The sequence below is a fragment of the Diabrotica undecimpunctata genome, chromosome 4, assembly GCF_040954645.1.
Source record: "Diabrotica undecimpunctata isolate CICGRU chromosome 4, icDiaUnde3, whole genome shotgun sequence".
Taxonomy (NCBI): domain Eukaryota; kingdom Metazoa; phylum Arthropoda; class Insecta; order Coleoptera; family Chrysomelidae; genus Diabrotica; species Diabrotica undecimpunctata.
Genome location: NC_092806.1, coordinates 24,477,140 through 25,630,572, shown reverse-complemented (window position 1 = coordinate 25,630,572; position 1,153,433 = coordinate 24,477,140). Strand labels below are relative to the sequence as shown.

General features: G+C 33.3%; 3 protein-coding genes and 1 non-coding gene across 6 annotated transcripts; all 4 read left to right on the top strand.

Moving 5' to 3' along the window:
• Positions 1-406,860: 406,860 nt before the first annotated feature.
• On the top strand, positions 406,861-419,365 carry LOC140439326 (facilitated trehalose transporter Tret1-like). Of its 2 annotated transcripts, XM_072529168.1 has the most exons (4): positions 406,868-407,064; positions 410,227-410,269; positions 416,137-416,685; positions 418,439-419,365. In XM_072529168.1, exons 3-4 carry the CDS (start codon positions 416,163-416,165, stop codon positions 419,260-419,262), a joined length of 1,347 nt encoding a protein of 448 aa, XP_072385269.1. In that variant the 5' UTR covers positions 406,868-407,064; positions 410,227-410,269; positions 416,137-416,162; the 3' UTR covers positions 419,263-419,365. The 2 variants fall into 2 exon arrangements, with proteins under 2 accessions (XP_072385268.1, XP_072385269.1); XM_072529167.1 differs by lacking the exon at positions 410,227-410,269 and having other exon boundaries at positions 406,861-407,064.
• A 56,980-nt stretch (positions 419,366-476,345) lies between these two features.
• Positions 476,346-476,417, top strand: TRNAP-UGG (transfer RNA proline (anticodon UGG)). Its single transcript has one exon. It is a non-coding gene; the product is annotated as a tRNA-Pro (tRNA).
• Positions 476,418-534,589: 58,172 nt separating this feature from the next.
• LOC140439328 (knirps-related protein-like) lies at positions 534,590-1,129,018 on the top strand. 2 transcript variants are annotated; one of them, XM_072529171.1, is made up of 4 exons: positions 534,590-534,728; positions 872,203-872,264; positions 1,110,439-1,110,516; positions 1,127,351-1,129,018. In XM_072529171.1, exons 3-4 carry the CDS (start codon positions 1,110,439-1,110,441, stop codon positions 1,128,272-1,128,274), a joined length of 1,002 nt encoding a protein of 333 aa, XP_072385272.1. In that variant the 5' UTR covers positions 534,590-534,728; positions 872,203-872,264; the 3' UTR covers positions 1,128,275-1,129,018. The 2 variants fall into 2 exon arrangements, with proteins under 2 accessions (XP_072385272.1, XP_072385270.1); XM_072529169.1 differs by lacking the exons at positions 534,590-534,728; positions 872,203-872,264 and adding an exon at positions 1,014,855-1,015,133.
• A 7,815-nt stretch (positions 1,129,019-1,136,833) lies between these two features.
• On the top strand, positions 1,136,834-1,138,865 carry LOC140439329 (uncharacterized). The gene is made up of 2 exons (XM_072529172.1): positions 1,136,834-1,137,199; positions 1,138,170-1,138,865. The coding sequence occupies exons 1-2, from the start codon at positions 1,136,834-1,136,836 to the stop codon at positions 1,138,728-1,138,730; spliced, it is 927 nt and encodes a 308-aa protein (XP_072385273.1). The 3' UTR covers positions 1,138,731-1,138,865.
• Positions 1,138,866-1,153,433: the final 14,568 nt, after the last annotated feature.

Here is a 1,153,433-nt window from a genome sequence, read left to right as displayed (position 1 = left end):
TAAGGTTAAGAATCTGGTGTACACAATTTTTTATTGAAACAAAATAATATTTATATATTCGAGATATACTGCTCAATGGACTGACAAGCCTCACCCGTCCGTTTATGTAACTTTTGCTAATACTCAGAATGTAGTTTCATTTATCGTTTAAGCACTGAAATAAGATTTTGAATCCTGTGATTTTCCGCTCTCTAAAAATGCATTTATAAAGGTAAAAACAGTTATTACGATCTTCTTTTCGTAACGGGTGGCATTATATCTATTTTGATAAAGCGAAATTGTTGTTACATGTTCAGTTTTTAAGTTTCCGAAGAGTAATTACAAATGTTTCTTCTTCTTCTTCCTACTTTATAAATAGGCAAAATAGGCAAGATCTGACCATCTTTTCCTCGGTCGTCCCAATGATCTTCTTCCATTTGGTGATTTGTCTCTTGCTATTTGTACTATTCTATTTTCTGTCATTCTTTCGATGTGTTGATTCCATTCCACTTTTCTTCTTTTGGTCCACGCGTTTATTTCCTCTATACCACATCTCGCTCGTATTTCCTCACTTCTTACTCTGTCTCTTAGAGTTTGGTTTGTTATTTTTCGTAAGATTTTCATTTCTGTTGTTTCCAGTAGTCTTTGTGTTTTCGCCGTATCTGCTCTTGTTTCCGCTGTGTACGTCATTATCGGTCTTATTGTTGATTTATATATTCTGGTTTTCGTTTCCGTTGTGAGGTATTTGTTTCTCCAGATTGTGTTGTTGAGACATCCTGCTGCTCTGTTTGCCATGTTCACTTGTTTTTGTACTTCTTCTTCCACTTTTCCGTGGCTTGACAGTTTTATTCCCAAGTATTCAGTTTCCATCACTTGTTCTATTATTTTGTTATTTACGACTAGTTTACATCTTCGCGGTGCCGCTGATATCACTGTCGCTTTAGTTTTCTCTGTTGAGATCTCCATGTTGTATATGAGCGCCGTATCTTGAATTCTATAATTAATCTTTGTACGTCATCTTTATTTTCGGCTGTTATTATGGCGTCGTCGGCGTAGCATATTATCCTTATTTCCTTTTCTCCCATTCTATATCCTTCTATATCCTTCTTTTTTTAACTTTCTTTATAATAGCTATGCCTGCATTGCCCACTAGGTGGATCGAGTAGCTTGGTGGGTGATATTGCCGGTCCCAAGCCCGGATAAAGGAGGAGGGTTGTAGGGTTAGGTTAGCAGCCTGCCATATATAAAAATAAAAAAAAAGCTTAAAGAACCGGTGACGAGCCTCGGGCTAGGATAGAAAAAAAATTACAAATTATGAACGCTTAGGTGGAGTATAATGTGTTAGATAAAATGGCTGCAATGTATAATATAGCCAAGACAACTAAAAGCTAAATAATGGTAACATTTTATGGTCCGCTAAATGTAGCTGCAATTAATGATTTTGTTATAATCAGGCACGATAATCCTGATGAACCCTGTAACAAAGACAGAAGAATCTTTTAATAAAATTTAGCACTTGACTTGGTTAAACCAACCATTGCAGAACAGGCTTTAAGTGAGCCGTTGCCCAGAAATGTGAGCCCACAAAATATGCAGGTACTTTGGGGGATACTGCAAAAATTGTAAAGGGCATGAAACTAGATTTTTCGTAAATTATGTAACAGTCGATATTGTATGGAGCTTAGTACAGTCTGTTGTGTGGAGTGTGTAAACCTAAATTAGAAAACAAAAGTTTAAGTTTAGGTCCCAGTTTTTGTGATTATTTAACTTCTGAGACAAAGATACTACTACCTACCCTTCAAGTAAGTAATAACATTTTTGATATCTTTATTTCTCAAGATTTATTAAAGAAGTCACAGTTTAGAAATTATTTTCGTCGCATAAGCTCCAAATTGGTAACACCCGTTGCGGGTGAAATTTGATATTGTTTAGCTTTAGAACAAGGTTTCCTCAATTGGACGATCAATTTACTTGGATTATTGGATTATTTTTAATTTGGGCAAGAATTTTGCAACAAGAAAGAATTTAAACACAATTTCAAACAGATAAATGTATGGCAGGCAAAAAGTAGTAATATGGCTTCATGTCCAGACATAAAGAAATATGGTTTCGGTAGCCAAAGACAAATTGACAGCCCGCATTGTAGGAAATCACGATCCTCAGCAATGAGGAAACGACAAGAGAGAGAGAGAGAGCCAAAGAAAACATCAATGGCAAGGGCTGCAGGATTTAGCAAAGCACGAGTTGATAAATTCTATGATCTTTTACAAAGAATTTGTGAAGAAAAAAAAATTAACCGCCACACGCGATGAGAGAGGCTGCTTAACCGTATAAAGGCAATGTTAAAAAATATTAACCAAGAAAGGACAACATTAAATTAGAAGCATTTTTAGTGGAGTGAGGATGATAAATACTACTGTGGTTTTTTGTGCTGGTGCAGCAGGGCAGTTTGTACCACCCATAATAATGTTTAAAAGGAAACGTTTTTAAGATAAACTTTCATTTCAACATTGTCACTATTAGAGATACTGGATACATCAGCAGCGATTTTTTGTGACATGACTTAATCATTTCATTAAAACAGTTAGCCAAGTCCACAGACTTTAACCGTTGGATTCTTCGAAGTCTTTTAAAATGTTTATGGACAATGCATTTATAAATGGTTGCGAAAGAAACGTGGGTCGAACTGTATTATTGTTTCGGGATAATTGGGGAGGCTTATGGCGTGCTGCAACAGTGAGAAATGCACAGAACGCTTTTCCTGCTAGTAGTATTTGACCTATAAATGAAAATGTTTTTAAAAAAAGTGATTTTGCAGCTTTAATGATATTTAACAGTTTATCAAACTCTAATCATGAATCCAAAAAGCATCCTCTTCAAAAGAAGGTAATATTCCATCCAGAAGATAAAAATAAAATATTATAAACTACCATGTATCTATTATTGGTGATTTTTTGGAATATAAACAGTATGTTTTGTATAAAACTTAAGATGTCGCTGGTTAAATGATGTTAGATAAATAATTATAAAGTAAAAATGTAATATTTTGTTTGTAAATAAACTTAGCGGAAAATAGTAAATACAACTGTCAATAAATTTCTAATTTACTTGCCATACTCATTATTGTTGTTTGTACAAAGAATATAGACTTACCCTTTGAAATATTGGAGTCGTATTCTTAGCCAAGGAAATCTCGTTGGTACGTCGGGACGCCCGCCGACGCCGCTCTATGGCACGAGAGCCAAAAAACTTGGTGTGTTTCGTTCGCTGTCTTGGGATGAAGTCTTGAGTTGAGACTTAAGACGGTCAGAGACCACCCTCTGACCACGCTTCGAGGTGGTTGGTAGCAAGAGGGTAAACCCATAAATCACTCTATTGTATTGTTAATTGTGACCGTAATACGAAACCGTATACTTGTGTGTGTTTGTGACACAAAATACAAAAGAGAAGCCAAATTCTCCGTACTTAAAACATAATAGATGAGATAGCCAGTTTAACAATTTTACGAAATAACAGGAAGCAATATATTTTAACAGAGTCGTTAGAATACAGGATTGAATTAGATCACATTATAGAACACTAACAGAAAAATATTAATAATAAAAATATGAAAAGAAATAGTACATACTTTCCCAAACACAGTATTTAGTAAATGTTCCAAATTAGAAAACCTTACCCTATATGTGTCAGAAGTAAATGTTTTTTGTATTTTTAATTATTTCAAACGTTATAAAAAAATAACCAATTTAATAATTTAATGTATTTATGAAGGTGTTTTATTTTAATAAAAAATAATTTTGCCAAGAAAAAAATATTTTGCACTAAAAGAATTGCCAAACAAAAAATGGTTCTAATAGGCATCACCATCGTTCTTGTGTAATTTTTGACTCACCCGTCCACTGGAGGCTTAAAGGTTAGAATAAAAGAATATAAATATAAAAAATGCAGGGAAAACTAAAAAGACCACAATTCGGCTTTTTTTAAAGCTTTAGAAATACGGGAGGCTTGGTAGAGGTCTCTTGACGACTTGAGAATTATTATAAACATTTATTACAATACAATGAGTAAAATCAAAATATAAGACCAATTACTTAATATTATCAGAATCTATCAAATAGTATGACAGAGATTTTATACTCCTGCTACTCAACATTTATTCTAAATGTGTCTTTAGGAAAGATCTGCAGAAGTGCCACAAAGGAATCTTAATAGGAATAGATAAATTAGAATATATATAAAGATAACATAGCTATGGTAAGATGTAAAGGAAAACTATCGCAACCTATCAAATATGAAACTGGCATTAGACACGAACATTCGCTGAGCCCATTAATATTTAATCTGATAATGGATGAAATCATAAAAAAAGTTAAAAAAGAAGAGGATATAGAATGGGAGAAAAGGAAATAAGGATAATATTCTACGCCGACGACGCCATAAAAACAGCCGAAGATGAAGATCTCAACAGAGAAAACCAAAACAATAGTGATATCAGCGGAATCGAGACGATGTAAACTAGTCGTAAATAACAAAATAATAAAACAAGTGATGGAAACACTACTTGGAAATAAAACTGTCAAGCTACTGAAAAGTGGAAGAAGAAGTACAAAAACAAGTGAACATGGCAAACAGAGTAGCAGGATGTCTCAACAACACAATCTGGAGAAACAAATACCTCACAACGAAAATGAAAACCAGGATATATAAATCAACAATAAGATCGATAATAACGTACACAGCAGAAACAAGAGCAGATACGGCGAAAACACAAAGACTACTGTAAACAACAGAAATGAAAGTCTCACGAAAAATAACAAACCAAACTCTAACAGACAGTGTAAGAAGTGAGGAAATACGAGCGAGATGTGGTATAGAGGAAATAAACGCGTGGACCAGAAGAAGAAAAGTGGAATGGAATCAACACATCGAAAGAATGACAGAAAATAGAATAGTACGAATAGCAAGAGACAAATCGCCAAATGGAAGAAGATCATTGGGACGACCGAGGAAAATATGGTCAGACAACGTCAATTGAGGCTAAAAACCGAAGTAAAACAGGCATTAAGCCTATTTATAAAGTAGGAAGAAGAAGAAGATAAATTAAAAGGAATAAATAATTAATGACAAAATAACATTAGATATGCTGATCCCTGTATCGCTTAAAACAGGAGATGTGCAACATCTACGATATAAATAAGTGAATACAAAATAGAAAAAGTACTTATACAGCCGCAATAATAAAATTCCAGCTAAGATAAGAATTATAATAGCTCTATATTAGCAACAAACTAGCAGAAGAAGCCCAGGCCATCACAGAAAGAAATGGAATAGTAATAGAAGTGGCTACGTAAAAAAAAACCTGAAGAAAAGGCAATAGGCCTAAATAAAAAAGAAAATATACAGCATCGACAACTACGACATTGTTAGAAACAATTTTACAATACCATATACTAAGCAATGTTTCAGGACTAAAGAAAATGCGTAGGCTTAATCATTTCGTGCAATTATCTACCCATATTACGTCTATTAACTTTAACCAAAGTTATCAAAAACAATACTATAATAGCTTCCTTTCTAGTCCTTGTTAAAACACTGGCGAAATTTTCAGTTAGGCAACAGTTCCATTAATTAAAAAAAGTATGTTTAGGTCGGCGCACGCCTTCCAATCATAGTAATAAACTGGCGGTATTGCGTTCAGAAAAAAAAACCGAATTACTTGGTTAGTTGGCTTTGTTTGATCTAAAGGCTCAACCGCAACCGTAGGAGGTCTATTACTGCTAATAACCGCTTCCAGGATTACACTGATGTATCCTAAAAAACGGATTTGAGTCTAATTTGATTAGTTTACCGTTTTTTGTTCGGTTGCTAACTGTATTAGATGATTAAATATATTTATAATAAATTATTAATGTATACGATTACAACCAGTCGTAAAATATTTATAAATAAATTTAAATGGTAGATATAAATCGTAAAATTTTGTAAATATAATTAAATATTAACTAAATTAATTAGAAAAATGTACAAAGAGTTTTATTTGTTCTTATTGTTGATGTACATAAATACAAAAATATAAAAATTAAGAAAAAAGATAAATATATAAGAAAATTAACTTAGATTATAACTTAGGTAATAAATGCAAAAAAGCTTGAGACTTTTACATTTTATACCTTTGACTGCTACATGTCTTTTTGAGGTAACACTTTTGTATTAACCTCTCTATGGATATTTGGTTTTTTCATATTTGTTCTTTTTAGATGAACTGAGGATGCTTTCTGATTAGAGAGCGAAACGTCTTCGAATAAATAGATGAAGTAGCTACCTTATTTGTCTTTTTTTCTTCACCTTTTGACCGAAAAACCCACCACTCTTCGAGTGATCATTGATTTATAAACGTAACGTTATAAACGTCACATCTCTATTAATTTATATTTAAATAATTATTTCATTTTAATTTCTTTATTAATTTATTAATTTCTTTATCTTCAGTTAAATTTTTACTATTTTTTTTACAAAATAGTTGGCGCCCTCTGTTTTTCTCTTCTTCCTCTGTCTTTATTTTCTCTCTCTCTTTCTGTCCCGTATAATAAATATTCGCCTTCTCTCTTTTTGTTCGGCAGACTATTCTGTTCCGTGTTGACAGACAAGCTAGTTTCATGATATCTATAGCAACATCCTATGACATCTGTGCTAACTTCATTTAGTCTCCTCTCCCACTTTCTGTCAAAACAACTTTTCTGTGGTGGGATTATTTTTTGCCTCTTTTTGAAATTTATAAAAGAAGGCAAAAATTTTTATAAGACTCATTTTTATGGTCTACAAATTCTCTTAGGGTAAGTACTTTCATTGTGATATTTATTCTATAATTCTGACCGAATTTCCAATATTTGTAACCTTACTTTCTTCCGAAAGCACATTTTTTTCTGATATATGCATTAGGACTCTTTAACAGAATTTAACTAAGTAGTAGCAATCATATTTCATTTTATCCTTACCATACGCTATTTGTTTAAGTGTAATTTTGTAAGATGGCAAGGAAGTTAAATCTTTCCTTTTGATGTGTTTCTAATGCAAGTTGTTCCTTATATTCTAGTTTATTGGACATATCAAAACTTTATTGGACATATCAAACTTTATTGGCTTTATTGGCATACCTACAACTTAATTGGGTCATTTGGATTTATTAACCAGATCGAATTGATTGGCCATATTCAAGTTTAACACCACAACTTGGTCAGGACATACAGCCACGTGTGACTGCAGCTCTCCAGAAGCCACAACTTCTAATTGGAGGACCTAACAGCTAGAACAGACAAGCAGCCCATAGAAGCAATAAGTAGCACTTATTAACTATTAAGCTTGGGCAGGGTTAATTATTGTTTTTATTCTTTTAAATAAATATGTTTGGTTAAAATTTGTCTTATTTGCTATCAACTGAGAACTCAGGTTCAATCCCTAGTTTAAGACAATACGAACTCACCCTTGAGATACTGAGCTAAGCAAGGTATAGACGATAAGCTCCTATGGTAGATTGAGGTATTATTTTTACAGTAGTACTTCAATTCTCATTGGTAGTCTTATCGTTACAATATATATATATATATATATATATATATATATATATATATATATATATCTTCCCGAGAACTCAGTAATTTTCATATATATATATATATATATATATATATATATATATATATATATATATATATGTATATATAGTAAACGTTTCCGCCAAAGATAATTAATTTGTCTTCTTCAGGGCTGAAAGAGAAGAAATAATAATTAGCTACCATATATTATCTATTTAAAAACACTGGAGATCTTACCGTAACTTAGAATTGTAGAGTTAGGATGTTAAAACAAAAAAAACTTAACTAGTAACAACATAGTGGTTTTTTTGTTACTATGTGAAAAAAGTTATCGTTGGAAATGTATGGTAGCTATGAACTTGAAAAGTAAAGGTGTACTCAAGGCTGACCGAAAAAACTAATGCACCTACATTTAAAAGAAAAGACTTAAGTCTTTGAGTTGTCGGCAATAAATAATTTTCTGATTGTTGGAAAGTTTACATGTGAGGTTCTGTTTTACCAGAACGCATGCGCTGACAAGTCAAAGTAGTTCTTATGATTCCTTATAATGTCATTAAGGTTCATTGGTATAAAAAAATGAAGTTATTCCCAGTTTAGTGTAAGTTATTATTTAAGATTCTTCTTAATTAAAATTTTTATTATATTAAAATTTATATATCTTATTGAGATGTATCTAAGAAAAAGCAAGGGAATAAGCATCCCTGCTTAAGATTATTCTTTTAGACTAATTTGAGTTAAAAAAGTTCTTCCTTTCAAAACTTTGTCTGTAAGTAAAATAATATTTAAATTAACTTAACATAGTGGTTTATAGGTTACCTTAACTATCCTACAAAACAAACATAATCAAGTCATATTACGTTTAACTGTCATTATCGACCGAAGAAAGTCTCAGAATACGCCTGTGGCACGACATTTTAAATTACATACCTTTTTTCGCCGAGTTTTCAATTAGTTTTTAAAGATAAAGCTTGACTAAAGACGGTATAACTCTGCGTTCTAGATACTGGCCTTCAAAGCCAAAGCACTTAAGTTCAATTCTCGGCACCAAGAACCACCAAGGATCCTTCCGGCAAAAATGACATACGATTTACTTCCTTTTGATACCGTAGGTATCTAGGATGAGTGAAGTTTCTCCATAGAGGGAGTGTAAGCCATATCGCTAAATCTGAGTAATAGTAATACAATATATGAAATCACCTAGGTCTCGATAACACGCAAAGAGTCCCACCAGAGCTCAATCCTTGTGATACCGTAGGTATGTAGGATGAGTGAAATTTCTCCTTAGAGGAAGCGTAAGCCGTATGACATACATAGAAAATGATATACGATATCCAGATTTAGCCATACGGCTTACACTCCCTTTAAAGGTAAAACTCACTCAACCCAGATACCTACCTCCGGTATCAAGAGGATTGAGCTATGGTGGGACTCTTTCCATGTTATCGAGTCCTAGGTGACTTGGTACGTCGGTGTATTTCTCAAAAATTTTCGCACGCATCTGGACGTCGAAGCCTATCACAGCTTTCTGCATATCTTATGTAGACAGATGTTCATTTAGACTCAGCTTTTTTATGTTTTTTAGGAGGTTATTCAGAATGGCTCCAGTGGTAGAAAGAATAATAGGCGTTGTCTGGGTACTTTCCATTCTCCATTATTTCCTTATTTGTATTTCAGAATCTCTCTACTTGGCGATCTTTTTATTGTACTAAACACGCAGATTGTTGTTGTAAGGTATCGCAACATCGATTAGTGTTGTTTGTATCGTTAGTTTATTAACTAGCAGAGATCTGGTCTATTATGTGCAACAGTTTGGTCTGTGAGTACACTGCGATCTCAGTATAGCTTGTAGTTGCCATCCTCAAGTACACTCTCAGGAATATTATTAGTAAGATTAACAAAAGTAGCAGTATTAAAACTAGTATTATTTTGTCTTATACTGTCTTATACATAACAGCAATAGCCATACATTTTTCTTATCGCTCATACTGTTTTACAATAGTTGCCGGATGATCGCTAGGCGAGCGAAAATATTTACTTCGTTTTGGTGATTATTCGTTATTGAAATAACAGTTATGATATGGTATTTTCATTAAAATTAATTGTTGTTTAATCTCATACAAACATAATACTTAACTTGGATATGCCACAAAAAAACCGTTTTAGATATATTTGGTGTTACAGTTTTAATTATTCTTAATATATAATTTCAACAATCATAATAAGCTGCTTCTTTTAACTGTTTCCGGTTGCTATGTTTAGACTTATAGGTACGAACTGGTATTCTTTTGTAATAAAAGATTAGGGTTCGTCTATATTAATCTTTACAATATTTTGTTAATCTGATCTTAAAATATTTAACAGTTCTCACATAAATTATTGTTTTTTGCTGTTTGAAATATATGGCGGAAAACAATCTTCATCTACGGATGAATCATACATAGGAAGTGGTCGTAAGTAGCATTTGAAATTGTAATATAATTGTGTTTCAACATTTATTCAGGTTATAATATACTCCTACACTTGCCAGTATTACAAGAGGTTTCCCGATACGTACTCTAATTGAATTTTTAGGGTAATTGTTGGTTACGCGCTAGTGGGCAAACAGTGGTGGAGACAAAGAAGTTACTAAAGGTAAATTTATCTTTATTTACTTATACGTAAATTTTTGTTTATATATGAAGAACAGCCAAAGTTACATAAGTCTTGAAACTATTGAAGGTTATGTCAAAGGCAAGCTTATTTTTTTTACGATGCTTTTAATTTGTAATGTAAAATTACTCAAATTACTCACACGATTTAACTGTTACACGGTGGTGTCTATTAATTAAGTTGTAGGACTGTTTGAAATCTATGGATATGTCCTTGTCAAAAACCGGTCAATTATTCCCGGTTTTTCAGTCACTAGCCCTTTAATCGGCAAGATAGAAATAGCAGGTTTTGAGTTACAGGAATTTTGGTTTTAGGGTAATTTGGGTGTGGGAAAAACGAATCTGAGGTCTGTTTGGCGATATTGTGTGTGTGTTTCGTCACCAGGCCAAAAAATCATAGACCGTCTACAGACGGTCTTGTCGTTCAGAAGGAAAATTTATGAAAACACCATAATTTATTAGTAGTACAAAAATAATGTTTTTATTGAAAAAAAAGTTACAGGTAAATAAACAAAAATTATTAAGATTTGGTGTGATACTGTGTGAAGCAATTTTTACCTTTCCTGTTACACAAATGAAGGTTGCACTTGGTGTAAAATGAATGAGTGTCAGACTTTATACACAGTTTGCACGACTTTTTCGATCCCCATTCAGGCCAATGATTTAATCCGTCGTATCTTACACTATCCACCTGATGAACAGCTCGTCTACCGACTGCAGAACTACTAGTTGGCTGTGGAACGGACGAAGGACGTTTTTCAGTTGTACCACACAGCTCTTTAGCCATTTTTAATCGAAATTGTTGCATTGTCATGTCTTTTTGTTTTTCACCACCGGAGACATTCCTATTTTTCTCGACATTTGCACGTCGATAAAAAACGAAGGCATTGGTAATCGCCAATCGTCCAGTAGATGGTAAAAAATTCTGGTGGCCCTGTCCACTGTTTTTATACAAAGTCCATTTCGACCCATATATGAATCCATGAGGTCTACACCTCCCATGTGAGAGTTGTATTCTCGAATGATTTGTGGACATCCAACCTCGATATATTTGTTAGTTTTCTTGTCATAACGTGCCACCTTAGACGGTTGAGTAACTGCTTGGGTTTTCAAGAAAGGTTTTACACCAACATATGTCGAACAAAGTCTAACATTTTTAGTGTCTTTCCACAAAACTGTGGTCAGATCGACACCATAAGCTGATCCGCAATATTCGACGGAATAACCTCTTGCTTCTCTTTTCAACCCCTTTATTTCTAACCCCAATAGCCGCTTCAGAAGTGGAAGTTTGTGCAATTGGAACTGTAGTATCCGTCGAACTGAATGAAGTACTATTGATATTCCGTGATAAGTTCGCAGATTGTACACATGTAGCGATTGTGGCGGTTGAATCTATGTTTTAGATGCATTCAGTTATCATCTCATCATCTTCAGGTGTTATTTCATCACACTCGTAATCTGGATCACTGTCTACGTCATCGACATCTTCTTCATCCGTAAACGATTCCATAATGTCTAGTATTTCTTCTTCACTCAGAGTAGATACATTGAATCCTTGTTCTGCCGCCCATGCACTCTTACATCCTTTTACACCACGTTTTTCCTCTATTTTCTACATAAAAAAAATAATAACCGCATGTTTAGTAGGTAAAATAAAGAACAAAAATACGCGTAATAATAAAAAGTAAGGAGAAAAATTTTGCAACTAAGCGACAAGACCGTCTGCAAACGGCCTTCACTAAATGCGCGGTATTTCAATTCCACTTCTTATTTCTTCCACACACAGTAGTAAATCAATAAATATGCATAATAACTACTTACCACAAAAATTTTCGTGTTTATTTCTCAACTAGAAAGCACTTTTTAAAATTCTTTGATATTTCCCGTACACACAAATAATTTTAACGTCTGATTCATACGATTGTCGCGACATAAATGCCAGCCGCTGTAAATCAAATAAACCTACAACCTTCAAACTGGTACCGTTAGATTCGTATTTTCAGTACCTACAAACGGTTTTGTCTTTCAGCTCGATCACACCCGTTATTGAAAAAGTACTTAGGTTAGAGTAAAGACCCTCTGCAGACGGTCTTGCCGATTAAAGGGCTAGGGATATTTTTATCATTCGAAATCCTATTTATGAAAATACGCATTTGTCCTATTAGGTGTTCGCTACCAAATTTATAATATAGTTCAGATGGGACCTTGTCAATACCTCTTTTATGCTTGTATTGCTTGTTTTATCTTTCCTGTCTTTTCGGTGTCTTATTCAATATTACGATGCGTGTCCATAATATGCTCTTCCGTTTCTTGCGTCCCTAAAAGAGTTTGGAAATAGATTTTCCAGACTGATTTTATTTCTTTTGAATCACTAGTTTTCTGCTCTTTTTGATTTCTTAATAGATTTATTTATGGTTTTTATCCTTCTATTTTCTTTTCTATGTTTTTTTATTTCTTATGTTCTTGTAAATCATGAAATTAAAAGTTATCAGGAAAATTTTTAAATAGATAGATTAGATAGCTAAGCCAATATGCCTAATTATTTAGTGCCTTGATACTTGATATTTGTTTATTAATTGACACTGTTATGATGTGAACGATGTACCTGTCGTACCTTTCGTTTAAAGTCTAAAGTTATATTGTTTTTCCTTTGTTTGTGGTCCACTTTTTGCCCTCTAGACTGGCTCTTTCGTCTAATTTTATTAAGAATACCAAAATTTTTAAGTCCAAACTGCATATTATGGTTCCTATCATTAATTATTTTTTAGCCTTTTTAAGGCCAATTGTTTTCTCACGTACGGCAATAATCGCATTAATCATAGAGCACTTGTTCCAAGTTTCCCGATGAGATGTTCCTGGTAAATATTTTCGTTTTAGCGTTGACAATTCTCTCGGCGGCACGACAATTAACACTTGTTAGAAATCATAGATACAATTGTTGTAGATAATATGAACCCTGATATTTAATATGGAACCTGGTACCATAATATCGGCAGTAGGAAGGGTCCATATTAACAACAATGCATGGTTTACGAAAAAATGAGGTTATGTTTTGTTTAACTAGTTTACATAGATATTTTATTGACATAGCAATAGAAACAAAGCCTACTAACTATGAAAGCTACTGAAGCACTCATAACTTACTTACCACTAGATGGAACCACTATATGAGACAAAACACTTTGTAAACAAAACTTCTTGAAGATCGTAATAAACAACGTGGCGACATGTGGCGAAACTATCAGCAGAGCCACTGCTACCAATAGTTTTGCGGCGTTTGTACGTAACTATTACCGTATTTTGGCGCCTTACATGTAGATGTACTGGGCATTTACAAATAAACGAAGGATTCCATATATAAGCAGCAGGTTCCCTATTACCACCTGCTACTCTAATTAATTTTTGACAAAAGTTTTATTTCTTTCATTTCTTTTTTAAATAAAATATACTGCTCAAGACGTGTATAAATGTTTTTATATCAAAAAAAGCTAACGTTTTCTTAATATGATGGTATAAGTTTGCCTGGGAAAAAATGGTTAAAAATTAGGGTTGCCAGCTGTTAAAAACTCGAGGTATCAAAGAAAAATGTAAGACAGCTAGCGCGCAACGTTACTGGTTTGAAGTGTCAGTTCTATGAGTTTTTAATGAATTACGTCAAGAGCTATATAAAATTATACCTATTATCACTTGTCAAACCATTGTCGTTGGGCCCTAACTTTGTTTTACTTTGTCTTTGATACATCACGTTTTTAACTGCTGGCAACCCTATTTTCGACCATGTTTTCTCAGGAAACCTTATATCACTATATTAGTAAAACAATTAGCTTTAACTTGATATAAAAAAACATGCATATACGTCATAAGCAGCGTATTTTGTTTCAAAAATAAATAAAGGAAATAAAACTTTTGTCAAAAACTAATAACTATTAATTGTATTAAAAATAATTGCGGCCACTTTTTGACTGGCAACTTATTATCAACGTATTCTCCGAATTTTAAATGTATGTAAAAATGTGAGTTTGGTGAACTACGTTATGAACGTAGTGATCCAGCAGTGGGATCTTGTACAATTACACATTCTAATAAAACAGAATTACTACAGCAGATACTATTTTATATTAACATTTTTATTGTAGTAATTCCATATTTGATGTTGTTACCCGAAAAGGTAAATAAAGACAAGTTTATTCTAAGCTAAACAATACTTCTACTAATAGCTTTTGTATTGCGCTATTCTCGAAATCTTCAATTAAACCCTTCTTCAGTATGCCACTGCAACAGATGCAGATGATACATCATTACAAAATGCAAAAGGTTTATTACGAATCATTACAAATTGGCGTACGTATTATGCAAGCGCAGTTTCCCATTCAGTGCTCTCCGTGGCCGATTATAATTATTATTTTGATGTAAAATAGGTGTTGGGTGTTGGGTGGTGTGGTGCATCCATCAAATGGCAGGGACATTTACGGAAATGCAGTACCGTTCGAGATGATGCCATTAGAATAACTGAATGTTTCGGAGGTAATTGCGAGGTGTTGGGTCATGAGAATGTACAAATCACCTAATATCGTATATGGATAAGAGAAGACAAAAGCTGAAGCTTTGAAAATATTAATAAAATAGCGAGAAGGGTAATAAAATTAAAAACTACCATGTTTATCTTTATTAACGATAATGTATTATAGTTCTTAAGCTTTAAGAAAAGCTTTGTTATAGCGTAGCATAAAACGTTTATAGATATATTACAACAAATAAACATGGGTGATATCCACAAACCGACAATTTTCAAATTTTATTGGCAATAAAACATTTTGTTCTCTAAAGAAATTTGACAAGTATATTTGTTTAGAATGTATATTTTAAATAATTGTTTAAGTAAGCTGTAGAGATTTTGAAAGGAAGTTTTTCTTCAAAATAATTGCAAAAGCATAGTTTAACATTTTTAAAGGATACTGTTGTTTTATAATGTAAAGCAAATTTATTTACAACGGTTATTACCTCTTTGAGATTGATTGTAGTGGGTTCTGTATTAGATTTTTTTTTATAAATATCTCCAGGAAAATGTTTTGAAGCAGTTATACACAAACCATCTCATTATATTGCTTATAAAGTCAGAACTAATGAGATGTCAAGAAAACGACCGATTTGTTAAATTCCTTTGGGTTCCGTCACACTGTGGTATAACTGGAAACGAAAGAGCTGATCAGTTGGCCAGGGAAGCAGCAGAAAATTCACAATCAACATTATTCACTAAATGCGTTTATAGCGACCTGAAGCAATATTTTAGAAACAAAATAAGCGAGGAATGGCAACTACACTGGAACAATGACATCCATGAAAAACATTAAGCAAGAGGTAGCCGTATACAAACTCCCATTCAAGCGACGAGACCAAGTATGCAAGTTAACACACGATTACCTTCTAAGTAAAGAACAAATTCCCATGTGCTACAGTTGTGATTGTGTAACTTCAGTAGACCATGTGCTAGTGGACTGCCCTTTGTACACCCTAGAACGACTTCAAGTTGGATTACCCACTTCATCCAAAGAGTGCTTAAACGGCTTCAATAATGACAAAACTATAAACTTTTTACAAAATGCAAGATTACTTCACAAAATATAGTGTAACATATTAACATTTATGTAATTTATTGTACCATGCTAATAACCCATAGTGGTTGAAGCAATTTTGTAAATAAAAAAAAAGGTTTTGAATAAGAACTTAAAAATGCTTCTAGAATAAACGTAAAAAATTCAGAAAAAAATTTAAACCCTAAAATAAAATGAAATAATTTTCTACTTTGCGGATAGAGCTGAGTTGCAAAATTATTATGCAAAAGCAGAAAACATGTATCGTATTTTTATAGAACGCGAAATTTTTGAGGTGGATGAACACGAATATTTGGTTGATCAGCATCTTTAGAATACCGCATACAACTTTATAAAATATCTAAATGCAGTTAGTAGTATTGATGAAATTCCAGGCAATACCTATTCTAATATTTTAATTATGTTTTTATACTTATTATCTCCACATCTCCAAGAGACCAAATCTTAATACAAGAGAAAGTCGCCAATTTAATAACAAATGTGAAAACGTGCAGAGGGGCTGAGGTAGACTCAGATCATTTTTTGGTTAGAATTAATATAAGAAAAGCCATAATTAAAAAGCATAAACAGAAAAAGAAAGTGCATTGTAAATTTAATTTTAAGCAACTGCGAAAATTTGTGGTAGTTCAGGATTATCAAAAGGATATACAAGAAACTTACGCCAAACAAGATAGTACTACTGTTAGTAACATACAACAAAAGTTCTTGAAAATAACTAACACTATAAAGGAAGTAACGTCGAAGAACATAACAAGATAAAAAATATTTAGAAAAAAACACAGATTCGATGACGAACGTAGAACAGAGTTAAAAAAATTTCTGATTTGAGATTAAAAAGTTTACGACTAAGTTTAAGAAAAGAAAAAAAAATTCTAAGGGAGCGGAAACGAAAGTATATGGATGATAAAGTAAAGCGCATTAAAGAAAATTACAAGAAAAATAAAATAAAATTTTTTTATAAAAAGGTAACATACATTGAAACTATGTATCAGGGAAAAACAATAAATGTAAAAGATAAGCAAGGAAACCTGATACTGGACGAAGACCACATATGTGAAAGGTAGAAATAATATTTCAAAGAGATGCTAAATGACGGAGTGACTACTGAAAAAAATTATGATGTTCCTAAACCTCAAATAGTAATAGAAGAAATACCAAAGCCCACGAGAGAAGAAATTGAAGAAATCATGAAAGATATAAAAAATCAAAAAAGCCCTGAGGAGAGCGGCACTTTGGCAGAGAACTGAAGATATGGAGGAGAGGCTTTAATAAACCGACTTAGTGAGCTAATACTAGAACTGTGGGATACCGAAGAAATGCCTCAAGAATGAAATAAGTCGATTATAATTCCTATTTACAAAAAGGGAGATAGAACTGAATGCGTAAACTATAGAGGAATATCCCTATTAGAGGTAAAAGGAACATCAACAACCGATCAAATTTTTATGCTAAAACAAATTCTGATTAATTACTATGAATACATTTCAGCACAAGTACTTTTTATTGATTACAAAACCGCCTAAGATACAATATAGACAGCAAAATAAATAGAAACGCTTAAATGATTCCAAGTGTCAGGAAAAATAGTAATATTGGTAAAAATGACAATTGGATAAACCATTTGTGCTGTGAAATGCAACGGTACAGTCTCAGAAGAATTCAAAGTAAAAAAAGTGTTGGCCAAGGAGACCCGTTGTCTACATTGCTATTTAATATAGTTCTAGAAAAAATTGTGTTAGTGAAATAAATAGGTTCGGCACTAGTTAATACAAGGAACGCCAATGCTTAGCATACGCTGATGATGTGGTTCTCATTGCAAGAAATGGAAAAGAACTGGCAAATATAGCAAAAAGACTGATTCGGGAAAGCTCTAAAATGGGACTGAAAGTTAATATTAATAAATCGAAGTACATGGAAATCTGGAGCAAAAAAGAAATAAACACCCGGGATTCTTTAAATTTGAGGTGAAGGATGGATCAGTTATAGAATTCGAGAAGGTGAATGAAGATGTGTACTTAGATACGCTTATTGATCAGACATGTAAGGAAGAAACTAAAATCAACCTGAAACTGACCAACAGCAGCAGGTGTGCTAGAGCCATGAGCAAAATAATAAAAGCCAAAGATATATCTCCTAATACAAAAATAACAGTATACAAAACTATAATTAGACCCACAATGCAATACGCTGCCCAGACATGGACTATGAACAAAACCATACGGAACAGATTGGAAACATGGAAAACAAAGATACTTCGCAAAATGTTTGGTGAAAAAGTAGTAGAGGGAGAATGGAGAAGACGAACTAATGCAGAAGTGTACCATTTGTATGCTAACCCTACAATAACAAAAGTGAAAAAACGTAGACTGGAATGGCTTGGATATCTAGAAAGAATGCAAGGTAATAGACTAGTCAAGAATATTGCTAGGGAAGTCTTCTTCTTCTTGATGTGTCTATCCGTTACGAATATTGGCGATCACATGGCAATCTTTATCATATATGCAGCAGCGCGGAAAAGCTGCACAGATGTTGTATTGAACCAGATCCTGAGGTTCTTTAACCAAGATGCTCTTATTCTTCGTGGACCTCGTTTTCCAAATATTTTTCCTTGCAGGATGGCTTGCAGGAGAGTATATCTAGATTCATTTCGCAGAATATGTCCGAAGAACTGTAACTTTCGAGATTTGATAATGGTCAGTATCTCTCGGTTCTTATTCATTCTTCTAAGGACCTCCTCATTTGTGACCCGGTCAGTCCACGGGATCTTAAGCATTCTCTGATATTGGCACATCTCAAATGCTTCCAGTTTTCTGCACATATCTTTGTTCAAGGTCCACGATTCAACACCATAAAAAAGCATCTGCTTTTTTATGGTGTTTTTATGGTGGTTTTTATGGTGTAAGAATGCTGCGTAGCATCGCAGCATTCTTACTTTTGTATCAACAGAGAGGGTGTGACTCTTGAAATTGTAAATTTAGTCTGTAGTCTGCCAAGGACGAGCGTCTAGTTGCAGTGTCATTTGAGCAAAATTTCCAATCACGAAAAATTATTATTTACTGCTAGGGTATGTAGCACACATGTGTGAGGTTTGTGATGCTTTATTAATTTTTCCTATAATTATTTTTTAATTAAATAACTTCATGTAGCTAAAATAAAAACTTAAAAACCTCGTTCGTTGACCCAAGCTGTAGCGGAAAGGGAAGTCGAAAATGTATTTGCTAATGAAAACAGCGACAATAATGGTCAAGATATCTTTGGTGCCGATTCCGAATTTGACGAGGATTGTGTCGAAGAACAAAACTCCAATACCAATACTGATGAAAATGAACAAAGTGATAGTGAAGTACATCATAAACCAGTTAGAAATTCTCATGGCGTGGTCGTACAGCAGCCAGAAATATTGTTGCGCATTTATTAAGCCACAGAGAAAAAGCTAAGATACTTGAATCGTCTGAAGAAGCCTGGAACTTACTGTTTAATGAAAAAATAAACAATATCGTTTTTTATTCAAATCAAGAAATAGTTTAAAAAACTAAATTATCGCTGTGCAAAGTTACATCAATTTACTATTTTTGTTGGGATTAAGCCACAAATTTATTTGATATTTCGATTTCCACTTTGAAAATCGTTCTCAAAATATCAAAAAACGTTACACCACATTGACAAATAAAACAGAAGTAAAAGCGTTTATTGGGTAATTGTTATAAATAATATCTGATGCATTACGTGTTTCTAACTCAAACGTTGATATACTTTGGTTCCTACAACTTCCTACAACAAATGAAATATTTCCTTTGTCCTTTCTCAGTAAAAAATAAATAGGAACATTATTCGCATTTGATAAAAATAAAACTATCCTGTTATACACTCCAAAGCCCAATGATTCGTTAAAAGCAGTTACAGGTAAATCATATCTTACTCTATAGTGAATCACAAGGAGGTACAGATACGTTTGACCAACTATGCCATTCTCATACTGCATCACAAAAATCCAGAAGATGATCATTAAGAATTTTTTCAACATGCTTAATGCAAATGGTATAAATGCAATGCAGCTTTTGTCCCTCGCAAATCTTCCTTGGAAAGAAAGACTTCAAATATCATCTTAACATATATCACTAAGGCAAAAAATTTGTTGCATTTTTCAAGTTGAAGACTTGATGCATAAAGCTAAACTGTGTTGTAAATGAAGTCATCAAATTGAGTAAAATTGATATACCTGACTAAGAATGAATATTAGTTATATAATTAAAAAGTATTACCTTTTAATTAAAAACACCATTTTGTATTTAATGAATTCAATACTGGTAGAATGTAATAAATTTCCTTTAGATTTACACCGTCAGTTATTATCGCAAAAATATTTGTTAAAACTAAAAGCCCAGGAGTCAAACATGATCAACACATTAAGTCATATTGTGAAAGAAGACTTAAGAAACCAGTATTGGGCACTAAAAAATTCTGTCACTCTCGCAGAAGCATATACTGAGACCAATGGAGTTTAAAATTTGTTTGGTAGTAATTAATTACAATACATGTATATCACACTTTATAAATTTTTAATAAAAACACACAGAATTATAATTCTTAAGTATACTGAATCTTATCAAATAAATCACATCCTCCTAAAATTCATATTAGGTGATTTCGATAACAAAACTCTTATATTTACAGATGTATCTAAGACGAAGGAAGGTGTTGGTTGTGGGGTATTTATCCAAAATACAAACCAAATCATTGATATATATATATATATATATATATATATATATATATATATATGTATATATATATATATATATATATATATATATATATATATATATATATATGTATATATACAGATTGAACGAATTTAAAACGGCACATAGGAAATCAATGTATTTCGGCTCAACTCCGCTCTAGGTGGTTGGCCAACAAAAGGTTGTCAAATAATTATATTATAAAAATCTAATACTTCAGCGGGCTGCTGGATTCGGAACTCATTCAAGAACAAGTCAAAACTCCACCCAAATAGGTTGCCTAGAATCACTGAAAAAACTAGACTAAACAAGCAGTTATTATGCAGTCAAACCACTTATCGCTTCCTTATAGTCCAAGAGATAGAGCCGAAATTTTGAACTGATCAGTAATATGACATTTCTCTATTGGAATATATTCATTGTAACTGGGTTAAGACTTTGCCTTACAGGCGGACGCCCCTCGTGGTACTTCTTCTTCAAGTGCCATCTCCGCGGCGGAGGTCGGCAATCATCATAGCTATTCGAACTTTTGAGACGGCTGCTCTGAAAAGTTCATTTGATGTACATCCGTACCACTCTCTCAGGTTGCGCAGCCATGACATTCTACGCCTCCCTATGCTTCTCTTTCCTTGGATCTTTCCCTGCATGATCAGTTGGAGCAAGGGGGTGGCTATACAGGGATGAAGTTGAAATTTTTTTCGGAAAAATTAACGATCGATAATATGGCTGAAAATTTGCCCAGAGTAAGATCTTGGTATAACTAGACGAAATCCCAAAGGGCGGACGCGAGAGTGGATACATAAGGGGTGGCGGACAGGGGTGAAGTTGCAATTTTTTGGGGAAAAATTAACGATAAGTAATATGTCCGCCATGGCTCATTATTTAGCCCCTAAAAACTTTAAATCCAAAAGGACGGACAGCTGGGTTGGTACAGAGAGCCACAAAACGGGGTCAAATATACCACTTGCCTGCGCATTTTAGGTCTCGGTAACAATTTTCAAACTGATTTTATTTTAGATATTTTTATACCTATTGATTTGAAAATTTGTATGCTCACTTCTGTTACTATTCTGAGAATCGTCAAGTAGAGTTTTCCTCAAAATTTTCCAAAAAAATTTCCGTAAATGAAAATTTTCGTAATTTTTTGAGGTAAAATCTAATTTGTAGAATCCTTTCAATTTTCTGTAAGTTATACCATGATTTTTTTCCAAAAATTTTCAAACGATTTTTTCGATAAGAAAAAAAATTTAGAAAAACTTTTCTAAAACATTTGATAAACCTCTACGTCATCGTCTGAATCTTTTATAGAATATTTTGTAGTTTTAAAATGATATTATGATAATGTTTTTTTTTTTCAAACTAAAGTCATATTTACTTTAAAAATCACATTTTTTTCTTAAATACAAATATTTTACGAATTAATTTTTAATTGAATAAATGTTTGATATTTAATATTTTATTAAATTAAAGTAATTTTATAATGTTACCTATTAAATATTTTTGGTATAACAAATAGTAATTTAACTTATTTTTTATTACAATAAAAAGGTTTTTAAATTTATATTGCATAAATAATGATTGTTCAGATATAAGAAAAATTTGATTTATTATTACATTAATAATCAAATACAAAATATATTATTTCTATTTATCAATAGGTAAAATTCAATTTGTAGAATTCCTTTAACATTCTACAAATAATTATTAATAAAAATCAATTTAATAGTGGAATTATCAATTTTTTAAGTTTTGAAATTTACTTTGTAGATATTTTCAATATTTTTTTTAACTTTCAAATTGATTGAATTTTTTTTCATTAATTAATTATAATTTTACAAATTCTGTTTGGACATTAATTTTGCATCATTATTATTTTAAAATATTAAAATAATAATGATGCGCGTTCATTTAGATCAGTAATTCTAGACGCATGCGCTAAATGTAATAAGTATAAAGATGCTTTTATTCAACTTGGTGAAACTGACTTCGATTGTAATGAAGTTTTTGAAACCTTAGTCACTTATATGGAACAGGACTGACGAGAACAATTCCAAAAAGAAAAGTAAACGATGTCAGATTTTTACTATTTAACCGGCAGTATAAGTTGCATGATGTGAACGAGCCTTAAAAAAAAAACTAAAAAATTTCGATGCTTCAAGCTTACAACCATGTCAAGATGAATTACACCAACATCTACTGCGAGCTCATTATATTTCAAATATTTGGACAAATGCTCATAAAAAAGTACCAACAGAATTGATTGTTGAAGATCATGGTTGGGAGTTTGAAGATGAAACATATAAATTGAAATGGTTTAGTGGACCTCAGATGCCAGAATCAGTTCGAGAAGTAGTGATTGAAAATGAAGCAGATAATGAATGTGATATTATTGAAAGTGAAAGTGACGAAGATGATGAATGTGAAAACATCAATGAGAGTGAGAAAAATGACGAAGTTTTTCTAAATTTTTTTTTCTTATCGCAAAAATCGTTTAAAAATTTTTGGAAAAAAATCATGGTATAACTGACAGAAAATCGAAAGGATTCTACAAATTAGATTTTACCTCAAAAAATTACGAAAATTTTCATTTACGGAAATTTTTTGAAAAATTTTGAGGAAAACTCTACTTGACGCTTTTCAGAATAGTAACAGAAGTGAGCATACAAATTTCCAAATCAATCGGTATAAAAATATCATAATAAAATCAGTTTGAAAATTGTTACCGAGACCTAAAATGCGCAGGTAAGTGGTACATTTGACCCCGTTTTATGGCTCTCTGTACCAACCCAGCTGTCCGCCCTTTTGGATTTGGAGTTTTTAGGGGCTAAATAATAAGCCATGAAAATGGCGGACATATTACTTATCGTTAATTTTTCCCCAAAAAATTGCAACTTCACCCCTGTCCGCCACCCCTTATGTATCCACTCTCGCGTCCGCCCTTTGGGATTTCGTCTAGTTATACCAAGATCTTACTCTGGGCAAATGTTCAGCCATATTATCGATCGTTAATTTTTCCGAAAAAAATGACAACTTCATCCCTGTATAGCCACCCCCTGTACCAAGAGGGGCGTCCGCCTGTAAGGCAAAGTCTTAACCCAGTTACAATGAATATATTCCAATAGAGAAATGTCATATTACTGATCAGTTCAAAATTTCGGCTCTATCTCTCCGACTATAAGGCAAGCTCCTCTTTCCTTTAAAGGAGACAGATAGTTGAACGATATTTTATACAATGTCTATCACCGGGAATGTATTTATTTTTGTCCAAGTTTTATATTGGTCCACTATTTCAAATGCAGTTCAAACAGACATATATTAAATTGTATGTTCCGTTTTAAATTGGTTCAATCTGTATATACATATATATATATATATAGGTATATATATATATATATATATATATATATATATATATATATATATATATATATATTGTTACGTTTTTATTAATTCTAATTTATTGTTCTTATTTTAATTTAATAAAACACGATAATTTATACGATCAATTTATTAAACCACTATACAACAATTTATTTGACTAATAATTACATAATTTATCTATCGGACGTTACAATGTAAACGCGAGCGCGAGCTTCTTTTTTGACTAACTCTCCTTCCAAATAAAATGTTTCATTTATATACACAAACTGCCGTTATCTAGAAGGATCGATGACCTTCTTCATTAGAACGGGACCCCATCGAATAGACTGGACGGCGGTCAACGGCTAAAACTAGTTTTTCAACTGCTTGGAACCCTCGAGTCGTGGATGACTCATCATAATTCGGGTCTAGAGGTTTCTGGTAAACAAACGCCGAAATGACTAGAACAAAAACAGAATTAGTCATAATATATTTACAGTTTTATAGGCCATGATATTTATTATCGTAACAATATCATCTGTTTGTAGCATTTATACTGCTAAAATATTTGGCAATTATAAAAGGTGTTACCTGGTTAACATACAATAACATACTTGAAGGAGTAATATTAACAGATTCTAAATCTGCATTAGAGTCTATAAAAAATACAAAATTTGAAGGAATAAAGTGATGTTGTGTTAAAAAAACATGATTGCAAATTTAAATATAACATTTATTTGGGTGAGAGGCTATGTAGGTATACCAGGGAATAAAAACGCTGACACTCTGGCTAAGGGAGCAGTACAAAATGGAAATGGAGTTTTTTGCAATATTTATACAGTAAGGAATATATTAAACTTAATAAAAAATAAAATAAGGCTGAAATGGGAACAGCAATGGCAGAATATTGTTTTAAACTCGCAAAATATATATTTCCAGATACACCCTACTTTACTACTTCCACCTTACTACATATTCAAGTATTCGACTACAAAATTCTTCTTGGCAAGTGTATTTCTCCTAAAAACGAATCATGGTCGATTTTTATTGCATTTATTTAAGCTTGGCATAAACACAACGCAAAAGTCTAAGGATATTTTAAGGATTTGACAATACCAATGACAGAAATTTTATGACCATATAAATTTGCTTGTACTATAATTGTTGATACAAACAATGTTTTTTATACCATTCTTGCCTAATACGTAAGTTCAAGATATTGTCTTTTTACCATGCAACGACAACATTTAACTTTGGATGAGATGAATAGAGCCGTGGGCCTCCTTTAAGCTGGCATGTGACAAACTCAAGTTACTAACCAGCTGGGTGTCTCCCAAAGCGTCGTAAGTCGTTTGTGGGGTCGGTTTAGAGACACTGGGAGTCCGGCCGAGCAACATCCAGGATGTGGTCGCACTACAACCGTCGCTCAAGTCCGATATTTAATTTTAAATGCCAGAAGGCAGCCAACAATCACAGCACATAATGTAACAATTAGCAGCAGTACTGTGAGGAATCGTATCCATGAAGCCAATCTTCGTAGTCGGCGACCACTGAGATGTCTATCTAGAGGCAATCTTGCTGCAAGATTTACCTGGTGTCAAGAGTTTCAGAATCGAACTGACAATGACTGGGCTACAGTTTTGTTTAGTGACGAATCTAGATATGGATTTCATCAAGATTCTTGTCGGACAAGAGTTTGGAGACGACCCGGAAATGAAGAACGATTACGACATCTTCAAGAAGTGTATGCATACAGAGGTGGTACATTAATGGTATGGGGCGGAATCATGATTGACGGAAGAACTAACCTCATTTGGCTTTCTCACGTGGCTTTCTCACAAGTCAGCAATATTTGGAGACTATTCTTGAACCTGTTGTGCGCCCGTTTGCTGCTGCTGTTGGAGAAAATTTTTACTTTATGCATGATAACGCTAGACCACATGTTGCGCATATTGTAACAAACTTGTTGGATAACGAGGGTATTGCATGTATGGGACATGCTCCAACGAAGAATTACTCCACATATGGTCAATGTTTACAATGAGTTTCAATTAAAACAGTTTCTGAGAGAACAATGGACACAACTACCTCAAGCAGACATTAACAATGTGATTCGGAGCATGAACAGTAGATGTAGAGCTGTGATAAACCAACGTGGTGGCCATACTTTATTTTAAGTTTATATTTCGTATTTTTGACATTTTATTGTGGTATGTGAAACATGGGTGATTTGTAATATATTTTTTTTGCTCCAATTTTCTGTTTTTTTTTTGGAATTTATGGTTTTTGACATATTAAAGAACAATTTAACTTATAAATTTTGTATTACTTTTTTTAAGTTGATTAGAAATAAACAAAATACGTCTATTTATAAAAATATCTCCAGACTTTTGCGTTGTGTGTTACCTGCACCATCTTGCAGTTGTGATATAAGTTCTTATAGAGATTTTAACCATATTTTCTTTTACTGCAACAAATATTTAGAAAAATATATTAAATTAATTCAAACTCTTAGTAAATATAGATTGGTATGACTTCAGTAACATATCTAAATAATAAAAACCAACAAAAATAAAAAAAATATCTTTAAACATAAATAAAACATTTTGTGGCTGATGAACTTGTTTCCGTGCCATATCTTTTACACACACACAAACACAGTCACATTTTGTAGTTAAACTAAGGTTAAATATTGTACATCGTTTTAAGATATTAGGTTAGGTTTGGTTAGGTAAGATTAGTTACAACCATAGACATATAATACAGAATAGACTGACTGCCGCAATACAGTCGCGTTCCCCAAAGCAGTCCCTGCATCTCTTTCTAATGAGCCGGATTTATGGACCACGTGACCCTTGTCATTCGACATTTAGGTCACGTGATCGATAAACTTGGCAAATTAAAAAGAGATGCAGGGACTGCCTTGCGTCTGTTTTCTCCGTCGCACTGGGGGAACGGATTGGTATTGCAACGATCAGGCTGTCTTGTATTATATGTATATGGTTACAATATCCCTTGTTGTTGTATTCCTGAGTAAAGTACTACTGATACATTTTTCAAAATCAAGTTCATTCGTTGGGCGTATCCAAGGTTAATTTTTTTTACTTTTTATCATTTTACCTACCTTATATGGATACATAATAATGCATTATTACTTTCCATGTGGTATTTAAAACAGAACCACTATAGAAATAAGAAGTTATATAGAAAAAATAATGTCGCAGTTAATATTAAATAAAAATTATTATTGAAAAAAAAATAATCAGATTAAAAATTGTAGATATTACGAGCCCTGCTTAAAACTTAAAAATTTTTTGTTTTTTATTAAGATTTTAATTGGTTGATATTTACTCGGAAACGACTATCTTTTCAAACATTTCGTGATCTCGTTGATCCAAAACAAACGCATCCATTTAAAATGTTCAAGTTTATAATAGTCTTGATCGTTCACAAAAAGCGAAAAGAAAAAGTCTTAACCACTTTACAGTTAAGTTCTCAAAGCTACCGTATTCCGACTCGCATGATGTGAACTCATTACGTTTTTTGTTTTTGTAGAATATTCTCCCACGAGCAAAAGTGACCGTAAGTGATTAGGAATGAGTAGCTACTGAGTTGTCTCACACCTGTCATCTGTCACATGATTGCCGAGGCTCTGTAGCCGACTACTAAAGTAATCAACCGGAGCAATTCTCTATATCCGTCCGACCAATTGCAGAGTGAGTCATCAGGATAGGACTGAGATCAAATGTGTGCGGGTTTACCCTTAGAAAGATAAAAAATAGATCCTTCTAGATCAAACTGTCAATGTTAGTATATAATTAAAAATCAGAAAAAAACGTGAAATTAATAAAAATCCATCTAAATATACGGAGTGAAAAATAATTCACATATACGTACCTGATAAAGAAGTGACTCAGTTGTATAAATAAATACAGTAAATTCAACCAACTTACACCTTTCGTACACCAGAAAACCTTTCGTTGTAGTAAAAGGCGCGGTAAACTGCACTGGAGTTCTTTATAATCTTTTTAATTACTTACTTTGTTTAGAATATTTTTGCCTGTATTATCGGTTATAGTTAATTTGTATAAAATGAGGAAAAAAAACTTAAATGGAATTTCATTCCATTCCATATTATTGTTTATTTGGCTAATAATGAATGTATAAATATAATGGTTAACCTGCTGTACAATTATTTTGTAAATAACATTATAATAGTGTACTTACTCATTATTAAAATTTATAAATTATCATCATCGTCACTTAATTCACTACCGCTATCATTATGGAAATCTATAATCACTGGATTAATTTTACTAATTTTATTTTTCCGGATCCACCACTCTTCTATTAATTTTTCACATTTTTTTACAGTTTTGGTCCATACTTCTGAAGTTGCAGTTTTAAGAGCTTCTTGCCAAATTTCTCTCACTACATCGTCACTGTATCCACTGCATCCAACGTGATTATCATAAAACGTTTTACATACAGATTGAACGAATTTAAAACGGAACATACGAAATCAATGTATTTCGGCTCAACTCCGCTCTAGGTGGTTGGCCAACAAAAGGTTGTCAAATAATTATATTATAAAAATCCAATATTTCAGCGGGCTGCTGGATTCTGAATTCATTCAAGAACAAGTCAAAACTCCACCCAAATAGGTTGCCTAGAATTACTGAAAAAACTAGACTACACAAGCAGTTATTATGCTGTCAAACCACTTATCGCTCCTTATAGTCCAAGAGATAGAGCCGAAATTTTGAACTGATCAGTAATATGACATTTCTCTATTGGAATATATTCATTGTAACTGGGTTAAGACTTTGCCTTACAGGCGGACGCCCCTCGTGGTACAGGGGGTGGCTATACAGGGATGAATTGTCATTTTTTTCGGAAAAATTAACGATCGATAATATGGCTGAAAATTTACCCAGAGTAAGATCTTGGTATAACTAGACGAAATCCCAAAGGGCGGACGCGAGAGTGGATACATAAGGGGTGGCGGACAGGGGTGAAGTTGCAATTTTTTGGGGAAAAATTAACGATAAGTAATATGTCCGCCATTTCATGGCTCATTATTTAGCCCCTAAAAACTCTAAATCCAAAAGGGCGGACAGCTGGGTTGGTACATAGAGCTATAAAACGGGGTCAAATGTACCACTTGCCTGCGCATTTTAGGTCTCGGTAACAATTTTCAAACTGATTTTATATTATGATATTTTTATACCGATTGATTTGAAAATTTGTATGCTCACTTCTGTTACTATTCTGAGAAGCGTCAAGTAGAGTTTTCGTCAAAATTTTCCAAAAAAATTTCCGTAAATGAAAATTTTCGTAATATTTAAAGGTAAAATCTAATTTGTAGAATCCTTTCGATTTTCTGTATTTTTTTTTTTTTCAAACTAGTCATATTTACTTTACAAATCACATTTTTTTCTTAAATATAAATATTTTACGAATTAATGTTTAATTGAATAAATGTTTGATATTTGATATTTTATTAAATTAAAGTAATTTTATAATGTTAACTATTAAATATTTTTAGTATAACAAATAGTAATTTTACTCATTTTTTATTACAATAAAAAGGTTTTTAAATTTATATTGCATAAATAATGGTTGTTCAGATATAAGAAAAATTTGATTTATTATTACATTAATAATCAAATACAAAATATATTATTTCTATTTATCAATAGGTAAAATTCAATTTTGTAGAATTCCTTTAACATTTTACAAATAATTATTAATAAAAATCAATTTAATAGTGGAATTATCAATTTTTTAAGTTTTGAAATTTACTTTGTAGATATTTTCAATATTTTTTTTAACTTTTAAATTGATTGAATTTTTTTTTCATTAGTTAATTATACTTTTACAAAATCTGTACATTCTGTTACAAAATATTAAAATAATAATGATGCGCGTTCCATTTAGATCAGTAATTCTAGACGCATGCGCTAAATGTAATAAGTATCAAGATGCTTTTATCCAACTTGGTGAAACTGACTTCGATTGTAATGAAGTTTTTGAAACCTTAGAAACTTTCATATGTCACTTATATGGAACAGGACTGACGAGAACAATTCCAAAAATAAAAGTTAACGATGTCAGATTTTCACTATTTAACCGGCAGTATAAGTTGCATGATGTAAACGAGCCTTTTAAAAAAAAACTAAAAAATTTCGATGCTTCAAGCTTACCAACATGTCAAGATGAATTACACCAACATCTACTGCGAGCCCATTATATTTCAAATATTTGGACAAATGCTCATAAAAAAGTACCAACAGAATTGATTGTTGAAGAACATGGTTTGGAGTTTGAAGATGAAACATATAAATTCAAATGATTTAGTGGACCTCAGATGCCAGAATCAGTTCTAGAAGTAGTGATTGAAAATGAAGCAGATAATGAATGTGATATTATTGAAAGTGAAAGTGACGAAGATGATGAATGTGATGACATCAATGAGAGTGAGAAAAATGACGAAATTTTTAAAGTTTTTCTAAATTTTTTTTTCTTATCGGAAAAATCGTTTGAAAATTTTTGGAAAAAAATCATGGTATAACTGACAGAAAATCGAAAGGATTTTACAAATTAGATTTTACCTGAAAAAATTACGAAAATTTTCATTTACGGAAATTTTTTTGGAAAATTTTGAGGAAAACTCTACTTGACGCTTTTCAGAATGGTAACAGAAGTGAGCATACAAATTTTCAAATCAATCGGTATAAAAATGTCATAATAAAATCAGTTTGAAAATTGTTACCGAGACCTAAAATGCGCAGGCAAGTGATACATTTGACCCCGTTTTATGGCTCTCTGTACCAACCCAGCTGTCCGCTCTTTTGGATTTAGAGTTTTTAGGGGCTAAATAATGAGCCATGAAAATGGCGGACATATTACTTATCGTTAATTTTTCCCCAAAAAATTGCAATTTCACCCCTGTCCGCCACCCCTTATGTATCCACTCTCGCGTCCGCCCTTTGGGATTTCGTCTAGTTATACCAAGATCTTACTCTGGGCAAATTTTCAGCCATATTATCGATCGTTGATTTTTCCGAAAATAAATTACAACTTCATCCCTGTATAGCCACCCCCTGTACCACGAGGGGCGTCCGCCTGTAAGGCAAAGTCTTAACCCAGTTACAATGAATATATTCCAATAGAGAAATGTCATATTACTGATCATTCCAAAATTTCGGCTCTATCTCTCCGACTATTAGGCAAGCTCCTCTTTCCTTTAAAGGAGACAGATAGTTGAACGATATTTTATACAATGTCTATCACTGGGTATGGATTTATTTTTGTCCAAGTTTTATATTGGTCCACTATTTCAAACGCAGTTCAAACAGACATATATTAAATTGTATGTTCCGTTTTAAATTCGTTCAATCTGTATACCCCAGATGTGTTCGATGGAATTAAACTGGCAGTGATACTGCGGTAACCGTAGTACTTGATGTCCATAACTTGATAAAATTTGGTCAACTATATAAACTGTTGGTCGGTAGGAAATAAATAGAATATTTAGCAGGTTAACGGCCAAGGTGATTTTCGTAACATTTTTCTCTGGCGCCAAAGTAAATATTGTAATAAGGAGACAATAAAATATTATTTTACAAAAGCAAAATAATCTCTACAAAAAAAAAGAAGTTATCAAAAGAGAATCAAAACTCAAAATCGGTCGATCTGACCGCTTCGGCCAGCAGTGGATAATAGCCTCGTACGCCGAGCGGTCACGGGTCAGGTTCAGCAGTTACCTTGAGCTTACGCACTTGTGTTATAGTACACATGTTGCGTTTAATTACGGTTTTCATACGTTTTTTAGACAATTATTGATTGAAAATGCTGCCAAATTCACGTGTATATTTATTACGATTAGCAAGGGAAAAACTACAAGAAAACGGTAAGTTTTTTTGTTATTTACTAGCGCTTGAAAGTGAGGTTAGAATTATTTTAGAAACTGACGAAAAAGGTAACGACTGGGATACATTAGATTCTGAGGAAGACTTGTATGTACCTTCAAGTTCAGAAGATATTGATTTATCGTCTACTTCAGATGAAGATTCTACTCCAAAAAAGAAGGTGCGAAAAATTGAAACCCGTGCTGTTGTACATGAAAACAGATGTCTGGATAACGGGCCGGATATTGAAAATGTTGTGTTTGAAGACCCAATAGACAGTCAAGACAATCAAGTCAGTAATGAGCAGCAATTGACGAATTCAGTTTCCAATCACCAATCAGACGAAAACACTACTACGCGAAAAAATGAAACTAGTGTTGTTGTTAACGAAAATCATATGTCTGATAATGAGACGGATATTGAAAATGTTTTGTTGAAAGACCTAGTACATACCCAAGATAATGAAATCACTAATCAGCAACAATGGACGAACCCAGTCGGGAATCACTAACGATTCAAATTTGATAATACTTTCGGTCTCAATCCAAATTATGCAGCAGCTATTTCTTTAGAAGAAGTAACATCAGTTTTCTGTTTGTATGCATTTCTTGATTTTAATATTATCGATATGATGGTCGACCAAACAAACTTATATGCAACGCAAAAAGTGCTTTCAATAAATGTCTCCACAAAATCAAGTTACATGATTGGCAACCTATGAACAGGGAAGAAATGTTGAAATTTATTGGCCTACTTGGATACATGGGCTTAGTTCGAATGCCTTTATTGTCACATTACTGGAGTAAAGGATCTTTATTCAGTAATGATATTGCACCAAGTTCCATGAGCCGAAATCGCTTTGAGCTTTTGCTTAGAATGTGGCACTTTTCTAATAACAACGATTGCGAAGAAGGAGACCGCTTACACAAAATTAGGCCGTTGGCGAACTTGTTTATCAAAAAATATGAAGAAATTTATACTTCGTGAGAAGTATTTTGCATCGACGAGAATATAATTCATAAAACAATATATACCCCAAAAAACACACAAATATGGGGTGAAACTATTTAAGCTATGTTGCGGGAAAGGCTACACTTGGAACTTTCAGATATACGCTGGAAAAGAGAGGGACAGGGGAGCTTCAGTTCCTACAAATGTGGTAATGAATCTTTCAAGAAATCTTCTAAATGCAGGTCGTACAATTATTACCGATAATTTTTATACAAGCCTTGAATTGGCTAACCTTCTTCTAGATAACCATACGCATTTGCTGGGAACTTTGAGGGCAAACGCAGAGGAAACCCTAAAGACGTTCCAAGTAAAAAACTTAAAAAGGGTGAGATTTTTGCTGAAGAAAATGATAGGGGTACTTGTATCATCAAGTGGCATGATAAGCGTGATTTACTGATTTTATCAACTAAGCATACTGACAGTTCTAAAATTATTGAAAGATTCACGGGCCCTATAAGTAAACCATAAGCTATAATAGACTACAATGCTGGCAAAGCTTTAATTGATTTGTCTGACCAGACGGCCAATTATAATTCTGCTTTGCGGCGTTCACTGAAGTGGTATCGCAAGATCGCAATGGAAATTATACTGGGCACAACTATTGTTAATGCGCATATAATTTTCAAAGCAATATCTAATACAAACATTACAATAAGCAAGTTTCGTGAGATTGTTGTCGCAAACGTACTAAAAGGGGGTTTAGAAGCTAATAGACCTGCTGATGTCCCACGGCAACCGATTACAAGACAGAGTATAAAAAACCATACATTATTGACAATGTAAGAAGTGGCTGCTGAAAATATTGTAGAGGATGCTATGAAAAGAAAGTTAGAGGGGAGATACCCAAAACCAGAGTAAAAAAGGTTAACACGTACTGTACGGACTGCGAAGATCATCCTCATTTTTGCCTTCCCTGCCTCAATGCAAAACATTAAAAAAATTAATGCATTACATTCTGTTTAAATTTAAGTGTTTCTTTTACTTTCTTTTACTTTTACTTTTTTATTGACTATAATACTTGTTACGCATATTATTATAAATAAACATTGATTTATTATGTTTTGCTAGATTTCCAGTAATGTTGTATAATTATTAATTTAATATGGAAACTCATATAGTTATACACGCCAAGCAGTCACATTTCATGTGCATTTTAAATGGAAGCGGGCAGTCAGAATAGTGTTTCTGCTAGATTTATTGTCAAATGACGCAGCGCCCTATATGACCGCCATGGCGCGTGGGGATAGTCGCACATGCGGCTTACTTGACAGCTACATCAGTAAACCTGTTAATAGACCGACTATCACACACTACAATACGAAGTAAATGACTGAGTTTGTTGGGACACGTAGAAAGGATGGATGATACAAGAAATACAAAAACAGTACTTGGAAAATAATTAAATGGGAAGAGACCGAGAGATAGGCCCAGAAAGAGATGGATTGACGGTATTAACCAAGATCTGAAAAAAACAAGGAACATGAAAATGGGAAAAACAAGAAAAGGAAAGAAAAACATGGTCAACTCTAGTCAAGAAAGCAAAATACACATGACACTGAAATGATCTCCTCAAAGAAGACAAACTAGAAAATAACGATCTTAGATATAAAACGTTGGACTTGAGGAGTTATGCGTGTGGCTGGCCTCCTCTTCATGTAAAACTTTAGAGCCTAGAAACCCTAACGAACGACCTTGACCCTCCATAGGCTGTCAGTGGTCACAGATAATGATCAAAAGTTTTAAACCTTACAAGTCATCTGGGGAGGAAGGATGGTATCTTTGGGGAAGATAATTTTAATCTTCCAAAATAGTCCAAAAAGAAGCAACAGGTTAGAGTCTGCTTTATTCCCAAGAGTGACAAACTTCCCTCGAAAGAACCAAGTTTATATTTAGTAGAATGACTTGTCTAACTCTTCATGTTTTGCTTTTTATTTCTCGCTTATGCATAATATCTTTTTTTAATCTTCTCGCCATCCAAGTTTATGTTTTTTGTTGCTTTATTTTAGTGTTAAAAAAAAAGAAAATTAAAGTTTGGCGATCTAGTTCGAGCCGGTCCTGATGGAGACGTCAATAGGAAGTCGGCTTGCGTACTCAAGAGAAAACCACATAATTCCACGAGATTACTACTGTTTAAATCGAATACCATTTGTTTGTCTAAAGACCACACATAAAGCGGTTTTTGCTTTATTTATTCATGCCCGTATACAAATATAGAGGATAGTTAGGTTTACGTGAAATATGCCATTGTTATTCCACTTGTGCAATAACCGCAATAAAAGAATTTTATTATCTGGACATCTCGTTGTAGTGTCTCTAACTAGGCACTAGGCGTATGTGTCTCGCTGCCATTGCCTTGTAAGAATATAAGGATTTAGTTACAGTCCGTGTTAAGCTCTTTCGAAAAAATTTTAAGTAGTGGAAGGTGATATATTGAACCAGCGAGTAAGACCAACATAATGTTTTTAACTTATATGAATTATTGCTTTTGGTGGTACTTTTAGTACTCGAGCTTATTTTATGGAATCCATTAAAGAACAGTTTATTCTTTCCGTATGTAGTAAAAATGATTTCAAACAAAACAGCCGAGAATGCATTATTCTCTTTCTATTTGTGTAAACTCTAGCAAATTTATTAGATAGAGACGATCATAAATTATGAGAATAAACGTTAAAATAATGCAAAAGAATGTAGATGAGATATACATCTTTTATTAAAACAGATAATAGATAGCAGTTCACGTATCTCTAAGGAAGGTAATTTGGTTAAGAGTAAAATTAATAACTAAAAGCTTGCATTGAAGGGTCTTCAGACTTAAATGGCCGTAATCTTCGATGCATATATTTAATGTTATTGGATTAAGGTCTTTTTTTGTTGCAGGCTCCCTTTATATCAAGAATATTATTAAGAATGAACAATACCTAAAAATTAAAGATATACAAAGAGCAACTGACGAGAGTAAATCCTAGCAATCATTGTTTCGAAAATACTAAGTAGGTTGAAAAGACTAATACTATTTATTAATAAAAGCAAAATTTAACAATTAGTAAAATTGTCAGAGAGTTGGCCCCTAAAAATCATACAAACAAGCTGAATTTTGTAGAAAATTTTAATTTTCGGATACCAAACCAGAAAACATGTTTTAAATAAAAATTGTAGCCGATATAATTTTAAACAAAAATAGTTCTTAGCACATTTTGTGTAAAATTAACCTTTCTCTCAGAAACAACGCTTAAAGAGACCGTCGATTTTGAATGTCAGTTACGCCCACGAAGTCAATGTAAAAATTTTACAAAAATTTAAATATTTTAGATTGTTTATGTGAAAGTTTAAATCCAGCGTTTTTTAAGCATATTTCAAATGTTTCACATTTGTTGCCAAAACTCAAAACTAAGATTTCATGCCATAGGTTTTGAAGGTTGGGCTGGAGAAATCGAAACTTCTTAGTGGCCAGCCAATGAAAGGTATAGATTATATTGATCCCATCAGAATCATAAAAAATGGCAAAAATCGCGCCACGTTTATTTATTTAACAACTTTATAAAATCTGAGATTATTTGTGGCAAAAGACAAAAATTTTATTCGAAAGCTGAACTTTTAACCTTTAAAACGGATCTTAATTTTTGTCGTTAGGACACTTGAATCAAAAGATATCGAATTTTTACCGTCGAGCTGATAATCAAATTTTATTGAACATTGTTTGCGTTGTTTGTGAGAAAACGATTTATTCTACACAAAAATCGCTAATAAACATTTTTGTTTAAAATTATTTCAGTTACATTTTTTATTTAAAATATTTTTTTCTACGGCGTACAAAATTTTGGTAAATCATGTTAACTTGGGAAAGGATCACTACGGAGGCAATACGACCAATTTGTGGCAATATTGTTAGAAAAATCTGAGATTTCCAGAGCAACAACTAACACATCCACAGAGGAAGCTAAGCTACCTGAAAAAAGGAATGTTAATAGTAAAAAAAAGGAAGAAGCTATCGGCATAGTTTGCAACAAAAAAATGTATAATAAAATATGTGTAAAAGATAGAAGGCAACCGTATATACGTACTTCTGACTAGTTTCCTCCGTGGATGTGTCAGTTGTTGTATTGGAAACCTCAGAGTCTTCTAACATTATTGCCACAAATTGTTTAACGTAATATTTGTTAAGATATTTCATATATATATATATATATATATATATATATATATATATATATATATATATATATATATATATATATATATATATATATATATATATATATATATATATATATATATATATATATATATATATATAGTGCACTCGTAAGTGAATGGGATGTTTTCGGTCAATTTGGAGATAAAAAAGACAAGAGTTGTGCTACTTTATCTATTTACTGAAGACGTTTCGCCCACTGTTTAATGAGCATCGTCCGTTCATCTAAAAGAGTGTTATTAGCGATACATCAATATGAGAAACAATTAAGTAAATGATCTTACCTTTAACAGATCTGTAGCGTTAAAATGGTATTAATGTGAAGAAACATCAAAAAGGCAAACATCTAAAATTAATGTAATAAATACATCAGCAAAAAAAAACACAGAAACACAGAACGCCGGAAGATTCCCAATTTACGTAATTTTATATTAATCTTTTAAATTTAACTTTTGACAACATTGATTGATTATAAAATCTATCAAAAAGGTACTTGTCAATTTTGAAATGTTATATTAACAACATTTAATATTGCAGCGCATTGTCGCTATAATCCTGTTATCTTACTGTGGCTTATCCGCGAACTAAAATTGTTTTCTTGGGCCTCAAGTCTCCGCTCTGAGCTAGGCTCAGTTCGGCGACTTGGTGCTCAAGGGGTTGGGCCCTACGTGCCCGGGTTTTTAATGGTTTTTGTTATTATTTTTTTGTAGCTTAAGCCGGTTTTTGTTAGTAGCTTTTTGATTTTTCTGGTGGCCGAAGCCGTTTTTTGTGTGTTTTTTGAATTTTTTTTTTTGGATGCCTAAAACATAAAATCAGAATTAGTGCATATTAGTATAATAATTATCTACTTAAAATTAACTGGGTCCACGCTGTACGTTGCGATTGTCCACGAGTTTTTTGAGCTACGAACTATCTTCTTGGTGCGTTGTTATTGTTGTTTTTTGTAGTGTCTTCTCTCTGGTGTTTTGTTTTCTCTCTGGTGTATTTACTGATTTTCTCTCTAGTACGTTTTGTTTTATTCTACTATTTGTTGTTTGGGTCTCTTATGCTTCCATCTGTGGAAAGCGTCGTACCTCATGATCTCTCGCAATATGTGACTAGGATGGTTCTCTATCTGCGCGAACTTTGTCCTTGCTTTTTCCTTTATTATATCAGTCACTCTAATTTGTTGTAATTCTCTGAAGAGGAATCTTTCTGCAACGTAGCTCGGTACGTTGACTGCTTCTCTTAGGGTGCTGTTATGTGCCGTTTGTATTTTCATTTTTGTTGTATTACATATGTGTCCCCATGCGAGAGGTGCATATGTTAGTATAAGAAGAATTATACTACTTATTAATCTTATTTTTGTTTTTATTCTGAGTTTGCTTTTTCTTCCTGCTAGGCCTCTTATTGATGCTCTTGCCATGTTGGCTTTTGTATTGTAGTGTCTACGTGTTTACTATGATTACTCTGAGGTATTTTGCTTCACTTTTCCGCTCGATGGGATTGTCTTGCACAGTCACCTGTTCTTCTGGTTGTTAGTGCCTCTTTTTGAAAAGTACAGCCTATGTCTTTTCGGAGTTTATAGCGATTTTCCATTTTAAACTCCATTCTTCTATGTCATCTAGCGCTGTTTGTAAGTTGTTTACCGCTACGTCTACATTTCTGTGTTTGGCCGCTATCGCTGTGTCGTCAGCATAGAGGCTTAGTAATGTACCTGGTGTTCTAGGTATATCTGCTGTGTATATCGTGTACAGTAGAGGTGACAGTACCGCTCCCTATGGCACTCCAGCCTCCGGGTTCCCGAGTTCAGATAGGACTTGTTCTATTCTAACTCTGAAACTACGATTGCTTAAGTACGAAGAGATTAGTATTGTCATTTCTCCGCTGTAGCCGCATCTTCTCATTTTGTAGATTAGTCCTTTATGCCAGATTTTGTCTAAAGCTTTGCTTGCATCTAGGAAGGCAGCTCCTCTGTATTGTTTATCATTAAATCCAGCTGCTATGTACTCTGTTAATCTGAGTACTTGTAGCTCACTGGAGTGTTCTGATCTAAAACCAAATTGGGCTTCGGGTATTATATCTAGTCTGTCTGTTTCAGCTTGGAGTCTGCTGAGTATTACTCTCTCTACAATCTTGCTGATTGCAGGTAGCAAGCTTATTGGTCTGTAGTTCTGCGGAAATGTGCGGGAATGTAAAATCCAGCTTGTTTCGTTTCTCCTCTTATCTGACTGAGATCTTCAAGAGTTACAGTGTGAAAGGGATTCCATCCCTTTTCATTATTTTATCTTTAAGACAGAAGCCTTTAGCTAAAGGCTACAAATTTAAATACAGTTACTGATTTTATAACATTTAATAATTTGACATTTGACGGAAACATTTAATTTATATAATAAGTATTTGATGCAAATTATATATTAATAATCTTAATTGTAGACGCCAACATTAAATTAAATGTTTAAATTTAATCAAAGGGTTCGTGTTTGAGTTCAGAAATACCTGTGCCTTATTATATTGTGAAAACACATCAGGAGCAGAAGGAAATAAAAAATATATATCAATTGTTTAAAAAAATATCCAATATTGATAAACTACATTGAAAAATGTTTATTTCATATGTAAAAACAAAATCAAATATAGATATCACTTTGTCCTTATTCTGACAATTAAGAAACTGCGCAGCCAAAATTCAATCCTCTTTATTAAATGAGCTATACTATTTATCTGAACTTATCAAAAACAAAACACACTTTATCAATTTTAATTATTTACAGTTAGGTTTCAAAAACTTCTCTTTAGATAATATTGTTCTACAAATGATCTAGACCCCGTTATCGATTCGCTCGCTAACCTCCAGTCCTGGGATCTGCTCTCAAAAACGAAATATGTCCCAACCAAAACCCCTATATCCTCTAGATTCTAAATTCTCTCGATGCAATGATAAATTTATTGGTACTTACAAATGCTGTTGAAATCAAATGTTCCACTTGTCTGGATCAGCATACAGAGAAACCACCACTGCTTTTACTTTCTTTAAAAAGAAAAAAAAAAACTTTTTTTTAACACAGCTTAATCTTTTTTTCGTTAAAAAAACGTTCTGGCATGCAGAACTCTTTCTACTTTCAATGTTAATCTTTCGATAGCCAGGAACAGATAAACATCTACTTTTCTTTAAAAAATACACCAAATATACCACTTCCCTCTCTACTAAATCTCTCAAAACCAAACAAATCTTAGCATTTTCGAACACAAGAATCAATTTTTCAATTTTTATTAAATGCGTCACGTTTGTACCTCCTGGTTTTTTGAATAATACTCAAACAAACAGACTGCATAAATTATTTCTCTGTCCACCGGTTTCCGAAACATTGGACCGTTGGTCGGTTTTGGATATTCCAATTTTTTGTAAAAATCCTCATTTTTGAATATATGCAACCATTTATGAAACTATATTGAAACTATTATTTATTACAATCTAAAACTTTGTGCACTGAATTTGTTTAAATACAAATTTTTATCATAAAGTTTCTTTTAATATTCACTGATATCACATATTTTTGCTTATATCTAGAAATAACAGTCTTTGTCAATTTTCCTTACCTTTGCATTTTAAAACCCCCGTGTATATTTTTGAATCATAATATATATATATATATATATATATATATATATATATATATATTAATAAATATTAAAAAAGACCCTTTCGGGCTACATCATAGAACGTTTTCGGACAAACAAATCCATTATCTGTGCAGTTACCAGGTATTTATTAGTAAAGCACTAAATATGTCGGTAAAAATCTTTGAAATGATACTAAATTTATTTGTTTTAACCTCGTCACTCATAAAACATCTACTACAAAACCACCTTATACAACTGATTGCTAGTTATGCATTCGTGTGTATATAAAATAGATCTAGCAAAAATAAATACATTTTAAGTTTAAAGAGGTTGAATTAAATTTCATGTTTTCATTTCAAAATTAAATAGTACTATCATCACGATCAGAAACTATTAATTGGAAACGACAGTTCATATTGAAATCCCCCTTCTTTACAAGTGCATGTTAATAGTGACTGGAAACACCTGACTGCTACACACTTTATTGCAAATTTGTACCTGTTTAGACTACATATAAAATCACTTGCCATTCACACTTGCAGAAAGTCCAACCGACCATGGAGTATGCTCGACAAATTGCCGCTATGAATCTTTCCACAAGAATAATCGAAGTTCTCTTTGGCCTTATGCAGTAGGATACAACTAGAGATGGAAAGGACCAAAAAAATATATCACATATATTCAAATCGGTTAATATCACGTATAGTATTTTTATATTGTTTTTGTCACCTAAATTAAATAAGTTTAGATCATGCGTTCTACGTTCTTTGTAGTACTTCCGTTCTAATCTAATAACGCACACTGCTAGCGTTTAAATCTCGGCGTTCAGTGAGAACTCTTGCGGTCTGGCGTTCTACTCAGAGAAAGACAGAGAACTTGCATCCAGAAAATCCAAAAATGAGGAATAACCGAATGATAGTGAAAATAAAAAATAAGCAAATAAAAAGAATATCGGCATGGAATTCAAAGATATACTACCTTCTATGGTCAAATGGATTCAAAGCAAGATATGTTCTGAGAATAAATTCATTATACTTCTGAGATCAGTCAACTACTACGTCAGTCACGATCGTAATCATCATCGTCATCATCATATGGCCACTCTTTGCATCTACAATCAGATATAGACCTCCTCAAGGATTTTCATTAATTTTTATATTGTACAGTTTGCAACCCAATTGCTCGATATTCTCTTGATGATATCTGATCAGCTGATGGAGGGTCTGCCTTGTTTGTATTTATCACTTCTTCCCGTTTATTCCAGGATCTTCTTTGTTCATCTTTCATCCTGAAATGCCCATTTAAGCCTTGTATTGTGTTCTTGAATATCCCCACCTTTGACTTACTACGTTGGACTTCCTTTTCTATGTTGAAGTAGTGATAATCAATTCTTCATTGCTCTAATGACTTTATACTCTAACGCCAATATCCACTCTGTCTGAATCCTTATAGGCAAAAGCCTATAAAAATCAGCAAAAAAAGTCTGTTATGTTCGATCTTTAATTCATTTAAGGTCTTTAGACACTGCAGGTGATCATTCGAACTATACCCTGAGCGAAGTCCAGCCTGTTCCCGAGGTTGCTCGAAATCAAGTTTTCTTTGCATCCTGTTTATGAGTATGCATGTATTTGTATAAGTCGGTAGTTATCAAGGTCAGTTGAGTCTCTCTATTTGTGGACGATGATCATCATAGTGTTCTTTAATTTTTCAGGGATTCCTGTTTATATAGACTTTAAATTAGAGCCTAAATAGTTTCTGTATTTAATCTATTAGTTCTTTGCCTTCTTTCTTTAATGTTGTTACTGCCACTTAATCTTCTTTCGGGGCTTTGTCACTTTTCATGTTTCTAAGAGAATGATGTATTCTATCTATTGTTATGTCCAAAATTTTTTAAAAGCCTTGATTCATTATTTTTGTTGGTAAACAGTTCTCGTAGATTTTTGCCTAAAAATTTGTATTTTTTCAGTTCCTCTACATCTCATGTTCGCTTTTGTGTAAGGGATTATTGTTCTTTTGGGTATCTTGGAGAAAATTTGTCTTGGGCATCTGCTTCTATTGTGGATATTTTTTGTTTCTAAAGACTATTTGAGGTACAGGTTTAAAGAGTCACTTATCTATTATTGTTTTAAAGCATTATGTAAACACGCATGGGATAATGAATATAATGTTCAATGAAATGAATCAAATATAGTCCTAAAAGAAACGGATGGTAAAAAGAGAAAAATCAAAAAAGCGGCTCTAATTAAGCTATAATCTATTTCTAATGAGTGTAGAGTAATAAAATCTCATGAAGTATTCAAAAGCGCTACAGGGTAATCCGTCAATAATCCGTCAATAAATTCCGTCCGCATTGCAAAATTCTGTCGTTTCATAAAGAGCAGGTAGGTATCACCCTGTTTTAAGGGATTAGTCCATTGTTATCGACAGATAAACACTGAGCCAGAGGCGCGCTAGTGGGTTAATTGACAAAAGAATGTGCATTCTTAAAAATCATATTAAAGGAAATAAAAATGTAATACAGCAGAACAGTGTTATTAAAAAAATATAAAATGTAACAATAAAATATATACGAACCGAAATCGGGAAATACTCACAAACACACACGAATGAACTTTACATATTGAAACACTTGTGGGGAGTTTAAATCAATTTATTCACAAAAACTACAAAAACTTTACTGGATACGTTATTACAATTCTACATCACTATAGTCTTCATCCGAAGAACTGTCATCATCCCCTGGTGTTATAATTATAGGGTCAACCACCTGATCGACCAAGTTGTCCAGTTCCCACATTTTATCTTCCTCTTTTAAAACATGCTGGATTGCTTTTTGCCAGTTTTCTGATGTGATTTCCATAATGGCTTGATCAAACAATACCTTGACATCTTTCACTTTAAATGTGGTATTGTGCCTTGCAGCATATCCTTTAACTTGTGCCCATATAAGTTCTATGGGATTTAATTCGCAATGATATGGCGGTAGGCGTAGCACAGTTACTTTATACTTTTCTGCTACATCTTCTACGGCATATTTTATGAAGCGAGATTTATGTTGTTTTACTACGGCTAGTAGTTCCTTCTTTATTGAATTCGTCTCAAACTGAATACCTTTATTTGACAGCCAGTTAATAATTTCTTGCTTTCTCCAAGCTGAAGTTGGTACCTTCTCTATGCGCCTTGAATGGTAGCTTGCATTATCCATAACCACGACCGAATCAGCTGGGAGAAATTTTAACATTTCCCCGAAGTAGTCTTCGAAGACATCCGAATTCATGTCCTTATGATAATCTCCCGTCCGACACGACTCAAAGCTTAACAAACCTTCTTTTAAAAATCCTTCTTCGCTTCCAATGTGAGCAATTATAAGCCTCTTCCCTTTTCCCGAAGGCACTTTAATACCCGTCGAAAGGCCTTCTATGAAAGCTTGGCGAGCACTTGTTACATTTTTATCTTGCCACATTTTTTGGACTATATAACCTTCGTTTATCCACGTCTCATCAAGATAAAAAATTTTCTTGTGCTCTCTGCGGTACTGTTTTATGGTTCTCAAATATTTTCGTCTCCAGCAAATGATTTCATCACTTTCCAGTAATAGTGCCTTTCGATTGTGCTTTTCCCAGGAAAAATTCATACTTTTTAAAGTTTTCCATAAAAGTTTTCTGGATATCAAAGGAATATCGTTATTTTGGCTTATCTCCATTAGTATTTTGTCAAGGGTGGGTATTTCCTTTTTAAAATAAAACGAATGAACTTTTCTTCGAATGTCACGTTTGGTGTCTTCACCTAAGATTTTTATTGGTCTTCCTGATTTTCTCTTGCATGGACTTAACTGGCCTGATATCTTTCTTTCTCGCAATAATTTAAAAATCGTGGACTGTCCAATTCCAGTCATTCGGGCACATCGCTCAACACTTTCTTGCACAGACAAACTAGGGTGATCGTGTTTTATGCAATCATATACATTTAAAATTATAACTTTTTCACTAACAGATAGCGGAGAATTTTTTACACCTCTTTTCTTTGGAGTAAATGTCGCCATTTTATAACTTTTTCACTATTTCTATATCACAATATTACTGTACGTTTAATTGGTGTAGTAACAATTACTAACTCGAATGTCGAATGTCGAATGATAATAATAAAATAAAAGAGGGATTATAATGAAAGTGTAAGTAAAACCTCATTACGCGTTATTAGTCTTCATGTTGATTTATTTTAGTTCTTAGTAATATTAGGAGGTGCGTCATACCCTTATCAGTTTCTTCTAATGGTTTTATTCGTTCAGTAAGGAAGTGAATTTGTTTTTATAAATAAAAATGTAATTAGCTTTAATGACCATATAATTGAATACGAGTTTGAAGAATAAGTTAATCGAAAAATTAAATAAAATTGGTTATCACAAAATATCCAAAATATGATATTTTGAGGTACATCAATTTTTGACGACGAAGTTGACATCCGTCCATTTGCCTACGCCCATGACGACACCGAAATTCAGGCAAATTTTATGACACTTCATGATTTATTACTCTACACTCATTTGAAACCAATTATAAATGAGACAAATTGTGTCGCAAATTCCTCGGCAGAATGCAGTAGGATTTGGTTAACTATATTAAAAGAGGAAGTTATTAAAAGGAAAATACCAGTATTAGTAAGTCAATAATATATAGAGGATACTTTATTTAGGTTTTTTAAATAAAAAACATATAAAATCAGAATTTGGTGTTTATTGAAGGTAAACTAAATGCACGACCAAATACTTACCATGTCGGGATAGTATTATGAGGTTTTTTTCCTGGTTTTTCCGTCATAATTTACTATGGAATCACTAACAGGAGATTTTTACTGTTATCATGCTATGTGTTTGTCTTTTAAAAGTTTTCTTGTTTCTGTTTTGACACTTACATTAACTTGTATTATGATCAGTAATTCTTTTTTGAAATTGGAAGCTGTAAGTGTATTTCGCAAATATTGAACTCTTAAATATTGCTCATCTGTTAGCGTTGTACTTATTTTTTGCCCATCACCAGGTCACCTTTGTATTTTTCAGTCTCATTATATCGCTTTACTTCTGTACAAATTAAAGAAAAATTTACCTTACCCTTACTTTAAACTGCTTCAATCATACCTTACAGAAAGGAGATATCTGGTAAAATATAGTGAAGCCTATACAAAACTCTACCCCATCCTATCTGGTGTACCTCAGGGTAGTGTGCTCGGACCGATTCTGTACCTGATATATACGGCTGACTTGCCAATAAGCAATAACCTAACGCTTGCAATATTCGCAGATGATACTGCTTTCTTGGCCTCTCATAGCAACCCAATAATAGCATCAGAGAGACTGAAACTACATCTGAACAAAACAAATGAATGGCTTAAACTCTGGAGAATTAGAGTAAACCCCTCAAAATCTACACAAATTACATTCACTCTAAGAAGAGGTACATGTCCACAAGTTAACCTCAATGGACATCCTTTGCCCCAAAAGCATGACGTAAAATACTTAGGTATTCACCTTGACAAACGTCTAACTTGTACCAAACATATATGGACGAAAAGGCTTCAATTGGGAATTTTATACAGAAAACTTTACTGGATGTTGGGAAAAAACTCTCACCTATCTATTGACAACAAGCTGCTGATATACAATACAATAATAAAACCCATTTGGACATATGGCTCACAGCTCTGGGTTTCAGCTAGCAAATCTAATATTATGATAATACAAAGATTTCAATCCAAAACTCTGAGAACAATCGCTAATGCACCTTGGTATATCCAGAATGATGCAATACATAGAGATCTTCAGATACTAACAGTCTCTGAAGAGTGCAAAAAAACTTCTGAACAATATCAAAACAGGTTGCTGGTGCATCCTAATACCCTGGCACACAATCTTCTCGACCCCTTGGACCTACCTCACCTATCCTGACAGAGCCTACAGCAGTGGGAGTTACGCCTTCAACAGCACCCAGCCATTGTGATCAGTGCCGCTTTTAGTGCTCGCGTATCAGTGTATGTGCACATCCTACCGGTAAAAAGCCAATTTGTGTCGTGATGATTTGGTCACTGGACCTTACATCTCTCTGTCATGTAAAGACAAAAAATTTTACTTATTGTTTTCACTGCAAAACAGATTGTAAAAATCTTAAATGTTAATAAAAAAAAAAAATATTCGACAAAAACAGTCGAATGGATACGCAGATAACCAATATCTTCTTGTCTGTAACCTTCATGGGCTGAAGTAACGCTCATAATACACATTAACTCGCTTAAATGTGGCTTATGAGCAAGAAAACTTCAGAATAAAAAAATTAAACTATTCAACTAATATATTCCTACTGATATTTTAATACCAAGAACCAAAACAAGAATCATTTTAAGTCGCCAAAGCACACTTTGGATAGCTATGCAATGTTTGTTAGTTTGTTATATTATTGCTTCGTCGACTATGTCTGAGCTTTCTTTTATTCTAGATACCTAATACTTTAAACATAATAACACAATCCAGAATAACACATTTAGGAATAAAAAAATTACGTAATATTCCAAATATAAACAATTAACAAAAAATAATGATGGAAGATAAAATATGCAGTATTCTTGTAACTTAAGAAAGTATCAACAAAATAAATTTTTAGTAGTAGATAAATGTAAATAATAAATGAATAAGTAGTGGTGTTTTCTTTAATTGATGATATGAAGAGATATTGATTTAAATTATGATCTTTTTTCAAATAAAACTTAAAAACAGACACATTTTTTTGAAGCGAAGCGGAACTAGCGCCACAAGACGGCGTTGGCAAACCACCGTCACGCCATGTCACGTCATGGGTAGCCAAAATAAACATAGTTTAAAAATCCGTTATGGTGAACTATTGACAGGTGATAATCTGTCGTAATAACGATAATATACTAACAAGTGGTATACCGAAGCACCAAGGAAGTCAATTTTTTATTTTTAGCATAATTTTGATTCTTAAACTATGTACTCTTAACTATTCTTAAACAGCAAATAGATTTAACAACTTATGTCGTAAAACTCGCAATGCAGCAAATCAAAAAATATATACAAGCGGACAACACAATCACAAAATAGAATTGAACGGAATCGATGGAATCCAAATCAACAACGTAGAAGTGCCGTTGTGTATCCACATTCCAAAGCATTAAAGTTTAAAGGTGAAGATTCTGGATTGTGTTGGGTCCGTGGCCAATTGAAGCCATATTATGTTGGTTCCCGGTAATGGACCAGATTCTATTCATTTTTGACTAATATAGCTAAGTCAGGATAACGTCTGTCGGGCCAGCTAGTTTTAAATAGATTCGTTTAGATTGTTCTCTTAGTTCACTTGGGACGAAATAAACGGATATCACGTTCGACACTGAAAAAATGCCACCTCTACTATAAAAGCAAATGAATAAGCATCAGATGCAATTCTTAACCTAAACCGGACGATATTTTACACCCACAAACACGGAGAACTCGGACACTTTACATGATAACATACACATGAGATACATTAAAACTCAGATTAGAAATTACTATTCTATTTTTCATTAATTATACAAATTTTATTTATCTAAAAGCTTACTCTATAAAATACGGGAAGTTTCAGGAAATCAGTAATTTCAATTTAAAAAAGGTGATCTATGTTGTGCCCTTAATACTAGCATAAAAACGGTTTAACCAACAGAAATACATATTTGTATGTTTTTGTGGACTTTTGATCGAATTACTTATCATTATTCTAATAAAAATATTTAAGAGTTTAGTGTATAAATAATATAAGAGTATTACATATATAAATTTCTTTTTTCCAAGTCCATACATTGAAACGGCTCCTCTTCGTTAAGAGTTCTTCTTCTTCTTCAGTGCCTTATCCGGTCCGGATGTTGGCGATCATCAAGGCTGTCATGGTTTTGTTGACTGCTCTGCGAAACAGCTCCGCTGAGGTCATCCCAAACCATTGTCGGAGATTTTTCAACCACGAGATACGACGGCGTCCCGGTCCCCTTCTGCCAAATACTTTACCCTGCATAACGAGTTGAAGAATTCGATATTTTTCTTCGTTCCGCATCACGTGGCCGAGGTACTCAAGCTTACGTTTTTTTATTAACTTAAGCACTTCTTTTTCTTTTGTCATGCGCTGTAGGACCTCAAAGTTGGTGACATGGTCCACATAAGATATTTTTAGTATCCTTCTGTATATCCACATCTCGAAGGCTTCGATTCGTTTTTCAGTGGCTTGCGTCAGTGTCTAGGCTTCAACTCCATACAGTAACACTAGAAGAACGTAGCACCTCACTATCCGCATCTTGGTTCCCAAACTGAGATCACTGCAACACAGCAAGGATCTCAACTTAATAAATGTAGACCGTGCTATTTCAATTCTGGATCTAATCTCTTGAGCGTAGTTCCATTGTACGTTGAGGGTAGTTCCGAGGTAAGTAAATCTGTCGACTCTTTGGATCTCTTCGCTACCTGCCATTAGTGCCCTGGGATCTAAATTTGTACGGCTGACAACCATGAATTTAGTTTTCTTAATATTAAGGTTCAGTCCGTATGTTACGCTCACAGTTCACACTCGGTCTAGTAAGGCCTGCAGATCGTTTAGGCTGGTTGCTAGTAACACAGTGTCATCGGCGTAGCGGATATTATTGATGTATTCACCGTTCACTCGGATTCCCATGTCTAGGTTTGTGAGGGCTTCATTAAAAATCTTCTCAGAGTATACATTGAAAAAAATCGGCGATAGCACACATCCTTGCCTTACTCGTCGCATGATCTTCACTTGGTCGGTCAGCTGGTCTTCGACCTTGACTTGAGCACGCTGGTTCCAGTATAAATTCATGATGATCCGAATGTCCTTCTCATCCCCTACTCTTTGTAGTGCGGTGACCATCTTCTGGTGCTGACAACGGTCAAATGCCTTGGCGTAGTCAATAAAACAAATATAGACATCACAACTGACATCGCGGCATCTCTGAAGTAGGACTTGTAAGGTGAAAAGTGTTTCACGTGTATCCATGGAATTGCGGAATCCGAATTGCATTTCACCGACATTTTCTTCGCATTTCTTGTAAATTGTGGCATGTATGATTTTAAGAAAAATTTTAAATCGTTAAGAGTACACTTAAAAAAAAACGTTTTCCCTTCACCGCTAACAAACCTAAGCCACCGCAGCTCTCTCCATTTAAATACTTTTTTTTGGCTGTCTTTCTTTTTCAATGAAAGAGAAGTTTTATAAATTCCAGCAAAGTTTAAAAAATCTTTGTGGTTTAATTTCACCACGGTAAAATTTTTGTTTTTTTTTTTACCATTCTGACTAGCTGGTACCAATCGTGCGGATTTGTTAAGTTAGGGACGTTGTTGAAGAAGTGTTAAAAACATTTCCAATACATGGGAATTTCTATTCTGTCCCCCACAAGAATCGGAGTATAAAACCACTTGTTTTACAACTTCTGGCATCATTGATAATTGCTTATAAATACAAGTAGCGATTTGGTTTGCCCCCTTCGCACCTTCCGCCTCGTGCCACATGTAGCAAGTTACGTTTTTAGTTGTTTAATCGTTGAAAGTGAGGTTGTACGTCCAAAGCTGTCTTTTATAAAATGATACCGAGGAATTTAAAAAAGATGTCGGTGAAACATTGTTGCAGGTCAAATGTATAGCATTTTGTACTTTTTTCTTTATCATCTTTGGAGCGGGTTTTGTCAGCCTTTTTCATGCTGTATGCCAAATCGGCCTCGTCTAGATAAACTTTTTGCTTTATAGGTTCCAACTCATCTATTTTTGCAACTTTTATTTTAATCAATAATACATCACATTTGTGGCAAGTATCAACTTTAGGTACTTTAAAAGAAATATTAAGCTTCTTGAATTCAGGCTCATCCGATACCCTGATAGGGTAAAAGGAAGGGGAGAAAGAAAGAAAGAAAGAATTCAGGCTCGTATACTGTTTTGCTTGCAGGGTTTTCTACGTTTTCTGCATAAAGCAAATACATTTTTGCCAAATTGAGAAATTTAGGTAAATATTTTTTTACACTTGTTTTACTCGTACAGTGCGATTCATACGCAAGAAATGAATTAATGTGGTTGTGAATAACTTAAATTTTTCTGTTTGAAAGTTTGTTTGCTGGTGGGTCTTTTCCCCTATTATCGCTCTGTGTGATTCCCGTGGTTGATCTTCGTCCAGATTCAATTGAAAATGTCAAAAACATATTTGTTTCACCTAAAGTTTTCATGATGCAGCCCCTGCAAACATTAATACTTTTTCCAATATATTTAAAATGAAACGTATTAATGTATTGCCTATATTTTTCTTTATCAGGATCATTTGTACGTTTTCGCATCACTAGTGGCTCATTTGATTCAACTAAGCTTGATATAAAATTGGCACGCTTATCTCTGTTTCCCAAGTCCCAATACTCTCTAAAAATGTTGTTCTGCATATCAGGCGTAATGCGATCCTTACACTTGAATCGGCAATCTTGAAGTATAACGATTTTTCTTGCAGATTTTTCTATACCATCTATTGTATCATATCTCAGACCTGCATTTCGTTTGTAAACTTCTCCAATCTTCGGTTTTTGAGTATTTTCCTTTTGTAGTTACAGTTGAAATACCTTCTTCTTTTTCAGCTCATCTAGCTCTCTTTCGAATTTTGGAATCGAGGTGAGTTTGATGAAGTGAATTTCTTCACATCCAACTTGCTTATTCCCAAGAATTGCAGTACTATCGCCTTGATCTAAAAAATAATAAATCAATAATAATAGAGAATGAAGAGTTTAAGATTTTATCAAACCAAGATAAATAGACAAAAATGTTTGCATACCTAACTCATCTTCTTGTAAAGGTATAGCATGTTCGTCCCTATTTTTATGTTCATCTTATATAGGTCCTATGTACCGCTCGTTTTGTGCGGCACGTTCTTCTGTAGCATCAGTGGCAATGTATTCTGAAGTATCTTCTACGCTGGTACCCATCACAACAGTACTTTGTACAGTACCTGCTTGGTCAGAACTTTGTCCAAAAATTTCCTTTGTAGCATCTTCATCCAATACATTGACTCTTTCTACCTCATACAAAACATTGTCATCTTTTGCTTTACCAAAAATTTCTAGAAAAAATCAAACAAAAACGTCAGTGAAACAATAGAAAGCAATAGCTGAATTTCTTATTCAAACCAGTCTGTCATAAGACGTTTATAAAATACATCCTTTTATATTATTTTGCTTCAACTTCTCCTTTTGTTTCAAAGATGTTAAAAATTGGTTAAAACTGGTTAAATTACAGGTACGTGTATGCTTTTTACTTATATTGGAATCAAACTGCCAAAGTAAGAGTTGACAACCAGTACACCCAAAATATCAAAATACAGAGAGGAGTCCGCCAGGGTTGCGTGCTGTCCCCACTACTTTTCAATATCTACAGTGAAGCGGTATTTCAAAGAGCGCTTTCAGACTCAATAGAAGGTATATCATAAACGGAAAAGTTTTGAATAACTTACGTTTTGCAGACGATACAGTAATAATGACGGATAACAACAATGATTTACAGAACGTAATGCAACGCCTTAATGAACGCTGTCATGAGTACGGACTAAACATAAATTTAAAGTTAACTAAATGCATGATCATGACTAAATCTGCTAATGCAAATATCCAATTGACTATTTAAGATACTGCAATTGACAGTGTTAATAACTATAAATACTTAGGAACATGGATAACATCAGATGTAGACCAAACTAAAGAAATTAGGACACGCATTGAAATAGCACGTGCATCATTTTTTAAACTTAAAAAGTTTCTTTGTTGTCGGGATATAAGGTTAGAACTACGCCTGAGAATGCTTCGATGTTACGTGTTCTCTGATTTCGTTCATGATAGGAAATGGGGCGGAAATAATATTAACTATCAAAAGACGAAAACTTGAGTACTTAGGACATGTGATGAGAGAGCAAAAATACGCATTATTACAACTTATTATGCAAGGCAAAATCCGAGGAAAGCGAAATGTGGGAAGACGAAGAATATCCTGGCTTAAAAACTTAAGGGAATGGTTTGAATGCAGTAGTGCAGAACTTTTTAGAGTGGCAGTCAACAGAGTCCGCATAGCCATGATGATTTCCAACCTTCGATAGAAGATGGAACTTAAAGAAGAAGAATGCTTTTTTTATACCACATTATAGGACTGTGTTAATAAATATATCATCTATTGTTCAACATTTCTGTAAAATGATGTGACAATAAAATACACTTACCGATATTTTCTTCAAAACCAACACAGTTTTGTAAATCATGATACTGAATCACCATGCCATCCTCACAGACGCCGATTTCACAGACATTCATAGGATTGTCAACAAGAGTTCCTATAAATAGATTTAAAATCCATATTATGATAACTGCTTATAATTTTCCTAAAGTTTTAAGTAATAATCAGTTAATAATAATGAAAAGCTTAACTGCCGTAGAAGCATCAGGTCGCATTTTTTTTCTACACAGATCGACCATTAAAATACGTTTTAATAAATAATTGCGTTTTAATAAATAATTTAAATTTACGATTAAAAATACAGGAGCAGATAAAGAAAAACAGTAACCTTATCCGAACACTTGTAACCTCATGTCACCCAATAGTACAAGTCACAAAGAGCTCCTCGATACTACCAAAATAACTTGACTTGTACTGTTAGAACAGAGTTCAACCTTCAAATGCTAGAAGTATAACTTGACTTGTACCTTTTATACAGAATGAAATATAAGGGCTCCCACTTATATTGTTAGGATCTGTATAAAATTTGGGAAAAATACACACAGTTTGACTTATACTCTTAGAGCACATATATAGTTTAAACCGTAAACCATTCACACAAAAAAATTTTTGGCAAAAATTGACATACTCATAGTACTTTATATATATATTTATTATTTATTTTTCGAAAGAGCTGTAAATTTTCTCTGTCTACTGACAGTGATCGTTTAAATGCCTTTAAAATATTTTTTGTTAGTTACAAACTTCATGCCACTTGTAAGCATTTCATTAGTACACAATTACAACATCATTTTACCCATTTAGTTCGAAAATTGGCAAATGTTGATGACTAGAAAAACGCGTAATATGTTCCAGAAACTTGAACTAATTATGTACGTGAACACAGTTAACGATTACAGCTTCATTTTCTGCTCCATATGAGTAACAAAGTAAATTGTACAAACAAGAATTAAGACATAAAAGCACACAGATCTCAACCAATTTATTTCAAGATTGCCTCAAAACAGACTTTAACAAACAAATCATCCTTATTTGTCGGATGGCATAGCATTATCTCCCTCATTAATTCTCATTCCTTATATCCGATTCAGTTCGCAAACTAGTTGAAATAACAGAGAAGCCAAATTGGTCAACTTGCTTGATAATTTGTTCCATTTAGTCTGCATTATTAGTTGAAACGATCGATATTGTGGAAGATAATTTGATGTTATTATCGATGCCACCCAGTAGCGCACGACATTTCCTATAACTAGAGTGACTGATGATGGCTTTTTATGGTGCACCAACCACAAGAATTATTGGCGCTGTGGCTAGAAGTGTTTCCTTTTGCAGTACAAAGAAGCTCCTACTTATGATTCCTATCATATTATTGTTTCTATATGTAATAATACATGAAATATTTATAGTGACTATCAAGAAAAAAAATTAAATTAATTAAACTGAAGGCGATATACAAAAGTCCAATAATTACACAGCGCAATAAAATGAAATATAAAATTTTACAACAAAAAATTGAATTTTCAATATTTTTGGGAAGCTGATTTTAAATATATCTTTCTTATTTTCGTATCAGTTCTAGTTTTTGAAGTTATACTTCTATACGCGCTCTACACGTTGGAAATTTGTATGGGAGTGAATCTGTGAAATCATTACATATGTAAGATAATGAGTAAGAGAGAGACAGAAGATATATTTTCTCTCTCTTCCTCTCTCGAATATAAAAATGTCCCTTTTGTATATATTTAATATTATATATATGATATATATAATAAAATATTTATTAATATTATTATTTATGTGATATGTTTTGTATTATTTATTAAATGTTCATTATTATATTAGTCTTTTGTATTTCAAAATAATAATCTCAATAAGTCACTGTATGACCCAGAACTGTCAATTTTGAAATACGTTTGTGTCATGTACTCGGCAGTATAGTAATCAGTATCCCCGCCTGTCACGCGGGAGACCGGGGTTCGATTCCCAGTCGGGGAGGACTTTTTTATTAATATTATTACATGGTAAAATAAACATATGCGTAAGTAGAAAAGTTATGTATATTATTGTCATTTTTAAATACTTATGAATATTGCATGTTTATTTGTATTATATTATTATATTGAATTATGTTGCACTGTATTGTAGTGTATTTTTTTTATGTATATTATTGTCATTTTTAAATACTTATGAATATTGCATTTTAATTTGTATTGTATTATTATATTGAATTATGTTGCAGTGTATTGTATTGTATTTTTATATTAATAACAAAATAAACAATGAATTTTACTGCAGAGTATGTGTAAAAAAATTTTTGCATTCAACTCCTTTCATACATATATGAAAATAAAAATATAAATTTTCATCAAAATATTGATTCAAACCTTCATTTACTATACTCCTATTACAGGTCAAATGTTATTTATTAATTATTGGTAAGTTGTTATTAATTCTGTTTCTCTTTCTTCTATGTCTTACCTATAGTATATGTATACAGATGTAATGATTGTGCAGATTGACTCCCAAATAAATTTGTAATGGCCAATGCGTGTATAGAAGTGTAACTTCTACCGGCAGTCCCACTGGACTACCACACCCGTTTTTTTAATCAATTGCATAGTTTTAATAAAGGTAAGAATAACGAAATATTTTCAATGGTCAAATCAAAAATTTTAAGGCACTTGAAAATTCCTATGTTTGCTAAAACAAAGTTTTGAATACCTCTACCGAACCTTCAGGAATCAATTCCACTACCGAGGCTGTATACTAAATGAGTATTAACTATAACTTCCTCGTTTTCGCTCTATTTTTAAGCTTATTCTAGACATTGATATCTTCGTTTTACCTTGTGTCCTTTTCACCTTTTTGTCTAATATTTTTGTTTCAGTTAAGTGGCCGCTTTGTATGTGAGAACTAATAAAACACACTTCTAAGATGCTTTTCTTTTTAAATGGATTTGTTTTAAACACGTCTCTCATATGTTAAAATGCAGCTTAACCTAGTCTGACTCTTCTCAGTAGTTCTCGTCTGGTTTTTCCGCGTTAATCTTATTTCGTTGATAAAATACAAATATCTTAACCTCGTCTTGGAACCTGTTGGCTGCCAGGAAAAGTAAATCACATTCTACAGAATCCACAAAGCGAACCAACGGTTTCCTCGAATGATAAAGGTAGTAATGGGTTTGGAATACCACCTTAAAGATATTCTGAAAAATAAAGTAAAACTTTTGGAGAACAAAGCCATGGAAAAATTCTTAATAATTGACGATAAAACACGCATCCACAAAGTATGTTTAAAAGAACTACAAAGCGAACTAGAAAATCGCAAAAATAACGGTGAGCATGATTTAACTATCAAATACATTATTGGCATTCCCAGAATCACGAAATTCCGTTTATATTTTTTCTACCGACACATTTAATGATAGACCATTTCTATATACTAATTAAGATTCACTTTTAGCTAGGTGTGACGAATTTGTATGCACATTGTAAATACTTAAACCGGACATTATTTGTGGATATACAGTATACAGTGTGTAAAAGCCAAATGAAATAAATTCATTATTTAGGTTACTGTACATATTTATAAAAAATCCCGAAACACGTCAAATTTAAATTATAACTTGACATTCTTTAACGTGAAAATGCAACCCCTACCTTCAACCCCCTTAGAATGACAGGTACAACTCCCAATTTTTAAAATAGGAAGTATAGGCTTGTGATATATCGTTCGAAAGGTCTTTTTATTTTCCATTTAAAAATGTTGTCGCTTTCAAGTTTATTAAGATTAATTAAGATAAAATAAATTAAAATCATGTGGTTACCGAAATTCACTACAATACAATCAAAAACTAAAATGTAATGCAAAACGTAATAAAATGTAGAACACAAAAAAGAACTATGAATGTTAATGAAGTAGATGTTCAAAATGTTCACCGCGAACGTCTTGGCAACATCCTAATCTCAAATAAAACTGTCTTCTAACATAATTTAACATAACAGGCGTGATCGACCTAATCGCAAGCGTTATTCGTTCCTTTAAGTCATTTAAATCAGAAGGTTTAGTTTTGTATACATGGTTCTTCACATATCCCCATAAAAAGAAATCTAATAATGTAAGATCAGGTGATCGCGCTGGCCATTCAATCGATCCTCGCCTCCCTATCCACCGATTGGGAAATATTGTATCGAGGTACTGCCGGACATTAAGTTGGTAATGTGGTGGTGCTCCATCCTGCTGAAACCATATCGTATTCGCTGGAACTTAAGGGTTTCCTGGATCAGGATATAAATTTGCCAACGTTGGAATGACATCATTTTGAAGTAGTGCCAAATAATTGTTGCCATTCAAGTTGCCCTCAATGAAAAAGGGACCAATGATATTGTTTCCTACAATCCCTGCCCAAACATTAACCGTTTGAGGGTATTGAGTGTGTTCTTCTCTCATCCAGTGAGGATTTTCCGTGGCCCAGTAGCGGCAATTTTGCCGATTAGCATGACCGTTAAGTGAAAAAGTACACTCATCAGAAAACATAAGGTCTTCTAATTGGATAATATAGTTTTCCAACATGTCCATCATTTGCTCACAAAAAAAAAGTTCTCCTATCAAAATCGTCTTCCATGAGCACCTGAGTATGTATCATCTTATAGGGATGCAATTTATTTTCTTTTAATATGTTTACTATCGATGTATGGCTAGCATTGAATGTAGTGGATGCCTGTCTACTCGATGTATGTGGATTTTCCTGAAACTCAAGCAACACATCTAATTTGAGTTCATCACTCAGTGCATTGGCAGCTGGTTTTTTTATCTGCCTTACATGACCAAACTCCAATTTTACTTATTGTTCCTTGGGATATAGGCGGTAAATTAGGAAATTTCTCATGAAATAGGTGAGTTACTTCCTGTTGTGTTCGGGTGTTATCTCCGTAACCAATCATTTGTAAAACTGTTATTTTATGCATTTCCGTTAATTTAACCAATTTTCAGAATTGAATTGAACGAACTTTTTACTTAAATTAAAATATTGACAACTTAAATAAAACAATTTACTAATGCGTGTTAAAATAACGTTGCCACGGAAATTCTTTAAAGTTTTTTAATGGTTACCATCTAAAAACCACATTGCTATAGTTTTTGTTTACGTTCTCATTATCAAGACCTAAACGGGAAATAAGTTTTGAGTATATTTTAGCGAATTTCGGTAACCACATGATTTTAATTTATTTTATCTTAATTAATCTTAATAAACTTGAAAGCGACAACATTTTTGAATGGAGAATGAAAAGACCTTTCAAACGATATATCACAAGCCTATACTTCCTATTTTAAAAATTGGGGGTTGTACCTGTCATTCTAAGGGGGTTGAAGGTAGGGGTTGCCTTTTCACGTTAAAGAATGTCAAGTTATAATTTAAATTTGACGTGTTTCGGGATTTTTTATAAATATGTACAGTAACCTAAATAATGAATTTATTCCATTTGGCTTTTACACACTGTATAGCAAAGACAGAGAAAATTGTGTGAGTGGCGGTATTTATCTAATATTATTACCACAACTTTCAAAATTAACATTAAACCATTAGATATTTCTAAAATAGATTAAACCAATTTTGTAATCAATTCTGCGAAAGAAACTAAATGTAAAGCACACAAAGAGGGCTAAACCTCCGAGGGGATGAACCGGGTTGACGCCCTAGCGCAGAGAAAAAAATATAAACACCTTACACATTTTATATATTACTAACAAAATAAATGAATACATCATGCTCAGGTCTGATACTATGAAACATTTTACAAAAATTAATGATTCAATTTAACATAGTCTGGCTAATTGGTTTTCGCCAAAGCCATAAATTTCACGGAAAAAAAATAGATTAAATTCACTTATCTGTTATTAAAAATCATTGTTGCCTAGTATTTGATATTTAGGTATTTTGGTATTTGGTATTTAGTATGTGGCTTACCTGGTACAAAACTTTCTTCCATTTTATATTTACGATTGTATAAGCCTAACCTATTATTCACTATTTTTATATTTATATGTCAAAACTTTAATTTAAGATTAAAGAGTTAGCACTCATTACCAGGAAACAATTTAGCACCTGACATTATCCCAATTTAAAAAATCCCACTCTGTTGATTGCATTACTGCGATACGCTGATGAAGGCATAGTGATGAGCATTGTTCCGATCCAATATAAAATTTTGTGCGTGATAGCGTTAATTAACCTTTGTAATAGTCACGACAAGCTCACAGCGCTGTCATGTCATGATTTTATTTACCAATAATTCAGTTTTACAACGCCAATTCCACAAATCATTCACACATGCCGTATGGTACGGGATCGGCGTTCTTCCTTGCCGAACATGGAATGTAAAACGAACCATATATCTTCGACAACTTAGTCCTTTATTTTACTAGATTACAATGTAACCATTATAAACGTTTATTGCACATATATCAAGGATACGTGTCGTTCAAAAAGATTGTCGCTTCATTGTACTAAAGAGGGAATTTTTTAAAAATGATCCACACGTGCAACTTTCTTAAAAAGTTTGAAGATATTATTATGTTACTTTTAAATTAAAAACTATAAGGAAAAATCACACTGGTTGGCTGTATACTAATGTATAATGGTATATACTATTTTTATTAAAATTTTTCACAAATTTATCCACACGGATACAAATGACCTTCAAAACGTTCATCATCAGTGAAACGTCTTGAGAGTAGTTGAAACTAGCTACATATCTGTGTAATAACGCTAAAAAATGTAAAACAGATAACAATTAATTTAAGATTAAATGATTTACCTATAAAACAGTCAACAGAAGTAAGTTTTTTAGGCCTAACTTTCAATAAAAAATTAAATTGGAATGTGCATATTAATAAATTACAACAAGCATGCCAAAACCGGTTAAACATACTTAAAATATTATCTAATAAATTTTGGGGTGCCGACTGTAAAACATTAATTAACCTTTACAAATCACTTATTAGAAGTAAATTAAATAGCATACAATCTACAGCTTTGAGATTAGCACTGGGTGCCTTCAAAACTAGTCCTATTAGTAGCTTACAAGTTTTAGCGAGAGAACCACCTCTATATATTAGACGCCAACAATTATCTTTAAACTATATAGGGAAAATATCAGCACAAAAACAATATCCAGTATTCTCCCAAATTTGCCATCCGAATATTGGTTCTACAAAACCAACTAAAAATAGTACTCCCCTTATAGAACGAATAAAATCTTCTAACTTTGATATGGATAAGCTAAATCGATCTCTACAAGTCAGTGTAAATTTTCCTCCATGGATAATCCAACCACTTACCATTGATTTAACCCTCACAAAATACCCCAAATCAACTACAAATCAGATTTTCATTAAACACTTGTACTCCGAAGTGATATCTCATTATCCTAATCATCTCCAAATTTTCAGTGATGTTTCTAAACCTCATGACGGACATGCTGCTGCATACTACTGTAAATACACTACTCACACTATATCAATACCTACAAACTGCTGCATCCTCACAGGCGAGACCACAGCCATTTTGGAAGCATTAATTTTCTTCAAAACGTGTAGTGAGAATAAATGTGTCATTATCACTGACTCATTAAATGCTCTATTGGGTGTAAAACAAATATACCCTACAAATCCAATATTTCGGGATATAAAAAATGAGATAAATGTAATTCAATCAACTCGAAAAGAAGTAGCATTTATCTGGGTACCGTCGCATGTAGGAATAGCTGGAAATGAGAAAGTGGATAACCTAGCAAACACAAGTCGAATAAACTCACAATACACAAACAAACCAATAAATTACCCATATTCCGATCTCAAAAACCTAATTAAAGACCACTGTATGAACATATGGCAAGACTACTGGAAAGATTCAGGAACCAAACTATATGGGATTTATCCCCTTGTGAAGACCATCTTGAATAATCTATCCAATAGAAGAGATCAAGTAATAATTAACCGACTAAAAATTGGACACACTGCACTGACCCATAGATTCTTAATCAACAAAGAACCTTCTCCAACCTGCAGAAACTGTTCTCTCCCATTGACGGTGAAGTATATTCTGATTGACTGCCAGTACCACGAAGAAACAAGAAGAAAATATGGAATATGACATCAAAACCACTTTAACCATAAACACTGACCATGTAATAAATTATTTAAAAGATTTACGTTTATATACATCTATTTAATGTAAATAAAATGAACTTTTGTGTACGTTACTCCACTAATAACCCTTCGTGGTTGATGTGGATTATATGTTTTTTCTAAATAAAAAAAAAAAAAAAGATTTAATGTTAACCCGAGATTACTCGCGCCTAAAAAGTTCCGTCAATACTCGGGGTTAGTCGTTTTGGCCGACTTCAAAAACTGACTTTAACCGACTTCAAAATAAACAGTAACTATTTACCACGTTAGACCTTGTTGGCTCGGTGTGCTACTACGCTACCTTTGAGTTTTATTATTTAACCAATATCCTGCTATCGTCGAAGACGTCAAAATTCAAGAGTAATTATCCAAGAATAATTATCCAACCTAGAAGTTAAATCATCAAGTGTGCAAGACCCGGCGTGTCGACTACAAAACGCTTCCTGCAGTAGAACACGACTTTCTGAGATAGAAAAGACATTGGTCTTAGAACTATTTCAAATTGTGTCGAACTGACCACAGCGTCATTTGGACCTGTCACGGTAAAGAGCGAATGAAAGCGCCGACGCGGACTTGTAACTGCTTTTCCGTTCAGGTTGAGTTGCAATAACACTTCGACTCTAGAACCCTATGCAAATAGTAACTATAAGAAGTACTGTTAGCGAAAGGTAGCAATACGAAGCGACTGGCAACAGGAAGAGTCGACATTGCCGGCATTCTTGTACCTCTCTTGAGGAGAGGGAACGCGGCTACACGAAGTGAGAAGGCCGACATCTCTGTGGAATCTGAGGTATACACTACGCATCAGAATTCTAACACAAATTAATTCATTGTAAGAAATATTGTCTGTAAGAAAGTTCGAACTGTTAGAGAATTCTGATTGCCGGTGGCCCCTCACCTACCACAAAGGCTCGGCGGAACTTCTTGCCCGTAGAGGCCTTCTTCTTCTTCATGTGCCTTGTCCGTTCCGAACATTGGCAATCAACATGGCTATTCTGACTTTGTTTGCGGCAGATCTGAATAGTTCAGCAGATGACAATCCGAACCATTGCCGCAAGTTTTGGAGCCACGAGTGTCTTCTCCTCCCTGGACCCCTTCTGCTGTCTATTTTCCCTTGGACGATCAGTTGTAGTACTCTATATTTATTGTGTCTCATAACGTGACCCAAGTATTCCAACTTTTTTTTCTTTATACTTATTCCTACCTCTCTCTCTTTACCTATCCGGCGTAGTACCTCTTCGTTGGTCACGTGCTCAGTCCAGGATATACGTAATATACGTCGGTAAGCCCACATTTCGAAGGCCTCTACTTTTTTCATCAATGTTGCGGTCATTGTCCACGCCTCCATTCCATATAACAAAACCGGGAATACATAACATTTCAGAAGTCGAATTTTGAGAGGTAGGGTGAGGCTTTTAGAGGTGAAAATTTGCTTCATGCTAGTGAACGATGCTCTTGCCTTTTCTACTCTTATACGTATTTCCTTCGCTTGATCCCAATTTGAGTTAACTGTTGTTCCCAAGTAGATGTACGAATCCACGTGTTCAATTCTTTCATCGTCTAATATCAGTTGCTGTGGTGGTTGTTGGGTTTTGCTTACTAACATCCATTTGGTTTTTGTGATATTTAGTCTAAGTCCGTATTGTCCGTAGAGGCCGGTATCTCAATTTAACTCCTTATAACGAAGATGGACTCTCGAAACCTGAGATCCTCTTCAAGAGCGGCGGCCGTAGATTGTCCAGAAACCCCTGAAAAGCAGGAGGACGCTTCGACCGTACGACATGCTGATGATACCAATATTGTTGGGAGAACGGAAAACGCAGCACGAGAGGCGTATGTAGCACTAAAGGAAGCGGCCGCAAAAATGGGTTTAATAATAAACACCAATAAAACGAAATGCATGAAAATAGGTACGCAACCACAAATACTACGGCCACTTGTTATAGAAAACGACGTCATCGAAGCAGTTCACGAATTTGTATACCTGGGAATGCTCGTCAATACTGAAAATGACACTACCGCAGAGATAAACCGCAGAATTTGCACGGCTAATAGATGCTATTTTTGGCTTAATTTGCTTTTTAAATCTACAGTTATATCAAGAAATACAAAAGTAAAACTCTACAAAACAATAATACGCCCAGTCCTAGCATATGGTTCAGAAACCTGGACTTTAACAAAAAGCAATGAAAACATGTTAGGATGTTTCGAAAGAAAAATACTAAGGCAAATTTATGGAGCGGTAAATGAAAATGGTGTCTGGAGAAGACGATACCACTTCGAACTCTATAGAATATACCAGGAACCAGATATCGTAAAACACATTAAGATAGGACGTCTGAGGTGGGTAGGCCATGTAATGCGGATGGAGCAAACCGACCCAGCTAGAAAAACGCTCCTTGATAGACCTATTGGTCAAAGAAGAAGAGGAAGACCCAGAACAAGATTCCTAGATAACATAGATCAAGATAAGAGAAATATGGAAATACGTGCTTGGTGGAGGAAGACCCACACAGGGTTGTAAAGCCAAAATGAATAAATGAATTTAAAAAAAATGCCCTTATTCTAACAGCTTAAAAATATTATGTAAACTAAATGTTTGTTTTCTTCATTTCCTACGCATATCGGCATATTTATGTCAACTCTACGTTCCCTTAAAGCGTAACAAGATGTACTTGTTTTTCTGTTTTTCTTTGAGGTTCAGTATTCACACCTTCCTGCGATACTATATTCTCTAGGGAATGCTGGTTCACTAATTTTTAGTACACTACTAATATTGCTCTTAGTTGTGGAGGAATATCCACTACTTATATTGCTTAGTTCGCAGAAAGTCCCGTCGTTTTAAATTTGCGTTTGTATTGAACTCAAATATGATTTGCCTATCTATTCCCGCAATATTCAATAACGGGAAAAAAATTTTAGCAGCCATCTCACGGTTTTAAGTGAAACGAAATAACTACTTTTTGTTTCATCTACTTTATCAACGCCACCCTTTATTTTATGATAGTACAATATTATTTTCGGTTTTTTGGGGGCATCGTTTTGAACTTGTCCATTATGGTGTAGCGACGAAACAAATAATATCATTTTTAAGAATTCTGAAATCAGATTTGGAATCAGATTCATTCCTGCAGTATCTTCATTATTGCTTTCGTATTTGTTTGATAACTTTTTATGCTTTATTTGCCCTTATGTTACCTGCTTCTAAATTGATTTCTTGGCATCTCTCTGCCCAATACTTATTTTTTGCTCTTTTATCTCTTTGTACACACTTCTCTTTTTGTCATTATAGATTATTCTATCCTGCATGTTTTGTATACTTTGCAATTTCCCATAAGCAGTTTTTTTTTTCGTTTACAAATTTTTTTTATTCATTCTGTCTTCACTCCACCAAGCTGTGCCATTTCTGTATCTCATACAGACTACTTTTATAAAGACCTTCCCTTGTCGCTGCGTCTATATCCAAGTCTTTAGATTTTCATACATTCCATTCGGTGATTCTTTTATTCTATTTAATTTCGTATTCCCATTTCGTCAGCTGATTTACTTGGTCCTATAAAGTGTTTGTAGGGGTCATATTAAAAAACTAATTTTAAAATTTATTGACTAAAAAAGTATTTATAGGGTTATATATGATATCAACTGTCCCAAAAAAGTTAAATTAATAAAAAATCATGCATTTTTGTTTATTTCTATCCAATATTCTTTTACTAATTCATCATGAGTAAACACGATCTACGAGGTATATGGAAGAACCAACTCTTTTCGCTCTGATAAATCAATTTTATTTGTATTGTTATAATAAATAAAATGTATCAAGATGATCCGTCGAAATAAATTATTGAAAGAACGCCTCTCTTTCGTTCACTCCGCCTTGTTATGATATGTGCAATTTGTTTTCGATTTGTATTTCTTTAATATAGGGGAGAGTGGATCAAATATTTCTAAAAAGAACAGGCAAATAATGCCATAAAGTAAAATATAGTAAATATTTTAATACCAAAAAGTTAGTAAACAAAATATTTTTTTAGATTATTATCTCTTCTCGATTTTAGAAAGTTCATATTGAAAAATGTGTCTTAATGAGGACATAATTTACAATGAGGCCAGATCAAGTAGCGCAAATTAATGCTCTGCATAATCATAGCCGTTCTATTCAGTCAATCGAAGAAATGTTTGGCGTTCCGTAAAGTTCAACATCTGATGGCCTACAAAGATATCGAGAAGCAAGACCTGGATAGAAAAGACCAAGTGCAACAAACGCCGTGGAAGTTTGGTTATTTAGACTTATTTAGAGTGCTTCGATAACTCTTGAGAGCTTCGAGAGCTTAGACAGTTACTACAACAGCTATGACTAGAACATGGGTAGAAGATCACGGTACCATAGTTTAACCCAACACCATACGCAGAAAATTAAGCAAACAGTTTGTCATCTTACGTATATGCGCCCAGCCGCTTTTCTGGACGCCGCTTATTAGAAACAACGTTTGAAATTATCTCGTGCTCATGCATATTGGGACATGGAAAAGTGGAGAAATGTTCTGTTTAGGAAAGAGTCTTGTTTTATAAATAATTCACCTGATAGTTGCAAAATAGTATGGGGAAGACCTGAAAACCTTATGCCGAATATTACTTTTCTCCTAGAAGTACAGTTTGGTGGTGAACATATAATGGTATGGCGAGTCATTTCTTTAAAAGCACACACTGATCTCGTTATTTTAGGAGCATATAACCTTAATGATCATAGGTACATTAGGGAATGTCTAAAAGAGTATGTAGTAACTTATATGCATTTTGCAAGTGAAAATAGCCAGGATGACAAGGCAATATTTTACAGATGTTGGTATTCGTTTACTAACCTGCCTCCTAGAAGTCCAGACCTTAATCACATAAGGCATAACAATATGGAAGATTACTAACGCAAAATTATTTCGAGTTTAAAACTGTGGGAGCGTTAGAACATAAGGTTCAGTCTATGTCAGAAGGGATGAGAGCTGTTATTCGAGCTCAAGGTGAAAATGCTGGATTTAAATATTTATATATTTTAGAATTACTTTATGATTTCAATTTAAAAAATACCTTACTCTGGAATAAAAAAAATTGTAAATTTTTGTTTGTTGTCAAATCAATCAATTTTTTGTTGAACGTATAATAAAAAACAATTGGAATTTAAGCTTCTCTTTAACTTTTTAATTTTACTACAAATAAACTTAGCAACTGGTTAATTTTACAGCACAATGTAGTATTATATCTAGACTTCGGCAAATATGCATATTGCATATTTTGCATATTGTGCATATTTTATGCAAATATTTCATATTTTGGCATATTTTTATAAAAGTTTGCATAAAGTGCATAAAAGTTCAGATTTTTATACTGTATTTGAAAATTTTTAAACATACCAATTTATTTCAATTCTTGTATACAATTTTGTGGTCATTTTAATCAAGAAATTTAAGTAGCCCTCAGCATTCTTAGAAAGTCTCGGTCACTGAGGCATTCAGTTATTGGATAATCGCTAAGGGTTCGCTCATTTGCATTTTATGATCTAATCCCCAAATCTATCTACAATTTATTGTATCTTAACAGCAGGTAAACGGCTAATAGTTTTGTTTCTAATTTAGGGATTTTCCAAAATCTCCCAGTTTATTGAATTAGGTACCTAAACATTTCTAATTTGATGCTCAGATTTGTAAATCATTTTTGTTTTGATATTCAAAGCGTAAACACTCGTTGTGCGTAACAAAAAGGAAGATTTTGATTTTATAATGCCTAAAACAACCAGTGCTTCAACTTGGATTAAACCTTATAAAGAGCTGTCTATGGATATGGGAAAAATCTACTGTTCAGTCTGTGGCAAAATTGTAAGTATCTAATATTTTCTATTAAATATCTAATATTTCATACATACAGGGTGTTTCCAAATGACACTTACAATGTTTGACTGTAGATACTTCTCGAAAAATTGAACAAAACGATATAGTTAATGAGGGGTCAAACTTATTTACTTTTCGAGATACAGGGTGTTAAAATTAAAAAAAATTAAATTCTTTTAGTTAATAACAACAATAACTTTAAAACCAATAAACGTATTTACTTGAAATTTAGTACTCGTAGGTTGTTTTTAAATGAAAAATAGCTTCCTTTAGTGAGAAAAAATTGTCCATGATACAATAAAATGGTGTGTATTTAGAAAAATTTTTCACCTTTACTTTTTTTTATGAAGTCAGCTATTCTAAAACACAATTATTTTTATTGTAATTGAATTAACAAAAAAAAAACTTTTGTTGAATTTTTAAATAAGTTATATGATGTACTAATGGTTAGTAACAAAAACTAATTTGTGGATTAATACTGCATTTAAAACACTTAGCGAGTGTTTTTTTTTCCAAACCAGTTATTTGATTAACCAAAAACACCTTGTATATTTTTATATTTTAAAGGTTGGGTTAAAATAAAGGTTTTTATTTTTATTTATAGATAGCATGTGAGAAGAAATTTCAGATAGACCAACATGTGAGAACTGCTTCACACATTGCAAAAAAAGGAAAAATAGGAGGAAAACATCAAACTTCAATGGCTAAATGTTTCCAATCTATGTACTTCAAAAAAATTAGATGAGCAAGAAACTTTTAATGAAGACTTGTGTCGCGCATTAGTGTCTGCAAACATACCGCTTTCAAAATTAGCAAATGTAAATTTTAGTTCGTTTCTAAAAAAATATCGCAAACTTAATGTTCCAAGTGATCGGTCTCTAAGAAGAAATAATGTGAACGGGCTATACTCGTTGGTGTTAATTAATATTAAGGAAGAAATTGCAGATAATTATTTTTACATATCTGTAGACGAAACCACTGATTCCTCAGGAAAGTATATTGCTCATTTATTGATTGGTGTTCTTAAAGAAGATACCTTACCAAAATCTCATCTTATTTCATGCCAGCAACTTGAGAAAACAAATGCTTTAACAATTTCGCGTTTTATACAAGAAACATTAGCAACTTTTTTTCTTCCGACAACTATTCCTTCTAATAAATTACTGCTTATTTTATCGGATGCTGCTCCTTATATGGTGAAAGCAGGACAAAATTTAAAAATATTTTTCCCAGATTTAATACATGTTACTTGTGTAGCGCATGGATTAAACAGAGTTGCAGAGGAAATACGAAAAAAGTTTCCTCTTGTAAATACCATGATATCCAGTGTCAAAAAAGTATTTCTTAAATCTCCTATAAGAATTCAACTTTATAAAGAAATGCTACCTAACATTCCTCTTCCACCACAACCTATTTTAACGCGATGGGGAACATGGTTAGAAGCAGCTAATTTTTATGCAGATCATTTTGTTAAAATAAAGAACATAATTGATACGTAAACAGATGAAAGTTCCCAATCTCTTTTGGATTCTAAACAAACTTTTCAGAGTAACTTGCTTCAACAAGAACTTTTATTTATAAAATCAAATTTTAGTTTTGTTCAAAAAACAATTACTCAGTTAGAATCACCAAAACTGTCATTGTTCGAAAGTACAGCATTAATAAAAGAATTTGCGTCATGTTGTCGGAACGTTAGAGGTAATATTGGAAAAGATATTTTAAAAAAATTTGAAGCTACTATGGAAAAAAATAAAGGTTACCATATTCTTTCTGAAGCAGTCAGTGTTCTAGCTGGAAATATTTCGGAAACAATTAATTTAGAACCAAATGTTTTGGTTAGTTTGAAAAATGCTCCCGTTACATCAGTTGATGTTGAACGAAGTTTTTCCATATATAAATATATGTACTCAGACAGAAGCCACAAGTTTTTGTTAGAAAATTTTGAACACCACTTGGTCATTTATTGTTACCATAATTCTAAATAAGTTTATTCATACTTAAAAATGATGTAGTTACTTAAAATAAATGTAAATCTTAATGAATAGTAGGAAATATTTAGTTATGTACACTTTTTTTTTAAATAAAATTGTTACTATTTTACGATTTTTTTATTTATTTGTATGCATATTTTGTAAAATATTTGCATATTTTCGGGTAAACACGTGCATATTTATGCGCATATTTTCTATATTTTTATTTGCATATTTGCCGAAGTCTAATTATATCCAATGCTTTACTGGTTTTGAGTATTCTAGTTAATTTAAAAGAATATCTACATCACCGAAAAACTATTAAATGGCAATTGAAGCGACAAATCAAATAGAAAATTTAATGTAAAAGTAAAGAGATGTAAAATTGCCAAAATTTCCGCGTTAAGATATTTTTTTGAAATGAGTGTTCTTCGCATAAATCCAATTCATCAAAATTCGTATACCTCTCTGCCCCACAGGTACCTACTTTATGCTCGAATACAAACACAAATAGACTATGTTATAATAAATTATTGAAGACTCCCTGATTCTATCAGATGTAATTAATGATTCCTATACTTAAATCGTGATGGTATTGCACCGCAAACATTTATTATCCCAGACAAAAATACAAATTTATTGGAGTTCCTGTTTATAAATCCTAAAAAAACGTTAAAAATATCAATACTAAGTAACAATTTATAAATAAAACAACGAATTAACCGAACGTAAATTCTTAATTAAATGTTGTCCTTTTCTGCTCAGAATATATTCCATGATAGCTAAAAGTAAGTCAGAAATTTTAAAACTAGAGACCTAACAACTAAGACATACCACAAAAATTTTATACCTTTATATTTCCAATGATTGTGGATTTATTTGCAATCTAATACTTAACATGTAAATAAGTACTTATAATGATTATAAAAAAATAGTTTTTGTGTGAGGGCTTGTGTCTATTCTTTTAATAGATTATAAAATTATTATAATGTAATAGAAAAGCAGACAGCAGAATCATTCTCAATCTTTAGGGTAATTTCAAAATGGGGTAAAATTCTGCACTGAATACTCCAAAGGTGCGATTCCGATAATGACTGTAGACGGCAGACAGCTATAATCAGATTGAACAATAGAGGACTCAGGGAATCTCCCTGTCTTATAAAATTGCCAGCTTCAATAGGTTCAATCCGTTGTGGACGACGACTCAAAAATGGAATAAACCGGAACAGCATCATTCCAAAAATCAGAAGTATCTGCCTATCAAATAAAAACAGTGCTCGAACTATTCTCATCTGATATAATTATAGAAAAAAACACAAAATAAATGAATATCTTGAACCCACTATTTCAAATGGACTTACCCGTTCACCATTAAAAATAAAGAAAGTTGTCAAAACAATCATGACTGAAATGAATATTCAAAAAGCACGTTATTGATTGACGTTATTAAAACAAAATTTTACAATAATTTTTACCGAAATGCTACAGATTGACAACATATATTTAAATGCAGTTTTTTATATAGATAATAATACCTTAATACCTGGAAAGTTGTTCAAATAGTTACGAAGAATGTTTGTATATCAATAAGTCCATATTAAACTTGAATTGGATTGGTTAATCAGATAAACAGTGACTTGGAAAGAAAAAGGTATTGTTCTACTGCTATATTATTCTCTGTTCACAAATTGTTAAGAGCACGAAATATGCCTGAAACTCATAAAACGGTCGTAAATCATAGGCGTTCCTAAGGTGTTTATTCATTAAATAATAATATAATGTTTTAATACTGTTATATATAATATTGATAATATTTTAATACTAATATATTTAGCAAAAAAACAATTAAAACTTTCACGACTAATGTTGGTTATTATATTATATTAATAAAAATAAGAATTTAACCTTTAACAATTTTGTAAATAAGGATACCTTATCTCTTTGGATATTTCAATACTAATCTTCGCGTTTAATCACTTTACTAGAAAACATGGAATTCATATCCGAAGGTTCTATTCGTTGCAAGATAATTAGGATGGAATTCCCCAGATTTTTAATAATATAATGGGTATGCTTTGGCCACGTGCCTCGTTTGTTCAGTTTATATTCGAAACTTAACTTAAAAGGGTGAAGTTATTACGATCGAAAACATTTTTTTTTTGTTTAGTACGTTTTTGATCGCATGTAATTTACGGCTCGTCGGTGTTTCCGCGTCTACGGTAGTAATTAGCGTCTCGAATATTTCTTTTGCAAATTATGTGATGTGCGTGAGTGATTTTTTATTCCATATACCTACGAACATATACGTACCTTTCGCTCGTGCTCGTTTTGTTGGATTGTTTGTGATGGCTTTATCATCAAGTTTTACACCGGTACTGTTGCGTACAGTCAGTAAGTCTGTATATTCACCAAGAGAGAAGACTATTGTCCTGAATGTTCACGATGCTCTGGTTTCTCAGAATCCCACAAACACTGTTCGCAACATAGTCGAAAGTTGTGCCAACATGACTGGCGTAGGAGAGTCAACTTTATATAGGTTCCTATCAGAAAGAAAAAAACACGGTATAGCTAACCCAAACACAAACGAAAACTTAAAGAGAGGGAAAAAGCCTATTGAAATTGATGAATTTGCCAAAAATGGTATTCGAAGGAAAAGTCATGGATTTTTTTTTCAAAAAAGAAATACCAAACCTAAACAAAATTTTACAAGAAGTTAGAGACGACCCGGATTTGCCTCATATCGGACGAACTAAATTGTGGCAAGTTTTAAAAGAATTTAATTTCCGGTGGGAGAAATCAGACTGAAAATCACTTTTGATTGACCGGGAGGAGAAGATGATTATCAGAGAAGAAATTATCTAAGATTCATACGAAAATTCCGGGCTGAAGAAAGGCCCATCTTCTACCAGTACCTATGAAACGTGGGTAAACTCAGGTCATACTCTAAAAAAATTTGGTCAGATAAAAATATATTAAGCTCCAGGTAAGCCTTTATGGAAGGTTGGTCTACTGGTATCTCCCCACCTTCTGGTAAAGGCAGTAGATTAATAATTTCTCACATTGGCAGTGAAAAAGGATTTGTTAAGCATGGTTTGTTGGAATTTCATTCCAAAAGCACAAAAGACTATCACGAGGAGATGACAGCTGATGTTTTCGAAGAGTATTTTGAGCAAATGATTGAACACATACCACCAAATTCAATTATAGTATTAGATAATGCACCTTATCATTCACGACTAGTAGAAAGACTACTAACGAATGCGTGGAAGAAACAGGATATTCTTGACTGGCTGCGAAATAAGTATCTGCCTTACGAAGATGGAATGGTAAAAGCAGAACTTTTAAAAATTGCCCGGCAACACAAATCTAAGTTCAAGAAATACGTAGTTGACAAAATGGCGGAAAGGCGAAACATCACAGTCTTTAGACTTCCACCCTACCACTGCGAAATAAATCCAATTGAACTCATTTGGGCACAAATGAAAAGTTATGTGGCTAGAAAAAATACGTCATATAAAATACAAGCTGTACGTGAATTGTTATACGAGTCTTTATAACATATTACAAAACAAAACTGGAAAGATGCAGCAAGACATGTAATAGAAGAAGAACAAAAAATGTGGGATCTTGATAACATAATTGATGCGACCGTAGAGATTATTAACCCTCAAGACGACTCGGATTCCGAAGTTGATCCTATTTATTTTGAATTTGAATAGTTTTCTAATCGTAATTATATCAGGTAAGTAATAGTAGTTGTAATAGTAAGGTATTAAAGGGGAAAGGCGCAAAATGTCGCCGGTCAAAATCTTCAATGTGTTTTAAATGTATCCATTTTTTTTTCAAATCCTGAGAAAACTAAAAAGCATTTTTGAAAAATTTAAAGGCAGAATGAAATATTTTTTAGAATAAATAAAAAGTTTCTTTTGCATTCAATATTTTCAATTAAAAATTATACTATATTTTCTCTTTTATTTTCACCCCTGTTACATAACATATTAAAATAAACATTGTAGATTAAATAGACATTGTTTCTTTTGCATGCAATATTTTCAATTAAAAATTATACTATATTTTCTCTTTTATTTTCACCCCTGTTACATAACATATTAAAATAAACATTGTAGAAGTTTTCAGGGACTTTCTGCCCTGAGTAATAATGTAATCTTTCATTCTGCGTTTAAATTTTTCAAAAATATTTATTAGTTTTCTCCGGATTCGAAAATAATGGATACATTTAAAACACATTGGAAATTTTGCCAGGCGACATTTGGCGCCTTTTTCCTTAATTAAATAAATGTATCTTTTACAAATGGCAAGAAACTTTTTATTTTTGAATAAAATAAATAAGTTTTATTAAAAAATACAATTTACATAAGTACAATTTAAAAAATATATTTATTTAGTTCAAATAAATGTTTCAATCATATACTCTACGACACTGGTCGTTCATCTCTAACCATTCATGTACCCCCGTAATAGGATTATAAGGTATTGTATTTCTTCAGATATAAGGTGGGTTAGTCGAAAACGTCTTAAACCGTCAGTTTTAGGTTGGTTTTTACTATTATATCGTATTACCTATCCTCTCTGTATTTCAGTTTTCTAATTAGGGTTAAACTTGTAGTGAGCTATCAACAAATTGTGAACCGTGTATAGATCTATCACAAGGTTTTAATATAGCTTGGCACACCGGACTATTTTACAGATTAAAGAAAAACGTACCTACCATATCCTCATAATTATTTACTTAGATCTTATCACCCTAAGAGGTAATTTCTCATCAAATAAATAACGATTTCTCAAACATTCGTCCTATTAAATCTGGTGTTCAGCAAAGCAGTGTATTGGAACCTTTACTGTATGCTGCAGAAATAATCACTTCTGAAAAAGCAACTGTGACAACCTATGCAGATGACACTGCGATAATGGCCTCGCAGGAAAATCCAAATCGTGCTTCCAGAAATTTATAAAATATTCTGAATAAAATTTAAGTATGGCTAAAAGAAATGACGCATCAAGGTAAATAAAACTAAATCCAATAATTAAGTGGCATTTACTTTGCAAAAACCTGCCTTCCCGTCATAATTAATCAAAATCTTAATTCCTCAGGCTAATGACGCTAAGTACCTGGAAATAGACCTTAATCGATGACTTATATAAAAATAACATGTCTTCAAAGAAAACAACTAGGGATAAGGTTTATATAAAAGTATTGGCTCATTAGACGAAAATCACGATTGTCTGTGTATAATAAAATACTACTATATAAAGCTCTTTTGCGACCAATATGGAGCTATTGCATCCAAATCAGTTCAGTTAGGTCGTAAGTATCACCATATTAGTTGCAGAAAATTCGGATCATTTTCACAAAATACTAAATTTTTACACATTTTTGTGTTTGTTTAGTTACTGGTTCATGACAATTAAATATTCTTTGAAATTTACTATCTTTTATATAAAGTACGAAATAAGAAGACATAATAACTTAACCTGTTAACGCAAACCTTCATATTGCAAAAAATAAAGTAATTTCGTGCACAATAATAATGATGGTCTATTACGTTGGAGAAGGTGAATCTTTGCACTATTATAAACAAATTCAGGACAGATTCTTCAACACTCATATTTCACATCCTTCCTGTTGATAAAAAATCATTTCAAAAAAATGTTGACGTGCATGCAACAACTATCAATTTTTAAACTCAGTTGCCACGATTTCAGTATACAGGATGGGTCATCTGTAGAGTTTATTTTTGCAGATTTTGTTAATTTTGCACTAATATTTAATTTACTAAAATGTTCCTATATATGTTAAAATTTTTATCATCAGCAACTGAGCTATGTATTTTAAACTATGTATATAAGATTGTTTAAATCTATTTATTTAAGGCTGTTGTTAGCTCAGGCTCATGTGTCTCAAATAAATTTATTTTGTCCATTTTAATTTACCTTCTAAATAATATTCGGTCAAGGAATTTGTCCTGTCATAACATTTAGCACTTAAGGATTTTTTTGTATTATTTCGCTTTCTATTCTAACTTGATTTATCATAGAAGTTGCGTACCACATTTATCGTCTTGTTATTTTTCTGTTTTTTTGTTATTTTATATAAATAGGAATTTTCGTGACTGTTTGTAGCATATTTTTGCTTTTATCTTCTTGAAATAATAAAGTCTTAAAAAAATATCCATTCGAAAGACAAACAAAGACCTGACTATATAGCTCAAAATTGATACAATGTCAAATTTTCTAATCGGGATTTAAATAATAAAAAAAAGAACTAACAAAAATAATTTGGTTTTATCCGAAACCAAACTCAACAACTCACAAGACAGAACAAAGAACTGCATCTATAAAATACCCTGTAAATGCAACAATTTCTACGTGGGAGAAACCGCAACACCACTGAATGTTAGAATAAATGAGCATGAAACGTATATCACAATAAAGACTTCAAATCAACAAATTACAAATATGCAAACCTGCCTGGAAAAATAAAGATAAAGTACAAAAAAAGATGGATCATTATCATTAACCTGTACGCTCCCACTGCTGGACGTAGATCTCTTCCTCAGCTCGCTCCTGCCTTTACCTCTTTTTTGTGCGGTTTGCATTCAGTTACTGCTAACACGCTTCAGGTAGTCAGTCCATCCAGTTGGTCAGCATTTTCTGCTTTGTAGTGCTTCTGGTCTTGGCCTCCACTCAACAATACGTTTTGTCCATCGTTTGTCTGATAATATGGTGACGTCTTCTGCCTAATTCCATTTTAGCGATTTGATTTTTTCAGTAGCGTTGTCATATGAGCAATGTCATATAAGAATTTCAAATTATTGAGCTTCTCTTTATTTATGTTAATGCTATACCCGTTTAGATCTGCGTTCTTACAAATACGTTCTAAAAGCGTAGTGAATATCTTTGAAGAGATGGGGTCTCCTTGCTGTATACAGAATTTAGTTATTTCTTCTTCAGATAGTCTTACGCTAGTCTTGACATTTGGGTAGATATATTTGATAATGTACACGGACCATATTGTTGCTACCATTGGCGCTCCATTGTCAGAATGTGCTAGAATGGCAGAAGATAGAAAAACGTGGAGGAACATTGGGAAATTTAGCTAAAAAGCTAAAAGCTTCATGATATCACGATACCTGCATCAGGTTAACGACTAAGAAGAAGATTTGATAATGTGTATTTGGAAGTAACGGGTAGTACACTGTTACAGTTCCCAGTACAGTGCTTGGTAACAGACTACTTCAGTGCTTGGTAACCCTGCTCCTACGCCAGCTACCATATCTCTTCTAAGTTTTCACATAAGAAAAAATAGGTCTCAATTCTTTACTTCATCTAATTGGCATATATTCTTCCCTTCTCACACCTCAACCGGAAGGTCGTTATATATTCCTGAAGGAGGGCAGCAGCGACAGGCAGTACCAAGATAACGCACATAGCAAATGATCTTGGACCGGCTTATCATTCGATTTTCACAAGAGGAGCTGCATCAGCAGAATGGTTGTGATACTGCGATGTAACAGGACAGAAGAATCCATTGCATTTTCATCAAGGAGTGCGAAATTGGCCATCAAATGTTAGTGATCATGCATTGTGTAGAAATTTAGCTGCTGGTCTATCAAATTAAAACTTAAAAAATTAATTATTGTTAGTACATGAAACTTACAAAGGCTAAATACAATCACAGTTAAGCTGTCAATTATTAAAAGAGAGCTGGCAAGGTATAATATTAAAATCTCTGGACTAAATAAAACGCATTGTTTAAAAGAGGACCATTTTAGAACACATAATGACAGTAACACATGTGGCAGTGATATTCAGAACTATACAGCTATTCTGGTATCACTTAGATTACAAAAGTCTGTCTTCGAATTTAAAGCTATGAGCGATAGAATAGTTTTTTAATAAACTGGAAGACAAACCACATAAACTCAACCTCATACAAGTTTATACGCCAACCAATACAGCAGACAACATAACAGGCAAGGAATTCTACAAAAAATTGAAAACAACAATTATCATCATTCCAAAAGAAGAGCTAACCTTAATATATATGGTGACTTTAATGCAAAAGTTGGCAACGCTACACAGAATGATGACCTAAAAAAAGTACTACAAAGGTTTGGCATAGAAACGAAAGAGGAGACCGCTTAATCGAGTTTGCTATCACAAAAGTGACTATTTTATCATGAATACTCAATTTAAACACCATGTACATCAACTTTATATTTGGAAAAGTCCTAGAGATATGTTGAAAAATTAAATTTACTATCCTCATTAATATTCGCTGAAGATCATCAATACAAACAATCAGATCATATCCAGGGACGATATGTGGATGAGATCATACTCTTCTCGTAGCTAAAGTAAAGCTTAAACTTAAAGCGCTCAAAAAACGAAGAAAGACGAAGAGGATAGAACTAAGAAATAATGACAACCTTCTCCAAGAAGTGCAAAAAAGTATGCCCTCAATTGGTAAGGGTACATCACAAGAAATATGGGAGACTATTAAACATTGTGTAACAATACCAATTATTCACTCAAAGGTAAATAATCCAGTAAAACAAAAACACTCTTTGAGAAACTCTTTTTGATGGAACCCTTAAAATAATTGAGAATAGAAGAAATCTCTGCCAAAGTTGTGTACATAGTGAAATTTAAGAGATCTCAACAAAGTAATAAAACGAAGATGCATGGCTGATAAACAAAAATACTATCACAATATATGCTTGTGTCGTTGAAGACCACACAGGAAACCTGAGAACTAACAGAGAAAATATAGCAGAGACATAGAGATAATATTGTTGGGATCTATGTAAAGATGATCATGGCCAGGAACTTGTTAAACAAACTCCTAAAGAAATCAAAGAAGAAACTAACATACTCAAGAATGAAATAAGACTGGCGATGAGTTAACTCAAGTATAAAAAAGTACCAGGTCCAGATATGATAACAGCAGAAATGCTTAACACAGAAAAGGATAATTCACAAACATACAGAATAATTAGAATTGAACATTATACTGAGGGTAAAAATACCACACAGCAAGAACATAAGAAGAGCATTCAATATATAAGACAAAAATGGATGGGTGACAAAACGGAAACAGGAGTGGAACGAACACATTAGTAGAATGACAGAGGTTAGAATAGTACGAATAGCACGAGATAAGTCACCAAATAGACGAATAAGTATTTGCAGAAATTTAGGAGGCTAATATTGAAGAAGAAACAGGCTTAAAAGCCTACATACAAGAAGGCAAAAGAAGAAGAAGAATTTTCAAATAAAAGCCTGGCTATCTGCCTACAAAATCCAGGTCAAAGTAAGTATCCCGTCAAGTTTAGAATAACATAACCTTAAACAAATTCCATTATAAAAAAAAATACCTCACTATTTTTAAAATATTGTTTTGAAAATTATTTCTGGTGTGGGAATCGAAACGACAAACATTAGTTAGTTAAAAATATAATTTTCATTACAACAAACTGTGGCTTAATCGTATATAAACATAATATTTAACTTAAGACGTCCCACAAGAAAACAGTTTAATGCTTAATATACTCCTATTATTAGTAATTTTGCAAAAAAAAATTAGTTATAAGACACCCTATATAGTTATCTAATTATTGCGATTACTAAGCAGGCGTAGAGATACGCATTAAGAGCAGTCTTGACGTTTGCGTGTCTGCATCTAGAACGTGAGAGAATCGAATCAAATGCCAACTCTCAAATTAAAATAGTGCATGATATTTTTGATCTAGTTATAGTAAACGCCAGCGCGCAATCTTTTTGATGAGCTGTGAGTTATGGCTTCACCAACTTGAACTTTAATCCACTTGTTCGGGATATAAAAGATCACATCAATCAATTCTAAAATAGTGAAAGAAGTAATCAACTTCTTTTTTATGTGACGGGGATTAATTGGTGATAGGTCGGTTAATATGGACATAATTTCGATTCATCCAAGTCCTATATTATTATAGGTTACGTACAGTATATTTCAACAATTTGCGACTGTTGTGGATAAACTTTACACACTGGACAGCCAATGGTTCACTATACTGTACAGCATAAGCAGTACGAAAGTAAATTGCTAGAAATAAAAATATGAAACAAAACATGTCTAAATTGAATTAGAAAATACTTTTATAATCTTGTTTTACAGTATTCATCATCACCATGCAACCTTTTCTGTCCACTGCTGGACATAGGTCTCTCCCATTTTCGCCACTCTTCACGGTTCTGGGCTTCTTGTTGGCATTTTTTGGATATTCGTCTAATGTCGTCCATCCAGCGTGTTGGTGATCGTCCTCTGCTGCGTTTGTCTTCTCGTGGGCGCCAGTCAATTAGTTTTCTGGTCCATCTTGTGTCTTTCAGTCTCGCTATGTGACCTGCCCAATTCCATTTTAGCTTGGCTATACGTTCGACGACTTTACTGATACCTGTTCTTTTCCTTAAGTCTTGATTTCTTATTTTGTCTTTTTTTGTCATGCCGAGAATTGATCTTTCCATGCGCCTTTGTGTCACTCGCATTTTTAGTGCTGTTGTTTTTGTGAGCGTGAGAGTTTCTTCTCCGTATGTCATAATAGGAAAAAAACCTTAATAGAAAAGTCGCTAGAATATAACAGACCACTGGTACTTGTCTTCGTAAACTTTCACAAAGCCTTCGACACTGTGAAATTAGACAGCATTATAACTGCTCTGAACAATAGTAGAATAGATTAGCGCCTCACAAACTTAGTACAAATATTATACCAAAACATCACAATGCGTGTAAAACTACATGATACCACCAGAGAAATTCATATCAAGCGAGGTGTGAGACAGGGCGACACTCTCTCACCTAAATTATTTATAACGGTCCTCGAATACGCCTTTAAAATGCTAAAGTGGGAAAATAGAGGAATAAAAATAGATGGAGAAATGCTCAATCATCTGCGTTTTGCAGGCGACATAGTACTTATTACCGAAGATCTGGGTGAAACACAACAAATGGTACAAGAATTAGAAAACGTATCTTCAACAATAGGTCTAAAAATGAATGTCAGTAAGACTAAATTTATGACAAATTTAGTTTCCAGCGAACACCTAATAATCCAAAATCAAGTGGTAGAATTGACAGAAAAGTACATATATCTTGGTCATGAAATCAGAATAGGCAAGGGTAACCAGACCTTTGAATTTCAACGACGAATAACACTTGCTTGTGCGGCGTGTGGTTCACTAAGAGACATCGTTAAGAGAAACATCCCGATAGCTATGAAACGGAAGACATTTGACCAATGCGTTCTTCCTATTATGACATACGGTTTTACAGTAATAATAAGAAGTTATTTCCAGTAAATCTTTTGATATTATTCATGAGCATTGCACATTTTACGCGAAAATGTTCCCTAGTAGCTCTACCCTTTTTCATTTAATTAATGGCTTTGAATAACTTGATTCATTCAGTCAGATAATGTATTTGACTACCTAAATTTGTTAATAGGGTTCTACCCTTTTTGTTTAACATTAAAGACAGTATACAAGGTTATGAAAAGATTTTGATTTTTGAAACATTTTTATTTTATATTTACTTGCAAAACCTTTGAACCAGATTAGTTATTATCCAGAATTTAATATAGTTTTAATCAATGAGTTCTTAGAGATTAACATCAGTGTAGATATTTATTGAATTCTTCATAGCCTGTACTTGGGTTTTTGGACATTCGGGGAAACTGATACCTAACTTCTTTAGCGATACTCCCAAACCGATTGCAAATCAATGGTATCCCAATAAGTTTGTCATAGTTCAGTAGAACTCTAATTATCCGAAGTCTGGTCAACGGAATCACTGATTATTCGAATCGCTTTTGTCCTTCACTCCGAGAAGCTAGGATGGTCTGTGCGTGAGTCGCCCCAGCTCTAACTGTTCGTTTTGATTACTCAAGAGTGTCGTTGTCCATGCTACTTCTTCACGTCAATGTATTGCTTTCTTTGTGAGTGTTTCGTTGTTCAACATGGTCTCGAAATGAAAACGTGTTTTGTTATCGTTAGCGGATAAAATGAAAATTATAGATTAATCAGATAAAGGAGTTAAGGGTAAAAAGTTGGCTGAGATGTACAGTGTTGGATAATCGACAATTTCAGACATTTCAGATAAGTCGAACAAACGTACACTTTTAAACATTGTGTCTGTGCTTAAAAACAATGATGGAAGTTCTTCAAGAAAATCAGTAAAGGCAGCAACAAACAAAGATTAAGAAGTTGTAATTTTTAAGTTGTTTTACAGCAAAGTTCTCTCGGAAGTCCAATTTCGGGTCATATTCTTTTGATAAAAAAGCCAAGATCTTAGATGGGAAGCTTGGTTGTTTGTCCTTCAAGGCAAGTAATGGTTGGCTAAACAATTTTAAGTTTAGGCACGGTGTTCGTGAATTAGATGTGAGTGGCGAGAAGTTATCAGCAGATTCAAAAGCTACAAAAGAATTTATAAAAAAATTTAAAGTTGTAGCAGATTTCTGAGATCCTGAGTTTTTGTAAAACGCCGATGAAACCGGTTTTATTTGGAAAGGTTTGACTAAAAAGACTTTGGTCTATAAAAGGGAATATAGTGCTTCAGGACATAAAGTTAGTAGGAAGCGTATTACCGTGCTTAACTGTGCGAATTATACGGGAAGCCAAAAAATACCGCTTCTGTTACAAGCTTGCTGTAATCAATAGTCTAATCTATTATTGAAACAATGAAATGCTATTATATAAAGCAACTTTTAAGCTTTTTAGAGGGCAAAGACGAAGAAGGTGTTATGGTTAACCATAAAAAAATTTAATTTGTAAGATTACACTTATATGGTGGCGAAAGCTTAGAGCTTAATTAAGCCATTTACATTAAGACGTATTTGGAATAAGATAAAAAACATATCAACTGTAAATACACAAGATGATAAAGATGACTTGTCACTTGAGAAATTAAGAAATATTATTTTGAAAATTCCCGGTTGTTCAGAAATAAGTGCTAAAGATGTAAGAGAGTGGATAGTGTTTGATTCGTCAGATCTTGGGTTTCAAATTCTAAATGATGATTCTTATTAAAAGTGTTATAGAAGAAAATGTCGATAAAGAAAATGACGTTAATGGCAAAGTTGAAGCGGACATACGACCATCAGCAAGTAAAGCGTTTGCTGGCCTTAAAACTATGTTGAAGTAAATGGAGCGTCAGCCCGAATGTGACCACATTTAACTTCTTACTGAGAGGAATATTGCACTGGAATCATTTGCCAACTGCACAAAAAGGAAGATATATAAGAGGATATAATTCTTCTAAACACATAATATACAAAATATTTTCCAACACCCTATACAGCCATTTAAGTATGTACGTGGAAGAACTCCTTGTTGAATCAAAGCGGTTTTAAGCCAGGTAGGTCAACAACCGATTTTTGTGCTACATCAAATCTTAGAAAAAGTAATAAATTTAACATTGAAACGTTTCATCTCTTTGTAGACTTTAAATCAGCGTACGATAGCGTCCTAAGATGTAAATTATATAAGACAATATTTAACTTTACATTCCCAATAAATTAAGACCTGTAAAAACAACTATGAGTAAAGTGATCTGCAGAGTGCAAATACCAGGCAAGCTGTCACAAGCCTTTGAAACATATGCGGGGCTACGGCAGGGAGATGCGCTGGCATGTCTTCTCTTTAATATAGCATTAGAAAAGACTATAAGAGATGCCGAGTTACAAAACAGGGGATTCTACCAGTGCTAATATACAGTTCAAAAACCTGGACTTCTTCCAAAACAGACGCAAACCGTCTGCTCGTCTTCGAAAGGTAGATACTACACAAAATAATACTACACAGAATAGTTGGCGCAGTCTGTGAGAATGGTATTAGAAGAATAGTAAATGTAATATCTTTTATAAACATAGGTAGGCTTAGATGAAATGTGTCAATATAAAACGAAAATTACTCACCCACACGAAGGAGTAAAGGTAGATTAGATGAGGGGTTGGAGGGATGGTGTAGACGAGAACGCGAGGAAGATCAGCGCCTAACACTGGCAATGGTTGGCGATGAACAGAATCGACTGGCGAAATCGACTGGAAAAGGTCGACGCTCAACTACGGCTGTAGCACCAGTGAAAATGATGACGATTATTATACAATACATATGCACATATGTGATATGTATCCTTTAAAAAATATGTGAAAGTGCCGCATTTTCGTTTATGTAATTAATAAAATATATACAAGAACGACAGCTGCTGGGTATCTCACTCAAAGACTATAAAACCAATGAAGACATTTGTAATAGAACAAAAGTAAAATATGCTCTCGAACAGGTAGTTAAACTGAAATGGAAATGGATTGGACATAACAAACGTCTTAAGGATGGTCGATGGAATAAAGAGGTCGGGAATTGGCGGCGATATGAAGCCAAAAGACCACAAGGAAGACCGCAAATGCGCTAGAGCGACGATATTAAAAGAACTGCAGGGCCAATGTGAAAATGTAATACAAACAACAGAGATGAATGGCGAGAATTAGGAGAGGCCTATATTTGGCAATCAGAAAAAATTCAAATATCCGAATTTTTGATTATCCTAATGTAGTCCGGTTCCAATTGATTAGGATAATTGGAGTTCTACTAGTAGTTCAGATTGGAAAGAGTTTATTTGTGTGTTGAAAGCGAAAATAACGATACGTATTTTAGATATAAATTGGTTCTTTTACTGTCACAAACCAGCCAACAAATTCCTGCACTTAAGAATGGTCAATGAATGAAAATATTTTATTTTCTCAGGATTTTTCAAACCGGAATTACTACAGTTAGCCAAAAGTAATGAAAAACTAAAAATATTTATAGTAGACAAGACTATACATAGTTGTGAAGATAATGTGTTAAGACTGTCCCCTGTACGTTTAATCTTTTTGTTTCTTAGTGTGACTGGTCATAATGTACCTACTTGCGGACATCCTGACAGTTTGACTCGGATGTTTACGAAACGACTTGTTTATTCTGGTTTTTAGACATGTGGCACATACATAAAGAAGAACCAATGCTATTAATTTTCATTTGTGTATGGATGTAAAAACCAGACTACCAACCGCCCTGAAATTATACTAGAAAGAGAAGACATTTAGCAGTAACTAATAAAAAAGTCTTTCAACTGGATCAGTAAAAAAAATTACCACTAAGTGCTTTTCAGCGGGAAACTGAAATTTAAACTTAAAGCTATTCGTTTACCACTAAATGACATAATATCAACAATTTTGTCTTAAAATTAGCAAACAGTTGATGAATTAAGTCGATAAAGTAAGATGAATTCTTTAGAAAATATTTTATGAGGAGATTGGTTGATATAACCATATTACAAAAAATATGTACCGTTAGTTAAAATATAAATGCGAGCACTGTGTGCCATCTAGAACATACATATTACCAGAGTCACTGTAACTAATCGTGGTGAATTATTGCTATCATTTATAAAGGCCTGATACATAAATAAAACGTTCAATTAGCAATGCAATTATAGCACCGCGGTATATCTCACTGTTAATCAAATTATGATATCAGAACAAGTACAACTTGTCACGTGTGATATGAGGGATATGGTTTATGGTATTGGAAGAACCGGTTCATCTGCTGCATTTAGATTAAGAATTTATAGGATCGGAAAAATGCAATTGCCGTAACAGGTGTGTGGACTTTTTTACCCGACTTGTCTGACAATATTATAAAGGGTTTAGGCGTTCATAAATCATTAAAAAAAGATTTGAGAGGGATACGGTCTAAAATTTCTTATATTTACGTTTTGTTATCGGATTCAGATCGAGTTTATTCAGTAAATCTACTTCTTCATTATTCAATAATATAAAATTTGTTATACAGTGTGTCCAGAAATTCTCCTGACAAACGAAAACCGGAGATTCCTCAGAACATTTTAAGACGATTTAACCCAATTTAACTAGTCCGAAAATACTTCCTAATAGAGCTAGAGCTCCTCGAAGATGACGCGTTGTTAGTTATTTTTTTTTTAAATACCTTCTATTTAGAAAAACAAAAACTGGTACGATTATTTATCCGTCAGAGTTAAATCAATTCCATTGATTTCGAATCTCTAGTACCGATCATATGGGTTCGTTTTGGGTAGGTTAACGGTTATTTTAACGCATACCTTTTTTGCTTTTAACTTCTAAGCATTTCTAATACTCGATTATTAAATTTGTAGGTATTACAGTACTAAAAGGTACTCTTACTTTAAGTCCGTAGGATATACCGTTTTCTAGAAAAATCGATTTGAAAATTTCTCGTTTTTTCGTCATAAAAGTTAAATTAATAGGTATCTTAATTAATTTTATTAATTACCTTTTGTTTCAATAAATGCTGAATACAATTCGTAAAAAAATGTTTTGCAACAGAAGCAAAAAATCAATTTGAAACAAAATTTTATTTAAAGGTGTTTATAAACAAAGTATTTATTACGATGGAACGAAACTACGAGTAACACAAAAGAACAAGTATCAAAGGTAGATAGTAACAAACAATGTGATGACCGTTAGTCTCTTTTAGATATTCTCAAATACAATAATCGCAAGGATTCAAATCCGGCGACCTTGCTGGCCAAGCAAATCGACCGGCCCTTCCAATCCAGTGGCTTTCGTAGTTATTATCAAGAAATTCTCGTACATTCCTGCTAAAGTTGACCGGACAGCCATCATGTAAAAAGCCATCATTTACCAAATCTGGAAAAAAATTTTGCAGGAAATGTAAATAATCGGCACCATTTAAACGAGTACGCAATTCCACGGGCCCAAGTAGATAATCGTCAACTACTTCTATCCAGGCGTTTACGCTAAACCTATGTTGATACTTAAATTCTCAAACAATCTCGGGACTGTCACCAACGTACGAATAATAATATGTATGTGCATTATGTACATTAAAAATTCCATTTTTTTAATGTAGCTTCATCGCAAGAAAATGTATCTAAAACATCTTTATTTTGATTGATCTGATTTTGTTACCATATAGCGACTTCTTCACGAGCAGGAAAATCTCCTTGTAGCAGTGCTTGTTTCTTTGTTAAATGAAAAGGATATAAATTTTTGTTGTATAAGATATTTCCTGTGAAAGATTTTAAAATTGTGAGATACATGGCAGATATTCTTCGAACGCTAATTTCTAAATTTTCCTCAACTTTCGTTCAAATAACATCTTAATTTTTTGGGAACACTGAACTTGTTTCTCTGAATCGGGAAATTTTTCAGCGTATTTATGTTACTGCTCGAGCGTTACACCCAATTTTGCAATAAACTAAATAAATATCAGCTTATTCCTCATTAGTAAAACCAATTTTTGTTAAATTGAAATTGTTGTGTTTGAATTCTACAAAGTAAAACCTAAAACAGAAACTTCACGAACTGATAACAATTTGAAAATAAAAAACGTAGGTTATACTTCTGTTGACAATTCAAAGCCAACTAATGCAAAAAATATTAATTTAACTTTCATGATTAAAAAACGAGAAATTTTCAAATCGATTTTTGTTAAAAACGGTGTATCTTACCGCCTTAAAATAAGAGTATTTTTTAGTACTAGAATACTTAAAAATCTAATAGTCTAGTATCACAAATGCTTAAAAGTTAAAAACCAAAAAGCTATGAGTTTTACCGGTACTAGAAATTAGTAATTAACGGAATCGATATAGAAGCGTTCTGAAGGTGTTTAGAAAAACTAATTGTAAGCAGCCATCTTCAAAGAGCTCTAGCTCCCTTAGGAACTGGGCCCTCGCTACACGATGCAGAATACTAGAAACGTCTGAAGAAGTTCTGACGGCAGACTTATATACATTGGGCAAATATTTTCGCAAGTGGTGACTTCAAACAAATGCATCCAAAACAGAAGTTAGTTGCTTTTACCTGAACAATAAACTTGCTGGAAAGGAACTCAACATACGGTTTGAAAATACCACACTTACCCACAACAAAACACCGAAGTACCTGGGCGTAACACTAGACAGAACGCTATCATTTAAAGAGCATTTAACAAAAACTGCCCAAAAGTTGAGTACAAGAAATAACATTATACAGAAGCTCTGCGGTACCACCTGGGGAGCATCGGTTTCCACTCTCCGCTCTACTGCCTTAGCCCTTGTTTTCTCGACCGCTGAATATTGTGCTCCAGTCTGGCTACACAGCTGCACAGCACTATGAGGATGATAGCTGGTACAATTAAATCAACTCCCACCCAATGGCTTCCAGTATTAAGTCACATCCCACCTCCACATTTACGACGAGTCGACGCACTTACACGTGAATACAAAAAGATCATGAACAATATAAAGCTGCCGATCCACCAAGATACCGAGGATGCACGAAATACCCGTCTCCGTTCTAGAAAACCACCAATGAAAACGGCAAGAATGATACATGAGGAGTTTAACATCATAAATGCATGGTTCCAAGAATGGAAGGAATGGCAAAATAACATGCCCTGCATTACCCACAAGCCACCAGGTTTTGATCTTCCACGCAAAACATAGTCCACTCTAAATAGAATCCGAACCAGACATGGCAGATGTGCATACATGCTACATAAATGGGGAAAGAACCCGTCTCCTCAATGTGACTGTGGGGAGAACCAAACCATCGACCACATTATTCAAGAGTGTCCCTCAAGATCCTACAATGGTAGCCCTGAAGACTTCCTGTTTGCAACTTCAGAGTCAATTGATTATATAAATACACTTGATGTTTGTTTGTAACTATTTAAAGTTTGTCAAATACCTATATTACTAGTGTTTGTGTATTTGTTCTAAATGTGTTGTAATTGCCATACGATAAATAAATAAATAAATCCCTTAGGAAGCATTTTCGGACTAGGTGAATTGGGTTAAATTGTCTTAAAATTGTCTGAGGAATCTGGGGCCTTTGTTTGTCAGGAGAGTTTCTGGACACTCTGTATAAATATAGTATACATAAAAAATTATATAAACATAAAATATAATGACACATATTCGACAGTTAATATAAAAAAAGATAATCATCCAGTGCAAGACTTGTAAGTTAAAAACATGATCAACTAATTATAGATAAACAATACATAAATGAGTAAAACTAATTAAATAGATTACGTTTTTTGTCTTCGATAACTTAGTAGTAACAGCATTATCTCGCTAACAGGGCCGTGAAGTTGTCATCATCATCGTATTGGGCTCGACAGTAATTTTTCTGCCCTTTAGGTTTGAGGATATCAATCTCTTCGTGTACTCAATATCTGACATCCTCGCAATACGTCCAGCCCGCCTAAGTTTTTGTACCTTAATAAATTTCACAATATCTAGATATGTGTATAGCTGGTATAATTCAAAGTTATATCTGCGACGTCATAGACCATTTTTATTTCCGGCCCCAATTATCTTTTAAAGTATTTTTTTTTCTTAGATACTAAGTAGTCTCTCGTTATTTTCTGATAAAGTCTATGCTTTAGCTCCATATATCAATAACTGGTCTTATTAAGGTCTTGTAAATGTTAAGCTTTATTTCACGGTTTAGCTTTTTATTTCTGATGTGATGTGGTGTGAATTCTTTGACCTGCTTAAAGGTATAGTTAATAATTTGGATTGTCTTTTAAATATTTTGAGGGTTTTTAGCAACCAATTTATAATTGTTTTTTCCTCGTTTAAAATAAGTCCCATTTCACTTATCGCGTTCATCTTCTTCTTCACATGCCATATCAGAATTATTCGACGTTTTTGATCACCATTGCTAAGGCTTCTCTAGCTTCTGCCACATGAAATAATTGTCCTCCATTTAATATATAAGTCCACTCATGAATGTTTTTTTTAACCAAGAAACCAAAATCACGTTTATAAAGTTAAACTGTAATATACCGCAGTACGTTTATAGTTCTTCTGCCCATTATAACAATATTATCAGCGAATGCAAGAATTATTAGATCTATTAAAAATGGTTCCGCTTCATCTAATATTTGTCTTCCTGGCTGTCTTTTCCAAGGCAATGCGTGCGAGGAGGCATGGAGGAGGCACGTAAGAGTGTAAATAGCGCTACACCTAGAATTACACCAATATATTTGCAGTTAATTCTATAATTTTAAATTAATCTTTTTATCCACTTTTTTTTTTATTCTGCAACATGTTCTAATTTTTTTAACCGAACAACATTCAGTATCGTTAGCCTCAAATAAGTAAAGACCCATTACAATGTATCCGTATTATTAATTTTTTTAATTATTAATTTATTTTCGAGTATTTTATATGGTCGCCTGAGTGCATATTTAGAAGAGCTTCTTGGCGAATATCAAAGTGGTTTTAGGTCTGGTCGATCAACAACAGACCAGATCTTTGTACTCTGGCAAATACTTGAAAAAACCAATGAATTCAATATCGACACATACCATCTTTTCGTAGATTTTAAATCGGCCTATGATAGTGTCCTAAGAAATAAATTGTATGAAGCCATAGATGAATTCCACATCCCCGATAAACTGATAAGATTGGTTAAGGCTACAATGCGTAAAGTTGTTTGCAAAGTCGAAATACAGAGCGAACAATCACAGGCATTTGAAACGCATGTTGGGCTGCGACAACGAGATGCGCTGGCTTGTCTTCTTTTCAACAAAGCTCTGGAAAAGGCGGTCAGGGATGCCCAAATAGACAACAGAGGAAATATTTTTAATAAATCATCCCAAATTTTGGCATATGCAGATGATGTTGATCTAGTTGTCCGCACAACACGCAAGCTAGAAGAAATGTATACCACCTTGTCAAATGCTTAAAAAAATATGGGCCTGCAAGTAAATGAGAAGAAAACTAAGATAATGGCATCAACACCCAACAATAGAGCCAGAAACATCGGCCACCAATTCACTGTTGATAACTCTACCTTTGAAGTGGTGGATAAATTTACATTGGTGGATAAATTTACATACTTAGGCTCCATAATCACCAAGGAGAACCTCATGACGGAAGAAATCAAGCGAAGAATAATCCTAGCAAACAAATGCTATTTTGGACTAAGTAGACTTATGAGAAGCAGAAACTTAAGCCAAAAAACAAAAACATCCATATATAAAACCCTTATACAACCAGTATTGACATATGGATCGAAGACATGGACCATTTCCTAGGCAGATGAAAACCTCCTGCTTATATTTGAACGAAGGATCCTAAGAAGAATTTTGGAGAAGAAGGTACAACTACGAGATATATCACAGATACAAACAGATATTTGGTGGTAAAGACGTAGTATCTCTTACAAAAATAGGAAGACTAAGATAGGTAGGACATCTGGCAAGATCACAGCAGAACAACCCTCCTAAAAGAATCCTTATGTCACAACCTGTGGGAAGTAGAAGTAGGGGTAGGCCAAAACTCAGATGGAGGGATGGAGTAGATGAGGATGGCAGAAAAATAGGAGCAGCAAACTGGCAACAATTGACAATGGATAGAACTGACTGGAGTAATAGACTTAGGAAGGTCGAGGCTCTTTTATAGGGCTGTAGCACCAATGATGATGATAATACCAAGATCAAGGCTAGTCAACGTTTATTGCTATGATTTTCGAACTATCAGCATAATGATCCACATTTTAAAGGTATTTTCAAAAATTATATATCAAAGGATATATAGACTATGCAAAGAAAAAATCAGCTGTACACAGTTTGGTTTCCGAAACGCAGTGAATACGAGATAGGCTTTCTTTAGCATACAAGTGTTATTTCATCGATATAGAGATGTGAATTGCAACATTTATGCACGCTTCATTGATTACCGTCAAGCGTTCAATACAGTCAAACACTACGACAAGTTGATGCCGATATTAAGAAAGGAAAATCCGATGATATTAAAATCAAACGTGGGGTCCGACAGAGATGTATACTATCACCCTTGCTGTTAAACATCTACTCTAAGCAAATCTTTGCTCCAGGAGTTAATGAATAGAATCACAGAAGTGAGTCAGGGATATAGACTTTCACTGAACAATAAGAAAACAAAATGTATAATGATCTCTAAAAAGGAACAGCAAATTGAAAGAATCAGTGTGAATGGTCAACTAATAGAGAGAGTAAAAACATGCACCTACCTTGGTACGAACGTCAATGAAAATTGGGACCATTCTCTAGAAATAAAATGTAGGATAGAGAAAACAAGATCTGCATTACAAAAAATGGCTAAGCTATTTAAATGTCATGATTTATTAGTAACCATAAAAATCAAAAAGTAACCAACATTTAAAAGTAACCAAAATAAGAATGTAGAAAATACCATGGACAGAAAAAGTAACAAATCAAGATGTTCTGCTGAAGATGGGGAAGGAATACGAAGTCATAAAAACCATACAAACGAAAAAACTGGAATATCTGGGCCACATAATGAGAGGAGAAAAGTACTCTCTGCTTAGACTCATAATCCAAGGAAAAATCTCGGGAAAAAGAAATGTGGGACGTAGGAGGATTTCCTGGTTGCGAAATTTAAGGGAGTGGTATGGGTGCAGTTCAATACAGTTGTTCAAAGCTGCATCCAACAAAGGAAAGATTGCTGTGATGGTAGCCAACCTCCGATGGGAGACGGTACTGCAAGAAGAAGATAAAAATCAGGTTATTACGATGTTACATCTTTCCTAAACTGTTGTTGTACGGAGTTGAGTCATGGACTTTCACAGACGCTACCTGCAAGAAAATTTAGACTTTCGAAGTGTGGTTTTATCATCTAATCCAGAAGATATCCTATACCGACCACATTACTAACCAGAATGTTTTATTAAGAATGCAAAAAGGAAAAGAAATGTTAACTACAATAAAAACAGCCAAAATCGAATACGTTGGTCACATCATGAGGAACAGCAAAAGATACGGGTTGCTGCAATTTATTCCACACGGAAAAGTATAAGGAAAACGAGGACCAGGGAGGCAAAGGATTTCCTGGCTGAAAAGTCGGTGTACGTGGTTTAACATAACAACCACAAATCTTTTCAGAGCCGCAGTTTGCAAAATACAGATTGCTATGATGGTCGCCAACATCCGAAATGGATAGGCACTACAAAAAGAAGAATAAAGCAAACTTGGTCATTAGGTCATTAGGGGTAGCGGGTGGGTACTTTTCACGATCCCGGTGGAAACAGACCTACTTCAGGGATTAGCGACCCTGCCCACGCTAGCTCATGATATTCCACCATCCCACACCGTGGAATCTCATGTCCCATAACCTTTATCCTACACCCTTCATATGTATCCCTCCTAGTCCTCAACCCTGGTGAAGGGCAGCAGCGATCACCAGTACCAACACAAGGCGCAAAAGAAATTATCTTGGACCGGCTTGTTATTGGAATTCCACAGGCATGACTAGGACAGTTTGAATGGCTGTGGTACTGCGGTGTTGAAAGTAACGGGATACCACAACACTATCTTTTCCCCAGGATAACTCATCTCATTATGGCAGAACAAAACAAAACAATGGCCCTCAGTCCCGGGCAGGCCTTAGATGGTCAGAGGGTGCGAAGAATCTCCCGGTGCCAAATAGATGATATCCAACGAATTTTAACATGGAATGTTAATAGTCTTTACGAACCAGGAAAACTACACAACCTTATAAAGGAAATGAATCGACTGAAAATAAATATAATGGGAGTCAGTGAAGTCCGATGGACTGGATCTGGACAGTTTACGAAAGATAAAATTACTATGTATTACTCGTGTAGTGACCCAACAGATAGACATCACCAACATGGAGTGGCTATTTCTCTTGATAGGAAGACCAGTAAATCGGTGACAGATTTTGTTCCAATTTCCGAACGAGTCATGTTGATCAAAATGACAGGCAAACCAGTAAACATAAATGTGACACAAGCATATGCACCAACAGCAGATAAGTCAGAAGAAGAAATAACTAAGTTCTATAAAGATCTGGAAAAAGCAATAAGACTAACAAAGAAAGAGGACATAAACATAATAATGGGCGACTTTAACGCCAAGGTGGGTAAAGGAAGATATGAAGACATAATTGGAGAGTACGGCCTTGGAGTTAGAAATGAAAGAGGCGACCTGCTGTGTGAATTCTGCCAGGAGAACGGTTTTGTCGTCATGAATACATGGTTTCAGCTCCCACCTCGTAAGTTATATACTTGGAAATCACCAGGAGACCGTCCAAATCGAATAATTAGAAACCAAATTGACTACGTTTTAATAAACAGAAGATTTCGTAACGCTATCAAAAGAATCGCAGCATATCCAGGTGCTGATATTGCATCCGATCATAATCCGCTAATAGCAGATGTGAGGTTAAAACTAGCAAAAATTAAGAGAACAAATACAAACACCAGTACGCCTATAAATACAAGAGAACTGATGAGAGACGAAAATCTGAAGAAGAGTTATGCAAATCAAATTAATGAAAGAATGCGAATAATAGAACAAAGTGATGATATCGAAGAGATAGTCAATGATATTAAAGGAACGATTCTGGCAGTAAACAGGGAAGTTAAAACACAGATCAGGAAGAGAAAGCATAACGAATGGATGACGGACGAAATTATGGATCTAATGGAAAAGCGAAGGCAACATAAACGACAACGTAATCAAGACAAATACAAACAGATACACAAAGAAATTTGCCAGAAAATTAAGAAAGCAAAAGAACGTTGGATGGTGGAAAGGTGCAACGAAATAGAACAATTGCAGGAAAAAGGAGATAGTCTTGGACTACATAAGAAGATCAAAGAAATATCGAATATACACAAAAGCCACCACAGAACAAGAATACGGAACGACAGAAACGAATACATAGAGTCAGAAGAGGAGATAGCAATGGCGTGGAAAGAATACGCAGAAAGACTTTTTAATGACGAAAGACCAACACAACCAACGCGCAAACTTCCTTCCGAAAACTTATCAGGGCCATCAATAATGCGAAGTGAAATAGAATATGCAGTTAGAACCACAAAGATGCATAAAGCAACAGGTCCAGATGAAATTAATATAGAAGCAATAAAACTACTAGACGAGGAGAATATCGAAATCTTGGTAAAGCTGTTCAATAGAATTTATGATACTGGTTACATTCCGCGAGAATGGCTGCAGTCATCCTTTGTGATAATCCCAAAAACAGCTAATGCTACAAAATGCAATGAACACCGCTTAATCAGTTTAATGAGTCACTTGCTGAAACTCTTCCTTAGGATATTACACTCAAGAATGTATAAGATACTAGAAGAACTTAGCGGGTCAACACAATTCGGTTTTAAGGGAGGACTAGGAACAAGAGAGGCAATTTTATGTTTGAACACTTTAATACAAAACTGTTTAGATCAACGAAAAGATGTCTACCTCACCTTTATCGACTACGAGAAGGCATTTGACAATGTTAAACATGATATCATGATGGAACTACTACATAGGGCCAACATTGACCAGAAGGAGATCAGAATTATTCAGAATCTATACTGGAACCAAATGGCAAAGGTGAGGATTGATCAAGACCAATATACTGATGAATTTGAAATCCGGAAAGGTGTCCGCCAAGGCTGCATACTCTCTCCGATGCTTTTTAATTTATATGTTGAAAATATATTTGCGGAAGCATTAGAAGACACGGAATTAGGCATTAAGGTGAACGGCATACCAATTAGCAACCTACGCTATGCAGACGACACAGTGATTATAACTGATAAATTGGAAGATCAGCAGTTATTACTTGATAGGGTGAATAGCATAGGTAAAAAATATGGCCTCAAAATCAACATTTTGAAAACGAAACATATGGTCATTAGCAGAAACCCTCCAGAAAACCCGATAATATGCATAGGTGACGATCGCATAAAACGCGTGAAAACTTTTAAATACCTTGGCACCACAATCAATGACCAATCGGATCCACAACAAGAGATAAAAACCCGAATACAAATGGCAAGACAAGCTTTTGTGAAATTCAGACCGCTTCTATGTAATCAAAACCTACATTTCGAAATACGCTACAGAATGGTCAAGTGCTACATATGGTCCATCTTGCTTTATGGCATGGAAACGTGGACTTTGAAAAAAACATCTATCAACAAACTTGAAGCATTTGAAATGTGGTCATTAAGAAGAATGATGCGCATACCTTGGGTGGATAGAGTTCGAAACGATGACGTCCTTAAGAGAGCCGGCGTGGAAAGAGAACTCTTTAAATTAATTAAAAAACGCAAGATTGGTTACCTTGGGCACATATTGAGAGGAGCAAAATATGAAATACCTCAGTTAATCCTACAAGGGAAGATCGAAGGTAGGAGAGGAGCCGGCCGCAAACAATTATCCTGGTTAAGAAATATTAAAGAATGGACAGGAATACACAATACAGGCGAGCTGTGTCACGCCGCCAAGAACAGAATTCTAGTAATGAGATAGTCGCCTACGCACTTTGGTGTATGGCATGTTAAGAAGAAGGTCATTAGGTACAATATAAATATAAGGGTTTTTCTGGACTCAGAGCACCACATATTTTAAATAGTCTATTTTATACACGTGTGAATAAGAAATTACATTAGCGCCAAAACTTGGTTCTACATTCGGTGGTTCTCCTTCTTTGGAATATTTAAATAAATTATTACTGATACTCTTGTAAAAGAAAATGACGGTATCCATGACGGTTATGGAAAAAATACTCTAGCAAAGAAAAACAATCATATATCTCCGAAAAAATAAATCCCCGTTTTTTTTCTTGACATTATTCAATATGGGCATACTGGGCTAATATTTATGGTAGCATGGAAGATCTTAGTAAAATATGAAACTAATGATTATTAAAAAAATATATTTGTCAAGTATACTGATATCTTTTTTATATAATCATTAGCATGTTATCTAAGATCTTCCACATAAAGCTACATTGTTAGATGATCCATTATTTTTTTATGTCGACCTCACAACGTTAAAACAAATTAAACTCCATTTTCCTAATTCCTATATAATTATCTTCTGCCTGAAATTTTATAAATTTTACTAAACTGGTTCCCACCAAAAATTAGATCAACTTAACCGCAAATTCGTTCATGTTCTCTGAACGTCAGCGAGATATGACAGGTAGAAATCAACTCGTCTAATGTAGAAGTCCATACTTTGTCGGTTGTTGCAATGGAGACAGCGGCGTAGTTGTTGGGATAAAATAAAAGGACCATAACTGATTTAACTCCTTGATATACGTTTTATTTAATGTAAAAAAACATATCTGAAGGCAGGAATTAAAAATGGAACGATCTTTGGCTCTTATAAATAAGATTAAGGGAAAATTATTAAAAAGAATGTGAACAATACAAATTTCAAACCAACTATTATTATTATTATTATTAACAAACTAGCACGATTATACACGAAAACTGTATATTTAAATTATTGGGTAAGCTTTACTTAAAAGACTCAGTCACGTATTTAAAGTTTACCAGAATAGAAACTATGTGGCATCAAAACACTGAAATAATACGGAAACAATAAAGTAAACTAATAGTAATCAAAACGCGTTTGAAATGTGGACATTTAGAAGACTGTTAAGGATTCCATGGCTAGATAGAATCACGAATACAGTGATTCTGTGTTCGTGTTAAGTGTTAAGGAGAATAAGTATAGAGAGGAAATGGAAAATACAATAAAAGAAAGGAAATTGCAATATCTCGGACATGTGATGAAAGGCGAAAGATACAACATCTTGAGACTCATAATTCAAGGAAAAGTAGAGGGTAGGAGAAGCGTAGGAAGAAGACGCGTTTCCTGGTTGAAGAACCTGAGAGAGTGGTTTGGTTGCAGCTTAAGGCAATTGTTCAGAGCAGCTGCGTCGAAGGTCAGAATAGCCATGATGATTGCCAACCTTCGTCGCGGAGATGGCACTTAAAGAAGAAGAATCAAAATATTATAATAGGTACGTGAAAAATATTGAAGTAGTAATTTATAACAACATTTATAAAGTCTTTTTTTAAAATACTCGCTTAAAATGCAAATGAAACTAGTATAAAACTGTCAGACAAAAAGGCTTACTATTATAACACTGAAATAGAAGGTGCTAAGATCATAGGAAGATCATATAGAGATTATTTCTTACTTCTCATATGTCCTTTTATATTTTATGTTATAATTTAAAGTTAGGATTTCATGCTAAAGCTGAAAAATTATTTTGTATTAATCAGTTATTGTCCTACAGATATATTTTTTGTGAGAAGTTAGATCTTGATTACAAAAATGTTTCCAAATTTAATGTTAACGAATTGTCCCACCAGTCAATAAATAATTTTTTGAATATATTCCTCTAAGATTTATCGTCCTGTATCCTTGTCTTCTGTTTCTCTATTCATATTTTATTATAAGGATTTTGTTTAACATCAGCGTTTTATCTTATTCCAGACCGATTTTTTCGTATGTTGAGACATTCTTGTTTTATGTTACTAATGACTGTGTCATGGCAATATTAATTCTGTTCAGAACAAGAGGAACCGCTTGTTTGGACTTTTGTTTGATCCACTTACTTGAATGCGTACTGGTGCGTATCTAAAATCCGTGGGCTTATACCTAAACGTCTCTGAGGTGTTTAGGTGCTTATACCGAAACGTCTGATCAAATGTCGTAACGATAATAAAACTAACCTGTCTCACAACTGTCTAGATTCAGCTAACGTTTGCTGACTATTGGTGAACAAAACAACCTTTGACAAATGCTGCAGCACAAAGAGAGAAATAACCTACAACGACAGAACAAAAAGCGGCATCGCTATAAACAGGTCGTCACCACACCCCACAGTTATCCCTGTAGTACTCTCTTAGGCCTCAGTCCATTTCGTAAAATAATCCATGGCTACCAGGATATATTTATTTCCATCATTTGTCTGGACCTGCAATGTCGATTGCTACTCTTTCCATAGGACTACTAACATTGTACTGTCTCATGAGTGCCCTCTTTTTACCAACTGGACCATTACTGGTTGCACACAGTTCACATTTCCGGCACCATCTCTTACATCATCTTTACAGTTCACCCAATAGAACCGTTCTCGAACCTTTTGCAGAGTCTTTGTAATACCAAAGTGTCCACCTGGTGCACCGTCATGTAACTGATGCAATACTTCTGACACTTTACTTTTAGGTACAATCAACTGAAGCTTAGATTCTGTGCCGTCATCGTTCTCAAAGGTTCTATACAGAAGATCATCTACTAGCACTAGGAAATTCCATTGACTCCAGTAATACTTGACTTCGGGACTACATGCACTAATGTCTTGCCAAGAAGGTCTTTCACTTCGACGCATCCAATCCAATACTCTTTTTATACATGGATCATCTGCTTCAGGGTCTTGTAGCTGTTGAGGTTACCATTGATCAGTAATGACGGTGGTTCGTCTCATGGGGCAAAATCGTTCTTCTAATTCAAGACAATGATTACGATTTGCACTGTATGGCCGTTTTGACTGAGCCTTAGCATTTGAATGACTTTTTCCAGCCCAGTGTTCGATTTGTTTTAGCTTTCTGACTGTTGTATTATTTTCATGCAATTTACGACGAATGTGACCTACGTCGTTACACGTTTTGTCTACCTGTTTCATTTTTTTTAGAAGTTTCTTCAATCATTTGCAAGACGTTTTCAAATTTACTATCATTTTTTTTTAGAAGTTTCTTAATCATTTGCGAGACATTTTCAAATTTCTCGTCGAATCTTCTAGACACATTTTCGATATTATTATCATTTTTTTTTAGAAGTTTTTTTTATCATTTGCGACGTTTCATCGAATATTATTTTAGTTAAAACGGCTTTTTTTGCTGATTAAAACTGGAATGTCTTTGGGTCCTCTCCATTCTTGTTGAGAACAGTCTTCAGTCGTTCTTGGAGTATCTTCTTGGACCTGCTGCAGTCTTAATCGCGATCTTCTAGTTTCTCACGCAATTGTTTTACTGAAAGTTCTACTAGCAGCATCTTTGGTCAGGCACACACATACTTTTTAAATGTTCTTTCGTACAAAGATCACTACCGAGCTACGCGGATGTTCCCGACGAACAATACTTTTCAAAAGTTCAAAAGTTTTTTTCAAAAATCACTGCTGAATTTATTTTTTTTTAACCCCACACCTGACACCAACTGTAGCGAGATTAAATAAAACGAGCAGTTCGAATTTATATAAATATATTTATTTATAAGTTTACAGTTCGGTACTTTCTTATCAACTAAACTCACTCATAACATCGTTACATATATATACCAAAAAGTATTATTCTCGAATCTTCTGGGGTAGTCCCACCTCTAATTCGTTGTTTGACAAATGGATTTCTACAGCACTCGATACATCGCGAAGGTTCTCGAAGCCATTTCGAGATGCAACCGTTACATAGGCCCTGCCGAAAGCATGTTCGTAACAATACATTACTCGAAATTTAAGAACTTATAAGTTAATATAAAAATGGATATTTCACCCGTGCTAGTAATACCAACCAAATGCCGAAAAAGAATTAGACAACCTGAAAAATGGAGATGTAATATTAAGAAACTTCTTAGGTAAGTGTACTATTTGTAACAGTATGGCTTAAACTTCTATTTGAATTTAAACTATCTTTTCTTCTCTACCAATTTTTCAGGAGATCTGAAAACAGTTTGCTTTCTACTTCAGATACATCGGAAAAGTACCAAAACAACTGCAGTGTCAGCACAAATCAACAGCTTTTGAAGCAAATGAATACAACTTGAAGTTGTAGCAAATCCTGCAGAATATTACAATAAAATGAAAGATTATATCACTGTTTTGTTAGCTGAGTTGTTAGTTTTGGATTTTAACTTTTTCGATTGGAAGACCGAGGCTGATAGCTCCATTCAAGCTACAAGGCATTTTAATCTTACCAAATGTAAACGACTTTATCAGAAGCGATCCATTAAAAAATCTAGAGACATTTTGGAGAAGTTTGATCCAAATTACAACTGTAGTGTGTAGAAGCTTAACCAATATTAAAGAAAGGTTATCTCGTATTAATCCTACAATACTTGAAGCCAATAATATACCAAATCTCAGTGTAGAGAAGATAAAAGACGTCAAGAATTTGCTTGAAATTTATTTTGTAGACACTTGGCTCCAAAATCCAGGGAGCTAAAAGCAAATCCACTACAAAGCACATTGACAGAGTCTATGGATTCCTTCATGGATCTATCAAGAGTACCTAACCACAAAGACTCATTCTGTGGTCCACAAAGTAAAGAAATATAGCACTATCTATGCAATTTCATAAAAATAAAATTAATATTGATAAGAATGACTTTTGATTTAACTAGACCTATATCAAATGACTTGGAGGCAGCGAAATTTTTATCAAAGTAATCAACGTTATAGTATTAGTATGACAATCGCCAATGTTCTTTTTTTATTAATTTTCTCAGTAGATACTTGAGAGGCTATAAAAATTGTGTGTGAAACAATCGTAACCGAAATAAAGCTACCACAGAATTTCGCGGTTACTGTAAAATTGTTCAAGGTGGAGATTGGCGACTTTGATAATAGGCGACTCATATGTTTAAAAATAATAATTATATTTATATAAAATTATTTTAAAATGAGAATTAGTAATGAATTGTGTTAAATTTTGACAATCGTTACGAATCCAATCTTTTAGTGACCGATATTCTTGTAACTTTTTGCTTCCCATTTAATGTCTATATTTTGTTAGTTATTTTGCATGCAGTTTTTATTTTAAACCTTCTTAAAGTAATTATATGATGACTAGAAACAAATTGATCGAGAGTAGTGAATCGATGTCAAGAACCGCTACCCGTGACGATGCCATTTCGTGGCTCTGGTTCCATGACGCTCGCCTCAGCATTTTACTGTAGAGAAAAAAGTAATACAACGCGAGTATAGACGCCTGAATAAAATCTGTCATGTAATCTGCTTTTGATATGCCTCGCATAAATTGTAACTGATTTTTTAATATATCGGTCTCATCACGTATGTGTCTCACCTCCATTATAAATAGTGTTATGACACCAAATGCATTTCAATACAGTTTGGTTAGGTTGGTGGTCTTATGTAGTATTATAATGACCTGAGAAGGTTTCCGGGAAATTGATGTCTGAATGCGTATTGTATTTGTAACATTCTAGCGCCATTTTGCCAATATACAATTTCATTTTTATCCTGTTATCGTTGGAGAAATATTCAGCAAGATTTTCTCATAAGTTATTGTGACGCACGGCACTGCGTGTGGGAATGCTAAAATTGAATTTACTCGTTAGTGATTTAAATGAAAGGTCTTACAGAGTCCACGGAGATCAGGTCATAAATCAGACCATGGAACGTGAGTTCTCGCCACTAACAATATAATAATTAATATCGACCACGAAGGAATATTAGGATCGAAAAATAAATATTAGATAATCTGTAATTATAGAGGAAGGAGAGGGTTATCGCCACATCTGAACTCGTCCGTAGTATAACAAATAGTATATGATAGCCTGGGACTGACTGCATGAGCTATAAATCTAGAGTAAAGACTGGGCCTCAATGGAAATTAATCATCTACAAGGAACAATTACATATTGTTCGATATTGCGATCGCTACTCTTTTTATTTCTACGTTTTATTTCTTATTTTGTTCATTGTGAATTTATTCCTATTGTAAATCATGCCTGATTCGTATCAAGTTAAGCGGACTTAATAAAGAAATATATTTACCGCTATAAAACAGAAATTAATCTGTGTTTTCATAGACTTCATTTAACATCGTGCTTTTTTATGGATCAATTTCAATAAACTATTTAAAAGGTAAAAGGTAATTTTCCTAAAATATCTCCACTAAAAATGTGTTTTTTTGTAGTGTTGGCTTCGGAATCTATGTACAGTATGTCCCAAAACCTTCTTTCAGTGCGTCACTAATTTTGACGTCATATAGGATTTTAAGAATGACGAGAATTATTGGATGACATTTTAGTTAAATTTGACAGTTGCAGGATTGTAACCTCTCTTTTTCTAATTGAAAATAATTTAATAATTTTTATTTTAGTCTTTGTTCTTTCTCGATATATCTCGGCATATTAAAAATATTTTTATGACAATAAATACAACATTAAATTTTCACTGTAAAATGTCAGATAATACTAACCTGGAATGAAAATTATCATTTTTTCAGTTGACATTGTGAAAGTACTGTCACATGCGCATCATTGATTGGATATCTATTTAGCGTATTCTAAACTCCAACCAATTATACATCCGTAAGTAGAAGATCCGTAGATCATAAGAAATCCGTAAGAACATGGTTTAAGAAAACCTCAACGGAGCAGCTGTTTCGAGCCGCAGCGAGCAAGGTCATGATTGCCAATATGATTTCCAACATCCGAAACGGATAGGAACCAGAAGAAGAAGAAGTAGAATTAGCTTTACGATAAATAATTTTCTAAGTTCCATGTAAATAATAACAGACTCAAGTTTTTTTCTGTCACTTCTAGCTTAATGTGTTAGAGAGAATTCGATCAACTATGACGCACTGAAAGAAGGGTTTGGGACGAACTATATATTTACAATTTTATTTAAATTATAATGATTTTAGCCCAATGAGATCCGAACTTGGATCGTATCTCCGACTTACGGATCAATTCTGTCGACTTGGAAAAAACCATCGAGGCTAAACAAATAGGTACATTTTAACTAAATTTTTAAAATTTATTAATTCAGTTTTTTTTGTTTTTTTTTTTGTTTTTATTGTATAGGAAAAATTTAGCTAATTTTGGTCATTCTGTGTATCGTATATCAATATGAGATGTCTATAATTTAATATCTTTACAAAATAAATGATATAGAACTTAATATTATCTAAACCCAAAGTCATCGAAATGGAATAGCAATTGTTGTTAATAAAAGCTTATGTCAGTCAGAAAAGTGTTTTATTCCTATCTCAGATACAGTGGTTATAATAACTCTAAGAATTGCCCAAATATTGTTAAATATGATCCAACTATATGCTTGAACTTTTGATAAGACAGGAAATGTAGATATTAGGTTGTGACGATTTAAAATCAATTTAATTCAGAAAGCAGTAACTTTTCTGCGACCCTTTATAAGGTTTCAATTTACTTATAGTTATATAAAGTAACTGTTGTTATTGTCGTTCTAGTACATAGAGAGGACAGTCTATTAATATACATATGTTAGATGAATATCATACACATATCAAATCGGAGAAGGTTTCTGCTTTAATATAAAAACATGGGTTATCTTTGTAGGTCCAAGTCGCAATCTGAACTTCTTCTTCTTAGAGTGCCGTGCTCCTATAGTGCGTTGGCGTATTATCTTAAGGCCAGACGTCTGTCTTTTGCGGCATGCAAAAGATCGCCAGTGTTATTTATGCCTGTCCAGTTCTTTATGTTCCGTAGCCACGACATCAGTTTGCTACCTACTCCTCTCTTGCCTTCAATCTTTCCCTGGATGATTAGTTGAGGGATTGTGTATTTTTTTCCTCCCAGAATATGGCCGAGGTATCCAATTTTTCGTACCCTGATCAAATTCAGTAGTTCTCTCTCAGTATTCCATGGTATGCGGAACATTCTAATCTCAACGTCCACATTTTGAAGGCCTCCGTCTTATTAATGGAAGGTACTTTTAACGTCCATGTTTCCATGCCGTATAACAATATGAAGCATACACAGCATTTAACCATCCTGTAGCGGAGATTGAAGGAAAGATTGCGGTTACACAGTGGCGGTTTAAATTTGATAAAAGCTTGTTTTTCTTGTTCGGTACGGCATTTTATTTCTTGTTGAGGATCCCATTGGACCTTCATCATCATTCTCAAGTATTTAAATGTTTTCACTTGATCGATTGGAGCATTATCTACTTGCAGTTGTATTCTTAAAAGTGCGTTTTTTCTTATTGCCATGTATTTAGTTTTTCCAGCATTTATCTTCAAGCCATATATTTTTCCTACGGTGTTTATTTTATTTAACATCAACTGCATATCATGTTCGTTGTCTGTTATTATCGCGGTGTCGTCGGCGTAACGAATGTTATTTATCGGGAACCCGTTTACCTTTATTCCACACTCAGAGCCTTCCAGTGCCTCTGCAAAAATACTCTCCACATTGAGATTGAAGAGCATAGGAGACAAAATACACCCCTGTCGCACCCCTTTTAAAATTTCAAATTCTTCTGTGTTGATTGATTTGTTCAATCTCACTCGTGCTTTTTGATTCCAATAGAGATTCTGGATAATTCTTATATCTGAACATGATTACTTAATCTCTTCTCTTAGTAGAAAGTTTCCACAGCAACACACTTCGTTTGATAGTTCTTAATATATGGTTTAAATTATTCCAAATTTATTTGCCATTTCTTTAGGACTTTGTTCTTAAAATATTGCTTTAAATCAGTATCAACACAGGTACTTATGATCTCTCATGTCTGTTTTGTGATTTTCACTTGCATTTTTTGCTAATATGTCAGCTTTATTATTTCCACTTATCTCTCAATGTGAAAGTATCTGTTGAAGAAGCCGCTCCTACTCCGTTTGCAGATCTGGATGTGTGGGTGAAAATAAGGATGTAATTATTAAAACTAATTAATAGCTCTAGTACTTTCTGTTTGGAGATTTTGGTTAGCGTGTCACTTGAATGCAGAAAGGTTTGTATTACAACCAGGGAAAGCAATTTTTAATGAAAACATGTGTTGGCTGACTTTAGAACTATTGTAATTGCAGCATCCAGTCTTTTTCTACAATTAAACATTGATGAAAATTTATCTGTTAATGTGTTTTTATAAACAGGTGAGCTAATACTTCTGAATTTTCGTATGAAATACCTTTAACTAAAGTTATTAGTTAACGAAATATTAAAGAAAATAAATATATCAGTAGGATAATTAATAATAGGATTTGACAAAATAATAGGATAATAAGATTTTACATCAAACGTTTTACGTTTTATATTAAATTAATTGTAATCAAAACAATAAGAACAGAAATAGAGATCCTACAGAAAAAAACATGATATAGTCAATATGCACAGGAAGATCAAAGAAATGACAGGAATATATACAACAACAATGCCCACTGCACTGTTTGATAAAGATGGAAACATACTATTCAATGCGCAAGTTATTCAACAATAACAAAATCAGAAGTAAGATCTGCTATAAGTCGTCTAAAAAACAACCAAGCGCCAGGACCTGATGGAATATATGCTGAGGTATTACAATTGATAGAAGATAACCAACTTGACATTATGACAGAATTATTTAACTGTATATATGAAAGAGGAACTTTACCAAAAGACTGGTACATGTCCATATTTATACCACTGCCAAAAAAAGCAAATACTAAGAAATGTGAAGAACACCGAATCATTAGCCTCATAAACCACTCACTCAAAATATTCTTAAACATCATCCATGCTGGCATATACAAGAAATTGGAGGAGGGTATAAGCACCCAATTTTTAAATTTAAAAGTAAATTTTTATATATAAATGTTCAGAAATATGAGAGTTATAGCGAAAAATAGAATTTTAAATTTCCAGTTTAACACCCTGTATCTTTCTTAATATCAACATTTTATTGAAGCAAGTTGGCTTAAATTGTAATATCTAAAAGTGTAGAATCTATTGTTTCTTTTTGTACAATTATTTAAGGACCACCCTGTATATATTATTCTAAAAAATAATATTCGTTTCAATCAATTGTGGCTTAATCCCATATAAACCTAATATTTAATTAAAGACATGCCACAAAAAAACAGTTTCAGTTTCTTTTATTAATTAGTAGTGAAACTTATATGAAATGTTTATTTAGAAAGTAAATAAATGTATATTTAATAATTGCATATATTTTATTAGACAAATTAATTTCAATTAACTTATTTTAATTTTAACAAAGCTATTTCAACTTTCAATAGATCGCACTGAAATGTCAAAATATCTTGGTATTGGATGTCCTCTTGAAAATAATTAGCAGTAAGTGAATGTTCCCAGTTAAGTAAATATAGATGTTTGAGCAAATAACAGCCTGTCACGATCGTGAATGTTACAAATGGGGATAAATAGTACCAGTTGTTAGTGAATACTTAAAACCAATTATTCAGAGACGGATTTGTTCAAACACTAAGGTTTATTATATAAAACAAACCAGGTTGAATGGTTTAAAAAAGTATATAAGTAAAAATATGTGATATAATTATGTTTACAGCTTTTCGTAAACCATTCCTAAATTTTTCCAAGTTTCTCTGGTTTGTGGACTTTCCTGGAAATACAGTTTCCTGTTATAGGTCATCTATTCATCTAATAGTTTATCGTCCTTAATTAATGTGCTTTTTTTCACCTCTTTCTCATGTGCTTTATTCTTCTTTTTCAGGTGCCATCTCCGCTACGGAGGTTGGCAATCATCATAGCTATTTTAATTTTTGAGGCAGTAGCTCTAAATAGTTATTTTAAGCTGCATTCAAACCATTCTCCTCTAAGTTTCTTGAGCCATGAAATTCATCTTTTTCCGATGCTTCTTCTGCCATCTATCTTTCCTTGCATTATGAGTCGCAGGATGCCATACTTCTCGCCCCGTATCACATGTCCAAGATACTGTAGCTTTCTATCTTTAATTGTAAGTTTAACTTCCTTCTCTTTACCTATTCTTCTCAGTACTTTATTGTTCGTAACTCTATCTACCCAGGAAACCCTCATAATTCTTCTATAGGTCCACATTTCAAAGGCGTTAAGTCGTCTCATTGTGTCTAGATTTAACCAAGATTCCACTCCATAGTATAGTACACTATATACGTAACATTTTGTTAGGCGTACTTTAAGAGCTAATGTTAAATCTTTGCCGCATAGGACTTTTTTCATTTTCATAAAATTAGAACGTGCTTTTTCGATTCTGACTTTGATTTCTGCAGTGTAGTCATTATTTTCTGTTATAAGTGTTCCTAGGTAAGTGTACTTTTTTACTCTTTTGATATGCTGGCCTTCTACTGTCAAAATTTCGTTAGTATTATGGTTGTTTTTACAAATTTTCATAAACTTCGTCTTTTTGATATTGAGCGAGAGTCCGTACTCCCTACTACACATTACTATTTTACTTATGAGTCTTTCCAGGTCTTGTAAACTCTTCTTCTTCTTCTTCGGCTTTTCCCGTTATGAGTTCGCCGTTTTCGTCCTCCACAGCACTCTATTCTCCCAGTCACCTTCTCTGAGGTCTCTATCTACCATAGCATTTCCGACGTATGTTTTCCATCTTGTAGCAGGTCTTCCTCTCCGTCTTCTTTCCGGCGGGTCCCAGTTTAATATTCTTTTTGGCCACCTATGCTCTGGCATTCTTGGAACATGCCCGTACCACTGCAGAGCTCTGTTTTCCAACTTTTTTTGTAATTGAGCATTTTACTTCCATTCTGTTCCATATTTCCTTCGTTCTTATTCTATCGGCTCTTGTGATTTGTACACATCTTCTCATAAAGTCCAGTTCAACTGTTCTTATTTTATTTCGTATTGTTGTTGTCATTGGCCATACTTCCGCTCTATATAGGGTAATATTCATCACTATGCTTTGAAAGATCCTCTTTTTTTTTTCTTTGGTTAGAGTGTTGTTCCATATCACTCCATGAAGTGCTCTTGTGGCTTGTTTTCCCCGTGCTATTTTCATTTCTATATCTTTCATACAAGTACCATCTCGGCTAATCATTGACCCTAAATACTTAAAAGCCTTACAACTCTTAATAGTCTCTTTTTCTAAACTTAAGTTCAAATCAGCAACCTCGGGTCCAATACATAAGTATTCGGTCTTGCACATATTTATCTTGTAAACTATCGGCTATTATTACTGTATCATCTGCATATCTGATGTTGTTAACTAAGACTCCATTTACTCTTATGCCGACTGTTTCATCTTCCAGAGTTTCTCGAATTACCTCTTCAGAATAAGCGTTAAATAATAGAGGTGATAGTATGCAGCCTTGCCTGACTCCTTTCTTTATTTCCATTTCTTCAGATGTCTCTTTTTCAATTCGTACTATTGCTTGCTAATTGTAATAAAGGTTTGTTATTAGCCTTATATCTCTTTCATCTAGGTTTTTATTTTTTAGAATTTCCATGAGTCGGTCATGTTTTACTTTATCAAACGCTTTATTGTAGTCTATAAAACAGACGTAAAGACGACGGTTAACATCCAAACATCTCTGCGTCAGCACGTTGAAGGAGAATAGTGCCTCTCTGGTACCCATGCCATTGCGGAACCCATATTGTTTTTCCCTGCACTCTTTGGCATTTACTTTCTTTGTCAAACACACAAATGCTGATGTCAACATTTCTCTAGGGATGATTCCCGTAGTATAGATAGCGTTGATCAGTTCTACTATTATGTTTACGTTTTTCTCGTTGACCAACTTTAATAGCTCCCTTGGTAATTTATCTGGACCAGCAGATTTATTGGTTTTCATTAAGTTTAATGCCTGCCTAACCTCTTATTTGGTTCTCTTTGGGCCTACATCTCCCGTTTGGCTATCTACAGATGAACTAGCTTCTCTCTGGCCATGAAATAATTCCTCGATGTACTCTTTCCATCGTCGCAGTTTTTGTTCTGTCTCCAATATAATATTTCCATTTTATATACATATGTGCTTTATTACCCTTCTTCTATTTGGCAATAGTTGTTTTGATATTTTCACGAATGTCTTCTAACATTCTTTCTACATTTTGATCCAATTCAATTTTTTTGTTTGTCAATCGGTTTATGCCATATATCCATATTATTATTATTCTGTCTCGTATCGCATTATTTTTGCTATAAATGTCTTCTCATATTGACGTACAGCATTAAGTAGGCTTGGAATGTAATCAATAACCTAATGGTGATCCTATAGAAGTAAAACACTATCTGCAATAACGTCATATCAGACAGCACCACAACTATCGTTGAATGGCAAAGCAACCCACCAATGTAAAGCATTGAAAATTAAAAGAACTTTGCAGAAAAGAACTTTGTAACTTCTTAGGAAGTGTAAAAATGGAAGATCAGCTGGGGTTAATAAAATACTAACAGAGCAGATATATCACTTAGTGCTAAAAGAAAGGCAATAAGTGCCAAATTTCTTCAAAGACCCCAACTACCGAATAGCTACTATCCAATATCTCTGCTGTGTCCCGTGTACAAATTAAATTACCGCCTTATTTTTAACTGCATTCAGGAATAATTAGATGAAAAGCTAATTCCATAACATGCTGTAATTCAGGTCATAGAAAGCCTGCACAGGCTATATACTCAGCACATAAGTACATAAAGGAGAGATTGGAGTAGAGAAAGATAATAGGGGCAGCTTTGGTACACCTCACGGTGACATATGATACAACAAACCACAGAACCCTGCTAACTTTGATCTCTAACACTGTACTTAACTACGATCTGGTCAAGATCATTAGGTTATTGCTATATAATAGACGCTTCTACGTTGTGCTAAATGGCAAAAAGGGCCAACTCAAGGGCTCCGGCTAACCCCAAGAAAGAGTTCTAGCTCCGTCCTTATTTAACATCTACACGAACGACCAGCCAATGCAGCCCCAAAATAAGAGCTTTGTTTATACTGATGATATTGGTATTGCTGTAAAAGGGAAAATCTTCGCACAATAAAGATGACAAACGAAGATAATTTAAATATAATATCAACTTACTACAAACAAAATTCACTAAAACCAAACCCTGCTAAAACCCAAATTTTTCCATTTAAACACCCATTTAGCGCATGTAAAACTAAACGTATACTGGGAGAAACAACACTTGAAATACACTGATAGATTCAAATAATTTAAAGTTTTACTAGACTGCTCTTTCTTTCTTTTAAAAATAGATTTAGAGAGATTTTATCCATCTTACACGAGTTTTTTCAAACAGACGTTTGTGAGCCAAGTACTCTAATAGATCATTATAACACCTGTTTGCAATTATGATGTATTATTATTGGCGTTGAGCTAATATGCAGGTGTAGATATAACTTTGAAATGCGAAATGTCTACAGAAATAAGTTTAGTCAAAAAGAGATTATCACTATAATCAAGGGAAATCGTTTGCAATGGGAAGGATATATAGCTTGGGCTCCGGAATCTAACATGCTAAAAATATTCTAACAGTGCAACTAATAGGAATAAGAAGACGGTATAGACTCTATCTGAGGTGGACAAACGGTCAAATACAGAATGCTGGAAAGATCGGTGTTGATAACTGGAAAATCCGAGCACGGGATAGAGCAGAATGGCGAAGAAAGCTTGAGAAGGTGGAAGCCCTTTAAGAACTATAACACTATGATGTTAATGATAACATATTAGACTGCTCACTAACATATAAATACCACTGTCAGAGTGTACAAGTCAAAAAGTATTCCATATTTCATATTCCATATTTAATATTTTGTGTGAAACTATTTTCATTTATGTTAAATTAGGCCTCGTTAACGACTAGTTCACCTATTACCAATACTGTATAATTTATACACTAACGACCAACCAATCAATGATACTGCCGAGTACTTTCTGTATGCTGGCGACCTTGCTTTGGCAGTACAGGACACAACCTTCGACAGAAACTCGCTAAAGCCTAACTCCCTAGTCTACTCTTTTCAACTAAGTTCGAAAGAGGTGAAAAGAAAAGCTAAAAATCAAATTTAACGGAACACTAACTGGAACACGCAGAGCATCCAGTGTACATCGAAGTAAAGCTAGTTAGAACATTTATAAAGCACACTGCCAAAAATGACTCTAAAGATAGTGTCCCATAACAACCTACTTCGCTACTCGTAACTGAGCGCGCAGCCAAACATCCTTAACTACAGCCAAGGCTCGCAGCTTCTCTACAGGCGAGTGTGCATGTCCTGTCTGAGGTAGATCGGCACACGCTATAAAAGTAGAGGTGGCCCTAAACGAAGTATGCCGAATAGCAACAGGGTTCCTGAAAGTAACGTCATCAGAACAACTATATCAGTGAGCAGGAATCGGCCGACTGGACTTGCGAAGACAAACCAAGAAGTCACTGAGCGCCTCAAAGTTACTGGTCGACAGATACATGATATTCCCTGTAGAAGAGTAATCACACGACGACCTAAGTCTAAAATCCAGAAAAGGTATTCAAAGGAAAGGCGTTTCTAGAACCTCTAGCCTGGTATCCTATGAAACTAAACACACCGACTGATTTGGACTGCAACTGCAGCACATGGGAAATACTGAACCAAATGAGATCGAGCGTAGGCGCTGTAAGCATCAACAGAAGAGCAAGATAGGACCAACTCAATGAAAATGACACCTTATGCACGTACGGCCAACGACAGAACATGGGTAACTTGTTCCAGTCAACCAACTCCCGTTTCCGTACACGATGGACGATAATCTGTGGAGCCAACACCAAAGCAATAAACTGCCGCCGATTCTGAGCCAAACACCTGAAATGATCACGGTTGGACACGAAAAAGTAAATAAAGTAACGGCTTGTTAAGATGTTTTATTCTAGAAAGATGATTTTTATATATTGGCTTGGCAAAAAAAGACGCCAATTAAATTATCTGAATTTATTTGCACATTTCATTTGATTAAATTTGCGTATATGTAATTTTTTGTTAGAGTGTATTTAATATATTTATATCATAAGTATCGCCGGAAGTTTTAATTTTTTAATATAATTTTATGTCACCTGAATTAATTTCATTTTCAATGTTATTATTAATATATTAATTAGTCAAACCAATAAATTATTTGCAAATATTTGCATTGAACGAATTAAGTACCCGGAATTATTCAAAACATTGAAAGCCGTGCCTGTAAGTGATGAGTATACCTCGAAACAGTATATTTTTCACCATGTTTCACACACACTCACTCAAAATGCTCTACAATTAAAACTAAAAATTATAAGGATAAATAATGATGATTACCCCTAGCAATGATAGTTGATTACATGGGATCTTAATAACATTAAGATGAATAACAACAGTAAGAATGTAGGTTCCATGATACGTTAAGAAACTAATGAAATTAACTAAATAAGATAGAGATAAATTAGTAGGTAGATATCAAATAAAAGTTTGATAAATTTCTTTTTTTTTTTCAACTTAGGCAAAGCTGTTTAATTTATTTTTTTTTTTGTTGCAGGTGTATTTTGGTTTATCTTGTGAAAAAATAAAATAATATTTGAAACTAAAATAAGAAATTGAAAATCGTTCAACATACATGTAGATAGAAAATTATTTGCATTACAGAGGTAGCATAAAAAATAAGACAATAGCAAAATAGTAAACCAAGGATGGTTAATAATGAAAACAACAAAAAGAACAAGAACAACAAGAACCAAATGAATGTAAAAATAAAAAATAAAAACCTAAATTTTACGAAAGAATATAATCGGTAGAAATGGTAGGTATGGAAATAATAGGACACAGAAATACCCCTTCTTTTCAGCGGGGTGCATTTGCATCTACACGTACTATTAACCAATATGAAATATAGAACTATGCATGTATCGCTATGTACATACGATAATAAAAGGCCTTTATCTAAGGCAGAATTATTAGCAATATTGGAAGAAAAGTTGTCTGATAATGTTGTAGATGATTCTGATTTCGATTGTAACAGTGATGACGAGTTTTTACCTAATAACATATAACGATATAGATGAACAAATAACTCAAACAGTTTATCAAACAGAAAAAATAGAAGAATTGGAATGAAAGAATGATTCAGGATCTATGGAATTTTTTCCTTTTACGAAGGCTGAGAGTTTACTTGAAATTGTTCCAGGAAGTGAGCCCATTGATTATTTTAGATAAATTTTTTGTTACTAATTTAGTGCCAATATTTAGCTCACTTTATAATTTCAGACATTAATTGACTGACCAGTTTCTTAATGAAATTGTTACACGAACAAATAACTATGCTGTTAAATTATTAGTGAGACCAAATACAAAAGAAAAATCAAGTATTGCAATATAGAAAGATGTTACTCGAGACTAATTACTTGAATTTGTGGGATTATTATTGCACATGGGGAATATTCGTCTAAACTGGATTTAAGATTATTGGAAAACTGACGATCTATTTAGCTTTAGAGTATTTGCAGACAATATGAGTAGAAATCGTTTTCTTTTACTACTGCGATCCTTATATTTTGCCGAAAATCCTCGGGATGGTGAAGTGACTCCAGTGGACAGGTTGTATAAAGTAAGGAATGTTATTACTTATTTTAACTTCCGAATGTCTCAAATATATTACCCAGGACGTGAACTTTCACTCGATGAATCCGTGGTGCTGTGGCGTGGCGGTCTAAGTTTTCGCCAATATTTAAAAAACAAACGCCAAAAATATGGAATAAAATTATATATGTTGAAGACATCTGGAGGAGTAGTATTTAAATTCATGGTTTACACAGGCATGTTAGATGATTGTGGAGGAAAAGGACACACAGAAAAAGTTGTCCAAAATTTAATGGAAGAATTTTTAGGTGTTGGACATAGCTTGTATATATGGATAATTATTATAACTCATATGAACTAGCACAGCGCCTTGCATATAAAAAAACGCACAGCACAGGAACTATTCGAGGTAATAGAAAATCATTTCTTCGGAAAGTAAAGGACAAAGTGTTAAAAAAAATGAAAGTATGCAAATGGCATAATGATCGGTAAATGGAAAGATAAGAGAGATATGTTGCATATATTTCCACTGAATATAAGAATGATATGTTGGAAATTGTTACAAGAAGACAAGAGAAGAAAGTAAAACTGGTGTAGATAAGCAAGATCCGGGTGAAAGAAAGACTCTTAGATGGTCTTCTAAAATTTTTGGACATATTCTTCAGTTGATGTTACTAAATGTCCATCAGCTGTACAATAAGCATTCCGGATCAACGATAACAATATACAAGTTTCGCTTGTCAGTAATAAGAGTACTGTTGAAGAAATATTCTAAACCTACAGCACCATACAGTTCTAATCACATTTTAAAGACACGACAGGAAAAAAAGGCTAGAAAAATTTTGAGAAAGCAGTGTAAAAACTGCTACAAAAATGACAAAAGAAAATATACGATTTACGTGTGTTCAACCTGCCCTGGAGATCCTGGCTATTCTTTAGACTGCGCTGAAATAAGTCATAAGTAACTTGATAATTGTACGGCCTATATATCGTATCCTATATTCATATAAAATTACATATTTACAACAAAATAAGTGTATTCTAGGGAGTGTTAGTTTTAGTATTTTTACGTTTATACATCAAAAGTATTATTACTTTGTAAACTGGAGTATTCTATTTTTTGCACTTTGACTTTTGTATATCATCAAATTAGTATAAATACGAATACATCAAGGACCACTAGTGCCGATCACGCGTTAGCTCAATAGAATTTGACAGAATTATAAAAATCTTTAATATAATGATAATAATAGCTTAAAAATACAATATTAAAAATAATAACTGTTAAATTTCAAAAAACAAAATGGCTCCTAGCCGAGTTCCATCCGCTTCGATTGGCAGCGAATGTGTTAATCCTCATTGTTCCAATGAATTGTATCACCATAATGTCCTAGTTAAGGGGTGTGCAAAATTCTCAGGCTGGGTTAAACTATTGCTTGCTTACTCGCTTATTTTATATATGTCTGTGACACAAGTATAGTTGCCATTTGAATCGCCAACTTTTCAAAGAAGATCTAAGAAGAACCGTATACTCTATTCCACGAATATACGACTGTTTTAAATTCGCTTTAAGGTATCGATTTAAATGGTCCAATGTGCTGAATTGTACAATAGTAAATTCTCCCCATTTTTAAAATACACAGTAATTCAGATTTTGAAGTTTATAATAATTACTATCATTGAGTTTAGTATTGTAAACAAGTTGGTTTTTGAATTAAGTTATTTAAACGAATACTTAAGTGATCAAATAGAGTAATTTATTTAGTCGAATATTCAATTAGTATTAAAAAAAACAAAAAAACTTACTTATTCTTCTAATCTCCTAAAACTATCATCAACGATCAGATTCACAGCCATAATCAGTCGGCGATATATGAAACTTTTTCTCTTTTTACCATCCGTTTCTTTTAGGACTAAAAAATCAAAGAAGCAGCTCTAATTATGCTAAATGAGACCAATTGTGTCGCGAATTCCTCGGCAGAATGTAGTAGGATCTGGTTACCCATATTGAAAGAGGAAGTTATTAAAAGGAAAATACCAGTATTGGTAAGTCAGTAACATATAGAGAATACATCATTTATGTTTTTTAAATAACAACCATATAAAATCGGAATTTGGTGTTTATTGAAGGTAAACTAAATGCACGATCAAATACTTACCATGTCGGGATAGTATTATAAGGTTTTTTCCTGGTTTTTCCCTCATAATTTACTATGGAATCACTAACTGGAGAATTTTACTGTCATCATGGCATGTATTTGTCTTTTTAAAGACGAATTACATGTTATGATCTTTTCTGAAGGATATTCTCAAGTTAAAGTTGATTTCATGTAATCGAATGAACTATCTTATAAGTAAAGTCGTTCCAGGAACGCAACTCAACAATATTGGCAATATCATTTTAAAGTCGTCTATTTTAAAACGTATAATGTATGTCTGAATTGTCAATATAGATGAGTCAGATAAAATTAAATTATTAGAAGAATTTTTCACTAAGTAACAAAAAACAAAATTTGTTTAATTTACTAATGTTTGTATTTTGGGAACGATTTCCGAAGTGGAAATTGAAACGTCAATAAACGTATTTTAACCTTTAATTGTTGCTTATTCCCATTTAAATATTAATTGATTCAAAGCAAACAAATATTTAAAACTAACAAAGTGAAATATTAGATTCTTTTTCTGGTTTCTGAACTATCGATCTGCCAATTTCTTTTCATTTATATTAAAAATAGTATATTTCTTTTTATTACAGTTGTAGTAATACCTAATAAAGTAATAAAATAGTGTAATATCAAAGAAACCCGGCACGCCTCTTTGGTGTTTACATTTCTCGGAAAGCTTACCCAAATGTCTGTCATTATATTTATTTATATAATTTATTTATTTATTTATTTATATATTTTATTGGAATTAGACCAATTTATCCTCATACTTCTACTTGCATAGTAAAATATTCGTTGTCGAAGTAATCCAAAACAGTTATATTCGTGGAATAAGCTATAATAATAATAAGAAGAAAAAAAATAGATTTGTTTTTGAAATAAATAATTTGAATTTATATAAACTATCAGTTTATTATCCAACAATATCTGTTAATATTATAAATCAATAATTTAAGTTCGTTAAATTTTACAATGTTTAGATATTGCAAAGGATAGTACTCCTCATAAATAACTGTTTTTGCAAGTTTTGGAATTCAATTTAGCACAAATATTTCGTATCATCGGAAACCTTCCGCGAAGATTTTCTCACAGATAAATTAACAAATGTGAGTAAATATCCAATGATTATCATTTGGAGGAACGCCTCGATTCATACAAGAGCAAATTTATTATATTCGCGTGCTGCACATTTTTCCCAGACACTCCTCGAAGTGCTTTCATTTGTTTTAACGCTCCTGTAGTGTCCCACATGTACCCTGCGTTGCGCAGGTGGGTGTTATCGAGTCGAGAAATAAGGGTCCTACACGGCTGGTATGTCATTTTTCAAATCCCGTCATCAAGTGAATTTTTGCTTGTCTTTTAGCATGTTTTAAAAATTATATTTTGTTTTACTGATGATTTATTAGATACTTGAATAAAATGTTGAATAAACGATACATCTGTTTAAAGAAAATGTGGAACATAATTTTGGTTTACTTACAGGTAATATCAGTATACGTAATAATAAATTTGATATTTTAATATGACTAAATAAAGCAATAAATTTAATGCAATGTAATGGCAGTAAAAAGGAAATTTAAAGTTTAAATAAGTTACTTTAAATAAGATACTTCGTTATTTCATTATTATCTAAGTACCAACGACATTGATTAAGCAATATAACAATTTACTGCAACAATACAAGAAGCAAGTCATCCGCCAAGCGGACCAGGTGGACGAAAAGCAAATTCAATTAACGGTAAGAAAAAACTTTAGCTAAAAAATCAAAAGACCAACGTAGTAGTATAAATAATCATCATCATCGTCATCAAACTGTGTGCGTCCATTTCTGGAAATAGGTCTCCCTCAGCTCTTTCCATCTGTCCATCCAGTTATTACTAACACGCTTCAGGTCGTCAGTTTATCTAGTTGATGGGCGTCGTCTGCTCTGTATTGCTTCTAGTCTTGTTCTTCACTCTAAAATACGTTTTGTCCTTCGGTTGTCTGATAGTCTGGCGACGCGTCCTGCCCAATTCCATTTTAGCGACGGGATTTTTTCGATGGCGTCTATTGCTTTTGTTCTATGACGTATTTGTTCATTTAGGATTCGGTCTCTCAGAGAAACACCCAACATCTGACGCTCCATAGCCCTCTGAGTCACGCGCATCTTATTCACTATCTTTTTGTGAGTGTTAATGTTTTAGCTCCTGGTAGAATTAAACGGACATTTGTTCAACAAATTAGGATAGCGATATTGCTACCATTTAGAGCTTACCAAGTCTAGTAATTACTTCCAATCCGAAGGACCACCCACTGGCGTGGGAAATAAGAACACAAGCAGTTCAAACAATACGTAATTTAATAATTGAATGTTACTACAACTAAGTTAATATCTAGCCAAAGTTTTAACGCAAGTTCTTCATTGAAATAGCCCCGATCACTGTCTATACACTGGTCCACGATACAGTAAAAACACAAGCACTGATACAGATTAAATATTAATACAACTAAGGACGTTTTCTTATATATGAATAAACTTTATAACTAATGAGTAGACTTCGGCAAATATGCAAATAAAAATGTAGAAAATATGCTCATAAATATGCACGTGTTTACCCGAAAATATGCAAATATTTTACAAAATATGCATACAAATAAATAAAAAAATCGTAAAATAGTAACAATTTTATTTAAAAAAAAAAGTGTACATAACTAAATATTTCCTACTATTCATTAAGATTTACATTTATTTTAAGTAACTACATCATTTTTAAGTATGAATAAACTTATTTAGAATTATGGTAACAATAAATGACCAAGTGGTGTTCAAAATTTTTTAACAAAAACTTGTGGCTTCTGTCTGAGTACATATATTTATATATGGAAAAACTTCGTTCAACATCAACTGACGTAACGGGAGCATTTTTCAAACTAACCAAAACATTTGGTTCTAAATTAATTGTTTCCGAAATATTTCCAGCTAGAACACTGACTACTTCAGAAAGAATATGGTAACCTTTATTTTTTTCCATAGTAGCTTCAAATTTTTTTAAAATATCTTTTCCAATATTACCTCTAACGTTCCGACAACATGACGCAAATTCTTTTATTAATGCTGTACTTTCGAACAATGGCAGTTTTGGTGATTCTAACTGAGTAATTGTTTTTTGAACAAAACTAAAATTTGATTTTATAAATGAAAGTTCTTGTTGAAGCAAGTTACTCTGAAAAGTTTGTTTAGAATCCAAAAGAGATTGGGAACTTTCATCTGTTAACGTATCAATTATGTTCTTTATTTTAACAAAATGATCTGCATAAAAATTAGCTGCTTCTAACCATGTTCCCCATCGCGTTAAAATAGGTTGTGGTGGAAGAGGAATGTTAGGTAGCATTTCTTTATAAAGTTGAATTCTTATAGGAGATTTAAGAAATACTTTTTTGACACTGGATATCATGGTATTTACAAGAGGAAACTTTTTTCGTATTTCCTCTGCAACTCTGTTTAATCCATGCGCTACACAAGTAACATGTATTAAATCTGGGAAAAATATTTTTAAATTTTGTCCTGCTTTCACCATATAAGGAGCAGCATCCGATAAAATAAGCAGTAATTTATTAGAAGGAATAGTTGTCGGAAGAAAAAAAGTTGCTAATGTTTCTTGTATAAAACGCGAAATTGTTAAAGCATTTGTTTTCTCAAGTTGCTGGCATGAAATAAGATGAGATTTTGGTAAGGTATCTTTTTTAAGAACACCAATCAATAAATGAGCAATATACTGTTCTGAGGAATCAGTGGTTTCGTCTACAGATATGTAAAAATAATTATCTGCAATTTCTTCCTTAATATTAATTAACACCGACGAGTATAGCCCATTCACATTATTTCTTCTTAGAGACCGATCACTTGGAACATTAAGTTTGCAATATTTTTTTAGAAACGAACTAAAATTTACATTTGCTAATTTTGAAAGCGGTATGTTTGCAGACACTAATGCGCGACACAAGTCTTCATTAAAAGTTTCTTGCTCATCTAATTTTTTTGAAGTAGATTGGAAACATTTAGCCATTGAAGTTTGATGTTTTCCTCCTCTTTTTCCTTTTTTTGCAATGTGTGAAGCAGTTCTCACATGTTGGTCTATCTGAAATTTCTTCTCACATGCTATCTATAAATAAAAATAAAAACCTTTATTTTAACCCAACCTTTAAAATATAAAAATATACAAGGTGTTTTTGGTTAATCAAATAACTGGTTTGGAAAAAAAAACACTCGCTAAGTGTTTTAAATGCAGTATTAATCCACAAATTAGTTTTTGTTACTAACCATTAGTACATCATATAACTTATTTTAAAATTCAACAAAAGTTTTTTTTTTGTTAATTCAATTACAATAAAAATAATTGTGTTTTAGAATAGCTGACTTCATAAAAAAAAGTAAAGGTGAAAAATTTTTCTAAATACACACCATTGTATTGTACCATGGACAATTTTTTCTCACTAAAGGAAGCTATTTTTCATTTAAAAACAACCTACGAGTACTAAATTTCAAGTAAATACGTTTATTGGTTTTAAAGTTATTGTTGTTATTAACTAAAAGAATTTAATTTTTTTTTAATTTTAACACCCTGTATCTCGAAAAGTAAATAAGTTTGACCCCTCATTAACTATATCGTTTTGTTCAATTTTTCGAGAAGTATCTACAGTCAAACGTTGTAAGTGTCATTTGGAAACACCCTGTATGTATGAAATATTAGATATTTAATAGAAAATATTAGATACTTACAATTTTGCCACAGACTGAACAGTAGATTTTTCCCATATCCATAGACAGCTCTTTATAAGGTTTAATCCAAGTTGAAGCACTGGTTGTTTTAGGCATTATAAAATCACAATCTTCCTTTTTGTTACGCACAACGAGTGTTTACGCTTTGAATATCAAAACAAAAATGATTTACAAATCTGAGCATCAAATTAGAAATGTTTAGGTACCTAGTTCAATAAACTGGGAGATTTTGGAAAATCCCTAAATTAGGAACAAAACTATTAGCCGTTTACCTGCTGTTAAGATACAATAAATTGTAGATAGATTTGGGGATTAGATCATAAAATGCAAATGAGCGAACCCTTAGCGATTATCCAATAACTGAATGCCTCAGTGACCGAGACTTTCTAAGAATGTTGAGGGCTACTTAAATTGATCTTCTTTGAAATTGTAAATGTTTTGTACCTGTAGAGATTACGTACTTAGATCATTTCTTGATTAAAATGACTACAAAATTTTATACAAGAATTGAAATAAATTGGTATGTTTAAAAATTTTCAAATACAGTATAAAAATCTGAACTTTTATGCACTTTATGCAAACTTTTATACAAATATGCCAAAATATGAAATATTTGCATAAAATATGCACAATATGCAAAATATGCAATATGCATATTTGCCGAAGTCTACTAATGAGCGTTCAGCATTTAACTCTAAGCTATGTAACGATAACTGCAATGCGCGAGATAAAACTCTAAAAACAAGAAGCGACCAGCTCAGCTGGGATACAATTTGAAACTGATTACGCGATATTCTAAAAACTCTTAAACCAAAAATGCGTCGAATTATATCGAATTCGAAACTAAAAACTAACTAATATGCGAGCGACCAACTAAGCTTCTTCTTCTTCTTATGCCGTCCCCATTAACGATGGTTGGCGACCACATTTTTAAAAGCTTCTCTGTCTTTTGCAACGTGGAATAATTCGTCTACAGTCATGTTTGTCCAGTCTCGAATATTTCGCAGCCATGACTTTCTCTTTCTACCTATTCCCTTTTTGCCATCGACTCTACCCTGCATGATGACCTGCAGAAGACTATATTTATCATTTTTCAGTATGTGTCCAAGGTATGCAGTCTTGCGTACTTTTATTGTGCTCAAAAATTTTTTGTCTCGACCCATCCTTCTCAGCACTTCCTCATTGGTGACCCTGGCAGTCCATGGAATTCTCAACATTCTCCAGTATATCCAAAGTTCAAAGAAAGCTAAACTAGGGTACAATATTATAATGACTTAAAATTCCGATGTTCAATACCTGACTATTGCAAGGAATTTTCGAGCGGTGGGGGACAACTTTGATATTTCTATATAGAGGTAGGTAAAAACCGACCTTTTGAATTCTTGTCTAAGAGAGAAATTTTTGGAATTGGTCGGAGAAAGTTATTCTACGAGTAAACATATCTTTTAAATACATTTTCCACATTCATGAGAATTTACCTAGCTAGAAGCTAAGAATTGTAAGTTAATTGCTACCAGTGGCGTAGCAACACTTGGATACATTTCTTACAGAAATTTATCAAGCTCCATAAGTAAGTACAGGTAACACACATTGGTCAAAGATTTTCCTTATAAGGCATATGGGTAGATCCGATTGAAATACATAGTTTAATTTACCTAACGTTGCCCAGGCTAATACTATGAGACGTGGGAGCTCACATGTCTGGTTATCTCTGCCCAACCGAATTTCATGTCTTAAGTACTTATACGATGTAGTCTGCACAATATCCCTTCCATCAACAGCAATATTTTGATTTAGCACCAGATTAGTCATTATTTGCGTCTTGTTTATATTAACCTTTAGTGCAACCTCCAAGGAAGCATGATATAATTTTTCAAACATTATTATTGAATTATCCATACGACCGGCTATAAGGACGACGTCATCTGCAAATATCAAATGACTAAACTTTCTGCATTTATGTTGATACCATGCTTGTTGAGATGTGCCTTTTTACAAGTATGTTCTAAAAGCGTCGTAAATAGCTTTAGAGAGACGTCTTCTCCTTGCCCTACACCTCGCTGTATACAGAATTTATTTGTTTCTTATTCAGATAGTCTTACGCTAGGTGTGGCATTTTGTTAGATATATTTGATTATGTCAGTGTAGAGATGGTCTGTTCGGCATTCTGTCAATGCTTTTGACATTTTCTGATGGTTTATGGTAGTATAAATGTTACGGTACTGTTAATAGAATATCCATGGAAAAGTATTTTAGGCGAAGGGTGGCATGTGGTTTACTTGCAGACAAAATGGTAGAACTGAAAGAAAATCAAGAAGATGATTGAGAATTTGTACAGAAAATAAGTCATTTTGTACCTCCAGAAACTATACTTACTTCATCTTCGCATTAGCACTTTAGACCTACTCATAGAAAATAAAGCGTTTTGCAATACAAATGCCAAACCTAAAAGATCTCAATGGACCCTTTTTTTTAAGTTTGTTAATGAGAATCTTGTTTGTCTGTTAACATATGTCCGACTGAAATAAAAATGAATGAACTTTTTTATGATTTTTATTTCCGTGCAGAAAAGGCCTAGAAAATTTATAAAATCTCATGCAGCAAAGTGCTAATATACACGGTGTTCCATTTAAATAAACACATCTTTGATTTATGCCGTTGTTGGAAAATAATTTTTAATTATAGACGACTTTGATAAACATCAATTTTGTTTGAAAAAATTTTTTAAATACATTATAGTTTAGACGTAGCAGAAGAAAACTGGTTTTTCGTACCTTGTATATATAACTATTCTGAAGGTGTTCTATACAACTACTATGTTTACACGCAACAAGTTGCCTCTACCGGAAAATTTATTTATGACGAATATGCTAACTTTAAACAATAAACAAGTTGGTAGAGACTTTTTATAAAAAATTAAATCTTAAGACCCTTGTGTTTAATTAATTTTCAAAGAAACGTTCTGTAACAAAAACATCATTATCGGCATTATTATTAGAAAATTGTTTGTAATTACTTGAAGAGTTTCATTAAGGAATACCTCGCAAGAGTGCATTCTTTGTACAGACATATTAATTTTCCATACAGCCAATGTGCAAAATCAATTTTAGCATTTATTCAACAATATTGGCATTGAATTAAATGATTGTCGAGGCTCTCAATACCGTAATTTCGCAGAGAAGCGTACAATAAGGGGGAAGTGCTTGAATAATGACCTCCTAGTTTCTTCATCTGTTTTCATAGTCATTAATTTATATAATGCTTTCTTAAAACCAATTAACAATTGCTGTAATAAAATCATGTGTGTATTAATAATCGGAGTCCATATGTGCTGAGAGTGGTGCTAGCAGTGGTAGATTTGTTATTAAAAGGGCACACATGATTGTACAAACATGTAATATATATATTTATATATATATATTTATATATATATTTATATATATATATATATATATATATATATATTATATATATATATTATTATATTATATATATATATATATATATATACACTCGCGATCATAAAATCCGGGTCATCTTGAAAATTTAAAGTTTCTTAAATATTTTTGCCTCTGGTGCAGTAATAACCTTTTTTTTGGCTAATGTATTTTTTATTTGTCATCAATGTTTGTTTTGAAAGAAAAAAAATGGTTTTTTATTGTTTTTATTGAAAAAAACAGAAAACAAATCAAATTGCTGATAAAACAGACATACGAAAAAAAAAATGGAAAATACAGAACGTGGTAAAAAATCAGTGAAATTTCAATGACCAATATCGTATATTGCCTCCCCTTGCTCTAATAACCTCTTGCAGACGACGGGGCATACTCTCAATTTTTCTCCGGATTACATATTGTTGTATGTTATTCCACTCTCTCACTAACAGATCCTTAAGCTGCTGTCCGTTGTTAGGAGGAGGTGTATGGGTTTGAATACGTTTTTTCAAATCCTCCCAGAGATGTTCGATGGGATTCAGGTCCGGAGACCTAGCTGGCTGGTAATTCCAACTTCGTCCAAGTATTACATACTAATCCTGGCAACGTGCGGTCGCACGTTGTCCTGCATAAAAACGGCGTTTTCTACAAGCCCCGCCATGTTGGGCATAACATGTTCTTCCGGAATCTCCGTAATGCACCTTCGTGCAGTTAGGGAGCCATTTTCGATGAAGGGTAACTCTGTGTGGAAGTCGGAAGATATACCTCCCCAAGCCATGACCGAGCCTCCACCAAATGGCATTCTTGGAGCAATGCAAGCTTGTGAAAATCGTTCACCGGTTCTCCTCCAAACTCTTACACGTCCATCGGATCCAGTTAGGCAGAAACGGGATTCATCTGAGAATAACACTTTGCTACAATCGTTAATTCTCCAATGCGCGTATTGTCGAGGAAAAGCTAGTCGTGCAACTCGAGGCACCCGGCGAAGTGGCGGTCCTCTAGCCATTACCCGAGAAGATAGTCAAGAAGAACGAAGTCTTCTTCTGACTGTTGCAACACTAAAATTGCGATTTCGTACTTCCTCTAGACGATTTTGATGCATAACCGCAGTTGAGGTCCGGTTTCGTAAAGCCTGAAACACAAGGAAACGGTCATCTAGTGCCTTGGGCGTTCTTCTTCGTTCAGAGCCAGGTCGCCTGGTTAGCAAACTTGCCTTCTGAAAGCGTTGAAGCACTCGTTGAACCGTAGAAAGGCTTACGCCAACAGTTCTTGCGACTTGCCGTTGAGTGTGACCGTCTTCCACAAGTGCAACAATTTGTGCCGTTTCAACAACAGTCAAAGGCATTTTTGTCAAAAAATAAACACTAATAATGGCACTAATAAACACTAATGGTGGCAATAATAAACGTTTGTCCGTTGCATTTGAACAGAAAGTCGAAGTACAAACGAGACATTTAAAACAAGCGGAGTTACAGGTAGCGTTCATTTTGGGAAGTGTGCACTTTACCACGAAATCGGCACTATTGGAATTCTTTGTTACAAAGGAAACCTCAACAATTCTCAGAAACATGCATTAGTTTGTATTTGTGTTATTATTATTTACGATAAAGCTCGTTAAAAATGAAATATAGGTGATTTTCAAGGTGACCCGGATTTTATGATCGCGAGTGTATATATATATATATATATATATATATATATATATATATATATATATATATATATATATATATATATATATATATATATATATATATATATATTGATTTATAGTATCAGCAATCGGTCTGTACGAAATAAAACTCTATTTGTTCTGTCTCAATATTTCGTCTCGATTTTGTGACTTTTTCGGGAGAAAACTGTAAATTTATTACAATAATTATTAGGTATATGTAAACAAAGTGAATATTTCAATACTTACAACTGAGGGTGTTAAAGCCAAAGTGGTGTAATTCATATTTTTGAAATTTTGGTGTAAGTCTTGCTTTATAATTTTGAGATACAGATCTCTTAAAAGGAAAAGTGGTATACCTTCTAACTTTATCTATACCTTCATAGATGGCAGTACCAATTAAACTAATGAATGAATAGCTGTTTTTATTAACAAACATTGTGGTGCAAGTCAGACATACACCACTATTCCTGCAACTGTTTGTGAAAAGTGTGGTGTACTTGTAAATCAACCACAGCTACATTGTATTTTGTTGAAGATGGATTCTCAATCTGATAAAGATACAAATAGCAAACCAAGTATCAAGATTGGAACTGGATCAAGATTGCCTAAGTCAACACGCAACCAATTTTACATTCAAGTTGGTGGAACTACTGTTAAAGCATGCAAAAATAATTTCCTTCACACTTTCCAAATTTCAGATGGCCGGATGACAAGAGCACTTAAAAAATTAAAAATAGGAGATCAACCAGGATCAGACAAACGGGGAAGTGGAATACCCATAATTAAAATTACTAAAAATGAGTGTTGTCCGGAAACATATTTCATCATTCCCCTCATACCAGTCTCCTTACACTAGAGCTCAAAATCTAAACAGAAAATATTTACCTCCTCACCTTAATATACGTCTTATGTATAACTTATATAGGGAGTACTGCACAGAGGAAAACATTTTACCTGTTAAAGAGCCATTTTACCGTAGATGCTTCAACAATGACTTCAACTTGCACTGTCATGCGCCACGTAAAGACACGTGTTCAAAATGTGACAAGCACAAAACAGAAATGTCCATTTTAGAAGATGGGACAGCAAGACACAACTTGGAAGTAAAACATGAACTTCATCTTCGAAAGGCAGCGGCTGCTCGAACATCTATGAAATTATATGCAGAAATGTCAAAGCCAGATCAATTGTTTATGCCTTCACTTTTGACTTGCAGAAAGTTCTACCGTTTCCTGTTCTCACCACTTCTGTGGCTTATTACAAAAGAAACATGTACGTCTACAATCTAGGATGTCATGAGCTATCAACCGATTTAAGCTTTATGTATACATGGGATGAGACAATTGCGTCACGTGGTTTGCAAGAAATAAGTTCTTGTGTTTTAAAACATAATACTATAAGAGCATCAGCATCAGAACATGTCACCATGTATAGTGACATTTGCACAGGTCAGAATCGGAATTGGAAATTTGAATTGTGTCTTATAAGATGGCTTTAAAGCAGTGATAAGACCAAAATTATTGAACATAAATTTATGGTAAGTTGTCACTCTTATCTTCCTAATAATTCTGATTTGGGATCCATAGAATCTTACGCAAGAGGTAAGTTCATTTATGTTCCGACAGATTGGCGCTCCATAATCGCGAAGTCAAGAAAGAAGAAAGCTTTTTTTGTAACACAAATGTCAGGCCAAAACTTCAAGTCTACGAAAAATCTTGAAGCAGCAATTACAAAGAGGAAAAAAAATTTCACAAACGAACAGCTGTCATGGCTCAAAATGCAATGGATTCGATTATTGAAGGAAGAACCATTTATGCTATATTACAAGGAAACTCTTAACGAGACCTTTCCATTTTCTGCTCTATGTCTAAAATCAGCAAAACCAGGAAGGCCACTTTCATACAGACAAATTGATCTGGAAAATTTAAACCCTGGGCCAAGACGTGTGGCTAAGGAAAAATGTGACATGTTCGATTTGCTTTCATATATTCCACCTATCAACCATGCTTACTTTCAGGAACTTGTTGAAACAACAGAAACACAAGATATAGGCCAACTGGATTTAGTTAATATTAAACATGACCGAGATGTTTTATTGCAAAGAAAGGACTTTATGATTGTATTAGTGTCGTTATTTGAGTAAAACATAAAATTTGTGCCTAATTTTATTCTATTTTTTTAATTTCAATTTACAACAAATTGAGTTTCTTCAAATGCAGTAACGTAAGTCACTTTAACCCTATAAAATACAACAACAGAACTACGTACATGATTTTCAATGATTATCCCATTTAGACAAATATATTTTCCAGCAATGTACAACAAAAAAAGTGCTAATAATCTGTTGTGTAATTTAATATAAAGATTTTAACAAAACCTTCTATTTCTCATAATGCACACAACATGACACACTACTTTGGGTTTAACGCCCTCAACTATAAGAGTAAAAATTTAAATGTTGTTAACATATCCAGGTAAATGACATTTTTGTTTGATTTTAATTTATTTAGGAGTTATGGTAACCGCAATACATTATATTGTATAGAGTGAATTCTTCTTGTACAATTTTTAGTGAATAAATTAAAATAAACAATTATTATGAGAGTATTACCTATATTATAAGGTGGAAAGATGGAGTTAATAGTAGAGGATTGAGAAAAAATCAGGAACATGGTAAATTGATCTATAAACTGTAATTGATGGTACGTAGTCATTTATTGTAATACTGATATTTAGAAATTCAATAAAATTGTAGGTAGAGTGACTAGAAGATTACTGAGTTTTTTTTAAAGGTTAAAATCTATCATATCATATATTGTTTAGTGTTGCAGTAGATATTACTTATACAGTTGGGGTCTGTCTTATAGTTGATAGATTCAGGAGTTTTATTAATGTGTACCATTTCAAGGAAAAGTCGATTTTTATAATTATCAACTTGTTCCAAGATTTTTACATTATTAAAGTCAAAGTTATGTCCTGTCTTCAAGAAGTGATCCACTAAAGCACAAGAGTTTTTTCGTAGGTTACAGTCACTTTTGTGTTTAGTGACACGTTGTTTAAGCCACTGTTGACTTTGACTAATATAATAACTTTGACATTGACTGCAATCTATTCGGTAAATTATATTACTCATTAGTGAATTTGGAGTTTTAACTTTTATTTTTGAGAATAACCTTGAATTTAGATATGGATTGTATTTAATTAATTTAATGTTCGTAAATGTTGTAAAAAGTGGGACAATTTGGTCTGTTAAATTTTTTATGTAAGGTATGTTTTTGTATGAAACTGTGATCGGAGTTTCCTATATGTCAATTTAAATAAACTTTTTGAAATGATTTTAAATAATGGCTACCCAAAACATATATTAAAAAAACTTATTTTTAACACTCACTTTTACAATAGAGCTTTAATAAATAATCCACAACCAGTAGATTATCCTTGTTGCATTTGTGAGAACGAATTCTGGATTGAAGTATTTGACTGGTTTGCCCAATATTGAGTTTTGAACTTTTTGTTTTTAATTTGGTGAAACATTTATTTAAAAGGTTGTTGCCTTTGTGAGCCACTGTTATGTTATGTTTAGCTAAAAGATTCGTTAATTTGTCGAATAAACCTTTTATATATGGAAGAGTTGTATACGTAGTCTTGATACTGTTGGGTTTATTGTTATTTGTATTATTGTAAATAAATTTTCAAATCAAGACTAAATAAATTTTACAACAACACACAGACTTGTTATGATACATAGAACTATATTTTTGGTTAATACTTCTAGTTTCCACATACACGGACACACATATACACAGCGAGTTATATCCGAAAACAGCCCGTTACTTTAATGTGTCAAACATTCCTGCAAGAAGTCAGTGGTCGCAGCAAGAAGTAATCCCGCTAGAATTCGGTTCAATCACTTCTTCACGAACTGTAACTCTAGGGTACTATACGGTTCCGTCAGTAGTGATTCTAGTACCATTAACATTTAAAGAGATCATGTAAACACGTATGCGTGTGAGTCCTGGCGCAAAGTAGTCTTACCTATGGGAGTGCTAATCTCAGCATTAGCGGAACCCCACACGATAAATCGTCCGCCTGGGATCGTTTACATACTCTTTACAACAACCGACATGTAACAGATCTACATTCACTAACTTAATGGGCCTATATCTTACTTTTTACAAACTCTTTTGTCTACGTTTTATGGTGTTTTAATCTTTATTTGACTCTCACTTCGGTTCGCCATCGCTGAAGCGCTTTTATCTCTCGGTGTATATGGTAACTCAAAGAGAAGCTGCCAACATACGGGGTGCCATTAAGACAAAGATATGAATGAAATGCCTACTTCGATTTTCTTTGAGAACAGTTTGTAACAGTAAAGCGCGGTCTTTCACTCACGTATTTTTTAATTGGTATGAAAGTCACACTTAAAATATATCAGTTTGATGTAACGTTTTATTTGCACAGTTTAAGAAGATGCTACTTTGCAAGTGAAAAGGAAACTGACTGAGTTGAAACGCCATTCTTAATAAAAAAATTATTTCGTTATTAAGTGTAAATATTTTAAGTCAGGCAAAGACAGATTATGTATTTTAGTATGATCTTCGATAAAGAATTTGGATGTATTAAAAGGATTATTTGCTACAACAATAGATGTACATCAGAGTAAATATTGTTTGGATGATATTTCGATATATAAATCACAAGTCGTTTTTAAAATATCTTTAATTAAAACTGTGGTGACAAAAATATGACAACAATAAACAAAAAATAAATCAATATATAGATAAAAAGGAATTGCCCAACGTTATCATCCAAATTTATTAATGAGAAGATCGCGAGGTAGCATATCACTGTCAGTATGAAAAAGTGATAAGAGTAAATGGAAAATAACGTGGCACTTGGTTGCGGGCGCAGGTAATGGCTTGTGTAAAAGCCAAGCCAAAATTTAAAAAAATGTTAGAGACATTCATTAATATCAGCTTATTTCATAAAACTAGATAACTTAACTTACAGTATTTAGAAATAGAAGAAGAACTGTCACACTTTAACCTACATTTGTCAAATTTACCTCTAAAATCTAATAGATAACATAAAAACTCATTGTCTCCAAGTAAGAGATGTAGTGCATTTAAGTCCTTCCCCCTTTTTTAAATTTAATGTTTGTTTCGTCCCCCTTTTAAGTGTTTTCTGTGTGTCTTAAATTGTCCTTAATTTTTAATTTTAAATACTTGACTTTGCAATCATTTGCCATATATTCCAATAGAACTTTATCAAAAGAATTTGGTAATTACAAGTTGAAGGAATTGCACTCCCACACAATTTGTACATCTAATCTCATTCATTGTCTTACAACTGTCACCTTCATAAAACAAAATCTCAATAAATAACACACATTTCATAAATATATCTCTAGAATAAATATAAATAACTTTTAAATAACTCAATGATATGGAACATTACTTTCATCTAACAAATAATCACATTACACCTATCTCTACTTCATTGGATAAAATCTGTCTTCTCAAGAACTCCCCCGTTTACTGTCAAACAATTACAATAGCAGACTTAAGTTCTCCATTCAACAATACAGGATAGTTTGAACCATGTTCTTTCAACCATCAATTAATAGAGTACCGGCATGTAAGTAATGTTTTATTTATTTGTTCATTTATTAATTTATTACAATTTAATAGACTATTTTATTAATTTGTGGGTCTGACCTTGTCTGCTTAAACATTTTATTCATTTTGAAAAACCACAGACATGTAATATTGGCATAATTACTGTAATTTATATCATCTATGTTTGTCTATCTTTCTTAGACAACACCCTAATATGGGTTTATTATTTCAGCATTTATTTAACTTTGTATCGAGACCTGAAGATGCTTTGCATATTGTAGAAAGGGAAACCGGTCGTCTGGATAGTTAAATTAAATTGATTGTGAGTAAGTCTAATTTATTATTTCTTTTACCTTTTGAAATGGACTCACACAAGCAACACCTTCATGATCCAAATAATTTAGTTTTTTAAAGGACATTACAAGAAAAGTGGGTGTAATAATAATACATAAGTATATAAAGACATAAAGTTTCAAAGCTCATATATACAAATAAGTTAAAACAGAAAGCCTTCGACCCAGACTATAAATTTAACCTTTTAAGAGTAGCGAACACGATCTGCCTAAAAACTTTAACATACTTATCTTGTAACACGTTAAACGATGTACAGTGTTTAAGGCACACAAAATAAACGAAGCTGCGTTGCTCAAAGTCGGCGGTGTCGCCGTGGTTCTTAAGACATTACCACTAGTACAGACCAAAATTAGGCTTTCGCAAAATGTATTTGCTTCTTTAGGATACGCTTAAATAAGATTATAATTATTTTATTAGTAAATACAATATAAAAAAACGAAAAAACAATATAAATTGTTTATTTTTTTTTATTAAACTTTATTAAATATGTCCTTTAGTCAACAACTTTGGTTATTGACAAAATTTAGTACTGTTTTTGTAAATGGGGTGTATTTGTTGATCCGGGATTGATTTATTTCTTTTGTTTTGTCATATCACGACTCCGTGATTCCGTGATTGTTTACTTTAGGCTCGGTTTATTTCTTGTCTGTTCCGAAAATAAAACATTCTTAGCCAAGAGGTAGTTGAGGAAGGTGACAAGGAAGGCAGTGAAATATTTAAATATGTTTAATTTCTCCTTCTGTAAAGAGGTAAAAAAGGGAACTGTTAATGTCTCATTTAGACTAAAACCTGGTAGGATAAAACCTGTAGAAAAATTATAAAAGCTAATGGACCTTATCGAAAGAACACTTCACTAGCTATTCATATTGCTGTATAATATGAAATGACGTCGTGTTTCTTATAATCTGGCTTTCCTCTCGAAATTATGCGACATTTGTTTATTGCTCGATCGGTGTCAGGACAATTTTATTTGCCAAAGCACATTTCTCATAAAGTAAAAGTAGACATATGAGAATGCCGATTAACAACAATAGCATATACACTTTGTCATTTGTAGATTATCAACTAGTGATAGCATAAGATTATGAAGATATTGAGTATATGACTGAAAAAAAAAACGAGGAGTATAAAAAATTGCATCTATGAATCGGCTCGAAGCTTTCGAAATGTGGTGTTATAGGCGCATCTTACGTATATCCTGGGTTGACAGAGTTACTAATGTGGAGGTCCTGCGTAGAATGGGGAAAGAATGTGAAATTCTCATGACCGTCAAAACAAAAAGTTGGAATATCTAGGTCATGTAATGAGAAATCAAGAACGTTACGGCCTTCTCCAGCTGATTCTCCAAGGGAAAGTAAATGGTAAGAGAGGACCGGGAAGAAGACGCATTTCCTGGCTTCAAAATTTGCGAAAGTGGTATAACACGACTACCACTGAACTGTTCCGCGCTGCAATAAGCAAAGTGAAGATAGCCGTGATGATCGCCAACGTCCGGAACGGATAGGCACTTTAAGAAGAAGATAAAAAATTAGAACTTGAATTCAATATCCAAGATATATATATATATATATATATATATATATATATATATATATTTAGGGATTCTACAGTATTCACTGCCTTTCCTCGCTCAACCGTTTCCATCTCTCTCTGTTGTTCCATTCTCCATCGTTTAGGCCTCTCTTACTCATGGCGTCGTCTACTTCGTTCCTCCAGGATTTTCGGGTCGTCCTCTTTTCCTCCTTCCTATGGGGCTCCATTCGGTTATTCTCTTTATCCATCTGCTGTCGCTAGTTCTTCTTACATGTCCATACATCCAAGAACCTAGTATATTATTATGCTACATGTGTATCGGCGGGAAACAACAGGACCTCATATTTAAAGATGGAGAAGTTGTCAAAGATTGCAACACATATAAATATTTAGGTATGATCATCACAAAAGAGGGCAACGTAGATGACACAATTGAGGAGAAAAACAACCAAGCAAAAAAAGCAATTTCCCTTCTCAATAGTATCCTTTGGGATCAATTAATCTCTAATAATAACAAGCACAAGATATATAACACAATCAACAAAAGTATAATTACCTATAGTAGTAAAGTATGGCAAATTAAGGCAAGATACAAGAGAAAACTTGAGGCAACGGAAACGGATTTCTGGAGACGTTCAGCTGGAAAATCTAGACTAAAAAGAGTAACGAACAACAGAATACGAGAAATTATAAAAGTAAAACATACAATAGTAGACGATATCAGTACCCAACAACTTAGATGGTATGGTCAAGTACAGAGAATGTGTGAAGAACGTCTCCCAAAACAAGTCTTAATGTGGAACCTCACGGTAGAAAAAAAAAGAGGAAGACCTCTCCTTAGTTGGAGAGAAGGCATCAATAGAGAAATGAAAGACAGAGACATAGAAGAGGACTTATGGATGAATCGATAGGAGTGGCAACTGGGTATAGAATATATTACATTTGATCAAACTTTGATAGGTCTGTGGATCTTATTTTGATTTTTGTATATATAGCGGTATTATAATCCCTCTATAATGGGCTCTATCTAGCCGGTTTGAACCACCTGAAAAAAAAAATAAATAAGAAAAATGTTGGAAAAGAAATGAAAGGCAGAATTTACAAAACAGTCGTCAGACCAATAATGACATAGGCGGCAGAAACACGACCTGACACAGGAAAGAGAAAAATAATGTTAGAAACAGCAGAGATGAAAACAGAAAAATTGATAGTAAGATAATAAGGGACAGAGATAGAAATACAGATATACTACCCAGATGTAATGTGGAAACCAGCAAGGACTAAATAAGAAATAGAAGAGTAGAATAGAGCGATCATATAAGCTAAATGACAACAAAAATATGACAAGGAACGATTCGTGATACCTGAAATATTATCTTTGTTTGGATTTGTTCGATTCCCAGGGTCTTTAGTACTGCCAGTCATTTTGTTAAATATGGTAAAGTTAGTACAGTTAGGTCGTCTTCCCATACCAGCATTACCATTTTTTCGCCAGTATGTCTTCTGAGACGTCCTGTCCACTGGAGTCTTCTAAATTTTTTTATGTTAACGTCTGGATATTGTTGCTCCAGCTCTTTGTTAGTTCTTAATCTATATTGTCTTACTACTCCATCGCGCACAGTCCCAAAGATCTTCATTGTGATTTTTTCTTTCTCAAACGCGTACTTCGTTTGCCTTCGGTTGTCGCAACCCTACGGGTCTTATGACTGTTTTATATAATTAATCATATTAGTATTACTTACATAAAATTAAAAACAGTTCATATTTTATACTTTATTTATGCTCTTTTTAGTTATTTTAATAATGAGAAAACGATAGTAAGAATATAAGTGTGTATTCAGACCAGATATGCTCTTTGGAATTTAACATGAATACTCGTCCACCTTCTCATACACTTTGTACCATTCGTTTCCTCCTGCATTGAAAATGTTGTATTGATTTGAGAAATTTCAATGACAAGTTCGTGTAGAAAGGCGCCTCTGATACATATATTATGTCATTATCTTTGGCACGTACATCGTGACATGTCAAAAATCACGAAAGATCCTCGGTGGCATTTTCAGGAAAACTATAAATCAAACTTGTTGCCGATTGTCACGAACAAATTTTTGCTTTCCTTTTCCATGTATACATGGCCCTTTCATTGTCTTGTGGATTTATAGATATTGGGGCATTCAGGCCAGTTTGAAATTAAATTAAGAAAAGTTTAAAGTTGAGAGGATTTTTTTTCTGAAGGGTATCAAATTTTTAAATTAGGAATTTTTTTTAGGAATAAAATTTTAAATATAGGAGTAGTAATTAAATATGTATTTTCCACTAAATTATTGGATATTAATAAAGTTACTAGTACAAAAAAATCTAATCGCACTGTTTTTAACCTTTTCAGCCCCACTTTTGTTACTTACATAAACGGAGTTGTAATCGTAATTTCTGAGATTTTTGTATGTAATTAGGTTATGCAAACAGGTTTGCAAATAATTTTGACATTGATAGATGGGACATACGTATCCCACTAGTATTGTTAACTGGGACATATATATCCCACTGATAGACTATGAAAAATGTCCAAGTGTTCTTAAACATTTATTTAACAAAATTTTACCGTTTTAAGTGTGGTATGGCGTATACCAATTTCTGCAAAGTGGAACTTGACACATTATGCACAATATTGAAGTTTTTCTATTTTCTGTTGAAAACACCTTGCACAACGTTGACGTGTTCCACCCTAGAGTGGCAGATGTTTTCCTACATTTATCATGCTTTTTGTCTTCTTGGAAGTTCTGTTATCCACGCCAAAGCATGGTACTACGTCTTTAGACTTCATTGTACTAGCTTATTTAGGCACAACATTCTCACCAAGCATTCCAACAACTGGTCCGTCTTTCAGCTCAACATACACATTTATGTCATAGGTGTACCAATAAAAACGTAATATATCAACTTAAAACGTCCTTGTAAATTTTACCATGCCTTTATCAAGACTCGATAGAGAATGAATTTTGCCTAGAAGAATCAGTTCTACATTTTTAAAAAGTATGCTTCAAACCATTAACGTTTCGTCTACGTAATAGTTCTTGGAAGAATTTTGTTTTTCTGGATCATTCATGTACATTTTGGATAGTAATAATATAAATCTATTTCTAGAAATATTATTTTTAATTAATATGGTACCAACGGATGTATGGGTTGACCAATAGTGTCGAAGTACTGGCAATCTATTGTAACTGATTACAAAAGAGCAACCCAAAACTATTGCAATCTCCCTGATGTCGGTTTTAGCAATTGTTTTCCAATTTTATTTTTTATAAATTGTCCATTTCTTATTAGTGGATTCTCAAATAAAAATACAATAAATGAAAGAAAACATTTTTTAAATATCTATCAGTTTCAAAGATCTTACCTCGGTATCTATCTCACAGGTGTTTTTTGGAGGAATCTGGAATCTTGGAAGAAAGCTATTAGTTAGGGTAGACCATATTATATTTTCCTCTTTATTGCCTTAATCCTGACTTGTTATCGGCACCAGCACTTGATTATCTGCGAAATCTTCAGTTTTATTTCCAAAAAGTTGTTTATCATCACTGTTGACTGCTTCGTCTTTTTGATCATAGGAATCAGAAGATATTGTTCAATCTATCTCATAGTTTTTGTCACTGTCGTCATCAGTCCCAAGGGTCCGACTCACTTTCAATGTCTGAAAAGTTATCGGCCAAAGAGTGAAGTTTCTTTTTAGAAAGCCCTTGTTTTGACATACTGCAAAAAAAACAATGGGTTAAATATATCCCGCTTAAAAATATCACTAGGACATTACTGTCCCGCTAAGGTTTTTCTAGAAAATCAAGATTTTTTTTTTAGCAAAATACCATACTATATTAGAATATCGTGTATCAGTGATACAAATTTAAAAAAATATACATAAACACATAAACAAACATACATAAACACAATAAAGTGTCGAGCTCGTGTGAAAATAAATCTGTATTTATGCAATTTTATTTTATTTTCTTGCTTTTGATATTTATCCCGAGGGTGCCGAAAAAGTTAAAATTTTTAAAATATTATATTATTATAATCTCGGCATATAACCATTTTTAGTTGTTAATGTTTGAACTTTTCAGTTTTTTGTGACATAAACATAATCAAACATTCCCATATATATTAACTTAAATTTTTTTATTGATTCAGTCTTTATAATATGATACATTTATTACAGGAATTATCTCTTTATTGTCGTTACCCCATTACTGAGGAGCTTGATTTCCTACAATATTCCCAGCAAATATTTTTAATTGGCCTATGTCTTTGGTTGCTCTAAGAGTTTTGCAGAATGAGTAACCCGCAGAGTTCCGAATTTGGTCAGACCATCTGGGTGCCGATCCTTTTGGTCTTCTTCCCGGAACCTTTCCAGAAACAATTAACCTCATAAAATTATCGTTCATTCTTCGAACCACGTAAATTAATATCTGTAGAATTTGCTGCAGACATATTATGGACAGCCTTTTTTTAACGATGGGTTATCCAAGGTATGCGCAGCATTTTTCTCTAATACTGCATCCGACAGGCATTAATTTTTTGACGTTCTTGTAATTAAAGAGTCGAAGTTTCTGCTCTATATAGAAATATTTAGCATAACAATGCATTTATCAGTGTTATCTTGATTTTTTGAGAGATACATCTGTTTTTTTAAACTTTAGTTACGCAACGTATTGCATTTTTTTGCCATTCTATATTCCTGCAAGTGTGCAACTTTATTGCTTTTCCATTCAACTCTTTGCAGGAAATCTGACATCTAGCATGGTTACTCCATCGGTCCATTATTGTAAAGCCATCCTCATGATATGTTCATCATAAATATTAAATAAGTGAGATGACAAAACCCATCCTTGTTTAACCTTTATCACTTCCCTGAATTGACTTAAGAACTTCTGATCTAGTCGTAATCCTATGACTTATAAGATACTTAAAACAATATTTGAGCAATTTAGTACAAAAAATAGTTTTGTTATTGACCTTCTATATTAGTATATTGTGCTATAATATTTAAATCATTAAATTATAATCAAATTAATTTAAAATCTCCTTACTAATGTCACTATCATTTTTCATGCCTTGATTCTCACGCAATGCCTGATTCCGTAATTAAATTTCCTTATTGGTTTCCACCTTTTCCTAAACCTTTACAAACACATGTGCTGTCTGATGATCTTCCACACTTGTAGCTCGTTTTATGGCAGTTTTATAAAATCTTTTTGTTATTTTCATATCTCTTCCTTCGTTCATACGACACAATACTCCTATAATTTCATCCACATCTTGCATCACTGCCTACATCTCTATTTATTATCAAAATCAAAATCAAAGCTAAATTGACTTTGGTGGGACAAGCAAAAATCCAATGATAAGAAACATTTTCTAAAAGAATGGAAAACGACTTCTATGGTCGACAGAGACGTAAAGATAGAGAGATCAATAATTGACAGTTGTGACATCCGGTCTATTAAACAATACAGGTTGCTGAGTTTAAGACTCAGCTGTTTTTTGGTAAATATATGTTTTCTTTATGTGAGCTTGTGATCCAAATGCAGTTCCAAGTATTTTATGTCGTCTTTCTTTAACAGAGGTTGACCGTTTAACAATACCGGACGGCAGTTTCTCTTGCGGTTTGTTAATGATACCTGCGCAGATTTTGTCTCGTAGACGCCACATTTTTAGCCAAGTTTGTATTACATTTAGGGTACCCTGCACTCCGTGTGATGCTAAAATTGGGTTTTTATAAGAACTGGTCGAACTTTTAGTCCAATTGCGTGGCAAATGGACCAAAAAGGCGGAGGAAGCCTTAGTCATCTTAAATTTATAAGGCAAATAGCTTGCAAATTTCTGGAAACCTACAAAAAGGTACCAAACGCGGCCCAATAAGACAGAATCCCAACACGGTCTTACATTCAAGATATAATGGTATGAACCATTTTATTGTTTATCAAGAAAAACAATCTCGTTGCGGACTTTGAAAGAAGAAGGTTAAATTTTTGTGCGAAAAATGTAAAATACCATTATACCCTAAACAATGTTTTAAGGATTTCCATACTTTGTAATTATTTTTGTATTAATAAAGTTTTACTTTCTAATATATACTGCTTCTTACTGCTATCCTTTTAAAAGAACATGACATATTTTGAGAGCTAATGCAAAAATTAATATTTTAGTATATTTTGTCGTTAAATAAGACAAAGATTTTCTTATATTTCATTTAAGTGAAGATAAAAAAAAATAGTTTCAGTAATATGCGGATTAATAAGATACAATGCAAATGTCTACAGTAGCTAAAGAAGGAAAAATCGAATATAAAAAGGTCTTTGACATAGAGATTTCTTCCAAATGAACACCTGATACTCGGCAGAATTTAAACATTCTTATCAGGAAGACACAAAGCATAGAAGAATTAGTAAAACTTGCTACCAATTTCTGATAAAAATAAGTATCTATTGAAAACGAAGAAATTTAAGTCACTTTTATTTTTTACTAAGTTAGACTTTAGTTTTAACTTTAAAATATTAAGTGTAGATCCGCCTTTGATGTTCACGTCTATATTATTTCTATTTTTAATGAAAATTAACGGCTCAATAGCTTACATTGAAGACTAATATATCGTTTCAAATGCAAGAAATGGTGACATTCCAAAGCATGGCAAGCTGCGAAACCAAGAGCAATCCGTCTAGCTCATGGGGCTGTAATTGCGACGATTGGAGATGGTTATTGTGAAAGGTCATGGGTCGTGCGAACTGTCTTGCGTTGTGATTTGTCGCGCCGCGTTAAAGCCCGCCAACCATGGACATCCGCAGTGGCGTCGAAACCTATAGAAAATAACAATAAAATCAATTACCTCAGATTACAATAATTGATGTTATAATTTTGTTTTTACAATTTTTCTTAAAAAAATTGGCACGATAGTTTATCATTTTAAATTCGATATTGCTATAATAAAACCTAACCTTTATAACCCAATTTTTAGTTATTATGATCTTTTTATAAAAAAGTTTAACAAAAATAAAAGCACAGACTGTTGTACCAACACATTATAATTCTAAAGAGACTTGACAATTAGAGTATTAAATTTCGAATCAGTACGAGAGGTTGTGCCTGAAATATAGGATAAAATAAAGTGATCGTAGTTTGTGGGACACCTGTCTGTTCGTGTTACTGTGAGTCGTAAGTAGTTATTTTGAGTTATGCCTAGGTCCTCAAAAAAAAGACTTATTTTGGCCAGAGATTTTGAAAAAACTGTTATAAAGTGATATGAAATTAGTAACGCTAGTGATATGCTGTTTTATTGAATAAGCATATTGATTCCAATCACGAGAGTAATTCAGAGTTATGGGATAAAAATATCGCTGACAACGAAGATAGTTCATATGTTGTTCACAAATATTCAAAAGATAAATATATATATATATATATATATATATATATATATATATATAAATAACGAAAAGGGTACCCCCCGTTAAAATAGGCAAATGCTCTCACTTTCAGAATTAAATTTTGTTAATTTTTTAGCGTTCAATGTGATTAAAAAATAAGGCTCAGGGCTCAGAAGCTTTAACAAAACTTGTATATTTTTTATAAACCCTTAGGGTGAGTGTACATAATCTAAAAATGCATTTTTTTTTAAACTTTCTTTTGGAGGTGACTACAAATCCAATCCCTTTTTATTTTGTGGATTTATTCAAAAGCTGTATCTCAAAAGCTGATATTTTTCAGGATTTTCCATGTGATGTGGTATCTTCAAAAATCAAAAAAACCATCTTATTAAAGGTTTTGGGGGATTCCTCCATTTTACAGGCTTTAAAATAGATCATATCAAGATTTTTGTGGGTTATATATATTCTAAATTAAATAAGACCTTTAGAACATATTTTTCACGGTTTTAAGGGTTTTGGCGGGGTTAATCATATTTTTTGAAATTGACACAACCTGAATCAGTTTTCTCATATTTTTACTTTTTATATAATTAAAAAATAGGAATAAATGCTTTCGAAAAAGCATATTACTTTTTTTTGAAGGTGGCTGTAGGTCCAATTTTTTTATGTTATCTCTGATCTTTTTGAAATTTTTTCGTATGATGCACGATTTTTGATCTTCAACAATCCGAAAATCTGTTTTTTATTCCATAATTTTCTCAATGAGTAGACTGGTATAATAAACAGAAGGTCAGGATCCGGGCGAAATAGAATCACCACCCAAAGAGAACATAAGTTTGTTTTGTCCGCAAGTTTGTATAATAAAAGAGCCTCTTCGATTTTCTTACGAAATCAACTTCAAGAGGTAAGAAATGTTAATGTTAGTGAATGGACAGTTCGAAGAAGGCTTCAAGCGTTGTTGGATTATCTTGCAGAAAGATGGCTAAAGGACCACCATTACAACGCCGGCATTGGATAGCAAGATTAAATTGTGCCCAGACTCACTTTCATTGAAATAATGTAGATTGGAGCAACGTACTGTTTTCAGATGAGTCGCGTTTTTGTTTCAATGTGCCAGACCGACGTCGTCGAGTATAGAAAAGACCCGGATAATAATATGCTGCGGCTAGTGTTGATGGGCGACTCTCATTTGACGGTGAATCGGTTATGGTCTGAGCAAAAATTTTATACTTTATATAGTATAATGGTTTATATAATATAATAATATAGGTTATGGTCTGAGCAAAAATTTTATACTTTATAAAGTATAAAATATATATATATATATATTTTATACTTTACAAGGGAACACAGAGTTAGTCTTAATACAAAATAGCTCCCATACATATCACAGATACATTTCTGAAGTTTTAAATGATCTTGTCACTTTCATGACTATTACGGGCAAATGGCATATTCATTCAAGATAATACTAGACCCCATACTGCCAGAGTTGTCAGAGAATACTATGATGAAGTGGAAATTAGGCGGTGTGATTGGTCTGTATTCAGTCTAGACGTGAATATTATCGAACATGTCTGGGATGAGTTGGGCCGAAGTATCCGAAGACATACTCCAAGAGTCGTTATTGCAAAATGTGATCCGAAACTTAATTGAATGTACGCCTGGTCGCCTACAAGCTGTCATTAAAACAAGATGGGGAAATATAAGCTATTGATGAAGATTTTTTTCCAACATTGTTTAGTTTTAATTTTTTGTCATTTCTTAACAAAGTTTACTTTCTTTTAATTGTAAATTAAAACTCAAAACCAAAATATTTCTATTAATTAAATATTGTTTATTAAAGTTAGTTTACAAAATGCCCTACTAATGTTTTACAACCGCAATAAGAAGTTTACAACCAAAAATGTCACTGAAATATCACAATTTTTAATGTGAAATAATTTTTTAACCCGCCAGTGTATGTGATAAAACGTCGTCAAAATAATGGTTTTTCTAAAAACCAAAGTTATTCAACTCGGAGTCAAACCCGGAAAACCACAGAAATCACATATAACTCCCGCCGAAATTTCAAGTGTAACATTCGGTTCATCATCATAAGTGGCTCGACAATCCGTTGTGGATCTTGGCCTGCTCACAAAGAAGTCGCCACTCCTGTCGATTCCTGGCAACTTCCCTCCATCTTCTAACCCTTAGAATCTGTAGATCTTTTTCCACATTATTACTCCATCTCATTTGTGGTCGTCCTCTGCTTCTTGTGCCCTCTGGTTTTGAAAATGTTAATCTCTTCGTGTATTCGTGATCTGGCATCCTAGCAATGTGTCCAGCCCATCTAAGTATCTGCACTAACATTCGGTTACGTACTGAAAATATTTGCGCAATAATGTCGGTTAAACCTATTAATGTCCAAAATTAAATTTTTATTAAAAAGAAATCAAAACTTTAGATTGAAATAAAGAGAGGTGTGTTTTTAATAGCAATGTGCAAAATTTACGTTTTTTGTTCTTTGTAACTGTCTTTTTTTTACATATGATATATATATTTGTTATATATTTGATATTTGACAAAACATTGCTCGGAATGAAGTCCTACATTACATTTAACATACGATTACATACGGTATTTGGTACACTTGCCACATTTGCCGAAACTTCGTTGTTTTTCAATTTTATCCACCAAATAACCCACATTATCCAAACGAATTTCGCTAGCAACATGTTTCGAAGATTTTAGACCTCCTTTAGGGCCTCCACAATTCGCCTGTAAAATTCTAATAAAGAAATTGCCTCAATGTTGCGGTAAAGAAACCATATGTTGACGATTGCCTCATTGAAGCAAAATCTAAATATCGCCCAATACCATTTTTTAGATCAAATTCGAATTCCATATTTACCGCTATAATTTTGCTGTCTTTTCTGAGCCATCTGTTACAGATTCCTATAGTAAATATTTCTGGAGTTAAAATATTAGTTGCCATAGTAACTCCATTATTGTCATTCGAGCGAAAAAGAGTGAGCTGAATGTTCTTCGCTATGTAAAGCTTGGAAAGTTCCACGAATTATTTTTTTATTTTTTTAAGTGGGGCTCTTTCAATCCTGTCTTTTCTAATTGTGCCGATACAATGTATCTTTTGATCTCTCAACCTTGTCAGTGAAGGTAAAAATGTAAACAACATATCAATATAGATAACAGATTTTTGTGGTAAAAACCCTGTACACAGCTTTTCAGTTACGGAACTTCCTAACGAGTTACCCTGTAATTTATCTCTACTTCCAGTATAGGGATGAAATTTTGCAAGGTAACCTTTATTGGTCGCAAAGCACTAGAATTTATATCCGTAACGCATGGGTTTTCCTCAAATAAACTGCTTTATTGAATAATATCCATAATACGGCTCCATGATTAAAATGTTCATTTAGATCAGTGGTTCCCAATCTTTTTCGGCCTACCGCCCATTTTTCCAAAAACAAAATACTTAACGCCCCCCTAAAAAACTCTTCCATTCTTAAAATTAGTAACGCACTTTCATTCACAATTGTTTTACCTTTTTTGGGTCAAAGGCTACCTTAAATATGATTCGAAGACCCCTTAACTAATCCAAGCAACAACAAATTAAAAAAAAATGTTTTATTTAAAAATACAGTATTCATGTATTGATCAAACTTTAACTTAAATACATATCATAAAAAACAATATAATAATAATATAACATTTTTAATGAGAAGGCTGAGCTTGATGTAATGATAGTAATCTGTCAATATTTGGTTTCATACTTGTCATCAGCAATCTTAAATCACCGCGCTCCACTATGGACAGCCTATTTCTCTTCTTTGTTAATAAATTGCTGACTATGCTAAATTCTCTTTCGGTTAAATACGATGAAGGAGAGGCAATGAAAAACTTCTTTGATGCAGCATATAAAGCTGGATATAATACTGAAATTTGACATTGCAGCCAAAATTTCTTGATATCCATTTTTAAATTTCACTTTTAACTCTTCATTCCTTGACAATTCTATCAATTCCTCCTGTAGTGATAATTCTGCTGTTTCTAAACTTGAGAACGGCTCTAGCACCCAATCTGGAATAATCAGACCAAGGATATCCTGAAATCTATTCCTAAAATCTTCTTGAAGTGCTTCCAAGTGCTGGCAATATACCAGAATGTCTTCATCATTTGTCTCCAGAGAGGAAAGATTTTGAAACTGATGAAATTGTCTCCGACCCAAATTTTGCCTATACAAATAAGTTTTGACACGAACGAGGAAATAGTTCCTTTTGCTTTGATCAAATTCAAATTATCACCTTGTAGCTGTAGGTTTGTTTCATTAAATTTATCGTATAAATCAGTTAAATAAGCAATATCGCTCTTAAATTTTAATAAACTGTCTCTCAAAGAATCATCTTTGCTTTAAAAAAACTCTAAAACTGAGTCAAAGAGATCATAAAATCTTTTTAGACAGGTACCCTTCGAAAGCCATCGAACTTCTGCGTGCAACAATAAACGATTAAAATTCTCGTCGTTTTCATCACACAGTTTTCTAAACAATCTATCATTGAGAGCACTGCTTTTGATCTTGTTATCTGCAGTAATTACATATTGTAGTGAACAATGAAGGCGATCACTAAGATTTTTTGTAACTAAATATTGTCTGTGAATTACACAATGCACGGCGAATATATTTGGTACCGCTTTTTTCAAATATGCTATCAGTCCGCGGTGTCGTCCAACCATTGCCGGAGCACCATCTGTAGCAACAGTTATGACATTTTGCAGAGGTATACCTTTATCTGTAAAATAGTGTTCCAGAACATAAAATGTCGATTTGCCTTTAGTATCTGTTTCCAGTGTTCTTGACAGATTTTTTCACTTTTTATGAAGCGAACGTACGCAAGAAGTAAAGACTCATTGTTTGGCAGAGTTGATTCATCAAGCTGTAAAGAAAACTCAGTAGTCTTTAAATAATCAGTTAGAGAACGCTCCTCAGACATTTCGTCAATTCGTCTCTGTACCGTATTATTGCTTAATGGATTTTTTTTAATAATATCAGATGCCTGCTGGTGCAGTACAGTCCGCAAAACTTCACTTACAGCTGGCAGTATTAATTCTTCGCCAATAGTATGGGGTTTTCCTGATTTAGTTATAAGTAAGGAAATGTTATAAGAAGCATGTAGCCCATCATCGTCTTGCTTTGATGCTGCTGAAAAGATACTAGCTAAAGTTGGACGTTTGAAATGTTGTTTTTTGAGCATTTCAAAATATGATAAATTTCTGTCTTTTCTGTCGGGATGTATTTAGGTCAAATGTTCTTGTAATCGTGAAGGTTTCATGACTTCATTTGAGAAAACTTCTGGCAAATTAAACACATTGGTAATGTCTTATTAGAAGGCGACTCAATAAAACCATACTTCAAATATTCGACATTGTATTGTCTGCACTTTTTCTTTGGATCGGACATACTGTAGGTATATCTGTAAAAATAAATATGCCGTAGCCACCGCTTTGATAATTTTAAATAATAAACTTTTAAATATTTTTTTAGTTAGCAAAATCAATATTTCAGAGTGGCGGAATATCCAAGCAAGTAGTCGAGAAATTTAAAACATGCCACAAGTAAATAAATATACACTGAGAGAAGAATTTGAGGAAAAATTACAAAACAACTTATTAAAAATTACCATACTCTACACATATTATAAAAATAACTTTATATTCAGTAAATAGTTTATTTTTGGCAGTCTATGATCAGTATAGTAAATTTTATTAAGATTTTTTGTACTTTTTCCCCATTTCTTCTCTCAGTGTAGGTAGGTCATAATTAACTTTTTACTTTGATCCAGTTTGTGCAAGTTGGTACTTTTTAAATATTTTACAATAACTATACATATGTATAAGGAAACAAATTTAGATTTATTACATTTTTACAAATACCTCGTAAATTACGATAGGGAAAAATAATAAAGAATTATAGTAAGTGATATAAATGCCACGTAGATACTTACCTTTGTGACAAATATGTATTACAATAAAATATATTTCTAATAAATGCACTGCAACTTTCTGCAAATAACACACAGAAATTCACCACCCCGCTTTAGCGAAACAATCTCGAATGATTAAGTTATGCCTGACCATGCCGCTGCGCGAAGGAGGAGCCAAAATTCACTTAAAGCAGAAAAGTTCTAATGGAAGTGGAATTATACTAACCAAACTGAAACGTTCTACGTTCGACTGCAACGTCGAAATTGTTGCAGTGTTGGACTGAGTGATAAATAAAAAATTGCAGGGTACATAACCAAAATGCACTTTGTGCATTTCGTTTATATTTTCGGATTGTTAGAAGTTGTTAGAAGCAAAGAAGCAATGAGTTACTTTAGGGGGGCGGCAGCTGTTCCTCAACGCCCCCAAATTTTCCTTGGATCCAAAAAGCTCCCTTATCTCTCTTCAACGCCCACCGGTGGGCGGTACCGCCCCCGTTGGGAACCACTGATTTAGATGATCAATTAGGGCTTGAACTTTTAACGCTATATTGGTTTGTTGGTACAATGTATTATTGATAAAGTGTAAAAATTTATGAATCTGTTTAAATCTGTTTCGACTCATAGTCTTACTAACTAGATGTGAGTAGGAGTCCCCTCGACATTTGACTAACAGAAGCAGTTAAGACTTTATTCTGTAAACATGGATTTTATTTATGCCATACCTATCTAACACTGAAAGAATCTGATTGTACTAACTTGAAAATGTGAAGTTTAATGAGGCTGTTTAAATATTCAGCGTTCAACGCTTTTATCTAAATAATAAATAAAATAGATAAGAAAATGTGTGAATAGTCTCCTCCTATTGAGTTTAATCCTCTGAGATAAAATGGATTCTTAAAATGTATACAAGTGATTTTCTACGATAATTTAATGATACCCAAATGGTATCAACTCACCTTAAAAATAAGTCCTTGTGCACGCTGATGGTTGTAGGTACATGTAGGTATATGCCATCCCGGCCGTCGACTGCCTCACCTACACTAACGGTGATAAATAATAATGCAATTGTGAGCGTGTGCTTAGTGGAGGTGATTCTTTATTTTCGCTTTTCCTGTTTAAGACTATTTATACAAGCACTAAAAGTCACTGGAACAATATTCTTTATACCGAGTTATTGAGGGTAATTTTCTCTTGAAGAGCTATTTATTGAACAAGACAGACCATATTCAGGGATAAAGTTCTAAAAATACGAATAGGAATAATGCACTATTCACGATACAAACGCAATGTTCGCATTGGTTTTTATTTCTTCTTCTCAAGTGTACATAAATATTGAGACACAATAGAATATTAAAATTTCTATTATAGTTCAAACTTGCTAGTTAGAATAAGATCAATTTAAATTTTTCGAATTCGAAATACTGAACAATCAAGAACAACAATAGGTTCCTTATCTGAAAAATATGTTTTTTCTGATCGATGCTTTAACTATTTCCATCACCTCAAATTAATTAAAAAAACAATATTTATATCCTTTAAAATGTAAAAAAGCAAAAAACAAATAATTACTTAATATAGTTCTGAAGCTATTTTCTTGTGATATCTTATTGAAATTTGCCATTTTTGTAATAATTATAATTTATAAACTTTCTATCTTGAGCTTCTTGCAATACTCGTCATCTGTTTCGATATGCCTGTTGTCTTGGTCGCCATTCCAGAACCTTTCTGGTTCATCTATCATTTGTCAATCTAGCTGCATGTCTGGCTCAAGCCCCTTTAGCCATGGTTATTTTTTCAAATGCATCCTTGACTCCTGTTCTTCTTCTTATTAATACCTAACAGTGATCATTTCATACCGTGTTATGTAACTCTTGTTTTATTTATTGTTCCTTTGTTCAGATTCAGTTTTTCTGCACTAGGAAAGACCCGCAAAACACATTGATTAAAAACCTTTTTTTTTAGAATATTTAAAAACTGGAATATTAGACTTAAAATTATTGTTTAATCTATCAAAGATAGCCCATGTAAGATCTATCCTCCTTTGTATTTCAGTTGTCTAATTATTACGGCCTAAGCAAATCTTATGCCCTAGATATTTGTTAGCTATCACTTGGTCGATACTGTGGCTTTTAATCTGAATTTTATCGCTGACTACAAGGTTGGTCCTAAATTTTGTCTTTGAGGTGATAATTTTAAAAACAATACTGTTTGGACGCTTCAACGAGAATTTCCAGTATTTTTGTAGCTTTATCAACTCTATCAGATATTACATATATTGATGTCATCAACAAATCTTACGTGGTTCAGATGCTTTCCATATATATTAATTCCCATATTATCTTCCCGTTCCACCAGCTTGAGCGATTTGGCGATATTCAAGCTGTAAACAATTTCTGAGAGATAGTATCACCGTGTGTAATTCTACGTTCTATTTGGGAGATTTTGGTATCTTTATGAAGTCGCTCACAAGCTGTACCAGTTTTGTAGATACTCTTAATCAAGGCAATATATCGATAGTGGATGCGGTACTCAGCCAATGATCGAAGCCTTTTATGATGATGTATAATATCAAACGCCTTTTCATAGTCTACGAATATAAGAAAGATAGGCTTGTTGTATTCTATACATTTTTTTATTTGCGTTGTAATGACTTTAAGATAATCATTTTTTCCGTATCTGGAGCGAAACCCAGCCTCTCCACAAGGTTGGTAACTATCCAGTTACTATCTATATGATTAGTTTTTATGTATGAGAGAGCAAACTAATAGGTATGTAGTTCTTGAGGTCTGAAATGTCACCTTTTTGTGCATTCTGGTTATTATTGCATTTTGTCATTAGAAAACGACTACGCCTCTTGTCAAACAAATATTGAACATATTTTTCAACACATTTATTATTGTTTCTCCTCCCTCTTTGATTTGTTTTTTGACTATCCTATCTTTCTTCAGGTGATTTATTGTTTTTCATCTCCGAGAACTGTTTCTGTTTTATTTGTTGTGATATCCGAATAGTCTTTCTTTTCCTACATTTTGGACTTTTGCTTTTTAACTTTAATTACATCTGAAAGTTCTTCTCGTTTATACAATTTTGTGTAAAAATATTGAGTAATTTTTTAATACTTTTCTTATTTGTTTTAGTTTCTCCCTTTTTATTTACAAGTTTGCCGATATTTTTAAATCTTTCAGTCATTTTTCGGTGCAGAACCTTTAAAGTTTTACTATTATTAATAGTTTGAGCTATGTATATATATATATATATATATATATATATATATATATATATATATATATAATCTTTTTGAATTGATTTTGAGATGTTATTGTTTAACTGTCTAAGTCTTACAAAATTATCTGTGTATTTGTCTTTTAATTCTCTTCTATTGTTTATACCTTTAGTAGCTAGTATCTTTAGTAGTATTTTCTATTAGCGTTTTAAATCGCAGTATTTATTTGCATGTTTGCCAGCTATATGCCTAAATCATTTTCTTTTAGATATTTTAGTTCCTCAAGGATTAAAGTTATGAGATTCATATAAGCTACTCCATCTTGTATTGATTTCCATTTATTAGATTGTCTCTCTGCTATCATTGCTCTCCTCTCTCTTCTAATGATGATTAATATTTTTTGCTCTAACCAACCGATGGTAACTCCCAACAGTGATTCTATTAATTACTGTAACACTTAAACAATATTTTTTCTGTTTGTAATTTTGAAATCAATTTCTTTTTCCGTTATGCCCACGTTCACTTACGTTGTTGGTTCTTTTTAAAAATTGTTCATCTCCTTGAAGGTCTCTTGTATTATTAAAACTATCATTTGGACATGGTGTGTTTGTTACCTCACTTGGGAAAAAATCGTCGTCTGTAAAGATAACCCGATCAAAGGGATATATACCGCATTTTTTAAAGACATGGGCTATATTTGTAGGAATCATGGAATGACTGTGTGCTATCCCAATACATTCAGCTAAGTCATAAATAGATATCGGCCTACAAAGATTTTTTGGAAGCCACGACTCTATGGCACTAATATAATATGTCTTGAATGGCGCATATAAACCAATGTCAAGTAGCTGTAATTTAGTAAATGTGTGGGGATGCAAAATTATAATATTAACTGCTGCATCTTTTGCCAAATTTACTTAAATGAATAAATGAGATTTATGATTATCGAATATTAAAACTGCGGAACTATTAGGAGAACTTCTGCTATGTTTAAGGAAATGTTTTAATATATCTACAAATAACTTCGAATTCATCCATCCTGTCAGCATAGCAAGGCCTAAAGAACCTCCGGGGCGCCGTTCAACATGAAATCCTTATAATTTTTCCGCGGAAAAATTATTGCTGGAGGAAAAGAGTAACACCGGCATATATAAAAAGCACGGTGTTACTAGCGTCCCTTTTTCATCGCGGCGCTGGTGACTTCACCCAAACACTTGTTCCCTTTTGTTGCCAATATTGGAGTTTTTTGTCAGAAATTGCGGCATTCTGATTTATTACAGCATATAAGTTATCAAAATAGCGATTAAGATTATCTCTGTCAAATGATGTCGCATTTGCCAGGATGCACAGCTTTGGTTTTCTCAGTGGCAGATCTGTATGCCTCTTCCTAAAACTTTTCTGCCATTTCTGCATTCTTCCATGAATCAGCAATTTTTAAATCATTCCTTAGAGCCATTAGATATGCAACCTTTCTACATTTAACAGACGTCAATCCATAAAATAAAAGTGTACAAGTTTTCAAATAGGTCTTAAAAGCATCTTCTTGCTTAGTTGTGAAAATCATATTCGTCTCATAGTTAGGGACATAGCTTATGTTTTCGTTAAGACCAGCCTTTCTTTTTTCGGCGTATCGCTTCAATGTAGGGTACGCTAAAATAAATTACTTTATACTGCTGCTTTTCGAATACTCATACTTACTAAGTCCAATGCTGCTTTTATTTGATCAACAGTATGTGCGCCATTCTTTCTTCCTATTTTCTTAATGCGACACATCCTAAAACCAAAAATAAATCTAAAAAATTGAAAGGGTTTACAGTGAACCATGGTTCATTGTGTACCGTACCACAAACAATAAATTAAAATAATTTACGTATGTAAGAAAAAACCGAAAAAGAGCTTACCTTGAAAATTTTACTCGATGCATCCAGATTCTTATAATTCGTTATAACATGTGCACGTTTGGTGGTGGTAAAACAACAACTGAGATTTAGTTCTAGGTTGTCTAATACATTTGTAGAGTGGTACCGTATTACTAACGAAAAACTGGTTGATTTGTATACGTGTGGTTCATTGTTAAATACATGATCCTACAAAAAGGCCAGTTCATGGATATCTTACAAGAAGAGATCGGAAAAGTGAGACCAACACAAGAATAGTGGGGACCTAAATGGAAGAACAGGAAAACGGCAGAATGATAGCACAATAGGACGTACAAAAATACACGTATATACAAATAAAATTCAAAAAAGTAGTACTATTAAAATCAGGAGCCAAGTCAATTTCAAAAAGAGATAATAGAAAGTAAACGTGCATATTAAATTTTGCATTATTTTTAACACCTTGATGTTCTGCCGCTATTAATAGGTATAATCGCTCATTTGTTGCTAGCCTGTAAAAGAGAGTATGAGAGAGTAATTATGTAGGTACCTGAAGATATCATGGGAACTATGCCTACATCTCACCTACCATAATGGGACCGAATTTATATTATCTAACAAATAATAGACTATTTTACACTCTCGAGATATTAAGACATTAGAGAAACTATTCTAATTCCTTTATCTTTATGATCTTTGAACTCGTATAGTCTAGTTCAGGGAGGGACTCTGTAAATAGAGGCTTTTTTATATTTTAATTTTATATTTTTTATAACAATAAAACACTTTTCAAAATTTTCACCAAATTTATTATAACATCTTATCACTACAGCTGTTTCGGCAGAGTGCCTTTCTCAAGTGATCTATTTTTGGTATGTGTTTACACTTTATAGTCTTTCGCTGAATAAGTTGAGGAGGAAGGAACTATTTGTCTTAAGTTGGTCATTCAGAATTATGTCTGTATATTCTAACTTGTTAATTTCCATACATTCTAATAAAGATAGTTTAAGGCCTTTATTTTGGATGTGCAGAATTTGAAATTCGCGTTAAATTTATGATCTAGAAGGTGAAGTGCGTTTGTAGAATTTATTTTTCTATTATTGAAAGCCCTGTCATGTTCTGCAATACGTTTGTTAAAAGTTCTACCAGTTTGACCGATGTAAGTTTTTGGGCAGTCGTCACATTGAGATTTATATATACCACTGTGTAAGTGCTTTTTATTTTGGCTCTTGTTGTTTTTAATATATTTGCCTAAGTTGTTGTTTGTTCTAAAAGCTGGTGTTATTCCTTTTTTTTATATGTTTGACTATTTTTGTTGATATCTTGCCTGTATATGTAATCAAGCAATTCTTAAAATACGTCTGTAACACCACATCTCGAATGCCTCGAGATTCCTTAAAGAAGCTTCGGAAAGTGTCCAGGCCTCTACTCCGTATAATAACGTAGAAAATGCGTAGCATCTAATGAGAGAGATTTTGGTAGCAAGTGGTAAATCGTGACTTCTGAAAAGAGACTTCATCATTATGAACGCCGATCTCGCTTTTCCTATGCGTTGTTTTATTTCACTGAAGTGATCCCATTGGCTGTTAATGTTGGTACCAAGGTATGTGTAGCTGTCCACTCTGTCAATTGGATGTTGGTTAACCAAAAGCTGTGTATTTAATATTTCGCGCTTACTGACTACCATGTACTTTGTTTTCTTCGTATTAAGATCAAGTCCGTGTTCTCTACTTATATCTGATATACGCGACATTATTCTTTGCAAACCGTCCAGACTATCTGCAAAAACTACTGCGTCGTCGGCATATCTAATGTTGTTTAGACGTATTCCGTTAATTAATACGCCTTCTTGTAGTTCGCCTAGCGCTTGCTCGAAGATATATTCAGAGTATATATTAAATAACACCGGGGACAGAATGCATCCTTGCCTCACTCCTGTATCTATGGAGACTGCCTCTGTCAATTGGTCATCCACTTTAATATTGGCTGTTTGGTTGTAATATAAATTATAGATGATTCTTAAGTCCCTATCATCTAACCCCACTTCTTTCAAGATGTTTATAAGTTTAACATACTTTACTCTATCAAATGCCTTTTTGTAGTCGATAAAACAAATATACACATCAGAGTTAACATCCCTGTATCTTTGCATAAGCACTTGGACAGCGAATAGAGCCTCTCGGATGCCTAAGGAATCGCGGAATCCAAACTGCGTCAATGATACTTGTTCTTCGCATTTTTTATATATTCTGCCGTGTATCCCTTTCAAGAACGTTTTAAGAAAGTGGTTCATTAGGCTAATTGTTCTGTAATCTTCGCATGTCTTGGCATTTACTTTTTTTGGTATGGTCACGAAGGTCGACTTTAACCAGCTTTGGGGTATTTTTCCAGTTACGTATATGTTATTGAATACAGTTGTTATCCATTTTATTCCCTGTTCATCCATAAGTTTCAGGAATTCTGCACAAAACTCGTCAGGCCCTACCGCTTTACCATCTTTAGTTCTTTTAATAGCTGACGTGACTTCTTCAATGGTAATCAGGGGTCCTGTTTGGCACTCAGTGTCTTCAATGGTATTCTGCCTTTCATCTGCAAAAGTTACTTCCACATAATTCTTCCAAGTGTCTAGTTTTTCTTCCACAGTTAACAGTGGTTTGCCTTGGTTATCTGTCAAACACCCAACTCTTCTAGGTTTGTATAAGCCTGCGGCTTCTTTAACTTTTTTGTGCATATTAAATGAATCGTGTTTATGATGCAATTGCTGTATTTCCGCACACTCTGGAGAATAGTTATGTTATTTGTGTGGTGTTATATAAGATACTTAACATACGTCGGTAGCACCACATTTCAAGTACTTAGAACTGTTTTATGGCATCTTCTGTAAGACTACAGCTTTCTACTCTGTGGAGGAGGACACTGAAGACTAACATTTAAAAATTCTTAAGCGTATATTGATACTTAAAGATAAGTTGCATAAAATCTTCCTAAGACCGGTAAAAGAGCTTCAATACGAGTTTTTATTTCGTAGTTATGATCCCAGATATCAGGTAATTGCGGGATGGATTAAGTAGCTCTGCGGTTACCATAGCTGGTCTCAAGCTTAGATAAAATGTCAAGGGGGATAGGCAAACTTACCAAAGATTTAGGAGAACTACGATTAGTTGGAACCTAAAATACAAATAAAGGCAACAGCTGTAATAAACTCTTATGTTATATGTCTATAGCAATTAATATTTTAAAATAGTTTTTGTTTTATCATATTAAGCAAACTGTGTATATTTTTGTTATTTCTCCAACTCCGGTCCTGCTAAATTATTGCCATACAACCAGAACACATGTTATTGAGTTTTATTATATGCTTCACACGATCAGTGATATAGATCTTGGATTCGTCACGATTAAATTCAGAATATTCATGATAAGTGTAAAACCTTCCGAGGTATAATTTTGAAGTCGGATATTCGTGATAATTGGGAATTTCAGTCCGGCAAAAAATTATTTTACCACGTCTCGAGTTTTTCTTTCTTTGATGTGGGGCATATGCGTGTTGATCAGATCAAATTAATAATTTGCTTACTACCGGTTGGGTAGTAAGCCTGTTCTTCTGCTCTTTTTCGTCTTTTATAAGAGACAACATTTACCTATAGATTTTTATCATTGGAACAACGATCACGATTATTTACATTTTCCAGTTATATTTTTCCCTAGAAATCAAATTTTGACAATTTGGTACAGTTAAGTGAAGTTTCACAAACGTCTGAGTTTTGGTATATACTTGCACTTAGCAAATATGGCGGTTAAGGCATTGTCAGATGATGTTATTCGATCATGCGTATATAAAAGATACAAAATTGGCTCTGGTACAAAAATTGAGAGTCCCTCTTAGTATTTTACACCACTATGAAAATCTTCAAGATAGGATTTCCCGATGGGAAATATCAGGAATGGGAAAGATACCTTTCCACAATATACCTTTCAATGAGGTCTAGATATTTATGATGATTTAGATATTTTAGACAATGATTTAGATATTTTAGATTAACAAAAACACTGTTTTTTTTTAACGAAATTCAAACACCAAAATCTGTATATAATATGTAACACTTCTTACTAAATTATTTTACAATTCCTTAACTTCTCACAGCTTAAAATTAGACTGAAATGCACAAACCACCTGTTTTCGGTGCAACATGGTAAATGGAAATGCGCACTGGTAGCTATACATACCGGTTAAATCATCATATATAACTTTCGCGCGAATTCCTTGCTGACACGATATGTCAACATTACAAACATAATCCAGATGTTGACTAATGCCAAATTTGACAAATTTTAACGGATTTCGCAGTGGTGTTGCAAAACTCCACTGCGAAGAGAAAGATTCTATAAGAATATTTGTGCATGTGTGTTGGCATTAATATATCAAGGTTAGTATTGCACTTTTATAACAGGAAATAGCACAAAACCACGTTTTTTAAAAGATCTAATGTGTTCGTTGGTTAATTATTTTCTCCAATTAAAATTTATTTACAATAAAAGAACGTTCAGTAAAAGGTGCTTTAAAACTCAAAATCAACCCTTTACCGACCGGGCGGTCGGAATGAGGGGAGTGTAGTCATTGAAAATTGTGAAATTTTAAAAGTATTTTAGCATACAATTATTCATTATATATTTTTTTTCTTAAAGGTAATAAACCAACGATTTACTTGAGCATTTACCGACCGACTAGATTGTAATTTTCAATTAAAAGAAGTAATATGAAAGTTGAACAAAATTGTATTTTATTGGAAGAATTACTTCAAATAGAATAATATATTAAGTGTCATATTTCCAAAAATCTGTTTTTGAATGGGAAACGATAATCATATTCATGGTACTTCATTGTTTTAAACGTGAATGAACTATATGAATTTTAAAATATTCAAAAGTAGTCCCCTAAAATAATATTTTTTTCACGGTCGGTAATAGAGTACAAAAAATATATATTGTGACCTATTACCGACCGAGAATATTATGAACGTTTTCTTTCCAGATTCAAGAAAAACTTTGAGCTATGTCTGAAAAACGAAAAAACTATACCAATGAAATTCTTTAGCAAGCATTGGATTCAATTCGAGATGGAATGTCGTTTGGAAAAGCATCCAGAGTATTCAAAATTCCAAAAAGCACCCTAGTTGATAAAATTCATAACAAATATGCAGAAGGTGCTACAATGAGGCCCACTGTGTCCTGACTGCAGCTGAAGAACAAACCATAGTAGTGTCACCTCGGGGGAACAAATAAGGGTCTAACCACCTTCTGTTGTCTCCGGGTGCTCTGTAGAGGGCTTCGAATGTACTGTCGAGAGCTCCTCTACTTAAGTTCTCCCCATTCTTCTCTTGACTTCAACCCATGTTGAAGGCAATGGTGTGTTGAAAAGAACATTCCTTTAGCCGTTGTGATTTTTCTAGATGGCCATTCTTCAAATTTAACGCTTCATCTAACTGAGTTCTGCAAAAGCAAAGGTATTATACTAATTGCTCTTCTGCCTAACTCCACACATCTATTGCAACCACTAGATGTTGCTATTTTTAGGCCTCTTAAACTTTCCTGGAAAAACAGGATCCATAATTGGCGTATTAAGAATAATAGCAAAAAACTAAAACGGAAGATTTTGCAGGGGAAGAATATGCTGTTGTTATTTATGAAGGAGAGTACTCTCCTGGAGTAAGTCTTGGCTTTGACGGTACGGGACTAAAAGTGAAGACTATTATAAGAAGTGGTTCACATTGTAAATGGCCTGAGGAAGAGGATATTTTATCATATTCAGAAAATGAAATATTTAAAAAAATTAATTTTCCAAAACCCGTGAATACAAGGGACATCAATGCAATTCCGGAGATGGATGCAATAAAAAATATAATAATAAAAAAATAAAACATTTCATACCAAAGTTGAATCTATTATACATGCATATTATGTAACTTTTTATTTGTTGTATTATGAATTTATATTTTTTTAAATATTAAAATCTTCAACTGCGTTTGTTTTTTCAATTGAGCAAGTAGATATGATTATTTTTAAATAAATAAGTTAATATAATGGTGTTAATTACTTAAATAAGTAGTCCCCTAGTCCCCTAGTAGGTCGCTGATAGGACCGAAATGTCCGGCAATTAGGTGTTTGTGGTCGGTAATAGCAAAAAAATCGGTCGGTGATAAGTGAGTTTTTTTCAAGCCGCTCGGTAAGGGGAGCATTTTAATGAAATTGTAAATAATTACTAAAACATTTAAAAAAAGAATTAAACTGTGATATTATTTTTTCTATATTACTAGCTGAATCGACTAGATTAAAACTTATCTTTAAAAATTATGCAAAGAAAAATAAAAATGTATTCTTCTTATTATTAAGTCTGCTTATAGGCGAGCGGTTTACCCCTATAAGCAGAGCATCAACCGACTAAAATTCTTTTTGCATTTCTAATGCACCAAACCTTTTTTATTCGATTCTATATATTTTTCCAAGATGAAATGTATTTTTTTTTAATTTTTACAAGTGGGCCGGCAATTGTTATTAACAAATAACTTATACAAAAAAGCAATTTCACCAAATTGTTTCGTAATCAATTTTTTTAGGTGTATCTCATCAAAATAAACACTTTTTCTTTCTTGATAATTTTTCTAAAAATGCTTCCTTTTCGAGTTATTTGCATTTTTTTGTTGAAAAAATGCCTTAATTAGTGATTTTTGGGATTTTTTTTCTAAAAAACTACTAAATGAATTGCAATTTTACAAATAGCTTTATAATCTTTAAACCGTCGAGTACAAGTTAGAATATTTTGACAAGGATAAATAGTTTCTATCTTGCTAAAAACGTGGACCCAAATATTTCGAATATGCCTTTCGAGATTATCCCACTAAGCGTGTACAGCGGTTGAGGTGCTGTAGGCGCTCGAATCTTTTCGACTTTTTTAATAATGTAATATATATATTGTTATGATATGTAAAATCGAGAAAAATATTGGTTTGTTTAAAAATATTTCAAAGTTCAAAAACATTAAAATAATTCAGATAAGTAGGATAATATCCAACAAACATTTCGGAGAAGGAAAGTTATTAAATCCTTGAATTACCTGTACCAAACAAAATGTAAGCTTTACATCAATCATTTCTTTGTTAAACTTGAGTGACCCGCATAAGTTTAAGTGAAACAAAAGACAAATTGAAACGGGTTTTTACAAATGCATTAGTGCAGTGATTAAAGACAATAGAAGATATTTTAGAAAGAGGTTTTTGTTAGTTTTAAAATTTATAGAAAAATATTATTTGTAAATAAGTTTTAGGAAATTTATAATTATAGGTAAAAATTTGTTTGTTATCGAAATGAAGAAATGGGGGAATTGTGACGAGTTGTGATTGGCGGAGATTGAAAAAGGTGGGATAAGTGTGTGGGAGAAAGTTTAGCGAGATTGAGGAGAGAGAAAAGATAGCAGTCAGTTGGTTTTCCAAATCTGTAAGAGGAACAAGGATTGTTCTCTGGCGGTTCCTGAGAGGTAGCAAGCAGTAGTGTTGAATGTTAGTGAGTTTTTGTGGAGTTAGTGTATCTGACAGAAGCTGGAGCAGCAAAATATTGTAAGTCATATTTTCCTACTTATATTCCAAGAGTCACTGTTCAGGCCAACGAGAGATTCAGTTTATCGTAAAGAGAAGATATTCCAAGAGTCATTTTTCACTCGGGCCAACGAGAGATTCAGTTTATCGAGAGGAGAAAGGCTATCATAATTTGAATGATTTGTGCTTTTGAAGGAGATCATTAAAGACGATATACTTGCAACAATCTGTTGTACGATTGCTGATTACATAGGGAGCGGTTGAGAGGAGATAATATAGTCTACAAGGAACAAGGATTTGGACCACTCATCATCAGAGAGAGATATTTTGTTTCTGCAGTTTTTTTTTCTTTTATTGATAACACAATTTTTACACGTAATTTAGTAAGGATATAAATATTTTGATTAGGAGAGTTAGAATAGTTTGGATTTTGAGTTTTCAATTAATATTGTTTTGTACCATTAATTTTGATTGTTCACGTACGGAGAACAAAATTTTGAGAATCCTTATATGAGATTTGTTTATTGAAAACTTTTGAGTGTGAATTATTTCATTAATTTTTTTTTTCAATATATAGTGTTAGATCATATGTGTTTTTTATTATTCCGGTATTCTCTGGACCTTACCTTTCACATGTAATAGCATAGATATTGAAGCACGAATTTTTAACCCTGAGATAAAAGAATTAAAAATTGTGATAGAGTCATAATCACATCATTGAAATAATTTTAATTAATCAAAAATTAATTAGCTAATTATTCCTTGGCGCACCAAGACTTTAAATATCACAATAATATATATATATATATATATATATATATATATATATATATATATATATATGTATATATATATATATATATATATATATATATATATATATATATATATATATATATATATATATATATATATATATATATATGATTTGAGCATTTACTTTTATCGCATTATCATGATTTCACAAGTGAACCACTTTTATGGTTTCACACAGGAAATATTGTAAAAAATGTGGATCGTTCTCGATATATACCTGTACATCAAATTGCAAAAGAAATTGGAGAAATAATGTGCAACAGTATGCTAATAATGCATTCTATAACAGGTTGTGATACCACAAGTTCATTTTATGATATGGGAAAAAAGAAGGCTTATAAAGCTTTGCAGAAATTAACTGATAGTCAATTGGAAAAATTAAGAAATTTGCCTACTTTACCTTTAGATGAAGGACTTACAGTTTTGACTCTATTTTTATCTAAACTGTATGACCCTCAAAATAAGTTTGAAAAATATCATGAATCCATAAATGAATTAAGATATAATATTGCACTAAAAAAAATGCATCTATAATGAAAAATTACCACCTTCGAAACCAGCATTATTACAACATTACTTAAGAGCAAAGTGGCAAATAAATGAAAGGATTCAAGCAAAAAACAATATTATTTCATCTCTTGATCCATTAACCCATGGTTGGACAATGGAAAATAATTTTTTCGATTTTATTTATTTTGAAGGCGAAACTAGTTTAGATATGTCACAAAAGTATTTCTGCTCATGTACCGGAAAATGTTCTACGAAAAATTGTAATTGTATTTCCTATAATTTAGAATGCTGCGCGGTATGTGCATGTACACCAGAGAATTGTAAAAATGTTAAAGACGACTCTATTGAAGACAATGAAATCAGCTTATTAGATGGAAATCCTGTTGCTGTTGACGAAAATTTTCAAATTATTGACAAATGAAAACGATGTATAATTAATATTATATTTTAATTTTATTATATTTTTTAATGAAAAATTAATTATATATTGCTTAATGTATTTCACTGTAATAAAACATTCAATAATATAGTCACCACGTATATTAAAAGAAAAATTACATTATTATAGCATTGTAAAAAATTAATTTTAATTGTTTTAATTATAATATGTCTATATAAAAATAATTAGAAATATCTTTTTTTTTTTAATAAATTGTACGTAATATTTGTATTGAATTAATTTTTTAAATTTAAACAAATATTTCTACGCGCCGCACGCCTGTATCTCCGCAACCGCTGTACACACTTAGCGGTATACTGCTCGAAAGGCATATTCGAAATATTTGGGTCCACGTTTTTAGCAAGATAGAAAAAAATTATTCTTGTCAAAATATTCTAACTTGTACTCGAGGGTTTAAAGATTATAAAGCTATTTCAGAATTGCAATTCATTTAGTAATTTTTTAGAAAAAAAATCCCAAAATGCACTAATTAAGGCATTTTTTCAACAAAAAAATGCAAATAACTCGAAAAGGAAGCATTTTTCGAAAAATTATCAAGAGTAAAAAAGTGTTTATTTTGATGAGATACACTTAAAAAAATTGACCTCGAAGCAATTCGGTGAAATTGCTTTTTTGTATAAGTTATTTGTTAATAACAATTGCCGGCCCACTTGTAAAAATTAAAAAAAAAATACATTTCATCTTGGAAAAATATATAGAATTGAATAAAAAAGGTTTGGTGCATTAGAAATGCAAAAAGAATTTTAGTAGGTATATTCTGTTTCTAAGCGTCTTTTGAGGGGTAAACCGCTCGCCTATTATAAGGAATACCTTAAGTGGTCGGTAAAAGGTACAGTTACCTTACCTTTTGTTTTCTAATGTTTCTTAAAAATTTTTTTAGCTTTTAATATATGTACTTGTATATTTTATAATCAATGCTATCAAATATAGAGAGTTTGGTAATAACACAATATTATTAAGAACTATCTCGGGCGCAAAATAGCTAATATAGAAAGAGAAAATACCGGTATAGTTCAAGATAGTTCTTTTAATTAAATTGACGTTTAACACATTGTTGCTTCGCGAACAATCCGAACACCTGTAGATAAAAAATGATCCATTCGATGTAACATCTCAATTATTTAGAAGAATCCTACCGCACCTTGAAAAAACTGATTTCTATTGAATGTTGTATCTACTTATTAACATTAATATCGTGATTAATTGTTTCGATATTAGAAAAATGTGTTACTTGCTCCCCATTGGGAATTCCTAGATCATTTATTACGCACATGAGATGTATACACAGTGGGTTTAGTATTGTACTTTTAACTACAAGGTGATCTTATTTTCTAGTACCATGTGTAATAAGTAATTCACGTTTTCTATTATTTATGCAAGTATACATTAATTTATCCTTATTTTTATTTTCTATATCCACATTTTGTGTCCCTTATAGTTATTGTGGGACCCACTAAAGTTATTTTTATATCTTCTATGTTCACTTGTATATCTTTAGGTTAATTTAAAGTATACCTTAACCTTTTTGTTTTTACGTTATAATAAATAGTAATATTTTAAGGCCACTTCTGATTCTCCTTTAAGCAGCATTTCCATTTTGGAGGATGTCCTATGGTTACAGTAAATTGATTCTAGTTAGCAGCATTTTATTTTCCCTTGACTTACTTTTACTCAATCTTCTCCTTCATTATGAATAGTACAATATTTTATTCCTGATAACAATAACAATTAAAATTTACTAAAATTACATAAATCGTCAATATCACAAAATAAAAGATAATAAAATATACAATCCATTGCAAAATTTAAATAAATTGCAAATTATATAGTAAAACCTTACGAACTGATAAGTTTAATTTGCTGCATGTAATACCCAGATATATAGGGTAAAGGGAGGAGAGATGGACCAGGAGGATAGTCGGTCCGCTAGGTATACCTGACCAAGCTTGGTAAAACAGGGTAAGTCCATTGTACAATGAATACACAAGGTATGATACATAATGTTCCAAAATCGGTTCGCTTTCGCGCATGACGTAGTCAAGAACGCTTATTCCCGCAACATTTGAATGTAGTTGTTTAGGAAAGACTTTTAATTTTAAGTTTTTTTTAATATAATTTAGCTAATTTAATTATAGTAATTATAAAGAGATAATAAAATTATGTTATTATAATATTTAATCATAAATAAAATTTTGAAGTTAATTTAAGTTTATTGATTTTTGGTACAGTTATTTTGTTAACATAGATATCCCTTATAAAACAAGTTTTAATTATCTTTTATTACACGTAGGTACAGGTTAATTAACTTATACTCCAGAGTTCAATATTTCAGATGTTTAAAAAGATACAAAAAAGTGGTAATGAAGGTACACAAAATTTATACGTATGTACCTACTGAACTAAACACAAAATCAAAATAAATAGTGATAAAGTCAACTTTATTTATCTTGAATGAGTTAGCTGGCCATCGAATATGAGTATAATGAAGTCACACAACATTGCACAACATTTTAAATGACATCTTTTGTAATATTCACACATAAAATTATCTTGGTATTGTTTATAATAATGATAACATTATATATTTTAATAATGATAACATGATTTAACAAAGAAAAATATGTTATTTTGGAAGATGCTAAATTGATTTCCTCCGAAACAGTTCTTATTGCAAATTGCGTAGCAGGCTGAGGCTAGTTTCTTACTTAACAAATCGATATGAAAGAACCATTTAAGGTTTCAATACTAATAATTAATAAAAATAAAGATTTAGACTTACGTCGTTGAAATAGAAGTAGTAAGAAGCTGCTCAACATACTTTTTGGACTGTCTGTGTTCGGCTCTTTGTACGCGTTTTTTTTTGGTTGGTTAAAAGGGTAGCCGATTTTGATTTAGGCAAATAAAGACTAGGTACTGCCTCAGGTTTGAGTTTTAGAGGTGGTTCGAGCGGTCTTGACTACGTCACACTCCTGGGCCAGCTGTCAAATGTCATGCGCAATATCATACCTTGTGTATCATTGTACTATGCTTGGTAACAGGGTAAGTCTATCCTACTCTGTTGTATCGTTTAACATTAGTTGCTTAAGAGGAAACTGCCACGTGTGATAATTTTATTTGAGTTTTTTAAATTTAATTTTTTGTAAAAACAGATGAGTTTGACCGATTATTTGTTAGTTTATTATTGAACTATATTTAAAATGTGTATTATAGAGTAATAACTACTGGATTTGGTAACATGGCGACGTATGACTCCACGTGAAGTTGCTGGTCCTGAGACGATGTGTCTACGAGGACTTGATGAAAGCAACTCTCATCAAGTCCTCGTAGACACATCGTCTCAAGACCAGCAACTTCATGTGGAGTCATACGTCGCCATGTTACCAAATCTACTGGTAACTTTAACATCATATTATTTAATACCATATAATGTAAATTAAATTTAAACAATCAATTTTTAACGGGTTTTTACCCACATATTTAGTGGCTCAATACATGTACTTATACCTAACTTTTTTAGGACACTAATAATGGAATATGGATTCCGAAAACGTTTTGTGATATAGCCCAATTGGGTTTTTAAATTATAAACCTTTTATAAAGTATTTTTAATAAAAATTTTTTTTCTAGTTTTTACTTATACCAAAACAAATACAAATGTTAAGTTATGTTATACAATGTTTTTCTATTCTGATGTTTATTTAATAAAGAAACAGGCTTCAGTTTTCTAAAAGGTGGTCCATCTCTCCTCCCTTTGCCCTATATAAAAATACTTTGGTTACTTGTACATAAACGGACTGTAATTTCTTATCTATTCGTTAAGAAACTCTTCCCGTTGACTAATACGGTCTGTCAGATAGATAGCCTTTTGTCATTTTGCGGAACTTAAGAAAAGAAGTTTCAGATTTAAGTTTTAAAGGGAGATGGTTATCAAATTTTTCTGTCGAAAATAATACAGATTTCTTTACTAACTCAGTGGACGGGATCGGTAAATACAAATCAAAAGTTGAATTTCTGGTGGAGTAGTCATGATTAGGTCTTGCTGGAAAAACATGTAGGTGTTTACGAATTAAGCAAACAGTTTCTAAAATATATAAAGAGGAAAGAGTTAAAATCCCGTGATTTTTTAAGTAGCTTCTGCAATGTGTTATTCGACTGAGACCAAAAGATACCGTATTACTCTTTTTTTTTAATTTAAAAATAACATCAGATTAGGCAGCCGTACTAAAACTCCAAAAAGGAAGATCATATCGAAGATGAGACTTGAACAAAGAAAAATATGTTATTTTGGAAGATGCTACATTGATTTCCTTTGAAACAAATCTTATTGCACAACAGGCTGAGGCTAGTTTCTTATTTAACAAATGGATATGATGTAACCATTTAAGGTTGTGGTCTATAAAAATACCAAGAAATTTTACAGAATCAACGATACTGATCTGGATGTTATTAAAAAGCAAGAGTAGTAGAGCTCCTTTATAGGATAACACTATAGTCTTATTCGTTAAAAGAAATTAAATTAAAGTAAGACCTGGTTTTTATTTTAAGTAGACCAAAAGTTATAGTTGCATAAAAAGTTTCTCCAGGTGAAACTGGTATCATCAGCAAAAAGAAAATTTGTTCCATCGATTTTTAAGTTATTGATGTCATTTCTAATGATAAGGATAAGTAGAAGACTTAATCTTAGGGTACTCCACATATAGTGCTTTTGTGACTAGAGTCAGTTTCATTTACTCTAATTAGTTGTTTTCTATTCCTCAAGTAAGATTGAAATCAATTTAAAGAAATACCTCGAACTCCGTAAAAATTTAGTTTTTTTATCAAAATGTCGTAATTTACACAATCAAAAGCTTTGGAATAGTCACAAAAAACAGTGACAGTGTAAAGAATATTGTTTAGTGCTTATTAGACCTCATGTAGTACAGAAAACATAGCATTACCGATACATTTATTAAATAAAAAGCTGAACTGACTTTGTGATAAAATGTTGTTTTTAAAGAGAAAGGACATAAGTCGGGCTTTTATAAGTCTCTCAATAATTTTGGATAGGACCGGTAGTAAGGCCATTAATTCTATAGCTGCAGACTTTCGATTTGTCACCACCCTTATAAAGAGGAATATTAATGGCTGTCTTTAGGCACTCTGGAAATATACCTTTTTTAAAGAAATCATTAATGACTAAGACCAGGACTTCCAACAAATTTTTTGGGAGATTTAAGAAAATTTTTATGAATAGTTTGATCAGTACTACAAGAAGATTTGCTTATGATACTCCTTATTGTTTGGATCAGTTCAAATTTATCAACATAATATCTTATTATTCGAGATTTTTTTTAAATTGGGAAGATAGGAAATAGGATCTTGTTGTGGGCAAAACAGTTAATGTTATATTTTTACTTACAATAACGAAGTATTCATTTAGATTTTTAGGGTTTGGAAGAGAAAATTATTGAGCTGTGTTAGTTCTATTAAGAAAATTGTTTATTATGGACCAAGTTCCTTTTGCAACATTTTTAGAGCTACCCAGACAACCTTAATAGTACATCTTTTCAGCTGTTTTAATAAGTTTAAGATAGGTTCTTCTATATTTGGTATATTCAGTGACAAAGGCGTTGGTAATAAATTTCTTGATGTACAGTAGTGAACGCATATTCTTGTCTGCAATATGCGGATACCTTTGGTAGTCCAAGGTTTGTGATGTTTTGACCTAATTGTAATTAAAGGAAATGCCTTACTGAAAATACCGACAAGCCTATTTAAAATATCATTGAAATTATAGTTTATGTCCACATAAAGTGCCACCCAGAAGTTAAGCACAAATTTTGGAATTTACGAAAGTTCTGAGAGGAAAAAATTCTACCTAAATGTTGAGTTTTTTAGGATATTTTGTTAAGAGTATTAAACTTGGTACATACTGCTTCATAATCAGATAGTTCTGCATTAATAATTATAAAACGTACATCAAGGAGTGAGAAATCTGAGAAAATATAATCAATTATTGTAGATGTTCTTTAGCAATTCTTGTAAGCAAATTAACGTGCATTGTGAAACCATGCGATTCGAATATATTGACTAAGGTAATTGGGTAGCACATGCAACAGCGTAAATAATATTCGAGTCACCGCATATAATTCTGCTTTTATTGGGTAGATCGTCTAACAAATTTAGCAGGTTCTACAAAAATAGTTCCGTGGAAGAATCAAGTGATCTATAAATGCAAAGAATATATAGATTGAGATTCGTGTTCTAAACCAATGAAAACTCAAAAATGCTTCATTTAACAGAAAGTCATATTTTGTTATAAGAGTGAAATCATTATTTGTAGAAAGAATTAGGGTGCCACCATGAGCTGAACTTTGATGATCATACCTAGCAATTGTGGTATATTTTTCTACAAAAAAGTATTTTTCTTAACTCTTATTCCGATTGCTCATTAAATAAATGCCAAATTTCCATTAATTAGTATTGTTTCTGATTCAGGCTCACATCTCTGATTAATCCCAAACATGTTTTTTTCCTTCTTCCTTTTGCTTTTCCGTACTCGATGTGTTGCTTGTTTGGCGTTGATAGGTATTGTATAATTGCCGTATTAATTTTTTTTTATTTTTCTTCTCCAGCACCGCATCGTATTTTATATCAAATATTTCTCTATCGATCTTTAACTTCTTTTTTTTAGAGTCTATGGATGTTTCTCTGTTAATTAATTGACTCCATTGTCACTCATTCATTTTATTATTAGGCATTGCAAACACTTAAACCTCTTTCCAACCATTAACTTAATTCGTATTTTTATTTTTGTTGATATAATATATATATATATATATATATATATATATATATATATATAATATATATATATATATATATATATATATATATATATATAAGAATAAGAAAAAAGAAATAAATATATATATATATATATATATGTTACACCAAAAAAGAAAGAAAAATATGATTCACTTGCCAACAGTGTAATAAAAACTATACACAATCCCAATTTGAAAACCTAAACAGTTATATATTAATATGGTTATATAATTAGCATACCTCTGAATATGGTACGGCGCTTAGTAAGAACTATTCCATATAGAATGTTGATTGTATTGTAATTCGCAATATTGGCGATTGAGCTAATTTTAGGAGACGTTTATTTGTTAACCTGCCATTACGGTTTAATACGCACACTTAGTACAAGGTTAGTAATGTAGACTAGCACTTGTCTGCATATTAATGATTGTTCTACCATAATCAGATTAAAAAGATGCTAAGAAACTTGAAACAAGTATAAGTATTACTCTAGTGGAAATAAATGGTATAAATATATTTTTTTGTTGCATCAATTTTTCTTTGCATCAATTAATGTAGATAGGATTTCGCCCTAAATATGAAGACATCGAAGTGTAGCTCACGTAGTAAACAGCAAGTGAATTTTCTTACTATAGTTCGCTCAAAGTCATTCATTTGAGAAGAACACCCAAATAACTCACAAATTGGTGTTTAAGATAAGTTTACTAGCGAGTCCTAGGCCTCTTTTTCACAGTGAGTCTGATAATTGGAGGGTTAACAAAAACAAATAAATAGTCACTATTTAGAAAAACTCCTATCCTTCCATCTAATTTCATTTATTGTAAACCCAAAAGAAGCTTAGGTCGCCTAATTCTGCCGATGTCACCTACAATATGTTTACTATTTTTCAGTCCTCGCGTACGCCTGTCAAAATTAATGACCACGAGTCTTTCACCACTGAGTTCTAAGAAGATTACTTATATGCTATATGCTCTAAGCAAAGCATCAGATAAATGCTCATTAATGAAAAAATGATACCAGACTTTTTATTAAAACACTAATCCATCACCAGAACCATTCACAATTAATTCACCGTCAAATCTATGACAAATAGATTGCAGATCAATCCTTAAACCATATTAACACCCCTTAGCGTTTTCCGAGATAAGTTTATACGCACAAAAAACGACCAGAACGCAGGATTACATTTAGTAACCCCCCCCCCTCTCCCACCCATTTCTAAAATCTTAAAGGACATTACAGGAACAGAAAGAATCAAGAAAATACCCATGAATATATTCCACTATATATACAATATTAACTTAGAATCCCTAAAGTATTTTTTATATCCATCTCCCCTACAGTCCATACTTTCTTATATGCCACTGCCCATTCCAGATTCTAACCGTTATCTGGTTATTACTAGAGCCTTAAGAAAATTCGCACATAATGAGATCGTGACTAGACTCAACTGACTCCAAATTTCCAATAATGAATATGCCTCAGATACAAGACCCGGCACAGTCACGACGCAAAGGGTACTGAAAACGGCAGAGATGATAGTACTGAGAAGAATTACAGAAAATACGCTAAGAAATCGAAAGAGAAGTGAAGACAATAAAAGAAAATGTAACATACACTGTATAAATGAATGGATACAAAATAGAAAAAAATATTGGAATAACCACATAAACAGAATGGAGGAGACGACCGCGCAAAAGATCTAGTGACCATCTCTGATTAATATCTCTTCCATAGCGATATTAATCTGCAAATGAACAAGCAGACTTGTTTGTAAAGAGGAAGAAAGTTACCCCTCTAATCTCCAAATCAAACAATATTCTCATAAATTTCATTAGATTCGTTAAAGATTTTAAAACCATTGCAAGATCTGCTAAATCATTAAATAAAATATCGTTTCTCTCTGCCAAAAGTACTGCTTACGGGTTGCAGAAGCAGACATTTCAACAAATAATTCCCACAAAGAATCACAATCTTATCAAACTGCGTGCAATATCACAAAATCTACACCTGTTCTACTGCCAATACCAAAATTTCCCAATTATCATGGAGGTTAACCTGTCTACTCTTCCAAATGCCTTGCCCAAAAAGTCCTCCCAACCCTCTACAAAAGCTCAATGTGTCACTATGACGAAACTTTCTCCTCCTTAGGTCCTCTCTTCGGACACTAAATCAATGATACACTCAATATCCATGGTTCTTTGCAACATTTTTCCTAAATAAAGAAGCAAAGTTGCACGATGCAATAACGAATCTGCTTATAATATGTTTCGAACAACAATACCGTCTTCCAGACCTCTAGTCAAATCCGTTGTTAAGTTCCCATAAAACCAAATCTGATTGGAGGATGATTTGGGACCCTAACACAGCACCTTAAAGCTGCTTGCCCCAGAGGACATATATTGTCTCCAAGTCTCCAAGCTGTCCTCTACGCATTCGTCGACCTCTGTCGGCAATGAGTTTCCTGAAGAGTGATGACATCGAGAATATTGCTTACACCACTTCAAAAAAGTACGAAAGAACACCGCAATTTATAACGCACAGAACAGGGTATATTGGTTTTTTGTGGTTTTCCAATCTCATTTCATGCAACCTAGATGATGATAAAGCAACAACTACCTCCACCCAGTTACCAAAGAAAGTCTAAAAAATTTAAATAACACCATTTATTTTGAAGTATGCCCGAAAGTTAAAGTGTCGTTTTAATTACCTACTTAACTAAGTCACAAGAAGCTGTGCAGCACTACACATTGTTTTATCCAACCGAATCTGATCCAATATTCAATTCTTTTAACTCCTTTAAATCCTCAAAAATCCTAAAACAAGAATCTCAGCTTACCAGATTCACTCATTTTCTCAAAACAAATACTAAATTAACCAATGTCGTTGATAAAACTTCAATGTAATTTGTTCCCATATAAACTCAGTATTAAGAACAGTATTTACAATTATATACACCTATCGGTGGTGAACCTTGATTTAAAGAAGAGAAATTACCCGTATGTTATGCTAAATACATACATTCCCACCAAAAAATGAATAATTAATTATTGTAAGTATTCAAAATATGTAAAATACTCTACAGTGTACTCGAATTCGAGGCACTCATAAATATCGAAGACACGAATCATAAAATGATACAAATGACGAAGGCCTAAAAACTGAGAACCACGTACCATGTAATAGATAATCTAAAGAGAAATTAAACAAACAGGGGGCTGGCCGAGATACAGAGATAAGCTGATCAGGAATTGGAGAACGACTTTGCCCACCCGAGTCGTTTAATATTTGTAACTTGTAATTTATTGTTATTGAGGAATAGTAATTATTACGTCTTCTTCGACGATTAACAGAACATACTGAGGATGATATATAGAAACGAGCGTATTTGTTCAATATATTTTTAATTACAGCTCGTGTTATTATAAGTTCTGAATATTTATCATCGTCGTTTTTAAACAGTTATAAAAAGATCATCCGGGACCATTAGGTATTAGAGATATCACTTATTTGCTTGAAGATATGGTTATTGGATTAGTTTATAAATTAAATAAAGAGAAATTAATAATTTGAAAATTGTCTCAAAATTTATTAACACGTTTAGTGCTGAATGCGTTCCTTTCACTAAGGGGGAAAATCACGTTTTGAGGTAAATTGATCCTTGATCGTTCTATTTCCACGTAAAGCTCAGTTTATACAAAAGTCTTTACTTATAGGTTTTTGAAGTATCTTCAATATTATTTTTTTTATATATTATATGTACGATAATGTCTGAAGCAGTTCCAAAAAACATATCAGTAAGAAATATTTTCAGACCATATTCCTAAGTTACAAAAATAAAATACCATTAATCAGTTAATATAAAAGAAAGATAAGGTAAATTCTGGTTTAAAAGTATATTAGTGCAAAGGCAATATCTCAATATATAATATGCTGTAAATAATTATGTAGGTATAATGGTTGTGCTATGCGAATAGTGGTAAGTGGTAAGGATATGAGTTAAGATTATTTTTAAGCCACGATTTCTTTTTTAATTACCGGTAATTACTTATGCTCTTATCTCATCTACCTTTTCTTCCTATTTTCAATTAAAGCTGCTCTTCTTGTAGTTCGTTCTCCTATCGGATGTTGGCTATCATCACGCTATCCGTACCTTATTGGCGGCTCTAAAAAGATCTACTGAGCTGCAACTATACCACTCTCTTAGGTTTCTCAGCCAGGAAATCCTTCGTCTTCCTATGGATCTTTTACCCTTGATTTTACCTTGCATTATGAGCCTTAATATCTCATATTTCGCACCTCTGGTAATGTGGCCTAAATATTCCAGCTTTTTTGTTTTGATGTGCTTTATGACCTCGCAATCATTTTGTAGCCTTCTTAACATTTCTGCATTTGTAACTCGTTGGGTCCATGGTACTTTTAAAATCCTTCTATAGCACCACATCTCAAATGATTCCAACTTCTTTATATAATTCACTTTTAGTGTCCAGCTTTCCATTTCATACAACAAAGTCGAGAACACATAGCATCTTAAGGCTCTTATCCTCAGATCCAGAGGAAGGTCTCGATTGACAAACATTGTTTTCATTTTTATAAATGCTTGTCTTGCAATTTCAATGCGTATCCTTATTTCTCTACCTTGGTCATTGTTTTGATTTGCCCAGGTTTCCAGATATTTGTAGTTATTCACTCTTTCTACTTGTTTTTCCTCGATATCTAGCCTTCCTACTGTATGTTACTTAGAAATAATCATGAAGCTGCTCACATTTTATAAATATGACACCATGGGCAATTTAAACGCCAAAATACACAAGATACAATCGAGAATGTTGTGGATCTTGACACAAGAAACAAAAGAAGACAAAGGCTGATCCAGTTCTGCCAAGAGATGGATGTGATTGTAATAAATACAATAATATTCAAGAAAGATTCATACGTGAAATGCAACCGGTGGTACACCAGTAAGAATCGTAACAAAAAGAACTGATTTTATCAATATAAACAAAAGGTTTCAAAATTCTATCACCTCAACAAATACGATGTATTCTCGAATCATATTATATTAGTTTCAAATATCAACATACCACTTAAAATAAGAAAGAAACTAGGATTCAGAAAAAACTAAAAACAGAGCTTAATAAGAATTTTGAAATTTTAAAGCACTACTAAGTTCGTGGAAGAATCGTGGAACAAAATGAAAATATTTATTACCATACTTTCTTTTCAAATGATGACTGATGCATGACAATCTTAAATAAAAAAAATGTAGACTTTTTGGCCTATAATAGATCTTACAAAATAAACTATGGAAAGCATTAAAAAGCAGATATAAACATGTGTTGAATACAAGCAACGAAAAAAATGGGTAATAATTCTAAGGCAAGGGTAAAAATTGAATACAGTCTATGCTAAGGATTCCAAACCAGTAAGGTCTTAAATAAGGCTGTTGTCTCCCACCGATATTATTTAAGATTTACCTTCAACAAACTTTTAAAAGATAGTAAGCTATTATAAATTGGTATTGTGCAAAATCCGAATGAACACATATATGTTCACAGTTCACAGAACACAAAACACCAGAATACAACACAAAGATAAAAGTCCAAAGTTTACAGGATAACTCCACAAGATACCTATTCTAAAAAAGAATAACCGAAAAAAGCAGAAACACATAATATATCACAGAAAGTGATGTAATCGAAGAAAACTAGGCAAAAATCAAGTCAAACATCTTAACTTCGCTCAAGGAAGTTCTTGATGGGAGAAATATAAATAAAATAAATAGTTCCCAAGACGAAGAACTCCGTGGTTTTGTACAGAAGTTAAGGAAACATGTAAAGAAAAGAAAAAAGCTTAAGTGCCTGAAATACATGTCAACCAAAACACAAGAGACATACCATCATTACAAAACAATTAGAAACGAAACACATGCACTTGTAAGAAAAATAAAAAATGATCACTAAGAAGGCTTTAGGAAAGAAATGGAACATGATTTTTACGGTCTGTAAAAGGAAATACATGGCGTTATGGCGTAGTGCGATTTGTAAATAAATACAGTATTTATAAGTTGGCTACAGTAAATAGCCAACTTATAAACAATATTAGATATGCAGACGATCTCGTATTGCTAGCAGATAGTGATCAGGCTCTCCAAAGAACGATGGATAATTTTGTAGAAACATGTTACAAATATGGCCTAAAATTATATTAAAAGAAGACAAAAACAATGATCGTTAGTAAGAACGCCAAACTAAACGCCCAAATTACAATAAACCATACACTGTTAGAAATAGTAGAGAAAATTTGCTATGTTGACTTCAATATTAAGCATATTTGGGATCATAGCTAGGAAATACAAACTCGTATTGAAAAATCCAAAAGCTCTTTTAACGGTCTTAAGAATACGCTCTGCAACTTTTTCATCTTTAAGTATCAATATATAGCTCCAATAGCTCTTTAATGTCCTCCAATTTTAGTGGTGTTACCAACGTATGTTAAGGGTCGTATATATACACCATACATCTAACATAAACATTCTCCAGGGGCTAAGAAAAGACAAAGAAATTATTAACGCTGTAAAAACAGAAAATTGGCTTATCTGCATATTATGCGTAATAATAAACACCGACTTCCACAGTTAATTCCGCTAGGCAAGATTGAGGCTGGCTAGTAAATCTTAGGAAAATAACTGGTATAATGTCAACTAATCTATTTTGGGCTCCTGTGAATAGAAAAGGATAAGTCAATGTGGTCGCCAATGTTGCTAGAAAATAGGTATCTTTAGAAGAATAATATAAGACCGAGCAGTGCTTCCAGGGTGCTAGTACCTTTTTTAAATCCATATTAAGATTTGCTTATATATTTTTAACATTATTTTTAAATTAAATTTTTTTGATGTATATATAAAGGTTGGTATAGACCCATCTTCCGGGAGTTCTCAGGTCTCATAATATGTAATGTTAAAGAAATGTTAATTTCGTTACTAATTGATCACGTAGCTATTAAAAATGTTTGACTCTGAATAAATGTTATCCAATTTACATCTTTAATTACGCAAACTTCGATGTTAATATATAGAACGCACATACATCTATATCGTACATTCGTCATCTCGTATTTCAAGAATTGTACGCTTAGCGTTGGCAGACGAAAATAACGTCGATGCCTTGATAATGGAAAGGCCCATTTAAAATGTCCTGGCTAGTATCGAAAATGTTGAAGTTCAGACTCAATTAGGTTAAAGCTAAAAAGACCAAAACTGCTGTATTTATTGAAACTGCTGAATCTTCGTATATACCAGATCTAGAACATCTGTATATACAACAAAATTAAAAGGAAACTAATAAAGCTGAATTAACAGAAGTTCATTTTTAATTACTGTATTCAATACTATCGTAAATCAAAAGAAATCGAGAAACAACACAAATCAAAACAGGGAATAGTTTTGGAGGTTTTGTATACTTTGTTCGTTCAAATCTAAAGAGCAGCAAAAAAAGCAAGTACCCATATGTGTTCTGAAAATCAGTTTTGACTTAAAATAATTGCGATCTGTATCCAATTAAAAATCGACTCTCTTGGACAATCTAACAAATTTGACTAGTGTTACTTTTCTTGCAGGGTGCTATATATTATAGGATATTTTGTTGATTTCTTTTCTTTGAATAAAGGTTTACAATATATGCCTTCCAAATCTTGTTCTGACTTTTGGATCGGCTTTTATTCTTCTTCTTCTTGTGCCACTCCTATCGGAGATTGGAAATCATCAAGGCTATCCTGACCTTGTTTACAGCTGACCTAAAGAGTTCATTAGTGGTACAGCCAGACCACTCTCTCAAATTACGCAACCATAACATTCTTCTACGGCCTGGATTCCGTTTTCCTTCTATTTTTTCTTGCATTATATTTTGAAGTAATGCGTATTTATGTCCTCTCATCAGGTGACCCAAATCTTTGGGTCTTTTTCTATCCTTCGCATTACTTCAAAGTTTGTGACTCTTTCAACAACAACTTATCTTCAGCATTCGACGGTAGCACCACATCTCGAAACTTTCAATATTTTTTATGTTGTTCTGTTTGAGAGTCCAGGCCTCTACTCCGTATAATAGTGTGTTAAATACGTAGCCCCTTAGCATTCTTAATCGTAGAGGGACGCTTATATCTCTGCTGGAGAAGAATTTCCTGATCTTAATGAAGGTGGCCCTGGCAATTTTGATACATCTTTTTATTTCGTTTTGGTCTCCAGTTTCGTTTATTGAAGTCCCCAAGTATTTGTAACTGGATACTTTTTCAATTTGAATGCCGTTTATACTAATATGTGCTGGTTGTGTAATGTTCTTACTGAACACCATATACTTGGTTTTTTTATATATTTTATACCATAATTGTTGCAGGCAATATTTATATTTGTAAGTAATTGTTGTAATTCTTCTACTGTTCTTGCAATTAGTACAGTGTCGTCTGCGTATCGAATATTATTTCCAACCTCTCCATTGATTACGATTCCTTCGTTTGCTTGCAAAAGGGTTTTCTGGCAGATGCTTTCACTATAAACATTAAATAGCAACGGTGACAAAATGCATTCCTGTCTTACTTCTCTACGTACCTATTTCTATTGCTTGTGATATCTCATTTTCTATTTTGATGTTAGCTTTCTGATTCCAAGATGTCCTTTCTTACAAGAATGTCTCTTAGCTTATCATGGTGTACTCTGTCAAACGCTTTTTCAAAATCGATAAAATGGCTTTTATTACGGTATTTTAATTTGTTACCCGAATTTACTCTTAAGGTTTTCAAATCCCTGCTACCTTATTCTCTCTAAGATTTTCTCAAGTCTTATGTACGTTCTGCTTTGAATTCCAATTCTCTGTATTTTTACTGTAATCAAACTTTCTTTACTAGTTTAAGTTTTTATTCAATGTCTCTGTTCAATTGTTTGAATCTTATTTTATTTTTGTTCGTTTCTTTTTGAACTTATAAACATTATAAACATCTTTTCCATTATCTTTATTATTTCATACGTGATTCATGTTTTTTTTTAGTTTATTTTTTGCTTCCTACCGTAGAATGAGCTCTCTTTATTTCCCAAACAAATTTTGTTGCCTCTTCTAAATTATTCATCCTGGTAAATTTGTGCGAAATTTGTTGTCAATATACGTCTGATATTGATTTTATTTATTAGCCATGCCAAACCATGAGTTTTCACTTAAAATTTTATTTAAAGTGGGCATTTCATTCTTGACCCAAATCTACTCGGCGTTTTTTAGGTGGAGAAGGATAATTACCACAAGTACTTGGTATTGAACCTATATTGTTATCTTAATATCACTAATACGTCGCTAAATAGTTATGAAAAGAACTGTTTTTTATATAAATGCAAACTAAAAATCTAAAAATTATAGGAATAACGCAGAAAATACAAAAAATCATCGATATAAATTTTGAATTTTAAAATTTCGTAAATGTCATTAGTGTCAAAATATCATAATTTAGTAGAGTAAACTTGCCTGCGATTGGACCAATTACAAACAAGCATTACGGAGCGGTGAATTTGAATTACCCCTTCTGGTTAAAAAACAAACCACACTACAGAATTATATTTAAAAATAATACCACAACATGATTAAGCTTTGGGCTTTGGGGCTAATCACCCAATTTCTATATCTTCTGTTGATCATATTATAATCTATTAGGTTTCTAGTATGGTGCTCTTCAATGCCTCGTTAAGCCATCTTATTTCGGTTTGAACCAGGTGTTATAATCACTAATTTATTGCAATTTATATATTGAGAATTTTTGGAAGTCTTCTTAAAGAAATACAATACTTAAACATGAACTTAAAACTGCAGAAGATATTAACCAGTCCAATAAAGAGTATGTGTTATTTAAAGTGCAAATATCCCAGAGAAGTCATTACTATATCATCAAAATTTGATGGCGAGCTTATAAAAACTACCAATCGCCACTGTACTAAAACAAATTTTGCCTATTATCCCTGTCAAAGGGAGACATAAGACGATACAAACCCATGGTTGCATTTTAAACAGTTTTCGTTTGAAAGGAGCTCTAAGATACGTGTGATATATACACTGATACGTAGTTTACCTAGGTGTTAGTAATAAATCCTAATCCAGGTGCAAAATTTAAAATAACGGAACTAGAGGCAGGATTATCTACAAATCTTCCCCCAGAAAGGGTCAGAATTGGCGTGTTGGCGCAAATTATGCAACTATACATAAATTTCCAAATAATCAGATGAACATTTAGAAAAAATTGTAATACCAATGCTTCTGTCGTGTATGCGGTATGCCAGTGGCGTAGACTAATGGTTTTGATATCTTTGAAAATGAAAATCTAAAAAAAGCTAATAAGACTCTAACGTCTTCTTTAATTTTATTGTTTATCTGTTACAAAAACGGTTACAAAACGCCCAAAAGTTGGGACGACCAAACCTCATGTGATACTGCAGTTCCATGTTCAAGCAATCTCATGCTTGTACAGAAGTTGCAAGCTGAGTTCCGCGTACAATAAAAGACCGCATACAATATTTCTTATGCGTGGCGTACCGGCGTTTATTGGAGACCGCCTAATATACCAATTTCTTTTCGTTGTTAATAAATAATCAGTCATCTTATAATTTCATGTAGACCTCATCACTTGACACTTCTTTGTAATGTATTGCCTTACAATGTTGCAAGAGCTAAAAAAAGTAGAAAAGAAGGAATTGAAAAGTACTCACTGATCCAGTGGGATGTTGGGCAAAGTCTAGGTATAATACCAATTGAATATAATAAGCAAATATTCAGCGTTATTATTTTATCAGGAAACTTATTAGTAGTCGAGAAATAAAATTCATGGATAAAACAAAACAATATATTCAACAACATAATTATATAGGCGGCTGAGGTAAACATAATTAAAAAATGCACCATCAATTAATAAATGGTTTTATACATATGGAAATAAACAGTATTATGATCAAGAAATATCTTTACAGATACAATATAATAAAATCATGCACAAATTAAATTATCAGCGCAGAAAACCTGATAGTATTTAAAAAAAAATAAAAAAAACTAAAGCTGATTACAATAATCTTTCTTAGCTGTTTATGGGCTTATCTAGAGATAACGGGTACAGTAAATTTAAAAATGGATAGCAATTATAGCAAATAAAACAAAACTAATTAACTTTAAATTCAAAAGAATACAAAAAGATTACAAGAATTCTGTAGTATAAAAATGAAACCCACCCGCACTTGGTTGTAAGTTAACTGTCTGTCTCGCACTGTTTTCAGTTTAATTGTTCTTACTAAATATTGAATATTCGTAATTATTATTTGTGAGGAGAAGTTCTTAATAAGTGATTGAAAGTTCGTATGAAAGGATTAAATGTTCTTTTAATTGAATTGATTTATCGGTAGTTAACCTTACAGGTGAAGAAATAGGTGACGCAGATTCGTCTAGGATTGGGTAATATGATTACAATATTATTCGCCCAGATAATTGAGAGTAATATGATTACGACAGCTTCCAAAAAAAATGGGATATCCCCCGCTCAAAAAGGACAACTTGCCTATAAGAAGGCCAGGCTGTTTCCATTTCTAGGTAGATACCCGAATATACAAAAGTTCTAGGTAAGTAACGGGACTCTTGTCGTTGGGAACAGTGAGAAAAGATAAAAACTTTTAAATTAGCTTCTTTCAGAAAGATACCGTAAAGAGCTTTTACGAGTGTGTTTACCAAAGTTATCAAAAAGAACCAGCCTAGACCCGAAAAAGGTTAACAAAGCTCTATTATAAAATATTCTACTTCGGCCTCTTTTGATGTGTACGACCATCCGTACTTTGAGAACTCTGTGATAGTAGATGTTCCAATAAAATTTGCCAATTGTTAGCGAACCCACCCGCATATCTATTTGCGGATACGGCCATGATCATATCAGCAACAGGAGTAAAGGGATTAAAAATTATTTACTATTTTAATTATAAAAAAAATGTTACAGTATAGCTGATAGAGCAAAGTTCTGGTAACACTTTTTGAGCCATTGCTCAGTTTTAACGGTATTTTATTCACCAAATAGCAATAATAACTTAACACAGGAAATTGCTTTAAATTGATTGTTTATAAAAATCACAAAAGTAGCGTCACTTCAAGCACCGTAATTCGGAAAATATTAATTTGAATAACATAAAATTTTAAAAGTATACTTTTATAGGTTAACACTACCGAAATGTCATGTAGATAATTCACTTTAGACTCCATCTTATCGTTGGACCTGGGACTTATTGACCAACGTATTATATCATACACGGTTGATATAATTAAGATTCGGTATTCTGTTATGACTAGCAAAGACATTATTAACATACTATTACAGCATTAGCATGCCTATTTCTTAATGGTACTGCCGTATGTAGCCTTACATCAGTCTTCAGGTAATGTCAATCAGGGCTTGCAACATTAGAATCTAGAGAGACATGGCCTAGTGACAAAATAAGGGAAATATATTGATATTGTTTTAAAATTCTTTTGACAAAAATGGGAATAGTTTGATGGTCCAAAATTATTCCAGCTCACATTATAACTTCTTCTTCTTCATGTGCCTTGTCTATTCCGAACGTTGGCAATCAACATGGCTATTCTGACTTTGTTTACGGCAGATCTGAATAGTTCAGCAGATGACAATCCGAACCATTGCCGCAAGTTTTGGAGCCACGAGTGTCTTCTCCTCCCTGGACCCCTTCTGCTGTCTATTTTCCCTTGAACGATCAGCTGTAGTACTCTATATTTATTATGTCTCATAACGTGACTTAAGTATTCCAACCTTCTTTTTTTTATACTTATTCCTACCTCTCTCTCTTTACCTATCCGGCGTAGTATCTCTTCGTTGGTCACGTGCTCAGTCCAGGATATACGTAATATACGTCGGTAAGCCCACATTTCGAAGGCCTCTACTTTTTTCATCAATGTTGCGGTCATTGTCCACGCCTCCATTCCATATAACAAAACCGGGAATACATAACATTTCAGAAGTCGAATTTTGAGAGGTAGGGTGAGGCTTTTAGAGGTGAAAATTTGCTTCATGCTAGTGAACGATGCTCTTGCCTTTTCTACTCTTATACGTATTTCCTTCGCTTGATCCCAATTTGAGTTAACTGTTGTTCCCAAGTAGATGTACGAATCCACGTGTTCAATTCTTTCATATCAGTTGCTGTGGTGGTTGCTGGGTTTTGCTTACTAACATCCATTTGGTTTTTGTGATATTTAGTCTGAGTCCGCATCGTGCACTTGTTTTTTGTATCTTACTCATTAAGCAACTCAGTTCCTCCATGCTACTTGCTAGAATCACAGTGTCATCAGCATACCTTATGTTATTAATTTTTTTCTCCATTTATCTTTATGCCTTCTGTGCTTTCCTCCATTATAACATTATAACTTAAAAATCACTATATGAATAAAGATCCTGTAAATATCTTAATCCCTTTTTGTAACTACGTAATTTTCAGACCCTAACGCGTTTTATATTAGGATAAAGACAAAACATTACTTCATTTGTGAAGATAGGTTCATCACAGAGTTCGTCAGCAGTTGAGTACACATTTCGAAAACTCAATCTCGAAATCATGCTCCGATAAACGTCTTAGTAGCGGGCTATATCGCAATATTAATAACCACCCTCAATTATATTTAAAGCAATAAACATTGAAACGTGTGCTCTATGATCATTGTTACTCTTAACAATCTTGTTTTAGTACAATTTAGTCTAAAAGTTAACTTTTAAAACTTAAATCACCTAATCTTAGGCTATTTTTTAACTTGAAGCACGTTATCTATAGAGTATAAAGCAATTATAAGTATATTAGCGTTTTAATACTCATCATCGACCCAACAATGTAAAGCAATTAACCTAACGAATTTGAGACACTGTTACTTTAACCAAAGAGTCCAATCGACTAATTAATATTTAGGGCATATTTTGAATTGTAGAGAACAAGTTTACTAAGCGAATGGTATTTATTTACAAGAAAGTTTTGAAAATGTTATAAAAATAATGTTCTTGTTGCTTGATGTTTATTTTGCAAACATTTTCAGATATGTTTAGACAATTATTTCACTATAACATAGCCTTCCAGTATAAAATTATCTAAGCCGCTGCTGGCAGAATCAGATAAAAAAGTTACCTAAGGGAGGCGCCCATGCCCTATACACCCGTACGAAGATGCTGGACAGATTGTGTCCCTTGCTGGCGCTTTAAGATCGAGATAACGTTGACACATGGCCTGCGCTTTGAATATATACATAATTTTCTTCTTTTATTTGTAATTTTATGTGCTACACGGCCACAATGCGTCTAGTTAACAACTTATAAATTAGCACGAGTTGAGATCTCGAGATGTTTTATTCAAAATGTGACATTGTGCTGATTTCCAGCTGCAATGGTGTGTCTTGGAAATAAATGAGACAAGAGAGGATTTAAAATATTACACTGGTTCTAAGAAATAAAATGTATATAAATTGGTTTTTTATAAGATACAACGTTTAGCGTTTGTAGAAAAAAAAATTACAGCTGAAATCGATGCTTTTCTCGATTTACCCTATAGTCATTATAGCTGACAGTCTTTTTTAATATCGATTTTAAAACTATTCTCTTATGGAATGTTTAAAATAGATAGTTTTTAGTTGGGATTAAACTAAAATGAGTTATAATAAAAATTACTTTTTTTTATTTTCTGTTGACTTATTTTCAATTTCCAATCATGTAATAATATTACAAAATTTAAGATTAAATTTAAAATCATCTTATAAATATATTGGACTGTATCTCTCTTTATAAAGCTAGCGCGGTTTTGGGATTATAGCAGGATAGTTTGCTATCTCTTCGGCCTCGGGTATACAAGAAAGTCCAGTGCTACGCTTCAATCGCTAATCGCCTAACATTACCCCTGGTTTTACCCAAAGTACTCATTTTATTTAGGCTAAGTAAACCTGGCGCCTGTATATATTTGAAAATATCTATAAGTTGTAACTGTAAGATTATTGACCTTCTGCGTGATAGTCAGACAATCTACCGCCTGAGCTACTCGGTCCTTTTTGTCGGTCTGCTTTTACTTTCTGACAAAATTTCGTATTGATGATATGATACTACTATGATACTAATGATAAATTTCTTCCATTATAACTTGTTTTGGCAAAATTATACTAGACGCAGGCTTGAACTGGTCTTATGAAGGATCGGGAAGATTCCCTAAGCAGCCGCGCTCGTAGAAACCTGTCTTACCAAGTTAAAGTAAATGTACAAATTTAATTCCGTCATTTTTTAGCCTTACTCACAAATTCTCTTCCTTTATATATCTTTTATAGCATACACGTGGTAAAGGGCGAAGTTGGTAAATATTTCTATTGAAATCGTAGGCTTCCACGGCCAGAGTCAGAATTATAGTTTATTCGTCTTCCGGGATTGGACCGTGTCATTTGTGAGTGACCCAAAAGTGGGTTCATCTCGACGTTTCGCTACAATTGTATGTAGCTTCTTCAGGAGAACAAAAAAAAAAAGAAAAAGAAAACAAAAGACACGAAGATGGGTAGTTAGCAACGGTAACTCAGTTACTCAACGCAACCAGAGGCGAATACTAACTACCAAGATGGGCATTTGGTCACAGTAACTCAACTACTTAACGCAGCCAGAGGTGAAAACCAAATGCCAGGACAGGGATTCACGTCCAACAGCTCAGAACACTAACGCGTCGAGAGGCGGGGAGTGAATCCGACGATTACTCCGCTACCGCTCTATTTATAGTCGCGGTGACCTGTCGTGTCGGGACGTATCGGCACACTCCGTGGCGCGAACGTCAAGAAGCGCGCGCTGGCCAATCATGTGGCTGCATCGTGGTAGCGGGACCGGACGGCGGCTCTAGACTGAGATTCCAGATGGGAGACAAGTAGTATCGTTCCTCTCGATTGATATTATGTGGATTTTTTCGGATCTCTAGAGATTCGCGGATTTTCCTGGAATAAAAGAAGGGGCTCTTAGAAATAATATGGGTTTTTTCGAACAATATGGAATGACCGGTTTCTTGGCAGTGTTCTGCAACTGCAGAATGGGAGAAAAGACCTGATCGAATGCATCTTTGATGCTCTTGAATCCGAGTTTTGACGGAACGACCAGTTTCACCAATATACACTTGTCCACATGAACAAGGAATAGAATAGACACCACAAGAAGATAGGGGCGGTAATGGGTCCTTAGGAGAGGGTAGATATTGTGAGATTTTCTTGGGTGGTCGAAAAGTAGTCCTGATACCTTCTTTGCGAAGAATTTTGCCAATCCTATCAGTGACACTTCGAATATACGGAAGAAAAGCCACAGGAGTACCCGAAGATTCTGAATTTGTCGTCCTAGGGTGTAAAGGGGGATGTAGATGTCGGTGTGTAATATTTTGAATTGTGGACTTGGAGTAACCGTTGGCGACAAGGGTTTTTTGCAGATGGCCAAGTTCTTCTCTAAGGTTGTCAGGTTCAGAAATCGAAATGGCCCGATGGATGAGAGAGTTGATCACAGAATTCTTTTGGGCAGGATGATGGTGTGATGAAGCATGTAGGTAACGATTCGTGTGAGTCTTTTTTCTATAAACAGAGTGACCCAATCGGCCATTGGGCTTGGAGGTGACTAACACATCGAGAAAGGGAAGGGACCGATTATTTTCTACTTCCATTGTGAATTTTATACTCGGATGTTGTGAGTTAAGATGATCTAGGAAGGGAGAAAGGGTATGTTGACCATGGGGCCAGATGATAAATGTATCATCAACGTAGCGGAACCAGACTTTTGGTTTTAAGGGGTAAGATTCTAGGGCTAAAGACTCAAAGGCTTCCATGAAAATGTCAGCAATGACAGGGGAAAGGGGAGAACACATTGGTGTTCCAGATATTTGTTTGTAGAAATTGCCTCTAAAAGAAAAAAAAAATATAAGTATATCTCGTGAGGAATTCATAGCTCTCAAAAATCTCCGTTCTCTTTCTGAGATAATAATCCTTCCTGCATACAAAGGTAATGCCACAGTCATCCTGGATACTCCTTCCTACATAGAGAAAGTAAACGACTTACTTAGGGATACATCCTGTTATAATACAATTTCTCGAGACCCCACTCCTAGAGTCGAACGCGAAATTTCCCATGCCATCAAACAATCCGATCTTTCCGATGATGTTAAGAAGTCCATAGTTCCGAAAAACTCCATCTGCCCCAGAATTTACGGTCTTCCCAAAATCCATAAAGACAACGTACCTCTTCCTCCCATTGTGACTACGATTAACTCTCCTACCTACAAACTCGCAAAGTACTTATCGAATCAGTTTAAGACATATACTGGTCGTACCTCTTCTTATGTCCGAAATTCCACACATTTCATCACCTTAATCTCCTCCCTCACGGTCGATCCCCAAGACATTCTCGTCAGTTTCGATGTATCATCCCTATTTACCAATATCCCCATACATGACTCTCTAGTTGTTCTGCGAGATCACTTGACCAATGATAACAAGTCTTTGGTTTTGGCAGATCTTGCGGAAAAATGCCTCCTTTCAACATATTTTTCTTTTAGAGGCAATTTCTACAAACAAATATCTGGAACACCAATGGGTTCTCCCCTTTCCCCTGTCATTGCTGACATTTTCATGGAAGCCTTTGAGTCTTTAGCCCTAGAATCTTACCCCTTAAAACCAAAAGTCTGGTTCCGCTACGTTGATGATACATTTATCATCTGGCCCCATGGTCAACATACCCTTTCTCCCTTCCTAGATCATCTTAACTCACAACATCCGAGTATAAAATTCACAATGGAAGTAGAAAATAATCGGTCCCTTCCCTTTCTCGATGTGTTAGTCACCTCCAAGCCCAATGGCCGATTGGGTCACTCTGTTTATAGAAAAAAGACTCACACGAATCGTTACCTACATGCTTCATCACACCATCATCCTGCCCAAAAGAATTCTGTGATCAACTTTCTCATCCATCGGGCCATTTCGATTTCTGAACCTGACAACCTTAGAGAAGAACTTGGCCATCTGCAAAAAACCCTTGTCGCCAACGGTTACTCCAAGTCCACAATTCAAAATATTACACACCGACATCTACATCCCCCTTTACACCCTAGGACGACAAATTCAGAATCTTCGGGTACTCCTGTGGCTTTTCTTCCGTATATTCGAAGTGTCACTGATAGGATTGGCAAAATTCTTCGCAAAGAAGGTATCAGGACTACTTTTCGACCACCCAAGAAAATCTCACAATATCTACCCTCTCCTAAGGACCCATTACCGCCCCTATCTTCCTGTGGTGTCTATTCTATTCCTTGTTCATGTGGACAAGTGTATATTGGCGAAACTGGTCGTTCCGTCAAAACTCGGATTCAAGAGCATCAAAGATGCATTCGATCAGGTCTTTTCTCCCATTCTGCAGTTGCAGAACACTGCCAAGAAACCGGTCATTCCATATTGTTCGAAAAAACCCATATTATTTCTAAGAGCCCCTTCTTTTATTCCAGGAAAATCCGCAAATCTCTAGAGATCCGAAAGAATCCACATAATATCAATCGAGAGGAAGGATACTACTTGTCTCCCATCTGGAATCTCAGTCTAGAGCCGCCGTCCGGTCCCGCTACCACGATGCAGCCACATGATTGGCCAGCGCGCGCTTCTTGACGTTCGCGCCACGGAGTGTGCCGATACGTCCCGACACGACAGGTCACCGCGACTATAAATAGAGCGGTAGCGGAGTAATCGTCGAATTCACTCCCCGCCTCTCGACGCGTTAGTGTTCTGAGCTGTTGGACGTGAATAACTGTCCTGGCATTTGGTTTTCACCTCTGGCTGCGTTAAGTAGTTGAGTTACTGTGACCAAATGCCCATCTTGGTAGTTAGTATTCGCCTCTGGTTGCGTTGAGTAGCTGAGTTACCGTTGCTAACTACCCATCTTCGTGTCTTTTGTTTTCTTTTTCTTTTTTTTTTTGTTCTCCTGAAGAAGCTACATACAATTGTAGCGAAACGTCGAGATGAACCCACTTTTAAGTCACTCACAAATGACACGGTCCAAACCCGGAAGACGAATAAACTATAATATTTCTATTGTATTGCAATAATAAATAAAGCCTGGTAGTCTTGAAAGTAACGCTTTTTTTTCTGCTGACATCAGGGCAGGATTTAGAACAAACCACTTGGGGTTCTTTAATTTGTACCATTTACAATATGGTTTCCAATTTAGGGGGCGAGGTTTTAAAATAGTTATTAGTACATAAAACTCACTTACTCTGTGGCTGCAAATTAAGTACTACAACGAATACTGAGTATTTAAGTATCCGCTGATAAAGCCGCAGTCACTATAAATTCATCTTTGTTTGCTCTTGTTTATCAATTAGAGATAGAGAAGAGGTAGTTTAGTATCTGTAACAGTATCAAAGAATGCTATTAATTATATAGTTGAAATTAGCGAACCAACTCGACATCGAGTTTTTTAAATGAAAATTTTTATTTTGCGAGAAAAATATACAATATATACAATGACCGGAAGTAAAAATATTTTATCAATAACTCAAAAACTATAAATGGTAATTTCGTGAACTTACATTTTTGAACTCTACGTTGAATTCTCTATTGATTTGACTAATAAAAACGAAACGAAACACCAGCTTAGCTAACCTAACCTAACCTAGGCAAATATATTAAAAACAACAAGAGCCAAAATAAAAAACACTTACACAGTGGTGTGTACAAACTTAAATGTGGCGACTGCCCGAAAACTTACATCGGTCAAACTGGTAGAAATTTTAATAAACGAATAGCAGAACATAAAAGGGCTTTCAATAATAGAAAAACAGATTCTACATACGCACTTCACCTTCTAGATTATAATCATTCTTTTAATGACGAATTTAAAATTATTCACATTCAAAATAAACGCCTTAAGCTATCTTTGTTAGAATCTATGGAAATCAACAAATTAAAAAACACAGATATAATTCTGAATGACCAACTTGAGACAAACAGTTCTCCCCTCCTTAACCTATTTCATTATATACTATAAAGTGTAAACGCATGCCAAGAATAGATCACTTGAGAAATGCAAATTTTGTGGAAGTTTTGAAAACAAAGTTTTCAGTGTTCTATTGTTACATAAAATGAATTTCCATCAAGAAACGGTCGAATCCATCAATTATTTTTCATGATTTTTTGGACCTGAATATTTTCCCAGTCTAAGCCTGACTAGACGGTCGATTATTGCATCTTACTTTGGAATTAACATTGATTAAAAAAAGCAATTTCTTATCTTCTTTTAAGAGCTTTGGCTGCAACTCTGAAACTACTCAATATCATGATCAAAAACGTTACAAAGTAATAATCAAGCTTCTCAAAAATATATATTTTATGCATTAAACAAGTAAAACTCATTAATTTGTACATGTTATTAATTTTTTGTAATTTTTATGTCTATTTCTTTATACGTTGCTATGTTGTCTTATACTATAATAACAGTCAACTCAATTACAATCGAGATTTTTGCATGCATAATTGCGATTATAACATTTGCATCGGTCCACAAAAAGCATCCAACCATAAAACAAAAGTTTTTGTACTATAAACCTTTCTAAACATTTTAGAGCACACTGTCTTGCCTGCAACTAAATATGAAAAAAAGTTTTTCTTTATTAGCTTTGGAGTAATACCAAAGTGGCTATAAATTTAAAGTTCATTTAAGATTCATTGCAAATAGATGCATTGACATGACGGAATGCCCATAAAACAGCACTTACGGCTCTCGAGAACGTCAACATACTGGTCAAGGGGCACAGGAATCTATTTTGATACTTTATATCACTTTTAATGCGTGTAACGTATCATAGGTTAAACTGTTAGATTTTTATGGTTACCTGTACACTTCTAAGAATATAGTTATGGATTAGAAATAAAATTAAAATCAACATTCACAACACAAGGCTAGTTGGAAGTTTTTACTTTATAGAAAATATAATATATATACAGTATAAATTACAACATAGTTACATTTACCCATTGTGTGTTACAATTTATAATTGGTAAGAAACATCATATATTAAAATAATTAAAGTCTAAGCAAGCAATTTGATTAACCCATTCCGTGAGAGTTACACACCCCTCAGAATGACATTTGGGTGTTACAATTCATTGGAGCGAGGTGTATTGATTCTTGTTATCAGAAACCACTCCACCGCGCTCCAATGCTCCAGGCCATCCCTTTTCCTTATCCCCCTATAGCACTCTGATGCGCGATAGGGGCACAACTATCAGCCAAATGCTTTTTGTGTGATAGTCCTTGGTACAAGAACTCCAACACGAAATCCTAACCCGATCAATGCAAACTAGCGTGATGGGCCCTTTTCCTGCTTTCTCTAGTGACATATCATCGATCTGAAATTGCTTACTCGGGCCTCGAGTCTTTGCTCCGGACTGCGCCCAATTCGACGACTCCGTGTCCGAGATTGTGGACCCTTCTTTGTTAGTATTTTTTTTGATTTTTTTGGTAGCCAAAGTCTTTATTTATTTATTATTATTATTTTTAAGTTTGTCCTGAAAATAAGCATCAATTTATAAAATTTTTAGTGCCACGTGCTGGGACTTCTTCTGTTGGTAAAGCTACGAATTATCTACTTTTTGTGTTTGCGAGGATTTGCTGTTTTGATCTTTTGTGCTTTCATCGATGAAATGCATCATATCTTATTACCTCTCGCAGGATCGGGCTTGGTGATTCTATAATTCTGCAAACCAAATTCTGCCTTTTAAAGGGTATCTGGGTACATTGTCTGCTTCTCTGAGGATGTTATTAATTGGCAGTTCATTACAAATGCCGAAATGCAAATCTTTATTAATCTGTAAACAGCAATGATTTCAGTCAAACTGAAATTACTTAAAATAATTTCGTCTCCTGTTGGAACGTAGTTTTAGATATTAGTTTTTAAAGTGTCCACTCTGTTCACATATAAATAAAAATAAAAACCAAGGGGTTATATACCAAAATGTTTGTTAAAAATCATGGGTAAGTCTTAGAGAATCAAAAAGGCACAGATTTTTATATTAAATAAAATTAACGTAAAAGCGGATACATTCGCTTCAATTCAATTCAATTCAAAATTTGCTAATAATCGTGATGGGCACGTGATTTTGGCTACATTTTACCACTTACGGCGCGTGATTTCGGATGACTAATTTCATTTAAAATTAAATCCTATTAAACTAACATGGGCACAAGTTAAAATATAGTAGATACTGTTCGATCTATTACGACATTTAAATTAAAATAAGTAGAAGCATTATAGTTTCCCTTTAAAAAGATTGACAAAAGGCAATTCAACATGTGTTAACAGAAGAAGACAACATGTGGAATTTGGACAAAATCTTGGATGTTGATAATAAATTGTCACGGGTAATAATATCAGTAAATAATGAAGTTTCAAGTGAAGATAGTGATTCAGAGATTTTCATACTTCATGTTTTAGTGGTGATTTAGAAACTTTTATATAAAAGAGATAATAGAAGAGTACAAAGAAAAGTAGGGTGAATAAGGGATAATTCTTTCCCGAATAAGTGATTGATAACCCTTTATTAAAGCGTAAAAATCCTTTTTTGCGGTACATATTTATGGTATATATTAATAAAATAAAATTTTCAAGCCTGTACTAAGCTGTACCATTAGTTGACAAAACTTTTAATAAAAATAAACAATTTAAGTTGTTTTATAAAAAATTTGATAGATTTCCGTAATTCTTATCGGCGAGTATATATAAAATTCTTGTAGAGTTCATTTTCTTTGAGTACTAGACAATTTTATGGAAATAAATCTTCAACAGCACCAAGATATTCTTCTTCACTCACGTTTTTGTTTGAGAACTTACGCGACTTAATAATTGATTTATCAAAAAATTGTTTTTTGAGATAACCATCTTCGAAATGTTTGACTAAGCATTAAATCTTTTTCTATCGGATACTTAATTGCTTAAAAATAAACACTCCAAGACTATCCTGAATAGTCACATATGACTACACTCTCGGGCTGATCGTTAAAGATAACACCAGACACAATTATGTTTATTTATTTCATTGTGCTAATACCAAAATTAAAAATAGTCACATCGACATCAGTCACATTGGAGGCACTCAAAGAATACAGTGGCGTGCATATCATTTTGATCTTCCATTGTGAAGTAACTTGTAGTTTTTTATAGTTATATTACTGAGAGATGCGTTATAGCCTAAGATCCCACTGCAGGATCACTACGTTCATTCCGTAGTTAATCAAACTCAGATTTTACATACATTTAAAATTAGGAGAATATATTGATAATAGGTTGCCAGTCAAAAAGTGGAAATATTTTTAATTCAATTAATAGTAATTATTTTTGACAAAAATTTTATTTCGTTCATTTATTTTTTAATGAAATACGCTGCTCATGATGTATATGCATCAAATTATAGCTAATTTTTTTCTCAATATGATGGTATAAGTTTTCCTGAGAAAAAGTGGTCGAAAATTAAAGTTATAAGCTGTTAGGAACGCGAGGTGTCAAAGATAAAATAAAAGACAGCTAGCGCGCAAAGCTACTGGTTTGAAGTGTCAGTTGTGTTGGTTTTTGAGTTAGTTCTGAAGTAGTTTTCAAGTAATATATTACTACTACTATTACTACTATTACCATTAATTGAATTAAAAATATTTGCGGCTACTTTTTGACTGACAATCTATGGTCAATGTATTCTCATAATTTCAAATTTATGTGAAAATGTCAGTTTGATGAAATCCTCGATTTTGATCCTGCAGTGAGATCTTATCAAATGCTTATCTGCAGCTTATTGAAAATTCTATTTATGCTTTATAAGGGAAAACTTTAATTAAATAAATGTTTAGCTAATATTTAAAAAACTAACAAGTTGATAGATTTAGAAATGCTAATATACACTTTTTTTCTTCTTATTTTTCTCCTTCTTCTTCCTCTACTTCTATTTTCTTATCAGGTAATTTTGCCTCTACATGTTTTCCTGGATTGCGCGTTTATGTTGCAACGAAATATTTTGCCTACCTCAGGGTAAGATCATGGGGGTAGGAAATTGGGGACAGAAACTATAGGAGCGAAGATAGGGCAAGCAAAATAAATCGAAACGTATGCGAACGGCACTCAGGGGTTAACTGGAGAGCTGGGACTGTGGGTAAGTGAACGACAAGAGTTCGGATTTGGGCAGCTACAAAAAAAAATGAAATAAAGGGGTACTTACATAAATCTCCTGGACAAAATGAAACAAGATATGGCAGACAAGGTTACCTCTAGCTATTTTAATTTGGACGCCGCTTCGAAGAAAACTTCCTGCTGGAAAAAGAAAGAAAATTTCTTCTTCCCTAAAATCAAGAATACATACAAGGGTTAGGAGACTTTTCTAAATAAAAACAAAAAAATGGACCAGAGAAACAAATCAAACGTTTATTTTTGTCTCAAACAAACAGTTATCAAAAATACAGATTGCACAAGAAGCATACTAAATAACATAATAACAAAATTAACAAAAACTTACGTACTTATCTGTTTACAAAGGAGATTGCTACAAAAATTTTCGAGATGGTTCCTAGGTTATTTATTAATATGGCCAAATTAGATTATTAAAAATTAAGGATATCCTTGTTTATGAAAATATCTTAAAATTTAACCTTATACATGAAATATCTATTCTATCTAATAATCAAATTAAAAGTGTTAAATATTACAAATTCTTTTATTTTAATGAAAGCAATTATCGATTATCAAAAATAATGTCTATTTAATTTGGAAAAATTAAAATGTTAATTATTACCTTAATTCACAAACTATGCCACTTAACTTTGAAAAACTTGCTATCTTCGGGATTGGAGCTGGACAAAAGTCTCAACTGGAACAAAAAGGAAACCATTTCTACACTTAGGAACGAAGATCTGACGCAGATGGGGCTGGATCAAGCAGGCAAACGACAACAAAGCTGGTGGGACATCCTATATAATCATTTTCCAAAATTTCTTCAGTTCCGGTGTACTGCACAAATCTTACGGTGATTACTCTGTTCTAAACTGCCATTATGCAAAGGGTATTATCACCTTAACCGGTCTTAAGACATTACACAAAAAAATTTAATCGACTCCCGATTCAAAATCGCCCAAACATCTTTCTACTCTGAAATCTCTTGCTTGACTCCTTATGCGTTAGATTTTACAAATTCAACCAAAATAAATTTCCCTTCACGTCTCCAACCAGTTTGTGGCCTACGAACCTAAACAAACAATCTACCCTTCTTGACCTCGTTCTTAGCAACGAACCGACAAAAAAACATTGAAATATTTCCAGCTTTATTACGTTTTAGAAAAATTGAATACCTGACTTACAATATTATATTAGGGGACTCGAATGTAAACAAATCGTTTTCAACGACAAAAAACAACTTAAATTCGTAGAAATAGCACGTATTATATTGATTATTTTAAACGTCCTTGATTCCTAGTTTTAACCGAAATAATTTTTTACCTGACAATGTAACAGAGACAAACACATCTATATTTTGAAACAACTGAATACAAAACTTAAAACAGAATCCATACTATTATGTAGATATTAAATATAAAACGCTACAATGTTTTATTGTGACTCCACCTTTTCCGTGGTCTGCCTACACTTCTTCTATCCAACGGCAATTTGCCTCTTGCTTTCTTGATTACTCCATCGTCGTTTATTCTGATTATATGATTGTTTTAATCTCTCCTCCTATTCAGTATCCACTCGTCTATCTTTTAGACCTTGCATGCTGTTCTGATTTTGTCACTTCTTTTCCGATCCCTAAATGTGATTCCACTGAGTATTCGAATTTAATTGTGTTTTGGATATATCAGATCTAATTTCTGCCGTTTATACCGTTATTGGTCTTATACTCGCTTTGTAAATTCCTATCTTAGTTTCCATCCTAATGTGTTTGTTCCTTCATAATGTATTGTTTAAGTATCCTGCTGCTTTAATGAACTTCTGTATTTGTTTTGCATAATTTTAAATTAATCTTTATTTTTTCGATTATAGCGCCGCCTATCAGCACTTCGAAAAAAAAACCGATTAAAAGTTACTTGTTTTTGTATAAGAAATCTAAATCTGCAATAAAAAATTGGGGTTCCTCTGAGTTGCACCCCATCCCAACCCCTGGGGTGGAAGATGTTTGGTGTCCTTGAATTTTTGAAATGTTTTTAAAAAATATTTAACACGCGTTTTTCAGTTTTTTGATTTGATGTAAATTTCGCGAAATATTCGCCCGCCCCGCTTCTTTTGACACACCCGGTATGTAAAATGTATATTTAAAAAAAATGTAATTTTGCCCTAGGCCTCTTTAAGGCATATTATGCGTTAAAATAAATAAGTTTTGCTGTGGCGGTTGTTTAAGTACTATACAGTTAAACAACACCCACCAAAATAAGTAAAAAGTACTAAAATGCAAAATACATTTCCAAAAGAAACAGTTAATTTACATAAAAGCAAACATAATAAAAATTTTATAGCAGCTGTTAGACTAACAGTAGATTAGTAAAGGGAGCCTTGCCAAATCGGCTATTGACCCGATGTTTTAATTACTTTCCAGATAAGCTGATTTTTTTTTATTTTTTGCAAATGTGATTTGCAATGTCTTTTTAAAAGTATGCAATTATCTTAGAGTATATCTCAATAACAAAATATTCTGATGTTAAAGCTTTTATTTAGGATGTCTTTTTAAAAAGACAATACGAAATACAAAAAGTCTTATAACAATGATACAACTATTTTACTAAATAGAGCAGGGTGAATCTGTTTTAAGGTGGATGTGAGAGATGGCACTCGAATTTTTGCAGGAATAGTTAGTTGATAATGATTTGCAGGATAATTGTTCATCAGCACTCTTGGAGAGATATTTTTGAACTCTATAGTATAACTGATTAATTCATTAGACAAACTCAAAATCATTAAATATGGAAATTTTTTAATTATATGGAAGTTACGCCAATGGTTGGAATAGTACCCTCATAAGGATAAGCCTGAAATACGAATCCGCGCTATGTTTATTCAAAACATTCTTGAATTATGTTATTTGAAAATTAAGCTCAACTGTTGATATACGTCAAAGTAGTAGCTAGAAGCACCCACGTAAAAAGTCGCCATGAGATTTACTTTAAGTACTCTTTCTTCGGCGTTGCCAATATTACATTGGCATTATCGTATTTTATTAAACATTTATTTAGAAATAAGAAACCACTTTCAATGTTTTGAAAATATTATGCAAATTTAAAATCAATTACCAATTAAATTGAATTTTGTCAAAAGCTTTTTTGACAGTATATCACAAATTATTATAGGGCGTCAATATTTAACCCCCACAAAAGTTAATAGGATTTTTCACTTAGGATTTAAAATTTTAATCAGGTGAAGTAAGTTAGGTTGAGCAATAGGCCTCATTACTTAATGCTAACGATGATTTAAAACTTCGCCTGGAATAACTGTTGGGTGGATCGAGTAGCTTAACAGTCTTTCTTGCCGGTCCCAAGCCCGGATAAAGAAGGAGGGTTAAGCGGAAGGCGAACAACCTACCCTTATAAAAAAACAGTCTATTATGAAAACTGCAAGTTTGCCTCGGAATCGAACAGATACATATGGAAAACGACAATCGCAATGGTAAAGGACTTTGAATGTTGGAACATGGAATGTTCTAAGTTGGTACCGGACAAGAGCAACTATACATGCAATAAAACAGTTAGAAAAGGTAGAAATAGACATTGCGGCAATACAAGAACTAAGGTGGCTAGACATGGGAAACATAAAAATAGACAAGGCAATCATTTTCTACAGTGGAAACCATACAGGAAAACATGAATTTGGCACAGGTTTGGTAGTACGAGAAGAATACCTGAAAAGTATTATAAGTTTCACGTCCATTAGTGAAAGACTTTGTTATATTAGACTAAAAGGAAAATGGCACAATATCTCAATTATATCCGCACATGCTCCGAGAGAAGATAAAGACGAACATATTAAAGATTACTTCTATGAACAACTCGAAAGAACGCTTGAGAAAATCCCCAAACAAGACATGCAGATAACCTGTGGAGACTTCAATGCAAAAATTGGTAAAGAACCTAACCTAAGACCGACAATAGGACAACACAGCCTCCACGATATCTTAAACGACAATGGACAAAGGCTTGTAGAGCTAGCATCGGCTAACAATATGCTTATAAAATCTACTATGTTCCAACATAAAAACATTCATAAATAGACTTGGGTCTCTAATGACCACTCCACGCGGAACCAAATAGACCACGTAATTATCGATGCTAGACATGTAAGTAATGTGCTCGATGTAAGAAGCCTCAGGAGAGCAAATGGAGATACAGACCATCACCTAGTAAGAGCAAAAATCAGGTTGAGAATATCTTCAGAGAAACCTAAGACAAACGAAGCATTGGAACAGTGGAACATCGAGAAAATACAAAATGAGGAAATCCGAGAAAATTACAAACAAGAAATTAAACAGCATCTAAATACAGTAGACCAGAGCAATGATGTCGAAAGGCTGTGGCAACAAATAAAAAAATCAATTACGGAGTCAGCAGAACTAATAATAGGAAAATGCAGGAGGAAAACAAGGAAGTGGTTTGATAGCGCGAATGTCAAGAAAAACTACACGACAGACAGATAAAGCGAAACATTATGCTTTAACAAGGAACAGCAGAAATTAAAGAAAACTATGCAACTTTACTCCGAAAAACAAGAAAATTAATTAGAGAGAAAAAAAAGGAACTACAAACAACAACAATATGAATAAATGGAAAGGAATAGGCAACAGTCAAATAGTCGAGCATTTTACAAATCACTTTCAAACGAAAAGAAAGACTTCAGACCTAGATGCGTGTCTGTACTCAGAAAAAATGATGAATTAATAATAAAGGAAAAAGAACTGCTCTAAACATGGCAAGAATATTTCAAGACTTTACTAAACATACATCAAGAGAAAGAACATGGAGAAAATATATATTTTGGGGTGGACCTACCGGTAGAGGACCCCAAAATAGATGAAACATTGCAAGCAATTAACAAATTGAAGAACAAAAAAGCTCCAGGCTTTGACAATATACTGGCTGAATTCCTTAAGTACGGAGGAGAAACTCTACATAGACAAATACACAAACTAATAACACTTATACGGAACGAAGAGAAAATACCAACAAAATGGCACGAAAGTGTAATAATCCCCATCCATAAAGAGGGAGACAAAACCAAGTGCTCTAATTATAGAGACATCTCCCTACGTAATACGGCATATAAAATCTTATCAAACATCCTATTAAGTGGACTGACACCGTTTGTAGAAAATTTCATGGAGAATACCAAGCCGGCTTCAAAAAACATAGATCGACCACAGATCAGATCTTTACTATAAAACAGCTGCTTAAAAAAGGATGGGAATTCAATAGAACTATCCGTAATCTCTTCATAAATTTCCGGCAAGCGTACGATAGCATTAAAAGGGATCAGATGTGGAATGCAATGGCAGAACTTTCAGTTCCAAACAAACTTATCCAGCTTGTTAAGTTATGTGTGGGTAGCTGTAGATCCAGAGTACGGATAGGTAACAAACTCTCAGAATCTTTCGAAATAAGCACTGGTCTGAAACAAGGAGATGCGCTGTCACCTCTCCTCTTTAATATCATCCTGGAGAAAGTAGTAATGCAGCACAACTTAAAACAGAATTACTGGCAGTAAATGGACCCAAATTACTACTAGCATACACAGATGACATTGATATTGTGGGTCACCAATGTGAAGGAGACTTTTAATAAATTGGAGGTAGAGGCAGAGAAAACTGGTTTAAGGGTAAATGAAAAAAAAACCAAATACATGTGCATCAACAGAGAAAATGGACGAGATAGAATCGGGTGAAATGTTACAATAGTAACATTTCTCGGAGTTTTAAATATCTCGGAGGAACAATCACTGCAGATAACGATATCACGGAAGAGATTGAAGGAAGAATTAAGGCAGCAAACAGATGTATGTACAGCCTAAACAATACTATTAAATCAAAAAGGCTAACACGAACATTAAAGATTAGAATATATAAAACGGTGATTAGACCGGTGCTCATGTATGGGTGTGAGACGTGCACCCTGACCAAAAAACTGAAAAAAAACTTAGATATTTTTGGGAGGAAAATCCTCAAAAGAATCTTTGGGCCTTATCACGACATTAATAGCAACCAATACCGAATGAGACCAAATGCTGAGGTTAAGCAGATGTATATAGCGAGTGATATAGTCCAAGAGATTAAATCCCAACGTCCAAGATGGGCTGGCCATGTCTATAGACTCCCTAATAAGCGCCTTGCTAAGTTAATACGGGAGGAAGCTCCCACAGGAAAAAGACCTTTAGGACGTCCACGAATGCAATGGAGAGACAATATATGGTCAGATCTAAGAACAATGGGGCTACCCACTGACCCAACTATTACAAACGACCTTTCAAGGTGGAAGCAAGTTGTGCAGTCAGCCAAAATTCACCCCGGGTTGTAGTGCTACGAAAAGAAGAAGAAGAATGATGATTTCTTTTGAACTTGTTAAACATATAGTAAATTACAGCTTCTAAACTTATTTTCATCGAAAAACAATAGTATTTACAAATATTTTATTGCATTTTATTGAATTCAAAGCTATTTTGCAACAGAGGCTATAAAAGCTAAATAAACTCTTGTAGTTTTCATTATGTACGAGTAAATTTGTTATTTGACGGGTAGTTCTGTTACACGGCATTAGTAACAAAACGAGATTAACTTTGTAGCATTTTCGTTTCACCCCGTATATCATCTTCTTCTTAGGGTGGCTGTCCGTTTCGAACGTTGGCGATCATTTTGGCTATGATGACTTTGTTGGTTGCTATACGAAATAGCTGTGTTGAGGTTTTTCTATACCATGCTCTCAGATTAGCAAGCCAGGATATTCTTCTTCGTCCCGGGGCCCTTTTTCCTTCAATTTTACCTTGCAAAATGCAGTGAAGTAGCTCGTATCTGCCTTGATTTCTCATTATATGTCCCAAGTACTGCAGTTTACGGCTCTTCACGATGTTGACCAAATCCGCAGTTGTGTTCATCCTCCGCAGTACTTCTTTATTGGTAAGTTTGTCTGTCCATGGTATCTTGAGAATCCTTCTGTATGACCATAGCTCAAAAGCCTGAATCTAATCCGTATATCATAAAACACTGAAAAATATTCTTAATCTTTTTCGTCTCTTAGATTGGTAATGTAAATATTTTGTACTCTGTAATAAACAAATTGCTCTTTCGTTTGATCTCGATTTCGCCTAGATATTTGCGCAGGAAATAAATAACAATCTTTCTGCTTATGATGATGTCACTTCGCGATGAAGAGCCATAAGAAACGGGCGGTTTCATTGTAGAAGTCCGAATTTGGTCATCGAGACTTTGATGTTGGCAGCCGTAAGAGAACAATAATTCAGAGTCTGGACAGATGAGATTCCTTTTCGTAAAGTTTTGAAAAACCGGTAAAGTTTTCGTTTAATTCCATGTGTATAGTGAGAAGAAGGTGACTAAAACCAAATCGGGCCACTTGGCCTCCTCCAGACTATGCCTCCAACCTTGCTGGTCCCGCGACGATTTTCTCTAGATTCTCATGTCTAGCAAATTTTGCGCGTCCGCTACCACTTCATCCTCCCACCTATTCTATAGCGTTCCTCTTGATCTTGCGCCCTGAATTTTACTACCTAGAGCTCTTTTTGATAGTTAGTAAAGTTCATGGTTGTACCTAAATCTCCATACTAAGTTTTCGTATTAGGTCCAAATATCTTTCTTAGGGTTTTTCTTTCAAAAGCTTTTAGCTTCGTTTTGTGTTTTCTGTCATCACTCATGTCTCGTATCCATAACGTACTATCGGTCTGATAATAGTTTTGTAGACCCTGATTTTCGATCTCCAGTATATGTTTTTGAAGCGGAATACATGGGCGAGTGAAAAGTAAGCTTTGTTTTAATTTACTATTCTTCTTTGAAATTCTGGTTCTTCTGTTTTATCCATGTTTAATGTAACTCCCAGACGTAAAACTTTCTACAGTTTCAATATCGTCCTCTAATTCAACTGCGCATCTGTTTGCAGTTCTTGCCTGTGTTAGTTTTTTGTCTTTTGATTATTTATTTGACTATTGAAATGTTCCCTCTAATTATTTTCTCTAGTGTGATGTCGAATAGAATACAGGATTGGGCATCTCCCTGTCGTAGGCCCGTTCTCACATGGATTGTATCTGTTAGTGCGTTTTGAATTCGAATTGTGCTTTGTACTTTAGGTGTTTCTTTTACTATATTAACGAGTTGAGTTGGAATATTAAACTCTTTCAGTGCATGAATCAGAAATTCTCGATGGATGCTATCATAGACACTCTCAAAATCAATGAAAAGATGATGTGTGTAATTCACTAGTCTTTTCCAAGAGTTGCCTCAAGACGAAGATTTGATCTTTTGTGGACTTCTGTCTGCAGAAACCACATTAATATCCCTTAACTATTTGTTCCGCATATGGTCTGAATGGGTCATACAAAATATTTGACAGTATTTTATATGCCACAGTTAGTAGCGTCATTGTTCGGTAGTTTTTACATTGAAGCTGATCTCCCTTTTTATGTAGTGGGATAATTATTCCGGTATTCCAGTCTTGTGGCAGTTCTTTATTATTCCATACGTTCATTATTATTTCGTGTATCGCATTCAATAGGGAGTCTCCGCCTTCCTTTATCGCCTTGCAGTTCAGCTACTGAAGGGGGGGGGTTGTTTTTTCTGGTATCCGTTTGATCCAGTATATTTCCATCATATAGTAAATCTTCGTTTTTTTTTTCAAACTTTTCTTTAAAGAATTTTGTTCATCTTTGTAGTATTTCACTCTGTTGAGTTACTTTATCTCATTTTTTGTCTCTACACATCATTGTTGTTGGTTTAAGTTCTTTTCTACTTTTGTTTTTAGTAGAATTTTCTGTTTTCTGATGGTTTATTTAGTTCTTCTATTTCTTGGAGTTCTTTTTCCATATGTTCTCTTTTCTTTCTGCGATTTATTTTCTTCTCTTCCCTCCTTAGCATTCTATATTCCTCCTCTGCCTAGAGAGTCAAAAGTCAACACCAGAGGAACAATAGATAGAAGCATTTAATGCGATAGAAAGAGCGGCACAAAACAGTGGCCTAAACATTAACGAAATAAAAACCAAAGACATGAAGGCCAGCAAATCGACAGGCCAAAGAAACCAACAGAATCTGACAATGGGAAACTATAACATCGAAAGCGTGAAAAATTTTACATCTAGGTTCACTAGTTACCGCAGGTAACAATGTCAGTGAAGAAGTTAAGAGAAGAATACATATCGCTAATAAAACATATAATGGACTAATTAAACATCTAAGATCTAACATCACAAGAAAAACCAAATGTAAACTATAAAAGACCCTGATAAAACCGGTCCTTGTATATGGATTAGAGACATGGACACTGTCGAAAAGCAATGAGAACCTATAAGGTACGTTTGGACGAAAAATCCTTAGATACATATATAAGAGGGTAAAAGAAAATGACATATGGAGCAGAAGATATAATTTTGAACTATACACAGCAAACAATGAACCCGAGGTCATAACATCTATAAAGATCGGACGTCTGCGCTGGATGGGCCATGTTGAACGGATGTTGGAGACTGAAACACCAAAACATATAATGAGGCAAACACCAGTAGAGAGAAGGTCAAAGGGAAGACCCAAACTTAGATACATGGAACAAGTGATACAAGATCTGAAAACACTTAAGATTACCAACTGAAAAAACAAAGCAAGGAACAGAACAGAATGGCGGACAATCCTAGAACAAGCCAGGACTCATAAAGGGTTGAAGAGCTACTAATGATGATTATTGAAATGTCCTCAGTGAGCTCTCTTTGTACTTTCACAGTTGCTGTTGATGAGTCCATTGTTTTTGGAGGATGTTAAAGCTATGCAATATTTGATATAATTTTTGTCTCCTGATTGAGTCGTAGGACTGTTTAAAATATATAAATATGTCGTGGACGTCAATGCCGTATTCCCACGATTTGTTTAGAATTTGTGTTACCCTGAATAGCTGGTCAATTGTGGATCAAAAACTCTTTATTTTGGGTTATTTTTAGTTTGATGTTGTAGATGTCCTTATTGACTTAAACTTACTCTCTGGCATTTTGGCTTCAAGAAGTAAAAAATTCTATAATTATAAATACATTTTTAAAACTGTGTTTTGCCTCATAATAAATTCTAACATTAAAATATAGACTAAGCTGTTATATACACCGTTTTGCAGCTTTTGGTAAAATATTTAATATATTAACAATAAACAGTGACTATTTAGGAAACTGTTGAATTGGCAACAATGTTGTACATCGTTTATCCTTCCTATCAAAAAAATCCTCAACAGTAGCTCTCATAACAAGCAACAATCGTGTTCCAGAATCTCTAACTAACCTCTCACTCACTGAATTACACTTCTTGAAGTGTTTCATTATAGAAATATGACAGACGCCTCGAGATAACTGGTCATAGTTGGACGTTGTCTTCTTGTTTACATTGACCAGCGAGATCTTGATAGGTTCACTAAATAATTTAAGGTGTAGTCAATTAGGTGCTTAACTGACAACTATCGAATACGAAGATTTGTTTGTTTTGATAGGAATATAAATTTGTTCAGGTAATATAAAATCAGAGATGGCAAGGTTTTAATAAACTTTCTTTTCTATTAACAATAAACTCAGATTTCAAGAACATGTAGGTATACTTACCGAAAAAATATCGTACTAAATCAAATAATAGAAAAGTAAATGTTAAGAAGATTTTAGATTGCTAATGAATAAAAAGTGAATTATACAAGCACACTTTATATAGAAAAGAAATTAACACATCTGCATTTAGTCCATTGAAATGTTATATTTTTTACGCCTTAACGTGCACTTTTCAGTGGACTTAATTTTATTTTTTTGATGTGTAGGAGGTTTAGTATAAGGTTGAAGTTTGGGTACCCTTGTCCCCGACGGCCCTCTTCGAAAAAGCGGTACAAAGGATTTTCGCGCTGTATCTCGTAAACCAGCAACTCTACAGAAAATTTTATTTATAGGAAATTAAACTGTATACAACATTATTTCTACTACCTCTTATCGTAAATGTATAACAAAGAAATTATAAACAAAAATAACTGAAAATTTTTAAACAATATTTTTTTTGAGCGGTATAATTTTTTTTTCTAATCATCTAATATAATGAAATGAGATTAAGCTTTTAAAGGATTTCTCTACAAATAGTGTTCACTACAAATTTGTTTAATTTTATTAATTTGTTTGTATTTTACAGCGCTTCAAAGTTGATCGGGTTCTTGAATACTCGTAACAATACGATAAAAACGAACCATTAGGCTTAGCTTTCTACTATATATTTTTTATTCATATGATTTATCATTTTCTTCATCTATCATTCTAAGGTATTATTAATTCATTATCGACCCTTTTCTCCACATCCTATGAGGTAGAGTCAGTAGGCGACAATTTCCAGACGAGATAATATCGTCGGCTGTTTGCAATAATAGTGGCACAATTCAAAAACTGGTAATTTTTCAAAATAGGGGTTTAAAGTTTGTGTGTCAATAATTTTACTACATGGATTGGGATTTTTGAAAAAAAATAAATTTTGGTTTATTTGGGAGAGTGTTAGGTAGCCTTTAATGAATTCTAACACAGACTTTTAAATTTAACCCTTATTTTGAGTTGGGCCACTATTGCACATCAATATTTTGTCTTTCAAGACTAATTAAGTTGTTTTTTGTTATTCCTGTCAACTAAAATAAAGGTTCAATAAAGAATATTACAAGTTACGTGAATTAGAAAATATGTTTATTAACAACTATAAGAAGGAATAAAAAAAGTATATATTATTAATAATAAATGTTAGGATTAACAATGCTTTAAATGTCGGTGGAAATCGGCGTAGATTGGTGAAACATCTTGTTTTTTGTTTGGTGGTATCAACTAATCTGTACTCCTCTTGTCCAAATCCAGTTTTAAAATAGTAGTGAGTACGAGCTTTTTTTACATGAATTTCACAAATGTCGTTGAAATGAAAAGTATTTTCTTGGACATATTCATTGGAAATTGTCGCTGTTTTAGTATTTAATTTTTTCATGTCAAAAACATCATTATGGCATAATTCGTGTACTTCGAATGTTCGTTTGCAACGAACAGTTCGTATTAGCATAGCATAATGAGTCGGTAGATAGATAGGCACTCCTTTTAAAGCTTTAGTGATATTTCTTTCTTTTAAAGAGTGGCAGCTATGAACCTCATTTTGAGTATGGTCGACAACTAAATAGCTATGGGTTGTAGAAGAAATTTTTGGGTACTGGTTTTTTCCTTTGCGACAACAATTGTCTGAGTAAAATATAAATTTTAAACCGTCAGAATCGGTTTTTATAGATGTTTATTCCAAATACATCAGCAGGCACGAACCAATTTCTATGGAATCTTTACTGCCTTCTCCTTCGTGCCAAACATAGCTGTGCACATTTCTGCTATGTGCACAGCTATGTTTGACACGAACAGTTTTACAGTTCATTTTTCTGAAGCTCATATATAGAGAAATGATATGTTAATAGCTTAAACTTATAGTACAAAGCGAAACGTCTCCTTTTGGTGTCGGTAGAGCAGCTTATAGGTCAAAACAAGAACTTTTTGTAATTTAGTTACATTCTCTTTGTCAAGTGTTTTAGCTCCTGACTTAAGTTGATGGTTATTGTAAACATCTTCTAGGGCTATTTTTTCTTTGCTGCTCGAATTTTTCTATTATTCACAATAATACTGACGTTGATATTTTTTTAGAGAAAAGAATGTATAGTTTAATATATGATTAAAAAGTTTACGATATAAACCAACGTTTACCAATTGATTATTGTCTCTTTGGCAATCAGCTTTATAGTCATTGCATAAATCAGTCAATGTTTTGCCTCCTCCTATATATTTTTTTTGAGGTACTACTTCGACAATAGTGGCTCTCCATTGTCGAAATTGAAGAAAGGTGTTTACAAACCCTGTTCATAGTCTAGTTACAAAATGTTTTGTGCATGCTGTTTACCTCTTTGATCGTTGCTTATAAAGCCACTTTTCTTCTTCCTAATAACAGTTCGAATACATCTATTATTAAGGATTAATTCTCTTCTTTTCTGATAACCCTTTGGATCTGACATTTTTAAAACAATAAATTTATTTCTTTTATCTAATGTTAATTTAATAATTTAATACCTTTAGAATTCTTTTAGATACAGTTTGAAAATGTCTAAAATTGTCTGCTATAGTGGCACAATTCAAAAGTGCCGGTATTGCATAGAAATTTGATATCGACATGGTTCGACTTCCACTGCAAAACTAAAAAGGGCCAGTACTGCAAAAAACAATTTATCTTAACCGACAATATGTCATAGCGACACTAGAGACGTCTAGCGGACATCTTTGCTATTATTATTGTGCCAGTTTTGTAGGTCATAAGTAAGGCTTTCTCAAACCCTCTGGTGATGTAAACTCAATTTTGTCAATTTTTGAGTTAAGCCACTATTGCATACAGCCGACGATATATAACATAATTACATATTTAAAAAGTTGTTTTCCAGATATTCTTTTTATTTTCTTTTATAATGCAGGCTGCTGTCCAGGATCTAATTTAGTACTACTACTACTATCGGTTTACAGCGTTCTCCGACGCCTTCCGACTCCTAACCGCCATTCTTCTCTATTCAGCCATAGGCCTGGAGGGATTTCTCTTTCCTCTAGTTCTTTTTCAATTCCCTCTCTCCAGCTTTTTCTTGGCCTTCCTCTTTTCCTTCTCCCTTGTGGTGTCCACGTCAAAATCTGTTTTGGAATCCTGTCATCTGGCATTCTCTGTACATGGCCTCTCTAATTTAGTATCGGAGGTGAATTTTTGCGGAATAGCGGGAGTTAGAAATGTCGCCATTTTTGGTAATGCATTTCGAATTCATTTTTTTCGAAACCATCGCCGTCAATGCCAGAGACCTACCTACTAAGAAAAACACCCTCCCTCCTCAGTGGTGAATTCACATCCAAATTTTTTCATGCTTTTTCCTCCACCAATCTTTAGGATCACAGTATTTGCCCAGCCACGAATGAACCTGGTGACAAACTCAGAGATTGTAAAGATGAGCTGCATCTTCTGTTGAAGTAAGCGATAAGTTAAATGTCTGTTTGGTCACTGTCTTGGCAAATCGTTTTTATTTTATGCTTTTAGAGAATTATCTTTATATCCACCGTATAAAAATATAAAAATGATCGCCAAGCACAGTGAGCAAAGCTGGCTTGGCTTTCGCATTAAGAAATAATGAAAATCCGCTCGCTTACTCAGGATGTTTCTGTAATATTTTAAAAAATTTAAATTTGCTGAGGTTAGAAGCTGCTGATGTTGTATTGCATCCCGAACAAGCATTAAAAAACAGCATTTGCTGCAATGACGTCGCCATATATCAAACCTAAAGGACTCTATAACTGATTCAACGTACACCCTTTTTAAAATTAAAAAGAAATGCATTAGACTCTTTTCTTCTTTACGCCGTGAGTAAGACAAGAATGCCAATATCCTCTACTACGATAGTCACAGAATCGTAGGATTGTAGAAAGTTTGTTTTGTTCTTTTCATTACCAAGAAATTTATTTTAGGCGAGTATGGTTGCGACACGCGAGTTTGGTTTTTGGGTGGTAAAGTGCTATGGAGCTGGTGTTCAGAAGGTATTGTGTATAAAAATGGAGCGCACTAGGAGAATTTTGGATTAGCCAACTAAGCCATGAGGAGAGGTACTTGAGGTGTTACCAGCTATACTGGAAACGGCTCTTAAGTTAGCGTTTTTGGCGTGCAGTTATGTTCTGCGATATTTTAGAGAAATTGCTTCTAACACGTCGAAAAACTCATCAGGAAGTTTGTTTCCAGTGTTTTGTAGAAGTTTGGCTGGACGGAATGGAACCTTCTTTTGGGGAAGCCTGTTGAGTATTTGCCCTCGGTGATGGCAAGGAGTTTTTAGGGTTTGCTGTGCTCTGTTGTGGGAACTAGCTGTAGTGCCAAGGACATATTTTTTGCTAAGATTTCAGATTCTCTTCTTGATAGATGGAATATTGGCGTGTTGGTGAATTAGTGCTGATGGATAATCTGCACGTTTATTAGTGCATTTTTTTGAGGATTTTTCTTTCAGTGGCCATGACGGCGTTGGTTTGACGTGAATTAATACACGTCTTGTATTTAATGATAGGGCTTATGTAGGTCTTGTAAGTGTGCAAAAGAGTTTTGTTTGATGTGTTATCGAGTTTGCCAGACACCGCTCCCAAGAGTTGTGCTTTTGTTCTTACTCTGGTTAGGGTATTTTAAATGTCTATGTCCCAGTTGGGAGTCCTATTAAAAAGAAATCACAAATAGGACACCGAGTTTCTGAATTCAAGATTTTCTCCTAAGGGGAATATCTGGATCATTACAGCACTGCGGCTGTGAGGGGATCTGAATGAAATAATTTGAGTTTTGAAGGCATTAACTTTTACTCTCCATCTATTGCACCGCTTAACAATTCTCCGTTATTGGTTTTCGGCTCTTTCGAATACAGACGCACATCCTTGCGTTTTGTTTAACTGCACAGCTTACGTGCAGTTAGAAGAACAATATCTAATCTTGCTTTTAATTAATATAAAAGGATTGCCAAAAGATTAAATAAACATAATTATTATATTAAAAAAAAACCGAAGGGAGCCTGTGATAGTTTTGCAGGCGAGTACCTTATACCCTTGCAACGGGACTGCTTGCTTGGCATATTACCGGAACCATCCTGCAGTTGTGATATAAGTTCTTAGGGAGATCTGATCCATATTTTCTTTGGTTACAACATTTAGAAAAATCTAATAAATTAATTTGTACACTTATTGAAACAAAATATTTACTTCCGTTTAGTTTGTCTTACATTTTGGCAACTGCTAATAGAGAACACTTACAATAACAATACCTAATAAATAACAATCAAATAAAAACAAAAAATATCTTTAAACCTAAATTAAACATTATATTATAGCTGATGGACATAATTTTGTTCCATATCCTTCACACACTCACACACACACACACACACACACACACACACACACACACACACACACACACACACACACACACACACACACACACTCCTTTGTTATTTTCCAAGCTACGCAGCGTCATAATGCAGCGTTGTATAATAAAAATTTTGAAACTGAACTGCACGTAGAAAATAGTTATGAGCGATCTTAAACTTAATTTTTTCAATTTGAATTATAAAGTACAGCTAACCTTATTCCCAAATAGAATATTTACCTCAAATGGAAATCTAATATGCTGTTAATTTCATATTACGAAGAAGACGCACCAGACGCTGGTAGATGCTTATCAGCCTGCCCATTGTTTCAAAGCTGCTGCAGGCGGTCACAGTACTTCCACAATTTACTCATTTCATGGTTAATTAGAAGAATTCCATATCGAATAGTGTTGGTTGCGAGCTATTATTTATGGGAATATTATGGAAAATAATGCCCAGTTTGAAGATGATGTTAGGATTTTAATTAATCATTAGGTTAAAGTGGGCGGTGTCTTATATCGCACCTAATCTGATTAATGGAAACAGTTAGGTGATAATTCTTTTCGAGAGACAAATTGTAAAACAATATTATTTATAGTTTAAACATTAGGATCTGCATATTAAAGTTAAATTGAGAAATATATTTGACACATTTAGAATTAAAGAACGTATTTTGAGGGTCTATAAATAAAAAAATATAGGTATCACTTACTAGGCTATCTCTAAGTAAACACAAAGACGATTATAATAATGACTTATGTCTAGTACAACGATAATATTATTAAAAATCAAGAGAAAATAAGTTATTTAGTACTCCAGTAGAGAATCTGCCCTAGTTTGAAGTCGCGTCCCACTTACGACCTTATTTGGCACTCTGTGTCTATGGTCTATTTTCCGTAAAACACAGATGAATTGCCAAACACATTGTGATATCGGGCTAAATTATTCCAATTTACCTTCCTTACTAAGCTGGTTACTTACCCCATATCTCCTTCTTCTTCTTTTTTTTCTTGACTATTGAACTCTAAGTTTAGTCTTCGAGGTGTATTATTTTCCACTACTCTTGTCGGTAGTGTGCAATAATATCCCATTGTTTCAGCCCAATTTTACGTAGGAAAAACATCTTTCCCACCTCTGGTGGATTCTACAATTGTGTCCATGAGCCTCCTGAGCAGCGAAACCATTTGATGATTGTGGTTCTGCTTTCCTAACTGCGTGCTCTAAAGCGAGGTTAAATAACAAAGGAGTAAGTGGATCGCCTTGTCTTAGAACCATTTCGATGTGAAACTCACCTGATATACTGCTGCCATTTCTGATACGTGCACATCAATCTTGCACACACTCTGGGCTAATCCTACCAGCTTTCTGGGTATTCCCATTTTCATCCAACATCGCAGAAAAGAAAAGAATTAAATTTAAATTTAATTTTTGAGAGAAATTTTATAAGCTATTTACATTTCTCGAGCAGCGTTATAACTTGTAACGAATATTTTGTCTACCATATAGGGTATTACTATAAGGGGTTGAAAATCGGGGACAGAAATTATTATTTGGAGATAGGGCAAGCAAAATAAACGAAACTTATGCGAACGGCACTCAGGGTTTATTTGGAGAAACTGGGTCGTGGATAAATGAATGGCAAGGGGATTGGATTGGGGCAAATACAAAACATTTATAACTGTCTCACCACAAACAGTTACAAATATAGACAATAACCAAAATATTATATTAATAGTTACATTTACCCAATAAGGTAAATACAAAAATAACAAAGAGAAACACTTACACTGACCTATCCGTTTACAACACCCGTCTACAAGTTGGAGATACTGCAAAAAATTACAATTGTTACTGGGCTATAAATTTTAGCAGAAACAAATAATTTCAAATAAAAAATTTCGACCAATTTTCTCAATCAGTCTAGACAGTTTTATAAGGACCTAAAAACAATGAAGGGCAACACGACCAACAGCCCAAGATTTATAAAAGACGATGCAGGACAATTGCTCACAGACGACGAGGGGATAAGCCGCCAATGGAGAAAGTATTTTGAGCAACTCTTAAATAGAGATAAACCCACAACGACAGGGCAACAAAGACAGTACCAGTTACCCGAACCTGAAATACCAGGGCCCACACTAGCTAAAGTAAAGTCCGCAATTTTGTCCCTAAAAAACCATAAACCCAGGCCCGGACGGCATACAGGCGGAACTACTAAAAAAAGGGGAAGAATTTCTCCACCTTGAGATATATCATCTTATAAGAGAAGTCTGGGAAAGAGAAGAAATACCGAAACACTAGCATGAAAGCCATATAGTACCTCTCCACAAGAAGGGAGACAAACAAATATGTCGGAACTATAGAGGAATATCGTTAATTAATACAACGTACAAAATTATATCCATAATACTGTCTAGAAGGCAGAGGAAATAATAGGAGACGACCTTCCCGGTCTGAATCCGCTTTGGTATGACCATAGACCAGATATTCGTCCTACGCCAGGTGTTAAAAAAAACAGGGAATTCAACTGCGATGTACACCAAATCTTCGTGGATCAGAATCTCTTAAATTACGTTAATTTATTGATGTATGATACCTCCTACAAATATTTGTCCTTATAGTATATTTAATAGTTAGCCTAATTATTAACCATCCGTTACTCCCGCGGGGTATTGTGAACACCCCATGCCTATATACCTGTTAATATTTTCTATGCAATATTACCATTGTCGCTGTGCGCCTATGTAGCTGCATATTTTTGTCGTCTATATCACCTGGAAGAATCTGATCAGTGTACTGTTAGTTGTTGTATCTTAAGCACGTGCATGGGGTTCTGCGAACACCCCGCGAGTAGTAAAGTTACATTTTGTTCATCGATGCTTATTTTTTGCCGGTAAGTATATTTATTCTTTTTACACTTGCCTGGAAACTGAACATGAATTACGTCTATATTATATTTTCATCCAATTTTATCCAATGAATGGATGAGCGATGACAAAATACAATCAGAAAAAGAATATCCTTCAGATGAAAAATTGACCCAAATACAAAGGTATTCTAAACCAGATAGTGAACATAAAGGTATGACTGAATCTTCTAGTGACGATGATTTAACAAATGATGAAGAACAAGAAAGAGACATAAAATCGTCTGTACCTTGGGAAAGACAAAGTCAATAAATGGTCAAGGGAGAAGAGTCGTGAGCAGGTGAGAACGAGAAGCCATAATCTAATTTCCCATCTTCCAGGAACAATAAATGTAGCTAGAAACTGTAAGTCCGTCATTGAATATTTTAATTTGTTTAAAACTGAAGATATAATCAAAAAGTTACAGAAAGTACCAATATATTTATCAATAAACTCTCGACTGCAAGAAAATTACAAACGTAAGAGAGACTGCAAAGAAACCGGTGACATAGAAATTCGTGCTTTAGTTGGGTTACTCATTTGTAAATCCAGCCATAGGAATATCAAAAATTTGTGGGCTATTTCAATGTTTGGAATTCAAACTGTTTATAAAACTATGAGTTACAATCGTTTTTATTTTCTCATAAAATGTATAAGGTTTGGCAATATAAATACCCGTTAAAAAAGAGTACTGCTTGACAAGTTTGCTCCCATTAGAAGTATTCTTTAGTAGATGCTCTTTTCGACAGTATTTACCAAGCAAGCCAGCACGATATGGCCGTAAGTTTTTCGCTATACGTGATTCCAAGACATTTTATACTTTAAAATTTGAACCTTATATTGGAAAGCAGCCTGATGGTCCTTTTCAAGTTAGCTATAAGCCCCTTGATATTGTGCAGCGTTTGTGTAGTACACTCTTTGGTTCAAGAAGAAACATCAAAACAGACAACTGGTACATCAGCATACCATTAGCAGAAACATTCATCATCATCAGTGGCATTACAGATCGTTATGAGCCAAAGCCTTCTTCAGAACAATCTTCCATTCGCCCCTGTCTCTGGCAACTCTTCTCCATGCTTTAACTCCGATAGATTTTAGATCATCCTCTATGTTATCTTGATACCTAAGTTTTGGTCTTCCTCTGGCTTGTCTTCCCACTGGTCCTCTTCGGTCGAAAATTTTTCTGATCGTTGCATCTTCATCTCACCTAATTGGCCACAAACCCTGTTCTTGGATTCGTCCATATATTTTTCTTAGAATTTTTAGACAGCAGAAACATTACTGCCTCACAAATTATCTTCTTCTTCTTCTTCTTCAGTGCCTTATCCGGTCCGGATGTTGGCGATCATCAAGGCTATCATGGTTTTGTTGACTGCTCTGCGAAACAGCTCCGCTGAGGTCATCCCAAACCATTGTCGGAGATTTTTCAACCACGAGATACGACGGCGTCCCGGTCCGCTTCTGCCAAATACTTTACCCTGCATAACGAGTTGAAGAATTCGATATTTTTCTTCGTTCCGCATCACGTGGCCGAGGTACTCAAGCTTACGTTGTTTAATTAAATTAAGCACTTCTTTTTCTTTTGTCATGCGCTGTAGGACCTCAACGTTGGTGACATGGTCCACATAAGATATTTTTAGTATCCTTCTGTATATCCACCTCTCGAAGGCTTCGATTCGTTTTTCAGTGGCTTGCGTCAGTATCCAGGCTTCAACTCCATATAGTAACACTGGAAGAACGTAGCACCTCACTATCCGCATCTTGGTTCCCAAACTGAGATCGCTGCAGCACAGCAAAGATCTCAACTTAATAAATGTAGACCGTGCCATTTCAATTCTGGATCTAATCTTTTGAGCGTAGTCCCATTGTACGTTGAGGGTAGTTCCGAGGTAAGTGAATCTGTCGACTCTCTGGATCTCTTTGCTACCTGCCATTAGTGCCCCGGGATCTAAATTTGTACGGCTGACAATCATGAATTTAGTTTTCTCAATATTGAGGTTCAGTCCGTATGTTACGCTCGCAGTTCGCACTCGGTCTAGTAAGGCCTGCAGATCGTTTAGGCTGGTTGCTAGTAACACAGTGTCATCGGCGTAGCGGATATTATTGATGTATTCACCGTTCACTCGGATTCCCATGTCTAGGTTTGTGAGGACTTCATTAAAAATCTCCTCAGAGTATATATTGAAAAGAGTCGGCGATAGCACACATCCTTGCTTTACTTCTCGCATGATCTTCTCTTGGTCGGTCAGCTGGTCTTCGACCTTGACTTGAGCACGCTGGTTCCAGTATAAATTCATGATGATCCGAATGTCCTTCTCATCCAATCCTACTCTTTGTAGTGCGGTGACCATCTTCTGGTGCTGACAACGGTCAAATGCCTTGGCGTAGTCAATAAAACAAATATAGACATCACAACTGACATCGCGGCATTTCTGAAGTAGGACTTGTAAGGTGAAAAGTGCTTCACGTGTACCCATGGAATTGCGGAATCCGAATTGCATTTCACCGACATTTTCTTCGCATTTCTTGTAAATTCTGACATGTATGATTTTAAGAAAAATTTTAAGTGCATGACTCATAAGACTGATAGTTCGGAAATCTTCGCACGTTTTCGCAGATCGTTTTTTTGGTAGCGTTACAAATGTTGACAATAGCCATTCCTCTGGGATATTACCTGAATCGTATATGGCGTTGAACAGTTCAGTTAACTCCTTCGTGCTCACTTCACTCATCACCTTAATAAGTTCAACGGGTATTTCGTCCGGACCTGTAGCCTTACCATTATTAGACTGGTTTAAAGCAGTCTTTACCTCGCTTTCTAGAATTGACGGCCCTGTCATGCAATTTATTTCCGGAAATTATCGTTAGTGGGTATACTCAGGAAAAACAAAAAAGAGATACCACCATGCTTTGTCACTAATAAGGTTTCTGGGCAATCTCTATTCGGATTCCACCAAAAAATACCAATAACTCTCGTTTCACACTGCCCAAAGCAAAATAAAAATATAATCTTATTGTCAAATATGCACATAAATAACAATACTATGGTTGAAGTTTCTCCAAATGTGAATAAGCCTGACATATTATTTTATAATAAAACCAAGAGTGGGTTGATAGTATAGACCAAAAATGATAGACATATAATGTGTCAAGAACTTGTCGTCGTTGGCCCTTAAGGATATTTTATCATTTGCTAAATAAAGCTGCAATTCATTCCCACATCGGTTATTTCTCTAACAATTCTACTTAAAAAATTCCCAGATCAAAGTTTCTAGAAGAGATTGAATTTACTCGGCTGCAACCACAGGTCACAAGTAAAATCTCTTCCAAACTTTTTGAAAAGAGTTCTAGTTAATGCAGCAATAACCAATGATAATATGCCTATAAAAAGTGCACGATGCGCTTTATGTCCACCAGCAAAAGACATTAAATGTAAGAGTTGTTGCAAAAATTGCAATAAAAATATGTGCCTAAGTCATATGAACACAATATGTGATGTATGCTACCGAGGCCAGTGAATTTATTCTAGGTTTGTTTATTGTTCTTTATGTATAATAAATTTTTTTTTGGTTCTACCTTTTTTACTTTATTTTTTTATTTTTTTTATTTATTTCTCAGTTGTGCTCAAATTTATTCCTAAAATCTATGTTTATAAAATTCAACGAATACATAATGTAAAATGTAATATTTGTTGAAATAAATAGTTTTATTTTGTGACAAACTGTTAACATTATATAACTGAAATATAAAAAAGTTTGGGTTTAATTACTTAACAAAAAGTAAGATAAAATAATGGGGTGCTGCAAATACCCCGCGAGTTGACAAGTTCCTGAAATAGACGCGATTAACCAAGGGTTAAGTGTAGAATTCATTTTTTTGTGAACTAGTTCACAAATAATTTAATAATATTTTGTTTTATTCTATTTATGCTCAATATGTTGTGAGAAGATTTTAATGCTAGCGATATTATGCGTGGGGTCTTCTATACGAATTTTTTTATCCATATATTAGGTTTTGTGTGGTCTGCTCTGATTTCTTGGCGTACATGAGAAAATCTTGTACCAATTAAAAATCTGTTCAGCTGAGGCATATCATCTTTATTCACCATTATCGTTAATTAGATCAAAATGGGAGGATCGATCCTAATACACCATTCATTTAAATAATACGGTATCCTCCGAGGATCAACCTCAATCCAGTTACTTTATAATTAAATTACCAAAATTTCCTAAGAGAAAATTAAAGACACTTTTTTCTCAAAATGATTTATGGCGTTTTACCAAATTGCACCTATTTAATAAATTACTTTATAATTATAAGGATCTGTATACATTTTAATAAATGGTTTCATTCACAGCGACTAAACTGTGATACAGAGTGAAAAATGGAAGAAAAATGCGAGACTCACACGTCGATTTCACGGTTTTATCTCAATCAGTTTTTATACGCTTTACCCACAAGCGATTTTTTTACTTATAAACGAGTTCATTAGGTATCTAAACCATCAAAATAACTCTACAGTATAATATATATATATATATATATATATATATATATATATATATATATATATATATATATACATATTAATTTATAAATATGTTGGAAATATCGGGTATGTGGTCTATATTAAATAAAAATCTTTGTTTTTTCTAAAGCTCAATATTTCGCCATTTATTTAATAGCTTCATCGGGAGTAACTGTAAAAAACAAACATTTCAAAAACACTGACGTACACTTAGATTTACAATACTTACAGAAATTAAAAGATTATACACATAAATAAAATTGAATATTAAAATAATATTATTGTTGATGAAATTGTACATTTAATAAAATGCATGTTAAAATTTAAAATATCTTTGAGCACGTTCGTTAACAATAAATAAGATGGAACAAGTAAAAATTATTTCAAAATGCAAAAAATAAAAATGTAAGAAAACATTAGAGAAATGGTATTCCTTTAATTAATCATTAAGGCTAGTTAGTATGATTAATCATTAAGGTGAGTGTAGTTTTAAATTTTGTTTAATATATTGCAATATATGTTGCTTAATTGCCCCGTGTCTGTTTTATAATTTAAAGTTTGTTTATTTTTGTTAATGTGGTACATCTCCAAAAATAACCTACTTTTGTTATTTTCAGTCTGTGCCAAAATACGAGCATTGTTGTAGTCTAACAGATGACCGGTGTTTTTGTAGTGCTCGACAACTGCGCAAGAATTTTTTCCTAAGCGGCAATCACTTTTATGCTGTGTGATACGTTGTTTTAGCCACTGCGATGTATGGCCAATGTAGCTTTTTTCACATCCTAGACACGGTATTTCATATACCACATTACTCCTATATAAGGTTGGTACTGGGTCTTTAATTTTAGAAAAAAGTTGTTTGCTATTTATGGTATTGTATTTAGCTATATTAATATTGGAAACATCTTTAAATATGGATACGACAGACTGAGTTAGACCGTTAATAAAGGGGAGTTTTTTGTATTTGATTGACTCATTGTTAGAGTCAAGGACAGGACCATCATAGAAATTACTGCTGTAAATGAGTTTTTTTAAAATATGTTTAGGATAGCCGTTGTTTAGAAAAATTTTGTATAATATGTCCAGATTTTTTTGTAACAAATTATCATCAACAATGGACATTACCCTGTTTTTCATACCCAATACTGTATTATATTTTTGACGAGTGGTGTGGTTTGAAAAGTAATTCATATACCTTCCCGATGCTGTTGGCTTTTGGTACCAATCCAATGTCAGAATATTGTCATTTGTTCTTATTACCTTTGTGTCTAAAAATGGTATACTAAGATCTGTCTCGGTTTCAATTGTGAACTGAAGATGTTCATTAAATGAATTAAAAATGTTTAATGTGGTATTGATGTGATAAGATGGAACTGCACATATGATGTCATCCACATATTTATATATAAATGGTAATTCGAAAGGTAATTGTGTGATCACATTGTCTAAGAGATGATCAGTTACAATAGTAGCAAGGATGGGACTAATCGGGGAACCCATAGGTGTTCCAAAAATTTGGGAGTAAAATTTTTCATTGAAACTGAAATAAGTGTTATTAAAAATGAACCTGAGAATTAGTAAAAAATTACCTTTAGATAATGTCGTGTAGTCTTTTATAAGGTTCCAATTTGATTCTATAATGTCCGTGACCATATTTAATGGAATGTTTATAAATAAAGAAACCACATCCAAAGAAATCAAAACATAATCTTTTGGTAACCGCATTACCCTAACAGCATCGACAAAGGTAAATGTGTCCTTAGAATTATAATTATTACGATATTCAAAGGCATCATTTAATATATCAGCAAGAAATTTAGAAATGTTGTACGTAGTGGACTTTAAAGAACTTACAATAGGCCTGAGAGGAAAACGTCCAATTTATGGATTTTAGGCAAACAATAAAGTTTAGGAGAACATGAGTCATAGATTGTTAACTTTTTTGCAAATTGTTCAGTAAGTTGATGTTGGTTTTTTAATGTTTTTATTAAGTCATTATATTTTTTCTGTATCACTGTAGTAGGGTCTTTGTCCAAACGAATATATGTCGATCTGTCGTTTAACAACGTTAATGTTTTGTCGATATAATCCTGTTTGTTCATAGCTACCGTACATCCAGCTTTGTCAGATTGTAAAATATATATGTCTGAATGCAACTTCAAATATTTTTGAACATATTTAAACGTTTTGTTTAATGTTGTGGGGGGTTTAGATGTTGAATTGTGTAGATAATTAGTTACTACATTTGTTACTTGTGCCCTAAGTAGATCCTTGGATTCAACTGTCACCTCATCGATGATATTTTCTACATCTGCTAAAAAAATATCTAACTTAAAATCTGGGGGTGTACACTCAACACTAAATTTCGGACCAAGAGAAATAAAATCAGACACTTCTTTTGGAAAGTCAACGCTCGACAAGTTTTTAAACCATTTGTCATTGCTTAAAAAATAAGTGGTTAGAAAATAAGTTATTAGTTAGATGTTCAAACTTTTTTATGTTAGTAAGCTTGACTTGGTTGAAAACATTGGAAAAACTATTCTTTAACCTTTGTTCATATTCAGTTAATATGTTGTTAGGAACAAATTGTTGTAACTCACACTTAATTTTATTAATATCACTTTTCGCATTTGAAACATTAATACAAGTTATTTTTATTTCTAAATTCAATGTTTTATGGATCTCATTAATGAATTTATCTACTTTATTATTTAAAAAATTGTCATTACCTGCGTATAATAAGCTTCTTAGATTAAAAACACTGTTACGAACATGCTCAGGTATAACATTAGATGTTCTACAACGTAATAAAAAACTCAGCTTTAGAAAAAACAAAGATTTTTATTTAATATAGACCACATACCCGATATTTCCAACATATTTATAAATTGTTTTTTGGTCGAAATAATCACGTTAAATGTATATATATATATATATATATATATATATATATATATATATATATATATATATTATGTCTGTAATTTTGGTGTTTTCGTTTGTTAAAGCAACGATTTGCTTCTTCCCTATGATGAATGCTTTTCTTGGTTTCTTATAGTTTTTTCTGTTTTCGATTGCATAAGTCTTTCATTGTATTTTCTTATGTCTTCCTTAATAGATAAAGAAATAATACAAAAAATAATACAACTCGTGACTAAATTCTACAGCGAACTATACAAAGCCCCTGACACACTTGAAAAAGTAATCAATAACCAAGAAGATGTACCAGAAGTCCTTTCAAAAGAAGTAGAATCGACAATTACAACAATGAAAAGCGATAAAGCAGCTGGAATAGATTGTATAACAGTGGAACTGCTTAAATACGCTGGAAATAAAACCTGGAAAATCTTAGCAGGCATATTTACGAACTGCCTAAGATCGAGATGCATACCAGACCAGTGGAATACAGCAAACATAATTCTCATTCCTAAGAAAGGTACCAAAGAGAATATCAAAAACTAGAGACCTAAAAGTCTACTACCTATCATATACAAGATATGATACATAGATCATCAAAAACAGATTAACAAACGCATTAGATGCTGCACAGCCGAGGAAGCAAGCTGGCTTCAGAAGTGGATTTAGCACCACGGATCATATTCATACACTTTGAGAACTAATGAGTAGAGTTGCAGTATAAAATACCGTTAGCATTAACCTTCATAGATTTTGAGACGGCTTTCGATTCTACGTATCCCAAGGCAGTAATAGAAGTAAATATAAACTTTAACAAATATATACAAAAAACCAAAAGCTAAGGTAAAAATTTATGAAAACACCCCAGAATTTCCCACTGCCAGAGGCGTCCGACAAGGAGACGCAATATCACCTATGCTCTTCACTGCAACTCTAGAAAATATACTCAGCAAAATGAACTGCATTCCAAAGGAATATCCATTGATGGAGAATACCTCAGCCATCTAAGATTTGCGAACGACATTTTTCTGATTGCTAATAATTCTGCAGAACAACAAGAACTTATAAGCGACCCATATGCAGCTAGCAATGAAGTTGGCCTAAAAATGAACTTGACAAAATCAAAAACCATGTACAACGAGCTAGTGGATGTCCAAGATGTAATAATAAACAACACTTCACTTAAGACAATGGACGAGTATATATACCTGGGACAATTAATACATAAATCTGGCTCCATACTTCCAGAAATCAACAGAAGAATGAAACTGGCTTGGGCATCTTTTGGTAGAAATGCAGTTAGATTCAAATTAAAGATGCCAATTCACCTAAAGAAAAAAAACATTCGATCAGTGTATACTACCAATCATAACATACGGCTGCGATACTTGGACACTAAAGAAAGAGATAATATCGAAATTCAAAGTCATTCAAAGGTCAATGGAGCGATGTATGCTAGGTATAATAAAGATCTAAAAAGAATAAAATGGATCAGATGGAAAACCAAGGTTACTGATGTAATCGATAGAATTAAATCTCCTAAAATGGCAGTGGGCGGGACATTTAGCGAGAACTGACAATAGGTGGTGCACTAGAATTACACTGTGGTATCCAAGAGGCGTCAAAAGACCAAGAAGTCCAAATTTAAGATGGGATAATATTATGTAATTTTGGAGAATAACTGAGGTATATATTTATCCAACTGGTTAGCCCCTTTTACTGTTAAACTTTAAGGATATAAAAGAGCTGGTTGATACTTAGCTGATAATTGTTTTTTAATTACTTATAATTAACTGTTGAATCGAACTAACTGATCTATATGTTCACTATTTTTGAGTCATATATGTGTCTTTATCCATATGCATCGTATATCTAAATATATACTACCGTCAGAACTATAGTAAGTAAAACTCTAAATATCATTTGTACGAAGATTCAGAATGAAACATAATTTGTGAACTCTAAATTTAGTAAATAATGATCAGAATAAGGCAAGAAAAAAAATATAAAAAGTTATATTAGAAAAAATACTGCAGGTACTTAGAAAGAAGTGCTAGAAGTAGTAAATCTCAAGCAATGTTAGAAAAGCCAAAAGAATACATCACAGTTGATTTATGCTTTTCTCAGAATTTAGATTGTAAATTGAATATCAATTTTTTTAATTGGTTCAAGTTAATGTGAGGCTTCACAAAGAAGCTTAAATAAAATATTTTACAGAACTCCTTTAGAAATCTATAATAGATATTTAAACAAAAATTTGATAAATGTATGGCTATTAAAGTCCATAAATAATATTTATACAAAGTTGATGACCAAAGGCCGCCTTTCTGTTTTTTGCTTCCAATTTTTCTGTAAGTCCATCTGCAATATACCACGTCTCTTTCCATTACACTTGCCAGTTTGCTATTTGTTTTTGAATTTGGTCTTTACTATTCTGTTTAAATATTTGTTCTATGTAAAGTTCTGGTTTAGATCACTACTACCAGTTCTCTACCTTTCTAGAATTCTTCTAATGTATTTCTTTATTTATAATTCTTTCTATCTTAAATTTTCTATCTGTGCAAGTAGTTTTGTTTTTTCTACCTATTGAATTAAAAAATAAGTTTTATGTTTTATATCATATGTTTTATCTAATTACTGAGTTACTTCTACTTCTACTAACAATGATTCTAGAGATAATTAATCATGTTTTATTATTGCTATATATTTGTGTACTAAGAAACTAAATTATTTGCTGGTTTTAATATTGGATGTGCATTGGCTCAATATTGGAGGATTTTACTGACAATAACAATACATCAAATTATGCATTGGTCAATCAATCGTCAGAACATGTGGTTCAAACACACACACACACACTCTGATTCACCGTCCCCCTAAGGAACATGTATATACCATTGTACAGTGGTATATCTACGAGTCCGAAGATCAAACCACTCACACTTCCCAGACTTTTCCTCCACACCTCCCCAGCGTGTGACTTACATCGGAAACTTATGATCTGAACGTTACTTCGGGTGCCCTGGGTAATGGAATACCTTCTGTTTATCTTAACTGTGGTTAAGCCACCTAGCTGTAAGTAGGGGAAGCACACATATAGGCTTTTCTCCCTATTTATCATCTCTATACACTCTCTAGAAGTTACTCTAACATGACTTTGGGACTTGAGTCCCTAAAAAAAGTGTGTATTTCGAACAGAGAACCATCAACCTAAGTTGAGGACTCTGTTCGAAATATGTGTGTGCTCGGTTACTTAACCGCCGATTCGGCAAAATAAATTTTGTTCTCCCCACTGTTTAAGCAACCGAGAGTTCTGGCCACTGCACCGAGCCCATTCTTGTCGCATAAGATTTCGATGTTTAGGTTGCGCGAATAGGTCCTCATAGACCTGCCTGAAGGACCTAAGCCTAAGTGTCTTGACGGGCCTTTTATTGTATTCTTAAATTGAATTAAACTTCAAGAAAGAAGTAAGAAACTTTTGAAAGAAGTATCAGTACATCTTTTCTCTGGTCAGAATCGTGTGTTCTGCTGCGCTCCTGCAGTGTTTTGACAAGTTACGACCATTCGACTCCACATTCCAGTGTCTTACTCACTGAAAGTCTGATACGCCGAACTGGTCTGTAGCTCAGCACCACACATCCGTGCTGCTCGTTGACCCATTTGTATTTTGTCAAGTCACGGCTATTTGACTTCTACCCAGTGTCTTACTCACTGGGGAACGCACAGCGGAAATAATATAAAATTGGACACGCCATGTAGCGAGAATGCATGACTCACGATGGACCAGCAAAATTACATATTGGAGGCCAAGGGCAGACAAACGTAGCAGAAGAAGACCACCTACACGTTGGGCTGGAGACATCAGGCGTATCACCAAAAATTGGCAACAAAGAGCACAAAATCGCAAAGAATGGAGGAGTTTAAGGAAGGCCTATGTCCAGTAGTGGATGTGATAAATGAAGGCTGGATGATGATGATGATGATGACGATGTCTTACTCACTGGGACGGTCTGACAAGATCCGTTTTGTTGAACTAGCCTGTTAATTGACATTACACTTCCGCTCTGCTCTTCTCGTCCTCCTGCACTGATGCTGGGCAGAACAAAGGCGGTGCTTATATTTATGCCATTAGGCTTTACTTAACTCGTCGGTCTCTCTTTTCAGGGCATAATCTTTTATTATTACAAACCGCCATCCTATGATAGTTGGATGTAATAATAGTACCAGCTATTTTTGGTTTACTCTTTGCCTGTCTAAATTAATTTACAATTGTACTACTTAGGTAACTACCGTCTGGCTCTCCCATTCTTCAATAATCCTGTGATTCTTTTTTGATTTGAGTCCCGTTATACGTATCTTAGCGGTACGTATTTAGGTATCCCTGGCGTCTCTGATTATCTGATTCTGTGTTGTTGGCACCTTTTTCCTGTTGGTTCTACAAGTGTGACCCCATACTGCTAAGGCATACTATTGGCAGAACTTAGCTGTTTGCCATTCTGATTCTTGTTTTAAATTTTAACTTGCTTTTTCCGCCTATCAGCGAAGAAAGTTGAGTTTTTAGAGTTTTCGCTTTGTATACCACTAGTTTTACGTGTTCTGTAAATGTTAGTTTTTTTGTCGAGTGTTACTGCAAGATACTTCGCTTGGTTGGGCCATTCTATTTTAGTACTAGCTATCCTTATTTGTGTATTTGGTCTACTTTTCCTATGTTGGGACATGACGGCTTGTGTCTTCTCCGGGTTTAGTGCAATTTTCCACTTTATGTATACAAACAAATCTGTAATTTGCAATATGTATTACCACAACTTTATAATCTGTTTGAGGTCATTTGTAGATAGCTCGTTGTTAAGTCTGAGCTTCTGCTGCCAGCTGCTATGACAGTGTCGTCAGCATATAGACTTAATAACGATCTGCGTTTTGTTGGTGTGTCGGCACTGTATATGGTGTACAGGTTAGACGACAGAACCACTCCCTGCTGCACTTGCCTCTGAGGTTTCGGCTTCGGACAGAATAGACCCTATACGAACTTTAAATCACCTGTTGGCTATGTATGAGGCAAGAAAACATATCATCGCTTCATTGTATTCAAATGCGTGCATTTTATACAGTAGGCCTTCTTGCCAGACTCGGTTAAAGGCCTTGCTGACATCTAAAAAGACGGCTGCTGTATACATTTTCTCGTTCAACCCTTTCGTTATAAGTTAGGATAACTGTAAATCCTGAAGTTCTCATAAATGGTTCGTTCTGAACCCAAACTGAGCGCCCGAAATATTTTCTATAGCCTCTGCTTGTTACTTGAGTCTCATTAGGATGACTTTTCCGGCGATTTTACTTATTGACGATAACAGACTTATTGGTCTGTAATTTTGTGGAAAAATTCTTTTTTTTTTTCCCGGTTTTCCTATCATAACATAAGCCTCCTTTGTCGGTCCAGGAAGTATCTTAAACGTAACATATTGTTAAGTACATTTGTGATGTATACTAATGTTTTCGCCGGCAGATTTTTAAGGACTTTGTTCTTGATGTGATCTGCTCCTGTTGCTTTCTTTAAGTTGGCCATTTTTATCAGCAGTTTTATTTCATCTGGGGAGGTGTGTTTTGGTTCTATTCTTCCCTTTCTTCTTCTTAGACTTCATGCTCCTCTTTTCACTTCTTCCGTGAAGTTTAGGTATTCATTGAGACGGAAGTTGTTTCTACATTCGATTTTCAACATGTTTTAATTGAAATTCAAATAATTGAAATTAAAATGATATAGTCTTATTATATATATGAGGTAAGACGACAGCTTGAAACCAATCATAAAATTCAACAAATAGTATTAACGAATCATAAATATCCGCAATACCTTAAAACAAACTCTTAGACCAATAATTCATCCTATCAGTGATGATATACTCATGCTAAACATGCACAATATTAAGGTCAATAAATTAGCGAAGACCACAGAGCGATGTAAAGGATAATGTTAAGAATAGCTTTAATAGACAGAAAAATAACGAGTAGATACAGAATGTTATAAGAAAAAACAACAGACATAAAGTGGAAATTAGTACGCCATAACATCAGCCAGAATGACAATAGATGAAACTAACATTTGCTGCACTGGAGATTCTGGAGATCAAAACGATCCAAAGAAAGGCCACAGAGGAAGTGGGTAGATGATTTAAAGAGACATCTTGGCCCAAAATGGATTAAAATCTGAATGGAGAGGAAAAATGACAGCTTTAAGTTAATGTTAAGCTTTTAGAAAGCAATTTGGAAATCGATATAGATTTTGCCGTTTATCACTGTCCCACTATATCTCATTTATTATTAACCTAACATTCTTAACTAATATTGTGCAAGATTTTTTGTTTGTTAATTGTATATCATCTTTTAATTTATCTCATTTAAAGTTTTTAGACAGATCTAAGCATATATTGGCAGATTATAAGCTATATTCCAGTACTTTCTCACTAATTCCTCTGGCTTAAATATAGCGTATATAGTTTATCTTTTTTGTCGAAAGCCTTGCTATTCTTGACTAATTATGTATTTTCTATTTATCGTATCGAAAAATATTCCTATTAGTAGTTAAATAACAATATTTGTACGATTGTACGATAATTAGTAGGATTTTTACTATTTGCTCATTTGCGTATAGGTATGGTAATACTTGTTCTCCACTGGTCTGCTACAAACTGGCTATTTAAGGTTAAGAAGAAAAAAAGTAAAAATGTTTTTAATTATCATTTGTCGACCTAATTTTACAAGTCCATTTGATGTGTCTTCGGGCAGTGAAGCTTTCTTTTTTTTTAATTTTAAATTTAATTTAATTTTTTTAATTTAAGTAAATTTTAAAAGAACTTACTTTCGTTATTACTTATTGCAAATAATATTACTACTCTCTAAAGTTTAGTTTTGTTTTGTTCGTGAGTTACGTTAGTTAATTAGATGAAATGGTTTATGCAAAACCAAAATGCAGTTGCACCTGTACGATACAGTCAATATGAAACAGTTTTTATCAGAAAGCCCAAGTGAAAGTAACAATTAATTATATTATCCCGTCCCGTCGTCCGATCGTTTAATTGGCCATGATGGGCAATACGTGCACCGATGTACAATGCACTCTGTAATTTATTGTAAACAATATCGCTAAATAACAACAATGCAATGATCGTTAGAAGAGGATAAGTCAGCATAGCTTGGATATGCCATTATTTAATAAATGGATGTATCGCCATGTCCGATTTGTATAGGAACGGTGTGTATGTGTGTTATTTATGTAGGCGCAGTAGTCACGTCTGATTTTTGACCGTTCACAACGATGGGAACAGTTTATTAGTTTCTTTCCGGTTTTCCAACAATATCCGGTCGTTCGAAATTTCTATTGTTTAATTTAAAAATTATTACATTTAAATTTAAAAATGAAAATTTAAAAATAGATGTAGGAACCAGTTAATCGATACGAGATAGAAGAAGTTTACTTTCTAAAACTCTTTCAAAATTTATTTAATAATACAAAATAGCTATTTTATGTCAGGAGAGATATTTCAATGTGTTGCTAATTTGAAATAACTAACTGTAGAGGTCTAGAACGTAAATTTGTCAACGACAATTTTTTTTTATTTATTTTGCTTTAATTACTTATGATTATTAGCATAAGAAAATACAAAAAGTGATAAAGATATACATATGCATATACAAAATATCAAATACATAATAAGGTATATAATATATATTTTAATTATTGATGTATTGTATTAAATTTTATTAAAAAAGTTTACAGATTTTAAGAATTCTATCAAGTCAGCTACGTATTTAGATTCTCCTAGAAGTTCTTTTAATGTTTTTGGAATGTGGTAATATTTTCAACTGAGCATATTGGACAGTCAATTAAAATGTGCTTCACTGTCACTTTACATTCACAAACAAAACACACTGGTTCCTCTTCTCTCTTCAATAAGTATTTATGTGTGAACAGATTCTGAGCAGTGCACACAAGATCTACCCAGTGATCCTGAAGATGCCATGGAAGAGAGCGGGCAAGATGATGGATATCCAAGATTTTATGGCAAAGATGAAACACCATGGTTGAAACATAAAAACACACTACCAAAGATAAGACCAAAGCTTGTTATATTGTTACGAACTTACCTGGGGTAAAAGCAAAAGCAAAAGGCGCTACAACCATATTAGAATGATGGAAATTGTTTTTTTTTTCAAATGCTATGATCAATAATATTGTAAAATATACAAATCAAAAACTGGATATGATGAGAGTGTTTTAGGCTCGCCCTAGGGATTTTACTCCTGTTGACTACGAGGAAATGCAAGCATTTATCGGACTTTTGTTCCTTGCTGGGGTAAAGAGAGCGCAACATTTAAATACTAATGAACTCTGAAAATTAGATGGCACAGCTCCAGATGTTTTTGCAGCTACTATGTCCAAGAAAAGATTTTACCAAATAATTCAAGCTGTAAGATTTGACGACGCCACTAAGAGGCAAGAAAATTCGGCAGTTGATAATCTTGTACCCATTCGAGAAATATATGAAATGTTTGTCACTAACTGTTTATCTGCATACACTCCTGGATTCTATGCAAATTTAGGCAGGATATAGCCAATAAGCCAGCGAAATACAGAATCAAAATTTATTCCTTGGTGGACGCTAGAACATTTTTCACACAAAATCTTTTACTTTACGTAAAAACTAACAACAAATTCCCCCAGAGTAGACAAACGTAAAAGGAAGACCTTTATGTGGTAGCATGTTTGCATATGGTGCCAATAAACAGCCAAATAATTTACAACTATAACACTAATATTGTAACATCTCGTAGAAGCTACATTGTGGAGCTTGGCAAGCAACTTTTAATGTCCCATCTTCAACGACGTTCCAATATCCCAAATCTGCCTTTTCAGTTGAGACTCAGGATCCGAAATATAACCGGAGAAAAGCCATCAGTTTCTCAAGGGGCAACTCCAACTATAAAACCAAGATGTTCTTTTTGCCCTGTAATGAAGAAAGACTCGAGCTTGAAATTAACGAAGTAGTTACAGGACCTGACATAACTATGGACGAAATTGAACAAGCAATAAGATTAGCAAAGACCCGAAAAGCGACGGGACCAGATGAAATACCAAGTGAAATTATAAAGCTCTTCGAAAGTTCAGGTAAAATACCTCTCCTTCATCTGTTTAATAAAACTTATGAAACTGGCTATATACCAATGGATTGGCGGCTGTCGACTTTTGTGACGATACCTAAAAAAAGCAAATGCAAAAAGATGTAGTGACTACCGAACCATCAGCTTGATGAGACATGTTTTAAAGGTATTTCTACGAATTTTGCACTCTAGGATGTACCAAAAAATAGAACAACAACATCCAGTTTATGTGTGTTTTATTGACTTTGAGAAGGCCTTTGATCGAGTAAAACATACTGAAATGATAGCCATTCTTCAGCAGGTAGGTATTGATGATAAAGACCTACGCATTATTAAAAATTTTTACTGGCATCAACGTGCAAACATCAGGATGGGCCGGGACACCTCTGAAGAGCTTCAAATACGAAGAGGAGTAAAGCAAGCCTGCATTTTGTTCCTGCTAATATTTAACATCTATTCTGAGTTCGTTTTCGATAAAGTAGTGGATAATGTTCAATGTGGTATAAAAATGAATGGCGTCAATATTAATAATTTGAGATATGCGGATGACACAGTGTTAATTGCAAGCAATTACGAAGAACTTCAACATCAAATTAATAGGATTACCACAACGTGTGATGAATATGGCTTTAAGCTAAACACCGCAAAGACAAAGGCGGTGGTCGTCAGTAAAACTGACGTCTGAAAATTAGATTAGTGAGATGTTATGTGTTCTCTACTCTTTTGTATGGTATCAAAGGTTGGACTTTGACGGATACACTCAAGAAACTGCAAGCCTTTGAAATCTGGGTGTATCGGAGAATTCTACGAATAAGTTGGGTGGATAGAGTTCGTAACGAAGCTGTTTTGCATCGGATGGGAAAAGTTACAGAAGTCGTTAAAACAGTTAAAAATCGCAAACTTAAATATTTTGGCCATGTTATGCGCCACTCAGAGAGATATAATATACTCCATTTAATAATACAAGGCAAGGTAGACGGAAGAAGAAGGCCAGGTCGAAGAAGAACGTCCTGGTTTAGAAACCTGAGAGATTGGTTTAACAGATCCTCTGCATCTCGAAGAAGAAGATTATACCTTAGGTAGCTAATACAAAAATAATGACTTGCGACGTAACGCCGTACAAAAATATTGGTATCAGAAGCAGGGAAAATCTTTAATTTTCGGAAAATTTTGACCCCAGTTTCGGTAATTTGATACCGTACGGCATTTATACAAATATTTTCGGATCGTTATTTGGATTACTTTTTTGCAGTGCCGTACATATCGGCTGGTATAGGGAAGAGAAATCTAGGGCGCAACCCTTAATTTTTAAGTAGTACAAATGATATTATTATAGCCAATCTAAAACTTACTGATTTAAATTTATTTGCATAAAATAATAAAATTTTTGGACGTCCCTACATTTTTTACTGTACATGTGCTTAAGAGAGAAAAACTAATTTCCCTCTTATAAGTGGGATATATTATTTAGGATATAGTATTAATATATTATCAACGAAGACAAAATGCCGTAAAAAATGCTGGGTCTAATCACCTCTTAAAAATGTCCCGTGGACTTGTAGTCTATTACCAATAAGAACAATTAAGATAAGTTTAATCATTCTTTTGAGTAGTAAGAGTATATATAACTCGGATACGATTTATGCATAATTGATCAATCAATATATTCTATGATGTCTTTGTCCTCTTAAGGATATACTATCACTGACATTAACTATTCAACACGATGCACCATCGATGATATAAATATATTCGATATGTAGCGAAGAGTAGCCACATAAATAAAATATTAATATCGCGACGATATACTTTAGTGCTGTCGCCTACGATCTGGCCGGAAATAACTGCAGGAAACTAAAATTCATAAAACACCATAAGCATTTTCGACACGTCTCCGAGGATCTACGTCTGGTGATCTGAATTCACAACTTGGAGACTTTCGTCGATTTGAATAATAAATTATCCTTTACAACAAAGGAAACGAGCCAACTATTGTTTTCTTGTTACAAGTATATTTTTGTATGTGTTAACAGAAGTGGGAAGGTCTGGTTAAAGTTCCGGTGGAAGACAATTCTTTTAAGATTAATAGATGCAGAACGTTTCGTGAATGGGATATTGTCTATTACAGCTAGTACATCAGCTCTATTACATCGTAGTTCAAAATAAGCATTATAAGAATTATGAACTGTATATTTTAACTCATACAATGTTTAATAAGAGAACGATGGTAAATATTAATTAGTATTGATACTGAATAAATTATTGTTTAATTTTTAAATTAAATGAGAGTTAATAAACTCATTATTAAAAGTCTAAGATTTATATCGCTATTGTTACTAGGTTTATTAGAAGAAGATTTAATAAAATTCAATATGCTCTTTTTTTTATTTAAATAAATGCCTCGTGATTACAACTTTGGTTTCGTATCGACCCTTTAAAACTGTCATTTAATGCCGTAATCTAAAATAGTCATTACTAGCTCTGGTTTCCTCGAATGCGGTATCGGCAAATTGCGATCGCAATATGGCGGCGAATGACGTCATAGAAAACTGTACCATGCACAATGATAGCAGTGGTTTTCAAGGAAGCGTTGGAAGCCACCGCAACGCAATATGACGGTGCCGGCATATTGAATGCGGTAGCCAATGCGGCGAAAAACATTCTGTTAACGGTTTATTGTGGTGGTGAAGTGTGGTGTTTTTTGTGTTTTTATATTGTAATACTTTCAACTGATAAAATAGGTACACCTATATGTTTTATCTTATAAAGTTAACGTTATTTAAAAGTATTTTTTTAGCGTCATGTGTTCTGGACTGAAACACACTGAATGGACAAGTGAGCACGACGAAATATTGATAGATTTTGTTAGAAACCATGAATGTTTGTTTAATGTTCAATGTAAAGATTACAGATAAACCCAACTAAAACAAAGTTTATGGAAAGAACTAGCCCAGATACTTCAAATAACAAGTAATACAATGACACAAATTCTATCTAAGATCAAAAATATTTATTTATAATATTTATTTTTACATTGCTGTAATTTATTAATTTTCTCGATAATGTTGTTCCTGCCATGCTACAGCACCGGGTCCATTAAAATACGTTTTAAATGTCTCACAAATTTGGACTGCTATATTTGCCCCAGGTACGTTGTTTTGAAATAGTGGAAGTAAATTTTCTGTAGGTAGTGGGTATTTCTCTCTACTATTAGTTGATGTCGGAAGTATTTTGGATTCTCGCAGAAGATTATATAATATACAGGCACACATTATTAGTTTATCCGTGGTTTCAGGATGCGTAGCAATTGGCTGACAAAATATTCGAAAAAATGCACAGAGAATGTCAAAGGCGTGTTCAGTTGCCATGCGAGCTCGAGAAAGTTGGTAGTTATATATTGCTTTAGTTTTATCAGTCACTGATTGATTTCTTGGGTATGGTTTCATGAGATGTTCATGAAGATAAATTGCCTCATCCCCGAGAATAACATGAGGTACCAGGATATTCATACCAGGCAGTGGTTGTGGCGATGGAATAATAAATTCTAGAGATCTATATTTCCTAGATATTGTTTTGAACATTTCCTCTGTTGGTTGTGGCATTACCAAAGTGAGCATTCTTGTAACAATGGATTCAGCAACTTGCCTTATTATTATACTAATCCATGAATGACATATTCTAAACTGAAATGCCAACGATCTAAAAGATTCTCCTGTAGCCAAAAACCTAAAAAAATAACATCTAGTAATTCACGATACCTAAGTCATTGTTTTTGTTTTTATATTTATAGACAACGATTGCAGCAAGAGGTGGGGATATGTAAGAGATGATTACATAAAAAGACGAGACAAGCCTAGCATGGGTTCATCTGGGGAAGTAGCGAAGAAAAGATCGGTCTAGCTATCATTCTTAGATAGTATCTCTTCTGCCAAGAAAAGGTAAATTTATATTTCCTTATTTTACTGATAATAAAATATTTTTATTTTATTTTTAGTACTCTCAGCAATACAGAGCAGTTTGAATCTCAACAGAGTGTGGAAAATAGCTCATTGTAGAAATGAAGACGACTATATGGAGCAACAACCGTCTGAACTACTTATTACCGCAGATGAAAGCTGAAATTGTTAAAACTCCAAGAGTTAATAAACGCAAATATCTATCGCAAACTACATCCACATCTGCAGATGAACGTTTGAATCTATTAAAACAAATATCCGAAAGACAAGATCTAAAAAATATGGAAAAGCTAGATGAAAATGATTTATTCTTTGCATCAATGGTAAAAATAACTTAACAGTAAAGTTGCCAAAAGTAGTTCAAGCTAGGCTTCGAATGCAAATTGGAAATTTAGTAGGAAATGCAGAAAGTGAACAATAATTATCATCATTGACAGGTTCTGACTGTGAGTATATACCATCGTCATTAGGTAGCTTTACATCAAACATTATATTTGCTACCGATGATTTAACTGCAATGGGACCATCCGCTACTTCAGTAGTGGCGGAGCCTGGATTAAAATACTTTATTAATACTGGTATGTAAATTTATCAAATAAATGTACATTTCTTCAAAATAAAAGTATATGTAAAAGTATGTGTTCCTTTTGTGTTTGATGTAGTTAATAGTAATGGAAATACGTACCTTAAAAACAAGCATAATTTCTGCTCAGGAGTCAATGGTTTGAAACACGGTTTGTTGGTATTGCACAAAGATCGTCTTTTATATATCCCAGGACGTAATCAAATAAGACCGGCGTCAACCGAAAATATTCTCTGAACTTATTTTCGTTAGTATGTAAATGGCTACAAATTAAAATTTTATATGCATCCTCTACGGTTTTATTTTTAAAAAGGTCAGATTCACTTCTTCTACTATTTTCTTTCTCTGATTTTTCACCATCTAGCACTACTAAAAGAGCAACATCGAGTTCGTCCATGGTCGCTTGTTTTCAACGCAAAACAGTACAGATGATGCTTTCTGAGTTTACACATTTCATTGCCGCAATAAAGGAACTTGATTTTTCCACCGCAATTTGACGTCATTCATCACAATATAACGGTCGAAATTTGCTGGTACCGCTTTCGAGGAAACCAAAGCTTTACCCTGTAGCAGAGATACGAAGAAAAGCTAAAAATGACTCAGATATTTATAAAAGTATAAACGGGGAAATTAAGAATATGATAAAGAATCAATTAAAATAGTAATTACAAATCGAAATAAATTGCTTTATCTCTTACTCAGCTATAGAACCACTCACAATTGATAAACAGAGAAGTTGTAAGCACTTGTAGCTTATATATTATGAAGCATCTAAAGATCCTAAGCCAGTCGATTTAGAACTAAGGCAGTTTTAATTTCAAAAATTATACCGTCAGAAATCACAAAAGAGATACAGCACGGTTGTTTTTTAGAGGTTTAAAAATGTAAGTTGGCAACACTTTTTTAATAGCGGTCATTTTGACAGCTCTCAAGTGATTTATGATTAGTTTGGTTTGGCATTTCAGCATGAATATATAGACTGACACCTAAAGAATACTTCCAAATTGCGCAAATTTGTTTTAAAAATTATGGTTCTGTTCGAAATAAGTATTGCGCACGAAGTCCATGTTATGGTCAACATAATTGTCCATCATTGCAATAAATTCGATTAACCATGAAACGTTTTCGCACCACGTTTACTCTAAATGTTAATACGCATTCACAGAGATGTCGTGAGATCCACAGTGCATACAGAAGAAGTTGTTGCTGCTGTAGAGCGTAGTATAGAGGAGGACCCGAATCAGTCTATCCGCCATCGTTCACAGCAGTTGGATATATGTTCATCCACTTTATGGAAGATTTTGCGAAAAGATCTTGGTTTGCAAGCTTACAAAATTTAACTTGTGCAAGAATTGAAGCTACATGATTACCTAGTAAGTCATAAAGTCGGTGAAAGTGCCCAAAACGCGATTGTCGCTGATCTAGATTTTCATAAGCGAATTTTGTTTAGACATGAAGCTCACTTTTGGTTAAATGTTTCCGTTAACAAACAAAACTGGCGTATTTAAAGTGCAGACAATCATCAAGCGTATGTTAAGACACCATTACATCCAGAAAAAATTGACTGTTTGGTGTGCTTTATGAGCTGTGGAATCATTGGTTCGTACTTCTTCAAAAACGATGCTGGCCAGAACGTTACAGTTAATGGTGACCGCTATAGATCCATGACTACTGACTTGTTATTTAGATTAATTTATAACTGAAATTGTGTATATTTGAAGAACGTAATTAAAAAGTCAAAAAGACCATATTTGGGCATATTTCAAATGCCTCATGTTTGTTGCCAACATTCAAAATCGAATTTTTATGTTATAGTTTTTAAAGGTTAGTTATTAGTGAGTATATTTGTTTTACGTCTTTACAGACACTGACTTCTTTTGCGTCATATAAAAGCATGTCATGCACACGAAAGCTGCACTCCTCAACTTTAAAAAGCATTGTTTCTCAAAGAACGGTTCGTTTTACATAAAAAGTGCTAATAGCATTTCTGTTTACAATTTTTTTTATCTACGACGCATAAAGTCGTATAAAGTCATACGTTAGTTTTGGTCCCAAATTTCTCAGAAAAATTCAGTTTATTCTTATCGTTTTTAAAGATCAAATCTCTGACGACTGGAGTATAATATTAATTTTTGTATAATATGATGGTATTATATATGTTTCTTCTAATTGTTTATAATAGTTTTCTTTAATATCTTCACCTGTATTTTCTGTTGATGCATGTAGGTACATTTATAATGTCTCTGTTCTATCGTTTCCTTATTCGTATCTTACATAACCTGCATGTGGCTTCTCTTAAATATATCGTAAATGTAATGTAGAAGAGTTTAAGATTGTCTAATATATCATTCGAACAAAATTTTAGTTTGTAAAATTTCGACAAGATGAGATTGACGACATTAAAATTATATTTAACGTAAACGCTGCTTACATCTGAAAACCATAAAGTTCTAAACACAATACTTTTTAAATGAATAATACGAATAGTAGAATAAAGCTAAGATATTATCTAAAATCAAGAGGTTGTAAAAATGACAATATATAGACAAGAGTCAATAAAAAAAATATAGGAGTGATGGCAAAAATTTAACTGCAATAATAATTAGAATCTATTAGTTTAGATCTATTATTTTATGAAAATTTTTTTGGATATCTTGTATAAATACTATTATGTTGAGCAACTATGCTATTTACATTAGCGATTTTGTTCCCATTAACCAGATTAAGAACGCACCATCTGATCTAAAGTTCGCGAATGATTCATTTTGTGAGCATCGACGATTCTTGCTATCTATTCTCTTTGTCGAAATAAAAGTTGTGCATCGAGATCATGTGGGCAGGTCATGGGTGGTTGTAATTGTCTTGTTGCAAACATATGCGACTATCCTAGCCCCGTGAAGTCACAATCTAACGCCCGGTTACCGGAAGGAAGTTACTAGTCTGACATGACTTGTGTACGATCATCGCCTTTGTTTATCGGGCGAAATAAGGATTGTTCGCGAAACTAATATTAATCTTTTTTGAGAAAAATATAAACTACACTAATAAAACAATCAATATTTGTATAGTACCGCATTACTCTATCTATTTAAAGCTATATCTAATAAAAAAATTTAAGGTCGTATTGAAAGAAACATAATAAAATTTGACAATTTCACTTCAGGTTGTTAGCAATATGAACGAAACGAAATATGAAAAGATTGTGTCAGGTAGCTCTAATTTAATTGAAATAAAATTCAATTAACGACATAAAATCTAAATGGTAATTACAGTGTGTTAATACACACAGACGGGAAGGGACGGGTTAAAAGAATAGAGATAGAACGGGCCAATCAACACTTGGCCCGGCGAGGAACGGACGGTGACCAATCAGTACTCAGTTATAGGATAGAATACGTATATCTCAGATTAATACTCTAAGACAGGTTACGGAACTGCCACTATATCAATACTCTAGCAGAATCGGTTTGCCTTCAGTCGATGCATATCGTTACAAGATCAAGTTAAAATATCACTTTAAAAAATAAGAAATTTATTTTAAAGGTAAGAAATCTACATAAATTAGAAGGTACAATAAGAAGGTGCAATCAACTTTGCATTGACAGCGGGGGAGGAGGAGAGAAGTAGAGGCTGGCGAATAACCAGAAGCTACAATCACATTAGGAAATCAGCAGGTAACTAATACATAAAGAAGGCACAAAAACCGAGACACTTAGATAAAAATGAAGATATATGTTGAAGATGTTTAGGTAAGAAGAGAAGACACACCGATTGGGAAGATAACGAATTATACCAGTAATAAACAGACCAAGAGAAGGAACAAAAATAAGGTGAAAAGATTAACTGCTAGAGGATCTATCAAAGATAAAATCTTCAAACTGAAGAGAAAATATTCAAGACCGGAAAGCAAACAAAAACATGTAAGAATCTTTGATAAACAGCCTTAAGTATACCTGTGGACTAATTCATTACGTTAAATGGAATAAAAGAGCTCACAGAATATTGAGCAATATATACCAAAAGTCATCGATCCAAATATAGATGTATGTTTAGATATGGACCAAGAGAAACACGGAATAAAGGAGAAGCATATATTCTTTTTTTCCTTTATTTCTTTTATAACAGCTCCCTTATAATAGTTACTTATAAATTCTGGTATACAAAAAAAAATTGTAACTATTTATAAACCTGTAATATAGATTTTGTAGTTTTTGTTTATTTTATCACTTTAAAAATAAATTAAGGCATAAGTACCTCAAGATATTACTCGTCAAATCTAGAAACAGCTTTCGAAATCTTTCAATCGTCATGCACACTGGATACTCAGTACAATTACTGGAAATATGCAGTAACACTCTGAAATATAAGAAGTAAACAACTCGACCTACAAACTGGAGTCCGTACGGTCTTCGACGGAGTTTTCTTGAAGAGCAGTGACAGCGATGTGAAATGGATTTAAATCAAAATTGAGTCGAAAAGTTTTGTCTGGATGAAGCTGAGAAATTATAGCAAATGTTATGCATTTTATGCAAGGGACAACGTACCGCTTATAGACTTAAAACCAGTGCAGAAACGTGTTGCAACAGAAACAGGTGTACATTTGCCTAAAGACTATAAAATTAGTTATAAGGGGAAATGAAATGCACCAAGACAGGTACGGCATTATTATTTAGTACATTAAATAAAAAAGAAATAGGTCAGCTATAAAATCTAAGTGTTATGAGAGAGGCAATACCAATTCCAACTCTACGGCGAGTACGCAGAAAATTTTGTAACTTAACTGAACTAATAAAAGCCAAGAGGAATATAAGGTTTCGTTGAAGAAAAACAAAAAATAATAGATAACTTCTATTGGAAAAAGAGAAAATCCAACAATCGAGAAGAAACTTTCTTTGAGATAATATTAAAAATACAGAGAAGGAAACCGACCTATAACATGCATGGACGAAACCTACATTCAATTCTTTTCATATTCACTTAAAAAGTTGGAGCAACCAATCAAATGAAGGATGACGTGCTCCGATTAAGAAATTTACGTAATCCACGTAGTGTACTAGTTGTTGACAAAACTTCTTATTATAAGGTGCAATCTGAAAAATGTACTTATATGATTTTAACGAAAAATGTAATGAAAGACGGGCTAAGACAAGGCAATATGCATTTTTCAGAAGATATGTTACAAGTCAATCTTTACAACATTGTACAAAGCCATAAACCCTGATTTAAGTTATATAAAATTGACAGAATACTGGGTAATAGTGTTAGTAATAGTGATTCGATGTTAAGACTGCCTCATTGCCATCCAGATCTCAATCTCATAGAATTAGTGTGGGCATCTCTGAAGAAGTATGTAGCTAAGAAAAACATTGACTTTAAGTTTAGTTCTGTGGATCGTTTTTGCAACGAATTTTTGTTACAAACATTTTCAATTAAAAGTGGAAAAATAATGAGAACGTGTTGAATGTTTTCAACAGTTTTTTATGGAAAAAAACCTGTTTAGTTTTAAGATTTAGTTTTGGATCAAATATTAATTAATTTTCAGGGAGATAGTAGTAATGATTTTAGTAATGATAATTTTGAGTCTGATACTGATTTTTCACGAGTTGAGCCTCTATAAACATTTTACTCTACTAAAATATTATTTTTTTACTGCTACATCTTCTATAAATTTTCGTATTTTCTTTTCTGTCCATTCCTAAGGCTCTATGCCCTTTTTTTATATATTTCAGCTTCTAGCAATTTAAAGAAAACATAATACATAAAGAAAATAAAATTATTATTCTTGGCAAAAGCTTATGAATAAAAAATAACTGTATGATATAATTTTTTTAAAATGGCTACCTTCTGTAGCTACTGTTAATGTAGTAAAACTAGTTGTATACTACAGGATAATAGCAAATAGACCAAATTTTTTTAGCTTTGTATTTAAAAATCAATTAAACTCATGACATTCCTAATGATACCGAATTAAGACGTTATAATAAATTTAAAAAAAAATTTAAGGGTAAATTGTAATAGTATAGTAGGTCCAATACTTTACCTATTGTATACGAGTAGTATTTATCTTGAACACAATACTATTGCAACGTTTGCTAATTACACTGCCGTTCTGAGTTGAAAAGGACCAAGGAGGAATTAAAAGAAATTAAAAACATCCAGAGACCAAATTCACACCTAGACCAAGATATGCCGTATAAAGTTAAATGAAAGTAAATCTCTCCATGTTAACTTTTTTAACCATGTAAGGTTTTAACAAAATTTCTTATTGAACTTATCGATCACTCGTTACCTATAGGAAAACAAGAGTTTTCATCAATAAAAAACAAATAATTATATACATAGTACCCGTTATATAAAAATATATAGCGAACTCGTTATATCAAGATTAGGGGAAGATATCCATTGCTTACAAAAATATTTCTGATGTTCGCAATGATCTCATAAGTCACCTCGATTTTTTTAAGATTGTAATGTTGCTGTGGCGGCACGGCGTGAAGATGATGAATTGTACGAGATAGAGGGTGTGAGTCTCGAACCACCTGGTGCGAAACTATCCATCAACACTTATCCATCTTTAATCGCTGTTATTCGAGTAAAAAATCCACTGATCATGCAGAGGCGGACTTATGTACTGTATTTATGCAAGAAAGATTTTTAAAATAGCTTAGATTAATATAAAACACAATAATATGATAACGGGAAACGGATATTTAAGTTGTAAATTAAACAATGATACGGAGTAATGCATTGGCACATATATATATATATATATATATATATATATATATATATATATATATATATATATATATATATATATATATATATATATAGGAAAAGAAATTTAATCTTTGCAGATAAGTTAAATAGTAAACTCTTAAATATGGGGGAAATCTGCAAGAAAGACTCTAATGAGTATCAATTGTTTCGCCGAACGTTTTCGCCAAAGAGAATTAATTGTCTAATCTGTAATAACATTGTCTACAACATTCCATGCCTCTTTTGCAACAATTCCTACATCGGCCAAACATCTCAATTATTGAAATCACGTATTACACTACACAAAAGTGATTCTCGACTTCACCCTGACCGTTGTGCATTAGCCAAACATGTCCATTCCGCTGGTCATCTCATGGACTATACTAACACTACAATTCTCCACCGTGAGAACAAAATCTAAAAGAGAGTTCATTGAAATGTCTTATATTTTCCTTAACGATTTTTCCATTAATGTTAAGAGTGACATTAAGAATCTAAGCGATATATACCACTTCTTACTTAAATCAGATACCAAGAACAATACAACATCACAGATAGCTAACTTGACTGATATATCCATTAACAACTAACCTACCTTTATAATTAATTTTCATTAACTAAAAAAGATAACATTCCCTTGCTTTTCTTAGATACATCTCAATAAGATATAATAATACATGAACACTAGAATATAATTAAAAAAGAAAATCAAAATAATATTTCCCTATACTGGGATTTAATTTCATTCGTTTTTACCAATGAACCTTAAGACATAAAGATTCATAAGAACTACTTGAATTTGTCAGCGCATGCGTTCTGGCTAAAACAGAACCTCACTTTTAAACTTTCTAACAATAAAAAATTTAGTTATTGCCGACAATTCAAAGAATTACCTCCTTTTAAATGTAGTAACATTGGGTTTTTCGATTGACCTTAGGTAAACCTTTGCGATTTAAGTTCAAAGCTACCATACATTTCAAACCATAAAAAAACTTTTTTGCATATAGTAACAAAAAACACCAGTATGTTACTAGCAAAGTTTTTTAATATTCTAATTCTACAATTCTAAGTTACGGTAAGATCAATAATGTTTTTAATAGATAATATATGGTAGCTAATTATAATTTATTCTCTTTCAGCCCTGAAGAAGCCAAATTAATTCTCTTTGGCGAAAACGTTCGGCGAAACAATGATACTCATTAGAGTCTTTCTTGCAGATTTCCCCAATATTTAAGAGTTTACTATATATATATATATATATATATATATATATATATATATATATATATATATATATATATATATATATATACAGTAGACTCCCTCTATAACGAGAACGGAAATGGCAGAATAATTACCTCGTTATAAGCGGATCTAGTAATCAACAATAATACTGTGCATACATATGAATATGTAGTTTTCTAAAACATTAACTTTCTTTAGTGAAGCCATTCGGAGCAATATAAGATGCTAATAAATATTGTTTAAATGGCGTTTTTGAAGAAAAGTTGTTTACTTTCATTGTCAATGAAATACATTAAAACAAAAAAGAGTTGTTTACTTTTATTGTCAATGATATACGTTAAAACAAAAAATTTGTATTCTGTAAATCTGTATAAAACGTATTTTCAGGAAAAACATAAACTACTGCGTCTGCAATTGGAAGAAGTCTGTCATTATTGATTGCTTTTAATTGTTCAGTATTCTATCTATCATATTTTCTAAAAATGTGAAACAGTTTTATCGTTCTTTATTTGCGTTTTTTCTTTGGATAAAGTTTCTGACAACCTTTAAAACACTTTCCACATCTTGTCTATTAGGACCTATATTATTAGGTGTGAATGGTCAACCCCCTACAATGACACTTGTGAATCATAAATTGTAAATTTCCGACTAAGAATCGTAAATTGTAAGAAGTTTATTGCGGACGGCGTTAAAAAGGGTATTTATTTATAGCTACGGTCTGGCCAAAACGTAAAAAACACGTTTTTCAATCTTATGTTTTCTCGTTATAAGCAAATTTACCTCGCTATAGAGGGTTATAGTTCAATAGAAATTTCACGATACGTCTAATGAACCTCGTTATAAGCGAAAACTCGTAATAACCGTGTTGGTTATAGAGAAAGTATACTGTATATATATTATAGGTTAGACTACAAACACAACTATTTGGGTATGAAGCGGAAGACAGGTTAAAGAAGTACTCTCTTTAGTTGACCAAGATTTCGCAAATCTTTATTTGCATCATCAGAGTGCTATAATAAGCAAAATTAGTACAAATTACAGAATAAAAAATTATTTTGTATCTTACAGTAATTGAGGTTAGTTGTCAAGGTGTCGACAAATGAAAATGGTCAACTATCCAAAAATTTTTTTGTTTTAAAAAACGTTTTCGCACAAAACACATATTTAAAAAACACATATTTAAAACTTACAATATCCAACAGATCGTCCGTTACGTATGTAGCCAGAATTGGGAAGATACTAGCTCCGATAGTAGTTCCAAAAATTTGCTTATAATATTATTAGTTCTAAAAAGAAAAACAAGTGGAATTAAACAAGAACTGTATCATCTCAATAAACACACCATAACCAATGCTATATACTGCAGAAATTTATCTCAGTGTGTATGAATAGACCGTAAAACGACATTTAAGTAAACATTACTGAAGAGGGAGACCACATCCAGACTGACGAGAACTGACTTACGTCATTTTCATTTATTGTTTCCTTGATATTTCGTGAAAAGCTACCACAATGGAAAGATATTTTTTCTAAATTGGTTTTGTCGAATTCTTTACTTTCAGTTTAAAATGAAGTGATAGCTTGTTGAAGGAGAACTAACGAATGACCAAAATAAAGACACAAAAATGTTAACGACAACACTAAAATTAAAAACAAAAAAAAACACTAACAATAAATATACCATGCGGTCCATATGTATGGAATAAATTCATTTTTAGCGTTATTATGTACTATCTGAAAAAAACCTGAAACAGGTCGATTTTTATTCTTAAATTGTCAATTTACAGTATGAAAATATTATCCCCTTGCAGCACCCCCTTTGAATTATAAGCACTCCCTCGAAAATTTTAAATAACAAAGGGGGTCGTGTGGTACCTTGTTAAAAAGGGATTTTAGTCCTCTGTTCAGCAATATAACGTTTTTTGGGTTGAGTGCAATCATAACGGAGAAAATTGATTTTTACAATTAAATTAAATGTTCAACTTGAGCACCATTATTCACTTCTTGACAATAACCGAGGCGATTTTGGAATTCTCGTACAACATTTTGTATGACCTCGGGGGTTATTTTGTTAGTATCTTCTGTTATAGTAACTTTTAAATCAGCAATATTGCCTGGTCTATTAAAATATACTTTAGAAATAATCAGGTATTTTCGTATCTGTTCTGCTAAACATTAGGGAAAAAACTTTGAAGATAATAATATTAGTCAAAAAGCCAAATAAACAATTGATATGAATCTAGTAGGCTGCTGTCATTTAGGTATTTAAAGTTACTAGAAGACGTCAGTATAATATTTGTGCGCGTATTAAATTTAATTATGGCTCATTTGTCCGAGACTCAAAGAATAGACATTTTAATTTTGATTGGTTTTGGTAATAAAACAAGAACTCAAAAGGAGGTTTGTGAAATGTTTAATAATAAATACCCTGGGCAACAAGTTTCGCAGTCTACAGTAAGAAAAATTGAAAAGAAGATCGTTATACTGGACATGTAAAAAATATTGAAAAACCAGGTAGAAATGTTAAATTTACTGATGAAAAAGAGTTAGATGTACTTCTAGAGATTAAGGAAAATCCACATAAGAAAACTCGAAAACTGGCCGCTGTCAATGATGTAAGTAAATCATCTATTTTGAGAGTTTTGCATAAAGAATAATACCACCCGTACAAAGTTCAGTTGGTTCTGGAGTTAAATGAAGATTATCCCGATAGAAGACAAGAGTTCTATAAAATAATGATGGGCAGAATGAACGCAGATTTGCAGTTCATAAACAAAATAGTTTTTTCTAATGAAGCGACGTTTCATTTAAACGGAACGGTTAACAAACTCGAAGAAAATCCTCACTTAGTATGTGAGACTTACGCAATATCCTACGAAAATTAACATTCGGGCTGGTATCATTAACAATAAAATTATTGGTCCTTATTTTTTTGAGGGCACAGTTGATGGTGAGGTTTATCTAGATTTTCTGATTAACTTTTTAGTGCCTACATTACGAAGATTTTTTCCTGATGTCAATCATCCAAATAAGATAGATCGATCTATTTACTACCAACAAGACAGAGCTCTTCCACATTTTGCACGTATAGTTAGAAATTATTTAAACGAGGTTTTTCCCAATAGATGGATTGGAAGACGTGGAACGATCGAATAGCCGGCTAGATCCCCGATTTGACCCCTCTCGATCACTTCTTATGGGGTTATTTAAAATCTAAAGTATATTTTAATAGACCAAACAGTATTGCTGATTTAAAAGTTAGGATAACGGAAGAAATTAACAAAATAACCCCGAGGTCGTACAAAATGTTGTGCGAGAATTCCAAAATCGCCTCGGCTATTGTCAAGAAGAGAATGCTGGTCATTTTGAACATTTAATTTAATTGAAAATTACATTGAAAAATACATTCTAAATATTATGTGACATTATTATCTTTATTCAACCTAAAGTTTGGTGAAAGAGACATTATCAAAATTTTACATTTTCAATATCAATTTTCTCAGTTATGATTGCACCAAACTTAAAAAACTTTATATTTCTGAACAGAGGACTAAAGTTGCTTTCTAACAAGGTGCCACACGACCTCCTTTGTTATTTAAAATTTTCGAGGGGGTGCTTATAATTCAAAGGGGGTGCTGGAAGGGGATAATATTTTCATACTGTAAATTGTTAATTTAAGAATAAAAATCGACCTGTTTTAGGTTTTTTTTAGATAGTACATAATAACGCCAAAAATGAATTTATTCCATACATATGGACCGCATGGTATATGGTAATTAAGTATATTTAAAAGAGGATATTTTTTAAACCAAAAAATACGTCTGCGAAATCCTTTATATTAATGAAGTACACAACAATTATTGCATACAGCAATTGTTGCATACAATTCATTTGCTATTTTATTTGGCACCTATTTTGGCTTTTCGTCCGACCAAGTCCCCTCCTGCGCTTCAGCGGCCTCTTGTTGATTTCAAAAAATTCCGTACTTGTCTATCAAAACCGAAACACATTTTAATCAATCATCAAAAACGCAGGTGAGTGAATCAGTATTCATCAGCATCGGACGTTACGATATTTATTGTTGGTCAGTGTTCAAATCCGAACATTTATTAATGTGGTTCACTATCTGATATCAATGTGGTGCCTGCAATGGATCTTTTGCTGTAATTATAACGTTATAAAACGAAGTCATAAATCAAGAATTGTATTATTTTACCAAGGATGGAATTCGAGGTCAGAAAAGAAGCTTAATAAAAATGTTATAGCAGGAAGTTAATGTTCAACAAATTCTGGTTATGAGTTTGGACAAATAATGTTGATATTGGGTCTTGTCAACTACTCATACAAATTTTGGGAAACTTATCTTCTTTAGAATTAAATACAAAACAAAATATTATTTGACAGTTAATTTTGAAGGTAGTTTTTTTCTCTACTTATTATAAGAATCTGTTGTATCCCACATGACTGGTCTTTTGGCTTTGCCAATGCAATTAACTTTTAATTTTGCATACAATTTTACTCTCAATTCCATTCTAATTATAGTATAATTATTATACCGACGACATTTAGAATTGGCTTGTGTTTTTCTAATACTACAACTCAAAACACGCAAAAAGAATAAGTCCCTAAAAGTGGGATTGGTTTTGTAATTACATTTATTGTTTCATATCTTCATTAAATACAGTTTTGTCCAAAAAATTATTTGTAAGGCAAAGAAACGCGAAAGATGATATGAAGAGAACCGAAGGAGATGTTGAAACTTTCTAACAAAGACGTAAAAGAAAGAGAGTCGCTACTCCTGAGGTAATGGCCATGAAAAGAAAACAAGAACAGACGGCGAAAATTATAAAAAAAATTGCTAGGCGAGGTCAACAGGCTAAGTATATTGGTAGCACAAACATCGAAGATAAAGCGGGAAATAAAGCATTCTTCGAAAATTTTGGAGTTTCCAAAAAATTTAAAATTATAGTGCACTGTGCATAAATATAATAACAGGTCAAAAACTCAAAATGATGTTGGAATTTAAGTATTGCGTTAAAAATAAGAAACTGCAATTCAAACTTGTAATGATTTAAGCAAAAAAGAAACCAATAAACGAATTTCGTTTTTACTAGATTCAGGTAAATGAAATTTTGTCACCCCCTTTGAAATATTTGACATTCAATGGCCAAAAAACTCGTATAAAAGATCTAAGATAAGTTCTGAGAATCCTACATTAGTGGGAGAAATACATTGATACTACCTATTATGGACTAAGCAAAGAGGAGATATTATAAACTCTTAAAAACTACCACGGTTTGTACATCATTTTAGATAAGACTTAACAGAAAGGCAGATTGGCAATGCCTCTAGCTTTGCTAGGACGGTATGAAGTAAAGAGAAAGCGCTCGAAAAAAGTGTTTTTCCTCATGCCTTATAAATGTGAAGACGATTAAGTAAATGGTGTTTCAAAGTTGTTTGAAATTACAAAGCAGCTTAAGGAGGCAGGCATAGTTGGGGGAATGCTTAGAATGTGTCTATCGAGATACAGAATGTGAGATAATAGTACAGGGTCCAGCACAAAAAACAGATCTTTTTGAAATGGATAGTACTCTTCACCTGTTCGGTCGAGAATGGTGGGGAGAGTGCCTTTCGACTTGTGCATTCCTATCATTTTTTACCAGTCGACACTATAGGGCCATGGACGGATGAGCCTTACGTTTTCGCTTACGACAGTTTTGTTTGTAATAATGTAATAATTTTTCTTCTCAAGACACCATCCTTAGCTGGATTAAAGCCCTTCGCACATATGGTGTACTGGTTAACGAAAGACCAACTGGAGCTCCATGAACGGTTCGAATCCTTGGAAATGTGAAACGCGTTCGACAAGCTATCCTCATCATTATCATCATATTGACTTTACAACCCTGTGTGGGTCCTAGCCTCCCCAAGAATTTTTTTCCAGTCGTCCCTATATGTCGCCTTCCTCCGCCAAGCACGTATTTCCATATTTCTCATATCTTGATCTATGTTATCTAGAAATCTTATTCTGTGTCTTCCTCTTCTTCTTTGACCAATAGGTCTATCAAGGAGCGTTTTTCTAGCTGGGTCAGTTTGCTCCATCCGCATTACATGGCCTACCCACCGCAGACGTCCTATCTTAATGTGTTTTACGATATCTGGTTTCTGGTATATTCTATAGAGTTCGAAGTTGTATCGTGTTCTCCAGACACCATTTTCATTTACCCCTCCATAGATTAGCCTGACAAGCTATCCTTTCCGGTACAAATTGGCCAATGTGCTATAGTAACAGCATGAAAATTACGCACAACGAATGAACTTCGCACGTGAAATGGAAACATTTATCGAGCAAAATAAAAACGTTATTTTGTTTAGCAGTGATTAAGCTTACTTGTATCTTAATGGGTTAATCTGCTGGCTAGCCAGCAGAAATAATTTGTTGGTTGGTGCGCTATGTCAAAATGACAAGTTTTTTCACCTGAATTACGATGATGACTTGTTCCACTCCGACATGTGTGGTTCCAACAGGATGGGGCGACCGCCCACAGCCAGAGCAACAATGAACGTTATTCGCTCTCTTTTCCGCGGTCGCCTTATTTCCAGGTTTGGTGATGTTCGTTGTCTCCGTGGTCTCCAGATTTATTAATGTGCTATTTTTTCCTATGGGAATATCTCAAGGCTAATTTATACGAGCACAAGCCCCCAAATTTGGACCATTTAAAGAAAGTAATTCGCATGGAGATCGCCCAAGTTAAGACAACAATATTGGAGAGAGTCTACGCGAACTTTCACGAACGCCTCCAGCAATGCATCGTCAAAAATGTTCACCACATGACTAATGTGATTTTCAACACTTTTGTGATAAATGTTATTTTATTGTGAAAATCCGATCCGACAATAAATTTGTTTCTGCGAAATTATTATCTATTTTGTGAGTTTTTAAAATCGTCCGTCCTTTATGTCGGACTCTGTACTTTATGAGCATAAGGAAAAATCTGAAAATAAAGTTTCAGAAAACGTTTCCCAACAAGAATTTTCCGGCAGAAAAAGTAAGTATGAAGGTACAGCAGTGAATATAAGGCAAATGGATGTTCCCATAAAAAACATGAGAAACAAGAACAGCGAAAGACAACTCACTATTATTAGAGATAAGTGGAGACCAAAAGAAGTCAGAGTAACTGAAAGAGGCCATAAAAGACAAAGCATCGGACATGGACATTGACATTAGAAAATGAATTTATTATTGATGAGTTTTTTTCATATCTATGTTTCGTGGATTTTAAGAAGGCATTTGATCGGATCAAATTAAAAAACTTTATCCACTTATTGTACGCAAAAGAGATACCTCCAGATATAGTCAAAACGATCTAAGATATCTACCAAAACAACACAATAAAAGTAAAAGTGGAAGAACAACTAACCAACCCTATTAAAGCTGACAATGGGATAAGACAGGGAGATTCCCTGAGTCCTCTATTGTTTAACCTGATTATGGCTGAAATAATAAAAAAGTAAGAACTAAAAAAAGATACCAACTGGGAGAAAAACAACTTAAAATAATCTGCTATGCAGACGACGCAATACTACTCTCTCAAAGTGAAGACGATTTACAACGTATGCTGCACCAATTTATTATAACCGCCAGAAAATTTAACAAGTTAATTTCCCCAAAAAAGCAAAATGCATGGTTACAACAGCAAATTTACTAAGATTTAAATTGGAGCTGGAAGGTCAGATAAAAGAAAAAGTGATGATGTTTAAATATCTAGGCATCACATTATATAGCTACGAAAAGCTCGAAACTGAAGTGGAAGATCAAGTGAATGAAACAATGAATGAAACAGAGCCGCAGGCTGCCTGAATGAAACAATATGGAGAAATAAAAATATCGGAAAAGAAATGAAAGACAGAATTTACAAAACAGTCATCAGACCAATAATGACATATGAGGCAGAAACACGACCTGACACAGAGAGGACAAAAAGGATGTTAAAAACAGTAGAGATATAAACACAGAAAAATTGATGGCAAGACACTATGAGACAGAGCTAGAAGTACAAATATATGACGTAGATGCAAGGTGGCGAACATCAAGAACTGGGTAAGAAATAGAAGAGTAGAATGGAATGCTCATATAAGCCGAATGACAACAAATAGAGTAGTAAAGATGGCAAGAAACAGTTCCCCAATAGAAAGACGATCAGTAGGAAAACCACGAAAACGATGGAACAATAACTTACTGGACGCACATTGAAAAAAGACAGGGACATGTCTACATCAACAGAAGAAGGAGGAGAAAGAGAAGAAGAAGAAGAGTTTTTTTCATAAATTTTTCACAAGTTGTTTATATCTGGAAGCATGCATATCTTTCGATACGACTCGTAAGGTAATTTTGTGATTTTATTTTATTTTTTTTAAATTTTTTTATCAGTGTTAACTTTTTCTGAGAAATACAATTTTATTATTTATATATGAGACTCGGATTATTTTGGACTTTGACCTTTGTAATCTACAGAATCTCTAGCGTATATGATAAAGTATGTAGCCACTAAAATTTATGTCTAAAAATAAATAAAAAACGTTTGGATTGTATTAGATTTTCTGCGATGTATTCACTTCCCATAGTTTGTGATACACATTTACAATTTTCGACATTTAAAGGCCGAAATAAAATCTTCTGTATCTCGAGTAGATACACTAAACGAAACTACCTATTGAAATCGCACACACCTATCGTGTGAACAAATAATGCATATCCATTCATTCCAAAGGAGACTTAGATAAAGGCGAGTTCACAGATAATAAGTCGGTATATTTGTATCTGAACTAAACCATCGATGGTAGTTTTCTATGGTCTCACGCACGTATAGTAGTTAAAGAATAAAAATCCTTATCTTAACTGTTTTCTGTAAAGTTGCACTGCTTGAGGACGAAAGGACTTATTATAAAAGGAGTGACTGGTAGTCGATTGGTAGGGAAATTGAAAATATTAATAAGGGTTGATACGCAATTTAGGTTGAGTCAATATTCAATTTTTAGTAGTAGAAAAAATATAGAAGACATTTTTACTGGACTGATTTGTGCATCTATATATTTTGAACTTACAGTCACTCAACTAAATCAGAAATAATAATCTTAATAAAATTTTGCAAGTAAGCTTAACTTTAATTTCTCTTTATAAATTATATGATAAGTTATAAGATAAGTTAAGGATCACGTAGAGGAAGACTTGAGAATGTTGGAAGTACGAAACTTAAAAGCCAAGGCGAAGAATTGGAGAGAATGGAGACTTATCCTTGAGCAGGCCAAGACCCACCATGGGTTGTGGAGCCAATGATGATGATGAAGTTATATAATTAAAATGTCTGGTTTTTGTTTTTGAAGGGTGAAAACTATCTTTTTTTAAGAAAAATTAAAAGCTGCATATATATTCGTTATTTTAATATTATTCATGTTTAAGTTTGTTAAATAAAGATTTGTTTAGCATAAGGGAATGAATTTTATAACATATAAATATTAACTTTGAAAAATAAAGGCAGATATCGAGCACAGTTTTATTAATTAAATCTTGCCCAAGTACTTTCGCTCACTAGAGCATCTTCAGGGGCATATGAAATAAACCAAAAAACGTTTTTTTTTTAACTAAGAAATTGATTAACCTCGATAAAAACTGGAAGTTAATGGATGATGAAAGTTTTTTGTGATTAACGTTTTAGACTTACTTCGTCAATTTTGGGCTATCCAACAATCCCAGAATGTCATGAACATAAAATTAAACATTAAGTTGAACATAACACTACACTAAACAAGGACAAACAGTTTAAAATTATTTAGAAAGTCGAAGCTACATTCTGGTCGGCAACAGGAGAGAGAATGGCTCCCGGTATTAACGGAAATGTTAAGGTGACATGTGACATATGACAACTTGGATAACCAGTCACGATCATGTAGATGTGATCTGCACATTTTAATTAATTTAAATTCTACTAAATTTCAACCTATTTTTAAAAATTTTATTGCAGCTTCACCTGGTAGTGGACCAAGCTCGGCTGTTTAGACTGCCTGCACTGAGTATACCCGTTAAGAATTTATTAATTTCATACTTTGTTCAACATTACTATTTTATTCTTCAACAATTGCTCGGGTAATACAAAACACATACGAAACTATCTTGCTCAGGTTCAATTGATCTATAGTTGGCGTTAATTAACATTAACATTTCCGTTAACACCCGGAGCCATTCTCTCTATCCTGTTGCCGACCAGAATGTAGCTTCGACTTTTTTAAATAATTTTAAACTGTTTGTCCTTGTTTAGTGTAGTGTTATGTTCAACTATATGTTTAATTTTATGTTTATGACATTCTGGGATTGTTGGATAGCCTAAAATTGACGAAGTAAGTCTAAAACGTTAATCACAAAAAACTTTTATCATCCATTAACTCGTTTAATAGAGTTTTTATCGAGGTTAATCAATTTCTTAATTTAAAAAAACCTTTTTTTGTTTTATTTCAGATGCTCCTGAAGATGCTCTAGTGAGCGGAAGTACTTGGGCAAGATTTGATTATTAAAATTGTGCTCGATATTTGCCTTTAATTTTTTTAAAGTTCATTTATTCGTGCATTCAACCTTATATCAATATAAATATTAGTTAACCCTTATAAACTACCCTTTATTATCTAATAATGCATTTTATAAGAATTGAAATTAATTTAATATTCATAGTTTTATTTTGCAACTATTTAATATTTTTATTTTATAAAACTAAAATTAAAAAAAAAAAATATCGATGTCAAACTTTTAAATGATCTATTTATGGTAGGTTAAATTTATTTTATTATTTTCAAATTGTTTACTATAATTTCAAATTGAAAGATGAGTGCAATATTTCAAAATCTTCTCATTATTGTTAATATTATTTCTCAAATATTCTGTTTCAGCCCATAAGAAAATCTTTCTTACAAAATATTGTTGTAGAAAGAGAATTTAGGAGAGGAACTCGGGCCCTATTCCTAAAGTGGGCCCCTAGGTTGATATATATGTACGGTACAGTTGCAAAGCGGCAACACTGTTAAACATGAAGTTTCTTATGAGACCAAAGCACACCCGAACATTCGCTGTCGTAACTCGTTTGAGGTATAGTCAGTGAATAAACTAAATCTTGGTTTGGAAAGTTTTGGCGCGCTTTTAGTTTGTGTTGCCGGAATTTAATATTATTTAATATTATATTGCTAAGTACTTTAACCATTATATTATTTTAAAGAGGACATTACAAGCTACTGATTCATGGTCTAACATTTGGCTTTAATATGAAATTTTATATTTAAATTTTAGTTAAGCGTTGCTTAATCCGGGCCCCCCAAAATTTCCTAATTTGGGCCTCTTTTTTGGTTTGTAAAATTGAAATTGATAGTTAATATTGTTGCAGATATTATGCCGAAAACAAAGACATTGATATCATGGTCCCCTTCGAACATGTCAAGGGCGATTGACGCTCTCCGAAAAAAGACAATGGGCTTAAAAAAGCCAGTAAGATGTTTAATGTGCCAAGAGTGCCAAGATCAACTCTGCAATGTTTGAATACATGTAGTATATGAATGAAAGATTATTGAAAACATCCACCTCGTATGAAAGTAAATTTAATGTTGGCTCTAAATCTCTATTAAACACTAAACCCATCAATAAAGGATTAATGGAACTTTAAGACACTTTTTGGTGAATTCTTATCCAATTAAACTAAGAAACAATTTTTTATTTAACATTTCCAATAAAATAATGATTTACATAAATCAAACAAGAGAAACAAATCACCAAATTATTCAATTTCAACTATTCAACTATTCCCAAATGAAATTATAAACTAAAAATATAAAATCACGGCATCATTATAAATACAAACTAAAACACCTATTAGCATTATGAGAAGCTTAAATGTAGTTTATAAAATACTATGCAAAAATTGTGATAAGTCGTACATGAGACACACATCCAGAAATCTAATAGGCAGACTAGCATAACATAAAAGTGCCCTCAAAAATAATAACAAATATATATGTGCATTGATAGACCAGGCAATTACACGCAAGATATTGAGACATGAAAACCAATTAATCAAAAGAGAATTCCTAAAAATGGTATGCATAAATAAATATCAATGTGTTAATAAAAAAACTAACGTTGATAAACAAAGCAACATCTATAATTGCAATTTTGTTATATATATATATATATATATATATATATATATATATATATATATATATATATATATATGTATATATATATTATTGTCTTCTGTTGGTCGAGTAGTCATTCCCTATTACAAAATACGACCATTAGGAGCTGTTTCTCTGCAACTTGTTGTCGATCTTATCGTCCCGAAAGAATCTCAGAACGTGACCTTGCAATGCTCTTAACACCTTTTAGAATCAGCACAACTTTGATTTTATGGAAAAAATCGTACCATAGTTGGGACTGGTGCTCTTCACATGAGATATATCGATTACCCATCATTGATATGTCTAATGGACCTTTTTCGTTTATCTGAATCTGCGATGCATTCGAGTAGGAAAATTGGAATTTCTTCTTGCTTATTATTTTCTACGCCTTTATGAGCGGCACATGAAACATTATCTATGTTATGAGAATCGGAAGGATGCTGAAAATTATATTTTATATAGTTATTTTAACATTTATTAAAAATTTTTGCGATTTGATTATTTCTAACTCTTTTTTTCATTTTCTGTGAGAATTAATTTATTTTTTGTGAATTATTTTTTGAACACACTTTGGATATGTCCATAATATCTCAGCTGTTAGGTATCTACATCTACTAGTTTGCTTGTTTTTTTCTCCTCTCCACGTCTCAATTTTCCCAGGATTCCGAAAATCTCTTGGACTCTATTAAAGTTACCTCCAGTTTTATTTTCCATACGTCATTGTTGTGTTTAGGATGTTGTATTAACCCTGCAGCGGTAGCTCCAAGTCTCTCAGACCCAAGCGTCGTACTAGACGGAATAAAAAGAGTGGGTTTTAAACTATGAGGTTCGTGCTCTTGGTACCTTACTAATATTAATTATTGCATCGACCGTCGAGTCGAGAACTTTTGCTAAATTTTTATCTTTATTGTTATAGCTTATTTGGATTCATTAGACTTGGCGCCACCACTTAAGTAACTCAAATGACTGTTGTTTTATTTTCGTTTCTTGGAATTTATTTTACAAGTGGTGGTAAACATGTATTATTTTATATTTTGCTTAGTAAAATTTATTATTGTTAGCACAATGAGCTATGAAAAGGAGCAAAGACGTCTACTTCAATTACTTGAGGAAGTAGAAACTGATACAGAACAACATTTTGATGACATTGAACCAGAGGATGAAGTAGATAACATAGAGAAATATCTTTCAAATTTAGATACTGAACAAGAGGGTGATGGCGATAATTGCGAAGTAGATACCAGCAAAAGTTTCAGGGATTGCTACTTTTATAGGCAAAGATGGAGCAAGCTGAAAAAACACTGCCCTTTGCAAACGGTAAGAACTCGCCAATTTAATAAAGTTTTTCACTTACCAGTTGTAAAAGCATAAGGCAAGAATGCCAAATCCATAATTGATTGTTGAAATTTGTTTTTTTACGAAGATATTTTCAACATTATTGTTGAACGTACGAACAGATATATAGATCAAATGAAAGATATGTATAACAGAGTCCGTTCTGCTAAAAATACTGACGTAATCGAAATAAGAGCTTTACTAGGATTGGTCTATTTAGCTGATTGTTTGAAAAGTAACGACCCATTAGTGCTCAGAACTAAAACAGTTTGAAAGTTGTAAATTTTTTTATAGATTTTATTACAAATAGTAAATACATATTTACTAAAAAATACATAAAAATTTCAAGGTCTGTCAAAAGGTTGTCAAAATGAGTGGCAACTTTAGTTGCCACTGAGCGCTTACGGTTTGGTAATAACCAAAAATTTTCTATGTAATAGAAATGTATTAAAAACTAATCGTGCTTTAACAAAACTAGAGATACATATTATGGAAATTATTTATGGAAAGTTTCAAAGCAAGTCACATGTAGGGGTACATTACATTTATTACACAAGTATGTTGTTCTTCCTTGACACATTTTGCATCTGCGATACTTTGAGTCTCCTTTCGCGATAATGTGATTTTTCTTGTCCGTTCTTAGATCTTCCAAAACAGCGGAAGTGGAAAACGATGTATGCGGCCCGGGTTTAGTTGGAGAACAACCATATTTTGTAAGAAGCTGTAATACTACTTGTCTTCTAAATTGCAAGTATGGTAATTCGTGACCTAGAAGCCTATATAGAAGCCAACCTTGAACACAACATTCATCCACAGACCAAGCATGGAGTGGCCACCACTATTTTTTATTGCGAATTTTGCATCTATATTGAGCAGTGAACTGATCATTTAGGTCAATACCTCCCATATTAGAATTATAGTTGGAAATGGCATCAGGCATTTTCATCACCATCTTCTTTTTTTTACGTTTACTAAACCGCTGAACATTTTTAAACGGAACTTCTATGTGGCAGTTTGATAATACTGTTACAACAGCATTGTCATTCCATCTAATGGCTGTTAGTTTTCCATTAGATGTGGAATGTGTCGTCCCTCTATCACATTTCTTAAAAGATTCTTTCGGAGGTAAATTCATCCACTTTGCTGTTCTATTTTCTCGCAATGTTCCAGTTCCTCCCAAGTCTCGTTTAGACAGTTCTTCAAGTAAGGACAGAGAAGTGAATAAATTGTCAATATATAATTTAGTCCCGCTAGGAACGTTGGCATATTCAGCAAGTCCTAGTACTACATTTCCTTCTTGTCCGAATCCAGTATCAGGAAGCTTTGTATGTATACCGCAGTATGGTTCAGCATGAGACACAAATCCATTAGGATTTGTTAGATTAGCTTGCTAAAACCCACAATTTAAACCCAAAACGAATAGGTTTGCCCCCTATAAATTGTTTTGTAGGATGACGTCCATAATACGGGACTATGCTCTCATCTATAGCAACTGAATTTCCAACTGGTACTTGCTTGAATGAATTATTTAGATAATCAAACAGAGAGCGGACCTTGTAAAACCTGTCAGTGTTTATCTTCGAGTTATCATTTAGATGGAGATACCGTAATATATCCTCAAATCGACGTCTTCGCATTGCTTCTGCATAAATAGCTACTTTGCAGTCAGGTTCATTTTGCCAATATATTCGCTTACTGGGCAGTTGGTGGTAACCAGATAATAAAATTATTCCCAAGAAGACAGAAATTTTATTATAACTTACATTTAAACTGTGAATTCCCTTTTGTCCGGCATAAAGATGTGCATTTTGTGTAATGATATGTTTAATTAGAGTATCAGTAAAAAAGCATTTGAAAGCTTGAAGTGGAGAATTTACTGAGTTTTTCAAAAATTCTATAGTCGATGGTCCAGAGGGTATAGTAACGGCAGTTAAATTCCAACTGTTTTCTTTATTTTGAGACCAAACACTGTTTGAAGATGCAATTACTTTTCGCTTTTTATTTCCAGTAGGTTTTTTAGCAGAATTTGGAGACCTTCAGTATTATCTGACAGAATTACTGTATCGTCTGCATATCTAATCACCTTAAGTAGTTCCCCGTTGATTTTTATTCCATATGGTTGTCTCTCAAGTGCCTTTTTAAATAACTGGTCCGAGTAAACATTGAACAATGTTTGCGACAAAATGCAACCTTGTCTGACTCCTCGTTGTATGGATATTTCATCTGTGTAGTTATCTCCCATTTTCACGATAGCAATTTGATTCCAGTACAAATTTTTAATGACACGAATATCCTTGTCATCTATTCCGATATTTTTCAGTGGTTGCATTAATTTTACATGCTGTACTTTGACGAATGCCTTTTCTAAGTCCACGAAACATGCAAATACATCTTTTTTGGTCACGACACTTTTGTAATAGGATGTTAAACGCAAAAAGTGCCTCCTTGGTTCCCATAGCATGTGAAAACCAAATTGGGTATCTTCGCGATCTTCTTCGCATTTGCGTCTAATTCTGTTGTGAAGTATTCTTAGGAAAATTTTGTTTTATTTTTATTTATTATTTTTATTTATTTATACCCTTGTTTTATTTTTCACAATTCACAAACATTTATCATTTATTAATTATTTTGGAAGGTTATATTATTTATTAGGCAAAATTACATTTTATTGTTTAAATGATATTCATAAAGAAGTAAAGCTAGATAATACGCCAGTATTGCTTTGATTTTCTAATTAATAAATTATTGAATTTTGGGTCTGTCAGACTTGGCGCCACTAGTGGTTTTCCGGTATGGGGCGCCACCAGTGCAGGGTTGATAATTATTTCGAGTTTGTTTTTCAATTTTGTAACTGGACGATTTTGATTGGATTAAAATTTTTTTATTCTCTTTTATTCTCAAATAAATAGGTTTATTCTACGACAGTTACACTTCTTCTTCTTCTTCTCGTGCCACTCCTAGCGGAGATTGGAAATTATCATGGCCACTGCGACTTTGTTAGCAGCGCGCCTAAAAAGTTCAATCGAACTACACCCGAACCATTCACGTAGATTACGAAGCCACGATATTTTTCTTCTTCCCACACTTCTTTTGCCCTTAATTTTGCCCTGCATGATATTTCTTAAAAGTTCGTACTTTTCACCTCTCACAATGTGCCCCAAGTATTCCATCTTTCTAGTTTTTATCTCATTTAGAATTTCGCATCTTTTGTCTAAAGTTTCGAGTACTTGCGTGTTAGTGACGCGGTCCATCCATGATATTCTGAGAATGCGCCTATAGCACCACCTCTCGAAAGCTTCGATGTTTTTTGTGGTCAACTGTTTTAGTGTCCAAGCCTCTACTCCATACAACAGGGTAGAAAAGACATAACACCGCAGCATTCGTATTCGTAACTTTATATTGATATCACGATTGCAAAAGAGTTTGCGCATTCTATTAAAGACTGATCTAGCGATTTCTATTCTACATCTAATCTCTTTTGTTTGATCAGTATCGTCTGTGATCCAAGCACCTAGATATTTATAACAGGACACACTACCTACTTGTAAATAAGTGTGTTATTTATCACCGTGTAACTTTTTGTTTACTTATCTATATATTATTATGAATTAATTTTGATTATCGGAAGAAATGCTATACGGGCAAAAATACATTTATATTAATTAAAATTTTCAAGCCATTCATATCACCATAATGTTAATAGTTAACACAGCATTAACAAAGTGTGATTTATTTTTGAGGAGAAACATAAATTAAGCCGTTAAAATTTATAACTTCCTAATTGTCCGTTCTTTATAGTTGTTATCCCAACCAATTACAAAAAAAGAAAGTTAACATCTACCGATAAAAACCTCTATCAACTATTACTTTAAGTTTATTTGAGCGCTGAAGGTATCCCGCGCGGTATATTTCCAAACAATATCACGCGATGCTCGATAATTACTCCTAGTCTAATAAATTTATTTCACACGACTCACAGGCCCAGGGCCCCACGGGTAGAGGGGCCTTGCTTGCAAACAATGATAAATCGACGAATGTTACTCATATCTATCAGTCTGACAACTCAATCTTTTTGCGTGCGTCCAGGTCGTAATGCCTCACAGCCAGTGTAAAAGTAAATAATAATTTTACACCTAACCAGTGTAGTACAAACAGCAAGTAATAAATTTAGGATGTTTGTAGATTTATTATTTCAGTTGGTGTATCTTTTTATGACTATTGATTCAAACCATTCCACATTATTTTCATAAGTGGTTTATTGTAAATAGGAAAGACTAAGAAAAATAAAAAACTGTATGTCAATTCTCCAGTTCTATTACTGAAGAAATTAGATTACTTCAATATGCAGACGACTTTTGCATTTATACGGAAAATATCATCCATCCAAATGATTCCATCAATGCATTAGAAAACGCCATGGAAAAAATTGTCGAATGGTCGCAAAGAAATGGATTCTGCATCTCTCAAGAAAAATCAGTCATGTGTTCATTTACAAGAAGACGATATCAGCCACCAAACCAAATACAGGACCATTGACATTTCCATACAAAACATCAGTTAAATACCTTGGCATAATTTTAAATCAGAAGCTCTCTTGGAAAGAACAGTAAGAAGTGATGAATAACTTGTCAAAAAAATGTAAAAACGCAATAAATGTACTAACAGCTTTTAGTCACACAAAGTGAAGAGCAGACCCAAATATATTACTAATCTTCTACAGAGCGCTAATACGTTCAGTGATAGATTATGGATGTATCTTATATGGAAATGCAAGTTTGGCTTAACTGGAGATATTGGAAAAAATAAAAAAAGAAGTGTTTACGACTTTATATTGGATGTTTAAAAAGCACACCAACAAATATTTTAGAAATCGAAGCAGTAGAGTCTCCTTTGTACACATATGTCCAAAAGTTTGGAATATTGGAATATTTCATCTTTTTATTGATTTTTATATATAAAATCTTCTGAATAGTTAAACATCATTTTGTTTCAATTCTCAACAATACTAAATAAATCTCAAAACCAGATAAACGATATGCGAAAAAAATATTTATTTTCTTGGAGTGAAAAACTTACAATGTAGAACTTACATTTAAAAATAAATTAGTATAGAAAAAAATAATTTTTCATAAAACTAATAATAAGTATTTTCTTCATTGGCCTGTATGCAAGCCTGTAGGCGATTTGGAATGCTGCCGATTAACTGGTCGAGCTGGGCTTGCGGAATTCTATCCCACTCTTCACGAGCAGCATCTTTAAGTTCTCGAACTGTAATAGGGGGATTATTTCGCTTCTTGATGCATGTTTTGAGAATGTCCCAAGCATGTTCAATAGTGTTAATGTCGGGGGAATTCGAGGGCTACTGTAATGTAGATATTCCTTTTTCTTCAAGAAAATTTTGTACTGCTGATGTTCGATGAGGAGGTCCGTTGTCATGCATAAACACAAATTTATCACCTACTGCCCCTCGGAATAGACGTACGACAGGATTTAAAACTTCCTTGATGTATACAGCACCAGTGACTCTTCTCTCCAAAACCAGCAGTGACGTCCGTGTACCACTCATAATACCACCCCAAACCATAATACTGCCACCTTCAAATGGGACACGCGGTTTAGCTGTTTCTAGTGGGGCTTGTCGTCTTGGGGCCCAAACCAGTGTTCTTCGCGAATCAGATACCAAGTCAATTTTTGACTCATCAGAGAACATCACGTTATTCCAGTTAGGATCATGATGCATCATTTCTCTAGCCCATTGCAACCTTACTATTTTGTGTTGGTAGGTTAGTTTAGAAACACGTAGCGGTCTTCTACGATACAAATTTACCGCATTTGGTCTGCGTGTTATTGATTGCCGTGAAATATTCAGTCCTTGAAGCCTAGAAATTTCTCTGGATATACCACTTGTAGATTCCAGATGATTTCTACGAGCTATAAATGTTATTTGTCGGTCTTGTGCTACTGTTGTACATCGATTTCTACCACTTCTGGGACGATCCTTGACGTCATTTGTATCTTTGAATTTTTTTTTTAATTTTCGATACAGCACTCTGAGTAACATTAGCAATATTCGCGATATAACTTTGACTAAAGTCCTGTTGTAACAAAGCAATTACTCTGGATCTGTCAAAATGAGATATCACGTTTTTAGACATTTTTAAACGGCTCAATTCAAATTTAAACAAAGACTGAAATAATGTGTAAATACGCTAATCAGTTGAATGTGACCAAAATCATACAAAAACGATTCAAATTTTTTATCATTTTCATTTAATAACCCTCTAGAATGAATATTAACAACAGTATTAAAACCACCATAGGCGTAGATATATTATTTGTACGTATTCCAAACTTTTGGACATGTGTGTATCTTATTATATGAACGACAATTTTTGTGTGGTGTTTTTATGTCAAAACTCCTAGCACAAAAAAGATCTGACAAAATAGACGAACTCAATTCCAAAATAAGTAGTTCCTTCTGGCGACGTAAAAATCATCCAAAAGTGATAAACAATTATCGACACCTAATTCAATTTAGTAGCGAGTTTTACAGAAATGACAATCTTCCCTCCTATAATTGTGATTATTCCCTATTAGAATTACATATCCCTTACTATTATCTAAATATTGAATCACATGTAAATACATTTATTATAAATGCGTTTATTAACCAAACAATTCTAAAGAGACGGCCCGAGTCAGATTGTATTTATACCGATGGATTCAAATTTAACGAATCTACTGGATGCGCTTTTTACCATCCAAATCAAAATATATCCAAAAAATTCAAAATTCCAAGTCAAATGTCTATTTACACTGCAGAGCTCATCGCAATTCTTCAGGCTTTGAGGTATATTAATGCCCATCACAAGAGTAAGTTTGTTATATTAACAGATAGCTAAAGTTCGGTAGACATAATAATACAAACTAAATTATCAAGCCCTTCATCAGTAATGACTAAAGAATTTTAGAAGCAGTCTAGTTACTTACGAATAAAGGTAAACAAATTTCTTTGGTTTGGATTATGGCTCAATATGGAACTAACGAAAATGAAATAGTGGATAGACTAGCATGCTACTACAACAGGGGAAACGATAGAAGAACCATTACAGAAGCGCTGAAAAAAAAAATATGTTTACATATAGTTAGTATAAGTATTTAGTTTTAGCATTTAATATTAGATATTATTAGTATTAATTAAAATATAATGCATCTCAGCTAAAGATAGAAGATTGTATTTATGGAAATGATAATTTTAATAAAATTTTGAGCTTGCCAATTGGTGTAAATTAAGGTCATTAATCTAAACACACACACACACACACACACACACACACACACACACACACACACACACACACACACACACACACATACACACACATACACACACACAGTATGGCAATTCTGATTAGAATGATCTTGTCCCAATCACAAGAAGAACCGCTAAATGACAAAAAAAATTAATAGATTAGAAATAAAATAGATCAGAGTAGATAATTTTTTTTGGTATACTTAAATGTTCCATTGTCCGATAGAGTCGATGGAGTCATAGTGTATCGAACAATGGAAAATTTGAGTATACCAAAAAAAAATTATCTACTGTGATCTATTGCATATAAATTCACAAAGCAAACATGCAGAGAAAATCCACAAGGAAAATAATTCCTGTAGCTGGCTGTATACCACGTATAACAAAAGAGGTTAGTCTTTGTATGTGGGTATATTTTATTTTATAAAAACCCTTAAAAGGGCAACATTACAAGCACGAACTAACTGTTCCATCATCAGGTTAAAATACAGGTTACCATGCCTGAGCCACCAAAATATTTGGGTAAAAACCCTTTAAAATGAAATGTGTTACCAAAGATTGTACATGATGTTGATAATATTATATGATGTTTAATATTTTAATTAGATTTTACTTCAGGTAACATACACCCATGCTTAAGTAAGTTCCAGTATCCGGAGAGTAAACCTCTTTAAACGGACTACGGCTGGCAACTGATTGATCAATCTCCTTATTGGAGAGGCTATAATGCTGATATTATATTTCTAATACTCGTCGCAAGATAGTATTGCTATGGAGTTATTCCAGATCATGGCCCAGTAGCAGTATCTTTTTATGGAATACCTAACCCCTCTTATCTAGGATGGTGGTGATTTGATATAGTACGTAGCTGAATCAATGGTTTATTTGGTGACTGATTAAATAAGAAGAGAAACAGAGCAGATTAAGGTTGTACCAATTTTTATTATACCTACTTTCAAGACAACAGAAATGATTATAAACTCAAAAAAATGAAAATATAGTGAAGTGTTCTAATTTAATTTAAAGGTTTATTTTCTTTATGGTTCCTAGTTGATAAATAACTATATTATTTTCAATGTAAACAAATTTCGAAATTTGGGTTTAATATATATATATATATATATATATATATATATATATATATATATATATATATATATATATATATATATATATATATATATGTTCGGAAAGATTTCCGCGGTTAGTACAATTAAACTTAGAGCTAAGATTAATATTATTATAAAAATTAATATTAAACTCACCAGTCTTCCGGGTTGAACCGCGTCGATATCCATTTTGCCGAGCTTTCGACATCCTCTCTGATGTCTTCTTCAGGGCTTCCGAGGTCTCAGTCTCCCGAGCCCCCAGACACTACTACACTCACTAGTCACTTCTAGTTCACTCACTAGTTCACTACTAATATATATATATACATTCATTTTCTTTATAACCAATTCTTAATTTAATACGATACAAAGATTTTTTGTTTATGATAATGTTAACATAAAATAATATTTTGGAATCCCTTTGGGATGACGTAACTTATGTTTTCTTTTTGTTCATTACTAAGAAATAATAAAGAATAGTTTTCTTGTAAACTTTCAATAAATCTTAATTTTTTTTGCTCTTCCCCTTCGAGGATAAACCAGGGGTGGCGTCCAATAATAAATTATAATTTCATATTATCTAATTGTGCTTGAATTTAAGATACGATATAGTTTCTATATGTTTAAGAAAACCCCGCCCAATTCTCTTCGACAGTGAGCGATTCAGGCCTTGTATATACATTGTAGCACGGTAGTGTTACAGTATTTCTGTCGTTACTTCCTCCACTGTAGGCTGCCATTCAACTATCTTATCTTTTCCAACTGCCCATTTGACTATGCTTCGAGCTTTAGCTTGCGTTACAGTAACCTTTTTCAGTGTTTTTTCCACAAACGTCGTTATTTCTGTTAAATCACTAGTTAAAGTCTTTGTTTTTGACTTTTATACTACAGTGAGTTTGGTAACCTTTTCCCATCTTCTTTACTTCTTGAGAGAACGATCTCGCCTCTTTGTTTTTGAACTCCTGCATCCGTATTTAATTGACCAATAATTAATAGTACATATCTGCGGGGTTAATGATCTAAGCCTACGATATAAAAGTCCCTATTACTCATTGGAATAGACAACTGAAAGCAAAAAAGTCAACAAATCCAACAAACGATTGAAAATAACAGGAATTTTAAAATTCTAAGGAGAAAATTGACAAATGTCAAAATAGAAATAATTCAATAAAAGGAAAAAGATTGAAGTATCATCACCAAGAGAGATTAATTACTAAGGGTAGTATAAAATTTCTATACAGAATTATATATAAGTCAACAAATCCATAGTAAGTAACTACCAGAAATGTTAAGTACCAGTAAATTTAGGAAAAAGATTAGTCAACCATGGAATTGATGAATGATATATCAACATATGAAATAAGGAATCCACTAAAAAAATTAAAAGAAATAAAACGCCGCGAGAAGATAATATCATTACAGCAGCCGTAAAGATTGGTGAAGACCAACTTTTAAAAAATATAAAGAAATTGTTTAACTTATGTCTGTATCAAAGTGAAGCACCTACAAGACGGCACAGTGCACTTTAATTACACAAAAAGGGCGATTCAACAGACCTTATTACTAGAGAATTACTGACCCATAAACCTGTTAAACCACGACTATAAATTATTCACAAGAATAATAACAAATAGACTGGAAACAAAATTAGATTGTTACCAATCTTTTTTTCTTCGTCTTTATAGAAGGGGGTCTGGATTCTTCAAAAGACATCTCAGTCCAGGACGCCACCTGACTGCCCTAGTGCAGGATTCGTTCTTCGTACCTCGGAGTTTCCGAGGTACTTTAAAATGCCCTCTCATCGCCGAGTCCACGCCGAACGCCTACCTGCTAAACCAGACCTTCCTCTGTCATCCAGCGATCCGGAAGCGGAATGGCCGCTGTAAGGTCTGCATCACTTCCAAAGCACTGCCTTCATTCATTCATTCTCCATTCATCCACATCCACACTCCATTCAATAGCAAGGAGGCTCCCTGTCTCGTTCCAGGTAGCGCGTAGAAGAGACCCTCATCGCTCCTAGAACGGCATCGCTCCAAGATTTTTACCAATCTAGGGAACAGGCAGGTCTTAGGAAGAAGTTTGGCATCAACGACCATATTTATTCATAACGTGTCGATAAAAAGGAAAAGAGGTGAACCTGTTTATTTTACTGCAGGTGGACGTTTTCCAAAGTTGTCTCGTTCTAAAACGTTTAAAATATCTTAATTCTTTAATACTTTTCCAGTTTAAATCATAATGTTTTTCTCTCAATTTTTCTATCCAAAAGCGTATGAGGAAAGTCGCATAGATTCTCGGTACTCCAAACTTATCGCGAATATATACAATAATGCAACCATGACTGTAAGACTACACAAAGGTCTTCTTCTTAGAGTGCCGTCTCCCTAGTATTATTATTCTTTCTGAGATTTGAATCACACCTAGCACTGATTTTCTAATAGTGTTGCTTATAATGAAAGCTACTCCGTATCGATGATCAATTTTGTCTCCTCCAGTGTAATAGATATTGTGGTTATTTATTGATATCTCTCCATTTCCTGACCGTTGCACTTCGCTAACCCCAAGTATTAAGATATTTAGCCTCTAAGTTTAGTTTTCCAGGCTGATACATACTTCTTAGATTCCAGGTAGCTATTTTTATCTAAGAGGGTTGAGTATTTTTTTTATTTGGTTTTTTGTGCAAGGGTTTCGCATGTTGACAACTGAGGAGGTTTTCGTTCTGATGGTTGTCCTCCCCTGTCGGATTTTGGTCTCCGATTATCATAATCAATAATATCTCTTGCGCAAATAGTGCTAGCCATTATAATTTATACTAGAGATGTCATCAGGGACCTTTAATGTAGTGGTTTACAGTGGCAATACACAAAGATATACACAAAAATACACAAAGATAGAATATGTATAAAAATCAAAAGAGGAATTAGGCAAGGAGATAAGTTATCTCCCAAACTCTTTACGGCAGTTTTGGAACATGTTTTTAAAAAATTTGAGTGAAAAGCCAAAGGAATCAATCTCCCACCTACGATTTGCGGACGACATTTTTCTGATAACAGATAACTTGGAAGTGATTGGAACTATGCTTACTGAGTTAGATGCCGCCTGTAACGAAGGTGATTTGAACATACATTTTGGAAAGACACAATACATGACAAATCTGGTACAACGGGAAAATCCGAAAATTGACTGCAAAGAAATAAGATTAGTTCATAAAAATAAATACTTAAGTTATGAAATTCAAATTGCTAAAGGCAACCAAACTGTTGAACGTTAAAAAAGAATGACTTTAGTATGAGCACCGTATGGAGCTATATCAGACATCTTCACGAGCAACATGCCAAATTATTTAAAAAAGACTGACTTACGGCGCCGAAATACTTTCCTTACTTCAGGAACCAAGCTACAGCAACCAAACTCAGAGTAGCCCAAAGACGAATGGAACTATCGCTACTTGGATACTCTCAGAGATAGAGTTAAAAACAAAGAAATAAGACGAAGGACAGGCGTCACAGATGTCATAAAGCGCATACATGGCCAAAGTGGAACTAGTCGGGCCATGTGGCCAGAATAAATGAAGGGTAGTGGACCTAAAAAATTTCAGTGTGGAGACCATGATCTGACAGAATTAGCGCAGGTAGACCACCTACACGATGAACAGATGACGTCAAAAAATCTGGTGGCTGTCCTAATTTTTAAACTTATTCAAATAAGTTGGACATACTTATAGTATTATCCTCTTGGCCGAAACAAAAACAACAGGTATTAGCGATAAGAAAAATATGTAAAAATCTTGCCCATAAAGTTTAAAAGATTACCAATGGAAATTACTGTTAGGATTGTAAACAGTCTATGATAGCCACGTACTACCAGTAGCCATACATGTACTAGAGAATGTGGATCGGAAAAGAGACAGTCAGTAGAGAAATAAAGATTAACACATAGATCAATGTAACGAGCAATGTTAGCAACATACTTTAAAAAGATAATAAAAAATTTATACATCAGAAATAGAGCAAGCAAGGGTTCATATAGACAAACTGAACATAGACAGATGAACAATCGGGGTAATAAAATGGATATCTCGTATCTCGTGTGACAAATAGATATTTCGAATTTCCATTTTGGAGAATAAAGAACAATATTGGAAAAATAGTTTGTAAATATTAAATGAAAGCCACAACAGACACAGAACTACAACAATGTCAGAAAAATGCTTTTATCCAAGAGACAAGGGCTAGAATAAGAAGATAAAACATCATTTGAAATGGCAGACGGGCGCTATTTTCTAAAAATATATTTAAAATAGAATTATATTTATATGGTAAGTCATAAATTCTTTAAAAGCGCTTGTGTCACTCATTGTGTTACTAGATTTTTGTAAGATTCTCTTCCGCGGTTTTAGTAATAATTTTTGTTTTTCTTCTAAATATATGATAGATTTAATAGAAGACTTATAGCTTCTAGAAAACGTTTTAACAAGAAAGTTAAAGCATTTCATATATTATGGTATAATCAAACATTAAAGCTCGATCTAACTGCATGTACCTATATGTGTGTACTTTGTTGATATACTTGCAGTTTTAAATTTTTAGTTTTGAAGAGACCTCGTATAAATAATACCTATATATTTAAAAAAAATACAATTAAGGCAATATACTTTCAAAGGTTTCAATGTCGCTGTGGTTTAAATCATATACGGTCTTCCCACTGACATCAAGAAAAAAAAGCGAAGTGTTGTCGACACTCTGAACAATTGAAATAACAAATTAAGTACGGTGAATGAGAGTGGGAGTACAGCACAGCAGTGAATACAAAAAATTAAGTGTTCCAGTTAATGAAACACTGTCAGAATTTTAATGTGCAGCATAATTTACCTTCGTTTTTGGACCACGTTCCTTTGTTGTTGTAATGTTAAGGTATATATTATTGTCCAGTGAAATAGATCAGTTTGTATAAAAAGCAACTAACTGACGTAAGAAAATAATTTTAATAAACAACTACAATGTAAACTGAGCAATAATCCGTTAAATGCTAAAGAAAATTACTCGTTACAAAACAAAAATCAAATTTGTATACATAGTTCAGAGATCAATATTAGATATCACAAGTATTCACAATAGTAGAAATATTTTGTTATTTTATTATGCTAAGAAAGACTTGATTTATTTTATTTAGGGTAAAGTATTTCCGACAGAAAAAGAAAGCTGATAGGGGAGCTTAAAAAGAGAAAATGCACAAACGAGATGATACTAGCGACCTGAAACATTAGAGGATCCTTTTATAAGGGAGCGTTTAAAGAGCCACCTAATGAGATAAAGAGATACAAAATAGATGTTATGGCTCTACAAGAAACTAAAAAAATAAGAAATGAAATAAAAAAAGTTGAGAACAAAGAACTATTTAAGAGTGGCGAAAAAGGCGGGTTACTGGGAATAGGTTTTGCAGTTGCAAAAATTAAAAAAAAAGTTATGTCCTTCAGAGCGATCTGTGATAGAATGTGTGTAATACGAATGAAGAGTGAAAAAAATAATTTAAATATCTATAATTAGCATGCACGCTCCATCCGAAGATAAGGATGATGAGCCAAAAGACCTATTCAAAAGCAACTGACTGATCAGTATGAGCATCTACCAAAACATGATATAAAAATAATCATTGGTGATTGCAATGTAAAAGTGGGAAAATGTATAACGTAGTAGCTGGAATACATAGCAAGCATAAAGTGACAAGCATCCAGTTATAACGAAAAGAAATATATGATAGAGGAACCTGGATGTCTTCTGGTGGAAGGACAGTTAACCAGATTGATCACGTATTGGTGAAAAGAAACCACAAGAAATTTATAAGAAGTATACGAAGTATAGGAGGAGCCGAAATGGATTCGGACCAATTTCTGATTAGAGCTATATGTGAAATGGTACAAAAGATAAAGAAATGAGAAAAACAAATTCAAAGAGGAAAAAGCAAAATGATATAGAAAAGCTAAGCATGGTGGAAAAAAAATATCTTATTAAAATAAATAAAGGGGTATTATCCTAGAAAGAAGAATAAAAACTAGAAATAGAGCAAGTGTCGCAAGCTGCAAGAGAGACTATCACTATTACAGCAAATAATAAAATTATTTCACAAAAGAGCCAAATAAAAGCAGGGCAGAATTGGTTTGATGAAGAATGCTTTAAAATAGCAGAGACAAAGAAAACATTTAGGCAATTGACACGAACAAATAATAATGACGGTACGAACCAGAGTTGCAAAGATCAAAGAAGAATAATGAGAAGAAAATGTTGGCGAAAGAAGAGAGAATATAACGAAAAAATAATACAAGAAAGATTTCAGAAAAAATTACGGTCGTTTTATTTAAGAAATTAAAAATAACTGAAAGGGGATATAATTTAGTATTACAATTTATTTATGTACATGAAAACAGAAGATAAATAAGTAAATAATAAAAATAATAACAAATAAATAAATAATAAAAAAAGGCAAAATATTTTGACCTAGAAATAAACCTGGAAAAGTCGAAGTACATGATACTAGGACACACAAAGCAAAAATAAGAGGGGCAGTTCACTTTCATATCTAATAAATCAATTAAATATAATTTCGAGAGAGTGTTCCACTTTACTCTGAGGTTTATCATAGAAGAAAAAGTTCAGGAAGAATGGAAACTGAATGCTAGATTATCAAAGGAAAATAAAAAGATCGGAAGCCTAAGACTACTAATGAAATACAAATATGTATCGAGAAAAACAAAGTTAAGGATATTAAAAACAGTAATAAGGTCGTATGTTAGTGAAGTGAGGACAACGATAAAAACAAATACTGAGAAATTGGAAAGATGGGAAAAATAGGGAGCTGGAGGATTTGTATAACGAACCATACATCAGTTGCTTCATAAAAGAACAGGGAGTGAGATGGTTGAGGAACGTAATAAGAACGGAAAGGAAGAGGATGTCAGAGATGATTCCAAAACGGGGTCCAATCACGAAAAGAAGAAAAGGACGACCCAGAAAAAGATGGTTTGTGATAAAGGGTATTCATAACATGTATGTTATGAATACCTTCTATAAAAAGAAACCTAACAGAAAGTGGACATGGGTCGCACCTAACGGAACTATCAAAAATGAAATAGACTATTTTCTCTCAAACAACAAAGAAATATTTGAAGACGTCACAATAATAAACAATGTAACAAAGCGTAGTGACAGGATTTGAAAAACTTAGTTAGATACTTAAGAACCGCAAAATACCCCAAAACTTGAGGAGAAAAGTGTTCAACCAATGCATCCTTCCTATCATGACATATGGATGTCAAACCTGGACCCTAACCATGGCAAACTAGCCACAACAGAAAGAACAATGAAAAGAGTAATGTTAGGTATACGACTGTCAGATAAAAAGAAAAACGACTGGGTAAGATCCAAAACAAAAGTCGAGGACATAGCAACAAAAATTGCCAAACTTAAATGGAGCTTCGCGGGCCACACTGCTAGACAAAAAGACTAACGTTGGAATACCACAATACAACATTGAAGACCTTACGAAAGTAAACAACCAAGAGGAAGACCACAGATGAGATGAGTTGATGACATTAAAAGAATAGCCGGAACAAATTGGAAATATGTTGCTCTGGATAGAGACCGATGGAAGGAGTTGGGAGAAGCCTATGTCCAAACATGGACGACAGAAGGCTAAGAAGAAAAAGTGATAAAGGTCCATCTCAACAATTTTTTTTTTTATTTCTTTGACAAAAATTTTTCCTTTTTTTTATGATGAAACATTTAAAAGATGCCTATAACCTTTAATTTTCACTCTTCACAGAGTTAGTTACCATACTTTAAAAGACGCTTTAAAAATTATTATAAATGTTTTAGTAACAAAGGACGATGATATTTATTTCTATGGATAAAAATACACATTTTGAATGTAAATAAAAGTCTATTTTTTAATCAAATAATTATTCAGTAATATTTTTTACTGGATTAAAACTATCTTTTATAAACTTTCGTATGAAACAATTTTATTGTCACTATCAATATACGATTGTTATTCCGATCGAGTATATATCGTATTCAAGTTGGCTGTGTAACCGGACGCTTTAGATACAAAGTGTCCGGAGCGATACCTGATTGGAGTTAATAAGATCAAAACAATGAACCATGAGTCATTTGTTTTATTGGAATTTTTATTATGTATTCGTCTTCGATAATAAAATATCAAGTACCTTTCTTCAATAAAGTGAATGTTTTAAATATATAGTTTAAGTAATATGTTGCATCTAAATATCATTTAACTAAATAAATGCTTCAAATGGTATGGTTTATAAGGCTTTACTTTAATTTTGTTTGGTTTATTTTGGGATTTTTATCTAGTTATTGTTTTATTATGATATTATTTAGGATACAGGATCTTCCTGAACTTGTGTCGTTATCTGTCGGTGTGCTTTTCTGTGTTATTAATCTTGTAAATAAAAGAAAAGTTCTAGTGAGTTGAAACTTAATACATAGGTTCCACGTCTACTTAGGAAAAATTGTTAAATTTGGTGTCAATAACCTTTCATCTTCCACTCATATCGTTATGCTTTATCTTTTTGTTAAAGGAAAAGGAAAAGTTTGAAACTAAGTTCCAAGTTTAGTAAGAAAGAAACTTATTGATTTGGGGCTGATAAATCTTCTTCATCTTTTAATGCATTTTCATTTTTTTAAGGAAAAGTCTTTGAGCCTTGAAGCTTGATACATAGGTTTCTTTGGGTCCAACGATCAAGCCTATTGAATTTGTATGAAAAGGTCCAACACATATAAAATAATATATGTTATAAAAAAATATACTCTCTCTCTCTTCAGCCTTAAGTAGTCCAACCTTGGACATAGGCCTCCCCCAAATCAATCCAGTGTTTTCTATTTTGCGCCACTTGCTTCCAGTTATGTCTTCCGATCTTCTTAATGTCATCAGCCGATCTCATTTGTGGTCTTTCTCTGCTTCTGTTTCCTAACCATAGTCTCCATTGTTGTATTTCGTCGTTCCATCTTTTATCCTTCAGTCGAACATTGTGTCCTGCGAAGCTACATTTTAATTTGGCAGCATGTTCTCCTGCATCTCTTACTTTGGTTTTGCTTCTAATCCATTTGTTTGTTTTTTTGTATGTAAGTCTCACCCCGAGCATTAATCTTTTCATCGCTCTTTGTACCTTTACTATTTTATCCATATTAGACTTGGTGAGTGTACACATCTGTGAACCATACGTGAGTATAGGGAGGAGGCACTGATCGTAAATTCTGGTTTTCAAATATTGTTCTATTTTAGTGCCTTTCAAGATCCAACCCAGTTTTCCCAATCCTGCCCACGCTAACCTTATTCTTCTCGTAATTTTGGCAGTTAGATTTTCTTTGTTAACTTTTATTATCTGTCCCAGGTAGATGTATTCGCTTACTGTTTCTAAATTTATGTCGTTCAACGTTATTTCTCTAATGTTCGGTGTATTTGTAATATACACACATGTATAATTTGTATTAAACAGTAAATAAACAAAGTATGCCAACTCGGTTTCTAGGAGTATTATTCTTAATTTTGATGATAATATCATCAAAATCATAATATATTACATATATGCCCCGTATTCAAGTGTAGGTTAACACCTATAGGTTTTTCTTCAAATTTAAAATTCTGTGGGGTACTTTATAATAATTATCCGTTCATTATTTTTTTTCAGTTTTAGCCATACGGCTCACACTCCCTCTAAGAGAAATATTCACTTATCCTAGATACCTACGGTATCAAAAATATTGAGCTCTGGTGAGACTTTTTCCATGTTATCCAACCCTAAATGACTTGGTACGTCAGAGAATCTCCCAAAAATTTTCTTACGCATCTAGATGTTGAGAGAAGTACTGCTTTTGTATAGTCTTATGGAGATGTTCATTAAGACTCAGCTTTTTTATGTCCTCTAAAAGGGTCTTTGGAATAACTTCAGCAGTAGAGACAATAATATGTATCGTCTGGGTACTTTCTATTCTCTATTTTCTCCTTATTTGTATTTCCACATAAAAATAAGGAGAACTTGGCGTACTGTGTACTTGGCGAACTTGTTTGTATAGTAAGTTTATAAACTATGCTACTAGTTGGTCCGTGAGCACAGTGCGGTTTCGGTAAAGTTTACAGTTGTCGTTTTTAAGCGAAAAGTTCCAGTTTGTTAGCTAGTTCTGAAAAACGGCTGTTAGCGCCACGTAAGATGTTGGATAGTTTTTTGCTTGACATACATATCGGCATCTGCCGTTTTGGACCTGAGGGTCGTTGATAATATACTTCACGTAATTTTTAGTTGAAATAATCCGAACCTGATTGATAAGTATGAAACTGCGCAAATTGCTGGATGTAAAGTTGATGTCTCAGCCTGCACCTGAAAATAGGTTTTTAAATTAGCAGCCTGTTTACCTAATTGGTCACTTATGTCCATAAATCTTTTTCTTTTCCCTTGACACCGCGGCTATGTTGTTCTCTCTATTGCACTAAAGGAGTAGCTAAGCGCGGAACAGGGGTACGTATTTATTACCGTAAACAGATTTTTACTATTAAGACATGACCGATTTAGCTGTCGTAAACTCAGAAATTAGTTTGATTTTCATTTGTTTATGGTCAATTTTCCGCGCTTGCTTTACTCCAAGATATTTGTATATATCATTTTCACCCACTAGCTGATTAGCTGAATGTTTTGGTTATGTTGCATATTGTAATCTCCGGACTGAACCTTCCCTCTGACTATATTTGGAACACAACACTTATCTTGTCCAAAGGCATAATAATATTATTTGAGAATGTTCATCCATATACAGCGCCAGCTGATGATTTAGCTTCGCCACTACAGTATTGTTATTTTTGATGTTAAAACCTGAGTCAGTGGTATTTAATAGCTGAGATAGTGGGTTTATCGCTAGATAGAACCAAAGTGGACTCAAGGAGTCACCCTGAAAAAGACCCTGGTTAATTATGAATCTTCAGTTTCGATGTTGTTTTCAGAAGGTAAATTTAGCCTTCCCCTCCGTCATTATATGCTTTAAAAAGGTCATTATATTATCATCGGCTTCATATATTTTTAATACATTTATAAGCGACTCATGCCGAGTGCTAAAATTAAGAAGAGAGAAAGAAAGAAAGACAAAAAAGGTTGTCGGAATAAGAGTATATAAATGTGATCGAATAAATGAATACTGCTAATCGAATAAATGAAGTCTGATGATGTAACTACCGAATGCAAAGTTTGTTCATTTTTCTGAAAAGAGACAAAAGCGGAATAAACAAGTTTTTATAAACAATGAGAGTCCAAAAGTAAATGGGATAAATACAAAAAAATTTTAAAGGTTAAAAAAATTGGATGGGTTCGAAGAATAAGTGAAGTACACGTAGATTAACTAACTTCACTTTACTTACTAAAAAAGAAAAAATCCCACTAATAGTAACTAAATAACTAATATCCCATTACCAATTATAAATACACTAATAATTTTTGCCTACAATAATATGTAACACTTGTCTAATTACTGTCTTCTCAAAGGGACGCCGCAGCTGTTTTTAAACACGAACAGAAGTTCTACAGATCGCCAGAGAAGGCATAAATGCCGAGCCAGCGCTTTTAATATGAAATTCCAGAAAAATATCACTAGTAGAGCAATAATAGAATACCTGGTAGAATTTTCATAATAATTACAGGACCTTAATTACAGTCATAACAAGGAAAGGAACTAGCTAAATTAATTTAAGAAAATAGAATATACCATAATGTAGTACGACGTATGTATTTTTCAAAGTCATAAAAAAGGTTATTGGTTACTTAGATATGAGAAACACTTATACTTAAGTCAATGAGTGCACTTAATTGAGGGATCTTAAAAGACAATGTCTATAAGAAGAACGGGATAAATACAGGACTGGCAAAAGGTAACAGAAAGTTTGAAAGCCTGAGATGCCTGGTAAGGTCTAATTTTCTATTCATTAAAGCAAAGCTGTGAATACACTGAACAGTAGTAAGATCAACAACTGAATATGCATCTGAGATATGGGTATATTTAATAAAGCTGATAAGAAATCTCTAGAGAGATAGGAATGTAAAATGCTGAGATTCTGAGAAGCATTTTGGTGGAAATAAAAAGTAAGGATACAGAATCAAAAACAATTACAAGCAGTACAAGGAGCCTAAAATTACAACATAATATATCAAAACACAAAGAATACGGTGGGTGGAAGATACATAAAAAATTACAGAGGGAAGAACTCCACAGATGGTCTTACGTAGGATGGTCATAGGATGTAGGAAAGAAAGACCAAGCTCAGTATGGTTAGAAACTGCTGAGAATGACTTAAAGTAAGTAGTCGCCTTATTCTGGAGAAGAGAAGCAGAAGACAACTAATTTCCCTAGCTTATTTCCCACTTTAATGTCTCAAAATTAGTGGTCTTGTCAGATGGAAGTCAGAGCCAGTTGAAGGTTCAGTTTTGACAGAACAGGGGTAAAGAAGAGTGAACTGAAACTAATCTTTGACAAATCACAAATTCATTTGTACCGAACATTACCTGTAAAGTGATTTTCGGTGACGAATTAAAGACCATAATTTGTAAAAAATGTTTAATAGAAAGAAGTTAATAAAGTTTATTAAACAGTGATTTATTCATTTATCAAACGATTTTTTTGGAAATAATTTTTAACAAAACTGTTACAACATGCTTCATTGAATATAACAAAAAGTAATACTTGATTATTATATTTGGTTATTCATGTTGCTAAGTATTAACTATTTTAAAAGAATAATGGACTAACATTTTTCAATAGAATAGATTTGTTATTAAAGGTTTCTCTTATAAAAAACACTATTTTAATCCATGGCTAATGTTAAAGTGTTGCTATAACAACTGTTTTGAGTAGATAAAGTATCACTTTAACCGCAAGGGTAGATAAAGTGATACTTTAACAGCAAGAGTAGATAAAATGTTTTAACTTTTTTTTATTCAATAAAATTTACAAATTTAAAGACATTAAGGATTAAAAACAACTGAAATTTTACAATTAACATCATTAGAAATATCTATTTTTGGAGCATCACACCTTGTACTCGTTTGCTTAAACACTTGATTTGAGGTACTGGATTGATTTTCTGGTCCGCCAAGTATACACTTGGATACAGCAATCTTAATGCTTATTGACTTTTCAATGTAAGATTCTGCAACAGATGACGATTTCCATCCACCTAAACGTTTAACTTTTAGTAGATCAGCTCCAGAATTTGCGAACATAGCTAAAGAACGACGGAAACAATGCCCCGTGTACATTTCTGAATTTGCAAATTTCAAAAAATCTGCAATCTTCTTGGGGATATTATATATAGTGTTAATCCCCACCGGTTGAGTAGTGCACTTTTGCTGTCGGTAATTTACAAAAAACTTACTGTGAGGTACGTTTTTGGGGCGCAAGGCAATATACTTTCTCACAATTTCCAAGAAACTCAGTCCACTTTTCTTGTCAGTAATACAAAATGACCTTTCCTGCTTGGTTTTAGTATCAGATAATGAAACGATCATCACCGATTTTCTGTCGTCCACGTTAAACACTTCTAACTTGTACAATTCATCGGACCTAGTCGCTCCATGCACTCCAAAAATAGCAATAACCTTCATCAACAAATAGACGTCGTCAGGAGCTTCTGTCAGAAATTTAATAATGTTATCTGACTCCAGGATTTTGGACTTTTTAGCTTTGTATCCTTCAGGTTTTTTAGTAAGGTGGTTAACTTGCTGAATTTAGAAATATCACAATTTTCATTCACCAACAACGTACGCTTCAGCATCGAATAATACGACCATAATGACGATGGCATCGCTTTCTTCGACTTTTCAGAAAAATACGCCAGAAGTATTTTTTCACTCATGCCATTGATATTCTTAATGCTTTTCCACTTTTTAAAAGACTGGTATTCTTTCTCATACATCATCCTAGATTTTTGTGGCAACAATAAACTTTCTGCTTCCAACGCTGCATTTTCTACATCTGATGGCAGGTTTTGCTTTTCTTGTGTCAATTCTTTTCCGTCCATTTCGTATTTATTTACTTTGTACACAAAACGCAACAATACTCTCCGCAAAAACCAAAACGTAACATTTGTTTGACATTTGTTGACAGAGTTATTCATATCCCTAGCAACGGAGCAACACAATTGCGATTTTTGTGCTAAAAATTACAAATTACAAATTTCTTTGAAATTCTATTTTTCACCTGAACTTGAAGTCTTGCTATAGAAAAAAATGTTGTATTGCACACGACGATAAAATCGCATTATCTTCTCGAGCATAATTAGCGTCTCGACTGACTTCTCGACGCTAAAAAACGCTCTCGAAGATAAAGTACAATTTTATCGTCTTGTACAATAAATAACTATTATATTATCATTTAATGACTTAACAATACTATTTAACATTAATTGTTACTTTGGATCTGGATATCCTCTGATTTCGTATCGAATATGTTATTTACAAATTAGAGTAATGAATTGAGTTCAATAATTGTGATCTTGGATAATTTACCTCGAAAATGAATCCTTTTAATTTTCGTACTACAATTTGGAAGGCTCTAATAACCACTTACCCAAGAAAAAGTATTTATTTATTTGTGTAAAAACGTGCTAAAGGAAGCAGCATCGGTGTGAGGTCTTTCGAAGATGACCAAGAGTATATTAATCATGGCACGTCCGACCATTAAATCATACCCTGCGACCGTTTACCTTATAGGGTAATGGGCTGCCCAAAATGGGAAGTACGCCGCTCTACATTTTAAACAACTTTTTGTGGTTCCATATAATATCAGCCATTAACTCGGTCATTATCCTTTTGTCGAGGTGTTTCATGTCAGCTGTTAACTGCCCCAAATATTTTTTCAAGCAATTTTCAAGGGTAATTACACATTTTTTAGTAATTTGTTTTAAACGGTCGAGTTTCTCTTCTCCTCGTTTTGCATAATGGGAGAAAATGGGAACGACACTTTTCATATTTGCAGAATGGTTTAAATACGCTAATTTCCGTAAAAAAAGTCCGTCACAATCTGAAATATACGACTTAATATATGTACTTAACAAAATGCATTAAACTGTTTATGAAATCTGCAGTAATTTTTCTACAATGTAAGTTAACAAAGTAAATGAAAATAAAAACTGCTTTTTTAATACCATTGCATTTGTTTGCCACCATAACAAATTTAAGCTAACTATTAGTTGGGTTAGAAGATGGATCATTTTGACAGAAGTTGGAAGATTTTGCTTATTAAAATCTGTTAAACTAAAGTTAGAATCTAAAATAGAATCAGTCCTCGCTTAAAAAAAAGTAAGCAAGATATTTCAAAAGAATATGATGTTTTTCATATACATAATAAATTAGAATTAGTAGAATAGACTTTAGACACCTTTCTTCTAATGATTAATAAGAATCTGAAAAAAAAGTCTAAAATAGTAAAAAAAAAATAACAAATGAGGTTTTGCAGTTTCCTTTTTACTTCCTTCATTTCACCTTCGGCCATTGCCAGTAACTTATGTTACTCATCCTCGCCCCTTACTTTCGTTGAAAATCGGGGCCTCTTTTACTAACTTTAATAAAAACCTATAACAGATTATGAGTAGAAGATTATTTCCCTAACATTCATAAATAAGTGCTCACACCAGCAACCTTTTAATCATTTTAAACAATGTCATTGAATACCTGGTCTCCACTGATTTGAATAAAAATTTGGATTTACGTTATTCTTATCCTCTACTTCAAAATTGGACATGTGACGTTGGCTGATTTTTATTTTTTAGGTTGAAAACGACCCCAATTAGAAGAAAAAAAAAACGGGTGTGGCGGTCCAGTGAGACTGCCGGTAGAAGTTATACTTCTATACATGCGTTCGCCGTTACAAATTTATATGGGAGTCAATCTGCACAATCATTACATATGTAATGCTATAGGTAAGAGAGAGCAGAAAGAGCAACAATATTAGGTATATAGGTATATGGTGCATCGTTTGCTGTATATAAACAACATCTGACCTTTAAAAGGAGTACTGTAAATGAAACATTGAATCAATATTTTGATAAAAATGTATATTTTTATTTTTATATATGTATGAAAGGAGTTGAATGCAAAAAAAAATTTTTACACATACTCTGCAGTAAAATTCGTTGTTTTGTTTGTTATTAATATAAAAATACAATACATTGCAACATAATTCAATATAATAATACAATACAAATTAAAATGCAATATTCATAAGTATTTAAAAATGACAATATACATAACTTACTTACGTATATGTTTAATTTACCATGATAATAATATTAATAAAAAAATAATAATAATATTAATAAATTATAAATATATTTATAAAAGGAACATTTTTATTCTCGAGAGAGAAAGAGAGAGAAAATATATCTTCTGTCTCTCTCTCTTACCTATATCTTACATAGGTATGTAATGAATTTGCCGATTCACTCCCGTACAAATTTCCAACGTCGAACGCGCGTATAGAAGTATAACTTCAAAAAATGTTTGTGGAAGATAAAAATAAAAACCAACAACTCGGTTTATGTTGTAAATTTTTATTTTATTTTAAAATTTTGCATTTTTGCATATATCGCATATATTTAATAGGATTAGCATGGGGTTTTTAAATATTTCAAAAATAAAAAAGGTAGTTCGTATTGGGATTCAAACTCACATATACCAGCGTATGAACAAAACACACAAAAAATTTGCCAATTAGACATAACAGTAATGTATTTCAAAATTGGCAGTTCTCGGTCATAAATTCTCGAGAGAGAAAGAGAGACAAAATATATCTTTTGTCTCTCTCTTACCTATATCTTACATATGTAATCATTTTGCCGATTTACTCCCGTACAAATTTTCAACGTCGAACGCGCGTATAAAAGTATAACTTCAAAAATTATATAATTGTAAATTCAACCAATGTTGAATCACATATTTATATATACAGTGACATTAAATGTATATTTCTTTACTGTTTTAATTTTTTACCACATAGTTTTTACCCTTATGAAAATCACCCCTTGCGAAGAAATTCAAATAGTTGTAGTATTTTTTTTTCCATTGAACCTATAAATAATATAATGTTTTTAATTAAATTATTAATATGGATTTATTTTATTTCAACTTAAAAAACAACCCTTATTAGCTTGTAAGGATGGGTGAAAGTATGTCTGTGCCTTAATAACGTAAAAGCAACGTATACCGTCCGGTCTCCCAATTCCGTCCGACAAAGAAATTGCGCTCTATACCTCAGAGTTTCGTCTCAATCAGACGGCCGAGTCTGATCCAATTAAATATCCAACACCTTTCAAAAAAGCACTATTTTGGCCGGAAAGCTCTGCAACAAAAAAAAAATAATAGCACAGAAGACACCAACGAAAGAAAAAAACCAAAGATTTATCCTACAGTAGCTATCTATAAGTGATGAATTTATGGAACATCAAGGAAGACCCAAAAAAGAAAAAGAGGAAAAAGAAAATGAGAAATGTGAACGAAATCGAAAGAGAAAAGAAAAAACAGAGATACAATAAGCAAAAAAGAAAAATTGTCCTCCAAAACGTACACCAAGCATTGATAGTGGTAATAATAATACGGAAAACATAAATAAAAAGAATATAGAAATATATTCAAAGGACGATTTTGTGTTGGTGCAGTACGAAATGAATATTTCCGTGGTGTAGTTCTGGAACGAAGCAATGGTACTTTGAGAGTTAAAAGTAATACTATGAGTGTAAAGTACTGGAAATGGAAAGATACAGATGACTTTTTAAATTATGACTTTGATGATGTAGTTTGTAAGATTGAAAACCTAAAAAAATAAAGTCTTCTTTTTTATTATTTAATTTATTTGCAGGCGTTAAGTTCTTTTCAAAACTTTGTACTTAAATAAAACTTATTTTTAAGTTATCTGTTTTGTTTTTTGCCCATTTTTTGCAAATTTACTCAAAAATTACTCTGAAAGGATTTTTTTGTCATAACTAAATAAATAAGGATGCATAACCTGCTTATAGGCATGTATTACTTTAAATTTCAATGATTCGGAATTGATCTTTCAAACAATTTTATATATACCACTTATAACCGATTGAAATTCAGTGCTCTTACGTTAGTAAATTATGTGTATCTTACAATGCTCCAGTATACGCGTTCTAATATCTCTTAAAATATATGATTGGTTTTTTATTCATAACTCGGTTAGCTTGTAAGCTAGGAAGGTTAAAAAAAATAATTTTTAGGTTTTTTTAAGGGTGATCAGATCATTTAAATTATTTTTTTTAAACCCTTATTTTTAAAAAGGTTGTAGTTGAAAGAGCTTGAACTAGCGTTGAGGACTTTAAACAGCAAAACTTTGTCTTACAGGAGAACAAAAAAACTAAAATATTTAGAAAGGCAAAACCTATATTTTTTCACTCTTCAAGTTTTTTCTTATCACTAATACTTGTTATTTTAGAAAAAAGCCCTTTTTTTTAATTTAAAAAAATTTTCTTTTGGTATAAAACTACATTTTTTCAAAATAAACACTTTAAACATGTCAACCCTACACAATCATAAAAATAATGCACAAATAAAGTAAATTGTAAAGCGATAACGATTAATTGGACCGCTTTATGTAATAGCGGATTAAGTGCCAAAATGTAGTTTTGAGAAAAATGGGTTTAAAGATTTTAAATTTGTTTTTCGTGCTATTTCTAAATTATAGTACTGACAAGTTTTATATTTTGATAGAGTATTGCAAATATAAAAAACTCCAACATGTTTTTTAAATTTTTTAAAAATAATTCATATTTTAAAAGTTATTCGATCAAATGTCGCTTAATTCTTTTTTGATATGTATCTTAAATGTGTCTTAAATCATACGACATATCTTTTTCAAGATATGTCGTATGATTTAAGATCGAAAGACATTTGGCGCTTAATCTGATGTTTCAAAATAAAAAATACGTGTTATTACGTTGATCCATTAAAGCCGCCAATATCATCTAGCATGCCTCCATTCCCTACGATATTTTCGTAGAATTGTTTGGCATCCAATGCAATAAGCTCCATTAACGACATTATGTCATTAAGTTTTGGAATAGAGACAGGTTTTCCATTAGGTCACAAAATTTGCAGTTTGAAGGAATATAAAAATTCTGTAGTCCTGGTTGCATTTCTTCTGACTCTTTTACTTATTTCTACTTCTTGCAAATTTCCGCCGTGATTTTTGCTGAAATGTATTTTAAACGGATTTTCTTCCATGAGGAGTATTTCTTTAGTTTGAAGCCAGTTAATGGAATTCCCATTTATATTTTTTTTTATTTACAATATGTTTTAAAATATTGCAAACTCTTTTGAACTCTTCTTTTTTACCATTTGAACCATTAATTTGTTTCGCTGTTCCTTATTTGTTAATAAGGGGACAGCGATGTGAACTGCTAAGACACAGGGAAAGATAAGAGGAGGAAGGAGCGTAGGAAGAAGGAGAGTGTCCTGGTTATAGAAATTAAGGGACTGGTTCAAATGTACCTAGTTCTATAGAACTCTTCAGAGCAGCAGTAGATAAAGTAAAGATAGTGATGGTGACATTCAACCTCCGATTAGAAGACGGCATTTAAAGAAGAAGATATATTAAATGGACTCACTGTATAAATGTTATTATATAATACGTACCTTCGGCTCTGGTAATAAAATTTCATTCTTTTCCAGGGAAAAAGAAACTGCACTATTTTCTATAGCTGTACACAGCAGTTTGTAACTTCTAGAACTTTTATTCGTTAGGCTTAGATTATTAATTTTGATGAAATAATAAAATAAATCTAATTTAATTTTATTATGCACGTGTAACCTGGCAAAAAATGGCAACACTATTATCGCTAGTTGGTTGACGACTGCTGAACAATGCCCAATGATCCATTAAGTGCTTGAACTTTGTTTTAAAATAACGAATTATCCGACAAACGATGTCGCGTAATTCGATCTCTTGAAAGCCAGACAATTAATATATTGTGTTTTGTAATAAAGAATTAACCAACTATTTGTGGCGCTTGATTCGTTGTTACACTTAGAAGATAAAAATTTTTGTTTTTGACAATGGATTATGTACTAATATTGGCGCTTGATTTGATATTCCAATTTTTGTTGTAAGAGTATTTAATTCCTTCTGTAAAATCAACTTGGCTTTTAATTAAATAATCATAATTAATTTAATAATAAATATTACAAATCCTAATGTGAGATTTTTTTTAATAAAATAACCAATGTCGCTTAATACAGGTTCTTAAATCTGCTTTATTTTGTACTTTTTTACAAAAAACATATTTTTATACATAGATTTGCACCCTATCTACTAGACGGCACTATTATCTCGATTTTGAATTTTTGGCGCTTAATCCGGTATTATATAACGCTGTCCAATTTTATTTGGGGTGCTAATTAGGTGGTTATTTTCTTGATGTTTTTACCAAAAAAAGGGACCAACTTTATTTTGAGCGTAACTCTCTTAGTTTTGATGCTTAAAACTTAAAAAGAAACAAAAACAGAGCTTTTTACAAAAAGTTTTAATAAACTTTCTCCAAAAAGTGCTTTATTTTTTGGTTATTTTACGTTGAAATATTAACAGATTTCATAAATACACATTTTTTTTATAAGCTACAATTTTATTAAGAAAATTTTTTCGATAAATACTTACTTTTTGAGTTGTTTGTGAAAAACCGTCTGAAAAAGGGGTTTTTGTTTTGAAAAATAAACATTTTTACTCGAAATTAACTCAAAAAGTATTGACTAAGTAAAAAACTTTATTCAATTAAAGTAACTTAATTAAGTAAGAATTAGTTAATTCATCCATTTCCGGACTTATTTTAAACGTATGCTTTTTTACCCCTGAGAAGGTGTCTTTCAAGCCCCAAGTAAAAGCAACCCTGGATTTAAATCCAAAAGTGAATCAGAGTATAAGAGGAATCTAAATCCAAATTTTTAGGCAAATCCGTCGTGATGAGAGAAATTCCTCTACAAAACGGTCTTTTACTGGAGAATGTTACAATTTTGTGTCTAGCTCAGTAGAAACCTAGATTCCTCATTCATTAAATTTTCTTATTAAAAGGTTTTATTTTTCCAGACAATCTTTCTTATACTCAAATTTATTTTTTTTGTGAATAATGTAGATTCAAGCACACTGAACTATGTAAAAACGCTCAAGCATTAGCCAACTTATTTCAATAAAATTTCTAAGCAGCTTTTTGTTAAAAATTAAAATTTATCCAATAAAATAAAACCTGTTATTGTAGAGTATATAGTTTTAATGCTTATATTATGTTTTTGTTATAGCAAAGCATTTGTACTGTTTAATCAGTTTTTTTATAAAATATATTTTCTCGTTTAAAAGTTTTATCAAAGTTTAATGAATATGAATAAGAATCAGGTTCTTTACCACAAAGAACATATATTTTGCCACACGAAATTTGACAGCATATTAACCATCAATAATTAGTATGTTCAACCTTCTAAATTATGCACATATATAATGGTCGTGACTTAAAATTCAATATTAAAACACGTAAAAAGACATGAGAGCCGTATTATGACTTCATTGCAGAGATAATCTTACGATACAATAGAGATAAAGTGGTGTTTGATTTCGTCACGATCTAAACATATCATCAATCAATTTTTTAAAAGCATTTTCTTCCCGTAATAATATGCAATCCATATAAATAAAATCTTACACAACTCCTACACACATGCAAACAATTTGTAATGAATCTTTATTAGAGTTTCTGGTATAGCCGGGGTAGGATGCTGAGAAACCCGGAAGAAGAACAAACAATATTGTGCATGACCGCAAACGAAGAATGAGTCAACAATTCGTAAACACACAATTATAAATAAATATCTATAATTAAGATATTTCATTATCTCTCTTGGGCACTTAGAAAATGTTTTACTGAAAATTCTAACAAAGAGTTACCCGTAAGTCCTTATTTATAAAGGACACAACCGGTGAAAAATATTTAAAGCATGCTTACATGTAACCTATCTATTTTCTAGATTAATAAAAAGCCTTTGACAAAGTAAACTTAAACAGACTAATCCATACTTTCTTCAGAAATCTAGTATTAATTATAATGAATCTAGTTTTTCCTGTGGCGATATGACTTATAACAGTAAACACATAGTCCTACATTGCACTTTAAAGCGAAGCTTCTATACCGGTGTTGTGTTAATTTTTCTTTATAGCAAAATGCTGAGGTGGTCATCACGAAATTGGCGACACGAAATAGTTGGAAAAGTCCATTTACGCGACGAGTAGTGTCCGGTATACAACATGTAAACTTTTTCAATTTTATTAAAATCTATGACAAGGATATTAACTAACAGCGGTTTTACGTACCTTTGAATGTACAAAAACGGGTGTGGTAGTCCAGTGGGACTGCCGGTAGAAGTTATACTTCTATACACGCGTTCGCCGTTAAAAATTTATATAGGAGTCAATCTGCACAATCATTACATATGTAATGCTATAGGCAAGAGAGAGCAGAGAGAGAGAGAGAGAGAAAGAGAGAGAGAGGAAAGAGAAAAAGAATTAATTATATAGGTATATGGTGCATCGTTTGCTGTATATAAACATTTGACCTGTAATAGGAGTATAGTAAATGAAGGATTGTATCAATATTTTAATGAAAATATATATTTTTATTTTTATATATGTATAAAAGGAGTTGAATGCAAAAAAAAAATTTTACACATACTCTGCAGTAAAATTCATTGTTTATTTTGTTAATTAATATAAAAATTACAATACAATAAATACACTGCAACATAATTCAATATAATAATACAATATAAATTAAAATGTAATATTCATAAGTATTTAAAACTGCCAATATACATAACTTACTTTACGAAGACAAAAATAAAAAACCAATAACTCGAATTATGTTGTAAATTTTCATTTTATTTTAAAATTTATGTTTTTTGCGTATATTACATATATTTAATAAGATTAACGTGAGGTTTTTAAATATTTCAAAAATAAATAAGGAAATTCATAATTGGGATTCGAACTCACAACCACCAGCGTATGAACCAAACACGTAAAGGATTTGCCAATTAGACATGGCACTAACGGATTTCAAAATTGACAGTTCTCGGTAAAACAGTGATTATTTCGAAATACAAAAGCCTAAAATAATTATAAACGTTTAATTTTAAATAATACAAAACATATCACATAAATATTATATTTAATAATAATATTAATACATATTATATTATATATATATATATATATATATTATATATATATATATATATATATATATATATATATATATATATATATATATATATATATATATATATATATATATATATATATATATATATATATATATATAATATATAATATTAAATACAAAAGGAACATTTTTATTCTCGAGAGAGAAAGAGAGAGAAAATATATCTTCTGTCTGTCTCTTACTCATTATCTTACATATGTAATCGTTTCACAGATTCAGTCTCATGCAAATTTCCAACGGCGACCGTGCGTATAGAAGTATAACTTTAAAAATTGTACTGAAAGTTGCTTTGGATGTACTGGGTAATGGGACATCCTCTGTTTTACTTTATGTGGTTAACCCACCTAATTTTAGGGATAGCTAGAAAAGCTTTTTTCCATATGAATGACTGAAGTTAATTTTTACATGACTTGGGACTTGTCCCAAAATGTGTGTTCCGGATAGCGAGTCACCGACTTAAGTCGGTGACTCCCGGTTGGTCCGGTTGGGGTGTCTGCTGTGTATATGGTATATAGATACGGCGACAACATCGCTCTCTATGGATGGCACACCAGCCTCCATGGCTCCAGCTTCAGATAGGGTTGACCTTATCCGAATTCTGAACCTTCTATCGACTAGGTATGACGAGAGAAGACATGTCATCGCCTCACTATAACCATATTGGTTCATTTTCTACAGCAGGTCTTCGTGCCAGACTCTGTCGAATGCTTTACTGACATTTAGAAAGGCGGCTGTTGTATATTTCTTTTCGTTGAACCCTTTTGTGATATATTCTGCTAGACGCAGTACCTAAAGTTTACGTCAGTGTTTGGATCTGATTTCGAACTGTGCTTCAGGTATTGTTCCGATTTTTTCTGATTCTTGTTTTAGTCTAGCTAGTATGACGCGCTCTGCAATTTTGCTTATTGTTGGTAATAAGCTTATTGGTCGATAATTCTGTGGAAATGTGACATTTTCCCTAGTTTGTTAATCATTATTACGTGAGCTTCATTCCATCTGCCAGGAAAATGTTTTAATCTTAGGATGTGGTTGATTAAATTTGTTACGTATACTGTTGCTTTTGCTGGTAGATTCTTTAGAGCTTTATTCGTAATATGGTCTGGTTCTGGAGCTTTTTTGGCGTTAGTACCCTTGGCCAAATATTTGACTTCTTTAGAGAAGGTATGGGTAATATCTATGTTGCCCCTTCTTCTGTTTATTGCCCTGTATTTTCTTTCCACATCTTCTGTGAAGTATTTTTTATAAGTTCCGCTTTATCTTCTTCTGCGTACACAATTCCATTTTCTATATGTAAGGGTGGTATCGGTTTTTTATCTTTTATTAGTATTTTAGATAGCTTTCAGAACGCAAATTTATTTGGGTTTAGTTGCTGGATATTTGTCCCAATTTTCGTTTCGATGTTTTTTAATTGTTTTTTGACTTCGAGCTATTTAGCTCATTAGCAATTCTTTTGTCCTCTTGGTTTCTTGTTCCGTTGGCCCTTCTTCTTTTTCTGTTTTTTTTTTTCTTTATTAGTTCTTTCGGCTCGTTGCTGATTTCTCTTAATCTTCCCCTAACTGTAGGTGTTTTTTCTTCTAGCCTCGATAGCATATTGTAGATTTTTCTAGGTTTAGAACACATTCCTTTAGTTCTTGTTTTGTGTATATTGCTGTTATAGTGATCAGTAAAGAGCCGCGTAGATGCAAACTAGAAATAGACGGCAAAATTGTACAAGTAATGAAATTCAATTACCTAGGGATCACTAGTGACAGGGAAATAAGAACAGAGACCACAAGGCGAGCATCAAAAGCGGCAAGAGTAAGTGGTTGCCTCCGAGAAACCGTATGGAGAAACAAATATCTGACCACGGAAAGCAAAATGAAAGTATACAAGACAACAGTAAGACCAATCCTAACATATGCAGCGGAGACAAGGACCGATACAAGAAAGACGAAACAATTAATCAACAAAATGTCTGTCGTTACTTCAAAATGAAAACACAAAAAGTTACTTGATTCCACCAAAAAAGCACCAAAGTTTTTGAGGGTTAAACTGGAATTATACTTAAATTTCTGCTGTACAAAAAAACGACTGCTTCAACTGGTCTGGAAAGAGACAAATAAAGTGAGGTTGGAACAAAATCACCGGCACATTGGACACACCTTATACGCAGCTTTTTACAACACTGGAAATATTCTCAACACTCTGATACACGACACAAATCCCTTATATAGTTAACAAAATAGTGGTTACTCTTTTTAAATCTGCCATATTACAGAAAGTAAATTTCCACTCATTTCATCAAATTCGCCGGTTGTGACTAGCTTAACTGCCACACGTCCGTTCAACACCGACTTAGTTGCCAACCTCCATTAACTGCACATAAAACTGTTACTATACTACACAATTTCCCATGAGAAAAGGCAAAGAACACAAAAGATTACGAATTTGATGCTAAATTCGGACTCCAATAAAACTAAACACGCTTTTAAATTCATTCGCACAATCTTGGTATAAACAAAACCCTTACAACGGTAACAGGAACGCAAAATATCCTAAAAGAGGCTTCGATGAAAGAATACCGACAAAAAACGCATCTTGTGAAATATAAATAAACTATAAAATGGTTTACATTAACTCTAGCGACGCAAATTAAAGGAAGTTAAAAGATTCGGTGTTTTAACTTGTACGAAAGGAAACAGAAATACACTAAGATTATTCTTTGATATTTTAACAAATACGAGGGGATTTCAATACATATCCAAAGAATTTTCAAATGCTACAATTTTCACAAACAAATTTTCAGAAATATCATGACACGAATTCAAGAGAATAATAAAATAATTAATTAGGTTTATGGTAAAAAAGTACCAACTCGAAAGCATTATTCACGTTAAACTACAAAGTAAACTAAAAAAGCAGTGGACTTGGTAGACAACGTATCTGGTAGCTGAAACATTTAAGACAGTATAATGAAAAACTTCATTAGAAGTCTTCATAGCCACAGTACCTAAACTTATGTTATACAGAATGATCGCGAAATTTGTGTGCATAATTAATTAATAAAATATAAATAAAGGTTTATTTAAATTTGATCTGTATTTACTAAAAGATTTTTTTTCTTATCGTCCTGACTAAAATTGTTGTATGAGACGTATCGTGCTAGCAACGATCATGTTGGTAATATCAAAGTGATAATTCAAATTTCTAATATAAAGGAAAATAGATACAATCGTGAAGACACTAAAAATGTCGTAACATTTGAATATTTTAAAAAATTTGTAATGTAATGTGTTTAAGAACTGTCCTGCAGTTATTTACAAAATTTGTACTCAATCCCTAGATGAAACTGTCAATATATGCAAATCATGCTATGATAGTAATAAAATTATTTGTTTTTTCGCTTAATAATGTAAAAACTATTTAATGTAGTCACAATTTTCAGAGATACAATGATGCTACGATCGTCAAATATTTTCAGGATTACAAGAACAAACCATTTTCATTTTAACAACCTAGGCATAGAAGTTACATGCAGATTGGAATCCATAGCGAAGAATTTAACTTATTTTTACTAATAACTTACATTTTAATATACTTAAAATAATGGAAAATAAATCAAAAGCAATAATCATAAAAATACTTAACAACATATACAAATCTGGAACATACTAATTTTTCATACGCATTTTATTTCTGGGATGAAACTATCGCTTCCAGAGGCTCTCAAGAAGTTTCATCCTGTATTATAAAGCATCTTAAACTAAATGCTCCAAACAAGAAACTTGTTATAATTTACAGCGATACTTGTATTGGTCAAAACCGAAACATTAAAATGGCTTTAGCACTAACAAGAATTCTACAAAGCGATGCAACAGACATCAAAGTAATCGATCAGAAGTTTTTAGTTTCTGGACATTCATTCCTATCAAATGATTCGGATTTTGGTTCTGTAATGTATACAGATAAAAAAACATTGCAAATAGGAAAAAAAATTCAAGGAAAATGTCAGTAAACTGGCTATAAATGCAGTGGATAAGGTATGAAAAGTCTAAACCCTACAGCATTCAGTATAAGGAGACAATTCAAAACATGGTACAGGTCGACACCATAGATATCACTCCAACAGGACGAAAGGGAAGGCCAGTACAGTTGAAAAATATTCACATGCAAAAACTCTACTCAAAAATGAGCCCTGTAAGCGAGCAGAAGAAACAGGATATGATTGACCTCCTACAGTTCATTCCTCCAGTCCATCATGAGTTTTTTCAAAACATAGCAACTGCTGCAAATAATAAAGAAGAGGAGGAGGCCCACTTCCGTATGTTGAACCTCAAAGCGATGAGGAAGATGAAACTGTGGACTAAAAAAGACTCGAGTGGATCGTAGAATTGATCACTTTTCAAGTAAAGATATTTCAGAAATACTTAATCTGTTGACAAAGCGTAAGAGTAAATTTTTTAAACTATTTCTGTAACCTGTATTAACTTGTAAAAGTCAATTTTAAGAAATAAAGTTTAATCTTCAACAAGGTAAGTCAGTTATTTTATTCAATCCCTATTTGTGTTTAGGATGGTAGTGGTGTAAGTCATTTAAGCCCTTTTTGAAGTTATACTTCTATACGCGCGCTCCACGTTGGAAATTTGTATGGGAGTGAATCTGTGAAATCATTACATATGTAAGACAATGAGTAAGAGAGAGACAGAAGATATATTTTCTCTCTCTTCCTGTCTCGAATATAAAAATGTTCCTTTTGTATATATATTTAATATAATATATATATATATATATATATATATATATATATATATATATATATATATACTCGTAATAAAATATTTATTAATATTATTATTTATGTGATATGTTTTGTATTATTTATTAAATGTTCATAATTATATTAGTCTTTTGTATTTGAAAATAATAATCTCAATAAATCACTGTATGACCCAGAACTGTCAATTTTAAAATACGTTTGTGTCATGTCCTCGGTAGTATAGTAGTCAGTATCCCCGCCTGTGACGCGGGAGACCGGGGTTCGATTCCCAGTCGGGGTGGACTTTTTTATTAATATTATTACATGGTAAATTAAACATACCTATGCGTAAGTAGAAAAATTATGTATATTATTGTCATTTTTAAATACTTATGAATATTGCATTTTAATTTGTTATGTATTATTATATTGAATTATGTTGCACTGTATTGTAGTGTATTTTTTTATGTATATTATTGTCATTTTTAAATACTTAGGAATATTGCATTTTAATTTGTATTGTATTAATTAATTGAATTATGTTGCAGTGTATTGTATTGTATTTTTATATTAATAACAAAATAAACAATGAATTTTATTGCAGAGTACCTATGTGTAAAAAAATGTTTGCATTCAACACCTTTCATACATACATGAAAATAAAAATTTACATTTTCATCAAAATATTGATTCAATCCTTCATTTAATATACTCCTATTACAGGTCAAATGTTGTTTATTAATTGTTAGTAAGTTGTTATTAATTCTGTTTCTCTTTCCGCTATGTCTTACCTATAGCATTACATATGTAATGATTGTCCAGATTTACTCCCAAATAAATTTGTAACGACGAATGCGTGTATAGAAATGTAACTTCTACCGGCAGTCCTACTGGACTGCCACACCTGTTTTTTTTATTTTTGTATGGTAAACAATAGGTATATAAAACCTATATTAATAAAAAAGTAACAATTTGTGATAACAAAAAGGCATAAGGGGATTATTTTGTACAGCGTCTAATAAACACTTAAAAATTTTAAATTGATTAAAAGCTGACTTACGCCATTTTGATTCTCACCAGCTCATTTGAGTCATCCATACATAAAACTCACTTTGTATAGTGAAAGATAGTTACATCAAATCTCGTATATTTTTATCTGCTAATTTCATTGCAAGAATTATAATAGTTATCCTATTAAATTTGACTAATGTCTTAATCACCTAATAAAAGAATCTTTAAAAAATTACACACAAAAAACTAATAATTTTAAACACCTCTACAATAAAAACTGAATCATCCATTCACGATGTTGTACCATTAATTTTAATGAGATCATCAACCAAAAAATTAAAATTTGTCCATAAGCAGTCTCATTCAAGGATTGATCCATTTTTTTTTCTCCCACCTGGCTTATGGACTTTTTGCTGTCAGATATGTGGGTGCCCATTGCCTCAGACAATGGTCGGATAAATCACGAAATCTGAAACAAAAGAGGTAATCTGAAAGCAAGGTCACTTCCCATCTGATTAGTTTGCAGCAAATTACTGGTGTGATAGAAAGATAAAAATCTTTTTTGTTTTTTGTCGATTTAATATCGACAGCCAGAACCGTAGTTGATCTGTGGGTAGTTGTGGGTGAAGATTGCTTAAATGCACATTTTACGCATACAAAAACCAATGCTATTATTAAAAATTTTAAGAGTTAAATGATGTAATGTTAATGTGCCATATTTGTAATAAATAATCGGTTAATTTATATCGGAAAAATACACTCAAAAAGAGCGTCAGTAACAAGAACAAAGGCAAATTTCTTACGATATGTATATTGAAAATACAAAACTAGTATTTTTCCATAATAAATATTTTTAAATAATATTTTTATTTGATATATAAATAAAAAAAATTCAGAAACGAAACTTCCAATTTTTATAAAACTTGCTGAACAGGCTAATATGACGCTAAAACTAAATTAAAACGGCTTTGGATCTTAGGAGTAATAACCTATAGTTAGACTCAGACATCAACTAACATTGTTAACTTATGGTATGAAATCCATTAAACGATGCATATAACGAAAAACCGAAGATCAAAATAACAATAGAAATTTGGTCCGTTTTCTAAATCATCTATTCAATCTGATGAGCCAAGAAAAGACATATGAATATGGAATCGATACCCACCACCTCTTCATAGATTTTAAAAGCGCTTATGACGGTGTAGACAGAAGCGCACTTTATAATGCCATGGCAGAACTAGATATTCCGTCGCATCTAATAACATTGGTAAAGGCAACTCTTTCGAAATTTGAGTGCAAAGTCAAGGTACCAAACAGAATGTCAAGGTCTTTTGGATTCAGGGTACAAAATACAAACTCGATTAAGCCAGGAAGACAGTCTATCGTGACTATTGTTTAATATCGCCTAGAAAGAGTCATAGAGAAATTGGGCATAACAACCCGTACAAAGAGGTACGATCATGAATAGAAGTGTACAGATATTGGCCTACGCAGATGACATTGACATAGTAACACGGATAAAAAGAGACCTGATACAGGCTTTTGAAACATTAGAAAAAGCCGCGAAGATAATGGGACTGCAGGTCAACGTATCCAAAACAAAATACATGAAGGTCACGAACAGCATACAAATAGCGGCACCACAAGATCTGGTGAAAGAAGCATACACATTCGAAGGGGTCTCGGAGTTTATATATCTTGGAACACAACTAAGTAACAGCAACCTAGTAAGCGTAGAAATTAAGAGAAGAATATACCTGGCGAACAGAGCTTCCTTGGAATAAAGCAGCTTTTACCCTCACACACAATTAGCAGAAAAACCAAGATACTAATATATGAAACTCTTATTAAACCTGTCTTGACATACGCGTCAGAGACATGGACTATGGTAAAAAGCGACGAAGAACTGTTAGGCCACTTTGAAAGAAGAATACTTAGGCACGTATACGGAGGATTTCAAGAAAGCGGAATATGGCGCAGGCGCTACAATTTTGAGTTGTATCAATGCTATGAAAAATGCAACATCATCCGGTCTATTAAAATTAATAGACTAAGGTGGCTAATAGACTAAGGTGGCTAAGACACCTTGAAAGAATAGACACTGGAGACCTCCAAAAACAGATATTATATCAAAAGCCAGTAGGAACCAGGAAGAGAGGCAGGCCAAGATCTAGATTTAACTCAAGTCTAAGATTACTTGAGGAATATAAGGTCGGAAATTATAAAGCCAGGGCAAAGATAGCGGGGAATGGAGACTAATTCTTGAACAGGCCAAGACCCACACAGGGTTGTTAAGCCAAAAATGTTGATATAATGAATTTTTTTTCTAGGGCATACAGATTCTTAGTAAATCGATTTGTTTGCGTTTTTACCCCCTACGAGGGGGTTTTAGGGGATGCTAGGCGGTAAAAGTAGTAAACTTTTTTGCATTTACTTAGGGGTCCCAAAATTAATATTCTCGGCAAAATTCAGCTTGTTCGTATAAATTTTAGGGGCAACTCTCTGACGACTGGACTAATACGAAAAATGTCAATAAGGCTTATTATATATGTATATCCCAGTGTTTGTTGTTTAAACACCAGGTGTAACTTCCAGCGATTTTCAAATTGCTGTAATCAAAGAATGGTAAAGAATCCATAAATTTTAAATAAAATACAAAATATTCGGGTTATTATTATTTATTAAATTAACTGATTTAATTGAAATGAACAGCTGGCGATAATTTGGAATTCACGTTTCTTCTTCTTATATTAGCATTTAGTTGAGAAAAGGATGTCCATTATTGCGAGCAGAGTCAATAATAGAACATTTCGCTTGAAACTGTTTACTCTACTTATTACTGCATTACTTTTGAAAATATAAATTTAGTCAAGTAGTACTGAGACATTTTCTAAGTAACGTACTATACGTAATCTGAACCATACTATATTTACTATAAAATCAGTATTTCTTGGGTGTAGGTTCAATAAGTAATCAATAGTTTGGAACTAGATTTTATTTTTTCATTTAAATCAACGATTAAATCAACATTTAAATAAACTGACAGGGAGAAAGAAATTTTTTTTACTCTCTGTCAGTTCATTAATGTTAGTGTTCCATTTTACGTGCTGAATCTTGACAAAGGCAAGGAGTATCTGCTGAAACTTTGATCTAAATGAAATCATAACATCTAGTTCTAAATTTAACATTAGTTATTGAACCTACACCCAAGAAATAATAATTTTATTATTATTATTATTTTATTTCGAATTAACGTGTATTGGCATTTTTGGTCATTAACACGGGAGCAAAGGTTTACAATAGTACCTACAGAGTTATAATAAAGAGTTTACAATAGTAAGGAATATCAATATTATGTAAATTAAATTTTGTGAAACAATTGTGTAGTCTTTAAGAAGTCTATTAGGCTCTTGAGTCGGCTTGAACAGTTCAGAAGTTCTTTTAAACTGTGGCTTATATTGTTGGCATTGCGAGTGGCCTGGTAGTGCTGACATTCTGTGAGAATGTGCTTGACGGACATAAGATGACTGTGTGTCAAACGTGTGTGTCCTATCCTCAATCTTCGTATTGCGTATCTTTTCTTTTCTGTTTAGAGATGCTAGGGATAAATAGCTGTTAACATTAGTTTGTATTTCTCTGAGCTTTGTGTTTTTGGTGATCCAAAGTTCCTGCCACTTGCCTTGGATATTTCTTTTAAATTTTAATTTTATATCTTCTTGGAACTGTATATTGTAGACAAGTAAGTTGGATGAAAATGCTGCTTCTTTTACAGCGCTTTCAGCTATCTCATTTCCTTGGCTGCCGATATGAGAAGACACCCATATTATTATTCTTGAAGTCCCTATGGAAGTGTGAAGATAGATTGATTCTATCATTTTATGCACTAGGTGATGTTGATTGTAAATATTTTCCAACGAATGAATTGTGGATAACCAATCGGTGCACAACTACACTTTGATGATTGTCAAAAGGAAACTCGAGAGCTTTTGAAATACTGAAGAGTTCTACTGAAAACACTCTACATTTGTTGGATATTCGGTATTGTCCTAATACTGTATCAACTGTAGTGACAGAATAGTCAACTCCATCTGCGTTTCGGGATGCATCGGTATAAAGCACCTTATCATAGTGGGATGTATTCACAATATCCTTGAAAGCTTGTCGAAAAATGATATTATTTGTTTGTTGCCTATTAAATTTATAGAGGGAAGTATTTATAAAAGGATGTGTTCTAGACCATTGCGGGGATTCTGATTTTATAGATGGAAGTGTTTGAGATAATTTTGTGTCTTGGCACAAGGGTTGTAGGATCAATGGGATTGAAAGTATACATCTGGGCGAGTTCACGAGTCTAGGTCTTCACAAGGTAAAGAAGGAGTTCATGAGATTCATAATAGAGCCTTTCAGTGAGACTGGATCGAAATGACTGGATTCTTTTCCCTAAAGTTACCTACCATAGAATTATATATATATATATATATATATATATATATATATATATATATATATATATATATATATATATACCTATATATATATATATATATATATATACATATATATATATATATATATATATATATATATATATACATATATATATATATATATATATATATATATATATTCAAGGATATACTCTTGTATCTAGGCGGCATCGAATTCTCCCATAATAACAGTATGCGGAAGCAATCTTTCTACCTTACTCACTTGCCGATATTTTAAGTATATTACCCTGATTAAGATAATTGAGATCTCTTTGGGAGACACACAGAGTACGCGACACTGGTCACCTCTCGTTTTTTTCCTTTTACATTTATATTTTTGGATTCAGAAAATACACACACTTCTGATATCGTTTCTATGCCTCCTCTTTTAATCTCGTGTCCATTGTATTCCTACAAATTGGGACGAACTGCTGGCAGATAAAACAGTTCACCGTTAAAAGGCTAGAATTCCTCAGGGTAAGCCAGCTCTCTGGGGCATCACTTAGGTAACACTTTTCCCCTGTGCCACACATCCCCTGGGCACGGTGGTGGTACACTTCGAGACTGGTGGGAGCGCAGTAGTCACGGAAAAAATCTCGTATTATACAAGATGAGTATTTGTGTGAGGGGGGGATTTGCGCTTTTTTCTATATGGGAGTGTATGATAGTGTGTCCTGCATTGAGTGAAGGCGAATAAGATAATCCAACATAATGCAACTGTAGATATACACTTGAACTTTGACGAAATTAACTTCCAAACTTCTAACCTTTAACTTTGGTTGAGTGATGCTTTTACCAGTGTTATGAAGTATATTATCAATAAATAGATCCCTTTTTTGTGTCAGTATGATCATAATACAATTTATATATTGTAACTTATTACATAGACAAATAAAATAATGTAAATAAAAAATTGCCTTAAAACACAAACGTCATTTATAAAATTTTTTAATAAACTTGGTATTTTTCGAAGTCAAGGTCAGTTTTTTCTCAATCCAGTTCTGTAATACAGGTAACTTTGTATAAAAGTCATTTATTATAATCTGACTCATTATCTACAACACTTCGCATCATCTCTTATACATAGTATTTATATGTTTCATTTGTAGTGATCTCATTTATTTTTTTATGAGGAATTGTTTGTTCGTGGAAGGTCGGTATCGGCACTTACTAAAAATTCCAAATAGATGTTATAATATATTAGATGTGGTTCGAAATTTGATAGTAAGTCATTAATCTGGGTTACTTGTAAGCAATTTAGCGCTAATGTGTTTCAGGAATTTACATCATCAGATTTGTAAGCAGAATAATACTTTGGTTTTAAATAAATTCTTACGTTTTAGAATATTTTCTAATTGCCGGTACATAAATTCTAGCACGTAGTTTTGTTTTCCACAACTGCAAAAATTGAATATATTTTTAAAACTAAAAAAACTGTTGTTCAAATTGCAAATAATTTACTTTTGTGATTTACATATTAATCATACGAAAGAAAACAACATGATTCAAAAATAAATAAAAACGCACAAAAACACAATGGATATAGAAAGTGATATCGCAATACAAACAAAACTGTACACAAATGACGATTAAATAGTGGACACGATGGAATAGAAGAAGGGTGAAAGATAAGAATATGATAAAATATAATTAACATAAGTTGACAAAGAGATTAGAAATGCTGTTGGATAAGTCAAAAATACATGAATACATGGATGAAACAATGTAAAAAACTTATGCAAAGATCCTCATCCTCGGTCGTAATCTGTCATTGCAATATGGTGACACTATTAACTTTTTATAATTTTTTTACAAATCCCTTTCATACTCTATCCTGGACTTGTGTTCGGGTTCGTTTTGTCGCTCGGGTAATCAGTATTTTATCAGTAATCATATCAGATCTTCCTGTTCCCGGTCTTCTGGCAATGTGTCCAAAATACAGCATATCGTCGGCTTAATCGGCATAGTGCGGAACTCCTTTCATACATATTTTACAGGAGACACAAAAACGATTTAAAAACGACTTTACCTTTAAATGTATTTATGTTGACCATAGTTATTGTTTTTGTTGATTAGAAAATATCATAAAGGTGGAAAGTATTAGATACTTTTCTAATATTTTAACTTAAATCGCAAGAATTTAAAAAAAATGGAGATACGCAGTTTGCTTTTTTATATTTTAGCTTAAAAATTGGAGATACTCAGTTTTCTTACCATTTAAAATGAAACATTAGGCAATAAAAAACCAACCTAAAAACATGTTTATTCATGAAAGTATAAGATTTATGAACTTAAAAACTAAAAAGGATGAAAAAGTATAACATTAAGAAAACTTAAAAACTAAAAAGAATTAACTAATGATGAGGTAAATTATTATAGAAATCGTGATAATCGCTTTCCATGCTCGTCTTAAGTTGTTGGAGGTGTGCATATTTTTCTGCTTTAATTTTTAGTCTTTGTTTGTGTAATGCCGGTATATTATCTGTATTAGTTGCTTGAATGCTGCTTATGTTCAGTCTTATTGGAAGAGTTTGCCAATCTTTCTCTGAATGTCGAAGTTTAATAAACACTCCATCGTTGGAATATTTCAATGCTTTTAGGTCGATTACCAATTGTCCAGAGATTTTTCCTGGTCTAATAGATTTAAAATATTTCAATTCATCATATTATTGTCGTGTCGTATAAGTCGTGCATAAGGTATTCAACTCTGTAAGGAGCTTTTTGACATGCTGCTTTGCAGATAAATACGTAATCTGCGAGAATATTGATTTTCTTGTTTTGAATCTTTCTTTCGATAACGGAATGAACGCTGTCCACTTCCATTTGAGGATGGCCCTTATGTAAATATTTCTGTATCACAGTTACACCCTTTTTCAGTGCAAAATTAAATAGACCATTTGACAAAGTAATGTTTCGGTTTTGATAACCGCAGCCGTCACTCCATAGTATAATGTTAATGTTACTTTGATTTTCTAATTGATACTCTTTCACATGTCCCTCCAAAAAATGAATTATTATACTTGTAAATTCGTTGCTTGTCAATCCGCCCTCACTCTCGTTCCAAAGGTAACAGTAGCCTTGTTTGCGCTTAATGTCAAATAGTGTAAAATTATGGACGATAAGTTTGGTCTTGTAATAAAGCGCAGAAACATTGGATTTTGGAGAGTGCAAAATTGATTGAAGATCCATTGTTAAAACTTCATGTTGAGACTCCTTATCTGCACTCTTTTCATTTCTTGCTTCATTTTTTAGTGTTATGTGTTCATTGTGTTCATCTTCTGTTGAATTGCCTGTTTGATAAGCGACACATTTGTCGCATAGATCCTTTTTCGGTTGATAAAGTGACAGCCGTTGCTTATCGAATTCTTTATGGAATGTGGCAATTGACACAGGTGTATGATTGTGTGTTTTGCAGTAGTCGTTTCTGTAAACTTTATATAAATGGGCTTTAGAGTTCCAACTTGGTTCTAATTATTAAATAATTCACTATACACGTGCACACATTGACACTTCGTAACAAACTGATGGATTTACAAAGTTTGCTGACTCAATTTGGCGGGAAAGGAGATACGCCGCTTTGTACTTAAGATATTACAAGGCAAACAATTTAATCTTGGATTTATGGACTTTTTTAGTGTATGCGTTATAATATTTTCTACTAGATGGCACAAAAATGTAATTTTGTTAAAAAAGCAATCTATCTTTTACTTTGAGTTGTACTAGTATTAATATATTTGATCAATGTTTAACTCAGGATATTCTTAACATTCAGCGGAATACCCTCATCTCAAGCCTCTATTTTATTTTTGCCTTATTTTTTTAGGCCAAAGTTTAGGATGCATATGTGGCTATGGGAAAAAATAGTGATTTTATCAGCCTTAATTTTGAGTGCAAGGTTAGGGTAAAATTTTTTCAAATTGTTACCGGTTTTACCATAGCTGTTCTTGTGATACTAAGCCCTCTGTATCATCCGTCGAATCATCCTTCGTTTGTTGTGAGCAAACCAAGGTATATGAAACTATTTACTACTTCGAATCCCCCAATCTCTTTAACCCGCCATTAAACGCGCTATGAGCAAACCCCTCACCACATTTATTTATAAACAATGACATTGTCTTAGTTAATTAACCTTGACCATCAAGAAATGCGTTTAGCATCGTATGCTGCGGTACTTGATCGTAATAACAGCCCTCATTAGGCAAGGGTACTCTTCATTGCGCGTAAGATCACATTTTTGTAATTTTAAAGAAACTTTTATGCTTTTGTTTAATATTTGGGTGAGTTTAAGATATTTATTAATTTGGATAAAGATTTTACAGATTTATTAAATGCATCCGCGACAAGAACCAAGGGACCATTTAGGAATTCGATATTAAGCAGAGCCTCAAATAATAAAACGAGAATTTAATAAATGTGCCTCTTACCCAAAATGAAGAACTCAAAAAACCAAAAGAACATAAAATTTTTTTTTATGTAATTCCTGTTGGGAAATAGCGGAGGAAGAATGTGTATTCGTTTATTATCTATTTATATTTTATTTATTTATTCGTTATTTATAAGCTTTTGATTTACTATATTTTATCACTTTGTTTTGTTAAATAATAACAATATTTTAGTTTATAAGACTTTTTGTAATATGTAAGTATACACCATTGTAATTTTATACGTGCTGACATTCATTCCTTTTCAAAATAAGTGGAATTGATGTAGGTGAGGCTGTCACCTCGGGGGAACAATTAAGGGTCTAACCACCTTCTGATATCCCCGGGTGCTCTGTAGAGGGCTTTGAATATACTGTCGAGAGCTCCTCTATTTAAGTCCATTTTCGGGTTATGGACTTGGAAAATATTTATCTTCTGTGTCTTGCCTTGAAAAAGGCAAGATATTTCTTACATGACAATTTCTTCGTCGAAATAAAAACACCACGTTAAGTTGAAACAATTCTCAGCCACAGAGTATGAAAAATAAATGCAGGAAGCAGAGCCCCGAGAGCACTAAGCTCTCGGAGAGCCCGTGAGGGACTGACTTGGCTGACCTGAAAATCGCCAATATTTATATGCGCTGTTCGAGCGACAAATAGGGATTTCCAGGTCAAGAGCCAATGGGAAAATTCGAGGCGGGGCGATGCGCATCGAAATGCGTACTAGTCCACAGACTATCGCATTCGATGACAAGGCAACTACGTAAAAATGCAAGACATGTATAACGGCGGGTTAATGTATATTTTTATTTCCAGTTTCCATTGGTCTCAATCATTTAGAAGATACTCTTCTATTTCTCTCGTTTTTATATCCTCGTCGACCCCTTCTCTCCAACTTATTCTCGGTCTGCTCCTATTTCGTCTTCCCTGCGGTGTCCATTTTAATACTTTTTTTCGGATTCTGCTGTCATCCATTTTTTGTACCAGTACCATCTTAGTTGGTTGATTCTGTTTTCCTCTGTTGTTCTATGTTTTACGCCCATGAACTCTGTCTGATCTTGATTGACCGGCCGCTCTTTTGCAATAATCATTTTTGTTGCTTCCAAAATCTTTATAGCTTTCTCCTTCAGATGCCATATTTTGCTTCTATATATGTAACAATGCGTTTAACAATCCTACTAAAGATTCTATGTTTGCTATTATAGTATGCTGTTCAATTGCCCCATTTATGATATTCCTGAATAAGTGTGCATGTCATATTTTCTAGATCTTCGTTATTGTGAGCTAAGATTATTTGGTCATCTGAAAAGTATAGCGTGTACAATCTGGTGTCCTTTACAGAGATTCCCATACAAATACATTTTCTTTCTCACGTTTTGAGCGCTTGCTTCAAGTAGATCTTAAACAAAGTTGGAGACAGTCAGCATCCTTGTTTGGGTCCGTTAAAAAACCACAAAACTAAACTAAGTGGTCTGAGATTAAAGATCTGCTCTCTTGTGCCTTTTCTAGGGAAAAATAAATTCTTAGAAGAAATTTTAGTTAGACTTAGAATTACCTATTGATCAATGCTGATCAGATTTTGATATTCATCTTAATAGATGTTTAAAAAACATCATTTTCATTTTCATACTTCAGCGCTGCTATAAAATCGATTATATAAATTATACTCTTATCATTATAATATTTTTTTTTATATAATATAACGTACAGATACAATTGTACGTATTGTATTTAATCTATTATTTAAGAAAATTCTGTAAACCAGTCCTGCTTGCCTTCAGTCGATCACAGACCGCTTCCAGTCGTCCATCTAAGATGGTACTCTACATTGTATGCGCCGGCCACTGACCAGATGGTCTCTTCTACGACCAGCAATCGAAGAGAGACTGTTTCCCGCGCGCACTCACACATGCACGGACTTTTAGGTACGCGTATGTTGGACGAATTCAATGGGGTGCTTTATGGTACTTGAAATCAATGACCGCTTAGTATGAGTCACAGGAGCGGACTCCACCTGACGTCCATACCAATCCGAACTTAATATTCAGTGCGTAAGGAACTAGCTGAAAATTCTTTTATTTTTACATTGTTACGTTTGTTAATATTAAAATAATAAATTTTATTACGACATTTATAAACAAAGATCTACAATACCTACGAATAATCTTACAATAATTAGCACTGGAAAATAACACAATATCTGTACTTAACTATAGTATAATTGCACTCAAAGGAAATGCATTAAACAATTTTCTGTAATCTTGAAAACTAGCTCTCCCTTTGTCTATTATTGACTAGAATAATTTAAAATCATCTGCTAGGGATTTAGTGTGTTAAAAACATTCGTGAATGGACTGAGATATCAAATGCAGGACAATTATTCAATTTAGCAGAAGATTGAGAAGCCTTTGCAATGGCTCAATGGGGATCGCCAACGTCAGATAACTCTGATATGGCACGTTAAAAAGTAAAAAAGGGTGTAGACCAAAATGATATTATATAATGCTAGCCAAAAGACTCCTCCCCCGTCGTATCTTTTTAACGGTTATACTTATACTATTGAAATTTGGGAGAGAATAAACAGACGTAGGCTTCTCAACTAGTCACAACAGGTGACGTAAGTGATATCTCGTTTGAAACGTATTAAAAATACATATTCAATCATACTAATTTTGTTTAAATTGAAGCTCATTTTGATAAATAAATTAAACAAATACCAAAATGCAGTTATTTAATAAATATTTAAGAACCAGTTCTTATAACAAGTGTTCAAAATGAGCCCATCTACTTCTTGACAGTATGCATCCTAGTGCTAAAGTCTTGTGGTACTCGTTCAAACGTGTCAGTGGAAATTGTTCCACTGACACGTGTTGTTAAAAATAAACCTAATAATTTGCTAAAAATTGCCTTTGGATAATGTCGTGTAGTCTTTTATAAGGTTCCAATTTGATTCTATAAAGTCCGTGACCATATTTATATACAATGTTTGTAAATAACGACACCAGATCTAGAGAAATCAAAACATAATCATTTGGTAACTCCATTCCCCATTGGCATATATTCTTTACGACTGACTATCGGGATATTGTGAAGACATAATAGGTAAATATCAGTGTGGGTTTCGTAAAGAAAGATCAACGATCGATCAAATATTCCTTCTAAGGCAAGCTCTGGAAAAAACATATGAGTATGGCATTGATACTCATCAACTGTTTGTTGATTTTAGATGTGCCTATGATAGTGTTGAAAGAAACGCACTGTACAAGGCCATGATAGAATTGAGCATACCAGTACACTTAGTAAAATTGCTGAAAGCGACCCTCTCAAGAGTCGAGTGTAAAGTTAAAGTGCAGAACGGAGTTTCCAGAACGTTCCAGTCTCAGATAGGACTTAGACAAGGAGACAGCCTATCATGCCTTCTATTCAATATTGCACTAGAGAAAGCGATAAGAGAATCTGAAATAACAACCAGAGGAACTATTATTAATTGCAGCGTACAATTACTAGCGTACGCCGATGACATCGACATTATTGCAAGAAGAAAAGCGGACGTGGTCGAATCATTCAAGGCCCTTGAAGCAGCAACAAAAAGAATGGGACTAGAAGTTAACACTAGTAAGACGAAGTATATGAAAGTATGAAATTATATACAAGCAGCACAACCTGAAGATCTAATGATCGGAACATATACTTTCGAAGGAGTAAGAGAGTTTATATACCTAGGCCCACAAATGAATCAGAATAATGCAGTAAGTGCAGAAATTAACAGACGGATATATCTGGCAAAAAGAGCCTATTAAGGAATAAAAAAATTTTTAACAACAAGCCTAGTTACAAAAAGAACGAAACTAGTGATATACAGAACTCTTATCAAGACCATCCTCACCAACGCGTCGGAAACATGGACGATGACAAAGAGCGATGAAGAACGTTTAAGATGCTTTGAACGTAAAATCCTCCGGCATATCTATGGAGGAGTACAGGAGGGCGGATTATGGCGTAGACGCTATAATTTCGAACTTTACCGCCTTTATGACAGACCTGATATTATTAGGTCCATCAAAATAAACCGGCTGCGGTGGTTAGGTCACATAGAGAGATTGAATGATATGGAGCCGCCAAAATATGTTTATAACCAAACAATAAATGGAGTGAAAAGGAGAGGCAGGCCCAGAGCACGATTTAAGGATCAGGTGGAGGAAGACTTGAGAATGTTGAGAGTACGAAACTCGAAAGCCAAGGCGAAGAATAGGAGAGAATGGGGACTTATCCTTGAGCAGGCCAAGATGGGTTGTGGAGCCACTGATGATGAATGAACTGCATTCCCCTAACAGCATTGACAAAGGTAAATGTGTCCTTAGCATTATAAATATTGTGATATTCAAAGGCATCATTTAATGTATCAGCAAGAAATTTAGAAATGTTGTAGGTAGTGGATTTTAAAGAACTCACAATAGGCCTGAGAGGAACATCCAAATTATGAATTTTAGTCAAACAATAGGAAAACAAACAAGCAACTTTTTTTAGTAAGTTGATGTCAGTTTTTTATTGAGTCATTATAGTTTTTTTTGTATCACTGAAGTAGGATCTTTGTCTAAACCGTTAATGTCAATTTGTCGTTTAACAACAAAACCAATTAGTTTTAAAATCAGGGTATCTGCTGCATTCAATTGAAGAAAATAATAAGACAGTTGACAGTGCACAAAAAACAACGGAATAGAATTATAAAAATAGAGAGTGTAAGCTCAAGAGTTGTGTACTTCATATTAAAACTGAAAGAAAGTCGTTATATTGAAATTATCCAAGTATATGTACCCACGACGAGTCATAGCCATTTAAGAAATCTAAAACTTTGATGAAGATATGAATAGAGCTGCAGAAAAAGATAAAACCTAACCTTAAGGGCGATTTAAACGCTAAACTTGGATTTAAAGAAGATAACGCAAAAGTAGCTATGAGCTCATTTGGATACGGTGAGTGAAACGATATAAGGAGGTATGGTACTAAATTTTTTGTGTCATTTTCATAGGCTCTATGTCATAAACGCAGTTTTTAAAAAGAAACAACAACTTAAGTGTACGAGGGCTAGTCCAAATAGCCTAACGAAAAACGAAATTGGTTTCATAATCGCAAAGAGAAAAAATATTGTCCACGATGTTATAGTAATTAATAAAATCACTGTTGGGAGAAACCATTGGTTGGTTGGTTAGAACAAAAATATTGATCAACATTAGAAGACAGAGGAGAGCAATCAACATTTTCAAGAATAATCCCCCAGTTTGTTTAAAAAGAAAGGTTTTTAACCGGTCCTTACATATGGTGAAAAAACACTAACTCTGACAAAAGGGACAATACATAAAATAAGAAATTCACAACGAAAGATCAATGTTAGGTATCGCCATTAGAGATAAAGTACCAAACCTAGAAATAAGAATGAGAACAGGATTTATGGATGCAGTTGAAAAAATAGCCATGGCTAAACTGTCTTAGGGCGGACTGGTTGCTAGATTGACGGATAATGGATGGACCAGAAAGATTCTGGAATGCCGACCAAGACAAGAGGCATATCGAAACAGAGGACGACCACCGACTAGTTGGGCGGATGATATAAAGTGAATCACCAAAAATTGGATGCAAAAAGCTCAAGATAGAAATAGGTGGAAAGTTTTACGGGAGGCAGTAAACAAATATAAACTAGTTAATGATTATATTACATTAAGGTGATATTGCGTCCCCTTGCTTATAAATTGGTAGAATAAGATTATTTTCCCAGTTTTTGGTATTTTATTTTTCTTTTATATATGATTTAGAACCAGTTTATGGCTTCCTTGCCCACCATTTTATTATTTAGGGTTCTATAATAAATAAATTTTCTGTTTTAAGTCACTCTGTAAAGAGGAAACTTTGGTCAGCAGTTCAGCTTTCCTCTCCCATGAATCTACTTTCGTTTCTACCATTATCTCTAATGAGGACCAATAAAGGCCGAAACATGTCAGAAACAACGAAGAAGGCTTGTAGAAACACTCTGTAAAAATTATATAAATTATATATTGGAAAATAAAAGATTACTTGGTAATTACTGGTTTGTCCAAGTAGGAAATTGTGGGTGTTTTACAATTCATCAGGCTTCTCAATTCACATTCATTTATATTTAAATATTACATCAAATTTGATATAACATGACTATACAGTGTACAGAAAAGATGTGCCAATAGTTGTTGTGGAGGTAATGTCTTTAAGAAGCTCTGGTTTTATAACACAAAAGTCCTTAGTTCTACCCCTCTCACAGAAAGCTATATTTGTTTTTTTTTATTAAAAATATTGCGTAGAAAATTGATAGTATGTAGTTCATGTGGTAAGTCGTCAGAACAGTCAGTTTACAGTTTACATAGTTACTGCACTTACTCGTTTCGCGCACTCAGTGCTGTAATTTGCTAACGTTTGCGCAATAGTGTCTTACCATATTCTTTACGTAATATTACATGACAATATTTATATATACCGAAATTAGAATAGAGACGAACAAACTTCTAATTGAAATTAGATAAGTGTAGACCATTATTACGTAACAGTTCGATTGTACAACGTACAAAAGAAGATCAAACAATCCATTTCTATTTGGGCTCACGTATTTGTCCAGTCTTTACGATTGAGAGTGTCGGTGCATCGGTATGCATCGATCCGTATGCAGAGGATATGGATATCGTCCGATTGCCGCCGCCGTTACCTTCTAAAGTTTATCGAATCAGAGCTGATATCGTATGCAAAAGTAGTACCACACCGGACGGTACCGATGGTTCGGAGGATGTCGCTTTTAACATTGTGTCTGCTGATGAACTTTCAGACGCAATGTGAATTATTTAGGGATGTTCGCTGCGGGCCATTCAGTGCATACCAAGTCGGTTGTTGTAGATGATACCGGCTATTATAAGATACTATTTTCCTTTTATAGATTTTATCGACGCTCTGACAATAACAAGAACATTAGTAAACAAGCGGGGATCTAGTTTCCGTTAACTATTTAAAAGTAAGTGTTATTTCTTCAAATTGATAAATAGAGCTCTTAGAAATGGACAGTTTTTACACTTGATTGTGTAATTCAATTGAATCCACATGACTAAGTCTGAGTAAATAATATTTTCCTTGAGATAAAAAAATATGTAATATCTTATCAATAAATAAAGCTTTTCAAAATTTTGGAACTTGAAATAATACAGCAAAAATTGGCCAAATTCACCATAATTCTAAAAAACTTATTCTCATAATCTATAACTTAAGATTACAATCGAAGAAGAGTGTAATTATCAGCCTTCCCTTTCTCTCTTTAAAAGTTTTAATTTTTCAAGCAAAAACTATCGAAATGTTCTTAAAATTAGACTAAAGTGTAGGATAGCAGTTATATCCATTCACCTGTATAGAAATACAAATGTCTTTAAAATGCAGGAAAATATTGCTATCGGTTGCTATTGGACCATAATCATAATCTCATTTTAATCTATCTATCTAATTAGCCTTCTTCCATCTTTGGACATAGGCCTCCCCAATCCTTTACCATTCTTCTTTGTCTGTCGCTACAGTCATCCATCTAGAGCCCACGTGCTTCTTGATATCATCTGCCCATCTCATTTGGGGCCTTCCTCTGCTTCGTTTATATTCCCACGGTCTCAAACTTATAAGAATTTTGTTCCATCGGTCTTCTTTTTGTCTTATATTGTATCCGGTAAATCTCCATTTCAATTTTGCAACTTCTTGTCTAACATCTCTCACTTTTGTTTTCTCTCTTATCCACTTGTTTCTCTTTTTATCCATTAGTCTAATGTGCAACATGTATCTTTCCATTCCTCTTTGGGTTTTTATGATTTTGTCCATGTTTTTTTTTTGTAAATGTCCACGCTTGGGAACCATAAGTGAGAACAGGGAGATTGTACACTTTGGTCTTAAGATGCTGTGAATATCTTTTGTTTTTAAGAATGTAGCTTAGTTTGCCAAATTTTTAGCTTTTAGCCAAATGCAGCCCATGCCAGTCTAACTCGTTTTTAATCTCTGCTGTTTGGTTTTCTTTGTTAAGTTTTATAGTTTGACCCAGATATATATAATCCTGAATTTGTTCTATTTCATCTTGTCCGATCCTCATTGTGATGTCTTCATCTGTATTTGTTATGATTTTGGTCTTGCTGTAATTCATATTAAGGCCTATCTTTCCAGATTCTACGTCCAGTTCTTTCATCATTTCAAATAATTCTATTTTTTTATCGGTTGCCAATGCGATGTCATCAGCGTACCTTAGATGGTTCAAGCGTTGTCCACAAATTTTTATACCTTTTTCTTCCCATTCTAATCATTTAAAAATATCTTCTACAGCTTGATTGAAAAGTTTCGGTGATATTATGTCACCCTGTCTCACGCCTTTATTTATTTGTATTGATTTTGTTTCTTTATATACTTTAATTGTTGTTTAGGCTTTCTTATATATATTGGCTATTATTTCCGTATATCTGTGGTTAATTCTGCTGTTAATAAAAGAACTGTTCACTGCCCAATGTTCGACACTCTCGAAAGCCTTTTCGAAATCCATGAACGCTATATATCGAGGAATGTGGTATTCATTTGCTCGTTCTATAAGTATTTTCATACTTAGTAAATGGTCACTTGTGCTGAATCCCTTTCTAAAACCAGCTTGTTATTTCGACTGGTATCCGTCGAATTTTGTCGTCAATCTATTAGTTAAAATTTTTGTTAGGAGTTTATACATTACATTGATAAGTGTTATAGGACGGTAGTTTTTTATATCTGCTTTATCCCCTTTCTTGTGTAGGATAATGGTTACGGATTCCTTCCAGTTTTTCAGGAACATCTTTGTTTTTTTGCTTCAACGTATTCGTTACCTCCTCCCCTTTCCAACGATACCTCACACGTCACGATCCGATATGCCGTTGCGCCTCCAGCACAAAAAGCGTCAAAAACGAGCAGAGTGAACCTTAGATTTTCTTATGGAGATTTACATGGGAAAATGAGAAATAAGGTGTCTAGGATGTCAAAAAACGTACATTGGCCAAACATCACAGTGGCAAAAACAACGCATCACACACCAGAAAAGTGATTGCAGCTTGGGAAAAAATACTTGTGCAGTAGTTAAGCACTATGAAAACACCGGTCATATGCTAGACTATAACAAATCTCGTATTTTTGCATAAACTGATAACTACAAAAGTAGATTATTTCTGAAGATGCATCACATTAACAAAAATAAAAATACTTTAGATTATAAAACGGACACTGGACAGTTAAGTAACATATATTATAATATATTAAACAAAATTTATAAATATTCAAAATAGCTAACACTTACCTTAATAATTAATCAAAGAAAAATCATTCTTCTAACGTTTCTTTTATTGTTATTTTTTACATTTGGAGTAACTTTAAGGTAAACTTTTCTAAAATAACGTTCGAGTGCGTCATTTAAATTTTCTTCTCTTATGGTTCGTGAATATCATTAGTAACCGTGCTCCAAAAATTACTTGTCCCACTTCACCTGTCAATTCCAATCAGTTTCAAAGCTTAACGATATGATCTTGAGAGAAAACGAAAGTGATATTGAGATCACAATGCAGATAGTTGGTCCGATAAAGGCATTGTTATGACAAAAGTGACAAATGATCGTTAAATGGACATAAACAAATGGGATTAGAGATCAGATGATACCAACTCATGTTATATTAAAGTTTCCGCTAGACCGTAACAAAAAGAAAAGCATTTTGTTGTATTAAATAAATTTAGTATATTAAATTTTAATAAATATGATTGTAGGCCTGTATGCTATAAGCCGTAGTAACGACAAACTCAAGCATTGAACGTGTTTGTGTTTACAATAAATTACTCGAAAGTTGCAATCAGTGGCGGATCCAAGGGGGGGTCACAGGGGTCATGACCCCCCCCCAAACAAAAATAAATATCAAACAAATAATCCTAAAAAAAATAATTTAAAACCCATCAACCCTATAAGCAGGAAGTTAAGAGTTAAAATGATTCAAGAAAATAGGAAGAATTTGAATCCAATAATAAAAACTGTTATTCTTTGTGGTAGACAAAATAGTTCTGAGGGGACATAGGGATGATAACAATATTAAAAGTATTGTAAACAGCGATGCTGCAGAAAAAAATAATGGCAATTTTAGAGCATTGCTTCGGTTTGGGATAGATGCTGGCGATAATGATCTGCGAAAACATTTGGAAACTGCTCCGGCTAATGCTACATTACTTAGTAAAACTGCTCAAAATGATCATCATTTGATGATCAATCATTTCTTGCTGAGAAGAAGAATGTCTCTGTAATATCTTGATTTAAATGAGATAAGAGAAGATTTCATCACATTTGTTAAAGCCTACGATCTTGAATCAAAATATACAACTCTCTTGAAACAATTTCTACGTGGAAGGACAGTAAACCGTCAGCTGATGCATTTTCAATAATGCAAACTATTAAGAGCCCAGAATTTATCATTTCAGTAGTTTGTCTTAGTGATGTTTTAGGTACAACTGTATCACTTAGTCGTCTTCTTCAGTCACCAAAATTAGATTTAAACAAGGCTACTGAGGCCATAGAGGACACTAAATGCATTCTTTAAAATAAAAGATGAAATGCTGAATCTGTTTTTAGCAAACTTTACTATAAAGTAAAGGAAATAGCTGAATAACTAGACATTGAATCGAAGATGCCTCGTATAGTTTCTCGTCAAAACCAACCTGCAAACTCTTGCGAAGAATATTTCCGAAGATCTATTTATTTACCCGTTTTAAAAAATATCTTCACTGGAAGTTCTGAATCTATTTAATCTTCGAGTTGTTTTACCTAAAACTGATAACACACCTTTTGATAAAGTTGCAATAAAAAAAATGTTGCCGCCTTCCAGGATATTATTGGATTATCTACTGCATATTCTACAGTAAAACAAAAGTTTTCACTGTGGATTCAAAAGTGGAAAAGAGTCATGCAAAATAATGGAAAACTTCCTGATTCTATTTTAGAAGTATTAAAAAACTGCGATATTCATATGTATCCAAATATCAGAATATTTCTGCGAATATTACACTCTCAGTCAGTGCAGCAAGAGCAGAGCGTAGTTTTTCTACGCTTAAGCGTCTACTAAAGACTTGGCTTAGAAATAGAACTTGGAAGGAAAGGTTAACTGGTTTAGCACTCATTAATGTGCATCCTGAAATTTCTCTAGATGTTGGTGCAATCATAGATCGATTTGCTAAATCGGATAGATGAAAAGAATACATTTTATAAAATTATATAATATTTACTTATCTTATTCTTATAGTATTTTTAATGACTGAACTTTTATTTACCACTCGTTGTCGGCTGTTGCTGATAAGTTGTGAGAAAAATTTCAATACCGAGTAAAAAAATATTTCACTCAATCACTAATATACCTAATTATAAAAATAATTATTCTCAAATGATATAATGTTTTTTGTTGAATAAATTAAATAAAATAAAATGCTGTTTACACTTCTTCTGAAGGTTCCTTCTTCATTACGGAAGGGTATAATAGATAGAATAAACACTGAAGGAGAAGGTCTGGGCTTGAAGATTAATATAGATAAGACGAAAGTAATGGTGGTTAGCAGAACACGAAATATGCAATTAAATATAAGAGTAAGCATCCAAAAGGTCCCCAAGTTCAGATATCTCGGTAGTTGGATAACTGAAGATCTAGCTCCACACATAGAGATACGTAGCAGGATACATTTACTCCATACTGCTGTATGGTGTAGAAACCTGGACCATAAAGGCCAGTGTGAAGACTACTTAAAATTCCCTGGACAGATCACACAACAAATGTCGAAGTATTAAATCGAATGGGCAGAGAACAAGAATTGCTGCCAATAATAAAAAGAAGAAAAACTGCTTATCTGGGTCATATATATTTTGAAATTCCAAGTACCAGTTCTTAAAGCTTATTATGGAAGGGAAGATAGAAGGAAAACGGGGCATCGAAAGAAAGAAGTACTCATGGCTTAAAAACATAAGGGATTTGAGAAACCTTGATGCCCATGCACTCTTTAGAGCCACACAAGACCGAGAAGAGTATGCCAGAATTGTCATCAACATCCACTAATTGCATAGGGCACCGTAAGAAGAAAAAAAAGAAGAAGAAGACCTTCCTAGGGTCCTTTAAATTAAAGATCCTTTAAATAAATATTTCAAAACCAAAATTAGCCAAATCAATTCATTCGTTCTCAAATTATTATAAAAAAGTTATAAAAATATAAGATGACGTTTTTAAAACGTCATTTTATGATATTTTGTAACTACACGGATCAAATGAACTAAAACTGTATGGGTGAAGTAGTATAAAACATTTTGAATTTATTAATAAAAAAATAAGGGAAATTCTTCTTTTCAATTTTTTCTGAGTAGGAATTATTTCCGATTTTATATTTATTATATAAGTAACTTTTAATTCTAAATCTAGCAGTATTGGATGCGCTAATCTATAGTTTGAAGAACCTAAAAAACAAAAGGATAATATTTTACAGTTTTTTTATTTAATTTTGTAACCATTTATTCATCTATTTCCACAAAACACTAATACATTTCTTATGTATCTGGTTGCTTATTGATAATTCTTGCTTCCTGTAACAATTAATAATTTCAGTCTTAAACTACTTATCCTTAAACTCTACAAAATCAAATTTATCGTCCTCCTTGACCTTCACAACACATCCACGCAAAAGAAGCATTTTTGTGTTAAATATAATTGCCATCATTTTTTAAACTGTTTTTTAATCCAGCACATCGCCAACGTTTACGCACATCTTCTAAACGTACTTGACATTTCGTATTATTAATCTACGAGAATGGTATTAACTTGTATAAAAATGTTTGTATGAATAATACATACATTATAACTAATTTATGTATGAACAATCACGGAGGAATAAGGTTATGTTCGTAGACGTACTACTTGAATAAAGATTACAAGAAGAGTGGCTGTTAAAATTCAACGGAGATCTTCGATGACACTACAAAAAATCATTCCATATTAGAAACAAGTAGTTAAAAAATCTATTTATTCACTTCTAACGGCTTCAGTAAGAGGATAAAACATTCGTAATGTTTTCGTTTTTATCATGCGCTTTCTCTAGAAAAGGCAGTCATAAGTAAACAAGGAATTATGATAGCTATAAAACATAATTTTTTGTATTGATTTATTTGAAAAATCTCTTCTTCAGATTTTAAATCTGAATATCCAGCACGTGGATAAATGAACATAACAATTTTTAGTAGAAAAAGTTTCGTAATAGATTTAGGTGAGGGTAAGTAGAAGTTTAGATGACAGTAAGATCAAATTTCCAACTTAGAATTGGTTTTGATTTTATAAATGTGTAATTATAATAAACGTAATTGATCGTTTCTTTTTTTTTCTTTTCAAGTAAGCAAGCAATTTAATTAAACTCAGCCTGTGAGACATGTTTACCCCTTAGAATTACGTTCGTGTGTAAGAATTCATTGGAGCGAGGTGTATTAAGTCGTGTAAAACAGGAATGATACCACCTCGCTCCAATGCTCCAGACCATCCCTTTCCCCCATATATCACTCTGATGCGCGATATGGGCACAACTATCAGTTAAATGCTCTTTATGTGAACTAGGAAGAAGTGTCACCAAAGGCAAAAAGTGTATCAAAGAGCCACCAAGTCACAACGAAACAGAAAGTGAAACGTCTAACTTGGATGAGTGAAAACTGTATTCGTTTCCAATATCGGTTAATATGAGTCTGCGTCCTTTTCCAACGGAAATATTGTTTATTCCAGTAGATACACCTTCGATGAATGCCTGACGAGAACTTTTCACATTTGTATCAACCCATAGATATGGTACAGTATGACCTTCATTTAGCCAAGTCTCGTCCAAATAAAAAATTGTTTTCCCTTCTTCTCGGTACTTTTTAATAGTTCTTAGATAATCTCGTCTCCAACATACAATGTAATCTTTTTCAATTAAAACGGATTTTCTTCTATTTTTTGCCAACGAAATCCTATCTCTCTCAATAGTCTCCATAATTTCTTGTTGCTTATGATTGGTAACTCTTCGTTTTCTCTAATTAATGTTTGGATTTTGTCCAATGTTGGAAATTCTTTGTTAAAAAAAAATGAGTGGACGCTGCGTCTTATCATGTTTTAATGTATTTCTTCAATTTCCAAGGGTTTACTCCTTCCACTCTTCTTGGGAGATGAAACAGTTCCTCCTTTTCTTTCTTTTAGGAATCTATAAATTGTTGCTTCTCCAACCCCTGTTATATTTGAACACATGTTAACGATTTCACGAACATTACTTAAAGGGCGTTGATGTACAAGTGCATCGTGTACATTTAATATTATATTTTTCTCTCTTAGACTGAAGGCACCTTTAAAACTACACTTAACCGGGATAAAACCTGTTGTCGACGTCATTTTTAAATGCAAATAACAAAATATCGACACCAAAAACGTAGGTAGGTAAGACATGAACAATGTACATCTACAAACTAAATGGAAGATGCAAACAATTTCTAATTTATATTATGGGCATAAGCTGTAATGTGGCATAAAAACTACTTAAACTATCATTAGTGAAGCCTTATCAGTAATTCCAGGTAATCGTTCAAAGAAGGTATTCTTTTTGTGTCAGGCGATAACTTGTATAGAAAACAATAATCATCTTTAAAGTACTGTTTACATTAATTTATGTCGTTAAACATTGAATTCTCTCATTAATCACCCGTGTATAATTAACGTGTGGCATATATACCGACGTTTTTTACGCACAAAAAAGGTATAGCGAGATTAGTGGACACTTATTTTACAGAAGATTTTTTAAAAGATAATGAATTATTGACGGTATCTTAAAATATAATTTTTTTTTATTTATTGACGTGACAACGTCTTAAATTAGGTTGTGGCTCGGAGTCATTTAAGAAAAAGTGTAACGCCCGCTCACGTCTGTTACAGTGAGTCGCCGAACGAGAGAGAGGCCCGCCGGACCGGCGAATGCCTTGCGTCTCTCTCCCACTCAAACATGATCGGTCCGCTGCGCGCGGCACTACATAATTAGGCGCGTTGAATCGCTAAAGTTGAAAATCGTTGAAAGTATCGTCAGCTGTGTCTGTAGTGAAAATGTGGAGTGCTTAGACAAGTGTAGTTGTTGTAAATTGTCATTTACAACAACTACAACAATAAAGGTAAATAATTGTACACTAATATTTCATTATCGTAAACTATGATTGATTGATTAATTGTTAGATTGACACAAAAGTTGAGAAACTGAGTTTATAGGTTATGTCATACTATTGACAAATGTTGATAGTGTTAAGTAAATTATTAGTTTAAATCACTCTGCAATCAATCGTAATTCAGTCGATTGAGAAGAAACAGCGCGTATTGCTAGTCAAACATTTAAAATAACAAATTATAACTTCTAACCTGTCAAAACAGGGCGACCAAACAAACGAACTAAACCGACCAATCACCACGCGCGGAGTTAGAATTTAACTGTGTTTAGCAAGAATTTCAAATTCCAATTTTAGTAAATGTTTTAATTTTCAACTTTACCATTTACATTTACAAATTTTAATTAATTTCAAATTTATTTAGCAAAAATTTGAACCTTCGATCTGAATAAGTGTTTTGATTTTCAAATTGATTCTTTAAAATTAAAAATATTAAAATATATATAATCAGAAGTGAACGTCACATAACATTATCTGTACTTATTATTATTTAATATGTAGGCAAATACATGTGACTTGCATACTTGGTAGACACAATTAGAAATAGTAATTTTTTATAACTGAAAAAAACAAATATATAAAATACTGGTAGCAAACAATAACTTCAATGATCGATATCTCCGCAACTAATTGATATATCGAAAAAAATTTCAAATAAATTTTGTAGAAAATAATAAGATCAATAATATAATATAAAATAGATAATATATAAAATAATATATAAAAATATAATATATAAAATATAAATAATATATAAAATACCTAATAAATCGGTAATGCAATTCTTATTTTCATTTAATTCCTTGTTCCTATTGTGCAATTTAATAATATTTATATCAATAAATATTCTACCGAGAAAAAGACGTTGTCACGTAAAATCTTCGCCCGTAAAACCGACTTTACAGGCAACCGATTTTTTTCAAAACAAGTATAGGGTGACGACTATGGTTTTTTGACCTGTTGAGGATTTGCATACATAATGTGCTATCAATATGATGGAAAAGGACTATAGTAAATTTTACAATTTACTATCATACTTTTTAATGAATAATTTTAGAGTGATCAATTTCACTCCATTTTACCTTTTTGTTAGAAATTACTTCCGTTTTTGGTTAGCAATTTGGTTTGAGTTATATTTTGTTCTCTTGTTTATTGTTTTAGGTTATTCATGAATGCCATTAATTAGTGTTTTTAAAAGAAATAAATCGAATTAAAGCAATTTGAGGAGATTTCTAAAGATGGAAACAAGAAAATAGCAAATAAAAAAGTCCGTTTCTGTAAAGCTTTGTGTAACATTAAAACAGAAAAAATGATAAAATTTATTAAGGAATTGGTAATTGTCTATCTGTTCATTCGAATGCCGTTCACAAAAACTAAATTTCTTGAAAGAAGTCTAGACGGCAATCGATAAATCGAAATTAAATTGGAAAGCGACTCGAAAAACAAGAAGAAATCGGCTATAAAACCATCCTGAAGAAGAAGAGTCGACACACGTTTCACCGTAATCGTGCTATTCTGACCTCTGTTCGTCCATATCTAATCAAGTGACCCTTGACAAGCCACACGTATTCTCTGGATTGCCATAATTCACCGAGTTGGCTATGTCACTTCGAACGTGACAATGAGAATCACGTGTGATTATTCGCGTTAGGCTAGTTTTTCCGCACTACAAGACAGCATCGCCATTTTCAGCGGTCCATTTTGAGGATAACACACCTCAAACCAAGTGCACTGACTGTACACTGAAAAAAATACTAAAATTTTACTAATCTACGAATACATCTTTTGTAAAGTTGACAGTTATTGCTGTTGTTTTTGGTGATATTTTAGCCCTGAATTCGTTATATTAAATATTCGAGAGAGAGAGAGAGAGAGAGAGAGAGAGAGAGAGAGAAATTTATTTTTTTTAAATGAATTTACATTTATTTATAAAACACAACATGGTATAGTACAAACAAGGTACAAGATACATTAAAATACTAATTATAAAATTTCCATAATTAAAATATGTATATATATATACATATATATATATATATATATATATATATATATATATATATATATATATATATATATATATATATATATATATATATATATATAACTGTTTTAGATGGGTTGGAGTCAATAATAGGGCTATTGGTTAACTATTTTTTTATTCTCGGGCTTTCAATTGTGTTTACAATTATTATCAAGAGCTAAAAAAGACAAAATACTTACAAGGTTGAACTAAAAAGAAAAAACAATTTTTGTTAACTTACCAAATAAAAATTAGTTTGGTAAGTAAAAATCACTGCTTACATCTTCAAAATATTTAATACAAAAATGTTTTAATCTAATAAATGTTTCTCCGAAAATTTTTATAATTTTGAAAACATTTTTTTAATACAAAAATAATTGAATTTATAAATAAGTTCAAATAGCAACCAATTACAAATAGCCTCAATGTCATAAATGCCAACATAAAATTTTTATTTTTTACAATTATATTGCCAAAAGTAAAATTTCGTTTAAACATTCTTTTTTGTTTAGTAACAAAAAGAAGAAGATTTATTCACCGTTGACAGATGTCTGAAAGAATGTGACAGATATATGGAGAATTAAATATGACATTTTACAAGTTTTATATATAAATCATAAAGAAAGAATATAATTATAAATTTTGCTTAAATTTTGAATTTCATATCTTTTGTTTAAACTATTATCATTTTTGCTAATACAAACCATTTCCAAAAAAGTCCTTTTAAATTTATTACTTTCACTACATAAAATTTTAATGTTATCAAAATCCATAATATGGTCTTTATCGATTACATGTTCTGCCAAAGCACAAGATGGTTTTTTAATTCTGCAATCACTTTTGTGAGAAATAATGCGATTTGAAAGATTTCTTCCGGTCTCACCAACATATTCAGCCCCACACTGAGTACAACTAATGCTGTATACTAAATTCGTTTTTTCAAATTTGTCTATAGGATATTTAGTTTTAGAATATAAAGATGAAATAGTTTTGATGTTCTTTGTTGCTATTTTTATATTGTCAATATCCTTTAGTGTTTGTATTAATTTAGGTATTAATGATGGTATAAAAGGTAGTGAATGATAATAGATGTTCTGATTGTTAGATACAATGTTTTGAGATTGAGCAAAAAATGGTGTTAAATTATTTATATTACCAATATTGGAAAAAAGCATCCTATGTAGCATATCTGGAGGATAACAGTTTTCAATTAGAATATTTTTTAATAATTGAAGATCTTCCTGTAGATAATCTGGATGAGAAAGTTTTAAAACACGTTCTTTTAATCCTGTTATAAGGTTCATTTTCATCTTATTTGGATGGTGAGAGTAATAGCTTATAAATCTATTACTACATATGGGTTTTCTGAACCATCTGGTTTTCAACATATTGTCTGTATTTCTTACAATTCTCATGTCAAAGAATGGTAGAGAATTATCTACCTCACAGAATGACGGTATTAGATTTTTGTTTTGATAAAGTGCAGCAACAACCGTTGATACGTATTTCGACCTCCTTAAGTCTCTTCAGAACGGTATACCCACTGCTCTAGAGCAGTGGCTATACCGTTCTGAAGAGACTTAAGGAGGTCGAAATACGTATCAACGGTTGTTGCTGCACTTTATCAAAACAAAAATCTAATACCGTCATTCTGTTTTGTTATTTACTTCGTTGGAAGTACGAGAAACTGAATTCACTACGAATTTTGACTAGGATGAACGGCTTGTGGGATGCAATTTTAGATTCCCTTGCCGATTAATTCATCCAGCTGTTTGTTTCGCAAATTTTAGGAAACACAGTGGTTAAGATTTGAATTCGGTTTCGCTAAGTAGAAATCGTTTGATTTCTCTTTTTGTTTTTAATTATCTACCTCTTCCTCAACTGTGAATTGTATATGTTGATTATGACTGTTGAAAATGTTGACTGTTTCATGAATTTTGTGTTTAGGAAGTGCCAAAACTAAATCATCTACATATCTCTTAATAAAAGGAATGAAAAAAGTGCAATTACTGATACAATCACTGATAACATCATCCATGACATAGCTATTTAGAATGGGTGAAAGACTAGATCCCATAGGACTACCAAAAATTTGTTTATAAAATACACCATTAAATATAAAAATATTAGAATCAAAAACAAAGTTGATAAGTGTTTTGAAATGTAATAAGTCAATATTAGTGTGTTGTGAAATCTCATTCCAATGTTTTTCAACACTACTTATGATTAAATCTAAAGGCAAATTAGTAAAAAGAGATGTTACATCAAAACTAACTAAAACATAATTTTGTGGTAATTGGAAATTATTAATGAAAGAACTAAAATCAAATGAATCTTTAATGTAAAAATTGTTGTTTAAATTATAAGCATTAGTTAAGATGTCAGTGAGGACCTGTGCTATTGGTCCATTAGGAGGGCATAAAGATGAAACAATTGGTCTCATAGATAAAGTTGGTTTATGTATTTTTGGCAGAGCATAGAACCGTGGAGCAATAGAATTATAAATTTTGAGCTCTTTTGCTTTTTTATTATCAATAAATTTCTTTATGTTTAATTTAGATACTAGACAATTTGCTTTTTGTTGCAGAGTACAAACAGGACTCCTTCTAAGTGTAGTGTAATACTTAGTATCATTTAAGAGTTCTTCAGTTTTTTGTAGATAATCCTCTTTGTACATTACAACAGTTACGTTACCTTTATCGCTTTTAACAATATAAATTTCAGGATGGTTTATATATATATATATATATATATATATATATACATATATATATATATATATATAAAAAATAAATACTATATGCAAACTAAACTTTTTCTTAAAAACAATTCTAAGTTACGGTAAGATCAATAATGTTTTAATAGATAATATATGGTAGCTAATTATAATTTATTCTCTTTCAGCCCTGAAGAAGCCAAATTAATTCTCTTTGGCGAAAACTTGCAGATTTCCCCAATATTTAAGAGTTTACTATATATATATATATATATATATATATATATATATATATATATATATATATATATATATATATATATATATATATATATATATATATATATATATATATATATATCAATTAGCGCAACTGTCCTGAAAAATTCCGCTATTAGTATAGTAACATTTAGATAATAAAAAGTTCTTGATTGCTCTTCGGAATATAAAAATATTGCTTGAGGATCTTATATCGAGTGGTAGGTGATTAACCACTTTCTTATCAGTGTAAATAAATGATTTTTTAATTAATGTAGAAGAGGCAATTGTAAGTGGAATAACATAATTTAGACGAGTGTTATAAGGGAAATCTGACCGAATATCCTCTTTATGTTTTTTTTTTAAATTAAGCACCCTAATTCAAGGATATACATGCAAGGAAGTGTCAAGGTGTTTACCATGTGTACCAGTGTACCATGTTTTCGGAACAGAGGCCTGCATGATGTACCAAACTTGACCTTGCATAAATATCTGAGCGCTCCCTTTTGTAGCATAAAAGTTCTACTGAAATGATGAAGAGAACAGCTACCCCAAAAGGCAATACCGTATCTCAAATTAGATTCAATCAGGGCCACATAAACACTTTTTGCAATCTTGAAATCTAAATGGTGACCAACTGATTTGACCGCAAAGCAACCCGATGATATCTTTTCGCTTAAACATACAGTGTGTTGCTCAAATTTAAGTTTATTATCAATATAGAGACCTAAAAATTTGTTTACGGTGTCAGAACAAATGCCTTCATTGCCCAGAGTAATTTTGTTTAGATCATTCTTAAAAGAAATTCATTTGGATTTTGAAAAATTAAATGTCAAATGATTAGCTTTGCACCACTCTAAGATTTTAAGTATATCACTACTAATATTCTTGTTCAATCTTAGAGTCCGTGTTTTGCCATAAAATTGTGATGTCATCAGCAAATATAGTAAACGGGCCATTAATGTCGAGGTTAGTTATGTCGTTAAAATATATCAAGAAAAAAATAGGACCCAAGTCAGAGCCTTGAAGTAGTCCACAATTAATAAAGATATTACTAGAGTAGTGTTCATTGTTCAAGTGCTACATATGGTCCATCTTGCTTTATGGCATGGAAACGTGGACTTTGAAAAAAACATCTATCAACAAACTTGAAGCATTTGAAATGTGGTCATTAAGAAGAATGATGCGCATACCTTGGGTGGATAGAGTTCGAAACGATGACGTCCTTAAGAGAGCCGGCGTGGAAAGAGAACTCTTTACATTAATTAAAAAACGCATGATTGGTTACCTTGGGCATATATTATATTGAGAGGAGCAAAATATGAAATACCACAGTTAATCCTACAAGGGAAGATCGAAGGTAGGAGAGGAGCCGGCCGCAAACAATTATCCTGGTTAAGAAATATTAAAGAATGGACAGGAATACACAATACAGGCGAGTTGTGTCACGCCGCCAAGAACAGAATTCTAGTAATGAGATAGTCGCCTACGCACTTTGGTGTATGGCATGTTAAGAAGAAGAAGTGTTCATTTATTAAAACAGACTGGCATCTATCTTCCAAGTATAAACTGGACCACTTCAGAGCAGTGCCTCTAAAACCATATCTTTCCAGTTTATTAAAAAGTATTTGGTAATTGACACAGTCAAAGGCTTTAGATAGATCACAGAAAACGACCAAGAATTCAGTAATCAAACCAATAGTAATAACCAATATTGTATTGTATAGTTTATCCTGTACCAAAGATCTCTCTTTTAGCTTCTACAGAAACTTTCTCTGCAATTTATGGACTTGTATGTTCAATTGTTTTTATGTTTTTCGTCTGGTACGAGTTTGTTTTTCCTTCTTCCACCATGGTTTTATCTTCTTTATTGTTACATCTCATTATTCACAGATTCACTATTATTGATTCACAACATACTTGGTTGATGATGATACGTGGCTAACTTTAAATTCGTCTGGTATGACTATTAACTTCAAGTAACTAGGCTTACATCTGCTTAATTACAATTAACGATTAACTTTCTTTTTAGCCTTTATTTTTGGACAAAGCCCTCTCCCAACTCCTTCCATCGATCTCTATCGCGAGCAACATGCTTAAAATTTGTTCCGGCTATTCTTTTTATGTCGTCTACCCATCTCATCTGTGGTCTTTCTCTTAGTCATTTACCTTTGTAAGGTCTCCCATTTTGTATTGTGGCGTTTCAACGTTGGTGTTTTGGTCTAGCAGTATGATTTGCGAAGCTCCATTTGAGTTTAGCAATTTTTATTAAGATATCCTTAACTTTTATTTTTGATCTTAGCCAGTCATTTCTCTTTTTATCTGACAGTAGTATATCTAACATTGCTCTTTTCATTACCTTTTCTGTTGGAGCTAGTTGATTTATATTTGCCTTGGTTGGGGTCCATGTTTGACATCCATACGCCATAATAGGAAGACTGTACTGGTTCAACACTTTGCTCCTCAAGTATTGGAATATTTTACAGTTCTTAAGTATCCAACTGAGTTTTTATATCCTGCCCATACCAATCTTACTCTTCTAGTGATTTACGCACTTGTCTGTTTATATTTTTGTCATATTCATTTTTAGGCCGACGTATTCGGAGCTGTCTGCGGTTTCTTCTTCTTCTTCTCATTGCGCCGTCTCCTTTCGAGGGTTGGCGATCCAAATGGCAATTGTAGTTTTGGAAACTGCTGCGCGAAAGATCTCTGCGGATGAGCGGTCGAACCATCTCCTCAGGTTTTTCAGCCACGAGTTCTGGCGTCTTCCTACTGATCTTTTGCCCTGTACTTTTCCTTCCAGTATAACTTGAAGTAATTCATATCTTTCGCCTCTCAGCACATGACCCAAGTATTGCATTTTCCTCTCTTTGATTATTCTTAGTAATTCTTTTTGTTTACACATGCGACGAAGTACCTCAACATTAGTAACTCTTTGTACCCATGGAATCCTCAACATTCGTCTGTATATATACATCTCAAAGGCATCTATTCTTTTTTCTATTTCAGAGTCCATTGTCCAACTTTTACAGCCATACAGTAAGACAGAAAAAACGTAACATCTGATCATTCGGATTCTAAGCTGTAGACTAAGGTCTGATCTTATAAAAAATGTTTTAATGCTCATGAATGTTTTCCTTGCTTGTTCGATTCTTGATAGGATTTCTTTTTTTGGATTACACTGACTATTGATATTTGTTCCCAAATATTTTATGGAATTTACCTGTTCTATTATTTGACCCTTGGCATACACCTGTACGTTTATTGGTGTCTTTGAAAATACTAAAGTTTTAGTTTTGGAAACGTTTAGATGTAAACCGAACATTTCGCTGCGGTGAACTACCGCATTTATTATATTTTGTAGTTCTTGTGCGTTGCTTGCTATTAAGACGGTATCATCAGCATATCTGATGTTGTCTATGCTAATTCCGTTAATCTTAATTCCGCCTTGGACCTCGTCTGCGGTTTATTCATCATAATTTGTAGTTCCTCGAATGTGTTCGTTGTAATTTGTAATTCCACGATGTAAATTTGTGTCAACTCAACGGTAAAAATTCGATATCTTTTGATCAGAGTATTCTATTGACAAAAAAAAGGTGAAAAGTGCAGCTTTTGTATGCAGTTTTTGCATTTTGCCTTAAATTAAGTCAGTCTCTATAAAGATGTAAACTAAATAAAGGATTCGCGATTTTTGCTATTTTTTACGTTCCTCATGAGATCACTAAAATTTATTACTTTCACTGACCGGTCGCTATGGAGTTCTTATTGTTAAAGATCCGCTCTGGCTCGTGCATAGATGGCAAGCCCCTCTGAGGTAATGATGTGCACCCTGACATTAGAACGGTGGAAACGGAATATCGCACGATCTTTTCACCAAGATCGCCAACAGACGACGAACCGATTACAGATAAGAAAGAGCTGCTACTCATCAGCAATGCTATAAAAGAAGCGAAAATCCTCGGGGCCTTACAAACAATGAAATCTTAAACAGACATTCCTGATTTTATTATGATCAGGAGCTGCGTAACATAACTGTTCAGAAATTAGTTCTCGTCTATAATATTATGCTCCAGTTTGGTGTTACTCCTGAGGTATTGAAGGATTCTAGGATCACTTTAAACGCCACCCAAGGGAGGCAATCCACTGGAGGTAGGTAATTGGCGTCCGATAACCATTTTACTGATAATGATGAAGAATGCTTCATCCTATACTGGGGAAGAGGCTTGCGGTGCTAGACTTCCATGAAAAACAGAGAGGATTTAGGCAGGTAGATTAAGGTAGGTTTAGGCACTCCCAAAGAATTTTATTGCTACTGATTAGATTTATTCGTCGTGTCGCACGTACATAAAAACTATTTCCTTATTGAGGACACATAATGTTTAGCCAATACACTTAAAATACATTAAATCCAGCAAAATAAGAAATCAAAATGTTTGGGTTTGCGATGCAGCGAATGCTGATCTAAAGCTAAAAAGTTAATAAAAAAATATTTATGGTGTACAAGCACAAGTTTTTCAGTGTACTCCTTTATATTACCAAAGTATTATTTCACAAGAAGAATCTTAGCGCGAATTATCTGCAATACGCGATGGTCAGATTGCAGGCTGAGCGGTACGTTCGTTTCCTAGAAGTACGTTTTACCACTTCGAGTGTTACTTCGTAATTTATAAGCCGCCTTTATCGAAAAGCATGCGTGCTAAATAAAATATTGTAGCAGAAAATAACTTGACCTTTTTATAAGCAATTTCACAATATATAAAAATAAAGACAATGGCCATCTCAGCGGGTTCATTTTTTCTCCCGGATAAGTGTTGTATCTTTTATATTGCTTGTGTCCGATATGTTTTTATACAACAATTTTTTATGACCGTAATAAGCATTCAGCCACTTGGTTATTTTAGAAAACTTTTTTTTTAAGTTGAGTTTAAGTATGAACAATAAACACTTTTTGTTATACCAATTTTACAGCCTTTTATCTCTTATACCAATATAATTAGTTTACATTTCATTCATAACAATTGAGGCGTTCTTTGCAAAAATCCCATTTCTCATTATTTACAACATTGAAGATATTTAAAAAAAGTTATTTAATTAAATCATATTAAGTTTACGAAAATTCTCAAATTGGTGATTTATTATTTTTATGATTACACACAGTTTACAATATACAAAATAACATTATTTTTTCCTTTGGTTTTTTTATGAAAGACATTTATTCATTTGACATAAGGGGTTTTTGCAGGAAATTTTCATTAATTTATATGAAAAACGATATTTGTAATAAACCAAAATAAAAAATAAACTAAAACTTTTATTAGAAATGTGAAAAAATTGAAATATCAAATTGTTAAAATTTGAAACAAAATATTTAGTCTTCATCACTTACACCACTGCTGTTATCGTCTTCGTCTAAATCGGTAGTCTTTTTAGACTGATGACCAGATTCTGTCAGCAGTTCGTTATAAAAGTTTTGAGCCTCTTTTTTTTCAAATATTGGGTTAAATCTCTAAGGATTTTTTTCCTGAGGAATATCCAAACGCGTACTATATAACGGTTTAAATATAAACTCTATCGGTTTTTTATAAGAGATTTTTCCCAGCTACCTGTATAAGTTTGTCTTACTAAGTCAACCCCAGGTTCATTAACTGAATATCTCAACATTCGCGCAGTTTTGATTTTCACTGGAGGACGAGCTGATCTAAGAAAAAATGGAGTTACTGCTTCTGAAATGTTAAATACCATAGACTGATTAACATCAGTTACGGTAAATGGTGATGGTTTGCTCCTAGCATTCTTGATTACGTTTTCCCATTCTTTAGGCAATTCGACGGTTTCAGATTTTTTATGCTTTCCAACCAATGAAAAATCTTGGTCGCAACTTAAAAATGAATGGCCTCGAATAGGAAATACATGTGTGATAGTTTCAAACATGTGTAAACCATGGACTAGCAAGTATAAAAATTTCATAAGAGCATAGTTTTTTTTTTGTCCGGCATATCCGTCGCTTATTAGGATAAGATTCTTTGTCGTCACCTTATTAGGTCGTAAATATTGGAACAATAATGAAGCTACTTAGGTAGCTGAAGCTGAACATAGGTAGTTGCAGTATTATTTTCATCATTGTGCACACCAAATACGTATAACCATAGCTGCCTAGCATAGAATACTGCATTGGTACGTTTATGTGGCATTGGAAGGTTTTGCATATAGTCAAAAAACAATCAACTGTAGTTCTCTGAATCTTCACGTGCTTTTAATTTATATTTTCTTTTTAGTTCATAAAACTTCTCAGCTTTCCGTAAGTGGAATTCTTTCTCAATATTTAATTTCCGCACGTCTTCTGGATCGTCACAACCAGCTAATAGTTTACTTTGATACCGATCGCAAGTACCATATGTATCACTTCTCGGTAAGCCAAATTTAAGGTTAAGTTCGGTATGGAATATTTTCCAATATATTTTATAAGAAGACTTTACACCAGGATGTTCTGCTATGAATATTTTATACATCTTTTTCACAGATAGCGTCTCAGTAAGATGGTAGGTGTTCGGATTTTTTCTTCTTGAATAATGAGACTGTCGGTTTTTAAAAGATTTGATGTGGCTCTTAATCAAAGCCAATGTATTTTCTGTCGTTTTTGTTTGATCGGTTTGAATGCTTGCCGCGTTGATCCTTTGTTGCTGATCCACCATTAAAGACATGTCTTCAAACCCTTTCATATGCTATTCCATGAAGACCGCAAAAAGCTTTTACACATACTGGTTCTTCTCTTTTTTCCAACTTTATTTTATAATTTTTTAGTTTCCAAAACATAAAAGTGATCGAAAACTCGAGATTTCTCTTCATCAATAATTTTAGAACAACATTGAAACCGTGAACACCTAAAACGAATATAAATGTTTTACTCATTATTTTACAATTAATATTTGTAACGTACCTGCAATTGGGACCCATTTGAACTTGTGCTTTTTCTATACCCTTATAATTAACATGTTTTTGTTCCTTCACTCTAGCCTGTTTTATCTCTGTACGTCTCAGCACCTTCCTTTTTTTTAATGGCACGTTTTCACTTAAGCTTAAACAGCCAAGCGATAAAGTTTCTTGCAAAAACACCAAAATTCATTAACAACTGTGGTTTTTGCAGGAAATTGCGTTTGACATATGGGTTTATGCGGAATCGCCTATATTTTTGTGGCTTATATCTTGGACTACTGTGGTTTTAATGGAATTTTCTCACGCAAGGAACGTAAGTTATTAGTCCTTTAATCCATAGATGGCGTAAGTCCATTTCCCAAAAAAACTGACATATGGGGTTTTTGCAAAAAACGCCTCAATTGTGAAAGGCATTTTTTAATTATCTCTATTTTATATATGAATTCAATGTCATAATAGTAGAGTAGAGTGCTCGTCGGCAAAAAAGTTTCTGATACGGTTTCCCTCTGCTACTTTTTTTTGGTCCTGGGGCGTTTCCCGAAATATGTCGGTGCTACGACATATCGAATATCGATTTATAAATATTGCTACATTTTTAAATTTAATAGCCTGAATTTTGCATAATGGCAAACAGACCTAAGATTAGAACTGAGAGTAAGAGCTCTCAGTAGATGTTACGTAGTTTCGATAGTACAATATGGACTTAAAAGCTGGACACTGAAGCAAGAACATATAAATAAGTAGAGTCAATTAAAATGTGGTGTTACAGAAAGATGCTTATAATAGGATGAAGAAAGGAAAACAAACACAGAAGTGTTGCGAAAAATGAGCAAATAATACAATTTAATGAATACAATGAAGGTAAGAAAGTTATATCCAAATAATATTTGGAACACATAATGAGGGAACAACGATATGAAATGCTTAGATACCTTTCATTTCTTGTCCGACATTTTCCGTATTCACTTGATCTTCCACTTCTGTTAATGCTCTGTTTTCCCCTATTCACTTGATCTTCCACTTTTGTTTCAAGATTTCTGTAGCTAGGCAGTGTGGTGCCTAGATATTTAAACCTCATCACTTGTTCGATTATCTGACCTTCCTCCTCCAATTTACATCTTTGTAGACTTGCTTTTGTCTTGTCTTTTTTTAGGAACTTAAAATTGCGTATTTGAAGTAGATTATTTAAGTTGTTCTTCTCCCTTATACCTACTATCCTTTTTTAGTTCTTTTAAGTAACTTTTTTTTATTATATTATGCATAATCAGGTTGAACCATAGAGGACTCAGGTAACGTCCCTGTCTTATTCCATGGCCAGTTTAAATTAGGTCAGTTAGTTCTTCTTTTACGTTTACTTTTACTGTGTTTTTTTGGTAGATATTTTTGATCGCTTTGATTATTCCTAGAGGTATTTTTATGGCGTACAATAAGTGGATGACGTCCTTTAATTTCACCCTGCCAGATGCCTTCTTAAGGTTCACGAAACATACATTTGCCGCTTTGTCGTATTCTTCTAATTTCTCTTGCACTTGCTATATTATAAATATAGCGTCGGTGCATGATCTTCCATGACCCAAAACCTTGTTGTTTTTCTGCTAGTGTTATTTTTAATTTAGTTTATTTTTTATCAATATGGTTGTTAATTTTAGTGTTGTATTTAATAAATGAATTTCTCTGTAATTTTCAGGCCCCGATTTGTCTCCTTTTTTAGAGAGAAGTATTAGAACGCTTAATCTCCATTCTTGCGGTATTCTGTTTTATTCTATTATTTTTTATATTAATTTAAACAGTTGTTTGGTCAAATCTGGTCTTCCGTACTTAAGGAGTTAAATCGGTATTCTGTTCTCTCCTAGTGATTTTATATATTTTAATTTCCTTAATGCTTCTTTTACCCCTTCCTTCTTAATAATTATTTCTTCGTTTGTCGCCACCTCTGGTGTTAGTGGTTTATTATCGTCATCTGTAGCAAATAGAAATCTAAAGTAGTTTGTCCCTGTTTCCTTTTGAATGTGGTTCGTTTTTATTAGTTCATTTTTTATTAGCATACAAAGAATTATGTGTCTCCGATAGTCGAATTTAATTTTTATCACTGCATTAACTTTTTTGTAATTTTCCTTCAACATAATTATTTATTGGTGTCATAGAAGCTTTCGAGTATAAAGTTGTTAAGTAACGCTCTACATTAGACTAACTTGTATATCGTTACAGTAATCAAGTACATTAATCACCTAAAACATCTAGTGTATTCATACAAAATATGTTTATACCTAGAATTTACATATTTTCTATAATGCTGGTCTACCGCGATGCAGAGCAAATTGGAAATGGTCGGTGTCTGATGATTTTTAGTATATATGTAGCCGCATTTTAATTATATACTTCGTTAACTAAATTGAATATTAAAAGAAATCTAGGCTAGAACGGATCGCGTCTGTCTGATGCTATTATTTGGTTTTAGACAGTTCTATAGTGTGTTATACCCAATAATTCCACCAAATATATTAGAACTTGCGAGGTTAAGAAGATAAGTTTGACCATCAATTAAAAAAGTTTTTAATGCTCATGTTATTGATTACTAGGAGTTAGTCTATCTTAAATTGTATTCTTATTGGTGATACTACATTCGTTATATCTAAACTTTTTCCAACTACTGTCCTGATTTCACCATACACCAGGAAGAAAAGCAAAAAGCTATTGAGTTATCTAAAAAAGATAAGTTCATAATATTCCTGCCAGCAGATAAAGGCAATGCAACTGTTATTTTGAAGAAATTTCACAAGACAATTTAAGGACTAATTGTAAATGAACCATATCCAAAAGTACGAAGGACCCAAACAAATATTTGGAATATAAAATATTTAAAACCCTATCCAAGTTTAAACTATGATGTATCAGTCTCAAGCCTGGGATCCCATTACATAAAAAATAAGAAAGAAGGTAGAATAGAAAAGTTATACCTTGTTAAGTAGCCCGGCTTCAAATGATCAAATGGCCCGGCTAATAACACCCTAGGTGTTCATTGTCTAGGGTTAAAAATGAAGAACACAGCTGAGGGGAAGGCGAATGAACAAATTTTGTTGTAAGCGGCATAGAAATGTAGAAAGCAAGGAAAAATGACTGTATTATATGAGTACATAACCATTCCAAACAAACAAGTGATGAGAAGTTCTAAGATTTAAGCCGCTAGTTCGTGACAGGCCTTTTAGATGAAAAGTAAATTGAAAGTACACAAAATTATTGAAGAAATAAAGAGAATGAAAATAAATAAAGTATAAGTGAAATAAAATAGCACAGATAGGGCAAATTGACATTGATCAATTTATTACAATGTATTATTATGGGAACAACAAAGTATCGTAATAATAATCATAATGAAAAATCTGAAAGTTCCTTTAAACATTTTCAGTTGTTGGATGAAATAGCCCTAGTACAAATAAAAGTTTATGTAAAACATCTCAACATAATGCAAGTTTACTCATCGATGAATCAAATCTGAACGTTGTAACTTGTTTAAGCTTACGCTCCTTTAAAGAGCTGCTCCCTTACTTTTTGCTAGAACTATTGGGGAGGACGAGCTTGCGAGTAGCGTTTTTTGGGTAATATGTGGCTATAGCGCGGGGGCTTAGATGATGATGATGTAGAAAAGGAGCGCTATGATTGAGAATTTAGACTAGCCAACCAAGTTATGAGCAGAATTTCTCCCTGAAGTTCTCTCCGAAGAAAACCTTCGGTATTACCAGCCATACTAAGAAACGCTCTGAATTAGCATTTTTGTCGTGCAGTTAGTTTTTCTGCGATATTTAAGGCGAGTTGCTTCAAGGATGTCGTAGTACTCATCAGGAAGTTTGTTATTAGTAAAGTGCAGAAGCTTAGCTGGAGGGAATGGAATTTTTGTTAAAAGGAGCCTGGTGATTATGTACTCTCGCGGTGGCAGGAAGTTCTTAGAGTTTGTTAAGCTCTGTTGTTGCAGCTATTGTGCAGAGGACGTATCTTTTGCTAAGAGATCGGAGTCTGTCCTTTATTGGTGTTATATTCGCAATTTGGTTAATTACTGCTAACGGATAATCTGCACCTTTCCTCACATACTTTCTAATGATTTTCCTTTTTTTTTGCCAGAATGGCGTTGGTTAGGCGAGGATTTAGTGACTTGTAAATACATGACTTGTAGTCGACGAAAGGCCTGATGAAAGTCTTGTAGGTGTGCAAGAGAGTTTTATTAAAGGTGTTTCCGAGTTTTTCAGACAGCGCGCTTAGGAGTCTAGCTTTTTTTCTTTCCCTGTTTAGGGTGTCTTTGATGTCAACGAGACAGGTTTACCTTTTGCTTGCGTTAAGACGTAAGCATCAGCTCTTAAAGAAGGTATTTGATGTAGCTAGATATTGGTTTGGAGCTTGTTCTCCTGCTTCTTTACTGTTATCTTGAACGCCAATGGTCAGGTCGTCAGGATAAGTGAATTTTCTCGGTTTTGTTTCAGGTGTGTCTGCCGTATAAAGGTTAAATAATAATACCTACTTAACCTTGAGGTAAGCCGTTGTTCAGTTTTTTAACGTTACTTTGTTATCGGTATCATTCGTATATACCTGAAATAGTCTGTTAGATAGTAACTTGTTTATTAGCTGACAAATTTTGATGCCGGGTATGATTTACATCAACTTATAAATAAGACCCTTTTTCCACATAATGTTATAGGTAACTGTGAGATCTACGAATGTTATGGTAGATGTTTCACGTCTTTTAAAGCTAGCTTCGATAAATGTAGTTAGGCACAGCAAATGATCACATTAGCCTTGTTCTCTTCTAGGCTTGCTCAATTGTTACAGCGATCTTAATAGTATTACACGTTTTGTTATATAAGAAAGGTTATACTCTGATGCAGTCTGTACTGATAGGTAATAGCAGCATGTCTGTGAAAAATACACAACCTTTTTGGGGAAATTATCAAAATAGATTATGTCTAACTAAATTTAGGTCAGTTTTGGCATAACTAGTGTATTACCAATTATATAGCTAAACAAAACCTTTAAAATAATAATAAACTAGGGAATTACGAGCTACTAATATTAAACATGGACAATAGTTATTTTCAGATAACCAATAATTTTTCCAAACAAAACTTTGAATTAACAATGTGCTCTACTATCTGATATGTTCTGATAATGTGCTTACAGTAGATATTGTGTTTTCCATATGGTGCCGTGACTTAAAATACTGATTACCATAAATTAAAAAGAAGAATGGATAAAATTTACAATTGAAAAGAAAAATAACAGCTTATTTCTATTCCTGGTAGTTTAAATCACAATTGTAAATTGCTTCTTCTTCTTGATGTGCCTATCCGTTACGAATGTTGGCGATCATCATGGCAATCTTTATCTTATCTGCAGCAACGCGGAAAAGCTGCACAGATGTTGTATTGAACCAGATTCTGAGGTTCTTTAACCAAGATGTTCTTCTTCTTTCTGGACCTCGTTTTCCAAATATTTTTCCTTACAGGATGGCTTGTAGGAGAGCATATCTGGATTCATTTCGCATAATATGTCCGAACAACTGTAACTTTCGGGATTTGATGGTGGTCAGTACCTCTCGGTTCTTATTCATTCTTCTGAGGACCTCCTTGTGTTACTTGGTCATTCCACGGAATCTTAAGCATTCTCTGATATAGTCACATCTCAAATGCTTCCAGTTTTATGCACATATCTTCGTTCAAGGTCCACGATTCAACACCATAAAAAAAGACAGAGAAGACGTAGCATCGCAGCATTCTTACTTTTGTATCAAGAGAGAGGTTGTGACTCTTGAAGAAGGCCCCCATCCGATTGAAGGTGGATCTAGCTTTTCCGATGCGTGCTCTAATCTACTTATTGTTGTTCCATTCTTCATTTATTATGGTGCCAAGATAGTTGTAGTGCGTCACTCTTTCTACAGCGGATTGGTTGATAAATTGTAAATACAGGATACGTAATAAAAGTGTACAGCAGATCAACATAAACCAGCAAATATTTGAATTACCATTCAGAGCCAAAAAATACTTTCCCTAGCGAAAACACCTTTTTAGAAGAAAAAATTGTTCACATAATATTCTAGTGAATAATTCACGCATTATAGTGATAATTATTATCATTATCCATTTTTATTTATAAATAATGCAGAAAGACGTTTGAGATTTAATTTCAATGCAAGTCTCCTGCCATCCGCTTATATGTATTTCGACGTCTCAGAGCGATTTATGCAGAAGCTCTGCATAATTCGCTCTGTGACGATTAGAAGAGCTTCTGCATAAGTCGCTCTGAGGAGACCTAATCAAGTGAAAGATTATTATCCTATTTCATTTATAAATAAGGCAGAAAGACGATTAAGATTTAATTTTAATGCAGGTCTTCTGTCATCCGCTTACACGTAGGTCGACGTATCCTCAGGGCCACTTATGCAGAAGCTATGCAGAATTCGCCCTGCGACGATAAAAAGATCTTCTGATTAAGTCGCTCTGAGGAGACCTAAGAAGGTCGAAATAAGTATATGCGGATGGCAGGACACCTACATTGAAATTAAATTTCAAACGTTTTTCTGCTTTATTTATTTCCCTATTTTCGAGTACTATACATAAGAAGAATACCATATTCATTTTTTTATTTTTTGATTTGATAATAATAATAGGCCGGCATTTCTATATCTGATTGACTTGCAGAGACCATTTGACAGAGTAAGACTCAGTGATGTAATCCATCTTGTGTATAATAGAGAAGTTTTCCTAGATAGCATACAAACTATTAAAAATATCTACCAAAACAACACAATAGAAGTCACAATAGATGGACAACTGACACAATAGAGTAAAACAGGAAGACTCATTGTGCCCCATGCTTTTTCATTTAATCTGGATAAAATCATCAAAAGTAACGAAGGAAGAGACTACAAAATGGGAAACAAAGAAGTAAAAATATTCTGGTAAGCCAGCGACGCAATATTGATAGCCAAAATTAAAGATAGTCTGCAAATACTAGTCTACAGATTTAACATAAGAGCAAAAGAATTTAATATAACAATCACAACTCAGATTACTAAAACAATATTAGTCAGAAAATAACGACCATAACTGTTATCAATAAAGTTATAACCACTAAGATTACAGTTTTTAAATAACTTAAATATAAGATTATGTAAAACGATAGTTTTAACGGGTAATTAAACGAGTGAATTATTATTCAAAATGACCCAAAAGATTATAAAGAGGAAGAATAATAGGAGGAGGAGAAGAAGAAAAAGAAGATACTTATTTATTTTTATTTGAGTGGAAATGTAAGACCACTAAATGTTAAGATTAACAGGTAAACATCTTAACAAGTAAAAAGAAACAAAGTATTTGTAAATCTAAATTATTAATGTTGGTTATTGGTGGAATATTTCAGATTTCTTATACAGCAATCCCAATTTGTTTACTTTTTTGAGGAACATAATAAATCCAATTATACATTTGTCTAACGAACATAGTAGCGATCTACATGAAAGTAAAGCGTGAGAAAGACAAACGTCGAATTGATTCAGTCATAGTGCGGGACTAATCGCAAATAGATATGTAGTTTAACAAATAAAAAGCCAAATTATGCGAATCAAAAGTAATTAGTAGATAATAGATAGATATAGGATATTTTCAGTGTGAACTTTTTTTTTCAATTTCCTTTGTCTGCTATTTTTCTATTTTCCCATGAAATATTTTGCTGTTTCTGGCAATTTATATAACCCTGTCCACCACCTTCTTGGTCTACCAGTTTAGATTTTCCCATTTGGTATTCTAATTTTAATATTATTCCTTAATAATCCTAATAAAGCTCGTTCATTTACTTTAAGTGTCCAAATTACTGAAGCAGTTTTGTTTAAATTTTTTTACCTAGTCCTGGATACTTTTACAGCAAGCAAGCAAGCAATTTAATTTAACCCAGCCTTTGAGAAATGTTCACCCAGGTAGTACGATCGGGTGTAACAATTCATTGGAGCAAGGTGTGTTAACTCGAGTAAAAACAGGAGTCACCCCACCGTGCTCCAATGCTCTAGACCATCCCTTTCCCCCCTATAGCACTCTTATGCGCTATAGAAGCCAAATGCTCTTCATGTGGAGGTCCTGGGTAATAGAACCCCAACATGGTTTCCTAACCGAATGCAAAAACTCAGGACAGCGCATCTCCGCTATATTCCTGTTATCTTACTGTGGCTTATCCGCGAACTAAAAGTGCTTACTTGCGCCTCAAGTCTCCGCTCTGAGTCCCGGCACAGTTCGGCGACTTGGTGCTCAAGGGGTTGGGCCCTACGTGCCCGGGTTTTGGGGTTTTTGTTATTTTTTTTGGTGGAAGAAGCTGGTTTTTGTTAGTATTTTTTTTTTTTTGATTTTTTTGGTGGCCGAGGCCCGTTTTTTGTGTTTTTTGTGGTTTTTTTTGTAGGTGACCTGTGGACAAACAAATCAGAATTAGTATATAGTCTACATCATAATAAAGAAAATATATAAAATATTATACGATACCACAATATAGACTGTATCCTTGTGTGAGCAGCTGGGCTCACTGTGTACGAGGCGATATGCGATATTCTGGGTGATTTGAGCTACGAACTATCTTCCTTGTGTGAGTGTTTATGATTTTGGAGTTTCTTTTCACTCTGGGGTTTTGTATGGTTACGTTTCCCTCTAGGGGGTTTTTTATTTCTCTCTCTGGTTTTCTTTTAGTCGACTATCTGTTTATCTCTCGTAAAATGTGACTGGGGTGGTTCTCTAATTCTGCGAACTTTATCCTGGCCTTTTCTTTCATTGTGTCAGTCACTCTGATTTGCTGTAATTCTCTGAAAAAGAATCTTTCAGCTACGTATCTTGGTACGTTTACCGCTTCTCTTAGGCTTTTGTTGTGTTGTGCCTGTATTTTCTTTTTGGTCGTGTTGCATATATGTCCCCATGCAAGTGACGCGTAGGTCAGTATAGGAAGGACTATACTGTTTATTAATCTTATTTTGGTTTTGATGCGAAGTTTGCTTTTCCTTCCTGCTAGGCCTCTTATTACGGCTCTTGCCATATTTGCTTTTTGTATTGTGGCTTCTACATGTTTGTTAAAAGTTAATCCTTTATCCATTATTACACCGAGGTATTTAGCTTCGCTTTTCCACTCGATGGGATTGTCTTGCACAGTTACCTGTTCTTCCGGTTGTTCTCGCCTCTTTTTAAAAAGTACGGCTTGCGTCTTGTCTGATTTTATTGCAATTTTCCACTTTAGACTCCATTCTTCTATGTCGTCTAATGCTGTCTGTAGGTTGGTGACTGCTATGTCTACATTTCTGTGTTTGGCCGCTATCGCTGTGTCGTCGGCATAGAGACTTAATAGTGTACCTGGTGTTCTAGGTATGTTTGCTGTGTATATCGTGTACAGCAAAAGTGACAGTACCGCTCCCTGTGGCACTCCGGCCTCCGGGTTCCCGAGTTCGGACAGGACTTGTCCTATCCGGACTCTGAAACTACGGTTGCCCAAGTACTAAGAGATTAGTCTTGTCATTGCTCCGCTGTACCCGTATCCTCTCATTTTGTATAATAGTCCCTTATGCCAGACTCTGTCGAATGCTTTGCTTACATCCAGGAATGCAGCTCCTGCGTATTGTTTATCGTTGAATCCAGCTGCTATGTACTCTGTTAGTCTGAGTACTTGTAGCTCGCTGGAGTGTTCTGATCTGAAGCCGAATTGGGCTTCAGGTATGATGTTCAGTCTGTCTGTTTCAGCTTGGAGTCTGCTGAGTATCACTCTTTCCACTATTTTGCTGATTGCTGGTAAGAAGCTTATTGGCCTGTAGTTTTGTGGGAATGTGCTGTCTTTTCCGGGCTTTGGTAGTATTATGACATGGGCCTCTTTCCATCTATTTGGGAATTTTTTAAACCTTAGCATTGCGTTTATGATGTTTGTTAGGTATACGATGGCTTTCGCTGGTAAGTATTTTAGAGCTCTATTCGTGATCTGGTCTGGACCGGGAGCCTTTTTTGGTGAGCTGTTCTTGATTAGCTCGTTTATCTCCTCCGGTGATGTTGGAGGGATAATTTCGTTTGGGTTTTTCGGTCTTTCTGTTTGTCTTTCGACTTCTTCTATGAAGTCGATGTCTTCGTCTGGGTGGTAATTTAATGTACACTCTCTCGAGAGTACTCCTCATTACCTCTGCTTTTTCCTCTGTACTGTATACTATGCCATTTTCTCCGTGTAATGGGGGGATTGGTTTTCTGTCACTTCTTAGAATTTTTTGTAGTTTCCAAATATTTTGCATATTTAGCCCTTGTTCTTCCATGTCCCTTATGTGGTGTTCCCAGTTTTCACTACGGTGTTGTTGTAGTGCTGTTTTGACCTCTCTATTTAGTCGATTTGCTCTATTTTTGTCTGCCTGGTTTCTTGTTCTTCTTGCTATCTATTTAGCTTTGTTCTTTTCCCTTATCAAGTCTTTTATTACTTGTGGTATATCCTTGAGGATACTTTTACGGACCGTACGGTTGTTCATTTATACACATTTCCATATCATAAACTCTGAAGAATTTACCTTCTCCATAACTCTTTTTTGTATTTGATCTTGTTTTTTATGATCCATGCAACAGCATTGGTATTCATATTTTATAATTATTTTAACTTTAGTGGTATATTCTTAGCTACCATTAAAATCATTTTCTATCTTCTATTATTTTTCTTTTCGAGTAGCGGCTATTAACCCTTTCATTGCGCATGTCTCTATTTGGCGACACCATAGTCCGCCATTTGACGTAATTATTCCGTTCGAGTTTATATAATCAGTAATCAATATGCAGCGAGTTAAGTTCATGTGGTACACATATCATCAAAGGTGTGTTTCATGTTATTATACGAACCAACTAGAATGACAGAAGAAAGAAGAGTAAAAATAGGAGAAAATATTTTCTTCGGCTATGTTATTCGACCATTAAATGGTTTGAAGAGACTTACAGTTGGAAGCATGATCCACGAAAAAAGAAATCGGAGAAGATCTCCAACCAGATGTAGAGATTTTATTACGAAACTCAAAGACAAGACTTAACCATAATCAATAAAAAATATAGAAAGATCAAGACAAATGAAAACTAAGAGTACAAAAGATTCCACCCAACCATAATGATTAAAACAAGGTACCGACTAGAAAAAAGAAAAGGAAACTGTACAAACTTTTGTAACTTATTCATGAAAGTTTTTGCAACGCAATATTTCTTTTAAAATCCAATTTTTTTAATAACGTTATTTTGCTATTAAGTTAATGCATCTGTTATGTTTACTTGCATAACGGCAAATACCATCTGCAAAATCTAAATCCAATATTATAACAGAATTATTTTACGTCCCCCGTATGTTACTAGAAGAAAAAATACCGCTCAAGTGGTTTGGTAAAGGCAGAAATCCATAATTACTAGTTAGAATGTCCAGTCTAATTTGAATATAATTAATTAATTCCAAAATCGTGACCAAGTTATTTATCGGAGATAGAAAATCCCGTAAGGACTTTTGCTAAATTATCAACGGATGAGTATGTGACTTACTTCTCGGTCAATTCATCATTTAGAAGTCAGATGTTCTTCAACAGTCATTACTGGACTATATTTTAAAGAAATCGTGGCTCAGATTCTTTCACTTACGGATGGTTAAGACGACTTGTTAAATGATTTAAAATGAAAAAAGTATAATAAGAAATTGGGAGGTGGAAAATATTTTATAATCTAATAAAAAATTGCATACCTTAAGAAACTTTAAAGGTAATAATAATAATAATAATCGGTTTTTATCAATTTCTTTCTTTTTTATTTTCTGCTAATGTAGCACTTCACCCAATTTGTTTTGTGTAAACACAACCCTCTCGTTAATCATGCATCAATACTGATAATCCCACAAATTTTTAATATTTTAAATCAAAAAAGAATTTTTAAAAGCCTGGTTTACATGGTCTACATCCAAAAATTCGAAAGAACTCAATAGATTCTTCTTTTTTACGTCGATTTTTCATTTGCTAATTATTAAATATTTTATTTGTATACCGTTAATGTAGACTGGTTGTTAAATTATTTTATTTGTGAAGTCAATATGCATCGATTTTAATTTGTTGAGTTTAATATGGAATTTTGTTATCCCGATGGTAATTTTTTTGTTATAAAATTGAAGAATTCTAATTTAGTTTTTACGGAGTCCCCGGACAATATTATTAATATACAGGGTGCGGCATTAGTGCAAGCAAGTCCAATTACTGATTTATTCTAAGAGATCCAAAAAAAAAAAATTTCCAAGTTTTGATGAAAACGTCTTGAATAAAATTAAATATATCGCTTAGTTAATAATTATGGACAACAGTAGACTTGTCATGTGTTTTTTGACGGCCATATACTTGTTTTTTGATTCGCTTATCTTAAGACCTTTTTTTCGTGCTTCAAGATCTATATATTCAAGATATAACAACACTATATATGATAAAAACTGATCGTTCACCAAAACTTAAAGTGTTGCTCAATTCGGAAGCTTCATAGGGGGTGGCTAAGGACATAAATTAATAGAAAAGTAGATGGATAAACGGTAGATAATACGTAGATAGCAATTTGACAAAAGAAAAATAAGAAACACTGAATACAGCTAAATTGAAAAATAAAATGAGTGCCAATAAGTTTTAACCTGAAACTTATAAAGGAATCCATGATTAAATAAACTAAACATTAGACTGACATATCAGAGCATCAGATAAACATCATTTTAGAGACAAAGGCATCAGAAAAATACGTCAGAACACATATCAAAGAACTATCACAGCAAATAAGCAGATGATACTGTTATACTGGCTGATAACATCAAAGATTTACAGATGATGCTAAATAGAGTAAATACAACTGGCAACCAATTTGGACTGAAGGTCAATAGAAAGAAAACTAAATCTATGGTGATCAGTAAAAAGAACATTCAACATATCGACCTGAATATTGAAGCCGAACGTATTGAAAGAGTACACCGATTTAAATATCTGGGATATACAGCAAATGATAAGTGGGACCGAGACGTAGAGATTAAGATCCGAATTGAAATAGCAAGATCTAAATTCAACAAAATGAGAAAGTTCTTAAGCAACCGCCACCTAAGCGTTAACCTCCGATGGCGCGCCACGAAATGCTACGTACTCTCTATAGAGATAAGGATATAATACCTTGACAGACAGAGTGACCGACACAGAGGTATTAAAAGGAATGGGTAAAGAGGTGGAATTGTTAACAACTGTTAAAGTTGTTACCAGGAGGAAAGCGTCGTACCTGGGTCATGTGTTCCGTAATGATAAGTACAGTCTGCTACAGCTTATCGTGGAAGGCAAGATTGAAGGTAGAAGAGATTTGGGCAGAAAGAAGAAATCCTGGCTGAGAAACTTGAGAGAATGGTTTCAAATACCAGAAGCTGCGAACATAATACATACGGCACAAAACAGAGAAACCTATCGTTTGATGGTCGCCAACCTTCGGTAGAAGACGGCACATAAAGAAGATTAAAGCAAAACTACAAAAATCGACATATTTACCCATAAGCTGAAAGAGATTAAATATCTCAAAAATATTTTTTTTAAATGCTCAAAAAAACTAAAAGCAAGTACATGCTAGTTTTAACAATTACCCAACTTGTATTTATTACATCTCAACAAAATTATCCTTTGACCACATTGTCATTCTTGTAAATGTCATTGTCATGTAATCTTATAACAACAGCAGCAACAGCATTAAAATGACAAATAATTGAATAACTGACCACAACTGAATAAAATGACTAAAACCTAGTCGAATTCAAGAGGCCTTTGTTTCGTTTATACTAAAATTAAATTGTAAACTTAAAAATTACATACCTACTTTTAAAGAATAAATTTAAAGAATTTAAGGTTTTAATTATAAAATTCATATTCTTAGTAACGCAAAAAAGATAGTCAATAAACCTAATAGTTACAGCACCGTTCAACGACATTCGAAGAAAATATCTGATACGGCGAAAAACAGGTACATTGCGGTAGGAATCTCAAAATGGGTAGGTATCAGATGAACTAATAAATAGGATAAGGGTTCGTCATCATCATCATTTTGGCTTTACAACCCTGCGTGGGTCCTAGCCACCTCAAGATTTTCTCTTCGGTCGTTCCTAACCATCGCCTTTCTCCGCCAAGGACGTATTCCTATATTTCTCATGTCTTCATCGATGTTATCAAGGAACCTTGTTCTGGGTCATCCTCTTCTTTTCTAACCAACGGATCTATTAAGGAGCGCTTTTCTAGCTGGATAATCTTGTTCCATCCGAATTACATGCCCTATCCACCTCAGACATCTTATCTTAATATGCTTTGCGATATCAGGTTTCTGGTATATTCTATAAAGTTCAAAAATGTATCGTATTCTCCACACTCTATTGTTATTTACTGCTCCATAGATTCGAATTAGCACTTTTCTTTCGAAATATCCTAACATGTTTTCATTATTTTTTGTTAGAGTCCAGGTCTCCGAGCAGTATGTTAGGACTGGGCGTATTATTGTTTTGTAGAGTTTTGTATTTCTCAATATAACTATGGATTTAAGGAGGAGATTGAGTCCAAAATAGCATCTGTTGGCCGTGCAAATTCTGCGTTTATCTCTGTTGTAGTATTATTTTCAGTGTTAAAGCGCACTCCCAGGTATACAAATTCGTTTACTATTTCGATAACGTCCTTTTCTATAACAAATGGTCGTAGGGTTTGTGGTTGCGTGCTTATTTTTATATACTTTGTTTTATTGGTGTTTATTATTAAACCCATTTTTGTAGCTGATTAATGCTAACATACGCCTCCCGTACAGCGTTTTCCGTTCTCCCAACAATATTGATATCATCAGCATAGGCCAGGATTTGCACTGATTTATTATATATTGAACCAGTCGTTGTGATTTGTGACATACGTATTGCTTTTTCCAGAGCCAAATTAAACAGTATATAGGACAGAAGGTCTCCCTGGCGCAGCCCAGTCCCAAATGGTCGTAGGGTTTGTGGTTGCGTGCTTATTTTTATATACTTTGTTTTATTGGTGTTTATTATTAAACCCATTTTTGTAGCTGATTAATGCTACCATACGCCTCTCGTACAGCGTTTTCCGTTCTCCCAACAATATTGATATCATCAGCATAGGCCAGGATTTGCACTGATTTATTATATATTGAACCAGTCGTTGTGATTTGTGACATACGTATTGCTTTTTTCAGAGCCAATTTAAACAGTATATAGGAGAGAAGGTCTCCCTGGCGCAGCCCAGGGAGATATTTGTTTTAAAAGGTTCAGACAGTTTCCCCTGAATTCGTACTCTACATTCAACTTTTCCAAGAGTTAGTTTGGTTATACTCATTAACTGATTTGGTATTCCTAACTAATAGGATAAGGGTTTGATTAATATCTCGTCGGCAGAAATCAGACGATAAAACCGACATCAAAAAGAGGTTGCCAGCCGTTATCGGCTCCTTATACGAAGATAGCGTTAGATTAACAAATTTTACCACATAAAATGCAGGTTCCATTACATCTAAACAACAACAGATATTGGCTATAAATATAAACATGATGTTATATATGAGTCCGGCAGCGGAATAAGAGACACTGTGGAAAAGACTAGGGGTCGATAGTGAGGTTAGGTGATGGAACGCCGTGGGTCTACGGATCCATCCATAATGTATGTTTGTAACCTCTGTATCGTTTAATAAATAGTTTTGTACAATAGTCGGTGCCTCATTAAATACATAACACATGATAAGTAATTTTTGACCAATAGTTAAGAACTAACTGAAATTGAGCCTTGCTATTACTTTTATAACTTTTTTCATGAAAAAGTAATTTTTAAGTTCTGAGATTTCATTTAAAGTAAAGCTCTCTCACCTAGAACTAATTAATTAAGCAAAACGGAACTCAAGGATTGTACGTGTTAATCTGAAGTATAAATACTTATCTGTATTCAGATAAAAAATTCATTTCTAGACAGAGTGTTAACGTAAAAATACAGTTGCGTTAAAAGTTTAACAATGAAGAAAATTGAGATGCTACAATATTAATGATAGCTCCATTATCTGCATATGCAGTAATTTGTACCGATTTGGTATTTGTATGGCCGGTTAAATTGATTTTTTTGATGACTAGATTGAACAGCTTGGTCTATAGTGTGTCTACCTGTCTCACTCCCACATTGATGTCGAAGGGCTGATCACGTGTTTCTGGCATCTCTTTAATATTCCACGTTACGGTTCGGTATTTTCTGTTATGCTAAGTTTGATCTACTATAAGTATATACTTATAGTATCGTATTTCTCAGATATTGCCTGGTCATACACAATCATCTGCTGGTTTGCCTATTTCACATCATTCGACCCGGAATCGATATGGCAAGCCGGAATGCACAACAAAGGATTTTTTTATCACGTTATCGCCTGTGACTATTTTACACCAACGCTGTATGGATCATACTGCGCTAGTGCAATAATGGCATACAATCATCATCGTGCCTTCATGCCTTCAGTTGTTCCGCGTTATGTTGACATAAATATAAATTGTATGTGATATACAAATAAAAAGAAGCTTATTACTTATAAACATTTGTTTTGCTCATTGTTTTTGAACAGAGTAGATCATTTTTTATTTTATATGTCTCTCCTTTTAAAAAGTTTGGTTATATCTGTAGGGTATAATTATCTTCTACTGTTTGGATAATGAGTGTGTTTACTTTTTTTCTATATACTATTGAAATAAGATATGGTTGAATATATGAATTTTTTAAAGCACATTTCTTTTATTAAATCTTGCCCAAGTATTTTTGCTCTCAAGGCACCTTCAGGCGCTTTTCGTCAAAAAATTTGGCTATCCAGCACATTAACCAATGTCATAGACATTTAAGTACACTTGTACAAATACCAAATACTAAAGAAAGGAAAAAATACTTTAAAAATGGCAGGATAAAGATGATGCTCTCAGAGGACAAGATTTATTAAAAGAACTGTGCTCTATATCTGACTTTAATTTGACAAATTTTATAATATACTTTTATTTATTATTGAATTCAGTTTATTTTAAACTTTTTCTTTTATTTCATATTTTAGTACTTTTGTTAAAACTAAACTTTGTAAAAGAACTTCCAGAATATATAAAGGAACAGAAAGCTTGAACCGAGATTAGTAAGTAATAGACCATATAATTCCCGTGATTTTTTTTTTAAATTGGTTTTTAGTAAACTGGATCCATGGTTGGTATCCGTGACCACTAAATACTAATAAATTATTATAAAAAACTCCGTCGGGCCCTTTTTCGGTATTCAAGAAAATCTCTAATCTATTTATTTCCGTGCGGAGAACGTCGTACCCATTGGTTATTTACTAGATATCCCTATTAGGCTTATCTTACGAATGGGGCTATTTGAATAATTTTCGAATAATATGGTATCGATTAAAATTGGTTTGAATAACTCGATGAACCACGAGGACCAAGAGGTGATTTGCTCATTTAGATATGCCTGTCGACGGTAATCAAATCGAACCCACTTTGAATTCTACCGACGGGTATACAGGGTCAAACATACGGTTTTTGAGTACAAAAAAAATCGCTGAAAGTTACTGCTGATTAAGTAAACCATATATTTTCTACAACACTTAAAAAAGTCTTCTAGATATTTTTATTAACCGTGTGATTAAGAGATTTATTTAATGCTTTTTATCCATGACTATATTAACCTTCGTCTTCCCACGTCGGTAAAATTACGTAGAGTCTTATGTGGGTTCCATTTGTACCCCAGAGAAAAAAATGCGTGTATTTAATTTTTATTATAAAAAATGAAATAAAATCTTAAATTAACATATTTTTATTACATCAAAGGGTATATCGAACAAAAAAATAATTTTCATCATTTAATTAAATTAACTGTAGGAATAAACAATAAATCTTAGGACCGAAAACTAGTCTGAAGTTTCTTGGCATCGAGTGCAAATTACTTCCTTGATATGGTGTTCTGCACATACAAAATTTTTACACTGCTTACAAAATTGTCTTGTTTTAAGATCTTTATTTCTACTACATAAGTAGCAACGTCCACTTGAATATCGTTCACAGGCTGCTTCCATTTGCACCTTCACCAGCGCCAACTCTGGAACGACATCTTGCATGTACTGCTTCAACGTCTTACTCAATCTTACTCCCTCATTATATTGCCTGGTAATATTTTTTTTTACTAAAGCTTCTCTTAGATTTAGTAAAAAATTACGTCTATCATCTTTTTCTCTAGATGAATCCGGGTACTTGATACACCACAAGATGTAAGCGTTCAGGCCAGAAATATCCAATATTTGGCCAAACACTGCCATTGGCCATCGGTTGCATATATGAGCAGAGTATTGCTTTACCATCTTATCTGTGGTATCTACTGCACCTTTTGTATGATTATAGTGCAGTATAATATCTGGCTGTTATATAACAAAATATAAGTAAAAATATACTAGTACTTACCGCTACGACGCGACAGGGAAACTAAATACTTGTAACCATCGCATTTCGTTCGATCACAGTTTAACCACAAACCGTTCTTTTTTATGCTATGGTTCGATGTTTTGTTCTTAGATTTGCGACATGCGCGTAGAAATTGGCAAAGCCACCGATAATACAGATGACAGAGATTCCCACGCGGTGTACGAATGTACCCTAAGCCGATCATAATTTATTTGTTTTTAATTTGAAACATCGTTACTGATTTTATGAATAGGATATTATTTGCAATACCCTAATGGACACAAAATAAAAGTAGCCAAACGAAACAGGCGCTAATTTCAAAAATATTACAAGAATGTGTATCTGGGGTACAGCTGTACTCCACCCGGGAAGACGAAGGTTAAATATAAGGCTGCAGAATTCTTATTTCGTTGCCTATTTTTATATTTCACATATTTTCTTGTCTGCGATAACTTCTATTTTGTTTTTTGTTTGTTAGGCGGTTATAGTTACAAGAAATTCTCTCTTCCTCCCTTTCTTCTTCTTAACATGCCATACACCAAAGTGCGTAGGCGACTATCTCATTACTAGAATTCTGTTCTTGGCGGCGTGACAGAGCTCGCCTGTATTGTGTATTCCTGTCCATTCTTTAATATTTCTTAACCAGGATAATTGTTTGCGGCCGGCTCCTCTCCTACCTTCGATCTTCCCTTGTAGGATTAACTGTGGTATTTCATATTTTGCTCCTCTCAATATGTACCCAAGGTAACCAATCTTGCGTTTTTTAATTAATTTAAAGAGTTCTCTTTCCACGCCGGCTCTCTTAAGGACGTCATCGTTTCGAACTCTATCCACCCAAGGTATGCGCATCATTCTTCTTAATGACCACATTTCAAATGCTTCAAGTTGTTGTTGATAGATGTTTTTTTCAAAGTCCACGTTTCCATGCCATAACGTTAAATTATAAATGAAATATATAACAATCTAGTTAAATTTTCGTTTTTAAACATATTACAATTTATTATTTCATTAACATTTTTTATTAATTAAAAAATAATATTCTCTTATACATAACTTTAAACACTTTCAAATTTATAATCGAATTAATATGTTTCCATCCAATAGTTTTAAATTTATAAAAAGTACATAATTGGAAAAATGAGTATATATAATATTTTGTAAAAATTGATTTTAATTATAATGTATCAATATCAATAAAAAGAAATTAATTACACATAACAAATTGGTCTCCAAGGTGAATTTCTGAAATATTCAATACTAAGATTTGAAGTTAATTAAAAATTAGTCGGTGTTTGGTTTCAAATTAATAAACAGGACAGCCGTTTAAAATTGTAAGAGATCTCTTAATTTAAGTGATTATTAATGAAAGTGATTATTTATTAAATTAAATAGTATGACATCTTTTAATGTTTTCTAAAAAGTGAATTTGTTAAACAATTATTATTAATAACTTGTTGAAAATTTTATCGAACTAAATGACTCAATTCTTGATACGATTAGATAGAAATTTAAAGGATGTTTGTAACTATGATGTCGCAAAAGCCGCTATTATTTAAAATGCTATTTACGGCGCATGGCAGTTGGAGAGTGCCGACAGAAGTGAACACTTCTTATAGCTTGTTACTACTTTATGTGGATTAATGAAATGTTTATGTCTGCTTATTACTAAATTGTTAATATTTTTCTATAACACTACACATTTAAGTTCCTTAAAATGTTAAAAATCGTATTTTTTTCAGTTAGTTATAAAAAGAGCATTATAAGTATTTCTAAAAATTAATCAATAATAAAAATTTCCCTTAACGGAAACCATAACTTTCGCATGTAACAAACAAACCAATAAATTGAACAATAAATATTATCTATATTGCTACATCTGCACATTTTTCTTTTAAATATATAAGGAATGCATAAGGAATACTTATAGTTATCATATCCGATGAAATCTAATTGAAATCAGGCCCACGCAGACTGATTGAAACCGAACCGAATTTTTCTCAACTTTAATCTGCACATTGAATAAGTCGTAAGTCACGATTGAATATAATTCAGTTGTGAGATGTGGGGAAATAAGCACCCAACAAAAGATTTAAGTACTAATGGGTAATTGAAAGTATGTGATAATTGAGGAGGTGAAAATTGAAGTTCGAGAACGGGATTGTTTATGTATCATTATTAATGGTGGTAATAATTTAGTACAGAAGATAGTGGTTGAACGTTATTACGGAGGTTTTTAGTACTATATACACTATTTATATAAAGAAATGCGGCTACAAATTTTATTATTTAGGATGTTTAAATCTATACAATTCAAATATATGAATTATATAATTTAAAAGGGGTTTTAATTATAATTAGAATGGATTTTGTGAAAATGTTAAAACAGGTCGTTTTTATTCTAAAAAGGACGTCTTTATAGGGGAGCACAAGGCACAATGAAACACAAATTTGTTTTTTATTTTTCAAATTCAAGTTAAAAAAAATGTTTCATTGTGCCTCACCACTGGGGCACAATGTAACATACATATGGGCATAATGTAACATATATACAAGCGACCAAGTTGTACAATAAACCAATGGGATTGCTTTAAAAGTAAACCCAATAAAAGTGCTATGCTATAGTTTTATTCCAATAATAAAAAAATAATATAAAATAAAAGAAAAAATAATTCAAACGTTGAATATAGTAGCTAGCCAATAGTACTCCTGGAATTCCTTGTTTATAAATGATAATAGGTGGTCACTTTGTGTTAAAACCTTAGGTAGCAGGTTTGTTTCTTCTTGAAATGGTGTCTCATTAGAGTAGGTGTTTTGGGATCTATTCAATCTATATCTAAGATATATACACTCAGGTGCAAAAAAATCGATCCATTCCTTATTTCTTATTTATTTGAAGTTGTATCATTTTAGACACAATAAATTACGTATGAAATTTTTTGGTGTACCCTCGTATACGAGAAATAAAATATTATTTTTAATATTGCTTTTTATATTTCTTAAAACAAATTGGTATTTCAGGTTTTTGTCAAAAAGGGTCTGAAGCAAGTAGATATTTATTGAATGTTGTTTTTAATTCAACAATCATACTAGTGTAGTGATTTTATTTTCAAAACGTGTTATATTTTTATTTAATTATCCTTACTAAATGTCTCTAACTCCGACAGATGCTATCGATTTCTGGTCTCATCGTGTTTGAGAAATCGGCATCTAATTTTAGTTGAACTGGCAAATCATCTGAGCGAAGTGAGATATGTGGATGTAAGCAGATGGAAAAATCGTCGACGACTTGTAGAAGGTAATTTATTATCCAGAAGGCCAGCCCTATCTCCAATACTATCCATAGAACATCGCAGAGCTCGCCTTGCTTTTGCAAGAGAACATGAAAACTGGAGTGATGCAGATTGGAGCAATGTATTGCTCTCAGATGAGTCCAGATTTTGTCTAAGGTCACCAGAAGGCCGAGAAAGGGTTTGGAGAAGACACGGAGAGCGATATTTTTAATGTAATATTGCGGAAAGAATAAGTTATCGGGGGGGGGGGGGGGGGGGCTCCGTTATGGTTTGGGCTGGTATCAGCTCAGAAGCCCATACTGATTTAGTTATTGTAGATAGAGGTTCTATGACTGCTGCAAGATACATAACAAGTATTTTAGATCAGCATGTGGTACCTTTTTTTGTTCTTTTCATTGGACCTAATTTTATTTTTATGGACGGCAACGCGCGTCCTCACCGTGCTAGAATCGTCAACCAATATATAGAGGAGGTGGGAATTGTCCGTATGAACTGGCCAGCTTGCAGTCCCGATCTTAATCCCATAGAACATCTATGGGATATGATGGGAAGACGTCTTCGAGCACGAGTACCCCGTCCAAACAACTTGGCTGAACTTACAGCGGCTCTTCAAGAAATATGGGACCAATTGGATCAATTTGATATTCAGAGGTTAAGTACCTCAATGCCTAGAAGCATACAGGCTGTTATAAGGGCCCAAGGGGGAAACACTAGATATTCTTAATTTCAGAAAGTTTTGAATATTCTTGTATTTTTTAGTTTTGGCGTATGTCTCTATAAATAAATGATTTTTTTGGATAATCTGTAAAAATTATTTTAATCTAACATATACTTTTACATATATACCTGATTTAAAACTAATATCTTTAAACGTTTTCTTTTTTCAGCAAATAATACCCATGGATCGATTTTTTTGCACCTGAGTGTATATATATATATATATATATATATATATATATATATATATATATATATATATATATATATATATATATATATATATATATATTCAATGGTTGAATAGCAGAGGTTTTATCGGTCAATAATTGGCAAATAAAAGACGTCAACTACTTTATTTGCCAATTATACGTCTTTTATTTGCCAATTATTGACCGATAAAACCTCTGCTATTCAACCATTGAATATATTCCAAATTTAATCAACGGTCGTATTTTTTACTAATATATATATATATATATATATATATATATATATATATATATATATATATATATATATATCTATATATATAATATATATATATATATATATATATATATATATATATATATATATAATTCTTCTTCTTCTTCTTTTGGAATCATAACCCTGGATGGGTCTTTGCCTGTCTGGCTATGTCCTTCCATTCAGATCTCTCTTGCGCCCTTCTTCTCCATTGTCTTATGTTCATTGTTTTCAGGTCGTCTTCCACGTCATCCAACCATCTCGTTCTGGGCCTTCCTTTTTTTCTCCTTCCTATGGGCTTCCATTGTAACATTTTCTTTGTTGTTTTTGCATCGTTTTGTCTCTGCACATGTCCCAGCCATGACAGTCTTTGACTTTTCACAAATCTTACAATGTCATAACCTTCATTTAACTCATTAACCTCGTCGTTTCTCCTGATTCTCCATGTGCCATCTTCCTCTTGTACCGGGCCATATACTTTCCTCAGTATTTTTCTCTCGAATGTCCTGAGTTGGGCTTCATCTTTTTTCGTTATTACCCAAGTTTCACATCCATAGGTTACTACGGGTCTGATCAGTGTTTTGTAGATAGTCATTTTGGTTCTTTTGTCTAATAATTTTGATGTCATCAATCTTTTATTAGCATAGTATGTACGATTCCCGCTGGAAATACGTGCATTAATTTCGCTACTAACGGAGTTCTTCTGATTGATTTCTGTGCCGAGATATGTAAAGGCATCCACTCGTTCGATAGTATAGTTGTCTATTGTGATGTTATTTTTATGGTCAGTTATTCTTTTGACTGTGATATACTTCGTTTTTGCTTCGTTTATTTTGAGACCTCTTTTTCTTGCTTCAGGATCAATTTGTTTGAAGACTTCCATTAGTCGTGGCTTATTCCTACTAATAATGGCTACATCGTCTGCATATGCAGTAATTTGTACTGATTTGGTGTTTATATAGCCGGTTATATTGGTTTTTCTGATGACTGCCTCAAGAACTAGGTTAAATAGCATGGTTGATAGGGCATCTCCCTGTCTTACTCCCATGTTGATGTTAAACAGGAGAGACAGTTCTTCATCTACTCTGACTGCGGCTTTTGAACCCTGCAACGTCATTTTTATGAGGCTGATGTATTTCTTAGGTATACCTAGATTACAAAGGTCTTCCAGCATTCTGTCTCTTTTCACACTATCAAAAGCTTGTTTAAAGTCTATATACATATTATATATGTCTATGTCGTATTCATAAGCTTTTTCTTGTATCGTTCTTAGTATGAATATGTTATCTGTAGTGGCTCTATTTGGTCTGAATCCATTTTGATAATCACCAATTATATTTTCGGAGTATTCTAATAATCTATTGTAGATTATACCAGAAAGAATTTTGTATATTACATTTAGCAATGTAATTGGCCTATAATTCTGGCATTCCCTCTTATCTCCTTTTTTATATATTGGCTGTATGAGGCCAACTGTCCATTCCTCTGGCATTTGCTCCTTCGTCCATATTAATTTTATTAGGTCTATTATAATACTTTATCAAAAAGATCATATTAGAGAATGTCTTGCGACTGGCTTTCTGCACTTGATCCATCCATCAAGCGGGAGAGTGACCTCTACCTTTGCGACCATTAACGTTTTCCCAAATTATAAGTATCTCAAGACTATCAGTACTTTTTCTTTGTTCAAAATTCTGTAAGACGCCTTCGAGACAAATAGAGATGAGTAGAGTCTAAATGTTAAGCTCTTGGAGCATTAATTTGTTCTGTGCTCTGTCTATGATATCCGAAGCATTCTCCTCCAGCTGTACATCTTAAAGGCATTAATTATTTTCTTGTCGTCCGATTTTATTGTCCATGTTTCGGACCCGTTGATGGATTTGTAATTGCAACAATTCCTAACTTGTAATACAGTCGCCTTGGTGATCTAAAATTCTGTGTAATGAAATAGATTTTAATTTATCAAAAATTCGCTACTACTTTTCATATCCTCTAAACTTAAATTTCAAAAAAAAAACTCTCTTAATTATGTATACTTTCATGGATATTAGAAGAAATTTTTCTTAATTAATATGTCAATAACAAATAAAAATGCACAAAATAATATTACGTTTTAGCACATCCCAGATACAAATGTCAAAAATGCAATTAGTCGTCATTGTTGTTGTTCGTCAATCAAATATTCTCACCATCATGCGACTTCCCAGCCTGCCTAAAACACAATAGTTAGTTCCGATTTTTGTCGGTATCTCAAAAACGAAAGGAAGAAAATATTTTCTTGGCTCGGCTTGTCGGCTCATAGATAGTATCGATGAGTATCTCCACCACGCCGAACCAATTGTCCCTGGCGATAAATGTGTATAATAAAAGCAGGAAGAAAATAACAAACCGAGTGATGCCGGCAATTATTTTAGAAGTAATGAAGAGTTCACACAAGAATGCGGCGTTTGTGATCGCCCCATCGCCCGATTGCTGGTTATCGATAGTCGAAAATCAGCCGCAATCGCAAGCATTCATCAGGACCGGTCGAGATCGCTAGCAGAGACGGAATTGTAGCTAACTTAATGGAATTAAGCAATTAAAGAGTAGTGCAAATTATAAATAATAATCAGCATCTTTGTATTTCTTCATTAGAACTTGTTTCATTTGTGCTAATATTGTAGACGTCTACTGGTATGTGGTGTCCGCTCTTTATTATGCTTTTCATTCTTATCTAAATCTATTCTGCTCAGTTATTCTCCACAATGCAGCTTTTTAGATATTACTCATACCCTATCATATTTATTATACTTTAAAAATAAATTTTATAAAAAAAAACAAAGTAAATCCTGTCAAAAACTGTACAAAATTTGAAAATGATAGGAAAGAGGCTGGTGAAAATTCAAGATAACTTTAATATACATCATAATATATTAATGAGTATCAACTCAAACAACGTCAAAGCACTTGGTAAATTAAAAATACTCTGTAATCCCAAAAAAATACATGTTATGCAGAAGTAACTAATTTTGTTTTTTTTTTTTTTAAATGTGGCCACTGTGTCAAACTAGATGGTACAGTGGCCACAAAGGTAAGGTACAGTGGTCATTACTTGCAATTCTTATATTTTTATTTATAACATTTATAAAAAAAGAAAACTAATATTAATCTTTAACTAACATTATAAGATGATAAATCCGCTTTAAAAGTAACCAAATTTTCTGTTCGTTGTGTTGTTCCAGCACTTTTTAGTTGAATTAAAATGAGTTCCACATCTTCTTTTGTAATTGTGACAGAATCTGTAACCGTAGGAAATGAAAACTGTATTTTGTGATGCCTTGTATTACTTGATTAGAAGAAAAAACTTCTGTAACTTGTGCAACATAAAATTTTGAAGTTTTCTTTTTTTGAAACCTCACGAGAACAAATGAATTCACTTCCACCATTCGTGAGGATATATCTGCGTGAGAAATTTCATCTCCTTCTGAAAATAGACTAACATCGTTGGAATCCACACCAATAGAAAATTCAATGTCACTGTTACTGTCATCACTGGGTATGCTTTTATTTTTCTTTGCATTACTTCTATTCGACTTGTTTGAACTATCAATTTTTCTTTTTACTGTTGTTTTAGCTCTCTTTAGTTTACTTTGCCTTGTTATTCTTTCTGCTGTTTCCGCTTCTATTCTTTTATAAATTGGTGTATCAGTTAAAATTTCATTAGTCTTCTTTTCCTTTGTTTTTTTAATGGCAATAGGGTAGCTTTAGGGTATGGTTGCAGTAACATAGGGAAAATGAATCGATTTTCGGGTGTGTCCTTGGAAGTTGCCATCGCTTCATAAAAAACAGTTTTCTTTTCAGGTGTTATTTCCGATGGATGTTTCTGATTTGTTTCTGGTATTTTATCTGGACAAGTTGATGTTGAAGGGAACTGAATGTTTATTTGTGGTATATCTCTAACATTTGAATTATTTGTTTGTTGTTCTTCTTGATGTATGTTTGGCATGTCTATTACGGTTGAAGCCATAAAATCATCGTCATTAAAAATGTTATCATTGAATGGAAATACCCCAGTAGCTTTAAAAGCTGATACCACATTTTTGGGACAGAAAGCAAGTGGATAAGCGTCGCTCAAAATCTCTGCTATGTCGTAAATTGTTATCCCCTTTCCAGGATTTTTTAATAACCAATTTTGACAACCATGTGAATAATATTTCTTCAGAGGACCAAATACAGCTTTATCTAATGGCTGAAGTCTAGTGTGTGGCGGCAAAGTCAACAAGTTTATATTATTTTCTTTTTCAAATTTAATAGATGCTAAAGAAACATGGCTCTTATGGTTGTCCATGATTAGTAAAATGGGAGATTCCTTTGTAGGATTAGTATGTTTGACAAAATGTATCATCCGATGTTCAAATAATTTTGCTGTCATCCATGTAGATGGTGCAGTACACACCTGGGAGCCTGGAGGTGCATTTTTAACCATATAATCTTTAAAAAAATTTCCAGGGAACACTAAAAACGGTGGAATCGAATAACCTATAGCGTTTATTGCATTGCACATGGTTACCAAAGTGACTCTTTCATTTGAAACTATATGGCCTACTTGTTTCTGTCCCTTTTTGGCTATTACTTTTCCTGTATCATGCAAAGTTGTTAGTGCTGTTTCGTCAACATTGTATACCTGACTAGGTGTTAATGCATATTTTTCATAAATCTTCTTAAGATTACTAAAAAATTTGCAACGATTGGTCGATTAAACCCCATTGCCCTACCTAGTGAAGTTGCTTCTACTGATAGTAATGATAATTCTAAATTTCGTTTCATAAAACTTTTAAACCAAAACTTGCCTGTCATCTTGTCTTCTTCCCATAAAATTGGTATTTTTTCCGGTTAGCAATTGCCAAATCATAAGCTAGTTGTCTGGCACCTTTCGGATTGAGACCATGATGAAGCTTGGTCATCGTCTGTAAATAATTACTTAGTTCTTTTTCCTCGGTTGAAGAAAAAATTTGATTTATACCATAATTTGGGGTCAATCTTGGAGCTCCCTCAAGATCATCTGAAGTCCAATCTCTATTATTTTTATTTTCGTTGCACCTTTCAAAATATCTCCTGAACGTAGTGCGTGGAATGTCGTATTTTAAAGCAGCAGCCTTTTGTGATAATCCACCTTCTCAAACATCATAAATCGCTTTTCTCATATTTTAATCTGTAGTTTTTCTAATACCGGGATTTTTTGGTATTTTCCGTGGCATATTACTATCTGAAACAAAATTATTTTTGATATTTTTTGCAGAAAGAACAATGATCACTGCTTTTTACAAACGTATGTAGGAACAGTGGCCACCAAATTTTTTTGTCAAAAGCAGTGGCCACTGTTCCTGCATAAGTGTGTGACCACTGTACCAAAAGCTCATTGTTTAGGAGGCATAACTATACTGAATACTACATAACATACAGAACACTTAATGTATATTATTATTGGTTAAAAAGATGTTTAAACTTACGTGCCCTTCTACACAATACACCTTTCAACAGGTTCGTATACAAAATGGTTCTGGAAACGATGGTGGAGGGGTAAAGCGTAGTAAGCGACTACTGTGACTAAAATTGTTAGTGTTTGTACTAAATGGTGCGTCTGTCTCTATCAAACAACAACAAAATATTTAAAAGTGGCCACTGCACCTGACTGGCCACTGTTCCAGCCTCTCCCTTACTTAATGCGTTATTGTTGCATACATTGTTGACTTCATTCATGTTTATTTGTTGGCTTCGGTTACTGCGTTGAATGTAGGCTGAATGTGTAGATTGATTCTAATTTCAGGCAGATGTTGTTGAGTTTTTCATAGCAGCGGTCATGCTGTGGCAGTTTACCATTGCATTGTACCACATGGTTCGGGAAGGCCTCACCCAAAAAAGGTGGACAAAAATTTAAATTGTGCCAAAAACCTAAAATGAAAAAATTCCGTATTAGTAACATAATAAGTATTAATCATTTCCTTGCCACATAAGGTTAACAAATATATAGAAAAAAGCAGGTGACAAGGATTATTGTCTTCTTGCAATTTTATGTGTGTGTGTACTTAAGATGGAAAATAAAGAAGCCACTTCTCTAGTTTAAAGAAAGATATAATTTTAGATCTAGCAATTAAATATAAATTTATTATAGAAAATAAACAAACTGATGGTGTAACAAACAAACAAAAAGCCATTGCAATTTTTTAAATATTTAATAAATATACTTTACAAAATTTATTCAAATCCGTGTTGTTAACAAATTACAAGATTATTTTTAATTAAAAATATGTTGTATTAAATGTCTTCTAACAACATTTTCTGCATTGCCTCTTACAGGAATTTCATCTACAATGTTTTCTGAAAAAGGTTCTTCCTCCCATTTATCTTCTTCTGCAAGAGCAATATTATGTAAAACAGATGTTGCAACAATGACTCTTCCTATGTTATTAAGTGCTATTTGCATTCCTGTAGCTAAAACTGGAAATCTTCTTTTCAAAACACCATTCAACCTTTCTATAACATTTCTGGTTTTTATGTGTGCATTTTGATAACGTTCGTCAGTTTCAGACGTAGTTTGACTAAGTGGAGTTAATAAAAAATTTGTACATGTGTACCCACTATCCCCAAGTAAATAACAATTAGGATATTCACCAGCTTCAAATTGGGCTCTGAATAAACTAGAGTTATATATTGTACTATCATGTACACTACCTGGCCATCTAGCAACTATATCCATGATATGTAACTTGGAATCGCATACAATTTGTACATTAATGGAAAACCACCCCTTTCTGTTACGATATAGTTCAGAGTTTTCTCCGCCAGGAGAATTAATTCGAATGTGAGTACAATCTCTAGCTCTTATCACTCCTGGGAAGTTTGCCAGTGTATAAAATCCTTGCTTTCCGTAGCTATATCTCTGGGATTTTTAGGCATGGTTATGTACTCTTCACGAAGAAGTGTTATAATATGATGATCCACTCGATGAACAATTCTACAGACTGTACGTTTATTTACCTCTACAAGATCACCAAGAACTTGTTGAAAGCAACCAGTTGCATAATACCTTAGGGTTATTAAAATTTGATTTAATGGAGACACCTGATTATTCCTTCCTGTCCTATAACTTAAATGTTCATGAAAACGTTCTAAAAGGACCAACACTATTTTCTTGCTTACTCGATATCTAAAAATAGTCAAAATGCATTTCTAGTCATTCAGATAAATAATGATATATATATACCTTGCTTTAAATTCAACTTCATTATATTTATTATTCAAATCATTGCGATCTCTTACATATCTTATATTTGGTAACATATGCATAACATCTTCCAAATCGTTAGAAGATGAACTCGACGACGACGATGATGATAAATCCATTTTTTTAAATTATATTCTATAATACTTTAAACAAAATCTTTGCTAAAAACACTTTAATAATATAAACAGTATAAAAATGAGGTTAAAAACAGTCGATTTTTCAAATAACCCTATACAATCGGTTGGTTACTTTTGACAGATCAAAAACAGTCGGTTCCAATCGAATAATGGTTGGTGCAACATGTTCCAAAATAAACGGGCAATCTAAATCAAAAAATCAATCGCTTATTTGTTGATGCAACTGGACCTTAGTGTCCCCTCATAAAAGAAAGCAGTGTTTATTGATAAATGAACTAAAAAAGAAAACATTCTATTGTCTATTGAATATAATAAATTTAAACTTTGGTACAAATGAAGACAAGTAACTTCTAAATGTATTTTTCAAATGCAATAGTGTACATTCAATAAAGAAAACAGTTCAGGGACTTAGTCTAAACTAACCAAGCTTATCATTATGTTTTCGTAATGCAATTATCTATGTTGGAAATCATTGGAGAGAAGTTGTTGTAATGGCAACATATTATATTATTTGTTTTAAAATAGGAAGATTTTTGGCAAATCAACTCCATTTTGTAGGTTTTGTTTTTACAGAAAATCTTTTGCACATTTTCATAGGCATTTAGTCTAAGTTTATATAAGATATCTATCGAATAATATTGATATCAATATATTGATTTATTGATATCTCAGATGATCGCAACTGGTTGAGGTTAGATTTATATTGGCTACACTGATTGGCATTTGTTCACGCCATCATATGTTTTAAGTCAATTTCATGCATTTTTTCCGATGCGGCAACGTAGCAGCGTATTCAGATATTATGCCATATTATGTAAAGGTAAGGAGAGTCCCTAAAAGCATCTCAAGATGACAGCACACAAAATACGGGTACGAGATGGGTGATACAGCATAGCGAGCGGGACATAATACTTATTAGCGGTCATATATTAATGTATTGTGTTAATTCAAATAGAGTCAGTTTTTCACATGGAGTTTGATTATTTACCAGCGGCACATTCGAAGTGCAAATCAAGTTACATTTATCATCTATAGATTAATATGTCCATTATACTGTCATCCTGTTATAAGTTTCATAATCCTGATGATGGACTAAGAATTGAAAACTCTGAAACCTGTCGCAGAAACTTACCATCAATTATAATGTTAATAATATGTAAGCACTACAAACCTAATAGGCCCATGGTATGATGTACTATTCTTTTCTCCTTCCTTTTGCCAGTTTTTTTTTCCAGTTTGTTACGTCAAGTTTTCTCATTACTTCTTTAACTTCATTGCTTTACCTTGATCTTGGTTTTCTTCTTTGCCTTTTTGACTGCCAATGCACTAGCTAGTACCATTCTGGGAATTCTAGATGGAATCATTATCTGCACATGACCCAAACATATGTTTTAGTGCGTTAATTATGGTTAATATGTTGAGTTCTTGATAAAGCTTAGTTAGCTTGTTATTTTTTCTTCGTATCCATTGTCCATTTAAGTTTTTCCCACCAAATATATTGCGCAGCATTTTACGCTCCTAAACAAACTCCAAAACAACTCTTGGTGTTTTTTTGTTGTGATCCATGTTTCAGGGTCTCGACTGTCTTGTATCTCCATAGTTTTGCTTTTCAAAATATTATAATTTTGCTTCTTAACAATCCATTAAGAGCGCGGTTGCCCGACATAATTCTTTCCTGTATTTCTTCTTCACAGTTGGATTCTCGTGTGAGAACATTTCCTAAGAAATCAAATCGTTCAACTTTGCTGTTGTTGTCACTTCGAATTAATATTGTGTTCCCTTTGCTGTTATCACTGTTATGTACTGCGCCCGAAAAAATTGTTTATGTGTTCATTCCATATACTGTTTTTTTGCTTCATTTATATACAACTCTTTGGTTACTGCCCTCTCTTTGAGTTTCATGACAGTTTTCATAAGCTCTATTTTGCTTCTAGCCAAGATTACCAAATAATACTTAAACTTAAAGGATGGCAATTACTATTTAAATGGGAATAAGCCACAATTAACGGTTAAAGTAAGTTTATTGATGTTTCAATTTCCACTTCGGAAATCGTTGTCAAAACACAAACATTAGTGATTGTGAGTAGACTCTTTTCCTTTCACATCATTTCTATAAATTTAATTAACTTAAAGTTCCCTCATTGTGAGACATTTTCTATTTATTTCACTAGCCATGTCAGCAGGTCAAGAGCACCCGAATTAAATACTAACACGAAACTGGCTTAAGAACGAAACAGGTAGGTACACCTAACAATCAGTTTATTTACTTAAGAATACAATAAATCAACCTTATAAAGAATAAATTTTCTTCTATATGCATTTTAACAATGACAACATGTTTTATTTTAAGAATATTAACAATATCCGTAGATAAAACTCAAACCGGTACTGTTCAGAGTCCGATATGAATCAATGTGGATCGACGGAATGAGTATCGATCCGGCTTCAGAGATTACGATCACGAATTTTTGTAGGAACACGATATTGTATAGGTTAAATGCCACCTTCATTACTAGAGTTCCATGGTGGATTTATTGTATTTACACCAAGTATATGGCAGCCAATTATTGTCCGGAAACGGGAAGATTTATAGAGTTGGGTGGGAAAGATCTATAATTCGCCATTAATTGTCACATCTAACCGATATCGGAAAAGTTCTCACAATTGGGTAGGATCTTCGGAATGATCACAATTTATTCACAATGGGAAAGTGTATCTAAAAACACTCATGCAATGTGGTGGATATTACAAATATTTAAATTATTTGACAATTTTAAATTTGAATAATTTAATACGAAATATAATAGTGAAGCTTGATATAATTTAACACACGCTTCGTTAGAAACTCTTAAGCAAAAATCATTGGCGAATTGGTTTCTCGTTGAGGTGATATGATATACATGTGGAATACAATTTTAGATTTCCCATGTCTCTAATAACATCTTTATCAACGTCTGTTTTGCCTTTCAATTCTTCGAAGGATTAAAGCAGAAATCTGAACTTGGTTTCGAAAATTAGTTTACGGATTTATTTATCAAATGTCGCTATTGCGTCCAGATCGAAGCCATTTTATAGTTGCTTGTAATATGACAGGAAAGATAATTTTCACGTTCAGAGCGGTTGTGAATAGCCGCTCCGAAGATCCCTTTAAGGGTGAAATACGTATAAGCAGATACACAAACGCACTGTACGTGAAATCAAATCTTAACTGTCTTTTCTTCTTACTTTATTCTTGGTAATACGCTAGTAATACTCTTTCATTAACTTGTTTTCCTGAGTCTGTTTTCTAACTTGTTTCTTGCTATGCCATTCCTTAGACATATTGAATTCTTTATTATACAATTATTTTGATTTTTGTGTCACAAAATTTCAGTAATAAATAAGACTATGCAAACAGAAAAATAATCACTCAAAGTCAAAGCCACAGTAGGTCTGCTAATAGGGCACTGGAAGCTGAATGGACAGCTAGAATCGCCTAGAATAAGAAACAGAAGAGCACCTTTTATGTAGCCTGGAAAATGTGTCGTTTTTTGCATTAGGCGAAGAAAAGTCACCGACAAAGAGCAACATGGAAGGTTCAGTCTCAAAGTTATTATACTCCTGCAAAGAAATAATGAAATGAGTCATACGCATGTCAGTAGCGGAGAATTTAGCTCATTCAGGAATTCTATCTTCTTAATTTTTCTTGCAGTTCTGTCAATATATTACCCTCCTTATCTCTTCACTTGTTTTGTTTAAATTCGTTTTTGTTTCTATTCAGGTTTTGGTAACATTTTCATATCTTTATTAGCCTACTTAGTTCTTGAAGATCTTTGTTCATATTTTTTCTTTCTTCTTTCTTCTTTCTGCGGTGGATTTTCTTTTCTCTCTTACTTAGTTATTTATATACCTCCTCTACTTCTCGGGTTCTGTGCCCCTGTTGTATCAGTAAATATGCTCTGTTTTTTCTTTCTGTTATAATCTGACATTCTTCCTCCAAACAGTCATTCGTTTTTGTTCTTCTTTGTTTACCTTTCATGCCTAGTAACTCTTCAGCTGCTTCTTTCATTATTTTTCTTCACCCTTCCCACTCTTCATTTATGCTTTTATGTTTTGGTCTGTTTGATGTTTATATTGCTTATATTTTTTATTATTCTCTATTTTTGTTTGTATTTTTAAGGCCTACATCTACATTGTATCGTTCATGTTTAGAACCCATTTTCTTTTTTAAATGCTTAAAATTCTGGCCCTTGTCCTACTTTCGACCAGTAGTGATTAGAATCATCATTTGCTCCTCTACTGCTGCGGTAGTTTATTATATTCAATTGGTGTATTGAGTCTACAATAGCATGATCTATCTATCTCATTGATTGCAAGTCCGTCTGGCGATTTCCTAATGCCTTTGTGTATATCTTTTCGAGCGAAGTTAAAATTATATAATTGATTTCAAAAAATTCCCAAAAAGTCATTTTTGAAATCAGAGGAAAAAATATTTTAAATTCGTTATTTCTCAAGCACCAAATTGTTTCATTTTGTTGGACTGTATTATAATTCCTGTTCCATACCATGCAAGCTAAACGTTTACTTTTGTATTCCAGTTATTCCTTTGACGGAATTTTTAGTTTTTTATTGACGCTTATAAAATAAAAGTATTTGATTCGTTATGTAATTGCAGCAATCTGCTGATTCATCTGTTGATTCATCTGTTGTGTCTTTATTTTGCTGTGTAAACACATTTTAACATAATGTCAGGACATCGAATGATTCCGTTATTTAATTGACTTCTTGGTTATTTAATACTAAAGACGACAATTAAATTTTTCTTAGAAGTAAATTTTGAATAAACATGTTTTATCATGTTTTTAGAAGACATTAAATACCTGCAGACCAAACAAGCATCTGCGTTTGCTAGTATTTTTTCCATTTATTGCTTTTTCTACATACGATAACTTTTATATAACATATAAAGCCATCAGAAAGGGAGGAGAATGTCTGTGTTTGCATGAAACATAAACGGAAGGGGACCATATGAAACTCTATTTAAAAACAAGTAAAACCAAAAGACAAATATAATATAAACATACATATATTCAAATATAATGAAATATAAATATCTACAAATTTAAATATTATTTAATACGAAAATACGAAAACCATAATCTTGTTTATAGTTGAAATAAGTTTACAAAAGTTTACGAATTAGCGTAAAATCACAGCTGTTTTGAACTAAATATTAAGAGACGAATTGTGGATATCTATATCACACAAACTAAACCGCTTATCTACAAAAGTAATCAGGTGTATGCTAAGCTATGATACGACAAGAAAGAACAGCTGATTACCACATAAATATCAATGTAACGCAATAAGATGATTTTGTATATGAGACAAATAATATTATATTATAATTTATATACAGATAGAAATGTTAAACAAAATTACACTTATTATACAATATAGTAAATACGTGTTTAAATGAACGTAAAATGTTTCATTGAAAGTTAAATGTTCAAAAATAAAGATTGGAATATGTCAATTAGCGGGATAATATTTAATAGATTTCAACATGAATTTGTAGCAAATGTGACTAGGAATTGTACAAGTAACCCGTACTTGTTATGAAACAGCATATATAAGCTTTATCATGTGAAGTAAGGGTAGTGAAATTCTACCCTGTAGCTAAGGCCCCTGTCTTCTGGCAGATCAGGAACAAAAGTGTTGATGTCGGAGCAGCCTCCTTTCCTAGTAGATACAACGACTGTCTAATACTCACTGATGGAAGTCGTCTCTGTTGAATGAGCAGCTCCCACCCCTACTGGCTGGAACGACTGTCTGTAACTCACTGATGAAACTCGTCTTTGTTGATTGAGCAGCCTCCACCCTTACTGGCAGGAATGACTGTCTGTCACTGACTGATACTGACTGGGAAGTCCGTTGGGCCTAAAGTTGTTTTTTACAAGCTGACGCTACGTGTGGGCGATAATTACCCAGCGATCTTCACTTTTAACGAAAGCCACTAATTTTTCTATTGCTCTTTGTTAACATAAAATATAAGAAAGAACAGTCTTTTGTCTAGAACAATGTATTTACAACCGTTTATTATTCGATAGCGTCTGTGCTTTTAGCGCGGAATTTTGACTAAATATGCGAGGAGAATCAAAACCTAACAAAAAGTCTGTTAATATTTTACCAATGTTTACATACAGTTACGAAACTGCAACAATATTGACAGACTTAACTAATACTAATGTGAGTATTTTACATATTTAGGTATATAGTCGACTAAATAGTCGACTTCCGCTCAGTTGACACAGTATTAATGTAAATGAAAACTTATTTTATAAACTAGATCAAATGTATTATTTTTATTAATATTAGCAAAAATATAATATTCTATGTTTACAATGTGAAGTGATTAGCAAGCAAACATAGTTTCTTAAGCGCCGCCAATGATCGAATTTAAAATTTCATAGAATTCATGATGAGCACGTGATTTCAACTACTTTTTACCACTTTCGGTGCATGATATCGGATGACTAATTACATTTAATATTTCCCAGAAGATAGACGTTTTAAAAATTGTCAGGCTAGAGAATTTAATCTAGTAATTTGGCATAAATGATTGTTTTCAGTGTAGGTATTTTCGTTTTGAGCATAACTTAAATAAGGCACATTACATCTGTTACAATAAGGAAGTGTTGCGCGATTATTTTCACGATAGTTGTATCTTTAGTATAAAAGGGATGAATACAAATGAGAATTTTGTAACGATTTCAGATCTATGTTACACGCTGGTCAAACTTATGAGACAGCAAACTGTCGCGTGAGTCTGAACCACTAAATATGCACATATTCAGACGGTTTCGAGCCTTTTACCTACTGTTTTCGTTTAGATCAGAGAAGCTGATAATATCGTAGAAATGGTATCGAAAATTTCACACCAAGATTCAGCCGCCGATAGAATACTTTAATTTTTGTAGCGAAATATTTATTTTATTTAGTTATTCAAGCATAAAATAATAATAATTAATATATGCTTCTTCTTTATTACATCTTTTATGAACTCAGTGCTTATTTCGGCATTTATGATTTTTTGAACTTTTTTTGTTGTTTTTTCGTGTAGATAATAAATATATAAATAAATCCTAAAAAAACATATGTAATACACACTAAGACATTAAGATTATGGAGTACTTGGTGTACTTTTCTTACTATTGTAATATCTTTTTTATAGATGAGTAAATTGCCATAATTTTGATGTTATTATTAACCCTGAACTACGTACGTGGGGAAAATTTGACCATAGGACTTGTAATTTCGTGCACCACTGGTAGATAGTTTTGCAAACGACCTTGTTATTCTCCCAATTAAGTACGTAATTTAGCATGCCGCTTAGTAGCAAACGATCAGTAGGATAGTGCACACGTACTGCTGAGTTCCGGTCGGATTTGACTCCACCATATTAGTTACGTTCTTATTATTTAAAATAATACATTAAAATGGCTTTAAGAATTAGCAAAAGTACGATGAAAAGTAATAATGTTTTTGACTTTCTCGAATCCCTGGAGGGGCCAACCGAGAATATTGACACTTATAGTGACTCTAATAATAACAGTGATACTGACAGTGAAAGTGAACACTCGGATCACGACACAGATTCAGAAGTTGACATAAGTGACTTATTAAGCGGCGAATGAGAAATGGCATCTAATAATGAAACAAATTTTTACTAAGGACGGAACAGACATAAGTGGGCAAAAAATGCTCCGGCACCATCAAAAACTCGCATACAGAATATTATTACACACCTTCCTGGTCTTCGTGGACCTGCCTTAGAAACAAAAGCATCCAGTTTACTTGCATCCTGGTCAGTTCTTATAACTACTGATATATTGGCCTCTATTCTAGAGTACACAAATGAAAAAATTACTGAGCTCAGTGTGAACTATGTGGATACCTGTACATTTGTCAACTATCTAAACAAAGGTGAATTTAAGACTTATTTGGGTCTTTTATACCTTTTAGGTGTACCAAAGTTGAATCATGAGAATGTAGATTCATTATTTTCGACAAGCTTCGTATTTCCTCTCACGGCAATAAGATTTGACAATCACGAAATAGAGAGCAAAAGAAAGCCTATAAAGATCGACTTGCAGCAGAGTCCTATTTATTTAACTGTTTCGTATCCAACAGTATGGTAAACTACACTTGTTCCAAACATGTTACAGTGGACGAGATGCTGGTTGAGTTTAGAGGTAGATGCCCTTTCAGAATGTACATGAAAGTCAAACGAGTCAAGTACGGCATCAAGATCATTTGTTATGTGATGCAGAAACACAATATTTGCTAAATACTTTTGCGTATACAAGTAAAACTAATGATCCTAATCCCCAAAAGCTATCCATACTTACAAGATCCGTGCTTTAGTGGAACCAATTACCAATGGTAACCAAAATGTCACTGGTGATAATCGGTTCACCTCAGTAGAGCTAGTTGATGAACTAAAAAACTTCAAATTTCCTATGTAGGTAAAATGCGTAAAAATAAGAGAGAAATTCCTCCACAATTTCAACCAAATAAAAATTATGAGACAATACAATCGTATCATATGCTCCTAAAAAAAATAAAAGTGTAATTATGTTGTCGTCCATGCATCATGACAAATCTGTTGACCAGAAAAGTAAAAAGCCTGATAAAATAGCTTTTTACAATTCGTCGAAACGGGGCGTTGATGTACTTGATCAAAAATGTGCACTTTATCGTTCTGATCGAAGATGTCAGCGATGGCCTTTAGTAATTTGGTATTCCATAATGGATATTGCTATAGTAAACAGTCTCATTATTGTTCACGCAGCTAATCGTGGGCTTAGAAAAAATCGATACGATTTTATTCAAGAGCTGGGAATCAGTCTTATAAATAAACATTTAGAAGTAAGATTTGCAATGCCAAATTGGTCTAGAGAATTACGCTCGATAATTTCCAAAGTATTAGAAAAGAAAATTACTCATTGAGATCAGACTAGACCAGAAAGACCAGTTGTAAGACGTAGATGCCGCTTGTGTCCCAGAGGTAAGGATGACAAACATTCCACATTTTGCTCAGAATGTCATAGGATCATCTACAAAACACATTCACTTGAGAGAGTTACCTGTACAATGTTACATGTGCAACGAATACATAAACACTTACAAGTTGTAAACAAAACACAAACACCACACAAACACACAAATATTTTTGTTGCAATATTCAACGGAAAAACATGACTGTTATTTTCTGATATGGTTACTCTAATATGATTTTCTTAATATTTAAGTTAATTTTAATTTAAGATATTTTTTTTGTTGTAATAATGACTTGTGTTTTTGATCTTAATTTTCTTGAAATAAAATTTTAGTTTACAAATAATATTTTTTTTATATACACATGCATTTATCAAAAATGCAGAAAAATAATAAATATATTTTTATATGTTGTTTAGAGGTTTTTAAAATTCGGGTCATCTATGACACCACGATAGTAGTTATGTGGGTGTAAATACACGATAATAGTTCAGGGTGAAAAATAAAAAGTAACGTAAAGCTATAGAAGAAAGTTAATAAAATTTCTTAAGGTTAAGGATGTTCCCAAGATTCTCGTTAACATAATTTTATTCTAAATCATCAATTTCTAATACTGTTTTAACAAATTCAGAAGCAATAGATAAGATCAATATGGGCTTAAAGAGTGGTTGCTTTCATTTCAAAAATCATGTTAATGCTGCTAATGGTAATACCTCCAAAATTTTAACCGCACCTCTCCTATTGTATTCTAGTAGACACCAAAATTGAATGTTATCTGACTCGTATATTCAAATTTTATAATCAGATCATATTATGTTGCTACCTATATTAACTTTTGATCGTTTGGTAATACCGTGAGATAGTTTTGTAGCTAGTTAGATTTACAATAAGACGTTATTTTATAATGAATAACGATATTTTGCACTACAAATGACATTAAATGTGCTTTACAATAATGCTATCAGTACTTTATATGAAAACTTTAGTAAAGTAAACTTATATTAGTTACATTAGATTTCAAAATCAGTACAAAATGATGCATAATCAATGGTAAAAGATGATTGTGGTATGTTAACGCACTTACCTCAGTACTGTTTAGTAATTATTATTCATTTTAAATTTTCATTTTTTTTATTTATGTTCTCCTTATTAGATTATGGTTATTATCTATCTATCTAATTAGCCTTCTTCGGTCCATCTTTGGACATAGGCCTCCCCAATCCTTTTCCATTCTTCTCTGTCTGTCGCTACAGTCATCCACCTAGAGCCCACGTGCTTCTTGATATCATCTGTCCATCTCATTTGGGGCCTTCCTCTGCTTCGTTTATATTCGCATGGTCTAAAACTTATAAGAATTTTGTTCCATCGGTCTTTTTTTGTCTTATATTGTGTCCGGCAAATCTCCATTTTGTGTCTTATGTGCAACATTTGTCTTTCCATTGCTCTTTGGGTTTTTATGATTCTGTCCATGTTTGCTTTTGTAAATGTCCACGTTTGGGAACCATAAGTGAGAACAGGGAGTATACATTGATTGTATACTTTGGTCTTAAGATGCTGTGGATATCTTTTGTTTTAAGAATGTAGCTTAGTTTGCGAAATGCCGCCCATGCCAGTCTAACTCGTCTTTTTATCTCCGCTGTTTGGTTTTCTTTGTTAAGTTTTAGAGTTTGACCCAGATATATATAATCCTGAAATTATTTTATTTCATCTTGTCCGATCCTTATTGTGATGTCTTCATCTGTATTTGTTATGATTTTGGTCTTGCTGTAATAAATATTAAGGCCTATCTTTCCAGCTTCTACGTACAGTTCTTTCATCATTTCAAATAATTCTTCTTTTTTATCGGTTATTAATGCGATGTCATACGTTGTCCACAAATTTTTGTACCTTTTTTCCCATTCTAATCTTTTAAAAATATCTTCCAGAGCCTGATTAAAAAGTTTCGGTGATATTGTGTCACCCTGTCTCACGTCTCTATTTATTTGTATTATTGCTATTAGTTCCATATATCTGTGGTCAATTATGCCTACAACCTGTGGTCAACCTATGCTACAATATCCAACAGCCGATAAACTACCCCCTTAAATATTGGCTTGGAGGTTTTTTCACAACAAATGGTACTGAAAGCTTAGCTTCTATTAAGGTGATAATGTATTCTGTCAAATACATTGAAATATTACGCAGAAGGATTGTTCCATTCATGGAAACATTTCAGTAAGACTTGGCTTCTTGTCACCATTCGAAATTATTCGAAATTTTTATTAGGAAAAATAAAGTAAAAGTGCTTCATTGACCTGATAATTCAGCAGATCCGAATTCCCTTGTGAAAATATGGCATATTTTCAAGAAACTTGAGAACTTGCATATACAAAATGGTAACAAGTGCTCTACAAGTGTGTTTCCACGATAATGAAGTCAAGAACGTACTCTGAACTAGTGGAGTCTATGAAAAGACGTGTTGAAGGGATCATTTCTGCTAAAGAAGGACATACTTCGTACTAATATATAGGTTTTTCAGTCTACTTATGGTATGTAATTATAAAAGCTAAGGTTATAGCAAAAATTGTTTTTTTTTTTTTCATTTTGGTCGGATTAATTTGAATAGTCTAGTATAATAAATATAACAAGAACAGAATGATCAAAAAGCAAAGATCCAAAAGTTTAGAAATGGCTGATAAATCCGATACCAAGTAAGTCAACTGTCAAACTTACACTATGTCCTACCAAGTCAATGAATGTTATATAAAAGGGAACTTTTCTAGTGGGGTGCCTGGTGAGTATGTGTTCTAGGCTATGGCAAGATATTCTCATGGCCTTTCTCAAGATCTTTCTTTCTGTGGCCATAATGGCATTTAATTGGCGGTTGTTCAGTAGAAAGAAAACAACCACCCTGTACTCAGATGTAAGTTTTGTATGTGTGGAGGAGAGTCTTACTGTATGCCCCGCAAGATCTACTAGATACAGCTCCAAGGAGCTTAGCCCTTTTTCTGGCGAGTAAGCTCAGTCTCCCAGTTGAGGTTGCTCTGAAATTGAACATCCAAGTAGTTGGCTGAACCTCGGAAAGAAATTCTAGATCCGTAAAGCTCTATCTGGTTACCATCGTCCTCGAACTGAGAGATTTCCGAATATCTGAAGACGATGGCTTGTGTCTTGGTAGGGTTGAGAGTGACTCTCCATTTGTTGCACCATTTGCAACTTTGTCAAGTTGGGCTTGAGACCTACTGAACGTAGAGCAGCTCCTTATGGTTCCGTTCACTGTGCTTGAGGCAAGTAGTGCTGTATCGTATAGAGAAGGATTGTCTCATTTTGATCGTGGGGCGAGGGAGGTCACTGTTGTAAACTGTGTAAAGGATAGGAGCTAAAATTGAGCCTTATGGTACTCTGGTACGATTTTTAGAAAAGTGGTTGGCAGTCCAGCAAGGCGGAGTTTTTTTTATCAGAGCTGCATGCCAGACGTGATCGAAGTCCTTCTGGACGTCTAGGAATATGCCTAGGACAATTTTGCCTTTTTCGTTGATTGCTCGTAATATGAAGGTTGCTGCTTCTGCCAATGTATTTTGTGCGGAGTGTTCAGCTCTAAATCCAAATTGGAATTTTGGGATGATGTTGTTTGTGTCTAGGAAGTTTTTCCTTAAGGATTCTCTCGTAGACTTTACCTAATATGTTTGCAAGTGAAATTGGTCTGTACGATTCAGTGCTGGTTAGCTGTTTCCCTGGTTTAGGGATCATGATTGTGCAGGCCACTTTTCAAGGAGTAGGAAGGTAGCACATCAAAACACATGCTTTGATTATGTTGGTAAGCAGCAAGATTATACTCTCTGAGAGTTTTTTGAGGCATCTCCTATGTATGCTATCTGATCCAGGCAATGTGTTTTTACCGAAGCTACACATCTGCCTAACGGTGTCCTCTTGCACCGAAGCCATAATTGTATGTTGTATATTATAGTCTTTGAAGTTCTGATGGGGAGTGTAGAGTATGTTCTCCACTCTCCTTTCGGTGTCGAGTTTGAACCAATTTTTGAAATTTGGTTTATCTGGTGGGATAAATGTTGCCTGGAGTGTGTTTTTGAAAGCTTTAGCTTTGTCTAAAGGATTTGAAATGATTGCATTATCAATTACTAGATGAGAGAAAGGCCTTGACTTTTATTTTGTTAGGGTTTTGAATTTGTTTCAGAATTTTCTTCCGTCTCTGTGATCCAGGTCTGAGATAACTCCTCTCAACTGATTTTGTGTCCAACCGCCAATCATGAGAATTTAAACGTTAGAGAACATTTTTACAATTTTTATTTTAAATTTGTTTGTAAAGAATTTCCATAGTCGAAATCGAAATCAAAACAAACTAAAAATGTTATTTTAATAGCAATTAATTATAGTTTAATCTCGTCTCAAAAAAAAATCTATAGTAGTTCCTAAAGTAAAAGATAAATAATTATTCATTGATCAATTGCAACATAAAACATCAAAAAAGATGGCGGGTTATTCTTAACGAGATAATTGGATTTTTTTTAAGATAACAGATTTATTAAACGAAATTAAGTTCTTAAGCGACAATATATTTTAAAACTATCAGGTGAATTGGCCTTACTTCTAAGTAACACACCAAAAAATTTGCCTAGAAATTTCCTAATTATAACGGACCAAATCGTAAACGGATTGTTAGTTATTATGTAACAAAAATTAAGAACCGTAACAAAATGATTCAACGAAAACAATAGACAATTCCTTGCCATAATTTTATTGTATCTCATAAGTTTAACCTTGATCTGTTTCCTCTGATTCACTATTTCGCCGACATTTCCTAGCGGATGCTCTCTTCGTTACACCGACGAATTTCATCAGTAGAAAAAAACTAGATTAGAAATACATAGAATGGTAAGTCATGTTTATTGGAAGAAAACTTTTTTTATTTTTATAGTGTGGCGACAATTAAACAAGTTAATGTTTATTAAAGTAACATTGAAAAGTTTCGAGGTCTTTTCAGTAAGAATATAACTTTTTGATTATTTGGATTTTAATAATTCATATATTATTAGGATTGTCTCAATTGTTTTGTATTGAAATAACTCACAACTCTTTATATTATGTAAGACAAGAACACTAAACTACCATTTTATCAATTAATTAAAGGTGAGAATCACAAGTAATCGGGCAGTTTCGATTTTATTCATGCTATGTAATTGTTGCTTCTGTGGCTCTACGTCAAAAGGCGATATATCAGGTTTTTCTGAACTGTACCGTTTGGTACCACTATATAGTGCCTGTTATGACAAAACTTGATAAGTCTTACTAGAATATTATAAACTTATTATATATTTTGACAATTATAGGTATCTCTGTTTGTCAGTAAATGATTTGTAAAACTTGATATGTGTACATATTAGGTTTTGGCTCAAATTTTTATAGAACCATATCTTCTTTGTGTGCCGCGCTTGTATTCAAGCGTTGGCTATCGTCATATTGACAAGCTGATGAAATGATTCTCGGTCGGCAGCTAGATGAAACAGTTCCAGCCAGGATAGTTGTTTTCTTCCGACCCAACGTTTTCCTTCGATTTTGCCCTGAATGATTAACCGGACTAAGCGATATTTAGGTCCTTTCATTATATGACCGAAGTATTGGACCTTTCTCGGTTTGATGATGTTGATCAATTCTCGCTCTTTGTGCACGGTCTCTAGCACGCGTTCGTTAGATATATGTGCTGTCCACGGGATTCTAAGCATGCGACGGTAACACCATAACTCAAACGCTTCTAATTTGTTGAGATTTTTTATTTTTGTTGTCCAGGTTTCACATCCATAGAACAAAGTGGACCAGACGTAGCACTTCAATACTCTTAGACGTGTGGTCAACGACAGACTTCTACTGCATAACCATAGAACCATATGCAAACGTTAAAATACACCTTATCATTTCTTAGGTCTCAACAAGTCGGTAACTTTAGTTAGTTGTAAGCTGTTGATGTTGTTTCATGTCTCCCTCTCGCCCATTTTGATTAGCAAAGCAAGGGAAATAGTTCAAGTTGTAATAAGTGAAATAATTGATATGGTAGGCTAAACCAGTCGAAGTAATAGTAAAACTTTAGAGTAACATGAAGGTTATTAAAAAACACCCTTTTGTTAATTTATCATTTTTTACCAAATCTGGCTTAATGATTCTTTTTTAAAATATTTTTAATGACAAATATCTGAATAATATATTAATATTATAAGTAATTATTATGCTAGTATTTTGTTTTCAAACTAAGAAAAATAATAGTCAGGAGAGACAGAGGAAAGAACCGAGTGTTAAAAAAAGAGGCAGACATATTAAAAACCATGAAGAAAGAGACATAAATGGCGAAAAAATTAGATGTTGGAAAGAACTTTGAGAGAGAGAGATACCCACCCAATAGTTATCAAGAACTGTAAAGGTACATGACGCTTCTTTAAAATCGAGATAAACCGGAGAAAAGAACTGGACAAATCTCTTTTTCCACAAATAGAAGAAGTAAGCTTTACGCAACTTCTCGTGCTAACACCCTCAACTGAATTCACAAGGGAAAAAGTGAAGAAAGTGGCAGAACGCTCAAAGCAGAAAAAGCGCCAGGATCTGACAAAATAGCACGCAAGATAATAAAAATGATCATTCAGGAGAAGGAGCAATATATACAGGATATTACAAACAATCTGCTAAGAAACTTGGTGGAAAACAGAAAGAAAACAGAACTTGGTGGAGACTGCTTCACAGATAAACATATCGACATTGCTCTACGAAGATCACCATGGGAGTACCGCAGGTCTCCGTCCTATGACCAGTACTTTGAAATATTCTGTATAATGAGGCAAGCGGTAGAATAGAATATACGAATGACCTGGTGCTGCTGGTGAAACACAAAAAAAACTAGTCCAGTATGCATAGAAGGAACCGAATTCTCAAAGAAGTGAAGACATGAAGCAAGGACCTCATATTGGCGACCGAGAAGACTGAGATTAAGATATTTAAGGGTGAGAGACAGAGACCATATAGTTTTTGTTCTGAGGGAGTAAGGATCTGTCCTTCTCCAATGGCGGTACATAGCTTAAATCGAGCCTTGGCCTCCTCCAAACTATGCCTTCAACCTTGCCGGTCCCGCGCCGATCTTCTCCAGGTTCTTACGTCTAGCAAATTTTCGCGTCTGCTGCCACTTCCCACTTCATCCTTCCACCTTTTCCGTGGCCTTCCTTTTGGTCTTCCGCCATGGATTTTACTATCTATGGCTCTTTTTGGCAATTTTTCGGTCTCCATTCTCACTACATGAACAATCCGTCGAAGTACATGACGTTTAACAAATTATGCGATCGGTACCTATTTGAATATTGGCAGAGTTCGTGGTTGTCCCTGAATATCTATACTCTGTTTTCGTTAATAGGTCCTTATCCTAATATCTTCCTTACGACTTTTCTGTCGAAGAGTTTCAGCTTTCGTTTCCAATGTCTTGCATCAATAACATACTATTGGTCTAATAATAGTTTTGTAAACCCCGATTTTCGATCTGCAGTGTACGTTTTTGGAGCGAAACACATGGGCGAGGAAATGAATATATGACATATATCACATATACCATTTTTCAAAGTAAAAACGTTTCACGTCACAATTTATATAAGTGACGTCACTTACATTTAAAATTTCCAGAACGTCAACCTTAGAGTTCAAATTTTCCTAACATAGCTAATAATACGAAACCCATACGAAACTGCTCGATCTTTTATAGGCGTCAATATGGTATAATAATCAGAAAAAGGTAATCATCATTATATTGGGAATTTTAGAAATATATTGATTAAATAACCAAAAACGTTTGTTATTAATAATATAACTTTAAGTCTAATATTCCACAAAATAATCATTTTAATTAAATAGATAAGACAATTTAACGCAACTGATACGGGAATACTTCAAATTTTAATGACAGTTCAGCGTGTGGCAAAATTATTTGAAGTGTTGCTGCTTTTTAGAGTAAGAATTTTGTTTATGTTTTGATTTCTTACACAATTTGATTATAATTTATTATATATTAATAAATTGTATTTATAAATACATATTAAATTTAGATTAATAGCTTTAAAAACTAATTATTGTTTTGTTTTTTAATTGTGCTATGCCAAAACAACTAAATAGTTTTGTAGAAAGCTGATAAGCTTTCATATAAGATAGATTATTTTAAACCAGAAATAATGGCGGGACGTTTTTACTATTAATGCTCTAAAAGAGGTAAGTTTAAAATTTATTAGTATTTTAGTGTGTTGCAGTAGCCTTAAAACTAAGTGTATTTACTGTTAATATAACAGTTTGACCAATAGTTGACATTTTAAAAATTCCTCACTTACTAACTATTCTGATGTTTTGGCAACGCTGTGACGTCGTAAATCTTGAATGACGTGTAATCATTTTTATATGAAAAATTCTATATATGAATATATCAAATATTGCATAGCTTTAACATCCCCCAAAAATACATCCGACTAGTAAAAGCAACAATGGACTCATCTACAGAGATGGTCAGAGTACAAAATGAGCTCACTGAGAACTTTTTGATAGTTGAAGAATTAAAGCTAGAAGACGGGCTCCGACCGACACTATTTAACCTGACTCTCCAATATGTGATAAGGGGCGGCAGAAATATATTCACAATTAAAAACATGGGCAGAAGAGACTGGACTAAAAATAAATATTCAAAAGACAAAAATTCTAACACTTGCAAGAGCTAGCCAAAACAGACGCCGAGTTAAATTGTAGGACGATATTGAAACTATAAATTTTGACATATCTAGGAGTTGAATTAAATACGAATGGAATAGAAGAACCATAGGTTCAAAGAAGAATAGTAAAGAGTAAGGATCTTACCTACCAAAAAGTAAAGAACTTGGGTAAACTCCTAGATACGAGGCAAATTTTTGGTTATCACGTGAAATACTTTGTTCGTAAGGCAGAGGAGAGGACTGCGGAGCTGACAAGGATTATGTCCAACGTGGGAGGACCAGAGACAGCCAAAAGGAGAAAACGGACGGATTGCCATTGTAGGATCAGATTGGGCATTACTCCACTAGATGTTTAACCGTTAGTCTTGCAACACCGCAATCGCAGTTTGGTGAGGGTATTTTTCCTTACCTAAAAAGTTTGTCGGAACACCTGCCACAGTTTTTCCTTATTCTGTTCTTTGTGTCCCAGATTCATCGTGGTTGGTCGAAACTCTCTTACTTGCTTGTAATACACAGCATATTCCGGGTATCAGGCCAATCTTCCCGCCAACGGTCGGTTATCTTGAAGGTTCTTTTAATTAGTATTCTTGCAGAATCTAGAGGGCTGTTCTTGAATAAAGCCTACTTATGTCTCTGCTGGTCATACTAACGTAAAAGTGGAGCACACGATCAAGCGTTAATTTTCCTATACTCTCTGACAAGGACATGTTCTCGGAGGCTCAGGTAAGGTAATATGGCTTAGTGCTGGTAGCCAGTATATTGGGGTGACCTTTATTGGGCCCAATCATCATCATTCAATCTTCGCTTATCAACTGCTGGACATAGATCTCCCTCATAATTTTCCATCTATTTCGATCTTGTGCCTCTTACATCCAATTCCTATGACAATGTTTTAGATCGTCAGTCCAACGTGTTGGTGGACGACCTCTGCTTCAGTAGGCATCATCTCTTGGTCTCCATTCCAGTATCCGCTTTGTCCATCTATTATCTGTCATTCGAGCCACTTTACCTGCCCAGTTCCATTTCAGTGTTGCTACTCTCTCTACTGCATCAGCCACTCCTGTTCTTTGTCGTAGCTGGCGATTTGGAATCTTGTCTCGTAGTGAAACGCCCAACATAGCACGCTCCATCGCCCTTTGACACACACGGATCTTTTGAACTGTTCTCCTTGTCATGGTCAACGTTTCCGCACCGTAAGTTAACACTGGCAAAACACACCCAACACCCTTGTGCCCAATATAATACGTAAAATCTGGTTTATCTAAGCGTCAACACTGTTGTGCGGGCTGCTGAATCACCCCGGTGTACAGTACTCCGCATCGGGATACACGAGTCCCAGTGCTGTCGATCTAAATGTAGATGCTGAGGAACACCATGTGGCAACGCATAACTTTTGCAGAATGTTATTTTGTGTTCTAAGTGTTGTAGTTATCTTTGTAAGATGTTATTTAAAGCTTGGCGTTCTATCGAGTGTCACACATTGATATTTAGGTGTTTAGTGTGGTTGAGGAATCTGTCTTCAAAGTGTATTTTTAATCGGTACTTGGCCAGTCTGCTGTTTAAATGAATACACGATACTTCTGTCTTGGCGACGTTGGGTCGTAATCTCCAGTGGCCGAAGTATCTTCCGAGGGTAGCTAGGTCGTTTGTTAATATTTTTTCAGTAATCTACAATTCTTTATGGGTCGTATCAAGCGCCCAGTCGTCTGTATATCCGAACTTCTTTGACGTGGTTTCGGGCATGTCTGCTATATAAAGGTAAGATGACCTATATGACCCGACATTAACTACATTATCTATTTACAGATTTTTCTAAATTCTTTCTTATTTCAAATAAGATAATTTAAAAATTATCATACATTTGCTATGTATACACATCTCAATAAAAACTACACTTATGTAACTTTACGACACTGGCTATAAAAGTCACAACGTGGAATTTTTTATAAAGTTATATCAATCGTTTCTGGAAAAGTCTCCGATGACAACAGTTTAAAGTAGTAAAGCATAAATTGTTTTCATTGTTTTAATTAAAGTCCACGCATGTGTAAGATGATAACAAGGAATCTTAATAACGTACTATTTGTTGTTAGAAGTTCAACACGTGTCACCTGCCTTAAAATATTCCTCTATTTACACATGTTACAGCAATAAAGTAAACAACAAGCTAATTAATCGGACAGAAACGCCTCAGCTCGTTAGGAAAATAGTAAAAGCACTTCATTTTTACGAGGGTTATTCCAAAAATTTTAAATCTAAGAGCATACGTTGCTACGTTGCCATTAGAACAAAAAAATCAGAAGCTGATTTTTCTTTCGATAATTTGTCGTTAATAATTAAAATAAGGATAAGGATAGGATCATATCATCATTATCAACAGCTATTCTGTCCATCGTCGGATGTAAGCCTCCCTTAGGTGTGCCCATTCAAGTATTTTCGTTGTTTTCTGTATTCATTCCTGATCATTTATTTACCTAAAGTCATCGGTCCATGTGGTTTAAGATCTGCTTCTACTTCTCCTATTTGCTGTTGGTCGCCATTCAACAATTCGTTTCGTCCAACGGTTGTCTTCCATTCCTATTTGTCCTGCACAGTTTCATTTTAACATGGCAATGTTTTTGCATTATATCTGCTACTTCTGATCGTTTTCTGGTAATCTTCCAAATGCTACCCATGCTAAACAACATCGTCTATTTAAACCTTTAGGTTAAGCTTTGATAGTTTGATTTTTTGCCCGAAGTATATATACGACATACCTGATGTTATTTATCAGTATTCTATTAATTTTTACACCACATTTAAAGATTTTATCTGAATATAAATTAAACAACAATAAGAACAGCACCCAAACTAGCCTGACTCCCTTTGAAATTTTACACTCTTCTATTGACTTCTCCTTAATTCGAATGTTCGCTGTTTGTCGCCAATATAATTTTTCAATTATCCTGACATCGCGGTTATTAACTTTAATATCTGTGCATATTTTAATTAACTCGTCATGCTGTATCGAACGCGTTTTTGTAATTAATAAAAACGGCAAATACATCATCACGTTGATCTCGATATTTCTGTAGTAAAACATTAAGTGCAAAAAGTGCTTCTCAATTCGGACATTAACCAGTCCTCTGGGATTTCAGCAGTTGGGTAAATATGATTGAGAAGCTTAACCAATACTTTTCTATTTCTTTCTTCGATTATTCTTTTGTATCTTGATACCAGTTTTTCACACCAATTTTCTGCAATTCCTGAAATCTATCCATCTCTTAAAGATTTTCTCCTTATAGTCTATTATTTTTCTTTTATAGTTTTTTGTTTTTTTCTTTGTTGCATAAGTCTATAAGCTGATTCTTCTTTCTTGTGGCTTGATTACTTTAGCTTTTAATCATCCAATTCCTTTAGGCAACTCTTTTCCCTCAAGGATATGATTTGCTTTATGTTTTACTATTTCTTTATATGCGTCCCATTCCTAGTTTATTCTGGACTGCTTTATTGATGGTGGTTATGAGATCATTGATGTCTTTTCACCATTTGTTCATTTTAAAGGAGTTGTTTCCTGTATCTCTTTGACGGTGTAACCTTCATATTTTTTGCATGTTAAATTCTTGTGCCTAGTTTTATTCATGGTAATTATCAGATCTTTGATCTGCTGATGACATTTTTCCACCCGAATCCACGTAAGCGCCTCTATAAATACAATAATCTGGGTTATAAAATTACTTATTTTGTAGCTGTTCTTTTTGAAGTAAAACACTATTTGCCATAACGTCATGACGTCATTATTTTAGTCCAACCACACAACAATGAAGAAGATCAAGAAATTATTAATTATTTAAACTCAGAACAACCATCAGTAAATCCAATAAAATTAACAACAACCAAAGAACTTAAAGAAGAAATTTTAAGACTAAATATCAAAAAGTCACCAGGAATTGACCTAATAACACCAAAAATGCTAAAAGAATTACAAAAAAACGGTAAAGTAATCCTTACATATATATTTAACGCAATATTAAGATGTAATTGGCCTAACAATCTAAAAATTGCATAAATACTTTTATTCCCAAAACCAGGAAAGGATCCAAGTGAAGTCTCATCCTATCGACCTATCAGTCTGTTATCAACAATCTCCAAATTACTAGAAAATGTTTTAATAAAAAGAATAGATCCAAACTTTACAGGAGCAGATTGGATACCAAATTATCAGTTTGGATTTCGACGAGAACACTCAACTATCCAGCAATGTCACCGAATAACCCATAAAATCAATTCCGCATTAGAAGAAAAGGAATATTGCCCAATGGTATCACTAGATGTACGTCAAGCTTTTGATAAGGTTTGGCATAAAGGACTTCTTCATAAAATTAAACAAATATTACCACCATTCTTTTGATTACTTACATCATACTTGGAAAACCGACAGTTTAGAACAAGAGTAAATGGAGAAATGTCCAAAATGCATCCCATTAAGGCGGGAATCCCACAGGGCAGCATCCTGGGACCTTTATTATATATCTTATATACGTCTGATCTACCAACTTCACATAACGTAACAATTGGCACATTTGCAGATGACACAGTAGCACTTACAAGTCACAAACACATTAAAATAGCTACACAACAACTCCAAGACTATTTGTATGAGCTTGAAAACTGGCTAAAACAATGGAAAATAAAAATAAACGAAAACAAGTCAACCCACGTAACTTTCGCTTTACGACGAGAAACACCACCACCAATATATATCAACAATGAGGAAATACCCAGGACTAAAACAACCAAATACCTAGGGCTACACCTGGACCAAACCCTGTGTTGGAAAGAACACATCACCAAAAAAAGAAAACAAATACAACTAAGACAAAAAGAAATTAATTGGTTAATTGGAAAAAACTCCAAGCTGTCAATAAATAATAAAATTCTAATTTATAAAACAGTTATCAAACCAATATGGACATATGGCATAGAGCTGTGGGGCTGTAGTAGTAAATCTAATATTGCTATTATGGATAGATGCCAATCAAAAATCTTAAGAGCAATTGTTGATACACCCTGGTACGTAACCAACCAAAGAATCTATGAAGATCTCAATATCTCAACAGTGAAAGAAGTATACCATCAAAAAAAATTTCAATACATTCAAAAAGTAAACACACACTCCAATCCATTAATTTCCGCAATACCTCAACATCGAGTTATCAGAAGACTAAAGCGACGTTGGCCAACCGACCAGTAACATGGACCCGTGATTCTCTCACTGGAGAGGACCACATCACGCCAGAACCAAGGGACAGGACCTAAACTCATCACATTAACTTATAGAATACATTGTTTTATTCTGATTGCTAATTTATTAGTTATAATAAAAAAAATTATTTTTATTGAGAAAATATCAGTATTTGTTCTACTCCTATTACGATTTTCTTTACAAGTTGCATGATATGACTTCATTGGTGTTCTCTTCACGGTCATATTCTTGTCTTTTTGCTTCATATTGATTATAATTCCTCTTTATTTTACATCCAGAGCAATTTCTTCTAATATTTTCTATAAATCTTGCTTACCATTGGTAATGAAACCTGCAAAAATTTTAACTGGCATGCTGTTTCCTTCAGTAGAGATATCTTTTTTTACTCACAGTTCCAGAGTAATGGTCTTGCCATTCAATAAACAACTAAAATCCTTAAATTAACCGTTACTTTAAAAAAAGGATAACTATATTATATTAAGGAAAAACTTGCCATACCTATTATCGTAAATCAGAAAAAAAGTTGTTTAAGAATTGCCTATTACCCAAAAAAAAAATCAAAAGAACGAAAATATTTCCGTGAGGCCATAAACTAATTATGGTACTTACAGGTTCTTGGCTCTCGAGAAAAAAGAAACAAGATTTCAGATCCCTAGTTCAATTTCCTAGTCCGTCCGCCTGCTTCTACTTCTACAACACTCCAGAAATCAGACAGTGTACTTTTCTCCATTCTTTCTCTCCTCTCATCCTTTTGTTTACCATATTTTTTTTATCCAGAGATACCTAACTGTTTTAAAAACTAGGTTGAACAATATGATTAACAGTGCGTCTACTACTGGATTGTTGGCCCATATAATATCGTTTTTGTGTCATTTCTTTGTTTGTAGTAAACCTCCTAAAATGTATTTATTGATTTAAAAATGAATTAGCAGTGAATGAAATAAATACAACATGAGAAACACTTTAATTCATATCTTCTAAAATTCAAATAGATATATCTCTGTATTATTTTGTATACTCGATATGAAGCCTCTGGAAAACTACAAAAACAGTTTAACTGGTCCCTTCCCCCTCCCTCCAACGTACAGAAGGTATAAAATAAATTAGGATTGACAAAGGCAAATCTACTTAATTTACTAAACACCTAAAAAGTATTTTAGAATCACACACACCATATAAAAAGTGGCTCATATAATGTTAATACCGAAACCTGAAAAAAAAGTCTTATAAACCTACTTATTAGTCTACTTCCTATATCTTTAAAGTGGCAGATAAATTTCAACCTAACTACCAATGTAGATTTTTAAAAGAACATGTGATACTAAAACAAATACACAGGATCACGAAAAGTTCTATATAGGTTTGTAGCAAAAAAAAAATATTAGGCTGTGATATTCCTTGATATTGCACAAACCATTTATAAGGTCTGGCAAAACAAAACGTTTTTTAGCTTTAATTTAGATGATCAGTTATGGGGAACAACTTCCCTAATTTTCGACGTTGCCAGTCACCTTCATGGAAGCCTTATTTCTCCATTATTTCTTTTACGTCTCTTTTCCATCTTCTGGGTGGCTGACCTCGTTTCCTTTTTTCTACTGGGACCTAACTTTATATTTAATGTCTATCTAGTGGCATTTATTTATTCTTTTCTATTCTATTGTTCCTATTATATTATTATTTACATTTATAATTATTCTAATTTCATAATTTCTGACATGATCTAGCCTTGAAATATTGGCGCTTCGTCTTCAATACTTCATCTTCGTTGAGACACTTATTAAAGATATGGAAGCCTTATTTCTCCATTGTTTCTTTGACGTCCCTTTTCCATCTTCTTGGTGGCTGACCTCGTTTCCTTTTTTCTACTGGGACCTAACTTTATATTTAATGTCCATCTAGTGTCATTTAGTCATTCTTTTCTATTCTATTGTTCCTATTATATTATTATCTACATTTAAAATTATTCCAATTTCATAATATCTGACATGATCTAGCCTTGAAATCTTGGCGCTTCATCTCCGATACTTCTACTTAGTTGAGGCACTTATTAAAGATAACTAAAAGAATCTTAATTAATTTATCCAGAACTGATTTGTGTAGTTCGTTACTTATATTTTTTGGAACAGGGGCTTTTTCTTTACTTACATAGCTGCAATTTTTCTTACTTTTGATGTAGTTATTATTGCTTCTTGTTAAATATTCCCTTCGTAGATTTCTCCCTGAAATCCAATTCTATCTTCCGTAAGGCGCTTATGATAATATCCATTCCACTCTTGAATGCCAACAAGATATACTCCTGCAGCATCTTTATTCGGTATTAATAGTTCTCTAATAACTAGTCAGGATCTATTCACTGTTGTATTACCGGTACATTTATTTACTTCTTTACATGTTCTTTCCCAGTAATTGTTTTTAGCATTTTATACTTTACTTGTTGCTCATTATATGTATTTCTACTCTCGAGAGTTTCAGTAAATATGAATTTCTCGTAAGCTTTCTTCTGCTCTTTCACCAGAATTTCTAGTTCAAAGGACCACCGAGGATATTTCTTTTTTTTTTTATAATTATTACAGCCTTTTTCCCTATAGCTTTTTTTGCAGCATCATGAATTATTGTTAATAATATGAGATTGAAAAATTGTGCACGGAATAAATACAACTTTGAACATTTTACGCACAAATTCGAATATATGTCGGAAAAAAAATTGTATAACTCATAAATAACTTAAAGTTTCCATGTTCTATAAATTTACATAAGACCCTCGTAATAGGCCAGCTCGTTAGGAAATCGTAAGCGCACTCCATTTATAGAAATAAAAGCCAAAGAATACCATTTCAGTAAATTTTCGAAATTATCTCTTGCTGTCACCTCATCACCTAGCGTCATCGCGTCACGGGCCCCCCGTAAGGGATCTCCAGGATCACATTCATCATCAGTTAATTTCGCTCTCTGCACGAGCCCAGATAAGAATATGCTAATACCAGCAAGTTACACTGATTACGCATCATATAAATAACTTTCTAAGATGAGTCTGTGTTTATTTAAGGAATTATTATGATAAATTTCTCGAGATTCCAACATCAACGAAGAATTATTGTCTCTGACGTTAACCTGTTTCTATTCAACAGGTCGAATATCTTAGACGATAATGGGCTGGAGAGATATGGGATTACCAATTGTAGGTCACGTCTTCACTATGCTTTAGTTTAAGGTGGTACCTTAATGTTATTCGACATAAAGCAATTAATATTATACTAGAATGGGCACATGATAAAAATGTCCAATCTTAGAGTTGTAGATTTGTATTAGATCTTCAAAAAAATGTGACCGTATGCATTGTAAAATTGGATACTTTAGAGTTGAGATAGACTTCATAAGATCATTAATTCATTACCAAGCCATATATTCTTGGATAAAGTGTTGGGTCTTCAAAAGATCTTCAAAAAAATGTGACCGTATGCATTGTAAAATTGGATACTTTAGAGTTGAGATAGACTTCATAAGATCATTAATTCATTACCAAGCCATATATTCTTGGATAAAGTGTTGGGGCTGTGTTTCTTTTTCTTTTAAACAAAAAAGTGAAAAGAAGAAGCAAAGGCCGACCGCGAATTAGGTGGTTAGATGGAGTTGAAACCGACTTACGGATATTAAAAATCAGAAGATGGCAACATGTTGCCAGAAACCGAACAGAATGGTGACGAATCTTAGAGCAGGCCTAGATCCACAGAGGATTGTCGAGCCAAAGATGCTGATGATGATGAATCATCTTCGGAACATGAATAATTGTCTTCGTTAACGACAACTTTATTTTTTGCTGTTTTTAAAGATTTATCGAAGGAATGGTAAATAAAAGGTACCCATTATAGCAATTTCATTAAGTGGTTATATTTTGAACTATCAATTGGAATTGATTTTTTATTATTTATTTGGTCCAATATCTTTGGTAGGAAACCATCGAGAGAACTTCTCATTTTCCTTTTAAAATTGACAGTTTTAAAATTTTCCTGGGAAATTGTTGTTTTATAAAACATAATACCAGGGTGGTCTATCTCGACTTTCTCGAAGTGCACAATTTTAGTAGATAGAAAGGTTCCGTTTCCTATTAATAAATGGACTTCTCGATTCTTTGAAGTTGAAAAAGTCACTTGTTTTTAGCTTATAAACAATAAGCGGTTTAAAGAACTGCAGGTCCTTATAAACTGGACCCATTTATGGGGTACATGTATTGTGTCTGCTTTGTTGTGTTTATGCCCTTGAGTAAATCATCATCATCATCATTCAATCTTCGCTTATCCACTGCTGGACATAGATCTCCCTCATAATTTTCCATTTATTTCGATTTTGTGCCTCTTGCATCCAATTCCTATGACAACGTTTTAGATCGTCAGTCCAACGTGTTGGTGGACGACCTCTACTTCGGTAGGCATCATCTCTTGGTCTCCATTCCAGTATCCGCTTTGTCCATCTATTGTCTGTCATTCGAGCCACGTGACCTGCCCAGTTCCATTTTAGTGTTGCTACTCTCTCTACTGCATCAGCCACTCCTGTTCTTTGTCGAAGCTGGCGATTTCTGATCTTGTCTCGTAGTGAAACGCCCAACATAATAGCACGCTCCATCGCCCTTTGACACACACGGATCTTTTGAACTGTTTATTTGAGTAAATATTTATGGTAAATTCTAACTACTGAGGTGTTATAAATAGCCCACATATATAAACAAAATAAAAATGTTTTGACCAGAGCAGTTGTCTAACCAAAATGTTACCTCTTCTGTTATAAAAGGTAAATTTTTTAACCACATAAAGACTCGTCCCACATAAAGCATGAACCTTCGGCAGTATTATCATTATAGACGGTAAAATTAAATATCCATAACTGCTTTTCTCAAGTCCATCATTGCTACGACTTCTTTTAAATTCTGTTGTCATGTTATCTTATTCTGCCGTTTTAACTTGTATCTGTTTTCTGCGTCATTCAAATTATCTGCCTTTTTCTTTAAAATATTTTCAACTCCAGTAGGATCTGCCTCTTTTCGCTTATTTTCAAAACTGTCACAGATATCACATGTATCAATGTTGGGGGCTTAAAATGAAGGTTGAACTTTGTTTACGGCAAGTTCTTTTGCATGCTCCTTTTCATTAATTCACTCTAAATATAATTTGTACATTATTGTTACGTTTAGTTCCGGATTTAAATATTCTTTTTCATATCTATTGCGACAATAATGACTTTCAATTTCTCATATAAGAGCAGTATTATCACTGATACTGCTCTTATCTAGTTTATATGTTATGTCATCCACAGAATTGTCAGAATATCTACTACAATAAAGTTCATAAAAATATGTTTTCACTCCCAATTTCTTCATCCATGAAGAAATTTTCATTGGCAAAGTCAAAATATCTACTACAAGAAGGTTAATCAAATCTGTTTTCACTCTCAGTTTCTTCATCCATGGAGAAATTTTGATAGGCAACATCATTAAACATAACAGGCTTTAACTGACAGTAGGTTTTATGGTGCTCATGAACGTAAATATGATTTTGCTTATTAGATGAATCGGATTCAGGCACATAAGCAGAGTGAACATCAGGAATGTCTGAAAAATAACAATGCTTCAATTATTGCGATACTGCTTTAATAGATTTACTAAAAATTAAGCTCTTGTTATTAAGCATGGAAAAGTAGGTTAAACGTCACAACAATTCTGTACCTACTTTAAGTTAGTATTGTGTAGAAAGGATAGGTACGAAAGTTTAAATATTTTCACAGTAGGTACACAGAAAAAAGTTCACTTACCTTCATTTGCTCTTGATTCAGACATTTCTGGTTGTTCTTTATTATCACATTAATCTCAATAAAGAAAAAAGTTACTTTCATCTATAAACCATGCAAAAACATTAGCTTATAACCTCTTTTTTTACACAGCTGATAGGCGGTTGTCCATAGAAATTAGATTATCGTCATTTTAAGAGTCAGTGTGCCATACAAAAAAGACCGATCTACCACATAGGCTTTTTGCAACGAATATCATAGTGGACATCCGACTTGCAATTTTAGTAATATTACCTGGACAACCACCTATTAAGCAACATTCGAAAGATAATACCTTTAAGTGTATTATTGGCTGCATACCTCCATTTCTGTGAAAATGGACTTCCACCCTTTAATTCTAACGAACAGATAAAAACATTTTTAACAGTTAAGGATGTATGTAGTAGTCCACTGTCAATACAAGAGGAGAAACACACACCTCCTCATAAATAAAGACGGTAATCTGGCGACGACAGTGAATGAGAAGTTGGTTACCTGGAAAATATATATCGAAGAACTTTTCTGGGACGACCGCAGCAACCTTCCGGAAATAAATTGCATGATAGGGCCGTCAATTCTAGAAAGCGAAATAAAGGCTGCTTTAAAACAGTCTAAGAATGGTAAGGCTACAGGTCCGGACGAAATACCCGTTGAACTTATTAAGGTGATGAGTGAAGTGAGCACAAAGGAGTTAACTGAACTGTTCAACGCCATATACGATTCAGGTAATATCCCAGATGAATGGCTATTGTCAACATTTGTAACGCTACCAAAAAAACGATCTGCGAAAACGTGCGAAGATTTCCGAACTATCAGTCTTATGAGTCATGCACTTAAAATTTTTCTTAAAATCATACATGCCAGAATTTACAAGAAATGCGAAGAAAATGTCGGTGAAATGAAATTCGGATTCCGCAATTCTATGGGTACACGTGAAGCACTTTTCACCTTACAAGTCCTACTTCAGAGATGCCGCGATGTCAGTTGTGATGTCTATATTTGTTTTATTGACTACGCCAAGGCATTTGACCGTTGTCAGCACCAGAAGATGGTCACCGCACTACAAAGAGTAGGATTGGATGAGAAGGACATTCGGATCATCATGAATTTATACTGGAACAGCGTGCTCAAGTCAAGGTCGAAGACCAACTGACCGACCAAGTGAAGATCATGCGAGGAGTAAGGCAAGGATGTGTGCTATCGCCGACTCTTTTCAATATCTACACTGAGGAGATTTTTAATGAAGCCCTCACAAACCTAGACATGGGAATCCGAGTGAACGGTGAATACATCAATAATATCCGCTACGCCGATGACACTGTGTTACTAGCAACCAGCCTAAACGATCTGCAGGCCTTACTAGACCGAGTGCGAACTGTGAGCGTATCATACGGACTGAACCTTAATATTAAGAAAACTAAATTCATGGTTGTCAGCCGTACAAATTTAGATCCCGGGGCACTAATGGCAGGTAGCGAAGAGATCCAGAGAGTCGACAGATTCACTTACCTCGGAACTACCCTCAACGTACAATGGGACTACGCTCAAGAGATTAGATCCAGAATTGAAATGGCACGGTCTACATTTATTAAGTTGAGATCCTTGCTGTGCTGCAGTGATCTCAGTTTGGGAACCAAGATGCGGATAGTGAGGTGCTACGTTCTTCCAGTGTTACTATATGGAGTTGAAGCCTGGACACTGACGCAAGCCACTGAAAAACGAATCGAAGCCTTCGAGATGTGGATATACAGAAGGATACTAAAAATATCTTATGTGGACCATGTCACCAACGTTGAGGTCCTACAGCGCATGACAAAAGAAAAAGAAATGCTTAATTTAATTAAACAACGTAAGCTTGAGTACTTCGGCCACGTGATGCGGAACGAAGAAAAATATCGAATTCTTCAACTTGTTATGCAGGGTAAAGTATTTGGCAGAAGAGGACCGGGACGCCGTCGTATCTCGTGGTTGAAAAATCTCCGACAATGGTTTGGGATGACCTCAGCGGAGCTGTTTCGCAGAGCAGTCAACAAAACCTTGATAGCCTTGATGATCGCCAACATCCGGACCGGATAAGGCACTGAAGAAGAAGAAGATCAGCTACAGATAACTAACACAAACAATGATCACATGTTGAGTTTGTTCTGTGATGTTATATTGAGTAGAAGCGTGAATATGTAATGTGTCCACGAATCAATCATTTTTGAAAAGTTCGGAAGGGAGATTATCCGAACCGGGAGCTTTATTATTTTTCAGTGTTGCAATGGCTTCTCTAATTTCTTCTTCGGTGGGGGGTGGTTGCCGATCATCTTCATTCATTTGAAACATGGGATCCTCAGTCTCGCCATCTTCGTGGTTGCCGCTAAGCAGTTCTTCAAAATAGTCCGCCCATCTGTTTAGTATCTGTTCTTTGTTACTAATTATAGAACCGTCCCTATCTTTACAGGCTATTATTCTGGGTTTGAATTCTTTTTTGCAGCTGTTTATCTGTTGGTAGAATTTTCGTGAGTCTTTTCCATTGTGGTGGTTAACAATTTCGTTTAGAGCGTGTTCGTATTGTTCTTTCTTTTTTCTTCTAAACATTATCTTTTCTTCTCTTCTAAGATTTTCATAATCTTCCAGAGTTAATCTCGTTTTGCGCTGCTGGAGTCTCTTATATGCTTCGTTTTTTTGTTGGTTGATATGTCTGCACTCTTCATCGAACCAATCTTCGTTTTTTTTGGTCTTGATAGGTTTTAATACAGTTTCAGCCGCTGTGTGCATAGCTTCTTTACATTTAGTCCAATGTTCTTCTATACTTAGTCTATACTTAGATTTTCTTCGATTGTTGGTAACGCTTCGTTTAATATTCTCATGTAATTAGCTCTAGCAGTTTCAGATTTTAGCACCTCAATATTATATTTTGTGGATTTTGTGCTGTGACCTTTTTTTGCGTTGGATATCCGTGCTCTAAATTTTGCTTTTATAAGGTAGTGGTCGGAGTCTATATTAGCACCTCTACATGCTCTTACGTCCAGTACATCATAAAAATGTCGACTATCTATAAGTACGTGGTCGATTTGATTTTTGGTCTGGCCGTCTGGTGACTGCCATGTAGCTTTATGGATGTTTTTGTGGGGAAAGCACGTACTTACTACCACCATTCCTAACGATGCCGCGAGTTCAACCAGCCGTAAACCATTTTGGTTACTGACCGTATGGAGACTTTGTTCACCAATAGTGGGTCTGTAGGTTGTCTCTTGCCCAACTTTAGCATTAAGATCGCCAATAATAATTTTTATGTCATTGTTCTGGCATTTCCTATAAGTGCTTTCCACTTCCTCATAAAATAGATCTTTCTCCTCGTCTTCCTTATCTTCAGTTGGAGCATGGACGTTGATAATACTGTAGTTAAAGAACCTGCCCCTTATTCGCAATCTACATATTCTTGGGCTTATTGGGTCGAAAGCTATGACTGTTGATTTTACGTGTTTGTTTAGTATAAAGCCTACGCCAAAAGTGTGATTGCTTTCATGTCCGCTGTAGTATAGAGCGTAGTCCTTTTTCTCCAGGCTGCCGCTACCTGTCCATCTAATTTCTTGGAGTGCTATAATGTCTGCTGAGTATTCATTTAGCGTTTTTAAGAGACATCTTAGCTTCCCTGTGCTATAAAGCGTACGAACGTTCCAAGTGAATAATCCAATATCATTAGCCTTATTTCGTTTGCCAAGTCGTCGACAAATAGACCGTCCGGCAGATTGTTGTGAATTTTCCGTAACGTAAATTTTTTTTACGGGAGGGGGGTGTTAACCCACTTCCCAACCCCCTTTTCGGAGGACCATTTCTCCCTTCCGCGTCAGCCCTGACCCCACCTTCCACTGGGGTTGGTTACCCAGTCTCCAGTAGGGTTGCTCAGGTTTACCGGGGTTTACCCGTGTGATCCGGATCACACTTCTCGGAAAAAAATATTAGGTGGTTTAAATATTGAGAAGAAAGCTACATCGAATACTACAACTGATTCTAAGTGAACAATGTAGGGTTTAAATTGTGTAAAAAAGACAACTTATTGATAATCAATCGAAATTTGACCTAGACATGAAACGCAGGACAATATTCTATAGATTTTTTGAAGATAGAATAGCGTGAAGTATTTGCTATGACGATCATTACCGTTGGATAATTTAACTACAGGACATGAAGATAAATATCGCAGTTCATTTAAATCTAACAAAAAACATAGTTTGTGTTAAGCAATTTGACTATATAACTGATATAACATCATTGAAAATAGTAGCGTATTTGGCAAATGTAATTAAACAATTTATAATTTAAAACACGTTGGCGTTGTTGGCCTATATCTTTTTTTTACAGGGAACACATTATAGAACAATTAATATAATTCATAGAAAGGAATGAAACATATTTCCTTTCTTAGAAGATTTTTAATCGCGGGCGATAATTAACTATGCCTTTACACAATGAATGAAACATATTCCTAGACATAAAACAAGTAGGAAGATGGCATTATTTAACGCTGAACTAACCTTCTAACGTCTCATCATTCGTCAAGCAGGAGTTCCAATTGCAAAACCGACGATTACGCCGAACAATTTATGCAGCACCTCGCACATATGTCCCCTTATTTGGAACTATAGCAGAGGAACAACCTTATTCTCGGAAAATAATCAGTAATCTGCTGATACAATCAAACGCAGATGCTCTTTTGTAACTGTATTGCATCCACCTACATAGTTGATTAATAATTGTTACTGTTCTCTTCCGTTGGTGGCGGCAATTGTAGATGGTTCTGTATCTTTTAGTGAAAATGAAATACGAGGGAATTACAGAAACTACCCTATTCAATCATTTAAAACACTTATTTGTTTAACTCATTAAACGTAGATAAAACAATTTATTGTCTATGACACTTAATATAATAAAGCAAGAAATGCAAAAGCAGTTTTTAAGCAATATACATCTTTAGTGTATCAAGTAAAGCACATACATGAGTATGGTAGCGTAGTGATCCCAGTGGCGGATCTAGACATTTGCCTTGAGAGGTGAACTTCCAACTTGTGGAGGGAACTTCCAATGAAACACCAACCAAAAACCCAAACTACAAAAAAGACATAAATAATAAGTTTTCTTTAATTTTGGAACGTCTTGAAGAGGGATTTCCCTATTTTTACTCCCGTTTATCCACCACTGAGTGATTATTGTGGAGTTAATAAAGTGGTTATTGTGGAGTTAAACTTTAATAAAACAATTAAAGTTTTGAAGTGCAACTTAAAAATATCGACCTATTAATTGTAACTTTAGAGAACAACATTTAAAAGGAATTATAACAGCTTTATTTTTTAATATATATCATGGGTCTCTTCGAACCGACAGAACAAATCTGCAACCTAAAGGGTGAGTCCCAATATATCGCAAAGAAAAAAATGCTGTACCAGATACAACACCCTGCCAGGTACGTAAGTCTTCTACAGACAATTTCGAGTTCCAAGTTCCAGTTTATTGTTGAAAATATACCTTACTATAAACAGATAGTCTCAACGTGAGTAAGGGCTTATGCGACAATCGTAGCAAACTACGATTGCCTAGTAAAGTCATACTGTTTTGAGCCTTTCGACTTTCGGAACTCCAAGAGATATCGCTGCCAACTTTGACTAAAAAAGATACAGCCGTAGAAACGTTCAGACATAATACCATAGATTTTAGATTCACACCATTACCCGCTCTATTAATTGCGTTAATCAAAAGTCCGAACTTACGGTTGGTTTCTATCGTACTGAGTTAGAATCTTACATATTGCAAGGACGAATCATCAGTCTAACTACTTGAAAAATTCTTTTTTGCAATGATAAGAAGAGCCGATATTAAAAGATCAATAAGCGTCGCTGCTATAAATGGTTGGCCGTCACCACACACCTGCCATAGTTATCCCTGTAGAATTTTTTCTGAAACATCTCGCTGAACGCTCTTAGCCAAAAGGATCGATAGGTCATGCTTTCGCAGGTTTCTGTAATCGTTGAGCTGGCCTTAGGATACCTGCGTTATTATTTGACAGATCTGCCTATGTAGCATTGTCCGCTAATCAAGTCAGACCAGAGATAAATTGTCGTTTGAAACAAATTACACAAACGTTAGACAGGTATCCGGAAGGCAAGCCTTATCGGAACCACAAATTTGAGGAACACACAACGCAACGGAACGTCACTTCATGCCCTTCCGTCTAGCTGGAAGTAGTAAAAATCAACTCAACTTCGTTTTAACAACAAAATATTTAGTTCAGAAAATACTAGGTATACGATCTTACAGAGAGACAAAGGCCGACGCAGATCACTTCTTGGTAGTAACAAAAATGAATAGGCTCAAATGCAAGAAAGTTATCAAGGCAAAACAAACTCTAGTTAATGAATTAGAAGAGTTTAAAATAAAAGATAAATAAAAATATATTCAACCCTTTGAGTAAATATTTAATCATAAACGAAAGATGTCAAAAATTAAAAGAAAATAAAATATATAAAATAACAAGAAAAGTAATACGAAAAAACAATAAAAAGAGAAAAAGATTAGTACGATTAACATTGCGAAATACTAAGATCACTAAATAATTTTATCAGAATGACATTGGTCAACAACTTGTCAGAAAAAAAAAACAAAAAGGAATACGAAAGAATGGGAAAACCCAATGCAATAAATAAAAAGAAGAAAAATTACTGATTAAATAAGAAGCTAGAAGATATTGCAAAAGGCAGATGACATTATAAAAAGTAGAGAAAAGAACCATAAAGTAGAAAACGAATCTGAGGATAAACAGATGAACAGAATAAGGGGAGAATATTTTAACAAACAAAAAGGAAACTCATTGTAACAAAAAAGAGCGATCAGGAACGTACAGGAAAAAATAGGAAGATTTACAGAGGAAGATGTAAAAATAAATTAAAAACCCCTAAAATAGAAAGGGGGCAAAGTAGCAAAGAAATTCATAAAATATGGAGGAACACAACAGAGGAATTATAGTATTGATTTATAAAAAAGGGGATCGAGAAGGGTGCCAAAATTACAGTACAATAAACCTTTTAAATGTCACCTACAAAGTTCTTTTTCTTCTTTCGGTGCCTATTTGTTCCGGATGTTGGCTAGCAGTATGGCCATCCTACCTTTGCTTGCAGCTATTCGAGATAATACGGTTGCAGACGTATTAAACCACTTTCTTAGGTTTTGAAATCACGATATTTTTCTTCTCTCTGGTCCTCTTTTTCCAAACAGATTGCCCTAAAACAGTTGCAACAAGCCACATATCTGTTTATTTCTCATAACATGGCCAAGATATTGTGCGCTCTTTGATTGTGTTAATAATCTCGCATTTCTTGACCATTCTACGTAGGAACTCAACATTAGTAACACGATCCACCCATGACATTCTTAAGATTCATCTGTAACACCACATCTCCAAGGCCTCAAGCTTTCCTAAAGAAGCTTCAGAAAATTAAATGAAAAAGACAGTAAAGATTCCATTTCACGTACAAATCGTCTATGTATCTGTTTATACGTATTTCGCTTTAATAAAGCTCATCAGAACAGTTATTCATAGGCGTTCTCAACGTGAAAAATAGATCTTTCCTGTCTTTTGGAAGCAACGATAAAATGGCTTCGAAACGGACGCAATAGCGACATCTGATATTAAATCCGTAAAATAGTTTCGAAACACAATTCAGATTTCTGCTTTAATCTGAACCTTCTATAATTGCAAGGTATAACAGACGTTGATAAAGATGTTAATAGAGACATGGGGAATCTAAAATTTGCATTCCACGACATGTCTCCTCAACTAAGCAGAAATCGTTAGCGAATTGGTTTCTTGTACTCATACAGAGAAGATCCGAATAAAATGAAAAATATAGTAAAGATTCCATTTCACGTACAAATCGTCTATGTATCTGTTTATACGTATTTCGCTTTAATAAAGCTCATCAGAACAGTTATTCATATGCGTTCTCAACGTGAAAAATAGATCTTTCCTGTCTTTGGGAAGCAACGATAAAATGGCTTCGAAACGGACGCAATAGCGACATCTGATATTAAATCCGTAAAATAGTTTCGAAACACAATTCAGATTTCTGCTTTAATCTGAACCTTCTATAAATGCAAGGTATAACAGACGTTGATAAAGATGTTAATAGAGACATGGGGAATCTAAAATTTGCATTCCACGACATGTCTCCTCAACTAAGCAGAAATCGTTAGCGAATTGGTTTCTTGTACTCATACAGAGAAGATCCGAATAAAATGAAAAAGATAGTAAAGATTCCATTTCACGTACAAATCGTCTATGTATCTGTTTATATGTATTTCGCTTTAATAAAGCTCATCAGAACAGTTATTCATATGCGTTCTCAACGTGAAAAATAGATCTTTCCTGTCTTTGGGAAGCAACGATAAAATGGCTTCGAAACGGACGCAATAGCGACATCTGATATTAAATCCGTAAAATAGTTTCGAAACACAATTCAGATTTCTGCTTTAATCTGAACCTTCTATAAATGCAAGGTATAACAGACGTTGATAAAGATGATAATAGCTTCAGAAAGTTTCTGAGCCTCTACTCTACATAATAACGTAGAAAATACATAGCATCTGATGATAGAGATTTTGGTAGCAAGTGGTAAATTGTGACTTCTGAAAAGAGACTTTATCTTTACGAACGCTGATATTGCGTTTCCTATGCGTTGTTTTATTTTCGCAGAGTGGTCCCATTAGCTGTTTACATTAATACCAAGGTATGTGTAATGTGTAGCAGTTTGTTGGTGAATTGATTGTTGGTTTACCAAAAGAAGCGTATTTAATATTTCGCGATAACTGACTACTGCCGCTACCATGTATTTGTTTTTTTCGTATTTGAAAGTCCATGTTCTCTACTTGTTCATCCACAAGTTTTAGGAATTTTGCACAAAACTTGTCAGACTCTACAGCTTTACCATCTTTAGCTTTTCAAAAACTGACTTGAGTTCTTCGATGGAAATCGGGGGTCCTGTTTGGAATTCTGTATCTTCAATGGTATTCTGCTTTTCATCTGCAAAAGTTATTTTTTCCAGGTGTCTAATTTCCCTTCCTCACTTATTAGTGGTGTACCCTGGTTATCTGTTACAGGCTTGTATAAGCCTGCAGCTTCTTTAACTTTTTTGTGCATATTGTTCCGCACAGTTTTCTCTTAGCCGCGTATCCTTAGCTTTTCTAATTGCTTTTTAAATATTTTTATCTATCCTTTTTTATAATGGCATGTCCTAATCTTTGAACTTTCGCCATTCCTTCATCATATCTAAAATTTCGTTTGTCATCCCCGATTTTTTATTTATTTTTGGTGGTTTAAGGAGTTTCTCTTGTATGATTTGTGAAACTATATGCAAGTTTTCTAGCCGCTGGTCCATTACATCCGTTTGAATAACGGTATTTAAATTGCTCTCTATATACCGTTATACACACGCCGAATCTTCTTTAGCCTGAGCTTAATTTTGCCCATCAGTGGGTTATGGTCTGACTTGATATCGGCTCCTGGGTATATCTTGACTGATTTTATGCTGTTACAAAATCTTTTATAGCCTGGTGTATCTTAAGGTGATTTCCATGTGAATAATCTTCTGTATGTATAATATTTTGACCTAACCTAACCTAACCTACAAAGTTGTAGTAATATATTTTACATAAAACTAGTCATATGGTAAGTGAATATTAGGAGAGCAGCTGAACGGTTTTAGACTGGAAAGAGTGACAATTAATTCCATAAATATCATCATCATCATTGGTGCTACAGCGCTATAAAAGAGCCTCGACCTTCCCAAGTCTATTACGCCAGTCAGTTCTATCCATTGCCAACTGTTGCCAGTTTGCTGCGCCTATTTGTCTACCATCCTCATCTACACCATCCCTCCATCTGAGTTTTGGTCTACCCCTTTTTCTACTTCCTACAGGTTGTGACATAAGGATTCTTCTAGGAGGGTTGTTCTGCTGTGATCTTGCCAGATGTCCTGCCCATCTTAGTCTTCCTAATTTTATAAAGGATACTACGTCTTTACCACCTTCATAATTCCATAAATATAGTAGGTCAAATAATCCAAAAATCAAGAGAAGACAACTAAGAAATGAATGTATAATTCTTTATCTGTAATAACCTTTATTCCTGACAATCGGCCCCTATGTATATTGTTGTTTGTTTCGGTTTATATGTCTGCGGACACGAAATCCATTTGCCAATTTTCTTTAATATTTGCTTCAATGACTAGAATTTTCTTTAATGGTTTTTACGTATGTTTCTCCATTTCTTTTTTTGTACACTTAATTAACTATTCTTCTTATTTTTTTTCAATATATTTTTAATTCTGTCGTATTTGCACTTTGCGTTTTCTGTTTGTTCTTGTTTCTTTGGGTTATCCAGTATTCAAATTTTTGATTAAACCATTATTTTGTATTCTTACCACTTTTTTAAATACTTGTGCTGCATATTTTATTGATCTCTATATTCCCGACTACAATGTCATTTATCCTTTCATTGCCTTGGACATGTCTCAATTTTTCTTCTATAACGCTTGTTGACTCCCTGTTGGTTTTTTGGTTCTTCAGTTTTATATTTTCATAAATGACACTATTGGGTAATATTATTAATTTTAATTATCTTTAGAATGCTAGATCTTATCTGTAATAATATATGCTACTGTGTTAATAGCAGTCATTGTTACGTGTGCCCCTTTGTAGCTTCTTTGGTCCATTAAATGATTGCGATCTAATAAAATGTGCTCAATTTTCCGTATTATCATCTGAAGACCTCCACGCTACTTTATGGATAGCATTATGTCTAAAAGCTGCCTTTCGTTAACAAATTTAATCAGTTTAAATTAATTTTCGTTTAGTTAAGAGTGTATAAAATTAAGTATTAATACATAAGAGTATACAAAACTATAATTAGACCCACAATGCTATACGCTGCCGAGACATGGACTATAAACAAAACCATACAGAACAGATTGGAAGCATGGGAAAGAAAGATACTTCGCAGAATGTTTGGTGGAAAAGTAGTAGAGAGAGAATGGAGAAGACGAACTAATGCAGAAGTGTACAATTTGTATGCTAACTCTACAATAACAAAAGTAGTCAATAAACGTAGACTAGAATGGCTCGGACATCTAGAAAGAATGCAAGGTAATATACTAGTCAAGAATATTGTTTGAAGAGTACTTGAGGGCAAAAAAAGAGAGAGGAAAATCAAGAAAGAAATGTAGTAATGGAAGATATCAGAGAGATGAGAATCAGAGTTTGAAAGCTGATAGCTAAAAACAGAAAATGATGAAAATTATTTATCCAGCAATGGGCCTAAAAGGTCTGTTAACGCTATACATACTATTGTTTTTGTCGTTTGTAGTTTAATTCTTTTCCAATTTTTACAATAAAATTTTTTTCTTTTGTGGGAGCATGTACGTTAATAATGGCTAATTTTTCGTACTTTCTGGGTAGTTTCATTTTACATAACCTATCTGGTATTAAAATTTTGTTATTGGCGTGTACCACTAACAGATATGAATGAAATTTGGTTGTAACGTTTATTTAGACCGCGTGAAAATAATGTGCTAAAATGTGAAACTAATATATTTTTACAGTGTACATTCAACAACGATCAAATCAATATATATAGCAAAAGTGCTCGCAGGAGAACGATATGAGCCTTAAAGTAGACATATGACTATGCTATACATTAAACCAGATAATTACAGACATATAGATGTGTACATGATTACGAAATATGCCCCATGGGCTCTAATATCCATCCAAAAATGGAGCGCACGGAACAAGAAGAAAAACCACTCAGATGAAAAGCAACCGACATTTCTTTCACATTCTAAAAAAAAGATTAATTGTTTTTGAGTATTGAAATTTTAATTGGATCTTCTCTGATTCTTTTGTAATACATTTCATGGTTTCTTATTGAAAATTTAGGGATATAACGTTTCATGTTACACATTAGTTTATTAATACTTACCTATTACAGAAAATGATATATACGTATTTATGTCTCGAAATTTACGAATTAAAATTATTTTTTTTCTTTAGTTTCAGTTCCCGTTCTACTCATCGGTGATGATGAGAGTGACAGTTTTAACAAAGAACATTTTTTTTATAAATGCCTTTTTTTGATTTACTTCTTCTTCTTCTTCTTCAAGTGCCATCTTCGTTCCGAAGGTTGGCGATCATCAGGGCTATACGTATTTTCGAAACTGCTGACCGAAACAATTCGTTGCTGCTACAGCTATACCATTCCCGTAGATTCTTTAGCCAGGAGTTTCGTCTTCTTCCTATGGACCTTTTTCCTGCTTTTTCCCTTGCATAATTATTCGAAGCAGTTCATATCTTTCGCCTCTTATAATGTGTCCCAAGTATTGCAGTTTTCGTTTTTTGATCTTAAATATGATTTCCTTTTCTTTATTCATTCTTCTTAAGACCTCGACATTTGTGACTCTCTCCGTCCATGATATTCTCAGGATTCTGCGATACAGCCACAGTTCAAATGCCTCTAATTTTTTGGTATCAATCTCTTTCAACGTCCATGACTCCATTCCGTAGAACAGCACAGAATGTACGTAACATCTAATCAAGTTTCATTTCAAGTCTCAAATCTCTTCCGCAGAACACTCTCATCATTTTAGTGAATCTGGATCTGGCTTTTTCTATTCATATTTTAATTTCTGCTGAGCTATCGTTGTCTTCATTTATAAAAGTGCCTAAATATTTATATTTGCTAACTCGATCGATAATTTCATTGTGTAAATATAAATTTTGGACATTTTGTGTTGATTTCGATATTACCATAAATTTAGTTTATGATATAATTCTGAATGACCAGCTTGAGACAAACAGTTCTCCCCTCCTCAACCTATTTCATTAGAGACTATAAAGTGTAAACCCATACCAAAAACAGATCACTTGAGAAAGGCAATCAGCCGAAACAGCTGTAGTGATAAGAATTTAAAATAAATTTTGTGGAAGTTTGAAAACAAAGTTTTCAGTGTTTTATTGTTACATAAAACTTAGATTATAAGATTATAGGCAAATTGTCTATTTTGCCTTTTTTGTAAATTCCGCCCATTTGTGTGTCTTTTTTTTAAATTGCTACTACCCATGATCTTATTCATACTCTCTCTCTCTCTCTCTCTCTCTCTCTCTCTCTCTCTTTTCTCTCTCTCTCTCTCTCTCTCTCCAATGGCGGTATAGCCCAAATCGAGCCCTAGTGGCTTGCCCTCCTCGATGCCGGTCCCGCGCCGATCTTCTCCAGGTTCTGATCTCTGCGACAGAAGCAGGAGAAATTATCATACTACGGTTAAATAAAATTTCTATAATAAAATTTCAAATCAAAATATCAATGGTTTGTTTATAATAGATTTCTTGGAAAATGTATCTGACCGATACTTGAGTTTTAAATAATGAGAAATTCCTAACCTTTTTGTCTTGTTTAATAAACAATTACATCTACAGCCAGCTACTATATCAGAGTTTAGTTTTGTTGGGAATGCCGAAAAGCAAAGAACACAATAAATATTTTAATACTAAAATACGGCAACGTTTTTGCCAAACGTAAATATGGGACTATCGTAAATTTTACTACTAAATAGAGAAATGCCCATAGTTTTTTTGTTTTGAATTTTTTATTCATTATATAGAAAAAAAAATTAAGATTCTCAACACAAAAATAAAAGCATAAAATTATTAAACTACCATATTTGGGTATTTTTAGGAATATAGGGTACAAATTTCTCCTTGGTGTTCTCCGCAAATTGGCTTCTTGCTCTTATTACAATAGTTAGTGGTCATGCGTATTTTTACTTGGACATTAAAAAGAAGTCTTTCTCTTCTTTTTCTTGGGTCATATTTGCAGTATCTTCTTTAGTTATGTTGAGGATTTCAGCTATGTCTTGGTATGTAAACTTGCGGTATTGTGTCTATTTAGCATTTATGGTTTTGCAAGACAAAGGCTTAACTCAATCATATATTGATATCTGGAGATATCAGATATCAGAAGTTGGCTATATTTATCATTTCATAGAATACGCATAATGGTCATCTTCGTGTTTTTCTACTGGAACTCATATTAGAACACATTTGGTCGAAAGTGTCTACACCTGCTTTGGTTTCGTTATAGTTATGAATTATGGAGGGCTTGCTCATTTTTTTACGAGCATTTTTTACTCTCTCATGCATTGCTGAAAGTAACAAAGCTACTTTGTTTCTCTTTGACATGTAAGATACTATCGTCTTTTTTCCATCGAAACAAAACATAGACGTATTACAGTTTCGGTTTTTTACTTTCAAGATCTCCTTAGGAATGTCCAGGATGTGATTAAGTTGTCCGTAGTTACGTTGCGATGCGAACGGTAAATTGATTTATTCAACTCTTTTACACAAAATTCAGCTAGAGGCAAACTATTAGTTTCTGTATTTTTCCCAAGTAAAGACTTGCATCTACTATTTATTTAGTTGAGGAATCGCGTACCTTAACAATTTTTATCCCATACTTCACTGGCTTGTTCGGTCATTCTAAAACGGCAGCGTACTGGGAATGCCAAAAGTTGTTCTTCTTAGGGTGCCTGTCCGTTCCGAACGTTGGCGATCATCTTGGCTATGATGACTTTGTTGGTTGCTATACGAAATAGCTGTGTTGAGGTCTTTCTATACCATGCTCTCAGGTTAGCAAGCCAGGATATTCTTCTTCGTCTTGGGGCTCTTTTTCCTTCAATTTTACCTTACAAAGTGCTTTGAAGTAGCTCGTATCTGCCTTGATTTCTCATTATATGTCCCAAGTACTGCAGCTTACAGCTCTTCACGATGTTGACCAAATCTGCAGTTGTGTTCATCCTCCGCGGTACTTTGAGAATAGAGAATAGGATTTTCTAACCGTATCGATAAAAGTTATAAATTGCTCGAATGCGTGTAAAGGGATCCCTTACCTTTCTGTCTTTTCTTGGGTCCTTGTAATCAAATCTAAAGAGAGTTTGGCACGAATTAATAAAAAGCGATCACAATTCATACAAGATCTGTAAAACTTTAATGAAATGGTGGCATTAAACATATGCCTTGCTGTTAAATTATTGTCTTCCTTTACCGCAGAAAGATTTAAAATACCAAATAAAGCTTTCAATAATTCGTCTTTTGTCGTTATGGTAACATTCTGGTGACCACTGTATTTTCGAACTTCAACGGCAATCTCTGCATTTGTATGTTGCAGAATTATATTAAATATATTATAATATTATAATATACAAAAAATAACCGACTAGGATCCGACATAACATGTACGATGTTCCTAGCAGATGTTTTTTTTTAGATATTTGAGGCAAGTTTGTTGTCCATTTGTGACCATTCTTACCCACGAGGGTTTTGTTTTTGAAGTTTATTACATATTTTGAACGTTTAAGTACTTGTGATAAAGAAATATCATCTTCATCTGAATTAGGTTCTCTACCTCTTCTTCAGACTGAACTGGACTGCTTTATTTTTTTTTATTTTGGCTAAGGCGAACAGAAGAAACAGACGAATTATTTTCCGCATCAATCTCGCTGTCGGAGCCAGAGGATTCAGTTTCCAAGTTGTCCTCTCTTCAGTCACTACGACTATCTTCAAACGGATCTGGATCACTCTCTTCTTCGTTTCCCAATACGTGCTATTTTTTCCTCCAGTTGTTCTGCAGACAAAAACTTTAACAGATTTGACATCTATCCTAATAAGAAAAGATCAATATGTTATATAATGTAATGAGAAAAAAAAATAATTTACCTTAATTGTTAATAAAACAATTAAAATCATAATTCAATCAATAAATACTACCTCATTTATCATATGGCGTAAACACGGTACTTTCGTAAAATGTACGAACCAAGTGACGAAAAATGACCTTAGAATTGGAAATTATAATAACCATATGCTACACTGGCAGTCAAGCTCAATACTAGTCTGGAAGGTACTCAATTAAGGAAATCGAATGACTATTGACTCGTGTTAGGGTTAAAAGGTTTCAGAAGTTTTTTAGAAGGATTTTTTCTAAGTTAAGTGCATGGATAAAACCATACTCGGAACTTTCTCTAGAAAGAGATGGGGCATTTTGTAAACGTGCCAAATCGGTAAGTTTGTAATCTCTCTATCTCTCTCTATTTCCCATCCCATAAATAAATCCCAAAGAGGTATTAAAATTCTAATTATTATTATTTTTTAACTGTCTTAGATTTCAATATCAAGATATTATCTTAGTATCTTCTATTTTATATTAATGCTCCTCACACATAACATAAAATTAATTTTAAAAATAACCCAACTTGTTCCGTTTATCATATTTAATTATATTGACTTAGTCTTAACTACATTTGTTCTTAAACTGATTCGTTCGTTTTTTATTATGTTTAATTAGTATATAATTACTATAATAATCCTCTACAGTTACGCAGTTGGCTAAAAGATCCCAGAAAAATATATTTTTATTGCCCTGCTACGACGTATTTACCTATTTGAAAGGTTTTAAACATAAATACACTTTAAATCTCAAAATATATAATAATTTCAAGATATTATAGTTTTTGTTTTATGTTTGCAAAAACTAGGAATAGAAAACAAATCCGTGTTTTATACTATTAAGCAGAGGAACTATATGTAATGGCACAAATAAAACAGGATACACTGAGAATGAGTGAAGTAAGTTGGATAGATAAGGGGGCCATTGCTACCGAAATACTAGATTTATTCTACTTCCCAGGCACTAACATAAATGCTCATAATGACGTGGGAATAATTTTGGTAACCAACTTGGCTAAATATGTCAACGTGTTCCCACCAATTAGTGATAGAACTATTTTTATCAAACTTAACCGACAACTTTTTCACATCTTTCTGAGTCAACTACAGGCATTAACATCCAAAAGCACAGAAAATGATTTTGAACAATTTCCTTTGAAATTAATATTTTCATGGAAAATTCGAACTTATGGGAACGCAAACTTAAAAAACTCGAAGATTGTTGACTAGAGAGTAGATTGTATTGTGGGTTCGTCCGAGTTAAGAAGTAGAAATGATAGACCCACAAGGGTTTTTTTTATTACATTTTATATAGTCTTTAAGTACGCTGTAACTTTTATCTCTTCTTGAGTTTTTTCTCCTAACTACGTCTTAATATCGTGGTAAATGTAGACTTTATAAGAAGTATTCATTTAAGAATCTTGGACGACAGAAAAACGCTAAAGAAAACAAAGTGGAAAACTAACTTGATTCTATGATTAACTGAGATAACTGAGAAATCCGTAAAAAAATTTAATTTAACTTTGAGTTTAACTGTAACATTATTCAATGATTTACTCGATCTTACTTATGATCTTAATTGTATTGCAAAATAAATAACTATTACATTTCTAAACTCATTACAGAAGCTTTAACAATTTTCTATAAATCTGAAGTAAATCTGAGTAAATTTAATATGAGAAGATTTTAAGAAGTTTAGTGTAATTCTCCAGACTTTAAACCATTCATTAATTTTGTTTAGATGTAGTTGCATTATTTCTGATGCTATTCATGGAGGAGTATGGGCTGTTAGGAAAGCAGTATCATCTGAAAATGTTGCAAGTGTTAGGTTATTGCTTGTTAGTAAATCAGTCGTATATATCAGGTACAGGATCGGTCCGAGCACAGTTCCCCGAGGTACACTCGATAGGAATAGATAGAGTTTTGTATAGGCTTCATTATACCGTACTAGATTTCTGTAAGGTATGATTTAATATAATATATATATATATATATATATATATATATATATATATATACATATATATATATATATATATATATATATATATATATATATATATATATATATATATATATTGGTTTAAAACGTTCTCCTACGTCTTCCGATACCCAGTTGCCACTCCTCTCGATTCGTCCATAAGTCTTCTTCTATGTTTCTGTCTTTCATTTCTCTATTGATACCTTCTCTCTAACTAAGGCGGGGTCTTCCTCTTTTTTTTTTCTACCGTGCGTCCACATTAAGACTTGTTTTAGGAGACGTTCTTCAGACATTCTCTGTACATGACCGTACCATCTGAGTTGTTGGGTACCAATATCGTCTACTATTGTATGTTTTACTTTCATAATTTCTCTTATTCTGTTGTTCGTTACTTTTTCTAGTATAGATTTTCCAGCTGAATGTCTCCAGAAATCCATTTCCGTTGACTCAAGTTTTCTCTTGTATCTTTCCTTTATTTGCCATACTTCACTAGTATAGGTAATTACACTTTTAATAATTGTAATAATATTTAATTTAATAATATATCTTGTATATCTAATTATACTTTTAATAATTGTGCTTGTTATTACTAGAGATTGATTGATCCCAAAGGTTACTATTGAGAAGGGAAATTGCTTTTCTTGCTTGGTTGTTTTTCTCCTCAATTGTGTCGTCTACGTTGCCTTATTTTGTGATAATCATACCTAAATATTTACAGTCGGAAAAATGAAAGAATACCCATAAACGATTATATCAATCACTTATTTTGTATTTGCTGTCTTTTTCTATAGCAAACATTTGTTATTTATTATTTGTTGCATTTGTTATTTGTTATATGATCCTTCATGGGTAATCTTTTATTTTTTCGGCTGTATATTTGTTGCAATGTTTGATAACTTCTCTATCTTCCAATATGACGTCCTGTTGTTTCCCGCCGATATACATATACTCGGTTTTTTGGATATTGATTTCAAGTCCCCATTTTGTATACTCCTCGATTAATTTTAGAGTCATATACTCAATATCTTCATTATCTTGTGCTATGACTAGTTGATCATCTGCAAATGACAAAGTGTATATGCTATTAATAATTGTTGTTAATCGGCATTCCCATCTTTCTACATTTGCGCTTCCACAGTTTTAGAGCTTGTTTTAGATAAATTTTAAATAATATCAGGGAGAGACAGCAGCCTTGCTTAAGGCTTTTATTCATTTGGAATCCACTTGACAGATTATTTTCAACCTTTACGTTTGAGTTTGCATTAGCGTACAGTTCCTTCGTCGCGTTTATTAAATTCATGCTTATTTTCGTTTTCTCTAACGCTTCCCATAATTGATAATGTGGTAATAATAATAATAAATGTACTTTTTATTAACGGCTATTTTCTTTTCAATAATCTGTGTAATGCAAAACAAATGGTCAACAGTAGATCGAAGTGCCCTAAATCCTGCCTGCTCCTCAGCCTCTAAGTCTTTATATTCGCTTTCTTTTCTGCTTTTAATTACTTTTTCGTATATTCTACTAATCGAGTTTATCAACTTACGGAGCTCAAACCTGGACATTCACAAAAAAGAACATGGACAAGATTCGAAAAACCCAGCGAGCCATGGAACGACAGATGCTTGGTATCTCACTAATAGATCGGCAAACGAACGAAGCAATCCGGAACAAAACAAAAATAAAGGACGTCGCGAAACAAGCAGCTAAATTAAAATGGAAATGGGCTGGACACAAAGAACGTCTTGAAGATGGTAGATGGAACAAAGAAGTCGGAAACTGGCGACCGTACGATGCAAAGAGACCAAGAGGAAGACCTCAAATGCGCTGGAGCGACGATATCAAAAGAGTCGCAGGACCAATGTGGAAACGCCTAGCACACAACAGGGATGAATGGCGAGAAATGGGAGAGGCCTTTATTCGACAATTCGGATAGAAAAAGGGCTATAAAAAAAAACAAGGTTTTTCTTTAACTTCTACAGAAGTCCAGTGTGCCACACTTTATGAAAAGCTTGAGAGACATCTAAAAAGGCTGCAGTACATAATTGTATGTTTTCGAGACTAGTTGTTATTGTTGTGCATAATCTGTGAACTTATTCTTAAATAGTCAGGTATGAGACCCTTGCTGTCCAGTATTGGTTTAATTTTTCCAAACAAAAGGTTTTCAAAAACATTAGAAATGACTAGGAGCAGACTAGTCGATAGGTATGAGTTGACATCTTTTGGTTCTTTACCAGGTTTTTGAATAAGTATAATCTGTGCCACTTTCCATTGCAAAGGGAAGTAGTGAAGCATAGCATTGAAGGACCTTACCCGTAATGAGCACCAATCCTGACGCCTTATTGAGTTGTATCTCGTTTTTTATTATCTGTTTTACTTCTTTAATGTCAAATTGGGAGATTGGTAGCTCCGTTTGATATGGACCGTCAACAAAAGAATGAAGTGCACTACATATTTTCGAAAGATATTTTGCGAATGCCTTGAATTTCTCTGTATCTATTCTTATCTTTGGCATTTTTTAAAGAAGGTGTGGCGTCTTGTGGCCCTTTTATTTTTCTCGTCGCTTTCCATAAAAAATAGTTTGTATCTTTGAACGGCGTTAGATTTTCTAGATAAATTTTGATCCCCTGTTTTTTTCTTCTTTTCACAGATTTTTAAGTCTTCTGGTAATTCTGTTTAGGTTTGCTTTGTCAATCGGTGCGTGAGTGTTTTCTACTTTCTTCTTAGTCTTTTGTTCTAATAAATCAACTTTTTTGCGTTCTACTTTTGAATCTGTAGGCCAATGTAGGTTGTTTTCCATTATTGATTTTAGGAGTTGTCTACCACTTGTTGTAATTACCCTAGAGCCTCAACATTATGCGAATACAGCAAGAAAATTAGCGATCCAAAAAAGATATAAGTTAATTTGGAGAATTTTTTGCAGATCTTAACAAATTAAACTTAAAAATGTTAAAAACATCATAAAATGACGTACTTCAATATTGACTCTCGTATTTACATAAGAAAATCTACTTATCTATATCCAGCATTATGGTATTAGAGATTATGGCTTCCAAAAAGTATTTATAAAGAAAATTTAAACACCAGTATATCAGTTAACTCATTATGGGGTAACTGTTAGTAATTTGAAATAAAAAGTCTACTCTATTTTGTACAAATATATTGAAATTAATTGGTAAACATTTGTTTACAGAGTTTTTTTTAGTATTTTGTATATCAAAGACTACCAAAATAATAAAGATGGGTCTCCAAAAATGCAGTGGCAGCGCCTTTTACCAATATGTTGCCGGCTTCAGTGGTAAGTATAAAAAAAGCCATTTGCTTTTAACTACATTGTTAATTTTTTATCGGAATACTATCAGGAGCTATACCATTAAAATTTTTGTAGTTATTGTCAATTGAGAGAGGTGTACACATTGCTTTGAAAAGGTTTAAAAGGCTATGTGTTAAGGGTTTATATATTGTCAGTACCAAACTTTAATTGCGAAAAGATCTTCTTTCATCGCCACATATAAAGTAACGTATTAACTTGGCGAAGTAAAAAGCTTTACTTCAAGCACCAGCAGGAAGCGTTTCTACCTGACTGGTTTTTCTCAAAACCAAAATTATTCAACGCGGAGTTAAACCCGGAAAATCACTGTACCTCGGAGTACGAGCGTCAATTGAAATACAAAATATAGTTCACAAGCATACTTGTGAGAGGGTTATCGGTCACAAAATTGGAGAAGAAAACAAAAAGATTTAGCTACTTTATTTTTTATTTTTAAGACGTTTTGTATATGAATCTATACATATCATTAGTTTATCTAGAAGTAAATCATTGAACTTACCACTATACAGAAAAATTACCAAATATAACTTAATATAACACAACAGTTTGTATAATAATAAGAATTTTCAGCTATCAATATGATGAAAGTTGGGTATTTCCTGATATTGAAAATTTTCCTTGTATACCTGATTTCTCAGTAATTTGCTTTATAACGAATATTGCATCTGTACACGATTTTTCACTACGAAAACCCTGTTGTTCAATTGCTAAACTCATCCTTTGATTTATTAACTCTTGGCCTCTGGCTGTTGTTTATCTCCTTTTTTGAATAGTAGAATTTGTTGACTCGTTCTCCTTTCAGTAACAATACTTATGTTCGCAATTCTAGCATTTAAAGATGCTAAAAAAAATAACGAAAAAAATTACAAATATAATTAATTACCACGTTTAATATGTTCTTTACCTTTTTGTTGACATACTAATCTTTAGATAGATTGGCAATTGTATCAATATATGGTACGGTAATTACAAAATAGAGAGATTGCCGATAATTATTATCTACATCTGAAAGATTTAAGTAGAGGATAGTCATTCTGAGGGCAGCATTGTGCTCTATAAGGAACAATTAAAGATTAAGTGTTGAAACTAAACGCCGATTTTGCAAAAGGTACATACACAATTTGAAAATGTTCTGAATGCATTTAGCAATTCCATATATGTTTCGATAATAAAGTCAATGGGCCGTTTACGATATACGAGGGATGATAAATAAAATCAAATAAGTGAGTGGATGTAAGCTAAAATAAAAATATGCATTGCTAAGTCATGTAATGCAAAGTTGGTGCCCTCCAAAGAACATAAAACATTTATATTATTGTTTTTTAAGATTATATGATGTTTAGGTAGATACCAGTCACTTCTCATATCAGTTGGCCCAACGTTAGATTGATAAGAAAATTAAATTTTAGAGAACAAAAATAAAAGCGCAGCAAAAATTTTAAAAGTTTTAATGCAACAAACAACATTTTTGAATTTCCTAATTATAGAAAATATTATGAAAGTTTACCACTGAGTTACATCCGCTTTATTTTTAATGTCATCCACAATGCTTCGAGACATAGTTTTTACCAAGTTCTGACAAAAATCTAATGTAAACGAATCCCATATTTCTTGCAATGTTTCCTCTTCAATTTGTTGACGGACCTGGCAGGATGTTTTCTCAAAGATTTTTTCATTTCGCGCCACAAATTCTCTATCGGGGACAAGTTGGGAAAGTTCTCATTTCAGAAGTGCTATGCCATAGTCTTCAATCCATTTTAAACCCTTTGTTGAAGAATGACAACCTGCGCCGTCCTGTTAGAAGACAAAACCTTCCGCTGATATTAAACGGTGTTCCATATGCGGTAAAATAGATTCTACTAAAATATTCAAATATTTGTGCGTGTTTACAATCCCATTGAAATTCCCAGAAAATTTTAATTGTTTCTTCAGATAGTCGGGTTGGAAAGCTTCATTTTTCCTGCGAATGACGCGACTCCTACGTTCTCCAACACACACTTCAAATCTGGACTCATCACTCTATTGTATTGAATTCCATTGCGATTGAGTCCAATCTTTATGCTCTTTTGACCATCTTAATTAATTTTTCTTTTGTTGTAATGTTAAAAGTGGCTTTTCCTTAGCCTAAAATAAAATGAAATTTATTAAAACCCATTCTTATTAATTTTTTCAACTATAAAACTTACTTTGTAAGTACCAAATCCTAATTTGTGGATCCCTCGGTGACAAGTTGATCTAGAAACGTGTCTTTCAATAACGTTACTCCATAAAAACCTTAACTCCATATAATTTGCTCGTCGATTTTTCACTATAATGCATCTTAATACAAATTTATTTTACTTTTTCGTACATTTCTAGATTTTGTGACAACCAAACCTGTAGTTTTGTTTCTTCTGACTATAGTTCTTATACTATAGCGTGACAATTGCAACATATTCGCGATTTTCGAATTGGATTTTCCAAAATTAAAAAATCTAATAATGATTGAACAAATTTTCTCATCGATAACTTTACCTCGACCCATTGTACAATCCACAAACGGTAAAAAGTTACACAATACGATAAAATACATTTGACATTAACTGACAATATTATTGTTTTGATGTCATTTTTCCATAGCTACCTCTGGATTTAACGTAATTATGAAAAAATCAACGCATGTTGAGATAGGTGAATGCATAGCCAGGGGTTAGTGATTTTTTTTATTGTTGAAAATAAATAAAAAACCATAAGGGTAATGTTTTTAATAAATATTAATAAAAATGCCATATTAATTAATATGGGAGATTATAATTATGAAAAAATGAAGAGTATAATTTGTTTATGGTAATCGACTTCAACTGGTAAACTGCAAATTCCATAGGTGGGACTGATATGGGAAGGGCATAGTAATATTTCGATTTAATGATAAATTAATATCTTTAACAACATTTAAATAATTGTTTTGTTATTATTTTATGTTAGTGTCATTACCCCGGAAAAACATAAAAGACAAAACTACAGATGGCGCACGACAGCTTGGCTATTTAGGCCGAACTAAATTTCTGAGCTGAAGTGAAATCCTGGATGGTATTCCGAATATCCATTATTACGAACAATCGTTTCAAAAATTTTTTGTTTTATTTCTAGGTTCGAGAAAAACATTTTTGAACGTCCTGTACCTTCTAAGATCGTGAGTAGTCAAACAAAGGTTACAGTAGACATAGGTTTCTGAACTTTAAAGTTCAAGTTACCTATACAGCTATTCTTATAATAAGATAAAAGTATATCAAAGGAATAATTTTTTGTAAAAAATGTTTTTGTAATGTAATTAAAAATAAAAATAGGTATCAACATATTCCAGGAAGTTGAAGTTGAAGATATAAGTAGTATATAAGAAGTATAGATATATTTTCCATCTACTTGGCAATTGATTGAATATTTTTTTTTTCAAAAATTTAGAGCCATGATCAGTTATTCTTTTTGTTCTTCTTTCTCTCTAAAAGCAATTTTGTTTGATTATTGGCAGATTTAAACCTTTATGGAAGGTTATTTCACCATCTTTTACGCTCAGCTGACAATTCTTCTACTGTTTGGTGATTTATCTCTTACTATTTTCTACTACTATGATCCCCTTCATTCTACTTTGTCATTATTTAATTTTTTTTCTATTTTGTGCCCACTCGTTTATACTCTGTATGTTAAAATGTCTTCGCTCCTCTTTTTTTTATGGGTTATCATTTCTGCCATTTCCGATAACCTTTGTGTTGTGACTGTGTCGAGTCTTATTTCTAATGTATACGTTATAAAGCTAGTGTAAAAACATATTTTATAGTCTGATACTGGCTTTTATTATTCTTTATTACATCTCACAATACATATTTCCATTTTTTTTACTTTAGTACTTGATCGCTCACTTCCTCCTCTCTCTTGTCAAATCTGTGTTTGTCGTCTACGTAATAGAGTATTTTAACTTCTTTGTTCCTCACTTATCTCCATGCTTTTGTTGATTTAATCCATAATTATATCCAACAGCATAGGTTTTTCTGAGTTCTCCAATATTTTTACGTTACCTATGTCTATGGACTTCGTAAACATGATTAATAATGGATTAAATATTTTTGAGCATTCCTTAGTTTGTTTTAATTATTTTATTTATAGCCAACTGGCTAGTTTAACATGCATTCTTCAACTTTTTTTAAACTGTTATTAATTTTTTTTCCTCTTTATTTATTAGACTTTAAATGTTTAAATGTTTAATTCCTTGAGCATATTTTTGCCACGTACATTGCAATATAGTTCACCAACAAGCATGCTTTTGCCACATATATTGCTATCTAGCTCTCCATCAATCATCATTGATTATCTTCGAACAGTATTTTTAAATTTTTTTTTATTTTTACCGTACAGGGTTTGATATAGCTTCAATATTATATTTTTCGAATAATATTCGAGTCAAACCAGGACTGGAATCTTCATCAAATCTATCCTACAATATTGTCGACTTTACATGTAGTTTTCTAATTTTGCAGATTTATCTAAGATTTATTTATTAATCTAAGAAATATTCTAATTGTATAGTATCCAGTATGATTTCTTTAAATTATCACATTGGATCTGTAGGAGAGTATGTATTGTATACCTATGAGCGGTGTACCTATTTCTAACGTAGATGGAAAAATTGTATTCTAAACAAACTAAAAGTTTAATGTTTGTACACAATTAACTTAATTTATTTAGATTGAATAGTAATTTAAGTCTTGTTCAATTAAGATCCATCTTTAATCATTTTAGTATTGAGAACTACTATAGGAAGTCCTTCTCCCATAGGAAGGAGGAAAAGAGGACGACCCCGAAAATCCTGGAAGAACGAAGTAGACGACGCCATGAGTAAGAGAGGCCTAAACGATGGAGAATGGAACAACAGAGAGAGATGGAAACGGTTGAGCGAGGGAAGGCAGTGAATACTGTAGAATCCCTGAATATATACAACTACTTTAATCACCCATTAATAATAGTCGTTAAAAATTTTGCAATATTTATTTTTCATCATAATTAATTTGACAGCGACTTTTAGCTCACTTGGCTTGTATGAATTTTATATTGGAAACTCAAAACCTTCTAGCTTCTAATCCGTCAGACCAAATTGTAATTCAAAGATAAGTCAAACAGGGTGGTGTATTTCTTTTTTGGTTTAACGTATACTCTGGAATGATATTTAAAGAAATCTTATAAGTACAATGTGGAGCTCAAATTAGGGTAAAACTGTTACCTACATATAACGCGTAGATGACACAAAGTTCTTCTTCTTAGGGTACCTGTCTGTTTTGAACTTTGGCGATCAATCTGGTTATGATGACTTTGTTGGTTGCTATACGGAATTGCTGTGTCGAGGTCTTTCTATACCATGCTCTCAGGCTAGCAAACCAGGATATTCTCCTTCGTCCTTTTTCCTTTAGTTTTACCTTGCGAAATGCATTAAAGTAGCTCATATCTGCCCTGATTTCTCATAATATGTCCCAAGTACTGTAGCTTACGTCCCTTCACGATGTTGACCAAATCCGCGGTTGTGTTCATCCTCCCTAGTACTTCTTCATTGGTGACTTTGTCTATGGTATCTTCAGAATCCTTCTGTATAACCCTAGCTCAAAAGCCTGAAGTTTTGACAGAGTTTTCGCCTTCAATGTTCACGTTTCTTTTCCGTACAGAAGCACTGAGTACACACACGTAACATTTAAGTAGCCTTATTTTTGTTTCTAGGGTCAGGTCATGGCTCTTAAACACAGAGCTCATAGTCAAAAATGCCTTTCCGATGCAACATTTAATCTCTTGAGTATTATCCGATGACTCATTGATTATAGTTCCCAAGTAGTTGTACTGTGAGATACGTTCAATTTTCATTTGGATAACATACAAATTTGCTCCAGTTATGTTTTCCTTGCTGATAATCATTAGCTTGGTTTTGCTGGTGTTTATATCCACTCCATATATTCTACTTGTTTCTGTTATTTTGTTTATTAAGTTTTGCAGCCCTTCTATGGCATTGGAAAATACTATTGTATCATATGCATACCGCAGGTTATTGAACTTGACTCCATTTATTCTGATACCTTTATCAATATCTTTTAGAGCCTTTTAAAAAATGTGCTCCGAGTACATATTGAATATCAGTGGTGAAATTATGCACCCCTGTCTCACTCCAATTAAGATTTTGACCTGATCTGTATATTCTCCATCTATTCGGAGAATCGCTGATTGATTTTAATCTAGGTTAGCTATTATTTTTGGGGTCTCTTCTGTCAATCCCTGTCTTCTTCAGCACGTTCATCATTTGTTTATGCCTGACTCTATTGAAAGCCTTCTTGTACTCAATCAGGCATGCAAAAACATCACAGCTGACATCTCTACATCTCTGAAACAATACCTACGCGCTAAATATAGCTTTCCTCGTACCAATGGCGTTCACAAATACAAACTGATTGGACGCAATTTGTTCCTCGCATTTCCGGTAGAGTCTTTTAAGGATGACTTTTAAAAACAACTTCAGCAGATGGCACATTAGGCTTATGGTCCTATAGTCTTCACAAAGTTTTGCTCCAGGTTTTTTGGGCAATGGTGCGAACTCCGATTTGAGCCACTGCAGGTGTTTTTCCTGCCTTGTATATTTCAATAAATATTTCAGTTATTATTTTTATTTGTTCGGCATCTAATAGCTTCAGCAGTTCTGCAGTAATTTCATCAAGTCCCGGTGTCTTTCCATCTTTCGTTTGTCTGACGGCTGCCTTTCTTTCTTCTGGTAGAATTTCAGGACCTGAATTTGCTTCAATGGTGGGTTCTTGTATTTTTCTAAAGTTGTAGAAAAGTTTCTCCAAGTAATCTTCCCATACTGTCTTTTTATCTTCTTTGGTTATGGCAAGATTGCCTTGATCATCTGTTCACACAGAGATGATGGTTGATAAATACAATATGCTGACTAAGGCTATTCAAGCACCAACCTTAGAGGATCTGTAGCATATGTTAGATAGGATTGACGCCATTGGTAAACATTTTGGGCTTAAGATCAACGCTACTAAGACCAAATTTATGGCAACAGGTCAACAGACGATAATCAATACTACCTTGACAGTTGATGATCACAATTTAAATACCCACTTACCACTGTCAACGAAAAATGCGATTGTGATAAGAAAGGTAAACTAAGAATCAACTACGCAAGAATAACGTTTTTAAAACTTAAAAATATCCTATTAACTTGCAGTTCCCCACTTGCCGCCCTTAAACTAAGTATCGTAAAGTGCTAAATATGACCCATTCTACTTTATGGCGCAAAGTTTTTTAAAGTAAGATCATTGAATTGCATTGGAGCATTTGAAATGTAGACTTTACGTAGACTCTTACGAGTGCCGTGAATCACATATGCCATGAATAAAGCAATTTTAAGAACACCAGGTTACTAACGGGAAATTCTCTATATAGGGCATGCAAAATCGATATTCCCCAAACTATTCTTCCAAGAAAAGATACAGAAGCACCAACATACAGCAAAATAAACAGCAGTTGTGGCTGAAAAATATAAGGGACTGGTGTATTATCAGAGACGTAACCACAAATAGTTTGAAGAGTACAAACAATGGCCAACATGCGGCCAAGCTCATGGCATACGAAGAAGAAGAAGAAGGAGATTTAAGGTCATAATTTAAAAGTTTTTTAATTTTTATTAGCATATAATAATATTTAAAATCATGTTTGCGGAAAGCTGAACATTTCTTAGCGTGACAGCTTATTTCCAATTAATTTCTTCCGATCTATTTTAAACCATAATATCACATCTGTATGACTTAATTTCACAAATCTGATGATTTTGTGATAGTCTGAATTAAAAAACAGAATCGAATTGTTATCCAAGATTACTTCTTACCAAGCTTTATATATTTTAATTTAATATTTTCGATGTTATTCTCAGGTACCTGAGGGCATATTTTCTATACAACTTCTTTCAACCCATCATCATCATTGGTCCTACCACCCGAGTTAAGCGTTAGCCTTCCTAAGCTGATTATTTTAATAAGTCCAATTCTGTGCACTTTGTTGCCAATTGACAACACCGATCCTTCTGACATCCTCAGCTATACGTATGGACTTCTTCAATAAAATACGACGCGTAGGTAATCTTTCATTTTCTCTGGCTAGATGTCATATCTATCGCAGGCGGCTACTGCCCACGCTGGCTTTGGCTAACTCTTTATACCACGCTTGTATAGATCAAAGTGATGTCAGCGGTGACAAGTTCCACTAACAACCGTACATCAGAAATGGAAATATTAAGGTTCTATATATCATGATCTTTGTCTTCCTTGTTAGGCAATGGCTTTTAAAGTTTTTGATTGGTCCGTAGTAACTTCTATTTTCAAGCTTTATTCTATGGTTTATTACTTTCAATATTATGTTGTTGATGTTCACCATGATTTTCAGGTAAGAAAATAATTAAACAACTTTAAAAATAGTTGAAGTTATGTAGTATGTTTTTAACCCTGTGGCCTGTCCTTGGTGCCATGGGCAAAGTTTAATTTTCGTGGATGATTAGACCGATCTCTTGTGCTGCGTTGGAAAGTGCAGCGCACATCTCTCTGGATTTATGAATCATACGTGTAGCAAGGTTCCCGTGATCTGCGTATGCTAGTATTTCGAAAGATTTATTAAAAATTGTAACTCGGTTCTTTATTTCGACATCACTTATAACGTTTTCAAGGGTAATATTCGAAATAAGGCACGACAGCGCATCCTTTATACTATTTATAATTATATAAATAGGTTACAGATCTGTACGTACAGATTTGGTGGATAAATGTGTTTTATATTTTGTAAAAAAAGATGGATTTTAATTGAACAACAGATTATTTAAAGAAAATAAAAAGTCGTAGTGTCGTACGAAAACAAAAAAAAAATAGGATGTTTTAATTAAAGCACTATTTTACTGTACTACCAAAAATATATAAAAGCTATTAAAGAGCTATTAGAATTTTATACTAATAAATGCTTCATTATCTGTTTATTTTTTAGCTACGATAGCCACGTTAGTTAGTGGAATGCAATATGGCTGGCCGGCACCTTCTTTGCCACGCCTGCTGGACGACACATCATATATCCATATCGATGAAGATATTGGCTACTGGTTAGCAACTGCTCCTTTGTTGGGCGCTCTTGTAGGCTCTCTATCTACTCCTCTATTTGTTGACCGCATTGGACGACACAAGACAATTCTCTTGACTGGTTTGCCTTACGTATTATCCTGGTTCTTGATCTATATTGCCTCCAGCTACCAAGTAATTTTGGCTGGCAGAGTAATTGCTGGTGTTGCCGATGGTTGGATGTTTTGTTCAGTTCCAGTCTATATAGGAGAGATCGCAGAGCCTAGAATTAGAGGATTTCTTGGATCGATGATATCAGTATCTTATATTGGTGGTATTCTCCTTGTGGATATCATTGGTTCGTTCTGTACTGTTCCAGTAACTGCACTAATATCAGCTGTGTTTCCAATCGTCATGGTTGCAATATTCTTTTTTATGCCAGAGTCTCCATATTTTCTAGTAATGAAAGGAGATAACGAAGGTAAGTTAACGAATATTTAGATTTTATAAAACCTAATTTTTAGCTTTATATTAAGGATATTTTGGTTCATGACAGATCAGCTTTAATCTTCTTCGAGTTGGTGTAAAATTTATCGTTTTTATAAAACGTCAAATTTTTACGAAAGTTGTGATTTGTTGTTCTTTAAACTATACATATATATATATATATATATATATATATATAGAAAGTAAATGTTAAATAGTGGGTTTGCAGCAATATTGCTGCAAACCCACTATTTAACATTTACTTCCTTACGTTGTCAGCAAATACTTCTGGTTCATTATATATATATATATATATATATATATATATATATATATATATATATATATATATATATATATAGGTTTTTAAATGTTATAACTCACCCACCAAAACGTAATCAACATTCTTATCTACTCATCTATCGACCATTTTCCTAATATATTTCTGGCAATTCAGACTTGACTTCTTACTGACCCTATTTTAGTTGCTGGGTTTTTTAAGATCGTATATTTTTGTCTTTTTAACTAATATGAATTTATGTTCTCGTACTTCTCGTCTTTTTTGCCTTGCTATTTCTACGGGGTTTCCCAAAAATTTATTCCCACAATCTTAAGCAAACTTTTTTATTTATTTCTCTATTGGTGACCATATTTCACTACTATATTATATAGACTGTAAGTCTCGAAGAGATCATTATGTCTCGAAAACCTTTCCACTCTTCGACCTTAAAAATGTTTTTTGTATATGAAACACATAGGTATGTTTTTGTTTAGGCCAGCAGATTTATGCTCCCAAGGAATTGTCTTATAGATTTTTATCTGTGTTTTAGATTCATTTATTACCTGGTCCTTTTCTAAAAGGACCTAAACCAGGTATTTCTGGCGTTGACGAGTAGTTTCTCTGCCATTAAGCATGATAAATTAATGTCATTTCCTTGGTATTTTCGCAGGATCAGCATAGTTCCATGTGTACTTTGCACCCATTTTACGTTGTTCTTTAAAACTTTTAGACTAATGTTGCATGCCAAGCAAAATGTTGTAATAACTATTTTGCGTGCTTTTCGCCTGGAATAATTTTTCAAGGAACCGGACTGAGTTGTCTTTCTCATTTTCGAACTTCTTCCGTCATACGGCTTTTTGGTATACCGCAAAATGATTTTGGTCCTATAAAAGACGCATTACCTTCTTCTATACTAGAACTATTAACAGTCAAGCAAGCAAGTCAGCAATAGAATTTAGTAAAGCGTATGAGACGCACACTCCTAAGAATGACCTTCGGGTGCTACAATTTATTAGGACGGGGAAAATTAATTCTTATAATTCAGGAACCACTTCACTCCGCATCAATACTCCACAGGCCAGAGTCTTTGTCCCCCTCCCTTGTCCCCCTACCGCCATCTGGGAAAATGAGGGACAAAATGTTTTCGCGCTTTATCTCGTAAGTTAGCAAGCCAACACAAAATTTTATCCGAATTACAAATTACGGCTAGAATACTAGCCGTATTTCAACTTTTAACAACCAATAATTGATTTTTCGTGATCCTTTTCAATATTTTGGTTTCTTTGAGCTTTTCTCTTTGATGTCCATCACAAGCAACTTTTTGACTCAACATAGTATCACGTTACCTTGCAGTCCTCACATTCACGTATATATTTTTTTTGTCATAAATAATCTATTTAAAAGTGTGTTTGTCCAATTTTTTATGTGTATAAATAAAATATCCTAAAGCATAATATTGTTTTTTTAGCTGCCATAAAGAAACTACAAATTTTAAGAGGGACGGATAATGTAGAAAAAGAAATTGTTAGAATTCAAGAAGGTATCCAAGAAGAACGATCAGTTAAATCAAACCCATTTGATTTGTTCCGCATAGCAAGTAACAGAAAAGCTCTCTTTATTATACTCGCTCTGAGAGTATGCCAAGAGTTTAGTGGTGATTCCGCTATTACCTTTTACACTCAGAATATTTTCAAAGAAGCCGGAACAAATATTCCTGAAGATATAGCATCCATAATCCTGTTTGTAATCGAGTTAGTAGTCACAATAGTAGCTGCTTCGCTTGTAGATAGATTTGGTCGTAGACCTCTGCTGATCTTCTCTGCTATTGGAGCTGCGATTGCATTACTCGTAGAAGGAATTTACTTTTATCTGAAGATATGTACCGATCTGGACTTAAGTGACTTTAATCTGGTTCCGCTGGTAGCTCTTATATGCTTCGTAGTATGTTTCGGATCAGGACTCAAGGTAATACCTATGCTTATGTTGGGTGAACTATTTCCTGCTAGCGTCAAGGCTACTTCTGTGGCTGTAGCTGATCTTTCAGTTGCTGCGTTTGTTATGACGGTGTCAAAATACTTCCAATTCACCAGAGATCATTTTGGAATGCACGTTCCTTTTATTTCGTTTGCAATGTTTTGTACAATTGGATTATTGTACATTATTTTCTGTGTACCTGAGACGAAAGGAAAGACATTGGAAGAAATTCAGGACAACCTCAAGGGACGAAAGAAGATTGATGAGAAAAATATTGAAAGTAGATTAAGTTCTGTTCATAAAAGTGTACATATGTAAACTCTAATAGTAAAATGAAAATCTCGAATCAACAGAACTGATATTTATGTATTGTTATTTATATATTTATTATTTATTATTAAATAAATATTTTTATTATAAATGCTTGTTTATATTTGTATCTATATTTTAATTTTATTAAGTGGTAGATATAAAATTCACATTTTGTATTGAAATGTGTCAATTTTTAGGTATTTGTTGATAAGAACATATTTAAATAAACAAATATTCAAAACTATTTACCAGAAACGAAAAACAACAAGCTTACTGAATCTTATAGTATATATTGACGAAACCCTAAAACGCCAAGACAAATATAATAATAGACAAAAATATAAAAGCGATAGGTATCAATGGACAATTGAATGATGGTGGAAGAAATTTTAAAGCGAAGCAAAAGGATTGTGATCTAAAGGAAAAAATGGTATACATAAACATACAAAAAGAAAACAGATTTTTAAAGAAACTAAGATTTCTATACTTTATCGAGCGTAAGAGTTTCAATAGAAATATATCAAGAAACAATAGTGCTGTTGAAATTATGCAATAAAACAGATGTTGTAAATATATATATATATATATATATATATATATATATATATATATATATATATATATATCGGTTTTAAAAAGTCTTGCGACGTTGTCCGATGCCTAATTTCCATGACACTTTATCATTTTATTGACCCTCTCTAAGATCTCTTGGGCTCATCGCCTTCGTTACTCCCTCCCGTCTTCCTCTCTTTCTGCGGTTTGGTGGTATCCATTGCATAATTATTTTTGGGAGTCTTGAGTTATCCATCCTCTGGACGTATCCGTACCATATCAGCTGTTTTCTCTTTCTATGTCTGTTGTTAGAGAGCCGTCAACCCCCTTAAACTATGAGCAGTTTTTGGAAAACATGTGTATTTAAGTTCCTTAATCAATGTGGGGCACAGGCTTAGATACCAAAACTATGGCGACGATCTAAAGTCTATTGAAACTAGAGAAGGATCAAGAGGACCAAAAAGGCCTGATATTGAATAGAATCAATCCACACATAGAAGAAAACCTTATAAAGGATCACGCAGGCTTTAGAACAGAAGGTCATCTACTTTTTTCGTGATCAGTGTGATCTGATAATTACTTTTATTAACAATACAAGTTCTGTTCAGTCGAGTCAATTAGTGTTATTATTACCTAGTAAATCACAGAAGTTAATAAAACCGATATTTTTTATTTAAACTTTATAGAAAATTAAACTTTTTGGTAAAATAAAATATTTACTAATACCCACATAATTCGAGGACATAGCATGAGACATAAAGATGTTATTAGAGACATGGGGAATCTGAAAATTGCATTCCACAACATATCTCCTTAACTAAGCAAAAATCCTTAACGAATTGGAATCGAAAATTAGTTTACGGATTTTTATGTCAGATGTCGCTATTTGCGTCTATACGAAGCCATGTTAGAGTTGCTTCCTAAGACAGAAAAGATTTATTTTCACGCTCAGAGTGACTGCGAATAGCCGTCTCTAAAGAGCCCTATTAAAGAGCCTCTACTAGAAACCAATTCGTTAGGGATTTTTGCTTAGTTGAGGGGATATGTTGTGGAATGCAATTTTTAGATTCCCCATATCTCTAATAACATCTTTATCAACATCTGTTTTGTCTTGCAATTCTTAGAAGGCACAGATTGAAGCAAAAATTTGAATTTTTTTTCGAAAATTAGTTTACGGATTAAAATCAAATGTTTGCAAAAAAATAACTTTTATTTAATTTAAAATTAGATATCAACGCTACTGTTCAGTATAATAATCACAACGGTCACTCTAACATTGTTGCCAATTTGCTAGTGTCTTATTCGCTCCCGTAAATTTTCCAACTAAATTACGTGTCCACATTACTTTTGCTTAAACCTTGATTTTGCTGTGTATTTATAATTAAAATATGTACTATTTGATAGTTTTTACAAAGTATGCAAAAATGTTATTGTTTGCATAAAATAAGCAAAATATGCAAATCACGATGCTTGCGTAAATCCTCTCCTCTAGACATCAGAGCTCTAGGAGGCTAAACATGTTATTAAAAAATTAGTCCTTATAATTGTATCTATTAATTTTTAAGATATTAATATCTTTTAAAAGAATAGTGTTAAATCTGTAAATTTTTTATAAGAAAAAATTATAATAAAACGAGACCAAATTTGTTACTTTAAATTTGTCGGTTTACGTGTATTTTAAAATGCCCATAGATCGTTAGTAGAATTAAGTCCAAGGCTGCCTTAGACCGGAATAAGAACACTCGTTTCCCATAACAATTACGCATTTCCACTCTAATCTATCCTTCTCCGATAATTCAAAAACATATTTTGTGTCTCTTTCTTCAACGATCGTTACATAACCTCTTATGTGGAACACCGTAATTCATGCTTTTTGTAAAAACAAAATTATATATATTAGATCGTGGTTGTCTACAAAACTCGTATTTTTGTACAATTTGCGAAACTATTGATATGTAATGTGCATGAAACCTCGGTATATTATCAGCTTTTGATGACTCTGCTGTTGTTAAGTACTAGTTGTTGAGAAATAGATGTGTAAATGGTCGGTAGACTATTGTAATTTCTTTTAATGTCAGTCACAATCAATACATTATGCAAGTAGATTTAAGTATTTAATAAATACTGTTGTTTTAACCTGACCAAGTTTTCGAAACCATTACTGAATAGTGTTATTAGGAACATAAAGAAAAATTATAAAACATAATTTAATTCAAATAAAAATAGCCAAATGGATATAATTTAACTATATTTCTCTTTGAAAACTATTACTAAATAAGGCAAAACATCAACAGATTCAATTTTCATTATAAAGCAAATAATATAAAATTGTTTCCTGCTATGCCAACGAAAGATTCTGGCCCTATACATATTTCTTCTGTTCCTTCCCTGGTAAGTTAATTTGTTTTTTGTTTTGTTTAATACCAGTATATCCAGGCACTTACTTCGTTACTTTTTCCGATCCGAATCAGATTCTGAAGATAGTTCTACTTCAGAGTTCAATTCTTGCCTTCAGTTCGTAGATAGTATTAAGTTAAGTGACATCTTCTTCACATGCCATCTGCGCGGCGGAGGTCGGCAATCATCATAGCTATTCAGACTTTTGAGACGGCTGCTCTGAAAAGTTTATTTGATGTACATCCGTACCACTCTCTCAGGTTGCGCAGCCATGACATACTACATCTCCCTATGCTTCTCTTTCCTTGGATCTTTCCCTTCATAATCAGTTGGAGCAAGATGTATTTATCTCCACGTGTAATATGTCCGAGATATTCCAATTTTCTTGTTTTAGTTGTGTTTAAAATTTGTATTTCTTTATTCGTCCATCTCAGAACCTCTTTGTTTGTGACATGTCCTGTCCACGATATTTTCAGAATTCTTCTATACACCCACAGCCAGAATGATTTCAGTTTTTTCATTGATGTCGCATTCGAGGTCCAAGATTCCATTCCATAAAAAAAGTCGAAAAAACATAGCACCGCGCCAACCTAACTCTTAGTTCCAATTTTAAATCCCTTGTACATAGCACTCTTCTCATTTTGTTGAAATTGGTTCTAGCCTTTTCTATTCTGATTTTGATCTCATGAATGTAATCATTTGTGGAGTTAATCATTCTGGATATGCATATTTGTCCACTTGTTCGACGTTGGTTCCGTTTATTAGAAGATTCTCGTTATTTCTTTGAGTTTTCGATATTCTCATAAATTTCGTCTTCTTGACGTTCATTGTTAAACCGTACTCTTCCATACTCCGCTATTTTGGTCACCAGTCTCTGAAGATTTTCAATAATTTCGTGTCGCAAGTTTTCGTGTAAGATCACAATGTCGTCCGCATATCTAATGTTGTTAATGGTAAATCCATTTACCTTTATTTCAGCTGTTTTACTCTTAAGAGATTTTTTCAGGATCTGTTCGGAGTAGGAATTAAAAATAATTGGCGACAATACACATCCCCATCTTACTCCACGTCTAATTTCAATTTATTCTGACAGCTGTTTGTTAACACGTACTTTTTCTCACTATTTACAATATAAATTTGGTATGATCCTCAGGTCGTTGTTGTCAATCTTAGTCAATTTATCGAATGCTTTATTATAGTCAATAAAACGTGTATGTATCTTGATTTTATAACCATAAAACGTCGCAAACTAGAATACCTGGGCCATATAATGTGCAATGAACAACGATACAAATTACGATACTTCGGACCATACTTCAAAGTAAAGTGCATGGGAAAAGAGGTCCAGGACGAAGAAGAATATCCTGGCTGCATAACCTGCGAAAATGGTTTAACTTAACCACTACCGGAGTTTTTAGGGCAGCAGTCAACAAAGTAGAATAGCCATGTTAGTGTCCAACATCCGTAAGGGATAGGCACCATAAGAAGAAGTATCTTGATTGACGTCCAGATATCTTTGTTTCGGTATATTAAGTGAAAAATGTGCTTCACGCATTCCTAGTGTTTTGCAAAAACCAAATTGTATATCATTAACGTATTTGTCCAGTTAATGATATATTCGGTTATGGATGACTTTTAGTAGTAACTTTAGCACATGAGACATCAAGCTAATGGTGCGGTAATTGCTGCATTCTCTAACGTTTTTCTTTTTTGGGGAGACCAATAAAAATCGACGTTAACCACTCTTTGGGTAATACGCCTGAACTATAAATCTGGTTCAAGAGTGTCACTAAAATATCAATGTGCTTCTCATCTAGAATTTTTAGGATTTCTATAGGAAACATGTCAGGTCTAGGGCTTTTTACACTCTTCATTGTTTTAATGCGTGTAATATTTCTTATTTTGTAATATATGGACCTATTTCTTCTGACGTAAGTGCTATTTGCTCCAGATCTACTCTGTCATTATTGAACAGTTCGTTGATATATTCTGCTCATCGTTGTACTTTCGTACATCCGTCTGTGTTATAGTAGTCCCGTGTCTATCCAGAAGTGCATTAGTGGGATTTTGTTTCCTTAATCCTGTCAGTTCTTTAACTGTCTTGTGTAGGTTAAACAGATTATATTTAATTTGAACGTCTTTGATCTCTTTGCATTTTTCTTTAAAGTATGTTTTTTGCCTGCTTTATCATCTTTCTGATCTCGTGATTTATCTCTCTGTATTATTGTTGTCTTTGTTTTTAAATTGTCTCTGTTGTTCCATCATATTGAGTATCTCGTCATTCATCCATTATTCTTTTCTCCTTGCGGAAGTTTTAAGTATTTATTTACAGGGTTCCAGTAAACAAGGTTTTAGTCGATCCCAGTACTAGTCAATATCATTGGTGTTTGTGTTTAATTTGCTGCAGTTCACATGCAGTTCATGTTAGAGGCATTCTTTTACGTTAGGTTTTTAAATTTTCTTTGATTCTTTGATGTCTTTTAATATTCTTAAGGGTGATTGTAATCTTGGCGATAATTGGATTGTGATCTAAGGCCACGTTTGATCCAGGATATGCTTTCACGGCTTTAACAGCATTACGGTATCTTTCATTAATTATATTTTAATCCATCTGGTTCCTGACTACTTTCTCCGATGTATCTGCGGGCGATCGCCATGTATACAGTCGTCTGTTTGGTAACTTGAAAAATGTGTTTGTAATAATTAAGTTCTGCTCTTAACAGAATTGTAACAGATGGACGAGTGACATACTTTTATTTAATATATGCTTACACAAAAAATCCTGCGGAGTAAGGTCTGGTGATCTATCTGGTCCCAGTCTATGAAGATGCTTTTCTCAATTCACGAAAATAAAAACATATTTCGTTTAAATAATTACATATACGGTCGAATTCTAGTGAGGAGTAGGTCCGTTTTGGTGGTACTATCCATTTATTCTTTTTTTCGAGTATCCATATTATTTGTTTTTTTTTTATAGGCGTTTAAAATTTTCAAACGCTCAAATCAATTAGAATTTCCAGTCATACTCATTTTTGTTTAAATAATTTTGTAGAGCACAAAAAAACCATTAATTTAAAAATAAAAAAATTCTTTTTTCATAAAAAATTAAATGAGTTATAGCCTAAAAACAATTTTTAACGTTTTATGGAATTTTGAGTTTTTGTGTCAATATTTTGGGCTAACATTTAGTGAATCTTAATTTTTTGTGACGTTAAACATTACCCGCTAAGGCAGTTTTGACATTTTTATCCGGATATGCCGTTTATATTGCGTGACACTAATTTATTATTATAGGATAATACAATCCAAATGGAAAAAATGTTAGTTTGGCGTTGTAGCTGCGAGACTGATAATTTCGTCTCATTAAATAAATAATTTTCAAAACTTATATAAAATTATAGTTTCAGCTTCATAGAAAGGTGAGTCAATTATATGACGCTGCTCTAAGAAATTGAAGATTTTAATGTTCAAATTTGTCTATAAAGCTGAATTACGTAATTGACCAAAAGTGTCCATTCGAAACAAGAGATGAAAAGTAGGAAAAATGATTTTAATTAAATAAATAGTATTTACAAAAGATAATTTTATTTTATCTTATTTTAATTATAGTAACGACAGTTTATTTGTTTTTCGGTAAGAATATCATATACCATGAATCATAGAAATCAGTAGAAAATATTGCTTAGTTAAATCATGCACTTTGCTGGCTATTAAAGATTTAAAAGCAAATAAACGGACCGCTTGGAATGCGTATATCTAATTACTAATTGCAACTTAAAATAATACGGTGTGCGTATGTCAGCGATTTTATGTCGTTCTCTGAGACTACATAATGATAATAAGGCTTTGTGGTTCTTCAGTTGTTATTCTGACTTTACAGTTAAATTTGAATTGAAAATGGAAATTCGAAAAATATATCGACAATCTAGTAAACCGCACGCCTGAGAGTTTTGGCAACACTGATCTCCATAAGCCTAATGTTATTTTCTTAACGTGAAACGCTCTATAGTAGAACTACTTTTCTGTAGTTCTGTAGCTGGTTTCTTAGCTAAAGAGCCGATTGTCTAAGAACTACGACATATATTATTTAATAATATGATTATATATACCGCTGCTCTAAATACATAGCTGCTCTAAACCAGAAATTAAATATCTTTCGGTATATAATTAATTCAATTACAGTCTTTTAAAGTAAATACACTTTACAATTCCTTTGTCTTGTTATATTTCTCTAATACCAATTTGACACAATGAAGAACACATCTTCCATTCAACCGTAGCGTCCAACATATTATGAATAATTGATAAGTTCTTGAATGTATAATAGAAATATATAACAAGTCGTATTACCATACAATCATTGCATAATTCTTATATTTCTTTAATACGGATCAATTTATCAAAAGAATATTAAACTTGTACCTTATATATCCCAGGTTAAGACATCTGTGATCCATTTGTCATTTGGAATTAAGGAGTGGCTTATGATACACATTTTAATAAGATCACATATAACTAAGATAAACCTTCGTCGGTAAAATTTATTTCAGATACAAAAATATTCTTCCTTTCATTTACTTTAATAAGAAGAAAGTTTTGTTTTTATTTATTTATTTACGGAACAACGCCATTTAAAAAGAAACTACAAAACAAATTAGCATAAAAATATTTGAAAAATTAAGAACAGAAGATAAAAACATAATATCAACAGAACAGTACCTACTCAATAGAATAAAATAACTTAGGTCGGCCAAGAACGTACCGTTTAAACTGTCACTTTTAGCTGTACAATTATAACTGCCAGTTTTAACTATGAACTGAGCTGTACACATACGTATCCTTTAGTTTTATTCATGAAGTCCGACGATTTGGCCGCTTTCGGCTTAAAAAGAAAGAAAAATCATAAATGTGGTGCAAGAAGTGGTGCACGAAATCTATCTTCCCATATAGATTTAATAAAAGAATTAAGTGAAGAATCATTCAGGTTGGCAATCATCATAATGGCTATTTTTATTTTTGAACTTGCTACTGCAAACGAATCAATCGATCTGCATTGGTACCAATCACGTAGAATTCTGCCTTCGGCCAGCAGATCTTCCTTGAATCTTTCCCTATATTTTGAGTTTCAAAGTTACAGACTAACTCTGTTTCTTTACCTACCCTCTCCAGTACTTATCTATTTATAATTGTATCAGTTCATGAGATTTTTGATACTCTGCGGTATAACTAGAGTTCGAAAGACTCAATTCTTTTTGAATTGCATTTTTTTAATATCTAAGTCTCAGCTTCATAGAATAATATTGAAAATATATAACATCGAATGGTACGTAGTCTGATTTTCAAATTAAGAGTTCTTTGTAGGAGTGGCTTCATTCATGGCATTTTATTCGTCTGTTTGTTTGTAAAGTATCATCTTTGGTTTCATTGATCAAAGTCTCCAAGTACTGTTCTATTTTCTCCAAGTACTGTACTATTTTGTGGTCTTTTTGTAATTTGCATATATTTCTTTTTTTTTCTTAGCTTTTATAGTAATTCCCATCTCAGCACTATTCATATTTAAGCTTTCGATTAGATATTGTAGATCTTCTATTCTTGTTGCATTGTTGTTAATTAATTTTACGGTAACTCCCGCTTTAGTATTACTGAGCGTGTTTGTGAACATTTGTTCAGAATATAAGTTAAACAAAAGTAGTCATAAAATGCATCCCTATCTAACTCCTCTATAGATCTTTATTTCTTCTGACTGCTGCCCATCAATTTGAACTATGGCACTTTGGTGCCAATATAATGATTATCGTTATGATTTTACTGTCAATGTGCTTATTCATAAGTATTGATATTAATTTTTCATGTCTTACTTTAAAGAAAGCTTTTTTGTAGTCAACAAAGCACATGTGTAGGTCAACGTTTACATCCCGACATCGCTGAATCAGTATGTTAATGGTAAATAGTCCTTTTCGAGTATCCATTCCATTTTGGAACCCGAACCGCGTCTCACCAATATCCTTCTCTAACTTTTCATAGATTCTCTTCAATAGTCAGAGTACTTTTCTGCTGCTTGTTTTTTTAGGGATGGTTATAACGCTGACTTCCACTCTTGCGGTATTATCTTCGTACCCTACACAGTCTAAAACAAATGCGTCAATCCACACCAACAGATATTTAAGTTACCACTCACACCAACACGTAAACATCAAAAAAGGAATTATCAAAATCAATATATGACAGAGCCCGAAATACCTGCTCCACTAAAAATGCAATTGAGGAAGAAAAAACCCCTCTAACCATGGTTTGGACAAAAATGGCTACCTATTTTTATTTATAAACAAGATAATTCACAAGATTGAAGAAAGTAAACGACAAAACACCACAAACAATGTAGAAACACTCATTAGAAGGAATTCAAAGATGACATATATATATTTAGGGATTCTACAGTATTCACTGCCTTCCCTCGCTCAACCGTTTACATCTCTCTCTGTTGTCCGATTCTCCATCGTTTAGGCCTCTCTTACTCATGGCGTCGTCTACTTCGTTGCTCCAGGATTTTCGGGGTCGTCCTTCGTTTTCCTCCTTCCTGTGGGGCTCCATTCAGTTATTCTCTTTATCCATCTGCTTTCGCTAGTTCTTCTTACATGTCCATACCACTTTAGTCTTTTTTGTTCTATATTATGTTATTACGTCTGTTTCTATTGATGTTCTTTGCTTTATTTCGTCATTACTTCTCCTATCCATTCTTGTTACTCTGCAGCATCTTCGCAGGCATTCCATCTCTGTTACAGTCTTACTGCTGTTTTTCTTATGTATGATCCAATTTTCAGCCCCATATGTCATAATACTTCGCACTAATATTTTATAAATCTGTGTTTTTGTCTTCATATTTAGGTGTCTATCCCACCATACTGAGTTAAGTTGTCGATTGCTGTTCTTGTTTGTCCTAATCTTTGTGGAATTTCTTCCTCTGTTGTTGCCTTTTTCGTGATTATAAACCCCAAGTATTTGAATTTATCCTTTCCTTTGATTGTTACGTTGTCATCAATCTGTAGATCTTCTATGTCTTCTTCAGTTGTAGATAGGTACTCTGTTTTCGCCAGGTTAATGTCTACGCCAGCCTTGGTATATTCTTCTTGTAGTTTCTTTATCATGTAGCTGAGATCAAAGATGACAACAATACCATATGTAAAGGCTTATCAAACAAATTGAATAGGATAGGAAGTATATCACAACATTCAAAACAATCAACACACTGAGATCTGTCATTTCAAAACTACACCTTTCATACAAGCAAGAACTTCATCTATAAAATAGCCTGTATTGTCAACAATTTCTATGTGGGAAAAACCGCAAGACCACTAAGTGTCAGGATAAACGAGCATGAAATATACATCAAAAACAGACACTTTCAGATATGCAAACATGACTAGGAAAACGAGTACAGAGTACAATAAAAAGATGCATCAATAATCATGAAAGAAACAGATATTAAAAAGAGCAAAATTAACGAAGCACTTTTTATCCTACTTCTTCTTCTGCACCTGTCCGTTCCGAACGTTGGCGATCATTCATGCTGTGATGACTTTGTTGGTTGCTATAAGGAATAGCTGTGTTGAGGTCTTTCTATACCATGCTTTCAGGTTAGCAAGCCAGGATATTCTTCTTCTTCCTGGTCCCTTTTTCCTTAAATTTTACCTTGCAAAATATATTAAAGTAGCTCATATTTGCCTTAATTTCTCATTATATATCGCAAGTACTGCAGCTTACGACCCTTCACGATGTTGACCAAATCCGCGGTTGCGTTCATTCTCCGTAGTACTTCTTCTTTGGTGACTTTTTCTATCCATTGTATCTTCAGAATCCTTCTGTATAACCATAGCTTAAAAGTTTTAAATTTTGATAGAGTTTCCGCCTTCAATGTCCACGTTTCTACTCTGTATAGAAGCACTGGGTACACGTAACATTTAAGGAGCCTTATTTGTGTTTCTAGGGTGAGGTAATGGCTCTTGAACACAGAGCTCATAGTTAAGAATGCATTTTTTGCCTTTGCGATGCGACATATAATCTCTTGAGTATTGTCCCACGACTCATTAATTATAGTTCCCAAGTAGTTGTACTGTGAGGACACGTTCAATTCTCGTTATACAGATTTGCTCCAGTTATGTTTTCCTTGCTGATCATTAGCTTGGTTTTGCTGGTGTTTATATCCAGCCCATATGTTCTACTTGTTTCCGTTATGTTGTTTATTAAGTTTCGGAGCCCTTCTATGATATTGGAAAACACTATTGTATCATCTGCAAACCGCAGGTTATTGAGCTTAACTTCACTTATTGAGATGTCTTCATCAATATATTTTAGAGCCTCTTCAAAAATGCGCTTCGAGTACAAATTGAATATCAGTGGTAAAATGATGAACCCCTTTCTCACTCCCCTTAAGATTTTGACCTAATCTGTATATTCTCCATCTATTCGGAGCACCGCTGATTGATTCCAATACAGGTTTGTATTATTTTTAGGTCTCTTCCGTCAATGCCTATCCTCTTCAGCACTTCCATCATTGTTCATGCCTGACTCTATCGAAAGCCTTCTTGTAGTCAATTAGGCATGCAAAAATATTACAGCTGATATCTCTACATTTCTAAAACACTACCTGCAAGCTAAATAAAGCTTCCCTCGTGCCAACGGCCTTTACAAATTGGGTGCAATTTGTTCCTCGCATTTCCGGTAAATTCTTTTGTGGATGACTTTTAAAAACATCTTCAGCACTTGGCTCATTAGGCTTATCCTACTTAATGAAGAAAAATGAGTAGCAAAACCCATCAACAGAATGTAGCAAGCTTTGGTTGCCAATACTAAAAGTAGAAGTCAACAACAAGAATATACCAACAACAGTGGATTTAAAAAAGTTGCAGACATTATCTACAATTATACACAATACATATGCAAACACATCATACACAAACATATAATCTACGTTATACATACATAGAAACTAATAAAACAAAAAAAATACTTAGAATTTGATATTCCGAGGGTAACAGCGCAACCTTTAGATTTTTTGTCGTCCAAAAGATTGCCTGCAAGATACAGGCCAAGTAAGTCAATAGTCATTTTTTGAAAAACATAACCTAACCTACCTAATTGTTGGTTATACTTTAACTTTCATTTTATAAACTTTCTTATTTACACAATTTTTCATTGTTGATATTTTAACTTTCACTTTCAACCATGTTGTCTGAATCTTATTTTCTTTTGGATCGTATGTTTGTCTATTTGTACAAAATTTTTAATATCAGCTCCGTTCTAATAACGTGTTGTATACCCGAAAAACAGTCTTCACGTATGAATCATTTTGAATTATTATTAAAAATATAAAAGTCATTATAAATCACACGAGCTGACATCATTAAATTTCCAATTATTCTTTAATATACAGATCGGTTTGTTGGTAGTCTATATATCAAATTAAAAGTGTAATATTTATTATTCTTAGTATTAACACCGAGCATAAATCACAATTTTGAAGAGCGTTAAATACGAGCATTTATCAGTATCCCATGTAAATCTTTTTTATTGCCACGTGAAAAATAAAACGCCCAAAACTAGGTCTAGTAAAAGATATTTATCTCTTATTTATATCTAAACTCCTGGACAAAATTACCGTACCACTATATTTTTAACTTCGCTTTTAATTTAACTTTTTTTTTTAACTATTTATTAATGCACTATCTTACATGTCGGCTTTGCAACTCTTCTGAATTTATATTTGAAACACCTTCTTTTTAAAAAATTATTTAGAACCTACTATAATATAATCCCTTTTATAGCGTAATAAGCCTTTGGGTTCTGTGTCTTTAAACCTGTCTATCCAGATGCCAATCGTTTTCACATCAATTTTTTTCTGACATTGCTTTAGTGATTCCGTTTTTCCATGTTGTAGGTCGTTTGTCTTGTTTGCAATATCTTTTTTGGGAATCGTTTTCTCTCCCAGTCGCCATACCACAATAACAGTTGCTTTTATATACGCCGTATTATCGTTTCTTCTACTTCCATTTGCCTTTTGATTTCTTAATTTCTAACATGCTTCAGTTTAGATCTTCTTGCTTCTCTTCTCCATAAGTCTATAATCTTGCTTATGTTTTTCAACTTTTTATAGAATGTCTTCCGTCTTTGTTTTTATTCCTTGAATGTTTTATGTTCCACAATTACTCCGTTTCTGTTGTCATAGACGTTTTCCGTTGAGGCTGTCCTTGTTCCGAAGATTTTGATTCGAGATTTTTTAGCAAAATAAGGTTTTTATAGACGGTTTGAAGCTGGCTCATCACTCCTACCACCCCCCATTCCTGAATGACCACGATTTTTCTGTCAGTGTTATCTACCTTAGTCGATTTGTTCCAGTTTTTAGGTGCCTACTTAGTGTAAACTCGCCCTTTACCCTCTCTTGTCAACTACATAACATATATAACAACAATCTTTCAGTCTCCATTCTCACTACAGCCCATCGAGATCTCTGAAGTTTAACGAATTTTGAGGTCAGTGTCTCTTTGAACAGTAAAGTAAAGTAAACTAAAGTTTACGGTTGTGCCTGGATCTCCATGTCTTTCAAGGACTTCCTTCAAAGAAAAGGCTTTCATTTTGGGTCTTCTGTCATTAGAAGTGTTTTGATTGTAGATCCTGATTTTCGATCTTCAGTATGTATATTTGGAGCGGAACACATCGGCGAATAAAAAGTAAGCTTAGTTTCCGTTTACTAGTCTTCATTGAATTTCTAATTCTTCTATTCCATCCGTGTTTAATATAACTCCCAGATAATGTGAAACTATCTGCAGTTTTAATATCGTGCTCTAATTCAACTGCGCGTCTGTTTACCCTAGCTCTTGCCTGTGTTAGTTTTTTTGTCTTTTGAATATTTATTTTTAATAATTTTGAATATATATTTCTGCCGCCTCTTCTGTCTCATTTATTTGTTTGGAGATTGCCTCTTCCTATATTGAGCTGTCTTATCACATATTCAAGAGTCAGGTCGAATAGTGTCGGTGCCGTCTCCTTGTTTTAATCCATTGACTATTAAAAAGTTCTCAGTAAGCTCATTTTGCACTTCGTCAATTGCTGTTGACGAATCCATTGTTGCTTTTACTAGTTGAATGTATTTTTGGGTGATGTTAAAGCTATGCAATATTTGATTATTAACTGCGTCGTAGGCCTGTTTGTAATCTATAAATATGTTGTGGACGTCAATGTCGTATTCCCACAATTTGTTTAGAATTTGTTTAACTGTGAATAGCTGGTCAGGTCTCACTTAGTTGGGAAACCGGTTTGATGTTATTTATATATAATATTTTCCAGTTAGTTTTTGGAGTCGATGCTGCATTTCAGTTTATTCCCTTTTTTTTAGATAATTGGGCATATAATCCTGGTTTTCCAGTCGCTAGGTATCGTTTTCTCATTCCAAATCTTATTCATATGCTTATGCATTTGCCTTACTAGGTGATCGCCACCTAATTTATATAGCTCAGAGGGGACGTTGCCCATACCTGGAGAATTGTTATTCTTCTGTTCTCGTATTGCTTGTTTTACCTCTTCCATCGTCGGGGTTCTATATTTTCTGTGCCTCCCTCAATGTGATGCATGTCAATATGCTCTTAATATTAAACCATCTATTAAACTTAAAATTTAATTTTTTATCATACCTTAGCACCTTTGTTCATATTAGGTAATAAAATGACAGCTTAGTATTACAGAGTATATAGGTACCTGGAAAAAAAAAATCTGAATATAGATATGGTAATAGAATGTGACCAATAACTTTATTATTATAAAGCAGATTTTTTTCATTTCTTTTATTTTCACAATCGTAAGAGTTTCTTCGTACACCAATGATCAAGCCCACAAATGCAACAGATTAACAATTTAACATTAATTATAGCTTATACTCAGCGGGATCTCCAAGCAACATTTAAATTTTTGAATTTATTCGACCACTGCTCTACAAAAAGCAACCAGTGCCAGTATGGCACTCGGTTTTGAATTTCTGTACTCCAATATCGCAGGCCATTATTTTATAATATTATTACCTTGCTAACAAAAGACAATTTACGATATTAGCCGACCGAGTTTAAAAGAAACAGGCTGGCGGATTTATAAAAGGAAGATTGTAGAGAAAAGATACGGTATGTTATAAAAATTAGCAATTTATATTGGCTACAAGACAAGACTGTACGTTTATACATAGAGGTTTTTGCTGTGTTTATAGAAAATACGTAAAAATCACCATATTTTACAAATCTCTAAGTTGCACACAGTTGTTCCTTATATATTTAAAAAGGTTTTCTGGTAAAATCACGGTTTTGGTATTTATGACGTCTACTAATCACGATAAATGTTGGGCGATCTAGTAGTGAGGCCTAGCAGTTATGTTCTGCGTCGTTATTTCACCCATCGTAAACTAACAGAGAGTTACCAGACAAACCAGTAAGAACAACTCAATCCTTTCATTCTGCACCCCGTGTGGTGGGCCCATTCTTCCCTCCATTTATACTAGATAAAACATAAAAAACTTTACACACACTACAAATAGACAAAACATCCCAATGATCTCAAATATACATATGAGCTCACAATCGCGGTTCTTCTTCTTGTAGTGCCCATCCGTTTCGGATTTTGACGGCTCTGAGAAGATTTGTGGTTGTTATGTTGAATCACGTACGTAGATTTTTCAGCCAAAAAATTCTTTTCCTTTCTCTTCTTCGTTTTCCTTTTACTTTCCTTGAAGAATTAAATTCAGCAACCTCTATCTTTCGCTGTTTCTCATGATGTGGCCAAGGTGTTCAATTTTGGCTGTTTTTATTGTGGTTAACAACTCTTTTCCTTTTTGCATTCTTAATAGAACGTCCTGGTTATTAAGGTGTTAGGTATAGGATATCTCCAGGATTGTACGATAAAGCTACATTTCGAAAGCCTCAATTTTCTTACAGGTAGCGTCTGTGAGTGTCCACGACTCAACTCCGTATAACAGTATAGCAAACATAATTATATCATCGTAGTAATCTGATTTTTATGAGTACTGATAAATCGTGGCATTTAAATAGCTTAGCTATTTTTGGAAATGCAGATCTTACTTTCTCTATTCTAGATTTTATTTCTAGAGAAGGGTCCCAATTTTCATTGACGTTCGTACCAAGGATTGTGGTTACATGTGGATTATTGTTATGTAGTCTATCCTCCCTATACTCACGTATGGTTCACAGACGTGGACATTCACCAAGTCCAATATGGATAAAATAGTAAAAGAGAGATGGAAAGATCAATGCTCGGGGTGAGACTTATAGACAAAAAAAAGAAACAAATGGATTAGAAGCAAAACCAAAGTAAAAGACGCAGGAGAACATGCTGCCAAATTAAAATCAAGCTTCGCAGGACACAATGCCCGATTGAAGGATAAGAGATAGAACCACGAAATACAACAGTGGAGGCCATGGTTAGGAAAGAGAAGCAGAGGAAGACCACAAATGAGATGGGCTGATGACATTAGGAAGGTGGAGGGCCCAACTGGAAGCAAGTGGCGCAAAATAGAAGACACTGGATTGATTTGGGGAAGGCCTATGTCCAAAGTTGAATTACTTAATGCTGAAGAAGAAGAAGTCCATCCTTTATCATGATCTTTGTTTTTGATATGTTGAACTGTAGACCAAATATTTGATTTTCGTTTCCCACTAGTCATATAAGATGCAATTATTCTTTTTGACTATTTGCAAAATGGGCTATGTCATCTGCAAAACGTAGGTTGTTTATTTTTCGACCATTTATTGAGATTTTCCCATTATTCTTGAAGCACTCTTCTCATAATATGCTTCCCTGTATATTAAATAATTGTGAAGACAGTATATATTCTTGTCTGATACCTTGTTCTGGATAAAATTCGTTTGAGAGTTGTCAAGCAGGAGGGTTTTGGTTAGACACCGATTTTTTTTATACTATCTTCATTTGTAAGTCCTTAAAATTTGTGAGTAACAGTATCGGAATAGTGCCCTGGGGGTATCATACTGTCCCCACAAACCCTGTGGGTGCGCCACTATCAAGAACTTTAACTGTTGAAATTAAGTGTTGTGGTATGCCTACTTCTTTAGTATCTCTCATAAGTGTTGCCATTTTACCCCATTGAAGGCTTTACAATAATCTATAAAATAAATATATAGGATCTTAAAAAAGATCTTATACTTCTACTAACGACTTATATGAAAATAGTTTGGAAAAAGTTTAGGTTAACAACGTTCTGTTAAAATCATTTGGACTCAAGTCTGGTGTGAGACCATATTATACTTAATCAAATATTATTTATCTTCTTCTTCTTCTTTTTCCTCTTTGTAAGCAATTCTGCTTGTTCGTTGGCGAATTTATACCTCTATGGAATGTTCTCACTCCATCTTTTCCGCGGTCGTCAGATAGTTTTTCTGCCGGTTGGTGACTTATTTCTTGCTATTTTGATGACACGGGTCTCCTCCATTCTGCTTATGGGGTTATTTGATTCTTTTTTTTTTCTATTTTGTTACCATTCATTTATACACTGCACGTTACAGTTTCTTCTAATGACTTCACTTCTCTTTCAATCTATCAGCGTATTTCCTGTAATTCTTTTTAGTACTCTTATCTCTGCCGTTTCCAGTAGCCTTTGCGTTGTAGCTGTGTCGGGTCTTGTCTCTAAGGCATATATCATTATTGGTCTTATACTGGCTTTATAAATTCTTGACTTCATCTTAGTGTTAATGTGTCTGTTTCGCAATATAGTGTTATTAAGGCATCCTGCCAGTCTATTTGCTTTTTGTACTTGATCTCTCACTTCTTTGTCCAGGTCTCCATAGCTAAACCGTGTAATTCCCAGGTATTTTATTTCCATTACTTGTTTAATACTGATGCCATCAATTTCTATTTTATATCTGCTTGGTTGTTTGCTGACTACTATTGTTTAAGGTTTCTGAGATGAGATTGTCATATTAAATTCTTTTGCTCTAATTTTAAATCTGTGGACCACTCTTTGCAGACTATCTTCATCTTGGGCTATCAATAACAGAGTATTTTTATTTCTTTGTTTCCCTTTCTGTAGCCTCTTTCTTTGTTAACGTTTTTTATGATGTCATCCATGATCAAATTGAATAGCATGGGCTCAATGAGCCTTGTCTTATTCCGCTGAATATTTCTACAGATTGTGTAAGTTGACCATCAATTCTGACTTCCATTTTGTTGTTTTAGTACATGTTTTCGATAGTTTTTATAATGTTTAGGGGAACTACGGTATTTTAAAAAAGATGGATTACATCTTTTAGTCTTACTCTGTTAAACGCATTCTTTAGATCAGTCAGACACAAAAATGCTGGTCTATTATACTCTAGTGATTTCTCAGTAATTTGTTTTATAACGAATATTGCATCTGTACAAGATATTCCACTACAAAAACAGTGTTGTTCATGTGCTAAACTTATCCTCTGATTTATTAGCACTTATAAAGTTTTACTTGTAAGTTTTAGCGTAATATTTAACAAGTTTATACCTCTGTAGTTTTCTGGCTGTTTATTTTATATACATATTATTTATGTATAGAATTAATTTTGAGAAAAAAATACGAACTGTAGATATGAAGTCGATACTCTAATCAAACCTTAACAACTTAGTTAACTGAGAACATGACATAGAAGTTGTAGTTATATTATTATATATAAATTTATTGATTCAATATGACACACTAACTCATATGAACACACAAACACCAAACATATATGCGCACATAAACATCTATTTCCTGGTCAATCTGCAAATATCCAGACAGGAGTTCTGGTCACAATAAATCCAAATAAAAGGTCTATTACAAAGTAAAAGGAGAAAAACTTAGTGGTTTGCTGTATACCATAGTTAAAAAAATTGGTTGTTTGGGTGAGCTTCTATGTAGCGGACCTTTCAAAATCTTAAGGACTTTTGTGTCAATTGAAGATATGCATTAATTAATTAAATTGACTGCATCAGTTAACAGGTAACGTTATTTTTAGAGAAAAGGAAAAAATCTACAAACAGTTTTAGACAATTTTCTGTAAACACCAGTTGCACTATGTTTGAAAACCTTACTAGCATTAACTTACTTATACTAACCATTGTGTATATAAAAAAGAAAAAGGCAAAGTGACAATAAATTTATATACGTGAATACACGTACAATATACTATACTTTTACTGTTAACAACTAAAAATACACAAAAATTTGACAATGTCACTCCTATTGTAAATTGTAAGTAACGAAGCAGGTACCATAAGTACGACATTGGAGCAAAAGTAAATCAATCTATCTATAACCAAAATCTATTCATGTGTTGAATATAGGCCTCTCCCATTTGTCTCCATTTGTCTCTGTCTTCTGTTTGTCTTTTCCACATTGGACCTGCGCTTTGCTCAATGTCATCTTTCCACTCGTTCCTCTTTTTATCTCTCAACGATATTCACAGCATTTGTCTTTCCATAGCTCTTTGAGTTTTCTTTATTCTATCTAAGTTGCTCTTGGTACACGTCCACGTCTGGGCACCATATATCAGAACAGGTAGGACGCATGCATTAAATACCTTCGTTCTTAATTTTAAAGGTATTCTTTGGTTTTTGATAGTCTATGAGAGTTTTCCGAATGCAGCCCACCCCATTCTTATTTTTCTGGTTATTTCTTTAGTCTGGTTACTTTTGTCTGCTCTGATAGCTTGTCCTAAGTAAATATATTCTTGGACGTGTTCTATGTTTGTTCCACCTATTGTAATTACTGATCTGTCTTCTGTATTAGGCATATTTTTAGTTTTCTTTAGATTCATTTTTAGTCCTTTCTAGGTCTGAAATCATTATTCGTAGTTGTTCCATAGTTATTGCTATCAGAAGTACATCATCGGCGAATCTTAGATGATTTAAGTATTTCCCGTTTATACAAATCCCTTATAGAGTAAATAGTTTGGGTGAGATTGTATCCCCTTGTCTGACACCTCTACAAATTCTAATTAATGGAGTTTACAAATCTCTGTCTAGTTGAATTCTCATAGTGGCGTTTTGATATATTGTGGATTAACATTCAGTACCGTGAATGTATTCGGCAATTAACTAGCGCTTCTTCCACTGCCCATAGTTCTATGGTATATTCCATAGGTATATTGGAAGGTTGTATTCATTGGTCTTTTCTATTAATATTTTAAGGGTGTGAAGATGGTCGGTTGTGCTGTACCCCTTTCTAAATCCTGCCTCTTCAACTGGTTGGTATGCATCAAATTTGTTGTTTAGTCTAGTTGTGATCACCTTAGTGAAAGTTTTATAGATTTGTGACAAGAGAGATATTGGTCTATAGTTAGCTAATTTTGATCTATTTCTTTTCTTATATATCAGAATTCTATTTGCCTTGTTCCACTCTTGCGGTATTTGTCCTTCAAACAAACATTTATTGAAAAGTATCATCAGGTAGTCTTTTATATTTTCCCCTCCTTCTTATTAACATTTCAATTAGAATTTCATCGTCTCCCGGAGCCTTATTTCTTTTCATATCTCTAATTGCTTTTTCTATTTTTTCTCCGGTTATGGGGTGTAATATTTCAGAGTTTACATTCATTATTTTCTTTATCAATAAATAGTAAAATTAGTAGTAAATCAATAGTACCTCTTATTTATAACATTCATCCAATCGTGAAGTATGAAATATTTCGCAGGTATTTGATTAAAATTCTTCTGCGAACATAGATTCTCTAATTTTAGCCAGTTTCACAATTTATATACCATCACGGTCCCATCGTTAGTCGGATTATGGGAGCATTATTCTTATTCGTGAACGCCGGCCTAATAATTATTCTATCAAGCATATCATTTGGTTAAAAGGGCAAAAAGTACAGTACGGATGTTTCCCATACGTCACTCATCATCGCACATCGAAGGCGTGAAAGTGCAATACTTCAAGTTCCAACATCCAACCTTGAGCCAGATGCGTACTTCACTTCTTTTCTTTTCATCCGAGGTATTGTTGCACTTGCTACCAACCGTCGCGAAAATTGGACAACGGACTGACAGCTACAATTGTTGTGGGAAACAATGTACTTTATGCGAGGCTATCATCAAGTGCTCTGCGCATTTTTAATTCGGTGGTAGAAGTGTGGGCGTACTTTGATTATTTTTAATAACATTATGACTGTTTTCTTTTGACTATTTCACTGGGTTTTATAAAAATGAGGAGAAAAAATAATGACTGTTGAAAAACCCTCCGATAAACTGCTTATTTTTGCTTGAATACAGTAATAGTGTCAGAAAGATCAATGAGTAGTTTTACCATCCAAAATTATTAGTTTTTAAAGTAATGGAAATTATAGCTATATTAAATAATGTTTTTACGGTCTTTTTGTTACTTACAGTAATTATTTAGTAAAGTATACATTACATAACACCACAATATAATATTCTGGCAAATAAAGAATGGAGTGCGAATTGCCAAACACTTTTAATGTTATACAGAACATTAATCAGATTAAAATTAGATTATGGATCTACTGTCTACTCTACAGCCACTAACACACTGCTAAAATAACTTAACAGTCTTTACAATCTCTTCTTACGTATAATATCTGGAGCTTTTTGCAAAACACCAATCGAAAGTATTTATTGTGAAGTTGGTGAACCGTCTCTAGAAGACAGAAGACTTTATTTAAGTGTAGCATACACCGCAAAAATCAGGTATAACTCAAAAAATCCTACTATTCAAAGCTTTTATACAGAAAAGTTCCCAAATCTCTTGATAAATAAGCCAAGAACGGCCAAACCCCTCTACGCAAGGATTAGAAGCTACTTAAATCCATTAAACTACGCATTCCCAGAATGCTTTCCCTCCCAATCGTCCTCAAATCCCCTAGTGGCACCTCATTTCTTTTGACAAACATTTAACAAACCTACAGTTAATCAAATCCGCCTTCAATGATATGCTTCACAACTACAAGAATTATACACATACATTGCTACTTCCTAATATATGCAAAGATGCATCTAAATCAAATGAAGGTACTGGCGCTGCATTCATAACCCCAACATCGACAAATAAATACAAACTCCCTTCAGAGTACTTTATTTACTCTGCTGAACTCTACGCTTTATACCAGGCCATCCCTGCTGTCAACGCATCCAATAATACCAATTATATTATACTCTCAGACTCTTTACAGTCAATCCAATATTTCTCCCAAATAATCCTTTGTTCATCAAGATAAAACAAGAAGTTCATACCGCTCAACTGAATGGAAAAAATATTATATTCTTCTGGATACCATCCCATATTGGAATTCAAGGAAATTAAGAGGCAGACAACGCTACAAAAGAAGCTGAAACTAGTGATAGAAAGTGGGAAGAAAAGTGGAAAGTGTCATCGGCCAAGCTACGCGATAGCAAAAATCGATAAAACCCTGGTCCGCATTACCAACAAGTCAGAGAGCAGGTTATATTAACGCGACTCCGTCTGGGTCATACGTCATTAACTAATAGCCATGTGTTTTCCAACAAACAAGAACCAAGATGTGACAACTGTGAAGAAAAGTTAACAATCAAACATATATTAGAGAAATGTCCAGCATTAACGCCTAAGCGCATGTCGTACAATATACGCAACAAACTAAGTGATATTTAAGTCTAGAGTGCAATATGTCAAACGTAAAAACTTTCTTAATTTTAATTAAAATTCTAAATTTTATATAAACATATAAATGTAATACAAATTATTGTTCGCTACTATTGTTTTGCTATGCTAATAGCCAATTTGGCTGATGCGATTTTGTTAAAAAAACAACCACAATATACACAGTTTTTTTAATAATTACATTAATAACTCGGATGAATTTACCTCCCATACTAATTATGTGTTAACCAGAAGTTAAAAATCGCTGTACTTAAGGAAGCTATCTGTTATCGTAGATTTTAGCACATTTGTTATTGGCATAACTATTTTTGTCTTTAAGTTCTTCATTCATATAGCTATTTTTAATGTAACAAATAGCATAGAATAAATCCCTTACAATTTTATTCTAAGTGCTTTATCTTCATGATAATCTTAGTGGTACATTCCAAGATATGAGTGCTATTGTTCTGCTTTTATTAAATATTTTACGAGTCCTCGTAACTTAGGCATATATGCTTAGTTAATTATTAGCTCACTGTCAACATACGCTAAACCTTTTCTTTGTCTGTGGTGTACCCAGGACTCTTATATCAAGGCTAAATCAAACCTTATAACAACAAAAACTCATTCCAAAGCTACCTAACTGTACAGAAGACTGGAAACATATACCCAAGGGATCCCAATAACACCACATATTTGGTCTTAACGATAAAGTAGAAGACGTAATGATTGAATACACCGAACTATATAACTAAGACTAATTTAGCGACGGCACAGTGAAGTTAGGTGAGAGAATACAACTGATACTACAAAAGTAGATCAAATACTATAGGAATAAATAAAGTTAGTTGATCCGAATACGATACAATGGCTGCTTGACCTATTTAATCACTGCCGGTTAACTTGTCAAGTTCCAAAATTATGGAGCGAATAAAAAATAATAGCCCTTCTATGGCTCGGAAAATATTCTTAACTAAGCTACTCAAGACTCCTCTTATACCAGTTGCAGAAATTATATCAACGGCTTATTCACAACCACGTGCACAAGCAATGATATAATATATAAAACTCATTCAACAACGAGATAACCCAGGTCATCCTGCTGACAAAGATCGACCACTCCGCTTGAATAGTTTCGTAAAAAAGTCATTAAAATATTACCTTATTTTGGACGCTTCTAGTAAATATAAAATAAATTTGTAGTAAATATAAAAAAGAGGTAAAGGCTAACCCAAAAAAAATATTCTGTCTCAAAAAGCCTCCTGGTTTTATTTTTATTTAAATACAAAGAACCAATCAATCCAACCTAAAGCTGAGATGCACGAGTCTCGACAGTAAACCGTTTTGACTTCTTTCTTGAATCGGGCCATTGCATGTTGCTACTTCCTAATATATTTTTATATTCAGTCTTTCCATTTCTTTAACAGTATCATATACCTTTTCCGCTTGATGTAGAGTTCCAACATTCCAAGTAGCTACTTTGCAAGATTTTCGCTTGTTGACGACCGGGGAGGCCTTGCAGTCTTGTGAGTTTTATGATCAGTAGAGTGTTTGGTTATGTTTTTTTTAGTCATAATGATAAACCTATAATACAAGATAGACTGACTGCTGTAATACAGTCGTGTTCCCCCAATGCGACAGAGAAAACTGACGCAAAGCAGTCCCTACATCTCTGTCTAATTCACCCGGCCACAACCACGTGACCTTCTAATTGGTCATTTTGGTTACGTGGTCGATAAACCTAGCAAATTAGAAAGAGATGTATGGACTGCCATGCATCAGTTTCATCTGTTGCACTGGTGGAACGGACTGGTATTGCAACGATCAGTCTACCTTGTATTATATGTCTATGGTCATGATGCTTTACTAGGGATGTTCTTTGAGCCTTTAGTGCATTTATTTCCCGTTATTTTGACTATTTCTGGTTCATCTGATTCAAAAGACCATCTGCGTTTCTAGGACAACAAGGTGCTCTCATACTTACCGACTCTTCCAACCGAATCCTTGAATGATCAGGATCAAGATCATCACACGCTCAGGTGAGGTTGACATTTGGATAAGAGAGGCTATACGTCGCTATTATATAGTTATCTGATCCAACCAGTCCTACTATACTCAGCAGAAATGTAAACGGACGGGATAATTAACAATGGATCAGGAGATGTTAGGATGCTTTGGAAGAAAGTTATTATGTACAATTCTGGGTAACGCAACTGATGATTACTGAGAAAAAGATTTAACTTTAAATTATAATAACTATACAAAAAAACATAACATTGTACAATGTATCAAACTGAGCTCCCTAAGATAGCTAGATCATGTAATGTGGATGGAAGAGAAGTACCTAACAAGAGCGGCACTTGCGATAGTGGAAAGGATAATAAAGAAGGAGAAAAAAAAACAATAAAACAATATCTATTATTATATTATAGATGTGTTCTGAATAGAAATAAAAGTTCTCAATGGACAACAGGAAACACTAATGGTGAGTTTGAATTTAAACTAGAGGTTCTTAAACTGTAGACGTTGTATGCACTCATACCGATATTAAAGTAATTACCAAATTTGAAAATTACGGTCAGTATTAAATAAAAATACTGGTTTCACTTTCGTTCTTCTATCTTTAATTAATCGGTTAACGAAATCTAAATCGAAAGCTCATTGGTGACTAAAAGAGAAAAAACAACACACTTTATTCAGACTCGCTCACTGGGTTTGGAGGCCAGGTTGTTTTTCTGCACCAGAACCAGACGCTGTAATCAGTATTTATCGCCCCCGTAAATTGTCCGTTATATCTTTAATGACGCTACACTAGTATAAAGTACACCGCCCGAGTGTGTGGTCCGTAGATCTCGTGCTGTCTGGACAGCTATTCCACACTAAATACATGACAATTTATCTGCATTTCTATTGCTTTAATAACTATAAATTTAGATTGTAGGACCATCGACTTTGACGTTGACTGCCCGAATAAAAAGCCGGGATGTAGGTCTGGGAGTCATTTGCAGGTATTTTCTCGGCGCTCGTTTTTATTGCTACTTGGCGTTTACACTGAGAAACGTGGTCTTTTTTTATGATTTTCTATTTGCAATAAAATTTACTGCAATATTTTCTGTATACATACTGTGAAGTCATTTGTTTTGATATTATCAAAGCATCAACCTAAGGTACGGTTTATTTTTTCAAGAAAACATTGATTATATTCTCTTATTTGTATTTCTGGAATCTGTCTATTCCATAGTACTCCGTACATTTGTTTGACATGTTTTTGTCTGTACTAATCTGCTGTTAATCTTTTGCTTAGTGGTTCCATTCTTTGTGATTATGAATCCTAAATATTAGAATTTTTCAGTGACGGTAATGTCCCTATCTTCGTCCATTTCCAAGTTTTTATTGTCAGGTCTTTTCTAGGTTTATTGTCAGCCCATTTTTGTGTTTTACTCTTCTAATTCTCGAAGCATATTATAAGATTTCTAATTATTTTTCAACGTAGTTTGTACAAGAAGTCGTCTCGGATTGGTATTCCCGTGCCTCCCTATTTCCTTTTTCATGGGTTTAATATTTGTTCTAGGAATATTTTGAACAGCGTCGGAGATGTAGAGCATCCCAGCTGTAAGTATTTTGCTGTCTTAACGCGATCGAGTATTTACTATGTCGGTTTTAATTCTGACCCTGTTGTTGTTGTACTTATAGGTTTTTTCGGGCTTCTAATAACTTTTGCGTTATTCCGATTTCCTCCATCGTTTTCCATACTTGTTTTCTAGGAACCGCGTCATACGTCTTTTTTAAATCAATGAATGCCATATGTACAGATCAATTTTTTGGCATTCTTTTCTCAGGTTATTGTTGGAGTTTATATGTCTAATCTAAGCAGAACCTTCCTGCAGTAAATCGTGCCTCATCATCGTCGATTTTATTTAAGATAGATTTTTTCAGTTTTTCTTTTAGTGATTTCCTATATAACCTGCTCATACATGCTATCACACTAATGACTCTGTAGTTTGCGTATTTTTTTCTCCCTTTTTTCATTTAATATTTATTTATAGCATTATAAATTTTGGTCTTTTTAGAATTTTTTAACACTTCATTGGTGAGTAGTTATGAATTTTACTCACTAACTCGTAGCAATTTATCTAATTTGTAATAGAACATCATCAATTTGGCAGAAAAAAAAGAAAAGACGAATACAAAATGATATTAAATTTTAGAAAAGTTGCTATATGTTAAAGGTAATGATGAAAACAGCTATACCCGGTTCACAATTTGTTGATAGCTCACTACAAGTTTAACCCTAATTAGAAAACTGAAATACAGAGAGGATAGGTAATACGATATAATAGTAAAAACCAACCTAAAACTGACGGTTTAAGACGTTTTCGACTAACCCACCTTATATCTGAAGGAATACAATACCTTATAATCCTATTACGGGGGTATTTTAAATGGTTAGATATGAACGACCAGTGTCGTAGAGTATATGATTGAAACATTTATTTGAACTAAATAAATATATTTTTTAAATTGTACTTATGTAAATTGTATTTTTTAATAAAACTTATTTATTTTATTCAAAAATAAAAAGTTTCTTGCCATTTGTAAAAGATACTTTTATTTAATTAAGGAAAAAACCGCCAAATGTCGCCTTGCAAAATTTCCAATGTGTTTTAAATGTATCCACTATTTTCGAATCCGGAGAAAACTAATAAATATTTTTGAAAAATTTAAACGCAGAATGAAAGATTACATTATTACTCAGGGCAGAAAGTCCCTGAAATCTTCTACAGTGTTTATTTTAATGTTATGTAACAGGGGTGAAAATAAAAGAGAAAATATAGTATAATTTTTAATTGAAAATATTGCATGCAAAAAAAACTTTTTATTTATTCTAAAAAATGTTTCATTCTGCTTTTAAATTTTTCAAAAATGCTTTTTAGTTTTCTCAGGATTTGAAAAAAAAATGGATACATTTAAAACACATTGAACATTTTGACAGGCGACATTTTGCGCCTTTCCCCTTTAATACCTTACGATTACAACTACTATTACATACCTTATATAATTACGATTAGAAAACTATTCAAATTCAAAATAAATAGTCAACTTCGGAATCCGAGTCGTCTTGAGAGTTAATAATTAGGTTAATAATCTCTACGGTCGCATCAATTATGTTATCAAGATCCCACATTTTTTGTTCTTCTTCTATTACATGTCTTACTGCATCTTTCCAGTTTTGTTTTGTAATATGTTATAAAGACTCGTATAACAATTCACGTACAACTTGTATTTTATATGACGTATTTTTTCTAGCCACATAACTTTTCATTTGTGCCCAAATGAGTTCAATGGGATTTATTTCGCAGTGGTAGGGTGGAAGTCTAAAGACTGTGATGTTTCGCCTTTCCGCCATTTTGTCAACTACGTATTTCTTGAACTTAGATTTGTGTTGCCGGGCAATTTTTAAAAGTTCTGCTTTTACCATTCCATCTTCGTAAGGCAGATACTTATTCCGCAGCCAGTCAAGAATATCCTGTTTCTTCCACGCATTCGTTAGAAGTCTTTCTACTAGTCGTGAATGATAAGGTGCATTATCTAATACTATAATTGAATTTGGTGGTATGTGTTCAATCATTTGCTCAAAATACTCTTCGAAAACATTAGCTGTCATCTCCTCGTGATAGTCTTTTGTGCTTTTGGAATGAAATTCCAACAAACCATGCTTAACAAATCCTTTTTCACTGCCAATGTGAGAAATTATTAATCTACTGCCTTTACCAGAAGGTGGGGAGATACCAGTAGACCAACCTTCCATAAAGGCTTGCCTGGAGCTTAATATATTTTTATCTAACCAAATTTTTTTTAGAGTATGACCTGAGTTTACCCACGTTTCATCCTGGTCTGGGGCCTTTCTTCAGCCCGGAATTTTCGTATGAATCTTAGATAATTTCTTCTCCAACATCATCTTCTCCTCCCAGTCAATCAAAAGTGATTTTCGGTCTGATTTCTCCCACCGGAAATTTAATTCTTTTAAAACTTGCCACAATTTAGTTCGTCCGATATGAGACAAATCCGGGTGGTCTCCAACTTCTTGTAAAATTTTGTTTAGGTTTGGTATTTCTTTTTTGAAAAAAAATTCATGAATTTTCCTTCGAATACCATTTTTGGCAAATTCATCAAGTTCAATAGGCTTTTTCCTCTCTTTAAGTGTTCGTTTGTGTTTGGGTTAGCTATACCGTGTTTTTTTCTTTCTGATAGGAACCTATATAAAGTTGACTCTCCTACGCCAGTCATGTTGGCACAACTTTCGACTATGTTGCGAACAGTGTTTGTGGGATTCTGAGAAACCAGAGCATCGTGAACATTCAGGACAATAGTCTTCTCTCTTGGTGAATAGACAGACTTACTGACTGTACGCAACAGTACCGGTGTAAAACTTGATGATGAAGCCATCACGAGCACGAGCGAAAGGTACGTATATGTTCGTAGGTATATGGAATAAAAAATCACTCACGCACTGCATATAATTCCCAAAAGAAATATTCTAGACGCTAATTACTGCCGTAGACGCGGAAACACCGACGAGCCATAAATTACATGCGATCAAAAACGTACTTAACAAAAAAATTGTTTTCGTTCGTAATAACTTCACCCTTTCGGTGAGTTAAGTTTCGAATATAATTATATTATTAAAAATCTGGGGAATTCCATCTTAATTATCTTGCAACGAATAGTACCTTCGGATATGAATTCCAGGTTTTCTAGTAAAGTGATTAAACGCGAAGATTAGTATTGAAATATCCAAAGAGATAAGGTATTCTTATTTACAAAATTGTTAATGGTTAAATTCTTATTTTTATTAATATAATATAATAACCAACATTAGTCTTGAAAGTTTTAATTGTTTTTTTGCTACATATATTAGTATTAAAATATTATCAATATTATATATAACAGTATTAAAACATTATATTATTATTTAATGAATAAACACCTTAGAAACGCCTATGATTTGCGACCGTTTTATGAGTTTGATGCATATTTCGTGCTCTCAACAATTTGTGAACGAAGAATAGAGTAAAGTTAGATTTATTATAAAAAAAGTCTTTTAATATGTATAGACTAGAAAGGGTATCTCAGATCACGTGCATGTAAAAACAACACTCCAAAAAGTTGTAAGTACGAGTCTAACGATTGTTATATAGAAAAAACACTACAATTTCGATCACCTTGAAAGAAAAGACGTCAAGGTTAACTTCTGCTATTATCAATGTCAATTCTTAATCGGCAAGCTGAAAAATATTAAAAAACTAACTAATAACTAGTATATTTTAAGAAAAGAAACTAATTTGATATGCATATTTTGTATCTGTATTTCTATAATTTTAATATTTCAGATCTAACTCTTATTTTGTCGTCTATTTTGATAAAGACTATTGCACAACACCCATGACTTTAAAACACCTTAGATCTTATATTTTTAGAATATTGGACGATGAAATAAGTAAGCAGGTCATAGCTGTACATCAAGGAATTACATTAATTGGTTTGGCTTCGTTTATTATGATCAGAATAGTTGTCCAGTCAATTGTAAGCAAATAAAGAGCTTTAACACTATTACACTTTTATTAACTCTGCCTGGGGATTATGAGCGCGAGGATTGGGTGGATGGAGTAGCTCAGAAGCCACGTTCATGTCCACAGCTGGTCCCAAGCCTGGATAAAAGAGGAGGGTTGATGGGTCAGGTTAGCATCCTACCCATTGTAAAAGAAAACAAGGCTCAAGAACCGATATAAAGCCTCGGAACCTAAGATGACGAACCACGCAAAGAAAAGGAAAACCGGAAGGAAAAATAAGCCCACAATCAGATTAGCAACATGGAACATTTCTTGTTCTTTGAACAACAAAGACATAATAGAAGAACTGATAAATAAAAACATATACATTTGTGCAATCCAAGAAACCAAGAAAAAAGGTAAAAGCTGTTGGATAGGAAGAGAAGCGAATACATAAAGAAAAACATAAGAAGAGCATGCAATATAGAAAACATAAATGAATGGGTGACAAAAAGAAAACAGGAGTGGAAAGAACACATTAGTAGGATGAGAGAGGATAGGATAGTATGAATAGCATGAGATAAGTCACCAAATGGACGAAGAAGTATTGACAGACCAAGAAAAAGATGGTGCGATAAGTTAAACAATTTAGAAGGCTAATATTGAAGAAGAAACAGGCTCTAACGCCTACATACAAGAAGGAAGAAGACACTTAATAGTAAGTGACTTTATCGAATACTGAATCAACTTTTAATTATAGACCAATCAAAAAATTAAAGATGGACAATTTATCACGCAACAAAAAGAGAGTTACACTAAATGTCTACAATTAGTTTTAACAACAAAATCTTTCTAATCACGTTGACAGTATGATTGAAATGTCGTCTACAGCACTACAGAGATATGTAAAATCAATTATATTATATATAAAGTGTTAAAAGAAGAAACATCGGTTGTATAACTTAACCCAAACCCAAACCAGGAACACCAAAATTATTAAAAGTCGAGTTGGAGGATTGTTTTAAGATCGTCATTCGTAGGAAGAGTTTGGAAAGATAAAAACGTAAAAAGAGATCAAGAAGGATTTCTACAACTGGTTTAAAGAAACTAACTTGTACCTAAGGGTCGACAAATCATAGTTACCCATTTTGGGAGTGTAAATTGATTTCTTGCTGAGGGTTCACTTTTGTTTGAATCAAAGAAAACCTGTGATTATGACGAAGTAATAAATGAAAATATGTTTGAAGAATTTTTTAAACAAATGATTGCATTCATACCTAAACATTCAGTCGATGTTATGGACAATGCAAGTTACCACTCCAGATTACTTCAATGTTTACCAACTATGCAATGGAAGAAAACTTAAATTGCAACGTGTTTCATATCTTATTGGTTCAAATTCTTATTGCTTATACCACCGCTTACCGTTTTTATAAATTTTGAGACATTTTGTTGATCCCACAACAGGCTGGTTTCGTATAAGTGGTCTTTGTTTTGATGGAGATGGTGTTTATAGATGATCTTCATCTATAGCTCTCGTTCTTTAACACAGTTCTGGATCATTAGTGTGATTGCCAGTTGTTTAAAATCATAAATTCATGCCAGTTCTGTATAGCTAACCTGTAGTAATAGCATTGTTTAAATAGAACTAGTTAGACAATCCTTATGGAACAAACGTTTGATTTTTATTATGCCGTCATATGGCGGCCTCTAGTCATAAATTTAAAAAACTATTAACAGAAACTTAATTCTCAGCAGGATTCTATTCGAGTATATTTTTATCTGTCTGGTAACTTATGCAAACCTGTACACGGGTGCCAGATTGTGAAGAAAATATAAGATTTTAATAAAATGCTTATTGTTATTATCGTTGTATGCGTTTTGTAAAACATAACTTGACTATTTCGAGCGAATATTTCAAATTGTTTTTCTACTTTGAGACTTGATAAATCTAAACCGGTTAGTAATCTATTTAAATGAAGCAGTTAAATGCTGCCTTTTTTTAATTTTCATTAGTTTACCAGATATTTAATTTGGTTATATGATTTGTTAGAAAAGGATTAAATATTTAATTGAAATAGACTCGACTGCTATCGTCTTAGAACACTCATGCGGAGGTTTATTTTTTAGTCAAGACTTGAGTTTTATCATTGTTTAAAAAAAAAAATCTTTTTAAACAATGGTTTTATGTATGTTTTGAGAAAATTAAATTTTCAATCTTTTAATCTTTAAAATGACGTTTGAAAATATAGTAAATTTATGGGTATGGTTTTTGATAATGGTTTTGAAACAAATAAACAGATCGATATGCCACAACAAGAGGCAACACATATTTAGGGACAAATTAATCTATGTGTTGGGATAAAAGGAATAATAATTAACAAAACTTTAATAAATAGTACCCTTTATTTTATTTATTTATGTATTTTATAATATACACACCATTTTTGTATTTCTGTTTACATAAATGAGAATGTTTTTTTCAATCAACTCGCCCGATATGACTGTTTATGCAAAAATTAAATTCGCGTTATTTTAATAGTTAGATAACACTTATGAAAATTCTAATATCTACACCATAGACAATATTAACAAAATAATAATTCAAGGTAAAAAAACAAAACAAAATTATTTACATTAATAGTTATAGAAATCGATTGTAACATTGTTTGCATGAACTAAAATAAGCAATGTATGAGTTGGATCTATGTATGAACCAGCAATACTAGTTTAAAAATATTAGATCGATGTTTAACTACAATGGTATCAAGTCCAACAAACGTTATGATAGCAAAGTGTTCAAGAAAAACTGCAGCAGAAAACTGAGTTTGTGGCTTTCGTGCAGTTTGTACAGATTTTGTCCTAATCTTAACCAGTCTCTTTTTTTAGTGCTGTTATGCGAGTTTTAAGAAGATTAATCCTTATTCGAGATGCATGTAATCTCCTTTAAAGTGTGTGATAATTATTAAATCTTTTTTTCTTGACCAATGGTGATAACGGCATATCTAAAAAGCTCATCAACAAAATCGTCAAGTTCAGAATTATCACTGTGCGAAACAGTATTGGCACTGGTTGATGGTTGTTTTTCTATTGAATACGTATGAAAAACGCGTGGTGTCGTTAACGAACCTTCCTCTTCTACCTCACTATATTTTTTTGGTATAGCAGTACTGGGTAAATATTTTGCATTTAGATATCTTTGGTCAAAATGCTTACTGCATAGATTTTTTTTTAAATCGGGTAGCTCCAGACTTTCCAATGCAGCATTACCTACAACAATATTATTATTAACACAACTGAAAAAAAGCAACTTTCTGCACAATAAATTAAAAAAATAAGTTCTGTATTTAAGATATAGATAACTATGCCAATATATGTTTATATCTATATATATATATATATATATATATATATATATATATATATATATATATATATATATATATACGAAATATATATATATATTATATAAGAGTAAGAAAAAAAATTTTTAGATAGGAAAAAAAAGAAATTAATTACTATTTAAATGGGAATAAGCCACAATTAAAGGTTAAAATACGTTTATTGACGTTTCAATTTCCACTTCGGAAATCGTTCTCAAACATGTTTGTTTTTTAGAACGATTTCCGAAGTGAAAATTGAAACGTCAATAAACGTATTTTAACCTTTAATTGTGGCTTATTCCCATTTAAATAGTTATTAATTTAAAATGCCACAAGAAAATAGCTTCAGAACAATATTAGGAAAAAAAAAAGATCCCATATCACTACCAAAAACAAATTTTTGATAGTCCTATGGGATCTAGTCATGGATGATGTTATCAGTGATTGTATCAACAATTACACTTTTTTCATTCCTTTTATTAAAAGATATGTAGATGATTTAGTTTTGGCACTTCCTAAGCACAAAATTAATGAAATAGTCAACATTTTCAACAATCATAATCAACATATACAATTTACAGTTGAGGAAGAGGTAGATGATTCTCTAGTTCCTTAGAGAAGGTTTCAAGTCCAGTGCTTTATACAGGTTGGTGAATTGTTTGCAGTCGGTAAGTTTGATATGGTTGATTCGTAGTCTTCTAATAGTCGATGCTTCTCTTCTAGTTATGAAGTCTAGGGAGAGATGACCAATAAAAGATTGAAGTTTATGAAAAGTTGTTTTGCTCTTTTGCTATAAGTTTTGTCAAATATCCTCTACTGACTTTTTAAAAACGAATTTCGAGATTCGTTAGCTAGTTGAATTGGGGTGACTTCAGTCACCCCATGGTTGGTAGCTTCTTTGGCAAAATTATCTGCTGTTTTATTATCAGTAGTTCCGGTGTGAGAAGGCAGCCATATGAGAGAGACTTACATCGTAAGCAGAGAGATTTTGGTATATGTCATGAATGTTTTGAACTAATAGGTGGTCAGTGAAAATTGTATTTACTAAATGGATATATGAAAGTTAATCTGAACAAATGGCAATATGTCTGTTTTGATGGGAGATGCATTTAAAAGCCAACAGAATACTATATAGTTCACCTGTGCAAACGTTGCATATTAAGGGTAACCGAGATGATCTTACAAGTTCATGTTTAGTGGTTACTGCGCAACCAATACCAGTGGTAGTTTTAGAAGCATCTGTATAGAAAATTAAATTCTAAAAATGCTTTCTTTATAAGAAGGTTAGAAGATTCAAGTTTGTTAAAAATGGTGAGTGAGGTATATATTGAAGGGAGATCTTTAGCCCAGAGGGGAAGTAAAGTTAGAGGAAATGAACCAGTCTGAAAAAGGTCAATATTTTTAAGTAGTGGACAAATTAATTGAGGTATAGGTTTTATGATAAGGTGTTGGTTATTGTTAGTTGAAGAAGACGCCATTGTGGCAATTAGGGAATGAACGGGATTAAATGGATTTGCGGATGTTGATGCAGCATACGAAAGTAGAAGTGATTATCGTCTTAGGGTAGGAGAAAGTTCATTAGATTCACGGTATACACTCTCAATAGGACTAAAGCGAAAAGCGCTCAGACCTAGAAGAAGTTTTATCGGCACCCCATTGAAGATGACTGAGGGTTTTAAAACAAACAAACAAACTTTTAAAACAATTGATTTTAAGTTCAGAGATTTGACTCTTTCAATTTAATCTGGAGTCAAACATAAAACCGAGAATTTTACATTAATTAACAGCAGAAAGTAGAGAATTGTTAAATAAAATTTTGGTTAAGGGAGTGAAAATTCTTCTGGAAAATTTTACTAATTTGGTTTTGTTCTCAGTGAGTGATAATCCTAGTTCGTTAGATCTATCTTGAAGTAGATTTACTACACTTTGTATAAGTTTATATGAGGTTGGGACCTCACTAGGGTTGAGTTACCAGTGGATATGATAACATTTGCCATGTTATTATATCCACTGGTAGCTTTAACATCCTAATATATAAGACTAAATAATGTAAACTAAATTGTAACATATAACTTTTAACGGGTTTTTACCCAGATATTTAGCGGCTCAAAACATGTTCACCTAGACACCGATGATGGAATATAGATTCCAAAAACCTTTTGTCTTCATGACATAGCCCATTTGGGTTTTTTAATTTATATACCTTTTATAATGGATTTTAACAAAAATTTTTTTTTGTAATGATTTTTCTTTTATATTAGTATAGATTAGGGCAAGATCTTTCATTAACGATTGTCAGCGGTATGTCAGTGGTAAATTTACTGGCTTCATTTAGAGGGTCGTTGGTGCCTAAGGAATTTTCGAGAAATTTTTCAAGACAATTCTAGAAAACCATAATTTTTGTAAATTTATAGGATTTGAGTGCAGTTTTTAGTTCGAAATAGTTTATAAAAGAGTTCGGATAATTGGTATCTTGTGAAACTAAGGATGAATAAGGAAAGGGTGAAGGAAGAAAAGAGTATATATGGTTAGGTCCAGATTTGTTCCAAAACTTTTATTTTATCAAGTATAACCTTTTGATTAAAAAAGGGATTGGATATTTTAAGGTTATTTTTTATTAACAATTTTTTTTTAAACTAGACTTGGGCTAGTATTTGAAGTACATAAAGTTTTCTTACTTAATTAAATATCGTGTCTAAATTTGGCAAAAGATGAAGTAAAAATATACAAAGAGCAGAAAACTCATGATATATGCCTATTGATCATCTGATGTTCCGTATTTCTTAGGGACTGTTCGATTAGTGAATGCGGGATGGAAGGAGATACATTTGAAATAAGGATTCTTTTGGTCGCAGAAAGAAGCCTGCAGATAAAGATGACGGTGAAATTAATTATGACGTTCGGTGTATTAGTTGATCAACGATGTCAGTAGAAGTGAGGAAAATGTAGATTCGATTATTCGAAATGCGAGATTTAAAAGTAATATTTTTTGGATAAACTATTTTACCAATTTCTTTAATATATTCAAATAACACAATACCTAAACGTGAGTACCTAAAGGACCCTCTCCCAAACTGGAAAGAAAGAAAAAAAGGATCTCACCTATTTCTTGGGATTTTCTCTGGTTTTCTTTAATTAAACCAATATAGCCACAATTAAATTCGACTATTATAATATAAAACCAAATTTGATACTCGTCTTCTTATCACATTGTGATTAAAGAACTTCGCTTCGTATTGTTAACTCGTCGATGAATTAATATATCTGTTTAACACTGTTTAAATCTTTAAAATCCATTAGGAACTTTAACAAGGGTGTTTAACCTTTGACAGTTATTTGATGTTTTTTGAATCGATTATTTGAAGCTTTATTTATAAACTTCACCATTTTATTAAACTTATTATTAAAAAAACGGTTTGCAAAAGTGCTTTTTAGCTTCTAAACATTTATACTACTTTTGATATTTTTCATGTCATACGGCTGTACGTAGGCTCAATGAAAAGCTGGCGTAAAAGCACAATTTAAAAAAAAACAGAACTTTCTATAACCACTAACAAGAAACAAGCTGAGATATTGCAGCGGACAGATCTCCCTTGCATTTTTCTGTGGCGATATTTTACGAGTACCATTATTTTAATGTTTCAAAACTAATTTACTTCTTCACTGTGTATGCTATTGATAAATCGAATTATAAAAATTAGATATTCTTTGACAATGTTCAATTTTCAGCTCTTAATGTTAATAAACAATGAAAATATTTGCAATTTCTTAAACAAGAAAAAAAAATGCTATTTGATTTTCTCTGGGCCATAGAAGGTTTTGGTTTTTTTTTAATGTTTTTTTTATTAGCTTTATATTGAGCCTACATACAAGTGTATGACATAAAAAAGTCAAAGTTATTAGAAATTTTTATATGCTAAAAATTTGTTACTCTTCAAACTGATTTTTAAAAACAAATTTATTATATTCTTGATGTTTTTTTTTTAAATAATTTAAAACGAAGCCATAAAAAATCGATTGCTATTTACAAAATATCCCTAGAGTGACTGTTTGGACAAGTACAGTTGTTTAAATAATCGGTCTCCTGGATAAACAAATTGAATAACTCATAAACTGTATGGTCGTTCTGTATGACATTTAGCACACTTTAAAAACTCATTAACTGCCATAATTTTAAATAGTTGTATTACATATCGTTATGCAAAAAGAAAGTTATTAACATTTATAAATTATACTTTAAAAATAAGGGTTTTTAAATTATCTCGGTCAATTCTTTATGTATTTTAATTATAAAAATATCAATATTAGAGAACATTTTATGATATATAACTTTTATTTTAACGTTTTATGCGCATAAACTTTTTTCACTTTTTACGATTGTTTAAAAAAAAAGCAAAGCAAAATTAGCTAAAGTCTTCACATAATTGTCATCAGCTACCCCTCATATACCTTTTAGAGACTTTAAATATCTGTTTAAGATTTTTTCAGCTTTTTTAGAGTTGTAGATCATAAAAAGTAATGTAACTTTTGAGAGTATCTAAATTAAAATACAAGAAACTATTAATCGAAATAGTTGCAAAAAACCTTATTTTTGCAGTTATTTATAAAATAAAATAACTATTTTTTGTGCAAAAACATATAACATAGCTCCTTGAAATTATGGAAATTAATAAGTTATTACAGTGCGCTAAATGTCAATCAGAGCAAATAGTTTATAGGTTATTTAATCTGTTTATAAACATTTATATCTTTGATATCGTTTATGCCACAAACTTATATAGAGGCTAATGAAAAACTGATGAAAAACACACTTCCTAAAAAAAAAAATCTTCTATGACCATTACGAGCCAAGCGAGCATTTTATATTTAAAACCAAAGCATTTTATTCTTAAAATCATACTTCCATTGTCTATTAACAGTAAAAGATGAAAATTGAAGGGACTCTAAATAAAGATCTGAATTGTGCGATCCAGCTTACAGATGGCATATGCGGTAAAGAAGTAAAAATTTATAACCCGTTAAAATGATGGTACTCGTAAAATACCTCTTAGGAAAAGTAGAATGGAGAACCATCTGAGCTCCGTTTTTTTTTAGATTTGAACTTTTTTAAAATAAATAGCGCTTGTAAAATTTGTAATATCTTGGCTTCTGTAGCACGTAAAACATAATTTTTTTTTAACTGGGGTAGCTCAACAAAAAGTTGTTTAAATAATCGCTTTCCATGATAAACAAATCGTCACTATTGTTATTAGTTACATTACATACCATTATGCAAAAACAAAGTTATTAAAATTTATAAATTTCTGCAAAATCAAGGGTTTTTTGCAACTATTTTGGTGAATTCTTTATATATTTTAATTTAGAAACTCACAAAAGGAAGAACTTTTTAAGATCTACAATTTTTATTTTAACTATTTTTCTCTAAACGGGATAAAAAACGTTTTATAAGCAAAAGAATGACCTCTCACTTTTTAAAATTGTTTAAACAAAAACAAACCAAAATACCTGTATGTCTTCACAGATTTATTATTAACTAACACTCGTATATCTTTTAGAACCTTCAAATATCTTTATAAGATTTTTACGTGTAATCAATGATTTTTTTACAGATGGACTGGTGTATAAATTAGTTCTCCGATAAAGATGAACTTATTTCTACTTTTCAATACAATAACTAAAAATAGGTAGCTAAAGAAATACATATTTAAATATCTAATATTTTGTTTATGTTTATTGATATTTATTCACTAATTTGTTTTTCCGAAGTTTATTATATCATAATTATAATACCAACGAAAACGTAAAATTCAAATGATGAATGAAAAAAAAAATAAACATTTTTTTAAGTTAATTACGTAACGGAAACGGTGTAAAATAAAAGAATATAAAAAAAGTTTCTATTTACTTACCAGAGTGTAATATCCATGTTTGACAAGCCGAAAGATTTTTTGTCGGAAATCTGAACATTCTTAAACCATGAATTTTGTATGATGATAAACCACATTTGTAATAACAACAAATATTTCCAGCCATCTGTAAAAAACGATTTATTTATTATGGAAGTAACATTATTTTAATTTAAAATCACTTTTTTCAAATATTATCGAATGTATGTATTATCCGCTAAAATTTATTTCTAAATACCTAATTTGTTCATTTCTCATACAAATGTTTTTTGTTTTAAACACACAGAATTAAAATGTTTTACTTACCTCGGACCAAATTTTTGTAATACACTTCCAAATAAAATAAAATATTTAAATTCTTTAAACTTATTTAGATATAGGAAGATTTAGAAGCCACAGTACGTTTATGTACAATTTTAGTTGACACGATATTTACTAGTTGATAGTAATAACTCTATTTTAAATGAATATCTTAGGTGATTCAAGGTCTGTTTTTTTTTACATGTTTATTTGTAAATAAACCTCTTGCTACTATGTCAGTGAAATATTGCAACGCTGGTGAATTTAATTCAACGGATCAAAAATGGACGTTAAGTTTAGTCTTTAACTTTTTCACATAGCACCATCTAGTATAACGTATATCAAACAAACAATGGTATATTAAAATCTATTGAGACAGAAAGAGTGGTGACATCTAGTGACTGTCTCAATTAGAATCAAACAAATTTATACATTGCGTTGGCTAACTAGTTCTATTTAAACAATGGTAATAGACGAAATCAATAATAAAGGCGGTACTAATAGTATCATCCCACCCAGAGTACTGTACTATTATTTTAATTCGTTGCTGTAAAGACGGCATAAGTGGTATGTTACTAATTGATTTTTAAATACTTCCTTTTTAAAATGAAAAAGACAGAAAAGATTTCATTTCACGTTCAAAGCGTCTATGTACCTATTGATACGTATTTCGCTTTAATAAAGCTCATCAGAATAGTTATTCATAGCCGTTCTAACGCCTTTCGAAACTATCTTACCGACTTCCTTTTTATTTTTAGATTTGATTTGACAAACTTTGTAAAAAGGTACAACCTTATGATTCACCAAGAATTTATTGGACGTAAGCATTTTGAAGGTTTGGCCTGTACATTTTTTGTAGTAGTAGTTGAATTTATAATGTAATAAATTGTAAGAGAGGAGTAACGCATTATTTTTAACTTTTATTACTATTAGTTTTACCTATTATTACTACTAGAATAAGCTACAGTTTTACTTTAAAATAAATTTATTTTCACGTTTCAATTTCCACTTCGGAAATCATTCTCAAAATACAAAATAATAATAGGTTAAACAAATTTTGTTTGTGTTACTTGGTAAAAAAATCTTCTAATAATTTTATTTTAACTGACTCGTTCACATTGATAATTCAGACATATTATATTATACATTTTTATTACATTACACATTGATAAACATTACACATTGATAATTGGAGATTTTAACGCCAAATTGGGATTCAAACAAGATGATGCAGAATCTGCTATGGGAAACTTTGGATTTGGTGAGAGAAATGAGAGAGGTAATAGGCTTCTTGACTTCTTACATCAGGAAAATCTCTTTGTGATGAACTCATTCTTCGGAAAGAAACACCAATGTAAGTGGACATGGAAGAGTCCGAACCAAAGAACAAAAAATGAGATTGATTTTATAATATCAATAATCGGAAAGATATTGTTCAGGATGTAACAGTATTGAATAAATTTTCAACAAGGAGCGACCATAGACTAATTAGATCAAAAACCACTTTTAACACTGAAGTTGAAAGAATAAAAATGATCCTCAAAAAGAAAAGTGGAAGGTGGCTGTTCCCAGAAGATATAACACTTTACGAAGAAAATATTAAGACTAGTTTGGATACACACGACTTAGAGAATATCAGGATCAATGAAATGATCAATAATATTACTCAAATATTGAAAGAAGCTGAAAAGAAATACTGTCCTCGTCCTGAAAACAATAACAAAACATTAAGCCACAACACAAAACATTTTCTAGAGGAAAGAAGAAAACTTAGGGAAAATCAGGATCATAACCAAAATGAACTAAGAATTTTAAATAAGAAAATTAAAAAGAAAGTTAGAAAAGAAAACAAAAGCTTGAAAGTACTCAGACAGAGCATGTCCATTGGAAGAAAAAACGTTCACTAATTAAGAAATGAACAGGGGCAAATCATTGAGGATAAAGTTCAAGTTATAAACACGATAGAGAGTTTTTATAGACAACTATACAAAGAACAGCAATGTAAGCGGAGTGGATCATTACCAAAGATAATCAATCAGGGATCTAAAATTTTACCGGACGTAATACCCAATGAAGTTCGAAGGTCAGTGCCAGAAATGAAACACAGCAAGTCCCCCGGAGGCGATGAAATAGTGGCAGATGCCTTGAAAGTGGCTGAAAAAAGATTATGGCAGGTCCTTGCCAAACTATTCACTAGATGTTTGCAGGAAGCAATAACACCAACCCAGTGGTATAACGCAGAAATTATCATACTTCATAAAAAAGGGGATGCTACCGACCTCAGGAATTACAGGCCCATAAGTCTACTTTCACATATTTATAAACTATTTACAAAAATAATTACGAAACGACTAGAAAATAAATTGGAAATTTATCAGCCCATAGAACAGGCGGGTTTTAGAAAAGGCTATTTAACAAACGATCACCTACTGGTAATAAAAAATCTTATAGAAAATGCACTAAATGTAATAAACCACTAGCTTTAATATTTGTCGACTATGAAAAGGCATTGACTATCGGTATATAAATATAATTAAACACATATAACAAAATGCAACAGCCAGTGTTAGAGTGGATGATCTTCAAACCCAGAAATTCCCGATACAACGTGGAGTATGCCAGGGGGACACCATATCGTCTTAACTGTTCACTACGCTTTTGGAATATATATGTAAAAGGGCAAAACTGACCGACAAGGGCATAAACATAAACGGAGAAAAGCTTAGCCATCTAAGGTGTGCAGATGATATTGTACTAATAGCTGATAGGATAGATGAGGCCAAAGAACTTTTAAATCAGCTCTACCTTTCCTCGCTAGAAGGGGGATTGAAAATAAATATATCTAAAACCCAGATGATGACAAATCTTGTAGTCAACGAAGATATATGCGTAGGAACAAGATCCATAGACCAGGTAATGGCCTATAAATACCTAGGTCATGAGATTCGCATAGGAAAAGATAACCAAACCGTTGAGCTTCTCCGTCGTATAAGACTGACTTGGGCAGCCTTCGGCAAGCTGAACCATATTTTCAAATCGTCTGATATACCAATATGCCTTTAAAGAAAAACGTTTAATCAGTGTGTTTTGCCAGTGTTAACTTACGGTGCGGAAACGTTGACCATGACAAGAAGAACAGTTCAAAAGATCCGTGTGTGTCAAAGGGCGATGGAGCGTGCTATGTTGGGCGTTTCACTACGAGACATAATCCCAAATCGCCAGCTACGACAAAGAACAGGTGTGGCTGATGCAGTAGAGAGAGTAGCAACACTGAAATGGAACTGGGCAGGTCACGTGGCTCGAATGACAGATAATAGATGGACAACGCGGATACTGGAATGGAGACCAAGAGATGATGCCTACCGAAGCAGAGGTCGTCCACCAACACGTTGGACTGACGATCTAAAACGTTGTCATAGGAATTGGATGCAAGAGGCACAAGATCGAAATAGATGGAAAATTATGAGGGAGATCTATGTCCAGCAGTGGATAAGCGAAGATTGAATGATGATATTATACATTTTAAAACAAACGACTTTCCTTTTAAAATGATATTGCCAATATTGTTGAGTTGCATTCCTGGGACGCCTTTATTGTAAGATAGTTCGATTAATGAAATCAACTCAAGAATACCCTTAAGATAAATTGTAGCATGTGATTTGTCTTTAAGTAAAAAGACAACCACATGCAATAATAATAATTTATTTCTGCTACAATATATCGTCCATTAAGAATTGGAAGTTCTTAAAGTATCTCCAACTTCGAGAGTTTGTAAACCGATAGTAACATAGTAAGTTTATTTTTGTTTTTTGTTATTTTGTATTACTATTTATATTTGTAACTGTTTGTGGTGAGACAACAATAAATATGTAATTTTTTTCCCTAAAAAAGAGTATTATTTCTTTTAAAAAGTTTCTAACGCTTTTTATATTTTTTTAGAAAGGAAGAGCCTTTCTTTCATCCAGCAGGAAGATTGTTCTGAGCGGCGTCCTTATTTTAAATAGCTTAAAAACCTTCTTGTGTTGTGTTTGTTCCAAAAGATTCATGTAAGTACTCCTTTCATTTCATCTCTGTAGTTACCCCATTTCAGTCTCCTTGTCATTCACTTATCTGCGGCCCAGCTGTCCAAAAAACCCCTGAGTAGCCGTTCCCAAACGTTTCGGTTTGTTTTGCTTACTTTATCTCTAGCACCGTAATTTCTGTCCCCATTTTGCAACCCCCTATAGTAATACATGAAATGGTAGGCAAAATAATCGTTACAAGATATTACGTTTTGTTCATGTTGATAGTAAGTCCCTAATTTTCGTATCCTTCATTTAACTTTCGATTCAACATCCATGTCTTTCTCATCGTTTGCCATAATCATTAGATCGTCTGCGAAGAACAGATTTGCTGTAAAAAGATATACTTGTTTCCAAGTTCTATTTTCATTCCTGTGCATTTTCTCCTCCAGATGTTTAATTCTTCCTGAATAATATATATAATAGTCTCCCGTTTTATACCGCTGTCGCGGCTTTGGGAGTATAGCAGGGTAGTCTGCTATATCTAGGGCCTACGGTATACAAGGAAGGTAACATGGCCAGTGCTACGCTTCAACCGTCTATTATTACCCCTGGTTTTACCCAAGGTACTCATTTTTATTCAGGCTGAGTCGACCTGGGGCCTATAGACATTTTTAAAATTTCTAGATGTTCTTGCCGGCGGTAGGATTCGAACTCCGGACCACCGGCTTGCGAGGCGAGCATCCTACCGCTTGCGCTACGCAGGCCCTTCTTCTTCCTGAATATAGATTTAAAATAAAAATGAAGATAAAGAACATCCTTGCCTCAAGCCTTTTGTGACAGAAAATGGGTCTGGCACTTTTTCTGTGCAACTGTCCAAGATTTGGAAACGATAGGGCTCAGTGCTTCTGAGCATTATCAACTTAAGCCCTATGACGCCGTAAAAGTGCCACCAAAGGCCATAGTAAACTATAATTAAAATGTTGATCTGAAAAAAACAGCTTTAACCTATAAATGAGCCACAATAGACGTCTAAGTTCGAGTGGTAGGTACGCTAAGCCACTCATACTAAACCTAACCTAATTTATCCTCTGATTGCAAAAGTATTCGACAATATACGATAATATCGATAAACTACTTTTATAAAAGCATTTAATCTTAAAATTACGACGAATCCCCACAATATTTCGGATTATATTGAAAACGTCTTGTACAAAGCACCTGTAATATAAAAGACTTTATAGCGGAAGACCAAACCCATTGAACTAACTAAATAAGCCAACGACAGTATTATTCTATCGTCGTGAAAAGCGAATCACGATCTTTCAATTTATTTAATATTTTTAGCGCTTAGAAATCCCACTTCTGATTAGACCAGATCTTCAAAATTAGCCAGAGCAATTTAAATCCTCATTTCGTTACAGCTCTCACGATAAGTCCATTTAATAAAAGCATGTCTGCTGCGTTCAGACCGTTCGTCCTGCACACAATGAAAAATAATTAACAGATGGACAAGTTTGAGGAATAAGTACATGTATATAGAGTTTGTGAAGCGATTTAATTATACAGTTGTGAGCAATTAGGCCTCGGCCGAGATGATGAAAAGCCGCTCGTGGGACAAGATTAGGTTTCTTGCACGCGGATTACCAGTTCTTCTTGCCTGTGTGGGTCGCCACAAAGGCGTACTTTGGGGACATTTCTACTATTACCCTTATATATTTTTCACTAATAAATAATACCACGTAATCAGTTATAAAACTACTACATAAGGGTACTTTCAGCTTTTTATAATTTCTCTAAACTGATAATTCAAAACGTTTAGTCATTGTAATTACTATTTAAATGGGAATAAGCCACAATTAAAGGTTAAAGTAGTTAGATTGACGTTTCATTTCCACTTCGGAAATCGTTTTCAAAATACAAACATTAGTAAATTAAACAAAGTTTGTTTTTTTATGGTAAATTTTATAAATTAAACAAATTGTAAATTTGTTTAATTTACTAATGTTTGTATTTTGAAAACCTTTAATTGTGGCTTATTCCCATTTAAATAGTAATTAGCTTCAGAACAATGTTTACTCATTGTACTCAAAATTGCTGAATATTTAAAATCTGTAGATAAAACACGGGATTCGGATTAAGTAAATAAGCAACGATTTCATTGATCAACTAAAAACCAATATTTCGGTTGATGCTTTACATGGGTAGCGGCATTTCATAACTGAAAATCATAGGATATAAAAAGATTACAAATCATGAATGTGTTGTCTGTGTGACAACATTAAACTGTGTCCATTTCAAATAGGTAAAAAGAAATAAAATCAGACTTACTCACAATCAATTTAATTTTACTACCAAAACGACCGGTTTGTCTTTCTACACTTTGCACAGCATCTTCAGGTCAAACGGTAAGAAGTAGATTAAATGCTGAAATTATAAAAAGCCGATATTAGGGTACTGTCTTATAAGGATAAAAATTACAGTAATTATGCCAATGTTACATGCCTGTGTTTATTAATATGAATAAAATTGATTAAGCAAAAACCCACAAATTGGTATAAGAGAATCTATTGAATTGTAATAAACTAGTAAAAAACAAAATACTACTTACATGCCTGTACAAGAATTATTAGTTAATGATTCGGGAAACATAGTTTAAACTATCCTGTATTGCTTACGATGGGTGATCTTCGGTTTTTATTGTAACTATTTGATAATTAGCGGGGAAGTTTCTTGAGGGGAGAGATGTTAACAAATGAAATATCAATAAGGTATTATATGATTGTTTGTTAAACGAAAGTGATGTTTTATATTATTTAAATTATTAAAAGTTATTTATATTTATTCAAAAGGTATATTTTAGAAATGTGTGTTAATTTATTGAAATTTTTTTAATAAAAGGACAGTTGTATGACAATGAATGAAATTAGTCGGCGTCTCAATTCATCAAAGCCGTAGCAAATCTGTTGCTGACATTTGTAAATATGTTAACATATATACATGTATATATATATATATATATATATATATATATATATATATATATATATATAAATCAATGAAGCGATTTGTTTACATAATCTGAGTAAAACGTTTCCTTTTACAACTAAACTAGCGATTCTAATCAATCATTACAGTTGCTGTAATAGTTTACTTGAATAACTAATGAAAAATCCTTGCTCCGTACGAATCAGCCTTGATATGTTTACTGGCAATTATCGTTATCTGTGTGAAAACGTGTAATGAAATTAAATCTCAGATATCACCGGGCAATATTAATAATCTTAATTAACTTTTATATTTTGTCGTAGCGCCAAGCTGTGCGGGTATCGGTTGAATTGATTAATTAATACGATTGTTTTATCGATTTATTAAATTTCATTGGGTGCCAATAAAGTAAATTTCATATATTTTAAAACCCGAAATCTCACTAAAAGTGTTTTAGTTTATTTGTGTGTGTGTGTGTCTGTGTGTGTGTGTGTGTGTGTGTGTGTCATCGAATTTCCTGACTGTGGACTTAATCCATTAGCCGAACTTATTTTTGCTCTACAGATATTTATGTCACATATTACTATTCAAATAAGATTTTGTATTTTAAAGATATAACTAGATTCTATAACAATAAATGGATAATTTAATCTTCAGCTACAATCATACAATATTACACATTTATATAGATTATCCTATATCTATATCATAAATATATTCTAGTATTATTCAACATTATTCTTTATTGTATGTTTTTTATTATTATTATACAGATTAAGCCATACGGCTCACACTCCCTCTAAGGGGAAAATTCACTCATCCCGGATACCTACGGTATCAAAAGGATTGAGCTCTGGTGGGACTCTTTCCATGTTATCGAGTCCTAGGTGACTTGGTATGTCGGTGTATCTCCCAAAAATTGTCGTACGCATCTGGACGTCGAAAGTAACACAGCTTTCTGCATAATCTTATATAGATGTTTATTTAGACCCACCTTTTTTATATTTTCTAGGAGGCTCTTCGGGATGACTCCAGTGGTAGAAAGAATAATGGGTATCGTCTGGGTACTTTCCATTCTCCATTGTCTCCTGATTTGTATTTCTAGATCTCTGTACTTGGCGCTCTTTTGGCTGATCTCATTGAGATGTCGCCCATGCAGAGGTTTACTCATCCAGGTGCGCATTTTGTCTTGTTTAGTCAGGTGGTTTATGCGCATTTCTTGTTCCCTCAGTTTAAGCGGCGTCGTATCATCTACTGCGCAAATTGCTCGATATAAAGTAGATATCTCAACCTGTACCTGAAAATAAATTCTTATATTAGCAATTTGTTTATCCAATTGCTCACCTATATCCATAAGTCCTCTTCCCCCTTGATACCGCGGTAATGTTGTTCTCTCTACTGCACTGCGTGGATGATGTTTTTGCGCCTTTGTGAGAAGTGTTCTTACTTTCCGCTGAAGACCCTCTATATCCGTTTTTGACCACTTTATAATACCAAATGAGTATGTTTTGTTTATGGTCAATTTTCCGCGCTTGTTTTACTCCGAGATATTTGTACATATCATTTTCACCCATTGCCTCGATGTTTTGGCCATCTTGCATATCCAAACCTCCGGGCTGAACCTTTCCTCTGACTATATTTAGTATACGGCACTTGTCTAGTCCAAAATTCATACTGATATCATTTGAGAAATTTTCTACAGTTTTTAGCATCTCATCTAGGTGGTTTCGAGTGGAAGCCATTAATTTTAAATCATCCATATACAACAGATAATTAAGCGTCGCTACAACAGTGTTGTTATTTTTGATGCTAAAACCTGAGTGAGTAGAGTTCAGCAGCTGAGATAGTGGGTTCATTGCTACGCAGAACCAAAGTGGACTCAACGAGTCCCCTTGGAAAAGCCCCCGGTTAATAGGGATATCTTCAGTTTCGATATTAATTTCACCCGGTATTTGAAGGTGAATTTTAGTCTTCCACTCTGCCATTATATGCTTCAAAAAGGTCACGAGATTATCATCGACTTTATATATTTTCAATATATCTATAAGCCATTCATGCGGCACTAAATCAAAAGCCCTCTTGTAATCAATGAAGGCAGTAAAAAGGTTTCTTTTCTTGGTGTATGCCTGGTTAGAAATGACTGAGTCGATAATAAGTTGTTCTTTGCAGCCCATGGAGCCCTTAGCGCATCCTTTCTGTTGAGGCTATATGATATTGTTCAGAGCACAATGATGGTAGATACGCTGGGCCACACAGGATGTGACCAATTTGTACAAAGTTGGAAGACAAGTAATTGGGCGGTACTTTGCTGGATCTTGGGTGTTACTTTGATCCTTCGGTATTAGATAAGTGGTTCCCTGAGTAAGAAATGATGGTATTTCCTGTGAATTAGAAATAATGTTATTAATAAATACTGTTAAAAGCTCATGAACACTCCAAAACTTCTTTAGCCAGAAGTTTTGAACTCCGTCTGGTCCAGGAGATTTCCAGTTATAAAGCTCTTTGATAATGTTCGAGACTTCTTCAGTGGTGAAAGGTTCATAAGGAATATTACTGTAGTGTTGACAGTTGTTCGTTGTTTGTTCAATCCATCCAGCATTGTTGTTATGAGTAGCTGGCGTCGAAAGTTGGTTTCCCCAAAACTCATGAATTTCTTCTTGGCTTGGGTAGGGTTTATTATTTGCATTTTCTACAGTGGAATTCAGTTTCCTATAGAAAGCCTTCTCTGCTTGCTCAAAAAGTATATTGTCGCATTTCCGGTTGTTACTAACCTTGTACCTCCTCAGGCGGCCTGAGTAAACAGATAGTTTTTGTTTTAATGTGTCCGGGCATTGTTGAGGTGTGTTGTTTTCTGCATCATGTCGTGAGTGTCTTAGAGTGTTAAACAATATTTCTTCAGCTCTTTTGATGATTTTTATACTTCTTACTCATCTTATGTATTCTGTTATTTGTCCAATGTCCCTACGCAGTAAGAGAGTTATTATTATTATTATTATTTTTTTTTTTTCTTCTTTTTTTTTCTTTTTTTTTTAATTACATTATAAGGAATGTCAACAAGGAGTACTTCTGCTCAGGGGTCTTTCAGAGCAATGCACACACACAAGACTAGACCACGGAAAGATAGGTAGACAAATGGGATAAACACAGGTATTAATAGTTCACAATTTTAATTTTATATTAAGTATGTGCACTAGTTTATTTGTCTGGTATAGTTATAATATAGTATATGTATATAAAAGTAAGGTATTAAATACATGTACCTATATTATTACATATTTAATATTATTTCTATCTATCTCTATTCAATCAGCAAAAATCATCTGTTTTTGAAAATTGTGGTCTTCCTATTGGTCGTTCATAACTCCATGGTCTTTAATGGTAATTGTTTTATTGTATCTGTTACCTTTCTCTCCCTGTGTATGCTCATCAAATTTCCATTTAACTTTTGATATTTTATTTAAAACTTTTATTTTGGTTTTATTTCGAATCCAGCTATTTTTCTGTATGCGATAAGTTAATGTTCAACATTTGTTGTACCACAGATCATTGTGTTTTTCCTATCTTTTCCGTATTGTCCATCTGGGCCATCTGGTTTTGACTCGTGTCAGTAAACTAAACATAGGGTTCTACTCTCTAAGGTAATTAATCAAAATATTGGATAAAAGATAGAGGCATGTCAAAACAATCCTACACAAATCAATAAAGCTACATAAAATCTTAAGTTTTATAATCAACTTAAGCAATCCTACACAAATCAATAAAGCTACATAAAAAAAGTTAAGTAGCTTAACGCATTCGTTTCTAATGGGTTATATTTGTCCCATCGATAATTTTTAAAAAAATGTAGAAGGAAATGAAATCATCAGAAGTATATGCATATCTGTTTCATTCGAACAATACTTAATACTATTCGGCTTATATCCACAATTTACACCTGCAAACATTTAGTTGCTTCTCATAATTGAAATGAAGGGGTTGTCTGCATAGGAGAACTGTGTTTTAATATTTTTGTATTAGTTGCAGTTATTCCTTCACAAGTGTGATCTTTATAATGGATAGGTAAGTCAATAAACTATGGTTTATTATTTTGTTTTACAAATAATTTAGTGTAGGTACTAATTGGACCCTGTTCTGCAACAATGGTGTAACCCACAATTTGTTTACAAATGTAAAATACATGCCAACAAGTTTATTACGAATGGTTTGACAAAAAGCAAAAATGGTAGAAGCCGTATCTGGTACTTTAGCGACATCTATTAACCAAAGTTCTAATCCACATTCGTCAAACTAGTGATAATGCATAAATCTACAACAACCAGGTAATCCACAGTGCGGTTTACATTGTTGTTGAAAAATATTCAATGGGTATATGTATCAACATAAACTACAATAATTCTTTTTCAAAACAGAACATGAATCAATTATTTTATTAGGACAAATTGGCTATAGATCTCAGTAATCATTTGTTTTATAATATGCTGTAGTTTACTATTTACACAAATAAACTTAGCGGTTGATACCCTGGTGCTATAAAATGTAGTGGGTTACGCCGTTGTTGCTTATTGCTGCATTATACATTGGGGGAAAAACTAAGACAAATTAAGTTAATTGCGTTATACAATACATGCGTTTTTATGCAATAAACGACAATTAGACCGAAATCATTAGACTAAAAGCAGTAAACCAAACTCATTGGACCGAAAAGCCCTTTACCGTAACCTCACTAGACCGAACAGCATTAGACCTACAGCATTTTCATCAGTTAAACAAATTAACATCGCAAGTTAACATCGAAAATTCAGGAAAGGGCAGAAAACCTTTACTTGGAAAAATAGAACTGCCTCCACTGTGGCCAAATGGTAGACAGCTTTCTGCTGAAAAAATAAAAGACCTGAAAGACATCTTGGATTTGGTACCTACAGATGCAAAAGTCTTTTATAATTTCTTAGATAAAGTCGGAAGCGAAAATTTCATAGACGATGACATGGACAGATGCCAGATTTTACTATTGATGAAGAGCAATTTGACGTTGTATATGAATAATAAAAATAACTGTATCTACTTTTTCTCAATAAAAATGCTTTCTGATTATCTTTTGTATCAAATTGTATTATAAACTATTTTGACGCAATTAACTATGATCACTTACTCAATTTTGCAACAATCATGTAACCCAGTTTTTATTGTTTTTTTATACCAAAAATTAAAGGTTATTGTTTTATTTCGATATTTTCCGTTTATATGTATTATTGTAAAAGACTAAAACATATTTAAAGAAAAAAATCTCAGTAAGGGAATTTTCTATGATAACGAAATACAAAAAGCTAATTATCTCAGAACAACATGCCGGTGGCTTACACCATTGTTGCAGAACAGGGTCCAATTGATATGGGGTTCCATTCGGTTATTCTCTTTATTCATCTGCTGTCGCTAGTTCTCCTTACATGTCCATAACACTTTAGTCTTTTTTGTTCTATGTATGTTAGTATGTCTGTTTCTATTGATGTTCTTTGCTTTATTTCGTCATTACTTCTCCTACCCATTCTTGTTATTCTGCAGCATCTTCGCAGGCATTACATCTCTATTGTAAATCTAATAAATGTTGGAAGAAGGTATTTTATAAACTAGGTCTGGCGTTGTTGGTGAATTCTTGCATACTTTATAATGAAATAAACCATAAAAAAATCATTTTCTGCAATTTATTGTGCCGTTAGCTAAGCAGCTGATCAGTTGAAACAGATAAAATGCTTCCGCAAAAAAAACGCAGATGGTATGGTAGATCATCAAAAACTACAAAAAGTTGAAGAGCGTTTACCTATTGAAGGGCAACTCGACGAAGATGCCACCGATGTCACAAAATGAAAAAAGAAAAAAACAAAGGTTTCTTGGTGTCAGTATAACCTTGCATTATGTATGGATTGTTTTAAGGTATTGTATACATTTAAAATACTGTTATTTTGTATGATTTCCTACAATAAAAATGTTTTTGTGTTTCCTCATTTCATTGATTTTACAGCTACTGGGACATAATTATAACTTGGAGGGAAATATATGCCCCATGGTGATAATAATCGAAATATAGGTCAATAAATTTGACAAATGCTGCAAATAGTGTATAAATAACACTTCTCTAGTGTCTAAATAACACCAAAAAGTTTATAAGAATTAAAAAGTCAATGCGAAAGGGTTATAAAATGCATCGACTGTCTAATATATAGAAAATTTAACTCCATTGAGAGCCACAGATTATAAGTAATAAGGTCCATTCGCTCAACTCGGGCATATTTTGACGGGATTCATAGCTGGAAACCTACAACACAAAAGTTCCTAGCTCACAGTATTAACAGCTTAAATAAACTTTTATTACAGACTTCTTTCATTGAAAAAAAGAAGAATTATGATAAATAGTGGAAGTGTATACTAAACCCATAAAATTTTGGGTAGTAGACTTAAAAAATATATTTCAGTTGTAACTATTGTAATGTGCAATAACTATTTATTATATGGTGCAAATAAATAAATATTGATTGCCGGTAATTCGTAAAGTTCTATTTTATTTCATTTGGTTGTATAGTAATTTCCAGCCACTTCTAGTCTGTCAAAAAGTAACTAACTTCGCAAAAAAATAATTACTAAATTCACTAGACAGTTCGGACTGAGAATAGCGAACCCACTATACGTAATACTACAGGTAAATAAATCTCTACACCAACTGGAATCTATTTGTATCGATTTATCTTCAATATAACCTAAAGAAGAGAAATATATTCACCAATTAGACGCTTATACTACTCTTTAGACAAATAATCTAAATTATAATTACTGTGTTAATGATAATTGCATTATACATGTCACAATATTATTTAGTAAAAATCACGTAATTTACCAGAAAATTAGCTTAAAATTAGTAACAATATGCGGAGATTCGTTTAGACGGAATTCGTCCGAATGGATCATATAAAGAAGATGCCTTGAATTGTCAAGGTCGTTCGATATGACTGCTAATTAGCGTTAAATTAAATAGCCTAAGAAAAGTATAACAGGATGTAGGAATTTAATAGCTGTTATTTGAAATATTAACAATATGGATTGAATTGAACACGGGAAAATTACTGCATTTAATTGCAGGTTATCTGGCGTCTACAAATCAGGGTCGGATTGGAATGAGTTAATAATATAGTTTTTTTCTTTCATGACATAATTTGCGTTGATCGATGTAACTAATTGAATCTTTGTATAGAAAAGAAAATTACCTGTCTTTTTTTAAATTTTTTTCTGTTATTAATAAAGATCGGTTTGTTTTAAGTAGATACAGCTTTACAAGTACCAGGTTCTCGTTAAGTATTCGTAGTACGTAGTACTCATAATATCGTAAGTTTTATGGTCAAGATATTCCAGTTTCCTTTTTTGTACAATTTCAAGATCCTTTTTTGTTTTGTCCTCTTCTGTGATGTTCTCAAAATCTCAATAAAGACCGTGAGTCTTAAGTCTTTATGTGATTCTTGGAAACATAATAATCGAAGGATCAAAACATCCATCGCGCAGTTTTTATTTTGAGAAGTACTGTTTATTCTGAGAAGTACAGTTACCTACCCAAATAACTATTATTTCCCTTCCCTCCGGAATAGTAAGAACTTGTGATGGATACCTACTTATTATGTCTTCTTTTTTTCGCCCTTCAATTGCCTATTGCCTCGTGTCAAATTGCAGCCATAGGTTTAATATTTTTGGTTTTAGTCCCTACCGGAACGAAACTTTCATTATACGCAATCAATCTTTAAGTAGGTAATTACTGATTTGAAAATTTCGCAGGGGGTTAATATTATTACTTTTTTGATTCTGATATAAAGATAATTCTGAAGGATCTTTGTTGAACGCCTCAGATCACGAAGAGTTAAGCAATCACGAAACTGATACTGAACAAAAAGATGAACAAGATGAAGAATCGCCAAAAAGCAAAGAATATGATGACTTGAGGCATGGAATCATTTCCTTGGCGATACTCTTGACATAATTATACGATATACAAAATATGTATACCAGAAAAGTTGCTTCAAAATATAAAGATAAACATGATGTAAAAATAATATCCAATGAAAAATTTGTTTTAATTTTAAATGCATATTCACAATCTACTCATAAACAGTACATTGAGTAATTAGCAAATGTGATGACAATATCGACTTGATTTGTGTACCGTTCAACGACAGCTCTCCATTTTCACCTATGTAATCAGGTCTTCTGGCTAAGACCTCTTCAGTATTTATTCCTCCATTGGTGACTGATATAATTCACTGATAATTTGGCTGTATGGCTAGCTATCATACGCAACGTTTTGATTGAAAGGTCTGCAAATTTTTTGTATTTGCAGGGTTGCTACAGCCCCAGAGTTCTTCGCCGTAAGTCCACGTTGGTTTTAGTATGACTTTAGAAAGCAGTATTTTGTTCTTTAACGACAGTTGTAACTTTCTGCCAAGTAACCAATTCACTTGATTCAATTTTATATGGAGCTGAGTTTTTTTGGCGTTAATGTATTGCTTCCAGGTGAGTTTTCGGTCCAAATGCAAACCAAGATATTTCACTACGTCTTCAGCAGGAATGGGGCCATTGTTTAGACTAACTTGTGGATAGGTGCGTCTTCTTGTCGTAAATATGATTTAGGCTGATTTTTCGTTGTTAACTTTAATTTTCCATTTTGCCAACCAATTCTCTAAAGTATGCAAGTCATTTTGCAGCTTTTCAGGTGCTATGTCTTTGTTTGAAAGTAATACGGCTGCATAATCGGCAAAAGTCGCCACTATGACTTCATCTGTAATAGGTATGTCAGTAGTAAAGATTATGTACAGGAAGGGACTGACGACACTACTCTGAGGAACTCCGGATTGGATTGAGTGATAGGTTGAGAAATCATTTTTGATTTTTACTTGGAACGAAGGTTTGTTAATATGGGACTTTAGTACAAGGTACATATCGCTAGCCAGTAAAGATTTTAATTTATATAGCAAATCGTTGCGCCAGACTTTATCAAAACCCTGCTGAATATCGAGAAATACTAAGGCACATATGGTCTTTTCTTCCAAACTTTTTTTAATTTTATTTACAATTCTATGATACTCTTGAATTGTTGAATATTTTTAATGGAAACCAAAATAATATTCGGAAATGAAAAATTGCAGCCTTATTTTGGTTTGTTTTATCTATCAGGATCTGAAAAAGTCTCAAAAAGAAATTTACAAAACTATTGGACGATGGAATGAGATCTTAAATCTTCGTAGCTACTATGTCCCAGCGAAGATTTAGATTCCTGTCGCGTGTGATTAGATTTGGTGACACAGATACTAGAAACAAAGAAGAGCTCTGCTAAACTGGCTGCTGTTAGAGAAGTATTTGAAGTTTTTAACCAAAAATGTAAGTCTTCTTATACTCCTGGAGAATATCTGACATTAGACGAAACACATTTTGCCTTCCGAGGACGATGCCCATTTCAAATGCTCATCCCTAATAAACTTGACAGATATGGGATAAAAATTAAAATAAAAGTTCCCATGTTGCAATGAGAATCTGCTAACATCTGTATAGTTCAGGACAAAATATAACTGTGGATCGCCGGTTCACAGACATGGTCGATATTGACAAATTTCATCGTGAACGCTCGACAGAAGTTACAATATGGCCGAATAAACGAGAGCTTCCAGAAATACTGCATACAGCTAAGGATATACCAGTATTGTCATCTGTATTTGCTTTTGGAAACTATGCCACCACAGTTTCTTATGTTCCTAAGCAATCTAAAAATGTATTACTAGTATCTTATTTGCATCGCGATATTGACAACATCCATCCATCAACTGGATATGCCCAAAGGCAAGAAATAATATTTTTTTACAACCTAACAAAAAGTACAGTAGATGTGGTAGATAGAATGGCTTCAACGTGTAATGTAGCCAGGGCAACTAGAACATGGATACTGGTACCTAACATTTTATGGACTACTAAATATGGCTGCAATTAATGCTTGTGTTATAACTATGCATATTAATCCAGATCCATCCTGTAGCAAAGACAGAAGAATCAAGAATCTTTCAAAAAATTAGGACTTGACTTGGTTAAACCAAGCACTTCAGCAAGGGCGTTAGCTTTAACCGAGACGTTGTTGCCTAGAGGTGTGCATTTTTGTAAAAAAAATATTTTACACTAAAAAATTGCTAAAAACATGGTCATGACAGGCCTCACTTGAGCAGTCAAGTAATTCTTAACCCACCCGCGCTAGAGAGTTAATTTAATTTTAATTTAACCCAATTATAAAATGTTTAGTACATAATTACACTGTTTAATACAGCGATAATTCTAAAAATTTTCATGGCGGCTCAATGGTCTAGGGGTATGATTCTCGCTTTGGGTGCGAGAGGTCCCGGGTTCAAATCCCGGTTGAGCCCAACTTTTTGTTTTTTTTTAAATAAATTTTTAAAGTTAAGTACTTTTTTCTTCTAAACTAATCTTTTAAATACAACTAAACCTAAATGTGAAATTAAAAAAGTAAATATCACACCTAATAAAGTTTTGAAGTAGGAATTAACAACCATGAAAATATTTTTAAATATAGAATATAGGTAAGTGGGAAAACTACATGCGCACATTACTAAAAAAAAAATAAATTAAGACGTAAAACCATTGTAAATCATTGTTTACTTTTCATTTTTGGAACAGCTTCTTATTACCAACGGCAATTCAAATATTTTTTCTATATCTGTTAAAATCAATCTTCCTGCTCCTACTTTGATTCATTCACCTTGTAAATATTTGCACTCTGTCAGAATTTTTAAACGTTTTAACAATATTGCACTGAAGGAAACGACCTTGTCTTTTTCATGAGCAAATAATGACTAACCAAAGATTAAGTGGAAATTCAATGCGTACGGATCATCAACATCAATAGTTACTATTAATTACTCTTACCAGTCACGATTTTTTATGGGGAATATTAGAACACAACAAATAATAAATCAACAATAATTTCAGTTATATTTAATTAAAATCTGTTCTAATACCCATGAATTGGAAGGAGGAATGTATACGGATATTTCTTCTTCTTGTAGTTCCTTCTTCTATCGGAGGTTGGCAATCATCACAGCTATCCGTATCTTATTGGTGGCTGCTCTTAAAAGATCTACTGAGCTGCAACTATACCACTCTCTTAGGTTTCTCAGCCAGGAAATTCTTCGTCTTCCTATGGATCTTTTACCCTTGATTTTACCTTGCATTATGAGCCTTAATATCTCATATTTCGCACCTCTGGTAATGTGGCCTAAATATTCCAGCTTTCTTGTTTCGATGTGCTTTATGACCTCGCAATCCTTTTGTAGCCTTCTTAACACTTCTGCGTTTGTAACTCGTTGGGTCCATGGTATTTTCAAAATCCTTCTATAGCACCACATCTCAAATGATCCTAACTTCTTTATATTATCCACTTTTAGTGTCCAGTTTTCCATTCCATACAACAAAGTCGAGAACACGTAGCATCTTAAGGCTCTCATCCTCAGATGCAGAGGAAGGTCTCGATTGACAAACATTGTTTTCATTTTTATAAATGCTTGTCTTGCAATTTCAATACGTGTCCTTATTTGTCTACCTTGGTCATTGTTTTCATTCCCCAGGTTCTCAGATATTTGTAGTTATTCACTCTTTCTACTTGTTTTCCCTCGATATCTAGCCTTCCTACTGTATGTTGCTTAGAAATAATCATGAACTTGGTTTTCTTAACGTTCATTTGTAGTACATATTTGATACTGACTTGATGTAATCTATTTACTAAGCGTTGCAATGCTTCTAGAGTGTCTGCAAAAACAGCGGTGTCCTCTGCGAATCTTATGTTGTTTAAGATTTTACCGTTTATTGATATACCCTGTTGTTCCTCTGATATTGCTTCCTTAAAAATAGCTTCGCTGTACAGATTGAATAACAATGGGGACAGCACGCAACCCTGTCTAACACCTCTTTTGATTTCTATTGTTTCTGTTTCGACATTTTCGATTCTAACCTTTGTTTTTTGATTCCAGTACAGATTGACAATAACCCGTATATCTCGACTATACACATTCTTTTTTTTTAACAGTTTTACTAGTTTCTGATGTCGTACTCTATCAAAAGCCTTTTGATAATCTATAAAGCAGACATTAAAGCGCGAGAACGTTAAAAGCGAACAGAGCCTCTCTCGTTCCTACGTTCCTAGTCCTCCTTTGAATCCAAACTGGGTGTCATCTATATCTTCTTCTATTTTTTTGTATAGTCTTCCATGTATTATTTTGAGAAATATCTTAAATGTGTGGCTTATTAAGGAAATTTTTCTGTACTGGGAGCATTCTGTCGCATGTACTGTCTTTGGTAGTTTTACAAACGTGGACAGCATCCAATCTTGGAGTATTACTCCTGTTGTATATACTTTGTTGAACAGATTTAAAAGTATATGCAGTGTTTCTTCGTCAATGCATTTAATTAGCTCAGTGGATATCTGATCTGGGCATACTGATTTTGCGGTTTGTATTTCTAATTGCCTGTTCTAATTCGCACATTATTATTTTCGGTCCTGTTTGTTCCTGTGGTTCTTTTTGTATCCTTATATCATCGTCGAATAGTTTCATTATGTATTCTTGCCAAAATCTTAGTTTATCTTTGATGTCTGCTATGAGTTTACCATTATCATCTTTGAGTATCCCTTAGTGTGCTCGCTTTTTGGTATTTGTTAGTCCTTTTATTTTTTTTTATTCATATTAAAGCTGTCGTATTTTCTGTCATACTCTTCTATTTCTATGCATTGATCTGTTAACCCCTTTTCCTTGGCCTTTTTTATCTCTATTTTAATTCTACTTTGTAGGTCTTGATATTTTGGCTCATTTCTTCCTTTGGCTTTTCTCCTCTCTTCGATAAATGCTAGAATTTCTGAAGTCATCCACTTCTGTTTTTTATTTGTCTTTTCGGGCTTTAAATTTTCTTCAGCAGCCTTTAGTAATGCCTCCTGAATATTGCTCCACTTTTGATTGACATCTTCTGATGTTAAGATTTCTTCTCCCACTTCTGTTAGATTTGAGTTGACTTGTTGGATCACTTTTTGATGTATTTCTCTTTTTCTTAATTTTGTGTAATCAAACGTTAGTTTATTTTTAAGTATTACAATCTTTTTGAGTTTCACGTGGATTCTAGCTATCAGCGGGTTATGGTCAGAGTTGACATCTGCTCCGGGGTATGCTTTTACTGTTTTAATTGAGTTTTTGTATCTATTTTTGACTAATATATAGTCTATTTGATTTCTGACTATGCGGTTTTTGTTGTCTGCAGGAGATCTCCAAGTGTACAATCTTCTATCGGGTAGTTGGAACATTGTGTTCATTATAGCAAAATGTTCGTTTTGACAAAAATCTACAAGTCTATCCCCTCTTTCGTTTCTGTCACCTAGTCCAAATTCCTCAACATATTCGTCAACTTTTCCTCTCCCGACTTTAGCATTAAAGTCTCCCATTATGGATATTTATACGTAGGCAATCACTTGATACTAAACTTTTTTTTTAAATAATGTCGGAGTAGATATTAAAAAGTAGAGGCGATAAAATACACCCCTGCCTCACTCCATGTCGTATTTTCACTGTTTACGTCGTATTCTAATCAATTCGTATGTTTGCACATTGATGCCAATACAAATTGTTGATAATACTGAGGTCTTGATACACATTTTTTAATGTAACACCCTGTATTCTAGGACATTTTTAGATCGATAAAAATGAGTTGATTTCAAAAAACTATAATAGCTTGAAAGTAATCTAGTAATTAATACATGACTGTATCTTAAATGTTCGAATTGTAGCCCCTGTTGAATTTGACAGTAACCCAAACGTTGTACAAATTCTTGTAGAACCTTGTTTATGGTTTCTCGAGAAATATTGTTTATTTCTTTACGAATTCTTGTTTTTAAGTCTTCAATATTTGCAGGTTTTTGTTTTATAAACAACATTCTTCAAATGACCAGACATAAAATAATCTAAAGAATTCAGGTCTGGCGACCTCGCTGGCCATTCAATATGTCAAGGTCTTCCAATCGACCTATTCGGAAAAATTTCGTTTAGGTACCTTCGAACATCTACAGCATAATGAGGAGGCGCACCATCCTGTTGAAACCATAAACCTCCTGGATTAATTCTACAGGTAAATAGATAAACTAAAGTAGGTACGAGATACCCCTTAAAAACTGAAGGTATGCTGGCCCGTTTAAATTACCTTCGAAAAAGTAGGGTCCAATGATTCTATTTTTTACAATGCCAGCCCATACGTATACCTTTTGCTGGTATTGTGTATGATATTTCCGCATCCAGTTGGGGTTTTCTTTTGCCCATTGTCTACAATGGTGACAATTGACCTCGCCATTTAATGTGAATGTAGCCTCATCAGAAAAAATAATATTTTGAACCAAGAGAGGGTTTCGGTGGCAGTTATCCACTATTGTTTCGCAAAAATTGGATTCTTTTATCTGGATCATCCTCGTTTAATTTCTTTACAAGTGTGGATCTGAAAGGACAATTTCTTTTCAATCTTACGTACTGTTGACTGCGTTATGGGTCTTTCTCGATATTTATCATTAAATAAATTTCACTTCCATCTGAGTTCGCGATTTCTCTTCATACCCAATCATCATGAGTATTTCAATTCTTTCCTTTACACTCAAATTCATTTCTACTTCAAATTATTTCTAAACAATAATACAGAACATTCTCGAATTAATATAATTATTGTATTACTTAATTGTTATTGAACGTTACTAAAAATAATTACATTTTTTTTAAAACTAATAGGTAGTAGGCTACTTTTTTGAATTGATAATAAATAATTTATTTTCGCATATCTTTCAAATTATATTCATTAGACCCCGAGTATTATACTTTTTTGGAATCAGCTCATTTTTATAGATCTAAAAATGTCATAAAATATAGGGTATGACATTTAAAAAAAGAGCCGATGACGTCATCACCTTTATGTGTATCACCTTTTATAATGAAATTTTGTTTTAGAATATAGAACACTTAACTTAAAACTCGACGTGTTTTAGATTTTTTTAGAGAAGCTTTTCATTTAGCAAATATCGAATTTATTCCATATTTTACGGACACACTGTATATACTAGTTGTTCTATATACCTACATCTTTGAACCAGGACCTGCAAAGTGAATAATGCTTCTCTGGTTCCAAGGTTGTTTCTGAAACCAAACTGTGTTTCGCTGTAAATTTTTGAGTGCAGTATTTAGAAGAGGTTTAGAAGAGAATGTTTGTCTTTATCATCAAGTAGTTTGATTATTTCGCTGGAAATTTCATCTGGACCGGTTGCTTTCCTATTCTTTGATAGTTGTGGCGCTATTTCCATTTCATCGAAGGTTATGTTTGGACCAGTCGATATATTTTTGATTTGTATTTCTGTTCTTTCACCATCAAACAGTTCATCAATATATTTCCTCCACCTCTCCAGTTCGTCTTGTTCATTGACTTTGATATTTCCTTGTTTATCAAGTAAACTACGTGAAGTTGACCTATATGGTCCAATTATATCTTGCACCTTTTTGTACATAATAAACGTTTCATTCTTTTTCTTCAGTTCTTCTATTTCAATACATTTGCTGCTATACCATTTTTCTTTTGCATCTCGGATTTTCCTTCTGATTTGTTTATTGATTTTGTTGTATTCTTCAGTGTTTTTATTTTTCTCTTCTCGTCTGTTTTCCATTAGTCTCAAAATTTCATTATTCATCCATTGTTGTTTACTTTTATTAATAGTTTTATACTTTTTGATTGTTTCTTGCATGATGGTTTTGATCTGATTCCAGTGGTCTTTAATCATGTGTTTCTTCCGATTTTTCGAACTTTTTTTTGTATCTGTTCTATGCCTTATCCACCTCAAACATCCTATCTTAATATGTTTTACGATATCTGGCCCCTGGTAAATTCTATAAAGTTTAAAGTTATATCGTCTTCCTGTAATCAACACTCCATTGTCATTCACTGCTCCATAGATTCGCCTTAGTACTTTTTTTTCTAAACATCCTAAAATGTTTTCATTCATTTTTGTTAGAGTCCAGGTCTTTGAAGCATATGTTAGGAATGGGCGTATTATTCTTTTGTAAAGTTTTAGTTTTGTATTTCTCGATATATTTTTGGATTTAAGGGAAAGATTGAGCCCAAAATAGCATCTGTTGGCCGTGCAAATTCTGCGGTAGTATTATTTTCAGTATTAAGGAGCGGTCCCAGGTATACAAATTCGTTCACTGCTTCGATGACGTCTGATTTGCACTAATTTATTCTATTATTGAACCAATGGTTGTGATTTGTGACATACGAGTTACTTTTTCCAGAGACAGATTAAACAGTATATAGGAGAGAGGGTCTCCCAGGCGCACCCGTTATTTGTTTTAAAAGTTTCAGACAGTTCCCCCTGAATTCGTAAATATTAAGGAAAGGTACCTGCTTATTATTTATTTAATGGTATTTTTTAGGTTTTAAGCTGGACACTTTCTTTCATTTCATAAGAAATTTCATAGCGCTATTAGCTATGGATTGGCTTTCATTATGAATCATTCGCAATTTCATCTTAAATTTATCCAACTTTTTTTATTAGCATTTTTTGTTATTTCTTTTGTTTTATTTATTTGTTTAATTATCTGAATTATCTGTTATATCTGTAAACAACGATTTATTAATTCGTTAAATTCTAGTGATAGTTTGCGAACGACCCATCTCTAATTTCCTGGCTACTAATACCTAGTCACGTTTTTTTATGACGAAGATTAAACTCGACCGCTAATAAATAATTTCTGTAGTAATTAGTGTAGTCCTGAAATCATATAGACGAGTATTTTGTAAAGTTTACTAACGCTTGTGGTTACATGCAATGATCAAAACTAGTTTGAGACCCGGATTTTCCCAGGATGATAAAATACGATTTTTCTCGGAAAAAAGATATTCATAAATTATATATAGAATAGATTCGGCATTGTTGCGTATCTATTTTGCATAAAATTGTTATAAATTAATGCTGACAAGATAATAAGCGCCTACAGCATTGTAAATGAAATGAAAATAGAGAAAGGTGAAGCAAAATCTTATTAAAATCTTATTATTTTGAACTAAAAAGATATTTAAAATTTGTTTTAATTTTGATTTTTAAGAAACTGAGTGCCGTTTGCATGTGGTATGCCCGTATTCTTAGATCCAGCTTTTAACGTCAAGAGTTTAAAAGAGGTGTTAGTTCTCTTTCCTCGATTATGCCTACAATGTATTATTTACATTTAATTTGCTAGTATAAATAATAATAAAGATAATATATATATATATATATATATATATATATATATATATATATATATATAATCTTTATTTTTTCTAAAATTAAAACACTTCTTTCCTTTTTGGAACAAGTGAATGTAGTCTATCACATACCATGTTCTGAATATTATGCATCAAGAAATCAAGCGAAGAATAATACTAGCAAACAACTGCTATTTTGGACTGAGTAGACATATGAGAAACAGAAACTTAAGCCAAAAAACAAAAATAACCATATACCAAACCCTTATACAACCAGTGTTGACATATGGATCGGAGACATGGACCATTTCCAAGGCAGATAAAAATCTCCTGCTTATATTTGAACGAAGAATCCTGAGAAGAATATTCGGTGGCATCTGTGAAAATGGTGTTTGGAGAACTACGAGATATATCACAGATATAAATATATATTTGGTGGTAAAGACGTAGTATCCTTTATAAAAATAGGAAGACTAAGATGGGCAGGACATCTGGCAAGATCACAGCAGAACAACCCTCCTAGAAAAATCCTTATGTCACAACCTGTGGGAAGTAGAAGTAGGGCTAGGCCAAAACTCAGATGGAGGGATGGTGTAGATGAGGATGGTAAACAAATAGGCGCACCAAACTGGCAACAGTTGGCAATGGATAGAACTGACTAGCGTAATAGACTTGGGAAGGTCGAGGCTCTTTTATAGGACTGTAGCACCAATGATGATGATGGATTTCAATTAGAAATTATAAAAATCGTTTATTTTATCAAAACGGAAATCGATATTCAATATTGCAAATTTTATTTATTCTAATATCTTTATTTCATATAACAATTACAAAAAAGAGAACCTTATTTCTTTTTGTCTCCAAATTTTTATTAATCAATAACTGTGAATCTCTCTACTTCTGCTTTACAGAATGTTCTCGATGTTTAATTTTCTTGATATAAAAACAATTTTTATTTATTAATATTATTGTATCATAAAAACAAGTCAACTACAATGATTTATAATAAACCAAATTGAAATTTGATGATTTTATAATAGTGAAATATGTAGTTCCATATACCTTTTGGTATCTAACACGACAAACAATACATTCATATCATAACAGAAAATGACTGATCTTTGCTGATGATTATACACTGTCTTCACCCTAACACGTTTCCTTACTTGCTGATGTTTCGATCAAAAGAAAACTCGTCCTCGTCTCCCAAGAATGTCTCTGCTCCTATGCTAAATTTTCTTCTCCTTTCCTTTCACTGCTTCGTACCGTACTCGTTCCGCCTTTCTCCTGATGCAATCTTTCAAATTTTTGAATCACTGAACACAATACTAGATACTTTAGACTCAAGAATTTATATCATCTCCCGACTTGACCTATTACTCGTTCCACGAGTTTTTTGATAATGCTTGTAACTTTTCAAACACAAACCGGCCTTTTCCTTTTTTAGTATACTGCACTCAAAACTGGACTTCTCCTTTCGATCGAACAAAACACACTGCTCCACTCTCCACATTCCTTCTCCGACTTCCAAATCGTTCCCCCCACAATTAATTTTCCATCCAATCAAAACCAACTTTCAATCATGTCGCATTATTTACCCAAAACTACCTCTCTCCTTAATCTAAACAAATTTTCAAATTTACGTATCTTTTTGTCTATATGGAGTTCCAAGAAAGAAATAAAATTCCGTATCCTTATTCTACTTTCTACAACTAAAAAGGTTCTTATCTATTTTTGAGAATCTTAATACAAAGATAGATTTTAAATATCTACTATGTACCGTACGGGCTATTGAGTTCCCTACCCGCATATCTCGAAAACTTAATGGTCTCTCCTTTGTTTAATTAAAACAGATTGTCCGTGGTTTTAATAAACAGTTCGAAGAACACTTTCTTAAACCATCAACCCTAATTGTCTCTAATTGTATGCTTGAAATACATTAAACATGGGGCTAGTAAACAATTCTGCGAAACACTCTCTTAAAACTAGCTATAATTATTTTTACAAAATTTGTCATATACAGGGCGTTACAAATTTATATGCTCGTGGTTGAGAAACATGAAATTTTTTATTTTAATTTAAATTTTAAATAGGAATATAGTTTTGTTATTTCTCATGTCAAATCGAAATATAACAATATATATATATATATATATATATATATATATATATATATATATATATATATATATATATATATATATATATATATATATGTCAACAGATTCTTTACTTCTTTACGTAAGAAGAAGTAAAAAATGTTACTTCTATTTTTATAGGTTTGTCCTGTCGGATAGTACAAATTAAAGACGAATTAATTATTGTGGCTTTACATATATTTATAATAAAGCGATTCGTTATTTAATGAGTTGTAAAAAATTAATCCGGGATATGGGATCTACATGAATGCATAACTGAATAAAAATTGCCGCAATTAATATCATTTTATAAATACATAAATAATATTCTCTATATATAAAAGTGCTTTGATTGCTATTTCATGCTACAGAAATAAAAGCTATAATTAAATAGTAATTTGCTATTAAATTGGTACCTATCGATGGCTTTTAAAGGTTTATTCGATAAAGTAAATCCTTGTTTCGTGTTTAAAACATTAAAGACAACATTGTCGTAATGTGTTAATTTGGTTTATGTATTTCTAACTTGAAACAATTAAGATAGTACCTACGTGATTTCTTCTGTACCACATTTCATTATTTGTTGCAAACATATTGTTTTTTTTTTCAACTTATACGCTAGTAAATGACCGTTTTGAAGTGTAATTTTCCTCGTCCAGAAAAATCATACGTTATTTTTTCACTAAGTCAATACGGTTTCTGTTATTTGTGAGTAAAAATTTTCATTTTTCAAAAAAAAAAGTTTTCATACGGTTTTTTAAAATAACTCAAAAAACAAGTATTTTATCGAAAAAAATATTCTCAGCAAAAATGTAGCTTATAAAAAAAAGGTGTATCTCGAAGTTTGTAGACCCAGAAGGAGCAGGGTTGTAGCTCTTGAAACGTAGGTTTTTATTCGTAAAATTCGAAATCGAATGTTTAAAAATGAAATAACCAAAAAATGAAGCAGTCAGTTTTGGGAAAAAATTCTAAAAAGTTTTTTAAAGTGTTTAAAAAAGCTTTATTTTTGTTTTTTAGAAAAGTTTTCTTCATTAGTTCTTTCTTAGTCTTATTTCTTAGACTCTTAATACTTCTCTTCGCATTAAGACTAAGCGAGTTACGCTTATTTTTTTTTTTTTCAAAATACCTTAAAAAGAATTAGGGATACGAAAAATCTCGAAGAGTAAAAAAATATAGATTTTGCTTTTCTGTATATATATGTGAATATATATACAGTGATGAGTGCCTTAATACCCGGCAAAATAACGCAAAAGATGGAATACATATTGAATAGAAAAAATAGACTTTAGAAAATTATTGAATAAATTAAGACATACCGAAAACGGACCAGACCAGACCGAAAACAATTATTGTGTGTGGAGTTGATCAAATGGTTAGAGAGTTGGTCTATGGACCAGCAGATTAGAGTTCAGTTCCCACCAGAGATTCCCTTTTGGGACACATTTAAATAGACATTTTGGTGCATATTAGTTAACAATTTATTCTCATTCTATTGTAAAACACGCAAACTCAAAATAATTCAAATAAAATTCAAAATTTAGAATGTACGGATTTATTGCATTTCCAGTTCTACAGTCATCAACTGGACCATTACTGGTTGCACACAGTTCACATTTCCATCTTTTTACATCATCTTTACAGTTTACCCAATAGAACCGTTCTCTAACCTTTTGCAGAGTCTTTGTAATACCAACGTATCCATTTAATGCACCGTCATGCAACTGACGTAACACTTCTGACACTTTACTTTTAGGTACAATCAACTGAAGCTTAAATTCTGTACCATCATCGTTCTCAAAGGTTCTATAAAAAAGATCATCTTTTAGTACTAGGCAATTCCATTAGCTCCAGTAGGACTTGACTTCTGAACTACATGCACCTATGTCTTGCAAAGTAGGTCTTTCACTTCGATGCATCCAATCCAATACTCTTTTTATACATGGATCATGTGCATGGGCATCTTGTAGCTGTTGAGGTGATTATTAATTACGATGGTTCGTCTCACGGGGCAAAATTGTTCCTCTAATTCGATACTGCGATAACAATTTGAACTGAATGGCCCTCTCGAAAGAGTATCTACCCACACCGCGTTTTCTCTCTATAAAATCTCAAAGCCAACTTACTGCACAATTAGCTACCACAATACTACACATTTTCCCATGATAAAAGACGAAAAACAAAAAAATATTACGAATTAGAAGAAAAATTCGGACTAACACCGAAACCAACTACCTTTGACAGCGGCCTCACTGAGAGTGGCAATCTTTAAAAATCATTCGCCCAACTCGGTATAAACAAAGCGTAAACCAAGATATTCCTTTTTATTTGACGCACAAAATATCCTACAGCGGCTCTTGATCAAAGAAATACCAAAGAAATACGCATCTGTGTTATATAAACAAACTTTAAAATGTGTGTAAAATAAATCTCGGCGACGCAAAAAGGATTGAAATAATATTTCGGTTTTAACTTGTACGATAGGAACTAGAAATACATTGAAAATGTTCTTCGGTGCTTTAATACATACAAGGTCATTTGAAATGCTACAACTAGAATCATCTGGAATAGTCCCTCTCTATTCTCGCTTGTATAAACGTCTCAATCTGTCAGCCGGTCGATAACCCGATAAGATTCTCGAATACACATCATTGGCTCGATAGATGCAACCGTTATATGCGGTACGTCGAAATTAGCTTGTTCTTTACAATATATATAGAAAGCAGACCTGCAATCTGCGATTTTTTTCTCATTTCTCTCCATTTTATCTTCTCCTGTGTTCCAGGAGCTCTGTTCACTGTTCGGTTACTTCACCTTTCATCTTCATACCTGATGTTCTGTCTTGCAAATTGCCATTTCTGTTTTGCCAAAGTTTTGCAATTTCTCTTTCGATATCTCTTTCTCTAGGCTCCTCTAACTCACTTATTTGTCTTCTAATTCTTTATTTTTATATTCAGTATTTGATTTTCTACAGCTCTTTGTATTTTCCTCATTCTATATTTGCTTTACAAATATACAATCTATAAAAGCAGGATAATAAAGAATGAATACAACTTTATAAATATAAACTTTGGCTTTCATAGTGTACTTTGGATGCCCTAGGACTCGCACATACAAGAACAGTAGATGACGCCCGATATTGGGCGGAAAATTATGAATTCTAAAAAAAAAATAAAATTTTTATTTATAATCGCTAATTACGAGTATATAAGAAAAATATCAGTTTTGCTCTGAAACAATCAACGTTTGCGCATACCCACAAATTTGCTCCAAATAAAGTGCGCCTTCACTGACACAGATCCGCTAGAGGCAAAGTTGTTGCTTAAATAATTAGATAAACAAACAAAAGCACTCAACACTAATTTATCGTAGCTAGCGGAAACAATAACAAACTACTAAAGATGCCACTTCCCTTTCATCCGTTCCAAACATGCGATTGTTTCGCGGTAGAGAAGATGATCCACATTGATAAAATAATTAAAACAAGGCCGTTTTAAAGGTCAAGTCGTACTTTCGATCTTTATTTCATTCAAAGCAGTGTTGGACTAACAAAAATTTTTATTTTTCTGCAAATAGTTTTATTTGTGTTATACTCCTCTAAGCAAATCGGTTATGGAAGATAATATTTTTTGCTGCGTAATATATCAAATTTTGTATTGGGTTTACGATAAGGTAAAATGTGCTTGAATAGTCGCATATATTTGATTTTCTTTCATTATTGTCATGTTAAAGATTGGTTATAGTACTAATTCTTCTTTTTCTTTGGAAGGAATCTACCCATTTCTAGACATACTACCCATTTCTAGGCCTCTTCCATTGATTTCTATCCACTGTTAATCTGCTATTTTTCTTATGATGTTTATCCACCTCTTTCAAGTGCGCTTTTCATCGTTTCCTATCCTAATGGGGTAGTTATTTATAGAGATGTGGGTTTCAATAGGGTTTGGACATTATTGCCAATACACTGGTGAGGATATTTAGGGCCTGTCGTGTGATAGTATATATTCCTTTACATATTCCAATACACCCTTTGTATCTTTATGGATATTGAGGGCGCCTTTAGTTGCGCTACTTTTGATTCCGTGTGTGATGCTGCGGAAAGGCATGGGGTTGGCTGCAGCTTGGTCAGGTAGATCCGGGCTCTGCTTTCTCAGAGACAGATAGCTGTGTACCGAAACTGTTGTTTGCATTCGGATGTCGGCATCTCTGAATCTGTGATTGCCCTCAGGGAGGAGTTTTGTCCCCCTTCTTGTAGTGCCTGGTGGTCAACAGCCTTCTTCAGCGACTGTCCGAACAAGGTATATGGTGCACGAGATCGCCCAGGTGAGCCTCTAGCTTTTTGAGGAATGGTGTCGGAAGCATGCACTCGGTGTTAATCCTGAGAAGACTGCTGTGGTTCTGTTCACTCGGAGAAGGGTCATCTGACCTACAAGAGAGCTTACCTTCTATGGTAAAACTGTGTCGGTTTCCAAGACCTTGGAGTATGAAGTGCCTAGGAGTACATAGGAGACCTTGTGAAGTACCTAGGAATGATCCTGGAATATAAACTTTCATGGAATGAACACCTCGATGCCAAGGTGAGGAAGGCCACGGCAGCTGGGTGTGCAGAAGAGTTTTCAGAGTCATATGAAGTCTGCAGCCGAAAACTTTATATTGGATGATCATGAGAATCATGGGGACCACTAAATCAGTGGCTCTTAAGGCTCTGCGAGATTTACCGCCTATAAATCTTATTGTAGAGCACGAAGCCATGATGGCAGCCTATCGTCTTAACAGCTCTGGATACTAATTGGGAATTAATGGTAGGATGAGCCATTGTGACATCTGGAGACAGGCTCTCGATTATTGTCCTGTGCTCTCTATGGTACAGGACAGCATGACCCCCCAATTTGAGTTCTTATCCTCCTTCTTGGTTTAATTTCCTGACCAGGTTGAGTGGATGGAAAGAGAGCCTGCACTGATCGGTCGAAGCAGGCTGACCTGGCTCACAGATGGGTCCAAAATAGACCGGTGGGTAGATGCCGGAGAATATGGGAGCAAAATCGGATTTGAATCTGACCGGGCTCTCGGCACCCATGCATCAGTCTTTTAGCCGCCGAGCTCTTTGCAATTCTGGTATGTGCTCAGGAGATAATAGATAGGGCTTGTTCAGGCAGCACCATCTCTATCTGCTCTGACAGTCAAGTAGCGTTAAGGGCTTTGAAAGCGCCCAAAGTCAGCTCTAAGCTTGTTCTTGAGTGCAAGAGAGCACTTTCTGATGTTGCGCGGACTGATAGGGTTAACGTGGTATGCGTACCGGGACACACAGACGTGAAAGGGAACGAACCGGCTGACGAACTAGCAAGACAAGGGCTCATTCACTCATTTACCGGTGGAACCCGTACCTGTGATTGGAGTACCCTTCAGTACTGATCGGAGTAGTCTCAAAGAGTTTCTGCGGAGGTTCCAAATTCCTGGGTCAGTTGTGGATGTATGAGACAGGCTAGGCTTCACATAGTGGGGCCACTCAAAAGACTTACAGCCCAACTTCTCCTTCTACACCGTAGAAGGTGCTCTCTGCTGGTCAGTATGCTTACCGGCCAATGTAGACTCAGGCGGCACCTTCGTCTACTTGAATTGATGGATAGCCCACGATGCCGTGTTTATAAGGCGGAGGATGAAACTTCCCCACATGTCCTCTAGAAGTGCCCGCAGTGGCCTACCAGAGATGGCAGATTATGGGTTCGATCGTTATACAACCGAGCTAAATGAGATAGTTATCCTTAAAGAGACTTGTGGATTTTTGTAAGGCTACAAGGTTACTAAGGGATTAGATGTTCAAAATGGCAGGAAGGGCTCAGACTTAAAGCCATTGCTGATTACTGCAGATATGGGAGCAACGAACAGCCTGGGCCCCAGAAACGCCAAAAAATAGGTCCTTATGGGCCTATTCCGTATGATAGGGGTGATACAATGGACCCGTCTTAGGAGTTCTAGTTGTCTGAAGGGCTCATAAATGGGTCATGCCCTGATCTAACATAACCATAACCAGACTTTTAAAGCCGATCACAGATTACTGCATTAAAGTAACAAAAACTAAAGAAATTAGAAGATGTTTGGAAAAAGTATGTTATTAGCAATACAGAAAAAAAATTAACATAATAACTTTTAATAACTGTATTAAACATGTACCCATGATTACAATCTTAAAAATATTAGCCGAGTCCGCTTCTGTTTTTAACTCGAAATTGCAAAAACATCCATTGTTTACAACTGTTTTACATGCTTCGTCTATTTTTTATGTTAGTATTTTGTATTCTTTGCGTAAAACGCCAACAAAAGTTAAAGATTACGTTTGTAGAATTCACAGCAAAAGTGATGTAATTATTCCATATAATTTAATCTAGAATGCATTTTTTGCTAACCTTGATTTGGATTTACGTGTTTGCTGCTTTTGTTCAACGGACAGCGTTGGTGTTTGACTGTTTGACTTAGCTGTGATGACATTTACTACAAAATGAGAGAAAATATTGTAGTTTTTTATATGTCTTATGGGATTTCACTCATTGTTCTTTAGTCTATTTTGTAATATACTTTTTTAGCAAAATAATAATAAAACCGAACGGGTCTCTTTTAAACAACCATTTTATAAGTTTCTGAAGAAGTTTCACATGCTTACCAAATATTTTGAAAGTTTATATAAGAAAAAGTAATAAAATATTTAAACATTTTAACAATGACAAATATAATAGTGCAATGCCTATAAATCATAAGATTAATCTGCCAGATGACAGACACATCCAACTAAATGTCCTTTTATTAAAGATAAAAATAACATACTTGATAAAGGAAAAAGTAGGTTTTTTACACACTTCATCCGATAAAAGATAATGTCGTAGTTCTTTTATGTAGGGAGGACCAGTCTCTGTTGGCACTCCTAACAAAAATTGTCTGTAAAATATTTAACCAAATAGATAAAAGACTCTTTTTACCATGAAAAACTACGTTACTCTTTGTAATAACAAAAAATTTTGACTAATAAAACAATTCTAACTAATAAAATAAAACTTTGACAGTCAAATTAGAAAAAAAAAGTAGTCGAGTATGATAATATACTTTATGTAAAGGAACTCAAAAACTCTATTAATAGTAAAAGAATTATATCCCTAATTCACACTTTAATTTAATTAATATTTAATTTATTTAATTTTTATTTAATTTTTCTCTCTATACCTGCACCGTCTGTATGGTACCAACTGCTACACTTTTAACAACGAATCTAGGTCTCTCCCTTTTTGGATATTGAATATAATTCATTGCAATATAGACAAGCTACATCAGATTCATGGTTGCTTTCGTTCATTTTTACTTCTTCCTCTTCTTCGCTTTCATCAACAATTATTTTCTTCATGATTTCATTTTTTTCCTAAGCATCTTCCGTCTTTCTTTCTCCTTCTTGTCTGCCTGTGCAAGTTGTACTGCTGCAATAGCTGGTGAGTTGTTTAAAACACTTGATTTCCCTTTTTTTTTTTCATTTTCTTTTGCTTAGACCATCCTTTTATGCAAATGCTTTAGGCATCGGAGATATTTAAAGGAGAGATTCCTTAATTTAGACATTTTATTTTTGTCTGGATTTGAAGAACTTAATTTGGAAATACTTTGTAAGAAGAGGCTGCTTCTTACGCTAGTTCTTTAAGTTCAGTGACTTCATTTGGCAAGTCATTTTCGTCATTATTTACAATATTTGTACGTTCAGCAGCAGCGAAAACATAATCAGGAAATATATATCCATGTTTAGCGGCTGAATTCCTGTTGTAGAAAAACAACTCAAAGCATTTCTATTGTAGATGCTTTTTTGTATACATTACAAAATATCTCCCCTACCTGACTGCATCACAGCACGAACTTTATTTGATCGCAACCACTTCTGAATTTCCTGATCATTAAAAATTGTTAAAGGCCCATAAACGCTTACGTCCAATGGTTGTAAACCGTGCGTATGTACTCTGAAGCGAAAAATAAGAGAGAATAATACCAGTTTGTTTTACAAACTGCAATACATCTAAGTTCTTGTGACTTCCAAGCCCATCAACTAATAAAAGCACTTTTGAGGTCAATGATGGTTTTATGAAATCTCTAAAATGTATGAGCCATTTTGGAAACAAATCTCTATTAACCCATCCATTTTCTTGGCACAATCCTAAGCAATCTGGCAAAGCGTGGACTAAGAGATTTTCTTTCATTTTTTTCCCTGGATATACGATACCGGGAGGAACAAATGTTCAAATCGCATTCATGGCACAAATCACTGTAATTTGAATACCTCTCTCCGCACTTCACAATATGTCAAACTGCTTGCTCCCTTTTGTTGCGAATATCTGTACAGATTTAGAATGTACAGTAGGGAAGCCACTTTTATCCACATTGCAGATTTGGTTTGAAGACAGATTATTTTTGACAATAACCTTTACATAATTGTTGATTAATTAAACACTTGGGCTCTAACTAATGAAGTTTTTTCTGGTGGTTGCAAACTTATAGAGGGATTTCTTTTTAAAAATCGGTGCACCTAATCCCATCCTGCCAATTTCTTCGTTTTGTTAAAAGAATGTGGTAAATGGTTGGACTGTGCTGTTTCAAATACCAGTCTACGAAGTTCTAATATGTTTATAGCAAAAAACGAACTTCAAGATCTCTTAAATGGTGACCAGTATTTCTTCAAACTCTTTGCTAAATGTAAGACGATAACCACCAAAATAACTTTTACTGACATCTGTAGCAAAACGATTTTTCTCGTAAAATCTTCTACGTAACGTGCTTGCAGGGACATTGTAAGTTTTTGCAGCACGTTTCCAACCCAGATGTTTGTATCTTACTTCTTCCGGCGCAGATTTTATTTCAACTTCTTGACAAGACTGCCTTTGTTTTATTTAACTAATCGCCCATTTCTAAAATAAAATATATATGAGAATGCTGTATTTAGCTATGATGGCACCCTATGTCAATAAAGCCGGGCGTTTAATTTGTCATCATTGCCTAATATGTAACCAAGTAAGCAAACTTTTTTACATAACCAAATTCTAACCTAACTTATTTCCGACTTTAATAACACGTGGACAAGGCATGTTTCTTAACATTTAAATTAATTCAAATAAAAATCTTCAACAAATATAAGTATTACAAGCTTAATAAGTACCAGCCAATCATGAATAAGCACTCACAAATTTTGTAAAACTTCAGCTTACTTTAACGTTGCCGTCAAATACAGTGACGTTTAGGCATTTATGCAGAATAGTGTGAAGTTGGGATATTGTAGTATGGTTGCGTTCAGGAGATATTGCTCATACATCACTAACTTATATAGACGTAGACGCTGTTAAACAATTCTATGAAGGTGATTTAGCTATGTAACACTGAACGGCTACTTATAAATGATTTTTTTAAATGAGCAAAGATTACCAAACCAAATATATAATTGTATCCCACAAAGAAGAAGAAGAAAAGGCTGTGCGGTAAAAATATGGAAAAAAATGTATCAAAAAGTCGATTTGAAGAAATTTCGATACAGACTCCTGGAATGATTAAAAAGAATGAGGTAAGAGGTGCGAGAAACGGCCAAGTTAGCTGTAAATAATCGTTTGTATATAAGTTTCGATAGAGTCGTCAACCAGTGCAGACGTACGAAGAACCTTACCTGCCTTTTCCAAAAACACGTGCTGTGCTATCCTTCCAAGGAAACGGACGTGTCTAGTACAATGCACTGACAAGCGTACAGCGAGGTGTTCGATGCCAAGCGACTTGCAAGACAAACAGATAGAAGATCCAAGCTGTCCACAACGGAGCACTACGAGAAGCAGTGAACATCTCTCGATACGTAGCTAAAAGATTCCTTTGCAGTAACACCCAATAGATCAGAGTATTAGGCCAGATAAAGAACAAAATTTGATGAACCAGTGGACTACCCCAACCACATCCTGCGAGAGATCATAAGATAGGATGTCTTTCACCGATGGAAATAGAGAAGACACAACAGCAACTGCTTGGCAACGACTCAGAAGAGATAGCATGTAAGTAGCTCTGAAACGCTCGACTAACTCCCACCCTCAGGCTATCCTCATACCAAATTCCCTCAAAAAATAAATAACACAAAATTGGCACATGCCAACCAAAAAAAAACTAACGAAACATTATTGAATCTGGAGTCAGCTCAACCAAATATCTCGGGTAGACTTATGAAAGCTCGATGCTCGGACACACAAAACACATAAAGACGACAAGAAAAAGAAGACTAGAGCGCCTTACGTTATCCTGGACTTCACGCGAGGAATTGTATACCCAAATGTTCCTACAGGTATGAAAGTGTTATTCAGGTCGGGGATTACTTTTATGTGTGCTTGTGTCGCTAGAATATAAAATACGCTTCCACATGACCCACGTGTGTCTCGCATGCTCGTATCTTATCACAGAATAACTGCAATAAACTATTTTTATGGATAGAATCAGCTTCAATTGTATTCTCCGTTTATTTCTCTGTTTTGTATACTCAATTGTCAGATAAGATAAATGATTATGCATAAAATTAATACTTAATTATAAATTTCTAGAAATTTTTCCCAAATTATTATAAATTATTAATACATAGTTATATGGACTCGTTGATCAAATTGAGAATCATAGCATGCAGATTTATTGCTACTACTTAGATTTATAGTCAACTGTACCATAACAGGTAATTATAATAATTTTAATGAATTATTTTATTTATGATACAATTAACCTATTCAGTGACTTAATTCAACAAAAACATAAAAGATGCAATATAAATTTAATTCTACCTTGAATTTATATAATGAGGAACATATCAAGTTTTTCAGAGGATGAGTTAATGATATCATCATTTTGCCAGTACAATTACATCATTACCTTCTTTCTAGAAGGTGAAACAAATCGTGCATCGTTCTCTTGTCGTTTTTGTTAACTGCAACATCCGCAAGAATCAGAAAACGAATAAATTTATCTATTAGACGCGTAAATCATTTTAGAAGACCTTACATATATAATTCTAATTTATTAGCTACTTTTGTCTCATGTTTATCATATGATGCTGTTGTCCTCAAAAATCAGCATAATAATGAAAATAATTTAAATTATAAAGGTATAGATTATCGAATATCAATTCGTGTTAGTTTAGTTATAGTTAATGTAATCTTGAGTAATGGTTTCTATACGAAAATAAGTGATATCCTTCGAATTACAAAATATTCGGTTTCAGATATCAGAATATACTTTTCATAAGCACTTTTGTCGTGATCCCAAATCGTAATATATTATATGTATCTTAAAGTATAGGTCTCAATCTTTGAAATGACGTTAAGTTTATTCAAATATCTTCTTTTTTCGCTGAGGTATCGCATTTTAAAGTTTATTAGTTTTAAAAAACCTAAAACCCATCTGATTATAGAGTATAATAAAAAATCTAAATTCAGAAATCCCAAACTCATAAAACCTTCTGGAGTCACCTCCTTTGGCCACCTCGTACAGACTTTTTGGATTACTTTAAGTTTATCGACATCCATCTTGACTTCTGGAAATCCTATTAGTACTGTCGCAATCTTAACGGAAGCCGCAGTTTCACTGAAAGTCACATCCTTACCTTTTCCCTTTGTGTTGGCTTTGCGCTAGCCTTGCGTAACCCCAAATCCAATAATGATGTTCCAGGAGAACTGTTGTCATATGAGGTGGCTAGCATATTTGTTAAACTGTCACTCATGGATTACTTCCTCATTAAATTACTGAATGGTGAAGACAGTTTAGTGCAAAGTGTGTCTCTTTATTGAGTATTAGATTCTTGAGTATTTAATTCTTGAGAAATAGATTCTTGCGAATTTAATTCTTAACTATTCGATTCTTGAGTATTCGATTTAGTCATTCATTTTACATCGATTGGATGTTACATCCACTTTAGTTTCATGGTTCTCTTGTTCTAATTGCGAGGCTTCAGAATTAGCAATTTATTCAGACTGGAAGTAAATGTAAATTCGTGCAATTAAGCAAGAAAATTGTATATTTTCAGATGCCTGCATCTACAAATGATTGGGCAGCAATAGCAAAAGGTTTTGAAGAGCGATGGAAGTTTTCAAAATGTCGCTGCCTACAAGATGACAAACATATCAACATACAGTGTCCCAACAATGGGATTTTTCAGCAACATACTTTTTGCCCTAATATTGGATCTGATGGACGTGTTAATGACAAGACGGTTTTTAGTAATTCATTCCTTGATGAACAAAAGAAAATGGACCAGTAATCTTTCCACTAAAAGAAAACTTGACGAAACCGCATTTACGGCATGGGCGCTTATCAATCTCAAATTATGTATTAAATTATAGACTGTCTATAGCAAGTAGAATCGTGAAAAAAGTGCATTTGACCCATTGTCAATGTGATTCGGAATTTTCAGAGCACCTGTTTTAATAAATCCTGGAAAAGTGGATAAGATCGTCAAAGTTACATATACCATTCACAATGGTCTACAACAAGCATCGCCTAATTCTTATACGCCACCGACTTCTATTGACAAGGAAGATGAAAATAATTATATTAGACTCATGAAAAAACAAAGGAGAAACTTACATGATTTGAGAAAAGTTCCCTAGTATTAACTACTTTCTTCAAAAATTTATAGGGGGTTTTAAACCACAATAAATGCGAAACATACTCCTTCGTATACGACATTCCGGATTTAATTGCACCCTTTATTTTCTTTACTTCCTAGATATACCTAAGTCTTATATTCTTGATAATAATCTTTAGATCATTGTTTCTTCATCAAGCGATGGAAGGAAGCAAGATAGATCGCCAAGATGTCAACAGGATGCCATACTGGTGGAATGCGGACATCGAGGCACTAAGAAATAAATGTACAGCAATGAGAAGAAGGTTAACGAGAGCAAGAGGCAGAGCAGGAATCAACCCTGAAGTCATCGAGGAGATCGAGGAAGAGTACCGTGCAAGGAAGAGGGAACTTAACAGGAAAATCCGTACAGGAAAAAGAAGACACTAGAAAGAACTGTGTGAAAAGCTGGATGAGGATATCTGGGGTCAGGGATACAAGATTGTCATGAAGAAGTTCCATGCGTATCCTCCTTACGGAATGCCTATGGGCAAGAAACTTGAGATAACACGAGAGTCTTTCCGGACGGCAGATGGCATGGTGTATGGAGGGATAAAGGAGTTGGGCGGGCTGTACCCTTTATCATGGATGAACTTATCAAGGCGTTGAGTTTACTTAAGACACATAGGGCCCCCGGACTGGATCAGATACCACCTGAGGCGGTGAAGGGTCTAGGACGGGCGAGGCCTGCGTGGCTTCTGGAAAACATGAATGCACTGCTGCAAGCACAAACCTTTCCTGAGCCTTGGAGGACATCGAGGTTAATACTGCTCCCCAAGGCTAGAGAAAAGTATCGCCCCATCTGTATTCTTCCATGCATCAGTAAGCTGTGCTTTCATATATGAAAGGATGCTGCGAGTACGGATAAATGACATGATTGAGAGGTCAGATGGTTTATCTCGGAGGCAATTTGATTTTTGTAAAGGGAAAAGTACGATTGATGCAATCATAAGTGTACTCAAAGCATTGCGCAACAGAGGGGATGAACATCGCTGGGCGGCCCTGCTGTTGTTTGATGTTATGAATGCATTCAAGAAGATAGATAGAACAAGTCTATTGCGAGTATCATGCGCCTACAGGACTGTGTCTACGGTAGCCTTGTGGACCATCACTGGATGTGTTCCGTTGCATGTTTTGGCGGTGGAAATAAAAGTGCTTTATGAGAGAAGAGGTCCAAAGCTTACTATGGCTAAGAGAAGAGAGGAAAGGGAAAGGTCAATTGAAAGATGACAAGAAGAATGGAACAACGCGGAGGATGTGGCACAGTGGACGAAATGCTAATCCCGAACATAAGAGATTGGATGGACTGTGGCCACAGGCGACTGGATTATTTCCTGACGCAGGTGCTCACAGGACACGGTTGTTTTAGGGCCTACCTCTCTAGGTTCGGAAAGGCTGACACAGATGAATGCCTATACTGTGGACACTCGTACACTGTGACACATACGATGTTAGATTGCAACAAATGGATAGTAGAAAGGAACAGAATGGAAAGAGAGTCAGGTGTGAATGTTGTTACAGTGAGAGAAATGATTGAGAGAATGATTGAAAATAAATCGGGTTGGACTAGCATACACAACTATATCCGTGCAGTGATCAAGAAAAAAGAAGAGGAAGACTGAGGTAGCAAAGCAAAGGTAAGAGTGAAAGATGCTGGAAGTTGAAGCTAGAAAAGTGGGTCAGACTGTATGAGTTTGAATGCGTGAGTCAGACTGTGGGGAAGGAGGAAATGCCCATCTGGGAGTGATGCCATACTAGGAGCGATGAGAATCTTCTACGCGCTACCTGGAACGAGACAGGGAGCCTCCTTGCTGATAAATGGAGTGTGGATGTGAATAAATGGAGAATGAACGAATGAAGATGGTGCTTCATAAGTGATTCCGGCCTTACAGCGACCATTCCGCTTCCGGATCGCTGGATGACAGAGGAGGGTCTGGTTTAGCAGGTAGGCGTTCGGCGTAGACTCAGGCATTTTAAAGTACCTCGGAAACTATCGCCGGGAATACTAAGAACGAATCCTGCACTAAGGTCAGTCAGGCGGAGTTCTGGACTGAGATGTCTTTTGAAGATTCCAGACCCTCCCCCTCCATAAAGAGGAAAAAAAAGATCATTGTTATCCAATTTCTATGATATTTTTTGCATTTGCATTTGAGATATAAGATTTTTTGAGACTGTATCCCTGGCGTCTTTATTTTTGTAAAGAACTTTGTCGAAAATTCCATTTCAGGCATGTGGCTTCATTATACAATTCCGCAAATTTCTTCTGTTTTGCGCTTCTGTCCATGAATATGAGTACTAATATGAATCTCGCACGCTGAAAGTTGGAAGACCACCAACTTAATCCTACGAGAATAAACAACTGGCATGTGTAATCGCTTGTCTGTTTAAACAGTACGAATTTTATGCGAGTACCGGCCGAGTAAGCATTGCAGTCGCCTCAACCGAGCAAAATAGTATCGTGTCAACGCACAATTACCCATCGATACGAGAGACGTTTAAAATTGAGCTGCATACATGCCTGAAGAGAAAAGTACGTAATCAATGAGTCCTTCCAGTGATGAAATACTAAGCAGAAACATTTACTTTAACAAAAGCCTTGGCTATCAAACTGAGATTCACTTAGAGAAGAATAGAGCAATTAATGATAGGAGAAGAGCCAAGGTGACTGACGTCATCGAAAGGATAGCCAGGTTAAAATGGAGATGAGCAGGACACATAGATAGAATGACAAATGGACGATAAACAAAGAGGTTATTGAAATGGAGACAAGAGAAGAATCGGTTGACCACCTGTGCGATGGACAGACGATTCAAGAAGACAAAATAAAAGCTAGATGAGAGTAGCACAAGAGAGACGGGATTGGAAATACAAGGAACATCTTGCGCTATATGTGGCTAACGGGACTAATTGGATCTATCAGATGTTTCGAATTAATATTGAAATGTTTGATATCATACTGATAAGGGTGACATCTTCTTCTTCACGTGCCATCTGCTCTAAGAAGGTTGGCAACCATCATGGCAATTCGCACTTTCGACGCCGCTGCTTTTAAGAGGTCAGCAGAAGTGCAGTTAAACCAAGCTCTCAAATTATTTAACCAGAAGATGCCTCTTCTTCCGCGACTCCTTCTACCCTGTATTCTTCCTTGCATTATTAATTGCAAGAAGTTATAACGCTCGCCCCTCATGACGTTTCCCACATATTGCAATTTTCTGACTTTATTTGTATTTAACACCTCTTTATCTTTTCCCATTCTTCTTAACACCTCGACATTCGTGACTCTATCCACCCAACTTATTCTTAATATCCTTCTGTAGGCCCATAACTCGAAGGCTTCCAATCTGTCCGAAACATCTTTCTTTAAAGTCCAAGCCTCTAACCCATAAAATAATACGGAGAACACGTAGCATCTCAGAAGTCTTATCTTTAAAGAAATTGAAATGTCCCTGCTGCAGAGTACTTTTTCAGTTTGTTGAAATAATTTCTTGCCTGTCCTATTCTTGCCTTAATCTCTTCTGTGTGGGTGACATCTCATCGGCCAAATATAGCAATGAAAGATTCTAGATTCGAACCCTGTAATACCTTCCACTGAGAATGTATAGCCGGTTAAGTATGACAAAATGTATACTGAACAGTTATGCACCAATAGGGCTGGAGTACTACGTAAAATAATCGTGAATTAACTCAAAGTCATAACAGGCTTCTTTACTGGACATGCGCTAGTCAAGCGATATCTAAGCTCACCTAATGGGGCTGTTTTATAAAAATTCACACTCAGTGGCATGTCAAAAGCAAAAGGATTTAACATAAGATCTCAAATGAAAAACAAAAACAATAGTAATTAATAAAGAATCAACCAGATGTAAATTAGAAATCAATAGGGTAAGCCTTGAATAAGTAATGAAGGGATGCATTATGCGTTAAAAGGGACTTTTTCTTGTTTTGTATTACAACAAAGTATTCCATTTCAGTACTTACTAATTCAATAAACACTAGATTTATATTATATGTATCAAGTTTATTACCCATATAATCGTAACAGACGTGTCTATTTCTGCAGCAATATCCAAAACCACCTGCTGCTTTAATTTCTAGACCTGAATGACAAAACGATTACATAAAATTCAAATAAATCGACATGGAGCTTAGTTTTCTTATAAAAAAACTAATAGCAATGTGTTTTAACACATCATAAATATCGGTTATTCAAGATCCGGATAGTGTAGCTTGTTGCACACAGCAGACCAAGCAGAAACTTCACGCATACAACACTGTTTCATTTGCATTAATTACTATGTTTATCTGCTATAAGTGTGACAAATGTTACCAGGATACTAAATAAATCGTGTTTTTTTAAATTGTAGTAAAATCGTGGCATTTCACGAATGGGCTGTTATATTTTATTTAAAAATGCATAATTTATATCAACTCGCTTTCAAACGGAAATGATCTGAATAATCAATAGATGACTCAATAGTTTTTAGAAGACATTATCACTAAATGAGATAGTTATGAGTAAGCTGCACGTTTTGATCTTCGTAAAAAATGATGTGATAAATAAATATTCAACTAAGACTGTTTTTTTCATTTTGTAATATTTAGAATTTTGCTTTTTAGGTTATGTCACTTCTTGTCGACTGTTAGATGGAAGCACATGTTTTGTTAATATTCTCAGGCTTATTATTCAATAAACTTGTTATTAATCGATCGTCGGGTTGTTTTATTGGTCAATACCTATTTTCAACTAAATATTAAATTCTATAAACAAAAGTTTGGTCTAGCAATGGCTCTGCTTTATCTCCATTATTAGCGAGTACAGTAAACAAAAATATAGTAAAAAAAAACACAGAAGTTAAAACACTTCACACTTGTATTGTGGTATAAAAACATAGTTAAAAATTTATAAAAAGTGTCGTCAAAATTTAAATACTAGCATAACGTTTTCGATCTGAACAGATCATCCTCAGTGCCTTGTGTAATTGTAGCTAACAATAAAGTTATATGTGATACCTCCTAGGGTAAGTGTCCTAGTAGTCGGCACGGGCCCCGTTATTGGCACTTCGAATATTTTTACTGTTTTATAAGAAAAGGAGGAACCCGTAAGTAATAATCAGTACACTATTTGATAGATGGCGCATTCTTGTTTGTGGGTAATGTAGGTATTGGTTTTGTATTTGCATATGGCTACAGATGTGGGCTTGCGATTGTTGACACCATCCTAGAAGGTAAGTTTCTTAACAATTTTCTTAAGAATGCAGTAGGTTTGCGATTTGTTTTTATTAGCGGCTCTCCATTAAAAGTGTAGTATTCAGTGAAGATTTCCAGTTGCTTGTAAAAATATTTTTAAGATTTACAAAAGGGGCAACTGCTGAATCATGCAGTTCTAGTGCAGATGATTCCCTTGTTACTGTGCTGTTTGATGGTGAAGAGTGTGAGTTACATCAAAATGAAGAGAGCCGTTTCGAAAAGTGTCAGCTGCCTGTACCGTATTTAACCCAAGAAAGTATTAAAGATATACAAATAGTTTTCGGAGATAGTGTACTTATACAAGAGCAACCTGAAATAATAAGCCACTCTATGATGGAACCAAATTCCGAAGACAACCAACTTGGTACGATTTTAGAAAGCCTAGAATTTCAACAAAACATGGAAAATCAACAAAATATTGATCAAGAACTACCGTACATACAAGAAGGCAAGAAAAGTCAAGAAAGCGATTGCCACAATCAATGTAATACGTCAAAAAATTGTAATTCTATCGTAGAAGCTGATCACGGGTTTCGCGACAGTTTGCTCTGGCACCCAGGGTCTGCAACGCATAGTAACAATAAATTTTTGTTTATGTGCGGCACGTGTCTCCAGGGGCATGTCTCATATTACCGACATCAGTAGCAAGAATTAAAAATTTGCTATCGATAGCTATTTGTTACACTTAAAACGACGTACAAATACCATTTTTATCGAAAGATGCGACGGTTTGACCAATTTTACTACAGCATCGTTGAAAAATTACGCACATGCCCCTAGGGATACGTAACGCAATCAAGGTGTTAAGTATATTATTGTATTTATTGCTTTATGGTAGTAGTCCAAATATCATAAACCAAGGAAATCTAATTACTTGATAATATACTTTTGTATTGACAAAAATTATTTTATTTTATTTATTCATACCTACAATACTTTCAAAAACTTGTAAGTTATAAAATATCATTTACTAATAATTAGAATTATTTATTATGGAATATTTAACAACGCCCATGACCCTAGAGTTATATTTTCTATTGACGATATCACGTAGGTTCCTCATTGATCTACCCACAATTACTTTTTTTGTAATACCCGTTATCCGGTTTACGAATCTGTGCGAAACCTTCACAGCCAGAATGAAGCATATCCCTCAATGAAACTTCATATTATTATATGAAGAACTCGACCCGCCCCCAAAGGTGCCGTCATTATCTTAGCTGGTAATGGGTATGGAATTATAGATATTTTGCTAAATAGTGGCTTGAGGCTGCGATGCGGTAATGATGGCTATCACAAATACTAGAACTCTATTTTCAACGCCTTATTGAGAAGGTTACTTTGGATTACAAGTAGAAACTAAAAATGACTTTAGGCGTATATAAAACAAACCAAGAGTTTATAAAATTTTGGTCACTAAAGAAGTTGTCGCGTTTATTTATTTAATTTAATTAAAGAGACGAATGCATTTCTCCCTGAATCTTTAAAAATAAAATATATTGTAAAATCAAACTCAGAATGGGATGATTCCCCAAACAAAAACAATCTTTAGGTGAAAATAAGCAAAATATTTTGGTGTTGGGGCGCAAATTAGTCAAAATTTTTACGTCTGAATCGAAATAAATAGAACGACATAACTGTTATTTCAGTATCTCTACCTCGTCAGTCTTCTTTCTTCTTCTTCCTTCTTGTATGTAGGCTTTAAATCCTGTTTCTTCTTTAATATTAGCCTCCTAAATTGTTTAAATTATCGCACCATCTTTTTCTTGGTCTGCCAATAATTCTTCGTCCATTTGGTGACTTATCTCGTGCTATTTGTACTATCCTATCCTCTGCCATTCTACTACTGTGTTTGTTCCACTAATGTTGTTTGTTTCCGTTTTGTCGCCCCTACATTTATGTCTTCTATATTGCATGCTCTTCTTATTTTTTCGCTTCTCTCCATATCCAACAGACTTTTCCCTGATATTCGTCAAAGTATTTTCATCTCTGTTGTTTCTAGTAGTCGTCTCGTTTTAAATGTGTCGGGTCTTGTCTCCGCCGTGTATGTTAATATAGGTCTAATTGCTGCTTTATAGATTCTTGTTTTTGTGTTTTGTCTTAGGTGTTTGTTCTTCCAGATTGTGTCATTAAGAGATCCCGCCGCTTTACTTGCTTTTAAGCTTTGTTGTCGTACTTATTCTTCAACATCTCCGTAACTAGTTATATCTATTCCCAGATATCTAAACCTTGCTTCCTGCTTTACTATTTTCCCATCAATTTCGATTTTACATCGTAGTGGGTATTTAGATGTCATACATTTGGTTTTTTCTGCTCATATTATCATATTGTATTTCTCGGCTGTTGTATTGAAGATATGTGTTAATATTTGGAGCTCGTCTTCTGTCTCGGTGATTAATGCGGCATCGTCTGCATAACATAATATTTGGATTTCTTTGTTTTCCATTCTGTAACCATGACCTTTCCGTACTGCTTGTATTATTTCGTCCATTATTATATTAAAGAGAAGTGAACTTCTCTGGTATACACTGTGTTAGTTTTCTATTTATCTTTTGCCTGTATTCGATTATGGAAGTGGATGCTTTCGATGGTTTGTATAATATTGATTGGTATGTTTCTTTTATACAGTAGGTGCAAGACGTCTTCGACTTGGATGCGACCGAAAGTCTTTAATAGGTGTATAAAACATAGAGATGCTGGTGTATTGTACTCAATGGCCTTTTCTGCGGTACAAATACGGAGTCTACGCAGGATCTTCCGAAACTGAATCCTTGTTATTTATGTGATAAAGTTGTTAGGTTATTGATTTTGTTGTTTAGGACTTTTTTGGTAAGTTTAAGTGCGGTGTTCAATAGATTTATACCTCTATAATTGTTAGGGTCTTCTTTATCTCCTTTCTGGAACATTGATATCATTATGCTGTTTCTCTATGCGTCTGGTATCTTGCAGTGCAAGATTAGTTTTTGTATAAGTTTTGTCGTCTCTAGGGTTATACTTTCTCCTCCGTGTTTTAGAAGCTCGTTGGTTATTCCGTCTGGTCCTGGTGATTTTCTATTTTTGAGTGAATTTATGACTATCTCTACTTCCTGAAAACTGATTTCTATTTCGTGTCTTAATTCAGGTTCGTTATTGTGTTGATTATTATTTTCCTTTCCTTTAACAGTTGCGTCAGGTATCTTTTCCATTCGTTTGCTGGTATGTTATTGTATTCCTTTAATTCCACGATTTCTTTCCGTTGGTTTCTGATAAATCTTCATATTTGATTTTATGTACCGTAGAAGTCGCTTTCCATCCTTTTTGTAAACTGTTCCCAGTGTTCATTTTTTGTTCTTCTTACCAACTGCTTTATTTGATTTCGTAATATTTTATATGTGTCTCGGGATTTTGGAGTATTTGATGTTTTGTACTTCGTGTAGGCCTCTCGGTTCTCTTTACATTTTTTTTTTTTCTGAATCATAATGTATTATTGTTATTTCTTTTGTCCAGTATGACTTTCCGTTTTCCTAGAGCTTCTGTTGCTGCTTCTTCAATGTTGTTTTTAATTTTCTCCCAGGTCGCGTTTATATCTTTGATGTCATCTATTTGTTTCAGCTATATCTGTTGTGCGAGCCTCCTTAGGTAAATTTCTCTTGTTGAGTCATTCCACAATGATTTTACATTAAATTTTTCCTCGGTGATTTCCTATAGAAAATGTTTTGGTCTTATTTTTGATAATACCAGTTTGTGTTCACTCCCTGCGTCTGCTGAGTATAAAGTTCGGATATCTAGAATCTGCTTTGGATAGATTTTTCTATTAGTAACTATAAAATCAATCATAGATTTGTCCCCTTTAAAGTTTCCAAATGTATATTTATACTGGAGCTTATTGTTCAAAAAGTGTTATTAATTCTCAGTTCTTAAAAGCACTCGTCAGTCGTTTGAGCTAATTCAGATTTAAACCGAAAAGTTCAACGAATGTCTCTAAAATCTTTCCACTTTCAGTGGCTCGCGCACAGGGGTACCATCTACTTTGACAGCGAGGTACGAGAACAATTTAGTAAAAAATTTCTTTGTTCGTCTGGACTATCGAAATGTGCAAACGATTAGAACTTTCAGCAAAAGCTTGCTAATCTGATAAAATATGGCTATTTATAATGGAAATATTAGGGATGTTGATGTTTTCTTAAGGCGGTTTTCTTAAACAAAAAAAAGGGGGCTCACTATATTTAGGGGCTACTTTTATACTTGGTTGTGAATTCATAATGTGGTTATATACTTTGTAAGGTTAGTGGCTCTAACAGTTCAATGGGGAAACATTTTTATTGCAGAATTATTTCTCCTATGTAACATAAGTACAATGTTGTAAATTATAATTTAAAATTACACTCACTAAGCTATACACTAGTATCATTCAACAAAACGAATTGAAGAATTAGTTTTTGATTTATGATAAGAAATAGGAGAAAAACATTCTCCAGATTTACATCAGGAAGATTGAGAGGAGAAGAGCTACCCACAGAATGGAAAACTGTATATATCAGCAATCTATACAAAAATAAAGGCGACAGAAAAGATTGTAAGAACTACCGAGGGCTTAGTGTAACTAACTCAATCTGTAGAGTCTACGGGAAGATAATTAAAAGCCGAATTGAAGATTGTTGGAAAGACGCTGAAGATCAGAGTGGCTTTCGTACTGGTCGTTCTTGTATAGACAATGTGTTCTGCCTAAAACAAACAATAGAAAAGCGTTTGGAACATAATATGGAGACACACATGGTATTTATTGATCTTCAAAAAGCGTATGACAGTGTCCCATTAGCCAAGCTATGGCAGGTGCTAGAAGACAAGAATATTCCACCGATTTACATTAATGCTGTAAGGGAGTTTTACGATGATATGACGAGTGTAATAAAGATTGGACAAAAAGTGACAAAAAAGATAAAAGTGACCAAAGGACTTCGCCAAGGCTGCTGCATTGTACCTACACTCTTTAAGATTTATTTGGAGGGGTTTTGGATATTTGGAAAAGAAAATGTGAACCTATGGGTGTTAAAATTGGAGACCATACACTGTACAGCTTGCATTTTGCTGATGACCAAGTAACACTTGCAGAAGATCAAGATGATATCCACTACATGTTACAAAAAATAGATGAAGAATATACTAAGTGGGGCTTATCAATTAATCCATCAAAAACAGAGTACGTAGTAGTGGGAGGTGAAGGAAAGCACTTAGAACTAGGAAGCAAACAAATTCAAAATACTGATAGCTATAAATATCTCGGTGTAAACATTACAAACAATGGTCGGAATACAAAAGAAATAGCTACTAGAATTGGTCAAGGAAATTCAGCAATACATCAACTGAATAGTATACTTTGGAACAACCACATCACCCGAAACACAAAAATTAGGATATACAAAAGTATCATAGAAAGCATTGCTACATATGGTTCAGAGCTTTGGGTAATGAATAAAAATGATGCATCCAAAATAAAAGCAATGGAAATGAATTATTGGAGAAGATGTTGCCAACTCACTAGAAGAAATAGAATAAGGAATGCTGAAATCAGAGAGCGTATGGGCATAGACATTGACGTCCTGGAAACTATAGAATGCAAAAGGCTGAAATGGTATGGCCATGTAGAAAGGATGAATGATCAACGATGGCCAAAGAGAATGTTACAGTGGATCCCCACCAACCGCAGGAAAAAGGGAAGACCAAGAAGATCGTGGAGACAAGAAGTAAAAGGTGCAATGGAAGATAGGGGTCTACAAGTAGATGACTGGAACGATCGCAAGCGTTGGAAGCTAAGTTGCGAGAAACGGTGGCAGCTGTAATAAACTCGTTATATACATAGATTGAGAATAGCGGGAAGAACATGATTCTGTAACAAATCTAGGTATACTTTACTATTCAAGTTATCTTCAATAAAAAATGGACCTATTATGTGGTCTCCTAAAATGCCAGTCCAGACGTTAACTTTCTGAGGACGTTGAGTTCGGTAAAAAACACTTCTCTGCTAGTTTTTCCACGCCCAATACCTCGTAATGGAAGGATTGTGTCTCCTTACTAACGAATAAAATATTTTTAATAAAATTTGGTTCATCATTAGCCTTCATTAGTGGTCTGGATAAAGCTGCTGCGTTTTCGAATATTTAAAATTCTTGTAACCGTGCTTTTTCCATACTTTCGTTACAGTAACATTGCTAACATCTATCTCTCTAGCAACGCTTCTATTTAAACGTGTTGAATCTACCTCGATTGTTGCACAAATTTGTATATCCCGGTATTCTTTTTCCTCAACTTTTTCTGGTGACTGATTAGTAGAGACTGATTACTTCAAAGAAATTAGAGTCCAAAAATAAAAGCACGTAAGAGGAATTTGAAGCTGGATATAAGAGTTAGATTGGCAGGGTATTATATTTTCTCAACACTACTATGGTAAAGTGCTCTAATATCGGATACTTTTTTTTAAACCCTAATATTAGTTTTAATACGTCAATTATTTATGAATATTTTTAAGTAAAAAAGTAATAGACTATAGAGAATCATTTATTGAACGAAAATAAATCATTTCTAGGAAGCAAATAATAAAATTTAAATTTTTATAAAAAGCGGTAAATTTAGACTGACAAAAAAATGATCATAATACAATACCGGATATTACGATAACGGGATAAAATTAGCCATCGAGGCAGAAATCATAAATATATGTATCTTTTTTGTCTACATTGATGCAGTCGGTGTGAGCCCACTTAAAACACTTTGAGCACTAAATCCATTGTTCGCCCGAGGTATCTTCAGAGAAGAGTCCAGTACAAAACATACATTCTGCTTCCTCTTCCCCAATGTCACACTCCATGTCAGAATGATCATCTAAAATAAATTCTTCATCTTCTTCAGATGAACTAAAAGCTTCCACTTTCTTAGCACTTTTCTTTTTAACTTTGGTTGTCATTGTCTTCTTAGCAATAGATTTTCCTTTATTTTTATTTGTTTTCTTAAAAGGCTCACATTTGTCTATTTTTAATTTCGGAATTCCCTTTGAAATACTTTTATTTCTTTTCTGTTCTTTTAATAAAATTCTTTCTAAGGCATTTTTGTATGGTGTACCCATAATTAAGGCAGCAGATCCTTTTCTGGACTTTCTTTCTTTAATACTAGACTTGTAAAATAACTAACTCTAGTACCCTCTATGTTTTACTAGAGACGCTAAAATATTATTCAGCGACCTGGGTTTAGCTCCATGCTAAACTAGACATAGGTTTCTTGTTAATCAGATTACAGGTTTCTTAAAAACAGAACTATCCGATAAAAGGCAACTATCCGATATTATGGCACTTTACTCTATATGAAATTAAGGCGTGAACCCTGAACACAGTTACAATTAAAAAAACTGGAAGTACTTGAATTGTAGATATACAGAAAAATCCTAAAATTATTTTCAATTAATCATGTAAAAATGCATGAGTGCGAAAATAATAGAAACCATTAAATCCAGAAACCTACAGTGCCTGGAACATGTCAGCTACATCTATGATCAGATAGTGATGGATGCCATCCTCCTTCGCGGAGGTGGCACGTAAAGAAGAAGAAGAAGATATCTTCTAGACTTCTGCAGTTCTGCTAGATATCAACTCTTCGTCAATACCCAATAAACCTTTGGCGCTGGTATACCCAAGGCTCTTGTGTCAAGTCGATATCGAACTTTCTTTTAGCAACAGTAAGTTCTATCGAAGCCGTTTTACTGTTCTGAAACTTCGTCTTTATGCACCCGATGGGGGTTGACTTTCTGCTTGTTCCCTTTCTTTAATTTTTATTTATGGACTCAGAAGATTCACTAATTTCCGAGTCCCCTTTTGTAGATCAACGACAATTTCCCGACGACCCCTTCCTTCCAATGTATCAAAAATAAATAAATATTTTTTAATATTTATTTCTCTCCATCACTATACGTTTAATTAATAATATTGTATAAATTTCATAGGTAATTAAAATAATCTAATAGCATGTTCATTCATAAATCTGTTGTAAAATCTCTGATTACTCGCCTATTCGCTGCTAATTTTAAATTTAAATTATTTTCACATGTTTTATGCAACAAGTGATCCAAATATTAGTCTCTGAAAAAAATGTCTGTTATATGTAGAAGGTCAATGGTAATTTTAAATGAATTAAACAATAGACAGAAACGTTCTTTGAATGCTATAAAAGTGTAGAAAATTTTTATGGTGTTGATATTGAAATCGTAACGTAATTTTATGTGTTTTTGAACAAATTGGTTAACATAAAACTCTTCGACGTAGTTCCTGTTTATTAATTAGGCAGTTTGTTTTTGGGATAATTATAAATGGCATAACAAGGTGTATAATAAAAAAATTCAAAAATCCGAATTATACAAGGATGGTCGTAAAATAACATAGTTAAAATATATTAAAATAGGAATGGCATAGAATTCTTGTTGACTTTATATAAAGTTTTGTGGTACTGAAAAATTGTGGGAAAGGAAAAAAGACAACTTCAAAAATTATGCGTCGCGCGTAGTATATGTTTAAGTGGGTTGCTATACTAGCCAACACCAAATACACAAAGATGTATATAGGGATGCATGCACTTTGTCCTGCATTTTTCCCAGCGGAACAGGACAGAGATTTTTGTGTAGGACGGGATACAGGACGGTACCACCGCATTTCCCGCGGGACGGCCCGCATGCCCTGCTTATAAAGCTCTGCATGTTCTAAAATCTAAAATATAATCATCAGATAATAATTTTTTTCAATTATATACGTAGTTTGTCAAAAAATATAAATTATATGAAATAAAGTAGGTATTATCTTTATTTTTGGCGCATCATCTACACACACAGACGAAGAAATGGAAGAATTATATGAACACCTCACAGAGTCCATGACGTATCGAAACACTATCTACACGATTATTAATGGGCGATTTCAATGCGAAAATGGGCAAAAAACTAGAAGAAAACGAAAACTGTATTGGAGAATTTGGACATGAAGTAAGAAATGAAAGAGGAGATCTATTGGTTACCTATCTAGAAAACAACAAATTATTTGCCATGAACTCTTTCTTCAAGAAAAAACCACATAGGAAATGGACGTGGATGTCGCCAGATGGGAACACTAAAAATTAAGCTCTAAAAACAGTCCACCTGGTACAACTCAACAAAACCTGAAAAAGAAAATAACGAATGTAAACTCTGAAATATTATCCCCATAACCGGAGAAGAAATAGAAAAAGCAATTAGAGATATGAAAAGAAATAAGGCTCCGGGAGACGATGAAATTCTAATTGAAATGTTAAAAGAAGGAGGGGAAAAGATAAAATACTACCTAAAGGTACTTTTCAATAAATGTTTGTTTGAAGGACAAATACCGCAAGAGTGGAACAAGGCAAATACAATTCTGATATATAAGAAAGGAAATAGATCAAAATTAGCTAACTATAGACCAATATCTCTCTTGTCACAAATCTATAAAACTTTCATACCAAATTTGATGCATACCAACCAGTTGAACAGGCAGGATTTAGAAAGGGGTACAGCACAACCGACCACCTTCACACCCTTAAAATATTGATAGAAAAGACCAATGAATACAACCTTCCAATATACCTAGCGTTTGTTGACTATGAAAAAGCGTTTGACAGCAAAGAACTATGGTCAGTGGAAGAAGCGCTAGTTAATTGCCGAATGGATTCACGGTACAGAATGTTAATCCACAATATATATCACAACGCCACTATGAGAATTCAGCTAGACAGAGATTTACAAACTCCAATAATTAGAATTTGTAGAGGTGTCAGACAAGGGGATACAATCTCGCCCAAACTATTTACTCTGGCGTTGGAAGACATTTTTAAATCTATAGACTGTGACAATAAAGGGATTTGTATAAGCGGGAAATATTTAAATCATCTAAGATTCGCCGATGATGTACTCCTGATAGCAACAACTATGGAATAACTACGAATAATGATTTCAGACCTAGAAAAAACATCTCTTGAGAAAGGACTAAAAATGAATCTAAATAAAACTAAAATAATGACTAATACAGAAGACAGATCAGTAACTACCATAGGTGGAACAAACATAGAACACGTCCAAGAATATATTTACTTAGGACAAGCTATCAGAGCAGACAAAAGTAACCAGACTAAAGAAATAACCAGAAGAATAAGAATGAGAGCTGCATTCGGAAAACTCTCATATACTATCAAAAACCAAAAAATACCTTTAAAATTAAGAACAAAGGTATTTAATGCATGTGTCCTACCTGTTCTGACATATGGTGCCCAGACGTGGACGTGTACCAAGAGCAACTTAGATAGAATAAAGAAAACTCAAAGAGCTATGGAAAGACAAATGTTGGGAATATCGTTGAGAGATAAAAAGAGGAACGAGTGGATAAGATGCAAAACCGAAACAACAGACGCTGTCGAACATGCATTGAAATTAAAATGGAAATGGGCTGAGCATAACTAAAGATATCAGGATGGAAGATGGAATAAAGAAATTGGCCGCTGGAGACCATATACTACAAAAAGATCAAGAGGTGGACCGCAAATGAGATGGAAAGATGACATTGAGCAAAGCGCAGGTCCAATGTAAAAAAGACAAACAGAAGACAGAGACAAATGGAGACAAATGGGAGAGGCCTATATTCAACACATGAATAGATTTTGGGCTATAGATAGATAGATCTTTATTTTTTAACAATATAAAAAATCGTTATGGGGATTCGAGGCTGGTTTTTACAAAACAGAATAAGTTTATCTTAAGTTATCTGGAACATCCTTATAGAAAAGTAATTTTTTAGTTGGAATTAGTAAAACTAAGGATCTTTAATGTATTTGTTTAGTGGAATTGTTGTTGTTTAACGTTATCTAAATTGCTAAATATCATTGCCTTGAGCAAGACGCGCATAGCCTTACATGTACTAGGTACATACATAATTATATAATCGAAATCCATAAAAAACGAAAAAGAAGAAGAAGACAATCGTTATTAAAAAAATTTTATTCTTATTAAAAACTACGGTTTATATCCGTACAAAACGTAGTTTGTATATTCATTAAAGGAAAAAGACTGATAAACAGTCTGAATTATATGTTAATAGGGGTGTCATTCCTTTTTTTTTGCATAAATTCACATAAGCGATTAGATGTTTGTAGCCAAAAACTCATCGGTTTGTCAATGAATCCTAGATTAAGGCAAATTGTAAATTAATAGGAAACTTGTGTGGATCAACCTGTACATTTAAATTTATGTTTAAAAAGCGCACATTTAAATTTAAAAGTTAACGTGCTACAGAGTTTTTTATTATTTTCTATAATAAGGACACAAACAATTTTATTCCATAAGTGGTTTTCACACTGTATAAAAGATTAGGTAGAAATTATATTGGTTTACTTTATCAATTTAAAGAGAGTTTACTTTAGTTAGCACAGAGCTAATTAAATTATTTTAGCTTTTCTACTTACTTATTATTAAATTTCTTTTTGGGATAGACATGAAAATTTATTTTTCCTATTCTTTCTAAGATAAGCATTACATTGCATTAAACCTGCTTTTGCGTAAGGTATCAGCTAAACGAGTATAGATATCAATTTAAGACGCTATTAAAAAAACAAGTACGTTATAAGTATGTACAAACATTCTAGTTAATATTTTAATTAGCATTTCTTTAATCCCATTGTTACCACTTCCTAGAGCTCTGTACTAGCATATTAAAAAAATATTGAATGAGAATGAGGTACAATGGTTACAAGGCCGCGACTGAATAAAAAATCATTAGAAGATCTGATTATTTGAAGAAACGGATGATACTTTGTGTTGCACATTTTACGTAAATCCAAGGTTACTTTTATTATATTTCCACAGGCCTCAGTTGTTTGTTAAATATCGTGCTGTATTGTTCATTGCATGTATTTATATATTCTTTAGATAATTATCTACTTCTTCAACCTTTAGACTAATGACTTAACGGTAAATCAAGTGCGGTTTTTTATATCGATGACAAAAAGTACGGTTCTTATAAATATATTAAACATGAAAAGCTTCTATAACAACGAAGAAATACAAATTAATCTATTAAGTAATAGTCACTGTTACACGTACACATATATGTAAAAGAGAAAATGATATGTATATTCTTTAGATAATTAATATTTCTTATAGTATACTGTTGCAATTATTAACTTTAATTTTCAATTTAGAAGACGTTGTAACAATTTATAGTTTGGTTATTGAGGGTTGAAAAGAGGGACTGAGCAATAACTGGGCTTGGAGACAGGGTAAGCAAATGCATTGAAACGTTTGCGAACGGCTACTCACGTTTTATATATACAGGGTGAGTCATGAGGAACTTTACATACTTCTACATGCTTCTACCATATGTAGAGTCCCTCAGGGAGCATATCATGTGGCCACTAAAAAATGTCAACTCCTCTTCTTTATTAATTAACAGGGTGATTTGTGTAATTGACCATTTATTTCATTTTACTGTAGTGTTTATACGGCTCATTTGATTTTTTTAATTTTTGCATGATACAGTACACTACTATCAAGCATTCGACTGGTATTAGCTAAACTAAAAAATTCCAGGACTGGCTTTGGAAAAATTAATTTAGGGATTCGTATTAAATATTACACCCTGTATATATATTTTTTTAAAATGCAATAAGTGATTTTCAAACTACATAAATAGCCAATGAAAACGACATATGCGACAATGTTGTCGCACTTTTATTAAATTTTTAGTGAACGAACAAATCTTACCAAAAATAGAACAACCATAATTAGGTATCAAATTATAAGGTAATTAATTTAAACAAATGTTATAAATTTCAAACATTTTAATTGAAATGATAAACTGAGTCACTGCACAACAAAAAACAGTAACTACTAACAATAACGAAGAACAATTTAAAAAAAAAACTAAAAATATGTACATAGTTATGATAAACCCATAAATTAGAACTGGAAAAGATACAATAATGGTAATTCCGACTGACAATAAACGTCACGAAACTCAGAAGTTTACTAAGGTATATGCGAACTAATGATATCAATACAAAGCATGATAAAGTTAGTTTGGATCAATTAGCGCCAATAAGAGATCTTATTACCAAGTGGAACGAAAATCAGAAACAATGTTTCTCTTATTCGCAATACGTAACCGTGGACGAAAAGTTGGAGGCTTTTAGAGGATGGTGCTCGTTCCGCCAGTACATACAAAGCAAACCCAATAGATACTGTATAAAAATATTTGCAATGTCGGATGCGAAGTTGTTTTATACTAGTAACATGGAAGTATACGTTGGCAAAAACCAAGTGGGTGGTCCATACTATCTAGACACTAGTACCAAGGCAGTGGAGGGACGGGCCTGTCAATATCTCTACGGATCTAAGAGAAATGTTACCATCGACAATTGGTACACCAGCGTTAATCTTGGTATAAGCTTAAAGGAAAAGGGTTTAACTATCTTGGGAAAAATAAAAGTAAATAGAAGAGAAATTTGCATGTTTTTCTATTAATCACGGGCGATCTATTGGTTTTAGTTTATTTGGGTTTGGTTCAAGAGGAACACTAGTGTCATATAAATAAAAAAAACACAAAAACACTTTGTTATGTTCCACTATGCACCATGGGAACGACGTTGATCATGTGACTAGGAAACCGTAAATCATATTAGCATAATAACAGCACAAAAAGCGGTGTTGACACCGTAAATAAGTTATATGCAAAATATAATGTGGCACACGTTAGTAGAAGATGGCCTATGTTTTTTTTTGTACAGCCTTTTAAATGTTACAGTAATAAATTCCTTTGTTATTTACAATAGTAACATTCCAAATTCCACAAAGACCCGACGAGAAGTTTTGACAAATTTAGTATTTAGCCTTATATACAAACACCAAAAGAACCGAAGTCAAAATGTCTATATAGGTATAATACCCAAGCCAATAAGGATTCGACTAAAGGAGATCTGTCATTTGGATGAAGATGTCGTGTTAGTTCAAAGAACTCCGGGAGCAATTGCGAGGTGTGGTGACTGTGGATGGACAACAATCGAAAAACAAAATATTTTTGTCCGATTTGTAAAGAGTATCTTTGTTTGGAACATGTAAATCCAATTTGCAAGGACTGTAACAATATTCCGGTTTAATTTTATTATGTTTTTTGCCATCTCTTATATTTTCTTATGATAAGTCTTAGTGAAATAATGTTTTATTTTTGTTTAAGAAGTTCTTGGGGACTCATATATTATGTTCTAATTTTAAATTAATTGTAATTTGTTTAGAAAAAAAGAGAATAAATCAAACTATTACCAAAATTGTAGACTATTTTTTGTGTTACGTAAATAAACATCTTAAATAAACAAAATAATAATAGATATTGTTAAAAGAAACTAGAAACAATAGATATTATTTTATTGAAATTTAAACAAAATGCATCCAGAGGACTATTTTTGTGACCGGTGTATTAGACCGTGTGCGACTACTGATACACAAAATTAAACTGCGTCTACTGAAAGTTTAAGCGCAAATAACTTGAAAACTACTTACTCTAACGCATTGAGACACAGGAATGATATTTACGTAAAAAGTAACAAAGAATCAAAAACATGCTGAAATGATTATTACGATGGTGGCGTAAATTGTGAGGGGGAAGGAAGTATCTATCCCACATCACGCCTCTGGTGATAGGGGAAAACTATCTCTTAATAACAATTAAAGTATCCTAGTAACATGTGTAAACTATTTGTCAATTTTGAACAAAAAATATTGGAAGGTGTTAAAATAATGTACTAAAGTAATTTTAGAATATTTATAATAAAACACTCTGTATCTCGGTAAGGAGAAATATTTTTTTTTAAGTGTTTTAGGTTAAATCTTCGTATTTTTTGGTAAGGTTTTTCCAGTTATTGTACGGGCAATTCTTAATGAAACACCCTGTATAAATTACCCAAAACGTTAAATAGAACTCTCTAGTGTCTCAGTTAAAGACAACACCATCCAAACAAGGAAATTAGTTTAATAAAACTGTCATGCAAACATACATTCTTATTTTTATTTTTTCGGAAAACAAGACAGAGTTGACCGAAGATGTAACCATAAAATTTTTATGGGCTTTATTGAATAAACTATAAACGTGGATACAATTTGTATAACATAGTAGAATTATTCAAAATCTAAGCTAAAACGATGATAAAATTTCTAAAATGGGTGTTATAAAAAGTTTACGACTCGATACAACCAGGTCTTAGAAACAAAGTAGATATGAGACTTTTATAGAAGTGTTTGTGTATAAGAAAACGGTTAAAATAGTTTCACTTACTAATAGCTTTTTATTAATGTTTATAAAGATCATGCCTACCAAGATATTTATTAAAAAAAAAAATAAGCGGCTACAGTATAATAAAAGTTTATGGATTACGCTGAATGAAACATATTACATTGCTAATGAAAATCAAGAACTTCTTTTTTCTTAATAAATTAGTTGTACTTTCCCACTGCTGGACACATGTATATTATAAGTTCTTGAATATTTTTCTATTCTGAATTTGTCACATTTCTTAAGTTTTAAATTTAACTATATTAAATACATATGTATACTTTTTCGTAAGCAATGAATCCATAAACGGGAGAGGATTACCTACGGCGACTTAAAAATTAACTGTTAGTAAAAAAAATAAGCAATTTTATATTCCATTCTTTTTATTTCTCCTGATTTAGGCCAGACATTACCTGTGTCTGTTTTTACATCCACCAGGATATTCTGTAACTTTCACGAATCCATCATCATTATAATACGAGTTTAAAGATTTCTCCAGAATAAAGTCTTGACTAACCACATAGCTTCTTGTCGCTTAAAATTTTAAATTTATAAAAGACATTACTGCATTGTTTCATATTGCCTTCTCTATGTTATAGGATACCATTGCCAAAAAAACTAGGAGCAAAAGTTTGTGAAGACTATAGGATCATTAGACTAATGAACCATCTGCTGAAGCTGTTTTTAAAGTCATCCACGCCAAGCATTTACCGGAAATGCGAGGAACAAATTGCGCCCAATCATTTTGGATTTGTGAATGCCGTTGGTATGAGGGAAGCTTTATTTAACGTGCAGGTACTGTTTCAGAAATGTAGAGATGTCAGCTGTGATGTTTTTGCATGCCTGATTGACTACAGGAAGGCTTTCGATAGAGTTAGGCATGAACAAATGATGGAAGTACTGAAGACGACAGGGATTGATGGAAGAGACCTAAAAATAATAACCAATTTACCAAGCTAATGATCATCAGCAAGGAAAATATAATTGGAGCAAATCTGTATGTATTGAACGTGTCTCACTGCACAACTACTTGGAAACTATAATCAACGAGTCATGGAACAATAACCAAGAGATTAAATGTCGCATCAAAAAGGCAAAAAGTGCATTCTTTACTACAAGTACTATGTTCAAGAGCCATAAACGTGGACATTAAAGGCGGAAACTCTATCAAAATTTTAGGCTTTTGAGCTATGGTTTACAGAACGATCCTGAAGATAACATCGACAGACAAAGTCACCAATGAAGAAGTACTGTGGAGGATAAACACACCCGCGGATTTGGTCAACATCGTGAAGGGCCGTAAGCTGCGGTACTTGGAACATACAATGAGATATTAAGACAGATATGAGCTACAACTAATGTATTTTGCAAGGTAAAATTGAAGAAAAAAGGGCTCAGGACGAAGAAGAATATCCTGGCTTGCTAACCTGACAGCATGTTATAGAAAGACCTCAACACAGCTATTCCGTATTGCAAATAACAAAGTCATCATAGCCAGAATAATCGCCAACGTTTGAGACGAAGCACCCTAAGAAAACGAGTTTAATAACTCTGCTTATATAAAAAAATGCATTTCGTTGACGGACTGTATTTAGTTACAATCTCTATTGCGACCTAAAACAGCCACGCACCGCACTAGGGAGCCATCCAAGACGGCTTTTAAACTTTAATACTAGCTGAAAACCTGATGTTGTTGTCCCGACGCGTTTCTCAGTGGTTTCGAGAAGGTTACGGTCGAATCTTTTCCACTTGCTGAAAAACCCCAATCTCACTTCACTACAGGATACACTATTATCTAGAGAGACTATTATCCACTGAGAGATACAAAGATGAACGGATGATACTTTTACCTGTAGCGGTTTAATTTTATGACGAACTCGTTACAGGTCTTTCCCTTTTTAAGGTATGGCTGCCTCCTTTTTTGCGAGGGTCTAAGTAGGGGATGAAGAGTAATGTTGTTTGGGGCTGAAAGTTTTTGAATGATAGCTTGCTCGCAGCTTTTGTTCAGATGAGTGGTGATTGTCTATTCCATGCTGTTACTAAAAGTTTTTAGGAACGGGTTATTTCAGCTTTTTTTGGCAAGTGCGGGCTAATATCTGCGATATATTATTGGGATGGTTTCTAATATGTTCCAGTACTCATCAAAAAGTTCGTTACCTGCTATGTTTAGAAGTTTAGTAGGCTAGTATAGAACATTAGCTTTTAGAATTCCGGTGAGGACATGTCGTCGTCGGTGGCAGGTTTTTTTATAAACCTCCTTTGCTTTGTTGTTTGATCCATTTATAGTAGAAAAAACGTATCTCTTACTTAGGTTAAGTAGCCTATCATAAATGGAGTCTACTCTTGCTATTTGGTGCATTATCACTGACGATAAGTCGTAGTTTTTACCCATGATTATCTTCAGGATTATTCTTCCTGTGCCCATGACTTGATTGCCTTGTCTTCTGTTTGGTAGAGTATATTTTGCTCTGTATTTAATAATTAATCTTAAGAAGGTTTTATATGTGTGTACGAGAGTAACTTGACTAGTGTTCCCAAATTTACCACTTAGTGCTGTTAGGAGTTTGGCTATTTCTTACCATGTCAAGGGTGTTTCTGAAGTCAGCGTTCCAAATAAGTGTTTTTAAGTATTCGAAATTCAGGTAAAACACTGACAGTAAAATTAAGCCTTTCTCCGTTAAGCACTATGGGGTTTCATTGTTCCTGCTCTAGTCGAGAGCATTTGGGATTTTTGAATAAAGTGGAATAAAGTTTTGAATAAAGAAGGGTTTAATGTTACTCTCTATTTGTTACATGACTAGACTATTTGGTCGAGTTGTGCTTGCACTCTGTTGAACACAGAACGACCTCTACCGACAGACCTGGGAGGACCTATGGAGAGTTGGGCCGTGTCGTCAGCGTATAGCAGGATACTCTCAGACGAGGTCGCTTTTATAGACTGTATATAGTATTGGCGCAATTATTGAGCTTTGAGGTACTCCTGTAAGACGAGTGATTGCAGTGGATAGTTAGTTTCTGACTTTGACTCGTATAGTCCGAGCCGTTAAGTAGGACTGTATTATTTTCAGGAACTGAATGGGCATGGCAGCTTGGTGGAGTTTTTCAATCAGTCCATCATACCAGCCTTTTTCATATCTAAAAAGATGCCAATAGCTTGCCTGTTGTTCTTATTTATTGTCTGAGAAATGAAGTGTGCAGCTTTTATAAATTCATTTTGTGTGACGCGACCAGCTCTGAATCCTAATTGGACATTTGGTATGATGTTAACTGGTTCTGGGTGTTCTACGAGTCTTTCCTTTAGATCTTGCCTAGAGTATTAAGTAGAGAAATAGGTTTATAGGATTTAGCACTGGTTGGAATTTTCCTAGTTTAGGGATCACTATTTTGCTGGATATTTTCCAAGGGATAATGAAGTGTTTTAGCTGAAGGCAGGCATTAATAGTTTCGGCAAGCAGCGGGAATATGGCTTCTGGCAGTTCTTCAAGTAGATACGATTTACTGAGAATTCCTGAAAATTATGGAGAAAATAATACAATGGATGACACCGATATTTAATCAGATCTACAATATAGGTAAATTATCACAAGGGTCACTTTTACCAGTACAAGAGGGTACTACCTATCGCCAAAAGCAATTTACACATACAAGGTTTAGTTTTGGAGATGCTGTAGGTACAAAGAAAGCACGTTTTGCTATACAATTTCTACTCCAGCGCTACACAAATATTAACTGTGACATATACATATGTTTTGTCGACTATCGGAAAGCATTTGATAAAGTAGCATAAATTAAAGTATTATCTATATTAGGAAATAGAAATTTTAATGATCTTAGAACAATCAAGAATCTATATTATAGTTATACAGAAAAAATTAAAACAGACCACGAACAGAGCTATAACGACGTAATAAAGAGAGGTATTTGACAGGGTTGCGACTTATCGGCCATATATTTTAATATTTGCTCAGAAAACATATTTAAATCAACCCTAGAAGACATTGATTAGGTGGAACTGATAAATGGATAATATCTGTATAATTTTAGATATAAAGACGATACAATACTGTTTAAAGATAGCATGTAAGGTCTACAGACAGTAGTTACTTAGGTAATACAAGTAAGTCAAGAGTAAGGCCTCAACTTTAATAACAAAAACAATTATTACAATAAAAACATGTACCGCCACATCAATGAATAACTAATTAACAGCCAATTATACAGGTAAGCAGCTATTTGCATCACTTCAACTGCTTGAGGGTTTTGAGAAGTAGAGCTATAGAAGTAGGTTGAGAGTCTCCAGAGTTTATCGTTTGTCAGACAGTGAAGGCATGAGAAGACTGAGTAAGGAATGTAGAATTTTTTTAACTATGAATAAATGCAAGTTAGAATATTGGTGTGGCTTAATGGGAAATCAACAGCTTATATTGCAAGTAAAATTACAAATTGGAAGAGATCTAGACAGACGAAGAATCTCCTGGCTCTGGAATCTTAGAAAGGGGTTTTACCTACCTATTACACTTACAATACTACTACACTCAGTCACCAACATCCATAGCTCATTGGTATATTAATAAGAAGGAAGAAACACTTTTGGCATATTGATTCCTTTAAACTGATTGTTGAAATTAGAATTGTTGCCTAAACTTCTCTAAATATTAACAAAGTCTAAATAAACATAACAAAGACTATAACGTTTTTGTTTTCAATTTACTTCGTACCTATACTAAAGGGTGATTCATTTAGAAGTACTTTTTTGGTGGGGATTTGATTGGAGATCGTGCATGAATGCTGTTAAACTGACATTTCGCTTTTGTTCAGTATTGTTTGACATTTCATGATGGAAAGACTTAGCCCGGCACAGCGTCTAGAAATTATTAAGTTGTATTTTGAAAATGGGAGTTCTGTGAGGAATGTATTTCGTGCGCTTAGAGCAATTTATGGTCCACATATACGGCCTACCAAACGTAGAATTCGCTTTACGATTAGTAAGTTTAAAACCCAGTTATCATTATTGGATAACACGCGACCAAATTGACCACATTCAGCACATACTGAAGAAAATATAGCGGTGGTAATGGATAGTGTACTCGAAAATAATGAAGAATCGATTCGTCGCCGTTTTCAACAGCTTGGTCATATGCAAAAACTTGGCGTATTTTACAAGGATCATGGTTTAAAAGCATACAAAATTCAATTAGTGCAAGAGCTGAAGCCAACCGACCTTTCTAGTCGTCACTGTTTCAGTCGATGGGCTCTTGATAAGCTTTCAGAAGATCCACTGAGATCCACAAACAACCCAAAGAAGTTCAAGAGTTGCCATTACACCATGAAAAAACAACTGATTGGTGTGGTTTATGAGCTAGTGGAATCGTTGGTCCATATTTCTTTAAAACAGAGGCCGGCCAGAATGTTACTGTGAATGGAGACCGTTATCGTGCCAGGATAACGGACTATTTGGTACCTGACATTGAAGCTCGTGGTCTCGGCGACATTTGGTTTCAACAAGATGACGCGTCTTGCCAGACAGCCCGTGTAAGCATGGCTTTACTGCGAGAACGATTCGGTGAACAAATTATTTCACGCTTTGTACCAGTGAATTGGCCGCCTAGATCCTGTGACATCTCACCTCTAGACTCTTTCTTTTGGGGATACCTAAAGTCCAAAGTCTACATGAATAAATCAGATACGATTGAGGCATTGGAAGCCAATATTACTCGAGTCATGGGTGAAATACCAATCGAAATGCTGGAACGAGTCATCGAGAATTGGAGCTTCAGAATGAACCAACTTAATCGTATTCATGGCCAACATTTAAAAGAAATTATCTTCAAGAAGTAATTGTAAAGAATGGTTCTTTTATGTGATAATAAATATTTTCAAATAAAATTTATTTTTTTCATTGTTTTTTCTTGTTGAAAAAAAAAAGTAGGGTAGATCGGGGCTAGTTGTGACAGAGGCATGTTGTGACAAATAGTTTTATAGACTAACCGTAGGTAGCAGCGTCGCCCGGTTACCCAGAATTCCACGTCCGCATGTCCTCAGTCTGTTTGTGTAGTTTGGTTGTGATGCTATGCGTTTCTGCCGCTTTATAAAATTATATGTCATTTCGTTGTAACGAAGTAAAATTTTGCTGTTGTCTTTGAATTGTTATTTCACTTTCAAACCACAAGGTAAGAAACTTATTCTAGTTGTAGTAGATAGTTTGTTTATTTCTCTCTAGTAAGACACAGTTTGGTTTCTATACGACGTGTCAAGGTCTGTGCAAGTGGCTTTATGTAAAATGGCGTACGGTGGGGCTAGTTGTGACGAAAGGCTTGGGGCAGATTGTGACAGTGTCACAACATGCCCCTACTAATTTTAATGCATGTTTATGGGTTTGTTACAGATAATGGTGAGAAATTATAAAAGTAAAACGGAACGTGGTCGGAGTAATATAAACAGTTACGAGTCGGCTTCGTTAGATGTTAAGTCTGGATCGTGTAGTTTAAGGCAAGCAGCTGAAAAATATGGCGTTAACCGGATGTCCTTACTTAGATATATAAAAAAACAACAAACCAATCCAGATGGAGTGGTAGAAATGGGTTACAAAAGACCTCGAATGATATTTTCACAACAACAAGAAGAAGAGCTCTGTGAATATGCTGTTCAGGCAGCGAAAATATTTTATGGTATTAGCCCAAAAGAAATGAAAAGTTTAGCTTTTGAATTTGCTATAGCGAACAAAGTTCTTGTGCCTGAGAATTGGGTAGCAACAAAACACGCCAGTAATGATTGGTTTACAAAGTTCATGCAACGTAACAATAATGTGTCTATTCGTGTTCCTGAGGCTACCAGCTTAAGTCGGAGTACAAGTTTCAACAAGCACAATGTCGGACTCTTTTTTGATAACCTCGAATTAGTATTAAGTCAAAACCATTTTACAGCTAATGATATTTGGAATATAGACGAGACAGGGACTGGGACTGTCCAAAAACCGGTAAAAATCATAGCGAAGAAAGGCGAGAAAAGAGTTGGTGGTGTCACTTCAGCTGAGAGGGGGACCAATGTTACTATGGTTCTTGCTATTAACGCAGAGGGTAACTCAGTTCCTCCTATGTTCGTTTTTCCACGTAAGTTTTACAAGGAGCATTTTGTACGTGATGGGCCAGTAGGTTGTTGTGGTACTGCTAACCCAAGTGGCTGGATAACAGGCCCGGACTTTTTGTTTTTTATGAAGCATTTTGTAAAAAAAGTAAGGTGCTCAAAGAAATCACCGGTTTTAGTTCTGTTAGACAACCACAGTGCTCACCTATATATCGAAGTCCTTGACTATTGTACAGAGCACGGTATTACTCTCTTATCGTTCCCTCCCCATACAACAAATAGACTTCAACCACTGGATGTTTCCGTTTTTGGTCCATTTAAGAAGTTTTTAAACGACGCCATGTGTGGATGGATGAAATCTCATCCTGGAAACACAGTCTCAATTTATGACATCCCAAGTATAGTGAAAACAGCATTACCTAAAGCTGTAACACCAACAAATGTTCAGGCAGGATTTCGTTCTACAGGAATATGGGAATTCAATAGAAACATTTTTAATGAAGAAGACTTTCTGTGTTCTTCGGTGACCGACCGACCTTTGAATAGGCCTATTGACATCGTAGATGGTAATGAGGAAGCCAGTGCTGGGCAGCTTAAAGAGTTTCAGCATCTCGATGAACCTGAACCGTCGTCATATTATGCTAACCAGCCAGGACCCTCCCATACCTATCAACCAGGACCATATCAACAAGGATCATCGCAGGTCAACCTACCAGGATCATTCCATGCCGAAGTTCTGCCTGTCAGCCCTATGGATATAAGACCTCTGCCAAAAGCTGGTCCTCGAAAAAATAAAAAACGCAAGAGCTTAACATCTGCAATTTTGACTAGCACACCTGTCAAGGAGACAATTCGCAGTGAAGAGTTAAAGAGGAAGGAAACAATAAAGTGCAAAGAGGATAAAATAAAGAAAAAATTATTTGACTCAAAACAACTGTTGCCTAAGAAAAAAGCAGCGCCAAAGAAAGAGACCGCAACAAGAAAAAGAGAAGACAGCTCAGAAGAAGAGGAAGAAGATTACTTTTGCTTAGTTTGTATGGGACCATATAAAAAGTCTAGGTTAGGAGAAGACTGGGTGCAATGTATGGAATGCAAGAGGTGGGCTCATGTAAAGTGCACAAAAGATGATCTTTATTATGTTTGTATAAACTGCCACTCTTCAGAACTACAAGTAGAATCAGCACAAATTGACGATAGCGATTAAGTTTTTTATTTTACTTTAAATTCACTAGATGTTTTTCTACACATTTGTTTCTTACATAAACATTTATCAAACATTTATGTATCTATACTTAACTATAAAATAAATTTATTATGGAAACTTTGTTATTATTCTCCAACTAAAGTTTATTATATTTAAAAATATTTACTGTCACAACCTGCCCCAAGTTCGTCACAACTTACCCCATATTGGGGCAAATTGTGACAATATGTGCATTTTGTAAAACTATTTACATACTGTAAGGTATTGCTTAAAAATTGCTGATGTTCCCAAATAATGATTCCCAATTAAAAATAGTACCTCATTAAAGTAATCTAACAGCCCTAAAAATTACGAAAAAAATGTTAAAAATTATTTTGTCCAAAGTGGCACAACTAGCCCCAGTCTACCCTACCTCTAAATGAATCACCCTTTATTATGTATTTATTCGACTTTCCTTGTAGATAATGAATACACAATTTAAATCCATAATGTCTACTTTTTGTGGATTATTTAAACGTAAACACCGTCCGTTTGATCAAATCCATCTTTAAGGTCAAATAGAGCGCGAATTGGACTAGTAGGTGTAGAAACCAACACCAATTAATTTTATGACCAAATAACTCCACTTCGGAGGTCACCTCCGATGACAACAAATGAATAAAAATTAAAAATTCCAAGATACAATAAATTTCGACTGCTTCGTCAGGGTCGTCTTCTAGACATCATCGTTACCAGTAAATCTAATAATATTTATGGTTTTTAGAACAAATAAAACATCACAAATAAAAATAAAGTTAATATTGGAGATGTGTGGTTAGTTCATATGATTCAGTGATCTTTATTACCGTAAAGTAAAGGTCAGAATTAAATATTTAGAAAAATACTGTATCAGACAAATTTAGATCATATAAGACGGAAGCAGAAGAAAAGCGCTAGTAAGTTGATAAGATGCGCTAGTCATTTTATTCATGGATAAGATCATTAAGACAAAATAAACAAAAAACTGAGCACCAAATTAAAAAATACATATTCAGCCAATTGATGAAAGTTAATATTGTTCTAAAGCTATTTTCTTGTGGCATTTTAAATTAATTACTATTTAAATGGGAATAAGCCACAATTAAAGGTTAAAATACGTTTATTGACGTTTCAATTTCCACTTCGGAAATCGTTCTCAAAATACAAACATTAGTAAATTAAACAAATTTTGTTTTTTGTTACTTAGTGAAAAATTCTTCAAATATATGAATACTACAAATGGGTCTAAGTGGTATATTCCTTTTATGAACTTTCGGTACTCCATAAAAATGAGGGGTCTTACTGTAATGAGGTGTAATTAATCTTCTCTGATAACTGGGTAAACAATCTTTAAACTTGAATAAAGTTCTATATATTTTGTTTTCCATAGGTTTTGTTGGATCCTTTGTTAATTTTGTATAAGGTCCGTTTATTATTAGATCTTTAATTTTGTTTTCATATTGAATTCTATCCATTACCACAGTTGCATTCCCCTTGTCTGCTGGTAGGATGATTATGGAGTCGTCATTTTTTAAAGTTCTTATAGACTTTAGTTCCTCTTTGCTTATGTTTTGTTCAATTTTAATAGACTTTTCCAATTCAAGTTTACATAATACTCTGTATTATGTAAACAGACTAAATATATCAGCTATAATGGAGTTAATAACATTATGTACTGATAATACATATTTTCAACTAAATAATGAATTCTATAAACAAAGTTTTGGTCTAGCAATGGGCTCTAGTTTATCTCCATTATTAGCCGATATATTTATGGAAGATTTTGAAACAAATATTATTTCTAAACAAAATTTAAAACCCTCAGTATGGTGGAGATATGTAGATGATGTATTCTCAATATGGCCTCATGGATCAGAGTTGTTGGACACATTCCTAAATGATATAAACGATAAAGAAGAGACATTAACATTTACCATGGAAAAGGAATATAATAACACATTACCTTTTCTGGATGTTTTAATCTCTAAGAACGATACTGGATACGAAACTCAGGTGTATAGAAAACCAACACACACCAACAGATATTTAAATTTCAAATCAAATCACAATATTAATATTAAAAAGGGAATCATTAAATCCTTATACGATAGAGCCAAAATTACTTGTTCTAACGAAAATTCGTTCTTGGAGGAAAAACATTTGTTAACATCTGTTTTATTAAAAAATGATTATCCTTTATCGTTTATAAATAAGGAATTTTCAACAATCGATAGAATAGAACAAAACAACTTAGAACGAGACCCTACAGCATATACAAGGAATAATACGAGGAAAATAACAATACCATACATAAAAGGATTATCGGAAAAGCTTAAAAGGATAGGAAATAAATTCAACATTTCAACAACATTCAAAACAACAAACACGTTGAGATCTATTTTGTCCAAAACCAAACCTAACAATGAACAAGAAAGGACAAGGAATTGCATTTACAAAATACCTTGTGAATGCGATCAGTTTTATTTAGGTGAAACATCAAGGCCATTAAATGTTAGAATAAGTGAACATCAATGCTATATTAAAAATAGAGAATTTGATAGATCTCAAATATGTAAACACGCATGGGATAATGAACATAGGGTTCAATGGAATGATTCAAATATAGTCCTAAAAGAAACGGATGGTAAAAAGAGAAAAATCAAAGAAGCGGCTCTAATTATGCTAAATGAGACCAATTGTGTCGCGAAATCCTCGGCAGAATGTAATAGGATCTGATTACCCATATTGAAAGAGGAAGTTATTAAAAGGAAAATACCAGTATTGGTAAGTCAGTAACATATAGAGAATACATCATTTATGTTTTTTAAATAACAAGCATATAAAATCGGAATTTGGTGTTTATTGAAGGTAAACTAAATGCACGATCAAATACTTACCATGTCGGGATAGTATTATGAGGTTTTTTCCTGGTTTTTCCCTCATAATTTACTATGGAATCACTAACAGGAGAATTTTACTGTCATCGTGGCATGTATTTGTCTTTTTAAAGACGAATTACATGTTATGATCTTTTCTGACGGATATTCTCAAGTTAAAGTTGATTTCATGTAATCGGATGAACTATCTTATAAGTAAAGTCGTCCCAGGAACGCAACTCAACAATATTGGCAATATCATTTTAAAGTCGCCTACTTTAAAATGTATAATGTATGTCTGAATTGTCAATATAGATGAGTCAGATAAAATTAAATTATTAGAAGAATTTTTCACTAAGTAACAAAAAACAAAATTTGTTTAATTTACTAATGTCTGTATTTTGAGAACGATTTCCGAAGTGGAAATTGAAACGTCAATAAACGTATTTTAACCTTGAATTGTGGCTTATTCCCATGTAAATAGTAATTAATTGATGAAAGTTGTTTAAAAATACGAATTAAATATTTCTAGAACATATTGTTTCACAACAATTCAGGTAAGAGAACGGAAGAGCAGGAAATAGAGATAACCACTATGATTTATTAATTATATACATGAGTAAAACTCTTCTAAAAATGCCTACCCCTTCTTTTAATTCTCTGCCTTTTGGCCTATAGCCCTTTCTTTACTAATCTATTCTCATCCATTCTAAATATGTGTGTATTCTAGTTTAGATTTTTTTTACTTTTTTCTTTATATGTTCCTTTTAACTAGTTTTCTTTTCTTTGTTGCACTTCGTTTGAATATAGTAATGTTGGTAATGTTATAGTGTTATATATTTCCCTATTTTTAGGTCTAGCCTTTTATTTTAATTTGGTGGATGGTAACCAGATACAGAACACTCGATATCTCCATCTACTCTTAATATCGTATTTTTTGCATTTGCCTCTATTTAGTCTTGCATTTATAAATGTGTTTTCCAAATTTTATTGTTTCTATTTCCTCTGTCTATCCATTCATAATTAGTCGTTGCATCTTTCTCGAGACATCCGCTAAGAGTGTCCTTAGACTATCTACGTATTTGATCTGTTTGTGTTGTGTAGACTGTCTTGCGTCCGTGGTAGAATACTGCACTTGCATCCTGGGTAATGCTAATAAGCTAAAGTGTTGGTAAGTCAGTCCCTAGATCTTTATCCTAGGTAATCTAGACGAAAAAAAAAATAAAAACGGAAACATAGCTGATTATACGAGTACCAAACGGTTTTTCAAAAAACCAGATAACCAGAAACTTTGGAAATATTTCCAACATTTGTCAAATTAAGTATAGAAAGTATCTCTAGACCAACGAATAAATACATATCTATACTGCTCCTTGACAATGAAGTCGATATTATTGCTGTCCAGGATATCGTTGGCGATCCAAGAAATTTATGACACTAACGAAAAACATCTCCTAAAATGGGGAAAAATACATATTTATACTCTTGTGGGGACAACCTAGGACTACATATTTGGCGTTGCTACACACAGTGGAAGCAATATTGGGTCAGTTTAGTTAGTATCAATAGATATACTTCACAGTATTAATATGGTCACAATTCAAAATAGAGCGACTAGTCAATCTAAGTCAATCCAAATTCCGAGTTATGTTTTGTAAACCAAAATAATTGATACCATCCAATTCCGTGCTCAAGAAAAGTCCATAACAAGTTCCATCATTCACAAAACCTACCTATGAATTTTAAAAGAAGTGATTGGAATAAATACACTCTACAGTTAGAAAAGTCTGTGCAAATGGATCCCTCCAGCAGCCAACTGGGAAAAACCGCTTAGCTATTTAGCTATTATAGCGGCTAGAATATATATATATATGTATATATATATATATATATATATATATATATATATATATATATATATATATATATATACTGCGCTCCAAAATTAACGCATAATTTTAAAAACTGTGGTAAATCAAATAATTTTAATGTTTCGATTTTTTTGCTAATATATTATTGTTATCCCCGGTATATTGTAAAATTTGTCGAAAGAACGGTAAAAAACGCTGATGTTTTAACCATTTTTTGCAAAAAAATTAAAAACATGCTAATTGTGCTTCATTTTATTTCGAATTTAGTTGAGTTGGATTACGTTGTGCTGAACGTTTAAAGGAGGTTTTCAAGTTTATTAAGTGTTTTTTCTTTGAAATGAACCACAAGACTTACCAAAAACTACCTACACCGCGGAAGGGCACCAATTGGCCCATTATTGACCAGAGACCATAGAAGGCAAAGATTGCATTTTGCTCGTGAACATGTTGATTCGAATAATGACGATTGGAGAAGAATATTGTTCACCGATGAATCCAGGTACTGTCTTTTTTCTGATGACAGGAGAAACCGAGTGTATAGAAGGCCTGGGGAACGCTACGCACAGTGTAACACCGTAGAGACTGTACAGTATGGCGGCGGCTCAGTAATGGTGTGGGGTGGGATTAATTTAGAGGCTCGTACGGAATTAGTTAAAATAGATCGCGGTTGGCTTACATCGCAGAGGTATGTAACAGACATTTTAGAAGAGCATGTCGTGCCATTTGCACCATTTATTGGGGATAAATTCATGCTTATGCAAGATAATGCCGGGCCACATACGGCAAGAATTGTGCAGCAGTATCGTCAGGAGGTTAGAATGCCTGTAATGGATTGGCCTGCGAGAAGTCCTGACATCAACCCAATATAACATGTTTGGGACAAAATAGGCAGACAACTACGACAACTACCTAATGCATTAAACACATTAGATGAACTGTTTTTGCGGTTGGTTAAAATTTGGGATCAAATTGATCAAGAAGAAATCAGAACGATTACTCTTAGTATGAGAGATCATTGTCAAGCAGTAATAAATGCCAGAGGAGGCAATAATCGATACTAGTACACGGTACTAGTATTTTCTTTAACTTTAAAAATTTTAAATTTCGTCATTAATTTATAATGTTAGTTTGTTTAGATCAGTTGTTTGTTTAGATGTTTAGATTTATGATGTTATATTGTTAATTTCAATACATTTTTTGTAAAAAAAAGAAAAGTTTTTTATTTAAGATGTTTTAAAACAACCATAAAGGAGAAAAGAACAAAAAAAATTTTTTCATTACAACTCAAAATAAGAATTTAAAAATTATGCGTTAATTTTGGAGTGTAGTGTATATATATATATATATATATATATATATATATATATATATATATATATATATATATATATATATATAGCCCAGCCTCATCAGACACTTGGGCTGATACAAATTCAAACTCGGAAAGTCCAACGAATGTCTCCCAAAACTTCACTACAATAGTAATTAGCTTACAAAGCCTCCTAGGCCATATATTTGGCCATTTAATTTAATAAAGCGATAGCGGCTTTCGCTAAAAGATTTCATCTTTTACACATTTCGCATAGCGCAAAGGATACAGAAAACGATATTATCATATCGTTTTCGTTCACGGCCGCCAAAGCAGGTGGCGCCTTTGTAAGCTAACTACTGTTGTAGTGAAGTTTTGGGAGACATTCGTTGGACTTTCCGAGTTTGAATTTGTATCAGCCCAAGTGTCTGATGAGGCTGGGATAGGCCGAAATGATCATAACACTTTATTGATACCGATTCGAGCACGGGAAGTTTAACGAATTTGTCCTCCTAGGCCATATATTTGGCCATTTAATTCAATAAAGCGATAGCGGCTTTCGCTAAAAGATTTTATCTTTTACACACACATATATATATATATATATATATATATATATATATATATATGATAAAATGATATTATTATTAGTGGAATCAAGAAAAAGAAGTGATTGCATACAACTGAAAGTCTAGACTTTAAACATTCTATTGATCCCATGAGAATCATATAAAAATGACAAATACCGCACAACGTGTATTTGTTTAACGGCTTTAAAGAAGCTGAAAATTGCATACGAAATATTTTCGCCTTTAAAGCGCATTTTGATTTTTCTCGGTAGGACACTTTGATCAAAAGATACAAATTTTATTTAAAAACTTGATATCAAGCGCGTAGGTAACTGACATTTAAAATCGCCACTCGCTTCAAGCGTTGTTTCTAAGTGAACGGCTCGTTTTACACAAAAAGTAATAATAAAACATTTTGGTTCAAAATTACCTCAGCTGCATTTCTTATTTGAAACATTTCTTACTATGGCTTACAGATTCTTAGCAAATCGATGATTTCCGATACGCGGGGGGGGGGGGGTTATGGAAAGTGTGTGGGTATTGAAACACTTGAATCACAATTTCAGTTAAAACTACATTTAATTTAACGTTTCTATTTCTACATTGCAAATCATTTTCAAAATACCAAAGTGGAAATCGAAACGTCAAAATAAACACATTTTCAACTGAAATTGTGGTTAACCCCTATATTAAAAAAAATTAAAATGCTACAAGAAGATGGCTTTAAAATAATAATAATTACTTATCGAAATTAAGACTAAATTATAAAAGGAAATAATTTTTTAAATTTGCAATCAATAATATATGCTTCTTTAATAAATACATTCGTACGCCGCTGATGTGTTTACTATTAATTTTCAAACCGGACCCTTCTCTGATCGATGAACTACATTTCTGATCAGATTTGTTTTGCTAGATTAAAAACGAGTAATTATCTGTAAACAGTAACATTATTTTCGGGAACCTTAACACGCGAAATAGAACTAATTAGCCAATGAAACTTTCTTATTAAAATAAAGAGTTTTAAAATTATGTGAGCCGTTAGGTTTAGTTTAAATGTGTTAGGATTTTTTTCTGTGAGTAAGCCTACCATTTCTTCAAGCAACAGGTAAGTCCTTCGTCTATAATAGACATTTTTAATAATTTATAAAAGAGAAATATTATTGATACACGCAAGTTACCTTTCTGTAAAAAGAGACTAGAATTTATTATGTAAATATAGCATTTTTTTATACAATAACTTAATAACAAAGGAGAGATTAGTTGCATTATATGATACTGATCTTCGTCAGTTCCTCAGTAAAAATCAGTGAAAGCGCAGTAAAACGTCAGAATAAAAATTGAAAACGGGCCTAATCAGAGCTGTGACTTGACATTCTTGTAATTTGCACCTTTATTACATTCTTAGTTAAACCCAATGCTCCTTCTCCCACTTATAAACTATATCTATTGAGTTTGGCGACCAGTATGGCACAAATTCTTCTCGTATGTATGTCGGACATAAATGTATAATACAAAAAGTAAATGACTTTAAAATGATATTGACAATATTTTTCAGTTGAGTACGACTTTGTTGTAAACATGCATGGGAAAATGAATATATAGTTCAGTGGATAGATTTAAGTATAGTCCTGAAAAAAAAAACAGATGCTAAAAGAGAAAAATCAAAAAGCTGCTCTTATTATGTTAAATGAAACCAATTAACAGAAACACATTGAAAGAAAAAATCAATAGACACAAGATACCACTATTAGTAAGTAAATAACATACATCATTTAACATACGTCGAGGATACATCATTTATGTTTTAAAATAACATACATATAAAATAAGAGTTTGATGTTAATATTAGGAGTAAACTAAATTTAAGAACAAATACTGACCATATAGGGATAGTATCATAAGCTTTTTTCATGGTTTCATACAAACAGAAGATTTACTGTCATTATTGCATGTTGTCTTTTTTAAGATAAATCACATGTTATGATTTTTCTGACAGGGATTCTTAATTTATTGTTGATTTTATGCAATCGAATGAACTATCTTTCAATAAAGTCGTCCCAGGAACGCAACTCAAAAATATTGAAAATATCATTTTAAATTCATCTACTTTAAAATGAGTAATGTCGAATTCTAGAGAAAATATCCACTTTTTTGTTGCCAAAAACGTTGATTTTGCAATTTGGGACCAGTTTTGTTTAGTTCTTTAGTACATAAAACTGACGAAAAAAATAGTGGCGCCACCCGCAACGAGAGAAATCATGTCTTTTTTCCGAAATTTCAAAACTTTAATGAGCGAAATAATAGTGATTTGGAGTATAAAATTGTCGCGAATTAAAATCACTGTAGAATCTGTTCAAAACCACCTACAAACCTTTTTTACAAAAAAAATAATAATAAAGGTATTTCCTGCACCAGATTCTTTAAAAATTTTAATATTTTATTGTTATCAGACCCTGTTCTAAATTGTGGCAATTAAGTATAGAGAATATTACATAAAAAAATCAGTATTTCTTAAAGACTTTAGAAGGCAAAACATATACAAGATTCATTTGAAATAAGAAAGTTTATAAGATTCTCATAAAAACGAAAGAACTGACAACCATGTAAATACCACTATAATATCGGCCAAATCACAAGACTTTTACATACCAAAATCTATAAAAATCCTGCAAGCTGTTTCCGAAATAATTCAGGCTGTGAATTCAAAACTCACCCTGTAGATTGAGGATAAAAAAAAGCATTATTTTCAATGAATAAAAAATACTTTCATTTTTGTTTTTTTAAAACGATTTATAAATGCTTTTGAATAGATTCGATAGTGATTTTAAGTGGAGACATTTTAACACTACAAAATCACTATTATTTCGCTCAATCATTTGTGAGTTTCAAAACAAAATTGGTCCCAAGAGTATGCTCTCAAATTTCAAAATCAAAGTTTTTGGCATCAAAAAAGTGGATATTTTCTGCAGAATTCGACATGTCAAAATAAACTTATTTTCAAGTAGGAAGAATTGTGGATTATTCCCCAAAAAAATAGTAAATTCTAATGTATTTAAGTCTATGCAGAAACTTAATTTTACTAAAAGGATATTTTCCTTATTATTACTAAACATACTTTTATATCTTTACTGACAATTTCAACTTTCAAGACTTTAAAATTCTTCTTCTCTATTGCATCAAGCTTTTATATTTTATAGTGCAATTCTCCATTTGTAAATGGTTGATGATTTGTTTATAAAATGAAGTAATATTTTTTGTGGCATAATGAAAAAACTTTTTAGTACACAATACAGGGTGAGTCATGAGGAACTTTACATACTTCTACCATATGTAGAGTCCCTTAGGGAGCATATCATGTGGCCACTAAAAAATGTCAACTCCTCTTCTTTATTAATTAACAGGGTGATTTGTGTAATTGACCATTTATTTCATTTTACTGTAGTGTTCCAGGACTGGCTTTGGAAAAATTAATTTAGGGATTCGTATTAAATATTACACCCTTGACGTTTGAAATTTATAACATTTGTTTAAATTAATTACCTTATAATTTGATACTTCATTATGGTTGTTCTATTTTTGGTAAGATTTGATCGTTCACTAAAAATTTAATAAAAGTGCGACAACATTGTCGCATATGTCGTTTTCATTGGCTATTTATGTAGTTTGAAAATCACTTATTGCATTTTAAAAAAAAATTTATACAGGGTGTAATATTTAATACGAATCCATAAATTAATTTTTCCAAAGCCAGTCCTGGAATTTTTTAGTCTAGCTAATACCAGTCGAATGCTTGATAGTAGTGTACTTTATCATGCAAAAATTAAAAAAATCAAATGAGCCGTATAAACGCTACAGTAAAATGAAATAAATGGTCAATTACACAAATCACCCTGTTAATTAATAAAGAAGAGGAGTTGACATTTTTTAGTGGCCACATAATATGCTCCCTGAGGGACTCTACATATGGAGTATGTAAAGTTCCTCATGACTCACCCTGTATATTCTGAAATGATCGGGGATACGACATGAGCCGTGTAGAGGCGAATACCACGCTCGTTTAAAACAACAGAAATGTGTGGAAACCAATAAAGGCGTCAATAATAATGACGCCAGAAAACTGTCATGCTACTGGGGCCAGTATTCAGTGCATGTGGAAACTCACCTTAATGCTTGAGCATTTCGAGCATTTTACCTACATTCACCATATCAACAACATATCTACGCATTCATTAGGTGTGAATAGGAAAGGCATTTTTATTACTGTAGAACTCGCGATATTTCAAAATTCTGTTTTAAAACTACAATGAACGTATTAGTGAGTGAACACAAGAAATGACATTAGTTGATGATAGAATGACTATTTGTATTTGTCAAAAAACAATTTAAATAAAATCTCAAGGACAACCTGCTTTTCTTGTGAAATTGTAAAAAGTATAAATATATGCTAGTTTCAGGTTAATTTTAAGATAATAAATGCTCCATTAAATTGGAAATTTTCCGTATTTATTAACATTTTACCCCCATTCTGATACACTGTTGAATTTGGGATAAAAAATCCTATTCGTATATCAATTCATAGTATTCTAAGTCCAATTGTCATTTCCCAATTTTCTAATAAAAATATTCATTAAAGGTTATATCCATCTTGGAACACGCTGTATAGTGAAGCCTATTTTGATACAGGTATTTACATTTGTCTGTACGTGAAATCAGAATATTTCCTATTCTTGTCCACTATTATGTGTTTTAAAGTAATTACTGCAGACAAATTTTAATTCGAATAATAACATGCTTAAAAAACAATTTCTAGAATAGTACGGTTCTGTCTATCGCGAGTTCAAAAATAATGTTTTATTGTGTACCAATATTTTGACTGCCTTGTGATTTAATAGATTTGTAAAAATAATTCTTGGCAATTGATGTCACACCGTTATTTAACCAATTATCTCAAATCATGTTATAAATTCATTTAGTATTTAAAATAAATGGTTGTGGTAAAATATTAAATGGAATATAACTTTTAATGTTTTTTTCAGAAAATTGTTTTTAATGACAGTGACTTTCTAGTTATTATTTTTAAATTGAAAGATTTCTTAATACTATTTGTGTTGTAAACGTAGTCAATCGCATATAGGGTGCTTTTTACCTAGTAAAACTACCATTTTTGTACACATTCTTTTTTTTTTTCGTGATCGTCATCATCATAGCATCTACACTCCTAGCGGAGTGATTGCCTTCCTCTTTGGGATCTTCTGTTTGAATTGTCGCGGGGAATTAGTTCGCTTTAACATTTTGCTTTTACAATTATTGGTTATGTGACTTGGCGTTTTCTACTATATTTCTCCATTCTTTTCTGTTTTTGCTTAAGGTTTTCCATTTTCTAACTACATACCATCTTCTTAACGTCCGCATTTATCTGGTTCTCCCATTTCGTTTTCTGCCTTCCTCGTGGTCTGCTTGATACTGGTCTACATTTGGTAATTTTCTTGATGACTGCTTCTTGATTCCTCCTTTCTAGATATCCTATCCATCTGAGTCTTTGCCTTGATAAATCTGACGATGTCTTCCACTTTCAAAAGTTCTTTTACTTCATAGTTCATCAGTTTTTCAAATTCATTATTACATAAGTTTAGTGGGCCTACTATTCTCCGAATAATTTTTCTCTCTAGGATCCTGAACCTTTTTTCATCTTTCTGTGTCAGGTTTATTACTTTAGCACCATATATAATTACTGGACTAATTGCTGCTCTGTAAATATTTAGTTTTTTATTTTGAGTAAGCTTCTCACCTGTGAGAAAGTTATTATATTCCCAGTAAGTTCTGTTTTCAGAGAGAATTTTTTCCTATGCTTCTATCAATAGTTCCTTTAGCTAATACCTTAAGATATTTAAAGTGTTCTACGTCTTCAAACTCTTATTCCCTAATATTTAACCTTGTCACATTAACTATATTTTTCCTTGATCATATTAGATATTTTGTTTTATTTTGATTTGTAGCCAAACTCTTCTTGAATGTTTCCTTGTACAACTTCGCAAATTGTTTCTTTAAACTGCTTAGGTTTCAGCTAATCAATGCTACATCATTAACGCCATACATTAAAACTTCGATGTTATAATTGTGCCTTTTATTTCGGTAGCTCTTATTGTTCCTTCTATAGCGGCAATAAATAATGACGTTTCATCATATGTTCAATCATAATATGATCTATTTGGTTACCCTCAGCTGATCCTGGTGTTAGCCATGTTGCCTCATGCTCTTTTTTCTATTTGAAGTAAGTGTTAATTATAAATGTATCTGTTGTTGCTGCTAGATTGCAGAGCATTCTACCATTAGTATTCGTAATTGTATGGAGAGTTTCTTCTCCAGCTACGTCTTTGTTTATGTCTTCCTTTCCAATAATTGCGTTGAAATCGTATATTTAAATTAAAATGTCATTTTTTGTTATATTTTCATATATCTTCTAGTTTCTTCGAGATCAATTAGATTGCTTGGTCTCTATTCTGACATAATGTAGTCTTCTACATATCCCACTAAATTTTACTACCTTGTCCCTTAGTTTCCTGCGTACCATCAGTGTACTGCGTACAGTTAAAGCTGTACCATCGTGACCCTGTTTGGTATAAAACATTGTGTATTTCTTTTTTACTATTGCCCGCAGACCTTTCCATCGAATTTATTGTAACGCTAAGATTTTGATCTTGTACATTTCCATCTCATTCGCTAACTAATGCATTGAATCGGCTCTTAATAGAGTCTTCATATTCCATCTTTCTATTCATATTCTGTAAGCTTTTCTTTTATTTCGATTTTTTGTGTTTTCTTGCACTCTACAGCCTTTTCCTTATCCATAGCCATTTTCGTTCCTTATTATTACCAGTTGGAGTATTCTTCCAAGTTTTTTAAAATATTAGTTGTTATCTTTGTTATGTTTGCTAGTTTGCCTTCAGTGCTCGGGCTTCTTATAGAAAATCTTTGACTGGCTGTTCTAGTTTTATCTTTATTTTTCTGTAATTTACTGTGTTTTTCAATTGTTTTTTCCCATTATGCACATTTCTTTTGTCGGTTCGTTTATATCATAGCTTTGAAGTTGGTCAAGTGAATACTTTTCTTTATTTATCCACAGTGAATTGTACCTTAATTGTGCTCGGTATTCTTCTTGTCGTGATTTTTTTATATGTTCGGTGAGTTGTTTTTTTTTTAACAATTACTTGCTTTGAGAAGTCTTCACTTCATTTTCACTTTATTCATTTTACTTTATTTTGGGCCATCTGGCTTTCCTATTCTTTTTATATCAGTTATTTCTAGTTCCGGATCTGAATTTTTAGTTCTTGCATTAATGTTGCTTTTAAGTTATTTATAATCTTCTCCCTGTTCTTCCTCTATTCCGTGTACTACTATGATCTTCCTTTTAATGTTTTTTCTAACATTTCTAATCTTTCAATTCTATTTTTTCGTTCATTACCTTGTTTTACAACTTCAACTGTACATTGACTGTGGATACTTTTCTTAAGTCTGACTGTACATTATCCAACTTTTCTTCGACTCGTTTATTGTGGTCCTCCATTGTTTGCAGTTTCTCTAGAATTGTATCTTATTTTGTATTCGCCATTTTAGCCTTCATCTTTTCGTGATAGAAAACTTAAATGACATGCGCACCTCGTAAATATTATATCTAAAGCAACAAGGACGGTCGCAGACTTTTAGTAAAAAGTTTGGAACTTAAAATGACCTACTAGTCTTATAAAATGGTAATCAAAACCATAATTATTTATGCAGCCATATTGGCTTGGTTTAACAAATGAAATCTTCGTGAATCTTATAGTAAAGGCATTGTGGAGTAAAATATGTTTAAAGGGATATACAAAAATAAGTATAATGTTTTAGGTCGTAGTGTAGAAAGACTTACGAGGCCTTTCTAAATTTTCTAAACTATTTTTAAAGTTATATATATATATATATATATATATATATATATATATATATATATATATATATATATATATATATTACAGGATCCAAATTGTAAATACAATACATTATGGAGACGGCTATCGCCGTATTCCCGTTCTTCTCCGCCAATCCTCCCAGTCTAAGGCATGCTTCTCCTCCAAACCTCTCGATTTCATCGCTCTTCTAATTCCTTCATTCCATGAGCGTCAAGGGCTATCTCTTTTTCTTCTTCCAGGGGGTTTTCATCTGTGAAGTTTTTGGGGCCAAAGTTCGTCAGGCATTTTCAATAGGTGCCCAAACCATTTTAAACCTCTTCTTTTTATTCTGTCAATGACCGTTTCTGTAGCATTCATGTTATTTCTTATAGATTCGTTGGTCTTCCTTTCCAGCCTTGATGTTCTAGCACTTCTTCTCAAATAATCATAACAAAGAACTGATTCAACCATGGTTTGCCCCATTCTTTTTTTGTTTCTTTTGAAAATGTTGCGATCCCACCATAAGGAGTTTAGACATCCTACAATTGTACGTCCCTGATTAATTCGGTGTTTAATTTCGGTCTCTCCCAAGCCGTTCTAATCAATGAGTGCACCTAAATATTAAAAGTTTTCCACTTGTTTGATTTCCATGTCCGCGTCTACCAACAGTTAAAACCTTGCATCTGAATTGATAAATAAATATTATGTTTTCTTCATGCCGACTTGTAACCCCCATTTTACATATTCTCTCTATAGACGCTTTATCATAAATTCTAGATCATAAGAATCTTCGCAAAGTTCAGGGAGAACAGTACGTCATTTCCTATGGGGATTTTCATTCCCTGGTAGTGGTTATTCCAATTTTGAGGGCTGCCTCAATATATAAATTACACAGTAAGGGTGTCATACTGTATCCTTGTCTTAGTCCTTTAGTTTCTTTTATTGGCTCTGATAGTCTATTTCCGATTTTTAGGTAAGTAGTGTTATCCCTATATACTTCTGTGATTATTCCTAAAAAGTATGAACTAATGCCGAGTTGTTGTAAAGCTTGCCACAATTTAAGTCTTGGAACTGTATCATACGCCTTTTCTACGTCCACTTTGATCTTCGCTAATTAGATATATTACATCATCTTGTATTTTTCCATTTATTATCTTTCCAAACAATCTCTCGAAAGTAGGTAGGATACTTAATCCTCTGTAGCAGTTAGGATCTTTTCGATTACCATTTTTAAAGATGGACACTTGGTGAGCGGTTTTCCATTCAGATGGTACTTGAATTTGTTGGCAGCATTAATTCATTAGAAAAGTTATTCGTTTTATTAGGAGTGGACCTCCTGCTTTAAGTAACTCTTCAGCTTAATTAACGCGGTACGGACCTCGTTGTTAGTAGTATTAATGTTACTATTTGTGTGTCTCTCCATACTGTATTCCTCTCCCATATATTCCAATCTGGACTCTTGGAGTAAATTTTTATAGTGATTTTCCCGCTTTTCTATAGAAATTAAGTTGCTTAAAAAGTTATGGTTGTTTTTCTTTAGATTAGTGATGGTTCTCCATGCTTCCGTAGTCTGAGAACCACCAATTAAATTTTTAACTTAGACACATTTTTAATCCCAGAAATTGTTTTTTGCTTCTTTTTTTTTTGTTTACGTACTGCTCCGTTTTTCCTTTGATATGTTACTATATTGCTAGATGTTTTATTTGTTAGCCATTTCTTATATATTTTGTTTTTTTCTTGTATCATTTCTTTTACGTTTTCTGTCATCCATTGTGTTTCGTGTTGTTTTTTGTCGTTGTACTCTGTTCCTAATACTTCAGAAATTTTTTTTATTATCGTTTTGAGGTTGTTGTATTCTTGTTCTACATCCATATTTATTTCCATCTCTGTGAGTTCCTTTTCTAATCTAGATTGAAAAATATTTTTAATACTTGGTTGGAATAAAAGGACAATTTATATCTCTCCGTTTTGTACTGTGTAGAATTGTTTCTCGAACTTTCGGTGTTCTGTTTGTAGTATTGTTTAAAGGGGCACAAAAGATTAGCTAAAAGAAAGTAGTGATATGTCCCACAGTTAGATCCTCTTTTTACTCTGCAGTCTTGACACTTAAATTTTTAATTATGCCTCATTATTGTATAGTCTATGATCGACTTCTGTTGGAGTGAAGGTCGTTTCCAAGTGTATTTATGAATATCTTTGTTGGAATTGGGTATTCATTATTTTTAAACCAAAAAGTTGACAGAGATCAATTAGGCTGTCCCCTGAACCATTCTTAACTATTTCCCTGTTCCGTCCCACCACGTCATCGTCTATTTGAGAACATACTCTGGAATTTAGGTCTTCTAACAGTATTATTTCTTAATGACTTTTTATTTTATCAGAAATGTTTGATAACTCTTTATAAAAGGAATCTTTAACTTGTTGATTTGAATCATCTGTTGGCGCATAGACTTCAACAAATATTGTTTTCATGCCGTAAAAAGTAACAGTTATTGTCAGAATTCTTTCAGAGATATACGCATAGTCTTTTATACATTTTTTAACCATTTTTTAAAAAGAATTGAGACCCCTGATTTAGCGTGTACGTGTTTATCTACTCCTGACCATATATGAATATAGTTTTTAATCTGTTAATTTCCTTGGCCTTTCTTTTTGGTTTCAGAGAGCACCATGATGTCCATTTTTTGCTTCGTCATTTCAGTTAAAATTTCCTTAAATGGTCTTGTGAATCACGCCTTGAGTGTTCCAAGTACCAATTTTCAAAGTCCTTTTCTTTGCCAGGTGTTGTCGCCGTAAGTTTCCATCCATATTCCGAAGATTGGCGTTAGAATTTTTAGTCAAAAGAGTTTTTTCCAGATGATGAGGGACTGGCTTATCGCTCCAACCCCCAAGCTTGGAGGACCAGGATTTTCTGTTGGGGTTTCTTCCCTTAGTCAACATGTTCCAGTTTTAAGGCGCCATAAACTCGCCTTTCACCTTCTCTTCTCTGCTATATAACGCACATCCATTATACGCCATATATCCGGTGGTTACGCGACATATATATGTCTTCAAGGACGTGAGAGTAGGATTTACTGACAGGGCCGAGTTCTGTTTCCAGAACCCCCAAGCCTTTCGTTGGGAAACAGGTGGACATTTCTCAGAGTTTTATTGCAACATAAGAGTCAACATCTCATATATATTACCTCCGAAATCCATTACCAGCCTTTAGCCACCCTACTATTAAAGTTACAGTTTTTGCAATGTATAATGTTTACAAGAAGTTGAAAGATTCTTAGCTTTATACACTTTAGCCATTCACACCTTACTTAAAATTACATAGAATTAATCTTAGCATTACCTATCTTTTTTCTCAAAATTCTTGGTGCAAAGAAAGTATCTCTCCGACTTGCCGTCAGACAATTAGTGAGTTAATGAGTTCATCAGTAAGTAGAAGCGTCGGGGCAACATATTATGATAAATATATTTCGAGCTGCTAGAAAAAAGTGCAACTAATCGACTGATTTAGTATTCATTAGTAGCGAAGCAATGAAAGCATCAAAGAAGAAAAACTGCCATTACCATTGTTGTTAACGTCAAAGTAATCATTAGTGATGGTTAGATTGGTCTGCGAGCGCTTTGCCTGAAAAAGTGGTTAACACAAAATGCATAAACATATAAAATGTCGTTTCTAATATAAGTTGCAGTGGTGTACGGGCGTTAAAAGCAACAAAATCAATGCTTTCCTTACAATTCCTAAATCATAAGTCAAAGTTTTAATAGAGCTGTAATTAGATAAAAGAAGGATTTCTTTTAAAGTAAGAAATAGGTAGGTTGGTATGTGATTGAACTATAACAAATCCCATCTTTGATAATATGTAAATATGAACTTCTCCAAATTTATTTATTTATCGCTGAAAGTGTGCAGATCAAAAGAGGTGTCCGTCAGGGGTGTATATTTTCCCCACTCCTATTCAATATTTATTCCGAAGAAATATTTAACAAATGTATGGAAAATGCAAATGAGGGCATAAAAATAAACGGCGAGTTAACGAAAAATATAAGATATGCCGACGACACGGTGATCCTTGCCAGCACCATAGACGAATTACAGCAGGTAATGGAAAGAGTTTATTCAGTTAGTGAGGAATACGGCCTGAGCCTCAACTTCAAGAAGACAAAGTGGATGCTGATAAGCAGGGAGCAACAGCCTGCTCGACAGTTACGGATAAGTAACATACTAATTGACCATGTAGAATTTTATATGTACCTTGGCACCAACGTAAATGCAAAATGGGAACAGGCCAAAGAAATTAAGGCGAGAATAGAACGAGCTAGAGCAGCATTTAGCAATATGAAAAAGCTCCTCATAAGCAGAGATTTGTCTCTTCCCCTAAAACTACGTCTAGTTAAATGCTACATTTTTCCGATCTTACTGTATGGTATGGAGGCCTGGACGCTGACGGAGACGCTCACGAGAAAACTAGAATCATTCGAAATGTGGGTGTACCGACGCATTCTTCGTATATCCTGGACCGAACATGTCACCAACATAGAGGTAATCCAAAGAATCGGAAAGGAGAAACAAATCGTGAATACAATTAAACAAAGAAAGCTTAAATATCTAGGCCACCTATTGAGACACGATAAGTACCGTCTACTGCAATTGATTGTCCAGGGAAAAATAGACAGTAAGCGAGGGCCAGGCAGGAGAAGACACTCGTGGCTCCAAAATCTGAGGAAGTGGTTCGGGCTCACATCGGTCGAACTATTCAGAAGCGCCGCCAACAAGATCAGAATTGCCATGTTAATAGCCAACGTTCGCAACGGACAGGGCACTTGAAGAAGAAGAAGATCGCATGGCTCTTGGCATATATAAACATCCGTTGTCAAGAATATAATACACATATTACAAGTTAACAAATTTACATCTAAATTATTATCTATTACGAAGTTCTCCGAGGTGCCGTCATATGATCCTGTAGACGTCTGCAGTAATAGTGTGAGGATAATTGTTTACCCCATTTGTACATCATGTTACCATATCTGCAGTCTTGTGTTCTGAATCTTTCATTTTTTATACCACCACACACTCTGGCGTTTTTTGTCAGATACAAGTCATGTTGCTATTTTGCTGTTTAGTCTAGTGTTGTGACAATTATTCATACTACGAGGACCGAATGAATCAGTGACCGACTCCGGAAACGATCGAGTCATTTCAATCGTTCGCTCGTTTCAATACTTTTCGTTGCCGTTTAAAAGAAATAACGTAATAGTGTTGTAATGCTGTTTCTAACATCCTTTTTGTCCTCCCTATGTCAGGTCGTGTTTCTGTCGCGTAGGTCATTATTGATCTGATGACTGTTTTGTGAATTCTGCCTTTCATTTCTTTCCCGATATTTTTATTTCTCCATATTGTTTTATGGTGTTGAATCGTGGACCTTGAACGAAGATATGTGAAGAAAACTGGAAGCATTTGAGATGTGGCTATATCGGAGAATGCTTAAGATCCTGTAAACTGACCGAGTCACAAATGAGGAGGTCCTCAGAAGAATAAATAAGAAGCGAGAAGTACTGACCGCCATCAAATCACGAAAGGCACAGTTCTTCGGACATATTATGCGAAATGAATCTAGATATGCTCTCCTTCAAGGCATCCTGCAAGGAAAAATATTTGGAAAACGAGGACCAGGAAGAAGAAGAACATCTTGGTTAAAGAAGCTCAGAATCTGGTTCTATACAACATCTGTGCAGCTTTTCCGCGCTGCTTCAGATAAGATAAAGATTGCCATGATGATCGCCAACATTCGTAACGGATAGACACATCAAGAAGAAGCAGAAGAAGAACATTGTTTTATTCAGGCAGCCTACGGCTCTGGTTGCTCTGGTTTACTTCATCTTCCACTTGATCTTCGAGCTTTATTCTATCTATTATTCTAGCACTGAATCATGGAATTGTATTGAGAAGATTGCTTTTTCTATTATGTATTTTCTATTTCTATTCGCCGGTGAAGAACGCCGATTTACGTTCTGTCAGATCCCAGCTTTAATCTCAAAAAGGTATTCTCTTGAAGTGCAGTATTTAATGATTGCGCTCGTCACCCTCGAAAATTAAAATGCTGTAATGATAGCCAATCTTCGTAGCGGAGGTGGCACTTGAAGACGAAAAGAAACATGACAAAATAATTTGTAGATAAAAGATTATCCAAATGGATTTGTATCTTCACATAATTCTTCCAACGTACGACACTGACGCATTGCGTTATTAGTGACGATCAGTTTACGATGTACGCGAGAGGTATATCTCAAACTTACAATTATCAATGCCATAACTTTTTCACTTAGTTTAATTCTTCAAATTTATACTAATAATTCTAGGCATGAAGTAGATTGCGATGCGTTTGAATTTTTTTAAAAAAGCTTTTTATATAGTTAGACCTACGACAAGTGTATAGACGCAAAACATTCTTTAATCATTTTTATATTTCCAATAACTTTTTCTACTTGCTCAAGATTTTAACGGTTTTTTATTTAAAATACTATTTTAATTTTATTTTTAAAGCGAAGCTTTTATACTGGCGTTTTATTAACTTTGCTCTATACTACAATACAGACCAAAACGCCACGACACGAAATAGTTGTAAGAGTAAATTTACTCGACAAGGGGAGACAGTTATTCATTTTTTTTATGTGCCTATCAGTTCCAAATATTCGCGATCATAATGGCAATCTTTATCTTATCTGCAGCAGCGCGAAAAAGCTGCACAGATGTTGTATTGAACCAGATTCTGAGGTTCTTTAACCAAGATGTTCTTCTTCTTCCTGGACATCGTTTTTCAAATATTTTTCCTTGCAGAATGGCTAGAAGGAGAGCATATCGGGATTCATTTCGCATAATATGTCCGAAAAACTGTAACTTTTCGAGATTTGATCGGTGGTCAGTACCACTCGGTTCTTATTCATTCTTCTGAGGACCTCCTCATTTGTGACTCGGTCAGTCCACGGAATCTTAAGCATTATCTAACATAACCACATCTCAAATACTTTCAGTTTTCTGCACATATCTTTATTCAATGTTCACGATTCAACACCATAAAAAAGGACAGAGAAGACGAAACATCGCAGCATTCTTACTTTTGTATCAAAAGAGAGGTTGTGACTTTTGAAGAAGGCCCCCATCCGATTGAATATGGATCTAGCTTTTCCGATGCGTGCTCTAATCTCCTGGTTGTTGGTACATTCTTCATTTATTATGGTGTACATGCTTATTACGAGGTAGTAGTAGTGCGTCACTCTTTCTACAGGGGATTGGTTGACGTAGAATTGACCATCTGATATCCTTTTCTTGCTAAATCACAAGCTTTGTTTTCTAAACGTTTATATTGAGTCCATATTGTTGACTGTAATACGTGATTTTGTTCATAAGAACTTGTAGGTCTTCTAAGTTGTCCGCAAATACTATGGTGTCATCTGCATATCTGATGTTGTTTAGCCGGTAAACATTTAGTAGAATACCTTTTTCAGTTTCGTGCAAAGCTTCGATAAATATTCTTTCAGAGTACAGATTGTAGATTAGAGAAGACAAAATACAGCCTTGCCTCACTCCACTCGTGACTTCTACATAGTCATTGTGTTCACCTTCAACTCTGAGATTTTCTGTTTGATTCCAGTAAAGATTTCTAATTATTTTCAGATCTTGGTTGTTAATTCCTGTTTCTTTTAGTATTTGCATCATCTTGGCGTACTGTACTCGATCAAATGCTTTCTCGTAATCAACCAGACATGTGTATACGTCGCAGTTGAGGTCTCTGCATCTCTGGAATAAGACTTGTACGGAGAACAAAGCCTCTCTAGTACCAAGAGCATTTGTGAACCCGAACTGGTTGGGGAAAATTTGACTTTCACACAGCTTGTAGATTCGCTTATGAATTATCTTTAGGAACAATTTTAGAAGATGACTCATGAGGCTTATAGTACGGTAATCTTCGCATTTTTTTGGCTCCTGGCTTTTTTGGAAGTGCAATAAACTCAGATTTCAGCCATTCGGTTGGTATTTCTCCAGAGTTGTATATGTTGTTGAATATCTTTGCGATTATTGCTATTGATTCGTTATCCATTAGTTTGAGTAGTTCTGCTTGTATATTATCAGGACCTGTCGCTTTGCCATCCTTTAACTGTGTTATTGCGGAATAAACTTCCTGCTGTAATATTCTTGGTCCATAATTTACCTCTTTTTCTAGCTCAAAGGTATTATCTCTTTGGTCTTCAAATAGTTTTTCTAGATATTCTTTTCACGTATAGTGTATAGTTCTTTCCAGTTATACAACAGGTAAACATTTCATTTAATTACAAAACAAAACTATATCCCCTACTAATCTTTTATTTTTATCATCTTAGTGCAGAATATTTTATAATTTTTTTATTAGAATACTGGATAATATTGAAATGGTGTTTGCTCATTAAAATAATCAATTTTGCTAATTAATATTTTGTTCTCCATATGCCGTGTACGGAGTTATGTGTTAGTAAAATCCGAATTTCGGACTATAGGCCATACACGAAATATAATTGCGAAAACCAGCGTTGGACGGTGATTAGTGAAGCAGAGTTTTTTTGTATCGATTTAAAAGCAATAATTATACATAATAAGTAAGCTAATTAAGTGATAAGGAGGATGTGTTTTTCTCTTAGCGGTTGAAGCGGAAGAAAATCTTTACGCTATAGAATAGAATATATATATTTTTTTGAACCTATTCTCTATCCTTCTATTGTTGGATGTAGGTCTCCCCCAGTTCTCTCAATCTTTCCCTATCTTGAGCTGTTCTCTGCCATGTGGGACCTCCTTGTTTCCTGATGTCATCTTTCCACCTCATCTGTGGTCTGCCTCTTGATTTCTTTGCATTGTATGGACGCCACTTTCCGATGGCATTGTTCCATCGTCCGTCTTGGAGACGTTCATTGTGTCCAGCCCATCTTCATTTCAGTTTTGCTGCTTGTTCTATCGCGTCTACTGTCTTTGTTCTGGTTCTGATCCACTGGTTACGTTTTCTATCTTTAAGTGATATACCCAACATTTGTCTCTCCATCGCTCTTTGTGCCTTCCTTATCCTATCCAAATTGGCCTGTGTAAATGTCCATGTCTGTGCTCCGTAGGTGAGCACCGGTATTATACAGGAGTTATATACCTTGCTTCGTAAGTATAGAGGGATTGTTTGATTTTTTAGAACGTAAGAAAGTTTGCCAAAAGCTGCCCATCCCATTCTTACTCGTCTCGATATTTCAGCTGTTTGATTTTCTCTGTTAGCTCTGATTGCTTGTCCTAGATAGTTATACTCATTTACCTGTTCTATTTTTTCTGTTTGTATTTTTATTGCCTCTTGGTATTCCGTGTTTGTCATTACTTTTGTTTTGTTGAAGTGTATTTTTAGGCCTTTTTGCAGTGATTTTTCATGAAGTAGAATAGAATATACAAGAGAATAAAAATATTCTTTATTGTCACTGAAAATTGTACAATTTTATGGACAAAGCTTCCAAAAAGTCGAAAAAATAACAATAACAATTAAAATTTACTAAAATTACATAAATCATAAATATCAGAAAATAAAAAATAAAAAAATGTACAATTTATTGCAAAATTTAAGTAAATTGCAAATTGCATAATAAAACTACGAACTAGTTTATGAATAATTTAAGTTGCTGCATGTGATACCCAAATGCATTACAAAATATTTTAGTTGCTCGTACCTAAACGTACTGTAATTTCTAAGTTATTCGTTAAGAAACTTCCACGAAATAATATGGTCGTTCTGATAGATAGGCTTTGTCAATTTACGGAACTTAAAGAAAGAAGTTGTAGATTTAAGTTCCAAAGGGAGATGGTTATATAATTTGTTTGCCGAATCTAATATAGATTTCTTTACTATCTCAGTGGACGGGATCGGTAAATACACATAAAAGAATGAATTTTTGTTGGAGTAGGTCTTGCTGGAAAAACATGTAAATGTTTACGAATTAAGTAAGTAGTTTCTAGAATATATAAAGAGGGAAGAGTTAAAATCCCGTGATTTTTGAAGTAGCTTCTGCAATGTGTTCTGCAAAGATCACATCAGATTGGGCAGCTGTACTAGAACCACAAAAAGGAAGGCCATATCGAAGATGAGACTCGAACAAAGAAAAGTATGTTATTTTGGAAGATGCTAAATTCATTTCCTTTGAAACAGATCTTATTGCATAGCAGGCTGAGGCTAGTTTCTTACTTAACAAATCTATATGAAGGAACCATTTAAGTTTGCTGTCTATAAAAATACTAAGAAATTTTACAGAATCAACGATACTGATCTGGCTGTTATTAAGAAGCAAAGGTTGAGCTCCTTTATAGGATAATGCTACTGTCTTATCCACGTTAAAAGAGACTAAATTAGAATCGGACCTCCTCCAGGTAATAGAGTTTCTTCAGGTAATACTGGTATCATCAGCAAAAAGAAAAATTTTTCAATCGATTTTTAAGTTAGTGATGTAATTTGTAAAGATAAGGAAGAGTAGAGGACCCATTATTGAACCTTGTGAGACTCCAAATACAATTTCCTATTCCTCAAGTAAGATTGGAACTAATTCAAAGAAATACCTCGAATTCCGTAGATATTTAGTTTTTTTATCAAAATGTCGTGATTTACACAATCAAAATCTTTGGCATATTCACAAAAAACAATATAAAGATTATTATTTAGTGTTTGACAGACCTCATATAATGTTCTGAAGCTATTTTCTTGTGGCATTTTAAATTAATTACTATTTAAATGGGAATAAGCCACAATTAAAGGTTAAAATACGTTTATTGACGTTTCAATTTACACTTCGGAAATCGTTCTCAAAATACCTATTTTGAGTATACAAATAGTATTTTGAGAACGATTTCCGAAGTGTAAATTGAAACGTCAATAAACGTATTTTAACCTTTAATTGTGGCTTATTCCCATTTAAATAGACCTCATATAGAACAGAAGACATAGCATCGCTGGTACATTTATTAGATAAAAAGCTGACTTTGTGATAAAATGTTATTTGCAACGAGAAAGGACATAAGTCAGGCTTTTATTTAGTCTCTCAATAATTTTGAATAGTACCGGTAGTAAGGGAATAGGTCTGTAGTTGCAGACATTAGATTTTTCACCACCCTTATGAAGAGGAATAATAAAGGCTGTCTTTAGGCACTCTGGAGATATATCTTTTTCAAAGGAATCGTTAATTAGTGAGACCAGAACTTCCAACACATTTTTTGGGAGATTTAAGAAAATTTTTATGGATAGTCCCTCAGTACAACAGGAAGATTTTCTTTTGATATTTTTACTCACATTAACAAAGTATTCATTTAGATTTTTAGGGTTTGAAAGAGAAAATATTTGGGCTGTGTTAGTTCTATTATGAAGATCGTTTATTATGGACCAAGTTTCTCTTGCAACATTTTTAGAGCTCCTCAGACGATTTTGACAGTATATTTTTTTTAGCTGTTTTGATTTTAGAATAGTAGATGAAGTTTTATATAGGTTCCTCTGTACTTGGAGCTATATTCAGTGACAAAGACGTTGGTAGTAAATTTCTTGATATACAGTAGTGAACGCATATATTTGGTTGATATGCGGATACCTTTGGTAGTCCAGGGTTTGGGATGTTTTGACTGAATTGTAATTAAAGAAAATGCCTTATTAAAAATACAGACAACCTATCTTCGAAAAACGAATGAATACCGGGAGAGAGCGGAGCCAAAATAAAAATGTCATCCTACGAACTGACGGATGAGGGCAAGAAAATGCCAAGAGGAGATGAAGAGGATAAGAAGGAGGTCTTTAAAAAAAGTAGATAAAACGCCAATAAAGGGAAGTGGAGACGAAATGAAAGACTAGATGATGGAGATACTAAAACACTTGGCCTTGACGGGAAGGATATTAAAAGAGAGCAAAGAGTTTATACAGAAGAGTTAAAAGAATTAAGATCAAAAAATCAGAAGCTTATTTTTAATTGCCGTATAGCTAGATTTTAGTAAGAGCCTAAGAAGGTATCCATTGAATTCTGACAGGCAACGATGGGGAAATCTTTTTTGGACATCTACGTCACGGAACAAGACACCCTGGCATTTTTCGGCCGAGTAGGTTGTTAGGCCAGAAGACCCCAGGGTAGTGCCGGATTAACCGAGTTCCGACTAAAATATTAACCGCCGTCCAGAGAGGTGGTCTTGCCACTCAATGAACAACTAAAATAACCATACTTATTACCGTAAATCAGAAAATGTTTTATACTTTAGGCCATAAACTAATAAATAATATTAATCATAAATTTCAGATCCCTGGCTCAATTTCCTCCTCTGTCTTTCTGCTCCTTTTTCTTCATCATCCCAGAAATCAGACAGTGTACTTCTCTCCATTCTTTCTCTCCTCTCAACATTATGTTTACAATGTTCCTTTCATCCAGCCTGAAACCCATGCGCCTCTCGAACTCCTCCCTCTCATTTGCCCATCTCTGGCAGTTAAAAATGTGGGCGAAAGCGTCCGGTAGCCCTCAAACTGTCTGCTGAGGCAGATTTGCCTATTCTATTTTTGAAGGTGTCAAAACTACCATGTTCGGTCAGGAACTGCGTCAGGAAGTAGTCTAGTTTCCTGAACTTACATTCTCACCACGGCCTCAGATCGGGAATAAGCTCCTTTGTCTACCTTGCATTTCCGCTATTATTCGCCCATTCTTTCTGCCACTCTACTTTTTTTTTCTGTCTTATTCTCATCTACATTCATCGCATACACCCTCGCTCGCTCTTTGCACAAAAAAACGATCGATATCACCGCTCCAATTACATATAGAGCCTCATTTGAAACTGTCATATATGCGCTAGATACACTGAGTAGCATTCGCCTTTGCGAAGTTTCCATCAGCTTAGCGTATTTCACAGTGTTTAGTACGCTTCACTACACGGGGGCAGCGTAGGTTACCACCGACAGAAAAACTCCATTTAGCACCTTTCTTTTGGTGCTTCTTTTTTTTTGTCTTTATAGAGGGGGGGTCTGGAATCTTCAAAAGACATCTCAGTCCAGGGCGCCGCCTGACTAACTTTAGTGCAGGATTCGTTCTTCGTACTCCCGGCGATAGTTCCCGAGGTACTTTAAAATGCCCTCTCGTCGCCGAGTCTACGCCGAACGCCTACCTGCTAAACCAGACCCTCCTCTGTCATCCAGCGATCCGGAAGCGGAATGGCCGCTGTAAGGCCGGCATCACTTGCGAATCACTACCTTTATTCATTCATTCTCCATTCATACACATCCACACTCTATTCATCAGCAAGGAGGTTCCCTGTCTCGTTCCAGGTAGCGCGTAGAAGACACTCATCGCTCCTAGTTCAGCATTATTTCCACATGGGCATTTCCTCCTTCCCCACAGTCTGACTCACGCATTCCAACTCACACAGTGTGACCCACTTTTCTAGCTTCACCTTTCAGCATCATTCACTCTTACCTCTAGCGTTGGTTTAGCAGTCTTTCTTCCTCTTCCTTTTTCTTGATTACCGCACGGATATAGCTGTGTATATTAGTCCAAACTAATTTATTTTCAATCAGTCTCTTAATCATTTCTCTCACTGTAACAAAATGCACACCTGTCTCTCTCTCCATTCTGTTCTTTTCCACTATCCATCTGCTGCAATCTAACATCGTATGTGTCACAGTGTCTGAGTATCCATAGTATAGGCATTCATCTGTATCAGCCTTTCCGATCCTATATAGGTAGGCCCTAAAACACCCGTGTCCTGTGAGCACCTGCGTCAGGAAATAATCCAGTCGCCTGTGGCCACAGTCCACCCAATCTCTTATGTTTGGGATCAGCATTTTCGTCCACTGTGCCACATCTTCCGTGTTGTTCCATTCTTCTTGCCATCTTTCAACTGACCTTTCCCTTTCCTGTCTTTTCTCGGCCACAGTAAGGTTTGGACCTCTTCTTTCATAAAGCTCTTTTCTTTCCACCGCCAAAACATGCAACGGAACACATCCAGTGATGGTCCATACTTTTGGTGCTACCTGGGCCTTCAATGTTTGGCATCAGCTGTATCAACGTCTCCAGATTTCGGATACCGTCTTTTGAATGTGTACTCCGAACCTTAGCCCTTCCCACAACCAGACTCCCAGATACTTAATCGATTTAACCGGTACAACCAGCACACCTTCCTCTATAAAGCGAAGAGAGGATTTTCCTTGGCTGAAAATCAGAGTAACAGATTCGGGTAAGAAATTATTAAGCATCTAATACTCCACGAGGAGAGATGATCGTGGAGAGATATATGTCTTTGCCAAGCAACAACTATCTACTGATCATCAGGGATGAGTAATTTTTTTACTTAAACGAGACATGCGGTGGTCTATCTTTATTCTGTACTATAAATAATTTTTGAAGACCGTAATATTGTTCAATAAGTACACGAGATATATCATATTTCTAATAAACACATTCTTATTAATTTTTTTGGTTACAAATCTTTTTAATGATTTTAACCTTACTTGTCACTAGTAAATTCTTGATAATTGAGACTAATTGTATGAGCAAAATCGTGTTTGATATTTTTTCGTTCTCTTAAAAAAGCTGTTGACCAAACAACTTGCTACATATTCTAAATAATCCGTGATGAAAAAATTAAGTCAATAGGATTACGTCGACTTAATAATTCCAGTTTTTACATCTTCAAAACAACTAATTCGTCTTCTTTATTTATTACTGTCTAGCGTTAAACACACATATAATACTTGCTGTATAATATGATAAATTTACTAAAAAAATTAAATCTGGTTTTGAATAAGAAATTTGTTGGTAACTAGAATGATTTTAATTGACTTTTTAAGAAAATGGTGCCATTTACGAGTGAAACAAAAGATTTTTAATAATTTTTATATTGTTTTCTTAGTTCTAGTTTACATAATTCCATCAGTAGTTTCCTCAGGTTTGTTTATATTTTAGCACATTTTAATTCAAAATATTCGATCTTAATGCAAGAGTATATGAGTAAAATAAAACCATTATAGGTTGTTCTTAACGTTTCTATAGAAATATATGTAGCACTCAGGTACAAAATCACCAACCACGGTAATTATGAGGAAGAAAGAAGAAGTAGAATTGCTAGGGGCAAAACTGCTGTCTCCAAACTTCTGAAAGTATTTATGGTATTTTCCACGCCGTAGAGTAATGGATAATGAAATTTGAAGAGAGGAAACTAATCGATGATTTTGAAATGTTCACTTGGAGAAGAATATCAGAATACCATCGACCCACCAACATACCACTGTCTTCATTAGTAAAACAATTTGGAAAAACATCATAAAATATTTCAGCCATATTATGGTATTGCAGATGACTTTTCAAACGATAAATTACACACATTAGATTTAGTTCACACCAGTGATTTCCACAACGATAAGAATACTGATGTTTGGAGAAATACTTGGAGTAACCGATATAGCTAATTCTGTAACAGATTCCGTAATTGTTTTGAGAAATATTCCAAATTATTCAAAAAAAATATAATTATCTTAAAACTCTATCCATCTTTTCTAATTACTTTATTCCTGGTCTTACTCTGCTTCTTCCTCTAATAAACTACTTATGTCAAATTATTGTGATTTTCTCTCCTAATATTATTTTGATATGCCCAGCTATCTGTGAATTGACACAATTTTAATTTTTGACTTTTGTACTTTTTTTATTATTCAATTTTTTACATCGTTTATTTGTTCTAAAATATTTTTCAGTATTTTGATACATAGAGGGGTGAGTATAAGTCAGCTAGCGTCCTAGAAAACTTTGCATCCGCGAATTCCAACGCTCTAATTACTGAGTTAAACAAATACCTGTTTTTTCGTTTTTTCGCGTTTAGTCGTTGTATTTCGCGTAAAATGGCAGAGAACGTTCGCGTAAAGTTAACGTTAGACCACGTTTTAGTAAAACAATTTTAAAGTCAGGATCGCGATTACGAAGCCATTGAAGAAAATTTTACGGAAAAATATCCAAAGATATCCAAATGCACGATTTACTAATCGCAATTACATGGTTGATTTCGCCAAAAAAACCTGAACGGGCCAGTAGCATGGTACAAAGAATAACAGATATGATACTCCCGAGTGCGAAATTGGGACGAGTTCGCGCATTACGTCACAATGAGAGGGATTTTAAATATTCCCCATAAGAACATCGGTACTTGCATTTTTAATTAGCAATTAAAAGTCATTTTATAGGTTAATAGAGTTTCTATTGAACTATTTTGGATTTATTAAATTATAGGTGTTTTATTATTTTGATTTAAAAAATTAATAAATAATACAATGAACAAAAAATAATCTGTAAAATAAATAAATTTTAAAACTTTTTTTTTGTATTCTTCGATTTTTATTCGTATAATCTTCGTAAATTTTACTAGCTCTCTTTTGATTGGCTTGTCTTATTTGGCGCCAGTCTCAATTAGGGGATGAATCATTCATCTATTTGCACGTAAACAGATGAAAATAATTGATTAGTAATTATCTGTAATAAAATCGACAAAACAAATGAAACACAAGATTTTAAGTTACAATTTTCTTTAATTTTCTCTTATTTCCTATATCTTCTTTAAGTGTTAGGTTTAATTTCTTAATTCTAAAATACATTTGAGAGCGAAAGAGATTGTGTAATTATCTGTTCTACAATTCTCTTCGACTCTCTTTTGGAAAGTCTTTCCTGCCTTTTAAGTTGATTTATGAATAAACTTTTCGATTGTGGCAGATAAAGAAAAGGAACAGCATCACTTTTCAGCTTAGGTCCTTTCTTTGATTCATATTACAGCAATTCATGAAGTATTTGGAACAAATTCTTGAGGATTTAGTACCTATTAAATTTGTTTTCACGACAACAAGCAATAATCCACAGTTTTTCACTACCGAGTCCTTGAGAAAACCATAAAACCTACCAGATTTATCGGCATCTCTTGTCTGATTACGACTCAAACAACCAGCTAATACACAACGCATTTTATGTCAAGCTTATAACTTGTTCCTACCGAAAGTTCCTAAAAAATGCAGGAGTATGGTTGTGTATTAAGTACTAACTCAATAATAATTAAACATACCTTATTTATAACTTCCAAAACACCATTATTTTTCATATATAAAGAAGGTATACCTACAAAGCCACTGTCACTTATAAAATCGCATAACGAGTTCAAAATATTCCTAATAATAATTTTTGTTACACTAAAAAGCCTACAACTTAAATCTCACAAAACACAATAAAATCTACAACAAGCTTACCAAAGAAGTAAAAATCTAAAAATTGATAAAATTTCCGTTATAAACAGATATTTTATAATCTGGGGATTATAAAATAATTTTATAATAGCGGATCTGCTGACAGTGGCCTGCACAATATCATATCTAAATCATGAATGTGTTGCTTGTGTGAGTCCATTTCAAAAGGTGAAAGAAATAATAAGTTAGACTTACTCACAATCAATTTAATTTAACTAATCGGACGACCGGTTTCGCTTTCTATAATATGCAAAGCATCTTCAGGTCACGATACAATGTTAAAATGATGTTAAAATGAATTAAAATGATTAATAGAGTACCGGCATCATTTTAACTTTGTATCGTGACCTGAAGATGCTTTGCATATTATAGAAAGCGAAACCGGTCGTCCGATTAGTTAAATTAAATTGATTGTGAGTAAGTCTAACTTATTATTTTTTTCAATATCATATCTGTTATTCTCTGTACCATGGGCCAGTAGTGTTGAAGATGCAAACCAAAGCAGCTGACCAGTATCGGCGAATACCGTTACAGTCGCGCAACAATTCGTTGAAATCCCTTGGCTCTCCTCCAAACAGACATCGTTCAAGCTTGGTAGAGCATCTCGAAGAAATCTTCGTGCGATTATAAAAGATATCGGTTTACAATGATACGGTCCACATTTGCTGAAAAAGCTGAAACCGCAAGACTTCTAGACTTGCATCGATTTCTGCGAGACCTTATTAGGACAGCAGCCCACCATTTTTTCAAAAGACAAATCTTGTAGAGTGACGAAGCACAATTTAAGGTTATTGGTGTGGTAAAACAACACAACTGAAATTATTGGGCCGATGCTCATCGTCCCGAAATCATGGAGGAAGTGAACTCTTTTGGAGTGGTTTGGGCAGAAATTAATTATCGAGGGGCTTGTTGATCCCTTGTTTTTTTACTGTTAAAATGCGCAGGGGCGTTTTGGTCTGACGCTTTTCTAAGCCAGCATTTTCCTGAATGGATCAGTAGAGGTGGAAACGAAAGGTGACTTCCAAGGCCATGCACGCATGCTTAAGAACAGAGTTTTAACTCATACGGTCGAAAAGATCTCAAGCATTCGATAACAATCGAGATAAATATCATTAATGAAGATCTCGCAATGCTCGCTCAGATTAATAATTCGATCGAAAAACTTTATTTGAAGTGTATTGAGATGAATAGTGGACGTTTTGAAGATTTATTATAAATAAATATTTTGCGTCATAAGAAACTAAAACAAATTTTCGCAAATGTGTTTTTTCCATTTTTTTTGCGAATTTACCAGCTGACTTATGCCCATCTCGTATAGAGTGATTGGTTTTATTATTATTCACATTTTCTTCTTAGAACGGAATTTTGACTAACACGTTTATAAGGCTTTAATAATTTTTTATTGTATTTTGAATGTCTAGTACTTTTTATTTCTTTATATTGTCATTTTATATCTAAAAGTTCTAAATAAGTGGACTTATCGTCCTTTCCAAAACGAGTTTTAACTTAAATCGAAAAAATTTGGATGATAGACGAAATCTTAGATCCTGTACGATTCTTAGAGAATATCAGCAAAAAAAAACCAAAAAATGTATATTAATTGCAGAAAGAAATTGAAAACAGATCAAAAAAAAAAAACAAGAGTAGTTTTCTACTCAGTTAACCCAACAGTTTCACCTTGTCTGACTGTCTATATTTCCCTTAAGAATCTTATCTGATTGCTCCCGCCAACTATGTTCATTTTTTGTATTTGCTGTTCTATGAAGCTCCTCTTTTGAGTTCTGAAAAGTCGCCTTATCTGTGCTCTTGTTCAGTGAAAATCTGCTTTGTTCTCATCTGTTGGGTTTTTTAGCATTTTTATTTTATTTTTTTTTTATTTAGTTTTCATATGTTGGATAGTCGATAAGAAAAATGTTACACGTATACAAAAATTGTAAAACAAAAATATTGCATGGCTGTTATTAGAATCTGGAAAGAGAATCTAATAAATTTCACGTGAAAATTGGACTGCACCATGGTTTAATGCTAAGTCTATCCCTATTTTTCTTCGTATTGGATATCACGGACAATACACCGATTAAGTTCCAAGAATTAGCAAGGACATTGTTTAGTATATTGTTTTTATGAAGCAGTGTTGGTAGGAGCTGCTGAAATTATACTACAGGAAAGACAAGCAGTAAAAACAGGCTTTTGAACAAAACAGTTTAAAATGTAAGTCAAGAACAGTACATCTATTTAATGATTTTAAAAGGTAAAATTATTGAACAGTAACAGTTTTGACTTCTTAGGATCGCTGTTATAAAGCAGTGTTAAAATAAATGATAAAAGTTACTATATAGCAAAAGGGAATAATCAAAATTACAATGAATATGTTTAAACTATGAAAGTGAAAGTTTAAAAGTCAAAAGAAATAAAAAACGAAATATATAATAGTGGATAGATGTATCTTTAATCAGTTTGTTCAAACATTAGCTTTCATGACACTTCTTTACATAGAAAAAATATCACAACCATCTACCTGGATGAAGTTATTATTCCTTGAGAGCCGAGACCGACCTCTCGAGCACCAAAGGGTCCACAGACATGCAAATGCGAGACACAATGCATGTATAGCCGCAATATATCTGTATCTAGGGTAGTTGTTTATGTATACATCCATTGTGCGAAGTGTCGTACCATGAGTTAATTATGTCCTTTACCTTGTGGTTTACTTGAAGGTAACAACACTTGAGATGGTCTTCCATACAAGAACAGCCTTTCCGTTTTTATGGGCTAGGACGAATCTAAATATTACTTTTTCTACGAGGGACAAATCACAAGTAAAGAAAATTTAGTATGTATATAAAATAGTATAATGTGCAAGAAAAAAATCAGTACTTATTTTTTAAATCGTTTTCAATACTTATCAGAAGAACGTATAACGAAAGAGAAAGCAAAATTATTTTTCCACCTTCTGTAATTTCTTATAACTACTTTAAAGCTATTTTTTTCTAGGAATAGTCGATATTGTGAACTACTTAACAATTGTTTTATTAATGTTTCTATTGTCCTTTATTAATTTGACAATATTATTTGTAATCCGCTTGAATATAGGCTACAAGTTCTATCTGTATAATTTTTATTCGTTATTTCGTAGATATTCTATCCTTCTTATTTAGATAACCTTTAGTTAATGGTCAATTATAAACTTGGCAGATTACTATCAGTTAAGGCAAATTGTTTTAAATCCACTAGTGTGTCTTTGATGGTAAGAAACGATGGTCTCAAAGTAAACATTTGCCAAATGAGTTGCACTCATGTCGATTGTTTTCTTGGTAGAATCGTGTGATGTACTATATTTTTTGTTGTGTTGCCAGGCGCCAGAATGAAGAAAGTGGAGGTTTGCCTATACGTTAATATACTACGTACAATTGACCATGCCAGACCCTAAATTAATTAATCTTGTACAGATCCAATAGTGAATGCGTGTTCACGAATGTCCATTCTTATATTTTTTAGCCAAAAGCATCTTCTCTTCTCAACTGTTTTCGAAATATGATTACCGAACGTACAAAGCAATAAAGCTACCTGATGAGATAGACAGAAGTCGACATTAAGGAATATTTAATCTTTATTGACTTTTTTTCCATTGTGTCTATTAGTTTATTTTTGGTGTGTATATATTTTGTACTCATGTACTCGTTAAAGTTTTCTATGTGGTCAATTAATTTGTAACATTGATTAATTTATTTGTATTTACAAGATCTTTGATATTACACAGGGATCTTTCTTCCTATAGCTTTTATATGAAGTTGTTTACTGATTATCATCAACTTGGCCTTTATGATATTGATATAAAGTACATTCTCCCCTCGTATAATCTTATATTGAACTCGTTTGGATACTCAACTGGGCGTCTTCATAAAATGAATAAGAAATGTTTTTATTTGCTTTATTCTGAAGTTATTCTGCTTTTATATTGGTATGTAAATTGTTTATACCTGAAGAGCAAATTGAATCAGATTTAGTTGACTTTTTTGTTTTATTGCTTCCTTAAGAACAACGATTATTTTATTAAATGTATTACTTTGTTTATAGATCTATTAGTAGGAAAGGCTATAAGCATTTTATTTAGGATATTTAACTAACACCAGCGTAAATTTTCAGAGATTATCGAATATTTTAGTTCACCGAAACATGAATGTTAAACATGTACACAAAGCTGGATCTCAAAAAATAATGAGGTGCAGTAAACATAATACCGGTATCTTCTTCAGGTGTTAAGCTTCATCTTTCGCGGTTGCTGTTCGAAATTGCAATTTTATTAAAGATACTGCCATGAGAAACAATTCCTCAGACAAGTCTCCAAACCAATATCTTAGATTGCACAACCGATATTATACGGCTTCCTTTACTCACGACTTTGCACTGCGTTATCAGTTGTAGTATCTCATAATTTGGACTAGCAACAATATAAAAAACGACCGCCTAATAGACACCCGAATAAATAACAACTATCATTCACACTGTCAAAGGAATTCCGAGCATATATATGTTTATATGTATATATATACATATAAACATTCATTAGTCCAGTGGCCTCCTGAAGTCTTGCCACATCTCTCACATCCAGCTGTATCCAGCTGTCTATATGAAAGATTTAAACAGTCATCACACAATGTGGAAATATATCAGCAACGATAGATTTGTAGGTGCTGTAATTTTATCCAGTAATGCAATACCCAATAAGAACTGTATAGCAACTGCATAACTGCGAACAGACATAGCCAATGACCTTGTACAAGCACTACACGAAGCTCGGAGAGATAAATGGGTAAAACCAGCTTCGGAAATAAATTTCCAAATATCTACCAGAACAGTGCTACCCTATCAACGGTATCCAAAATATCTCGGGATAATCTCTCTCTAATAGCGCTAAAGAGTAAATTGAGCCTTGGTCTACTTAAAACTATGCCTTTAACCTTACCGCTTTAGCTCCAATCTCCAGTTCTTACGTCTAGCAAATTTTGAGCGTTCGCTACCACTTCATTATCCTACCTTTTTCGTGGCTTTCCTTTTGCTCTTTCGCCCTGCATTTTACTGTCTAGGGCTCCTTTCGGCAATCTTTCGGTCTCCATTCTCACTAAATGAGCAGCCCATCAAAGTCTCTGAAGTTTAGCATATTCTGAGAACGGTGTCTTTTTGAACAGTTGGTAGAGTTCATGGTTGTACCTAGATTTGTATACTCCGTTTTTATTAATAGGGCCAAATATCTTCCTTACAAGTTTTCTTTCAAATATAGCAATGAGGACGATTAGTGGATGTATCAGAACTACTCCATCTTATTGGCTTCCAACACTCAGCCACATATCCAAAACTGCTCTAAAAAGACAAGACCCCCTGATAAAAGAATATAAGAAAATAATTAGTAACACACAGCTCCCCATCCATGAGGAGATAGCAGATCAGGCAATAAACCGGCTTTCTTCTAGGAAACAACCAATGTTATTAGCACAACAACTGTTAGAAAACAACTTTAACATCAACTCCGAATTGCAGACGCTCTGTACTGAAAGTATAGAGTACTAAATATACTTGACCCAGTAGCAAATACCGATGACTTCAACCACTCACGGCATATCTAGAAGATCAAAAACTGCGCCATTATTGTTTAATTTGTTTATTAACGTCGTCGTTTTCCCCATGAATTATAGCTCCTTTGTGCCAAAGGCAAGAAATAACATGGCATCGCAAAGTCAAGGTCGCTAAATTGCTCAAGCGGATCTATTCTCTATCAAGCTATGGGGATCACAAAGGAGTAAGTCTCTCTCTCTCTTGTCGTTTCCTCATTGCTGAGGATCGTGATTTCCTACAATGCGGGCTGTCAATTCTCTCCATCTCTTGCGATTTTGGGCTGCTCTCATGGACTCGGAAAACGTCTCTCCAGTGGCTTTCTGTACTTGATCTGACCATCGGATAGGTGAGCGTCCTCTGCCTCTACGTCCTTCTACGTTTCCGCACACAATTAGTCTTTCTAAGTTGTCATTGTCTCTTCTCGCAATGTGGCCAAAAAACTTTAAAACATTTGCAAGACACTGAGAGGAGAGTCTGGTCTGAATGTTTAGCTCTTCGAGAATCGACTGATTGGATCTGTGCTCCGTCCACGAGACGCGTAGCATTCGTCTCCAGCACCACATTTCGAATGCGTCAATCCTTTTCCTATCCTCTGATTTTATTATCTGAAAGGAGTAAGTATCCGATGCCAAATTAAATCTCTTAATAAATATCAATTTGGCACATAATATAAACAGGAAGCAAATAATATAAACTCGAAACGAAATCAGAATCCGAAACTCCATAATTAATATAAATAAACTCTAGAGACTAATAGACTGTACAAAAGTTTAGTAATAAAAACTAAAAAATATATAAAACGCATATAAAATAAAAAAGAGTATTTGATAACCAGCACGTAACGGTACTATGTGAGATCTGTTAAGAGTCTTAATCTCAATATGTTAAATATATTTTTATTATATATTTCTTACCAATAGTATTTTTATTTTTCGCACTTGTCTCAAAACGCATATTTTCTTGTCAAGATCGTTACCAGTCCTGTCCATTAAACTCAAATAAAGTGAAATATAATAGACACCTCGAAACAAACAGTGTATATTTCGCAAAAAGGATTCCATTACACTTAGCACACTAAAAGCTGGTTCAATATGTTAGTGTCATCACAGTGTAAATAAACGACCGATCTCTTTGAGAAACTTACCTGAACCTGATGCCCCTTTAGAAAACAAACAAAATGCAAATATATCTGGTCTAGCCTAACTGGATGCTGAATTTAAACAGTGGCGTTTCGTAAAAAACTAGTGTGTATACCACACATGGCTATTTATATTTAAATAATAGAAAAAATTAACAGAAATGTACACAGTTAAAAAGATAAACGGGATTGATCCGGATAATTCTATTCTACCAAAAGTAATCACACATCTATATGTAAAATTTATTATAAAACAACAAACTGAAAAAAGAAAATAAAAAACAGAGTTAACAAGTTAACTGCCGTGCCAGACCCATGGGTCTGGCACGGCACAATATTCCATCACGCCACGTCGGTCCGATGGGACCGGCACTACAATCCTATTTTTATTGCAGCTTACCAGGCCGCCGGCATAACTAACTGTGTACAAAACGCATGTAATAAGTGGCACGGCACGGTCTGTGCAAACATTCTGCACATTTTTCAAAATAAAACTAAATTTTAAGCTTCATTTTTATACAAAAAAAAATGTTTACCTTTAAAAATCAGAACATCAAAACTATTTCATCTTTATATTCCAAAACTAAATATCCTATAGACAAATTTGAAAAAACGAATATAGTATACAGCATTAGTTGTACTCAGTGTGAAGCTGAGTATGTTGGTGAGACCGGAAGAAATGTCCCAAATCACATTATTTCTCACAAAAGTGATTGCAGAATTAAAAAACCATCTTGTGCTTTGTCAGAGCATGTAATCGATAAAGACCATATTATGGATTTTGATAACATTAAAATTTTATGTAGTGAAAGTAATAAATTCAAAAGGACTTTTTTGGAAATGGTTTGTATTATCAAAAGTGATAATAATTTAAACAAAAGATCAGAAATTCAAAATCTAAGCAAAATTTATAATTATATTATTTCTTTATAATTTATATATGAAACTTGTAAAATATCACATTTTAATTTAATTTTCCATATATCTGTCACATTTTTTGATACATCTATCAATGGTGAATAAATCTTCTTCTTTTTTTAACTAAACAAAAAAGAATTTTTAAACAAAATTTTATTTTTGGCAATATAATTGTCAAAAATAAAAATTTTAAGTTGGCATTTATGACATTGAGGCTTATTTGTAATTGTTCGCTATTTTAACTTGTTTATAAATTCAATTGTTTTTGTGTTAAGAAAATGTTTTCAAAATTATATTAAAATTTCAGAGATGCATTTATTAGATTAGGACATTTTTGTATTAATTCTTTTTGAGATGTATTAGCAGCAATTTTATTAACCAAACTAATTTTATTTGGTGAGTTAACAAAAAATTTTTTTCTTTCTAGTTCAACATTGTAAGATATTTTGTCTTTTTTAGCAGCTCTTGATAATAATTGTAAACACAATTGAAAGCTTGAGATAATAAATAGTTAACCAATAGCCTCTTTTATTGACTCCAACCCATCCAAAACATTTATATATATATATATATATATATATATATATATATATATATATATATATATATATATATCTATATATATATATATATATATATATATATATATATATATATATATATCCATTATTCTCGATCTACTGAAGAAACAAAATATGACCTGGCAACCTTTCTGGTGCCGTTTTAGGCTTCAGTCAATTCCATACGATTACGCGACCCTTCTCATTCCTCGTCTAAGAAGATAATACATTTACGTCATAAATGTCATCCGATTAATAGCAACATTGAATCGTTTGTTTAAAGTTTTATAATAATTCTCGTTTAAAATAATTTTGATTTTTTTTTAAATAATGATTATTTTTAATCATATTATTTAGTTTATATATTGTAATTAAATTTACTATCAAAGTGATATTTATTTATTTATATTTGATTATTAATTATATGGTCTAATTTTACAGGTTTGTCATCAGTAAACATCGTAGGTATTTGTTTAAAATATAAAAAATAAATAAATAATAAAATCACTTTATTTCATTTTAAATATACTCTTCTTCTTTTCGGCTTTTCATATTATGAATTCCCAATTCAAAAATATTGACAATATCATTTTAAAGTCATCTACTTCAAAATGTATAGGTAATATATGTTAATATGAATGACTCACATAAAATTAAATTATTAGAATCATTTTTCTTTCCAAGGAACAAAAAGAATTTTTTTAAATTTATTAATGTTTTGTATTTCGATCATGAAAAATGAACACCAGTTCTTGGCATTTGCTGACGATCTACGATCCTAGCAAAAACCGAGAAAGAATTAAGAAGAGTTGTGAAGAAAATCATCGAAGAAGCACAGAAATTCGGATTGGAACGGAATGAAGACAAAACCAAATATATGATCATGGGAGGGACAGAAGGGAAAACAGAAGACTTTAGTGTGAGGTCTGTAAGTGGTAAAAGCTATAGTTTTAAAAGGGTGGACAAATTTGAATATCTGGGTGTAGTTTTCGATGAAAATAGAAAAGAGAAATGGAAGCTCGAAGCCAGAATAGCAAAAGGGAATAAAAAATTAGGTAGTTTAAGAGGCCTACTGAACTCAAAATACGTTTCTAGACAAGGTAAACTCGGAATATATAAAACAGATATTCGACCCACAGTAACATATGCCGGTGAGACATGGACATTAAATAAGAAGGAAGAGGATACTCTGAAAAGATGGGAAAGGAAAATATTGAGACGCATATTCGGAGGACGGAAGACAGAAGATGATTGGGAGAGAAGAACCAACAATGAATTAATGGCTTTATACAAAGAACCTACCATTACCAAGTTCGTCAAGGCACAAAGAATCAGATGGTTGGGACATGTGGAAAGAATGGCAACAATAAACTAGTAATAACCAGAAAATAATCTGCCCCAAAGGAAGAGGTAGACCCAGAACGAGGTGGTAATTAAGAATACTGTATATACATATTTAAGTTAAAGTTTTGTTTAAAATAATTGTAATTAGTTAATATTAGGATTATGTTTAAAAAAAAGTACCCTAGGCCTAAACGGCCTGTTGTGCGTAAAAATAAATAAATGTTTTGTATTTTAAAAACGACGAAGTGGAAGTCAAAACGCCAAATAAACCTATTTTAAAGTAAAATTATGGCTTATTCCCAATAAACATGGTAAAATGCATTAAGATGCCACAAGAAAATAATTTCACGACAATATTATGGAATGCGTAATCATCCTAATAGAACATACACTTTTTAAATTTAGGAAAATGTAAGCTATAATGCATAACATATAAAAATGTTTTAAGGAAAAGCTGTGAAAAATAAGGAAATTTTTTATAACACAAAATTAGTTATATACAGGGTGAGTCATAACTATTGAGACATAGACTAATGACAGGATATTTGGACCAAAATATGGCTATTGGGCCAAATATGCCTTAATAAAATGTTGCTGAGGAAAAAGATACAGGGTGTTAAAGTCAATTTTTGTTTTTCGTTTTTTGCTAATAGTTTCCCTGTATATTTTTAAATCAAAATTGGATTGAATTGCTTAGAGTCTTAAAAAAGGATTTCAAATATTATTTCATTTATGAAAAGTATGCTTTGGACTGTCAGATAATTGTTGTTGGTAAATGTCATTTGTTCAGAGTAAATTATTTTTGATGTGACAGTATAGTGTAATGTTGCATTTTTTAAAAGTAATCATTACTTTTTTTGATTAAAATGCCTCGTCACAATCATTTTAATAATGAAGAAAGCGAGATATGATTTGCGTATACGCACAAGAAAATTTTTGCGGTCGCTCGGCCATATCTTGGTCCAAATAACCTGTCGTTAGTCTATGTCCCAATAGTTATGACTCACCCTGTACAGCCTGTTACCTTATGTTTGCGTATAACATTCCATACCTTCTGGCTGCCGAGCGACCGCAAAAATTTTCTTGTGCGTATACGCAAATCATATCTCGCATTTCTTCATTAGTAAAATGATTGTGACGAGGCATTTCAATCAAAAAAAGTAATGATTACTTTTAAAAAATGCAACATTACACTATACCGTCACATCAAAAATAATTTACTCTGAACAAATGACGTTTAGCAACAACAATTATCTGACAGTCCAAAGCATACTTTTCATAAATGAAATAATATTTGAAATCCTTTTTAAGACTCTAACAGTTCGACTGCGTTTTTATCGAAACCGGTTGAAATTATCATGTTTAAACAAGAGTACCAATTTTACGTAAAAATGATGTTTACGTCATATTTTCTAATAAAAATTACTAAAAAGTTTCATCAGAAAAAGTTTAGACTCAATTTAGATAGAGAAAATATCAATAAAGTTGTATGTAAGTATATACTTCCACTCATTTGTAGTTTGATCAAAGCAGCCTCCTGACTCCTGCCTCCTTTGTTCTAGAACAATTTTGTCTTAAAATCTTATTTGACGTAACCAAATAAGAAATATTATCCTCGACGCCAATGTGTACCAGTTTAAAAAGGAGCTCTTGTAAGGTACTTGAGTAATGTCAATACGTTGTTGAGCTTTCAGGGATGCGCGACGAATCGACACGCCACTTTACAAAGGCTTTTAACAGTTTTCCGTTATAGGGTAACAGCGCTCAAATCGCTCCTAATGATATGATTAATTGTCATTGGTCTTGTCGGTACGCTAAACGCTTTTCTATGGGAATGATTATGGTAATGAAGTAGTAGTCTTATACTTCTTTTTCTTTTTGTATATTATCCTCTTAGTACAATGAAGATTACGCAACATGTATACGAAATATACCCAGGTAATCTTCGTTGACTTGGGAGTTGTCGGGACATCACTTTTTGCATCATTTATTTACGTATGAAGTAAGGTATCGTTTTGACTTTTATAAATGAGTCCACTAGATGCAAAACTCTGTATTTGCAAAATTTGTAAAAATTGATTTTCAGTCGACAGTTATTTGTCACGTATTATAGCTATCTTTTGATGTAGAAATTCAGCTGCAAAGTCAGGTATTTGCTAAGAAATAGGCATTTGAAATCTTGAGTCAGATGCAAAATTCTGTATTTGTAGGCCTATGTCAGTTGCATAACTGTGTAATTGCAATTGGCCAACCGCTTACTTTGTTTGAGTCACATGTGCACATGTTAATTGAGTGCTAAAAACACCAAGTTTATTGCAAATAATTGCCATTACGGATCTTCATGTGAATATTAGACCTTGTGAAAAAGGAAAAGGGAGGAAACGAGTTGTATAAACAAAAAAATGGAAATGAAATGTAATGAAACTTAAGAGGTAAGAGGTGTCTACAATTAACTAGATAGGTTCGGGACTTATTCTCAATATTTTTAGGCATAAACCTAAGGACTTACCCGAGTTTCCCACCTGTAATCATACAAAGAAAGTGTATTGTTGTAGGGATTTAAAGATTAGGAATATTCAGTGGATCCATAATATGTGTTCATTCACTGACAAAATATATAGGTATATAATAACGGATTTATTACGGCTGTCGCCGCTTCTCCGCCCCCAATTTCCATCTTTTTCTGTCATATGCAGTTGCCTCTTCTAAGTCTCTTTGCGCCATTGCTTCATCAATATCGTTGCACCAATTTCTCCGTGGTTGTCCTCTCTTTCTTCTTTCAGGAGGGATCCATTTCAGTACTCATTTAGGCCATTGGTACTCTGGCATTCTTTTAACATGTCCGAACCAGATTAATTGTTTTCTTTCTATGTCATCATTGATATTTCGTTCCATTTTCATTTCGATTCTTATTTGTTTATTTCTAACTCTCTCCAGTTTCGATCTACCGCAGCTTCGTCTCAGATAATCCATTTTTGTCGTCATAAGTTTGTTTCTATTAGCTTTGGTGACGTCCCATACTTCTGAACCGTAAAGTGTAATACTTTGGATTATACTACCGTAAATGTGTTTTTTGGTTTCTCGTCGAATTGTTTTTTGCCAGAGAAGAGAGTTTAAGGCACGGGTCGCTGCTCTGTCCTTGTTTATTCTTTCCCTGATTTCACCTGCGCTATTTCCCTACTTGTTGAAAATGATCCTCAAATATTTGCAGGATTGCACGCTTTTCATTTTGTCGTCTTCCAAGACTAGGTCAAATATTTCATCTGTTTCCACTGAGAGATATTCACATATATATATTTTGTCATATTCATGTTTAGACCTGCCACCTCATATTCTTTTTGCAGTTTTCTTACCATATAGCTAAGATCGTAGCTGTCTTCGGCAATTACTACCTGGTCATCCGCAAAGAAAAGTGTATATAGCTGGTTTTCTTCCACCGTTATTCCCATGTTTCTACATTTTTTTTACCCATTTTACTAAGGATCTGTCCAAATAGATTTTAAATAAGGTGGGTGACAGACAGCAGCCTTGTCTTAGTCCCTTTGTTGTTTGAAAAGGAGAGGTGATTTCTTGTCCCATTTTAATTCTTGCAAAGTTTTGTTCGTAATATTTTTGGGTGGCGTTAATAAGAATTGGGTTTATTTTCAAGTTACCCATTTCTATCCATAGTTGGGAGATCGGTACACTGTCATATGCTTTTTCCAAATCTATTAAAGCTATATGGATTTCTCTATTTCTCTGCACTCGTTTTTCCATTGCAATTTTTAATGTGAAAATATTATCCATAGTGGAGCGTCCGGCCCTAAATCCCGCTTGTCCTTCGGGTTTTTTGTCTTTAATATCATTTTTTATCAGGTTTCGTAGTACTTTAAGTATAGTCGGCCTATAGTAGCAATCCTATAGTTTTTAGGATCCATCTTTGTGCCTTTCTTGTGTAATGGAGAGATATACGATTGTCTCCATTCTTCTGGAACTTCTTCTCCGTTTAAGCATCTTTCGAATAATTTTCGGATCATTTCAAACAGTTTTGATAATCCATACCTAATCAACTCTGGATGTTTTCCGCCTGGGCATGGAGATTTTTTAAATTTCATTCCCTTAACTGCTTCTTTTACTTGATCTATTTCGATTCTTCCATTTACTTTCACTTGTTCATTTGTCTGTTTAAATCTTTCTCTTCTCTCTGTTAATAAGTTCTTAAAATGCTCCACCCATGTGTTCTCTGGTATTCTATTTATTATGACTTGGTTTTTTGTCGTTGTTCTCATTGTTTTTATAGTTCTCCAGGCTTCAGAGCTCTTTGTCCCTCCTATATGGTTGTCTAGGTATTGGCATTTTTGTTCCCATGGACTATTTTTCTTTTTAGCCACTTTTCGTTTGACTTCTTTATTCAATTTTTTATATTGTTGTTTTGTATGTTCGTCTCCCTGTTGTAATAACTTTAGATATACTTCCATCTTTAGTTTTATCTTTTCTTCCACTTCTTTATCCCACCAATATGGTTTATCTACTCTCTGTACAACTGACAAAATAAAACAAGATATTTTTTGCTCAAATTTTGTCAACAGATCAAGTACAAACCCACATGGAATTTCAATCAAATATTTTGTTCCTACAGTAGAGGGTGGACTTTTAAGAGTATGCAAGAGAACGTTTCTTGGAATAATGTATAAGAATAGAGCGTGTTGTAAAAAGGTTTGTTATCCGGTGTCAAATACTAAAAGAGAGAAGAGGGGAAGATACGACAAAATGTAGATTTGATCCAATAAAATTATATTATCTATCGAAACATTTATGGGGCGTTTTGTACGGGACAGAGAGTCATTATAATAGAGGACGATCAACTAGTTTGTATTTACCATGAAATCTAAATTTTACAAAGCTTTACAGAATAAAATGTCAACGTTATCCGCATCATTTCGTAAAGTTATCATATTTCCAAACATACATTAGTGAACACTACCACATATTATCATTCGGCACTCCCTTAATAGATGCTTGTTCTGCATGTCTCAGAACGAAGGAAATTTTGAAACAAGAAACTTCAGAAGAAGACAAATTAAAGATTATAACAGAGCAGAGAGTTCTTACGTTAAGAGTTAAAGCCTTTTATTCTTTGTTAAAAAACGAATCAAATCATAACATACAAATAATTTCTTTTGATTGTCAAAAAAATCTTCCCTTACCGAAGCTTCCAGACCAGGCGGCTTATTTCTCGCAGCAAATAAATTTTTATAATTTTTCCCGAAATCCCATCTTTCTTCTGCAAATGTGACGTCATATGTGTGGCTGGAGTATGAACATCCACAAGATTCAAAAGCTGTTGTCTCTGCTGTACAATACTGTACATGATACTAAAAATCAAATCAAAAAAGTTCTACTATTTGGAGATGGATGTGTTGGACAGAACAAAAATAGCACGTTGATATCTATGATAATCTACTGGTTGGTTTATGAAGCATCTGATCACATCGAGGAAATTTACGTTTCCTGTTGTTGGTCATTCTTTTCTGACACCAGATAGATTTTCGGTATGATAGAAAGGGAGATAAATAAGAAGAACGTTGTAATAAACAGAAAAGAATATGAAGACATAATTGGAAAACACTCAATTTTGCTGAGACTTGGTAAAGACTGACTGATATCAGACTAGAGAAAGAAAAGTGACGTTGTTGTTAAAAAACCTTCCCAGTGGCATTTTAAATGCAATGCATTGAAAAGATTTATATTTTCTAAGAACAAGGATCATATGGCCAAGGTAAGGGGAAACTATTTTATCGTTATGACATAGGGTTCTGCAAACCTATAATACGAAAAGGGAAAAATATTTGTTTATTGAAACCTAAGTTGCAATAGATTGGATGTTCATTGGAAGGAGATAAATTGTCCATAGAGACTTTCCTTAGAAAACATTTTGGTAAACATTGGAAAGACCAGCCGGATCTCACATATTATAAAATAATAGATACTGGCGTACAGACAAATAATAACGAGACTGCTGCAGAAAATGATCATCATGATGACGAGGACTCAGAGAAACATTTTAGGAGTTTAGGAATTAATATAAATATATAGACATAATTTGTAAGACCTTGACTGTTGACTAAAAGTTTACTTCCATACGCTTTTTTCCTTATTCGTAACACACTAGGTTTGGGAAACAGTCTAATCTAAGAACCACTAATATCGTTAATGGTTGACTATTATCATGTATTTGCAAATGTTAGTTGCATACATCTGTATTAACATAGTTCACTTGCAAAACTCGGTATTTCCCGAGTATCCGTATTCCCCCATATCAAAAAATGTAATTTAAAATATATTTGTTAGTTTAATAAAGTAAAAAAGCCAGAAACAGCAGAAATGAAAACCATTAGAAAAATCTATGGTAAAACATTGTGGAACAGAGCTAGAAGTACACAAATATGAAGGAGATGAACAGTGAAGAACAACTAACACTGTATAAGAAAGAGAGAAGTGACAGACATGAACATACATTCACGGCTAAAAGCGGCACACGACAGAGATAAATTTTTCGCAATGATTGCCAATCTTCAGTAGTAAAAGGGGTGCCTGAAGAAGAAGAACATTCCTGAAATATTTTTATTCATTTTTGGTTCTACACGTTATTGAAAGTTTAATATACTCCAAGAAACATGTCTTTTACTTCTTCTTCACTGGCTTTACAACTCGGGGTGAGTCTTCGCCGCATCCCCTATCGCCCTCTAACCTCTACGATCTTGCGCTCCAAGAAACATGTGCATTTTGATTAAAATTTACATATTTATCTTTCTACATGGTCATTTAAACTAAATTGTGCTTTAAGGCTTTATGATTATGTAGTAGCTTAATTAAACTACCATTTTTCTTTGTCGCAATAAAAGTTGTATAAATATCCTTTCACCTTTTAAATAATTTACGATTAATACCTCCACAATATTCAAACAAAAACAACCGGACCATTCTAATCGGTACAAATAAATAAAATTCAGGTTGAATTGCTTTCGAATTGATATTAAATATAGATTATCCAGCTCGCTCTTCTTTTTTAATTTCACAACAGAAAATGACTTGCCGAAACATCCTAAACGTAACCTGTCAGCGGCCAACAATCGCATAATTAACGATCTTTCAGACATAAATCGATTAATACCATTTAAACGAACAATTATCAAAATTTCTTTTATATCGTCTAGATATCTACGTAACTATATAATCCGAAGCAACTAGATCTTTGAACGGATCTTTAATTTTCTCCTCATAAGCAATAATTATCTTTATTAAAATATTATGTTACGATTTATTTTTAAAATTTTTGTGCAATAGTGTTGCCACTACGTACATTTTTTATTTTATTTTATTTATTACAAAAACTGACCTATCGTCTGTATCGGCTCTATCGGCTGACTCTGTTATTTTTTGTAGGTACTCGTGCCACTATATCTCCTTGTATTCTAAAAGGTAGCTGAAATTCTTTCCAAGGATAAATAGAATTTCGTATATTGAATAAGTACTTGATTTTTTATAACAGGCTATGTCTAGTTTAATATTCGGTAAGTTACCACTTACATAACTTTGTTGCTTCTTTAAGAATTCCTTAAAATTTGCTTGCGTTTATTAATTGCATTCAATAAATGCTGAAAGATAGGTGGCAGCCATAAATACCTATTTCTGCCTTACTCGTCTTCATCAGTATGGTGCCCATCACCAAGTTAAAATCATCATCATCCAGCTTTCATTTATCACGTCCACTGCTGGACATAGGCGTCCCTTAAACTCCTCCATTCTTTACAATGATCTCTTTGTTGCCAATTTTTGGTTATACGCCTGATGTCGTCAGCCCAATGTGTAGGTTGTCTTTCTTCGTAGATCTTCGTTTCTTATTCGGTGCCGCAACTTCACTCCCAGCATAGATCGTTCCATTCATTTCTGTGCCACTCTAAATTTCGAAACCGTAGTCTTGGTTTGAGCCATAGTGTACGCCACATAGGTCATCAGCGGTAATACGCATTGGTCAAATACTTTTTTTTTGAAGCTAATTGGTATGTTTGTCCCTAGGTGTGTCTAGCAGTTTTTCATAGGCTGCCCACGCGAAAGTAAAGTCTTTGGATTTCGCATGTTTGGTTATCCCTGCTGATTCTTATTTCATTACCCAAATACGTATATTTCTCCACCAGTTATACCACTTTGTCTTGAATAGTGTAATGGTTATTGGGGACCATATTTGTCATAAACTTAGTTTTGGTTAAGGTCATTCTGAGGCCCACCTTCGATCATGAAAAGTCCAATTCATTTAACATATCGGTGGCTTCTCCTAAATTCTTATGAGGATAATGTCATCTGCAAAACGGAGATGGTTAAGCTTTTGGCCGTCTATTGTTATTTCTCTGTGGTTCCAAATGACCATCTTAAAGGCATACTCTAATGCCGTTATGAATAATTTCGGTGACAATGTATCTCCTTACCTTATCCCACGTTTTATTTTTATTGGTCGGGTTTTATCGTGTATCTTAACAGTCATACTGGCATTTTTATAAATATTGTAAATTATACCTATAGCCAATCCTGATGTCATTCATTGCTTGTATTAGGCTGTCTATTTCGATCGTGTCGAACGCTTTATGAAAATGTATGAAAGCGAGGACAGGAGGTTTGTTGTATTTTATAGATTTTTCAATGAGTGTCTTTACTGTATGGAGATGATCATTGGTACCACAATCTGAACGGAATCCTACCTGTTCTCTCGGTTGGTAGAAATCTAATTTTTTCTCTAATCTTGATGTTATTAACCTAGTAAAGAGCTTGTATATGTGGTTCAACAGATTAATAGGTCTATAATTTTCTATTGTTCCATTCTTTGTGCTCCTCTCTTTGCTTCAAAAATAGATTAAACAGTTTCCTTAATTTATTTAATAGCATATCTCCTCCATTTACGATAGCTTCTGTTACAATTCCATCCTCTCCTGGGGCTTTGTTATTTTTCACTTTTCTTAATGCTTGTCGAATCTCATCTACCTACCTTTATCTCTGGCATTGGTTTGGAACCTTGATTAATGATCTTCTTTGAAATGGCTGTTTGTGTTCCTGTTTGAACTTCTCATCTACTTCCATATAATTCCTCGTAAAACTCTTTGACGACCTACATTATCTCGTCTCTACGTGACATTTCATTTTGCTTGTTTCTAGTAATTAAGATCGTTCTTGGAGGTTTCATGCAGTAGTAGCTTATTATTAATATGTGCTTGATATTGATTGATATCTAATGGGGGTGTCCAGATACCATGAGATTTATTTTTAATCACTATGTTCCTTTCTCTTTCTATGTTGATTTGGACTTTTGCTCGTATCATTCTGTGGTCACTGCTTGTGTTGAACTTGTTGAGTACTGTTACATCTTTAAAATACACGAAATTATTAACTTAGAATGAAAGAGTGTAGAAATAATAACTATAGGGGCAAAAGTTTAAGACATGAATATTAAAAACGTTAACATTGTTTAAAATAAGAAAATTTTTTACAATTAAAAAATTATTATTAAATTATTAAAAAATTACGAAGACAATACTTATCATTTACTCCAACCTTCAGCCTGGCGACAAGTTTAGTCCTACTCCTTGTAGTAAACAGTTTGATTTTAAAACAACAATCCTTGATTTCTTATTTAATTAGTACTTTTAAAAGCAAATGTTTCATTAAAGCAAAGTCATCCAAGCCCAGCTACCTTCGCTGGGGTTGCCAATATATACATAAGAATCAGTATCCCTACACTCATTAAACTTCTCAAATTATTCTCATTTATTACTATTGTTATGTTGTTCTGTAAGTTTAGAGATTAAGAAAATCACGACATGGTTTAGTTTAACTTTATTTAACTCAAATATTTATTTATTTAACTCAAAACTCACTTATTACAAATATCACAATTACTAATTACATTTATAATTATTCTTCTTCCTCTTTATAAGCAATTCTGCTTGTTCATTGCCGGATTAATACCTCTGTGGAAGATTGTCACTCCATCTTTTGGGAGTCGTCCGATACTTCTTCTGCCGATTGGTGACTTATCTCTTGCTATTTTGACAAGGGTCTCCTCCATTCTGCTTATGTGGTTATTCCATTATTTTTTTCTATATTTACTCTGCCTGCCGTTTTGTTGGGTGGATCGAGTAGCTTGACAAAACTGTTGCTGGTCACAAGCCCGGATAAAGGAGGAGGGGGTCTACAGCCAGGTTAGCACCCTACTGATAGACTTTAAAACCATACAGCTCATAGAAACAGGATTATGCCTCGGAACAGGAATTTATAATTATTGTTTAGAAGAATTCGCACTGATACCTAGAATTGCCAATAATTATCCCAAAGCAAATCCCTACTGGCTTATATAATGAGAACAAACTGTCTGGAAAATAGCTTACTGAGCGACAAGTACTGCGTAAATTCTCGAAGCTTGTCGCTGCGTCAATAGAATGAGTTCGTGGAATATTTCGAAGGTGAAGAGATAATTCTGGAATTTTTAACGCACAGGACCACAATCAGAGGTGTGACTCACAACAGCGTCACAAGGTTTCCTCTCGTTGTTAATGGTCTAGCTATGTCTTTTTACTAGGCCATCGGACTGACAACAAAGCAGTGTCGTTCTGGTCTTCTTAATTTCCAGCAAAATCATCATGGTTTTCCAAACTTTCGATTCGAAGTTGCGTCTTTGGTCAAAATGGAGTAGAAATTGAACCTCATATTAGAAAACGACATTCTCAAGCAGGGTCTCACTAACTGTAATTTCTTTTTGGTCTTTTTCTTTAAGTTCCATCTTCTGTCGAAGGTTGGAAATCATCATAGCTATGCGGACTCTGTTGACTGCCGCTCTAAAAAGTTCTGCACTACTGCATTCAAACCATTCCCTTAAGTTCTTAAGCCAGGATATTCTTCGTCTTCCCACATTTCGCTTTCCTCGGATTTTGCCTTGCATAATAAGTTGTAATAATGCGTATTTTTGCCCTCTCATCACATGGCCTAAGTACTCAAGTTTTTGTCTTTTGATAGTTAATATTATTTCCGCCTCATTTCCTATCCTTCTAGTTACTTCCACGTATGACATTCTTTGAATCCATGATATTTGTAAGATTCTTCTGTAACACCAAAATTCAAAGGCGACCAACTTATTCAGATGGACTTGTTTTAGTGTCCACGCTTCCAAACCATAAAGAAGAGTAGAGAAGAGTTCTTTTTGGTAAGGTAGTGCAAATACTTCTGATCATTACTGGAAAAAATAGTCTATAGCAACCATCAAATAGTTATTTCCTGATGTTGATACTGGAAATTTCCATAATATCGAGCAACTTGTTCCTATAGAGTCCGGTGATGTAGTGTTTAAGTTTTCCCGTAAGTCTTGTTTTGGGTCTATTCTTGAATGCATACAAGTCATATTGTTTGTAAAATTCTTCCACATATTGTTCTGCAATCACGTCCTTGACATATGTCTTAGGAAGAAAAACTTGGGCACTGTCTTTATCTTATCTGGAATCTCCCATTTACGAGTGATAACCCTTCCCTGCTTGCCCATATTTGGCAATATTCTGCTATTGTGGCCTCACTCCGTTGTCTTAACATTGTAACCTTCATGAACTATCTTTAGATCTGGATGTTTTTTCTGCTCGACCTGAATATTTTCTTAGGATACAGCTTCTTTGTCACTTTATGGTTTTCAACTGTAGAAACTGGCTGTTTAGTTCTTCTTGGCGCTCGAAGGATCAGCAAGACCTCTTTGCATGGTCTTCTAGAGAGGTCATCGGCATTTACATCACTTATTCTCGCTTGGTGGCTATTGAGAAGTCCATCTGCAACATAACTCTTGCTAACCTCGTATTATTATGGATGTTGAGAATCTGGAGGCTTGGTGGAGGGCATGCTACCCTTATGGTAGTGGAAGATGAACGGTAAGCGCCAGCTTATACATCAAAGATACCTTAAGTTAAAGAAGAAAAAGAAGAAGAATTGGATATATTTGAACAGTTCTTACCAGGAAGATGATGAAAATATGGTCAAGCATTTAAAAAGAAAAAACACATAAAGATAGGACGTCTGAGGTGGGTAGTCCATGTAATGCGGATGGAGCAAACCGACCCAGCTAGAAAAACGCTCCTTGATAGACCTATTGGTCAAAGAAGAAGAGGAAGACCCAGAACAAGATTCCTAGATAACATAGACCAAGATATGAGAAATATGGAAATACGTGCTTGGCGGAGGAAGGCGATGGATAGGGACGACTGGAGAAAAATTCTTGGGGAGGCTAGGACCCACACAGGGTTGTAAAGCCAAAATGATGATTTAAAAAGAAAAATAAAGAACAAATTTATAATTCTGTTAGCTTTATACATGCTGCAATATTTAGAATATAGTTTTTTTTATTATACTGTTTATATTCTTTTGCTATCAGATAGAAAATTTGTGATTTGAAAAAAAAAATAAAAATTGTTTTCTCGGAAAAATGAAAAGTGTATATATATTTCCCATATAATATATAATTTCATTGGACTAAAACACTGACCATATAATTTGACGGTTTCATTTTTAATAAATTACTCCTGAGCTGCTGCCGTTTTAGCTCCAAGCATTGAAATAATGAAGAGATACTGATTTTTCTCGGTATAAAATAGCTTTGACGACCGTTTATTCAAACAATCGGCCCCTAATGAATTGATAACATCTAGAATCACTAACGTATGGCTTTGAGCTACCGTTTTCTACAATGGACGTCTAAATTAGTGCTTATTCAAACGAAAACCAAGACATGCGCGCACAATACTCGCTTTATGAACTTAAAAATACAAGGAATTAGTCCTATTTTGTTCTTTATATGGTTGACTACTCGGTATATTTGAAATCTACATTAAAAGTAACAACTATTGTAAGATCCATGAAATTTATTTGGTTTCGTTAGGAAATATTAATCCCAAGATAAAGACTTGACCACCAAAAATCCTTTTTGTTTTTGCCTCATTTCAAATAATCTTTCGATGCCAATCCTTAAACCACATTATTTCGTGGCCATTGTCCTTCTTTATTTTCTTCTTTTCTTCTGTAAAGCTTATAATGCTTATATTTCGATAAGGAAAGATAAATAAAAACTTGTTAAAAATATGATACAGAAAAATGTTTAATAACCGGTGGTTTGGGAAAAAGAGGAATGTCTGAGCTATTTTGATGAAGTAAAACTGTATCTGGTTACATTAGTTCCAATATGGTAATTAGCTTATATAATTTATTTACATATCTGGAGAATAAATACATGAATTGTATCTTTCGGGGATGTAGTTTTTTTTATATTTCGATATTTTTACTGTAGTGACTAATCATGTTTTATCAATAAGAATACGTTAAAAGTCAAAAGAAATCTGATCCTTATAAATGACAATAATCCACACCATTATCTTCCTAAACATAAACAGCCAGCATTCAGGTCTATCCTCCAGGACGATCTTGTGACATTACACTTAACCCTCGTTTGTTTCCACAATCGCTCTGGTTGACTGAGATTCCATTCTGTTGCATAATCTGGGCCGAAGAATAATTAATCATAGCCTCCGAGGACAACAGTGCGGTTTGGGGCCGTGACAAATAGTCTGTCTAAGACATGTCAAGCTGGTCTTTATATCAACGGGACCCGGAATACATTTCACGGGCTTTTTTATCGATAAAAATTCCTTAAAAAGTATTGTAAATTGTCGCATGCATTGGTTACGGATAGGGACCCTGTTTGACGTTTCTCAAGTACCCTGGTTGAACTAGATATTTGCATTGTGTCGCTTTTTTGTCAGGTAACTCGAGTGCGTCGTTGTGACACAGAAAAATGGGTAATTTTTACAGCACTAATGGATAATGAAGTCGATGTATAGTTAATAATGGTTGTGGGACCCTTGAGAAAAAAATAGAAGAATTGTTGGTTGAAGAGGATGAGGGTGCATGTATTTTAAAGAGACTGAAATCATTATCAACGATATTTTCATATACACGTAATAAATCACAAATAAAATAACTGTATTATAAAACAAAAGAGGTTTAAAAGTTTGATTCGTGACATACAGCTGGTTTTTGTAGAATTTTTCAAATAAGTGTTGAAAAACAGCAATGTACCTTGTTGAGAAGAAAGAAGGTAATTTATTATGTATAGCAAAGATACAGAAATTCTTATATAGACAATTGTTGAAGTTCTTCAAATACACAAAGAAAAAAATAAATAATTAAGAAGAAGTAAAGGATGGTTTGGATCATGTCAACCGATTAGCAAGAGTCTATCTGTACTCCTATACAAAATAAAATAAAAGCTAAGAATATCGGGACCCTATAACCATCAGTCAAGTAAGGTACGAAATGATAGAATTATTGATAAATATACACATTGATTCAAGACATATTAGAATTATTGGTAACTTCTGCCAGATTCAAAAGAAGTATTTCACTACATTTGTATATGGACTATCGAAAACGATTGATGTAAGAAGAAAAGTCGGACAGAAATTGGTTTTATCTCCTATAATGTTTGTCTTTAACGTTTACTAAAAAAAATAGTTGCTACACAATAAAAAATTGACGCTACAGGACAACCAATTGGGACCAAGATAAATGTTGTTTCTACAATGCTTAGACGGGCCCCTAATATTAGCAAAGCAAGATAATTTTATGATATCTATTAAACGTATTTAGTAGTGACAGCGTGCGGCAGGTATTGACCAAACATCAAGCTAAATGCATGGTGAAATCTAAGAATCAAATGTTTGATGAGGATAGCAACATAAAGTTCTTAATACCAAAGGAATACACTATCAGAAAAATAAAAAAACATAGTTCATCTCGGCTGTGTAATACTTACCTACTATTAACTGTGTAAAATATCATATTATAAGCAGCTATGAACTATACCATTGATATTATTTATCTTATTCAGAAGTTCTTTCAACATTTTTTGCCTACGATTTTACACAATTCTTTCGAGACCATGACCTTCCACCAGAATGAACAGAAGCAAACATTAGAAACATCTAAAAAAGGCAATATGAAAATATGAAAACTATAGATGAACTTGAAGTTGTTGTACCTTTTTTACGGTGACCTTGAATCTTGGGCGCGCTCATGTACCTTTAAGCCACTATTGGTAGTAATTGGTATTCAGTGGCTATTCAGCTACGTTACTGTGAACACGTTCAAATTAGGCATCAGAGTCTCAGTGACTCTACCTCACTAATTGAAATTGGAAGAACCTACTATCATGGGAAAGATTGTCAAAAGTGGGCAGTAAATAAACCTGTAAAGAACCTGCGTACTCCACAACATAATATAGTCATAACCCTATCAGGATTAAAAGGTCCTGCTCGTAGTCTAGGAGAAGAAGCCACTTCAGAAGATATATGGAGCCTTCCCATCTCTGAAACTATGATAAATGCTTTGTAGTTTCGGGGGGGGGGGGGTGAACTTGACGGTAAAACCGTCTCCCACACCGTACGTCCTGCTCTGGAGTATTCGCGTTTTAGTGTACCAAATAACCTAGGCACTTATCCCTCTTTAGGTCAAGATGCTGAACTGGAACGATATCTTCTGAATTCTACTTACAATACCAGAAGATATTTGGATTCTTACATGCACTTGTATCGAAGAATGATGAAATAAAACGACAATTGTAGAATACAAAAGCAAAGTTACAGAGTCTAAGGCGGGTAGGTGGAGGAGAGCCCCGCTGATCGGCTCCTTAGAGTTTAGGGCTCTAGGGGAGACCGAGGTAGACTGTCTTTGGCTTGAAAATCAACTAATATTTATACATAATCTTTTACAAGATTCCAAGCCAAAAGACCAATGACAAAATTGGAAAAGGAGGGAAGGCGAGGTGATGCGTGCCAAGAGTGCTCATTGGTCTCTGCTATCAGGATCCCATCCACATTATCCTGGGGTCTAGTAGGCGAGTTTGCCCGGGCCTCCGTGGTGACGCGGACCACATATCGGGAGGGCAGGCAGGGACTGTGGCTACTCCAGGATCTCCATAGCTTCTGGGGCTTCAAGCGTTGAAGAAGCCTGGCTCGTTGAGACTTCTGGTACACGAAAGGCATCAGGTCTGCTGCAGAGCTGGTATATTAGTGTACCAAATAACCTAGGCACTTATCCCTCTTCAGGTCGGGATGCCGAACTGGAACGATATCTTCTGAATTCTACTTACAATACCAGAAGAAATTTCGATTCTTACATTTACTTGTATCGAAGAATGATGAAATAAAATAAAATAAAAATTATCTGCCAATACAATGAGCTGGTGTTAAATAAGTCTTTTTAATTTAGATATTATCGCCGATTTGACTTACTCTTGACTATTTGTGATGTGCGTCCTGATTTTCTCAAAAATAAAAATGATCTCAGAGTAAAACCTGCAGTATCCGAATTTTAACCTGTAAAATATTTCGAAAACATCGTTTAACCTTTCGTTTTATAGTAATTGTTTTAAAGCAATTAGTTTTAATTTTATGTACCATTAAATTCAGTGGTCTATACTTTTGAAACGTGTAGTAAATGGTTAAATGTGCTAAACAAATAATCGCACACTATAAAACCACTTTAACATAAAATTACACTGTAATTTTCAAACAATAAAAAATTTCTAATTAATTGCCTCAATACAAAAATCTGAATGCCAATCCGTAATTATATAAATTACAAACGACAGTTTGGCAGCCCAAGTGTATATTGGCTTCCAGGTGGGAAGGTTTTTGGGACCCGTTATTTTGGAACTACAACGGATTAATTAGTACAAGTGGTATTTTAATGCCTTGCCTTGCCTAATGGCAAGCTTTACAACTCGGCATTAGTCCATACCTTTTAGGAATAATCACAGAAGTATACCTAAAAATCGGAAATAGACTATCAGAGCCAATAAAAGTGACTAAAGGACTAAGACAAGGATGCAGTATGTCACACTTACTGTTTAATTTATATATTGAGGCAGCCCTCCAAAATTGGAAAAACCACTGCCAGGGAATGGGAATCCCCATAGGAAATGACGTACTGTTCTCCCTGAATTTTGCGGATGACCAAATCGTCCTAGCTCAAGATTCTTATGATCTAAAATTTTTGATAAAGCGTTTATATAGAAATTATGTAAAATGGGGGTTACAAGTCAGCATGAAGAAAACATAATATTTAGTTATCAATTTAGATGCAAGGTTTGAAGTATTGATAGACGAGGACGTGGAAATAAAACAAGTGGAAGCACAGCAGAACCTGCATCTCTGTCTTACGCGCCTGGTTTATTGACCACGTGACCTTCTCATTGGTCATTTAGGTCACGTGGTTTATTAGAGTTTAACGCAAATTAGAAAAAGATGTAGAGACTGCTTTGCGTGAGTTTTCTCTGTCGCAATGGAAGAACAGGCTGGTATTGTAACGAGCAGTCTATCTTGTATTAGGGTAGTTCTAGAAAACATGGCGTATCAGGTGAGATGACTCGCTGGTACTATCCCAGTTCTCACTCACATTGCTTACATTCTGGAAACCTTGTACGAAAGCATGCATTGAAATTAATGTTAGTTCTTTACGGCGCCGTTCTAAATACGTGTTTAAATTGTGTTAATAAACAAAGATATTTTGTGAATCATTAAACATTTTTAGACTACGATAGTTGGATACAAGTTTAGGTAAGATAATGCTATATATCTATTACATATTAAACACTATAACCTGTTAGTTTATTGTTCTAGATTACTATATGAGAGTTGGCGTATGCTAGTAACTGGTTTTTAAACTACTTTTTTATTTTTTACAGACATGCCGATAGAATATGTGCGGAAAGGCAGTGTGTCAAGTGACTAGTGATGGGAGGAGCAGCTTGTGCAAGCAATTACATTAATTGTAAATGGAGAAATAGGTGTAAACGAAGACAGTAGACATTATCAAATACCAGGAGCGGCATTGCGTCGCCGTCGAAAAACCATGGACTTCCGAAAGCGTGAACTTGGTCCGACTTCTGCTCTTGGGATAAATAATTAAATTAAATTGGTTCATCGTCACAAAGTTACAGCAACATGATTTTGCTCCTATTCAAACAATGGTAAGATCAATGACATTTGAATTAGTTGAAATGTTCTCTTGTACATTTTAATATAATAGAAAACAACTTGTGTGACTTATTACCATGAAACGAACAAAAAATTATTCAAAGCTGTTACTTCTTCTCTTTAATACTACCTTATCCCATCTCTACATTTGCCGTAATGTTTACATGTAAGTTTTACTTTAATATTGCAATTATTTGCAATAAAATATTGTTTTATCGGGTATAAATACCTAAGAGTATGTTCGAGCTGTGGGTGTCAGGTGCTCGAGGGTCATAGACCCGCTTAGTACTTGGTACCTTCTCTGGATACCTCTTCTCTGTTATCTCTAAGGCACGCACCGTATGCCGTGTAAGCCGGCTTTTCATTCGTTACCTTAACGACTTCCTAATTACAAAATAGAAACAAAATTCAATATTCTTGCTCTTACGAAAAACCGTTTCTTAAAAACTAGACTAGTATATCGACGAAAGAAATTTATTCAAAATTTAGTACAATTCATTTTAAATATTTTTGTCAAATATATGATTGTCAAATTATATGTAATATTCAAAAGATTATAAGTCAATGACATGTTTAACAAGACCATTTTAAATTTTATAAAATTAAATTTTAAAATAAAATTTCGAACCCGCCCTTGTCCGAAGATTTTTTAGTCCTATACTGGCTATATCATATTATTATGACTATTTTTATAAATAAGATTTCGTCAATTAAGTCACACTCTTTCCTAGTATCTTTCCTAGGATTGATATTTTCGTTGATTTTATACATTACTTCTTTTGATGTTACCAGCAAAATTACTTCATTTGTCCTCCACTGGTAGTTCACATTATTATATTTTTAAAGCTGTATTATTTCCTATGCTTTCATATGATTAAACATATTTCCTAAATGTATAGGTAACATTTCTGTCTTATTTTTCCCATTTTTAAACTTTACTCTTACCCACTTTCTCCATCTTCTAATAATTTTATTGGTGGAATTGGTGGTATTTTATTGGTGGTAATTGTTTTAATCTTTCTACTAGCTTCAATATTAAATAATTAGTATTCTTGTCGTCATTCAAGAGAGGTACTAAAGATCGATTCTTTTAGGTTGTAGAGATAAATGTTAGACTTACTTGCAATATATTTTATTTGGACCTAGGATGACCGGTTTCAAAAACTAGAATTTCCCGTTCATTTTCAGGTCTTTGGAAAAGGTAAACTTAAAATGCTAAAAAATTACAAATTTGTAACTAATAGGATTCTATCAGGAATGTTGTAAATATTACCAATATTAGGTACTTATGCACGATTGTGACCTCAAACAATCATTAAATCCAGAAGAGTCCTCAAATAGCATATGGACAAAAACAAAATCCATATTGCATAATGCTGCGAAAAACATTAAGAGTAATAGAGAAGAAAGAAGGAAACAATGGATAACAGACTCCACGTGAACTAAAATACAGGAGAGGAAGTGCTTAAAAGCCACAGGACTGAACAGTGAAAGTGATAAAGAGGCCTATAAAGCGCTGAACGGTCAAATAAAACGACTCTGCAAAAATGACAAGAACACACACTTGAACAAAATCTTCATGGAAATAGAAGGGCATAAAACCAAAACTGAGACCAGAGACATGTTTAAAAAAATAAAGCAGATAACACGTTCCTTTACACCAAACTACCTTGCTATCAAAGATGATAACGGAACTCTACTCACTTCTAAAAAAGATATTTTACACAGATGGAAAGAATACTGTGGACGACTGATGACGGAGGAAAGCACAGACGCCCCATCATAACAAGAAGATGCCAGTTTTGTGATGGAACCTGACGTACTCATAAGTGAAGTTGAAGCAGCAATTATGAGGCAAAAAAGTCAGAAACCTGCCGGTCCAGATAACATACCTATTGATATGATTTGGGCCCTAGATGACGTTGGAGTGGATATAATACATCAAATTTGTCAAAGAGTGTGGAAGACAGGGAAATGGCCTGAGGACTGGACACAATCACTATATATTCCCATACATAAAAAGGGAGCGAAAGATTTATGTAGCAACTATCGCACAATTGCTCTAATTGCGCATTGCAGTAAGATACTCTTACACATAATTCTCGAGAGGATAAAGCCCTTTTTACTACCTAACATTGCGGAGGAATAAGCAGGTTTCGTCCCCGGACGTGGTACTAGAAAACAACTTTTAAACGTACGGCAGATTGTAGAAAAATCCAGAGAATTCAATATCACAACATATTTTTTGTGCTTCATAGATTATAGTAAAGCTTTCGATTTGGTCAACTGGAGTAAAATGTGGCAGGTTTTGTCTTAAATGGGAGTCCCCAATCATCTGATACTGCTAATTAAAAGCCTGTACAATAACAATTATGCCAGAGTTAGAATAAATGGGGAACTAACCGATAGTTTCAGGGTCACAAAGGGCGTGAGACAAGGCTGCATACTAAGCCCAATTCTATTTAACATCTATGATGAATGGATAATGCGGAAAGCTACTGAGGACTGGAACGGTGGCATCACCATTGGCGGGAAGAAGATTTGCAACTTGAGATATGCAGATGATACTACTATCCTCGCTAGTTCTAAAGCTGAATTGATGCACCTGCTACAACGGATAGAAGACGTAAGTTAACGATGGGCTTTAAAATAAACAGAGATAAAACGAGAATCATGATAATTGACAGAGCTAACAACAATCAAAATCATCTGGTCATGATAAACAATATCGCTGTTGTAGATAAATTTGTGTATCTGGGCTCATTAATAACCAACAAAGGAGGCTGTACTGAAGAAATAAAGCGGCGGTCAGCAATCGCAAAAAGCGCTATGGCAAAATTAACAAAAATTTGGAAAGCCATGAAATAACTACCGATACAAAAATGAGACTAGTAAGAAGTCTAGTTTTTCCAGTTTTTACTTATGCATCGGAATGCTGGACCCTTACTGAGATAGACAAACAGAACATACATGTATTTGAGATGTACTGCTGGAGACGAATGCTGAGAATACCATGGGTGGCCCGAAGAACAAATGAATCCATACTGGACCAGCTAAACATAAAGAAAAGACTAAGAACACAAATATCAGAACAAATAATAAGCTATTTTGGACATGTCCTTCGAAGAAATGGTCTTGAAAAACTTACCATCCAGAGAAAAGTAGAAGGCAAAAGAAATAGACGTAGATCTCCCACACGATACACGGACCATATTGTTGCTACCATTGGCGCTCCATTGTCAGAATGTGCTAGAATGGCAGAAGATAGAAAAACGTGGAGGAACATTGGGAAATTTAGCTAATAGCTTCATGATATCACGATACCTGCATCAGGTTAACGACTAAGAAGAAGAAGAAGATGCATGATTTAGTGGAGTTTAATTTTGAGTAATTACACGCTGGTACAAGGATAGTGATTAAAAGGGCGCATATTGAACGTTTATTTATGCTGTGATGTTAGTTGATGATGAGTTGATGATACTACACATCAAAAAATATGGGATATGTCTTGAGTAGAATCTTAAGAAGCAACCTATTTTAGAGAAGAGACTGTTAATGAGATATCTGATACCACTTTTTTGTGTACTCTATTTAAAGAGGGTTAAATTTCCGTGAAAAAGAACTGAGGTTACATTTTACAGTTTTTCTTCTTAATACAGTCATTTTTGCTCCTTAAATAGGGTACACAAAAAGTGGTATCAGATATCTGATTAACAGTATCTTCTCCCTTTCAAACAAAAGCTTACTTCTCTCAATACATGTGCAGACCTGGCAAGAATCGCAACCTCATCCGCATAAGCCAATATCTGATGCACTTTGTTTTGAAAGTCTGTGTTCTGTTTAACTTGCTATCTTTAAGCACCCATTCTAGACACAGCCAAAGCAGAGTTGTAGACAGAGGGTTCTCCTGCTTTAAACCTTGTTTGGTTTCAAAACTGTCTGAATTATTTACCTATTTTAAATAGGTAAATAATTTGCTCGATATTTTTAAATCCTTTAATAAATTCAATATAACTAATTTTAATCTTCTTAACAATTGTTTATTAAAAAACTCAAATTAATAAACTAGTTGTAGACGAAGTAGAATACATTACTCACAACAATCGCTATTATTAACAGCCATCATTAATGACTCGTGGTTTAATCTACTATTACTTCTTGCTTCTCAACTAAATAATGATATAAATTCAAATAATACACCACCCGTCAGTGTTATCCTATTTTAGCGGGAAAATAAAGAACAATAGCATTTGCCTAATAAAATGCTATTATCCAAAGAACGTCATCATCGTATTTTTTGTCGAGCAAATAAGTGTCAGTAATCATGAAATATTTCGTTATGAATAAAATAACATAATGAAAGAGACATACCGAAGTACATCCCTCCGAAACTTTCTGCTACCTATGTTTATGTGACTTTTTTCGCTTCAGCGCGTTTTCTTCATGAAATTTATCATGTGTTGCTTATGCCATTGTTTGTTCTGAATGGAGAAGTGTCCCAGACATTATCAGGTTAAGATTTCCGTGCCCATGGGGCTAGTTTATGAGATTTCTTACAGAGTAGGGCTCTTTCTTTTTTAAAAGAATGCGTTATTGATATGCGCTGTTTCACGTTACATATTTTTAAAGTTTTAATTAATACATTTGTTGGGAATTTTTACAAATGCAATTAGAGGTTTAAATTTTATTGGACTTTTTGATTTGGAAATGGTTTTATAATAACATCGGGAATGAATGCTGAAAGTTGTTCTCGACCATCAGTATCATCAACAATTACCAATGCGTATCAAGATTCGGGAACATTTTTTCACGGTTTCAATTTTGAAAATGCCTCATTAACTAATTGTACTTTTAATATTACTATAAATAAAAATGATGTTTAATTGTTGTTAATGACATTTGTATTGTTGCTTTGTGACATGTTTCATATTGTTGCCATGACAACATTTTTCCCTCCGCCGTAAAGAAATGGGAAAAAAAACTGCTGCTGGCGGAGACATCAAACTTTGACAGGATCAAGTTAGATAAGTAATGTCATCATTATTTGACGTTTGAAGAAAAACAAATTTATTGTCCATTTATAACTCTCACCTAAGTCTGTCTTAAAAATTTCTATACTTAGGTGTACTAAAGGTATATTATCCGGTGTTCTCGAATTGAGTACCGCTACCTGAACAGCCAAAATAAGTGCACCGAATTACGGACCGAACGAGATTTTAATGAGTAAGGAAATATTTAATACTTAATTATTATTTAAATTTAGTTTATTTTGAGCTGTGTTGAAAGGTAGTCTAAATGAGTAAAATTAAAATGATTTTAAGTAAAAAGGGAAACTCGTTACTTGTGTTGGATGATTATAAGTATCGTGAAAAAAAAAAGTGCTTGAAAGTGGTGAAAAGTTTTGGACATGTACGGTAAATAAATGTAACGCAAAATTGTTTACGCTAGGTTAGGTTAGGTTAGGTTAGAAATAAGGGAAAACAGTGATGCTATGAATTCTTTGACAAGAAAAGACATTACCTACGTAAGAAATAATATGTATTGCAAGAGACGTAAAGTCCAACCACGTTTACCAACCTGTATTTCCGATGCGAACGTATGAATATTAAATGTAAATATGTGTACCTCTTTTATTTTTATAAATATTAAATGTGAATATTTGTAACGCATTTGTATTTAAAATATTGTATCTTAAATAGGCAATAAATATCTACTATTATTGGGATTCGTACTTTTAATAATATTTTATACCTTCTTGAAGTCCTGGTCCTCAATTCGTGCGATTTTTTCAGGTATAAAAGTAAACCCTTACTTAAAATTTTATTTTGGTCCTCAATTCGTGTCTGCCCATATTATCTGATCTAATAGTTTTCCTCTTCTTTCTTTTATAATTCTTAAGAATATATACATATTTTTCCATCCATATATAGATAGTAGAACATTTTTCAATCTAGAGAATTCAAAACATTTTAAAAATTTGTTCCAATTCAACTGCTTTTAATATTATGATTTGATATTTCTTTAGATGGTTAAAATAAAGAATATTAAATTTTTTTTCTGATCATGTCCATCCCTATTCTTAAATAGGGAATTTTGACTGAGCATGAGTTACACGGAAGTGTTCCCATACCGATTCCGGCCCTGATTCGTCCGTTAGATCTAGTTCAGTGGTAAGGGCAATGATATATTGGCGTTCTGACAATGCATTCTAGTGGCTTGTTTTGTGTTTGTGCACTAAAATTGTACAATGTTTGCAAGCAACCCGACTACAATGGCAAAGTGCAATCCGACTGGATATCTACTTATCTAGATTTATAGACTTCTAATGCTTTTGTAAAGTATCGACAGCCCATTGTGTTTTTATTGAGTAGCAACAATATTATCACAGGAGCTCCTAAAATTTATTGGGCTTTTTTGATTAGTGTTTTCAACGAGGTTGACCACTCGTGTGGAAATCGCTCAAAAGGTTCCGGAGCATCTGCTTATCTCTGGTTGCGGTGAGATCTTTGTGTACTGATTCTACACGGTTTATTATACTTACATTCTAAAATTTTTAACTTCTTGACAGAACAAATAATCGGAATTTTATAGTCACCTAAAATCCTTAACTTGAAGGCCAAATCAGACTTAAAAAGTAAAACTATAAAGTATAATAGTTTTAGACAATATGGGTCACATTTATTATTAACTATTATAACTATTTAACGGTTAGAAATATTGCAGGCAAATAAAAAATTAATACGAAATAAATATAAATATGGATGTTTTGTGTATAAAGCATCGTATTTCTGTTTGTAATCCATAAAAATCATGCTTCAGTTCTTTTGAGAAGAGTTCCAATGCTTATTCCTCTTATAAGTGCGTGTGTTTAATTTCTTATAATTTTGTAATTGTCGTACGCTTGTTGTATCTTTTTTGAAATGTACTTCGGGTAAGCTTTTTTACTTTACCTCTGTACATTACCTAGGAGTTTTTCGCTTTGGGAGTGACTTGGTTATATTTATCTTTCTTTCATCTAGAGCTTCATTAGCTGAGTCTAAGATGTTTGCTTTAATTTTTGCCAAGCATTCCTTGAACACATTCCTTATGATGATATAATATGCGTTTTCCTTCGGATTTTGCACAAGAGTAGCTTATGGTCGCTTGTTATTTCTGCAAAACTTAATACCCGTGCATCCAAAAATTTGGAATGAAAATAGCTCTCTATTAAAAAGAATATAATCTACCATAGACATTTGTCCTGATATTATCAAAGGTGTATTTTTTTGTTTATTTTTTATAAGGGAAAAATTATTATTAATACCTAACTCATTTGTGTTGCCGAAGTTCGTCAGAAGATCTCCGTGTTCATTTCTGACATCCTCGTTATATCGTTGTTTTATCTCTGGTACTATGTCATCGCCAAATGACCTATAATATCATCATCTACAATATACATATATTCATTTTGTGGGATTTCCTTTTCGGTGCTTTGAAGCTATTCGTAGAAGCTTTCTTGTGTATTAACATCTTTGTTGTTCTCACGAGCATAAATTGCTGTCACATTTAAGGGCTTAACATCTAGTTTAATCTTCATAGAAGCTATTCTTTCTGAGATTTATTTACAGTATTTACTTGGTTTGGTTTCTGTGTATTAATAGAGCGACTTTTTATTTGCCGTTGGCTTCTATCGCAACACTATAGTAAAACATTAGGCAGTTGTCTAACATAATTGAACCTTTTCTATCTCTCTAAGTACACAGATTTCAATCTTCGTTCCTTTAAGCACTTTGGTTAGTGCTTGTTGTCTTGTAGTTCCTCGTACCATTTTAAAGAATTTCTTTTGTTTTCCTTTTTCTTGTATTGTTTGTAATCGTTGAGTCAGTCTTATTCTGAGGCAAACCCTGTCTCTATGAGCAAAGTATTATTAGTCCACCAGTATGATGCTAACCTTGCTATAGACTGTCTTCTCGTTTATCTGGGCTAGGAATTGACAACAATACTGTTTATCTACACGTTCTATTCAACAGCAATGCTGGCAGAGTTAATAGAGGTGTTAGACACGATAAACAATGCTTAAGGAAAATGAAAATTATCACAGCAATACGTATTTGTGCTGCTTTCTTCTAAATAGATCAAGAAAAAAAATATTTAAATCAGATTTCAACCAGAATTGTTTAACCAAGATATACAATTGCTTAGGTTTCAATTTCTGTATGCAAATCAAGCCCCGCTAAAAGTCTTTGTGTTGCATCTTCAGAGCATCACTCCATCTAAGAAGGCCAGAACTTCGACTCTCATGCTTTGTAAGAATATCAGCAAACTCAAGTAACCCGGTAATAAATCCTTTCAATTCCATAGAGCCTTCTCCAGCAAATGCATCCAATCACACACTCAGGTTATTACAAATATTATCTTTTTTATTAGATTATATCAACCTTGCAAATACTACTACTATTTATAATTCTAAGGCAGCTCAATGAATACAATATCTTCCAATGTTCAATACTGATTTATGCAGATTTAATAAAACAGAAAAGACAAACCCAATCCTCAGAAAATTATTTTTAAAAATCCTTAACTCAACACAATTTATTGAAATTTTATACACCGATGGGTCCAAGAATAAAGATTGTTGTAGCTGCGCTGTTTCCAAAATGACGATGATAATAAGCTCTCAACGACTACCTAGAAGCTGTAGTGTTTACACCGCAGAATTATATGGAATACTTCAGACATTAAAGACTTCAATCCTGTCTACTTCAAATTAAAGCAAAACAATCGCCATTTGTACTGATTTTCTTTCCTTGATTCATTCCATCGAGAGACGCATCTTCTCTAAAAATCAATTAGATAAAAAAATACATAACATCTGTAATCAATAATATTCTATTAACAAAATCGTCACAATGATCTGGACTCTATTCAATGTTGGTATATTGGAAAATGAAAAAGCAGACCAGGCTGCCAAAGCAGCATGTTCTTCTGATTTAGCCTTCAAAGAGGTCCAAACCCATACGGATCTTAAGATATTGATTACACAAAAAATTCTCAACTTGTGAGCAGACTTGTGAAATAAAAAAAACTAAGCTGCATGAAGTTCAACCCAACTCATCTCGCCTTAATATGTCATCAAGGAACAGAAAAGAAAAGTCTGTTATTTGCCGACTACGAAGAGGACACACACGTCCGTAGTGTTCCTAACCGTTTTAGCAGTGTTCTAAAATTTCTAAAATAAACATGTTTATTTTAGCTAATCTAACTAGTGCGTGGCGTTAGGTTTTATTATTTAGCTTTACTACTGATAATTGTTCATACCAAATGCTTGTATTATAATATGTATACTGTTATAAACTGTTCCTACGTTAATGACTAAGCTGTCGAGACACGTTAGTTAGAAATAAAAAAATCCGTTATTCTGCCAAATGCATTCAATCTCCTTCTTATTTATTGTTGAAATTTGAATGGGGCTTGTTCCACATAAGTTTTATATTAAGAAAAAGTATAATAAGGTTAAGAAAAAACCCTTAACCTCTTTTAAGAGTGCCAATATTTATAATCAAGGAACAAATTGATAATTTCCTCGTATTGGTAAATAAGACGAGTATCGTTGTGTAAGGATTTATTGAAAGTCCTTCTTTGAAGCACCAGGTACCTAGTGAAGTTAAAGCATGATATGTACGATCAGCAATTCATTCTTACCTCAAAGCACTATAACTTGATCGTCCTCATACCCTAAAGCGCAAAACACTTCTCTTTTAAGTCATGTTAAAAGATTGTCACCCACTGTCGGCCACAGTAGGTGAGTCGAGTGAGTAGTCATATAGTATAAGTGATAATACTGTAACAACATAACTCTGAATAACGTTAGAAGCCAATTCTTTTGGGCGTAGACTAGCTCTAGTTTCTTAAGTATAGGTACATCTTAACTTAAATGCAAATCTGAAAGAGAAATGGCAGGGACAAATAAAAGATGATATTGACTAATTATATTTAATATACAATAAAAATGAATTTTAATAATAATTAAAAAAAGCAATTTCCAACTAAACATGTGAGCGAAGATGCAGGTGTGTTTGTCCTTACACCTTTTCCTGATGCCTTTGTTTCGCGCACCAGTCATAGGTCGCTGGTTTTTTCCCTTTGGGGAACAAGATTTGTCCTTAAGGAAATAGGTTCACTTTGTATACGTCTTCGAAAAACCACCCAGAAAACTGGGACAAATGCAAGTTTCGCAAAGAACATTTTAACAAGTCTATTCAAACAATTACAGCAACGAATTTTGGACGGCGATAACTTGCTTACGATAGCTGATTAATGAAATATAGTTTGAATTTATGTGCATAAAACTTGATAACTTGTCGGTGATACAATATTGACACGAACTGAGTAAACTTATTAATATACCGACTGTGTTAAAGCATCTGAGGTGCGGCTAGCGCTAACAAGAGCCTAGCGCTCATCCAATGCTGGATTCGAACTGATGCAAAACTGATTTCAATCACTCGGCTTGTAATCGTTTCTTAACATTCAGAAATCTCCCCCTGACCCCCTCGACGTATCTCAAGGATATGTTTACATTTAAAATACCTTCGACTTTCCTTTCATTGGTAAAATTAATTACCTGAGAAGGGTATTTTTCAACTTTCGTTAATTTTGGGAATTTTCGAATGACTCAAACCGATAATTTGGAAATCATTAATTCCTTCATTGTTATAATTCTTTGACGATTTTAGAAGCTTATGTCTAGAAAGTCATTTGAATGCAAGCTATCGCCGCCGTACAGATTATTATATGGTACAAAATAAAATAAAAATATTATTATGTACAAATAATACTTCAGGCAAAACTTATGGTTGGCTTCATATCATGGGCAACGTGTTGGCTTCATGCAGTTGAAAAAATAACTCGTTGGCTTCATGCAGCTGAATGTAGTATTAACTGCAGTTGTAGTTGAATAAAGACGAATGAAAGCTGAAGTAGTATTAAGTAGGTATTGAGTTCTCCATATTAGCGGCCATGTTACTGCATCTTACTTCCTGGGATGCACCACGTGGTTCGGGAAGTTCCACCTGAAAAGAAAGACAATAATTTCAAATAAGGTCTAAAAACTAAAACCAGAAACCTTGTGTAAGCAATAACATATTTTGAACATTTCCTTGCCATGATAGGTATTCTAGAAAAAATAGATTTAAAAAAAAGAGCATAGCAGATGTAATATAATAGAGTATATATAGCATAGTAAGGTTGAAAAGAAACGTGGCTTGAAGGTTATGTATAAAAACAAGTAAAAAAAAATATTATATAAAAAATTATCGGCTACAAATATGAAACAATGTCAATATGTACTGACCCCAAAAGAGATTTAAGAATATAAATAAGTTTATAAACTGAAATTTCACTTTAAATAGACAAAAGAAATACATAAAAAACTTTGCCCTTTCATTATAAATATAACTGATATGACACAACGAAAGTTTGTTCGACTTGGAGTAGATCATAGACATTTTATATATGTCTATGGAGTAGATATGAGGTCTGAATAAGGGGAATAAACAAATAATAAATGGAAATAGAACTAAAATGCATGAAAATTGAGATTAAATATTAAACAGAATATTTGGTTGATAGAAGAGTCGAGCGCTAACTATTTGTAGAATAAAAATAGTAAAATAAGACAGAAAGTTATCAACTGAATAAAATTAAAAGAAATTGGAATAAAATAATTATTTGTAGAAAATTAACAAACATGTGACGTTTACTTATAACGGTATCAATACTTCTTGAGAACAACCTTTTACTAGTCATATTGTGGACGGCCAATCGTTGAAATAGGTAAATATTCCTAATTTTGGTAATAAAAAGTAAGTTTCATTATAACTATAATATTATTCAAAAAAAACAAACAGCCAGTTTACTTTTACTGTAAGGAATGTGATATGCGAAAGCAAAATCGATTTATTTAAATGCTAAACAAAACCAGGATTGGTAACAAGTGCATATCACACATTTTCATAAAAAGGCACCGTCAATCAGCCATAACCTACATCAGTTAAAACATCCTACAATGGCACTTCACAATATTGCTATTATTGTGTTCATCAAAACGCCATTCTTGTAAAGTGATACTTAACATTTATTCAATATTCATTACAGGGTTTCCTAAGAAGTACATATGTAAAACACATCGGTTGTTGCGATAGCTGGTTGTGGGGGAGATATGGAATTTGTACATAATAAGTGTGTATTAGAATACTTGTATGCTTAAATATATGATATATTTTACAAAAAAAGCAATACTTAAACAAGAAATATAAAGACATTTTCTCTAAGTTGTCCGGCTTTAAAGCATGTTCAGGAACATCTAAAACTAAGCAAGAAAATATTAAAAACGTAAATATAAAAAAAGTAAACGCTGTAGATTTAGTATGATAACATATTCTTATTTTTCTCTTTGTGTCATCACAATGCTAGATGTGTCTTTGCCTGTCTGACTGTGTTGTTCTTTTCTGACCACCCTTCTGCCCTTCTTCATTGTCTTACGTGCATATTTTTCAGGTCGCCTTTCATGTCATCCAACCATCTTGTACCAGCTTTTTCTTTCCTTCGTATTCGTATATAATATTTTTTTTTGTTGCTTTATATATATACTTGTCTATGAATATGTCCCTGCCATGACAGCCTCTGACTTTTTACAAATCATACAGTACCGTGCTCTTGATTCAATTAATTTATCTAGTAGTTTCATCTGATTTATTAAGTTTTTTTTGCACCGAACCATATAATTTTTTGCATTATCTTTCTCTCGAATGTCTTGAGTTACCCTTAATTTTTTTGTTATTGCCCAGGTCTCATAATTCATATTCAGTAGTCATTTTGGTTCTTTTGTCTAATAATTTCGATGTCATCAATTTTTTATCACCATAATATGTACGAGTCCTACTGGAAATATGTGCATTAATTTCGCTACTTATGCAATTATTTTGAATGATTCCTGTGCTGTCTATTATGATATTAATTTCATTGTCAGGTGATCTCTTAATTGACATTTACTAAATTTTTGTTTCAGGTATTTTGAGTCCACTTTTTTCTGCTTCGAGATCGTTTTCCCTGAACAATTTCATCGTTTTCTAGTCATTTTTTACGCCTGCTAATGATAGCTACATCATCTGTATATGCAGTAATTTGTACCGATGTAGTATTTAGTTATTTGGCCGGTTACATTGAATTTTCTGATGACCGCCTCAAGAACCTGGTTGTACAGAGTGGTTGATAATTCATCTCCCTGTTTCACTCCCACATTGATGTGAAATAAAGGAGTCACTTCTACATGTACTGTTACTGTGGCTTTGGACAAGATTTCAAATATCGTATGGATTTTTTCCTTTTCACATTAGCAAAAGCTTGTTTAAAGTATGTATGCATATTATACAGGGTGGAACTGTTAACAGAGAGCCAAGTAGAATAAATTCGATGATAACCAAATAGAGACATGTTCAAACAACGCTCGGGCAAGTCGGTTTTGCAAATTAGCATCTTTGCATGCTTTTGTTAAAACATAAAAACGGTCAGAAAATTGCTTTTGCTCAAAAGAAAAAGGCAAATAATTAAAGTCTTATATCACACTTAGCAGATTGTATAAAGAACAAAGAAATTAATAAAAACAGTACCAAAAGTAAACAAAGTTTCAAATTGTATGTATGTACAGCGTTAACAGGCCTTTTAGGCCCATTTCTATTGCTGGATGGATAATTTCCATCGTTTTCTGTTCTTACCTATCAGCTTCCAATGTCTGATTCCCATCTCTCTGACATCTTCCATCAGTACATTTTTCCATTTCTTTCTTGACCTTCCTCTCTTTTTTTTTGCCCTCAGGTACTCTCCAAGCAATATTCTTGACTAGTCTAATACCTTACATTCTTTCTAGATGTCCGAGCCATTCTAGTCTACGTTTTTTCACCACTTTTGTTATTGTAGGGTTAGCATACAAATCTCCCTCTTCTCCCTCTACTACTTTTCCACCAAACATTCTGCGAAGTATCTTGCTTTCCCATTCCTTCAATCTGTTCTGTTTGGTTTTGTTCATAGTTTATGTTTCAGCAGCGTATAGCATTGTGGGTCTAATTATAGTTTTGTATACTCTTATTTTTGTGTTACGAGATATCTTTGGCCTTAATTATTTTGGTCATGGCTCCAGCACACATGTTCCTCTTGATCAGTCTCAGGTTGATTTCAGTTTCTTCCTTACATGTGTGACCAATAAGAGTACCTAAGTACATATATTCATCCACCTTCTCGAATTCTACAACTGATCTATTCTCCACCTCCAATTTAAAGGATCTTTCCAAGAAGAACCACATCATCAACCTCTTTTCACTTAGAATTCTTCTCAGACTGTACCGTTACATTTTACAGTAAAAATGGTTTGTCTAGTTGTTATCTTTATCAATCTTACCTTTTTTTCTGGCAGTTGGAATTCTTTTAGCATTTAGATTAATTTGTTTCGATCTATTGTATCGTAGGCGGCTTTGTAATCAATGAAAAGTACTTCTGCTGAAATTGTTGTATTGATAGCAAATGATCAGGATTTGTTTTAGCATAAAAATTTGATCGGTTGTTGATCTTCCTGTCCGAAATCCTTCCTTGGTATTCTCCTAGATTCTTCTCTACATATATTTCTAATTGTTTTTTAATTAGAATGGCGAACACTTTATATATTACCTTTAATAAGGATATTTCTCTATAGTTTGCGCATTCAGTTCTATCTCCCTTTTTGTGTATAGGAATTATAATCGACTTATTCCATTCTTGAGGCATTTCTTCGGCATCCCACACTTCTAGTATTAGCTCACTAAGTTAATTTATTAAAGCCTCTCCTCCATATTTTAAGTTATCTGGCACAATGCTGTCCTCCCGGGGCTTTTTTGATTTTTCATATCTTTTATTATTTCTTCAATTTTTTCTCTTGTGAGCTTTGGTATTTTTTCTATTACAATTTGAGCTTTAGGAATACTATAATTTTCTTCAGGAGTCACTCCGTTATTTAGCATCTCTTCGAAATACTCTTTCCACCTTTCACTGTTCCACATTTGTCATCGAACGGTGGTTTTTTCTAAATCTTTTTGTTCTTGGTATGTTCTTCGCCGTTGCTTTCTTTATAGTGTTTGTCATTTTCAAGAACTTTTGTTGTATGTTACTCACAGTAGTACTATCTTGTTTGGCGTAGGTTTATTGGATATCTTTTTGATAATCCTGCACTACCTCAAATTTTCGCAGTTTTTTAAAATTAAATTTACGTTGCACTTCCTTTTTCCGTTTATGCTATTTAATTATTGCTTCTCTCATATTAATTCTAACCAAAAAATGATCTGAGTCTACGTCAGCCTCTCTGCACGTTTTCACATTTGTTATTAAATTGGCGAATTTCTCTTGTATTAAGGTGTGGTCTATTTGATAAGTTTCATTTATTTTACTCCCACCCCCTTTTATGTTTTTATATATATCTTCTCTTGCGACCTTTGTATTTTCGTCGCCTATAATAATTTTAATATCTTGTCTAGGCAATGACTCTCTTCAGGCAATGACTCTAATTCTTCATAAAATTCATCTTTCACTTCTTCTCCATTTTCTTCTGTTGGAGCATGTAAATTTATCAGCGATATCATGTTCTCTTTTCCTTTAATTCTAATTGCACACATTCTGTCAGATTTTGCTACAAATCGTTTTATCTGCTCCACGTCTTCATGTACCAGAAAACCCACTCCAAAATTCCTATTATCGCCTACACTTGTATAAAACGTCAATGTTGTTTCCAGTGAAATGTGTTTTTTGTATTGCTATGATGCGTATTTTATATTTTTTACGTTTTTCTATTAGGTTAATTAATGCTCCCTCCTCGTATACTCCTTGTACATTCCACGGCGCAATATTTAGGTACGTATTCTTATTTTTTGTTTTTTGCTATTTATGTTCAAACTAAGAGTTTCAAATTACTGATAACTAAATACACATTTTATTTAATCATTAAAATATTCTTCCCGTGCATCATCCTAATTTTTTATTTAGATATTTAAAATGCTACTTGGGAAATCTGCCATACATTCAGTAGCTGAAGGTAGCTACAAAATAAAAATAATTAACCGTACCGAATTGGAGTGAATACTGGGTAGTTAGTATTGCATATTGGTATCCTTTTGAATTTTGAAGAGAGCAGATGTTATGTTACATTGTACTCATTCTTCATACTGATTATATTGGTGTGGTTGTTCTATAATAAAGTGTTACTGACAATAACTAATATGCTTGTCGTTTTCTATTTGAAGCAGTTTCTTAAATAGTCTCCCTTTGTTTGGATTATTTTAAAACGGATTATTTAAATTCTAATTGTCTTTTACCATTTTCTCAAAACAATATTGTTTTGAATAAGAAAATGAATTGATTTTATGATAATTAACTCTTATACAGTCCATCTAATTTACTTACCGTTGTACGTCATTATCATTCACAGAGATCGAAGTTGACATAGTTGCCAAAGTATAAAAAATCCTGAATCCATTTTAAATCAAATATGTCAGATAATTATTGCAAAAGTGGATTATACAACAAAACAAATTTATATTTAATGTAAATAAATAGAAACAAAAAAAAAAAGAGTTAAAAAATAATCTTGTTAAAAACAATTTGAGCCGCTTGTATGCGTCGTATAAAGATGTAAAATGGAATACATAGATATTTATTTTATTTTATGTAAAATGTAAAATAAAAAGTGTCAACACCACAACTGTCAAATAAGTGTTACCAATTTATGCCAAAATATCTCCTTCGTTCGATTACAGTTACACTGTGTTCCGAAAAAATGTTCTTAATAAAAACGCTTTATAATGCATATATACAAATTAAATGAAACATATTATTGTGTATTTCTTTAAGTTAACATTAATGGAAATCCTTAAGTATTATTTCTACGCGTATATAATAAAATATGTCTAGTGGCTGTAATGCCATTATACTCGGCAAAGTGATTCTAAAAAAGAACACACCTACCGCCTAAATATTTCGTGTTGGTATCATGTCATATTTTCGTGTCATATCCTGTATCACAGGATATGACACGGATGACGTGCAACGGTTAGTAAATTTGATGAAGTATTGGTGGTACAAAAGTACCAATTGCATTCATTGAACATACAACTGTTAAATGCTGACCTCGTTCCGCACTGCTCAGTGCTCCAACTTGTTTTTGTCCTTTGGTTGCAAACACTTTTTAAGGCCTTGTTTGAACAGTACTAAGACCTGATTCATCAACGTTGAATATATTTTCTGATTCAAAAGTGTATGTATCTAAAACTTTTGCTAGAGATAAAATATGCTTTAATATTGTTCTTATTAAATGCTTGTGCTCGCGCGAGAGATGTATTTTCTGGTGTTCTGAGTATAATGGTACCATTTTTTTTTTTAAAAACCCCTCACCCACTGACATCCAGCAAGACTAGTCGTTTTGTTGAATTTGTGTTTGATGTTATTTCTCTCAGCAAGTTCGAAAACTAATCGTCTCAAATTTAGCGTTGTGAGACCAAAAAATCTTGTTTCCATATCAATCACATGAGTAGCTAACTCTTGCTCAAGATGAGGAGGTAGTGTAATTCTTGGGCCATCCAAATCTCCTTTTCTTCCACCGGAGTTGTTTGCAAAACGTCTACGGAATGCCGTAGCCGGAACATTAAAAGTTTTGGAAGCCAACAGCCATCCCATCTTCTTTTCTTGGATGTGTTGAATTGCCATATTCATGTTCTCTTCCGACCACTCCTGTCTATGTTTTTTGGTAGACGCCATATTAACAAATGCCCTGCAATAAAACAAAGCCTTTATATCTGATATCAGGAGATATTCGACTGTTTAAGGTATAACTAGATAACGACAATCCAATATTTAAGGATTGTACTAAACCTTTAAGGATATTTCAGATATACACTTAAATTTTGCTATTAAAGATTTTGTGCGATTTGAAAGCTCCAAATTTGTTTAAAAAACCCTACAAAATGGTATTGTTTATCTACTTTTACCTTAATATAAGTAAAAAGTTGAGTTTTTGAAATTTTTATTCATTTTCCTTTGATGGCATATAACATGTGCACATGATGGCATATTGTGCCATTATCGGAACACATCTGCTATGCCGTCATAGGCAAGTACGCATCAGATTTAAAGCAGAGCGTTATCTTCTAGCACCACAATGGCAGAAGTTAAAATAGATTGCCTACTGAAGCTTAATACTAATCAAAATTGCATACTTACTTTGGATATTTTAACTTCAGACGAAAAGCGACAAAAAACTGTTTGTGTTAACGTGTGTTATAATAGTTCAACACTCAACAAATCACATTTTCCGTTAGACTTATCTGTGGAACTAATAAGTGTTTGTAACTTTACCGTTGCAAATAAACACTGTCTATGCATGCCTATGCAGTCGATATCGTTCGACAGGAAACGATTTACAAATTACACGTGGTATGTCATCAAAGGCAGCATGCCATCGTAGGCAGCATGCCATATTTCCCCTAATAAAATAAAACTAGCTAACGTTTTGGAGTATTGCCTGTGTCATAGATATTAGTAAATATTTTACATAAAGATTAAATACTTAAAGATTTATCATCAAGAAATTTAGAATATACTTCGTCTGGTCCTGGACCTTTCCCTTATTTTAGCGATATTACGTCATGTTTGGGACAAACTAGAAAGAGAAATGAGAAAAGGGATCCAGTATTAGTCAATTTGCAAGGTCTCAAGTATCTTTGACAGAACAATGGATGTTAATTCCACACAGTGTTATTGATGGCCTAATTAAAAGTATATGAGATTAACATTTTCAAAACCAAAGGACACAAGAAGCAGAGGACGACCACGAATGAGATGGATTGATGATATGGAAAAAGACCCACAGATTCTAAGGGTTATAAGATGGAGGGAAGTTACCAGGAATCGACAGGATGTCCACAACGGATTGTCGGGCCACTTATAATGATGATGATGAATTAAAAGTAGAAATAGATGAATGTAGGAAATTTTGACAGTAAAATACGGTAACACTAAATACTGAGTGCGTTATTCTTTGGAAAAAATCATCTGTTCAAATATTATTAATATTTTAAAATCATTTAAAATTAAATTTGTGACTATAATTTGTGTGTTTTGCTCCAACATTGTTTAAATTATGTTGATTTATATATATCATATATATAAAAACATATGTTGATTTCTCCTTCATCGTTTCAACTCATTATTTCACAAAATTAACCTTACCATTACTAATCTTATAGAATTTTATAACTCCTGTATACGTATTGACACTTCTTTCCCATCACCCGCCCATATAGGGTAAAAATCCTATGGTAAATTGAAAAGAATCAACAATCATTTAAACAAACTCAAGTGTCAGTCTGCTCAGCAGCCGCATAGGCCATTGTACGGCAAATTGACAGCGTTTAATTCAAGCTTTGGATCTAGATCATTAATAACGTTTTCTGGGCTCTATTCAGGCTCTTTTTCTAATACTTCCGGTAACAATGGACGGTGGATCGTTAAGAAAAAGTCACATGCGCAACGTTACACAAATGGACTATCTGTTGGGCTTACCACAGAAGATAATTAATCATATTGCACTGCATATCATCCTCTGTAACTAGATGCAACCGTTCACCGATGTACAAAAGATCGACTTTTGCCAGAATGATCAGAGAAATTTTACCTGCGACTAGGTTTACCTGCGAATAGAGGTGGTCGGTACGATTCTTGGTAACATTAATCAGTTTGTACTCATTTTTATTAAAATTTATTATTTAATAATTTATATTCAATATGTTAAAAGTTTCTTCACCTTATGATTCACTAATTTATTGTCTTCTCTCAGTTGATCATCCGATTTTTTATAAACTTAATAAATTTATCATCTTCTTTGCAATTTTTTGTTGCAAGAAAAGTGTCTACGGAAAAGAGTTTAAAGAACAATTTTGTCATGCTTGAATAAGTAACAGAACTATATATGTTTGACATTCTTCAATAGAAGGAAACGCCAACTTATCATATACTAAATTAAAGCAAATTAATTTCAAATATATTACTTTTTTTGTCAGACTGTAAGTTTACTATATTCAGGATCAGAAAATGGTAAATATGAAAATGGAGTCGCAATTATCACATATAAAAGTATAGCCAAACATGTCAACAACTTCATACCAGTGAACGATAGAATCCTCTTGTTACAAATAAATATGTCATTGATGAATAATAACATTATACAAGTTACATGAACACTAACATTATACATTAAAGACAATTTTATGAAGAACGAAGAAGGTAAGAAGAAGACATGGATGACGACAGAGATTCTGTTGCTGATAGAAATACAAGAAGAATAACTCTATATATAAAACATTACAACGAGATATACAGAAAAAAATCAGAGAAGCCAAACAAAAAGAACTGGAGAAAAAATGCCAAGAAATTAAAATTCTACAAAGTAAATACGACGACTTCAACGTGCATATAATGGTAAGAGAAATTACAGGCAAATGTAAAAATAGAAGAGTGTGTAAACTTGTTAATGACAACGGAGAGACCATCGTGGACAAAGAAAGTATTGATAATACCTGGAAAAATTACATATAAAATTTATTTTTTGGTGAGAGGGAGAACCAGTCCCCAATACCTACGGAAACACGACCACCTATACTAGTGGCAGAAATAAGAGCAGCCATAATATCCAGAACCAGAAGGAGTACAGTCTGAATTTCTTAAACTTCTTGATAATGAATCTTTAAGAATAACTATATATATATATATATATATATATATATATATATATATATATATATATATATATACATATATATATATATATATATATATATATATATATATATATATAATATATATATATACATATATAAATATATTTATATATATATATACATATATGTATATTATGTAAAATCTTCAATAATATCTATGACACAGGCAATATTTCAAAAGATTAGCTAGTTTCAGAATTTATTACGATACCAAAGAAACACGGAACGAAGAAGATATAGAGAATATAGGCTAATAAGTGTAATGAGCCATACACTAAAACTTTTTTTAAAATTATACATCGCAGAATATACAAGCTATGCTAAGAGAGAATACAAGACACACACTTTGGAGTCATGAAAGGCATAGGTACGAGAGATGCACTGTTTAGTCTACAGGTATTATTCCAAAGATGCAGAGATATGACTTGCGATATCCACACCTGCTTTGTGGACTACCAAAAACATTTGACACAGTTCAACACCGAAAAATGATTGATGTTCTAACAAAAGCCCCAAGACATAATAAAGACCGGCGTATAATACAAAACTTATAGTATCGAGAATGCCTATAAAACATCCGCTATGCAGATGACACCATTATTTTTGCACAAACAGTTTAAACAGCTTACAGCAACTAATAAACAAAGTAAATGAAGTAAGTGAAAGATTTGGACTACAAGCAAACATATCAAAAACTAAATTTATTGTCATCAGCAAAAATAAAATTAGAGACGTGCAATTGTTTATCAAGAATACACCAGTGGACCGAGTAAAATAGTTTACCTATCTTGGAACAATAGTAAACGAACAATGGTATCACTCACAAGAAGTAAAATGTCGAATAGAGAAGTCTAGGAGTGGATTCAACAACATGGCCAAACTCTTTAAAAGCCACAATCTTAATTTGGCTCCTACGATGTTATGTTTTTTCGATATTTTACTACGGAGTTGAATCCTGGACACTCACTGAAGCAATGAAAAAAAAACTTGAAGCCTTCGAGATGATACAGAAGAATCCTGACGATATCATGGACGAACGAGATATATTAAAAAAAATTATGATCGACAGATAAGATCCTCAAGCTGATGGACAAAAAAAATAAAAACCAAATATAACCAGGACAGACGAAAAGCGATAAAAAAAGAAAAGAATCACTGGAAAGATGCGAAGAAATTGTGACTACAGTTAAAACACGATAGTTACAATATATGCAAGAATGTTAAAAAACTCACAAGTGGACTAGAAAAAAAATCTAACTGATTCTGACAACAACTTTATCTGTCATAAGCAGTAAAATAATAACGTAAAAAAAATATCTAGAAAAACGTTTGAAAGCCAAAAAGATAACACCTTTGAGCTAGAAGAGGAGGTAAATGATGGACCAAGAATATTGCAGTTAGAAGGTCTGGTTTGGGAGCTTTGTTGTTCTTCAGTCTTTCGATAGCTGACTCCACTTCTCTGTGTGTTGTGATGAGTCCCAAACAGAAGGGCTTGGAAATTAAAAGTTAAAAGAATTAGATATATTATTAAATGGCAAAATATTACTTACAAAACATATTATAGTTATTTAACCAACAAGTGTAATAGTAAGGGCGATATTAACAATTGAGATATTTTCGCTCGCTCGCTTCGCTCACGCGTTAATGTTCGAGATTCTTCACGAGTTAGTTACTAAACTTTTTCGTTGACCGTACTTATTTTGACCGTTGACCGTATCTTAGTTTAAATTTTTATTTACTTAACGATAAACAACAATTTTTTCAGCTTTCATTAACTTTAATGAAATAATATACACTATTAAGTAAACTTAAAGATATTTCATTTGCAGTTTCTGCCACTTCTGTTGGAGTTAAATTAAACTCTTCGTCAATATCCATCTTTTGATTTTTCAAATACACAGAATTTTAACCAATAAAGTAAATAATGACATACAATGACAGATAGTACTAACAGCGGCCACTTCATTTTAAAGTTTTTAGTGGGAATATAAATAGGTATATGTTTGGTTGCCTACACCACAGGTCACTGCCAATCACAGAGCGTTTAATTAATTTATGCAAGCAATGTATGTTGTGTTGCCTATAATGAAATCGTTCATTAACAGAAAATCATTCATTAATAGGGGTCATTAATCAATGATTTTGAGGGTGTTAAAATTGATCATAAATGGACGGTCGACGGAAAAATATATTAACTAACTTACGATCAATAAAGAATTAGGATGCTGCGATAGAAATTAATCGGAATTTTCAAATAATAATGCACTTCTCTAATAATAATACGTCGTGAAATAAGTCCCTGGCCAAACCATGAGATCACAATTTTAATGAATTTTCTATTTGATATTTCGGTAGTTCTAAACTTCAAACGCATAGTGTTAAAAAGTTAATGTCATTCGGATTGTTATTTACCTAGTTCTAGTGTTTGAAGTGACGCTACTTTATAAACAATGGATGCCAAGCAATTTCGTGTTCTGATTTATCACTGTTATTTGATGGGAAAAATACCGTCCAAACTAAGCAATGGCTCAAAAAGTATTAGCGAAACTCTGCTTCATCGATTACAACCATTAAACGATGGTTTGCTGAATTTAAACGCGTTCGTACCGACACCAATGATGCTGAGCACTCCGGAAGGCCACATGATGAATTTATTCCCGAAAACATCCAAAAAGTGCTAAAAATTATTATAGAAAACCGCAAAGTGAAGTTGCAAGAAATAGGTGACACTCTAAAGTTATCAAAAGGTAGCATTTTGACTATTATACATGAACATTTGTAAACCATGTTGTAAAAGAAAATTCTATTACACATTAAGATAATCGGTGTACTTATACATTTAAATGCACTTTATTAATCGCTCCTTCGGTTCAACACCGGTTCATAACCCACCTCTATCTCCAGGTAGCGATCACTATTCTGATCCGCTGATGTCAATACAGGACTGTGGCTTTCATTAATTTGAATTTTTATTTTTATGTTAATACTCTGCAATTCGCATTATGCGAACTTTATAGCCTTAATGGTTTTTGATATCAATAGGTAAAAGTACGTTTCATTTCAAATAATTGGACTTAATGTATTTGATAACGTGTATATTCCTTATAATTCCTTTAATTTAGATACCGTATATCTGTTTAAAGTACTCAAGTATTGTAATAATGCGGCTGATGATTACTTTATTAAATTTTAATGTGTCTAAAAGCTTTTTTATCAAATATGTACAAAGCAATAAATAGTTATAATGATGAGATTACAAAAATATATTGTGTTAAATTATTCACCCCACAGGGTGCGGCAGATAAACAGTCAATTAGAAATATCTCGAGAACTAAAGGTAACTGAATCATGAAAATTGGAATGAAGGGGTTTTGAAGAGATATTTATTTAATGAAAATCCCAATGGCATTGTACCTTGAGCCTTCAGCTCCGCAGTTCGGACATAAAGTATTCCCACCACCTTAAGCAAGCCAAAAAAAAGGTTAGGTTAGGTTAGGTTAGGTTAGGTTAGGTTAGGTCCATCTTTGCGGTCGTCCGATACTTCTTTTGCCGATTGGTGACTTATCTCATACTATTTTGACGACACGAGTCTCCCCATTCTGCTTATGTGGTTATTCCTTTTTTTTTTCTATTTTGTGTCCATTCATTTATACACTGTACGTTACATTTTCTTATAATGTCTGTACTTCTCTTTCCATCTCTCAACGTATTTCCTATAGTTCTTCTCAGTACTCTCATCTCTACCGTTTCCAGTAGCCTTTTTGTTGTGACTTTGTTGGGTCTTGTTTCTGAGGAATATGTCATTATTGGTCTTACACTGGCTTTATAACATTCTGGACTTCATCTCAGTGGTAATGTGTCGGTTTCGCCATATAGTGTTATTAAGACATCCTGACATCCTGCCAGTGTTGATCTCATTCTTCTTTATTCTTCTTTGTCCAGGTCTCCATAGCTGAACAGTGTAATTCCAAGGTATTCAATTTCCATTACTTGTTTAATACTGATGCCATCAATTTCTGTTTTACATCTAGTTAGTTCTTTGTTGATTACTATTGTTTTAGTTTTGTAAGATGAGATGTCATTAAATTCTTTTGCTCTTATGTTAAATCTGTGGATCAGTCTTTGCAAACTATCTTCATCTTGAGCTATCAATATTGCGTCTTGTGCGTAAGAGTATTTTTATTTCTTTGTTTTCTTTTATTTCTTATTCCGCTGCCAATTTCTATAGGTTCTGTAAGATGTGCATTTATTTTGACTTTCATTTTGTTGATTTGGTAGATGTTTTAGATAGTTTTTATAATATATAGGGAACTTCTCTATTATACAAGAGATGGATTGCATCTTTGACTCTTACTCTGTCAAATGTTTTCTTTAACTCAATCAGACAGAAATGCTGGTCTATTATACATTAGTGATGTCTCAGTAATTTGCTTTATAACGAATATTGCATTTGTATACGATTTTTCAGTACGAAAACCCTGATGTTCATCTGCTAAACTTATCCTTTGATTTACTAGTACCTATTCAATTTTAGTTGAAAGTTTTAGGGTAGTATTTAACAAGTTGATACCTCTGTAGTTTTCTGGCTGTTTTTTATCTCCTTTTTTGAATAGTAGATTTAGTTCCCTCGTTCTCCATTCTTCCGGTATTTCATTGTGTTTTATAATTTTATTAATTAATATTGTTTTTTGTTCTGTCATTGTTGCTCCAAAATATTTCAGTAGTTCATTTGGTATCCCGTCTTTACCTGCTGCTTTTCTATTCTTCAGCTTTTCAGGTATTTTACGAACTTCCTGTACATTTATATTAAGTTCTTCATTTGTGGTAATTTCTGTCATACAGAATGTCAAATGCAGAAATTACTAGAAGAACGGGAAATGAAGCTGAAATAATATTGACTATCAAAAGAAAGAGATAACATCTTTGAGCTAGAAGAAGAGGTAAATGATGGGCCAAGAATATTACAGCAGGAAGTTTATTCCGCAATAACACAGTTCAAGGATGGCAAAGCGGCAGGCACTGATAATATACAAGCAGAACTACTCAAACTAATGGACAACGAATCAATAGCAATAATCGCAAAGATATTCAACAACATATACAACTCTGGAGAAATACCAACAGAATGGCTGAAATCTGAGTTTATTGCACTTCCAAAAAAACCAAGAGCCAAAAAATGCGAAGATTACCGTACTATAAGCCTCATGAGTCATCTCCTAAAATTGTTCCTAAAGATAATTCATAAGATAATCTACAAGCTGTCTGAAAGTCAAATTTCCCCCAACCAGTTCAGGTTCACAAATGCTGTTGGTACTAGAGAGGATTTGTTCTCAGTACAAGTCTTATTCCAGAGATGCAGAGACGTCAACTGCGATGTATACGCATGTCTGGTTGATTAGGAGAAAGTGTTTGCGAGTACAGCACGCCAAGATGATGCAAATACTGAAAGAAGCAGGAATTAACAACCAAGATCTGAAAATAATTAGAAATCTTTACTGGAATCAGACAGCAAATCTCAGAGTTGAAGATGAACACACTGACTATGTGAAAATCATGCGTTGAGTGAGGCAAGGTTGTATTTTGTCTCCTCTAATCTTCAATCTGTATTCTGAAAGAATATTTATCGAAGCTTTGCACGAAACTAAAAAAGACCTACAAGTTCTTATGAACAAAATCACGTATTACGATCAACAATATAGACTCAATATAAACGTTAAGAAGACAAAGCTTATGATAATTAGCAAGAAACGGATATCAGAAGGTCAACTCTACGTCAACCAATCCCCTATAGAAAGAGTGACGCACTACAACTACCTCGGCAACATAATAATTGAAGAATGGATCAACAACCAGGAGATTAGAACACGCATCGAAAAAGCTAGATCCACCTTTAATCGGATGGAGGCCTTCTTCAAGAGTCAGAATCTCTCTCTTGATGCAAAAGTAGGAACGCGACAATGTTACGTCTTTTCTGTCCTTTTTTATGGTGTTGAATCGTGGACCTTGAACGAAGATATGTGCAGAAAACTGGAAGCATTTGAGATGTGGCTATATCGGAGAATACTTAAGATCCCGTGGACTGACCGAGTCACAAATGAGGAGGTCCTCAGAAGAATGAATAAGAACCGAGAGGTACTGACCACCATCAAATCTCGAAAGTTACAATTCTTCGGGCATATTATGCGAAATAAATCCAGATATGCTCTCTTTCAAGCCATCCTACAAGGAAAAATATTTGGAAAGCGAGGTCCAGGAAGAAGAAGAGGACGTGTACGAACTCATCACTATATAGCCCCCCATAAAATTATTAAACCCTCGGAGATATAGTAAACTGATCACCGGCATCTTTTGGAGATTGGTAAACTCATCACCGCAGATAGGTAAACTCATCACCGGGATTTTTGCCTGGTTTCTAATGCGAAAGATTGCCTCTTACCTGTTATACTTAAGCAAGTTGCTTTAAAATTTAACTGAGATATTAATATGTCTCACGGTGTGGCCTATTCGACGTATTTGCCAATCTAAATGGTTTTGAGATCTAAAAATTTAGTTGCATAGGATTTCGATAGTGAACTTTAAAATGAAAATATTTGTCAATATGTGCTGTTTTTGTTTATATCGGAAGTAGTCCCAACTTCGTTATTTGATTTTCATTGCATTTTTATATTTCTCATTGAATTCTCGAGATAATTTGTTACGCATCAATAGAATAGAATAGAATTTATCAATAGGTAGCTATCAATAGAATGTTGTGAAATTCCCAAATAAAAACCAATAAATTGCAGTTGCATTTAAGACATCTGGATTTGGATTATTCTGTGAAATTACCAGCAACTAGCCGTTTGCTGGGGTTTTATGGTCTATACCTGATCCGGGGTGCAGGTAGGCCAGTGATCAGTTTACCAATCTCTTAGGGTCTATTTTGAAAACCCTACTTTTATGGCGGTGATGAGTTTGTACTATGTACGAGGGTATTTATGGTAATTGGTGATAAGTTTACGTGTACCCGAAGAAGAACATCTTGGTTAAAGAACCTCAGAATCTGGTTCAATGCAACATCTGTGCAGCTTTTCCGCGCTGCTGAAGATAAGATAAAAATTGCCATGATGATCGTTAACATTCGTAACAGATAGGCATATCAAGAAGAAGATCAAAAGAAAAAAACTTGAGTACTTAGGCCATGTTATGAGAGAGCAAAGATACTCATTATTGCAACTTATTATGCAAGGCAAAATTCGAGGAAAGTGAAATGTGGGAAGACGAAGAATATCATGGCTTAAGAACTTGAGGGGATGGTTTGCAACAGGGTCTGCATAGTCATGATGATTTCCAACCTTCGATAGAAGATGGAACTTAAAGAAGAAGATAATTTAATTTTTTGTTTTTTCCAATTTTTTAAACGCAACTACATAAGTTTTAAAAATTCGTTTTTCGTTTAAAATTCCAATCATCAAATTAGCTATATACCTGGTGCATATATTTGTTGCTTCATCCACAATAACTTACAGGAAATTGCTCTCCGCTTCTGCTTAATTTTTAAATATTTAAATTTTGAAAAACATTCCCCACAGCATTTTTCCATAGTTTGTTTTCTCAATCTACTTCCTCGGGTAAGGATTTATAAAATTATTTTAAAAAAGAACTTAAAGCTAGGGTGATTGACTTTGTACAGAGGAATGTTGGATCCAATCATCATCTTGCATAAATCAAATTTAAACGTGTATTCCTCCTTTTTTTTAACTGCTTAAACAATCCCGTAGATGTATTTGGACTAACTTAGGAATTTAATTTTTTCAAATTGGATAAGTAAATAAAAGATTAGAGCTATCATCCGTTATACCAGAAGGTGAAGTAATGTCAGTAATGTAGATTCCCTCTCTAGGATTGTTTACCGATGGCAAATAACCGAAATTTTTGACATGGAATGTATTGCCGTATCACTGGCGCTGTGGTTTTTATAAGACGTACTGGAGTAGCCATTTTCACAAAGAAAATTCTCCAGATGCTGGCCATTATTTCTCGAGAATCATCAAGGGAGAGGAAACCATTGATAATCTTTGTTTGTTGAGTAGGGCGTAAAGCAAATTCGTATACATGATTTCCTTGAAAAGTGAGGTGAAAATATGAATTATATAGTAATTAAACAATTGTTCTGAGTTCTACATTTATTAATATTAATATTAATTATACGCTGGTATTTCGGCTTTTAGTTAATCTAATTTACTACTTATTTGTTATAAACATAGTTCTTTGGCATTAGTCTAAGCTAAAGCTTGAACAAATGATTTTAGATAAAAATTTTATAGTTCCCTAAAAATGTCATTTAAAACTAAACCACAACTGTATCATCGTCTCGAGATCGTATCCACGATACTACCACCTGACTTCCCCGGTACAATAGAAATCGAGGGAAATATTTCACGTTCAAATCGACGTAAATGTGACTTTTTTAGACCGCCGTAGTTTATGTTAGCCCTACCCGCACCCTCTCATGCTGTGGTGGGTGTGAGAAAACTAACCACCTGATCTGAACTTGTCATCAATAATCTAAGGAGGTGACATCAATGACCCTAGATCAAGCAGAGGGTCCATTATAGGAACGCTTTATTTTATATTAAGAAAGCATCGCTTTCACTCTCAAATTTAGTGGTTTCTTCCAGGGTATGACTTACATTGGACCAAGAGAAATATCTTTCTTAAATAATAATACATTTATAACATTATTTATATTATACGGGGAATATATTATGGAACATTTTATCTCTATAAACAGAATTATTTCGGGTATTCTTTTTTGTATTTGTGTTCTAAAAATAGAACGTGTTATATGAATTTTGGCGATAAATTGCATCAGTATTGCCAATATAACACAAATTATAGTTTAGAATAAAACTCAAGCTTGTTGTGTAAGTGTAAATGTTATTTACTGCTGGACTAAAATTTCCAACTGAAATATCTAAGTTAATGTTTTGATATATTTCTTCTGTTGGCAACAGTTAAAGTGGTATCTTAAACTTGCACAAAAATAGCTCTGATGTAAACAGATCAGGCTAGGCAAGAAATATGCCATGCAAGGCGTGCTTGCATAGCATGACACATGCATGGCCTAGATGTAAAGCTATCTTTAAGCTTTTTATAAACATTTCTCCTATTTTTAAACCATCCAAAAAGTAAATATTCGAAAGGTCGATAAGATAGACACTTGCTTAGGTAATGACCTTTTTGACTTGAAGTATTATACGCGAAGCTATTTTTTCAAATTTTAAATTAAAAAAAATCACTGGGGGCCATATCAGGTGAATACGTTGGATGTTAATTTAAACCACGTGATGAATGTAACCGACACTGTGACAGCTGTTCGAGCCATGTCTATTGGATTTTCCAATAGATAGGGCACAGTACCATTTATTAATCGATAATAGTATTTTCTTTTTTACTCTCTGTCTTGTGTGATTATATTAGCAATGGCGGCATCCTTATCTGTCTCATCTCTCACATATTAAGAGATTTTCTTGTTTTATTTTTTCTGGCAATCTTCAAATATTTTTACAATAATAACTTTTCCTGTGTATTCTAAATAGGTAGGTATCCTAGGTAGAAAAGCAAAAAATATACAATACTGTCGTACTTTCGCCTTTTTCGGTATAACATCTGTTAGATATTAATAAAAACATAAATAAAAACTTTCTCGCAGCAGAACTGCAGGTTGCAAAGAAAACAAGGACTAAAGAAGACAAAAGAAAGACAACTACTAGCGCAAAACAAACAACATACTCAAGAATACAGAGAACTTAATAAAACAATTAGAAAAGAACTAAAACGCGACATACAAAAAAAGAACGAGAACTTAATAGAGCGAGTCATTGAAAACAACAGAGGCTTAAAATGTCTAAGACCCGCACTGGGAGTTCAAAAAATAATCAAAATTAAAGACGCCAACAATAAGGAAGAGAAGGACAAATATAAAATAACAGATATTGTCGAAGACTTCTACACATCCTTGTACAGCTCGCAAGGCTAGCCTAATGAAACAACAAAGGAGAACGTCAAAAGAATAATAAAAACGTGGGATCAGAAGTACTACCAAATATAAAGGGATTCGAAATAGAAAGAGCTTTAAAAGAGACAAAAAATAATACAGCTCCAGGACACGGCGGTATAATTGCCGAGCTCTTGAAAACAAGCAAGACATTAACAATCCCTGTACTAACAGAGCTATTTAATGGATGTCTCCATAATAGCAAGATCCCTAAAGACTGGAACGAGAGTCTAGTAATACTCTTACACAAAAAAGGGGAAAAATGTGATCTACAGAATTATAGACCTATATCGTTGCTCAGTCAAGTAAACAAATTATTTATGAGAATTATTAACAACCGGTTAACCTACAAAATGGACAATTGCCAACCGGTTGAACAGGCTGGCTTCCGCAAAGGATATAGTACATCAGACCATCTGCTGACAATGAGAACATTGATAGAGAAGGCAAATAAATACCAACTACATGTATTTCTTGCCTTCGTCGACTATGAAAAGGCGTTTGATAATATCGAGATTTGGGCCATAGAACAAGCTATTAATAATTGTAGAATAGATTCGAGATATAGGCAACTAATACATAATATATATGAAAATGCAACTATGATAGTACAACTAGACGAAAATACAAATCCCATCCCCATTTAAGAGAGGAGTGAGACAAGGAGACGTAATATCGCCAAAACTTTTCAACCTAGCCCTAGAAGACGTCTTCAATACTACAAATTGGTCAACCTATGGTATTAACGTTAATGGCAACAAGTTAAACCACCTAAGATTCGCTGACGACATAGTGATTATAGCGAGCACATTCGAGGAACTGCAAATTATGATGGGGGAACTAGCAGCCAGCTCCCAATACGTCGGCCTAAAATGAATATGAAAAAAACAAAAATAATGACAAACACAGATGACTTCAGACGTATAACTATAAATGGCAGTGAGATAGAACAAATCCAGGAATATATCAGGCAAGAGCAAGAGCAAGACTAGCATGAAGAAGAGCAAGAACCGCAAAATACCCCAATACTTGAGGAGCAAAGTGTTCAACCAATGCATCCTTCCTATGATGACATATGAATGTCAAACCTGGACCCTAACCAAGGCAAATATGAATAAACTAGCCACAACAGAAAGAACAATGGAAAGAGCAATGTTAGGTATACGATTGTCAGATAAAAAGAGGAACGACTGGGTAAGATCCAAAACAAAAGTCGAGGACATAGCAACAAAAATTGCCAAAATTAAATGGAGCTTCGTGGGCCACACTGCTAGACAAAAAGACCAACGTTGGAATACTACAATACAACATTGGAGACCTTACGAAAGTAAACGACCAAAAGGAAGACCACCGATGAGATGGGTTGATGATATTAAAAGAATAGCCGGAAAAAATTGGAAATATGTTGCTCAGGATAGAGACCGATGGAAGGAGTTGGGAGAGGCCTATGTCCAAACATGGACGACAGAAGGCTAAGAAGGAGAAGAAGAAGATATTAATCTAAGTTAACAGACGCCGTTTGTCTCTAGTGTATATTCGTAATAAGTGCCATATTTTTTATTTTTTAAGATCGATCTTCGAATTCCCAATATTTAAACTGAATGAATGACTTAAAGTACTGTTATAGTGTTTTTTAGTTATATTTAAATTCTACTAAGTCATTTATATCTAAACCACAACAAAAATATCTTGTTTATAAATAAACATTGCCAATAAATTTCCTTTACTTTGAAATATATTCGCATATTTAACATCTTATGGTTAATTCTGAGGTCAGCACTAACCCATTTATGTCCGAATCTCGTCGAAATACCCAAATTTATACGATCCTGTCCTGCTCCAGATCCTTACTTGTGGTTTTTTAAATTTATTGAAGGTATCATTCTGGTTCTTTCTTCCATTCAGCGTAGTTCCATAAATTTTTTATAAGAGATCCACAGGTAAAAATAGTGATAAATTAGCCGCTATTTCAATGTCTCATTCTTGGTTTTCTTCTTGGAATATATTCAAGAGCTGAAGTCATCATAGCAACGGTATAGAGTTTAAAAAGATGTAATTGGTTGAGAAAGACCAGTGATAAAATTAGTCATGGACAGTTTATTAGGATTTCTATGTTAAAATGGTTTTAGAGAACATTTGTTAATTATGATGTTTGTATAATACTTTTTTTTTATTTAAAACGGCATTTTTAGAATAAAATTTATTTAAAGAGAATATTTTATTTCAAAATTTATTTTTTATCGGATTAACGATAAAATGACTGATTGCAATGAAAATTATACTTTATTGAACTTGAATCGGAACGCTTAAAATCTGAAGAAAGCTTAACCTGTATTTACAAATTGGCGCTAGGTGGTAATACCAAATTAAAGTTGACTTACTTGGTCTCATTCGTATACGCATTAGCTACATTTTAAGTGAATTCTGATATGTGTTGTTCTTAATTAATATAAAAATCTGACATTTCTGTATTTATGTAGTTAATTATAGATTCACAGGGAACAGCAATTACATTGTCTTAAATCTGTAAATTGTTTTCAACTATTCTCCGTTCACAAATTGTTGAGAGCACGAGATATGCCTCAAACTCATAAAACGGTCGTAAATCATAGGCGTTCCTGAGGTGTTTATTTATTAAATAATAATGTTTTAATACTGTTATATATAATATTAACAATATTTTAATACTAATATATTTAGAAAAATACAATTAAAACTTTCACGGCTAATGTTGGTTATTATTATATTAATAAAAATAAGAAATTAACCATTATCAATTTTGTAAATAAGAATACCTCATCTCTTTGGATATTTTAATACTAATCTTCGCGTTTAATCACTTTACTAGAAAACCTGGAATTCATATCCGAAGGTACTATACGTTGCAAGATAATTAGGATGGAATTCCCCAGAGAGATTTTTGTTTTGGTTCAGAGCAGTGACTATACCGTTCTGACGGGACCTAAGGAGGTCGAAATACGTATTAGCGGTTGTCGCTGCACTGTATCGAAACAAAAATCTAATACCATCATTCTGTTTTATTATTTACTTCGTTTGAAGTACCAGAAACTGAATTCACTACGAATTTTGACCAGGATGAACGGCTTGTGGAATGCAATTTTAGATTCCCTTGCCGAGTAATTTATCCAGCTGTTTATTTCGCAAATTTTAGGAAACACAGTGGTAAAAAAAAAAAAATTTGAATTCGGTTTCGCTAGGTAGAAATCGTTTGATTTCTCTTTTTGCAGAATGAAATATACATTAGAATAAAGAAGTTTTCAGGGACTTTCTGCCCTCAGTAATAATGTAATCTTTCATTCTGCGTTTAAATTTTTCAAAAATATTTATTAGTTTTCTCCGGATTAGAAAATAATGGATACATTTAAAACACATTGGAAATCTCTCCCATTGACGGTGAAGCATATTCTGATTGACTGCCAGTACCACGAAGAAACAAAAAGAAAATATGGAATCTCAGATGACATCAAAACCACTTTAACCATAAACACTGACCATGTAATAAATTATTTAAAAGATTTACGTTTATATACATATATTTAATGTAAATAAAATGAACTCTTGTGTACGTTACTCCACTAATAACCCTGCGTGGTTGATGTGGATTATATGTTTTTTCTAAATAAAAAAAAAATTTTACAAACTTTAAACATACTTTTCTTTCCCATTGTGTGAAAAATCACATTTGCCTGTATGTAAATAATAAATAATTTGTATATTTACGCTAGCTTCCTAAACTCGAATTAATACTTTCTATAATAAAATTATGATCGATTTCTTTCAATGTTTTTAGATTTTTATGATTCATATTTACAATTAAAATTATTATGATTGATTCGTTTCAGTGTCTTCAGATTTTTTACGATTTATTAATCCCATCATTTCTGCTTTTAATCAAATTCTGCTAAGTGAAATATTGATCTCCTCATCTTTAATAACTCCATAATTATTGTATTTGGCCATTTCGGGTATTGGGTTTTTTTTCCAAAACCGTTTTATTCAGATATGTTTTCCCAGTTGCTTATTTTTTACTACTAATGACAGTTTCGATATAAGCATTTTTAACATAAATACAAGATAAGTCATTTACTGGTAACGCGGACATTTTTAAGCAGTCCAACTACGGATTCATCGATCACTCTCCATAACATCGAACTGAATTGTGAATTTGCTCTCCTCATCTAAACTAACCCGAGTTTGACCTTTCTTCGATCAACTATCAATCCAATATGGATTTTGACGTAAATATATTCGAGAGCATCAATCAGTTGTCAGAAATGTAACCAGTCGGAGTGCTGGAAATAAAAGAATGCATCGGCCATAGGTGATTGGATTCGAATTGATTGTTGCCAGCATGTAGCTGTGATCATACTGCGAAAAGTCAAGACATAGGTGACAAATATCTTCAATTGTATATGCCGATAATATTTTTTGCATTATTGTTATTTATCTGCTCAAGTCTTGTTTTATTTTATTGAAATTTTCGTGATTCGTAATAAACGTGTATCAAATGTTTACTTCCTAGCATACAGATTTTTTTTTGTACGACTACACTAAAAATTTTTTAAAAATTAATAAAATCATAAAATTTTACAATAATGGGACGCACAGATCAAAAAAATATATAATATAGTTTTTTATGGCTTAATTTATAGTATCACCGAGTATTATACTTAAACACTGAAACTAATAACTTATTACCTCCTTCTTCTTTAACCTTCTTATTAGGCAATCCAGTTATTTTGGAACACCTTAATAATATCAGTAGATATAAATATAACGAAATCCATATTCCGCACTACTGGGGCAGCTTTTTAAAAATGAGATTGATTGATCTGTTGAAATGAGATAGGCATTGATCCTGAATTTCCCATATCGAAGTTGAGGAAGAAGATTCGTTAATTTGATTAATGCAGTGATGAACCAGTTTCAAATCCCGTCCAGCAGGCCAAGATTGCTTGCTATTTTGTAATTTTTGAACACACCATCTTTTCGGTAAATGAAATATTTCTAATGATAACTTTAAGGAAGCATGTAAGGAATTAGATATAAAATTCCGGATGTAGATGGAAAAACAACCATTTAACGAATTAACTTCATTATTATAGGATAGTTTTTGCCGATAATCTGAATGACTTACAGATATTAACAAATCGCATAACAGAAGTCAGCAACAGATACGGACTAGCTCTTAACATAAAGAAAACCAAATTTATGACAATTAGTAAAAAACCAATACTAAACGCTTATCTTACAATCAACCAACAGAATATCGAAAGAGTCGAGCAATATACATATCTAGGCACCAATTTAAATAGCCAATGGGACCACTCAACAGAAATTAAACAGCGAATAATAAAAGCAAAAGCAGCATTCGTTAGAATGAGAACCTTTTTCAACAGTCGAGACATATCATTAAAAACAAAATGCCGTCTATTGAACTGCTACATATTCACAGTTCTGCTCTACGGAATGGAAGCATGGACACTGACTGTTGCATCTATGAATCGGCTCGAAGCTTTCGAAATGTGGTGTTATAGGCGCATCTTACGTATATCCTGGGTTGACAAAGTTACTAATGTGGAGGTCCTGCGTAGAATAAGGAAAGAATGTGAAATTCTCATGACCGTCAAAACTAAAAAGTTGGAATATCTAGGACATGTAATGAGAAATCAAGAACGTTACGGCCTTCTCCAGCTGATTCTCCAAGGGAAAGTAAATGGTAAGAGAGGACCGGGAAGAAGACGCATTTCCTGGCTTCAAAATTTACGAAAGTGGTATAACACGACTACCACTGAACTGTTCCGCGCTGAAATAAATAAAGTAAAGATAGCCGTGATGATCGCCAACATCCGGAACGGATAGGCACTTTAAGAAGAAGATTATAGGATAGATATTATATATAAAAAAAATTCTAGGTACAAAACAGACATCTGAAATATTACAAATTATAGTAAAAAATGATCTTATTCTCGAAATTCTTATCACCAAAACTATTGACCAATCTGCTTTCCAAATCACTAGTTTTGGTACATTAGGTAATTTCCTTTGGTCAAAATTTTTACTTTCACGTTTGATTTAATTAAAGTGGATAGTACTGACCACGGAATAATTATTCCAAAAACGTTCTGTGATGTAGAACGATAGAGTTATTATTACACCTTTTAAAAAGGACTTTTTAAATAAATAGAAATTTGTCAAAATTATTGCCGACGTTTAATAAAAGATGACACTCGAAGCAAAAGAGACATAGGGGAGGGTGGGGGAATATGGACTACTTAAGACAAAACTATTCTAGACTGTTTGCTACAGCTTTTATAAATTTGAATCTTGAAATATGGACATTAAGTTCATTCAGCTAACCAGTTACTGACTGCTTCAAAAATATTATAAAATAATTACAAATATTTTAAAAATACATATTTTTGAAACTCAAAAAATTCTGGTAATTTCGGTCAATCGGGTGATATCGTCAATGGAGATGGGTAATATCGATCAAGGATCAAGTTCCTTGGTTAAGTTTACTTGGGTTTAAGTATAAAATACATATTTCTTTAGTTACATTTAGAGTTTGAGCAAATATAAAGAGTAGCAGTATCCGCTTCCTTGCAGTCTGCATGAGCCCAGAGACCACAGAGATGACATCTCCACCATAATTCATTTGATTTAAGCTCCGAACATACTGATTAGTCATTATTCTTGACTATTTTTTCTGTTTTTATCTTAGTAGCTCCAATTTTTCGTTTAACTTTCTCAACCTCATTCTTCTTTTGCTGTTTTTGTTCCTTATTTTCTAAGTGGTCTTTTAATAGTGTTGATGTTAAAATGGTCGAGCGTTGAGTTCGCCTGCTTCTACTTTTTGTATAACTACTGACTGGTAGTGCCGGTAGAGGGCATAGTTCACTGAAAGATATACGAGATAAGCTTTTATTTTTTAGCTGCACAGATTTATCCTTATCGTCGCTCAGATGAATGTCTAAAACTTTCTCTAATTCTGATTCAGATAAAGAATCTTCTGATGATGGTGCTGCTTTTGGTCTCAGTTTTTTATTTTAGACTCCACTGGGCACTGGTAGTTCATCTAGGGGAACTGGTGTTGGCGATGGTGTTTGATGTGTATCGGGCAGAGAAGACATGATATCTTGATATTGTTTAACTACGTGTATTGATATTAATTCTTTTTCACAAAAAACATCGGGATTGAAGGGAAAGATCCCTGAGGTTCGAAAACCATTTACAGCCTTCTCAACCGACGCAGCCCTATTAAAGGCATTTTTAACAAGTTCCGCAACGTCTGTTGTATTGATTTTCTCATATTTTTTTTGTTTTATATACTTGTCATATTCTTAGTAGTAAGCTGTCTTAAATGGAGAAAAGACGTGATATATAGAGTCTGGAGACGGTGGGAGGCGTGCGGTGGCAGTGAAAGGAGATTTATTCCGGTGTCGCGACAAAAATTATAGGAAGCCCGACTTGAATGCGTTTTGTGGTTATCTAGCACTAAAAGAACTGGATGGTCTTTAAAAGCATTAACATGCTGCTGAAAATGTTTCAACCATTCCAAGAAAAGTTGTTCCGTTATCCAACCTGATTTGGAACATCTGTATATTGTCCCAATAGGATCGTTTTTATCCAAAACCTCTTTTATCAGATGTCTTCCATAAATAAACATAGGTGGAATATATTGACCTGAAGCACTGAAAGCGCATAATAGCATCGTGGTTTGTCCTCGTTCACCACTGGTAATTGCACCAACTTGTTTCTGGCCTCTGGCAGCAACAATTTTACAGAGAATATGAACATTAATTACAGGCCTTTGATCGAGTACAGAATCACAAATTAATTACAATATTAAAAGATAAAGGAGTTGATAGTCAAGACACACGATTCATAGAAAAGTTATACTGGCGTCAAACAGCGACAGCTCGCATAAACGGAAAATCAACAGAAACATGTAAAATACAAAGAGGTGTCAGACAGGGTTGTATACTATCCCCACTGTTATTTAATTTATATTCAGATAGAATATTTAAAGAAGCGCTGCATAATTTAGAATGGGGCGTGAAAGTTAATAGAATTCTGATAAATACAATCAGATATGCAGACGATACAGTTATTTTAAGTGATGAAATGAATGGATTACAGTGCCTTTTAAATGCTATTGATACAGTGGGAAGAGAGTTTGGTCTTAACATAAACTGTTCAAAAACAAAACACATGGTGTTTAGCCGTTTAGCACGTCAAGATGCACGATTATATGTTGATGGTCATATAATTCAAAGAGTGCCCAGTTTTAATTATCTTGGTTGCCATATTACTAAACAACTAGATCCAGATCAAGAGATAAAACGCAGAATCGAGATAGCCCGCACGACATTTTTAAAAATGAAGTCATTCTTCTGTAATGATAACTTGCAACTTCAACTTCGAATTCACATGGTTAAATGCTACATTTGGTCAGTCCTCTTATACGGATTCGAAGCATGGACAATAAAAATATCCACCATTAATCGTCTGGAGGCCTTTGAAATGTGGCTGTACAGACGTATACTAAAAATTCCATGGACGGCTATGCTGACAAATGTGGCAGTCCTTGAGAGAGCAAATGCTACTCGCGAGCTGCTTGATAACATCAAATGTAGAAAGATGGCCTATTTTGGACACGTAGTAAGGGCAGACCGATATAATATTCTTCAACTTATTATGATGGGTAAAATCGAAGGACGCAGAGGAATTGGTAGAAAGCAGGCCTCTTGGTTAAAGAATATCAGGGAGTGGACAGGAATGAGGAAAGCTGAGCAACTCTTTAGAACAGCTCAAGACAGAGACAGTTTCGCCATGTTAATCGCCAACGTCAAGGGGACTTGATAGGGCACGTTAAGAAGAATAAACATTACTGATACCTGTCTCATCAACATTATAAATTTAATGACATTCAAATTTGTAACGATCACATATAGTTGCCAAGTTTTTGTAAAACATCTTTAGTTCTTCACGATTAAAAGCAGTAATTCTACTCAAACTTGTTGCTTCTGGTTTACGCAGACTGAGTTCTGGATGACGGTGCATAAATAAATAAAACCAGTCTTTTCCATACATTTTCGTTGCCATTTTAAATTGATGTTTAATTTTGTTTTGCTTTGCATATTCAAAAACCATTTGACGTATGGTACGGGACGCCTTTGACAGTTCTAACATTCTAGATACAAATTCGAATTCCTCTACCTTGGTAAAGACAGCTTTTCGACAGTATAATTCTTTTGAACTCGAAACGACCTCTTAATCGGTTTTGCAACGTTCCATCATCATTCAATCTTCGCTTATCCACTGCTGGACATAGATCTCCCTCATAATTTTCCATCTATTTCGATCTGGTGCCTCTTGCATCCAATTCCTATGACAACGTTTTAGATCGTCAGTCCAAAGTGTTGGTGGACGACCCCTGCTTCGGTAGGCATCATCTCTTGTTCTCCATTCCAGTATCCGCTTTGTCCATCTATTATCTGTCATTCGAGCCACGTGACCTGCCCAGTTCCATTTCAGTGTTGCTACTCTCTCTACTGCATCAGCCACTCCTGTTCTTTGTCGTAGGTGGCGATTTGGGATCTTGTCTCGTAGTGAAACGCCCAACATAGCACGCTCCATCGCCCTTTGACACACACGGATCTTTTGAACTAACTGTTCTCCTTGTCATGGTCAACGTTCCATAAGGGATGTTGTATAACTTGGATACTCCTCTTATCGAAAGTATTTTATCAGCTATATCGCTGAGGGCTCTTTCCATCGCCTCTGCGCCCCATAAGGACAGTGTTGTTTTTTTGTGATATGTTCGTGTGAACATCTGAATAATGAATAACATCTGAAAATCTGAAATAAAAACATCAACTGAGACCTATCACAATTAGGGTAATATCGATCACGATGGGGTAAAATCAACCACTATGGTCGATTTTATCCGAAAGTGTGCTCATTGTTGACATGAACTTTTTAAGAAAACACTTAACCTAAAATTATATGATTTTGTTATATCTGTATCCTAGAGATATGTTTTCATGCATAGTGAATAAAATGCTGTCTTCAGCTAATATAGGAGCCCTTACCTTAAAATACGATTGTAGAATCTTATAAAAATCTTTCACAAAACACAAATTTACTAGACATTAAGTGCCTATGGCGTATGAAAAACGACTTAGTGGCCAGTGCACCACCTGTTGTTGATGCGTTTAACATGTGCGCATTCGTTTTGCTCTGCGACGTCAATTAAATGAAATTTGAGAGTGATCGATATTACCTTGCGGTCCATATTCCCCCACCTTCCCCTAGAAACTAATAGAAAACATTATAAAGACCTATTAACAGGAGCTAGTAATAAAAAATATTGTGCTATGAAACAAAAGACTTTTTGAAGCTTGAAAAATGTACAACTTAAATAAAATCCGATATGTCCATAAAAACAACGATACATAAATTACTACAGTTAATATCGTCTGTTTTAATTCATCGGGAAACACGATCCATTCAAAAACTTCGGTCGCATTCAAATAAAAAATTAACACGTGTTCACCACCGATTAAGAATCCTCACTGGAATGTCACATGCCGACGAAGAGAACTGACTCGATCATTAGCGAAAATGAGAAGTGATCTGTTTGGTAATTTGCATCAAGCACGCACGCAAAAAGGTAACGAGAAAAGATGGATAATACGAGGCGCCCAGAATAATAATGGGTCAGGTGTTCGCTGGAACATACCGCACACCAAATAGTTTTTGATGCTCGATCTTTGGCGGAGCAAATAAGGGTAAAAGGTAATTTTGGGTAGAGCATATGGACGCGGATGGGTGGCAAATGAAAGAGTAGAAACTCTCAATACCACACAATTCTTTTATTTACATTAATCTAGCAGCCAAACTTCTGCAAATCAGTGAAATAAACATAATCATAATTATAAACACCACAATAGAATTGCGTTAATATTATGTCCATACCTTGTTCCTGCTTAAAAATATCTATTAATAAATTTAACACGTTAACTGCCACGGCAGTTTTCAGAAATATGGAATAAAATGACAATTTGATTTAACCCTCCATTAGGCACGTGGTAAACTGAGATCGGTTTGGTCACATGGTCTACAATTGTAGACCATTTTATTTATATTATCATACATATAATTTTCATAGTTTCAATAATAATACACTATTAAAAATGGTTGTTAAACTATTGGTAATGATACAGACCAGTTTTTATAACAAAAGGTTTACTAATTTCTTTACCTGTGCTGATTACAGAACCATCAGTTTGTTAAACTACTTACTGAAAATTTTTCTGAAGGTAATACATGGTCGTATCTACAGTAAATGAGAGGAATACCTGGATGACACACAGTTTGGTTTCCGTAACGGGTTTGGAACGAGAGAGGCACTGTTTGGAATGAACGAACTTGCTCAAAGATGTCGAGATATATCTGTAGACATATACTGTAGTTTTATTGACTTCCAAAAGGCATTTGATCGTATTAAGCACTCTATATTGATCAAAGCTCTAAAAGACATTGGCTTGGACGGCAGAGATGTTCGAATAATTGCAAATTTATATTAAAATCAAACAACATCAGTTTTAGTAGATGGTGTGGAATCACAGGCTCTTGATATTAAAAGAGGAGTACGGCAGGGATACCTCTTGTGACCCCTGCTTTTTAACGTTTACTCTGAAAAAATTTTCAGAAAAGCACTTTCTGAAATACAAGAAGGAACACTGGTGAACGGTGAAGTCATCAATAATTTACGATATGCGGACGATACAGCACTCCTAGCTTCTAGTCAAGAAGATTTGCAAACACTACTTGATAGTGTCGTTGAGAGTTGTAGGGAGGCAGGTCTGGATCTGAACATACGGAAAACCAAGTAAACAACAGCGTATAAAACCGTCTATATATGTAAATAATACCAAACTTGAGCAAGTTGAAAAAATCGTTTACCTTGGACAGCAATTAAATTGTAACGCAGAAAGTCACGGCGAAATTAGATCTAGGATAGAGCAAGCTAGAGCGGCTTTCACAAGGATGTCCAAGGTATTATGTAACAGAGACCTAAAATTGGCATTGAGGATCCGCCTACTCTGCTGCTACGTGTTTTCGGTCTTACTTTATAGTGTCGAGTCCTGGACTATGAATAAAATCGATCTTAATCGCCCGGAGGCTTTCGAAATGTGGTGCTATAGAAGAATTTTAATGGGTGGGGAAGATTCGAAACTCCACAGTACTAAAAGGTCTCAGCAAGACTACTGAGATTATAAAAAGCATCAAGCAGAGAAAGCTGGAGTATTTTAGACATGTAATGAGAGGTCCCAAATGTATATTGCTCCAAAATAGAAAGAACCTGTTCTATTCGGATTTGATTTAGGGCTTCCAGTACTGTTTCAAACTCTACAGAATCAAAAGCCTTCTCGTAATCGACAAATGCAAGAACCAGTGGTATGTTGTACTCGATGTACTTTTCTATTAAGATCTTTATGGTATGCAAATGGTCATTTGTGCCATATCCTGCCCTGAAGCCTGCCTGTTCCTTGGGCTGATAAAAATCAATTTTTATTTGTTAGTCTCTTTGTTAAGATTTTCATAAAGAGTTTGTACATATGTGTCAAGAGGCGGATGGGCCTATAATTTTCTAATTTAGTAATATCGCCTTTTTTGTGTAACAAGACTATCACTGCATTGTTCCAGTCTTTTGGAATCGTACCCGCATATAAGCATTTATTAAATAGTTCGCTTACTGATTTTAATAGAATTTCTACTCCTGCTTTTATTGCGTCAATAACGAGTCCTAGTTAGTAACCCTAAAACTTTAACAGTACTATAGTGTTTTCTACTTCGCGGACTTTGTGTGAATCGGCGGTTTAAATCTAAGAACTTTGACCAGATCAAAAAACTTTGACCAGATCTTAATTTAGTTACAGTAACAGTTAATCATTAAATTACATATTTGATAATGCTTGTTGTTTTTTATTTCCATGTTAAAAGGTGGTCCTTTGAATTGTAATTTATTACATTGCTTATTACGCTCTAAACTGTAGTAATATCGCCATTCTAATTTATTCTTCATTTTTTTTGGTCGTTTTCGAGCTAAATTTTGAACCAATGTTCTACTAATAAGTCTACAAAAAAGTGTGATACTCAATTATGTAATGATTATTCATTGTGTAATGATTTATTGCAATTTTTGAGTACGTATACGTGACGATAATCGTTATCAAGGTGTAGATCGCACGCCAATGAGTCAATATTTACAAAAACCCCAAGCTACAGCATTCACTAAACGCTATTTGTTTGTGGTGCACTTCTTTCTGGCCACCGAGTGCCTGACACAATAACACATATCTCCACTTTTTATTTCTGATGTTTGTTCTTGGCTTAGGTAGTATTTATTCTAGGGGACCGGAGGAATGTTGTCTTCTAAAATTTGTGCGACCGCCAGCTCGTTCGTGCTTTGCTTCGCGCTTTTTGTAGGTCATTTTTCTAATTTTAATCTACTTTATCACTAGACGTGACAACCTACCAGGAATTTTCTTTTTTTTGCCCAGTGTGATGCAGAGATGGGATAAAGCGAGGACGAATCTTTGATAAAATATTGCGAGGTGAAAAACTAAAACCAGAAAAATTGGGTGCCAAAATTATAAAAACACTACTAAATAAAATATGTGGTTACTAAGTATACAGAATATTTATTTACTTACCTCAAAAAGTCCACAATTTAAAAGTTAGGATCATATTTCATATAATGCAAAGTAATTAATTCTAAAAATGAAATAAAGTACATATAAATTTAAAAATTTAGAGTATTCCTTTCAAGTTTTATTTCCCTCTATTTGTTTATTAATTCGTTCCATTTTATTTTTATTCTACAGCGTTCTTACAATATTTTACCTTTAAGTATTTTTTAACATTATTACTCCAGTGCCTCATGTTTATCGTAATTTTAATTTTTGACCTTTTTTCATTTGTTTTCTCTACAGGATTAATTTTGGATCCACTTTTTGTATATATCCTACCCAATTTAGTCTATGTGACTATGTATATGTATATATATGCGAGGTTCCTACAGCCTCTGCCGCTTCTCGCATTTCGACCGCCATTGTTTTCTGTCCATCCATTCGTCTTCTTTGATGGCTCTATCTCTCATTATGTGCCGCACATTTTCTTCCCAGGCAACTGAAATCCTTCCCCTTCTTCTTCTTTGTTGTCGTATGTAATGTATAGCTCTCTTTGGCTATCTATCTTAATTCATTCGCTTCACGTGACCATACCACACTAGTTGTCTCGTTTCAATTCTGTCTACACTGGAATATACAGTATTTGTCCTCCTTCTAATATCTTCATTCCTGATATGATCTTTTTTGGATACACTACACGCTCTCGTTAGGTCGATTTGTATTTTCCCGTGAAGGGGATCTTTCCATACATCCCAGTAAACTAAATGTCAATGTAGTCTGTTTATTTTATTTAAATTAAATTTTCTTATTTATTGGAAATACCCTGGAAATTCCCACGTAAAATTCACTTTTGTCGGACTTGAGAAAATACCTGTCACATTGTATTTCTAACTACTACTTTTCTGAAATAAATCTATAAACAAAATTGTTTTCTTATATGTACTCTACTTACGCCTGATTAGGAGATAATTTCGTTAAAGCCGTTGACCTTCCTCTTTCCAGGAAGAGGGGAATGGAAGTCTAATAAAACGAATCTCAAGGCAATAAAGGCAGATCAATACTGGTATACAAACTAATGAAGGAGTTGGAGCTGGAATATATGGAGGTAAACCAAGGCTAAGCCTTAGTAAAAGCGTAGGTAATCACTCTATTATCCTCCAAGCGGAAATTTGTGCTAGAAACTTTAGAGACAAATCTATAAAAATTTAATCTGATAGCCAGGCGGCATTAATGGCACTAGGATCGAATCGGATTGACTCCAAGTTAGTTTGGAACTGCGTTTAGGATCCGACTCAAATCAAAAAAGTGACAAAGTAAGTTTACTCTGGCTGCCTGGACATACTCTTATTGAACAAATAGGAAAAAGCGGACCTACTTGCCAGGCGACAGGCAAAATATTCATAGGTCTAGAAACTTTTGTTTGCATACCAAGAAGCACAGCTAAAAGAAAAATATCGGACTGGGCTAAATGGATAAAATGTAAGCACTGGTATGAACAAACAAACACTTGCACATTCGAAAGCTTTTATACAAGAACCTTCGAAGACGCGATCCAAAGATCTACTAGATACGAAAAAGAATGAAATGAATGATTTGCGAATGATCGTAGGTCTCCGAACAGGACACTGTCGCCATAAGGGACACGTGAACAAAATCGGTTTGACAGAAAGTGCGAATTGCCGATTATTTCAGAATGATTACGAACCGATGGAACACATTCTGTGCAACTGCCCAAAATTGGATACGATTAGACTGAATATATTTGAGCTTATCTATTAGCTGACACTCAAGGCCGTAATAGACTTTGTTAGAAAGACTGCACTTAAGAGGCAACATAACCTAGCTACAATAGAGTTTTTACGTTGAGTGAAAGGGTGTTTAAGCTCCCACTCATATTGAACCTTCTTCTTCTTCTTTTGGTACCTATTCGTTTCAAATATTGGCGATCATTCTGACTATAATTATTTTATTAACTGATGCTTTAAATAAATTAGTTGTTGTTGTGGAGAACCATTTCCTCAGGTTTTTTAACCATGATATTCTTAATGCCTCGCTTTCCAAATACTTTGCCTTGAAGGATTATTTTCAGTAATCTGTATTTAGTGTCGTTTCTCATTATGTGTCCGTGATATTCTAACTTTCTCCTTTTAGTCGTATACATCACTTCTCTTTCTTTCCCCATTCTTCGTAGTACAGTCTCGTTGGTTATCTTGTCAGTCCATGATATCCTTAGGATTCTTCTGTATAGCCACATCTCGAAAGCTTCAAGTTTTTCTCCATCGCTTCAGTGAGTGTCCAGGATTCAACTCCGTAGTATAATATCGAGAAGATATAACATCGTAGGAGCCTTACTTTTATCTCCAGATTAAGCTAAGCCACCGTTGTGGCTTTTAAAGAGTTTGGCTATGTTGTTGAATGCACTCCTAGCCTTCTCTATTCTACATTTTATTTTTTGTGAGTGATCCCATTGTTCGTTTACTATTGTTCCAAGATAGGTAAACTGTTTTACTCGGTCCACTGGTGTATTCTTGATAAGCAGTTGGACGTCCCTAATTTTATTTTTGCTGATGACCATAAATTTAATTTTTGATATGTTTACTAGAAGTCCAAATCTTTCACTTACTTTTGTTTATTAGTTGCTGTAAACTGTTTAAACTGTCTGCAAAAATAACGGTGTCATCTGCATAGCGGATGTTGTTTGGGCGTTCTCCATTTAAAAGGATATTGAACCTAACCTAACCTATCCTATCTACCGTTGTAATCTTCTGCCATAAAAACTATAATTTCATTTCCAAATAGGGAATAGTCCTCTGAAAAACTTTCGTATTGCTCAGATGTTCTGTCCTTAAAATTTTTAACATTCTGCGAAATTTCCACATTTTGAATGACCCTGACTTATTCATAAGTTTGGAGTCGATTTTTTGCCGATATATAAGAGCAAGAACGATAAAAAATGTATTTATAATCTTTTTGAGAATATGGCAAGGTCCTAATAATATTTTTATCTGTTATGTATACTGATATTTACACACGTTCTGGAAACTGCTGATAGTTGATCGACGAATTTGATTTTCTTAATGTTTATTCTCATGCCATATTTCCCATAGCAGTTATTTAAGTTTTCAGTTAGCTTTTGGAGGCCTACTTCTCAATCGGCAATAAGGATTCTATCATCAGCGTATCAAATAGTTATTATTCACGTTCATTCTATTTAATTGTACTACTTCTCGCATTTTTTTTAAGGCTGACGGGAATATCATTTTAGACGTTAAAACAAATTGGAGAAATTACGCTACTTTGTTGCACTCTTTTGGTATTGCAGCATCTTCGGACAAAGAAGCTTATATTCTGGTATTGACATTTTATTTCCAATATGAATTTACTACATATTATTATTTTTAACTAAGCTAAAGAAGTTTAATATTTTTATTAACGTTTTAAACGGAACTCAACCAAAAGTTGTTTCAAAACTGAAAAAATATACAAACATGTCCTTTATTTGTTCCACCACTAATGTACCTACTAGAATTTGAAGGAAGACCAAAGTTTTCTAGTTCCTACACCTTTCTTAAATTTAAATTTGCGATATTGGCGGCATTTTTTAAAGATTTTGTGTAGTTTGAAGGAGTATTTTAAAGATGACGTTTAGAGACTTCTTTATCATCATCATGGCTTATTCACTTCTGGCGGAGTGTTTGCCGCCCTTTTGGGCTCTCTGATTCATTTATTGCGGAGAATCAGTCCGCTGTTATTTTTTTTTTATTATTATAGCAGCGTGTGTGACTTGGCCCTGTCTACAATTTTCCTCCGTTCTTTCCGGTCCTTACAGCGCTCCTTCCAATTGTAGATTCTCAGCTTCTTTATGTCTCCTAAGACTTGATCTCTCCATCTTGTTTTGGGTCTCCCCTTTGGTCTCTTTGTTGTTGGTCTCCATCCAGTTATTCGCTTTAGCGTAGAGTCTGGGTTAGCTCTTTCTATGTGTCCCAGCCACCTGAGCCTTTGCGTCTTCACGAACTTGATTATGTCTTGACCCTCGATGACTTCTTTAATTTCTTCATTGGTTAATCTTCTAAATTCGCCTACACTTATCCTCACCGGTCCCATTGTTCGTCGAATTACCTTTCTCTCTAAGATTTCCAACCTCATTTCATCTTTTTGTGTTAGGCACATCGTCTCTGCACCATAGGTGATCACTGGTATGATTGCAGTCTTGTAACTTTTTAATTTGGTTTTCTTACTAATTTGCTTTTCTTTCAGGAATTTTTGGTAGTTCCAGTAGGTTTTAGTACCCAGTAGGATGCGTTCATTTATTTCATCCGTTCTATCATTTCTGTCATTCACCATCACTCCCAGATATTTGAAACGGTGTACTCTTTCAAATGTATATGCACCAAGCTTAATTTCTTTCTCTATGTTCGTATTCTCTCTTGAACACTTGAGGTATTTCATTTTGGTTTGGTTTATTACTAGCCCTCTCTTTTTTGCTTCTTTATCTAGTATTAATATTATGTTCTGCATGGTTTTTAAATCTCTAGTAACCAGTGTAATATCGTTTGCATACGCTATCAGTTGGGCTGAAGATTTAATAATCGTTCCCATAATTTTGGCTGCTCTTACTGCCCCCTCTATGGCAATGTTAAATAATGTTGTTGACAGGGAGTCTCCCTGTCTGACACCTACCTCCATTTGTACTTCATCTGACGGGCCTTCCCTTGTTAAGATTCGTGCCTTGGATTCCTTCATCGTCATTTTCGTGAGACTTATTAGTTTTTCTTGGATGCGTAATTGATTCATATCCTTAATTAGCTCCTCCCTTATTACACTGTCAAACGCTTGCTTGTAGTCAATATACAGTATATGTAGATCTATTCCGTGCTCGTAACTTTTTCTGACGAATTGCGTTACATTGTGTATTGCATCTATTGTTGACTTACCTTCTCTGAATCCATGTTGGTATTCACCTATTTTTGTTCTAGTTTCTTTTTCTATTCTTTGTCTGATCTAATTAGTTAATATTTTGTACATTGTATTTAATAACGTGATTCCCCTGTAGTTAGTGCATTTCGTCTTGTCGCCTTTTTTAGAGATTGGTGTTATCAGACCACAATTTCAGTCGTTCGGCATGCGTTCTTCTTCCCATATTCGTTCTATTAGGTTGTGGATTCTGTGGGCAGTTCCTCTCCCCCTTTCTTGAAGAACTCATTTATAATGTCGTCTGGTCCTGCTGCTTTCCTTGTCTTTAATCTGTTTATGGTCGCCAATACTTCGCTGTATGAGGGAGGCTCTGATTGTTCTCCATTCCTATTTTCTGTTTGTTCTTCATGTTCTGCGTTTTCAGCATCGTCTTTCTTTTTTAAACAGTTCTCTATAGTGTGTTTCCCATTCCATGTTTCCAATATTTGCCGGTATCTCTTTTTTTCTCTGTGATTTTATGTATTTGTATAGTCTTGCATTGTCATTACTATTGGCTTCGAGTTCCTGCAGTAATTCTTCGATCCATTTCTTCTTTTTTGTTTTGCAGCATTTGTCTGACTCTTTCTTCTTCTCTTTATAGTGTAGGAGATCTTCTTGTTTCCCTGTGGCCACCCACCTGTGTCTTGCTTTGTTCTTGTCTTTACTAGCTTGCTCGCATTCTTCATCGTACCAATCCTTTCTTTTATTGTAGTAGAGACTTCTTAATTTATATTAATCGCATAATTCGCGATTTTTACATTTTGGATTTTAGAGAAAAATTGACTAAATCAATGATAAGTAAACTTACGATACGACAATAACACCTATTTTCAGAAACCACCGTTTGTACATAAATATGTTAAACAATCTGCAAAATTGTTTGGTTTTGTGTGTTTTGGCTAATACTGTATTTACTACAAGTACAAGAGCTAATAAAAATATCTGTCCAGTTTTATTATCTAAACAACTTTATTTTACGAAACATTCTAATTCATTTTGCATATAAGTGTGTACAGCATAGGCGAATCACCTTGTCGCGTTGTCACAAAACACTTTAGCAAGTGACCTCTCAATTTAATATAATATTAAACAATAAGGAAATGTATTGTATGTTGAACTAACAGTTGACGTTATTGCAAAATGAAATGCACACACGTACATTAACTGCCATAAAATCTATAAACACAATTTTTTATGGCGATGCGAGCGATACGAAAACGTTTTAGCACCTAAGAAATAGGTGTTCAAAGAAAATACGACAAAAACTTAATTCGTTAGATAAACAAATTTATTTCAAAGGCGGATGATCATATTTTAACAAACAGGATGAGTGTTGTATAGAAAATATTGAAACGTAAAATAAATAACTACCGTTACCTACGAGATGTGTTAATATGCATCATATAATAATTTCATAGTTTTCGTATCCTTTATTAATATTTTTGATATTCTAAAGCTAGAAGTCTAGATTAAGAGACTATTCCCGTAGAAAAAAAACTCCGATTCATTAAATGTCCCTTTTTAAAGAAGTCTGGAGTGTGCCGAATGAAATTTACGGGGAGAAATTGTTTAAACAATTTTTTAAAACAAATTCCAAAAATCACCTTTTTTGCCTCAGAAAATTTGTTTTTGTGTTAATCCAAACAAATAAGGTATCTTGCAATTTTCCTTTAATCTTAATGTTTTTAGTTAAGAGCGATTTAAAATCTGAAAAATCTGAGACTGGAAAACTAGTATAACAGTCGGATTAGATTATACAAGTGCAGAAAGGTACTAATTAAATAAATTAAATAAATCTGGCTGTATAATAAAGATAAATTCCCAACAAGCTCAAATTCTGTTCTCTTGCTGTCTGCTAAATTATTTAAATTTTTCCCGAATCGGTAACAGTTTGTTTTCTGACGTTTTCTAATATATTTCTTTTCTAGAAAATCTTGAATTTGTTGATTAATTTTGGTACCTAGTTCTGGATTTTTCTTAATTTTTCTCTCTATACACTCCAGTCTTTGAATAGCCATAGGTTTACTATTAGGGAGTTTCAAGTTGTCTTATTTCCAGAGTAATCCAATTTTATATTGTTTACCAATTTGAACTAGGGTACTTTCTTGTATACGAATAGCCCTATCTAATTCTTTGGAAACAGACGGTTTAATATTTTAAACTCCAAGGCTTTCAACTGCAAAGAAATCTTTTACACTATTAAAGAGTTCTTGGTTAGTAATGCTTTCAGAACTACATTCGCAAATGTGGTACGAGTAGTTTATTTCCACATCGTTATTTGAAATCATTGCAAAAATGGTCCAACCTAACCTGGACTTTGCAGCTATCGGTTGAAGTTCTAGACCTTCCTTCACTCGAAGTGGTAACGCCAAGTCCCAGTTATCTAAGCCTATCAAGATCCGAGGAACAGCGTTCTTATATGATTTGAAACACAAGTTTTTTAGATAGGGAAAGCTTTCTTTAATTGCCTTTGCATCGAGAGTTTGTTTTGGAAGGCCTAATTTTGTTACCGTTCTGGCTGGTCGGTGGTCCAATTCTTTGGCCCCATTTTAATCACCAGCAATAGAAAAGAATACTTTTTCTAACGCAACTTCTAAGCGTTGTTGGTTTCCGGTCCATTTTAAGCAAAGTTGTTCTGGGTTTCCCATTATATTTAGCTTTTAAGCAAAACTTTCTTCTAACAAAGTAACGGAAGACCCTTCATCTAGAAAGGCAAATGTAGTGACCTCCCTACTTCCATTTCTTAAAACAACGGGAAGTATTCAAAAGCGTGTTCCTTGATGTGCATTACTTTCTTCATCTGCAGATATGAGGTGTGATTCTACTGTTTGCATACCGCTTTCCTTTTTGATAAGCTTTGTACTTTTATTGGACACTTGTTCTGAAAATTCATGAAGAAGAGGATAATGCTTCCTTTGGCATTCTTCTTTGTTGCATTTTACAGGATACTTACAGGGAAATCTGTGTTTCTTTAAGCAAAGCCTACATAAATTTAAGGCTTTAACAGCCTCCCATCTTTGAGATAATGAATATCTCTGAAATTCTGAACAACCTGCAATCTTTTTACAATCTCTCTGATTACACAGTTTACAATTATGTGTTTCACTGGAGGCATTTGGTTTATGTATATTAGCATGCACATTATTATTAAATTGCCTTTTTTTATTACTTTGGTCATTAAGGGCTAGTGTAGGTAGAGCAGAACAAACATTTGTTGCCAGATTATACAACCAATCAGCAAGTTCCTTTAATCCCAAAAAATTTTGAAAAGCACTGCGATATATCGCCTAATTAACTTTAATTTGTGAAGGTAGTTTCTCTAATAGTTCATGCATAAGGGTGATGTTATTAAGATAGTCTTTTAAATTAGATGCTTTCAATAAAACACATAAATTTTTAACTGCTAAAGCAAATTCTACCAGAGTTTCAAGTTTTTCCGATTAAGGAGGTGGTAATCTACGAATAGAATTTATATGAGCTTCAATCATTTGCAAGAATGGTCTTCCAAAAAGAATTTTTAATGTAGCTATAATTTGGGGCACACATTGAGGTAATATTAAAAAACTTGAAACACTGACTCTTGCTGGACCTTTTAAACATTTTTGAAATCTTAATATATTCTCATGATTATCTACTTGACATAGTTCAGTAGATCTTTCAAAACTACTAATAAAAACAGTAAACTACAAATCCGTCAATTGCTGGCTGTACAATAAAGATAAATTCCCAACAAGCTCAAATTCCATTCATCACACGCGATTGCTGAATCACACAATCTTACAAGATCTACGAATATGGGTCCATCAGTTGTTGGACGAACCAAAATCTATCTATGTCCTGTGTGCGGCAAACCATATCGTGAAGAACGGATGGTATAATGTACAGAATGTAAAAAATGGTGCTGTTTTGAATGCGTATATGTACAGGATGATTCCGAATTAATTGGTGATGACAGCTGGAAGTGCCCTCTTTGTGTAGACGCAGCCACTAAGAAGTCTCACCCACAAGGTTCCAAAATCAAGAAATCTTGTTCTGCAACCTCCTTAAAAAGCTCCTCATCAACAAGCAGCAAAACAAAAATGAAGCTTCAACTTCTGCAGGAAGAACGAAATCTACTAGATCTAGATCTAGATTACGTCAAGAAAGAGAGTTAACCAAGGAGTCTAGGAGAATTATAGAAGAAGATGAGTGCTCGAATGCTAGTCAAGACATCGATGAAGAAGAAATAATTGAAAATAACCCTTTGGTCAATAAATTCCTTTCTCTAAATATAGATAGGCGCTTTATCGACAATATTGCTTCTTTAACACCAACACTTGATAAGCCTCTGCCAACTTATAACGATAAAAGTTCAAGTATATTATATAAAAGAAGGGATCCTGGAGATCCCCCTATTTTTAATGGTAATTAGGTACATATGGTTTAACATTTACATTTTTAATCATTATCGCTATCTGAGAATGATTTTCGAATTGGCTCAAAAACACCTTCATCGTCAGAAGAAAATTAATAGAAAAATGTTTTTCTACCAATTTCCTAACATCAACTGCTTTTTCTTGTTTTAGTTGTAAAGTATATTTTATTATTATTCTAGGACAAAACTGGTCCATATTTCTATTCGTTTTTTTGACTATTTATATTTATTTATATCGTATCGATAAACAGGAAAACTGGGGGCTTGCTCCTGGGGGTGGTTGATTTGGATCATCTACTTCGATAGTAAGTAGTTCTTTACAGTGTTCCACCCACGTTTTTAATACTTCTTCTTTTGTATTGAGTATATGCCCCTCCTTATCCTTACATAGTCCGATCCTTGGTTTAAATTCTTTTTTTGCATTATTTAGATTTTTATAGAATTTTCTTGTTTGATTTTCCTTTTTTATTGCCTCAAAATCTTCCAATATTCTATTTTCATAAGTTTGCTTTTTTCTCTGATGGATGTATTTCGCTTCTCTTCTGAGATCTTTATATTTTTGTTCTTTTTCTGGGGGTTCTTTTTTGGTGCATCAGTTTATATGCATTGTTCTTTCTTTTTGTGTAATTGAAAATTGAAACGTCAATAAACGTACTTTAACCTTTAATTGTGGCTTATTTACATTTAAATATTAATTACTTTAAAATGCCACAAGAAAACAGCTTCACAACAATATTCTTGTAATGTCCTCGCACTCAACATCGAACCACTCATTGCGTGGTGGTGGTCTTTGCGGCCCTAGAATGTTATTTGCTGCGTCTTTAATATAATTTTTACACATTTCCCATTGTTCACTGACTGTTAGATTCTCTTTAGTTATGTATTTAGTCTCAATATAGTTTTGAAATCTTTCTACCGTTTGCGGGTTTTTGAGGAGTTCAATACTAAGGCGCCTTGTTTTGGTACTTCTCTTCTTCTTCTCATTTGAGATTCTAGCCCAAATTCTTGTGCCAACTAGAAAATGATCTAAATCAATATTGGCGCCTCGATAGGTGTGGAATCCATAAGGTTGGAGAAGTGTCTAACATCTATGATCACATGATAAATTTGGTTCACATTTTATCTTCACTTCCTCTTTAAACCATGGGGTCTTAGGTATTATAATAATTTGTTTAATTTTCACAGGTTTTAAATTTTCTCTTTTGAGAAGGGATCTCAAAACTTAAAAAAAAATGGAATATCAATTTTATAGGTTTGGTTGATTTTCTTATATCTTATATCTTTGTGGTAATACCAGTCACAAATTAAGAAAAACGTTAAACCATATAACTTTTATTTATATGATACCAATTTCCTAAATGAATGAAATAATATGCACTTAATTAGCGGTATGTAAAATCATTCTGCAAAACACATCAGGAAGCAACAACTAGTAATAGGTTTATACAATATAACAGAAGCATTCAAAGACAAATAGAAGTTAGACAAAGCAATGCGTAATTTCACGGTGTTAAATCTTGAAAATAACGTTAAAGGCGCTTGTCTGGCGGAGTACAGATCTTAAAATAAATGAGAAATGTCTGAGTAAATTTCGTAAACGATTTTATTAGAATAGCTTAACATTTAAGTCGTTGAGTGATAAAATGGTTAAAACATTACAATAAAGTATGCAACATATTAAGAAATAAAATTGAATTCTTCATTGAAATGCGTTTTCTTTTTTTGTTAAATATGTGAATATATTATAGAGAATTATTAATTAACTTACAGATCTGAAAAACCTTCACAACAGAACAGATATTGAAAAAATATTTTGACTCAATTATCTCCTTCGATATTTCAAAGGTAGCTGAAAAGGTTTTACGTAAAGAAGATATATAGATAAATCAATTTCATGACACCTAGAAAAAGACGTAAAGTAATATTTTGAAAAAAGTCTTTTTAAAAAAGCATTGCAAGAGAACCATACACAGTAAAAGCAAACACAGTCTGATATAGACCCTTGTTATATATAGACTAATAAGGCTTCCACATCCACTTCTTTTTTTACTTCTTTTTAGTAGGTAGGTAATCTGTACGAGACTTCCATGTTTACTTTTTGTCAGAAATCACCACTAAATATTTAACCTTGTGCTGTAAAGATAGGATATTATTCAGATAAGTTAGATTGTGATTAAGTAGATTTGTTGTTGTGAAGATTGTAGTTACCGTTTTGATAATTGACAGTTAAAATATATTTTTGATTAACCAAATATTAATACTTGAAAGATATATTTAAGTACAAGTATAATATCATCGTTCGATATATATGCTTAATGATGTCGTTATCATGTTGGACCCTAAAACAGCTTGCTCGGTTTTTTGTACAAACGTACCACTTTCGTAATACTTTGTACAAACGCAATACCGAAGAACTTAAATATCATTAAAAGTCTATGCTGCAAATGCTGTTACACGGAAGCTAGAAAATCTTTCCTTCTACGACGAAATAAATCATATCATATAACAAGAAGAGGGTAATGACTCTTATTCTAGATGACTTTAATGCTAAAGTTGATAAAGGAAGATGCGATTACACTATCGAAGGCTATGGAATGGAAATAAAAAATGAAAGAGGTGATACCTTAGTTCAGTTCTGTCATGAGGAGCAAATGTTTGTTTCTAATACATGGTTCCAGATGCTATGGAGACGCCTTTATACATAGAAATCTCCATAATATACAATAGGGTAAATGTAAAATAGTTAGCCCACATTTTAAAATTGGGTATTTTTTACTAAAAAAAAGTTGAAATTATTTTTTGATATAGTGATTCTTGTCTCTATGGTTTACTATATATTCAGAGTCTTCTTCGTCTTGATGTGCCTATCCGTTACGAATGTTGTCGATCATCATGGCAATCTTTATCTTATCTGCAGCAGCGCGGAAAACCTGACAAATGTATTGAACCATATTCTGAGGCTCTTTAACCAAGATTTTCTTCTTGTTCCTGGACCTCGTTTTCCAAATATTTTTCCTTGCAGGATGGCTTAAAGAAGAGCATATTTGGATACATTTCGCATAATATGTCCTAAGAATTGTAACTTTCGAGATTTGATGGTGGTCAGTACCTCTCGGTTCTTATTCATTCTTCTGAGGACCTCCTCATTTTTTGACTCGGTCAGTCCACGGGATCTTAACTATTCTCCGATATAGCAACATCTTAAATGCTTTTAGTTTTCTGCATATATCTTCGTTCAAGGTCCACGATCCAACACCTTGACAGAGGACAGAGAAGACGTAGCATCGCAGAATTCTTACTTTTGTACCAATAAATAAAATAAAAATAAAAATAAAAATAAAAATAAAAAAAATAAAAACGTTTATTGCCATACTAAAAATATATACATGTCAAAAACTTAAAAATGTTTGCCTTCTTTCTTCTTCGGCGTCCCGCTCTTGCACCGCCAGCGCTTGTAGATTTTCCCTTTCGGCTTCTGGATTTTCCTGGGTGGTGTCCTCGTCTGCTTCTGTAGGTACTTGAATCGGCAAACGTACCTACTTCCCTGCACGCCTGGTTAGACCCTGATCAGGTGGTCGATCAGTCGGTGGGTGGATCTAAATATCCTCTGGATCCTGTTCTTCTCGAGGATATCCCTGGTCTTTCGTAGTCTTCGTGTGGCCTGGTTGAAGAACCACCTGGTTCTGTTCTCGGCCACTTCCCTTAGTGGCGTGTATCCTAACCTGTTCTTGATCGTCGCGTTTGTAACTCTATCCTCCCATGCTGCTCCGTCGATGATTCGGTAGCATGAAGTCTCAGTTGCTTCCAACTTTTTCCAGTGTGATTCCGCAATGGAGCTCCACACTGGTATAGCATACAGAATCACCGACCTAACATATGCTTGGTAGAGTTGAATTTTCTTCGCCTTCGAGAGTGAACTGGACCTAAAAATGAAAAGAAGTATTAGTTTTTTAGCTGCATTAGCTTTTACCTTAGTTTTTTGTGTATGCACCCGGAAGTTGAGTCTTCTGTCGAGGTGGACTCCTAGGTATTTGACCGTCTCTGTTTCCTTAATTCTGTTGTCTCCTACTGTGATCTGGTTCCGTAGTGGCCGTTTGTCCTGGCCGAATATGATGAACTGTGTCTTTTCGGCGTTGATCTTGATTTTCCATTTTTCGGTGTAGTCGGTGATTTTTTCCAGGTGGTACTCCATGTCATCTATGATTCTTCCTTCGTTATTTCCGGATGCATACACTGCTGTGTCGTCTGCATACAGGGCTGTAGAAGTCCTTGGATCTGTTGGGAGGTCTGAAACAAAAATGTTATATAAAATGGGTGATAAGATGCTGCCCTGAGGCATTCCTTCCTGGATTTCTTGGATCGTCGACATCTTTTGGTCAGCTGAAACTTGGAATGTTCTATTGGATAGATACATGTCGCAGATGTTGATGAGGTAGTGTGGAAGTCTAGCCTTGTCCATCTTGTAGATTAGTGCCTTCTTCCAAACCGTGTCGTATGCTTTCTCTATGTCCAGTATGGCTAATCCTGTCTTCTGTTTCCTGTTGAATTTTATCTTCGTGTCGCTGATGATCCTTGCTAGTTGAAGTTCGCAGTTTCTTCCTTTTCTGAAACCAAACTGGTCTTCTTGGATGACTCCTCTTCTTTCTGTATGCTTCACCAGTCTCTTGTAGATGATTTTTTCTAAGATTTTTCCCATCGTTTCCAGGAGTGATATGGGCCTGTAGCTTTCCGGTCTTCTTCCATCTTTCCTTGGTCTCAGAAGAGGTATAATCTTGGCGTGTTTCCAGTTGTTTGGAAAATGTCCTTTTTCCAGGCAGTATTTGAAGATATAGTACAGCTGTACTATGATCTTCTTCGGAAGTTCGTTGAGGGTGATGTTGTGGATTCCTTCTTGTCCTGGTGCTCTGCTTCTTTTCAGTTTCCTGATGATTTTCGCAACTTCGCTTGGGCTGGTATGGTCTTCCTCGTCTATATGGAACTCGTTCCTTCTTCTGATCCTGTTGTATTCTTGTTCGACTTGCCTCCTTGTTCTTGCATCCGACATATCCTGGTTTTGTCTGTGTGTGGCTGCCATCTTCCTTGATATTGCATCTACTTTTCCTTGGGTGTCGTAGTGTGTTCCCTCGTTGTCTATGATTTGTGGCATCTTTTGTTTTCCTCTTCTTCTTGCCTTCAGCATTTTCCAAACATTTCCATGGTTTTTTTTTGTACCAAGAAAGAGGTTGTGACTTTTGAATAAGGCCCCCATCCAATTGAAGGTGGATCTAGCTTTTCCGATGCGTGGTCTAATCTCTTGGTTGTTCGTCCATTCTTCATTTATTATGGTGCTGAGGTAGTTGTAGTGCGTCACTCTTTTTACACGGGATTGGTTAACGTAGAGTTGACCTTCTGTTATCCTTTTCTTGCTAATTATCATAAGCTTTGTCTTCTTAACCTTTATATTGAGTCCATACTGTTGACTGTAATATGTGATTTTGTTCATAATAACTTATAGGTCTTCTAAGTTGTCCTCAAATACTATGGTATCATCTGCATATCTGACGTTGTTTAGCCGGTAACCATTTAGTATAATTCGTTGCAACTTTCGTGCAAAGATTAGAGTAGACAAAATACATCCTTTCCTCACTCCACGCATGATTTTCACTTAGTCAGTGTGTTCACCTTCATTTATTTAGTTGCACGTATTTTTTTAAAGATTAATGAAAAGGGCCGTAACTCAATAAAAACTGTTTTTTGAAAAAAGTGATGGGAGGCAAAAATTTTTTAAAAATAATGTGTTAAACTAATGATGCCACAAAATTCATTTGATTTGAATGTACTCAAATGTTTGTGGGGATTTAGATTTTGTTGTTTTTTTTTTGTATGAAAAATGCTTTCAGAACAAGAAAGTAACGTGTCCATTTTTATTACGAAATGTCAAGTAGTTTAGGAGATAATGCAAAAAAACAATTTTTATTTTGTAACTTCAAGGGGCTGTAACTTTTTTTGTGTACACTTTTGTACCAAGGTAAGTTGGATTCAATCAATTTATTTTTGTCCGCGAAATGCGGGATTTAATTTATGATATACCTTTTTGAAATACCCTGTATAATAACCCTGTGTACGAAGACGCTTTAATTAGTATTTGTGATAGTATTTATTTACCGAGATTCTCTGAAAAATTCTCTTGATTTTTTTTTCGTACTGAATTTTTAACATAATGTTTGCAGCTGATCTTGTTTCAGATATTAAAATTATATAGTGGATAATTTATTCATGGTCCATTTATTTTGGTAACTCGTATAAGTAGGAATATCAGGTAAACAAAATTACCTTGTCAGAAAGATATTTATATTTCCAAAGCCTAAAGTCAATAATAAAATAATCAATACTAAAATTAATAATAATGACATATTATATGCAAATACAATGATGTATATGTTTTTATATTAGTTACTAAGAAGCAAACAAATCATTTAAAATAAAACACAATGTAGTAGAACTGGAACTTACGCTAATAGCAATATTTTAATACATTTCAAGCTCATTGTATTACAAGTTTTAAAAGATCTATTAACTATCAATGAATTTTAATTAAAAATAATCCCTTTTGTCTCCGTCCCGACTGCCCATGGCTCATTTCGGTATACACCTGGGAAATTGGTGTATTGGGTGTGCCTAGTGTTAAATTGTTTGAAATTACTTAATCAAGCTAACGGTATTACTAATTGTGGGTATTCTTCCTTTGACGTTTTTGATGATTGCTTTCCTTCAACTCATAAACTCTTCTACAAACTCGAGTATTATTATTGGAGATTCTATCGAACCGGGTTACGGCTCTATTACCTTTATATAAATTATTGTGGTACTGCGGTAATACGATAATTGCTGACTGTGCACTAATGAAAAGATGGGTTATTATTAGGTAAATAGTACAAATGATATAGAATCTTGCTAAGAAGATTAATAAACGACCAGGAAACAGTACAATGTTTATATCAATTATTAGTCTAGAGTTAGATTATTTAAATAAAAATTTTTGAGTGGAATAATTAGATCAAATTTGTATAGTAGATGGTATTGTACTTTTAAAAGAAGGCAATTAGTTTTGAAACAAAGTATATAAAAACTGTTTTACCAAATATACAGTATGTCCGTAAAGTATGGAATAAATTCGATATTTCCTAAATGAAAAGCCTTTTTAAAAAAATCTAAAACGCGTCGATTTTTAAATTTAATGTTCTACATTTTACAATAAAATTTTATTATACAAAGTAATACACATTACAGTGATGACGTCATCGGCTCTTTTTTAAACGTAAAACTCTGTATTTTAGGGCATTTTTACAACGATAAAAATGAGCTGATTCCAAAAAAGTATAATACTGGGGGTCTAACCGATATAATTTGAAAGATATGCGCTTAGAAAATTAATTTTTATTGATTTATAATATTAATAAATTATAAATAAATTATAATAAATAACTTGAAAGTAATCCAGTAATTAATACATGACTTAATCTTAAATGTTCGAATTGTAGCCCTTATTGTATTTGACAGTAACCCAAACGTTACAAATTCTTGTAGAACCTTGTTTATGCTTTGAGAAATATTGTTTATTTCTTTACGAATTCTTGTTTTTAAGTCTCCAATATTTGCAGGTTTCGTTTTATAAACAACATTGTTTAAATGGCCCCACATATAATAATCCAAAGGATTGAGGTCTGGCGACCTCGCTGGCCATTCAATATGTCCACGTCTTCCAATCCACCTGTTCAGAAAAATTTCGTTTAGGTACCTTCGAACATCCAAAGCATAATGCAGAGGCGCACCATCCTGTTAAAACCATAAACTTTTATCAAAACCTCCAAGATTAATTGTACTGAGAAATAAATTAACTAAAGTAGGTACAAGATACTCACTTAAAAACTGAAGGTATGCTGGTGTCCAATGATTTTATTTCTTACAATTCCAGCCCATACGTTTATCTTTTGCAGGTATTGTGTATAATATTCCCGCATCCAGTTGGAGTTTTCTTTTGCCCAGTATCTACAATTCTCAATGTTGACCTCGCCATTTAATTTGAATGTAGCCTCATCAGAAAAAATAATATTTTGAACCAAGAGAGTGTTTCGGTGGCTGTTATCCATCATTATTTTTCAAAATTGTATTCTTTTATCTGGATCATCCTCGTTTAATTTTTGTACAACTGTGCATTTTACTTACTTTACTTACTTTTAGGTACTTTGTGTACCGTTGTTTTGCAAACATTGAGGTTCTCAATGTTTTTGCAAACATTTAGAACCTTACGAACAGAAGTGTGCGCATCTTCTTCAAAAGCAAGTAGAACATCTAATGTTGTAACATAATTTACAGAGATGACCTGATTGCGTGCATTTTTAACCAGTGTACCATTGCGTACCAGTTTCTCGAAATTTCTTTTCAATCTTACTTACTGTTGACTGCGTGATGGATATTTTTGGATATTTATCATTAAATAAATTACACACTTCCATCTGAGTTCGCAATTTGTCTCCATACCCAATCATCATGAGTATTTCAATTCTTTGCTTTACAATCAAATTCATTTTTACTTAAAATTAATTCTAAACAATAATACAAAACATTCACGAACTAATACAATTATTGTACTACTTAATTGTTATTGAACGTTACTAAAAATAATTACAGTTTACCAAAAACTAGAAGTAGGCTACTTTTTTGCAATTGATAATAAATAATTTATTTTCTAAGCGCATATCTTTTAAATTATATCTATTAGACCCGAGTATTATACTTTTTTGAAATCAGTCATTTTATCGATCTAAAAATGTCCTCAAATACAGGGTGTTACATTTAAAAAAAAGAGCCGATGACGTCATCACTGTAATATGTATCACTTTGTATAATGAAATTTTATTGTAAAATGTAGAACATTAAATTTAAAAATTGACGTGTTTTAGATTTTTTTAAAAAGGCTTTTCATTTAGGATATATCGAATTTATTCCATACTTTCGATTTTAAAATAAAAATGGTAACAACTTGTTAAAATGAAAATTGACAAATGAAAAGTCATAAAACTCCTCCAAAAATTCCAGCAATATCATTGAATGAAATAGTTATAACAGATAACCAAACAATTGCTCAAATCATGGCTGAAAGTTTTGCATAGAAATTCAGGTCTGAAGTCGAACAGATTGAAAGTCCAAATAACCAGAATATAAAAATTCCTCTTGCTCCACAAATTAGTAGACACGACATTGACGCTATCAACCTTCCTTTTACACAAGAAGAATTAGCACTTGCACTATCCTCTTGTACGAACTCCGCCGCTGGACCAGACACTATCCCTATCATATTTATCAAAAATTTATCTCATTCCAGCCTCGCAACACTGCTGAATCTTTATAACAAGATATGGCATGCTCAGCAATTACCCAGACTGTGGCGTGAATGAATTATCATACCAATAAAAAAATCTGATCTACCCTCAAACCTAACAAAATCATACATACCTATCGCTCTAATCTGTTCATTATGTAAACTGTTTGAGAAAATGATTAATTCAAGATTAACATGGCTTCTCTAAAAATATGCAATAATTGACGCAGCGCAATTCGGTTTCAGGCGTCACCGTTCAACCCTTGACAATTTAGTGCTATAACAAACACAAATAGCTTCCGCTATTTCAAATAAACAAGATCTTATCGATACTGTCTTTGATATAGAAGGAATTTCGGCGACATTCAGGCAAAATAATGGAGTCCCGCAAGGGTCCAAAAAAACCGGATTTCAACGACTAAATCGAAATTAATACGGTTTAGCAGAAGACTCTGCAGCCAAAAATACTTGGTTTAACGTTTGACAGTAGGCTACCTTGGAAACAGCATATTAGTGTTCTAAAGGGCAATGCAATAAAGAGACTTAATAGATACAAAGTACACATACGCGCTATCAAATCTAGTTCCATAGACAGCCTTTACTGCGAGGCTAATGAACCACCTCTCTGGATTCGACGAGAGTATCTTCTTCAATTTTACTTTGCTCCCGTATCCTCAAACCCATCCAATCCAGTCTACCATTTAATTACTTCAACATCGCCTCCGAAGACCCCGCAAAGGATATCCAATCAATAATAGACATCCAGAAATTAACTCTAAGAAAAACCATCGACCTTACTAAAACACATCCCTTCTCAATCCCAGATATTCCGCCTTAGAATAGACCAATCCCACATTCAATCACTTCTCTATTAGAATACAGTAAACATGAAACCTAAAGCCTTCTCATAAGGCAACACTTTGAAGAAGTCATAAGCAAGAAACAATTCCAAAAAATTCTGTATACAGATGCCTCCAAAAGCGAAGCAGGCATTGGATGTGCCATTACCACATATAATGAAATAATAAAATCATCTTTTTTACCAAATTTATGCAGCGTATACACTGAAGACTTTTATGCGATACTAGAAGCTTTTAAAAAACTAAAAACAGATGATAAAAACCAAGCAATATGCACAGACTCCCTGGCGTCACTATACTCGATAAAAGTCTATACTCTCAGCATTCCTTACTTTAAGAAATCCATAGGACTTACAGTGCACTCGCTTTTCACGGTGTAAATGTCACTATCATCTGGCTACCATCCCATATCGGCATCCCCGGTAAAGAAAAAGCAGACCAAGCAGCCAAGCAAGCTTCTTATGTAAACAGCCAGTCCTCAAAAGTCCAACATATTCAAATCTGTAATGACCTAAAGCAAATTTTCAGGTATCATATCTGGCAAACCCATTGGAACTCAATCAAGAGTGCATTACATGAGATGCCGGCAGACTGTTGAAAAATTTAAACTGCCAACAATCTCTAGAAAAGAAAAAGCTGTCATCCGAAGATTAAGAATAGGACATACCCGATTCACACATGAATACTTATGAAGTCCGAGCCGAAGTCCAATTGCCAAATCTGCTCAAGTGTATTAACTGTGAAACACATCCTGATCGAGTGTCACCGGTACGCAAAACACAGAATGCTTAAGTCAAATATCAAAGACGTTCTAAACTCACCCGATCAAGTCTTTAACCTAATTGGTTTCTTGAAAGACATTCAGTCTTTCAACAGAATCTGACCCCTTGTTTTCCATGTACTTTACCTTTAACTTAGTGATAAAACTGTTATATTATTATTCATAGGTTCTAAGCTTATAGATTAACTGTAGCAATTAGTAACATAAATAAATATGCTTATTGTAATTATTGTACACAATATTGTTTGTGTCAATGGTCATTCCAGCCGAGACATATTAATTTAAATAAAAAATAAAAAAAAATTATTTTTTGGCATGTTCTATAAGGTAAATTTCTTTTACTTATTAGTTAATCATATTGATTAATTTAGTAAATTTTTAAGCAAGTATCATTTTAATTTTATTTATGTAAAATGCTTCTTTTGTTCCCTGATAGTTCATTCACTAATAGCAACAGCAATAAACGGTTACTTTTGTCGTCGTAATCTAAGTACCCATTTGTTGTTACAATGTCCCGGAGAAATACACGTTTCCCAGTTCTAGGAACATTGACAGAGCCCGCCCCTTCCATAAATCAGCCGAGTCAGAAGCATAATCGTCCGGTATACCGCAAAATCAAAATACCAAAAGGGTCATAAATATGTGCTCATCCTTCGCAGTCATGATGATTCTATTTGACTATGCGAACAGTGATTTACAATTGTCGTTCCGGTAGCCGCAATTTTCTAGTAACTTCAAGGCGTAGAGCACACACTGGGAAATTTGCCATGGACGCGCATCTTTAAATTCACAACAGGATAATGATGCACTGTTTCAAAATATGTATTTAAATACCATAAATCTAAACCGTAAATTGCTTATAAATCTCCCTCTAATGGCATGAGAGTGCTGGTTGAAGTCTCATTTTAAATTTTTGCAATTCGAAAAACGGATATTTGATACGGATATTTGAAAAAAAAATTGTATGTTCAAACCAGTCCATTAAAGATGGAAAGCTTGACACCACTGACGAAATCAGAATATGTATCAAGAAAAAAATTAAGGATATATAAAACAGTCAAAAGGCCCACGGTGACATAATGGTAGTGAAGTATGGACAATGAAAAAAGCAAATACTGAGAAATTGGAAAGAAGGGAAAGGAAAATGGTCAGAGCTATGTATGGAGGCAAAAACACGGTGGAAGGTTGGATGCGACGAACAAACAGGGAGCTGGACTGTATAACGTATAACGGAGCTAGCATGAGTTGCTTCATAAAGGCTTCAGAATAAAAAGGAAGAGGATGCCAAAGATGATCACGTACATGATAGCGTACAGAAAGATCTCAGAAAAGAGGGAATTGATGGTTGGGAAGAAAAAGCAACAAACAGGGATGAAGGAGATTTAGTTAGTCAATTTAGTTAGCAAAGAGCATGATTTTTACAAAAAGCCATCCCACTGTATATAAGTATGTTATACCTACCATTTTAATGGGAACAAGCCACAATTGAATTTTAAAATAAGTTTATTGACGTTTCAATTTCCACTTCGGAATTCGTTCTCAAAATACAAACATTGATAAATTAAAAAAAGTTTTCCTTATGCCGCATGCTTGCATTGATAACTGATGTAGAATAGATTTTGTAATTGCACTTGTTATTGTTCGAATTTGTGATACAAATAGTAAACTTTATAAAAACAGACTTAAATCTAAAATAAACGTTTTTGTTTTTTTCAAAAATACAAAACCTAAAAATATAACAATTTTTAAAAGCAAGAGGGTTTTCATTATTACACTTGTAATGTGTTGGAATATTAATTGCACAACACAACAATTAACAAGGAAGCACTTAAAATACTTATACAATTAATTCATTTTCTCCTTTTTCCGTATTTTCTGCGCCACTATTATCGTTTAATTCAATAATAACTTTATTTTTGCTGTACTAGGTTTTAAACGTTAGAATCAGTGTGGTTGTATATTGCAAGCGGGTTTGCCATATTTCGCACATTCTGTGAATTATCATAAATAAATCCTCCATTTTTGTATTCCATTTATAGTGTTGAAGTTTCAGACTAATCCGTTTCTTTTCCTATTACGTGTTTTATATGATTTTTCCATTTTTCTTGGATAACTTAAAAGTACACATCCGTTATTAAATTCCTAACTTCTTCTTCTTTAAAAGTTTTGGTTGTGTGCGGCAGTATATATTTTCACTTCCCTCCATACAAACTCTATGAGGTTGAACTCACTGTGATGGGGCGAAAGGCGGAAATTGTCAAATTGTGTTAGTTTGCAATATCTTTAATTATAATATCCATCGTACTTTGCCCTATAACTGTTAACAACTTCCAACAGTTCTGTTTTTAAATAATTTTCTTCAAAAAATTTAGAACTTTATAAACATTATTGATCACCATAAATGTTTTTTATGGCAAATTAGGAATTAGTTTATGTTTGCACCAATTTTCAAAGAATGGACCATTCATTTCGTCATGGAACTCTTGGGTGTTTTTCTTTACCAGAACAGTGATTTTTGCTTCAATAACAAAGCCATTTTCACATCCTGCATGTAGGAGGACAAACGAGCTGCAGAAGCTTTTAAGCCTGTAGTCAGGCAATGAACAAATGCATCCTATGCGATTTAATGGACATTTCTACCCATTCTTTTGATACGCTGTGCCTGCGTTTACTCATGACTCATCTAAATAGACGATATTGTAGGTATCAACGCGGTATCAATGAATGAATCGTAGGTAACGACGCCATGAAATTATCTTTTGTTTCTCCTGACGCCCTGAAATTATTAAAATCGACTTTCACAGCGTTTATTAAACTCGATATCGCACAACAAACGATATAGTGTGCTACTTGAAAAAATGGGCAAATGCTGTAAAAAGCGTTTACTGTAGCCAAAACAGAGTTGATTGTCGGTGGTCTATTTTTCGAAAAAAATTTTTGAACTGTTATTTGGATACCACTCTTGTCTGTCTCATCGTATTTATTTTCACGAGATGATAAAATTTTACCGATTTCAGACTTTTTTCTCCTCAGACTCCTGGTGCACTTTGTAAATACTCCTTTCATTTCGGATAAAAGTGTTATTATATTTGATAATGAATCACTACCACGTCAATCCAAATAATAATTCGTACGATTAATAATTATCTGCTTTTCTGAAACACTAAAATGTAATTCGCGTTTCCTTGGAACAAATACGTGCGCCACTCCTAAATTTATTCAAACTTGTAAAAACAACACAACCGACACTATAGAAATATTCGCAATTTTCAAAGTTAATGCAACTCTATAGATTTTAACACCAATCAGATTATTATGGGAAACAATATTAAGTATGTTTGCCATTCCTTACAAGTAATTACGAACCTATTTCAATCCCATTTTTCATTATGGCAGTCATTAAAAAGAAATTGTTTACTATCCATATCCGTTACTTAAATTCCATTTCTTCTAATATATACTAAAAAATCTAATTTTGTGGCGGAATTGTTGAGAATCTCTGATTGTACCTTGTTCGCACGGTTACTGCCGTGAAGAGCGGCAAAGTTGACAACATAATTCATATTTAGTTTGCATGGCCCTAACCCTTGGTACACTGCATCGCTGTCTGAAATACGCTTTAGGTATATATTACGTCTGTTGACTATTTCTTGGCTTTCTATAACTGCTTGACGTTTATTTATTATTTTAAATTTAAAGCATATTGTCTCTCTCCAATTTTGAAGAGTTTTCTCGCAGCAGTTCATGTTCCAACCGTTGTTTCAAATTTTTTTTTATTATTTCTATCTATAGGTCTAAGCATCTTCTTCTTCTTCTAATGGCGCTACAACCCTTTGTGAGTCTTGGCCTGCTTATCAATGTTCTTCCATTCTGCCCTGTCGGATACTTTCCTTCGCCACTGCCTAAGGTCTAAGCATCTATAGGGCTTAAACATTTGTACTCACGTCACTTCTTGCGACGATAGTGTTTATTTTGAACTATTTTATATACAGTTGAGAGTGTTCTGTTATATCAGAAGTTGCTTGTACCAATAGTTTTTCATCGAAGCCGAATTTCTTATCTAGATTTTTGTACACATTAAAACATATTTGCTGTGTTTTAGCATTTAAATGCATTGAATTCTTCTTTAACGTTTTACTTTGTTTTTAAGGAATTACATTCACACCGGCACTGACACTGTCACTTTCCACAAAATCATTTGATATCATACTCAATCTTTTCAACAACACTCTACTAACAAATTGTTTCCCAACTATAATACTTCGCACAGTCATTCGGTTGGTTGGAAAAAGGGGGGATCTAAAGTCGCCGCATTTAAAGTGTTTATCAATATATATTAATGCAACTATACCTATCAGCTAACTCTATTCACTCTTGATATCATATTTATAACCGCAGATTCATTTTCAACTTTATACTCAAGCATTTAAAAAGTTTGTCTGGTGGGCCTTAGTTCAAACCATTTTTCTAGTAAACTAATCACTTCGAAATATAAAAAAATAGAAGAGATTTTTTTAATAAACGTCCCTTTTAATTTTTAATATGCAAAAGCTAATGACAGTAACAAAACATTTAGGAAACTGTCCAATGATAGTTTCCTTTTACTTATTTAAGGTTGGGTTTGGGAAATTTAGCTACTATTCTAACTATTATTATGAATTATACTTCAATAATAAACTCCTCCTCCTCAGTCCTAATCCCTTTTGGGTTGTGGTGACACCATTAGGCCTTTACAGTTTTTGCACGATTTCTCTGCATCCTTCTCTGTCCTGGGCTAGTTGTTCGGCTTCATGTAACCCTTGGTTAATCAGTATTTTTGTTTGATCTACCCAATAATAGACTACGTAAGTGTAATTCATTTGGACATTGGGAGTTAAAACTCTATGAGAACCAAAACGTTGCAGTTGAAAATTTTCAAGAAATTTTGCAACTAAATAATTAGACAAAAGATGGTATTTATAATACGTGTCACTTTAAGCTATGGTTAAAAACACTGAATGAATTGTGTCATTTTCCTTTTTAAAATATTTTTTCCGAACCTGCCTTCAAAATTTATATTAAGACTTCTTATCACTATAACATTATATTTTAATCCCACCACAAATCCCATCATCACGTTTTTACGCTCTAGTATTCTTTGTTTTTATTTCAATATCCACCAGAAGTTCGTTATGTTAGAACATTGATTTTTAAATACCTATTTTTTAAGATGAATTGATGTCAAAATTGCTGCTGAATGAATACTTATACTTACATATAAAGCAATATGATTTGAACTTTGATACATATTGAATATAATAATATAATCTCTTTAAGAATATTATATTTCATACTTAGAAATACCTAGCATCTCATCCCTTTAGGAGCCCTACACCGCCCTCCATGCTTCACATACAGAGAACTACAATTCTTCAGCCCCACGAAACGTTTTCAAAGAGTTCTTGCCATAAATCTGTTTGCGGCTAGAGAGATTGGCATCCCGCTATTAGCAAGCCCGAGTTTGTGTTTAAAAGCCATAATCTATCTGTCACCAGATGAACTGCTTTTTGATGAGGATGTTAAGATAGCAGCCGCTAATCGAGCTTGATCGATTTAGATCTACGATATCGTTGGGGTAATGACAGCAAAAACGGTTATTTTATATAGAGGCCTCGTGTATGTCTCGGAATTCTTCAAAATCTGAAATCTGGAATGCGTTTCTCGTGTATGGAAGGAAATATATTATACGAGATATTGTTATGGTAAGAAAAAATTAATTTTTAAATACAATTTCTAAATTGATGAACTTACCGATAACTTTGTTTATCTCAGAACTTACTTCCGTGGCTGAGTGTCAATTATTTTATAACTATAAGGATAAAAAGGAATAAAAAAATACACAAAACAATACCATATGTACCTTTTATCAATATATTATACAATAGAGAATCAAATATATCAGCTGTATAAAATTAGATTTATATTAAAAAAACTAGATTATACCATGTAATTATCAATATAAATAGCATTAGATCATATGATCCTAATGTTCTCTCTGGTCCCATAAATTTATAAAAAAAAAATTGTTTTTATTCAGTCAAATATCCAAAACAAAAATTCGCTCCGAACTCTAGGCATATCTTTTGATTTCAATAAAACAAAACTAAACTTTAAGTTGTTTCTTCTTATTGCTACTTCTCCAACCCTCCTGATCTCGTTTATTCTCGATACCAAACATATGCGGACAACTTTCATATTTACACAATTTACATTACCTGAAAACCGGAGTTCAACTTTATATTATACAAATCTAACAAAGAAAATGTAACTTGTTTACAAAAATTAAATTTCTTTGATCAAACATTTAATTTAACATTTAACAAACAAACCGGACCTAACAAAAAATCAGGTCTGGTTTTAAAAAATTAGTTAGTTTTGTTAATAGAAATAATTTCACCCTGTACACGGTTTTTAAAAACTCTAAAAACATATGTCTTTTTAGTTATTTAATTTTTTAAAGCCGGACCTGATTTTTTTCTGGTTTGAATAAATCAGTTGAGTAATTGATAGTATTGTAACGTTGGACCAAAATATGAACCACATCGAAGTTACCGTTCAAAACTAATCACGAATAGAAATTTCAGTCAAAATTTATAACTCACCCTGTATATTATTAAACAATGGGAACGGGCACTTTTTATCTGTCATTTTTTATGCCCCATAGGGATTTCCTCTGTACATTTCCTCATGACTCACCCCGTATCATGTATTTCATATTATGAAGAAAAATCGGGTATTAAAAACAAAAATAATAATTGATATGGAAATTATGACAAAATTTACACCACAGCGAATGAAAATAAAACAGATTAAAAATTAGTAATATTGAAAAAACTTTTAAAATAAGAATCAAAACATATTATAAAACAAACAAAGATTATATGAAAACACTCAAAATCAGCACTTTGACACACAGAAGAATTATATTGGGTGACGTCGATGGCAGGCAGGATAACATACAGACAGGAAAGCATTGTAGACTATTATAGCTACTAGCTGTCTGAATAAAACTGGGAATCCAGTTGCAATGCTAATTGTCATATCAGTAGGTTATGATTACGGTCACGGGGCTCTAGGCACAATGTATGGAGACTCTTTGTCAATTGTCATTACTTGTCAAGATCATTGTTAGAACATGGGTTTTGAGATATTGTTGATTCTTGGAGACTTTGTTAAAAAGTATGTTTAAATAAATGTATTAAACTCAATGAAATATTATTATTTGGCGCAGTATAGTGAAAATTAATTCAAAAACTTCTCAGGTGGTCATCAAGGAGTTAAAGAAAATTTTTTCAACACACGGAATACTCTACGAAGTCATATCAGATAACATGCCTTATAATTCGTGGCATTGTCAGCAATTTGTTAAAGACTGGGATTTTCGGTTTGTAACGTCCAGTCCCCGCTATCCACAGTCTAATGGGCAGGCAGAACGAGCCGTTCAAATTGCAAAAAACATGCTTAGAAAGTGTAACGACTTAGATATGGCGCTCCTGGAGTATCGCAATACTCCAATAAATGGAACAGATAAAACTCCGGCCCAATTAGTGACTAACAGGGTTCTTAGATCGAAGCTACCATCAAATAAAAAACACAAAGACATAAATCTAAAGGAAGAGTGGGAGAAACTAGAGGCAAAAAGAAACGAATATAAAAATTATTATGATAGAAACACCAAGGTAAGAAGAGAAATAGTGCCAGGAGAGAATGTAGGTGTCAGAGAGGGTAGAGAATGGAGACCAGGTAAAATTCTGGAAAAAGTAGATGAGGCACCTAGATCTTATTTAGTGCAGAAAGAAAATGGGGAAGTGGTCAGGCGAAACAGTTATCACTTGAGGCCTTCCCTAGTTAAAGCGGAATTTAAGAAGAATACTGATTTTGCACATAATGATAGATCATTAAACTCCTCATCTGGGAATCAGAGTTGTGGAGTAGAAAACCTTCAACCTCCCAGATGAATGCTTAAAATAGAACTAGCGCTAGACTCAAAAGGGCTCCAGTGCGTTTTAAGGACTATCAAATGTAAGGGGAAAGATGTCATATCAGTAGGTTATGATTACGGCCACGGAGCGCTAGGCACAATGTATGGAGACTCTTTGTCAGTTGTCACTACTTGTCAAGATCATTGTTAGAACATAGGTTTTGGGATATTGTTGATTCTTGGAGACTTTGTTAAAAAGTATGTTTAAATAAATGTATTAAACTCAATGAAATATTATTACTCTAATAGTTCTCTAATGTTTGAAGAAAATGGCCCTATGCTCACGCATACGAGAAAGCTATATTATTACAAATTCCTGTAAATCATATTAATTCAATAAATTAAAGTATTACTTGTCCTTGAATTTAAAATATAAGGTGAGCGTATATGAAAATTTTAAATATATGACCCGTACCCAATTCAAAATATATTATAAAACCGTATTTCGTCGTTTTTACATTTAAAGCGCTCACAGAACCGTCCCATTTCAGAAACATTCTTCCCAACTGGTCGTACAGCGACCATGTAAGTCATAGATAATAAAAATAATCATTGAGATTAGAATCGTTAAGTCAAAGCATATTTCTTGTAATACCAGCCCATAAATATCGTCCGGCTCACCATGTATAAAGAAAAAATATTCCGATTTAAATGACAACTGATCCCATTTGAGGATTCCAACAGTTCTTCGTAGAACCCCTTATACAAAACGAAAGAAAAAGAGGATGTTCGAATATTTCATATGGTGTTAAACAGAGGCGTAGATGTTCATATGAAACTGCAAATTATTATTTTAATTAAATACGGTTTCTTCTTTTTATTTAAAATACATAGCAGAATGTATACCAGAATATGACAAGACAATAATCCGATTAAAATATCGCACCCTTAGTATTAAAAGGGCACATCTCAAAAATTAGGGTTTCTGAGTTTTTGGCATAAATGGGCACAAAACTACTAGTACTACAATTTGGCCTTGACAGAAATTGAAAACGGAGAATATAAAGCAAGTCCCAATATAATGTGACCCTTTCGTACTCCCCTCTCCGCCAACACATCTTCCCGCGAGATAGACCCATTCAGTAAGGTGCCGATGTCTGTCGAAATAGGTGTGTTAGTGAGCGCTCTCATTACGAGTTGAGCCCTTCTATTACAAAACTTGAGGTAGGTGTTGTTTTATATTTTTTGTTTTATAAAGGCACAATAAGATTAAATGCTGTATATTACTAAAACTTCCAAAAATTTATGGGTTTATTTAAAAAAAGTTCTTTATATTACTAAAATTATTGGATGATTTTTGGAACTATATCTATAAGATTCTTGTTATTACAAAAATATCTGTTTGATTTACAATATCATTGAAAGTTAAATCCTTGTAATACTAAAATAATTCAACGAGTTTCTTAGTTGTATCCATAAACTACAAATTTTTTCGGTAGTAAGGCCTTAATTATTGTTATTATTTTATGTACTAACAAGTATTAAATAAGAGGGTAACTATATCTTAACCTCTTGCAGATACATTGCAAAAAAATTAAAGAAATATGTCATCACGATCGCGAAGAATTATGAACCTTCTTAATGTTTCAAATCTACCTGATGAATGGGAAAACAGTTGCGATAAGGACCCAAACGTAAGTTTATAATTTACTAACATATAGAAACTACTTACATATTATTTTGCATTTTTAGATCAGCAATGAAGAAAAAGAGAACATCCCTTTAAGTTCATCAGAAAACTTTTTAAAGCAACAAGAAATAGCCGATAATACTCTGCCATTACAAAATAATTCTTTGGTTGAGACGTTCGTCGAGATCGTCATCTAGTAGTTCTAGTTCGTCTTCTAGCGTCAACAGTAGCAGTTCGTCATCTTCTAGAAGCAGCCCTTCCTCTTGATGTTGTTCACTGGAAAAGGACGATTTGTTTCACATATCCTAAAAGGTAAAGAAATTGAAGCCCAGCCTCAGTCTTTATCATCTAGAACTACTTTACCTTCAATACTAGAATCCGTAATTTTAACACCACGAACTCCAGCTGTTACTATATATACATTACCGTATATCGCCAATGAATTCAGAAGAGAGTGATGCTGATATTAGTGACAATGATCCCACTTATAATGAACATCAAGGTAGAAAACGTTCGCCAAGCTCATCTTCAAGTTCCTCTGATGATGGTACTTCTGAAGTAGTTGCAACATCGCCCAGGAGATCAAAGAAACGTAGAGGCTAAAAGACTTCAACATTTCAAATGTTTTTGGGCACTAGGAGATTTGCAGTTACAGCGTATGTTTATAAAAGCAAGAATGGCTGTAGTTGAACCTAAATATAAGTATTCAAACGCTCAACATCCCAGAGCACCAAATGCTGCTTTTTACTTGTACGATGATAACGCCAAAATCAGAGTCTGCAAAACATTTTTTATCAATACGTTGATATAAGACTAACAATTGCAATTCTGTTGAAGAAGATAGAAGAGGCAAACATAATAGTCATAGACGCGTGGATGACAATCTGAAAGAAGATATCATTAGATTTATCAATCTAATACCACGAATTGAATCGCATTATTTAAGAGCGTCGACTTCAAGAGAGTTCATAAGTGGATCGAAAAGTATTACTGAGTTGTTTAGAGACTTCCAAGAAAAACAGAAGAATAATTCCCGAGATCCTGGAAAGTTTCATTTGTTTTATGAGATTTTTACTACCCATTTTAATTTGGGTTTTTTTCAACCCAAGAAAGATCAATACGATCTTTGTTTACAGTATAAAAACTCTTCTGCTGATCAGAGGCTTGCTCTCAAAGTCAACTATGATACTCACCTAGAAGAAAAGGAATTAAGTCGAGCAGAAAAAAAGAATGATGGAATGACTCTTGACAAATATAATTTATGCGTTTGCTACGATGTTCAAGCGATAATGCAAAGTCCCAATGGAGAAACATCATCGTTTTATTATAAATTCAAATTGAATAGCTACAACTTTACTTTGACTGTGTTAAATAAATTACCAGAGAATGAAGAGGATTTTAAAAGCTATGGTGACGTGCATTGCTATTTCTGGGATGAGACCCAAGGAAAAAGAGGTGCAGTGGAGATTGGAAGTTGCGTTTTAGACTTTTTAAAGAAGGTTTGTGAGGATGCAGGTGAACATGAAGTTAACGTAACATTTGTAACAGATAATTGTTGTGGCCAAAACAAAAATAAATACATAGCTTCTTTATACATGTTTGCAGTCACTACTATAAAAAACTTAAAGGGCATTACTCACAAATTCCTTATAAAAGGTCATACGCAAAATGAAGCCGACAATGTACACATGCTGATACAGAAACAAATATCAAGAGATTTAAAAGCTGGTTCAATCTTTACATCACTTCAATACACCACCGCAGTTAAGAGAGCTAGGAAGACGGGGAAACCTTTTATCGTTCATACTTTGAATCATGATTTCTTTTACGACTTAAAAGATTTACAAGTCAAGTGGGGATATAATTTCAACGTTGACGAAGAGAAGAATACCATCTAATGGAATCAGATCAAAGTTATGAAATTTACGAAAGGGAACCCATTCTCTTTTCAATATAAGACATCATAAAAAGACGCGTTTAAACAAATAAATGTTAGAAACAAAAGAAAGAAAATGTTGGATAATGAAGAAATATCTATCAAAACAGTTTATAGTGCGCCATTTGAGTTAAGTTTAAATAAGAAACAGGATCTCAAAGAATTAATTTCTAAGAGACTTATTGACCCTTATCATGCCTGTTACTATAATAATATGTTAATGTAACTGTTTTCTAATTGTAATTTTTAATATTTTGTTTTATTTTTAAAATGTTTTATGACTATTACTTAAAACTTAAGCCTGCTGGCTATTTTATATTTCATGTATAGTTCTTTAGCTACTATTCTAGTCGTTAGCTATTCTATTCTATTCAAACACGACTGATTGTAAAAAATGAATATGATAGATCTTAAGCGCTCGCACAAAAGAAGAATGATTTTATGTTGAGAAAATTTGTTAATTTTTTTGTCTAGTAAATCCAGTAATTTTTTGTGAGAACTATTTTAGTTTTGTGTTACATTATAAACGTTAAGACAATTCTGGTTTTTTTATATGACTGCCCTAAAAGGAGTGTTATAGCTTTTGTTATTGGATTGGTATGCTACATGCCTATTACTTTTTAAGGTTTTTAAGAATAAAGTTATTTTTTGTTAATCTTTTACGATTTAATGTTTTATTAATTCCTTTACAAGAGGCACTTTTATCATTGAAAGTAGTTAAACATTATTATTACACAGCTACATTTAGATTTGTAACTTAAAAACATAGTGTATATTTATTCATTAAATGGCTTAATTCGTAAGGTGCCTTCAAAATTTAAGGAAATTTAGTGGGAGAGGGGCCTATCTTGAGAGAGATTTTTTTAAACGTTTTTTTTTAATTAAATTATTTTTTTTTTGTAATATTTCGATTATCCAGTATAGAGTACAAATACTGTAAATTGTATACCTAGATTTTTATTTATCTATCTTTTCAAATAAAAATGTTAGTAAATAGGCAAATAGGTGAGTAAATGAAAACGATGAAGTTGCTTAATCTTTAATCTCGTTTTCCCAAAAGTAACGATTTTCGAGATGTGCCCTTTTAATACTAAGGGTGCGAATATATTAAAATGTCTTTATAGTAATAAAACAGATATGGTACAAGAGAAGTTAATGCCAATGCCCCAGATACTAAACAGGAACTAAAATACAAACTAAAAAGTGTTTAGAAAAGATGTAAAGATATAAGGGGTTTGTTACTGTGTTTATTGGCACTGGTTGTAACAACCAACTGCCCAGTCAATTTGTTTTGAATTCTCTATTCACAAAAAATAGGGTTAGTTAAATCTACATTTAAAACTATTGTATTTCATTTTTTATTTAACAGTAATACAGGAGATTTTAGAAACTAAGAAGTTTTTTGAATTATTTTTTTTTTATTTATTAAATTCTTTATTTAAATTTTTTAAATATATTTTTTTTTATTTATTTATTTTTTTTTATTTATTTATTTTTTTAATTAATTTGACTGTATAAAACTTTTTATATATCTAGATTCTTTGACTCTAAAAGTTTTGTTAGATTAAAAGGTAATTGAACATAAACTTGAACGATATTGGTATATAAATTTGATATTTGAATAAAATGTAAAGGCTATTTTATTATTACAATGTAGATTAATTAGCTTCCCCTATATATTCATTGTTATTTCCAGTCCCATTTTTTTTTGTAGACTGAAGTCAGACAGTGATTCCTTCTTATTCTACAAATAGTTTTGATGAAGCCTCTGTTGAAAAGTTACTTATACAATGTCTTGACGGGAAGTGTAGGTTGGATGTTTACAATATTTGTCTTCCTTGGCGTTTCGCTCGTTTGACAGACCTGATTGCAGAAATTGTTCTATTCAATGTTCCATAAGAAGATAATAGATTGGCAGAGCGGATTCTTTCACTGTTGCTTCTTTAGCCAGATCAACTACGATTTCATTGTTTTTTATACCAATGTGTGCTTTTATACAGCACAATATTATGGGTGGTAGAATGTAGCATTTTTGTTCATTGTTGAACTGTATATAACTGATAACTCAGTGATATATTATATACTGAAGGGGGTCTTTTTTCCTAAGGAACTCTGTCGCAAGAATATTAATTAAATGCCAGTTAAATGGAAATAAATAATCTTCATAATTTAATTTTCAAGAAAATGTTCGTTTTATTCATTTAGTGTATGTCTCCCATGCAATTAGAAACGTTGAGAAAGCTTTAAACAACTAAAAGCAGCTTCTTTTTTTGGTAATATTGAATTTTGTATGTAGTGGTTAGTTATACAATTTAATTTAATAACAGGTTATCGTTAACAGCCATTTTAACTATAAAAAAATTCACTTAATTATTCTCTGCCTAATGACAATGGAGGTTCATTAAGCTTTCATTTTATGACCAATATAGGTGTACTACGAAGATAACTTCTTAAATTTAGTTTCTCATTTTGGTGGAAAAATCCATAATTTTTTTTTATAATTTTCCACCGAAATGGGATCTCTCTTAAGTAAGATCTCCCTTGACGTAGTTTTTAGTCGAAAATACATTGTAATTAATATTAATATGTGCTCCAGGGTATGGAATAGTAGATAGGATTTTATGTGCTTTTTAAATTTGTTATCGATCAAAATGAAATCAATCTAAACCCGAAACATAGTACTTTTATTGCTAATGCGAAACATATGGTCCATTGGACCAGTATAGGTAAAAATTGAAATAAATCAAAAACAAATGTAGCATTTGAAGAGAAAAGCAAAATATTAAAGGGTTTATTAGGTATAAACTAGCAAAAAAACTTCATTCATATATAATACTTACATAAAACAAAATGTGTAATATAGAAAACAACATTATTAGATGTAATACGGTGTAATTAAGTAAACAAACATTATATATTTCTAGATAAAACAAAAAATATAGCACAGCTACCTACTAATTTTGAAGACAGGTAACGCAAACCTTTCTACTACATTCCAAACAAATAGCATTTGAGCAACGCACACATTTATAATTTGTCTTCCTCATTTTTGATGATGGACAAATGCTACACAATTTTCTTTTGGGAAGCTTATCATCTGGAACATTGTCACCGATATTCTCGACAGGCACTTCGAGATTTATTCACAAAAAAATCTCTATCTGCTTTCTAAGGTCTCGGGGAAGATTTGTTTCAAGTCTTTGCCTTAGATGAGGCTGAATTAGTTCAAAGGTCAAATCTTTTACAAATTTTAAACGTGGAAGTAATTTATTATCTTTGTAACAAAGGTAAAGGATGTAACTGTTGACTGAACTTATATTTATAAGTGTATAAAAGACGGGGAAAGGGCCAACACCTTGTCTGGAGGTTTGCACTATAATTGGTACACTTCATGTCTAAAACATCAACTCCCGATTTTGTACTGTTATAGTATCAAATTATTTCTGGTTTTCCTAATTCATTGTCTTTGCTGTGATGCATAGAGGATAATAAAAATAACAGCTCTATTTTTTTTCGGTACATATGATATCAAAGTTATGTCATTGGAGAAACCATAGAGTGTTGTACCAATTTCCCTACTTTTATTAGCCTAGAATTCCAAAGGAACTTCTCGATTTTAAAATAATTGTTATTGCTTACATATCGATGAATTTTAATTTTAATTTTACTTGGAGCAGAAAAAGTTTCGACAACGTGGCATTTATGCTTAATATCTCAAAATTATTAAAAAGTGAGTTAGCACCTTCATGCCCTAATAGCTTTAATTATAAAAGTTTTTAGCAAACATCTTTCTTGTTTCTACTGCTCTATTCTGAGATCTCCTAGGACCAAGACACATATTTCTTAACAGGATTATCATGAGCACTGGCCCTCCACGATCCATTTTTTATTAAAGTCTTACCAAAAAAAGTGTCGAATATAACTGGCGGATTGTATAAAGCTGATGAAGATTTGCTCATTCTTTAAAAATTATGTAAAACTACACAAGCTATAGCTAGAATTATAGCTGGTTCTGATAGAAGTAGCAAGGGCTTACAAAGCACTCTAAACACAGAAGACATGACTCCAAATATATTTTCAACAATAACTCGAGCTGATGAAAGTTTCTTGTTAAAAGTTATTTCTTTTGTACCTTCTAGATGTTCTCTTGGATACGGTTTCATCAAGATTCTGTATAGCACGAATGCCCCATCGCACAAAAATACATAGGAAGTTAACCCATTAGGAAGTTAACTTGCTTTAGGTAGTCTTAACTATTGTTTTTCATTTTATACTACAACGTAGAATTTTTAAAAATACTACCATCACACATCAAAACAGTAGTTATTATTAACCAGAGCTAGAAATACAATGCTAAATGATTTTTTTGTAGTTCAAATAACGCTTTCCATCTATGGCACCAATAGCATGTGAAAATCTGTTGTGCAAAAGACTTTCTACAGTTAACCACTCTTGTTCTGTAGTCGTCATCTGTAAAGAAACAATAAGTATAAGTTTAAATATTTTGTATTATTTCAGGATTACAATATTGAACGTTTTAACAATATTTAATATTCTGCAGAACAGACGAATAACGGTAAAAGTGGTAGAACAGACGAACAACAGCGATCAACGCTGGTAGAGAACTGACAAGCTTCTTCATTGTCTCAACAGACACCAACAGCGACAATATCTAGAAAGAGGCAGCGTATTCCTCCTGAACTTCAACGGGCCAAAGCACAAATAGATCAAGCATTTAATTTGTTACAAAATGTATCCCACCCAAATCATAATGTAGAAGAGGGTGATGAATGTAGCATTTTCGGAAGACTTTTGGCAAAAAAGAAAAAAAGAATAGTAAAGTTCCAGAAGATTGTAGAGATTTAATGATGATCAAAATAAATCAGCTTTTTTGTAAGGAATGTCTAGAATGGAAAAGCAGTAGGCCAAGTTCTTCATCAACTGTATTATCTTACCCATGTTTATCATCACCTTAGTCAATAGTTCTAACTGAACATAAAACAAGAGAAACTAAAACAGGGCCTTCTATTAAGGATACATTTTAACAAAATTTTCACTATGTAAATTCTCCTGACCCAACAGATACACAACAGTCTAATTTAATTTCTATTTTCAACGGCCCAGCTAGTCAATTATGGAAATTTTAAATTTTTAAAGCAAATCGTTAGAAATATTGTTACCCTCTATAAAATAATGTAATAAATATTAAAGTTTATTGTAAAAAATTATTTTCGTACCTTAATGCAATCTTGAAGAACATAATATAATGCAGCACACACTTTTTGTACAATTTTCGAAATAAGTTGACTGGATATCTTGAAGAGATAAGGTATACTCCTATAACTATCTCCTGAAGCCTGAAAACGCAAAGTTAGCTAATCTAATTTTGGAAAGTATACAATCCCTTCATCTGGTATTTCTATTTAAAATTATTAGATTTACTTTTTGTAACAAGAGCTCAAATTCATTTGATGGTTCTGCCAACATTTTGGGAATTTTTATAATGGAATTGCAGGTTGGAACTAATGAATACTACTTACTCAGTTCGTTGACAATGACTTGTTATCATCCACCAGTGTCTTCTTCGCGGTCTTTTAGCCACTTTGTGTTTACACAACAAGTATTGGTAAACTGCATTCAAGTAAAAATAAGCTGCAGCGCCTGTCAATACGCCTACGTCGATTTTGGTTTTGCCAAACACGCATGAGGCAAATATTTGGTATATTTGGTCCGCAGGCACAAGTGTTAAGTAGCGTATTTGTTATTCGCTGACAAACAAATATTTGGGCGAATACAGTGAAGCCTCATAACAAATAACCTATAGCGAACTATGGTGCCGCCATTACACACGATTAAACCAAAAATCGATCATCGCGAGTGGATGTTGATCTCCTACGGCCGAATCCTGACCTTATAGTGTAGTTGCTGTTTTGATTAAACCACTGAATGGCTCTTTAAACTGCACAATTACTTACACCTAGCACCTGATCGGCATAATAATGACTACTACCATCTTCTACTAAAGACACGGCTGTTGCAGCATCTTTTGGTGTTAATGTCATTTTAATATAATTAAAAGTTTTGAACTCTATACGTTTAAATACCAAGTTGGTCTGGTTGTTAAAATCAGTATGATAACATATATTTATTCCTTTCTTATCTCTTACTGAACTTAAATCTTTGACAAAACTATAAATTCGTATTCTATATAAGAATAATAAAAAATAATGTATAGAAATTAATAATTGTACTTATACAAGAGTTTCTCGAAATTTATGCCATATAAGAAGTTCTAAGTTTTAAAACTCGCAATAAATAAATCTGTCATGGATCGAATTTTCTGCACCTGAATTTATTTTAAAGATTAACAAAAGTATTCCATACATTTACATTTTTTTTCTTGTTCTGCTTTTATACCGATCTATTTTACCAATTTTCGTGTATGTTACAAAGTTGTGGCTACCTTGAGAACGTTCTCTATTTATAGTAATCTCTGTATCAGCATGCAGCCTTACGCAACGCCACTGCCAGCTGGATAATATTTATTGCCCCACTCGAAAACTCGCTCATTCCTTGGATTAAACGAATTCGAGGCGATTCCGTATGAGAAATGATCCTTTACCGGAATAAAATATCTAACAAGAAATTCGAATAATCTTGTGGCACATTCGTAAACAAATTCCACCTCTGAAAAAAATACCTTAATAAAGATACAATTACTACACTTTATCATTTCAGGATCGGTTTAGAATCTCATTAATTTTATAGGTAAGCTTTCAGAACGCGAGCTCAAATATAAATTACCCAATAGATAAGATCTTGGCAAGCGGACGACGCGATACTGAACATTACTGTCTTCTTCCCACAAAAATATCCGAGCCGAGTCTCTATGCAGAGTTGCTTACGAGTGAAAATGCCGTGCGGCGGTTCGCTGGTAAAATTTGTAGCGTTTGCAGCAATGACGGTAAAAAACAAGCGACCGATAAAACATTGTAGATGCATTTATAATTTGCGGGCATAGAGACACAGCCTTCGGAAAAGACAAACTTGAGTTATAACCGACACCTAACTGTTAACAAAAAAACAAGAAAGCAACATTGTATAGTACTGTTCGTTGTCGGCAATATAACTAATGGTAAAAATTGTCATTCCTGAAAACAGTGCCGTTTTTAATCTCTCTAGAATCGTCCGTGAGCTCTCTAAAGGTTGCTGAAACCTGAAACGGAAAAATAGAAACGTTTTCTGGTGATTCGTCGCCGTCGGTTATACTTCCGCTACGTCCCATGTAGCGCATAACTTAATGCCTCTCAGATATAGATCATGCTACAAATTATTTGAGGAAAAGCAAAATTAATTTTCAGTTACTGAATTCAGGCAGGTTACTAGTACATTCAGAATTATTAATTGTACACATTACAAACACTTCAGAGTGATACAAGTAACGGTGATTATGATAAAGTAATTATATAGAAGCTACACATTGAATTTCGTTCAAATCTTGGTTTCTATTTTCCAGAAACTACAAAAGGAAATCAGAGCGCAAGCCTTTGACATAAGTTATTTTGTGCGAAGCTCGTGAACTTCTTAATAATGACGTTTCTATACGTCAGACAGCAAAAGCTGTGGGATTTCATGAAGCCACACTACGGCAAAGGTTGAAAAAAGGAAATGGTGTCCAGTGTTTAGGCAGATTTAAAGCAGTTCTAACCAAGATCGAAGAAAACGAAATAGTTCAGCATTGCAACGGACTCGACAAACGATTTTATGGAACGACGCTGAAGTTATTGCGTTTTTTAATTTACTCTTATTGTGTAAGAAACTGTATTGAGCATCCATTTTCACCTGTGAATTAGTTTGCTGGTCTGACCTTCACTACATATTTCAGGAAAAGGAACCGACTATCTTTACGAGTTCCACAAAAGACAAGTATTGCTATAACCATGGGCTTTAATAGAGTGCAACTAGCTTAGTATTTTGAAACTTTGGAGATCCCAACTGTGTCTATAACGTCGATGAAACGGGCATTCAGACAGTATCAAACTATCTGCCCAGTTATGTTGCCCCAGTTGGAAGGAGAGATGTAGCAAAAGCTGCAGCTGCCGAGCAAGAACAAACAATTACGGCTATTTGTTGTATGAGTACAACTGGTCACCATGTACCTCCATTTTTCTTATCTGCTACAAAACGAATGAATCTTCTTCTAATCAAAGACGCCCACTGCCTGCGACATGGCTGTTACTGATAGTGGTTACATGAACACGCTTACGTTTATCAAGTACCTGAAGCATTTAAAAAAAACATACATAAGTCCAACAGAGGAGAACCCCATTCTTCTGATTATAGATAATCATGTATCGCACACAAGTCTTCAAGCAGTAACATTTGCCAAATATAATTTCAGCCATTTATTAAGTTTGCCACCACATAGCAGCCATAAGACCCAGCCACTCGATCGGACATATTTTAAACCATTAAAAGCTTATTATGAGAGCGTTGCTGGCAGCTGGACCAGTTCCCATCCAGAACAGGTCCTCTCTATTAACCATGTGGCTAGTCTCTTTTCCACAGCATTTGCAAAAATTGCTACTGTAGATATAGCAAGAGAAAGTTTTCGGTCTACAGGAATCTACCCACTAGACAAAAATATTTTTTCAGACGTAGATTTTATGCCAGCAAAAGTAACAGAGCAAGATTTAGGTAAAGATTCAGGCGATAAAGGTCATGTTTTCATCCAGTTTCAACAAGAAGAAGAAGAACTTGTTACTGATACGATAGAGTCCCAGCCGTCATTAAAATCGGAAGTCAGAATTTCTGTAGCTGGTTCTTCAAATATTGAAAAAGAAACTGTTACTGACACGAAAGAACTCCAGTCGTCATCAAAATCAGAACAGTCAGTAATTTCACCTTCAGACATTATTCCCTTCCCAAAAATTAAGATAAAAAGGAAACCAATCAGGAAAAGCTTGAAGTCAACCTTACTAACATCGACACCAGATAAGGAGCGACTTTTAGAAGAACAGGGAGAAAAGAAGTAGTAACACTCTTCTGTCAAGAAAGTATTGATTCTTGTCACGTTCATTTTTTCGATAAAGATGAAGAGCAAAACATTGATGTACGAAATATTTTATGATATTGTTGTACTGATGACTTTGTGGTGGTGAAGGTTTTTGGAAAAATATCATAGTGATTATTTGTCACCAAAGTCTGCCAAGTAAATGATGATGGTTATGTAGGCGTATTTTTTAAGCGCTGGCCACAACATTTCGTTTTCGTGAGATTTTAAAGTCATAAATACAGTTCTCTTTTAGATTAACGTTTTGTATTTTACGTTTGGTTTTTTTCAATAAAGATTGGCTTCTTTTAAATGCCTAGTGCCTACCATCTCTTTTATTTGCAGTTTTATACATTTTAGTTTTGGGGCAAAATACGCACTTGCGTAATACTGCCCCATTTGTAGGAGAAAGAGTGCGCAAATAAAGATTTTTAAAATTTTTTTTTATTTATTAGTGAACCTATAGAACTCCCGTCGATACTTTAAATCGAAAAACAGTATGTAAGCTCTCCCGTAATAACATTGGAAAAGTTCTAAACGGTTATAATTTCTGAAGACGACAGGAGATAACGAAACCACGTGTTTATGCTTCCCAACTACCTTATATTTTATTCTAATCTATCTATTTAATTAGCCTTCTTCGGTCCATCTTTGGACATAGGCCTCCCCAATCCTTTTCCACCTAGAGCCCACGTGCTTCTTGATATCATCTGCCCATCTCATTTGGGGCCTTCCTCTGCTTCGTTTATATTCCCACGGTCTCCAACTTATAAGAATTTTGTTCCATCGGTCTTCTTTTTGTCTTATATTGTGTCCTGCAAATCTCCATTTCAATTTTGCAACTTCTTGTCTAACATCCCTCACTTTTGTTTTCTCTCTTATCCACTCGTTTCTCTTTTTATCCATTAATCTTATGTGCAACATTTGTCTTTTATGATTTTGTCCATGTTTGCTTTTGTAAATGTCCACGTTTGGGAACCATAAGTGAGAACAGGGAGTACACATTGATTGTATACTTTGGTCTTCAGATGCTGTGGATATCTTTCGTTTTTAAGAAGTAGCTTAGTTTGCCAAATGCCGCCCATGCCAGTCTAACTCGTCTTTTTATTATACTATATTTTATTAAGTATTTTAAATTTTAGTACTGTTCAAACTTTTCCGCAAAGATTACCAATTTTATAGATACCTCTCTTTAATTATTTTTATTATTTTTTTATAACAGATCACTAAATATTCTTGTATTGTCTAAAACCGAAAAAACGACAAATGATCCATTACAATTTGATATATTTGATTGCTTAATCCTTTGTTTCAAAACCGTACCAAACAGTTTTATTATATCTTCACGACACCAAACGACATCTTTGTTGTCTCAGTTACTTATAAATATTAAAAACCCACTTTTTTACGAGCCTACCCACATGAACACCTTTTGTCCCAAATATTTTTAACTGTTTCTTAGAATCAACCACTGTGCAACTGCCAAGTTTTGGATGTATAATGTTAACTCTATTTATATGGGTAACGGGCCCGATATCCCACAGAGATGATCTCTGGGACTCGTAACACGTGGCAGCATTCCGTATGGGAACGTAATTAGATGGGCGAAAAGATTTGTTGCAACTGATCGATCACCGGGCAAAAAGTCAAACAATAGTTTTGATCGAAGTCGTTTAGCAGGTAAAAGGATAATATTACGTTATTTTAATCATAAAAAAATGTTTAACGTGTTTTTAGACGACACTTTTTATTAATAAATATACAACGAGAATTTTAAAGCGCGATCTTCTTTGGTGTAGCTTTTAGGAACATTACGCACTATTCTATATAAACCTTTATAAAGGACCCCTAAATATCAGAATATATATTAAATATGATGTGCAGTTTATTCGCTTTTTGCTTGAATAAGTACTGCCCAATCACGTTTTGCGATATTTACACCTGCTTTGTGGACTACCAAAAAGCATTTGATACAGTTCAACACCAAAAATGATGAATATTCTAACAAAAGCCCAAATGGATGATAAAGATCGGCGTATAATACAAAATTTATACTGGAACCAATCAGCCACAATATGAACGAATTTTGGAGGTGAACCAACGGAAATGATCCAGATTCTACGAGGCGTTAGACAAGGTTGTATACTTTCACCTATATTATTTAATCTATATTCAAAGGAAATATTTAGTGAAGCCTTGGAAAAATGCGAACATGGAATACTTCTAAATGGAGAACGCCTAAACAACATCCGTTATGCAGACGACACCGTTATTTTTGCAGACAGTTTGAACAGTTTACAGCAACTAATAAACAAAGTAAATGAAGTAAGTGAAAGATTTGGACTTCAAGTAAATATAACAAAAACTAAATTTATGATCATCAGCAAAAATAAAGTTAGAGACGCTCAACTACTTATCAATAATACACCAGTGGACCGAGTAAAACAGTATAACTATCTTGGAACAACAGTAAATGAACAATGGGATCACTCACAGGAAATAAAATGTAGAATAGAGAAGGCTAGGAGTGCATTCAATAACATGGCCAAACTCTTTAAAAGCCACAATCTTAATCTGGAGATAAAAGTAAGGCTCCTACGATGTTATATCTTCTCAATATTGTATTACGGAGTTGAATCCTGGACACTAACTGAAGCAATGGAGAAAAAACTTGAAGCCTTCGAAATGTGGCTGTACAGGCGAATTCTAAGGATATCATGGACAGACAAGATAACCAACGAGACCGTATTACGAAGAGTGGGCAAAGAAAGAGAGGTGATGTATACTGAGAAACAGCACTAAATACAGATTACTGAAGGTAATCCTACAGGGTAAAGTATTCGGAAAGCGAGAAATTGGGAGAAGGAGAATATCATGGTTGAAGAACCTGAGGAAATGGTTCTCCACAACAACAACGAATCTATTTAAAGCATCAGTCAATAAAATAATTATAGCCAGAATGATTGCCAATATTCGGAACGAATAGGCACTGAAAGAAGAAGAATCACGTTTTAGCTGATTTGTTATATCTTAATGAGCACTGGCTTGTACCTGATGAGTTACATACTGCCTATATTGAAAGTGTAATATGGTCTCTGGATTTTGCAAGACGTCAAGTCTCATGGAGGTGGAAATGTTCCTGGAGGTACGTCAGAACTTCAGGAAACGCCTCCAATGACCGCCATGCTACAAAATTCAAAATGAATGTCAAAAAGATGTTAAATTTAATTTTTAATTTTTATGAAAGACTGCCACCAGATAATAAAAGCTAATATTTTTGTAGTTATCATCACCATCATCATCACTGGCTCGACAACCCTTTTTGGGTCTTGGCCTGTTCCAGGATTCTTCTCCATTCTGATCTGTTTCGTGCTTTTTTTCTCCAGTTTTTTATTTTTAAGGTTGTGTTATCATTTTCTATTTGTTCTAAGTATCTCAGTTTCGGTCTTCCTCTTGTTCTTTTTCCTACTGGCATCTGTTTGAATATTTTGTTTGGTATTTCGCCTTCTTCCATTCTTTCTACATGTCCTATCCAACGCAGCCGTCCTATTTTAATGACTGTTATAATATCCGGATCCTGGTATATTTTGTATAGTTCAGAGTTGTATCTTCTTCGCCATATTCCGTTTTATTTTGTGCCCTTATTTTTGTAGTTATGTTTAAATGATTTTTTTTGTGTTACAAATGTTGATGATATTTGAAGACGTATCATAGTATAGTTGTCGATCTGATAGCCAAGCGGGCTGGGCGGCTGGCTTCTCCTTCGCTTCAATGCGAGAGATGTCAGTTCAAATCCCCGGCTCGGTGAACAGATAACAAAAAGGCTAACGCAGTAGTTTAAAATTCTAAAATGAATCTGCGGCTTAGTCTAGAATATGCTGGTATCTGATCGGCCTATGGTGGAGCAGTACGGCAAGAGATAAGGGCTTGCGGCTAGGTGATACTCCTCCATAGATCCCTACCGGAAGGGCGTGGAACGCCTAAATACCGGGTATATATTGTTATGATATGTAAAATCGAGAAAAATATTGGTTTGTTTAAAAATATTTCAAAGTTCAAAAACATTAAAATAATTCAGATAAGTAGGATAATATCCAACAAACATTTCGGAGAAGGAAAGTTATTAAATCCTTGAATTACCTGTACCAAACAAAATGTAAGCTTTACATCAATCATTTCTTTGTTAAACTTGAGTGACCCGCATAAGTTTAAGTGAAACAAAAGACAAATTGAAACGGGTTTTTACAAATGCATTAGTGCAGTGATTAAAGACAATAGAAGATATTTTAGAAAGAGGTTTTTGTTAGTTTTAAGATTTATAGAAAAATATTATTTGTAAATAAGTTTTAGGAAATTTATAATTATAGGTAAAAATTTGTTTGTTATCGAAATGAAGAAATGGGGGAATTGTGACGAGTTGTGATTGGCGGAGATTGAAAAAGGTGGGATAAGTGTGTGGGAGAAAGTTTAGCGAGATTGAGGAGAGAGAAAAGATAGCAGTTAGTTGGTTTTCCAAATCTGTAAGAGGAACAAGGATTGTTCTCTGGCGGTTCCTGAGAGGTAGCAAGCAGTAGTGTTGAATGTTAGTGAGTTTTTGTGGAGTTAGTGTATCTGACAGAAGCTGGAGCAGCAAAATATTGTAAGTCATATTTTCCTACTTATATTCCAAGAGTCACTGTTCAGGCCAACGAGAGATTCAGTTTATCGTAAAGAGAAGATATTCCAAGAGTCATTTTTCACTCGGGCCAACGAGAGATTCAGTTTATCGAGAGGAGAAAGGCTATCATAATTTGAATGAGTTGTGCTTTTGAAGGAGATCATTAAAGACGATATACTTGCAACAATCTGTTGTACGATTGCTGATTACATAGGGAGCGGTTGAGAGGAGATAATATAGTCTACAAGGAACAAGGATTTGGACCACTCATCATCAGAGAGAGATATTTTGTTTCTGCAGTTTTTTTTTCTTTTATTGATAACACAATTTTTACACGTAATTTAGAAAGGATATAAATATTTTGATTAGGAGAGTTAGAATAGTTTGGATTTTGAGTTTTCAATTAATATTGTTTGTACCATTAATTTTGATTGTTCACGTACGGAGAACAAAATTTTGAGAATCCTTACATGAGATTTGTTTATTGAAAACTTTTGAGTGTGAATTATTTCATTATTTTTTTTTAATATATAGTGTTAGATCATATGTGTTTTTTATTATTCCGGTATTCTCTGGACCTTACCTTTCACATGTAATAGCATAGATATTGAAGCACGAATTTTAACCCTGAGATAAAAGAATTAAAAATTGTGATAGAGTCATAATCACATCATTGAAATAATTTTAATTAATCAAAAATTAATTAGCTAATTATTCCTTGGCGCACCAAGACTTTAAATATCACAATAACTGGCTTCCAAAACGTGGGGCTTGAAAATATCGCAGCTTTACATTTGAAGGAAGGGAAAGAGATCTGGAATAAGTACAGGTGATGCAGAGATAAAAACATATAACATTGAGGGAATTTGAATTTGAAAGTATTTTGACAATTTTCCAGGGAATATAAATTTGATTTATTGATTGATCGTAGTTAGTGGATATTTACTGCTATTGAATTATTTTATTTTATTTTCTTTACCAATCGTACATTTGATATTTATTTTGAATTATTTGAATTTTACTGATTGCATATTTGATATTTGTCGTGAAAATTTAATACATTTGGGGAGAAATATTGTCGTGTTCTGAAACATATAGAGTGTTGTAAAATTTCACATTTGGCGGGGACAAAAACAGTAACGAAAAGAAACAACAGGTCGACCACAAGGAGTCAAAGTAAAACGCAAGAAAGGAAAGAGGATAAGATAGAAGAGGAAACAATTATTGATGAAGGATCGGATAATGAAGGAAATGCCACAATAATGGAGGAAAGAAAAGAAACAGGAATGCTGGAAAAATTATTAGCAATGATGCAAATACAGACACAAACAATGAATGAAACATCAAAGAAAATGGATAAAATGGATAGAAATCAACAAGAAACATCACTAAAAATGGAAGAAAACCAACGGGAAACAAAACAAACAATGAGCAATATAGAGCAGCGTCTGGAAAACTATGAACAGGAAATTAGAGGATGTGTTGAGGGGATAAAGAAAGAACTGATACACCAAATAGAAGAGATTAATGAAATTAAAAATGATATGAAAGAACAAGAAATGAGAATTAAAGATAATTTGGAGGAATTAGAAAGCAAACTTGAAAATGTAATGAAAGAAGACAAGAAAGAAATAGAAAAACAAATTGAGGATATCAGAAAACAACGAGAGATGGGAGACAGGAGAGAAGTACTCATCCAAAGTCCGGGTGACATAAAAATACAGTTTGGCGGGGATATTCGGAAAACACACCCAGTACCGTTTGTTAAAAATTTGAAAACCAAATTACAACATATTAGATATTTTGACGATTGCAAAGAAACAATTAGAAACCATTTGAAAGAAGGAGCAGCGTTATGGTATGAAAGCAAGGAAGATGAGTTTGAAAATTGGACAGATTTTGAAAATAAATTTCTCAACTATTTCTGGGGAAAAAATAAACAGAGAGAAATCAACCAAGAGCTACAGAATGGAAAATATCACGAAAAAATGGGAATATCTGAAGAAAGATATGCTTTGCAGATATATAACAATTCAAAATATCTAGAATACAAATATTCTACCGAACAGCTGGTAGAAATGATCAGCAGACATTTTGAGGAAACGTTGGAAGATCACGTGATTTTGAGAAATTATCAAGATATTGATAGTTTGTGCCAATTCCTTCAATTAAAAGAAGCGAAAAAAAAAGAAATGAGAAATAGAAGACAACATGACCAATATAATGGAGCGGAAAGAAGGTATTCATCAAATTATGACCAGAGAAACCGACATCCCAGATCAACAAACGAATATAGGCCGAGAAATTACAATAATTACAATAGACAACAAAATTACGATAACCGGAATGATACACAAAATAGAAGAAATGAAAATCACAACAGGAATAAAGATGCACAAAATCCTCCGAATAGGAATACGAACGAACAAAGGGACGATAGAAATAATCAGAGATTCCAACGACAAAACAGAAGAGAGATGAATCATGTGGCAATAGAAAAGGAGGAAGAAGAAGTATTCAATGAATCCAGACAGGATTTTCAATAAGGCATCCACTAAACAAAAGTAAAAAACTCTCCGGTATTTTTTGTCACCCGAGAGAGTTTATACAGTTGGCGGGAAACGAAAAACAAAATTCTAATTCCAGTCTAATTTTTTTAGATGCATTTATAAAACATAAAGCGATTAAAATTCTGATTGATTCTGGATCGGAAATTTCGTTAATCAATAAAAAACTAGTAAAAGAATTAAATATGGACAGATTTGTGTATAAGATTCCGAGGGTTGCTTTAGTGGGTGCAAATAATAAAAAATTGACGACAGCAAATGAAGGTTTAGGAGTACGGATCAGAGTGGGAGACCAATTCTATATTATGCAATGTGTGGTGATCGAAGATCTAAATCATGATATGATAGCGGGAATTGATGAATTGAGTGAAAAACATATCACCATCAATTTTTCGGAAAATCAACTGGAAATCAGAGCAGAACCAGACAACATAGAAGAAGAAAAGGAAACAGATAGGAGAAAATTTTCTGAAAGGATAAATGGACAAGAAAAACATAAAGAAATCAATATGACGGTAGAGGATAAATCGAAAGCTCAAGAAAAAAATCAATCCGAAGAGGAAAAGAGAATAAAAAAAAAGAAGAAGAGTTCGAAAAGAAAGCAGGAAAAAAAGGAAGCTATAAGCAGAAAAATGGAAGGAGCCGAAACATGGTGCTCGGAATACCAGATAGAAATTAAAGATAAAGAAAAAATAGAAGAAGAAATAACGGAAGAGGACAGAGAAGAAATGGCAATTATGGACGAGAATCCAGAATTTTGTGAAGAAGTAATACGGACAGTGAACACATGTGAAGAAACTGAGGATGAAAGAAAAATAATATGTGGAGAAAACATGGAGAAGGAAATAGAGAAGATTTTAGAAAATTATGGAGATCTTATTAATGAAGAAAGCCGAGTGGCTAAAAATTATGAACATTCTTTTAAAGTTCAAAACTTAGAAAATTTTAAATCAAAAACTTATCCAATCCCGTATAAATACAGGCAAAGCGTCGGACAGGAAATTGAAAATATGATCAAAGACAAGGTGATCGAAAGATGTGACTCTCCATATATCAACCCGATAGTATGCGTAAAAAAATCAAATGGTGATTTGCGATTATGTTTAGATGCAAGAAACATTAATTCGCACACAATCGCGCAATACGAAGCGCCTTTGAACATAGAAGCCATTTTTGGACGAATCACAGGATCACACATTTTCTCCAAAATCGATTTGAAACACAGTTTTTGGTTAATACCTTTGGCAGAAAAGTGTCGAAATTATACCGCTTTTTCTATCGACGGAGTGGTGTACCGATTTAGGGTAGTACCATTTGGACTACAAAGTGCATGCGCTGCTTTGGTTCGCGCATTACACACAATTTTAAATAGGCATGGAGAATTTGTTGTACATTACATAGATGATTTATTAATTTTCTCACCGGATATAACAAGCCATCTACGACATATTCATACTGTTCTCGAAGAACTTGATCAAGCAGGATTAAAATTAAATATTCAAAAGTGTCAGTTTTTCCAAAAAGAGGTATTGTATTTAGGATTCAAATTAGACACAAAAGGGATTAGTCTTGCAGAAGATAGAATTGAAGTCATAAACAACTACCCTAGGCCAACCAATTTAAAAACTTTGCGGGGATTTTTAGGAATGGTAAACTATTTCAAAAAGCTGATACCAGACCTCAGTACAAAAGAAATACCGCTAATAGCATTACTTAAGAAAAATGTCAGATGGAAATGGGGAACGGAACAAGAAATCGCTTTCAAAAATTTAAAAGGAGCGTTTTCCACAGCTGTAAGAGTGCACCACCCAAGATATGAGCAACCTTTCATTCTCAGGACCGATGCTTCCATAAAAAAAATTGCAGGGGTGTTATCACAGATACAAGACGATATAGAGGTGCCAATATGTTTTGTTTCCCGTGTAACCAAAACGTATGAGAGAAAATACAGCGTTACTGAATTAGAGTTTGCCAGTGTGTTATTTTGTGTAAACAAATTACGTTTTTACCTACTTGGGGCAAGATTCACCATTGAAACGGACCACGCAGCGTTGATACACATAATGAAAAATAGGTTGGTAAATAATAGAATTCATAGGGGCATTCTTTTACTCCAAGAATATGATTTTGAATTTAAATATATCAAAGGAACGGACAATATTTTGGCTGATGCGTTGACGAGAGATGAACAATTCCGCAAAGAGGATCACAAAACTCTCCACGTAGGCATGAACATAATGAGAGAAGAAGCAGGCTTATTTTCGTTGGCCAAAATCAGGGAAAATCAGGAAGAATTGAATGAAAGAGAAAAGCAAAGGGCTGAACAAGAAAATAACCTATATTTTAAGAGGGTCGATGGTAAAGAACTCTATGTAATCACGGAGCAAATGGCAAAAGAAGTTTTTTTAAAGTTACACTGTGACAACGGACATATTGGAAGTAGAAAGGTGTGGCTTATGTTCAGGGAGAACTACATTTGTCGACAGGACTATACAATAGCCAAAGAGGTGACTCGAAATTGTGTGACATGCCAAAAGTGTAAAAGTAGGAACTTTAAAAATGAAAACGTCACAAAAAACGTCGTAGCTCGGAAGAAACTGGATATTGTTGCTATTGATAGGTTGAGCGATTTGATACCAACAACTCAAAGGAATAAACACATATTAGTTATGGTGGACCTTTTCTCAAAATATGTTAAATTGTACGCATGCAGAACCACAAAAGGAATTGAAATACTTAGGAAGATAGACAATTTTATAGAAACGGTGGGAAGACCAGACAATATTTTATTGGACAATGCGACATATTTTAGGAACGAACGTTTTAAAAGGGAATTAAGAGAGAGGGGCATCGATACAAAATTTATAAGCATCCGTCATCCACAGAGCAACCCATCGGAGCGTTTTATACAAGAAGTCACAAAATTTCTACGAATTGCCGCGGAAGAACATCATCGACATTGGGACAGAAAAGTGTTTGAGATCGAGACCTATTTGAATTGTGCTCCAAATACGGTTACCAAAGAGACGCCTTTATATATAATGAAAGGAACAATGCCTACAAGACCGTGGGAAGACACCGCCCCCAGACAATACGAAGAAGTGATCGAGTTGGTTCAAAGAAGATTGAGACGAAGTGGAGAGAAATATCTCCAAAGACAAGAGAGAACCCGAAGAAGAAGGCCGATCAAATTCCAGAAAGGAGATAAAGTCTTAGTGAAGGCACTGAGGGTGTCGAATTTACAAAATGATATTTGTGCTAAATTGATGCCGATATTTGAAGGTCCATATAGGGTCAATACGGAAAATGGGGTAAATAGTTATGAATTAGCGCACATAGAAACAGGAAATATACGGGGTATTTTTAACATTCACGACATCTATCAATATCATGAATAGATTTTAATAACATAGTGAAATAATTTGATCCTAGAAAACTTTTGTCATTTTTAAAATTTAACAAAGAGTTTTCGGCAGATCAAATGGCGGGGATTTGTTATGATATGTAAAATCGAGAAAAATATTGGTTTGTTTAAAAATATTTCAAAGTTCAAAAACATTAAAATAATTCAGATAAGTAGGATAATATCCAACAAACATTTCGGAGAAGGAAAGTTATTAAATCCTTGAATTACCTGTACCAAACAAAATGTAAGCTTTACATCAATCATTTCTTTGTTAAACTTGAGTGACCCGCATAAGTTTAAGTGAAACAAAAGACAAATTGAAACGGGTTTTTACAAATGCATTAGTGCAGTGATTAAAGACAATAGAAGATATTTTAGAAAGAGGTTTTTGTTAGTTTTAAGATTTATAGAAAAATATTATTTGTAAATAAGTTTTAGGAAATTTATAATTATAGGTAAAAATTTGTTTGTTATCGAAATGAAGAAATGGGAGAATTGTGACGAGTTGTGATTGGCGGAGATTGAAAAAGGTGGGATAAGTGTGTGGGAGAAAGTTTAGCGAGATTGAGGAGAGAGAAAAGATAGCAGTTAGTTAGTTTTCCAAATCTGTAAGAGGAACAAGGATTGTTCTCTGGCGGTTCCTGAGAGGTAGCAAGCAGTAGTGTTGAATGTTAGTGAGTTTTTGTGGAGTTAGTGTATCTGACAGAAGCTGGAGCAGCAAAATATTGTAAGTCATATTTTCCTACTTATATTCCAAGAGTCACTGTTCAGGCCAACGAGAGATTCAGTTTATCGTAAAGAGAAGATATTCCAAGAGTCATTTTTCACTCGGGCCAACGAGAGATTCAGTTTATCGAGAGGAGAAAGGCTATCATAATTTGAATGAGTTGTGCTTTTGAAGGAGATCATTAAAGACGATATACTTGCAACAATCTGTTGTACGATTGCTGATTACATAGGGAGCGGTTGAGAGGAGATAATATAGTCTACAAGGAACAAGGATTTGGACCACTCATCATCAGAGAGAGATATTTTGTTTCTGCAGTTTTTTTTTCTTTTATTGATAACACAATTTTTACACGTAATTTAGAAAGGATATAAATATTTTGATTAGGAGAGTTAGAATAGTTTGGATTTTGAGTTTTCAATTAATATTGTTTGTACCATTAATTTTGATTGTTCACGTACGTAGAACAAAATTTTGAGAATCCTTATATGAGATTTGTTTATTGAAAACTTTTGAGTGTGAATTATTTCATTATTTTTTTTTAATATATAGTGTTAGATCATATGTGTTTTTTATTATTCCGGTATTCTCTGGACCTTACCTTTCACATGTAATAGCATAGATATTGAAGCACGAATTTTAACCCTGAGATAAAAGAATTAAAAATTGTGATAGAGTCATAATCACATCATTGAAATAATTTTAATTAATCAAAAATTAATTAGCTAATTATTCCTTGGCGCACCAAGACTTTAAATATCACAATAATATATATATATATATCATAGTATAGTTTCGTTATTTAAAAACAAGTACAATAAAAACCTGCAGTAACAAGATGTCACCCAGAGATGACCTACCTAAACCGTCCTTATTGAACGACTCGTCTGGAGAGAATTCTCGTGGTTTAAATCACGAAGATTCTAACCAGCGACAATATATATATATATATATATATATATATATATATATATATATATATATATATATATATATATATATATATATATATATATATATATATATATATATATATATATATATATATAGTATAGTATATAGTAAAAAATACGACCGTTGATTAAATTTGGAATATATTCAATGGTTGAATAGCAGAGGTTTTATCGGTCAATAATTGGCAAATAAAAGTCGTCAACTACTTTATTGATTTATTCGAATACGTTTCGCTTTTATTTTTAAAAGCATTATCAGTTCACTACAAATAAAAAAGATTTTAGAATATAAGTAAACAAACCAACAAGGTTCATACTTACAAAAACAATTTGTAGGGTTTTTTTATAGATGTTATAAAAACTCTACGATAACTTAACATTAAAGATTACAAACTAAACGAGAGGCGAAACAAAAAAATACAAGTAAAACTGTAAGAACATTAGTTCATTTAATTTTAACTGATGGCTTCATTTGAACGTTGGTTTAAGCTCTTTCGAGGGTCAAACCACACTAATCTTTTCGATTGTTTTGGATCAGCTCGTTATAATTTTCACATGTGGCTTGTTGTCGTCCATGTGTTTCTTTGGAATGCATGGTGTGGGTTACGATTTACGATTCTTAAGGGAATTATCAAGAGGAACAGGGACGGACCTTTTTTTAAAAAAAAAAAACGGGAAGAAATTTGGAAAGAAAAATGGGATTGAAGTTACTGTCTTGTAAGGGGTTTTTTTATTTATTTTGTATGATGAGGGAGTGATATATCTGACTCAAGTTGTCGATGTCGGTTCTCTTATTTAGGGAGGATGGATGTTTAAGGATTTGACACATTTCAAGGATGGATCGCTTATGATGATTTTGTTGTTTGCACAGTATTTTGGTATTCGTGAAGTCGATACTGTGTTTGGTTGAAATGGCATGCTGTGCAAGGGAACAAGATGGTTTAGAAATCCTAATGTCGCTTTTGTGGGACGTTAGTCGACCTTGAAGGGAGCGGCTGGTCTGGCCAATGTAGCAGGACTGTACAGTACTAATCGAGTAACGACGAGAAGTAGATCCACCAGGCTTGAGAATGGCAAGTGAGACCTTGCCGAAACGTCGCCAAAACAATGGTTTTCAAGAAAACCAGCATTTTACAACGCGGAGTCACACCCGGAAAAATAGTGACAGCATATATATATATATATATATATATATATATATATATATATATATATATATACTCGCGATTATCCGAGTCCCGACTAACCGAGGAGACTCCTACTAAATTAAAGAAGAAAAGAGATTAGTCACTAGCGAGTGTTATTTTTCTAATGTTCTAGCCACTTTGCTTCCAATGGCCGCCTCCTCACCCACTTCCTCACCCGTCAGTTTAAGTCATCAAAGCTAGCTGTTCGGTTCGTCCCACTGTAAGCTCTTACAAGTTCATTGATGTCTTCTTGTTTTGTAGTTTCTACGTAATTTGAAATGCAATATAAGTTTAAAACGTAAACGAGTTGTAGTTTCTTTAGAAACAAAATTAAGTGCTATAAAACGCTTGGATAAGGGTGAGTCAGTAAAAAAGGTTGCTGCTGATCTACGTGTTGGAGAAGTGACTGTGGGAGATTGGAGACGTAAACAAAAAGATATTGAACAATGGGTTAATAAAAGTGTGGGTGCTGGATGTGATTTGTTGCCGAAAACTATGAAGAAAGGAGAATATGAACAGACTTCTGAAGTCTTATTTTTATAGTTTTCTAATCTACGAGGGTAAGAAATCCAATTAGCGGCTGCATGCTTCAAGCTAAGGCTGTAGAGTTTCACAAACGGTTTAAAGATGGCGAGGAAAATTTTACTGTAAGTGATGGTGGGCTCGACAGATGTAAGAAGAGGTATGGCATTCGACAACTGAATATTTCGGGTGAAAAACTGTCGGCCGATTTTCTGAAATTGAGCCATTTAATTTTAAATTGAGAGATCTCATTTTAGAGCATGATCTCACGTCAGGCCAAATCTTTAATTGTGGTGAAACGGATCTCAATTTCAGAATGCTTCCAACCAAAACACTGGCAGCCATAGTGAAAAAACTGCGCCTGGATACAAAAAAAAACCAAAGGACGAGCAACTCTTTTGACGTGTAGCAACCCTTCTGGATCCTTAAAATTAAGACTATTTATTGGAAAATTGAAGAAATCAAGGGCTTTTGAAAATATTTAAGTAAACTGCCTTCCCACCATGTACAGGAATCAACGCAGTGCATGGATGGATTGCCAAATTTTCAAAGATTGGTTTTTTGACGAGTTTGTTTACGTTGTTGAGACCTACTTAAAAAAGAAAAACCTGCCAAGATTAAAGAAAAACCTCATCCAGATGAAAGTTCGTTAGCTAGCGGCGACACTAAAGCTGTTTTCTTGCCACCAAACGTCACATGTCTCATTCAAGCTCTGGACTAAGGAGTTTTAGAGGCTATGAAACGAAACTATCGTCGAAGGCTTCTCCGAGTGTTGTTGACCTGGTCGAATGAGGGAATGACTGTGACAGCAGCCCTTAAAAAGATTACCGTTAAGTATGTGTCTTACTGGATAGCTTCAGCGTGAAATGATGTGAGAGTAACAACTTTGCAAAGGTCATGACGAAATCTTTTTCAAATTAAAGCAAAAAGTGATGGAAAAGATAACAATAACTGTATTGCTGAAATAGTAGACCTCGCTAATATCTCTGATCTCTCCATAATCTTGTTGTGCTTAATTGATTTATGTTAGTTTTATTAGTTTACACTATAATATTCGGCACATCAAAGATTATACAAAAAATGTGAATGGGACATCAGTGACTCCCAGTTCGGGTTTAGGCAAGGTTTAGGAACAGGTGTTCCTACGCTTTTTAGATTACCAAAAAGCGTTTGCTCGTGTCCAACACCACAAGTTAATGCAGATCCTCAAGAAAGTTGATATAGACCAAAAAGACATAAAATGCATTGAAAACTTGTACTGGCATCAAACGGCACAGTTAAAAATAGACACAGCTATATCCAAACCCATACATATAAGAAGGGGCGTTCGACAGGGATGTGTGCTTTCTCCTCTTTTATTTAACATTTATTCGAAGCCATATTTCAAGAGTCTTTGGAGGATGCAAAGATGGGAATCAAAGTGAATGGAGTATTGATCAACAACATACGATATGCTGATGATGGTGTCTTAATTTGTGACAACATAGTCGATCTTCAACAACTTGTCACTATAACCATGTGACGTAATGAAAAATACCAGTTCCACCAACTTATAATCGAGGGTAAAATTGATGGCAAGAGAGGAATGGGACGCAAGAAAATGTCCTGGCTCCGAAACATAAGGCAATGGACAGGGATTAACGACATACAATCTCTGATACATATTGCGAGAAATAGAGAATTAATGGAAAACTAGCGGACCAACTCGACATCGAGTTTTTTAAATGAAATTTTTATTTTGCGAGAAAAATATACAGTATATACAATGACCGGAAGTAAAAATATTTTTATCAATAACTCAAAAACTATAAATGATAATTTCGTGAACTTACATTTTTGAACTCTACGTTGAATTCTCTATTGATTTGATTAATAAAAACGAAACCGGAAGTCGACCTCAAAACCGGAATGCAATTTTTAGTTCATCAAATGTCGACATGGATATCATTTAGCAGTTAATTTTGCATGCTGATCACGAATCCGGTGTCAAATTTGCTCTATCTTGACGTTTTATGCGCGTTTCGGGTCACTTCCGGTGTCGGATCGCAACCGGAAGTACATATTTAGATTCGTCTCGACGAGACCTTTCGATCCATATATACATTGTGGGGTCTAAAACTTAAAGTAAATTTTAACTTCCGGTCATCTCAAAACCGGAAGTGAATTTTTGTACCAAAAGTATATCTTGACAATCTCATACGTAATACTAATAATATTCCGAAAAAATATTTTAATTATCTAATATGGTTTTTGAGTAAAGTGGTGGACAAGAAAAGGGCTTAGCGTTTTAGTATATAAGATGTGATCGCTAACATCCATTAGTGGATTTGCATCTGAAGAAGAAGAAGATTCGGCACAATCAATTTATGGTTACGATTGGGAGAATTTAAGGACGAAGTACTTCTTAAGAACCAACCTCTATCCAGTATGCTGCTAAGCTGACCATATATCATTTTTCTCTATTTCTACTTGGCCTAAGGCTATTGATCTAAAAGAAATCATTTTATGGATTTAAATGAACAGTTTTATGCAACGTCCTTTAAAATTTTAATTAGCCATACGGTAATACACTGTATAAAAAGAATAGTTTTAAAATCTGTCACAGAACTCTTGAATTATTTAATACAAGCAAGTTCCTCAATCGTTTCTAGATCACAGTTTATAATTGGGTACCACAATATCTTCTAAAATTATGTCACGGGGTCCTACTAAATTGATGTTGCTAGATATGCCTCTAGACAATATTCACATGCAAGAACTGACTAACAACTGAGAATGACCGAGAAGAAAAGAATGTTAAGCAAACACAAAAATGCTCCTCAGATAGAATCTACCCCAAATTTAAAGGCATGACTGGCAAATAAAAAGCCACTCGACATTCCTCTGAATTCTTGACTTTATCGTGTGAGAATAGAGCCAGTTCAGACGTCACTTTTACGCAATCATAAGTGACGATTATCGAAGAAATAAGGATCAAGTAAGAAGTCCAGGGAGATCGCTTGAATACGTAATTATTGGTAGGTGGTCGTTACATTGGCGTACCGATGAATGTTCACTTGTATCAGTTTTTTAAAACTTTCTTTAAAGAGAGGTTTGTTAGAAACTATATTGATATAAAATTCATTACATATTATGATTTATAATAAAAGAAATCATATGCGTATTAGCATGTATTTTCATTACCTATTCATGAAAATTCAGCCACACTTGTAGACCACTTTGAATGAAACTGATGCTTTAGTTAACTCTTTAATGCTTCTTTTTTGGGTTCAGTTATTTTAAAACTATTATACTCTGTCCTCTTAAGATTGATAGTATGAATCCTCTAACGTATACTATTCAGATATACGTTATCTGAAAATACAACAAAAACTAGCGAGTAAAAACACATTTCACACAATGAAGCAATGCTTACGAGTCGCTTTATATTTTTGAACGACCCTCTAGTATTTCGGACACATTTTTAAATTTATAATAATGTGCTGTGCTGTTAAGCTAAAGATATATGCGCACAGAATATAATTTTTATATTGCACTTTATGTTATTTTTGCTACACGTGTGTACGTGATACAAATCACAAATTCCACCTTCTTTGGCAATGGGCAGGAATGGATCTTTCCTACTCAATAACTAACCGAAGAATGAAAATGATTGCCGGAGTTGACCTATATATAGGAGGAATATTTTAATAACAAAGTACTGTTGACTAACTTTTGATAAGGTATGTCATAACGGGACAACGCCTATTACAAAGTATTATCTTTCAGTACTTGCAGACAATTCTTTTTATTCATTTCCATATACAATGAGTTTATTACGTTTGACGGTTGTTTTGGTATAGAACAAAAACGATCATAACACACAGACTATTTTAGATACACCTTCGGTAGAACTTCTATAGAAATATAAAAGGGGATGTTATTTCGGTAAGCGAAATGCTTTCGGTAAGCGAAAAGCTATTTTAGAATATATTTATAAAAATTAAAATGAATGTAAAGTGTAATTTAAGGTCTAACATGTTGACTGAGAGTGTTTCGTATAGGACACACGCTAGACTTCTGCGAGAGCCCAGTGTTTCTTCAGGACACACCATATTGACCATATTGTGAGCCGGTATTTCCTATAAAATACATAATTTAATGCATTTTACATTGGAGACGTGTAGTAGTGGCCCCAACGGATATCTCATGCGAATGGGTTGTGGATACTATGGGTTTTTTGGTTCTAAATTTGTTGCTGCAAATTTTATTTTTCCGTCAACCACAGTTCCTTTATTGCCATACTTTTTGTAGCATTCCGAATACCTACCTTCCGTTAGTTTTTCGTGGTGATTCTTCAATCATTTTTTGAATTAATTTGTGTCTAGGCTTAAGCGGATTTGGCGGTGGTGGTACATCAGTTGCGTATTTTTGCAACATCGAACGGATTACCTGTTCCCTAAATTCACTAATTTTAAGACACTTTAAGGGATTTTAAGCCAAAAAGCCAAAAATAACCATATACAAAACCCTTATACAACCAGTGTTGACATATGGGTCAGAGACATGGACCATTTCCAAGGCAGATGAAAATCTCCTGCTTATATTTGAACGAAGGATCCTGAGAAGAATATTCGGTGGCATCTGTGAAAATGGTGTTTGGAGAAGGAGGTACAACTACGAGATATATCACAGATATAAATATATATTTGGTAGTAAAGACGTAGTATCCTTTATAAAAATAGGAAGACTAAGATCGGTAAGACATCTGGCAAGATCACAGCAGAACAACCCTCCTAGATGAATCCTTATGTCGCAACCTGTGGGAAGTAGAAGTAGGGGTAGGCCAAAACTCAGATGGAGGGATGGTATAGATGAGGATGGTAGACAAATAGGCGCAGCAAACTGGCAACAGTTGGTAATTGATAGAACTGACTGGCGTAATGGCCTTGGGAAGGTCGAGGCTCTTTTTTAGGGCTGTAGCACCAATGATGATGATGATGAATTAAGTTCTATAAAATTGTCAATCTTAAATATAAAATTTCTGTTCTTTCATGTTTTTTTTTTGTTAAACATTTAGTGGTCTTGGAATATTATTCAAACAATATATTCAAAAGTACAATGCTCTGTTCGGTTTTATTTGTTGTTAATTTTTTAAAGATACCTGTCTCCCTTAGAAAGAATTTTGTGCCTTATAAAGGGAACTTAGACTTTGTTCTTCTTTCTTCAGAAAATATGCTAAATTTATAGATTATCCAAATATAATTTTAACCACTTTGAAATTATTCCTCAATCGATCAAAATTACTCACCTTTCTGTACCTTTACCTCCCCTTCGATTAGACAAAATTTTCACACTCTATCTGTCATCATTGTCATCGTTGAACGTTATAAAAACAAATTTGTAAATAGTCAGCCTATTTGTATTCTACTGAGCTATGTTGTGAACACGATTTATAATTGCTGAATAGCATTTGACACATCGAGTGATGTATCACTGCTAACGAGGATTTTGTAGTCGATACGTGAGAATTTTTTGTATCAGGTTTTCACGTGTTGTTGAAAACCGTTTGAACAGATTGGTGTCTTTAGTATCAGGAAATGTTAAATAATCGCTAAAGTCTAGATTCTTTGAAAGTTATACACGCAGTTTGTCAAGTAAATACGTGAAAAATGGACTAAAGTAGCTAATAGTAAGACCAATTATTTCAAAAAGTTGTAGAGAAAAAAAATTCACATAGTGAATGAAGAAGCTTCTATATAACATCATTTCTGACGGAAGTGTCTTCTTCTTTGAATACCAATCCAATAGCATCTTGTATAGCTACGTATAGTTCCTTAATAATAACTATTGCATTAGAGTGCTGACAAAATTAGCAAAACATACGTAAAGTTGAAAATGAGAAAACGAATTACATAAAAAAATCCACAAGGAAAATTAAATTCCTGTAGTTGACTGTATAGTTGTTTACTATGAATCATAAAAAACTTTTATTTAAAAAATCCTTTATATAAAAGGTATATATTTATATTCTAACAATTTCCTTTCGGAACCTTACATCATAGACTGTTTTCGGACTAATAAGTCCATCATCAGTGCAGTTACCAGGTATATAGATAAGGGCACCCACTAAATATGAGAGTAAAAAGAGTAAAACCCTTTAAATAATGTTAACTTTGGTAATTAATACATATTTGTCGATAAATTTAAATGATATTGTTTTAGATAGATTTATTTCATGGCAACCCAAGTCTCCCAGGGGTTGCTAACCTGAGCAAAGATGCCTTTATGTGTCTAATTTGACACTAGCCTACTAGACAATGTATTATAGAAGTTAAAAATATGCGTTGTTTTATTTATTTTTTTCTAAAAACGATGGCTTATGTAAAAAAAGGCAAAAGAAATCGTTGATCAGAAAATAAACGAGAAATTCAAAACTAATTTTTAATTTGAAATTTCTGTGACGTGCCAATTTATTTCCTACAAACATTGAGACCATTACCCTTATGCGCGCCAATAATGAATATAAAATCCTCAAAATAAAAGTAAACTTGAGTTTACGTCAAGCACCTAGTAAGAAGCGTTTCTAAATGATGTGTAGAAACATTTTTTATATGAATAAAAAAAAATAAAAAAATCCCTTGCTTTGGCAGATCATGTAATCGACAAAGATCATATTATGGATTTTGATAACATTAAAATTTTGTGTAATGAAGGTAATAATTATTCAAAGGACCTTTTTTGAAATGGTGTGTATTAGCAACAGTGATAATAATTTAAACAAGAGATCAGAAATTCAAAATTTAGTAGTAATGGTAATGATAGTAAGGGGGAACTAAAATGATATAAAAGAGAACTCACCCCCATTAACCCCTAGGCCCACCCACCACAACCAAAAAAGTTTAAATTACAAACCCCTACTTGTTATATATCATTAAAAAGACTATAAAAAATGCTGTCCAATGTTATAAATAATAATTATACAGGCTGAAGCAATAATTGCGAAACTTTGGCTTAAATGGAAAATTTAATGAGGTTTTTGTTGAATTACAAATTTGTTAAAAATGTCAATTAAGTAAATGTTCAAAGTGGGTTCCGTTGTTTTGTAAACAATAATACAGCCTATTTTCAAATTCTGCACGAACTTTGGCAAATGGTGTTCTAGTAATAGCGAGAAATGCTTGCGTAATTCTTTCTCGTAATTCCCCAAGTGACGCAGGGTGAGTTTTAAAAACAACTGACTTGAGGTAACCCCATAGAGAAAAATCAGGTGGCGGTTAATATGGTGACATCGGTGGCCACTTAATAGGACCTTTCGTTCCAATCCATTTGTTCGGATAATTAGTATCCAACCAGTGCCTAACCGGAGCTGCATAGTGAGGAAGTGCTCCATCTTGTTGGTAGTGCAGCAAATCTTCGTCTAGAGCTAGGTTGCCTTGATTGTGCCTTTGGTTCTCTAATTCATGCACAATTAAAGGTTCGATGGTATTTTCCAGCATATCGAGATAAATGTCGATATTTAAATTGCCTGATATGAACAAGGGGCCAATTATAGCATCGCCTAATATTCCTGCCCAACCATTCAGTTTTACAGGATATTGAGTGTGACCTTCTCTGAATCAATGCGGGTTCGCATCACTCCAATACCGACAGTTTTATTTATTTACATTACCATTCAGCATTATCAGTGAAACAAATATTTGTTAACATTCTCGGTTCAACGCGAATTCTTTCAGTCATGAGTTTACAAAACTCCATTCGTCGGTCTGGATCATCATCGCTTAGTTCTTGAAGAATTTGTGTTTTGTACGGGTGAAACTTATGTAATTTCAACACCTTTCTAACCGACTCATGTGAAAGTCCTGTCATTGCAGATACTTGATGTGTTGATGCAGTAGGCTCTATTGCAAAATTTCTAAGGACCTCAATTTGGGATGCTTCATTCAGTAATCTTGGGGCATCCCTTTTTTTATTTTGCACTGATCCCGTTTCTCTAAACTTTTCAACTAAATTGACTTACATTTTTGTCCGGATGCCTGTCATGAAGTATTTGAATTGTTCGTAAATAACACTGGTTCTGGGAGGCAAATATGAAAATGATTTTCGCGCGTTCAGGTATACTGTAAACCATCGTGACAACTGGGTACAGATGAATGACAGTACCAATCGTAGAAATGATAAAATTTAGTACCATTAAAAATTCTCAAATAAACCAAAAATTATTGAATCTGACAAAAAAACAGATGTTTTCAACTTTTTTTGCAAAAACGGCAAATTAAGTTTTGATTTAACAAAAAAAAATTCCGACGGGCACTTATTAAAAATAATAGTCCGGGAGATAGCATTACAACTACAAAAGTCATAGTAAGCCTGCTGATATTAACACCCTGTATAATTATTAAACAATAATTATACAGGGTCATCAACAAAATCAACAAAAACCTCATTAAACCTCTTTTTCATTTAAGCCAAACTTTCACAATTATGGCTTCACCCTGTATAGATATTATTTATACCATTGGATAGCATTTTCTATAGTCTTTTTAATGGTGTCACAACTAGGGGTTTACAATTTAAACTTTTTTGGTTGTAGTTGGTGAGGAATAGGAGGTTGAAGGGGGTGAGTTCTCTATTATGTCATTTTAGTTCCCTCTTACTATCATAGAAACGGTTTCAAGCATTTTTTGATATCAGCTTTATTGACATACCTATATATATATATATATATATATATATATATATATATATATATATATATATATATATATATATATATATATCGAATAAGTAGTAGAAAAGGATCAGCTTTATGATTATATAAATCGCTATACCTGTTATTAATGGCTAACGGTCGGATTAAAAGAAAAAAATATAGAGTAGAAGATAATAAACAATAAAAAATGGTTATCAGTAGTGAAAAGTGTAAGTATAAGTTGTTTTTTTTTTTTCATAAAATTTGGTTTGTTGGTAGATATTTTCGAGGTTTATAGGCTGGTCTAGAATTAGTTCCTTATGACGAATCGTCATTATAAAAATGCACGCAATTACGTTTGTGTATAAGATATATTTGGGCTCGTATGTGTGTGATTCTTGTGTGTTTATACATTGCATTAATGCAGAGGCACATAAATAAATTTAACAAAATCAAAAATAACCGTCAATCTTAGTGGTACATTAGTATCATCTTTTTACAACCTTTTTATAACGAATCAATCGTAAAGAATTAAACATTAATTAAAAGCAATTAAGAGATGAATTAAAATGAAATCGCTGTTCATATTGGTTGCTGTAAATTAGTCTAAAACGAGTATAAATTTCTAATTCTCAAGCAGTTCCCCGTGACCGCGAAGGTGACGAATGTCTCATAGATCTTCTAAAATAAACTTATTGCGCGGTTCGCGCGATAAATAATCAAATGGAAACGTCTCATCGTACACTCATGCAATTAGCGATATACCGTAATAAAATTAAGTGTAAGTCACTGTTTGATGTAGAAGAAAATATTGTGTGGTGTTTGCGGAGATCCATTAAGGTGTAACATTCCAGGACAGGGTTTTTAGTCAAACCTCGTTTCGTTCAACCCGGAAAATTATGATGAACGGAAATCTTCCTAAGACATGATTCACACAAGGAATAAAATATAGAAAAAAGTTTCTAATGCATACAATAGACGTTCCATTATTTATCATTTGTTTTTGTTTTTAATAATGATGACCAATATTTCTGTTTTCGCACATTTTCTTCTTAAGAACTTCTGTTGAAGATGATTGACCATTATAACTATTTATATAGACAGGTGAAAGGCAAAAATTACCAAGCGACAATTTGTACGATATTGAGTTATATATATCACTGAAATCAGAAATTCTTTCTGCGTAGATTGGTTGTATTCTCATGTGGCTACGATGACTTTTTTGTCGCTTGGTAATTTAAAATGATTAACATTTTTAACAATTTTCGGCGACCAAGCAACTAGAATTTTGAAAATTTAAGAACAACTTTCATTTGATACCTACTCCATTTTAATCCTTTACAGTTAGTAAGTTTTTGTTAGATTGTATTTTAAAATTTTCAGCGCATAGTAATTTTTTACAAACAACATATAGAGTTTTTAAAATGCTTAAGAAATTTTACCCTATCCAAAAATATTTTTTCTATCATTTATTACTTTTTTCGCACAATAATTAAATACCATTTTTGTTTAGTTAATTATATCTAGATGTAACTTTCTTAAACAAGATAAATAGTACCTTCTTACTAATTAAAATAGGTGAAATTTGTCGTTTGGTAATAATTTACCTGCCGGTTTTGTTAATGCTTTTTTTGCTTAGTTATAAATATAATATATTTCTTTAAAAACGAAATGTTAAAAGGAAGCTTACCATTATTGCACGTAACCTGAAGCCATTTAGAAGGGCTCTAAATCATAGTTTGATTAGTAGATAGTAACAGAATATCGGTCAGTGTGCTCCGAATTGTGGAAAAGTTCAAATCTATATTTTTTACTATTGTGTATTACTTTATTTTAAACTCATTTTTGGCTCAAAGTAATTGTATGGTTTTGTTATTATAATGGATAGTAGAAATCGAATCAAAGAGAGGAAAATTCAATACTTGGGTCATGTGTTGAGAGGCGAAAGATATGAATTACTTCAAGTTATACTGGAAGAAAAAGTACAAGGCAAAAGATCAGTGGAAGACGCCAGAACTCATGGCTAAAAGACCTGAGGAGATGGTTTGACCGCTCATCCGCAGAAATTTTTCGCGCAGCAGTTTCCAAAACTACAATTGCCATTTGGATCGCCAACCTTCGAAAGGAGACGGCGCAATGAGAAGAAGAAAACGAATACATAACATCCTAAACCTAGCTTTGGCAAGCGCAGGGGCATCTACCAAAGATTTACTCTTGGTAAGTACCTATATGTCTAATATTTTTAGTGTTTCTAATACTATATTAGTGTCTGATGTTACTAACTACACATAACTAATTACAATTTTCAAACAATTTTTAGTGTGAGACCGTGTCCGATGATAAGCTTTCAATGACATCAACTGGGACTTACAGATGACGATAAAATCAATATCGTTGGTCCAATAGCTGATAATTTTTTAATGGATGAGTTATTCGCTAGACCATCTAGCCCTACTTTAAAACTTGTTACTGAGAATCAACACGAAGATCAGAGGGCAGCTCCATCAGATAATTATTTGCTAGTTCAAATTGTAATTCAAGAATAGGAGCCAACAGACGATGACCTTGAAGGTAAATTAAAAATGAATGCTTTCCCTAATGTTTAAAGAAGGGCTGAATCTACTAACACTACCACAATGGGAGATTTTCAGTCTGGTGGATCTGAATGTATAAAGTCTCAGTCCGGTTGTAAACGTTAGTCCAAAACTGATAGAATGTATATTGATTATATATCGGATAAAGATTTTTCTACATTTGTTGATTGTGGTGAAATTTCAAATTCAGATGAATGGTTCGGAGTCACTTTTTCTTCTGATGATGAGGTATCGCCAAAGACACGAAAAAGAAAGAAAACACAGAAAAAGTTTAAATCTAAACCAAAAGTGTACAACAAAAGTTTTACTGACATTAATGAAGACACGGTAGCAGAAAAGGGTTTAAGAATGAAGAAGAAAAATTTGAGGAAAGAGCTTTCGCAGAAAAGAGCAGCCTGACAAAAATATGAACAAAAAGATGGCAAGATTATTAAATCCAAATCAGTGGTATGTACTTATCAAAATTGCTAACGCTTTAGCAGTATGCCAAGCAATTATTATTTTTTCAAATAAGAAATTTATACATTTCACTGATAATGCATGTCGTATAGATCAAGACGACAGTGATTCCAAGTAACGTCTGTTATTAATATGATAATTACTATATTATATTTTTTAGTTTTTTAGTTCAACCAATTTATCTGTTAAAGCTTTTCAGATAGGTTACATTTCTTAAAATAAAGTCAAAAATGTATGAGGTTTAGTCAATTTTACCAGTTGCAATAATTAAAATTAATCACCTTCGGTATTTTTTCCAGATGAAAATAAAAAAATATAGTCGGTAGGTAACTTTTTCATGGTTGTGATTTATCAGAAAATATTACTAACCGACACTATTTCATAAACTATTAAAAAAATAGATAGTCTTCAATAGAAAGTTTATAAAATATCTAAACTACATTTTAAGTTTGTTGGAATTATGACAATAAAACCACTAAATCATGTTTTACAAATTTTTTTTTGAAAATTTCAAACTTTAAATCGCTCTAGTGTAAAGTTAGCCAAATGGCGCTTGGTAATTTTTGCCTTTCAGCCGTCAATATGCAGTCTATTAATGTTTTACATTCACTCATTCAAGTTTACATTATATTAGGCGATTAAAGTCAGTGCTGGAGTTCAATTCAAAACATGTGCTTAAATGTATTGGATCCTGTAAGATCCCTGTTACTTGATTGGCAGTCCACTTTTTAAGTCTTATTCGGAGAAACTAAAATCACGGAGAAAGCTAATCCAACATCATATACGCATAGTAAAAACGTTATACAGCCAATACTGGTTGCTCTTGATTTACTTTTTACTTGAAATCATTATCGCTGTAAAAACATGAAATAACTAGAATAATGGAAACAATTGCCATTCCAGATCAGCACTGAACTAAAGTGTTACTGGAAAATGTGAACCAGCTTTAAAAAGTTGGTGGCGAAAATTGATGGCGCAACTAGGACCACTCGTTTAACCAAAAAATATTATTTATTCGTCAAGAATCTTTAATAACCGAGTAAGCATTTATCGTTTCAGTAAAACTGTAGTTAATGACATTCTTAATAAAACAGGATCAATAAAAATAAATAATGAAGTACATCCAGCACGTAGACTAATCACCACATCAGAACGACTTCTCTTATCTAATGTTAGTCCAACAATCCACACAAAATATTGAACAATCGTCTCCAAAACCTAGGCTTAAAATTGATGTCACCAATGACATGTTTAAGAATTGAAGCTACAAATCCTAAATTTTCAGTTTTAGGCGTCCAGTCCAGTCCAAGTTGTGGTCAATCTTGATAATGTTAGCTACAAAGTATTTTTTATCCAGCTACCAATCGCTTTGTTTCAAATGCAAACAAAATGGCCATCTTGCCTTATAATGTTCATCAGAAACCTTTCCCCTGATCAATTCTGATATACTAAATACTATTCCAACGTCTAATTCACCTCACAATATCACTTTAAAGATTTCCATAACAGACAGATACTATAGTTATTCACCAACTTCTCCTCTTCAAACAAATTTGATGAAGGTGTGAAATCTGCCCTTCCAACAACGTTAAATCAACAGAATCAACTAAAAGACATCTATCGCAAACCTCATCTCCAATAGAAGAACTCGCAATCAACCTATTTCACTAAGTATATGATTAAAGTAATTCTACATACAAAAAAATAAGGGCCTACACGAATTCTGCACCTAATAAACACATAATACGATCCATCCAAGACCCACCCTAAGATAAATAGTCACAAATATGCCAGAATTAACATAAAATAAGCTGGCTTTAAACCAGGCAGATCTACAAACGACAACATGATATATCTGGAAAACGCTATTCACGAAGATTTTAAAAATAATCAAAAATGTAGGGCAGTTTACTTTGACGTAACTGAAGCATTTGATATAGTATGTAAATACCGTACATTCCAAAAAAAGTGGGAATATCAATATTTCGCTTACATAAAAACTTTTTAAACTCAAGATTTTTTTAAGTCCTGGCGAATGGTACAATATCCCGTCTTAGAGAATAACACAACCGAAACTCACAAGTATCGATTATTATCAGTCCTACTCTATGTTTATTAGCAATAAACGATGTAATAAACATCATTGCAAAACCTGTTTAGACAAGACTATATGCTGATGACCTAATTATTTACATCAAAGGCAAGAACGTTAATCGCATGGCGTCAATAATACAAAAACACTTGAATAAACTAGTAAATTGGTCCCTATGTACCAGTTTTAGTTTTAGTTCTAATAAAACAAAATGCATAACATTTTCAAAAAGACATATCGAGGATAAACCAAATCTAACACTTGAAAACCAAACTCTTTTTTATACAAACGAAATCAAATTTCTAGGAATGATATTTGATCAACAGTTAAATTGGAAAAGTCATATCCAGCAGTTAGTTCTTTCATATCGAATTGACCTAGAATTCATCATGCAATTAACCTACTTAACTGAAAGCACTTTCTACCCTTATATCAATACAAAAAATATATCTTCATCTTTAGCTTATATTATAAAAATTCCAACAGTCAATAGCAGTCTATTATAATTCCAAAAAAATAGCTCTAACCTTAATCTTATCATACAACACTTCAGAGATCTAATTAACTCCCATTCCGATTACACAGTATACTATACAGACACGTCTAAAACTGAAAATGTAGTCGAAGTGGCAATAATTAACAGCACAGAGATTCTCAAACATAAAATTCCAGAGGATTCCTGAAGGAATCCTTCTTCCAGAAGGATACTTGGGATCACAACTACGAAATAAAAACTCGTATTGAAAAAGCCAGAAGCTCTTTCAACAGTCTTAGAAAGATTCTCTGCAACCTATCTTTAAGTATCAATATACGCATGAGAATTCTTAGATGTTACGTCTTTAGTGTCCTCCTCTATGGAGTAGAATGCTGGAGCCTTACAAAAGAAGCCATAAAACGATTAGAGGCATTTGAAATGTGGTGCTACCGTCGTATGTTGAGGGTCTCATATTATATAAACCACACAATTAGCATAACTATTCTCCAGAGGCTAAGAAAAGGCAAAGAAATTATTAACACCATAAAAAACACAACATTGGCTTACTTCGGCCACATCATGCGTAATTATAAATACCGACTTCTACAGTTGATTCTACACGGCAAGATTAAGGGTAAGAGAGGCTGAGAGGGTCTAACGTCAACTGATCTATTTCGAGCTGCTGTGAATAGAATAAGATGGGTCAATGTGGCCGCCAACATCTCTAGAAGATAGGAACATTTAGAAGAAGAATTCCAGATACCGCAACTATACTAACAGGAGAACTGTATGCAATTTACCAAGCGATACTGCAAACAAATACAAATAAGATGAACAAAATCATGACAAATTCTATATTGTCACTACAAATATTTAGGAAAATATACACGCAGCATCCGTAAGCTTGGCTAATAAAGGAAGAACTAAATAAATTTCATATTGAAGATAAAAGCATCAAGTTTCTCTAGGTCCTATCACATGTTGGAACAGCAGGTAATAGAGCAGTAGATAAAAATGCCAAAGAAGCTATAAACGACAACGGAATCCCCATATCTCCCCAATCTGTATTTATGAAGCTAAAAAGCTACTTCATAAAGCACCTGTTAGAGAACTGGAACAATAAACGGAAATACACATCACCAAAGCTTCAGGAAATAAAAAATAAGATTGGACTATGGCAACCACCCGAGGTATCCAGACGAAAGCAAATAATGATTTCCCGTTTACGACTTTGACGTACCCAGTTTTCTCATGAACATTTGTTTAAAAAAGAAGAATGCCCAATTTGTGACTAGTGCGGTTCACCCCTTACGGCAAAACATGTGCTGGTGGAAACGTGCGAAAAGTTTAATCGTCACAGAATTAAATACCATTAACCAAACAGTATTAAACACATTTTAAACTCAAAAAATACTATAGATAACCTACTTTTGTTTTTAAAAAACTTTAATTTACTAAGCACAGTGTAATTACCTGTTACCGTTCCGCTAATAACCGTATTAGATTAAAGCGGGTTTTTTGTAAACAAAAATTACTCTCCTAGATAGAAAAGCCATAACATTCGTCTTCTTACAGCACCAGGTTTTATTCTGTGTGTGACGAATAACTTTAAGGAGCTAGTATTTTGTTTATCTCATCATGTGGCTAATCTATTGACAAGTCAAGTCACTTCCGTGTTCCTATTTATTTATCAGGTACTATTTTTAAGTCTTTTAAAGTTCTATTAATGTATTAAAACAAATATTAATTCCAATTCTTTAACGGCATAGTTACTATTTTGTCAAAGTTATTTTTTTATTATCCATAATTTAGTACTTATAGCATCTCATGTATATAACTATCCCGATACAGTTTTAGCTTTTTATATTTATTTAATTGTTTACTTGGTTAGTAAATAAAATAAGTTTCGACCTTTTCAAGCTGTCTACGCCATTTTGCTCTGTCTTTTATTTGGATTTTAAATTTAGTTATTATAAAAATTCCTAAAATCGTCTAAATTCTGAATAAATAACAGTAAAATCTGTGTTTACAAACAACATGCAAATTTCGAGAAGACCCCTCAGACGCGAAATCCCCAGACGACAAAACGGTTCTTAGCTTTTATTTTGACATGACAGTTTCAGGTACGGCCCCCGTAGGTGGTCTACTGAACAATTAAAACATAACCATAACTGTACTTCCAACTGGAACTTGCCCCCTTTTGACCACAAATTCGTGAATGGCTCTCTGGTCGTCTTTCTACCTAAAAACTGAGCTCCTAATCTCTTTATTATTGTTTTATTGCTGCAGATTAACACCCAGTATGGGACCGTTTTGGTTCTAAATGCTGAGAAAAGGATAACAGTGAGTTTATAAAGTGAAATTGATGTAAATGTTGGCCTTTGTTAAAAGAGATTTTAGTCTGAAAATTAGATTAGAAAAGGTAGAGTCAAAACAATTGAAGCAGGTAAAATTTGTCTATATTTTAAAACATAATAGGGATTAACTTTTATTATACTTCATGGAATGTTAACATTATTATATTATACAGATTATAGAAATGCATAATTAACATATCATCCGACTAGTTTTAATAACTATATTAAAATATAACAATAAACATGAAGTTAACAAATGTTCATAATTTAGATGTAGACTTCAGTCTAAAAGTTAAGTGAAAAAACTGCCTAGTAAGCTAATTTACTTTAGTACGAACGTAGATTATATCCGAAATACAGGGTGTCAAAAACATTTATTTATTTTTGAATATTTCCTGACAGACATGGGATAACAACACGAAATTTGGTAGATGGGGAATTTTTGGGACGAGAAATCTAAATTCTTTAACAAAAATTGTGTAGTACTTAGAGGGCGCCACATACGTCTTTCAGCGTTCACTTAATACGTTTAATTTGTTTTATCCCCCACTCTACATAATTTTAAGATCAAAACTTTCATTCCCCTATTATTTTTACTTAAAAAAGTTATACTACATTTATTTCGCTAAACTCAACGGTTTTCGAGATAAACGCATTTTAAATCTACAATGCAAAATTCAATCTTTTCATTTCCTTGTAGTTACACCCGAAAAATAAACATGTAACAATATTTATTGTGCAAGTTGTCATAGTTATGTCATTGCAGCTATTATTTTCAGCAATTAGATACGTTTTTAATACCACCTTCGCATTTCAAGTTGAACGTGCTGCTGCTAGATAGTTTGCTAACACATATCGAAATGGTCGATTAAGACTAAGCACTGTTCGACAAGAAGAAGACGTTTTAAACAATGTGGAAGAAAATCCAGGAATTGGAGTACGTCGATAAACTGGTAATGTTGAGCTAAGTTCATTTACTACGTTAAGTTATTTATTTATCGTATGACAATTACAACACATTTAGAACAAATACACAAACACTAGTAATATAGGTATTTGACAAACTTTAAATAGTTACAAACAAACATCAAGTATATTGATATAATTAATTGACTCTGAAGTTGCAAACAGGAAGTCTTCAGGGCTACCATTGTAGGATCTTGAGGGACACTCTTCAATAATGTGGTCGATGGTTTGGTTCTCTCCATAGTCACATTGAGGAGACGGGTTCTTTCCCCATTTATGTAGCTTGTATGCACATCTGTCATGTCTGGTTCGGATCCTATTTAGAGTGGACCATGTTTTGCGTTGAAGATCAAAACCTGGTGGCTTGTGGGTAATGCAGGGCATGTTATTTTGCCATTCGTTCCATTCTTGGGACCATGCATTCGTGATGTTGAACTCCTCATGTATCATTCTTGCCGTTTTCATTGGTGGTTTTCTAGAACGGAGACGGGTATTTCGTGCATCCTCGGTATCTTGGTGAATCGGCAAGTTTATATTGTTCATGATCTTTTTGTATTCACGTGTAAGTGCGTCGACTCATCGTAAATGTGGAGGTGGGATATGACTTAATACTGGAAGCCATTGGGTGGGAGTTGATTTAATTGTACCAGCTATCATCCTCATAGTGCTGTGCAGCTGATTGTCGACTTTTTTTACGTGTGGACTGTGCAGCCAGACTGGAGCACAATATTCAGCGGTCGAGAAAACAAGGGCTAAGGCAGTAGAGAGGAGAGTGGAAACCGATGCTCCCCAGGTGGTACCGCAGAGCTTCTGTATAATGTTATTTCTTGTACTCAACTTTTGGGCAGTTTTGGTTAAATGCTCTTTAAATGATAGCGTTCTGTCTAGTGTTACGCCCAGGTACTTCGGTGTTTTGTTGTGGGTAAGTGTGGTATTTTCAAACCGTATGTTGAGTTCCTTTTCAGCAAGTTTATTGTTCAGGTAAAAGCAACTAACTTCTGTTTTGGATGCATTTGGTTGAAGTCGCCACTTGCGAAAATATTTGCCCAATAAGTCTGCCGTCAGAACTTCAGACGTTTCTAGTATTCTGCATCGTGTAGTGAGGGTCCAGTCATCGGCGCATCCTTTTTTGACTGTGTTTCCGGCATATCTGCTAGGTATAAGCTAAATAGTAGTGGAGAAAGCACTGACCCCTGTGGTAAGCCATTCTTAAGTTTCTTTGGTGGGCTGATATCTGTGCCCATCACTACTTGAAACATTCGGTCGTTGAGCATGCTATCTGTTAGGCGTGCTATTGGTTTACAGGGGATTGCACGGAGAATTGTATATAAGGCCCTCTCTCCATACTGTATCGTAAGCTGCCGAGAGATCAATAAATGCCGTTGAAGTTTTAAGTCTTCTTTGGGGTGTAGAGCTGGTTCGCGTCCGTATTAGAATACTACACGTGAACCCTATGCAACGCTAAATGAACTAGCACATACTGGCAGTCAAACAATCCTTAGGATCTCCTGACCAAACAACACTTCCAACGAAAGATGATAAACAAAATAAACGGCTCTTGTGAGGACCGCACAACCAGACCAATCGGACCTATATTTCGAATTTGCCATATAAACATAGAAGGCATAAGCTATGCTAAAAGCCAGTTTTTATCAAAACTACGTTAAGTATTTTGCACGAACAAAATACATCATCAAAACAAAATCATCATTAAACTCGTAAACGAGTTCATAATAATTAATAAGGATTGTGACCAACTCTCAAGAACTAATCACATGTTTTGTATTTATTGTACTTTTTTTTATTTCAGTTTAATTTTCTAGTTCGACTTTTGACTTAAGTCTCACCCGACTACAATATATTGAATAATAATCAAAAAAACCTTAACCTACCAAATATCGCAATCGTCGTAAATCACTCTGAATGTATCATACGTGGGCCTGATTACTGCATCGGTATACAACTCAGCGGGATACCAAAATACGCTACCGTTTCTCCGCTTAATCCGTCTTATACCACCATTCGAATCTACTCTAATTCCTTCTTTGTTGTCATCTAACTGTCCATGCTCTATCACTGTCGCCTTAACAATACCGCATTAACAATGAACCGTTGAGCTCATGACGTAATTTCTTTTAATCCTCAGCAGTTATCAGAACACTACGAGCAACTTGTCGAATTTTTTAACATTATAAACAAAAGGTAATATTATACCTTTTAGACCTTACCAGAAAATATTCTTTTATCATTGGTGAATAACTGTGCAGTTTTATCCATTTTTTCTTACATTTTGGATAGTATATTTGACTGTGTTGCATCTATTTATCGTATTTTTTATTAACTACTATAGGGGAGACAGGAGCTAATAGCCTCAGTTTTGATATCTTTAAATATATGCATTCACGTGCTTGATTTAAAACAACTAATTAGGATGAATGAATACACTCCTATCTTAGTTGAAATTTGGCAGCATCAAAATTAATTAGTCGATATTAAAATTTTGAAGAAAATTGTTTTTTTTGCGCGATACATTGTGCGGAAACTTACCCCACTTCGTGGCAAGTTGTCGCAGAGTCGGGACACGTTGCCGTAAACTCTTTTTTAAATTTAATAGACTAATTTTAAACTATTTTTCTGAAACTATTTTCTTGTGGCATTTTATAGTAATTACTATTTAAATAGGAATAAGCCACAATTAAAGGTTAAAGTACGTTTATTGACGTTTCAATTTCCACCTCGGAAATCGTTCTCAAAATACAAACATTAGTAAAATTTACTAATGTCCTGTCGGATTTGTATGTCTTCGGATGTTGTGTGCTCTATTTTAATTGTTGCCGTTTGGTGCCAGTATAGTTCTGAGACTACTCAGTCAACTCCAGTTGTTCTCAGAATTTCGATCATCTTTTGATGGTTAACGCAGTCAAATGCTTTTCGATAGTCAATAAAACATGCATATACATATATATTCATCTGCATCGTTGCGTTAACACATTTAACGCAAAAAGAGCCTCTCGTGTTCCCAATCCGTTTCGAAATCCGAATTCAGTGTCACTCATCTGGAACTCGCACTTCTTGTAAATTGGATATGGCGTGTATGGATAATTCTGAGAAAAGTTTTAAGGACATGAGATATCAAGCTTAATATTCGATAATCATCGCATTGTGAGGAATTCGATTTTTTTGGTAATGCTACGAATGTTGATTTTAGCCAGTCTGTTGGTATTTTACCTGTGTCATATATCTTATTGAATAATGCTGTTATTAAATCTAGGCTTTTACTTTCGTTATCTGCAATTAGTTTTAGTACTTCGACAGTCGCTTTTCCATCTTTCTGAGATTTTACTGCGTGAATCACTTCTTCTTTGGTTATTTCTGGGCCTTTTTCATTTATTCGGTTATCTGTGGATGGTGGAGAACTAGGTCTATTGTCGTAAAAAAGAGTTTGTATGTATTCTTTCCATTTCTCTAGTTTGTCTTCTGTACCCATAATTATTTCATTATTATCATTTTTTAATATTGTTGCTTGTCTCTTTTTGTGTCTACCTGTCATTTCTTTCACTTTTTTATGAATATTAAAGGTGTCGTATTTTTCCTGAAGTTGTTCGATTTCTAGGCATTTTGTTGACATTCAGTTTTCTTTCGCCTCCCTGAACTTTTTTCTAATGATTTTGTTGATTCGCTTGTATTCTATTGGGCTTGTTTTATGTTTTCGTCTTACATCCATGAGGTCCATGATCTCTTGCGTTATCCATTCTTGTTTTTTGTTGTGTTTTATGAACCCGATGTCTTCTTCTTGTATCTTTGTTATTTTTGTTTTTAGAGCAGTCCATGTTACTTCAATGTCTGTCTGTACCAAGTTTTCGATCGTTTTTATTTCTTCCTTAAGCTTGATACTTATTTCTTTTTTCTGTTCAGGGTTCTTCAGTTGTGAGATGTCTATTTTTCTTGTCTCTGTTTTCTTTTTGACTTTGAGAAATCTTTTTAATCTAAAATCCATTATAACTGGATTGTGATCGCTATGTATATCAGCTCCAGGGTATGTTTTCGTATATTGTATGTACTTCTTAAAGGTGTTATTGAGCAAAATGAAGTCAATTTGATTTCTAACAATTCTGTCTTTTCTGTCTGGAGGTGATTTCCATGTGTACAGCCTTCTAGGATGTTGTTTAAAGAAGGTATTGGCTATTAACAGATTGTTTTCTGCGCAGAATTGTACAAGTCTATTTCCTCTATTATTTCTGGTACCTAGACCGTATGCTTCTATGTGGTCTCCTTCAGCACCACGACCAATTTTAGCGTTAAAGTCACCCATGATCATCGTTATCTCACCTCTTTTTGTCAGTCTCATTATTTCATCTATGTTGTTATAAACTTTTTCGATTTCTTCGTCTGACTTGTCACTTGTTGATGCATAGACCTAGATAATATTTAGTTTTCTGTGAGTTGTTTGTAATTTCAATATTGCTACTCTATTATTTAGAGGGATGAAGTCTATGACTGATTGACCAATTTTGCTCGACACTAATATAGCAGTTCCATATTGATGTTCTGGGTCAGTTCCACCTGAATAGTATATGTATCCATGTTTTGTTTTTTGTACTTCTAATCCAGGCCATCTTACTTCACTTATCCCCAAAATGTCTATTTTCAGTCTTACCATCTCGGCTTCAGTGTTTGCCAGTTTCCTGGACATAAATAAGCTGCGTATGTTCCAGGTGGTAATGCGTACTATTCGGTCGTATATTTGTATTCTCTGTGCACTTTCTTGGGTAGTTGACGGGGGGATTCTTCGCACCCTCTCCCCATTTAAGGGGTGCCCCGGACTGAGGGCCATTTTCTTTTTCTCTTCTGCCATTTAGATTTGTGGAAAATATAATGGGGTGGTTTTCCCGTTGCCTTCCCCATCGTAATACCACAACCATTTAAACTGCTCCAGTCATGCTTGTGGTAATCCAGTTTCCAGCCGGTCCAGGATCATTTCCTCTATGCCTTGAACTGGTACTGATGATCGCTGCTGCCCTTCACCAGGGAGGAATAGGAAGTAGGTAACTAGATTTTGGAAGGATAAAGGAATGGGACATGATTTCTCTCAGTAAGGAGGTATACCGGACCCTAAGAAGTGAAGAAAAAAGGTTATATAGTTATAGATCTAGTTATAGATCTAGCAGACAATTCAGATGACGAGGCTTGGTACAATGAAGAGGTCAACTGATTTTCATTTTGTTAATACAAAGATAACCAAATTATATTCAATTATATTCTGTGTTAATTATTGAATTTTATGTTTCTACAATCATTGATGTTATAAATAGATTATGATTTATTTTTAATATTCTGATAAAAGATGTAAATTTTTCCAAGTTTATCAAACAAAGAAGAGTGCATTTTATTTCCTAAAAAGGCCCTCCACAATTTTGACTCACGATTGTTAGTGTTTTCGTCAACAAGTTAGTCAGGACTATTTTTTCTATATATATTTTAAATATTTGTTACTTTTTAAAGTCAAATTGACCAAAAAGGGTGAAACAAACTTGGAATACATTAATAAATATAAATTTACAACATGCCTTAAATTCCCACTGTGCCAAAATTTATAACAAGGCCCAGAAAGAATTAAGAAGTTATTTTACCTATTTTGTTTTTGTCTTTTGTTTTACCATAAAAGCGATCATAAAACCCTACGACATCATTCAAAACTTTAACCTCTGAAATATTTTATACTCAGCATGACGAAGTCTTCGACGTAACTCTTTATTATAGTTAAGATACTTTAGCTAAATTTTTATGAGAACAGAACCAGTGATGGGGGACAGGTGGATATAGGCTTATGGATCCAGTCTGGGTGGGCTCTACGAAGAGAAATACTGGAACTGAAACCCATGCGGAGATAAACAAAACTAAAGCATGTACTACGACAGAGAGCATATCACTAACTGGGCGTAAAACAGAAGATACAGCTTCAACCCTTTATTGGTGGTACAGAACCGGACTTGTGAAAACTAAATTAAATATGATTTAAAAAATATATCCCAATTAATATAGTGCACGATGAAGTATTAAATAAAGAATTTTATAAAAACATACACATTTTATAGATCAATTACAGGATAATAACACAGAATAGTAAGAATAGGTGTATGAATGATTCATATCAAAATAATTAAAAAGAAAATGTACATAAAAGGTGCCAAAAAATTAAGTCTGACACAGATTATCAAAAAATCAAATTAAAAAAAAATAAGTAAAATTAGCAGTAAAAAGAGTTAAATGTGTATAAAAATTTTGAGAGGAACAATTCACCAAATAGAATGAAAGGAAGATTATATAAAACAATAAAATCTGGATGAGATAAGAGACCAACGGTGGTTAAATGCCCAAAAACGGAAGATTGTAACGTTTTGTCACTTAAATAATCCAAACAATTTAATTAAATTTAAATAGATAAAATAATGTTTATTTATAGACATTAGAAATGACAATGCGAGATTCTCAAGGAATAATAGACACCGGAAGGGAAAGAACAGAAATAATAAAAAAAAATGGAGTAAGACTTATTTTTATGAACGAGAGAGTAATTAGCATAATTTTAACTGGTAGCTCCGACCACTCCATGGGCGTGCTCAAGATTAATTGAAAAATTACTTTGAATAATTGTAAAAAATAAATGAATTATTTCAGTGTTATAAAGTGTTATGTGTATGTAAACAAAAGTAACCTCTTTTATCACACACTATATTAGAACTGACTGGCCTAAATTAAAAAGGGTTTTAAAAAATTCACATTTTTTTTAATTTTTAAAAATTACAAAAGAGAAAAAGAGTTTTTAAAACCGTCTAAGGTATGTTAAATAGATGAATAAAAATATTAATATAAAACTTACAGCTACTTGTTACAAATCCAAATCAGATTCAGAAGATGAACTTTCAGAACCAAGATTTATAATAACTGGCTCGATCATTTTATCAGTAATATTGTCCAGCTTCCACATTTTTTCCTCTTCTTTAATAGTGTGATTTACTGCCTTTTCCCAGTTTTCAGGTTTTACATTATTTACGGCCTCCAAAACAACTGTTTAACATCATGAATTTTAAAAGTGGTATTTTTTCTTGAAACTTCACTCTTTATCTGGGCCCATACCAGTTCAATCGGGTTTAATTCACAATGATATGGTGGGGATCTAAGTACTGTCATTCCACGATTTTTGGCAATTTCATCAATTTCGTATTTTTAAAATTTTTCTTTATGAAGGACACACAACGAATAAAGTTCCTTTCTTATAGATCCGGGATGGTACGTAATATTTTTTGAACTCAGCCAATTCTGCAAGTCTTTTTTTAACCACTTGGTTGTGGGCAGTCCTTCTATAAGTCTGGAGTGATAACTTGCATTATCCATTACTATTACACAGTTCTTAGGAAGAAGATCTATCATTTGTTCGAACCATTCTTGAAAGACATCAGCGTTCATGTCTTCATGGTAGTCACCGGTACGAGTTGATTCAAAAGTTAATAAACCACCTTCAACAAAACCGTCTGAACTGCCAATGTGTACTATTATCAGCCTGCGTCCCTTTCCTGATGGTGGATTTAAACCAGTAGATAAGTTATTTACAAAAGCGTGCCTTTGACTTGTAACAGTTTCATCCTCCCAAAATTTATTTGGTGTATGACCCTCGTTGATCCATGTTTCATCAAGATAAAATATTTTTCTTTTTTGGTTTCTCATTTCCTTTATGGTTCTTAGAAAATGTCTTCTCTATATGACAATATCGCTTCTTTCTAATAAAATAGACTTTCTGGGATTCTTTTTCCAGCGGAAGCCTATTTCTTTTAAAAGTTTCCATAACGTACTTCGACTCATTTCTGGGTAATCCTTATCATCTCGAACTGAGACAAGAACTTTATCCAATGTTGGAAATTCTTGTCTAAAGAAGAATTCATGCACTTTCCGTCGAAGTCCTTCTTTAAAATGATATTCTATTTGAAATTTTGGTTTCCCTGGAGCATTACGTGGCATTTGAAAACTACCACATTTCTCTTCTTTAATAACTCTGTAAATCGTAGATTTCCCAACACCAAGTGTACTGCTAACTAACTCAACGGTCTCATCAACACTTTCACATAAACGTTTGTCTGTAAATGATTTAAAACAATTAAATATTAATGTTTTTTCATTAACTGTTAGAGGACCAATTTTTCGGCGTTTATACGGCACTTCCAAATTTTCCATAACACTAGTATACACAATAAACTGCACCTTGCAACTGAAGTACCTACTTTTAGTGAACTGTTAAGAATTTTGAATACGCCACTTGGACCTTCCTATATACAAAATGGAAAAACCCACTATCACATTTTCTGTGCAATAAGTTTAGAAGGTAATTATCTAGTCAATTACTGTCGTAGATTCCTGGAATTATAGAATTAAATGTTTGATTGTTAAAACCCTTACTTCGTGGAATGCACTCATTTCAGATAAAATAAAACGTTTTATTTTATCTAAAGAATTAAACTTTATTTTGCAAATAGGCAAAGAATTAATCTTTATTTTGCAAATAGATAAAATAAAACGTTTTATTTTATCCAAAGAATTAAACTTTATTTTGCAAATAGGTAGGTACTTATTAAACTTTTATTGGTTATATATAACCAATAAAATAAACATCTTACATTTCTTGCAAATTCATTAGTACCTGTTAACCTCCATCAATCCGACACTGGCAACCTTATTTAGGGATTAGTAACCCTCACAACTATTGTATTCTATTCTGCTCCAACCTTTATACCTGGTGGTCATACTCAATTTAAAATTTTTTTCCTATATACTTCTGTAAACTTGTTGACAAATATCTGTTTTTCATTGAGTCACCCGTATCAACAGTTTAGGGATTTGCATACATAATTTATTGTTTTATTACTCTCTCATACATAAAAATACACTATAATAATAAGTAATGGAGCTCATTGTTGACTTCGTCATTTTTATTCTAAATTAGTCAAAAGTCATTACTTGGGTGTTTTTGGGATTGCTAATTACGAATATTACGAGCGCGATGACCTTCAAGGTATCTGATGTCCAGCGTGGACCTCGTTTCCAGAAGTCTTCTGTTAATTTATTATTTACGATTTTTATTGACATAAAACTCTAGAAGATGAGATCACTCTGAACACCAGATACAATTATTGATACCAATGCCGTCATAATATTCGTATTCAACAACCCCAAAAACCCCTTAAGTAATGACTCTTAACTGATTTAGAATAAAAATATTATAAAACTCTAGATGTTCACCCTCTACCAAGTAGCTCCGCAACCATCGCCGTCATAATATTCGTATTCAGCGACCTCGAAAATATTAGAGTAATGACTTTCGACTGATTTCGAATGAAAATAATATAAAACTCTGGGAAACGAGGTCCACACTGGACACCAGGTAGCTTGAGGATCATCTTCGTTATCATATTCGTGTTTAGTGACCTCAAACACGATCAGAGTAATGACTATCGACTGATTTATAATGAAATTAACATACTCCAGGAGACTAGTTCCACCCTCGTCAGTCAAGCTCATAGGAGACAGATCAGGACACCAGTTGTACCCCCAGAAATCTACTTGCAGTAGATTACAATAAAAAATAGATCAACTTACCAAGATATAACATAGATTTTCAAGGAGATCAGTTGCCAAACACAGTACTTGACACAGAGCATTTCGACCAAGACATTTCCGAAAACAAGTGGAAAACCATTGTCAAGCACAAGTGTATTCCTCATTTAACCACGAGGACTAGTGACGATACTCATTATTATACTGATCGTCACTATGTTTAGAGTAGTAAGATAACTGTGGAATAACAAGAGCGCTAAATAATAAGGATATCAAAGTCCCTGCATCAAATCTCATCCAGCTCTTCAAAGATATAACCCATTACACGCAAATCAAAACAAAATTTTGCTTGTTCATTGGCGGATTAATACTCCCCCCATTCTGCTTATGTGGTTATTCCATTATTTTTTTTATTTTGTGTCCATTCTTTTATACACAGTATGTTACATTTTCTTCTAACTTCACTTTTCTTTCGATCACTCAGCGTATTTCCTGTAATTCTTCTCAGTACTCTCATTTCTGCCGTTTCCTGTAGCCTTTGTGTTGTGGCTGTATCGGGTATTGTTTCTGAGGCATATGTCATTATTGATTTTACACTGGCTTTATAAATTCTTGACTTAGTATATTAAGGATGCAGGATGCCTCCTGCCAGTCTATTTGCTTTTTGTTTTTGATTTCTTACTTCTTTGTCCAGGTCTCCATAGCTGGACAGTGTAATTCCCAGGTATTTTATTTCCATTACTTATTCAATACTGATGTTACTATTAAATGTTCCATACTACTGTTCAATACTATGGTTTAAGTTTTCTGAAATGGGATTGTCATATTAAATTCTTATGCTCTTATGTTAAATCTGTAGACCAGTCTTTGCAGACTATCTTCATCATGGGCTATCAATATTGCGTCGTCTGCGTAACAGAGTATTTTTATTTCTTTGTTTCTCATTCTGTATCCTCTTCTTTTATTAACCCTTTTGATGATTTTATCCATGATCAAATTAAAGAGCATGGGGTTCAATGAATCCTCTTGTCTTATTCCGTGGCCTATTTCTATAGTTTCTGTAAGTTGTCCATCTATTTTGACTTCCAATTTTGTGTTTTGGTAGATGTTTCCGATAGTTTTTATAATATTTAGCGAAATTCCTCTATTATACAGAAGATGGATTACATCTTTAAGTCTAACTCTGTCAAACGGTTTCTTTAGGTCAATCAGACACAGAAATGTTGGTCTATTATACTCTAGTGATTTTTCAGTAATTTGCTTTATAATGAATATTGCATCTGGACACGATCTTCCACTACAAAAACCCTGTTGTTCATCTACTAAACTTATCCTCTGATTTATTAGCACTTGTAAAATTTTAGTTGTAAGTTTTAGCGTAGTATTTAACAAATTTACACCTTTACTAATTCGTTTGGTATCCCGTCTTTACCTGCTGCTTTTCTGTTCTTCAATTTTTTAAGTATTTTCCAAACTTCTTCATTTGTGGTAATTTATGGTGTTTCCGGTTCTAGCGTCGTTTTTTCTTCCTCTGCATAGATCTTTTTTAGGTAGTCAATCCACGTATCCCTTTCTATGTGTTTTGGTTCTATTAGTTCCTTTACTCCGTTCTTTGACCTCTTAAAAAGCGCTATATTTCTTTTTGCAGGCCGTAAAAACCATGTTCCATTTCTTTCGAAAATCGTTCCCAGCGATCATTTTATCATCAGAATCATAAAATTTAAACGTTCAAGTTGTACGTAGTAGCACTGCTCGGGTGAGATAATAATTTAAAAACCTAGTCAATTAGTTAAGTGTTATAGTTATTATTTTATATTATTGAAATTATCATAATTTTATATGTATTTCGACAATTTATATTTGTTGTCTGGTTTTTATATATAGTGGTCAATATGTTCAATTGCAAATTAAGGCGTTTAATTTGTGTATTCATAATTTTTATTGAATTAAATTGAATTTTATTGAAGTGAATTTTTTTGAAGCCGAAGTTTGGATCAAAAATCGGAACGTTAAATCAAATTTAAAATGTAATTTTCATTACAATCAATTGTGATTTAATCCCACATAAAATAATACCTAAATTAAACATGTCACAAGAAAACAGTATCAGAATAGGAACGAAGAAGAAATCTTCCACCTTTCATTACCTCGAAGGTAGTATACAGGGTGTCCCAGACTAAATTACCCACGCTATATCTCTTAAACGAATAGAGATTTTCGAATATGACAAAAAGTGATCTATTCTACTTGTAATACACTTTAATATGGCGTAGAAAAAATCATCCCCTAAGTATTCATCCCTTAGTTACAACCCCTAACTTTAATTTTTTTAATAGTATCCTGTATATTTTTTTATAGTTTTGGATGTGGTCTTCTATCGTCTATTCAACAGTTTTATTAAAAATAAAATCGGTTTGTAAATAATCAAGAAATCAATTTTTTTTAAATTTTGTTAATTAAGTGTCCCAGACTAATTTATCCAGGCTATATTTATTAAAAAAATAGAGATTTTTTAAAGGGACAAAAACTGGTCTATTCCATTTGTAATACACTTTAATATGGCGAAGAAAACATCATCCCCTAAATATTCATCTCTTAGTTACAACCCCTAACTTAAATTTTTTAATATCACCCTGTACATTTTTTATAGTTTTGGATGTGGTCTTCTATCGTCTATTCAATCGATTTTTTAAAAATAAAATGGGTTTGTAAAGTATCAAGAAAATATCAGTTTATTTTTTATTTTTGTTAAATTAATCAAGATAGCCTTAAAAAAAAGAATAGAAAAGAAATATTATGCTTTATTATCATTGAAAATTTTACTATTTTAACTACGTAGTATAACTTCTTACGTGCGTACGAAGTACACAGTCTTTTTATTTAAACATTATTTTTAATTTTTCAAAATTTGGTCTTTGTAGGAGCATACGTTATCTTCCAGTGTGCAAAATTAAGTGTGCAAAAATTAACAAAATACAATATTTGAAAAACTTTTGCGGTTATTTTACGTCTTGGATATTACCCTTAATTCAGGTTGCCATGATTTGATCTGTCAAATCAACAATTATTATTTTTGACGTTTGGTATTAGACCAGTAATAATTATATTTGTTGTAATTGTGTATCTATAACATTTCAATATGCCTTATTTATTTTCGCCTGACGAGTACGTTGATATCATTTTGATTTATGGAGAATGCCTAAAAAATAGGAGAATTTCCCGACAATTTTATCAAGAAAGGTTTCCAAATCGAAACATTCCAAGCGAAAAAACCTTTAAGAATTTGGAACGCTCACTTAGACAGGGACATTTTCCTAATAATAAAAGAGGTACAATTGAACGCACAGTAAGATGTAACCAAAACCTTATTAATGTACTAGCATATGTTAATTTTAATCCCAAGGTGTCTGTTAGAACCCTCGCCAGTGAATGTGGCATTCCAAAAAGTTCTGTGAATAGAATTCTCAAATATTTTAAGTACCATCCTTTTAAAGTGCACCTAGTTCAAGGATTACAGCCTGGTGATGACCAAAGACGTCCTGAGTTTATTGCAAAAATGATGTTAAAAATCAGTGATGATCCACTTTTTTTATCAAAAATATTGTGGAGTGATGAGGCTAGATTTCACAATAATGGTGTTGTCAACCATCACAATTCCAATTATTGGTCTCCCGTGAACCCTCATTGGATGATAGAAACAAGATTTCAGAATATTTGGGGTATAAATATGTGGTGCGGTTTATTTAATGGCCGTGTTATAGGTCCTTACTTTTTTAACGGCACTCTAACAGGTGTTCGATATTTAGACTTTTTAGAAAACATTCTACCCGATTTGCTAGAAGATATTCCTCTTCATGAGCGTCAAGAAATGTGGTGGCAACAAGACGGAGCTCTTCCACATAATGCGAGAATCGTTAGCGACCACCTACAAAACCCTTTTGATAACCACTGGATAGCAAACAACTCTCCAGAAATTATGTGGGCCGCACGTTCATGTGATTTGTCATCTCTTGACTCTTTCTTTTGGGGAGCGATAAAAGATATTGTTTGTCAATCAAAACCGCAAAATTTAGAGAAATTAAAAGAAAAAATAAGACAAGCATTTCGCCAAATTACTCCAGAAATGATTCGAACCACATGTACCAGAAATCTTCTGGAACGATTCGAAATGTGTGTTGCAGCAGGTGGGTTACAATTCGAACATTTAATGTAAATAATATTAGTTAGTTAAATTTTGAAAAATTAAAAATAACGTTTAAATAAAAAGACTGTGTACTTCGTACGCACGTAAGAAGTAATACTACGTAGTTAAAATAGTAAAATTTTCAATGATAATAAAGCATAATATTTCTTTTCTATTCTATTTTTTAAGGCTATCTTGATTATTTTAACAAAAATAAAAAATAAACTGATATTTTCTCGATACTTAACAAACCCATTTTATTTAAAAAAAATCGATTGAATAGACAATAGAAGACCACATCCAAAACTATAAAAAATGTACAGGGTGCCATTAAAAAATTTAAGTTAGGGGTTGTAACTAGGGGACTAATATTTAGGGGATGATTTTTTCTACGCCATATTTAAGTGTATTACAAGTAGAATAGACCACTTTTTGTCTCATTCGAAAATCTCTATTCGTTTAAGAGATATAGCGTGGGTAGTCTGGGACACCCTGTATATTATAATTTCATATATTTTATTTCGTACTAGTACCTGTTTACATACCTGAAAATATTACCGAATTTTTATACACTATTAATATATTGTAAATTATAGGACAACTTTAAACTTACGAAATCTTAAATTATTTCTATAAAATTTGCAACAAAGTTGTAACTACAGTCCTGCTCCCTGACTTCAGACCCAAATGATATAATATAGACAGTCCATAGGTCCCATAAAAACAACCTGAAGTCTTTAAAAATTTAGTGTTGTCGCACAAGAGTTCACGATTGCTGTCAGAGATTATAGTTCGGTAAAATATTGTTGTCTTCACGATATAAACCAAGGCGATACATTGTTGCATCTTTCAGTTGTTCGGAATTTATTTATTAATATTGGCTGAACATGTGTAATTTTATACGCACGGGATATTTCTTCTTCTTTTAGGGATAAAAATATGTTTAAATTCGGATTTTCTGTACTTTTTAACATGTTTTCATTTGACGCTGATATATTGATACAATAATATATACGTGCCAATCCAGCCACTTTTCTTAATTTTTATTCAAATAAAAGTCAGATATCGAGCACAGTTTCTTTATTAAATCTTGCCCAAGTACTTTCGCTCCTAGAAAATCTCCAGGGGCATCTAAAATAAGCCAAGAAACGTTTTTTCAACTAAAGAAAAATTAATTAACTTCGAAAAAACTCGAAGTTGATGGTTGTTAAAAAATTTTTATGTAATATATCGTTTTAGACTTACGTCGTCAAATTTGGGATATCCAACAATATATGGAGAATGTCATAAACATTAAATGATATATAACACAACACGACACAAGGACAAACAGTTTAAAAATTATTAAAAATCGACGAAGCTACATATTGGGGGGCATCAGGAGAGAGAATGGCTCCTGGTCTTAACGGAAATGTTAAAGTGACATCTGACATGTGACATGCGAATTGTATGTTTTGCTCTTTTCACGGTTTTATCGGCCTTTACTTTAAAAGGTGATTGTTGTAGTTAGGATGACTCGTAGGTATACGAATTTGTTGACAACTTCAATTGTTTCGCTCTTCTATAGAAATTTACCATCTCTACTGCTGATTTGACTGCTTTGGGAAAATAGAAGAATTTTGGTTTTGCCAAAAATTACAGTTAACTGTTTTTGGTTACTGTATTTTTTAGATAACTTAAATTTTTACCAAGTTCAACTTCCGAGTCAGAACGAATGGCCGAATTATCAGCGTAAAGTAGCATTATTGTTTGATTTTGGCTATCAATGGAGATACCTTCTGACCCTTGACTAATAAAAAATTGCTCTATATCAGTAATAAATAAACTATATAATAGTGGTCTCAAAGGTTATTCTTGTAAGACTCCTGTTGTGATATCAAATGGTCTTATGCAGCCGTTTGTAGTTTCGATGTACATTCTTTTTATAATGCCTATGAATTTATAACTTACCTCAAAACCAAATACCTTTTTCCACAACAAATGATGAATAATTTAGTCAAAAGCCCGTTTATAATCAACAACTGCAGCGTATACTTTACATTTTTTGAGTCGTAGTTGCAGTTGTACAACAGAAGTGACGGTGCATACATTATCAATGCAACCCCTTGATCCCCTGAATCCTGACTGATACTCGGAAAGAACATTATTTTCTTCAAGCCAATCTCTGTCTCTGCCTTTGCCTCAATATTAGTAACTATTTTCTTTTAACACAGTTGAGAAGTATTAGCTCTATAGTTTGTTGGATCATCCCTGTTGTTATTTTTTAATATCATAGTAAACTTAGACTTCATTCCAGTTATACAGGGTAACAGTCGTTTCCAATTAAAAATTCCAGTTAAATAGATTATTCAATTATTTTGAAAAATTGTCGTAGTTTTTTCTAAAATTATACACTTGTATACATTTTTATAAAATATGCAGATACCACAGATTGCTTTACCCACGGACTTCAAAGCAGGAACACTTATAACATTATAGGATGACAAAACAATTTACGATTTATTACACTCATTAAGGAGCTATTTTTCAGTACGACTTAAAACCGTAAAATCATTATATTCTTTAACAAATTCCTCCAGATTAGCAAATGTTTGAGAGTTCCAAAATAAAACTTTCGAGTGATTTCTATTTAGGTACGGATGAGTTTGCTTTATATGCAGTAAGCTTCTGTGTTTGGGTGATTCCCAGGTGTTTGGGTGATTCCCAGAACAGGACCTGTTCCTCTCTACTACGTATGACGTGGTGTTATGCTAAAAATAATTTCTAGAAGTCTTTACTTTTTTTTCAATGGCATTTAACTGTGATAACGTGCGCCAACTTTGAAAGCTAAAATAGAAAAACCAAAGAAATGATTTAACAACAAAATGTAATAAGAAATTGCACAATGCAGAATGTAGACATAAGTTAAGAATGTTAAGGCGGTTAAGGTAACAATACTTTATATGTTAATAAAAGTATAGTTACTATGTTCAATAATAAAAAATAAGAATAGGTTACAAAAGAAATTTTTACCAATTATTATTTTACTCACACTATATACGGTCTTGAAAGAACATCCTTAAGTGTCTCGAGGTGTGTCTTTCCACTGACGAGATTAGAGATATCAGTTCCAGACGCAAGCGAGACAAACCGTTCAACTAGCTAAATGGTTCTTAATTGATTCTGATGGAATCGAACTTGTTTGTCATGCCTTAAACGCAAAGTGTGATATTTCAGATAATCAGGTGTACTCTTAATAAAGAATACTTTCTTATGGGAATTTATTTTCTAGAAACTGTGATAGGATATCTAATTTATAAGCCTTTTTGAAAAACCGTTAAATATTTTCGTCCCAAATACAGTTTAAAGGTATTTCTAGTTAGAAACAAAAAAAAAGAAATATATATATATATATATATATATATATATATATATATATATATATATATATATATATATATATATATATATATATATATATATATATATATATATAACATGTGTGCGTGTATTTGTCAAAGTGTCAAAAAATTTTCAGTTTTCAGCGAGAGCTTTGCTACGACTTTGATGAGTTGAGACGCCGAATATATAAATTATATTCGGCGTCTTATTTTGGTAGCCTTAAACGAAAACGACTGTCGTTTTCTGTTCTTTCTGTCGTTTTAGCAAGAGCTTTGCTACGACTTTTATACATTGAGCTCCTTTAGCCGTTTATTTATATATTTGGCGTATTAACATATCAAATGGGGCACGTCCAGTTTGAAAGACAACTAATCAACAATCTGTTGGATAAACCATTATATTTCCCAGAGAACGATTTCCGGAGTGAAAATCGAAACGTCAAACTTTAGTTAGTTAAAAATGTATTTTTAATTACAATCAATTGCGGCTGAATCCCATATAAACATAATATTGAAACTGTTTCCAGTCTTTCGACCCCCTAATTATCCAGCCATACAGCAAGTTGCTTAGATAAACTAATCACCTCTAAAATTTGAAGTTATAGCGTATAAAAGATTATTTTGGTTTTAACTGTTTTTGGATTTTCGAAACTTGCAACGGAGTATGTGGATTTGTTTTACTAATCACTGTTTTGGTCCTTCCGACTTTGCCACAGAATGTAGGTTTATTTAGTTATGCAGCTACAGGTTATTTGCAATCACAGTTCTTAAAGTCTGTAAGTGTACAGCCACAGGATACTTCAGTTTACTAATCACTGTTTTGGACCCCCAAAACTTGCAACCATAGTTTATTAATTACTATTTTTCATTATCATCATTAGTTCGCGCTACAGCCCTTCGTGAGCCCTGGCTGGCCTTAAAACATTCATATATTCTTTCCTGTCGAGTGTCTGTCTACCCCACCTCCTTACTCCAATCTCCCTAAAATCGTTGGGTGAAATTGATCCAAAGGGGCGAAATTGATAATTGCGAATGATTTTTAATTTTTATATATAAATATAATATTTTAATTTTAAAAAAATATAATATTTTAATTTTCCCTGAAATCTAGGAACCTTAACAAACGGTTGACAACGTCGCTTTAGTTAGTAAACCCCAGCGTGAATCCCGTGATTGTTTAGTTGAAGTAAGTATATTTTTTTATGGAAATTTTTTATGTTTCTCTGATCCATTTTTTTGTTTTTATTTAGAAAAGTCTCCTAACCCTTGTACGTATTCTTGATTTTAGGGAAGAAGAAATTTTCTTTCTTTTTCCAGCAGGAAGTTTTCTTCGAAGCGGCGTCCGAATTAAAATAGCTAGAGGTAACCTTGTCTGCCATATCTTGTTTCATTTTGTCCAGGAGATTTACGTAAGTACCCCTTTATTTCATTTTTTTTTGTAGCTGCCCAAATCTGAACCCTTGTCGTTTACTTATCCACGACCCCAGCTCTCCAGCTAACCCCTGAGTGCCGTTCGCATACGTATTGATTTATTTTGCTTGCCGTTTCTCAACCCCTTTAGTTTCTGTCCCCAATTTTCTACCCCCATAATCTTACCCTGATGTAGGCAATATATTTCGTTACAGTACTACAATTTTGAAATCGGAACCTTTCATTGTTTTCTTAACAAATTTAATTTCTTTTAAATGTCTACATTCCGTAATTTTTTGTTCGCCATTTATGTTATGAAATAAGCATCTTTATCTATTACTAATTTTTAATTACTGAACATAACCTAACTCTTAAATTCTACACTGTACCTTCTCGTTTCTACTGTTGCAATGGCCACTCACACTCAAGTACAAAATTGTTCTTTTTCAACCTGACTGTGATGCTCTCTGATATTTTGTCTATTATGTAAACTCGAATATTGAAAAATACAAAATCAGTTTATTGTTCGACTTATGTAATACGTGTTGAATGTAGTGTTTGATTAGACGAGGAATTTTAATTGAGTATTCTTAAACACAATGTATCAATATATATCACTGTAAAGACTTCGTATGCCAATTTTGCAATAGCTGATGCAATTTCAGATAAAGTGCATCATACAATAGGCATCAATCCAGTTGCATATAAGTGTATTCATTTTTTGTGTTATGTCTTATGCATAATTTAAAGAGCTGTTCTCAATACAGTAATATGACACACTGTGTTATTAAAAAGTGTGTCAAAGGAATAAATCAATAAGTAAATAGGTAAATAACTGAAAGACAAATATTTTTCACCTGTAGTTATGTTATGTGAATCGAGTAGCTCGACAGAACTGTTACCGGTTCCAAGCCCGGATAAAGGAGGAGGGGATCTACAACCAGGTTAGCACCCTACTAATAGACTTTAAAATCATACTGTTCATAGAAACAGGATTATGCCTCGGAACAGTTTTAATTGCATTACGACGACTAACACGAGAATGGGAACAACGAATTTATGGAAAACGAGAAATATACTTAGCATCGATAGTTGGACCGTAAAGTCTCTAAACACAAGAGAGCAGGAAATTACAAAAGAGCTTGTAGAAAAAAAATTGACATATGTGCAATACAAGAGACGAAGAAAAAAGGAAAGGGTCAAATCATACTAGATGACTATCTGATGATTTACAGTGGTTTTTCGAAAGAAACCAGAGCCAAAGAAGGAGTCGCCTGTTAGTACACAGACAATTTTTACACCAAGTGGAAGAATGAAATATACCTCTGAAAGAATAGTAAGTGTAAAAGTTAAACTGGATGTCAAACCTCTGAATGTGATAGCAATCTATGCATCAGAGAACAACAGAGATATCACCACAAGGAAAAACTCCTACGAACACCTTCAGACTGTAATAAACGAGACCCCAAATGATAAATATATAATCATTATGGGTGATTTTAATGTCCGTTTTGGCAATGATCAGAAATGAAAACGGAGACATTCTGAGGGACCTCCGCAGCATAAACGAAATACGTATTAAAAATACATTTTTTCTTCACAAAGAACAATACAAATACACTACTGAAAATAGTAGAGAACAAAGATTGATAACCCCTTTCAAATCTTGGATGTAAGAGCACTAACATCAGCAGAAATAGGAGGCGATCATAAATTGGTATTGTGCAAAATCCAAATGAAATCACATATGTGATAACAAAACACCAGAATACACCACAAAGGTAAAAGTCTAAAGCTTACAGAATGACTCCACAAGATACCTATTTCAAAAAAGAATAACCGAAAAAAGCAGAAACACATATTTCACAGAAAGTGATAGAGGCGAAGAAAGCTGGGCAAAAATTCTAATATCTTAGCCTCGGCCAAGGAATTTCTTGGTGAAAGAAATAAAAATAAAAATAAATCTTTCCCAAGGCGAATGGTTTTATACAGAAATGAAGGAAAAATTTAAAGAAAAGAAAAAAGCTTACCTGAAATACATGTCAACCAGAACACAAGAGGCATACCATAATTACAAGACAATTAGAAACGAAACACCTGCACTTGAAATACATAAGAAACATAAAAAATTATCACTGTGAATATCTTTTGAAAGAAATGGAACATGATTATTACGGTCTTCAAAAGGAAATATGGCGCTTCATAAGAGGTCAAAGAACGAAAGTAAAGAAACTAATAGTACCAAAACAAATAGAAAAGTGGATTGTGTGAATAGGACCAAAACACGCAGAAAACTAATACAATAGTAAATAAGCATTGTAAATCTAGGCTTGATGTTTTGTTTACACTGTCTAGTAATAATTGATAATAATTGATTATAAAGATATTTACAGGATAGAAAACGCAAATACAATTCTTTACTCATTCAATCTCGAAAAAATTATTATAAAGAACGAAATTAAGTTAAAATAGCGAAAATAAAACTAAAATGGCTTGAAATGGCTTGGCAATTGGTAAAAGAGATTAAGGGTAATTCCAAAAATCAAGGTAATTTTCGTTTAGAGGGTGTTCATTACTTAAAAAACAAGCATATCTCTGGTTATGATGAAATATCAACTAATTTAATTAAATATGTTTCATCAGAGATTTCTCTTCCTCTTTTTTTTATAGTTAATGCTTCTTTCAAGCCAAGTAAATTTACTTAATGTTTTACACTGGCAATTGTCAACCCACTACATAAAGAAGGTGATGTTACGAATATGGAGAATTATAGACCAATAAGCCTTCTTTCATTATTCTTAAAAATATTCGAAAAAGCGATATATTCCAGGCTACAAAACTTTTTTACTGCAAATAACTTATTTAATTCGCAGCATGGTTTTCTCCTAGGGAGATCTGTTTTGGACAGCTAGTAAAAGGGCTAGGAGAGTTCTGGCTATTTTCCCATGTTAAATCCCATAAGAAATCGCTAAGGTCCATTCTGGTCATTTTTGGCTCTTTTTGTGGTGGAGGCCCGACGGCTTATTGGATCGTGACGTACGAGGGCTCGTTGGAACGGGAGGGAGGTAACGAATACGTTGAAGCAAAAATCAAAGTTGGCGGCATTTCCAAAAGGACACTAAGCCTCTAACGTCTAAACGGCAACGTACAACAACGTGTAAGGTATCGATGGAAAGGGGAGGGGCCATCAAATACGTAGACACAAAAGAGCCCAAAATGACCAAAATGGACCTTAGCAATTTCTTATGGGATTTAACATGGGAAAATAGTCAGAACTCTCCTAGCCCTTTTACTACAGCTACCCATGATTTTGTATCAAAATTTTTAGAAAATCTAGAGGCAAAGATGAAAACACTAGGTACTTTTTTGGACATATCTAAGGATTTTGTTAGCCTAGATAATGTTCTCTTATTTCAAAAATTACATCGTTATGGAATACAGGGACCGACATATGTACATTAAAATGGATAAAATCATTTTTCACAGACAGGTCACAAAAAGTATGCTTGGAGAAAAAGAGATGTAAGGTTTACTCTGAACCGATCAATTTAGAATTAGGCATACCGCAGGTTAGCGTCGTGGGGCCTTTTCTCTTTTTGATCTAAATAAACGACCTTCCAAATGCGGTGATTAGTAGTTCCTCAAACCTTAGGTTAGGTAAATTTCGCTGATGACTCAAATGTGCATTTCTGGAAAAAAAAAACATTAGAAACACTCCTTACAGTGGCAGAGCAAATTCTAAGCAAGGCTGAACAGTAGTTCAGTGGAAATCGGTTATTGCTTAATACTGATAAGACAGTTTTTGCTTACTTTAGAACCAGCCAGTCAAGAGAACAGTTCCCAGATACAATCAATTTTCTATCACAAAACACGAAACCTGCTAGATCAGTTAAAGTTTTTGGTCTTTATATTGATCAGAATTTGAATTGGGGGAACAAATTACAACAAAAAACTGAACAGAGACTGCTGCTCATTAATAGTGTTGAAGAGCTATCTAGACCAGGGGATTTCACTATCAGTATATTATGCAAACTTTTATTCTGTTATGCGATATGGAGTAATCTTCTGGGGTGCTGCAGTAGATAGCTCAACTATCTTTATAGTCCAAAAAAGGCAGTCAGGGTGATCTTAGGACTAAATGAAAGAGAATCATATAGAGGCCGATTCAAGTCACTCATTATACTCACTTTCTCAGCCATCTATATATTTGAATGTAATATGTTTCTTTTTAAAAATTTTACTTTGTTTTATCACCGACTTCCAAATCATAGATATAATAAAAGAAGCTTTAATTTGAACTTCCCACTTCACAGATTGTCTATAACAGAGAAAAGTCCTTTGTATGCGTGTGTTAAATTTTACAATAGTCTACTATCTGACATGCAACAGGAAACACACAATCAAGCTCAACACCAATTTGTAATGTTAATATATTTTAATCTGTGATGTCAATATATATATATATATATATATTTTTGTAATCTGTGATTAATAATGTGACATTATTTGCTCAATTATGTTAAAAAATTTAAGCAAATAAAAATTTACTCTTCTCTACTCTGCTCTGTTGCTCAAAAAATATTTAAAAATCTTAGACTATACGAAGACTCTACGTGAAAAATCATATTATTCTATAATTTTATCATTTTTTCGTCTTATACCTATTTTAAACAAGCAATTAGTTCAATTTTATATCACATTTGCTACTAAGATAAAACAACTCTTTCTACTAATAAGCACACAGTATATGAAGGTATTTATCACATGAGTATCTCACATTTCTATCATTAGGTGCAGATGTCTTCTTCATAAAAATATATCGACCTCTGTAGGTATGTAATCTATGTAAGTATCTATAATAATAGCATATATAATCATCTTGTATTACACCGGCGATCATCGATATCCCACATTGGCAAATGATGGCTACTAAAGCTACAGAGTGGACCATTTTGCAATATATATCTACAGAACTAAGAAATACCAGCAAACATATTGTTTAATATGAATATTATAACTTTAAACTGTCTACTCGCATTTGGACTTCAATTTTCATATTTTCTGGATCTGCTATCATAACCTGTCCAAAGTATTTTAATTGTCGGAGATGGACTTCTGTTCGATTCCGAGGTAAACTTGCAGTTAATAATAACTGCAGTAATAACAGCCCGTTTTATCAGGGCTTGGGACCGGCAAGAAAGACTGTTAAGCTACTCGATCCACCCAACAGTAATTCCAGGCGGAGAAAGGAAGAATTCAGGCAGCAAACAGATGTATGTACAGCCTCCACAATACTATTAAATCTAAAAACCTAACACGAACATCAAAGATTAGAATATATAAAACGGTGATTAGACCGGTGCTCGTGTATGGGTGTGAGACGAGGACCCTGACCAAAGAAACTGAAAGAAAACTTAGGTATTTTGGGAAGAAAATCCTCAGAAGAATCTTTGGGCCTTATCACGACATTAATAGCAACCAATATCAATGAGAACAAATGCTGAGGTCAAGCAGATGTATAGAGCGAGCGATATAGTAGAAGAGATTAAATCCCAACGTCTTAGATGGGCTGCCCATAGTGCCCATGTCCATAGACTCCCTAATAACCGCCTGCCAAATTAATATGGGAGGAAGCCCTCACAGGAAGAAGACCCTTAGGACGTCCATGAATGCGATGGAGAGACAATATATGGTCAGATCTGAGAACAATGGGGCTGCCCACTGAGCCAACTATTATGGAGGACCATTCAAGATGGAAGCAAGTTGTGCAGTCAGCCAAAACCCACCCCAGGTTGTAGTGCTACGAGAAGAAGGAGAAGAAGAAGGAGATGGACTTTGCTGCAAAGCCGTATACTGACCTTTAGCTCATTTAAAATTGAATTATTTCTCCTGTGGTCGGTCCACGGAATTCGTAACATTGTTCTTCAAAGAACATTTCATAGGCGTCTATCTTTCTTTTTTCCGCTTGTCGTAGGATTCAAGATTAATATCCGTGTGTCAATATTGGGAATATTTAGCAGTTGATCATCCTACTTTACTTACCTAACCTACCGATTCTACCAAACATACCACCAATATAATCAGTCAAAGTTTCCACTTACCTTACGTAAACCAACAACGGATCTATGTGACTTCTGCGAAGAAGTTAAAGCTAAGTCAAAGCTTATTCCTAGGAATAAAGAAAAAGATGCTGGAATACTTACTGTGGAGCTTGATTCGTTCAGTTAAAACTATACGATTCTACAAATAAATGTGAATAATTAGTTTTACAAACGAATGTTCTGGCTATACTGCTTCAATATCTATATATTTAATGATAATCAAGCTACTACTCTACGTACACTAAATGTGATAACGTAAAAAATAAAGTGTATTTTTAATAACGAGATTCACTCTTTGGTTCGCGAAAATTCATAATGTGAACATTATGTAATTATATATTTATATATATATATATATATATATATATATATATATATATATATATAAGAAAAAGTAGTCCAAAGTTTTTTGACTAGTTTGGAAAAAATATATGTAAATACTTTTTTCTTTTTGGGTGTGGTAGTCAATAAAAAATAGAGCTTTGCTAAGGCGTACTATTTATTCTGAATCCAAGCTTTCGGTGGTTTTTTGCCACCTTTATCAAGGTCTACAAAGAAAATTACTATGTTGTAACAAACTGAATGGTGCCAAAAAGGCTGTAAAAAACTATAAAAAACTTACCCGAATGTAAGATTCGTGGCATAAACAACAACGTTAAATAACATGATAAAACTGAGGTTGCAACTAAACTTAAAAATGTTACTGTTAAAAAACACTTTAAAAATTACTAAAAACGTTAAAAGTTAAAAACAAAATGAAGGACGACATGTTGAAACAGTCGTCGTTGCAGGCTTGATTTCAGTCACATTTCACGAGCAGAAAAATCAAGCCTGCAACGACGACTGTTTCAACATGTCGTCCTTCATTTTGTTTTTAACTTTTAACGTTTTTAGTAATTTTTAAAGTGTTTTTTAACAGTAACATTTTTAAGTTTAGTTGCAACCTCAGTTTTATCATGTTATTTAACGTTGTTGTTTATGCCACGAATCTTACATTCGGGTAAGTTTTTTATAGTTTTTTACAGCCTTTTTGGCACCATTCAGTTTGTTACAACATAGTAATTTTCTTTGTAGACCTTGATAAAGGTGGCAAAAAACCACCGAAAGCTTGGATTCAGAATAAATAGTACGCCTTAGCAAAGCTCTATTTTTTATTGACTACCACACCCAAAAAGAAAAAAGTATATACATATATATATATATATATATATATATATATATATATATATATATATATATATATATATATATATATAATAAACCTTGAGACTCTTTGGGTAAACACAGCTGAAAGAATAGGCTAAGTGTACTCTTATTCCTTTATTATTCCAATATTTCGTCGATAGTCATCGACATCATCAGGGATGAGCTACAAATAGTAATACATGAATATTTGACAGTCTATTTAACTAAGTTACTTACGATTTGAGATTATCTCAAACTTTTTTGAGATTTTACTCTCCAACCCATCCAAAACATATTTATATATTTTTTCCAAAGTCACAAGTCACAAGTATATATAGATATATATATATATATATATATATATATATATATATATATATATATATATATATATATATATATATATATACATCTTAATTTAGATGATAGCCTCTTGCACTTGCCTCAATATAAATATGGCGTGGATGCATGATCTTTCCTACCTTGTTGTTCTTCTGCTAGTGTTTTAATTTACGCTTAACAGCTCGCCAACCTTCACTTAAACCACGTCACCATCGACGGAATAAAGGAGCCGTCCTCTGTTCCAAGTATCAGTAATGCATTGATTAGTAATCAGTGCAGTAGTGTCTGGGGGCTCGGAAGTCGGAGGACCTGAAGAAGACATTGAATAGGATGTCAAAAGCAATAATAATCGACGCGGTTTAACCCGGAAGACTGTTGATTTTAATATTAATTCCTGTAATAGTATTAATTTTAGCTCTAGGTTTAATTGTACTAACAGCGGAAATCTTTCGGAACATTTTATTCGCCTCTACGGGTAGGAATTTTACCAGTTCAGTAAATCATATGGAAGACTGCTGCTACCTAAGAATCGTCTTCTTTGTGACAAGCCCGTCGGTTAATTGTTTGTTCTCGGAAATATGTTATCCTCAAAGCACTGAAAAACGATGCATTGCTTTGCTCGAAGTCATCTAAATCCAATAACTCAGAAGTGCCTTTCCACATATAAATCTGCTAAAAGTTGAAGATATTCTAGATCTATATAAATTTTTCTATGAAAAGGAATTCGTCTTCATTGAACACATAATATCTCCAGAAAACATGAACACTAAGTACAATGGAAATGGACCCTATATCAGTTAAATATGTGTTGATGTTAGCATTTAATATGTCAATATGTTTAATTCATCACATAATTTTATCAAAAATTAAAATGTAATTAAAATACTAAAGATTTTCATGTATACAGGCTGTCAGATAGTTTTAAGCCGATATGCCAAAAAAAGGGCACATTACTTAAATGTTTTATGATATTTGCATAATGCAATAACGAAAGAATTAGCATTATATTTTATATTTCTTTTCAATACAAGCTGTTGGTAGGAAAGTGTATTCTCAGCATTCTTAAATAAAATCTCAAATTACGATTAGTCGAAACATGGATTTGCTTGGGTGCCGTATACCGCTACAATTAACTTCTTAATTGTATTAGCATCTTACTTACCCTTCTAATAGAATAGTGTGGAAGAAAAGGTCTCGAGAAGAATAAATGAAGAGTATAAAGCAGTGTCCACAATATCTTTGTAGCTTCTTTTAGGGAATTAGTAGTTTCTTTTATGATGTGTTCTTTATTGTTAGTGTTAATAATCAATGTTAGTGTTAATAAATATTACTTTTTATTTTCTATGACTAACATTTTAAATCCGTACTGCTTTTATCAAAATACCAAACTCCAGATCTTAGTCAATACTTCATCATGGGATAAACTAAATGTGATTTTCAATTTTTTTGTACTGGTAATAAACTGTTACCTTCAAATTAAATTTTAGGTGTGCACAGAAAATCCGTTTATCGTTTTTTAAAATATTTTTTATCAAAAAGCAGTTTTGTAACCAACTTTTTTATTTTTTATTTTTAATTTGTATACGTGTTGTTACTGGTAGGTTTAGTCCACTATGTATATACCCGCTGGCGTTGCATTCATTAAAATCCCTGTCACCTGTTGAACACGGCTTCTATTCACCAAAGAAACTAAACAAAGAAAATTGATTAATGAACACGATCAAGATTTCTACATTGATTTATATTCGCTTTTATTGAATTAGTTTAATTAGGTGGCATGTAAAGTAAATTAATTAGTGTCCATCGCGTGTACGTCGGTAGTAGTTGCGAAGGTACCACTGGTACCAGTAGGCGCTGACAGTAAATGCTGACGCTGATGCTGAGGAGCGCTTGCTGGCCGATTTCTTTGCACTTCTTCGCGCCTCTTCTGACTCATCTTGTCGGATGTGGCTGCACAGCCACGGGCAGCATGCAATCGATTGTTAAATGGGGTAAACTAGCGACAGGTGGTGATTACTATGTCGAAATTAACACAAATTAAAAGAAAACACATTATAGTAAAAGATATGAAAGGTTAATAGTTCTGGCAAATTGGTTAACAAGGCTGTTACAACTAAAAAGAAACAATCGAAAAATACACTTTTTTTAACAGAATAACAGTTAACTTTGTACGCGAATTTTTACGCGAGTCACAACATATAACTATAATTACAAAGAATAAAGAATTTAAAGATTGTTGTAAACTTTTTTCTTTTCTTCTTTCTTTCTATTCTATTCTTGATTAAATACAACAGTTGTCTAAACTGTAATTACTTATGTTAATAGTTTGGTGAAATAATAAAGCAAAAGAATATCACTAGTGCTATAAAACCGTGTCCACTACAGGCTTTATAGATAATGTCAAATTTTACTCCACTAAAAATATAGGTAAAGAAGATCATTTTGGAAAGAATCCTTAAAAAACATAGGCTCTATTTTACCTCAAACATTTAACATTTGATGGTAAATATTTAAATGTGTTGCCGAGTTAAAAAAACATCAAAATTGGGAGTCTTTCAGGAAATAATAACCTGAAAATTTTGAATTTTATCGAATGAAAACTATCGAAGATGTTCTATTTGTTAGTAAGCAAAAGTCGATAATTTATATAACAGATAATTTTCTGGATAGCAAATAGCATAGAAAATTTTAAAATTTTCTGGAGAGAGCTATACATAACAAATATTTATTAAAGAATGAGATAAGCAATGCAGTATAAAAAAATTACTGTACAATAATATGGTACTGTACAGTATTTTCATCAAGGTATGAAAAAAATTACATCCTATATTTAGCCTACATTAACGATTGTCCTGGAGACGCATAGAATCTTCTACAGCACTCATATCGTCTTCCTGGTGGATGAAAAACTAATGAAGTACTCTCACCGCATCCAATGCCTTGCTTCTTCTTCTATACAAACAGCTTGTAGGATGTCTACGTCAAAAAGTCCAGATATTAAGCTATATGTTCATTAACTTCTTCAAAATCTGTTAGCTCGTCCAGTCCATAGGTGATGGGAAATTCAAAATATCTGGTCCAAACTGCTAAAGGCAAGTCATCTTCATCCTCAGTGAATCCTTGATCTTCCGTCCATCCTGCGTGTTTGATAGATTGTTTTATTGTATTGCTCTTTATCTCGTCACAGGATTTACTACTCATTAGAATGACGTTTAGAACGTTTAGTTTGAGATCGCCATTGTTCTCAACCAATTCCATCAAAAGTCTTCTCCTGTAATGGCTTTTCAAACTCTTAATGACACTTTGTTCCATGGGCTGAAGGGCACTGGTTGTGTTTTCTGGCAGAAAACGAAGTTTAATGTTTTGAAGGTCGCACAGTACATGATGAGGACAATTGTTTACAAGCAGAAGAATTTTTTTACTTTAAGCTCAACATTTCATTTTGTTCTTGCTTCTTTAAAAATTTCTGAAGTCATCCACTCACTCTTGTTTTCTTTGTAGCTCGCGTCTAGATTTTTAATGTTTTTCAAGCAATGTGGGTTTTTCGACTTCGCTATCACTAACAATTTTCTCTTCACTGAACCACTCATGTTGGTTCTACATTCCACTCATGTTGGTTATGCCACTAAAACCATAACGCGTCCTTTAGAGAGCTTTCCACCAACGCACTTTTTCGATTTAAAGTTCTGTTTGGTGTTATTTTAAAAACAATCTAGTCTCATCAGCATTGAAAATATCGTCTAACGCATATCGTGTCTTCAGTCCAGGCCACACGTTTTTTAGCCAGTCATTCGTTACGTTTTTGTTAACATTGCGAGCCTCTCCACTGATCTGCCCGTAGTTGATCTTGTGCCGCAGCTTCCACTTGCTCAACCAAGCCTCAGATGCCTTGAAATTCTCTATGCCAAGCTCAGTTGCAATAAACTCAGATTTTATCCTGACCAAAGGTCCATAAAGACTTTTGGTGGTCCTTACATTAGTAATTTACTAATGTTTGTATTTTGAGAACGATTTCCAAAGTGGAAATTGAAACGTCAATAGTCTTACTTTAACCTTTAATTGTGGCTTATTTTCATTTAAATAGTAATTATTTCGATAATTTTGTAGCTTAATAGCAGTGTTCGCATTTTTATATGACGCTAATAATTACAGTATCATCCGCGATATACCTACTGTCGTTGATTGTGTTGTTAAAAAATCCATGGTGTATAGTAGGTAAAACACAGGTCCAAGAACACTGCCAGAGGTACAACTTATTCAACTGGGTAAAAGTCAGTGTAGCTAGGAAATAGCACACCATACAATCTATACGCTAGATGATTTTTGATTATATAGAGTAGGCCAGTGTGCCATACCTAAAAAGCCTGACATATCCAAAAATGCTGTGGAACAGTATCGTCTATTTTCTAGATCCTTGTCGATTTTTTTACAGTTCTATTTACCTCTTGGATAGTGCTATGTTCGTGAAACCAAACCAAACTTTTTATCCGATGGTGGGTTAAAGTTTTTTTAACAACAAATTTTATTTCTCAAATAGGTTGAATTTTCTCCATGAAGTGTTTCTCAGACAATAGCATAATATCAATGCTATTGTTGAATGATGAAGAATTAGAAATTAAAACGTCAAAATAAAAGACTGAACTATGGTTTATTTATATCCATTATTATTGTAAATATAATATTTTTCGACTTACTGAGAATAAAATCTTAAAAAATTTAGCGTCTATTTTTCATTCTTAAAATTTTCTCGGATAGTTCGGTAATGTTATATCAATTGTCCAACTAATAGATATCCAAATTTTAGTTATAAAAACTTTAAAACCTTTTCGAATTCTATCTAGACAAAAACCTGGTGATTATGAACACACACTTCCAACATAAAAGGATACACAAATCACAAGAGAAGTCAAATCAAGAGACGAACACTTAATTAAAGACTATACTATAGTGCAAAAAACAGAGAAGAACTGGATAAGAGACGTAAGGGTGAAAACGAGTTATGAAACTGGTAGTGACCACTATCTACTAGAAACCACATTCAAAAGCAAAAGAAAAGAAATAAAAAGAAATGAGAACATAAACAGAAAACACAAAGAAATAATAAAAATTTATTAACTAAGGGAAGAAACAACAAAAATAAGATACTCAGAAGGGCTAGAGAAAGAGATGTACAATAAACATGAAATAACAGAAACAATAATAGAAGAATGGGGAAAATTTGAAAATGCGATGATAAAAACAGCTAAATCAATATGTGGAACTACAAGAAATAACAATAGAGGTAAACGAACCTCTTGGTAGAACGATGTAGTGAAAATAGAAATAAAAGAAAAGAAGAAATTATAGAAAGAATAGATACAAGACAAAACACAACAAAAATATGAAAATTATAAGAGACAAAGAACAAAATTTAAAGAGGTAGTTAAGAAAGAGAAAAAGAAAAGTTGGGAAAAACTCGGAGAAAAAATGGGAGAAAACAGCACAGAAAACATAAAATTATTTTATAGAACACTGAAAAACCTAAGAAGCGACAAAGAAACGAAACTGAAACAAATAATGAATAAGGAAGGAAAAATAATAAACGACGATAAGACAATAATGGAAAGATGGAGGGAACATTTCCAGCTGATACTGAATGGAAAGCAAGCGAATACAATGGAGAAGGAAAGCTGCATCAAGAGAGTATCCATGAGAAACACGGAAATTCCAGAAACTATAGAAAAAGAAGAACTGGAAGAAGCGATAAGAAAGATAAAGACTGGAAAAGCACCAGGAAGCGATGAAGTAGCTCCAGAAATGATGAAATATATAGGAGTAAAAGCAAAAGAAAAATTGTTGTACATATATAACCTTATATGAAAAAGAAAAGCAATACCCAGAGAATGGAAAAATGCAGTAATTATACCTATATACAAGAAAGGAAACACAAGAGACTGTAAGAACTATAAAGGTATATCACTACTATGTGTAGCAGCAAAGTATACGAAACCATAATAGAAACGAAAATCAGAAAAGAAATAGAATATAAATTAGAGGATGTACAAAGTGGATTCAGAAAAGGACACAACACACAAGACCATATATTCACCATGCAACAAATAATAGAAAAAGCCTTAAAGAAAAATAGAGAAATATATCTGAGCTTTATAGATATAGAAAAAGCATTCGACTCAGTCAAAAGAAAAAAAATATGTAAAAGCCTAAAGAAGAAGCAAGTATGTGAAGAACTGATAGAAGCAACAAAGAGTATATACATGAAAACAACAAATACAGTAAGAATGTTAAATATACAGTCAGAACCATTTGAAACAACTCAAGGAGTTAGACAAGGGGGAAGTCTCGGCCCAGTGCTATTTATAAATGTAATAGATGAGATAGTGAAAGAATGTAAGAATACATTCAAGAAATACTGCATCGGTTGGCACAGAATGCAAATGATAAACGCTGAGATGTGTATATTTGCAGACGACATAGTATTAATTGCGGAAACAGCAGAAAAACTGAAATACAACTTAGAGAAATGGAACCTAGAAGCAAGCAAATACAACTTAAACGTAAACAAAGAGAAGACTCAGATAAAGAAAAATATCAAGGAAACAAGGGACGGAAGATCAAATAGAAGTAATGATAGACCAACAAAAAATACAGACAAATTCATAGAATTAGTTAGGAACAGTAATCAACAACATGGGAGACATCGAGGATGATCTTAACAACAGAATGGAAAACACAGGAAAACTGTTCCAAGCTCTAAATAGAGGATTCCTTAATAACAAAGAAATATCAACAAAGACCAAGATGACAATACACAAAACAATGGGTCTACTGATAGAGTAGACTGGGAAAGGTACAAATGGGTCTACTGACTAAGTAAAGTAAAACCTTACAAAAATCTACAACAACTCACTACAACCAACTCTTAACAGAATCCATCTAGGCGACCTATTTTAAAATAAACTTCATCTTTAATTTAATATTTTATATTTTCAAAAGGTAGATTTTGAGCATTTTACCCAATATTTTAATTTACTACAAAATATATAACGACGAAAACTTAAAATTAAGTAAAAAAATTGAAAAAATGTTACAGGGAGTCAATTATTATTATTAACACATTATTTTTGTTTAATATGTTTGAACAGAACATAAGTTTATAATAAATATGACTTAATTTTAGTACAATGTATGATACACACATATAACAAAAATTAATTACAGACATAACCGCATAAGAAAATATTTCAACTGAAATCCTCTAACTTGCAAAAATTCCCATGAAATGCACACCATTCATTACCGTTCGGATTTGTTCACTTGACACCTCATCTAAGAATAAACGGATTCGGCCAAAGGTAATGTACCTATCTATGAATAATGATCTTTTAAGAGAAATCTCTGCGGTTACAAGGAATAGAGATTAAAATAATCTCGTGTATTAATAAATGGGAAAGTTAAAGACACGGTAAAAAGCGTATACAACTTGTAGGATGGGAGTGAACACAAAAAAAATGACAGTGAAATATTATTTTGTCAACATTGTTTGCATATTTATCGAACGTTTATTTATTTGATTTGATATTTTAATGAAACTGGACGGCGGTGTTAATTAAGTAATAGTTTTTTATCAGTTCATTAATTTCCTTACGGGATATTTTTTTAACTAAGGTACATATAATTTTGCTTCATATATGTAATCCATAAAGTAACAGTTAGAATTTTTAGAAGATTAAAACCTATTTTAAACATACAGGTTATTCACGCATGCAATTTCCATATTAGGCATACAACTCCTTCACTAACCCATTAAAACCCAAGACACTTTTTTGAAAAAAATAGATTATTTTTAACTATTCTTAACTAGACTAACTAAGTCTTATTATGGGTATTATTGTAGGGGTATACATGTCCCTGAATGGAGACAAAGTGTTAAAAAAATTAAAATTTTACATTACATGTTTTTTATTATTTTTAAGTACAAAGTAAAATCCAATAATGGTTCAAACTAAACAAAAATCAATCGGTAACTACATCAAAATAAATAACAAATTTTTTTCAATAAATATCTTAGGAATGACAAACTCTGAAACAGTCCCGTTCAATGCACAGGGTCACTGTGCATTTTGAGCAAATCCATCTAGCTTTTTTGTGGCACTGGGTACACTGTCGCTGTTGGTCTAATTTTTTGGGAAATAACCACCCTCATGACGTCGTACAGTTGATGGTAATTGCGCAGCAGATCGGTTTTTCGGTTTTGTCGATTATTCATTGCAAGCTAAATAAGAGCATAGTCTACAAGTTCTTACAATAAGATTGGATTATCATTTGTTAATTGAAACACTCTCCAGGCATTGACACCAGTCATGTTGATCATATTTTTAAAACAGCACTCACCACTATTTTTTACCTCTAATAGAAATCCTGTAGTTGCCTACTGCCTGGTCGTGTAAATCAAACCCACTCATGCATTTATTATACATACTGAAAATATGTGGCTTTTGCACATCTACTTTTTCTTTGGCTACTGATAACCAGCGCTTAACCGTACTAATAGGTTGAAGTTTGTCATAGTTAGTAGAGGGCACTGCAATAATTTTAAGAAGATCAAGAACTACCCGAGATCCTAAGGGTAAATCATAAACTTAAGGATTTTCTTAAGCACCAAAATAAGTGTCAAAGGCATAACAATCTTCTGTGGAACTGCACAGCATCCAGTTTTTATAACCAATGCGTACTGGTTTTATCTTAATATATGGTTTATTGAAATGCCGACTATAAAACTTTACCATAGCTTCAGTTTTCATGTAAAACGCCCCACTGTTAAAATCTTTGATTTAAAGGTGACATTAGTGGCCGTAATTTAGCCATTTTATCGTGGGTATCCAGATTATCGTTATCTACTAAGTGAATATACCCTTTGATTTTCTGGAATCGGTTCCTTAACATAGTTTTTGTAACCTTAGGCACTCCAAGATTTTTATGAAGACGTTCGGTTCACGACGACTCCAATAATTACGTTCACTTGGTAGTTTATGATAACCTATTAGGAGTAAAATTGTCACAAAAATTTTAAGATCAGCTTTTAAAACAAAGAAGTCGTGTCTGTTTTTTTGTGATAAATACAAATTTGTTTGAGGCATCAAATAGTCAAAAATTTCGTCATCGAACAACTTTTCAAATACTTTAACTGGACTATATTTTTCCAGTTCATTTGTTAGAATTTTCCGATTGTCAGCCCAACCGGAAGTTGTTGGCATACTAGGTATCTATATTTTTTGATCCGTTTTGATTTCAACATTTAGTTGAACTAGTTTAACCGTTTCAACAGGCTTAACTTTCTTTGTCCCCACTTTCTTCATCATCACTGCTGTTTATATGCTTCAACTCGATTTCTCCGACTACGTCTATAGGAAATATATTTTCGACATTTTCTAAATAATTTTCATCTTCAATATCTTCAATAAAGTCCTCTTCGTCGGTCTGTGGGTCAACATGGGGCGGCATAATAACAATGTCTATTTCATATTCAATAGCTGCTGTAGCAACATCTTGAAATTCAAAGCTGAATTGAAATGACTATACTTCCTTCCATAAAAATTTTCGGAGATATTGGTGCTAAATGTTCTAGTTTCATAACAATCTAAAATAAAAATAGGTTTTGTCAAAATAACCACATATTTTTCATATAGACAGCTTCCGCTCAGTGTTCCCAAAAGAGGACATCTAACTTACCTAACTTATGTAACTTACAATTTCAGCAAACTCGACCAAATTTGTTGAAAATACAATAACTTACACTCACATCTACATGTTTGGGTATAATAGGCACTGCTAACAAATGAAATTTTAATTTTACTTGTAATAAAAACATGTACCGCTCTTCCGGACAAAGGCGTGACCTTGCTTACAAAATTGTACTTGTTGCATTGGTCGAACTGATAAACATCAGCACTATAAGTTAAGAAGAAAACAATATAAAATAACACTCTGAGGTAGTGATTTCTTGATATTTCTCAATAAAAGGCGCTACAGTGAAATTTTATTTTTCACATTTATGATGCCCTATAAGAGCGTCTAATATTGCTCATATTTATCCATCTTTTACCCAACTCTTCCACGCCTTCTGGTCTTCTGCCATTTCCTGTATCTGTTGTTACGTTTTTTCTCTCTTAATCCCAATTTTCAGGATTTGTTTAATCCATCCCTTTAGGCTTACCTCCTTTTTCTTCCCTGTTTAGAACTCTACAACATTATTTACTAGTCACGTCCATTCTAGTTACGTTTTCATACTAGTGCAGTTTTTTTTTTCTGTTTTTTCTTATTTTTTTTCCTTTCTTCCCTATCCAGATTTGTCTTCCCAGCTATTTTTTTAACTTGAATATATTCTGCTGCGCATATAGATGTTATGACAGTTATGCCATTATTGAATTAAGGCTACAGCGGAATGAATCTCTTCTTGGTTCAATAACAGGAGTACACTTCAAATAAATAGCGCAACACCGTAATAACGACCGGCGCTATCCTGATTCCGGGTCGCAGAGTGTAAAATGGGCTACCGAGCACGAGCGCCTGAACAACCAGGTGACTGGCAAATTTTACAGAGCCATCTTTAGAGCTATGGTCGAGTATTTCAAGTATCACTACTAGGAGAGATCTCATTTGGTAAAAAATTAGAGAAAATTTTCTTTTTTAAGCAGGTTATATTACAAAATTTCCATTGAAAAAACACAAAAAAGACTGTACACTGAACTCCACAAAAAACATAAAAAAATTTGGTTATGGTATGGATTTTCGAACCTGAACATTTATTGGAGTTAAAGCAGCGAATAGAATAGAATTAAGAATGCAGACAGAAGCAGAAGTACCACAGGGGGCAGTCTTATCACCCCTCCTGTATAGCAATACACAGCAGACAATCCAAAAACACCCTGAACACTATAAGCCTTTATGCAGACGACGTGACACTGCAATCGCGGCAAAACATAGGAACCTAAATATGGCTGTAAGAAATCTACAGAAGGCAGAATACGATAGAAGAATGGAGTAGCCAATGGAAAATAGCAATAAATCCAGAAAACACTTAACAACACTCAAAAATAGAAAAGATAACCCAGAAGAACAGCTAACAGTAGAATACACACCCATCGAATGGCAAAACGAAGCTAAATACCTAGGAGTCACAATGAACCAAGGTCGTCTAACATTTACACCACATATTAACGCGGTAGTCCAGAAAATAGCAATGACCAGAGCCACAATAAGAGGATTTACAGGAAGAAGAAGCAAATTAGCTATGAAAACAAAATCAAGACTGATAAACAGCATCATACTACCAATAATTACATATGCATCTCTTGCATGATGACACACAAGTCACAGCAACAAACAGAAGATTCAAGCAACACACAACTGAATTAGAGAAGCTGCAACCTGTCCCAGATAAGTCGCTGAACGGTTTGTATTCTACCTAAAACAAATAAGGGATATGATGGAGGAAAAAGCAAGAAGAAAATTCTCAAACCGGATCCTGCAAGAGATATTAAGGTATGATCTATACTAGTGGTTCTCAACCTTCTCACCACTGAGGACCACTTGTATCTTTCAGAATTCTTGGCGGACCACTTAGATATTATTATTAATATTTTCCAATAATAGGTAAAATGAGATGAACACTGAAATTTTACTAATGAATTTATTACTTACAAAATTAAAAAAGAAAATACATAGTGATAGACCAAAGAGATATAAAAAACAAAATAAAAAGTCATAGATAGCGCCAAATTAAGACGTTAATGACTCCCTTGGTCTTGCTTCTCACTTGAAAGTTTCTCAATATTTCTGTATTTATTCTTGATGACATATAATGTTGAGAATGATGCCTCACAGAGAAAAGTGGAATGAAAAGGAAGAAGAAGTTTCAAAGCTTTTTCACTTAGTAGTGGATTTTTATCAAGTAATCTTTTCCAAAAATCTGCAACATTCTCGCAGTGAGATTTTATCACTTTTAAATGATCATCGGATGAAATTTCAATAAACTGTTTATTTTCCTGAATAGACAGATTATTATCGTGGGTAGCTAAAAAGGGATCAATCACCCACAGATTATTTTTCCTCACATTTGTAGAAAGTACTTCTCAAAGTAATCACTCAAGTAAGAAAGTACTTCTCAAAGTAATCTTGAAGCGATTTAATGTAGGACTTAACCAGTTAATGTAAAACATCCTCATTTAAGCCTTCATTTTCAGAGATAAAATCTGAAAACAAGTTGAACATTTCAAACGATCCTTTTCCAGCTTCAGACTCCCATAGCATCAATTTTTTCTTAAATGAATCAATTTTTTCCCAAAGGTCAAATGCGGTTTTAGATGGTTCCTGCAGGCCTAGATTTAATATGTTGAGCTGTTTAAAAATATCTGCTAAAACAGCTAACTGGGCCATAAATTATCCGTAACGCAGTGTTTCCGCAAATCAGTTTTTTTTTTTTTCATCAAGATACATACATACTTCTTCTCGAAGTTCATAAAATCTGGCTAAAACCCGGCCCCTGGACAGCCACCGAACTTCGGTATGTAGAAGGAGATTGGAATGGATGGATCCCATGTCCTCGCATAACAAAGCAAACATTCTCAATTTAAGAACATTACTTTTTATAAAGTTCACGGCCTTTACCACAGTAGTCAACACCTTGTTTAGGTCGGGATTTAATCTTTTGGCAGCAAGCATTTCGCGATGAATCATACAGTGTGTTAAAACAATATCACGGTTTCCTTTTTTCCTTACAAAACTTAGCAAGCCTGTTTTGTGACCTGTCATTGCCGCGGCACCATCAGAGCAAAGTCCTACACAGTCTTTCCAAGAAAGATTTTTAAGTGTGAAATATCCATCAATGGCTTTAAAAATGTCTTTTTCGGTTGTGTTACCTTGCAAGTCAATCGAGGTCAGGAACGCCTCAGATAATTTTTTGTTGTCTTTATCTATGAATCGTATATAAATAAGAAGAATAGCTTTATTGGCAATATCTGTAGATTCATTAAGTTGTACAGCAAAAATCTTTGAGGAATGAATTTTCTTTAGAAGTTGGGTTTCAACATCTGATGCGATATCTTCAATTTTCCTACTAACAGTGTCATTGGAAAGAGGAATATTTTACATTTGTTTAGCGTATTTATCACCTAAAATTGCTTTAGTTGCATCTACGATACATGGTAAAACTAATTTCTCACCAAGAGTAAAGGGTTTTTTGGTTTTTGCGTTTCTAAGTGAAAGTTGATATGCTACCTTCAAAGTAGCTTTATCATAAGTTGAGTATGACTTAAGGATATTTTTTGACGATTTTAGTTCCGCCTCCTTCCCCTTAAAGAAATCTAAATGTTTTCCGGCAAAATTTTTATGCTTTGTTTCAAAGTGTCTCATTACTTAATACCTCCGCACAAATTACACATTGCGGTAACTGGACACTGAACTGAAATTCTTCAATGAATGTAAATCCACATGCTATGTAGTCGGGATTGTAATTACGGTTAGCAGCCTTTCTTTTAGGACCAGGTTGAGTTAATATTGTGCTATCACAGGTAGAACATCCTGCTTTAACGTTCTAACTATCCGTCTTCTTAAAAAAACCCGAAAGTTTCATCTGTTTGCTCATTTTAGTAAACTACAATCACCAAGCAAAAAACACGCAAGCTCGTCACTTGACAGTTGAGTCAGCACTGAGTCACTGAGTAGTGGCGCGGGCGCGATCAAAGACGCAGTGTCCTGTACGTACACGACAGCGAAACTAAACGTTTAGTTTAGTTAATCGTAGCTCTATCAAGAAAAAAAACGCGCTCACCTTTGGCATGGCACTGTAACTAATGTTGATTTTATATATTTCAGACTTGAAAAGACAAAGTAGAGACAAAATTTGTTTAATTTATTAATGTTTTGTATTTTAAGAACGATTTCCGAATAAACTTATTTTAAACTTAAACCGTGGCTTATTCCCAATAAAAATAGTAATTGCAATAAAATACTACAAGAAAATCGCTTCAAAACAATAATAATAAAATCTACCTAGGCAAATCTTTTACTAAAACAGCTGTTATAAGAGCATATACAACTATTATGTAAATAAAGAAAATACTATTTTCCACAGATTTATTTATAAAAACGGAATGTATTGTGTAAATAATAGAGATCTAAACACCCATCTGTGTGCATAACGTAACAAACGATCCTAATGTAAGATCACGATCATGGTGGCAGAATCCTCTATGAAATTAATTGTTTTGATCCAATCAAGCATCAGAGGGAAAATAACAATGAAAATCGCAGGCAGGTAAACGAATTTCTATTGACATCATTGAACATATGTTGTCGTAGCGTTAACTGCGAAATCAGATAAGGCGCAATCTCAAACAGGATGAGGCGCGTTTGTAGATGCACATTACGCGTCTTATCATCCTCGCATCAGGATCGTAATGTTTCCTTGGTCCTGGTAATTATGAGGCTATTGTGTAATACCTGATGGCGGCACGGTCGTATTTAACAGAATTTTTGATCCGCGATAGCATGTCATGCCGATTGGCCGCTTGGGAAACCGGACGGCTGAACAGTTATTGGGTAAACAGTAGGAATTTGGAATTTGCACTATAATCGTAACTAACTTAACTGTCTTTTTGTCTTTTATTTAGCTATTAAGGACTAGACGATTGAGTTTGAGTATACATCAGTATAGAAAGAACTCGACACATTCCTTATTTGATGTAATATTAGTTTTTCCTCTACACCGTCTCAAATTCTATTTTATACTTTTTAAGAAATTATAAAATTTAAAATAAAATTAATAAAAAATATGTAATGAAAAAGTTTTTTTTAGATTACCTTGTATTTTATAATAGAGTAGGAGTCAAATTTAGGCATATCGTTTACTTGTGGTGTCAAATCGTTTACTTGTGGTGTCAAAAACAAATCGTTTATTACAATAAAATATTAATAAGTCAGTCGGGTTAGACAAAACAAGGCTAACTTTGCATGGCGAGCTAACCCAAATTTTATTATTATAACCTTTAGAACGGGCTCAACACTAGTGTAAATTTAAAATGGCGACTGAATTCCGCCATTGCGTCAACCGTTATCTTCAATTTATAGATCAATCAATGAATCAATTTCTCCGAGACCCCCTGATCAAATCAGAATATAACACTCTCGGCGTCAATAAGGTTGGAAGTAAACGAGCTGAAATAAAAACAGTGGATGTGAGTTACGGCCAACCTAGACTACCGGGAATGTGCTAGATTCTGGAACCAATTCAAAACCCTAACAAAACAAAAAGTCGACCACGTTTACATCTCATAGTCAATGACATCATTATTAACAATCCACAAGACAAAGTTGAAGCCTTCAAAAACACATACCAGGCCGCACTCGTTTCCCCCAAAAACCACAATTTCAACGAAAGATCCAAAAGGGAATCCGAACGGAGAGTGAAATATATATTCTACTACCCTTAGGCTCCCCATCCGATGATGGCCCCTATGACTGAGGACACCGTCAGGCAGATGTATAATATAGATAAAAACACATCTCCTCGCCCTGATGGCATCCACAGAAGATGCCTTAAAAATATTCCAGAGAATATAATCTCGCTGCTCACCAACATAATCAATGCATGTCTTACGCTGAGTTACTTTTCAATCTCATGGAAGTTAGTCAGTACAGTTATGATTCCCAAACAAGGAAAACCCCAGCTATCCCTGAATCATACAGACCAATTTCACTACTGAGCACCAAGGTAAAGTCTACGAGAGGATCCTTTAGGAGAGACTCGTAGAATTCCCATACGCTCACTTTGCCATTTCAAATTATCAATTCGGATTCAGGGCTCAACATTCCACACAAAATGCATTGGTTAAAGCAGCAACTTTCATTTCACAATCAATTAATTAATGAAAGAAAACACGTCATAGGCATATTCCTAGATGTCCAGAAAGTATTCGACCAGGTCTGGCATACAGGCCTGATCGAAAAACTCCACTTTGATGGACTGCCGACAACTTTCGTTAAATTAATAAATTCCTATCTCTCCAATCGGACTATCTGGATCAAAGTTGACAACATTTAATCCTTACCATTCACACCAAAAACTGGAGTACGCCAGGGCTCAATTCTTGCTTCAATACTATACACAGACTGCAACAGTGACATCCCCCGCCCTCAGTATACATCGAAAACCCTACTGCTGTATGCTGACGACACTGCGCTCCTCACGTCAGACCGACATAGAGCGCGTGGACAAATGTCTGTATTCGAAAGAGTTTAAAACTACCTAGACCCAGTTATTAGGTGGTGCAATAGATAGAGAGTGACTATTAACGCCTCCAAAGCCTAATTAATACCATTTAAATCTTCCCACTGTTGTGATGTCCACGGCCGGATAACCCTGCTAGGAGAAGATCTTATTCTCAGAAACTTGGTTTAGAGTTTTTTTTAGTAGGACTCTCAACTGGAAAACCGACATTCAAAATACCCTAGACAGGGTAAGAAAGAGACAGCGCTACCAGGATTTAACTCCTGGTAGCGCTGTCCAGTAAAATGGACAATACATCAAATAAAACACTATTGCACACCTATAAAAACTACATAAGGCCGCATCGAGGCATCAAATGAACACCATCATGGCCACTGAAAGAAAAATTTTAATATCCTGCACGAGAAAGCGCAGAGACTACCCGTCAGCACTTATACATGAAGTAGCCCATGTAACATAAATTAGGGACAGAATCCTGACATACTGACATCCTGACTGATAGCAAGCTTAACCAACCGAGCCAAACAAATATTGAAAACTTGCAATCGCCGTGGCAAATACTCACCAAGGTTCCTAAAACAAAAGTTCCATTTCCTTCCGTAAAACTTCTACATAACACTGGAAACGAACTTCCTGATGAATGTTTTGATATATTAGAATCAATCCCTATAAAATATCGCAGCTTACAACTGCAAGCCAAAGACGCTAATTAAGAGCCGTTCCTAGTATGGCTGGTAACACCTTGAAGTACTTCCTTTTGGCTTGTTTCGCTTACCCATAATAATTCCTCTTGTGCGCTCCTTATCACATTATCCTAATACGCCACCTTCTGAACACCAGCTTTTTAGCAATCCTACACTACAACTCCACATGCAAATCACCCTTATGTTTACCATACCTCCTCGCTCCACAAAAAAGGAGCACCCGTTCCTTAAAGAGGCAGAAGCCTAAACAAGGTAAAAACATGGAATCATCATCATCAATTTCTTTTTTGCAATTCTTGCAAAATTTAGGAGCCAAAATTAACGCGTAATTTTAAAAATCCTTATAAATCAAATAATTTTAATGTTTCGATTTTTCTGATAATATATTATGGTTACCTCCAGTATATTGTAAAATTTATCCAGAGAGCGGTAACGGCTATTGGCAAGCAAATTAACAACATTCTAGTTGTGCTTTATTTCAATTCGAATTTTGTGGGGTTGGAATACATTTTGCTGAATGTTAAAATGTTTTTAAGTGTATTTCCTTGTAAGTGACATTTTCCTTGAAATTTATTACCAGCAGCAAGAAAAGCAAAATTTGTCAGAAAGTGACCTTATTGGAATTGTCCCTCTTCGTTAAGAAGGATACCGTTAAGTTGAACTCGCTGAAAGGTTTAACTTATTTAACCATTTCAGGAGTCTTAACACGTTTTACTGTTACTGAAAGTAACTCGAAAAGACTCATATCTGACTCAGGTTTGACTCGGGCAAAGCCGTAGAAGGGTTTTTTTTTAATTGCCGTATTGCCAGATTTCAGTAAGAGCCTAGGAAGGTATCCATTGAATTTTGACAGGCAATGGTGAGGGAAATCTTTTTTGGACATCTATATCATGGAACAAGACACCCTGGCATCTTTCGGACGAGTAGGATACTAGGCCCGAAGACCCCAGGATAGTGCCGGATTAACCGTGTTCCAGCTAAAACCTTAACCAGCGTTCCAGAGAGCTGGTCTTGCCACTCAATGAACAACTAAAATAAAAAACTAAAAATTCATAAATAACCATACCTATTACCGTAAATCAGAAAATCTTTCAGACGTTAGGCAATAAACTAATAAATAATATTAACCATAAATTTCAGATAACTGGCTCAATTTCCTCCTCTGTCGTCCTGCTCGTTTTTCTTCATCGCCCCAGAAATCAGACAGTGTATTTCTCTCCATTCTTTATCTCCTCTCAACATTATGTTTACAACGTTTATTTCATCCAGCCTGAAACCAATTCCGCCTCTCGAAATCTCCTCTCTCATTTGCCCATCTCTGGCAGTTATAAATGTGGGCGGGAGCGTTCAGTACCCCACAAACAGTACAGTCTGCTGAGGCAGATTTGCCTATTCTATTTTGTGAAGATGCCAAAACTACCATCTCCGGTCAGAAACTGCATCACGAAGTAGTCTAGTTTCCTGAACTTACATTCCCACCACAGCCTCAGATCGGTAATAAGCTCCTTCGTCTACTCCTTCGTCCACCTTGCCTTTCCGCTATCATTCGCCCATTCTCTCTGCCACTCTACTGTCGTTCTTTTTCTCTTATTTTCATCTATATTTACATTTATTCTCCTCGCATACACCCTAGTTTTAGACACTTCGTACACTGAGACAAAAGTTTGTTACCAGCACTTCTATACAAAATGAATTTTTGGATGGTTATAACTCAACAATGCTGTAAACGTGCACCCTGGGAGGGCACTTATTGATCTATTATTGACCAGAGATCATAGAAGGCAAAGATTGTATTTTGCTTGTGAACATGTTTGGAATAATGACGATTGGTGAAGAATGATGAATCAGAACCGATGAATCCAGGTACTGTCTTTTTTCTGATGACGCGCATAACAGAGTTTACAGGAAGGTCTGGGGAACGCTATACACAGTGTAACAATGTAGGTACTGTACAGTATGATGTCGGCTCAGTAATAGTGAATAATGGGATTAATTGGGAGGCTCGTATGGAGTTAGTAAGAAAAGAAAACGGGCGGCTTACATCACACATCACACATTACAACATTTTAGAAGAGCATTTCGTGCCATTTATTGGGGATAATTTCATGCAAGATGATGTCAGGCCACATATTGCAAATATCTCCCTCTCTCTCTCCCTCTCCCTCTCTTTCTCTCTCTCTCTCTCTCTCTCTCTATCTCTTGTTTTATAAAGCTTCTATACGTTCTCTCTTGATTTAAGTCAACTCATGTCAAGATCATAAAGAGGCTGATACTTTGGTTAATTCCAATAAATATAGTAAATACATCAACGAGAGTAACAAGTAACTATTATATAAATATCAACTGGGAGTTATTTACATAAACCACACATTATATTTGCTAACTACTCTAATTTTTTTGGCAAAAGTTTTAACTATAAATACACTATAGCACTTTAGTGGTGTCCTGGAAATGCAATAACTACAGCAGTAATACTCATAGATTCCAAATCAACATTGCAGATACTTATTGAGTCTTTCATTAAACCTTTAAAAATCAAGATCTTATTAGAAAGTAAACAAAACCTTCTTAGTTGCTTTATTTGACAAGTCAGTCTATGACCTGTTAATTAAATTCTTTTGAAAAAAACTAAACTTATATTTACGTATTTTTTATATCAAACGTTTATGTAAGCGACAATAAACTTATGTATTTGTGTTTCTAACCAGCTGGAGAAAGCGCCTTAACATGTACATACATAAATTCTCGCTGAAATTTATATAGTCAATAAAAAATTCCGAAAAACAGAAATTCCTGATGATCACAGCCACCTACACTCCAATCCGAAAAATTCTAAAATCGGTCCATTAATTATAATACATAATTAATTCCGAACGCTAACAGTTCATAACCCAAATAAAATTTAACAGGTTTTTCTATCGGAATTACAGATACGATAAATCTGAAGACAAGATCACCAAAATGTTCTTAATTACGTCTTAATAGTACACGTGTAGGTCACAGGAAATACAGGATGTCCGCAATAACTTCTAACGATGCCTGTCTGTTTTAGATATAGGTAACTATTTGCCACAGTTTGGTAAGCAAATGAATTTTGGATACCCGAATAGTTGGTTGGTTGCAACCACTATCTTATATTTCGCTCTTATTATATGTATCTTTCCTCGTATCATATTTAAGGTATTATACTTTTCGACATTTGAGCTTTAATGGTAATCCGCTTTTTTATCAGGTACTTTGAAATTTGCTCCTTTTTCTTACCTCAGATTCAATCCACTACTTATTCTCTTAAGTCGTTAGGTGCAGCCAGCTGGACAACGTTTAATAATATATTACAGGGTGGGCTATTATGGGGTTGGGTATCGCGGCGTGCTATATTGCAGCATATGGTACTTCCTATTTATAAGTAAAATTTACTCGTTTAAAAAATTTCACAACAGTGCCTACTTAGTTAGTTTGTTGTTAATGCATGTGGTGAAACTTCTGAATGTTACTTGATGTTTGGACGTATTTGGGGTAAATATATTTTTTAAAATAATTACATCAAGTCACGTCAGGGATAATCTGAACTTTTTGTCAATTATTTTAGACATTGGGACTTAGTTAGCAAAATATGTTACAATACTCACGTTTTTTATGTTTAGGTACAGATAGAAAAAGGATATCGACAGAAAGTTAATTTGAGGCTATTTTGGCAGATAACGATTTTTTCCTCAGAAAAGATAGCGATAATGATTGTAGAGAAAACGCGAATGTCTCTGAAAACCTTTCAAATATTTTTCATGAAAACGAAAATAATGCCCAAAATAATTTAGAAAATGATTCAGATTCGGAGTGGGATTGTGACGATGATACTCCTTTACTGCAGCATTGGAAGACACTCCAGGAAACGAAACAATTACATGATGTTAAGAATAGGTGGAATGAAAATATTTTTTGAAACTCAAGATTTCGACGTCGCTGGTTCATGGACTAATGAAGATCACGAATTTTGGACACCATTGGATTATTTTTCTAAAGTATTTTCCCAAGTATTTTTGGGAAAACTTGTCTTCAACAAGTAACATACAGGCATGCCAGAAAACGAAAAGGAAAACCTAAGGTCAACTCAGGAGGAATTCAAGAAACTAACAGGTATTCATATTTTGATGGGAATTTTTGGACTACCGCGTGATGCAACTGATGTTACTGGGTAGGGTCCTGAATATTTTGGTAACAGCTTGCTGGTAAAAGCTTCGCTAGCCGAGAATAGGTGGTATTCCTTTTTCATGACGCGATTTCCTGGATGCGAGCATCAGTCTCTTCGTCTTAGATCCTAGTGTTTATGAAAGCATGTTCCATGTGTACTTTTGTTTAACTCTCTTCCAAAATTCATAAGTGTTGGTGAAAGTCCTGTTAAGACTCTTGACAAATAATTGATGGCGTAGCAAATTTCATGGTTGTCCTTCACATATGTAGCTAACATTTTTTTAATACCCTGTTGGTTCGTTCCACTGGATTGCATTACGGCGAGTAAGATAGCGTAATAGGGTATGATTCCATTGCAAGATAACTTTGTTTATAACGTAGTTAATCAAACTAACATTTTTACATACATTTAAAATTAGGAGAGTACGTTGATATTTACATTAATAATAATTAATTTTTGAGCAAAAATTTTATTTCATTCATTTATTTTTTAAATAAAATACGTTGCTTATGACGTATATGCATGTTTTCATATCAAACTAAAGCTATTTTTTTTTAATATGATGATATAAGGTTACCTGAGAAACAATAGTAGCAAACTAGGGTTGCCAGCTGTTAAAAACGCGAAGTATCAAAGAGATAATGTAAAATAAAGCTAGAGCGCAACGCTACTGGCCTGAAGTGTCAGTTGTATGACTTTTTAAAGCACGAGTCGATAGATAGTGTTAGTCATATACATATTAACACTTGTGAAATCAGTTTCGTTGCGCGCTAACTCTATTTTACTTTATCTTTGATACCTAGCGTTTTTAACAGCTGGCATCCCTAATTTTCAACCATTTTTACTCAGGTAACCTTATATCAATATACTAAAAAATTAGCTTTAATTTGATGTAAAAACATGCATATACGTCGTGAGCAGCGTATTTTATTTAAAAAATAAATAAACGAAATAAAATAATTGTTCTTTAAAAATTAATTACTATTAATTGAATTAAAAATATTTGCAGCCACTTTTTGACTGACCTATTATCAATGTACTCTCCTAAAATAATCTGTCAGGTACTCTCCTCTTATAATTTTAAATACATGAAAAAATTACAGTTTGATTAAATACATTATGAACAAAGTAGTATTGCAGTATGATTTTGTAGTATAAGGATGTTGTTTTTAGAAAAACTTTAAAACTGCTACTCGTAAATTGTAAACCATTATTCGAGATGACTTTCTTCAGGATTTTAAATTCTATAAATACTTTTGAGCGCAGAGCGTCGATGATGAGGTTTATGGATGCTTTCTTTATCGGCTGGGAGATAAACTACTACGTAAAACGGTCTGCCAAAACCTGTGATAATTCATTTCTTTGGACTTATTTATAATCTAACTTCTAGAGACAATTTATTATCTCATATCAGTTTTTCAAATTTGGATTTCATGGGTAGATAGAGTCACGAATACAGAAGTGTTAAGGAGAATAGGCAGAGAGAGGGAAATGGAAAATACAATAAAAGAAAGGTAATTGCAATATCTCGGACATGTGATGAGAGGTGAAAGATACAACATCTTTAGACTCATAATTCAAGGAAAAGTAGAGAGTAGGAGAATCGTAGGAAGAAGACGCGTTTCCTGGTTGAAGAACCTGAGAGAGTGGTTTGGTTGCAGCTCAAGGCAATTGTTCAGAGCATCTACCTCGTAGGTCAGAATAGCCATGATGATTACCAACCTTCATCGCGTAGATGGCACTTAAAGAAGAAGAAGAAATTTTTCAAAAATTTTGGTTTTACTAGTTTGGATGTGGGGACTCTTTACGCATAATATTGCCGCACGGTAAAGATATTTTTGGATATTTATTATTCTTGCTTTATATCTTCATCTAATAAAAAACTAATTAATTTTTCTTCTAATAATTTAATCTATTTAAGTTATCAGTACTTACTTTAATTTATAATATAGTCTCTTCTACGACCCTAATTCCATTTCAATTACAGTTTAGATCTACTATAATTGGTTTCAAATGAGTGTAGAGTAATAAATCATGAAGTGTCATAAAATTTGCCTGAATTTCGGTGTCGTCATGGGCGTAGGCAAATGGACGGATGTCAACTTCGTCGTCAAAAATTGATGTACCTCAAAATATCATATTTTGGATATTTTGTGATAACCAATTTTATTTAATTTTTCGATTAACTTATTCTTCAAACTCGTATTCCATTATATGGTCATTAAAGCTAATTACATTTTTATTTATAAAAACAAATTCACTTCCTTACTGAACGAATAAAAGCATTAGAAGAAACTGATAAGGGTATGACGCACCTCCTAATATTACTAAGAACTAAAATAAATCAACATGAAGACTAATAACGCGTAATGAGGTTTTACTTACACTTTCATTATAATCCCTCTTTTATTTTATTATTATCATTCGACATTCGACATTCGAGTTAGTAATTGTTACTACACCAATTAAACGTACAGTAATATTGTGATATAGAAATAGTGAAAAAGTTATAAAATGGCGACATTTACTCCAAAGAAAAGAGGTGTAAAAAATTCTCCGCTATCTGTTAGTGAAAAAGTTATAATTTTAAATGTATATGATTGCATAAAACACGATCACCCTAGTTTGTCTGTGCAAGAAAGTGTTGAGCGATGTGCCCGAATGACTGGAATTGGACAGTCCACGATTTTTAAATTATTGCGAGAAAGAAAGATATCAGGCCAGTTAAGTCCATGCAAGAGAAAATCAGGAAGACCAATAAAAATCTTAGGTGAAGACACCAAACGTGACATTCGAAGAAAAGTTCATTCGTTTTATTTTAAAAAGGAAATACCCACCCTTGACAAAATACTAATGGAGATAAGCCAAGATAACGATATTCCTTTGATATCCAGAAAACTTTTATGGAAAACTTTAAAAAGTATGAATTTTTCCTGGGAAAAGCACAATCGAAAGGCACTATTACTGGAAAGTGATGAAATCATTTGCTGGAGACGAAAATATTTGAGAACTATAAAACAGTACCGCAGAGAGCACAAAAAAATTTTTTATCTTGATGAGACGTGGATAAACGAAGGTTATATAGTCCAAAAAATGTGGCAAGATAAAAATGTAACAAGTGCTCGCCAAGCTTTCATAGAAGGCCTTTCGACGGGTATTAAAGTGCCTTCGGGAAAAGGGAAGAGGCTTATAATTGCTCACATTGGAAGCGAAGAAGGATTTTTAAAAGAAGGTTTGTTAAGCTTTGAGTCGTGTCGGACGGGAGATTATCATGAGGACATGAATTCGGATGTCTTCGAAGACTACTTCGGGGAAATGTTAAAATTTCTTCCAGCTGATTCGGTCGTGGTTATGGATAATGCAAGCTACCATTCAAGGCGCATAGAGAAGGTACCAACTTCAGCTTGGAGAAAGCAAGAAATTATTAACTGGCTGTCAAATAAAGGTATTCAGTTTGAGACGAATTCAATAAAGAAGGAACTACTAGCCGTAGTAAAACAACATAAATCTCGCTTCATAAAATATGCCGTAGAAGATGTAGCAGAAAAGTATAAAGTAACTGTGCTACGCCTACCGCCATATCATTGCGAATTAAATCCCATAGAACTTATATGGGCACAAGTTAAAGGATATGTTGCAAGGCACAATACCACATTTAAAATGAAAGATGTCAAGGTATTGTTTGATCAAGCCATTATGGAAATCACATCAGAAAACTGGCAAAAAGCAATCCAGCATGTTTTAAAAGAGGAAGATAAAATGTGGGAACTGGACAACTTGGTCGATCAGGTGGTTGACCCTATAATTATAACACCAGGGGATGATGACAGTTCTTTGGATGAAGACTATAGTGATGTAGAATTGTAATAACGTATCCAGTAAAGTTTTTGTAGTTTTTGTGAATAAATTGATTTAAACTCCCCACAAGTGTTTCAATATGTAAAGTTCATTCGTGTGTGTTTGTGAGTATTTCCCGATTTCGGTTCGTATATATTTTATTGTTACATTTTATATTTTTTTAATAACACTGTTCTGCTGTATTACATTTTTATTTCCTTTAATATGATTTTTAAGAATGCATATTCTTTTGTCAATTAACCCACTAGCGCGCCTCTGGCTCAGTGTTTATCTGTCGATAACAATGGACTAATCCCTTAAAACAGGGTGATACCTACCTGCTCTTTATGAAACGACAGAATTTTGCAATGCGGACGGAATTTATTGACGGATTATTGACGGATTACCCTGTAGCGCTTTTGAATACTTCATGAGATTTTATTACTCTACACTCATTAGAAATAGATTATAGTTATCTAAAGTTAGTTAATTTTAAACATCAATACACTGAAACATTCATCAGGCCGTTCATTTTAAATACCGATAAACTGCTTGTTGTATTAAATTGAATAATTGTTTTTAGTAATATAGAACAATAAAAACGAGGAAAAGAAATGCCCTAAATTACTAAACAGTATACTTTAATACACATAAAACTGAAAGAACGTATAGTCATTGCATATCTTTTATTTATACCGTAAACTCTTTAACTTGCTTTTTTTTAAATATCGGATTTAGTAAATAATAATCAAATATATGGACAGTCTGTATAATAATGCTTTAAAATCCTAAAAACTGTATTCTCGATATAACTAAGTCGAATGCAAATCAGATATGTCAGAGGTCAAACGCTGGCTCGGGTCGGGGCCACTTCCATATGTCAACCACTTTTTGCTAATAACTAGGCGTATAATTGGGCTCAGATATAAAAGTCTCCTCTCCTCTTCTCTCCGAAGAACACGATGTCGTAACGGAATAAAGATATTTTCATAAATTAGTTTGGTGAACACAAGTAGAGAGGCGGTAGAATCACATATTTTATAGATAAAATGTATTAAAAAATCAAGTGAGGCATTTTTAGTGAATATGTGTGTTTAACTACAGATCAGATTATTTAAGATATATAATATGTCTACAAATATGCATTTGAAGCAGATTTATTCAGCTAGGCATGAAAAATAGTTGTACATTATTCATACTATAGTCATACTGCAGAAAAGGATGGAAAATAAAAGTTGAATTTTACGGAAATTTAGGAGAAATAATAGAGAAGATACTGAAATACGATAAAAAACATACCCCTGAATTTCAATGCTAAGTCGGTAGTGAAGAAATATATCGACACATAACATTCGGGGAAATTTTATATTAAGAAAGTAATCAGTACACAATTTGACCATAAAACTACACATAAAGTACCTAACGTGGATTTCTCCAGATGGGCAGAGTACAAATCAAATTGATCACATATTGCCCAAAATACGGCCGATAGAATGACTCTCATTTTGTCTGCCTCTTTGTCTCCATCCAAATGGTCGGGTTCTTTCATCCGTAGCATAAACAAATTTTTAATGTGGTTTTTGTGGCGTTTAATGTGTATTAAAGTTTTTCATTTTCATTTAAGTTTTACAACTTTTAAAGAAAAATTTTGTATTTTTCGACTAATGGGATCCCTCTTTAGTAGTGGTTGGTACTTTATAAACTTGACCATAGCTCTAAGAATGGCTTTGTTAGCCGAAGGCGCTCAGCTAAGAATTAAATTCACGATAATTCTCCTAAAAGAATTACTAAAACAACATCTACCATAATTGTTTATATTGTCTCAGATTTCTCACCCTTTGACATACGCTCTACAATTATTAATGCAGGACTATCTGATCATAAAGCAGTGTATATCAAGTTTAACACTCTTAAAAAACAATCCTCGTAAACCCAACATTTAGGTAGGATTTTTTCCGTTCAGAACTTTCGTATATTCAAAAACTTGTGCTTGACTTCTGGGTGGTGCTCTCCCTCTGTGGAAGTGAACTATAATTTCAGTGATTTTTTAGATGGGCTTGTCTGTATTTTCAATAAGGCATTACATTTAATTACAATTAAGTCAAAACATCACAAACGCTGGACTACCAAAAGTATCCCCATATCAGCCAAGAATATGCGTTCACTACTATAGATCAAGAAATTTACTACCAACGTCTTTGTCACTAAATATATTTCCAAGTACCGAGAAAACTATCTGAAACTTATCAAAACAGCTAAAGAAATGTACTTTAAGAATCTTCTGGGAAGCTCCAAAAATGTTGCAAGAGAAACTTGGTCTATATTAAACGATCTTCGAAATAACACTAACACAGCTCAAACATTATATTTTCCAAACCCTGAAAATCTAAATGAATACTTCGTTAATGTGAGTCAAAATATAACATCAACTATTTTGCCACAACAAGATCCTATTTCCTATCTTTCTTGTAGTAGATGGACTATCCACCAAAATTTTCTTAAATCTCACATAAAATGTTTTGAAGTCCTGGTCTCAGTAATTAATGATTCCTTTGAAAAAGGTATATTTCCAGAGTGCCTAAAGACAGCTATTATTATTCCTCTTCATAAGAGTGGTGGAAAAGCTGCAATAATGTCTGCAACTATAGATCTATTGTCTTACTACCGGTCCTATCCAAAATTATTGAGAGACTTATAAAAGCCCCATTTATGTCCTATTTCAATGAAAACAACATTTTCGGGTCTATCGGACACTAAACAATAATCTTTACATTGTCACTGTTTTTGTGACTATGCCAAAGCTTTTGATTGTGTAAATCACGACATTTTGATAATAAAAACTAAATTTCTACGGAATTCGAGGTACTTCTTTGAATTGGTTCCAATCTTACCTCAGGAAACGTGTGTATACTAGTTCGCTTCCGAGGTCAGATTTTAATAATAATAGTTTCCCGGGTTTTGGGAGTATAGCAGGGTAGTCTGCTAGATTTTAATACCCCACAGAAAAGGGACATAGGTAAATTCGCTCCGGCCATATATTTCTTAGAAAATATATTTGAATAATGTCTTCTTAAACTTTGTATTTACCTATTAATACAATACTACCATCATTGTTTAAAAAACAATGAGTCTTTTTTTATATAACACTACTTCTTACTTAAAAAAATATTAAAATTATAACGATAATATCACTAAAGTATTATGATGTTAGAGCTCATATTCCCTTATTCAATATTTGATTGGGTTTTTCCTTATCAGAAGTTGCAATTGATATATTTATAATACCTTAGATATATGTTTGGTCTACCTTTCCTTGATCCATTAGAAGTAAGTGAGTGTTTTGCTTTAGACTTCAGTGAAATATTACCAGCACAATACCAAGCAGTACAACAATTTGCTGACTACTTGGTGGACAACTATATTTCTGAAGAGGCAGAATGCACCCTCCTGAGATGTGGGCGGAAAACAGTTCATCACTTGAGAGTACAATCAATGCCTGTGAAAGTTTCTATTCTAAATTTAATTCGTTATTTTACAATCCGCACCCTAATATATTTCAATTTTTAGAAGGTATAAAAGATATTCAAATTGACACTTATATAAAAATACGAAGTTCTGTAAAATCAAGAAAAGTGCCTCGTTTTATTTTATATTTGTTTAATTTTGTAATGGTAGAGAATATCCCACATTATGTTTGTTTTTACACCTGTATTGCTTTTTTATTATACCTATATTTTGGAATAGGCACAAAAATTATTTCAGTAATTTTTAAAACCAATTCAAAATTTTTCATATAATTTCTAAATCAATCACTAACATTTTTCAAAATACATAACAGTAATGAGCGCGCTTATAACCGGCAAAATAACGCAAAAGATGAAAAACATATTAAGTTGTGAGATAAATAGAAATGGAACTACTGGAGATGGGAAATTTAGCGATAGAACCTATAAATTTACACTTCATTTATTGTTTCCGACCTTTAGACGTAAGAGTTTGGAAACTACCGCTGTGACAGTGACAGTTTTAGTTGACATCCTCCTCTGACACGTCTAAAGGTGGGAAAAAGTGAATAGAATGTAAATTTATAGGTTACTATCGCTAAATTTCTCATCTCTACTAGTTTCATCTCTTTTATCTTACAACTTCATATGTTTTCCATCGTTTGCGTTATTTTGCCGGTTATTAGCGCGCTTATCACTGTATTTATATAAATATGTAACTACCAATATTTGATATAATTTCTAATATAAAGTACAAAAGCCGCAGTACCTATTTTCCTGGTGTTAATTTTCGTAGAACTTAATAGATAAATACTTAATCCGTTTAACCACGGGAGCGAACTAGGTTATGGTTTTTGTAGCGAACTAGTATGTAATTAAGAGGGTTTTTTGACCTTGGGAGCGAACTAGTGTGCTCCGTAGGAACCAACTAGTTAGAGCAAATGATACTGACTCTAGTCACAAAAGCATTGCGTGTGGAGTACCACAAGGTTGAGTACTGGGTCCTCTACTTTTCCTTATCTTTATAGATGACATCACTAACTTAAACATCCTTGGAAAAATTTTTCTTTCTGCTTATGATACAAGTATTACCTCTAATATTGCAACTCTTCATGCAATTATACCTTTTGATATACTTAAAATAAAAACCTGCTCCAACTCTAATTTACTCTCTTTTATCGTGGATAAGACAGTAGCATTATCCTATAAAAGAGCTCTTTAACCATTGCTGCTTAATAACAGCCAGATTAGAGTCGATGATTCTGTAAAATTTCTTGGTATTTTTATAGGTAGCATCCTCAAATGGTCCCTTCATATCGATTTGTTAAGTAAGAAACTAGCCTCAGCCTGTTATGCAATACGATCTGTTTCGAAGGAAATCAATCAATCAATCTTCTAAAATAACATATTTTTCTTTGTTCGAGTCTCATTGACATCGCATGAGGTTATTTTTAAATTATAAAACAGAGCAATACGGTATTTTTTGGCCCCCAGTAGAATAACACATTGTAGAAGCTACTTAAAAAATCACGGGATTTTAACTCTTCCCTCTTTATATATTCTAGAAACTGTTTGCTTAATTCGTAAACACCTAGATGTTTTTCCAGATAGACCTATTCATGACTACTCCACCAGAAATTCAACTTTTGATGTGTACCTATTAACCGATCCCTTCCAAAGAGTTAGTAAAGAAATCTATATTATATTCGGCAAAAAAATTATACAACCATATCCCTTTGCAACTTAAATCTACAATTTCTTTTCTTAAGTTCCGTAAATTGACAAAAGCCTATCTATCTGAAAGAGCATATTATTCAGTGGAAGAGTTTCTTAACGAATAACTAAGAAATTCCAGTACGTTTAGGTGCTAGCAACTAAACTATTGTTACGATAAATAATGACGTGTCATATGACTCAAAACTGTAAACATGTTTATTGCTAATATCTTTTCTGTTCTAGTCATTTCGGTGCTCAGTGCAAGACTTGTTTACCTGACGACTGAAACCTCTAGTCCCTTCGCCAAAAGACTTGAATTATGATGAGTCACCCGCGACTCGAAATTTCCAGGCAGGCCGGATAAGACCAGCATTGGTAACGTTGTAAGGGAACAGTTAGCTTTTTGAAGCTCGCGCCGCGTTTAAAATGTAACGCAAGTGGTATAATAAATTATTAAGTGTCCAATATCAAATCTTCATAATTCATATCCGAAATTGGACAGTATAATTTTATCACCCAGTAGACCGAATGAATCTATTTGTTATTAAATACACACACGTAGTTAATTAGGTTACATACACATTTGGTCAATTATAAATAATAATTTGGACATCAGTCAGAAGTACTAACAAAGTTAAACAATTTACATAAATTAAATACACATATCACGCTAGGTACGCGAAAAATATTGACCCAAATAGAATTTATATAAAACTAATATCTCTTGACTAGAGAAGCATTCAATCAATATTCACTCAACGAACATATAGTCTTCAACGATCAACTTCATCAGTCTCTACTCAAAGTAATCCCGGGTCTACACCCATAGTGTACGTCTCAACAATAAACTCTGCTACTATTATTTGGTGTTTCCATTACAACAGAACGAACATCTTCACTGAGCCAACGAAGGGGAATTTGTTCATGGTCCTATCGAGAAACAGAATACTTCAAGGAAGTTTGAGAGAGCCTATACAGTCCACGCCAGCAACACCCTCAGTAGCAGAGAGAGACCACTAGACCCGGGAGAACGAGAGCAGTACCAAAGCCAAGAGCCATACTAGAGCCGAGAGCAGTACCAGAGCCGAGAGCAGTACCAAAGCCGAGAGCCATACTAGAGCCGAGAGCGGTACTAGAGCCGAGAGCGGTACCAAAGCCGAGAGCCATACTAGAGCCGAGAGCGGTACCAAAGCCGAGAGCCATACTAGAGCCGAGAGCGGTACCAGAGCCGAGAGCAGTACCAAAGCCGAGAGCCAGACTAGAGCCGAGAGCAGTACCAAAGCCGAGAGCCATACTAGAGCCGAGAGCAGTACCAAAGCCGAGAGCCATACTAGAGCCGAGAGCAGTACCAAAGCCGAGAGCCAGACTAGAGCCGAGAGCAGTACCAAAGCCGAGAGCCATACTAGAGCCGAGAGCAGTACCAAAGCCGAGAGCCATATTAGAGCCGAGAGCAGTACCAAAGCCGAGAGCCATACTAGAGCCGCAGAGCAGCCAAAGGACAGGAGCGATTGCAGAACCCACCAGAAGCGAGGGATCCTCAACGTCTAAGAACACAAAAAACCGTAAGTTTTTGAATAATTACAAAATCTTCCAACTTTTACAATCTTACAATTTAACAAGTTTTTTTATTACAATTTAACAATTTAGAACAACAATCTCCACTCATCAGTCAATCAATCAATCAATCGTATAATAATGTACTTTAGAATGCATACCATTTAAATAATACAGAGAATTGATAAAACAAAAATAAACGTCATTCACAACTATAATTAACTAAATAGTAATTTTGTATGACAATTTGAAAAAAGAAATGTTCATACATATAGCTTGCTTTTAATTACAATTAAATATTTTATTTCGAAAAATTAAAATAATTACGTAGCAAATAATTTCATTTATTTTGATAACAATATATATATATATATATATATATATATATATATATATATATATATATATGTATATATATCATTATAAGAGTGTGTGGATTACATCTTGACCTACCTCAATGCAAAGAATAGCACAGCAGGCAAGGTCAAACTCATATTTCGCTAAATTGCACATTCCGATAGAAAAGGAAGTGTTATAATACAGGTATACTTATTTAATACATAACGTACATTTAGTATTGTCTAATATATTTACCGCTGAATGTAAAAATTTTTAAAATAATCATGGAGAGTCTATACGTTAAGCAAGCGGAAATAGGAACAGAAATAGTGAAACTCGTTTCAAATACAAAAAAGGATTCCCAATCTCGGAAAAATCAACAATACATCCGGGATAGACAGGAAAAATTAGAAGAATATTGGGCAAAATTTTTAAATAACCACGAAAAGCTGCTAGAAGGGGGTATAACGAAAGAAAAATATTTTGAAACAAAATACTATGATCAGGTATTTAAGACATACGTTGAGGGGAAAACCCTGTTGGAAGAATATGGAAGGGTGCTGAAAAGAGGAAAAGCACCGAAAGTAAAGGAGATACAGATAAGAAAACAAAGAATCGAGGAATTAATACGGCCAGAAAATGAACAAGACTTGCAGGAGGATGAAGAATTGCAGTCAGAGTTAAGAGAATACATGGAAAAGGTGAATACACTAATGATTGAAGCAGCAGTAAATGAGGAACTGGACGCTACAGATATTGGAGAAGTAGAGAGAATAAATCATCTAAAGAGGAAAGTCAGGGAAGTTTTAAAGAAAATAAGGCCAGGAATGCAACGGCCAGAAAGCACACAGAGGAGGAACGGTGTGACATTGCCGCAGGTAAAAATCCCTGTGTATGAAGGCAGATATGAAACGTGGAGAACTTTCCACGATCTGTTTACTAAAGTAATACATGAAAACGACCAGTTATCAAACGCAGAAAAAATGCAGTACCTAAAAACTCAAGTAAGAGGGGAAGCCAACAGAATGATACAACACTTAAACATATCCGAGGCCAACTACGAAGTGGCCTGGAACATGCTAAAAGATAGGTATGAGAACCCAAGGATGATATTGTTTAAATTAATAGACAGGATGCTACTAGCGCAGGAAGTAAAGGAATCTTCTGCTAGAGCATTGAAATCACTACATGACACCTTCCACGAAAGTCTGGAAGCCATAGGAGGGTTAGGAACAGACACGGAAGCGTGGAGCCCATTGATAGCCCGAATTATCATAACGAAATGGGACAATGAAACTAGGAGGCTGTACGAAAACCACATTGGAGACAGTAGAGAGATACCGACGTACAAATCGACACAAACATTCTTACAACGAAGATTTCAGACACTGGAACTGCTGGAGTCAGAAAAAAGACAAGAGAAGCAAGGAGGATCTCTTAGGAAACCAAGAACACATTGCGTGATATGCAACGGAGATCACGGAGTACCGAACTGCAGAGAATTTCAGGAACTCAATGTAAGAGACCGGAACAGGATGATAAAAGAAAAAGGATTGTGTACAAACTGCCTAGCACATAAAAAAGAAAAACAATGTTATTCACAATATAGGTGCAGACACTGTGGCGGAGACCACCACCATATGTTGCATTATGAAAAAGGAAACACAAGCAACAAAAGAAACTCCAATGAAACGAAACGAGAACAAACACAAGAAAGAAATGGAAGAGATTCAAACAATAGAAGAAACGGGTACCAAGCTGATAGGTACAGAGGAGGAAATAATAATCCATACAACGCCAGAGAACAAAATAACGGAAGGCGAGAAAATACACAAGATACCAATGGGCCTAGGAATAGCAACGACCAGCAAAGAGGGCAGAATTCAGTAAACTGTGCAAGCCATAAGGAAGGTGAAGCATTACTAGCGACAGCTGTGGTACGCATAAGAGATGCGAAAGGAGATTCACACATAATGAGAGCACTAATCGACCAAGGGTCACAATGCGCATTTATAACGGAACAAGCTGCGACGACGCTAGGAACAACAAGGAAGCCCATACAGGCGACCATATCCGGGATAGGCTCGTCAGGAGAAAAAACAGCCAACTGGAGTATGAAACTTTTAATCGAAACTCATTACGAAAGTGACTTCGAGATGGAAATAGAAGCACTAGTACTACCGAAGATAACAAGGAATTTACCGGAAAAGGATATAATTCTACCGGACTATAACGAGAAAAATGCAATACTGGCAGATCCAAGATATTACAAGGTAGGGAAGATAGACTTACTACTAGGAGTAAAAGAATACAGTTACATATTGACAGAAGGGATGCACAGAATAAGTAATGGACTCCTGAGTCAAAACACCAAACTAGGATGGATAGTTTCGGGAATAGCACGAGAAAGGGAGAATATAAAAGCAGAAGTATGCTGTATGATACCAAGACAAGAAATGGACGTACAAATAAAGAACTTCTGGGAATTAGAAGAAGTAAATCAGGATACAAGTTTCTCAGTGGAAGAACAAGAATGTGAAGAACTGTATCGACAGACTGTAAAAAGGAATGAAGAAGGGAGATACGAAGTAAAAATTCCGTTTAGGGAAGACGTCGCAAAGTTAGGAGAATCTAAACAGCAAGCATTCGCCAGATTGATGCAACTAGAAAGGAAGTTTGCAAAAGACAAACAGTTAGAAGCGAATTACAGACAATTCATGGAAGATTATGAAAACCAAGGTCATATGGTAATAGCAGAAAACCAGGGAGATGGGTACTACTTACCTCATCATCTAGTGAGAAAAGAGGACAGTACTACAACGAAAATAAGAGCCGTGTTTGATGCATCAAGCAAAAGCTCATCGGCAGTAAGCCTGAATGATATTATGCACACAGGGCCGAAATTACAACAAGACTTGACAAATATACTATTACGATGGAGATCCAATAAGGTAGCATACTCAGCGGATCTGGAAAAAATGTTTAGACAAATCAGAATGGCAGAAGAAGACCAAAAATATCAAAAAATTTTGTGGAGAAAGGACACAAAGGACCACATACAAGAGTATAACTTAACGACGGTGACATACGGCACGGCCGCAGCACCCTTTTTAGCGTTAAGAACAATACAACAATTACAAGAAGACGAAGGAGCGAGGTTCCCGTTGGCATCGAAAATTGTAAAAGAAAACATGTATGTAGACGATATACTAGGAGGAGCTGAGACAGTGCAGGAAGCAGAAACAGCCCAAAAGGAATTAATACAACTGTTCAGAAAAGGAGGTTTCACTCTTAGAAAATGGTTGAGCAACGAAGAAAAAATAATGGAGAACGTACCGGAGGATATGAGGAACGTAGACTCGAAGGCATTCAAACAAGAAGAAGTACGGAAAACGTTAGGAATACACTGGTCACCTAAAGAGGATATAATCACATTCAAAATAGGGATAACGACGGCAAAGAAAATAACGAAAAGACACGTACTGTCAGAAGTAGCAAAACTATACGACCCACTGGGATGGATAGCACCTGTAGTAATTCAGGCGAAAATGTTCATACAGGAATTATGGGAGCAAAAGACCAGTTGGGATAAAGAATTAACTAGCAACCAACAAAGCAGGTGGAATACATACCAGGCGCAATTAGTAAATCTGGAGAAAATAACATTGCCCAGGTGGAACAACTTAAGCAAGATAAACAGAGTAGAACTGCATGGATTTGCAGATGCGTCTATGAAAGGATATGGAGCGGTAATCTACTCAAGGGTATTAGGCCCAGAAATTAAAACGAATCTAATGATAGCAAAATCGAAAGTCGCACCATTGAAAGGGAAAACGACGTTACCGAGGCTCGAGCTGTGTGCCGCGGTACTACTAGCAAATTTAATGAAGAAAACCCTACAAGCATTGAACAGGGAAAACATTGAGGTATATGCATGGTCGGACTCAACGATAACCCTGGCTTGGATAAGGGGATCATCAAAAAGGTGGAAAATGTTCGTCGCCAACAGAGTAGAGGAAATAAGACGCGTTATAGGACCGAAAAATTGGCATAAGGTAGATACAAAGGAAAATCCAGCGGACATCCTCTCACGTGGAAGTACCGCATCAGAATTATTAGAAGCAGAGCTATGGTGGAAGGGACCAACTTGGCCGACTAGTAACAAAACTTTAACTCAGGAATCAGAAGAAATACCAGAGACAAATGAGGAGGAAGTCAAAACGAAAATAACGGTGCACACGACAACGATAAAGGAGGACATATGCGAGAGATTCTCAAATTTAGAAAGAATGAGAAGAGTACTTTCATATTGTAGGAGATTTGCAGACAAATGCAGAAAAAATAAGGACAATGGACAAAGTCAGCTTACAGTCCAAGAATTAGAGGAAACGCTATTAAAGGTGATAAAGCACACACAGCACGCCTACTTCAAACCAGAAATAAATAAGCTGGAGAAGAAACAGCAATTAGACAAGAAAAATAAATTAGCGTCATTGGTACCATTCCTGGATAGACAAGGAATTCTAAGAGTCACCGGAAGACTGAGACACACGAATCTAAAGTACGGAGAAAAACATCCGATAATTTTGCCAAAGGATAGTGCATTAACAAAGTTACTTATAACAGATAGTCACGCAAGAAATCTACATAGCGGATTACAACAAACACTACAGTACATAAAAAGGAAATACTGGATAATCAACGGCAGAAGAACCGTGAAAGATCATCTAGTAAAATGTTTAAGGTGCAGGAGGTATAAAAGCCAAGCAGCACAACAATTAATGGGAGATCTACCGAAAGACAGAGTGAACCCGAGTCATCCCTTTACTAACACAGGGATAGATTATGCCGGGCCAATAAAAATAAGTACCACGAGAGGCAGAGGACAGAGGAGCTATAAGGGCTACATCTCAGTATTTGTGTGTCTGTCAACGAAGGCAGTACACCTTGAGGTAGTAAGCGATATGTCTACGGATGCTTTCATCGCAGCGTTCAAGAGATTTACGGCACGCAGAGGACAGTGCAACAACGTATACAGCGATAACGGAACCACATTCGTAGGAACAGCAAATTTGTTGAAAAAAGAAAATCAAAAAATAGATGACGAGATAAAACAAGGATTACTGGCACTAGGTACCCAGTGGCATGTCATACCTGCATATGCACCACATTTCGGAGGATTATGGGAGAGCGCAGTGCGAATAATGAAATATCACTTGAAAAGAATCATCGGGGAAACAGTTCTAACATATGAAGAATTGAGTACGGTGCTGGCACAAATAGAAGCATGTATGAACTCGAGACCATTATGTGGGTCATCAGAAGACCCTGAAGGGAAAATAGCCCTGACACCAGCTCACTTCCTTATAGGGAGAGAAATTATATCACCAAATCGGGAAGAAGAGCTTACGACTTATTTGAAGATGCCGACGAGGTGGAGATTAGTGGAGAAAATAAAAAGAGACTTCTGGAAAATTTGGAAACAGGAATACCTGCACCAATTACAACAGAGAAATAGATGGCATAAGGCGCACCCTAACATAAAAGAAGAAGAAATAGTTATAATTAAAGAAGAGGATACACCTCCAGGCAGATGGCCATTAGCGAGGGTAACAGAAACACACCCTGGAGCGGAGGGATTAACCAGAGTAGTAACAGTGAGAAAGGCAAACGGGAAACTGACTAAAAGACCCATACATAAGCTAATACGACTGGAAGAAGAGAAACAGGAAAAGCCGAAAAAGGCAGCAGCACTAAGATGGAAGAAAATACTAGTAGCTGAAGCTTTCACCCAAATGTATCGCCCAAACGAAAAATATTACATTACTCCCCACTAGCAGTGGGGTGGACAGAGCAGTGACGAGTTACCTGAAGTCGCCAATCACTCCCGTGGCCCAACTGGTGGCGAGGACACCCCGCAAGTTTAACACGCCTCTAAACACCTACCTTGACATACCAGGAGGAGAGCTACGTCATGTGTTACTTGAGGAGGAAAGTCTGGAACAAGAAATGACGCATACGCAGTGGCGATCGATTCACGAATCTAATTGGCATTATTTTGTGGCCACCGGGATCATTACTATAATGGTAATAATTGGGATACTCACGTTATGGAAGTACCGTCCTGTTGCACGACTATGTCGTTCAGGGAATCCACAAACTCAGACTAACGAACAGGAAGTACCTGTATTAGTTAGTAATCGGCACAACAATGTACGGTCGACTTCCCAAGTTGACATCCCACTTTCCACATTTTCATCCAATTGCCCTAATTTTAATCTAGAGATAGAGTCGGACATTGATAGCTAGGGTACGGTTGGAAGATTATTGATTATTCTTAAACTATTTATAATTTATCATGTTTGAATTTTACTATGTTATGTAATACTTATATGTAAACTTTGACACTTGGGCCAGATTGCCCGATTCCGCAGTATGTCCAATATCAAATCTTCATAATTCATATCCGAAATTGGACAGTATAATTTTATCACCCAGTAGACCGAATGAATCTATTTGTTATTAAATACACACACGTAGTTAATTAGGTTACATACACATTTGGTCAATTATAAATAATAATTTGGACATCAGTCAAAAGTACTGACAAAGTTAAACAATTTACATAAATTAAATACACATATCACGCTAGGTACGCGAAAAATATTGACCCAAATAGAATTTATATAAAACTAATATCTCTTGACTAGAGAAGCATTCAATCAATATTCACTCAACGAACATATAGTCTTCAACGATCAACTTCATCAGTCTCTACTCAAAGTAATCCCGGGTCTACACCCATAGTGTACGTCTCAACAATAAACTCTGCTACTATTATTTGGTGTTTCCATTACAACAGAACGAACATCTTCACTGAGCCAACGAAGGGGAATTTGTTCATTAAGTGTAATATAAATTAGTAATAAAGACTTTAATAAATGTATGAGTGTTATAAATAGAACCTTTAATAAATAAATAAATTAGACTTATAATAATACAACACTATTTTTACATTATATATTTAGGTATCACATGCAGGAACTTAAACTTATTCGTAAGGTTTTATTATGCAATTGGCAATTTAGTGAAATTTTGCAATGGATTGTATATTTTATTAAATTTTATTTTGTGATATTGACATTTTTGTAAGTTTAGTAAATTTTAAATGTTATTTTTATTTTTCTGACGTTTTGTAAGCTTTGTCCATAAAATTGTATAATTTTCAGTGACACTAAAGCATATTTTTATTCTATTGTATAAAATTTTTTACACATTTCAAAAATACTTTTCTTTTATATTCTTTCATTTGTCGTTAGTATGTACACAAATTTATCAGTTTTTTCAATTAAATTATAAATTTATACTACTGTTAAGGGCCGTATTTACGTGTTCCATGCAACAAAGTCATCTAATTTCATCATATTTGTTGGTCACGGAATCATCTGTTCGTTTGTGGCTAAGTTATCGAGAGTGGTTGGTTTCTCCATACTACCCTAGGGCCCTGAGGCTACCTTACACGGTAAATATTATTAAAGCAATAATATTGACACAAGATATGGTAAAAAACTGTAGCCCTCACCCATACACGACTTAATAATATTGATCAATAAAGTGTTAGTTTCATTATATTGTTCTTAATTCTTTCGTTCTCTAATTTGGCTTTTCTGTTGCTTATGTCTGTATTTCTTTGCTTTTTTTTTCATTTTACCCATCCTCTCCTCTATTTTATCCATTTTCTATTTCAGTTCTTTATTTTTTTTATATCATAGTTTTCTTCTTTTAGTTCTATAAGCTCTTGTCTATATTCATTCAATACATAATACAGAAAAAATACTTGACCCACCGATCTGTTTACGTTTTGTTAATTATTTGCGTATGTCATTAAAGTGTGCTATTCTTTTCGTAAAAATTTCTCACCTCTATAATAATAGCTGAATTTTATAGCCATATTTCATCTAACACGTACAAAACATGAACGTACACTCCAATATTTGTAATTCTCACGTTTTGCAGTATATACATTCAAGGATGTATGACTTTCCAATGGTTAAATATATATTTGTTTTCCTCATAGAAACTAATTCAGATTATTAGTTCTTTACTTTTAAAAATTACTTTTATCAATATTTGCACCTACATCATGGAGCATTTAGAGGTTGTGTATTTGCTTTTCTATTTGTTGAACAGTTTATGAAAATAAATATGAGGGCAGAACGGTCGTTGTTGGAAAGTGACATAGTGAACTCGTTAGTCATTTGTAAAAGTCGAATTGTAAAGAATTTTAAAACAATTATAATGAAGATGTCATAATTAATGTGTTTAAAGGAAAAGTATATCTAGATATTATATAAATTTGAAAAGTCTACGCAACGCGTAGACTTTTCATATCTCAGTAACAGGTTCAAAACATCGGACGACGAATAAGAAAAAAATGTGAAACCAACTATTGATATTATATACACCAAGCTTGTTGCGATGTTAAGAACCTGCCGTAAAACCACTTTACGCTGACGCCTGAGAAAACTTGGATTCAGATGCAAAATCGTCGATAAATGAGTGGCTATTATGGAATGTAAGAGGATAGTACATTGAGATTTACATGATTTAGAAAAAATTTAAGAATATCGAGACCAAAAGCGAACAATTTGTTCTTTAGACGAAACATGGTATGCCAAGCATGATACCGCTAGCAACGGTTGGACTGGCGGTTTACTTAGGTGCCAGCTGAAGGGATTACCTCCGAATAAAGGTTCTCGAATGATTATTGTGCACTGTAGATCTTTAAATGAGTTAAAGCGTTGCGAAAAAAAAAAATTGAAAAATATAGTGTAGACTATCATCAGAATATGAATTCTAATATTAGTCCAGACAGATCTGCTTAAAATAACGATTTTTGGGTGTGAAGCATATAATTGTAGGTTTTTGTATAAATTGCTCAAAAATATCACTACAGATGATAATTTCACTACGCGTGAGTTGTAAAATGTGGGCTTAACTTTTTATTCATCAAAATATGAAAAGAATTCGAAAAATTCGATAGTATCCCTCATTTTTTCGTATATATCTCAATAACTATTAGTTTTAGACTAATTTTGTATTGGACATAAAAGTTTTATAATTAAATTTTTACATAAGACAATGTTACCTAGTTTTAAATCTTAAGAATTATTATCATTATTGTAAAAATTCTATAAAATGCGAAAAAAAAAACAGTTAAAGAAAGGTTTTTTTGTGAATTTATTTTCTAGACTAAAATCAAACCTTGGAGTTCATATTCCAAGAAATAAAACTCTTTAATATGTTTTATCATCACACAAAATTTCATCGATAATCGAATAAAATCGATTTAATAGTTTTTGCAAAATCAGTTTGCAATCTAAATAAAAAAAAAAGAATAATTTTTAAAACTATGAAGGTTAATAAAACTTTTAAGTACTTGAAAATATTTTTACTTATAGAAGAGCATTCATGATTTCAAACATATTTTAAAAATTTAAAATCCGTTAATTAGAAGAGTCTAGAAATTTTTTTAAATATATGTTTAAATCTTAGGCTTATAAACAATTTAAAAAACTTTAATAATTGTTGATCGATTTTAATTTTCAAAACAGATATTAAAATTGCATTGAAAGACACTTCAAAAGAATGAAAAAGTAAGATGATCGGTTTGTTAGTTCTGGAGTTTAGATTGGCCAAAGTTGACTGCGATTTACAATAAAAGTATAAGGTTTAAAGATCTGTTTTTTAAACAAAAACCGTTACTATACACAGAACTAATTGGGTATAAATTTACATTACCTACAGTAAACTATAAGTTAAAAATGTTAATGTCAAAAAATTGATATATTCTATATATTGATGATTCTTAATAAGGTTGGTACTGGATTTTTTTCAAACTATTTTTAAAATTTAAAGACCCAGTACCAACCTTATATAGAAGCAATGTTGCTTATAAAATACCGTGTCTAGGATGTCAAAAAAGCTACATTGGCCAAACATCACAATAGCTAAAACAACGCATCACACAACATAAAAGTGATTTCCGCTTGGGAGAAAATACTTGTTGTTGAGCACTATAAAAACACCGGTCATTTGCTGGACTATAACAAGGCTGTATTTTGGTACAGATTGTTAACTACAAAAGTAGATTATTTCTGGGAATGTATCACAATAAAAAAATAAAAACACTTTAAATTATAAAACGGACACTGGACAGTTAAGTAACATATATTGTAATATATTGAACAAAATTCATAAATATTCAAAATAGCTATCACTATTTTCTATAATTTCTATAATCTCAAGAAACGCGTTGGGAATTTAAAACACGACGTTTCGGCACCCATTTGGAGCCATTATCAAGAGGGATGCGGTTTCTCCGTTCCAGTTCGAAGTCTTAGTCTGCCATTCTACCTACTCCTCTAACTCGTGACGTACTAGTATCTTGTTTTGTAAAAATACAAGAACCACTGAGGTCTCAAACTGCCTATCCCTCAGTGTTGAGTAATTTCTTCTTCTTCTTTAAGTGCCATCTCCGCGACGAAAGTTGGCAATCATCATGGCTATTCTGACCTTCGAGGCAGCAGCTCTGAACAATTGCCTTGAGCTGCAACCAAACCACTTTCTCAGGTTCTTCAACCAGAAAACGCGTCTTCTTCCTACGCTTCTCCTACCCTCTACTTTTCCTTGAATTATGAGTCTCAAGATGTTGTATCTTTCGCCTCTCATGACATGTCCGAGATATTGCAATTTCCTTTTTTTTATTGTATTTTCCATTTCCCTCTCTCTGCCTATTCTCCTTAACACTTCTGTATTCGTGATTCTATCTACCCATGGAATCCTTAACAATCTTCTAAATGTCCACATTTCAAACGCGTTAAGTCGGTTTATTGTATTCCGGTTTAATGTCCATGATTCAGCTCCATAGTAGAGTACACTGTGTACATAGCATTTAACTAGCCTTATTCTGAGGGCCAATGTCAGATCTTTGCTGCATAAAATCTTTTTCATTTTCACGAAGCTGGAGCGTGCTTTTTCAATTCTGAATCTTATTTCTGCAGTATAATCGTTATTTTCTGTGATTATCTTTCACAAGTAAGTATATCTTTTTACTCTCTCAATCTGCTGCCGTTAATATTTCTTTTGTGTTGTTGTTATTGCTAATTTTCATGAATTTGGTTTTTTTGATGTTAAGAGAGAGTCCGTATTCTCCACTATATCTTAATAAGTCTTCCAAGTTGTCGGCTATTATGACTGTATCGTCGGCATACCTAATGTTGTTAATTAAACTTTCGTTCACTTTTATGCCGACTGTCTCGTTTACCAAAGCTTCTTGTATGATTTCTTCAGAATAAGCATTAAACAATAACGGCGACAGTATGCAACCTTGCCTGACCCCTCTCCTTATCTCCACTACTTCTGACACTTCTCTTCCAATTTTCACATTTGATCGTTGGCTGTAGTATAAATTTGATATCAATGTTACATCCCTCACATCCAAATTCTTGTTTTTGAGTACTTCTATAAGTCGGTCATGTTTTACCTTATCGAATGCCTTGTTGTAGTCTATAAAGCATACATAAAGATCTCGATTAACATCCAAACATCGTTGGGTCAGCAAGTTAAAAGAAAATAGTGCCTCTCTTGTGCCCATTCCATTCCGAAATCCAAATTGGAAATCACTAATATCCATCTCCAGCTTAGCGTGTATTCTATTATGGATGATTTTTAGCAGGGTTTTTAAGGTATGTGACATTAGACTGATCGGTCGATAATCACTACATTCTTTGGCATTTACTTTCTTTGGTGACAAATAAATGTTGATGTCAGCGTTTCACGTGGAACGATTCCTGTGGAATAGTTTGTGTTCAGTAGTTGGGCTAAAAGATCTATGTTTTTTTCATTAACCAGTTTTAGCAATTCACTTGGTATTTCATCTGGACCAGCAGCTTTATTATTTTTCATGGACTTTACTGCATGCATAACTTCTGACTTTGTTATTTCAGGTCCCTCGTCTTTACTCTGATTATCTTCATATATATTTTCCTGTCTCTGGTCATGGAATAATTCCTCTATATATTCTTTCCATCTTCCTAATTTTTGTTCTGTCTCCACTAAAATGTTTCCTTTCTTGTCCAATAGTATGCTTGAGATTTTTTGTTTTGCTACCCCAGCTAATTCTTTAACTTTCTTATGGAGATTGAAGTTATCATATTTGTTTTGTAAGTCTTCTATTTCTTGGAATTTTCCAGCGAAATAAGTCTCTTTAGCTTCTCTTATTTTCCTTCTTATTTGGTTATGCAGCTGTTGATACTGAGTTATGTTGATATTATTTTGCCTTCTTGTGTCCTCCATCATTTCCAAGATTTCTTCTGTCATCCAATCTCCTTTCTTGCATCTGGTTGTTGTGAGTTCTCTGCGACTTGGTTCGATAATTGCATTTTAAAAGAATTGCCACTGTTGTTCTACATCACCATCAATTGATTCCGGTATGGATTCTAGGTTTGCATTAATTTCTTGTTTCAGTTTTTCTTGAGTTTAGTAATCAGTGGACTTTATTTAAACTTATATTATATTGCAGTTTCAATGAGATGATGATGTATATAAAGGTATGCAACACTTTTATAAAGTAAAAGGAATTTTCTTATCTCCCTTTTTTTTACTACTTAACTGCTAATATATTACAAATAACGTACGTTTTAATGTGAGAAACCATTTTTACAAGTAGTTATTTCAGTTTGAGACTTAAGCCTCATGTGAAACGGTTATATATCCATATTGCCCGCCACAGAATGCACCAAAAAGAAAAAAAAAAGAATCCGAATTCGATTTCGAAGTCTACATAAGCATTTATCATGCACGTAATAATCGTTTAAATGACATCGAGTAGAAGGGTAACACATTAAGGGCCATTTAGATGTAAATGATTCCGAATTCAACGAGAAGTGATCCTTATTTATGCCACAAAGTTTTATGATCGAGAAAATTGGATTGAGAACACCTGTTTTACAGTTTTGAATTGTATTTCTGTTATTTCTTTCTGATTATATTAACCTTTTTATCATTGGTGGGATTTTTAAATTATTTATATTAAATTTTCTTTTAGTTTAAGTTCCATTGCTTCCTTTGACTGTTTTAACTAGATTTTTAGTTATTTTTTGTTTTTATTTTTAGGATTATTATAGGCAAGATATTTTTTGCAAGACTTTTCTTTACAATATTAGTTTTTTTGTTTATCTGAGGGTGGACATTTTCTAAAAATCCTACCAGGTTAACCCATTCCTAGGGATGGCTGGCATGTGTTAAATTCAGAGAAGAAGAGTACATCTTAGCCCATTTCCCCTAAAAGGAGGTCTTGCAAACGGATTTCTTCGTGTTATCCTGCACAGTAACTAAAATGACCCTCTCCTACTTGTGCGCAGTTGACTCTCACACGTACCGTACTTACTAACCTGTAGCGGTATAATTTGCCTACCACATTGGGTATCACTTATAGGGGGTCGAAAGTGGAGACTGAGCAATTACTGTGCTGGAGATAGGGTAAGCAGACAAACCGAAACGTCTGCGAACGGCTACTCTTAGTTTGGTTGGAGAGCTGGGTTGTAAGTAAGTGAATAAAAGAGGGACTGAATGGGGTAACTACAAAGAAAGAAATCAAAAAATACTTACATAGATTTCCTGGGCAACAAAACACAAGAAGATTCCTAAACTATTTGAATTTGGACGCCGTTTAAAAGAATCTTCTATCTGGATGGAAAGAAAAGCTTTTCTTTTCTAAAAAAAAATTAATAGGCGAAAATCTTTTTAAAGGAAATAATTCTACAACTCCTGGTTTAGAGAGAAACATTAAATATTTATTATTAGTTCACATCAATAGTTAATACAAATAATATTAAAAAATTTATCAACAAAACTCACAATGGCGCTATTTGTAACGATTTACAACAAGCTCCAGAAGTTGAGACACTTATAAGAATTTAAATTATTATTCAAATGAAAATATCTAGATTTTTTAACGGAGCTTACATTGAGGTTAACCTTTAAACAAAACAATTCAAATTTATGGTTATGTACCAATTGTCAAAAAAAAGGATAATGCTGACTGTCATGTAGAAATGAAATATCAAACCTTTTTGAAGTATTAATTAAATTTTAAAATTAATTGCATTTAACTAATATGACAATCAGCTAATCCATAAAACTTATAATTTTATTTATTTATAATTTTTTTGTTTGTCATGAAAGCAATATTTTTTTAAAATACTTAAACTAATTTTCGAAACCAAATTCAAATTTTTGCTTTAATATGTGCCTTCTAAGAATTGCAAGGCAAAACAGACGTTGAAAAAGATGTTATCAGAGACATGGGGAATCTAAAATATGCATTTCACAACATATCTCCTCAACTAAGCAAAAATCCTAGCGAATTGGTTTCTAGTACTCGTACTCTGAAGAGCCCTTTTAGGCCGAAATACGTATAAGCGGATACACAGACGCACTATACGTGAAATCAAATCTTAACTGTCTTTTCCTTTTTATTCCGATTTACTCTGTATGAGTACTAGAAACCAATTCGCTAGGATTTTTGCTTAGTTGAGGAGATATGTTGTGGAATGCAAATTTTAGATTCCCCAAGTCTATAATAACATCTTTATCAACGTCTGTTTTGCCTTGCAATTCTTAGAAGGCACAGATTAAAGCAAAAATCTGAATTTGGTTTCGAAAATTAGTTTACGGATTTTATATCAGATGTCGCTATTTGCGTCCATTCGAAGTCATGTTAGAGTTACTTCCTAAGACAGAATAGATTTATTTTCACGTTCAGAGCGACTTTGAAAGCCGTTCTGAAGAGGCCTATTATGCCGAAACACATATAAGCGGATATACAGGCGCACTATACGTGAAATCAAATCTTAACTGTCTTTTCCTTTTTTTCTTCAAAATTTTTTTATTAATGAAAAATGTCTATTTTTAGTTAGACAAATTTTAACAAAAAGTATGTGCCTTATATCACTCTGGCTGATGTATTTCCTCTAAGAAAGTGTTTGGGATCGGAATTGAACCAAAACACTGCAAACAAACACAATTATGTCCCACACAAGCTAAAATTGGTTTGAAGTAACCATAGAACGTAAAGATGGACAAATCTTGGAAAGTTTCGGGCTATCTTGGATTATCTTTCGGATTATCCTGGATGACAACAAACTGCAATCTTCAAAACACGGCCTCTCAAACGCCCCTGCTTAAAACGATGCAGACCTTGTCAAATTGTTCTAAAGCTGCCTTTACAAAACTTCTCCATAGGACACAGCACAACAAATCGGTGATTAACTTAACAAATATATCTCTCCACAAAAAAAAAATGCCGGCTTTAAAGGACTACACGCCGCAACCTAATTGTTCCGAATCAATATCTTCCTTAACTTACACTTCACTGCTTACTAACCAATTTCCGATGACAAAAAAAAACGAATAACGAAAAACCATTACGACTTTAAAAAAGAAAAATTCGGACTAAACAACGATCTGACTCGTATCGTGGTCTTTTGCCGAGTGACATCATTTTTAAAAATCGTTCGCTTCCCCTCATAACTTTCTCAGCAATCTAAGTGGATACTTATTTGACGCCCAATATTAAGCGGAATCAACGTCAAAGAAATACCATCTGTGTTATATAAACAAACTTAAAATGATTATATTATCAATCTCAGCCACGCAAAAAGATTAAAAATATTTTTCTGTGTTTTAATACATACGAAAGGAAATAGAAATGCTGTAACGAATATATTTGCCTACCACATAGGGTAATATTATAGAGGGTTGAAGATTGGGACAGAAGTTACTGGGTGGAGATAGGGCAAGCAAAATAAACGAACGGCACTCAGGGCTTATTTGGAGAGCCTGGGTCGTGGATAAGTGAATGGCAAGGGGTAGGATTGGGGCCACTACAAAATGAAACATAAAGAGGGTACTTACAGAAATCTCCTGGACAAACGGACAAAACAACAAGAAAGACCTCTAACTATTTGAAAAAGGACGCCGCTTCGAAGAATCCTAATCTTGCTGGATAAAGGAAAAAAGGCTCTTCTTTCCTAAAATAAAGAACACAAAAAGGGGTTAGGAGACTTTTCTAAAATAAACAAACAAAAATAATTTAGAGAAATAAATCAAACATTTATTGTTGTGTCACCACAAACAGTTACAAAAATACAGATGGCACAAAAAAATACTATATTATTAGTTACAAAGATTTATACCAAAATAATAAAGAAGAAAAAACTTACATAATATGTCCTATTCATTTACAAACTCTGTTGCTACAAAACTCTGAAAGCAATTATTATTATTATTAAAAAAATGTCTGTCTTTACTTTGAAATTTAATCACAGAAAAAGTTCTGATTTCACCAAAATGAACTTTTACTTGTAAATCGGACCTCGCTGGAACTTACAATTTCTGGGAGAACTGGACTGCATCAATGGTCTGGAATGATGACTACAAACAAAGGTTGAAATGGCACTATGGCTTGGCTTCTTACAAAACAGGAATAGGTACAACTGGATACAAAGGCAACATTTCAAAAATTACTTTAACTGTAACTATTAATTGTACTGCTACTCATTTTCCCATAAAAAAAGGACATTACAAATTTTGAAGAAAAATTTGGACAAACGCTAAAGTCAATCGCTAATGACAACAACCCACAAGGAATCTAAGTTCCTGTAGTTGGCTGTATACCAAATATAACAAAAAATTTTATTAAAAATCCATTATATAAATTAAATACCTTTTATAAATGATTTTTAATAAAAACTTTTTAATGAAAACAACCTTAGCGAGAGTGAGCAATTATCTTTCCGGCAAAAACTTCTCAGCGATCTAAATGGATGTTTATTTGAAAGGCATATATCGAGCGGTTTAATGATCAAAGAATACCAAGGAAATATAAACAACTCTAAAAATGGTTTATTTTACTCGGCGACGCTAAGATGAATTAAAAGAATTCAGTGTTTTAGTACGTACGAAAGTAAAGAGAAATACACTGAAATTATTCTTCGTTGCTTTAAATATATACAAGGGGATTTCAATATTACCGCGGAATTTAAAAATGCTACAATGCTACAAATCCACTCGCCTGTGACCACAGTTCACCCAGTCCTTAAGGCTCGGAATCAGCATCTTAGTCCACTGGGCAACATCTTTCGTATTGTTTCACTCTTCCTGCCATCTTTCCATTCATCTTTCCCTCTCTTCTTTTCTTATGGCTGTGGTCTAATGCTCTCTTCTCTCATAGAGGTGCTACTTTGAGAGAAACACAACCCGTGATAGTTCACAAGGCCGCTGCAGATACAGTCCTGTTCTGGAGTACGGATTATTTATAATTTTATGGGAAGAGGTAGATTCTGCAAAATAAATGGGTAGACAGATAAATTTTATAAACTTTTATAAATTGAAAATATTTCAAAATGCCAAAATTGAATTTTTCAAGATTTGGTATTTTTTGTAGTAAATTATCTTATGATTATGATTATTATTATGATTGTTCGATATTATGGAGAACGCCCAACTATAACTATATAATATATGGTGCTTGAACTATAATATATAATATGGTGCTTAAACCAAAAAAAGTTTTCTTAGAGTTACTTCGATTACTCCTGTTCTCCTAATATAAATAATTTTAATAATAAAACGATATATTGAAGAAGAGAAGAGTAGTTAAACAGGATCCAGCATTTAGATCTAATCTGTAATATTTCTAAAATATTTTAATGTGTGTCATTTATTCTCCGCAGTCAGTTTCATATTTCGCTGTTTTACTTACTCAACTATAACAAGCATCGAAATATTTATCAATAAGCGCAGTCTTGACAGTGCGAACGATCGTGTACCAAATACCTAGCTCTAATCTTTATGGTATCTTAAGGGATATCTCTGGGATAACAGCGGGAGGTCGGACTGGTTCAACGTTGAGCAACATTAATTTAATTAAATTTTATTTCGCATGTTTAAGATCCTCGGCAGCTGTACTATGAAAACGGAGCACTTAAATAAGAGTTATATTGTATTAAAATATGCTAATGTTGCCACACAAACGGAATTTTTATGGCACTTTTGGCATCTTGTTATTAATCTGGTATTTGCTTAAAATGTGCCTGTTAACGATGGTGGTTTTTAAAAAAAAAAGTTGCTTTACTTCATATACACTTTTGATAAAATGTTAATATCTTAAATAATTATACTAATTGAAATAAAAATTATTATGGAAACTTGTAGGTTTAGTTTATTCATATGATTTTATATGATAGATATGTATAAGATATGTTCATGTTATTTGAGTGGTTTTAAGTTAATTATCGTTAATAATTTCGCAATAGACTTCTCTCAAAATGCCAAATTTTGTTTAAAATGATATCTTTTCTACATTTTCTTGTGACTATTTTAGTATTGTTCATTTTAAAGAAAAAAATATCACCGAAAATTTCTTAAATGCTATTTTTTTCAAGCCTGCTTTGCTCGTTACTATGAACGTTTCCATAATGTAAGCTTGATAGTGAGCGTATAGCACTAACTGCGGCAAACTAAGATATTGTTCATCAAAAATTCTTTGTGTCCATCACTCTATTATTAAAAGGGTATTCGAGCTGACGAAAATAAGCGTAAGGCAGGTGATAATAGAAAACCCAAAAGTACTAATATTGATGACAGGCGGACTGTCAACCAGCCTGTACGGTTTCAGAAAGAACAGAAGTCTTCCGGGAGTAGCGCGGGGTGGGGGTTAACCAGAGGTGGGCAATCCTACTGTTGTTTGACGTCCGGAATTCTTTCAACACATTAAAATAGATAGAGATAATGATGGCTTTACGAGAGAGAATGTGTCCAAGGCACTTAATGAATTTGGTCTCCGATTATCTGCCAGAGAGGAAAATTGTTGTAGAAAAAGGAGTGGTGGTTGACGTGGAGGCTGAAGTGTTGCAGGGGTTGTACCTAGGACCAACGCTGTGGAACTTGGCATATGACGGGGTTGTGAGTTAACAGTACGAAGAGGGTGTAACCCCTTTTGCATTTGCAGACGACCTCGCTATGCTGGTAGTGGCGCGGGACAGGGAGGAGCTTATTTTTATATAATTCAAAAGAACTTCACTTAAATTGGCTGAGAATAGAAGGGATATATACTCACATTAGCTCAGATCACTAGAATAGCAAGAGTAGGCCTATTTGTAGGAAAATATTCAAACTTGCAAAATACTGTTGAGTGGGTGTAAGGTCTAAAATGAGCTTCATCCAACGGAACATCTTTCGGCGCTTTTTTTGAGGAATTATATCCTATATTTGCAGAAAAAAAACACCGCCAACGTTAGTCAAAACAACGAAGAGGTAGTTCTAACGAAAATCGTATTAGAGTAGCCGCGCGGTAATTTTTGTATAAAGGTTTATCCTTACTATCGGTTGTTTTATACAGAGGATCCACAATAAAATCATAAACACCGAATGTTTAGGTAATGATTACTTTGGGAGTAATCCCTATCCAATTAGTGGATGTTGGCGACAGTTCTGGCATACACCTCTCGGTCATGTGTGGCTCTAAAAAGTGCATGGGCATCGAGGTTTGTCCAATCCCTTCTGTTTTTTGAGGTTGAAAGCCATGAGTATTTCTTTCTTCTGATGCCCCGTTTTCCTTCTATCTTCCCTTCCATAATAAGCTTTAGGAACTGGTACTTGGAATTTTGAAATACATCACCCAGATAAGCAGTTTTTCTTCTCATTATTATTGGCAGCAATTCTCGTTCTCTGCCCATTCGATTTAATACTTTAACATTTGTTGTGTGATCTGTAAAGGGAATTTTAAGTAGTCTTCTAAATACCCCCTTTATGGTCCAGATTTCTTCACCATATATATATATATATATATATATATATATATATATATATATATATATATATATATATATATAGTATGTGCACGATACAAAGTGTTCAAAATATGTTTCGCGCTGTCTCAAACAAATAAAATACAACCCGTCCTTCTTTTCTGCCGCTTCTAATTACTAGAGCAATTACAAATCCGAAAACGTGTCAATATTTCCGAGATGTGAGTTCTAAAACAATTTTTTCTAGTTTCTTCCGCCTTTGAAGTTTACCGACAAATCCGAATATTATTCTTTTCATTAACACATCGGATTTGTCTAAAGAACTTGATCACTAGATGTATGTTTTGTACACAGCGGCAAGTGAACTCAAAAACGCGTGTCGGTTTTATTCTAAATGGGCTTTTCAAACGCTTTCTTGGACAAGATGCAGTGCATCTGTCCATGAGGATCAACTCAGTGGCGGGGGATTATCACGGATGATTTGAACACAAATAGCGGAGAAGGGTTCTATTGAAAAATGTTTCCGTATGGTTACAAATACCGATAATAATATTGTTGTATAGAAATATTAGAAATACATCGAAGAAAGGCGTTAAGTTAAATATTATACCACGTGTACATTGTAATATTGTGATAAATTATAGTTGAAACTGTTGATCAAATAGATATTATTCATTTCAAACGGTAATCTACAAAAAATAAATTCCCTGTTATATGTCCGGTATCAAACTAAGAAATGATTCATTGTGAAACATTTAGATACCAACTAAACAGAAATTTTGAAAAGAAAGCTTAGTATTTCTTTAAATGGTCTACTTATATCTAAAGTTATTATTGACATACAATTATACTTTTTTAAACTTTTTGTTATAGTAAACTCTTTTGCCTCTTGGTTTCGATAGTTTTATAGTGATGATAAGTCCAACTTTGCAGCTCTACCATCTACTGAACTGAAAAGTGGTTTATCCACTTTTAACAATATCTTTTTGTTGGGAATATAAATTTAATATGTTCCTTAGATCATTATGTTGTAATGGTTACGTTATATTCCAAAGAGCAGCTGTCTTATCATATCTTTGGTGATTTTCCTGAAAGCTTTCTTATATATGGTTTTCCGTCTCTTATATCATTCAATTTTATATCAATTATATCATTCTCGTTACATGTTAACTTCAATTTCTTTTTCGTTTACTTCTTTCATCTCACTACATTTTATGATTAATATCTTCGTTTCTGTAATTCCGTCTAGTTTTCTCTACTACAGATCTTAATGTCTTCATATTTTGGCTGGTTTTATTTTTTTTGTATCAAGAGCTCTTTTTTTCAATTTCAGATGGTTTATTATTTTTCCTTAGATCTCTAGTATACATCTGCTATTAGTTTGTCCATTATTAAACAATAATAGATCACCAGTCTCTTTTTTTGTAGTATTCGTGAATTTATTGGTATTTGTTCAGTTAACTTACCATCTACAGTCAAGTAGGTGTGTTGTGGTTTATTTTGCCAAAGGCATTTTCGTAATCTAGAAAACGGTCTAAAATAGCATTTTTAATAGTCCTGTTGCATTGCTTAATAGTGTTTTCCTAACTCCAAGATCATTTTTAAATTTAAACTGAAATTCGGCCAGATGTCACCTGAGGATTAAGTATATGTGCATTCTGGTTTTCCGGGTTTGACACCGCTTTGAATAATTTCTGTTTTTGGAAATATTATTGTTTTGACGAAGTTTTGGCAAGGTCGCAGTTGCCATTATCTTCTTCTTTTCCTTCTTCGTGCGACTAGGATTACTCCTGTTTGTCTGCCTCTTATTCTGTTTCAGTCGTTGTTGACTGTACATTATCTTTCCACCTTTTTGGCGGCCTTCCAACGGGTCTTCTGCTATACGGCTTGTTGTTTTTAGAGATGTTCGCTAATCTAATTGGTCCTATTCGGTTTACATGTTCGTTCCAGTTGTTTTTTCTTGTTTTTATCCACCTGTTAATATTTTGAATTTTGCATTGTTCGCGTATACTTCTGTTGATTTGTCTATCTCTTAATGATATGCCCGCTATTGATCTTAATACTTTCATTTCGATATTGTTGATTTGTTGTTTCGTCTTTCTTGTATCGGTCCTTCTCTCCGCTGCATATGTTAGAATTGGTCTTATTGTTGTCTCGTATACTTTCATTTTGCTTTCCATGGTCAGATATTTGTTTCCCCATATGGTTTCTCGGAGGCAACCACTGACTCTTGCCGCTTTTTATGCTTCCCTTGTGGTCTCTGTTCTTATATCCCTGTCACTAGTGATTTTTACTCCTAGGTAATTGAATTTCATTACTCGGCTCTTTACTGATCACTATACATTTAGTTTTTTCTACTGATATTCTCATATTAAGTTTGTTTGGTGTGATATTGAAGGTGTAGAGCTGCTCTTGTAGGTCATCCGTAGGTATCTGTGTCGTTTTTTTAATTCGTGAATTATTTGATTCATCACCATATTGAATAACAATGGGCTGAGAGACTCTTCTTGGCGGATTCCTCCTTTTAGTTTTATGCATTCTGTTTCCCCTGTTGGCATTATAACTTTGGTCTTGTTGTTCTTGTTAATTTCATTAATTGTCCTTATTATCTAATGGTCTATTTGTTCAGCTTGTAATAAATTTAAGATGTCATTTCGCTTTACTCTGTCAAAAGCACTTTTTAAATCTACAAAGCACATGCATGCTGGTTTTCCATATTCAATGGACTTCTCTATTATTTGTCTGATAATAAAAATTGCGTCTATTGTGCTGCGGTTCTTCCGCATTGGTGTTCGTCTGCCATGTTCGCTTTTTCCTCGATTTTATCTTTTATGACTGCCATTAACAATTTTAATGTGCTATTCATCAAACTAATGCCTCTATAATTTTCAGGATTTCTCGAGTATTTCCCTTTTTAAGTATCGGTAGCAGTAGACTTTCCTTCCATTCCGCTGGTACTACTCCGGAATTTATTATATCGATGAATAATTTTAGGAGCCATTTGCGTAGTGTTGTTCCCCCATATTTTAGCAGTTCATTGTTTATCTTATCAGGACCAGGTGCTTTTCTGCTTTTTAATTTTTTTATTCGTTCTTGTAGCTCTTCTTCTGATATTAGTACTCTATCGTGAGTTTCGTTAATGATTCTTTCTCTGTTCTCTTTTTCTCCTTCTCCACATAATTTTGTGAAATTCTCAGTCCATTGCTCCTCTGTAATGTTATCTATGCGTACAAATTCATTCATTTCTATTTTTTGTCTCCTTATCATCTTCCACACTTTTTCCTGGGATCCATAAAGGTCGTATTCCATATCTTTGGTAAATTTCTCCTAGTGTTCTTTTTAACTATTTCTTGATTTACTCTATTGCTAATTCTCACGTAGTCTTCTCGTGCCTCCGGTGTCTTCACTCCTTTGTATGTTAGGAAAGCTTGTTTCTTTTCGTTTGCTAGTGCTTTCACCCTTTTGTCGTACCATGGAGTTTTGTATTCCCGTTTATTTCTGTTAACTTTTCTTTTAACTAAAGCTTCTTCCGCTGCTTGTAGGATACATTTTTTAATAATTTTCCAGGTTTCTTCTATATTCTTTTTAGTCTCTAGGTTATGGCTTTTTAGCTTTTCTGTCAGTCTGTTTCTATAAAAGTTTTGTGTCCCTTCTTCTTCTAAGCTTTCTATGTTTAACTTTCCTTCTACTTTTGTATTTCGCTTGCCTTGTGTGGTGATTGCTATATTTATTTTTCCTAGTACCAGGCCATGGTCGGATCCTACATTGGCGGAAGATAGAGTGCGCACATCTATTATATTCTTGGGATGTATTTGTCTGTTTGTTATAATGCAGTCAATCATCGAATTACGTCCTCTTGTATCTGACCAGGTGATCTTATGTTGTATTGGGTGGTCAAATGTTTTGTTAATTCGGAGGTTATTCATTAAACAAAGTTCTAGAAGTCTTTCCTAGAAGTCTCCGTTGTCGTTGAGTGTTTCTTCGTTAAATCTTTGTGTAACTCAAGCCACAGGTATGCTGCCTACTCTGGCGTTTAGGTCGCCGAGAATTATTGTTTTACTACCAGCTATTGTGGTGTCCAGTAGATCTTGGAGCTGTCCATAAAAAGCATCTTAGTCTTCCTTGTTTTTACTATTATCCGGTGCATATACGGGGATAATATTAGGTATCGTCTGGTGAAGTTTAAAACAAACTAGCATCATTTGTTCATTGATGTATCATATTTCTTGAATATTGTTACTATATTTATTGTGCATTAAGAGGCCTACTGCTGTCTAAGCTCGTTTGCTTTTATCTACTCCGCTGTACAGGAATATAAATTTGTTTCTATTGGCACTTCCTTTCCCTTTCTTTTTTGTTTCATTCAGGGCACATGTATCAATTTTATGGAGCTCCAATTCCTGCACAACTTCCTGTTTCCGTTTGTTCCACGATGCGATGTTCCAAGTGCCAATTCGTAGATTATTTGGTCTCTTTATCCTTTTTCTTGCGTGGTTCGTCATCTGTGTATCCGTCCAAATCAGAGGCTTCTGTTCGGTTCTCTGAGCATTGATTTTTTGACAGTAGGCAGGCTGCTAACCTTGCTCACCAACCCCCTTTTTTTGTAGCATTTGAAAATTTCCTTGTATATTTATTAAATTAAAATCCCCTTATATATGCATTATAATAACGAAAATTTTTTTCAATGTTTCTTAGTTCGTATCTTTCAATTTAAGACCCAAATACAATTTCGTTCTTTTCACGCCGCCAAGTCGATAATAAATCATTTTATTGTTTGTTTATGTCACAGGCGCAAATTCTTCGATATTTCTTTGTTCAAACCGCCCGATATTGCGTTTTCAAATTAATAATTTACGTCCTAATTTCCGTTGTGTTTTGTTTATACCCAAAGTGCTTTGTTTATTTCAACTTATGCGATCAATTTTTGAAGATAATTTTGAACAAACGAAATATCAGAATTAACAAAAACTATTTAATAGTTGCATCAGTAAAAGTACAGTACTTGACGGAGCAGAAACATATCCTGTTTCATATGTTGAAAGGTCTTCTTCAGTGCCTTGTACATCTATTATTATTATCATCCATAATCGTTTGTGGCGTTGCTTCACAGGACTTTATTGTGGACGGGACTTTGTTCCCATTGGTCGGTGTCTTCGTTCTAACATTAGCTACAGAAAAGAAGAAGAATTGACAGTTGATAGACGAAGAAGAATTAACACTTATATTAGATAAGGAAAAGAAGAAGAATTGACAGTTAACAAATGGTTTCGGTCTTGGCTAAGGTTCATGGTCGGCCGGTAATGCAGATTCAACGCTTACCGAGAGTGACGTCAGAGTAGTTTAAATGTCCCGTCTTGTCTCGCCCAAGTGTCCCATCCTTTGCTATTGTCATTATTAAAAAATAAGTTACTTGTTCGTCATAGATAAAATATAGTATGCAGCTCGTTACGATTTCCGCACGTGTCACAGTCTCAAATCTTTAAAAAGCAAAATATGTCTGTCATGCTAGTGTCATATGCCTTGCGTCGTTTCATTTGATGTTTCCTATGTTGTAGGGCCTTTTTCTTTAATGCCTTGTTCATCTATTCATTCATTCTCGGTTTATTCTCGGCCGGTAATGCAGATTCAAGGCTTACCGACAGTGACGTCAGAGTAGTTCAAATGTCCCGTCCTATCTAGACAGAAGAAGAATTGACAATTGACATTAGATAACTAAAAGAAGAAGAATTGGGTGTTGATAAATGGTTCCAAGCTTGGCTAAGGTTCATGCTCGATCGGTAATGTAGATTCAACGTTTACCGACAGTGACGTCAGAGTAGTTCAAATGTCCGGTGCTGTCTCGATAGACGAAGAAGAATTGACAGTTGACATTACGGACGTGGCAAGTGAATTAGGACTTGTGGTAAACGAGGAAAAAACCAAATATATGTTGGTTTTTAAATACCCCCGAAATATCCAATTCAATTCAAATTAACAACCATACCTTTGAACAAGTCAAAGAATTCACATATCATGGATCGCTAGAAAACGCAAAAAAACACGACAAGCGACGAAATATGTAAGAAGACTCATAGCAATAGCAAACAGAACTGTTCATGGTCTCCAGAAACATTTAAAACATAAAAATATGAAACGTGGAGTAACGCTTAATATATACAAGACCTTAATAACACCTGTTTTGATGATGGGGCTGAAACGAGGACCTTATCTCAAAATCATGAAAGACTTCTGTGTACTTTTGAGAGAAAAATTCTTAGAAAGATTTTTGGGGCCGTAAATAAAAATGGGCTATGGCGTCGAAGATACAACTTTGAACTATATCAGTTATACACTGATCCAGATATTGTAAAACTCGTTAAAGTGCAGAGACTTAGATGGGCTAGACACATTGCTAAGATGTTAGATCACAAATACACAAAAAGATTAACATTTTTAAAACCAGAGGGTACAAGAAGTAGAGAACGACCGCGAAGGAGATGGATTGATAATGTGAAAGAAGACCTAGAGATTCATAGGGTCAGAAGATGGACAAAACAACATAAGCAGACAAACATTTGATTAAATAACAATCAGAGAAAGGGAAAAAGTGAGAAAGGACGATCAGATAACAGCTGGAAAAGAACTGCAATAAGAGAACATGAAAAAATTGGACTTAGATGGAGTGAAATTAAATACAGAGCAAGAAATAGAAGAGTATGGAAAGAACTACTACACAGTTTATCCAGAGAATGAACAAGAAAGAAGATGCGCTGCCCAATTATTCAAACAGAGGGATGAAAGTATGAATACTAGCCATCAGGTTGGCTAAAAATATCCTGGATTCAGTTACGACAATCTGAGCCGAGAAAAATGTACTTTTAATATAACTATAGCACCGATAGTTATTTTTTTAAAGTAGACTTTACGAAAAACATACGTGGCCGTCCCGAAGAAAGTATAGAAAAAGAAAGATCTAATATCATTGTTAAAGTACGTGCCTTCTATCCACCACGACTATTTTAAAATTCTCAAGTGTACCAATGAGATGGATACAGGTCTAGCACAGATTCAAGAGGAACAGGAAGAGACGGAGTAATACTTTTTTTTCCGGTTCATAATATTTTTCAGTTTTGTTAGTGCGAAAAACGCCTATACAGCATTTTCTTCCTTTTTTCTTTAAAAATAAAGCTAATTTTAAAATATTTCTTTTTGCTTTATTCTACCTGAATTATTTTAGTTTTTCCTATACAAAAACCCCAAAATGTAGTTATGTTACTTTATTTAGAAATTTATATAACCGATTAACTTTACCCTCAATTATCTCAAAAGAGTGAATTTGTTGTATAGTCACCTCTGGTTCTGAGCCACTCATATTATATACGATAAAATCAACCACAACACCATTTTTTTTTATTTTAGCTTCCTTGCAATCAAATGTAATATAATTAATAATCTCTCTTTTTAAATGTTTAAATAAAAAGATTAATAAAAAGTTGTATTAGTTGTTTTATTAGGCTTGAAAGAAGCGGATAATATTAAAAAAGAAAAATAATAATAATTAAAATTTAATTATTTACAATAATTATTTTCTTTCAATTTCAACTTTATAGTGACTGACAAATTACGCAGAAACATAAAAACTTTTTTATAGTATATACAGAAAATATCTACTTGTATATTATATTATAACATTTTAAAGAATTTATTACTTCATAAATGACTAAGTAACAGTCTATTGTTTTCAATCGTTTCAAGTTTTCAGCAAACAAGATTTTTAACACATTAGACGGTCACCGATCGCAAATATTTATATAATATACATTAATATTCTTTCGCAAGCGCCCATATATTACTCAACCAAATTAAACATCAAAATCAATTAGCTATATCGAAAAATCCGAATAATGCATCTTTGTGTCCCGATAGACCATGCGAAACGTACCTTCCATGTAATGGGCTTTGCAGCAAAAATCATTTTAAATTATAGCTCTAGCCATTATAACATCTTTAGTTGTTCTTGAATACCTATGCCTAGAATGCAAATTAGGTACTCGTATGACGAAACAATGTGTGCTTTTTTATGAGCTCGTACTGCTCAAGCGACCGAACCGAACATTTCAATACGATATTGATAAAGAGAATAAATAAAAATTGCTTGTAGCTAATTCTATGGTAACATACGAGGGAGATTTTTAACTTAATTCTTTTTCGCTTTTGCGGATCTCGCTTTATTACGCAATATTAAGTTGTTCCCATAATCTGTCCATATTAACGAGGTAGTTGAATAAGTTTATTGTTACAGACTTCTTTACTTTTTTTTATAATTTTTTGGCGTAAATAGAAAATTTTGAGATTATTCAGCTCGCCTTAAAAATACAACTTTCAAATATTATGTATATGTCCTCTTTAACTGTAGGTACAAGTATCTAAAATTAATTTCAATTCTATAATTTTTTACACAATTCCTTTCAGATTGTTAACACCTCTGATATTTGATATTTTTTATTAATTTTGTTAATATATTATGAAATTTCACATATTGCGAAAAATATTTAAAACTAGTCAATGATGATCGAATTGAGAAAGCTCCTAGATGTGATAGCCGTCGTGTTTTCCACTTATAGGAGAAATGTTTGTATCTTTATGAAAGTGAGCAGAGAGCCATTGTTGTTTAAAAACGGACTATTTTGTTCTTCTACAAAGACTGTGTTTCCTTCAAAAAAATGCCTGTTTTAACTAACAAGTTTTTTATTTAACAAGGGGATAAAATTAAGTGTTTAAAGGCTAGACACAGTTAAGCAACAGCAGCAGCAGTGTATTGGTGGTAAAACTAATTTGGAAATATTTATTGTATGGACTTATTAATCATGCTATACGTGCTAATAATTTGATGGTGTACTGCAACGACAGTGGAAGGTCGAAAACTGGACCGCCAAAAATATTTGAATATTTTAAAAGTCTTTTCCTACGTTTGATTAGGAGTAGGCAGTTAATAGTGCAGTTCCAATTTCAAGTTGAGGTTGAAAGATTTGGTCAACGGTGACGGTCGTGGTTATGTAGTTACCAGAAGCCGGCAAAATTTGTTGAAAATAGTGGAATTTTACTCAATGTAATATGTCAAATTTGAAAGAGTAATCACTATTTCTATGTATCTAAGAGATTTGTGTCGTATACAACAAATTTAAAAAATAACATATTCCATTGTTAAATTTTAAGTTAAAAACTGCCACGTTGTCAAAATTCAATCAAATTTTAAGTTAATGTATAAATGTATTGTTAATGTTAAACAATAAGATTACAGTACTAACTATTTTGACTATCGTAATGCAAATTTTATAGGTCTAAATAATTATTTTTTTTGAGTTGACTTTTCAGATCTGAGAAAACAATGCAAAGCATTAACAAATTTATTCTACAGATCTTATATCTTCAACATTGAAGAATATATTCACTAAGATTATTAAAAGATAAATAAAAGCCACTGAATTCCAAATGTTGTGAATTTTAATGACTTCTCAGCTGAATCAAGTGAGGACATAACAAACTTGCTTGCCAATCATTTTTCTGGTGTATGCTCAGATAAAGTTAATTTAAGTAAGTTACTTCAATTTTAAAGTAAAAAATTTCCATTTATTCAATTTTCACTTTCTGAAGTCTTTGTGTCTATAAAAGGTCCTTTATGGTCCTAAAAATATTCCTACATATTTCTTAAAAAGGTGTGTCTACAGTTTATCTAAAACTTTACATGCATTATTTAATTTATCTTTGAGACTGCACATCTTTCTTAGTAATTGGCGTTACAGTTATATAGGGTGTGATAAAAGAAGCGGGACTTTCGAATATTTCGCAAGTTAAACATAGGATCGAAAAACTGAAAAACACGTGTTCAGTATTTGTCAAAAATCTATCCAATGACACCAAACAGACGACCCACCACGCCACACCCAATAAAAATGTGTTGAAATCTTAAATATAAACTCTCATTTTTTATTGTAGTTTTAGATTCCTCAGAAAAAAATAAGTAGTTTTTATAGAAAACATTTTTTTCTAATTGTTGATAGCTCGCATTATAATCGGAAAAAAACTATTTATCGTGATACTTTAGAACAATTATGGAAACGGTTTAATATTTTAAGAAATACACTTCCAAATAAAAAACCAAAATAACGTGTTTAATATTTTTTTAAAATCTATTTAATGTCATCAAACATGATCTTTCACCACCACCCCTTGGGGGTAAGGCGGAATGAAACTTTTAAATCTTAAATAGAAAACCACATTTTTTATTGCAGACTAGGATTCTACGTAAAAAAGTAAACAAGTTTTATTTGATTTTTTTTTTCGATTCGTGATACATACAAGATGTAATCACAGAAAAACATATATAGATTATAAGTCTGCAAACTAATTTTTATGGTACTGAAAACAGTTTTTTAAAAATGCGTTGTAGAATCAGAATATGTAATAGAAAATGAAGGTTTCTATTTAAAATTTCAAAGTTGCACCCCGCCCCACCTCCAGGGGGTGGAGTGTGAGGTCGTGTTTGGTGCCATTCGATAGATTTTTAAAAAATATTATACACGCGTTTTTTGGTATTTCATTAGGAAGTTTATTATTTTCCTAGGTTATCACAACAAATCATTGTTTCCGATTATAACGCCATCTCTTCTTCTTCTTCTTCTTCTTCTAATATCGCTACAACCCTTTGTGTGTCTTAGCCTGCTTAACAATATTCTTCCATTCTGCCCTGTCGGTTTTAGGCTCCCTTTCTACGTCGTCTATCCATCTTTTATGGTGCCTTTCTCTTGTTCTGTTTCCTTTGGGGCTTCCATCTCTGGACTATTTTTACAGCTCAATTATCTGGCATTCTTTCTAGGTGATCAAGCCAGTTTAGTCTTTGTGACTTTACAAATCATATCATATCTTTATCACAAACATATGTGACGTCATCTATCAACAGTTAAAAACAATGTTCGTGTTAAAAGTTACTTATTTTTTTATCAGCAATATAAATATGCAATAAAAATGGTGGTTCTCATTTAAGATTTCAAAGTTGCCCCTTTCCCCGCACTGGGGGGTTTGGCTGGGGGATAGATTTTGTATCATTAGATAGATTTTTAAAAAAGATTGAACACATTTTTTTCAGTATTTAGATCCGATGTTTAATTCGCGAAATATTTGACCGTTCCACTTCTTTTATCACACCCTTTTTAACTCTGGCATTTAAAACGGTGACGAAGACAATACAAAACTATAGGTTTGTTGTTATGTTATTTACGATCCCTAAACTTTTTAAACTAATTAAAAAAATATATCTCATTTCCATTATAGAAATCTCCTGATTAATAAGCAACATTGATTTAGTCAGGGTAAATCTACGTCTACAAATCTTGTTTTGTATCATGTACCATGACTACATGATCAGTAGTCAGAGCTTTCGAGGGTTGGTCTCAATAGGACTCCATTTATAACGATTTCTCAAAGGCCTGTGACACAGTATTACATCTTTAAAAGCTCAGGCTTTCCTGACTGGTTTCTTCCATGGTTAAGAAGTTATCTTGATGAAAGAGTTTAGTTTGTTTTTATAAAGGGTACACCATCGATTCCTATCTTGGTCAGTTTAGGGATCTCACAAGGTTCAGATGTAGGTGTTTAATTTGTTTGTCAGTTTAACTTGTCTGTTTAACTTGTTTATTATTGATATTTCTTAGGTAATAAAGTTTTGTCAACTTTTGCTACTTGTTGATGACCTTAAGCTATACTTAAACCTTACCTACTCCAAGAAGACTGAAGCCACATTGGTACAAGCCTTCTCTTAAGAGTGAATAAAATAAGAGATTTGGGGTTGTTATCTGACAGTTCCGAGTCATTTATCCCTCACATCAACAATTTGCCCAATAAAGCGTACCAAAATCTAGGAATCTAATCATCTCTTATGCTTCTATGGTATGGTCACCATACTATTTTAACCATAACTACACTCTTGAAACAATTCAAAATAAGTTTCTCCTGATTTGTGCTTATAGAATAATCTAACAGAATATGTCTTTCATGGAACTAAGGTCAATGTGTTCAACTAAATGTGACCTTTAACTTTTATAATTTGAACTGATTTTCAGGAAAATTTAAATATTTAATTTAATTATTTGTTTAATACTATTTAATAACTATTTAATCATTATTTAACATTTGGTTTTTAGTTTTTTTTATGGTTACGATATTCTATTTCTGTTTGAATGTTTGAATATTGTTTGGACCATAATAGCTCAATCGACAGAAATTTGACCTCCAAAAACCACACAAATACGCTGAATTTTGCTACGAGTGTCAATTTTGGAACACCAAAAAGATGCAAAATAGGTTACCCCTGCTTTTGTTGTAGGTAATTTTACGTCATATATTTTATGGAAGTACATTTGACAGATATTATTCAGTGAATATGTTAGTACCCAACGCTTCTTTGGACTGTACTACAAATAACCACTGGAATGAATATGTTTCACTTAATCTGTTTGCAGTTACCGTACTCATTGATTTTGGCCAAATTTATAATACATGGTATTCTTCGTTTTTATACAGCTATTATTTTATAACCGGTCGCAATGATCAATTTATTGTTGAGTTTTACATTGATAAAATATTCTGTCATGAATAAAATGTCCTCTTTTTTCATCTAAGGACAATGATGCAAGGTAAAATGTAAAAACTAATAAAAATATTATGTAACAATAATAAAATGAAACACGAGACAAAATGATTTTACATACCAAAAAAGTTATCTGTGTTTTAACGATTTTTAAAAAATATTCTAAATAGATATAGGTATAATAAATATTGTCGCGAGAGGTGTCGTACCTCGATTTGACATAGTGAATGCAATAAACAACAAATCAGTTGTTAATAGCGCACTTCATGAGTTTCCATAAATAATTTCTGGGAATCCACGATAAAGGACAGTCTCTAGCGTAAAAGCTGTTAAGAGCAGAAATATTATTTATACCTCTTTATAAATTTAATAGCGTAAAATGGTACACGGCCATTAACATCTTATGGATAAGGTTTATGGTATAATTTCTTAGACAATAAGATTACTTTTTCGTGTAAGGAAATTTTATGGCCGGCGAATGATCGTGAACTTTGAGGTTGTCGTTGCCATGTTGAGAAGTGACTGGTCGAACCAGACGGCTCTAAACGACTTCTAGTCATAAATAAAGATGATGATTTTTGTAGTATGTATTATACAATCAATAATTTTGAAACGCCGAAAAGTGATACCCCCTAGGGATTACGGGACGAACGCGAAAAATTCAATTACCGAATGGTGTTTAAAAATATTAAATTGTAGTGGACTATTTACTATCAGTTCTTATCTATTAAGTCGAAATTTCTTAGTAAACTATGCTTAGTATAAGACAACACTATAATATATTAAACTGAAATAATTTACTTAACTTTACTTAATCAGTATACCCATTTGTACCTTTCGGTGTTGGGCCGTTTACAATACAATTCATTAAATTACAATATTTGACAGTCTTCTGAGGTGTCCTAGCTCTTAACGAACTTTCTCCATTCCTTCCTATTGGATGCCATCTGTGTTGCTTCCTGCCAAGTCTTACCCTTACTCTGCAGTATCTGCGAGATGTCACTGTTCCATTCTTTAATGGGTCTTCCTCTTCTGTTCTTCCCTATTGGTTTGGCGTCCCACACTCTTTTTACTTGTCTATTATTGTCCATCTGGGTTAGATGTCCGAACCATGCCAATTTTTTCTCTTTGATTGACTCGAGTATCGGTTTGATTTTGAGTCTTTCTCTTATTTTTTCATTTCTGATTCTATCAGTTCTTTTTACTCCTATCGTTCTTCTGAGGTATTTCATCTCTGCTGCCTGAATTCTGCTGTGATGTCTTTTGTTTAATATCCAATTTTCTGCTCCATATGTCACTGTAGGTCTATATATTGTTTTGTATATTGTCATCTTGGTCTTTGTTGATATTTCTTTGTTATTAAGGAATCCTCTATGTAGTGCTTGGAATAGTTTTCCTGTGTTTTCCATTCTGTTGTTAAGATCATCCTTGATGTCTCCTTTGTTGTTGATTACTGTTCCTAAGTATTTGTATGAATTTGTCTGTATTATTTTTTGTTGGTCTATCATTACTTCTATTTGATCTTCCGTCCCTTGTTTCCTTGATATTTTCATTATTTGAGTCTTCTCTTTGTTTACGTTTAAGTTGTATTTGCTTTCTTCTAGGTTTCATTTCTCTAAGTTGTATTTCAGTTTTTCTGCAGTTTCCGCAATTAATACTATATCGTCTGCAAATATACACATCTCAGCATTTATCATTTGCATTTTGTTTCAACCGATGCAGTATTTCTTGAATGTTTTCTTACATTCTTTCACTATCTCATCTATTATATTTATGAATAGTACTGGGCTGAGACTTCCCCCTTGTCTAACTCCTTGGGTTGTTTCAAATGGTTCTGACTGTATATTTAACATTCTTACTGTATTTGTTGTTTTCACGTATATACTCTTTGTTGCTTCTATCAGTTCTTCACTTACTTGTTTCTTCTTTAGGCTTTCCCATATATCTTTTCTTTTGACTGAGTCGAATGCTTTTTCCATGTCTATAAAGCTCAGATGTATTTCTTTATTTTTCTTTAAGGCTTTTTCTATTACTTGTTGCATGGTGAATATATAATCTTGTGTGTTGTGTCCTTTCCTGAATCCACTTTGTACGTCCTCTAATTTATGTTCTATTTCTTTTCTAATTTTCCTTTCTATTATGGTTTCGTATACTTTTGCTGCTACACATAGTAGTGATATACCTCTATAGTTCCTACAGTCTCTTGGGTTTCCTTTCTTGTATATAGGTATAATTACTGCATTTGTCCATTCTCTGGGTATTACTTTTCTCTTCCATATTAGGTTATATATGTATAACAATTTTTCTTTTGCTTTTACTCCTATATATTTCATCATTTCTGGTGCTACTTCATCGCTTCCTGGTGCTTTTCCAATCCAATCTTTCTTATTGCTTCTTCCTGTTCTTCTTTTTCTATAGTTTCTGGATTTTCCGTGTTTCTCATGGATACTTTCCTGTTGTGGCTTTCCTTCTCCATTGTATTCGCTTGATTTCCATTCAGTATCAGCTGAAAATGTTCCCTCCATCTTTCCATTATTGTCTTATCGTCGTTTATTATTGTTCCTTCCTTGTTCATTATTTGTTTCAGTTTCGTTTCTTTGTTGCTTCTTAGGTTTTTCAGTGTTCTGTAAAATAATTTTGCGTTTTCTTTGCTGTTTTCTTCCATTTTTTCCCCGAATTTTTCCCAACCTTTCTTTTTCTCTTTCCTAACTATCTCTTTAACTTTTGTTCTTTGTCTCTTATAATTTTCATATTTTTGTTGTGTTTTGTCTTGGATGTATTCTTTCCATAATTTCTTCTTTTCTTTTGAACTAAAATACGCCTTTTAAAATACATCAAATGGCTTAGGCAAGGATATAAAATTTCATCAAAATGATCCAATTATTGTCTTGAATAAAATAATATTATTTATGATTCTGGCTGCATGAGAATCCTCCCTAATGCCAAAAAATGATCCAATCAACCCTTACAAGATATTTTAAAACTAAATTGAAACATCATCATTATCATCTTTGGCCCGGCAATCCTCTGTGGATCCTGGCCTGCTCTAAAATTGTAACGAAATATTTTGTCTACCATAGGGTATTACTAATAGGGGTAGAAGATTGGGGATAGAAATTACGGGGGGCGAAGATAAGGCAATCAAAATAAACGCTACTTGTGCGAACGGCACTCAGGGTTTGTTAGGAGAGCTGGGGTCGTGGATAAGTAAATGACATGGGGTAAAATTGGGGCAACTACAAAAATATAAAAAAAGGTCATGCATCTATTGGGATAAACAAAACAACAAGAAACAGGAAACATATCTAGTAATTTAGAAAGAGCGCCACTTCGAGGTGCCTAATTATAACCATTACAACAGCTAGTTGTAACTTTCGAAATAATTATCAGAAATGCAAAACATATCTTTTTCAAATTAAACTCATAAAAAGGTTAGTTAAAAAAATAAACAAATTGTTAAGAAACAAAATTTAACATTTATTTTTGTGTCACCACAAACAGTTACAAAATAGACAGTGCAAAAATGATACAACAATAGTCGCAAAATACAAAAATACAAAAAAAAACTTACATTGTCATCTGTTTACAAATTCCAGGAATTGGAGATACTACATAAACTTACAAATGTTACCGCACAGAGATTAACCTTTTTTTTAAACAAAACTGAAACAAAATAAACTGAAAAAATAAAATGACAGCTAAAGTCAAACCATAAAATTTACTGCTTTAAATATTACAATTTTTTTTTGTATGAAAGCAATTATTACGTTTTTTTTTAAATGTCTGCTTTACTTTTAAAATCTGATCACAAAAAAAAGTTACCTGAGTTTCACTGTATAACTTTCAATAACTGAAACAAAAAACTACATCTCCAAACTGTAAAAAAATATCCCTAAACGGCTGCTTAGGACATTGAGGTTTGAGGTTGAAACTGGCACATTGGACACACCATGTAAACGCTTCTTAAAAACTGGACAATGGAAATGTTGATGTCTTTATAGACACATTACTTGAGTAAAATACCACTTCTCTAACATATTTGTCGGTTTTCTTTTTGACCGACCTCTAAAACGTCTTCATTCTTCCGTTACCTCTGTCAACCTCATCAACTGCACTTAAAACTCAACACTGCTACTATATTGCACATTTTCCCATGACAAAAGACGAAAAAACAAAAAAAAACATTACGAATTAAAAGAAAAATTCGGACTAACACCGAAACCACTGCCTCTAACAGCGGCTCCACTGAGAGTGACAATGCATGTTAAGCCTTTATTATTCTCGTCTGTATATCATTTTTACACCTCTGTTCCTTGTCATGATCGATGTCAAATACGTGAACTTTTTTACTTCTTCTATCTCCTTACCGTTTATTATTATTCTATTATTTAGGTGATTATTATTTTTAAGAGTTTGGTTTTCTCAGTGTTTATTCGGAGGCCCATCGTGTCCGAATACTGTAACAACTTGTAACAATTTTTTTTGCATATTACATCGGTATTCAGTTAGTAGGCTAATGTCATCTGCATCTTGAAGATCTTCTAGCTGTTTGAATAGGTTCCATCTGATGTCTGTTCGATAGTCAGTTACTTTTCTCATTACCCAATTTATCATAATAAGGAATAGGGTAGGGAACCGTACACAACCCTGTTTTATTCCACTTTTTATCCCATATAATCTAATGATTTTCCACACCTGTACCCTATTTACACGGTTGAAGGCCTTATAAAATTCACCTTAATTTTTTTTCTATTCCAGTTCATATCTTGTTTAAAATATTATGTATCATCTCTACTGATTGCTTAGTATCTGCTTTTATTAGGTCTATGGGTATATTGTCGATTCCTGTGAAAGTTTTAGTGTACTTCCAATTTCTTCCCTTGTAATTTCTTCAATATTGATTTCTAGCTCTGGTGATTCTTCTTTATGTTCTATAAGTTGTGTAATTTCATGTTTAGCACATATTTCCTCAAAGTATTCCTACCATCCTTATTTCTTTCTCATTTTTTATTCTGTTTTCCTGTTTATCCTTAACTTCTCGTATATTTCTTTGTGCTTTTCCTGTTTGGTTCCGTATGATTGTATATTGTGTTTGTAGGTCGTTTTCTTAGACTGATATCGTCTGATAAATCCTGATAATTTTAATACATCTTTTATATAGTTTCCTTTATCTTTTCTTGCTTGTTTTTTACTTCTGTGTTTGTTGCCTTGTGTTTCCTTCTGGCCTCAGTGACCTCTCTTCTTTCGATCCTTTACTATTTTGCAGCCTCTTTTAATAGAGTATATCATTGTCTAAAGTGAATAGTAAAAAATCATAATTATCTGTCTTCTTATGCAGGTTATTCAATAACTAAAATACAAAAAAAAATAACACTAAAAGAGGAAAGAGTAATAAATACAAAGTTGTATTTTTATTCAGAATCTGTTTTTTTTTTTACTAATTGTGGCAGCCCCTTCATATACCGCCCTTACTTTACTTTTTAGCAATATAAAAATTTAACTCAACAAATACTTTTATATCTAACAACTAAAGGAATCTGGTACCGTACCAGTGGTCATTTTACAGAAAACCTTTGTTTGCAACAAAACAATAAAAATTACTCTAATAGACAATTGGCAGTGTTATCAGATTGGGATTTAAGGAGTGCGTGTTTCTTTTGTAGACACAAGCAACTAATGAAGCACACGTCTTGTAAATTGTTCCAGAAACAAGAAGTCCTCGAGTAGTCTGCGGTAGACGAAATGTTGTAAAGTTGCAACCTCCACAACGATTAAGTGCATGCAAAACAGACGTGTTAACAAACTTAAAACCCACATTCATTATCCCATCGAATTCACGCACCTTAGGCCAGTCTCATTGCCATTTTTTCTGACTCCGTTGGAGAATTCTTTTATTTATTTAAAGTAACTTTTTATAAGTTTTAACGTCATTAACGTCAATTATAGTTTATGTATTTTATTTATTATTTTATTTTTCTTAAAAAAAGTTGTATAAGATATCCCGTATCTTTTGGTATCAATTTTAGGATTATAACCTAAATCTAACTATAAGAAGAGAACATATAAAAGTTAAAGGACTTAGTCACAACCATATTCACTTTTTCTCTTTAATCCTTCCACTCTTTGTTTTTCTTTCTCAGTTCTGGATGACCAACTTCCTAACATCGGCATCGTCGACTACTTCTTCAGTCCGTGTTTTTTTCCTCGTTTTGTCTTATGCACTTGTTTAGCATGTATATATCTATAATAGTATAGTATAATATCTATTATGGTATTCTATATAAATCACCCAACCATTTTTCCCGATAACCTTTTACAACTTCTGTAATTGATCATACATTTCCATAACCTCCTTGTTTATTCTGTTCCCTAATACTGCCAAAGTTTTATAATAATAATTTTCTCTTTCAAATTTGCAACTAAATCTCATCTCTCTTTTTTTAATTTTTCATTTTCTAAATTTTAATCGTTCTATACTTACCATATTAATGCAGTCTTTATGATAAGGTTTTTTTAAGGCTGAATGTATTTCAATATTTTAAGAATAAAAAACGGCGCGTACCGTGCCGACACTTGGAAAGTGCCGACAGTAGTGCCTACTACTTATAGCGCGTTATTACTGTATGTGAGTTCACTGTGAGTACTGTATATGAGTGAATTCAATTTTATGTATGCTTAGTACTGAATTCTTAATATCTTTTAAGTTTTTAAAATTTAAAAAATCTTAATTTTTTTCTTTAAATTTTAGTAATTTTGAAAAGGACCCCGGCACTTTTCATAAGTAAAAGTGGTTTTAGAAATAATACATATTTGTAAAATATGTAGTAAATGTATGCAACTAATTTGTGCAGGGTTGGTGCAGTTGGTTATTGCGCATTTTTTGACATACAATTAGAAATTGTGTTTTTATCATTCGCGTGCATACTGGTCATGGTCTTAATTTTTTAAGGAAAAAATTTTATGTCACTGAGATTTTTCAAATTAAAAATGAGTTTTGAATTCTTCGTTTAATTTGTGACAACAAATCTTTTTCTTTGTATATATGAGGCTTCGTCTTTATGTAAAAAAAAAAATAAAACACCTTAACGCGTATTTTAGAATGGCTTTAATACATTCTCAAAAACTATCCAATCCACACCCTTTGGCGACCATCAGGTAAATAATATCTCGTAAAACCAGATTCGTCTGTTAACAAAACGTTTCTCTAATCTTCCATATCCAAATCTGCATGAGCACGACAGAATTTCAAGCATTGTCTTTAATGAGCTGCGTCCAATAAAGGTCCTATAACAGATATATAAGATGGCAAATTTTGTTTGCTTGGCATTATGGCAATATGATACTATAGCACCGTGAACATCTAACAGTCAAAACTGTAGCAGTACCTGTCCGCTCTCAAAGTACTTGAAGTCTAAGAAACCGATATTCCACGGCGTTTATTAACCTTGGTCTTTCCTGTACAGGTATTTTTAAGTAAGAACCAGTTTCTCAAAATCTTTGTAAAGCATTGGATATTATTTTTTGCGGAACGCCAAGCATAATCTTCGATATATCGAATTGAACGCCCATCCTTAGGAAGAGAGCCTGCATTCCTCGACCTGCCCCATTACAAATTATTTTTTGGTATTAAAAATATCTTTCGTTTCAAAATAAATAGATAACATACAACAAAAAGAAATACAATCAATTTAATAAGCAATGAAAAAGACAGCAAAGATTTGATTTCACGTTCAAAGCATCTATGTATCTGTTGATACGTATTTCGACTTAATAAGTCTCATCAGAACATTTATTCATAGCCGTTCTTATAGAACGGCTATAAATAACTGGTCGTTCTCATAGAACGGCTATAAATAACTGTTCTGATGAGACTTATTAAGTCGAAATACGTATCAACAGATACATAGACGCTTTGAACGTGAAATCAAATCTTTGCTGTCTTTTTCATTTTATTCGGATCTACTCTGTATGAGTACGAGAAACAAATTCGTTATGGATTTCTGCTTAGTTGATAGACATGTCGTGGAATGCAAATTTTAGATTCCCCATGTCTCTATTAACATCTTTATCAACGTCTGTTATACCTTGCATTTATAGAAGGTTCAGATTAAAGCAGAAATCTGAATTTGCTTCGAAACTATCTTATCGATTAATAAGCAATATTTTAAGTAGTTACGTATTAGATTTATCGAGGGCCCCTTAAGAAAAACTTTTTTTTAGTAACAAAAATGTCAAACATTTTAAATGTTTCAAATAACAGATGACTGGATAAAAGCAACTTATATTTTTAAAAATATATTTAATTATTGTACTGGGCAATTTAACAAAAGGGGACAACCATGGAATTTCACGTGTCCGCTTACTTTTGCGGGTCAGTGTATAATATAGAATTTATTAATCATTTAGATTTTCATTATTATATTGTATTTATGTTTAATTACTTAATTTTAATTATCATTTTATTCTAAAAATAAAACTACTGTATGTATGTATTTTATTTTATATTTTATTTATAAAGGATCTGAAACTGTTTTCTTATGGTATGTATAAGTTAAATATATTATTGTATAATATACATCCACAATAATATGTATCTGAGATTAAGCCACAATCTCATTTACATAATATTGTGTAGGGCAATGCAACTGTAATTATGGACAGTCAATTTCAGGAGAAAATTCAAAAAAAGTCAAATGGACCACACACAAAACTAGAAAAGGACTTAACCAAATCAATGGAAAAGAAAATATAGAAAATATTTAAGGATACAAATTTAAGAAAAACCTGACAGACTATCAAAAAAGAACAGTAACACATTACAGCAAAACAATATACCTATACGGAAATCCAAAAATTCACAAAGAAAATCTACCCCTTAGAACAATATGCAGTAGCATGGGTTCTCCTTTCAATACATTGTCAAAGTTTCTCCTAGACATAATACAGCCGTTAGCACACAAGAGTACATCTTTCAAAAACTGGTAGAAATAAAATACAATTCCAACAATATCTAAGACAGTTTCGATATCACCAGTCTTTTCAGCAATGCACTATTGTAGAAAGCTTTAAAAATAATAAGAAGCAAATTAAAGAAGGATGATATATAGACAACAAATTTTTTAATTAAATAATAATTTGTATAAGCAAAATTTCAGATAAACTCTGGGCTCATCTTTAAATGAACTATTAGCAGATATATTCATTAAGGATCTCGAACCAAACATTAAACACAAGCAAGACAAATAACCCACTAGTTAGTGGAGACATGTAAATGCTGCGATTTCCATTTATCCTCACGGATCAGAAGCATTGAAATTTTGTTTTTTTAAAAATCAACAATAAAGAAGAACAAATCAAATTTACCATAGAAAAGAAAAACAACAATTCACTTCCTTTTCTCGATGTATTAATCACAAAAGAGGACACAGAATATGCAACAAAACAGATATTTAAATAATCACATAATCCACAACGTAACAGGAATTATCAAATCATTATATAATAGTGACCGAAACACCTGCTCCAATGAAAATGCATTTCGCGAAGAAAAAAACCTGCTAATAAAGGCTTTGATAAAAAATGACTAGCTATTATCATTTTATAAACAAGGAATTTTACAAGATTAAAGAAAGAAAACAAGAAGACACCAGAAGCAATCCAAAACGTTCACAAAAATGGATTTAAAGATGACAACAATTCCAATGTAAAGGACTTATCAGAAAAATTAAAAAGGATAGAAAATAAGTACATCACAACAACATTTATAAACCAAACACAAGAACACTCAAGAAATTACAGAACTGCATCTATATCAATTGGGAGAAACCGCAAGACCAATAAGTGTAAGGATAAATGAGCATGAAACATACATTAAGACCAAAGAAATCTCAAGTATGTAAACATGCCTGCGACAACGAGCACAGAGTACAATGTATATTTATGTATATTCTGTATACTGCAAGAGTCTCGGTCACGCATGAGATTGATTCGACCCTGCGCAAAAACAAATGGGCATACCGAGCGTTAAGAAGTATCCACTTCAAAACGTTATCTGAAGTTGTTTTTAGACAGTCCTTAATCTATTGAAAATCATAACAAATTTATTGGAAATTCGGAAAATAACCATATTGGTGGCCACATATTTCTTATTTACATGTTATTCCGTATCGTCTAAAAGTTTTATCAGTTATATCGATTAACGAAACATGTAGTCGTACTGTAATTTTTTAATCATCTTAATGTCACCAATAAGTACATTAGAACTTCTCGAACAGGCCTACGACAAGCCCAATCGATTTAACTGATACGTCAAACACACCATTGATTTTATTCGCATCATAAAATAAATTCAAATCGGGAGAACTGCCCGGTTTCTCTCTGAAGATCTCTCACCGATCTTTTGTTTTAATAGCCACACTCGGAGAAAATTAGTGATTCAAATTAATTTCACTGTCTTCTGCTGATCGTACGACAACAGAGTTACAAAATTTATTGGTAGATTGAAAGTCTTAGACGATTGTTTAGATGATGACGGTTCAGAGGGAACGCGCATTACATAGAAAGTACAGTTAATAGATATAATAAATCTTACATGCCATTTTCTGTAAATATGATCCAAATGAGTTAAACTACATAGATAAAAACATTTGCAAAAAAAACTAGGAAGGGTTCCTATTTTGTTTTCTTTTGCATAGGGAAATATTTAAGAAAATATTGTAAAAAGCCCGAAAACAAAGAACCTAAATGTGTACACTGCGGTGGTGCTACACAGCTAATTATAGAGGTTGCACCACTTCTATGGCTCTGCAAAAGTTATAGAACAAACAGAAACCTACAACCACACCACAAAAAAAGAGAATTTAACCAAATCCAAACATATGCCCCAAATAGCCTGTAACAAGCCAAAAGAAGTAGTTGAGAATGATCTCAATTAGATAGTAAACATGATACTCATACCAATACAATGCTTGAACAAGCATTCAATAAGAAGAATTCAATTAGTAGTTCAGTCGTCAGAGAGTTGACCCCTAAAAATCATACGAACAAGTTGAATTTTGCCGAGAATATTAATTTTAAGACCACAAAAAAGTTTACCTCTTTGACCCCCAGGCTTCCCCCAAAAACCACCCTCGTAAAGAGGTAAAAACACAAAAAAATCTACTTACCAAGAATCTACGTCATAGAAAAAAATGTTTTAAATAAAAAATGTAGCTAAGATAATTTTAAACAAAAATGTTTATTAGCACTTTTTGTGTAGAATAAACCGTTCTCTCACAAACAACGCTTGAAGCGACCGTCGATTTTAAATGTGAGGTATGTGCGCAAAATCAATGTTCAATAAAATTTGTATAAGCTCAACGGTAAAAAGTCGATATTTTTTTATCCAAGAGTCCTATCGACAAAAAAAGATGCGTTTTAAAGGTAAAGAGTGTAGCTTTCGTATGCAGTTTTTATATTTTGTAGCGAATAAACTCAATTTTTATAAAGGTGTTAAATAAATAAAAGTGTCGCGATTTTTTCCATTTTTTAGCCATTTTTTGCGTATCCCTCTTGATAATGGCTTCAATATGGGTGCCGAAACGCTGAGTATTAAATTCTCAACGCGGTTTTTCCCGAGAACTTAGTAATTTTCTCCCCTAAGGTTTTGGGTGTAATATCTTTAGTTAGTTGCATGCACAATTTTTCTCCATTGCTTCTTATTCTTTGCTTGGTTTTTTGCTTGTTCTTTGCTAATTCTTCTTGTCTCTCAAGATTGAAGTTACATTATCGTCTCATGACTTCATTGGCCTGTTCTTTGGTCTCTGAATTTGTCTTGTCGCTTCCCATTATTGTTAAACTGGTCTTTCTTAATGCGTTCTTATCATATGTCCATACCATCTTAGTTGAGCCTCTTCAATTTTCTTAAAAATACTGGACGAAACATTTTCTATTAACTTACGATTAATATTTTAGTTTTTTTATTTCTCCTTCACTGATAACCTCAATTGCAGTGGCATTTTTATTTCATTCATTTTGTATATTTAAATTTAAACAGTCTTACTCCTGGCTATATACGTATTTCTGACTATTTGGTCTTCATCAGTACGGTGTAGCCAAGTTAAAAAAGAGGCATGTAAACTTGGGAAAGAATCAATAAAATCGTTCCGTACAAGAAAACAGGTGAATACCTAGGACTACATTTGGATAACAAATTAAAGTAGCGAAAACATATCAAAAAGAAAAAAGAGAACTGAAACTAAAATAAAAGAAGTTATATTTTGCTCATATCAATATGGTCTTATGGCCTACATATATGTGGCTGTACCAATGAGAGTAACCACGCTTGCCTCCAAATAGTCCAAAACCGAATACTGAGGAAGATAGTTAACGCTCCGTGGTACTTATATCTGCAACAAAGACCTACATTGGAAACTCAGTATAGCAATAATTGAAAAAGAAATTATGATTTGGAACGGACAGGAAAACCAACTCTATAACCACACAAACACGTACAAACAGGGAAGTGTTAGAACGCTAGATAATCAATACCTAACCACAGTCTAACACAGCAAACCTTTTGAACGTTTGTGAGAGTGATAAATGTATAAATGTTAGATTAAATTCGAGCAGAGAACCTAGCCACAGTAAAGTGTGGTATAATAATTATTAGATTCTAAAGTCAGCCATTGGGATCTGAGGTCAACCAATGGGATTACCTAGACCAGTAAACAGCAGATTAGGTTAAATATAAAATGCTGGTTAATCATAGGATTAGGTGCATAATTCCTCTAATAAATATAAAAACCTAAATATGATGTTTATTTGGGATTCAGCCACAATTGATTCTAATGAAAATTACATTTTTTAATTGTTTTATTTATTGTCATTTAAATCCATATCTTCTTCTTACGATGCCTATCCGTTCCGGATGTTGGCGATCAACATGGCTATCCTAACTTTGCTTGCTGCTATTCTGAATAGTCCGGTTGTCGATGTATTAAACCACTTTCTCAGGTTTTGAAGCCAAGATATTCTTCTTCTCCCTGGTCCTCTCTTTCCAAATACCTTGCCCTGAAGAATGAGTTGCAACAAACCGTATCTCTGTTCATTCCTCATAACATGGCCAAGATATTCCAGTTTACGCTCTTTGATGGTGTTAATAATCTCGCATTCCTTGCCTATTCTACGTAGGACCTCAACATTAGTCACACGATCCACCCATGAAATTCTTAAAATACGTCTGTAACACCACATCTCGAATGCCTCGAGTTGTCTTAAAGAAACTTCGGAAAGTATCCAGGCCTCTACTCCGTATAATAACGTAGAAAATACTTAGCATATAATGAGAGAGAATTTGGTAGCAAGTGGTAAACCGTGACTTCTGAAAAGAGACTTCATCATTATGAACGCCGATCTCGCTTTTCCTATGCGTTGTTTTATTTCACTGGAGTGATCCCATTGGCTGTTAATATTGGTACCAAGGTATGTGTAGCTGTCCACTCTGTCAATTGGATGTTGGTTAACCAAAAGCTGTGTATTTAATATTTCGCGCTTACTGATTACCATGAACTTTGTTTTCTTCGTATTAAGATCAAGTCCGTGTTCTCTACTTATATCTGATATATGCGACATTATTCTTTGCAAACCGTCCAGACTATCTGCAAAAACTACTGCGTCGTCGGCATATCTAATGTTGTTTAGACATATTCCGTTGACTAATACGCCTTCTTGTAGTTCGCCTAGCGCTTGCTCGAAGATATATTCAGAGTATATATTAAATAACACCGGGGACAGAATGCATCCTTGCCTCACTCCTCTATCTATGGAGACTGCCTCTGTCAATTGGTCATCCACTTTAATATTGGCTGTTTGGTTGTAATATAAATTATAGATGATTCTTAAGTCCCTATCAGCTAACCCCACTTCTTTCAAGATGTTTATAAATTTATCATGCTTTACTCTATCAAATGCCTTTTTGTAGTCGATAAAACAAGTATACACATCACAGTTAACATCCCTGCATCTTTGCATAAGCACTTGGACAGCGAATAGTGCCTAAGGAATCGCGGAATCCAAACTGCGTCCATGATACTTGTTCTTCGCATTTTTTATATATTCTGCCATGTATCACTTTCAAGAGCGTTTTAAGTAAGTGGCTCATTAGGCTAATTGTTCTGTATTCTTCGCATGTCTTGGCATTTACTTTTTTTGGTATGGTCACGAAGGTCGACTTTAACCAGCTTTGGGATATTTTTCCAGTTACGTATATGTTGTTATCCATTTTATTCCCTGTTCATCCATAAGTTTCAGGAATTCTGCACAAAACTCGTTTGGCCCTACCGCTTTATTATCTTTAGTTCTTTTAATGTAACGTGACTTCTTCAATGGTAATCGGGGATCCTGTTTGGCACTCAGTGGCTTCAATGGTATTCTGCCTTTCATCTGCAAAAGTTACTTCCACATAATTCTTCCAAGTGTCTAGTTTTTCTTCCACAGTTAACAGTGGTTTGCCTTGGTTATCTGCCAAACACCCAACTCTTCTAGGTTTGTATAAGCCTGCGGCTTCTTTAACTTTTTTGTGCATATTAAATGAATCGTGTTTTATGATGCAATTGCTGTATAAATCCATATAAACATAATATTTTACTTATCATACCACAATAAAACAGCTTAATAATTCTCATTAGTTATAACTCTCCCTGTATAGATATTTTTATTTATTAATAGCGCTCTCCTGCGCTACCATTAGTTTTTTCCATCATAAATACATCGATGATGTGCATTGAGATATTACGTTTAATTTAGGTGTAGACTGTGTAATATATTTTTGCATACAGTCGAAATGTTGGGGACCGCTGTTGCCCGGGGATATTTCCATATATTTTGTTCGTGTGTCAACTTTATTATCTGTAACAATGTAGTTAACTGATTTATTAAATTGTTACTTACACGAGAAGGATCGTAAAACAAAGTTTTATAATTATTTTCTTATTTAGGAAAAGAAAACTCATCAACGTATGAATAATAATGACGTACAGTGTAGGTTGTCAACTTTTTGCCAATTAAAATAATGATTTTCGGAGACTTCCTTATTTTCAACATTTGCTTCTCCTAGATATAGCGATACAGGGGGAAAAACTGGCGACACTCATAAAACGAAGACGTTTAATACAATCATGCTGACATCTAATGTTTACGGTTTTGGAACGCATAAAAAAGGTTCTGCTATGAAGAACGTCTTTCGTTTATTTCTATGGCAAATAATGCATTTGTCACCATGGCGCCAACTTTCATAGTAATAAACAATAGCTAAATAAACTTTTCAATTTAAAGCTTTGTTTCCCATTTTACATGCAAACAGCAGAAGAGCATAAATGGCTTCTCGTTGTTATTTCAGGGAATAAAAAAGCACTTACTACAACAAAAGATTGCAATACCTACTAAAAAACTACATAAATTTATACTACGTAAATAACTTACTATATATATATATATATATATATATATATATATATATATATATATATATATACATATAAGGATCACTCGAAGAATGGTGGGGTTTTCGGTCAAAAGGTGAAGAAAAAAGACAAAGAAATAGGCGACTTCATCTATTTATTTGAAGACGTTTCGCTTTCTAATCAGAAAGCATCATCAGTTCATCTAAACTTTCACTCATTTCTTATAGATTCGTTCGACATACACTAAAACTGCTATACATATCTTTTATAGACACTAAAAAGAACTCTACATGATTGATGTAAGCTTTTTTTTATTATAGATAGCCACTCACAAATTGTAAGTTAACAAACAAATTATTGTCAACAACAGCCTTGGCTAAAATGAGTATCAAGTTATTGTTCGGACTGTAAATTCATACAATGCTTCCTTGAGAAATTGTGTTAGAACGAGTGATAATAATTTATTTTCACTCGTATTTTACACAGCCACTCCAGCAGATATGTTATTGCGAAATCGCTTATTATTTTCGTGTTCAAGCAACTAAGAAATCGATTTTCAGTCAATATGAGTTGTTGGAACACTATTTTACTGATTCCATGTACGTGGTGCTTCATTTAATACGTCTTGACTTACATGTGGGCTGTATACAATTTGCGAAAAGAATTACATCGTTCGTATTGGTTTTATATAATTAAGTTACCATAAAACCAATAAATAATACAGATAAGTTAGTTTAAAACATGATACAAACTAAACAGTAACAAAATAAAATTCCTAAAATCGATTCATTCTGTTACAAAAAAAAGGTTGATATGAAATGATAGTAACCGTTAATTCTGACAAAAAATATTTTAATTCAATAAGTTTTTTTGTTATAGGGTGAGTAGTGACGAACTGTTCAAACTTCTACCTCGTATGGACGCTCCTATGGATAAAACAAACAATTAATAAAATTTTAAATAAAAAATTACATAAGAAAGCCTTAAAATTAGTATTTCCACCAACAGAGAAAAAGCCCAGTGCCTTCTGCTTGATTAACTTTTGCTCCCAACCAAAATAGCCAAACACATAAAAAACAAAAGAATAACGCCAGCTTTTAGAACAAACAACAGCTTAGGCAAAGATATTAAAAACAACAAGAGCCAAAATAAAAAGTACTTACACAGTGGTGTATACAAACTTAAATGTGGCGACTGCCCAAAAACTTACATTGGTCAAACTGGTAGAACTATTAACAAACGTATAGCAGGACATAAAAGCGCTTTCAATAATGGAAAAATCCTTCTACCACCTTCTAGATCATAATCATTCTTTGAATGACGAATTTTAAATTCTTTACACCCAAAATAAAGGCCTTATTCATCAAATAAACTTATTGTTAAGCAAAATTGTGGCTTATTCTTAAGAAAAAAAAATAAATTAAATATTTGGATATTGGTAAAACTTTATTTGAATATTTTATCTAAAACTGTGGTTTTGTCATAATGCTGTTAAAACTCAAACTGAAACCAATGTAAAATACGACTATTGTTAAGAACAGGAGGAACAATTCTTGGTAGAATAAAAAATAAGGCATTAAGAGACAAAGTAGGAAATAAAGGTGTACGGCACATGGGCAAAGTCGAAGAAATAAACAGGTGGATTAAGAACGAAAATCTAAATGAAACCAACATATAAATAGAATATTAAAGAAAGGAATATTACAAATAGCAAATAAAATCTTCATCTAATGGAACACTATCTACGAGAACACCGAGAAAACGATGGTCAGTTAATCTATAAAACTGCGGAATAAACCAAAGGATGAACAGGCATCTATGCCAATAGACAAAAGTAGAAAGATGAAAAAAATTAATAAAACTATTTTACTCCATGAATTAATTAATATTTTTTACTGGAAAGATGAATATTTGTTATATGTCCTCTTCTATATATTCTTATGTATATTCCAAATTTTGTGATTTAAATCTTATTTGAATTTCTGTTCCCATCAAAACAGAAAACACACAACAGTTCTGAGATAATCATCTCACTAATATTCTACCCATCTAAAAAGGAACCAAACGTTCTGAATTATCACCTTTTCAAAATATGGTTACCCCTATTTAGTTCCATGCTGTGTCAGTTAGGTGGGACAATATGTGATCGAGAAAAGATGTTTGTTATCGATAAGCAAACAGAAATTATATGGGTACCAAAAAAATATTAAATAACAAGATTTACAGTCAAATGAAAGAAGCTATGGTTTTGTAAACAACTTAGATGATTTAAAAAATTAATAATTTTTGTGCATGAGAACATGAGAGTATAGAGAAACGTATTTTAAAGGAAAATGAGACATAATTTAAAATTAAAATTGACATTAAAGATAAAAATCTATATAAGACTTTGTAAGCACTACTTATCAACTAGAGAAAAGAAGCAGAAGAGCAAAGTATATACAAGGTGGTCTAATAAGTAACCTCTTTGAAATAAAAAAGACGTTTTTCCTAAAAATTTTTCTTTCTTCTTTTAGCTTAATAAATTAATTTTAGCGATTGTCCAACTTCTTGACCATCTTGATAGACAAGGTTGTCTAATAAGTAACCTCTTTGAAATAAAAAAGACGTTTTTCCTGAAAATTTTTCTTTCTTCTTTTAGCTTAATACATCGATTTTAGCGATTGCCCAACTTCTTGATGTTGTTCGAATAATACGATTCTGGAAGTTCTGAAAAATAGGCATTTGTTTCGTCAAGTATCCGTTCGTTTGAACATATTTGATTGATAATTAGTTGGGGTCAATACTATGTTAGTGTTTACATATAAGTTCATTTAACGATCAGTCCTATATACAACCAATTAAATAATATAGTGAAATAAAATGTGTTCATTTACCTAAGAACCAGAAGGCATCTCATACTATTACCAACTTATTTATCATTACAATAACACATCATAATCGGAAGGAGTCAAATCAGGAGAATAAGCCGGACGAGAAAGCAATTCGAAGTCCAACTTGTGAATATTTGTCATTGTCATAACGCTCTTCTAAGTCGGCAAATTGTCTTGGAGAAACCACACTTTTTTATTCTGAATACAGAGCCGTTTTTCACTGAGTTTCGGTTGATTAATAATAAACAGACAATAATATTGGTTATTAGTGAACATTAGTGAATAGTAATTAGTTATTAGAACGTAAATTAAAAGTAATACTATGTAATCCCAAAGAACAGTATATCCCAAAATACCTATGGTACAAATACCATCCTAAAATATCCATAAGCTCTGAGATCTACTAAGCCACTCTTGGTCGATTCGTAGCGCTTTTGTCGGTTTCAGTCCACTGTTGCGAACATTCTGTTCTCTGGTGTATATTAGTGGATCCAGATGCGCTCTTTACTAATTTTTGTGACCTTGGCTAATTCAAGCACCTTCACTTCACATTTCAACTAAAACCATTTCATGGATGTTTTTACATTTTCTGGTGAAACTGCATCAGAAGGCTGTTCACTATTGTGGTTCATTAAATGTAGGTATATGGACACTAAGACATTCACGGAACCAAAATTTGGCAAAGTAGTCTAAAGAAGGATGAATTCTATAATATATATCTAGTTTTTCTTTTATTTCTCAAATACTAATATTTAATGAGAATTTTTCTCCATATACGTAATTTTTCCAACGTCAACTTTATCAAGCTGTCAAAAAATATATTAACGGCTTTATCGCGCTAACATTTGACATGTATGCCTTAAAAAGATTGCCATTTCGAGAACTAATGTGTTTTCTAAGATCGCAGCGCCCTAATCGTCGAAGAAAGTTACTTATCAGTAGACTTCGGCAAATATGCATATTGCATATTTTGCATATTTGTATAAAAGTTTGCATAAAGTGGATAAAAGTTCAGATTTTTATACTGTATTTGAAAATTTTTAAACATACCAATTTATTTCAATTATGAGAACTGCTTCACACATTGCAAAAAAAAGGAAAAATAGGAGGAAAACATCAAACTTCAATGGCTAAATGTTTCCAATCTACTTCAAAAAAATTAGATGAGCAAGAAACTTTTAATGAAGACTTGTGTCGCGCATTAGTGTCTGCAAACATACCGCTTTCAAAATTAGCAAATGTAAATTTTAGTTCGTTTCTAAACAAATATTGCAAACTTAATGTTCCAAGTGATCGGTCTCTAAGAAGAAATAATGTGAACGGGCTATACTCGTCGGTGTTAATTAATATTAAGGAAGAAATTGCAGATAATTATTTTTACATATCTGTAGACGAAACCACTGATTCCTCAGGAAAGTATATTGCTCATTTATTGATTGGTGTTCTTAAAGAAGATACCTTACCAAAATCTCATCTTATTTCAGGCCAGCAACTTGAGAAAACAAATGCTTTAACAATTTCGCGTTTTATACAAGAAACATTAGCAACTTTTTTTCTTCCGACAACTATTCCTTCTAATAAATTACTGCTTATTTTATCGGATGCTGCTCCTTATATGGTGAAAGCAGGACAAAATTTAAAAATATTTTTCCCAGATTTAATACATGTTACTTGTGTAGCGCATGGATTAAACAGAGTTGCAGAGGAAATTCGAAAAAAGTTTCCTCTTGTAAATACCATGATATCCAGTATCAAAAAAGTATTTCTTAAATCTCCTATAAGAATTCAACTTTATAAAGAAATGCTACCTAACATTCCTCTTCCACCACAACCTATTTTAACGCGATGGGGAACATGGTTAGAAGCAGCTAATTTTTATGCAGATCATTTTGTTAAAATAAAGAACATAATTGATACGTTAACAGATGAAAGTTCCCAATCTCTTTTGGATTCTAAACAAACTTTTCAGAGTAACTTGCTTCAACAAGAACTTTCATTTATAAAATCAAATTTTAGTTTTGTTCAAAAAACAATTACTCAGTTAGAATCACCAAAACTGTCATTGTTCGAAAGTACAGCATTAATAAAAGAATTTGCGTCATGTTGTCGGAACGTTAGAGGTAATATTGGAAAAGATATTTTAAAAAAATTTGAAGCTACTATGGAAAAAAATAAAGGTTACCATATTCTTTCTGAAGTAGTCAGTGTTCTAGCTGGAAATATTTCGGAAACAATTAATTTAGAACCAAATGTTTTGGTTAGTTTGAAAAATGCTCCCGTTACATCAGTTGATGTTGAACGAAGTTTTTCCATATATAAATATATGTACTCAGACAGAAGCCACAAGTTTTTGTTAGAAAATTTTGAACACCACTTGGTCATTTATTGTTACCATAATTCTAAATAAGTTTATTCATACTTAAAAATGATGTAGTTACTTAAAATAAATGTAAATCTTAATGAATAGTAGGAAATATTTAGTTATGTACACTTTTTTTTTAAATAAAATTGTTACTATTTTACGATTTTTTTATTTATTTGTATGCATATTTTGTAAAATATTTGCATATTTTCGGGTAAACACGTGCATATTTATGCGCATATTTTCTACATTTTTATTTGCATATTTGCCGAAGTCTACTTATCAGACTATATGATCAAGGGAGCTCGTGAACTGTTTAGCGAGAAAGAACGTGTAAATGTTTACTGATAAAATTGCCCTAAAATATCTTGGGAGAATTTAATAATGCCACACTTTAGTGACATGACACAATGATGATGATACCAAGTTCTTCGAAATTAATAGAGTACTGTTTTCTTTATTTTAAAAGCATATAAGAGTTTGACTAGATTTTGATTTAATGATTTGAATAATATATTACAATCTAATATCTTTAAAAATCTCTAATAAAATTTGTGTTTTTATTAATGTCATAAATTAAATTTGTTTATCTTTTTATCGGGCAAAATATACTTACAGTATAAACCACTGTATACTTTCGACATATCTCTTCATTTAAAAATCAATTTATGCTGTCCCATGTCTTCAAAGAAAGATCAAAACTCGTAAACAAAAAAAAAGTATACAGTTACCTGACTCACTCTAGCAGACATAATCAATTTTTGAACTCTTTGAACTGAAAATCAGGTGTGAAATAAAGTTCACAACGTGAATATGTAAATTCTGAATAATAAATGCAAAACTGTAGCACACGCTGCTTGATGTAACGAATTGAGTTCACATAGGATGGGTTTTTATATTTATACCGGTTTGCAGTGTTTGAAAATGTGGAAAATGTTGTCAAGATCCCTCCTGTCGACTAGAAGAAATATGTCTTGTAATAGTGCACAATTAACAATAATAAATAAGAGTGTTGAGTCTACAACAAAATTAGGAAATTAAGAGATAGAAAAAACTAGATCGTATTATTAGAAAAAAATAATTGAAAAAATTAAAGAGAAATAAAGTTACGTATACTTTATTTCTTAATGGTTGACAGCACGTTAAAGTGTTCGGAGTTGTAAACTAGGGTAAGTGTACTATTCACAAAATAAATTAATATAGAAGATACTATAGAAGATAAAAAGTTCCTCTAATATAAATACCCACTCGATCTGAAATTTCTCCATTTTTTTCCTTTATATAAGCAATTTTAGTTGTTCATTGGTGAGTTGTTGCCTCTATGAAAGATTCTCCACCTCTTGCTCAGTCGGCTGATACTTCTCCTACCACTTGGTGATTTATGCCTTGCTATTTAATAACTCTTGTCCGTGGCCTCTCAGTGTATTTCCTGTAACTTTTCTGAATATTGGCATGTCTACTGTTTCCAATAAAACTGCGCCAGCAGTGCTGTTGGGTGGACCGAGTAGCTTAACAGTACTGTAACCGATCCCAAGCCCGGATAAAGAAGAAGGGTTGGCACCCTCTGATGGACTATAAATATTTTGCTCATAGAGACAGGGGCAATACAGTACTAGAAAGTATATTTAACATAAAATTACCTCATTATCTAAAATCTAACGATCTAAATGCACATCTGTGAGTTTTAAGGCTTGAAACAAAACAATCTATGAAAATGGTCACAGGCAGCAAAACAAGATTTGAACTTCCACTAAATGGTTATTTATTAAAGGGTGAGTTAGCTCTACGAAATTGCTCAAATTAACACATTGGCTGCCCAAATAGAAAGAAAAAATTTTCATTTCAGGCTCCAAACTTTTTTTTATTAATTCATATTAAAAATGCATTAGGTTATTAAATTTTTGAGTTTGCAGAGATTGCATAAGGATGAATACTTTGATATGAGTGATGAGGATGTAGATGATCCTTTCGAAAGTGACAATTCTGAAGACGATTATATACCATCTATGTCCAGCTCAGTGAACAAGAAGAACCGGCTACCAAAAAATGGAAACGAAAAAGTGCAGAACCATCTACAAGTACTGTAGATTAAGTGATAAGTAGTGTAGTGTTGCGGGCTAGTCGTGAATCATTTAGTGATAGTCGTAAAACTGTGGAACAATCATCAAGCCGTATCACGGAGACAATAGATCATCAATCTAGTGAATCATCTGAAGACACAGATCACGATGGCATTGAATTTCCTGTTACTCCTACCGAATTTCAAAAAACATGGACTGCTGTAACGGGAAAAAATCTAAAGGTATTTGATTTCAATGCAGTATATCCTGGCATTTCACCTGAAGTTGCATCGCTATTAGCGCAAAAAGAACCCTATAATTTCTTTAAATTTTTTCTAACAGATGATATCATTGACTATATTGTAACTGAAACAAACAGATATGCTGAGCAGATCAAACAAAATGAAAATATTTCGCAGTATTCAAGAGTCAAAAGATGGAAACCTCTAACAAATTCAGAATTTGAAATCTTCCTGGGTATAATTATGTGGATGGGTTTAAATAAAAAACCTCGACTATCCGATTATTGGTCCAAGAATATCCTGTACGTCAATGATATCAAAAAGCGTATATCACGAAATCGTTTCGAACTAATATTACGTATGTGGCATTTTCCTAATAATACAGAATATCCAAGAGGTGATCGACTTTTCAAAATTCAACCCTTAATTGATCGTTTACTGGCCAAATTTCAAACTGCCAGAATTCCGAACAAAAACGTATGCATTGATGAGACTCTAGTACCGTTTCGTGGACGGCTGGCTTTCAAACAATATATTATTATTAAAAATAAAAAACATAAATTTGGGATAAAACTCTACAAATTAGTGACAGAAAATGGGTATACTTTCAATATGAAAGTTTACTGAGGAAGAGAAGTTTTGGAGCCAGGGATTTCAGCATCATCTTCAGTTGTTATGTCGCTGATGGACGGTCTTCTAGATTGTGGTAGAATACTGTACACAGATAATTTTTATACTAGTATTCACTTGGCTCACCAACTTTTAGATAGATCAACACATCTCATAGGCACACTCAGATCAAACAGAAAATTAAACCCCAAAGAGGTTGTGAAAGCAAAGTTGAAAAGAAATGAAATTATTGCACGAGAAAGTAACACAGGAGTTGTTGTAATAAAATGAAAAGATAAAAGAGATGTATTAATGCTTAGTACAGTACAAACAGACAGCAAAGTAGAGGTTATGAGTAAAAACAACAAAATGGCAGAAAAACCACACGCAGTGATCGATTATAACTGTAAAGCGTTTATTGACCTTTCAGATCAAATGAAGTCATATTCGAATTCACTACGAAGAGGAGTAAAATGGTACCGTAAACTAGCAGTCGAACTTCTCACTGGATCAGTTATTACAAATGCCTACATTATGTATAAAAGTATATCTAAAAATAAAATACAAATTACTGCCTTCAGAGAAGAAATAACAAAAAAAACTATTAGAGGAACAAGTGCCGGAAGAACAAGTCGTACAACAAGAAATTTTACAAACTTGTCGACTGAAAAAAATGGAATCAGCAAGAAGAAGGTGTACAGTTTGTTATGAGAATCTGAAAACAGAACATGGAAGAGACTATGCTATGAAAAAATGTAAGCAGACTCCATACAAATGTGACATTTGTGAGACATTTTTCTGTGTGGAGTGTTTTTTTGTGAAACATAAAACTGTAAAAATTTGATTTATAAAGAATTAAATAGTTTGTCACTTTCACAAATATCTACTTAATTTGATAGTTTTTTGGTAATACATAATTTACAGTAAAATGTGCATCTTATTTTCTACGGCTATTACAATAGTATTTTTCATGCAAACCATTGGGCTAACTTTAGTAATCTGACCACCGGGCCATGTACAAATGCTTTGTATATGAATAACGTGTAAACTGTGAATGATATTTGTCTCACAGAGCATAGAACCAAACCTGTCGTTGGAATTATATTTAATTCACAGAACGTCTGGTCAAAACGAAGCGTGAGTTAAATACAACTCACATGGCGGTTAATGTGTTAAAAAAGGTGACCGTACTTATTATGCTGAGTATTCAAAAGCACGCAAAAGAAGGGGAAAAGAAGTTAACAGCGTATAGGGTTCCCAATAATAGACAGTTCGAATTAGTATTAACAGTTCTCTGAAATATTTGTACAATATTTTAAGCAGATTCATGAGCTAGAGATCTTTGTGCTCAAGGTGCTGAAAAAACGCCTTGTCGAACAAAATATTTTCCTTTTGACCCTAAGCTGTAAGATATGTCACAGTTTTTAACTGTAAACTGTATCTTAAGCAACTATCAACGATATGTAAGTGGTATGGAGAGTTAAAATTTACTACTTACTAAACATTAAAACATTTCAAGACAACTATAAAAGTGTTCCATGACAGGCCTATTTCAGTTTCAGATAAATAAGATCACTTTTGCAAAGTGTAAAATGAGATTCGATATGTAGAATCAAATTCGTGATCCTGAAATTACAGCGTTTTGTATTATTAAGATGTAATATGTTCTTTGAAAAGGAAGACTTTTGTAAAATGTTATATTTTGAAATCAACATTTACAATAAGATGTTAATTGTATAGTAACTAAGGTAAATTTATGGCTGAGCAGATCATGATTTTTATTTTGTTGTATTGCAATTACTAATAATCAATATTTATGAAAAATTCTAAAAAAGATAAATATAAGTCATAAGTCATAAGTTATTAAAAAATTAAAATAGGGTTAGGCCCTTACAAACATATTGTAAATAGTACGTTTGTCTCGGTCTTGATATTTTTTCGAAATTTTTAGAAACAGGCTTGGTTTGCTGCTAGATCGGCTTTTTTATTACCTGGAATACCAATGTGTGATGGGACCCTTCTTCTTCTTGCAGTACCGTCTCCTATCGGAGGTTGGTTACCATCACAGCAATCTTTACTTTGTTGGCTGGAGCTCTGAACAACTGTATTGAACTGCACCCATACCACTTCCTTAAATTTCGCAACCAGGAAATCCTCCTACGTCCCACATTTCTCTTTCCCGAGATTTTTCCTTGGATTATGAGTCTAAGCAGAGAGTACTTTTCTCCTCTCATTATGTGGCCCAGATATTCAAGTTTTTTCGTTTGTATGGTTTTTATGACTTCGCATTCCTTCCCCATCTTCAGCAGCAGAACATCTTGATTTGTTACTCTTTCTGTCCATGGTATTTTCCACATTCTCCTGTAGCACCACATCTCGAATGCCTCAATGTTTTTGATGTTTATCTTTTTCAGTGTCCAGGCTTTTATGCCGTACAGCAGAACGGAGAAAACATAGCACCTTAACATTCTCGTTCTTAAGTTTATATTTATGTCCCGGCTGCATAGGAACTTTTTCATTTTGACAAACGATTGTCTCGCTATCTCTATTCGCCTCTTAATTTCTCTTGTCTGGTCATTAGTATCAGTGAAGCAAACCCCTAAATATTTGTAGAACGTAACTCTTTCAACTGGCTGATTATTTATGGTTAAATTCACATTGGTGTATAGCTTCTTTGTTACAATCATGAATTTAGTCTTTTTGATGTTCAGTTTTAGACCATACTTTTTGGTATGGGTGTTTATGTTTTTCATCAAAAACTGTAAATTGGCTAGGTTATCTGTTACTATTAGCGTGTCATCAGCGTATCGTATATTGTTAATTAACTCTCCGTTAATGTTCATACCAATGTTTTGCTCTAGGAGCGCTTCCTGACATATTATTTCGCTATATATATTGAATAATAGTGGAGAAAGCACACAACCCTGACGCACACCTCGATGAACATGGGACCCACAAAATCTTTACTGTAACTCCATTAGTTTGAAGACGATTACATATACTGGATTTCTTGAAATGCTGGGTGGATAGAATGTGAGTTTCTTATGGAGTGCATCGATGATGAGTACAAATTGCTATAGTTTTATTATCGTTGGATAGATTTTTCACAGCTTATAGTATTCCATATAATTCAGCAGTATAAATACTGAAATTGCTAAAGAGTCGGAATCGGTTGACAGTAGTTGTAGCTGTTGTAACAGTACAGCCAACACCTTCTTCACTCTTAGATGCGTTTGAGTAAAGGATCTTATCGAAGTTGCATTGATGTAGTATTTCATGAAATCTTTGTTTGATTATGGAAGGTGATATTTTATTCTTATTATATAATTCAATATTAAGTTTCGGAAGTTTGCATATCCATGGAGGAGTTTAAGGGACCCTGAAAGGGGTGGTGGACAATAGATTGATATTATGTAAATACGGAATTTCCATTTGTTTAGTGGACGGTACCATACTAGAATTATTAGTAACTAGTAATTGTTTATTATAGATGAGATTTCTTGCGGGGTTTGTGGGATTTGCTGAAACTCTAGCGAAAAATAGCAGTAGAAGTTGTAGTCTTAGATGAAGTGGAAGTTCGAAACATTCTTAGTGAATGCTTTCCACCGGACTGGATCTGAATGCTCCTAGACAGAGTAGAAGAAAAGTATTTTGGACTATATTTAGTGAACGTAGTAATGACTTACTTGGGGACATGTAGAGAACACTACCATAGTCAAGTTTGAAGCGGATAAGAGCTCGGTATATTTTTAGTAGTGTTTCCTCATCGGCTTCCTAACTATAACGAGCTAGTGATTTAAGGAGATTCATTTTTAAAGGCAGCTTCCTTTAATTTCTCGAATGTGTGTTCTCCAGGAAAGTTTGTTTTCGAAAATAATGCCGAAAAGCTTTATTTGATCTACTACTTAAGGACAATTTCTATTTAGAGAAATGGTTGAAGATTGTGTGTTTTGTCTTCTGGTAAAATGAATAACTTTGGACTTGAATGGGGAGAAGTTAAGGCCAGATTGACTAGCCCAGTTGTTTATCTTCTTTACCGTGTTCCGTAGTAAAGTGTTTGTAGTGGATGTGAACTTTCTATGACAGAATAATATTATGTCGTCAGCATATATATTCCATATTGTACAGGATCATTTATGAAGGAATTTAAATTGTTTATATATATATATATATTGAAAAAGTTGTATTTTATTAATTTTATTTTTATTTATAATAAATGTTGTAATTTTTAAAATATGTGGTTCGTTGTTTAATTTAATATATACCTCAGCTAGCTCAATTATGTGTTCTAAGCAATCTGTCACTGTGTGACGTCGACTCTGTAGTCTCCTGGTAGAGTTCAAAAAGAAATTAAACCAAAATTTACTTTAGACTTTTGATAAATTAACCCAAATGAAGCACGTTATTTATTAATATTGAACAAATTTAATATAAACAATAAAATTCGTCTGCAACTTGGGTTGCCTTTAAAAATTTACAAAAATAGGAATCGTATAAATCTTAATGTAGTTTAGTGTCGTGACAATAAAAATTTATTACAAAATGTGGAGACTCTCTACAAGTACCTAAAAACTAAATAAATATTGCAACTTTATAAAGTGTTTAAATGAACTATAAAGAAAAAGAAAATGAACACTTTATTCCGCTGACTTTTAACTTGCATTCAAATATAATCAAAATTTCAAATGATCCCCAAAATTATTATCCAACCTCACTTTAAAACAGTTCTGATTTATTTAAAGAAAACTAACTACTCGCAAAATAATCGGTGAAACTGGAATATCAATCCTCTCTTCGAATGTTAAGGTACGTACTATTCTATTTTTAATTTAATGATTATTAATATTTTCAAATTTTTAAGGCCTATCGCAATTATGTTAATTCATGAATTTTAATTTTCTCAATTTAAATGACATTTCTGTACTCCAATAATAATTTATAAGTCAAATTGTTTCTCTTACTCTCTGGAACAAATTCTGGATATCTCTGCTGTGGAAACTGTGGAAAAACTAAAATTCTAATAAGACGAGTTAAAAAACACTCCCGACCTATTCCACAGTTTCAGGGCTCCCCTTCGTCGAAAAAACCTCGTCGGCCTCCCCAAAAAAAACTATTCTCCGTTGCTTACAGCAACCAACGTTCTTTTTCTTTTCGTCTTCTATTTTTTTTAAACCATAAAACTGTCCTGTTCTGACACATTTGTCAATCCACATTAATTTCTCATAATCACTTTAATCACATCTAATTTGGGAATTTATAAAAAAAATGTTCAGATATAAAACTTATTCTATTACAATGCTAATACAATTTATTCTTTTCATCTCCACATCATTGCAATTTCTTATTTAACAAAACCCCTATTAATTTAGCTCCCACAGACTTGCTTGACAGTTTATTTTCTGACGTTTTTTTTTAAATTTCTATGTTTAAATATTTTTTTAAGAATTCTTCTTTTTTTGTTCTTTTTAAGGTTTAGACGATTCACCTATACACTAGGCAACTATACTATTCAGAAATTATTAACACTACACCAGGTAAGTCAAAATTAATTTATTTAACAATTTACTAATCTTTTTCTCTCTTTTATTTCAGAGTCGAACCCACATTGTGATGGCTTCATGAAATTCATGAACAACAAACTCATATAAAAATCCATTTAAGTTGTATCCTTTTTAACATATTGAAATCATTTCAATATATATATTCAGGGATTCTATAGTATTTACTGCCTTCCCTCGCTCAACCGTTTTCATCTCTCTCTGTTGTCCCATTCTCCATCGTTTAGGCCTCTCTTACTCATAGCGTCGTCTACTTCGTTCCTCCAGGATTTTCGGGGTCGTCCTCTTTTCCTCCTTCCTTAGGGGCTCCATTCGGTTATCTCTTTATCCATCTACTGTCGCTAGTTCTTCTTACATGTCCATACCACTTTAGTCTTTTTTGTTCTATATATGTTAGTATTTCTGTTTCTATTGATGTTCTTTGCTTTATTTCGTCATTACTTCTCCTATCCATTCTTGTTACTCTGCAGCATCTTCGCAGGCATTCCATCTCTGTTGCTTCTATCTTACTGCTGTTTTTCTTGTTTATGATCCAATTTTCAGCCCCATATGTCATAATACTTCGCACTAATGTTTTATAAATCTGAGTTTTTGTCTTCATATTTAGGTGTCTATTTCACCATTCTGAGTTAAGTTGTAGGATTGCTGTTCTTGTTTGTCCTAATGTTTGTATAATTTCTTTCTCTGTTGTTTTTTTCGTGATTATAAACTTCAAGTATTTGAATTTATCCTTTCCTTTGATTGTTACGTTGTCATCAATCTGTAGATCTTCTATGTCTTCTTCACTTGTAGATAGATACTCTGTTTTCGCGAGGTTAATATCTAGGCCAGCCTTGATATATTCTTCTTGTAGTTTCTTCATCATGTAGCTAAGGTCGTCTTGGTCCTGTGCAATCACTACTTGACCGTCTGTAAAGCTTAACGTATATAGTCCGTACGTTCCGTACCGGTAGTCCCATGCCTTCGCATTTTCTTTTCCATGTAGTCAAGGCTTTCTCTAAGTATATTTTAAATAGGGTTGGAGATGTGGAACAATCCTGCAGGAGCCCTTTTGTTATGGTGAAGTCTCCTATGATTCTTGTTCCCATTTTAATGGACACTTTATTTTCCTTATACAGTTCTTTTGTAGCTTCTATGAGTTCCGTCAATAAATAGGTATAATAGGTAAATAGGTCTGTAAAATAAAATAAGTTCCGAAATTCACTCGATAAGACACAGCTAAATAGACTCAAACACACCAGCTAACGTCAGCTCTAAATCAAGCTCGTGGAAATATGCTCATATTATAATGATTGGAAAGCCTTGATGTCCAAGATATTTGAAAGACTCCTGTTAAATAGAATAAGCGAAACTATACCACTCGAGAACATCTGTTTGGTATCCGTCAAAAATGTTCAACAATCTAACAGTGTCATAGAATAGTAAATAAAATCAAAAAAGTTTGGAAGAAAATGCTATGTGTACTTCAGTATTTCGCGATATTTAGCAGGTTTTTGATAAAGTCTGGCACAACGGTTTGCTTTATAAATTAAAATCTTTACTGTCTAGCGATATGTACCTTATACTGAAGTCCTATATTAACAAACGTTCGTTCCAAGTCCAAATCAATAATGATTTCTCAACCTATCACTCAATCCAATCCGGAGTTCCTTAGGAAAGTATCCTCGGTCACTTCCTGTACCTAATCTTTATTGCTGACATACCTTACAGATGACGTCACAGTAGCGACTTTTGCCGATGATACAGCAGTTTTAGTTTCAAACAAAGACTCACACATAGTATCTGAAAAGCTGCAAAATCACTTGCATACATTAGAGAATTGGTTGACAAAATGGAAAATTAAAGTCAATAACAAAAAATCAGCCCAAATTACATTTACAACAAGAAGACGTACTTGTCCACAAGTTAGTCTAAACAATGCTCCCATTCCTGCTAGAGGCGTTGTAAAATATCGTGTGTTGCATTTGGACCGAAAGCTCACCTAGAAGCGATACATTAACGCCAAAAAACTCAGCTCAATATAAAATTAAAACAAATGAATTGGTTTCTTGGCAGAAAGTCAGAACTGTCATTGGAGACAAAATACTGCTTTACAAAGTCATACTAAAACCAATATGGACTTACGGCGTAGAACTCTTGGGCTGTAGCAAGGCTTCAAACACAAATCCTACCACCGTTCTTCCCCTTGAAACCCACCCTCGTAGAAGTTGGCGAAACGGAAAAAATCGATTTACCAAGAATATGTATGAGGTAGCAAAAAATTTCAAACAAGAAATGTAGTCGAGATAATTTTGAAGAAAGATTTTTCAAGAAACAACGCTTGAAGGCGATTTGGAATATCAATTACGTGCGTGAAATCAATTTTTTAAATAAAAATTTGTATCTCAGCCGTAAAAATTCAATATCTTTTGATCAGAGTGTCTTGAAACAAAAATCAAAATTCAAAACCTCAAACTAGAGCATGAAATTTTGATTTTAGTTTTAGCAACAAATATAAGGCATTTGAAATTTGCCGAAAAAACGCTGAATTTGGACATTGACATTATTACAAACAATATAAAACATTTAAAACCCCTTCTTTTCGATTGCGCTAGTACTTTTTTTGAATACTACAAAATTCCAGTTACATATTTCACCTAATGCCGTCTTCGTGGAAGCATTTTCCGTAACGTGAGATCGTTGGTAATGCAAAATTTTAAATTCAGCATTTTTTTAGGCATATTTCAAATGCCTCATATTTATTGCCAAAACTCAAAATCGAAATGTATATTATTAGTTTGAAAGATTAGGCTCTAAAAATGAAAATTCTACAGCGAAAATTCTACCGGTTCATAGAAGTAATGAGATGTTTTCCGTTTTTGCCCCATCAAGGCGAGGATTTTAGGGTAAAGCTCGGGTGAAGTAGTAGCAAACTCTTTTGTATCTTTTTTTGTGGTCCCAAAATTGACATTCTCCGCAAAGTTCAGCTTGTTCGAATGATTTTTAGAGGTTAAATCTCTGACAACTGGACTAGATATCTTAAACGCTTGTTTATTTTATAATTATATTCTGATACAATTTGCTTTATGAAAGACTAAGTAATAATAAATTTATTATCTTATTCGCGTATTCGCTTATTATACCGATAAATGAGTGAAAAACTAATTGTCCACCAATATACAGGTCTTGAAAAAGATATCTTTTGTGCTTCAACCCTTATTAATTCGTAAATAAAAATCCACATAACTATTACACGCCCGATCTTATTAAAAAATCACAACCTAGATAACGTTCCCCATTCTCAATAAGTTCGGCGTGATCCTCGTATTAGAGCTATAAGGTCAGTAATGACCGAATCAAAGCCGAGAAACGTACCGACAGAATGAAACTGTTGAACTGGCGATAATTTCCACACGATCCGCGAGTAAGTGCTCCAGAACCGACTGTGTATGTGGAACGGTCGAACAAGGCGAAATTATAAGCCATCAGCGAACCACAGTTAGATCGTGCATCTCAGAAATAGTCTATTAACAACTTTGAGCCGGCACGATGATATTTTGGAAGTGCTCATTAAATTATTATGGCCCAATAATTGAATGATAATTTGAAATCGTAGGTTGAACGAGAGCTGGGGTGATTAAATACGAAACAGAGGTTTGTTTAGTGGTTGCCAGTTGGTGCGAATGATTGATTTCGTCGAAAGTGTGAGAATTATTGTGTTGCGTATGTTTATACGTGGATTTTACTATTAGCGGACATGCAGCGGTGCAATTGTTGTGATACACTGCTCTACAAATCGAACGTATGTTTTAAAAATGATGTATCTTTTGAACCAAAATTTGACACCTTGTATCTTTGTGTCCAAACTCAACCTGTAAACATCAAGGATCAAGATTTCAGATTCAATCTGTCCGGAGTTATCTGTTACTTTGATGACTTCAACTTATTAACCCCTTCATTTCATTTCATTTTTGTATTTCATTAATTCATTTTGTTTTTTTTCTTGAAACATACAGTGTGGTTGATTAGTGTGATAAAGCTCAGTAGATCCGCTATATTAATAGGTGGCAATAAAAGTTAAAAACAAGAATTGTGGGCAACTTTGAGGTTCACATTATAAAATTAATAAGAATGTTAGAGATAGTATAAAAACTCCTGACGAAAGTAGTATTTGTATATATATAGTAGACGAAATTTGATTTACAATAGAACCTTTCTGCCTTTACGTGAATTTTGACTTCGCTTTCTAGCAGCTCCATGGTCAGAAGTGTGTGCACTATCTCTACAGGGTGTTCGATAACATAATGGTAGACCAAGCTTTGGTTTTTTTTTTAAATGGATCATCCTGTGTTTTATTTTACATTGAAAATATTCTTTACTTTCCCGTCATCAATTTACGCCATCACGTTTTATTATTTTATACAGGGTATTAACAAAGTTATAATCATTTTTCTATGAAAATTGTAACAAGTTTAACTCTCTGTATAGTTAAAAACAAGTGCAATAACAATGATCTATTGCGGCCATATTTTTTGTTGTCAAAATCTTCAAAAATCATTGATATTGTTAATTTTCTTTATATCGAATACATGGTCAGTCAAAACACAATTACATAATTTTCTCAGTAATTTTAAATAGAACACCCTGTATTTTATGCCACTGTTGAAAAGTACCAATAATACGCTTTCATTTTTATCAAAAGCAAACGTAGACCCAGAGGATAATTCTGATCCAGATCAGAACTCTGATCCAGAAATAGATGACAAAAATTCACTATGGTGGACCCATAGCAGGTAACTATAAAAAAATACCAGAATTTACGATCGAGCAAGGAGTAAATTCGGAGATAGCTGCATTATTGGCGAGTGGTAAACCAGGGGATTTTTGACGCCGTCATTGACAACAGAGTTATCAGCATGATTTGTTATCAAACCAATCTGTATGCAACACAAAATCTTAATGAGTACAGATGCAAAACCAAGATCTTGTTTGCATTGGCTTCCGACAACAAACACCGAAGTCAATACATTTTTAGGATTTGTTGCATGGTTGGGTTTGGGAAAAATGCCAAAAATTGTAGACTACTTGAGCAGTGATGACATTTTCATTTATAATTTTGCAAAGGAGGTTATGTTAAGGAATAGATTTGAGATTTTGTTGAGAATGGCACATTTTGCTGATAATTCGTTGGCGAATCAATCTGATAAATACAAACTCAAGCCCCTAATAGAAATGTTAGTGGCTAATTTTAAGTCGTTATATGTTTTGAACGAATACATCTGCGTCGATAAAACACTCTTTCCATTTACGGGAAGATTATAACCTTATAACTTGGGGTTATAAGGTTATTTTTTTTTGGTAATAAAGATAAAAGACTGGATTGGAGAACAAAAAGAAAAAGAAAGAAAGAAAAATAAAAACCGGGCTTAACAATTTGATCAAACGGGAGATAAAGAAAATGAAGAAAAATTAGAGGCAAGTCATATTAATAGGAAGGGAATTTAAGTGACCGGATGGTCAAGCTGGTTAACTAAAGTTTAGTGAGTGAGAGAGATATAGAGTACGATAAGAAGATGAGACGTAGATATTCAAGGAGATCGGCTGGCTTTTCGTGCCGTGTTAGAATAAAATGGATGATGATAAAGAAACAACAGATAAAAATCGAAGATCACTGAAGAGGAAAGGAGTTGACAACAAAAAAAAAATGGGCGCCAGGAGTAAAGGTTTGTTGGAACTTCTACTCCGTTGATATTACAGCGGGAGTGCTACAAAGTATAGTTATAAACGATAAAAGTATGATTTAATCCTAAAAACTATTTAAAACCCAAGTAGCTGAGAGAGACCAGGTGTAAGTAAAAGTAAAACGCAATATATACAATATGTGGTTTTATTCTAGAAAAATGTAAAAAAATGGCTTGATTATATAATATATAACTAGCGGACCAACTCGACATCGAGTTTTTTAAATGAAATTTTTATTTTGCGAGAAAAATATACAATATATACAATGACCGGAAGTAAAAATATTTTTATCAATAACTTAAAAACTATAAATGATAATTTCGTGAACTTACATTTTTGAACTCTACATTGAATTCTCTATTGATTTGACTAATAAAAACGAAACCGGAATGCAATTTTTAGTTCATCAAATGTCGACATGGATATCATTTAACAGTTAATTTTGCATGCTGATCACGAATCCGGTGTCAGATTTGCTGTATCTAGAAGTTTTATGCGCGTTTCGGGTCACTTCCGGTGTCGGATCGCAACCGGAAGTACATATTTAGATTCGTCTCGACGAGACCTTTCGATCCATATATACATTGTGGGGTCTAAAACTTAAAGTAAATTTTAACTTCCGGTCATCCCAAAACCGGAAGTGAATTTTTGTACCAAAAGTATATCTTGACAATCTCATACGTAACTAATCATATTCCGAAAAAATATTTTAATTATCTAATATGGTTTTTGAGTAAAGTGGTGGACAAGAAAAGGGCTTAGCGTTTTAGTATATAAGATGTATAGAAAATCTAAAATATATGATATACTCTTTTTTTATGTAATGTTCCCTTTGTTTAAATCAAAAATTTTTATAATATACAAAAAGAAAACCTGAGTGATTCCATATCAAAACTTCAACAAAATACAGACATAAAATTTTGAGTACTAGTGACTGAGCGCATACATTGTTGTACCATGAAAAATTATAGTTATGACAACACTTAATTAGCTTAATAAAAGTTTTTATTTAAATACCAATGCTTAGGTCGATAAGTACTTATACCTCTTTACATGCATTCGTTGATGCAAAACAATATCGTGTAATGTATTAATTCAATTTTATAAATAAAACGGTAAATATAAAGTAAAATTCAAAGATAAAGTTGATTTAAATCTTTATGATTGAAGCGAACTAAAGAAGAAAAAATTTAAAACTTCAATTAGATTAGCTACTAGCACTGACGTTAAAGTATTTACGTTGTTTAACCAAAAGTACAGTATATAAGAATGAATTGGAGACACTTATCTTAATGCAACTCCAGACAAGGAATACTTGCTACACAGTTTAATAACGACCATAAGCGATAAATTGCTCCAAATCGATGTTAGTTTGTAGGCCACTTACATCAATAAGATTTCCTTATGAAAATGGGTGATCAGTAACATTTACCTTCCAATTTCCTTATTTTTTGTTGTTCCTGAGGTTTATTTTATATAGGCTTACTTGTGTTTTTTCTATTTACTAAGTACGGCTAAAAAGAAAATCGTATATTTATCTAGAATTTTTTTATAATATTTGAGAATATTTGAGAATAACTTTTTAGCATTAGCTTTACTAAATTTGAATTATTATCAAATAAAATAAATAATCTATCTGCACGTGGTTCCTACATATTTAAACTATACAAAAATTTACTCACCAGACGACTGTTGTCATGGTTTTATTTAACTAGAGTTTGCGTATTTTTCGTATAAATATTTCCACATCCTTATTTAATACATTTTATTAATCATGCCACTCGTCTGCCGGTTTTGTTCTCTATTTAATATCGTTTGTGTTTATTCCCATCTAGTTCTGCTTTAAATCGTTTGCCAACTAGCACTGATTTTCAAACAAGGCGTTCAGTTTAATACTTAGTCCGTTTTTTTTGCTCGATACATTAATTGATATGGAAATGGCTAAGGTTACGGTAGCATAGTGCTACAAGATCTTCTAGGCCAGATCTTGGATATACATATAATTTAAAAATATATTTAGGAATAAAATAATCTGAAGGTCACTCCAGAACGCATTGTACTTTATCTTCTTGAAGACTTGCTACATCAAGCAAGGACGCTTATATCTGACAATTGGTATACAAGTTTGCAATTGGCACAAAAAATGCTAGATTCCAATACGCTTTTAGTAGGAACAATTTAAAAAATCGAAAAGGCTTGCCTAAAGAAGTGATAAATGTCAATCTAAAAAAAGGAGAAATTATTTCTCTTGAAAACGAGGATGGATTAACCATCACCAACTGATAAAAGGAATACATATTTATATGCGTTCTACTAAACATGGAAATAACATGCAAGAAATATTATGTAATCGGCAAACTAATTCCAAAGCAGGAGTTGATTTATCCAATTAACGAGAGTCATATTATAGTCCTCTAAAAAAAAAGCGTTAAGTGGTTTAGGAAAGTAGCTTTTGAACTCTTAGTAACGACATCTATGATAAATTTTTATATTAAGCAAACTTGTAACTGGAGAAAATATGTCACTGACAGATTTTAAAAAACTGATAGTGAAGCCTCTAGTGATACACAATGAAGACATATATTCATATAAACAAAAATACTTACACCAATTGTTTATCACGGCTATTGAAGAGAAAACAGATGGAGGTAAACATCAGCGAAGAAAGATGTACAAAAACTGTTATAAGAAGACGAAGAAAGTGAAGAGTATGAACGCCAATATTCAATGAACAAAACTAAAAAGATAGATAACTTTTGTAGGGGTTGTGCGAACGAGCCATTTTTACCTTTACTTTCTTCGACCCTGACACCTTGACCTGGAGACGCTCAGTTATTTTTATATTATCCTTGTTTTCTCCTTTTATTGATTTTAGTTCACAGATGGAGCAACAAAGAGTTCTTTGATTGTCCGCTACCACGGACAGCAGTTGAGGGTGATTCACAATCTTCCGTGGACCCGCCATAGCTACAATGTTGACCAGCCTCAATCATATTCACATCATTTACCATTTGAACGTGTTAAATATTGACGATCCATAACTTTCGTTGCGTTTAATAATCTTGTTTCAGTAAAATTTTTAAAGTAAAATCTTTAAAATTTGAAGCAATTTTTCTATACAATTTAGAGCAATTAATCATATGAATTTAAGAGGATTCCACTTTTGACTTAATAATGACTGAATTTGGCTTAATAAAACAGTGCAATTGAAAGATTAATTATCATGGCCCACTTAACTTGATTTGTATAGAACAAGTTTTCAACTTAAAAGTATGTATTAAAAAAAGTGCTACACTGGTTGTAGTCTCCTCCTTTATCCGGACTTGGGACCAGCAACATTTCTGTCGAGCTACTCGATCCACCCAACAAAACTGCAAGCGGAGTTTTGATTAGCAAAACTACAGCCAGAAAACCACGGAGGTATAAACTTCTACGTGTACTATACTATAAACTAAAATTCTACGCTAAAGCGTACAACTATAGTTTTACAAATGCTAATAAATCAGAGGATAAGTTTTAGCAGATGAACAACAGGGTTTTCGTAGTGGAAGATCGTGTAAAGATGCAATATTCGTTATAAAACAAATTACTGAGAAATCACTAGAGTATAATAGACCAGCGTTTCTGTGTCTGATTGACCTAAAGAAAGCGTTTGACAGAGTAAGACTTAGAGATGTAATCCATCTTCTATATAATAGAGGAGTTTCCCTAAATATTATAAAACTATCGAAAACATCTACCAATACCACAAAAGGGAAGTTTGAATAAATGGACAACTTACAGAATCTATAAAATAGAAAGCGGAATAAGACAAGGGGATTCATTGAGCTCCATGCTCTTCAGTTTGATCATGGATGAAATCACCAATACCGTTAACAAAGGAAAAGGATACAGAATGCGAAACAAAGAAATCAAAATACTCTGTTACGCAGACGACGCAATATTGATACCTCAAGATGAAGATAGTCTGCAAAGACTGGCCCACAGATCTAACATAAGAGCAAAAGACTTTAATATCACAATCTCATCTCAGAAAACTAAAACAATAGTAGTCACCAAAGAACCAACCAGATGTCAAATAAAAATTTATGGCATCAGTATTGAACAAGTAATGGAAATAAAATACCAGGGAATTACACTGTATAGCCACAGAATAATAAACAATCAGAATGCCCACTCTGCTTGTCAAGATCAATACGCGCATCTCGTTCGCGCAGAAGGAATCAGCTATGTTTAACCGAAACCAGTGCTGTTCAGTTAAATTTTATCTGTTGTGCATAGAAAAATTAACCCGATTTAATTTATTTACGGCAACCATCGACATAATATGCACTATTTTATTCATACTTTTAGTTGAAGAATAGATTAAATTATTTCAAATTTACCAAATTGTTAATCCATAAAAATGTAAATTAAGGTTCTGTCTTAGCTTTTTACAAATTTCTCAATTCGAGTCTATGTTTCCGTTTAAAATATGGCGATCGCGTGCTGACAAACTTCAAAGGCGGCATCTGAGATTGGGTATTCTGATTGTTATTTATTCTGTGGTAAAGCTATGGAGACCTAGATAAAAAAGTGAGAGATAAAGTACAAAAACAAATAGACTAGTAGGATGCCCTAATAACACTATATGGCGAAACAGATATATTAACACTGAGATGAAGTTAAGAATTTATAAAGCCAGTGTAAGACCAATAATTACATATGCTTCAGAAACAAGACCCGACACAGCCACAACGCCAAGGCTATTGGAAACTGCAGAGATGAGAGTACTCAGAAGAATTACAGAAAATACGCTGAGAGGTCGAAAGAGAAGTGAAGACATTAGAAGAAAATGTAACGTACAGTGTAGAAATGAATGGACACAAAATAGAAAAAAGAATAGAATAACCAGATAAGCAGAATGGAGGAGACCCATGTCGTCAAAATAGCAAGGGATAAGTCACCAATCGGCATAAGAAGTATCGGACGTCGCGCAAAAGAGTGATAACCTTCCATAGATGTATTAATCCGCCAATGAACAAGCAGACTTGCTTATAAAGAGGAAGAAGAAGAAGAGTATATATCTGTAGTTTATCTTATCCAGTTTTATCTATACTTTGCTAAATAAAACTAGAATAAAAATTATAAATAATGCGTTACTCCTGTCTCAGAATATATTACTTTATAAATTCAACTAATACAGGAAACAAAAAATGTACAGACCAAACCTTTAAAATTCTCCCGTCCAATAAATTCTTGGTGAATCATAAGGTTGTACTTTTTTTTAAAAAGTGTGTCGAATGAAATCTCATTAATATAAATAGCAAGTACTTAAAAATCAATTAGTATCAAAGAAGTTCCGCCGTATTTACACTAACGAATTAAAATAATAGTACAGTACTGGTGGGATGATCCTTTTAGTACCGCCTTTATTATTGATTTTGTCTGTTATTACTACCAAGTTAGTAATATCAAACTGGAATGAATGTATGATTTAAATAACTAACTGGTAGTCTCATTAATGATCCAGAACTGTGCTAGCAGACGAGGATAACGAAACTATAAGTGTAGATGATTTATAGTAACAGTCCACATAAAAACAAAGGCCATTTATACGATAATTTTTCGACTGTTCTAACAACCATTCAAATTTCGTCATTTTGTGTCATGTGGAACAATTTCACCCAATCATGTCAACATTAGACTGATAATTGCATTCAGTGCAATTTTCAATCCCTATGACAACACGATTGAGTTTGACAACTTCTGTTGTCAACCCGCTGTTAGCGAATTAGCAAAAAATGGTGTAGAAGAACATCAATTGCTAAAAATTACTGGTCATGGCAATCAGAATTCTATAAAACCATACTTGAATCTCAATCAAGAACACCACAACAAGATTATAAATATTATGCGTGGTAATAGATCTTCTATAGTAGAGAACAGCAACGAATCTAATGTTAACTTAAGTTTTAATAATTGTACTTTCACTAACTGTACTTTTAATAAATAAATATTTCGTTATGTTGAGTTATGATTTTTTTTTCGAAAAATTATCCGCCGAATATCCCTCGGACATTGATGAATGCCTCATAATTTCATGACAAATTTCTCAAGCTCGTTGCTTGGTAACAGCACTCAGCCTTCGGCTTCGTGCTTTTACCAAGGAACGAGCTTTCGATTGTCATGAAATTATCTCGTCTGTTATCAATGTCCTAGGGATATTACTACTGAAAACAGCTCTTGTTTTGGGATCAAAAAATGTCTCAAAATTTCTTTGTATACTTGGTAAACGTTCAATTAATCTGGAGTGGTAACTTTAATTGTCCATCACAATAACTGAATGTTTAGGTATTAATGCAATCTTTTTTCTAAATATTTTTCAAATATACATCCGTTAATTTCTTTGAGATAATCACAGGTTTTCTTAGATTCAAATAAAAGTAAACCCTCCGCGAGAAATCCATTTACACTACCAACAGGGGTAACTGTGAGTCCTCTACCCATACCAGTTAGTTGCTTTAGACCAATTGAATATCCTTGTAGAAATGCTTTATATTTACAAACAGTACCTATAGAATGGTCTTCATTAATTTACGTTTCATCTAAATAATAAATATTCTTCTCTTCTGTGCTGTTTTTTTTTTAATTTTTTGTAAGTATACTCGTCCTTAATATACAATTTGTTCAGATCCCATAAGAATTGACTGTCTGCCAAATTTTTTTGTATTTGAAGTTTAATTCATGTAATGTCAAAAAAAAACTTTGGTTTGGACCAAAGAAATGATAGAGGAAAAATACTGGTTTAATTTTGCCAAGAAGAAAATCTAATGATCGCAAACACCTGGTTTAAACTACCAAAAAGAAGATTATATACATAGAAAGCACCTGAAGATAATCAAAACTACATAGTAAGAAACCAGATTAAATATATTAATTGACAAGCGTTATAAAAATGGAATCAAGGCAGTTAAAACATTTCCCGGGACGGACATCGGTTCCGACCACAATCCTGTTATCGGTAAAATCTAAAGTAAACTAAAGAAAATCAAACGCAAAGAGAAGATAAAACCTAGCCTCGAAAAAGTAAAAGATTGAGCAGTACAGGCAGAGATAGAGAAAATACATAATGATACACTCAAATAAAAATTAAGTGAAGCACCCACGGTAGCAGAAGAATCAGTAGAAAGTATCTGGCACATCTCCAAAACAATAATCACAACTATACAAACAGAACAACTACAAAACAACAGAAGAAAAACAAAGAATACATGGATGACAGAAGAAATCCTAGAACTGACGGACATAAGAAGATCTTACAAAAACCGCAATGAAGTAAAATATAAAGAAACCCAGAAAACCATCCGAAACAAAATCAGGAAAGCCAAAGAAGAATGGATGAACAGCAGATGTAAGGAACTGAGGGAATTACTAAAAAAAACATGACTACTTCAATGCATACAAAAAGATTAAGGAAGTCACAAATATGAAGAAAAAATTCACTACAATAACTCTAGTAGATGATAACAACCAAATAGTATCTAGCCCAGAAAAATAAGAAATATATGGAAAAACACATCGAGGATTTGTTTGTTGACGAGAGAACAGAACCACAAATGAATATAGTACAAGATACAATACTTGATATATTAACATCGGAAGTTACAAAAAGGTATTCTTTCCATACGGCAAAGCCACAAAAGGTCCAGATAAGATATATGTAGAGATGATTAAACTTATCAATGAAGAAAATCTTCAGTCTGAAAGTCATTTTCTGAAAATTTTACTTAAAATTGTATATCAACGTATATAAAGAAAATGCGAAAGAAATCTGAGCGACAATCAATTTGGATTTCGTATAGGGCTTGGTACGAGGGAGGCATTATTTGGCCTTTAGATATTACTACAAAAATGCCGAGATTAACGAAAAGACGTTTTTCTCTGTTTTATCGACTACGAAAAAGCGTTTGATCGAGTAAAACACACAGAACTCATAGAAACCCTAACACAACATGGTATAGACCATAACACGGTGACATTTATTAAAAACCTATATTGGTATCAAATGGTATTTTTAATAAACTTTAATAAATCGAAGGATGCTGGATGCAATCTCTTGGACAGATTACGAGACCAACAACGAGGTGCTGAGAAGAATGAAAATTGCGAGAGAACTCCTAAATATTTGTAAAAACCAGAAAAACGAGTTATCTAGGACATATTTACAGAGGAGAAAAATATAACTTCCTACGACTGATAATGGAAGGAAGAAGAGGTTCAGGCAGAAGAAAATGCTCCTGGCTGAAAAATGTAAGGGACTGGACAGGCATGGATACACATTCGATACTAAGAACAGCTCAAGATAGAGAGCAATTTGCTGTAGCTATAGCCAACCTTCAGTAATGGAGAGAGCACCTTAAGAAGAATGTCAAAAAAACATATCGTTGCCAACATGTGGATTTGAGCATTGATGTGGATAGTGCTCGGATCTCGAAGTCTTCCACAAATATATTGGCAATTACTGGAGATCATAGGGAGCCCATTGCGGCACCATTTATTTGTTTGTAGAATTGATTTTGGAAGATGAAATAAGTGTTGGACATGTTTTTAAATAGTAGTCCGATCAAATGAAAAGTATGTTTGATGAAGGATAAACCATTTTTGGCAAAAGGTTGTAGAGTTTTGGACAAGTACTTCGCCAATGGTTGTGTAGGGCAGATGTATGCATTGACAATGGGAAATAGGGGAATATCGATTTGTGAATTTTGAGTAAGTCATTTATTCGAGGTGTTCTAAAAGACTTTTTACGAGGAATTAGAGCATGTTTTATGCCAATAGAAAGAGAGGTTTTATTAATGATGGTTTTTATTGTTTTCTATAGATAGGTTGTTGGAATATTAGGAATTGGTCTGTAATCTAGAGTATTAATGAGATTTGAGAGTTAATTAATGTAAGAAGAAGTGTTTAAGATGACAGTGGCATTTCCTTTATTGGCGGGAAGGATTTGACTGAAGGTTTGGATTTGACTGAAGTTCTTTGAGGGTTTTTTTCTCGGATTGGCTAATGTTCGGAGTAGGAGGCTTTGAGTTTCTAAGAACTCTTGCGATGTCTTGTATAGTTATTTCAGCATCTTCGGAAGGTAAACTAGAGGTGGCTTCTTGAGTTTGGCAGATCATTGTCTCAATTGTAATGTCAGTTGGGGTAACAGAGTAATTAAAACCTTTTGCTAAATCTTGAGTAGCAATGGTCGATATAGGGATATCAGGAAAGTTGTGAAACTTTGTAGCTTTTGTAATTTGTTCGGCAATTAGATGCGCTAATTTGCGCTTCTGAGTTTCAGTCTTAGATTCGAAAGTGTTGAAAGGGCTCTCTGTGCGTTGCTATTGTCGAAACTGTCCCTTAGTATAGGATTTACATTTAAAGAATAAAAAGATATTAAAAATATTGATATTTGTGACATCTAATTTTTGTCTAGTGGAATGAATACTTTCTCACAGAATCGCAAAACTGGTCTTTCTAAGAATTTAAGAGATAGAAGAAGAATAAGTATGGTGTTTGAGTTTAAGAAATCTGGGAATGACTTTATGGTCTCGGCAGACTTTAGCGAATATTAAATCACAAAGAAGACGAGTCTTACACAGCAGCAGATTGCTATATGATTTAGTGAGCTGGTAAAATCCCTCCCCATAAAGGCGAATATAATGTTTCCAAAGATTTCCGCGTTTAGTATAAATATATAAATCATCTTAAACCGAAATGCTATTATCAAATGAATGTATTGAGTGTGTAAGGTTACCTAAATGTCAACAAGTTTGTTTTTTTTCCGTCATAAATAATTTTAATAACAATTTCACTTACTTTTTATTGCTACTGAAATCTATGATTTACTCTTACCTCCTAACAATATTGTTTTCCCAACTATACTTTTACTATATTTAGAACCAATCACGCAAAAACTATATAAATCTCAAAGTTTTCCATAATGATTACCAGGTAATGGTGACTAATAATTTATCTAAAACAGGTAGTCTTAAATATCTGAAAGTAAGTTATAAAAATGTTCAAAATATCTCTTCATAGCATAGGAATGCTCTTACAGCCTATGGACATAGTTAGTACAAATTTATAGTTATTGGGCAGTGTATATAAGGAACATAAATATCATGGCGAATTATTCAACAATACAAAGATTTGAATTCCGTTAGTCGGAGATGATCGTGTGAGCGTCTACCACATCTCTCTTGCAATTACATTTTCTTTGATTTAACCGCACGTAGCAAACGTGTACGATATGTTACTAGAGCATCATTCCATACAATGTATGTTTGAATATCCTTAAAAAGTTCCAACATACTGTGAAAAAATTCGTAAAGCTTCCTTGACAATTTTGAGACATAAACTACAATGGTTATGATACTATTGTTGGTATATTCTTGTCTTGACTTCTTTTTTAGTATTGTCAACCTTTATACCCTAACTTAGGAACAATGTCAATAAGATTCATAAGTAATATGAATCCGCTACAAAGATACAATTTTTTTTCAAACTTACTTATTCCAATTAGTGTTTTATTAAACCACATGTTTAAACAATAGGTATTATGGTCCTAGTATTAATAAAAATTTTGGGAAGTTAGACTCACTGTACATAAAATTGACTCATGCAGAGAATTCCATCCAATTCCTACGACGGTGCCGGGAGAATAACATAATCTCCAAAGGCTTGAAGTTAATAAAAATTTCTGATGGACATCAACAATAAAAAAGAATCAATCAAATTAGTCAAAAAAACCATAATTCACTTTCTTTTCTGAATGTTAATCACAAAAAAATACACATTATATCCAAAGTTTACAGAAAACCAACGGACACTAACAGATATTTAAAGTACCACTTAAATCACAACGTAAACATCAAAAAAGGAAATATGAAATCATTATATGATAAAGCCCAAAACATCTGCTCTAATTAAAATGCATTTCAGGAAATAAAAAACCTGATAATAAAAAGTTTTGACTAAAAATGACTCCCACTGTCATTTATAAACAAAGAATTTCACAATGTTGAAGAAAGGTAAGAATGAAAAGCAATCCAGAAACAACAATCACGAGTAGGGATTCAAGATGATAACAATACCATAAGGGCTTATCAGAATAATTGAAAAGAATAGGAAATAAGTAGAATATCATAACATTCAAAACAACCAACACACTACGATTGGTCCTGTCAAAAATCAAACTAAACAACACACAAGAAAGATCGAAGAACTGTATCTATAAAATACTTTGAGAATGCAACAATTGCTATGTGGGAAAAACCACAAGACCACTAAGTGTCAGGATAAACTTGCATGAAACATATATCAAGAACAGAGACTTCGACAAATCTCAGATATGCAAACATGCCTGGGACTAATGCCATCTTTATGGAAGCGTTTTCCGTGACGTGAGGTTGTTTGTAATGTGCATGTTTAAATGCGGCGTTTTAGAGGCATATTTCAAATGCCTCATATTTGTTATATGTCATAAAAATGGAAATTTCGAACTTATTTTTTTCTACGTACATATTCTTGGTAAATCGATGTTTCCTTACCCCCCCCCCCCCCCTAAAAGGGTGGTGTTAGGAGAAAGCTCGGGAGTAGGAGTGGCAAACTTTTTTGCATCTTTTTGGGGTCACAAAATTCCATTCTCAGTAAAATTCAGCTTAGTTATATAATTTTTAAAGGTCAAATTTCTGACGGCTATAATAAAGAATTTACTAAATACTTTTTTTCAACCGAATATAACATTCAACTTTGCTCCATCCATTGTTTTCTAAATATTTTATTAATATTTTTGTTCCAAAATGTTGCGTTTTGTTTCTGAAAACACTGTAATGTACCTGATTATCCTTGGGTACACGTAAACTCATCATCAATTAGCATAAATACCCTCGTACATAGTACAAACTCATCACCGCCATCAAAATAGGAATCCTAAAATAGACCCCGAGAGATTGGTAAACTCATCACTACCCTATTTGCACTCCGTGGCAAGTATAAACCACAAAACCCTTACAAACCGTCAAGGTTTCATAATTTGACAGAATAATCTAAATATAGATGTATAAAAGTGCAAATCCAATTCATTGATTTTTATTTGGGAATTCCATAAAATTCTATTAACAACTGCCTACAACTATGCAAAAACAAAAATTTCTCTTGATTTGCCCTTGTTCCTTCATCATGGATAGTGAACTGCTCATTGATTACGTTTTGAGTTATCGCAGATGAAAAATGATGGTTATAAATAATTTCAAATTTTAATTGCAAAGGAATCTAAAATCGAGTTGCCTTTTGTGGGTTTGTGCGACGAAAGGGTGAAATCATACAACTGGTGAGTAGATTCTATACCTTTTTTATTGTTTGTTTCGCACCGGATAAAAAATTATTATTTTTGGCAGTTTTGAGAATTTATGTTAATTGGCGAAAGCAGAGACATATTACATGGATGTTACATTTCAATATGCTCCAAAATTTGTCTTGCAATTGTTTACCATCCATAGCATTAAATGGGCATTGCGTGTCTCTTATATTCTAAGTTCTTCCCGAAAAACGTATGGAAACCTACGTCACGGTCTTTACTTAATTAATTCGTTGATCCGAAAAAGTTACTGGCGTTTTAAGTCCATCCACTTGTGACTGATTTTGATATTTTGATTCACAATGCAACTATACTCAGTGACATTAGAAGTGTTACACCCAGAAGGAATAATTTCTTGAACTTAATTTTTTGGCAACATGATAGATTTACATCAAGAATGAAACGATAACGTTGTCAAGAATTTTTATTAACAAGTAATTAAAAAAAAATGAACTATGTGTTTGGCGACCCCGTAGCTGAATACACTCCTATATACGTCTAGGCATTGACAAAATGAGATGATCGATGTCTGCTTGTGGCACCTCGTTCCAAGCAACTTGAACTTCATGTATTAACTGTGCCAGAGTCTGTGGAGGATGGTGCAAAGTGGACAGTCTCCTTCCCATCATATCCCATACATGTTCGATAAGATTTAAATCCGGAGCACGGGATGGCCACGGTAAAACATTAACGCCAGCTTCTTGGGGAAAGTCTATAGTTTGACGAGCAATATGGGGACGCGCGTTGTCTTTCTGAAAAAGGAAGTCTCGACGGCCGTCGAGATAAGGCAGTAAAGTGGTTTGTAAAATGTCATCAACATAACGCGCAGCTGTCATATTGCCTCGAATAAGCACAAGTGGTGATCGGCTACCATAGGCAATAGCTCCCCAAACCATTACTTTAACTGTCCTGTGTACATGTCTCTCAACAGAAAACCCGATATCTCGTCGCTCTCCACGGCGGCGTCTTACCATCCTACGAATATCATGCATTGCTAAACAGAATCTTGATTCATCGCTGAATGCTACATTACGCCATTCTGCCACCCAATGCTGCCGTTCTCTGCACCAATTCAAACGTTGATGACAGTGATCCGCAGTCAAAGGAAGCACTAGTCGTAGGCGGAATGAAACCAGTCCACAGGCTCGAATGCGACGATATAGTGTACGCATAGTAACAGGTCTATCTACTACTTCAAACCATTGGTCAGCAATTTGACGCGTAGTAGCAAAACGGTCTCGCAGAGCAAATAATCTAAAGCGCCTATCTTGACGCTCTGTGGTACGCCTCGGTTGACCAGTAGGTCTTCTTCGTGATCCTCTACCTTCGTTTGTCCACACACGACAGACACGCATAACCGTCATTGCCGTACAATTAACGCGACGGCCTATTTCGCCATACGAAAAACCCATATCTCTATACGCAATAATTCTGCCCCTGTCAAAATCGCTTACATGGTGGTAATTTTGATGTCTTCGAACTCGAGGCATTTTCTTACATTGAATACAATTAGACTGAGGAATAATAACTAAAAATTTCTATACAAACCGGTTTTTACAAATCGGTATCTTCACAAAAAAATTTAAAGGTAAAACTTTATTTTTACAAAAAGTAGAAAAGATAAAACATTGATATTGTTATCATAGCATGTTTTAAATTTTGTCATTCTGTTGCCAAAAAATTAAGTTCAAGCATTTATTCCTTCTAGGTGTAACACTTCTAATGTCATTGAGTATATTTCACTTGACCCAAAGTTGGTTTCGCAAAATTCAAAATCTTGGTTTGGTTACCATTTACATAAGGGGAGATTTCAACGTCAAATGGCTGCACCACTTATTTGATTTGTAATTTTTAGACCCAAAACGAATCAGCGATTGTTTTGTCAACAATTTCATGCCAAATATCCCTAACCTGGCTTTATTTATGAAAATGGCCGATTCTATGGTATAGAACTGCATAAGTAATGAGCCTCTTTTCCCTCCAACTGTTTGGGCATCCAAGTAAATTTCACCACAAATTCATGTGATTGCTTTCATTCCTGTTTTTTCAATTGTTTTTACCATTCTCATCCCAATACACTCATTTTTGTATCTACGCTTCTACAGTACCAAAAAATGATGTTAATAAAAGGGCAGCGTTTACATGTACCTGTCCGTACACTCATTAGGAAGGCCAAGTAGGCTGAAGACGTCTTGTGTGAAAAGTTAGAAGAGCTTAATAGGAAGGAAATTTCCGATTAAAAATTTGTCAAATTTGTGTCATACATATATCATAAAAGCTTGTAAAAGTAAATTATACTGCAAATATAATGTTTCTTTTTTTAAATCCTACATTCATTATTATTATGAAATTCAAAACCCATTGTTTTCAATTTCTCACCTTAAAAAATAAGTAAAGTTTTTTATTGATTCCCAGTTTCTTTCAGATATTTTAAATTTACCAAGTGTCCGAAATCGCTTAATATTTTCAAGAAAGTCAATTAACGCCAAAATGGTAACACTTGGACCAAATATATACTCAACAAATTATCTCTACGTCAATGAGAAATATAAAAAGTGCAATGCAAATCAAATAACGAGTTGGGGACTATTTCAAATATAAACGGAAACAGCACATGCTCATAAATATCTTCATTATAAAGTTTACTATCGAAAACCTACGCAACTGAATTTTCAGGTCTCAAAACCGTTTAGATTGTCAGATACGTCTAATAGGTCACACCCTGAGACACCCGATATTATTATCTCAATTACAATATTTTAAAGCAATTCCTTAAAATGATTTTTAAATTTAATAAATTAACACTTAAACGAAAAGTGTAACAGGTAACAGGCAATCTTCCGCATTATAAATAAATCAGAGACTTGGAGCAAAATGCTGGTGATGAGCTTCCCTATCTACTGTGATGAGTTTACCGTATCTGCTATCGTATACAATAATAATAATAATAATAATAGCGTTTATTGTCCAACAGAATCCATTTATAAGACAAAATACAATACTAAAGTTAAATGAAACATTAATAATTTTACCTTAACATAAAGAAACTACTCAATCACCTAGGTAGATCTCAGCCATCCTAGTAAGCTGCTTTAAACTGCAGTGAAATATATCGCAGTAAGCACTTAAGGAATTATAATAGTTGCACATGAGAAATAGAGGAGAATTTAACATAAGATTAGTTCCAGCTTGCGTATTTCTGAACGTAATCGAATTTCTCACTGGATAAGATGGAACTTTAAAATTTATTTGTCGAAGAATATCAGGGCAGTCAATGAGATTGTGTAGTAGCTTGTACAGGAATATTAGGGAGGCATTAATTCGTCTAGATTCTAATGATACTACGTCCAAACCGCTACACAACTCACTATTGCTGATGCCCCTCTTGGGATATATGCCGTTAATTTTAAAAGACAAAAATTTTAAAAATTTACGCTGCACCTGCTCTATGCTGATTATCTGCAAAGAATGCCGGTGATCAGTTTACTATATCTCGAAGGGTCTAATAATTTTATTGGGGGCTATAAAGTGATGAGTTCGTATTCGTCCATACCCTTTGCATCGTTGTTCTCAATAATGCGCAAATAACAACATTTCTAATCTTTATTAAAATACAACAATTATTATTCCGTATTAAAACTATGAAAGTTCAAATTATAATCTAATTTAAATATAATAAGTGTTTTTTAAACATTTTGCTTTATGTCTAAATTAGCAACTGTAATCTGACATTACAGAGAATGTAAGACTGGCTTAAACTTTTATCATTGTGACACTAGGATACCCTCAAGAAGATGGTTCTACACAGAATCCAATCGACATTTTCTAAAGACCATTAATCGGCTGAGAGCAAATCATGCTCTTACGCCATCTTACATGCATGGAATCGGCTTATCAAATACTCCTAATTGTACTTGTGGCAAAATAGGCGATCTAACACATATTATATTAGAATGTGATTTACAAATTAATAATATAAACGAACTTTATAAGGAATTAATAAATTCTAAGTGTCGTTTTCCAATAAACCTTAACCTTTTAATATTTTCAAATAATATGGAAATTCTTCATTGCATTTACAAACATGTTAAAATATGTAAATATAAGTTGTAAATAGTATATAGGCATAATCTGTTAATATGGTTTGAAAAAATTAACAAAAAAAAGTATACTACAAATTAATAAAAAAAAAACATAAAAGAATTAAGAAAATAGAAATAGAACAAAAAACAAACAAAAATACAAAAAAAAAACAAAAAAAGCAAAAAACAAAAAAAGCAACAAAACAAAAAAAAACAAAAAAAACAAAAAAACAAGAAGATATTAAAAGAATAAAAAAACAAAATAGAAATATATCAAAACAAAATTTATATATCCATAAAAATATTAGGTATATGTAGTACTAACATTGATAACTGATAACAAGAAAATTTTGACTATGAATCTGCAATCAATAATAATTAAAATTCAGTCGATTTTAACAATAAACACAAACAAGTCTGGCTAATTGGCTCTGCCAAAGCCATTTTTTAGAAAAAAAAAATGACTCTGGTTAATATTAGATTAACTATTACTGTAAATTTTATTGTTCAATTACTTACTGTAAAATTTTATTGTTTAAAATAAATTATTGACTATTTAGTTTTGTCTATGCTTATTGATGAATAGTATAAAAAGTCCAAGCAGAATAAGGATAAAAATCGGTTCATTACGTCAGTATATTATAAGATCAATTCAAGTATAATACGCGCACTCTGTGTATTATTATTTGCTATATAATTACTGGTTAGTTATATTTAGTACTACTTATAGTTGTATTTATTCGGTTTATTTCTACAAATCTTGGCTATTTGTATATTAAAATATTAAATTAGTGTTTGTCTCTTCGACAAGAACCTATTACAACACATTTTGTGTAAAAATAATTTGTTTTTGTGTAGATTCTCTCTTTAGAGACAATTTTTTAGTCCAAAATTTTGTCAATAGTCCAAGCAGTCTTTATTTTTACTGACTGTTCTTTTACAAGTGAATGTTAAAATATCTAATATCTGATCTTAGGTTGTACTTAGTTGGTCGAAAACTCTTGCCGAAACCGTCGACAAAACCAATAAAAGTTAATGGCGTCAAAAAGCAACAAACCATAAACTGGTCATAAAGTTTACTATGCGTAAGTACATACGCGTGATTTTTTGTTTCTAGAATGACTAAAACCGTCTTTACGCCTGAAAGTGTTTCCTCATTGCCTACTCTGGAGCCAACGTTTAAAGCCCACCCTGATTGATATATAGCCACCAGTTGGCAAGAAACAATCACTTTTAATTGTCGGTCGTTGCAGGTCGGTCAAGTCAACAGCAATATTCAAAAGCTACTTCAACCACGGAGCATTCGAACAGATCCGTCCTCAGGTTTAAAAATTTTAGCAAACATTGTCTTACTTCCTAAATGGTTTTAACCATGAAACGATTACCATCATCATATCCTTCCACAGGTAAAAACTTCTTCGGTAGTAATCTGCAAATCTTGACTTACACATTAAATTATTATTTAATAAAAATTTTTTTGTTAACTTGCCAATGTGTTTACAATCTGTAATGTAATTACAATAAATAATTATCCATAAAATATTTAAGAAGTAGCTTAAAGAAAATTGCTGATTGACAATTTCCTATATATTGTTGGAACAGGAAGAATATCACATGTTCGCCAACGATTTTTGCTTAGATAAGGAGATATGTTGTGAAATGCAACTTTTTGATTCCTAATAGCTCTCTTACACCTTTATCATCATATAGAAGGCACAGCTTAAAGCAAAAATCTGAATTCTGGTTTCATCAACAGAAATCTTCGCATTTCTACATTGGAGATTTAATATCACACATCCTTGTATTTGGTTGGACTTCTTGTAAATTCTATTGGGTTTCTGTGACTAACTTATAGTTAATAGGTCGGCTGGGGTATTTCACTAGAACCAACAACTGACTGGTTATCCCCTTAATTTTTGAGCCAGATCATTGGGATGACCTGTTAACATATGCCTATATCGTTGGCTGAATTTGGTGACTTCTTCCTTATCAGTTGTTATTTTGTGATCTTGTATGATCATGTTATTTGGAACGTTCCATGAAGCATTAGATATTCTTCGGAGGATTTCAATATAAGGATGAGGATTGGAATTTTTCGGTGTGGAAGTTTAAGGCTCCAAGGAATTACCAAGTATTATTTCTCTCATCTGTGACAGAGTACGACCATTTAATCATACCCGACCACAGTTTTCCTTACGGTTTTTATATCTTGTGAAGATTTTGTCTCATATGCCCACAAACGCCACATTTTTAACCAATGTTGTATTGCGGTTGGGTAAACCTGATCTCTATTATTCTGCCGCTGGATCTTCATGTGAAGAGATTAATACTGATCATCTGTATAAGTTGCTGTAAATTCTGAGGATGTAGAAAGTTAGCAGTGAATATCAGGTACAATACTGGACCAAAGACGCTACCTTGTGGAACCCCAGCTGTAATTAAGTAAAAGCTGGTATACTTTTCATGATGATTTATAAGATAATTCCTATAACTTGCTAGGCTTCCTAGGAAGGATTCTTAGGCTTTAAAAATAATTGTTAAACAGGAATTTTCTAATTTTTTTCTAAAGTGTACACCGATTTAAGGAAGATCAAAGCTGACGAGTCACAAGGGAGTGTATTAGGTTCGGTCCTGTACATATTGTATACTTGAGACATCCCAGAGCGAGAACAAAACACTATTGCCACCTTCACGGATGTTACAGCTATACTAACGATTAGAGACACTAGTGAAGAAGCGACTAATAAGTTGCAACTGTCAGTAAATACAATACATACCTGGACCAGAAAATGGCGAATAAAATTAAATGCGACTAAATCTGCACGCATTAACTTAACAAATAAAAAAATAGAGAATTTCCCAGTTGGAATAAATGATACCTAAGTTCCTCATCCACCATCAGCCAAATACTTGGGCATCACCCTAGACGCGAGGTTGAGCTGGAAAGTCTATGCTAAAAAGAAAAAAGGGGAACTTGATATTAGATATAAGAAATTGTATTTGCTGATCCGAAAAAATTCAACATTATCCATTCATAATAAATTATCCATTTACAAGCAAGTACTGAGGCTAGTATGGGTATATGGGTGCCAACCCTGGGGCTGTACCAAAGCTAGCAATCTACATATTATCCAGAGATTTTAAAACAAAGTACTAAGGAATATTGTTGATGCCTCTTTGATATATCCGTAACAGCAACCTCCACCAGGACCTAGGCATGGCAACAGTGACCGAATTAATCAAGAGAACAGCAGCAAGTCACGAGCAGAGGCTGCCTAGTCATGCCAATTTCGAGGCAATCCAACTTCTTGACAACACTGAACTAAAGAGCAGACTCACGAAGACAAAATATTTGAGTTAGTGTAAATGTGTAACAGTTTAGTGTAAAAAACAGAGTATAGTGCTGTGATGTTATTGCATGTTATTTGTTGTGCATTAGTTAATAGATAAAATAAGAGTAAGCGATAGGGTAAGCCCTTAGATTTAAGTTTTAGCTGTTTATTCAGTTAGGTCAGAAAATAACTGATAATTGGTCATTTGTTCAGGTCATTCATTATTCATTTGGTCATTTATTAGGACGAAAGAAAAAATCTTGGCTACGAAACATCAGAGATTGGACCCACACAAAAGAAAATGAATTAATTCATCAAGCCCAGAATAGAGAGAAATTTGCCATATTGATCGCCAACCTCAACAGAGAAGGCACTTAGGAGGGAGGAGGTCATTTGTGACCAGATAGCAGTATACAAACACCGTACAGGTGTTATACAAAAAAATAACAAGAACAAACTATTAAGTATTGGTTGGTAAGCCCATAGTGATACCAAAACCTGCCAGATTTTGTACTTTGTTCCTCTCAGTAAGCTTGTAAGTTGCTAGGTATGCCCGTGGATATGTTGTAAAAAAATTGTTGTCTTCCATATACATATATGTATATAAATCTTCCTTTTGGAAAAATTAGGTTAGATCTTCAGTGTTTTGCATTATACCCGCATGCTAAAAATCTATTACCAAGAGATCTATACAACTGTGTCAATTGGTGTTTATTCGTATTATGTTGTATTCCGCACTATCTTAGGAATTCGTGCTGTATATTATACAATTAGGGCATTTGAAGTAACTTCGGTTGGTAAAGTACGTTTTAGATATAACGTTTTAGATAGAAATGGGTATGTTGAGATAGTCTGTTGGCATTCCAAAGTGCCACTTTGAGGGACTTGGTCTTGTATAGCATTGCATGCACTTTAAGTAAAACGTTTAACATTGTAGTTATTTGTTCAATGATTCCTTCCTCATTTTGTTTCAGCTCGAACATATCACCTTTCGTTTTGTGAGATATTTGGTTTCTGGGTTTCTGCGCACCTGTGGAGTTTATGTTGTTGTTTTAATGTTATCTGAACATCTTGTTGAATCTTTTTTTTTGGGTATTGTCCTCTCGCGTGGCTTCGATGCCTTTGACGCAACGTGGCCTGTGATTGCAATATTTATTAGTATGTCCATATCTTTGGCACCTACTGCATTGCAGGATGTTCCTTTTCTCTTCACGGTTGATCAAATTTTATCTTGGGGGGTGAAGTAGTAGCTCTAGATTATATATATTTTTGTTGTTTGATGCTGACTTACGATTAATAAAAAACATGACTTGAGTATTTTTAGTTCTATAATATTTTATATTTCATACATTCTCTTCACAGTATACATATGCTTTTACAGTTTTTTTCATATTGTTTACGTTAACTTAGTATTACATATTTTTTAGTAGTACATAAAAACTACATTCTTCTTTTAGCTTATATCTGTGGAATTTTGATTTTTTGTCTGTTACGGTTTTAGTTATTACCTTACATTTTTCCGGTGCTTTTGGTTGGGCTTTGACTTGATCTCAGCTAAGAACCTTAGCTGAGATATTTTGTAGATCTCTTTGACGATTTTGCCATTAATAAGCTTGGATAAGTGATATTCACTGGTAGTTATTGGCAGTGGTTTTCCAAATTGTGATTTCTTTCTGTATGTTCCTATGATTTTCGCTCTTTAAATCATTATTTAGATATTAATATCTGTTAGAAGAAGTGGCTGGTTGTTTTAATTAATATTTATTAACTTTTATTTGCTGTTTCTGTTCTTTTTTCTGTTTGCAACTACTTCCAATTTTTCTCTATGTCGTGTAAAATGTTGTTCTGAAACTATATTCTTGTGGCATCATAGAACTAAAATGTTCTTAACATATAATCATCATCATCATCAGTAGCTCGATATCCCTTTCTGGGTCCTGGCTTGTTCTAGGATTTTCCGCCATTCTGTTCTGTTCCTTGCTTTGTTTTTCCAGTTGGTAATCTTAAGTGTTTTCAGATCTTGTTCCACTTGTTCCATGTATCTAAGTTTGTGTCTTCCCTTTGACCTTTTCCCTACTGGTATTTGCCTCATTATATGTTTTGGTGTTTCAGTCTCCAACATCCGTTCAACATGGCCCATCGAGCGCAGACGTCCAATCTTTATGGATGTTATGACCTCGGGTTCATTGTCATTTTCTACGCCATTCTACACCATATGTCATTTTCTGTCACCTCCTTATGTATGTGTCAAAGAATTTTTCGTTCAAACGTACCTAATATCAGGGTCTTGTATATTTTGAATTTGGTTTTTCTTGTGATGTTGTTAGATCTTATATGTTTAATTAGTCCATTATATGTTTTATTAGCGATATGTATTCTTCTCTTAACTTCTTCACTGACATTGTTATCTGCGGTAACTAGTGAACCTAGATGTGTAAAATTTTTCACGCTTTCGATGTTATAGTCTCCTGTTGTCAGATTCTGTAGGTTTCTTTGGTCTGTCGATTTGCTGGCCTTCATGTATTTGGTTTTTATTTCGTTAATTTTTAGGCTACTGTTTTGTGCCGCCCTTTCTATCGCATTAAATGCTTCTATCATCTCTCTTTCGCTTCTAGCTATGATATCAACATCATCTGCGAATGCCAATATTTGTACACTTTTTGTTATTATTGTTCCTGTTGTGTTGACTTTTGACTCTCTAATTATTTTCTCTAATGTGATGTTGAATAGAATACAGGATAGGGCATCTCCCTGTCATAGGCCCGTTCTCACATAGATTGTATCTGTTAGTGCGTTTTGAATTCGAATTTTGCTTTGTACTTTAAGTGTTTCTTTTAAAAGATCAATAAGTTGAGTTGGTATAAAACTTTTTCAGTGCATGGATCAGAAATTCTCTATGGATGCGATCATAGGCATTGTCAACATCAATGAAAAGATGATGTGTGTCTATACTAAAATCCCCTGATCTATTGTGGACTTCTGCCTGCAGAAACCACATTGATATCCCCCAACCGTAACATATAATAGTCCCTAGATTAGTTAGGCAATACAACAACTGGATTTTAAAGAAATAATAAGATATTCTCTTAATAAATCTTTAGGTTTTAAGGATTTGTTAATATGGTTCTAAATCCATGGCTATTCTATGGCCGTTACTTTATGTAATTGATAATAAATTTAATTAATAATACGTTCATTTAGACGTTTCCATTTAGTTCTCAAATTACAAATTAAGCAAAAAAGGATATATGAAACCAAATTTTAAAAAAGGAATTACTGGTTTTATTCAAATTTAGACTGGTTTAGTTTTTTCGCACACATATCAACTATAAAATGTTTACTCTAGTCCTTCTCTGTACTTCTTTTCTGCAGAACATTTTAACTTGCGGTCAAGAGATGTGAAGAGCTGCTCCCGCTCACCACTGCTCGGTAATATATGGACCATTGTGTCAATGGTAAAAATGTAATAACGCATGTGATTGAAGTCTAGATGGTCTGACAAGCAGGCTACTTATTCTCCAATACGAATGGCCTTCCAGCAACACTTTACTTCGGCGGAGTGACAGTGACTGCTTCGACCCCGGTCAGAGTTGGAAAAGTACTTTTCGTTGTAGTTACTTTATCTAATGAATGGTACAAAAAATATAACAATAAACTGTTTGGTGTTTCTCTTTTTAATCAGTGGTGACCATTATGGTTTCAGGATATTAAAGTTTAATTTGTCACAATTGTACAAATGTCAATATTATATTATATAATAATACATTCAATAAATATTATTTCTACCGTTTATTACAATTAGAATGTATTAAATAAAAGTTTAATTGTTTTGGGGCGAAATACGAACAACATAGGCAACATAAATATGTACAAAATAAAAAACAAAGATGAAAACATTAGTACTGATAGAACCAAAATCCTTGAGGTTGTCGAATTCTTTTATCGCGAAATGTATGAGAGCACCGACGAAAGACAAGATCAGCCCCTGCCCAAAATTACAAACCAGGGATCAGAATTAATGCCAGAAATAACTCCATCCTAGATCAAAACGGCACTTTTAGAAATGAAAAATATCAAATCCCCAGGCGATGACGGAGTAGTGATCAAAGCGATCAAACTAGGTGTAAATAAAATTATCCAGGCTTTGACCAAGCTTTTCACCGAATGCATCTACCAAGGAAAAACTCCTTCTCAATGGAACAACGCAGTCAATATTTTATTACACAAGCAAGGAGATATAACAGATCTAAAAAAGTACCGTCCTATCAGTTTGTTTTAACACATGTATAAACTTTTCACAAAAATTATCAAAAAAAGACTGGATGCTCAATTAGACTTTTATCAGCCTAGAGAATAAGCTGTATTTAAATCGAGATACAGCACTAACGACCACTTACTAGTAATAAAGAACCTGATACAGAGGTCTGCAGAATACAAAAAAAAAGATTGACACTGACATTTGTCGATACGAGAAAGCATTCTGCATGTCGACAGAATGCCGAATAGACCATTGCTACACTAACATAATCAAATATATCTACCAAAATGCCACAGCTAGCGTAGGACTATCGGAACAAGAAACAAATAAATTCTGTATACGGTAAGGAGACACCATCTCTCCAAAGCTATTCACGGCGCTTTTAGAACATAATTGTAAGAAGGCACATCTGAACGAGCATGGTATTATAAATGGAGAGAACCTCAGTCTTTTGAGATTTGCAGATGACATCGTCCTTATAGCTGATCGTATGGAGGATGCAATAGTGATGTTTGAAAAATTATATCACGCTTTCTTGGAGATCGGACTAAAGATTAATATGAACAAGACGTAAATAATGACTAAACTGGTGCTAAATCAAAATATTGCTGTTGATGGAAGGGATATTGTGCAGACTACATCGTATAAGTACTTAGGACATGAAATTCGGTTGGGCAGAGATAACCAGACATGTGAGCTCCCACGTAGCCTAGGATTAGCCTGGGCAGCGTTTGGTAAATTAAACTATGTATTTAAATCGAATATACCCATACGCCTTAAAGGGAAAATGTTTGACTAATGTGTGTTACCTGTTCTCACTTATGGAGCGAAAATATTAACACTCACAAAAAACTTAGTGAATAAGATTCGCGTGATTCGCGAGGGCTATGAAGCGCCAGATGTTGGGTGTCTCTCTGAGAGACCGAATCCCAAACGAAAAAATACGTCGTAGAACAAAACAACAGACGTCATAGAAAAAATCGCGGACAGATGAAAAGAGCTGAGGGAGATCTATGTCCAGCAGTGGACACATACAGGTTGATAATGATGATTACAATGAGATAAGACTTTCTAAAGAATTAGGATTAAATTAGAAAAAATCGGTTGCCTGTAAAGTCAGTTTTACGGGCGAAGATTTTACGTGACAACGTCTTTTTCTCGGTAGAATATTTATTGATATGAATATTATTAAATTGCACAATAGGAACAAGGAATTGAATGAAAATAAGAATTGCACAAATTTTAACTATAGAAATATATTTTGTTTACTAAAACATTGTACATGTAAACTTAAACTTAACTAATTTCTATTTGAGTGATTTTGTTGAGGATAGGACGATGATAGGAGAAATAGCATCGCACCAGCGGACCGATCATGTTTGAGTGGGAGAGAGACGCAAGGCATTCGCCGGTCCGGCGGGCTTCTCTCTCGTTCGGTGACTCATCGTAACAGACGTGAGCGGGCGTTACACTTTTTCATGAGTGACTCCGAGCCACAACCTAATTTAAGACGTTGTCACGTCAAAATGATAATACATTGACAACTAGAACAAAATGAAAATATGTGTAAAATAGATATGGGCGATTTGAAAATCTATGTTTAGCAGTGGATGCCTATGAACTAATGATGAAATATTAAAACTAATGATACACAATCAACAATAAAAAATCTTAGTAATGATACTGTAAGTGTAGTAATAAACATAGTAGTCTCTCAAGATTAAGGTATCTATCAACTAAAGGTCCTTAATTAGCCAGTAGCCTAAACTATGGATGAAACATAATTTTTCATAATGAAATATTGTATCAGTAATATTTAAAATAAATTAATGAAATTGCAAAGTAATACAAAAATTAATTAATAACTAGAAAGAAAGCAGTAAATTAAAGATTACCCAAATATGCTTAAATGCTTAAAACAAAATATGGTTATTCTAACGGAAATAGTTCAATCTTTTTTTCCCAGTTTGAAATTAACGAAGTAACTTTCCTAAATAACTGTCCTAACTCTTCCAGCGCTACATTGACATAAATCATCCATTGAAAGCATTGCCGAGGAAGCCATTGTTTTCTAGATTGTCAGCTTAGAAATGCCTCATGAGTATTTACTTTCGTGAACTCTCTTTGGGTTCACATAGGATGAGAACAGACTTAACTCACATATTTATAGATTATTATATTTTTAATAACTTAATAAGAAACAAAATATTATATATTCTCTCTAGTAACTTTTCAAATTTATTCTGACGGTGTTATAATATTCAAAATATAATATTCAAAATATTATAACACCGTTTCAAAAATATATGGACTGATATGACACCACAACCCCAAAATTTACACCACGCAGGGACTTTTTCAGGATGAAATAAAGGTTGTTGGATCTCATAAGGTTTGGTTTTTTCTCAAATTCGACAATTCGGTTTGTCGACGTACATTGTATTGAAATATAAGATTTGGTAAAAATTATGCTTATTTTCCAACTGCTCCAGAACCCATTCAGCGAACACAAGTTGTTGAGTCACTTGAATATTGTACTGGTGCAGCTCGAGCCAAGACGCAAATTTCGTCAAGTTGTGGTCTGTGAAATGCCGACTCTGGGGAACTGCCTCTCTCTCTCCAATGGCGCTACAGCCCAAATCGGGCCTTGACCTCTTCCCCAGGTTCTCACGTCTAGCAAATTTTGCGCGTCCGCTGCCACTTCATCCTCCCATCTTTTCCGTGGCCTTCCTTTTGGTCTTGCACCCTGCATTTTACTATCGAGGGCTCTTTTCGGCAATCTTTCTGTCTCCATTCTTACTACATGACCAGCCCAGCGAAGTCTTTGAAGTTTAACGAATTCTGAGATCGGTGTCTCTTTGAACAGTTGGTAGAGTTCATGGTTGTACCTGGATCTCCATATTCCGTTTTCGTTAATAGGTCCAAATATCTTTCTTAGGACTTTTCTTTCGAAGACTTCCAGTTTTCTTTTTGTCTCTTCTGGGGAACTGCCAGTAATACAATAATGCAAAGACTACGAAGACTCCAATCCAAAGTACTTCGTGATGTCTGCAGTACGCCATAATATATGCCAAACGATGTTATTCATCATGATCTGAATGTTTTAAACTGTTAAAGAAGCAATTGCGTATAAACTACTTCAAGAAATTGTCATCTCATCCAAATCCACTCACCAACGACCTCCTGGTGACACCACTGCTTAGAAGACTTAAAAGGTTGGATCCCTCAGATCTTTTTACCGCTAGGAACTGGATAATAAATACTCATTTGTATAAGAGTCAAAAATTTGGTAATGTAAACTTCTTCTTCTTCAAGTGCCATCTCCGCGGCGGAGGTCGGCAATCATCATAGCTATTCGGTCTTTTGAGATGGCTGCTCTGAAAAGTTCATTTGATGTACATCCGTACCACTCTCTCAGGTTGCGCAGCCATGACATTCTACGCCTCCCTATGCTTCTCTTTCCTTGGATCTTTCCCTGCATAATCAGTTGAAGCAATTTGTATTTCTCTCCATGTGTAATATGTCGGAGATATTCCAATTTTCTTGTTTTAATGTAAACTAAATATAGGTAAAGCGTGCTCACTACTGGGTGTAGCTACCGCTGTGTCACTTTTTCTGTGTCTTTCAAACATATTGTTTAGTATTATTTTGATAACAGATTGCAACAAATAAAGATTGCATTCTTTAAAAATCAAAAATTTCTCACATAAATAATTTATATACTGCAAAATGTTTTCCTTTTGCAACTATGTTGCATTTGAAATTCAATAAACATCAGTTTTATTCAAACGCTCCTTGTATAAATGTAAAACAACTAAAAATTTCAAATATGTTTAAGATGTGGTATTTTAGATTTTTATGATCCACTTGAGCAGGTGTTGTTTTCGTACTACTTATTTTTATGGATGGATAATAGATGTCATCGTTGTTTTTATCTTGTCCCTACCAGCATTTAAGATGTTTTGCATAGTTATTTAAACGGTTGGCAGCCATTCAGTCCACGTCCATGTCTCTTTACGTACCCCGTTGAATTTATTTCCATTTTAATTCACAGATACAGAAAAGATTACCGAGATAATCTATGTAGGATGAGGTCAGAAGCAATTAAAATCCATACATATTAGTTACATTTTAGAACCGCTTGCTAGAGCTGTAAAAACAAAATAAATATAAAATATCGACGTTGGGCATTCTTTTATTAGCTATTAATTTTCATAAATTCTTTAACACAACGGGTTATTGGATATTAAAGACCCATAAAGGCATTTGAAAACGGTGACACTAGTTTAATTTTATTATATACTTGAATAGAGGCGAGCTTGTCTCTCGCTTAATGTAAGACCGAAATGCGTGGCAGATTATAAACCACGGATACGATTATGATAACGATTAAATCCTAGTTTATTTGTATTGTTATTATTATTGTTCGCTTCTAAGCCATATAATCCTCCCGTAAACCTGTTTACTGAGTTATGGCCAGTCCAAGCAAGTTATAGTTAGAGCCAACTCGAAGATATCTCGTTTAAAATGGTTTTAGAATAAAATTAATATTCCTCTTTCTACCGACAATAAAATTATTGTAATGATACATTGTTTTCCAGGCTTTAAAAATATTAATAATAAATTTACTATTACAAAATAAAATTTAAAATTGTATATAAGTGTTAGGCATTGAAGTGATCCATATGCAATAAATTTTTCTTTAATTTTGGAAAATTTATGTATCGATGCTTTATTTTAAATTTACTTTCTATATTTATTACTTTTTCTTCTTTACATGCCATCTCCGCGACGGGGATTGGCAATCATCACGGCTATTCTGATCTTAGATGCTGCCGCTCTAATTAGTTCGATTGATGTGCATCCGTACCATTCCCTCAAGTTACGCAACCACTAGATTCTTCTCCTTCCTACACTTCTCTTGAATTAAAGTATGTCGTATCTTTCATTATGCATCACATGCCCCAGGTATTGCAGCTTTCGTGTCTTAATGGTTTCCAATATTTCCATTCTTTTGTTGACTCTTCTCATGACTTCGTTGTTTGTTACATGCTCGGTCCATGATATCTTCAGGATTCTTCTATACATTCACAGTTCAAATGCTTCCAAATTTTAAGTAGTCGACGCGTTAAGTGTCCATGCTTCTATCCCGTAAAGCAGAGTCGAGAAAATATAACACCTTATCAGCCTAACTCTCAAATCTATTTTCAGTTCTCTTGCACAAAGTACCTTTCTCATTTTATTGAAGTTTGTTCCTGCTTTCTCTATTCGAACTTTGATTTCTTTGGAGTAATCGTTTGTGTGAATAATTATTGTACCAAGATAATTGTAGTCTTCAACTTGTTCTAAAGTTTTACCGTTAATTGTCAGGCTTTCATCATTATTTTGGGTTTTTGATATCCTCATAAATTTAGTTTTCTTGATTTTGAATTTCGCATTTTTTAACGAGGCCCTACTGTAGCAATTTAAAAACATTCGGGACTTTAAGAAAAAAGCGCTATCAGATATTGGTTTGCAAACCTCAGCAAAAAAAATTCAACCTAGCTATTAATGAAAAAAAATCAAAGTACACGAAATTTGCAGTAATACATTAGGATTTAGAGAACAGGTAATCTTCAAGATCAACGAGAATGCAGAAAATGGCTTAGAATAAGAACAAGTTAAGATTATCACTTACCTGAAAATTAACATACATGAGAGCGGAAAAAATGGCTGTGAGCTGGACGCAAGAATACAAAAAGGGTATGTTAAGGCAGGAGTTTTGCACATTTGACACATTAAAACAACAAGAAAAAATAAATATATCGGAGAGGAAATATTTAGAAGAATTTTTGTTTTTTATGTAAATGAAATTAGTTATTTAAATCCATCAATTCTACAGTGGATTTTGTATATTCTGATACGAACTTATGATATCTTGCATTATTCTTTTATTTTGCAGTCTGTTCTGTCCCTAATTGTTACTTTGTTATTTTTTACTTATTCGTATTGAGGTATTTAATGTTTGTATTTTAAATTTGTATATCCCCTGTTTTGGATTTTCCTTAGAATAATACAATACATAATAATAAACCAGGTAAGGTATATTCTTCACTATATTTATTTCTCGAGCCTTAAGCCTAGCTTTAAGATAATTAAGTATTTCTAGAAAACTCTCTAATGAATAACATGACAAAAGCATTTTAAAGTACTAAATGAGATAAGCTTAGATGTTGGGCCGGTAGGTAAACCCACGCTTTTTACCTTTATCTTATCTCAATACTTTCATTTCTTATAATTTCATTTCTCGCCGAGCCGGTATACATATTGCACCTTAAACTAATTTATTTCGAATAGAAATGTATTTTAAATTATCATAATAGCAGTCAATGTACGGTAATGATTAATTTGCTCGGTACTTTTACATAATGCCTGTCCGCAGGTCAGGACTGACCAAGACCTAAGCTTAGTTCTCTTTTCTAATTGACCGTATTCAGTGTAATGTTTTGTTGTATTTGCATAAGAACTAATGCCTAACATCGATACATATTTCCACATGTCCACGAGAAACTCTTGGTTGTTGATATTTGTTGTATTCCCGGAGAAATCCTGATCGTATTCCACATAAGCATAAGTTTATGCACCGAGAACAATTGTAACAATTTTTGCTTTTATGCGGTTAAATGGGGGGACTGAATAACCACTGGGCTTGGAGATAGGGTAAGCAAATAAATTAAAGCGTTTGCGATCGGCTACTCGTGTTTTGGTTGGAAAGCTAGGTCGTGGATAAGGATTCCTTTATTTTGGGGTACCACTGGGAGAAAAAAAATCAAAAAATGTCCTGGGCAACACTACATAAGAAGATTCCTATGCTATTTAAAATTAGGACGCCGTTTAAAAAAATCCTTTTGCTGGTTGGAGGATTGAAAGGCTTTTCTTTCCTTAAAAATTTTAATATATTAAAAAAAATAATTTTAAACTCCTATTTTAAAGAGAAACATTACATTTATATTTTTATTGTACATTTACATAAGTTATTACAAAAAAATATCTAAATTTATCAACAAACCTTATATTGAGTTTCAACCTTTCAACAAAAAAACTAAATTTAAAACTATGGTTATTTACCAAATAACAGAAAAGGATGTACTTACTAACTGTCATATGTCGAAATAAAACTCCTCAACTTTTCTGAATTAATAATTAATTATCAATAATTAATTTTATTTAAAAAAAAACTAAAATATAACAATTAGCTGATACATAAAACTTATTTAGAAATCTTTTAAATTGACATAGAAGCAAATCTTATTGTATTAATGATGAATGTTTATTTAAAAAAATTTAATAAAACTACCTTGCTTCACTGCTAATTATTTCTTTTCAAATTATTAAAAAAAGTGTGTTACTTAGATTTGAATACAAAAACACTCACACAAACTTCAAATGATCTGGATCCGACCCATGGGAGACACAAAATAGAGAATGGCTGACAAATCTTGGGAGAAATTAAACACCAAAACTGGGCTTCAGGTTATCCTGGATGATAACAATATGTGTTTTTTTAAACTCGGCCGCTTATTATCCACTTAAAACGGCTTACTTAGTTATCTCATCGTACCAGTTTTTTTTACTGATAGCCGATCCGGATTTCTCTCTTTGTGGGAACTTATTTAAATTAAAACACGTTTAAAACGAGGTCGAAATCGATAATTTCGCAGTTAATATTTTTTTCAGATGATTCCTCGAATACACTTGGGTAAACAAACTTCTGATCGCTGTGACGTATTAATCAGGGACGTTTAAGTAAACAACTTCAGATCGCTGTTACATATCAGCCAGGGGCGTATCAAATAAATTATTTTTATATATTTAAATATTCAGAGGAAAAAATTCATGCTACAAAGAAAAGATGGTTCAAGTAGAATTCGATCCTGTTAATATCATATAGGTACAGCCTCATACTTTTTAATAATGAAAAGATACATAAGTTGCAATAAATCGGTAAAAGCTTAATCGAAGGTTAATGTATTATCTTATACGGATAAAAAATCTCCAAGAAAATTTAATAAAATATCTTGATCGTGTTCACACTTCTTAAGTTTGCATCGCGAATGCTAAATTTTTCATCCAACGGTGTTACTTACTTACTCCGTGGTATTACAACCTTTTGTGGGTTTTAGCAGTTGTTGCCGACTCGACAACATGCCTTCATTCGTCCCTGTCTCGAGAAATCTCCATCCGACTCTCCAAGGTCACATTACAACGGAAGTTGTCCGCGTGGTTCCAGTTGGGACTTCTTTCCATACCAGCCTTACTATTCTTTCGTCAGAATGTCTTCAAAAATGTAGTGCCCACTGGAGTCTTTTGGACTTTATTTCTTTTATTATGTTAACGACTGGATATAGTTCGTTGAGCTCTTTGTTAGTTCTTGTCCTATATTCTCCTGCTGCTACATCAAGCGTAGGCCCACATATCTTCCTTGGGATTTTTCTTTTTTAAACACGTAGTCGCTCTTCGTTTGCCTTTGTTATCGTCTACCTTTCGCTACCATATATCACTAGCGGTCGACTCCTGACTTCTCAGCTACACTAGTTACCCAAAATACAGACGACTGCAAAACTTAGAAGGCGTAAAAATATTCTTCAAAAATTATTTCCAGCGACTTCACTTTGATTGACAGTACTTAAACTCATGTATCCCATTGAGAAGTACTGTGAACCGGTGTGGCTTAATATATTACACTACATAGAAAAAACTTTGTCTTAATAATAAACTAATATAAAAAAAATAAAAGACATACAAAACAATTGAATTAGCATACTGCGGGTCTGTCATTATTCATCTAATTAAGGATTTGATTTAATTTTTTTCCATTTTACTTTACTTTATTCTATTTTATTATATTTTATCTTAATTTAATTTAATTTTATTTTATTTTATTTTGCTTTATTTTATTCTATTTTATTTTATTTTACTCTGTTTTATTCTATTTTATTGTATTTTGTTCTATTTTATTCTACTTTATTTCATTTTATTCCTTTTATTTTAATTTATTTTATTTTATTTTATTTTAATTTTATTTAATATTATTTCATTTTGTTTTACTCTATATTCTGTGAATCTATCAATACTAATATTTACTTTGTTCATCATAGCTTGCTTTGTAAGTCATATTATGGCTCCACCTATCAGTTATGTTGTGACTAAAAATGATAGAAAAACTGTTTTTCCGTGCAATTATCTTTTACACAAACCTTCTCCTGATAATAACAAACACAACAAAAAAAAATGATCTAATTTGGTGCAACAAACCGTGATGCCTAAAGTGATGCCCGTACATTTCAGCCATTTAGTTTTATTTTTATTAATATAGATTTTAAATATTATTTTTGTTGCTGTCCTTCAACATCAACAATCAGAATGATGGAGATATAATGAAAGTAATAACATAATTGTCTTTTTTTAATACATACTATATATTTGTATATTAAAAACAAATAAATTGTTTTGAAATACTACAGAGTCCGTCTCTGCTTCGAATCCATTAAAAAGGCACAATTGTCCCAATTTATTAGATCTTGAACAGGTACATCATTAATCTAAGAACAGAACTATAAGCGGTATTTCTTCATTTGTTAGATATACAACAAGGTTACAGAGTGTTGAAATGTGTTGGACTTCAGGTTTTGTTCTTCCTTTAACAAGTGTCTAAAAATGTCGGTGTCCTTTTATAGAAAACCTATAATGGGAATCGACCAAAAACTGTCAAACTGTTTAATAAGGAACCGATTTTATAACAAAGGTGTTTTAAATATAATAAAGCAGTTAAGAACGAGTGCGTATTTGGAAAATCGGCGTAAGGGAGGAGAATTTAGGATAGGTCGATTTGTGTTATAATTGTATGGAATTCCTCGATAATTTTGATTTCATTGCCAATAAGTAGGTAAAAATTTGATTTGAAAGACTTGACGCTAGCCTCGGCTAATCCATTCAAGTGAGGCGAAGCGGGCGAATTCAAATTCTAAAAAATGTCTAATTTTGAGCTGCATTTTGAGCAAATTCTATCAATTGATTATTAGCACTTTTAAAATTAGTGCCCTGATCACTAACAATTTAATAATTAAACCTACCTCTTCGTGCAATGAAACGCTGCTAAGAAGGACTATAAACTAAGATCAGATGTGGCTTCCAAATAAATAGCCTTAGTAGCGGTACAAACAAATAAACAGTCATAACCCTTAAATGTGTTCGCTCCTCTATGTTTGCTCATCAAAATCAGGAATGGACCAGCGAAATCGATACAAACTGATGAGAATGCTTTTAACTGAGACACGCGGGATGAGGCAAATCAGCCATAAAAGGATTATATGACTTGGGTTTCGAATGAAAACACGTAATGCATCCTAACAAACATTTATAAATTGCCGCTTAAGGGAATAAGATCCAATATTGCTGAAGCAACAAGTATTACAAGGTTTTTGTACCTGGATGAAAATATGAACGGTGAACTGATTCAATTATAATCAATTCCGTAAGTCTGTGTGCTTTGAGTAAAAGTATGGGATGTTTATTGTTAAAATCCACAAGGAAAATAATTCCTGCAGCTGGCTGTATACCACGTATAACAAAAAGAGGTTAATCTTTGTATGTGGGTATATTTTTTTTTTTTTATTTTTTTTTTTTAAATAAAAAATAAAATATACCGACATACAAAGATTAACCTCTGTTTATTGTTAGGTTTTTATTTTTATTTTATTGCGACTCTTAAGTTCACTGATTGTTGCTGTGTTTTATAGACACTATGGACTTCTTTACTAGCTGTCGTACTGTGAAGATCGCGTCGGTTAGAGATCTATTTATCCTGAATCCTTGTTGTTCTCCTCATATGCCTACGGTGTTAGTTAACTTGTGTGACACAATTTTTATTAGCGATTTTAATGTAGCAGCATTATTTCTCTGTAATTATATGGGTCGGTTTTTAGTTTTTTTTGTATATTGATCCATAGGTTTTAAATATATTTCTATAGGTCTATAGTTAATCTAACTGCTTGTTTTTGTTTCTTATGCGTCAAGATTGTAGTAACGTTGTTTCACCTTTACAGTATTTTTCTTTAAAACACAAGTTTGTTTAAAAGCATATTTATGTATCTCTCTCTTGTCGTTTCTTAATTTGGTCTGACCGTCTAGTTGGTGATCGTTATCTTGATCTTCTCTCCGGAAAGTTTCCAGAAACAAATCTCTCAAAACTATCGTCACCTCTGCGAACCATGTGACCGAAAAATTGCAGAATACTTTGCAGACATATTGTAGACAGCCTTTTTTAAATCTCTAGTTGGTTTAGAATGGAAACGTTTGTCCTATGTGCTATCTAAGGTATGCGCAGCATTCTTCTCCAGCACCACATCTCAAAGGCATTAATTTTTTGGCGAACGCGTCCGCGAAGAGTCCAAATCTATACCCTGTATAGAAATGTTGGGAATACAAGGGCATTCACCAGTTGTAACGATAAGACTACCAAAGAGAATTGAAATTTTATAATACCAAAGGTATTATAAAAATAATACCTCAATTAACCATGGAAGCTTATCGTCTATGCTTCGCTTAGCTCAGTATCTCAAGTGTGAGTTCATCTTGTCTTAAACTAGGAATCAAACCTGAACCCCCAGCTGATATCAAATAAAACAAATTTTAACTAATCATATTTATTAAAAACAGGAAACATTCAACCCTGCCAATGCTTAACAATGAATATAGTGAGGGGATACTTAAGGCAACGATGGCATCAATGGGCTGCATGTGTGTCCTCTTAATTAGACGGTTAGGTCCTCCTGTGAGCGAATGAATTGAAGTATTCATCTCACTGAAATTATTAATTTACCATTAATTAATTACTACAGAGAATATCTCTGGAAAAATAAAAAATTACTCAATGAATTTCAGTATTCATGAAACTGAAATTAAATAAGGTACTGTTATAAAGTAACCAGTAAGATGGTTAGGTCCTCCTGTGAGCGAATGAATTGAAGTATTCATCTCACTGAAATTATTAATTTACCATTAATTAATTACTACAGAGAATATCTCTGGAAAAATAAAAAATTACTCAATGAATTTCAGTATTCATGAAACTGAAATTAAATAAGGTACTGTTATAAAGTAACCAGTAAGATGGTGTAGCATAAAGTTTATAATAAAAATGTAATAATTATAATATATACAGTTTTTGAGAGAAATGTTTAGGGTAATATAAATGCATATTACAAAATGAATTTTAGTATTCATCAGACTAATCAGGGGAGAAAATTAATAATGAAGGGGCAATATATCTGATATATTCAGATACACATTGTTGAAGAATTCTGTCTTCAGAAATTCTTCTTTGGAAGTACAACGACTTTCTTTGCAAAATAGCATGCTATACACATAGTATGAAGTCTAGTTAACAATTAAAGACAAATCAGGTAAGTATATAAAAATAAAGACAGAGTGATGATAAAATCAGAATAGGCAGAATAGCTTGTTGATAATCAACATCAAAAGATAAATTGACCGAAACATCAGAAAAACTACGGTTACTGGCTTCCTGAGAAAGAAGTCCAGAAATTTTTTTTTATTTTTCCTATACTGTAATTGGGACAGAGACATTACTAATAAGAATTTCATATGATAATTCATCTGCCTTTAGATGTCTAGGTAGCATCTTGAAGAAATAATTTAAAAAAAATAAGAAAGTAATTAAAGTAGGCTCTCCACAAAAACTGGTTAAGTAAAAAAAAACAGACCACTTAAATCAGTATAAAAGTACCTACCGTCATAAAAAAATATGTAAAAATATCTGAGTATAAAATATAAATCAAATATGCTGAAATATATAAAATGGCAATACTTTTTAACCCAACGTGTGAAAATTAATGTATATAAAAATAGTAAAAAGTATGTAAATATTATAATTAACTGCAAACAATGAAAATATGGACACATAAAAATAAATAAAAAAAAAATGTTTATTAAAGCTTGTTATTTGCCAAACTAAAAATTCAGAGCTCAATTCTTCGAATAAAACAAGTAACGTTGGGCGCCAATGTGTAACGATAAGACCACCAAAGAGAATTGAAATACTATTATAAAAATAATACCTCAATCAACCATGGGAGCTTCGTCTATGCTTCGCCTAGCTCAGTATCTCAAGTGTGAGTTCGTCTTGTCTTAAACTAGGAATCAAACCTGAACCCCAGCTGATAGCAAATAAAACAAATTTTAGCTAATCATATTTATTAAAAACAGGAAACAATCAACCCTGGCAATGCTCTACAATAAATATAGTGAGGGTAATACTTATGGCAACGATGGCATCAATGAGCTGCTTGTGTGTCCTCCCAATTAGACGGTTAGGTCCTCCTGTGAGCTGTAGTTATACCATGTGAGTGTCTCCCAATTAAGTGGTTAGGTCCTCCAATGATCAATAAATTTTCATAATACGGCCAATAAAGTCTGGAATACGGTTAATTAATTCAGCCAATAAAATTTGAAATACGGCCAATAAACTAAAATACAAGAAACAGCTCGTATTAGAGACATATCATAAAGGATGTAATTTCCTTGCCATATTACAAAATTACAATTAAACAAATAGCGTATGGCAAGGATAAAATGAAATATAATTATCATTACTTAGTTAAATTCTGTTAACTAGTCCTACATGCATATAATTGAAAAAAAGTGCTTTCAAAAGAAGTGAGGTTACGAATATTGAGAATGCTGTCATAATTATAGAATAAAGAGTACAATGAAAGTATTTACCCCAAGAGAATGTTGTAGACCATAAAATAAAGGTTATAATAATTTTTGCCTTCTTTTATAAATTTTAGAAATAGACAAAAAAAACATATCCCACTATGTCAGAAAAGCTGATTGACAGAAACTAATTGGGAGACTGAAATTAAGTTAGCACAAATGACATAGGACGTAAGCCTATCTGATGGAATTAGCTTTACTGTCAACATAAACCAGAATATTTAGTCTACCGGACAGAAAGAGAGAAGGCAAATATTTATTTTACTAGAAAGAAAGAGAAAGAAAAGAAAGACAGAGGGCGCCAACCACTTTTTGAATAAAAAATAGTAAAAACAAAGCTGGAGGTTAAGGAATTAATAAATTATTAAAGAAATTAAAATAAAATAATTATTTAAATATAAATTATTAAAGATGTGACGTTTATAACGTTACATAGTCTTATCTTGATATTTTGAGAGATAGATCGGTCATTCCAAACCTTAGTTACGCGACTCATCGCATGTTTTGCCATACCAATACATCTCTGAACTTCTGCTTCACAATTACCATCGTTAGTTATACTAGACCCGAGATCAGCAAATCTTAAATTGTCGATTTTTCTACCAGCCACTGTTACTCCACCGCCCATCCATCTAAAGCCATCCTCATGATATCTTCACCATAAATGTTGAATAAGTCAGACATCCTTGTCTAACACCTCTTTCGATCTTGAATTGGTTTAAGAACTTCTGATCTAGTTCATTTTGACAGCCATGTTTCTCTATCTCTCTGTATATTTGAGAAATATAATTAGCTTTATCTTTGCGGCACTATTTGCTGATTTCTTTCAATAACGCTCTGTATTCATTGTTTGTTCCGAATCTATGCCATATTTATATAGTTTATACGTTTTTCTCTTATTTTAACATATTAGTTAAGATATTATCTTCACCAAGTACTTTATGACTTTTTATATCTATAATTACCTTCTCTATTTCTTGTTTTTCATAAACTTTAGTGCTGTGCGAAAGGCAATAAGTTGGACAAGTTTTCATTGCACGCTGTATAATTATTAAACACCTACATAATTGTGGTACAATTTCTATCGACTGTGAAACTACTTTTCCTCGAAAAAAAAAGCGCGTGTTATTGTTGAAAACGGTTAGTTCAAAGAGGACAGGTATTTGTGGGCCGTACCTATTATTTATGATCAATTATTGGCGATGGGAAAATATTAGAAATGCATTCAGTGCGCCTATCCATTGGTCGGAAAATAATAAAGTTTAATGCTGCTCACTTGGTGCAATTATATATAATGAGAATGTAAAATAACGCAATAAAAATAATTGAACTAACACCAATGTTCTAAGTGAACTATGGGTGCAGCATCGGTTTAGCCTAATTTTAATCAGACAAATGAATTTTTTTTAAAAATTATCTTGTTTTTAGCAGGATATGAGCTGATAATAGTAAAATCTTTTGTGTTGGCGTATGTGTAAGCAGTATCATTAATATTTTCGTTAAATATGTGTTTTATAAAAAAAAATTAAATTTTGCAACAGTAGTTTATATTATGATAGATCTAGTTTTTGGGTATCTTATAAAAATATTGTCACGTTTGTATGTATTTTATAAAAATATTATAACGCAGACAATTTAATCTTCTTTTCCTACATGTGCCGACACCATCATTGGAGATTATCGGTCAAATGATGCTCTGTCTTACTCTATTCTAATACGTGATAAATACCTTTGAGCCTTCTTGATTGTTATTCTTTGGTATTTATTATATTTAGGGCTCCTTCATTTTTTTTCTTCAATAAAATAAAGAAATAAATCAATTAAATAAAATATGAAATAAAAAAATTCAATTCAATAAAGAATATTCAAAATTCGCTCGAATACACGAATAAACGAATTTTGATTGCCTCTACATTATTCAGGGTTTATATCTCGAATATCCAGCTTTTAATTACATGAAATAAGATAGACAAATTGTCTCAAGCTTGAACAATTGTCAGTTTAACTTCTTATTAAAGATCAAGTTTGTACTTAACCTGCTACCCCCATATATTTCCATTAATCACTTTATTTATAAATAGGTACGTTTTGCTTCTTTTTGATTATGATTACCTGTTTTTCTTTCTCGTAAATCTTTCTTTCGAATTGACGTCAACCATCACTAAGTTTCTTTACATTTTTCTCTAAGGATTTTCGTCATCAGCTAGTGGAACGGTAACTGCATATCTTATACTTAAATTTTGTCTTCTTCTTTTGCATTTCAAGGATTTAACTTGCTGCCTATTCCTTCTCCTTTCTAGCTATCTTCTTTTGGGCCTACACACGTCTCTTCTTTGTTTTGGTCTGTAGTTTATTACTTGTTCAAGTAATATGTCTTCTTCCATTCTGTGAATGTGTTTTCCTCATTTTAAAGAATTTTGATTTATTTTGTCGTTTATTGAGATCTTCAATTCAGCCGTTATGTCGTCATTTACTATGTAATCGCTCAGAGTGTGTTCTATTGTTTCTCTTTCTCTTGGGTCTTGTTTTAGAAGTGCATAAGTTTCACTTCCGTATGTTAATATTGGTTCTGTCATTAATTTATTTCTTTACTTGTCTTATTTTGTAGTGTTCTTTGTATAGTGTCACACATCATTTGATATTTATGTAGTTTTTTTGAATATTTTATACTCTTAACTTATATTGCACTCTAAAATGTTAAAATATGACAACTGTTCTATAGGAACTTCTTTTGTTATTATTTTGGAACCTATAGATTCTTTTTCATTAAAAACCATATGTAACTGACGCTTTTGTGTTCACGTATAATTAAAAAAATGCACTATTAAATGCTATCTATTTACTGCATTTACCTGCTTGACCATTTTATTTATCTTCTAAACGTAAATTTCTAAATGTTTGTCCCCCCATTTTTTAAATATTTTTGCCGTTTGCTTTAAAAATGGGAGAACAATCTTTTAATTGGGTGAATATTGTATGAAATCTTTAGATTGCCATTCTCTAATTGTCACTAGATTTAGTTTGGTAAACACTAAATACATAATAAGAGTATACCATAAATTTTTATGCTGTCCTAATGACTTTAAAGACCTTAACTGCATCGTAATAAATATGATCTACTAAGTGGCTTAGTCTTTTTAAAGATTCCTTTTTTGCTGGATGAATACCGAATAAGGCATTGTAACAATGCAACATTGCCATATTATAACAAGTAACACAGCTCTTTTTATATGTATAATTGTCATATAATACATCCCAAGCTATTGCAAAAATTATCACGTATAACTTTTTTTTATCTTTATAGAGGCGGATCTGGAATCTCAAAGACAAAGCATTAAGAGACTCCATCCAGGACGTTGCCTGACTAACCTTAGTGCAGGATTTGTTCTTCATACCACCGGCGTTAGTTTCCGAGGTACTTCCGAGGTAAAGAAATCCCATCCCAGGTAGCGTGTGGGAGACCCTCATCGCTCCTAGTACGGTATCACTTCCAGACGAGCATTTCCTCCTTCACCACATTCTCGATAACATTTTTGGCGTATTATCAAAAAGTATTTCATTAATTTACATCATCTGTTCCTCTTACCTTTGCCGTTAGTCCAGCTGTCTTTCTTTCTCTTCTTTCTTCTTGATCACTGCACGATCACTGACTTGTAGACTAGTCCAACCTGCTTTATTTGCAATCATTTTCTTAATCAATTTCCCTCATTGCAACAAAATTCACACCTGTCTCTCTTTCTATTTTGTTCCTTTCTACTATTCATCTGTTGCACTCCAACATCGTACGTGTCACAGTGTCTGAGTGTTCCCGATATAGGCATTCATCCGTGTCAGCCTTTCCGAATCTAGAGAGGTGGGCCCTAAAACACCCGTGTTCTGAGAGAACCATTATCTCTACTATCTAAGTCAAGACTGGTGCCGCGTAGAGTACGATCGACTGCACAAAAACGTGTAAGGCCCTCCTTGTTTCGGATTTGGGTTCCCCAATGTTGAGTATCACCCTTTCCAACGTAACCGCATTATTCGTAGCCTTCCGGATCACCTCCCGCACATGATCTTTTACTTTCCATGCTGGTGCAACTTCACTCCCAGGTACTTTTCGTATTTCTTTGGTGTTGCACACGGTCCCGCACATTGTAGATAAACAGTTTGTCTGTTGCATTTCCCCTTCAGAATGATAGCTTTGGTTTTCACGGCTGCGTGTTTCAGTCCATACTGTGTTCTGCCTGCGTTCTGAACCCTGTATTTGAGATCTGATTCATCCCGCGCCACTACCAGCATAGCGAGGTCATCCGCAAATGCTAAGTGAATTGTGCCCTCTTCGCATTCACAGTTCATAATCCGGTCATATGACAGGTTCCATAGTGTCGCGCCCAAAACAAATCCCTGGGAGACCTTAGCCGTCATGTAGACGATCGTGCTCTTCTCCACCGTATTGTTCTAAAGCTACTTTCTTTTGGCATCTTAAAGCAATTACAATTTTAATGGGACTAAGCCACACATATCTATTATAATTAAATAAAATATATTGTAGATCTAATGTAGAAAATAATGTAGATTGTAGAACTAACATTAACAATGGAAAAAAAAATTTATTTTCCATAAGAACGTATCGTCTTCACTTGGCAGAGCGGTATTTTCATATCTGGAACGGTTAGAACATGGTCTGATATGAATATTAGAACTATTAGAACTATATGGTTGTGCAATATAACGTGAAGTGACTTCAATCAAATTTCCTGGATCTGTCGACTGGATATCTTAAATATTACTGGATATTAATTGGCTTAGATACATCTAGCATTGTTATTGCAATTTTAATTTCAATTTATATTCTCATTTCTCTTTATAAGGTTTATTTAGAATTTACTTTTTCTTTACCGGTGTATCTATGTTTATTTTTAAATTATCCAGATTTAATTAATTCCTACTGTTTTGCTCAAAAATATTTCAGTTTCAGGGAAAAACTTAAAACGGAAAGATTGTGAATACGCAATACCTGGAACGAATTAATAGGTAAGTAGACTTATTTACATAATACTAAAAAATGTCATCTGGCTCGAAAGACCATTGGTTTTCGAGTCATCGTTTTCCGGTAGTTTACTATTTTCATTTTTGATAAGAAGAAATAACTGGAGCGAGTACGTATCTTATATACTAAAACGCTAAGCTCTTTTCTTGTCCACCACTTTACTCAAAAACCATATTAGATAATTAAAACATTTTTTCGGAATATTATTAGTATTACGTATGAGATTGTCAAGATATACTTTTGGTACAAAAATTCACTTCCGGTTTTGAGATGACCGGAAGTTAAAATTTGCTTTAAGTTTTAGACCCTACAATGTATATATGGATCGAAAGGTCTCGTCGAGACGAATCTAAATATGTACTTCCGGTTGCGATCCGACACCGGAAGTGACCCGAAACGCGCATAAAACGTCAAGATAGAGCAAATCTGACACCGGATTTGTGATCAGCATGCAAAATTAACTGCTAAATAATATCCATGTCGACATTTGATGAACTAAAAATTACATTCCGGTTTTGAGGTCGACTTCCGGTTTCGTTTTTATTAGTTAAATCAATAGAGAATTCAACGTAGAGTTCAAAAATGTAAGTTCACGAAATTATTAATTTAAAATTAATTCATGAAACGATGGATCGTTAGACTCCGCCCCTCTTAAATATCAGCAAAACTTACATCAAAACTCGATCTCGAGTTGGTCCGCTAATCATCTATTAATTCTTTAATGCCCTCCGAGGTTATTTGGACTAAAATTTGTAAACTCAAAGGCTCTAATTCTTTTAGACATAATCACCTTATCACACAATAATGAATTAATTACTTGCCAATATAAATTCGTAGAAGCTTTAGCTGATCACTATGAACAAAATTCTAGCGACAAAAATATTTCTTACGAATCCCTCATATACAAGAAAAATATAGACGCTTTAACAATTCATATAAACAATTCTGACAGTGCCTTAAATGCTCCTATAACTCTTTAAGATTTAGAATTGTCTCTGTCAAATCTAAAAAATACATCTGCAGGACCAGATTATATTGTAACATTTTATAAAAAACTTACCATTCGGAGCTAAATTAATTCTATTAGATTTATTGAATACCTCTTTGCTTAAGCATAGAGTTCTAGTTCCAAGCAATTATTTCCATTATAAAGCTCAACTTTCTAGGTCTAACTTTTGAGAGAACTTTAAATTAGAATTTGCAAATAAATTAACTCTAGCATTCCTGCTAAAAGAGATTAAATATAACGAAAATATTATTGATTATAAAATATAAATTAGTCTTAATAAATTACTCATTAGAAGTAAAATTTATTATTATTGTATATGTTACGATGCCGCATGCAGAACAATCTACAGCTTTTGAGATTAGCATTGGGTGATTTTAAAACTATTTCGGTTAGTAAGATGCAAGTTTTAAGTGGAAAACCCCCATTTCTTATAAGACGACAGCAAGTATCCTTAAATTATATTGCAAATAACCAGCATCCTGTATTAACCCTGATCTTCCTCCTAACAAAAAGACTAAAAACTCTACACCCCTCATAGAAAAATAAAGCTCAAAATTTTCGATAGAAATCAACTCGATGTATAAATGCAAACTTTTTTCCAAAGTAACTCAAATCAACTTCAAATTCCACAATAATTAAGTAGCTATTTATGGAAATTATAGACCAGGATCCTAACTATTTGCAAATCTTTACTGATGCCTCCAAAACTCATAATGGTCACGCTGCTGCCTACTACTGTAAAGAAAATTCTTATAGAATAACGATACCTACAAACTGCAGTATACTGACAGGCGACGCCACAGCTATTTTGGAAAGCCTAATCATCAGAGTAGAACGATGAAGTGCATTATCATAACCGACTCATTAAACGCATTACTGGGAATGAAACAAATATATACCAAAAACACTAGTTTGCAAACAATAACAAATGAACTACAAACATTCATTCCGATCATTAGAAAAGGAAGCGGTTTTTATTTGGTAACTGCAAAAATAAAGCACATCTCTACACCGATCTAAAGAACCTGGTTAAAATCCACTACTAATACATGGCAAAATCATTGGGAAAACTTATAGTAAGGTACAAAATTAAATGTAATCTGCCTAAAAGCAACTGCTTTCCTGGATAATCCTTCAAACCGAAGAATCCAGGTTATGATTAACCGTCTAAGAATTTGTAATACTGCCTTAACACACAAATACTTAATAATAAAAGAACCACTACTAATCTGCTCTAGCTGCTCTGATCCACTGTCTTTGTAAATATTTGCCTCACGTATGCTTTTATTTTCAAACATTGTTTATTCCACCCAGAATGCGGAAGAGACCAAGAAGCTAATTTCTTCTTTCTAAGACATTCTTAAGTTATGTATAAAAGAGTATAAATATAAATACAAAGATACGTAAGTGAAATTTAATATTGAAACGGCAAGAGTAGAATAAAAAGTCCTCCAGACACTAACAAAACTAAAAAGCAAAGTGTCTATTATAAAATATAACTGACAATTATTATACTTTATGATTCACCGATAACAACTTAGTATTGGTAGTGTATAACGTTACAAGTTACGAAAGGAAACCATAATGTTACACAAAGTATGGAGCATATTTTCTTAATTTTTAATTATTACTAAGCAATTCCTGTTAAAAACAAGATGATATTAACGGAATGCAATAAACCGAACTCCGACATCGAATAAAATACACATTAATAGGAAGAAGGAATCGTTACCATCAACAAATAAAAATATATCACCTTCTAATCAGATCTAACCAAGACAATTATCGTAATGGCGACCTCTTGCAAACGACATCATTTACAAGTAATCCGGCTACCCACAACACCGGTAAAAATGGCCACTTCTATGTTGCATATCCATTGAATGGGATCAAGTGTCATCGTCAGGTAAATTTCGCTGTTCGCTTGTAGACAGGTACTTCCTTGATAAGAGTGATAAACTATAGTAGGCCAGAGACGTTGTGGCATATGCTCGATCGTACTATATTAGACCAGGCAATGGGACATTTTAGATTACGCACTTTTGTTATATGGATCGTATTACAATAAATTCTTGGATATTATCAGAAGGTATTTAATGTCAATACTAAGTTCTTAAAGGAATCTTATGAATAGCTTTTGATCTCTACTAAAAACCAAACAGAACTTTAAGAGAAAATGTTTATAGTTCATGGTTAAAAATTACTTTACTGCTTTGTTTATATTAATAAATCGGATACTTTTAAACGATATTATAATCTAATGACTTGAAAACATTGTGCAATTCCTATTTCAAACGATTGGAGCTTTATTTACCGTTTAGAAAAACGGTATAGTAAAAACGGTATAGTAATTGTAAAATGTCCGACAATAGAAGAATTACAAGAAAAGATAAGAAAACTGTGTAACGACAAAGCACAGAAAAAAGATAAAAAAGTAGACGAAATCATTAAGAATTGAAAAGGGTGTAATGTATCAACACAGTCATAGAATAATTGAACAAATATGGAAATAAATTCAGAAGAGTATTGTCGACTATATAATAAAAACGAACTTAATCGACAAGAAAGAAAAATGAAAATTACTAGAAAGAAAAATTATGAAAACCATTCCCAAACAGAACTTAACAAGAAAAGTTAAAAGAAGGACAAAAAGGGAAAAAATAGAAGGACTATAAAAGAAGAAGGAAAACAATAAAACACATAAAGCGATTCGAATGGACCTCTTGTTCTTCTTCTCTAGGCGCTAAAACAATAACTGCTTAACAATATTCTTCCACTCTGCTTTGTCGGCTATTTTTCTTCTCCACTACCTAATGTTGCTTTAAGGTCCTTCTTTACATTCTCTATTCTTTTTTTACGGAGTCTTCTTTTTGTTCTTTTTTCTGAGGTGTTTCTCTGGATTAATTTAACAGCACTATTATGCGCCATTTTTTTAAATAGTCTTTGTTACTTTACAAATCTAACTATGCCTATGCTATGCATTGATTTGTCTAGCTTGTAGTTCATTTTAATTCTCCACTTACCATCGGTACAATGGGTCGGTCCCAATATCTGTTTTTTACGTAATATTTTGCGTTCAAAAATTCTCAATCGATTTTCACTATGCTTTAGAGTCCACGTTTCACATCCATGACCTAATAAATTTTTAACCCTCTTAGTTTCTTAGTTTAGACTCCTAATTCAGTCTCCCAATTTGCTATTTTATTCAGTCTTAACACGTATTCCCTTAAGAATCCGTGCTTGTATTTCTTGACTTAGGTTGTTCCTGTCATTTATTATTAAATTCAGGTAGAGAAAACTTAAGGTATATTCGTAGGTGTGATTCTCTAGGTTTTTGGTGATTTAACCTAGGTAAAGGATCTTGAAGGCAGTATGGGTGCCTGTCCGTTACAAATGTTGGACACTAACATGGCTATTCTGACTTTGTTGACTGCTGCCCTGAAAAGTCCGGTAGTGGTTAAGTTAAACCATTTTCGCAGGTTATGCAGCCAGGATATTCTTCTCCGTCCTGGACCTCTTTTCCCATGCACCTACCTTAAGGTATGGTCCGAAGTAGGTTGTATCGTTGTTCATTGTGCATTATATGGCCCAGGTATTCTAGTTTGCGACGTTTTATGGTTATGACTAGTTCGCGCTCTTTACCCATTCTATGTAGTACTTCTTCGTTGGTAACTCTGTCTATCCAAGAAATCCTCAACATGCGTCTATAGCACCACATCTCAAATACTTCGAGTCTCTTCAGTGATGCTTCAGTTAAAGTCCATGACTCCACGCCATATAAAAGAACGGAGAATACGTAGCATTTTAGTAAACGAACTTTTATTTCCAATTTTATATCGTGGCTGTTAAAGATTTTTTTTTCATTTCGACGAAAGCTGATCTTGCCTTCTCGATCCTTATCTTAATTTCCGTCGATTGGTCCCACTGTTCATTTAAGTTTGCACCCAGATAACAAAAGTTGGTGATTTGTGTTATAGGTTGTTGGTTAACTAGTAATTGACCAGGTGGTATTCTATTTTTGCTTATAAGCATGTATTTGGTTTTTTTGATGTTAAAATCAAGCCCAAACCTGCTACTTACTTCTGCCACCCTGGAGACAAGTGTCTGCAGACCTTTAAGAATGTCTGCAAAAATGACAGTATCATCAGCGTATCTTATGTTGTTGATGCTCATACTGAGACAAAACTCCGAGTAATATCCACTGTTTCCGATGAAAGAGAAAGAGATGAAAGAGTGTACAATGAGTGTTCGTTATGTAGCAGACGAGAGGGTGTGAAAGGCGAGTTTCTGGCACTTAAATACTGAAACATATTGGCTAAGAGAATAAACCGTGAGAGAGAATTCTGGTCCTCCAGGTTGGGCAATGAGCCGATAACCCATTACCGTAAAAAGTACAAAACCACGAGACCTTTAAATAAGCCTTAGATAGATCGGTCTTATCAACGACGACTTAAACAAAGAAATATGGACTACGCACTCGGTACTTGGAACATCCTGATATTAAATAAACCAGGAGTACAGGCATCAGTACTTAACGAGCTCAAAAAATAAAAAATGGAACTAGCAGAAACACAAAAAACTAAATATCTAGGGCACAGAATAAAAGACACAACAACGCATACAATACTATAGAGCGGAAAAGATTTCGGAAAAAGAAAATTTGGAGTAGCCTTCATAGTTGACAACAGATATCCTTGCAATTTAAGAGAAGGATACAAACCGCGAACAAATCTATGCAGAAGCCAAGAAGGACGATTAACCAGTGATCCAAAACAAAAATTAGCCCGGAAATCCTATTTCCCAACTCTGCTAGGGACGCAAGAAAATGAAGAGAATATGGACATGAATCATATTAAAAGTGACACCGAACTAAATATAGAACACCCGACGATGAAAAAGGTTAAACAAGCAATACGAGCACCAAAGAATTACAGTGCCCCAGACAACGTCCTATCTGAGCTATATAAATTAGGTGGCGACTACTTAATATGACAAATTTCTATAGAAGCAAGATTTCTCTTAAATATGTGATAAGACAGCTGAACATAGAAAGAGGTAATCTCCTAACAAAGTAAATCAATACAGATTGCCGCCTATGCCGATGACATTAGCATTATGTTTTGCAAAATAGAAGAGGCAGCAAAATATATTCACAATTAAAAACAGTAACAAAAGAAATCGACTAAAAATAAATATTCAAAAGACAAAAAAGCTAACACAAGCAAGAGCTAGGGTAAACAGACGCACAGTTGAATTAGAGGACGATATTAACACTGTAGAAAGTTTCACATATCTGAAAGTTATATTAAACAAGGATGGAACAGACAATCCAGAAATTTAAAAAAGGATAGTAAAGGAAAACAAAGCTTACTTTTCACTCGCCCATGTGTTCCGCTCCAAAAACACACACTCGAGATCGAAAATCAGGTTCTACAACACTATCATCAGACCAATAGTATGTTATGGATGTGAGACATGGTTGATGACATAAGACATAAAACGAAAGCTGGAAGTATTCGAAAGAAAAGTTCTAAGGAAGGTAATTGGAGCTATTAAAAAAATAGAGTATGGAGATCCAGGTACAACCATGAACTCTACCAATTGTTTAAACCTTCTTCCATCGATCTCAGAATTCGTTAAACTTTCTACGATGGGCTGGTCATGTAGTTAAAATAGAAACCGAAATATTGCCAAAAAGAACCGTACATAGTTAATGTGTCTTACAGGCGCAACACCAAAAGGAAGGCCACGGAAAAGGTGGAAGGATGAAGTGGTAGCGGACGCGCAAAATTTGCTAGACGTGAGAACTTCGAGAAGATCGACGAGGGACCGGCAAGGTTGGAGGCATAGTTTGGAGGAGGCCAAAGCTCGATTTGGGCTGTAGCGTCATTGAAGGGATAGATTCTCTATGTTTATGTTGTCATTATCTCAGGATTAGATTTTGTGTTTTTTTTCTGTTAATAATTATGCAAGTTTTAGCGACTTCTCGTTTGAAGTCTAAAATTTTTAGCTCAGCATCATTTTGTTGCTGCTTTTTATAGCAATATCTTCGACAATTACGCATATTTTTGGTATCTAATTTACCATCAATGGCTTCCTAAAGTATGATTAAAACGTACTGTCGATCAAGCATCACCTTGCCTAACTATATTTTTAATATTAAATGCCCTTGTTAAGATCTCCGTTTATTCGTACCACTACCTCGATACCGTTCAAGGTCATAAGTATAAACTTAACTAACTTTTGTAGTATGCCTAGCATCATTTGTCCATCTACTCTATTAAACGCCTATAACATATTTAATATAGGTATATACAAACGACCAACCAACGCGGACTGAAACCAAGCACTTCCTCTATGCTGATGATCTCGCAATACGTGGTCAAGGAAAAGGTTGTTAAGAAGTAGAAGAAAAACTCGAAACTGCCTTAAAATTAATAAATGCGTACTACCTGCAGAATTCCCTGAGACCCAACCACTGTGCGTGCCTTCCACCTTCGTGCAAAGGAAGCTAAACGAGAACTCTAAATTGCGTGGAATGATAATACATTAGAACAGACGGGTCAACCTAATGATCTTGGAGTTACTCTGGACCGGTCCCTTACCTATAGACAATACTGCATAAAAATGAGAGGAAAACTAACAACTAGGAACAGCCTACTCAGGAAGCTAACGAGAGGGTGCATGAATGGGGTGCATGTCCTGGCGTCTTAAGAATAACGGCATAAGCACTATGTTTTTTCACTGCTGACTCATCGTTGCAATAGTAATCCTGCTCAGTACGAGAGGAACCGCAGGTTTGGACATTTGGTTGACGCACTTACTTTGGAACAGATCTGCTCACACCAAACAAGTTGATACTGCGCTAAATAAACCATACAGGATAGTATAGATGCATAAAATCGAAGCTACTTTCAAATATGTTTAAAGCAGTGGATTTTGCAAATTCCTCAATATGCAGAAATGTAAAAGAGCAGATAAAAAAAATTAAGCTTATCGCGAACAAACAACATGCCCTATATAAAGCTCAAACATCACGAAATCGGCTAAAATCCAAGCAAAGCTTCTTTGAAACAGTGCAGGATGGACTGCTTGGATATTTTCCACTTCTCCAGGTTCAATAGATTGGCCAATTTCTTGATTTTAGAACGTGAAATACTATGAATGGTATAAGAACGGGAGTCGCTTCAGTAAAATCAAACATGCAAAATGGGGAAAATAGACCAAGATTATTTGAACTGTAACTGTGGAGAAATACACAATATGGAAAAAAATTTTAAAATGCAGAAACTGTCCTCATCGGTGTAACCTCGAAGATTTGTGATTTGCATGCAAAGATGAAACCAAACGTAGCCCGACACTGAGCCGAAATTATATGAATGACATATCCAAACACGATAAAGTAAGAAATATATGCATTTGGTGATAAATAATATCTCATAATATCTCTAATATAGAGTAACATTGACAGCTCATCCATAGATTGATCCGATACACCAGCGTATTTTGTTTTGTGGTCAGGGTTTGAACCATCGATGTACTAAATCATACAGTGATGTGAGTGCGATTCGTTCTTCGTGCGCGTTGTCTATCTAACCGTCTAATAAATATTTCATACAAGATGTAATTTAACAATTTTTGTGTCAAGCTGGTAAATTTTTGTTATCATTATTGATATTGTGTAATAAATGAGTGCGGATTTATAATTTTATTTATGGAATTTTTTACTCATTAATGAGTTAAAAAGCCAATGATTCAATTATACAATTAAACCAGAAGTTTCGTTTGTCACAGCTCCATCAGTAAAACTTTCAAAATTATTAATTGATGTCATAAAAACCTCTATAATTTTATTCCAAAATATAGCATAAAACACTCTCACCATATAAAATATAATATAAAAACCAATACATTTAATTATCTATTTTGTTAAATTGATTTTTTTTATGTGTGAAATACCATCGTTTGTGAGACTGTATTTCTTGACAAAAAAATTACCTTTCTACCATATAATGGTGTAAAGTGTAAGGTGTAATTTAATTATTCACAAATTTCTTTCACTCTTTTCGGTTGAGTCTCAATGTAAAATTCATAATAATAAAATATAAAAAAAATAACATGAACATGTTCACCCCAATATTAAATTTATACCAGAAAGCGAGCAGTGTGTCATTAAAATTTATTTGTCGATAAAAACAAAAATTAGCCTAAGAGGCATTAAGAAATTAGCAATAAACAAGCGAACAAGCGATTAATTTCATCTTTCCGAATACACAAGACTAAAGTAAATATTATGGTTAATTAACATTTAATTAACAACGAAGGTCGAAAATGTCTTAAAGAAAACAAAACTAAGAAAGCTCTAAAACCAACAATTCTTTAAGTATATATACAATCGTTTTAAAACATTCTCCGACATCTTCCGGTTTCCACTTTCCATTTCTCTCGGTCTTCACGCAAGTTGGCGTCTATTTTTCTTTCTGTGATCTCTGTCAATGCCTTTTCTCCAACTTAATCTAGGTCTTCTTCTCTTCCTTTTAAATTGTGGTGTCCGATGTAGTGTATGTTTTGGTAAACGATTTTCCTCATTCTCTATACGCGACTATACCATCTTAGATGGTTTATTTTAATGTCTTCGGTTATTGTATGCCTGAAATTCATAATTTCTAGAATTTTATTTAACCCTATCTAACCTTGATTTACCAGCAGCACGTCTCCAAAAATACATTTTGATTGCCTCTAAGGTTGTAAGTTCTTTCTCTTAGCAGCCACATTTCACTGCTATGAGTTGTTATACTTTTTATGAAACTGTTATATATTCTGAATTTATTTTCTTTTGTTATATTTCTATACCTATCCACAATATGTTATTCAGCTGTCTTATTGCTTTTCTTCCTTCGCTGTTTCTATGAATAATAGCTTTATTGATTCGTCCAATATTCATAATATACATGCCCGGGTATTTGTATTTCGTACATTGTTTTATTTCTTGTTGATATTCCTCCAGTGCCATGCTGTCTTGTTCTTCGCCGATAAACATGTTTCGCGTTATAATCCTCTGCATCCTCATAATCATCTGCAAAGGATAATGTGTACAGTTGCCACCAAATATATGTAGAATTTATTATGTTTTTACTTGATGAGATTACTAACAAAAGCAAGTAGCAGATATAAATAAACAGTCCTCTATTTTGGTCTATTTGTTTATACTAGATACGTCTCGAAATTTAAGGACACCACTCAAATACAAGTGACTTTTTAATAAATTTAAGATAAGGTTTTCTGCAATAATTTGTTGGCAAATATACACCGTTGTATTATTAGGTCGTCGTGAGAAAGTTTAATTTCACCCTATTCATTGCTTCTCGTTGTGCTAGTAATTCTGCTTAATACAAGAGAAACCGCAGGTTTGGACATTTGGTTGACACTCTTGCTCAAGTGGGTAATGGTGCGAAGCTACCATCCGTGAGATTATGTCTGAACGTCCCTAAGTCCGTATCCTTTATCCTTTCTAGTCAAAGGTGGCAACGATATCTCTGGGAATTTCGAGAGTCGAAAGGCTCAAAACAATATGATTTTACAATATGAGGCTACCGTAGGCTACGATTGTCTCACGTAGCTCTTATATCTTTTGAGATTATCGGTTTATGGTGGGATCGATCCTTGCCAGTAGACTTGATCTTTAGAAGGACAAACATGGGTATTATAATTTTTTCGATGTTGGAACTCGGCTATGTCTATAGACGTCTTACATAGTTCTCTTAGATATTCTTTATTATTTTCATTACTACAGGATGGAAAGAAACGCCAGAAATTTTAGAATTAGAAATAATTTGAAGTTTTGCTCTCCAAGTCTGAAGCCGCCTTTAAAAAACAAAATTTGAACATCAAAACAATGTTACTTATTTACAACTTGTAATAATATGAAAGCCGCTTTTCGCTCTTTGAAGACAAAAACATTAAATACAATAGTTTCAATATTATCCTATCATCAATAAATCACCTTAACTGTCAAGTGAGTCAGTTTTTTCTTATTCCTTAGTTTCGGAGTCCCCTCAACTATTCAGGAAAATGTTTATGAAAACCTGCGACGTACACAAAACATGTTTACATGAAAGACTGTCAAACTTCTGCTTTTGTTAGTTTACATTTGAAGAGCCACGGGAGAGAACGATCATAGTCATATTTTGTTCATTTTGTACAAATCGAATTTTAAAGTTTATAGTCGTTTATTTTCGATTAGGAAAATTAAATACAACATTTTTAATTATCAGTTTATTACTATAAGACTTTTTAATACGCAAATAAAAAAAATAGTTTGTTAATTATATATATGTGCTTGCGATCTTTAAATTTTTAATTAGGGATTTGGACTCTGATTTACTTTGCGCGATAATTCACATGTCCTTATCGCATTGTAGGTAAGAGTGTCCACGAATAGGAAAGATCATCTTTACTAGGCCGAATCGGATAAGATTGTGCACTACGTAGTGGAGAAAGCGAATTACGGTAAAATTTTTATTTTGATCGCCGCACGAATCACAAAAAATTAGTAGATGGCGTATGTTTGAGTCCAAAATTTGCAAAATAAAGTGTTCCAATATCGAACTGACATCATCGGCACCCTTTCGGGCAACACTTTCGTCGTACATATAAAATACTGAAGTTGCATTTGACAGAACATAAATATTAAATGATATGAAGTTGAGTTGGTGCAATAGTCAGCATCAGATGTTGAGATGTTGGGAGTAGATAAGTTTTTTTGGTAATCTATCATTATGTCTTCCATTGTGTCGTTTTTTGTTTGTGATTCTTTTCTATATTTTTTTTTTCAGGGAGTAAAGCTGCTTACTTTTTCGTAAATGGATCGTCTTCTCACGCACTAGTGTCTGCAGTGTTGTTATCAATGATTTTTTGTTTTCTTCATCGGTGTAGTTAGCCATTTTATCCGTAATAATTGTAATGTTAGCTTTGAAAGTCCCGCAAGAACTACATGTATCTTTACGTGGGTAGCCGAATGATATATTGAAATTACTCACGATTACTCAAATTGATTGATTGATTACATTACTCAAATATCTCATGAAATGTACTGTACCCTATTTTATTACTATTGTGTATATTCCTTCCTTTCAGGGACTGTATAAAGCTCATTACCATTGTTCTTGTTTCATCGGTCAACTTATTATGTCTGTTTTTATGACCCTCCTGTCCATCTTCTTTAGCATCGCCAAATTCAAGTAAATTTTTCTTTATGGTTTGAACACAGCGATTAGTGATGCCGTGTAAAAACAAAAATATTTTATAGCAAACGACAGTATCTTGTAACGACCTACTTACATTTACCCGAACTCTATAACTATAGGAAAATTGATTAAAACTTGCTTCAGCTTCAGGATTCAGCTTCTCCGTGTACCAATAGGTACAACCGTGACAAGACCTGTTAAATATTTGATTTGAACATTGTAGTCCCCTAAGTCATTAAAATGAGCAATTAAACGTTGTCTTTCGTTCAAAGGGATGACTTGAAAATAGTTGTAACAAATGCACTTGCAGTCTTTCCCGACCTCGTGAGTGGTAACATGTAATTTTTTAACCCCACGTGGCTCGTTATTTTCTTTAGATGTATCACTATCACCAAGATCACTTGACATTGTAAATTTACTCAAAAACAAATTAGTGAAAACTGCGAAAAACCAGCGGTTCGCTTAGCGATAACAGAATAGAACTGATTGTATAGACAGACGCCAACGACAATCTACGTTTAGTTAGGTCGTCGGAACTTGATCGTTATTAGCCGTCAGCGCGAGCAACCTGTTCGTTATTCTCCGTTAACTTATATCCTTTCCCTTTATTATCTTCTGTACGGTGATCGTTATTGTACAAACGAAACCATGCTTGGGTTCTATCTTCAAAAAGCTTAAATATGGTGCCAATATCTAAATTTCGAATAAAAATGGACTCTGATCGTTCTCTCCCTTGGCCCTTCATTTAGTATCTAATAAATTACCCAAACATAAATAAAATGTTTCTCTAACTTCTACGATAGTGGGTCGAGATTAAGAATTTCTGTTCAATTCCCTTCCTCGATTTGCGGCCTGATTATTGCAGAAAAGAATGAAAGAGAGCAAACAGTTTGAAAAGCATATAACTAATTATAGTATGAACATTACCGCGAAATGGAACAACATAAAATGGATCAGAACGAAACAGAATCACTTAGATCTAACTTCTCAGCCCTCACTATTCAGTGGAAAGTTAACATTGCTTTCTACATGTAATAAAATACATATATTCACTCCGCATTATCACACAATTTTGTGTTTTTCGTTTGCTGATTAATTAAAATGACTGAAAAACTATTAGTAAATATGATTCGTAAATATCTACATCTGTATTCAACGAGTGAAATTGTTCATAAACGGATAAAATCTGCGGAATTCCGCAATAATGTGCGAGATTATGAATTAAATTCCATTTCGTTCTTGTCGTACCACTTTGTTAGGTAATAATGTTTGGCCTGCTTTGTAGGAAATCCCTTTCTGTCAGTCTTTCCTATGTCTATCTTTTTCTTTGAACTTTTCATTTTTTTTTCAGAGATTTTTTTATTTATTGCATTGCAATACGTTCATTTTAATTATTTTTACTCATTATTTTGTCGCTTTTTGATCAGTTCGTACAGATTGTATGATAAAAAAATATTTTTGGTGTCAAGCAAATTTTGCAATTTTTAATATTTGCTCGGACGTACTCTCATTAGTACCGCCGTTTTAAGACACCTCTTGCTTGGTCTATATATGTACTCTTCACCTATCGTGTATACGCGGCTCTTGACTCGCGCTGACCTTTTGCCCTCTCTCACATTACCATACCCCAGAGATGGCTGGACCAAAGGTGGAGAGACGGTACTCGAGTGTTTCGCAGGTACTTGCATCGTCTGGGGCGCTCCGGAGACACGTACCTCTATTCGTCCACAATTAAAACACTTATAGCTATAATTATACGTTGGGTCTATGCGCTGCCCACGCGTACTTACAGAACAGTACCCCCTCTGGATTTTTTCTTCTTCTTTCGGTATTTCGTTGCCCTGCGTGTATTACGAAATCGTGGAACCGTATCGACTTTTAATCGATCGGTATCAATGGCTTTTTTTAAATTTCTCTGCAATGTTTTAATTGGAAAGTATATATATATATATATATATATATATATATATAAATTTAAACAAATTATGAACTACAAAGGTTAATTAGAAAGTAACAAAACATTGTGTAACGTTATAAACGTCACATCTTTATTAGTTTATATTTAAATAAATATTTTATTTTAATTTCTTTAATAATATATTAATTCCTTTGCCTTCAGCTTCGTTTTTACTATTTTTTCTTCAAAAAGTAGTTGGCGCCCTCTGTCTTTCTTTTCTTTTTCTTTTTTTCCGGTAGAATAAATATTTGCCTTTTCTTTCTCTCTCCCTGTCCAGTAGACTAAATATTCTATTCTATGTTGACAGAAAAGCTAATTCCATCATAAGCATACGTCCACATACGTCCTATGACATCATTGCTAACTTTATTTAGTCTCCCTACTTTCTGTCAATCAACTTTTCTAACGTAGTGGGAATATAATTTTTTGCCTGTTTCTGAAATTTATACAAGAAGGCAAAAATTATTATAAGCTTCATTTTTATGGTCTGCAACATTCTCTTGGGTTTATTGGCTATATTTATCGACCATATTCATGGTTTATTGGCTGTATTAATTGGCCGTAACATTTTGCTGGCCGTATTATGAAAATTTATCGAGTCTATTGGAGGACCTAACCACTTATTGCTGCCCATTGATACCATCGTTGCCTTAAGTATCATCCTCACTATATTCATTGTTAAGCATTGGCAGGGTTGATTGTTTCCTGTTTTTAATAAATATGATTAGTTAAAAATTGTTTTATTTGCTATTAGCTAAAGGTTCACGTTTGATTCCTAGTAAGACAAGACCAACTCACACTTGAGATACTGAGCTATGCGAAGCATAGACGATAAGCTTTCATGGTTGATTGAGGTATTATTTTTATATCAGTATTTCAATTCTCTTTGGTAGTCTTATCGTTACAATTGTATTAATAATATTATTCCAAATTTGGCCATAAGGCCCACATTCCTTCCATGTGGAAAATTCACCCATTCAAGATACCTACAATATTAAACGGATTGAGCTCTGGCGGGACTTTTTTCGTATTATAGAGCCCTAGGTAGCTTGGTTTGTCAGAATATCTTCCAAAAATTCATCATGTAATTACGTCATGTAATTTTTGTAGATTTTCTGTCTCACAGCATGTCTCATTCAGCCAATTTTCCTTTGCTTCCCTCATTTTCTTTTGTATTTTTCTGTATATCGGTAGGTTTTTACTGGGGCGTCTGTTACGATTATCGTTGAGCGATCGTCGCTGAGCAATGACCGCTAAGCGATGATCGCAAGCGGGGTGTTTTTACTATAGCGATGATTTGATTAGTGGGTTGTCGATTGTCTAGTGAACAAGTGGTTCTGTTGCTGCGATGAGTGTATGTGAAAGAAAACAAGTATTGTTAAAATACCTGCTAACAGAAGAAATAGAGAATGAAGAAATGTTAGAAATGTTAAGTGTTCCAACATTAGAAAAACATGCAATATTTAAAAGAAGACAAGAAGATACTTTAAAATTTTGATAAACAACAATTTATTAGGGAGTAATGTTGAGTTTACACATTTCTTCCATCTGAATGAATTTCAGTTTGATTTTGTGTTTAGTTTAATAAAACCGGATATGAAAAAGTCGTCTATAAAGTATATTCCATATCTAGTGTATCCCGAAGAGAATTTCTGAAATTAAAATCTCTCATCACATACATAAGCCACTAGTCGCATAGTGTTTGCGATTGTGTCTGCTCTCGGACCAGTCACCAAAAATCGACGCTAGCGGCTCCAGCGACGGACGCTTCAGTCCAAACAGTACCGTAACACACCACACAAGCGGTACACCGCGATTATCGCTCAATCTTCAGGAAACAAGATCGATGATTGGACCAGAAAATGGAGAATAAAATTGAATGAGACCAAATCAGTGCATGTGAATTTCAGATCCTTGTTGCAGATACTCCTTGGTACGTTAAAAATAGCTACATTCACCTAGACTTGAAGTTGGAGACTATTATAAACAATTGTGCCAAAAACGATGAGCAAAGTTGTATCAACATGTGAATAGGCTCTTAAAATGTCAACATTGAGGCTCTCAACTCCTGGATAAAACAGAGTTAGTACGAGGACTGAAGAGGGAGAAGCCCTTCAAGTTAGTGTAGTGATTAGTTCAAAAGCAGAGTATAGTGCGGCTTAGTGTACCTATACGAGTGCTTTTGTAAATAATTACTGTAAATAAGAAATACTCTCGCATCCGTCTCTTAAAAACGACTTAGAACGTTAGTGGGCTGGTGACTAATCCTCCCAGACCCCCTAGTGAAGTCGTAACTATGACTCTCTGAATCTGACCCTACCATCTGGTCTTATTAATTCAGAGAATATTGATTTTTAGTCTGGTCATTTCTTTCTCTAATTTATCTATTTTAGCAGTTTCTTACGCAGATGACACGGTGGTATTCGCTGACAGTTAGGAAACCTCCAGGAGGTATCGAATAGAAATACGGAAGAAATAGACTTTCTCTAAAGATTTAGAAAACGAAATGTATGATGATCTCAAAGAAGGAACAGTAATTTGGAAAAATCAGTGTGAATGCTCAACCAATAAAAATAGTAAAAACATACACTTACCTACAATAAAATTGGGATCATTCCCTAGAAATAACAGGTAAGATAGAGAAAGCCAGATCTCCATTTTAAAAAATGGCTAATCTATTCAAATGTCATGATTTATCAGTACCTATAAAAATAAGCTTGCTACGAATTTATATCTTTCCTATACTGTTGTACGGAGTTGATTTATGGTCTCTCAAAGACGCTATCTGCAAGAAAATTGAGGCTGTCGAAATGTGGCTTTATCGACGAATTCTGAAGATATCCTTTACCGGCCACGTTACTTATCGGGACATTTTAATAAGAATACAAAAAGAAAAAAAGGTATTAACCACAATAAAAAACAACCCAAAACTGAATATCTCGGCCACATCATGAGGAATAGCAAAATGTTTTGGTTCCTGCAATTATTTCTATAGAGAACAGTAGATTTCCTGATAGCTAAAAAATGTAAGTAAGTGGTTCAACATAACAACCACAAACTTTTATAGACCAGCAGTGTGCAAAACGGATAGGCACTACATAAAGAAGAAGACAGCTTTCTACATTCTAAGTTTCAATTTCTAAATTCCACTGGGGATTCATAGCACCATCTGGCAATCAAAAGTCGACCGGGGATCGCGGTCTAAATGTTATTAAAATTTCTAGTATCGAATAATGGACCGATCCAGGATCATTTCCCTTATGCACTATTTGAGTAGGTACTAATGTTGCTGCTGTTCAACATCAGAATAGGATATGGAAAGGGAAACTTTTGTGATTAGGTGGAAGAATGGGTCTAGGACATAATTTCTCTCAGGTACCAGGAAATAGCAATAATCGCAAAGATATTCAACAACATATACAACTCTGGAGAAATGCCAACAGAATGGCTGAAATCTGAGTTTATTGCACTTCCAAAAAAAAAACAGGAGCCAAAAAATGCGAAGATTACTGTACTATAAGCTTCATGAGTCATCTCCTAAAATTGTTCCTAAGGATAATTCATAAGAGAATCTACAATCTGTGTGAAAGTCAAATTTCCCCCAACCAGTTCGGATTCACAAATGCTGTTGGTACTAGAGAGGCTTTGTTCTCAGTAAAAGTCTTATTTCAGAGATGTAGAGACGTTAACTGTCGTTGATTACGAGAAAGTGTTTGATCGAGTACAGCACGCCAAGATGATGCAAACTCTAAAAGAAACAGGAATTAACAACCAAGATCTGAAGATAATTAGAAATCTTTAGTGGAATCAGACAGCAAATCTCAGAGTTGAAGGTGAACACACTGACTATGTAAAAATTGTGCATGGAGTGAGGCAAGACTGTATTTTGCCTCCTCTAATCTTTAATCTGTACTCTGTAAGAATATTTATTGAAGCTTTGCACGAAACTGAAGACGATATTCTACTAAATGGTTACCGGCTAAACAACATCAAATATGCAGATGACACCATAGTATTTGCGGACAACTTAGAAGACCTACAAGTTTTTATGAATAAAATCACGTATTGCAGTCAAGAATATGGACTCAATATAAACGTTAAGAAGACAAAGCTTATGATAATTAGCAAGAAAAAGATAACAGAAGGTCAACTTTACGTTAACCAATCCCCTGTAGAAAGAGTGACGCACTACAACTACCTCGGCACCATAATAAATGAAGAATGGACCAACAAGCAGGAGATTAGAGCACGCATCGAACAAGCTAGATCCACCTTCAATCGGATAGGGGCCTTCTTCAAGAGTCACAACCTCTCTCTTGATACAAAAGTAAGAATGCTGCGATGCTACGTCTTATCTGTCCTTTTTTATGGTGTTGAATCGTGGACCTTGAACGAAGATATGTCCAGAAAACTGGAAGCATTTGAGATGTGGCTATATCGGAGAATGCTTATGATCCCGTGGACTTACCGAGTCACAAATGAGGAAGTCCTCAGAAGAATGAATAAGAACCGAGAGGTACCACCATCAAATCTCGAAAGTTACAGTTCTTCGGTCATATTATGCGAAATGAATCCATAATATGCTCTCCTTCAAGCCATCCTGCAAGGAAAAATATTTGAAAAACGAGGTCCAGGAAGAAGAAGAATATCTTGATTAAAGAACCTCAGAATCTGGTTCAATACAACATATATGCAGCTTTTCCGCGCTGCTGCAGATAAGATAAAGATTGCCATGATGATCGCCAACATTCGTAACGGATAGGCACATCAAGAAGAAGAAGAACCAGGAGATTGGGAGATAATTGGGAGTAGATCTATTTTCTAGCGGGAACGTAAAAGAGCATCTACGCGCTAGCCACTACCTAAATATTCTTTGATAATCTTTGAGTTTCTTGTGCGAAATATTTTGCTTGGATGCTTTCACTTTGGTTAAAAGTGATAAATATTCATTTTTCGTATTTAAAACTGGTAATTTTTATCTTTTTTTAATCTAAGCTTGTAAATTACTTCCTTAAATATTGTGTAAATATCTTCAAAATGCCCATTTTACAATTTTAAGTGTATACACAATCGAGCAAAACTTAAAAACTTAAATAAAATCCCTATTTTAGACAAATTATAAACATCACTTGCACTTTTACCGACCGCTGGTTTAAGATTTATTACATTTGCCAAGCGCGTGTAAAAATTATTGATAATTACCGGTTAATATGATAAGTTTATCATAATAAGCAAGTGTTTTGGTTAGAATTATTAATTCTCGGTAATTATTAATAGTTTTCAATTAATCACAACAACCGGAACATATAATATTAAACGTTCCATCTAAGATTTTTGTTTAAAAAATATGTCGAAATAATTAAACGATATCAACAACAACCTACTTGGATTAGCACAACAGTCGAGGCGGGATCTGTCGAAAAGCAGAACATAAAGACATTTTCTAAAACAGTATATTTTTGCTGGAATCACTTGAGGATGCACCTTGTATGAATATTCACGATATTCGCCAGTCGCAAACCTTGTGATTAATTTTTTATTTAACAAAATTTGAAAAAAATCGAAAATTGTTGCTTTTTGCTCCCGTATTTTCGCCTATAACTCGAAAAATATTGCTACCACAGAAAAAAATTACATAGTAAAAGTTTCGTATTTCCATTTTACATATTATTTAATAAGTTAGGAATTAAAAATTTATTATTCATTGTTTCAAAATAACATTATTGGGAAAAAAATACCAATTTTTTTTTCTTTTAGAGGTTTTCGGCGATTTTTTCTCTTTCATAGTCTCCAAAATAAATTAAAGCAAGGTTTTTTCATAGGTTGTATATATTCTAAATTAAATGAGGTCTTTAAGATATTTCAAAATTGGGTAAACACCTTTAAACCACCCAAAAGTCATGTTTTTAAGTTTGTCAGGGGTATTGGCGGGTTTAAACATATTTTCTGACATCGACACAACCTGAATAAATTTTCTCATATTTTTAATTTGTATGTGATAAGAAATAAGAGTAATTTGTCTATTTTTTAGAGACCCGTAGGTTTGAGTATACATAACCTAAAATGCATTTCTTTTTCAAAAAAAAAGCGTATTACTTTTTTTGGAAGGTGGCTGCAGGTCCAATTTTTTTATTTTGTGTATTCGATCAAAAATTAAGTCTCTGATTTTTTCAGATTTTTTAGTATGGTACACTATCTTCAAAAATACAAAAAATTATTTTTTTGGGGGTTTTGGTTGATTACATTATGGTGAATAAAAGATTCAGAAACTCAATAACATCAGCCAAAACATATCCTGGTGCTGATATCGGGTCGGACCATAACCCTCTGGTAGTTAACATCAGACTAAAGCTGAAGAAGATAGAGAGTGCATAAGCAAGAAAATACGATTAAGGCCATTAAAAAATGAAGACACCTATATAGAAAAACAATTAAAAAAACACAGACAAAGCTAATGAACCAGATAACGAAATGGTAAAACTACAACAAATTAACCAGACAATCCTAGATAAATATCTTCGCACAACAACGGTTAAAAAGAAAGAGTGGATTACTGATAAAACCCTAAATATGTTAGAGAATAGAAGAAGAGCTAAAACAGAGACATGTGGGAGTATAAACGAATTGACAAAGAAAAAGGAAAAACTATTAGAGAAACCAAAAACAAATGGTTGAAAGATCAATGCAGAGAAATAGAATCATTGGAAAATAGACACGACTCGTTTAATCTCCATAAGAAGGTAAAAGAGGCAGCAGGAATGTACAAACACAAGAGATTAATACATATGACTGATGATCATGGCTATCCGGTAATAGACATTGAACAAACAAAGAATTTTTGGAAGAGATACGTTAAGAAGACAATCGATGACGACAGAGATAACAACCAGATAATTATGGAATACGACACCGGACCACCAATCACGCAAGACGAAGTCAAAGCCGCAATTAAAGCAATCAAAGCAGGTAAAGCACCAGGGCCCGACAACTTTCATTCAAAATTTCTAAAAATCATGGGAGACAAAGGAGTAAAATGGCTTACGACAACGCTCAATAAAATCTATGACTCGGGAAAAATCTCAAAGAGTTGGTTAAAATCTACATTTATTGCTATAACTAAAAAACCTAATGCAAAAAAATGCGAAGAGCATCGTATTATCAGTCTAATGAGCCACATTCTTAGGACCTGCTTAAAGATAATACCCAGAAGAATTTATCAGAAATGCGAGTCACAAATCTCACGAACGCAGTTTGGATTCAGGGATGCGTTAGGTATAAGAGAAGACTTGTTCGCGTTTAAGGTTTCAAAGGTGCAGAGACGTCAACTGCGATATTTATGTATGCTTTATCGACTACCAGAAAGCTTTCGACAGAATTAAGCACGATAAGCTCATGGATATACTAAAGGCAACTGATCTGGATAACAAAGACCTTCGAGTAATCAAGAACATATACTACAACCAATCAGCAACCATTCGGGTGAAAGACTAACTAACAGAAGAAGTTGCAATAAAGAGAGGTGTAAGACAGGGCTGCTTACTCTCTCCCCTATTATTTAACGTCTATTCGGAACACGTCATGAGCCAAGCCTTAGAGCATATCGAAGAGGGTATTCTCATAAATGGTGAGCGCCTGAATAACATCAAATATGCAGATGACACCATCCTCTTTGCAGACAGTTTAGAAGGTTTACGGACACTAGTAACGCAATTGTGGAGAATCAGTCAAGAATACGGGCTTGATTTTAACATCAAGAAAACAAAGTATATAGTCATCAGTAAGAAACATATTCCACCTAGTCAATTACTGGTAGATCAGCAACAAATACTCCAAGTGCCCCGTTACTACTATTTAGGAACCACCATAAACGACAAATAGGACCACTCAGTTGAGATAAAACAAAGAATTGAAAAAGCCAGGTCAGCATTTATCAGAATGAGCAAGATATTTAAGAGCCACGACCTACCCTTAAAAACGAAAATCCGTCTATTGAGATGCTACGTGTTTACAGTGCTGCTCTATAGAGTGGACACTAACCGAGGCATCCACGGGAAAACTCGAGGCGTTTGAGATGTGGTGTTATAGACGGATAGTGATGATCTCCTGGGTGGACCGAATAATAAACATTGAGGTTCTACGTCGGATGGATAAAACATGTGAAATTATATCCACAATGAAACAGCGCAAGCTAGAATAACTTGGACATATAATGCGAAACGATCATAGATATAACCTGCTGCAACTTATATTACAGGGAAAGATCTACGGAAACAGGGGACCAGGAAGAAGAAAAATATATTGGCTCCAGAACTTACGAAAATGGTTTTCCTTGACCACTTCAGGACTATTTCGAGCTGCGGTCAATAAAGTTAGAATTGCCATGCTAGTAGCCAACATCCGTAACGGATAGGCACCACAAGAAGAGAAGAAGAGAAGGGGTTTTGGGTGATTTTTTCCATTTTATATACTTTACAATTTTGCGGACCCTGGATTGCTAAATTATCATGCAAAAATTGTTAAACTGATCCTAACAAAATTAATATATATATTGTTTTCAGATTTTGTTAAATAAAAAATTTAAGCACAAGGTTTGCGACAGGCGCATATCGTGATTATTGATAGAAGGTATATTAAGGAGAATCCAGCAAAAAATTAGATTACTATGGAAAATGTCCAATTCAAAACAGAACCTGCCTGGATCATTATTAAAAACACGCGTACTTAGAAGAGATTTTGATACGAAGATTATTTTAAGTAAAAAAATTTTAATTATTCATAAAATATTTGAATCGTATTAATCACTGTAGTCTAGCGTATTACGTATACGTTTAATACGAGACACAAACGAATAATAAAAATAATCAGTTATGACCCAAAGGAAATCGATAATTAGAAATTTATCTGGACCAATCTTCTCACGCACAGAACTGCTTCGAATAATTGTTTTCCGAATCAGAATAGACCATAAAATAATCATTCAATTTTAGTATAAAACAAAATGCTCCGAACGTCACGATTCCCGTTCGGATCCGCCCCCGCTAACTAGTGAAAAACACAATAATGTAAGATTATAGAGGTACAGGCACATCAACTGTTAATAAGACGACGACCAATAAGACTGGGGCAATTTAAAAATGGCAAATCTAAGTAGGGTTGTCAAAGTAGTGAATAATACATTTTTAATTCGAAGTACGACTCTTAAACTTTTGTCAATGAGTGTCCAGTTTTTTATATCTATAAAAAGTTCAACTATCTGCCAATAGTATATTATCTTAACTGCAGGGTTTTGCAATAATTAAAGGGTTAGGGGAACGATGAATGTTCATTTGCGATTCTTGTGTCATCTGTTGGCATAGAAAGAGTACTGGCACGTGTGAACGGCCAAGGGGAAATAACGATGAGAATCGCCTTAAGAACACGTCAGAAGATTGGACGCAAGGGAAAAAACGATGAAGGTCGCGAGCGCAGGGGAACGAACAATGAGCGTTCCCTTTAAAAGTTCGTGATATACACAAAATGTTAGTGCTTCATAGAATATTTAGTTTGTAGCGTAATTATCATTCTGTTTGTGGTCATATTTTGTTAAAGCTCCTGAGCTTTGTTGTATTCATTAGTGTTTTTTGGTTAATATTTGTTTTGTTAGAAGTATGGACTGCGATTTAGTTAAAAGTAGTGATGAAGTGGGAAAGTTATCAATAAAATCTACGAAAAAAGTAAAAAGACAGAAGAATGAACGACGTGATAAGGAAATTGAGGCTGTCAACATACGAAAAAGGTCCACAGTGTAAGTAAACGCGATTCAAATGTCTTGATAAAACTACAGAATGTGAAAAAAAAAAATTGATTTGCTATTTTAATAATGTGGGGACTTACAACAAATAAAATTCCTTTCTTTAGTTAAAGTTAGATCAAAAGTTGACGAAGCCCTACATAGTGTCACTGTGTGCTTCAAAGCTTTCATTTCTTTATTTGTAATTACTTCTAGAAGAGTTCAGACTATTCAGAAATCCCTACTTGCTTGGTTGTAGCCCAAAAGATGGGAAGGGAAAAACATTCAAACCGACCACAAAAACTTTCAGAAGAAAATCATACATTGGTGACTGTCTTAATAAAATCTTTGAAAGGACGCAAATGACACTATTCTCCCAAAGACTCAAAGATAAATTGTATTTATCTGAAGACCTTAATTTTTGGAAATTGAGCAAGATGTACAGTGACTCCTACCCTGAACAACGCTTAGCACTACAACACGTTTCGATCAATTTTCAACAACGAGTTTAAAATATCTTCCGAATTTTCCTAAAAAGATACGTGTAGTACATGTGATACTTTGAAGTCTCGGAAAGCTGGGCTAAAAGCAAACAACGATGCTCTTCTTGCTCTAGAAAATTGATATGAGAAAAAGAACTGAAAAACTTGGAAACAAAATAAAAACTTCACCTTACAAAAGCTCAAAAATTTTATTTAGTTAAAAAGAAATCCAAAAAAATTAGTACAAATAAAGACACTGTAGCAATAATTACTATTGATTTCCAAAAAAAATTTCCGACTCCCAACATTACTAAACACAGGTGTCTATTACAGAAGACAACTGAGTTTCTACAGCTTCAATATTCACATTCTATCCAGTGGAGATGCAGCGTTCTACACATACAATGAAAGAGTTGCTCATAAGGGGTCAGATGATGCATGTTCTATGCTCAACAGTTTTGTGGAAAATTTTTGTTATGACAAAATTCGCCAATTACAATTTTTTTGCGATTCTTGCGGAGGGTAAAACAAAAACTATACTGCGCTACCTCCATTATCTCGTTACTGACAAACGTCGTTTCGATAACATTGAAGTATTTTACTTATTTCATGGCACTTATATCTTTGGTGCGGTAAAAACAGGAGCTACATAAACCAAAAGTCCTACGTTGAATTACCCAATAAATAGAGGGATCATATCAAGGACATCAGAAAAAAACTTTGACCATTCGCTGTAATTAACTGTAAAAAAGAGCTTTTTAGTGCCTGGACCAAGTACTTTGCACTAATTTACCAACAGAAATGCCTAAAAGGAAACCTTAAAAACCTTTCTTCTTCTTCTTTGGGTGCCGTGTCCGTATTCAGACGTTGGCAGTCATCATGTTTACAATTTCCTGAAATCTTTCTCTGTCGGCTGCTGCGCGAAATAATTCTTCTACTATGGAACCACACCATTGTCTAATATTACGCAGCCATGAAAGTTTCTTTCGACCAATCCATCTCTTTCCTTCCACTTTTCCTTGTATTATAAGGCGAAGTAGATGGTATTTAGGTCCTCTAATTATATGGCCGAAGTATTCTGTTTTTCTCCTCTTTATGGTGTTTATGAGTAGCCGTTCTGAATTGATCATTTGAAGAACATCTTCATTGGAAGTGTGCGAAACCCACGATATCTTTAGGATTCGTCTATAGCACCACAATTCTAATGCTTCTAACTTGTTTAGCATTGTGGTTTTCAACGTCCATGTCTCACAACCATACAATAGGATGGACCACACATAACATTTCAGGACCTTCTTACGAATATTCATCGACAGGTTTCTGTTGCATAAAACTGGTTTCCAGGTCATAAAAGCCTTACGTGATATTTCGATCCTGGTTATTATCTCTTCACCAGAGTCACAATTTACATTTAACAAGCTGCCAAGGTATTTAAAATGATTTACCATTTCGATCTCCGCTCCATCAAGAGAAATCAGACCTTGATCTATATTGATCTTTCCAACTGCCATCCACTTTTTCTTTGAAATGTTGATTTTAAGGCCTCTCCGATAACTTGCTTCACTGACTAGATTTAGTAATGTTTGGAGATCTTGTAAATATTGTTGATTACTTCTCCACCTAGTCTTACTCCCTCTTGTCTGTCATCCAAAGCCTCCCTAAAGATTTCTTCAGAGTACAGATTAAAAAGAGTGGGTGACAAAATACAACCCTGCCGTACTCCTCGTTTGATGGATATTTTTTCAGTCGGACTGTCTTCAATTTGGATAGAGGCTACTTGATTGTAATATAGCTATTTCAGCAGTCTTATATCATAATGGTCAAGTCCTGCTGCCCGTAGGCAATCGAAAAGTGTATCGTGTTGTACTCTGTCGAACGCGTTCTGGAAGTCGATTAAACAAACACAAACATTCTTTTGGAATTCACAACTTTTTTGTAATAGAACGCGCATAAAAACCTTTACAAAGACCCAATCCCAAATTCTCAACTAAGTTCAGTGACCTGCAACATCCTAAACAATTTTTTATCAACCCAGACACCAAGACTTTTTATGATAATGATAAAAACAGTGAAGACTTCTACCTGGAAAAGCTTCTATAAAAAAAATAGATGAAGAAAATTGAACGGTTATTTTTTGTTTGTAAAATGTTTTTAAAATGCATAAGCATCTTTTGACATGTCAAATAGACCTCTTTTTTACCCAAAATTGCTTATTTTGCTTACACCCTACTCAACATAACACTACAAATTTTATTGAAGCACATGTGTTTACCTTCTGAGTACAGATATTACCAAACAATTACTTTTTGAACTCTAGTTAGGTAGTTATTAAATATGTAACTGTGTTTTTCATTTCACTGTACTTGTTCCTCTTGTTGGTCTGTATTTAATAGATCTTCGAAGTATTCTGCCCTTATATTTAATTTTTCTGTTGATTCTCCTAGAAGTAAACTCTTCTTTTTTCTGCAAATTATTTTAACTTCTCTTCTCGCCATATATTTTTCGATCGCATTTTGTGTATTTTCTCTATCTCTGTGTAGTTTTATCCTGTTTCTTCTTGCCAAAGCATTCCTACATTCTTCATCGAACCGGGATTCTCTAGCTTTTTATTTATTTCTTCCTCTAGTCTGTTTACTACCTGCTTCTCTTGAAGGTACTCCAATTGGTAATAAGTCTATCTATCTCTAAGAGGTTTTAGAATTATTGGTAGTTCTTGTTTTAATTTTGCTATTATTAGTGTATGATCACTGTTGGTATCTGCCCCTCTATAACTCCTGCAATCGATTATTGCCTTGTCATGCTTGCTTTCAATTAGGACATGATCTATCTGATTTTTTACTTTTCCATCGGGAGAAGTCCATGTTACCCTATGACTGTCTTAGTGATCAAAACTTGTGTTAGCTATCTTTATTTTGCCCTCTGTAGGCAATTCCATTAACTGTTTCCCGTTTTCATTTGATTCCTTATATATACTTCGCCCCGTTATTTCTCTATATATTTCTTCTTTTCCGACTTTAGAAATCATGTTATCAATGACTATCCAAAAGGGTATCTCAATTATTTTACACTTCTCAACAATTGAAGTGGATATTATGAAAATGTGTATTTTATTTTTTGTTCATAAGGTCAAATAGAAAAATGGAGTGATATAAATAAAATTTTTATTTTACTGTGTATTTTCATACAGATGTACCGAAAGAAAGAAATTCTTTAAGAAAAAAAAAATAGAAAATAAACAAAAATTGTAAAATTAACAACCTAAAATTTCTATTCCTGCTCAATTTCTAATATCGCGAAAAGAAAAATTAATAGTGTGTGGGTCCACCTCTGTGTCGCCTTAGTGCTCTAACTCTATTTGGAAGACCTCTTATTAAATTATTGATGAACTGCTGCGGTATACGTTCCCAAATCGCGCGTAATGTATTGGCCAACTGATCTAAGGTTTGGGGCGGTTGAAGGGGCCTGTTTTCTTGCCTAGACATTTCGGCCCAAACATATTCAATGCAATTCATATCAGGTGAACACGGTGGCCACTCCATTCATGTAATGCCATGAGCTTCTATACACTCGTTGACAATTCTCGCACGGTGAGGGCGAGCATTATCATCAATCAGAACAACTTGTTCGCCTATTGCACAAAAAAATGGAACAAATGTTGGTGCTATGACTCTGTCTCGATATCGCGTAGCAGTCATTGTCTCAATAATTAAGACGATTAAGTCCGTGCGACCATCAAAACATATGCCACCCCACACGCAAACGGATCCACCTCCAAAAAGAGTGGTTGGGACTCTCATATTTTCATTGTAACGTTGTCCTCTTTCCCTCCACACCAATATTCGGTAATCATTCGTATACAAACGAAATCTGAACTCATCAGTAAAGAGACAATTCCTCCAATTTTCGAAATTCCACTGATAGTGTTCCATCGCCCAGCGATATCTGCATGCACGCTGCTTCCTAGTTAGTCGTGGATGGGTAGCGCTCCGTCTAGCCCTTAAATTGGATGCATGTAACCGTCTTCTAACAGTTTGACTGGAAATCGCTCGTCCAGTAGCATGCCTGAAGATACTGTTAATTCTGGAAGCCGTGAATGTTGGGTTTTTTCTTGCTGTCAGAACTACAAAACGGTCTTGCCGACGAGTTGTAGATCGTTCTCTTCCTATTCCATGCCTGTTTGTTGCAGATCCAGTTGCTACATACCGATTCCATGCACGACTTATCATATCACACTTTGCGACACATTTAGCCTCATAGCAACCTCTTGTTGAGTTATGCCTTGTTGGATCCAACGAACTAATTGCTCAAACTGCACTAGTTCTAAACGTCTTTGCGGCATAATGTTTTTGTGATAAATAGATTTCTTGACTTATTCATAACTGGTAAAGCCAATACAAGCACTTTTATACGAATGATATATTCATGTTTGGAACAACATGTCTCTCTTTGTACGAGATAAGGGCCGATAAGAATAGGGAGAATAAAACCACATGCAAAAAATATTGGCAATAAAGATAGCATATAGAGTATAGTACAGATAATTATTTTAAAAATAGTTTTATATGTTAATTTTAGGAATTTTAAAATTATCCACTTCAATTGTTGAATAGTGTATATTATAATTGTATAATTACCTTAGAAAGTTGTTAAATGAGGAACACCAGAGGAGTTCCAGAATTAAGACCAGAATTTAAAAAATATTCTTGGGAGGTTAGATCTATATCAGGATAGTTTAAAATTTGCAAAAGGTCATTTTTTTCAAAAAAGGTGACCTAGCTCCTTTATCCACTCATGTCTTCAATTATGTTCTATCTATGCTGTAATCTTAGATTAATGAAATCGTTTCATTAACCCAAGGTTGTAATAGTATATTTTTATTCGTGATAAACTAAAACTTCGAAACAGATAAAAGCTGTATTTGAATATATTAATGAATATTCTAGTCCTAATATTTTTAATACCTTTTTTTTTATTTTTAAACTATTGTATAATTAGTTTTAGCTAAAACTAATAAAAGTGTGACCATTTATATTTTCAATAAATACTGTAGTTAATGACATGGACTACATGCAATGTCGCTATTTACATGGCACCTGTGCAAACTACTTACCAGATCAATCATTCAAATGGGATTTCCCAGAACACTTAATTTTTTAATTTCTTAAACAAAGTTTGAGTGCTACCGTGCAACGAAAGTACGACGCAAAAATAGTGTTAGATGCTACAAAAATTCTATTGATAAATTTAGGATAGAAGGTTAAATGGAAAATAAAAATATATTAAAATAGTTTTTATAAAACCAGTACTTATCATATTTGAATGACAATAACAAAAAGTACTGAAGTCATTTTTTTACAACCGTTTTAAAAAGTGTTTCTTATGCATCAATCCGTGGTTAATAAACTTAGTAAATTGTATACAAATTTTGTGTTTCTTACTACTAGTCATAGAAACTAGAGTACACTGCACTAATTTTCCACAAACTAATTTATGAAAAATAGTAAAAATGAATAAGGTCAATTTATTGTGCTAAACTACATTCATTTTACATATTCCCAATTGTCAACAGACGCACGTGAAAGCCAAACAGGATCGTTTTTAGGTGTATCATATAATTTTTAAAAATATTTACTTTTAAAACTATTAGTATAAGAATTTCTTGAACTGTAATCAATAAATCACACTTAAACTAAACTCTAAAAAATAACACGACCAGTAAATAACTTAACAATAAATATAAACATATAACACACAATATATTAACTTAAAAAGCAACACGCTACAATTTGAATTTAAACAGACTGGCAAGTTTGGATGTGTAACATGAGAATCCGTCTGGCTTAAGGCAATAAATTATATTTATTAGCCCCTTGATGAATGAGAGGGCGAATATCAACACGTGCGTCTGTTTACAGATGGGAATTTGATAAACGAATGTAATTTATACGCTTAGCAGCATGTATGTGTTTGAGCTACTGTCTTAATTAAGTATTCTAAGGTTTTCCTCCTCAGTTGACTAGAAAATGGAATCAAAATCTTCGACACCACATTAGTTTCGTATATTTCTAAGCCAGGAATGTAATCTTCTTCTCGGACCTTTTCTACCGTCAATCTTGCCCGTGAGTTTGAAGAGGGAGTAATTTGATCCACGCAAAACGTATCCCAAATAGGATTTCTTGCGCAGTTTCACCACACTTAACAATTCTCGGTCTACTCCAATCCGCCACAATACATCCTTATTGGTAACTTGATTCATCTACGATATTTTGAGTGGTCTTCTTAAAACTCACATTTCACGTTCTTCAATTCTATTGATTTATTACCTATTAGATTAACACCTCCAATATTCAAGATAGCTATAACTGCCTCCTTTATTACTTTAATACAAAAATAACCCAGAAAACGTATAATACTGCATCTAGTTCGTTAACTCTCTGACGTAAAGAACAATAAACAAACTCATGCGTTCCTTCTGCTTTAACTTCAGTCTCTTTTTCTCTTTTAGGATATAACTGGTTGGATAAATTGGAAGCGAATGAGCGGGGTACTCTGTGATTGAAAAATCACAGTAAAATATGATACATATTTGATGACACACGGATCACAGTAAATATGATAGATCATGGTACTATTGACTTACTATTTTTAAAAGACTTCCACCACTATCTGATGAAAAGTAAGATGAGAGTAAGAACCGCAAAGATCAAAAAAGTAGGAAAGTAGAATAAATAGGATATAAGTAGATTAGATTAGATTAGAGTTAGAGAGGTGGCCTTTTGGCCTATTCCACTGCGACCTTTTCAGATCTATTGTGGTCCTCTAGTCCTAGATAACATTCTCTAGCCTGACCCGTTTTATAAAGTCTAGTAGCTTTGAGACTGTACATTCAATGTAGCTATTTGCCGGTGGATTTTCTTCTTCCAATGCACAGAACCCCACATTTGCCAAACTGTCACAATGACATAAAATGTGCTCTGCTGTTTCTTCTTCGAGGTGACAGAATCTGCACAGGTCATCATCTGATAATCACATCAGCTTCAAGTGCCCTGTTAGAAGACCTACTATGGCTTTGACTGTTTTCCTGTCTTTGCTTATTAGGTCTTCCGTAAATTTTGGCCAATGTTCTGTAATGAACTGTTTCGCCTGTCTTTGTTCTGGGGAATTCCTCCACCATTCCAGAGGTTTGTGAGCTACCCACATCCTTGTAGCCGTTCTTGTTACTGACTTTGCAACGCCACAGAAGGGTTCCGGTCCAATGAATGGCATTGACGAGTCTTGTTTGGCCATTTCATCTGCTTTTTCATTGCCCTTATGACCCTCGTGCCCTGGTACCCAGGCTACCGTAATCTTGCTATGGTCTCCTAGTTTATTTAGGGCACACACGCAATCCCATACTAGCTTAGAATTGACCTCTACAGAATTGGGTGCCTTAAGCGCTGCCTGACTATCTGTGAAGGTGGCAACTGAACAGAACGTTCTTTCCTGCCTTTCTATTTCTTCTAAGCAGTGATGGATTGCCGTTATTTCCGCCTGGAAAACTGTCGCATTCTTAGATAGACTTACCGGGAAATCTATCCCTTGATTTGTCCCTACTATGCCGGCTCCCACATACTCCGATGTTTTCGGGCTATCCGTGTACCAGGTAGCAGCAGCTTGTATGGATACACCTTTATTCCAGTCTTCCCTCCCTGGTATCTTAGAATATAAGCAACTTAAAAGATAAAAAAGAATAAAAAATATAGGGAAAGTAAAAAATTACTTAAAAGCCGACAAAAAACATAAGGATATTAACAAATCATGGAAACGTTTACAAGCAAAACACAAGAAATCGAAAAAAAAATCCTGGTAACACAAAAAAAAAGTAAAAATAACTCAAGAGGAATAATGGTTTAATGAATTAATGAAACAAAAACAAGAGTTTAAGCTCATAAATAGAATTGACACATCTACAGAACATAACATTAAAGGAATCCTTGTCCTACAGAAAAAAGTAAAAAGAACTGAAGAAGAATAATGATTTGATGAAGTAATGAAACAAGAACAAGAGTTTAAGCTTATCAATAGAATTGACATATCTACAGAACATAACCATAGAAGATTACAAGACTGAAAACGTGAAAAAGTTTACATACTTATGTTAACTAGTCAGCACAGGCAACACTATCAACAAGGAGGTTAAAAGAAACATACAGATTGTGAACAAAATATATAATAGTCATTAACCATTTTAGATCTGATTAATATGAATAATGAAATCCTAATAAGACCTTCTTGTATATGCATCAGAGATGAGAAACTAGTAGCTACATTTGAACTATACTTGTCTTATACTCGTAAAGGAATGAAAAAGATAAGGTATGGCGGAGACGATGTAATTTTGAATTATGTTTAAGTTAAATGGGCTAAATGAATAAACGGTTGCAGGAGAATGAAATACCAATGAAATTAATTAGACAGACAACAGTGAAAAAATATGGGAACAAGTGGAACAAGATCTGAAAACCTTAAAAATTACCAACTGAAAAAAAAAAGATTAGAAAGGGACAGATCATAATAGAGCAAACTCACAAATAGTTGTAGAGGTAATGCTGATGATAATAAAAGGACCCCTTTTTTTATTAAACTATAAATATTAGTTTCCCATTTATTGGTTGTAGTATTCTTATTTTGAGATTTGGTAGTTAGTTGATAGATCTTTCTTATTATTTTAATGATTGTACTACATTTGTAAGTTATTTCCCAGAAATTCTAACTATTTTTTTTTTTGGGGCCCAATATTTTATATTACTATGTCTCTCACTCTCCCTCTTCCCTTCTCTTTTTTTCTTAATAACAAATAAAGTGTTTAGGCAAGGTAAGCTATATACGTCTAATCAATGAATTAGATTGAACCAGATCAGATAACATCATCATCGAGAATGCAAATCGGATCATCTCTCTCTCTCTCTCTCTCTCTCTCTCTCTCTCTCTCTCTCTCTCTGTCTCTCTGTCTCTCTCTCTCTACTGCCTCTCCTGCTTATGGATTGTTGGGCGCTTTTGGGTTTCTTAATCAAAAGTAAAAGATTGCTGATTAGCTGTATCAGCACATCCTCTTCTTTTTTATTCCTTCCAAATTTTCTCTATAAGTCTTTTCCATTCCTTAATTTCTTGCTGTCTGTTTGACCTCTTTCCATCTTAGGCTAAGATTTTCATGATCTCTAGTTACAGTTCTTCTCCAGCTGTTATTCGGTCTTTCTTTTTTTCTTCCGTCTGATTGATATTCTAATTCCTGTCTGGTTATATTATTTTGGTTTTTCCTTAGCCTTAGGATATGTCTAATCCTTTTCCATTTCCTTCTTTTAATCGTGACTGTTATTTTCTCTTGTTTTGTTCTTTTCTGTAATTCATAGTTTGTTATTTTATCGGGTCAATACATTTTTAGGATTTGTCTCAACAATTTATTCAAAAGGTTTGTAATTTTTTAATAATTGTTTCTGCCCCTCTCTAAGATTCTGCGCGATATAATAATAAACTCTGAACACATCTGATAAATATTTTGATTTTGGTTAATTCTGATAAATCGCATGTCTTCTAAATTTTCTTTAAGAAATTATAAGCATGTTGTGTCTTTACAATTTTTTTTCTACATTTAATCTATTGTCGCCTTTTTTTCTACTGTGTTCCATTAATTTTAACTTTAGTTTCTTGAGTGATGTTTTTTAAGAGTTTCATGTTTTCTGTATTTATTTTAAACCCCATTACATTGGAGTATTTGTCAAGCTTATCGATTTTTTTCTGCATATGGTTGCTACGTTCGATTAGGAGACAAATATGGTCTGCGAACTCCAATTCCTTCAACTGGTTGTATAAGTTTTTTTATCACTCACGTTCACCGTGATCTAATCCATTAAGATTAGGAATACTGTAGGGGACAGTACGCATTCTTGTTTGACTTCGCTTTGTATAGCTATATATTGTACTATTTCTCTCGCATGTTTTACTCTAACTCTGTATCCCTTGTAGAATAATTTGATCAGGTTGATCTATTTATCGAAGACCTTTAAGAAGTCAATACACTTTATATTATTATTTTTTGCCATTCACTAGCTTGTTCCGAGATAATTCATCGAGTACAAAAAATGTGGTCGATAGTGGAGAGTTCAGTGCTAAAGCCTACTTTGGCTTCAGTCTGTTTAATATGATATTGGACAATGTTTTGGATGTGGCGCTCAGTATGGTTATTGCTCGCAAATTCTCTGATATTTCTTAATCTGATATTTCTTTGTATACTTTTTTATCAGGCTATCTTTTGTCTATTAGGAACTTTGCACGTTTTCTCTTTCTTGTACTGTATAAAATAGTAAGTTTTCTGTATTTCATTTTGCAAAGTGTTGGCTTTTATCTCATATTTCTCATAGATTCGAAGTAATCTAATATTAGTAGTCATTTAGCAGTAAACTGTTGTTATATGTTCCAACTAAATTGGAAGTCATTTTCTTTTTCATTGCAGGAACTTTGGTACCTTCCTCAGAATCCGTGCGGCTATATTGCGACTATGCTTGACATTGACTAATCGCAGAGTAACAGATAGCCTAATAAATTACAATAAAACAAATGTTATTTTGTAATAAATTTCATATTTTGCACTCAACTAAAAGATCTCTTTACTACGAGTTCGTAGTAAACTTATGATTTTACTTTATGTATTGCTTTTAATCACTAAAGGAAAGCATGTGCTTATAGAAGTCATATATAGTCATAGAGTTTAAGCATACCACTCGCGTATGGAATGCGTACTGTAAGGATGTCAACCGCAAGAAAGAAGAAAAGCGAGCTGCGATTGCGGCGCCAGTACTCATTGACGTTCCGCAACTTCCGAAGAAGAAATTATGGCCAACTTCACTCCGGAATATATTCACCTACTCGGATTAAATGTAACGATTTCGTTGTAAAGAGTAACGTGCCCCATAAGATATAGTCGTAGCCTCGGCGTACGTTACAATTTGAACAACAGTTATTTGCATATAATAGAAACGCAGAGAGCAACAGTATTTATGGGCGACAGATCTGATGGAGCACATTTTCATAGCTAACATCATTTCTGTAATTAAATTGTACCATGAGACATGATCTAAATGTTAACGGATCGGTTAGTGAAACCGATTCAAATTGATCGATTTACAATGAAATAGACCTGCTTTTACTTAATATTGCTGGATTTAAATAGTAAGGAAATATATTTTGAGAACGATTTCCGAAGTGGAAATTGAAAAGTCAATAAACTTACTTTAACCTTTAATTGTGGCTTATTTCCATTTAAATAGTAATTACTTTAAAATGCCACAAAAAAATAGCTTCAGAACAATATTAAGGAAATATAGAATATAAACTAAAAGTAGATACCAGCAAAATTTGTTATTTTAAGTAAATTTTGTAGTATTTTAATTATGTATTGACCATTTCCCCAAGGCGACATCTAATGTCGTTAATAGAGATGTCGTTAATAGACATTTTACGTTTAAAAAATACTTCAAAGAGCTTTAGTGTATAATGCAAGCTTTTTATAAAGACGGTATTATATAACAATTGCTAGGGTTTAGAATACCACACAAACGTTGGAGAGGAATAATTTTTTTATTCCAATACAGTAATACAAGAAATTATGAAATAATCTTTGTCGAGACAGGATCGATACGGCATTGCTTTTGCAGATTTTTATGATCCGATTTTCTTCTTTGATTTTTGTTTAATCAAATAAAGATTTTTGTCAAATCAATCAAAGAAGAAATGTTACAAAAGGAAGCAACCGAACAAGGAAAAGCGTTTGAAAGAAAATACAAAGAAACAAATAGAGCAGCTAAAAAGCAAAATAGATAGATACGTTTATTGACAATTTTTACGTAGTAAACACTACATGTGTAGCGGTTATATTGCCTACTACATAGGGTATTACTTATAGGGGGTTGAAAACTGGGAACAGAAATTGCTGGGCTAGGGATAGGGTAAGCAAAACAAACCGGAACGTTTGCGAACGGCTACTCTTGGTTTGTTTGGAGAGCTGGGTCGTGAAGAGATGAATAAAAGGGACTGGAATGGGATAACTACAAAAAGTGAATCAAAAAGGTACTTAGATGGATTTCCTGGACAACACAGCACAAGAAGGTTCCTAAGCTATTTAAAATGGACGCCGCTTACAAGAATCTTCCTGCTGGATGAAAAAATTTGCTTTTCTTTCCTAAAAATACATCAAAACGGTTAGAATCTTTTTAAAGGACATAATACTCTTAGTTTAGGGCGAAAAATTACATATTTATTATTCTCTCACCATAAAGAATTGCAAATATAAATAATAATAACAAAATAACAAAAACAACTTACAATATTGCTATCGGTTTACAACTCTAGACGTTGGGAACACTATAAGAACTTAAATTATTAATAAATTGAAATCATCTAGATCTTTCAATGCAGTTTACAATAAGGTCAACCGTTTTAAAAACAAAACAAAACTAATTCAAAATTTATGGTTAGGTATGTACCAAATGTCAAGAAAATACTGCTAACTGTCATATGTCAAGATTAAATATTAAAACTTTATAAGAATAATTAATACGACAGTTAGCCAATACTTAAAATTTATAATTTTATTTATTACAATTTTTTAACTTGTCATGAAAGCAATTAATAATAATAATATTAATTATTATTAATTTAACAAAAAGAGTACCTGATTTCACTGAACATTATATCTCCTTTAAAAGTTTTGGGGCTGGAAATGGTTTTCTTAACACTGCAAAATAAAACAAATGTGTCTCTCAAGCTGCAAAATGGTCTGGAATGACCAGGGACGAACAAATAGACGAACTTGGACAATGGATTATCGAGCTTCAGGTTAAAAAAAGGTGCAATATTCAAAGCTTGGCTTTTCAAATACTTCTCGAAAACATATGGACCCCTAATGTCGTTAAAATACTGTTTACAAATCTTCCATTTAGGACACAATACAACACATATAACTTTCCACAAACAAAATCTCGCGGTTTCCTGAAGATTACATGCCGATATCCTTTCCGGAAAAATTTTAAATCCCACTTTATTTCAAATTCCACAGTTAACTTCGCATTGCCACCACACTACACATTTTCCCATGACAAAAGACGAAAACCTAAAAAAAAAACATTACGAATTTGAAAAAAATTGGAGCAATAAAACTAAACGCCTTTTGCTGCTTTTTGGAAAGTGAAAATTTTATATGCATAGGACGAGTTTCCATGGCAAAAATCTCTGAGGCGAGCTTCCTACACAATCCTTCAATATGATGCGACCAGTTCAATCTTGTATCCATAGTAACACCTAGTAACTTTACTGGTTCAGATGGTTTAACCCATCTATCGGAACCAAAAACTATTGTCTGGGTTTTATGCTCGTTTAACTTAAGTTTGTTACAGTATAACCAATATTTAGATTTTTCTAATATTTCCTGACTATAATCAGTTTTACCTCTACATAATAAGTTTGTGTCATTTGCAAAAAGAACACAGTTGGTGTTTTCCAACGCACTTGGTAAATTATTTATATATATCAAGAATAGCAAAGGTCGCAAAACTGATCCTTGTGGTACTCCGGTTGAAACTGGTAAAGATTAAATTCTTGATTATTAAATGCAACAACATGTGTTCTTCCTGTAAGATATGATTTTAAAAGGTCGTGCATGGTACTCCTTATTCCATAGTACTCCAATTTTATTAATAATGTTTGAATATCCACACAATCAAAAGCTTTTGTAAGGTCACACATTAATCCATTAGTAGGTTCACCTGTATCAAGACCGTGAACATTTTCTAAAACCAAATTGAGAGCGAGATATAATTGATTTATTATTCAAATAATTTGTTATATGATCTTTAATTGAGATTTCAAAAATTTTACTTATTATTGGTACTATGGTTATAGGTCTGTAATTGTCTGGAGCATTTTTATTTCCTTTTTTATGAAGTGGAATTACTTTTGATATTTTGAACACATCAGGCCAGTAACCCTCGTTAATACATTTGTTAAATATTATTGTGAGTGGTTCAATAATTATATCTAGAGATGCCTTAATAATTTTACTGTTAAAACCATAGTAGTCAACACATGAGGAACTTTTTAATTTGTGTATGCATTTTTTTACATCAGATGACACTATTGGGGCCATAAAGAACGAACTGGACCTTCTAAGTAGCCTGCTAAGATAGTAGTTTATGTCATGCTCAGAGTTTCCTATAGTATTTTCCTTATACATAGGTTTCTTTTTTAACAATACTCCATATTGTCTTACTTTTATTAGCAGGTTTGTTTATTATGTTAGCATAAACAGTAAGCTTTTATTGCTTGCTTGTATTTCTTTCACATTTGACAATATTTAATCCAATTGTCAGTAGTATGTGTTTTCCTATAAGTTGCTTTACAATCGTAGAGTTGCTTCGTTAAATTGCGAAGTTTGCGGTTAAACCAACGAATAGCACATTTTCTGCTATTTACGTTCTTTAAACGATTTAAATTGAGTTCATTAATATTAGTAAATATATTATCAAGGCAAGAGCTTGAAGTAAGTGAAACTCTTGTGGGCGCTTTTATGAAATGTTTTAAGCCCATTTTATTAAATGTTCAAGCAAGAATTGATTAAAGAAATTACATACATAAATGTTATGCTGAAAACGTCAGAAAAAGCTACGCAAGAAAATGACCTTAGAACACAATACACCATCATACAAATTTTGACAGAAAAAGCTCTAAAAAGTAAAGAAATCCAAGATAAACAAAAATCTTTCCTAGATCTCAAGATCTCCTTTAGATCTCCTCTTATAATCTGTTTAATTTTTATTTTAAAAAAAATATCAAACTTTTGTACATGTTTATAAGCTAAAAAGTCAGCCTTTTTTAAAACTTTGGTCGTCATATTCAAAATTATATTTTAGAAATCGATGCTTCGTCATCTTCATCTTAAAACTATAAAAGCGTGACCTTTGTGTATCCTTTCTTGGGCAATTATAATCGATTATTGTTCATACAACACGTAAGTCTGCTGAATATCTAAAAATTAAAAATGCAAGTTCTACTTAGATACACGTCATGGTCTTTAATATCAGCATAATTTATTAAATATCTAATTACATCTAAACTGATTTATTACAATGAATATGGCAGTTTGAACATAAACATATGAAAATAATTACTACAAAGCGCGAGTTTAATTTGCCAATACTTTACATAAGACGGAGTTCAGCGACGTATTGGCCTTTGTCTTTGTGTCACTTTTCTTAAGCAACAATTCGTTCCACGAATCTTTTAATGTAAAGTTTTATCTAAAAATGGAACTTCAGGTATGCTTATTACATTATATTATCTGTTATTTTGATATTGTTAATATCGGTGTCTTAAATTCCAATGAAATAAGATGGCGACTCTAATGAAGTGGCCATACACTTCGGTAGTTCCAAGCTTTAAATGTACCATACACTTCGTTAGGATTGTTATTTACCGAGCTACAGTACTTGAAGTGACGCTACTTTGTGATTTTTATACAAGCAATTTCGTGTGTGTATTTATCACTGTTATTTAATGATAAAAAATACCGTCCAAACTGAGCAATGGTTCAAAAAGTAAAACAAAAAAAGAAATCAAACGATTTCTACCTGGCGAAACCGAATTCAAATTTTTATCACTGTGCTTTCTAAAACTTGTAAAGCAAACAGCTTGATAATACCGTCATTATGTTTTGTGGTTCAAAAAGTGTTACCGGGACTCTGCTTTATTAACATTTAAAAAACAACCATTAAACGATGGTTTGCTGAATTCAGACTCTCCCGTACCGACACCAATGATGCTGAGCGCTCTGGCAGGCCACACGATGCAGTTATTCTTGAAAACTTATTATGGAAAACCGCAAAGTGAAGTTGTAAGAGATAGCTGACACTCTAAAGTTATCAAAGGTTGGCGTTATAAATGTTATAAATAAACATTTGGTTATGAAAAAGCTGTTTTCCAAATGGGTGTTACGTTTTCTCACACCAGAGCAAAAACAACGAATTGATGAATCTCGGCGCTGTTTGGACATGTTTAATCGGAATAAGTCGAAGATTTGCATTGGTTCTTCACAATGGATGAAACATAGATCCATCACTTGACTCCGAAATCAAATCGGCAGTTATTTGAGTAAACAGCATCCGAAGAAAGCATGGTCTCTGTATTTTGGGAACCGCAAGGAATTATTTTCATTGACTGTTTGAGGCATGGAAAAAGCAATCGACAACTACCACTATATTGATTTATTGGAGCATTTAAAGACCGAAATCGCAAAGAAAATGCCTTATTTATTGAAAAAAAAATTGTTGTTTCACCAAGAGAATGCACCTTTTTAAAACTCGATCCAATTGATGACAAAAATACACAAATTGGGCTTTGAATTGTTTTCGCGCCCAACATAAGGTCCAGATCTGGCACCCAGAGATTAACACCTTTTTTCCGATCTAAATAAATGCTCCCTAGCAAGAGATATCGCTCCGATGAGGAAGTAATCGCTTAAACTGAAGCCTATTTTGGAGGCAAAGATAACTTTACAAGGGCAGCATCTAAAAATTATAAAAAGCATTGAAATGATTGTATCGCGATAAAGGTGATTATTTTGATAAGTAAAGAATAATTTTGCAAAAATCTGTTGTTTTAGTAGTTAGGCCCAGGAATTATTGAGCGACGTATTTATACCGATATTAGTGACAACATTTGTCGATAATGAGTTATATAACTATCGTTATTGTCATAATCATTACCTTTTTTTAGCCTAATGAGATATCGGTTTCTAAAAGTCTTCCAATACGTCATCTTTGGCCACTATCATTCTTTTTAGGATTTTGATACACTTACATCTCTTTTGCCTAGACTTCCACTAATGAATTATCTTCTCCTTAACGTGCCACATCCCTATGAACATTGGCGATCATCATGAATGATCAGAACTAATGAATTAATTCTTTATTATTCTTTTAACACTCGTCCGTCTAATCCATCTAATTTTTAAAGCATGTATTCGTCGTTCCTTTTTCTTTTTATCTGAGCAAAACCTATAACGATCCAAAAAATCCATAAGTTTTACTTCACGTATTTTAAAATCCATTCTGTAGAAGGTTTTAATTTGCGTTTTAGAATTTCAAATAAAAAGATAAATTATTATGAGTGATTATTTATACAGTCTAAATTGCACCGAATAACGCTTTGTAACTTGTAGATTAGAGTTAACAAAATCGAACAGTTGCATTGGAAATTGTCGCTAAGAAATTTAAAAGTAATTGTAAGCATTTGCAGATGCTTTCCGCCAAATTCCTTCAGGCTCAACCAATCGCTTGCTAGATAGAAGTTGTTCTGAAGGCAATGAGTTTTGTTTTACCGGCGATGCTTAAATGCTTGGAAGCCTTTGAGATGTAGTTATATAGACAACTACTACGAATAAGCTGGGTCGACAGAGTTAGAACTGAGGACATCCTTAGCCGCCTCGTCAGACACTATCATCCTGAAATTTGATTCCCTACTTGAATCGTTTTTGTGTTATTTTTGTGACCTTTTCAGTCGGTTTTATGTGATTTTTTTTATTTTTTTCTAGTTGTTATAAGACTAGTTTATCTATTTTATGCTGTTTTTATAATTAACCAAGGGTTTGTGTCCCTTGTGACCTAAAACTAAAAAAAAAGTAGTACTAATTGTAATACTAATTTTTACTAGTAATCTCCTCAGCTATATTTTGCGATAATTCTGCGATTTATCTCTGCGGTAGTATTATTTTCAGTGTTAAGGAGCGCCCACTGCTCAATTCGTTCGCTGCTTCGATGACGTGGTTTTCTATAACAAGTGGTTGTAGGATTTGTGGTTGCTGCTTATTTTCATATACTTCGTTTTGTTGGTGTTTATTATTAAACCCATTGTTGTAGCTGATTCTTTTAATGCTGCATACGCCTCTCGTACAACGTTTTCCATTCTCCCAACAATATTCATATCATCAGCATAGACCAGGACTTGCACTGATTTATTATATACTAAACCAGTGGTTCGGATTTGTGATATATGTGTTACTTTTTTAGGGCCAGATTGAACAGTATACAGGAAAGAGGGTCTCCCTGGCGCAGCCGGTTATGTTTTGAAAGATTCAGACAGTTCCACCTGAATTCGTATTCTACATTCAACTTTTTCAAGAGTTAGTTTTGTTAAATTTACCAACTGATTTGGTATTCCTAGCTCTTTCATTGTTTTGAACATTTCTCTTCTATTCACAGAGTCGTATGCTACTTTGTAGTCTATAAATATGTGATGAGTATCTATGCCATATTCCAGTGTTTTTTCCAAAATTTGTTTCAAGGTTGCAATCTGATGAATTGCCGATTTACCACCTCTAAAACCAGCTTGGTAGTTTCCTAATATCCGTTCTGCATATGGTGCCATACGGTGACATAGTACTGTGGAAAATGATTGTGGTATAAAATATACAATATATATATATATAAAACCACCTTTATGCCAGTATGTCCGCCTACAGCATCTTCAATGGACAGGCCATGTATTTAGGATTGAAGAAAACAGTCTTTTGGCTGTTGAATGCAAGAAAGCAGGAGAAGAGACCTATTGAAAGACCAAAAAAGCGATGGAAGGATGATGTGGATAAGGATGTCATAAATTTCCTTGGTGGTTGATAGTGAAGAAAAATCGCTACAGAACGTAAGAATGTAATGGTTTGCAGAGGTAGGCCAGGGCTAGAATAGGTCTGTAAAGGATGGATTATTTACAAGACAAAAATTTGCTTATTTTATAAAAGTAATATTGTTTGTAGGAAAGTGTGAGTGACACAAAAATGTTTATTCTAAATATTTATTTACAGTATATTTTAAAATATTTCTATATTTAATTCGGATATTTCCCCTCAGCCTAATCCGTCTCTGTTTGAATTTTGTACATCAAAATATACCCATCATATGTAACACAGGTGTTAAAATGTGAATAGAAAAAGTGAAATTTGTGTCTGGGGGCTAAACAATTATGATTTTTTTGTCACGTCGACTCCTATGTGCATTTAAACATACTTAAGGGAAAGTGTTAGGTGGTACTCAAGTGCGGTACGGTAGTGGGTATGGCGTTTCTTTTGTAATACTAAACGGTTATTGAATTCGGAGATATTAAATCAGGAGAGCATTAAAATATTTGATGAGTTAATTTGTTTATCTGAGGAGATTGGCAGGCTTTTTATTTATGTTACTAAAAAGAGGCGTGTCAAGTAGATTTTTAAGAGCACTATACATAGTTTTGATAAGAGGAAAGATTATTGGTACTATCGCTATTAACTAAATTGATTGGTAAATTATTTTTTTGTATTTATCTTGACAAATCAAAAGAATACTTTGAATAAACATTTAACAAAAATGTAGCACACGGAATTATATACACAATGAGGATAAACTAAGTAACATGGTTTAATGTATGTTAAATATTTGAAACCAATTTGCCTTTGACATATTCAAATTATTTTTACTAATAGAGCTATACATTACCGTAATGATTTTAGGAACTAATCAGACATTTGAAGGGGCCATATTCTGTTAAGATTGCTGCTGTTGATCCGTTGTCCATTGTCATTTTCGCAAATTTCATTGCGAGGACTTTATTTTTTATATCTTCTATTAGGTTGACTTACTAGACTATGAAATTCTTGGTTAAAATGTATGAAATGTTTAATTTAATTTGATTAGTTTAAGTTTTTAAATACTTTCAAAATATATGAGCGCCAATGTTAATTACAACTGAAATTTTGCAAAGAAATATGAATACTTCTGTGCTCAAGTTTCCACTACAACCTAAGGACTACTCAATATATTCTGCTAAACTTTTTGCGATATCCAAGGCAGTACAACAAACTCTTAATCGACCTGAAGACATGAAGTAATATTCACAGATTCCTAATGTGCAATCTGGGGTTTTCCGAAAATATATCAGAATCATCCGATTTTATTAGAACAGATTAAAAAAGACCTTGTGACTCTACAAAATAATCATAAACAACTACATATTGTGTGGATACCATCTCATGTGGGGATACCAGGAAATGAGATGCAAAGTAGCTTGTAAAATGGAGAGATCCGATGATAGAACTAACCAAATTTCTCACTCATGAGTGAGAAATGAGTACACAAAAAACTTATGGTTACGAAGATGGCAACTCTTACCAAATAATAAATTGCGGCAAGCAAACCCAGATCTATCAGCGAAAACACCAATTTTAGTAAAGCGAAGGGACCAGGTTGTACTACATCGTATCCGAATAGGACATACCAGACTGACGCACAAACACCTACTAAAGAAGTAACCTTCTAGAATATGCTATAAAAATGGAAATCCAAGTTACTGGAATACCAAGTGATAGTGCGCTTTAGACAGTGCGGATTGTGACAAAATCATTAGGTTTTTAAACAAAACGAAATTGTATAATCAAATATAAGTGATCATCATCATCAGTGGCGTTACAGCTCTTTATGAGCCAAAGCCTTCTTCAGAATAATCCTCCATTCGCTCCTGTCTCTGGCAACTCTTCACCATGCTCTAATTCCGATAGACTTCAAATCATTTTCTAGGTTGTATTGGTACCTAAGTCTCGGTCTTCCTCTTCTTCGTTGTCCGATCGGCCATCTTCGGTCAAAAACTTTTCTGACTATGGCATCTTCCTCTCGTCTGATTACATGACCTATCCATCTGAGGCGTGCTACCTTAATGAATTTTACAACGTCAGGTTCTCCAAATCTTCTATACAAAAAATATAAGTAAATCTTCTATAAAAAAATATAAAAATAAGTGATACTTCAAGAAAAATTCTAAATTATAATCAACTTTGTAAAAACTTTATAGTTTATATTTTATATTAATCATTATAATATATTATAGTCAATATTGTACCACCGCTAATAACCTTCTATGGTTGATGCGGGTTATTCCCAATAAAAAAAAAATATGAATACGCATTGAAAAAAACAAGAGCTGCTTTCTACAAACTTAATAGTTTTTTTTTAATACAAATATTATAATATAACTTCAGATTAGTTAGTATGCTTCTAGATGTTATTGAAAAGCTTCTTTCATTTGCTAGAACAATTTATTTATTTCGGATCTTAAAGATGAATACGTAATCTGGCGAGAAATATTTTCCTTGATTACGTCTTCGTGCAGTTGGCTGGCAATCAAAAAGTTAATTTCAAGGGTTTTTACTTTGCTTCTTTCGTTTCACATCTCTACAAACTTTTCTTCTGACATCAGACGGTGCGACATCAATGATGGGTAGAACTTGGTGATGAATATGTATCTCATTTTTGTCGTTTTTGAAGTTATACTTCTATATGCACGGTCGGCGTTGGAAATTTGCAGGAGAGTGAATCTGTGAAACCATTACATATGTAAGATAATAAGTAAGAGAGAGACAGAAGATATATTTTTTCTCTCTTCCTCTCTCGAGAATAAAAATGTTCCTTTTGTATATATATATATATATATATTTAATATTATATATTATTATATTATATATATATATATATATATAATATTGTATATATATATAATATTATATATAATATAATATGTATTAATATTATTATTTACGTGATATGTTTTTTATTATTTAAAATTAAACGTTTATAATTATTTTAGGCTTTTGTATTTCAAAATAATCACTGTTTTACCGAGAACTGTCAATTTTGAAATCCGTTAGTGTCATGTCTAATTGGCAAATCCTTTACGTGTTTGGTTCATACGCTGGTGGTTGTGAGTTCGAATCCCAATTATGAATTTCCTTTTTTATTTTTGAAATATTTAAAAACCTCACGTTAATCTTATTAAATATATGTAATATACGCAAAAAACATAAATTTTAAAATAAAATGAATATTTACAACATAATCCGAGTTGTTGGTTTTTTATTTTTATCTTCGTAAAGTAAGTTATGTATATTGGCAGTTTTAAATACTTATGAATATTACATTTTAATTTATATTGTATTATTATATTGAATTATGTTGCAGTGTATTTATTGTATTGTAATTTTTATATTAATAACAAAATAAACAATGAATTTTACTGCAGAGTATGTGTAATTTTTTTTGCATTCAACTCCTTTTATACATATATAAAAATAAAAATACATATTTTCATTAAAATATTGATACAATCCTTCATTTACTATACTCCTATTACAGGTCAAATGTTTATATACAGCAAACGATGCACCATATACCTATATAACTAATTATTTTTCTCTTTCTGCTCTCTCTTACCTATAGCATTACATATGTAATGATTGTGCAGATTGACTCCTATATAAATTTTTAACGGCGAACGCGTGTATAGAAGTATAACTTCTACCGGCAGTCCCACTGGACTGCCACACCCATTTTTTTCGTTTTCATTTAGCTTGAGTTCATATCGTTTTTATCTCAGAGTGTTCAATTTTTATAATAATTACGGTATTATTATTTTATTAATTTTTCCTCTATGCAAATGTCAAAACATACTGAGGACATATTTAGAGATAAGGAAATTTTACCAAGCTAAACACAAATGTGAAATGTTTCTAGTGCAGGAAATACTTAGAGTGCTGAATTCCTCCAAACTTAGGTATAAAGCTGATCGCTGAAAGACCACGTGATAAATATGAAAGTGCGAACTGAGTTAAACAAAACATCATTTGCTATAAGTGTAGAATAGAATAGATTAGAATAGAAATATGCTTTTTTGTCACTGAAAATTGTCACAATTTTATGGACAAAGTTTACAAAAAGTCAGAAAAATAGCTATAACAGTTTAAAATTTACTGAAATTATATAAATCTTTAATATGAAAAAAAAAGATAATACAATACAAATCCATTGCAAAATTTAAATAAATTGCAAATTGCATAATAAAACCTTACGAAATAATAAGTTTGAGCTGCTGCATGTGATACTCAAATGTGTATAAAAATACTTTAGTTACTTGTACATAAACGTAATGTAATTTCTTAGTTATTCGTTAAGAAACTTTTCCACTGAATAATGGAACTATGGTCTTTCAGATAGACAGTCTTTTGTCATTTTACGGAACTTAAGGAAAAAAGTTGCAGATGTAAGTTGCAAAGGGAGATGGTTGTATAACTTTTTTGCCGAATATAATATAGATTTCTTTACTAACTCTAGTGGACAGGATCAGTAAATACACATCAAAGGTTAAATTTCTAGTAAAGTAGCCATGATTAGATCGTGCTGGAAAAACATGTAGGTATTTACGAATTAAGCAAACAGTTTCTAAAATATATAAAGAGGGAAGAGTTAAAATCCCGTGATTTTTGAAGTAGCTTCCACAAGGTGTTTTTCTACTGAGGCCAAAAAGATACCGTGTTGCTCTTTTTTGTAATTTAAAAATAACATTAGATTAGGCAGCTGTACTAGAACCCCAAAAAGAAAGACCATATCAAAGATGAGAGTCGAACAAAGAAAAATATGTTATTTTGGAAGATGCTAAATTGATTTCTTACTAGAGGCTAGTTTTTTACTTAAAAAATTGATATGAAGATTTAAGGTTGCTGTCTATAAAAATACCAAGAAATTTTACAGAATCAACGATACTGATCTGGCTGTTATTAACAAGCAAGGGTTGAAGAGCTCCATTATAGAATAATGCTACTGTCTTATCCACGTTAAAAGGGAGTGAATTAGAGTCGGACCAGGTTTTTATTTTAAGTAGATCAGAAGTAACAGTTGCATGAAGAGTTGCAATATTATAATTCCTTTAGGTGATACTGGTATCATCATTAAAAAAAAAGAAAAGCCAAGGAAAATTATAAAACCCAATACTAAACCTTGTGGTACTCCACATACAATGCTTGTGTGACTAGAGTTAGTATGATTTCCTCTAACTAGTTGTTTTCTATTCCTCAAGTAAGATTGGAACCAATTTAAAGAAATACATCGAATTCCGTAGAAATTTAGTTTTTTTATAAAAATGTCGTGATTTACACAATCAAAAGCTTTGGCATACACAAAGAAACAGTGGCAGTGTAAAGATTATTGTTTAGTGCTTGATCGACCTCATGTAGCGTAGAAAACAGCATTACTGGTACATTTATTAGATAAAAAGCCAAACTGACTTTGTGATAAAATGTTGTTTTCAATGAGGAAGGACTTAAGTCGGCTTTATAAGTCTCCCAATAATTTTGAATAGGACCGGTAGTAAGTCAATAGGTCTATAGTTGCAAACATTCGATTTTTCACCACCCTTATGAGTGTTAAACTTGGTATATACTGCTTCATGATCAGATAGTCCTGCATTAATATTTGTAGAGCGTACATCAAAGGGTGAGAAATCTAAGACAATATAATCAATTATGGTAGATGTTGTTTTAGTAATTCTTGTATTATAGGAAAATTAACGTGCATTGTGAAACCATACGATTCGAATATATTGACCAAGAATAATTGGGTAGCACAAGCAACAGCGTAATTAATATTCAAGTTACCGCATAGAATTTTTCTGCTTTTACTGGGCAGGTCGTCTAACAAATTTAGCAAGTTCTGAAAAAATAGTTCCGTGGAAGAATCAGGTGATCTATAAATGCAAAGAAAGTATAGATAAGGATCCTTGTTATAAACCAATCAAAACTCAATAAAGACTTTATTCAACAAAAAGTCACATTTTGTTATAGGAGAGAAATCATTATTTGTAGAAAGAATTAGGGTGCCACCATGAGCTGGACTTGGACGATCATACCTAGCAATTGTGGTATTGAAATAAACTCTTGAACTTGAAGCTAGTGAACTCGACAACATAGACATTATTACCCTTTGTACACCAAGCTTTAATGAATACTATACCAAGGGTATACAGATAACGGTCCAGTCATAACAAAAGAAGAAGCAAGCAATTTAACTCTGAATTTAATAATAAAACACATTTTTGTTTCGTGTACTTCGAAAATGCATTTGATAATTTAAAAGAAATAGGTTGTGGAACGGTATAGAAAAGAGACAAACAATGCCATATTTAATCATATTAAGAATATAATTTATTTCTAAATAAGGCATAAATAACATTTCATCATCATCATTGGTGCTACAGCCCTATAAAAGAGCCTCGACCTTCCCAAGTCTATTACGCCAGTCAGTTCTATCCATTGCCAACTGTTGCCAGTTTGCTGCGCCTATTTGTCTATCATCCTCATCTACACCATCCCTCCATCTGAGTTTTGGTCTACCCCTATTTCTACTTCCCACAGGTTGTGACATAAGGATTCTTCTAGGAGGGTTGTTCTGCTGTGATCTTGCCAGATGTCCTGCCCATCTTAGTCTTCCTATTTTTATAAAGGATACTACGTATTTACCACCAAATATAACATTTATTTAACAAAATAATTTGCCTTACTACACTTTTAATTGAAGTGTTAGTAAAAAAATTGCTAATTTAAAACTTATTTCCTTCTGTTTCTACACTATGAACATTGGCAATGACACAATTGACCAATCATTTTACAATAAACAATAGACTGGTCTATATTTAAAACGACATTACTCATTAAATAGCCCACGACAAAACTTTGAATTCTAGCAACAAATATTAGAAACTCACTTGGTTGGGGATTAACTTCAAACAATAATATTTCGGCCATGAAGGACAAACGCAGGTACATAGTAACTATAAAGATATATAATCTTTTATTTGTCGTTTGTACGTAATCCTCATTTATTATGAAATCTGAACAGTAGTTGGGTGTAATCGAAAACAGCTCATTTTGTACCTGTTTCTTTTCTTTATATGTATTTTTAGTATTCAAATAATAGAGGGACGCTTACATTATAATATATACCTTTGTTTTTAAAGATATTAGAGTAGATAAAACTACTAGATCTTAGATAAGATAAATTCTACATTATATTTTGTTATCTCAATTGTACTATTAATGTTAAATGACATTAAAAAAATAGGATTGACGTTAACGTAATAAGAAACGATATTAAAAAAACTACTTAACTTAGAAGTAGATAAAATGACTAGCGGTACTTATTTCTTGATAAGTAGTACCAAGAGAATGGAGGGCAAAAGAGGGAATGACTTTAATGATTAGAAATTCATGAATAAAACAACCCGAAGATCGATTAATAAAATGTTTATATAATAATATGCCTGAGAATATTAACAAAACATGTGCTTACATCTAACAGTTGACAAGAAGTGACATAACCTAAAAACAAAATTCTTCTCTTTTATATATATATATATATATATATATATATATATATATATATATATATATATATATATAAGCGGGGATCCTACAGCTTCTGCCGCTTCCCGCATTTCGATCGCCATCTTTTTCGATCTCTCCAGGTGTCTTCATCAATGGCTCTGTCTTTCATGGTTTCCATAACACCTTGTATCCAAGACTTGGCTGGTCTTCCTCGTTTCCTTCTATTACTTGGATTGTATTCCATAGCTCTTTTTGGCCATCTGTTGTCGTCCATCCTCTGTACGTGTCCATACTATATTAACTGTCTAGCTTATTCTTCTCTTTTCAAATCTTTAATATTACATTAGTTCAGGAGCTTACTTTAATAGAAATAAATAAACACATACCAAAATCATTGTGTAATATGACGGCGTTTACACAGGACAGTATTACTGTCACTATTTCTTGGGCAAGGTATAAGATGGTTTCTCCAAGTCTATAAAGGTCCTATGTGTTTCAATATTTTTCTCTTTTTTCTTTTCTATCACCTGTCCCATCCGGCTTGTTCTTCACCATAATGGTCCATGTGTTGTTTCATTCTTTTTTATTACTGGGAAAAGATTATTGATATCGAACGGCAATAAACTGATCCCTATTTAGCTATTTGGTGAGCTTTTGTTACCTTTTTTTGAAAATGGAGGACATATATGATAGATTCCACTTCTCTGGAATCTCCTTTCCTACTTCGATTTTAGTGAACAACACTCGTATGAATGACACAATCCTTGCGCCTCCATATTTCAGCAGTTTCATTGTTATGTTCCCTAGTCCTGGTGCTTTATTGTTTTTAGCTTTCTACAGTGCTTTAATTATATTTTCCTCTGTGATATCGGCTTCCTGTGTTATTGTTGTCACAGGGTCTTGTGAGATATACTCCGATCTATTCTCCTGCAACAATTTTGTGTAATGCTTTGTTTACTCTTTGATGTAAGTATTTGTATAATATTTTTACTTCATTTTTTACTTCTCATTTGTCTACATTGTCTATGTCTCTGTACATTTTCTCCCAGTATTCGTTCTTCTCCAGCCTTACTCTTTACTTCACTTGTTGTCTAAGGGTAATATATTCTTCTCGTGTTCCGAGAAACATCTACTTCCCTTCAACAATCGCTGGCACGACATTAGTAGTATGGGCTGTCGTAACAATTATCATAACAGCGATCGAGACAGTTTACATCGAATTAAGATGGCGGAAACTAAATAATTTTGTGGGCAACAACAGCTCATTTAGCATTATTATAGGATTTGGATGACAAGAAAGCCTGAGAATAATATTGAAAATAATACCCAATATCGTCGAAAAGTAAATGTCTGGTTAGGAATATTTAAGCAAAATATTATTGGACCATTTTTCTAAGACGAAAATTTAAATCCAAAAAAGTTTTCGAACTTGCTACAAGAAGAAATTTTGCCGAGACTTGCAGAAGTGATTCCAGATGAAGAAGATATTTCAAATGGATTGGTGCCTTATGCACAATAGCCGAGAAATTAGGAAATTTCTTATAAACAGTTTTAATAAATGTTTGCTTGGACCTAACTGCGATATTAAGTGGCCTCCTAGATCGATAAATCTACCTCCAAACGATTTTTTTATCTGGGCGCATCTAAAATCCAAAATTTATTCTGTCTAAAAATGTACGAATATTGAGGCATGAAAAATTCGAAATAGTCATTTCGTGAACAGCAAGCTTTTACTTGCTTTTTACTTAACGGCATTCTAAAAATCTTCGGAGAGATATTTAACAGAACCCAATTCTTTTAATTCTGTTATGACAATCGACTATCTAGTCTGCGCCAGCGACAGTAATACTGTCATGTGTAAACGCCGGGTTAGAATTGCAAGATTTGTAAGCCAGAAGATAGTCCGGAATGCACCTATCATACAGCCTTCCGATCATACATAGTTTGGCTGCTATGTACCTTTTTCTATACATGGAAAGGGTGGATTTTTAAAAATTATTATATCTTATGAAAAATGAAATGGAGGACATATTCGTAGTCAGCGAAAAAAATTATATAAGACATAACAGTTTTCAACTATCTAACTTTCCATGTATACAGAAAGGTCCAGCCGCTGAATTATCGAAGTAGGATCGGAAGTACGGGCGGATACACGAGAAGTGAAAAGAATACGTTTGGAAGGCTGTATAATAGGTGTGTCCCGAGCTGAAGAAATAGAAGTTTTAGGATGAACTACAAAACGTGATAAATAAAATAAAAAAACTAGCAAAAATATTGGGTGACTTCTGTACCATACACGGAAACTCACAATAATAACAGGAGTGAAGCAGCGGTTCAATGAAAATGGAAACAATAGTAATGGGCAACTAAAAGTACAATTCTTCTACAGTAATAAACTGAGAATAACTAACATATATTTAATACCAAACTCCAACTAAAGTATTTATATCTGAGAATACTTTACTTTACTTGTCCAGATCAAACAATTAAATCTTGTTCATCTAAAACAGAACAAGTCCTGTTGTATGCCGGAGATCGTGTTAAGTGCAAGGTTTCTCCAAGAGAGAACTACTAAGTAGATGCGTTGAATCTTGTACCGCTACTCATTCGCACAGGGTATCAAATTCAGCAAACAACAGTCCCCACTTCTCCATATTGGTTTTAGACCTGGACACTCTGAGTCACAGACAATTAGGAGTCCTTCATAAGGTAAGAAAAAGGGCTACAAGACTAAAGTTCTTCTCGAGACTTCAGATGACGAGGATCGGTTTCCGTTTGGCAAGACGAGTACTTTCTGGTGCATCTTGCAGATATTGACCTAGTAAGAAAAATTTTTCTCGATTTGAATCTTCGTGCTATACGCTGGTAATCATGGAGTGGATGTTGCGAATCTAGAGTTTATTGCTTTCGTATCTCATCTCTAGCTACTTCTCTTCAGATATCAGGTGCAGTAATACCTACGATAGGGTAGAGCTTATGTACGGGTGTGGGTCTCAAAAATTTACTGAAAATTATTGCGGACTTGTTCATAGCTACATCTGCGTGCCAAATGTGTGTTGATGCTCCCTATAAAAAAAAATTCATGCAGAAGTTAAAACACTTCACAATTGTATTTAAATATATCAACATATACCTAAATACAATTGTGAAGTGTTTTAACTTCTGTATTTTTTTTAAACGATGGTATACAGCAAATTACTGGGATTGTCCCATTAATTAAAAAAAAATTATTTTTAGGATATAATCTAGATAATCATGCCAATCAAGTTGATAGTCAAGAAAACCTACTTACTTACATTACAAAGTTTATGCATAGTCTTTATTTAAATTATCATTTTTTATCAAAGTGAAGAAAACATTGCAAGAAAATTAAGTGATAATCAAACAATTGAAATTTTAATTTTAATTTGGCAATAGTTAAACGTCAAATAGCGGCTCTGAGATGATTTCGGATGATGTTTTTGCCGAGCTATCGGCATAAATCCTTGAGCAAGAAGTTCAGTTTTTTAGCTATTGACCTTTTTTCCTGAATTATGCTTTTGATGGTTAACTGAAGTATTTTATTTTATTCATCTATCGTTTGATATTAGGTGCCCAATGTACATTAGCTTATGCTCTTTGATTATTGTAATCAGCTCCTTGTTTTTCTACATTATGTTAAAAACTTCGGCATTTTTTTGCATTTGCATTTTCGTCCTGGAAATGCATATTATTCTCCCATAAAGGTGCATTTTAAAAGCGTCGATGCGTTTCTGTAACGAAAAATTGAGGGTCTAGCTCTCGCAGATATAGAGGAAAAATTGGAAACACAAAGCAAAGTAGCTTATAGCTTTTAGTGACCTCTTCTATAAAGTAGAAAGCTGGAGCCTTACAGAAGATGCCATAAAACGAATAGAGGCATTTGAAATGTGGTGCTACCGACATATGTTGAGAGTCTCATATATACACCACACAAGTAACATAACTATTCTTTAGAGGCTAAGAAAAGACAAAGACAATCAAATTATTAACACCATAAAAAACAGAAAATTGGCTTACTTCGGCCACATCATGCGTAATGATAAATACCGATTTGTTGATTCTACAATGCAAGATTGAGAATAAGAGAGGCCCTTGACGTAGATGTATATCCTGGCTGGCCAATCTTTTCGAGCATTCTGATCTATTTCGAGCTGCTGTGAATAGAATAAGATGGGTAAATGTGGTCGCCAACATCTCTAGAAGATAGGCATATTTAGGAGAAGAAGCAAAGTAGCGTACAGATTCACAGTTTCTGCATACCAGTACACATTTGTCTAGCTTGTTCAATTCTTGAGAGACTTTCTTTTGTCGATTTTCAACTGCTGTTCAATAGCGCACCTAGGTATTTGAAGGACGTCAGTTGTTACACGATAGTGTTGTGTATTTGAAGGACAACAACTTGTGTTTGCATTTTCGAGAAAATCATTAACTTAACGATGTTCATGTATAGAACATAACTCTCGCTGCAATCTACAATTATGTTTATTAGTTAGTGGCGTTCAGGCAAACTACTAGCAATAACGACTGTATCGTCAGCAGATCTTATATTATTAATTGTTTTGCCGTTGATTTTGACTCCAGCGCTAGTGTCTTTAAGAGTTTCGGTGAAGATGTTTCCCGAATACAGATTTAAGAGTAGTGGGAATAGTATGCATCCCTGTCGTACTCCCTTTCGTATGGCTATTTCCTCCGATATGTCACTCTCCACCCTTACTTGAGTTACTTGATACAATAGATTGGCATCCGTAATTATTCTTAACTCAACCTCATTTACACATGTTGCTCTGAGTATTTCTGCTAGTTGTTTTTGATGTTGGACGCAACCAGAAGCTTTACGATAGTCTAGAATAGAGCCTCTCAAATTCCCAAACCGCTTCTGAAACCAAATTGAATGTAGTTGTCTTGCTGTTCGCATTTCTTGTATATACGTGGGATATCAAGCTTATTTTATTTTTGGCTAAACTGATAAAAACTTGAAACCTTCGAGATGTGGCTATACAGAAGAATCCTGAACGGAAGGATATCATGAACGGACAAGATAACCAACGAGACTATACTACGAAGAATGGGTAAAGAAAGAGAAGTTATGTCTAGGATTAAAAAGAGAAAGTTAGAATATCTCGGACATATAATGAGAAACGGCACTAAATACACATTACTGAAAATAATCCTTCAAGGCAAAATATTCGGAAAGCGAGGAATTGGGAGAAGAGGAATATCATGGTTAAAAAACCTTTGGAAATGGTTCTCCACAACAACAACTAACCCATTTAAAGCATCAGTTAATAAAATAATTATAGCCAGAATGATCGCAAATATTCGAAACGAATAGACACCAAAAGAAGAAGATAAAAGTTGACTTCAGCCAGTCTGGGAGAATTTTTCCAGTTCGTGAATAGCGTTTAACAGATTTGTTAACAGGCGTAATCATAAACCATCTTCGTGCTTTAAGAGTTTCAAGCTTTCTGCATGTACCTCATCGAGCACTACGGTTTTGACATCTTTCTGAATTACCACGGCGTATCTTAGCTCTTCTTTGATGATGATAGGGCTCTTTTCATTAATTTTATTTGCATATGGAGGTCTCTCTGACCTTTCATCGATAAACAGGTTCGTAATGTATCCTTTGCAGCAATTTATTTTTACTTTATCTCACACAATGATTTGAACGGCATTATCTTTAAGTATTTTGCTGTACCTTTTGTGACTTTTGGCTGTTATTTCGTTTATGTTTTTATGTAGAGTGTATAAGAACGAATAGTTTTATTCAAGCCCTTATACCTACATTCGTTTTTTGTTTTCTGCTTCCTCCGTTCATTCATTACTTTTAGTATCTCGTCGGTCATCCAGGTTTGTTTCTTTGTCTGTGTTCCAGAACCAATGTCCAACTCCTGGGCTTAATTCGATATTCTGCATTCTTTCCTCTAGATTTTGCGCTACTGTTGCCTTCATCTATGGGTTCTTAAATTTTCTTATATCTATGCACTTTACTGGTTTAAGACGATTAACGTTCTTAAATCAATGTTTTTTGATTTCTAAACAGCATTACAAAATTGTTATAGATATTTTCGACACGTTTCGTATCTGTTAAACAAATCCTTCCTTCTTAATGTTCTCTATAAGAAGAAAATCTATTTAGTGATGTTTTATTTAATTTAGATATGAAATGAATATGCTGCAACAAATACCACATATAAGTATGGCACATAAATTCATTTCAAGCTTATGACACTCTAAAATTACATTAAAATTAATTACATATTATGCCTATAATCTCCACAAAAATATTTAAGAAAAATTCGATATATTCTGTTAGTAAAATAATATGGCAGGTAATATTAAACTGTTCATAGTTTAGGCAACTATTTATCTTCCTATATAATTTTTCATAAAGATCATATTCTCCACTGCTTTCTTTCACGCATCTCTTCTTTACGAACACCCACTCAGTCGGTAATTTATGTTTTATAATTTGAATAAATCAAAAATTGGTAAGTTAATTAACAAGTGATGGTAAATTATGAATCTGCTTGTCCCATTTTTTTCGTAAAATATTATCTAACTCGAATACGATGTATCCAATGTAAGTCGTTTAGCAATTGAATGTTTATATTATAAGATATACTGACTATCTGAAATTGTAGATGTGCATAAATAACTATTTATCAAGATATTATTTTAATTTGTAATATTAATAATATTATGTTTGTTAACTTACTCCTTAAAACATACATTTCCTGAAATTCAAGACCTAGAATATGATCTACACTAGACATCTAGTTTTAGATGAACACAAAACAGATGAATACAACAATGTTTGCTTATAAAAAATGTGTGTTATAGGAATTACTACAAAAAATATAAAAAAAATCCTAAAAAATAATTTTTACAAATTAATTTATTAAGATTTTTTAAAGGAGATGACAATTTGTATACCTTATTAGAGGAGTAAGACGAACGTGTACGAACTCATCACTTTATAGCCCCCCATAAAATTCTTAGACCTTCCGAGATATATCAAACTGATCACCAGCATCCTTGGAAGATCGGTAAACTCATCACCGCAGATAGGTAAAATCATCACCAATATTTTAGCCTCAAGGCGCTGGTTTCTAATGCGGAAGATTGCCTGTAACCTGTTACATTTACTGTTTACTTGGTAATCTATTAAATTCAGAAATTATTTTAAGCGAATTGCTTAAAAATTTATAATAACTGATATATTTATATCAGGTGTCTCACGGTGAGTGGCCTATTAGACGTATCTGTCGATATAAACAGGTTTGAAATCTGAAAATTCAGTTGTATATTTTTTTGAATAGTGAACTTTTTAATGAAAATATTTGTGAGCATGTGCTATTTTCGGTTATATCTGAAATAATCCCCAACTTCGTTATTTTATCTGCATTCGGACTTAAATTATATTTTCAAATTATCAAACCTTAGCGATTTGCACTTACTCTTATACCTGGAAATCTCCAGCTGACTGTCCAAAAAAATGATAAGAAACCAGATTGACTACATCATCATCAACAAACTATTTCAGAATTCTGTAAAATCCGCAAAAACATATCCGGGAGCAGATGTTCCATCAGACCATAATCTTTTACTAGGACGTTTCAAACTCCACATGAAAAAAGTCCATAAAAGAAAAGTACAAAAACGTCCGGACATCCAGAAGTTGAAAGCTAAAACCACAAGAGAAGAAGTCAAAGAGGAGATCAACAACAAAATAAACAACATGGTAATCTCAGACAATAATCAAGAAAACATGTGTGAATGATCTGTGGAATAAAATTAAAAATATCTGTAATTCAGTGGTAAACAATAAACTTAAACCAGAAACAATATAAAGAAACAGCCATGGATGAGACAAGAAATATTAGAGCTAATGGAAGAACGAAGAAAGTACAGAAATAAGAATGAGGAAAGGTACAAAGAAATAAACAAAATCATTAAGAAAAAGATTAAAGAAGCAAAATAATTTTGGCTACAAGATTAATGCATAGAAATAGAATCCCTAGAACAGAAGCATGACACTTTTAACCTACATAAAAAGGTCAAAAACATAACGGAAGGAAACGTATCACGAAGTCATAACTTAATACTAGACAAGCATAACAATTTACTCTACAAAAATGAGAGAATACTTGAGAGATGGAGGCAATACATGGAAGAATTATTCAAGGAAGATCAAGAGACAAAAGTTAGTGTTTCTGGATGTTCAGGACCAGAAATAACGCTTAGTGAAGTAACATATTCAATAAAAAGACTGAAAACCAACAAAGCACCTGGACCTGATAACTTACAAGCTGAAATATTGAAACTATTTGAAAACAACCAACTCAAACTCCTAACGAGTCTACTGAAAATCTATGAAACTGCAGAATTTCCTACAGATTGGCTAGTTTCCACCTTCATCCCTCTCCCCAAAAAGGCAAATGCCACCAAATGGTGACCCATGCACTCAAAATTCTTCTTTCTGTTATTCACTCTCGCATATATAGAAAACATGAAGAAAACATTAGCAGTGTTCAGTTTGAATTTAGAAACGGACTGGGAACGCAAGAGGCCCTATTTTCCATACAAGTATTGATACAAAGAGCTCGATACGTAAATTGTGAAGTTTACGCATACTTTATAGACTTTGAAAAAGCATTTGACAAGGTGCAACATCAAAAATTATTTCAGATACTGAAAATATCCAGTATTGATGACAAAGATTTACGCCTAATTAAAAATTTATACTTACAACAAAAAGCAACTGCAAGAGTAGACAACGAAACCTCAAAAAAATTTACGATAAAACGTGGGAGTACGTCAGGGTTGCATTTTATCACCGACGTTGTTCAATACTTTTCGGAAATGCTGTTCAGGCAAGCTATTGATGGTTTAAGAGAAGGTATAAAAATCAATGGTGAAATCATAAACAATTTAAGATATGCGGACGATACGGTTTTGATTGCTGATAATGCGGAGGATCTGCAAACATTAATAGACGTGTAGTGGAAGCCTGTGACAGATACGGCATGAAACTAAACTGTAAGAAGACCAAAATTCTTGTAGTAAGTAAAAACGACGTAATACAGCACCAATTCACAGCTAATAATGAACCCTTGAAAATAATCGACAAAATTACATACCTTGGATGTAGCCTAAATAAGGAATGGGACCACTCATAGGAAATAAGATGCCGTATAGAAAAGGCGAGAGCTGTCTTCAATCGCATCAGGAAGATTTTATGTAATATGCAACTGAACATTGATATAAGAACACGAGTCTTGAGATACTATGTATTTTTTACCCTTTTATATGGAGCCGAAGCCTGGACCTTGACGGAGGCAACATCCAAACGATTAGAAGCCTTTGAAATGTGGTGCTACCGCCGCATGCTCAGAATTTCCTATATCCATCATGTTACAAACAACACCGTTATCCAATGTATGAATAAAGATCTGGAAATTTTGCGTATCGTGAAAATCAGAAAGATAACATACTTATGGCATGTGATGCGCAATGAGAAGTTTTAACTAATTTAAGTAATTTTACAAGGCAAGATAAAAGGCAAAAGATCTCAAGGGCGCAGAAGGACATCGTGGTTTAAGAACATCAGACAGTGGGCAGGAATGACTACCATACATCTATTTAGAGCAGCTGTCAACAAAGTTGTATAGACCAACGTGATTGCCAACATCCATAGAGGAACGGCACCAAAAGAAGAAGAAGAAGCCATTTGCAACCATTCACCAGCCACGGGATGCAGGTATGCCATTGATTAGTTTGCAAATCTCTTTGGGTTTACTCTAAAAGCCATGCTTTTATTGCGGTGATAAGTTTGTACTATCTATGAGGGTATTTATGCTGATTAGTGATAAGTAGACGTGTAGCCAGTAAGACGAGAGTGCATTCTGTCCCTATTGTTGTTTAACATATACCTACTCTGAACGTATCTTCGCGCGAGCACTGAAAGAACAACAGGAAGGCATATTAGCTAACGAAGTGCATCTAAATAACATTAGATATGCTGACCACAGTAGGTTTTGTAGACAGCTTAGATAGTCTACAAACAATAATGTTGCTTATATCAGATATTAGCAAAGAACATGGACGCATACGAAAGGCAAGATCAGGCTTTCGTAAACATAAAGTCTGTCTTTAGTAGAAGTCACGATTTACCACAGCTTTATTTGTGCAGCTCTACGTAAGGATGTATGTGAATCTTCAATGAAACTCTCTATAAGTCTAAAGTTTTGTTGTAATTTATAACAGATTTTAGCCTAATGCCATGTTCGAATACCGTCTTTTACTTATATAGTTTTCTCAAAGCGCTTAATAATTTTTTGTACCGTTGCCTTATGGATTGGATAACGGTTTGGGAAAGTATCGTTGAACAAGTTGGCTACTTTACTATAAGATCTTTTGCTATCGCCGTAACAGTAATTCGCTCTCTTTTTTATTAAAAACCATATTTATTGTCGAGCTTTTAAAAACACATAAAACAACTGTCATCTTTAGTTATTAATACAATTTAATTTACAGAACTTTTCAATAAACATCAAGCTATTGTTAGTTTTATAAATTAATGTCAAAATCACATTTTGTATTTACTGAATTGAGATTGGCACTGAGAAATTTTATTTATTTTTAACACCTTCGTAACTAAATAAAATATCAAGTGTTACATATGGTTAAACTCGTATTACAGTCAGGATTCCAATACCTATTCCAATACCTATTCCAACACCAATTCCTACAATATTCAAAGTGTTGTATTTAACGACACACTTGAGAACCCTTAATCTACCAATCAATAAAATATTGTTTATGGACGCCAGGTATTCATTTATTAACCTATGAATACCTCCAGGTATTTGACAAAGTACTCGATCTTAAGACACAAAAAAGAATATTTTATGGTTAATGGATCATCTGAAACAAAATACATCTTGGAATACCTCGAAACACATACTGTATTATAAAAAGAAAACAATATACCTTCAAAAAAAATTTATTACGCAATTATAAGTTTATATTTCAGAATATCTGGCGAAAAAATAAATTTTTTAACATAAATTTCGTCAAACAATTCGACTAGAAAAATTAATAAAATCTTTTCGAGCTTTAAATAAATAAATTACAAATTTTATTATATTAAAGCTTTGACCAATGAAAACAATGTTCCCAGTCGTATATAGGTCGTAGCCAACCATATGAAAAGTCTTCAATACCGAAATAATTTTCGCAAAAGGGGAGTTGAATTATATTGTTAATTGATATTTAATATCAGTAATTAATGTTAATAAAATGTGAAATAATATTTGTTATGTTTGCATATGAAGTGATTAACAGTCAGTAAGTTTTTTATTCTACATATTGGATAATTAATTATTAATTTTGGACTATCTATCGTCTATATAAAATTTCAACTAGTAGTGTTTTAAAAAAAACTATCAACAACTACAAAATAGTTTATTAGTTTTTCGTTTCAAATCCAGTTTCACCGGCCAGCTGTAAAGCTGGCCACGGACGTATTAAATCCTTCAATAATTATAATACGTTGGAGAAAAATTAAATATGGCTACTAACAGCAGCATCTCACCTACCTCACTACTAATGTCTGAAATAAACTCTAATAGCTCAACGTACTCATCAGCAGTAGCAAATATGCAGTTCCCATCGAAAGAACAAGCGATTTTCTTCAGTGCCTTGGATAATACTAAATTGCAGGACTATTTAATTCAATTGGGCAAGATAATTCAACCTAAGAATATAATATTTTCATCCAGATTATCAAATAACCGTATTTGTATGTATCTAGCAAATAAAAAAGTTGTTGATGACTTCATGACAAACCACGGTCATATAAAAATTCAAAATGTAACTGTACAGGCTAGAAGATTAATCACCCCTGCGGAACGGATTGTTTTTTCAAATGTGTGTCCCACCACACCACATAGTTTCTTAATCAACTACCTACAAAATATCGGACTTAACATGGTATCTCCAATTACATTTTTAAAAATCAGCGCTACATCACCTGAGTATAGTCATATTCTCAGTATCAGAAGACAGGTCTATGTAAGTCCTCATAGTATAGAACTACTTGATTCGTTTACTATAAATCATGACGAAACAACATATCGAATCTTTCTGTCTTAAGATAGTATGGTATGTTACAACTGCAAAAAGACCGGACATACTGCCCATCGCTCAAATGCAAACTCACAAGTTCATGTTGAAGAATGTTCTATGGAAACCAATAATGATAATTTATCCCAAACTGAACTTAGCAATGTCATTATGCCAACTCCAACTTCATCTTCTACAGATAAAACTGAATCAAACAAAAATCCGATAAAACACATTACTATCACCAACAATATTAATATCACAATGCACACAATAGGTATAAATATAAATAGTAAGCCAAAACGGAATATTCATGATATTCTTACACCGCCAGACACGGATCTAAAAGAAAAACGTCTATAAAAAATATAATTACGTGTAAGTGGAATCAAGAATGGAATTATTCACAGACAACACTGCGGAAAATTAAAGACAATGTTTATCCATGGCTACAGAAAACTCGAAACCGAAAACTGCAAACCATCATTACTCATCTCCGTTTAGGCCATATAAGATATACGCATTTGTACCTTTTTACCAGAGATAATCCCCCTAAATATGACATTTGTGACAAAACAGACAGTGTTAAACATTTTTTAATTGACTGTCCACTTTTTGTAAATGAACGCAACAGGTTCAATATTCCAAACAATATCAATAATATCTTAGTTACAGACTTAAATTATGATGATTTGGGAAAATATTTAAAATGTATAGGATTATATTATAAAATTTAAACTATTAAAATTGTACACCTACACTGTATTCCCGCTAATCACCTTATGGTGGATGCGGTAAACTTTTTCAATAAAAAAAATTTTTTTCTCAAAACCATTAAAAATATCCAATTTTTGGTATCACCCCAAATCAAATCAGAAACAGCCTAGATATAGGGATACCAGAAATAACTACTAAAAAAATCTCTTAACTTCAAATTCTCCACATCTATGTTACCGGTAGCAGGTAAAATTCCAAAAAATAATTAAGGAAACGTAAAGGCTTACAGGAAAAATATCAGTCCCGGATTCAACTGTGTTTTTCTACAAGAGAAAAACAAAACTCATCACCACAAAAAGAACTTACAATCAATATTTACCAACGCCTTTGATTGGTTCAAACAGAACTAGATTCGAAAATTCATTTATTCGAAAATTCATATCAATTTAAATCGACGAAAATTTGACGTGGCTACTGCTTCCGTAAAAATGGATTGTCTATATCATAATAAATTTGAAATATTGTTAGGAAAGGACATTGACTTTGATGACAAATAAAGCATGTTACATTAATTGTAACAAAACAAAAGTGACTACTTAGTATCCTTTAATTTAAACTATCCGTGTATTAAAACCATCGAGCAAAAAGACAAAAGAGGGAATGTAAAGGTGGTGGGGGCAAAAATATTGTTAGACAGGAAGTGTCATCTTGAGAGGCCAAATTAAACAAGGAAAGAGAGTCTTTCCTTGTTTAAGAAATTAAATTTAGTTGGGTTATGTTATTATTTGTCCCAACTGTCACATGAAATCTTATTTATATTGAAGTTTTTTAACAATTGTTTCACATTTTAGATTGTTATCGTTAATATTTAATTAAAATTTTCTCGTCTAAGACACATTCTGAAAACTATTTTATAGCTACTGTTAATAAGTGTCGGAAAATTGAAATTTGGCGCATTCGCATTTCCGGATATGTCCGCCATCAGAGGCCACTTTTTTGGTCGCCTTTTCATAACGATTAGATTCCCTCTTTTGTCTTTTTGCTCGATGATTAAAACATACAGAAAAGCATATTTTCAATAATCGGTTATTTCTTACATAAATATATCAACTCCCAATCAGGTTTTTTGCCAAGTTCAGTTTTTATTAAATTCATATGGACCAAAAACTTTTGATTTTATTGACTACTGCTAGAATGCAAGATCCGGCTGTTAACAGTACTAAAATTAATTGGGCATATTATTTTTAGTGGCAAACATTTAAACATTGATAAAATACGGTATTACATTATTCTAATTTAGTTAGCGCACGGACGCGGAGTGATATAAAAAAGTGGAATTTTTATTTACAAAATTCTCGCTTTGACATCTGTTACATAGGAGAGTGCCATAACTTATAGACCAGATATCGTCGATCTGCCCGTTATATTTAACATAACAAAGGCTCAATTACAATATAAAATTTATCGTTCTACAAGCCGAACTTAATAAATACATAAAAAATTCAAATGAACCCGTTAGAAATATTACGAGTCATTTTTGATTCAACAATTTTTTAATTGGATGAAAATAATGACACTTCTCTCAAAAGTCGTAAATAGAATTTTAATTAAGAATGTCTGTAAAGTGTTACCAATATTAAAACAAATTAAAAATGAAAACGTAGGTAAACTAGAGAATTCTCAACAACAATGGATGTCAATGTAAATGACTGTAAATAACAATTGAAACACAAGTATCGGAAAAGAAGTTACAGGTTGATTAGATTACCGGCAAAATTAAATATTAATGGTTACTATAACTCTTTTTGCGAGATTCCGATGCCTATATAATAACTAAGAATCTACAGACTAAAAGACGTAAACTCGTACAGAAAACGAGGCAGCCTATACGGCCCAAAGGTGGCATCTTTAACATTCCAATTACGTAACTACAGTAATCTGTACAAATTTTTTCTAGAACTGTTGGTCTTAAACTTCCTTCTTCCTTCTCTGTGTCACCTGTCCTTCTTCTTAGTTCCTCGTTTCTAACCGTGTCTCTGAGAGTCAATCCAAGTAACGTCAAAAGTCTTCTTTTTTAAATAATTTTACATACTACTACTACTTGTCGGTTTATAACGTTCTTCGCCGTTTTCCGACTTTCAATCGCCACTTAGACCGGTTGTTCCATAGATCTTCTTCTATGGCTCTCTCTCTCTCTCAGTTCTTTATTTATTCCTTCGCTCCAACTTTTTCTCGGTCTACCTCGTTTTCTCTTTCCTTCTGGTTGCCACTTTAGTATTTCTTTTGTCATTCGTTGTTCGTCCATTCTTTGTATGTGTCCGAACCAGATTAGTTGTTTTGTTGTTAGGTCATCTGTGATTGTTCGTTTGATTCCCATTATTTCTCTAATGCGTTCGTTGGTAATCCTTTCTCTTCTAGATCTTCCTGCGGCTCTTCTCCAAAAATCCATTTCCGTCGCTTTCGGTGTTCTTTCTTTCAGTGGCCATACCTCACAGCTGTATAAAGTGATACTTTTTACTATAGTCTCATATATCCTCATTTTATTTTCTTTGCTGATGGATTGGTTCCATAAAATGGTGTTTAACATTGTGATGGCTTTTCTCCCTGACGTATTTCTCTCTCTTATGGCTTTGTCTAATGTTCCATCTTGTGAAATAGTGATACCTAGGTATTTGTAGTCACAGCAGTGCTTTATTGTAGTGTTATCGTCTAATATTAGATCTTTTTGTTCTGCTCCAATGCACAGGTATTCGGTTTTCTTTTTATTTACTTCTAGACCCCATATATCATACTCTTCAATAATTTTACATGTATTTCTTAAAGATGTCTAATAGAGCTCTATATATGGCCCAAGCAAAAGTGATTTTTTTTGCAGTTCGGTGGTTTATTTTTTCCTGGCAATTTGAATTTCGTGGCGTAAGTATCTATATTCATGAACTAATGCTATTTCGTTGCAGCGGACTTTGAATATTAGCATTCTACCAGATGTGTCATGTATTGTGTCTTTCCAAAATTTATGTTCAAGCCAACTTCCTAACAGGCGGCATCTAACTCAGTAAGCATAGCTCTAATCTCTTATAAAATAACTTTTGTCAGAACTATGTCGTCCTCAAATCCTAGGAGGAAGAGCATTTCGCCGTCGACATTGATTCATTTGACATCCCACTCAAATTGTTTGAAAGCATCTTCCAGAACTGATGTAAAGAATTGGGAGATAACGTGTCTTCTTGTTTGATTTTTTTTTTTAAATTTTTATATAATTTTGTAACTTTGTGTAATCTTACAGTCATGGTTGCATTATTGTATATGTTTTCGATCAGCTGGGAATACTGATAATCTAAACGACTTTCCTCCAACCGCTTCCTCCATTACGCTTAAAAGGCCGGGGCCTACCCTATAATTTTAAGAGCTTTAAAATTGAAAAACATATATTTAAAAATTATGTTAATGCATGTAAATAACTTTTAAATGTACTAAATCACTCAATACATTAGCGTCCGTTAAAACAACTAAGTTATTATATTACCACAGTAAGCATCGAATCGTATTCAGGCATTTTAAATATCATTAATAGGCCCAATCGGAACTGGCCGACCCAGCTCACATAAGATCCCCGTACAAAAAGCGTTTGAAGTTAAGCAGCTTGCCGGACAACGATTTATATTGTCGTGTTTATGCTTGCTGTTTAGGCACCAGACGATCGGGCCTACGATGACCATCGTTGTCACTTGTAACGTAATTATCGAATAGTAATATAAATTTTCTTTTAAATTATGATAAAAAAATATGTAACATAATCTATAATTGTAACATATTTTTAAACAAACAACAGAATTGCAAACAAGTGCACGGTTGCCCAAATAAATTTAAAAAAATTCGTAAAATTGGAACAAAAAAAATCACATTTGCGTGATTTCTATATCGCCTGATTGTATGCAACTTATATGTGAGATTGTTTTATAACTGATACATAAAAATGAGTTTTTATGACGCTTTACCAGGTTGCAGTAATAGTAATGTTGATAGTGAGTGTTTGGACATTGTTCTTTCACTATTGGAATCGCCATTATCTAGAAGAACTGAAAGTGATAGAAAAAAAAATTATTATGAATGAAAGGCCTACTCCAACATTGCGGATTGACCAAAAAGATGGGAAAAAGGTGCGTACTTTTAATTGCTCTTGGTATGATATCTACAAATGGTTGTCTGGAAGTATTACAAAAAACAGACTATATTGTTGGCCGTGTTTGTTATTTTCTAATAAGAAATATGTATAGAATTGTGAAGGATACTTTGATTTAAAAAATATGTCTGCCTCCTTAAAAAAACATTCCAGTTGCAAGGAACATTTAAGTAATTTGCTGTCCGTTAACGATGTACAGAAGAGGGCGTTTTCTGTTCGCGATTTGCTAGATGAAAAATCAAAAATCGCAAAAATTAGATACAACGCAGAAGTTAAAATGAACAGAGAAATCATAAAAATTAGTTGGGGGGGGGGTCATGACCCCGTGACCATAGCTATGTAATTCGCTGGCTTGGCCTACCCAAAATTTTACCACACCAGCCGCCACTGCTAAATGATCAACATAATTGACAAAATTGGTCAAACACATCTAGCATGTTTTTTATAAAGTTCATCTATGTATGCTGTAAATAAATACTTCAAGTCACCACCAAGTGATTAGTACTTTTGCATCTCTAAGGAATTACAATTATAATAAGTTTTAGTGTTTTTTCGTTCAATAAAATTTCTAAATTTAATTTTTATCTTGAAACTTGACAAAAAATTGACTCAAATATCCAATTTCAATGGCAGAATATAACTCTAAAAATATTTTCTTGTTATTGAAAGGCTACTGTTGTACAACCTGCACATGATACCCCAAATAAGACTTTTTTCAATTAAACCATACATTATTCCACTAAATTATTTTCTACAATTTGGCAAAAGAAAATATGACATTTTGATACAATAATTAAATGTTTATGTGATAAAATTTTAAAAATAGAGTAATAATAACGTAAGCACTTTTATGCTCTACATAATTAAGCATGTAATTTAGTGTTTTTCTTAAGAAACAATAGTTTTAAGTAACTTCACGGTCGAATCTAATCTATGAGTGTGCATAAACAATTGCTAATACATAGACGGAGATTTTAAATTTATTTTAGGATTTTTATAATTGAATACATATACTTATATTAACTGTACACGTTTTGAAAACATTACTATCTGTTTATATTTGAGAATTATTTATTGATCATTTTGATTTACATTTAATATTTGTTGGTATTTTTCTTCATTTTACACTTTCCGTTATATGATTTTACTGATCTTCTTATGCGTTATCCACGTCATCTTAATATCTCACTAAGTATCTTCTGTTTGCTTCTTGGTGTTTTATCTGGTAGTGTAAATACTGATATTGACCTTAAGCCACGCCTATTTTTTATTTTTTAATGTATTGTTACGACAGTTCCGTAATATTTGTTCCACATAGAAAAGTCCCTTGATGAAAAAAAGAAGAATTAAAAATCTGGACTGTTCTAGACGTCATTGAAATGAGACGAAACGTATCACAAAATTTGAAACGCCAGAAAATGTATATAAACAGGTAGTTTACAGTTGAATAGTAGTTTTTCAATAGGTCTGTCATTCTGTTCGAGTAGTAATATTGTGTAATGTTTTCAATAACAGTGATTATAAAGAAGTGTAACATTAGTGGTATTAGTGGCATAAAAGAGATATTAAGTAATTGATAATGGTTCTACCGAATTCGATAAAGCAATGGATATGTAGGGACCCCGCATAGTTTTTAAAAATGGAAGAGAAAAAGGAGAAGCTTAGGTAATAAGAGGAAGAGAAAAAGGAGAAGCGTAGGCAAAAAGAGGAAGAGATGAGGAAGAAACGTAGACAAGAAAAAGTAAAAAAGGAGGGGATAGGTAGAAGAGTAGAGGTAGAAATCATAAATAGTTTATGTCAAATTCGCGAAAATTTTGAATTGGAAGTCAAATTATAAGTAGAATAGACAAATTAGAAGAATAACAGCATGATATAAAAACTGATTTAAAAAAAATCGGTTGCCTGTAAAGTCGGTTTTACGGGCGAAGATTTTACGTGACAACGTCTTTTTCTCGGTAGAATATTTATTGATATGAATATTATTAAATTGCACAATAGGAACAAGGAATTGAATGAAAATAAGAATTGCACAAATTTTAACTATAGAAATATATTTTGTTTACTAAAACATTGTACATGTAAACTTAAACTTAACTAATTTCTATTTGAGTGATTTTCACCGATTCAACGCGCCTAATTCTCTAGTGCTGCGCGCGCAGCGGACCGATCATGTTTGAGTGGGAGAGAGACGCAAGGCATTCGCCGGTCCGGCGGGCCTCTCTCTCGTTCGGTGACTCATCGGGTTCCGGCACATTTATCAGCCACCCAATTCCGTGAAAAATTTTTGTAAATCTTGAAAATATACATTATTTTAAGCTATTTACAAAAAAAAAATTTGCGGAATTTCCATTTATTTAAATAAAAAATGACTTTGAAAATTGAAAATTTCACACTTTTTGGGCGGCCATATTGAGAGTTGACTGCGACGTTTCCAAATCTATAAAAATGTATAGTATCACAAATATTCTCTATAAGTTAAATTTTATGATATATTTTTTGAAGGGAATACTTCTTTTTACGTAATATACGTGCATAAACACTTATTACTCTGCTCATCGACTTATATAAATACTATTTTAGAATATAATGATAATCTAAATGCAGCAATTGAACATAAATACTAGATAATAATGAAAAATAAAAATGATCAATAAATTCTGTATTATATTTAACAAATTTTAGAAATTACTAAAATTATTAAACAAAATTTTTAAAGAAAAAAATTAGTTTCTTATATTTTAAAGAACTGAAATTCTTCTTATTCCTCTTTATAAGCAATTCTGCATGTTCATTGGCGGATTAATACCTCTATGGAAGGCTGCCATTCCACTTATCTCTTGCTATTTTGATGACACTGGTCTCCTCCATTCTGCTTATGTTGTTATTCCATGTTTTTTTTCAATTTTGTGTTCATTTATTTATGCACTGTACGTTACGTTTTCTTCTAATTTCAACACTTATCTTTTGATCTCCGAGCGTAGTTCCTGTAATTTTTCTTATTACTAAAGAACTTAAATGTGCGGTGTTATTATAAAAAAATTAACAATTAAGTAATATATTAACGATTCATTTTTAAATGAGGAACACTTTACGTTTTTATACTAGCTTCAGTGGTAAATATACAACAATTGGAACTATATGCAATAGACTAATAGTTTACCTGTGCAAGGTCGATATGGAAAATCGTGGAAAATGTTAAAAAATATATATTGAACGTCTTGTTATGTTTAGCAGACCGATGGTGATCTACAAAGGTCGGTAGATCATCTCATAGCCCCAAAAAGGAACTCAATCTATCCTAAACTAAACGAAACTAATTAAGATAAAATATATTAATCGGTGTGTATTATTAAGATAAAAATATACGAGTTCCCTTCCTGGGGTGTGAGATGACCTACCTACGGACGTCGGTAGGTCATCTCACACCCCAGGAAGGGAACTCAACCTATCCTCACCTAAATAAATATAATTAAGATAAAATATATTAATCGGTGTATATTATTAAGATAAAAATATACGAGTTCCCTTCCTGGGGTGTGAGATGACCTACCGACGTCCGTAGGACGTCGGTAGGTCATCTCACACCCCAGGAAGGGAACTCAACCTATCCTCACCTAAATAAATATAATTAAGATAAAATATATTAATCGGTGTATATTATTAAGATAAAAATATACGAGTTCCCTTCCTGGGGTGTGAGATGACCTACCGACGTCCTACGGACGTCGGTAGGTCATCTCACACCCCAGGAAGGGAACTCAACCTATCCTCACCTAAATAAATATAATTAAGATAAAATATATTAATCGGTGTATATTATTAAGATAAAAATATACGAGTTCCCTTCCTGGGGTGTGAGATGACCTACCGACGTCCTACGGACGTCGGTAGGTCATCTCACACCCCAGGAAGGGAACTCAACCTATCCTCACCTAAATAAAAATAATTAAGGTAAAATATATTAATCGGTGTATATTATTAAGATAAAAATATACGAGTTCCTTTCATGGGGTGTGAGATGACCTACCGACGTCCTACGGACGTCGGTAGGTCATCTCACACCCCAGGAAGGGAACTCAACCTATCCTCACCTAAATAAATATAATTAAGATAAAATATATTAATCGGTGTATATTATTAAGATAAAAATATACGAGTTCCCTTCCTGGGGTGTGAGATGACCTACCGACGTCCTACGGACGTCGGTAGGTCATCTCACACCCCAGGAAGGGAACTCAACCTATCCTCACCTAAATAAATATAATTAAGATAAAATATATTAATCGGTGTATATTATTAAGATAAAAATATACCGACGTCCGTAGGACGTCGGTAGGTCATCTCACACCCCAGGAAGGGAACTCAACCTATCCTCACCTAAATAAATATAATTAAGATCTTCTTCTTCTTCTTCTTAAAGTGCCTATCCGTTCCGGACGTTGGCGATCATCACAGCTATCTTCACTTTGCTTATTGCAGCGCGGAACAGTTCAGTGGTAGTCGTGTTATACCACTTTCGCAAATTTTGAAGCCAGGAAATGCGTCTTCTTCCCGGTCCTCTCTTACCATTTACTTTCCCTTGGAGAATCAGCTGGAGAAGGCCGTAACGTTCTTGATTTCTCATTACATGACCTAGATATTCCAACTTTTTAGTTTTGACGGTCATGAGAATTTCACATTCTTTCCCCATTCTACGCAGGACCTCCACATTAGTAACTCTGTCAACCCAGGATATACGTAAGATAATTAAGATATAATTAAGATAAGATATGATTATAAGATGATTAAGATAAGATTATAATTAAGATAAAATATATTAATCGGTGTATATTATTAAGATAAAAATATACGAGTTCCCTTCCTATAAACGACGTCCGTAGGACGTCGGTAGGTCATCTCACACCCCAGGAAGGGAACTCAACCTATCCTCACCTAAATAAAAATAATTAAGGTAAAATATATTAATCGGTGTATATTATTAAGATAAAAATATACGAGATAAAAATATAGAAACCAAAACTAATTTAAGATAAATATATATATATATATATATATATATATATATATATATATATATATATATATATATATATATATATAAATTATATATATATAAATTATATATATATATATATAAATTATATATAGTTTTTTTTTTTTTTTTTTTTTTTTTTTTTTTTTTTGTGTCATTGCTAAATTCCAGTAATAGCCTAAAAAGGTATGCGTATTGGACGTATAGCTGACAGACGATGGGGGAAATCTTTTTCTGGTTGCTTGAAGAGCAGCCACGGAACAAGACACCCAGACGCCCTACGGGCGTCTGTGTAGTGCCGGATTAACCGCATTCCGGCTAAAACCTACCACCGTTACTTAGATAGAAATCTAATTTTTTGTGCCCATCCTAACCTAACCCAACCACACCACATTTAACTTAACCTAAATAATACTATTTAAAAAGAAAATATATTAGTGGGTGTCTTTCTCCTACGGAGAAAGAGAAACCGACGCCCTACGGGCGTAGATAGGTCATCTCATGGTCCAGGAAGGGAACCAAACCAAAGCTAACTTAACGCAACCTAAACCTAACCTAACTCATATCAACCTAAACTAACCCAACCCAACCTAAATAAAAAAAACTAATTAACATAAAATATATTAGTGGGTATACTGCTCCTACGGAGCATGGCTAATCGAGGATCTATGGGAGTCACTAGGATATATAGCGGCTCATGAAGGAAAATTTACAAAACTAAAGAACTAACTAAATCAATCTAACCTACGCTAATCTAATTCAACCTAATCTAAAAAAACATACCATACTATACTTTAATATATATATATATATATATATATATATATATATATATATATATATATATATATATATATATATATATATATATATATATATATATATATATATATACAAATTAGTTATATCTCTGTCTAATGCAATTTACTATGTTCTTAAACCTATCATGAGCATTGCGTCCATATAATGCATCCCACATAAATTGGTCGATGTATTCCGGTAGAAATGGAGAGCTCATCACTCCAAGTCGTCTTAGGTATTGTTTAAGACGAGACCAATACCCTTCTACCTGATTTGTACAGACCCCTGTTAGTGGATCTTTAAAAAATTTAGAGTGATTCACAGTTTTGTGAATATACCCTAAATTTTTTAAGTTGGAATATCCCTTCCACTGGTCTGTCCAAATTTCACTACCTTCCCGGACGTGTTTTTTAATAATCTCCACTAATACCTCTCCTTTCCTACTTTCTATATATGTTATGTACCCCCTTTTTAAAACTATATCGTACATTCCCAAAACCCATTGTTCTTTAATTATTCTACCACGGTTATATTTTCGTTTTGTTACAACACTTTCATCAATTTGAACTGTGTGTCCTTCTCCACCTGCAATAATAAGAATGTGAAAAGTAACTAAATGTTAATATTTTGTATTGTTATTTTACCCAATAAAAATGGTTCTTCCTCTTGTAAAAGTTTCCAAGAAACCACATCTCTCAAATACCGATATATCTGTATAACAGATCGTTTTTCCAAATTAATTATTTCTGCGGCACTTTTAACTGGCGCCTGACTTGCCCAAAGCCACATTACATAAAATAGAGTCCTGACTGGTACTCTCAATCCTTCAAAAAATGTACCTGTACATACGGAATACATTTTTTTGCATTTGCCGCACCAAAAACCATGGTTTAATTTATACCCATTTTTCTGTTTCACTACACATGGACGTCGACATTGTCTAACTTTACATTTAAATTGTTCTTTAAGTAATCCAATATTTTGTAAATATTGAATTAATTCAGTATCGCTTTTTTGTGTTATATTATTTATGTCAACAATAGAATTCACTTCCATTTTTCAGGAATAAAACCAAACATAAATTAAACTTGTTTTGACAATTTATAAATTTCATCCAGAGATATTTTGATTTGTTTAAATAAATATCATTTAAAATATTTAAAAACTGAAACAAACCTATCACAAAAATTGGCAACCTCGCACAGTCGCTGTCAAACTTCAATCCAAAAAGCCATAATAAATCAAACAGGTTATATGAGCAAAATTTATTATTTTGTTGATATCAACAAATATTTCATTATAATCCAATGTTCTAATAAAAATTACTAAATATTACACACTAATATGATATAATTAAAAGGTTAGTAGTAATATATAAGTTTGTTTTATAAAAATATGTCTCAAATTAGGGTCGCTAATAAATGTGCTGGCACCGACTCATCGTAACAGACGTGAGCGGGCGTTACACTTTTTCATGAGTGACTCCGAGCCACAACCTAATTTAAGACGTTGTCACGTCAAAAACGACTTACAAAAGTACCTATCGTAGCCTATCTACGGGAAGATAGAAAATTTCTGTTGTATTATGGAGCATCTCAGCTTGATATTATATAAGGCGAATAAAAAGTTATTGCAACCTTGCAATCAGACAGAACGGTCGAAGACATAATAGGACTGTTTGTTAATACGTTTCAATGTTCGTCACTAATAATCAAGAAGATTGGGATACTTTAATTCCTCCATTCCTGCTAGATTGTAAAAGTTCCGAACATAAAGCGTTGATTATTCTCCATCTATGATGACCAGAAGAGAAGTGAACCTTACTCGTGATTAAATGTTTGGAAGATTGCCTGCCTGCGAAGAAAAACGCTGCGCTGCGCTGAAAAACGTTCATTTTTTATGTATATCGAAAGTTTGAAAGAAAAATTGGAAAAGTCTACAAATTTGAATAAAAGTTTGAAGCTTTCAAGTGATAAAGTCAAGGTCAGGCTCTTTGAACGTAACCTTAAGCCATACCCAGCAGTGCGGTGCATGTGAAGTTCGATAAAAAACCGTGGATTTCGCCTTTCGCTACGTCGTCTTCTGACCCTGTCTTGGCCATTATGCATGCTTAAACAGAATCTATATTCATCACTAAAACAATCTCATTCAATTGTTGGTCCCAAGGCAATCGTTCTCATTACCATTTAAGACGATTACGTAGATTTTCAGGGGTAAGAGGTAGCACCCAGTATAGCTGAAATGGAAAAGGACCAAAACTGTGAGTCGACGATAATTTATTCGCCTTTCAATATTGGTCCTCCATGTTCTAAAACCATTGATTTGCAATATATCTGGTAATGTAAAAGTGTCCCTTGTTGCTCTGTTGTTACCTATGCCCTTTAATCTTCTTGATGTCATGCCCAATAACACATTAATGAACGTATGAATTATAATACGCTGGGCAACTAAGGACACAATATTTCATAAAACATTATTTGGTATACTTGCCACATTTGCCGCACCTTCGTTGTTTTTCAATTTTGCCCACCAAATGACCCACATTATCCAAACGAATTTCGTCAGTAACATGTTTTGAAGATTTTGGACGTACTCCACGTGACGTTGGAATATCTGGAGCTGTCAGCAGGGCCTCCACAATTCGCCTGTAAAATTCTAATAAAGAAATTGCCTCAATGTTGCGGTAAAGAAGCCGCATGTTGACTATTGCCCCGTTCAAGCAAAATCTAAATATCGCCCAATACCATTTTTTAGATTGAATACGAATCCTATATAAACCTTTTAGCTTATCGAATAAGTCTATACCACCCATTCCCTTGTTATACATTTGCACAACGTTTGGTTGAGGGACCGCTAGAATTTTTCTGTCTTTTCTGGGCCATCTGTTACAGTTTCCTATAGTAAATATTTCTGGAGTTGAAATATTAGTTGCCATAGTAACTTTATTATTGTCATTCCAGCGAGCTGATGTTCTTCGCTATGTAGAGCGTGGGAAGTTGCACGAATTTGTTTTTTATTTCTTTGAGTGGGGCTCTTTCAATCCTGTCTTTTCTAATTGTACCGATACAGTGTATCTTTTGATCTCTCAACCTTGTCATTAAAGGTAAAGATGTATATAAATTATCAATATAGATAGGTGTTTTCGGTTACGGAACTTTCTAACGAGTGACCCTGTAATTTATCTCCACTTGCAGTATAGGGATGAAGTTTGGCAAGCTAACGTTTATTGGTCGCAACTCACCAGAATTTATATCCGTAATGGATGGGTTTTCGTCAACTGCGAAACTTCCGTTTACTGGCTGGAGGTAATGATGAAAACGTTCATTTAGATGGTCAATTAGGGATTGAAGTTTGAACGCTTTATGATCAAATCTGATTCGACTCATATTATTACTAACTACTTATTCTGCAACCTCCCTTTTTCTTTTGTTGCCTGATTCGTGAGTTTCAGTCACAGTTGTATTTGGCAGCACTGTTTTCTCAATTGTTGTATTTTTTCGAGAAACAGCCGTAATATCCATGCTTTGAGATAGTGTACCTCGGCTAATACTTTGAAAAGTTTAATTGAACTGGTCTTCCTCATCACTTCCGGCATCATCTTTGTCAGAATCATTTCCGTCATTTGGATAATGCAACATGAATTAAACTTCATTACACTGGTCAATTTCCTGAGCCAAAGTATCGTCATCTTCTAAACTCTCAGATATTTTTAACAATTCCTCTGCATCTTTGGGATTATTAAGATCATATTTTTTCGTCATTTTTTCTAAAACAGAATCAATATTGATTAGTTACCACGATTGCCCAGCGTATTATATATCATACGCAAGAATCAAAGACCTTCAAAATACTCAATAGTATAAATTTCAATACTATTTATACCACTATTTGATATTTAGAAGCCTTACTAGTTGTATTAAAAATACAAAATTCAACTTTTAAAATAGCGACATGGAATGTTATAAGCATGTATGAGCCTGGTAAACTAATGAACATAGAACAAGAAATGATGCGACTTAAGATCGACATATTGGGAATAAGTGACACAAGATGGCTCGACTCCGGCGAACTAAGTACAACCAATGATCGACTTTTCTACTCTAGTAGTACCGACAGCCAACATCGGTATGGAGTAGCAATTAAAGTCAGTAAAAAAGTTGCAAAATCAGTTTTAGGCTTTATACCAATATCGGAAAGAATTATGCTAATACAAATGATGACAACACATGGGAAATTAAACCTTATTCAGATTTATGTGCCAACCGCCGATAAAACAGAGGAAGAAATTGAAAAATTTTACGATGACCTTCAAAAAACCCTACAAAATACAACATCTAGAGATATAACAGTGGTCATGGGTGATTTTAACGCCAAAGTTGGGGAAGGAAGATGTGAGTCTACTGTAGGATCATATAGACTCGGTGTTCGAAATGAGAGATGAGAACGTCTTATAGAATTCTGCCTAGAACATAATCTTGTGGTAATGAATACTTTCTTCTAACTGCCTAAGCGACGCCTTTACACTTGGAAATCGCTAGCTGACAAGGTCGATAAAATCGTTAGAAACCAAATTGACTATATTTTAATAAACCACAGATACCGAAACGCAATACAATCCGTGAAAACGTACCCAGGTGCAGACGTGGCGTCGGACCACAATCCTCTTTTAGCAAAATTCCAACTTCACTTAAAAAAGATACAAAAAAGCTACAAAAGTGATAAACTAAACATACAAAAATTAGAATCAGAAGGCGTCAAAGAAAAAATAAAACAAGAAATTAATGCAAACCTAGAATCTACACCGGAATCAATTGATGGTGATGTAGAACAACAGTGGCAATTCTTTAAAAATGCAATTATCGAACCAAGTCGCAGAGAACTCACAACAACCAGATGCAAGAAAGGAGATGACAGAAGAAATCTTGGAAATGATGTAGGACAGAAGAAGCCAAAAGAATATCAATATAACTCAGTATCAACAGCTGCATAATTAAACAAGAAGGAAAATAAGAGAAGCTAAAGAGGCTTATTTCGCTAGAAAATGCCAAGAAATAGAAGACTTACAACACAAATATGATAACTTCAATCTCCATAAGAAAGTTAAAGAATTAGCTGGGGTAGCAAAACAAAAAACCTCAAGCATACTATTGGACAAACAAGAAAACATTTTAGTGGAGACAGAACAAAAATTAGGAAGATGGAAAGAATATATAGAGGAATTATTCCATGACAAGAAACAGGAAAATATATATGAAGATAATCAGAGTAAAGACGAGGGACCCGAAATAAAAAAGTCAGAAGTTATGCATGCAATAAAGTCCATGAACAATAATAAAGCTGCTGGTCCAGATGAAATACCAAGTGAATTGCTAAAACTGGTCAATGAAAAAACATAGATCTTTTAGTCCAACTACTGAACACAATCTATTCCACAGGAATCACTCCACGTGAAATGCTGATATCAACATTTATTTGTCTACCAAAGAAAGTAAATACCAAAGAACGTGTTGATTATCGAACGATCAGTCTAATGCCACATATCTTAAAAACCCTGCTAAAAATCATCCATAATAGAATCCACGCTAAGGTGAAGATGGATATTAGTGATTCCCAGTTTGGATTTCGGAATGGAGTGGGCACAAGTGAGGCACTATTTTCTTTTAACATGCTGACCCAAAGATGTTTGGATGTTAATTGAGATCTTTATGTATGCTTTATAGACTACAACAAGTCATTCGTTAAAGAAAAAAATGAGTGACTTATAGAAGTACTCAAAAAGAAGAATCTGGATGTGAGGGATGTAACATTGATATCAAATTTATACTACAGCTAACGATCAAATGTGAAAATTGGAAGAGAAGTGTCAGAAGAAGTGGAGATAAGGAGAGGGGTCAGGCAAGGTTGCATACTGTCGCCGTTATTGTTTAATGCTTATTCTGAAGAAATCATACTAGAAGCTTTGGTAAACGAGACAGTCGGCATAAAAGTGAACGGAAGTTTAATTAATATTAGGTATGCCCACGATATAGTCATAATAGCCGACAACTTGGAAGACTTAAAAAGAATAATGAACAAAATATCAAGATATAGTGGAGAATACGGACTCTCTCTTAACATCAAAAAACCAAATTCATGAAAATTAGCAAGAACAACAATGCAAACGAAATATTAACGGTAGGCGGCCAGCAGTTTGAGAGAGTAAAAAGATACACTTACTTGGGAACGATAATCACAGAAAATAACGATTATACTGTAGAAATAAGAGTCAGAATTGAAAAAGCACGTGCTAACTTCGTGAAAATGAAAAAGATTTTATGCAGCAAAGATCTGACATTGGCCCTTAGAATAAGGCTAATTAAACGCTATGTACACAGCGTACTCTACTATGGAGCTGAATCATGGACATTAAACCGGAATACAATAAATCGACTTAACGCGTTTGAAATGTGGACATTTAGAAGATTGTTAAGGATTCCATTGGTAGATAGAGTCACGAATACAGAAGTGTTAAGGAAAATAGGCAGAGAGGGGAATGGAAAATACAATAAAAGAAAGGAAATTGCAATATCTCGGTCATGTGATGAGAGGCGAAAGATACAACATCTTGAGACTCATAATTCAAGGAAAAGTAGAGGGTAGGAGAAACGTGGGAAGAAGACGCGTTTCCTGGTTGAAGAACCTGAGAGAGTGGTTTGGTTGCAGCTCAAGGCAATTATTCAGAGCAGCTGCCTCGAAGGTCAGAATAGCCATAATGATTGCCAACCTTCATCGCGGAGATGGCACTTAAAGAAGAAGAAGAAGAAGAAGAAACTAGTTAAATACTACAAAAGATTTGTCAAAATAAGTCGAAAAAGTTCTACAAACTCTCCTAAAATTCAACCGGTGAACTATAATATAACCTAAGAAACCTTAGCACAAAACTAATCACCCTTTAACGACAAACGGTTATAAATTTCTAATGTTATAATAAACAGTTACCTTCTAACATCTGCTCTGTAACCTATATTGGGAAAACAACTAATGTTTACTTTTTTTCTGACTAGTAGATGGCAAAATATGTTGCAGCGTCTCGCGTATTACATAAAATACGGTGGGCATTAATGGGTTAACACAGTATCTAAACTTCTGTTAACCCTATTCACAATTACCCGAAAAGGAAGTTTGGCTTCTCTTAAGCCAACTATCCGCCCCTATCAAACTCTCTCAGTTGATAGAAATTTGCGCATATTGGTACTCTAGTCGTAGTAAACGACTTTCAGAAAAACCATCTTTGATCGATGCTAAACTTAGTGGTTTTTTTTAACCTATTCTCTATCTTTCCATTGTTCGATGTAGGTCTCCCCCAGTTCTCTCCATCTTTCCCTATCTTGAGCTGTTCTCTGCCATGTGGGACCTCCTTGTTTCCTGATGTCATCTTTCCACCTCATCTGTGGTCTGCCTCTCGATCTCTTTGCATTGTATGGACGCCACTTTCCGATGGCACTGTTCCATCGTCCGTCTTGGAGACGTTCATTGTGTCCAGCCCATTTCCATTTCAGTTTTGCTGCTTGTTCTATCGCGTCTACTGTCTTTGTTCTGGTTCTGATCCACTGGTTACGTTTTCTATCTTTAAGTGATATACCCAACATTTGTCTCTCCATCGCTCTTTGTGCCTTCCTTATCCTATCCAAATTGGCCTGTGTAAATGTCCATGTCTGTGCTCCGTGCTAACTTGGTGGTTAGCAAATTTAAAAAAAAATATATGAAAGACGAAAGCCTAAACTGATATGGCTAAAATGTTAAGAGTTTATTGTTGTTGTCAATCATTTTAATTTTCACTGCAACATTTTACTATTTCATTTACAATTTATTTAACATAACAAAAATTATGCTATTATATACTTTTAAAATTTTGGCAAATTTAATAAATAACACAGAAAGTTATGATAATAATTTATTTTATTACTTCACCAATTTCCACACGTTATGTATGTTTCCTTAATTATAGATTAAAAATATATACTGTCAACTAAACACAAAAAGACATTATATAAAATTCCGTAATTGGCACTTTCTGCAAGCTACCGTAAGTTGGACAATTCTTTTATCGCTTCTTTTATATATAATTTAGGCACCATAATTAATTAATTAATAACTAAATAAAAATAAAGTAGAAAATATTTTCATGATGTTATTTATTGTAAAGTAATAATATTTTTAATTATTTATTCATATATTCTCAGTCCCATTTTTTTTAAATCCACATTGTCTAAGTGAGTAATAATGTAATATTCTTTGTCATATTTTAGCGCTATAACTGGTTTAAAGGAAAAAATATTTATTACATTCATATTTATTCATTAATTAAGTAAAAAACAAAGCTTAACTAACTGAAATCTAATCCAAATGAACTGCTTAACTAAGCAGAAAATGGCTCTGCCATATGGCACTGGCTTTTGCATAACATTTTTATAAGTCCAGTCGTACTGTTCATTATAATACACTGCCTGAAACAATAAAAGTCACCACATTTATTTTTTAACAGTCACACTTTAAAACTGCAATATTAGTAAAAATAATACTATTAATAGGATGTGAATAACCGAAAAAAGCAGAGACACATAAGTCAGAAAGTGATGGAGTCGAAGAAAGCTGGGCAAAAATAAAGTCTAATATCTTAGCCTCGGCCGAGGAAATTCTTGGTGAAAGAAATAAAAATAAATCGTTCTTAAGTCAAAGAACTCCATGGTTTTGTACAGAACTAAAAGAAAAATGTAAAGAAAAGAAAAGAAAAAAGCTTACCTGAAAAACATGTCAACCAAAACACAAGGGGCATACCATAATTACAAGAATTAGAAACGAAACACATGCACTTAAAAAATAAAAAATGAACACTGGGAAGCTTTACGAAAGAAATGGAACATGATTTTTACGATCTGTAAAAGGAAATATGGCGCTTCATAACAGGTCAAAGAACGGAGGTAAAGGAACTAATAGAACCACATACAAAAGGATACGTGAATTACCTAAAAAAACTCTATGCAGAGAAAAAACAAACGACGTTAGAACCGGAAACATCAGAAATTACCACAAATGAAGAACTTAATATAAATGTACAGGAAGTTAGTAAAATACTTGAAAAGCTGAAGAACAGAAAAGCAGCAGGTAAAGACGAAATACCAAAGGAATTACTAAAATATTGTGGAGCATCAATGACATGACAATTAACAACATTAATTGATAAAATTATAAAACACAATAAAATTCCGGAAGAATAGATAACGAGCAAACTAATTCTATTCAAAACTATTCTACTATTCAAAAAAGAAGATAAGAACAGCCAGAAAACTACAGATATAAACTTATTAAATACTACACTAAAACTTACAAATAAAATTTTACAAGTACTAATAAATCAGAGGATAACAGGATTTTTGTAGTGGAAGATCATGTATAGATGCAATATTCGTCATAAATCAAATTACTGAGAAATCACTAGATTTTAATAGACCAACATCTCTGTGTCTAATGAACCTAAAGAAATCATTTGACAGAGTAAGACTGAAATATGTAATCCATCTTCTGCATAATAGCGAAGTTCCCCTAAATATTATAAAAACTATCGAAAACATTTACCAAAACAAAAAAATGGAAGTCAGAATAGATCGACAACTTACAGAACCACCTATAGAAATGGGCAGCGAATAATACAACGGGATTCATGCCCCATGCTCTTTAAATGAATCATGGATGAAATCATCAAAAGCGTTAACAAAGGAAGAGGATACAAAATGGGAAATAAAGAGATAAAAATACTCTTTTACGCAGACGACGAGATATTGATAGCCCAAGATGAAGATAGTCTGCAAAGACTGGTCCACAGATTTAACATAAGAGCAAAAGAATTTAATATGACAACCTCATCTCAAGAAACTAAAATAATAGTAGTCAGCAAAGAACCAACCAGATGTAAAATAGAAATTGATGGCATCAGTATTGAACAAGTAATGGAAATAAAATACTTGGAAATTACACTGTCCAGATATGGAGACCTGGACAAAGAAGTGAAAGATCAAGTACAAAATGCAAATAGACTGGCAGGATGCCTTAATAACATTATATGGAGAAAGAGAATTTATAAAGCCAGTGTAAGACCAATAATGACATATGCCTCAGAAATAAGACCCGACACAGCCACAAACCTAAGGCTACTGGAAACGGCAGAGATGAAATTAATGAGAAGAATTACAGGAAATACTGAGAGCTCGAAAGAGGAGTGAAGACATTAGAAGAAAATGTATAGTGTATAAAAGAATGGACACTAAGTAGAAAAAAAGAATGGAATAACCACATAAGCAGAATGGAGGAGACCGTGTCGTCAAAATAGCAAGAGATAAGTCACCAATCGGCAAAAGAAGTATCGGATGACCGTGCAAAAGATGGAGTGACAACCTTCCATAGAGGTATTAATCCGCCAATGAACAAGCAGAATTGCTTATAAAGAGAAAGAAGAAGAAGAAGAAGAATATGATGTGATATGCTTATAATGAAACAGCATAGTAGATAACGTACATATGAGTAATTTCACGCCGAATGAGCAAAGTATACCCCGACCTTTTTCGATTTTTTTAAATTTTGCTCATTATTTCTTATCACAGAAAATTACTTATCCAAATTTTTAACACGATGGATAATAATAGGATGGATGATAATAAAAGGATCTCTACAAACCCCTTAAATAGTAAAAAGTCATTTAAAAACTCTTAAAATGTCTGTAGTGTATGTACTTTGGCTTGAACGCTCATATAACAGGTGTGAAATTTCACTACTACATCTAAAAAAAAAAGATTCGAAAACAATTTAAAATTTTCTGAAAGTTTTTGAATTTTCCACCTTTTTAAGGTGGTTTCCCAAAAGTGTAATCTTTTTTAAATAAAATGAAGATTTTCCGCAAACATTTTACATTTTTTAATTTGATGATTAACATTTTGATAATTTTTTTAGAGCGTCATTAAAGAAGCGTCAAGAAACATGAAATAGCGGTTCGGGGTTCGCAGTCACAGTAAACAGTTGGAAGAGTCCATTTACTGCGACTTCCGTAAAGACGTCCAGTTAGAGGGCAGTCCCTTAGACAACATAATAAACATTTTTAATTTTGTTACAATCTATAAAAAAAATAATAAGTTAAATAGTAATAAAATTACTTTATTTTATTTTAAAAATACTCAAAAAGGCAGTATAAACTTCGCCTACTTCGCCGCTTTTCTATGTTTTGCTTATTTATGTATGTAAGTATGTATATATATATATATATATATATATATATATATATATATATATATATATTATATAATTTATGAAATTTATGACAACACTCCAGAATTTCCCACTACCGGAAGTGTCCGACAAGGAGAAGCAATATCACCAAAGCTCTTCACTGCAACTCTAGAAAATATATTCAGTAAAATGAACTGGCAGAACAAAGGAATATACATTGATGGATTTGCCATGATGGAGCCATCTAAGATTTGCAGACGACATCGTTCTGATTGCTAATAATCCTGCAGAATTACAAGAACTTATAAGCGACCTAAATGCAGATAGCAATTAAGATGTCTCCTAGAACGTGACCACTGCAGTGGTTAGCGTACAGAGGAGCCATCTACTTAGATGGTCATAAACGAAAATGATTTACATATATCGTTTTCTGTCCTCTGAGATATGCAAAATATTGAAACTGTTAACATAAGCTTACTGCTCTGATGAATTAAATGTCAAATTTTGCGTTTAACTAATTTGTGCTGCAACCAACCCCTACCAAGTACCTATTTTGCCCATAGTAATTTCAAAACTCTAAGTTCTCAATCACTATAAACCAGCGATTGGCAGATCCTTTTCTACGCTTAAAATAAATAAAGCGTTCGAGAAACCCCTTGTCGTAGGATTGTTGAGAAAGATTTTTTTGGACACTTTCATCTGGTGAACGAGAAAAGCCGATCGGCGAAGTTGTTCACCGGTCCTTAGCGGGTTTTACTCCATTGGTAGAGGCTGGAAATCATTTGCTAGAAATGTAAAAAGAGTATGCAATCAATAAAATAGTATGAGGTAAATCAAAGGATGAGCAACGCAGCAAGGAAAATCAAAGAAGAAATAAATTTTAAGTTAGTACATATTATTTTCGTATTGGGTGCAAACATTAGTCACTGTAAGATTTTACTTTTTTATGTATCCTGCAACAACATATTTAATAACTATGCTGAATATTTCCTGATGGTGATCAATACAGGGGGGAAACACCTGTTACAGTGGTTACATTGTTGTTTGAATCTTTTAACACATAAGATTTTGAATTTTCCTTGTCGCTAAAAGTTGCTCTCTTTTTCTTTTTTATTTAGTTTTATTTTTTTTTGTCTACTTTCTTTCAGTTAGTATGTTAGATTCCGTTTAGCGATCTGTAGATCCACGACCCAACGCTCGTCATTGTGTCCTTCAAAAAATTACAACCTATCGTTCCTCAATTTACTGGTTCTTAGTTTAAACTTTTTCCTTATAATATACTAATGCTCATCTACATGTATTACGTATTTTAGCAACGAGTATGCGCTTGGTATTGCGCAATGGTCAACGCAATAATTGCACAATATAATTTTGACTGTGATTTATAGATCTGAAAAATTTGTTAAAAATCAGTATATTTACTTATACAAATTTTGTTGTATAATTAATACCTTTTAATAAAATTTATTTATCTAAATAAATTATAGAAAAAATTTCATTTATTCATAAAAATATTCCTATATGTACTTTATTTTGATACTTGAATTAGAAATAATATTGGGGTATAAGTTGTCACCATTACTATTATGAGCAGTGTACTAAGAATCAGTTGTCGGAGGCATTTATTTGATCAATTTAGATTCACGTTTGTGGATATTTATTAGATATTTATGCATATGAAAACAACTTTTTTGATTTCATAAAAATATTATACGCTGATAATTTTACACATCCCACGAAAACAAAACCTGGATATATGAAATATAAAATATTGTTATAGAAAATATAATAATGTAATATAAAAAATATATAAATCATATAGCTAAAATATTAAAAAATTTAATTGTATTTAAATATTGGATTTTCTTCTATTGTAATTCTATATATTCCTAGTCACATCTTGTAAAAAAAACTGGATTATTTAAAAATACGAAGCAATTTATGACTGCTTTTAGTATAATAAAATAAAAATATTTTTTATTTTTACTTATAATTTTAGCCTTCATTCTTCATTCCTTGCTCCGCTACTGCACCGACTTCTGTATGGGACTGCATCGTCTTCGGGTACCTGATTCTTCCTGTACTTAAACTCATGGACCCATTTTTTTACTATTTTTGGCTCCGTACCTAGTTCTCTGGTCTTACTGATGATGTCTCTGGTCTTAATGAGTCTTCTTGTGGCTTGGTGAAAGGAATACTTTGTCCTGTTCTAAGCCACCTCCCTTAATGGTGTGTACTGGCGACTTTCTCGGATTCTTATTTCAGAATTAGCAATACGGCACTTGCTCCCTCTTAGGAGAAAAATTCACTCATTCCAGATGCGGTATCAGAAGGATTGCCCCCGGTAAGATGCTGTGTGGTTTCTTGGGGTTGATATCCATATGGGCATTTATTGTTTTAGGCCTGAGGGTCTTTGAGGATATATGTTAGGTAATTTTTGGTTGGAATAACCTAATCCTGAATGGCGAGCCCTTCTGTTTTAGGGAACATCTTTCCTACTGTCAACCAATAGTTCGACGCCCTATTGTCGACGTAGTCTTGGCTGACTTCATTGGGATATCGCCCATGTAGAGGTTTACCCATTCAAGTGAGCATTTTTCTTCCTTAGAAAGATGATTTATGCGCAATTCTGGTTCCCTCAGTTTAAGCGGTGTTCTACTGCGTAAATCGCGCGATGTAACGTAGATGTTTAAGCCTGCATCTGAAAATAAGTTTGTAAATTAACAATCTGTTTTTGTAATTGCTTACTTACACATATTCCTTAGTCTTCTTCCTCCTAAATACCATGGTAATGTCTTTTTTCTAACTGTACTTCGAGGATGATGTTTTTGGGCTTTCGTGAGGTGTGTCCATACTTTTGGCTGAAGATTTTCTATATCCATTTAGGTCCACTTAACAATACCAAATAAACAGCTAAGCACGCAACATGCGTAGATGTTTAATGCCTTAAACAATTTGTTACTGTTAAGAAGTAAATTAAGCAGCTGTTTTATCCTTCGTATAAACTCCGTAATTATCTCAGTTTTCATTTGCTTATGGTCAATTTTCCGCACTTGCTTTACTCCAAAAATTTATTCTTCTTATCAGTTTTACCCATGGTATGTATGTTATGGCAATTTTTTATATCGAATCATTAAAGCTGCACCTTTCATCCACAGTGTTGGTAGATACGCCGGGCTTCACAAGATGTGACCATTTTATACAAAGATTGAAGACAAGTAATTGGGCGGTACTTGACTGAATCTTGGATGTTATTCTGATCCTTCGGTATTAGATAAGTGGTTCCCTGATGAAAAATGACGGTATTTTCTGCGGATTATAAATACCATAATTAGTTAGCTGATAGGCACTTTTGAACTCTGGTCTTTGAAGTCTGGTCCAGGAGATTTCCAGTTATGAAACTCTTTGATAATCTGTGAGACTTCTTCAGTAATGAAAGATTCACTAATCACTAATAGAGAGTACACCTTCACTAATTGTGAAGGCGTATTACTCTTACAGATTTGGACTGATGCTGTTTTGTAATCACAAAACGAAACGTTTCCGCTAATATATGAAATAGTAACATCTAGTTCTGTTTTTTTTTCTTCTTTTATCTGACTCAGACCTTCAAGAGTTACAGTGTAAAAGGTTATGTGTATTTTTTATGACGTTTTGACGTAAAAGATTTTTTTATATATTTTTGACATAGGAGATAGTTTTTAAGGGTTGAAGTGTTGCAATTAACAAAAAAATATTATATACAGGGTGAGTCATAACTATTGGGACATAGACTAAGGATGGGTTATTTGGACCAAAATATGGCTATTGGGCCAAATATGCCTTAATAAAATGTTGCTGAGAAAAAAGATACAGGGTGTTAAAGTTAATTTTTGTTTTTCGTTTTTTGCTAATAGTTTCCCTGTATATTTATAAATTGCTATCAAAATTGGCACAGAAGCATAATCTTAGACAAGAAATAGTATTTTATTTACAATTCCACTATCAAATACCAAACTAATAAACAAAGTTGCAACTAACGTAAGGTTTCCGTTTTGACGATAAATCAAAACTAAACACACTTTAACTTAAAAGAACTCACAAAAACTCAAACTAAATGTTCTTCATGGTCTCCTCCGATTTCTATGCCTTTTATAATTCTTTTTATAAAGGATTTTCGGACGTTAAAAAAATATTATTCTGTCCCCTTATAAGATTAGCTGGATTTTGAATGTATCTCCAAAGTTCGTCTCGTGTATTAATTTCATTGGCATAAACTAAGGACTTCGTCCCCAAAAATAAAAATCTAGCGGGTTGTACTCAGGACTTCTTGGTGGCCATTGAAAATCACTGCCTCTGCCAATCCATCGTTGAGAAAATACGTCATTAAGATGATTTCTAACAGCTAATGAAAAATGAGGTGGCGCTCCATCCTGCATAAACCACATTTTTCTTCTTACATCCAGTGACAGATCATCTAAAATATCACTAAGAGTATATTTTCCAAAAAGAATAAATAAGAATCTCCATTTAAATTCGGAGGAAGAACATAAGGCCCTAGTGGTTGGTCGCCTATAATGCCACACCAAATATTCAATTTAAACTAATGCTGAAAATGTCTGGCTTTAATAGCATGCGGGTTTTCTTCTTCCCAATAATGACTATTTCGCCAATTAAAAACCCCTCGTCTGGTAAAAGTTGCTTCGTCGGTAAACATAATATTCTTAATACAGTGTCTGTCATTGCGATGCTTATTCAGAATACGTTGGCAAAACTGTAACCGTCGTGGAAGATCTGTTGGAAGTAAATTTTGAACAGGAGTGAAGTGATAAGGATGGAGGTTCTCTTTTTTTAGAATTCTAACAATAGACGACTGACTTACTCCTGTTGCTGCTGATAGATGTCGTGAACTTATTTCAGGATTTTCATCTACTCGAACCAAAAGTTCATCTTCTTGATTAGGTGTGATTTGTTTCGGTCGACCATCCCGATTTTTAGTGTGAAATGACCCAGTTTCACCTAAACTACGATGTAATCTTGCAAAAGTTTTGTAATTTGGTTGCCTTCTGTTTGCGTATTACATTCCATACCTTCTGGCTGCCGAACGACCGCAAAAATTGTCTTGTGCGTATACGCAAATCATATCTCGCATTTCTTCATTAGTAAAATGATTGTGACGAGGCATTTCAATCAAAAAAAGTAATGATTACTTTTAAAAAATGCAACATTACACTACACTGTCACATCAAAAATAATTTACTCTGAACAAATGACATGTACCAACAACAATTATCTGACAGTCCAAAGCATACTTTCATAAATGAAATAATATTTGAAATCCTTTTTTAAGACTCTAAGCAGTTCGACTGCGTTTTTATCGAAAACGGTTGAAATTATCACGTTTAAACAAAAGTATCAGTTTTACGTAAAAATGATGTTTACGTCATATTTCCTAATAAAAATTACTAAAAAGTTTCATCAGAAAAAGTTTAGACTCAATTTGATCATTAGGAATGATCCACGTGGCGCCCTCTAATGCAAAACGTAAAATTGTAAATAAAATATTTCTTGTCTAAGATTATGCCTCTGTGCCAATTTTGATAGCAATTTATAAATATACAGGGAAACTATTAGCAAAAAACGAAAAACAAAAAATTAACTTTAACACCCTGTATCTTTTTTCTCAGCAACATTTTATTAAGGCATATTTGGCCCAATAGCCATATTTTGGTCCAAATAACCTGTCCTTAGTCTATGTCCCAATAGTTATGACTCACCCTGTATAAGCAGACAATTATATTGTAGATGATCGAAACGCACTACAAAAATGTTTGAACGAATTTTTACTATAATTTTTATAAAAAACAGGTGGTATTTAAGATTGTTCGAGGATTGAGAATGTAAACAATATCCATTATTATACTTTACAATATTTCAATTGGATAATTTAACATGATTTAAATCCATAAAATGCTTTAATATTCATTGTTTATTTTTTTTAATAAGTAATGGTTTCCACCCCTGAAAAATAAAAAGGTGCATATATAACTAGTGCAGATATAACTTTTGAAGAGCCGATTAAGATAAGTCTAATTCCAAATTGTTAGTAAAATCGATTTAGTTATGAAAAATTTAGAGGTTTTGACCTGTTTTTCTCTGCAGGGGCTGGACTACTTTTACTGTGATTAATATTAATCTTAAAATTAATCTTTTAATAATTTCTGATCTCAAGCGCATGCACACCAGGGAACTGTATTAAAAACGCAATTCATAGCGTTTAATAATGTCCCGCTACTGTTGTGCACGCGTCCCAACGTAACACAATTCAGTTCAATGTCAGATTGTCTAAATGTGGGAATTTTAATCAAAAGTGAAAACAATACACTTTGTTTGCTGCTTTAATTCCACTATTGCAGTCCCATGAAGTCAAAACAGTGCAAAGAGTGAGTTCATGGATATCAAATTCTAGTTTCCTTCGGTGACCTTTATGTAACATTTTGAGAACTGCCCATTGTGTTAATTTAAACTCCATATAATTGCCCAGGTCGGAATTGCTACATACAGAACGACATGTTCTCGGTCAAAGATTATGTTGCTTTTTGAATGGTTTCTTTAGATTAGTAGGTACGGGACGCACGAATGGGAAATTATAGAATTATGAATGAAAGGAAATGAGTGTGTTTAATTCAGTCAAGGTCAATCAATCGGATGATTTTTTTTTCTAATTTGATGTTACAATAATCTAAGGAAATTCTTATGTTTTATAAAATATCAAGCAGTTTGCGATTTAAAAAACGTACAGTTGTTATCATGCCTAGTATATCATTTTCCTAGAATATAATATTAATATTTATCAAAAATGTTTCAGTCTATTAAGTGCATGGTGTGTTTGTCCGTTAATGTCTAATTGCTTTCGTTTGTTTGTTTTTAGTTATATTTCTGATGGAAATAGCTTTGTTTATTTTAAATCTATTTACATATTTTACATTCATTCCTTTCAGTGAAAACAATAATTAGAATATTTTTATTTAATAAACACCAAAAAGACTCTTAAGAACATTACAATTTGATCAAACAATATGATCAACGAGGAACTTTTTTATAGCCTAAAATATTACTAAAAACTACTCTGCTCTTTATTTAACCACGGATGGATAACCATTTCATCCATAAAATGTTATGGTCATCCGTGACTTAAGTAACTCAAAGAATTTCTTCCTCTTCAGTCTTCTAGCCAGTTCCGTGTTTTCAAGGAGCTGGATAACCTCAAGACGAAGTCGTTGTTTGTGACTCTTAACAAAATTGTCAATGCTTTTGTTAACAATATCCATTTCTCCCCAAGTTTTAGAATCTGTTTGTATAAAACTATTTTATTGTCGATTAACAGGGTAGATTGTTGGATTGTCTTCCCAATAGCCAATACTTTTTTTATACTTGAAGTTAAGCCTTGTCTTTTTAACATGTGCCTGCATGTGTCTTACAAGTGTTTTTACATTCCGTAACATTTTCTTTTTTGTGTATTGGGCATAACCTAGCTTCTTACCACTGTTTTAGTATTTGCTCTTTGGTCCATAATTCACATATTAACTCTGTGATTTCTTCCTGTTGGCTTTGGCCACCTTCGTTTAGGAACTCTGCTATCGTGCCATTTTCACCGGGTGCTTTATTATTTTTTAAACTCTTTATTATGCCTATTATTTCTCCTCTTGTTGGTATTTCATCATCGTTATTTCAGTTTAATGTTTCTTCTAGTGGCTTCTGTATTTCAAGATATTGTTCTTGATCGGTGTTTAGTGCAGCTTTAAAATATCTGGCCCATCTGCTCAGTTTTTATCTATTCCTTCTACTAAATGTCCGTCCTCATCTTTATAATATTTCAGTGGAGTTTTATATTGACTTCTTTCTGTTTTTATTTGGTAGAGGTTTGTTATTTACCCGACTTTGTTATTTACAAAATCTTCTTCGATATTATTTAATTTTTCTTCCAAGTACAACCTTTTCTTTGTTCTGCATATTTTCTTTGCCTCCCTTCTCTTTTTAGCATATAGATCTCTATTGTTCAAATTATTTTTCTTTATGTTGTTGATTTTGGCTCTATTCCTCTCCTTAATCGCTCTTTTACAATCATTATCATACTATCTTTACTTGTTTTTTGAGTCGTTCCCACCTACTGGCTATGTTTTGTACTACTTCTTGTCCTGATAGTTTCCTCTCTACTTGTTCTTGGAAACTTTTCCTAATTTCTTCGTTCTGCAATAGTATACCACGATATCGTTTCACCTGCTGATTATTCCTCCTAACATATGTGGGCATCATTTGTTCTATTTTTACTTTTACCAGGAAGTGGTCTGAATTTGCATCCGCTCATCTATAACTTCTATTGACTATAACTGCCTTAGTATGTTTAGCTTCAGTTAATATATGGTATATCTTATCAATTGTTTGACCATCTGGTGATATCCAAGTACCTTTATGAATATTTTTATAGTTTTACCCTCAATATTTCTTGTTTACAATCCCTGAGATGGGTCAAAATTGGCTATTTACGGTAAGCGCGTGCTCGCATGTCGTTTGTAAATCGACACGGTTCAAAGGAAGTTAAAAGCCAATATATAGCACGTACTTACCTCTTAACTCTTTTGACTTGACTAGGGACCCGTACTATCAGTATCGTGGTAATTTTACTATTAAGTGGTCTAACGAAGTTGTGTTGAAATTTTTATCACTGTACAAAATACCAAACTTACTAAATTTTTTACCGGCAACACTGATGGTCAAAACTTACCTTAACCCTTAATCTCGAGGGGACACGCTCCATTGAAGTAGGTATAAAAAAGTAAATATTTATTAATGTCACACTAACGTGTGGTGCCAACAGTGTCCTCTTTTCTTTTCACGAATTTCTATTTTTTATTAGGATACGTTTATAACGGAGACCATCGCATGGTATCCTCGCCTAGATCATAGCACTGACAGTGAACGCTCGCATTTAAAATAAAATGCATTTATTTTACCTGGCGATCGATACGATGCTCGTAGCGAGGATCGGTGGTCGGTGCATCGTAGTGTCGATCGTAGAATACTAGGGTCGAGGGTCAAAAAAATACTAAGCTAGAATACCATGGTCTAAGTCTATGGTCCGATACCTGGCCCTAGGCTGGGCGCTGCGCTTTAACAGTGGACGCTGGCATTTTTAAAATAATGCATTTATTTTATCTGGCGATGATAATATGATACCATCCTATGGTCCGAGCGAGGGTCGGTGCCTCGTTATGAGCGCACACTTACTCTTTGCCGACGTGTACCAGCGAAAAGTGCATTTCCTCGTTCTGAGATCCCGGCTTTAGCTTATTTGTTTCTGTATCTTCTAATACTGTTTACATTTCTCATATCTCTTGGTCAAACTTGTTTACCTTTTTTTTCTCATTTTTTATTTTGATTACCATTGCTTCTATTGTCTTTAATGGTTCTACTGTGTTTGTTGTCGAAGGATTTGCTTAATAAACTATCAAAACATTTTTTTTGTTTCTTCTGATATCCTCATGTTCTAATATTTCATTTATTATCACATTATTAATTAATATAAAAATACTAAAAATATCGGTCAAAGAATATTGTTACAAAAAAGCAGCTTATAACAAAACTAATATTTGGGATATATTGTCTTATGAGTGACGTTTTAAAAATCTTTCTTTGGATTATTCACTCTAAAATTTATGTTAGAATTGAAGGAGTAATTATTGATATGTAATTTGATTTCTGTCATAATCTTTTATCAGAAGATCCACTATACAGCATGCAAGTACTGGTTCAGAGATGTAGATATGTCAATCCTCCTATGTCCATGTGCTTTACAGACTTTGAGAAAACAATTGACAAGGTTAGAAATGGAAAATTTATGGAAATTATTGAACGAGTAGGAATATATGGCAAATAATTATACAATATATATATATATATATATATATATATATATATAGTAAACTCTTAAATATTGGGGAAATCTGCAAGAAATACTCTAATGTGTATCAATTGTTTCGCCGAACGTTTTCGCCAAAGAGAATTAATTTGGCTTCTTCAAGGCTGAAAGAAGCCAAATTAATTCTCTTTGGCGAAAACGTTCGGCGAAACAATTGATACACAGAGTATTTCTTGCAGATTTCCCCAATATTTAAGAGTTTACTATTTAACTAATCTGCAAAGATTAAATTTCTTTTCTATATATATATATATATATATATATATATATATATATATATATATATATATATATATATATACTATTATCAGCAAGCAACTGTCAAAATTGGCCTAGATACTTCTGAGTTCAATAAAATTCTTCGTAGGGTTACACAGAGGTGCATTTTGTCTTCACTGTGCTCTATATCCCTCTGTACTTCGAGCATGTTCTCAAAGAGGTACTTGTCAGGATTGATTTCGGTCAAAGGAATTAAGATCAGTGGTCTGAGATACTTTAAAAACTTAATATTTTAAAATCTTAATATATAGTAGTCAGCAAACCACTTGTGGACGACTATTTAATTATAACATATGTTATTGAAATCTCAAAAAACGAGAATCTGACTTATCTGAGTTTAAATATAAATGACAATTCAGATATGAGGAAAGAGATAAGGAAGTATTCGGTGGACGGAGCCTTAATAATAAACTGAAAATCAAACTCGTCAAATATTACATCTTCTCGATATTATTGTATGGAGTTAAAAGCTGGACGCTCACTAAATCTCTATTAAATAAATTACAAGCTTTCGAAATGTGGGTGTACCGAACGCTGCCACGCATAAGCTAGTGTGACAGAGTGACAAATGAAGAGGTATTAAAACGTCTAAAAAATCAACCCGAAGTAGTGAAAATCGTAAAAATACGAAAATTGTAGTATTTTGTCTATGTCACGAGACAATCAGAAAGGTATGGAGTCCTCCATTTTATTATTCAGGAAAAATATATGGAAAGAGGAGTCCCGGTCAAACAAGAACATCATGGCTTCATAACCTAATTGTCGTCACACTTCAGAAATAAAATTATGATAGCTAATATGATAGTCAACGTTCAGTAAAGGAAATGTTGTTGTAATGGAAAGAAGAATGTTGTATCAATCAATCAAAGAGTATCATTTAGATAAAGTTTGGAAAAAAATGAGTAGAAAAGAAATAACATACCTATTTGGAGAAGACAACGGTTTAGTTAAAACTATAGTTACTCTTTAATACTCCTTTACCGTTTTAAAATTAGATCTTATCACTAGTCAGAAGAAAAGTCATTAGTTCAGCTCTTGAGTTTCTGGTAAACAATGAAATCGTACAGACCAAAGTGTGTGTCATTAGTCAATTTCTAAACATAAATATTCATATTTGATCCTCTTGACCATCTGTGTCATGTTCGCACATCCATTTAGAAATGTAATCAAATCATTAAAAGCATAAATTCTCTAATGTATCTTATATCACCGTTTACCAATAAATCTTCAATCCCGAACATATTTTCTTCAAGTATTAATTAAATCCAAGGTTTGCTATCGAGGCTGATATTAATAACTCTCTTTTCGTAATTACGGGGGTTGTTCCATAAATTTTTCTATCACCATATAAATCCTTCAGACTTCAAACTAACCGTAATCTGTTTTTGCATATAAACAATTGCATTGGGGAATAATGAAATTTCTGAATAGGATATGTATCTAATCAAATATCTATTCAACGTAGACAGTAATATATATTAATCAAAAAGTGGACATTAGTAGGATTTCGAGGTATACAACTCGAATGACTCGATCGACATATCCCCTTAAGTGCTCTACAATTTGCAGATGAAGATATAGACGAAAAAAACAGAGCATAAAATCCAATTAGCAATACATTGAGTAAACCAAATTGATACAAGGCATCATTTTAAAATCTCCTTCACCCTTTTAGACCTTGTGGTGGCATTTGCTACCATCGATATTCACAATGGACTTTCAATCCCGTCACCTATGATGTAGCGCTCAAATCATAATATCCACTCGTTACGCCATATACTCTTTCGTGTAAAATGTAACTAAATCCATTTTATTAAGCTATCTGCCACTAGGAATAAGTTACATATCATATCTTATTCTCAGTAGGTACCTGCTATTTATTTGTTGATGTTTTTAAAATATGATTGGTTGTTGCTCTTATTATTATACCTATACATTAGATAAATAATAAGGAATTGAATAAACTCTATCTAAACTAATATATAAATAAATTGCAGTTCTCGACCAAATAAAAATAAAACTACTTATCGAAGAGTAAATTGATTATTACTTAAACTTCAAAATTAAATTAAGGGTTAATAAGGACCACAATTTGTCAACCGAAAAAAACTTTTTGCATTTGTGATTACACATTATAAATTAATGGTAATATTGTCAATCAAAAATTATAATTCATATTCATATTCTCAAAATAAAATATGTAACTTTTAAATTATCAAAATAAATAAGAATTAAGTCATAAAATGAATTACATAAATGTATCTCTATAATCAACCATAACACTCTAACATAAATTGCCTTTCGGCACTTACTTTCGAAATTTTAGGTCAATAATTCCACGTTCATTCATCTTTATGATATGTTTTTCGAAGAAAAAAAGGTAGTAGCGCCCCTTAAGTCGGATTCCATTCTTATCTCAACGGTAGCAAGAAGATTAGGAAAGACGATTGATGATATAATAACAAAATTAACTCTTTAAATTCAGCATGGCAATAAAGCTCTGAAAGGATAAAAAATCTTTTTATATTTCTCGATTAAACAACAAAAAATTGGCAAAACTTACCGTAACATGCGAGTTTTCGCCATAAAAACTATATTTAAAAGACTAGTTACTTAACGTCTCCAGCCATCGAGACAACAAAACTAACATGCGTCAAATCGGCGAATTTGGGTATTATATATACGCTTTAGCCAGACAACTTACCAAGCGTTAACGTCAACAACTTTGAGAAAGAAAGTGCATCTATGTTTATAATATGCAATTGGTCTCGTTGGAAGTACTAAGTAATTTTATCTAAACATAACACAGTCGATATTAATTATAGTGGGAACTGAAGTAAGTAAATAATGCAGCCAATTCCACAAAACAAATGATTTATTAGAATTTATATTTAACCTTGCTGAATCACTAGGATTTTCAAAGGTATTAGAAAGAATACCTTAAGTTAGAAGACTTCGATCTGTATCTCCTGCTGAAATTCCTTCAATAGCCAAAAGGCATAACCAATTGGAATCAGTTAAAGACATAAGGTTTGACAATATTTCCCATTAACCCAGGCTTAGTGATCGTCACGAATAGAGATGCAAACTTGAATCCTGCAAGGATCGATCTCGTACATAGTGTGAAAAATGACAAGTTTTCTTATGTTGCAATAAAAAGTGTTTTAAAAAATTTCTTGTGACATAAATCGATTTAAGTATTACACGCGTATTAGTTTTTACCCATCTGAACCTAGTGGTGGCAATTGCTACAGGTTCCTAAGGCACTGCAAATTTTTTGTTAAGTTAAATAAAGTCAAGTTTAATAAGGTTAAAAAAAACGAAATTTATACTGTTTTGAGACCCAAGTACAACATCCTCTTCTTCTTCTTTTTTTTATATAGACATGACTCATGTCTGTTTTTCGATGTGCCTCCAGTAAGTTGTCGTTCCATCGTTTTCGTGGTCTTCCTACTGATCGTCTTCCTATTGGGGAACCGTCTCTTGCCGTCTTTACTACTCTATTTGTTGTCATTCGGCTTATATGATCGTTCCATTCTACTCTTCTATTTCTTACCCATTTCTTGATATTCTCCACCTTGCATCTCCGTCGTATATCTGTACTTCTAGCTCTATCCCATAGTGTTTTCCCATCAATTGTTTTTAAGTGTTTTCATCTCTGCTGTTTCTAACATTCTTTTTGTCCTCTCTGTGTCAGGTCATGTTTCTGTCGCATATATCATTATTGGTCTGATAACTGTTATGTAAATTATGTTTTTCGTTTCTTTCCCGATATATTTATTTCTCCATATTGTTTCTCCAATTAACATCTTAGTAAATTTTCTGTTTATGACCATGAGTAGTATTGCGTCGTCTGTTACAGATTATTTTAAGTTGTTTTTTTTTTTGATTTGGTATCCTTTTTTAGTTCTTACTTAAGAAAGACTTACTTTTTTATACTTAAAAATGGAGAAATTTTCAAACTATTTTCTTTAAGAATGACCTTGTGTGTAACTCTTATACCCATATTTTTTTATGGATTATCTAATTTTTCAACCTGGCTTGCTTGTCTTTTTTTATTTTGCTTCATGAATTGGTTACCAAAACTTGTGGATATCAAGCTATATTATATATTAAAAAATCATATTCAATATTTAAAGATTCAGGTTTTCCCTCTGTGTTTATCTTCTATGTATCTAGATTCTTCGGATCGTTGATGCTTTATTTGTCCTTTGCTTTTTATTATTTTATACAAACAATCAACTACATATACATATTATTTCCCTACAAAAACCAAGACTCCTTTTTGTGGTGGAGGGGTTCTTCATGTTTGGTTGCTGTTACTAATTTTTTAAGGCTAGCACGAATAGCTAGAAACTAAGGAGAGGACAACTTCGAGTATCAAGTGACACCCAGATTGTCTTATCTTACTCAAGCCATGTAAAGCTCTGCCAAAAATTGCCATCTAATAGTTTAAAATAGTAATACTTGGGGCACATTGTGAGAGGTGAAAAGTACGAACTTTTAAGAAATATCATGCAGGGCAAAATTAAGGGCAAAAGAAGTGTGGGAAGAAGAAAAATGTCGTGGCTTCATAATCTACGTGAATGGTTCGGGTGTAGTTCGATTGAACTTTTTAGGCGAGCTGCTAACAAAGTCGCAGTGGCCATGATGATTTCCAATCTCCGCTAGGAGTGGCACGAGAAGAAGAAGTTTATAATAAACTAAAGAAGAACTGCTGATGATATTGGGGAACTATATACTAAAAAATAGCCAGCAAAATCACAATGGAGATAATGTAAGTAGGTACCTGTGGCTGTAAATTCTCGACCCAAAAGAGCTTCTAGAGCAGTTGTTCAAAACTTACCCAAAAGCAACAAACTTATATGTGCAGTGTACATCAAAAATCTTTCAGGTCGCAGTACTGAAATGTTTACTATTTGAACATTCCAACTTTTGGAATAACAAACTGCCAAGTAAAAAATAATTTACAAAAACCTTTATTTATTTTATCACAAATTTAAAGAACAGTCCTCGTAGTTACTCAATAAATTGACGCGTTAAATCGGTCGCAATTAGTTTGTTTACGTAAGAAACGAGGTTGACAAGGCACGTGTTCCCGAGACCGCCCTGCCATCTATCGACTACCAATTGGAAGGCAAGAATAACAGCACATGACCAACCGACAATCCACTTAATTTATGATGATTTCAAGCAATCACATCTCCTGTATATTATCTCAATATTCACAATTTGTTTTATATTTCTCTTGACACCTTCAAGGATGTTTGCATCTCGACGTTTCGATTCTAATTGTTATTATAATTGATTAAGTCGCCGAGCAAAATGGCGAGTCAGGTTGTTGTAAGAAGTATTTTTAGATACAAGTTTCTTTCATTAGCATTACCTAGATTATCGGTACAACTCAAGTCGTTTTACTAGAAATTTTATTCTTTGGAACTCAAAACAACATGAAAAAACCGTATATACATTGTTGTAGAAAACACACCCGCTTTTTTAAGATAAACTCTGGTTTCTTAAAATAAAAGTAAAAATGGAATATTAAATAAGTATTTTTGTTACATATTCTTATTTTAATTTACTATTAACTATATTACGTTAATTAACTATATTACGTCAATGTTCATGCTCCTTTTATAGCGGTATATTTTCTACTGTTTCCGTATTTCCTATTTTTGTTTCCCTATTTTTTCCATTTTTCCTTTTTAGTGGAATACTTTAGGCCCATATCTAATTATATTCTTCACTAGTAATGTAAATATATAGCTTCACTTTTTTTGCATTTTAGTGCTGTATATTTATAAACAGAATATAAAGAAAAACAAAAACATAAACAACAATAAAAACAGAAAAGCGGAAACAAGAAGAAACACAACTAGGAAAGACAGAGATGAATAATATAAACAGCCAATATAAGATTCAAGTACACAACATAAAAGACAAACAACATAAGAATATTACTCGAATCTCTATGATTCCTAAGAAATGCCATCAGATGAAATCCTCAGACAGTTCAAAATAAAAATAAAAAATGGCAACTCAGATCTACAATTGGAAATCATCAAGTTGAAATTGAAAAATCTTTGAAAGAAATAAAGAATAATTAAGTACCTGGCAAAGATGGCATTACCGTGAAAATGTTAAAACAGTTAATGAGGAGAAACAATAGGAATAAAATTCTTATAGAAAAAACGATACCTAACAACTAGAACTAAGCAGTGACGCTATTATTATTTAAAAAAAAAATTAAAGATCTATAGACTCATAACAGTGATAACCCTATGTTATATATAAACTACTAACTAAAATTTTGATAACAAAGTTAACTTTAAAATTAGACAACTACCAGTCACGGAAGCAGTTGGATTCAGAAAGGGATTCAGTACAAGTGATATCCTCTTAACTATGAAACTATTAATCTAAAAACAAATAAATATCAGATACCCTTGTATGTTGCATTGGTGGATTTTAAGAACTTATTCGATATATTAGAGGATTGGACAATAATAAATGCCTTACAGAACGGAAGAATTGATTATCGATATATAAACTTCTAATATATAAGACAAAGCAACAACATCCGCCAGGCTTATGAAACAAACTAAGCCAATCAAAATAAAACGGGAATTCAGACAGGGAGATATCATGTCATTAAAACTGTTTAACCAAGCGCTCGAGAATATAATAAAAATGAGACTGGGAAAACTGTGGTATTAATATAAACGTTCAATACCTCAACATACCCATATCTACCAAAACAACACAATAAAAGTAAAAGTAGAAGAAGAACCAACCGACACTATTGAAGCTGGCAGTGGGATAAGACAGGAAGGCTCCCTGAGACCTCTATTGTTCAACCTGAGTACGTTATTAATGTTGTATTATGAATAAAATAATAAAAGTAAGAACTAAAAAAGGATACCAAATGAGATAAAAATAAGTTAAAATGATCTGCTATGCAGACGCCGTAATACTACTCTCTCAAAATGAAGACGATTTACAACGTATGCTGCACCAATTTAATATAACCGCCAGAAAATTAAACATGTTCATTTCCCCAAAAAGACAAAATGCATGGTTACAACAGCAAATTTACTAAGATGTAAATTGGAGCTGAAAGTTCAGATAATAGAACAAGTGATGGAGTTTAAATATCTAGGCATCACATTATCTAGCTACGGAAAGCTCGAAACTGAAGTGGAAGATTAAGTGAATAGAGCAAACAGAGCCGCAGGCTGCCTGAATGAAACAATATGGAGAAATGGAGTAGTAAAGACGGCAAGAGACGGTTCCCCAATAGAAAGACGATCAGTAGGAAGACCACGAAAACGATGGAATGACAACTTACCGGAGACACATTAAAAAACAGATAGAGTCATGTCTATATAAAAAGAAGAAGAAGAACAATACATCAATCATTTGCGATATGCTGATGACATCGTACTCATATCTAGTAAAAAAGAAGATTTGCCAAAAATGATTGAAGATTCGATGAACGAATCAAGAAAAATAGGAATAAATATCTTATGATCTTCTTCTTCTTCTTCTTCTTCAGCCTTCAGTAATCCAACTTTGGACATAGGCCTCCCCCAAATCAATCCAGTGTCTTCTATTTTGCGCTACTTGCTTCCAGTTGTGTCCTCCGATTTTCTTAATATCATCAGCTCATCTCATTTGTGGTCTTCCTCTGCTTCTCTTTCCTAACCATGGCCTCCACTGTTGTATGTCGTGATTCCATCTCTTATCCTTCAGTCGGGCATTGTGTCCTGCGAAGCTCCATTTTAATTTGGCAGCATGTTCTCCTGCGTCCTTTACTTTGGTTTTGCTTCTAATCCATTTGTTTGTTTTTCTGTCTATAAGTCTCACCCCGAGCATTGATCTTTCCATCGCTCTTTGTGCTTTTACTATTTTATCCATATTGGACTTGGTGAGTGTCCACGTCTGTGAACCATACGTGAGTATAGGGAGGATACACTGATCGTAAATTCTGGTTTTCAAATACTGTTCTATGATCCTATGATCACTGTTTTAAAAATCGCATGGCTTGTTGTATCGAAGTAAAGGGCAATATTTTATGAATCTGCTGTAATCGCCTTTACTGGTTTTCTAAAATACTTAATTTTTTTATTACTCAAATTTTGATAAACCTGTAACATGAATTTGTTTTCAGCTGCTGAAGATTTTCTGTTCTATGATTTGAATTAATCTTTTACTACTAATTTATAGTTTTGTTGTTAGTAGACCTGGTTATGATATTATTAGGATAAAAATGATTAAATATTATTCAAATTAGATTATAGAAAATATTACATAAAAATAATCCCTATTCCTTGAGGATTTCAAAAGGCAAGAATATACAGAGTAATCCATTCGAAATAAGAAACTTCATTAGATTTTCAGAAAGACGGAAGATTTGACAACAATGTAAATACCGCCATAATATTGGCCGCATCACGAAACCCTTACACACCAAAATCTATAAAAACACGCAAGTTATTTCCGAGATAATTCGTTCCATACTTAAAACTCAATCTGTAGATTGCGAATAAAAAAAACAAAAAAAAAACAATACCTATATAAAATAAAGTATAAAAAGACCTTCATTTTTTGTTATTTAAAAAGGTTTGTAGGTGCTTTTGCAAAGATTCTACAATGATAAGTCGCGACATCTTTGCACTCCAACATCACTATTATTACGCTGATTCAATTTTTGAAATTTCACAAAAAAGACATAATTACCCTCGTTTGGGTAGTAACACTATATTTTCCTTCAGCTTTAACCACAAGACTCTTACACACCAAAGTCTATAAAAATCGTGTAAGCTCTTTCCGAGATTATTGAGGCGTAAGTATTTCGACAAATGAATGATAGAAAGGCACCGGGACTTGATGAAATTCCTGCAGAACTGTTGAAGCTATTAGATGCCGAAGAAATAAAAATAATAACTGAAATATTTAATGAAATATACAAGGCAGAAAAAATACCAGTAGAGTGGCTCAAATCAGAGTTCGTACCATTGCCCAAAAAAACAGGAGAAAAAGTTTGTGAAGATTAAAGGACCATAAGCTTAATGAGTCACCTGCTGAAGCTGTTTTTAAAAGTCATCCATAAAAGAATTTACTGAAAATATGAGCAAAAAATTGCGTCCAATCAGTTTGGATTATGGAATCTTTATTTAGCGTGCAGGTATTGTTTCAGAAATGTAGAGATGTCAGCTGTAATGTTTTTGCATGCCTGATTGACTACAAGAAGGTTTTCATTAGAGTCAGGCATGAACAAATGATGGAAGTGCTGAAGAGGACAGGGATTGACGAAAAAGACTTAAAAATAATAGCTAACCTGTATTGGAATCAATCAGCGGTGCTCCGAATAGATGGAGAATATACAGACCAGGTCAAAATCTTAATGAGAGTGAGACAGGGGTGCATAATTTCACCACTGATATTCAATCTGTACTCTGAGCACATTTTTGAAGAGGCTATAAAAAATATTGATGAAGGCATCTCAATAAATGGAGTCAAGCTCAATAACCTGCGATATGCAGATAGTGTTTTCCATTACCATAGAAGGGCTGCAAAACTTAATGAACAAAATAACGGAAACAAGTAGAACATATGGACTGGATATAAACACCAGCAAAACCAAGCTAATGATCATCAGCAAGGAAAACATAACTGGAGCAAATCTGTATGTGAACCAAATGAGAATTGAACGTGTATCACAATACAACTATTTGGGAACTATAATCAATGAGTCGTGGGACAATACCCAAGAGATAAATGTCGCATCGGAATGGCAAAAAGTGCATTCTTGACTATGAGCTCTGTGTTCAAGAGCCATGATCTCACCCTAGAAACAAAAATAAGGCTCCTTAAATGTTATGTGTACTCAGTGCTTCTGTACGGAATGGAAACGTGGACATTGAAGGCAAAAACTCTATCAAAACTTCAGGGTTTTGAGCTATGGTTATACAGAAGTATCCTGAAGATACCATGGACAGACAAAGTCACCAATAAAGAAGTACTGCAGAGGATGAACACAACTGCGGATTTGGTCAACATCGTGAAGGGCCGTAAGCTGCAGTACTTGGGACATGTGACAGTAATGAGAAATAAAGGCAGATACGAGCTACTTCAATGCATTTTGCAAGGTAAAATTGAAGGAAAATGGGCCTCAGGACGAAGAAAAATATCCTGGCTTGCTAACCTGAAAGCATGGTAAAGAAAGACCTCAACACAGCTATTTTGTATAGCAACCAACAATGTCATCATAGCCAGGATGATCGCCAATATTCGGAACGGACAGGCACCCTAATAAGAAAGTATTTCATAGTGAAAAGAAATTTTTTAAGAAATTGTTTTTACTTTTTTTTAGAAGATACATTTAAATTAATAAGAACTTTAATTTAATAGGCTTGTATGACCAACGAATGTAGACGACATTCATATTGATTTTTTTTTCTGCAATTCATTTATTCCCGTATTCATTTATTAATGATGTACCCATGCAATTCATGATTGCATAGGTACATAATTATAAAATGCGAAAATTTTATTTAATCCAAATAAGAATAAATCTCTAAATGTAGTCTTGATTGTTAATATAATAATACATTTTAATACATTTTACTATAATAAATATATTAATTTTTATTCTACTTTCTAAACACAATATTAACAATAGGAGATAAAAGGTAAACAGGTATTTTTGAACGACTAATCACTAAAGTATTCTCTTCTAGGAGTTCTTCTACCTACTCTCTTATTTAGAATAATATCAGCTTGGGTTTTTTACTAATCGTTGTTGTTTATGTAAATTGATATTGTAGTTCACTTTAAGATTTAATATAACTACCTGCATTCAACCATTCTTTTTCAAATCTAAATTTCATTTATTTCTATAGAATTCTTTTAGATACTCTTCTAAAAATACAAAATTAGAAAGTTGAATTCTTAGTAAGCCTAAAAGCGAAATAGTTTTATAGACCAAAAAGATATTTTGTTGGTTTAAAATATATGTTTAATATATTTAAAATGGGGCAAATAAAAAATTCAGGATTCCGGACTGGAAGGTATTGTACTAATAATACATATGTTTTAAAGCAGATCGTAGAAGAGAAAACAGCAAAAAATCAGGAAGTAAATATAACTTTAAGTACTCTGCAAAACTCCTACGATACAGTGCCAATAACAAAACTTTGGGAAGTACTATGAAAAGTAAAGTACTAGTAAAAATCAAACGCTCATAAAGGCACTACAAAACTTATATAACAGGTCAACACTTCGATTAATATAGGCAAGGCCCTACCACATGGATTTGCTGTGACGAAAGGGTTACGTCAAGGTTGCTGTATTTCTCCACTATTTAAAATATATATATAGCAAGAGCATTACATACTTGAAAAAAAGTGCCATGTTATAGAAATAAAATTAAGGAATACCTACCTATACACACTATAAATTGCAGATAATCAGGCCGGCATAGTAAACTATACAGTAGACACAGCAAATTTTGTACTAGATAACAACAAGGAGATACGAACTGTATCTCAAATATGAATACAAATATCTACGAACAATATTTAAACGAAAAGGAACAGATGTTCAAAAAATTAACATCAGACTAATACAAGCCAGAAAAGCTATAGCGGCCTAGCGATACCTTAACGAAATTGTTTGAAAAAAGGATATAACAAAGATAAAAAGTTTAACGTCTATATGAAACCCTGGTAAAAAGTATGCTATCATACGGATGTAAAACATGGCTATTAATGGAGATAAACCGAAGAAAGATAGAAGCCACGGAAATGAATGTAATGAGGTGAAAGCTAAGGATTTTGAAAGGGCAGAGTATCAGGAATAGAGAAATCAGAGAACGCATAAGAATTAAAGGCACAATAATAGGTAGCATGCAACGTAAGCAACGCACATGGTATGGAAATGTACAGAGAATGAAACACATTAGAGTGTCGAAACAAGTACTCACATGAATACCTCCAGGAAGTCCGAAAAAACATGGATGGATAGAGAAAGAACATCATCATAACTTAAAGAAGAACAATAGAACAACCAACATAAATGTGCATTTAGACATCTAAATGCACAAGAAGAAAAGTGCACTTTGAATTATAGTTACAAAAGCAAATTTTGGTAAAAAAACAAGAAAGAAACACATGATAGTAACTGGCAAAAAATAAGAATTTATATTGGGGAAGACATTTGTATTTTATACTACAATCTAATAAATAAAATACAATATAATGGATATGTTATAATAACAAACTTACCTGGATGATATAATAAGCAGTGATTGCCGCATTGGAAAATAGAACGATTTTTTTAAGCACAAGAGTTTATTATTATTAGTGTTCAAGATATAAATCTGAAACTAAAAATTAGAATACTAAATTATAATATACTTTTGAGCAGAAATATTTATGTACAGAAACTCTCCTGACAAACGAAAACCGGAGATTTCTCAGATAATTTTAAGACAATTTAACCCAATGCTTCCTAAGGAAGCTAGAGTTCTTTGAAGATGGCGCCTTGTAATTAGTTTTTATAAATACCTCCAGAAGTCTTTTATTTAGAAAAACAAAAACTAATACGATTATTTGTTCTCCAGAGTTAAGTCGATATCGTCACTTGCTTATTTTTACTACCGGTCATAGGCGTCCGTTTTGGGTAGGTCATCGGTTAGTTTACCGCGTTAGTCATTTTTCGTTTGTTTGTCATGAAAGTTAAATTAATATCTTTTGCATTGGTTGGCTTTAAACTGTCAACAGAAGTATAACCTATGTTTTTCATTGTCAAGCTGCTGTCAGTTCGCGAAGTTTATCTTTTAGTTTTTACTTTGTGGCAGGCAAATACAACAATTTTAATTCAAGAAAAATTGTTTTTACTAATGAGGAATGCGCTATTATGCATTTAGTGGCGAAATGAGGTGTAATGCTCGAGCAGCACAACGTAGATACGCTGAAAAATATCTTTTTTTCAATTTTATATCCCTCTCGTTTTACAAAGGTACAAGTACTGCTACAAGAAGATTTTCCTGTTCGTGAAGAATTCGCTAGATGGTTACAAAATCAGAAAAGTCAATTTTTTTAGATACATTTTGTTTTGCGACGAAGTTGCATTCGCAAAAATAGAATTTTTAATGTACATAATGCACATTATTATTCGTACATTGATGACAATTCCCACGTTGTTCAAGAATTTAAGCATCAGCATAGGTTTAGCATAAACGTCTGGATATGAGTAGTTGACGATTATCTACTTGGATCTGTGGAATTGCCTGCTCGTTTAAATGGTGCTGATTTGCTGCAAAACGTTTTACCTGATTTGTTAGATAATGTATCTTAAAATATTCGGCAAAACTTATGGTTTCTACATGCCGGCTGCCCGGCTTACTTTAGCAGGAATGTATGAGACTTTCTTGATAATAACTACGAAGATCACTTGATTGGAAAAAGCAGTCCAGTTGCTTGGTCAGCAAGGTCGCCTGATTTGAATCCTTGCCATTATTGTGTTTCGTGCTACATAAAAACATTTGTTCATTCCGTTCCGATACAAAATCGTGCACAACTCTGGCTAAGGGTACACAACTAATTTGTAGTTCCAAATGTTTGCAAGAAATCGGCATTCTTTAAGTAAAATGCCAAATTTGTGCATGTAGACTAATAGTCATCACATCGAGCATCTTTTGTAACTGTCTACCTTTGATACTTGTTCTTTTGTGTTAAATTCATTGTATCGTAATAAATAGGTACTTTGTAAAATCCTTTAAATAATATTTTGGTGCAATTTGATTTTTTGCTTCTTTTCCCAAACTGTTTTTACGAATTGTGTGCTGCATTTGTTGCAACAAAAGATAATTTATAATATTAATTAAGGTACTTATTAATTTAACTTTCATGATGAAAAAAACGAAAAATTTTCAAATCGATTTTTCTAAAAGACGGTGTATTCTATCGACTTGGAGTAAGAGTAACTTTTAGTACTAGAATACCTGAAAATGTAATAATCTAGTATCATGAATGCTTAAAAGACAAAAAAGTTATGCATTAAAATAACCGTTGACCTACCCAAAACGGACGTCCATGACAGGTACTAGAAATACGCAATTAACAGAATCGATTTAACTCCAGAGGACAAATAATGGTACCCGTTTTTGTTTCTCTAAATAGAAGCGCTTTGGAGATATTTAGAAAAAACTAATTAGAGATAGTTCAAACACTCCTGACCATGGAGCTGCGCGAAGGCGGAGTCAAATTCACGTAAAGGCAGAAAGGTTCTATTGTAAGTGGAAATATTCAATGCATAGTACAATGCGTTTCACATGGAAGTGGGGACTAAACCAAAATTCGTCTACTGCGCCGTGGTCAGGAGTGCTTGCACTATCTCTACAATAACCCTAGAAGCAACCTACAGAAAAGTACTACGTACTTTAACTGCGGTATTGTGTACAATACTTAAATAATTAGATCGAAGGGAAACAGTGTAATAAACGAAAACACTTTGAATGAAAAAATATAAGTAGTATTAAACACAAACAGACAAACGTCTTTTCCTAGCGGCACTCAGTTCATTCAATAAAAAGACATCGCACTCCGTGGAAATGGAAGAAATATCAAAATAAATTCATCATCGGACGTCTCTATCCTTCTTTCTTGTCATTATTCAATTGACCTTTATGCCTTTACTGTCCAAACGGGTAAAATAACTTTCTACCTTGCGTCAAACTTGCAACACATCATTACAGATCACAGTGATCATAGGATATTTAATCCTATTTTTCTTGATTCGTTCATTGAATCTTCAATCATTTTTGGCAAATCTTCTTTTTTACTATAATAGATATGAGCACGATGACATCGGAATATCGCAAATGGTTAAGGTATTGAAGGTTTATATTAATACCACAGTTTTCCCAGTCTGATTTTTATTATATTCTCGAGCGCTTGGTTAAACAGTTTTGATAATAGGATATCTTTCTCGGTTTATTTTGATTGACTGACAGGTTTTGTTTTAAGTGATCCCACAGGAAGTAGTCTAAAAGATTTATGTCGAGTGATCGCGGAGACCATTCGATAAAGCCAAGCCTTTCAATCCATCTTCTGGGAAACACATTATTTACTTTCTTACACACTAAAATATCCAAAAATCGTGCAAACCGTTTCCGAGATAATTGAAGCGTTCCTTACGAAATACTCACCTTGGATATTCCAAATGAAGAGAAAAACACAAGCATTATTTTAAAAGTATAAAAAAAGGTCTTTATTTTTGATTTTTAAAAAGGTTTGTAGGTGCTTTTGAACAGATTTTACAGTGATTTTAAGTCGCCACATTTTTACACTCCAAAATAACTATTATTTCACTCATTTATTTTTGAAAAAAAGACATAATTACCCTTGTTTTGAGTGGTAATACTATTTTTTCCTCAGTTTTAATCACAAGACTCTTTCTTACGCACCAAATTCTATAAAAATCGTGTAAGCCGTTTTCGAGATAAGGCGTTTCATACTTAAAACTCACCCTGTAGATTGCAAGTGAAGAGAAAAACAAAAGCATTATTTTAAAAGTATAACCTTCATTTTTGTTTTTTGTAGATGCTTTTGAATTGACTCTACAGTGATTTTAAAACGCGATAAAATCATTATTATTTCAATCATTCAAATTTTGAAATCTCGAAAAAAAGGCACGATTACCTTCGTTTCGGGTGGCGGCACTATTATTTAAAAAAAAAAATTGGTCTTGAGAGTAAAATGGTCAAATTTCAAAATCAATATTTTTATCATCAAAAAAGTGGATATTTTCTGTGAAATTAGTCATATAAGTCTTCTAGATCACGATTACATGTTTGAGTGAAATTAAAAAGTAGATAATGAAAACCAAAGAAAAGGTACAGATAATGCAGATGATCACCAACGTTCGTCAATAGCTAATTACTGGCACAAAAAGAGGTTTGCTTATATTTAAAGTATTGTAAAAGTAGGCAGTTTTAAATAAAAACTATCTTAATTAGTGTACAAATTCTTAAGAATAACTATTATCTTCTTTCGATGCACTTAAACGCAGCCACTGTCCATTTTTTGCTGATATTACAAAGTAAACACGTATCTGAGCTCCGCATCGGCCTGACTTATGTTATCAACATCAGTTTAAGATACCAGCGAGCTTTATTAGTATTTTCAATGCGTATGAACGTCGTGAGTTACCAGATTATGGACCATTACTGCCTATTAAGTCCTGTAATAATGTTAGTGTTTTATTTGGAAGCATATTCGCAAGTAGCACGGGCTGTGAGCCTTTAATATATGCTGCTAATACGTACGAGTTAGAGAGATTAGAATAATTAATATGATTTTTATGATAATCTATCTGAAAATAAGGTGTAGTTAGGTATTGTTGTACAATGTTTGTTTTAAAAGATAGCGTGTTTTACGATATAATCTCTAGTCATACAGTAAGTGCATAGGAACTGTTTTATTTTAAAAAATTACGACGATAGTCGGTGCATTTAAATTAAAAATAAATCTTCTAAATAATCATCTAAATAAATCAAAAACATGGAACTTAAAAAAAACAACAATAAAAAAGATATAAGTCAAGATACATTCCACACAAGATATCCAAACATTAATAGGGTAAGGCCTTGTAATTTGGAAATTACGATAGAAATTTTAGATACGACAGAAAAGACGTTGTTCATAACAAGACATCATTGTTTTTGTTTCACACCTCAGAGGCCAGAATGGAGAAGATAGTTATAATTATGGATACATATTCATGGATCCGTCCTAAAATGTCGTTTGATCAGTTGTTACCTAAGGTCCATATAGAGATCACATTTCCAAGCCAGCTACCCCAGTTGGGCGTTTTACGTTACCATGAAGTGAATCTGTTTAAAACTTTAACATCCTATGAAATTATCAGCAACAATCTAATATAGAACCAATTTAATACTTTATACACCACAAGACACATTTAAAAATACACATATCCACTTAAAAACAGCAGTTTTGTTTTTTTTTTAATACACTTAATTGTTTGTTATAAACCTTATTTATTAACATATTAATAATATTGAACATTTTGGGTAAGTCAGATAGAATGAAATTGTTATCAACAATTTTTTTGAAACCAAAGGGACATAATACTAACCATCATCATCATCATTGGTGCTATAGCCCTATAAAAGAGCCTCGACCTTCTTAAGTCTATTACGCCAGTCAGTTCTATCCATTGCCAACTGTTGCCAGTTTGCTGCGCCTATTTGTCTACACCATCCCTCTATCTGAGTTTTGGCCTACCCCTACTTTTACTTCCCACAGTTTGTGGCATAAGGATTCTTCTAGGAGGGTTGTTCTGCTGTGATCTTGCTAGATATCCTGCATATCTTAGTCTTCCTATTTTTATAAAGTATACTACGTCTTTACCACCAAATATGTTTATATCTGTGATATATCTCGTAGTTGTACCTCCTTCTCCAAACACCATTTTCACATATGCCACCGAATATTCTTCTCAGGATCCTTCGTTCAAATATAAGCAGGAGATTTTTATCTGCCTTGGAAATGGTCCATGTCTCCGACCCATATGTCAACACTGGTTGTATAAGGGTTTTGTATATGATTATTTTTGTTTTTTGGCTTAATTTTTTGCTTCTCATATATCTACTCAGTCCAAAATAGCATTTGCTTGCTAGGATTATTCTTCGCTTGATTTCTTCCGTCATGACGTTCTCCTTGGTGATCAGGGAGCCTAAGTATATAACTTTGTCCACCACGTCAAAGGTAGAATTATTAACCGTGAATTGGTGGCCGATGTTTCTGGCTCTATTGTTGGGTGTTGATGCCATTATCTTAGTTTTATCTTCATTTACTTGCAGGCCCATATTTTTTGAGGCGTTTGACAGGTGGTATACATTTCTTCTAGCTTGCGTGTTGTGTGGGCAACTAGGTCAACATCATCTGCATATGCCAAAATTTGGGATGATTTATTAAAAATGTTTCCTCTTACACGCCAGCGCATCTCCCTGTCCCAGCCCAATATGCGTTTTAAATGCCTGTGATTGTTCGCCCTGTATTTCGACTTTGCAAACAACTTTAAACATTGTAGCCTTAACCAATCTTATCAGTTTATCGGGGATGTGGAATTTATCCATGGTTTTATACAATTTATTTCTTAGGACACTATCATAGGCCGATTTAAAATCTACGAAAAGATAGTATGTATCGATATTGAATTCATTGGTTTTTTCCAGTATTTGCCTTAGCACAAAGATCTGGTCTGTTGTTGATCGACCAGGCCTAAAACCACTTTGATATTCGCCAAGAAGCTCTTCTGAATATGCACTCAGGCGACCATATAAAATACTCGAAAATATTTTGTATGCTGTGTTAAGGAGGATTATTCCCCTATAGTTTCTACATTCTAATTCATCGCCCTTTTTGTGTAGCGAGCAAACGATCCCAATACACTACTCTTCTGGGATTTGTTTCTCATTCCAGGCTCTCAGTATGATTTTATATATATATGATCAGTCAGGGTAGCACCTCCACGTTTAATAAGTTCCGCGCGTATACCATCACTTCCTGGAGATTTATTATTTTTTAGGTGTTTTATTTCATCCCGTACTTCCTGAATTAATGGAGTAATACATAATACTAATATTAAAATATAAAAAATAACAGTCAAAATGATAAATATTTATTGCACATCCTCTAATCACACCACCACATCTTTATTTTGACATTGTGTACAAGTTACAATAGCAATAAAATGATCCTTGCAGACTGATCTGAGACAAATGCTGCCTGTTATCATTGTAGTCCGATTTTTTTGTCTACCACAAGAAAAACACCTTCCTCATACTTTTGCTGGTGGTTCGTTATTCCGTTGAGATATTTGAGGCCGCTTATATGTGTTTAGAAAAAGTCTTATGTTGGATGGCAAAGTATTTATTTCAGCTCGTTCTGAAAGATGTGGTTTCATCAATGATATTGCTAACGATTTTAAAAAATTTCTTCCAAAGTTAGTTGGACTGTTGAAGTGAGCAAAATTATATAATATTATTCACTATATTCTTGTCACATTTGTCAACGCTGTCTGTCAACGCCACCTTTGTGAGAATTATAGTCCATTATAATATTGGGCGTATAAGTGACCTAATCTATAGAGAAATCATAATGCATCTTGGAAAATAAAATAACCGCTCTGTTTTTTTTTGAACAAATAATACAAGTGTAGCTTTCTATTGAAACCCAAAAAGAGATGAACCTTCTATTCGATTTTTATTGGATAAAAAATGTTTTGGGATTTTTTTTTGTTGTTCCAACTATTGAAGTCTTTTTTTTTCAACAGATCTATTGCTAACTTATAACTAGTGTACCAGTTATCACAAATTAGATTACGGTTTTTTTCGTTCCATTTTTCAACCAATCGTCGTGTAATATCTTCTGGCTTATTCGATTTTTTGTAATCACACGATACGAATGCTTTTATCGCGTATTTTGCTGGCTTATTTGGGATATACTGTAAAAAGCTGCATTTACCTCGAAAAGTAATAAGCATTTCGTTAATTGTCAGATGTTCACCTAATGTGTAGCTGTTATAACAATTATCGGAAAAGCGGCCTAGCATAAATCTTATAGGGGCAAGTTTGTCAGTAGCTTTTCTTTGAGCTCTCGTATTTTTATTGTCGAACCTAAGAGCACATAAAGAGAAATAAAAATCGATTGCAGTTCATGCAAGCTCTGAAAATTTCTGAGCCTATTCCATTAGTTGTCGACAATTCCAAAAATGTGTGTGACCTTATTTTTTTAAGCCCAGTTAAAAACAAAAGTCCTATCGTTGCCATAATTTCAGATTTGGTTGTATTTCTGGCGTCTCTTTTGCGATTGTAATTCGGGCACCTCTTTTCTATTTGCATATTGGTACATACCACAATATTTTTAATAATGTCATCAGTAAACAGTTTAAACACAATGCCAGAGGATCGGTTAGCCAAAATTGCCAAAGAAAAGCGCAATAACACACCTCAATAACCTGGACGATCGCCTACGAGATGCTACGAAAGTTGGTCTTCGTCGTCTCACTTGCTACTTCCAATCATTGAAGAAAACATTAGATGTATTAATAACGTCACAGGAAGAAGAATAAGAGGTAACAAACATTTTTAATTACTCTTGAAAATTTTTATTGAATATGAGCTACGTATTTCAATCCATATAAATTGTATTTTAATAAAAGGTAATATTGTCGGCCCTACTTTCAACTACTTTATTGCACGCTGTAATTAATTTACTGCTAAACCCAAAAATACCTGTTACTAAAGAATACTAGTATACCCAAAGTACCTACAATATAAAATTATTCCAAAAACCTGAAAGCACTTTTTAGGGACTCGCCAATTTTTTTATTAAATATCGTCTTGTGTGTTCCTCGCTATTTTTGCCTTTGTCGGTGTTTCCGAAAAAGATCAAAGTTTGTTATGGTATTAAAACATATACCCAAGATGTTCTTATCATAGTACATCACCCCAAATAAAGAAAGTAGAATACTAACACCAATTTTTTAAAAAGGGCACGATCGATCATTGGTGTTGCAAAAAATTGTAATAGGGGATAATATTCTGTAGTCAGTTCGGTTGCCATAAATTAGGATATTTTCTTCGGATATTTCTACTTACGAGGAAAAAGTAGCTTTACTAAAATAAAATAAGTCTTCATTAATTTTAGTGTTTTCAGGTATCTCCTTCATGAATGTCGTGTAAATATTTTTCTTAGCATCTGTTTATATTTAGGTCCATAGACAGAAATTATTTTTGGTTATGGTTATCAGGAAGGATTCCTAATGATTGAATAGTAGTTGCAGACATTTCGTACATAAATAATTGTAGATTTTTTAAACTTTTGCTACCGTTTAAAAAGGTTTCATGAAATTTTATCTGCTGGCCTTTAATCTACTTCAGAATATTATCAATAGTTTTCTTAAATAGTTTCTCAACAATAGTACATTACAAGTTTCCAGACTTATAGACGGTGATCTGACATTAAATTTGTCTGAAATCCTCTTAAACTATTCAATATATTGTAAAAGGCGAACGAAAGCGCAAATATCGGAGTATTCTTTCTTGATAACTATAAGTTAATTAATAGAGAATATGAAATTTTAACAATCATTTGAATTTCAGATTATATATCAATTGTTCCTTATTACTCAGTTCATCTGGAGAGAGTCTTTGTATCTTCTTATGCTATTGGATGTATTTTGTATAAAGGCAATCCTATTTTTTAATAATCAAGTTAGATGAAATGTAAAATAAAAGGTAACGATTTTCCTGAGTGATACTGTGTTATCTAGAGTCTTGTTTATCGGAATGATTTGCTATAGTTCCTCTTGTGTTGGATTTTTTTGCTCGTGAACTCTCGTTTAAACTCTTGCGCGTAACCCAAAAATACTATCAGATATTTATAAAACTTAATTCAGGGTAATCGCAAGTACTGTCACTGGACACAGCTTCGTCAGATAGCATATCTAAAATAGACAAAGTATACAGAGTGACATGCATATTCGACTAAAATTTAGATAGTTAATACTTTAAATACCACAAGTCTTTTTAGAACATAATCACGTAACAAACGCACATTAAAAAATAATAGTCTTTGTTTGAAGCTTTGATTTGTTGGAGTGAACATACGAGTAGATGTAGAGTATACACAACGGATATTTCAGTTCGCAGCGTGGAAAACTTCACGAGACCAAACAATATCGTTGATATATATAATATAATAATAAAATATAAAAATATTTAAACAGAAACGTAAGAAACTAATCGATGCACATAAAACAAAATATATTATTATAGTACAATGAAAAAAGTACAGTGAAAAGTAGTAGGAAGGTAAAACAGTACTGCTAACACATAGAAAACTATTTTTTATTTTAAATTTTAATTCTTGGCGACACTCCCGATCTCTTCCCTCTGCTACGTCCTTGGTAATATCCAAAAAGAGTAAGGGGCTATTAAACTAGTTTCCTCTTTTTAATATTATTGCTCCCAATAATGGATCGTAAAATATGAATAAATTTAACAAAGCCTTTGTGCTTCACCCGCAGTACAGTTTAATGCCCATTCATAAAGTTTATTGTTATATAGCTGTAGGTTGGAGACCTATGGAATTTCTCGACTAAAAAAACTAAAAAAATCGAAATTGGAGTGCTGGAATGTTTTTTAAAGTATATTTTTAATTTAGATCATCATAACTATGTCACAGAAATAAAGAAGTTTTGCTTTGCATATACATATATATTTATGAAATATGTGCAGGGCTATAAAAAAGTATTTTTTTCTTTATTTAATTAATAATGGTGTTTCTGATGCCTCTATTTTTTATTGGTTTTATGTGACAACTTATGAAGCAATAATTTTTACCTTAATACTTTTTTATTCTGAGTTTTAAATTTTAACAAAGCCGCCATACTTGTCTTCCACTACTTCTTTTAGTCACTATTTCACCTTTATTTTATCCATTATTTTTATAACTTTTTTATTTAATTCGCAAAGAAGAAAATTATTAGAGAATATATAATACCCTAGAGAATATATAATACCCTGACAAGAAGTATCCTGACATATGGGTCCGAAAACTGGACAATAAACAAGAGAAATAGAGGTAGAATAAGAGCAGTAGAAATGGAGTTCCTGAGGAGAAGCTGTAGACTTACAAAAAGAGACAGAATTGAAAACGCAGAGATTAAGCGGAGAATGGGAGTGCAATCAGACATAATCGACTATATAGAGGAGAAGAGACTATCCTGGTACGGCCACGTCAGAAGAGCGGACAGAGGACGCTGGATAAACAAAATCACAGAATGGAGCCCGATTGGAAGAAGAAAGAGAGGAAGACCCCGAAGGTCATTCAGAGATGAAATCGACGAGGCTATGGAGAAAAGAACCCTGCGATATGGAGACTGGAATGACAGGGAAAATTGGAGAAAACGGTTGAGTGAAGGAAGACAGTGAAAACTGTGGAAATCCTTAGTAGTAGTAGAAAATTATTAAGAAACAATTTCACAATTCAAGGTTTGTGGACAGATTCGAACGTAGTTATGAGATCCGAATCGTTTTATAATGCCTCTTTGTCCGCTTCTTGTCGATCGACGATGATAAATATAATAAAAAGTTGAAGTTGTGGAGAAAAAAATGTTGATTTTATTGACAGCTACTACAAAATTACACTATGATGATGTTAAGGTAACTCTCTATAATAGACTGTGCTCACATGAGCTCAAATCCCCAATTTATAATCTCACAAATAATTCATACCTCAGCACAGAGGTTATTGCTTCTATCATACTAACCAACTTTGAACTATTAGCTTACATTACAATTTAATCTAGGCCATCATTGAGGTTCAATTAGAAAAAATATATTATTCGACAACTCATTAACAGGTGAATGGACTTTAATTATTAAAATATTACTCGATATCATTTTCACAATGTTTGAATTATACACGGGAAACTATAAAATGTTAAGAAGTTAAGAATAATGTGAGATTACAAATTAAGGGATTAATTTGTGATTGAACATATTGGCCACTATATAAAGAAACAGACGACCAATAGAAAATATTTAAACACATAAAAAATATAAAATAATAATATAACAATAATCATAACACTAATTCACTCGGTTTTTGAATTATTATCTCACCCGAGCAGTGCTACCTATAACTTGAATATTTAGAATTTATGATTCAGCTAGACTATCTAATTCAAATCTAAGCTCATTAAGTGAAACTGATCTAGGAGGGGCTTTCTTTAAAGTTTTATTTAAATTTGGTTGTGATACCGTATGTGTTCGAGGCGCTGGATGAGGTTGGATGCAAGAACCTTGATGCCTTTGTTTTCTGGCTCTCTTGGAGTTTCGAATATATCTGACTACCTTCCTTTATTTTCATATGTTACTTAAAATTAGTGTAAGTTATTGTAATCTACTACAAGTAGATTCCTTGGTACCACAACGAGCGTACAACACCACCTCTTCTTTTTCTAGGCCGTCTCGCTATGCCGTCTCGCATATGCTTGATGTTTTGAGTCGCCTAATAGGCTTGTATTAGAATTGAAGGATATTTAACTTTACACTCTTTATCTTCTACTGAAAGAGTATTGCTTTGATCTACTTCTTCTAACTCTATTTTGTGGCCTTCTGTTTTCAGAAATCCTTCTGTTATCATACTGGCACCCACTAGAATTTTGTCTATTTTGTGGCCTTCTGTTTTCAGAATTCCTTCTGTTATCATACTGACCTTCTGAAATGTGTAGTAATGAATGGTGCTGTCGACTACATTCTGAACATCTATAAGAGGAATAACATGGTTCTTCCTTTTTGTGTAGTACGCATCTACTGCACCATTGCTTTTCCTTTCCTTAATTTTCGTAAATTATTTAAAACTTTATTAATTCTTGACCTAGTTTTTCTTGTCTACGCATTTCGATTATGTAAGTATATAAGTTTGACCTAATTTAACTTTTAAAGTCTCAGCAAGATTACCTTACACAACAATGCAATGAACGTGTTAACAAATGTAATATTATCACTTCTAACCCGAGAAATAGATTCTATACAAATAATAATTCTATATATAAAAAAAATGCAAATACTACAAATACTATATATGTATTTGGAATTGAATGAACTATGTATATAAAAATAACAATTTGTCAAGTATTTCACTATATTATGAAAATCAAATGTTTTAAGAATTTTAAATTATAAGAATCAAAATTATTGAATATAATTAAAATTAAAATAATCAAGATATTAGATTTGAATTAGCTGTATACAATTGCAATGTATACAAACCGGATCTCTGATCAGCAAACTGCTGGAACAGTAGACTTAAGGACTGCTATTCAGGTTCTCTGGTGATCAAAGGCTCTCGTAAGGCTCCTACCCCTAATTTCGGTGCCTGTATGCATATGCCGTAACCGTGTAAGACTCGATAGGTGAGGTGATCGATGCACTCTTGTTCTTGTCCTGTTCAGATATACATAGGTTCTCATATCTAGATCTTTTTTCATAAAAAGATCTATTTTTTTTTTTTCGTATCAAATCTGGCATCAACACAACATCGAACTCCCATTGGCGACGGAAAGTTCTGCGGAAGCTTAGTCTTACTGAGCTGAAGATTCGCAAGTAGGAGCACATACTACTTCGCTCCTGCGGTCAGATTTTAATACCTAACAAAAAAAAATCACAGGTAAATTCGCTCCTGCCATATATTTTTTAGAAAATAAAGTTTAAAAATGTGTTTAGTATGTATACAATGAATAATAATGAATAGCCAGGGTCAGCGTAAACAGAAAATGTTGTCTTCATAAAGCAGATACTTTGATAAATTTACTAATAAAAATTTTAATAAATATTTCTCAGACTTGGTCGTTACCTAAATACAAAACTACATCTTACTTAAAATTTTATAACGATATTATCACTAGAGTATTATGATGTTAAAGTTCACATTCCCTTGTTCAATATTTGATTGGGTTTTTCCGTGTCAGCAATTGCAAATGATATATTTCTTAGAAAATATTGGTAATTAGTATTCTACCTGAAATTTTATAATAAGAAATAGGGTGGTGCGTATCTCAATATTATTACTCTAGTTACAGTTTGAATGTCTTTAGTCCATTATGGAGAAACTTGAAATAAGTTAAATGCTTGCTAATAATATCAAACGTTGGCAGTGTTTAGAAAGAAGTTGCAAAGCATTTGTTAAAACTAAATATTTGTACTAGTGTAGTTTAATGTAGTGATAACCATAACCATGAAAGTTTGCGCCCATACTGCATCAAGTCTATAACCTCCCAGAGATCGCCAACTGTGTGGGGCATCGATTAGACAATACTTTTCTCTTCTGCCATGTGTCTTTTGGACATAATGATGTTACATTTCGGGATTGTGGACTACAGTAGTCGCAGCACAAATTTCGCCATATTATGAATCAGTTCAAGTGCGACTATCTGAGGATTTGCGGATTGAGGATGGTGAATATATACGTGTATGTGCGTTTTTGTATGTGTGAAAATGTTTCATGTCCAATCAATAAATCTACTGTAAAGAACATAGCTGCAGTCCATATATTGTTAAAACTCCTGAATATGAAAATTGTGACACACAATTTGGCTTTAGAAATGGTATGGGCACAAAAGATGCTTTGTCTGGCTGGAAGATGCTTGGATATAAATCAGAACATGTACATATGTTTTGTAGATTTTAAAAGGGCATTTGATAAGGTTAAACATAAAAAGCTTGTAAATATATTAAAAAGCAAAAATATTGACAGTCGTGATATGAAAATTATATCTAATCTATATTTCAATCAAACTGCCAAGTTAAGGTTTGACAACTAGATCACCCGAGATATCAAAATACACAGGAGTCCGCCAGGTTTGCGTGCAGTCACCAATACTCTTCAATGTCCACAGTGAAGCGGTATTTAAAGAATCGCTCTCAGATTCAATAGAAGGTATATCTATCAATAGAGAAGTTTTGAAAACTTGCGTTTTGCAAACGATAATCACGAATAACAACAATGATTTACAGAACGTAATGCAACGATCGATGAATGCTGTCATGAATACGAACTAAGGATGAATTAAAAAAAAACTAAATGCATGATCATGACTAAATCAGCAGATGCAAACATCCAATTGATTGTTGAGGATACTGTAATTCAGAGTGTGGATACCTACAAACACTTACGAATATGGATAACATCAAATGTAGAACAAACCAAAGAAACTGATTTTGAGTTCTTTAATTTTTCAGTGTAAATTGTAACTATCGGGTTTTAACTCTAATCTCAATTTCTTCACATATTTCCATTGCTTTCTTTTCTTTTGCTTTTCTTATTTTCCTTTTTATTTGTATATATAACGCTTTTTATTTATCTGGGTCATATTTGGCTTTTTTCTTTCGTCCATCAGCTTCAGACTCTTCCTTCAGAACTTCCTTTCATTGATGTTATTATGCAACATTCTATAAATATTATAATGAATTTTCGCATTTCATTAAAGTTTTGTTTGTAACTGTCTTCTGTTCATCTTCGTTGGATTTTTATGTGTGTTTCATTAGATTCTTATTTATTTTTATAATTTTTTTTAAATCCATCTTTTTCTCAAGGAATTTGATTGATATCTGGTGTTTGGAGACCCTAGAGCAGTCTTTAATGTTCTCATGGTTAGTATTCACACATAAATTATTGTTAAAAAGTAAAAATTCGCATATCTAAAAGTACTTAACTTTTTCATAGTACTTAAAACATTGTGATCTCTTGATCAACAAGTTTTATAGTTAAAGCTTTATAATACGTTTAGATACAGCCGGTACGTCATCAAAAAAAGCATTATTACAAAAAAGTGACTTCTCAGGTCGTAATATTTTACATTTCAGAATATTTAACAGGCGGTCATACATTATCATACGAGGACTGTTCTGTGAATTCTTTAAGAAAATTAAACTCTTACTTGTTAAAATATTTTACTGATGAGAAAATAAGAGAGCTAAGAAAGCGTTATGTAATAGAGCAAAAAGGCACTAAAGGGTAACTAACCAAATATGGAGCATAAGAACACTTTAAAATAATTACTTAGTGTGTAAACTTATTACTTATTTGTCATGCACATTAGACAATTTGCATGGTTAGCAAATTAACTAACACATTTTGAGGACCACTGTGTCCTAGTCTACAATTTTCCTTTTTAATGAGCAAAGAAACAACATGAACATTTTAGGGCAACAAAATATAGGAAATTCATTATTAAAAACCATATTTGCATTTTGTAAGCGTCCTTCTACACGCACAATTCCAGAGGAGTCTAAAAATAGATTAAGAGGGAGCAATTTCTTGTCTACGACGAGTTCGTTTTCTAATAAGCGTGCTATATCTTTTACAAAATATTGTGCCTGAATAGCTTTAATAATGAAATCATGAGCGTTTGATATTTCTATACATGTAAAAGTACCCTTAATGTTTTCATTATTATGTTCCATATTATATAAAAAGAGACGTAAGCGACTGCGTTTTGTAATTTTGAAAATTTAGAAAATCTTTCAAACATAGTTATCCAAGCATTTGGTGAATGATTAACAACAACTAATAGAGCTATTTTCTTTACTTCCGGTAAATTTTGGTAAAATAGGTATCAAATTGGCCAAAATATATTTTGGGATTTAGCAAAAACTCAGGTCCCTGAAACCAAAACGAAAATATTTTTTGATTAAATATTCCGCGGGGCAAAATATCCGCAGGATTTAATTGTGATTTGATATGTCTCCACTTTAGATTTTTACTAAAACCCTGAATATTGGCCACTCTATTAACGTATTATAATAATTATTAGCGGAATGTTTAATCTAGTTAAGAGCAATTTGTGAGTCTGACCATTCGTTTATAGAATTAATATTTACACGGTTTTTAAAGGTCATTATAATGTTTTCAATGAATTTGACTTAAAGTTCTATGGCTATTAATTCCAGTTTAGGAATGGTAAGTTTGCTTTTTAAAGGTGCGGCTTGCTATTTTGCGGCAACAAGGTTTGATAACAGGTATCGAGCCAATACATAGATACAAGCGCCGTATGCAATTTGACTTGCATTACTTAATCCATGTAAATTAATGCTAAGAATGTCTAAGTGAAAAAAGACAAAACGCGGAATTTTTGTATAAGCGATTTAAGCTAAATTTTCATAAAATTTCTCATACTGACCTATTATGCGTGAATTAATTGTCGGTTCATCCCATAAAACCTTCATCTCCCATTGTTCTTGCATTAATAGATTTTCCTTTCCAATTAAAGGGTTTAGCAAACCTAGAGGGTCAAAACAAGAACTAATACATGAAATAATTTGAAATATAGCGTATGAAATATAGAAAACATTTCCTAATAATTATATAATCTCAGAATCGACTACTTGAAGTCGTATACTCAAAATGGATAAAAATGAATGAATATTTAAAGTGATTTTCCAATATATATCACCAATACTCAAATGATTTATATTCAGATTTTATTTTTGTATACTTTTTACGTATGCCCAACTCCTATAAACTAAAACAACCGCCCTCGTATTATTACCATAAACGCATGCATAAATTACGGAGAATGATAGGGAAAGATAATCGAAAAGATGTAAAAACGAGCAAAACCAATGCAAGGCAAATAAAATCAGATTGACATGGCGAAGACGCGCTCTCGCTGCACCAGTAAAAAAACTGTAGCAAAGCAGCAGAACATTAGAACTATTACCTTATTCGACTTTAATAGCACTTAGTCATTTTTACTGTTTATGAGGTGTTGGTAAATCAAATCGGGTTTATGTGTTTTTAGACTCTTTAAATTTACACTTTAATAAGAAAATACTAAGGTGTATCATCTTTCATGATATGACAATGTCACGATTTAATTTTCTTGGTCGATTTACCAAATTATATTTTAATAAAACAATAAAACATTAAGTGCACAAAGAGAGAATATTAATATAAATAATCATCTAATTATTAGGAAACAAAAATATCCAGAAGAAGAAAACATATTCAGCTTGAAGAGGATATAAATCATGCTATTCGGAGAAAATGTCGTGTTTTCTATTCCAAAATATTTTTTAAAAATGAAATTTCAACTTTAAGGCCGTGTGACACTATGCATTTTCTTGTATCATTTCTTATATCGTTTCTGATATAACAAAAAAATGGATAGTGTCATACAAGCGTATAAGTTCTTATATTAGAAACGATACAAGAATTTGTGTCCGCTGCAGTTTCTTGTACAAGAAATGCGCCAATTTGTGCGCAAAAACGTAAACGTAAAACTTCTGTCATAATGGCGGCTGGAGGAGAACTTTGATATACAATTAGACCAAGCAGACATCAGAGAAAAATGCCCACCAACAATAACCAAGATTAGAACAGGAGTAGCCAAATTGAAAAAGAATAAATCACAGGGATTGGATCAAATAGCATCGGAAATACTGAAAGTAGGAGGAGACGTATTACTAAAAAGAATACATAACGGCTTTAAAAATTCGTGATGAGTTTAAAGATTATTTTATATCTCCAAATAAGAGAGTAGAATTTCACGAGCATGCCATTCAAACACATAATTTGTAAAAAAAAACAAAAAAATTATTACAACCAAATTATTTATTATTTCTGTCTTCCATTATAGCCTGTTGAATATCTTCAAAAATTGTGGTTTCCAATTTAGTTTTAAAATTGGGACATTTTATTTCTTTCATTTTTGAACCACAGTATTTTAAAAAATTATCAGTAGAATCTGGCTTGGGGTCCTCAGGTACTACAGTTCTATTTTTATATATGTCAAAATTTCGACCAATCATGTGCCGAATCACATACAATTTCCGGTAAAAGAACTTGCATAGTGTCATACAGAGCACAAATGTACGTGCAAGAAACGATACAAGAAAACATAAATAAATTTCTATATCAGAAACGATATAAGAAATGATACAAGAAAATGCATAGTGTCATACGGCCTTTAAAGTCGCAGCCAAATAGATTCCGATGATTTGATACCCAAAATAGTTATTTAGTATTTCTAATATAAAAGTGAATAAGTTTTAACAGAAAAGTGTGAACATAAAATATGAAATTATAAAACACAATTAATTATTTGTATATCATTTTTTGAGGTCCGCGTAGCCTTCATTTAGTAGCCGCCACTGATTAAAAATATCATTATTGTTTAGGTTAGAGTTAGAGTTAGAGTTTATGTATTTAACTACTCAACAAATACCAATATCGTTTGTAGCAAGTCAAAAAAAATACATAATATATAAAAAAAAATGAATATAAAACGTAACTTAATCATCATCATCATGCAACCTCTTCTGTCCACTGCTGGACATAGGTCTCTCCCATTTTTCGCCACTCTTCACGGTTCTGTGCTTCTTGTTACTATTTCTTGAATATGTCGTCCATCCAGCGTGTTGGTGGTCGTCCTCTGCTGCATTTGTCTTCTCTTGGGCGCCAGTCAATTAGTTTTCTGGTCCATCTTGTGTCTTTCAGTCTCGCTATGTGACCTGCCCAATTCCATTTCAGCTTGGCTATACGTTCGACGACATCACTGATACCTGTTCTTTTCCTTAAGTCTTGATTCCTTATTTTGTCTGTTTTTGTCACGCCGAGAATTGATCTTTCCATGCGCCTTTGTGACACTCGCATTTTTAGTGCTGTTGTTTTTGTGAGCTTGAGAGTTTCTGCTCCGTATGTCATAATAGGAAGAACGCATTGGTCAAATGTCTTCCGTTTCATAGTTATCGGGATGTTGCTCTTAAAGATGTCTCTTAGTGAACCATACGCCGCCCAAGCAAGTGTTATTCGTCGTTGAAATTTGCAGGTCTGGTTGTCGTTGCCTATTCTGATTTCATGACCAAGACATATGTACTTTTCTGTTAATTCTACCACTTGATTTTGGATGATTAGGTGTTCGCTGGAAACTAAATTTGTCATAAATTTGGTCTTACTGATGTTCACTTTTAGACCCATTGTTGAAGATACGCTTTCTAATTCTTGTACCATTTGTTGTGCTTCACCCAGATCTTCGGTAATAAGTACTATGTCGTCGGCAAAACGCAGATGATTGAGCATTTCTCCATCTATTTTTATTCCTCTATTTTCCCACTTTAGCATTTTAAAGGCGTATTCGAGGACCGTTATAAATAATTTAGGTGAGAGAGTGTCGCCCTGTCTCACACCTCGCTTGATATGAATTTCTCTGGTGGTATCATGTAGTTTTACACGCATTGTGGCGTTTTGGTATAATGTTTGTACTAGCTTTGTGAGCCGGTAATCTATTCTACTATTGTTCAGAGCAGTTATAATGCTGTATAATTCCACAGTGTCGAAGGCTTTGTGAAAGTCAACGAAGATAAGTACCAGTGGTCTGTTACATTCTAGCGACTTTTCTATTAAGGTTTTTACTGTTTGCAGGTGATCGTTTGTTCCGAATTTTGAGCGGAAGCCAGCCTGTTCTCGGGGCTGGTAGAAATCTAACTTTTTCTCTAGTCTTGTCGTAATTATTCGGGTAAACATTTTATAGATGTGGTTCAATAGGCTGATTGGCCTATAGTTTTCTAGGTGCGCCTTGTCTCCTTTTTACTACACAAGAAAGGAGACAAAGGAGACTTAAATATATCACAAACAAGGAAACATATTAAACAAAAAAAGATTTATGGCAAAGTCACGGTAAGCAGTTCAGTGGATGTTGTGAAATGAGTCATATGTTCCTCTAAGCAGTAAAACTTAGGTGTTTAGTTCTTTTTGATAAAATATTGTAATATGTAGTTATAATTAAGGCTAGAAGGATAATTTCTATAAATAAAGAAGACATCTACATTAATAGTGGAAAGAGATGTAATTATATTCTCTGCAATTGTGGTATAAAATTGATTTATTTCGTCTGGAGGTAGATCAGGTTGTACTGAACTGGATCTTGTACTGCTTCTTTCGAAATTTACTATTTTCCAGCAGTCTCGAGGTTTATTATTGGAACTAATAATAAAATCACAGTAAGCTGACTTTTAGCATTTTGTAATTGTCAATTATATTTAAATTTTTGTTGCTTACATACTTTGAACAAATCGGGATCCTTAGTGGCATCTGCAATGTCTTTGATAAGAGAAAGATTAGATCTGTAAGACCTTAATTCATTATTAAACCATTACACGGGTGTTCTTCAGCAGTTTGTCGTACTTTTTTTTGTGGAAAATTCTTTAATATAAAGTTTTTATAAGTTTCGGTAAGAAAGACTGTCAAAAAATCAGGATCATAATTAATATCATAGAAAAAGTCCATCTTTGTACTAGCTAGCGCACGTTAAAGCTTCTGTAAACCAGAAGAAGTAATAAACCCTTGAAATGTTTGATTAGTGTCCACAACTTTATACCAAGAGTCGATAAATAAAAATTGAGCTCGATGGTCAGAAAAACAAGGTTCAAATACGCCCACTCTGTAGAAATTTTCAGAAAAATTTGTCACAATGTTGTCGATACAAGAACTGGACTGGGATGTGATTCTAGTATAATCGTTTATAGTTGCTCTTAGACCAAAAGATGTTAATAGATTTTGAATATCAAAAGAAAGGTCAAATTAAATTTTAAAATTTATATTTAAATCACCAAGTATGATCAGTTTGTCTGTTTTACTAAGCAAGGACGTTATGACATTCTCAAAATTCCCCAAAAACAAGTCAAAGTCACCCTTACACGATCTGTATACAGTTAAAATATTGGTTTTTATTGAAGGTACATAAATTGCACAAAACTCTGAACTTTGCTCTACATTATATTTATTTAGATTAAGAGAAGAATAAATAAGATTTTCTTTTACATAAATTGCAACTCCATCCTGTTTCATTTTATCCTACAAAAGAAATTAGCTAATGAAAAACCGGAGATGTTAATTAATTTTAAATTTTCTTCACTTTGCCTGTGCTCCGAAAAGCAAAAGCATTAATCATATCGGCTATATTTGAAATACACTGCAAATTAACATGAAACATGCTTACCGTACCTTGTCGAATTAGTTTATTTTGATAAAAGTTTGTAGAAGCTTCTAGGTTTCTTTCTCCGTCTTCTTTATGTGCTGAAAATTTCTTTTGAAGTAAAATTCCTAACTACAGCTTCTTTGAGCCAAATATTAGGTCTGTAGACTTCGTGAATTTTATTTTCTTTTTCTTCTTCTTTTTATATAGACATCATTCCGTCTGTTTTTCAATGTGCCTCCAGTAAGTTGTCGTTCCATCGTTTTCGTGGTCTTCCTACTGATCGTCTTCCTATTGGGGAACCGTCTCTTACCATCTTTACTACTCTATTTGTTGTCATTCGGCTTATATGATCGTTCCATTCTACTCTTCTATTTCTTACCCAGTTCTTGATGTTCTCCACCTTACATCTATGTCGTATATCTGTACTTCTAGCTCTATCCCATGGTGTCTTACCATCAATTTTTCAGTGTTTTCATCTCTGCTGTTTTGTCCTCTCTATGTCAGGTCTTGTTTCTGCCGCGTATGTCATTATTGGTCTGAGGACTGTTTTGTAAATTCTGCCTTTCGTTTCTTTCCCGATATTTTTATTTCTCCATATTGTTTCATTTAGGCAGCCTACGGCTCTGTTTGCTCTATTCACTTGATTTTCCACTTCAGTTTCGAGCTTTCCGTAGCTAGATAATGTGATGCCTAGATATTTAAACTCCATCACTTGTTCTATTATCTGACCTTCCAGCTCCAATTTACATCTTAGTAAATTTGCTGTTGTAGCCATGCATTTTGTATTTTTTGGAAAAATTAACATGTTAAATTTGTGAATTTTATCGAAAGGGAATATATGACGTCATATAAATTTTGATGCGCAAGAAAAGCATTGATCATATCGACTTATTGGAAATACGCTGCAAATGAACATAAAACATGCTAACCGTACCTTGTCGAATTAGTTTATTTTGATAAACATTTGTAGAATCTTCTAGGTTTCTTCCTCCGTCTTCTTTATGTGCTGAAAATTTCTTTTGAAGTTGAATCTCCAACTGCAGCTTCTTTGGGCCAAATATTAGGTCTGTAGACTTTGTCAATTTTATCGAAAGGGAAAGACATCTTACATTTAGAGTATTTGTCAGTTCTATGCCATTCCACGCAGTTGAAAGTAATGTAGGTTAATATTTAACTATTTTTCTTTTATGTTCTACTCAAAACTGCTCCTGAAAACATCGCAATTTGAAAGCTGGCTGCTTCTAGCCTTTTTTTATTAAATTAACATGTGTCATATGAAAAGTCTGTTTTTGTGGATGTACTACTAAATTAAATTTTTTGACTGGTCTATGGCAAGTTGACCAGTTGTAATAGCAGTGGCGGATCCAAGGGGAGGATCACGGGGTTCATGACCACCCCCAAAACAAAATTAAATATCAATCAAATAATGCTAAAAAAAATAATTTAAAACCCTTCAACCCTATAAGCAGGAAGTCAAGAGTTGAAATGATTCAAGCGCTTTTATTCTAGGGGTAAGTGTAGAATTATAGGAAAGCCTTTTTAAATTGCTCTTTAAAAAAATCAACAATTCTAAATACAGTAATACCTCGACTAAGACTCCCACGAATTCAGAGTTACGCGATTTTCAAATTTTGTCAATTCGTCATTTGAGTGCCAGAGAATCGTTCAATTATTGATGAGATAGAATTACCGCCCACACATTATTGCCCATTCAATGTACATGACATGACTTTTTTTACAAAATCAGCACATTTTTATTATGTATAACGTATTTCTTATCTTCAGTTTTGTCTACGAATTGGTTATTTGTAATTTGAATATGTATTATAACTTTTGAGACTGTGTGCTACATTTGATAATTATTTATCTATAATAAATATCAAAGTGAATATTGTTGTTGCATTAGCTCTATCTGATACGTTTTTTTTTATAGCCCTTTTTCTATCCGAATTGTCGAATAAAGGCCTCTCCCATTTCTCGCCATTCATCCCTGTTGTGTGCTAGGCGTTTCCACATTGGTCCTGCGACTCTTTTGATATCGTCGCTCCAGCGCATTTGAGGTCTTCCTCTTGGTCTCTTCGCATCGTACGGTCGCCAGTTTCCGACTTCTAGTCGAAAAGATACGTTAGTGAATACAAATAAAGGAACTGGGGGCTGCTGTCCAAGGTATTTGTGAAAGTGTGAAACAGTAGTTTGTCTTAGTGATGTTTTAGGTACAACTGTATCACTTAGTCGTCTTCTTTAGTCACCAAAATTAGATTTTAAGTAGGCTACTGAGGCCATAGAGGACACTAAATGTATTCTTCAAAATAAAAGATTAAATGCTGAATCTGTTTTTAGCAAACTTTACTAAGAAGTAAACAAATAGCTGAACAACTAGACATTGAATTAAAGATTCCTCGTATAGTTTCTCGTCAAACCTGTTGTCAAAACCAATCTGCTAACTCTTGCGAAGAATATTTCCGAAGGCCTATTTATTTACCCCTTTTAGACAATATCTTAACTTCCACCTTCCAGGATATTATTGGACCAACTACTAACTGCATATTTCACAGAAGAACAAGAGTTTTCGTTGTGGATTCAAAAGTAGAAAAGAGTCTTGCAAAATAATGGAAAACTTCCTGATTGTATTTTAGAAGTATTAGAAAACTGCGATATTTATATGTATCCAAATATCAGAATATTTCTGCAAATATTAATTACACTGCCAGTCAATGCAGCAACAGCAGAGCGTTCTACGCTTAAGCGTCTAAAGACTTGGCTTAGAAATAGAACTTCTGCGGAAAGGTTAACTGGCTTAGCACTCATCAATGTGCATCCTGAAATTTCTCTAGATGTTGATGCAATCATAGAGCGATTTGCTAAATCGGATATTCGAAAAGAACACATTTTTATAAAATTATATAATATTTACTTTTCTTATAGTATTTTTAATCACTGAACTTTTATTTACCCCTCGTTGCCGGCTGTTGCTGACAATTTGTGAGAAAAATTTTAAGACCGAGTAAAAAAATATTTCACTCACTTATAGCCTAATATGCCTAATTATAGAAATAACTATTCCTTAATTAGATTATGTTTTTTGTTGAATAAATTGATTTAAATAAAATGCTTTTTTTTTTTAAGGTTAAAATACGTTTATTGACGTTTCAATTTCCACTTCGGAAATTGTTCTCAAAATACAAACATTAGTAAATTAGTAAAAAAAAATGCTGTTTACACTTATTTTTAAGGTTTCTTCTTCATTACGGAAGGGTGGCTATAACTACAGCAAATTGCTCTCTATCTTGAGCTGTTCTTAGTATCGAATGTGTGTCCATGCCTGTCCAGTCTCTTACATTCTTCAGCCTGGAGCATTGTTTTCTTCCTGGACCTCTTTCTCCTTCTACTCTCCCTTCCATTATGAGTCATAAAAAGTTATATTTTTCTTCTCTGTAAATATGTCCTAGATAACTTGCTTTTCCGCAGCACCTCGTTATTGGTCACGTGCTCTGTCTACGAAGTCTTCAGAATTCTTCGAAAAAACACATTTTTCAAAGGCTTCTATACGCCTGATACTTGTAATTCCCAGAGTCCATGTTTCCACTCCGTATAGCAATAAGGAATAAATTAATGTTTTTACAAATTGATATCGGATATCCAACGATAAGATATAGAGTTTATTAGGACTGTTTAATAAATTCATTAATATTTACACTTACATTAAGTTATTGCATTTAAATTACTTTTGATTTATACTTATTTATCCTTGGTTTGTTCTTGATTTTGTAGCTATAGGATCGGTGGGTTTAAATTAAGTGTATTTAAAATACCTAGTTTAAGTTGACAGTCCTTGATTTTTCAGTATTTATATTTTAATAACTTTTCTTTGGTTTAATAGTCTTATAGTTTAGTAGTCTGTACACTTGATTTTACTGTCATATATCGCTTAAAATATTTATTGAGAAAATGGTTCCCTTACATGAGGCACTAACTATATCAATCGTAAAGGTGCAAAAATCTAAATCCTATATCAAAATCACCCTCAAGACCCATGACCCCGTACCATCCCCCCTACCCCCCCCCCCCCGGCCGAAAAAAAATTTTACTAATTTCTGGGGATCAGCCACTGAAAACTGAAAGCTGCAAAAATCTAAATTCTGTATCAAAATCACCCTTAAGACTCATGGCCCCCTGACAAAAAATTTTGGATCCTCCACTGTGTAATAGTCTCTAGTAATAGAATACATGATATTCCTCAATAACACCAGCTATGCATTCCAAACGAACTCTGCCATTGGCTATTTTCTTTTTATTGAACACCATCGATTCCATTTCATCTGAAAAAACTTTGAAAAACATTACCAATATAACTAAAAAGGAGGTATCAAATATAAAAGTATTAACTATATATTGACAAGTTAAATTAATATGTCGTCATTCGTATAAATAATTCGTATAAATATGAGATTTCATGGTCTATCTTAATTAAGATTCTTTGGATGGTTCTATATTATTTTCCAAGCAATATGAAAGTATTAAATATCACGTTAAGTTTGATATGACACACTCACCCAGGTTTCACTCCCGTAATGAAAGAAAAATATTGTAAAGAAATATATGAAATAATACAAATAATTTATGATGTATCCAATTGTCGGTTTTATTTTTCATAATCATAATGGCAGTTATCAACGAGGAGGACCTCACCTGTTTTACAATCAAACGTCAGTATTTTATTACCTTTACGGCTGGTGACCAGCGTCTTTGAAATCCATGTTTTACACTGTGTTAAAATATAGACTACATTTTATCAATTTTGCATTGCTTTTATTACCCGAACTTCGTGTGCGGTCCATGAATGTTTATTTGAATTTTAAATTTTATTCGATATGTTTCAAAGTGTTAAAACCAATAAGATAAAAACGATATAAATAGTTTTATAGCAAAACTGTATTTTTTATACCGGCGAGGTGTTAGTTCATAAATTATGGAAGCCATAGGAGTGAGATTTATCGGAGACATTTATGGATATGGCAAATGTATGTGCCAAAGTTAACTAGAAAAGGTCGCAGCTAACAAAAAGGAAAAATAGAAACAATCGCAAATTCAAAGACATTGCAAACTGCGTTTTTATTCAAATTGTAGATTGTTCCGGTGTGGTTTTCTAATAAAACTCTTACTGGTTACTAAATTTAAGATTTATGACGACAATACCGCAGAATAATAGTTAAAGCGTTGTCAAAACATCAGAATAAAAAATAAATATGGAAATTTTCAAAATGTCAACTATTCAACAACATAATCACATTTTTTTTTCATTTTAGTAACACGGAAAAGGAAGTACGTCTAATCTATAATATTATGAAATTGAAGACAAAAATCATAGCCCCTGGTGGGACTCTTTCCGTGTTATCGAGCCCTAGGTGACTTGGTATGCTAGAGTATCTCCCAAAAATTTTCGTACACATCTGGACGTTGAGAGTAGTACAGCTTTCTACATGGTCTTGTAGAGATGTTCATTCAGACCTAGCTTTTTTATGTTTTCTAGGAGGTCCTTTGGAATGACTTCAGTAGTAGAGAGAATAATAGGTATTGTCTGGGTACTTTCCATTCTCCACTGTCTTCGTATTTGAATTTCCAGATCTCTGTACTTGGCGATTTTTTTGTTCTGTTTAACACGAAGATTATTGTTGTTGGGTATCGCCACATCAATTAATGTTGTTTGTCTCTTTAGTTTATTAACTAGTATGGGATCTGGTCTATTATGTGCCATTGTTTAGTCTGTGAGCACAGTGCGGTCCCAGTATAGCTTGTAATTGTCATTCTCAAGTATACTCTCAGGAACGTATTGTTAATATGGAAGATGGTTTGTTTGAAGAAGCCCCAGTTTGATAGCTATCCCTTGATTAACGATCTTTCCTACTGTGTCGTGCCGTTCCTTATAATCAGTTGCAGCAAATGCCTGACAGCCCCCGGTAAGATGTTGGATGGTTTCCTGAGCTTGACATCCATATCGACACTTGTCATTTTGGACCTGAGGGTCTTTGACGATATATTTCAGGTAATTATTTCATCATTTTAATTATTATTATAATTTTATTTGGTATCTTAATTTATTGTAAGTTTTGGATCATTTTTCTTCTATTAAGTTTGTCAAACGCCTGTTTAATGTCTAGGAAAAGTATATGTGTTTATCGGTCGTACTCGTATGTTTTCTCTATCACTTGTTTTAGCGTTTGCATAACTTCTATCATGGATCTTCCTTTTCTGAAACAGTACTGGCAATCTCCTATGCTTTTTTCTGTATATATTGTTAGGCTGTATCTAATTATATCAGTCATTTATTTATATGTTACATTCAGTAAATTAATTGATCGGTAGTTTTTGCATATTCTAGGTCTCCTTGTTTTGGGATTGTCATTGTAAATCTTTCTGTATAGGGCCTCCCTACCGTATTTTATAAGTTCTGCACATATTCCGTCTTCTCCCGCTGTTTTCCCGTTTTCAAGATTGAATATTTTCTCTTTCACTTTTGTATAGGTCAATTCTTATTTTTTATCTTGTTCCGCGTTCGTTATTATTTGTTTTCCTTCTTCTCTATCCGTTTCTTGATATATTTCTTCAAAATACTTCTGCCAATTTTCTGCTTCTATAGCAGCGGTGCCCAAACAGTCGATCGCGATCGACCGGTCGATCACGACAGCTTCTGGAGTCGATCGCAAAAGAATTTTAAAATATTCAGGTCCTAATTAAAATATTCCAGGCTTCTGAGGCAATGTGACCTCGCGACGTTTGGCGAATGTTACCGATCATTCTCGAGTGTCTGTTTCTTGTATAACAAGCTGCGGTGACCGAGCATTATGTCAGTATATATCAAATTACGAAAAGTAAAAGTTGAAGAAGTAAAATAGAAATATTTAAAACATGTAAAGAGTACGGAAGAATATCTTACATTAGGCTTACAGATTACATGCTTGATTAGATGCCTTAATTATAGTTTGTATTTATAAGCATTTACAATACAAGTATTTTCAGAAATCTACTTATTTTAGTATCTCGGCTCCAGTCTAGTTGTAGTAGTCGGTAGTCGATCGCTTGTCTTTAAAATATTTTGTGATAGATCGCAGACACTACAAGTCTATAGAACCCCTGTTCTATAGCTATATTAATTGTCCATTTTCGCTTACCTAGTTTTAACTATTAGTACAATGGTTTTGAATTGTGTCTTTTATTTTGTGTTTTTATCTCGTTCATAATTTCTTCTACTTTTTGTTTTTTTTTTTCGATTTAAATAATTTCTTTGTCTTTTGCCTTTAATCTTTATATTTTTTTCGTTCCTCAATCTTGTTTCGTTTTTTTTTTCTGCATTTGCATTTTGCCAACCACTTTCTCGGCTGCATTGTTTATTCCTTGTTTGAATTTTTTCCACTGTTCCTTTGAACTGAATCTCTATATTTACTTCTTGTACAAATCTTCTTCTTACTACTTTACTACTTTCTCTTTCAAATTCAAATTTTTTTTTTTTTAACTGAAAGCGAATCTTTAAAAAAATTCATTTTGATAATCTTCTAATGCTTTTTGTATTGCTATAGCTTCGGCTGTAAAAATAGGTGTATGTTTATGTAACTTGAATTTTTTTGGTCCGAATAAGTATTAAAAACTCGCAACCTGTGCTATTAGTATTTTTTGACCCATCGGTATAAATTCCGTGAACATTTTGATGTTCCGCCAAAATTTGGCGTATAACTGTATTATTATATGATGCTAATTCAGAGTATTCAGGAATATTTACATCACATCAAACAAAGTAGTTGAAGTAATCGAATTATATTTGTGTTGTTTGTTTTGGAGCCACATTTCTTAGTCTTTTGTAAATAGAAGAAGAGTTTTTTATTATCCAGAAAGAGTTTGTTAAATCTTATTCGTTTAGCTTGAATATATTGTTAGTGATAGGTGATCCTTTCCTTTGTAATTTCACCATCGTCTTTCTGCTAAAAATGATCTTGATGTAAAATAAAAGTACAACGAAATGCGGGTGCAACTTTTTAGAGAAAGATTGCATAACACTTCATTACCCCCTGAACCAGCGTTAACTCGGTGGGGTACATGGTTAGATGCGGCTTTATACTATGCCGTAGTAGTGCCGTTTAGTGTTATTATACTGATCTATTCTTTTTTCATTCCACGAATTTCAAGTTATATTGTGCGCGATTACTTTGTTACTGTCAAAAACATTGTTATCTGCAGTTCACATGTTGTGCCGTGTCAACGTCACTTGAAATGTTATCTTCACTATCGTTTGATGAAGAAAAAGACGAAAAAACTTCTTGATAACTATTTTTTGTACTATGTTTATGATGTATACAACAATAGACGATAAAAGTTAATAATGAAGCTAATCCAATGAAATTTTAAAATCAGCTTATTTACATTTATTCGTCTTTAACAAATTTAAGTTAATTGGCATTTTACTGTTATCTATTTCCCTTAACACAATATATAGAACTGGAATAATACCTAGGGAATGGCTCCGTTCGACCTTTATACTACTGCCAAAAAAGGCAAATACAAGGGAATGCAGCGAATATCGTACGATAGCTTTGATGAGTCATGCTCTAAAACTGTTCTTGAAAATAATCCATAATAGGATCTATAGGAAATTAGACGTAGACATCAGTAACACTCAGATGGGATTCAGAAAAGGGCTAGGTACAAGGGAGGCTCTGTTTGCAATGAACGTTCTCTCACAGAGATGCTTAGACATGAACCAAGAAATTTACACCTGCTTTATTGATTTCGAAAAGGCCTTTGACAAAGTACAACATGAACCACTAAGACAAATTCTAATAAAGAAAAATATAGACAGCCGAGATATTCGAATTATATGCAACCTATATTGGAATCAAACAGCAAATGTGAAGGTTGAGGGTAGGCTAACAGAAGAAATTCAAATCCATCGAGGAGTCCGGCAGGGATGCATCTTGTCGCCACTTTTATTTAATCTGTATAGTGAAGCTATCTGTGAACAAGCACTCGAGGAAGAAGATCTTGGTCTGATAATAAATGGTGAGACGATCAACAATATAAGGTATGCTGACGATACGGTTCTCCTAACGGGAACGCTAGTAGAACTACAACATCTCGTTCAAAGTCTCAATATATAATGTAACAGTTACGGCTTAAAAATTAATTTGAAAAAAACTAAATTTATGGTAATCACGAAATCAAAGAACATCAGAGCTAATCTTGTAATAGACAATACAACGATTGAGCGTGTGTCCTGTTATAAATATCTAGGTGCTTGGATCACAGACGATACTGATCAAACAAAAGAGATTAGATGTAGAATAGAAATCGTTAGATCAGTCTTTAATAGAATGCGCAAACTCTTTTGCAATCGTGATATCAATATAAAGTTACGAATACGAATGCTGCGGTTTTATGTCTTTTCTACCCTGTTGTATGGAGTAGAGGCTTGGACACTAAAACAGTTGACCACAAAAAACATCGAAGCTTTCGAGATGTGGTGCTATAGGCGCATTCTCAGAATATCATGGATGGACCGCGTCACTAACACGCAAGTACTCCAAACTTTAGACAAAAGATGCGAAATTCTAAATGAGATAAAAACTAGAAAGATGGAATACTTGGGGCACATTGTGAGAGGTGAAAAGTACGAACTTTTAAGAAATATCATGCAGGGCAAAATTAAGGGCAAAAGAAGTGTGGGAAGAAGAAAAATATCGTGGCTTCGTAATCTACGTGAATGGTTCGGGTGTAGTTCCATTGAACTTTTTAGGCGCGCTGCTAACAAAGTCGCAGTGGCCATGATGATTTCCAATCTCCGCTAGGAGTGGCACGAGAAGAAGAAGATTTCCCTTAAGTCAATTACGTTGTCATCTAAAATGGACTTTTTAATGCCATGGCATACTGCAAAATTGAATTTCAATCAAAAAACAGCTATACTCAATGAATAATTGCTAATTTGTTTATCAAATAACGTATCTTTGGTAAAGACACGGTCACCGATCTTAAAGTTCATGTTTTCGCTAAACTACTACGTTTACTGTAAGTGGTAACGCCTATGATAGATGCGTACCTCTGTTCTAAAATATTTCAACTACCACAACTTCTTTAATACCGATGCTAAAAAAACGAGACTTGCGCATTAGATAGACAAAAGTTCTTGACAGATCCAATGGTACTAATTTTGGTACATGAAAATTTTTATAATTTTGAAAAATTTTCACAGAAACATTTATTAGATTAAAACATTTTTATATTAATTATTTTGAAGATGTATTAGCAGTAATTTTTACTTACTAAACTAATTTTTATTTGGTAAGTTAACAAAAATTGTTTTTTCTTTTTAGTTCAACCTTGTAAGATATTTTGTCTTTTTTAGCTCTTGATAATAATTGTAAACACAATTGAAAGCTCGAGATTAAAAAAATAGTTAACCAATAGCCCTTTTATTGACTCCAACCCATCCAAAACAGTTATATATTTGTTCCAAATGAGTCACAAGTACTTCTTTTTTCTTATATATATATATATATATATATATATATATATATATATATATATATATATATATATATATATATATATATATATATATATATATATATATATATATATATATATATATATATATATATATATATATATATATTATATACATACTTTTTTAAAGTCGTCCTGCCAGAAGGACAAATTAAGACATCTTATACTGCGGGAAGGCCTTCTGGACGTTCTATCATTAAAGATCTCCTGTAAGGATAGAGTTAGCAACCAGGAAGTACTCTAAAAAATGTAAAACAAAAAGAGATAACAGTTACACTTAAAACAAAAGGCTTAACTGTGTGGGATTTTCACACAGGTAAATACCAAGTGTTACAATTGATTATGTAAGGAAATATTTGGTACAAGAGCAAAATCTCAAAGATATTGGTTAAAAAAGAATGATTAGCTTGCAGTTCTATCCAAATATTACAGCAAGTTGTCTCCAAAATTAAAGTTGCTATTACGATAACCTACATTCATAGCGGAAATGACACTTGAAGATAAAAAAATACTGTGTAGTCTTTATATTGAATCTTCTCTTATATTATTAATACAAAAGAGCAATATTCATAACATACTATAATTTGTACTTTACAAAAATATCTACATTATAAATACTTGTAGGGTATCACCCAGAATTTAAATTGTGTTTTGTTTTAACATAAAGTATCTTTTATTCTAGATATTCATGTAGAATTTTTGGACGAATCTGGTTCATTAGATGAATTTATATAAATGTTGAAATGTCTGTTTTACTTTTTCGTTGAGTAGTTTTAAAAATATATCAACTGATTAATCCATGTGTAAAGTTTTTTTGCTAAAATGTATTAACTCACTAATTAAGCGTCCGACACAGACCTAATATTTCGCCTCAAAGAAAGTTTGAATTATGTTCAGTTAGCGATCGAATATGATGCAATTATGGAAAATTAGAGTCTTATTTAATCCAAATTATTGGAAGAGATAATAAATTCTGTGGAGTTTATTACCTCTGAGATATAGAGTGTAGCAGATTGATGTAAAAAAAATATTAAGTTAGGGAACTATTTAATATATAATATATTTTAGATATATTATTATGTCTTCCCTGGGTGCTCACCACTGGACGGCTTTCTCCTAGGTTATTTTTGTAATAAGACAGATTTGTACTGAAATACGGCACATGTGTTTGACAGAAAAGTTCTATCAAATAAATGTTCCGGATGAAAGTACTCTGCGAAAAAATGATGTTATAAACCATAAAAAAAGTAAAAACATTAGTTAAGAACAATTACATCTAGTTTGCTGTGGACGAGACTACAGATATTTGTGAAAGGTACGTCGCTAATTTAATCATAGGCATACTTCACGAAAAAATCTTGGTACCCACCAATACAATAGTACTATTTTCCGACGCTGCACCGTATAAAATCAAAACAGCATTAAATCTTTATGTCTTTTATCCAAACCTAATTCACTGTAGGTGTCTAGTACATGGCCTTAATCGCGTTGCTGAGACTATAATGCTGCAATTTCCAATTTTTTTTAATGGCGTTAGGGAGGATTCCCATACAGCCATAATTATTAGTTATATTATTTTAATAAAAGGATTTAACAGGATTTAAAGATGTGATGGATAACATGCATGACCAAACTTTATGCTACTGATAGCGGTTATACTTCTACGATTGTCATCATATTTCCTGTAACAAGGATTTATTCTCAATTTGGTTTCTATTTTGGTATATTGAATTGGATTTGTAAAACAATACTCTTGCTATAAATATGTCCACTTCTTTAACATTTTTTATTGATATAAGTATACAAGTAGTTTAATATAAGTAGTTTGATACAAGATTTTGCTCAAGTATAATGTGGTTGGATGCATTGGAATCTTTTTAAACTGAAAGCAAATCTGTAAAAATAATTGCATTTTAATAATCTTCCTGCTGTACATATTCTAATGCTTTTTGTATTGCTATAGCTGTGGCTGTAAAAATAAATATATGTTTATATAACTTAAATTTTTTGTATCCGATTGGGTATTACAAACGCGGAACCTGTGCCATCAGTATTTTTTGACCCATCGGTATAAATTACGTGGAAATTTTGATGTGTCGCCAAAATTGGGCGTATAACTATATTATTATATGATGCTAATTCAGAGTATTCAGGAATATTTACATCACATCAAACAAAGTAGCTGAAGTAATCGAATTATATTTATGTTGTTTCTTGTGGAAGTTTTAAAAAAAAAATGAAAAGTATACCTGAAAAAATTGGTCAGATAGTGCTAAAAAAATTAAAGATATATGTATTAACAAAAAAAGAAGGATTTTAAAAGATGAAGAAAATATTTTTAATTTTAAATGGAAAACACGTTGAAGATATAAAAATAAATCCGGCAGTAGTGGCCAAGTATAAGTATGCACCGATAACCAATGGACATTGAAAGGTTTTCCATTTATAAAAATGTTTTGAGTGACAGGCCCAACATTTTATGATTGAGCATTAAGTAAGTATTTAGTTATTTCACCCTTTAAACAAAAATAACATATTTTCCTTTATCTAAGGTGTGTCGTTACAAATTAGGTTAAAACGTTTTTGTTTTAGTTACAATTTTTTTTATTCCATTTTATTTATAAATTTCTAATAGGTACCTACTTACTAGTTCTTAAGCTAAGCTTGGAAATTATTTATATTTAATTTGTTTTAGGAGAATTTTTGTAAAAAAAATGTTAGTAAAAATTTATATGTTTATTTTGTTGCTTTTTTTTGTATAAAATTTTTTTTTATGAAATCGTTATGCTTGTTAAGCCTTTTTTTATAATTTTAAATCCGAACTCTACTGATGTTTATTAAATATTACGATAAAAATTATAAGTAAATGAACATAGATGCTTCAAGTATATTTAAAGTAAAACGATAATATATAAATTTATTTTATATGGTATAAATATAGTTAATTATATTTTTTAATCATAAAATTCTTCTTATAAGTAATAATCTTTGTTAGCGATTTCTAAAATTCTGCATATTCATGATGAACAAATGCTGATTAATTATAAGATACGTAAAAATTGAAAATCTTCGTGAAGCAATACACAGTTCGCCTTTAACCCGTCAACATCAACTAAACCCATCGGGCATAAAAATTGCCTTTTCTCAACACACGCACCCCACCCTCAGGATTACACCAATGACTCGAAGTTATAACATGATACTATGCGAACGACACTAATTCAAATATCAATAATTTACCCCTCCCATCGACCCCCACCACACCTCTGCAATGTCTTCAACAGGTAGAAGTGTACCCATAGCCCCCTCCTGCCGATCGATTCGAGATCGGAGGTGTTCCTTCACTCATTTCACTACAGATCTTCGCAGAAGCATCACTGATTAACCGTTTTATTTCGATCATTTGCCGACGCAACAGCAACAGCTGACCAAGGACTTTAGTGCGAGGTGATAACTGATAACACAAACATCTAGAGACTCACCCGCGGTGGTTTCCAAATTAGCACCAGTGAAAGTGTCTTGTTTGATATCAATTAAGTGTATTAGTGGATTGACTTATGTGCGAAGTGGCGATATTTCTCAGTGTTTTTACAAGGACTCTGTGATCACCATCAGGAAATTTAATACTCGAAGGTAAGTCACCGCATATTTTTTATTATTCCTGTGATTTCAAAAACTTTTTCGGGGAGCTCAATTAGCGGTTAGACTGGAAACCCTAGAGATCGCGGTAATTTTTGAATTTTAGTCTAATTTAATTAATTGATATTTTTTGTCTTCTACAATCTAATTAGTGAATAAGTTCTACATTTTTTTTATGTAATGTTAGAATTGTGTATATACAACTTAATTTCGTTTGATTCGTTTGAAATTTACTCATTTTTGGCACAACGCCAACGTTTAGAAAATATCAATGGGTGATTAGAGCAGAAATACCTATTTTTGAAGATTTTGTTTGATACATAATTAGAGAGTCACTAATCGAATCATATTTGTCATTATTATATTTTATGAATCCAATCATTGTGTGAAATTTTCGGTCGATTAGAACAGTAACCCAATTGTGTGGAACTTTTTCACGGGAAATATTCGGTAGATTAGAACAGTAACCCTTTTGTGTGGAACTTTTTCACGGGAATAGAGATCAGAGAGTTCAACTAAAATTGACAAATAACAAAACCTGACTTTACTCCTCGTATTAGTTTATTTACTTACTAAGGTAACGTTAGTTATAGAAACATATGATCAAGTGTCCTGTATATGAATTTTGGAAGGATGAACGACAGTTTGGAATATTCACCTATATGTTGTTCGGGAGCTATTTTCTTGTCATTTTAATATTATTTACAATTTTCGGGTAATTGACCACAATTTCAGTTGAAAATACATTTATAAACATCAATACATCTTGACGTTTCGATTCATACTGCGGAAATTTTGAGAACGATTCCCGTTAGTTAAAGTTGAAACGACAAATCAAATGTATTTTAATTCATCTGTATTCCATAAAGTTCTGTCCTAGTTTTGGATCTGTGATAGCTTGAATTTGTCGTAAGACATAAGTCTAACGGCTGTGGCTCTGAAACTATGTATGTACATATTTGATAGACAGCAGAATTGTGTTTATGGTTTGTCATCTTTTTATTAGTAATTATGATCAAGATCAAAATAATCCAAATTCCAATGTGACACATTTTGGTGTACTCTATGTGCTACATAAGTCTTAATTTTAATTAATTGATCTTTTATATACATGAAATCTTTCTTGTTTAAATAATCAGTACCTTTTTTTAAGTAAACTTTTTTTCGATTAGATTACTATCATCTTCTAGATATAATATTGTCTCTCTCATAATATAAACTCAGTTACTCACACTTTTTTTTTACATATTTATGAATATTGACAACTTACGCGATCTCATCAATCAGTTTTTTGTTGTAAAATAAGGAAATAGTGCTTTGATAAATTATTAGGTAGAGTATTTTTGTACATGTGCTATATGAGCAAGGAGTTTATTTGAATTTTTTGTCTGGAGATCGATGTTTGAGTATGGTTGAGGTTAAAGAAGTGTCAAATCTTGTAAAAACAATATGAAACATTTATCTGAAAGTTTGTACTTCTGTTATCATCAGGTTAATAGGATCTAGAATCAGGATTAGCGGACATTGAAAATTTCAGTTATGCTTCCCATACTTCTAGTACTATACTAAAAACTAGGGTCGTTATTAGATCGTGAACATATTCGGTAGTAATCGTTTAATCAATTAACACTCTTTATTTCTCCTTTCCCTCCGTTTGCTCTTAGAATGTTTAGCATCCATGTTTTCCAACTTCTTTAACTAGAAAAATCTAATTTATGATTGATGTTGATTTAATTTATATGTATGTTTTCGTAAGGGAGAAATGATGGCTTGGAAACAGGTCTTTCAGACACAGATTTTAGTTTTGTTATTTTTTCCGTGATCTTTTAGGTTTGTTTATATATAACTGTTTCATTTAAATGACAATGTTTATTTAATAGAGTATATTTAAATAGGTATATAGTTGAGTGGCGAAGAAAGTTGTTGATGCTTTTTCGATGGCTATAAATTTAGTTATTAGATAATTTGTAATTATTGTATTAGTGGTTATTTGGCACATACATAGCACATAATACTCCTGTTTGATTTTTAAACCTGTCCAAATTACTGGTTAATCCACAAAGTCGCTATAGATTTTACTAAAACATTGTTTAATTGATTTTATTTTGTATAATTAGAAATTATGATTCTTGGTTATTTTATTTTTGTGTAATTTTGTATAATTCCTGGTTTCAATAAATGCATCTGTTAGTGGAGGTAAATTTTTTATTCTCCAATATTTATTAGTTAAGTTTTCAATCTTTAATAATCGCCAGCATTCCGTTTGTTAAAATTGGACAATCGCAAAATCTCAAACATATTGGTTAAGACAGAGAATGATTAGCTTGCAGTTTTATCCAAATATTCCAGCAAGTTGTCTCCAAAGTTAAAATTGCTTTTACGATAACTAACATTCGTATCGGAAATGACACTTGAAGACAAAAAAATATTTTGTAGTCGCTATATTAAATCTTACTTATCCTATATTATTATTACAAAAGAAGTTTATGTAGAATTTTTGGACGAATCTGGCTCATTAGGTAAATTTATATAAATTTTCAAATGTGTGTATTACTTTGACGTTGAGTAGTTTTGACAATATAACAACGGATTAATTCATGTGTATTTTTTTTTTTATTAAAAAACCATTAACTCTCTCTAATTAAGAGTCCGACACAAATCTAATACTTCGCTGTACAAAAAATTTGAATTTTATCCAGTTAGCAATCGAATATGATGCAATTATGGAAAATTAGTCTCATTTAATCCAAATTATTGGGAGAGATAATAAACTGGAACTGGTTTAATGGTCAATTAGATGGTAACCTTCCATATTAATATCAAGAACCCTGTTTTGTATAGAAAAATTTTTAAGGTAATAAACAATACGAACCAAAAACGATTTTTTGGCGCATGTTTCATTTTTCATTAGTTTTTATGTTTATAAACTTTTTTAACGATTTGCGTACTATAAATTAAAAAGCTAAAGTTAACTATTTTTGATGGGAAATAATTATACCTAATTTTAATTAAAAATACCGAAATCGAAATTCCAAAATAAGCGTATTTTCAATTAAAATTCTGACCATTTACCAGTTGAATTAATATAAAACATAACAATATTACAAGAAAATTGTTTCAAAACCGTATCAAAATCAGCATATAATTTTTTAATACAATCATTAAGCTTAATTACAAAGAAGACAAAAAATAGGAAACAAGTAAAAAATGTGTACCATTCACCACATAAAATATATTCCTAAAATTAAAGAAAAACAAAAAATTAGTTAGGACAAAGAATGCTCCTATGGTGCAGAAGGTGCGACATCTATGTAACTTGCAACTTTTGATATTGAGTACTATAATCATATATTAATTTGGTATAAACGTAACAACCCCGAATTAGTGCAGAAGATTTCTCGTAAATAGATTTCCTATAAGATATATAAAATTTGGAATATTTAGTAAGATTCTTTTTTTCTTACATCTTGATCTTAAACTTGGTATTGAGACTTTCGTGCCCGTGGCTGTTCTTTCATTAACTTCCATTAAGAAGTAATGTGGTTTTTGAAAAGCCAGAAACTTTTTTGTGGCGAGTATAAGGGATTCTCCTGACTGAATATTTGTTTTACCAGTGCAAATACTCCTCCTATTACTAAACATGTCAAATAACATATATGAGTTTCTTTCTCGGCTTCACATTTCCTGCACCATAACTGTAATATTTTCGCAATCGAGACGGAGTTATAAATCATAATTTTAAGGAAATATATAGCATGTGTGCTCAAACAAAATATGTATTATAATATAGCCTGCCGCTAAAAATGATGTGAATTTAATACTTTTGCCTAGGTTTACCGGTATTGAGGAAATGTAACACTAGTTGACCAATATTAACAATTACCGGTTCTTATTTTAATCCCTTTTAATACTGATGGGCGCATTTTTAAATCTTAAATTTAATCTTAAATTTAATATTCTTAATTTTAAATTTTAAAATCTAAAGACAAGTCACACACTCAATAGATATTTTGTATTCAAAAAAATATTTGTTGGCTACAATATAAAAAAAAACTTTGAAAATAGCTCTGTAAGTTTCATAACACATTAATTGAAAATATAATTTATAATGATTTTTACTGTAAAAAAAAGGGTTGAGGAGTTTTAAAAATTACAAATTTTGTTGTTAAAATTACTTAATCAATTGAAAAAACTAAGATTAAAGTGTAAAAAACCGAATTTATTTGAGATTTAACCTTAAATAATAATAAAAAAATATTTTTATAATAAATAATCGAGAAAATATAAAGATGGATTCATTTACAAATATTTTGTAGATATACTGTCAAATTTACCATCTGCATAACCCTGATTCACCCAATTTTCGTCTAAATAAAATATTGGTTTACCTTCTGCACATAATTTAAAGATACAGTAAAACCTCCCTTAACCGAAACGGCTGACAGTTTCAATAATAAGTAAATTTTTATCGCAAAACGTAACAATTCCATTAATTTCCCTCACCGATTGCTGCCTATGTGTGTTGGGAAATCAAAAAACCAAGAGCTCTAAAAGATATTTCCGAAAAAGCACTTCCAGTTTTTTATAGAAGCCAAAAAAGCTCATGGATGTCGATCACTTTATTTTTAGAATAGTTCGAAAATGAATTGGTCCCAACTGTAAAATCCTTTTTTAAATCAAAAAACCTTCCCGTCAACGAATTGTTGCTTGTTGGCAATGCGCCAACTGACCCCCAAAATATACAAAATAGTGACAATTGTCAGATTTTTTTCACCCAATGTCACGAGCTTAATTCAGACGTTAGACCAGGGAATAATAGAGACATTCAAGAGACATTATAGAGGAGCATTCTTAAGACATCTGTTATTACAGGAGACGAATTAATCCAAAAGTGTTCCCGAAATTATTTTTGGACTTTGCTGGAAAAATGCTGAAACAAACTTTTTGATGGGATTTTTATTGACGATCCTGAAGAAGAAAATGGTAAGAAACGACAGAAGAAATTAAACCTTTAATAAAAAATTTGTCGGGATGTGACGAAATTAACCAAGAAGATATGTGAGTGATTAGCAGCCGATGACTCAGAAACTTTTGGTGAGAATTTTATACAGTAGGCCTAATTACTTAGGGACACGACTAGGTTCTTAATTTTTGTTGTGATTGCATAAAGTTTTGTCCTTTTCAGATTGCTTTACGTTTCGTCGAACAATCGAATGAGGCAAACTCATGACGTTCTGCAAATGAACGATGGAGCGATATAGCTGGAAAACATCGTTGTCAAACGAAAACGTAAAAGAAAATAAAAGATTTCTTTAAAGAAGCATGTTAAACTTATTTATTTTTCTTAATTTTATTACTTTATTCTGTATTTACTTATTAGAAAACATTACGAAATCACCTCATAGTATTTTTTAATAGCAATACTTTGACCAAGAATACTGTAAAACACAATGTTATTTTTAACCGAAATTCTTGTTATCCCAAACGGCCTCCCCCCCAATTATTAAAATTATTTCGGTTAACGGAGGTTTTACTGTAGTTCTAAGGCAAGCGAAGATCTAGAAATTCATAATAGGGGGGCTAGACTTACCGAAAATAATATTATTATCCAGATTTAGCCATACGGCTCTCACTCCCTCTAAAGGGGAAAATTCACTCATCCCAGATACTCAAGGTATTAAAAGTATTGAGTTCTGGTGGGGCTCTTTCTGGTATGTTGGAGTATCTTCCAAAAATGTTCGTACATATCTGAACGTTGAAATTAGTACAGCTTTCTTCATGGTCTTATAGAAATGTTCATTTAGACCCAGTGTTTTTATGTTTTCTGAGGTTCTTCGGAATGAACCAAATAACAGAGGGAATAATAAAGATTGTCTGTATACTTTCCAGATCTCTGTACATTATATTTAACACGCAGATTAATATTGTCAGGTATCGCCACATCAATAATCAGTGTTGTTTGTTTCGGTAACTAATATAAAATCTGGTCTAAGGGTTGTCCATTTGTTGCCATGACTCTTTTTATAGTTACCTACTTCAAAATTTCATTCATTACTGCATTCTTCGTGGTGCCGTAATTATTTTTCATCACATAGTTTTTCCTTAGCTCTACATTTATTAGTATAACTCTTTTCTAGTTACTTTTGAATTTTATTTCTATTTTCCGTGATACCGCAAAATGGTTCTCGGTCTACAAAAATTTCTCTATACCATCACTTTGCCAACGAGTTTATTAATTCTCTTAGACAAATTTGTTCCAGGTTCTTATATTAGATACAATTTACCAATAAGTTCTTCACAGAGTAACACTGAACTCTAGAGATAAACACTGCATCTATTTTAATTTTTATTATATCAACAATAAAATATAACTCCTTTTTGTATGGCTTTTATATCAGTATGTTTTTCGTGCATAGTTTGTTAATTTTTGTATATATTTGGTTAGTATTATTTACCTATAACAATCAAAAGTACTGACTATCTATATAATCCAAATTCGTCCATCAAAATTCCTAATTAAATTTGGTTCAATTGAAATTCCTCACTTAAATACACATTAGCGACCCGTTTTCGAATGTTTACGTATTTGGAAATTTTCCATTTGTTCTATTAATTTTAACCTATTTAGAAATCAGCGGTGCTGTTCTAAATACGAGTCAAACTAGAATATCTAATCTAATTTGGTATGATTTGATCTAATCTAATTTGTTTGGTTTTCCAACAATAAAAATGCATGTGACTTGTTTTAGCTGTTTGGCCAGTGGCGTTAATAATCAATTTTTATAACATTTACAGAGCACACAGGTAGAAAGACACAATAGAATATAGAACAGCAAAACAAGGATGAGTTATAGAAAACTTTTAATAGTATAAATTACCGGAAGCATCATATTTGTGATCATACATGGGACAAAATATTTAGTAGCAAAAAGATATTTATGAAATACCTAAGTACCTATCAAAAATTTTGAATAAGGTTAATTGGCAACATTATAACCATATCAAGTAAATAAAACGAAAACGAAATGAAAATATCTACAGTCGGATGCAAAAAAACGGAACGGAAAAAATTTTGGTCAAATTCAAAGTATTTCAGTTTTTTTTTTTATTTTTAGCCCTATTTTGATTATTTTTTTAGCACACTGTGTAAAAATTTATAAATTTTAATTAAGTATTGTGAGTTTTTTAATAAAATTTTGTATTTGACTTATTATACGGGGTTATTCGAAAGGTGGTTTTTTATCCTTACTTTGAAACATCCTGTGGAATAATTTCGTCAGTGGATTTTTGTAAAACTTTATTTTTTAATTGCAACCATGTCTTCTAAGTATCATGTTTTTTGTTTCATGTAAAAATTTGGATTGGTTCATTTTTAGGAGCAAAATGACTTTGCCACCCACAATTTACGACTTTTCCTATTATTACCATTATCTTTTGTATTAATTTGTAATACGACGTGGGGGCTTTAGTGACTGATATTGAAGAAATGTCATATCGATATCCAAGAAGCACTGTATTTAAATAATGATTAAAAGCAATGACATGATCTTGGTCTTAATGAACAATGATCTTCTTCATGTGCCTTGTCCGTTCCGAACGTTGGCAATCAACATGGCATGGAACAATGATAACAATAACAAAACATAAAAAAACAACTTAAATGTAACTTAACCTTACGCAAATAACAAAGAAAAACTACTAAAAAATAACTTAATACTTTGTATTGCCTCCCCTAGCCTCTATACCTGCCTGTACACGTCGGCTCATGCTGTCTATGAGGTTGCGAATATTATCTTGCTGGATGTTTTGCCATTCCTCTTCTAGAGCCACGCGAAAATAGTTAATTGAGGCTGGTTTGACTTCCCAACCTCTAATATTTCTACCAAGCATATCCCAAACATGCTCTATTGGGTTCAGATCTACCGAACAGCCAGCCATACCCCTGGCCAGTTCATCTTATTAATACCAACTTCCTCTAAATATTTCGTGACACACATTGCAGAGTGGGGTCGCTCATTATCTTGCATTAATAGAAAATCATCGCCGATATTTTGAGAAAAGGGTACTACGTGATTTGCTAAAATGTCCTCAATATACCGGTGTGCAGTCAACGAACCCTCAATAAATAACAATTGAGTGTGCGCCTCTCGGAATATTCTTGCCTATACCATCACCGAACCCTCTCCATGGCTAACGCGGGGACTGAAAGCGCATTCTGCAAATCTCTCTCCAGTTCGACGCCATACTAGTTCTGATGAGAGAAGATCCATCCGTAAAAAGAACATTACTCCATTGTCCTAAATTCCAATGTAAATGTTCCCTGGAAATTGTAGTCTAGACACTTTGTGTCGTGGAAGTAATTTGCGCCCAGTTGCTGGCCTGCAACTTTGCAAACCAAATTTATGTAATCTTCGACTAACTGTAAATATACTTACATTATTGCCTCGAACCTCTTGAAGCTAAAATGTCCTCAATATACCGGTGTGCAGTCAACGAACCCTCAATAAATACCAATTGAGTGTGCGCCTCTCGGAATATTCTTGCCTATACCATCACCGAACCCTCTCCATGGCTAACGCGGGGACTGAAAGCGCACTCTGCAAATCTCTCTCCAGTTCGACGCTATACTAGTTCTGATGAGAGAAGATCCATCCGTAAAAAGAACATTACTCCATTGTCCTAAATTCCAATGTAAATGTTCCCTGGAAATTGAAGTCTAGACACTCTGTGTCGTGGAAGTAATTTGCGCCCAGTTGCTGGCCTGCAACTTTGCAAACCAAATTTATGTAATCTTCGACTAACTGTAAATATACTTACATTATTGCCTCGAACCTCTTGAAGCTGATTTCTTGTTTGCATCGCTGTTAAATGACGATCCCGCAGAGCGTTGGCTCGTATAAAACGATCATCTAAAGCGGTATTTTTGTGCTTCCTGCCACTTCCCGCTTTACGGTTGTTTCAGTTCGTATAAAACGTTCCACTACCCTTTGGATGGTAGAGCGATGAGTATGTAGTACTCTAGTCACATATTCATAATTTCGCCCATCTTCAATTAGAGCAACGGCTTTCGCACAATCTTCGACACTGAGAACCATGATCAACAATCATAGGGAAACAAAATGTAAGTGACAATATGACATATGATAACAGTCACCAAAGCCACCTCGTCCTATTACAAAATAACTCCAAAATAATCATAATTAAAAGTCTCAAATTGTTGGTGGCAAATTCATTTGGCTCTAAAAAATGAACCAAGGCATATTTTGACATGAAACAAGAAACACAATGCTTAGGAGATATGGTTGCAACCGAAAAATAAAGTTTTACGAAAATTCGCAAACGAAATTATTCTACAGGATGTTTCAAAGTTAGGATAATAAAACCATGTTTTAATTAACCACATAAAATAAGTCAAATTTTATCAAAAAACGGACTATATCAAATTAAACTTTATACACAATATGCTAAAAAAATCATTAACCTAGGGCTAAAAATAAAAAAATTGAAATACTTTGAATTTCACCAAAATTTTCTCCGTTGCGTTTTTTTGCATCTGAGTGTAGATACAAAATAATAAAACATGTCAAAAAAATAAATTCCTCGTTAAAGCTAAGGGTATTGCCAGAGTGTTAATTTAAACAAAATTAACTTTCGAGTATAAATGTGCTGAAGAAAATAACCAAATTTTTTTACAGTACGTAAATCTTTTATTTGAATACTAGTAAAATTAACTTCTGAGTATAAGTTTATACCCACAACAAATGACAATAACATTCATAGCGCACTCAGCACAACTGAAAAATAACAACAAAACTTAAACCAAATCAAGATAGATTATGCCATTAAATAGCAACGGCAGTGCATAAAACCTGTCGCTATAAAAATCCATAATACAAAAATGATAATAAGGGTTGTATTTTAAATAAAAGATACAATAAATTAAATTGGGTACCTATAAGCGCAGCAAAATGTGAGACTAATTATAACACGGGTCATATTTAGAAAGATTTATCTAAGCCTAGAAAGATCTAAGCAAAAATATAAATTAAGGGATCATTTTAGTCCGCCATACGTGTTATACCTACAGTGACATCTAGTGAAAGATTTTTAAAACAATTCTTAATTGGATATAAAGATATCTAAGTTACATTTATCTATTTGTTCTAATACCATGGTAGAGATTTGTGCATAATTTACTTCAAATGCACTAACGACGCTTCCTTGGATAAACAATTATAATGAAACATTTTTATTAATTAATATAAATATACATCAAATTCTTACTTGTCAAAATATTCGTGCCCACTATTATAATGCTTTAGTACTCCCTAAATCTCTAGTCATATTTATTAATATAATTATATAATAAATTGAAACATGAAACATTATTATAATACAAAATATAGGAATGTTTGCAGTATTTTAGAGCAAACACAATACACGACGATAAAGTTGGTTGCCTAACTTGAGGATCTTTCAAGTGAACTTTTTTAGGTGGGTTATTTTTCCTAGCTCAAAAACTGTTGATAATATTAAAAATATTATAAGATTAGGGCTGCTGTAACACAAAATAACAGTTTCAGTTATTGGTGCCTATATTATTACTCTCTCTTCTCAAATACTGATATCAATGAAGACACAAAGGGAAGTTACTTAATTAGTACCACATTGATTTTATAAATTTTATTTTATTAAAATAATATGTATAAAAGATATAATAATTAAAATATTTCTTTAAATATTGTAGAGAATTTCTAACTAGGCGGTTGTTTGTACAGTGATGTATATATGTGATTGTAATTGACAACGTGTAATTGACGTAAGGAAAAAATTTATGTGTATACTGGGCCATATTATTCATTATTTCTAAACTTTATAATTACTGTGGTAATATGGAGCAATATTCCGACTTCATATCAAATATCTGTCTTGATCAATAAATGTTTTTATGTAAATTCTGTTAATATAATCTTGTAAAAGCAACGTATTTGTCGCTTAAGTAATATTTTCGATAAACATATCTTCGAAATAATTTACAGGCTTTTTTTTCAATCCTTGCTCTTTATTTTAGTTGTTGATTCAGATCTGATTAAGTCCGCTCTATTTAAATTGTTATTCAACCCATTAATTCCGTTAGTTATAGTTTTATTATCACTCGGCGTCATTCCTTTTACTTACCCATCACCGTTACTGTCCTATTTCATCTTAAACCAAAAATCCCATAAATGTAATAGCATCAAGAGTTTCTCTTTAAATGCATATCTGTAATGTTTCTTCCGTATGAAATTTAACGATATTCCATCCATATACAGAGTATGTGTGATATTTAAGTCTCATAATCGTCAACAAAGTAGATATATATAAAATATTAATAAGGTTAGGTGTAAATTACGTGGTTTAAGAGATCTGTCCGTGTAACGTAGATTTAAGTTGGTTGTGTGCATGTTTTAAGTTTAATTTATAACAGATTAATTGAAATGTATGGTTATTCCTTGTAATTTCCTCATAATTTGATCATTTTGTGCTAACAAACATTTCATAAGTTTGCAAATATCTATGCGGTCTACGAATAAAATACAAGTAATACAGATAAATAGCTGAGTAATTTAGAAAGAACGAAATCATAAATCTAACTAAAAATTAATACACTCAAATTGAAAAGTACTTACATAGGTACGTAGGTACCATTGTTAATAGCTTTAATAGCTCTTAGCATCTGCTATCGAGCTCCTTTTCGGTTGATGTCTTGCTTTTACAGGTACTTGAACTCAATCCTTGTTTCGCCACTCATGCTAGCTCGTTGGATTTTTTCGGTACTTGCTGAACTTGATCGTAGTTTTTCTTACTACTTTTTGGTAATTTATCTTTATCTTAAAACTATAAACCTATATAATTCAATAATTTATTCTGACTGAGGCTGCATTATTTATCTGGCCTCTTTGCTTGTTCCTGGATTCATCTTGGTCCCACGATAAGTTAGTAACCATTTCCAGCAGAACACGGCGTGTCATTCACAGACTAATGAAAGCGAGAATTGCCTTAAACCTAGCAGAAGTCGGCGTAGAAGGCAACCAACATAACATAGTAATGTCTGTGCAGCCCCTTAGTCTGTAACGTAGTTTTTCCTATGCACCAAGCCATACACGCTGCTCTATCACTGGCTTTTTAGGTATTTCCTGCAGTTCCTATCTGTCAAACTGACCGGTTAAATCAAGCACCCGCGTCAGCTACCGATTTACCGGAACGATACATGCCTGGCAGTTTTCCACGAGCTAGTATTGTTTCTTAATCTCAGCCCTGAGCAATAGTTTAGTTACTGCTGCATTTACTCATCTGCAACACTCTTCTATATATATTATTCCCGTTGTTAGCGTTCGCCAAAGCTTTTTTTGTCACATTAAGGTGACCTGTTAAGAGATCTAGGCTTCCATCGAGCCATTCGATCCATTTCCGTCGCACACCAGCACGAAAGCGAAGTTAGTCTTTGCGCAGCTGTTCTATTAGTTAATACACACAAACAAATATAGTCATTAATTGCTAAGGTGTGAATTTTTACTCAAATATGTTTTATTTCGAATTCTATTCTAGTTGAAATATTATATTAACACATTTTTATGTTTCCATTACCTATTTCTCAATAAATGTAATAGATGTTAGATATAAATAGACAAATATGCTGTTTTTATAAGAAATGTTTATTTTTATACATAATATTTTTCTTTGTTCATAACTGAAAGCTTACTCGCCAGTCTTTTACAAATAGAGAAAAGTCAGAGAGTGATTTCAGCAAACAAAAACAAAATATCAACGCAAAAAATAACTATAATAAAATAATAAATGGTTTATATATTAATAATACTGACACTTTTCTGCTTGTCTTTGTGTTAAAATATACATCTCTAGCACTAATTCAAACCACAAAAAAAAAATAACCAACTAACCAACTGCTCTCAAGCACTACTTGTCGCCAATAATATACTTTTTGTTATTTCAAGAAATCCTAATCTCTCTATTAAGTCGTTCAACGACTCATTATAGAAGAGATTAGGTAAAATGTTTAAATCCTCCGTGGCAATTTTACGGAGCATTACACGCCCCTTAGACCACCCTATCTAGCCTGAGGGGTTAGCCACTAGCAGAACCTGACTAAGGCTAAGATGAACGTCATAAGTTTAAGTACATTTACAAAATAAACATATTTATGTATAATAAACAGTTTGAATATCCTACAAAATTTTGCAACGGTAACTTAGCCTCTAATGAATTTTCACGGAACAAAATGTTAGTGTTTGGCAGTGTTGCCATGTCCTTATAAGGTATATGTTGATACTTCAAATATATTCAAAATTGAGAAAGATCATACGATCATTATGTGAACAAGGACACTGCAACACTGCAAGTAACTAACAGTACAATTGCAGGTACATCCCAAAATGATAAAGAAATTAAAATTTTCATCTGGTGAACATCCGTTGCAATCTGGCAACTGATGGTTTGAAAGTTGTGACTCTATTGCCAAATTTATCAGAAGGGGAGTTGCCAAAAAATGTCTATTAATTAACTGTAATTAATATAAAAAAAAAACAAATAACTGGTTTATATAAATTAAAATACGTGCATACATAGATTATACATAGATTAAAAAATTGCAGAATCCCTAAAAATAATATAAAAAAATGTAATTTTTAAAAACTTTCTCTTTATATTTGAAGCATAAAACATGTATATTATAAGAATATGGCAACACAGCCAAACGCTCATATTTTGTTCCCTGAAAAATCTATCGAGGTATGTTCACGTTGAACTATTTTGTAGGATAGGATATTATCCAAAAAATGCCTAAATGATTATTATATAAAGTAATAAACACCTAATTAAATAAATTGAATATTACATTGCAAAATGTGTTCAAAATCTGTTTAAATGCGTATTGTTTCATCCCCAATTTTACGACAGAATAAGTAGAGTACGATCCTGTTCATTGTCTAACATGGTCAACCACAGTACAATGTGTTGAAGTCAATTGACGCTTCCGAAGCTTAACACAGGCAATTTGTTGACGATAATACCTGGAACGCTTTTGAGATTCTGATCACGTGTCAAGGAAACGTTATTGATGCTTATCTGGTCCCTTTTAACGAGGATAAGATCTCATCCTGTTTTGTAAGTTCTGTTAACTGATATTTTTAAAAAGTTTGAAATTTTTGTAGAAAATATCTATCCGATATAGCAATAATAGAATTTTTATTGTTTTTTATAATTAAATATAATTTAGAGATTTTTACAATAGTGTACAATAGAGAAATTAATTAATTGTTATAGCACACTTTATTAAAATTCGCTATTATTATTTAAATCGCTAATAGTAAGACAACTTCATTGTCTAAATTTTGAAAATCTGTTATTGGTTTATTTGAAAGTTTTACCACATTTTTTGTAGGTTCTCAGAAAGAATTTTCTTTTTCGTTATAATTTGTAGTTACACACGTATTTTCTTGCGAACTTTTTATAATTTTCGTATAATCGCAGCATCTCCTGCTTTCTTACGACACTTATCTTACCAATTGCGCACATTAACTCTTCTTTTTTGCCATTATTTAGTCTGTTTTAATTGCCGGAACACAGAGTAACGCGCTTCTTTTTTGACATTTCGTCACTTACTACGTTGTTCTGGCCGCGTTCATCCGGATTCCAGCGCTTTCGATTATCTGTAACTGTTGCCAATCCAAACATTTTCAAACAAGAAATATAGCACGTGCTAGAGAATCTCGTTTGCAGCATTATTTGACGGAGCTACTCAATTTTTGACAATCATAAAGGATTGAAAAGTGTCTTTATTCTCGTCTTCTTCCTACTTACTTGATATGCTTGCTTTTGTTCTATTTTGGGACGCCTTATTGCAAGTCCAGCTTATCACTTAATGCCCCTTGCCCCTCTTTTATTTCTTTTCAAGAATTTATTAGAATTTGTTTGAATTCTATTCAATGGTCTAGTAAAATATTACTGATCATTAGTTGAACAAATTTTTTCTAGTATAATACTGATGCTATATTCCATTGACAATGTAAGTTTTATTTTTAAAAATAAAAAATGTATCAAACTAACACCCGCTTCCATTTAATTTACAGAATTCTCCAGCAAAGTTTTATCTCTTTAGATTATTCCTTTCTAGTATATCAAATTATAAAGTATTTCAAGTAATTTACATCGTTTTTCAATCGAGGAGTTCGAGATAAAAACGTTGAAAGATTTATGTCATTGGAAGGCTGTTAGTCCAATTATTTTTTTTAAGTAAGAGAATTATTTATTAGATTTGTTAGTTGGATAGCGTCCACGTGTTGTGGCTCTTATTGGAAATAAGATTGGTTTTTAAAGGTAAAAATAGTTTCAAGTTGTTAATGAAAAATTATTAAAAACATATGCCAAAACGACAGTATTGTTTACAGAGTTCACACTGTTTATAAAGATTCTTCACCAGACGTCAAATATTATATACCATTTAGAGCAGTTTTCGCATAGGTGATGGCTCAAAATTGCTTTAGCTATATATTAAAAGAGTAAATGTATTTTTTTTTTTCGTACAATTTTCTTGAAATCCGAAGTGAATACCCTCACACAACTTTTAATACTAAATCCGAATCTCATATCAGTATTTCTGTAATTTTAAGCTTCACTTATATACGGACTGCAAAAAAACTAAAACATCCTGCAATTCATAGTGTATTTTTAGTGATCTTGTTGGCATAATTTTTCCTGGGCTTGTTTTTACATATAGCGACAACGTTATAATATATTTTCAGGAAGACATACTGTATATTGTGACTTATTGTACATAATTTTCAATAACTCCAAAGCACATTAGCGATAATGAAGACACACTCTTTCATAATCGTTTCAAATAATCTGCCTTTCTAATGCGGTGGCATCTCATTTTCTCTTACATAAATACAGGAGTAAAATTTAATACACTGAATTTGTATGAATGATTTATTAGAAACTACTAATTAAAAAGACAAACTACACACAGAGAGATGTGTTACAAATGTTCCGGGTAATATGTATATTACCGGAGATGACACACACTTTGAGTATTGTCTCGTATGTGAAAAAGCACGAGCCTCGCCTTGTGTACTTAAGACACTTTCTTTTATAAGTGTAAGCTTATTGCATATTTTGATACGTCCTTCATATACATCAGTAAAACGACCGACATTTAGAATTAGTTACCAGAAATATTTCTAATAATAATTATCTAATTTTAAAATAATAACAAAATTCTGACGATTAACGGTAAGACTTTCGAACAAGTGAAGAACTGCAGTTATCTTCATATCAGATTTCTGGCAATGCCCTACGGAATGAAAGTGTGGATCTTAGACCAAATAACACGAGTACGAATAGTAATAACACAAAGAATCAAAACAAAAAAACTTGCAAAGCTGGAAAGATACTACATGATTTAATTAAATATACAAAGAAAAATCTATACCATACACACATAATCCGAAGCAAGAAAATATTTCGCAAAGCAAAGCAAACAAAGTGGATGGATAGTTTGGATAGAATTGATATGATACACAGTAAGATGGCTTGGAAGCTTAATAAAAAAGCTTAGCTGTGGCCATACTGAAATTAGGCAATTCTATAAAAAAACCCTGGACCAAGTAGTTCAATATCTCTTATTAAAAGGAAAACCCAGCTTAAGACCATAAAAATAAGAAATAACTAGAAGCACCCAATCCGAAAGAAATTGCATCAAGATACCTTTTACAATTAAAGAACTAAACCAAGCTATCCCCTCAAGGAAAAATGACAAGGCAGCTGGAGTGGACTATGTGAAATAAATAAAAACTTGGGCCCAGTCGCTTAGAGTACCTGGATTTTGGAGCTGCTTAATAACTGCCAGGACAACTGCAGAATCTCGAACAGTAGCCTAAAAACGATCCAGACTCGCCCAAAAATACCAACCAGTCTTCTTCCTAGACCATTTATTTAAGGTATATGAAATACTCATTCTAAATGGCTTACCACAACACGAAGGTTTTAGACCACATAAATCATGCACTGACCAAACCCTGAATGCCACAAAGCAAATAAAAGAGGAGTACGAAATTAAAAAAATGACAGGGCTTTACTGGTTGATCTGAACACCGCCTACGATACAGTGAATCACAGAAGGTTGTCGACAAAACTCTATGATGGGTCAAAGATTTTCACCTAATAAAAATGTTTGAATCCCTGTTACAAAAGAGGCGACTTTTGAGCAAAAGAAGAGCCGATGGAGAAGAAAGAATAATGGTCTGACTTGGCTCTCATCCTCTTTGATATATACACGAGCGATCAACCAACACTCGGAACACAGATAATACGGAAGTCTTCCTTTATGTTAACGACCTGGTCATCATCACGCAAGAAGGAATTTTTGAGGAAGTGGAAAACAACCTAGAGCGGGCCATCGAGACCAGTCAGCTAACACGGAAGTAAGTCCTTTCCATCTCCATACACGCCAAACAAAAAGAAAGGTGAACAAAAGATAAAAGATAGATAAGTTTTAAGGTTAGACTCTTAACACGATCCTAGGGATGCACGGGCGAAGGTTGCCGGATTATTGGACGTGTCGGTTTATTGAAGTGCCGGATTACTAAATTTCTACTATAATTACAATTAAAAGTTAATATAATACAAATTTAAGTAACAGTGCAGTCGAGGGATCAGAAAAAAGTCAGAATTTTATGAAGAGTCAACTTTAAATACAGCAGAAGAACACAATACAGAAATTATAATAATAGGAGATTGGAATTGAAGAAGATCCATATAAGAGCCTAAACAATACAGGAAAATACGGAGAGAATATCATCAACCGAACTAGAAAAAAAAGCTAGAATTCTGTGCAGAATACGCCTGCCTTTTTTGGTCCAGATTGATCCACTCCAGGAAAGTTGACGTCATCCTAAATGAAACGTGTAGACCAATAAGCTGTATAAAGCAAACTCCAATAGAAGAACTCCATAAAGCCGCCAGCTTTGCAAACCCCAATAGCTGCAGAAAAGCTGGCAAATGTATGAAACGGGTCAAACAGATAATTAATGAACGTCACTGTAAAGAGCCAAATGCAAATCCAAAAGATTTAAATCTCTTGAAAGACAAATAGCGTTGAAAGTGGCGTAATAGTAGGCAAAAAAAAGAAATTTTGAACACGAAAAAGTAGTATCAGCAACAAAATTTTAGTAAACAATGGAAATAATTTTTATCTCGAAGAAATATTATGTTGTAAACTAAAGTTTTTTTTGATACATTTATTCTTATAATTAAAATGTAACATAAAGTATTGGGAAAGATTACTTTATGATATTATAATATAATTCCATAGAAAATTTTCAAGTACGAATATAACTGACTATTATATATCCTTTTTTTAGTTTAATTAATGTATGACCATGCTTTTTTACTTTAATAATTTTGAAACATCAATGATCAAAATTAAAGTGTCATAATATTGGCACTTCCTTATAATCATCACAATATATTATAAAAAACAGCATAAACAGTCTACAGTAATTTATTTACATGCTTATCTAATAATCAACCGAAACAAATGCACATTTAGAACTGGTTTTTTGGTAGTTACAATGTAATCATAGATCTGTAGAGTATCCTTCAGAAAAATTCTGTTTGTATAAATACAACCACTCTTCAAAAACTACTTTTTTAGTTGTTTGCGTAAATACATTGTTATATAATAAATGATACTAATTTGCTTACACATATGTACTAATATGTATATTTTGTTTCAATTAAAGAAGGAATATGTCTCAATCAATTTTTTTGTTTAGATCAAATCAAGTACAAGGTCGATTGTGGGGAATTACTGCTTAGATTCCCATTCAGAGTACAAGGTGGTTTTTTCGTTGATGAGCATCATATTATGAGAAAAACAGGTATTACCTAGATATACCAACGAAATATCACGTAGTGTTGAATTGTTTTTTGTTCAACTAATAGATGTGAATACTAGGAATGGGAATAAATAGATCAATTTAAACAAACTGTTCATCAAAAGTTAGTTACCGCTGAACAATTTTTAATATTAAGATATGGCTGTTAATTGGCCATTAATAGTTATTTAACCAACAAGTGTATTAATAAGGACGATTAACAATTGAGATATTTTAACGCGTGAGCGAAGCGAGCGCGTTAATGTTCGAAATTGTTAATCGTCATTTTAATTCACGAGTTCGTTACAAAACTTTTCCGTCGACCGAACTTTTCAGAAATAAAAATATCTTAGTTTAAATTTTTATTTACTTGACGATAAATAATGACATACAATGACAGACAGTACTTACAGCGGCTATGTCATTTTAAATAATTTTTTAGTGGGAATATAAATAGGTACCTATATGTTTGGTTGCCTACACCACAGGTCACTGCCAATCACAGAGCGTTAAATGTGGTTAAAATAATTCATACAAGCAGTGTATGTTGTGTTGCCTATAATAAAATCGTTCATTAATAGAAAATCATTCATTAATAGGAGTCATTAATCAATGATTTTGAGGGTGTTAAAATTAATTATAAATGGATGGTCGACGGAAAAGTTTTGTAATGCATTTGATACTGATAATCAGTGTCCACTATATTTTGTTTTCATAACACCATTCAAGAGCTTTATATATAGCATATGCTTCATTGGAAAAGATGCTGAATTGATTATTTAGAGTAAATGTTTTTTAATCTTCATTTTTGGTATTAAGTAAGCACTGTTTGTATGTACATGTTATTAATTTTGACCCAACTGTATAGATCACGGTGTAATCTGATACAGTTTCTTATTTATGAATAATAATATTTGGGAATATCAATTTTGGTGCCCCAAAAAGATGCAAAAAAGTTTGCCACTCTTACACCCGGGTGTCCCAAAAAAAAAACCCTCTAATAGGGGGGACAGGAAAACAGTGATCTATTAAAAATTTGTATGCCATACAAAAAAAATGTTTCAATCAAGAAATGTAGCTGAGATAGTTTTGATTAAAAATGTGTATTAGCACTTTTTCTGTAGAATGAAATGTTCTCTTAGAAACAACGCTTGAAGCGACAGGCGCTTTTGAATGTTACGCGCACGAAATAAATTTTATAATTACAATTTGTATCGACTTGACGGTAAAAATTAGATATCTTTTGATCGGAGTACCATATCGACAAAAACTGAAACGCGTTGATGAAAGAGTGCAGATTTCGCAAGAAATTTTTGTATATTGTGGGTAATCTCAAAATTAACATTTTTAGAAAAATTCACCTCGTTTTTAGATATATATCCATAATATCTCAACCTAAAATATCCAAAATCCAAAATGTTTGACGATTTTATAACTACAATAATTGGACGTGGCTACTGCTCCCATAAAAATGAAGTGTCTATTTTAAAAAATTTTGGAATATTTTTAAGAACTAAAATTAAATTTGACGACAAATTACGAATGATAAATTATTATAGCATAATTATAGAATTTATTGTACATCAAGTTCTATCTGACGAGCTAATAAAAGCGAAATACGTATAATAGAATGACAGTTTGACGAGATGTAAATATAAGTTGATGTAAATGTACATTTTAATCTATCGCTTTAAGTAATACCTGTTAGCTGTTCCTTACGGTTGTTATCGACAGCGTTCTTATATTTTATAAATATATGAGAAAAGCAGTTAAAATACAAGCTTCCACCATGGCAAATTCATCTCTATTTTGAGCTAGATGTATGGAAAAGTTTTCGTTGGTCGGTTTCTTTAATCGCTTATATTTCTTATTCTTGTTTCTTTTTCCGTTTCAAGCTTCGTTTCCTCTTTATTTTTCCTTAAACAACCAAATGCAGCTTTAACAGCGTCGCTTATATCGTGACAAACCTCACTGGCTGGCTGCGAAACCCCGAAATCCACTTCCTGACGATGTAAATGGGAATCTTGATTGTATCCTTTCGACGATCCCTCGCCGGTAAAAATTCTCCCAGCCCGTTTTATTATTTCCACTTAGCACATTTGTCAATGTAATTATACAACTGGAATATGTTTATTCTACTTGAAGACTCCGAGAGGCAAGTGGTTCTCTTTCCAAGATTTGTAAGACGCATATTAAAACTTTAAACGTAGTGGAAGAAAAAATGCTACAAAAAATATGTTCATACATGCACTTTTTTTATCATATAAGCAAGTGTTTATTTTTATTCTGCATTGACCATCCCATTGGCCCAGCTGATTCTTAAAAGTTACTTTAAGCGACCAAAACTAACATTTTAGTGTTCGGCGTCTTATGTGTAATGAAAGTACATGTATTGAAAGATATTATGCCTACTATAATTCGGTAAATTGTACCTATTTGCCTCATCGAACAATAAAACTGTCAATCTTTGTGTGGTTTATGTACGATTCCATTCTGGTACCTTTTGACGATAGATTCATCAGTATCTGCAGATGTTATTCAAATTCTGTCAGCAGGACACTATCATCTGCATATCCGCATGTTACTAATAGCAATTTCATTGATGCTACCACCCTAATTGAGGATTTTCCCCAACGATAATTTTACGATGTTTTTCATAAAGCCATTGACACAGAATGGTGACAAAAGGCACTTTTCACAAATTCCTCCATTTATGTTAACATAATCGGTGTCTCCACCGGCAGTGCTTATACACCATTTGTTATTCTAGAATATATTGCGGATAATCGATCTAAAGCCTTTGTGTGGTCATCAAAATAAGCGTACAGTTCATATTGTTTAAACTAAAATAAATATGAACATAAATAAACGTCTAATTTACACACATAGTTTTCTCATTTTATTTGTTACTCTATATGTTCTAAAATTGATTATTCCTACATCTAATTCACTACAAGGATTTTCCTAAACGATTACACTGCTGCGTACCGTATAGTGACATACCGGATTTTGTGAAAGTGTAAATTACACACCTACATTTACACATTTCAAGTAAACGCTAAACAATTCCCTGAAACCAAAACTGGATTCATTCTCATCATTATTTATTTTTATTTCATTGATGATCTCGTCTGAAATTCCTTTTATTATTTCAAAGATTATTTGACCGCGAACTACTTTATTTTAATGACTAGGAGGTGGTTTTTCGGATGAAGCACCATTTCCAGAATTACATATTTATGCTAATTTTGAGTATAAACATATCTTGTTACATATATTTGGTCGAGATCGCTCCAGTGGCGGATTCTTGCATTGGGTATAATATATTGTATTTATTTATAAATACAGTTTTAACAATTACGTTTTAATATTGTTACAATGTAAAGCTATATACCATAAGCGGCCGTATATTTTTAAATTACTTTGTCTTTCTATAGTTTTTAGGGGGGTGTAACTGAAGGGGAAGATAAAATGGACAGGAATGAATTCAATTACCACTTAGCAAAATCACACGAGCAAAAGCAGCGGAATTACCGACTGCACTCCTGAACTGTCACTTTAGTTTTTGTGACCATTGCTGTTATACATCTTACTTTGTATTTTTTTCTTATTCAGTTATTACTTTTATTGGTATTATTAAAGTTTTGGGGTCTGTATGAAAGTATGGGGAGGACGCATGTACTAAAAAAATTTGCTACGAAATATTTAAACTGATTTGGTCAATAACATTTCTTTGTCGACATTTATTCATTGTCAAAAGACAGAGAATTAAATTCTGTCGGGAAAAGGGCTGAGTAAGGGTTATGGTCCAGAAACATATGTATTTGAGAATAAAGATGATGTGATTTCGTTGACTATATCGTTAAAAAGAAAGTCTCTGGTGATATCACAACATTGAAAAGCAAAGTTTTTGTGACATTTCAAAGGTTTCTTCTGACGTTTTGAACTTTTCTAACAATGTTTCTTCTTTGAAAGCCAAAGTTTCTTTTTCATATTTCCAAATAAGCGAAAGGGTTATTTTACCAAGTTGTAGCAGTTCTGGGAAGGTCTGTACCTTATTGTGGAGAAGATTAACAATGCCATCTACCGAATAAGCAAGATTCTGAGAAGAAAACCGATGATAGTGCACCATAACCGGCTGGAGCCATTCGAAGGAGATCACGACGTAGATGAAAAAGTGTGAGTAAACCAAGTCTAAGAAGTACATGACCTCACGTTTGAGGAATTCATGAGGACATGTGGAGGTACCAGCAAAGCAAGATATGGTGTTACATCTGAAAAAAAGCAAGATTTACTTGCACTTACAGATGAGTAATTACGAACCATACCATTCCAGCCAGTATTAATGACGCACAACGATTGGCATCCATCTTTTGAAGGAAGTTTGATCGAGTTACAGAACTGCAATGCAAACTACTAGCTCCCGCGCAAAAGCTCTAAAACTCCACGAGTTTCAGAGTATCTGGTTACAAAAGTCACTACATTTGACCCACCTACCTACTATGCCAAAGCTAGAATGCTGTCAATTGTATTGGAGGGCTGTCCAAAATATTGTTTAAAAACATCGAAGCCCATGTTGCAATGTGTATAGTTACCGGTGTGGAGCGAAAACCGTCCTTGTATACTAAACACTTTTATAGAACTGAAAGTTGTAAAAGAGGGCCCAGTTGCCGATACCGGTACCCAGTTTGTTTCGACAAGGTTTAAGGAGGAACCATTTCTTAAGAAGGAAGCAATGTTACGCCAAGATCTTTCTACACCCCTGATCGAACATACTAAACTTACTTAAAAGGCTTTAAATAAATTAAAATAAAGATTACTAACAGTATTCTTGCACGTATTAGATTTATATTCAGCTTTCTCACATAGGCTTTTCAGTTCTTTCTTGACTAATTTTTTGCTACGCTGTCTATATTAGAGTAAGTAAAGTTTAGTTATGATATATATATTATAGTCTTCTGCAGGTCATCATGCAGGGTAGAGTCGATGGCAAAAAGGGAGTAGGTAGAAAGAGGAAGTCATGGCTGCGAAATATTCGAGACTGGACAAACATGACTTTAGACGAATTATTCCACGTTGCAAAAGACAGAGAAGCTTTTAAAAATGTGGTCGCCAACCTCCGTTAATGGGGACGGCATAGAAAGAAGAAGAAAGTTTAGTTGTCTTTTATACTTTTGTCCTGGCTTCGGTTATTGTTTTAATCTTTGGTATTGTATTAACAGAAAAAATCTACATCTCCCTTCCATATTATAATGGAATATTTTTAATATTTAATTATGTTAACTGGTTAATGTGTTCCCATCTTTTCATAATTCAGATCCAAATGACTAAATCTTAAGAAATGTATCTTAATAATATTCATGATATATAGCTTTAAGCGTTACACAAAGATTGGTCGTTATATTTGGAAAAAATATAGCTTGTTCGAATGTATATTTCTGGTCTTCCAACTTTTGTAATAGGAGCACTTTTTTAAAATATAGCTGCCAGCCATTCGAAATTCATATTGATTGTGACAGTTGAATAATAGAACTCGCTTAAAAAGAACCTCTAAATCGTTCCCACGTGTTTTTTTCGAACAATTTCGATTTGTATAAATATTGTACTGGTGACTGACATACCAGGCCGACGTATCCTTATTTATTACAGATTAAAACCTATGTACGATTGTTAAAGGATTATTAGCTGCAAGCAGAGGTAGTATACTTAGGTATCCAATTATGTAAATCATTTCTAATGCCAAAGCAATGTTATAGTGACTTTATTGTTGAATGTCTCTAGAATAAAAATGATTTACTATTGCAGGTTAATTCTGGAGGATAAACTGTTCATTTGAAAACTAAATTTTAAGGATTGGGTGTTTAAAATTGATTTACCCACGACTTCAATAACACAGTTAAACTTAATGCATATCTTAATCTCCATGTCTACTTTATCTTCTTCCTTCTTACATGCAAGTTTCTAATACTTATTGTATCTTATTTGTACATATCGTCTTTTCAAGTAAAAAATTTTCTATTTCCGTTTTTGTAGTATATTATCTTCTCTTCTCTCATCCTATTTATTTTGTTCCTTATATACTTATATCTTTCTCATTTAATATTCTAATACATTTTTAAAGTTTTTTGTTAAAAGTCTTATTTATGGTCCAATATATTTATTGAGTTAGTTCACATGTTTGCCCACTATAAATATCGAAAGAACCAATCTAGCTAAATTTTTATGTTCTCATAATTTATTTCTATTAAAACCCACAACTCATCATCTTTCGCTTAAATTGATTTTGCTAGCTATTAAACATATTAAATTCCTCATGTTTTATTATTTGAACTTTAAATTAAAGTAACCAGTCCGCACGATATATCTAATTTTTTGCATTTTGACATCTAATTATCGATTCTTCACAACCATTCAAATTTCAAAACGTAACAATCGCGTGTTTGTAAATAAAAATCAAGCAATCGTGAAATATATGTCAAATTGTTATGTCGATCGGCATGTTAAATCTTTCTGGTGATTGTAACATACGTGAAGAACTACAAGGTGATCCAAGATTGGTTATTAAAAAGTCATAATAAGAATTTTGTAAAATTAATGCTTTTGTTTTGCATTTTAACGTAATAAAATAATACTTACATATGTCTATAAATGGCTATAAGGTTAAAGATGATAATAAACAGAACACAACAAACATACTTTGGCACGTAGTGATCTAAATACAGAATGGAAGAACGAAATACTATGAAATACTATTAGTATGAATCATCATCGTCATCATTCTTGGCTCCACAACTTAATATAGTTTTGGTTTGTTCTAGGATCAGTTTCCATTCCTATCTAGCCTAATATTTTAGGTTTCCTCCAGTTGGCCTTTAAACCTTGCTCTGGACCCTGGGCATTCGAGCTATCCTGCTCTTATCCAGTTTTTTGGTTATGAGTTTTGTCTGTTTCGTCTTATTTATTGACATAGACATTACAACTTTTTGTTTTAATGCATCTGATAATGTCGACATTATTGTAGAAGTGGTACATTACTTTTTGTGACCACGCTTATTATTTCTTAATCTAAAATGTGCTTGATTTACTTGATATATGCTTCTGTTTATTTCTATGCCAAAGAAAAAACGGCGTTTGTTAGAATATGTACTACATTCTAAAGCTGAAATCTACCCCTAAAAACTAAATACAACTTCCTTCAGTATTTATGATTCTGTTTTACGGAGTGGAAGCTGACACTCATAGTACTTAAATTAGTGCTATAGGCGTATTTTGAGAATGTTTTGCGTTAATCACATTACTAAAGCGACCACTATACTACTCGCGAAGTTGGTCGAAGTTTAGCAAGTACGAGAGTGTAGACAGGTACTTCATGCGAATTCACTTTACCTCGTTCTACTTCCTGTTTTGTGTCTGTTTTTCGCGTTCAAGTCAAAGGGTCTGAAGTTCGAATATGAAGTGTCACACTACATTACTCGACTTCACGAGTATGTAGAGTCACCTCGCGTCGATTAACTTCACTTCGACACTTCGTCCGAAGAACTTCGATCAAGAGTGTAGACGGCGCCGGCGTTTAACATGAAAGTTTTTAGAAGAATAAAAAAAATTAACAATTGAAACAATTTCAATGGTTTTTCTGAAAACCTAATTTAATAGAGCTGCCACATAATTTTTCAGCACATAGCAATCAATTGTACAGATTCTATCTCTAAATTACTTATATAACTAAAAACTAAATATTTAAAAATAAAACCAATCTCCATATTTTGTGTGTCTCGCCCCGTAAGTCGATGAACGAACAGTTTTGGTCGATTAAAGAAGAGTTTCAAGGTCACGTTAGCCACGCACTTGGCAAATTAATGCACATTTTGTAATTATAAGGTGCATCCCGTGTTCCCACATCAGATTAAGTTGCTAAAGAACTAAACTGTGCAGCTTTTATATGGTCATTAAGAGTGGGATGATGTTCTATGATATGACGTCCAGTTAGGAAAGAAAGTGGAAGTACAAATTTATTAAACTAATTTTTGATTTTTAATTCAAATTTTAAATTTTAAAATTACTTGTTGATGAAATAAGAATAAAGATTTATTTCCTTATGGCAGAAAACAGCTTTAATGAATGATCTTATTTCTAAGCAGCTTTAACAAAAAGATAAATTATTCATATATTATATATATCACGTAAATCAAGAAGAAGAGTTTGTAGAACTGATAATCAGCAACAGTCTAGTGGAACAAGTATTATTCAACATAACATTTTTAAGGGTAGAATTAATAATTAAAATTTCACGTGAACCTAAACATCACACAATTTTACACCAAAAAGATGGTAAAACTCAATACTATGTACCGTTTTCTGAATTTTTTGATTTGAAAATTATAAAGTAATAACCGATGCTATCTATCTATCAAGTCTATATTTTTTTCTAAATAATCCATTAATAAAACTTTGATAAAATAAAGGCAGATATCGAGCACAGTTTTATTAATTAAATCTTGCCTAAGTACTTTCGCTCACTAGAGCATCTTCAGGGGCATTTCGTCAATTTTGGGCTATCCAACAATTAAAGAATGTCATAAACATAAAATTGTACATTAGACCACACTACACAAGGACAAACAGTTTAAAATTATTTAAAAAGTCGAAGCTACATTCTGGTCGGCAACAGGAGAGAGAAATATTTTCTCTGTGCTCGATATCTGCCTTTATTTTATCAAAGTTCATTTATTCGAGCATTCAACCTTATATCAATCCATTGATATTCTAAATGGTTGGGGATCAGGTACGATGTCATTAAAAAGACGTTGAATTCTGTCTTCCAATTTTTGACTTGAATTTACCTCAAACCGTATAGTTCAAAGGTTTAAAATTGGATGACCGAGGGGTCCAATGAATCGGAGCTTCTGTACTTCTACCAATCCATCGATTAGGAAAATGGTTATTTAACCAATTAGGTCATCTTCTATCAAAGTGCGGTGAAGCTCCATGGTGAATGAAAAATAAAGATCTTAGGCTCGTTTAAGTGAAATCTTCTTAAATCTCGAATAAGTGATTGTTTTAAAAAACAAGGTACTCCATATAAATTTCCACGTAGAATATGACCACCCATTAATTTTTTACCTAAAGTTGCTGTCCAAACATTAACTTTAAATGAGTGTTGGTAATGTTTTAGCGTTTTGACTCGTGGATTCTTATCACACCAGTAGTGTGCATTATGAGTGTTAAACATACCTTACCTATTAAAAATCCACTCTAACCTGTAGATAATCTGGCAAGAGCTTCTGGACTTGTCTGTAATGATCAGGATGTAGCTGCTGCTTTTTTAGTATCCGCCAAGTACTGGAAGAAGACGTATTTGTTTGTCTTGTCATATTCCTTATAATAACTGTTAGATCTTGATCAAGTAAATTTAAAATAATATTTTCTTTATTAATTGTTGATCTTGGTCTACCAGAATTTATTTTATTTGGTCTCTTATTCCCAATTTCTTGACAACGTCGTTCAATGGATCTAAATGTTTTTTGCTTGTTAACGTTTCTTTTAGGAAACTTGTATGCATAACGCGTAAAAGCTGCACTTTTTATTATGCCGTCTTTTAACGAAGGTTGACGATCACTTCTTTAAACACTTCCCTATCTTTTGCAACGTGAAATATCTGTTCAACACTGAAGTTAGTCCAATCTCTGATTTTCGTCAGCAAAGATTTCTTCTTTCTTCCCAAGTCTTTTTTTCCCTCTACTCTTCCTTGCATGATGACGTGCAGAAGAGAGTATTTATCGTTTCGAAGTTTTTTATTAACAATATCTAATTTTACAAATAACAAGGTTTCAAAAATTTAATTATTGTTAAAAAAATTAAAAACATATATGAAAATGCCACCATGCAGATAAAGCTGGACGAAAGCACAAAAACTAATCCCATAAGACTACAACAGGGAGTAAGACAAGGAGACACCATCTCTCCCAAACTATTTACCCTTGCTTTAGAAGACATTTTTAAGAAACGTTATTGAAAGGATAACAACACTAAAGTGGAACTGGGTGGGTCATGTAGCAAGATCAGTTGATGACCGGTGGACAAAAAGAATTTTGGAATGGAGACCCCGAATACAAGCTAACAGAAATAGAGGTCGACCCCCAACGAGATGGACAGATGACATAAAAAGAGTGACTACAGATTGGATTCAGATGGCGCAAAATCGAACTAAGTGGAAAAGCATGCGAGAGGCCTATGTTCAGCAGTGGACGTTAGAGGCTAGTTGATGATGATGATGAGAATGCAACAACAAAGGTATCAACGTCGACGGCTCATACTTAAACCACTTCAGATTTGTAGATGACATAGTTTTAATAGCCGATAATATCCAAGAACTAAATGATATGTTACAAAAATTAAATGCAGTTTTGGGAGCGGTAAGCTTAAAAATGAACTACAGTAAATACTGAGCCGAGACTAGACAAATATAACAATACAAAATCATACCATAGAAAATGTTGAACATTATGTATATGTAGATCATGTCATCAAACTAGGAAAACCAAATCAAGATGCTCAAATTAAAAGAAGAACACAACTGGCATGGGGCGCTTTCGGCAAACTAGCATATATCTTGAAAAACACCTCCATTCCTGTAAACTTAAATAAAAAGGTGTATAACACATGCATACTACCAGTTTGTACCTACGGCTTGGAGACAATAGCCCTTACCAAAAAATCTGCTAAAAAATTAGAAACGACACAAAGAGCAATGGAACGAATCATGCTTGGAATATCACTCAGAGACAAGATTAGAAACACCGAGATAAGACGTAGATCGAAGATTAGGGATATTGTGGAAGAAATTACAAAAATGAAATGGCGCTGGGCAGGTCACGTAGCCCGATATAATGACAACAGGTGGACACGGAGAATTCTAGAATGGAGACCAAGGACGACAACAAGAAGCATGGGAAGACCTCAAAAAAGATGGGTGGATGGGAGAGACCTACATTCAAGAGTGGATGGAAAATGGTTGACAAAGAAGAGAATTATTGTTGACTTATCATCATAACATTCAATAAATGTTAGTTTCCCATGGCAAACTTAGAGAAAATCGAGATGTTTAAGTTCACTTGGAATTTTGATTAATATTTCAACCCTTAAAAAAGTTATGTTGAATAATACTTGGGTCTATGAGAGTCAAATATAAAAATTCATGGGATGTATCAGCTTCTACAACATATTCGTATAAAATATTATTACAATGTTGCCGGTAGTTTCGGTAAAATAGTAAAAAAATGTGTAATTTTTTTTTTCTTTAACGCCCTTGATCTCGAAAACACGTTAATAAATTTTTTTACAAAGCAAACCTATTCTAGAGACGGCGTTATCTTTTTTTAATTAATACTTTCTGTCATTTAGCTTCTCCTGCAAAATCGATCCGATATACAATAAATATCTACCATTAATTAATTGACTTTTAATAGCATTATAGTGAAGTCGATTATGCTAAGGTTAAAACAACAAATCCAAAGGTACATTTGCACGAACTGACATTGTTTTAAAAACATATTCAAAAGTAGAGTGTGCAAAAATCATCCGTGGCATCTGACATGTTTCTACAATTAGTAATATCGTATCGGTTCATTATACTAAATAGTTGTTATCGACTTTCAACGTGAAATAAATAATTTTTTTGCTTTATGTGTTTGGTCGTGTTTGTCGAGTTTGACAAATATTTTCCATTAGTTTTATTACTCCCGCTGCTAGTGTCTGCGAGAAAATGGTATACTTGATACACATCATCAATTATTTCCGACCTTGTTTTGTCATGAATATAGACCATGCTGTATTTCCAACGACAGTGGCAGGTGGTGGATTTTTTTTCTATATTACATATTAAGTTTGGAGTGTTATATCTAGCAATGAGTTGCTTTTTTTAATATGCAGTTTTATAATGAAAACAGATGATTCGGAGTAGCATTAGGAAAGTTTGGCAGTCTAGGAGGAAACAATGAAGACGAAGCTTTATTAGGATTTTTGCTGCAACACAACCTTAGTAGGCATTGACCATACGTAGGGGCTAAAATTCTTATTAATATTTGTCAAGAAAAATATTGTTTGGCACAAAAATTTAGACTAACCTCACAAAAATCACCGACATATTTTCTTATCAATTAATGATGACATAGATTGACTTGTTGGAAAAGTACTAAAATATATTAAAAGTAGTGAAAACATCATTGGCTTTGCAAAAATAAAAATAAAAATGAGCTCATATACAAGGCATTCGAAAAAGTAACAACTCCATAGATATAAATAGAAAAAGAGATTATGGCCTGAATTACTTAAGTCACGAGCAATTTCATAAGACTACGTGAATTTTTATATTATTTCGATCTCAACTTACAACTAAGATTAAAGTTAAGGTAACTTTATATATGATTGATCCGAAGTGGAGACTTGTAAATTAAAAATAAATCTAAATCCGCTACGGCCTCAGTTAAACCTCCATCTTTCTCAGCCTATTTCTCTACCTGATCCTAATCTTTGCATTGTGGCGCCAGTTTACCATACCGGTTTTCCTGGCATCCTTCGTCGTCTAGTTTCCTCGCCAGAGTACGTCTTGTAGGATAAATTTTATTTGTTTTTGCCCATATCCTGCCAACTGTAGGCTTCTTATTTTTATTGCAGTATAGCTTAAAACTATAACGACGACGCTAAGTTTTATCATTTATTGGGCGTAATAGTATTTCTCTTAAATATTATGTCATGTTTTCATATGTACTAGAAAGCTGAATGTCTCATATATAAGCACGAGGAGTATTAAGGTTCTGTATACCATTTATATGTGTCTATCTTTTGTTGGAAATGGCCTGTAAGATCGGTGGATCGTTTTTATTCTCATTGAGGTCAAGGTTTAATTGCATATGTATGAGCATCATCATAGCAAATCTGAAATGTTCCATCCATCCTTTCTTTTAGCCATTTTATTTTGACTGTGGATGCATCGAAGAATTATAAAGATACCGTGTAAAGCACGCGTAACAAATAACGAACTACTACAACGAATCAATACTAAACGGGGATAACTCCCAATAGTAAAAACAAATCCTTTATCCCACAGATAGTAGTAACAAGCCATTTGGATGGAACGCATGATATTGGCAAAAAAAGAAGTTATAATGATTGAATGCATTGATTGATTGATTGAATGAAAGAGAAACAGCTGAGAACAAAAAAGTCTTCTGTTGTGATCCCTAATCTCGATTACTGAAGTCGATCGACTGATTATTTCAATTACTCACACTAAAAAATCCATCAATTTATTGTCACTGGAGCTAAGTCGGGCCTTAGCTTCCTTCACTTAACTTCCTGAATAATCTCGATCTGCTGCTGTTGCTTTGAATGAACGTATTTTTAGGAGGTTTTTGGCATCCCCATCTACTTTGGTCTTCTTTTCCCTACATCACCCATCTCTTATATTTGTTTTGGAGTTCCAATATATCTTTTTGCGTTCACATACAAAAAAATAACATTAAACATTTAACATACCTAAATTATTATATAAGTCAATAAATTTTCTTTAAATTAGACTTAGTTTCATTTTGAATTTTCATTTCTTTTGAACCTATTCCAGTCATCTTCCATTTTATATCGACTATGTTGTCCTTAGACTATATTGTTGACATATTTACCAGTTGACTCTATAAATTGGTCAAAAAATGATTTGTATTTTTTTGAAATCTATCTTGTTATAGGAAATGAGTGATTATCCATTTTTGGACATAATCTTCTCGTCTTTTCGACTGCTAAACTCTTCGTTAATTTTTCCACTGGTCTTTACCCAGTACTGTTGTCACTGAATCGGTTACTATATATTTGTTAAGATTGTCACTTTATTTAATTCATATTTTTTCCTTCCTTTCTTTTATTCTTACGGTCGAATTAGCTGCTAACTTCACGATTCATATTGCCGAATAGTACGACCTCTAAATTTAGCCTTTTCCTCTTTCTTACTTTTGTAAGTTCCCTAATTAGTTCTTTAATTTTAAATCTGTCATTTATCAGCTATTAAGCTGTCAGCACATCGCATATGATTCAGTTATTGTCTATTTAGTTTAATAACTCGATATTTTCCGTGTAGTTTCTTGAATACGATCTTATAAAGTCTAAAAAATTTGGAGATATTTTGAATCTTTCTTCTACTTCACGACGACTTATAATGCAGTATATATATATATATTGCGCGTAGGGATATTTCGTCGTTTAACAATTAATTATTAAAATATTATGTGCTTGATTTCAGCAGTACTTTCGCCCTTTTAGCGCAGTGCTTTATGTTCGTATGTAGCCTTTTTTACGGTGGATGATGCTTTTTGCCTTGCCATGCAGTTCCTGATGACCTGGCACCCATAGCAGTGTGACACCCACACTAGGCTAGACTTTTTTCTGGCAACTAATTATATGCAAAGTTTTTAGACTTCACTTTCCGTTTACGTACAGTTATTCGTAACTTTTTGACTCATTTGTCCCAAATCCAATTGCTTGAACCTCCAGAAACCTTTACTTAGAAAGTACTAAGTTTCAAGATTCTGTGAACTTTATTTAAAGAGTTGTATTTTACAAATCTTATAAGGGATTAAATCACAATTATTTGAAATGAGAATTATAGTTTACATTTGTTTTGATGTTTTGATTTGAAATTCGGAAATGGCAAAAAAAAATATTTTAATTGAAGCCAATTGGTCACAAAAATAAAGCTTCGTAAATTCCGCTAAAGAGTGCAACACTTATTATATATTAAGACACTATTATTCTGTTTCCATGGAGGAAATTATTTCAAATAAAAACAGATTTAAAGTAAAAAATTTACATAAGAAAAAAAATTATTCTAATCTCATTTTGGATTTAAATAAAGTAGATTATAAGTACCTGGAGATTTATGATTACTAATAAATACTACCGAAGTTTCTATTGTCAGTATCTGTCAGAATAAATTAAATTTCTTAGAATCATAGCTAAGAATTCATTTGAATTCCAATTGTTTTCTCTAGGAACTATCAGGTAAGTTCTTTCATTGATAACTTTCAAAGTATTAACTTTTTTCAATAGAAATTGTTAACTCATTGTATATTATAGAACAAATACTGACAATTTTGGACATCAAAATGTACCTACTGACTAAGATATTTCTATGAATGGTATTTTTATCCATTTCTGTTAAGTTTTAATCTTAAATTCTGAAAATCATTCAAGCACGTTTGGTTTAGAAGCAACAAATTTTGTTCGGTATATGATTTAATTGATATGACATGACGAAGAAGCTAATGTATATATGAATTTGTTGGTAAACATTCTGGCAAGTTTGTGAAAATGGGCGTTTAGTTAAACAGCAATTTTGAAATTGTGATAAAACTGGTCTATTTTGAAAGAAACTCACAAAGAAGATCTATATTACACAAAAAGAGAAGTATTTTTTATTGACTGGGTCTTTTATTTTGCAGCATCGCCAGTAGATATTTCAAAATGAAGTATATACTGATCTACCACTATGAAAATCGTTTACAAAACAAAAAGTTTGACGTATTAGTTGAGCCTTATACGAAAGTTAAATTACGTTTCAAATTGAAGAGACAGAAAACGAGACAATATTTCATTGGATGGTTAAATAGTTGGGCTAAGTTGTCTACTAATTAAACAATAATCCGCTATTTCTTTCTCTAAGGGTGTTCTGGAAAAAGAACTTTCATAAAAAAAATTCCATGTCGCTCATTTGCAGTTTTGCATAATATTTTCGGCAGAATAATAGACTCTGCTTGGAGAAATTCGTGACAATCAGAGATAACTGAAAGACACGTCAAATCTTGGACTCTATAGTGAATCATCTTGTTTTTCTGGCAGTTCAATTTTTCTGTCGTACTCCTGTTAAATGGCTTATTGTACATTACGTCTGTAGTAGTATGTGTTTTGAGTAATTGCCTTGTTACAAAGTGAAGTCGACTGCATTGCAGTTACAAAGAATCGCTTATCATATCCGAAGGACTGGGATGCGATGATAATGTAAAAAAAGTTAATGGAAGAATATAATTGAAAGCTGATCGCTGAGAAGTTACACGAACTAAATAAAGAATATCAGATTAAAATGTATAGGCTCTCTTCTGATTCGCTTCATAGTTAAAGAATATTTTGCAAAATGGATGAACGTGAAAATTTTCGTCTTGTTCGCTAGAAATCAAAACACCTAGAACTGATCAAGGTCATACACCGAGATTTTAGTCCATTTATAAATACTCTTTGGAGTAACAAAGTAACAAAGAAATATTCATTATCAATTCTTGAAGATGATTAAAAGTACAAATTAGAGGAAAAAGAATTCAAAGTCCGGGGCATTTTTTTTGGCTACAAAAGTCCGTACTTTTTGTTCATTTTTCTCTTTATGAGAAACTCTGTGTTTTTATTAGCGGATTGATATCTCTATGCGAGAGTGTTCCTTTGTGTGGTGTTCCGATACTTCTTGTACTGATTGATGATTTATCTCTTACTATTTTGTCCATAATTCTGCTTTTGTGCTTATTTCATTGTTTTTTCTGTTTAGTGTAAATTCGTTAATACGTTGTACGTTACATTTACTTCAAGTGTCTGTACTGCGTTTTCAAGCTCCCAGCGTATTTTCTGTAATTCTTCTCAGTACGCTTATCTCTACCGTTTCCAGTAGCCTTTGCATTATGGCTGTGTCTGGTCCTATTCCTGATGCATATGTGATAATTGGTCTTACACTGGCTTTATAAGTTCTTAACTTCATCTCAGTGTTAATATGTCGGTTTAGCCATACAGTGTTATTAAGGCATCCTGTCCATATCAATTTTCTTTTTGTACTAGATTCCTTACTTCTTTCTACAGGTCTCCATAGCTAAACAATGCAATTCCAAGGTTAATTATTTTCATTATTTGTTCAGTAATGAGCCATCGATTTCTATCTTATATCTGATTGATTTCCAGCTGATTACTATTGTTTTAGCTTTCTAGGTTTGAGACTGTCACATTAAATTCTTTTGCTCTTATGTTAACTCTGTGGAATACTCTTTGCAGACTATCTTTACATTAGGCTATCAATATTGCGCCGTCTGGATAAGAGCATTTTTACTTCTTTGTTTCCCACTTTGTATTCTCTTCCTTTGTTAACACTATCGAAGATTTCTCTTAAATGAGTCCTCCTGTATCATTCCGCTACCTATGTCTATAGATTCTGTAAGTTGTCTATCTATTCTGACTTTTATTTTGTTGTTTTAGTAGATATTTTCAATAGTTTTATGATACGTAGGGGAACTTGTCTATTATACAGAAGATGGATTACATATTTGAAACCTACTCGGTCAAGTTTCATTGTTCTTTTAATATTTTATTTATAAGTTTTAGGGTAGTATTTAACAAGTTTATACCTCTGTTGTTTCTGTCCGTTCTAGTCAATCCGTGTATTCTTTTCTATGTCTTTTGGATCTATTAGTTGTTTTACCACCTCTTGTTGACTTTTTATAAAGTGAAAAAAAGTTCATTATTGGTATATATTTAGTATAAAGACACATTTGAAAGAATAAATAGATAAACTTTAAACTGATCTAATGACAGCCAACAAAGAAAGCTGCAAAGAATAAAAATATAAAGCAAAATCAATAGTTTACTCCTATATTTAATTTATTTGTTACACAGACAACATTTCACGTTTGTATAATTAATATATATCAAGATTTACATAATATAAGCTACAATTACCTATACTGGACAATGGCAATTGTCTCTAGCTACGACCCTGTTCAAACACCATTAGAAATAAGGCTCTATACACATTGTGCACTTGGTGCAGTGTGCGTTTAAAGCGTACATCTTTTTCAACAACATTGACACTAATGAATTGTAAATATACACTAATCGATATTTGATGTTAAGTGATTGGTTCATTTAACACTTCCACTGAATTTTTTTAGTTTCTCCTAAGGATCTAGGAGTAGAGATGGGATGGTTATTGAGACGGGCTAATGTATCATACACGTCAAACAAACTTTAATTTTATTTATTTGCCTGGGGAATTGTAAAGTGTAACAAGCTTCAAGTGTAAGCTTTAAGTAACAAATATGGAATTATTGTTAATAAAAAATCATGGTAAGGAAGTACAATAAATCATCCCAATGAATTGTATGGTCTCTACAGGTTGGGTTTAAATATTTTACTTGATTGCTTAGGCGCTTCTAAATTACTTACGGCTATAAGCCTGTAAGTTTATACTTTAAAGACCAACGTCTTAAATTTCAATTTCATGTACAATATATTATTTTCCAATATTGTATTGCAACTACTTTATTTTGTCACTCGTTTTATCATTTATCACGATTTTTCATATACTTTGTTATTAATCACAACAGTTCCTAGCGTTTCGCCCACCTTTCTATTTGCACCTAACTGGACTTTCGACGAATAAGGTCATTTTTAAGTAATTTGAATAGCTATTATTACAGCGAGAATTTACAGCGGATTCTACTTAACCAGATCATAGAAATTAATTAAATGAATGAAAGTTAATTGTATTTTGGACCTGTGCTGATACAAACAACAAATCAAGCCATCTTGCAAAAATAAGGGAAAGTGATCAAACTGTAAAACGTTAATAAAATAACTAATTAATGTTTATTGTGATTTCTTATATGGGCCTAATATGTTTTCAGATGGGTGGGAAGTATATAAACGTATTTTTTCACATAAATCGATTCCAAATACCAATAGAAATCATAATCTCACTATGTGTCAGTTCTCAAAAGTGGGTTTAACTTTTTATTAAACAATATTAGAAAATTTACAAAATTCAGAATTGTTCGTCGTGATTTTGTATATCTCAGCAACTATTGGTTTTAGAAAAATTTCAAGAGGATTAAAAGCGTTGCAATTAAATTTTACATAAAATAAATGTGGTTTCAATTCTTAAAAAATTATTATTTATAATGATAAAATAAGTACTAAAAACCACTAAAAAAATAATTAAAAAAATAATACTTAGGTATATTTTATAGGCCATTTATGCTTAGCGAAATAAATCTTAAGTATGTTCAATCATCGCACAAATTTTCAATAAAATCGACCAAATGGTTTTGCGCAATAAGCGGGCGTGCTCTCGGCTCCCCCCAGCTTCCATCGATTATAGCTCCGGAACTAACAAACCAATTAACTTTTTTTAAGGAGCTTCTTTTTAAGAACTTTAATATGTACTTTGAAAAAAAATGGTCAAAAATTTAAAAAGTTATCTTATTGTTTATTACATCAAACATTCAATAATTATTAACGAATGTGCCTAGGCTCTCGTAATTAACGAATTTTAATTTTTTTAAATGAATTTAAAAGTTTGGATGCCCTTTGGATGAATTAAAAAATATATACAGGAACGTAGAAAGGTGTCTCTCAGGTTAAAATGGAAGACGCCCTCTGCAGTGGTGAAAAACAACTAAAAGAGCCAAAAAAATTGTTTATATACCTCAAGACCTTCTTAAGAATAAATAGAAAAAATTTTAACAGTACATACGAGTATAATAGTTTTTTTGTTTTTAATATGAAGTTTTTAAGTAAAAGTCCCCGTAATAATAAAATACCTATTAGATAAATTTCCATGTTTCATGCCGTCAAAAGCTTTGGTCGGACGTTTACACAATGGTAAACAAACGAAAATTATGAAATAAGTCCTATAGTAGAAACCATAGTTAGAATGCAGTATTGGTCTTACGCAGCGATGCCGCTCATGTCGGCACAGTGGTAGGTGTGTGGTAGTTTGGCGATAGACTGAAAAATCGGGACCGTACGCACTTCGTTTCAAAAATCTTTACTCATTAACCTAACAGAGTTAAATAAGAAGATAAACAAAAAAACAAATTAATTCTATAAATAATGCCTGTATACAAAAAATAACTGAAATGTACTGTACGTACAGTACTAAAAAAACAAATGTGCATTAAATCCGGGATATTTCTCGTTAAATATTATTAATCGCAATCCATATCTAAATCGTTCCCATCCTCTGAATCATCTCCTACATTAATTATCACCGGTTCAACATTTTCCTGCAAATTGTTCACCGCAAACATTGTATCTTCTACTTTCTTGACGTGGTTCACATAATTATACCACTGCTCTTTAGATACACGTTGATAAGCTTCTTTTATCAACCGTTCTACCGTTTTTTTTTTACTTGAATCCACACCATCTGAATAGGGTTCAGCTCACAATGGTAAGGCGGCAGTCTCAAAATCATAACGCCATATTTTTCTGCAATTGTGTCATATTTGTACTTGATGCGTTAAAATAAACTCAAACAAAACCAAATTTTTAGTGCTTAGTCGTGACCCACATCCCGATGCAAAGCTTCAATTAAACGGAATCCAAGTTGAGAAAGTTCACAAAATGACATATTTGGGAACTGTGATAATGGACCAACTAGATCCAGACATAGAAATGAAACGTAGAATAGCAATGACTAAAACTACTTTTATGAAAATGAAGTCATTTCTTTGCAATAATCATCTCAGTTTAGAACTAAGACAAAGAATGGTCAAGTGCTATGTTTGGTCCGTACTTCTGTATAGTGTAGAAGTGTGGACGCTAAAAGTATTAATCATGAACAAAATTGAAGCATTGGAAATGTGGGTTCATAGACGAATGCTGAAGATACCTTTTACAGCAAGGTAAACTAATAAAGAAGTACTAAGGAACGTTAACAAAGATAGAGAACTGCTAAAAACTGTTTTAAACATGCTTCGCCTTCGAAGAAGCCTTCGGAATGGTGATCGCCAACGTCGGATAATTTTGATATGGCACGCGAAGAAGAAGACTTGTCGTACCCGTCTCTAAATACGGCCGCAGTATCCAATAATGTACTTTTTAGATAATCTTCCTCGAAGAAGATATTCTTTCCGATTAGCCAATTCTTGATTTGCCTTTTTTTGAGCAACTCTTTAGCTTGAGAATAGCTCAAGACAGAGACAGTTTTGCCATGTTAATCGCCAACATCAGGGGGACTTGATAGGGCACGTTAAATAGAAGTCCCTCCATTCCTTATTGACTGAAGAACCGACGTTTTTCTTCCTTTTTTGTACCGGTTTCAGTTAACCTTGCTGAGCCTTTTTGCGGGTGTCATAAATTTTACGAAGACTTACACCACATGATTTCGAAACTTTTTCCACAGTAATAGTCAAGCTGTCACACACGTTTTACTAACACACTTACGAGTCATACCCTGTTTGAAATTGACGACATATACTGGCAACGGCTCCATGATGTAGATACTTTCATCCGCTTGCGAAAATGGAATAGAACTCAGCTTTCATATGTTTGCTTTGCGTGAACAATAGAGATTAAAACTGATTCGCTTCCCTTAATGACACTATATTGATCTTTATTTCCCAAACAATGTGTTTACAATGGAAGTTATTTAAAATTAATAAATGTCATGCTTTAATTGAAACAATAATGATAGTCTTTTGTAGAACCGTAAGCAATTGTTGTGTGCGGGTATATTTCAGTGCTATGATTCTTAAATCCGGTTCTGATGCGTCTCTCGGGGCAAACCGGCAATGTGGTCGGCCGTTCTCCAGTAAAAAATACATTGCTCATCCTTACCTGCACTGCATTCTAACTATGGCTTCTACTATAGATCAGTACTAATTTTTACAGGAGCAGTAATATCAATGATAGAAAGACATTATGGCAATAACAATCAAATGCTAAAAACTATTTGACGAATTACTATTATAAGCAAGACATGGAAAAACAGATTAGTGGAAATAACTTAAAGAGAATGGGCCATAAAGAATATATTTATAAATAAAAATATCAAAAACTGACCGTTAAAAAGACTACCTGTAACTTAACTGAAAAATTTGAATATAATATTGCCAGAACTGAAATTGTATACTAAAAAGGAATTTTATCTACCACAAAAAAAAATTTGTTAATTCATATAATATTACGGGAATAATTTTTATTACAAATTGCTTTAAATTACTGATCTGTGCAGTTTAAATTTATTCCATTACAGATCATAAAAAAACTTCTAACATTATAGCCATGTCTAGATTTTCCTAAATAACTTACTTCATAGTTTCGTCAAGTACGATTTGGTGCATACTAAAACGACTAATACATTATGTCCTATACTTATTTATGTTCTGTGCGTCTGATTTTATCGCTTCTTACAAAGTTGCAAACAATTACTTCCATAAACTCACGTTAGAATTATCTGAAAACCATATAATTTCTCTCTCGCGAATGGACACTTAAAACCTCTAACGGTTTAACTGTAGTTTTCAGAAACTTCAAACAGAAGTAAGTGGCTATTTAAGGATTTAGATGGTTTTTGAATAATTGCTGAAAACTAGTAAAAGCTGCCGTTATTTTGGGTGCAGCCGTAGTAACTTGGGTTTTTTATATTGTTTACTTTGGCTGTAGTTAATGTCAATAAAAAATAAAGGTCGGAAAAGTGACAAAAATAGTTGATTTACCGAAAAAAGTACGTGACGAATTTTAATATTTAAATATCAATACATACTTCTTTATGATGAATGGTTTAATATTTATTGAGTTATAGACCATACTTAGTCATAAGAATATCCTACCGCCTTAACTTTGCCCAGATCACACCTATGCTGCTATCATCAGACTGAATTATTTCCTCCTTTGGTATAAAAATGTCAGTTCTATTGTTGCAAATTATCATCTTAATGATTTATATATTTGTTGATAAACTTGTCGATTTTTGTTTTGTTTTTGAAAGAATATATCTTAAGAAGGTTGTCAATCATACCTTTACCTTTAGTTGTTTATATGTAGATATACAATAATAGATGAAAAAGTTTTTTAAAGAGAAAGCTTATCTTTCGAAATTAATTAGAAAATTATGGTTCATCGAATGAAGTTGAGACCATTATTTAATTTTTATTTTAGTTTATCTGATATTGCTTGATTTCATCAATCAAATTATCAATAATCTGCCACACACGCAATTGTTGAATGATACATACAACCAATAAAATCACATAACCTAATACGTATTTTATCTTCCTTATTTCTCAACGTTATCTTTTTCTATTGCCCTACCACGTCTATTCAAAATATTTATGACTCTGAACTGAAAAAGCACCCATATAATGGCCATAGAATAAAAATCTATTTCAGGAGATTATTAAAAGGAGCGTATTTTAGAAAAATCGGGACACAAAGTATCATTAGGAGATTTAATTGACTCGCATTATGTTTGGTGTAGAATAGCCTCCTTCATGAAAGTATAAAGTTTCATTGAAGCGAAGGGATTGAATTAAAGCTCCACAAGACCATGCATTCATTAGGTAATTGCCTTTGGCTTTTCAAGAAGAGACGGACTGCCCCAAAACAGTTCCCTTACATAATATAAATGAAATATCAGAATAGAACTAAATTTTAACAGAAATGTATGAACTGGTTATACAAATAAGTAAAAAAAATATCGTATTTCATAAATGCTCTATATGGGTAAGGTCGGTCGATCAAGCAAGAACAATAATATCTTCTGTTTCAAGGAAGACTATATGAAAATTAAACGTTCTCTTATATGCACCTCTCCAGAGCATAACTACAGGTTCTAGAACCAAATCAACATACCTGCGAGCTGTTAAAGTTACTTTAATGAAAATTAAATGAATTTTCCCCCCATCATAATACCTCCTCAGAACATGACACTTCCTCCTTTATATCTGTGAATATATCTGACAGTTTCCGTTTTAGCTTGTCTTCCTCGCCAGGAAATATACCAATCTACTCGATCAATCTTGTGCTTCCTGGATAACTCGAAAGTCTGTAATTCCCTTCTATTGTATAGTCGTTGGGCACGAAGTAATTTTACACCTGTAGATTCCAAAAGCTGCCTTTGTAGCTGCGGTTGGGAAATTGTAATAAACGTCAAAATATTTCAAACCAGTTGACTACATCAGCCTACTGTATAAGTATTATCAATAATCTAAAATTATTTTGAAATAATAGTGACTATAAAAAAAGTTGGAAAATACCAAAATATCCGATATTTTTGTACATGAGTGTATTACATATATATTTAGTTTATTTTGCTATGAAAGGCAAAAGAAAAAGAGGATATTGGAAAACGAAGTGAGGTAGTATAAGGGGCTGATTACAACTCTGCAGATATATTTCAATTACGAAACCGCGAAGTGCTGAGAGAAGATGCACAGGTGATCTTGCAAATCTGTTCCAATATAAAACACACTCAATTAATTACGGTAAGTATGAAGAGACCGAGAATCAGTATGCATAATTAAACACTAATAATTGTTTTTGATGGCGAGATACAGATTGACATTTCAAAATGTCAGTAATACACGGGAAAACACGAAATATTATCACGATTACCCGCATTTTTAATAGAAACGCGCAATAATTATGCCGAATGGAACATCATAACATTTAAGTGTACCTAATATCTGCGGTATCTGGTAATGTTATCGAGATTTAAGGCTGTGAGAAAACGAGAAAAGGCGAGTACATCACCCAAATGAAAGTATAATAGGAAACTTTGCGTTTATAGTAAAGTATATATTAATTACTATACCTATAAGTACCTATGAAAGTTAGACACCTTTTTGCTACCTTTTCTAATTTTCTTGCATTTTAAATGTGCGTGAAGCACCAAAAGCGTAATTTTCACTGTTTAATTTAAAAGGTAATTACTGCCAGAATTACCGTTAAAACAACCTATAGTACCCACAAGGAAACAAAGTTCCTGTATTTGGCTGTATACCATATATTAAAAAAATTTTGAATAAAATCCTTTATAAAAAGGTATATAAAAAACCCAGTTGGGCTATGTTGCATTGACAAAACGTTTTCGGAATAAATATTCCATCATCAGTGTCTAGTTAATACATGGATGTAGCCACTAAATATGTGGGTAAAAACCCTTTAAAAATTATTAAATAAGATTTGATTTACATTATGTCTAATTTACAGTTAAGATGTTAAAGTTACCGTTGGATTGGTAACATGGCGACATATGACTCTACATTAGTTGCGAGTCCTGAGACGGTATGTCTACGAGGACTTTGTCAAAGCAACTCTTTGACAGTTGCTACTCATTAATATATTATGATTTATATTAAAATTATCTTGAATTTACTCGAAAGGTGGATACTGTACATGCCTCTCCACTACTGTGTTTTATAAAATTTAATAAAATAAACGAAAATTGGACAAAATACTTGTCACTTCTCAATTCTCTCTCTCCTTTTCGCTATATCTCTTTGTTGATAGTAAACAGCTGACAAAAAGTAAGTCTTATCATGAAATATATTAGAATAACTTAAAAGTTTTTATCCTAAAGATAACTATAACTAGTTTTTTCTACAATTATCATATAATTTTAATTTTTATAAACTTTAAAATCGACTGTAATAAACACTACACTTAATTATAAAATTATATTTAATTATACACATCTTTCATCGATATACCTTAATAGAAATTACACATATTTGCAGCAATAGTACTTTCTGTCTAAAAAAATGTTATTTACCTATTTTTCTCTATTTACTGTTACTCACGCATACGACGTCTCACATTATTACATAGTAAACAACTCTTTACGTCTGAAGAATGTAATCTATTCGATCATGATCGTTTTCTATTCATAAACTATATGTTCTAACTATCCGGACTGGAAATCACCAATTATCACCAATTTACTAACTGTCCAACACCTACGTTAGCTTCATCATACAGTTAAATTCTTACCAGAATATTTTAGCCGATTGCGCATACCTTTTAAAATGTCCCTACTAAATTTGTTTTTATCAAGATCGAATAATTCTTAATAGGTAGTGAAGAAGTTCGAGAAAAAGTCTCAAGCGTAGTTAAAATAGGAAAAATATGCATACTAATCTGTTTTTTGTTGATATCTTGTATTGATATCTTAGGGCGCAACTGTAACTCTTCTTTATTTACCAAATATCAACGTCGGCTCTAATATTACGCCGCACATCACCCAAATAAAATGTCTTATATTAGCTTATAGTTATAGAAACCCCATAGTGGCCGCTCATTGAAAGGAATACATTGTATTGATCTCATAAAATTCATAAAAAATGGCAAAAATCGCACCACGGTTATTTATTTAACACCTCTATAAAAACTGAGTTCATTTGCGGCAAAATACAAAACTTGTATACGAAAGCTGCACTCTTTACCTTTAAAACGCATTTTAATTTTTGTCGATAGGACACTCAAATCAAAAGATATTGAATTTTTACCGTCGAGCTGCTACAAATTTTAATGAGCATTGATTTCGAGCGCGTACTGACATTCAAAATCTCCGATCGCTTCAATCATTGTTTCTGAGAGAACGGTTCATTCTACGCAAAAAATTCTCATAAACGTTTTTGTTCAAAATTATCTTAGCTACATTTTTTTCTATGGCGTACAGAATCTTGGTAAATCGATGGTTTGTCGTTTTCCCGCCTCTCCGTGGGAGGTTTTAGGGGAAATCCCGGGGGTAAAACTAGTAAACTTTTTTGAATCTTTTTTAACGTCCTAAAATTGACATTTTTGGCAAAATTCAGCTTGTTCGTATGATTTTTAGGTGTTCAGTTGCATTTTCGTCTCTGATGACTGGAGTAAAATATTTTGTAATAAATTATTACAATCAATGCCAATAAGTTGATTTTTTTTTATTCTCCTATACATATTTATATTATGCTATGCCCGAATTCGAACCAGATATGCCCCATATCTTGCTCAGCCCGAAATTCTCTTCTTAATGTTCTGGCGTGAGTCGATACCAATTGTTTCATCTTTCGAGCATATTTACAGGCAGATGAATTATTTGATAAAGAAACATTTCTGAAACATCCCCAAAAGTTTAACTTTTGATATTTTGAATGCCACATGAGTCATTTTTGTCCTCTATTGTGAAAAGTCAAACTGAAAATTATATTTTCGAAACATCTTTTAGATAGAGTATACAAGATTGAAACATTTCGTGGAATATTATTTTTAAAACTGATTTCTTTATATCATGTAACTGCGAGATGATACTCGCCACGCCCAGAAGGATTTTGTATCTACTCAAAAATTACGATACATCCCTTCAAAATCATTATTAGGATCACAAGAAGTTTTCAAATTTGCATGAATAATATTTTATGATTCGTTTTTGCATCTCCCTACTTATAATCATAGAAAATTTAATGTCATACATGCACACTAAAATGATAGGCCTTTAATGTTGGTTTTTGATACTTCGGGAAACGTTGGCTCAACATATTTGCGTTTGGTATTACTTTTTACAACCCGTTTTAATCATGTTACGATAGACAGATATGTACTAATAACAATATATTCGTTTTTAACATTTCAGCCTAATGAATATGAAAATTGTAAAAGGTGCATAATAAAAAACTGTATACTGTTTGCATAAAGATTTTTTCTATCGCTGCTAGGCTGTGGAGATTAACAAAGGAACTGTGTTTATGAATGCAAATTATAATAATTGTCTTCGCACAAAGTGTTTAAAGAATGGAAGCAAAAAGAATCTCGTTTTCGTCGTTTTTCGGTATTGCCCGTCAATATCGAGGAGCGACGCACCAGGTCGGCAAAGAACAAAGAGATCTAGATCGGGATATCAGGTGTGCTATGATTGATGGGCCGGACACGGGTCTTCGGCGGTGCATCTTTAGAGCGGACCGGTGAACACAAAATTCAGTGCCGACGGTGCCACCTTTAGAACAGAACGTGAAGCCTCAATTCAACACCTCTGTCTTTTGATGGGACCCGCGATGGCGCGATTCATTATGTGGTAGGTGGTAACGTTACTATGTCGTGATCGATGTAGCTTTATTAGCCGACCTCGAAGTATCGAGTGGACATTTAAATTCGGTATGGTTTTGAAGTTCTCACGAGGGCCAGATGATGGCCAGTTTCCTCCAGGATAGGTCACTGTCATCGATTCTCTTCAAAATACATATTATTTTAAAAACTAAAACAATAAATCATTGAGCATTGCTTAGTTTCTAATCATAATTTTAATATCATTGTTTTATAGGATGTCTGCAGTCAATCTGGAGTTTTTGTTTAAAATAATTTTCACAAAAGCTAAATAATTATAAATGGAATCAGCTAAAGATTTGGATAAATCATACTCATTTCATACTTTTCCAATAAAAGGTATCTTTTATGATCTTTTAAAACGAAGCTTCCATACTGCCGTTGTATTACTTTTTCTTTATAGTAAAATTCTGGTCAATACTTTTGTAGACCTGCAAAAAGCATATGACAACATCCCCTTAACAAAACTGTGGACAACGTTGAAAAGATCTAACATCAACCACACATTGATAAATGCTGTACAAGAACTATATAGAGACTCAAAGGCACAGATAAAAACAGGAAAATATCTAACGGAAGAATTCCTGGTTACAAAAGGCTTGCGATAGGGATGCTGTATCTCACCAACCTTATTCAAGATATATGTTGCAGCGGCATTGGAAAGATGGAAAAGAAAGGTACATAGGATGGGTATAGAGCTTAGCAATGAATGTATATATATATACTCCAGTTTGCTGATGAGCAGGTAGTGCTAGCGACCGACAGGGAAGACATGCAGTACATGCTAAGAAAACTGATAGAAGAATATCACGACTGGGGAATGAATGTCAATACAACAAAAACCAAATATCTTTGTATTGGAAACGAGTCAGATAACATAGACCTCGAAAACGGACAACATATTTCCTGCTGTCAGAGCTATGACTACTTGGGTGTTGCCTTTGACAATACAGGAACTGATACACGGGAAATAGAAAAACGAATCACTCAAGCAAAGAAAGTCTTAGGATGTCTCAATGGTATACTGTGGAGTAAAGAGATAACGAAAGGAAGGAAATTTAATATATATGAGACCATGATTAAAACTACTCTTCTTTATGGCGCTGAAACATGGAGAATTAGTGAAAAGAACAAAAAGCGAATAGAAGCAGTAGAGATGGATGCAATGAGAAGATCTTTAGGTATTTCCAGACGAGACCGAATCAGAAATGATGTAATAAAACAACGTATGGGAATAGAAGGAAATATAACTCAAGATATAGAGAAGAAACAATTAAGGTGGTATGGGCATGTTCAACGGATGCCAGCATCAAGACTCCCCAAAAAAGTAATAGAATGGCAACCTATAGGTCGACGGAAAAGAGGAAGACCCAGATTAGAATGGCAACACGGCGTAAACAAGTCCATGAGCGAAAGAAATTTAACAACAAACGACTGCGAAGATAGGAAGAGATGGTGTTTAGGTATCGGACAACGTCGAAAGACGTTCTAAACCGATGTGTATATATAAAATTCTGGGACCAGCGTTTCGGAAGCAGCGCCACGACACAGTGTCACGGAAGTAGCTCCACGAAATACCGGGCTTCATATCGATTCACTACTCTCCATCAATTCGCTTCTAGTCATATATTTATTCTAAGCAGACTCAAATTAAAAATTGCGTCAAAAATAACAAAATATAGTCATTAAATGAAAAGTAAAAAATTAAAAGAATATCTGGTAATAAAAAATGTATTAAAAAAAGGCCTTCTTTAGGTCAATAAAGCAAAATTCATCTTAAATAGTAAATATATTTTTATTCATAGCGACGAACATATAATATAGTATCCTTTTGCTACTGTTGTCATGTCTATTCTTTCTTTCTCTTTGTAAATACAACCCCTCCCCTTTCCAACGAGTCCGTTTTAACCTCACCAAGCTAAAAATGCCACAAAAGAATTTTCTGACTATACCCTGTATAACAATATATTTACCTACACACCTGTTATACGTCAGCTGCCAGTTGACAAATGGTTCCAGTCTTGACTAAGGTTTTGAACTGTGCTAAGTTACGAGTTGACCGGTAATACAGATCCAATGCTTACCGACATACAAATGACTAAAAGAGTCATTAGTAAAACAAATTGAATTTTTATATTTATACTTTGGAAGGGATTGCTAAATTAGCATAAATTAAATATGATTTTTTACGAAATAGCGGTCACAGTAAACAGTTGGAAGAGTCCATTTACGCGATGAGGAGAGTTCGTTATACATCATGTAAACTATTTTAATTTTATTAAAATCCCTAAAAAATAATAATTAAATAATACAAATTACTTTAGCCAATTTTAAAAATATTATTTTAGTTTTAAAAATACAGAAAACTGAGTATCAAGCTTCGCGCTACTCTATAGTACCGCCTACTGTACCACTTTTTTTGTCAGAACGTTAGAAATAAGGCGTGTAATAAATTTTAGAACTGTTTACAGCAAATTCAGCAATCACTTATTTGAGGTTGTTGCAAATAAAACTTAAATTACAACTGAAGTCTGAAGTTACAAGTGTCTAGTATATCACGTTCTTCAGCAAGTCACACAGCGTATGCTTATAGTTTGTTATCCATATCTTCATCAATTATGGCTCTTCTGCCTACTCCGCTTCGGCCCTCTATCTTTCCTTTAATTATTAATCATAGCAGATTATATTTGTCATTTTTCATTATGTCCACTAGGTACAAGGTCTTAGTCGTTGTTGTAAGTTCTAACTCTCTCTTTATGATATTTAATTCTGTTTGATTCGTAATGTGTGGTGTCCATGATATTCTAAGCATTCTGTGATAAAGCTAAATTTTAAATGCTTCTAACCATCTCATGGTATTAAATTTTAATGTCCAGGCTTTAACTTCATACAGAAAAACATTACCAAAACTCAATATTAAAACTGGACTTCGAAGGATCAACCAAATAATAGGTTGTGCAAAAGTATCCACCCTATTGTAAAACGCTATAAGTTTTGCAAATGGAACCAAATGTCAATTTGGTTTTGGCATTTGCAAAGTAAACAAATGCAGAATACAAATCAACAAGCTATGAGCTCATAAAGTGCAAACAGCGCCACAGCTGTTAGCTGTTGACCGCCATATGCGTTAAACCTACGTTTGAGCTATCCTAAATATCAACGAAGATGAGGACGACTTTCATTGAAAATTATCGTGAGCGATTAGGCTCATTTGTCACGTGGCTAAAACACGTGAATAAACAAAATTGTCATTTCTGGGAAACCAAAAATCCATTTATCACGACTAAGAGCCATTACACCAGCACAAATTACTGCCTAGAGTAGTCATCGAGCCATTTTTCATTAAGAACTCTTCAAGCTAAACGACGACTGTGGACTGCGCGCGCTAGAGAGCTATAATTTCCGATTTTTTTTCTCTCAAATTGATTGGGACTGGAGAATATGTAGTTCCAACAGGACGATGAATCAAAGCACACTACTCGAGCCACAACCAATATTCCGAAGGAAGCGTTTCCGTATCGCTTAATCTCTAGTTTTGGTAATTTGTACTGACCGACTAGATCACCCGATTTATCCGTACCAGACTTCGTTTTATGGCGTTTTTTGAAGTCGCAGATTTACGTTAACAAGCCTCAGATTCTTAATGCCCTTAAGGAGAATATTCACCAGAAATGCGAGAAACTGTCGCCCAAAGTTCTGGCAAGAGTGATATAAAATACCATAATACAGGCTCGTATGGTCATCAAGTCCGGCACAGTTTTTCCAACTTGTTAGAATAAATTTTAAAGGATCAAATAAACAAATTTCGCAAGCAGAACAGAATATTTTCATAAAAAAAATACATCAAGAAGACATCGGGTGATTGCTTTTTTAGTCCTGAAAAAAAAATAGTTTTTTTAATTATAATTTGAGTATATAGAAACAGTCATAAGTGACGATAAGAGTCTGGGGGAAAGCGAAAACACATAGAAGAACTAAGAACTACAATATAATCATTAGATAATATTAAAGAATTATTTATTAAACTGAAGTTACAAATTTATAAGATTAATATGAAAAAGAAGTAGAAATATGGCTTAAATACTTCAACTTGCTCATTTTGACATTTCTCTTTTTTCGGTAAAATATTTGATGTGGGTCTCCGACCAAAGAGAGTGAAACTGCTTGTGAATATGCAAAGCTATATAAAAAACTACTGATTTTATTCCAAATTATATCTTAATTAACAAAACCTGCGGCACACGTGTATGCGTTTAAAATAATAATCAATATACCGGAACTTCTCTGAGAGCAAACATTAATTGTACATACTGGGAATATAAATATCACCTCAAATCAAACATCTTCAGACGTTCCATTCAAGGATGAACATTTAAATTCGAACTTCAATGCTAAGTAACAAAACCGAGACTCGAACTGTCCGAATTTGTTAATTAATAATAACTGATGTTAACGTTAAAAAAGTGTGGGAAAGTATTTTGTTTGTTGGATCAATGACAAATTATCAGATTTATAAAGCGATTAATCAAACTTTTTTCGATGTGTTTGTCTCATCTAGATTTAATTAGAGTAGATTTTAGGAAATTAAGAACAGCGACGCACGCAATATGTTTTTAAAAGGTACCCAACGAAAGAAATTTATTGTAGCTATTTCGAATAAACCAATGAGTGAAATGAACCTGAGTAACTTACCATAATAATCCCGGTTTAGGATCTTTTTTTAATATCATCAGTAGTATGACAACCCCACAAAGGGTTAATGGTGAAGATGATCTAAACCTAAAACCGTAAAAAAATTATGATTTTTAAGGTTGTTTGGTCTTGTTCTACCTGCTCCATATATCTAAGAGTGGGTCTTCGGGTACACGTAAACTCATCACCAATTAGCATAAATGCACTTGTAGATAGCACAAACTCATCACCGCAATAAAATCAGGGATTTTAAAATAAACCCGTAGAGATTTGCATACTGATTACTGGCCTACCTGCATACTCTGGTATAACCGGAAATTGCACATGATCTTTCATTAAAAAAATCACTATCGAAAACCTATGCAGCTGAATCTTCAGATCTCAAATCCGTTTAGATTGGCAGATACGTCTAATAGGCCACTCATCGTGAGATCACGACACAAATTGAAAAACAAGAAGTGTAACAGGTAACAGATAATTTTCGGCATTAGAAATCAGCGCCTTGGGGCAAAAATACTGGTGATGAGTTTACCTGTCTGCGGTAATCAGTTTACGGATCTCCAAAGGATTCCAGTGACCAGATTGCTGTATCTCAGAGGGTCTAATAATTTTATGGTGAACTATAAAGTGATTGTACACTTTCGGGTCTTCCTTTGATCTTCTTCCCATTAGTACCTGCCTTGTGGTTTTCTTGAGGGTTAAATCTTCTTGCAATTGTTTTTCGTGACCCATCCAGCGCAGTTTTTTAATTTTTTAGACGTGGTGATGTCTGGTTTTTCATATGCACTGTACAATTAAAAGTTGTATCGTCTTCGCCATACGTTGTCCTCTTGCACTTGTTGCTAATAGCTTCTCATTACTTTTTAATATTGTTCATATTTCTGATCAATATGTTGAGACAAGTCTGATCAGTGTCTTGTAAATTTTACATTTCGTTCTTCTTGTTCTGTTATCAGATCTTGTGTTTAACAAGTCCATTATGTTTTATTTGTGATGTATATTCTCATTATGATCTCTTTACTAATATTATTCTCTGAAAAGACTAATGTGTCTAGCCATGTAAAAATTTTCACGTTTTTAAAATTGTAGTTGCCTACAGTTTAAGTCTTTAAGTTATGTCAGTCCTTTTGACCTATTAAGGACTAACGTTCATATATTTTGTTTTAAGTTGATTGATTTTTAGGCTGCTGTTTTCTACCGCTGTTTTTATTAGACTTTTTGACACTTTTTGACACTTCTTGGTATGTTTGTTCCACTGCTGTTAACTGTTGATACTCTTAGCGTCTCCTAGTCGTAGTCCTCTCTTTTTAGAGATTGTATCTCTTAATTTATTTTGATTCTAATTTTGCTCTGCACTACAAGGATTTCTTGGGATCCTCTTAATGGTTTGAACTGTTTGTTTTTCATCTAAGTTCATATTTGTATTTTAAGAAAACGTTCGATGGAGAGAAGAATTGGTATTCTCATACAAGTTCAAGGTATAGTTATTGCTCTCAACCTAGAAAAAACAGATATTTTTGTGCAATTCTGAAACTGCAAAAACACGAAAAACCAACCTCATTTTGTCATGACAAGAGTACAAATAGTTTAGGGTATGAACCCAGGTGGATAAAGCACTCGATCGGGAACTTATCTCTGCGATTTTATACTAGAATGGATGGAAAGTATAATTTTTCGTTTTAGACATTTTGGTTCTGGAATTTTTGGCCCCGAATTCTTTTGTCCTATGAAACTTTCGATATTTTATTCTTGGTATGATAAATACTGTAATATTATTGAATAAAGTTAAATATACAAAGCGACAGCGAGGGAATCTACATTAGAACTGGAAACAGAAATAGGTTTAGATAGGTCACTCATGAATTGAATGGATCACATATAAAATCAACAACATCTATTCAAGCTGTACAAACTCTATACTCCGCTAATTTCTTCCATATTTCTCTGCATTTTTTGTTTTCCTTTTCCTGTTTTCCCAATATGTTCACTTAACCTTATGCTGCAACACGTAGAAATTACTAGAAAACTTGACAACTTTTTACCCACATCCTTAGCATCCATATTGTCTACAGTTATTACACCGTAAGATTTTTTATTAACGTACGCTGCATGCTTAGAATTCTAGATTCTAAGAAAGATTTCAGCCGCATAACACATTTATTTAAATAACCGCTGCTTAACATAGACTTTCCCCAATCGTTATTTCCCATGTGTTGCTCTTTCCTTAAACTGAAACATAAAGCAATTACTTCTTCTCTTCCTAGAGATGTTTATGATTCATTTCTATTAGCATCGGCGATCACAGATTTATATCTAGCACATAATTAGGGCCGCCTTCTCGCCCCGAAGGCCTAAAAAATTTAATTTAAATTAGTCCGTAGTATATAGCTGGTAGAGAGAAGTGAATACTTCAGTTAACATGTATATATAACTATTCTGAACGATGTTGTTTATTCATCAGCGACAGCCAGAGGGCACGGATTGGTGTGAAACGTGAGAACATAAATAATATGTGTACGTTTATAATTTCAACAAATTTTACTTTTACTCACCCGTTGTTGAGTTTCTTTGTACTGCAGCGGGCTGCTATTATAGGAAATATCTATTAGGTTAGAATTACATTAAAGTGGCCACTTTTAAGTTTCTGCTTATGGGAATACTTCTTTTTTTAGTTTTTAGGTAGGTAGGGGTGACAGAAACATATGATTATCTAAAAGAAACCTTATGTTATGTATTTTAAGTTGTTTTCAAATTATATTGTTTATATTAATTCTATCTTATTTAAGCATCTTGCTTTCATTGAACATAACTAAAAGATTATCTATTGCTTTCCTAAAAAGTATGTCACTATACTGACACCAACCACTGATAAAGGATGTTAAGATAGGAAATACGTCTCCGATGTGAAGCTAGTTTTTTGTTTACAGCAAATAACAATTCAACGGTTTTATTTTTTATTACAAGGATATCTTAGTTTCGTACTCCCTGCAGCCGTGATAACCTAAGCATATTACGATAACACCACATTTAAGATACCTTCAGTTTATACTAAACGAATAACCCTTACTGATAAAGGCACACAAAATGTAATCAGACATAAAATATATGAGTTTTATTGAACTTAATACAAATATTTATATATATAATAAATTAATATTTAATGTAAATAAAAAAATAGCTTTTTTCATTATTTATTTACTTTTAAATGTTTTTTACAACTAGATTTTCAAATGTTAATCAATCTTTTTTTTAGGTTTATTAAAGTTTCAGTTTTCTAATCAATCCATTACAATTGTGCATATGATGGTTTTATATAAATTGTGAACAATGTAAAAAAGTGTGGTACTTAAAAATTACACTGGTGAAAAAAGTTAATTAATAGTAAATAATTAAAACAAATCTGACGTGCCAACACCGCAACTGTCAAATAAAAAACAATTTATGCCAAAACGTCACAATCGCTCGATCGCAAATAAAGTATCTTTTGGACAAGTGCACTTCATAAAAACGCTTTATAGTTCACTTGGTTAGCATTGTACAAGGCAAAAACAGCACCGAAAAAGGCACTGGGGTAAGTTGTCGTGGCGTGTGATGTGGAGCATCTTGGAAGTTGTTGAGATGAAGTCGCCGACTTGAATCAGAGGTGAAAGGTTCTGACTAGATGTGATGTTCTTTCCAGAGTGTAGTGTTTGTTTTTTTTTTTTAGCCAAGTGTGAGACCGATAGAGACCGAGTCTCTATTGTTCCTGCAAGCCGTTTTTACGTCTACATCTAACTAGTGTATTGCACTAAAATTCTGTTATTGGACGTTTGACGTTTTAAGCATGTATGAGAGTCTCTGTATGTGTTCGTCCAATTCTCACTCTAAGTGGTTTAAGGAGGCGGACTCGATTTCTGACCCTATCTAAAGTTGCTTTTAGATCAGGTTTCCAATTGAGTGTCCTGGAAAAAAGAACACCTAAATAGGAATATGTTGGCAGATATCAAGCCTTTGTCCCATCAAATTGAGGGGCATTTGGTCGTCATCGTGGGCGATAACTCTTAAGGATGTTTTTGAGCTGCAAAACACAATGGTTTGTGTTTTTCCAGCGGTAAGTGTAACTTTCTACTTATTGCACCATTCTTCGACGCCGTTTAGGAGAGTTTGTGCTCTTCTGAAAGCTTGTGCTATTCTCTCACGATAATATCATCTCATTATTGTGAAGAGTGCAGTGTCATCTGCGTAGAGAAACAACTGGGTACCTGGGATGTTAAGATTAGAAATTTTGGTGTAATAAGATGAGTAGCTTCTCTGTAAAGCGACTGCATACCGGAAATATGGGTAGGAGTGACTTTTAGCGCCAAAGTTACTTAATACTTAAGCAATGTTCTCCTTTTTTGATTTGTACTTTCGGCCTCTAGTCGGCGCTAGATACGGTGGCTAGGTACGAATTAGAAACACTGTCAATTTAATATTTATTGTAAAAAGTTGAGAAACTACAAAAGTTGAGCATCAGTACATTGCTTCTGTGCCGTGATATAAAATACTTTACATTAAGAACGGAGCTCGTGAGTTCATAGAGTCGTTTTAAATATGCTAAGAAGTTTTTTTTTTAAATTTAACAGTTGTCAGAACTTTGGTCTAATTCAAAACACAATCGTATTTTAATTAAATGCAAAAATGGCCTATTCCACAACTTACCTATTTCTGTTATTTCTACTATGTAGTTCCCGATAAGTTTTAGTAAATGGACGGTTGAACAGTACCAGTTGCCATGTTGTTTTCTTTGTATATCATAGTCTCCAGAGATGGCACACTACTCTGCCGTAACTGCTAACCGGTACCAGCAATATAAATGAAGATTATTATTTATTAGTGTTATGTTAAATAAAAGCAAAAATAGTCATAATATATATACTCATACATACCTCTCACGATTTTGACTTTGTCAGATTATTAATTGTCGACTTTTATTTGATTTGATTTCAATACAGTTTGCCAATCAACTAGGTCAACTTCTTTAAGAATTTCTAATTTGTAAATTAAGAAATTTTTGTTAAGTTGAAATGTCTATAACGGAGTTGTCATTTTTATTTGAACATAAACCTACATTTAGTCATTATTTACCCTAGTGATACAGAATAAATTATATATAAATGGTTCTATTTAAAAAGTATTAATCCTTTAGCATCAGGTAGAAGATTGTCTGCTGTTTTACAGTTCAGGTGAAGCCTTAAATTATATTTTTGACTTATTTATGGCGAGCCATAAAAACGGTATCTCGAAAACCATAAGCAACTTTCGAAGTGAGCCAATTTAAAGTCGTGCGCCTACTCATTTTAGTGATTCAATAGTTTCACATTCTATTCTATATAAACAATAAAGAACCGTATTTATGGATACACAAAACTAAAAGTTATGCCGTATGCAACCTGCTGCTCTGAGGTGATAAAGCACAGGCGTACAGGGATGGAGTAAGCTATTTAGCTATCATGAAGGATTTTATTAATAAATAATCTCATTTTAATGATAGTTTAATGATTCGGACTAAAGACGATCTCGTTTGAAATTGATACAGATATATTGGCGGTCTTAACTATAACTCATCATCTCGTAACAAAAATGTTCTTTTGTAGTCGGTTAAGCAACGGGATTCATTTCTTAATAATAATTAAATTTCTTTCATATTAACATGTTTAACATAGAAATAACATATAACGTGGAGCTTCCACACATTTAACTGAAAAGAAATGGTGTTTAATAAAAATGCCGAGAATTCAATGCCGAGTTACAACAGAAACCCTGGAAGTAGAATAAATACTACCATTAGTCTACAGGGCACACTTAGGTCACCGTGGCCTTTTCAATTCTGATGGATCAACCGACGTTTTTTTATATATTTTAGATGCTGATTACGAATTTAGAGGGTGGATTTCGATCCGAGTGGTCAAACAATTGTTATAAACAATTTAATTGTTTATAAGGCTCCAGCTCGAAAACTGAAAGAGAGAAATATTTTTTTTAAATAAAATTTGTCCTTGACAAAAAAACGTTAGTTCAATAATTAGCACTCGAAATATTTCAAAATTAGTGCAAAACGGTTGCAAAACAAGTATTTTTTGAAACTTTTTCGATTCTAACTCGGCTTTTACGCAAGTAAATAAGCTTTACAACGTCTCATTTTAAAGCTTAATTTATAGAGTTTCAAACAAAATTTGTTAAATTACTTTATATTTTTATTAAAGTTATACTCTTTTGAAGTTATAATTTATTAAAAAATATGTAAATTAATTTGTTTATAGAGGTTTTAAGCAAAATTTTAGCAATAAATATTTATACTTGATTTAACAATAATAATAGAACTCAAAATGAACATTTTAATCTTAGGAAAATGTTCATAGGTTTATTTTTGACCGAGATATCGATATTTTAATAGCACGTTCTGAGGCGCAATATCGGCTCAGAGCAAGAATATCGCTCGGTATAAATTACAGTTAATATATTTACATTATCTTCATTTTTGAAGATACCAATACAATTTTCTTAAATAATTCTTATATTTAAATCATCATAAAGTAAATTTCTTTCTTCCTATTTACTTTTTACTTAATTTTTTTGTACTAAATGAGAAAAACATAAAATACTAAGAATTTAGAAATATAACTAAAATTCTTACATGGAAATTGATCTTATTTATTAATATTATTTTTACAAATATTTTCTTTTGTGCATCTAGATCAAGATATACAAGAAATCTCTTCTACATTTACATAAGGTTTGTAGAGTAATCTTTACATTAACATAGTGGTAGCATTTCTGTGCTTGGAGGCATTAAAATTAAATCTTTTTGGGGTTTCGGAGTCTTTTTATCTATATGATATCCATATAAAAGTGGATTTTTTTGCAGCATCATCAAGGCACATCAATTTTGTGTACAATACACAAAATGTTCGTTTTTTAAAATATAATTATTCAAAGATAAAACTCATATTTTTTACGCGGTCTGTAATAAGTTCCCCCCTCAAGTTAGGAGTATGCTTTTCTCACCGGCCACGTTATAATAGGTGAGCTATAGAAACACATGCATAAAACTTTTGTTAAGAATCTTTTTATTTGGCACTATCTAACAAATGTGATAAATTAAATAGATATAGGTAAAATACGAGGAGTACCCAAAAGAAATTCAAGATTAAATTTTAAAATTATTTTTATTATTTCTTGCATGTAGGCTTTAAAGCCTGTTTCTTCTTTAATATTAGCCTCCTAAATTGTTTAAATTATCGCACCATCATTTTCTTGGTCTGCCAATACTTCTTTGTCCGTTTGGTGTTCTACTAATTCTACTAATGTGTTCGTTTCACTCCTGTTTCCGTTTTGTCACCCATCCATTTATGTCTTCTATATTGCATGCTTTTCTTATGTTTTTGCTTATCTCCTTATCCAACAGACTTTTCCCTAATATTCGTCGGAGTATTTTCATCTCGGTTGTTTCTAGTAGTCGTCTTGTTTTAGATGTGTCAGGTCGTGTCTCCGCCGCGTATGTTAATATAGGTCTAATTGCTGCTTTATAGATTTTTTTTGTATCTTACCTTATGTGTTTGTTATTCCAGATTGTGTAATTAAGTGATCCCGTCGCTTTACTTGCTTTTAAGCTTTGTTGTCGTACTTCTTCTTCAACATCTCCGTAACTACTTATATCCATCCCAGATATCTAAACCTTGCTTCCTGCATTATTATTTTCCATCAATTTCGATTTTACATCGTAGTGGGTATTTAGATGTTGTCATACATTTGGTTTTTTTGCTAAATTTTTAAAACTTTATTTAATAAAAAGATTATAAATAATTCAATAATATGGTATGTTGAAAGAACAACGTATTCACTTTTTCCACTACTGGAAGGATCGTGAGAGCCGTTCTTCATTGCTATTTATCTCCTTCAGGGACGCTTCTTTAGTTTTGTCAAATTTTTTGGTGACAAAAAGTGCTTACCTTTTATAGCACTTTTAGCGAGATATGACTTTTTTATGCAGAAAACAGCTTCGATCTTGCATACTCTCGACAAAGGGTACCCCCCAATAAGATGGTTAAAATGCTTCCACTTCCAGAATATTTTTTTTTATTTTTTTACGTTCTATATGAATTCGCTGAGTCTTATTTTTAATCATGTAAAACCTAAAAAAATTTAAAAAAAAAATTGAATTTTGGGAGTGGGGGAGTTTTGACTATTTTAGCGGGAGTATTCTTTCTCGGGGTTTGAGGGTAACGAATGTAGTTAATTCTTTTATTCGTGGTACATGACAACCTTTTACTCAAGAAAAAAGTGAGCACGACTTTCACGTTCGATTTTACTTACCATGCTTTTTGGGGTGTCAGAAATGACACTTGACTTTCATTGAAGTCCTGTCATAGCCGTCTAGACCCCAATGATGATGCGTTTTAAACATTTTTATCACGATTTGTCATTTCAGTAAGTTTCTGACAAATCTAAACTCGGACTGGTTTTTGATCCTGGGTTAACATCCTTGAAAGATACTTTGCAGTCACACTTTTAATAGTTGGGTGAACATTTTTAGCATGAACCAAACGAAAATTTGCGTTATCGACTATTTCACAAATAGTTAGAAAAAGATTTTACTCATTTTTTCATCAGTCAATGTCAATCATCGTCCTGATTGTCGTCGACTTTGGCATAATAAAACATTCATCTACATAACCTTAAAATCATAAGGTATCAAAATACTCAACCGCTGGTTAATACTTTAACATTTTGAATAGTATATAATCAATTTAATACATATAGATAAAGCAAGATAAGATAAGCAAGGATAAAAGAACTTCATGTTTTCTTTCACCATTTTCGAAAGGGAAGTGACTAAAACATGACAAAATTGAAACGCTAAGTTTACTGATTACCAACTTGGAAACTGATGTGCATTCCATAGCAAATTTAATAAATGTTAATATCAGTACAAAAGACGTAATTGTTGTTGCTTTTCGAATCCGTCCCTGATGCATTCTACACGGAATTCATTGGTGAGCATTGTTATGGCGTTATTTTATGAAGGCACATTTAAAATTCATTGGTCATCCATTGTATAGTCGCTTTAAAAATGAATGTCTCAACAAGAAATTACGGACAATTTATATTTTAATAAATATTTATAACGCATTCTTGTTGAGGCAAATAGCCGTTGAAACTATCAATGGCCGGCCACACACTGTACCCGTGGTGCGTGCTCGTGCCGCAGCAACTAGTCTAGAAAATTGGACTGACAAGTGGACGACGAAGCTCACCAACAATGGGACGGCAAACAGAAGCTATTCTCTGGGCTATTTCATACATAAATACGCCGTTTAACAGAAAATCTGTGAAGTGGAACCGCACCCATTGAGTAGTCAATTGATTTTAGTGGGTATATAGGGTGATACACCTGAAATACTTTTATCATTTTATTTTGATAACTTTTTTAAAAAATATGCAATTACTGTTAGCAGTTCATGTTATTTAATTATATAATAACAGTATGATGTTCTATCCCATCTTTGGCTTGCATGTTCTTTTCATTTATTTGTTTTTTTGTTAATAAAAGTGACAAAATCAGTATAAAGATTTCAAAAAATAAAATTCCTAAGACTACCAGTTAGTCAAACGAGTAAAAACTCTCTAGTAACTCTTTATTTTTGTAGTTCTGCCTTCAGACAGATCTGACTTATTGTGTTAAAGTTTTTAATTTTTTCTCTTATGATATAGTCTTCTTCTAAGGGTGCCTGTCCATTCCGAACGTTGGCGATCATTCTGGCTATGATGAATTTGTTGGTTACTATACGAAATAGTCGGATATTCTTTTTCGTCCTGGGGCCCTTTTTCCTTGATCTGCCTTGATTTCTCATTTCCGTCAGACTGCTTTCCGTCAGTTTTCTTCTTCGCACTGGGTGAACGGTAATGTATTGCAGCGATCAGTATATGTGTAGTATATGTCTATGATTATATATCTATAAAACTAATCCAACCTAGCGTAACTCAACTTAACGTAACTTATCCAACCCAAGTTAAGCTAATATAAAATATTATAAGCTAGCCCGACATCTAGTTAAAGTCTCACACTACAGTAAAAGGTCCATAAGTAAAAAAATAAGGTTTGTGGAAATAATACCTACGTAATTTGGAGATTAAAAATGTAAAAAGTCTTTTTGCAAAAATTTGGTAAAACTTAGCGCCAAATATTTAATTAATTCATATTTATACCCAACTTACAAAGCAGAATTAATTGATATACATTTTAAACTCATAGAGCTCGTACTGTTATACTAGCCATATCCCTTGACCGTGGATCCAACATACCTACTTGGTAAAAAAAATTAATACGTTAATTGAAGACTTACATCATTGAAAATACCTTGACCTTGAGTGAAGACTGTTTATTTTATTAGTCCTATACCTGTACCTAGGAAGACCTAAACTTTATAGGTCTATTTAATTAAATACGCGGGTTGGAATTTTCGCCAGTTGCATAAATTGACATATTTGTTTACCATGTTTTCTATTCACATGTAGTGTATTAACCAAATAAAACTACACTAATTAAAACAAATGCTTATTTTTTAAATTTCATAGTCGTTTATTGATTAATTTTTCCAAAGGGAAATTTTTAAATGAAAATAAATGAATATACACTCCCATTCTTTATAATTATTATTCTTTTTTGATGAAAGAAGTCTGCACCAGTAAGCTTTTTGAGCTATTAATAGTGGAAAGTAGGAATCTCTGCGTTGTATGTTTTTGGCAAGGAATCTGTCTAAATATTCCCAAGCCGAGCGATTAAACTATATCTATATCATCAAATGTATTAATTTTTTTATAGCTATGAGAATACAAGAGCATCTGCTTTAGCGATAAAATGAAAGTATATATCTTACATACTCTTTCCAACAGAATGCTCACCTAAATATTATTCAAGTACGTGAACGTTAGAACGCCCCCTTTATTGCCAGTTATTAACTATTCGAAACTATAATTAAACCAAACTATACAAATAATTAATCTCTCTATTATTTATGCATTTTGTTAAGTAAATTTAAAACTAAAAGATGATGAAGAGCATTTATAATTATCCTGCTATGCTAATTATAATCTGATGTAACTTAATCTATGATTATGATTTCATTAATGGAATTAAGGAAATAGGTGGTGCAATTCAATCTGTAATTATATCATTGTAGGAGAAGATGAATAAGATCAAAGGGAAGATTGTAAAAATAAAACCCTAAGTGATTTTAAATTAAATCAATCAGAATGAATGGTAACTTTATTAATTTATTTTATTTATATAAGAAATATTTTCTAAATTTTCAAGACTACTTCATTCGTTTGCATATCTTCAAAGATTTATCCAGAATATTAGAACCTTATCAATCAAACTATCTAGTTCTCTTTTAGTTACGGAATTAAATCAAGCCCTTGTTTCGATAATAAAAATTATCAAAACTCAATCTTTTTCACAAGAAATTGCTGATCGAAAGTGTGACAAACCCCTCTCGAACAAATACATTTGATCACTACGCCCATTTTTTAATTCTCAAAGAGAATGATGTCGTAGGTGGTAGATTACAAAACACAGATATTTCCATTCATCAAAAGAACCCTCGCTTATTACCTTCCAAGCATTATGTAGTTAAACTACTGATTAAACACGAACACAATCGTCTTGGACATGCAGGAGCCCTAACTGTTTTGTCTAATATCCGATTACAATTCTGGTCCCTAGATGGACTTCGAGAAACTAAAAGAATAATTCAAAGCTGTATCCTTTGCTACAGATTTAAAGCTCAAACCGCTTAACAAGTAATGGCAGATTTGCCAAGAGTAAGGGTCTCCCCTTGTAGACCTTTTGAGGACGTTGGTGTGGATTTTGCCGGTTCTATTCCAATTAACACTTCAAAACTCGGATTCTTAAGGCTTACGTAGCTGTCTTTGTCTGTATGGCTACTAAAGCTGTTCACATAGAATTAGTTTCTTCTTTATCCTCAGAAGCATTTTTACTTACCCTTAAGCGATTTATCTCAAGAAGAGGAAAACCTTCAAATATTTTAGTGACAATGCTAAAAATTTTCTTGGTGCTTGCAACCAATTAGAATTGTATGATTTATTTTAAAATAAAGACCACTTAACTCTCAGTGAGAATTTTTCTTCCGAAACAAAAATTAAATTCACATTTATTCCCCCCTATAGTCTTCATTGGGGTGGTCTATGGGAAGCTGCAGTGAAATCGGCTAAATATCATCTTTATCGACTTCTGAATAGTACTAGATTTACCTTTGAGGAACTAGCGACTGTATTAGTACAAATAGAAGCTATTTTAAATGCAAGGCCTTTATGCACCTTATCTAGTATCCCTCTGATCTTCAGTTTTTAAATCCCGGACACTTCCTAATTGGAAGTAGTCTAACAGCTTACCCTGAATCTGATATCACCAAAGTACCACAAAATAGACTTTCTTTCTGGCAACGTCTTTCCCCCATTCAGCAACACGTTTGGAAACGGTGGTCGGTTGAGTACCTCCATAGAATCCAAAATAGGCCAAAATGGATGTCACCTGCTGAAAACTTAAAGATTAATGATTTCGTTTTAATCAAGGAGGATAACATGCCTCCCATGAAATGGTCCCGTTCTCGGATAATAGAAATTATCCCTGGTCGTGATGATAAGGTAAGACTTGTAAAACTATAAACCTCGGATGGCATTTGTACCCGTTCGATCACCAAGATTTGTCCTTTGCCTACTATTGTTTAGATGTTTTAATATCTTACCCTCTTAGCGTAAATTGTTTTTATTTACAATATTTTCCTCATCTCGTTTTTTTTGTTGTTTTCATCCTTCCGAGTTTTCCGAGAATGTCGGAATAGATTTTTTTCTTTTGTTTTACAAAACTGTTACAAAATAACTTTCATTACGTCACGCCTCCCTTTACATTTAAAAGCTTTAACAATCTGTACGTTAACGAATGACATGAAATTTTTCAAGGCTCAAGACACTCTCGCGTTACTCCCCATAAAATACACACTAACCTACAATTAAAAAACTGTAAATTTTAAGCGTTTTAGTTCAAGATTAATAATTATAGTGGTGAATTAACTCAAAACAGATATTTCAACTTACTATCAGCACTATCGAAGGAAAATTATTGTAAATTTGTAGATTTATAAGTGTTGTGATGTTTGAAAGAATAAAATTTCAAGAAAACCAAGTTGTAATTAAATAATACGAAACCTCGAGCTTGGAAGACGTTTAACTAGGACTACGTCCCCAATCAATATATATATATATATATATATATATATATATATATATATATATATATATATATATATATATATATATATATATATATATATATATATATATATATATATATATATATATATATATCTATATCCGGTACTCACTTTGGTTTTCAATCGATCATTCTTTTTTCTAATTTTTTATTCAGAAAGTACATCTTAATTTTGCCAAAAACCATGAGAGCTACATGTTATTACTGACCGTCGAAATGATAGGCTTATTTTAGAACACCCAGTAGAATGCCACCCGTACGGGCTCTCATTTCATACCAGATTGAAGATCACTTTTTCATTTTTCCAATCTCGTCAATATCCCAATTAACTTCACCATAGAAAGATTTTTTCTAAATTCGTAACCGGCGATCTCAATCTTTTAAATTGAGAATCTTTGAAGGAGATTTTTAAATCGTAGTTATTATGCACGCTGAAATGGAATGCAACATGTGCAAGACACGTTCAAGAGGTGTTTGATGGACAAATTGATATTTTCTTATTTGCAAGAGACAGTTTCTTGATTTAGTTCCTTTTACGTGATGCTTCTAGAAGAACCATATGCCAAGTTCACCTGAGTTTGCGATCTTATTGTCTGGCTAATTTCATTTGGATGGTCTATTGAAGAGAATTCAATCTTTGATGTATAACAATGGGTGCAGTTTTTCAATTAAGAATAGTGGTGTTATATCAATCATTTTTCCAATCATTTATACATTACATGAACAAAGAGAGTTTATTTTGTATAAATGAAGTACAAAAGTTACTCTGTTTTTAAAAAATCTAGGAGTAAAACTGAAATAAACTATACTTTACTGTTTTAAAACTTGTCATTTAAAATGTACATATTAAATGTATAAAACCTTAAAATAAGTTTCCAAAATAATGTCCCTAGTAGTACTTTAAAATGTGGTTTTAGGATTTAACAAGACATTAAAAAAACCAAGAAATTTTTGTGAAGGAAAGCTTTGAGGAGAGGCACCAAATTTGAGACACTTTTTTTGAAAAACAAATATAAAATAGAATATTCAAAAGTTTTTAAAACATTTATTTCAAAAACTTAAATTTTTGCAAAAAAATACATTTAATTTTTTTGCCACATTTAATATTAAAAATAAAAGGTGTATTGGGATAGCCGGGTATCTAAACTTGAGACAGGTACCTTAGTTTGAGATACTATTCAAAAAATCCCTTTCCTTCGCAGAAAAGGCCAATAAATGTGCCACAGTCTTCATGTGCCCACCTGCCACATTGGTAACACTTTGCCCATCATTCACCATATCTATCGTTTAAAATTTTGCCGGTGCAAAATAAGCATTCCGCGTCGTTTTCTCCATTTTCATTGCACGATGAATCAGCTAATGGAAAGTCTTCACTGCTATCTGAGCTTGAACTCGAAGAAACTTTCCGCTTCCTTCTTGATGTTTTGCCTTTTGATGTAGAAGGTTGACCTACGTCTTCATCTGCTATTTCTTCTTCGAGCGTTGCTGTTTTTTTTTATCTTACACCTTTTGTTGAACTGTTTTTTTCTAGAGCAAATACACAATCCAAGTTTAGCTGGGGTACTAGTTTTTTTGCTTTTTTCTTCTGCAAACTTTGCTCTAATTCTTCTTTGTAAGGTGTTAGAGTAATTACTGAAGCCTTTCCTGATCTGGCATGTAGTTTTTTAGTGGTATCTCTCTTGTATGTAGGAATTGGACGGATGTCTTTCGAAAAAACAAGTTGTTGATGAGGTAGTGGTGGAGTAGGAGTTCTATGTTCTCGCATTGGATGATTTGGTTGTTCATGGTTTGGTTCTATTATTTGTTCGTCCCCTTCGTTTTGTGTTCTTGTGCTCTTGAATTCCAAATTCAGTCTCTAAAAATATGGCGACAAATAGGGACCAGTCCAGTTTTTCGGAAACCATTGCAAGATATTTCCATCGTCGCAGCTTTGTTATACGCTTTACAAAAAATACTGGCAACGGCATAAGGCGACACAACACTCAACTGATTTTCTCTAAGCCAGTTTTCTATTTCTTGTGCGTAGTAAGTTTTCAGAGTTGCCATAAAAGCAACATCTAAAGGTTGCATTTTATGTGTAGAATGTCGTGGGAGGCAAATAATTGTCACATGATTCTGTTTGGTCAAATCTATTAGAGCAACGTTTCTCGTATGAGAATAGTGACTATCAAGGACGAGAAGAACAGGGTCTGCAACTGAAGGTTTAGTGAATTTTATGAAGTGTTGAAGCCATCTAGTGAAAATATCGGCCTGTACCCAACCTGACACATGGCATTCTGCGACTACTCCAGTGGGAGCTCCTAGCATCAATTCTGTTTTCATATTTTTTTTTAGGGAAGAATAATAATGGTGGTATGAAAACTCCTGCAGCATTCATACATGTAATAGCAGTAATTAGCTTGCCCCTTTCTGCTGAGGTAAGTGACGAAACCTACTTCTTCTCTCTCATGGAAATTACTTTGCTATGTTTGTGCTGAACAATTTTAAGGCCCGTTTCGTCTACATTGAATATACGTTGTGCAGGGTTAGTAAGATATTCTGGTTCATACAGGTCAAAGAACTTGGATTCATTTTCAGGAGTAAAAGATTTTACTCGAGCACATGACATTCCCTGAGGAGTACGCATTGAAAGCGTCGGATGCCTTTTCAGAACGAGCCTCAACTATTTCTTTCCGGCGAGTATCGTATTGCAAGTTGAAATCCCAGTCGTTTTATATCACGCGCTCTTAGCCCGAAATAACGTTGCTCCATAGTTAGGGCATACTCAACCAACTCATTTTCTAATTCCAAAGGAAGAATAGGTCGGCGGCCAATTGATATCCCGACGAGTTCTTCTGGAGTCTTGTCTGATTTCACATATCGTTCTAAGATACCTTTTGGTACTACAAAAACTTTTGAGGCCTTCAAATAGCCCATCTCTTTATTTCTTACTGTACTTACAGCCCCCGTATCATATCATTTGCGTTCCATTTTTTATTTTTTGTCGACAAAAGAACAAAGGTCACTTGTAAGCGTCAACTAAAAGCAGATCTACCACTACTGCACAGAATGATCAGTTTTCAATATTTTCACTAGATGTCACACTATCGTATACGACGGTGTCTCAAATTAGGCGCCTGTCTCGAAATCGGTGCCTTTCCTCTACTAAACACCCGGTTGATTTATCTAAAACTGCTTGTTTTCTAAATTTTCTGGTTGGGAACGGATGTATAACACCATTTTTTAAGACATACAACAAATGCATGTTTTAAACGCATCGATACTCGTAAGTTTAAATAATATATTTGTAGACTACAATAATATGCAGCTGCCAAATATCGTGGCCCAATGCTTATGACTACCTGCATGACTTGCATCGAATATTCTTTCGTACGACTAATATGAATGAAGGCAGATATATAAATAAGCTCAAACTTCCACTGGAAGGGAAGTAAACTTTTGATAAATTAGTTAATAGTTATTAGGCGTTCAAAAGAACATAGTTTGTAGCTGTTGTGTAATATCAAACGGTCGATGTCATCAATCACCCGAAATCGTGTAACCAGGTATGGACTAAGCGACAAGATAGTAAAATTGTATGACAAAAAAAAGACAGACGTTACAGTAACTGTACGTGCAGTCAACTATTAGCAGAAAAAGAATCAAGTTTCGAAACACCTGTAGGGTGGATGGTATTTTAAGGTAACGAATTCTTTTTTCTCAAATTCAAATTATAAGGTGTATGTTTGCAACAATATTAATTGAGGTTTGTTATTACGGGGGGCGTGAAAACAATACACTTTTAACTGATTGCATAACCATAATTTCTGTAAACCATCTCCCACTGGAGACTTATTTAATCAGCCACCCAGCATTGTTTAAAAAACTGTGATACTATGCGACTTAGATTTCTTCATTAGAGATTCACCTCCTACAAATGGACGTTTCGTCTGCTATTTCATTAATTCTGATGATTAACACTCCTTTTTTGCCGAGTTTCGAACACCCACTAACAATAGAGGAAGATCTCTTGACGTACTCCTCGCGGCAATGGTGGGCGGTTAGAACAAATAATAAGAAACGGTTCAGATTAAAACACCGGAACTTTATTAACAAGCCAAGCAGTGGCGTTGAAATAGAATCGGTGTAATAACAAAGAATATAGAATAAACGAAAAAGTTGTTTTTCTTGAAAAAATTAAGAAACAAAAGTAACAACCGAGAGAAAATACGGTGCGTTTCTAGCATGTAGATGTAAATTTCCTGAAAACTTATACCTACATGATATAGTTTATAACTAGCTAAAGTTATACATACTATACTAGCTGATTATCCGTCTAGTTTCATTCTTCTGTTTTCTGCTTTTTGTTTTACGTATGCCTATAATTTTGATCTACATATATTTGGTCATTTCTTCAACTGGTTTAATTTATTTTCCAATTTAAAAAAATTACGTTCCCTGTTCCTAAAATTGTAGTGGTGCAGAGGTTATAGATTATACCTCCATAAGTTTGGTGTAAATATTATCAGATATTAAATAAAATGTAGAATACAATTTGAAAACGCATACTTATTTAAAATAAATAAGTTTTCAGATTATTTGATAAGTTGTTCCTACTAATTATGCAACCAATAATGAGACACTGCGACAACTTTCATAGAAGATAAAATAAACGCAACTGTACATAGTTTTGGACATCGTGTGTTAAGAGGTCCATAGTATCATTGTAAATTTAATCTAATTAAATCTAAAATCCAATAAAGCAGCAGAATGTCTTCTTCTTCCTCTTCTTCCTCTAGCGCTGCAACCCTCTCTGAGTTTTGACCTGTTCAACAATTGCATTCCTTTCCATTCTGTCATTGCCTGTGATTATACCTTGTTTTGTGTACTTTATATAGGTATAAAATTATTACTACGACTAAAAACTATAGCTACACTTTTCTTTTCGCCCCTCTTTTTCTCTGGGGATTATTAACAAAGCTTGAAAATTCCAATTAGGGATCGAATAATAAACAACCTATAGTATACATAAAATTACAAAATTTATTCTAGCGAAGAGAAAACATGTAAAATATATCCTTACATTTAAAACAGTTTTCATAAAAAAAATTACAAACATACAAAGTCAACATGATATTAGGTACAATATTCAGTCAGTTTTCATCAAACTTGTTTTTGAAACTATTTGAACTAGTAGCTTTTACTATATTATCACTTAAACTGTTTGATTTGTCAAAAGTTTTCCCTTACATTAGTTTTAAAAGACTCCTTTATTTATATTTACGACCTCTTAGTCTAGCATATTCGCTGATATTAAAAAAATTTTGATATTCCCAAAAATCCACCCTAAGGATTATATAAGTAGATATGGCATCGCATCTTTCTCGTCTATGAGTTAATGGAGACAACTTGTGCTTTATAGTGGGGTTTCATAGTTTAATCTTCCATAATTAAAAGGTAGCTTAGTAGCTCTTCGTTGTACTCCTCCCAATAAATTAATGTTCCTTTTTAAATGAGGTGACCAAACTAACATTGCAAATTCTAGGTGAAATCTGACATAACTTTTGTAGAGTTCCAAAAATAAGTCTGGAGACATTCTATGAAAACATTATGATATAATGTATAAAGCAGCGTTCGCTTTACTAACTACTTTTACTCTATAAGTAGACCAACTTAATGTTTGGTTGACTATAACATCAAGAGCATTAACTTTCTGTACCGATTTTAGAGCAACTCTATCCAAATAGTATTTATTGGAATAGGTTATTTCGTGTTTTATTTTGATAGCTGGTTAAGGTCACTCTGAAGAGTATTAACGATATCTGGACGGTAATATAACTTTAAATCGTCGGCATATGAAACCGATTTTAATTGCCATCCATACATTAAATCGGATACGTAGAGCAAAAACAGAAAAGGCACTTATATTGATCCCTGAGACACTACTGGCTACTGCACGTGAAACACTGCGCTCATTTTCCACTTTGACCTAAAAAGTTCTTTCAGAGATGAAGTTTTCCAACCACAATAACAACTCACCACACACGCCGCAATGCTTTAGCTTCAGCATTAATTTTTGTATATGTACCTTATCCTGGGAAAATCTTTATAAATAATATCAATCGGCTCATATCGGTCCAAAGAGAAAGTCCACTCATTAAGAGCGAAGAGGAACGATTCGACAGAAATCTGTTGAGGGGCTGAAATAACATTGTGATCTAACCAGAAAAATACTAATTTAATAATTGTGTTAATGTTTCAACTGATGAAGGTGTAACTGTTAGCAGTTAATAATTAGTGGAAAGGAGTGTATTTCCACTTTTAAATATCGGTGATACTATATCACATTTCCATGAAGTTGGGATTAAATTTATTTGCAACGATTTGGCCAGAAAATGCTGCTATAGTCGCTAAACTATCTGCAGAATTATGATATAATAATCGTTAAATATTTTCCGATCCAAAAGATGCAGTCGTCTTTAATGACCCTATTACATCTTTAACCAATTCAGTAGAGATGTCAATTGTAAAAAATATAGATCTCAGGGGAGATCGAAAGAGACGACATATTCCAAAACCACGTTATTCTTGATGACCGCCAACATCCGTACCGGATAAGGTACCGAAGAAGATGAAGATCGATTTCCAGATTAGTAACCTAAGTGAATTTTTTAATTATATTAGAAACCAATTCTTGTGTTCAGAATTTACAACAAATTCGCTAAATAAGGGCTTTCGTTTGACAATACATTGACCTTGAGGAATATAAGTATATAAATTATGTAAATATAAGCTCATAACAGCAAAAATCACGATGAAGTTATAAAATCAATGAATCCACTGTCACATGAGTCCATTTTAGCACTAGGTAATTTTCGTCATAATTGGAACCGTTTTTTGTTAATAGCTCATGCAAAATACCTTTATGAAGACAAGAAACCAGCCACAAAACTATTCGTAATTATAAAATGTTCTCGTAAACGTTTCTTTCCTGGTAACAAAACATAACTGAATTAGTGTAAAATGAGATAAACTTGAGAAAAGAACGGCCACGACCTAAAAGAAGTCGGTATTTATATTGACAATAATACAGTAATTTACTAGACAATGTGTTGCATAAAACGAATGCTTCGTTGCACTTTTGCAATAATAGCGTTAAATAGGCACCTTATCAGTTATGAAATCTGCATTTAGTTAAATGATATTCGAAATGGATTCAAGGAAAGTGAAAACAATTGTTTGTTTCTTTGACCCGCTGCTTCTCTTTCAGTAATATAATTACATACCCCGCTATATTATATGCACAAGAGCATTTGATGTTTATTATAGGTATGGATTGATTTCTTGCTTCCTTTTACCACAATGTGTATATTTTATTTAAAATGTGTGTATCATGTTGTTTCATAAATACTTATTATACTCATTTCATTTAATATGCTAGAATTTCTTTAGAGACTAATACCTCTTTCAGATTATGTGAAATATGAGTTCTTTATTGAGGTCAGAACTGCTTGCTACTATCAAGAGAATTTCTTTAAAAACGTTATCTATTAATCTACTAAAATTCTACGTATTTTTAATTCGCGACCTACTGCCATTATGATGAATACAGGTGAGCGTACAATATTTGGAATCTTCACGACCATATAGTTGTAGAAATATTAACGGTAAAATCTCTTCTTCTTCTTCAGCCTTAAGTAATCCAACTTTGGACATAGGCCTCCCCCAAAATAAATCCAGTGTTTTCTATTTTGCGCCACTTGCTTCCAGTTGTGTCCTGCGATCTTCTTAATATCATCAGCCCATCTCATTTGTGATCTTCCTCTGCTTTTCTTTCCTAACCATGGTCTCTATTGTTGTATTTCGTGGTTCTATCTTTTATCTTTTAGTCGGGCATTGTGTCCTGCTAAGCTCCATTTTAATTTGGCAGCATGTTCTCCTGCGTCTTTTACTTTGGTTTTGCTTCTAATCCTTTTGTTTGTTTTCTTGTCTATAAGTCTCACCCCGAGCATTGATCTTTCCATCTCTTTGTGCTTTTACTATTTTATCCATATTAGACTTGGTGAGTGTCCACGTCTGTGAACCATACGTGAGTATAGGGAAGATACACTGATCGTAAATTCTGGTTTTCAAATATTGTTCTATTTTAGTGCTTTTCAAGATCCAACTCAGTTTTCCAAATCCTGCCCATGCTAACCTTATTCTTGGTAATTTCGGCAGTTTGATTTTCTTTGTTAACTTTTATTATCTGTCCCAGGTAGATGTATTCGCTTACTGTTTCTTAATTTATGTCGTTCAACGTTATTTCTCCAATGTTCGGTGTATTTGTCATCATTTTTGTTTTTTCGTTTTTTTATTATGTTTTAAACAAAAAAAAACGGTTAAATTATACATGATACAAACTCAGTTCTTCAAGATGAACACATTTTAGCGATCATCTAAATTGAACTTCATATTGAAGCACCAACCAAAACAGAACTGTCCAAAAACGCCATCCAAAAACTTGAAAATAATAAACTGGGATGATCACTAACTGAAATGTATAAAGAAGATGATGACTAATTGTTGGCAGTAATCCATGAACTCATCAGCATTATCATCAATTAGCCTATATTTGTCCACTGCTGAACATAGACCTCCCGTAAAATTTTCCACCTATTTCTATCTTAAGCTTCTACATCCAATTTGTGCTAATGCACTTAATATCATCCGTCTATCTAGTCGGCGGTCGATCTCTGCATAGATATGCCTCTTGTCTTGGTCGCCATTCCAGAATCTTTCAGGTCCATCTATCATTAGTCAATCTGGTAGCATGTCCAGCCCAAGACCATTTAACCATAGCTAATCTTTCAACTGCATCCTGTTTTTCTTCTTAGTTACAGGTTTGGTACTTTATCTCTAATGGTGATACCTAATATTGATGTTTCTATAGTGTGTTGTGTAACTCTTATTTTACTTATTGTTCCTTTTGTCAGAGTTAGTGTCTTTGCACCATATGTAAGAACCGGTAAACACATTGGTTAAAAACCTTTTTTTTTAAACAAAGTGGAATATTAGAATTGAAAATGTTGTTCAATATATCAAAGGCAGCCCATGGGAGACCTATCTTTTTTTATATTTCAGTTGTCTGATTATCTCAGCCTAAACGAATCTTATGCCCTACAACTCTCATGAGCTAATAGTACTAATCTGGAAGAACGAATTGATACCAGAGGAATTGCTAAAGTGAATATGGTCGTATATAAACTTGATTGCAAGAACTATAGAGGCATTATTCTGTTAATATCCATATATAAAATATTTAGCAATATATTTTTTAAGACTTAAAATCTTGTGCTAATACACTTAATATCATCCGTGTATCTAGTCGGTGGTCGTCCTCTGCATAGATATGCCTCTTGTCTTGGTCGCCATTCCAGAATCTTTCAGATCCATCTATCATTAGTCAATCTGGTAGCATATCCGGCCCAAGGCCATTTAACTATAGCTAATCTTTCAACTGTATCCTGTTTGTCTTCTTAGTTACAAGTTTGGTACTTTATCTCTAATGGTAATACCTAATATTGATCTTTCTATAGTGTGTTGTGTAACTCTTATTTTACTTATTGTTCCTTTTGTCAGAGTTAGTGTCTTTGCACCATATATGTAAGAAGCGGTAAACACATTGATTAAAAACCTTTCTTTTTAAACAAACTGGAATATTAGAATTGAAAATGTTGTTCAATCTACCAAAGGCAGCATGTGAGACTTATCCTTCTTTATATTTCAGTTGTCTGATTATCTCAGCCTAAAAGAATCTTATGCCCTACAACTCTCATGAGCTAATAGTACTAATATGGAAGAACGAATTGATACCAGAGGAATTGCTAAAGGGAATAATATGGCCATATATAAACTTGATTGCAAGAACTATAGAGGCATTATTCAGTTAATATCCACATATAAAATATTCCGCAATGTACTTTTTAAGACTTAAAATCTTTACTGTGGGGCTCTATCTTCCACTTGGTACCAGTTTTACATATTGATAGAAGTCCGTGTTCTCGTTGAGGAGAATAATATTAGCGAATGTACTGCTCGAAAAATAGCGCTCTGGTGAGCTGAAAATTAATGAGTCTCTTAGAAATATAGCATTACTATACACTGGGCACTTTGGACTGGTCGTCACCGGAGTCGAGTACTTGTCCTCTATCAAAGACCCAAAGAAGGAGTCAAGCAAAGACACATTTAGCCCCCTTTCAGACGAGGATACTGTATACGAGATACGCGTATCCGAGACGCAGATATTATATAGACTCAAATGGAGCTTTTCAGACGGGACGCGCGAGGGATACAGTATGCGAGATACCGAATTCAGTATCTCGGACCTTCCTGTCGCCGACGACTGAATGCGTATGCTAGATACAGAAGAACCATTACGTTAAATGAACGCTTTCAGACACGAATACTTTTGCACCACATTCCATAGACGCGCGATTTTCTGTCGAATAATTGTGAATGAGCAACGAAAGAAAGAAGGTGTTTTCTGAATATAGTTAAATAATGGAGCGTGCTGTATTTGATAATGACAAATTTATTTGTTTGGTATAATCAAATCCCTGTCTATGGGATACAGCATCGCCAGATTACTGCAATAGAAATAAAAAGCAGCAGTGCTGGGTCGAATATTCTAAGCGACAATTTTGAGGCCATGACTGCAGTACAGCAAAATGAATATGGTAAGAAATAAACATGTTTTTATTATAAATACATAGTAGAATAATTTAATATTTTGTTTCATACGTATACAGTTTAGTTTTAAAAGTTTGCTAATTGGAATTTTGAATATTTAACGAATATCAAACTACATTATTGTGAAAGGAATACGGTCATTTTTTATTTAGGGCGAGGTAAATAATTTACAAATTGGAGATAAGTACACATATTTATTTTAAATTTAAGTCATAGACTTTAACTTTAAAAAGTCATAGAAAGCCGTTCTTTTGATGAAATAATTCTACGCATAGTTGTGTCTTTTTTACTCAATTGAATTTCCAAAATTTTATGTTCTTCAAACGACTTCACAGACATTCGAAAATAATTAAAAAACTTCGATGGATCTTGCAATAAATCTTGATACAGCAAACTATACGTTCCCTTGGTTTCTCTTAATTCTACAATAGGATGAACTCACAAATTACGTCGTCTTTTCAGTTTCTTTTTCTTTTTATTTAATATGTACCACAGCATAACACACTCTTCTACATCCATAATCCAAAAATATAACCGCACTGCACTGCTACTATTTTCATACTGACGAGCATGCCCGTGAATCCGATACAGCCGCCATCGAAAATTCTGTATCTCGCATACAGTATCTCGCATACAGTATCCTCGTCTGAAAACCCTCTTATGCTTCCGGATTTTTTTTCAGATGAGTTATGTAGCGAATGTAGAGAGGTCCCTGTAGGGACACTTGTCTCGTATAGTTAGATATATGTACTACTCTCTAAATCAAGGCGTCTGTAGGACTCATCACGGGTACTAGGATAGCATTACGTCATTCGACATCCACACTTTTGCTCTTTATATATTACATTATTCTATTAAGGACAGGCAGGACTCACGGTCTAAATACTTTTCTAGAAAACAACAGTCATATTCCTAACACTATTTTATTGGATTCTGAAAATATATTTCAAAGAATTAAAAAGCGCCAGTTTTAAAAAATGTTTAATCAAACAAAATGACCTAATACAACAATTTAATTTTATAATTACCTCTAATGAAACAAATATTAAAGAAAAATTAGATGGGAAGGTCAGGCAGAAGACATAATTCAATATAAAATATTTTATATACACTCCCGACCATTATATAAACCATTTATTACAAAAACTTCATACCATATAATTAAGAGAATCTCTAAACATCGTACAAGGTCCCCCATCTAGGTGAACCATTATGCGACTAATAATTTTTTTTATTTGATATATGCCTTAATTAATGGAGTTAATGAGTTCAGATAACATTGTATTCTAATAGCGAAGTGGAAGGTTTGAAAGAAGGCTTAATTGCAAAATTATCTCGTGAGTTTGTCAAAGAAATTTATTAGTACGACCTTTATGAGGAAACCGTTCTAACGATGACCATACGGTCACCAGAAGAAACAGATTTCAGGTTAAAAGTCAATGAATATGTATTTATTTCACAATTAGGAAATAAAATACAATTATCGGCTGTTTATCTGATTGTCTGAAATAGTTTAAAAAGCCGAATTGTCAGAATTCTTAAGTTATGTTTATTTTATACAAATGCATGCATCGTTTCACATATTTCGTTGAATCATGCACCATCAGGACCATGAAGCGACACTATCGAGGCAGTAACGGCACACGTGGGTCAAAGAACATCTACATTTTCGATAAAACGTTTTGTATCTTTTCATTTGAACATTTAAGATATATAATCATTCATTTTGACGTTGTAAATTGAAAGCTTTACTTTATCTTTGCCATAATATATTTGTAAATATTTTTTTACATATTTTTACCCTAGTTTGCTTTAGATCTCAGTCGTTAATTATGTCTCTTTTGATTTTTAATTTATTATGTTGTTTACTACATTTATAAATGGCTCCACTAGAGCTACTTTAAAAAAAAAACAGAAAATCAAGCCAGAAAATAAAAACAATAATCAAAATTAGGCATCTTTGACAATGGAATCTACAGGCAGCTCGGAAAAGGGATGCAGAGGATCTTTTAAACCCTCAGGTTTCTAAACCATGACGTTCTTCTTCGATCTGGCCTTCTTCTGCTGTCTATCTTACCTTGTAGTATTAAATATAGTATATTATATTCCTTATACTGAAGGCATGAGGATATGACACTCTTGAACCAAATTTATAGTTCGGTTGTATTACCCAAAGAGTGGTTAACGTCTATTTTTATTTGTCTCCCTAAAAAGAAAAACGCAAGAGAATGCAGCGATTACCGCACCATTAGCTTAATGTCTCATACGCTAAAGTTACTACTTAAAGTTATCCATAACCGAATATATCACAAACTGGACATAGACGTTAATAATACACAATTTGGTTTTCGCAAAGGCCTAGGAACACGTGAAGCTCTTTTTTCACTTAATATACTAATACAAAGATGCCTGGACGTCAATCAAGATATATACGCATGTTTTATTGACTATAATAAAGCATTCGATAAAGTACGACACAAACATTTAATGAATGTCCTGAAATCAAAGAAGATTGACTACAACGACCTCAGGATCATATCAAATTTATACTATAAACAGCGAGCAAAATTACGTGTTAACGAATAGCTGTCAGAAGAAATTGAAATTAGATGTGGAGTAAGACAGGGATGCGTATTGTCGCCAATTCTTTTCAATGCCTACTCTGAAGAGGTCCTGAAAAAAGCTCTTGAGGGTGAAACAGCTGGAATAAAGGTAAATGGAGTTCCCATTAACAACATTAGATATGCGGACGACACTGTGATCTTAGCCGAAAACATTGAAGATCTTCAGAGACTGGTGACCAGAATAGCAGAGTATGGAAAAGAGTATGGTCTAACAATGAATGTCAAGAAGACGAAATATATGAGAATATCGAAAACTCAAAGAAATAACGAGAATCTTCTAATAAACGAAACCAACGTCGAACAAGTGGACAAATATGCATACCTGGGAACAATGATTAACTCCACAAATGATTACAATCAGGAGATAAAAATAAGAATAGAAAAGGCTAGAGCAAATTTCAACAAAATGAGAAGAGTTCTATGTACCAGGGGTTTAAAACTGGAACTAAGAGTTAGGTTGGCGAGGTGCTATGTTTTTTTGGCTTTATTTTATGGAATGGAATCTTGGACCTTGAATGCGACATCAATGAAACAACTGGAATCATTTGAGCTGTGGGTGTACAGAAGAATTCTGAAAATATCATGGACAGAACACGTCACAAACAAAGAGGTTCTGTGAAGGATGAACAAAGAAATGGAAATTTTAAATTCAATAAAAACAAGAATATTAGAATATCTCGGACATATTACACGTGGAGAGAAATACACCTTGCTCCAACTGATTATGCAGGGAAAGATCCAAGGAAAGAGAAGCATAGGGAGGCGTAGAATGTTATGGCTGCGCAACCTGAGAGAGTGGTACGGATGTACATCAAACGAACTTTTCAGAGCAGCCGTCTCAAAAGTCCGAATAGCTATGATGATTGCCGACCTCCGCCGCGGAGATGGCACTTGAAGAAGAAGATATTCCTTATGGGGACGCTTAGCATGGCCAAAATATTCCAGTTTGAGATTTTAAGCTTTTCTGACCACTTCCGTAACTTTTCCCAATCGCTGCAAAACAACCTTGTTATGAACTCTAGAGTTTCCCAGATTTCAAATGCTTCAAGTTTTATTAGAAGTACATCGGTTAAAGTCCAACCTTCATTACCATATAAAAGCATAAAGAACACATAACATCCTACTAATCTAATTTTCACTCTTAAAGTAATATTGTTTTCACATAAGATGTTCTTCATCTTAAGAAATACAGATCTGGCCTTCTGTATTCCAATTCCTTTGCTCATGTTTCGGTTCTCAGTTAGATTAAAACCAGGATAAGTGATATTATTGGTTCTCTTCAGTTGTTCTCCATTTACGACTTTTGGTTGTATTGGTGTTTTACGGACAACTACCACCTTTGTCTTTGTGATGTCTTTGTGTAGCTTCAGTCCATATTCATCACACGTTGTGGTAATCCTATTAATCAGATGTTGAAGTTCTTAGTAACTATTTGCAATTTGCACCGTGTCATTCGCGTACATCAGGTTATCAATATTGTTGCCTGTTCCAGAAATGAACATATCGTTTTAAAATATAAAATAAAAATATAATTCCTTAGACTATTCTTAATGTAGAATAAGTAAAATAGTCATTTCATCAAGTTTGCTCGGGACACCCGACTCATTGGAGCCTCAATATCTTAAATAGTTTTCACACCTAAATACAAGAGGGGTAATCTTCACTTTTGCGCATCAAGTAGTATTTTATCAGTTTATTCTCACACATCGCCCTTGAGGCATGTGCATTTTAAAACACTCTCAATTCATGTATAAATTATTTCTCTACGTCGAAATCGGGCATTTTTCTCATAAATACGGTTTTCTCTTTTACGTGTGATAAAGAAAGAATTATTTGATATTGTATAGTACGCTACGGCCTTGTTTGGGCCTCTCTACTCTAAAAATATTTAATTATAAGTCGATAAACTTAAAGTGATTTTATTTCTCTGGAGCTATATTTGCTCACATTAACAATCCTTATCCTTCAACGGTCACTGAAGAACCAAACCTATGGAGATACATCCACTCACCAGTCCTTTGAAGTAAGGCTTGGAATCAAAAGATTTCCAACCCTCTTATGTAGGGAGCCAGTTACAAGGCTCTCTCATTGCCATTAATTTTGATGCCACATTGAACACTTCCAACGCTTTTTTCAAAATGAACTCCGAATAGATGTTAAATTTTAGTGGAGTGGGGACAAAATGCTGCCCTGTCTTACTCCTCTTCGTATTTGAAGCTCTTCAGAATAATTCAGGATAATTATTATCCTGGCCAATCCTGAATACTAAATATTGCTTTAGTAGTTCCCATTACTAAATCCAATCTGCCTGTCACTAAGTTGTTCTTCTATTTTTTGGTCCATCTTTGAGTACAAAATTCGAAGAAATATTTTTAAAACATGGTTCATATAGCTGATTGTTCGGTAGTCACTATATCTTTTCGCCTTTGCTTTTTTAGGTATCGTCCAATTTTATAAATTTTATTCAAAAGATGAGGAAGAGATAATTTACCCGAACTTTCGAAGAGCTTTATTATTTGACTCGGTATTTCATACGGTCCCGTCGCTTTTCTGGTCTGTGCTAATCTTATTGCTTGTGTAATTTGGTCCATTTAGACAATTCCTGTCTAAATGGACATTTCATCATTAATCAGTTTCTTGATGTTCTCTTTTTAATGATCTTTAATGTGTCTATTTTATTTAAATCTGTGATAATCAGTTGTTTTTTCGATTGCTATCTTTTAAGTTTGGAGTTAAGCTGTTTATATTCGTTTTGATTTGGTTCCAATGACCCTCGATGGATTCTTGTTGTTCGTTATCTTATTATTATAACGAAATATATAACTAATACAAACACATCAGTTGCTACAGACGATTTCTCATAAAACTAGGAAGAGAGTGATTATTGATTAGATTAATTAATAGACTTGATTAACCTCTGGCAGGATGACAACAGAACATATGAATACTTATATCACAGAGGGTAATAGACTTAGAGAGCCCAAAACTTATATGCAGGGATGTGTAGATGAAGTTTTGGAAGATGAGTAAAAAGAAATTTAAGTGACGAATTGGTACAGGTTGTGAATAGATACGATTGAATAGCAACTACTTATGAAGAAAGCGGCTCTAGTTTAAAGCTATAGCACCAGTGCTGAGGATTATGCTGTAATATATTTTATTTATGTTAAAAATATCTTATTGTGTTAACTTCGCGGATATTCCATGATAATATTTTTACTTTGTTTCACTTATAACTATTCCTTTAATGGCTTTATACTTTTATGATTTGTTTTCGTAGTGTTATGGCTTTGTGGTTTTTCAGAAATGTTGCTAGCTTACTAATTTCTCCAGTTTATTGTCTATTTTGTTCTTTTTTCTACATATATCTTAGTTTTTTAAACTTTGCTTTGATTTTTAACCTAATTGTATCAACTAAATTTATTATCTATCTTTATATTAATCATGTTTGTATTCATTTTTTGACATAGGACTCTCCTTGTACCTCGTGTGGTCTGCTTGTTTTTCCAGTAGTTTCTCTTTCCCCAGTGCTATTATCAATAATAAGGTTCTAATAGGTTTCTTGGCATCATCACTTTATTTTATTTGAGATCTTTCTCTACGTTTTCCTCTTTGATAATCAATTCCTATTAAAGTTTTACTATTTGCTCTGTAATGTCTTTCATTATTGGTACTTATTTAAGGTTAAAGGTTTTATACGCAACATCCACGTGCCATTTTGAATAATATTCTAAAACTGTCTTCTTGAAAGTTTAAACGGAAAGTTTACAAGGACTTGCTAATTTTGAATAAAGCAATTTGGAAAATTAATTTAGTTTAAAATTTCTAAGTGAAACACAGAAAGGACGTAAATATATTTTTTTGAGTAGCTGTCAAATTTAAAATACTTTTTTCTTGAGAAATTCCAATTGGTGACCTCCCATTAAACTGATCCCTCGGCTGTCACTGATCGTAACCCGAGAAATATCTGCTATAAGTAAATATTTTAAAATATTATTGGATTTCGATGCCGTATATGGTAGTTAGCGTGATATTCAGCTTCTAAAATTTTGGAAATGTGGTGTATCTAATTAGTTTTTTGTCAATCAACTGGTATTTTGATTGCGGTTAAAGTTCAAGACTGGTTTAAGAAAACGTTAGCACGTGGGTGGATTATTTGTTTCGTAAACTAGAATTTCTGGCTACCGTTTTATTTAAATCATTACTAAACGGTGAAAAAAACGTTTTAAAGGAGACGATTTTTTGAACTAGTATTAATATGGTTCTGGTTATATACCATATATACCATGTAAACATAATTATTAATGGAGTATATGTATATTAGAATACACTAATATCTATTAATATATATATATATATATATATATATATATATATATATATATATATATATATATATATATATATATATGAATTAATATTAAACTCAACAGGCTTCCGGGTTCCTTTGATGTTCTCATCAGGGCTTCTAAGGTCTCAGGCTTCCGAGCCTCCAGACACTACCACACTGATCACTAATCAATGCACTACAATCACATTAGTGATCAGTATAGTAGTGTCAGGGGGCTTGATAGACTGAGACCTCGGAAACTCTGAAGAAGACTCGAATAATAGACTTCTTTTTTTTTTGGGGACAATTAATAAGCATCATCTACGATCATTCTGAGGCTAGATCTTAAAATTTGGATGAATTAAAAAATCGAAAAGGACAATTCTCCAATTCTGGTACAGCAGGAACTCTTTCATCAGTCTGCAGAAGTTTTTATAACAGATTGGGATACTGTTCAGCCGTAAAAGGTCAAATATTTGAATCATTTCTGTAGGGCATAAAAAATTATTTCTTATTTTATTAGGAATTATTTTTTATTTATATTTATAAGGGTACGTTTTTTAAGCAGAAAAAATTGTTTACAATATTAAAAACCGATATAAATGCACCGCCTTATAAAGGTCGGTGTATTTTTATTGAGTTTATGTACTCTAAAAAATGAACCGGTTATACGCAATGAAAACAAACGTTGAAGGACGGAGATGTACATCTTATGCGTTGTTATGTGTTACTAAATAATATTCTGTCATGTTGTCGGAGGGAATTGCTATAGCAACAAAATTAATCTTTAGTAGGTATTAGATAAATAAGCGTAATAAATAGAGAATATAGAATTGAAATAGCACGTGCATCATTCATTTAACTTAAAAAGTTTCTTTGTTGTCGGGATATAAGGTTAGAACTACGCCTGAAAATGCTTCGATGTTACGTGTTCTCTACTCTTCTTTATGGCTTGAAAGCGTGGACACCAAAACAAGTCCATCTGAATAAGTTGGCCGCCTTTGAATTTTGGTGTTACAGAAGAATCCTGCGAATATCATTTATTCAAAGAATGTCAAACGTGGAAGTAACTAGAAGGATAGGAAATGAGGCGGAAATAATATTAATAATCAAAAGACGAAAACTTGAGTACTTAGGACATTATGCAAGGCAAAATCCGAGGAAAGCGAAATGTGGGAAGACGAAGAATATCCTGGCTTAAGAACTTAAGAGAATGGTTTGAATGCAGTAGTGCAGAACTTTTTAGAGCGGCAGTCAACAGAATCCGCATAGCCATGATGATTTCCAACCTTCGATAGAAGATGGAACTTAAAGTAGAAGAAGAAGAGATAGAGAATGTACACTTGTACATTATGTAATTTGTTGACAGATTTCATCCAAGGCTATAAACAACAAGTACAGAAGGGAAATTAGAGACTTTAATAATTGTACAGACTTTTCCTTCAAATGTTTTTTTACCTATCGATTTAAGTTTTTAAGTGTTTTTTTCTTTAACTCATGGAGTCAAGAGATGGCGTTAATGGTGCTAATTATGATCAGTTTTGATGTAAACTTAAAAAAAACTTAATTTTTTTATTTAAAAAAATCAATATCTACTTTAAATAAAATTGTTTTATTATTCAAATATTCTTTTTGTGTTTAATTTGACAGTGGCAGGGATATTCCCGTGAAACATGGGATAAATTTCGAATAGCAAAGAAAGTTTTTGTGTACCATGCAGAACATCATTGAGGGACACATTAATTGGTCGAATTTATTAAGTTCCTAATGCATTGTCCATTCAATTGGAATGTCCATCCCGTGTTAAGTTGGTTAAGTGAGTGTTGCAAAGAATTGCCCCTTAATAACTCAATAAGCGTATTAGACGATTTATTTTTCGTTAACTAAATAACTTTTTCCGTAACTGGTGAAGACGGAAATAAATGTAGCATTCCATGTACTTATTCTATCTCGGTACTTTGTGAGAAGATCTATTCTTAATTGTTTTTGTGACAATTTCTTCGTTTTATTGCCAATAAGGTAAATCAATTGTTTTAAATATAATTGGTTAACAGGAAATCGTAAAATTTATCAGTGTCGTATATTCAGGGATTACTTTTAACATTCAAAATCATTTTTCAGAGAGTTCTTCACTGAATAGTTTGAAAAATACACATATGTAATCATTCGATTTATACGAACTGAATCAAAGTATATCGTCGATGTTAGAATAAGGATATGTAAAGTTAATTAAAGGTTACAATTATGTACTCATTCCACAAAATCGGGCACTAAAGTAATAATTATTTGAATATAATAATAATTGGTGGAATAAAGATCTTTCATTATCTTTCTAATATTCTTAGATTTATAGTTCACTTATACTACCATTGATGAGAAGTCACCAGACTTCTTCTGTCCTCATATAGAGGTCGCTATTAGCATTATATTACTAGGTTATGTTACTATAATTGCCAGCTAGATACTCGGTTGCAGTTCAGTTCAGTCTTCACTCCCTAATGAGAGGTAGACTTTGAAATACGTACACGAGAATGGTAAGACTCGAATTGAACAGAAACTCATACATATAGATATATAGGTGAAATGTAATGGTATGACTCGCAAACAGGGAAACAAAAAACAAAATGAAAAACCTTTTCCATAGATATTCTGTTATTAATGATGATGATTTTATTAATTGTTTAATATTTTGTTTTAAATCATCGATTCACAAAGTTTATTTATTTTACAATTTTTTGTATATTCAGAAGTACATAAAAAACCACTGTTAGATAATATGCTTGTTATAGATTTTAATAATATTAAAAAAGTCAACATGTTATATAACGGACTCGCCTAGTCGAGTAAATGGACTTTTCCAACTATTTCCTGTCTGTACTTCCGTGACAATCGACAATTTACTAAAGAGAAAACAACTTAATACAACGCCCGTATAGAAGCTTAGCTTTAATAGTACTCTAAGGCACCAAAGGGAATTTAAAAATTAAACAATACGAAAACTAGTTATTATCAAGAATTCTGTTATTTGGCAATATCAAAACTCTTAATTCCACATATTAAATGATGAATAAAATTCGAAGAATGGACGAAAGAAATTTTTCTGAATTTATTATATGTGGAAGATACGTAGCTCATACTGCAAATAATCTGCTAAACACAAAACTAAAATAAATTTTGTATGACTTAGTAAATAAGTTTTTGTTTATAATAATAAAAATCAGTATAACTAGCGTAATTTTATGTCACAATGATTATATTGAGTTTCAAAGGTTCATAAGCTTGAACCTTCTCACCATTTCTGAGCGGTTCTGAAAACGCTAATCTTGTATTCAAGAAACAAAAACGTTTAAAAATATATTTACATCTTCAACTCGTAAAACTTAGTAAAGCATAACCTAAAAAAAGTTGACAATAATATGTATCAGTGTAGATCGCGTTTTTTCTTTGACCTTATGGTAATCAGTCTGTTAGAACATTAACTAACATGGGCGAATTCTTTTCTATAAAATTTAGAGCAAACAAAATCCTTGGATTACACAAAACAATAAAAATAATCGAGTGACTGCAACGCCGACTTCCGATCATTGTTTTTGAAACTTAATGGAGCTGCAAACCAAAGCCAATACCCGAATAATAGTCCGTCAAAGAGATGGAAGTGGTATTGCAATATGTGAAAATGTATTTTGTGTTAGGATAAATGGTTTTCCTACGTAATTATCTTTAAATCGTTTTTTTGATTGTGTATGTTGTCAAGTTTTACATTTGCATTTTTGTTATCTTAGCAAGTCCCTCTTGTAACTTTTTTCGAAAAAAAAAATATAGTAGGAATATTTGCTACATAAATGAATATTTAACGCCTCAAGACAATTAGTCTTGGTCTGTTTTATAATTAAATTATGACTATTAATAAACATACAAGTTACATATGTGTAACGAACTTCATTCTACTAATATATTTTATGTTTTTATACTCAGTGTTTATGTAGGAAATATTAAGATTAGCTGGTTAATTAATTAAAACAGTAAAAAAATATAAATGTATATAATTGTAAATAAGAAAAAACTCAATTGGCATAACTCATAAATTATTAGCAGCACAAAAGAAACACCCTTACTCCTTCTGCATATTGTAGAGGTCAGAAAGATAAAAATCAACGTCAAATTCTCTGCGTCAGCTACGCAGTAATAAAGTTTTCGATGACGCGACAACAGGAAGTAATGATATTTCGACACCATACTGTTGTCATACCACTGACGCACTTCTCATCCCGCCAAGGAGTGGGTTAATCATCGATGAAGTGCTACTCAGGTTTAACAAAAAAATATAAATATAGTCAACTTTAACGTGAGAAAGTTATCCACTGTATGGTATCGTATTTTTCATCACGGGTTATTTGTCTCAAATGTTGAAGTTTTCTTACTTTAACGGTATACAATATTTCATTGTCTCGTTTGTTTATGTTGTTCATAACTTAATTGGTTATTCTATCTGTCCAAGATATTTTTATAAAATTCTTCTGTATGTCCACATTTTAAAAGCTTCCAATTTATTCAGGCAACGTTCATTAAGAGTCCATGACTCTGCACCATACACCAGAAAAATAGAACTGGATAGACATAATACCACAGAATTCGTACTCTTAATTTGAGTTTTAAATCTCTGCTCTGTTTTTGTTTCATGTTTTTGAAAACGCTTCTTACTTATTCGATCATTTTTCTTATTTCCCTTGAACAGTCAGCTGTTTCATATATGTTTTCCCCAAATAGCTATAGTTTTGTGTTCGCTATATAACTTTGTTCTTCATACGGAGATTAATATTTGGAATGTGAGTACCTAGAAATTAGTTTTATTTATATTTAATGACAGACCGAACTCCTCATTTGTTGCTGATCTAATTGCACTAATTGATCTAATTGATCTAATCTCTAATGCACCCTTATATCGTTCGCTACTGACTTCAGCATTACAAGAAATATAACGACATCATCTCTTCCCCCCTCTGGTCAGGTTCCCATTACTGAGGATCATATTTTCCTCAAATATTCCTAACAATTTTTCTCAATTGATCTCTATCTTCAGCTTCGCAGAATGTATGGCCCGCTGAAGTAAATTATAGTCACCTCTGTAAACCACGTGGCCAAAGAACTGTAGAATTCGCTGGAGACATATTATAGACAGCCTTTTTTAATGTCAAATTGGTTAAGAATTGAAACGTTTGTCCGATGAACTACGCAAGGCATGCGCAGCATTTTTCTCCAACACCACATTTCAAAGGCATTACTTTTTGGCGATCTATTTTGCGAAAACTCCAAGTTTCTGCCTCATATAGAAATATTGAGAATACAACTGCATTCACCAGTCTCATCCTAATTTGTTCTGAGATAAATATGTCTTTCCAAACTTTAGTTAGACGACTCATCTAAGGTTTCACGGGGGACAGCTGAACGCTGGACAGGCTCTTGTCCCGTCTCGTGTCCCACACTTTTCCATCTGTCCCGTCCAGTAGCTATTTTCGCTCTCACGTCCCGCGCCCCATCCCGTGTTCCCAGGGACATTCTGCTGTCCCCCAAAGCTAAATTAAATATATATTCTAAATAAGTAAATATATTTTCATATTAATGGTATAAAGACAAATCTACTTTGACAGTAGTTTAACAATGCTCATATTTAAGCCAAGGAAATCATCAAACCAAGCAATAAATTACTATTATATTTTAACATTCACAATAACAGAAATAGCAACAAAACAAATAATCCTGAAATAATACCTCAGAAAGGAAATCTTATATAAATATGATTTCACCCCACCCCAGTAGGTCATATAAAAGGTAGGGCATTTTTGTAAAATTAGGAATAAAATAGAAGTGTTTATGAAAAACACATTTTTATTTACTTATTTCTTACCCTTATTTCTTTTTATTTATCACGTTTACGGTTAGATTCAAAGGTATCATCATCTGGTGGAGTTGCCGTAATGTCGGGTGGCGGTTTATTAGGAGGACATAAACCAAAAGAATTTTTTGTATACCAAGTGTGCATTAAAATAGATCAATTTTGAAAACATTTTAAAACGTCCCGTCCCGCGGGACAAAGTCGTCCCGCGTGCATCTCTAGACTCATCGCATTTTTGCCATACCAATCCATCTCCGAACTTTTGTTAGTTATGCTAGATCCGAGATATCTGTCTGTCTACTATCTGATATTCCTGCAAGTGTGATGACATCATAGAGCTATAAGTAAAATGTGGTCTATTTAAAATATTCCACTTTGTAGCATTTTTGTGTTCAATATAAAGATTACATTCCACTGATTAAAATGGAGCTCGAATCTGATTATGGTGGAAGAATCTAGTTATTAAACTGATTTTCAAAGCACCACAGACTTTAATATTTTAATAAGCGTTAAAAGTAGCATAAAATGTATAAAGATAAGTAATCTCACCTTGGAGATGATTGTAAACCGTTTTTTTTTTCTCGTTTTAGAATGCTATTAAAAACCATTGCCATTCTAATTTCAAAATTCTGCATTGTCTCACATTTAAAGTATTTTTAGACTATTCGTTTAATATTTGTAAACTGGGAGTGTCATTCATAAACACAAAAATTATCACCCGAAAGTTATGGATTGCTCGAAGCGTAGGAAAAGTCATCGAGAGAGTAGTTTATGATCCTGCATTTGTTTAAAATTTCAATAACCGCTTGTTTATTTAAATATTAGAAAATAATTATTTGAGAAGCTCATTTGACGTGGATTTTCAGGTCACCGGCAAGCAGTGGAGTAACCGGTGGGTCTAGCGCTAGGGGCCGGATCCAAAATTGATTAAAATTAATCAAAAATATTTATTAAATTCAAATGTTTGTTTTTTGGACCAATAATATACAAATATTTTCTTCATTAAAACTCTGTAAATAGACGTTTCATTAAAAAATATTTGTGTACCACACACTTAACGTTTTTCAGAGATTTGTTGTATATTGTTAATGCATCTTAAATATTTAGAAAAATACTTCTTTCTCTCATAAACTATGCGCCCCTATTAATTATAGCTGAGAAAAGTAAATCATGTTTTGTAAACATATTTTTTCTCAAAAAGGGTATTGATCTATCGAAAGACACGATCAAGTAACGAACAGGTTTTTAATATTTTTTAAAAAAAAATGTACTAATAAAATCACTTATACTGTTTATCTGGAACAAAGTACAAAAACCTAAAAATTTATAAAATAATAACTTTTAATGATTCATATTTGACAAATAGATTTTTTATTTAATTTTATTACCAGACTCTACTACTAAGTGGGAATGCCAGAATTACAGACCAATTACATTGCTAAATGTAATATACAAAGATTGTCAGAATACTCCGAAAATATAATTGATGATTATCAAAATATATTCAGACCAAATAGAGCCACTACAGACAATATATTCATACTTAAAACAATATAAAAGAAAGGTTATGAATACTACATAGAACCATATAATATTTATGTAGACTTTAAACAAGCTTTTGATAATGTGAAAAGAGACAAAATGCTGGAAGACCTCTGAAATCTAGGTATACCAAAAAAATATATCAGCCTCATAAAAATGACGTTGCAGGGTTAAAAAATCGCAGTTAGAGTAGATGGAGGACTGTCTCCCCTGTTTGACATTAACATGGGCTTGAGACAGGGAGACCAACCATGCTTTTTAACCTAGTTCTTGAAGCAGTCATCAGAAAAATCAATGTAACCGGCCATATAAACACCAAAACAGTACAAATTACTGCATATGCAGACGATGTCGCCATTATTAGTAGAAGCAAGACACAACCAATGGTAACATTCAAGGAAATTGATCCTGAAGCACAAAAAACAGGACAGGTGTGGATGCCTTCACATATCTGGGCACAGAAATCAATCAGAAGAATTCCGTATGTAGCCAAATGAATGCACGTATTTCCAGTGGAAATCGTACATACTATGCTAATAAAAGATTGATGACATCGAAAATATTAGACAAAAGAACCAAAATGACTATATACAGAACTTTGATTAGACCAGTAGTAACCTATGGTTGTGAAACCTGGGTAATGACGAAAAAAGAAGAAGCCCAACTCAGGACATTCGAGAAAACGATACTAAGAAAAGTATATGGCCTGGTGCAAAAGGAAGACGGCACATGGAGAATCAGGAGAAACGACGATGTTAATGAACTGAATGAAGGGTATGACATTATAAGATTTGTGAAAAGTCAAAGACTGTCATGGCTGAGACATATTCAGCGACAAGAAGACATGAAAACGACAAAGATGTTACAGTGGAAGCCGGAAAAAGGAAGGCCCGTAACGAGATGGTTGGATGACGTGGAAGACGACCTGAAAACCATAAATATAAGAAAATGGAGGAGAAGAGCCCAAGAAAAATCTAAATGGAAGGACATAGCCAGATAGGCAAAGACCCAACTATTTTTATGATGCCAAAAAAAGAAAATTACCAGACTCTAGTAAGAGCCTAAGGAGGTATGCATTAAATTCTGGCAGGCAGCTGTGAGTGAAATCTTTTTAGATATCTAATGTCACGGATCAAGACACCCTGGCCTCTTCCAGAATAGTATGACACTAGAGTAGGCCAGAAGACCCCAGCGTAGTGCCGGATTAATCGTTCCGGCTAAAACTTTAACCACCGTTCGAGAGTAGTGATCTACCACTCAATAAAGAACTAAAAACATCACATTAAAAAAATAATAACTATATTATATTAAGGAAAACTTACCATATATTGCCATAAATTAGAAAAAAAACGTTTAAGAATGGCCTATTACCAAAAAAACAAAAGAACGAAAATATTTCCGTGAAAGAAACAAGATTTCGGATCCCAAGTTTAATTCGCTCTTCTGTCCTCCTGCTCCTTCTTCTTCGTCATTCCAGAGATCAGACAGTGCACTTTTCTCCATTCTCTGTCTCCCCTCGTCATTATGTTTGCCATGTTTCTTTCATCCAGTCTGAAATCCATTCGCAAAAAATTAAAACAAATTGACCAAATAGGCTTGGAATAAAACTAAATCGGATTACAAATTATTTTGTAGACTTTTTATGTACTTTTTAATATTATTCAGAAATTACATTGTTCCTTTGATAGAATTGTCAACTATTTTATTTTGAAATGCATCTTAATTCTCTTTTATAATCAAAATCTTACTTCTCAGCTTCCAGATTTTTATTCCTTTTTTTTACCCAATCTCATTTTCACAATGCCCTATTCTAATCTTACCCTATTGTTTTCATTAAATATATACATACTTACAATTTTTTTAGTGCTAATGGTATTTTTATGTTTATATTTCTTGCAGTATACCAGCTAAAAGTAGTAATAAAACAGTATCACAAAAAAATTTAATAGTGTACTAAAAGTATGATTCAATATTAATTAAAGGATTAGGAAATCGAAGGAAGACGCCTTCAGGAATCATTAAACAAGCAATAAAATACAGTACCAAAATCATAAAATTGTAGTAATTCTGATAGAAATTCTGAGTAAAACACAAACTAGTATATTTGAGAATGATAACATAAAGAATACGACGGTAACACAATGGTATTAAAATTGTTCCCGACACCGACAAAATTTTCAATTTCTAATTTAACTGAACTGCCACCGTGCTTCGGATGGCACATAAATCCGTCGGTCCCGGCTACGAAAGTAGTCGTTAAGTCATGCTAGGGGCGCTTGCGGGACCTGAAAACCCTAACACTAAACCTTAGCCAGAAGGTTACACTAACTTTACTTTTTTTACTAAAATTGTTTCTAAGATTTGAGGATAAGGGAAAAAAGAGCAGCTATATTGTCGTATTATAAGATAGAGGCTAATATATGCCAAGATAGTTTCCAAAATCAAAAAGATTTAATACGTTGTCCTGAAGAAAAATAGAGGTCCCAGATTATTTAATTTAGATCTTGAATTTTTTTTAACTTATACTCGCGATTTTAAATATTTTTTAATGTGCCTTTATACAATTACAGAATTCTCAAAACAATCTCGGAGTCTACGCCCCTGCCTCACATATTTTTTATGATTGGAACTCTATTGGATTATGGAGGTCAGATGAGTTCGTGACACGGATTTGAGAAAATTTAACATTAGTTTCACTAATCTAATATAATTTGAAGAGAATTGCCGCAAATTGTAACCTAATAGATGCGATTGGCTCATCAATAAACTCTTTATACTTTCAAATTAGCGTAGAAATAATAAAAAGAAGAATTTTATTAAGGCTCAGCTACCATAAACGATATTAATATCGTTACTTAAAAGGTCGAAACCGGGACAAGTTTGGTCTTTTCGTGATTTTCACAGTTAGATTATAATTTTAAGTACCTTAGTAAATAATTAAGTATGTTAGCGCTATTTAATTTGTCAAATAAAAGCCAGTATTGACGTCATTATTGTTTAGGTTTTTTTAATCTGGTCTCTGCTATTATTTTGTATTTAAAAACTTAGTGAAAATCTAGAAAAAAAAAACTAAAAGATTGAGGAATTATCGACAAATGTATCGCCAACCAGCATACTTGTCTCTCTTTTTCTTCGCGTTTCTGGTACACTTGTTTTCTTAAAAGAAGGTGTGAAGATGGGGATGATAAATTTCTCAGAGAGACACAACAGGGAATAATTTCGGGGTATCTAGCCTTTTCCGCTGGTCTGATATGGATCCGTGACTGAACGTCACCCAGTCTGTGTGTCATTGTTCTTCTCGTCAATCGATCATACCGATTTATTGGGAATTCCTACTTAAAGCTGAAAAATTATTTATGATTTTATACTACTGCTTTTAAAAATTTATGGTTGGAGTATTGCTCCTTGTTCCTTGAGAGTTTTGTAAAATATCTTGTTTTTTACTGATGCTTTATGGTATCATTTATTTTTAAACTCTTTTTCAGTCATATTCTTCTTCTTACGGTTCCTATCCGTTCCGGATGTTGGCGGAATTCGGAATAGTCCGGTTGTAGACGTATTGAATTACTTCCTTATTTCTCATAACATGGCCAAGATATTCTAATTTGCGGCTTTTGATTGTGTTAGTGATCTTGCATTCCTTGCCCATTCTACTTAAGACTTCAATATCACACGGTCACACGATCTACCCATGAAATTCGTAAGATGCGCCTAAAACACGACATCTCGAAAGCCTCAAGCTTTCCTAAAGAAGCTTTCTTGTCATATAATAGTTCTATGATAAAAAATTTCATAGAATAAAATCTTTAATTAGCATATCCTGCTCTGATGTGTCTTGTTCTAGATTAGACGTCTTGAGCTGTCTTGAAATGGATAACTGAAGAAATCTTGTTAGTGATGGACGAGAAAGGAAAAATTAAGCGCAACCACTATGTTATATATAAGATTAATAAAAGAAGCAAAGGAACGTTGGATGTAGAAACAGTGTTTCATGTACACCTGGTAAATACACTGAAGATGGACTTGTTAGTTCGAAAACGTTCTGTGATGTAGCCCGAAAGGGTCTTTTTATCATATATCTTTTATAAAGGATTTTTAAATAAAACATTTGTGATTAATGGCATACAGCCAACTACAGGAATTTCATTTTCCTTGTGGGTAATGTTAAGAATTATACATTAACGTCTAAAAACAATCTGCAACTACTATGTAGGAGATAAACGGTTTGGTTTCCGTTTAGGTTCTGATACTATCGAAGCACTGAAGCTCACTCTACCGCTTTAAAAATGAATTAATCTTTTTATATAGACTATAAGAAGGCTTTTGACCAGGTAAGGCATACTACACGGATGCTGTAACTTACTGGGAACAAGGACTGCGAATAGATAGGATGCATAGTACCTAATTATTAATAATAATAATAATAATAAACTAACCGACAGCAATAATTATTATGTTCAAAATTACTTTCAATGTGTCCATTGTGTTTTGTTTTGAGTGATCAGTTAAATAGTACTTAAGTAATTACCACTCTGTAAAATACAATATTTGTTTTGCAATTAATATATAAAATTTCCAATATGACTGTTAAAAAAAATTATCAGCTATATTATCTATACATAGGGCTTTATGTCTAGTTATGTAGATGCCTTGTCCCTTTCTCATGCAGTATGCTGTAGTTCATACCTTGCAGTTTAGAATTCAACGTATCACTACTCATCAATTGTTTATGTATTAAAATTTAAAAAAAATAAAATATTTTTCTTATAAAAACAATACATATATTTTTACAAAACAGCTCGATTAATTATATCACCAATAACCGTAACATCGACAGTAACATTTTTGTACAAAACTGTGTAAAATTTCCAATATGACTCTTGCAAAAGAAAAGTTCAAGCTTCATTGCCCATACAGGATGCTTTTTTACGGTTTTAGCTCTAGTTCTGACAATTCCCTTGACCAAAATATCGTGGCGAAGTTGGTAAAAAAGTTTATTTAATTAGTATGTTCGCGATTGTACACTAAAACGGATGTAGTGTTTAGAAAAACGGTTTTAAAAAATGGTAAAGTTATATTTTTTCTATTACAATAAATCTTGAAATACTTTGTGCATCTTCTATTTTGGTGGATCTGCATATATAGTACCTAAACAAACAAGTGACCTGTCTAGCAATATTTATTGTTTTAAAAATATTGCCTATCTTTTACGAATTATATTGTTAATTTTGGGATAATGACATTCTTAGTTCTTTTTTTCCTGCTCCATTGCTGTTACATTGTTTAAAATCTTTTAGTATTTGATATAGTTTTTTTAATCATTATTATGTAGTATATTTAAAATATATGCGTATCATGCACTAACCTATGTTTATTTTCTTTCAGATGAATCAAACGTGTAAAGTGTGTGGAGAACCAGCAGCTGGTTTCCATTTTGGTGCTTTTACCTGTGAAGGATGCAAGGTAAATATTTGTAATTTATTTTCATTGAAATTTCCATTTATTTTTAATGTATTTTTATGCCTTCGTTTTGGAGTTTCGCTTCAAAACACAGATTAATTGATTTCTTATAAAAAATAAATAATATTTTATTTATTCATGCCAAAAGCACCTTAGCAATAATAATTACAGTAATATCCATATACTTAGATTACGGACGTGTACGAACTCATCACTTATAACATTATTAGACACTCCGAGATGTAGCAAACTGATCACCGGCATCCTTAGGAGATCGGTAAACTCATCACCGCAGATAGGTAAACTCATCACGGATCTTCGTTGTAAATACGAATGTAATACCCATTTCCGGAGATTTGATCTGCATCTTGTTACTCCTGATCTGTCTATTTAGGGACGTCTAGATGGTGCAGGCAATGTTGTAGCTTTAAGGTAGTGTTTCGTCCAGTTGAAATGAGGCAAAGATTCTACTTTCCAAGCGTAAATCCTCTTTTTGATGCTCTCAGATGGGATATCTCTCTGATGCGTTATCTCAGTATTTGTTTAGCGGAGACATCATTATTCATGAGTGGCTCTCGTTTGTAGAATCCCTTCTCCCTTGGATAGCACCCTCCGTATGTCTTCAGCGGCGATGCCTTGTAGGATTCACCTTGTCCATAGGTGTTGATCGCAAGCATCTCATGATCCTGCATGCTTCTTGAAGTACGTACCCACTTGCCTTGCATGGGCGGATCTACGAGTGAAATTGGCAAATTCCCAGCAAAGTAACACAGAGCCAGGACTGTTGTCCTCAATGTTTGTGGGCCTACTTACCAGGAAGATTCAGTTAACTTTCTTAGAATGTTGTTTCTTGTGGCTACCTTCATTTTGACAGTGTTTCTTAAATGTTACAGATGAATCCAAAATTATACCCAGGTACCTCGGTGTAAAACAATGATCCAGTTGTACTTTTTCCCAGATTATCTCCATGTGCCTCGAGGCTTGTTGATTTTTTAGGTGTAAGGTACAGACGTGCATTTTATTAGGGTTTGGTACTAGTTGATTATGTTTATAATATGTTCCGAGGTCAGCTAATGAGCTTTGTGTATTTTAGCAGAGAGTATATTTCAAGGTAGACTCTCCTGTGGCAAACTGTTATTTTTGATTCGCCAGCAGCTGCGTTTGCCCTTAAAATCCACAAAATAGATGCGGTTCTGGAAAAAAATGCTATCATTCGTGTAAGGAAAAAGTCTTTTGTGGTGATATTTTCTTAAGAAGCAATTGGTGATTAACGATGTCATATGCGACTGTCAAGTCAACAAAGACAACACTTGTTATTATCTTCCTTTCGAAGCAGTCTTTGATATGCTGTGTAAGGTGAAGATCTGGCCGGTACAGCTTTTTCCCGGTCTAAAACCAGCTTGTTGACGGGTATGAAGGGGTCCACGGTGTTCATAATCCGGTCAAGGATGATTTGTTCCATAATTTGGAAGGCAAAGTAGAGATATTGGTCTATAGCTTTTTGGAAGGGATTTTGCCCAGTTTCAGAATGGCTATAACGTGTGCGCTCTTCAGATCGCTCCAGATTTTCGGGACTTTGCATTAGTTTATGCAAGTATTGTAAAAATTGGGAAGTTATTTTCTTGTAGTTGAACCAAGGTGCTTTATTTGTTTGACATGTATGTCATTGAGGCCGCAGCTTTCCTGTTTGCAACATTTTTGGATTGCTCTGTTTAGTTCAGATATTGTAAGGTTCAAAATTGCTTATTTCGAGCTGCTCCTTCGTTATATAGAAGGAATTCCACTTTACCATTCACCAGCAGTTGGTATGCTTTATCAATAGTGAAATACTATAAGAGCAGTATTAAATTCCATAAAAATAGTTCGGTGTATTTTATTTTATTCACCGCCATAGATAATAAAAACCGAACGATTATGCAATTATTTTAAATGCATGTCTCTCTACTACAACATCATAGAAGATTTTGTAAAGAACCCGCTACTCAAATATATTACATAACTGGATAGAAAAAACATTTAAAATATTTAATTGTAATTATAATTTCAGCACATCTATATTTTATTGTTCTTAATAAAGTTAACTCTCGTTTACGATGCACTCTTTGGTCCGGATTACACAATTCCACCTGAATTGTCCCATAAACTCTTTCAGTGCCAAGGCCAAAAGTTTCACACTCCAGCGACCTGAAAAACCGTTCATGTCACAATATTGCGTTAGCGTGGGTGTAATGCAACAGCATAAGTAAGCAATCAAAGCGACCAAGGGGTATTGTTTTAGTTTTAAAGAAAGTCGCGCGGTTTACAGGGACGGTTGGACCCCATGTTCCTTCTACAAATAAATATCAGAACTTAGAAGAAAACTAAACAAAATTGTAAAGTTTTATATATAAAGTAAGGAACATAATTTAACACTTCTTAAATCTAGTCGGAAGCCTATCAGCCAAAAAAATTTTTAGACGTATCTAGAGCATTATCTATATTTGAAAATAAGTGTTTTACCCTATCTATCTTTGTCCTTTTTGAATTATCTTTATACTTTATATTTTTCTCAGAAGACATATACGTTTTCTAGCACTTGTTTCTTTTTGCCGCTAACATAAAAAGATCCATATTTGATCAAGTAGTTTACACTTTAAATGATGTCTTATAGTAGTAAAGAGTTTTAAGGGATTGTGGGCCACGTTTTGAAATTATTTGCTTGTGTCGTTTTGTCTACAGCTGGAAGAGACTTAAAAAGCAATGCGGCAATGGTCAATGCAGCATTATTTGTTCGGACAGCTTGTCGTCGTTGCACGGTCTATAATTCCTGAAACCTATGGATCGTCATTACCATATTTCCATACTTTGGACTTTTTTACCATAGTTGTTACCTTGTCTTTTTTTAATAATTCTTTCAGAACCTTATATCATTCCTAGTCCATGTTATTATTATGGTAGTATCTATATTGTTGTCTAATGGTTTGACCAAGATTGCCAACAAGTAATAAATAGCAAAAATATAGCTAGACAGAAATGTCTACAAAGGGATTCCCGATTGAATAGAAGGGCATATGAAGAACTCAGAAAAAATACAAAGAAAATATGTAGAAGGAAAAAAAGAGAAATGTTGAATAGAAAAATACAACAAATTACAGATTATAATAACAGAAGAGAGACTAGAAAATTTTACAAGGAAACCAAGCAATACACCCAAGGATACATGACAAGATCAACAGTTTGCAAGGACAAAAAAGGGGAAATTATCATCGAGAAAGAGGAAATAATGAAAAGGTGGAAGGAACATTTTCAAGAGCTGTTAAACCCAGAAAAAGAACAAAACCAAGATAAAGAAATAATTCACCACACAGCAGAACAACTAGGTGAGCAACCAACATTGGAAGAAAGAATAAACGTCATAAAACATCTAAAAAATAACAAAGCACCTAGTACAGATGGAATAACTGCAGAACTGATAAAGAATGGTGGACATGAGCTATGAAGGCGTATCCATGAACTAATCGACCGCATATGGACACTAGAAGCCATCCCAGAAGATTGGAAAGTAGGAATCATACTTCCTATGTACAAAGGGGAAGATAAATGACTCTACAAAAATTATAGGGGCATAACAGTTTTAAATGTCGTCTACAAGATATTACCAGGAATTATATACAGCCGCCTGGAATCGTTTTCGGAGGAGATGATTGGTGAATACCAATGTGGCTTCAGACCAAAGAGGTCAACTATAAATGAAATGCATATGTTAAGAGGTATGCATGAAAAATGTGTTGAATATAACATACCTATTTACAACTTGTATATCGATTAAACAGGCGTTTGATGGAGTAGATCGACAAAAGATGTTAAAGCAACTATCTATGTTAGGGATGCCCAATAACTTGGTTAAACTTATACGAATAACTCTGAAGGGTTCCAAAGCTATGGTGAGAATAGATGGAGGTATGACGCAGGCCTTTGATATTGAAAATGGAGTTAGACAAGGTGATGCCTTATCAACAACACTTTTTAAACTAACTTTAGAAGCTCTTGTTAGAAAACTGGATATAAACAGCTGTATTAATACAAGATCAATGCAAATATGCGCATATGCGGATGATGTTGCCATAATAAGCCGCAACAAAAGGGTATTAAGCGAAAAAGTTATAGAACTGAAACGAGAAGCTGCTACATTTGGTCTATATATAAATGAAAGCAAAACAAAATATATGAAGTGCACAAAATCGAATCAACATGAGAATCTGAAGGTAGACAACCATACGTACAAATATGCCTCTACTTTTCCCTACCTAGGCTCAATAATAAATGACAACAACAACATCAGTCAAGAAATACAAGCACGGATTCTTAGCGGTAATAAGTGATTTTATGCATACAAAGACTTAATGAAAAGTAAGTTACTGAATCGTGAGTCTAAGCTTAGAATCTACAAAACAGTAATTAGACCAGTGGTCACATATGGATGTGAAACGTGGACCCTCTCAACCACTGATGAAAATCAACTGAGAATATTTGAATGCAAAATACTAAGGAAGATATTTGGACCAACCTAATGCACCAACCTAATTAAAATGAACCACCAGCTGGATGAACTAATGCAGAGCGCAGATATTGTTAGATTTGTAAAGTCACAAAGACTAAACTGGCTTGGTCACCTAGAAAGAATGCCAGATAATCGAGCTGTAAAAGTAGTCCAGAGATGGAAGTCCCAAGGAAACAGAACAAGAGGAAGGCCCCGTAAAAGATGGATAGACGACGTAGAGAGGGATCTTAAAACCATGAACATCAGTCAGTGGCGAAGGAAAGTATCCGACAGGGCAGAATGGAAGAAAATTGTTAAGCAAGTCAAGACTCACAAAGGGTTGTAACGCCATTAGAAGAAGAAGAAAATTTACATTGCTGCCAGATTTTTCGTCTTTCTTGAAATCTCATAAACTTTCTTATTTCAAATAGAACACCCTGAATATATGTTCTTGCCTTTTAAAGTCCTTAACAAATACTGATTATTTTTTATGTAATGTTCCCTATACCTAAGTGCCATAATTTGGGAGTTATTGTTACATTTACATTATCTTCATAGTTAAAATACATTTAGATGAATAAACTAATAATATCATAACAAAGTCTAGTCGATAAACTAGTAAAAATTTAACGAAACTTGTGCAGTAAAAGGTTTATTCAAAGCATATCGCAGAAAACCAGCAGCAGCTAAAAACAAATTTATGTTTACCTTTTCACTCATTATCTATACTAATTAGTATTTTGTCTTCATTAAATGGTGCTAAAATTGTCGAAAACGTCTCTGTATCCGATTTGCATAACAGCAGCCCTCCCCGATTTGAATATAATTGCATACAATTAGACGGCGATTACACAGTTGGTCGGTGGAGCGATAGGAAAGTGCCAAAGTGCGTTGCGTGCACGTTGAGGTACTCAAGCCAAGCCGGCCGGCACGCATTACGTCACTTTCGGCTTCCGACCCACTGAACCAAATGGTCAACAGTCCGAACCCTGGTTCCGATCTTACCAAATCTAAATCGTCAATGTCGAGTTGATTGATCCATATACGAAATCTGCCGAAATTATGGATGATGGATCTATTCTGTTACCGGGTGTGAACAAAAAGTGTCTCACGAAATGTATTCATAATAAATCTGCTACTGTTCTTTACATCTTAGCAGATATGTAGTGATTATAAATATTATTAGGGTTATTATTGCTCCTTCGTAATTATTGTTTCTCTATTTTTTTATGTTTTTATGTAGTTAATGTGCAAATATTGTCCATTTTTTTTTTCACATGCCAATTTTTTTGCTTCGGCTCATGTCGATCCTCTCGCATATAATATTTCCGCTTAGTTATTTAAAACTATTTACTTGTTCTATGTTTGTTTTATAGTTTTGAATACTAATTTGTTATATTTCTTCACTTACTATCCTTACTTTTGTTAAGATTCATCCTTCTTCTTAGGGTGCCTGTCTGTTCCGACGTTGGTGTTCTGCCTATGATTACTTTGTTGGTTGCTATACGGAATATCTGTGTTGAGGTCTTTCTATACCATACTCTCAGGTTAGCAAGCCATGATATTCTTCTTCGTCCTGGGGCCCTTTTTCCTTCAATTTTACCTTGCAAAATGCATTCGAGTAGCTCATATCTGCCTTAATTTCTCATTATATATTTTCTTATTAATTTTACTTGTTGAATCTTGTTTTAATGCCATATATGACACAAAATAAAAAACTACAAAAAACCAACCCAGTAGGTTTTTTTTTATATTTTCAAAGTAATCTTGAATTCACGTTTGTAATCATAAATTTTTTTTATAAAAAATGTTAAAATTCCCAATAAAAATAGCAAGTAATATTAAAATGCCACAAGAAAATAGCTTCAGAACAATCAGTAAAATGAATACAACAGCTTGAGGCACAACACAGAACCGGTCAGTCTTGTCAGTTTTACAGAGAGCTAAAAGCAATGAAGACAATGGAGTTATCAGAGGTACAGAGAAAGTCTTTATCCTGTTTGAAAACGGGGTCAAGGAAATTGGTCTTAAAGTAAACGAGGAAAAGACCAAGTAAACCTGAGAGCAATCATAACAGCCGAAAACAGCTACGAAAAGGACGTGAAAGGTAGGAAACAACGTATTATTCCTTAGCGATGGTGTTTAAACCAAGATTACTGTCGAGGGTATCAAAAATAATAATATATAATACTATAATTCTTCTTAGAATGCCTGTCCGTTGCGAACGTTGGTGATCGTTCTGGCTATGATGACTTTGTTGGTTGCTATACGGAATAGCTGTGCCAGAATATTCTTCTTCTTTCTGGGGCCCATTTCCCTTCAATTTTACCTTGCAAAGTGCATTGGAGTAGCCCATATATGCCTTGATTTCTCATTATATGTCCCAAATAAATTGGGTTCATCCTCAAATTCATTCCACATTCTTTTAATTTCGAATTCCAGATCTCTAGATTCTTTTGTAGGTATTTCTAATTTTCGTTCATGATTATTATGTCATTTGGACATGCTCCTGGTGAGATTTTTGTTCGTTGTAAATGTCTGTGTCCGACGAATAGTTTTTTCACTTGTTTTGAGCATTGATTTATAATCTCATTGTAACAACTACGGCTTTGGCCTATAATATTTTGAAAATTAACTCAAAGAAATGTGGCCACCAACGTAGATTTTAGGGATGCAATAAGTGCCATGTAGAATATGTGTAAGGTATAAGTAAATCAATACAAATTTAAAATAAAGAACCATGTATTTTTGATGAAATACGAAAAGAAATATATTTGATACAAAATAAAGATAATGTTGTAACTGTTTATTAATAATAATAATAATAAATGACCTTGAAGAGGCTTGTAAAAATTACGTCCCTAGAGATCTCGTATTATAACTAAAAAAAGTATGAAACAATTTAATAAGATTATATTTAGAAAGACTAAATAGTCATTTTCTTAGTAGAAGTAGTTTCTTATTACTAAAGAAAATCAAATTGAGATTATGCCACGGAACTCTCAATTTCTTTATCAATATAAATCACTAACCTGAACAGCGTTTTTTTTTTTTTTAGCAGGGATCCTATAGCTTCTGCCGCTTCCCGCATTTCGATCGCCATCTTTTTCTATCTCTCCAGGTGTCTTCATCAATGGCTCTGTCTTTCATGGTTTCCATAACACCTTGTATCCAAGACTTGGCTGGTCTTCCTCGTTTCCTTCTATTACTTGGATTGTATTCCATAGCTCTTTTTGGCCATCTGTTGTCGTCCATCCTGTACGTGTCCATACCATATAGACTGCGTCTTTTTATATTTTAAAAAACTTACGGCTATTGCTCTATACAAAAAAACAGCTACAATATTCCATAATATAATCCATAAAATAATCCATAATAAATCCTCGGTATATCCATAACATAATAATTTCTATAAACATATGATCGATCACTCTGTGGTCTACAGCAACTCTCCTCAAGAGACGAAACAAGGCAAATGAACTACAATTCCGTAGATTCCAAACCTTGACTACAGACTACAACCACAGTATATTGCTTTTCTTTTTAAGCAATATACTGTGCTACAACCTACAGACCTTGATCCTCCTCCCAACACAGAGCTAACATTTTGCGAAACCTAATAACAGGCCTTATTAAACTGATTTTAAACTTAAATTTTGGCTTATTCTAAACACAAATAGTAAATTAGCAACTTATTATACATTGTAAAAATAATTTTAATATTAAATCATCCATGATAATTGTAAATAAAGTAGGGCTTAACCCTTCACCTTGTCTTAATCCGTTTTGAGTCTTGAATGATTGTAATACTCTATTTTTGTGTCTAACACAATTTCTGTTGTTTTTAGATATATTCTTATTATCCTACTATTGCTGTTTCTTCTGTGCAGTATATACCATATTTTTGTTTTTGACACCTTGTGAAATGCTTTTCCTATATCTATAAATCCACAATATATACTTTTCCTCTGTTATATAGTCTTTTCCTTTATTTGTTTCACTTTGAATATATATTATTCTATGCTTCTTCTCTTTCTAAATGCGATTTATGATTCTTCTAATGAATTTTCTATTTTTTGCGTTATTTTCTTATTTAGTATTTGTTCAAACATCTTCGTAACTATACTTATTGTGTTATTTCTCATAAGTTTCATAAAACCTGTGCTGTCAATAATAATTTTTAAACGAAATATAGTTTGGCGGTTCTTGAGTAACCCCATATTATATTTACCTCAAAACTCTCTACGTTTGTTAAAGTTCAAATATATTAACAGCAGTTTTTTTTTCAATCCATTCATTGTATTCATGAGTATATAAAAATGAAGAAAATATAGCTGTTTTACTAACCCGCATTTCATTCACACTATACAAATGCTGACAAATTTGTAAATTTATTCAATAAATCTACATAATATGAGGTTGCCTTTTAATGCGAATATAGTAATTAGATGCTCTAGTTGTAACCATAGGCGTGCCTTTTAATATATGTAGAAATTTTAAACAGAAGTTTTGTTGTATATTATTAAACTTGAATTTCTATTAGGTTACCACTAACTCCATGAACAGTTTAACTAAGAGTTTAAAATTCATAGTTTATTCCCAAAAAATGCTCAATATTTTATGCTATTTAAATGTTAGAATTATTTCATACCAATTCTATTTACTATCCACGTTTTCTTTTATTTTCCTCAATTCAATGAAAGTTTGTTTAGTGCTTGTTAATTATTTCTAAGAATTAAAATAAATTTTATTCTTAAATATTTAATGTCTACAAGTAACATTTTCGTTAAATACTACAATTTCTCTCTTGGTTTTTACTGGCAGATCTGAAAAGTGTACAGCCAGGCCACTCTTGTACAGTCGAACTAGAATACAAATAGACATGAACATACTGTGCGCGCTAGCAGATTTCAAATTACGACACAGAATGCTCATTTAATCGAGAACCACTTAGCTGTTTATGTGGATAGTTTCACTGTAAAAGCGATTCGCAACGTTGATAAGTTTTGTGTAAAATATCAATTTTTAATCGTTTTAATAATAGTAATTTGCATAAAAATGCACCTTAGCATAATACTTAAGAGGATAAAGCACCATCCCATATTCGCATCAACAAATAGTAAAATGATAGATTGGCTAAAAGCTTGAAATATTGCTTTTTGGGTTTAAATCATCCAGAGCTTGTTTGGCCAACAATAAAAAATTATGTTGAAACATGAAATATAAATTTCACTTTTAATTCTATTCAAAAATTGTCGGATAAGTTATTTGGAAACTTTTCCGTAGAGTAGTGGAAAACAATTGTAGAGGCAATGAAAATTATTGAGGATGATTTCATTTCAAAAAAACCATTATTTTTCATACTGCTATAGAATCGTTTATTATTAATTTTGGTAAAGATTCTGATAAAGTAGATATATTATCAGACACAAACACTGATGACAGCTATGAGGATTTGATTTCTTTCCAAATTCTATTTTTTATTTGTTTTATTCTAGCGTCGAGCTTGCTTAGATTATTTCTCATTTTCCTTTTTATAATATTTCTTATTTTTTATTTCTATAGTCTAACAAATTTATATTAACTGAACACTGATAAATAACTATATAAAGTATAAAATTTTAAATAATTTAATGTGTTTAAATTCAAATATGGTTGTGTAAACTAATCAATACATTTGTCCTCCCTGTATTCCTACGATCCCTATAGTACCGCCCGGGCTCGTGGAATGCGTTCCGCTAAGACACAAGAGCTTAAGTCGTTAAGAAGGAAAGACGCAACCCGACAAGTGAACCCATGCATATTGAATTCGTTTTGTTCGTTGATTCGTAAAGTAGTGCAAACCATGGTAATTAGACCCAGCGGTAAGTTTTTACCCAGTTTTACCTAAACCTATAAATTGTTTTTGATTGTTTATTGCAACCATTTAAATTTGGATAATTATTTGCTCCTATAAGTTAAAGTTCATTCATCTCGCCAGGGTTATCGAAGGAAATATAGTTGGTGTTAATTTAATTATTATTAATTCTCGTACTAATTCATAGTTTGTTTAATTCGCCACAAAATGCAACTCGTTCTACAATCATATGTATTGCATAAATATGTGCAGGAATCCTGGCAACCTTATAATTTAAGCCACAAATCAATTCTGAATATCTCCATCTTTTTGTGCTCAGCTCACGTCTGTTGTTATCTTGGGCGTACTGTAAATTGTGCCTGTCATATTTTGTACGTATTGTATTATAGCTCCTTTCAAACTTTTTCGCAGAAAAAGATTTCTTTTTTACAGAAAAAAATTGTTTTAAACTACATTGGTTTTTAATATAATCAGAATGTATTATAGGAATTAAATAATCCACGATTTTATTTCCTTGGTGAAAATGCAACTTCGCACCAGTCTCGAAAAAGCCAACTACAATTGACTTGGCGTTCCTCCCAAGGTCTCCGGTTTAATTTCAGAGATCTATGGTTATACACGAACCATATGCGGAAAGTAACTTGTGTCTCAACATTTGTTACTCAAATCAAACAAGACGTGCTTAACATTTTAGTGCAAAAGATTTTGTCATTTATAATTTATGCAAGTTATTACTGATTTGTTTTTTTTTTTTTCAAAATTGATACCGTTTAAACACTTCCTAATAATATTCCTTTTGATATGTCATTGGATAATGGGAGTTTTTTATCGTTTTTGGAATTTTTAACCTCAAAAATTTAGTTGCTGAAGATTAAACAAAAACCATGCAATGAAGATTGTGTATGGTGGATTTTCTTGTTTGTCAGGCAAACTATTTTTTGTAAAGCGGGTTTTGCACAAGTGTTTCGCTTCTTAAATAATGATCTATTAGTATCTCTATTGCTTTAAGCTAAAATGATGTAAAACTTAAAACACTATTACAATTCGGTTCTATGAGAGGCTTTCACGCCTTTCATATAAACGCGACATTTGTGCTCCTTTAAATTTTTGGCGTAAGTATAGGGCCAGCTTTGAATAATCGCTTAAAATCTCACTGTATTTATTCTAAATATCGGTTTTTTCTACCCATTTGTATAGTTTGTTTGATTTTTCATTTTATTTATTTTTTGAAAAGATTTTATCAGCTAGTTTGAATTCTTTGTGGATGAGGTATACGTAAACCAGGAAATGCGACATTTTTACATAATATAAAATCAAATTTATGAAATAAAGTAAAAAAATGAATATGTATTAGTGTCCTTTGAATCTCTGGACAATTTAACTTAGAATAGTATAGATAATTATGAATTAATTATTATTTAACTCACAATATTTCACTATATCACACACCACTAAATATTATACTAGGACACTATGAGACGATATACCAAACAAAATGCTACGAAACGCAAATACGATCATCGTTGATCGTACAGCAAGATTAAGTAAGGGATAATATAGTACTACAGGTCACTGAATACTAAACCTAACAGTAAAGTTTACAATTTAAAAATATAAGAATCTCTATATTTATCTATTTAACATGGGCTTCTTCTGTTCTTGTTTGCCCTCCGCCACTGATCTACTTAGCAGCAGTGGCGCTAGATTACACGCACGTCCTATCCTAGGGAAACACGTGACACATTGTCTTTGTACATCGTAAACGATTGCGTCACAGTTTTTCGATTTCGGAATCGGCCTAGCGTGAAAACTCGGTCGAATTACATGGTGGTATGATTCTACCATTGTTGACTTTGTTAAATGCCGATAAAAAGGTTAGGAAAAAAGTTGCTGAATTACCACGTTCTTAACAAAATTTGCCGAATAATTTAACAGGAACTTGAGCGGATTTTTAAAATCTTTGTTGACAATTTAAAGAATAAATTGAGATTGTATACAATGTTTAAATTTTTATTCAATGGATCAAAAGTGTTTTATAACTGTAATTAAGTGTAACATTAAATCCACAAAATTTTTAATATGTTTTGAAAAGGTCAATCCGCCAATCCGAAAAGAGAACTCTATGATAAAAATCAATTCTATTGCAATGAAGATGGAATTTGACACCTGAATCGAATGAATTCGATGATTATATTTGTATTTATGCTAATACACAACATGTTTATTGTTAAAAGAATCTAGAAGAACCTACAATGTGAGTCTTGTTTCTTCTATTTTAATTGAAAGTGGCTATTAGTGTGAATTTTTTATGAATCTAATAGAGATTAATGGCATTAAAAATTTACTTTTAGAACCAGCCAACTTAAGCTGGACAAAGTAGTCCTCTTTTCGTACAGGGAAGATGTATGTTTTCTTCATATCATCATGTAAAATCATATAACATCGACCTAGTGTCATTATAATATTTAAATTATGCATGTTTGTCATGTAATAGAAAGGTTTCTACATTACGTAGATAGTGTCAACTACTTTAAATGTTATTCGCTGATGATGGTCGGACTGGACCCAAAACGTTTTGAAGATGTGTAATTATTTTGCATAATTTTTAATATTTTTAATAAAATATACCATTATACATCACAAGTTTTTACTTCTACATAAGAGTTTCTACTAAACTATAAACCTTATACTATACAGCCTACCACTGGGATTTTTCCTTTTTAAATAAAGTTTTAAAACAAATAAAATGCTCAAAAGCTTCAATAACTACATTTTTCTTTATGTATCTTTTGTTTCAAATTTAAAAATAATTTAAGAATAATAGTTTTGAGAAATAATATTGCAAACAGAAATTTTATTTTTGATTTAGATGCTTTATGAAAATTTAAAAAGGAGAAGAAGATTGTGTGAAAATTATTTCACTGCAATAAATAAGACATAAGATTATTCGACTTGTAGGAATTTTTAAAAATGTTTTTCAAATATTTTTAAATGTTTACATTTAATGAATTTTTTTAACATTAACGTTAACGCTGTGGAAGCAAGTACATATTACCAATTTTTATTACAAACACTCCAGATATTTCCCCTGTATACATTGATAGCTTTATTATGTCTTAACATTTTTGCAGGATGTTTGTCATTTCTATTGCATTACCAAAAAGGAAATGACTAGTTTCTTAATGGATACATTGAGGAGGATTCAAAATCTTCCATCCTTGACAAATTGTTGAAATTTTATATAGCGGCACGTGACATGCGATTGGCACATATGCTTTAGTAGAAGTAAATTGCTTTGTGATTTTTACCCTAGTCAGCATAAGTCTCTTACATTTTACATCGTGAAATAAAAAACGTTAATTAATTAAATTATTGAAAACGAAGAATGCTTGCAATCTTTTTGATTTTTTGGGGTTATTTATCAACTGCTTTTGCATTTTTGGTGTAAAAATTTTTAGTTTTGACTTAAACATCACCATTCTATCGTTTATTTGAGATGCTTCGTCATAACGTTGAGCTACTATGAAGTTTCATTAATTTTCAGGTATTGTATTTGAATATTATTAAAACTTTTTCAGTTTCATCTGTTTATTCTGTCATAAAGCCTATCCTGATCAACTTGCGAGTTAATTTCTTCGCGAATAGCAGTTAATATCGAATATAAAAGTTCATTTGAAATCCTTTTTGTAGTGCCTTTAAAAGTTAAGTTACTTTGTAAATCTTTAAAAATATATCCAAATCAGGTTACTACAAAATTGACTGGATATAAAAAATATATTATATTATATATCAGAATCATGACGCATAGTTCCTCAACAGCAGTCACATCCTCCCTCCCTTTAATAAAATATTCATCTAGCTCTTCTTTATCATCACATAAAACGTTTTGTCCTTCCTCAGATTCAGAAGATGATGAACTCTTCTTTGCAATTAGTTTTTTATATTATTTTATTTTTTCTGTTTTTAATACCTTTTGTACTAGTCCTAGCCCGTTTTTCTGGTTTAATCTTTTTGGCAGCTCGTTTTTTCACTTTCTTCTAAGACAGATTTCATAGATGTTGAGATAATGTTGATTTTTGATATTCTAGAGTTGGAGATATTTCATGAAAGATATTGTGCGTTCAGGTGGTTTATTTTTCTCGGAAATCACAAAAATCTGTCGTTTGACGTGCTGAATTTCTATCCGATTTTGATAAGTGGTTCTTGACGTCAATTGAAGTGGATTATTAATTTTATCTAGTGCTGCGTTTCCAGGAAGTAGTGAATTTTGGATTTTTAATGTTGATGGACGTGTATCGTCAACGAATTAGAAATCCTGTCAGGAGAGTTTTCATCGTCTTCTTGTATTAATTAGCTGAAAACATTTGGATTGAATAGCAAAATTCTGACTGCTCGCAATCCACTAACTACTTTTTCTTCATATCAACATTCAAATATGCTTGAGTAAACAGTAGAATCAATTGCAGAGGTGTTAGTCTTTTATATTGATACAGTTTCATGTATGTATCACATTCTTTATACCAAGCTACTTTTAATAAACTGTACACTGTGAGATCCAGTAGTCCTGTGCGATATATGGGGTGGTACTGTCATCATGATGGTGCACTTTTTAATCATAGTTTTTAAAAAAAATATGACTACTGTAATTGTTTAGGACTAATAAGACTGGGTCCTCTATTAGTGGATTTTTGTTTGTGATGTTTTGTTAAATGTACTATCCATATTTATAACAATTCCTTAATCATCCACCCAGACCTCATCAACCATTCGACTTTCCTCGGATGCACTCTCAAACAGAGGATATGTGTTTGAGAATGCCCACATACCCACTCATGGGATGTATAATTAGTGGTGGAACGTATTGTCCTGTTGCACAGTTACAGCAACCGACAGTTATGTTCGTCCCACGTTCTCAACTGGTGGCAGCTCCTACTTGTTTAATGCCCTTAGCAGTAAGTATTTTGCCAGGTTTGTAAACTGCATTGACGCCTGTTTCGTCTACATTAAATATTCGATGAGAACGAAATTTGTCTTTGTCATATGTTGAGGCCACATTATGGAAGAACGTCTTTAATTAGCTGGCATTAAATGCAATAACACTGGTAGGTTACGGACGCCTGATACTTATTTCAGGATTTCTTTTTAAAAACCCATAGAACTAGACTTTACTAGCTTCCTTTCTATCTTTATTGAAAATATTTGTAATCTTATTAGATTCGGCATATGCAAATACTGTTGGCTTTAATGATTGTGTCCAAATTTATAAAACAACCCTACCAGAAGCAATTGATCTCTAATTTATGTCTCCTGTTTATTTGAGAAAACAGGCTTTCTCTCCATGCGAAACGATAGATAATAGCTGTTCCATTTTAAGTAATCCGATAAAATCATAACAAAAATATTATACAAAGCAGCTGGCGATCTTAACTTTGCTCCACCACGAGCGGCCCTTATGGCACGTTTTTGTCATTCAAGGTAAAGGTAGCCGTGGAAACAGAACATGGCGGATAAACTTAAGATGATACGGAGAATCGCCTACTTATTCATTTAAAGCTGTTGTGTTAATCGCAAATATGGTGGGCAGTATGATCGATAATATCTATGGAACTATAAAAAAGGCTGAAGTCGACCATTTACATCACAATAATGGCAAACAATATTAAACAAAAAATAAAGCTTTAGTGTACAAAAATTATCTTCCAAAACCATTTTGCTAATGGTAAAATTTTTCCTAGTTGGTTTAAAATCTCAATATAAATAAAATTAATGCTTTAAAAAAATTCTCTACGGTTCACTGATCAGCTTTTTTCAGTCTGATTATAGGAAAAGTTTCTTAAACTGACTCGGTTCAACGGTCATAGAACGCAGTGATAAAATTACAATGCATTTGATTTCCACCAAAGTTTGCAACAGTTTATAAAAGACAGCACACATTGACCCCTTTTACAATTATTGCAAAGACATATCGGCCATGTTAAATTAACTATACTAATCCATTAAGAATACTATGAAATGTCGATAACATTTCCTTTTATCATACATTGTTACATAATGTCGAAGACGCAATCCATTGTACGGTGCTGAATTCGTAAATATATTTTAAGTACATGCTAAGCAATCACAAAACAATTGCAAAGCCGATACTAAATTAGAAGTAATTGGGTTAATAGAGCAAGACTAGAACATTAATTGATATGTTTTTGTTAATACAAATAATAACTGTTAAGACAAATATTTAATTCTTTTACTTGCAAGTCATCTTAAACAAAACTTTTTTTTCTTCAATTTTTGAGACTTTTGGAAGTGTTTAAGTGTCTTAAATTGAAACAATAATTTAAACATACATAAATTTAAAGATTACCACATATTAGATCGATTATAGTTCCGACTTTCATTTCATAATTTTTTAATAAATACCAGTTGCCATTATAGTATCTCTAAACTATTTTTTTTCTTTTCAGTCTTTCTTCGGACGCTCCTATAACAACCTAAGCTCAATATCGGAATGCAAGAACAATGGCGAATGTGTCATCAACAAGAAGAACCGCACAGCTTGTAAAGCATGTCGACTTCGGAAATGTCTTTTAGTGGGTATGTCCAAAAGCGGGTCCCGATACGGTAGACGATCCAATTGGTTCAAGATTCACTGTCTACTGCAAGAACAACAACAGCAGCAACAAGCCCATTTGGCAAATGTTTCGCAGAATATGAATATGAAACCACCACAGAAGACGCCACCATTACATCCGCAGCCGCCACTAGGTATGGGACTCCTTGGAATGAATACCTTTCAACCGCCACTTTTACATTTACCCAAAACGAAGGAAGAATTAATTTTATTGGGCTTAGATGAATACAAAAACTCAGCTTCTCCTCAAGTCAGTTCTCCAGAATCACACAATTCAGACTCATCGATAGAATTAAGCGATGCTAGGAGGTTACCTTTGTTTCCCGGATTATTACCTCCCACATTCCTGCCACCTCCTGGCCTTCTTTTTCCTCCAGGATACCCCCCTCTATACCCTGGCTTACTCCAACCTGCCAATAACAACAGACTTATGAGAAATCACAATCATGGTGTTGAAGCATTTAACAAAAGAGTGTTCTTGGATGCTGTCCTTAAATCGCAGCGTACTCCAACTCCTGAAGAAAGAACAACTCCCATATCCACTGGAACCACAATCCAAGAAGATCCTATTGATCTTAGTATGAAAACGAATAGTGACAGGGGATCTTCACCAGCTCATAGCGACCAATCTGGCTCTGGAACGGAGCGAGGAAATGGTAGCGAAGCCGACGAAGAAAGTGATTGCGAGTCAGATAGAGAAATTAAAAGGATGAAACTCCACAGGCCAACGCCGCTAGATCTCACGACGAAAGTATGATGGAACATATTTTTCATGTTACTGATATTGCTCTCGGAGTACCTGAATAATCTAGATAAAAGATTTTCAGGTCACTGATACGTTTCTGGGCCAGTCTTGAAGCTATCTGGATTTCCGTTTCAAAACTGTTGATTTTGATGAAGATCAAAGATAAAAGTGTTCAATCTTTTACTCAACAATTCACCAGACGGTCTTATTAATAATATTTATATTTAAAATCAAAAAAGTTAAAAATCTATTAGAATATTAAGTCTTTACTTTTTATTAAGAAACTGATTTTGGTTATTTATGATTGATTTTGAAAATTTACAAAAAAATTCAAATATAAAAATTAGGCGTGTGTAAAAATGACATTATTTATATCTAATTTTTATTAATTTTTTAGTTAAAATTGCTATTTACAATTTTTTCGTTAACTCATTGATTTAAATTGTCAGTCCATACAATAGTCAGCGACTTTTTACGGTACCAGTTCAAGAATTTTTCTTTAATGTGAATACCGCTGATGTAGACCTTTACAAAATTATCTTTGCTTTTCGTTATGCAAAAGCTTTTCTTTTAATATATCTTCCAAAACTATTCATCTTAAGGAAGTGAAGTAAATTTTATAGCGTTGTCTCTCAAAGAGTTTTTGCTGATATGTGAAACCTAAGAATCTTTTCTTCAATTATTTCTGGAGTTACTTACTAAAGCAAGTAACGCCTCATCGATAATTTAAAGTTCATCAATATCTTCATATTATAATCTTAATATTTTGCATATACATACATATAACACCCGTCGATCTATTTTAGTCAATTATCAAATTTGGTATATATTTGCGTAAGGAGTAAAATTGAAAAATGATTCACCTCTGAAACCATAAAGGTAATACACATACCTTATTAGGTCAGTAAAGATTTCTTTGACAGGTCATCTTTTCGATTTTACATCGTCCATTAGAGCAGTATTGTTCTCGGGGTACCTGTCAATCGGAAATCACTGTTCCCACGGCGATCTAGATCTACGAGCTCGAAAACAATGCTCGACAATTAACTCTCCTCAAGAACAATCAATAAAAATCTAACGGAGTGAGCGTGGTTACACATTTAAAGAAAACATTGGTGTTATGTAGTTCTGAAATTGTTTCCAACAGCGCCGTGATCAGCATATCTTATCAGGAACGGACTCAAAATATTAGCCATTATTTTTTCGTGGATTCTACTTATGATTTTTCGTTTTATGTTTCAACTCGCTCGAATAGAAGAAGAATGAGATAAAAGTTTTGATTATTATTGTTCTATTATCAACTGGTAATGTTATAGAACTTATGTTCAATTTCGTTTTGCCTTAGGTCGTAAAAATCGTCTACCCATTTCAGTTTTTAAGTTTTTCTGATAAAATTATTTTTTTTTTCACATTGGTAGATTTTGGTGCTTTAATTTCGTCGGTAATTTTGTACTTTAGATCAAATGATTTAAACTGCAACACCTGGATTCTGTATGCACATTAACCAAAGTGAACTTACTACTACAGCTTTTAACATAATATTATATTTTAAAGAAAAAAATGAAATTCATCAAAATATATGTCACAAAAATTAAAAATAAATATAAATTATCACTATCTCACGGAAAATTCGCTCTAGTAAAGATATTATTTTAGAAATACCTAATCCAGCTCGGTTTAAATATTTCTGCAATAATATCTTCTTAATCTCGTTGTCTAAAAAACTAGATTTACCTCAACATTCATCTTATTATTCCAGTAATGTCAAGCAATTGAATTAAATATATACCATTTTTTATTACTTTATTGGCACATCCCTAGAGTGTACTGCAATATATCCAAACTGGTTTTTAGTATTTGGTTATAGGTTATTAATTTATTATGAGTGAGCAATTTACAATTTATCCCTACCAATCCGTTGGTACATCTTTTTGCATCGAATAAAACACTCCTCTGTTTTTTTTTGATGTGGACCTTCGCAACTTATTAGTGGATTCTACCTATTTTAGAATAACTGTGTTATCTGCGAAGATATCAATATTGTTTTTTAACTCTGTAAAGTCACGCATATATAATATATATAGGATAGACCTAATATGCCACACGTCTTCTAGCTGTACTCTGCGTATAGTTTTTCTTTTATTTTTATTCTCAAAGATATAAAAGTTATATTTTATAGCAATTTTTTTAATTATGTTAACTCATTTTTCAACTATGTATATTACCTACAAGATAGGAAGATGCTACCCTGCAACATAGGGAGATTTAAAGTAGAATAAATTGTCATTACCTTCTGTATATCACTTACTAATTTATAAGACCAAATTTAATTGAAATTTTTGCAAATTGAAAATATAAACGTTATGCATTTTTGGCATTCATACATTTGTTACTGAATCCTACACTGACCATCAGCATATCTGATGTTATATGCAAACTCATTTCTCTACGTGAGCTGCTCAAAGCCGCCTTTGTGGTTCGACTTTTCAGTTTCGGTATGTAATGGTATATATTTCGAGTGGAAAATCAGTCACGAATGTTTGGTAAGCAAAGAGGCAAAGTCAGAGGACTGTGAGAGGCATGTCGCCTACGCCTCAACAGATTTTTCGGAGGATACTACTTATTCGTACCAAAATAATTTTTACATACTGATATACAGTTTAAAAATTTTGGACTAAAATTTTCTATGTAATTTTTTAATATACCTGGGGCACCATTTATCTTTTTTGACGAATAATATAAAACGAGTAATTTTAAAATAGTCTCTTCTATGATTTATATAAAATATACATTTTTGCATGGATTTACATGCAATGACTTTCATGTCAACGTCAAATGTCAAAGGATTTATTTTATTTTGTATTAACGTCTTCTTTTGTCGACGATCATTATCCATGCAATTAATCAATAGTGATTGGAAAAAATCATTTTGAGCGCCTAAATAGTCGGTTTTTAGAAAATATGATCTGATACCGTCTGTTTCTTTCTTTATTTCATGGAAGACGTCGGATATACCAATGGTTTTGTATATCTGGATTGTATATTTTGGTTGTATATACTAATTTGTCATAATGAACCAGAGAACCAGACGACTATTTTGAAGAGCTTACTACTTACTTACCCTCTTCAGTGCCAGTCAAATTGTGAGCTTTAGTGCTTTACCAGATCCAGGGCTCTTTCATTGGCTTGCTTTAGGTCTTTTTGGGTACACTGGTCGCACACTAGAAAATAATCAATGGTTTGTACACATAGTCACAGCCACATAGATCATCTTTAGTGTAGATTGTACTTGCAACTTCACTCCGTAGATAGTTTACACGTTACCACTTGTTGAAAGGTACTTTTGATCCAATAGGTAATTCCTTCTTAGAGTTAAGCTTCAAAGTTCTCTCTTTCGTTCGTTTAGTTATTTGGTGTAGTCATGCAAGGGGTGATGGTGGTCTTTGACTTGTTTGTTTTTCTTGGCCTCTGCTCTTCTGATCTAAGGTGGAGCTTTTCCTGCAAAGAAATAGATTTTAGGAACTGTGGTAGATATAAGACACCCTGTTATGATTAGATTTTTCTTATTTAAAGCAGTGTCCACCTGAGAGGCTTGTGTTGATAGTTTCCAGACTGGAGCTGCGTACTCGGCTGCTGAGAAACTTAGTACAAGCAAACAAAGGACGTGTGGATTAACACCACAAGTTGTACATGCCAGTTTCTTTACGATATTGTTTCTTGATATTACTTTCATCTTAATTCTGACAGTGATGTTTGTTGTGCTCTAATTTCTGACCAGATCACACAACTTAAGCTTTTTGTTAGCTTCTTTATTATTTTAATAAAAAGCACATACCTCTACTAGGTTTGGCTTCAGGTGGTTTGGTTCATAGTAAGCTTTTAGTTTATCTAGTGATTTTGAAAGTTTGCCATCTTTGAATTTGTGTATATGTTGAATGGCAGGGGATCCAGCTTACTACTCTGAACCAATCCATTCTTTTGGGGTTTCCAGCGGCTGTTTTGACTTTGTAGTGTAACATAAAATTGGCGGTTGTGTAGTATATATCTTATAAAGTTGGTTAATTTGATGTCTTTTGACACATTGTATACTTTGATGACCTTTAAGGGTTTACAGTATCACAAATTGCGCAGAGGTCCACGAATGCCACGTCCGTTATCTGCTTTCTTTCCAAGCCATCTTCAATATGTTGGGCAGATAGAGGATCAGCCAGAACGGAAACCAGCTTGTTCAAAGAGCTTAGGTCGAATAACTTTTGTAGGATTAGGTTCTCAAATAACAACTGATTTTGTAGATCTTCATGACTTTTGTCAGTAAGCAAGCGGCGGCCTGTAATTAAGTGGCAAATATTAGGGTTTTATCGCTAAAAGTGAAAGTAAGTTGATTAAAGAACTCCAATTATGAATATCCATGTTGAAACTTATGGTAAATTATTGCACGAAAATTTTTTAATTAGTTACTCTGAATACCATGAGTTGGTCAAAATGCGTCACCGAGCTTTCTAGTGAAGACGTGGTGAGATGACACCTAATAAAACCTGTTTTCAATACTAAAAATATAAGTAATGCAATTTGTATTTGACATGATATTATTTAAAGGCTTATTCTTGTTGTTTTAAATTTTTGGTGGTAAAATTGGAACAAAATTTTTCGATCCAATAGTAGCAGAATTCTAGGAGGTGGAAATAAAAGCTGACAAACTCATTTTATCTTATAATTTAAAATTGCTCTGAAATTTAGATAGCATATTGCTACATATTTTAAATTTCGAATCATTATGACTACCAATAATTTAACATAACGTGAGAGTAGTAGCGAAACAAATCCAAATACCATTATAACCAAAATCTACCGTATAATTTTAAATAGATTTGAGCTATCAGTCAATTATGCCTTAAATATATCAATGCTACCTCATATTCCGCAAATGAGAAGGCCTACACTTAAGGTATCTCGATAAATTGAATATTCTTTATTTCGGTAATTTGATTTTTACATAATTGGTTTAAGAAAGCCGAAATTATTTCGGTAGTTCAGTAGCTCCTTTCGGGTCATTTCACCTACCACTTAAATCAGTGACGTGCTCTAAAATTTAGGGCACATACAATTTTTTTTTAAGATTTGGGAATATCTGAAAACAAAACTGAATGGGTGCAATATTATAGAATTGTTAGAAAAAGAGAGGCAAACCAATGTTAGTAATAAAATTTGTAAAAGACGAATAAACAAAAAATTGTACAAAAAAGAAGAAATATTGTGCCATAGTATTTGTATGTATATGATTCTGGTTGTGATCAAAAAGTATCAGGTCTTTACGTTTAATATCTTCTTTCCAAATGTTTTAATGTTGGAATTATCTTACATTTTATCATTCTTTGCTTACTTTTCGTTCATCAATTAAGACAATTTTTATCCCACATAGAATATTCTTTATTCTCAACGTTACATACTTTCTAAATTGTACCCACTGTAGCTCTGACTGGTACCGCACCTGCACTTTAGTAGTCTGTACGTGCCAATCGAGTGGCCGCTCAATTTCTAATTTCTTTTGATTCCCAATACAATATTAATCATAGTTTTGGCTATTAATCTCAAGGAATTATGGTAGCAATAAATAAGTTTGTGGCTTTTTTTTAATACTGGACATCGGATCTTACAACTAGGTGGTCTCGCAAGTTATAGGATGAGAAATACTAGAAGTACGACACGTGCAAAAATAATAAAGTGAACGGTAGGATATAAAAAATATTTTTACTGTTTTATTTTTATTTTTAAACTATTTTGATCAGCCCTATTGGCAACAAATTTGACATGTTCTCCAAATATTCACTTACAATCAAACATGACGCCCAAATACTTCACCCTCTTACTGGAAATATTTTGTCTCCTTCCAGCATAAAAGAGATATGATTCCTGTTTTTTGATATGCTTTTGCCTAAACTTTTTTTCTTTTCACTTTACTTTGCTCCAGTTTCATATCTTAATTTACTTCTGTTCACTTGGTTCTTTTTTTCTTTAAACATTCTCCCTTAATATAGTAGTTAGCATCTTATAAGTAAAACTGCTTTATGCTTATTCCTACCAAGTCTAATATATCTTATTTTTTTTAGTATCGGAACTGTCTTTTGTCGGAAAGTCTTTTGATCCATTCCATGGGCATTTATCCTTTAAACCATATCCTTCGTATAAATGTAGCAGTTTTCTTCCTAAAGTAATTTCTTATTCTCTCTTTAGTTCTTCGTCTTTACGTGCCATACATGGAGGTAGTTGGCAACCATCATGATTATTCTGATCTTAGATGCCGCAGCCTTGAAAAGCCCGAGAGATGAGTATCTATATTATTCTCGCAAGTTGCACAGCCATAAGATTCTTCTCCTTTCCACATTTTTCCTTCCCTGGATTTTTCCTTGCATAACTAATTAAAGTACTGAGCAGTAATATCTTTTGAAACGCATAGCATGTCCCAGTTACTGATTGTTTCTATTATTTCTCTACTCTTATGCATTCTTTTCATGACTTCATTGTTTATTACATGTACAATTTATGATATTTTCAGAATTCTCCTGTATCCTCATAAGTTAAATGCTTAAAGTTCCTTAACTGACGCCATGTTCAGGGTCCACGCCTCCGTTTTATATAATAGTGTCAAGAAATCAGTTTGCCAACCTTAAATCTAGCTTCAGATACCTTGTAAAAAGCACCACCCTTAGTTTGTTAAGATTTTTACGTGGTTTTCCTATACGCACTTTAATTGTTTTGTAATAATCATTCCTGTGATTGATTATGGTGCCAAGATAATTGTAATTCTTGAAGTTTTCCCGTTAACTGGTAAATTCGATTTCTTTGATATGTTTTTTCTCTAAAACTTCCCATAAGCTATTTGTAACGGACTTTATCAAACGCCTTAGTATAATCTATGAAGCAGACGTACATATCTTGGTTAACATCCAAGCATCTCCGGATTAATACATAGAAACCTAAGAAATATTCTCGTATACTCAGCCTTCAAGGAATTCAAATTGCGTTTCCTCTATATACATGTTTAATTTCTGATGTATACTTTGTTGTATGATCTTTAGGGACAATTATAGTGTATGGGACATTAGAATAATGGTACGGTGATCGCTGCATTCTCTAGCGTTTTATCTCTAGCGCTGCTTTAGCGTTCTTCTTAGGGACGCAAATTAATGTCAAAGTCAACCGTTCATTGAATATATCTCTTGAGTGATACATCACATTAAAACACTTTACCAAAAGATCCATGTGTTTCGTTTCTCTTATTTTAAGAATATCAATAGGTAATTTGTCTGGCCCGAGACTTTTCCCCTTTTGAGGGGTGTTTATCGCATGTAGTACATCTTCCTTTGTAATTTCTGCACCTTTCCAGTGGTGGATCTAGATATTTTCCTTGGGGGTGCAACTTCCAACTTTAAGGGAAACTTCCAATGAAATACCAACCAAAAGACATAAAAAAGATAAACCCAAACTACATAAGACATAAATAATAGGTCTTCTTTAATTTTGGACCTTCTTGGGGGGGGGGAGAATTTCCCTATTTGCACCCCCGTGTCCGAGATCATCTGCCTCTGCAGCTTTCTCTCTGTGTTCGAACGATATGTGTTTTATTAAGTTAGTCTCAATTATCTGTACCTCTTAAGTTATTCTACATTAATGTGATCCATATCCTAATATTTTTTTTGTTTTTAGATATATTTTGACACTTTTCAGTTCTCCTTCTATGGGCTCTTTAATTTTTTTCTTTTGCATTATACATATTTATTTACAAATTTCCGGTGTTATTTTATTTTGTGCTCTGTAAAAGTTTTTTATATAAATCAAAACTGTGTTAAAATTAATTCGTATCAATTAATATAACTGAGATTTCTGTACAATATGAGTATATATTGTGTCATGTATAAAATTCCAAATCTTATTCTCATGCAGTGGGATGTTCCTTTATAAAATTTCAAGTACACTCTAAATAATTTAAGAACCTTTTTAGGTAAAAGAAATAGGAATCCGACTTACTCACAATCAATTCATTCTACCACCGACATTCGGTTTCGCATACTATAATTTTCTATGCAGCATCAGATCAACGGTACATGGCAAACTAAATGTTGAAAATACAATAACCTGTATTAGAATACAGCCTGGTACAAAAAATATAGCCATTACGCCAATATTATATGTATGCAATTTTTTAGGTGTAAATTTAAATTAATTAAATAAATAATACAGTGCAAAAAATTAAATAAACCTTACTCACATGCCGATACAAGGAATGTTATTAAATATTTAAGAAAACATAGTGTTAAGCCGGCCACTCACGGTACAACGGCGTTGTTCAACTTCGTCGAATTCGACGAATTGACAAGGATTTTGATCGTGTGTGACCGTGCATCCAATAAAATCGTACAATTTGACCGCAGACAGACTGGCCTGTCTGCTGCAGTACTGCAGAGTTGATCTCATCAATTTGTTGAGCGTGTGTGACCGTTTACAATTTGTCGATACTGCAAAAATACATTTTTAACTACACACTTGCTTTGATCATAAATATAGAAAATCGACATGGCTTCATTTAGCGAGAATTTTTTAAGAGAGTTTTTTGAATTATATAAAGAACAAGAATGTTTATGGCAAATTAAAGGTAAAACATATCACGATAGAAACGCCCGAAAACAGGCAATGGGCATTCTAGTTTTAAAGTTCCAAGAAGTGAACAAAGATGCGAATGAAGAATATGTAAGAAAAAAAATTAACAATTTTAGAACATCCTATAAAAGAGAATTAAAATTAGTATTGCAGTCAAGTAAATCGGGTGCAGGGACAGACGAGATTTATAAACCTAAATTATGGTATTTTCCGTTGCTTTCATTTTTAAATGATCAGGATGTACCCCGAAGAGCTATTTCAAATCTATCTGATGAGGAAGAGGTAAGTAAATTAAAAAAAAATACATTCTAACAACTTTATTTTGCCAACTAACAGCCCCTTCATTATTAAAGTATGCCATAAAATTTTCTCTTGTATTTTTTGCGACCTGTGTTGAACTCTTAGCACTAGAACTGATTTCTAAATTGGTTAAATCATCTGAAGTAATTCGCAGTCCTGGTGTAAATGTTCCAGATTCTTCGTCTTCATGATCCAAATGGTGTTGAGGAGTATATCCTCTTGGACTTTTTTTACGCAAAAAATTATGTACAACGCAACATGCCATTACTATTTTCTCAATAGCTTCCACATTAACCTGTATGTCTGTATGAAATATTCGAAATCTAGCAGCTAAAATTCCGAATACATTTTCAATTATGCGCCGCGCACGTGACAATCTGTAATTAAAAATGGTTTTTTCTTTTCCTACATTTGTATGAGAAAATGGTTTCAGTAAGTTTGGTCCTAACGAAAAAGCATCATCTCCAATAAAAACATAAGGTAGAGTTCGTTCGCTAGGTTCAATTTTTGCTGGTTGAGGTATGTTTAGACTTCCGGATACCAATTTCTCATAAAATTTAGTATTTTTTAACACACCTCCATCCGAAATTCTTCCATTGGTACCAATATTGCAGTACATAATTTCATAATTTGCATTCGCTATAGCCATAAGAACTATACTGTGAAATCCTTTGTAATTGTAAAAGTAAGAGCCTGAGTGAGCTGGTGGAATAATTCGAACGTGCTTTCCATCTATAGCACCTAAACAGTGTGGAAAGTTCCACATTTCTTCAAACAATTTTGCAACATTCTTCCATTCCTCTTCATTTTTTGGAAACTAAAAAAAAACAGTATTTGTAAAAAATATTCAACCTACCTAATACACTAAAATGTTTCTATAAAAGGTGAACTGGATATCGAGTTCTGGCAACAACATGAAACCTCGATAATATAAGTTTACTCATTTTTTTAGGTGACTAATTTAAGCAGCCCAATTGGCGATGACAATTTTTCACCAATAACTGCTGATAATGAAGATTCACAATTGTCTCAAGACTCGACACTATCAGTTAGTAGTGCTACTCCTTCATCTACCAAAACTTCATCTATGAAAAAAAAACGACTGCGAGCAGCAACAGATCCCAGGGATGAACTTCTTATTACAATAAACGAGAAGTTACAACAGTCAACGCCAGTTGTTCAAAGAGAAAAGGATAGATTTGATATTTTTGGGGATAATGTAGCCGTAAAATTAAGGGGGCTTCCCAATAGTCAAAGAATAATGGCAGAAAAACTAATAAATGACGTTCTATTTGAGGCCGAAAGTGATGTTTTATGCAGAGGATGGCGATTGCAGCCACCATCAAGCATTCCAAGTGTTACCAATAACTCTCGAATTCAAGATAATTATTTTGGCAGCACGGCGACAGGTAATACTTATGTACAATTAGAAGCTCATAATGTCGGTCAAAATAATCCACTATATTCAGCATCTGAGCTTTTTTCCACTTTTAACGATAACAATAATAATTAGTAAGTTTAGTTGCGTTATATGTATTTTTTAACTACTTTTGTTTTTTTTGTACCAATAAAACATTTTTTTTTTCTGTTAGCTTGTATGTACACTATAGTATAATAGTTTCATTAAAATATAAAGAAGATTTATTAACGTTTTTACTTACTTTCAAATATTCCTCACGAAGAACTGAATAAATAGCACCACAAGTTTCAGGTATTATTTTGCCTAATGCTTGAGGGGAGATGATAGTAGAAAACTTTAAATCTTCATAGTTTCTTCCAGTCGCCAAAAATCTAAAAAATAAATAAATAGAATATTTTGCATAATTTCTTTCAAATACAATTAAAAAAAAATTAAAAAGTGTTCTTAAAATGTATTTTTTAACTTACCTTAAAGTTGCCGAAAGTCTTTCATGTGGTGATATTGCAGGACGCATTATTGTGTCATTTTTTGTAATGAGAGGAGTTACCGCTGATAACAACTCCTCATAACTAGTTTCATCCATTCGAAGGTAGTTTCTCCAATCGTCTGGATGTAATCGCAACTCAGCTATTAAATTGACATGACTCAGTGCATCCCTTTTCATAAGCCATTCTTTGCACCAAAACCTACGTTTCATTTTAGGTTTGTTTTTACGCTTAGTTAGACACAAAGCAAGAGACGCTAAAATGATTGTTTGATTTGACATGGTCGAGAACCAAACAAATACTGCAGCGCAGTACCGTGTGTGGGCGCACCAGATATGCCAACAAATTGAACAACGCCGCTGTCCGATTATGTCGAACGACACCGCTGTACCGTGAGTGGCCGGCTTTAAACTCTGTTATGGTAATCTGGAGATAAGTGTTCATTGGTTTTAATGCACTAATTAAAGACAGTGGGGAAAGCTCTTAGGGGAAGAGTAATATTAACAAGTAGGATAAGAATTTAGTTATTACTGTGAATTGTTTGTTTAAAATTATGTCTGATGTTATATTTACCTATTTAAAAGTTATTTATATTTATTGTATAGATATTTATATTTATTTATTGTATTGTAATCTACAATAAATATAAATAACTTTAAAATAATATAACATCATCTTAATTTTCAACAAACAATTTACATTAATAACTACATTCCTATTCTAGTTGCTAATATCACTTTTCCCCTCAAGAACTTTCCCGATAGTCGTCAATTAGTGTAGTAAAGCCGATGATCACCTGTATTCAGATTACCATAACGGATTTTTACACTATGTTTTCTCAAACATTTAATAATAATCCTTGTATCGGCATGTAAGTAAGATAGACAGCACCCTAATACGGGTTATTGTATTTTCAGCTGTTAGTTTGCCATGTACCGTTGACCTGAGGATGCATAGAAAATTCATCATCAATTAGCCTATATTTATCCACTACTGAACGTAGGCCTCCCGTAAAATTTTCTACCTATTTCTATCTTGTGCTTCTTGCATCCAGTTTGTGGTGATGCGCTTGATATCATCCGTCCATCTAGTTGGTGGTCGTCCTCTGCTTCGATATGCCTCTTGCCTTGGTCGCCATTCCCGAATCTTTCTGGTCCATCTACCATCCGTTAATCTAGCAACATGTCCGGCCATTTTTTCAACTGCATCTGTGACTCCTGTTCTTCGTCTTATTTCTAGTTTTGGTACTTTATCTCTGATGGTAATACCTAATATTGATCTTTGAATAGCGCATTGTGTAACTCTTATTTTATCTATTGTTTTTTTTTGTCAGAGTCAGTGCTTCTGCACCATATGTAAAACGCACTGGTTAAGAACCTTTCTTTTTAAACAAACTGGGATAACAGACTTGAAAATGTTATTCAATCTACCAAAGGCAGCCCATGTGAGACCTATCCTTCTTTGTATTTCAGTTGTCTGATTATCTCGGCCTAAGCGAATCTCAGGCCCTAGATATTTGTAAGCTATTACTTGATCGATGCTATGGCTCTCAATCAGAATTTTATCGCTGACTACAAGGTTGGTCATACATTTTGTCTTGGAGGTGTTAATTTTAAGACCAATTGTTTTTGACCCTTTATAGAGCGTGTGCAGCAATTATGTAGCTTTATCAATTCTATCAAATATTAAAACGATGTCATCGGCAAATCTTAGGTGGTTCAGATCTTCCCCATTTATATTAATTCCCATGTTATCCTCTCGTTTCATTTGCTTGAACATATATTCAAGAACAGCTGTAAACAATTTAGGGGAGATAGTATCACCCTATCTAATTCCACGTTCTATTCGAAACTTCTTGATATCTTCATGAAGGCGGACACAAGCTGTACCAGTTTCGTAAATACTTTTAATCAATGCGATATATCGGTAGTCAATGCGGCAGTCAGCCAATGCTCGAAGCATTTTATGATGATCTATAGTATCAAACGCCTTTTCATAATCTACGAATATAAGAAAGATAGGCTTGTTATACTCTGTACACTTTTCTATTAACGTTTTTATGACTTGTAGATGATCATTTGTTCCGTATCTGGAGCGGAACCTAGCCTATTCACAAGGTTGGTAACTATCCAGTTTGTTCACAAGCCGTTTTGTTACTATCTTCATGAATAGTTTGTATGTATGGGAGAGCAAACTAATAGGTCTGTAGTTCTTTAGTTCTGAAATGTCATCTTTTTTGTGCATTATAGTTATTATTGCATTATGCCACTGGGAAGGGGTTACGCCTCTTGTCAAACAAGTATTGAACATCTTTTTCAACACATTTACTAACGTTCCTCCTCCTTCTTTGATTTGTTCAATGACTATCCCATCTTCTCCAGATGATTTATTGTTTTTCATCTCCGAGAGAGATCTGTTGAGATTTTATTTCCTCTGTTGTGATATCTGGGATGTCTTCATAGAAAATTATAGTATGCAAAACCGGTCGTCGGTGGTAGAATAAATTGATTGTGAGTAAGTCTTATTCTTATTTCCCTTTTACCTAAATTAAATATGGACTCTTACCGGCAACATATTCACGATATTAATTTAAGAAACGTTTATTAAATTTGAAAATGTCCAGAGCAGAAACTTTTGTTCGAATATATGGATATAAAAGAGTATTAACTTTTAATAGAGAAAAATAGAGTTTATTAAATATATAAACCTACTTAGTAATCTTTAAAATAACCACAATCAGTTTTAAACATCCTGTTTTAAAGACTTTAACTTTATTGGATTCGTAATTATTTTAACAGACTGTCTGTTCAAAATTTTGTTACCAGTTGAAAAAGTTCGACCTTGAACAATGAACAAAAAACTCAACACATTCTTCTTAATTATTAAAGATTATTCTCTACTTAGGTTTTTAATAGCTTTTGATTTTGTGCATTCAAAAAGAAATTGCCTGGATACATCAAGCATTACATCAAAGATTGCTTAACATTGTTTATATCATTTTTCGTAGTACAAGGCTGGGCTTTCCTTCTATAAAACAGTGTTTTATAGGCTCAAATATATAAAACATTCATCAAATCAAAAACAGTAATTTTAAATTTTGTTACCAGTTGAAAAAACTTAGGCCTTGAATAATCAACGAAGAACTTAACACGTTCTTCCTAATTATTAAAGATTGTTTTCTACTTAGATTTTTAATACCATGTGATTTTGTGCCTTATAAAAGAAATTGTCTAGATACATCAACCATTATATCAAATATTGAATAAGATTGAATGTATTCTTAGTACAAGGCTAGACTTTCACAATAAAAGCAGTGTTTTCATGGCTCAAATATATGAAACATTGGTCCAATAATAAAAGAGTTTAATGTTTCTAAGCAAAAACCTTTTTGGCACAATAAACCCTAGAAATGATCAAGAAATTAAAATATTTTCAACTGTAAAGTTGATTTGTTTATAGCAAATTGTTATTGTACATAGTAGATATTTGTATATAGTATTTAATTTTTGTAAACTTTTCTAGTGATATGTAAACTGCTGCTCTATCATGTAAGTCTACTGAAATCAAAAATGTGCCAGAGTTAATGACCTTCATTGCCCTTTTTAAAAAATTGTCATCATTAAGTTAAAAACGGATATGTTATTTACATATGAACAGAGTAAAATATACCTAAAATAACTAACACTAACTTCCAAAAGAAACTACTCTATTTAAGGTCATATTTTTGCACATTTTTTAATTCAGCTTAGTTTCTAAGAAGAATATAGTCGGCCAGTATATAATATTGTATTCTACTTAAAGAAAAACGAAGAATTTAGTTTTATTTACCACTGAGCAGTGCAATGTTGATGATTTTATTTATATTTTGATGCAGAGAAAGTTTTTTGTTTGGGTTTATCTTGACTTCAAATATGTCATCTCTAAAGTTGACCTAAATAATTTTGGCATATGCTTGGGTTGAATACATAACCTTCAAAATAAACTAATAAGCTGGTATTACAACAGCATTGAGTATCTTCAACTATATTCTTAACTCTTAACTCAAATTGCATTAACCTGAATAAAATAAGTACGTGGAAGACAATCGATGCTTTTTGGAGAAACTAAATTACTTACTTATCAAAACTATCTAGCATTATCGACTTAATACTCGTGTTGACTCAGTAATACACTTAAAAATTTATTCAGTATATTTTTATACGAAATATTCCAAAAACTAAAAATTTTCTCTGTCGCCACTTTTTATGGGGTAAAACTATATAACTCCAAAATACCTCCATGTTTGTCATTACTTTTGTTAAATATCATGTACATGTTACATTTTCAATATAATACTTTAGTTGAAGTACAAAAAATATTTGTAGCAAACATACAACTTTTGTACATATTTATTTTGCCTGATGTCGTTTGACTAGTCACTACCAATGTTTTTCAAAATGATTACATTCTTCATTAAAGTATTATATTCTATCATTTAAAAAAAAAATGTTATATTTTTATGCCAAAAAATTGTTCAAACTCAGACAACTAACAGTTGGGCATTTTGTAAATATTTGTTACATAGTTTTTTTTTCAACAATATTTTGTCTGTTATTATGGGACTCAGGCCAGTTGTGATTGAGAAGGTATGAACGTGTATGTTTTTAAAAACCCCAAATAAAAAGTGAATTATTTAATATTTGTTTGTTTTTAATTCCTTTAGCCCTAATTTTACCCTAAAAAGTTTAATAATAAATATGGATGAAAAAGTGTCAAAAAAAATGTTAATGTTAAATGTTAAATGTCATGTTAAATGTTAATAAGTCAACTTAGTATCATTACTGCTACTACACAACTACAGAAAACTACTACTTAGAACACTGACACAGTTTGTGACTCAAAGGCACCGTTGTTTGGTCGTTATAGATGATAGGCGAGGTCATTTAGGGAGGTGAGGAACCTTCGAAATATATACACAAAACAAAAAAAGATAAAAGCAAAAGAACAATCGTTCAAAAAACAGTGATCGCCACTGTTTTTAAATATTTTATTTCCAAAGAAAATATACTGTTTTCCAAAGAAACCCCCACACATACGTTAATCTGATTCACCTTTAATCATGATTAAATTTTAGAAAATGCATAAAAAATTATATAAATTTAGTAAATATAAAAATAAATATGATATTAAACTGTTAAATGTAAAAACTAAAAGTGATATAAATCTTTTAAATGTAAAATCTAAATGTGTGTCTAGTAAAGATAATATCTTCTTCTTAAAGTGCCTATCAGTTCCGGACGTTGGCGATCATCACGGCTATCTTCACTTTGCTTATTGCAGCGCGGAACAGTTCAGTGGTAGTCGTGTTATACCACTTTCGCAAATTTTGAAGCCAGGAAATGCGTCTTCTTCCCGGTCCTCTCGGAGAGGACCGAGAAGATAATATAAATAATAATAATAATTCTAGTGACAACGTAAGCCTTCTTACTCAAGTAAAAGGGTGAAAAAGTACCTGTTCTGTGCATATTTAGTATAAGTCCATAACTGGCGTATAACTGAAAATCACATTAGCGATGGTCAACTACTCCGACACTGTAGAATAATGATTACAATGGAGTCGAATAATATTGTCTTTTTTATCTCCTTTTTATGTAGACATGACTCTGTTTTTAAATGTGCCTCCAATAAGTTGTCGTTCCATCGTTTTCGTGGTCTTTGGCTTATTTGATCGTTCCATTCTACTCTTCTATTTCTTACCTAAGTCTTGATGTTCTCCACCTTGTATCTGCGTCGTTTATATGTACTTCTAGCTCTGTCCCATACTGTGTTACAATCAACTGTTTTGATCTTTGCTGTTTCTAACATCCTTTTTGTCCTCTCTGTGTCAGTTCTTGTTTCTGCCGGGTATGTCATTAGTGGTCTAATAACTGTTGTAAATTCTGTCTTTAATTTCTTTCCCGATATTTTTATTTCTCCATATTATATCATTCAGGCAACCTGCGACTCTGTTTGCTCTATTCATTTAATCTTCCACTTCAGTTTCGAGCTTTCCATAGCTAGATAATGTGATGCCTAGATATTTAAACTCCACCACCTGTTCTATTAACTCAGCTTCCAGCTCCAATTTACATCTTAGTAAACTTGCCATTATAACCATGTATTTTGTCTTTTTTGGCAAAATTAACATGTTAAATTTTCTGGCGGTTATTAAATTGGTGCAGCATACGTTGTAAATCATCTTCACTTTGAGAGAGTCCTATTACGTCGTCTGCATAGCAGATTATTTTAAGTTGTTTTTCTCCCATTTGGTATCCTTTTTTAGTCTTTACTTTTGTTATTATTTTATCCATAATCAGGTTGAACAATAGAGGACTCAGGGAATCTCCCTGTCTTATCACATTACCAGCTTGAATAGGTCGATTAGTTCTTTATCTACTTTTACTCTTAGTGTGTTGTTTTGGTAGATAATATCGATCGTTTTGATTATTCCTAGAGGTATCTCAGAGGTATTGAAGATCTTCAGAGACTGATGACCAGAATAGCGAAGTATGGAAAAGAGTACGGTCTAACAATGAACGTCAAGAAGACGAAATTTATGAGAATATTGAAAACTCAAAGTAATAACGAGAATTTTCTAATAAACGGAACAAACGTCGAACAAGTGGACAAATATGCATATCTGAGAACAATAATTAACTTCACAAATGATTACATTCAGAAGATTAAAATCAGAACAGAAAAGGCTAGAGCAAATTTCAACAAAATGAGAAGAGTGCTATGTACAAGGGATTTAAAATTGGAACTAAGAGTTAGGTTGGCGAGGTGCTATATTTTTTCGACTTTGTTTTATGGAATAGAATCTTGGACCTTGAATGCGACATCGTTGAAAAAACTGGAATGATTTGAGCTGTGGGTGTATAAAAGAATTCTGAAAATATCGTGGACAGAACAGGTCACAAACAAAGAGGTTCTGAGAAGGACAAATAAAGAAATAGAAATTTTAAATACAATTAAAACAAGAAGATTGGAATATCTCGGATATATTATACGTGGAGAAAAATACGCCTTGCTCCAATTGATTATGCAAGGAAAGAGAAGCATAGGAAGGCGTAAAATGTCATGGCTGCGCAACCCACCAAGAAGAGGTATCTCTCTTTCGTACAATAAGTGAATAACGTGCTTTAATTTGACCCGGTCAAATGTCTTCTTAAGGTCCACGAAGCATAGATATGGCGGTTTGTTGTATTTTAATGATTTTTCTTGCACTTGCCTCATTATAATTATAGCGTCGGTGCGTGATGTTCCCGACCTAAAACCTTGTTGTTCTTCTGCTAGTATTATAATTTCATTCAGTTTATTTGTTATTACTTTGGTTGATAATTTTAGTGTTGTGTTTAATAAATTAATTCCTCTGTAATTTTTTGGGTCTGATTTATCTCCCTTTTTGAAGAGAGGTATTAGATGCTTAGATCTCCATTTTTGGAGATTTTGTTTATTATATATTTTACTTCAATATATAACACCGGAGTGATTCCCACAGATTGGCTCAAATCCACCTTTGTCGCAATACCTAAAAAACACAATGCGAGAAAATGCTCAGAATATCGATTAATTAGCCTAATGAGCCACACTCTTAAAATTTTCCTAAGAATACTTCACAACAGAATTAGACGCAAATGCGAAGAAGATCTCGAAGATACCCAATTTGAGTTTAGAAATGCTATGGGAACCAGGGAGGCACTTTTTGCGCTTAACATCCTATTACAAAAATGCCGTGACTAAAGAAAAGATGTATTTTCATGTTTCGTGGATTTCGAAAGGCATTCGATAAAGTACAGCATGTAAAATTAATGCAAATACTGAAAAATATAGGAATAAATGACAAGGATATTCGTGTCATTAAAAATTTGTACTGGAATCAAACTGCTATCGTAAAAATTGGAGATAACTACACCGATGAAATCTCCATACAACGAGGAGTCAGACAAGGTTGCATTTTGTCGCCAACATTATTCAATATTTACTCGAACCAGTTATTTAAAAAGGCACTTGAGAGACAACCATATGGAATAAAAATCAACGTGGAACTACTTCATGTGATTAGATATGCAGACGATACAGTAATTATGTCAGATAATATTGAAGGTCTCCAAATACTGCTTGATCGTATTCACGAGGTAGGAGAGGAAATGGGCATAAAAATAAACTCAAACAAAACCAAATTTTTAGTGTTTAGTCGTGACCCACATCCCGATGCAAAGCTTCAATCAAACGGAGTCCAAGTTGAGAAAGTCCAAAAAATGACAAGTTTGGGAACTGTTATAATGGACCAACTAGATCCAGACATAGAAATAAAACGTAGCAATGACTAAAACTACTTTTATGAAAATGAAGTCATTTCTTTGCAATAATCATCTCAGTTTAGAACTAAGACAAAGAATGGTTAAGTGTTAAGTTTGGTCTGTACTTTTGTATAGTGCAGAAGTGTGGACGCTAATAGTATCGATCATGAACAAAATTGAAGCAGTGGAAATGTGGGTTCATAGACCAATGCTAAAAATATCTTGGACAGCAAAGAAAACTAATAAAGAAGTCCTAAGCAGCGTCAACAAAGATAGAGAACTGCTAAAGACTGTTAAACATCGAAAAATGTCTTATCTGGGACATAGAGTAAGAGGAAGTCGATATAAAATATTACAACTGATCCTTAAAGGTAAAATAGAGGGCCGTAGAGGTGTAGGAAGAAAACAAGTTTCTTGGTTAAAAAACATTCGTGAATGGACACAGATATCAAATGCAGGACAATTATTCCATATTGCAGAAGATCGAGAAGCCTTCGCAATGGTGATCGCCAACGTCGGATAATTCTGATATGGCACGCGAAGAAGAAGAATAAACAACAAATAACCTTTGGTTTCAACTGCTAGATTTAACCTTCAACTCGGCTGCAGCTCCACAAGATTTGTGTAGCATTGTTGGTTACATATTAATATGATTGCCTCAATCAAGTCTGTAATCCCGGATTACCCCTAGATGCTTAACCTTATTTGTTCTTTCTAGTTCCTCCCCAAATAATTTTAGCTCACTCAGTCCAGTATGCTTCCTCTTATTAGTAAAGCCTACTACATAGTTTAGTTCTAGAAGAGTTTACAGAGAGGTTATCTTTCAGACACCAATTCTATATGTAGTAAAGGGCATATTGCTTCGACAAGAGAATGGTAAGCATCAAAAAAGACATTGTTAACAGTAAAACAGAAATTGAATTTCTCAGTGTAAGCTTAATTTCACCAGTCTTTAACTTAGTAATAGACAAAGTAATCAAGGATATTAAAAAGGGACAATAAGGATACAAACTAAGTAGAAATCAAATAAAAATCCTTTGTTATGCAGACCAAGTAATCCTTATCTCAGATAAAAAGATAACCTACAGCGAAAAGTACAAGCATTCAAAATAATGGCTTAGGCGTAGAATATAAAAATATTATTTATATATAAGATGAAATATTTACTGGTGCCAAAAGAATCCAAACGATGCAATTAACTAGCAAAGAAATATTCGAAGTCTCGGGATTCGTGTATTTTCGGGTAAAAGTATCCCGCTACGGAAAATATAAAAGAGAGAATACGAAATAATCAAGTAAGAGATTTTTTTAAAATACAGGATGTTGTTGGAAAGAAAATTCAGAAAATACGGATATGGAAGCAGCATGTTACACAAATGTATCAATGGAACAAATGTACATAGTATGAGTTATTCCTAATAGCAAGATATTTAAGACCAATAGACACCAGACCACCAATAAGACCACTTAAAAGATGGCTAATCGATTTAAGATATCAAAATAAATAAAAAAATAATGTATAGAAAATAAACCAAGCTTATATAAGTTTTGAATGACAGCAAAGGGCTGTATTTCACCTATTAGAACAAGATGATAGATACATAATTTTGATTTTTCTACTACCAATTACAATTACAACTTCAATATCAGTAGTGTTCTGGAGCTATTTTCTTTGCGGCAAGTAATTACTATTTTATTGGGAATAAGCCACAATTGAAGGTTAAAGTAAGTTTATTGACATTTCAATTTCCACTTCGGAAATCGTTCTCAAAATACAAATATTACTAAATTAAACAATTTTTTTTTTGTTTAAAATGGAATGTACAAGAGGTAGTAGAATATGGGCCGCTTGGGCTACCCCCTCCACTCTCACTTTGACATCACGCTCACGACTAGTGTCATATCAAGAAGACACTACGACGTATCATCGTTCTTCTTTTTCTTTCCGTCTATCACCTCTTGTAATATACAGGGTATAGTTAGAAAGTCAAAGCAATTCATGTATTGCTGGAAAGGATATAACGTAAAGAATACAATGACAAAAATCAAACATGGCGACCGGCCAAAGAGGCATTAGGTTTGTAGAACGACATGTGAGGTATGACAGGAAATAGAAAAAATACGGTACAAAACGTATAGTTACAGAGATGTAATGGGAGCATATTTTAAATTCACAACAATATTTGGTTCTAAATCTATTTCTTCGCAAAAATTACCAAAAAGAACGTCAGTAAGTTTCTGAAAACCATTGTTTTTTTTTATTTTATAAATTGTTAAAAATAGCTTTTCCAGTGTCACTTTTAACATTTTGACAAGCTGATCTAATTTATTTTATTAAGACTATGCTTTCTACCAAAAACAACTTGATTGATGACAAATTGATGATTGTAATTGAGTAATAGTTTTTTGAAGCAAACTAAAACTTGATTTAATGAATAAAAGTTGCTGCTGAAGAGCGTTGAATAACGTTCCAACGTGAAATAGTCTGAATAGAAAAAATCGGCTTCCAACCATGTTCCCCATCGTGTTAGAACGGGCTCTGGTGGAAGTGGAATAGTTGAAAACATTTCTTTATAAAGTTCAATTCTTATATTCATATGTATACAAAGGATACACAGAATACAACGAATACAAAAATTTTGACGGACAATATAAAGACCTTCCAGTATCAACACGTATTGTTATGACGCTAATGAAACCTCTACTATCAAAAGGTCACTGTTTGGCTACAGACAACTTTTATACATCCCCTGAACTAACTGACCTTTTATTAGCAGTTTGGACAGATACATACGGTACTATTAAAATGCAAAGAAATGGTTTACCCCAGAAATGAAGAACAAACTTAAGAAAAATAAAGTTATCACGTTTCAAGAAGGAAAGGCAATAGTAATGAAGTGAAAGAATAAACGGGAAGTTTGTGTGCTGTCAACTCAGCATAATGCCCAAATGGTTACTGAAGAAGGGCTTGGAAAGGAGATAAAAAACCTAGGATTGTTCAAGATTACAACAATACTATGGGTGACATCGACAGAGTCGACCAACATCTTTCTCATTACTCTGTAACTAGGAAGCGTGAAAAGAGATATTAAAAAAATAATATTCTTCCACTGGAAGCATGCTTTATCGTTGTACAAGAAAAGCGGAGGGCTAGAAACTCATTTAGAATTTCGAATGGGTTTGATAACGCAACTGATTGAGGTTTACTTCAAAGATAGAGGTGTGTCAAGAGAAAGACCTTCAACGCTTCCAAACCCACTTAGACTTACCAGTCGACATTTTCCAGAAGTTTAACTAGAGTGTGTGTTGTGTGCAGTAAGGCGAAAGACAAATCCGGAAAGAACTTGAGGCGCGAATCAAAGTATCTTGCTTTAAGAAGTACCATGCTTTAAAACGTATCATACGGTAACTAACTTTTAGTTTCTCTTGTTTGTGTTCATTATTATAAAAATATAAATACATATATGTACGTCTTGTTCTTTACGCTACAATGCAACTGTAAGCTCTTCAGAATAAATACTTTTTGGTTATCATCCACAGCGTGCAAAAAAATTTTTCATGTCTAATTTGCTTGGGAATGGCTTTTAAATGAAAAACGAAGAAGGTTGTATTGTCTACCTTGCCTCTAGACAAGGTAGACAATAAAACCTTTTGATCGCAGGTGTTATTTATCCAACCAAAAACCCGTCAACGAGATATCTCGAGATATTTGTTATCCACGACTTCAACCGTTAAAAAAAAATAAAAAACAAACCGAAAATCAACATTTTTTAATTCTGCAAGAAGTGAAAAAGCAAGTGCATTAATAAAAAAATAGGTTTTTGGGACCGTTTTTGGAAAAATAAATGGTTCGTTAAGGGTTAACTGATTGTTGCAATCGGTCTAGTTTTCCATTGAATATCCCGTTTTACGGTATATTTTGAACCTACTGAACAATCTTCCAATTCGGTACTCATTGTTTTTGCATCAAATTCTTCTTCGCTGATAATTTTTAAAGTTTCATTCATTTCAGACCAAGATAATGTTTTGAAAATAGCTATTCGGGTTTTAAGGGCTCTCGTACTCAATTTTGATACTTAATCTTGATCTTAAACATCATCTAACTTCAAGGTATTAGCAAATATTTCAGTATAAACGGACCATATTGTGTTTTATTCCAAAAATCCGTCTTAAATGGAAACTAAAATAAAAATAAATTTTAATAACAACAAAATTAGTATACTTAATACTTAACCATAATACTTAGGAGACCACACTTACCTAAGTAATAAATTCTTTTGACCAGTCTCACCGAAATGTACTATTTTCATGTAATGTGTATAAATCTGGTTATTTTTGGAAATATAATTTAAAAATTATTAAAATTTGTCAATTTATAAATAATATATATATATATATATATATATATATATATATATATATATATATTTTATAATTAATTATATAATTAAGAATAAGTTATTGAAGATCAAAATTTGATAATATTTACTAGAAATCATTTGTATGCACATGAATATAGTATATCCTGTATAATCGAATCGAATAAATACTAATAGTTCTTCAAATCTGTTTCTTGGCAGAAAATCACTATTCTGAAATAATCTAAGATACGTGACGATTAACATATAACTGAAAGCAATGTTGCCTGCAGCTTCGAATATACAAAATATCGCACAATTAACAGGGCCGAGTTATCTGAGACAACACACATCTCATACTTGTTAATAGAAATCTTTTATTTTATTCCAACCCAGTCACAGTTTTTGAGACAAGCTGACCATGGAGAAGGTATGCTCAGTATTATGTCGTGAAACGATTTACCTACTGTTTGAAGGCTACCTTAAAACCCACCTTATTATAAGAAACATAAGAAGTACTTTGTAACACTTAATATTATAGTCTAAAAAATTAAATAGAATAAAATATAAATTAGGAAGTATCGAATAAGATTCTAAAATATGGCGAATGCTCTCTGAGATTTAAAATTTTGGTGGTGAACTCTTGAATTAATAAATTATTTATAATAGAATTATTCTATAACACGTATAAAGTACGTGTCTTTGTATCTTATTACATACAATACAATAGTACATATTTTTCTTCTGCTCGTTTTTCTTGTAATAGAACGAAGTCGTGTTATTTCCGTCATTGATTTTGGTTTTCTTTGGATATCTTGATTTTGGTTTTTGTATTTTGGCCCACTTTGCAATTCAATCTGCATCCATCTGTTCTACATGGTCTCTCCAATAACCTCACCATGCTCTTATCCATCGGATAACTTTCTGTACTTCCAATATAAGAGTGTCCTTAGTACGTATGCTAACATTAAGGGCGTTCCTTTTATCTTTCGTTTAGGCTTTCTCGCTGCCTCTATCCCTAAATAATTGTACAATTTAGTAACTAATTTATAATTTTTTTATCTATTACCAATTTTTATCGTATCGGATCTTTACATTTTAAAATACATTGTGTTGTTTTGGGCGAAATTTATGTTGAATCTTTGTGCTAATCGGTTAAATCTGTAGAAAGGGCTTGTGGATTATATTTTTATGTCAGAAAGGAATGAATAGAAAGGAATGAATAGAAAGGAATGAAGAAGTCTATCTTCTATCCTGATCGGACGAGACTTAAAGTTCTCCTGTGGAATCCCATTCCGTTCTTATTATTGTTGTATTATATGTACCTTCATTGTGTATTTTGTCCTGTAATTTCAAACTTAAAATAGATCATTTTTGAGTATTCTCTTTTTTTTTGTTTTTGAGTGATATATTAGGCTACTCGTACCAAAAATGGCATAAAAATTAATTGGATATAAATAAATATATTAATAGACAGATGATTTCAAAAAGAGAATATTGAAGAGATTGTTATTGTAGATAAACTTCTAAATTTAGTTATTAAATAAAGTGAAACTGTTTGAAAAATTCATTTGTGAAAGTAGAATAAATATGTTCTATAAAGTCATAAAATCGAGTTTATAGCGCTATTAT

Bases quoted from the DNA above. Each gene is read 5' to 3' on its own strand.
- LOC140439326 (XM_072529167.1), top strand. From the start codon at position 407,007: ATGGGTCTCCAAAAATGCAGTGGCAGCGCCTTTTACCAATATGTTGCC. The intron at 407,065-416,136 runs GTAAGTATAAAA...TTTATTTTTTAG, and splicing joins ATATGTTGCCGGCTTCAGTG to CTACGATAGCCACGTTAGTT. The intron at 416,686-418,438 runs GTAAGTTAACGA...TTGTTTTTTTAG, and splicing joins AATGAAAGGAGATAACGAAG to CTGCCATAAAGAAACTACAA.
- LOC140439328 (XM_072529171.1), top strand. From the start codon at position 1,110,439: ATGAATCAAACGTGTAAAGTGTGTGGAGAACCAGCAGCTGGTTTCCAT. The intron at 1,110,517-1,127,350 runs GTAAATATTTGT...TTTTCTTTTCAG, and splicing joins TTACCTGTGAAGGATGCAAG to TCTTTCTTCGGACGCTCCTA.
- LOC140439329 (XM_072529172.1), top strand. From the start codon at position 1,136,834: ATGGCTTCATTTAGCGAGAATTTTTTAAGAGAGTTTTTTGAATTATAT. The intron at 1,137,200-1,138,169 runs GTAAGTAAATTA...TCATTTTTTTAG, and splicing joins ATCTATCTGATGAGGAAGAG to GTGACTAATTTAAGCAGCCC.